Genomic DNA, 1,102,270 nt, shown 5'->3' with positions numbered 1-1,102,270 from the left:
GATATTAAGGGAATCAAGGGATATGTTATTGCTACTGGAAAGTGATGCTGATGTAAAAGATCGTCCATGATCTTGATAGATGCTGGAACAGACACTGGGGCAAATGGACTATACTGTTAAATGTTGCAGACTTAAATTATATTTATAAATTAAAGTTATAAATGTTAAATCTTATTCTCTCTACCAGTGGTGAGTGACAGAATAGAAGCAATAGATTTGATAGAGTCATACGGTGTGGAAACAGTCCCAAGTTATAGGAGCAGAATTAGGTCATTCGGCCCATCGAGTCTACGCCATTGAATCATGGCTGATCTCTGCCTAGTATTCCCATTTTCCTGCCTTCTCCCCATAACCCTTGTCACCTGTCCCTTCAGCTAAACTCCCATGTCAACCAAAATGTCCCACCTACACTGGTCCCACATACCTGCATTTGGCCCATATTCCCTCTAAATGTATTCTATCCATGTACTTGTCTAAATGTTTCTTAAATGTTGTGATAGTACCTGCCTCAACTTCCTCCTTTGACACCTTTAATACACCTACTACCCTTTGTGTAAAAAAAAGTTCCCCCGCGGGTTCCTATTATATATTTTCCCCCTCTCACTGTAAACCTATGTCCTCTGATTCTCAATTACCCTACTCTGGGTAAAACACTCTGTGAATTGACCCTATTTATTTCTCTCATGATCTTGTACACCTCTATAAGATCACCCCTCATCCTCCTGTGCTCCAAGGAATGAAGTCCGAGCCTGCTCAACTTCCCCCTAAGGCTCACGCCCTCGAGTCCTGGCAACATCCTCGTAAATCTTTTCTGCACCCTTTTCAGCTTAACAGCATCTTTGTTTAACAGGGTGACCAAAACTGAACAATACACTAAATCTGGCCTCACCAATGTCCTGTATAACTGCAACATGACCTCCCAACTTCTATATTCAGTACTCTGACTGATGAAGGCCAATGTGCTGAAAGCCTTCTTGATTGTCCACTTCTGACCCCACTTTCAGGAACAATGGAAAATGAGGAAAAAGAAAATATTAAATAATTCTAATTAATTGTAAGGAAAATTTTAAATGAATTTGCTTCAAAATATTTCCTACAGTTTTCAAAAGTTTAATCACCTGTGCTGTCAATTTCCATCCTGCTCTCATTTTAACTTCCCTCCCTTTCTCCACCTCTCGGAATAGATGAATGACCAATGTCCATTGCAAGTCCGTGGATTCCTGCAGTTACAATGCCCTCCATAATGTTTGGGACAAAGACCCATCATTGATTTATTTGCCTCTGTACTCCACAATTTGAGATTTGTAATCGAAAAAATCACATGTGGTTAAAGTGCACATTGTCAGATTTTAATAAAGGCCATTTTTATACATTTTGGTTTCACCATTGAGAAATTGCAGCTATGTTTATTCATAGTCCCCCCCATGTCAGGGCACCATAGTGTTTGGGACACAGCAATGTCATGTAAATGAAAGTAGTCATGTTTAGTATTTTGTTGCATATCCTTTGCATGCAATGACTGCTTGAGGTCTGCGATTCATGGACATCACCAATTGCTGGGTGGCTATTTTTCTGAATATGTATATTTTTAAAAAACGGAAGCCATTGCAATTGAATAAGAATGCTAGTTAAATTATAGTTCATAATGCAATATCCTTCTGTTACTTTTATCAATCTAGGTGGCTACGTTTACCTATGTGCACTGCACTTTCAATTCCTATTTGGCACTTTAATTCTGGTTCTGGTTGATTACTGCACAAACATCTCATCAGTGGTTATCTCACGCAGATTGTGGTTTTGCCGTTGTTCTTTTGGCAAGCCAGAAGAATCTGAATCCTAAATGTATCGATATCTCTTATAACTGCTGTATAAACACTATAAATCCTGCCTGTCATGGTGTGCATTTACTCTGTAATTACTGCAGAATGATTTGACTGTCAATGTTCTGTAACAATGGTTTACATTTTGCCTAAAAATATAATATTGAAACTGGAAAACGCAAGCGGTTACTAAATAAAGTAATAACTTAGTTAAGTAATAACTTACTTACAATATAGTTAATAGGACTTTGAAAACAATAAATTGGAGCCAAAATGACAGAACAGAATGTAACGCAATACGTTCGTTTGGAACAGGACAGCCTTGGATAATATTCCACTGACACCATTGTAATTTTATTTCCAGAAACTGAATTAGTTGTTAACCTTTTTTTGCTTTTCGCTATGCTGGTCAGTAACTGTCAAACTAAATAATTACTGCAAGCTTGATTATGAGGTATGCAAAATCAGAAGGCCTTCTTTAGAAAATCAACACATAATGCAGTAATAAAAGAACTTCAGATGCTGGTTTATACCAAAGATAGATACAAAATGCTGATGTGACAGGTCAGGCAACATTTCTGGAGGAAATGGATGGGTGATATTTCGGGCAATGACCCCTCTTCAGACTGATTGTAGTTGGGGGGGGGGGGGGGGGGTGTACTGAAAGTGATCATAGAAACTGAGTCAAATTGGGGCTGGTAACAGATTACCTCAGGCAAGGAGGTTCCCCATTAAACTGATTGTTCGCTGGAGATGGTTAGATGCAAAGAGGGATGTACTGTTTCGTACTGTGAAACTGGTTGACCTACTTACTACAAAATCAGTATGCAGCATCATATCTTCAATGTTAGTCAGCATCCAAACTATTCTATCAACATCAACAGAGTATCTGATCTACCTACTTCGTACACTAACACGGTATCTGTCACAATCTTCACTCACTAAATATGCACTGTAATAGATTGGCTTCTCTCGTCCTCATGATTATATATGATCTTCATCTCCTTCACCAATCCAATGTCAGTCACTTCCATGAACAACAGTATGATATTTCCCCAACAAAATTCTCTATCTTTATCCTGGTTCTCCCTGCAACGACTAATCTTTACTCTCAGTGATACTCCAGCTTTTCCTCACCATGCTCAAGTATCTTTTCTGCCAGTTACTGGTGTCTCATTCCAAGGATCCCTAAACTGGTTGCCTTCTTGTTTTCTCTCTTACTGATGGGAATATTTTAAGGCCTTTATTAGAGGTTCTATTATTTCATATCAAGCATATCAAAATAAAAAGAACGGGATGGAACAACTGGAATTAGAAGAACAGATCAGACAGCTGGATTCAGAAAATGCTACAGATCCTTCTATGGATAAACATAATAAGATAGCACTATTAAAATTCAAGTTAAATCAAATTCTCTCCGCAAGAGTTATCAGGCTATTTCAAATTACTAAACAGAAAATTTTTGAATTCGGCGACAAACCGCATAAACTTCTCGCACGTCATTTGAGAAAAATGGAAAAAGATCATACTATTCAAAAAATTAGATCAGAAAAAGGTGAACTGTTTACACTTCCTGAAGATATTAATGAAAGATTTGTACAATTCTATCAACATTTATACACATCTAAAACTTCAGTAGAAACGATAAAAACTAAAAACTTCTTTGACAACTGTAATTTTCCGTCACTTAATGTGGCGGAACGTGAAGAATTTGGAGCGCAGATCACAATAAAAGAAATCGAAGAGACTATTAGCTCATTGAAGAATGGTAAAATGCCAGGCCCAGACGGGTTTAGTAATGAATTTTATTTAAAAAATTCCGATTTAATCTCCCCGCATTTACAAGCCCTTTATATACACACATTTAAAGAGCAGATGCTACCACAAACTTTAGCCGAATCGCTATTACACTGATACCCAAAAAAGATAAAGATCTCGAAGAGCCGGGATCATATGGAGCAATTGCCCTGCTAAATGCAGATCAGAAAATATTAGTTAAAACCCTGGCAAGAAGACTAAGTAAATATGTTAATAAATTAATACATTCTGATCAAACTGGGTTTATACCCAAGAGATACTCGTTCAACAACTTGAGATGTCTGTTTTATATAATGTACTCACATAGAACGATAAAAGAAGACTTATCAATTATTTCATTAGATGCAGAAAAAGCATTTGACCAAGTAGAATGGAAATATCTTTTTATAGTATTGCAAACATTTCAATTAGGAGAAAACCTTATTTCATGGATTAAGTTGCTATATGACAAGCCGACTGCCAGAATACTGACTAATCAAATACTCAACTAAATTTCAGTTATCCAGAGGCAATAGACAGGGGTGTGCACTATCACCCCTGTTATTTGCCCTTGCGATTGAACCTTCAGCAGAAAGTATGAGTACATCCGAATATTCATGGCTATAATACTAAATATTCTAATAATAAAATATCATTATATGCAGATGATGTACTACTATATATCACCAATTCCCAAGTTAGCATTCCAAACATACTAAATCTTATAGAGGAATTCGGTTCCTTTTCAGGATATAGAATAAAATGGAACAAAAGTGAAATTATGTCAATAAAGCCTCAAGATCCGACACGTTCTAAAGTTCCCTTTTAGAATTGCTATGGAAAAATTTAAATATCTTGGAGTTTACGTAACTAGAAAATATACTTCTCTATTTCAAGCAATCTTTCCACCATTAATTACCAAATTAAATGCCTTTATTCAACTTTGGAAAACGCTTCCGATTTCCCTTATAGGTAGAATAAATGCCATAAAGATGATCTTCCTTCCACAAATCCTGTACCTATTTCAATCAATACCGATTTATTTCCATAAAATTAAAAAAAAACAACTCGATTCTCCGATCACAAACTTTATTTGGGATTATAAAACACACAGAATCCATAAACGACATCTATGTAAACCCAAAGAAACTGGCGGATTGGCTCTCCCCAACTTTTTGTACTACTACTGGGCAACGAATATTATAAAATAATATTGGATGGACAACACATGCCACCAGGTAAACTGGTTAAAGGTTCAAAGGTTTTTTATGTCACATACACCAATTGGTGTAGTGAAATGTGTATTGCCATTGCAGCACATAAAAAAGAAAACAACATAATAATAACGAATTTTAACATAAAAAACATCCCCCCGCAATGGTTCCTATTATGAGTGAAGGCACAAAGTCCAGTCCCCATCCCCATGTCCACCCATAATCGGGCCTATTGAGGCCTCCGCAGTCACCTTTACGGAGGCCTGATGTTCCAGGCCATTCTCGCCGGATGATGGTGCTCCGGCGTCGGGAGAATCCTCTCAGCGGCTTGGGAAACCTGGAACGGCCGCTTCCTTACCGGAGACCGCGACTTCCGAAGCCAACAGGCCACGCTGGATGGAGCTCCACTACTGCCGATCTCGGCAATAGATCCCAGGCTCCCGATGTAATGTTCAGCACCGCCGCCCGCAGCTAGCCGCTCCACAGACCCGCAGCTCCGCGATGTGTCATCAGTGGCCTTTAGCTCTCCGGTGTTCCAGCGTGGCGACCCGGGCAAGGCATCACCCGCTCCGATCCGCGATAACGCTCCAGCGCTGCGCCGCCGCCGAAGCCAAGGTTCTGGGCGGTTCCCTCAGGAAACGGCGCTCCAGACCCACTGGTAGGCTGCGAGGACAGGTCAGGTCGAAGGTGCAGCCCGGAGAAAAGCCACCTCACCGACCAGGTAGGGACCCTAGAAAGCAGTTCACATACTGGGAAAGATTAGGAATTAAAATACTGGGAGATCTTTATGAGACGGGAATTCTTCTCTCATTTCAAGAATAACGGTCGAAATATTATCTGAAAGGTAGCCAATACTTTAGATATCTTCAAATACGAGAAATCATATACCCAAGACTGTCAAGATATGGTTCAAGACGGAAACACGGATTCAAATAAGTTAATATCGTACCTTTATAATACCCTTTTAAATATACAAACCCCCTTGTCGGAAGTAATTAGACGAGCTTGGGAAGATGAACTTGGCCTAACAATTTTAAAAGACAGATGGGAGGAAAGTCTTCTATATATACACACAACTGTTCTCTTAACGTTAGGCATTCGCTAATACAATTTTAAATACTGCACAGACTTTATTATTCAAAGTCTAAACTGAATAAGATCTTCCCAAATGTTTCTCATATTTGTGATAAATGTCTCCTTCAGGAAGCAACTATAACCTATTCTTTTGCCTTTTGTATAAAGTTACATAATTTCTGGAGGGGAATTTTTGAAATTTTTCCTAAAATACTTAAAATAAAATTGGACCCCGACACAGAACTGATCACTCTAGGTACGTTGGAAGCCTGTTCTGAGCTAACATTATTTCAAAGACGTTTCCTTAAGTATGGCCTGATAACGGCGAAAAAACGAATACTTAAATTTTGGAAACCCTCATCAGTCCCTACTGTTAAGATGTGGATTACAAACATGTCCGAGACACTACATTTGGAAATGATTAGGCTTGGCTTGGCAGAAAAAACAGTTCAATTTTTCAAGACATGGACACCCTTCACCGAATTCTTACAAGGATAGTATGGCGCAACACAACTTTGAATTTAAATCCAACTATGGGTTGGGTGAGGTGGGCGGGACGAGAGGCAGGTATATCTCCACTTTTTTCTCTTTTTTTTCCCCTTCTTCTCTCCTACATCTTTATTCACTCTTTGGCCACACTACTTTGGTAGTCTAGGGGTCCTCTCTTTTCACCTTTCACTTTTTCTCTCTCCTTTCATTTCCCTTATTTTCAAGTTAAAAGGTTAAAATTGAAGCTGTACAATAATTGTATCATTTTATATGTCGATTGTTTTATTCTTATACCATTGCTTCTAACAAAAATAATTAAAGAAATTAAAAAAAAAAAAAAAGCTGTTAGTCAAAGAATGGATTTTGGCAGATGTCAGATATATGATAGTGAGTACCTGGAGTCAATTCATGAACCCCCTGAATCTCTATTTGGTTCTTCAACCACTTGTAGCCTCTCAAGTACCCACCCTTACAATACAATACAATGATACTTTATTAGCCAAGTATGTTTTGCAACATTCGAGGAATTTCATTTGCCAAGTTAGTCATACAAACAAAAAGCAACGCAACACACAAAATACATTTTAACATAAACATTCACCACAGTGACTCCTCCACATTCCTCACTGTAATGGAAGGCGGGAAAAAAAAGTTCAATCTCTTCCCTTCATTGTTCTACCTCGGTCGGGGGCCTTGAGCCCTCCGTTAACGGGACGATCTTGACCCCCGTAGCCAGCGGTCGTCGGGCCCTTCGTGTTGGGGCTATCAGCTCCCACATCGGGGGGATGTCAGCTCCCCCGCGCCAGGTGATCGGACTCTGAGTCGGGGCTTGACGAACCTCTGTGTAGTTGGAGCTCCCAACTCGGCCTCTCCCGAGACTGTGAGCTTTCGATGTAAAGTCCGCAAGCCGTGGTTGAAGCAATCCCAGGCAAGGGATCAGCTCCGATGTTAAGTCCACGCCACGCGGTGGGGCTCAGAGTTAGTCCGAGGAGGCCTCCAGCTCCATGATGTTAGGCCGGAGATACGATCTGGAAAACAATCGCATCTCCGGCAAGATAAGAAACTGAAGAAAAAAAAACCCCACCCCCTCCCCCTCCCCCTCCCCCTACATAAAACAAGCCGGAGAACATCTGTTTAAACGCATTAAAAATACCAAAAAAAGACGAAAAAACAGACACACTGTTGGCGGGGCTGACAATTGTGCAGCGCCCCTGGTGGTGCAGTTAGCAATGCTTTTAGCAATGCAACCATGAACTCTGCTTGATGCAACCTTAAGATGGTTCTTCTAAGACTTTTAAATCAATTTACGGAGAGTTGCAAGCAGATCTTAAAAGGAGATGACACATTTGAATTTTAATGGAGAGCTGTGTAGGAAGAACTGCAGGTGCTGGTTTAAACCAAAGATAGACACAAAAAGCTGGAGTAACTCAGCTGGACAGGCAGCATCTGGAGAGAAGAAATGGGTGACGTTTCGGGTCGAGACCCATATGGAAAGCTAACGTTGCATATTTTATATGCTGGGAAAATAATACATTGTCAAGAGTTGAATATAGTCAAAGATGTAGGATTATTTATTTACTTGCTACGTTTGGGGGCTACATTCTGCAAATATAATAAATTAATGTGCCAAGAAATTAGTCATTGTAGCTAGAAAATCCTGGGAACATCATGGTGTTTTGCATGTCTTACAGTGAAGTGTTTCAGTTGAAATCTATTTTTAGTTAACCTAATTTCCATCTGAAATTTACTTTTACAATTAACATAGCTGCTGATGCATTGATAATATTCTTTTGGATATGTATCATACTTTGATTTTCATGAAGTAGTTTTGAGCAATTATTAACATAACCCACTTTCATAACTCATTTAGTAACTTATAACTCATAAAGTGTTTTTATTGCTCACCAAATTTGTGTGACTCACACAGCTAAAATAATTAATATTAAGCCATTCTTCTCCATACTAATTTTCACTGGATAATTGTTGAGCAGCCTTTGATAGAATTGTCAGCTTTTGTTCCCAGATAGACTAATTATTGGTATTAAAATACTAATTGTAATGAAGTTTAATTATTTTATGTGTTGCTGGCACTGGGAAGTCCTTATTTTGCATACTTTATACTTAAAAGATGAATTAATTAGCATTAAAACATGCATGTTTACTGCTATTGAAAACAGCTAACACCTGGCATTAATTATGGTTGTAATTGGAAAAGCAACATATTTATGTTGCTGAGTGATTCAATTAGTCTAGAGCAGTAGTATAAAGCAGTAGTTCAAACAGATCTTCAAGAATGTTGTTGGCAAGCCACCTTGAATTGCACAGTTCTTCCAGTGAAGATGCTCCCACAGGTGGGGAGCTCTGGAATTTTGTCCTGGTGATGATGAAGGGACAGGAATTACCTGTTAGAACCAAGTATGAATGGGAAATGAGCCATGATACATCAGAATTGGTGCAGACCGAATTCATTCAGAAAAAGCCTCGTTTAAAGAAATGCAATTATGAACAAAACATGAAAATTGTCATCCCAGTGAAAAACATAGGTTTTAAATTTAAGATCACAACAAAAAAAAAGTAAGATGGGAATCCAAAGGGTTTCTACAGCTATATTAATAGCAAAAGGATAACGAGGGATAAAATTGGTCCATTAGAGATTCAGAGTGGACAGCTATCTGCAGAGCCAAAAGAGATGGGGGAGATATTGAACAATTTCTTTTCTTCGGTATTCATCAAGGAGAAGGATATTGAATTATGTGAGGTAAGGGAAACAAGTAGAGTAGCTATGGAAACTATGAGATTCAAAGAAGAGGAAGTACTGACACTTTTGAGAAATATAAAAGTGGATAAGTCTCCAGGTCCGGACAGGATGTTCCCTAGGACATTGAGAGAAGTTAGTGTAGAAATAGTAGGGGCTATGACAGGGGTAACATGAGGGGGAACTTCTTTACTCGGAGAGTGGTGGCTGTGTGGAATGAGCTTCCAGTGAAGGTGGTGGAGGCAAATTCGTTTTTATCATTTAAAAATGAATTGGATAGTTATATGGACGGGAAAGGAATGGAGGGTTATGGTCTGAGCGCAGGTATATGGGACTAGGGGAGAATACGTGATCGGCACAGACTAGAAGGGTCGAGATGGCCTGTTTCCATGCTGTAATTGTTATATGGTTATATGGGATACAAGAAAACAGATGTTGCTTTAACAGAATATTTAGAAGAGGATGTTTTCTGTCAAAAATCTTTACTGAAGTACATTCCATAAATTCCTATGAAAGGAAATTAGGTAGTTGTCTAAGTATAGAAATATTAAAGGATGTACTGAAAACTTGAATAAAATCATCCTTAGCTCCAGCAAGCAAAGCTGAATTTAAAGGTCTGTCTTTAAAGAAATTCTTTATAGAGTTTCCTTCACTGATATTACCAGCTCATTTGGAAGAAACTTGAGAGGTGTAGATTCTTGAATGGTTTTACCATGAATGCAGTCATCGTTAACATTTAAAAAAATGTAACATTCAGAATTAAATAAAAACAATATAGTTAAGACTACAATTTATGCCAGGTTATTTTGCCAAAATGGATTGAAATAAACATTTAAATTAAGTTTGAAATCAACTTTAGAAAATAACAGTAGTTGAGGCCAGTTCATTGGCTATATTTAAGAGGGAGTTAGATGTGGCCCTTGTGGCTAAAGGGATCAGGGGGTAGGACAGAAGGCAGGGACGGGATACTGAGTTGGATGATCAGCCATGATCATATTGAATGACGGTGCAGGCTCGAAGGGCCGAATGGCCTACTCCTGCAACTATGTTCTATGTTTCTATCTGCGAGTAATAGGTGACTTAAAAGATCAACCAGACAGAGGTGACCTAGAACTTATTGAAGTATCCATTACAAAAGGTTTTTACATTTTTGTTTCAATGGCATTATTGGATTCTACACAACCTAATAATTAATTACTGTATGATCCGTGCCAAGTTTATTGCCATCCCTCACAGTGGGAAACCTTGATTCCGCTGGTTGGGGATGTTCATGTTAAATTCTATTGTGTATTGTGTTCTTTTTATTCGTATGGCTGTATGGTAATTCAAATCTCACTGTACCTATTGGTGCATGTGACAATAAATGTAACTTGAACTTGAAGCCAAGGATTAAATTTAAAACATTCCTTTTCTCCTAGTTCAGGTGACAGTGAGGTGAATTTGGTTTCAAGCTGGCAATCGAATCCTCTGTCGATTAAAGTTTTGCTGTGATCCTTTGTACGTGGTCAAAAGAATGAGTCTGACATTGGGTCAGAAACCAAACCCATACTTTAAACTGGCCTTTTGTTCCTCATTCAGTTGTGGGATTGAATTAATTTTCCAACAATAATGTTAGGATTTCAATGCACATTGCAAGCTTTGATTGAGGCCAGCTTCTCTCTTTTATTGCCTGTGCCTATCTGCTTCCTTTTGTATTTGCACGTTAACTTCATTTAGTCATTGTATAATGTCAAACAAAGACAGTCAAAAGGATCATTATGCCTTGCTTATCTCAAACACCTTCAGAACAAATCCTGTTGCTCCACTATATGTGAATGACCTCTCTATCTCTGAATTGAAAGTACTAGTTCAAATAACTTGCCCCTACGTTGACGGTCAATAAGAGCTTCAAGGTACAGCCTGTGGAGTTATTATGAAATAAAAACAAGTACTGGCTGTTTGGGGGAAAACAATGTAGATGCAGTAGCTTCAGCTTAAAAAGATATAAATAAGGCCCCAGGATTACAATATACAATATGCAATATTTTATTACACGTCATTTGAATCTCAGTGAGGCTCAAACGAAACTCAGTTTCCACAGCCAAACAAACAAAGACAATTCCTACAAGACATACAAACAATTCAATTTACACAAACATCCATCACAGTGAATCTCCTCCTCACTGTGATGGAAGGCAAAGTATTTTCTCTCCCCTGCACCATTTCTCTCCTGATGTCGAAGCCCCAGGCGGGCGATGGTAAGTCCCACGGCCATTTAAGGCCACGCCGGGCGATGTACGGCCCCGCCCCAGGCCCAAAAATCACAAAGTTGAAGCCCCCGGCGGGCTCTGGAATGTCCCGCGGCCATTAAAGCCACGCCGGGCCCAATACCATCCACGAGGCAATTACTTTACACCATTCATAGCTATGGAAATCCCCAGGCTCATTTTTAATTGTCCCAGTACCTCGGGCTTTAGAATATACAATAACTTTAAATATTTCTTCTTCGACTTTAAATCTATCAATCCTGCAGTATTTCCTACAGTCAATACCTACAGTCAAAAAGGCACAACAGAGGATGTACTTCCTGCGGCAGCTGAGGAAGCACAATCTGCCACAGGAAATGATGGTCCAATTCTACACGGCCATCGTAGAGTCTGTTCTCACCTTCTCCAGCATGGTCTGGTTTGGCTCAGCCACCAAGCACGACACCTGGAGGCTGCAGCGAATCATCCGATCAACAGAGAAGATTATTGGCTGCAACCTTCCCTCCATTGATGAACTGTACACTGCAAGGGCCAGGAAGCGAGCGTGCAAGATCATCTCTGACCCCTCTCACCCTGGCCACAAACTCTTTGAATCACTTCCCTCGGGAAGGCGACTCCGGACTGTCAAAGCTGCCACAGCCAGACATAAAAACAGTTTTTATCCACGAGTAGTTGCTCTATTCAACAGCCAAAAATCTGTAGCCTCCCATTGATCTGGTATTTTGTTGGTTCACATGCTTGATCAATGGTGTTTTATCATTAATATTTTATTATTATTAATGTTTAGTGTTTTCTGAGTCATTCATAACTGTCACTGGATGCCATGTTGTTACTTGTGGGCGGAGCACCAATGCAAATTCCTTGCTTGTGAATACTTGGCCAATAAACTTACTTACTTAAAGTACAGTAAACAGTACCTGCCCTCATTTTATTTTAATTAATGTTAATGGTATTCTCCTATGGTTTCCTTCTTTCCCAGATATACTTTTGAAAGCGTCATCTTTCCTTGTGAGAATAGAATTGTCACAGGATAATCTTGTTTGACCTAGAAATTCATCACTCATCAGTAGCTCTAAATGTATTACGTATTAGCATCTCCTCATTGTGGGATGAGTTCTAAAATTCCGAGCCACTTACATCAATTTTAGAAGTGGCATTCTGCATGCAGTGGTTTCTGTACACCATTCAAAGTGACTCACTGATGATGAGTTTATAATAATCTACAATTTTGAACATGTTTCAACTTTTCCTTACACTAAAGCCGCCTTCTATGCTGTTCCTCTATCTGCCTTGGTGATTCTCGAATTCTGGGATAAATTCAGTTCTTAAGGAGAAACAGAATTCTCTTGAGTGGTATTTTAGTTTAAAAATAAATAGTAGATTATGTTTATTATATTAATTACATATATGCTGAGAAAACTGCTTGATATCCCTGATGCATGTCATCATACTCCATTTTAATTATTCATAATTGGAATTGATCGTAATTTACTTCATTCCTGGATGTCGGCACTTTGTCTCTAAGCCAGATGACTATTTAAAGTGCCATGCTAGAGGCTTGAGCACGAAAACCTAGACTGACTATCCACTACTGAGGGGCTGCATCATTCTCAGAGGTAGTTCAAGTTCAAGTTACATTTATTGTCACATGCACCAATTGGTACAGTGAGATTTGAATTACCATACAGCCATACAAATAAAATAACACAATACACGATAACCTGAACATCCCCCACAGCGGAATCAACGTTTCCCACTGTGAGGGAAGGCAATAAAGTTCAGTCATCTTCCTCTTTGTTCACCCATGGTCGGGGCCTTTGAGCCTTCCACAGTTGCCACTACGGATGTTCAGGCCCTCTCCCCGGGATGATGAAACTCCGACGTCGGAACGGAAGAACACTCTCAGCGGCTTGGAAGTTTTCGAATTGGCCACTTCTTACCGGAGACCGCGGCTCCCAAAGTCCACAGGCAGAGCTGGACGGAGCTCCATCACTGGTGATCCTCGGCAAAAGATCCCAGGACTCCATGATGGTAAAGTCAGCGCCGCCCATGGCTGGAAGCTCAGCAAACCACAGCTCCACAATGTTAAAGCAGCAGGCCCAACACTCCGGAGCTCCGGCAGGAAAGGCCGCGCCAATCCAGCAGGTAGGACATGAGGAGGGGTGGCGAAGATGTGACTCAGAGAAAAGATACATCTCCGACCAGGAAGCGACTGAGAAAACGATTTCCCCTCTTCCCTCCCATCCCCCACATAAAAAAGACTAAGAAACCTTATAAAACATACTTTTAACACACTAAAAAATAATAAAAGGATGAAATGATGGAGAGACTGCTGGCGAGGCTGCTGCGCACGGCACCACCCGAGACAAGATTTATCTCTTGGTATGGATGTTGAAGTAAAAAATTATTTTGTAATGAGACTGCATTGCAATTTTTTGAAGAAAAACAGCAGAGGATGGGAGGGGGGGGGGGGGGGGGGGGGGGGGTGCAATGTTAGTACCATTTGGATGATTTGAGTTGGGTGCTGTCGCCAAACCATGTCTTAGAAGCACACTGGAGTCAGGGATCACACGTGCTCTTAAAGCAATTGTGAACTTTATCATTTGTGCCTGGTTTCGCTGAAATAAGTTATTTATGTTACCTATGATCTCATTGTGTGCATTTATTGTTGGTTTAGTTTATTACTGTCACGTGTACTGAAGTACAGTGAAAAGCTTTTGTTTGCCTGCTATCCAAACAAAGAAAAGACTACATGATTACAATCAAGCTGACAATATACGCAAAACACAGCGCTCTGGGCAAACTTTCAGAGGCATGGGATCCACATTGAAAATTGTCATCAAGACCCGAAGGCTTGGCAGATCACGGAACCAGGAACCTGCCTTTACGACCCGTAGGCTTGGCTGGCTGTGGAACCGGAAACCTGCCCAGAGGTCCCGAAGACTTGGCGGACTGCAGCCTGTCGAGGGAAGTCGCTGTTTATTACCCGAAGACCGGAGAACCGATGAGGAGGGAGCCGCTGAAGATATCGGACATGAGGAGCAAGGGTCGGTAGGAGGGTGGCCAGGTAATGCAGTAGGACCTTCAAGGTTGGCTGCAGGAGGTGCCCCCTGGACACAAAGATGGCCAGACAAGGAGAAGGACATCAGTTCACAGACCAAACCAATCGTAGGTGATGGAGGGAGGCCCTGCAGGAGCCTGGGACTTATCTGGGTCAGGAGCCGCTCTGGTAGACCGAGCACATAGACGGATCAGACTTTGGAAATGACACTAAAACATACCGGTGCCTGCATGGGTATATATGCAAAAAGAATTTCACTGTGCAGTTGCACAATGACAAATAAAGCACCTTGTACAGATAATGGGTCCAACATTAGTGCAAGATCAAGTTTGATTAAAGATAGTAGTTCAAAGGTCTCCAATGAGGGAGATGGTAGGTCAGGTCCATATTCTAGGCAATGAGAGGGTGGATCTGTTGCCTGATATCAGCTGGGAATAAACTGTCCCTGAAACTGGAGGTATGTGTTTTCAAACCTGCACCTCTTGTGTGATGGGAGAGGGTTGAAGAGGGAGTGTCAGGTGTGAGACTGGTCCTTGATTATTCTGGTGGCCTTGCCGAGGTAGCGTGGAGGGTGGTTGGTTTGCCTGATGGTCTGGGCTACATCCACAGCTTCTGCCATTTCTTGTGGTCTTGGATTAAGCTGTTACCAAACCAAGGAGTTGTTATGCAGATGCGGCAGTTTAGTAAAGGATATTTATTTAGAGATACAGTTTTTAGTGCATAATTAAATCTGTGTGCTTTAATGATCTAGACAGCAATAATTTGAATCTTGGTCTCTATTTGTGCACATACATTATTTGTTTACTGAAATTTATTGACTAAGGTTGGGTTGACCTTGCTGTGGAATGTAGGCAACGGATATTGTATGATCATTATCAGCTTGCTAATTCATAAAAGGAACTACTTCAGAACATTTGGAACCAGACAGGAAGCAAGTCATCTTTGACTTTGAAGCAGTACCTAGGTGAAGAGGAATGCAACTGTGATCACATTTGAAGGATACTTATTTGGCTGTAAAGCACTTTGCGATGCCCAGAGCTATTTAAAGTTATTATGGAAATACAAATATTGTTTAAAATATTCTAATTCTATGTTTCACAGTCTTGTCCGGAACTACTTTTAAAAATCCACACAGCATGAGGTTTCATTCTAATGGAATAAACGTGTTTAATGTATGAAAGACTGAATTTAATACTGTTAACTAAGAATTCTCATACATAATTGAGGACAAAGCTGTTAGGATAGCAATGGCATACATAATTAAATACTTTTTTGAGTGTTGAACCAATAGATAGTTTGTTTTTTGAAGGCTATACATTTTAAATGGGTACTGGGTTGGTTGCATCAAAACCTAGGTTTCAGGTCTCAAGACAATACATAGTATATAATTTGGTTTAAAAATAGAGACCATATTTACATTGTATTTAATGTGAATCAAGAATATAATACAACTTTTAGTTTACACAGGCATGTATGATTATTTCGGTTAGCATGCTGCCATTAAGCTTATCAACAAGGTATAAAATTGCCCAATTCGCAGAGAAGCGATTATGGATATCACTGACCGAGCTGGCAATTAATTCCTGTTATTAATTGATTGTGTGAGTGTGTGTATGAGAGAGAGGGTAGGTTGATGGGAATGTGTGGAGAATAAAGTGGGTTTAGTGTAGGATTTGTTTAAATGGGTATTTGTTGCTTGTTATGGATTCAGCAGAGTAAATAACTTGTTTCTTTGCCATTTGACACTGACATGTTAAGGATATCACTCAGTGCTGTTCTAAGATAACAAATTCCAGATTTAGAACCAACAATAGCACATCAGCACAATTCTATTCAAACTCATTTGCACCATCTCTAAGGCATTCCTAAAATGTGCTGGCCCAGAATTGAACACAGTGTTCCAACTGAGGCTTAACCAGTGATACTGTATGTTTAACACATCATTGGTTTATTTTTCATTTCTCCCTGTTGGCAAGAATCTCATTTTTTGTAACAGCTTTCTTAATTTTTTTTGTTGTTTTCATGGATTGTGTGCATTCACCACTGGGTCTCTCCTAAGGCACCTCCTACAAAGTTGAAAAAAATCTTCCAGTGAGAACAATAAGCATATTTTCTTGAAAATGCATTTATTGGATAGGATCAAGATGTAGCACTAAAAGTTGAGACGTGCTGCCATCTGGTGCACAAATGCGATATTATATGTACAATGCTGCTTTGTTTTGTTTAATTTTACACACACATATTTTATTTCCAAGGCCAAGATCCATAGTTTTGCATCCTTAATTCCAAGCAGCGATATTGAAGAGAACACATGTTTTCATGCCCGACACCAGGCTTCTGAATCAGGTATTTTATTTTGAGCTCTGTCACGGAAACCGATTACCAGGCCGACAAAGACAAAAGATTGTTGTATTAATAGCCTCCTTGGAAAAATACAACTTCTCTTAGGAATTAATGACCTATGACTGCTTAAAATCGAGAAGGGGCATTTGGGATGGTAATGAGAACCTTAAGGCTACACTCTGGGGGCACACGGAAGAAAACAGACAACTTCACCAACCCATTCTCAGCTATGACCTTATGTGCAACAGTCTGCAGTTCCCATGTTTGCTTCAGTAGCCACCTCAGAACTGGAGGACATAAATCATCTGTCTATGAAGAAGAGAGAGTTAATCCAGTTTTGTTGCGAAAACACGATACTGTGAACACTTGTGAGATTAGGCAGTATCTGTGGAAAGAGAAATAGAGTTAATGCTTCAGGTTGAAGTATCTTAGACTTTCATTTTTGCACTTGGGATGCCTCATTCTTTTTTTCAGCAAGCTCTTCTACTTCCTTATTGAACCCAGGTTGGTCCCTATATATGAATGAAAAATAATAGTGTGGCATGCCAGCGAAGAGATTTTGGATTGTAGTAGAAAACAGATCTGCTGTTGCTGATGGTCAACTGTGCATCATGGATACCTTATTTTGAGTACTGTGCTGATTCTAGCATTATTTTATTGCTGGATAACATGATGTGAAGGATGTCTTCAGTATGGAACAATATTTCTTTGCAAAAGCTGTGTGGTGGTCATTCTTCTAATGGTGTAATTCAATGATGTCTCTTTGACAGGTTGATTGGTAAGGGTTAAATAAAATATGTTTTCCCCTTGTTGTGCTTCTGCCTCAACATGATATATGTCAGGATGACACTCATGTCCTTCTAAACTTGACCAGCTCAGTCAATAGTATTGGTGTCAACCACTTTTAATGATTAATGTTGCAGGCCCATTCCAGAATACATATCTTACTTATGCTTCTCTCAAATATTAATCACAGAGTATCGATTTATGGGCTGATGCCCTGTTTGTTAGCCTAAGCTACAAGGAGCCAGATTAAATGTTGAGGATTATGAAACTATTCTCTCCAATTGTATACCACTGTCTCGCCATCTCTATAGAGAATAGGCATGGGCAGTGATGGAGTTGTCAGGGACTATTCTGGTGGTTGATATGGGACAGTTATTCCTATTTTTCAGACACCTCATCAGATGTGTGTGGCAAGGAATGACAGGGTTAACTAAGGTAGGTATGCCTTTCTCGGTCCTAGGTGTCTTAGCTAGTATTTCCCTTTCTGGGTTTTGTATTAGTGATTTCATACAAAGGAATGGATTACTGGGCCAGTTGAAAGTTAACCAGGCTGATGTAGGTCTGGTTCTTCAATCTCAAATAGTCCTGATTGATTAACCAATAGATTTATATCCCTAAATGGCATTGGAGGGCACGTGGTGTATTCACCATTACTGGATCAAACTATTAAGATCACATTTAGTCCATTACCTAAATGGACTAAATTTTCCATGGTGAGATTTGAACTTTCAGGATAATTATTTCATGTCTCCTGGATTATGTTCATTAAATTCATCACAACATTACCAAACCCCCTGTATTTAATTACTTTGTTTTTGATGAAAAGGAAGACTCCTAGTTACAGTGTCTCCTAATGCTACAAACAAGCAAATTGTTGGAACATGTTCAAAAATGTCCCAGGTAAATAGAGATGTTCTGTTCAATTTCTCCTTCACTGTTTAAATTTATTTTTGTTGAACCAACAATGTAACAGTGGGAAATTACTCATGTCAAAAACCATGAAAACAAATGACAAGATAAATGTGGGTCAAGGAACATTGGTGTGTGTAATGAGCATAGTTTGGAGAAAACAGGCCCTTCGACCCTCCAAGTCCGTGCCGACCAATGATCACACTAGTTCTATCCTACACATTAGGGACAATTTACAGAAGCCAATTAAGCTACAAACTTGCACATCTTTGGGATGTGGGAGGAAATTGGAACATCCAGAGAAAATCCATATAATTACAGGGAGAACGTACAAACTCCCTACAGACAGCACCCGTTGTCAGGATTGAACCTGGGTCTTTGGCGCTGTAACTCTGCCGCTGCACCACTGTGCCACACATAGAACGGTGATTGATGGTCGTCGAGAACTCGATGGGAGGAAGAGCCTGTTTTTGTGCTGTATTGCTATGCTAAACTAAAATGAATCCTGGCTGACTGTAATGGTTGTGCCTCATTTAAACCCTGTTGGTCCAACTAAGTCATTAGAAACCATCTGAAATTTTAACCTGGATCTGGCTGGGGAAACAACTATGGCTTTCCCACCAGACCAACTTAACATAGAAGATCAACTGCACAAAAAAGAAAAGTGAAGAGAAAATAAGTAGTTATTCACCTCATGTTTCTGCAGGGAAAAATTAGGGCTGCAATCCGCATATGTGTGTAGTTCAATGAGCACCAACCAGCCTTCAGATTGGGAGCAATGACAGTGCAGAAAATGATCAGAGCAGGCAACTGGTGGCTTGCAAAGGTAATTAAGTTGCAGCTTTACCAAGTTGGTCCTCGGTGAGGCAGACAGCACTGTGTGGTCAAAACACACAGAGGATCAAGTGCACAGCAGCTGGATGGATAGTCTCCTTACATGAGATATTAAAATATATAATTGAGGTTGTGTTTGGTGCATTATCCACACTTCTTTAGAGCTGTACAGTTTGCAGAAATCGGTGCACCAGGAGCTCAAGGAATTTGTAGTTACTTTAAGTCTTTAGAGACATAGATGGTGGGTGATGTGTGGTGGGTGGGCAGTCTGCGCAGTGGGTGATCTGCATGGTGGGGGGTGTCTCTGTGGCAGTACAGGTGCTGGTGATGGTGGTGGATTGGCAGAATGAGGATGATTTGCTTCCACTTCTAGTTCTGAGTGTTGACAGGTGGGTGAGGAGAATCCAACAATCTCTTCCATAGATGCAGTAGGTGATGGTTGATGGAGCTGGTGGATTAGTAAAGTCAAGTGCGAGTAGATGCTTGAATCAGGAACAAAAAATAATCCTCAAGACCCAAAATGTCAAGAATTCCTCTGCTTCCATAGGTGCTCTTGGCCCACTGAGTTTTTCCAGCATCTTATTTTTTGCACCAAATGGGTTTTCAGAAATGTGTTTTCTGTAAATTTCAGATGTCGGTGCACTCCATTGCCGTGGGGAATATGTCATTGCAACGTGCTTATGATGGCATATAAAATCATGCAATGGAGGATCCTGTAGCACTCATTGAGGCTATTGAGTGACTCAAAATGTTTTGCTGTTGGTAGAAGAGAAAATGTATAATCAACCCTCAATCCATATTTATCCTTGACTTGCAATCTAATTTTAGCAAAACACTTTGCCCTATTCTATTGCATGTGGCCGAGATGGCCTGTTTCCGTGCTGTAATTGTTATATGGTTATATGGTTATATGTGCTTATCCAGCTTCCTGTACTATTCAACCAACCTTTTAGGTGGGTTCTATATACACATTCCTTTCTAAGGTATAGAATTAGTTCCATGCTTTGAACTTTTTAGTCAAAGCGACATAGAGAAATGGAGGAGGCAAAAAAGATTACAGGTGTTGTAATCTGGAGTAGGAAACAAACTGCTCGAAGAACTCTGTGTTTTGGGTTGCTCACTATTTTAACTCCCCTTCCCATTCCCCCATTCCCATACTGACCTCTCTGTCCTGAGCCTCCCCCATTGCCTAAGTAAAGCCATATACAAACTGGAGGATTAGCGCCTCATATTCTCCATGGGTATCTTTCAGCCTAACAATATGAACATTGAATTCTCCAATTTTATGTAACTAACCTACAAATAACCCCCCCAAAACCACCCCATTCCCTTTGATCTTTATTTACTTTTCTGGGTTAACATTTAACACATCTTCTATAATTATCTCCTTATTATCCCCTTTTGTCTTTTCATCTTTGGTCTTTGTTCAACCATCAACACCCCCCCCCCCCCCCCCCCCCTCCCACCCCCCCCCCCCCCCTATCCACCACTACAATTAGTCTGAAGAAGTCCTGACCCCAATCTCCCCCACTGCAATTAGTCTGAAGAAGAGTCCTGACTCGAAAGGTCACCTATCCATGTTCTGCAGAGATGATACCTGTTCTACTGAATTACTCCAGCACTTTGTGTCTTTTTGGGTCAAGCTATGGTCCAATGTCTCAAACCAAAATGCTGCTCACCCAGCTGAGCTCCTCCAGCAGTTTGTATTTTACAGGTGGCATGAAGACAGGCCCTTATTATCCAATCACTATTCTGCACTGACCACAAACTACCCTTTACACTAATCATACATTAATACCATTGTTATTCTCCTCACATTCTCATTAATTCTCCACAAATTCAACCACTCACATTCTGAAATAATGTCACGTGCTTAGAAAGTATGCCTTCAGTGGTAGGGTTGCATTTTTGCAGTTGTACTTTCACCGTTGAATATCCTTAAGAGCGTCAAGCATAATTAGAGCTGCACTTTCATTTGCAGACAATTTCACAGACAACCTTTATCTTGATGTCTTTTTCCTCGTGATAATTTAGTTTCAGAAAAGTAGAAGTGATGCTGTTTTGTTATCAGGTGAAACATTTGTGTCATGGTCAATGCAGGCCACGTTCATGCAGGGACTGGAATGCAGCCAGGTCAGTCTGTTCCAGCTGAATTCCTGTCATTGTACTCATTAAATGCTGAGAGCAAAAGTAACTCACCACCACAGAATCTGCACCAGTGTTTTTGTTTATCGGAGTGTTTGCATATGTTCATGAATGTCCATTACAGTGCATTACAAAATTGTAGTTGCATTGCTGGAACATAAATATCAAGAAACTAGTGTTCAAATAAATTCCCAGAAATGCTGTCCAAATAAATCGTCTGGTCTATGATTAGCCCAGATGATGAATGACTGAGATTGTTTCTGTGAATCCAAGCTAGTTGCATTGCCCTCTGGTCTTTTGGAATTGCATTACTTGCACATCATACAACATTCTTTACACCCTTCCCTTCAAGATACATGTAAATGAAGAGCAGCGATCTCCATCATTCCAGCTATCTGACTTATGTACCATTGCTGTAACGATCTGAGGGTGCACGGTGAAATAAAAATATTGGTCATCTATGGCAAGAAACACAGAATTAACATTTCAATGCTATGACTTTCGAACGGGGAAAATTTAGGAAACAGTCAAGTTTAAACTTGCACATATGGCAGTGAGATGGAGAAAAGAAAGGGGATGAGGATGAGCCCAAGAAAAGATGGATGCCACAGTTTGGTATGAAATGGGGAGGGTGTGGAAGGCTTGTTAATAGCTGCTGTCCTCTCTGAAGGACATGTCAATAGAGAAGAGAGCAAAAGTAAAGTTGGTCATCCAAAAGTATTGAACAGTGTTGAGCTTCAAAAGCGGAAGCATGCTTAACATAAGGTAAGATATTACTCTTTAAACTTAACCTTGTCTTTGATGGAATAGTGTAAGAGATCACAGTCAGAGGAGTCCGAATGGGTCGGATGTGAAATCAGCATGGGATTGGAGATGAATGGAAAGCGGATGTTGGTGGAGATGGAAGTGAGAACTAGGGAACGGTTCCTTCAGGTCATAAGGCCATAAGTGATAGGAGCAGAATTCAGCCCATCAAGTCTACTCTGCCATACAATCGTGGCTGATCCTTCTCTCCCTCCTAACTCCATTCTCCTGCTTTCTCCCCATAACCCCTGACACCTGTACTAATCAAGAATCTATCTCTGCCACAAGCATGTTGTAGAGATGGTTGTGGCATCCATTGATTATGTATATGGGAGACTGATTGGGTGGAAGGTGAGAGTAAGAGAGATCCTATCCTGACCCTGGATGGAAAGGAGATGCAAGCAGAAGTGCATGAAATGTAAGATGTAGTTCCATGAGTGTATACAGTGATTTGGTTTCAGGTTATCCATTAATGGTCAATGGTGTGAGTTTTGTTTTTTAAAGTAACACATTTTTACCCATTAAAGTAACTAATAAATGATTTGTAACTTCTTATAAGTTTTGTTCTTTGCTGTTCAATGATTGCAAGCAGAATGAAAATAGTTGAGTTTAGTCACTTTATTGCCATTATTAATGCCCGGCATTTATTTTTAGAAATAGTTCCTGTGGAACAACAATTGCTGTATTTTTCTTTATACGGTGATATAAGAATCGGAGCCAAAAATGGCACGAGCCAGACTTCAAAGGTTCCTGACATTTATTTCTACACTAAATTTGATAAATTATATTACTAAGTTTTAGCATTGATTCATTCTCTGAACTATAACCATGTCAGTTTTAGTAACTCTTATCTTACCATTGCTGTAAAAGAGTTTTTAATGCTTAAAACAAAGCTTGCAATAGTATACTTAAATGCAAGAGTATCAATGCATTTTCAGTGAGAGCATTAAAATGCAAAGTGATATGCATTTTAATGTAGTTTTGTCTGAAATATAACCAAGGAACCATTGGCAAGAAATTGTATTGCAAGACTCTCTATACTTCGTTTATATATATCAAAAAAGTTGATTTATCTTATCTGAGGTTAAACATAGTAACAACCATTTCTGGACCATTTCATATCACTTTTGAAATTCCTATTGCAAGCCACCCATGCAAATCTGGGAAAATCTATGTTCCAGGGATGTACAAGATATTACTAGCATGCTGCATTCCTTTTGAAGCATGTAGGGCAACTTGGAATGTCCTTTCAAAAAAGGATGTTTGGGGGATCTGGGTGCTATTACAGAGAATGTATTTATTACCCATTCCTGAATGGATGCCACTTTCTTCAACCACTGCAGTTCTTTTGGTAAAGGTGTTCCCACAATGCTGTTGAGGAGAGAGTTCCAGGATTTATTTATCGTGACAAAAAGGAACAAACATGAATTTCCATTTCAGAATATTGTATCACTTGGAGGGCAACCTGCAGGTAGGATTGATTCCATATGCCTGTGGACCTTGTCATTCATGGTGGTCAAAGTTATGGGTTTGGGAGATGCCATCAGAGACCCCTAGGGTAAAACTGGAGTGCCGTTTGGAGATGGTACATACTACATCCATTTTGTGCTGATAGCATGGGAAATAATTGTTTATGGTGGTGGATGGGGTTCCCATCAAACGGGGTGCTCTGTTTGGGACGATGCTGAGCTTCATTAATGTTATTAGAGCTACGATCACCCTGGTAAGTGAAGACTATTCTGTCAAACACCTGAAATGTGCCGAGTCTTTGATAGTGGAAAGTCTGAGGAGTTCGGAGGTGAGAAAGAAGACCTGACCTCTGATGTATTCTTATAATATTTATTGTGGCTGATCTAGGTGAGTTTCTGATTAATGGTCATCTCTAAGATATTGGCAGTGACGGCATGCTAATGGCATTGTATGTTACACTTAGCTGCCTCCTTTGGGAGATAGTCAAGCTATTTTACGGCATGAGTAATGTTTGTCTCATGTCAGCCAATTATATAATGACTTGGAGCTTGCTCTTTGCCTTCATGGGCTACTCTACTTGCTGAGGAGTAGGAGATGGAATTGATCATTATGCAATCATCAGCAAACATCATTTTTGACCTTGTGATGAAAGGAAGATCATGATGAAGTAACTGAATTAAAATGTTTGGTCCTATGATTGCCTTGGAGGCAGCCACTGGCACACCCAGGATAACTGGACAAGGTTGGACTAGGATGCCTGCCAGGTTCTTGGTTCCAGCTCCCACATTGAAACAACCTACCCCACCACTATTTTCAACTCCCATAATATACTCTGCAATCATCAATGAAAATATTATTAATAGACAATAGGCAATAGGTGCAGGAGTAGACCATTCGGCCCTTCGAGCCAGCACCGCCATTCAATGTGATCATGGCTGATCATCCCCACTCAGTACCCCGTTCCTGCCTTCTCCCCATATACCCTGACTCCGCTATCTTTAAGAGCCCTATCTAGCTCTCTCTTGAAAGTATACAGAGAACTGGCTTCCACAGACTCACTACTCTCTGTGAGAAAAAGTGTTTCCTCGTCTCCGTTCTAAATGGCTTACCCCTTATTCTTAAACTGTGGCCCCTGGTTCTGGACTCCCCCAACATCGGGAACATCTTTCTTGCCTCTAGCGTGTCCAAACCCTTAACCATCTTATGTTTCAATAAGATACCCTCTCATCCTTCTAAACTCCAGAGTGTACAAGCCCAGCCGCTCCATTCTCTCAGCATATGACAGTCTCGCCATCCCAGGAATTAACCTTGTAAACCTACTCTGCACTCCCTCAATAGCAAGAATGTCCTTCCTCAAATTAGGCGACCAAAACTGTACAGAATATTCCAGGTGTGGTCTCACTAGGGTTCTGTACAACTGCAGAAGGACCTCTTTGCTCCTATATTCGATTCCTCGTGTTATAAAGGCCAACATGCCATTCGCTTTCTTCACTGCCTGCTGTACCTGCATGCTTACTTTCATAGCCTGATGTACAAGGACCCCCAGATCCCGCTGTACTTCCCCTTTTCCCAACTTGATGCCATTTAGATAATAATCTGCCTTCCTGTTTTTGCTACCAAAGTGGATAACCTCACATTTATCCGCATTAAACTTCACCTAGAAAATCGCCTAGATCAGCCACAATAAATGTTCTCTGTCTCCTCTCATTTGACTTACCATATGCCAATTCTAATTCTCCCCACCCCTTTGTCCAGTTTGATTTCCATTCTGCCATTTATCCCATTAATTGTACAATGCCAATTTGATCTCCAATCTCACTTCAAAATATATCACACTGATGTTTCATGCTTCATAAAATTCTGGTCTATTTGTCTCCCACTTTTACCATTTACAACTGAAAATATGTATTGTCTTATTCCGTTGGATGTTCTCTGAGAATTGTCACAAAAATAAGGAGCTAAATCACTGTTATAGAAGGCATATTAAATAAAACACTGAGAAAAGGGTAAGTATTGAGATTTCAATAAAAGTGTGAAAAGTATATCCATAACTAACCATCTTAAAGTAAAAAGGGATGGAGCTTGGACAGAGTTTGTACATTCTCCCTGTGTAGGTTTTTGTCCAGGTGCTCTGGTTTCCTCCCACAATCTAAAGAGTGTGCTTTGGTAAAAATTATAGATTGTCCCTAGTGTGTAGAATTGTTATAGTGTATTGAGTGCTCGCTGGTTAGTGCGGATTTGGTGGCCCGAATGGCCTGTTTCTGCGCAGTATCTCCAAAGTCTAAAGTAAAATAAAGAGGGAGAGGCTAAACAAGATTGGAAAGCTATGAAATGGCAGATTTCTTAAGTTTGAACAGAATTTGCAGACATTTCTGAGGAGATAGGAAATAATGGTTGGAAGAAATGGTACAGTATGGTACGGTACGGAAGTACGGTAGGCGGCGCGACTCTCGTCAGCAGCGGCCTCTGCAGCCCATCTGTGTTTTTATTATTTTTTGTCTATGTTTTTATGTAGTTTTTGTTATTTTTTGTTGGGGTTTGTGTGTGGGGGGGTGGGGTGGGTTGAGAGGGAGGGGGTAACTTTTAATCTCTCCCTGCACGGGAGACCCGACCTTTTCTTTGTCGGGTGTCCGTTGTTGTTGGGGCTGCAACGAGGAGCGGCCTCCAACAGGAGAAGACCGGGGGTCTGGTGCCGACGACTCACCTCGCCGTTGCGGAGCTGGCCGAGTCCGGAGCGGGTGGAGCGGTGGTGGAGCGCTGCTGCTGCTGCTGATTCGGAGGCTGCAACTGCGGGTCTGACGGACGGCGGCACAGGGAGCCCGCGGGTCACTGGAGGGAGACCGCTTTTCAGGGCTCCCGCAATGCGACTTCTCCCGCCCGAGTTGCGGGGTCGAAGAGCTCCTGGAGCGGGGCCTTACAGCACTTAAAGGCCTTACTGCGAGCGCATGCCGGGGGCTCCAACATCAAGACCCGGTGTGCGACCTTGCACCACCCGCATGCCTTTAATGGCCGCGGGACAATCGCCATCACCAGCCGGGGGCTTTGACTTTGACTCTGACATCGGGGGGGGGGAAGAGTGCAGTGGAGAGATACGTTTTTTTGACCTTCCATCACAGCGATGTGATGGATGTTTATGTAAATTATGTTGTGTCTTGGGTCTATTTGTTTGTAATGTATGGCTGCAGAAACGTCATTTCGTTTGGACCTCAAGGGGTTGTGGACCAAGCGCAGGCAAGTGGGACGAGGGTAGCTGGGACATTGTTGGTCGGTGTAGGTAAGTTGGGCCGAAGGGCCTGTTTCCACACTGTATTAATCTATCTCTATAACTCTATTCATCTGCACACAGGTAATGGATTTGAGCCTGGAAGGTCATGTTTGACTAATCTTCTTGAATTTTTTGAAGAGGTTACTAGGGAAATTGACGAGGGTAAAGCAGTGGATGTTGTCTATATGGACTTTAGTAAGGCCTTTGACAAGGTTCCTCATGGAAGGTTGGTTAAGAAGGTTAAACTGTTGGGTATAAATGCCGGAATAGCAAGATGGATTCAACAGTGGCTGAATGGGAGAAGCCAGAGGGTAATGGTGGATGGCTGTTTGTCGGGTTGGAGGCAGGTGACTAGTGGGGTGCCTCAGGGATCTGTGTTGGGTCCTTTGTTGTTTGTCATGTACATCAATGATCTTGATGAAGGGGTGGTAAATTGGATTAGTAAGTATGCAGATGATACCAAGATACGGGGTGTTGTGGATAATGAAGAGGATTTCCAAAGTCTACAGAGTGATTTAGGCCATTTGGAAAAATGGGCTGAAAGATGGCAGATGGAGTTTAATGCTGATAAATGTGAGGTGCTACACCTTGGCAGGACAAATCAAAATTGGACGTACATAGTAAATGGTAAGGAATTGAAGATTACAGTTGAACAGAGGGATCTGGGAATAACCGTGCATAGTTCCTTGAAGGTGGAATCTCATATAGATAGAGTGGTAAAGAAAGCTTTTGGTATGCTAGCCTTTATAAATCGGAGCATTGAGTATAGAAGCTGGGATGTACTGTTAAAATTGTACAAGGCATTGGTGAGACCAAATCTGGAGTATGGTGTACAATTTTGGTCGCCCAATTATAGGAAGGATGTCAACAAAATAGAGAGAGTACAGAGGAGATTTACTAGAATGTTGCCTGGGTTTCAACAACTAAGTTACAGAGATAGGTTGAATAAGTTAGGTCTTTATTCTCTGGAGCGCAGAAGGTTAAGGGGGGACTTGATAGAGGTCTTTAAAATGATGAGAGGGATAGACAGAGTTGATGTGGACAAGCTTTTCCCTTTGAGAATAGGGAAGATTCAAACAAGAGGACATGACTTCAGAATTAAGGGACAGAAGTTTAGGGGTAACATGAGGGGGAACTTCTTTACTCAGAGAGTGGTAGCGGTGTGGAATGAGCTTCCAGTGGAAGTGGTGTCGGCAGGTTCGTTGGGATCATTTAAAAATAAATTGGATAGGCATATGGATGAGAAGGGAATGGAGGGTTATGGTATGAGTGCAGGCAGGTGGGACTAAGAGAAAAAAGTTGTTCGGCACGGACTTGTAGGGCCGAGATGGCCTGTTTCCGTGCTGTAATTGTTATATGGTTAATGGGAAATGATTTCAAGAGTGTTTAATTGTCATGTGCACAGAGAATGAAAAATGAAATTCTTACTTGCTGGAAGTATATAGGTTAATTAATAACATAACCGATAATGAAGTTCTTACTTATTGCAACTTTATAGATCCATTAAGAGAAGAGTCAAGAGAGTTTTATTGTCATATGTCCCGAATGGGACAATGAAGTTCTCAGTTGCTGCAGCACAACAGAATATGTGAATATGTAAACATAGTACATAACGGGGGAAGAGAAAAAAAAATAAAAAGTTCAATAAATAACAAATTTAGTGCAAATAACAAATAATAATATAGTCTTTTGCAGTTCAGAGCTCAGAGCTTATTCGTTGTTGTGTTTAATAGCTTGATGGCTGTAGGGAAGAAGCTGTTCCTGAACCTGGGACAGTTTTCAAGCTCCTGGACCTTCTTCCTGATGGCAATGGTGAGATGAGTGTGTGGCCAGGATGGTGTGGGTCCTTGATGATTTTGGCTGCTTTTTTGAGGCTGCGACTATGATAGATCCCTTCGACGTAGGGATCTATCGATAGTATAATCTAACATATAAATATTCAATAATACAATATAATCATTAACAGACAGTAATAGTGCAAAACCAAAGTACTTAGTGCATAGTCCATGGTAGATTGTTGCTGTGGTAGCATTGTGATGAAGGTTGAGCAATGTGGTTCCAAAGCCTGATGGTTGCTGGGAAGAAACCTTTCTTGAATCTGAAGGTCATGGTTCTCAGGCTCCTTTGCAGTCTTGCCAAAGATAGGAGCGAGTGTGGCCAGGGTGGTGTGCGTCTTTGACAATATTAGCTTTTATTTGAGGCATTGCTTCTTGTAGGTCCCTTCGATGTCCCTTCGATGTCCCTTCGATCAAGCTTTGGCTTGAAGTTGAAAGGCACTACTTACTGCAAATGGTGGCATGGGTGTTTTGGCTTGAAGTTGAAAGGCACTACCTACTGCAAATGGTGGCTTGGGTGCTTTGGCTTGAAGTTGAAAGGCACTACTTACTGCAAATGATGGCTTGGATGATTTGGCTTGAAGTTGAAAGGCACTTCTTACTGCAAATGGTGGCGTGTGCTTTGGCTTGAAGTTGAAAGGCACTACTTAGTGCAAATGGTGGCATGCAGTTGAAAGGCACCACTTACTGCAAATGGTGGCTTGGGTGCTTTGGCTTGAAGTTGAAAGGCACTACTTACTGCAAATGGTGGCTTGGGAGCTTTGGTTTGAAGTTGAAAGGCACTACTTACTGCAAATGGTGGCTTGGGAGCTTTGGCTTGAAGTTGAAAGGCACTACTTACTGCAAGATAAAACGCTACCACTTACGGCTGTGATTTTTGGCCATCTTTCTCAGTCCCCCTTCCGCTGAGCAGGTGCAGAGAATTCTTCCCATCAATGAAAAATAAAAGTGTTATTAGTGTTTAAAAAATGTTGAGAATCTCTCTCCTGTCAATCACGCCCTGAAACCAACACCTTTTCCAGTGGGAGGAGGAAGGGTTATAAAACCCGGAAGTGTGGGTGTGGCTCAGTCTCTGCGTGATGGGGGAGGAAGAGGTCATGACTCTGTCTGAGCTGTGAATCAACTGAACACACTGAATGTCTACTGAACTGTGAGTTTGGTGTTTTGTTTGGTTTTATGGTGATTTCACCCTGCATGAAATGGTATGAAGCTGCATTTGAATTTGGTGGCCTTGGACCCTGCTTGAAATGGAATGAAACTGCACTTGAATTTGGTGGCCTTGCACCCTGTTTGAAGTGGTTGGAAACTGCAATTGAATTCGGTGGCCTTGCACCCTGCTCCAAGTGGTAAGAAACTGCACTTGAATTTGGTGGCCTTGCACCCCGCTTGAAATGGTAGGAACATGGATTTTTTGAATTTGGTGGCCTTGCACCCTGCTTGAAATGGAATTTCAAGGAATAGTTATGAGTCAACTGCCAGCCCACCAGCCATGAGTGAGCTGCCAGCAGATCAGGCTTGAGGTACTGAGCTGCCACCCCACGAATCCATACCAGTACTCCAGAAAGCCCCCAACTGGTCACCAATATTGGAATTGGTGGAGAGGTGGAATATTGCGTCGGGGACCCGCCCTCCCGTGTGAATATGGGATCCAATGGGCCCCACTTAGTCTAGTATATATCTATATAGTACTAACACACTAATCTGCACTCATGCACCATTTAAAATTATTTTTCTGGGTCTCAAAGTCAATCAAAGTCAAAGTCAATACCTAACTTTTGTTTGATCCTGAGATATGGTTGATTTAAGAAACAGCAAAGGACAGAATGTTGGTAGGACAAATTTATAGTGTATCCATAGTAGTAGTATGCTGCCTGGTTTATGTGGAATACTCGCTCCCTACACATTCCGGCTATTCCCTTGCTAAGGTCCCCCGGCCTCCTATCACTGTCTCTAAACACTGAGGGCCCACAAACAGCAGCTTTCAGTTTCACTGTACATGTATAGTGACAATAAATGGCATATCTATCTATCTATATCTAGTAATATTGAACATGTTACAAATTAGAAAATTAGAGGTGTGTATAATGGGGTAATACAGTAATCTTAGGAGACTTTAACCTACAGGTAAACTGACAAAACAAATTTGCCATAATAAGGTGGAAGATGAATTCATGGAATTCATTTGAAATTATCTTCCATATCAATATGTTGAGGAATATGTTGAGGAATCAACAAGGGGAAAGGCTATTTTGGATTATGTTCTGTGCATGAAGATGTTGATTGATAATCTTATCAAGGGGCCTTTGGGAGAAGGTAACCTGAATATGGTAGAATTTTATATTTGGTTTGAAGGTTATGTAGTTCAATGCAAAAAGATGGCCTTAAATTTAAACAGAAACTTAAATCATGTGAGGAGTGTTGGCTTGATTGATAAGAACAATGTGATTCAAGGCATGTTAGTGAACAGGCGCTGTCTAGCATTTAAAGAAATAATGAACATTCCAAAAACAGTTTTCTTTTAAGGCCCAATAATCCAAAAAAAAAAGTGAATTAGTGATTCGTCTGGGACTGACCAGAGAAATTAAAGGTAGTACAAAATTAAACAAAGAGACCTATAAAGTTGAAAGAAATAGCAGTTGCCCTGAGGATTGGAAGTTTTGAACTCGGCAGAGAAGAATTAAGAAACTGATAAGAAAGGCAATATAGTAAATGGACTGGCAAGAACATAAAAACAGACAATAGGAGATTTTATGGATGTCTAAAAAAGAAATGGCAAGTAACAGTAAATGTGGGCCACTAACAGATAGAGACCGGAGTATTTATAAAGGGTAATAAGAAAAGCAGAGGAATTAAACAATGATATCTGTCTGATCAGAGGATAATACATATAACTTGTTAAATATATCAGAGAATCAACAGTTTAATGAGAATGAGGAGTGGAAGGAACTGAATATCAGGCATGCAACAGTACTAGAGAAATTGGTGAGTTTTAAAAATACTAAACTGAAATCTGAAAAGAATGCAGGAAATATTTTGCCGATAGTGGTCGGTATTGCTGATCAGAATCACAAAATTTTGGAAACTTGGTGTAAGAGATAGTGAATGTTTTGGATACCATCTTGCAAGGTCACTCTCTTGCGTTCTTAACTTTAAATAGCATTTTGACGAACTTTATAGATCACATGTAGACTGCTAAAAAAATGGCTAAACTGATGTTTTTCTTAAAGTGCACCTTTAATAACATATGCAAGGATTTTCAACTTTTTGAATTTTCAGATTTTAATCAGTACAAATTGATAGAGAGTCCAGTCATCATTGTCTAGACATTCCAAGTTCCCAGTTTTAGAGCTGGTCTCTTTTGATGTGTTCTTTTGTCCTCTCCTCCATCCTCTCCCCCCTCTCACTCACATCTCACAGTCGTCCAATCACAATGGGATTTCATTTACACAAGCTATCATGAAGATTCCGAAAACCAAAAATGACATCACAATGGGATCTCTGCTGCCATTACACAAGCTACGAGAGTTGACGGAATGGGGGAATGGGAGGGAAAAAAATGTTATTTAAACATTGTCTTTAGTGGGGGAATTGGAAAGAGGAGAGGTGAGGGAGGGATTGACTGAGGGTAGGGAAAAGGAGAGGTGCAGCGAGACAATGGGATCAGCAGCTTCAAGGGGAGTAAGGAGAGAGTGAGAATGTTGCTCCCCCAGGTGGGAAGGATTGATTGGCTCAAGGGAGTGCCGACGCCGGCCCTAAAGTCAAATGGATTCATTGGCTCCGGGAAGCACCGACTGCCACCCCCCCCCCCCCCCCCACGTGGGAAGGATTGATTGGCTCAAAGGAGTGCCAACGCCGACCCAAAAGTCAAGTCCATTCATTGGCGCCGATTGCCCCACGTGGGAAGGATTGATTGCGTTGGGGGAACGGGTTGCATTGGGGGAATGGGTGAGTGGTGGAATATTGCATTGGGGAAACGGGGCCCAATGGGTCAGGGGGAAGGGAGGGGTTATGGAGGGTGGGAGGGAGTGACTGAGGGTAGGGAGTGACTGAGGGTAGAGGAAAGGAGAGGGAGGGAGAGGTGAAGGTGGGAATGGAGGAGGTGAGGGGAGAGAAGAGGGAGGGTGAAGAGAAGGGGAGTGAGTGTTGGGGACGAGGGGAGGTGAGCCGTGCCTGCGCAGTTATGAGCTATGGGTGAGTGGTGGAATATTGCGTTGGGCGAACGGTTTACGTTGGGGGAACAGGTGATGGGGGTGATTGGCTCCGGGGACGCCCGTCTTCGGGGTGAGCGCAGACGACGGGTTCAGAGACCTGCCCTCCCGTGTGATGCTGTTTCACCCCCCCCCCCCCCCGCGTTGGGGGACGGGCCCAACGGGTCCCACTTGGTTGAGTCCATTCTAAATTTCACAGCAGAAACTAAGTTTAAATTGAAGTAAATTAGTTACCTTTAATCTGGAAAGGTATTTTATAGATATTTCAGTTTAACAGTAAATGGAAAGTTTATTTAATGTGATAACATGCTGATTTCTACTGTCAACTTAGAAAGAAGGTGATTTTTTTATATTTACCTACATAAATCATATAGGAGATGAGCTATGCTGAAATTTGCAATGGCTATCCCTTTACATAACTTTAAATGAAAATGCAAAGAGTTCACTGGATAACACAATTGTGTTTTGAGGATAAATTTGACCAATCCCTCGCATTTCCTGGATAATGGCCACGGAGTGGCACAATGGTATTTCAGTAGTTCCAAAATGGTGATAATCATTCTTTCTGTTCATTGATGTAACAAGCCTGATGCTAAAATGTATGTTACTTTCAAAGTCTTCCACTTGATGGAGCTCTATGACAAACTGTCTAATGGATGCTTCCTTGGAAAATAAAGGAGATGTAGTGTTGCTGTCGACAATTACTGGATTGCCATTTGTTCTATGCGTGCGCACATTGCAGAGTGGTTTCACAGATATGTTAGGATAACTTACTGGGGGTACGTGTTGTTTCTACAAGAAGGTCATCTCTGTTCCAATCTTGGTGATTTCTGGTGTGGCAATTTCAGATGTGCTTAAATCAAAGCCAGATTAAATGTTTCGACCTGTAATGTCATCTGTCCATTTCCCTCCACAGATGTTGCCTGGGAGTTCATCCAGCATCTCCCCTTTCTGTGCTTAAATTAAAACCTTAACCTTTGCTCCTGCTGCTTGAAAATACCTTCCCTAGCATCCTCAGAGACCAGTACCACCCTGTCCACACTCTAATTTCACTCCTGTCATTGGGTAGAAGTTATGTTTGCATATCTATTTTGCTGCTGTAAGTAAGAATGTCATTGTTCTGTTTTGGGATATCTATATAACTAAAAGTCTCATCTTGACCACTTCCTGTCTGCATTGTATATTGATTTTAGAAGAAACACTACCAGAAATCGCTGTGATTTTTGGCCATCTGACTCACAGTCCTTCTCCCCTGAGACAGCGCTGAAGATTTTTCCAATCGATGAAAAATAAAAAAGTTAGGAAGTTTAAAAAAATCTTAAGATCAGCTGATTGGTTCTCTCGCCTGTCAATCACCATGATGAAGGTAACGCCCCTCCTGGGGGGCCAGGAGTATAAAGCCCAAATGGTATGACATTGCATTTTGAATTTGGTGGCATGCACTCTGCTTGAAATGGTATGACATTGCATTTGAATTTGGTGACCTGCACTCTGCTTGAAATGGTATGACATTGCATTTGAATTTGGTGGCCTGCACTCTGCTTGAAATGGTATGAAATTTGAATTTGAATTTGGTGGCCTGCATTTGAAGCTTGCTTGAATTGGTATGACATTGCATTTGAATTTGGTGGCCTGCACTCTGCTTGAAATGGTATGACATTGCATTTGAAGTTTGAAAGGGAATGATTTGAATTTGGTGGCCTATACTCTGCTTGAAATGCTATGAGATTGCATTTGAATTTGGTGGCCTGCACTCTGCTTGAAATGGCATGACATTGCATTTGAATTTCGTGGCCTGCACTCTGCTTGAAATGATATGACATTGCATTTGAATTTGGTGGCCTATACTCTGCTTGAAATGGAATTTCAAGGAATACACATGAGTGAACTGCCAGCAGCGAGTCAATCAACTGCCAGCCCACCAGCCGCGAATCAACTGCCAGCCCAACAGCCATGAGTCAGTCAACTGCCAGCCCACCAGCTGTGAGTGAGTGAACTGCCAGCTCACCAGCCCTGAGTGAGTGAGCTGCCAGCCCACCTGCCCTGAGTGATTGAGCTGGCAGCCCACCAGGCCTGAGTGACTGAGCTGCCAAGCCACCAGGCCTGAGTAACTGAGCTGCCAGCCTACCCGGTCTGAGTAACTGAGCTGCCAGCCCACCAGGCCTGAGTGACTGAGCTGCCAGCACAAGAATCCATTCGGTCCACAGTGTCCATATTAGCCCTCTGGAAACATCTCCCTTTAGCCCACAACCATACCATACCAGAAAGCCCCCCCCCCCACTGGCCACCAATATTGGAATTGGTGGAGAGGTGGAATACTGCATTGGGGGACCAGCCCTCCCGTGTGAACATGGGACCCAACGGGTCCCACTTAGTCCAGTACATAACTAAACCTCTGATCCTGTTATCTTCCGGTTTGGCGGTCTTTCTATTTGCGCAAAAACGGTTTGTGATAGCGCTACGATTTTTCACGAGTTCACTCACTGTTCTCCTGTGCTGTGAGTGCGACAACCTTTGTCCCAATCGGTTGAATGTCATAAAAGATAGCAGCGTTTAAAAATCTGAAAAACAGCGCATGCGCAGATCGATCTCTTCTCCTGCCAGTCGGTGCCGCGCAGATTAGTCTCTTCCCCTGTCACTCCCCGGGACGGTCCGCCCCTTCCTGCGCCATCGCGTCTTTACTGGAGCTGAGGGTGGCCAACGGAGGTTTCCAACCGGACTTTCGGAGGGACCCGAAGCAGCCCAGCCCGCCCCAAGTAGCAGCGCCGCCCCAAGCAGCAGCCCATCATCAAGCAGTGCCCAGTGTCGGAGTCCTAACGGAGCAGAGCCCAGCATGGGAGACCCAGCCCGGAGTCCGAGATGTCACCAATCGGAGAGCGGAGACTCTGATCCTGGTTGAGGAGAATGACCAGCGACCAGCGCCCGCTGTGAGTCCCCATTGCAGCATTAATACCTTTTACAACTAATCCCAAATATCATAATACAGGTGCACAACCTTTTACCCGAAAGCCTTGGGACCAGACACTTGTCGGATTTCGGACATTTTCGGATTTCAGAATGGAAGATTTTTAGCGTAGATTAGGTAGGTAGCGCGGGCGGCTTGAAAAGTCTGGAGCTGCTGCCTCCTCCCGGGTGTTCCAGAAAGACTCCCCCATAAATGTTAGTCCAATAGTTTGGAGGGATTTTATGTGGTGGTGGTGGTGGGGTGAATAAACTTTAATTGGGGGTCCCCTACCTGGTCGGCGAAACATCGCGGAGCCAACGGGGCTCCCGGCCGCGGGCAGCGCCATTGGAGCTCCAACCCCGGCAACTCTACCCCTGGCTGCGCGGCTCCAAATCCAGCGACGCGCCGCGATGTTGTGTGTCGGCGGCCACAGCGCTCCAGAGCTTGCCGCACGGCGACCCGGTAAGGCATTGCCCGCTCCCTGCTGGTTTCTCAGCGCTGCGAAGCCGGCGACTCCCGACATTTGCGGAGCTGGGGCGTCCGGCCGCGGGCCGCGCTGGATTTGGAGCGCCTCGCAGCCAGGGGTTTTGCCGGGGTCGGAGCTACAACTGGCGCCGCCCGCAGCCCCAACGGCCACAGCGCTGCGGAGCTTACTGCACGGTTCCCGGTAAGGCATTGACCGCTGCTCTCCGACCAGTAGGGGACCAACCTTAAAGTTTACCCCTTCACCCCCCCTTCACATAAAAGCCCTCCAAACTAACTGACTAACATTTAAGCAATGATTTACAGATGTTTAAGCGTCTCCAGGGAGGAGGCAGCCGCTACAGTAGTACAGACCTGGGTTGACCGCGGGTCGTTTTGGGTCAAGTTTGGCGCCAAACGGAGCTTTAGTGCGCAGACGACATCTGGAAAAAATGGCCGGTTTTCAGAGCTTTTCGGTTTCTGGAACACCGGATAAAAGGTTGTGCACCTGTAGTATTATTTCCGATCATTCCCCGCTAGCTTTCTCCCTAAAACTAGAAGGAATATACAATAAAAAAGCGTTCTGGAGGTTAAATCCCCAATTACTAACTAACCCAGTTTGCTGTGAATACTTAAAACAACAGATGGAATTCTTTTATAGGACAAATGATACTCCAGGCATTTCGGCTTTGTTATTATGGGAATCTTTTAAGGCCTTCATCAGAGGCTCTATCATTTCATATCAAGCATATCAAAACAAAAAGAACAGGATGGAACAACTGCAATTAGAAGAACAGATCAGACAACTGGACTCAGGAAACGCGACAGATCCGTCTATGGATAAACATAATAAGATAGCAGTATTAAAATTCAAGCTAAACCAAAATCTCTCTGCAAGAGTTATCAGGCTATTTCAAATTACTAAACAGGAAAACTTTGCATTCGGCGACAAACCGCTTAAACTTCTAGCACGTCAGTTGAGAAAAGTGGAAAAGGATTGTACTATTAAAAAAATCAGATCAGAAAAAGGTGAACTGTTCACACTTCCAAAAGATATTAACGAAAGATTTGTCCAATTCTATCAAAATTTATATACATCCAAAACATCCACAGAAAAGATAAAAATTACAAACTTCCTTGATAACTGTACGTGGTGGAACGTGATGAATTAGGAGCACAGATTACAATTAAAGAAATCGAAGAGACTATTAATTCATTGAAGAATGGCAAAACCCCAGGCCCAGATGGGTTTAGTTATGAATTTTATTAAAAATGTTATGACGTAATCTCCCCGTGTTTACAAAACCTTTATACACACGCATTTAAAGAACAGACGCTACCACAAACCTTAGCCGAATCAACTATTACACTGATACCCAAAAAAGATAAAGACCTGGAAGAGCCGGGATCATACAGAGCAATAGCTCTTTTAAATACAGATCAGAAAATATTAGCTAAAACCCTGGCAAGAAGACTAAGTAAATACATTAATAAATTAATACATTCTGATCAAATTGGGTTTATACCCAAGGGACACTCGTTTAACAATTTGAGATGCTTGTTTAATATAATGTACTCACACAGAACGATAAAGGAAAACATCAATTATTTCATTAGACGCAGAAAAAGCATTTGACCAAGTAGAATGGAAATACCTTCTTACAGTATTGCAAAAATTCCAGTTGGGAGAAAATTTTATTTCATGGATAAAGTTGCTATATGACAAGCCGACTGCCAGAATACTGACTAATCAAATACTCTCACCTAAATTTCAGCTATCCAGGGCAAATAGACAAGGGTGTGCATTATCACCCCTGTTATTTGCCCTTGCGATTGAACCTTTAGCAGAAAGTTTAAGAGTATATCCGAATATTCACGGCTATCATACTAAATATTCTAAAAATAAAATATCATTATATGCAGATGATGTATTACTTTATATTACCAACTCCCAAGTTTGCATTCCAAACATACTAAATCTGATTGAGGAATTCGGTTCCTTTTCAGGGTATAGAGTAAACTGGAACAAAAGTGAAATTATGTCAATAAAACCTCAAGATCCGACACACCTTCTAAAATTCCCTTTTAGAAATGCTACGGAAAAATTGAAATATCTTGGAGTTCACGTAACTAGAAAGTACACTTCTCTATTTCTAACAAACTTTCCTTCTTTAATTACCAAACTAAATGCCCTTACTCAATTTTGGAAAATGCTTCTGATGTCTCTCATAGGTAGAATAAATGCCATAAAGATGATCTTCCTTCCACATATCCTGTACTTATTTCAATCAACCCCGATTTATCTTTCAAAATTTTTTATTTAAAAACTCGACTCTTTGATCACAAACTTTAATTGGGATTATAAAACACACAGAATCCATTAACGACATCTATATAAACCCAAAGAAATTGGCAGATTGGCTCTCCCCAACTTTTTGTACTATTACTGGGCAACGAATATTAAAATCGTAATCTATTGGATGGACAACACATGCCAACAGGTAAAATGGTTAATAATGGAGAGAGAAGATTGTTCGCCTTTTAATATAGGCGCGATTCTTCTCTCCAATAAATTTGAAGAAAACACTATACGAGAAAAATCCGATTATCCACAGTACCCTACGAATCTGGAAACAAGTGAAGTCAACCCTTAAACTGAGAAACTTATCTCTTCTCACCAATTGCCAACAACCCTTCGTTCAAGCCGTCTATTTTAGACAAGACGTTCACACACTGGGATAGATTAGGAATTAAAAAACTGGGAGATCTTTATGAGATGGGAACTCATCTCTCATTTCAAGAATTACAGTTGAAATATAATCTGAACACACTAGACAAATGTATGAATAGAAACTCGGATTCAAACAAGTTAATATTATACCTATATAACACCCTTTTAAATATACAAACCCCATCGACAGAAGTAATTAGACGAGCTTGGGAAGATGAACTTGGCCTAACAATTTTAAAAGACAGATGGGAGGAAAGCCTTCTATACATACAGGGTAGGTCCAAGCTTTTCATAATGTACATTAACGACATATGGCGCAATGGGCTAAGTGTTCGGCTGGTGACCGGAAGGTAGCCGGTTCGAATCCCGCTTGGAGTGCATACTGTCGTTGTGTCCTTGGGGCAAGACACTTCACCCACCTTTGCCTGTGTGTAAATGTAATGTAATTATGTGAAGCACTTTGGGGTCAATGCAAGTTGACTGAAAATGTGCTATATAAATAAGATTATTATTATATGTAAAGTATCAAATATACTGAAATTGATTATATTTGCCGATGATACGAATATTTTTTGTTCCGGTGCCAATTTGAAGCAGTTTTTGGACAGTGGTTTGATGTCAACAAATTGTCTCTAAATTTAAGCAAAACAAAGATTATGCTATTTGGAAAACATAAAATAAACCCTCAAGTACAATTGAAAATAGATAACATAAATATTTATTTATTTATTTATTTATTTATTAGTATAGAAAGAGTATATGAAAATAAATTCTTGGTGTGATCTTAGACCACAAAATCTGTTGGAAACCACATATAAACCACGTCAAAGCAAATCTGGCAAAGTCTATAGCAATATTGGGAAAATCAAGACACATTCTGGACCACATTGCCATATCTGAGTTACTGTGTGGAGATATGGGGTAACACCTACAAAACCAACCTACAGCCATTATGCACATTACAAAAAAGAGCAATAAGAATTATCAATAATGTTGGGTATCTTGAACATACAGGTGCACAACCTTTAATCCGACAGCCTTGGGACCAGACACTTTTCGTAATTTGGAATTTGTCGGTCTTCGGAATGGAAATTTTTTAGCGTAGATTTTAATGGCTGGCTCAGTGGTAGAGTGCCCGGCTCATATCCGCAAGGTCGCGAGTTTGCGCCTTGATCCCGGCAGTTCCTCGGTCGCGAGTTTGAGTCTTCAGTGTAGTTTTTTTCTTGCAGAATAAATGTCTGTATGAAATGCAGTGTGTTGAATGAATTCCTGAATTTGTAAATGTGACCGCAGCATTGAATCACCTCCCGCACTCATGTCACCCTAGCGGGGCTTCATGCCCTAAGGCGGCCTAAGGCGACATTTTCACACTCTTATATCCGTGTGCAGCAGAGACGCCAAACGTGAGCTTTGGTGTGCAGACGACATCCTGGAAAAAATGTCTGGTTTCTTCCAGGTAGGCGATATACCCTCCCGCGCAATATACCCTCCACTTCTCTTTTTAGTTCCCCTTTCTTCCAGGACCGATCCGAGGTTCCGCTGTCACCTCTGCGGGCCACCCTCGGTGAACGCTCACTCAACTTTGTCTTGGGATTCCTACTCTCCCGGTCAATGTACCTTCACCTTCTCTTTTATGAATGGGGATTTAGTTCCCCTTTCGTCGAGGACCGACCGGAGGTTCCGCTGTCACCTCTGCGGGCCGCCCTCGGTGAACGTCCTGTCTCCCTGTCCCTGGGATAGAAGGGGGCGATCAAACAGCACAATACCCCCCTCCCCCTCCCCCAACTGCAGAGGAATCCGCTCCCCGAGGGGCCGCTATGGCGACAAGTGGCAGTTCGCCCACAGCCCGAGAACAAGACGCACCTTGCGCACCAGCAGCAGCTGCCCCTCTGGAGTTGGAGCGGGGCTGGACTGGAGTTGCTGATCTGGGATCTCCGTGCTTGCAGTGGGCCTGGGGGTCGGTGTCCCGATGAGGGGGCACAGCTCGGGCTGTGGGCGAACTGCCACTTGTCGCCGTAGCGGCCCATCGGGGAACGGCTTCTGGTGGTCCCGATGTCTCCCGCTAGTTTGCAGTTTTCCTCTGGAGTTGGAACGGGGCTGGGCTGCTGCTGGCTGTGGGTCTCTGGGATCTCCGTGCTTGCAGTGGGCCTGGGGGCCGGTGTCCCGTTGGTCCTGACGTCTCCGGTGACTGGCATTGCCGACGGGAAGACAGTGCAAAGCCCCCACGCCGGTGCAATGGGCGGGGAGCTGGAGAGGGGAGGGAAGGGGGTCACACACATGGCCGGGAAGCAGAGGGGTGTAGGTGGGGTGAAACTGAAGGGAGCGACAATCTGCAGCTCCCTGCCCGCTGAGATAAAAAAGTTCCCACGCAAGACTCACGATACACTGTGTATCGTGAGTCTACCGTGGGAATTTTTTTAACTCAGCGGGCAGACAGCAGCATATTGTCAATTATTAACCCTCCCGCGCAATATACCCTCACCTTCTCTTTTATGGATGGGGATTTAGTTCCCCTTTCTTCCAGGACCGACCTGAGGTTCCTCTGTCACCTCTGCGGGCCACCCTCGGTGAACGCTCACTCAACTTTGTCTTGGGATTCGTACTCTCCCGGTCAATGTACCCTCACCTTCTCTTTTATGAATGGGGATTTAGTTCCCCTTTCGTCGAGGACCGACCGGAGGTTCCGCTGTCACCTCTGCGGGCCGCCCTTGGTGAACGTCCTGTTTCCCTGTCCCTGGGATAGCAGGGGGCGATCAAACAGCACAATACCCCCCCTCCCCCTCCCCCCCACCCCCACCTCCAGAGGAATCCGCTCCCCTATGGGCCGCTACGGCGACAAGTGGCAGTTCGCCCACAGCCCGAGCTGCGCGACCTCAAGAACAAGACGCACCTTGCGCACCATCAGTTTCTGCCCCTCTGGAGTTGGAGCGGGGCTGGGCTGGAGTTGCTGATCTGGGATCTCCGTGCTTGCAGTGGGCCTGGGGGTCGGTGTCCCAATGAGGGGGCACAGCTCGGGCTGTGGGCGAACTGCCACTTGTCGCCGTAGCGGCCCATCGGGGAGCGGCTCCTGGTGGTCTCGATGTCTCCCGCTAGTTCGCAGTTTTCCTCTGGAGTTGGAACGGGGCTGGGCTGCTGCTGGCTGTGGGTCTCTGGGATCTCCGTGCTTGCAGTGGGCCTGGGGGTCGGTGTCCCGTTGGTCCTGACGGCTCCGGTGACTGGCATTGCCGACGTGAAGACAGTGCAAAGCCCCCACGCCGGGGCAATGGGCGGGGAGCTGGAGAGGGGAGGGAAGGGGTCACACACATGGCCGGGAAGCAGAGGGGTGTAGGTGGGGTGAAACTGAAGGGAGCGACAATCTGCAGCTCCCTGCCCGCTGAGTTAAAAAAGTTCCCACGCAAGACTCACGATACACTGTGTATCGTGAGTCTACCGTGGGAACTTTTTTAACTCAGCGGGCAGACAGCAGCATATTGTCAATTATTAACCCTCCCGCGCAATATACCCTCACCTTCTCTTTTATGGATGGGGATTTAGTTCCCCTTTCTTCGAGGACCGACCGGAGGTTCCTCTGTCACCTCTGCGGGCCGCCCTCCGTGAACGTTTTCAAGGACCTTTTTTCAAGGACTGAAAAAATGTCGCTATTCGGAGGTTTTCGTTATTTGGATCTTCGGATAAAAGGTTGTGCACCTGTACCAATTTATTATTCTTAAAGTCACATACACTGAAGTTCACTGATCTGGTTAAATTTAAGACTGCGCAAATCATGTACAAAGCAAGAAATAATTTACTTCCAAGAAATATACAAAAACTGTTTATGGAACGACATGGTAGGTATAATTTGAGAGGGGAACATAATTAAAGGGGGGGGGGAGAGGGAATGGGGGGGGAGAGACGGGGGGGGGAGAGAGAGAGAGTGCTGAGAGGGGGGGTGAGATGAGGGGCGGGGAGAGGTGGGGAGCAGGGAGGGGTAGGGGTGTGTGGAGGGGAGGGGGGTTAGGGGAGGGGACGGTGGGGGAGGGGATGGAGGGGGAGGAGAGGGGGGTAGCGGTGTGGGTAGTGGGGGTGGGTGGCAAGAATGGCAGCAGGGGGTAGGACGGTGGAGGGGGGGGAAGGGAGAGGGGGGGAGGGAAGAGGAGAGGGGCGGGCAGAGGGGCGGGGGGGGAGAGGAGATGGAGGGGGGAGGGGAGGGAGGGGAGATGGAGGGGGGGGAGAGGAGAGGAGAGGGGGGGGGGAGGAGAGAGGAGGAGGGGGGGGGGGAGGAGAGGGAGAGAGGGAGGGGGGGGGGGGGGGGGGGGGGGAGAGGAGAGGGAGGGGGAGAGGAGATGGAGGGGGGAGAGAGAGTGCCTTTTTAAGTCAACCCAAACCCAAACAACTATTTGCAGGCAGTGCTTTTTTACCTCTAACCATATTTTCATTTTCAAACCAAATTAAGGGTACTCACAGTGCTGTAGACATTTGTCAGTGTCATTCAAAGCTCTGATTGAGGCACACCACTTGCAGAGACTGATTGAGGCACACCACTTGCAGAGACTGATTGAGGCACACCACTTCCAGGTTTTATAGTCCCTCTCCCTCCCTCCAGCAGGGGCAGCAAAAAGAATGGGGAATGTTGTAAAAACATTAATATCTCTGTCAATTTTCATCGACGGGAAAAATCCTCGGCACACACGCGGCGGAGGGGGGCTCTGAGCGAGGTGGCCAAAAATGACGGCTGTAGGTGGCGGCGTTCTCTCGGAAACCGCAGCACAGAAAGCCAAAACCGGTCAAGAACAGAGTTTTAGTAATATAGATTACAAGCAGTTGAATAAGAGGTGGGAATTGATAAGCTTTGGCTTCTTCCTGCTTTTCAGACACATATGATTTCATTTATTTATAGATATTGTTTATGACACTTTATAAATATTTTTGTTTTGGTTTTTTGTATGCTGTTTCACATTTGGTTTTTATTCTTTTATTCTGTTCGAAATAAATAATAAAAAATAAAAAAATAAAATAAAATACACAACTGTTCTCTTAACGCTAGGCATTCGCTAATACAATTAAAAATACTGCACAGACTATTATTCAAAGTCTAAACTGAATAATATCTTCCCAAATGTTTCTCCTATTTGTGAGAAATATCTCCTTCAGGAAGCAACTATAACCCATTCATTTGCCTCTTGTATAAAGTTAAATAATTTCTGGAGAGGAATATTAGAATTTTTTCCAAAACACTAAAAATAAAATTGGAGCCCGACACGGAACTGATCGCTCTAGGTACTTCAGAAGCCTGCTCTGAGCTATCACTATTTCAAAGACGTTTCCTTAATTATGGCCTGATAACGACGAAAAAACTAATACTTACATTTTGGAAACATACATCAGTCCCTACTCTTAAGATGTGGATTACAAACATGACCGAGACACTACATCTTGAAAATATTAGACTTGTCTTGGCAGAAAAACCAGATCATTTTTCCAAGACATGGACACCCTTTACCGATTTCTTACAAGGATAGTATGGCACAACACAACTTTGGATTTAAATCCAACTATGGGTTGGGTGAGGTGGGTGGGGAGGGACGAGAGGCAGGTATATTACCACTTTTATCTCTCTTTTTCTTTATGTTCTTTTTTTTCTATTTCTCTCCTTGTTTTTTTATCCACTCTTTGGCTGCACTATGGTAGTAGAGGTCTTTACACCTCTCACTTTTTCTCTTTCTTGTTCTCTCTCTTTTCTTTTCTTCTAATTCTAAACAAAAAAGTCAAAATTGAAGCTGTACAATAACTGTATAATTTTATATGCCGTTTGTACTATTGTACATTTGCTTCTAATAAATTTAAAAAAAAAAAAAAAATGTCTTGTTTCATATTAGTATTGCTGGGTTAATCTTAATGCAAATGCAGAGAAAAAATGTGGGCATTGTGAACAATTTCCCTTTTCATTCCTATTCGTGGGATAGTGCAGGGAGTTCATGAAGCTTGGCCTTAAACAATGACATGTTTTTCAGAATTCAGAAATAGGCTTCAGATTACTTGGGAACGCATTATTCGACAGATGCTGGAAACTGAAGCAAAATAAAAACTCATGAATCAAACAACACCTGTGGAAGCAAAAAGAATGGTCGATATTTCTGTTTGTGACCCTCCATCAGAACTAAAAGTACAGAGGAACGATAGCCAGGAGAGGAACCATATACAGAAGTGAGAAGGAGGGTTGAGTTAGAGGCTGGTAGATAGTTGGAACAAGATGAAACAAGATGAGGGGGAGAATGGAAAGATGAGCAGATGGAGCTAGTTGGGAAGATGCATGTAATTCAGAGCTTATTTCATGATATGTTATCTATTTTGTTCTTTGAGGGTATGTTATTGGCATTTTGTTAGTGGCACATGATTGAATAGGTGCCCCATACTACAATAATTCAATTATTTTTTCTATTGATTTGAATGAAAAAGAAAAAAAGTTCAGACTGAAAGAGGATGTCTTTGGTTATCAGCCCATTTCCTCACCATTGTCTACATTTCAAAACTTGCCATTCAATGCCAAGTTTCCATCCTCTCCCAAAAGCCTTGAATGACTTTCCGATGGAGACAATATGGAGTTTGCAGCACAGGTTTTCCTCGGCCAAGAGCAGGAGGACTGTGCCGAGTTTAGCCATCAATTCCCCATTGATCTAATTTAAATGAACTTCCACCACAAGAAAATTCTTGTCCAGACAACTTGCTCTGAAGCTTCTCGGAATAAGGAATGTAAAATCAGACAAGATAGCAGTTTCTCCTGCATAATTGACGAGAAAATGCATTGTGATGTTTCTGGGGTCAGCAACCACCAAAATGGCATTTGATTAAAATGACAGATGGAAAATATATGTAGGCAGGAACTTTCCAAGATTACTTCCAATGTCTCCCACATGAGGGAGCCCTCCCACAGCAAAATGTGTATACCTTATCCAACTAATGCTTTTTAAAGATCATGGCAAATTTGTTCATGAGTGGCTTATGGACATTTACACTGCAGGTAAACTTGACTGTTAACTGTTGGGATGATATAGTGGGGATGTTAACATGAAATTGTTATTCAAACAAGAAAAGCTATCAATCAATTCTCTGTTGCAGTGAGGTATGTGAGAACAAACACCCTCTGGCTTTTTATCTGCCTATGTAGATCCTCAAGCACCTTGATGCTGCCATGTGTCCTGACAAGGTTTTAAGTAGATAGGGAGCAAATCCATATGAGGGGTAAACCTGTCTGACCTTGTCCATGCCAATCTACCTTTTGCCGTTATATCCATGATAATGTTGGTAATTCTCCAGTGAAAAGCTTTTGTTTGTATTCTATCCAGTTAAAGAAAAGACTACAGGTATAAGCTAGTTTAATATTCCGCTGGCTGGAGGCCTGGGCCACCGCTCCCGTCGGTCCAGGGATGTAGGATAACCCAGCGGGACAGGCAGAGTTGAGCTGCAGTTAGCGTACCTTCTCCGCGCTGGCTGTGGGCCTGGTCCGCCGCTCCCGGAGTCGCCCCAGGATGTCTCTGGTGGGGCACTCGGGAGGGGACGACGATGGTCTAGTGGTGGTTCGGTAGCACTTGCGGCGCCGGAGACCCGGGTTCGAACCCGTTTGCGGATGAGGCGCATGTCTGTTCATGCGGAGACACGGTTGCCGAGAGTGTTTATAGCGAGTGACATGACCAGGGCATGCGCAGTCAGAATACCGAACTCGCTTATACATGATCTCTATCAAGCCAACCACAGTGCATAGATAAAGAGTACAACATTTAGTGCAGGATAAAGTCCAATATGGTCCGATTAAAGATAGTTCAAAGGTCTCCAATGAGGTAGATGGGAGATCAGGACCACATTCTAGCTGATGAGAGGACCGGTCGGTTGCCTGATATTGTTTCTGAATCCAGAGGTATAAGTTTTCCCATTTCTGTACTTCTTGCCTGCTGGGAGAGAGGAGAAGAGTTACTGTTCAAGGTGAGACTAGTTCATGATTATGCTGGTTGCCTTGCCAAGGCAGTGCTAAGTGTAATTGGAGTCAATGGAAGTGAGTTGGTTTGTGTGATGGGCTGGGCTACGTCCACAACTATCTGTAATTTCTTACGGTCTTGGATGGATCTGTTCCCAAATCAGGCTATGAATCCCAATAAAATACATTCTGTGGCACATCAAGCCTTTGATCATCTCTTCTTTGGTGGCATCAATGACGTGTCATGTGATACTGGGACCCCATTGGGTCCCAGCATCATACAGGTGGGCTGGTCCCCCAACGCAATAATTCCACCTCTCCACAAATTCCAATATTGGTGGCCAGTTGGGGGAGGGGGGGGGGGAAGGGAAGGGCTTTCTGGAGCGCTAGTATGGATGTTGTGGGCTGAAGGGACTGGTATCCAGAGGGCTAGTATGGACATTGTGGGCCAAATAGATTCTTGGGCTCAGTCACTCAAGCCTGTTGTGCTGGCAGCTCACTCACTCACGGCTGGTGGGCTGGCAGTTGACTCACAGCTATTCCTTGAAATTCCATTTCAAGCAGGGTGCAAGGCCACCAAATTCAAGTGTAGTTCCTTACCACTTCAAGCAGGGTGCAAGGCCACCAAATTCAAGTGCAGTTTCATACCATTTCAAGGCCACTAAAGACAGCGAGTCGTGACCTCCCCCTCCTCCATCTTGCAGAGACTGAGCCATGCCCACACTTCTGGGTTTTATAGTTCACCCCCCCTCCCACCAGAAGGGGTGTGGCCTTCATGGCATGATTGACAGGAGAGAAAATCTCAACATTTTTTAAACCCTAATAACTCTTTTATTTTTCATCAATGGGAAAATCCTTGGCACCTGATGAGCGGAGTGGGATTTGTGAGTAAGATGGCCAAAAATCACAGCCGCACATAGTAGCGTTTTTTCTAAAATCAATATAAAGCGCAAACAGGAAGTGGTCAAGATTAGTATTTTAATTATATAGAAGGCAAGGCAACTTTAATTGGGCAAGGCAACTTTAATTAGGCAAGGCAACTTTAATTAGGCAAGGCAACTTTAGCATTTCCAAAGCAAAGGCAACACAGCTTTAGCATTTCCAAAGCAAAGGCAAAACAGCTTTAGCATTTCCAAACTAAAGGCAACACAGCTTTAGCATTTCCAAACCAAAGGCAACACAGCTTTAGCATTTCCAAACTAAAGGCAACACAGCTTTAGCATTTCCAAACCAAAGGCAGCACAGTTTTAGCATTTCCAAACCAAAGGCAATACAGCTTTAGCATTTCCAAATCAAAGGCAATACAGCTTTAGCATTTCCAAACCAAAGGCAACACAGCTTTAGCATATTATATATTTTCAAACCACATTAATGGCACTGACAGGTCAGTAAAACCATTCACAGTTTAGTGTACATGTGTTCAGTGTTATTCACAGCTCAGACTGAGAGACATGACCCTCTCGCTTCCCCATCTTGCAGAGACTGACTGAGGCACTCAAAACATCTGGGTTTTATAGTCCCTCCGAAGGGGCGTGGCCTTCAGGAGAGAGAATCTCAACATTTTTTAAACACTAATAACTCTTTTATTTTTTATCGATGGGAAAAATCCTCTTGTCCTGCGCAGCGGAGGGGGACTCAGAGTAAGATGGCCAAAAATCATATAACACACATATAACTAAAAGTCTGATCTTGACCACTTCTTGGTGTTCTGTATATTGATTTTAGAAAAAACACTGCCACTTACAGCATATAGATATATATATACACATATGTATATATATATACACACACACACACACACACACACACACACACACACACACACACACACACACACACACACACACACACACACACACACACTCAAACAAACAATAATAGTATAATAATAATAATAATAATAATAATAATAATAATAGTCTATTGTAGTTCTGAGCTTATATGAGTTTGTAGTGGTCAGTAACCTGATGGCTGTAGGGAAGAAGCTGTCACTGAACCTGGACGTTACAGTTTTCAGGCTCCTGTAGCTTCTTCCCAAAGGCATTGGTGAGATGAGTGTGTGGCCAGGATGATGTGGGTCTCTGATGATGTTGGCTGCCTTTTTGAGGCAGCGACTACGATAAATCCCTTCAATGTTGGGGAGGTCAGAGCCGGTGATGTGTTTACAACTTTTTGCAGTCTTTTCAGCTCCTGAATGTTGTATACTGGGCTGTGTATACTGCTTTGTTTCCTGAAACCAGTCACAATTTCCTTTGTCTTGCTGACATTGAGGGAGAGGTTGTTGTCTTGGCACCAGGTTACAAGGTTTTCAATCTCCTTTTTATACTTCGTCTTGTCATTAATTAATATCCAGCCCACCAGACTGGTGTCATCTGCAAATTTGTAAATTGAGTTGGATTGGTATTTGGCAGTGCAGTCATGAGTATATAAGGACTACAGCAGGGGACTGATAATGCATCCTTGCGGGGTACCAGTGCTACCAGGAATATTGTACAGGATGATTTGTCTCCTCTCCTCGCTGATTACGGTCTGGTGGTTAGGAAGTTGAGGATCCAGTTGCAGAGGTGAGTGCCGACTTCTAGTTCCATGAGTTTGGAGATGAGTTTGGTTGAGATAATGGTATTGAAAGCAGAGCTGTAGTCTATGAGTAGGAGTCTGAAGTGAAGTCCTTCTTATCCAGGTGTTCCAGGGATGAATGTAGGATTATGGAATCAGCAATAGACCTGTAGTAGGAATAGGCAAAGTGCAGTGGATCAAGGCTGCTTGATCAGCTGAATTTAATGTATGCCATAACCAGCTTCTTCATGATGGTGGATGTCAAGGGCACTGGACAGTAGTTATTGAGGCATGATATCTTATTTTCCGTTAGCACAGGGATGATAGTGGTCTTCTTGAAGCAGGTGGATACCTCATAACTGAGTATGGAGAGACTAAAGATGTCCATGAATGCTCCCGCTAGTTGGTCCATGCAGTTCCTAAGTACGCGACCAGGGAATCCAGTAGATGATAACCTCAGGTTCGTTGTGAAGTCCTCACCATTGCAGAAGTGATTCTTGCATCAGTTCAATTCAATTCACATTATATTACGAGCATTGATACAGCAAGGATTATGGGACCAGCCAACACCTGAGTTTTAGTGCTGAAGACTTACGTACCAGAATCTTCTCATATTGAGCAGCTGGTGGTTCAGCATCCGTGCAAACTGCGGGGTAACCAGGAATAGCTTGTTCTAAGCTCCCCCCCCCCCCCCCCCCCCCCCCCCCCCCCCCCCCCCCCCCCCCCCAGTCCAGTTGCAGTCAATAAAATACTGAGCCAAGCACTTGCACATCTAAACTTTATTTTGGAAAAACACAATTACAGTTCAACTACTATACCTAACCACCGCGGGTTCAATCCTTGTATCTGCCTGGCCAAGCCTCGTGCAAGCAGAGAAACTCCAGAAGGTCACGCAGACCTAAGCGTTCTCCCAGCAGATTGACAAAGGACCTCGTGGGAGCTATCTTTTATAGGTCCCCGAACCTTGAGGGGCCGAACCACATGGGGGTGGGCTTCATACAGTCCAATAACAAATATCGATTAACACTGTACATGACAGACATTTCCCTAACCCAATAATACAGTGACAAATACATTGCATCTGACGACGTTTCTAGATTCTACTTGACAGAGATGAATTATGCAACATGTGCCTGGATATTCAAGAAACACAGACAAGGCTCAATCCTTAACCCAATCAACATCTAGCAAAGTACAGTTTTGCAACAATATTTACAATGTGTATGTCTGGTTTGTATTCACCCAATCCATTCCATACAATTTACACTTAATTGTAAGAATCTGCAGATGCTTCATTCTCTTCCTGCACCTCTTATCTAGGCTCCAGACAAACTGGCACCATTCTGCAGCTTGTCCCATTTCTGCAGAAGGCACATTTAAATGGCCAAATAGCCCAGAAGCCTTTACTCAATTTTAGTGTCCTGGCATCTCCAATTTGGCCAGAATTAACATTCCTTCTTTTTTTATCATGTATAATAAACCATCATTTATGATTGATAACCAAATAATCAGATAATCGGATAACCAGATATACATATGTGTGTCTCTTACATTCTCCATCTATTAACAACAACAAGACGATGATGTTTCTTCCCAGAATCTTATCAAACTTCCCGAGTTTTCGTGAGCGCGAATTCCCTCTATCTGTGTTGTTGCCCATTCTTCCATCCCTTTCCATAGTCGAACCTATAACCCATAATTCCTGAAAAACTTGGGACAAAGCAAGTTACCATTCATGTACTAATGCTTTCCCATACATTCACTGTAATTCTGTTTTGTCAGTACTATCCCTTTTCCATTTCACTATAACTATCTCTACTATATTCTGCTCTATCACTGTATTCCTCTTACTATTCTGTTCTGTAATATACTCTTTACTATCCTGGGATCAACATTAATCAGCCCTCTACATTTTCACACTTAATGTATATCTGATGATGGTTTCTCTTTACTATCCTAGGATCAACACTAATCAGCCCTCTCCATTTTCCTTCATGTATATCTGATGATGGCTTCTCATATAAATTTCAGCTGGGTTCAGTCCAGATTTCCCTACAGGCGTGACTCTTATTTAAAGCAAAACATGAAGAATGTTTCAATTTAACCAAATTTAGTCTCAGCCTTCAATTTAATATTTTAAATTTCAGGGTCCGTCTCACTTCTCATTCCACAGCTTTGTGGTCGATAACACAATTCCATTCCAATTCCTGTGGAATTCCCAGCTGTTCAAATTTAATCAATCAATTTCCATATGTTGTCAATTTCATCATAAAGCCAATTAAGAATGCAGAATCTAGCGACAATTTCTTTCCACTTTGATAATAGAAGCTGCTTTACTATCAAGGGTTAAAGAAATTTAGATACACCAGTCAAATACATTGACTCTGATACCTCAACACCGATTTCTTTATTTCTCCTTCTAATTCAATAGGCTTCTCCTCCAGTACTTCTTCCTTGTACTCTCGGTGGCTCAGCTCTCAGTCCATAGGGGTTCTTCTTTATAACTAGTTTCCTTTTACCACTGAATAACTAGTTCTAGTATGCTAACTTTGGTCTCTTAAAGGGAAGTCTTGCTGTTCACAGTTCCATATAACCATATAACCATATAACAATTACAGCACGGAAACAGGCCATCTCGACCCTTCTAGTCCGTGCCGAACACATAATCTCCCCTAGTCCCATATACCTGCGCTCAGACCATAACCCTCCATTCCCTTCCCATCCATATAGCTGTCCAATTTATTTTTAAATGATAAAAAACGAACCTGCCGACACCACCTTCACTGGAAGCTCATTCCACACAGCTACCACTCTCCGAGTAAAGAAGTTCCCCCTCATGTTACCCCTAAACTTCAGTCCCTTAATTCTCAAGTCATGTCCCCTTGTTTGAATCTTCCCTATCTCAGGGAAAACATTCAATCAGTCCCCTCTCATCATTTTCAAACTCTATCAAGTCCCCCCTTAACCTTCTGCGCTGAATAAAGTTTGTTCTTTACTGTAACCTAGTTGCAAACCCAGGCAAATTCTAGTAAATCTCCTCTGTTTCTCTGTATATTTGTTGACATCCTTCCTATATAGGCGAAAAATTGTACACCATACTCCAGAATTGATTTCCCTACCAATGCCTTGTACAATTTAACATTAATCCCAACTTCTATACTCAATGCTCAATTTATAAAGGCCAGCACACCAAAAGCTTTCTTTACCACCCTATCTACATGAGATTCCACTTCCAGGGAACTGTGCACAGTTATTCCCAGATCCCTCTGTTCATCTCAATTCTTCAATTCCATACCATTTACCATGTACCTCCTATTTCTATTTGTCCGGCCAAGATGTAGCACCTCACACTTATCAGCATTAAACTCCATCTGTCATCTTTCAGCCCACTCTTCCAACTGGCATAAATCTCTCTGTAGACTTTGAAACTCTACTTCATTACCCGCAACACCACCTATCTTAGTATCATCTGCATACTTACTAATCCAATTTACCACACCATCATCCAAATCATTGATGTACATGACAAACAACAGTGGACCCAACACAGATCCCTGTGGCACCCCACTCGTCACTGGCCTCCAACCTGACAAACAACCATCCACCATTACTCTCTGGCATCTCCCATTCAGCCACTGTTGAATCCATCTTGCTACTCCACCATTAATACCCAACCATTGAACCTTCTTAACCAACCTTCCATGAGGAACCTTGTCAAAGGCTTACTGAAGTCCATATACACAACATCCACTGCTTTACCCTCATCCAAGTTCCTCTTTTTACTATTTCCAATTCCAACTCTCATATTCCCTGAATAATTCTTCCATGTTACCAGATCTTCCCAAGTTCCATCCTTTCCTGGTGTTCTCGGCATAATCCTTCCCATCTTTGGCTGCCTGTCTGGGGATGAGACAATAACAATACCCAATTAATAATCAAACTTTAAATACTCCAAAGCCAAATCTCACAAGTCAGTTTCAAATCTCAAACTTTAAAGTCCCTCCAGTTCATTACCATACAATTTTGAGACCAAATTCAAAATGTTATCAATATATTTCTAATAACTAGCTGTGTCTTCCACCCGTTCTCAAGGGTCCACATATTCTTTACCTCAGTCCCCAGATAGTATGTTGTCGATTAATACTGTCCTGTAGGAACAACAACTTAGTAACAAATTAGTACAATAGCTCCTTTCCCGACTCCCGTACCTCCTGCACAATAAATTTGTTTCTTCTCTCCCTAGTGCCAGTTCAGTTTCCTTTAGTCCTTATTCTCTTTGACACCAGTTACTATGTTTCCCTTTTTGTAGTCCTTCCATTTAGTGAGGTTTCTCGATCCCAATTAGATTCTTTGTGTCCCTCCTCCTGGGATTCGGAAGGGGTGGTGTTCTTTCTTGTTCTTATAATTCATTATTATTTTGGGCCATGTGAGGATGTCCTGAGATTTCATACTTTGTATTAGCTGGCAGATCAGGGCTACCAGAATAGATTTGGCTGCCAGAATGTCCCTGCCCCCTGATCTCCTGCCCAGTCCCCTTCCTCTACTTTCGAGGTCCCAAGTGTCCCTGTAACCTCGAGGGATTCACTGACTTCTTAAACCCCGTGGCCCTCTTCTTTGCCCCCTTCCTTCTCGGTATTCCCTCACAGGGCATGATCGGCTCCAATGTCCTGATTCCCCACAGTTGTAACATTGATCAGATTTAACAGCTCTATGCCCTCTCCAACCAAACCGAGGGAAAGTAGGCCCTCGGAATGGCATGTCTATCCACGCTTTAAGATCCTCCTCCTCCTTATCTTCCTTCATAGTTATTTCCCATTTCTGGATTCTTAGTACGGGTCTCTGAAAGGATTTAGCTGCTGTCGAACCAGGTTGCATTGAAATGTGGACGTCTGTGGCCCGGGATCATTTACACCTACTGCAGGATCTAATTTTAAAGGTGGAGTAGGCAGCTTCCTACTCGGGAGTTGCCTACGGGGATTATCCGATATTTGCTGGAGAATTATCATCAGTTTGGTAAAAGTTAGTGAATGGGGATTAAAAACATCGAAAACGGCCGATTTTTGAGCTGAAATTTTCTGTGCTAGTCAAACACGACCTAAATTTTCAGGCGATAGAAAGTAAGGTAATTGAGGGATCTTTAAAAACAGCGGAAGTGGCAAATGTGCCGCTGTTCACAGGTCCAAAATATCGGGAATTATCGTGTTTGCTCGCTGAATTTCATCAAAAGTAAGGAATTATTAACTTACTTTTGATGAAATTCAGCGAGCAAACGCGATAATTCCCGATATTTTGGATCTTTAAATCTCCACGGCAAATGTCTGCTGTTCACTTCCGCTGTTTTCCACCTTCAGTTCCCTCTTGTAATTACCTTACTTTCTATCTTTTTTTTTGCCTGAAAATTTAGGTCGCTGTGCTTCACGGTCACCCCGACTAGCACAGAAAATTTCAGCTCAAAAATCGGCCGTTTTCCATGTTTTTAACGGGTGGGAAAGTGCGTGTTTCCCCATTCACTAACATGTACCGAACTGAGATATGTCCTCCAGTTAAAATTTTCGGTCACGTGAGGGGGGATCTACGCTCATTTGACCTTTGGTGAAATCACCCTATATATGCCTACATCGTTGGGAGTTTGCCCAGGACCTAATTATACTACTGATGTCAGGATCAGTCACTTCATATCCTCCTGCTGTCTCACCCTCAGAAAAGCTACTCGCTCTGCTACTGGAATCGCTGTACTTTTGGAAGGATTCTTTCACTTTCCCACTTGATTTCCTAATTAATTTTGGTATACACTTCGGCGGAACCTTCCCTCTAGTTCCTTGATTCCCCCATACTATCCTCTGCTAGTGAAGCAATCATCGGAGCTAGAGAGTCCTTTCCAGATTTTTCCACTTTAGATTTGAATTTAGTGGGTGGAGTTGAAGATACTGCTGACTTCTCTCGAGCGCCCTGCTCGCAAACTGCGCATGGTGTCTCTGAACTGAGAACATGGGAGTGCTGTGAGGAATGCTGTGGCTCCACTCTGAAAAATTCTGTCCACCCTTGCATATATTGGGCTTCTCTCCCTTCAAGGTCCACAGATGCCACGGCACTTTTACTAAATTTAATACGTTTCATTTTATTCGGCACCTCCCCTTTAAGAGCCATCTCAGTCATTTCTCTTTTAAAAGCTGGTGTTCTCTCCTGCTCCTGCTCCTGATGTCGGCTTCCACTTCCCTGTTTCTGAATGTCCAGAGAAGGACCAGTTCTCTCTTGTTCCCCTCTAATCCCTAACTTGAACACTTTCCACAAAGTAGAAAGCAGAATGATCTCTCTATTTACTTTTCTTTCAGTGAAGAACATTTGCCATATTTCAATAAGCTCATTCCCTTCTTCACTGTTTCCATATCATCTAACAATTGGCTCTATGTAGGTTTTAGTCCACATATCGGCCAAAGTTCGTTCCTCAAAATTCTATTTAATTTCCCAGATAATCCTCTTAATATTTCTGCTTCATGCGGAAGTTTCTCACAAATTATTCTTATCGGGCTTTCGGGTCTATTTGATAGGTCCTTCTCTGAGACATTCCCCATTTTTCTGCACAATAGACACAATACAAAGTAAAATTCCAGACACTCACAGCTATTCAATACTCGCTCCTTCCTTTCAGACTCCAAGATCACTGGAATCGCTCCCACACAATGACTAGCAGATTCACACCGCTCATACATTTGTTCCTTCAATCTCTCCCAACCGTTATTCAATCACCCGCTCAATCGTTCATGTTCAATTATTTGAATCAATCGCTCTTATTCAATCGCTCTTATTCAATCGCTCTCTCAACTTTCTTATCAGCTAGATCACAATCATTTCATTCAACTCTCAGCCTTCAAACAAAGAATTTCCGGTTTCCCAAACTAAGGCTCCGGCTCTTAATCACAATCTCTCCCAAGTAGCAATCTCTTCCATTCAAAACATTTTAAGTTTGCACAGAGAAACAAATCTGAACCACGCCAGTAAGACTATAATCAAACAAGAAAGTATCCCCCCGATTATAAGTAACCCCAGACACATGCCAATATAAACTACAAGCATCCGCTTATTATGCCGATAAATCACACTCTAATAAATCCTCCTCGTGGCGTACTCGGTCAATGGAACGACTTCTCCCCGACACAGCGATCGAAAGAATATGAACCCTGATCGAACCACCACGAATCAGATTCTAACAATGCTACAATTCCGATTTAAACAAAATACAAATATTCAATTCAATCGCACTTTTACTTCAATTATCTAACACCCAAAAATCCTTAACTAGAAACATGAAACAAGAAATTCCGATTCGAGCCTGCAAACCAAATATGATCATGGCTGAAAAAGTATCCCGTACCTGCCTCATACCCTCTGATCCCCTTGCACAAGGGCTTTCTAACTCCCTCTTAATATATCTAAACTACCCTCTGTGGCAAGAGTTCCAGAGATTCACCACTCTCTGTGTGAAACATTATTAAGCACTCACACAGACAATACATGTTGCGGTCCGCGATCTTAACACACTTTAAATCTTAACTTTGTAAATCTTAACACTCTCTAAATCTTTTTACATACACAAAGTATTTAGACAATTTGTATCCACTAAAGATGCTAAATGGACGATGCTGGATTTTTACAATTTACAATAATTATTTAACACGCTAGCGCACAGTTTACATATACTCCATCTCAATGCCATGTCACTCTGTCATCAATCAGTGAACCTCTCCCTCTGATATCGAAGATTTTCCCCTTCCTAGGGTACTCTTTGCTGAGGGGTACTACTTTAATGGACTACTTTTCCTAAATATTACTTTCCCCTGCTAAGACTGGACTTCCATAAGGGACCTCTATCCCTCCTCTCTAAGTTTTACAGAAGTAGGGGTACCTCTCGCATCTGGGTACTTTTCACCAAGTATACCAGGTTCCCGTCTCTCAGTTACTCTTCACTATCAGCTACTAATCAACAATCGATCAGAGGGTTACTATTCACTGTTGATCAGCCGCTATTCAGTATTGATCTCAAACATGCACAAACTCCGAAGTTCTATCTTCACAGAATTCAAATTCTACCGTATGGGCAGAACTTCAATCTGAAAGTCAGCATTTGGAAATTTGATTCTGCAAATCTAGACTCGTTCTCGGACCAACTAGTTTTGGTGCATATCCCTCCACATAGGCGGGCTCTCAAATTCAAATTGCCCAATGAAATCTCGAATGGACTAGAGTATTCCCAGCCAATCTATAGTCTAGCCACCGAGCCAAGTGCCTTTATGAGATTCCTCGTCTGTCACTTCAGGGAGGGACGCAGATATCCTCACACAGACGCACCTCTCTGCTTGATACTGGGGGTCAGTGCCTAGCCTCTTCACGCTGGCAGTCGATGCCGATTTTTGGAACTTACCTTTCCAATTAGCGCTGCTAGCAACGACATGTCAAATGCTTCACCGCTTAACACGTAAACCAGACTTGTATTTCAATACCCCACGAATTGGATACCAAATCTGGGACAGTGAGCCACCCCTCGCCCTGGAAGCGCATTTGGCTCTCGTTAAGCAGCTGCAGCTTGCCAAATACAACCAAGTTTTTGGGCCACTCCTCGCCCTGTTTTATGGGCCCCTAACCCAAAGGAGTGCTATCAACATCTCCCCCCCCCCTGGTGCTTGCTAGACTCTGTTCTACGATTTCGTTGGGAGCGTTTCCCAAGCCGGGGGGAGGGGGTTTCCCAATGATCGATCCACTCCGACTAGTGAAGTGCCGAAAATCAATGCGAAAACTGCGCAGTGGGCCCGATTTCTGCATTCATGCTCGAAACAGCTCAACACCCTTGATCACAAATTTGTGATTGGAGGTCCGTTGAGTTCCCGGACGAGCCCCCAATGTAAATAGCTCGTTCTAAGCTTCCTCCCAGTCTAGTTTCAGTCAATAAAAACTGTCAAGCACTTGCACATCTAAACTTTATTTTGGAAAAACACGACAACAGTTCCCACTACTATATCTAATCACCGCAGGTTCGATCCTTATATCTGCCTGACCAAGCCCTCCTAACCTCGTGCAAGCAGAGTCACTCCAGAAGGTCACGCAGTCCCAAGCTTACTCCCAGAAGATCGACACAGGACCTCGTGGGAGCTATCTTTTATAGGTCCCTGAACCTTGAGGGGCCGAACCACATGGGGGTGGTCATTATACAGTCCAATAACAGATATCGATTAACACGGCACATGATAGACATTTCCCTAACCCAATAATACAGTGACTAATACAATGTATCTGACAAAGTTTCTCGATGCAATTTAACAGAGAAGAATTATGCAGCATGTGCCTGGATATTCAAGAAACCCAGACAAGGCTCAACACTTAACCCAATCAACATCTAGCAAAGTAAAGTTTTGCAACAATATTTACAATGTGTATGTTTGGTATTATTGCATTCACCCAATCTGTTCCATGCAATTTATACCGAATTGTAAGAATTTGCAGATGTTCCATTCTCTTCCTGCAACTCTTAACTAGGCTCTCGACTAACTGGCACCATTCTGCAGCTTGTCCCATTTCTGCAGAAGGCACATTTAAATTGACCAAATGGCCAAGCAGCCCAGAAGCCTTTACTCAATTTTATTGTCCTGGCATCTCCAATTTGGCCAGAATTAACAAACTCTTTTATATGGAATTTTTGTTGCCCTTGCTGGGCAGCACATTCTGACATCTGACATCTGCATCTGATTCTGAAGAACAAATTAGATTAAAAATGAAATTCTATTTCAATATGAGGAAATACAGAAGTGGTTTAATATTCTACAAAATTAATCCCAGCAGTGCGGCATGGATTCAGACCTGAAAGGACACCGCACAATTTTCTCCCACACCCTCTTTCCTCACCACCACTATCCACTCTCATGGGGTAGTGTAGAATTATTAAAGGTAATTAACTCTGGAAATTGGATAATATAATGCCAGATTTTGTGCATTTTACAATTCAGCATGAATGAAAAATTGCAGGTAAATTGGTATAGGAGATTTATTGTGAGTTCCATAGTCTGTGACTTGCCTTCTGAATATTTCATGTAGCTGACATACCCAACACATGAAGAAGCCTGGACATGAGGAGTGGTGTCTCATGATGCGTTAAATATGCTACGATGCACTTTTCACGATTTCTATCCAAGCCGACTACGCCTATAGATACTATGGGCCACTCATGCCGAGGCCAGTCTTCGCAGCAAATGCGATTTGTCTTCAGTGTTACATAACTTGTACAAGTGAGTTGAATGAAATCTGTCTGTCCGTCTGTCTCTAAAACTCTGATCTTGTTATCTTCCTGTTTGGCGGTCTTTCTGATTGCGCAAAATTGGTTCATGATAGCGCTATGATTTTTCGTCAGTTCGCTCACCGTTTTCCTGGGCTGTGATTGTACCAAGTTTTGTTCCAATCGGTAGAATGTCGTAAAAGTTAGTGAGGTTTAAAAATATTAAAACCGCGCATGCTCAGATCGATCTCTTCTTCTGCCAGTCAGTGCCACATGGATTAGTCTCTTCCCTTGTCACTCCTCGGGACAGTCAGCCCCTTCCTGCACCATTGCGTCTTTACTGGAGCTGTGGATGGACTTTTGGAGGGACCCGAAGCAGCCCAGTCCAGCCCGCCTCAAGCAGCAGCCCCGTCTCAAGCAGCAGCCCAGCCCCAAGCAGCAACCCAGCCCCAAGTAGCAGCCCAGCCCCAAGCAGCAGCCCAGCATCGGAGACCGGACCCAGCCCAGCCCAGCCCAGCGCAGCCCAGCCCAGCGTGGGAGATCCAGCCCAGCCCAGAGTCAGAGATGTCGCTTGGACACACTAGAGGCAGGAAACATGTTCCCGATGTTGGGGGAGTCCAGAACCAGGGACCACAGTTTAAGAATAAGGAGTAAGCCATTTAGAACGGAGACGAGGAAATACTTTTTCTCACAGAGAGTGGTGAGTCAGTGGTATTCTCTGCCTCAGAGGGCGGTGGGGGCAGGTTCTCTGGATGCTTTCAAGAGAGAGCTAGATAGGGCTCTTAAAAATAGTGGAGTCAAGGGATATGGGGAGAGGGCAGGAACGGGGTACTGATTGGGGATGATCAGCCATGACCACATTGAATGGCAGTGCTGGCTCGAAGGGCCAAATGGCCTACTCCTGCACCTATTGTCTATTGTCTGTCGTGGATGTCGCCAAATGGAAAGAGGAGACTCTGATCCCGGCGGAGGAGAATGACCAGCGACCAGCGCCCGCTGCGAGTTCCCATCGCACCACAAATTCCAGCCACTACCCCTCTGGTCCCCCTTGCTGGCTCCTCCCCTCTCCCCCGTGATGCCCCCCTCTCCCCATGGCTCTTCCACGTCTTTTCTCCGAGCTCCCTCCCCCCACCCACATACCCCACTCCCCCCACAACCCCTCCGTCTGCACACCCCTTCCCACACAACCCCCCCCCCCACACACACCCCCTCTCACATACACCCTCTCCCCACCCACCCCCACATCCCTCCTCCCCCCAACCCACACCCCCCTGCCACATATCCCCTACCCCAAACCACCCCACACCACCCCCTCCCCCCCCCCCCTATACCTCACCATCCATACACACCCCTCCTCCCCTCCCACCTCACACGCCCCCCTACCACACGCTGCACTTCCCCTCTCCCCTCCTCCCCTCCCACACATGAAGAGGAGGGGAGGGAGTGCTCGGGAATGATGGCAAATGAACCGTGCCTACGCAGTTTGGGGCTATGGGTTAGTTGTGGAATATTGCGTTGGGGAAAGGGTTGCGTTGGGGGAACGGGTGAGTGGTGGAATATTGCGTTAGGGAATGGGTTGCGTTGTGGGACCAGGCCTCCCGTGTGACTGGGAAACAACGGGTCGCACTTAGTCTAGTATATTAAAAATATCTGACCAGACATTACTTCCATCTGGGCACATTTCCCACAACTGTAGTCATCAAGGTTACCAGCAGTTTTCCCGATTTCCCACATCTTGCAGAAGAAGCAGTCCACTGTTCTAGCTGCCATCTCTATAGAACAAGAGGGAAAATAAAAGCTTAACAATCACACACAAGACACAACAGACTGTACCTCTATCTTCTGCCACCCTCTGCTCAGCCTTCTCGCCGAAGCCTCTTGTGCCCAACCCTCACTTTCACCTTAACCCAGGTCCGTCTTCATTGCCAGAATGAAGCCAAATGCAAACTGAAAGAATGCTACCTCATATTGCGCTTGGGTAGCTTACAACATTATGAACATTGAATTCTCCAATTTTAGGTAACTTCTACAAACACCTCCTCCCCATTCTTCCCCAAACCCTCTTCCCCTCTTCCTCTCTCCCCCCCCCCTGCTTTCAAATGTGAAAAAGCTGATTGTCCTCTCAACATGGGAATGCACTGGTGGTGACAACAAATACTATCATCACCTTTTCCTTGTCACAAGGCATTTGCGGAATTCAACCTGTAAAAAAAATTACAGGATCCATTCATGGTACTAGTTGTGAAAGTTTATTCAATGAGAAAACCCCTGTTATATTAAAATAGCAGGTGTCTTTTGCTAGCATGCTCTGTCAGCTAACATGTCAACACTCAAAGTCAATCATGGAATATTGATGTATATCAAAAATATAGGTTCTCTTTCTTCGTGTACATCAAAGAGCTGGTGGAAACAAAGCTTCTAAAAGAGGAAAGGACCTTTCACATCTTTGGAGGTCAATGTTCTGACAGGAAGCAAGTTCAGTCTGAAATGAAACTATCAAACATTAATTTTGCTGCCCAGGTGAGCTTTCATCACTATCAGATTGAGAATTGTGATTACACCTCTGCAGAGGCCAATATGGTGATATTTTTGCATCTGACCTCCAGATTTCAAACTTACCTGCAAAGTTACTTTAGGACTGTAGTCACAGTAACATATGAATACCAAGGTAACAACAAGATGATTTGATCCATTTCCACTTCAGCAATTAAGTTATTTTCTTGAGAACTGAAGAGCTTGTAATAGTGAAAATTAACAGATAGTTATCTTGTTTCTTCTCAATTTAGTTTGAACATCTCTGTTCTGCTTGTAAGATATATATCAAGGAAGTTTTAAATTATATAATACTTGACTTGATAGGTTAAATAAAATCCAATATAGCAATCCTTGAGAAAATAAAATAAATTTAAAAGATTAAAAAAATCAGAACATTAATTTTAACTTTTCCTGTGACAAAATGTTTTTGTATCTTTTATGTACTTAATTGTAGAACAGAGAGAACAACAATTATTTTTTATTTTTCCACGTGCCTGTTATCAATCTCCATTGACATAATAGCCATTAGAGAGCTAGGTCCATCCCAGGAAGTAAAATGCTTGATAGCACATTGCCCAGGTTCTGGTATTTCCTTTAGTAAAGCAAACATTTCTATCTCCAGTGATCTTTTTGTGCTTGTTATGTAGAGATCCCTCACGATGACCTGAAAAGATCATGTGCAACATTCCATTATTACTTTCTGTAAAAATAATTAAGATTAATTACTATTAATGACCTTCACTAATGGAAAGCTGTTATCACAAATTCCAGAAGACAATTTTCAATAGCAATTATATAATCCAATGGTATGAACTTTGGATTATCCAATATTCAAGTAATACACCCTAAACATCCTCCACCCTCCTCTCGTTCCCCTCCACCCCCAGCCCAGTGTACACATATTTCCCCCCACAACCCCCCTGGTCACCGTAATCTTTTGGTCTGACCTGATGCCCTTTTGTCTCCTCTTCACTTCTAGCCTCCATCACTTACTCCACCAATCTGCACCCCTCCCACACTTCACCTGTATCCACCGATCACTTGTCCAGCTTTGTGCCACCCCCTCCACAAATTTCTATCTACTCCTGAAGAGTCTCAACATCGAAACTTGATCTGTTTATTCCCTCCACAGATGTTGCCTGACATGTTGGTTTCCTCCAGGACTTCCTTTTTCGCTTATGATTCCAGCATCTTTTGTCTCAGTTGAAGTAAATAATATCATATTAACTAATATTTAGATTGTATGTGCAGAGCTATAAATCATTTCAAAGAATGCGGTAGCTAATTGCATCATTATTTGTTATCTCTGCATCACACTATTATCTCAGCTCTCACAGGCAATTTAGCTTTTATCTGTTATTTATGTAATTTGTAATTAACTTGAGAAGTAAATGAGAATTGTCATGAAATTAAACTTTTAACCTCACATAAATGTAATTGTAGACATTCGTGTTCTTGCAAAGTTACAGATTTAAGAATACGAGGGTTTCTGCAGTGAAAGGATTGGAGCCCAAAGCCAGGATGGCATTATTTTGCCTCAGGAATTCTATTTTAAATTGGCATTACTTCTTAAAATATAAATCAAGATAGAGCCTAAACTAAACCAAATTATCTTTCAGGATATGATCTTTGCAGCAACCAGCTACAAAATACATTCAGGAATGTAGATCTGTAAACACTGCTCCAAATATTGTAAATACTACTGTTAATTATCCTTAAATTGAAGACTGAACTAGTGTAATAATTTTAGTCATTGCTGAAGAATTATATAACCATATAACCATATAACAATTACAGCACGGAAACAGGCCATCTCGACCCTTCTAGTCCGTGCCGAACACGTATTCTCCCCTAGTCCCATATACCTGCACTCAGACCATAACCCTCCATTCCTTTCTCGTCCATATAACTATCCAATTTATTTTTAAATGATAAAAACGAACCTGCCTCCACCACCTTCACTGGAAGCTCATTCCACACAGCCACCACTCTCTGAGTAAAGACGTTCCCCCTCATGTTACCCCTAAACTTCTGTCCCTTAATTCTCAAGTCATGTCCCCTTGTTTGCATCTTCCCTCCTCTCAGTGGGAAAAGCTTATCCACGTCAACTCTGTCTATCCCTCTCATAATTTTAAAGACCTCTATCAAGTCCCCCCTTAACCTTCTGCGCTCCAAAGAATAAAGCCCTAACTTGTTCAACCTTTCTCTGTAACTTAGTTGCTGAAACCCAGGCAACATTCTAGTAAATCTCTGTACTCTCTCTATTTTGTTGACATCCTTCCTATAATTAGGCGACCAAAATTGTACCCCATACTCCAGAATTGGCCTCACCAATGCCTTGTACAATTTTAACATTACATCCCAATTTCTATACTCAATGCTCTGATTTATAAAGGCCAGCACACCAAAAGCTTTCTTTACCACCCTATCTACATGAGATTCCACTTTCAGGGAACTGTGCACAGTTATTCCCAGATCCCTCTGTTCACCTACATTCTTCAATTCCCTACCATTTACCATGTACGTCCTATTTTGATTTGTCCTGCCAAGATGTAGCACCTCACACTTATCAGCATTAAACTCCATCTGCCATCTTTCAGTCCACTCTTCCAACTGGCATAAATCTCTCTGTAGACTTTGAAAATCTACTTCATTATCCACAACCCCTCCTATCTTAGTATCATCTGCATACTTACTAATCCAATTTACCACACCATCATCCAGATCATTGATGTACATGACAAACAACAGTGGACCCAACACAGATCCCTGTGGTACCCCACTAGTCACTGGCCTCCAACCTGACAAACAACCATCCACCATTACTCTCTGGCATCTCCCATTCAGCCACTGTTGAATCCATCTTGCTACTCCACCATTAATACCCAACCATTGAACCTTCTTAACCAACCTTCCATGAGGAACCTTGTCAAAGGCCTTACTGAAGTCCATATATACAACATCCACTGCTTTACCCTCATCAATTTCCCGAGTAACCTCTTCAAAAAATTCAAGAAGATTAGTCAAATATGACCTTCCAGGCACAAATCCATGTTGACTGTTCCTAATCAGACCCTGTTTATCCAGATGCTTATATATATTATCTCTAAGTATCCTTTCCATTAATTTGCCCACCACTGACGTCAAACTAACAGGTCTATAATTGCTAGGTTTACTCTTGGACCCCTTTTTAAACAATGGAACAACATGCGCAGTATGCCAATCCTCCAGCACTATTCACATTTCTAATAACATTTGACATATTTCTGTCATAGCACCTGCTATTTCTACACTAACTTCCCTCAATGTCCATGGGAATATCCTGTCCGGACCTGGCGACTTATCCACTTTTATATTTCTCAAAAGTGTCAGTACTTCCTCTTCTTTGAATCTCATAGTTTCCATAGCTACTCTACTTGTTTCCCTTACCTCACATAATTCAATATCCTTCTCCTTGGTGAATACCGAAGAAAATAAATTGTTCAATATCTCCCCCATCTCTTTTGGCTCTGCAGATAGCTGTCCTCTCTGACTCTCCAATGGACCAATTTTATCCCTCGTTATCCTTTTGCTATTAATATAGCTGTAGAAATCCTTTGGATTTACTTTCACCTTACTTGCCAAAGCAACCTCATATCTTTTAGCTTTTCTAATTTCTTTCTTGAGATTTTTTTTACATTCTTTATACTCCTCAAGCACCTCATTTACTCCATGCTGCCTATAATTATTGTAGATCTCCCTGTTTTTCCGAACCAAGTGTCCAATTTCCCTTGAAAACCATGGCTCTTTCCTATTTTTACTATTTCCTTTCAACCGAACAGGGACATAAAGATTCTGTACTCTTAAAATGTCACCTTTAAATTTACTCCATTTCTCTTCCACATCTTTCCCATAAAACAAAATGTCCCAATTTACTCCTTTTAAATCCTTTCGCATCTCCTCAAAGTTAGCCTTTCTCCAATCAAAAATCTCAACCCTAGGTCCAGTTCTTCCCCTCTCCATAATTATATTGAAACTAATGGTATTGTGATCACTGGACCCGAACTGTTCCCCAACGCATACCTCTGCCACCTGACCCATCTCATTTCCTAACAGGAGGTCCAGTACCGCCCCTTCTCTAGTAGGTACTTCTATGTATTGCTGCAAAAAACTATCCTGCACACATTTTACAAACTCCAACCCATCCAGCCCATTTACAGAATGTGTTTCCCAGTCTATGTGTGGAAAATTGAAATCTCCCACAATCACTACCTTGTGCTTACTACTAATATCTGCAATCTCCTTACATATTTGCTCTTCCAATTCTCGCTCCCCATTTGGCGGTCTATAATACACCCCTATAAGTGTTGCTACCCCTTTCCCATTTCTCAGTTCCACCCAAATAGCCTCCCTAGACGAGCCCTCTAATCTATCCTGCCAAAGCACTGCTGTAATATCTTCCCTGATAAGCAATGCAACACCTCCACCTCTTGCCCCTCCAATTCTATCACACCTGAAGAAACGAAATCCTGGAATATTTAGTTTCCAATCACAGCCCTCCTGCAACCATGTTTCACTGATCGCCACAACATCATACTTCCAGGTGTCAATCCAGGCTCTAAGTTCATCCACCTTTCTTACAATGCTCCCAGCATTAAAATATACACATTTAAGAAACCCACCCTCTCTTATTCTCTGTTTATTGTCTTTTTCTTCTCTCTCCCCTACATTTTGGTTCAGAGTGCTACTGCCTCACACACTGACTGCTAGCTTTCCCAATTTGAGTCCCTCCCCCCAAACATACTAGTTTAAAGTCTCCCCAGTAACCTTTGCAAATCTCCCCGCCAGGATATTGGTCCCCCTCGAGTTCAAGTGCAACCCGTCCTTTATTATATGACAATAAGGTTATATCCCATTTTAAGGTTTCAATTCTTATTGCGTTATATTCCAAATCTTTTATTCACAATGATTATTTTTGAAAACACATGCACCTTGCTTTAGACATTTTCTATGATTTATCTAAATTAACAATTAACTATTTTCTAACAAAAGTTGAACATCACTGTCAATATTTAGCTGAAGTGTTAAAGAAATACAAACCTATTGGATTTATTGGATCAATAAAATATTTTTAGCTTGAATACTATGATAATAATGTCAGCTCACCAGATCATTTAGCAGTGATCTGATGTGGATATGTTGAATAACTTTTGCATACTGATGGGAGTTAATGGAAAGAGCACTCTTTACTGGGATGCACTACTTATAAAATACTTCGTTGGTAACCCTTCCCTACGATATACCATTCCATCATTAATCATTCGGCTAATGAACTGTGTTTTCTTCCATCATTGGAAATTTGCTAAAGATTTTTCATTTAAAACAGACATTTAAATTTGACTCAGAAGTGTTGCTAATGTTCATTGCCTCCCCATGGAGATGTTATTGCAATAGTGACAGGTTTTCAGTATTTATCTACCATTTAACGGTGGGTCCTACATATTTTATCTCCGATTAAACATTAAAATGCCATAATTATCTTTAAATTGCTTCCGGTGTCACATACAGGGATACTCACTTTACTTGTTTAAATAGACTCTTAAAACAGTTGGCTGCGTCGACTTGTACAGTGACATCTACCAAATTAAATTATCTGGTAAGTAAATAAAGCATATACAATTATGAGAGCCATATTGGAATCTTTTTCCCTGGATGGAAAAAAATCAAACACCACAGGGCATAGGTTTAAGGTGAGAGGGGCAAAGTTTCCAGGAGATGTGCTGGGCAAGTTTTTCACATGGAGGGTGGTGATTGCCTGGAATGCACTGCTGGGTTAGTAGTTGAAACAGATATGATAGGGGTATTCAAAAGACTTTTGTGTAGGTATATGTCGGGAATGAATGAAGTGATATGGATTATGGCAGGTAGATAAGTGATGGTCTTGGCATCATGTTCAGCACATACATTGTGGGCCGAAGGGTCTATTCTTGTGCTGTACCGTTTTATTTTCTGTGTTCTATATTCTATGTCCTCTTCTTAATGTCTTCAAAATTTATCTTACAGTTCAGAGTTGAGCAACTTGAAGGAAGTGAGAAAAAGGTAAAAAATCTTATTAACCTTTGATGGTGTTGACCTGTATCATTAATGAAAGCATTTTCCTTTGGTTGAAGTGAGTGATATACTATTAAAAAGAAAAGTCAATATGGGGAATATAAAGTAAGTTGACACCAATGTTTCAATTAAAAAAGTCTAGATAATTGAACAATTTTTCAAGTAAAAGTACTATAATGATATAACATGTATGCTAAGTTTTCCATTATTTGATTGGTGAAGAATTATATTAATAACTCAGATTCAAATTAGTTTCTCCTTTTTTAGTTGACATCATGATTTATTACATAATCCTTCAGTGATTCTACAATTGTTACATTATTGTTAACACATTCCACAAATTCTATGGTGCTTGTAAAAGTAATCAGGAGGTCATAGAACCATAATGTACTTGAAGGCACAATTTGTGCTGGCCCTAGACTAAGCATCTTTCTGATAGATCAAACCCACATTTATTTGTACCAAAGGTAGACTAAAAATGCTGGAGTAACTAAGCGGGACAGGCAGTATCTCTGGAGAGAAGGAATGGGTGACGTTTCAGGTCGAGACCCTTCTTCCAGTAGGTTGAAGTCAACTTGAAGATATCTATAATGCCTAATAGAAACAGAAAAAGCTTTATAATAAAATGCACCTGATAAACCTATTAATGTAATTATTTATATATCAACAAAATTCTTACCATAAGAATCTTTAAGTTTATTTCCTATTCCTTCGTTAAATGAGTATTTACATACTTCTGAAGAAGGGTCTCGACCAAAAACATCACCCATTCCTTTTCTCCAGAGATGCTGCCTGCCCCGCTGAGTTACTCCAGCTTTTTGTGTCTACCAGTCATTTACTATAGTTATTAGCATAGCAACGTTTTGTGTTTTGTAGAGGATTAATTAAGACCAATCAGTAAAATATATTGTCAGAAGTATTTTAACTAATTACTTCCTTAAAATAAAAGCCAGAATAAATATTAACAACTGAAGTAGTATCTGAAATATAGGTAGCATTTTCACTCACTCACTTTAAGAAATTGATGACATAAAGCAGCTTTACATCAATGAGTAATAACATGAGCTTGTGGCGGCCTGAGCCATTTTGGTACCGAACTGTCGGGTACTGCAACACGCGCCACGACTTTTGTCATCAACATGGGTGGCTGGTAAGAGACTGATTCCGTGGACCGTCTTCATCTGGCATACTTGGACATTGATCAACCAGTGCAAGCGGCACAGCCCCACTGTCACGACCGCACCTGCCCTCAACTCTGCCAGCTGTGTCCCCGAACACAGGAGTCCCGTATAGAGATCAGGCCGCCTCACTCATGAGCCCAACCACCTCCATTATACCGGTTCTGTGGGGGGGGCGGGGGGGGGGGGGGGTCGTGTGGCGGGCAAAGCCATGTTAGTATCGAACCGTCGTTGGTTGGGCTTGAACTCTCGCGAGGATCGTGCGTAATCTGGGCCGACCAATCACGCGGGTCGGGGGCGAGCCATCGTGGGGTTAGAGAACAAAGGAATTGGTGGTTGGAGTTCAACTCGGGTGTGCACACAAGCGACGGCACGGTAGTAGTTAAATATTCTTGATGCGCACGTGAGCGACGGGGCTGTATCGGTTAATTATTAAATGGAGTGTTTACACAACGCGTGGACCTCTACAAGCTTTTATTTTGTTGTATGTTGAGTGTGATGGTCATATATTTTACAGGAGAATGACTTAAAAATATTTTAATTTATGGCATTATATGCAAAAACTGCCATGTGCCATACTGAAACAATCCACCAAAGTTCAAAATATACATTTGATTAGTATTTCCGATCACTATAAATGCATAAGTGGGTGCCAATCTATTGTGACATTGCACATGGGAAACTAAGATCGAATGTACTCATGTACATCTAATGTACCAGGTTTAGATTACAATGGATAACTGGACCAAATAACAGTCATGTACATCAATTCTCATTTCAATGTTGTGCGTTTTGGTCCCATTTTACAATATTATTTAGTTTACAGTTAAATTGCAAATGCTATTGTCCATTTCAAATACAAATAAGTAGATTTGTATGGGTGGGAGTTCCTTTGGAGCACAAAACTAGGAAATGAATTTCAAAACTGACATGCTATAACACTACCACAAGCATATGGATGTAATTATTGTGCATACTGGGTATAATCACCAAACACAAAATGTCCTTTATAATCATGGACTCAAGAATTTATAATGGAAAATTTAATGCAAAAATGTGTGATTAAAAATACAACAGGAAATGCTTGCATTTCTAATGACGATGCACTAGGGCTCACTATTTAATGAACTGTAAAGCAAAGTGGAGTGAATGTTGAAAATATGAGGTAGCAGCAGAAAAAGCAGGAAATACTGAGCATGCCAGGGTGCCTCTGAGAAAGTGGGAAAATGCTAGGAAATACTTAACTACCCAAGTGACCATAAAATTCTCAATTTCCGATACAATCCAATATCATTCACATTTAGTTATGAGGAAATAAACATTCCTCATACTGGAAAGATGCCCCAGCAGGGATGACAGTGGAACAAAAATGGCAGGTATTTCTGGGAATAACAGAAGGTGCAGGATCAGTTCATTCCAAAGAAGAAGAAAGATTCCAAGGGGAGTAAGGGATGACCGTGGCTGACAAGGGATGTCAGGGACAGTATAAAAATAAAAGAGAAGAAGTTCAACGTAGCAAAAATGAGCCGGAAGCAAGAGAATTGGGTAATGTTTAAAGAGCAACAGAAGATAACTAAAAAGGCAATACTGGGAGAAAAGATGAGGTATGAAGGTAAGCTAGCCAAGAATATGTTCCCGATGTTGGGGAAGTCCAGGACAAGGGGTCACAGCTTAAGGATAAGGGGGAAATCCTTTAAAACCGAGATGAGAATAACTTTTTTCACACAGAGAGTGGTGAATCTCTGGAACTCCCTGCCACAGAGGGTAGTTGAGGCCAGTTAATTGGCTATATTTAAGAGGGAGTTAGATGTGGCCCTTGTGACTAAGGGGATCAGGGGGTATGGAGAGAAGGCAGGTACGGGATACTGAGTTGGATGATCAGCCATGATCATATTGAATGGCGGTGCAGGCTCGAAGGGCCGAATGGCCTACTCCTGCACCTAATTTCTATGTTTCTATGTTTCTATATAATGGAGGATAATAAAAGCTTATTTAGGTATGTGAAGAGGAAAAAAAATAGTTAAGAACAAAGTTGGACCCCTGACGACTGAAAAAGGTGAATTTATTATGGGGAGCAAAGAAATGGCACATGAGTTGAACAGGTACTTTGGATCCGTCTTCACTAAGGAGGACACAAACAATCTTACTGATGTACTATTGGCCAGAGGATCTGGGGTGACGGAGGAACTGAAGGAAATCCACATAAGGCAGGAAATGGTGTTGGGTAGACTGATGGGACTGAAGGCTGATAAATCCCCAGGCCCTGATGGTCTGCATCCCATGGTACTTAAGGAAGTGACTTTACAAATAATGGATGCATTAATGATAATTTTCCAATGTTCTATAGATTCAGGATCAGTTCCTGTGGATTGGAGGGTAGCTAATGTTATCCCACTTTTCAAGAAGAGGCGGGAGAAAGAAAACAGGAAATTATAGACCAGTTAGACTGACATCGGTGGTGGGGAAGATACTGGGGTCAATCATAAAAGATGAACTAGCGGCACATTTCGATGGGAGTAACAGGATCGGTCTGAGTCAGCATGGTATTACGAAGGGGAAATCATGCTTGAATCTTCTGGATTTTTTGAGGATGTAACTTTGGATTTTTCGAGGATGTAATGAAGGGATTCAAAGTAACATTAGCAAATTTGCAGATGACACAAAGCTGGGTGGCAGAGTGAACTGTGAGGAGGATGCTATGAGAATGTAGGGTGACTTGGACAGGTTGGGTGAGTGGGCAGATGCATGGCAGATGCAGTTTAATGAGGATAAATGTGAAGTTATCCACTTTGGTAGCAAAAGCAGGAAGGTAGATTATTACCTAAATGGTGTCAAGTTGGGGAAATGGGAAGTACAATGGGATCTGGGGATCCTTGTTCATCAGTCAATGAAAGTAAGCATGCAGGTACAACAGGCAGTGAAGAAAGCGAATGGCATGTTGGCCTTCATAACAAGAGGAGTTGAGTATAGGAGCAAACAGGTCCTGCTGCTGTTGTATGGGGCCCTAGTGAGACCACACCTGGAGTATTGTGTGCAGTTTTGTTCCCCTAATTTGAGAAAGGACATTCTTGCTATTGAGGGAGTGCAGCGTAGGTTTACAAGTTTAATTCCTGTCAAGTCTAGTCAAGTCAAGTTTATTTGTCACATACACATACGAGATGTGCAGTGAAATGAAAGTGGCAATGCTCGCGGACTTATGTGCAAAAGACAAACAACAAAACAACCAAACAAATTATAAACACAATCATAACACACATATTCTTTTACATAATAACTAATGGAAGGAAAAACGTTCAGTAGCGTTAGTCCCTGGTGAGATAGGCGTTTACAGTCCGAATTGCCTCTGGGAAGAAACTCCTTCTCAACCTCTCCATTCTCACCGCATGACAACGGAGGCGTTTGCCTGACCGTAGCAGCTGGAACAGTCCGTTGCAGGGGTGGAAGGGGTCTCCCATGATTTTATTTGCTCTGGAGTTGCACCTCCTGTTGTATAGTTCCTGCAGGGGGGCGAGTGAAGTTCCCATAGTGCGTTCGGCCGAACGCACTACTCTCTGCAGAGCCTTCTTGTCCTTGGCAGAGCAATTCCCAAAGCAGATGGTAATGTTCCCAGACAAGATGCTTTCCACCGCCGCTGCGTAGAAGCACTGGAGGATCCTCGGAGACACTCCAAAGGTGGTAAAGGCGCTGCCTTGCCTTACTCACGAGTGCTGAGGCATGTGATGCCCATGTCATGCCCATGGCGGGACTGTCAAATGCTGAGAGAATGGAGCGGCTGGGCTTGTATACTCTGGAGTTTAGAAGGATGAGAAAGGATCTTATTGAAACATATAAGATTATTAAGGGTTTGGACATGCTATAGGCAGGAAACCTGTTCCCAATGTTGGGGAGTCCAGAACCAGTGACCACAGTTTAAGAATAAGGTGTAAGCCATTTAGAACAGAGATGAGGAAACACTTTTTCACACAGAGAGTTGCTGTGGAATTCTTTGCCTCAGAGGGAGGTGGAAGCTGGTTTGGATACTTTCGAGAGAGAGCTAGATAGGGCTCTTAAAGATAGCGGAGTCAGGGGATATGGGGAGAAGACAGGAATGGGGTACTGATTGGGGATGATCAGCCACGATCACATTGAACGGCAATGCTGGCTCGAAGGGCCGAATGGCCTTCTCCTGCACCTATTTGTCTATTGTCTATTGTCTATTCATGTGATAAGAGCAGAATTAGACTATTCAGCCCATCAAGTCTACTCTGCCATTCAATCATGGCTGATCTATCTCTCCCTCTAAACCCCAGTCTGTTGCCTTCTCCCCATAACTCCTGACACCCATACCAATCAAGAATCTATCTACATGTGACTTAAAGATGTCCATTGATGGCCTCCACAGCCTTCTGTGGCAATGAATTCCGCATATTCAGCACCCTTTGACTAAAAACATTATAGTTCTTACTTGCTTATGGTCCTGACTATAAATGACCAGTCAGAATCCATCATAATTAACATCAAAGTAATCTGAAAGGCTATTCAGCTGGCCTGCCTCTTTAACCAGAGTTGGCATGAAATAGCACCCTGGCCAGTGACATCTACTTTCCAGATGGCTGGGAAGAGGAGGGTGATTGATTCTGCAGTGACTGTTTAGGTTAGATTTTCCTGGTTCTGTATTACTGCAGTTAAATGATTTATTTTTACTGGAGGGAAAGGTACTTTGCATAAAACATTAAAATTCAAGCCTCCAATAAATTATGAAAATATATGAGCAAACTTTATCTGTTATCATCCAGAACTTGTCTTTGGGAATTATTTGCCAGGCCAGATTTAATAGACACGGAAGTGATTTTTAAATGGTGTTACGAGCTGGAGCAACCAATTATTCATTGTTCTTTCAGTTTCTGCTACTTTCAATAACTTTTTGTTTTCCTTTTGCCTCAGAGTTAGAAGGTAATGTGTTATTTTGCATTCCAAAAACGGCATTGCAGATACTGCAATGCAGCACTAAGAGAATGTTGCACTATCAGAGTTGTCAACTTCCAAAACTAAGATTGTATCTGCAATCTCAGAATGAAAAAAACATTTCAAAAAGAGTAAGGGTGGGGTGGGTTGGGTTATCACCAGGGCCCTAATCAGTATTTATCCTTCAATCAATATTACCAGATCAGCGCCCTGCTCACATGGTAGTTTAGGGGCATGCTGCACACACAGTAACTGCACAGCATGGTGGTGCAGTGATAGAGTTGCTGCCTTAAAGTGAATGCAGCGCCGGAGACCTGGGTTTGATCCTGATTACGGGTGCTGCCTGTACGAAGTTTGTACGTTCTCCCCGTGACCTACGTGGGTTTTCTCCGAGATCTTCGGATTCCTCCCACACTCCAAAGACGTACAGGTATGTAGTAGGTTAATTGGCTTGATAAATTTTTTTTAAATTGCTGCTAGCGGGTATGGGATAGTGCTAATGTGCAGGAATCGTTGGTCGGTGCAGACCCAGTGGGCTGAAAGGGCCTGTTTCCATGCTTTATCTCTAAACTAAACTGTTTTCCTTCCTTTATAATAAGAATAATAACACTTCTCAAAATGCTTCACTGGTTATAAATTGCTTTGTGATGCCTTAAAACGGAATATGAAGTGAAAAATAAACTTTCATTTGTACATCTTTTCATCTAATAAATGAGTATTCCGTTTGCTGAATAAAACAAGCAAATAATAATGACCTAAAAGCCTAAAATAGGTCTACATGAATAGAATTCTGAGAATTACATACCTTAATTTTTCTACTTCCTATGGCACAGTCATGAACAATATACCAGATTATAATTCTGGCCAACTACAAAAGAATAAAGCATTCTTTTCACCCTCTTCAGTGTCTAAAAACATTTTATTTTGGAGGTCTAATCTTTTTATGTGGGGGGTGGGAAGGGGGAATCTGTATTTTCTCAGTCCTCCCTGGTGGGAGATGCGGTTTTCCTCCGAATCGCATCTTTGCCCTTCGCGACTGGAGCGGCGTTTCCTGCCGGGATTGGCTGGGACTACAGCTTAGGCGGCGGCACAGCGCTGGGACAACATCTCGGAGCAGGTGATGCCCTACCCAGGTCGCCGTGCGGTAAGTCCGGAGCTGTGACCGCCGACTCCAACATCCGAGGAGCTGTGGCTGCGGGCGGCGCTGGATTTAAAACACCATGGAGCCTGGAATTCGAGATCGCCGGAGTCGAAGCTCCAACCAGCGCGGCCTGAGGACTTCGGAAGCCGCTGTCTCCGGGAAGGAAGCGGCCGCTCCAGACATTCCAAGCCGCTGAGGAGTGTTCACCCGACGCCGGATTTCCGTCTTCCCGGCAAGAGGGCCTATAACATCAGGCCGCCGTTGTGGCCAAAGATCCTATAACGGAGCAAGATGGACCACTCCTGCTAAATGCAATGGGCTGACGTGTAGTACGCAACGGAACAGAACGTGGGCCTTTTTTTCAACCATGCACAAACTATATCTATGCAGCTCAAATACCCATCTGTCACATACAAACTACATTTTAATAGGATGACAGCCCCTGCTATTTGTAGACATTTGTGTTTCACAAATGCATAGGCCAATGAAGATAAACTTAGCAATTCCCAACCTTATAAGGGAATCAGCAATGATAATCACAGTGTGTGTACTGTCCACCATGAGACACCATGCACCTGTTCTTCACTGTGTAACAACTTCATGAGAACTGCATTTTGACACACAGTAGCTTTGACGATATTAAACAAGAAGGACTGTGGAGCATTCTTCTTCAATTTGGCTGTTGTAGCAATTTGTCTCCATCTTGCATCTACATGAAAGTCTGCATGTTGTGATCTTGCTGTAGATTCTGATGTGGGGTCTCAACCTGAAACGTTGACAATTCATTTCTTCCAATTGATGCTGCTTGACTTGCTAAGTTCCACCAGCAGGTTGATTGTTGCTCCTATTCAAACATCTGCAGTCTCTTGTGTATCTATGTTGTGATCATAACCTGGGGGACTACTAAATATCCAATCTTAGTGCAGACAGTGTTAAACAAAGCTGCATCAGTGCTCCAACACTCATTCCAATCTTCTTCTCAATGCCATTCTCATCTTCAACAAGCTTCTCATTAGAGTGGAGCTCATCTACAGAACTATTGGAAAACTGTTTGATCTATGACACCACCATTTCAGAACAAAGGGCACACCAACGTTAGTCATCAAAACTGATGTACCATCCAGAATATATGTTCTTTAACAATCTTTCCCCAGTATACAACATAACCAACCAAGAAAATAGGTCCACAAGGCCAGCTCCAGTGCGGTCCTGACCTCCCATCTATCTCATTGGAAACCTTTCAACTATTTTTAATTGGACATTATTAGACTTTATCTACATACTTATAAAACTCTCATCTTGTCCTCTTCCAGTTTGCCTTGTTTTAAATTTGTGCAGAAACGGTACCCATTAGCGCAACAATTTTATGCCACCTTACTCCCCATTCTCCTGTGCTGCAAGTGCATCAAGTTTTATTCCGATTGGCAAAATATTACAAAAGTTACTCATCTGTCCTTTGCCGGGTCGGCGAAGCCCCTTCCGGCACCCGCTGTCAATCACCAGCGGCGATAATAAAGCTGAAGGAGCGGAGTGAGCTGAGTGCGTGGGCTGTGTTCCGCGGGTGGGGGCTGTGTTCCGCGGGCGGGGGCTGGCGGCCACCATGATGAGCCGGGGGCTGATGAGTGCAGCCGGGGCTGGGAGCTGCTGAGTGCGACAGGCGCAGGGGGATAGGAGCCGCTGAGTGAGTCCAGAGCCGGGTCCTAGAGCTGGTGAGTGCGGTCGGAGCCAGGGAAGGGAGCCGCTGAGCCCACACCCCCCCCACCCCTCCGCCCACACCCCTCTCCCAACACCACCCTCCATCCCCCCCCAACCCCTCCCTCCCCCCCACCACGCACACACCTCCCCCCTCCCCCCACATACACACCCTTCCCTACCCCCACAACCCCCCCTCCCCCCACATCCCCCCCCCCACACACCACCCCTCCACCCCTCCCCCCCCCCCCCCGCCCCCTCACACCCCCCCTCCCTCACACACATCCCTCCCCCACACCCCCCACCACCCTCCCCCACACACCCCCCTCCTCCACACACCCCGTCCCCCACACACCCCCCTCCCCCACATCCCCTCCCCCACACACCCCCCCTCCCACACACCCTCCCTCACACACCCCCCTTCCCCCCACATATCCCTCCCCCTCACATCCCCTCCCCCACACAACACCCTCCCCCACACCCCCCTCCTCCACACACTCCCTCTCCCACATACACCCCCCCCTCCTCACTCACCCCCCTCCCCCAACACCCCCCCCCCACACCCACCTCCCCCACACCTCACCTCCCCCATTCCCCCACCCCAGTCATAGGGCAGTCATAGGGCAAACATGTAAACTATGCTCAAAATTGTACTCATATCATTGGAGTTGTGAGACTCCAGCATTATCAATACTCTGAGGAAGCAGTACTTTGCAGTACTCTACCTTGTGTTCCAGTCGTGGTGCTATACAGCAAGGAAACAAGCTTGTCAGCCCATCTTGTTTATACGAACCAAGGAGGCATTCTGGGCTCATCCTACTTGTCTACATTTGACCCTTATCCCCTTTATATCCATAATTCTCTCCAAATGTATTTTAGAATTCACCACCCTGGCAAAAAGTGTTCACTTTATCCATGCCCCTCATGACCTTGCATACCACAATAAGATCACTCTCAACCTTCTAAACTTCGAAGAAAAAAGTCCCAGCTTATCCATCTTCATTCTATAACTCAAGCCCACAAGCCCAGGTAACATCCTGGTGAATCTCTTCTGCGCCCTTTCTAACTTAGTGACTTCCTTCCTACAGTTGGGCAGCCAAAACAGCACCCAGTACTCCAACTGTGGTCTCACCAATGATTTGTACAGCTGCATAATGATCCCCCAACCTTTATTCGCAACACCATTCCCAGTGAGGGCAAATGTGCCAAACGCCTTCTTCACCATGTCTACCTGGCGGTGCTTTCAGAGAACCATGTACCAGTATTCCCAGATCTCTTTGTTCTACAACACTCTCCAGGGCTCGGGTTTCATGTACAAAATTGCAACATCTCACACCTGCCATAGTAAAATTCCATTTGGTGTTCCTTGGCCCACTAAATATTTGAGCATTTGCAAAATCTTTCAGGTTTACTATCACTCTAGGGTGAGAAATGATACAATATACAAAAAGAAGCACTGAACATTATGGTGGTGAAAAACAGAGGCGTATGGAATTTCATTAGTTTTCTTCCTTGATGTTGGACACCACAATGAAACGATAGGCAATCAGGAGAGTATTGATCTTTCTGTGGCGGCTGAAAATAAAACTGTACCTCTGGAGAAGTTCATATATATAGAAAATGACTTTTAGTGTGCCTGATCAATATTTGAGCCAAATGAGTCAGTTGTTTAGCTATAGAACATTTGGAGAATTAAGACAAGGTGACACGAGGTGTATTATGATACTTTGAAGAAAAGAATCAAACTGTGAATGGCCTTGAGTCAGTGAAGAGCAGTGACTATGACAGTGATGAAAGTTGATGTGACACAGATGGATATTGCCAGAAAGCAAATAAGATGTTTGAGTGAGTTTTTAATTGCACTAGCTTTATTACCTTTGGGGGTTATCTTCGTATAAAAATGTGATATAAGGACAGAGTATATTTTAGTACTTGCTTTTTAAAATTTAATCTAATTTTGTTTATAAACCATTTCACACTTTAGTGACATATTATGGAAATATTTGATAGCTTGGTGTAAAGACTCAAGATATGTGGGAAATATTTTATTTCAATCAATGTTCATTAGTGCTTCGATATCTGTGGCACAGATATTTATTTTATAACATTAAGAGATTGATACACCACTGTTTGGAATACATGGTTTTTTATCCTGATTTATAACAAGTGTTCCAGTATGCAATTATTTGATTATAGGTTATATCCACATATCTTTTCCACCATCACTTTGATTGACACTTAATATTGTAAGTAATATCACAGCTTCCATCAAGTATTTAGGGGATATTATGCCTAGCAATGTAGAATTAATACAATCATATTTCCTACCTGATTTCTATATTATTAAAATAGGATGGAAACAATGCTGAACAAATATTATGTTCACTGTTTTGGTATTTTAACCCTTGCTTACTCGTTGGTCATGCACACTATTGACTGTAGATCTTTGTATTAATAATACTTTGCGTTTATTGTAATTATATAATAAATGGAACAAAAGTGCTGGGAATCAGTCTTTCATGTTGGTTGCCAAATGATGTGAAAGTGAGCAAGAATCATGTCCTACTGTGAAAGGAGCCTTGACCTGTGCTTAATGAACTGTTGAAAGTCACAACCATTCTTGGTGAGTCTTTGAGATTGTATCCATTCATCTCTATCTGCAGTTGCAATTTAGCACGACATGTCCATTTGGAGGAGGTGGAATTTTCTGACAAGTTGCGGATGGTCTGGGAAAAGGTTCAGAAATGTGTCAGAACAACACAACAGTATACACCTGAGGTTCCCTAATGTTTGTGTAGGACATCAGAGCTGTCTAGCGTTTTCAGTATTTTTCTGTGGATGGAGTATAAATTTACACATTTCCAGGCTTTAAATCTAGTTTGAGAAATAGTGGAGGAATTCTTCACCTGTCCTGGCTATCATTTTACTTTTTAACCACCAGCATAGGAAGAGATGATCTTATTTGTGAAGCCTTTACCGTTTGTGGACATATGGTGTGTTCAAATTGATCACCAGCATCTTGGCATGGTGAAAATATGTAGCATCAATTACTAATTATCTTTTTATTTTGCCAGTGTCTTGAACTGTGTATGATATACCTGCCGAAAGAAAACAAAATAAAATAATTTGTGGAAGGCAGTAGGAAAATTATTAATGTAAATGGATGACCGAATTGCCTACCTACAGATTCAAGTACAGATTCAAGTACTCAAGTTTGGTGTGAACCATGTATGTCTTAGTAATAGAAATGCTGTGCTATGCACCACACTAAATGGACTGCAATGGTAGGATACTATTGGAGAAAATGCCAAATTACTGCACTTGACCAACTAACTATAAAACAAATTAGAATGGAGGTGAAGCCAAGATTAGATCACCCATAATCTCACTGAATAAAAGATGGAGTTCAAGATGCCTTAGAACCTACTCCCATTCCTTTAGTTTTGATGTTTTTATACAGAGTGTTTTTTGGCTCTGCTGGTTGTCTGTACCGAATGCTCATGGTGCACAGATTTCCCTTTACTTGATGTGGAGGTATATGATTTGACTCTCTTCCATCAAGAGGTGAGCTGCAAGATGGAGTGGGCTCACCAGGCATCATATCTTGGGGTTGTGACTGATAACTGACTGCTGGAGAACTGTTGTTTGTAGCTCAGCGTCATTTGGTGAAAGACAGAGTTTGTAAAGCTAGGTGCAGTAACTAGAAAGTGGCTGAAAAAGGCTACAATTCCATGAAAGGTCACAATTCAATGAAATAAAACAAAATACCAAAAGTTGCATTTGCTTTCAACAGAGCAAAGCAGAATAAGAGAACATAATTTGGACCTTTTAAATAATATTGCCGAGGCAGTTAATAGAAAGTGGTAAAATGTTTTGATTATATTCTTCCGGAAGTGGCGGCGCTGCCCTGGCAGCAGCGGCTCGCCTGCAGTCCGTTTGTTTTTACTTTTTTGTGTTGTTTTTTTCCGTTTTGTCAAGTTAAGTTTTTGGTTTTTAGGTTGTGTTTCTGTGGGGGGGGGGGTTGAAACAGGGCTTGCTGTCTCTCCCTTCGGGGGAATGCAACTTTTTTGTCGTATCCCCCTTCTCTGCCTCCGTCTGCGCTGAGGCCTAATGGCGGAGCTGGCGACCTCGAGACTCCGGAGGCAGAGCCAGTCAGGACTTGCCCTGGGCTCGCTCCCGTGAGGGCGGTCCGGCTCAGGGCTGGAACGGCGCTCCCGTGAGGGGCTGTGACGCTCACGTGACGGCAGCCTGGCGCGGGGCTGAGACTCTCCCGTGAGGGGCTATGGCGCTCCCGTTGGGGCGGCCCAGCTCGAGGGTGGAATGGCGCTCCTGTCGGAGCGGCCCAGCTCGAGGGTGGTATGGCGCTCCCGTCGGAGCGGCCCAGCTCGAGGGAGGTACGGCGCTCCCGTTGGAGCGGCCCAGCTCGAGGGAGGTACGGCGCTCCCGTCGGAGCGGCCCAGCTCGAGGGAGGAACGGCACTCACGTGAGGGCGATCCGGCTAGGGGCTGGAACGGTGCTCCGGTGGCTGGGACGGCGTTCTGGCGGCGGTGACCTGAGTCCGGGGTTCAGCCGCGGGCCAGCGGCTGCGTCCGCTGGACTGGAGGGCGGCAGCTTCGACCACCCCGGGCCGCGGTGTTTGAGCCGGCCCGTTTGCGGGGTTCGGTGAGCCGCGGGACTGGTTGTACCATCGCCCGGTGGGGTATCGCCTCAGCGCAGAGGGAGAAGAGGAGGGAAGAGACTGCAGCCCTAAGATTTTTGCCTCCACCACAGTGAGGAGGTGTTTGGAGGACTCACTGTGGTGGATGTTAATTTGTGTTTGTTGTTGTTTATTATTGTATTATTGTATGCATGACTGCAGGCACGAAATTTCGTTCAGACCATAAGGTCTGAATGACAATAAAGGTAATTCTATTCTATTCTATTCCTGTGTACATCCATAACTCTCTTTCATTGATAAGTACATTGAATGAAACATTGAAGAAAATGAAGATTTGTTATTTTTTTTCTAATAAGAGATATATTTACTTATCATACCTTTTAATAAAACAGTAACTTGGAAATACATTAGTATAATGGTGGTAATGACTGCTTTATAGTCATTACCACAATTATTCTAATGATATATTTGGAGGCCCCATTAATAAATAAACTATGCTTGCAGATGAAGGAATTATGGTGAGCGATCATTGTGAATGTTTCTGGAAAAGTTTTTTTAATATCCTGTAACACTTCTTTCAATAATAAAGTGTATCATACTAGAATTGGAATTTCCATAAGTATGGGCTAAATCCCAGTGTTGACCACACCCATCCCCCAACCTCAACAGAGGGACCTTGGGGTGCATGTTCGTAGGTCCCTGAAAATGTTGACATACAGTAGGTGGAAAAGTTGATGAAGAAGACATTGGGATGTCATGTTGCAGCTGTACCAAGTATTGATCTGCCCACACTTAGAGAAAAGTAAACAATTTGGTTTGCCATGGAACAGGAACGATGTGGTAGCAGTAGAGAGAGTTCAGAAGAGATTAACCAGGATGTATGTTGCCTGGTATGGAAAGATTGGAAAGGATGGGTTTAGTCTCACTGGAATATGAGAGGCTGAGGGGTAGCCATATAGATTTATAAACATTAAGAGGGGCATAGTTAAGGTAGACAGTCAGACCATTTACTTCAGATGGGGAAGTCTAAAACTAGAGGCTAGAGGTTTAAGATAAGAGAGAAAAAAAGATGTAAAGGAGATCTGAGGGATAAGCTTTTCACAGAGTGAGTGATAATTATCCGGAACGAGTTGTCAGAGAAAGTGCCAGAAGTATAATTAAATTATGGACTGGAGCATAGCCCTCATTGGGCAACGTTCCATCAAACCAGAGCACTGCTGAAAATGACTGTGCTTTGCAGGTGGGAGGGTGCCCTTGTTTCATTGGAATGGGTCTTCAGATCCTTCAGGTTGACTCCAAGGGGCCATATATAGGGTGGGAAAAGAAAAAGTGGTGGTAGGAGGTGGCAATTAAAATGACCTCAACAAATGTACTCTCCTACACGTAACACTATTGAATAGAGTCATGCATCATGGAAACAGGCCCTTTAGCCCAATGAGTCAGTGCTGACCATTAACCGTCTATTTACATTGCCCCTACATTAATTCAATTTTATTCTATCCACATCCCCCCCCCCCCCCACCTCAATTCTGACACGGAATTCTGCCACATATTAAAGGGTATGGTTAACATTGTATTTGGTTACGTCAGGAGCATATTGACAGTCAGGGTGTGTTTCAGGGTGGAAAGAGGCCAATTGATAGATTTCTTAAACTGAACCTACCTGAGAGAAGATTAAATTTCCAGACTCAAGAGCCACGCATCCTTTAATTAAAATAGAAGAGCATTCAGCTGAATTGCCTGGAGCTGCTACAGATTGCATGCCTCTGTGAACCTCTCACTTATGAGAAAGATCTAAAACACACTTTATTTGTTCAATTTCAGTCTGCAACTTTTATGAGTGATCTATATACAAATGAACTACATACAATTTAGATTTGTGATCACATTATAGATTATGTTAATTTAAGCTGTGCACCAAATTCTTATGGTTGTCTAAAATAATTTGAGGTCTATGATTCTTATTGCACAGCTAAGACCATCTGACTGGGATGAGGTGTGCTGCACAATTATTTGTCTTTGGTTTGTGCCTTCTGGGTATCCATTAAACTATGAAGTCTAATGCAATTAATAGATGTGTAGTTTAGTATTTAAGATTAAGAAAAGATTAAATAATATTTTCATGGAATTTGTGTGGTTAGATGCTAATAGTTTCGAGAATGTGAGAATGTTAAGCTTCAATGCTGATTTAACAGTTTTGTATATCATAGTGATATGTTTTATAACATACTTTGAAAAATATTCATCTGTTAAATTAGAGTTTAAATATTTTAGTGAGCCATTAGTGAAATTTTCGATTTTTGCAGCCTGGATTAAATGTTTTTAATTTGGCACGCTTGTATTTTGAAATTCAGAATAATAATTTCATTGTCTTGATAGTATTACCCTGTACTGTGTTACACATAACCAGTCATTATGAGGGAAACCATATAATTATGCAAGCATAATCTTGTTTTCTGATCAAAATATATACCTAGGAACCGGGGAGCTCTGGAAAATCCAGGAGGGAAACAATTTGGCAGCTGAATTTGTGGTGTACCAGCTGATCATAGTGTTTGCAGGAGGCATGGAATAACATGAGGGACACATGTTAGCAAGTGGCTGGGGGCACTAAAGTGGGCATTAGGATGGAAGAAGGGATGCTGGAATTATTCCTGTGGAGGCACAGAGAGCCTTTTCTTAGTCCTCTCAGTCCAATAGTCCCAGAGGAATAATTTCAGTCTGCAACTTTTAGGCCCCTTTTTGCAGTTTTGCCTCTCATTGAATATGTTCTTACTAATAGATAATTAAGAATCTTTATAGGACATTTATTTGGATTGATTAATAAACCTCTCTTCTAATGCAGAACGCACCTTGGAGGAAGGTGCACATATTTGTTAGTAGTTAGTAGGGGGGGGGGGGGGGGGGGGGGGGGGGGGAAAGGAGGGAAATCCATGTTGACTGTTTCAATCATACCCTGTTTATCTAAGATTTTTTGGGTATCTCCATTCAGGCAGTGAGTGGAAGTCTACCTTGATTTTAACCGTATAAATGATCATATCTGAAGAATCTCCAGTTCATAATGGTACTGGATTCAGAAAACACCACAGTTAAATTAATTTATTGGGACAAACTGCAGTCTCCCGTCAGTGATTCAAAATAAATCATTTGGAGTTTAGTTCCTCCCAGGTAAGTAGGTATTAGATTTATCTTGACCTGTTTTAAGTCTAGGATGTTCCAAATAACAGATGCCAGTGTACCCGTCACTTACCCCTTTCCACAGATTCCAATGGTTGAGCCCTGACTTGGTGGAATTCCTTGGTATTATTGAAGAGGAATTATTTAATGTCAGTTTTTCTGATTATTTCTCACTGTTCTAATTGATATTATTATTTCAGTTTAAAAAAAACTTGAATCTGCCCACCAGAGCTGGCCTAGTTATTTTTGAGAGTGTAGAGTTAGTGAGTGGGAATTTGGGGTCAGAGCTCAAACCTGGTCCAATGTAGCAGCTGAGCTAAACTGGCACCGCTGAGGTACATAGGGTGGAATGGCGCTCCCGTCAGAGCAGCCCAGCTCGAGGGAGGTACGGCGCTCCCGTCGGAGCGGCCCAGCTCGAGGGAGGAGCGGCACTCACGTGAGGGCAATCCGGCTAGGGGCTGGAATGGTGCTCCGGTGGCTGGGACAGCGTTCTGGCGGCGGTGACCTGAGTCCGGGGTTCAGCCGTGGGCCAGCGGCTGTGTCCGCTGGACTGGAGGGCGGCAGCTTCGACCACTCCGGGCCGCGGTGTTTGAGCCGGCCCGTTTGCGGGGTTCGGTGAGCCGCGGGACTGATTGTACCATCACCCGGTGGGGTATCGCCTCAGCGCAGAAGGAGAAGAGGAGGGAAGAGACTGCAGCCCTAAGATTTTTACCTCCACCACAGTGAGGAGGTGTTTGGAGGACTCACTGTGGTGGATGTTAATTTGTATTTGTTGTTGTTTATTATTGTATTATTGTATGTATGACTGCAGGCACAAAATTTCGTTCAGACCGTAAGGTCTGAATGACAATAAAGGTAATTCTATTCTATTCTATTCTATTCTATTCTATTCTATTCTATTCTATATACGTTATGACTCAAGTTGAAGTCGCTTGTTTACAAATGATAGAGTGACTAACAAGAATGTGAGGCTCCTACTTGTAGAAAAAAATTAAAATAGTAGGAAATTGCTGCAGATGCTATAAATCTGACGTGAAAATTCGACAAATACTCAGCAGGCCAAGACGTGGAAGGAGAAAGGGCCAGTGTTTCAGTCTGGTGATCTTGCACCAGAACTGTTTTGATTTTGCAGACTGCTGAAATTTATAATGTCTTTGTGCATTTCGTGTGCTAGGATATCACATGTTTGGGGGCACTTTTAAGGATAACTCTCAACGCTTTAGTGTTTTCTGCTGTTCAACATCTCTTCACATATAACCATATAACCATGTAACAATTACAGCACGGAAACAGGCCATCTCGACCCTTCTAGACCGTGCCGAACACATAATCTCCCCTAGTCCCATATACCTGCGCTCAGACCATAACCCTCCATTCCCTTCCCGTCCATATAACTATCCAATTTATTTTTAAATGATAAAAACGAACCTGCCTCCACCACCTTCACTGGAAGCTCATTCCACACAGCTACCACTCTCTGAGTAAAGAAGTTTCCCCCTCATGTTACCCCTAAACTTCAGTCCCTTAATTCTCAAGTCATGTCCCCTTGTTTGAATCTTCCCTACTCTCAGTGGGAAAAGCTTTTCCATGTCAACTCTGTCTATCCCTCTCATCATTTTAAAAACCTCTATCAAGTCCCCCCTTAATCTTCTGCGCTCCAAAGAATAAAGCCCTAACTTGTTCAACCTTTCTCTGTAACTTAGTTGCTGAAACCCAGGCAACATTCTAGTAAATCTAGTAAATCTCCTCTGTACTCTCTCTATTTTGTTGACATCTCTGGGAATGGAGTGAATCTTCCTCTCATGCCTCCCCTATCAGGGACGATATTTCGGGTTATGCGGAACATATCCCAGAAATGTTGCCCATCATGCCTCCTTGATGCTGGATCATTTTATTATGTCTGTAGTTTACTTTTTTTGAAAAGGAAGAATCTATATTACTAAAAGTCTGATCTTGACCACTTCCTGTTATTCTGTATATTGATTTTAGAAAAAAACGCTGCCACTTATGGCTGTGTATTTTGTCCATCTTACTCTGTCCCCCTCCGCTGCGCAGGACAAGAGGATTTTCCCATCGATGAAAGATAAAAGAGTTATTAGTGTTTAAAAAATGTTGATATTCTCTCTCCTGAAGGCCACGCCCCTTCCAGAGGGACTATAAAACCAGGAAGTGTTGAGTGCCTCAGTTAATCTCTGCAAGATGGGGGAGCAAGAGGGTCACGTCTCTCAGTGTGAGCTGTGAATAACACTGAACACATGTCTACTAAACTGTGAGTGGTTTTACTGACCTGTCAGTGCCCTTAATGTGGTTTGAAAATATAGTTTGGAAATGCTAAAGCTGTGTTGCCTTTGGTTTGGAAATGCTAAAGCTGTGTTGCCTAATTAAAAATGCTAAAGCTGTGTTGCCTAATTAAAGTTGCCTTGCCTTTAAAGTTGCCTTGCCTTCTATATAATTAAAAGTCTAATCTTGACCACTTCCTGTTTGCACTTTCTATTGATTTTAGAAAAAACGCTACCACGTATGGCTGTGCTTTTTTGGCCATCTTAGAATCCCCCTCCGCTCATCAGTTGCTGAGAATTTTTCCCATCGATTAAAAATAAAAGAGTTATTAGTGTTTTAAAAATGTTGAGATTCTCTCTCCTGTCATTCACGCCATGAAGGCCATGCCTCTTCTGGGGGAGGTGGGGAAGGCTATAAAACCCAGAAATGTGGGCATGGCTCTGTCTCTGCAAGATGGAGGAGGGAGCGGTCACGCTGTCTTTAGTGGCCTTGCACCCTGCTTGAAATGGTATGAAATTGCACTTGAATTTGGTGGCCATGAACCCGGCTTGAAGTGGTAAGAAACTGCACTTGAATTTGGTGGCCTTGCACCCTGCTTGAAATGGAATTTCAAGGAATAGCCTTGAGTCAACTGCCAGCCCATCAGCCGTGAGTGCGTGAGCTGATAGCACAACAGGCTTGCGTGACTGAGCTGCCAGCCCAAGAATCCATTCAGCCCACAATGTCTATACTAGCCCAATGGAAACCAGTCCCTTCAGCCCACAACACCCATACTAGCACTCCAGAAAGAACCCCCCCCCACTGACCACCAATATTGGAAGTGGTGGAGAGGTGAATATTGCGTTGGGGACCAACCCTCCCGTGTGATGCTGGGACCCAACGGGCACCACTTAGTCTAGTATTTTCTTATTATCAATCTGAATAAAGGTCCCGACGCAAAACACCACCCTTCAATTTCCTCAACAGATACTGCCCTGACTCGCTTTCTGTTTTCAGCACTCAAGCACTTTCTGTTTTCCCTCAGGATACCAGCATCAGCAGCCTTTTGTGTCATCAATATTCTTTTTGTTATTTATTCAAGATGATCTGGTAGTACACCAAGGTGTCTGATATTCCCTACAATACCAGATTGTCTGTCTTGACCAAATAAGGAAAAACTGAAGAAGGGTTTCGGCCCGAAACGTCGCCTATTTCCTTCGCTCCATAGATGCTGCTGCACCCGCTGAGTTTCTCCAGCATTTTTGTGTACCTTCGATCTTCCAGCATCTGCAGTTCCTTCTTGAACACAAGGAAATTCTGTTTTCAGGATGAGATCAGTTCCACCAGCGTTTCATGGAACAGGAAATGGCAACGTGATCATGTAGTTTACAATCTATCTTCTAACTATTGAAGAAGAGGTGACTGCATCATAAACAACAAATACAATATAGGTGCTCCTCAACTTATGATGGGGTTACGTTCCGATAAACCCATCGTAAAATCAAAAATATTGTATGTCGAAATGGAAGAGGAGGAACCAGAGGGCTGAGGGAGAGCTGAGAAGGGGATGAGACAGTTGGGAATACCTGAAATTAGAGAAGTCAATGTTCATACCGCTGGGATACAAACTGCCCAAGGGAAATATGAGGTGCTGCTCCTCCAATTTCCGGTGGTCTTCACTCTGGCCGTGGAGGAGGCCCAGGACAGAAAGGTTGGATTCTGAATGGGAGGGGGGGTTGAAGTGCTGAGCCACAGGGAGATTAGGTTGGTTATTGTGAACCGAGCGAAGGTGTTCGGCGAAGCGAACGCCAATCCTACGCTGGGTCTCACCGATGTAGATCAGCTGACATCTAGAGCAGCGGATGCAATAGATGAGGTTGGAGCAGGTGCAGGTGAACCTCTATCGCACCTGGAACAACTGCTTGGGTCCTTGAATGGAGTCGAGGGGGGAGGTAACGCGACAAGTGTAGCATTTCCTGCGGTTGCAATGCAAAGTGTCCGGAGAGGAGTTGGTTCAGGTGGGAAGGGACGAATTGACCAAGGAGTTAGGAGGGAGCGGTCTCTGCGGAAAGCAGACAGGGGAGGAGATGGGAAGATGTGGCGAGTGGTGGGGTCACGTTGGAGGTGGCGAAAATGACGGAGGATTATTTGTTGTACGTGACGGCTGGTAGGGTGGAAGATGAGGACTAGGGGGACTCTGCCCTTGTTACGAGTGGGGGGATGGGGAGAGAGAGCAATGTTGCGGGGTATAGAAGAGACCCTGATGAGAGCCTCATCTTTTGTAGGAGAGTGGAACCCCCGTTCCCTGAAGAATGAGGACATCTCCGATGCCCTGGTGTGGAACATCTCATCCTGGAAGCAGATGCGGTGTAGACGGAGGAATTGGGAGTAGGGGCTGGAGTCCATGCAGGAAGCAGGGTGGGAAGAAGTGCAGTCCAGATAGCCATGGGAGTCAGTAGGTTTATAGTGGATGTCGATCAGAAGTCTATCAACTGCGATGGAGAGAGTGATGTCAAGAAATGGTAGGGATGTGTCGAAATGGTCCAGGTGTATTTGAGTGCTGGATGGAAGTTAGTGGTGAAATGGATGGTCAGTGAGATGTGTAGAGGAGATAGCACCAATGATGTCGTCGATGTAGAGGAAGAGGTCGGGGAGGGGCACTGGTACGTCGAACAAGGATGGTACCCGAGAGTAGCTGGGGCCCATGCGCGTTTGCCGTGCTGGAAATGGAAGGAGTCAAACGATTGATGATTGATGATTCCTTCCTTCCAGAGACATCCTAAGAGTGATGTATTGCTTTAACTGATGCCTTTCAAATGAATACCACACTGAGGGTTTCCCTGCTCTCTCCAATGTGAAATAAATCCCTGGGCACAATTCCTAAAATGAGCAGAATCTTTTGTCTTGGCCAAATGGTACTCTCAAACATCATGAACATACACACATTATCTGGTTATTATTAGAATTTAATATTTGCAATGAATAAACCAGAATTATTTCAGCTGTGAATGGCCTTTTCTTTGAATTGTAGCTGCATTTAAATGGATCATTCATTTTACTACAGTGGGAACATTTCAATTAATGCTTTGATGGATTATCATGGTATCTTGAGAGCATATAAATAAAAATAACTATTTTATTAGGTAAAGGATAGTGTATAATATTTCTGTTGGCAGATTATTATTATTCGATCACTTTAAATTGAAAGGCATTTTTAAATTGTGTGATTAAAGATGAACATCTCAAAAGCAAATTCATGCTTACAAGGGTCTTGCAACAAAATTATATAATCACAACAATATTTAAAGACATTTGGCATATTTTTGACAAGCAATCAAATTGAACTCTTTAATTGTTTCAACAAATAAAAGTTTTCATTTTATGTACAGATAAATTATCCAGGAACTGTGCAATCTTTGAAATGGCGAAGCCCTGTGATTATCCACTTAGACTTGATTTAAATGTTTATTCTCCCAAAACTGTGATCTGACCTTCGGTTTCTCTCTAACGAATCATCAACAGGGTCAACAGGATTTTGAACAAATCTGTTTTAACAGCTGCAAAATGGAAAAGCTGTTTGTTCAGTGATGTGATTTTGCTGCACAGGCAATTCATAGCCTGTGCAGCAGTAGCCCATCATAATGGCAGGAGAGGAATACTTTCAAAAGGTAGTTTGATGTTAAAGCAGCATTAACCTAGGAAAATACATCAAAATAAATAGTTTTGTTTGTTAGACTGAAATACTACCATTTTACATTAATATTACTTCTGACAAATGGAACAGCTGTTACAAATATCCATATTATGAGTAGTTATTCTACTGCTGAAAATAATGAGTAATTTTTATAACATGATGCAAGGTAATTGGATCGATCAGCAATTCCCGAGTTAATTTCAGTTCATTAAAAAAAAATCAATACTGTTATGGCATCTGGGAATGTGTGAAGAAGTGCAATAAGTTTCACATAAACTTTATGTCCATACCCTATGGGTGAGTACATTTTGTTTCTTATTATGTCTAATATTCATGCTTGGATTATTCATTGCACATAGTACTGCATATTTCCTGTGTCTGAAGCACGTTCTTGGTGCAGGTGTGCAAATTACCGTATTTCCCGGCAATGAAGATGCTATTTTTTACTCTAAAATAAGGCCCGAAAATGTACCTGTGTCTTGGAGGCCGAAGGTTAGACTGTTAATGAAGAAAGATAGACTGGGCCAAATCGCTTTTAAAACATGAGGTGGCACAATGAGGCCTAACACAGGGGTCAGAATTTACGGCCCGAATCCGGCCCGTAACCTGAACTCATTCGGCCCGCAGGCATATTTTTTCTCAATTTGTTTTCGCGACCTGGGAACTGCAGCCAGTCATGGGGCATGCAGGCCACCTGGGAACTACAGCCAGACCTGGGGCAAGCGAGCCGACCTGAGCACAAAACCAGACCTCAAATTCAGATTCAGATTCAGATTCAGATTCAATTTTAATTGTCAGTCAGTGTACAGTACAGAGACAACGAAATGCATTTAGATGAATACAAGCCTACCTCCGAGTGAGCAGCCTTGCCAGCAGGTAAGGGACAAGCGAGCCGACCTGGGAACTGTAGCCATTCGCGGGGCACGCAGCCGAACTGGGTGTCACAGCCAGACCTGGGGCAAGCAAGCCAACCTCGGGGACCATGATCGGGGATCATGCCAGCAACTCACTCAGTAAGCCGGGTGGCTGCGAGCGGCCGCTGGGACCGGACAGTGGAGCCGGCCCCCACCTCAGCGCCTTCTGCCTGCCCGCCCGCCAGCCAGCCAAGGTGTCCTTTGGCCCAGGCGCAACTGATGGAGGTCGTGGTTCCCGGGTACTACTGGGCGGAAGGCTAGCTGCTCTGCTCCGGGCTCTCTCTCTCTCCCCCTCTCTCTCTCTCTCTCTCTCTCTCCCCCCTCTCTCTCTCTCTCTCTCTCTCTCTCTCTCCCCTCCCCCCCTCTCTCTCTCTCTCTCTCTCTCCCCCCCCCCTCTCCCTCCCCTCCCTCCCCTCTCCCTCCCATCCCCTTTTCCCCCCTCTCTCTTCTCCCTCCCCTGGACCAGATTGCCTCCTTGAAGGAGTTTCACATTTTCCTTTCTACTGACTAAACCAAATCCTTGATCCTGTCCCGCCAAAATTTAGCAACTCAAAATGGGGGTGTGTCTTTGACGCAGGTGTGTCTTCATTGCTGCGAAATAGGGTACTTTTTTTTACTGCTGCAAATAATTTGTTAATCTCTGTATTTAGCAAGCTTTCCATGGGGCTTTCATTTTAAGTAATTATTGGATTGTCTCAACTGCTCTGCTGTTGTCTGAAAGATGCCATGACTTTTCAAAGGTTAGTACATTGGTTAACTTCATTTACAAATGAAGATCATGCCTGAAATTAGTTTTGGCAGAAACAAAAAACTGCAGAATCTGGTTTACAAAAAAAAGACTCAAAGTGCTGAAGTAACTCAGCAGGTCAGGCAACATCCCTGGAGAGCATGGATAGGTGACCTTTTGCATTGGGACCCTTCTTCGAACTTTTATTTAATCTTACAGCAGATTAACTCAAAATAATCCAAAACAATTGGTAAAAAGCAAATAATTTTGATATTTGTAGTTTTTGTGAGAAGCATCTCTTCATCATGTTGTGGTATAAATTACTGGCCTTCAGCCGGTTGCACTCAAAGGGCTTGCAAAGCAATGAGTAAAAAACTAATTGCTGGCAAAAACAGCATTAGCAATTTTTTTGCCCATTCAAATATTCAATAAACGGCAGTATACTGAGAAATGTAGACGAACAGAGGATTTAAAACTGCACACCCACATACTTGAACACCTCAGTGTTTACGAATTTTCATGAATGTTTGAACCTCAATCCTCCATTTAATCATTAGGCCGATGAAATGTTCAGTTAGCTAAAGCCTTTTTCAAGTTTCACCTATTCCATCATCTGAAGTCTATTATTGCAAGGTTCAAACAAAGGTTTTCTGATGGCTTCATTCGAAATAAAATGGTGAAGGCTGATGGTCCCTGGAATACTGACCTCCCTCTCTTTATTCTATTAACTGTTGACAATAATTAGAAAGGTAAAGCTCCAGTGGAATATATCTTAACAAAATGTTTTAATGGACACAATGATTCAAGTGGTCTCAAATTAAGTGGAAACTATAACTGAGGTTAGTAACATTAAAACTTGCTGACAGCAAAGCTATAAATTCTCCTAAATTGGTTGTTCAACAGAAACATGAAAATGACACTGCAGGATGTGGCTTGTAGACTGATTGCATCGCAAGACATTAGTACAGTATTTAAATGTTTTCTTTGATCTATTATTTATACTGTACAATTTCTATCTTGTGTCAGTTAATGCTTTGATGTTTTTTGCTGTGGAAATGATGCACGTAGTTCCCATTTCCAGGGTTAACCATTGGCATTCTGATCATGATAACAAAGTAAAGCTATTTTTTTCTGATTTAGGTAATTGTGATCTTTTTTTGATTCGGTGAATTATTGTACTCTTCTGCTATTGGGACATGTTTTATGCCCATTCAAGCTATCTATATCTAGAATGTGAATGGTTTTGATATTTGTGCTCATTGATGTTATTTCTTCAGTCAACATCCTCACGTTTGTCAGCAGTTGATCTGAGATTCATTTTTCCACTTTCCATCAGTATCGGTATTTGGCATTCTCCAATAAACCATTCACGAAGCAGACAGAAGTGTAGTGCCTGTAAAATTCTAATCCTGAATTCAAAATCTATTGATGACCACAATGCCAACATTGGGGAGGCCACTTCTAGCTTCAATCATTGGTTTAATTTTATAACCTTGATGGAAGATTTAGTTAAGGGTGTTGTGGTGGTAGAGATTTAGAGTCAATAAATATCTGAACCTGAATTTAATCATTTAATCATCAGTTTGCTGAAGACACATTCAAATTGCAACTATTTCACCGTCCAAAGTTTATAGTTTTGAAACTCAATAAATAGTTGCTGACAATGGCCCTGTCCCACTGTATGAGTTCATTCAAGTGCTCTCCCGAGTTAAAAAAAAATAAATCAAACTCGTGGTAAGCACGTAGAATGAACGTAGCGGCTACGTCGGAGCTTGAGGACGTCTCTTAGCGGCTCGTAACGCTAACGGCAGCCAACTCGGGAAAGACTCGTGAAGATTTTTCAACATGTTGAAAAATGTCCACGAGAGTCCCGAGTACTTACGAGCGGCCATTCCCGTAAATCTCTGAGTTCAAATCAGGGCAAACTTGGGGAGAACTCTTGAATGAACTCCTACAGTGGAACAGGGCTTTAATTCCATTCAAGTTACACGAGTTCAGGTAGTGGGCTCATTAAATTTGATTCATCCCCACCCCTTCTAATAAATGCTAATGAATTAGAACATTTTTTAAGTTAATGTTTGATTTTCTTTTAAACCACTTTTGGCAGCTTAATTTTTCATTTTTTTTAATAAAACTAGGGACTTTCTTACAAGGGGAAAACTTGCTTATTTTGATGGTTTTGTTCATCCAATTCTATTCTGATGATTCCATCATCTGCACAGTTTTGGAAGTAGACTCTTCTTTGGTTTGAAGTTATTTTGTTACTCTCTAATTAAGAAGTATCTTCATTTTGTGGTGGTTTAATTATCAGTGCTTTTATTGTTACTTTTACTACTTTTGCTCACATACTTTTCCCTTTCCTCCATCATATTGTCCCCCATATTTGGAAGATCATCTGCAATTTTATGAAAACCTGTACCCAAAATGTTGATGTGGTATTTATTTCAGTTGCTGAATATTGCAGTTTGCAGTGATCCTTGTTTCTACATAAGCTAATATCAGCAACTGAACTAACTTCTAGTTCAGCTTTTTAAAAGAGATAACAGTTCAAATTTGTGATATGATCTGTTTACGCTGAAGGACATCTGTTTCATCTAGAAAAGTGTTGGTGTACTTGTCAATAATGATTCCAGTTGAGTAATATGCAGCTATTTGATGGAATTTAATTCTGCACTGACAATTCGCAACAGGAATCTATCTTTGTAATAAGATGTTTTTTTATTATGCCATATCGGGTAATTTCCACTTGACAACCTGCCTATCAAATTGACAATTTCATACTTTCAGCTCTGATATTAAGTGCAATTGAGACATTAATGGCTGTGTGGAAATTTTCTGCTGACAACATATAATAAGATCACATGGGAAAAATTATAACCTAGAAATCAGGCACGTGGCACTGCTTTCTCAGCATCACACGTGAAAATCGGTATTTCTTAAATGAAACATAATTTGAACCATTTCTGTGTTGAAATCATACAACTCCAGAAATTTGTACAGGCACCTTTTGTCATGCCCCCAACTGCACTATTTATTACATCAATAATAGATGCCTATGCTACATTCTTTAATAATGTTGTCTGAAACAATGTTGTCTGTCACATAGGAGATTAGGGGCAAAATTAGGGCACATGGTATTGGGGGTAGTGTGCTAACATGGATAGAAAATTGGTTGGCAGACAGGAAACAAAAAGTAGGGATTAACGGTTCCCTTTCAGAATGGCAGGCAGTGACTAGTGGGGTACCGCAAGGCTCGGTGCTGGGACCGCAGCTATTTACAATATACATCAATGATTTAGATGAAGGGATTCAAAGTAACATTAGCAAATTTGCAGATGGCACAAAGCTGGGTGGCAGTGTGAACTGTGAGGAGGATGCTATGAGAATGCAGGGTGACTTGGACAGGTTGGGTGAGTGGGCAGATGCAGTTTAATGTGGATAAATGTCAGGTTATCCACTTTGGTAGCAAAAACAGGAAGGCAGATTGCTATCTAAATAGTATCAGGTTGGGAAAATGAGAAGTACAATGGAATCTGGGGGTCCTTGTTCATCAGTCAATGAAAGTAAGCATGCAGGTACAGCAGGCAGTTAAGAATGCAAATGGCATGTTGGCCTTTATAACAAGAGGAGTTGAGTATAGCAGCAAAGAGGTCCTTCTGCAGTTGTATAGACCTCTGGTGTGACCACACCTGGAGTATTGTGCGCAGTTTTGCTCCCCTACTTTGAGGAAGGACATTCTTGCTGTTGAGGGAGTGCAGCATAGGTTTACAAGGTTAATTCCCACGATGGCGGGACTGTCATATGCTGAGAGAATGGAGCGGCTGGGTTTGTATACTCTGGAGTTTAGAAGGATGAGGGGGATCTTATTGAAACATATAAGATTGTTAAGGGTTTGGACACGGTAGAGGCAGGAAACATGTTCCCGATGTTGGGGGAGTCCAGAACCAGGGGCCACAGTTTAAGAATAAGGGCTAAGCCATTTAGAACAGAGACGAGGAAACACTTTTTCCTCGCAGAGAGTTGTAAGTCTGTGGAATTCTCTGCCTTAGAGGGATGTGGAGGCCGGTTCTCTGAATACTTTCAAGAGAGAGCTAGATAGGGCTCTTAAAGATAGCTGAGTCAGGGGATATGGGGAGAAGGCAGGAACGGGATACTGATTGGGTATGATCAGCCATGATCACATTGAATCATGTGACTCGAAGGGCCGAATGGCTTACTCCTGAACCTGTTGTCTATTGTCTATTGAAATATTAGTTCACCTTATTCCAAGGGCTGACCATCATAAGTCACTCCCAGAGCAAGCCTACTCAAACAATCTCTCCACTTCTCATCTTTTAATGTGGTGGCCTTCTTCCTCCTTACCTTGTTGGCACTCCATGTGCTACCTTGATTTCAAATCATTGTTTACATATATTAAAAGCAAGGCAGAACAATTTTTGGAAGGAATACCATGGATCCCAGAATTCATGGTATTCAATTTTCAAAAATTCAATTTTGAATGTTGGCCAAAAATACAAAGTTCTGAGCCCCTTTCCTCCAGGTATGATGAGACTCCAGAGCTGCAGTCTCCCGATAAGGAGGGTTTGTATGCATATGGCAGATATTATTAGAATATTTTTTTTTTGTGCAGTTGAGCCACATACCTATAATTCTTTTGCATTATATTCATAGTGGTTGGTGCTTGCTAACTGCACTGTTCATTTCAATTGTATATTGGTGAATATGTAAGTTAATGTTGAGCTTTGGTAGTTTGCAGGACTGTTTCTTGTTTATGGCTTTAAGATGGATCAGGGAGTGGTGCAGAAGTATATTTTGCAAGTGATTGTGAGGTAGGTGCACTCATGGGCGGAAATCGCTTTTGAAACATGGGGAGACACAATAAGGCCTAACATTTAGGCCAGGGGTCAGCAACCTACGGCCCACAGACCGGATCTGGCCCATAACCCAAAATCATCCGGCCCGCAAGGTTATGTTTTTTCAATTAGTTTTCGCGGCCTGGGAACTGCAGCCAGTCCCGGGACACGCAGGGGACCTGGTAACTGCAACCAGACCTGGGGCCTACTTGGGTGCTACAGCAAGACCTGCCATCCGACCTGGGTGCCACAGCCAGTCCAGGGGCAGGCTAGCCGACCTGGGCGCGCAGGCAACCTGGGAACTGCAGGTCCTTTGGCCCACTGTGTCTACACCGACCAGCAATCACCCCGTTCACTGGCACCATCCGACACACCAGGGACAATTTAAAATTTACCGAAGCACTTAACCTACAAACCTGCACGTCTTTGGAGTGTGAGGCAGGCGAGCCAGACCTGGGGCCCAGGTCACAAAACATGGGGAGGATTGTCCCCCCCATCTCAAAATGGGGGGGCATGGTGGGGGGGGGGGGGAGACAGGTCCCCCTCATGGCCCCCAGGATTTCCGTCCACTGATGTTTATGCCAAAGCCACACATCCCTCCTTGTCCAACTTGTCTGCAATCTTTCATGTGTTTGTTCATACAATCTCCTCCTACACTCTTAATCTTTGTTTAGTTGGATGTCCGAACTTACCTGCTTCCATTCTCATCAAAGACCCCCCAGAATATTGCTGAACCATTTTATACCAATATCTGCATGATTACTTCTGGTGTCCCCCAAGAATACTTGTTGAGCACCCCTATTTCCCATCTGTAAGCTACTCTTCAACAACCTTCTAGGAACATTGTACCAAGTTTCTACATTTATGCTGATGATACGCAGTTTCTCATCACTAACACTTTGCTTGACCTTTCTACTATCTTTAACTTGTCAGATTCTTCATGTTCACAAGTGATAGGAGCAGAATTAGGTCATTCAGCCCATCAAGTCTACTCCACCATTCACTCATGGCTGATCTATCTCTCCCTCCTAACCCCATTCTCCTGCCTTCCTCCTATAACCCCTGACACCCATATTAATCTTTAATACTAGTGTAGAAGTTACCTCCAATTAAGTACTGGAAAATAATAAACCCATCTTCCATCCTCTTCACCAATTCCAAATTTTGAGCCAGTGGCTAGATTCCACTCCTTGACGATTGAGTGAAACTGAACTTGGCCTTGCCTGGAGGCCTTGTCGATGACAACAGAAAGTTTGATCTTCTAAATCTCGGCTCGGTGACTGTGGCCAGTCATTGTTGGCAATGAGCCAAACCAACAAGATATACTCAACTAAATAAATTATCATATTACATGGATTAGATGGTCTCTATTATTGTATACCTATAAAAAAACCTTGCCCAAATCTAATGGTTGATAATCACTAAACAGTAGCTTATCTAGGCTCTTCTCAGTTGCATGGGGACAGGCATTTTTTCTGTTAAATATGTGATGCATAGTTGCTATGTTATAACAAGGGGATAGCATTGTATAATCTGATCATCGAATATCTCAGGCTTTATTTTCTTTGCCATTCATTCCACTAACTGAAGTTACATATCTGCTGATGTAGGGTTTTAAAAATATCAAAATTGCTTTTCTCAAAAGTAGTATTAATATTTTCATTTGAACTAGCATTTATTTATTTCACTGCTTTCACTGAAGTTTTTACGTCGAATTTTCAAAATGGCAGGGTCATCCTTTCCCAGTTCCTGGCATTTAATAATTTTCTGAAAACTGTTCTGATTTCTAAATCCCTACTGGCGAGCAATATTGGAATTGGTGGAGAGGTGGAATATTGCGTTGGTGACCAGCCCTCCCATGTGATGCTGGGTCCCACTTAGTCTAGTATTTATTAGATATTACGTTGTGTACCTAGAATACTGTTTAGGTCAGCACAGTGGCACAGCTAGCAGAACTGCTGCCCCATAGTTTAGTTTCATTTACATTATTGTCATGTGTACCGAGATACAGTGAAAAACTTTTGTTGCGTGCTAACCAGTCAGCAGAAAGACAAAACATGATAACTCGAGCCATTTACAGTGTATAGATACATGGTAATGGAATAATGTTTAGTGCAAGGTAAAGCCAGCAACGTCTGATCGAAGATAGTCTGAGGGTCACCAATGAGGTAGATCGTAGTTGAGCACTGCTCTCTGGTTGTGGTAGGATGATTCAGTTGCCTATTGACAGCTGGGACGAAATTGTTTCTGAATCTGGAGGTGTGAGTTTTCACACTTCTATACCTTTAACCTGATGGGAGAGGGGAGAAGAGGGAGTGGCCAGGGTGCAACACATCATTGATTATGCTGCTCACCTTGCTGAGGCAGAATGAGGTATAAATTGAATCAATAGAAGGGAGGTTGGTTTGCTTGTGTCCACAATTTGCTGTAATTTCTTGCGGTCTTGGATGGAGCTATTGACAAATCAAGCTGTGATAGATCCTGATAAAAATACTTTCTATGGTACATCTGTAGAAGGTAAGTAGTGCCAAAGTCTCGAGTTCGAGCCTGACCACGGGTGCTGTCTGTGTGGAGTTTGCATGTTCTCCCTGTGACTGCATAGGATTCCTCCGGGTGCTCTGGTTTCCACCCACACCCCAAAGACATGCAGGTTTGTAGGTTAATTGGCCTCTCTAAATTGCCCCTCATGTGTAAGGAGTGGATGTGAAACTGCGATAACATAAATCTAGTGTGAATTAGTAATCTAGTGTGAATAGGTCGGCGTGGATTTGGTAGGCGAAGGACCTGTTTTTATGCTGCATCTCTAAGCTAAGTTCTAATGCTGACAGGCATGCTGTTTGTAGATGTATCAAATCCATTGTCTAATTATCTGCAAGGTGTTGCAAGTGCAATAAGTTCAAGTTATTTAAATCCATCTATTTCAATTTAAAACTATATTGTTTACATATGTTTACGGTCTCACATCGCCATTACGCATGTAAAATTATATTTTTGATGTAAATTTAATTTCTATGAATTGAAGCCTCCGAAATCCAGACATCGCTTATGTAAAACTCTTTGTCAATTGTACTTCCAGGAACAATCACCCATTCATCTATCTGACACATATCCAGTCACAATGCTCTAGCTTGCTACACAGCTATCAGCAATGCTGCACCTGGGTCTTGAAATATCAGCTGCTTAAGGTTATTCACCTTTTATGTTCTAAACCGGGAGGCTTTTGTATAGGTTTTAGAAAGCTTGAGATATTTATTTCCAGCCTAATACCTAAAGATAGGGGTTAGTATTAGTCTGTTGGGATGATTTTGGGGTAGGAATTTTAATGCCTGCAAATAACGGGCAACTGAGTAGTAGCTGGTCACGGTGGCACAGCGGTAGAGTTACTGCCTTACAGCAAAATGCAGCGCCAGAGACCCGACTACGGGTGCTGTCTGTATGGAGTTTGTAGTTTCTCCCCGTGATCTGCGTGGGTTTTTGCCAAGATCTTCAGTTTCCTCCCACACTCCAAAAGACATACAGGTTTGTAGGTTAATTGTCTTGTTTAATTGGCTTGATAAAAATGCAAAATTGTCCAAGTTGGCAATATGCAGAGTACCTTTTTACATTTTTAAAACTCTTGATAATTGCAAAAAATTAAAGCATTAAACAACTCCTATGCAACTTAAAAGAAAGATGGTTTTTGAAAGACATAATATTTTATTTATTAAAATCATTTTCCTTATTAATAGCTCTACAATCTACAATCATCAGCAAAACTTTGCTTGAATGATTTCGTCAGCAGCGTAACACAAACATGTAAATTCATGATCCTCTGGATATACGAGTTAAGTGAAGAGTGGATTCTTTGTTATTCCTGTTAAATTATTGACATTATTTTGTAATATTTTCATAACTTTCAATTAAATGCAGCCATAAAGAAAATACAATTTATGCCTAATATTTTGTGATATTTTAAGTTTGGAGAGGGTGCGGAAGAGGTTTGCCAGAATCCTACCTTGCATTAACTACAAAGAGAGGTTGCACAGACTGGAATCATTTTCTCTAGAACTCCGGTGCGGCATGGTGTCGCAGCGGAGAGTTGCTGCCATACAGTGCTTGCGGCCCTCCGGGTTTGATCCTGACTGTGGGTGCTGTCTGTACGGGGTTTGCATGTTCTCCCCGTGACCGCATGGGTTTCCTCTGAGATCTTTGGTTTCCTCCCACACTCCAAAGACGTACAGGTTTGTAGGTTAATTGGCTTGGTATAAGTGTAACTTGTCCCTGGTGTGTGTAGGATAGTGTTAATGTGCAGGGATCGCTGATCTATGTGGATTCGGTGGGCCGATAGGCCTGTTTCCACACCGTATCACTCTACTAAAACTAAACTAAACTGGGGGTTAATGGGAAACCTTCTAGAATAATAATAAATTATGGGGTGGGGTAGTCAGTGTTGTGTAATGAAACCCAAACACAGGAGTAACAATTCATAGTCTTTATTGCAACACAAGCAGAGGAAACATTACATGCTATTGTCTCCGTAAGTCTGACCGTGAGATGGTGAAGTACTGTTATCAATAGTCCGAGGTAGGGATGAAGATCCGGACTGGACTACAAATGGAATGTGCAGCATGAATAATATACGTGTGGTGATGGATATAGTAAAGGCAGGCTAACATGGTTAATCTACGGACAGTGAGAATCTTTTCACTGGTGTGGAATTGTATAATACGATCTGATACAACTTTACTCATCCCTGGAGAGAAATTGGTCTGCCAAATCTTCAAATACTAAATGTCATAGCAAACCCACCATTTAATGACAAACCATGAGCTAAAATTGCTTTACTTTTTAATGATTGCAGTTTGACACAAAACTTACAAATCAAGGTAGCATTCCTTAGGAGTTTCCTCACAGAATTCCTGCTTTGTGAGGTCACTGCTCATTTATATAATATACTAGACCAAGTGCAGACCCGTTGGGTCTGTTCCCCCAACGTGCAGTTGTGGGGGGGAGGCGGCAATCAGCGTCACACACACTAACTATCCCCCCCGGCACTCATGCTAATTACCCCCTTTGATATTATATTAATATTATTAATTTGCTTCTTTTACCCCATAACCACCCTAGCTACTGACGTGTAGCCCCCAACTTGCAGTCACATCTAGAGAGGGAGGGGAGGGCGGGGTTAGTGAGTGAGGGCAAAGAGAGAAGGGGCAGAGACAGAGAGAGACACAGAGAGAGGGCAAGAGGGATGGAGAGGAGGAGAAGAGGGAGGGTGGGTGAGGGGGGGAAAGGTGGGGGAGGAGGGGAGGAGAGAAAGAGAGGGTGAGAGTGAGGGGGAGAGAGAGGGGATGCTGAGAGGGGGTGAGAGGTGGGGAGCAGGGAGGGGGAGGGAGAGGGGAGGGTGAAGGGAGGAGGGGGGGGTGTGGGAGGGGAGGGAGGTTTAGGGGGTTTAGGATGGGGGAGGGGAGGAGGGGGGGGGGAGGGGAGGGGGGAGGAGGGGGGGGGAGAGGGGGGGGGGAGCGAGGGTGTGCTGAGAGGGGGGTGAGGGGAGGGGGGGGGGAGAGGGGGGCGGGGAGCAGGGAGGGGAGGGAGGGTGGAGGGAAGGAGGTAGGGGTGTGTGGGAGGGGAGAGGGGTTTAGGGGAGGGATGGTGGGGAGGAGAGGGAGAAAAAAGGGGGGAAAAAGAGGGGAGGAGAGAGAGGAGAGGGGGGAGAGGAGAGGGGGAGGGAGAGGGGGGGGGGAGGAGAGGAGGGGGGGAGAGAGGAGGGGGGGGGGGGAGGAGGGGGGGGGAGGAGGGGGGGGGGGGAGGGGGAGAGGAGGGGGGAGGAGGAGAGAGAGAGGGGGGAGAGGAGAGGGGGGGGTAGAGGAGGGGGGAGAGAGAGGAGGGGGAGAGGAGAGAAAGGGGGGCGGGGGGGGGAGAGGGGGGGGGGGGGAGAGAGGAGAGGGGGGAGGGGGGAGAGGAGAGAGGAGGAGGAGAGGGGGAGGAGAGGAGAGGAGAGAGGAGGAGGGGGGAGAGGAGGAGAGGAGAGGAGAGAGAGGAGGGAGAGGGGGGGATCGGGAGGAGAGGGGAGAGAGAGAGAAAGGGAGAGAGACAGGGGGGGGGAGAGAGAGAGAGAGAGAAAGAGAGGGATAGAGAGAGAGAGAGGAAGGGAGAGAGAGGAGGGGAGAGAGAGAGAGAGAGAGAGGGTGCCTTTTTACTTCAACCCAAACAACCATTTGCAGGCAGTGCTTTTTTCCTCAAACTAACCATATTTTCATTTTCAAACCACATTATGGGTACTCACAGCTGTGGAGACATTTGTTCTGTGTTATTCAGAGCTTTGATTGAGGCACACCACTTGCAGAGACTGATTGAGGCACACCACTTCCTGGTTTTATAGTCCCCCCCCTCCCTCCCTCCAGCAGGGGCAGCAGAGAGAATGGGGAATTTTGTAAAAACATTAATATCTCTGTCATTTTTCATCGACTGGATAAATCCTCGGCACACATGCAGCGGAGGGGGGCTCTGAGCAAAGTGGCCAAAAATGACAGCCGTAGGTGGCGGCGTTCTCTCGGAAAACGCAGCACAGAAGGCCAAAAGCGGTCAAGGACAGAGATTTAGTAATATAGATATTAGTTATGCTATTTTTGTTACTTTCTGCTTGTCAACCTTTGACGGTAACATAAAATAGAAGGATTTTTGGCTAATGCTTATTGGCCTTCTGTGGCACTGAATAAATAAAGAAGTGCATTATTGAATTCGTGTACAGGAAATAACTTGTGGAACTTTTAAAATTCTTTCATTGTGTTGGCATAAGATATCCACTTGGCTAATGGTTTATGCTAGGCTGGACAAAGCTTCTTTCCTTCTAAACATCCTTCAACCCCATTGGCTTTGAAGTTCCACGCTGTAATCTTTTAGCCTTCAATCATTTGTGGCGACATTTTTTGTAGATGAAATTAGTGTTTCTTTCCGCTCATCACTCACACTATTCAAATCAACCTTTAAAAGTTGCAGGCTCCCATTTTGAGGGAAGTAGGTTCTTAAACTTATGGGAAATATTAAAGGTTCCGAATGACATCAAATAAAACTTGTTCACTTCCAAGAAGAAGCGAGCCAGGAAAAGAAAATTAAAAGGCACAACTTCTGGTCGGCTCTTGTTAACCTTTGAGTTGCCTGTTGGGGATAGAATGCTAGCTACATGTAGTGTGCTGTCTGATTGTTCTCAAAGAGATCATGGAATTACATACGGATCTAGTTAAGGGGAGGTCTTGCTTTAACTGAGTTTGTCATTTAATGTTTAAGAAAGAACTGCAGATGCTGGAAAAATCAAAGGTAGACAAAAATGCTGGAGAAACTGAGCGGGTGAGGCAGCATCTATGGAACGAAGGAATAGGTGACATTTCGGGTCGAGACCCTTCTTCAGACTTCTTGTCGTTTAATGATTGTGGGTTTTATTAATGCATATCGAAAAGCAAATTCAGTCGTGTCCCATTAAACAGTTTGTACCCATCCAACATCGGTGTTCAGTATGTAATTTCACGTAAGTTCTGTCAAAAATGAATTGTAATTATGTTGAAGTATGGTTCCTTTAAACTGCTGTCTTTCAGTTAACCTGTTTTTGTTTTAGATATTTGAGGGGGAGTGGAACAAAGCTTGTCAAGTGATAGGTGGATGTAGGTGAGGGAGATTTTTAATTGGCCAATTGTGGGCAAAGGTTAGAAATGAAAAGGTGACAAAAGGGTGCAAGAGGAGATATCAAGTAGACAAAAGGGTGTCAGATAAGAAGGGATGAGGAGTGAAATGTAAAGCTAGAGGGAGAGATATGGGTGGAAGTAGGATGGGGACAGGGTGGGGGGAAATGTGTGCGTATCGAGGTTGGGAGGAGCGGGGTGGGTGATGTTACCTAAGATTAGAAAATTGGTTTGTAAGCTACCCAAGCGTAATATGAGGTGCCACTCCTCCAGTTTGCAGGTAACCTCCCTCTTGCAATGGAAGAGGTTCAGGTCAAAATGATAGGTATTGGAACAGGAGTTAAAATGATCAAGCAAGCCTTGGCAGACTGAGTGTTCAGCAAAGTGGTTACCTAGTCTACGCTTGGTGTTCCCAATGTAAAGGATGACACAGTGGAGACAGAATGCTGAAGATGAGGTAGGAGGAGGTGCATGTGAACCTCTGCCTCACATGGCAGGGCTGTTGGGGTTCCTGGATGGATGTTGTAGTGAGTTTTTTTATAACGTCTCAAGGATTTAGTCCTTGATACTCACTTTAATTGATGACCGTGGATCAGAAGGTAATCTATACGCACTCCGAGCCATCCACGAGACATTCAATGCCGTCGAAAGATGAATCTTTCAAAAACAGTCTCTTGATTAATAGTTTCTTTATATTATTGTAGTAGTACAAACGTTAAGATAAATCAAAAAAGCTTCTTCTTGTATAAGTATATATTAATCATACTCGTGGTCATGCTCGTGCAGGCAGATAACATTTAAAGGTAACTGGTTATAGTTATAACATACTAAATTAAGCTAAATGGCTACTACAGATGTGATGGAGGAGGTGTAAGGACAGGTGTTACATCAGTACCCTGACATGGCGTCGAAGGACCCGAAGTGAAGAAGTGGAAGCCAAATAACCGAATGGAAACACGCTGAAAAGCCGAATAACCGAAAGCATACGACGCCGAAAAGCCAAATAACCGTAATGGGTATGTCGCCGAAAAGCCAACTAGCTGAACGGACACAACATCGAAATGCAACATCGTAAAACGGACATGACGTAGCCGGGGGGGGAGCGGGACTTGTCAGCGATTGGTTCAGACCCCCGCGTTCATCACAGGACTGTCACATCCAGTAAAGGTGTCATGTAAATGACCGTTTTCCCACATTGTTTCGCTCTCTCGCTCTCTCGCTCTCTTTCTCTCTCTTGGCATTCCCGGAATCATTTGCCGTTTTGCTAAGCCAACTGCCTCGTCCCATTGAAGAAGAACCCTGGCCCAAAACAACTCCTAATCCATTCCCTCCACAGATGCTGCCTAGCCCACTGATTTCCTCCAGCCTCTGTGTTTTTTATTTAACTCTGAAATTGAAGATGAACAAAAAAAGCTGGAGTAACTCAGCAGGACATGCAGCATCTCTGGAGAGAAGGAATGGGTGAAGTTTTGTGTCGAGACCCTTCAGCATTATGCATTGCCCGTGCATAAAATACGATCACTCCTGCGTATGTCCGTGTGACACGGGAAGTGTCCGTGTGACACGGGAAGTGTCCGTGCTGCGCTCCCTCGGGTCTTTATTCCCAGTAAGCAGAATTCTTCCAACTTCCGTGGACCCCCAGCTGAACCCAGCTCCAAAATAAATTCCAAATATGAAACCTGAAACGATGCCACTTGATACAAATCCACATAAAAAACTTGAGGGAATCAGCGAATCGGGAAATCTCCAAGAAAGATAGACAGATAGAGGGAGGGAGGGGAGAGAGAGTGAGAAAGAACGAGAGAGAGAGATAGATAGAGAGAATCACCCCGTGTGTGGGTTGGGGGGGGGGGGGGGGGGGGGGGATGAATCACCCCGGTGTGGGGGTCGGGGGGTCAGTGGCGGTGCATCGCGGTCAGTGACTCTGGGGACCAGACTGTCCCCAACTCTGCTGCAGCTGACGGGGATGTTGCCGGATTTTCGTCCCTGTGTGTCCGCTGCCTAGAGCCGTGGTCCTGCTCCACCCGGCCCCGTGTGTGTGTGCGCTGTCGATCCACAGCCTGTCGTAGTGCAGCTGCAAGGGGGAGACGAGGCGGAGGGCAGCCGTGGCTGGACAGCGCTGACCCCTGGGGGAGAGTGGGGACTGTCCCGAGGGATGCGCTCCTTCGACCGCTTACACCTTAGTGCTCGGGTTCAGAGTGCCCAGTCACCCTCTAGCCCCGGGCGGTCTTGTGTGGGAAAATGACCCCCACACTCACATCTCCACCGGCCAGTGATATGATGGACGCTGGGGTCTGGACCAATCGCTGACAAGTCCCGCCCCCCAGCTATGTCAAGTTGGATTTTTGGGGGGAATTCTTTTTTTTTAAGGTTTCAGTGAGAATAGACGATATAATTAAGACTTTTAATTAAATTGATGTGTAATTAATTGTATGGCAAGTTTACAAACCATAAGTAAAAAAGTGATTAAAAAAAAAATAAAGCCTTCTCATGGAGGCTGACAAAGTGTTTAAGAAGGAACCGCAGATGCTGGAAAATCGAAGGTACACAAAAATACTGGAATGTCTGAAGAAGGGTTTCGGCCCGAAACGTTGCCTATTTCCTTCGCTCCATAGAGGCTGCTGCACCCGCTGAGTTTCTCCAGCATTTTTGTGTACCTGCTCATGGAGGCTTCCTGATAAATGTGTAAAAACAAAAAAACCATGATTGTCATGTAAATATAGCATTACAGGGATTACACGTTTAATTTTATCATCAGAATTTTACCAGAATATGTGCAGAATTAATTAAGAATGGTAAGTTGTATACAGAAAATCCTTATAATTATTTGTAGTAACATTAGAGGTGGCCATTTGGCCTAGTAGGTCCATGGCAGTTCTGTGAGGTGCAGCACTGCTAGTCAATGTCTCTCTCTTTTTATTTCCCTGTATCCTTACAAATTCTCTCTCACAGATGGCTATCAATTGGCTTTTGATTTTTTGTCTTCCATTAAACAACACTGAGTGGCAATTTACAGTAACAAATTGACTGGCCACCAAGTTACTAGGATGTGGACAGAAGCCAGACCATCCAAAGGAAACTTGTGTGGTCACATAAAGAACATGCATGCTCTGTATAGAGAGCATCCAACTGCAGCATTATTTATACATCTAATCGGATTTTAATTTTCACTAATAATACATTCTGTAGCATTCAATGCTTCTTTAGAACCAAGTAAGTCACCTCCAGTCACTGCAAATACTTTCCAATGTCTTTATGGGATGTCAAGTGTGTGATGAATTGCTCTCTACTTGTTCGGATGAATGCAGCTCCAACACTTCTTGAAAAGTTTAAACAGCCAGCTAGATTGCCACCTCTAGCACCCTCCGAGAAGTCATTCCCTCCACGACCTTTGCACAGTTGCTCTAATGTGTGCCATATAACAATATGCTGTAGGTACTCATCCTAGCTACCCTAACAATATCTCACAAGCCCATAACCTCTCCACTAAGAGGAACAGGGGCAGGAGGTGCCTGGGAACACCACCACCTGCATGTTCCCCTGCAAGTCCCACAACATCCTTTCTTGGAGAAGATATTGCCATTCATCATAGTTTACTCTGAATCCTGAAATTCCCTCCCTTACAGCACCGTGGGAGTACCTTCACCAGAAGGATTGCAGAGGTTAAAGAAAGTAGCTCACCACCATCTTCTCAAAGCAAATAGATATGGGCAGTAAATATTGATTATACCAGTGATGGTAAGATCCTGAAAAGTGAATAAAAGAAGCCATTATTAGGGTTTTCACAACAAAATTAAAATAGTGCAATAAAAAAGTTTCATTTTTTCCACAAGTCATTCCGTGAGGGCTACTTGTGGATTAATATTGGAGCATTGGCAGTTCCCTATCTAAAAGTCACATTTTACATTTGGCCACACTTCCTGAACTGTTAGCCAGCTGTGTATTGAGCTTGGGTAGTGGCCAGCAATACACTGAGGCTGTATTCAGCAGTCTAATAACTGGACACACATTCAGCTGCTGTGCTGTGAATTTTAGTTAACTACATACAGCTCTGTTCTAACTGATCAACTGATTTTGTCTGACTGCTAACCTAATTAATTTTCACGAACTATTTCAGTTCCAAATATCATTGCACACATTACACACAACCTCAGGACATTACACATTTTTACATGGTAAACTTTCAAACACCAGGAGCTATGTCTGTTCCAAACAATGATGCAGATTTTTTTGTTTGAAAGAAGTTGTTGTGTTTATAATGATTATTAAGCACCACATTGATCAGAGCAAAAAAGCACTTTTGGACTAACAAGAAACATAAGTATGGGAACAAATCATTGTAGGTGCTGGAAAATTAAAATAAAAAGCAGCAAAAGCTCAAAATAGGCAAGCAGCATATCTGGAGGATAAAGATGGAGTTAGCACCTCACAATTTTAATCTTTCTCTAGACTTATCTAATTAAATTTGGGCTGAAGATTTTATTCTCATGAGCTTCCTTATCTATTCTGAGTTTGAAAATGTCACATTTCAAACATATTTTAAAAATCTCCAGCAGTCTCAGCTGCGCAGTTACAACTGGAAGCCTCATGAGCTATTGGAGTGGACAGTTGACAAGCAAAAAGAACTTTCCTCTTCTTCAATAGGCTGTGGGCCGAGCATCAAAAATGTGTCTAGAATTAATCAACTTTTGTGACCCATGTCTCTGAACTGCATGACATTTTGCCAGAATACTAACCAATCAAATGCTTTCACCTAGATTTTACCTATTCAGGGGCAATAGACAAGGATGCGCTCTTTCCCCAATGCTATTTGCATTAGCCTTAGAACCTCTTGCCGAGAATATTAGGTCCCAACCAGGCATACATGGATACAATACTAAACTCCTTGGCAGACTAAATGCCGTAAAGATGATCTTTCTCCCGCAGCTTTTATATTTATTCCAGACATACCGATATATCTTTCCAAATCTTTCTTCAAAAAAATGGACTTCATTGTCACTAATTGTCACTACAAAAGCCACCAAATACATAAAGGACACATGTGCAAATCCAAAGAGAATGGAGGACTAGCCTTACCCAATTTCCTCTTTTACTATTGGGCAACAAATATTAAAACCATAATTTTCTGGCTGGATGACTCGCACCAACAGGCAAACTGGCTAAAAATGGAAAGAGAAGATTGCTTGCCTTTCTTCATAGGCTCGATTGTCCTGTCTCCAATATCCCTGAATGTCAATGTATGAGCATAACCCTATATACATGGTACTAGTCGTATCTGGAAAGACTATGAATTCTTATTTCCTGCCTCTAGCATGTCCAACCCCTTAATAATCTTATATGTTTCAATAAGATTCCCTCTCATCCTTCTAAATTCCAGTGTATACAAGCCCAGTCGCTCCATTCTATCAACATATGACAGACCCGCCATCCCGGGAATTAACCTCGTGAACCTACGCTGCAGTCCCTCAAAAGCAAGAATGTCCTTGCTCAAATTTGGAGACCAAAACTGTAAACAGTACTCCAGGTGTGGTCTCACTAGGGCCCTGTACAACTGCAGAAGGATCATCTCTTTGCTCCTTTACTCAACTCCTCTCGTTATGAAGGCCAACATGCCTTTAGCTTTCTTCACTGCCTGCTGTACCTGCATGCTTACTTTCAGTGATTGATGAACATGGACACCCAGATCGCGTTGTACTTCCTCTTTTCCTATCGTGACACCATTCAGATAATAATCTGCCTTCCTGTTCTTGCTAACCTCACATTTATCCACATTAAACTGCATCTGCCCATTCACCCAACCTTTCCAAGTCACCCTGCGTCCTCATAGCATCCTCCTCGCAGTACACACTGCCACCCAGCTTTATGTCATCTGCAAATTTGCCAATGTTACTTTTAATCCCTTCATCTAAATCATTAATGTATATTGTAAATAGCTGCGGTCACAGCACCGAGCCTTGCGGTACCCCACCTGGCATTCTGAAAGAGACCAGTTAATCCCTACTCTTTGTTTCCTGTCTGCCAACCAATTTCTATCCATGTCAGTACCCTACCCCCAATACCATGTGTTCTAATTTTGCCCACTAATCTCCTATGTGGGACCTTATCAGCTTTCTGAAAGTCCAGGTACACTACATCCACTGGCTCTCCCTTTTCCATTTTCCTAGTTACATCCTCAATAAGTTCCAGAAGATTAGTCAAGCAAGATTTCCCCTTAGTAAATCCATGCTGGCTCAGACCGATCCTGTTACTGCTATCCAAATTTGCCATTATTTAATCTTTTACAATTGACTCCAGCATCTTCCCCGCCAGTGATGTCAGGCTAACTTTCTCTGGAGCAGAGAATATTTTGAACAACTAGTGTCTTTCTGATGAAGAAATTCATCAGCTGCTTAGGAAATTTAATTGCTTGATCAATGGTGATTGTCCCTTAATTACTCAACTCTGATATTCTCTCTCTAACATACTGTGCCTATTTTTTTCTCTTTTAAATCTTTTGCTTTAATTAAGCTTTTATTTATCTATCATCGCGTGGAAACAGCCTCTTGGTCAAACTCGTCCATGCCAACCAAAAGGCCCCTTCAAAGTGAGTTCTTCTTGGCCCATATCCCAACAAACCTTTCCTATCCATGTACCTGTCTTTCAAATGTCTTTTAAATGCTGTTTTAGTACCTGCTTCAACTACCTCCTCTGGCAGCTCATTTCATGTATGTGCCACCCTCTGAGTGAAAATGTTGCCTCTCAGGTTCGCATTAAATCGTCCCTCTTACCTTATACCCATGTTCTCTTGTTCTACCCAGGATAAAAGTCTCCCATCATTACTTGTGGACAACAGATGGTCTACTAATATTTCTGGTATTTTGCTGCAATAGAGGCACAGTATGAACACATTGTTGTTGGTTTGTTTGCTGCATAAGTGTGGCATTGCATAAGCAGCAGTTAGCCCCAGGGAGATTTATATGCTTTGCCTACTGTACTGTAGCTAGTTCCAGAGCCATTGCCACCTATTGCATTTCATTGGACTGAATTGATTCTGAATCTCCTGGACTGTGACAAAATAATTCAGTGGTTGTGGATTTTGCTAGAATTTATGTTGATGTTATACCTGACAATGCAACGAAAGGAAACGAGGTCAATTAATTTGCAGGCGAGTGATGAATGTCTAGGTGACATATTGTTCAGCTTAACCATTCAACGTTTAGCAATGGGGCATTAGACCTGCCCACTCCAAGTTACTGCTATGGGAAAAAAATAACTATGACACCTTTGGATGGAGTAGGGTGAGGAAAGTGGGATCATAGTTAAACAGTTAATTAAAGGGATCATAGTTATATTTGTTTACCCCTGAAATACAATGTTTAGGTTTCAGAACAATGATTTAAATCTGCAAAAGACTAGTTTTGTCTCCCTACCATGCCAACAAGACATTGTTTATGAAAGACACAAATAGGTTTATTCACAAACAGTTTAAAAAGCATTGCTAATGATTCTGAGCAGACACTGGCTGAATCGTGCTCATCATGACCTGCATATCACAGTTCAAGTTCAAGTTCAAGTGAGTTTATTGTCATGTGTCCCTGTATAGGACAATGAAATTCTTGCTTTGCTTCAGCACACAGAACATAGTAGGCATTTACTACAAAACAGATAAGTGTGTCCATATACCATAATATAAATATATACACACATGAATAAATAAACTGATGAAGTGCAAATAACAGAAAATGGGTTATTAATAATCAGAGTTTTGTCCGAGCCAGGTTTAATAGCCTGATGGCTGTGGGGAAGTAACTATTCCTGAACCTGGTTGTTGCAGTCTTCAGGCTCCTGTACCTTCTACCTGAAGGTACAGGAGTTGGTGTAAATGAGAGCTGCACTGCTCCTGACTCACTGTTGACATGAACAGGAGGCCCCTCTACCAGGCCCAGCAGGCTGCAAGTGCTGACCAAGCCCTGCCCAAGATCTACCCTGGTGGTCTTCTAACACTTTTCCTGTCAAAGGCTTTACATTGTTCCCAAATGTCAAAGATGATCGGAAAGATTTTGGAAACATGAGGTCAGTTAATTAGAAGCAAAACATATAAATTGAAATAAAGTAAAAATAATCAGTGAAATGTACTGAAACTTCTAAATGGTCAGCATCTTCATATGTCATATTTCCTTATGACACAGAAATAGGCCATTTGGCCATCAAATTTATATCGGTTCTCGGAGCTCACCCATCAGTCCCATTCCCTCACTTACCTCCCTGTAATCTATTGTCTCCCATAATCCCAGCTATGTGGCCAATTCCCCTGCCTTTCACCTGCTGTAGAGGCAATGTACAGAAACCAATTAAGCCTCTGACACATTTTGGGGAAAACTACACCACCCAAGGGAGACCCACAGGGTCACGGAGATTGTGTGAACTCCACACAGGCAGCAGCTTTGAGCAGGATTGAAACTGGGTGGATGGAACTGTTCAATAGCACTAACTGCTGCACTACCTTGCCATCCCTCATTCAAATTAGTCTGGCTGTTGGGGATGTGCCTGCCATGCTAGGTGTGAAGCTAAATAATCAGATAAGAAGTAACTAAGCAGTGAACAAAATGTCCCTAGACTTCAGTGGTAAATTGAGGGTAGAGCAAATCACACAAATAGAATTGTTCAACACTGAAGCAGATACTTCAACACCTCATATCCATGATGATAATGAAATATCCATTTATACTAATCCCATATTATTCTTTCCGTATTACAATTAACTTCACCCAGATTCTACCACTCACCTACACACCAAGGGCAAGTTAAGATGGACAATTATCCTACCAACCACACATCCTCATCCTGGAAACTCAAGTAGGTCAGTCAGTATTAACTTGTGATGAACTGTATCAGGCAAACAGAGAACTTAGTGTTTTGGGAACAGGGATGCAATAGTTTGTTGCAGAGAAGCCAGTATAAATGTTCTAAGGCTAAAAGAAAGTAGTCATCAAGAATTAGAATCGCTGGGAGAAGCTAGATGTGTCCGGAGTATATCAATTTGCATAGCTTCTTGTAGAAAGTATGCACCAATTGTTGAAGTTTGATCAATAGTGTAAAGGGCTGGAGAGCACTGATAGCTGACTGCCAGGTCCACAGAGAAGTGTGTGTTATCTGCAATGCACTCTGCACATGTGTGCGGGGAATGCACTGGAGGTGGAAGCCTGTCTGCAATATGGGGAGAAACCTGAATACTTGGCAAAAATCCACACAATCACAGGGATTACAAGCAAACTACACATAGTAAGCACAGAAAGCCAGGTCCTGTCTAATATTTGATTGAAAATATTGAATATACTGAAGTTACATTGCAGTTTTGTCAGCACACTAAAACATTAAAACGGTAAAATTTTATTCATCGGAATTAGAAAGTTTATTCTTAGAAATTAACAAACGGATGAAGATACGAAGAACAATCAATTAAAAAAGTTAAGGTTAAAAAGAAAATACTTGACAGACCAAGCAGCATTTGCAGAGAGTGAAACAAAATTAATGTTTTCGGTCAATGACTTTTTGTCAGTTCTGGTGAAAGAACTCATTAACTATATTTCTGTTTCCAGCAATGCGCCCGTATATTTAGTATCCATCTTCTGCAGTTTTATTCTTTTTATACTCGTGTGTTGAGCTATAAAACCAAAGCAGTCTGATGTGCCCAAGGGAAAAATTATTGAAGGTTATAGTGACTTGCTCAGAATGAACATGGAAATTCTGCGCCATAACAAAACCAGCAGCAAGAGTAGCACATTAACAGAGCTGTGTAATATTTTGTGGTTCACATTTCCAGAAACGATCCCAGCATGCCCCGAGGAAACCAAGGCCCTGTGAAATGAGCAAACTGTGGGAACAGAATGCAAAGTGGAGAGAAGAGAATATAGCTCTGACCATTCCCTCCACAGCCCCTGTAGATTTTGGTTGTCCGCAGAGCTGTATTATTCACAAAACTGTCGTAAAATAGAAACTATGTCTGAATTATGCCCTTTTTTGCCTTTGGAAATGTTAGTGGTTACAAGGTATTTAGTCAGTTAAAAGCCTTTAGAATCATGGCTGACTTATCTGTTTGCTACGGCTTTTCTTGCCAATATGCAAATATTGAAAGCAGGTATTTGAGGGTTTTTTTAATTTTCCTAATCTACAATGTGACCCCCAATTTGAATATGAAACTCTTCCCTTTTGAAAATGTATTTAAGGAAATATGTAATCCAATTGTAATTATTGAAACTAATTCAGAAAATAAGACTTTCTAGCAGACAGCTGAAAGAATACCAGAAGAATAAAAGGAAAGATCTAATGCCTATTTATCTGGCCTGTAGGAGAGGGGGGAAATGCAATCTTTGATCAAAGGGAAAGATGCAGTTGCTATTATTTATGGAAGCAGTGTTTTTAAAGTAAGACCTCTCAGATGGTAAGTTGTCAGGAAAGGTGGGCTCGTCTTTCACCAGAAGTCATAGCGAGCCAGATTGTCAGTAAATGAATCCCAGGACAGTTATGAGCAATGCAGCAATCAGCTAGAAGTAAAGATGGATTGAAGAGGAAGGATATCCTAGTGTCAACTATTATGCTCTTTCCGTAACCTCCTCACCTTAAAGGTATTTCACTGGAAGAATAAAGTTGTCTGATCTTTTGTTATTTAATTAAATATCTCTAGTCAGGACTTCTGCACAGCTAGGGGTAGTTAAGCTGTCAGCCTAGTGTAATTGTGGGTAGACAGGGAAAGGCACCAGTCTTATTTTGCCCGGTACACTACTAGTTTACAAGAAAAAACTCCCCAGTGTCGGGGAACTGAATCATGTCTGAGTTATGCCCTTTTTGCTGAGGAAAGACTGGAATTATTCCTTGTTTCATTCTGTGAAGGTAACAGTCCAGAGGTAATAAAAAATGTTAAAGTCATAAAACAACTGCAGATGGTAGAAATCTAAAATAAAAACAGAATCCTGGAAATATTCAGCTTGTCAGGTTGCATCTGTGGAAAGAGAAATGGAGTTAATGTTTCAGGTTGAAAATCTCTTGTCGGAATAGGGAAGTGGACAAGAGAAGCACATTAAGCTGCTGGGAGTTGTCTCCAATAGGTGAAACTGGAATAAAGTCTGTGATATTAGCTCAGCTTGTTTTTCTCTCTGTTTATTTCTCCCTGGGAGTGGAGAACGTGCATAGTTTGATCTGCCAGGCATGTTTTCATACTCAACATATCACGATTCCTACTTTCTTTTGTCTAAGTTTTAAAAAGTAGTAAACTCAAAGTATTATTATCAATTAGACCACAGAAAATAGACGACAATAGGTGCAGGAGTAGGCCATTTGGCCCTTCGAGCCAGCACCGCCATTCAATGTGATCATGGCTGACCATCCCCAATCAGTACCCCGTTCCTGCCTTCTCCCCATATCCCCTGACTCCACTATTTTGCGTGCTAGAGAACTATATTCTGTATACTCTGTTTCTCCCCTTTTACTATATCTCTTGTTGCCAAATTTGATCTGATTGTATCTATGTACGATATACCTGATCTGTTTGGATTTCATGCAAAACAAAGGTTTTCACCGAGGGTGAATACCAATTGTTCACTCAATACATGTAACAATAATAAACCTAAACCCTCGCTCTTTCTTAAATATATTTGACATGGTCTTTAAAACCTGCTGTGATAGAATCTCATTGATTCTCATTAAATCTCATTGAATCTCACTAAAAGAGCTCATTGGTTCAAATGAATGAGATGCAATTGAGAATTAATCAAGAAATTCTTCTTCATACAAAAGGGTTAATTCTAACTTTTATTCGAATTCTAATTCTAAGCTAAAAATATGCATTTTTTTAAATAACGAAGATTGGCCTGGGTTAGTAGTTACTGATTGCAATTTGGCACCCATTAACCAAAGTTAAAATTATGCCTGAAAAACCAAGCAATAGGTGAAATAATTCTGTTTATAGCTCAGTGAAGGGGAAAAACAGAATTATAAAATAAAGTATTGAATATCACAATGTTGGCAGTGGTTAGATGAATTTTAAGATTTCCTTGCATCAATGCATTAAGATAGTCCACAATATTTTTTGCTTTCACTTTTTGATTTTGTGAACAAGAAACCAAGACTTGAAGAACCAGAAATCTGTATTATATGGAGGTACAATTAACCATTTTATTAAAAGCCTGCTAAGAGGTAGATAATATACATATAATATGTATTACAGAACATCACAATAAATTAAAGGAAAATAATATCTTGTTTGTATTGATTAGCCAAGATGTTTCTTGGTTTGTAGAAGTGAGGAGCATGTTAGGTAAGGATAAAAGGGCATATATTGTAACCTAAGAAATACCTGTGAGATTAAAACTGGAAATAAGTGAGAAAATACTCAAAGACATTATTAATCATAACTGACATGTACACACCAGAGGGGGAAAAAATCCCAGATAATTCGGCTCCTCTGGCCTATAAAGGTAAGCGATTTGAGTAAATGTGTGGACAAACTGATTGAAGGGGCTACAATATTAATTAGAAGCTGGGGAAGAAGGCGAATATGTGTTGGTGTCAAGCCTATCTCCAGAGAAGGACAGAGAGAAGTGTGACGCATAGAAAGCAAATAAGAAATGGGTAGAACTGGAAACTAAAATTCTTCTGAATTAAATATATGCAGAATGTGGAACCAATCAAATTATATAATTTTACACAAACTAAAAAAATGTCCAAATTGGTTGAATGTGGATTCTCATGGAGATACTAATTTGCTTGGTGGAAATTAATAAATTAAGAGACTCAATTCACTAATTGCTTCTTGACCTATCACCATGTTCCCACTGAATTATATTAATTCTGTCAAATGCTTTAAAATACGCATTCTTATCTATAGATTTCTCCATTGTTTCACCATGCCCTGTACTTTGTAGTCTGTTCCAGGCCATATGTACAATGAAGTACTCTACTTCGCAATCTACATTCCCTTGTGTATCTCATATTCTTTCATCTCAAGATAATGGACTTATCTCCCTGAGTCTACTCTGTGTGGTTCCCTGCTTCAATCACAATCCCTTTTCTCTTAATTAGTAGTCATCTCATGTAGTGGTCAACCTACATGACTGAACAATAAATATTCGGCAAAACTTAAGTCAGAAGCAAGGAATTGAGGCAAGGCAGTGATGTACAACCGGGCAGTCTCAGTATATTTGCAAAATTTGCAAATGTTTTCATGTGTTATTGATTGGAAAATATGTGCCGAGTGAATGACCCATTTCAGTTTCTTCCTGATTCCTTGCTGTCACAGAAGTGTCTCCAGCCCATCTGATTCACACTTTGAGAAATCCAAAAAATGGCTAAGAGCGAAGATAGCCACAAAAAGCTGGAGTAACTCAGTGGGATACGCAGCATCGTTGGAGAGAAGGAATGGGTGACGCTTCGGGTCGAGACCCTTCTTCAGACTGGTTAGGGGAAAGAAAAACAAGAGATAGACAATGATGTAGTGAGATAAAGAACAATGAATGAAAGAAATGCAAAAAAGTAACGATAAAGGAAACAGGCCACTGTCAGCTTGTTGGGTGAAATCGAGAAGCTGGTGCGACTTGGGTGGGGGAGGGATAGAGAGAGAGAGGGAATACCGGGGTTACTTGAAGTTCGAGACATCAATAATCATACCACTGGGCTGTAGCCCCGCTCAACCTGTATCCACCTATCAATGGCCAGGCTTTGTCCTGCCCCCACCTCCTTTCCAGCTTTTGGCCCCATACTCTAATAAGTCTGAAGCAGGCTTGCAACCTGAAATATCAGCTGTCTTGACCTGCTGAATTCCTCTGAATCTCTTCTTTGACATTTCCACCCGAGGAAAAAGATTCTGACTGGCTACCTGACCTATGCCTCCCATTATTTTATATCTATCAGGTCTCCCATCAACCTTGGATACTCCAAAGAAAACAAACAATGTTTGTCCAACCTTGCATAAAAACCAATGCCCTCTAACCCAGGCAACATACTGGTAATCCTCTTCTGCACCCTCACCATAGGCTCCACATCCTGTAATTTGGCAACTAGACCTGCAAACAAATGCAGTCTAACTGAAGTTTTATAAAGTTGCAATATGACTTCCTGATTCTCATACGCAATGCACCAACCAGTGAAGGGAAGCATACCATACAACCTTTTTTACTGCTCCATCTATTTGTGTTTCTTTCAAGGAAATATGCATTTGGACCCCGAGATCTCTCTGTGAAAGGGCTCGCCATTAACGGAAGACTTTCCCCTTATATTTGGTCTCCTAAGTTTAAGACCTCCCACTTTCTCAGAATAAACTCCATTTGCCATTTCTCTGCCCTTGTCTGTAACAGATCTATATTCCACTACATCCCCTCACAGCCTTCCTCAATGTCTGCAACTCCACAAATGTTGGTGTGGTCTGTAAACTTATAAACAAACTCATCAACGTTTATGTCCAGACACACGATGAACTGCAGATGCTGGAATCTTCAGCAAACACAGTGCTGGAAGATCTCAATGGGCCAGGCAATATCTGGTGAGGGAATAGAAAACATTTTGGGTTGGGTCCCTTTTTCAGACTCATTTATGTCCCAGTCCATCACCAACACCAACAACCCCAGCACAGGTTCAATCAATCAATCAATCAATCAGTTTTTATTCATCACATACACACAAAGTGCAGTGAAATGAACTTGCCAGCAGTGGAACAATCAAAAAAGAACACACAATACACAATAAAATTTAAAACGAACATCCACCTCAGCATTGTTCACTGTGGTGGAAGGCACAATGCCTGGATAAAAGTGCCTGGATAAAAGATTTCCTCACCAACCGGCCCCAGACTGTGAGACTCGGCCCCCACCTCTCCTCCACTCGCAGGTTGAGTACCGGCTCCCCACAGGGCTGTGTGCTAAGCCCCCTCCTATACTGTCTCTACACTTACGACTGTAGTCCGGCCCACAACAACAACCGCATCATCAAATTTGCTGACGACACTACTGTAGTCGGACTTATTTCAAAGGGAGACGAGGCAGCCTACAGAGAGGAAGTCCTGAAGTTGACAACCTGGTGCTCAGAAAACAATCTGGCTCTGAACACCAGGAAAACAAAAGAGCTCATTGTCGACTTCAGGAGGCACAGCGCCGATTTAGTCCCCCTACATATCAACGGCGAGTGTGTGGAGAGGGTCAACACCTTCCGGTTTCTCGGCGTCCTTATCTCTGCTGATATCTCCTGGACAGACAACACGACAGCGGTCATCAAGAAGGCTCAGCAGCGGCTGCACTTCCTGAGGGTCCACAGGAAGCACAACCTGGACTCTAACCTGCTGCTGACCTTCTACCGCTCGTCCATCGAGAGCCTGCTGACATACTGCATTACAGCATGGTACGGCAGCTGCACCATGGCAGACAGGGAGAGGCTTCAGAGGGTAACTAGGACAGCGCAGAAGATCATTGGCTGCCCTCTCCCCTCCCTGATGGATATTTACACCTCCCGCTGCCTTAGCAGGGCAAAGAATGTCATCAAGGACAGCTCCCATCCTGCGTTTGGACTGTTCGACCTGCTGCCCTCTGGAAGGTGCTATAGGTGCATCAAATCCAGGACAAATAGACTCAGGAATAGTTGTTTTCCGAAAGTCATAACTACTCTTAATTCACACATGCACTGACTTCACAGCCCAACACCCGGACTTCCATCTATTCTATCCACGTACTGAAATTTGGAACTGTAATGTGTATTGTAACAAATTGTTAACATTTATTAAAAACATTTTTAATATTTAATATAATCTTTAAACATCTGCCTAAGAATACTACCTATTCATCCTTCACCTTTTTGCCTTTATAGATATGTATATAGCGCTGCAGAATTGTGCACCTATCCCCCCCCTCTCCCTTTTGTTTTTGTTTTCTGTTTCTTGTGTTTTGTATTAAATTATATGTATGCACTGAGTACGAGCTGCTTTTAATCTCATTGTACATGTATAGTGACAATAAATGGCATATCTACATATCTACAAAGTACAGTAAGTTCCCTTCCATTGTTCCCCCATGGTTGGGGCCATAAACCTCCGCAGTCGCCGCTCTCGTCGGGACGATAAGTCCTGAATCGGCGTTTCCCTACCGCTTCAGGATGTTGTCGGCCGCAGGCCGGCGGTGGGAGCTCATCTCTGGGAATCACCGGCGAGGGATCCCTCTCCGGATGGTAAGTCCACGCCGCGCCCGCAGCTGGAAGCTCCGCAGACCGCAGCTTCAAGATGTTATCGGCCATGGGCCGGTGGTCGGAGCTCTTCTCCATCGATCCCTAACGAGGGGTCCCAGGCTCTGGACGCTGCGCCCGCAGTAAGAAGCTCCGCAGACTGCGGCTTCAGGATGTTATAAGCTGCGGGCCAGCGATCGGAGCACTCCATCCTGGCTACCCCGGCAAGGGGTCGCCCGCTCCGCGATGAGAAGTCCACGCTGCACCCAGGCCCGACTCTGGGAAAGGCTGCACCAATCCATGGTGTTAGGCCGCGAGGGAGACGACATGGGAAAAGTCACCTCTCCGTGGAGGAGGCGACCGAAAGCGGTTCCCCCCCTTACCCCCCCCTCACCACCTCCCACACAAGACACACCAAGAGACATTAAAACACACATTTGGACACACGAAAACCCCCCAAAAAAGTAGAAATGACGAACACGCTGCTGGCAGGGCAGCTGACTTGCAGCGCCCCCGCCGACGAGCTCCCAGTTCCTGCGGCATATTGATCTTTAGCCAAAATAACACCCTTTCACCAATACCCTCTGTATTTTGTGGTTAAGCCAGTTCTAAATCTATCCTACCAGATAATTGTGGATCCCTCGGATCGTAATGTCCTCTATCTTGGAACACTTTCCCAAGAAAATCTTCAGCAGGCACACTCCAGCAGTTCAGAAAGGTGGTTCCTCATCCTCCTTTCTAGGGCAATTGAAAGGAAGGTGATGAACCACCCATGCCAAAATGTCTCTGTCCTTTTCCCTCCACAGATGTTGCTTGAGTCGCGGAGTTTTTCCAGCATTTTGTTTTTCTTACACCAAAGATTAGAATGCGGGAATGGATGTGAAGTAAGATAGCGCCAAGAATTTATCCCTGGAAGCTAAATTGGGAATATGAGAAGAAAATCCATTACAGATGATCTTCTGGTTTTAATTGAATAAATGAGAGTAAAACCAAATTATATAATTCCACTTAATTGGTGGGAAAGTGTTAATAGGAGATAATGTACTCAACTATATCAAAGACTAACAGTAAACATTGTAGGAAGGAACTGCAGACACTGGTTTAAACCAAAGATAGACATAACATGCTGGAGTAACTCGGCAGGACAGGCAAAATCTCTGGATAAGTCAAGTCAAGTCAAGTTTATTTGTCACATACACATACGAGATGTGCAGTGAAATGAAAGTGGCAATGCTCGCGGACTTTTGTGCAAAAGACAAACAGCCAAACAACCAAACAAATTATAAACACAATCATAACACACATATTCTTTTACATAATAAATAATGGAAGGAAAAACGTTCAGTAGAGTTAGTCCCTGGTGAGATAGGCGTTTACAGTCCGAATGGCCTCTGGGAAGAAACTCCTTCTCAACCTCTCCGTTCTCACCGCATGGCAACGGAGGCGTTTGCCTGACCGTAGCAGCTGGAACAGTCCGTTGCAGGGGTGGAAGGGGTCTCCCATGATTTTATTTGCTCTGGAGTTGCACCTCCTGTTGTATAGTTCCTGCAGGGGGGCGAGTGAAGTTCCCATAGTGCGTTCGGCCGAACGCACTACTCTCTGCAGAGCCTTCTTGTCCTTGGCAGAGCAATTCCCAAACCAGATGGTAATATTTCCGGACAAGATGCTTTCCACCGCCGCTGCGTAGAAGCACTGGAGGATCCTCGGAGACACTCTGAATTTCCTCAATTGCCTGAGGTGGTAAAGGCGCTGCCTTGCCTTACTCACGAGTGCTGATGCGTGTGATGCCCATGTCATATCCTCGGAGATGTGGACTCCCAGATATTTAAAACAGTTCACCCTATCCACAGGATCCCCATTTATCCTCAATGGAGTGTACGTCCTCGGATGATGTGCCCTCCTAAAGTCCATGATCAGCTCCTTCTTTTTTTTGATGTTCAAGAGGAGGCTGTTCTCCTGGCACCAGAGTGCTAGATCAGCCACCTCCTCAAGGTAGGCCTTCTCGTCGTTGTCTGAGATCAGGCCCACCACCACAGTGTCATCAGCAAACTTAATTATTGAGTTGGAGCTGAACCTAGCCACACAGTCATGTGTGTACAGGGAGTACAATAGGGGGCTGAGGACGCAACCCTGGGGCGATCCTGTGCTCAGGGTGAGGGACTTTGATGTATTCCCTCCCATCTTGACTACCTGGGGCCTGGCGGTGAGAAAGTCCAGGACCCAGGCACACAGGGAGGTGTTGAGCCCCAATTCCATTAACTTCCCGGCCAGTCTGGTGGGGACTATCGTGTTGAAGGCTGAACTGTAGTCTATGAACAGCATCCTCATGTAGCCCCCCTTCTGGCTGTCCAGATGGGAGAGAGCGGTGTGCAAGACCTGGGAGACCGCATCGTCCATTGATCTGTTCGGACGATATGCGAACTGCAACGGGTCCATGTTCCGAGGGAGGAAGGCGCAGATGTGATTCTCCACCAGTCTCTCAAAGCATTTCATGACTACCGAGGTAAGGGCCACCGGACGGTAGTCATTCAGACAGGCTGGGGAGGCATTTTTTGGTACCGGTACAATGATGGATTTTTTGAAGCAGGCAGGGACCACGGACTTGGCCAGGGAGAGGTTGAATAATGTAGTGAGCACTGGAGCTAGCTGCGTAGCACAGGACTTGAGTACTCGCCCCGAGATGCCATCGGGGCCTGCAGCTTTTCTCGTGTTCACCCGTGTCAGAGCCCTCCTCACATCGTGCTCGGACAGCGAGAATGTGGGTAACATTTCGGGTCGCCACCCTTCTTCAGACTAATAGTAAACAGTTTATCTCAGTTACCATCACAAAAGCTCGTGCTTGCATCTGTGATTTAATGCCATTTCAGAACTGGATATGACAAAAAAGAATTGGTAGAAGGATTTTAAACATGGAGCCACAGCAAATTATGAAACTGATGTGGAAGGCAACAAACATGTTTGAGGACTTTAGAAAGGAAAAAATACAATTTACGAAATATAAGGTTGTCAGTGGTTGTTTTGAGGAGATACTTGAGATCAGCAGATTTGAAGGGAAGGGGAATAGTTAGAAAGAACTGATGAGAATCTTGGGTAATGAAGGAGTCAGGAAGTGAATCTTAGCAATGAGCAGAATTGGTATAAGGGAGCAGAATGTAGAAGACATGAGGCAGAGAGGAAATTAATACAGTAAGGGTAAATTCAGGGCAAGGCCAGATGAGTTTGATCAATTGAGGGCAGGAAGGAAAAGCTGAATGATTAGATTCAGTCACTGTGAATAAGACATAATTGTGTTGGCTTTGGAGGTATGAGAAATTGGGATATGAGAATTTTAAAGGGTTTATTGGATTTCAGGATGATTCTGGTCGAGTGAACAGTTTTGTGAGAAGAGATTAAGGTTTCCATTGTACTTTGTGGTCCATGCGGATCAAGTGAAGAAGAAGTAAATATTTGTTTGCTATAAAAATGAAGTCTGAGTCAGAGGTTGTTTGGATCGAGTGATTGAGATTTCTCTGGAACACAGGGCAAATATATGGGTTTAAAGGGCCTGTCCCAGTTAGGCAATTTTTAGGTGACTGCCGGCGATTGTCATAATCATAGCAGGTCGCTGAAAAACCGGCGACTAGACCCCCCTATGACAATGTCTACGACAATGTCTACGACAAGTTACAACAAACTATCACCTAGTTGACGTCAAGCTACGGCAAGCTACCGACAACCTGTGACCCTTTAGGATGTCCACCTATGACCACACCTACGACAACCTACGACCACACAGGCGACAACCTACGACAACCAAAGTCAACCTACGTCCACCCGCGACAAGCTACGACCCTCTCGGCGACAACTGAAGACAATTCAGTAGCCGGTACCTGGCTTCGGTTGACGTAGGTTAATGTAGGTAGTCACCAATGGAATTTGCCAAAGTCAACACCAGCGACAACCTACGACAGCACCCACGTCAGGAGAAGTCAAGCTACGCTCATTGGTGTCAACCCGCTGTGGCTGAAATTTTTTGAACATGTTGAAAATCCAGCAGCAACCAGAAAGACGCTACGACTCTTTGGGCAACTGAGGGGACTACTCACGACCATACAGGCGACACCCTGGCGACATGTCGCGACAGCTTAGTCGCATGTAGTCGCCTAAAAAGTAGCCTAAATGGGACAGGCCCTTAAAAGGAGGAATATAGAAATCAATAAAGAAGGATACATGGAAGTGATTGTTTTAATGGTCATGTACATGACTGCAACAGAGATGGCACATGAGATGGCAAGGTAGGATATTGCTGACAGTATGGATAAACTGCTTCTTGTATGGTGGGCGAAATCGTTAGGAATTTTCTAACAATCTCGCAAACTAAACTTGGCATGTCCTGTTTACAAATGTGTTTATAACAGTGCTTATGTAAAAAATTGTGACCTTTAGACCTGGGTGTTTTCAATAAACAGCACACTTAATTTGAAAACAAACTTTATTTTACTGTGGACATGCAGTGTTCCAGGGATAAATAGAATATAACTTCACAGTGACAACAAAATGGACACACTTATTCTGTATTACTTAAAACATTTTTTAACTCGGAGGTAATCAAGATGCTTTAGGAACTTGCTTCAGCAGCCGTGGGCGTGCTTCAAATGTAAATTACTCCAAATACATTCTCAGTAAATTCCAGCCAATTGGAGTCCACACTTACATGCAGCTGATTATGTCTGCAAATATCAGATAGTGCAAAGGATTAAGTTTGAGAGACAGAAAGAACAAGAGTTTATACTCGACCGCAAAACGCTGGTTTCTTAAGGCAATGTTGACTGTGTTTTAAAGTTAATGCAAATATGATGCATTCTTATTTAACTCTGAAAAGCCAGGGTGTTGTGCCACTTCATAGAAACAAAAGATGAATGTATTTGTAGGGGTGTCAGTTTTCTACACTTCCCTCTCTAAGCCGTGGAAGATTGGCAGTTTGCCCAATGTGGTGGTGCATGCAAATATTGACTGAACACTGTGGCATTTGTTATACCCCACTTAGACAGCAAGTTATTAAAGGTCCGAGGGAAGAATTTGGTCAGTTTCTTTCCAGCACTGGTGAGAGTTTCCACAAAATTTATAGGCAGCAGATTCTTTTTTTTTAAGCTACAGATTCAGCGATGGCTTTAGGTAAGTCAATGCTATTTACTGGATCTTTTTAATATGTGGTTCTGCAATAAATGTGTTATTAATTGAAGCAATATTGGCCCAATTAAAGTGTTGGTGTCCAAGATAAATGAAAACATGTCATCCAGACATATTAAATATAATCTGACCATTTGATATCGTTGCGAGTTGAACAGCTGAAGAGAATTTGATGAGATAAACAGGTCAGTGAGAAAATAACTAAGCTCATCCAATATTATTGTCATATTTTAACTCCAGATTTTGCATTGATATTTTAGCTATGGATGAAGCCATTAGTTGTGAACCAGCATCTCTCACTGTCTGTTAAGGGACAAAATAATTGTTAAGGTCAGGAGAATGATTAGCTGATTCTTTTTTCCCTTGTACTCTCAACTTTCTCATTTATCTCTGGTGCAGAATGGTTTTGGGAGTAAGACCCCAAGTAATTTGCATTTGGCAATTGCATAAATGCAGCAAAATGCTGTCGATGCTGTTAGTTGGAAATAAAAAGATGAAAGACTGGAATTGCGCAAGAGATCAGGCAGCAATTACAGAGAGAAATTGTTCACATTTGAAATTACTTTGCAACAAAACCGGAAGATGAAAACAAAATTACAGGGTTAAAGTATATAGAGAAGAAGGAAGAGAGGCAAGGAGGGATGAAATAAATGAATGTTTTGTGAAATGGTACAGTGAAAACCATTTTGTAATGGCACAAGTTAAAAAATAAAAGATGATATAAATATAAGCAGTAGAATCATACACAGAACTGGGACTGATGAAAAAAGCCTTTATTGTATTTTTCTAGTTTTGCTTTCTCTGCTCTTATAATACCTTTCACTTTGCTCTTATAATACCTTTGTTTGTACTAATCTTTCCATTGTTTTTTCTTCCACCTTGCTGGAGGAATCCCCTTCATCATGGTTTACCTATTGGGTCCTTAACCATGCCAATTTCATTTATCCTGTTTCTGCACTTATCATTTATCTTTTTTTCCACAAACTATTGGGTTCTCTTTGTCCTCAATGGATCTTCCTCTGCCATTTTCCCTTCCTCTCCTTTCTGTATCCTTTTTTGTGACACCTTCAATTATTCCCTAATCACTCCCATGTCTGATCTGTCCCTCAAGAATATGTCTTCTCTTTCTGTAATACTTTACCATGCAGGGATATGACTAGAACACCGTTTGCATCCTCGGTTCCCACTATCCAGGGGAAGAGATACTCCGGTCGGGTGTAATAGTCAGAAAATCATTGGTTTTGGGATGAAGAGCTGGTGAGGAGTAGTGTCAGTGCTGCTGAGATGGAGGTAGATGATAGTCTGGCCAGGTGGGTTTAGGGTAACTAAGGAATTGACCCCAGGTGAAGTCTCAAGTCCAGCATCACACTCAGAAACCAAGGTAGTCCTGGGAATGCTCCAAGAACAACTCTCAGAACAACATTGTTTAAATTCCATTCCATTATTAAAAGGTAATAGCAGGATGTTCAGAAATTAGTAAGCCAAACAGAGTCTATGTGGTTTTGTGAAAGTGAAATGAAGTTTGAAAATTTTTGTTAAGGTTCTTTGTGAATTTAACAAACATGATGGATAAAGAATTATTAGTTGTATCATACTTAGATTCCCAGAAGGCTTGTGATATGGTACCAGATAAAAGGGTTACTGTTCGAAATAAGTGCACTGGGTTGTGGATGATATATTGGCATGGGTAGGAGATTGGTTAATTAACAGAAAACACATAATTACATTAAATGTGTTATTTTTCAGATTGGCAATCAGTAGCAAGTGATTGTCATATGGATCAGTGCTGGGGCCTCAACAATATATAACCTATATTGCTGACATGAAGGCACTGAGTATGCTGTAGCCAAATTTGTTGCTGATGCAATTAGCAAGTCATGAGGGGGATAAAATAAGCTCCAAACGGGTATAGAATGGGTATGATGTCAGACGCTTCCAACTGAAGAATAATGTGGGAAAATGTGAAGTTTTTCAACTTGGAAGGAAGAAAGGGATAAAAACACAAATAATTTTGAAGTGGAGTGAAATGACAAAATGTTGAGATGCAATTTGGGGGTTTCGGTACAAGAAACCCAAAAGAGTTAGCATGCAGACTTCGTAAGTAATTAGAACGGTGCGTGGAATGATTCCAAGAGGCATCACAAGATAGGTACTTGCATAGGACAGGTTTAGAGGGATATGGGCCAAATGCAGGTAGATGGCACTAGCGTAGATGGAACATGTTGGCCAGTGTGGGGAAGTTGGGCCGAAGGGCCTGTTTCCATGTTGCAAGACGCTATGACACTATCTAAGAGGAATGAGGGCTAAAACGAGGTGAGTCATATGCGACTTTACAGGGCGGAGACTAACCTTGGATCATAGCAACATTTTTGGTCTTCATAAAAAGACATAAAGTGCTAGAGTAACTCAGCGGTTCAGGCAAGATCTCTGGACAACATGGATACATGACATTTTGGGTCGGGACACTTCTTCAGAATTCATTATTGAAGTTCCCTGATGCAAGGGGAGAGTTATAGAACCGATGAGAATCCGTCCACATGTTGCAGTTGGAGCCAGCGGCTTGAAAACCTCCGGCCTGGAATGGACCTGGTCTTTGTATTTTGAAGGCAATACAGAGCATGTTGATTTGGTCATTGCGGTGATTATGCTTCTGATGTACAAATTAGCTTAGTCGGAGGACACAAATACAGGCTATTTGGCTCACTATGTCCGTGGCAAGTCCCTATCTTATTCAAGTTTATTATCGTATACAGAAATACCACGAGGCACAAATGCACTGAAAAATCATCCAAGCAGCAGCTTCACAGAGTCAAACTTGTAAAAAATAAGTTATACAGAATTATACATAAATCACACTTTAAATTCTGAAAGAAAGACTGTTTAAAAAAAAGTTATATTTGCGAAAGCATAATAATAATAACAATAAAGTCCATAATAGTGCAAGAATTGGACTGCATTGTTCTGCATTGAGGTAGGATTAGGGTTGTGTAGGTTAGTTCAAGGACCTGATCGTTGCTAGTCCTGAACTTGATGCGGGTCTTCAGACTTCTGTGCTGTCTGCCTGATGGTAGCAGTGAGAAGAGGGCATGGCCCAATGGTGGGCATCTTTGATGATAGTCTTCATGACATAGTGTCACATGTTGATGCTTTCCAAATTTGATTGCGTTTTTGGGGTGACAAGGATGATAGGTTAAGGTAGGGCACTTCATGCAACCGTCTGGAGCATGTGACGTCATTTGAAGATGGACACAAAATGCTGGAGTAACTCAGCGGGATCAGCAGCATCTCTGAAGAGAAGCAATGTGTGACGTTTCGGGTCGAGACTCTTCTTCAGTCATCCATTCCTTCTCTCCAGAGATGCTGCCGGTCCCGCTGAGTTACTCCAGCATTTTGTGTCTATCTTCAATTTTCTTGGCCCCGATCTGGGAGTAGGAGTGGGGGCGGATCCGGATCCGCAACGGCCGTGAGCCCCAGGCCGAGTTTGGCGATCATTTGCCTGCTTCTGCTGCTGTTGGAGGCGTGACGTAGCGTCGTGCCAGGGTCTTGGGCCTGTCCCATTTTGGCCATCAGTTACGCGACAGGCCGGTGATTTCTACAAAATTTCGGAGCGCCGCGTGATACCGTGCACAACTACATACCCCTCCACGCTTCATAGTGGGACCGGCCCCGTGTGGTCACACGATGCCCGTGCGCCTCAACGTGACGACGAGGTCGCGTAATTTGCGTGCCAAGGACATGCAAGTGGGACAGGGCCTTTAGACATAAATGTAAATGGGTGGGTTAGTAAGTTTGTAGACAATAGTACAATTGATGGAGTTGCAGATAGTGAGAAAGGTTGTCAAGGTATACGGTGGGATATGGATCAGTAACAGAAATGGGATGATAAATGGCAATCAGAACTAATCTAAGGAAGCAGAGATGTTTGCACTTTGTGAGATTGAATGTAAGGAGAAAGTGTACAGTTAATGGCAAGTTCTTTAACAGAGGGATATTGGGGTCCAACTCCAATTCTCTGGACTAGCCGTTTTCGCTTTTATGAGACGTTGGATAAACTTAGATTTTTTTCTCTGGAGCATCGGAGGCTGAGGAGAGACCTGATAGAAGTAAAGAAAATTATGAGAGGCATTGTTAGGGTAGGTAGTCAGAACCTTTTCCCCATGGCAGAACTATCAAAGACAAGAGGACATAGCTTTAAGGTGGCTGGGGCAAAGTTTAAAGGAAATGTGCTTTATACTGAGAATGGTGGGTGCTTAGAATATGGTGTCAGGTGTCGTGGAGGAGCAGGACATGATAGTGACATTTAAGAGGCTTTTAGATAGACAAATGGATATGCAGCAAATTAAGGGACGTGGGATACGTGCAGGCAGAGGAGATTTGTTTAACTTGGCATCATGTTTGACATGGACACTGGGCTGAAAGCTTTGATCCTGTGCTGTACTGTTCTACGTTTTGTGAATGAACTGTCTTGAGCAATAATGAGAAAGAGGTGATTGTGAATCAAAAGTTCATTTCAAACATTGTTCAATAACAGCCAATGGAATATAAAAGTCAATGGAAATGAGACGTTGTGGATGTGTAACTACCTGCCAGTTTTACATTGGTGTAAAGTAGACTGCTGACTCACTAGCATTTATTTTGATATAAGCGTCACATAGGCTGCTGATTCTCTTTCAACCATATTCTCGTGTGGTATGGAGGAACTCAGGGGGTGAGGTAACATCTGCAAAGGGAAATAGATCATTGATATTTTGGGTCAAGTCTCTTCACCTAGGCTGAAAGAGTGAGGGGAAATAGCAAATAAAATGAGCTGGCAGGGCAAGCAAGCAAAAATGAGCAAGCGAAGAGTGAATACAGGTGAGGAGGAGATGTTTAACAAATAACAGTCAGATGGGGAAGGGAAAGCTTAAAGTAGCAACGGGCGCTGGGAGGTGATAAGTGGAGAACAAAAGGCTGCAGTTTCTGGAATCAGATAGGAAAGAAAGGCGGCGAATGGAGCTGAATGACAGGGTGGTGGTAGATGGGACCGACAGAGGAAGGGAAGGGTTGAGCAGTGGGAGGGGATCTAATGAGAGGAGAATGTGTGTGGAGGGGGTGTAGGAAACTGGGTGGGAGGGGCTGGCTGGTATGGTGCAAAGAGGATGTGTGAGAGAGGATTTGCATAGATAGGAGAAGAGAAAGGGACAGAGTGGATGCAGGTGACCGGAAATTGCAGAACTCAATGTTTATGCTACTGAGACAGAAAATTAGGTCTGGTTTCTCTAGTTTGCATTAGGACTCCACCTGGCAGGGGAGGAGGCCACGACTGTGTGTGAACGTAAAGTGGAATTAAAAGGGATGGCAATCAGACAGCATACAGGCGATCAACATAGCAGTTACCAGGTCTGCATTTTGTCTCACCGATGGAAAGGAATTGCACTGAGAGCACTGAATGCAATAATGTAGATGGAGGAGGTGCAGGTGAACCTGTCTCTCACCTGTTTACATCCCTGGATGGAGGTGAGAGAGGAAATAGGGTCTTAACCAAAACATCGACTGTGCAGATGCTATCTGACCTGTTGAGTTCCTCCTGCTACTACATTTTTTTTGTTGTTGAAGATTCCACCATCTGCAGTCTCTTGTGCCTTTCTAAAGCCAACTGTTGATGTATTATTTAAGTTTATATTGGTGTAGAACAGACTGCTGATTCATTATTGACTTGAATATCCTTTACAAGTCCACATGCAAGACCCTGGCATCCTGACATAGGTTTAGCATAAAGGTGAAAAGATTTAATAGGAATCTGAGGGGTATTTTTTTCACACAAAGGGTGGTGGATGTATTGAACAAGCTGCCAGAAGAGGTAGTTGAGACAGGGACTATACCAACATTTAAGAAGCATCTAGACAGGCACATGGATAGGACAGGTTTGGAGGGATACGGAGCCAATGCTGGCAGGTGCGAGTAGTGTAGCTGGGACATGTAGGCAAGTTGGGCCGAAGGGCCTGTTTCCACACTATCACTCTGTGACTATATCCTGTACAGCAGTACAGTAGTAAGTAGAACTACTACCTCACAGCAACTACCTGGGCACAATCCTGATTTCCAGTGCTGCCTGTTGGAGATTTCCTCCAGGTGCACTAGTTTACTGAAGATGTGTGGATTAGTAGGTTTACTGGCCACTGTAAATTGCCCCTAATGTGGGTGATAGGTAGAAACTTGAGGGAGTTACAGTAATGCAAAAAGTAAAAAATAGGATTAATATAGAGATAGAGCTGCATTATATGTTAACCTCATTCCCCTTCCCCTTCCAACGCCCTGCTCTGTGGGGAGAATCCACCTCTGACCGAGAAGATCAGGCCGAGAAGGATGAGGCTCGCTGGTCACTGCCACCGCCACCCAGACATGCCAACAAACAAGGTTGTGCTGTGGGAACCCACCCATGGAACACCTGACCCGGGATGGCCAAACAAGACGATGCTGAAGACGTTGATGGAAGATGCTTGTGTAGAGACAAAAGAGGAGCTTGCCAGCTGCATGGAGGACAGGGATGTGTGGTGCGTCCATCACCGTGCCCGTCGGAAACCAGCACCACTGCGTCGCTAATGTTTTCAATGATGATGATGATGATGATGATGATTCCCATTCCTGGTCTGTTCTGGGCCTTCTCCATCGGTAGATTGAGACAAAAGTCAAAGTTAAAGAACAACACCTTATCAGTCTGGGTAGTCTACATCTCAGTGGAATGAACGACAAATCTTACAATTTGGGATAACTCGCATCCCCTTTGTTCCTTTCCCTTGCACCTGGCATCCCCACTCATCCACACATTATACCCTCTGGGTCACCCATCCCTTTCCTCAACTGGTTCCATCTGCTCATCACCCCTCTCTAATCTGGTTCCACTATCATCTTGCCTCTTTATCAGATATCAGCAACTTCAGCCTCCTGTTTCTCCACTTTCCAGCCTCTTTTTCTATCTCCACCCTCCCATACCCCCCACCTGGCAGCATTTATCTCCTCGTTATTTCCTTCACTTGGTTCTACCAGCCAGCTCTTGCCTCACCCAACCGAGTGAGATAGAGCTCTAGTGGCTAGTGGAATCAAGGGATATGGGGAGAAGGCAGGCACGGGTTATTGATTGTGGATGATCAGCCATGATCACAATGAATGGCGAATCTGGCTCGAAGGGCTGAATGGCCTCCTCCTGCACCTATTTTCTATGTTTCTCACCTTTTTTAATAGGCTATCTTCCCTCTAGATTCTCACTCCTAATGCAGGGTCATGACTCAAAATGTCAACTATCTTTCTACCTCCACATATGCTACCTGACCCACATAATTCCTCCAGCAGTTTGTTTTGGCACAGAAGAGGGGTTAAATCCATATTTTTCAGCTCCGACCATGTTAGAAGGTTGGGAGTGCTTGTGGGGCTTGGTGGCTTATTCCTGCTCCTATATTCTTTGTTTGGGTGATGGGCAATAAATGCTGATCTTGCATGTGACACCCAAATCTTGAAAATGAATAAGAAATTAATAGTGTTAATCCACCATATTGGTTGAATTATTACTTTGGGGGATTAAATGGTCTTGCATTGACTTTGCAAGTTCAATGCTAGACCATTGTTCTGCTAGAAATCATTTATTGTTCCATGCTTCAAAGCAAAGATTAGTTATGCTAAATCAATATTCTAAACATGGGTATGATGTTTTAAGTTGTACCTTTCCAATTCTCACCGACTTTAAAGTGAAGGATAGAGTGAAACCATTTTGTATTGATTAAATTGTAAAGGAATTATAAACTGCTGACAAGCTAACTGCTTGTGCAACATCTTGATGCAGAAATATTTTGAACCATGGAATTTGACTGTGTAATTCCCATTTTCTCATTTCAGTAGTCATATGAGAGGTGAGAGGTGAAAAACAGAAATCAATTATTCAGAGAGACAATATAATTTTTTTCACTACTGCTTTCTATCTCCTGGTGATTAATTTGGCGTTAGTACAGGTCAGACCTCTTGATTTAAAATCAAAAGGATACTTGCTTACTTTTCCTAAAAGGATCCAATTCTATTTGGAAATCCCTCAATTTAGACTAGGAATGTTTTCGCTTCATTTTTGGTCCAACCCCATTCATATTAAGACTGATTCACTACAGTTCCATACAGAATTTTAAAAGTTGTGTTGATGTTGCTTCCCACCCTGTTCATAGAAATATGCCTGTCAATAACACTGTGGTATGGTATCCATAGTCCAAAACTTAATTCGCAGTAACCGCATGATGCTCGCATTATGCTGGAGCCAAAAATGCCAGCATTAATATCAGTGGGTGTCTGAATAAAATGCCACAATGTGCTGTGAAAATAAATATTGCGACTCTTTACAGAAAAAGTGGAACATTTCAAAATGAAGCCCAACAAAATGTCTTGAGTAATAAATATTACAGCTTAAATATACCCATTAAAGGACACCTTTGTAAAATGAAATGGCATCGTAATGACAGTATTTTTCCATCATTTCTGAAACTCTTTGCAGAAAGTATGGTGGCAGGCTGCAGGAATTTACTCCAGAACATCAGTTAACGTATAATAACTCCAGTGCCAGCTATATCTGCATTCACTGCTCTTTTTAATACTTAATTTATTGTAAGGTACACACAAACTGACAGGACAAGGTAGAAGCAATGGTTTTTGAATAAATAATTTATTTAAGCATTAATGTATTCTGAAGGGGGGTTGATGGGTTTGATAATAAGATGCGATTTCTAGTTGACAAATCTAGAACTAGGGTCAGAGTCTCATAATCATAGAGTCATAGAGTGATACAGTGTGGAAACAGGCCCTTTGCCCAACTTGCCCACACTGGTCAACATGTCCCAGCTGCACTAGTCCCACCTGCCCGGGTTTGATCCATATCCCTCCAAACCTGTCCTATCAATTTACCTGTCTGACGGTTTCTTAAATGTTGGGATAGTCCTTTGTGTGAAAAAGTTACTCTTCAGATTCCTATTAAATCTTTTCTCCTTCACCTCAAACTTATGCCTGGTCCTGGAATCACCTACTCTGGGCAAGAGACTCTTTGTCTCTACCCGATCTATTCCTCTCATGATTTTTCACAGTGCTAGGGTTCTGGCATTTAGGACTAAGAAAAGGAGACATTTGATTTTATAAAAGAATTAAGAATAATGGAGTCGAGAATTTTTTTAAAGAATCAAGAATCCTTGAAATTCTGATAATTGCAGTTCCTCAATTAATTCAAGCCTAGGACATTACATTTGGACATAGAAAGAATTAACGGATTGTGGGATATGGTGAGATAGTGTGCTTGAGGATCAATATTGGGGGATGTTCGATGGGCCCCATCTCATGAGCAATCTGTTACATGGAACATATTAATTAGAGGATTATGATTAAAGTCATACACATACCATTTTGACTATAAGAAAAGTTTCCTTGTAAGCACTTAGAAAAGAAAGATATGTCGATTTTGTACAGTTGAATTTGCAGTACTCAAGTAACAGATTACTTATTCAGGGTGGTCCGGAATATTTTCTGTGTTGTTTGAAACTGAGGTTATGCCTGTTAACTGTGAAGTGCGTATCTACATTTAGTTTTCCACATTAAAGGAATATAAGCCAATTCCATGCAACCTTCTCTTGTAATTTAACTTTTTGCATTTTGGTATCGTTTTTGTAAAATGATTCGCATCTTTTCCAAGGCCATAGTAATTTTTTTTCCTGAATTTGACACTCAAAACTAGACTTTCTAAGGATATTCTTCTTATTTACATGTCAATTCACTATAGATCTCTGTAATGATGCAACGTGCTGGTCTTGGCTGTAAGTTACAACCAATAGAATGAAAATAAAATGTGTACACTGTGGGCGGCTCGATTGTAACCATCTATAGTTTTTTGACTGGAGAGCACGCAACTAAACCTTTTCACTGTACCTCAGTACACATGACAATACTAAATTAAACTAAAATAAAACCAAAATGACACTTTACTCATGTTTTTTTTTTAAGGTAGGAATGCATGCAACCTGCTCTTGTAATTTAACTTTTTGCATTTTGTTGTTGTATTTGTAAAATGACTCACATCTTTTCCAAGGCCATAGTAAATGTATTTCCTGAATTTGACACTCAAAACTAGACCCAACACTCCCAATATGGTCTGATCAACCCCCATGATGCATGTTCCAACTTTTCGAACTCCAGTTCCCTTGAGACAATGCCCAGAATTTCATTTGCTTTGCTGATTCCTTTCTGTGCCTCTCTGCTAGCTCATAATAATTTATTTACATGGAGATTTAAATGCCCGTTACTTCCATACATCCCCTAATCCCTTGTCATGAAGAACATATTCCAGTGTGCCTTTTACTGATCCTCCTGGGATGACTTAATTCTTGGGTCAATTCCACAATTCAAATCAAGATAGAACTGTGCAAACCTGTAAATTCTCCAACTTGAAAAACAGCACATGCTCTGCCTCCACACATCCTGCAGAACCAATATGTGTTTTAAAACAGTTTCTATGCTGAATTGAACTGAATGGCCACTCAGCATTTGCTTTGTTTAAATAACTGTTAGACATCCACCATTCTCCATGAATAACAGCAATCAGTGTAATTACGTGTTCTTTCAACCTTATGTGCACATATTTATTTTGCAAAATCCCCTCGGGTAAAAAAAGCTATTGTAAACAGGATTATGTGGAAAGAAAGCTATAATATTAATCTCTTACAAAACAGTTGTCAATTGATCAGTTGATCCAGCTAGCCTTGACGGGGTCAGGGTTGGATTATGTATGGGTCCATTTAGAGATTAGAGACAGTGTTTAAAATATAGTCCAATCAATTGAGAATTACTGGTAATGCAAAAGAGTTACTTTCTAAAAACACCTTTTCCCCTCCTCTCCTAATGGGAATAACGATGTGGCATATTATGATGAAGCCTCTTTGCTTTCCAGTACCTTGCCATTCTTCACATGTATGCTTGGAAAATGAGCATCTATTTGCTACCTTATCAACAGATACCTCACAAGTTTTACCCTTTCCTTGGAGCTTAAATGTAGGGGGACTTGCCATTGGTGACATGGGGCAACTATTAGGATATTATTCAGAAGAATCCTTCAAAATAATGACAATATTTGTGCAGGGTCCTTATACACACACACACACACACACACACACACACACACACACACACACACACACACACACACACACACACACACACACACACACACACACACACACACACACACACACACACACACACACACACACTCACACACACACTCTCACACAGACTCATACACTCACACAGACTCACACTCATACACTCACACGCACACACACACACACACACACACACACAAATACTCACACACATATACACTCACACACACACATACACACACACACACACATTCACACTCACACTCACATACACACACACACTCACACTCACACACACTGACTCACACACCATATATATGACAGTAACCTTTCTTGAATCTACACACAGGGCTAAGTAGGGCCTCTCCACTGTGGGGCTTCCACAGTCAGCGGCACTTCCGCAATCAGCGTGTCCGCTGCACTTACCAGAAATTACGTAATCAGCGTGACCTCTGCTCTCACCGGAAATTACGCAATCAGCGCGACCTGTCCACTAAGGAGAAGCCATGAAATGAGCGGGACTTTTGGACTAAACACAATCTGACCTAATAAAGCATTTATTCCTTCCAACCACAGTCGGACCTAATAAAGCATTTATTCCTTCCAAACACAGTCGGACCTGATAAAGCATTTATTCCTTCCAAACACACAGTCAGACCTAATAAAGCATTGCAGTTTCAAGCACAGGCAGGGCAGCAGACCAAACAACTCATGGCATTATTGTTTCATTTCATTTCATTTGCAATTAAGCATTGCCCTTTCAAGCACAGGCAGGGCAGTAGGCCAAACAACTCATGGCATTGTCATTAATTGTGACAATAAACTCTGTTGATTTGATTTCTTGACAGGCGAGAGGACCAATTGGCTGATATCAAGGTTTTTTAAACACACATGACCTTTTTATTTTTCATCGATGGGAAAAATCCTCATGGCTGGCTCAGCGGAGGAGGACTGTGAGTAAGATGGGCAAAAATTACAGTGATACAGGGTAGCGGTTTTTCTAAAATCAATTTACAGCGCAGACAGGAAGTGGTCAAGATGAGACTTTTAATTTTATAGATACATAGCACTATAATATTCATTATAAACTATGTTTCCATCTTCGAATTAAAAATCTTGAAAATAACTGAGTGCCAGTTTTATACTGCATGCAAGGTAGCTGTTAATGAAGAAGAGTAGGAGGATTTATTGAGTTATCTTCGCATACCTCTGCGATGGAATAGCTTGATAGAAGTGCACATATTTATTTCATGTTTGCACCCAGACATGGCATAAATGTAGTTGTCATGTTTGGATCTTATGTTTGTGTTGATGCGAGGATGTTTACATTCTAATATTTCCCCCCACTGGTTTATGAGTCTTTTAATTACAATATTTAAGATTTCCTTAAAGCACCGTCATGAAAATAAATATTCTAATGAAGGTTTTCCAATTGTTTAACTATCTAATATTGCTAAACAGGTTACACTGGCTAAATATTCTGCGGGGATATGTGAGCTAAGCGAATGCTACTTTCCTATACAGTGATTATATTCCATAAGTAGTTATAACAAGCTATGTAACGTCTATTTACAGAATGATAGGTAGACATAAATAAGAACGATATGGGTACTGAGTTTTACCTGAAAGATATAGAGGCAGAAATTTGATTCACTGTCTGGCTATAAATGCACCATAAATCAACATCTCTTCTTCTTAAAATCACTTCTATTGGCTTTGGGAAATGGAATATGACAGAATATGCTACAACATTGCACGTTTACCACAAAGACTTCGGATTAATTATCACTCCATGTTATTTGATATAGAAATTCCATAGAAAATAGAGATTTGCGATATGATAGTTTTAGTCACTTTGTTGGACTGTTTGACATTAAACTTTATTCATAAGATATGGTATAATGGTTTAATTTATTTTTCAATTAGAAATTGAGGCCTCCAAAATATATTTGCTGTACCTGATTAGATCATGTGAGATTTTTTCATTCCAAATGTACATGCTGACCATATGTACATTTTAAATATATACCTGAAGACTCAGTGCATATCACTCACAAGACAAAAATAATGCACATTTTTGACATTTTCAATACGTTTACTGGCGACTATGTATTTTATACATTAATAAGGAAACATTGTTAGATTTCTATAAATATTTAAATTCAGCCCAGAGAAGTCCAACGTGCTTCTTTCCTCAGAAATTTGTTGTGTAGCAATTCCATCTCTGTCCACTAGATGGTCCCACATAACTTTAACATACCATTTTAGAGAGCGAACATTCTCCTGGCAACACAGACACAAGGACCTACAGATGGTGTAATCTTGAGTAAGACATTAAATGCTGGAGTAACTCATCAGGTCAGAAAAAGGGCCCTGACCCGAAACATCATCTAACCATACCCTTCACAGATGCTGCCTGACACGCTGAGTTAACCTCGCACTTTGTTTTACTAAATCTCCTGGCAACCTTTTCTAAGTTCTGGTTAAGTGTAGATTAATCCTGTTGCATATAAAACAAATCTTTGAAGGCAGGTGTGCTTACTTTCTTGCAAACCTTTGGAGCAGACAAATGCAACTTCCACCAAGGTTGTCAGAGTCAAAATCATCGTCAGAAAATGTGCTTGAGGACTCTTGCTGCCCATCGCTGTTGATAATTGACACCCTGCCAGTCACTTTGCCACTCGCTTTGCAGAAATCAAGAAAAGCTCAGCTAGCAAAGCTGAGATCCTCCGATTTCAGATAAATCTAACTTTTACGTTCACAGCTGGAGGGGCATATCACTGCAGTGCAGGGCTCCCAAAAGTGCTGACATCGTAAATACCTACTTGGAAATTTCCTGCCATGAGAGTCATCTTTTTCCCATTATTTACTAATTTCTGAATTGATTAAATTGGAGCCATCTAGCTTTTTCAGAATGCCTTCTGATATTTCTGGCCAGTAAATGTTGAAACCACCTAGTGGTGTAAATCCCAGTCAGGATCAGTCACCCTGAAGTTTATCTGGTAGAAAGTTGTACAGTTCTAAGCCTGATGCAGCAGGAAAATATGTTTGACCCTTTAAATGATGTTCTGCTTGAGACGTCAGCATTATTGAAAGTATATTCTTCAGGTTATGCATAGCACCAGTAGCGATTTAGATCAATGTGGTTGAAACTCTTGCTGGAAACAAATTTGAGCAGTCATAGAGCTTTCCAGCTCGGAACTAGGTTCTTCAGCCCAACCCACCCATCTTGAATAAGTTGTTTAATCCAGTTATTTCCACTTGTCTGCACCTGAACTATGTCCCTCCAAACCTTTATTTTCCATTTACCAGTCCAAATACTGCTTAAGTGTTATAATTATAACCAACTTGACCACTTCCTCCGGCTGCTCGTTCCATAGACACACCATCTTCTGTATGATGAAATTGCACCTCAGATCTCTTTTAAATCTTCCCCCTGTCATTGTGCAGGCTGGGTATCAGCCTGCACTCCATACCCAGACCGATGAAGACCTACCTTTATCCATTCACAAAAAAGCCTGTTCCTTACTGGTGTTGGCTCACTCAGAAACATGCACAGGATGAATGTCCCGCACTTTAAAACTATTTTAAATAGATCATTTAACTCAACTCGTCCATGCTGATCTCTGCGAGTCCCATATGCCGGCATTTGGCCCACATCACTCTATAGCAGGGGTCGGCAACCTTATTCTGCATAGGGGCCGGGACGCTTGTCTGTGAGCGGATGGCGTACCACATCTATCACATGTACACATGGATCCCGCCCCCATCCCGCCCTGGATGGCAGGCATCAAAGTGTTCACTGAAGGTAGACACAAATGCTGGAGAAACTCAGCGGGTGAGGCAGCTTCAAGCAATCCTTGCATGTCTCACCCGGTGAGTTTCCGCAGCATTTTTGTTTACCATCAATTTTTCCAGCATCTGCAGTTAGGAACATAGAAACATAGAAAATAGGTGCAGGAGAAGGTCATTCGGCCCTTCGAGCCTGCACCGCCATTCAATATGATCATGGCTGATCATCCAACTCAGTATCCTGTACCTGCCTTCTCTCCATGCCCCCTGATCCCTTTTGCCACAAGGGCCACATCTAACTCCCTCTTAAATATAGCCAATGAACTGGCCTCAACTAAATTCTGTGGCAGAGAATTCCAGAGATTCACCACTCTCTGTGTGAAAAATGTTTTCCTCATCTCGGTCCTAAAGGATTTCCCCCTTATCCTTAAACTGTGACCATGTTCACTGAAGGTGTGCAGCCGTGCCAGCGGCTTTGCGTAGGATGCGGTACAGCCAGAGCTCTGCTGTGCGCTCGGAACGGGCCGGATGATTACGGGGGAAAAAATCCGCTTGCGGGTCAGATGATTTTAGGTTATGGGCCGCATTCGTCCCAGAGGCCATAGGTTGCCTACCCCTGCTCTAAAGGGCCTTTCCCACATAGGCAATTTTTTTGGAGATATGGTCGCGGCATGACACGGGGTGATGCCTATATTGTCGTGAGCAGTCTCCTGAAGTGTCGTTACTTATTTCTTGTTGCCGCTGGATTTTGAAATGTTCAAAACCTCTCGGCGAAAGTGGGTTTGACGTTGCCTGTCTTCTCCTGTCGTAGGTGTTGTCGTAGGTTGTCATAAGCTGTCGCCAGGATGACGCCAGATGACGTTGGTTGTCGCTGGGTCATGACCTTGGTGACAACTTACATCATCCTACATCAACCGGCAATAGATTCGGCATCAAGAGAAGTATTCAATTGTCTTCATTTGTCACCGACAGGGTCGTAGCTTGTCGCTGGTGGAGGTTGGTTGACTTCGGGTGTTGTACATTGTCGCCTGTGTGGTCGAAGGTTGTCGTAGGTATAGTCATAGGTGGACGTCCCGAAGTCGCAAGGAATTGTGTTGCCAGTTGGCGCAGCTTGTTGTAGCTTGACGTCGACTATGTGGTAGCTCGTCGTGGACATTGTCGTGGGGTGGGTGCATTTCCGGCGTCACGCCGTACCAGTGACTGTCACCATAATTCCCCAAAAAAATCGCCTGTGTGAAAGGCCCTTAAACCTTTCCAAACGTCTTTTAAATGTTGTTACAGTATCTGACTCAACTACCTCAGGTCATTCCATATACCCACTGTATAAAAAAGTTCCCCCTCAGGTTCCAATTAACACTTTCCTTCTCACCTTAAACAAATGTATTTTGTGAAGAAACAAAGGTTCTTGATTCCCCTAAACTTGGTAAAAGATTCTGTGCATTCACTCCACTCATGATTTTATACACCTTTATATATCTCTGAGTAAGTAAGTAAGTAAGTAAGTAAGTAAGTAAGTAAGTAAGTAAGTAAGTTAGTTAGTTAGTTAGTTAAAGTTTATTGGCCAAGTATTCACATACAAGTAATTTGCCTTGGTGCTCCACCAGAAGTAACAGCATGACATACAGTGACAGTTATGAATGACTCAGAAAACACTAAACATTAATAATAATAAGACATAAATGATAAAACACCATTGATCAAGCATGTGAACCAACAAAATACCAGATCAAAGGGAGGCTACAGATTTTTTGCTGTTGAGTAGAGCAACTACTCGTTGATAAAAACTGTTTTTATCTGTTTTGACAATCCGGAGTCGCCTTCCAGAGGGAAGTGATTCAAAGAGTTTGTGGCCAGGGTGAGAGGGGTCAGAGATGATCTTGCCCGCTCGCTTCCTGGCCCTCGCAATGTACAGTTCATCAATGGAGGGAAGGTTGCAGCAAATAATCTTCTCTGCTGATCGGACGATTCGCTGCAGCCTCCAGGTGTCGTGCTTGGTGGTTGAGCCAAACTAGATAGACCATGATGGAGATGGTGAGAACAGACTCTACGATGGCTGTGTAGATTTGGATCATCATTGCCTGTGGTAGATTGTGCTTCCTCAGCTGCCGCAGGAAGTACATCCTCTATTGTGCCTTTTTGACTGTGGTGTCGATGGTAGTCCCCCACTTAAGGTCCTTGGAGATGATGGTTCCCAGGAACTTAAAAGACTCCACAGATGTGACTGTGGTGTTGTTGATGGTGAGTGGGGTGAGGGGAGGGGGAGCTCTCCTAAAGTCTGCAATCAATTCCACTGTCTTAAGAGCATTGAGCTCTAGGTTGTTGCTACGACACCAGGATGCCAGCTGTGACAGTTCCTGTCTGTAAGCAGATTTCTCCCCATCCTGGATCAGTCCAATCAGGGTTATGTCGTTATATATCTCTGCAGAAATTTTGTGATCTGTATTTTCCAGCCAATTTCACAGTGCTCCTTCTGTGACATTCTTCTCCTCAGAATGACGTGGAGGTCCTATAATATTTCAAAAACCAATGAAGAAAGAGTTGCTGAGTGATCTGCAGGTTGGGTGGAAGGTAATGGTGGGTGAATATAATCTTCACTGGCAAGAGTGGGAATGGAATTTTACGAAAATAGCACGTGTGGGGATTATTGCAGACAATGTAATCAGGATGGGGGACTGGCAATGGCGGGGAAATGCCTACTGAAACATGAATAGAAAATTGATTTCTTTAATGGATCTCCTTAAATTTACTTCATAATCAAAGTAAGAACATTCAGGTACACATCCAAAGAGTTATGAGCATGAAATAAGTGCACATTCTGTCTTGTTGTAAGCAATTCAAAAAATATATATTCCTCACACTATGCTTTCTTTCTCTAACTGACCTATTTTGCTTTGCTTTTATTTCAGGAAAAATAAATAATCCTTTACATAATATAATTCAATTTCTGCTGGTATGTTCATCATATTTAGAATATTTATATAATACATAATTACATAATAGAATGGTGGCCGATTGGGAAAGGGGGAGATGCAGCGAGACCTGGGTGTCATGGTACACCAGTCATTGAAGGTAGGCATGCAGGTGCAGCAGGCAGTAAAGAAAGCGAATGGTATGTTAGCTTTCATTGCAAAAGGATTTGAGTATAGGAGCAGGGAGGTTCTACTGCAGTTGTACAGGGTCTTGGTGAGACCACACCTGGAGTATTGCGTACAGTTTTGGTCTCCAAATCTGAGGAAGGACATTATTGCCATAGAGGGAGTGCAGAGACGGTTCACCAGACTGATTCCTGGGATGTCAGGACTTTCATATGAAGAAAGACTGGATAGACTTGGTTTATACTCTCTAGAATTTAGAAGATTGAGAGGGGATCTTATAGAAACTTACAAAATTCTTAAGGGATTGGACAGGCTAGATGCAGGAAGATTGTTCCTGATGTTGGGGAAGTCCAGGACAAGGGGTCACAGCTTAAGGATAAGGGGGAAATCCTTTAAAACTGAGATGAGAATAACTTTTTTCACACAGAGAGTGGTGAATCTCTGGAACTCTCTGCCACAGAGGGTAGTCGAGGCCAGTTCATTGGCTATATTTAAGAGAGTTAGATGTGGCCCTTGTGGCTAAGGGGATCAGAGGGTATGGAGAGAAGGCAGGTATGGGATACTGAGTTGGATGATCAGCCATGATCATATTGAATGGCGGTGCAGGCTCGAAGGGCCGAATGGCCTACTCCTGCACCTAATTTCTATGTTTCTATGTTTCTATGTTTAAATGTATGAGATATTAATAAAGCCATTTAGATTAACTGTAAACCTTTATTAAAAAACCTTAAAAAACCATTGCCTTGGAATTTATTTTTCAATTTTGTCTGATCATTACAATGCATGGATTGTTAGCCAAGGAATTCAATTCAAAGGTCCATCTTCTCTTGTGCAACTATACACTCTGATTTTGATTAGGTTATCTTATGCTATCATTAATTGCTCTTCTAACCATAGTGACTATGTAATACCAGAAATACCAGATGGCTGTTCATTTCATGGTAGCGTTGGTAAGATATTTATTTACTCTCTCTTGGAAATGTTCTTGGATGATTTTTTTTTTCTGTTTGACAGACACTACCTAAATATATATTTTTTGATATTGAGCTTTAAATGAATTAAGGAATTGCTGGTATTGCATTTCAATCAGTGTAAACATATTAACTACTAATCATAAGCATTATTTTTATTTGGATAGTTTTACATTGGTGCAACACAGTTTGACAATGTAGTTAATCCCAGCCACAAATCTATATTGATTATTCACAGAGTGCTATCTACTGATGGCCTTGAGTGTTTCACTGGAATGTCAATTCTTGAATAGATTAAATTACTGATCTAGTGCTTGTTCCTTTGATTATTTCTTTATCCCTTTTCCAGCACGGCATCTTCAATTTCATAGGCAAAATAGAATTCAAGATAGGGGTGTCAGTAAGGGCTGATCGTAACATATCAAAGACATTAAAATATTGTGTTGTAATGCACAAACTGTATTTATGTTTTGAGGGTATTTTGGGAAGATTTGGCAATGGATTAAACTTGATTATTTACAAAGATATCCTATATATTGAAACATACCTATTTTTTGTAGGCAACGGCATTTAAGAAAATTGAATCAAAGTGGGTAAATGGGGATCGGATTCACGTTGTTTATTATCTAAATGAACGGCAGAATATGCATGAGGGGTTGCATGGCCTACTTTTTGTTTTTTAAACTGGGCATGTGGGCTGTCCTTGCAGCTGAAAAACATGCCATAAAGTAGGAATCTAATTACAAATATTTGGTGTATGGCATGTAGTGCCTATGTCCAAATTGTTCACCCACAAAATAAAATTACAAAACTGCAAATATTAGGTTACTTGCAGCTGGAACTATGTATTTAAAATGGGACCTACGTGATTTGCACAGGGTCTTGCTGATTTAGTATACCTGTTGATGAATGTCTGAGCAGCAATCGTCTTTAAACGTCTACTCGTTGTTGCAGCCATGCAGAAGCAATGCTGGCCCCTCTCTCTTATTATGTAAAAGAATATGTGTGTTATGATTGTGTTTATAATTTGTTTGGTTGTTTTGTTGTTTGTCTTTTGCACAAAAGTCCGCAAGCATTGCCACTTTCATTTCACTGCACATCTCGTATGTGTATGTGACAAATAAACGTGACTTGACTTGACTTGACAGAGACAGAGATCACAGTGTTGTCAGGGGATGTGGGAGCCTGAGAAGGTACATTGTTGTTCTCCTTTTCAAAGTGAGTATAACAAGTATTGAGCACATTCTGCAGTGTTGCTTCGCTGTCACTTGAGCTACTTGGTTTCACCTTATAACAAGTTATGGCAGGCAAATCCTGCCACAGTTGCTGAACGTCCCTCTGGAAAGTTTTAGTCATCGAGTTAATCGAAGCAGAAAGTATTTTCAGAAGCATTAAAAATGTGTACAATCTCCTTCTACACCTAGCACCATGACACTGTATGAGGAGATCAATGTCATGCCATTGTAAGGAAGTGTTTTAGGCCCTTGATGAGGAGGCTCTCAACAATGCACCACCACAGGGAGTGTTGGATATGATGCTCTGGGTCATCCCCTAGATTCCTACAGACAGGCCTAGCAGTGTATCAGCCTTGTCATGAATCATACCAACTTAGCACTCATCTGATCTTCAGGGGCAGTACAAATGTATAGTCATAGAGCATGGAGACATGCCCTTCGGCCCAAGCCAACCAACATGCCCCATCTACACTAGCCCCACTTACCTGTAATTGGCCCATTTCCCTCTAAACCTATCCTATCCATGTACCTGTCCAAATGTTTCTTAAACATTATGATAGTTCCTGCCTCAGCTACCTCATCCAGCCGCACATTCCATATACCTGCCACCCTTCGTGTAAAAAAAAGTCACGTCTCTGATTCCGATTAAATCCTCCCCCTCCATCCTGTATCCTTGTACATCTTCTCTGCACCCTTTCCAGCTTAACAACAACTTTCCTGTAACAGGGTGACCAAAACTGAATACAAAACTTAAAATGTGACCTCACCAATGTCTTGTGACCAACTGTCACAAGACCTCCCAAGTTCTATACTCAATACTTTGACTGATGAAGGCCAATATGCCAAAATCCTTCTTGACCACCCTATCTACCCATGACACCACCTTCAAGGACCTATGTATCGCCACTCCTACATCCCTCTGCTCAACAACATTCCCCAGAGCCCTGTAGACAACCTCCCCTTAGCGACAGCTGGAACTAGTATCTTTATAATCTATTTTGTTTCTTGAGGTGGTTAGTAGTCAAGTCCAATTATCTCATCATCTTCGTGTTCATCTGCCTGTTCCACTCTTCCCTGCATTGCCCTGTTCGATTCTTCCTGCTCCGTCTCCATCTCATCTTATGCGCAGGAAGGATGAAATGTCCTCTCATGAGACATTATAAAGAGGAACGAACATAATGGAATAGTTGGACAGGTAAGTTGTGGCGGACACAACTTTATGGTGGTGCAATAGCAAAGATTGTAATGAGGTTGTAGAAAGATACACAAATCAAGGAGGATACTGTGAAATATTGTTAGGAACCATAGTGAGCAGCTGAAAAATGGCACATGTTGACAGATAGGCTGAGAGCTCTATTTACCAGTCTCATGCACTGCACTTAGGATAAACTTTTCCCGTGCAGACAAACTCTCTCCACTTATTTTGCTGAAATGAAGAATATAAAAGCCATTGAATATACTTTTCATTCTCATTGTTTGGGAAGCTTGAGTTGTATGTGAGAGGGTTAGAGTGAAAGTACTTTGATAGATGTCTAGCCAAATGGACCTTTCCATTGATGACTGACTCTCCCTCTCTCCAGTAAAGCCTCTCTCTCCTCCATTGTAGTTTGTGCATTGCTTCTGCATGGCTGCAACAACGAGTAGACGTTTAAAGACGATTGCTGCTCAGCCATTCATCAACAGGTATACTAAATCAGCAAGACCCTGTGCAAATCTCTGTGTCTGGTGTCAGAAAATACTCTATGAAGGTGAACCCTTGGAAAGCATCCAGCTCTGGCCTGGTTCTTAAAACCTATGCAGACCAACTGGTTTCAACCTCTCAATATACTAGGGTCTGCGATCCCCACCTAGCTTAAAAGGATATCCATAATAGCAGTGAAGGAAAGAAGTGCAGATGCTGGTTTAAATCAAAGGTGGACACAAAATGCTGGAGTAACTCAGTAGGCCAGGCAGCATCTCTGAAGAGGAGGAATGGGTGACATTTGAGGTCGAGACCCTTCTTCAGTCTGAGTTACTCCAGCAGGGCTCGAAATTAGAGGTTGCCCGGGTGCCACTGAACACTCAAAGTGCTGCCGGGTAACCTAAACGCGGAGGGAGACATGCCAAAACATTCTCGGCAGACCTGCTCCGCAGCCAGGGCTGAACCCGGTCTCCGGCGCTGCAATCGCTGCAGAACCGCCACTGGACCATCCCCGTCCCCACCCGAGAGCCCCCCCACGCCCGTGGGTGGCCAGATAACGCGGGAGTCAGACGGGCTGTTAGCGGTGCCCCCAGGTCACTCCAGCCAGCGCAGAGAAGAGCGCTGCTCAAAACAAACTCCCTGTCGTTGGGAGCGCTGGATCTGAAATCACCAGGCACAGGGACTCCGAAGCCTCACACGTGTGTGGGAGTGTGGGGGGGGGGGTGCGCAAGATATTTGAGCTGAACCCGGTGATTGGAGGCGAGAGGATTTGTGCCAAAACATTCTTCGGCAGACCAGGACCGATCCCGGTCTCCGGCGCTGCAATCGCTGCAGAACCGCCACTGGACCATCCCCATCCCCACCCGAGAGCCCCCCCACGCCCGCGGGTGGCCAGAGGCGTCGGGAGTCAGACGGGCGCGGTGCCCCCAGGCCCACAGCCAGCGCAGAGAAACAGCGCTGCTCAACTCTGCCTGTCCCTGTCGTTGAGTTGCATTTAGCGCTGGATTGAGCTGAAACTAACGTTCACAGGGACTCCGAAGCCTCGCACGTGTGTGGGAGTGTGCGCAAGATATTCTGTCCCCCGGTCCCCTCCATATTTTTATAGCGATTTGAGCTATGATGCCGGTGTTGTCCAAGGAGCTCTGACCTTCCTTCCTCACCACCTCCTCTGCCCCTTCCTCTCTCTCTCTCTCTCTCTCTCTCTTGTATGCCCCCCTTCACTCCCCTTATCCTGAGACCCCTCCTCTCCATCCCGCACTGATCCCCATTCCTGCCTCTATTCAGTCCTCACTGACATCCCCTGTGCCCCCCTCCCCATCTACCACCCCCCCCCCCCATCTATTCATCCTGCACTGATCTCCCTATCCACCTTGCATTGATTCTCCTGCCACTCCCCCATCAATCCTACACTGATCCCCAAATTCATCCTGCACTGCTCCCCCCCCATCCATCCTGCACAGATCCCCCCCCCCCCCCCATTCAACCACTGTCATCCCCCGCACACTCCCCTCACAATTTTACCTACTCCAACCAACACGCACTAATTCCCCTGCCTCAATCCATCCATTCCGCACCGATTGCCTTCTCAACCACCCCCCTACCCTATTGTGCTGGAAATGTCTTCAGAGCGAACATTGACTATTTTTGATAACGGAATGCAATCAAATATGTTTTAATTACCAATGTTATTATTTGTTTTAATCCATAAAGATGGATTAATTAAATTGTGAACACGTGAAACATTAAAACCGCAGTGTTCGATTGTCACTGCTACCGTTGACACGTTATTACAGAATTCATTTTAATGGCAAATCAATGATATGGAGTATCAGTACTGTAGTTATTTAATAAGCAACATTCACAACTACACATTGGATTTATCCATGTTTTACTTCTACAGTCAGTCATATACATCACAAATTTGGTCAGGTGATATTTCAGTTGAAATTTTAACGTTAATTCTGAAGTGGGAATGATGGAAAAAGCGTTTATCAACAATTTTTTTTAATTTGTTGCTTACAAACTGGGTATCTTCATTGCTGTTCACAACACATACAACTAATCTGAATGTCCGGTAATGTGGTATTTTGACACCTTTAAATATATTACCAAAAGAACATTTGCTGCATTTACGTCCTTTGGCCATATCTTGTTAGTTAGTGTAATGTTTAACTTGTCAGATGGGTATAGTCAGTTTTAACAGCTATTATCATAAAATGCCTTTAGAAAATTCCTTGCAACCTGTGTATTTTGTTGTGGATAAATTATGTGGGAAGCGAGAGTGATTCTGTACCGATAGCAATAACGGCAAGGTGACCTTCCCGTTGTTACAGTGAGACGATCAGTAAATTAGACGAGATGCCAAAGATCTGCTTGGAAGGGCATGTGGTGAGGAAATCTATGGAGACAGCAGTCATTGAACAAGATAACGGTTATACATATCACCCCAGTCTATCACTCAGCTAAAAAATAGATAAAGTTAACCTTGAAAGACCTGAATCTGTAAATTGTTAATCAGAGGTCCAGATAAGATGTGCTGCCTCTGAGGATTCTACTGGAGTAGCTTTTCTGTGGCTGCCACATTGTAAACTATGGTTAAACATTGCAATATATGTTCCTGACTACAGGTTTTGTCTGTGTGGAGTTTGCACATGCTTCCTGTGACCGTGCTGGTCTTCTGTCTGTGTGGAATTTGTACATTCTCCCTGTGACAATGTTGGTTTTCTCTGGGTGCTTGGGTTTCCTCACACATTCCAAAGGTGTGCAGGTTTCTAGGTTAATTGGCTTCTACAAAATTGCCCCTAGTGTGTAAGATGTGAAAGTGGGATAACCTAGAACTAGTGTATGGGTGATCAATGGTCAGTGTGGACTTGGTGGGCCGAAGGGCCTGTTTCCACCATGTACAGTATCTCTAAAACAAAAAACTGAAACTTAAAGCAAGACATCTGCTAGTGTACCATTAGCCCTAGTGTATAATATAGACTCTAAAAGATGCAGAAATTGTTATATCTGAACCGCATCAGGCATGAAAATGAATGTTTACAATTTTGTAAAGCCAAATAAATTTGTTCACATTGTTAACAACATTTAGAAGTGATGTTAACACATTTAATGCTGAATATTTTCTCAGAGCTCCATTGTTCTGTGTAAAACTATGTCAGTTTAAAAAAAACAAAATTAAAAAAATGATCAGATGCTCTTTGGTTCACTAGGCTGTAGCTTTAAGTTGACTTCCAGCACATATTAATTCTACTCCATTTGAATTCCACTTTTGGTTCCCCACTGGAAGAAGTTGACTAACATTTCATTCATTGGCAGAAGAAACCCAAAACGTGCAATTAGTGTGCAACTTACTAGCTGCTGTTCTGCCCTGACAACCTGGCAACATAGTGGGCTTTGAAATTCATTCTGGTTGCAAGTCCTAACATATTGGCATTATTTACTTAGAACTAAAGAATCTGAAAGGTTTTCTTTTATTTAGAGCCAAGTAATTCCTTGGGGTCCTGCAAGTTGTTGTTTCATAATTTTCCTTTTGTTTGGACTCTTGCCAGCAAGAAACTGAATTTAAAACCATTCAGGATTGTTTCATTTGGCCTCTTCAAAGGGAAAGAACTTCAGTCACATTAGTTTGGGGTTGGATCAGATTCAGGTCGCAGACGTGAAAGGACAGTGGTCTAATACACTGCCCCACTCTTTCCTTTAAGGGACGTGAACACGACTGGCAAATTATTTATTCCCCATCATTAAGTCTCCTGACACTGAATAGCCTGTTCAGCCATTTCAGAGGGCAGTCAAGAGACATCCATTTTGCTGGTGATCTGATATCACAGATTGGATAAGGACAGATTTCCTTTCTTAAAGGGGATTAATGAAACAGATGGGTTTGTACGATAATCTAATAGTTTCATGGTCACCGTTAATGACACTATCTTTTTTAATTCCTAATTTATTTAATTAACTTATTTAATTCCCCTGCTGCTGTAATGGGGTTCAAATCTTTGTCTCTGGATCATAAGGCCTGAGGACTGCAAATTCGGTAATGTAACTACTGTGCAGTTTCAGTTTGAACGAAACACGAGCAGTAATACTGCTTCCTTCATGTTTGTTTACATGCAGTGTAATCATTGGACGCAATAGTAAGATTCTGAAAGAATGCCAAAATCAAGTTTACATTTCAAGAATGTTTTTCATTTCAGTCACACAATTCAAGGCCTGATGTGGGGAGTCGTGTTTTTGTACTGTTCATGATGATGTATGACTGGCCTTCCTTGTCTTGTTTCTAGAATGCCTCCTTAACCATGCAAACAGACACTTCTGATTCCCCATGTGAAGCTGGATGGTGAGAAGAAACAAAATGGTGTTTGTTTCCATTGTTGTTCATGAGTTGTTCAAGCAGAAATGATCTAAATTTTATATTTAGACCATTGTACAATACAAATGTATGGAAGACTAGGTGTGTCATCGATATCAGTTGCTCCATTGTTGCATATTGTGATATTGTGTGACACCACATGTTATATTTCTTCCCAATTTGAATGACTATTAATTAATATTTAAATGGTCATACAACAATCTACATGGATTCACTAGAAATCCACCCCTTCATGTGTTTCCATGAAGTTGTCTCAAAACGTATATCATTTTGCATAAGGCTAGATATTTATGTGCTCTGATATGGAACACGTCATTCACTGGCTATAGGGTGGAAGATTCACTTCCTGTGTGAAAATTCATGGGCTGCCTATGAAATAGGCATTGAATTTGCACTCTACTGCCTTGCGCTTTGATAGTAACTAGGCTTTATGAGAAATTTGTGGATGACTCAGACTTTTTGCAAACATGAGCAACCATGAGCTTCTGAGACTCGCTTTCTCAGCCCAGTTATTGTAACTCTATGTTGGGTGGCACAGTGGCACAGTGGCACAGCGGTAGAGTTGCTGCTTTACAGCACCAGAGACCCATGTTCAATCCTTACTGGGGGTGCTATCAGTACAGAGTTTGTACAGTTCTCCCTGTGACCGCATGGGCTTTCTCTGAGTCCTCCGGTTTCCTCCCACACTACAAAGATATACAGGTTTGTGGGTTAATTGGCATTGGTAAGATTGTAAATTGCCACTAGTGTGTAGGACCATGTTAGTCTAAGGGGTGATCGCTGGTCGATGTGGATTCGGTGGACCGAAGGGCCTGTTTCTGTGCTGTATCTCTAGTCTAAAGTCCTCATTTAGTTACTTTTATTGAATGTTCTGGGTCCTTACCACCCTGATTGCACGTGTAAACAATGTGTGCTCATTGTTAGTTTTTAGGTCTAATAAAGTATATCCTAATTGCAGAATGTGCATGTCACATGAGGACCGCAAACAAATAATTATTTTCATCTTCCAGACTACTCATGAATTCTTGTGGAACAAACCATGAGGATTGTTGAAGCCCAGAGAGCAGTTAATCACTTGACAAGATCCCCTAGACTGGCAGTCTTAAAATAACAATTACCATTAGCAACCACTGTTACTCACGCTACTCTTATGATGAAGTGAAATGTGATAACGACCATTTCCATTTAGTTTCATGTCACTCTGAAAATCTATCTGGAGTATTGTGCAGGATATTAGACCAAGTTGGCCTTTAAGAGACTATCATTGGGCACACTAGTTTCTCACAGATGATCAGTAGACCAGGAGCCCATGATGGTAAGTCCCAAAATTACATTTTATCCATTGGGATTCCTTCCCAGTCACAAAGTGATGACAATACTCATTAAATACTTTGCTCTTTGCATCTGAACAATATGTCATGCACTTTGTCACTGTTGTTATAAAATTGTTAATTGGCATCAGAATACATGGTGCATATTAGTTCTGTGCAGTTATATGGAATGTCTATTTATACTTACTTGGCTCAGGGTTATCACTATCACCTCTGAGTCAGAGGTTGGGGATTCAAATCCTTCTAAGGGTCATGATCATGTAATCCTGCTTGATGCATCAGTGCAACAAGAAAGTGCAACATTATCATGATGAAGTGCTACATTATCAAAAGAGATTTCTCTACACTGATGTCTTATCTGTTGCCAAAGATGGTTATAGCACAGCCCAGGATTAATTGAATAACAGTAAGAGTGTTTTCACAGCAGGCAGGGCAATATCTATTCTTCTTTGAAACTGATAACATAAATTGACCTAGAGATTGGTCTATGAAATGTGCACTAATGGAGGCCTTCGATCTGCATATTTCAATGGCGTCCGAGACCAAGTTTGGAATTTAGAGGGGAGAAAGCCAGCAGTTGTAGTTGATCCCGGGAGATCCAATAAGGGAATTCTAGGGTCCTTTGGAGGCATTGGAATATCAACATCTTGTGGAGGGATGGAGATCTGCATAGAGGGCATGGGAGGATGGGGACTTCCACTGGGGCAACAGAAGATTGTAATCTTGTGCAGTGAGGAAGTGGGGGTTGGTGATGTGAGCTCACATCTAGAGAAATGGTGCCCTGGTGCATCAGAGGGTCGAGCCCTCATGTATTTTGGATTCAGATGATCATGTTTATCAAGACCAGGAGACGTCAGGATTGTGGAATCAGTATGGGAGGAGATTAGATACGATGTATAGGAAGGGATGCTTGATGATAGAAGGTAATTATTGATTTCTTTATTATTAAAAGTCTGATCTTGACCACTCCCTGTTGTTCTGTATATTAATTTTAGAAAAAACGCTGCCACTTACGGCTGTGATTTTTGGCCATGTTACTCAGAGTCCCTCTCCGCTGCGCAGGACAAGAGGATTTTTCCCATCGATTAAAAATAAAAGAGTTATTAGTGTTTAAAAAATGTTGAGATTCTCTCTCCTGAAGGCCACGCCCCTTCTGGAGGGGCTATAAAACCTTGAAATGTTGAGTGCCTCAGCCAGTCTCTGCAAGATGGGGGAGCGAGAGGGTCACGTCTGTCAGTCTGAGCTGTGAATTACACGGAACACATGTCTACTAAACTGTTAGTGGTTTTACTGACCTGTCAGTGCCCTTAATGTGGTTTGAAAATATAGTTTGGAAATGCTAAAGCTGTGTTGCCTTTGGTTTGGAAATGGTAAAACTGTGTTGCCTTTGGTTTGGCAATGCTAAAGCTGTGTTACCTTTGGTTTGGAAATGCTAAAGCTGTGTTGCCCTTGGTTTGGAATTAAAGTTGCCTTTAAAGTTGCCTTGCATAATTAAAGTTGCCATGCCAAATTAAAGTTGTCCTTGCCTTCTATATAATTAAAAGTCTAATCTTGACTACTTCCTGTTTGCGCATTATATTGATTTTAGAAAAAAACGCTACCACGTGAGGCTGTGATTTTTGGCCATCTTACTCAGTCCCCCTCTGCTCATCAGGTGCCGAGGATTTTTCCCCATCGATGAAAAATAAAAGAGTTATTAGTATTTTTTTAAATGTTGAGATTTTCCCTCCTGTCAATCATGCCATGAAGGCTACACCTCTTCTGGTGGGTAGGGGAGGGACTATAAAACCCAGAAGTGTGGGCGTGGCTCAGTCTCTGCAAGATGGAGGAGGAAGAGGTCACGACTCACTGTCTTTAATGGCCTTGCACCCGGCTTGAAATGGTTATGAAACTGCACTTGAATTTGGTGGCCTTGCACCCTGCTTGAAGTGGTAAGAAACTGCACTTAAATTTGGTGGCCTTGTACCCTGCTTGAAATGGAATTTCAAGGAATAGCCATGAGTCAACTGCCAGCCTACCAGCTGTGAGTGAGTGAGCTGCCAGCACAACAGGCTTGAATGACTGAGCCGCCAGCCCAATAATCCATTTGGCCCACAATGTCCATACTCACCCTCTGGAAACCAGGCCTTTCAGCCCACAACACCCATACTAGTGCTGCAGAAAGCCCCCCCCCCCCCCCCCCCCCCCCCCCCCCCCCCCCCCCCCCCCTACTGGCCACCAATATTGCAATTGGTGAAGAGGTGGAATATTGCTTTGGGGGACCAACCCTTCCATGTGATGCTGGGACCCAACGGGTCCCACTTAGTCTAGTATCATATAAAATACAATGGTCTCACCTGGGAAACCTGTGCACTGTTTTCTCAACATGTTGAAAATCCAGTGGCGACCAGAAAAGGGTTTGACTCTTTGGGCGACTACACACGACCATACAGGTGTCACCCCGCAAAACTAACCAAACATAAAATACTATGGATCCAGGAAATCATATTTAAATCTGAGAACATCTGAAATATATCATGCTCATTGTTATTTGTACCATCAGGGTCATTATGTATACCCAGAAAGATATAGGAACTAGAGGCAGCACAGACTATGCCGGGCAGCGGATGAATTAAAACCAAGTCATGTAGGTATGTTACAAAACCTACCTGAATCGTGGCTGAGCATCTGCCCCACCCCTTGTGTGTGATTTTGGCGCTGTTTGGAGGTGGCGGGTTTAAAACGCGATTTTTACTAGGCTGTTCCAATCGCAGATGTTCAGCCTAGTAAATCATTAACGGAGAATCGCTGCAGGACCCGGTCGCAAAAGCTATTATTAGTTTTATAGGCCTCGAATAATAGATATAATAGTTTTAAAAGCTAACGTTCACTCCGCAACCTCTCGCAGCCCCAGGGTTTTATAGAGCAAACAATTAAAGGTATGTACCTTATTTTTACATTAAATGGGGCATATATATAACCCTGTATATCAAGTTATCTATAGCGAGTAGTTCATTTTGGGCTTTTTATATCCCGCAGTATTTTTCTGGGCATTTGAGGGCACTAATCCAGCGCGATGTCAACGTTCTAAACCAGCGCGTTCACAGGAAACCCACTGGAAAGCCGATTTAAATGGGCATTTATTTACAGCAATTGAACACTAAATTCCTTCCATTTGGCCTATAAATTAATGTAAATTAGATATAAAAATCATGTTATATTGTGAATTATTTGTGAATAATCTTTGGACACTTAGGCTATTTAAAAATGTTAATCTTTCCTTAAGAAACTGGCTTTTGACTATCAAAGATCACAGCTTTTTTGTAATGTCCATTGAAAATCAATAGGGAACAAGATGCTAATTTCCGAGTATGAAAATGGCCATAACTTTTTAATACTTGAGATATGAAAGTGAATTTGGTGTCAAATTAAACTTATTGTTATGCTTTATCTGATGAGATAAATTGCAGACTTGATTTTTAAAATCTCAAAATTTTGTAACATTGCTAAGTCATGTGCACGGCATAGGAACGACGCTTGAAGTTTCCAGCTCACTAAGGAGGCTGCGATGAAGGTGCAACAACAAGATCACAAATATATGACAACAATTAGAACATTTCAAACAATGCCCACCAGATGTCCCAAGGAGGCTTATTTTTGGTGAAGTGTAGTCCGTGCTCTTCCAGGCTCCACAGACCACTAACGGCCCCGGCTCATATCACTGCTGTTGCTCACCTGACTCCAGAGATACCTACAGGACTGTGTTTCTCTCTGACTTGAACAGCATGATCGACTAGCTCCACAGGGATGCAAGATTGGGATTAGTAGCTTGCTGTATTAATGGAAGGGAAGGATCAGGCCCAGTTTGGAGAAAACAGTAATCTGATTTCAGCTGCTTTGTCTCGGCATGAACCATGTTTTGTGATTATTTTCGGTTGAAGCCCACGTTCTTGCTATGTCTCTGATTTTTTTTGTAGTTTCTTGTACTTTTCTTCTGTTGTCAGTGTTTTTTGGGTGTTATATTTAACCTGAAATTACATAAAATTCAGACTTGCTGAATTCAACATGCACATGCCATTTAAGTAACTGCAGTAAACCAAATCCTGTAATTATGGATTGCTACAAAGAATGTATTTCCTGTAGACAATGGTTGAATGAAGATTCCTCAATAAACAGCTCTCTGTGATGTTACAAGGAATTTCTTGGTTTTGTGAATACAATGAAACACAATACAGAAAATCACGTGACTCCTACAATGCTAAGAATTTTTCAGGAATCGGATGTAGTTTCACAGAAGACCTCCATCTGGAACGAGTATAAGTAACCTGAGATTATTTTCCTCCATCCATTGAGAAATTGATTTCCATGATTTAGGGTTGTACATTGGATTGAGGTGAGCATGTTCATTAACTTGGTATTTTACTATCATTTTTTCTCCAAGCAAGCAATTTGCATGATGCAAGAGTAGAAAGTATGTTCTGAGATTTTGTTTTGAATGTTTCATCTATTAAATATGTTCACCAAATAACTTAAATTTACTCACTGCTTCGAAGGATCGCATATTTTTAAATTAACTCCTTTTTGATTAACTAATGTGTTGTATGGGATTTCTCCCAAAACTTTCTTTGTAATCTTTTTATGGGATATGGGTCATTGTGGTGTGGAGGCATCTTAATCACAGCCTCCTTAGTGAGCTAAAACCTTCTCAAGCATTGTTCAACTATCATGCCCTTCGTTTAAATGCATCTACTACCCGCCTCTACTTCCTTCATCTTTCTGTATTCTAATTTTTCCTTTCTCAGATGGCACATTCCTGCAAACAACTGCAGCAAATCTGTTCACCAGCAGTACAGTCATAAGTTGCACTCCTTTATCAAATAGAGGCAGCACAGTAGTAGAGTTGCTGCCTTATAGCGCCAGAGACCCGTTCAATCCTGACTATAGGGCTCTCCGAATGGAGTTTGTACGTTCTCCCAGTGACATCATTGCTTTTCTCCGGCTGCTCCAGTTTCGTCGCGCATTCCAAAGAGGTGGAGGTTCAAGATCAAGATACATTTACTTGTCACATAGAAACATTGACATAGAAAATAGGTGCAGAAGTAGGCCATTCAGCCCTTCGAGCCTGCACCACCATTCAATATGATCATGGCTGAGCATCCAACTCAGTATCCTGTACCTGCCTTCTCTCCGTACCCCCTGATCCCTTTAGCCACTAGGGCCACATCTAACTCCCTCTTAAATATAGCCAATGAACTGGCCTCAACTACCTTCTGTGGCAGAGAATTCCACAGATTCACCACTCTCTGTGTGAAAAATGTTTTTCTCATCTCGGTCCTAAAAGACTTCCCCCTTATCCTTAAACTGTGACCCCTTGTTCTGGACTTCCCCAACATCGGGAACAATCTTCCTGCATCTGCCTGTCCAACCCCTTAAGAATTTTATAAGTTTCTATCAGATCCCCCCTCAATCTTCTAAATTCTAGCGAGTACAAACCGAGTCTATCCAGTCTTTCTTCATATGAAAGTCCTGCCATCCCAGGAATCAGTCTGGTGAAACTTCTCTGCACTCCCTCTATGGCAAGAATGTCTTTCCTCAGATTAGGAGACCAAAACTGTACGCAATACTCCATGTGTGGTCCCACCAAGACCCTGTACAACTGCAGTAGAACCTCCCTGCTCTTATACTCAAATCCTTTTGCTATGAATGCTAACATATAATTCGCTTTCTTCACTGCCTGCTGCACCTGCATGCCAGATGGGACAGTGAAATGTGATTACCATACAGCCATACAATAAAAATAAAGAACACAGCACACGATAGAGTTCAACATAAAAACATCCCCATACAGCAGAATCAAAGTTTCCCACTGTGGACAGGGAAGGCACCAAAGTCAGTCATCTTCCTCTAATGTTCCCCAATGTTCACCCGTGGCCGGGGTCTCCCCGAGAACATCCGCAGTCGCCGCTATGGGCGGCCCGATGTGCAGGCCCGCTCGCCGGGGTGATGTAAGTCCGATGTCGGGGCTGGGGGACCTCCTCAGTGGCCTGGACATCAGTCGGCCACCTCCTATCGTAGTCCACGGCTCCCAAAGTTCGCAGGCTGTGCTGGGCGGAGATGCAACGCTGGTGGCCCTCGGCAAAGGGCCCCAGGACACCGCGATGTTGTTCAGTGCCGGCTGCGCTGAAAGCTCTCCCAAACCGCAGCGGCCCAACGCTCCGGAGCTCCAAACAGCGATCCAGGTAGGCATCGCCCGCTCCGCGGTGAATTCAGCACTGCACCGCTGCTGTTGTAGCTCTGGTCCGGTTCCCGGTCCCCGGCAGGAAAGGCCGCTCCAATCCAGGTGGTAGACCGCGAGGTGGGGGGCGAGGACGTGACTTGGAGAAATAGTTGCGTCCCCGCCAGGAAGCGACTGGGAAACAGTTTCCCCCTTACTCTACCCCCCTCCCCCACATAGAAAAGTTAATGTTTCCCCCCAAAACAGACTTTAAACTAGCTAAAAAAAATTGAAAAGACAAAAAGGCTGTAGGCAGAGGCTGTAGGCAGAGGCTGCCGTCAATGCGGCGCCCCTAGTGGTTAGGTTTGTAGGTTAATTGGATTCTGTAAATTGTCCCTAGTGTGTAGGAAAGAACTAGTGTATGGGTGATCGCGGGTCAGCACGGACTCGGTGGGTTGAAGGCCCTGTTTCTAAGCTGTGTCTCTGAACTAAAAATAAAAGATGTTGGGTCATTCTGAAAATGTAATGTTCTATTCCATTCTGCTCAATAACTCCAATTATAATTGAGGTGAAATAATCGGTTTTCTATGAAACTGCAGTTGGAGAATTCCGCAACACTTCATCCTTTATAATCTGTGACATGGCCTTGAGCCAGATTACCATGCTTTCTTTAGGATTCAATGCTATTTCTTTTTGAAGCAGTGTTTTACACAGATTAATTACCCATTGAAGATTTTTACACTCTCATGCTTTCTCTTTGGCTAAATTATATTTTAACATTGCAGAACATTGAAATATTAACCCCTGTGATAAAGCTAACAAGATGATGTATGGCTTTTTTTTTTTTTTAACCATATGACCTTATAAATAAGAATTCTTTAAGCCATTTTTCCTTCTTTCCACATTGATTCACTCTTGTGGAAATGTGATTTTCTGCCATTCTGTAACAGGCTCCCGAGTGAATGATGGAAATCAGTGGGGATTGAGGGTCACATTTAAAGCATAATAACACACGGAGTGCCTTTCTTTCTTACTTACATAGATAAAGGACTCCACAAAAAATCACAAGGACTATTCAAAAAATATTAAATCACAATTTGGGAGAAATCTATCATACATGAAATTTGTTTTTGATTTTATTGAAGAACTTGAACTAAAGATGTTGGTAAAAAAGATGTATGCATGTAAACTATGCAAGTATAGAACTAAATTAATTATTGCAAGATTATACTTACTTGAACACTGAGGATAGAAATAAGCCTTTTATTGATTTGTGCAGCAAAAGCAAATGTACTGGAAATAAATTAACTGGAGTTGACTGGGTCCTGTGCTTACATTTATAGCAGTCTGCGATCATTGGGATATCCTGGAACTTGTTTTGATGGTCTTCAAATTTTTGAGGTTTCCAGATATTTTCTTTAAATTGGCCTTTAAAGATTTCTATCTATTTTTGTTTCCTCATATTTTCATAATAAGCCTATCGACTTTATGCTGGAGCATAGAGTAATCCTACTAAGTTTCCATTTATTCAATTCTTCTCATATTCCCACATCTTTGTCAAATGGGATAAAACAACATCACCCAGAGGAAACCCTTGCGGTCACAAAGTCCATACATAGTGACGGGTTGAACATGGTTCAACCTGGATCACTAGAACAGTGCGTCAATGACCTTGCCATTGTTACTTCCAAGGAGATCACACATTAATGCGGAAGGTACAATGCACATTTTAAGTATGCACATTGGGGCTAATTTTCATTGTTCCACCATGAACTGTTGGAAGTGCCTTTGGAAATTTATACACTTTTAAAACTGTGTGGGTGTACGGCATTTTGCATTTGATTCGTTACTCCGCGCAAACCAGACGCTAAAACGCCGACATTTTTCCCATTTTGCGAGCGATTTTATTTTTACATTCGCACATCTACTCCTTGGTCAATTATTTCCCCAGACTTTGAGTAAAATTGATCACAAAACTCAAACAAAACTCAATGTTTAAGATGTGAATGGCTCTTACCAGCTCTGACGTCACAATGCCCACATGGCGACCAATCCAAGCCGCTTCTCTCTCTCTCTCTCTTCATTTGGCAGCCAGGCCCCCCTCCACTCCCTCCCCCGCTCGAAGTATGCTCGCGCCATGCCTACCGCAGCTCCCACGCCCGCCCGCCTGCTCCAACCCCCCGCTCGCTTAGAGACTCACGACCAAACGTGGTTGCTTGAGGCGTATGGCAGCGCGGGGCCGGTCCCAATTCGAACCGCGGAGGCGTATGGTCCCAACATCATACTCACCAATCAGCTGGGCGGGAGTCGGGCCAACTGAATTTGGATGTCGCACGGTGTCGTAAACTACTGTTTACGTTATTTTTTCCAATGAGCCAATGAAACTCACCGGTCAGCACTGGCGACAACTTGCGACAACTTGCGACAACCTACGACAACCTAGGACCACCTACGACCTCTTGGCGACCCACTACCACGGCACCTACGTCACGAGAATTCTAGCTAATCTCCTGTCGAGTCACAGGTAAATAAGGTGGTCAAAAAGGCTTTTGGTACTTTGGCCTTCATCAGTCAGAGTATTGAGTATAGAAGTTGGGAGGTCATGTTGCAGTTGTACCGTATAAGACGTTGGTGAGACCGCATTTAGAATATTGTCTTTTGTTCTGGGCACGATGTTATAGGAAAGGTATTGTCAAGCTTGAAAGGGTTCAGAAAAGATTTACGAGGATGTAGCCAGGACTAGAGGGTGTGAGCTATAGGGAGAGGTTGAGTTGGCTGGATCTCTATTCCATGGAGCGCAGGAGGAAGAGGGGAGACCTTTTTGCGGTATACAAAATCATGAGAGGAATAGGTGGGTGTGGGACAAAGAAGAGTGAAATGCAAAGCTAGAGGGTGTATTTATCAACAATTTTTTTCCATCAAAGTACCCAGTGTTGGCACTCTTTAATTTGTAATATCAAAAATGAATTCTCAGTCTAAACAAATAGATGTTCTAATTTATTCAGTTCTATTATCCATTTGCTCAGCACGATTAATAAAACACATGTCACATTAGAGGTGCCAGTACGCCGTACTGGCACATGTCGTCTCAAAGATGCATTGCCTTTGAACATTCTGACATTAATGGCTTTCACGTGTACTTGTTACATTTACTGTGACTATTTCCTTGATACAATGGGTTTAATGCCTCGCTGTTAAGATTTCGGAATCATTTTGAGATCTGATGATATTTTAAAGAACACAATGTGTAGAAATAACATAGATACAAAGTATACACTGTTCGTCTACGTACTGAAATATCTAGCCAAATATTTTATATGAAGTAATATTAAATAATATGATGTTTAAGAGGGAACTGCAGATGCTGGAGAATCAAAGGTTACACAGAAAAGCTGGAGAAACTCAGCGGGGGCAGCAGCATCTATGGGGCGATGGAAATAGGAATCGTTGCGGGGCGAAACCCTTCTTCAGACGTCTGAAATAGTCTGAAGAAGGGTTTCGGCCCGAAACATTGCCTATTTCCTTCGCTCCATAGATGCTGCTGCACCCGCTGAGTTTCTCCAGCTTTTCTGTGTAACCTTAAATAATATGATGTCTGCTTGCAGTTGCAACATCATAATCCCTGGTGTTCCTAATCTTGTAGCTGCTTTGTACTTTTCTTGGAAAGACAAAAAATGGGAGATGATAAATTTTACACGAATTCCAGGATGTGGTTCAGTGTATTTACAGTACATCATCAACATATTAAAGTATATGGTACTCTGTTCCCTTCTACTGAATTTATGCTCTCAGACGGTGGGAGTCCTCTTTAAAATACCATGGAAGCCTTTATGTTTCCAGGTAGGTCATAGAGAAAAAAGACATAATGTGTTGGAGTAATTCAGCAGGTCAGGCAACTCTCTGGAGCACATGGATTGGCAACGTTTCAGGCCGGGTCCTTCAGACTGATTATGGTGTGGGGAGGTGAGGGGGTGGTGGGGAGGAGAGAAAGCTGAAAGAGGTGTGGGGGGTGTGTGGTGAGAAGAAAGCTGAAAAACATAGACCTAGAAACATAGAAAATAGGTGCAGGAGGAGGCCATTCAGCCCTTCGAGCCAGCACTGCATTCAATATGATCATGGCTGATCATCCAAAATCAGTACCCCGATCTGTCTTTTTCCCCATATACCTTGATTCCCTTAGCCCTAAGAGCTAAATATAACTCTCTCTTGAACACGTCCAGTGAATTGGCCTCCCCTGCCTTCTGTGGCAGAGAATTCCACAGATTCACAACCCTCTGGGTGAAAAACGTTTTTCCGCATCTCAGTCCTAAATGGCCTACCCCTTATTCTTAAACTGTGATCCCTGGTTCTGGACTCCCCCAACATCGGAAACATTTTTCCTGCATCCAATCCTCTTAGAATTTTATATTATTAAAAGAAGAGGGGCAGGACAAAAGCTTGACAAGTGATAGGTGAGGGCTGGTTTTGTTAACTTTCAATCTACTCCTATCATTCTGAAGAATGATCCTGTCCCAATGATCTGTCACATCCATTTCTTCCCCAGATGCTGCCTGACCCGCTGAGTTCCTTCAGCACTATGTTTTACGAGGAGAATTTCCATCAGGAAACAACCAACAAAAAAGTTGGCATTAATTCAAAGAAGAACAATGATCATCCATTTGATAGCGAGCAGTCTTTTTAAAAAACTACCACCATCGAAAGCACATTCATCAATCATGCCCTCTTAATGAGATTGCCATGGCAACCCTTCATGGCAAAAGTAATTGTATATCAAAAGGTAATTCATTGGTTGTAAAGGATATCCTGAGGACATATTTCACAAATGCTAGTTTACTTTATTATCTCAGGAGTTTGCTTCCTTTGTTTCCTACATTGTTTTTCTGCGTGGTTTCAGATTGTTTATAATCTTAAAAATTTCTATTCCACATTTTTTGTATGCATTGAAATATTTAAAAAAGCTTTCCTAATAGGACTTTTACAATGAATCAAAATTATTGAAATCGTACATGACATTTTTCAGTTATATGCATGCTGAGTTTTATTAAATAAGATGTATCATTTTTAATATATGTACAATATTGGAACATTGAGGACATCTGCATGTTTTCTAATGTTGTAGCAATTGGAGAATTATCTTCACAGTGCAAGCTCTTGTAATCATAGATCTTTAAGATCTCTAAAAAAAACACTTAATCTCAACATCTAATTAGAGTCGCAAGAAAAGATGAACAGATGTTTTGGTTTCACTTTGGGTTACTTCAATGAATTACTTAATTTCCTTCTTTTCAGGCGCTTAAGTGTGACCTAGATTTGAAATAGGAACGTATGCTTAATTCCTTTAAAAATAATTCTGCAAAGACTCAATTCCTGCTTAAAATTCCACCATTAATGTGGGACAATTTAGAACAGACACGAGGAAACACTTTTTCTCACAGAGAGTGGTGAGTTTCTGGAATTCTCTGCCTCAGAGGGCAGTGGAGGCAGGTTCTCTGGATGCTTTCAAGAGAGAGCTAGATAGGGCTCTTAAAAATAGCAAAGTCAGGGGATATGGGGAGATATGGATCAGGGGATATGGGGAGAACGTAGGAACGGGGTACTGATTGGGGATGATCAGCCATGATCATATTGAATGGCGGTGCTGGCTCGAAGGGCCGAATGACCTACTACTGCACTCCTGTCTATTGTCTATTATCTATTTGTATTTTCTAATTTTATGTGCTCTGAAAATATTATCAGATTCAGATTCAGATTCAACTTTAATTGTCATTGTCAGTGTACAGTACAGAGACAATGAAATGCATTTAGCATCTCCCTGGAAGAGCGACATAGCATATGATTTGAATAAATATTTACATTAGCATATATACAGTAATGTTATTCCTGTGGGAGGAGTGTCCGGGGAGGGGGGGGGTGATTGGCAGTCACCGAGGTACATTGTTGAGTAGAGTGACAGCCGTCGGAAAGAAGCTGTTCCTCGACCTGCTGGTCCGGCAACGGAGAGACCTGTAGCACCTCCCGAATGGTAGGAGGGTAAACAGTCCATGGTTGGGGTGAGAGCAGTCCTTGGCGATGCTGAGCGCCCTCCGCAGACAACGCTTGCTTTGGACAGACTCAATGGAGGGGAGCGAGGAACCGGTGATGCGTTGGGCAATTTTCACCACCCTCTGCAAGGCCTTCCGGTCGGAGACAGAGCAGTTGCCATACCGTACTGTGATACAGTTGGTAAGGATGCTCTCGATGGTGCAGCGGTAGAAGTTCACCAGGATCTGAGGAGACAGATGGACCTTCTTCAGTCTCCTCAGGAAGAAGAGACGCTGGTGAGCCTTCTTGATCAGAGTTGAGGTATTGTGGTATTCTCTCATATTCTGTAGTACTTCCTATTTGATGTGCAAGATAAAATCTAAATACCATACTTTGACACCACCTTTAAGGACATATTTACCCTTGAATGGAAGATAGACACAAAAAGCTGCAGTAACTCCTGGAGTAACAGGCAGCATCTGTGGATAGAAGGAATGGGTGGCATTTCGGGTCGAGACCCTTCTTCAGACTGAGTGGAATAGATCTTTTTGTTAAACAAATGGGAACACCAAATGTATACTTATGATTGTGCGTGTGTAGATGTGTTGAGAAAATGAGCTGTTGATTGCTTTCTTGGCCAGGTTTTTACCATGGATGGGCATTGATGGAAAATCAATGGGAGGAAGCACATCTCGGCAATGATCTGATTGAATCCAGGAATAGGCAAAGGGGTTTCTGTTCTTATGTGCTGACTTAGTGTTTGGGCAAATGGACACATCATAATGCAGACAGAGTCTAATTTGACTTTGGAGATAAGTGTTGTGAGATTCTCAGATGAAAGTAGGATCATATTGTTTTTTTTCTTTTGTGACTGTGCATTACTAACATTAAACGCAGTTTGTAAACCAGATTGATAACAGGCTCAAATCTTCACTGAACCTTTGGACAGTTCCAAATTTACCCATAGCACTATATTAAATTTGTAATCATTGGAAGAGACTTGTATTGTGCATTGTTCCAAATAAGGCAACGGCGTATCCTAAAAGGAGCAGTTTGTATGCATCACCAGTGAGCATCTCTTTATGCCAAGGCCAGAAATGCACTTGCTTAACAGAGCACCGTTAATACTGGGTGTGAAAACTTGCTACGAGTCAATAAACTACTTTATTTCAAATTGGGTGACCATTTAGAAGGATACATAATCATTTATTTCAGTTAATGCATTATTAATAATGAACGCCACGCTCTTCCATGATAGACGTAAGATTAATTTGACTAAAATAAATCTTCTGCCTTCTGGCTTACAACACAAAGCAAATTTTGCTTCTGATCGTGTCCTGAATCATGTCCTTTTTTTAAGATTACCTTTTAAGGGATTTAATGTTTTTCACAAATGTATTGAGACTCAGTATCAAAAGAGGTAGTTTATTTGAAAGATAACCCCCTTAAACTATTTACTTTAAGCAGACAAACTGAATGTTCCAGACTATTTGTGAAAATATTACATTGCAGAAAAGCAGTGAAATAACTTGTTTCTTTGTCCAAATAGAATCACTGTATAAACACACACCAAGATGCACAGATCCCAATGTCCCTGATTAGAGATAGACCACATGGTTTCCTTTCCCAAAGCAGCATTGGAACTCAATATTTACATTTAATGAACAACAACTCTAAATCTTGTATACTGACTTATTTTACACTTCCTGATCTCTGTCCAGGTGATTGTGTCATGTCCACTTTTCGACTGTTTGTTTCCAGATCTGAATTCAATGAAGGGTCTGTTTCTTTGTCAGATTAGCTTGGATTGGATACTTCACGTGCTGAAAACTATGTTCTTTGCAATTAGTGTTATTGTGATATTCGGCCTCTACTAATTTAGTTCAACTGTAAAAGCCCAATTTGTTTCAATAAGGATCAAGTATGTTCTCAGTATTAACATTATCAAGAGCTCTGCAGGAATTAACCCTCTAATAGGTGTCCTGTGGCTCATCAAGATATTGGCTTAGCCGTATTTCTTGACGATTTTGAACATACCGGTAAGAGCTCCTTAGGCAGTCCATTTCTGAGGGTTTCGAGGTTGCTGATGATATCAGTATGGAATCAGATAGACAAGAGTGCATGAGGGGCCAGGTAGGGGTTGGTATAGGAGGTTATTTCACAATTTCTGCTGGGCTTTCATTTGTTCCTGATGAAGGGACTCAACGTTCTCAAAGAAAACATGGATTTATCTTCTCCTTTGGTTAGATAATGGTCCCGGCTACCCGCCAACCACCACCTCCACCGGTTGCGCCTGTGCCGAAGGACACCGTTGCTGGCTGGTGGGCGGGCCGGCAGAAGGCGCTGAGGTGACAGGCGGTTCCGCTGTCCGGTCGTGGCGCCCGTTTGCAGCCACCCGAGCTACTTCCCTCCCCAGCCACAATGCTGTGGCTCCGCATTGTGGGTGATTTGCTGGCATGATCCCCGACCCCCTCCTTCTCTATGCTCCTGCCGTCCCCGCAACTTTACCCCTGGCGGCCCAACCAATTTGTGCAGCCCGGGCCAGACTCACCACACACCGTGAAAGGATCTCTTCCCCCCTCCCCCTTCATAGCATCTTCATTACCGGGAAATATGGTCTACTTTCTTTGAGAAAGTCTCTGTGTTCACTCTGAAAATGTCCCACTGTCTATGAGCATGCACTCAAATAAGTTGGCTGTGCCTTTATCCTTCAAATTTGGGATATCCTGCAATTAGCTATCATTGTTGAAACATGGCCAGCAAACTAAGTTGTTTGTAATTGTGTCCATACTGACTATTCCTGTATGTATGGTATATAAATGGCCAAAAAATCTTTCCTCTATGACTCCACATTGAATCACCGCTTATATTCCACTATTGTTGAGTGGTTTCAGCTCTTTATCTGTTCAAATTCCATTCATTCTTTCAATACCTTCATAGATCTTTTTTCAACACAATCTTTCTAGATTTTGTCTGTGATTTCAGATGCAGCCAGTGGAAAATCCTTATCAACCAATTTTAAAGTGTGGATTCCATTTTTGTTTCCAACATCAGAATTCTCATGCCATACGCATGACACAGCATCTGCAAAGCATGCTTCTTGGAACTGCTGTTTGATGCTGAGATTACCTATCTTTGCATCCTTGATGCTGGTGTAGAAGATATGGGATCTATATCTTTCGAAGATTTGGGGCCGGGTGGAGCGGGGCTGGGTGCACATAAATGTCCTTTGTATCCTTTGTATCCTTTGTATCTAAACGGAGTCAAGTTAGGAAAAGGGGAAGTACAACAGGATTTGGAGATCCATGTTCATCAGTCAATGAAAGTAAGCATACAGGTACAGAAGGCAGTGAAGAAAGTAAATGGCATGTTGACCATCATAACAAGAGGAGTTGAGTATAGGAGCAGAGAGGTCCTTCTGCAGTTGTACAGGGCCCCTGTGAGACCACACCTGGAGTATTGTGTGGATTTTTAGTCTCCCAATTTGAGGAAGGACATTCCTGCTATGAGGGAGTGCAGCGTAGGTTCACCAGGTTAATTCCAGGGATGGCGGGACTGTCATATGTTGATAGAATGGAGCAGCTGGGCTTGTATACTCTGGAATTTAGAAGGATGAGAGTGGATCGTATTAAAATATATAAGATTATTAAGGGTTTGGACACGCTAGAGGCAGGAAACATGTTCCTGATGATGGGGGAGTCCAGAACCAGTGCCACAGTTTAAGAATAAGGGGTAAGCCATTTAGAACGGAGATGAGGAAAAACATTTTCTAACAGAAAATTGTGAGTCTGTGGAATTCTCTGCCGCAGAGGGCGGTGGAGGCTGGTTCTCTGGATGCTTTAAAGAGAGAACTAGACAGAGCTCTTAAAGATAGCTGAGTCCAGGGATATGGGGAGAAGGCAGGAATGGGGTACTGATTGGGGATGATCAGCCATGATCACATTGGATGGCGGTGCTGGCTCGAAGGGCCAAATCGCCTACTCCTGCACCTATTGTCTATTGTCAATGTTTTGCAATTTCTCACAGTTGACTGTATGTAACCCGGCAGGCGAGATCTTTCCAGACATATCATGTGCTGAGAGTGCTACTGCTGAATGAATGGGTGCTGCGCTGATGGGTGATAGGGATCAGAGGGGCCAGGATAGATTGATGAAAGGCAATGCTCGCATGAAGTATGCTTTTTGTACAAGTGAGCCATTGAGACCCTCCAGAGCTACAAGCCGGGTGCTCCTGTCAAAAAGTTGTCAGTGAGGCCCAAGTAAAGACAAAAATACAGTGTTTGAATACCCGCACCAACAAAGCAATCAAATGCATGTACTTACTTTATCTGCTCTTATGCAATAAAGGAAAATAAGATGGTTTCCTCTCCTTATGTATTGGCTTTTTGTGTTCTTAATAAGCAGCAGCGAGTGGCAAATTTTGAGATGCAACTGACATCAGCATCCTTAAGCTATTCTGAAGCTAGGAAGCTGTGAGTGAGCATAACCTTGACCTCCACAGGATAAGCAGTTCAGACAATGGTGAAGCTGTGCTTGAGGTCACAAGAGATCATAGGTTTCAAGGAAGATGAGTAATGCAGTTTGAGCACTGACCTTTTAAATAGCATAGTTTTGTGGAAATGTGGTTAATAAAATCACAAGTAACTCAGAAATGCTGTTTTTCCAACCATTGGAGTTGAAAATCTATAATTAATTCCATGTACTGTGTTATTGGTGTCATTTGGGGGGAAAGAAACTGCTGAAAAATACAGTTTCAAATTTCCTTTAAAAAATGGGGACAAAAAATGGGGAGCTGCAATCCCCTAGAAATAAATGCAAAATTGCTCTATTCTAGCAAAATTCGTTTTCAATTAAAAAATGCATGTTTTATTTTCAGATGTCTATGAATGAACTTCCCGCTCAAGGCTTCTTTTTTCATCCATCTAGTTATAGATAGAAAATCTGTCGTAATCATTTCTTCTCCTTTGCAACAACAAGGTTGCGATGAAATTAGCTGATCTTGGCATTATGTTCGGCAGAGACATTATGGGCCAAAGGGCCTGTTCCTGTGCTGTATTTATCTATATTCTATGATGTGCCCTTAGCCCCTTTTTATTTTGTTTGTTGTTATTTTACATGCAGATTTGACTAATTGCTCATTCTATCCTTTAATAATTTAAAGTAATCTAAAACTCTGCAACCCAAATCCTTACTTGCACAAAGTCTTATTGAATAGATTTGCTTACGTATGTTCACCTTTTGAGGGTAAATTTTTGTCTACAGTATATACATAGGAGAATTGTGTGTACCTCTGGGGTGACTTTCATACATTGTTGTAATAGTACCACCGAAAGATGGGAATTGACTGCCTTCAATAAAGATGTTTTGTTGGTAGTTCTATATCTGTTATTTGCTTTAATCGGCAGCAATACCAAAGACGCTGAAGACACTAGATTATCTTATTTTTCAAAATAGCTCTCTGGTCTTGCCTAACCTATATCTGGAATCTCGTCTAACACTGAGAGCTTCAGAGCTATCTGGACTTCTCCATATCTGGTTTCTTAAACATTCCTGAATACAATCAAACACTAATGTGACCACCTCTTTAGCTAATAAAGGGTGAAGCTTTGGCATTCCCTCATAAAGTCTTTCTATTTCAGTTTTTCTGTTCAAAATGTTTCTAAAAACCCACTTGTATGACCGCTCCTCAGGTGAGCAATTTTGCGCCCCATTTCTGAGGAAGGATGTGCTGGTGCTGGAGCTGAAGAGGGCTCAGAGTTGGTTTACGAGAATGATCCCAGGAATGGTGAACTTATGATGAGCATTTAACAGCACTGGGCCGGTACTTGCTAGAGTTTAGAAGGATGAGGGGAGACCTCATTGAAACTTACCGAGCAGTGAAAGGCCTGTATAGAGTGGATGTGGAGAGGATGTTTCCACTTGTGGGAGAGTCTAAGACCAGAGGCCATAGCATCAGAATAAAAGGACATACCTTTAGGAGGGAGATGAGGAGGAATTTCTTTGGTCGGAAGGTGGTGAATCTGTGGAATTCATAGTTGTAGAAGGCTGTGGAGGCCGTCAATAGTTAGTTTTTAAGGCAGAGATTGATACATTCTTGATTAGTATGGGTGTCAGAGGTTATGGAGAGAAGGCAGGAGAATGTGGTAGAGAGGCAAAGATAGATCAGCCATGATTGAATGGCAGAGTAGACGATGGGCTGAATGGCCCAATTCTGCTCCTATCATTTATGAACATGAACTATGACCAACCTTCAAGTAATTCCTCTATCATTTACTTATGGAGCTGATGGTTTTTTTTTTAATACTTGGTGATGTTTTATGAAATTTAGAAAGATTTTTGCTTCTATGCAGGTTGCTGTATTAATGAAAATAGTGGCTGACATTTGAATGTCTCACTGATATGTTGTTCGTTTTTCCTCTCATTGCAGCAATACGTTAATTTTGATAAAATAAGCTTCTAAAATACTTTTGTTGTTTGAATGTTTGAAAGATCTTAAAATAAGTTTTATGTGCAATGAGTGCAATTAGTCATTTTTGACCACTGTACAAATTACATAAATATGTAACACAATTATTCACCAACTTGTGTGCGAGTCATTCATGATTCAAGTAAGGTTGTTATATGTAGGTAAAGATAGCCTTAAATGAAAGTACCCAATTGTGCATCCAAAAGATTAAGGAAATATACTCGGTAAAGAGAAACTAGCCTTAAAAAGGAAGGTGACGTTTCAGGTCGAGACCCTTCTTACCGGGGCTGTCGGAAAATGTGCGGATCCACAAGATTAAGGAAAAATTACTCAATGGTCATAGCTGTAGACAACCCAAGCAAAATATGAGGTGTGGGGGGGCCTCATGGTGCCAACAGGGTCATAAATGGGGGTAGGAAGTGCTGGAGGGAGGTTGGTTAGTAGGGACTGAGAGGTGTTGTCGAGCCTGGCACTCAGACGACAACGGTAATAGATGAGGTCAGGAGTGCCAGACCTCTGCACCTGGAACCTCCTTTAGTCGGATGAAGTCGGTTTGAGCATTACCGGTTTGCAAGGGAAAGTGTCGGGTGGGAAGGGATGAATTGGTGAGTGGAGGGCTGTACGTTCTGGGGGGGGGGGGGGGGGGGGAGAGTGGAGGTTAGGGTGAGTAAGGGGAATAGAAAAGTTAAGGAGGTTGATGTCCCACCGGCAGTTTGAAATGAACAGGTTTAAAGAAGGTAACGGAAGAAGAGCTCCACATCGTGGCGGGTAGGATGTCGAATGGAGATGGTGAACACGGAACTCATTGAGGTGGCTGTAGATTAGTTATTTCCTACTAACCAATTGTAGTGCTTGTTAGTAGTTGCTCCACCTAATATGCAATTTATTTTGATGTGTGTCCGACTCCACTCATTACATGGTGTCAAGAAGAGAGTCTTACCTACTCCGTTCATCTTTATCGGGTTTTGTTTTTTTTACATTTGTTTTATGTGCCTGTTATCATTATCATGGCAAACTCATCTCGCCGTCCTAGTCCTCTAATCTTTGGCTCCGACATTGCTGAACGCTGGTGCCTTTTCGAGCGTGACTACATTTGCATCCTCCAGATGTACGTGCTTCCGTGCTACTAAATCTGGCTGGTCCTGAGGCAATGAAACGTGCCGACCGTTTTACTTTTGAGCCTGCTGTTTTGGACGCAAACGGACAGATCCTAGTGTCTGCAGAAACTATTGATGACCCTGCTGTCCTACTTGCAAAGTTTAGACAGCTGTGTGACCTCCCCTCAAACTCTGTTATCGAACGTATCAAGTTTTTTTGCTCGTATGCAACAAGTTGGCGAGTCGATAGAATGTTTTAATAGCGACTTGAAACACATAGCTGCACGCTGTCATTTTCGAGATTTATGCGATGAACTGATCTGCGACAAACTCGTTGGAAGTATGCTTAATGACAAGGTGGGAGACGAATTGCTTCATAATACTGAACTATTAATCAAGCCGAACACGCCTGTCGAATTGCTGAGATAACGACTTCTCATACTAAGTCTGTGACTTCTGTGCAGTGCTCCCAGAATAGCGTTAACCTTATAGACATTTCCTATCGTAACAAGCATCCACAGCCTTCCCCTGCCTGGCAGCAGCGAAGGTCTGCTGCTCGATGTCGTAATTGTAACAATTCTCATGCTCTGTGTCGAGAATTCTGTATTGCTTTTGGTAAAATTTGCCATTTCTACAAGAAATTCAATCACTTTGCCTCAATCACTTTGCAAAATGTTGCCGTTCCCGTGCGACCCAATCTATCTCAAGGCCAAGCTTGCACCTGTTACACCATGAGTCTGCTGAAAACGAAAGCCGAGAGCTTGAGGTGCCATCCTCCGATCAGCTCTCTGAAAGTGAAGATAACAGTTCAGCCATCCACTCTCTCCTCTCTTCCTCTAACGAGCAACTTGACCCTGAGGTAACCATGTTTGCGAATAACAGGCCTGTGATCGCAAAGATTGATACCGACGCGAAATGCTACGTCATCTCGTTATCCGAGTTAAAAAAAATACGTAATGCTGAACATGTTGAAAAGGCCTCTGCCACGCTTCGGGCCTATGGGGGTGATGTTCTATACCTGCTTGGACAAACTGCATCATAGACTAAAGTTTTATGTCGTCAAGGGGGATTCTGAAACTCTGCTTGGTATCAATGCATGCCACGATCTAGGCCTAGTATACTTTGGTTGCTCTGTCCATCAACTCTTTCTCACTGAGGGCCCCACTCAGTAAATATTCTCTCAATACAGAGAACTATTTAACAGTGAGTTGGGCAAGCTGCCCCTCAAGTACAACATCGCCATTGATCCCAATGTCACTCCTGTGGTTCGAGCACCACATCATGTTCCGCGTGCCATGCGTGACAGAGTACACAATGAACCTAGCTCGCCTAGCTCGCCTATTTCACCACCTCCACCCGGCGAGTCCCTGGTCATTTCCCCGGTTCCCTTCCCAGTCACTTCACTGGTGAAAGGAGGAGATGCGGATTTGTACCGCACATGTGCCGGACGGATAAGCAGGCCATCCATTAGATACGGTGATTTTGTGTACCAATCTATACTTCCCCATATGCGTTATTAACGTTCCTGTTACTATATTGTTTGGCCACCATGTTTCCACGTATCTATGCTTTATTTTGTTTCTACAAGGAAAGATGTAGATTGGTTATTTCCTACTAACCAATTGTAGTGCTTGTTAGTAGTTGCTCTGCCTAATATTCGATTTATATTACCAAGAGCTTGCTTACGTAATTCAGTCTGAGTAGCTGTTAGGTACTGTAACGTTCTGCAGACCAATGCTCTAAATGGACTTCAATAAATATGTGTTGTATTTTGATGTGTGTACGACTCCACTCATTACAGTGGGTCGGAGGGGAACAAAGGTGAGGCCACTGCTGAGGACAGGCCGTTCAGCATCAGAAAGGGGGGGGGGGGGGGGGGGGGGGAGGGGATAGTGAACACAAGGCAAGGGTGGGGGTTGGGGTCGGAGGTAGGCAGGTGAGTAGACGGGGGCCGAGGCGATGTCGGGTGAGGGGATGGGGGGTGGTCAGGGAGGAGGGGGTATGAGGACTATAGTGTGGGTGGGGAGTTGCTGGGGCCACCTGGTTCAAGGGGGAAGGGGAGACCCAGTGGAAACCCCACAGTCAAACCACGTGGAGTGAGATTTTGCAGCGTGGAGACTTCAGGCCCGGTGCTGAGCCTGGGACTCGGGTAAGACGATGGCTGCGGCCCACTGGTGGGCAGTGGAGTGGCTCGGGCTGGCAGAGTCACTAGTAGAAGCCCGCGGGGAGTGGAGTCTGGGTCAGCGGGAGAACCCCACTGAGATTTCCTGTGTGGGGGGGGAAGGAGAAACCCAGCGCAATCAAACCACGAGGAGTGAGATTCTGCAGCGTGGAGACTTTAGGCCCAGTGCTGAGCCTGGGAATCAGGTAAGGTGAAGGCTGCGGCCCGCTGGTGGGTGGTGGAGTGGCTCGGGCCGGCAGAGTCGCTAGTGGAGGCCCACGTGGAGTGGTTTCTGGGTCAGCGGGAGAATCGTCATTAGAGCGGTCAGCGGATGGCCAGGGAGGCAGCGATAGTCGGTGGTTCTGGTGAGGCCATGAGGATCGGCATTTCTGGTGCGGCCGCGGGGGTCGGCGGTGTCGGTGAGGCAGAGAGGGTCTGCGGTATCGATGAGTTGGTGAAGTTTGGCAGCAGCGGCCCCATGGAGGTCGAAGACGGCGGCGTCTTCGGTGGTCCGGGCTTGAGATCCGTTAGGGAGGCGATGATTGTTGGTGCTGCTCCTTGTGGCAGCAATGGCACCGTGGGACTGGGCCTGGTGGTGTTCAGGCAGGCGGCGTGGGCCAGCGGTGGAGCCCAGGGCCTGCGGGCTGTCAGGTCGAGGAGTAGGTCTGGAGGCGGGCAAGTTTACGATCCTTGGTGGAGTCCAGGTAGGCAAGGAATCGTTTCAATAATGGGCCTGTCCCACTTAGGTGACACTTTAGGCGACTGCAGGAGACTATGCGGTCGCCACATTGTCGCAACATGTTCGCGGGTGGTTGCCAGGGAGTCGCCTTCAAGGTCATGAGGAGTTCTCCCATTCTGGGAACTAGTCGCGGTTCATGATGGTCCGTGAATTTTTCAACATGTTGAAAAATTAGCGGAGACTAGAATGAAACCGCCATGGAGAGCAGGGAGAAATCTCGTGCCGTAGGTAGATCGCCAGGAGGTCCTAATGGGTTGCCAGGGGGGTCAAAAGTTCTTGTAGGTTGTAGCCAGTGTTGACCAGTGAATTTCATTGGCTCATTGGGGAAAAAAAAAGGTAAGCAGTAGTTTCCAGAACCAAGGATAACCGATCGGTAATGTTAAATGTCCACCGAGCTTCACAGCCATGAATCTCTGGCTTCTTAAAAGTTGTCCTTCTCCCCCTTCATAACATCTCATATTTCACTTGGGTAGTTTACACCCCAGTGGTATGAACATTGTCTTCTCTAATTTCAGGTAGTCCTTGCTTTCTCCCGCCTTCCCCTCCCCTTACCAGCTCTCCCACATAGCCTACTGTCTCTGCCTCTTCATTCCGTTATCTCGCCCCCGCCCCCCCCCCTCCCGACATCAGTCTGAAGAAGGGGCTCGACCCGAAACGTCACCTACTCCTTTTCTCCATAGATGCTGCCTCACCCACTGAGTTTCTCAGGCATTTTTTTTTAATCCATTTTCGATATTTTCAGCATCTGCAGTTCCTTCTTAAACAAGGAAATATACTATGTATTTTACACTGATATCATGAAATTTTACATTTATATATGTACTGATTTAGAAATAATTGACAGGAGCAGGTGAACTTCAAAACATTTTTCTTTCAATTTATTGAGGAAACGTATGTGTCTGGCAAGGCTAGCATTTGTTCCTCATTCTTAGTGGCTGTTGAGAAGTTGTTAGTGAGCCACTTTCTTGATCCACTGTAGTTCCTCAAGTGAAGATATTTCCACAGTCTTATTAAGATGGAATTTCTGGAATATGGACCCAGTGATAGGTCCCAGCAACAATATAAGTACAATCTAGGATAATGTTGGATTTGAAGGCAAACTTAGATGTATTGTTGTCGCACATTGACTTTCCTTGATCTTCTAGGCAGTGAAAGTTTTGTTTTTGGAAAATGCTGTCGAAGGTTTTATTTGATTTATTGCCTAATTGCTAGATTTTTGGGGTTAGTTATTTTATTGGGAGAAGAGAAACAGACATAGTATGAATAAAGGGTCTGTCCCACTGCGGCGACCTAATCCGCGAGTTCGGTAGAGTTTGCCCTTGATTCATACTCGCAGCATGGTCGACACAAGGTCCTAGGAGGTCTTTGTAACTCTCCTTTATGCTCGAGAGTATTCCCCATGTACTTGAGGCCTCAGCTAGGTTGCAACATTTTTTCAACATGCTGAAAAATGCCCAGAAGTTAAAAAAGGTCGCCATGGAATAAATCAATATTTTTTTACTTGTAGGTTTAGTCAAAGTAGGTCATAGTAGGTCGACATGTTATTTGTAGGTAATCGAAGGTAGTCGTAGATAGTCTTCAACATAGTCGATGGAGGTCGAAGGGAGATTGAAGGAGGTCGTCTTCACTCTCCACTATTCGGTGTCCAATTTTCCCGAAGTTAGTCGAAGCTAGTTTTCAACATAGTCAAAGGAGGTTGAAGTAGGTCGTCTACATAGTCGAAGGACGTCTTCAACGTGACACTTTTTCAAACTCTCGTAAACTCTTCTAAACTCGCCAATTAGGTCGCCACAGTGGGGCAGGCCCTTAAGTCTAATACAACTTCCTCCCAAGTGGACAAAATCCACAATGGTACTGCCTGGTGCTGCAGGGATTCCATGACCTGCAATGCCATGTTGCTACAATGAAGAGTAGCATATGCTGTAGGTACAAATGTGAAACATCTTATCTTAACTATGAATCAAATTAGGAAACAAATTTATGACCCTTGTTATAAAAGCCTGTTTGTGTTCTAACATAAAGGGCGAGGCATTGAAGCCAAAGAACCCATTGATACTCACTGGAATATAATTATGCTTCAGACTCTCATATTATTATATTTTATTGATGTATGGCAACTAGTAAGTCACTCTAAGTGGAGAGATTTAATGTATGCAAATTAACTCTGTTTTCATAAACATTTTCTTGCATTACAATCCTCAGACCATAATGTAAGGGAATGCACATTCTATTTTCCTAACACTGTTAAATTTGTCCTTTGTGAACCATTTAATAAGCCAAATATCAAGAATAGTTAGATTTTTTTTAATATACAGAAATTGTATATCATTCAATCTAGTTTGCTCTTTGCCATATTTGTCATGTTGAAGCAAATGGTAATGATTAATGTGCATCATATGCTGTGGTAACATCTAGGTGTAAATCACGACACACAAATTGCAATAATCAGTGTTGCCCGTTGAATGATTTATTTATGTCACATCTTTTATTTGCTCCTTTGATAAAGCATTTATTCAGTATTTAATGCATTGTTAATGAAGATCTGAACATTTTTGTCACAGTAGACTCTATGCAAGCTAGCCAACGAGTAATGTGAGGTTATAGAAGTCATTTTGCGAGGAGTGATATTTTGCAGAAGTTAAAGCCTGGATCCAGGGAAATTGTCAAAGGCATTTTCTGTACTCTGGTGATTGATTCCAATAGTTGTATTTAAAATATAATATTGGGGGGGGGGGGGGGGGGGAAAAAGTGAAAAATGAAATTTTTTTACAAGATTTGTAGCTGATATGTAAAATTGTTGTAAGAGTAATTTCCAAAATTTTAAATAATACTAAGAGAAAGTCATTGTTTTAAATATCTCATGAACCCAGTTTCAACTCCAGGCTTACTTTTATGAACCGAAAGTAATCATTTCCCCACCCACTAATTGTTATAGGTATGTCAATAATGTGACCGTACAAGCTATCAAATTCCAACAGTGGTAATTTACTGACATACCATAACTGTTTATTGAGCTTAGTAAAATGTACAGCTGGAAAATTGTTCTTTGTACTTTACCGTTTCATCAGCTGTAAAAAAGTCACAGACCCTGTGGCTGGAAATGACAGACTTGCTGGCCAGTCTTAACAAGGAGACGTGTGGTGACAATTAAAGATTTTATTTAACTTTTCCAAATATCTGATTGGGTATATTTAAAGCTGATTTAGCAATTCTATTTCGGAGATCATAAGAAAACAACTGCTAGATAATGGGGACCATATCAATATTCAAACTATTTTGGGTGTGATTACTATTTCTGGCAGCAAAGAAGGCACAAACATTCACCCGATTCCATTAATCCATAACTAAAGTAGAACAATATGAGATGAAATGAATGTAGTGATGCAACATTTTATAAATCTTCAGATGAAGTGCGTTCTTAAAAGGAATTGATCGACAGTTTTGATTTGACTTTCCTGGTGTTTCTGGTAACAGAATGGAATTATGCAGAAGACTGATAAGAATGTTCATGAGCTAATCCTCCGCCAGATTCTGCAAGAAGTATCGAAGAAACCGTCAGAGCTCCTGTCTCATCGTCGCAGTCTTGTGGTGAGTAATTAAAATTGTATTTTAAACATCAAACATAATCCATGCTCCTCTCCCAAGATAATTAAGCACATTTTAAATTAGCAAAGGCATCTAGGTTAACTGAATATTTTACTCAATTTATGAATTATACTGAATTGCTAGGAAAATAAGGGGAGTAGCAAATATTATTAATGGATTGGATTATTTTTGGTTTCTCATTAAATAACAATTAGTCATGCTGACTAAAAACTGTGCATGTTGTATAGAGAAGTAGCATCCAGACTTTAACTGTTTAATATTAAGACTATGCCATGGAAATACTTTGATTGTATACCTGTAACTCAAACTAATGTGAATGAAAATATTTTAAAGATGTTATTCTTAGCATATGTGGTTTTTTTTTTAATAGTGATATGAAGCCTGCAAATGAACATTTTTTTGTGGCAGTGTTGAAATGATCTGATTGCCTTACTCCAGTTGAAACAATTTATTGTCAACAGGCTAATTTGAAACTGTTGTATGTCTCTATGTCATTTTAACTTACAGTATGAGTTGCAAGACCAATTAATTCAGACTAAATTAGTGTTTTGGCTGCAATAAAAAACAAAATGCTTTTATATTTTCACCATTCATTTAATCTTCACATAAACACAGTCAATTATCAAATTAAACAACACATGGAGAGTAATGCTGGATCCTTGGTTCATTTTTTTCCCTATTGTGTAGGGAGGGTGTTTACCCTCTAATATCACAGTTCTTCTTCTGAGATTCAGAACAGCTAAATTCCAAGAGATTGGTCCCATTGTCAGATAGTTCAAGGACTAGTTTACAAAGATTTAAAGTGAAGTAGAAAAGAGTGAAAATGGGAGGAGAAAACCTTTCTTCATGCAGAGAATGATGATGATCTAGAACTCTGCTTCGAAGCAAAATTATTCACATATTGCAAGAGATGATTTTATAGGCACATAAAATAAAATTACATCGCTATTGGAAAAGAGCATAAGAATGGAAATGATTAAATTGTTTTTATGAAAGTCTGGTATGTATTTAATGAGCAGAATAATTTCAACTCTAAATCACTATTTCAGACCCCACTCATTTAAACTCTAAGGGAAAAAATAAAAATGAAAAAAGGAAATTTTACAACATCTTTCATGGGCCAGTTTTAACGTCATCTTCTCAAGTGGTTCCGCTGTTGTGTTGCATTAGGTCCTATGGCAAGATTCTGGAGCCCCTTTGCATGATTCCACATGATTTCTTTATTGGACATTAAAAATGTCAGAATTTTCCATAGTTCAAATTAAAGGTTAATATCTTTCATTGCAACAGTTAAGAAGTTCCAATTAGTCACCTTAAATTAAAGGCAGGTTTTGCAGTTCTTTAGTATATGATTAAAACTTGTTTTGCAAATGATTTTTTAAAATTATATGTTTACTTTCAAATGGCTTGATGCCCCTGTGCTCTACCTTTTGAATGCTCCTGCTCTTCTGAAATTGCTAACTTATACTATGATTGTAGCCACATAGGCATAGCCCTGTCACACATTCAAATCATAACTAGCCATGTATGAAACTAATGATTATGTTTTCTAAGGCTATTAGGTTAAAAGGGAAATGGCACTTGTTCAAACCTGCGTAAGAGATAAGTGAATAGGCATCAGGAATGAAAAGATGCTGTCATTGACCATTGTAGTTACTACCTTTGTAATTGTTGCTAGTTAAAGAAATAAACTTGAGATGACTAGTTCCACAATATCACAAGAAACTTAAATGCAGGAAGAGGCTCCTGAACTCCTCAAGCTTGAAGCACAATTCAAAATTAGGGGGAAACATTTTCCAGGTCGCCTCCCCCGTGGCCTAACATCGAGGATCGGTGCGGCCTTTCCCGGAGACGCGCCTGGGGCTTCAGCAGCGGGCGCAGCGTGGACTCTCGTTGCGGAGCGAGCGAGACCTCGCCGGGGCTCGCCGGAGGGGAATGCTCCGTTCGCTGGCCCACGGCAGCCTAAAGCCGGGGTCTGCAGAGCCCCAGCTGGCACAGCATCCGCAGCCTGGGGTACCTCGTTGGGGACCCGGGAGGGGAAAAGCTCTGACCACTGTCCCGCGGCCATCTTTTACCGCGGGCGCGACATGGACTTGACATCAGGAGCGGGGTCCCTCGCTGGGGATCCCTGGAGGGGAACCTTGACCGCCGGCCCTGCGGTGCTTCTGGCTGCAGCGTGGCGGGAACTTTAAATCTTCGACCGCTGGCTTGCAGCCTACACCAACATGAAGCCGCGGTCTCTGGTGGGGAGGCACCGTTTCAGGACTTACCTGGACTTTTACCTGTCTAATAATCTGGACACCCACAGCGGCGGCTGCGGAGGGTTATGGTCCCGACCACAGGGGAAAATGGAGGAGGACTGGCCAAATTTTGTGCCTTCCACCAAAGTGATGAATGCTGTGGTGGATGTTTATGCTAAATTCTTATTGTGTTTTTGTGTGTTCTTTTTCATTGTACCGCTGCTGGCAAATTCATTTCACTTGCACTTTATGTGCAAGTGACGAATAAAACTGATTGATTGATGTGCAAACAGACCAAATAGGCTGGGATTAGTTTCCTTGGAGCAGACGGTGCTGAGCTAATGGGATGGCAAGACTTATAAGAGAGTTAAAGTAGATCTGAGGATATTTTTTTCCCCAGAGGGTGGTTGCAATATGGGTCCACTGTCTGAGAAAGTGGTGGAGCCAGGGACTCTCACATCATTTAAAAGTATGTGGATGAAGATTTGAATTGCCAAGGCATACATGGTTATGGACCAAATGATTTTAAATAGGATTAATATAGATGGGTACTCGATGGTTGGCATGGACATAGTGGACTGAAAGGCCTGTTTCTTTATTGTATGATTATGTATTCGCCCTATCCACATAATGGTGAGAATTGATAATAAATTTGCACATATTGGAACTGAGAGTTCATTGGAACATAGATTGAGTGTGCACATGAAAATAAAGTGATTGAAATTAGATGTGAAGCGCATATAGGTATTAGGGAAGGCAGCTAAAATTGTCAACCATTTTTTTTGATTGAGAAAGCACAAGACCAATATCAGGCCAAAAACAAATTGAAAATTGCTCTCTGATTCCCATGAATGCTTGGAGAATGCAGAGACCAGGTGATTGGCAAAATTAATGAGGGAATGGAATAGCTCTGTGATCTAGCATGGACTCAATATGTCTAATGGCCATCACCTGGGTGATATATGGAAACGTCACCTAACCCTCAACTGCTTTGTATTCTGTGGGCTCAGACACTTTTGAAACTTGTCACTTCTGGTGTGAATACTTGCAATGAATCATGCTCATTGCATGAACTAATGACTGGCTCAAAGATCAATGACCTTCTTTGATAGCCAACTGACATCTGATGAAGTTTTATGTCTATGTTTCTGATATTGTCCTTTGATCCTCTATCTATCTAATTTAGATAGCTTATCCACATGCATGGAAACTAATCCTTTAATTTCGAGTTTATCAAACATCCTTGAAGTTTCTTTAAACCAGGATACTTCAGCTATTTCAGCTTATCTTACAAACTAATGACCTTTAAACTACAGTTTATTCAAGGCTGAGGTTCATTAGGAGAGAGTGAGTTTGTTATTTAGCCCTTTGACTCAGCTTTGACATTTGGGCCAAATATGGCTGACAAGCTTTTTCCCCTATCCTTCAATACTCCAATAATGCAGCTAACTGGAGGTTCTCCATGGAACCAATGGTTTGCCACAAGTGCAATCCAACCCAACCCAATGTTAACCTAACTTACATACAGTGACACTCAGATATTTCTGCCATTCAATAACCTTAACTTCATAATTTAGTAAAGGACACATGAATGCGCCCTTTCTGGCTCATTTATTAACATTTAATAACATTTACAAAGTGCAATGCCTTTGCCCTATCAAATATAAATTAACAAACAAATTATTTTTCACCCCTTAAGTCTTGACATCTCCCCCAATTCTTTCATCATCAGTGATTTCCCAGACAGTTCCTTAAATTAATGGAAAAATGGTATATGGAGTTTAATCTGAGTAAGGTGTTGAACTCAAGAGATTAATGTTAGGAGATGGTATACAGCTATTAGCAAGACCCTTAACAGCATTAATGTAGAGGGATAACTCAGTGTCCCAGCAAAAAACTCTCTAAAAGTGGCAACAGAAGTAGATAAAGTAGTAAAGATCATGGTATGTTTGCCTTCACTTGAGTATAAGTCAGAATAACAGAAGAAGGCATGGTCTGAATGGTGTTGTTCCTTGATGATTGATGCCACCTTCTTGAGGCAACAACTCATGTAGATGCTTTTGATGGAGATGAGGACAGTGCCCATGATGGACTGGGCAAAATCCATCACTTTCTGCAACCCCTTGCATTTATGTGCATTGCAATTGGCAGACCATGATGCAACCTGTCAGGATACTCTTTGCAGTACATCTGCTAAAGTTTGTTAGAGGATCTGGTAACATCCAAATCGCTTGAAACTTCTGAGAAAGTAGAGGTGCTGGTGCACCTTCTTTGTGATTAGATCCATGAGTAAGGCCCAGGACAGGACATTTGTGATGTTTCCCTCCACCATTGACCAACCAAGGAGAACTGCCATGTGGTCTCCCAACTTGCCCTGTCAGAAGTCAATAATTAGTGTTGGGGAGTGACTGCAAGGAGGACACAAAATCGCCCTTGTATTGCATAGGTGCACATTAACATTAACAATAAAATTACTTGAACTTAATTGTACATTATTACATTTATTACCACTGCTTTGTATGATGGTTTCTTATCAAATGTGCACCAGTAATCAATTTCTAATTTAAGAATGTGCATATGCACTATAAATTGCTTTCTTTCTCTCCTTACAAATAGTATGTTTCTAACTGTTAGTTATGATTTCATCACCTATAGAAAATATAAATTTGGCAAGATTGACTTAAGACAATGGACATGCTGATTACAATTTAACAATCATTGAAATTAAATTGTTGTTATGGCTGTTTATGTTAAATAATTGAAAGTTACATCTATTCTGCTTTTGCTTGATTCTATATTAATTGTTTAAGATAAAAAGGTCTGGATCCATCCATTTCAGGCACATTTTACAGATATTAATTATTGTGTCAGATAGTACTGCCGTTAATCACATATTAAGTTGATCTGAAGAGCCCCCACCTCACCACCCTCCCTCCCCCCCCCCACCCCACCCTACCCCTCCTCAATTTCAAACATAAGACAGAGATGGGGGTCATATGTGAAGCCATCTGACTTTTGGTTATCTCCACATGAATTTCTGTCTAAGAGGCAGAGTTCTATGCACACTGAGACATAAGTGGCAATTAACCAATAGTTCCCTGCAGACGTAATGTGTAGGAAGGAACTGCAGATGCTGGTTTAAACCAAAGATAGACACAAAAATCTGGAGTAACTCAGCGGGACAGGCAGCATCTCTGGAGAGAAGGAATGGGTCGAGACCCTACTTCACACTGAAAGTCACAGGAAAGGGAAATGAGAGATATAGACAACGATATAGAGAGAGGGTTAAAATGTGGTTGCACAGTCGAAGAGCTGGAAGAATGAAGCTAATGCAAAATAAGATCTGGTTCTGTCAATATCAAGTATATGGGTGAATTGTGTTATCCAAATATAAAAATATAAAATATAAAAATATTAAAATTAGTGCCAATCAGGGTTGCAGAGTTATGGGGAATGAATGAGAGAATGGATTGCTCTTCTAGAAGCTGATCTGGACTCTATGCGCCAAATGGCCTGCGTGTAATGCATTGATTTCATGATTCTACAGAGGAAAGCATTACATTTACGTTGAATAGCAACCACAATGGGTAGCCAATGCTGCACTGTATTCCAAGGGTTGGATTTCTATTTCAGTTCCCAAATCGAATCCCAAATTTTGCGAAAGGATAGGAGGAATTAGAAGGGCAGGATGATAACCTGAAAAAGGTTTACGTAAGTCGAGTCAACTTAGTTGTTGAAACCCAGGCAACATTCTAGTAAATCTCCTCTGTACTCTCTCTATTTTGTTGACATCCTTCCTATAATTAGGCAACCAAAATTGTACACCATACTCCAGATTTGGTCTCACCAATGCCTTGTACAATTTTAACATTACATCCCAGCTTCTATACTCAATGCTCTGATTTATAAAGGCTAGCATATCATAAGCTTTCTTTACCACCCTATCTATATGTGATTCCACCTTCAAGGAACTATGCACGGTTATTCCCAGATCCCTCTGTTCAACTGTATTCTTCAATTCCCTACCATTTACCATGTAATGGAAACTATGAGATTCAATGAAGAGGAAGTACTGACACTTTTGAGAAATATAAAAGTGGATAAGTCTCCAGGTCCGGACAGGATATTCCCTAGGATATTGAGGGAAGTTAGTGTAGAAATAGCAGGGGCTATGACAGAAATATTTCAAATGTCATTAGAAACGGGAATAGTGCCGGAGGATTGGCGTACTGCGCATGTTGTTCCATTGTTTAAAAAGGGGGCTAAGAGTAAACCTAGCAATTATAGACCTGTTAGTTTGACGTCAGTGGTGGGAAAATTAATGGAAAGGATACTTGAAGATAATATATGTAAGCATCTGGATAAACTGGGTCTGATTAGGAACAATCAACATGGATTTGTGCCTGGAAGGTCATGTTTGACAAATCTTCTTGAATTTTTTGAAGCGGTTACTCGGGAAATTGATGAGGGTAAAGCAGTGGATGTTGTATATATGGACTTCAGTAAGGCCTTTGACAAGGTTCCTCACGGAAGGTTGGTTAAGAAGGTTCAATTGTTGGGTATTAATGATGGAGTGGCAACAGTGGCTGAATGGGAGATGCCAGAGAGTAATGGTGGATGGTTGTTTGTCAGGTTGGAGGCCAGTGACTAGTGGGGTGCCACAGGGATCTGTGTTGGGTCCACTGTTGTTTGTCATGTACATCAATGATCTGGATGATGGTGTGGTAAATTGGATTAGTAAGTATGCCGATGATACTAAGATAGGTGGGGTTGTGGATAATGAAGTAGATATTCAAAGTCTACAGAGAGATTTTTGCCAGTTGGAAGAGTGGGCTGAAAGATGGCAGATGGAGTTTAATGCTGATAAGTGTGAGGTGCTACATCTTGGCAGGACAAATCAAAATAGGACGTACATGGTAAAGGGTAGGGAATTGAAAAATGCAGGTGAACAGAGGGATCTGGGAATAACTTTGCATAGTTCCCTGAAAGTGGAATCTCATGTAGATAGGGTGGTAAAGAAAGCTTTTGGTGTGCTGGCCTTTATAAATCAGAGCATTGAATATAGAAGTTGGGATGTAATGTTAAAATTGTACAAGGCATTGGTGAGGCCAATTCTGGAGTATGGTGTACAATTTTGGTCGCCTAATTATAGGAAGGATGTCAACAAAATAGAGAGAGTACAGAGGAGATTTACTAGAATGTTGCCTGGGTTTCAGCAACTAAGTTACAGTGAAAGGTTGAACAAGTTAGGGCTTTATTCTTTGGACCGCAGAAGGTTAAGGGGGGACTTGATAGAGGTCTTTAAAATGATGAGAGGGATATACAGAGTTGACGTGGATAAGCTTTTCCCACTGAGAGTAGGGAAGATTCAAACAAGGGGACATGACTTGAGAATTAAGTGACAGAAGTTTAGGGGTAACATAAGGGGGAACTTCTTTACTCAGAGAGTGGTGGCTGTGTGGAATGAGCATCCAGTGAAGGTGGTGGAGGTAGGTTCGTTTTTATCATTTAAAAATAAATTGGATAGTTATATGGACCGGAAAGGAATGGAAGGGTATGGTCTGAGCGCAGGTATATGGGACTAGGGGAGAATACGTGTTTGGCACGGACTAGAAGGGTCGAGATGGCCTGTTTCCGTGCTGTAAATTGTTATATAGTTATATGGTTATTATATGATAAATATACATTTACTTCAAATTATTGGTGCCATGTTGACACTATTATATTTCTCAGGATGCTGACATAGTCCTTTCTGAAGTTATTTATCTCTCTTTAACTTCAGAAAGGATGATGAAAGCATCCTAGGGATTATCTGCAACAGTCTTCATTTGTCTTCCTGTGGTTTAGTAATGAATGGTTTAGTCCAGAGATCCCATGGTGTAGACAGCTATACCTTCTGCTGTAACATCTCTAGGGATGGCTGAGTGGTGCAATGGTAGAGTTGTTGCTTTACAGCACCATAGACACGGGTTCAGCCCTGACTATGGGTGCTATCGGTACGGAATTTGTACATTCTCTCAGTTACCCTGTGGGGTTTCTGCGGGAGCTCCGGTTTCCTCCCATATTCTGAAGACATGCAGGTTTATGGGTTAATTGGCTTCTGCAAATTGTAAATTGTTCCTAGTGTGTAGTATAGTGCTGGTTGGAGTAGACTCGGTTGGCCAAAGGGCCTATTTTCATGCTGTATCTCTAAACTAAATTAAATTAAACTAAACTAAAATAGAAAGATTAAACGAAAACTTACTGTTTGAAGTTTGATCTTGATTTTATGAGAAGTTGGAGTGAGAGACTATGTGAAGAACCGGCCAGCCCGCATACGCATCAATCTTCAGAGCCATTGTATGAAACCACAGACCACTTAAACCGGAATCAATCTATAGAAAGATTAATAAACCTTGATTTACCAAATGAAATTTATGAGATTCAGAGTGAAGGGCACGTAGTCTCTCACTCCAACTTCTCATAAAATCAAGATCAAACTTCAAACGGTAAGTTTTCGTTTAATCTTACTATTATCGATTTTATCATTTAAAAATAAATTGGATAGGTGTATGGACGGGAAAGGAATGGAGGGTTATGGTCTGAGTGCAGGTAGGTGGGACTGGGGTAGAATAAGTGTTCGGCACAGACTAGAAGGGCTGAGATGGCCTGTTTCCGTGCTGTAATTGTTATATGGTTATATGGTTATATGATAGAAAAGATGGGCCATTAACAACATGATGCTAACTTTACACACATGTACATCATCCTTAATTGGCCTATAGTCCCAATTGCCTTTGAGTTAGACAACAGCTCATGTAGCACTGTCCAGAATTCTATTTGCAATAGTCCAGACGTGTTCAACGATATTTTATAACTTCCGAAAGTGCGTTCATCTGAGCCTCCTGCTGTTGCCAGAATGTGATCAAAGGGGAATATCCATTCTATTGGCTGCTGACGTGCCAACAGCCCTGGTAGAGTGTGACTTGAAATTATTTGTATTCACTTCCGCTTTCAGCTGCTTACACTCTATCCATCTTGAAATAATCTGCACCAACAATCTCTTGTGAAACTATTATATAACAATAAAGAAACTTTTCCTTCATCTCAACGGTCTTAGTAACCTCAATGTACCTTTTCACATAATAAACATCCACAATCTCCAATCTGGTGGGTATGCTGTCAACTCCAACTTGTACCCAACCGTGCCTACTCTGCTTTATGAATTCATTCACATAAAATATGACCGAGTGATCCAGACAGAGATTGCGTAAAGACTGTGCTCTTTGTGCTGAAATCAGTGTCATAAGCATGACTAACTTAAGAGTAACTGCTCCAATGTTAGGGAGGCGGCTGATGTTAATCTGCATACAAATATATACTGATTACACATTCCACACTACTTTGTATCTAGGCTTTAGAGTGCTCATATAAAAGTCACCTTCCATAACCTTTGTCACCAGTGGGTGAGAGCCAATCATTTATTGTCCCACTTCTAGTACTAGATGCGATGACAAAGCATTACGAGCAGTGTTAATTGCGCTTCTCATAAACCCAACCTGAAAGAAACCCACAAACCTCTGCTACTTTTGTTTAAAAGTAGCTCATGTGTCTCTTCACAAAACTTTCCATATAACCTTGCAGTGATAGGTGCACGAGTGATAGGTTGAACTAGCCGCTGCCCATGTCTGTGAGCAAATATAGTAGCTTCTTTCAACGGACTTATTGACAATGAAAACTATGGTTGAGTAGACCAATTTGGCACTACTATAATTCATGTTGCCTCGTCTTGAATTATCTTTGGAGGCATCTTCTGATATTAATACCCTGTGTCTTATCTGTGGGTAGAGTCAGAGACATATCTGCAGAGTTTATAACAAAACCTAAATATGTAATAGATTATGTCGGCTCCAGTATGGACTTTCCTGGATGAATAACGAACCCTAGATATTCTAGGAGTGCCTTGGTTGCTGAAACAGCTAACTCAGTGACACATGATCTCTTCCCTACAATAAGCATGTCCTCTATAAACTCCATGACAAAATGCCCTTTAGATCTGAGTGGGGCAACATTGACTTTAGAATCTTTGAAGATAGCCTAGGGCTGAAATCACCCCTTAGGTAGAGCCTAAAATTGCCACAACTGGGCTTGCCAAATAAACTTCAGATATATCCTGTGACTCTCGTGTATTAATATGGAATAGTATGCATCTTCGAGATCGATTGAGGCCCTAAAGCAATCCTCTGTAATCAGCTATTTTGCTGAATTAAAAATATCCATCTTAAAATGGTTATATTCCAAGCATGTGTTCAGACTAGCCAAATCCTAGAATGATTTGGTATCCTCCACTTTCCTACAACCTTGAGAAGATAATAGAAATATACCCCTCTTGTTCATGGGCAGGCTGCTCAATCACACCCTTTTTGTGTAACTTCTCTGTTTCAACTTGGACAGCCATAGTTTCCTCTTTAGACCGTAAGTATGGGAGTCTTGGCTTCTCTTGCCATGGAGGAAATTGATCAGCCAGAAACTGAATCTGACAAACGTTTATGATTTGAAAAATGGAATGATCAGAGATTATCTGTCGCCACCTGTTTTTGAACAGTCTCAACCTATCTTCGACTTGAATATTGTCAGCACATCCCATGCGACTGATGGAATAATATTCGCATACCTCAATGGCCTCCACCTCTTAGTCGCTTTGCTGTCCATGACGAGACAGACGATGGCTGTAGATGTGATCAAGGCAGTTTCTAAGAAAGAACTTGCTATAAAAACCACCAAGGCTGCCAATAAAATAATAGACAAGAGGTGATTATCGCCACCAGCCACCAAGATCCAGCAAGCCCTGAGACTGACACCACCAAAATGGCCTTAGACGGTTGATCAATAGAGTCAACTGACCCTAGATTTTGCTCTGTCCCTTTGGCTCTGGCATCGTGGCCTGCTGGGGAACGATACTGTATGCGGAGTGTGCTACCTCCATGATGAGCGCTGAAAAGCTGCAAATAAAAAGACCCTCTGGCTTTGGTTTTAATTGTGTAGGCCTGGTGCTCCAACCAGCCTCAATGTTGCGGTATCTGCCGCTAGCTTGGTAGGGATGATATGCATGCAGGTATACGGGAGTCTTACCCACAAAGGGTGTCTTTACCACACCCACCGCAGCCTTGAATTCCTCTTGCAAGTCTTTTACTTGCTTGCCCTAATCTTCTCCAAAGAGATACTTGCAGACTGCCATTTACTAGCCTTGCACAAAATCAGTATATATTGGGTTGATCTCAGACCTTAACCATCCTTTGCAACACAATTGAGCTCAAACTGTGCATTACACAGAAGTGCTTAGGCATCTACTGCAATTCAGATAGCTGAGTTCCCTCCACCAACCTTGCAAAGGCCGTAATCCCTCTTTGAGAAATCTCTGAACTCGCTGGAGTGTTAGGTCTTTTGACTTTGTTATGCCATTCAGATTGCCCCAAATGGTGGCATTAACCTATGGAACCTCCAGTCTCTGGCAGATATCAGGACTTGCATATTTTCAAGCAGTGTCCTGCATGTTCTTCTCAATCAACTGATGAGAAGTCAAGTAACCAATGCTACTTGCTAGTTCTTCCTCTAACAGTTCTCCTATCCCCGAGGGGATGGCAAATTTAGTCACAAGTGCTGGCAGATCCTTATTAGACTTGAGTTGAAGCATATCATCCACTTGTTGTGGGAATTTGCATTCACTGTCACCACTGACTACCCCACAGTCAGAATCTGCACGTAAAATCCTCAAAACACATCTCCTCTGAGTGGGAGATATCATAGTGCAACCCTGAACCAGGTATTGCTGCCGCAGACATCTGGCTGGAACTACCTGTATCGGTCGCCGGTATGTGGAACACATCCCCTTTGACCAGCCTCTCAATCAGGTTTTCCAGTTTTGAGAGCCTACAGATATCCTCAATGGATGTTGAGGCAGTACCTTCCTGCCCAGTATAGTCCTTTTGGACGTTTTGCCATTTTGGCCTTTGCCTTCCCTAAACTTGGGTCGCCAAACTGCTCCCTTATGGAGCTTTTGATTTTTTAATTATTTATTTATTTACTTTTTACATCACGAACCTGCAAGTCAGAAAACAATGCTACATGCCAGTTGGCCTTTATTGATTTACCTATCCCCGAGAGGATGGCAAATTATGTTCCAGCCTGCTGGCAACTCTTTTTAGCCGTGAACTGAAAGTATTTTGCATGTGTTGAGGGAATTCTCAAACCCCTTGCCTCTGAGCAGGAGATATCCTCAAATATCTGAATTTAACTGCCTCTTATCAATGCAATGCACCTTCCTCACTCTTGTGAGCAGCCTGATAACCTCAATCCTAGATGCTGAGGCAGTGCTTCCCTGTACAATATGATCCATTTGGACAGCCAGTTTCTAGTTGGTCTTCCCTGAACCGGGGTTGACAAGCTCCTCCTTTTTGGAGCTTTCACAGAGGTTGCTGTGCAGGCAACCCTGCCAACATCTCTGAGCCCGGGGTTGACAAGCTGCTCCATTTCTGAACTTTCAGAGGTTGCTGTGCAGGCCACCCTGCCAGCGTCTCTGAGCCCGGGTCGCCAACCTTCTTTTTTTTTTAGAGCTAGTGGAGGTTACTGTACAGGCTGTTCTGCCCGTGTCTCCAAGCCCGAGTCGCCAAGCTGCTCCATTTCGGAGCTTTTGCGGAGGTTAGTATGCAGACGTATTGATGCGCATGCGGGCTGGCGGGTTCTTCACATAGTCTCATCACGAGACTTTGAAATAAAATCTCTTGTTCTGCAATGTTTGTTTAAGCATCTTGATTTCTGATGTTTTAAGTTGCTTCTTAAAATGTATCTATTTGACCTAGTTTTTGCATATTTGCACTGACAGCTTCTTGTCTGACTCATTGACTGAAAGGCTTCAATATAATATAAGCCAAACTATCTTTCTAGATTGTCATAATTTGCTTCATGCTTCAGTAAATCTCTCCTGAGAAATTGAAGTGAGGGATTACGTGAAGAGCTCGCCAGCCCACATGCGCGTCAATCTTCAGAGAAACTGTATGAAACCACAGACCACTTGCACAAACTTAAACTATAGAAAGATTAATAACTGTTGAGTTACCAAATGGTCTTTATGAGATTCAGGGTTGGGAGTGGAGGGCACGTAATCCCTCACTTCAACTTCTCATAAAATAAAGATCAAACTTCAAACAATAAGTTTTCGTTTAATCTTTCTATTTTATATCGAAGTCACGTGAGTGACTACATGAAGCCTTTAAAGCTTTGTGGTTTCATGCAGTAACCCAATCTGTGTGTGAAACACTTAAACAGATAAACCATAAATGGTATAAAAGACATGGGCTATTAACAACATGATGCTAACTAGCATACATGGCCATTGCCTTTAATCGGACCACAGTCCCAATTGGCTTTGAGTTAGACAATAAATCATGCAACATTGTTCAGAATTGTATCTGCAATCATCCAGGCATATTCAACCAAATTTTATAACTTCTGAAAGCGCACTATGTAAGCCTCCTGCTGTTGCAAGAAGATGATCAAATTGGAATATCCAATCTATTGGCTGCTAATGAGCCCCCAGCAATCTCTTGAGATAACTATTAAATAACAATAAATAAACTATCCTTCATCTCATAGGTACTAACAAGCTCAGTGTACCTGTATACATAATAACACCCTCAATCTCTTATCTGGTGGGTATGCTGGCAACTCCAACTTGTACCCAACCATGCCTGTTTTGCTTTATGAGATAATTCCCATAACAAGCTACCCTCATGTCAGTTATGACCCAGAGACCGAGCCAGAGATTGATTAAAGACTGTGTTCTTTGTGCTGAAATCAGTTGCTAAAAGCATAATCAACTTAAGATACTGCTCCCATTAGGAATACAGTAGATTAATATCTGCATAATAATTTACTGATGTACATTCCACACTACTATGAGTCTAGGCTTTTAGAGCGGTCATATAAAAGACCCCTTGCATAACGTTAGTCATCAGCGGGTTAATAACCAATCATTTATTGTTCCACATGATAATTAGAGAATGACAAAGCTGCACAAGCAGTGTCAATTGTGCTATAACATAATCGCTTCTCCAAGCCCAAACTGAAAGAAACACAAGCCTTTGCTACTTCTGTTTAAAAGTAGCTCACATGTCTTCTTCACAAACTTCCCATACAATTGTGCAGAACTAGCTGCACGAGAAATAGGCTGAACTAGCCGTCACTCGTGACCGAGTAAATAGGAGCTTCTTTCAGCTGCCTTATCATGGACATCGTGAATGAGTAGGCAAAATTGGCACTATTAAATTTCATGTTGCCTTATCCTTAATATCGTAAGAGGCATCTACTGATAAAACCCCTGAATCTTATCAGCTACAAAATTAGCATGCCGTCTATAAACTCCATAACACAATGCCCTTTTGATCTGAAAAGGGCAGGATTAGCTTTAGAATATTTGTAAATAGCCTAGGCCTGAAGCCAACCCTTAGGTAGAGCCTAAACTTTCCACCACTAGCTTTGTCATCAAAACACCAGATATATCTGTGCCTCTCATGTATAGATATGGCAAAGTATGCATCTTCAAGATCAATTGAGGCCCTAATCCTCTGAATCAGCTAAATTGCTGAAAGACAATTATCCATCGTAAACTCAAACCTGATTTGGCATGCTCCACTTTTCTGCAACCTTGAGAAATATCAGAAATATACATCTCTTGTTCTTGGGCAGACTACTCATCCTTTGTGAGACGGCTCTGTTTCCACTTGGATAACCATTGTTGCCTCTATTGACTGTACGGACGGAAATTTTTGGCTTCTCTTGCCATGGAAGATGCTTTTATTTATTTATTTTGCTCATAACATATAATCAGATCCCTATGACTAGAGCTGAAACACAGCATCCACTTGATGTGGGAATACGATTTCCCTGTCAACTTGACTGTCAGTCACCACGAATCCTCAGCATTCTTCCTCAGAGTGGAAAATAGCATAATGCAACCCTGAACCAGGAATTGCTCCGCAGTCTTCTGACTGAAACCACCTGTGTAAGTCGCCAGTGTGTGCAACACACTCTCTTCGACCAGCCACTCAATCAGGAATATTGGTATTGAGAGCCTACAGATTATTATTATATATATTTTCTATTCACAACATGAACCTGCAGGTCAGATAAAAAATGCTTCATGCCAGACCGGCTTTCTGCTGGTAGCTACCTATCCCAGAGAGGATGGCAATGATGTTTCCAACGAACTGGCAACTCTACTAACTGAGCTGAAACAATTAAACATGTGTTGAGAGAAACCTCAACTACCTCACTCTACTGAGCAGCCTGATAACATCAATCACAGATGTTGAGGCAGTGCTTCCCTGGTCAATATGTTCCATATGGCCAGCCAGTTCCAAGATGGTCTACCCTGAACCATCGGAGCTTTAACCACCTAGAATGGTACTCGACCCCCGCAGCCACCTTATATTCTCCCTGCAAGTCTTCAATTTGCTACACAAGTCCTCTCTGAAGAGATAGTATGCAGGCTACACGTTACTGGCGCTGTAAAAGTGAGCCATTTTGGGAATTATGTCGTGCCTGATAGCATTTTGTGAAGGCAATAGCCCCAACTGTGTATTGCAGAGAAGTGATAATGCACTTCCGAGAGATGAGACCCATCTACTGACTTGAAAAAGGCCATAATGATTCCAGCGCGGTTTTTGGACTTGCTGATATAATTCTTTGCCTACATATCATCACTGGGATATCCCAACTGATGAAATTGACGTGTGGAACATCCAAAAGTCTGGCAGTTATCTGGACTGGCATATTTCCCAGATACTTTTAGCCAGACCTTCCTCCAGTGACTCTCCTATCCCCAAAGGGATGGCAAACAATGTGACAAGAGCCGGTAGCTTCCTCATATGATTAAAAATGAAGCATATCAGGAATCCCTTTGGGGATAGGAGATTCACTGGAGGAAGGTCTGGCTAAAAGTGTCCGGGAAATATGCCAGATATCATTAATTCAGGGATTCAATTTCCTTATCGATATCCACATAGTTGGAGTCACCTATGTAAGAATCCCCAACACTCCCCTCTTCTGAGCGGGAGATATTATAATGCAACCCTGAACCAGGTGTTGCTCCCACAGGCATCTGACTGACACAGCCTGTAAATGTCTCCTGAGCTAGGAGCACATTTACTTTTTTCCATTTTACTTATTTATTCATGCATTTATTTTTTCTTTATATATATATTTTTTTGTTTGTTTATTTATTTATTTATTTTACTCATTAGACTGGTTGCACCTGCCAGTGACTCCGAGTCCTTGCTCCCTTCTGGAGCCTCAACGGAGTTTCTTAGGGGAGGAAATAGAACGCAACCCTGAACCAGGTGTTGCCTCCTCAGGCCTCTGGCCGACTCCCTTTCTGAGCTCCAATCTGTACAGGAATTGCCTGTCAGATGCTCCGAACAGCTGCCTGCTCCAGTGGAGCCCCATTCTGCCTCGGCAGTCGTTGCCCGGGCCGAGCCGGCAGCCATATTTTTAAACCGCCAGCTCCTGCTGAGCCTCCACGGCGTTTGCGCTATTTATAGCCGTCAGCTCCTTTACAGAGCCTCCTCAGCGATCGCTGTCCCGGCCGCGCCGGCAGTCGCTATTTTCATCCCGCCAGCTCCTTACGGAGCCTCCACGGTGGCAGCTGCACAAGCTGTGCCAGCTTCTCCGGGCCCGCTGCCCCTATTTTCGGAGCAGCGGCCCGTTCCTGAAAGAAAAATTTCCCCTTACCTGTTCGAACTGCTCTGACTCTCGCGCCATGTGTCGACGTATTGACGCGCATGCGGGCTGGAGGGCTCTTCACATAGTCACGCACGTGACTTCGATATAAAATTAATTGCCGTGTGGGCTAGTTGGGCCGAAGGGTCTGTTTCCACGCTGTATGACTCTAATGACTCTGTTGACTTGTTGAATGTTACTGGGGGTGGCAAGAAGGTTATGTTTTGGAGATATACAACTTAATTGCTCTTAGCTACAAGTAAATCATTGAACATAATGGAGCTTTTCATTCTATTTTATTCTAGTTCGCAGAAGCAATAAGTAAGTGCAAAACAGCCTGAGTATCATCGACACTACTAAGTAATTTGTAAATATAATTTATTTAGAAATGTCCTAATGACATTTCATTGTATATCTCCTTCAATTTTATTATGTCAGAGTAATGCCATTGACAAACTTTAGTTAAGGGACTGGATATGGGCCACTGAACCATGCTTAATTATTTGCAGTGTGACTGGCTGAAGAATGTGAAAGTTATGAATAGTTAATTGTAGAATGATAGAATGCCAGTTAGTGTACTGTCTTAGACTACAATCGGGAGAAACGCAAAACCATTAAGGGATCCAAAACTATCCAGACTTATTCTTTTGGCCTTCAGTCAGGTAAGATTTGCTACTTTATTTCCAATATCTGTAACATGGTTAATTCTCACAGAAATATTTTTCTCTTGAGCAAATTAAACAGCAGAGTGAATTGAAGAATTTAAAGTAAGCTCTTATAAACCTATTTCTGCTCCTTCTGATCTGAAAGAGGCTGTCAACATTGAACTCTGTTGTGTTCAGATCAGATTCAGATTCAACTTTATTGTCTGTGCAGTGTACAGTACAGAGACAACGAAATGCAGTGTTAAGCTCATATATATATGGTATCAAGTGTGTAGCTTTATACTGTTTTTGCAACTCATTTTTAATTCATTTTGATTACAGGGAAAATATGTTTCAATAATTTGAGCTAATAGTTGATGAATTTGCAGCCTGATCAAACTATTTTTCCAGCATATCAAGTTTGTGGTATTACAATAGTGGCTTGCACTTAGATTTTGATCCATTTCGGTCTATGTAAATCATATTAACTCAAAGACAATTTGTGGATAAATATTGCTTAATTTCAAATTGCATTTGCAAAAATATAAAAACTTTAAATATGTAAAAAAATTAACATGAAGCGTTACAATTCTGTATTGAGAAAGACATCTTTGCTTTTCCTTGTTTTACTTTAACTATTACTGAATATATATGTATTCAATATTTTGCTACCCAGTGTGCACTAAACTGGAGAGCGTGATTTTTACGCGTGACCAAAATCTATCTAGAAAGTTAAACATTTACACCAATGACTCTGAGATGATTAGTTTTCTCCCACATGTGTTACCAGTTAAAAGGCAAATGTTGTACTTTACACTTTATATTTTGTAACAGATGACCTTTCATTTACTTAGATTAGCAGAAGAGATATGATGTTAACAATGTGTTAAGCAAGGGAGCAATATTTGAACTTTAAATAAATTAAACACTTCCTTAGTTCTCCAGAGGTACTGATATGGCAGTAGTAGAGGAGGCATTGCCCCTTCAGTACTTTTGCACCCTTCCCTTATTGTGGAAATTTAAATTCCTTTATTATTATTATGCTTGCACAATAACCTTGTTGGCAAAGACCAAATAGTAATATTGTTGATGAGATACCAATGCATATGCTGAGTGAACATTTCAGCACACATGTTGTCTGACAACTGACTTTGTATGAAAAATAAATATATATTTTCCATGTTTTGGTGACTGGCAGAATAGAGGTCTGTGTGAAAGCGGAAGACTGCACTTGAAACTACCCCTAAGGATGCAAATATTCATGTAGAACTAAACATTGTGCCTGTGAATACAATACCACAGGGCAGTTAATTATTCCCTCATCTTCATCCAGTCATCCATGGCTGCTGCTTCATTTGAACTGCTCAACAGTTACACTGATGTTTTCCAGGTTCATCGGCATTATGTGCAAAATGATAGCTCCTCAGCATATCATGTTACTCAGAATCCCATAAGGACATGGCAGCCATCTCTTCCTGGCTGTCAAAATTGAAATAGTATGAAGGACTATATGAGGGAGAGAACTTTGAACAGGTTTAGTAAAAGATTCTCTCATTTAACACGGGTGTGAGCAAAGCCTAATTGACATCATTCCATTTGCACATCATTGTGTTGCTGATCTTCATAGATGCTTTTGTTCAGAAAAACTTGGATTTTAAAATTGTCATGGTTGTTCTCAAATCCCTGCTTCATCTTACTCTTCGCTGCAACTGGAGCCTTCTGGAATCTTTCAAACCTCCGCCATCTCAAAGTTCCTCTCCAACATTTCTGATTTTCGTGAGTCTGCCATTAGTTTATCTAATAGTGGCTCCAAGCTTTGAAAAAATACTCCCTTAATCCTTTCCACGACACTTCCTTCCTCTGCTTATTCAGCTGCTGCTTAAAAATTTTAGTTGCTTGACCACATCCTTTGTCACCTGTCCTAACGTCTCCTTCTGCAGCAGTGTGAAATGCATTAAAGCTGTGATATAAATTGTTTAAGCCCTTTAGCAAGAATACATGTTCAGAATAATCCTAGCAGTTGTTGGCTGCATAATACTATCATGTATGGGTGGTAATGGAGGCAGATACGATAGTGGCATTTAAATCAATTAGATAGGCACATAGATATGTAGTGAATGCAGGGCTATGGATCACCTGCAGGTAGAAGAGATCAGTTTAAACTGTTATCATGCTTGACAAGGATATTGTTGGCTGAAGAGCCTGTTCTTGTGTTGTACTGTTCTATGTTCAACTTGAACATAGGAGCAGCACAGTAGAACAGCGGTAAAGTTGCTGCCTTACAGCACAGAGACCCGGGTTTGATCCTGATTATGGGTCTGTACGGAGTTTGTACGTTCTCCCTGTGACCGCATGGATTTGTCCCGGGAGCTCCGGTTTCCTCCCACTTCCAAAGATGTGCAGGTTTGTAGGTTAATTTGCTTTGGTAAAGATTGTAAATTGTCTCGCGCATGAATATGGTTTGCTTTGTGAGCTTCATATGAACAGAGAATTTCATACCATCCTGATGTATATGACAAAAAAATAAACTGAAACTGACTCAGTCATTTTGGGGAATAACCAGATTTAATCTCTCTTCAGTCTTCAAATCTTTTTCCCTGGTCTAATTCCTAAAGGGCCTGTCCCACGATGATAGTTCACCCAAGAGCTCTCCCGAGTTTTAAATAAATCAAACTCGTGGTAAGTATGTAGAATGTACATAGCGGGTACATCGGAGCTCATGGATGTCTCGTAACGGCTCGTAATGCTAACGGCAGGTACTCGGGAAACGCGGAAACTCGAAATGTTTTTTCAACAATGTGAAAATTTTCCATGAGTAAAAAAATACTCGTGATGAGGTACCACGAATTTGATTTTTTTTAAACTCGGGAGAGCTCTTGGGTGAACTCGCATCGTGGGACAGGCCCTTCACCTTTTATTATAATCAAGAGTTGGCTTTGCCATTTAGGATGCTTCAATCTGGCCAGAAATGCTATTTACACCTACTATTTCCACTGGGGTGTGAAGTTCATGAATTGCTAATCCATTTTCCACTGGTGAACAGCTAATTCCTGAACAATTTTACATGTGGAAAATTTAAAACAGCTTGAAGTACACATACAAAAAATTGCATTATTTGATTATTTTGTTTCATATCGTTTCAAGAGTCATATGTTCTAAACCATTTAAACAATGCACGGCTTGACACATGCTATGGGTGATAATGACTTCATGCTTATTATTTCACAGTTTAAGTTATTTAAAAAATAACTCCAATCATTGGTGGGACAGGATTTGCCAGCATTTGGATATATATGGACTGATTAGAGATAGTCAGCATGGCTTTGTGCATGGAAAATCATGACTCAAAGTTAATATATTTTACATAGAAACATAGAAAATAGGTGCAGGAGTAGTCCATTCAGCCCTTCGAGTGAGCACTGCTGTTCAATATGATCATGGCTGATCATCCACAATCAGTACCCCGTTCCTGCTTTTCTCCCCATATCCCTTGATTTTGTTAGCCCTAAGAGCTATCCAACTCTCTCTTGATTGTATTTTAAGGAGGTCCAACTAGAGGTTTGATGAGGCCAGGGTAGTGGAGATTGTCTAAATGGATTTAACAAGGCCTTTGACGAGATCCCATCTGATAGGCTAGTCCAGGAAGTACAAGCTCATGGAATCCAAGGCGAGCTGGCCAATTTAATTCAAAAATTGCCTTTGATAAAGGAGTCAAAGGATTGTCGTGGATGTTTTTTTGATTAGCGGTCAGTGTTGTTGTGGTCACAGTTGCTTGTTATATACATTAAAAATTTGGATGACACAGTAATAAACATTGTTAATAAATTTACAGATGAAACTAAAATTGATGGAGTAGTGTACAGTGAAGCCAGGCATCTTCGTTTACTACAGAACCTAGATCAGTTGGGATGGTGGGCCAAGGAATGACAAATGGAATTTAATTTTGGTGTGTCCATCCAGAATCCTGGAAAGTGTTGCAGAGCAGAAAGATCTGAGAGTACTGGTGCATGGTTCCTTCAAACTGGTGAGTCAGGTGGATGGAGTGGTGTAGAAGGCATTTGGCCCAATTGACTTCATTGGGAGGGTTATTGAGTACAAACGTTGGCACATCAGGGTGCAGCTGCGTTAGTCATTGATGAGACCATACTTGGAGTACTATGTGCAGTTCTGGTTGTCGGAGAGGGGGGAGCGGGTATGTCGGAGCTCGGGAACGTCTCTTAGCGGCTCGTAACGCTAACGGCGGGTACTCGGGAAGACTCGCTAACGGCAGTTAAGCACGGGAAGACGTGAAGATTTTCCAACACGTTGAAAAATGACCATGAGAGCCCTGAGTACCGACGAGTGGTCATTACCGTAAATCTCTGAGTTCGAATCAGAGCAAACTCGGGAGAGCTCTTGGAATGAACTTGTACTGTGGGACAGGGCTTTAATTGTAGTGATCAGAAATTGTGCCCCTAACTGTGGGCTGCACTGATGAAAGGATGGGGAACTCAGGTGACTCGCATCTTGGAATTTACAGGACATTAAGTAAGGCTTTTGAAGAGCCAAAGTTCAGATTTTATGAATCTACCCCTGGTTTTAAATGCCTCGCTTGAATTGTACAGGACTATTTTGTAATTAACGATTTAGTCAATTTAAGCAAGGAATACTTTAGCTATGCCCTTCAAGCTTTCCCTAACGATACACAATGTGCTTTTTTTGAGTAATCAGTAAACAAACCTCAGTGCTTTCCCCTGTGGGCAGAACAAGAAGTGATTTAAAGGATCTTATTTACCCATTTATTCAGTTCATACACAATGGGCTATTTTATTCCACGTTAGTGGACAAAATATTTCTGCTGGGCTTACCTGAGTTTCTTCATGGAAGTCCCAAAGTGCAACATTTCTATTATGCATCTTCAATGTTGAATACTCTGACACTCCGCCAAGGGACTTTCCATGGAATCCAATGAGACAACGTAGACGTACACAAGTTTCCGTGTGTTTATGTTGTAATTTTGCCCACTGAGTCTATGCCAGATTACAACTACACCAACCCCATTCAAATCAATGGGAAATAATGGTTGCTGAGAGAACGACTTTTAAATTTGATGTCATTAAGTTTGTTTGATCAGTATTTTATTTTTTTAATTTACCTTTTCCATATTATTATTATTTTAATACCTCCTGGGCGTTTTTAAATGTTTGAACAATAAACTCCAGGGCAGTACAGTGGTGCAGCAGTAAAACTGCAGCCTCGCAATGCCAGATACTTGGGTTCAATCCTGCCTACAGGTGCTGCCTGTATGGAGTTTGTACTTTCTTCCTGTGACCGTGTGGGTCTTCTCCGGGTTCCAGTTTCAAAGACATACAGGTTTGTAGGTTCCACACTCCAAAGACATACAGGTTTGTGGGTTAATTGGCTTCTGTTAATTGAAAATTGTCCCTAGTGTGTAGGATAGTCCCAGTATACGGGGTTATCTCTGGTCAGCACGGACTTGGTGTGCTGAAGGGCCTGCTTCCATGCTGTATCTCTAAAGTCTAATGCTGAGTGCCAGACAAACAGTGGAAAACTTTAAACTAGGACTGCATGGGCAATCTTGGGGTAAGTGTAAGATCTGAAGACAGCGGCACTGATACAATCCTGTAATTTCTATGTTGATTTTCTGCTTCTGAGCTAAGTCTTGTTTATCGCGTTAAAACAGAACAACACAATTATACTGTTATCAATGCATTACCTTTACTTTCTTCCCCATTGCATGACCAAGTCCCAACATTGTGGACTAACATTTAATTAAATTACACCAGGCACAAGAAGTTGTGTCATTCTATATTAATATATTAAAACAAAATCATAGTTCACTCTGTAGAAAATCTGTATAGACGCCAGCAGTCTGAAGGGCGTTGTTGGCTCATTGTGCAAGGATTGGTTCTATCTCTTGAACTGGATCGGTCTACAGACACATTAAGGCAAATCCCCCACTGACCCAGAGATCAACAGCAAGGTGGGACAGTTGCAGTCTTTCACTGGGATGTCCCAGCATTTGGCATAAACATTAAAAAAAAATACACAGCAAATAACAAAACATAAAATAATGCTAAAATTGTAAATTACTGAAAAAAGGACAAAGGAAGCTCTTCATGTACTAAAATGTGAAAAAAGTTACTATCAGGGTGGGAAAGAAAACATTAGCAAATTACATAAAGGAACAGCATGTGAGGACTGAGTGGGAGTATCATGGAGAGCACAAGTCATGATTTGCTTGACTGCTTGTAATGGTTCCAAACTTACAATGAGGAGGGGGATGGGAAAAGCAGCTAACAAAAGCCCCTTTTATTTTTCAGCTGCACTGGATGTGAATTGTAGCAATTTCACACACTGACCTGTCTGCAAACAAAGGGACAAAAACAATATCCAGACCTCATGTTGAGGCAGGCTGTACCTCAACTTTATTGACTTTTTTTAGTGCCTCTCAATAATTTGAATCCATATCTGGGACTGACATTCAAGGCTTAAACCAAACTTCAATGCAATGAAAGATAATGTTTAAAATTAAGATGATCCACCGTGTGTTGCCGCAATCGTGGCCTCACCAACAGTCCTTTCCTTTCTTTGTTGGTTTTTTAAAATATGTGTTAAATGTATGTTTTAGTGTTATTTTGCTTTATTTTATGTGGGGGTGGGGGGGGGAACTTTTTAAAATCTCTTACCTCGACAGAGATGCAAATTTTTTCCGCACCGTATCTCCGGCCACACCGCGGCCTCCAATCGAGCAGCTGGTGGCCTCTTGCTGGGGATCGACTTTGGGAACCTGCAGTACTTAACATCGTGGAGCTGGCGGTGCCTGTCAGGGATTGACCTTGGAGTTCCAACCGCGGGAGCCAGCGGACTTTAACATCGTGGAGCTTGCGATCCCTTGGCTACGGATAGATTTGGGGAGCTCCAGGCCACAGGACTTCGATCGCCCCGATCGCGGCAGCTTCGACCGCCCGACTTGGAGGCTTCGATCGACAGCTGCGGGAGCTTCGATCGCACTGACTGCGGATGGTTCGACTGCCCCGACCACGGGAGAATAAAGAGTGAAGATGATTAGCGTTTATTGTCTCCAATCACAGTGAGGAATGTGGGGAATCTGCTGTGGTGAATGTTTATGTTAACTTTTATGTAGTTGTGTGTCTTGTTGCTTTTTCAAGTATGACTGTATAGTAAATCGAGTTTCACTGTACCTTAATCGGTACACGTGACTATGAAATACCTTTGAACCTTTGATTGCTCATCAGTAATTTGTAATAGTACACCATGAGCATCCTTTGAGGTTTCATAACAAGAAATAAATGGTATCAGCAAATGCATCATCAAATGCATACATAAGGAAGTTTCAAGTCATTACTTCATTGATTGCATTGCAATAGCAGATCTCTCATAGAAGCACAATACTTAGCAACCAACCTCGTTTATCTTTTAGATGAGTACATTAAATATCTATGATGTAATTCTTCCCCAATTGCAAGATGTTTATTCGGACTCTTCAATGACGATGAAATAATGATGTGTTATCAAGTCATTCTGGTGTCTGATTGCAGGATAACTGTATGGTCACATACACCTGATGCCTTAGTCTTTTTATAGGATGGAGATATGGTGTCGGGTGTTGTAAAAGCCTTGTAAGGTATTGTAAAAGCCTTGGTAAGTTTGCAATGGTGTAATGTGCAGGTGCTACAAACTGCAGCAAGGTGGCGGTGGATGGAGCAAATGTTTAGGTTGATGGAAGGGGTTGTCAGTGAAATGGCCACATTGTCCTGGATGGTGTCAAGTTCTTGAGTTCTGCTGGAACTTCAATCTTTTGGACAAGTGAAGAACATTCTATGCCATTTTGATTTATATCTTGCAGAAGATTAAAGCAGTTTAAGACCTAGGATGTGATCCATTCATCACCAGATACTCAGTAGATATAGTATTTATGTGGTCATTGTAGATAGATTGTGTCCCCCAGATGATGATGGTGGAGGCCTTGGTGAAAGGCAACGACAGTCTCTTATGGAATAATGGTAAAGCTACTGCATAGAAGGAACCCATTCCAACTATCATGTATATGCTGGTCAAAAATAAGCCACTCAGCCAAAATCAATCTTATGTCACTTGATCCATAAGTCTGCAAGTTACATCCAAGTACATTATAAATGTTATAAGTGTTTCCACCTGCTGCTCAGGCAGTGGATTACAGATACTAGAGAATTTATTTCCTCTTCTATCTTGTCAAACCTCTGAATTACTTTACATCTATGATTCTGGGGATTTTTATTCCTCTGATTAAGAAAGTAGATCCTACTTTGTCGAGGCTCCTCATAATGTTATGCACATGAATTATCTTTTCCCTCAGATTTCTCTGTTCGAGAGAAAACAACTCCTGGAGATTCAATATTCCCCAATGTTCTTGTCTAAGCAGCACCCATCCTTCTGGCCATGCAGCCTGCCAGATCGTCCTTATGAGTGGACTTTTGCAAAATTAGATTTGTCCTAATTTATGTGGTCATTGTAGATAGATTGTGTTAAATGGTAGATTTAACATTTATAAAAGATTCAGTTGTTGAAATTTCTGTCTGGGTGGAATAAATAAATGGGACATGAAGACACAATGAAGATCAAAATAGCTTTACTATCATTCCCCATTGCAAGTAACTATGTAAAGGTGTCATGCATGAGAATCAGCCGATTAAGTCCGTTGATCATAAACATAGTGTGTGGGCTTCAGGAGGGTGACTGATTAACCCAACCAACATCCCACTGTAAATGAAGTTGTAAAGTTCAAAAATATCCTTGATCAAGTTGTTGGTATCAGCAGAACAGTACTAGCTATCGGCCGAACAGCTAATTCTGTTATGACTATCCTTGGACTAGTCCACAGTTAGATAAGACAAAGTTTCATGGTATCATTTTCCTTATAGCAGCAGTGATACACAGAATTCAGTAAAGTGGTCCAAAGGTTCCTACCTGCAGTCTTGGAGCACATGTGGCCTTGCACCTTCCTATTGTGGATAGAATAAACCTAAACAGTTTTACATCTTTATGAGTATACATTGTTGTAGCTGTATTTGGAGGCCTGTGAACTTACCATCGTGGAGCTGGCCGGCTTCTGAGCGTGGTGAGCTGTGGTGGCGAGTGGCTGTGACCCGACTCCGGAGCTCGGAGGCTCCAACCACAGGCCCGGTGGATGGTGACATCGGGAGCCTGCGGGTCCCTGGTGGGAGACCGCTTTTCGGAGTTCCCGCAACGAAACATCTCCGTCCCGAATCACGGGTTTGAAAACGACCCGGGGCGGGGCCTTACATCACCTGGCGCGGCTTTAACGGCCGTGGGACTTGCCATTGCCCGCCTGGGGCTCCAACACCAAGACCCGGAGCGGGGACTTGCCATTGTCCGACATCATCCATCCTCACCAATAATGATAAATCTGGACCTTTTGACTTACAACGTGGGGTCAGACAGGGAGATCCTCTGTCCCCCTTACTCTTTGATATTGCTCTGGAGCCCCTCGCAATAGGTATCAGGAGTCACCCAAACATCAGGGGTATAAAGGTGGGGCATGTGGAAAGTCGTGTGGGACTTTACGCCGATGACACATTACTATATCTCTCCGATCCAGAAGCCTCTGTTCTCCCCTTGTTAGATTTTATTAAATCATTTGGCAAGCTTTCTGGATACACAGTCAACTGGAGTAAGAGTGAGTTCATGCCTTTATCAGACAATATAGATTCAGATTTTCTTGAGGCTTTACCATTTAAGATAGTATATGACCATTTTACATATCTAGGACTCAAAATACCCCTAAACCCCAAACTTATATTCAAACTCAACTACGCTGATATGATTACAAAGTTAAAACTGAACATAGAGAAATGGAGGATTTTACCCTTGTCTATAGTGGGGCGTATTAACGCTATCAAGATGGTGTCTCTTCCTAGATTCATATATTTATTCCAAAATCTTCCAATTTTTCTTACTTCATCATTTAAAAAAAAATTAGACTCCATTATCCTTCCATTCATTTGGGGCTATAAAGCCCATCGTATATCAAAGGCACATCTTCAAAAGCCAAAAAATGAGGGAGGCATGGGCCTTCCTATATTTAGGCACTACTATTGGGCAGCCAATGCTAGAGCTCTGATTTACTGGCAATGGGGATTCACAGATGAATCTTTGGATAATAATAATAATACCCCTTCGTGGCTAAACATTGAAAACACAGCAGTGAAAAATTCCTCCCTCTGTACTTTGCTTTTTTCCAAAACAGAATCCCCACATAAGTTGGTTGGTGAGAACTTCATTTTAAGAAATTCTATTCGAATTTTAAATCAGATAAGAAGTTTCAGTACATTGTCAAATGTCTCTATTTACACCCCCGTATGTCACAACCACTCCTTTTTGCCATCACAGACGGATGGGGTGTTTGCTGTCTGGAGGGACAAGGGCCTTGCGACCCTCAGAGATCTATATATTGACAAAAAGTTTGCTTCGTTTAATCAGCTGAAATCAAAATTTAACCTTTCCAACTCTCATTTTTTTCGCTATCTCCAAATTAGGCACTACGTTAAAGATCAAATTGCATATTTTCAAACCATGCCTGACAGTTGCCCACTCTATGAGCTCCTGCAGCTTCCTCCAGACTCCAAACATCTAATATCTCGCTTTGTGAGTCTATTCACCACCTCTGTATCCACTACCCATCTGAAAGAAGCCTGGTCTACTGAGTTGAATTTCGAGGTATCTGACGACACTTGGAATGAAGGTCTGACCAGAATCCAAACTTGTTCAATCAATGTCAGGTATAAACTGATTCAGTTTAAAGTCATCCACAGACTCCATTACTCAAAGACCAAATTACATCGAATCTACCCTGCTATTTCTCCATTATGTGACAGATGCAAAAGTGCAGATGGTTCTTTAACACATATTTTCTGGCTCTGTCCTCATATACAAATATACTGGTCTAAAATATTTAAGTGGTTTTCTGGGGTCCATGGAAAAGATATTCTCCCTGATCCAGAACTGGCACTTTTTGGATGCTCAGAGACTGCTTTGTACTTCACGTCTGAAGAACAACAAGCACTGATGCTTGGTATGGTGGCAGCCAAGAAAATGATCCTAACAGACTGGAAATCATCTACACCCCCCTGCTTCGAAAAATGGCTCAATGAAATGATAATAATCATACAGATGGAAAGGATACGCTTCTACAATTCCAAGGTACCAAACAACTTTTTAAGTGTTTGGGGACCATTTATCAACCATCTCAAAGTCCAATAATTTCATAATTTCATATTATCTGCAGTGATGTAGTCCTGTGACCTTTACTTCTGCTTTTGCAATGCATGACTGTGTAGCACCATGTGGATTGTACCAATGCTGTTATGTCTGGCGGCTTTGTTTTATTTTATTTTTTTAAAAAAAAAAAAAAAAATTTTTAATTATAATTATTTGTTTTTCCTTCCTTTTTTTTCCTGTTGTCATTTTCAGTTGTTATTTTTATATATATATATATATATATATAAATATATATATTGTTTGTTTTGATCTGTTTTGTTAAAAAATTGTATAAAATAATAAAAAATATTAAAACGAAAATGACCCGGAGCGGGGCCTTACATCACCTGGCGCGGCTTTAACGGCCGTGGGACTTGCCATTGCCCGCCTGGGGCTCCAACACCAAGACCCGGAGTGGGGACTTGCCATTGCCCGCCAGGGGCTTTAACATTGGGAGAAGAATGGAGAGCAGGGGTGAGACAAGACTTCGCTTTCCATCTCCTCTCAGTGAGAAGGAGATTCACTGTGATGGATGTTTGTGTGAATTGTGTTGGCTGTGTGTCTTGTTAATTGTTTCTTCTTGTTGTATGACTGCAGAAACCAAATTTCATTTGAACTTCATTTGAGGTTCAAATTACAATAAACTGTATTGTATTGTGTTGAATAGCTTAGCCAGAAGTGTGGCCTTTTAGGGAGCACAAACCATCTGTATGAAGGGTGGGATATTGTTGGATTATTCTTGATAACATGGAGAATGAATTGAAGGAGCTTAAGACTGAGACATACGAGATTGCAGATGCTTAAGCAAAGGCAAACTGATGGATGGGACAGGCAGCGTCTGTGCATGGAAATCTACGGATAACGTTTTGGATTGGGACCCTCTTTGTGAAGGTGGAAAGTTTGGGATGAGATGGATGCATCGTTGATTCGGTATCTCTTGGTAACAAATGCTTCACAGTTAACATTTTCTTTCTTGTACTGGGCTTCAGCATAATTTAGAGATGAAAGTTTAATAAACATGCTGCTTCCTATCATCGGACTAAGTGTTCACTATAATTCATTACTAGATGTGGTTGGAACACAGAGCTATGATTGATAGGTTTGTGACTATGTATGCTACTTGCATTGTTTAGCAGGTATTTAGCCCTTAGTTGTGGTTTCATCAGGTGAGCACCTCATTTTCTGGTTTGTAAGCTTCTACCACTAGCGTGCTCTTCTCTACTCCTATGAAACCAGGTTTATTCCCCTGGCTTGATAGTAATGAGAAAGGGAGGGATATGCTGCTCCATGAGATTATAGATTGCATTTGAGTACAGTTTTGTTGCAGTTGAGGAGTCACAGTGACTCATGTAGGGCCAATCTTCGGTTTTCTGTGCTGATCCCACTTAGCATCGAATCCATAGCTTGGCCTATCATGCACAGACCAACCATTGCACCCACCTTTATTAATCTCCTTTACCCACATTAGGCTTCTATACCTTGCTGCTTCAAGTGCTTGTCTAGATTTTTTTTTTAATATTATGCAAATAGTTCCTTTTCCATTTCTTCAGGCAGCACATTTCCATTTTGAACCACTCTAAGTTAAAAAAAATCCCTTCAGATCTCCTCTCGGCCTCCTATCTTTCACCTTAAACTTTAGCCTTCTTGTCTTCGACAGCCCTGCTGTATCCATTTCCCTTGTAAGTTAGCCGATGTACAAAAAATAAGACATAATAGCAGGAATAGGCCTGACCTTTCAAACACACGTATGTACCATACATTAAGATAATGGCTCTATCTTCTAACTCAGCACATTTTTCAAAACTATTCCTTTATCCCTGGATTCTTTATTGTTCTGAAATCTATCAATCTCATAGTTGAGTGAAAATGACCTGGGCATTCACAATCCTCGAGAGTAGATAATTCCAAAAGATCACCCACTCATTTCAGACCTAAATAACCTGCCCATTATTCTAAAACTGTGCCCCCCGGTCCTTCAGAGCCGAGGGATTAAAAATATCCACTGACTTGGTCTCTGCAGCATTCTGTGGCAAAGAATTCCACAGATTCACCATCCTCTGACTAAAGAAAATTCTCCTCATCTCTTAAAAGAATGTTGAAATTTCAATGAGCTTTTGCACCCCTCTAGGGAAATAAAATCAGAAAATGCTGGAAATACTCAGTAGGTCAGGCAGCATCTGTGGAAAGAGAGGTAGAATCAATGTGTAAGGTTGAAGACCCTCCATCAGAATTGTGATAATAAGAAAACTGATTAGCTTTAAAGTACAGTGTTGCAGAAGTGATGAATCAGACAAAGGGAATATCTCGAATGGGGTGACATCAGGCTGGCCATGGGGATATGCTGTAGAGGTCATCCGTTTGATGCATCAATGGAGCAGTGAGAGAAAGAGAAAGTGAATATAAATTACAAGGTGAGTGCTGAGAATATAAACAAAGAAAATTAAAAGGAATGAGAAAAGTAGTAGGTTTATTCTTCCTTACAGATCTGCCATTAGCTCCTGCAGGCAAAGTCTTGGAACTATTTCCAGACCCAAATCTAGTCAATGGCAGTGCTACAAACTATCTGTCAACATTAGTCACCCCAGTAAATTTCCTCTCCAAATACTTATTCCTCAGGCTCTTTACTTGAATCCCATTCATTCTATTTCCTGTTATGAAGGCAGATGCAAAACATTGAACATCTATGGTTCCTTTATAGCCCTCTTTTACTTCTAATGTCTCTATGTTCCCTGAATTTTTTACATATTTCTTATTAATGGTTTTCATATGCGAAAGGGCTTGCAAGATATATAACTCTATGACTCTATTTCTTGTTAGATTGTCTGTACATTCTATTTTCTCCAAAATTATATACTTCTTCTTCAACCTTTGCTAACATAAAACTCTTGTAAATCCTTACACTTTCTGGCTTGTTCTTTTAAAAGTTCATTCACCCAAAGGATCCTTTACTATAAAATAGCTTTTTTACCTAATCATATCTAAGAATATAATCTGTTCACTTGCATCTTCAACAACGTCGTTTTTAAGAAAACTGCATTAGAAAACGTCCTTAACTCTGGCCGTAAATTGCATTTTTGAAAATTTTGACTATTTTACATGAAAATTAATGATACCAAGTCGTTTGCTTTACATTTTTTGTAAAAAGTTCATCTAAATTTGTTGCTACCTCCACACTATACTATAATGGCGGGAGAAAGGTTAGAGGGTTAATCTACTCACACCTGTGCCTTCTTCCCCATGTATAACCTTTGGTTCCACACAATTACATTCTAACTATGTCCAAAGGTTCATTCTGACTATTATCTTTATTTAGTTTGTTTTGAGATATAGCAATGAAAACAGACCCTATGACCAACCGATTCACACCAACCTTCGATCACCTGTTCACACTAATTCGATGTTATCCCATTTTCTTATCCACTCCCTAGACATTAAGGACTGATTAACCTACAAACCTGTATGTCTTTTGGAAGTAGGAGGAAACCTGGAGGAAACCCACATGGTCACGGAGAGAACATGCATACTCCACACAGCCAGAACCCAAGGTCAGGATTGAACCCATGTTTCTGGTGTTGTGAGGCAGCAGCTCTACCAGCTATGCCACCCTGTAATTCATTCATTATTTTCATGGAATCACCCACCTTTCCATTTTGCCCATATTTTGTAAAGGCTTTGTCATCCTGCAGCAGTATCTCGTTACTAAGTCAAATCTATTTTGTTGTATTTGTGTCACCAATCCTTCTATTTCAAAACTATGCATTCTGCATTCAGTTTTGGAGAAGTACATGTCAAAATGTTTTCCCTGTTGTGACCTTGGTTACCTTGGTATTACATCTAACATACTCTGTTTTTAACAAAATGTTATTCTGCTCCCCGGCCTTGTCTCCAGGTTTATAAATTTACCTTAGGCTGAAATCTCTCATTTTTCAGTTTAAAACCATATTGGTTGAACTGGCTACTTGCTTTTCCCAAATGCCAATATACTAATTTAAGTGCAGTGTGTTCCAATGGAATGGCTCGGTTTCTTTGTATTGTTACTGCTGCCTCGTGCATTGAAACTATTGTCGAAAAGGCCACCCTTTAAAATGTGGATTTAAAGATCAGATTTTTAATCCCTATATAGACACAGAATGCTGGAGTAACTCAGCGGGACAGGCAGCATCTCTGGAGAGAAGGAATGGGTGACGTTTCATGTCGAGACCCTTCTAGAGACTAGAGTCAGGAGAAAGGGATATAGACAATGATGTAGAGAGATATAGAACAAATTAATGAACGTTTCCCTTTCCCTTTCCCCTGTCTCTAGTCTGAAGAAGGGTCCCAACCTGAAACATCATCCATTCCTTCTCTCCAGAGATGCTGCCTGTCCCGCTGAGTTATTCCAGCATTTTGTATCTATCTTCGGTTAAAACCAGCATCTGCAATTCCTTCCGACACATTTAATTCTTATCTGAATGTCAGCATTCGTAGGTACAATTCAAAGATTATTACTGTATGAGTTTCTGCTTTTCAATTTGGACCCTAAAGAGAAGTCTGTTTTACAGAAACACTGTATCAGTAATCCATTCTCAGATGGTTTCATAATCACAAGTCATCTGAGTGCTCTGTCGATCTTTAGTGTGTTCATGTTAATTGACAGCTGCATACATATACGATTTAGTGGAGCATTACATACAGATTTGTGGTTCTTGCAGTGTCTGATTACTTCAAAGTCTGGATTGGTGCAATCCAGATGTCTTTGTAAGGAATCTGTGCACATTTTAATATTACATCTAAATAAACACTGCTGGACTTTCATGTCGCTTAAAACACAAAATAAACTCCAATTCTGTCTGATTCTGATATAAACCAACTTTCTAGTTTTTAAATTGTTTATCACTTATGGCGACACTAATCGTAAAACCAGACGCAGGTCCTAGACTGAAGAAAACTGTTGCACATCCATCCTATAAATGTAAAGGGAATGTCGCCAAAGACACTTTGGATATATAGAGTTTTTTTAAATGCTTACACCACTTTCTACTACAAAAATTGTTGTTATATTTAGTTGATAGGAAAATAGTCAAGTCAAGTTTATTCGTCACATACACATACGAGATGTGCAGTGAAATGAAAAGCGGCAATGCTCGCGAATTATGCAAAAACAAGCAAACAAACTACAAACAGAATGGAACAGAATCACATATTCACATATTACATAATTGTGGGAGGGAGGGAAGAAAAAGGTAAAAACAGCAATTTTAAAAAGACTCCTCACAACAGTAAATTGGTACAGTAAAGTTAGTCCCTGGGGAGATAGGAGTTTACAGTCCGAATGGCCTCTGGGAAGAAACTCCTTCTCATCCTCTCCGTTCTCACAGCATGGCAACGGAGGCGTTTGCCTGACCGTAGCAGTTGGAACAGTCTGTTGCTGGGGTGGAAGGGGTTACCCATGATCTTGTTGGCTCTGGAGATGCACCTTCTGATGTATAGTTCCTGCAGGGAGGGCGAGTGTAGTTCCCATATTGCGTTCGGCCAAATGCACTACTCTCTGCGGAGCCTTCTTATCCTGGGCAAAGCAGTTCCCAAACCAGATTGTGATATTTCCAGACAAGATGCTTTCCACAGCCGCTGAGTAGAAGCACTGGAAGATCCTCAGAGACACTCTGAATATCCTCAATTGTCTGAGGTGATAAAGGCGCTGCCTTGCCTTACTCACGAGTGCTGCAGCGTGTGATGTCCATGTCATATCCTCAGAGATGTGGACTCCCAGTAATTTAAAACATCTCACGCTATCCATAGTATCCCCATTTATCTTCAATATAGTGTATGTCCTCGGATGAGGCCTTCTCATCGTTATCATCGTCAATAGCAGCCGGTGTTGTGCATTGCCACTTTCCTTTACCAATAAAGTTTGCTGAAGGTTTGCACTCACTGTTTTTCACTTCTGCTAAAAGCTGGTTTGACTTGCACTGTCCATGCTGCAGTTTCCTTTTGAAGCTGTTCCTGTCTTACATTTTGTATAAATGCAAATATATCAGCCTCAAAGTTTGTCAGAGGTAAACTGGGTGGAGTCAGATAATAACCTAGCAAAGGACCTAATTAGAATTTATGTTTACCTTCCACTTCTCACAGCCAGCCACCTTGTCAGACTGGCCTAGAGGAGAGTAGGCAAACCAAACACTGAGTGGATCTATGCAGATGAACCACCAATTGTGACTGTGAATGTGTGATGAGGGGATTGCAGGGTAAGGTTCAACTTAGAAACATAGAAACATAGAAATTAGGTGCAGGTGTAGGCCATTCGGCCCTTCGAGCCTGCACCGCCATTCAATATGATCATGGCTGATCATCCAACTCAGTATCCCGTACCTGCCTTCTCTCCATACCCCCTGATCCCCTTAGCCACAAGGGCCACATCTAACTCCCTCTTAAATATAGCCAATGAACTGGCCTCAACTACCCTCTGTGGCAGAGAGTTCCAGAGATTCACCACTCTCTGTGTGAAAAAAGTTCTTCTCATCTCGGTTTTTAAAGGATTTCCCCCTTATCCTTAAGCTGTGACCCCTTGTCCTGGACTTCCCCAACATCGGGAACAATCTTCCTGCATCTAGCCTGTCCAACCCCTTAAGAATTTTGTAAGTTTCTATAAGATCCCCTCTCAATCTTCTAAATTCTAGAGAGTATAAACCAAGTCTATCCAGTCTTTCTTCATAAGACAGTCCTGACATCCCAGGAATCAGTCTGGTGAACCAGGCACTCCCTCTATGGCAATAATGTCCTTCCTCAGATTTGGAGACCAAAACTGTACGCAATACTCCAGGTGTGGTCTCACCAAGACCCTGTACAACTGCAGTAGAACCTCCCTGCTCCTATACTCAAATCCTTTTGCAATGAAAGCTAACATACCATTCGCTTTCTTTACTGCCTGCTGTACCTGCATGCCTACCTTCAATGACTGGTGTACCATGACACCCAGGTCTCGCTGCATCTCCCCCTTTCCCAATTGGCCACCATTTAGATAATAGTCTGCTTTCCCGTTTTTGCCAACTTCAATTGGAGGAGGCTGGCATCACCGATTGTAATGCAGACCAGAGCAATCATCTCACTTCCAAGTCCAGGCAAAGCCAACAGTGAAATTAAGATCAACCACCCAATTCTATATCATAGAATGGACACAAGGAACTGCAAATGCTGTAACCTTGCATAGAATCCAAAGAGCTGGAGTAACTCAATAGGTCAGGAGCCATCTTTGGAGGACATGGATCGGTAACATTTTAGGTTGGGACCCTTCAGACTGTAGATGGGTCCCCACCTGAATCATCGCCTGTTCATATTCTCCAGAGATGCTGCCTGACTCATTGAGTTACTCCATAACTTTGTGTTCTACATCACAGAAGCCTGATTTCAACATGAGAACAAATTGCCCACTTCTCCGAGTCTGGACACTGACACACCTTGCGACTTTTCCCAGGAAAAGACATCACCTTGAATTTGAGGTTGCATTTTTTAGTTTAAACTCTAACCCCATTCGCTCCCTTATCCTGCTGTCTGATCCACTGTGTTCCTCCAGCAGTTTGTTTTCTCAATCATTTCAGAGAGTCAACTACATTGTTAGGTCCACCAGAACACAGATGGATAAGGTGAGAATGGTAGATTTGCCTCTCTGAGCAGAACTATTGATCTTCTGCACTAATGAGTCGTTCTTTATTCATTGGAGATTAATACCGTTTAAATGCCACAGCTTTTCTGATGAGATTTAAACTCAGGTCTCTGGTTTGTTAGTTCTTGTCTGAATTATTGGACAAGGAAGTTAATCACTACACTCTCATTATATTCCATTTGACCGTGGATTCTAGTTGGGTCATATTGACATTCAGAAGCGAGAAACGGTGGGAAAGAAAAGTAGACAGAGACATGACACATGTCTCACAGGATGGAATGTCAGTGTGTTATTATTTTTCGCATCATTGTGGCTGAGAAGTCAAAAGCACACGCACAAGCTTGGACATCCATTCCACGTTTTCTTGTCACCTATCTATCTCCTCCCCCCCTCCCAGATGAAATTAGTAATAATTCTGGAAGGTAAAGTCTCCATAGGTTTACATCTAAGAAGAAATACAAGAGAAGATATTTATGATTTTTTAAATGAATATGTTACGGTTTATCACAAGCTGGATCAGAAAACAATAAATGCAAAATCTATTGTCAAGTATGCAAACATAGTAAATGTTTTGTGCATAGTAATTGATATGTGAGATGACTGGTTAGTTAATTTATTGTTAATCATAAACGTTAAGGGAGCAATGTGGTCAGGGGACTGGATGAGGGTTTTGATAACTTTTAATAACCACATGAACATGGTGTATGCTATTCCCAAAGGCATCTGTAACAAGACATCTTGTAATGGGTGCTCAGGTTTGTGGGCAGCCTTGCTTTGCTTTGACTTCTCAATTGCAATACTGCCAACAAACATCAATGACACACTGACAATCCCACGTGTGAGGATGTGCAGAGAATTCATGTGGTTTTTTTTTACCATCATTTCTAGCGTCTGAATGTCAATATGACCTATTTGGAATTCACAGTGAAATGTAATATAATGGAAATGCAGTGATTAACTTCTTAGTCAAATAATTCAGCCAGTGATTAAGAAACCAGAGACTGGCATTTACATCTCACCAAGGCAGCTGTGGCATTTAAAGTGAGTTAATCTCCAATTAAAAAATAACTACTCATTAGTGCTAATGATCAATCGATCAGCTCAGTGTGCAGGTCTGTCATTCTCATCTTGCCTGTGAGTGACACTGGTAGTATCAATGCGGTCGATACTCCGAAATGACAAAAACCTGCTTTGGGAACTCACTGAAAGAGTAGAGCGATAGCCAGTGTAAAGAGGTGAGGGGCAAGGAGCAGCAAGAGCTGGCAAACAATAGGTGGATCCAGCTGAGGAGGGTTAATTGGCAGATCGAGTCATATGGGGAGAGAAGGGTGGAGATAATGAGAGGAGGCAGGAAGTAGAGCCAACAAAGAGCTGTCAATAAACAATAGGTGCAGGAGTAGTCCATTCAGCCCTTTGAGCCAGCACCGCCATTCAATGTGATCATGGATGACCAGCTGTCGATTATGGAATCTGATCAGAAAGGACGAGTGGAATCCTGACCTCTCTCCCGATAACCATTGGAGGAGTAACAGTTGCCCCTACATCTGCTCCTTCACCTCGATCCAGGCATCTATTTAGCCCTTCTAGGATGAGACAGAAATCCCTTCAACCTCATCCATTGAGAACAAATGCTAACTATGTTTACTAAGATGAGCAGGTGTGCTCTATCTACAATGGTCATCTGGAGTTCCTGTTTGCAAGCTGTTTTAATTCCTGTTCCCACAAGGATCTGTCTGTCCTGAGCCGCCTCCACTGCCAGGGTAAGATCTAACGCAAACTAGAAAAATGGTTCCTCATATTCTGCTTGTGTCGTTTATAACCCAACAGTATAATCTGTGAATTTTCCAATTTCAATTGTTATGCCCCTTTTGTCTCTTTCTCTCTCTTTCTGATCCACCCGGGTCTGTTCACAAACACCATTTGTTCCTGTCCATTTCCCTCCACAGATGCTACCGAACCCATTGAGTTACTCCGGAAGTTTGTTTTTTGCTCCAAATTCCAACAATGTGTGCCTCTGAAATGGTAAATTGGGCAGGACAATAACCCAGGGCTTAGGATCTGAAAAAATAAATAAATCAAAAATAACTTTTTGCATTTATGCATTTAAAAAAATATTTATATTTTAAAATATAATCCATTTACCTATTCAGATAATCAACAGTCCAATCACAAAATCTTTTCTGAATATTTACTTGATGAATCACAGAACTTTCAACTTAATACAAGATCGGTACAAATCATACCCCTGAGGAATCATGCCCCTGGGGGCGCCGTCCTGTGGCATGGCTGCCCAGCCTGCAGCTGTTCGTTTTTCACTCTTTTTTACCTGGTCGGAGAGGCAGCTTTTCTCCGGGCTGCATTTTCGACCCATCCTCGCGGCCTACCAGCGGGCCTGGAGCGGCGTTTCGTGCGGGGACCACCCAGTACCTCGGCTTCGGCGGCGGCACAGCGCTGGAGCGCTATTGTGGAGCGGGCGATGCCTTGCCTGGGTCTCCGGTATGTTGAGACCGCCGTGACAAACTGCGGGTCTTTGGAGCGGCCAGCTGCAGGCGGCGGCGCTGAACTTATACATTGGGAGCCTGGGATCTCTCGATGAAATCGCCAGTGGTGGAGCTTCAACGGGCGCGGCCTTGTTGGCTTCGGAAGCCGCAGTCTCCGGTAAGGGAAGCGGCCGTTCCAGGGTTCCCATGCCGCCAAGAGGACTCTCCCGACGCCGAAGTACAATTATCCGGCGAGAACGGCCTGGAACATCGGGCCTCCTCAAAGGCTACTGTGGAGGCCTCAATAGGCCCGACTATGGGTGGACATGGGATGGGGACTGGACACTGTGCCTTCCCTCATAATGGGAACCATTGTGGGGGGATGTTTTTATGTTTAAATTTTTTTATTATTGTTATGTCTGTATTCTTTCTTTATGTGCTGCATTGGCAAGAAGCATTTTACTACACCTAGGTGTATGTGACCAATAAAATAACCTTTGAACCTTTGAAAGTTAACAGATATTGGAAACTTTAAGGTATTTGTGATATTTCAAGAAGTGCTGCTTGGATTCTATGCATAGCTGTTTTTGCTGAACAGTTTAATGTTAAAAGCAATGGCAATTACATCATTTAATTCAATGTGCAAAATTAATAATGGAGAAAGCTAGCTTCCAGGGTGGTACATCTTTCTTCAGGATTAGCAATTAATTATTTAGGGAAAATGCCATGCAAAAGAAATGGTTTATTGAATCATTTCTTAAAATCACAGTATGAACAAATGTTGTAGTAACCTTCACCGCTGCTCATAGATTGTCTTTTAACACATTAATTTTTATTGTCTTAACTTGATTGATTTAGAAATGCCTTCGACTAGTAAAGTACTTTCACATATAGTTCAAAACTGAAGTTCCTCTTGCATTGTGTTTTAGAGTCACAATGTGTTAATGTGTATGTCATAATGTAATTAAAAGCATTCTCTCCAGTTTTTCTGGCAAGTTAATCAACACATTTACAAATGAGCAATCTGCTCTTCAGTTTCACATCCCAGTTCACATGGCTAACCTTTGATTTCAATCAGTTGTTTGCCATGTTCATTCCAATCTTAGCCTTTTGACATCCACTTGTGCATTTATTGTGCTTGTTCTGGACCTGGCAGTTGCTTTGTACACAGTGGCTAGTAGTAGATCTCTACTCATTCCGAAGCTTTGAGGATGTCATCCCTGGTTGGATAGAATGGGAGTAGGGAAGAAGTTCTATGAGTATAGGGCACAATAAGGGGTTGACCAGAGAATGACAGAGGTGAAATCGAGCTTTTCCTTTTGGAGGGTCTCGAATCTTTTAAACTCAAGATGCCAGAGAACTATGGATGCTGAGCTAGTAATTCTATTAACAGATAGATATGTGTACTACTGTGCAGGTGAATCAAGAGCTACGGATATTGAGCAGGCAGGTGGAGCTGAGGCCATAGTTCAGATCAACTATGGTATTGAATGAGGAAGCTGGATCAAGAGGCTGCATGGTTCTTCCTATTTCTGTTGCTTTTGCATACTGGGGGGAGTTAGAATCACGCTGAATTGTACTATGGATTCCACACTATTTCGTGTAATATTGCAGAAAATCTGGACAGTAATCCAAAACTGGCTAATGGGAAGCATCAGGTGTTCTATCGCCACTGACCCAAATGAGTGGTATCTAGCATTCAATAAAGTATTTGGGAGGGAATAGTCTTGCAATTAGGCAAAATAATATGTAATGGCAATTTCAAGCTATTCCAAGGATCAGCTTTCCATAGCCGTTATCGCACATGCAGGGAGGAATGATCGTACGCAGCCGAAATACTTCAGTCGTTAGTTCCAGTTTCATTGATTTTAATTGAAGTTATTATAAATACAAAGAAGTGAACACACCAGATCGTCTTTATTCTTATACAAATTCTAGCGTTGTGTTCGGACTATCTGAACTGGTAAAAAAAATATATTCCTTCTCTCCTGCTTGCTTGAGTCGATCTGACCACTCCCACTGGTTTCGATAGCCTCATCCGTTGTATGTCACACCCATCTACGTATCAAAATCCCACCCCCAAGTGTACAAAAGAATTCTGCAAGAAATTTCAGGACAAAATATAAAATATGCTAACAGTAACTAGCCTAAGCAAGAACGGCTCCTACAGAATGCAAAGTCTGAAATGTATTTATGGTACTTGAGGGGATACACCCACATGGACTGGAGTATAAAACATAAAAGACACAAGAGACTGCAGATACTGACATTTTGAGCAAGGAAATAACTGCTAAGGATTAATTCAGAGGTCAGGCAGCAACTATGGGGGAAAATGAACGGATGGCATTACTGGGCAGGGTCCTTCTTCTTACAGGCTAAGACAAGTACTGAGAAAGGTCATGTGGCTGTGGTAACAAGTCTGATTGAGAACATGGTCAAAGAGCAGGATGGCCAGAGGAATTACAGAGGATTTGAAGAAAGGTCCCAGCCCAAAAGGTTATTTGTCCATTTCCCTCAGCAGATGCTGCTTGACTTGTAGAGTTCCTCCAGCTGTTTGTTCTTTTAATTCATAAATAAATAAATCACTTCATCTTCTGGCCCCAGCCTCCCTTGTTTCAGACATGTCAATATGTCAATACTCGAAACTGTACAGAGGAGCTTGCACTTTTATCTAAGCTTGATCCATTGCTATCTATTTTGTTTTTTTCTCAGTTTAGTTTAGAGATGCAGCATAGACACAGGTCCTTTTGTCCACCGAGTCCATGCCAACCGTCCGTTCACACTAGTTCTGCATTATCCCACTTTCTCATCCACTCGTTACAGAGCTGGGACAATTTAGACGTCAATTAACCTACAAGCCTGCAGGTCTTTGGGATGTGAGAGGAAACCAGAGGAACTAAAAGAAACCCATGCGGCCATAAGGCGAACATGCAAAATCTATACAAAAATAACCTGATTTGGGATTGAACCTGGGTCCCTGTTGCTTTGAGGCAACAGTTCTACCATCTGCATACTGTATTTTAATAATGGTTACCTTTGCCATAGTATAACGCAGTGGAATTGGTCTTGTAAAGTCATGTGGTGCACTTTACATATGCTAAATAAAGATGAATCTTGTTACTGAGGTAGAGATAACAATGCATAAAAAAAAAAGAATTCAGCAACAAAATATTAAAATAAAAGTAGACACTGAAAATTGCATTGATTGAAATCTAAACTTGTAGTGGACACATTTTAGTACACCTCGTGTTGGAATGTTTTCTTGTAAATGATAAACAATCTGTTCTGTTAAAATATGCCTGGAAAATTCAATTTTTACAGAGCAAAGTGATTTAGTAAGAGCTGTAAATGCATTTATATCAATCAATTGGGCCCGTTCTTTAATTCGCATTGATCTATCAACTATTTTCCAACTACGCTCTTAAGATCAATCTTAAATAACAATCTGATCTTCAGAGCCGACTATAATTTTACAACTTTAATGTGTTGCCAGGATTTGTGGACAAACCCAAGACAGATTTATTGCCTTGACCTGGACAGTGCTGTGAAACTCACCAGCCTAAATGTGTCATCCTTTTCTTATCTATCACCATCTCCCCAGACGTATGGAGACACAAGAGACTGCAGATGCTGAAATCTTGAGCAAAAAAAAAACTAATCGCTGGAGGAAAACAGCAGGTCAGGCAGCACCTGTTGAGGGAAATGGGCAGAGGATGTTTCAGGTCAGTCTGAAGACTGTTCTAACCCAAAACATCCACAGATAGCGCTTGGCCCGCTGAGTTCCTCCAGCAGTTTTTTTCCCCCAGATGTAATGCCCAAATACAAGACCACTTCAGAGAGTGGTCTAGATTTCAAGATCTTATGACATTTAAAATATTGTCAGTCAGCAGAAGCATGTTTCAGAAGAATTTTCCATCTGCGGCAACAATTATTTCCATTAGGACAAGTCAAGTCAAGTATCAAGTATACCACCCATCGCATCACATATTCTCCATCCTGCCATCTGGGAAGAGGTACAGGAACATTAGCTGCAAAACCAGCAGGATGCTCCTCAGCTTCTTCCCGCAGGCTATAAGACTGATAAATGGACTTTGCCCCCTGCCAAAGTATCGCGCACCAACCACCAACCTGGACACACTGCAGCAGAGCCACTGTCGTGCCGCTGCCGATCGGAACGCCTGTTGATGTTTAGTAGAGAGTATGGTGTTTAATTTGTTCATGATATATGTATTTTTATTTCTATTTATTTTTTACTGCACACAGAGGGGGGGGGGGGGGGGGGGGGGGGAGGGGAGAGGGGGGGGAGGAGAAGAGGGGGGGGGGGAGAGAGAGAGGGGGGAGGAGAAGAGGGGGGGGAGAAAAGGGGGGGAAAAAGGGGGGGGAAGGGGGAGGGAGGGGAGAGAGGGGGAGGAATGGGGGAGGGGGGGGAGAGAGGGGGAGGGGGGGGGGGGGAGAGAGAGGGGGGGGGGGAGGGGTGCGGGGGGGGGAATTGGGGGGGAGAGAAGGGGGGGGAGGAGGAGGGGGGAGTAGGGGAGAGGGTTGGGAGTGGGGAAGAGGAGGGACAGGTAGGTGGAGGTGGGAGAGAGAGAGTGAGAGAGTGGACTTGAACTCGGAGAGCGGGCGGCTCAGATATTAAACAGGTGAGGCCGACTGCAAGCGGGACCTCAGGGGACCTCGGAAGCCCAACCAAATTACTGCGTGTTCAGCGGCATCAATCCAGAGCCCGGGTGTGGGAGGGCGGCTGGGCTGCGGGCGGAGCGGGGTGGACGGCCGGTCTAGTGCGAGTCGTCAGCGAGCGGGCGGCGACCAAATGACTGCAAGTTGGGGGGGGGGGGGGGGGGGGGGGGTGAACAGTGCCCAGCAGCGGGCCATGAGGAGCGGAGCCATAATGACGTTCGTTAACTTTAAAAAATATTTCAGATTTGTGAAGAATTTTAATAAATAACTCAAGAAATAATGCATCAAATTTTCAGATGAGGTGATTTTTGACATCATGGCCTATATCTCTATCAGAATATGTAAAAAGTTCACCGTTAGCGTGTCATGTTTTTGAGGAGGTGAATCACAGACGAACACACAAATACACAAATGAATACATTCACATCCAAGATCAGAGTTGTATAATTATAGAGATATGTTGATTTTGGATGATCAGCCATGATCATAATGAATGGCTGGCTTGAAGGGTCGAATGGCCTACTCCTGCATCTACATTTCTATGTTTCTATGGTTCAACTGCCCAACAGTAATTAGTCTAGTATTCCCAGGGCTCCGACGAGCTACGTTTTAACATCACCAACACCATGCAATGATGCCCAGGCTGCTCAGCAAGTCTTCGGGTGAGCAACTAGAGTCAGTCTCATCTCTGAACAAATTTAAAATCAAAGTTTTTCATTATTTTGTGGAAACTGAATTTTTCAAGATATAATTTAACCTGTTAAAGCAGAACATTGCAAAGAGTGGAGCAAAGAGCAAACTGCATGACTGTATGTAATGGGTACACAAAATTGCTGGAGAAACTCAGTGGGTGCAGCAGCATCTATGGAGCGAAGGAAATAGGCGACGTTTCAGGCCGAAACCCTGTATGTAATGTTTGAAACAGATTCCAAAACACGTCAGTCAGTGCAAGCTGCTGCATTAGAATTTAACTGGGATGATTTGATTGAACATGACAATGTAGTTAAATATTAATAAGAAGGGAGTGAATGTAGACTAACGGATTTGTACAGAATAACAAGGATATCGAAGAACAAATCGACAGTTAGAAAAGCCACCTTTGAAAATCTCTCTGTGTACAAATGGGCATGCATCTTTCCTTCAATTGCAGTCGCATACTTTGTTGATATCTAGAATAATGTTTTTTGATGCTATTGACCCACATGTTTCTTGTCAGACAGGATAATGTACTCAAGGTGTGCAGCAGACTTCATCAAATTATGGATTTAGTAAGAATTACATCTATACATAACTAAAACTCTGATCTTGTTATCTTCCGGTTTGGCGGTCTTTCTATGTGCAAAAACAGTTTGCGATAGCGCTACGATTTTTCGCCAGTTCAAGTGTAAATATACAGTTCTGTGGTTCTTCTGTGGTTCTTAATATGACTACTAAAAGCTGCTGGTAAAAGGATAAGTTTCTTTAACATGTATTTACCTGCATGTGGAGACATGAAGAGCAGTGGTGCTCCCATTGGTTTAGTTTAAAGATACAGCGCGGAAACAGGCCCCTTTGGCCCAACGAGTCCGCACCGACCAGCGATCCCCGCACATTAACACTACTACTGTTGTCAGTTCCCACTTATCCACCAACTGATTTATCACCACTCTTCCAATCATCTACTTGCAACCCACTCTACCACTATCCAATGTCAATTCTACAGCAGATTGGCTGGAAACACTCAGAAATGATGATCAGCGATTACGAGTGTCGATAATAATAAATGTGATTGATTTGAAAGTATTGAATGTGTTAATATTTGAAGATCACATACCAAAATAAGATGGTCTGGAAAACTTGTGTTGAAGTGGCCCTGTGCCAGTTTTGCACAAGACACCGAAGTAGGGATATTCTGTTACATATGGTGTTGTGAGGAGATTAAAACTTGCGCAATGGAATTCGCACAAAGGCCTCCGTCTCCAGCCATTTTATGCAGCAGAGAGTGAGGATTGCAGAGGAAATGAGTTAAGCAGTGGATTGACACTGAGACAATGCTAACATCAACAGTGAGGTGGGGAGAGGAAGAGCAATCTCCGAAGGGGAGAGCTAAACAAAAGCACCTACCTAAAGGATGGACACTGGTCTGGGCCAAGGTAAGATCAGGCCCTTTAAATAATGCTCTAGCTCCAGCTAACATATGCCCGTGAGTAGGGTGCAGTTCTCTGCAAATGATTTAGTTTAGATTAGTATAGATACTGCGTATAAGCAGGTCCTTCAGCCCACTGAGTCCATGCCGACCATCGATCACCCGTACACTAGTTATATATATTACCCCACTTTCACATCCTACATACCAGAGAGAATTATCAAAAGCTAATTAGTCGATAAACCTGAACATGTTTGGGATGTAAGAGGAAACCGGAGTGTAGAAAAAATCTACATAGTGACAGTGAGAACGTCTGAACTCCACACAGACAGCGCCCATAGTCTGGATCGAACCCATGTCTGTCGCTGTGAGGCTGCAGCTCTACTGCAGGACAGGTAATTGAATATATGCTGTTAAGATGTCCTTTTGAGTATTACTCTCTCAATAATGCTCATATAATGTCCCAATTTTAAGACTGGTATGCGTTCTACAATAGGAAGAGTTGTAATAGGACCTGCTGTTGGTTAGACTTCCATTTCCTTTTGTGTAGCGAACCGCTGAAAGGGTGAGCTGATCATGTCATACTGAAAGGAATTGGTGAACCTTGTGAACAAAGTCAGCAGTTTTGTATTGATGGCTAGTAAAAGAATGATTTTGTAGAAACGAAGAACTGCAGATGCTGATTTACAAAAAATGACACAAAGTGCTGAAGTAACACAGCAGGCCAGGCAGAATTCCTGGAGAACATGGATAGGTGACGTTTTGAGTCAAAAGAAGGCTCCCAAACCGAAACGTCACCCGTCGCTGTGTCCAGAGATGCTGCCTCACTCGCTCAGTTACTCCAGAATTTTGTGTCCTTTTGTTTCAAATAAAGATTTCAATGATTAATAAAGAAATGTATATCAAAGTGAATTTAGTGTCAAATAAGAAATACAAATACTAAAAAAATGGAGGTTGAAGACTGGATTAAAAGAGAAAAATGAACAATGAGCAAAAAGTTTAAAAAGTAACATTTTATTTTTGTAGAATCCGCATTAGTACTTGAAAATTGAGGGAATGAAACTGTATTTCTTCGAGTTAATTTTTAGTGTCAGCATGGCATATTGCCAATAATCAATTGATGTAGAATCAATGAGAGATACACCCTGGAAACAGCCCTTTGACCAACCATTAAGCACCAGTCATTCTATCCTAACCCACTTTATTCTTTCCATGTTATAGATGTAGCACAGTCTTTCACACAACCCTTTCTCCTCCCCATCGACTCCATCTGTGGTCATGCTGCCTTGGAAAAGCAGGCAACATAATCAAGCATCATTTATATCTGGGTCATTCCTTCTTCTCCCCTCTTCCATTAACACAGGGAAAGGTTGTTCATTTGCCTACTTAATTAGTGAGGAGTTTAGTTTAGAGGTACAGCGTGGAAACAGGCCTTTCAGCCCACCGAGTCCGCACCGACCAGCGATCCCCGCACATTAACACCATCCTACACACACTTGGGACAATTTAAGCAATTAATCTACACGTGTACGTCTTTGGAGTGTGGGAGGAAACTGAAGATCTCCGAGAAAGCCCACGAGGTCACGGGGAGAACGTACAATGTATATGATCAGTGCTCCTTGTGAACGATGTCCTCATCAAAAAAAATCAGAGAACTGGCATCCAAGTATGTTTTGGGCAAATTGTGTGCCTCTATGCATTCACATGTCAAACAGTGATGGGAACTAAAAGGAAAATTCTCAGCTTTCTGAATGGTTGTTCATCAAAATTGAATTTCTTAATATAAAATTGTGGCTACATGTGAACCAGCTTTTTAGCTGCTGGCCACTTCGAAACATTCATTTGTATTTCAATGATGAGGCAAATTCTGAAATATTGCTCCTGTTAGGTTGACAGAAGCATGACACATCTCAGAAGCAATGTTGTGATATTTATGTTTAACCTCACCTCCACCCCTCACCAGAGGCCTTTTATTTGCAAATAAAACTGTCAAGTTCTATCAAGACCACCATTGGTTTGATGGCAAAATCTGACCCACTGGTGTTATTACCTCAACAATAAGCTCAAATGATTCCTTGTGGTATTATTCTAAACTGAACACATTTACAGTGGAGCGCCAGTAATCAAAGTTCAATCTACTGTATCTATGGAAACAAAACCATGCTTCAAAATAAAATATAGATTTGGGGGGGGGGGTTGAATGGCATGAAAAATAAGTGATCATTACTTCAAATTGGTATTTTGATTTCAATATTTTAAACTCCAAATTAAGACTTGAAGCTACATCATTTGAAAATAATGGGTAGAAAACATTGTAGAGTGTTTATTTAGATGGAAGGAAATTACATTCATATTTAGTGAAGGTAAACAATTTAAAAAGTAGTTTTTGATATTTGCGATTCAGTTGAAATTGTAGTAAACTAAAATATTCTTAACCATGCAACACTGGAGTTACATTGGTAGAAAATCTGACAATGATGGAGTGGTATATAAATCAAATTCACAGTGACAGACTTCCATTTAGTGTCTGGTTAATTTATACAGAAAGCTGATTTTGCAGTTATTTCCATGTTTAGTTGCACTGCACAAGGAAACCCCTCAGGTGGGCCACTCTATTTTCAAACAGCACTGTGACCTTTTAAAGCATTATACAAGATGTATTGGTCAGTAGGCTATGAAGGCCCTCCGTGATCTCCATCTGTTCTATCAGCTGGTCACAGACAGATGGGAAGGGATGGTTCAAGAATGACTCTGAGGAAGAGGGCAATCCCAGTCAATGGATATAGCAAAGAACTATTGAACCTTGGTGCAAAATGGAATGATCTTTTGAATCCAGATTACTTTAAGTGATATTTATTCTGAATAAACAGCAGAAGGATAGAGGCTATATTTTCAATTCTAAAATTGAAGTTGCATACAATGGAAAATAGGTCACATCAGTGAACCCAAGAGCTTTTTTGGTTTATAGAATGCAATTCAGCCGAAATAACAATTAGAAAGCATAACATCAATTTTAAAACAAAGAAACTAAATTCAAGTTTTATGGAAAATGTTTCAAGTATTTCAGATTAAGAATACCACTGTATCAATTTATGGGAATTATTTTGGATTTATTCCTGCTATTTAGCATAACTACACAAATAACGTTTTTAATTACATCAAAAAATATTCACCAAAGCAATAGCGAGACAAATATATATTTACATTCTGCCTTCAAAAAGAAAAAAACCTGTCCCCTTTTCCAGATTTCTTCCCCCCCCCCAATTTAAATTTGATTTCTCCCCCCCCCCACCCCCCCAGTCCTGCCAGAAAACATCATCTATCCATGTTCTCGACAGTGCTGCCTGACCCACTGAGTTACTCCAGCACTTTGTGTCTTTTCTTACTATATCTTTACACATTCTGCTTTACTACCATCCATACTAACCTTAGTCTCATCCTTGAAATAGTATCTGCAGTATGTGATTATATTGATATATTCATGTACCAGGAAATAAAATATGGACAATAAATGCATTGGATTTGAATAACACACTAAAGAGAGCACTCAAGGATAAACGTGGGGATTTGAAAATCATTTGAACAGAGACCTTTCAAATCCTCAGCATGTTTCACGGCCAAGGTTGTGTAATGGAGCATCTTTACAAATTTGAATAAATTCTACAAAATACAGTGACAGGAATTACCCGATAATCTGCTTTATTGTTGAAGGCTAAGAGTTGAAAGTTGGGAAATAAGAGCTGGAAACTCCTCTGCTCCTCTTTAAATACCTGAGAGGATAGACGGCGAGCAGTCTAATATCTCATCTAACACACGGAACCTATAACAGTACAGCATTTCTTGAGCACTGAAAGGCAAGATTAAATGATGTGCTGAAATGTCAGAATAGAGTTTGAACCTGAATTGGTGCACTCAGTATTAAGACTGCTATTACTTAGCCAAGTTGTCATCACTTCGGTATGCATCAAGGATATAAAAGCTCTGTCTTCTAGAATGTGTTTAAAATTTGCCTTGACCGCTGAAAAATTGATAGTCATGTTTAAAAAGATATTAAACTGTGACCTTGGCATGGTGGTAAAAAATATTAAATCATCCAAACTGCTGTTGAAAACAAGTCATCAGTATTAATGAAGCATTTAAAAAGGAACTGCAGATGCTGGAAAAATCGAAAAATGCTGGAGAAACTCAGCGGGTGAGGCAGCATAAATGCTGCCTCACCCGCTGAGTTTCTCCAGCATTTTTGTCTACCTAGTATTAATAAAGCAATATCTTATAATGTATTGTAGATGAATTAACACTCAATTTCATTTTTTAGGGCACATTTCTTATGCATGTGCAGTAAATTGTTTTATCAATTTAAAAAGATTCTCAGCATGGGGCTAGTGATTATTTTTTGTCCTCTGGTTACAGTAGAGGAGGCTCAAATTCAGAATCCTGTGCTTCTCACTAATATAAAAATCCTGTGACTTGTATCTTGATGATACCTGATGTGTGTTAGAAGCTGGGAGGAAGGATTTTAACAGTAAAACTCTTGTTAAAGTTGGCATTTTTAAAGCTTTAATAATTTACAAAATATAGGTGGAAATGCAAGAGGAAGATATTTATTGCCACCAAGGGAAACATGTGAGTAGGATGTGTGAAAATGGGAAGGCTGCGGCCTAGCATTTGGAAGAAGATAGGAATTAACCAGATTGCCACAGAGACTCATCGTGGGCACAAACACGAGACTTTTAGATATGCACTAGACTAAGTGGAGGGAGGGGGGGTTCGATATTCACACGGGAGGGCTGGCCCCCCAATGCAATATTCCACCTCTCCACCAATTCCAATATTGCTGGCCAGTGAGGGGAGGGAGGGGGGGTTCTGGAGTGCGAGTATGGGTATTGTGGGCCGAAGGGACTGGTTTCCAGAAGGCTAGTATGGACATTGTGGGCCGAATGGATTCTTGGGCTGGCAGCTCAGTCACTCAGGCCTGGTGGGCTGGCAGCTCAGTCACTCAGGTCTGGTGGGCTGGCAGCTCAGAAACTGCCAGAAATTCTTCCCAAAGCAGGTGAGAGACTGTGACAGAGAGAAGGGGAGAGGGTGGAGAATCAATTTTAGCCATTTTTCATCTTTTTCTGAAGATCACAGCAATGAAGGAGGAAAGTCTATCCTGGCCTAAATCTCACAGGGAGAAAATGAAGGGAGGGAGAAATATGCTGGATGAGGTTTAATACTTGCAGTGGGAATACTTACTGATGGGCTGAAGGGACTCCTGGGCTAGTACAGGCCTGATGGGCCAAAGAGGCTCTTTAAAAAAAATCTGAATGAAATCTCAGTGAAAGGCACTTTTTCTGGACCTTTCCTGGCCTGGCATGGGCCTTTTGGGCCAGAATGCTTCTCCTGGACTACTTCTGGCATTTTGAGCAAAAGGGACTGGTTTCTCGGCTAATGGGGGCCTTGTGGGCCGAAATGAGTGATTTCAGGCAGGCCAAACTCATTTAATTTCATTTCCAATTGCTTTGCAGTTTCATCTTGCAGACAGACTGAGCAACGCCTACACTTCCGGGTTTTATAGTCCCTCCCCCTCCCACCGGAAGGGGCGTGGCCTTTATGGCGGTGATTGACAGGAGAGATAATCTCAAGATTTCTTAAACACTAATAAGACATAACACTTTTATTTTTCATCGATAGAAAAAATGCTCGGGGCCTGCACACCGGAGAAGGACTCTGAGTAAGATGGCCAAAAAATCACAGCCATATGTGGTAGCTTGTTTTTTTTGTAAAACAAAGCACAGTGCAAACAGGAACTGGTCAAGATGAGACTTATAGATAGATAGATAGATAGATAGATAGATAGATAGATAGATAGATAGATAGATAGATAGATAGAGTCTGTATACAACAAATGTATCAACAAGAAACAAAAGAATTAAAATGTATCCATTCCTTTTACCTCAGTCAACTAATACATTTGTCAATAATCTGTGTGACATTGATAAACTGCGCCTTAACTCTTTATTATGCAAACTCTTTGTATTGCAGGTTAATAGAAACATTTCAATATATTGGCTTATTTCTCCAAACCTAATGGATATGTTTTACAAACTTGATAGAGGTTTTTTGAGGAGGTCGCAAAGGTGATTAATGATGGTAGGGCAGTGCGTGTTGTCTACATGGACTTTAGTAAGATGTTTGACAAGAAGTCTCATGGATAGGCTGATTGAAAAGATTAAGATGCAGGGATCTATGATGACTTGGTTGTTGGATTCAGAACGGGCTTATCCATAGAAAACAGGATAGTAGTGGAAGGATGTTATTCTGGCTGGAGTTATATGGCCAAAGTTGTTCCGCAGGGATTGGTGTTGACTGCTCAAAGCTTGATCTAGTCTCTTGGCATTGGGGAGGGTATGTGACTGAAGTATCAGTGGATGAACTGTTTGTAAACAGTGACCGTACTTCTATTAGCTTTAACTTGTGGAACTGTTCTTATCCATAACTGTTTTAAAGTAAAAAATGAGGGCAGGCCTACTTTGATGGTATTAGACAGGATATTGCAAAAGTTGATTGGAGTAGGTTGTTGGCGGGCAAAGGGACATCTGGAGCGTGGAATGCTTTTAAAAGTGTGATCTTGTTCAAGGTATGTAGGTTACTGTTAGATTAAAGAGCAAGCAAGGTCGGAGTAAGGAAGTCTGGACGATGAGAGAAATTAAAGCTATGGTCAGTAACAAGAAGGAGGCATGAGTCAAGCATAGGCAGCTGGGATCAAATGTATCTCTGGAAAAATATAGGGGATTGAGGAGCATGTTTAAGAAATAAATCAGGAGGGCAAAACTGGGGCATGGAACAGCTCTGGCAGATGAGATTAAGGAGAATCCAAAGAGATATTGTTTATGAAAGGAAAAAATAGTAACTAGAGAGAGAAACCAAAGTGGTCATCTATGTGTGGCGCCGCAGGAGATTGGTAAGGTCCTCTATTAATATTTCTCCTCTATTTTATCATAGAGAAAGACATGAAGGATAATATCTGAGTTAGGAAACTTACTGAAGAGGGTTCTGAGGGATAAGATATTCATGCATTTGGAAAGATGGATTGATTAAGGACAGTCAGCATGGTTTCAAGTATGGGAGATTGTGTCTCGTGAACGTGATCAGATTTTTAAAAGAAGTAACCAAAAGAAGGTTGATGAGGGCAGGGCATACACATAGTCTATATATATTGGAGTAAGGCCTCCGAACCATCAGCATGGTAGGCTGTTCTGGAAGATTAGATCACATAGAATCTAGCTGACAACTAGCTAAATGGATATAAAATTGGCATCATGGTAGGAAGCAAAGAGTGGTGGGAACGAGATGGAATAGAAGGGTATATTTTTCAGACTAGAGAACTGTAGCTAGTGGTGTGCATCAGCAATCTATGCTGGGCCCATTGCTGTTTATCATACAGTGGCTTGCAAAAGTATTCATACCCTTTGAACTTTTCCACATTTTGTCACGTTACAACCACAAACGTAAATGTATTTTATTGGGATTTTATGTGATAGACCAACACAAAGTGGTGCATAATTGTGAAGTGAAAGGAAAATGATACATGGTTTTCAAATTTTTTTACAAATAAAAAACTGAAAAGTGTGGCGTGCAAAAGTATTCAGCCCCCCTGAGTCAATACTTTGTAGAACCACCTTTCGCTGCAATTACAGTTGCAAGTCTTTTGGGGTATTTCTCTACAAGCTTTGCACATCTAGAGACTGAATTTTTTCCCATTCTTCTTTGCAAAATAGCTCAAGCTCAGTCAGATTGGATGGAGAGCGTCTGTGAACAGCAATTTTCAAGTCTTGCCAGAGATTCTCAATTGGATTTAGGTCTGGACTTTGACTGGGCCATTCTAACACATGAATATGCTTTGATCTAAACCATTTCATTGTAGCTCTGGCTGTATGTTTAGGGTCGTTGTCCTGCTGGAAGGTGAACCTCTGCCCCAGTCTCAAGTCTTTTGCAGACTCTAACAGGTTTTCTTCCAAGATTGCCCTGTATTTGGCTCCATCCATCTTCCCATCAACTCTGACCAGCTTCCCTGTCCCTGCTGAAGAAAAGCATCCCCACAGCATGATGCTACCACCACCATGTTTCACAGTGGGGATGGTGTGTTCAGGGTGATGTGCAGTTTTAGTTTTCCGCCACACATAGCGTTTTGCATTTAGGCCAAAAACTTCAATTTTAGTCACATCAGACCGGAGCACCTTCCTCCACATGTTTGCTGTGTCCCCCACATGGCTTGTGGCAAACTGCAAACGGGACTTCTTATGACTTTTTTTCAACAATGGCTTTCTTCTTGCCACTCTTCCATAAAGGCCCGATTTGTGGAGTGCACGACTTAAAGTTGTCCTGTGGACAGATTCTGCCACCTGAGCTGTGGATCTCTGCAGCTCCTCCAGAGTTACCATGGGCCTCTTGGCTGCTTCTCTGATCAATGCTCTCCTTGCCCGGCCTGTCAGTTTAGGTGGACGGCCTTGTCTTGGTAGGTTTGCAGTTGTGCCATACTCTTTCATTTTCGGATGATGGATTGAACAGTGCTCCGTGAGATGTTCAAAGCTTGGGATATTTTTTTATAACCTAACTCTGCTTTAAACTTCTCCACAACTTTATTCCTGACCTGTCTGGTTTGTTCCTTGGGCTTCATGATGCTGTTCGTTCACTAATGTTCTCTAACAAACCTCTGAGGCCTTCACAGAACAGCTGTATTTATACTGAGATTAGATTACACACAAGTGGACTCTATTTACTAATTAGGTGACTTCTGAAGGCAATTGGTTGCACTGGATTTTATTTAGGGGTATCAGAGTAAAGGGGGCTGAATACTTTTGCACGCCACACTTTTCAGTTTTTTATTTGTAAAAAAATTTGAAAACAATGTATCATTTTCCTTCCACTTCACAATTATGCGCCACTTTGTGTTGGTCTATCACATAAAATCCCAATAAAATACATTTACGTTTGTGGTTGTAACGTGACAAAATGTGGAAAAGCTCAAGGGGTATGAATACTTTTGCAAGCCACTGTATTTATCAACAATTTAGATGGGAATGTACAAAGCAAGATTAATACATTTGTGGATGAGACTAAAGAAGGCTGAACTATAGAGAGTGGAAATGTTTATAAAGAATTATAGCTGGATCTTGATCAGCTGAGCAAATAAACTGAGGAATGGTTAATGGTATTTAATGCAGATAAGTGTGAGGTGTTGTATTTTGGGAAGTTAAACTAGGGCAGAACCTTCGCAGTGAATGGTAGGACTCTGGAGAGTGATGTGGGGCAGAGGGACCTTGGAGTACAAGTATATAGTTCCCTGAAAGTGGCATTGCCGATAAATCGGGTAGTGATAAAAGCTTTTAGCATATTGGCCTTCAACTTCATCCTTCAGCAAACTGAGTATAGAAGTTGGGACATTATGTAACAGTTATACAATACATTGGTGAGGCTGCATTAGGTGTTTAAAAGAATTCTGAAAAGAATCCCCTACAGTCTGCTTTATACTAACCTTCTCTGATGGAAGTCACTTGTAATAAACTGAACCTGGTAAAATATCAGTAATAACACTGTTTAATTTTTCAAGCCATTCTGACTATATTTAAAATGTTATAAAAAAAATCATCCTCCATGGACACATTCTGTGGAAATTCTTTAAAATCACAGGCTGTTCTGCCAACTTGGCAGCATTAACACTTCTGGTACCAAGGAACCCACCTTTGATTTGGCACCTGGCAGAAGCAGATATTTGAAGAAGGAATGATCTTATTGCATGGATTGCTGGATTTTTGGGGGGTGCTTTGAGATCAGTAGCTCTGAGATCAAGTAATGGTGCTTTGACTTTACCGCAAATTTCAGGCCTAAAGAGAGTCCCTGTCCTGAAAATCTGCAACCCTATAACAAGAAGCTCTGAACATAAATCTCATGCAATCAAAGCCATGACAGAAAAATCATTCCAACATTATTGGAAAAGTAATAAAGTCCCCACATCAATAGTGTATAAATCTCAGCTGCTCTTTCTATAGCTGTGTCAAATTAGATTTAAGAGCTTCTGTCCTCCAAATAATTTCCCCCAAGGAGATTTAAGAAAAACATAGATTCTGGGCCTAAGCTCAGTTATATTCTGGTATATCCAGTCTAGATTCTGGGCCTAAGCTTAAAGAGTTGTATTGAAGATAAATACCGTTTATTTTCAGACATCCAATAACGCTGGACAATAAGTTTTCTCAGCCTTAGCAAACGTTTGTTATTTTTTTATCTGAGAAATGTTGTTTGATCCAAGGTCAGAGCAGGGGACAACAATGAAAACACAGAGAAAAAAAATCACTGGGTAAAAGCCGTGCTGTTGCTGGGTGATTTTTAATGGAAAACCTGCATAACTAGATACAGAGGCACAAGATTGCAGGAGCTAGAAACAAAACAAACTGCTGGAGGAACTCAGCAGGTCGGGCAGCATCTCTAGGGAAAGGATTTGTCAATGTTTTGGGGCAAGATCTGTATCATTTCCTCTAGCAGTTTGCTTTTTTTGACTAAAAAAAAAGCCGGATGCCGGATCTCAACCTAAAATGTTGACAGTTTCTCCAGCAGATTGTTTTTTGCTTCAGCATACGCAGTCTCTTGTGTCAAGACCAATTGAATAAATTACGTGTCGGCAGAGGCATCTTTACTACTCCAATACCGGGAAATCTCACCAAGCTTTGCATCTCATTTATATTACAATCCTATTTCAGAAAATGATTTTTACACTCTAACTTCAGAGGAAAGGTTAAGAATTGCCTTGCAATACTGATTACCATCTAGCATGTTGTTTATTCTGACAATGTACATAGAGGTTAGAATGCAGATCACCAATAACCCAAACAAGAATATCCCTGATAAGGAAAGTGTGAAGTTTGAGTGATGAAATGCTCTTCACGGCTTTTGACAATATGTAATCACATAGATCTTAGTAATCACATAGATATGTGAAAAGAAAGAGATTAGTTAAAACTCTTTTTAGGTCCCTTACAGTCAGAAACAGGTGAGTTGATCATGGGGAACAAGGATATGGCGGACCAATTGAATAACTACTTTGGTTCCGTCTTCACAAAGGAAGACATAAATAATTTGCCGGAAATAGCAGGAGTTGGAGGAATTGAGCGAAATCCAGGTTAGTCGGGAAGTGGTGTTGGGTAAATTGAATGGAATAAAGGCCGATAAATCCCCAGGGCCAGATAGGCTGCATCCCAGAGTACTTAAGGAAGTAGCTCCAGAAATAGTGGATGCATTAGTAATAATCTTTCAAAACTCTTTAGATTCTGGAGTAGTTCCAGAGGATTGGCGGGTAGCAAAAGTAACCTCACTTTTTAAGAAGGGAGGGAGAGAGAAAATGGGGAATCACAGACCAGTTAGTCTAACATCGGTAGTGGGGAAACTGCTAGAGTCAGTTATTAAAGATGGGATAGCAGCACATTTGGAAAGTGGTGAAATCATTGGACAAAGTCAGCATGGATTTACGAAAGGTAAATCATATCTGACGAATCTTATAGAATTTTTCGAGGATGTAACTAGTAGCGTGAATAGGGGAGAACCAGTGGATGTGGTGTATCTGGACTTCCAGAAGGCTTTCGACAAGGTCCCACATAAGAGATTAGTATACAAACTTAAAGCACACGGCATTGGGGGTTCAATATTGATGTGGATAGAGAACTGGCTGGCAAACAGGAAGCAAAGAGTAGGAGTAAACGGGTCATTTTCACAATGGCAGGCAGTGACGTGGGGTACCACAAGGCTCAGTGCTGGGACCCCAGCTATTTACAATATATATTAATGATCTGGATGAGGGAATTGAAGGCAATATCTCCAAGTTTGTGGATGACACTAAGCTGGGGGGCAGTGTTAGCTGTGAGGAGGATGCTAGGAGACTGCAAGGTGTCTTGGATAGGCTGGGTGAGTGGGCAAATGTTTGGCAGATGCAGTATAATGTGGATAAATGTGAGGTTATCCATTTTGGTGGCAAAAACGGGAAAGCAGACTATTATCTAAATGGTGGTCGATTGGAAAAGGGGGAGATGCAGCGAGACCTGGGTGTCATGGTACACCAGTCATTGAAGGTAGGCATGCAGGTGCAGCAGGCAGTAAAGAAAGCGAATGGTATGTTGGCTTTCATAGCAAAAGGATTTGAGTATAGGAGCAGGGAGGTTCTACTGCCGTTGTACAGGGTCTTGGTGAGACCACACCTGGAGTATTGCGTACAGTTTTGGTCTCCAAATCTGAGGAAGGACATTATTACCATAGAGGGAGTGCAGAGAAGGTTCACCAGACTGATTCCTGGGATGTCAGGACTGTCTTATGAAGAAAGACTGGATAGACTTGGTTTATACTCTCTAGAATTTAGGAGATTCTAGATTCTAAAATTCTTAAGGGGTTGGACAGGCTAAATGCAGGAAGATTGTTCCCGATGTTGGGGAAGTCCAGGACAAGGGGTCACAGCTTAAGGATAAGGTGGAAATCCTTTAAAACCGAGATGAGGAGAACTTTTTTCACACAGAGGGTGATGAATCTCTGGAACTCTCTGCCACAGAGGGTAGTTGAGGCCAGTTCATTGGCTATATTTAAGAGGGAGTTAGATGTGGCCCTTGTGGCCAAGGGGATCAGAGGGTATGGAGAGAAGGCAGGTACGGGATACTGAGTTGGATGATCAGCCATGATCATATTGAATGGCGGTGCAGGCTCGAAGGGCCGAATGGTCTACTCCTGCACCTAATTTGTATGTTTTTATGTTTCTATGTTAAGGGCCCGTCCCACTGCGGGGATCTAGTTTAGAAGAGTTTGCGATCGACTCAAACTCGCAGCATGGTCGACACATGGTCCTAGGAGGTCTATGTTACTCTCCTTCAAGCTTGAGAGAAGTTCCCACAAACTCGAGGTCTCAGTTTGGTCGAGGAGTATTTTTTAGCATGCTGAAAATTGTCCGCGAGTAAAAATTGGTCAGCATGGAAAAAAATCGATATTTCTTTTACTCGTAGGTTTAGTCGAAGTAGGTCGTAGTAGGTCGGCATGTTATTCGTAGGTAATCGAAGGCAATCGAAGATAGTCGAAGGTAGTCGAAGATAGTCGCAGATAGTGTTACTATAGTCGAAGGTGGTCGTCTTCACTCTCCACTATTCGGTGTCCAATTTTCCCAAAGCTAGTCGAAGCTAGTCTTCAACATAGTCAGAGGAGGTCAAAGGAGATCAAAGGAGGTCTTCTACATAGTCAAAGGAGGTCTTCTACGTGATCTCTACATAGTCGAAGGAAGTCATAGGAGGTGTTCTACTTTGGCGACACAACAAGACCATTACACTTTTTTAACCTCTCCAAAACTCTTTTGAACTTGCAAATTAAGTCCCCACAGAGGGACTGGCCCTTGATAAATGCTGGTCTCCAAATTTATGGGTTAGATTGAGTTCATGGAAAAGCTGGTGACCTGTACTCTGACAGTCATTGATTTATACTTCATTGTCATTGATTTATGTGTCGATAAACTTCAATACAATGTTTAGGCACTTGCCAGAGATCAGATACTGATGAATCTGACATCTCACTCTGCTGCTGGACTCATAATTCATTCTGTGGTGATTCTGGTATAAACACAGATGAGGTAGCCAGATGTACTTCACATCTGGCCCTTTAGTTTTACACACCTTGGCTTGTGTGCAAGCATTGACCTCACTTTAATGGGGCCATTAAAATGAAGGGGTCAGGTTAGGCATTTGTAATCACACATCCATTTACACTGTTTACACGTGCCTTTGATCATCAGAGGTATTTAAAACAGTGAAAATGCCTTTGAAAATGCAAGTTGCCAATGGCCTTCAAAATGGCGTAGTGGGGGTGAGGCCTCTGCTTCTATAACCTGAGACCCCATTGCCATTTTCAGCCTGCAAACTGACAGCCTCCATTATAGTGGATCTCATAGGTGTGGGTTAAGCAAGGAGGCCGGGTGTATGCTGGATTGAACTTGATGTAGATCTTTGAGTTGCTTCATGTAGTTTGTGTTTTATATGACTGTTGGCAGATCAATTTTCCTCCTGGGATAAATAAAGTTCTATTGTATCGTATCGTATTGAGTCAATATGAATAGGGCAAAGCAGGGAACTGAACCGCATGGTGAAATTATTGCTCATAAAAGATATTCTGTCACACAAAAAGGAATGATAAAGTATAGCTCATCATTTGTAAACATCAAGTTTAATAAAAAGGTTTCACTTGGAGATACTGTGGACTTGGATGCACATGCAGTAAACATTGATCATCTGCACTATTCACCTCTGCTTCCCTGTGCACCGACAGGTTTCCCACACCCCATCAACTCTACAATGTTGTTGGATATAGATATGACATCTAGACTTTGACCAAAACAATCAGCGAGTAACCCCAAGCTAGAAACAAATCTGTGTCGAACTTCTCGAACATAGGTCTTAAATATTAATTGAAATTTACATCAAGCTAATTTTTTTAACTGAATTCATGTGGTATGAATTTGTGTGGGATATATATTACACTTGATTTAATATTATGAAAAGAATAAAAAAGATCCAGGGCAAAAGTTCTTATGTACAAAGTAAAAATATAAAATGCTGGAAACACCCAGCAAGTCAGGCAGCATCTGTGGACTTTTTAATCACCTCTGAAAAATTATTTGGGTATAGAACGTATACATTTTTATTTATAAATTTTTATTTTTTATATTTATAAATCCAAAATTTATTTGGGTATAGAACGTATAAATAAAGGGTATAAAATGTGGGTATAGAACGAAGACTTGCTGAGTCAGTTGAAATAGAAGCTGCATCTTTCAAGAAAACGCATGCTTTGAGGTAACAATAGGACAAAAGTGAGCAAATACTTGTCGGTCTTTAATGAACAAATGCTTGAATCTAGAGCAGCTTGTCAGCACAGCTGTTTATTTGATAGCCCTGCCAGCACAGATTCTATCTGTCATGTTTATGCAGAATTGATCATTATAAAGCTGTTGGCTCAATAACTGCTACCCTTTATCTTTTGCCATCTCTAGTTTCTTAAATTTTAAGTGAATATTACTGCCTTATTTTTTTGATATTAAACTTAAAAAGGGGATGCTCGTTGAAAGTGGTTGCTGGAGGTTGCAGGTGCAGGTTGCCCTTGGGTGGGGCGCAAAGTCTCTAGAGGTTTCCGTTCAGGTTTCCTAAGTGGGCCAGGGGCATTAGGTTTTAAAAGCTTGAGACTTAAAAAAAAAGATTCCATGTTATCCACAGCATTTGGTGTTGCACCAGGGGTAGTCTACTTATCAGCAGAATTACCAGGGAAACCGGAGGCAGCTTGTTGATTGCCTGTGTTAATTTTCCACCTCAGAATAGTTTTGTTCTACACCAAGATGTGGCAAGCCACATTAGATGGATATTTATGTTGTTGTTCAATCATTTTGTTTTTCTGTATAGATTAGAGGTCACCAAATTTATCCCATGGCTAAATTACAGGAAATAAAATTAGTCACCTTGATGAGGCCTATAAACATTTGGGGCAGCACGGTGGTGCAACGGTAAAGTTGCTGCCTTGCAGCGCCAGAAACCCGGGCTTGATCCTGACTACAGGTGCTTGTCTGTACAGAGTTTGTGCATTCTCCCCGTGACCTGTGTGGGTTTTCTCCGGGATCTCTGGTTTCCTCACACACTCAACGGACGTACAGGTTTGTAGGTTAATTGGCTTGGTGTAATTGTAAATTGTCCCTAGTGTGTGTAGGATAGTCTTATTGTGCAGGGATTACTGGTCGGCGCGGACTCGGTGGGCCGAAGGGCCTGTTTCTGTGCTGTGCCTCTAAAACTAAACTAAAGCTATAAAGGAAATCAGGTGAGAATGAAAACTATTAACTATGTTATTGTTGTGTGTCAGCATGAAAAGGAGTCCTCCATACTATCAGGCTAACGTCTGACTACCACCTTGAAAACAATGAAGTCAGTCTTATGTTAGCCTGGAAACAGGTCTCATGCCTCTTACACTTTTAACCTAGAGTCAATGGAAATTTCTGTACAGGCATTTTCACATGCTGGGTGAACATCCCTATGAATGTACCCACATGCCGGAAGAAATACGTTAGCCACTCTAACACCTGGATTTACCATTGTTTTGTCTGTTGAGAATTTACACTGCTATTTTCTACCCCAAGTTTTGTTGCAATTTGTTTTTACATTTCTATGCACTTTATCTGGCATGCTTATCATTCAAAGAATGTGATCGGTTGCAATTAGTGTTATAGTCTGCCCTGCGCCAGAATAGAAATTGTACTAATTGTTAAAAGGCAATCTTAAAACATTTTGTTTTATACCAAAATCTAACGGGCAAATAATTTTTTTTTACTGCTAGCAGTTTACTGACTGAAACTGTGTGGATCATGCCAAGCTGTAAGCATGGGTCCTTTGTGTAGCTACTCAATGATGTGTCGTATCACTGGAATTTCATTTTCTCTGTTGCTTATTTTGTCTCTTTCTATGCAAAGATCTGTAAAATACACCATTAAACCTCCACTCAATAAATCATCTTCACTTTTATGAAGAGATTTCTGCATACATTAATGCTTGCCTGAGTTGATTTGTGCGCATTGATGCTTTTCACATTCACCTTTTTATTTTCGTCTCTCTCATATGATGAGCCTGAATATTTTCACAACAGACTACATAACAGACTTTCAGAAAGACTACAGGCATCTTTACCAACCAATGTAAGTTAATCCATGATTCTTCTTTCTTTAAAATTAACTTCTAGCCCCAATAAATTTATTGCAGATTTGGATATTTTTTCCAAGCAATTTGGCATGGAAACAATAAGCCTTTATCATTACTGCTGCTTTCTGCTGCATGGGCAAATAACATACTGGGGTTTCTCAGTTAAAAACATTTCACTTATTCAGTACTAAATTTTACTCCTGGGAATAAATACAGTATTACTGAACTACACATGTGGTTTCAGAAAAAAATACACTCGGTTTTAAAACACTATTGGGCAATGCATACTAGAATCGTTAGCCTAATCTGTAAGTATCTACTAGCTGTTGAGCCAAATACAATGAAATGATTTTTGTGGTGCTTGCTTGTTTATATTCTACATTCTAAGCAGATAATTTATTTTAAAAGGAAATGTAAAATGGTAGAATAAAAAGTAAACAGCACGAATATATTGCAGCATTTGGCAATCCAAATAACGTTTGGCATAGAATTGTAAAGAATTGGGATGGAATTACTGATAAATTTCAGAGATATGCATGGTGGGGTTTAATTTGTGGTTCTGAGGTTTTTAATTTGGAGATTCCCATGCTCACATAAGAAATATGCAGTTAGTTTGAGATGAAAAACATTCAAATACAGAAACATTTTAGCAAGTATTTCAGATCAATGTTAAATAGAATTCTGTTTGTGTGTGTGCCTTTATAAAACTTAGAGCCTGCTGCTCTCCAATGTAAATGCATCCTTGTGATAGACCTACACCATGCCTGGACCATGAGATTTGATTTCTTATGCTCAGCGGCTGATGAGCAACAATGAAAGCTCATTGTTTTTCATTTACATAATTTTATTTTAAAATCTAACAGGCAAATAATGTTTTTTTTTTACTGCTAGCAGATCAAGTATAATCTGCAGAAGGGTGAAGAAGGGTTTCGGCCTGAGATCAAATATAATCTGCAGATGGCCATGAAGTAAAACATAAACAACTCAGCCAGCATACGTGTTTAGAAATAACTGCTTAGATCTAAGTTGGGTTGGAAAATCTCATACCCTATCGAAAGATAAATTTGGGCTTTTTGTTCTGTCTGCAATAATATTAGGAAAAGTATTGATACGTGATACGCAGGATTCCCAAAACTTTAATCTGCAAGTCGAATCAGAAGTAAAGAAGTAAAGCATGCAGTTCTGGCTTCCCCATTACAGGAAGGATGTGGAGGATTTGAAAAGAGTGCAGAGGGGGTTTACCAGAATGATGTCTGGATTAGGGTGTATTAAGCTACTTGGACAAACTTTTTTTTCAATAGGCGCAAGAGTAGGCCATTCGGCCCTTCGAGCCAGCACCGCCATTCAATGTGATCATGGCTGATCATTCACAATCAGTACCCCGTTCCTGCCTTCTCTCCATATCCCTTAACTCTGCTATCCCTAAGAGCTCTATCTAACTCTCTCTTGAAAGCATCCAGAGAACCTGCCTCCACCGCCCTCTGAAGCAAAGAATTCCACACACTCACAACTCTATGTGTGAAAAAGTTTTTTCTCATCTCCGTTCTAAATGGCTTACCACTTATTCTTAAACTATGGCCCCTGGTTCTGGACTCCCCCAACATTTGAAACATGTTTTCTGCCTCTAGCGTGTCCAAACCCTTACTGGGCTGTCCCACTGCGGCGACCTACTCCACGCGTTCAGAAGAGTTTGCCTTCGACTCATACTTGCATCATGGTCAACACGAGGTCCTAGGAGGTCTTTGTAACTCTCCTTAATGCCCGAGAGTAGTCCCCAGTGGCGGACTGGCCAGGGTGTCAGCTTGCCCGATGGCAAGTGGGCCCCTGATGAAGTGGGCCCCCTATATCAAGTGGGCCCCTGATGAAGTGGGCCCCCTTTGTCTCCTGGCAACCAATATTTTTAGACCCAGTCCGTCACTGGTAGTCCCCGCATCCTCGAAGCTTCAGCTAGGTTGCGACATATTTTTCAACATGCTGAAAAATGCCCACGAGTAAAAAAAGTCACTATGGAGAAAATCAATTTTTTTTTTTACTCGTAGGTTTAGACGAAGTAGGTCGTAGTAGGTCGGCATGTTATTCATAGGTAATCGAGGGTAGTCGAAGGTAGTCATAGATAGTCTTCAACATAGTCGAAGGGAGGTCGAAGGAGATCGAAGGAGGTCGTCTTCACTCTCCACTATTCGGTGTCCAATTCTTCCCGAAGCTAGTCTTCAACATAGTCGAAGGGGGTCTTCAAAATTACACTTTTTCAAACTCTCCTAAACTCTTCTAAACTCGCCAATTAGGTCGCAGAAGTGGGACAGGCCCTTTAATAATCTTATATGTTTCAATACGATCCCCTCTTATCCTTCTAAATTCCAGAGTATACAAGCCCAGCCACTCCAATCTATCAACATATGACAGTCCCACCTTGCTGGGAATTAACCTCGTGAACCTTCGCTGCACTCCCTCAATAGCAAGAATGCCCTTCCTCAAGTTTGGAGACCAAAACTGCACACAATACTACAGGTGTGTTATCACTAGTGCCCTGTACAACTGCAGGACGACCTCTTTGCTCCTATACTCAACTCCTCTTGGTTATGAAGGCCAACATGCCATTCTCTTTTTTCCCTGGAACGCCGGAGGTTGCGGGGAAACCTGGTAGGTATGTAAAATTATGACAGGCATAGATAGGGTAGACAGAACCTAGTTCCAGGATAGAATAGGTTAAATCAATGACTTGAGGGCATAGCTATAAGGTGAGAAGGGCACGGTCCAAAAGAGATGTGTGGGGCAAATTGCCTTATACAGAGAGAGGATGCTGAGTTCCTGGCACATACTGCAAGGGGTGTTAGTGGAAGCAGATATGATAGTGGACTTTAAGAGACTTTTGGATAAGCACATGGATATACCAGCAGGGGTCGCCGTCCGATGGCTGCCTCGCCAATGGTCTGTCTTCGTCTTTTTCATTCGTTGTGTTTTTCGTTTCTTGTAAAATGTATGTTTTAGCTTATCTATAGTTTTGTATTTGTGTGGGGTGGCGGGGAGGGTGGTGGTGGGGGGGGGGGGGGGGGACTTTTTAAAAATCTCTTTCCTCGACGGAGATGCGACTTTTTCCTGTTTCGTATCTCTGCCTGCACTGCGGCCTTACATCGTGGAGTTCGCAGTCTCTTGTTTGGGACTCTAGAGCCCCAAAACCGCGGAGCCTGTGGACTTTAACATCTTGGTGCAGGCGATCCCTTTGCCAGGGGTCGGCATTTGGTGCTCCAACCTGCGGGAGCTACAGACTTTAACATTGTGAAGCTTGCGACCCCTGGTTAGGGACCAATTTCGGGAACTCCAAGCCGCAGGAGTTTCCACCGTCCCGATGCGGGAGCTTAGACCACCCCGATGTGGGAGCTCGATCACCGGCTGCAGATGGTTCGACTCCCTCGAAGGAAAGAAGGAAAGAAGATTTGATTTTATTGCCTTCCATCATAGTGGGGAATGTGGAGGAGCCGTTGTGGTGGATGTTTATGTCAATTTTTATGTAATTGTGTGTCTTGTTGCTTTTTTGGTGTGACTGTATGGTAAACTAAATTCTTCGTATGTTGCAAAACATACTTGGCTAGTAAATTACAATTATGATTATAATTATGATATGCAGAGAATGGAGGGACATGGATTATGTGCAGGCAGATAAGAGTTGGATTTAGCAACATGTTCGGCACAGATATTGTGGGCCGGAGGGTGCTGTTCCTGTGATGTACTGTTCTGTGTTCTATGTGGGAGTTAATTTAAAGACCAGCTGATCAGAGTTCAGGACAGGCATGTTCCAAGCAAGGAGGAGGAATAAGGATGGCAAGAGAAGGGAACCTTGGATAACTAGAGAAGTTCCAAATGTGGTCAAAAAGAAAATGGAAGCATATGTAAGTTTACAAAGATGAAATTAGACAGCCTTTTTGGAATATAAGCAGGAGATAACTCAAGCAGGCAATTAGAAGGGCTAAAGGGGACCGTGAAATGTGATTCGTAAATCAGATTTAAGAAAATATCAAGGCTTTTTAATGAGGCTTTTTAAAAACAGAAGGTAGGACTACTCAAAGATAAAAGAGGAACTTCCATTTTGCATACTTTTCCCCATTTATAAAGCAAAAATGCAGAGATTTAAGTAGACCTGCGTGCGGACTGTGTTGTGTGCTGGGGTTCCAAATGCATACTGTCGTATAATGGAATAATATTTGTAAAGGAAGGACTTGGAGATCATAGCAGAGAAAATCAAATAATAAATTACTATGAGAGAACTAAAGTTTAGGTATTTCAAGAGTCAAATCAAGTCAAAAGTGTTTTATTGTTGTATGTGCCGAAACAGAATAATAAAATTCTTGCTTGTGGCAGGACAACAGAAATGTAAAAACAATTGGGGCAAATTGGGCCAAAGACAAAAACAATGCCCTAAGTCTATGGAGTTTGAAGATTATTTGGAAGTTGTAGTGTTTAATAGCCGGATGGTTGTAGGGATTATGGTCACTGTAACACTATCAATCAAAAAGCATCATTTAGATGGAATGTTTATGATGTGTATTTTGGGCAGTTCTGCTGCACTCTCTCAATTCTTGATAACGAGGCATTTATTTAATATATCAATGGTTTTATAGGTACAGTAGGTCTTTGCAACTTGGCTCTGGTAATATATTTCTAGACAAGGCACATTAACAGACTCTAACAAAACCTCTGCTAGCCTGAAAACTCACCTATAAATGCCTTGGATGTTTTAATAGTAATTAATAACAATGTTTTAACCAAAAAATAACATTCAAAGTTGTTCCATTTTGATCATTTTTGTTTGTTCCCACTTAATTTGTGCAAATATAATAATTGCGCTCCAATCAATGGAAGATTATAATGGGGACCACTTTGATGTGGAAACAAGTCTGCCAAATGAAGCGGTGTTATTTTTTCATGGCATGTTGTATTTATTTATCTATTCATCTTGTTCCTATTATACGTTTGTTAGTGGCAGAACCGTTCCATGTTTGAAATGTTTCGACTCTTGGCAGAAAAATATTTTCAATGTATAGATTGTTAGTACTAAATGGAAGGAAGATTTATGATGAGTTCATAATTATATAGCAGGTTTAATTATACCATTTTGTTGAACTTAGAAAACCATCAAAGAGAGCTTTCAACCAATACCACCGTTTGATCTTCCAGTACTAGAAGATGATCATATTTACATAGCAATAGATACTTTTCAGATCTGTTTTCAACGTGATGATCATAAACAGCCTCCATTGTAACATTGAAAAACACTTTGCATAAGATTCATTTGTGGTTAAAGGAAAATAAATTAGGTCTGGAGAAAAATCTTGGTGTAGATGAAAGACACAAAGGATCAATGGATTTCTTCTTCTTTTAAATCAATAAAATTACAGTCTACAACAATTATGTGGGTAAAATGTATGAGAGATAAGATTTCAAGCAAGAAGTTTTCAAATAATCAAACGGGCATAAAGCAGATGACTTTTAATAAGAGGCAAAAGTCTAGAAATGTCATGATTTGTTGCACAAAATTAATAATGAAGCAGATTTGTGACCGTATATTGTTCAAATCACATAATGCTGCTATTGATTAGACATTACCATGTGCATGGTATGACTATCCTTGTGCATTGATAAAAATATGGAAAATTAGGAACAGGAGTAAAACATTCATATAACCATATAACCATATAACAATTACAGCACGGAAACAGGCCATCTCGGCCCTACAAGTCCGTGCCGAACATTTATTTTCCCCTAGTCCCATCTACCTGCACTCAGACCATAACCCTCCATTCCTTTCTCATCCATATACCTAACCAATTTATTTTTAAATTATAAAATCGAACCTGCCTCCACCACTTCCACTGGAAGCTCATTCCACACAGCTACCACTCTCTGAGTAAAGAAGTTCCCCCTCATGTTACCCCTAAACTTCTGTCCCTTCATTCTGAAGTCATGTCCTCTTGTTTGATTCTTCCCTACTCTCAAAGGGAAAAGCTTATCAACGTCAACTCTGTCTATCCCTCTCATCATTTTAAAGACCTCTATCAAGTCCCCCCTTAACCTTCTGCGCTCCAAAGAATAAAGACCTAACTTATTCAACCTTTCTCTGTAACTTAGTTGCTGAAAGCCAGGCAACATTCTAGTAAATCTCATCTTTTACAGCCCTAAGATCCTGCTCTGCAATTTGATATATTCATTGTTAACACAATGAATATGTTTCTCATACTCCTTGATGCATTCATTTTCTAAAAAAAAACTATCCATCTCCTTTCGAAATGGAAAAGAAAAAACTTAGCCAGTCAGGCAGTATCTGTGGAAAGAGAGGAGACTGGTTGTTTCTAATTTGCAGAGAGAGAGAAGATGGAATGGATAGGATAAAGGAACCGTTTTAGTGGTCTGAGAAACGACTACTGGAGTTTTCAACAGATCTTTATTCGAAAGTTCAATAACCAGCATGCAGGCTTTTCAGACACGTCTGCCCACAACGGTGGTCAGCGCTGAACTAACCCACGCAAGGGAAAAACCACGTGAAAATAGCAGCCCCTCCCGAGTCACGTGACCGCGGCTTCTGAACGCCGGGTTCGATATCTGCGTGCGCTAGCAGGTGCCGCTGCACCATCCCTTTTTTGTTATTTTTAGTGTGTTTAAATAGTTTGTGTTAATATTCTCCGGTTTACTTTATGTGGGGGGTGGGCGGGGGTTGGTTGGGGAAACTTTTTTTCAATCTCTTAACTTGCCTGAGAGGCGATTGTTTTCCGGGTCGTATCTCCAGCTGCTGGAGGCCTTGCTCGGGACTGACTTTGAGCCCCACCGCAGGCGTGGACTTACCAACAGAGCCGATTCCTTGCCTGGGAGCGACGCGCCAACCGTGGCCTGTGGACTTTAACATCAAGGAGCCCGCAGTCTTGGAAGAGACTGAGTTGGAAAGTTCCAAAACCGCACAACGTTCGACTAGCTCCAACCCGACGTAGATCACCCGGCGCAGGGGAGCTAAGATCCCCCCGATGCAGGAGCTTGATTGCCCCGATGAGGAGTCCCGCCACCGGCTATGGTAGTAAGAACGTCCTGTCAACGGAAGGTTAGAGGCCCCTGACCGCTGGAGGACAAAGAAGATTGCTCGGGAAGAGATTGAACTTTTTTTGCCTTCCATCGCAGTGAGGAATGTGGAGGAGTCACTGTGGTGGATGTTTATGTTAAAATGTATTTTGTGTGCTCTGTTGCTTTTTATTAGTATGACTGTATGGCAAATCAAATTCCCCATATGTTGCAAAACATACTTGGCTAATAAAGTATGATTATGATTATGATGTTTATGAAGAAGATATGGATGCAAAGGCGATAATGGGATAAGCAGTAGTTTAGTTTCATTTTTAGTTTTGTTTAGAGAAGCAACGTGATAACAGGCCCTTTGGCTCATAGAATCTACGCTGACCAACAATCACCCATACGCTAGTTCTAGGGATAATTACACTCGGGATAATTTACCAAAGCCAATTAACCTACAAAACTGCATGTCTTTGGAATGTGGGAGGAAACCAGAGCACACAGAGAAAACCCATGCAATCAGAGAGAGAACGTACTCTGTACAATCCGAACGTACTGTGAAAATTCCGTATAGATAGCCCCAGTTGGCAGATTCAAAACATGGGTCTCTGGCACTGTAAGGCAGCAACTCTACCGCTCCGCCACTGTGTGATCCTTCAAAGAAGGTAAATAGGATAATCCTTTCGATGGATTAATGGGAGAGTGAAAGCATAAACAAAGGAACAAAAAAGTTGCAAAATTCAGAGCTACAGGCCATGTCAGTTGGCTCACACCTTTCCAAGACTGTCTGATTCTTGTGGTACCCTTCGAGACACTAGGTGCACATGAAGAACTTGTGCCAGAGGAGGTAGTTGAGGCCGGGTCTATCCCATCATTTCAGAAACAACAAGTGGGACGAGTGTAGCTGGGACATTGTTGGCCGATGTGGGCAAGTTGGGTCGAATGATCCACACTGTATCACTCTGTGACTCTATAACTCTAAAGGCCACATTAATTGATACTCTCTGTTACAGTCCATGCCTGCTTGCTATCCCCGATCCCACTTACTAAATTTTATAACTAATCTCTTCTCTGGAACTACATCAAAGGTTTTATAAAAATTCAAATGCAGCACATCCATTATTTTTACCTTTGCTATTCTACCAATTACATTCTCAGAAAGGTTTGTTAAACTCATTTTTTCATTTCATAAATCCATGTTATCATTGGCTTGATCTTATATTGATCTTTTCCAAATGTCCTATGAGCACAATTTTTATAGTAGACTAGTATTTCTCTGTGCAGCAGATGTTTGGCTAATAGGTCAGTAGTTCCTTGTTTTCTTTCACCATCCTTTTAAAATGGAGGAATCAATCAATCAGTTTTATTCATCACATACACATATAAGTGCAGTGAAATGAATTTGCCATCAACGGTACAATCAAAAAGGAACACATTATACACAATAAAATTAAACACAAACATCCACCACAGCATTCTTCACTGTGGTGAAAGGCACAAAGTACAGTCAGTACTCCATTGTTCACCCGTAGTCGGGGCCATAAACCTCAGTAGTCGCCACTACAGACGGCCCGATGTACAGGCCCTCTCGCCGGGATGGTTGAAACGCCGACGTCTGGACATTCGAACACACTCCACGGCTTGGAGATCCCGAATCAGCACTTTCCTACCGGAGGCAGCGGCTTCAGGATGTTGTAGGCCACAGGCCGGCGGTCAGAGCTCTTCTCCGGCTGTCCCCGGTGAGGGAACCCTGGCTCCAGATGTTAAGTCCATGCCGCACCCGCAGCTACAAGTTCCGTAGACCGCGGCTTCAGGCTGTAACAGTCTGCGGGCCAGCGATCGGAGCACTCACTTCTGGCGAACCCAACAACGGCTCGCCCACTCCGTGATGAGAAGTCCACGCTGCGCCCGTTGCTGATACTCCGGGCCCGACTCCGGGAAAGGCCGCACCAATCCATGATGTTAGGCCACGAGGGAGGCGACATTGAAAGCGGTTTCCCCCTTACCCCTCCTCATCACCCCCTACACAACAAGACACACCGAGAGACATTAAAACACACATTTGGACGCACTAAAAAAAAACAAAAAAGTAGAAATTACGAACATGCTGCTGGCAGGGCAGCCGACTCGCAGCGCCCCCACTGACCTCAGAGAGCATTTAATTGCATTTTCCGCTCTCCCATCTGCAGGAACCACTCTATCATCTACCGAGTTTTGTAAGAAGACAACCATTGCTTCCTCTATTTTCATGACTGCATGTGCTCTAATAAAATCCATCAGAGTATACAGACATCTGCATGAGGCACAAGGATCTCAAAGCATGGAAATGTATTCAAAGGTGTTTTGTAGTCTGGCTCTACAACTTTTTTTTACAATATCATAGCAGCCCAGAGAGCATTTAATTACATGAAAATTTTAATAGCGTGATAGCCTTAAATTAAGAACTGGTTTTACTGAGGATCGGGAGGCTACGGTTTCATTAGTTAATGGTGACAGAGTTCTGCTACTTTTGCATTCATGCAAAAACTGCAGTCTGAAGAAGGATCTCGACCCGAAACATCCCCCTTTCATTCTCTCCAGAGATGCTGCCTGTCCCGTTGAGTTACTCCAGCGTCTATCTTCACTGGAGAAACTGAGCAGGTCAGGCGACATCTGTGAAAGATATGGACAGGTGACCTTTTTGGAAAGGATCCCATTCCAGCATTTGCCATCTCTTTTGCCTCAAATGACTGTGACTCATTGTACAACTTTATCTACGGATCCCTGCTGTTCACTAAGAGTGAAATTTACCTCCTTTTTTAACTGAGCAAAATGATTGATTTACGAGACGTTGGCTTCTGAACGATGCGGAGGATAAAATCCAGTGGTCACATGGAGCTCCAGGCTTTCTGCGTGAGCCTAGTGATCTTCATGAACCACAATGGCTTACTGAAATACTGATTGTGACCAACAATATCACAGGGTTAGTGCTGCGCATTCACGCAGCTCACATGACATAGTGCTGAAGCAGTCAGCTGTGTTTACCCTGTTTTAACCAAAGTGGCAGCTGAGCAAAAGCACTTGGGGACGAATACCATCCTCCAAACTAGCCTGCTGGTTATATGAGAAATTAAAATTGCAACAACAGCCATGGAGCTACTAGAGAGATGGTGATGCATATCATTTAGGTCCTCACTGTCTGGATTGTTCAGGTAGCAGCCTCTAATTTTCTCCAAAGAGACTCTCAGATTATTAACTACAGCAGAATATGTAACCTGAGCAAGATAAGAACAAGGCCCTTGCCTCTGGTGCCAAGCTATGGGGAAGAAGAGGAACAAGATACCAACAAATGTCCCTCAGTGAATGTTCTATTAAGATGCGTCTTATAAACCTATGGTCCCCTTTCCCCCACGTTAGTTCAGAGCAAGAATAGAGAGCATGTCCCTAAATACAAAATAGATTTTGCCACGGTTTGGATGTCAAGATTCAAGATTCAAGAGAGATTTATTGTCACGCACCAATTGATACAGTGAAATGTGGGATCACCATACAGCCATACGAATAAAAAAAAGAACACAGAGCACGATAGTCTTTAACATAAACATCCCCACACAGCGGAATCAAAGGTTCCCACTGTGAGGGAAGGCACCAAAGTTTAGTCATCCGCCTCTTTGTTGTTCACCCGTGGTCGGGGCCTCCAGAAGCCCCCCGCAGTCGCCGCAATGGTGGCCCGATGTTCAGGCCCTCTCGCCGATTGGTTGGGACTCCGATGTTGGAACGGAAGAACACCCTCAGCGGCTTGGACTTCCGAATCGGCGTCTTCTTACTGGAGACCACGGCTCCCGAAGTCCACAGGCCGAGCTGGGCATAGATTCACACTGGCGGCCCTCGGCAAAGGGATCCCAGGGCTCCACGATGATGAAGTGTCAGCACCGCCCGTGGCTGGGAGCTCCGCGATGTTGAAGTAGCAGGCCCAACACTCCGGAGCTTCAAACGGCGATCCAGGTAATGCATCGCCCGCTCCGCGGTGAATCCAGTGCTGCGCCGCCGCTGAAGCTCTGGTCCGGTCTCCGGCAGGAAAGGGCGTGCCTATCCAGTTGGTAGGCTGCGAGGGCGGGGGGGGGGGGGGGGGGGGAGGGGGGGGGGTGAGGATGCGACCCGGAGAAGTTTTAAAAACAGACTTTTTAAACTAACTGAAATATTTAAAAAAGATGGAAAAACAGACAGACTGTAGGCAGAGGCTGCCATCATGCGGATGTGAAATGATAATTGGCAGTGTGCCACAATGGGGCCTAGCAATCACCACCTTCTTCAACCGGAAGCTTCCACATATCTCCTTGGCGTTCAAATATAGTATATTTCCCTCCCAAAGGAAAACAGCATGAGATTACTCTTGATTAGAAGCACTGTCAAGAGCATGTCAGAGGCTGTGTATATCACACTAATGGAATCAGCTCCCACATTAGTCTGTTCCAATATCTTTCACAAACTTTGCTGGAGCATCTTAAATGTTCTGTGCAGCTCGAAAGGCACTGAATAATGTTCTGACCTTGCCTTTATGATTACTGCCATGAAGACAATGAACAATTCTTTGTTCTCGCCTTTGTAATTGCAGGCCGATAGATGCCAAACAATGCTTCCTGCTTTCATCTCTGAAGCTCCGAAGAGAGTGAACAATGTTCCGCAGTCTTCTCTTTGACTGTAGCCCAGAAGTTACCAACAGTGCTCTGTGCTCGCCTCTATAAAATGCAGCCAAAACAGTGCCCTCTACGTGCCTTAATGAGTGAGACCCCAATGCATTTATTCGTGCCTGGCATCTTCATTGTAAATCTCACTATTTCCCCTTAACCTTGAATAACGCCACCACTGTCCATTTCCCATCCAGCAACGTTCTATGCATTACAATTGACCAGAAACTGACACGAATCAGGCACTTAATTACTGTGTCCGCAAGTGCACATCGGAGGGTCTCGTACTCAATGGCTTTCATGCCTTACTATGCAAAGCATGCACCAGGTCAGTGTGAGATGCTTGTATTGTTCCAAAAAGAATGAAGTGTGCTTTTTTGCCTCCATGACTGCAACCTCAGGAGCACTGATCAATATTCTGCTTCATTCAGCACACATCAACAGCTGCATTGCCAGCCCTGTGTGCAGGCACTGGCCTGCCATTAGTCTGCTGTATCTGCCATTTCCCAGCTAGTTTGCTGTATTTTTATTAAAGGTTTATTCAGGCCAAAAGAAGGTACAACATGCAGAGAGCTGGTAATGTAGATATTTTAATTCATGCAAAATAAGTTAGAGCCCCCTCACTACAAGCACTGCATCAGGAAGGTGGTTCTGGCCTTGTCTGAATGGTAATTAGGGATGAAAAACAAATCGTAATGTCCGAGGAAGGCTCCAGTCTCACAAGTGCCAACAAATGATGTGGAAACCAGACAGATATGGTTCCTAAGTTGCTATCCCTCTGTTAATAAACATGTTATATCAACAATAGACACAAAGTGCTGGAGTAACTCAGAGGGTCAGGCAGTAACTCTGGAGAAAATGGATGGGTGATGTATTGGGTGGGAACCTTTCTTCAAGACTGAGAATAAATTTGGCACAAGGCATGCCTGTCAGAAACATGCATGTTATGCCTCCAATCAAAAGGGAAACAATTCAATCAGCGATTCATTATCTGTGTCCTTTATTAATGTTTGTCCTGTGTGTGCCTTTGCCTTCTGTACTGTTTCACAAGTTCATAAGTTATAAGAGTAGAATTTGGCCATTTGGCCCATTAAGTCTACTCTGCCATTCAAGCATGGCTATCTCAATCATGGTTTCCTCACATGGAACATCTCATGGTTTCTTCACAACTGCACAACTCAGTAGGCTCATGGCTGATCCTTACCTCAGCACCATCTTCCCACATGAATCACACAATTGATTCCCTTAATATCAAAACATCTATCATTCTTTGTCATGAATAAGGATAGCGGAGCCTCCATTGCTTCTGGATTGGAGAAATATTATTAGAATCCAACAAAATTGTGTTATTATAGGAAGAATGGGTTGTCTAGACCTATGCAGTAAACATCAACACCTATTAGACTGAAAATTGTGATTAATCATCTCATGGGCTGTACTCTCGCAATGTAATTGTTTTATTGATTTCTTACCATTTGAATGATTGATTTGAAAAGATCTGGAATATGATAATTATCTTCTAGTTAGGTTAGAAATATGAGCAGGGTCTTTGGGAGTGAAATAAATTAATATCTTACATGAGGTAAAATGTTAGCCTCAATATTTACAGGCAGCTCTGTTCCTGAGAGCAGTCCATAAACAAATTCTCTGGAAGTCAGAAACATTCTTTTGCTCTCGAAACCTATATTGTAACCTACATACAATTGCTATAGTTCATTCATTTCATTCAATATTCTTTCTAACACTACCCATAATTAAGCTAATGTAATAGACACAGTCGCCAGTCATTAATGATTACTGCAAAACATATTGTTATCATTACTACTAGCCCAAAAAGTGATGAAAAATACATATGGTAGAATTTGCATAAAGTCAAATATAGGTGTCAGGTCATCCATAAAACCAGGGAGCCTCTGTCTTTCCATGTTAGTATTCCACATTTTATTATTGTTCTCCAGTAAATACTAATAAAATATAGTAAAATGTGTAATTTTCCAAGCTCCAGCAGGATGATCTCAGTAGTTCTTTAATTAAATTTAATATTTCAAAGAATCAAGCAAAATCTCAGATGTCATACTTTGCATTGAAGTCCTCTTAAATAAGTAATCTGCATTCTTCTTCAACCTTTGTGGAGTTCTACTCGAGGAACTGTGTAGGAAGGAACTGCAGATGCTGAATTAAACCGAAGATAGACACAAAATGCTGGAGCAACAGGCAGCATCTCTGGAAAGAATGAATGGGTGATGTTTCGGGTCGAGACCCTTCAGTCTGAAGAAGGGTCTCAAACCAAAACGTCACCCATTCCTTCTCTCCAGAGGTTACTCCAGCATTTTGTGTCTATCTTCTGCTAGAGGAACTGCTGACTGCTGACCTGTGAACTACAAGATGAATATGCAAAACTGCAGCTTTATCTCCAATCTGTGATTATGGCTTTCTTCTGCTGCAGCCCCTCCACTTTTTTGGCGAGACATGCTTCATAACCTGAAATTATCCGGCCTGCAGGCGCATTTTTCTCTTCTTCTGAGGACCTCCAACATCCAGAATCTCAGAACAAGCGCACAGTGAGTGCGGCAAAACCAAAGATCATAGAGCGGAGTTGGGCTCAATGATCTTTGGGCAAAACCACAACCAGCCGTGGCGGAAACCGACTGCCCTCCCCTCCGAAACCCTCCCTCCCCTCAATGGCCAATCGGTTCGCAGTCGAGATATGGGGCAGTGAACGGAGTGCTGTGATTAGCCGCGGAACGGCCCATGGGCCCCGAGAGAGAGAGAGAGAGAGAGTCGGCCCCGAGAGGAAGGGAGCAAGAGAGAGAGGGGGGGGGTGGATGGGGGATGGGGGATATTCCCCCCACTTTTTGAGTTAGTGGGTGGCCTGTATTATCCCCCAGTTTTTGGAGGTCGAGCAACAACAAAAAATAATAATTGTGCCACCCTCCCACACCCTCCCCCTGCTCAGTCACTCCGCTCCCTCACCGGGTACCCCCGAGGCCGGTGATCAGTGATCGTTCAGCCCCCCCACTTTCAAAAACATTCCGCGGCCCCTGTTATGCAACATATACTTCATATGTGGTATATGTAATTATGTGTTATGCTGTGTGTGTATTACTAAGTGCGTCGGGTCTGAGTAGGACCTTTGAATAATGCAGACATTCCTGGCTTGGACTCCATGGGACGCGTGTGTTAGCTTATACTTTGCTCTGAGCACATAGAGTGGCGGTGAATCCAGGTCATTTGAGTGTGAAAAGCTCAAAATGCAGATGTGGTGGGACACCTTTTTAACATAGCAATGGGAATCATTCAGCATGTGCATCTGATCAGCAACAAGGTGCGTTAATTGGAGAAAACAAGGTCATGTGTCCTCCGTTTGAAGTTCTAAACGGGGGGAAAACAATATTGAAACTGAGAAACAATGTTTAGAGTACATAAACCATTATTGTGATTTTTTTGTTAAAAAAAGGCAGTATCAAATTTAAAGATTAATAATAAAGATAGCAAGTTAAATATTGACATAGCTGCTGTCTGTTCCATCACTGGAACGAATATGGTTGACTAGATTTGGAAAGATGGAATTTGCAAGCACCACATTCAAAGTGAGAGCGCATTCTGCCATGATCCAAGCTCATTTCAGCAAAGCAAATGTGTAGTTCTCCAGAATAGCTACCTAATGCAGTGGCTAAGAATGAATTGGTCATCTGTTGAATAAACTCTTTGTGCCTTGCGTAGTCTGCCCTCTGCAATGACTTTATTCAAGATTTAGACCATACTGAGCCAAGGTGATAAGCCAATGCTACTGACCCTTGCCACTGTGGCTTCCTCTCTGCACTCATGTCAGTTCATGTGGATACTTTAGACAAATGCGATACTGTGGGAGTAACGACAAAAGCACAACGAAAAAATCATCTAAAAGCAGCCAAGCAAGAGTCATCAAGATTCTTTAGTAATCTCGAAGAACAACTTGCAGCCCTTATAATCTATTTGTAATGTAGGTATGTTACAAAACCTACCTGAATCGCCATTGGGAATCTGCCCACAGCCAGGTCCGCGATTTTGGCGCTGTTTGGAGGGGGCGGGTTTAAAACGCGATTTTTACTAGGCTGTACTAATCGCAGATGTTCAGCCTAGTAAATCATTAACGAAAAATCGCTGCAAGACCCGGTCGCAAAAGGTATTATTAGTTTTATAGGCCTCGATAATATAGTTATAATAGTTTAAAATTACTCTCTGATTCCGCAACATCTCGCAGCCCCAGGGTTTTATAAAGCAAACAATTAAAGGTATGTACCTTATTTTTACATTAAATGGGGCATATATATAACCCTATATATCAAGTTATCTATAGCGAATAGTTCATTTTGGGCTTTTTATATCCCGCAGTATTTTTCTCGGCATTTGAGGGCACTAATCCAGCGCGCTGTCAACATTCTAAACCAGCGCGTTCCACATGAACCCACTAGAAAGCCGATTTAAATGGGCATTTATTTACAGCAATTGAACACTAAATTCCTTCCATTTGGCCTATAAATTAATGTAAATTAGATATAAAAATCATGTTATATTGTGAATTATTTGTGAATAATCTTTGGACACTTAGGCTATTTAAAAATGTTAATCTTTCCTTAAGAAATGGGCCTTTGATTATCCAAGATCACAGCTTTTTTGTAATGTCCATTGAAAATCAATAGGGAACAAGATGCTAATTTCCGAGTATGAAAATGGCCATAACTTTTTTAATACTTGAGATATGAAAGTGAATTTGGTGTCAAATTAAACTTATTGTTATGCTTTATCTGATGGGATAAATTGCAGACTTGATTTTTAAAATCTCAAAATTTTGTAACATTGCTATGTAATGTCTTCATAAATGAATTGTGACATAGCACAACCTATAGATCCAAGGAGGTTAAAACTTTGGCAGGCAGACTTAATGTTCTAGATTGTATATAGCAATGTTACATTGTTCTGAAATGGGTACACAAAATAAGTCTGCCTTTTACTAGGTTCACAATTATGAATGTAGACCTGGATTGTTAGAGAACATTATGTTTGTGCATAAAAATGCAGCACAGTATCAAATTCTTAATAAGATATATTTTGTTAACCGATGGTAGGCCATGCTGCCTCACAGCTCCAGTCATTGGGATATGATGCTCCTCATGTGTGCTCATTTGCATCTGTCCACTCATATTGCATTGCCAACGTGCTAATAATTGTAGTGTGAAACTAATCTAAATAACCTCTACATGTATTCACAGTTGAATTAGGGTAACAGGGCAGGAGCGTGGCATGGGTCTGGTGGTGTACTGACAGGTCAATGAGTGAATGAGAGTTGTTAGAGAATGAGAACATGGACATAAGCACCTTGACAAAAAAAGGTAAGAATTGCAAAATGAGAGCATAACAATATGCTCAATATGGGTGGGGAATCTGCAGTTCCTTCCCACATAAATAGTTGACATACACAATGAGAAATACAGTAACTTGTAAGTTAAGTTGTATAATTCAGTATTACGTGCAGAAGGCTGCAATGAATGGAAGGTGAGGTGTTTTTCCTCAAGCTTGCACTGAGCCTCACTGTGATAGTGTAGGAGGCCACAAGCTAATAAGTCAGAATGGGAGTTGGGTGGGGAATTAAAGTGGTTGGTTATGAAAAGCTCAGCGGCTCCCTTGTGGACAATGCGATCTGCTCCACATGGAAGAAAGTACCTGTAAGTGCAGATTGGGTGATCGCTCTGCGGAACACCTGTGTTCAATCGGCAGAGGCGACTTTAAACTGCTTGTTGCCTGCCACTTTAAAATTCCCATAACATAAATACCTGGAGTTCAAGTTACATTATAAACATTTTCACGTGGAGTTGGTGAGTTTGAGAATGCTGTTGTAATCTATTGTTTCAAGCTGCAACTAAGGTCATTCCATTTCAATACATGCTTATTAAAAGCAACACTGCAATTGGTTTATTGATCTTTAAAATTTACAATGGTACGGAAGCCAAGACATCATTCATAGCAAAAATCCAATGCATTTCGTACATTATTTAGAGATTTATTACACTTTTGGCCCTTTTCAAATAACTCTGTTCTGTTCCATGGTACATACTTTATGCACACACTGCCAAATAATTCCAATAGAAAATAATTCCCATATCTGTGTATAGCTCACCACACACAAAATCTGAGATTTTTCTTCATGATTCTAATCCTCCACACTGTTCCATCAGCAGGTTTTCACAGTAAAGGTGATATCTGCTTCATCATAATTTAAAAGGGACCAGTATGAGCTTACCCTAGAATATAAAATTTGTGATTGAAAACCCACTCTTGTTGGAACATACAACATAGAACTATATTGCACAGGGAAAGGCCCTTCGGCGCACAATGTCTGTGCATAACAGGAAGCTAATTTAAACTAATCTCCTCTGCCTCTACATGATCCATATCACTCCATTCCTGCATATTCATGTGCCCATCTAAAAGTCTCTTAAATGGCACTGTTGTATCTGCCACCCCCACCCCTGGCAGCACTTTCCAGGCAACCACTACCCTCTGTGGAAAAAAAACTTGTCTCACACATCTATCTCCTTTTAACTTTCCTTCTCAGAGCTTAAAGCCCTCTCGTCTTTGAAATTTTCACCATAGGGCAAAGGCTGTGACTTCCACCTTAAATATCTATCTCATAATTGCATATATTTCCATCAGGTCTCTTTCAACCTCTAACTCTTGCTTTGTTATGTCGCTTGCCTCATCGCGAGAACTCACCAAGCAGCATCAAGACTTACTTTGCTGGCAGTGAGAAGGACCCTCACTGTCAGATTGTTCCTGCACGGTTAGAATATCCTACCCAACACATATTGCACACAAGGTAGCTACGATGAGGACAGGCTAATTATCCACCTCTTTGTAGAGTGAGCTTTTGCAAAGTAAGTCTGGAAGAGGATGTAATGGTTCTTCTTGAGGTTTGGCTTGAGCAGCTGTTTTGCATTGAATTCTCTGATCTAGGGGCTATTTCCAAATGCGCAGAGCGAGATAAACATCAAGTGCGGCAGGAAGTCAATGTGAAAGGCAAACTTGGGGCTGCTCAAAGTATGTTAGTCTCTCAGTATAACGAGATTTCTATAATGAAGTGCTGTCATCTGGAGAATTTGAGGCTGCAGGAGAAGGAACCAATGATTGCACTGAAGCTTTGGTGCAGCCCACACAAAGACTTTCAGAGGTTGTACCCCAATCCAGGGACCTGTCTCCACTGGTCACGGAGGGCTGGGTCCTTTATAAGATCCCACAAATACTCAAAGGGTGTATTGTTCAGAGGCCACATCAATGTTGGTTGGTGCTGTACATGTCCTGGACCTAGACTCTGAATGTGGTTTAATCTATTACTAAAAACTGCAGAAATCAAGATGTTCATCCAAAGGCAAAGTCTGTGTTCTACTTTATATAATTTGTTTGTTGTGTATGTCAACAAAACACCAATAACTATATTTGAGTTGTGATTTATGATTGTATAATGTAATTGGGAATGTAACTTAATGACAAACTTAAAGCACACGGTATTGGGGGTTCAGTATTGATGTGGATAGAGAACTGGCTGGCAGACAGGAAGCAAAGAGTAGGAGTTAATGGGTCCTTTTCAGAATGGCAGGCAGTGACTAGCGGGGTATCGCAAGGCTCAGTGCTATTTACAATATATATTAATGATTTGGACAAGGGAATTGAATGCAACATCTCCAAGAGTACGGATGACACAAAGCTGGGGGCCGGTGTTAGCTGTGAGGAGGATGCTAGGAGGCTGCAAGATGACTTGGATAGGCTGGGTGAGTGGGCAAATGCATGGCAGATGCAGTATAATGTGGCTAAATGTGAGGTTATCCACTTTGGTGGCAAAAACAGGAAAGTAGACTATGACCTGAATGGTGGCCGATTAGGAAAAGGGGAGATGCAACGAGACCTGGGTGTCATGGTACACCAGTCATTGAAAGTAGGCATGCAGGTGTAGCAGGCAGTGAAGAAAGCGAATGGTATGTTAGCATTCATAGCAAAAGGATTTGAGTATAGGAGCAGGGAGGTTCTACTGCAGTTGTACAAGGTCTTGGTGAGACCACACCTGGAGTATTGCGTACAGATTTGGTCTCCTAATCTGAGGAAGGACATTATTGCCATAGAGGGAGTACAGAGAAGGTTCACCAGACTGATTCCTGGGATGTCAGGACTTTCATATGAAGAAAGACTGGATAGACTCGGCTTGTACTCGCTAGAATTTAGAAGATTGAGGGGGGATCATATAGAAACTTACAAAATTCTTAAGGGGTTGGACAGGCTAGATGCAGGAAGATTGTTCCCGATGTTGGGGAAGTCCAGAACAAGGGATCACAGTTTAAGGATAAAGGGGAAATCTTTTAGGACTGAGATGAGAAAAACATGTTTTACACAGAGAGTGGTGAATCTCTGGAATTCTCTGCCACATAATGTAGTTGAGGCCAGTTCATTGACTATATTTAAGAGGGAGTTAGATGTGGCCCTTGTGGCTAAAGGGATCAGGGGGTATGGAGAGAAAGCAGGTACAGGATACTGAGTTGGTTGATCAGCCATGATCATATTGAATGGCGGTGCAGGCTCGAAGGGTCGAATGGCCTACTCCTGCACCTATTTTCTATGATTCTATGTAAAAGATTTGATGTGAATACAATTTTTTTCCTGTATCTTTTCCAATCACACAAGGTTGGTATCTTTTGCTTGGCAAAAAAAAGACAAGGATATAAGAAAAGAAAACAGTTGTAAGCCATTTAACCTTTCTTTCCTGTTCGGCCATTCACGATGGTGACTGATCTTTTACCTCAGCACCATTAGAGCACTGCTTGTGGAATATGCTTTTCTTAAATATATTTCTCTATTCAGTTTGCTTTTCATGATCACTCTATGGTCCACTTTAATTGGATTTTTTAGTTCACTTGTTAATTCCTCGGAAGAGTCTGGGTGACTTCCCTAAGCATGAGTGTTCACAACCTCGTAATGTTGCCATTTGAAGATTTCGGCTTTCAAAGTCCATCTTTTCCTGTAAACTGACTTTTTTTCCCCCTCTTTGTTTCTTTTTAAATAATCAACATAATATGCCTGTGCAGTGCTTAATGCAAATACTCCAGTTAAAACAAAGCTGAAAATGGAGAAAATATTGGGTTTAAAATTCCTTAATGGGAACCTGTTGCGGTGTTTCATGTTAACCCAGCTGGACCAGCCATTAAAAGTGGCTGCACAGATTGATATTTACTAACTAAAGTGATGCAGCCGTGTCAGGTTGCGTTGAAGGTGTATGTCGAAAGCACTAATTGCTTTTGCAGCAGGTGTCTGAGCACTCCCAGTGAGCGAAAATATGAATTGGCTGATGTTGCATAGGTAGTACAGGAAAAAAAGAATAATTCTGTATTGCAATTGAATTTGTCCCTGGATTGAACATTATCTTTTTCCTTGAATTGTCTTGATCAACATAGTTCATTCCTACTCATTCTTTTCTTCCTATTTGTATTATTGATTGCTTTACCTGTTGGTCTTCGTGAAGATATAGCCAAAGTCGTGTTAAGTAGGGAATACCATGGTAATCATCCAGTGACAATATAGGAAGGTCGATAATTGATTGTGTCAGGAGCTTGGAGATGACTGTGTTCTTGTAATATTGTCTTTTTTTCTCAATCAGAGAGAGGGAGTAGTGTAGATTGTTGGAGAGCATCTGCATATTCTGTATACTGCAGATTCCTTGTTCCTTTTAACCATATAATATAACCATATAACAATTACGGCACGGAAACAGGCCATCTCGACCCTTCTAGTCCGTGCCGAACACATAATCTCCCCTAGTCCCATATACCTGCGCTCAGACCATAACCCTCCATTCCCTTCCCATCCATATAACTATCCAATTTATTTTTAAATGATAAAAACAAACCTGCCTCCACCACCTTCACTGGAAGCTCATTCCACACAGCTACCACTCTCTGAGTAAAGAAGTTCCCCCTCATGTTACCCCTAAACTTCAGTCCCTTAATTCTCATGTCATGTCATGTTTTGTGGAGGGAATAAGTACTGAATCAAGTGACAAGTATTCCAGTGAAGCAAACTACTTTCTTCCAGTTACCATCCTGTTTGTTGAGCATTGCTGTAAAAAAACATTTATCCAAGGAAAGTGTGAGCAATGCATTGGATTTGTGACTTGATCCTTGCAGTAGTAAAAAGATTTTAAACTATCGGAAAAGAGGCAGTCAGCAGTCTTTGCCTAAGCTCTTCTATCATAGAGTTCATATGGTTAGTCCAGGGATGTGTCTGGCTAATGGCTAACACATTGACGGGGGAGGGGTAAATGTCATGATGATGATATGGTTAGAAGTCAGGGGAGACACTGGGCATCTCCGAGACATCTCTTATTTGAGGTGGTGCGATGTTAAACAGGAAGGGATAAAGCTTTGGTCAGGGTGGTTGGTAGGGGAATTCGAATCTTGAAGATCATGTTAGGGATTTGGAATGAATGCAATTGGGATGAGGAAGACAAGCACTGAGATGGGCTTACAACAATCTGATAGTATGGGACTACCAGATACCCAAAACAATGGATTGGGTATTCACAGGAATAATGGTTTAGTAGAAAAGTGTGCCTGTTTGTAAGAATCCATCAATTTGTCAGGATGCGCGGTTTAAATTGCTCCATAGCAATCCTGTCTGCCAGACCATGTGTGAGTGAATGCAAAAAAGAGGTGATCAAACATGCAATATCAAATAAGTCAGCAATCTAGTTGCCTCCATGTGTAAGAACATCATATTACAAAGCAAATGGGGATCAACCAAAATGGGATCAACCCAACCAACTGCAATAAGTTATTGATTTTTTTGGTTAGCTTTCTTCGTTTAACACAGGAAAAAAAAGACTATGGAAATAAATTACTATACCATGTATTCTCATTCACTAATTTATACTTGCGCTGTATTCATTTGGTTTGATTATAAGAAATGTTTATTGGCGAAATAAATCGAAAGCTCACAAAACGTTTCTCCATCTCATTTTCATGATGTAGAACTGAATGGAAACTGGTTGAAGTGGGCACATTTATTGTTGAAATGGCAGGCATGAAATTCCAATAATGACTTTTGCTGAAGCAACTCCTTTAATGAGGCACAAAAGTTCATTTAAAAATGCTGCCTTGTACATTGGAAATGTAGTCAATTCTCTTCTATCCAAATATTTCAGCAAAAATGTTGTAATCCAGTGACACATTTATTTTTTCTTTGCTAATGCTCAATTACAAAACAGTCATGCAAGAACAAAAGATTAAGCCACTAATTTCTTCAATGAAATGACTAATAAAACATAACATGCCTAAACATCAAAGCAAAATAAACATTCAAGCTGCTAAGCCATTGGGAAAATCTTAAATGCAGCAACCTTTTGTGTTTGAAGAAAGATGACGCAGCAGCATTAAATCTTCCATCTTGGAGAATAAGCTTCCCTTTAGACTTTTCACATCTGACTGGTTCATTCAAGGTTGACTAATAATGCAGACTAAAAAAAACCCGAAGGGTTTGAGGTCACAGTTAATCACAGGTGCACTTCAGTTTCATATTAGAACACAGAATTTATAACAAAACAATTGATGAAAAATGTTAATTTAGAATCAAAGAATGAAATGAGAAAAATGTAATTGTCAGATGCTTATCTGCAACTGACGCTGTATGGAAAGCCAGTGCATTCCAATGTATTCCAGTCATACCTGTGCCAGGTACGTTACGTACTCCTAATTGTACACAAGCAGAATGGATTACAGGGTACTTAAGGGCAGTTAAGAGTAAAACGTTATTGTGACTGCAGTCATATGAGGGCTACAGCTAGTATGGATGGTAGCTCTCATTTGGCACTTTCCATTTGGCATCTCTTCAGTTTGGATAACAACAAAGTAAAATCCACAGCAAAGCATCCTGGCTTGGTGTATCAGTTTAGTTGCACCATTAGATTCTACTGCAGCTCATCCTGGGTTAACAAAACCAGATGGAAAGACATTTGGATGTGGAATTGGTGGGTGGCAGCTGATGAACTTGCAGCCTCACTCATTCAGTGACCCAGGTGCCATCCTGACCTCCAGTTCTGTCGGGATGAAGTTTGCATGTTCTCTCTATGACAGTTAGCTTCCACCCATATCCCAAAGATTGTATGGCTTGGTAGGTTAATTGGCCTCTGTAAATTGGCTATGGTTTGTTGAATCTGAGGGGAGTTTATAAGAACATGGTGAGAATAAATGGGATTTTTGTAATTGCTTGATGGGCAGTATGAACTCTGTGGGCCAAAATCAGAGCTCCCATGGATTTTGAAGAAACAGGAACAACGAGAAGCAGGAAAAAGCACTGATTAGCTCTAGCCCGAGTGGGAGGACTGTTAGAAGTGAGAGGGGGAAAAGTTAAAAACTGAGGAATTTAGTTGGTAAATTGGTAAATTAGGCAGTTTATCAGTCAATATAAGCAAGGCAGCTCTTAGGGAGCGGCCTTGTGAGAAAAGTACGAGTCTTTGGCTCGAGAGCCTTAGGAGAGGAGGCTACGCAAAAATGCTAGAGAGGGAGAGACGAAAGAAGGAGATGTCAAGCAAGCTGATTCAGTGCGATGCTTGAAGTATGTGGGAGGTCAAGGACACTGCTGGTGCTCATGGCTGCTACAAATGTGAGAAGTGCATCCAGGTACAGCTCCTGAAGGACCGTGTTGGGGAACTGGAGAAGCAAGTGGATGACCTCAGGTTCGTCCGAGAAACTGAGTCGTTCATCGACAAGTCTTACAGTAAGATTGTTACACCTAAGGTACTGGAAGAGAGAAGGTGGGTGATGGTGAGAAGGGAGGGAAACATGGAATGCAAACGTCTCCGGATGTTGTACCTCTTGTGAACAGGTTCACCCACTTAGAAGCTGTCGCGACAGAAGACGTTATCACACTGAGCGGCGGACTGGCTTGCGAAGCAAAAAGGGCTGTTGAGCCAAAACCAAAGAGGCCCACATCAGGCAAAGCCATTGTAGTTGGAGACTCCCATTGTGAGAGGTACGGACAGGGGTCTGCAGGAACAGATGGGATTCGAGGATGATGTGCTGCCTTCCTGTTGCCAGGATCCAGGATGTCACGGACAGATTGCAGAAAATCCTCAAGGGCGAAAGTGAACAGCCGGAAGTGGTAGTGCATGTCGGCACAAACGATGTCAGAAAGTAGGGGATGAATATTCTGCAACGTGACTTTAGAGAGCTCCAGGGTGGTTATCTCCAATTTGCGTCCAGTTCCTCGTGCTGGTGAGAGCAGGAACAGGGAGATATGGGACCTGAATGTGTGGCTGAGGAACTGGTGCAGGGTGCAGGGATTTAAATTCTTAGATCACTGGGATATGTTTTGGAGTAAGGGGGAACTGTACAAAAGGGACGGATAGCATCTTAACAGGTGGGGGACCAGCATTCTGGCAGGCAGGTTTGCCACTGCTACACGGGTGGTTTTAAACTGAATAAGGGGGGTGGGGTGTCAAATGGGATAGTCAAGGATGGAGTTAAAGGGTAAGAGAGTAAAGGGATAGTTAATGACCCCAGAATTAACAGGAAAGGAAGCTCACAAAGGGATAGGAGAGTATGGCCAAGTGTAATAGGATCGATGTCAAAGGTGAGATGTGTAAGGAATTAAAAGTATTGTATATGAATGCTCGAAGTATAAGAAGTAAAGTAGATGAGCTGAGGCTCAGTTAGAGGTTGGTAGATATCACATTGTGGGGTTTACTGAGACGTGGCTGCAGGAGCATCGGGCCTGGGAACTTAATATTCAGGGTTATACATCCTATAGAAAGGACAGGCAGGTGGGCAGAGGAGGGGGGGTAGCTCTCCTGGTGAGGGATGGAATTCAGTCCCTTGCGAGTGAAGACATAGGGACTGACGAGGAAGAGTCACTGTGGATTGAGTTGAGCAATTGTAAAGGCAAGAAGACATTAATTGGTGTTATCTACAGACCCCCAAATAGTAGCCCGGATGTAGGGTGTAAGTTGCAGCAGGAGTTAAAACTGGCATGTAACAAAGGTAATGCCACTGTGGTTATGGGGGATTTTAATATGCTGGTAGAATGGGAAAATCAGGTTGGTTCAGGACCTCAAGAAGAGAGTTTGTAGAATGCCTCCGAGATGGATTCTTAGAGCAGCTTGTAATGAAGCCGACCAGAGAAAAGGCAATTCTGGAATTAGTGTTGTCCAATGAACCAGATATGATAAGAGAACTCGAGGTAAAGGAACCGCTTGGAGGTAGTGATCATAATATGATTAATTTTAATCTGCAATTTGAGAAGGAGAAGGTTAAATCGGAAGTGTCAGTGATGCAGTTGAACAAAGGGGACTATGAAGGCAAGAGACGGGATCTGGCCAAGGTAGACTGGAAAGGGATCCTAGCAGGAATGACGGTGGAACAACAATGGCAGGAATTTCTGGGGATAATCCGGAAGACGCAGGAACATTTCATTCCAAAAAGGAAGAAAGATTCTAAGGGGAGTAGGAGGCAACCGTGGCTGACAAGAGAGGTTAGGGATAGAATAAAACTAAAAGAAAAGATGTATAACACAGCAAAGAGTAGCTGGAAGCCAGAGGATTGGGAAACTTTCATAGGACAACAGAAGGAAACAAAACGGGCAATACGGGCTGAAAAGATGAAGTAACATAGAAACATAGAAAATAGGTGCAGGAGTAGGCCATTCAGCCCTTCGAGCCTCCACCGCCATTCAATATGATCATGGCTATACGAAGTACGCAGGAATGTAAAGAAGGACAGTAAAAGCTTATTTAGATATGTTAAGGGAAAAAGAGTAGCAAAGTCAAATGTGGGTCCCTTGAAGGCAGACACGGGTGAAATTATTATGGGCAACAAGGAAATGGCAGAAAAGTTGGATAGGTACTTCAGATCTGGCTTCACTAAGGAAGACACAAACAATCTCGCAGATGTACTGGAGGACAGAGGATCTAAGAGGATAGAGGAACTGAAAGAAATTTGCATTAGGCAAGAAATAGATTTGGGTAGGCTAATGGGACTGAAGGATGATAAATCCCCTGGACCTGATGGTCTGCATCCCAGGCTCCTCAGGGAGGTGGCTCTAGAAATAGTGGACGCATTGGTGATCATTTTCCAATGTTCAATAGATTCAGGATCAGTTCCTCTGGATTGGAGGATAGCTAATGTTATTCCAGTTTTCAAGAAAGGAGCGAGAGAGAAAATGGGGAATTACAGACCAGTTAGCCTGACTTTGGTGGTGGAAAAGATGCTGGAGTCAATTATTAAAGAGGTAATAATGAGGCATTTGGATAGCAGTAAAAGGATTAGTCAACATGGATATATGAAAGGGAAATCATGCTTGACTAATCTTCTGGAATATTTTGAGGATGTGACAAGTAAAATGGATGAAGGGATGCCAGTGGATGTAGTGTATCTAGACTTTCAGAAAGCCTTTGATAAGGTCCCACATGGGAGACTGGTGACTAAAATTAGAGTACATGGTATTGGGGGGTAGGGTGTTGACATGGATAGAAAATTGGTTGGCAGACCGGAAGCAAAGAGTAGGAGTGAACAGATACTTTTCAGAATGGCAGGCTGTGGTGATTGGAGTGCCGCAAGGCTCGGTGTTGGGGCCGCAACTGTTTACCATATATATTAATGATTTGGAAGAGGGAATTAGGAGCAACACTAGCAAGTTAGCTGATGACACAAAGCTGAGCGGCAGTGTGAACTGTGAAGAGGATGTTAGGAGGTTGCAGGGTGACCTGGACAGGTTGAGTGGGCAGCTGCGTGGCAGATGCAGCATAATATAGATAAATGGAAGGTTATCCACATAAACAGGAGGGCAGATTATTATCTCAATGGGGTTAGGTTAGGTAAGGGGGAGGTGCAGCGAGACCTGGGCGTCCTTGTACACCGGTCATTGAAAGTTGGCTTACAGGAGGTAGTGAAGAAAGCTAATGGAATGTTGGCCATAACAAGAGGATTTCAGTATAGGAGTAAAGAGGTTCTTCTGCAGTTGTATAGGGCTCTGGCGAGACCACATCTGGAGTATTGTGTACAGTTTTGGTCTCCTAATTTGAGGAAGGACATACTTGTGATTGAGGCAATGCAGCGTAGGTTTACGAGATTGATCCCTGGGATGGCGGGACTGTCATATGAGGAAAGATTGAAAAGACTAGGCTTGTATTCACTGGAGTTTAGAAGGATGAGGGGGTATCTCATAGAAACATATAAAATTATAAAAGGACTGGACAAGCTAGATGCAGGAAAAATGTTCCCAATGTTGGGTGAGTGCAGAACCAGGGGCCACAGTCTCAGAATAAAGGGCAGGTCATTTATGATTGAGGTGAGAAAAAACGTTTATACCCAGAGAGTTGTGAATTTATGGAATTCCCTGCCACAGAGAGCAGTGGAGGCCAAGTCACTGGATGTATTTAAGAGAGAGTTAGATAGAGCTCTAGGGGCTGGTGGAGTCAAGGGATATGGGGAGAAGGCAGGCACGGGTTATTGATAGGGGACAATCAGCCATGATCACAATGAATGGGGGTGCTGGCTCGAAGGGCCGAATGGCCTCCTCCTGCATCTATTTTCTATGTTTCTATATTTCTAAATGCATATTTCCTATTACTTTGAGGCAGGGCTGGCCTTAGGAGTTGCGGGGCCCAATTGGGAACAATTTTGGTACAGCCAAGGTCTGTACAATCGTAGAAATATAACTAAAGTCTATTATAGACGTCATATCTCTATAGTAGAATGGAAAGTAATCAAAATGTGCGCTTAAAAAGTGCCTGCGAGTTAATGGACCAAACAGATCTAAGACACATTTTAATATAAGATTGCATACATGTAAGCCTACAAGTAACAAACAAAATGTGTAGATCACCTCTGAAAAGTACATAGTTACAATACCACTTGTTTTAGTTTCTGATAAATGAAAAAAAAAGTAATTTAATTAACTAGATCCTGGAAAACCAATAACCATTGGCGAAAAACCAGTCCAGGCATTAAATTTTGGGCTTCAGCCCCATCCTAACCTTTGTTGTGTGTAACTGTGTGTGTGTGTTTTGTTGTGTGTGTGTGTTAGTTGTCTCTGCGTGATGAGTGTGTGTTAGTTATCTGTGCGTCGTGTGTGTGTGTGGGAGGGAAGGAGAGAAGGGAGGATGGAGAGAAGAGAGGGAGGGAAGTAGAGAAAGAAGGGAGGGAAAGAGAGAAAGGAAGAGAGAGGAAGGAGGGAGGGCAAGAGAGAAGGGAGGGAGGGGAAGGGAAGGAAGGGAAGGAGAGAAGGGAGGGCGAGGGGTGGTGGCGGGAGTGGATGCCGGGGTCCGGGCGGACGGGTGTGAGCTGAGGACGAGGTTTGTAAACGTTGCTCCAACCCCCGGCCCAGCCCTCCCTGTATTGTTCACCGCGTCTCCCTGGAGAGAGAGAGAAGGGTGGAGCTGGGGTTGTGTGCGTGAAGCACGGCGACTGGACGGGCGGGATCGCTACCCCGGGACCGTGAGGGAACAACCCACCGCCCCCTCTCCCCCTTCTCCATTCCCCATCACACCCCCCTCCCCGTCTACGCCATTCTTCCCCCACCACCCCTCTACTCTCTCTCTAACCCTCTCTTTCCCCTCCACCCAGGGTAGATCTATCTGAGCCGAGAGTAGATTACTCTAGCGCGGGGCACCCTTAGGCGCGGGACCCAATTGGGAGCAATTGGTCCAATTGGCTGAAGGCCGGCCCTGCTTTGAGGGCACTTTGAGTTTCCATAATCTTCTGCCCTCAGTTACTGAACATTACATGACCATCGTCATGCCAACAATACTGGCCTTGCTGAATTAATCATTATTGCGAGTTTCCACAAGTTGCACCAGTTTGCAGAACTTTAAGAAAGCACCAACAATAGTAGCTTGTTCTTGGTGTTTAATTCACATGAGATGAAGGCACTGGCAGCAAGGTAAGCATATGTTACGTACTCCTAATTGCACATGAGTAGTATGGATTACAGGGTACTTAAGGGCAGTTAAGAGTAAAAAGTTATTATGTGACTGCAGAATCATATGAGGACTGCACCAGGTATGGATGGAATATTTATTTTTCTGAAGAATATTAACAAACACGATGGATTTTATTTTTTGAAAATCAGGTAGCTTCAAGGTCACAATCCCTACAATTATCTATCGATTCCAATTCTATGTTATTAAATTAAACACATTTAAAATCTGCAGTTGCTGTGATGGGAATTGAACGGGTTCTGTTTTTAATACAAATGCACTAATAAAAATAATTGAAAACTGTTAATTTATTTATGATTTGCTATGAAGCTGACCATATGCCCCCAATGTAAATAGTTCATACAGTTTTAAAAATTCTTTATGATTGCTTAAGAGAAGATTACTCCTGGCAGGGATTAAATATTTGCATTTTTGTGAAAAGCCCATATTAAACCCTGTGGAATTCTCTTTAGTCCTGTAAATTGTTCTGGGGTGCAAAATTCTAGTACTAGTGACCTAAATACATATTGTTCAAATAATGAAAAAATTTGGAGTTAATGCTTAAAATTGTTTGCATTTCACTGAATGCAAGTTTGGCCACCAAAAAAAATTCAAATGACATTTAAAATGTAATTGTATATATTTTGCAATTACTGGTGTCCTAGGTCGAACCATCAGAACTGCTATCAATGGCTCACCGTGTAAGATCAGAAAGTGGCTATTATTGCTTACAATGTTCAGCACCATTTGCAATTCTTAAACAATGAGCTGGATTAAGCACAGGTGTAGTGTTTATCTGGCTACATCCTATCTGACATGCTCACCTTCGTGTTGCAACAAGTGAGAGAACTGGAAAGTCGGATGTTGGCACAAGAAGCTACAGATGCTGGAATCCTGAGCAAAACACACAGTTGGAGGAATTCAGCGGGTTGGACAGCATCTGTCGAGAGACTGGATAGGTGGCGTTTCAGGTTGGAACACTTCTTCAGATGGATCTAGTTGACAACCTGCTCTGGTACTAACACCAATGTACTAAACTGAAAGTTGGATGCACCTTGCATTCAATTCATGAGATTTATACAAGGGATGACTAGTGTATGCAAGTAGTCCTATTCAATTAGTTGAAAAGGTAAAGGCGGGAAAAGAATGTGCTTATTTTTCTTTGCTTTATTTTTGTTTTAATTAATTTCAGGTAGCTTTCGATTTTTGTTATAGTTTCAGATTTTAAGACTTTGAATGGGACAGTATCTTACTAGCTTATGAAGGAACGTTCAGAAGCCTGATAACAGAGGGGATGAAGCTGCTCCTGGTGGTGCTCACTTTTAAGCTTCTGTATTTTCTGCTGTATTGGAGAGGGGAGGAGAAGGAATGACTGGGGTGGGACAAGACTTTGATTATGTTGGTTGCTGTTCCAAGGCAGTGTGTTGTGCAGATAGTCAATGGTAGGAAGTCTGGTCTGTGTGATGAACTAAATTACATTTCCAACTCTACAGCTTCTTCTGGTCTTAGATAGAGTTGTTCCCAAACCAAACTGTGATGAAACCCTTTCTATGGGTTCTATGGTGCATCTGTAGAAGTTTGTAAGAGTCATTGGAGACATGCCAAATGTCCTCTGTCTCCTCAGAAAATAGACTGTTGGTGTGTGTTTTTGATTGTCGCTTCAATGTGGTTGCCCAACGACAGATCATTGTTAAAATGGCAGAGAACTGGTGTGGTGAAATGTATTTCACATCCAACCCATGATGTAACACATATCTCTGGTAATATATCTTCCAGAACTTTTATGACCAATTATGGTCTGGTCCCACTTTCACCACCTAATTCCTGGCCTTTTTTACTCGTGGACATTTTTCATCATGCTAGAAAAATGCCCCGACCTCCTTGATGCCACGAGTACCCACGTCAAGCATCACAACCTGCCTACGATCTACCTAAGACCTCCTACGATCTCGTGACGACCATGCTGCGGGTATGAGTCAAGGGCAAACTCGGCAGAGGTCGTGAATTAGGTCGTGAAGGTGGGAAAGGCCCTATAGATGAGCCATGATTGAATGGCGGAGTAGACTTGATGGGCCTAATGGCCTAATCACTTATGATATGATCACCTCTAGACATGATGATGTTTTGATTTAAAGCAGTGTTAGCTTATTAATTTAGACTCATTACATAGAGTCATAGAGTGATACAGTGTTGAAACAGGCCCTTCGGCCCAACTTGACCACACTGGCCAACATGTCCCAGCTGCACGTCTCACCTGCCAGCGTTTGATCCATATCCCTCCAAACCTGTCCTATCCATGCACCTGTTTAACTGCTTCTTAAATGTTTGGATAGTCCCTGCCTCAATTACCTCCTCTGACAGCTTGTTTCATACATTTACCACCCTTTGTGTGAAAAATGATACCCCTTAGATTCCTATTAAATCTTTTCCCCTTCACCTTAATCCTATGTCCTCTGGTCCTCAATTCAATAGACAATAGACAATAGACAATAGGTGCTGAAATAGGCCATTCGGCCCTTTGAGCCAGTACCGCCATTCAATGTGATCATGGCTGATCATCCCCAATCAGTACCTCGTTCCTGCCTTCTCCCCGTATCCCCTGACTCCGCTATCTTTAAGAGCCCTACTCTGGGCAAGAGACTCTGTACATCTACTCGATCTATTCCTCTCATGATCTTATACACCTCTATAAGATCACCCCTTATCTTCCTGCTCTCCAAGGAATAGTCCCAGCCTATTTAACCTTTGCCTACAGCTCAGAGCCTCTAGTCCTGGCAATATCCTCGTAAAAACATCCTTATCTTGTCATTTACAGCTCCATTTTGCTCTGGTATTGAGAAAGCAAAATAAATTGTTAATAACCTTCCATTAACTTAATAAAGGGTGTGGTTCCTAACTTGATGGTTTCAAAAAATGTTTTTAATTAATTTATAGTTCTCGCATAGAGCCTAATTTGACTTGAGGGCAGATGAGACATTTGTGCCCACTTATCACTTAACTAATAATCTTGTAAATAATATTAATAATTTAAAAGCCCATAAAAGAGAGTAATGATCCTGTCTGATTGAGTGAACAGCTCTCATTGAGCAAGGTTTTGTGCTGGAAGAACTAATGCATGAACTGTGCCCCATTTTTGGATGCTGAGTAACTCAGAGCAGCGTCATTTTTTAAAGACTGGGCTTTTCTGTCCATTGCAGTGATTTAGATGGTATCTTGAGTCATTTTTGTACAGTTGAATCTGTGCCTTGGGTGACCTGCAATTTTTCAAACAAACATTGCAGTTTGATCATAGGACGGTCTTAGTTTCTCCTGCTGATTCCTTGCTAACAAATAAATATGTAGAAGGTGTTTCCAGGTATGCACACTTTCATATTTGTTGTGAATTTTAAATGGTAAAAAGATGAAGACATAAAACATAGAACAGTGCAACCCCAGGATAGGTCCATTAGCCCACCATGATGCCAGGATCAACTCTTATCTGCCTGCACATAAATTATATCTCTCCATTCTCTGCAAATCCATATGCCTATTCAAAAGTCTATTAAATGCCGCTATCTAATCTGCCTCAACCCCGGCAACACATTACAGGCGCTCACCACCCTCTGTGTAAAAACAAAACTTGACCCTGCACATCTCCTTTAAACGTTGCCCTCTCAAATTAAAGCTGTGCCCTACAGTATTTGCTTTTTCGATTTTGGGGAAAAAGCTTCTGGTCTGTCTACCCTAACTATGGCTCTCATAATTTTATATACTTGACAATTAATGCATTATGTCATTCTTTAATAATAATCGTCAATACTATAAAAATATGTTTTGTCAATATTAAAATAATGATTTTGGTATTAACCAAGCAAGAAAACAATATCATACAGCTGTGATTACTGCTTACTACACAATATTGTTTAGTTTCAAAGCCATCTGAAGTAGAAAGCATTAGAATGTAGTATTGAGAGGCCAGATCTTTTGCTTTATCTATCTGACTTTAATGCATAATTAATTGACGAAGGACTGCATGCTGCTGATGATATTCAGTGGCAGGACCATTGCTGAGTACCTCCCCTTCAACATCCTAAGGTCATCCTAGATCAGAATCTAAACAGGACCTGCCACATAAAATACTATGGCTACATTACTCATTGGAGGCTGGGTGTCATGGGATGAGTAACTCATTCTTGACATCCCCAAACCTTTTCACCATCTACAAGATGCGTCAAGAATGTGATGGAATACTCTCCACTAGATGGATGCATGCAGCTCCATGATCTCTCAAGATGTCTGACACTATTCATAGAAAACATACCATGATATTGAGCTGAGTTCACCCTCATTTCACCTCTGGAATCAGCTTTTTGGTTCTTGAATGGAGCCAAGTGGACATTGAGAAACCCAAAACTGGTTTTCGGTGAGAAGGTACTAATGTGCTGTCTATTACAGTGTGATCTGTCCATCACCTCAGCCCAAGGTCAACATGCAGGAGTTCCACAGGGCAGGATCATGGGCAGGAATGTGTGTTTATCAATGCATTCCTTCTCTCGTAAAGTAAAAAAATGGGGATGTTTATTAAACACCACTGATACATAGTGATTGCTGTGTGTGCCATCTGTAACATGCTGGTTGCAGACTCACATAGGCTACGCTGCATTCCCTGTTAGAAAGAAGGACAAAGTCAAAGGCCTGGGAACATCACAGCATGCAGGTTCCTCTCCAAATTACATATCAATTCAAAGCTTTTTTCTCATTTTTAAAGATACAACTTAGAAATAGACCTTTAGATGCACCGAGTCTATGCCGACCATTGATTACATATTTGCACTAGTTTTATCTTACCCCACTTTCTCATCCATTCCCGACACACAGGGGGCAATTTACAGAATCCCCTAGTGCCAAAGTAGCCCCAAAACTACAAATCTCCATGTTTTGGGGATATGGGAGGCAACTGAAGCACCTGGAGAAAACCCTTGTGGTCACTGGGAGAACGTGCAAACTCCATATAGATAGCAGCCGAGGTCAGGATCAGACAAGGGTCTCTATATCTTGTCTGACTTTCATTGTTGCTGGATCTAATTTCTGGAACCCCCTCTTCAATAGTATTAAGGGAGTAATTTCATGAACACAATGGCAGTTTATAAAGCCTCACCATTACAGTGATAGCGGGTAGAGCTGCTGCCTCACAGTGCCAGAGTCCTGGGTTGGATCCTGCCCTCGGGTGCTGTCTGTGTGGAGTGTGCATGTTCTCCCGGTAATGATGTGGGTTACCTCTAGGTTCTCCAGCTTCTTCCCACAACCGAAAGACATGTGGTTTTGTAGGTTACACAAAAAAGCTGGAGAAACTCAGCGGGTGCAGCAGCATCTATGGAGCAAAGGAAATAGGCAACGTTTCGGGCCGAAACCCTTCTTCAGAGTAATTGAACTCTTTAAATTGGTCCTGGTGAATGGGGAGTGTATGTGAAAGTGGGATAGCAGAACTAGTATTAATGGGTCATTGATGATTTGCTTGGACTCGATGGGCCAATGGGCCTCTTTCCATGCTTTATCTCTAAACTAAACTAAACATCACCTTCTTAGTGATCATTAGCTGTGGTCAATAAATGCCAGCATAAACAAAGTATATGAATGCAGCTGTAACACGCTGACGAATATTCAGGTCAAAGTAGTCCACTTGTTTGGCACCCCATCCATCGCCCTAAATAGCCTCACCTACATGTTCCCCAAAAGTTGTACAGTATCTTGACTGAAAAATAATCACTAAGCCCTGATCATTCCCTTGTCGCAATCCTTGAATTTACTACCACTTTATCATCATAAAGGCACCTTAATCCATAGGATTGCAACAGTTCAAGAAGTTAATGCACCTCCACCTTTTGGAGGACAATTAACGGACATTAAAACCTGACTTTCTCAAGAAATGAATAAAATACATGCTGATACATCATAGTGAAATACTCGTTAGTTCTTGTGGAAAGGATAACGTTTTCCCCTGGATTGGGGTCCTCACCGTTTCCTAATATTGGGAACCTAGTATATTTCTGTATGTACATAGAAATAGTGATTTTAGTCAGAGTCATAGAGTGATAGTGTGGAAACGGGTCCTTCGGCCCAACTTGCCCACACCGGCCAACATGTCCCAGCTACACGAGACCCACCTGCCTGCTCTTGGACCATATCATTCCAAACCTGTCCCATCCCTGGAATTTTATGGCAAATTTAGTTTTGGGGTTTATGCTCTCTGTAATCTATTTCATTAATGTGGACTTTCAAAATATTGTGAAAGTGATGAGCTGTAAAACACATGCTTCCACAATCACATGCATAAATGCAACGATCGAGAGAGATGGCATTTTCCACCAAGCTATATAGTTATAGTGCGAAACAATATAATAATTTGAGTTGTTTCCACTGGAAGTCGTATCAAGGGACTGCTACATATCACACCTGGGATGATGAAATCAAATTTCCATTGATAAATTAGATGTACATGTCAGGAAAAATTTTAGCTACCACAAATTTCTGCAATCATTCATGCCTGTGTGAACACTTTTTGTTACTATGGTAACAGTATGGTTACTATGGTCTTATACCTATGCTGGAAATGAAATCACACCTGTTTTCTTGGTGATGTGTCTAGGGACCTACTAAGCAACTTAATGAAGCTACAAATCCAGTTACAGAAATAACTGCACACTCATTTCATTGTAAGGATTTTCATGTTTTTTTATTTATTAGTTAGATTCCAGATTCAAATTTAAAATACACCACTTTAATGAAGTGGTTTTGTTTCATTTGATTGTGTCCCATTCATGTTTTATCTGAAAAGCTAAAAAAAAATAGATCTTTACTATGTGACAATGGAAAATGGGTTGGCAATCTGTATATTCACATTTTAAGTAAATAAAGGGCTTTGTAGGTGAGGATCAGGATTTTGTAGGTGATCCTGTGGGAGATGGGAAGCCAGTGAAGTTGTTTGAGGACTGGAGTGATGTGATGCCAGGATTTGGTGTGAGTGATGAGTCGGGCGGCTGCGTTCTGGACCAGTTGGAGTCGGTTGATGTAGGTGGAGCTGATGCCAAGGAGAAAGACTGGATAGACTTGGTTTATACTCTCTAGAGTTTAGGAGATTGAGAGGGAATCTTATAGAAACTGACAAAATTCTTAAGGGGTTGGACAGGCTAGATGCAGGTAGATTGTTCCCGATGTTGGGGAAGTCCAGGACAAGGGGTCACAGCTTAAGGATAAGGGGGAAATCCTTTCAAAACACAATATGAGGCAAACCGAGATGAGGAGAACTTTTTTCACACAGAGAGTGGTGAATCTCTGGAACTCTCTGCCACAGAGGGTAGTTGAGGCCAGTTCATTGGCTATATTTAAGAGGGAGTTAGATGTGGCCCTTGTGGCCAAGGGGATCAGAGGGTATGGAGAAAAGGCAGGTACGGGATACTGAGTTGGATGATCAGCCATGATCATATTAAATGGCGGTGCAGGCTCGAAGGGCCGAATGGCCTACTCCTGCACCTAATTTCTATGTTTCTATGTTTCTATGTTTCTATGTTTCTAAGTGAGTTGCAATAGTCCAGTCGGGAGGAGATGAAGGCATGGATGAGTCTTTCAGCAGCGAGAGGTGTGAGAGAGGGTCTGAGTTTGGCGATGTTGCGGAGATGAAAGAAGGAGGTTTTAATGACATGGCGGATGTGAGGCACAAGGGAGAGGGTGGAATCAAAGATCATGCCAAGGTTGCGGGCCTGGGGAGATGGGGAGACAGTGGTGCCGTCGATGGTGAGAGTGGGGTTATTGATTTTGCTGAGTGTGGATTTGGAGTCTATGAGGAGGAATTCTGCCTTATCACTGTTGAGTTTGAGGAAGTTATGTTGCATCCAGGTTTTTATAGCTGACAAACAGAAGTTGATATGGGAGAGGGGGAGTTGTGGGGGGATTTGGTGCCGAGGTAGATCTGGGTGTCATCGGCGTAACAGTGGAAGTCCAGGTTGAAGTGGCGGAGTATCTGACCAAGGGAGAGGATGTAGATGATGAAGAGGAGGGGGCCGAGTACAGATCCTTGGGGAACGCCTTGAGTGACTGTGGCTGTAGCAGCGGTGTGGTTATGGAGAGAGATGAAGTGGGATCTGTTGGAAAGGTAGGAACGGAGCCAGCTGAGTGCAGAACCTTCAATGCCGAGGTCTTTGAGTCTGGTGAGCAGGATGTTATGGTTCACTGTATCGAAGGCTGAGCTCAGGTCGAGGAGGATGAGGATGTTGAGGGAACCAGTGTCAGCAGAGGTGAGGAGGTCGATGAGGATTTTGAGGAGAGCAGTTTCTGTGCTATGGAGGGGGCGAAAGCCAGATTGGAGGGGTTCAAGTAGGTCATACGCAAGGAGGTGGGAATGAAGTTGCAACGCAACGATACGCTCCAGAGTTTTTGAAAGAAAGGGGAGGTTTGAGATTGGGCGGTAGTTAATGAGAGAGGAGGGATCAAGACCAGGTTTCTTTAAGATTGGTGTGACAGCAGCAGTTTTGAAAGTGAAGGGGACAATTCCTTGGTACAATGAGTAGTTGAAGAGATTAGTGAGGTAGGGGCAGAGAACGGGGAGGCACTTTAGTTACCATGGAAACCACTGCTCACACAAGCTTGACTGCATTCTGTTACAATGAACAATAATTTTAAAGGCCATTGGCTTTTCAGTACATATCTCTGTTGTGTAGTCTGAAGAATTGGCACCTTATTATTTTACACACCAACCTTCCTGAGATATTTCCTTGGCCTTTTTGGAAACTCTTTATACTTGTTAATAATCTCAGTTTCAAGAATATAAGCCATCCGAAATTGTGGCCCGACCAAAACGCCACATTTCCGTGTTCTCCAGAGATGCTGCTTGACCTGCTGCATTACTCCAGCACTTTGGGTCTTTATTTGATTTGTTCCTTGTGTGGAAAATTGCTTCTTCACATTGTTGCATTTGAGTAGCGTTTTAGCTGCTTGATAGATGTGCCTATGTCTTTTACAACTTCTTGTTCCATCTACTTTCACGTTTCTGTTACATGTCACAGTTACAGTCATCCAAGTGAGTGGAGACTATTAACTCACACTTCTGACTTTTGCCTCATAGATGGTGGAAATTGCCCGAGATTCAAGAGGTGAGTCACACACTGCAGATATCCAGTCTCCTTCCAGCATGTGTGGCTGAAATAACAGTAGCTCATCCATTTACTTTTCTGGCCAGTACATTAATAATGGGAGATGTAGTGATGTCAATGAATGATAGATAGTTAAAAACTCTCTTGTTGGAGATATCATGGACAAACTGTAAAGTTTAAGTGGTCATTGCCGAGCACTTTTGCATTATGAATGTTAATTGTCACTTACCAGCCCATATCTGAAAATAATCTAAGTTCTACATTCTGTTGAGTTGCAAATCAAATGAAATGTTGTACAATCTTCACTGAGCGTCTCCACTGCTTATCTTATGAAAGAACAAAATTCATTGAGAAAGCAAATGAAGATAGTTGGACCTAAGACTTTGCTCTGAGGGGCTTTGGCATCTATGGGGCAAAATGACTGGCCTCTTTTTCACATTTCAGAATGATGCCTGCAGCCTCTGTACACAGGTACCTTGCTTAGCACTTTAGATTTGAACCCATGAATGAGGGAGCTGATAAAAACAATAACCAAAGGGGTCATTACGGCATTATATTTAGAGAGATCATAAACCTCACCCTCTCCACTACTGCACACTGTGGTGGCGGGAGCCTGAATGCTATTATCATAGAGAAATCTCCAGACCTGGGAGATCTGTGCAGCCAAATGCAGAGAGGGGCAGACAGCGGCTTCCATTATATTCAACAGGAGATGATGATCGGAACCATAGGATCAAGGCTGTTTGTGAACACGTGGAGCAGGCACTAGCCACCTCCAACAAGGACCCACACACTGTGCCAGCCAGGGTGCAGCCCTTAATCCCACATATCAGCGTGGAGTGTCTGCACCACCTCCCTGGCCCACCCAAAATCAGCTCTCAGTGAGAGCCTCTCCACACTGAGCTGTGGGTGATTCATTGCTGAGCGAGTGCCAATGCAGGGCCAGGCTTCATATCAAGTTATTGATGCCCAGATTCCAGGCACAACAGCATGCAGCTGCGGAAAGGACAAGGGTTAATGATCTGTTCCCTGCACAGCTATAGACAACGTAACAAGATTTTGTTTCCAAATGCAAGTGTATACTTACCTGCGAGTGTTCCGAGTGATTGACCAAGAGTGTTATAACAATCAGCCCTCTATAGGTTAGAGCTAAGTGGGGTACCAATGAAGTATTCTCTTATTTATTCCTATTTACATCTTTACCAGGGCTCTTTGATGCCACAAACGGTTAACGTTGCCTGCATGCCAGGGACATTGTCTCACCTTGACTTTGGAATTCAGCTCTTTAGCCGATGGTTTGGCCAAAGCTGTGATGAATTGCTGAGCTAAGTAGCCCTGTTAAACCCAAACAGTTTTTGTTAGTAGACAAAAATGCTAGAGAAACTCAGCAGGTGAGGCAGCGTCTATGGAACAAAGGAAAAAGGCAACGTTCATTTTCATTTTCCAGCATCTGCAGTTCCTTCTTAAACAGGTAGTTTTGTTGGTTGAGTGCCATTTGATGGTATTCGAAATGACAACTTCTCTCATGACTGAAGATTGAGAGTTTTGGCCAAATTGATTTTGTCCTGCTTCCTGCTAACGTGAGACACTTTGGTGATTTTCCACAAATTCTGGTCGATGCCAATGTTGCAGTTGTATTGAAACAGCTTGTCTTGGAGCACGGTTAGTTCTGGAGACAGTTCTTTAGCACCACAGCTGGCCTTCACAGAGCAAATTGAACTGGCTAATGATGAGCTTCTGTGATGCTGGGGACCACAGGAGGAAGCTGAAAGATAGATCATCAGTTTGGCGCTCCTGACTAAAAATGGTTGCAAGTATTTCAAGCTTGTCTACGGCACTTGTGGACTGGACTCTGCCATCATTGCAGAAAGGGTTGACTTTGAAGCTGCCTTCGCCTGTTAGTTGTTTAATTGATTGCACCATTCGTAAGTGGATGTGGCAGGATTGCTGAGCTTTGAGTTGGTCCACATCCCTGTGATTATAAGTTATTAGAGATTACAAGTTTAGAGTGATCTCAATCCCAGGATGTGATTAATTACCTTCTACTTAGCTTCGTCTGTTAGTAGGATATACGTTTCACAGTTCTGTATAATTATTTTTGTAAGCCTTGAATTATAGGAAACAATATAACAGAACGTCATTAATATAAACTCCAGACGCCTTGCATTTTATGTGTACTTGATTTATGTATTTTTAGAATAACGTGCTTGTCTAATTACTACCAAAATTTAATTTACCCAGTCTAATTTTTGGAATAACGTGCGCAGATTTATGCCTGACACTGCATGACAGCAGTGTTGGTGCCTGGTGCTTGTTTAATATACAAGTTTTTTGATTTGTGCAATGCTTTTCAAGTGCACAACTCCCATGTAAAACGCAAGGTGCCTACTGCCTATTTTCCATTTGACCATTGTATGACTACATAAATATTCCATATTTGTTATGTCATATAAGAACCTTGCTAATTTTTTTAAATTGTTAACAAATTTACTATTGATAGCTCCATTCATAAAAAAATTATTCCAGCCTTTTTCTGCTGGAGGCAAATTAGTATCAACACACACTGAGCTAAAGATTGGTACAGCACAGATCAACCTGTATGGTAAATGCTGAACTGTGCTCAATCTTCAATCTCAGTGAAGGTCACAGTGTGGATGCAGGCCCTTCGGCCCAACTCGCCCACACCGGCCAACAACGTCCCAGCTACCCTAGTCCCAGTTGCCTGCGCTTGGTCCATAACCCTCCAAACCTGTTCTATCCATGTACCTGTCCAACTGTTTCTTAAACAATGAGATAGTCCCAGCCTCAACTATCTCCTCTGGCAGCTTGTTCCATACACCCACCACTCTCTATGTGAAAAAGTTACCTCTTGGATTCCTATTAAATCTTTTCCCCTTCAACTTGAACCTATGTCCTCTCGTCCTCAATTCCCCTACTCTGGCTACCCGATCTATTCCTCTCATGATTTTGTATACCTCTATAAGATCTCCCCTCATCCTCCTACGCTCCATGGAATAGAAACCCAGCCTACACAATCTCTTCCTATAGCTCACACCCTCTAGTCCAGGCAACATCCTCGTAAATCTTTTCTAAACCCTTTCAAGCTTGACAATATCTTTCCAATAACATGGTGCCCAGAACTGAACACAATATTCTAAATGCGGTCTCACTAATGTCTTATACTGTACAACTGCAACATGACCTCCCAACTTCTATACTCAATACTCTGACTGATGAAGGCCAAAGTGCCAAAAGCCTTTTGACCACCTTATCTACCTGCGACTCGATCTTCAAGGAACCATGGACCTGTACTCCTAGATCCTAGAGGTGAGGGTTAAGATCTTCTATAAACCAACACAAAGTAGGTAAACCCATACTAATCTCTCACTGTACATTGCAATCAATTACACAATGTTCAGTTGTACTGGGAGTAACTACACTACTCATTTTAGAATTATTGTACATATAAATAATAAAAGCAGATTATTCCACCCATAATGCTCCAGTTTATGCAACACACAAGTTATTTTCCTATCCATTTATGTCAGCTCACCCTATCAAGCTTAAATTGTTTCTCCTTATTAAAGGGTGGTGAATGATGCATATTGATTCCCCATCAGAACTTATTTCTACCACTCCTACCATCAGATGCATATCATGGACCATTTGTACAAAGCCCTGATCTTTTTTTAAACAGTATTCCCAAGCTCATTATTTCTAGCATTAGAGGGGCAAGGGCAGCCAATGTGGTTGTAACCTCCCTGCCTGAAATTGGTTGGCATTTCACAATTATGGACCTCTCTACCCAACCGCATTTTGGGTGCACCTTCACTCCAAATACCACAGCAATTTAAGACCACAATTCAACACTTACCAAGGAGAGGCATATATGGGTGGTCAGTTAATGTTGACCATGCCAGAAACACACCATTAATCCAGAAGAAATGAATCAGAACCATGAAATACTTAATTGCCATAACTATTTTTGCAAATCCTTCACATAATACAGTGTTAAATATGAGAAAAATAACACTGGCTATGTGAAGTTTGATCAAGAGAGGAGACTGCAACACCTATTGGGAGAAATATCCAAATCACTGAAGATCGTTGTACTCCAAAGTTTGGGAATAACAGCTGCAATCATTCAGGGACTGGGGGCCTCCTGAGAGCTTGCAGCTTTACTGCTTGAGGAAGAAAACTAGGTCACACATGCGAGGATTAATAAGCAGATAGTCAACATGCACCGAGCCTTCTTCAGAGTAGTGCAGACCTAAGATTTATAATTAAATCTTTAGAATATAATATGAAAATATAAACAATTTAAATGCTTCTTCCACCCAAGAATTTTTTTTCCCATTATAAGAATGGTTGTAAAATAAAATAATTCAAATTTGTAACCTTAATTTACAGAGTAACAGATGTTTCCATGCTTCGTTTTGCTTTTCTTGTTCGTTGTTTACTTTTCTCTTTAACTGGCATGTTGTAGAACAATTAATAGCATTCTTCATTAAACACAAAGTAGGTAATTAATTAACATGGATACAACCCTTAGCAGAATGTGGCTCTTTCAATGATTTAGCAACATAGAGGAAGAATTTGCATCATTAATGCCTTGCTTGACTTGCAGATGGTGTCTGGTGAATGCAAAGTTGATGCCTGAAGGTGATTTACTGCATTAAGTTAATGCCAGCATGAAGGCTAAAAATCACAGTCTATTTTCAATTATTGTGGTTGGATGATAGTCATTTGTGTAGTTTCATTGTGAAGAGCTGTACAAGGTTGTTTTAAAATGGCAGGGCAGACTAGCTTATCCTCAAATGCTATGTTTAGGGACTGAATACTTTATCCATTGGAGTGTATGGTTTTTCATCATTTAGAAAAATATTGTTGATAGAAATCAAAGCTGTTAGACCCAAATGCTATTTTCACGAACTAAATATCTGGAATTCGTGTTCTTCTGATTTTGAACCTCGGATACCTTGAGTCGCAGGTAATTGCTAATGTCGTGAGCCAGCTTGCTGGGAAAGAGGTCTAGTTTTGAATGAAAGACATTGGGTAGCTCTGGGCATAGGAGAAGGAATAATCAAGGTAATGGAGGAGATCATTGGAAGAGTTGGATGGTGGATGGGTGGTTGAAGAAGGAGCAATTGGGAGGGGATGTTGTTAATCATGAAGAAAGAAGTAGCAAACCAACAAGGGGACAATTGGCAATGGCAGAAAAATAGTTCAGAAGTACATGAGGTGAAGGCTTCAGTTAACTGTCGGCCCTCCTGCTTATCCCAGCTCATAACTGGTTAGTAAATTTTAAATACGTACCTTTTTCGGGGCAACCTCTGGAATTTTTTCTTCATTCAAACAGGCATTTTTGAGTTGGACCCATACCAAACTTTTCAACCAAGCTGAGATCCAGGTTCAATTCTGATTCTGGGTGTTGTCTGTACAAAGTTTGTACGTTCTCCCTGTGACCGCGTGGGTTTTCTCTTGTCACGTAACGAGCACACATTATGTCAGCACTAATTTTAATAACTGTTCGCGTCTTTGGGTTTTGTGACCCTGGAACAATAATCCAGAGAAAAGGCAGATTTCAGGGGTGGTGCTGTGGTGGAGTTGCTGCCTGACAGAACCAGAGATCCAGGTTCAATTCTGATCATGGGTGTTGTCTGTACAATATTTGTACGTGCTCCCTGTGACTAGATGCAGGAAGATTGTTTCCGATGTTGGGGAAGTCCAGGACAAGGGGTCACAGCTTAAGGATAAGGGGGAAATCCTTTAAAACCGAGATGAGGAGAACTTTTTTCACACAGAGAGTGGTGAATCTCTGGAACTCTCTGCCACAGCGGGTAGTTGAGGCCAGTTCATTGGCTATATTTAAGAGGGAGTTAGATGTGGCCCTTATGGCCAAGGGGATCAGAGGGTATGGAGAAAAGGCAGGTACGGGATACTGAGTTGGATGATCAGCCATGATCATATTAAATGGCGGTGCAGGCTCGAAGGGCCGAATGGCCTACTCCTGCACCTAATTTCTATGTTTCTATGTTTCTATGTGACCGCGTGGGTTTTCTCTGAGTGCTCCAATTTCCTCCCACATTCCAAGGACATGCAGGCTTGTAGGTTAATTGGCTTCTATAAACTGGCCCCAGTGTTTAGGACATAGAACTAATGAACAGGTGATCATTAGTCGATGTGGAGTTGGTGGACCGAAGGGTCTGTTTCCACATTGTATTTCTAAACTAAACTACTTTAAATTTAAGCATCGGTGTTTGAGAATTGAATTCTGTTCATTTAAAAAAAAGGACAAATGAAAACCTAGTGAGTGAGAGGGGAAAGGGTATAGTGGGGAGGTGTTAGGCTTAGGAAAAAGGGGGAAGAAAAAGAGAAAGGGGACTGGGTGGAGAGAGGGGGAAATGGAGATAGGGGTGTAGAAGTGTGGGGGGGGGGCAGAGGAGAGGAGAGGGTGTGAGGAAAAAGGAGGTTGTGTTGGAGGCAGGAGAGGGGTAGAGAGAGAGGAGGGGAAGAGCAAAGAACGGGGAGGAATAGATGGGGAGAAGGGAAGGGGAGGATGAGAAGGAGAGATAGCAGGGGAGAGAGGAGAGATAGGGGAGGGAGAGAGGGAGAGAGAGAGAGATAGGGGATGGGGGGGAGAGAGGCGAGGGGGAGGGAAGGATGTGTGGAAGGGAGTGTGAGAGGGAGGGAGGCATGGCAGTAAGAGGGAGGGTTGGTGGGAGGAAATGCAGAGATGGGGAGGTGGTGGGAAAGGTTGATGGGTAAGTGGCGGGATGGCGAGAGGGGAAGAGGGGGGAGGGAATGGGGAATTAACATTTTACCTTGTGAAAGGAGAGGAACAATTAATTATTTGAGGTTTTTAATGGTTTGGCACCATTAAATGTATGAATGATTAACAAGAGTCTTTTATAGTTTGGCTTAATGCATCATAAATCATATTGTCATCCCAGAAAGGTGAATGTGTATAATGGTGATGATTTAATGTCAGTATTTATTCCATGAGACACAGAATAATTAGTCTTTCTGTTAAAGGTATAAGACATAGTTTTGTATTTTGCAGATTTTTTAAATAGAAATTACAAACCCAAACCAAATATGAAAGTAAAGGCAAAAAAAAAATCTAATTTAGTGAGTCAAGTGATTCCCACAAACTACTTTTTCAGTTTGCCATTCCTATTCATAGTTTCAGCTATTTCCAAGTCTTTAATCTTTATTTCAGACATTGGGTATTAATAGCAATTGGAAATATTTAAAAAAAATCAAGGTGTCGGAAAGAGCCTTCATGCCGAAATATTAACCTGTTTCTCATTCCATAGAAGTTACATGACCAGCTAAATGTTTCCTTTAGCCCAGGCAGTGAGACCTGGGCGTCCTTGTATACCGGTCACTGAAAGTTGGCTTACAGGTACAGCAGGCAGTGAAGAAAGCTAATGGACTTTTGGCCTTCATAACAAGAGGATTTCAGTATGGCAATAAAGAGGTTCTTCTGCAGTTGTATAGGGCTCTGGTGAGACCACATCTGGAGTATTGTGTACAGTTTTGGTCTCCTAATTTGAGGAAGGACATCCTTTTGATTGAAGCAGTGCAGCGTAGGTTCACGAGATTGATCCCTGGGATGGCGGGACTGTCATATGAGGAAAGATTGAAAAGATTAGGCTTGTATTCACTGGAGTTTAGAAGGATGAGGGGGAATCTTAAAGAAACATAAAATTATAAAAGGACTGGACAAGCTTGATGCAGGAAAAATGTTCCCAATGTTGGGCGAGTCCAGAACCAGGGGCCACAGTCTTAGAATAAAGGGAAGGTCATTTAAGACTGAGGTGAGAAAAAACTTTTTCACCCAGAGAGTTGTGAATTTATGGAATTCCCTGCCGCAGAGGGCAGTGGAGACCAAGTCACTTGATGGATTTAAGAGAGAGTTAGATAGAGCTCTAGGGGCTAGTGGAGTCAAGGGATATGGGGAGAAGGCCGGCACGGGTTATTGATAGGGACTATCAGCCATGATCACAATGAATGGCGGTGCTGGCTCGATGGGCCGAATGGCCTCCTCCTGCACCTATTTTCTATGTTTCTATGTTTCCAGCATTTTATGTTTTCAGTTCAGATTCTCACCATTTTTATTTGGGATTTCTGAATTCTGATTTTTCATTATTAATTTGGTTTCTTTTATAGTAAAGAGTGACACAACTTCAATTAATTAACTTTAATTACCCTTTTAAGAAAAACAATATTGCCCATTGTCTTGATCTAAAAATCAGCAATACCGCATTTTCTCTAAGTGTACTTCCCCCCCCATATATCTTGAAAAATTAAGATGATCATAAGCACTCGTAATTGGTGATTTTGAAAGAAAAAAACCAAATGATATAATATTGTTAATCATGATCAGTGCATAGTGAGATAATTTGGTTAACAGTGTTTTTAATAAATCAAAATCAATTAGGACTGGGAATGATGGATGCTGCATGATTTTAACTAATATTTACTATCATGATATAAATGTATTTGCTATTTGTTTAAAATGTTTAACTTTTTAAGATGAATTGTGTTGTTAAAATCACAAAGGGGCTTGATTTGATGTTATATATTGCGTAATTCCATACTTAATTTCAAAGGTATCCAATTTAATTAAATTTGATTGTTCTACTTTTCCCTAATGTTCAACAAATGCTGATATGGATATTGCATATTTATATTCTTGCCAAAACAATATCATTGTAAAGTCACAGACCTACCAATTTGTCATTGTTTGTGTGAAAAGAGATTTTATTCAGCTTGCATTCTGCTCCTTCATTGGGATGCATTACCTTGCAGAATGGCAAGTACAACAAGGCTTTGTCTGCAAATTCATAACACACAAATAGAATCTTCAAATGTCCATTGCTTTAAAGAGGAAGATCTGAGCAGGAATGCTTTGAATAAAAACAGAACTAACTTTGCGTTGTTAAAGTGTTGAATTCTTTTTCCTCAGGACCACATGGATGCTAGTAAATATATACAAGATTTGCTGAAACAGTTGGAAGAATCCCACAGGAATATTCGGAGGCAAGTACCATAGAATGGTTCTTAATAGGTTATTGATCTGTCGCATTTCTTGCATATGAAGTGAAAATTGTGATATTTTGCAAGCATGGGGGGTAAAAATTGAGAAAAGAGATTCAGTTGATAGAAGACAAGGAGGAACTGACTGATGCATAACTGGATAAAATTGTTTAGAAATTGAACAGCTAAGCCAAGGTAAATGCACAGGTGGGTACCTGTCCCACGTACAAAACCATGCTGACTATCCCTAATCAACTTTATCCCTCAAAATCCTCCCCAGTAATTATCCTACCACAGATGGTAAGTTCGTTTGTCTATAATTCCCAGGCTTTTCCTTGTAGCCCTTCTTAAATCGAGGCACAACATAGCCAACCATTCAGCCAACACCTCGCCTGCATCACACGATTATTCATATTTTTCAGTCACTTCTCCTGCTTCCCACTGTGTCATTGGATATATCTGATCAGGCATGGGAGTTTTGTCTACCTTCGTACCCCTTAGGATGTTCAGCACCTTCTTATGCGTAATGTGGATGATCATTGAGACATCTTCTATATTACTAAAAGTAAGATCTTGACCGCTTTTGACTCACTGCGATGTGATTTCCGAGAGAACGCCACCACTTACGGCCATCATTTTTGGATGCCTCACTCAGAGCCCCCCTCCGCCAGACTGGACCGGAGGATTTATTCCATCGATTAAAAATCAGGGAGATATTACTGTTTTAAAAAATGTCGCCATTCTCTCTGCTGCCCCTGTTGGTGGGAGGGGGAGGGACTATAAAACCCGGAAGTGGTGTGCCTCACAGTCTCTGCAAGGGAGGAAGCGAGAAGGTCTCATCTCTCTAGGCTCTAAATAACACTGAACACATGTCTACTTAACTGTGAGTGCCTTTAATGTGGTTTGAAAATGAAAATATGGTTGCTTTGAAATGCTGCACTGCCAAAAAAAATGGTTGTTGTTGGTGGAGGTAACTGCTTTGAAAGGTTGCACTGCAAACAAAATGGCTGTTGTTGGTGGTGGTAACTGCTTTGAAAGGCTGCACTGCAAAAAAAATGGCTGCTGTTGGTGGTGGTAAATGCTTTTAAAAGGCTGCACTGCAAAACAAATGGCTGTTGTTGGTGGTGGTACCTGCTTTGAAAGGCTGCACGGCAAAAAAAAGGCTGTTGTTGGTGGAAACTTGGCAACTTCCTGTTTGCACTGAATATTGATTTTAGATAAAACGCTACCACGTACGGCTGTGATTTTTGGCCATCTTACTCCGTTCCTCGGAGAGAGAGAGAGAGGTCACGACTGTCTGAGCTGTGAATGAACTGAACACACTGAATGTCTACTGAACTGTGTGTGGTGTTTTATAGTGGTTTTATGGTGGTTTCACCATGCTTGAAATGGTATGAAACTGCATTTGAATGTGGTGGCCTTGCACCCTGCTTGAATTCGTATGAAACTGCACTTCAATTTGGTTGGCTTGCAACCTGCTTGAAGTGGTATGAAACTGCACTTGAATTTGGTGGCCTTGCACCCTGCTTGGTAGGAAACTGCATTTGAATTTGTTTGCCTTGCACCCTGCTTGAAATGGAATTTCAAGGAATAGCCCTGAGTCAACTGCTAGCCCACCAGCCGTTAGTGAGCTGCCAACACATCAGGCTTGAATGACTGAGCTGCCACCGCAAGAATCCATTTGACCCACAATGTCCATACTAACTAGTCCCTTCAGCCCACAGTACCCATACTAGCGCTCCAGAAAGCTCCCCCCCCCACACTGGCCACTAATATTGGAATTGGTGGAGAGGTGGAATATTGCGTTGGGGGACCAGCCCTCCCGTGTGAACATGGGACCCATAGGGTCCCACTTAGTCTAGTCTCTATTCTATATCTCTATGCCAAGTTCCCTACTCTTCATTCTCCACAGTAAAAGTAGAGGAGAAATACTCATTGAAGACCTTTCTGAATTCCTGCAGTTCTACACGTAGATTATTGTTTCTGAGGCTCCTATTCTCTGTCTAGGTTTTTTCTTAATGGGCAGATAAAATCTCGTTGGATTCTCACTGAACTTATCTGCCATGCCTATCTCCTGACCCCTTTTTGCACTCTGTATGTTCTTCAGTCCCCAAAACTCCTCCACGGATACACTTGACTGTAGCTGCCTATATCTGGTCCATGCTTCTTTCGTTTTCTTGACCTGAGCCTCAATTTCTCACATCATCCTGGCATTCTCGCCCCCAGCTGCATTGCCCTTCACTCTTAACATGAACATGCATGTTTTGAACTTTCACCTATACACTTCTAAAAACATCCCACTTTCCGGACATTCCTTTTCCCGCAGACATGCTTGAAACTTTTCCCACGACCCCCTGACAATTTATTTCTGTGACTGAGTTTAGAAAAACGTGTCTGCTTCAGGAGATTGGAATTGGGAAACCAAATGATGCCTACTTTACACCTGAGGATTATTACAAGCAAAAATTCAAAATTGAGCTAAACCAAATTTATTTTACCTCACAAATGTTGATGCAATACTTTTCTCTTGTTTTAAGTGTTCTGATTTTTTATTACTTGAGTGTTAGTGTTTGACTTCTGAATACATAAAGAGGCGAGTCTACTTGTACTTGTGCTCATTCTGACAAAGCTGGCAAATTGGTTCAATTCCTCAATTTTACCCTGTTAATATTTAACAATTTTTCTCATATTCACTGCTGTTGAAACTTTTTTCAATTATACAATTTTTCTTTTGAATTGCACTCTTCTTGAAAAAGTGTTCTCTCCCTTAATTCTTTGATTAATTGTTTCAAATTTATGCCTGCTTGGTAACTTGTAAGTAATGTTGACAAATTAAATTAATTTATGAAAGAATTTAGAGAACTGAGAGCATTTATAAATTATAAACAATGTATTTAAAGCATGTTATTTACATTATATCTTTATTGTATTTTGGTTAATTAACTGCATTTTTCATTTAACTTTTTGGAAATAATTTATAGATTCTTTTTTCAACTGCGATTGTTGCTTGGATCCAATTTTATTCCAAGTAATTTTACTTTGAATGACATCCAGACATTTCTAGCTTGGGAATCTGTGGCCATGGAATGAATATGTTAGTGACAATTCATTTTAGACAGATTGATATGATAAGAATAACGTACTGTCATAATGCACAAGAAATGAAAGGTGACAGTAACCTTGGTAAACCAGTCATTTCTGAAACAGTTCTCATTTATTTTTCCAAATTGAATAATGAAGTGTCACTGTTCAAACGTTTTCATTTATTGAAGACATATCAATCTCGGGAAGATGTACACAGTCGGGTATTTATTATTAAAATTGTTAGAAAACATTTTTTTCTAAATACAATTGTAAACATTTAGGTAACCCAGCAAGGGTTATGTTTTGAGATTTTTGAGATTGATAATAATTTGTAGAAAGATAGGGTTATCCATGAAAATGTAAGAACACATTTTTTCTGGATATTTTGAGACTTGAAAAAATGGGAAATAATTTGATGTTTTGTTTAATGGGATTTTTTGGAACAACGTTGTTAGTTTTATGGCTTTTATTCTTTAGTTGCAATAATATTTTCAAAAGGAGCGCTTTTTATTTTATTTTCTGGAACAAAGACTGTTTTATGCAATATTCTCTTAGGTGTTCTTGTTCCATTTTAAACAATCCAAAGAATAGGCTCTTTTTCAGAGCATCCATGTAAAACTGCTTATAAGCATTTAATAAACACAAAGAGGAGATATATAGCTGAAGGCCTCAGAGGAACATGGGAAAACACTGGTGTGCTATTGGAGTGTCTGTGACCTGACAGATGTCCAGATAAATTAGCCCACAGTATTTCTCAGACTTTATTATTCTGCGGATTTGTGGTTGGCTGATGGTTGCAACCCATTGGGTCATTGGTCATTGAACCTGACATTGAACGATAGGGTTGGGTTTACTTTGAGCAAGCTAATAAAACCGAGGACACAAATCTTGAACAGTTAACTTCGAAGACATAATAGAAACCCATATGGATTTACAACAAATAAAGAGAAACAGTGTGACCTCAAAGTACAGGTAGAAAATGTGCATGTGATGCCACATTTAAAATAAAGAATGGCACATTTATTTTTCAACAGAACCTACATTTTTTTTTCCCTGTGGAAAACCATCTGTTGCTGAAAGTAAAATTTCATCACGACATTAACAAGTAGAATGGCTAATTATTTGAAAGTATTTCAATGGGGCTTCAATCCTTTCGATGACAAACATATTTGTAGCTTTGTGAAGAATGGTGAAAATGTAGGTAAAGTTAAGATTATCTAAAGAACTGTGTGACAGCATCATTGGGAGGTTTGTTTTAAATGTTTTCCCACAGTGATATGTTAAGAAAAGCCCAAAGGAAAAGAAACATTTGGAGAATCTGGGCAACAGTGATTACGTTTTTCAGCTGTAACCCTTGGAAGCCTGCATTTATTTGGACATTAATTTTCCCATGCCTTATTTTAAATAGTCACAATGTTCAGCAAGTCTTCATTAGTTTAGAATAATTGAAAACTTCACAAACCTCAGTTAATATTACGAATTAATACATGTTTCCTTGTAATTATCTGGAAAGGGGTTCTTTTGTGGTTTTTGCAATTTTTGGCAGAGACTGGTGAAAAAAAAGTTACTTTATGTTGATAAAACGTGGGAAAAGGAATTCAAATATCAAATGTAACGGGACTTTGTGTGTGGTGTTTTTGCCTGTAGGTTTCTTTCTGTTGTTGCTTGCATAAGTAAATAAATAGGTCACAGCTGTAAAACAGAACATCCTTTATTGAACTCTCAACTAAACACCATTGTCCAGGTACAACAACGTATCAGTTGTTATACCATATGATGCAAACAACGTGCATAATATGTACTAAAACTGCTTTCCAATTAAAGAGGAAACACAACTTTACAATGAATTCAACTGGATAATTACTTTTATAAATTCACCCAATTTCTGGATCTCCTTGCATACTGAGCTTTTCTCTACATCTCTGAAATACCTACTCTAAGTACCAGAAATTTCAATACATTACTTTCCCATGCACTCATAATATATATCTGGTCTTAGATCATCTATAAGAATTACCTCAACACCACATGATTCATAATTTTGAATACATTTCATTTCATATTCTGTGTCACCATCTTGTTGCCATGTGTAAACACAAAATTGTCCAAAACTCTCCTACAAGTATAGAGGTGTGGAATTTGTGTTGGGTTTGTTCCATGAGCATGGTTGTAGTAATTGCAAAAGATTGTTACATCTTAAAGTTCTCCATCTTTGTGCCTTTGCTTTCACACTCATCCATTCTGACACTAGGGGTCTTTGCTGCTGTACCTTTTAAGTCACAAGACATTTCCTCTTACTGGACCATCCTGAAGCTTTCAACTCTGCTGTGACTGTTGTCATACTGTATTTTCAGACTTTGATTAGTGGATTGGGCTGATATGAATAAATTCAATGTGTAGGAAGGAACTGCAATGCTGTTTTTTCTCCAAAGATGCTGCCTGGCCCACTGAGTTACTCCAACATTTTGTGTCTATCTTATGAGTAAATTCAAGGCTGCTTTTGCACTGCTCAGAAATTGTCTCCATATTGGTCACGCAGTCAGCTCTCATGTACAAAGCTGCCTAGGGGCACTGCAGTCTCATCTCAGGTTGCACTGTCTCTTAATCTCAGTAGTTGCGTAGTAACAATTAAACTACTGCCTTTACCATACCTAAACCATCCCTCACTAGTCTCAACCACGACTTGTAATTCTGGTCTGCCAGTGTAAGCTAGTTGGAGTTTCATGCGAGTCATAGAGACATACTGCACGGAAACAGGCCCTTTTGCCCAACATCCATGCCGAGCAAAATGCCCCATCTGTACTAGTCCCGACTGCCCGCATTTGGCCCTTATCCCTTAAACATTTCCTATCCATTCAATGCATTGCAAAGTATGAATGGCTTCTGGTTGTCTTTGATGCCCAATCTGAGTGACACCAACCAGTCCCATGGTTGTTGCTGCTTGTTTATAACTCTTAATTATGAGAGGCAACTATTTCCAGATATTTCTGCTAGAGACTCAACAGTTCACTTCCCCCATAAACTGAAAGGTCACACCTGCAAATATGCCCAACCTTGCTCCAAGGAAATATTGCTCCATTTCCTTGGAGACCATGCTCCAAGGAATGTGGAGCAATTCCATGAGCAATGTCTCCAATTGCTTGTGACCTGCAGGCTATTTCAGGCATGGCAATAATCTGCAGTTTTAAGTACACTGAGCCTGGTATTTATAATATGTAGCCCTGTTTTCCCCATTTGTTTCTATTTCTGGTTATGATTATCACCTTCAGCTTGCACTGAAACACACTCTGCATTTGTCTAGGTGGACGTGCATGAAAGACAGATGCCCAGTGCAATTTGCTAATTATTGAATGAGGTGTTGCCCATTCAGAGTATCATGCAATAAAATTCATTGAAAAGCATGCAAAGGGAATATTAGTCCTTTCAGGTGTATTATACTTTTATTACTCGCAGCAAGGTTAATGTTTAAACATTTTTACGCCTATCAAGTCTAGAATAACGTGTTGGCCTGGCTCGCCTCAACGGAGCTGCAGGTCTAAAAGACATATGACAGAAGACGAAGTCTAGAATGGGCTCTAAACTAGCTTCTTGAACTATATCTATCATTGTCAGAGTGTGCTTAAGTGAATCCTGTTTTCTGCTGTTAAGATAAACTCTGTTTTCAAGTTGGAAGATGACAGTTCCACACACTTTTATCTTGGGAGACAAAATGTGTAGTTCTTTTTACCATGTTTCCTGAAATTATAAGTAAATCTTGTCCATTAGAAAATGTGGTCACATCCTCAACGAATTCAATACATTTGTGAGGCCTGACCTCTTGCTGCTAAAATTATGTTCTTCATCCCTTTATCAGCAACATGCTCTTGAGACAAGCACACACTGTCTTTCATAACATGCGGTCAAACATTTTCTCCCCCACCATTATCACTTTATTTGTGCTTTCATAATTTATATCTTCCGTTCTTGTATTTAGACAATACTTGGATGCTGTTCCTACATTTATGGAATTTCTATAGTTAGTAGCCAAAATTGTATCTTTTGAAGAAAATACCATAACTGCTGATGCTGACTCATGACAATCATGTTTAACTGAAAAAAAAATTCTGGGTCATATCCATCTGATCCAATGTTTTGGTTTGGCTTAGAGATAGAGTGCAGAAACAGGCCCTTTGAGTATTCCTATATATGGCTAGAGAAATATGTATTCCTATGTATGTGCATGACATAAAAACAGAGAAAGCATTGTTTATATAATCTAGTATTTCTAAGTCAAAAAAACATTTGTTTTTACTGGTGTTCACTGCTACAAAATACCTATTAAAGACCAGACAAGTGAAAGAAAAAGAATGGACACCAAGCAAAGGCAGCTATTTGATGAGGTCTTCAAAGTCTGAGATAGAAATATGTGAATGTAAGACATTCAAGAAATAGGGGACAAAGGGTTCTAAAGAGGGAAATTAAAGTAATGGGACCTATGCTGAACTGCAAATTAACAGGTGTGCCTGTTCAGTAGGATTTTCTGGACTGCACAATAACTTGGCTTGCTGCACTTCCTGGCCTTCTCTCACTTGAAGTTCAAATGTTCTTTTGTGCAGAGCTGATGGTTTAATGGGGAAATGTCCTTTTTTACATGTACAGGTACTCACTGGGAATTTAAGACAAGGATTAAAACATCTCTCCACCTGTCAGAAAAGAAAAAAACATTATTTGAAAGATATAGGTGATAGATAATGCCGATAGAGTAAACATGAAGTTGAATTACACTGGTTTCCCGCTTAGGCCTTTCCAGCAGAAAGCTGGTTTGTTGTAACATTAAGGGCCTGTCCCACTTACGCGACCTTTACAGGCGACTGCCGGCACACGTCATAGGTCGCCAAAATTTTCAACATGTTGAAAATTCAGCGGCGGCCAGAAAGACGCTACGACTCTTTGGAGGCTGATCGCCGCTGAATTTTCAACATTTTGAAAATTTCGGCGACCTATGACGGGTGCCGGCAGTCGCCTGTAAAGGTCGCGTAAGTGGGACAGGCCCTTTATTTGTCCTCCAGCCGGAACACTCGTAGGTACGTACTTGCATGCGCTTTAAAAGTGAGATCTGCTCAGACTACAAGTGGCTGGGCACAGGGCATCAGCTGGCAGAGGTGAGCAGTGCGGTGACACATTGTTGAAATATGGGGATTAGGACTGCTACAGTGAGTGCAGTTTATTGCTCAAGACTGACAGTGGCTGTTCCACGGGTTCTCTTATATAGGACTTTACTGAATGTTTTCTGCAAGTCCAAAGTCACTGCCTTCACAGCTTCTCCATTTATTCTGCAAGCAATATTCTCAAAAAAGTTCCAATAGATTGGTTAAACATAATTTCTCTTTCACTCTTCCGCAAGTGCTCTGCTATTATAATGGACCTTTCTTCTATAATGGAATCTATTATCTTCTATAATGAAATTCATAGAATGAAAATTATTGTCTCTCTCTCGTTTTATTTGTTTGCTCTGCTCTCCCCAGCCTGGAGATTCCTCCATTGCAGCAAAGATCACTGTGGAAGGCTGATGGTAATCGTGTATTGTCTTTCCGCTGACTGGCTAGCACGCAACAAAAGCTTTTCACTCTACCTCGGTACACATGATAATAAACTAAAACTCCCAGCACAGCAAAATTGTTAAGAACAGGTTGCCAGCATAGCTACACTGTGGATGGCACATCTCTCTGTATATGGTATTACAGTTACTTATTTTGACACTGCTTCAGTGAGCATTCTAGTTACTTGAAATGCATCTAGAGTGCTAGGTAAGATATCCTCGGTGATGAGAGTTTAACATGTACATAAGGAAATGTATGGATGCTGAATTATTCCTGTTTGGATCGAGGAGCAAGGTTTGGTAGAAAACCATTCTACTGGTTTATTGTCACTTGATACCACTTATGCAGGACTTTCTTCCATCAAGCAGACATTTGATTTGAAATTTAACTCCAGTGTTAGGAATGAATCTAATATTTTCTTTTCTATTACTGGAAAACTAATATTAAAAAATTAATCTACTGGATGGATGATAGATGTCAACAAGTAAACTGGTTAAAAATGGAGAGGGAAGATTGTTCGCCTTTCAATATAGGCGTGATTCTTCTTTCTCCAATACATCTGAATAAATGAATGTATGAGAAAAATCCGATAATTCATAGCACCCTATGAATCTGGAAACAGTTGAAATCAACTCTCAAATTAAGAAATTTCTCTCTCCTCTTACCAATCGCCAACAACCCCTCGTTTAAACCGTCTACTTTAGATAAGGCGTTTGTTCAATGGGAAAATTTAGGAATTAAAACACTGGGAGATCTTTATGAAATGGGGACCTTCCTCTCATTTCAAGAATTACAGGTGAAATATCATTTGAAAGTTAGTAATTTTTTTAGATATCTTCAGATCCGAGTATGTGAAAACACACACGCAAGACTGTCACTCTATGGACCCAGACATATTAGACAAATGCATGAATAGAAAGGCGGATAAAAGTAAGTTAATCTCCTATATTTAAAATCCCCTTTTAACTGCACATATCCCACCTTCGGAAATAATTAGGCGAGCATGGGAAGATGAATTGGATTTATCAATTTCAAAGGATAGTTGGGAGGAAAGCCTTTTATACATACATTACTGTCCTCTTAATGTTAGGCACTCCCTGATACAATTTAAAATACTGCACAAGACTTTATTACTCAAAGTCTAAATTGAACAAAATCTTCCCAAATGTCTCTCCTATTTGTGATAAATGCCTCCTCCAAGAAACAATTATAACCCACTCTTTTGCTTCCTGCACAAAGTTACAAAACATCTGGAGCGGAATTTTTGATACCTTTTCCAAAATACTTAAAACTAAATTGGACCACGATATAAAACTGATCAGGTTAGGTATGTCAGAGGCCTGTTCTAAGCCAACGATATTTCAAAGACGTTTCCTCAACTACGGCCTAATAACGGCGAAAAAACTAATACTTAAATTTTGGAAACAGCCAACAGTACCCACAGTGAAGATGTGGATTACAGATATGTCCGAGACACTACATTTGGAAAACATTAGGCTTGTCATGGCGGAACAACCAGATCAATTTCTTAAGACATGAACACCCTTTACTGAATTTTTACAACAATAGTATGGTGAAACCCAAATTTAAATTTAAATCTGATGCTATGTTTGGTGAGGCAGGTTTTTCTCGTTCTACTCTATTCTATCCTTTCACTTTTTCCTTTCTTCTTTTCTTGGTTTTCTTTTCTTTCCTTTTTTCCATTTTTTCAATTTAGGTTATAAGGTTAAAAATGAAGCTGTACAATAATTGTATAATTCTAGATACCGAATGCTTTATCCTTGTACAATTGCTTCTAATAAAATAAATAAACAAACAAATTAAAAAATAAATAAATAAAGGGATGAATCTGATGTAAGGAATGAATCTGCACCTTCCATTCCACTTTTAAGATCTGGTTCCATTGACTTCAATTGAACTAAATTTTGGAAGTTGGGTATGAGGTGCAGCCACTACGATGCACTGCACTTTGTTGCACCGACCGGCTGGACGGTGAGCTTACAGACAATAATAAATCCATACAAATATGGGATTGGTTGTGAGAGTCTGTGACTGCTCTTCCACTGACAGGATGAATGGCATTTTATAGTGCGTTTAACATTTTAGAGAGGTTGTTTCTTACAATCGGCAATTAGCTACACCAGCCAAATTAAGAATTTTAGGATTGGTATTTTTACACTTGTGTATTCCCCAGCCAAAATCATCAACTATGATCTTGCCTCCTTTCACAACCAGGGGTTGGCAATACAATGACAGTATCACTGGCCCTGGTACGTAAACAAATTACTTTAATTATGCCACACCAGGATATCTGAAGACTGGAACTGGCATTTCAAAGATAAGTATTCTGTCCCTCTAAAGATCAGCTCCTGCAGTAAGCTAACCAATTACCCGTGATTTATTTCAAACAACACACTGTTGGTGTTGTATCTTTTGTTATAAAATAATTTCAATTCAATGGTTTTAGATGGGTGAGGGGTAACTCCCTTAACAATTATTCAGTTGCAGCATATCAGAAGAGTCAGAGGCAGGGGATTTGGGCAAACATATCAAACCTTTATACCAACTGTTGAGTAATCTGTCAAGGTGTACTTTAAACAAAATAATTCATCAACCAGATGAAAACGAATTGATTACCCAGAGTTTCTAATCACAGGATTTTAACATATGACTCGCCAAGAACTTTTATGTTTTATTGACTCATTTTGCAAAAAATTGCATTTGCAACACTTGGTTTGTTTCTTTGAAGTTAAATCCCAATGTCTCGTGAAATAAATATTCTGTATACTCTGGCATAAGTCACATTTTTGGTTTAGTTGGCGGCATCATGATGGAGTTCGGCTCGGGTAATAGGACTGAGGTAAAATTCACGATTGTGCTTCAAATTAAACTGGAAATGCTCATTACATCATGCAGTTTCTGTGGAGTGACAGGAAGAGAGTTAACGTTTCAGATCAACGACCTTTCATCAGACTTTGGTTCAGGTTGTTTAATTATTATGCCAGATGTGATCAGTTTACAGCCCTGCGCACCCCCTGCTGTTATGCTTGTGACAGGCCTACTTGTTTGACTGGTTTTTCAACTTTAGCTAATGTTTCATATCACTGCATCAAAGCACATTTCTCTGTCTCTTCCAAACTTAAGATTGACCTTCAACTTTGCCACTTATTCTTTTCCTGCTGCACAACTGGTTTTACATATCCTTCATTTTTAAACCCATATAATTAGCTTCATCAGTAAATCCGCCAATGCAATAACATACTGGACTTCAATTGCTGCATCTTTCTTTTTTAACTTCATTCCTCTTTATCTGGGACATTTCCCCTGCTGCTATTCCTGCTCTCATTTTGATCCTCTCAAAAGTCTTTTATCTCAGTCTCTGATCCTCAACCCCTGCTACTCTACTAGTCTGCCACTCTCTCACAAAACATGGAAACATAGAGAATAGGCCATTCGGCCCTTCGAGCCAGCACCCCCATTCATTGTGATCATGGCTGATCGTCCCCTATCAATAACCCGTGCCTGCCTTCTCCCCATATTCCTTGATTCCACCAGCCACTAGAGCTCTATCTAATTCTCTCATAAATCCATCCAGTGACTTGGCCTCCATGCCCTCTGTGGCAGGGAATTTCATAAATTCACAACTCTCCGGGTGAAAAAGTTTTTTCTCACCTCAGTCTTAAATGACCTTCCCTTTATTCTAAGACTGTGGCCCCCGGTTCTGGACCCGCCCCACTTAGGGACCATTTTTCCTGCATCAAGCTTGTCCAGTCCTTTTATAATTGTATATGTTTCTATAAGATCCCCTCTCATCCTTCTAAACTCCAGTGAATACAAGCCTAGTCTTTTCAATCTTTCCTCATATGACAGTCCCGCCATCCCAGGGATCAATCTCGTGAACCTACGCTGCACTGCCTCAATCACAATGATGTCCTTCCTCAAATTAGGAGACTAAAACTGTACACAATACTCCAGATGTGGTCTCACCAGAGCCCTATACAACTGCAGAAGAAGCTCTTTATTCCTATACTGCAATCTTCTTGTTCTGAAGGCCAACATTCCATTAGCTTTCTTCACTGCCTGCTGTACCTGTAAGCCAACTTTCAGTGACCGGTGTACAAGGACGCCCAGGTCTCGCTACACCTCCCCCTTACCTAACCTAACCCCATTGAGATAATAATCGGCCCCCTTGTTTTTGCTGCCAAAGTGGATAACCTCACATTTATCTATATTACTAGTCTAAGTGGGACCCGTTGGGTCCCAGCATCACACGAGAGGTCTGGTCACCCAACGCATTATTCCACCTCTCCACCAATTCCAATATTGCAGGCCAGTGGGGGTGGGGGTGGGGTGGGGTGGGGGAGGCTTTCTGTTTGCGCTAGTATGGGTGTTGTGGGCTGAAGGGACTGGGTTCCAGAGGGCTAGTATGGCCAATATGGGCCGAATGTATTATTGGGCTGGCAGCTCTGTCACTGAGGCCAGGCAGCTCAGTCACTAAGGCGTGGCAGTAGTCACTCGGACCTGGCAGGCTGGCAGCTGAGAAACTGCCAGAAATTCTGCCCAAAACAGGCGACCGACTCTGTGAGAGAGAAGGGGGAGAGGATGGACTAAATGGATTATTGAGCTGGCACTTCAGTCACTTACAGCTCGTGGGTTGGCAGTTCACTTACTCATGGCTGATGGGCTGGCAGTGCAGTCACTCACGGCTGGCGGGCCGGCAGTTCACTTACTCATGGCTAGCGGGCTGGCAGTGCAGTCACTCACGGCTGGTGGGCTGGCAGTTCAGTCACTGACAGCTGGTGGGCCAGCAGTTCACTTACTCACGGCTGGCAGTGCAGTCACTGACAGCTGGTGGGCTGGCAATTCACTTACTCACGGCTGGTCCGCTGGCAGTTCAGTCACACAGCTGATGGGCTGGCAGTATCCTTAAAAAAATTGCAAACCGTACGTGGGTATTGAATTACATTTTACTCAGATGCAAGCCAAGGAATGGCATAATTGTTAGCTGTTAATTGGACATAATCAACCTCAGCAAATTGACAATATCCTATTGAAAGGGATTGGGTGTTTAAGCTGTCAGGCCATTTTATTATTTGCCAAAATATACTTCTCAATGGCATAATGATAGAAAACTTACTTTTCCACACACCACTCGTAAGTCTGGAGATTTTTTTAACGATAAATTCAGCTTCAGAAGCGTTTTCTTTTTGCATGTAAAAACCCACTTCAGAACCATGTTCGATTTTAAAATTTTACAGCCAGACTTATCACTTCTGAAACTTTTTAGATACTAAAAGAATCAAGAAAAAACACAAATAATGCCTTACTGTTGATGAAATGCAGTGAGCAAACGCGATAATTCCCAATATTTTCAATCTCGATATCTGCACGGCCAGTGTTCGGCACCTACCTCCCCTCTCCTCTGACCACCTGCCTGTCCTTTCTATAGGATGTATAACCCTGATTATTAAGTTTCCAGGCCAGATCCTCCTGCAACCACGTCTCAGTAATCCCCACAATGTCATATCTACCAACCTCTAACTGAGTCTCAAGCTCATCTACTTTACTTCTTATACTTCGCGCATTCATATACAATACTTTTAATTCCTTACGCATCTCACCTTTCACATCGATCCCTATTACACTTGGCCATACTCTCCTATCCCTTTGTGAGCTTCCTTTTTTGTTAATTCTGGGGTCATTAACTATCCCTTTACTTTCTTTCCCTTTAACTCTATCCTCGACTATCCCATTTGACACCCCACACCCCCTTATTCAGTTTAAAACCACCCGTGTAGCAGTGGCAAAACTGCCTGCAGAATGCTGGTCCCCCACCTGTTAAGATGCAATCCGTCCCTTTTGTACAGTTCCCCCTTACTCCAAAACAGATCCCAGTGATCTAAGAATCTAAATCCCTGCCCCCTGCACCAGTTCCTCAGCCACACATTCAGGTCCCGTATCTCCCTGCTCCTGTCATCAAGACATCCATTATTAGTGCATTACAACATTTCTCAGACATAGCCCAATGTCCCCAAGTGAATTGACATTATCCTAGCTTATGGAAGGACCGTTCTGGAGCCTGACAGTGGTGAGGATGAAGCTGTTCCTGAGATGATGGTGTACATTCTGCCAGACAGGAACACAGATAAAACAAAATGACTGTAGTGGGACAAGTCTTTTATTATGTTGGCTGCTTTTCTGAGGCAGTGTGAAATGTAGAAAGGGTCAATGGTGGTAAGTCTGGTCTGTGTGATGGACTGGGCTACATCGACAACCTTAATTTTATGCGGTCTTGGGCAGAGCTGTTTCCAAACCAAGTTGTTATGACCCGACAGTATGCATCTGGAGAAGTTTGTAAGGGTCACTGGAGATATGCCAAATTTCTTCAGTCTCCTCAGGAAGTAAAGCATTGGTGTGCCTTCTTGGCTGTCACATCAATGTGGTTGGTCCGTGACAGATTATTGGTAATATTGCCGCCAAGGAACTTGAAGCTCTCAATCACTTCCACATATGATGCTGAAAAGGGCATATACTTCACCATGCTTCCAAAGTCAATAACTGGCTCCTTCATCTTGCTGATATTGAGGGAGAGATTATTTTTCTGATTAAAAAATCTTCTCACCGAAGTATGATATCTTCTCTTTTCTCCAGTAGCCTTCGCACCATCAGCCAAACCTCCATCTTATTTCTTCATGCTCCTCACCTCTGGGGCCATTATCTTTCTAGATAGATAGAGTGAGGAGAGGTAGATGATCTTTGTTATAGTCATATTGCATGTCATTAGTAACTTGTTCAAAGCTAATTTTGATGCTACCACAGGTGTGGAAAATTGATTGAAGTGATTCAAACAGTGAATTCCAGGCAAGGTGGCCATGTATAAAAACTGCTACGTATTCAAGGGTGAGGCTTCATTCATGAAGTTACAATGACAGCCTGATTATAGGGACTAATTTGAAAGTGCCATTACAAAGTGCATTGAAAGCACTGATGATTTAATCTCCATCATGGTTTAATCCCCAGCAGTTTAGTGATACTCTCGTGGCTCATAATCAAGTGGAAGGGTGGGAATGAGACCCAGAGGACCAAAGCTACCCATTTCTTCAAAGGCTCGTCAAGTCATTGTGTCAGGCTACTATAATCTTGAGGTTGAGGTAGAATTGAAGTGGAAATAAACACGATGCTGGAATTCTTCACATGCCTAGATAGGTTTGGGGAGCATTCAAATGTAATTACTTGGCACTGTCTGGCATGAAATGCTTTCCTGCTGGAGTCTCTATCAATTCGCCCTGGAGATAGATTTCACAAAAAGAAGGAGAAGAGGACTAATGACTTTTTTTTCTGTTTTATGTAGATTAATTACAATGTCAATCGACTGACTGGTTACTCCGTTCTGAAAGCCTTTAAACAAAGGTAACTTGCATAGGAATGTCCTGGGAACTTTGTCACTGTCTGAAGTTTGGGAATCTATAGCATTCATTTGATAAACATGATTGTTTTCTGGCAGCATGGTGGTTTTCAGCTTCAAAGTGTGTGAGAACTGTCGCGCTCGTGGGTAGCTGGATTGTTGTATAACATGTAAGGGTGGTTTTGTCAAGCTTGTTGGGTCATCATGACACTCAGACATGGGAGTTCCAATGTGGTTATCAGCAGAGTTATCTGATTGCCACACCTATCACCATTTCTCTGACATGGAAAACCTGTAAGTAGAAAAATTTAAAAATAGTGCAATCTGCTGTATAACCTCTTCCTACATTTAGGGCGTTACTTTTAATAAACCTGTTCTGTGCCTTAGTCCTCCACCTTAAAGCTTTTTTTTTGTCATGCAAGTTGCACAACAGCACAAATCACAGACAAAAAGGTTAGACGCACCACCCTGAAGAATTACTCTGAGGCAATGCTCCAACACCGATGCTGTTTGTACTGGGCACCAAGTTGCTGAAATCGTTCAAACAAGAGGCAGGAATACATTTAGCTGTCGTTTAAATCACCTCGTCACAGCAGGTAGGTAAACAAAATAAATATTAAGACTAGTCTTCAATTGCGTGCGGGGAGGTGAGTGCATACATTGGTAGTTTGTCGGGTGTGGCACTGTTCAAAGAATTGCACAGATTATTCTCCCCGAAATCTAGACATTTTAAGACTTTAGAGATACGGCGTGGAACCTTGCCCTTTGGCCCACAGAGTCCGCGCCGACCAGCGATTACCTCGTACACTTGCACTATCTTACACACAAGGGAACATTTACAATTTTATAAAAGCCAATTAACCTACACACCTGCACGTCTTTGGAGTGTTGGAGCACCTGGAGAAAAGCCATGCGTTCACAGGGTGAGTGTGCAAACTCCGTACAGACAGTACCCGTAGACAGGATCAAACCTGGGTCTCTGGCACTGTAAGGCAGCAACCTTACCGCTGCACCACTGTGCTGCTTCTGTCATTCTTTTAAATATGTTTAATCTTTCTATTTGAAAGAAAACAATAAGAATACATGGAATCTTAGAGAAGCATATTATTGAAACAGCCTGATTTATTTATTCAACTCTCTTTTGGTACATAAATCGAATTTTCTACTGAATGAAGTCATCAATTTATAAAGCAGGCGAACCAGTCTCTTCGGACCAACTTGTCCATGCCGACCAAGTGGACCACACTCAAAGACCTGGCCAGCTCATGAGTTTCCTTATTCCCAACATTAGTTTCAATCTGCATCTGTTTAGGAGAACACCTGTAACCAGCTATTGTAATCTGGCATAGCAACAAATCACATTGCGGATTTCCCATGGGCAGCAAACAAGGAAGCAATAACTTTTGTTGCAACAAATTAAACATTTAACAGATAGTGTAGCATAGATTTCATGAACAAACTTCTGCACTACTAAGTAATTAACACCATTTAAATTAAGTAGAGTATTGAAAGCACTGAGGTAAAGTGCACTGAATTGCCTCAGCGAATCACTGCTCCACCACTGGCCACAATGGAGAAGTAATCCAAAGTTGATGTTGGTTTTCAAAGATTGAAGTACTGGAGTAACACTCTGGGTTAGGCAGTATCTCTGGAGACCATGGATAAGTGAAGTTTCGGGTCCCAAACCAAAATATCACTATCTATGTTCTGCAGAGATGCCGCCTGATCTGCTGAGTTATTCTTGCATCTTGTGTCTCTTATCTACTGGACACTATGATGTGTTGAGTACCAAAGGAAGCAGTTATGTGTTCCAGCATCGGTCCTTCAGGCTGACGTGGACTTCTACAGTTGCCTGCACATTCAAAGTCCAATGGTAGCCAGTTGCTCCTTCATTCACCATGCAGTGATGATATTGCTATAATTCTTCTTCTTATCGAGTCCACACACAAGATTAGAAGTTGTTCAGCCAGAGCTCGGCATCTGAGTACAATGGTGTCTTTCTTGCGCTTCTTGTGCTTCTTGTGCGTGGTGGTGGATAGATTGGTGAAAACAGGGCCGCGACGTGAACGCACTTTCCTTGACCCCATTGCTATGGTTGCAATCACAACATTTGTAAGTTTTGGATCTGTGGAGCTCAAGCAGGATCTGTAGAGGCAAAAGGTGTATGCCAGCATTTTTGGTTGAGATCTTATTTTTTTGTTCCAGATTCCAGCATTAGCAGTCCCTTTTGTCTTTGAGTTGTAGAGAATGAAGGATTACCACAAAGGGAAATGTCTGAGTTAAGCATAAAACGGTAAATTTACATTCTGGGTTTTATGCCATTTTACTTGTTCAAAATATCCCGGGTCACTCATATAATCAGTTCACACTCTATAAATTGTGGCTTTATACAACTTCTTACGTTGGATCTGTTTTTTTTAAACATATATTGTAAGGAATAGACTATTCATTCCTTAAGCCTGATAAGCTGTTCAATTACATCATGTTGATTTATATCTTAATTACATTTACCTGCATTGGATCTCTCAAATGGCTTGTTGACCTTCATAACAAGAGGAGCAAAGAAATGAAAGGGGATCTTATTGAAACATAAGATTTTTAAGTGTTTGGACATGCTAGAGGCAGGAAACTTGTTCCCTGGAGAACCAGGGGGCACAGTTTAAGAATAAGGAGTGATACAATTAGAACGGAGATGAGGAAACACAGTTTCACACAGAGAGTTGTGAGTCCCGTGGAATTCTCTGCTTCAGAGGGTGGTGGAGGCCAGTTCTCTGGATGTTTTCAAGAGAGAGCTAGATAGGGGTCTTAAAGATAGCGGAGTCAGGGGATATGGGGAGAAGGCAGGAACGGGGTACTGATTGGGGATGATCAGCCATGATCACATAGAATGCCGGTGCTGGCTCGTAGGGCCGAATGGCCTACTCCTGCACCTATTGTCTATTGTCCATTTCTTAGGAATGAACCCATTGGGTTATACAGAACTACCAGTATGGTGAAATAAAAATCTTTCTCCTAAGTGCAGAATGCCCTATTACATTTTCTTTGTTTATCAAGAGCCACCTGATATAGAACCAAAATACTCCTATCAGCACGTTCATATATGTATTTCAAGATTTGACTGTCAGTATGCTGGAATTAAGATTCAATTAACCAATTGAAGGGTCTAGGAAAACAGTAAGTTACAAGTTTAGTAGAAACAAATCTAAACCTTTCACATTGATTAGGTGGTTTATTTCATTTGACAGCAAATTACAGAATCAATCCCACTGACGGGTGTGAAAACTATTAGTAGCTTGAAAAAGCCACTTAACCCTTCTTAATCTTCTCTTTCAGCTGAAATGCTATTTCTTTTCATGTTGAAATTGATGGATTTGTGTTGGGTAAAGGCATCAAGGGATATGGAGAATAAATAGAGTTGAGGCACAGATTTTCCCTGATCCAATGGATTAATGGAACAAGCTCCATGTGCTAAACATCTATTTCTTTAACAGTGGAATTAGTGGAAAGATTCAAGTGGGATTTGGCAAGTGATGGGGATCTTAGGTTTACACTTACACTTGGAGATGTTCGGCAAAGCGGCCACTTAATCTGTGTGTCCTCGGTGGAGAAGGGATCACTGAGGATTAAAATGCGAGCGAGATGCAACGCATTTGTGGAAGGAAATATAAATTGGAGGAAGGAATGTGTTCCATTTATATAACACCATTCATGATCTCAGGTTGTTCAAGACACTTGCTGCAATGAAGTAATTACGTAGTAAAGTCATTGTTGGATTATTGGTTATCCAGACTTCTATGGTTGGGCTGCAGTATGTGGCCACCATTAGTGTTTGCATTAGGCTTGAAAGGGAACTCGGTTATTGTTCCAGCAGAAAGACAGCACCTTTGTCAATGCATCCAATACCAACCAGTACTGCAGTGTCAACATAGATGTCTGTGCTCAGCTGTCTGGGATAGGACTTGAACTCACAGCTCGGAGTCAGAGAATGTTGCAAACTGGAACACAGCTGATACTTGCTGTCGTATGTGGAGCAAGTACCCTGGAATGATATGACCAAAGGAGAATAGACGTGTGTGTATGCAATGGAAGCTGCCAGGTGAAAATAACACAGGATCGAAGTGGAGCCAACTGGATAGTGAGGGTAAGCTGGCAGGATCACATTAAAACTGAAAAAAACAGTGAAGGATAATTTGTTTAAGAAGGAACTGCAGATGCTGGAAAATCAAAGGTAGACAAAAATGCTGGAGAAACTCAGTGGGTAGAGTTCCTGCCTTACAGCGCCAGAGATCCAATTTCAATTCTGACTATGGGTGCTATCTGTACGGAGTTTGCACATTCCCCCTGTGACAATGTGGGTTTGTTCCGGATGGTCCAGTTTCCTCTTGTATCTCAAAGACATACAGGTTTGTAGGTTAAGTGACTTGTGTAAATTGTCCCGAGAGTGTAGGATAGAGCTAGTGAACTGGTAATTGGTGGTCGGCGTGGACTTGGTGGGTCGAAGGGCCTGTTTCGATGCTGCATCTCTAAACCAAACTAAATTAAACTAAACTAAACAGGGATCGGAGGGATATGGATTATGTACAGGCGGATAAGAGTTGGATTTGGCATGTTTGGCACAGACATTGTGGACTGAGGGTCTTGTTCCTGCGCTGTACTATTCTATGTTCTAATTGAATCTATGGCGCAGTAGTGATAGGGTTCATCACTATGACTCATCAAGCCTTTGCAGGCTCCTCCTGGAGCCAGCTACTCAGTCCCACTCTCCTGTCGTTCCCCCTACAATTAATTTTTTAAATGGTGTAAAGGACCTAATTCTTGCCCTTCCCTCGAGCAGCTGTTCCTCTTCATTCAAATGAATTGACTTTCTACCCATGAGGTAAGAGAGCAGCATCTCACTGCCAGTGGAACAACCTCCACGTCCAGGTCTTCAACATTTATGCAAGGACACTAAAGAAGTCATGGTGGTACAGCGGTAGAGTTGCTGCCTTACAGCGAATACAGCGCCGGACACCCAGGTTCGATCCCGACTCTGGTTGCTGTCCGTACGGAGTTTGTATGTTCTCCCCATGCCCTGCATGGGTTCTCTCTGAGATCTTCAGTTTCCTCCCACACTCCAAAGACGTACAAAGGTTAAATGGCTTGGTAAACGTAAAAATCGTCCCTAGTGGGTGTAGGATAGTGTTAATGTGCGGGGATCGCTGGTCGGTGCGGACCCGGAGGGCCGAAGGGCCTGTTTCCACGCTGTATCTCTAAATTAAACTAAGCACTAATGCAACTATTCTGCTGCAGAAATGCTAGGATTTCCAGCTCACTTGAGTCCAATGGAAACAAGCTTGTTTATAATGAATAATTGCAATAAAAACCGAAGCTTGATTTTATTTTGCCCATTTTACTTCAGAGGTTTCCACACCAACAGGCACTTCTTATGCAAAGAGCACATATTCGAGGCTCATTGTGATTATTACTTCATGAAAAATGAGTAGTAAAAAGGCCTCAATGTAACATAATAAACATAGCAATCATGCGTTTTTGTCATTGAACATTGATAAATTCCCCCCCAAACTAATTGTTTTTAAAAATAGATCATCTAAGGAGGTCAAACTGCTATTTTCATCTGCTGTGATCTTGAGAAAAAACGTATAACAATTCTGAATAATAACGTGCAATGCAAATTGAAGACACGGAAAGTAGATTTAATTTTGATTGATGTATATGGGGTATGCACATTGCTGAGTAGGCAAGCATTTATTGCTGATCGTAAATTGCCCATCATCTGAGTGATGCTACATGATTTCAGAGCTGACTAAATTGTCGGGGGTCTTGGATCACATACAAATCAAGCTGATTGAAATAGAAGATTTCTTCTGCTGAAGAACATAACAACAGCACTGGGCAGTAGAGTTGCTGCCTTACAACGCCAGAGACCTGAGTTTGATCCTAACAATGGGTGCTGTCTGTACGGAGTTTGTATGTTCTCCCCGTGACCTGCATGAGGAGAACATACAAACTTTGTTTTGTCTGAGTTCTCTGGTTTTCTACCACACTTCAAAGACATACAGGTTACGTTAATTGACTTGGTATGATTGTAAATTGTCCCGAGTGTGTAGGATAGTGTTAATGTACGGGGGTAGACAAAAATGCTGGAGAAACTCAGCATGCATGGGAGGCAGCATCTATGGAGCGAAGGAAACTCAGCGGGTTTCGGGTTAGTGTATGGGGGATTGCTGGTCGGCATGGACTCGGTGGGCTGAAGGGCCTGCTTCTGTACTGTATCTCTACACTGAACTAAACTAAAGTAAACTAAACAGTGGTTCACAGTCAACATTACCAACACCATGTTCTTATGATAGATATTTTGATTTAGTTGCTTTGAAATTCCTCAGATGCCAGAGTAGCATTAGAACTTGTGTCTCCCGATCAAGGGTTCAGGCCTCCAGATATGAATCCAGTACATTACCACAAAGGCAGTTGCTTTTGAGAAGGTGGTGGTTTATCGCCTGGAACCACTGAAGTTTTTTTTTGGTAACTGTACATCTCAGTGCCTTTAGGTACAGAGTTCCAGGATTTTGACCGAACCATTAATGGAGGAATAGTGATTTATTTGCAAGGCAGGATGGATAGAGACTTGAAGTAAAACCTGCAGGTGGTGATGTTCCCACATGTCAGTAGTCTTTGATCTTCCAATTTGTCAAGATTGAGTTTTAGAGGCTCTGATGTGTTACTGCAATGTACACAGCAACGTCTGAGCAATGGTGGTGGAGGGAGTGAATGTTTCGCCTGATAGATGGAACGTTAATCAAACACACTGTTTTAAACCAGATGTTGTAAAGCAAGCGAAGAGTATTCCATTATTCCCTGGACTTCTACCAGAAAGGCTTTGATGAGTCACACACCACAGGGTACTCAGGACTTGACACATACTTGTAGTCTCTGTATTTATACTTGCAGTCCCTGTATTTATGTGGCTAGTCCAGTTAACTTTCTGGTCAAAATAAAGTTTCTAGTGGGAACAGCATGAGTGGAAAGATAATTATTTGTCTTTGATAATGCAAATATAATATAACATGAGCAAATGTTGGAAACATTTAGCAAATCAGGCAGCATTTGTGGAGATAGAATTAATGTTTCAGGCTATTGACCTTTCCTAGAACCTGATGTTTGAATTGGCCTACAGTTAGAATATACATTCAGATTCAGATTCCAATTCAAATTAGTTTATTGTCTAAGGGGGCTATATAATTCATTGTTTATACAAAGCATAGAGTAAAGAGTTTGCTTGCTGTTTGGGAGTGTAGGAATCTGAACAGGAATAATGGGTGTATCTTCATGCTTCAGTGATACATTCTGTAACTTGAGAGAGGAAGCAGAATTTGGAAAATGCCAGGATTTTGTTGGAACGAGTGCAATCGAGGAATAATATTGTGACTTATGAAAGAAGTTGCGGTTATTCCAAACGTTTAAAGAAACAGCTTGAAATGTCAGTCAGCATTAGGGATGAGGAGATAATTGCGGAAGAGTGGCAAGAGCAAAACATGAATGAGAAGCATTTATTGTAGGTTTGAGGAGATATGGGATAGAAACCATAAGAATTACCAAGGAAAAGAGTAGATGAAGGCTGAAGTTTCAGGAAGAGGGAAAAGGGATTACGAAATGCAGATCAAACAACAAACTAAATTTTAGTACAGAGCTGTTTGGTTTTAGCAATTATCAAGGAGCTCAACAATATCCAAAGTGGTGTCCCACATTATGGGCTGCCAGGCCACTTATTCTCTGCTATTATCAGGTGGTGATGCAGTGAATGCTGTTCACAAAACACATTTCAGTTACTCATTCAGGCGTTTCCAATAGCCTTGCTAAACTTGTAAATACACACACCAAAGACAAGGACATCAGGTAGCTTGGAACATCATTCAGCATTTAGTTTAACTTAGAGATACAGTGTGGAAACTGGCCCTTGGGCCCACCGAGTCCACGCCGATCCGATCCCCACACACTAACACTATCCTCCTACACACACTTTTTACAATTATACCAAGGCAATTAGCCTACAAATCTGAACGTCTTTGGAGAGTTGGAGGAAACCAGAGCTCCTGGTGAAAATCCAAGCAGGTCAGGGGGAGAACGTACAAACTCTGTACAGACAAGCATTGTAGTTAGGATCGAACCTGGTTCTCTGGCATTGTAAGGCAGCTACTCTACTGCTGCGCCACCATGCCCCCCACAGTGGTTTCCCTCCAAATTGCACAACATCCTAACTCTGCTCTTCCTTCGTTGCCAATGAAGCCTGGAATTTGTTTCCCACTAGAATTGCCTCTATTCAAGGGGATAGAGCTCTTCTACAATCTTCTTCAGTGTGATTAGCAATGGGCAATGAGGGCGTCCTGAAAAGTGAATAAATAAATAATGCAGCCATTGTGTTCTAATGAATGTTTTGCTGCCAGTAAATGCATAGCGGACATCAGAGTTATGTTTAAGCTACGGAAAGACGGTTCGACATTAGGCACCAAGAGACTGTTCATTACCTAGGCAGTAATGGATCTTTGTCACCTTAAAGTAGTTTCTCTCTCATCCACTCTTTTAGCCATTGGAGAATAGCTGGTAATTTAAATTGACACACAATGTTCTTATTTTGTAAAAGAACAAACATTTTGCAAAGCAGCCTTTCTTAGCGAATTACTATGCAGATATATGCCTCTTGCAACTCTACACTGAAACATAACAGGGAATAGTAGATTGTATGCTATAATTCAAAGCAATATTTTAATAATTAAAAAAATAAAATATAATTTCCAAAATAACTGTGTTTTGCTTCAGCACATTTCTCCAGATATGTCCATTGATGGACTGTCATTCCAGTTCTGGTTTTAACTAGTTGTATTTCTCCAGATGTTGCTGTCTAGCTGTGATATTTTTATTCTGCAAGGTTTATTGTGCATTCAACAGTGTACCACCTCAGTCTTAATCAGTTTGCCCAACTGGGCTTTTAATTTCCCCATAAACCACTGGAACATACAGTGGTGAATATAAGACGGTCTGTTTCCTTTCATCCAGGACTAGATGGTATCTGTCTTCTAGTTTTCCTGTTCTGTGAAAACATCTGCATGTACTGGTTGGGGAATGCAGGCAAAAGCATAAAGCAGGAAATTAGAAGTGCATGTAAGGGTTCTACAATAATAGTGAATCGCCATGGACATTAGCAAATTTTAGAACGATTTAAAGTAATTTAGCTGAAGTTGAAAACAGATTTTTGAATCTGAACAAAACAAAAAGTGCTGGATGAACTCAATGGGTCAGGCAGCATCTGTGGAGAGAATGCACAGATGATTTTTTGGGTTGGAACCCTTCTTCAGACTGATTGGAGTAGAAGGCAGAAAGCTGTAGAAAAGAGGGATGGGTGGGACAAAAGCCAGGCGAGTGATAGGTGGTTACAGGTGGGGGTTGGGGATATTGACTTATGGATGGAGTCAGTGATAAAGGCTAGAGGTGAAAAGGAGATAAAAAGGGTGTCAGATAAAGAGAGAAGAGGAGGATGGAAATGTAAAGCCGGAAGGAGAGATATGGGTGAAAGGAGGCAGTGGAAGAGGAGAGAGGGGAAAGTGCACTTGGTATTTTGTTCAAGATTTGAGCATCTGTGGTTTGTGTCTTTTTTTGAGTCTGAACCTCAGGCAGATTGTCTTGTATGGAAAAGAAGGTGAGGCTTCTGTCTGCTGGGAAGTAGAAGAGTGAGGTGGGTCTTTATTGAAAGGTATAAGAACATAAGGGGTCTCCACCAGTTCCGCCCAGTGGCACTCACCCCTGTCATTGCAAAGTGCTTTGAGCGGCTGATCTTGGCTCACCTCAAAGCCTGCCTCCCCCCCACACTGGACCCCCATCAGTTTGCCTACCGGACCAACAGGTCTACAGAGGACGCCATATCGGCGGCCCTACACTCTGCCCTGACCCACCTGGACTACAACAACTCCTACATCAGGCTGCTGTTCATTGATTTCAGCTCTGCCTTTAACACCGTCATCCCAGTCAGCTTGATCACCAAACTCAGTGGACTTGGCATCTCCACCTCCCTCTGCAACTGGACATTGGACTTCCTCACTAACAGACCACAGTCTGTTAGGGTCAATAACCTCACCTCCTCCACTATAACACTGAACACCGGAGTGCCACAGGGCTGTGTGCTCAGCCCTCTCCTCTACTCCCTCTTCACCCACGACTGCATCCCAAAGTACGGATCCAACGCCATTATTAAGTTTGCTGACGATACCACGGTAGTAGGACTGATCAGCGACAACGATGAGTCAGCCTACAGGGATGAGATCCAGCACCTGACAGCCTGGTGTGCCGACAATAACCTCATCCTCAACTCCAAAAAGACGAAGGAGATTATTGTCGACTTCAGGCAGACCAGAGGAGGCAGTCATACCGCCATCCATATCAACGGGACTGAGGTGGAGCGCGTCTCCAGCTATAAATTCCTCGGAGTGCATATCTCGGAGGACTTGTCCTGGTCCCTCAACACCTCCAAGCTGATCAAAAAGGCACAGCAGCGCCTTTACTTCCTTAGGAGGCTCAAGAAAGCCCCACCTGTCCCCCCAGATCCTGTATCGTGAACCTGCTGGTATGGTACAGCAGAGATGCTGTATGGAAAAAAGACCGGGTGAGGTATCGTCTGTACAGCAGCTGCACTGGCGGCCGAAGTAGAAGAGTGAAAACCCGGCAGCACATCATGGTGCCCCGCTCCCTGCCTTGGATGCCCTCCACCGAAAACGGTGTCTGAGACGGGCTGGGAAGATCATCAAAGACCCCTCACACCCCAACCATGGACTGTTTGCCCTCCTCCCATCAGGGAGGCGGTACAGGAGCCTCAGGTCACGTACCAGCAGGATGAGGAAAAGCTTCTATAACAACACAATCACACTGCTGAACTCGGAGTCCCGACGATAGATTTCTCTGGTCCCTCCGTCCCCCTTTGTTTAATCATTCTGTATTTCCTGATTATTCTGTATCTTCTCTCTTTCTATTTTTTTCTTGTTTTTTCTCTTTATGTACAACTACTACGGACTGACGCAAAACTGCATTTTGTTGTACTGATACTTGTATTTGTGCGATGACATTAAAGTTGAATTGAATTGAATTGAACCAGGTGGTTGTAGAGTAGGGCATTTTCTCTTCTGGGAGAATGTAGAAGTAGATATTGGTGTGCAAAAAGAAATTGCTGATTTAAGACAAAGATGTAACATATTTTTCTCTGAGAGGCTCTTGGGCTTTTCTAACACTCTCCCTCAAAGGTGTAGCAATATTAGGTTTTGAATATATTTTAGGCAGAGTTAATTCTGGATAAGAATGAGAGTGAAAGTTGATCACAGGGAGATAGAATGAGGAGTTGGTCTTTAGGCGGTATATTGACAGCAATTTTTTCATTGCTGGTTGCACTACCTTTAGACTAATGGCTTGGTTTGGAAAAGCATTCCATTTTGCTCTAAAGTTGTGGTGAAATTGCACTGGGTGAATTCGACAGATTAGGAGGGATGGTGCCTGTTATTTGGTATTCTGATTTAGAGATAGCATCTACATTTTATTATTTCATTAAAGAACACCTCTCGCACCACATCTCAGTTTATTCCCTCAATCTCATTCTAAGATTCTGGATGATGGCCAGTAATTTAAATTAACAAATGTACAGGCTGCCAGTTTATCCAATGCACATGATTCACTGCACTCCTTCAAATGAGAAGCAGATCAATTTCTTTCTATGGCTAAGATACAGAAAATAATTATTAGGATCAGCATGATCTCATTTATATCACTTGAAGTCGTGTCAGTGCTTGCCAGAGAGAATTTCCTAGATTGTTTTCCCAGGTTGTCCTGGGATTTTGCTTTTTGCGGGAGGTCGTATGGTTTACATGCTGTATGTATCGTCATGCACAAGATTTTAAAGCATATGTAACATTTATTGATATATCTCTAAGGATAGCATTATGTGATCAACTGCAATATTGTTTAGTTTAGAACTTTCTAAAGGATCTGCCTGTCTCTGTACGGAAAATTAGAGTATGAGACTGTTGTCATCGATCCATGGAGATTTGCAAGGTTGGATACTGCATCGGTTTACCTGTAGAAGACAGGGTAATTTAATGGTAGATAGGTGTGATTTTGGGTGGATGTCAGTGATGTTCTGCTGGTACCAATGTTCTGTTCATTGTGATATATAAATGATTTGGGAGAAATGTAGGTGCGTTAATTAGTAAGTCTGCAGATGGCACAAAAATTGGATAGTTGTAGATTGTGAGAAAAGTTGTGAAAGGGTTGAGAAGGATATAAACAAGTTGGAAGTCAGGTGAGAGGGGAAAAGTTGACAGGAGAATTATGTGGCAATAATTTTTATGCAGAAAGTGGCTATCAGGAGATGTGGTGTAAGCAACGTTATGAGATATTTAGACAAATGGGCCTGTCACATTTGGTGATTTTTTTCGGCGTAACAGCTGTGTCGCCAAAAGATTTTGAACATTTCAAAATCCACCGGCGACAAAAAAAATGTTGCGACACTCGAAAAAACACCGAGGGTCATATGTCATCATGGTGTGTCACTACCGCATCACGCTGCGACGTTTTCAGTGGCCTGATACATCAGTCAATTATGCCGGCAGTCGCCGAAATAATCGCCAAGTGGGACAGGCCCTAAACGCATTAATAGGCATGGAATTGGGAGATATGGACCACATGCAGGCATATATGCAGTTAAATTGGCACCCTGGGTGTTACAGACATTGTGGGCTGAAGGGCATGTTCCTGTGATGTATTGTTCTGTAATACTGTAAGTCTATCTATTATTTAATAACGTTTTATTTCAGAAAAAATCCTTGTTAATTGAATTAATGTTTTCGGTATTGTAGAGAGAAATCCTGAGGCAGTATCATCATTCCATGGTGCCAGCTGAAATGTCTCCCCATAGACATTTGTTCATATATTCTCAGCATTCAAAAAGTAAAACAAATGGAAATGGGATTGATGGGGTCAGGGGAAGGAGTGAAGTTAACAGAAATAGTGAGGTGAAAATCAAGGTGTTGGAGCTATTGGCATGGAACTGAACCAAAGCAACATCCAGAACATATGAATAGCTGAGAGAAGTGATTAAAAAGAGAAACACGGAAAACAGGTAAATCTGATACCAGTGCCTGATAGAAGTATAATGTTGATACTAATTGTGTAGACCAGCTCAACAAAATAACATAAAACACTGTCCCTCAAGATTAATTCTCGTCCCTCAGTCTTTTTCAGATTAAAAGTAAACCGCAAGGTGTTTTCCACCTTTCCCAATTTCACATTTTTTTTTCACCTGATTTTATAGTTTTCTGAAATCCTAGAAAAAGTACGAGATCCATAATTTAACAATGCCGATAGCAGGTTACTTGCAGACACTTCAGAAAACTTAACGAACACCTTCGGGAGACATGATGATACCTACTTAGTATGTGGAATGGAACAAAATATAATGATTTTAGAAGTTATATCTTCTCAAATATTTGAGATAAAGTTACATTTAATCTTAAAAGCTAAACACAGTAGAAAGACATGATTGAAAAATGTTAGGTTACACAAAAAAGCTGGAGAAACTCAGCGGGTGCAGCAGCATCTACGGAGCGAAGGAAATAGGCAACGTTTCGGGCCGAAACCCTTCTTCTGCACCCGCTGAGTTTCTCCAGCTTTTTTGTGTAACCTTCGATTCTCCAGCATCTGCAGTTCCTTCTTAAACATTGAAAAATGTTACATATTTTTTGTAGGATAGGAGGTAAACTGCTTGATAATAATTCATTGTAGGTTTGTGTATGAATCAGTCAATATTATGTTTCTGTGAAGAGGAATACATAGATGAACAGTTAGGAATGCTTATAGTGATAGAAAAGGCAGATTGTGACACTAAGTGCCTCAATTAAAAACAAAACTGCTTGTCTTTTAATTGTTTTGTGCAAAATGTTTGTGCTCAAGAGGGGGTTGGGAGGAAACAGATTGATTGTCACACAGTGATTGGGTGGATTCCTAACAAGGGTAGGATTGGTCACAGCTGTGCTGATCCATTTGCTTGAAGTCTGTGAAGAATGACCAAAAACCCAAACTGAAAATTGATTCCCTCATGAAAAATGACCTCAGCTTCTCTGTGGAGGATATAGCAACTAATGGAATTGTATTCCACATAAAGATAGCAAAAGGAAAATATTTGGGGTATTAATTGAATTTGTACTGTGAAATAAATGTTGTGTTTATGTCATTATCTTTGCATTTACCACATGTTATTTGCTTAATAGTAACTCCAGCTTAAACTGGAGTCACCTCAAGGGCAGGATCCCAGCATGCGTATATTTAACCTGAAACAAGTGTCTTGCAGCTCCAGTTTTCCAGTTATGGATAAGCTGTCCTTGATTATTTCAGTATTTGGAATTTTCCCTTTGCAAGTAGAGTTTTATTTTTACCTATATTGTTTACTGCATGTATTATTTGGTTATGTACATGGGTGAATTCTGGCATGTAAATGCATAGAAACATGTATGAGACATTGCCCTGTAATATAAGCAAATTGTCTGGAAATCTCCTGCTTAATTTGTCACAGAAAAGTCATTGGACGTGATACTTAAGAGGTGTGATTAATACCAGATTTCCTCAAATAGCATAGCTCATTAGCCAGTGTAGGACCTTAATTACATTTATTAAGGAGACTGCGACTTGATTAACTAATATTTTGATAATAGCAATCACCTGTTACCAATGAGTAGCTTGCCAAGGGGTGCTTCAAAAACTCCTTGGCAGTAGCTTGTCAAGGGGTGCTTCCAAAGTTTCAAACATATATAAATGTACTAGAATATAAAACACAAAATGCTGGATGCACTCGTTGGCTAGAGAAATGGAGTGAACAACTTGGCTAAAGGAACCTTCATCTGAATTGGGAAGTAAGTGTATTTTAAGCTGTAGCATGGCCATGTATGTGAAGGGAACAAAGGAAATGTCTGTGGCAGGGGATTGTGTCTGAGGTGAACAAAGGAAAGACCACAGTAGGTAAACTAACAATTACTTTTAAAAAATAAATAATTAAAGACACAATGTCTATTTCAATTCATATTCTGTAATAAACATGTGCATGGATAGATAACAATCCTAGAAAATGGAAAACTGACAAGAAGAAATTCATAAACTTTGAGAAGCAGAGTGGAAGAAGCAAATAAGCAAATGTGATGTTATATTCTGGTTTGATGGATAAGCAGGCAGCATACCATTTGGATAATGAGTACCTGAGTGGTTTGGAGGAAAAATATGATTTTGGTATGCAGTTACACGTCACTACATGCAGCAACATAGGTTAATAGGGTATATGATAGAAAGCTCTGCACTGTACTGCAATTCTGAAGGAAGAAAATCTAAAAGGCATTGTTAAATGTCCATTGAACCTCATTATACGAGCTCATGTCTCCAGATTATGGAGAATATAAAGACATTGGTTAATGTGCTGGGAAACATTCATAAGGATAATAGCAGAAGTGAGAGATTAATACTAGCATTAAAGTTTGAAGATATTAAAAATTGAAATCTCCAGGAGAGAAGTGACAAAGGGGTGCTTTGACCATGCTTTTTACAATTATGAATGAACCTGAGAAAATGATCCCTTTTAGGGAGATTTCACAATAAGTATAAGGATAAGAAGATTTAAATACAGTTGTGAATTCAGAAGGAGATTATTTCATCTAAAACGCACATAAAACTCCCTAAGTCATAATTGGGGGAAATACCAAAGCTTTTTTTCTAACAGGAAACGAGATGACATTTAAGGACAACACAACACAAAGGGAACCATGCAGTGTAGGATATGCCATAAGTGTGAGAGGAAACTGGTATGAAGCATTGAATCTGGCATTAAATAATTGGGCAGAATGGCCAGTTCCTGTGCTGTATTCAGCACTTGTCTGCAGCACAATTAAGATTTCCCATCAGAATGAATGAGGTGTTGGGGATGGAACATGCCTACGTACAAAAGGCAGGCATGGGCTTACTGATAACTTCTGTTATTTTCTCCTTGTTAAAAGTAGACTGGAGAGCTTATGCTATCCAGGCCAAAGCAGAGTTAATTATTTCATTGACCTTTGAGCTTGAAAATTGGACCAGGCCAATGGTGCATTTGGGCGATGAGATGATGTGCATTTTGCTGCTTTAATATATTGCCAACTGAAAAATCTACATAGTGAAATACAATTCAGTTTAAAGTACTTAACAGATCCAAACTAAAGTGGATTGCTATTGCCTTGTAGAGGAAGTCGCACTTTGTTTTTTTCCCTGTGCCACAGCTTTCTGTCCACATCCACACATAACCCGCTGTGCGACTCCAGCCTTTTGTGTCTATCCACACTAACTTGCAGGGCCAGAGTGAAACAAAGCTTTCCTTTGCATTGATAATGTAGCTGGAAGAGCACTCTTACACTGTTGTCCTTCATTGTTACTCTGATTTGTGAAAGTTGTCGCAATCAATCCATGTTTACTGATTACAAGTTTAATTCTCTGTCGGGTCACTTGTCGGTGCTCTTATCCCTAATGGGATAAGGGGTCATGAATTTGTGTGCCCCTCTTTTCAACAACCATCCATCATAATATTTCAGTTAGTCCATGCTTTTATCATACCAGCAATAATTCATTCAATTGTTACACAGAATTCATAATCCATTGTGCAAATACCAGATCAAATTTTTATATTAAATTATTAAGAAACAAATTTGAACTCATAATGTCTGAGGAGTACTTGAAAGCTAATTTGCAACTATTGATAGTGTCAGGATAATGCAGTTGGTGCAGCTGCACATTTTTTTAGAAGCAAGGATTTGTTGTTTCTACTTGATTTCGAGTAACTAAAGTATTTGTATATTAACTAAATTAAATGTTTTTGCATATTAATAGTTTGTGAATCGTCCTGAAACAGTTCCTAATTTAAGAGCGTCGAAATTCAGAATAATGAAAGGAAAATGAACCCTATTTGCTAGCGTGAATAATTCATGGTTATAGCAGTGTGATTATGAAATTTATGTTAGTACACCACTTCCAAGGCAAGAGAATAAAGTATAACTCTTTCCTTGTGGCTATCACCAAGAATTGTGTTGTCTGTAAATATACTATGGTGGTATCAGTTGCAAAACCTCATGTTCTACATGCACAAGTCATCTTTGTATTATTCATAACATTGCAGTAACGTAGTGGTGAAAAAGCTAGTGGTATTGCTACAGAGTTCCAGGATCCTGACTTTGTGTACACTCCCTGAGGAATTAGAGTATTCTCTGTGGTTCTGTAGGTTTCCTATACTAGGTTCAGTTTCTTCCCACCTTACTTAATGATGCAGGTATGCTGATCGCGGCCTACAATTGATTCGGTAAATGAGGATTTGCTGGGTATGCACGAGAGAAAGTAAGTTGCAGGGGTACAGGGAAATAAGGAGAGGGGGAATTGGAGCTGGCATAGCCTTTAGAACCCCTCAGAGCATAGCCTTTAGAAAGGAGATGAGAAGGAATTTATTTAGTCAGAGGGTAGTGAATCTGTGGAATTCATTGGTACTGACAGCTGTCCAAGTCGATGGAAGTCCAAGTCGATGGATATTTTTAAAGCGGAGATTGACAGATTCTTGATCAGTGAGGATGTTGGGTTTTACGGGGAGAAGTCAGAAGAATAAGGTTGAGAGGGAAAGATAGATCAGCAATGGTAGAGTAGACTTGATGGGACAAATGACCTAATTCTTTTCCTAGAACTTATGAACATGATAGGCAGAATGGCTTTCCATGTTGTTATAAGCATAAAAAATTAAGAAAAATACCAAAAGAGGTTTAAACGGTATTTAGAAATGGAAAATTAAGTCTTGGAATTAATAGTACTTAGAACAGAAATAGCGCTAAGGAACAGGCATTTTTACTTTTCATGTCTGTGTCAACCAAAATGTCCATCTAACAATTGCATCTGCTGCACCTGGTCTGTTTCTTTCTAATCCTTGCCTTTATTCATATTTATGATTAGTTGAAGCTGATAAATAAAACCTACTTTGAAATGTAATAAGAGGACTGCAGGAGAATAAAACAAAGACAATACTTGCTTTTCTACAATAGTTTCGATCCCAAGATATCGCCGAGCATTAGAGGAATATTGATCTTAATTTGATGATAGAGCAGCCAAGTTCCTCTAAACAGTAATTAAACCAAAAATATACAGAAATAGACATAAACTATTCTTGGTGATGATGAGTAAAAGTTGACCAGGGCAAGGAAAACTACTTTGCCTTTCACCAAAGCCTCATCCAAAAAAACTGGTCATCTTGCAATTTAACAATTCCTCAGCATTGCACTCGGATTTCAGCCCTTGATTTTGTGCTCAATTTAATAGATTGAGATGTGAACCTTGTGATATAGAGTTTAAAACTCCTGTCATCTGAGTCCTAGAAAATGCACACTTTGTGCGGTGAATCATTCTTGACATTATTTTTTGAGAGAAATAATACAATGACAAGTCATGAAATCTTTCACCTTCCCTGTGAGTGTAGCTGAAAGAGAATGGAGTGTACACATTCATCAGGTCCACCCCAATAAACAGATGTGAAGGTCACATTATAATTAGGCAATTACTGGTGAATTAGATCATGCCAGCTTTTGTGGAACACTGATATTTAATTTAAGTGGGTATACCCAGCAACAGGGATAGGCCAACAAGCTGAGGAGTTCTGAATAAGAAAAAGTGTCACTGAGGTCAGACAAAGTGGAAAAAGAAGGAAAATGTAGAAAGGAAATCATTAGTGCACTGGCAACGCCGGTGAGGAAATTACTAGCAAATTTAAACGTCTGTTTGGGTTTAAAATAAGAATCGTGGATTATGTTTCTTGATTTTTTTTTTTTTTTTTTACACACACACATGGAAGAAACTGGCAGTGTTTCAGTTGGCTCTCTTGAACTCAAAAGTTAGCACTCAGCAACAAACACTTGGGGGGGAAATCTGGGCTCAGGCCCAATTATGAGACAAGATTTTCATCCCAAGAAAACATGAAAGGCATCCGAGGCAATTGTAGGAGCAAAATGGAAAGTCTACGTGGAGTTGGCGGAAAAGATAACAGCGATTTATTTAAACTGGTGTGCAGCAGGAGATCAGGTTTGAGCACCAATTCCACATGGCCTTTCCATTTTGCTCCTATACATGGGGGACATTAAAGACCAGCCCAAAACAGGCCTGTGCAAATGAGGGTCTGATTAATGTTTTGGACTGAATATTGATCAAGGCTTTTGGGTCACAATCTTTCTTAGTTACAACCATTGTGAACTACGCAGCAGCTTTGAAATTTTAAATTACAATTGTGCAGAGTAGGCAGGCATGAATCCTGCTCCAGGATTCTTCTGAATGTGACATCTCCAAGTTTGCGGATGACACAAAGCTTGGTGGCAGTGTGAGCTGCGATGAGGATGCTCTGAGGTTGTAGGGTGACTTGGATAGGTTGGGTGAATGGGCAGATGCATGGCAGATGCAGTATAATGCAGATAAATGTGAGGTTATCCACTTTGGTGGCAAGAACAGGAAGGCAGATTATTTTGCTGAATGGTGTGCAATTTTGGTCTCCTAATTTGAGGAAGGACATTATTGCTATCGTGGTAGTGCAACGTAGGTTCACCAGGCTAATTCTCAGGATGGCTGGACTGGCATATGATGAAAGAATGGGTCGACTGGGCTTGTATTCACTGGAATTTAGGATGAGAGGGGATCTTATAGAAACATATAAAATTCTTAACGGATTGGACAAGCTAGATGCAGGAAAATATTCCCGATGTTGAGGGAGTCCAGAACTCGGGGTCAAGATACAAGATACATTTAATTGTCATTTGGACCCCTTGAGGTCCAAACGAAATGCTGTTTCTGCAGCCATACATTACAAACAAATAGACCCAAGACACAACATAATTTACATAAACATCCATCACATTGCTGTGATGGAAGGCCAAATAAACTTATCTCTCCACTGCACTCTTCCCCCCCCGATGTCAAAGTCAAAGCCCCCGGCTGGCGATGGCGATTGTCCCGCGGCCATTAAAGCCACGCCGGGTGGTGCGAGGTCGCACACCGGGTCTTGGTGTTAGAGCCCCTGGCGTGCGCTCGCAGAGTCCCGCGGCCATTCCAAGCCGCGCGGGGCGGTGATGTCAGGCCCCGCTCCAGGAGCTCCTCGGCCCCGCAACTCGGGCGGGGGAAGTCGCCGTTGCGAGAGCCCTGAAAAAGCGGTCTCCCTCCAGGGACCCGCGGGCTCCCGGTGCCGCCGTCCACAGACCTGCAGTTGAAGCCTCCGACTCTCCGGTCGGGCCGCAGCAGCAGCAGCAGCAGCGCTCCTCCACCGCTCCACCCGCTCCGGACTCGACCAGCTCCGCGACGGTGAGGTGAGTCGTCGGCACCAGAGTCCCCGGTCTCTTCCTGTTGGAGGCCGCTTCTCATTGCAGCCCCAACGATAACGGAGACCCGACGAGAAAAGGTCGGGTCTCCTGTGCAGGGAGAGATTTAAAAGTTTCTCCCTCCCTCCCACCCCACCCCCCCCCCACCCCCCCCTCACATACACACCCCAACAAAAAATAACAAAAACTACATAAAAAACATAGACAGAAAATAATAAAACGCGGACGGACTGCAGAGGCCGCTGCTGACGAGAGTCGCGCCGCCCACCGGATTACTGTAAGAATAAGGGCGAGGCCATTTAGGACTAAGATGAGAAAAAAAAAGTTCACCCAGAGAGTTGTGAATCTGTGGAATTCCCTGCCACAGAAGGCAGTGGAGGCTAATTCACTGGTTGTTTTCAAGAGTTAGATTTAGCTCTTAGGGGTAAAGGAATCGAGGAATATGGGGAAAAAGCAGGAACGGGATATTGATTTTAGATGATCAGCCATGATCATATTGAATGGCGGTGCTGGCTCAAAAGGCTGAATGGCCTGCTCCTAAGTTTTCTATGTTTTCTATGTTGCTACGATCCCATGGTTGCTCCTCATCCATATTGTTCTCCTCTCCCTCTTGCTGGAGATACTTGCGACCAATCACCACAACATGTGTTATCCAAGATTTTCCTGTAGTCCCTTTGTAGGCCACTGCAGATGACATTAATTACTTAATACAATCTGAAGACTGTCTTGGCCTGATCTTTTGGAGCTGAGGTTAACCATATAACCATATAACAATTACAGCACAGAAACAGGCCATCTCGGCCTTTCTAGTCCGTGCCGAACACTTATTCTTACCCAGTCCCATCTACCTGCACTCAGACCATAACCCTCCATTCCTTTCCTGTCCATATACCTATTCAATTTATTTTTAAATGATAAAATCGAACCTGCCTCCACCACTTCTACTGGAAGCTCATTCCACACAGCTACCACTCTGAGTAAACAAGTTCCCCCTCATGTTATCCCTAAACTTCTGTCCCTTAATTCTCAAATCATGTTCTCTTGCTTCAATCTTCCCTATTCTCAAAGGGAAAAGCTTGTCCACATCAACTCTGTCTATCCCTCTCATCATTTTAAAGACCTCTATCAAGTCCCCCCCCCCCCCCTTTAACCTTCTGCACTCCAAAGAATAAAGACCTAACTTGTTCAACCTTTCTCTGTAACTTAGTTGCTGAAACCCAGGCAACATTCTAGCAAATCTCTCTATTTTGTTGACATCCTTCCTATAATTTGGTGACCAAAATTGTACACCATACTCCAGAATTGGCCTCACCAATGCTTTGTACAATTTTAACATTACATCCCAACTTCTACACTCAATGCTCTGATTTATAAAGGCCAGCCCACCAAAAGCTTTCTTTACCACCCTATCTACTTGAGATTTCACCTTCAGGGAACTATGCACAGATTCCTAGATACCTCTGTTCAACTACGTTCCTCAATTCGCTACCATTTACCATGTACGCCCTATTTTGATTTCCTGCCAAGATGTAGTACCTCACACTTATCAGCATTAAACTCCATCTGTCATCTTTCAGCCCACTCTTCCAAATGGCCTAAATCTCTCTGTAGACTTTGAAAATCTACTTCATTACCCACAACACCACCTATTTTAGTATCATATAACCATATAACAATTACAGCACGGGAACAGGCCATCTCGGCCCTACTAGTCCGTGCCGAACAAATTTTTTTTTCCCCTTAGTCCCCCCTGCCTGCACTCATACCATAACCCTCCATTCCCTTCTCATCCATATGCCTATCCAATTTATTTTTAAATGATACCAATGAACCTGCCTCCACCACTTCCACTGGAAGCTCATTCCACACCGCTACCACTCTCTGAGTAAAGAAGTTCCCCCTCATATTACCCCTAAACTTCTGTCCCTTAATTCTGAAGTCATGTCCACTTGTTTGAAGTCATGTCCTCTTGTTTGATATCTGCATGTGCATACTTACTAATCCAATTTACCACACCATCATCCAGATCCTTCATGTATATGACAAACAACAGTGGACCCTACACGGATCCCTGAGGCACCCCACTAGTCTCCGGCCTCCAACCTGACAAACAGCCATCCACCATTACTCTCTGGCATCTCCCATTCAGCCACTGTTGAATCCATCTTGCTACTCCACCATTAATACCCAACAATTGAACCTTCTTAACCAACCTTTCATGTGGAACCTTGTCAAAGGCCTTACTGAAGTCCATATAGACAACAGAGGTTGTTCTGTGACTCACTTTTAATACCTGTGAATGGATTTTTTTTTGACCCGTCAAGTTTACTGTCATATGCACAAGTACAGTGAGGTAGAGATACAATGAAAAATCTTGCTTCGAGCAAAATTACAGGCACATAAACACACAAAACAGAATATAATGATAGTATAGATAAATTAGGCAAAATGTATCTTAACGAAAGAGTACTCTACAAAAAATCCCACTATTTAGGTGCAAAAAAAAAGAAAGAAAAGTCCATTGTACAGCTAGGTGGACTCTAGTGTTTTGATGTTGAGGTAGGATTAGGGTGCAGGTTGGTTTAAGAACCAGGTAGCAGTGGGAAGTAGCAGTTCCTGAGCCTGGTGATGTGGGACTTCAAGCTTCTGTACTTCCTACCTAATGTATCAATAAGAAGAGGGCGTGACCTGGATGGTGGGAATCCTTGATGATTGATGCTACATTCTTGAGGCAGCGCCTCATGTGGATGCTTTTCATGGAGTGGACAGCAGTGCTTGTGAGGGATGGATGGAGGTAGAAAGCAGAGGCACAAAGGTTACAATGCTACTTTATTTTTTCCATGTACCGACGTGCAGCGAAATTCATAGAGTGATACAGTGTGGAAATAGGCCTTTTGGCGCAACTTTCCCAAACCGGCCAACATGTCCCAGTTACATTAGTCCCACTTGCCTGCGCTTGGTCCATATCCCTCCAAACCTGTCCTATCCATGTACCTGTCTGTTTCTTAAACATTGGGATATTCCCTGCCTCAACTGCCTCATCTTGCAGCTTATTCCATACACCCACCACCCTTTGTGTGAAAATGTTAACCCTCAGATTCCTATTAAATCTTTTCCCCTTCACCTTGAAAAGGTGACCTCTGGGCAAGAAAATCTCTGCATCTACCCGAGATATTCCTCTCATGATTTTGTGCACCTCTATAAGATCATCCCTCATCCTCCTATGCTCCAAAGAATAGAGACTTAACCTCTCCCTATAACTCACACCCTCTATTGCTGGCAACATCCTTGTGAAAATGCACTTTTGTATAGAAGGTGGATAAGAGTGAGGGCGGTTTTGGTCGGCAGATAGTTGGACACAGGCCAGAGATGAAAAGCCAAATGGGTGTGATTAGGATAGAATATGCTCAAAATGTGAAGGCAGGGGAAGGAATATTTGTAGAAGGGGTTGAGGGGGAAGAGAAACGGATAATTGGGTGTATATCTAGACAGAGCGCAGGAAGGTGGGGAGTTTTTGTCGGTTAGTTACCTAAAATATGAGAAGTCAATGTTCATACTGTTGGGTTGTATCTAGCTACCCTAGCAGAATGTGAGGTGCTGTTCCTCGAGTTTGCATGTGGTCTCAGTCTGCAAGGGAGGAGGATCAGGACAGAAAGGTAATTAGGAAATGAGAAGTGGAGTTAAAAATGCTAGCAACTGGGAGATCCATCAGATTTTGGCAGACTGAGTGCAAGTCTTCGGCGAAATGGTCGCCTAGTCTATGCTTGGTCTTGCATATGTAAAGAAGGTCACATTGCGAGCACTGAAGGAATAGATGGAGGAGGTGCACACAAACCTCTGTCTCACATGAAATGATTCTCGGGTCCCTGGATGGATGTGCGGGAGGAAGTAAAGGGACAGCTATTACATCTCCTACGGTTGCAGGGCAAAGTACCTGGTGAGGGGGAGGTTTGGATGGAAAGGAATGAGTGAACCAAGGAGTTACAGAGGAAGCAGTCTTTGCAGAAAGCTGAAAGGGATGGGGAAAATGTGACTGATGGTAGGATCACATTGAAAGTGGCGGAAATGTCAGAGAATTATGTGTTGGAAGCGGAGGCTGGGAGGGTGAAAGGTGAGGACCAGGCAAACTGTATTCTTGTTCCATGGGAGGGGGAGGGGGAGTGAGAGCGGAACTACGCTTCACAGGATACACGGGTGAAGGATCCATCTACGACAGCATTCTGTAGTGCTCTTTAGTAATCACTGGTGAAATTAATACCGCTTTCCGTTAGGTCTAATTCATTTTGGTCAATTTCCAAACAAATAATTACCACTAGTTTTATGCAAAAATGTCTGTACATTTAAAAGTCAAGTGCATTCCGTTTTTGTATATATACAACTTTTTCTCATGGTGATTTTCTTTTGATTTTCAATGCATAACTGGTTGCTTCTGCAGTCATGTGTTTTTCAATAGTTTCATCTGTAATTTATACACTGTGTGCTTTACTGAACACTGGCAAAAAGGGTGAGCAAATAAGGCACTAGATGAAGAATTCAACTATTCTTTTTTTGTATAGTGCAGAGTTGAATTAAGAATGAAGAAAACTAATTATGACAGTGTGGAATTGTGAAAACAATAATGACTATTTTCATTGATTACTGCCCGGAGTAGAATTTGTTCTCTGCTACAATCTTTCACAAGTGATTGCTCATCACCTGATACAGCAGTTTTATTCATACAAATTACCCATGAGATACACATTTAGCTGCATCGTGCTTCATGCTACAAATTGCTAATCTGATTAAGGTAATTGTTCATTTAGTTCATTAGCAGCAAATGTTTGGCGATGGGGATTGGTGTTGCCTTTAACCTGGATGGTATTTGGAGCTTTTTAATTCCACTTCCCAAAGTGCCTTTCCATTCACAATAACCTGGTTTGCAGCAGACAAAAGAAACATACCCTTCCCCCTGCACCAACTTCCCTAACCCCTGCTGCAGGCACAGATTTGTCAGAGCCATTCAGTTGAGACTGATTATGATGGCAGCAGATGGGCTTCACTCGACAGCAGATTCTCGGTAGTTTCTTAGGGACGAGAATTAATAGGCTCAGTTGTAGGATCGCACACAGAGCATCAGCAGTGCACTCTTGATCTGCTGTAAGCTTCTCTCCCCGAGGAAACTGCCACCTTCAAAGGCGGCAGCCGTCCCTAAACACATGTTAAGTACCCCTCTCCCTGAGAAACCAGCGAAGCACAACAAAGCAGAGCGAGTGATTGTTTTCACTGCAGTGGCAGGGTTTGGCCGTAAACTGGAGAGAAAGTTTATCAACTCTGGATCTTTGTATGCTGCTGTTTGATTGCTCTGAGGATTACTCTGACTGTTATGTGAAGGACCTCTGCTCTAAGGATGTTCTCTAGTCTGGGTAAGAAGCATAAATCTTGAAATATATTCTGGTATTGAATTTATTGTCATTGTTTACAGACAGTGTTTATGTGGAATTTTACTGCAAGGTCCACATCAAGAACAACTTACATTCTCATTGGATCATGAGATCTAAAACTGGTTGTGTTGCTGAAATGTCTGCATAATTTAACTAGCTAGATATTAAATTATGAGAATCTGCTTGGTATTGCAGCATGTACTATTTCCAGAAACGAAACCTCGTTTTTAACATACTAAAAAAAACCCAGCTCTTTTAATTTAACTCATAAAACAGGTTAGGTTTTTATAGGAACCAAACAGTTGTCACCACATCCCCAAAATGTCTGTGAAGCAATCAACAGGGACAGCAAAAGCCTCATTATTTGGCTGGGAAACACAATTGTGTGCCCTGTTGCTACTAGCAACTGCATGTGCTGAGTCGCCATCCAGCTGTAAGCTGCTTAGTTCTGAATGATGGAGGAGAAATATGATCATTTTAGAGAATGAAAGCAGATACTGAAGCTTTATTTCGAAGTCTGATTAAGGTTTTGTCTAGTGGGTTAATCCCAGTAACATCTCGCATGATTTCTCCAGAAAGAATGGCACTGTTTAATTCCAGTCCTCCTGAAATGTTTGCTGCTGCTGCTGCTGCTGCTGCTGCAACTGATAAACACGGCTATCCACCGATTCCATCTTAAGTCCCGATAGCTGAAGCAACTTGTCTCTCCAAAACCCTTTCACTAACGCATGCAGAAAACAATGAATGTCTGTGATGTTAAAGTTCATCTCTGAGGACCTGGCATGTATGTAGCATTCAGATGGAACATGTGTGCCATACTTTGCTGGGAACCTCTCTTGGGGTTTCTCCATTGGCGAATACCATAAGGCACCGTGGGAACTATTTTAGTCATAAAACTCTTGCCTGCATGCAGTTTACCAACAATCATCACATTGTGTTTGGAGAAATCTCTATTTATTGGCCTTGTGCTCTAATTTGAATGTTAGTTGCAAGATATTCAAGGAATGAATGTCAGAATAAGTTATTTTGAGATGTCAGGGATTACTTTTTTTGTATGCTGAGAATTAAAAATTGTAATATTTGCATACAAATTCCAAAAAATTTTGGACGGAGTGCAATAGATGGTGATTATATTGAAGAATTAAACTGGTAGTCAGAAGAACATGAAAATGTAATCACCACAAATCTATTTTGGTTCCCTGTGAGGAGATGTTTAAATGGATGTTCAAAATGGGAAGGATTAAATTAAATTACTGGTGGAAAAGTTCTCTTCAGTTAATCTTCAGTTGGGAATTCTGCACCAGAAAGCTGATAGTGTTACATTTGTGTAAAATTACAAAAGTAATAGAACAACTGTGGAATAGAATGTTTAATATTTTGCAAGAATCTATGCATTTTCACTACTTGGATATTATAGTGCACTTGTATACAAAATAGTTTTATTTTATTTTTTTTAATGATTTGTAAATTTGATGATTAATACTATTGGCTATATGGGAGGAAAACAAATTTGATTTGATGTATTTTGTGATTTATGTCATGTTGATAGAATTCTTTGTATGAGGTTATCTTAATTACAACTTTTGTACACTCTGGTAAAATGTTTCTTTTTTGCTTGCTAATACTTCAAAATATCAATCACGTTGAAAAGTTCAAGTTTTAAATTTGCAAACTTACTACTGGATCGTGTATTATTGAAAATATTGTGCAGTTTGCGAGTATACACCAGCCTTTTACAAAATAAATTATATAAAATGCTTTTGAATCATCCAGCATTTGAAGTTTTTTTTCTGAGATTAATACAGTAGTCAGTAAAGCATAGCATGTGAGTAATTTTCTTTTTTTTAATATGCTGTACTTGGACCAATGCCAGCTGGCCCAAGAAGAAAGTTTCCATAAACTGCTACTGCAGTTAACAGAAACAAAATGCTATTTCTGCAATGTTTTTGTTTACCCACACACAGCAAGTTGTGGCTTACCAAATGGGCTGGATTTCATCATTCTGAATATTCTTCAGTTATCAGTTAAATGAATCAAATTTGTGATTTATTTTCTAAAATGACTTGATTTGGTTCATAATGTTACATTGTACATGAGTTTAAGTTGCAAAATAGCATCAGAATTTTAAAGTATAAGCTCATATTAACTTTGATTTTATTGTCTATTGTTTACATAAATGTTGCAGTTGTTGACTGCATTGGATAAACTATGTTAACTGACAAAGGATAAGGAAAAACTGACTGGCAAACATTTGATGTTCAAAGAGTAGTACATATTTGGATAAATCCTGGGAGGCATGGATTTATATCAGTTGTTACGTAATTTAAATTTGGCTGTTGCTTATTGTTGGATATAAAATGTAAATTCAATTTTGATTTATTTTGGCCATGCTAATAATGTTAGTTGACTTTGCAGAAATTATTAATGCTAAAATCCATCGCTGAGGCAACCACTCAAACATTTTTAAAGCTTTAAGCATCCAGATGCGCATATTCCATTGTGCTTCTATAATATTCCAATGGATGTTTTTTGTTTGGCTTATTACACAAAAAATTGTAGTAGTAGGTAGGCTGCCTGTGGATGCTTAAATATTTCTGCCATATTAGATATATATTTAAATCCGTTTATTACCATGGAAATGTTCATTAACATTTGACAATGCATCAGTGTCTGATGGAACTTTGTATGTTAGGCAATATATCAATAGATAATATGATTAACTGGCATGACAGTGAAGTATAAATGAACAATTTTATGCAGGGATTGTTCACATAAAGAGTGTGTTCAATATAATTTTTGGTTTAAATTTTCATCTTGTCTTTGAACTCCAAAATGATAACGTACTAAATTGATTAAGTGATTGGTATTGTTATCGGGAATATCTTTGCATTTTTAATTCCATATTTGAAAAGTCATGGGCATAATTAGAAGTTGGGTGCTGCCAATTTAATGAAGAATAATATCTAATGCTTTATTGGTCAATGATTATTACTTAACTGGAGGAGGTACTCCTCTAAAACTTCCTCTAGATCATTGAAGATATTGCATAATATTCAACATAATTTGGAATGCACTATATCATTCCAAAATATATTTCAGGAAGAGCACGTGCTATGCTGACATTTTCAATTTGCCTGGTTTGTAATTTTGCACCTTTTGAAGAGCTTTTGTAGAGGTTTTAGTTGCATCCACCCGCTGATGATTGGCTATTTAAAAAAAATAGATCAATATACTTACACCCCTGGAGGAAGTACAACAGAACAACTGTTCACTATATTCCCCAATGGTGTCACATGTCAAAGTATTTGGCAAACAGGAATACTTTTCCAATTGGATTTCCAAATGCACGCTTTTGCATTTATACACTGAAATACTCATTCAGTGCTGTTTTGTCACAACTGATGGAATTCTATGTTATCTTCTGAAAACTTTCCAAATTTAAAGGAGTTTTTAAATTGATATTTGTGATGGGTGACTTTTTAGCTACATTACTATAGTCAGCAGCTAATCCGTAGCTTTAGTTTCCAAACCCAATATTTTGGTTATTACTGGATAGAGTTTTTCTGTAATTGTACCTGAAAATATTGACCTTTATTATCTTCCAATTTTAAATCTAATTTGAGGGTAGCGTGGCAGTTACGTATCATTGCACATGGCTACTGTTAAAGAATGTTAATGAATGTTTGAGGTGTGCTAAATTTAATAATAGTATTTATTACACAGACAATTAATTAGATTGTGAAGAGAAAACATTTGTAACATTTGTGCTTTTGAATCTTTAGCCACTCCTTCCTGACTCAATGGATAAAGGCGCAGTTCAGTATAGGGAAAGCATATTCTACATTTAAACTATTTTAGCTGTAATTAAGTTTGCCCTACAAATTGTATCTGCACGGAGAAGAATTGGTGTTGATTTAAACGTGCTGCACACAATGCAAGACTATGCCCCTTTTTCTGTTCAGTGTTCTGTTTCCAATTATTTTATTCGCCAATGGTGTGATGTAGCACATCTGGGTCATTCAATATTAGGTTTCTGATTTTTAAAAGAGACTGAAACATAGCAGTTGTTATTAACTATGACACTAATCAATGCCTTTAGCCTGACCACTGTTTGATTCACTGCTAAAAGTGGCCCTGCTGTTGCTGCCTTTTTTAGTGTCCCGATGGACTAGTGTCTCACTGGACGTGTATCCATTTCAACAATAATTATTTTCCCCTCCCCTTATAAAGATCTATAGAGATGCAGTGGGCCTGAGCTTGATGTCTTCAGTTAATCATCTAATTTGTCAAAATATGCAGTCAGCTTGCTTCTGTTGCTTTGGTCTATAGCGGGCCTGCCTTTATGGTTACAATGAAGGGGTAAACGATTATGCCATCAGTTCATAATTGATTTTTAATGCTTCCATGGTTTATGAATATGGGTTCATACTACTGTGACAGGGCAACTATTCACACACAACTGCACCTCCTGCCCAATATTGGAAGTTCTCATTTAATCAAGATATATCTGGTGTAGCAAAAGTATCTCCCGCAAATATATGGCATTTGTAGATTTATTTTAAACCTACTGTCAGGCAAAAGTGAGTTCCCATCTGGGAGACAACAGGGGAGGTGTTTTCAATTTTTGACACATCTTCAGTGCGTGAGAAAGTATACAATGTGCCAAGATGTCAATCATTATTTTTGCTTGTCCCATCAAGTGCAGTCATCTGTGGTGAGATAATGTACATTGTAAGGCTTACAAACGTAAAATGATCAATCATTGCAAAATCTGCCAGCGCATTTATTGTCTTTTGTCCCATTTGCACAATGCACCAGGGTCCAACCCACAAACAGAATTAAATAACAGTTTTGGGTATATGCATTTCTGACGTGGAAAGTGGTTGTGCACAATGTTATATTATAAATGTAAATGACAAATTTGCACATTCAAAGAAGGTAATTATGTTTGAAGTAATTTAACAATTAACGTGGGATTGTTAATCCCTTGTATATGCTCCTCAATTATTTCCGAATCAGCTGCTATTTGAAGCAAGGTGCTAGTTTTGGACATTATTGCCATGTTAGAATTGAGAAATAATCTTCTGTGGACAAAATGAGCATTTTTTAATGTTCTGAATTTGTTGACTGAATGTGAAGACGGATCACATATAAACACAACAATAAAAGACTGGTTCAGATTTATTAATACTTCTTGAGAACAATAAGTATCGCTGATCTTTTAAGTACTTGCACTCTGACTCTCTACTAAATTTCAGCACAATGTAAAAGCTAGGGCCAGATTTCCCTTTCCACTGCACAGGCAGTAAAAGCTGACCTTCATTGTGTTGTCAATCTACAGCCAAATTGAATTGCTGCTACAGTGAAAAGGCCATTTAATGTAATGTAGTTTCCCTTCTGGTGCCTTTAGTCTGCCTGGCCAGTGCCCTGCCTTTTCCCAGTCTGCAGCAGGCCTCACTTAAAACAATTGGAAAAATTAGTTGCAGATGCAATATCTGCAGACTATGCTACATCTGCTGAAGTACAAATGTATGGCAGTAAAGATGTTATATTGTCATGCTAATTGATAATATTTGAGCTAATAATTACGTATAGCTTCAGTATCTGGATAACATTTTTGTGCTGGTCACCACATTCATGTCCTCAGTTGAATCACTAAGGTCACTTTTTTAGGATAACAGCTTGTTGTTAAACATTAATTGCTTCATTAACATGCCAGTAGCATCAGTACTATTGAGCTTTGTGTCGAATAGATCATAGAAACTTGCACTGATGCTAATGTTTCCAAATCAGCATGATAAATTCCAGTTTTGCAAAGACTGGTAACTTGGCAGATTTACAAGCAGCCTCGTGTGAGATTTACAACTGCCTTAAGTTAGTCTCTACCCTTCACGTTGAGCAGAAACCAAGTAGATTGGCACAGAAGAATTGTAGAAAATAAATCGCGCTTAATTGCAACAATTTTGTTATTTTGTGAAAACCGTACTCATTGGTACCCTTCATTGCTTTTTACGTCAATAATCAAATTAATATTTTCCGCTTTTTATAAGGATCATGTTTTTATTTCAATGAGAAAATTGGCTTTTGCTTTATATCTGATGTATGAACTTGAAAATCTGTGAGACAATTTCTAATCTCCCAGTAGGAAGGTAACAAAAACCCTCTCTTTAAACCCAGGCTGCACAGATCTCTTTAATTTCCAGAGGTTTGTTGCATTCCCCATTTATGATATATGCATCCTGGGAGTCAGAACTAGGAGGAAGAAATTCTTTGGTAATTCCTCCTGTCTTTGGCTACAAATATTGGCAAGAGTTATATTGAACTTTGAATGATCTTATGCAGTCTGCCACCCCCACCCCCCTTACATTAAGGAAGCAATCTGTTTGTTAACATGCTACCTGAAATTAAATCAGGAATTCTTTGTGGAAACTAGTAAAACTGATGATAAAATTTGAGACTCCCATATAATACATAATGATTATTTAGTCACATATCTGAATTGTAATTGACGGAATCACATATTATGATGCCCTAAACATTAACAGATGTCCTAAGGTCTGCCTGACCACTCCTCAACTCCACCTCCCCCTTTGACACTTAATACAAGGAATAAAAAATCGCCACGTGTAGGAGGGAACTGCAGATGCTGGTTTATACCGAAGATGGACACAAAAAGCTGGAGTAACTCAGCGGGACAGGCAGCATCTCTGGACAGAAGGAATGGGTGCCGTTTCGGGTCGAGACCCTTCTCAAGAGGCGGGTTTAAACCAAAGATACTATAGATATAAAAAGCTGGAGTAACTCAGCGGAACAGGAGGCATCTCTGGAGAAAAGGAATGGGTGAACCACCACCCTCTGTCCTCCCAGCTATTTTCGTTGTTGAGGGGTAGCTTCACTTCGTCTAGGTGCAGAGCTGCATAAGCCATCTGCCAACTGATGTAGCTCAATGACGTCAAGAGCTACTGTATATCCAGTTTCCTTTGACAAATACACCCACTTCATGAAGGGTAAATATAATCTCAGTTTTGTTATCCGCACTTCCAAGCTTCTCCTTTTTTTCCAGTCTCCTTTATCTCCAATTTTGACAATGCGAAGATCTCCTCACAAATCTCTCATTAAAATAGAGGCCAGTGATATTCGGATACCTATGCTGCTACTGTCACATTTTATAGTGTTTTCAACTGAAAGTTCATCACGGTTTCCCCTCTCTAGGCAAAAGTCCATGTTGCTGTTCATAGCTGCATCACTTTGCCCATTCTCTCCTGTGACAGTCAGTTCTGATGAAGGGACACTGGCACAAAACATTGACTGTTACTCTTTCCACAGATGATGGCCGACCTACTGAGTTTTTCCTGCATTTTCTGTTTTTATTATTCTCCTGTGACTATTTTGTCCTGTGTGTGTTATTCTTCCCATTCTTTGTATCATGATATCTGTGTGACTTTATTCCAGGTAAATAGGAGTTTTTCACAAGGTAGCAGGAAGATGAGAGAGTATCCTGGGTATTGTGGGTCTTTGGCAATATTAGCTATCTTTGTGAGCAGCTCCTCCCATAGATGCTGCTGCACCCGCTGAGTTTCTCCAGCAATTTTGTGTACCTTCCTCCTTTAGATACCTTAGATCAGTGCTTCTTAAACTATTTCAATGTCATTCACCCTTGAGTCTTTATCACAACATTTCATTCACCCTCGACTAAATTTTCTTATGTTTTTTGGGGAATTTTCATCTTATTCTCCCATGTGTATAATTTTACATATAATTTATTTTGTCACATGAGCAAAAAACATAAATTAACTAATTTTATTGAACTTTTGGAACATCTTAAAAATATGTAAAGAAAACTAGGAGTGAGAAAAAAAAATGTAATTACCACTGGAGTTGGAAAATCATTTTATTAGATTGATACAAAACCATTCCAACATCTAAAAACTGGGCTTCATCCCCATCCTACCCTTTCGGGCTTTGATTATTGCAGTTTTTTTTAAAAACTAGCTCAAAAAAACCTCGAGTATGTGATGTAATATATTAGTATCCAACTAATATCTATATTACTAAGAGTCTGATCTTGAACACTTCCTGTTGTTCTATATATTGATTTTAGAAAAAACGCTGCCACTTAAGGCTGTGATTTTTGGCCAACTTACTCAGAGTCCCCCTCCGCTGCACGGGACAAGAGGAGTTTTCCCATTGATGAAAAATAAAAGAGTTATTAGTGTTTAAAACGTGATGAAATTCTCTCTCCTGAAGGCCACGCCCCTTCCAAAGGGACTAAAAAACCCCGAAGTGTTGAGTGCCTGTCAGTCTCTGCAAGATGGGGGAAGTGAGAGGGTCACGTCGCTCAGTCTGAGCTGTGAATAACACTGAACACATGTCTACTAAACTGTGAGTGTGGTTTTACTGACCTTGAGTGTCCTTAACGTGGTTTGAAAATGAAAATGTGGTTGGTTTGAAATAAAGAACAGCAAATGGTTGGTGGTGGTTGGTTTGAAATAAAGCACAGCAAATGGTTCATGGTGGTTGGTTTAAAATGGCAAATGATTAAAAGTCTAAACTTGACAACTTCCTGTTTGCATTGTATATTGATTTTAGATAAAATGCTACCACTTACGGCTGTGATTTTTGGCCATCTTACTCATTCCCCCTCCACTCATCAGGTGCAGAGGATTCTTCCCATCAATGAAAATTAAAAGTGTTATTAGTGTTTAAAAAATGTTGAGAATCTCTCTCCTGTCAATCACGCCATGAAGGCCACGCTCCTTCCAGTGGGAGGGGGGAGGGATTATAAAACCCAGAAGTGTGGGTGTGGCTCAGTCTCTGCAAGATGGGGGAGGGAGAGGTCACGACTCTGTCTGAGCTGTGAATCACCTGAACACACCGAATGTCCACTGAACTGTGAGTGTGGTGTTTATGTTCAAGAAGTGTTTATATGGTGTTGTGTGGTGTTTGGTTTTCTCGTGGTTTCACCCTGCTTGAAATGGTTTGAAACAGCATTTGAATTTGGTAGTCTTGCACCCAGCATGAAGTGGTATGAAACTGCACTTGAATTTGGTGGCCTTGTACCCTGCTTGAAATAGCATGAAACTGCACTTGAATTTGGTGGCCTTGCACCCTGCTTGAAATGGCATGAAACTGCACTTGAATTTGGTAGCCTTGCACCCTGCTTGGTGGCATGAAACTGCACTTGAATTCAATGGCCTTGCACCCTGCTTGAAGTGGTAAGAAACTGTACTTTAATTTGGTGGCCTTGCACCCTGCTTGAAATGTTAGGAAATTGCATTTGAATTTGGTGGCCGTGCACCCTGCTTGAAATTTAATTTCAAGGAATAGCCGTGAGTCAATTGCCAGCCCACCAGTCGTGACTGAGCTGCCATTTGGCACATAATGTCCATACTAGCCTTCCGGAAACCAGTCCCTTCAGCGCCCAACATCCATACTAGTGCTCCAGAAAGCCCCCCCACCCTCCATTAGCCACCAATATTGGAATTGGTGGAGAGGTGGAATATTGCGTTGGGGGACCAGCCCTCCCGTGTAAACATGAGACCCAATGGGTCCCACTTAGTCTAGTAACTTTCTATAACTCATCCCGTCGAAAACTCACAATACCACCAAATATCAACTTTGGTCGCTACATTGCTACACAAAGTTAAGTTACAGTTCAACAGTTGCCTACGGCGATCCTCCAGTGTTGCCATTTATACATTTATGATCCCACCAGCTTATCTGGTCTTCCCTAAAATGTTATATATTACAGTAAATTTGGGAAATATCCTACTACTTAGAAATTAGAAAACCATAGGTAGAGAGAAAAAAAGATAGCACATTTCCAGCTCCACTGGCATTAAAGCCAATAGGAGCTTACTAACCACTTTAATGGCAATGCTTTGATAAGTATAGAAAAATATATATAAATATCTGAATAAATTAAGTAATTCACCCTTCATTCTCCCCTCTAGTTTTATTCACCCCAATATAATTTCATTCGCCCTTGGGTGAACCATTCACCAGTTTAAAAAGCACTGCCTTAGATGGTGGGGAAGTCAGTACTCGTGTTCGACCGGGCAATGTCTACCATTTTCTGCAGACTACATGGCATTTGATTTACCGAACCAGGCCATGTTGCAGCCAGTCAATATGCTCTCTATCACTGTAGAAATTGGATAGAGTATTTGGCCAGATATTGAATCTCCTTAATCTTCATTAGTAGTAGAAGCGTTAATGAGTTTACTTTGTTGTTGCATCAATATGCTGAGCCCAGGACAGATCTTCTGGGATATGCACACCCAGAAAATTGAAGCTGTTGACTCCCTCAACTGCTGTCCCATCAATGAAGATGGTTTCAAGGAACTATTTTGGTCATCTCATCCATGCTTGCTATTTTCGATGTGTGCTCATTTACAACTGATATTTAATCCATCTTTCTCATATGCAACAAGCTCAAATTTTTTATCTTCTGCAAACACCTTAAGAAACATTTAGGACACCTTTAAGAGCAATTTGACAGGTACATGGATAGGACCGGTTTAGAGGGATATGGGTCAAACGCAGGCAGGTGGGACCAGTGTAGATGGGACATGTTGGTCGGTGTGGGCAAGCTGGGCTGAGGGGTCTGTTTCCATGCTGTGTGACTCTCTGACCTATTTTTGCAACATTTTGTTGATGCCTTTGATTCTGTGTACACATCGCATTCTCAGCCAGGCAGTAGTGCCCAACTGTCTCAAAAGTGCCACCATCGTCCCCATCCCGAAAAAACCCAACCCAGGCTCCTATTGGTTTTAATGGCAGTGGAGCTGGAAATGTGATATGTTTTTTTCTCTCTACCTATGGTTTTTTAATTCCGTCCAGTGGCTCTCACACCCATACTAAAGAAGTGTTTTGAGCGGCTGGTCATGCAGCACATCAAAAACTGTCTCCCTGCCAACCTGGACCCACTGCAGTTCGCTTACAGAGCCAACTGGTCCACAGAGGACGCAGTCTCTACAACACTCAACCTCGCACTATCACATCTTGACCGGAAGAATACCTATGCCAGGATCCTCTTCATAGACTTCAGCTCCGCTTTTAACACCATCATCCCACAGCAGCTGGTGGAGAAGCTGAAGCTGTTGAAGGTGGACACTGGCTCTTGTAACTGGGTCCTTAACTTTTTAACACAACAGCAGCAGACAGTCGGGGTGGGCAGACGGATATCAAGAACCATCGCTGTGAGCACTGGCTCACCCCAAGGCTGTGTCATAAGCCCCCTGCTGTTCAGCCTGCTTACTCATGACTGTACTGCCAGACTCAGCAATAATTATATCAATAAGTTCGCTGATGACACAACAGTGGTGGGTCTCATCAGTGACAACAATGAGTCGGAGTACAGGATGGATGTGGAGCTGCTTACGGAGTGGTGCAGATCTCACAATCTCACCCTCAATGTGGAAAAGACAAAGGAAATGGTGATCGATTTCAGGAGGGCTGGAAAACACCATCACACTCCGCTGCATATTGATGGTGTTGCTGTGGAGAGGGTCAACAGTGTGAAGTTTTTAGGCCTTCACCTGGCGGATGACATGACCTCAGCGACCAACACCACAGCAGTGATCAAAAGAGCTCAGCAGTGGCTCCACCCTCTCCGGAGACTAAGATAAGCAGGTCTCCCTACTGTTCATATAAGGACCTTCTACAGGGGCACCATCGAGAGTATATTGACCTACGGCGTCACTTCCTGGTTTGGGAGCTGCAAGGTTTATGAGCAAAACCAACTTAACTGGATAGTGAAGACAGCCAGTAGGATCATTGATGCCCCACTCCCTTTCCTGTTGGAGATCTATCAGAAGCGGAGCATCAGCAGAGCCATCTCCATTATTAAGGACCCCTATCATCTATCACACCACATCTTCTCCATTCTGCCATCTGGGAAGAGGTATAGGAGCATCAGCTGTAAAACCAGCAGGATGCTACACAGCTTCTTTCCACAGGCAATAAGACTGGTTAATGGACTGTGTCCCCTCCCCATATATCATACACCAACACATCTAACCTCGCCCATACTTTGACAGCTAGGCACCTGTCAAAGCAAAGCCACTGTTCGGTCTGAATGTCAGTTTTATTTCAATTATTAGGCTTATTTTAAATATGGTAATTTTAATTTTTAAAGCTATATGTATTTATTCTGTTTTTATTAACTGCACTGACGGGAACTGATTGAGAAACAATTTTTTCGTTTCATCTGTGTATGTAAGTACTCAGTTAAAATGACATTAAAGTAAATACTGAATACTGAATGTCAAAAGGGTTTTCAGGAAAGGCTTTCTCTGTCATCCATGCCGACTGTTAACTTATCGTCTCGTGTTTGAATTCAGTGAATGAGATCCAAAAAAAATCATCTTGATAGGATGCTTTCTACAGTGTACTTGTAGAAATTGGTAAGAGTTATTGCAGACATTCTGAACTTCCATGGTTTTCTGAGAAATTAGAGGCATTGCCGTGTATTCTTGGTCGTATTGTCAATGTGCCTGTTCAAGAAAGATTGTCATTGATAATTACGCTCTTGAAGCTCTTGCCCACCTCTACTTCAGCATGCTGACTAGCGAAGGACCACCCTCTTTCCTGAAGTCAGTGCTTTCCTTCATCTTGCTGGCCCAGAGAGAGAGAGGGGGGTTGTTGTCTTGACACCATGTTGCTAAGCTTTCCATGTCCTTCCTGTACTCCGACTTGCTCTATTTGAGGTCTGGACCACTATGGTGGTGTGATCCGCAAACTTGTAATTGGTGTTGGAGCAGGAGTTGGCCACAGAGTCATGTGTGTATAGGAAGTATAGTAAGGACGGAGGTGTTAGACAATATACAATAGGTGCAGGGGTAGGCCATTTGGCCCTTCGTGCCAACACCGCCATTCAATGTGATCATGGCTGATCATCCACATCAGTACCTCGTTCCTGCCTTCTCCCCATATCCCCTGACTCCGCTATTTTTAAGAGCCCTATCTAGCTCTCTCTTGAAAGAATCATGTTGAGATGGATCTGACAGGCTTGTGGTCTCAAGTTCCCACCTGGTCGCAGAGGTCCTGTCCTGTCCTATATACAACCCAGTCGGGCACTTCCAGCCTTCTCATCGTTGGATTGCTATTTTTTGATTAGGCTCATTTATAAGCCTTTATTAGGCTAGATGCAGGAAGATTGTTCCCGATGTTGGGGAAGTCCAGAACAAGGGGTCATAGTTTAAGGATAAGGGGGAAATCTTTTAGGACTTTATTATTATCTAAATGGTGGCCGATTGGGAAAGGGGGAGATGCAGCGAGACCTGGGTGTCATGGTACACCAGTCATTGAAGGTAGGCATGCAGGTGCAGCAGGCAGTAAAGAAAGCGAATGGTATGTTAGCTTTCATTGCAAAAGGATTTGAGTATAGGAGCAGAGAGGTTCTACTGCAGTTGTACAGGGTCTTGGTGAGACCACACCTGGAGTATTGCGTACAGTTTTGGTCTCCAAATCTGAAGAAGGACATTATTGCCATAGAGGGAGTGCAGAGACGGTTCACCAGACTGATTCCTGCGATGTCAGGACTGTCTTATGAAGAAAGACTGGATAGACTTGGTTTATACTCTCTAGAATTTAGAAGATTGAGAGGGGATCTTATAGAAACTTACAAAAACTGCTTAAGGGGGTACAGGCTAGATGCAGGAAGATTGTTCCCGATTTGATTCCAGGACCAGGGGTACACAGCTTAAGGATAAAGGGGAAATCCTTTAAAACCGAGATGAGAAGAACTTTTTTCAACAAAGAGTGGTGAATCTCTGGAACTCTCTGCCACAGAGGGTAGTTGAGGCATGTTCATTGGCTACATTTAAGAGGGAGTTAGATGTGGTCCTTGTGGCTAAGGGGATCAGGGGGTATGGAGAGAAGGCAGGTACGGGATACTGAGTTGGATGATCAGCCATGATCATATTGAATGGCGGTGCAGGCTCGAAGGGCCGAATGGCCTACTCCTGCACCTATTTTCTATGTTTCTATGCTTCTATGTTAGGACCGAGATGAGGAAAACTTTTTTCACACAGCGAGTGGTGAATCTCTGGAATTCTCTGCCGCAGAAGGTAGTTGAGGCCAGTTCATTGGCTATATTTAAGAGGCAGTTAGATGTGGCTCTTGTGGCTAAAGGGATCAGGGGGTATGGAGAGAAGGCAAACAGGATACTGAGTTGGATGATCAGCCATGATCATATTGAATGGCGGTGCAGGCTCGAAGGGCCGAATGGGCACATTGCTGTTCTGCCATTTAATTAATATTGCAAGAATGTTAGTATTTACTATAAAAATGCAGAGAAAACTAAATAGCTGGCCCTTTTCTCCTGCCACACATTCAATGAAAATGTGGTTAAAATCTGCTATTCCAGATACCCGATACACATCCTGAGCGCTCAGATTCTCTGAAGCATTTTGAGGCAGAGCTTTGATCCACCCAAACAAGTTCTTGTTGCAGGAGGATTATGCTTGTGCATTGGAAGTGAAATGTCTCCTCTCTCTTCCACACTATAAATTATAATAGATAGATAGCAAAGATGGTCTGTAACATCTACTCTCGCTGCTTCCCCTCTGTGATTCCTCCTGCTCTCCAGTTAAGGGCCTGTCCCACTTTCACAACCTAATTCACTACCTTTTTTACTCATGGACATTTTTCATCAGGCTAGAAAGACGCCCCGACCTACTTGATGCCACGAGTACCTACGGCTAGCATCATGGCCTGCTACGACCTAATTACGACCTCCTACGACTTCCTACGAACTCGTGACGACCATGCTGCAAGTATGAGTCAAGGGCAAACTCGGCAGAGGTCTGTGAATTAGGTCGTGAAAGTGGGACAGACCCTTTACTTTCTTGCATATTTTTCAATCATTTGTTCTATATCTCTCTACATCACCATCTATATCTCCCGTTTCCCTTTCTTGACCCAAAACATCACCAATTTCTTCTCTCCAGAGATGCTGCCTGTCCTGCTGAGTTACTCCAGCACTTTGCGTCCATCTTTGCTGTATGTGACGTTCCAGTATGATCTAAAATATTTCAATGAACACATTAATTGATTAAAGTGATACAAAACAAGCATGATTTGGTCAAAGTATCATTAATTATAACCTATCTCTCACATCTTTAAGAATAATTATGTTTCAGGATTTTAAATTTTATCCTTTGGAACTAACGAGGAAATCCTTACAAATTTTCCTTTATTGTTCTTCATCGCTAATTCTCTGCTAAGCAATTGAGTTTTGCAATTAGCTACAAAACATTTTTTTCTTTAAGAAAGCACACAAAGATAGACAATAGGCATCTATTTTTTATGAAACTTTTATGACAATTATGGATGTTCCAAAGTTACTCATTGGAAACTCATAAAGCAACGCAGTTGCACTGCTGATAGCTGCTGCCTCGTAGCTCGAGAGACCTAGGTTCAATTGTGACTGTAGGGTGCTAACTGTGTGGAGTTTGTATGTTCTCTCTGCGGCTACTTGGGTTTCATCCAGGTGCTCCAGTTTCATCCAACATCCCAAGGATGTGCGAGTTTGTAGGTTAATTGGCCTCTGTAAATTGCTCCAAATGTGTCAGGGGTGGATGCAAAAGTGAGATAACATAGAACTAGTGTGAACAGATGATTAATGGTCGGGGTGGACTCTTTGGGTCGAAGGGCCTGTTTTCATGCTGTATCACTAAACTAAACTAAATTGAGCAGTAGAATAATTAATTGAGGAAATATATACAAATATATAAGGCAGTTAGAAAGGAACTAAGCTGACTTAGAAAATTTAATATATTCTGTGTCTTTCCTTCCATTTTGATCCTGTGATCCCTTTCACATTCAGATATGCACAAGGATGCATGTATCTCATCCTCCAGTGTCAGTACACCAGAATAAATAAAGCCTTGGGGCAACAAATCAGGGAATGCATGAGAAGAATTTTGCAATTAATGCATTTATATTGATTATCCAGATTTATGCATTGACAAGCAAACAGCCTGCCTATTGATCAGAAATACGCATCAGTGTCCTGACCTGAAACGTCACCTGTCCTTTTTCTCCAGAGATGCTGTCTGACCTGCTGAGTTACTCCAAATACGAGTTACTGTGTCTATCCTTGGTATAAACCAACATCTGCAGTTCTTGGATTCTGCCTATTGATGAGAATGGGTTAAAAATAAGGGGTTTCCTCATATTAGAATCATAGTCACAGGAAGGAAACTCTAAACATGTCAATTTATGACGATCAGAGAGATTTATCCTTTGAAAGCAAAATCTGGGGGATTAATGCTTGGTTTTGAGATTCTGGATTAGTTAAACAGATTAAATTTAAATGCAGTGAGTACATTTGAGTATCTGTTTTAGTTTCTAATATAAGATGTGTGTGTGTGTGTGTCTACACACACACACACACACACACACACACACACACACACACACACACACACACACACACACACACTCACACTCACACTCACACTCACACACACACACACTTTATTGTAAATCACTGATGTTAATTAAATAAAATTGTGGACATCTGATTCTTGTAAATCTGAAAGGAAGCCAGTCATTGTAGTTATAATTAATTGGCGCTAAGGTGTGGATGAGAACGGAGCATCCCCTTCGCAAACCACGAGCAGCTTAGACCAGAATTGGGCTATTGGTTTAATCTAAAAATACTAGCCAAGCTACTAGTGCCCTTCATACCCATCTGCATCAACAGCAGAATGAGTGGGCCATTGTGGTCATCAGTAATCATCATGGGTGTAGTGAAGCCAACGGTAATGCTCCTCATCCTCTTAACTGCATAAGTATTTGTTGTTAAATTGTGTCTATGGCACCATCCATTTCAAGGCCCCTCAGTATTCGAGGTGGAGCTTTGTTTTCTTGCGTGCACAGCCTAAAGTTGTAGATCAAGGGTAGACACCCAGGCCAGGACAGCATCAGTTACTGGGTGAATGGCTTTGATGTGACCAGGGAAAAGCCTCAGTGAGTAGTCATTCACAATGTGTGGGATGGTCTGGTCTCGATGTCCGCAGTCGCAGGCAGGGCTATCTGTCATCTCCCACTTATGCAGGTGATGGGCTGTTCTTGCATGCAGGGTGCGGATTCTGTTCAGGGTTAGCCATTGCTTGCGATGAAGGTCAAAACCCGGTGGTTTCACTGTGGGGTCTGTGATGACCTCTCCGTTGTTGGTGTTGCCATCTTTCCAGGCTCTGCGCCACTCGGTCTTGGAGTCCAGTGATTCAACAGAAGACCAGAAGGGTTGCAGGACTTCAGGCGCATGTTGGGCAGATTATTCAAGTTGGCTTGGATGGGAAGGTCAAGGTTGGCCTCGATGGTGCACCAATCTTTCAACATCCTCTCCCTTCTGTGCATGCTGGGAAGGGCAATATGAGAGAGGACAGGGAGCCACTGCAAAGGTGTTGACTTAAGGTGGAACTAAGCAAGGGCAACTTGCTCTGTCCTCCTATCCCTGATGTGACAATATCTGTGCAAATCTGCAGCAGCCATATTTGAGATAACAACCACAAAATAAAAACAAAGACAGTTGTTGGACACCTAACACATCTTTAGGGTGGCTGTTCCATGTACCTGAAAAAGGTTCAAATCGTAATTCATTATATGAAAATTGTAAAGTGAATATGCATAAGAATTTGATCCAAAGAATATTCACAAAATTCGTGCAATTAGGCCCAATTTCTACCAGTATATTTTAAAATAAAAAGCCTGTGTTATCCTGTTTAGAATGCATGAATATCTGTGGCAAAATATTTATTGGAAGAATTAATCCAATGGTATCAGCGTTTATAGTTTCTAAATATTAGACAGCCTAATGGTGACATCTTACTGTCTAACTGTCTCTAAATCTGACCTGGAGACTTCAAGACCTGCAATCTTTTTAACAATGCTTAAATAGACAAATATTGATGTTTTGAATTTTATTATTGACTGGCAGGATCTTTCGGGTGTCTCGTTACTATCTGCTGAATAAAACCAACAGAAACCGATTCTCTCAAATATTTGAATATCCATATACAACTGATAATAAACACCTTGAGCCATTCAGATTTATTAAATACCGTTTCACATTTTATAATGTAAGGATAGTGTACTTTTCAGACAGATAATGCCTTTGTGCTGCAAAGCTTTTGTGAGATGGTCTGTTCCACCAACTATCTGGAAAACATCATGCCAAAGCACAGCACCATCATAGATGATGCTCTCGCTAGGGTCTCCTCGATTTCTCGCAGCACCACTCTTGCTCCACCTGCTCCTACCCCCAGTCGCAACAGGGACAGAATCCCCCTAGTCATCACCTTTCACCCCATCAGCCGTCGCATACAGCACATAATCCTCCAGCATTTTCCCCACCTCTCCCTCCCTGGTCTGTATCTTATTGTCACATCATAGGTCCTCACCAGCATCCTCTGCAATCTCTTTGGTGCGCAATTAAGTGGTTTTGTGGCGATTATCTCCAGTGGCTTATGGTCTGACTGCACATTCACTGACCTTCCATATGTGCACACATGGAACCTCTCTAGACCAAACACCACTGCCAACAATTCCTTTTCTATTAGTGCATATCTGGTCTCTGCATCCGTCAGGGCCCTGCTGGCAAAGGCAACTGGATGGCCCTCCTGCATCAGCGCCGCACCAAGTCCAGTTTCTGACGCATCGGCCTGTGATGTCAACTCCTTGGATGAATCATAGTATCTGAGTACTGGCTCTGCAGTTACTAGCTTCTTTATTTCCATCACTGCCTGTCATGCACCTCTGCCCACCACCAAACTATATCCTTCTGTGTCAGCTTGCGTAGCGGTTCACATAGGTCGCTTAGTCCAGGAAGGAATTTGCTCAAGTAGTTAACAAACCCAATAAATCGCTGAACTCCTTGGACATCTGTTGGGTTAGGCATCTGCTTCTACCTTTCCTGGATCTGGTTTCAGTCCTGCAGCAGAGACTCTATGTCCTGAGAAAGTGACTTCCTTCACCTTTAGCTTGGCGTTCTCTATGTTCAGCTTCAGGTTTCTGTCTCGACATCTCTCCATCAGAGCTCTGACCTTCCTGTCACTTTCTGCTTCCTCTGCAGTTTTTCCTTTCCAAAACACTAGGATGTCATCAGCAACAGACCTCACTCCTTCCAGGCCCTCCAACACTTGGTTCTGTCATCACTGGAACTCTTCAGGGGCCGTGGACAGACCAAATGGCATACGTCTCCACCTATATCTGCCATATGGTGTGTTAAATGAAATAAGCTGAGAACTCTCATCATTCAGTTCCACATGCCAAAACCCATTCTTGGCATCATTCAGGTCTGTGAGGACATCTTCGATCGTCGTCATTGGGTGATGACTTCTTTTCTGCCCCTTGTTCAGATCCCTCGGGTCTAAACACCCTCTCAACTTTCCATTGGGCTTTTCTACACACACAAGGCTGGATACCCATGGGGTGTGGGTCTTAACTGAAACAATTATTTCAGCTTCTGTTAGTCTATCTAGCTCCTCTTTCAGCTTACTCTCTAAGGCTACAGGGACTCTCCGTGGTGCATGGATCACTGGCGTTACGCTGTCATCTACCTGCAGATGGTACTTGCCCTTGAATTTACCTGTCCCTTCAAACACATAAGCTTACTCAGCAATCAGTCTTTCCTTGCTCAGTGTGATTTCACTGCTATTCAATGTCATTATGTTCTCTTTACAGACTGAGATGATCCCCATCTGCTGGGCTGCCCTGCTTCCCAGGATTGGAATGCAGTCTTCCTCCAGAACTAGAAACTCTACTTTGTATTTCCTTCCATTCTTTGGGTTCACTAGTTTCACCTTGCTTTTTCCAAGAGGCAATACTGTCGTATTGTTGTACATCGACAATACTTGCTTGGTTTCACCCACATCCTTTGCATGCAGCGTGGGAATGATGTTACATGTGGCTCCACTATTCACCTGTAATTTTACTTCCTTCTCTTCCAGCATCATGGTCACAAAGATTTGCTTTGGGAATTGTCTCCTCAACACTGCACACTCTCGGCTTTTACTGCTTCTGGTTGCAATTCGACTGTGTGAATTTCATCAAACTCATCACTGGAACTCTCCATTTCCTCCATTGCATGCACTGGTTCTTCTGTTGCACCTGCTTTTCCGTGCTTTGTGATGCAAAAAGATTTTTCTTATGTCATTTGAAACACTCCTGACCAGATGCCGGACATTTTTCCTTCTTCCTCTCATGTTTGCATCCGCAGCATTTGCACTGTATGGTTGACTGATATCTTGTCCCCTCTTGTCTCATTGCACAAACATCTTGTCGTTGTTCACCTAACAGGACATGAACTCTGGCCTTGGAAAGCACCGAAGCCTGGCATGTCTTTACGCACTTTTCTAAGTCAAGTGAGGTTTCTCGGAGAAACCTCTCCCGCAGCATGTCATCTCTTATGCCGCATACTATTATTTTTCTTCCTACATGGAGAGTGGTCCCGGTGGCTTGATTCCCTCCATTTTTGACTCTTTTGCTTTCTGCATAATAACTCGGCTCCTGCAGAAACTTCGGCAAATCATCTGTACTTCTTGGCTTCTTAACTTTCACTTCTTTAAATTTGTCACTTAGTGTTTTTAAACTGCTGCTCAGGTGGTGCTGCGCACTCCGAAGTTCTCAAATATGGCGGCGGCAGCGGTCATTATCTGGTTGTGGGCGCAGAGAATGTTATTTTCGCTATATGACCCTGTTGTGGCTAACACAATGTATACATGTCCGACACCATCTTGTAAGAAGCGTTTATTTACAACACTAACAGAAACTTCTAGAAGGTCACTTGACTTCAGTCACGAGGCACTAGCCAACTCGCCAGCTTGTACTCCTGGCCTCAAGGGGCGCTGGCATTTACATTACATTACATCTCTAACTTTGGGTTTCATTTTCGTGTACGTCCACGGCATATAAATGAAAATACAGTACTACTAAAGCCATTTAGATTTGGCTTCATTTAACTCAGCAGAACATTTCTACATTTCCCGCGTATTTTCCTTCAATACTCTTTCGCATTTGATTTACATTCTGCTTATGAACTTTAATATCCACATAAAGTTTTGCATTAGAATCAATAAAGAGAGCTGTTGTTTTCCACTTTAACCTCAAAACCTACTAACGCTAGGGTTCTGTCTCGTTGCCTCTCACTGCGTCTGGGAGTGCCTCCTGCGTCTCAGCGCATCATGTCATCTGGGGAACTGGCCCCTTCTGGGAGATGATTTCTTGCGTCTGGGAGACTGGCTCCTCTAACTGTGTTCCTCACAGCCTCTGGCTACAGGTGGCATATCCTCGGCTACAGGGCTCTCTATCCTGAGCTACAGGGCTCTCTGTCCTGAGCTACAGGGCTCTCTATCCTGGGCTACAGGTCTCTCTATCCTGGGCTACAGGGCTCTCTATCCTGGGCTACAAGGCTTTACTTGGGCTACAGGGCTAGCCACATCTTCCCATCTCCCCCCGTTTCTGCCAAGACTGTTCCCTCCGCAACTCCCTGGTTAACTCATCCCTTCCAAACACTACCCCCTCTCCAAGTACTTTCACCTGCAATCGCAGGAGATACAACACCTGTCCCTATACCTCCCCCCTCGACTCCGTCCAAGGACCCTGGTAGTCTTTTCAGGCAAGGCAGAGGATTATTTGTACCTTGTCCAACCTCATCTAATGTATCTGCTGTTCCAGTTATGGACTCATATATATCGGTGAGTCCAAGTGCAGGCTCAGCGATTGTTTTGCTGAACACCTCCGCTCAGTCCGCCTAAACCTTTCCGATCTCCTGGTTGCTAAACACTTTAACTAACCCTTCCATTCCCACACTGGCCTTTCTGTCCTTGGTCTCCTCCATTGTCAGAGTGAGGCCCAGCACAAATTGGAGGAACAACACCACCTATTTCGCTTTGGCAGCTTTCACCCCAGGGGTATGAAAGTTGACATCAAGTAACCCTTGTTTTCCCTCTCTCTTCATTCTTCCCCCTTGCCAGTTCTCCAACCAGTCAGACTCTCCACATTTACATTTTATCTCTGTTTGCTTTGTTTTTACCTTCTCCTAGCTAACAATGATCATTCTACATTTTCCTTGATCTCCATCCGCTTTTTGTTATCACACCTTAAACTTTCTTATCTCTGTTTCCCTCTCCCCTGATTCAGTCTGAAGAAGGAACTCGACCCGAAACATCACCCATTCCTACTGTCCAGAGATGCTGCCTGTCCCGCTGAGTTACTCCAGCATTTTGTGTCTATCCTTGGTTTAAACCAGCATCTGCAGTTCCTTCCCACACAGCTATTTAGATGATGCGCTTTCATTTTAGTTGACTTATGAAAGGATAGGTCACCATTTATGCATTTTATGTGATTCTGAATTCTGGCCAATAATTGTTCATTTAATGTGGTCACCCTTTTAACAATTATTTCATATGTTCAACTGTGGCTAGCAATGTGAAGTTATTTTGGGGAGAGTGTTCCAGAATGAATGGTTGAAATGAAAACCTTTGTGATGATGTTAACTAAATCTGCAAGTTACATCTTTGATGGTTTAAATTTCCAACTATTTCCAGGATCTTAGAGTAGATGCTGCAGTTGGTTCCTTAGCAGAGATGCCGTGCGAAATGCTGACCATTTTAGGGTTGCAACATGGCTCCAAAAGAGATTTGTTTAATTTTGAGGCCACCGTTGAAGTTATTGACTTTCAATCATTTCAGGATATCCCCAAATTGTACAAAGTGCCGTTTAAAAAATGTCAAGTATTTATTTTCACTCTTATTGCTTATACTTGTGTGTAAATCGAGCTGGACAGTAACTGGAGGTGTTCAACTGCCTTTCTCCTGATCGTTGTCAGGCAGGTTATTCCAGTTACTCCCAGGGGTCACAGCAATGTTTTTTGGTACTTTGGTACTTGGAAGGTGAGGCTTGGCGAGGCAATGCTCTCCCCCAGTGACTCTGGAATACATGTCTTCATGCATCTTTACGTGAGATATGGACTGCAACAACTGGAAAAACCTTCTGGTAAAACAATTGTTCAGTGTTCACATCACCTCATCATCTAATGGACGAACTCCAGGAACAACTTTCTTTTGTGACCTCGTAAGTTGGGAGGACAGTGGTGCTAAACATTCCTTTTTGGATCTTAACTCCTCACAGCCTTCTCTGGCCCTGTAAATGTGTTATTCTTTTTGTAATGTGATCCCTTTAGTGAACTCGTGGCACTGACAAAGCTTTTACAGCTGGTCTGCACATGCGTACAATATTAATGCTCTGACCAGCTGCACCATTTGCCAGTAAATGTCGAAGAGCATACTTCAGGAGGTCTCTTGAGACCCATTCAGCAATATAAAAGCAGTTTCAGTCAGCTATTATCCACCATTTGCCTTCTAAATGTGAGAGTGCCAACTGCACTGAAATTAGGAGCATCCTTTGCTTTTCATTCACATGTAGCTGAATTTTAACAACTTAAACTTATAAATATAATTTTGAATTGTTACCTTCCTTCAAAGGGAGGAGGCCCATGTAACGCATTACTTTGACCAAATCCCCATCATAGCAAGCATGGATTTGAATCCATTGTATTGTTAATTGGTAATCCTTGATTTCAATGTTTATAAATAGCCAAGCTGTTGAAACTAAAATAAGTTTAATTTGTGTTTTCCAATAATTTTATTGGACATATTTTAAATTATTAACAACGGTCACTTCTTAGGTAGCTACATTATATTGAGAAATAACACCATGTAAATTGCAGTGCCCAAACACGTGATGAAAAGACCGTGACAATGAAAGTGATTTTTACAAATCGCAGGCATTATCGGAGCAAAGAACACACAGACCCCAATGTGTAGTTTTACTTTTTTTTAGTATCACAGACTATAAGTCTTGTGTTGCTTGCAACCGTTACACTTATATGGTTCAGAAAATATTCCCAGGCGCATGTTCAGTAATCAAAAATATGTGGACCTTGCATTTGAGACAGCATATGGATGTAATCTTTTGTCTTCGCTGCCCAAAAATGCACATACACTTTTTGTGATGGAAATATTTGTAAAAAGCTCGTTAAAAGAACACAGGAGCAACGTAGAAAGATGCATTTAACAAATTTACCATTTTCCTCTGCATTTTGCTTATTTAATTGTTAAGAGATTTTACTATGAACAAATAGCATCCTTTCTGTAGCATTAATGGTATTCAGCCATTATTGTCGTGGCAAAGTATAAACATACATGGAGAGCTTGGGTAGGCTTTGATTGTCTTCTCTGGAACGTTGGAGGAGAGACTTAACAGAAGTATATAAAATTGTGAGAGGCATAGATAGGCTTGACAGTATCAGAGACATTTTAGACATAATTTAAAAATCTTTCTAAAAAAATTGATCTATACATTTACCATATACATTTTTGATTTTCCTTGAGTTTGATGGTTTGTAGGGTGCACAACCCCTTTAAAATGATAGCAAAGTTAATAGGTAAGGTGAGGAGCTATTGTATCCGGTAGGGAATTTGGAGTGATCTTCTAATTAGATCAAGCCAATTTAGTATTGAAATCGTGAAACATTCCCATGACAAACTCATCAAAACTTGCTACTCTCGCTCATATGTCTGTGGTATGGCTTCATTTGAAATTTTAATGGTTGGCATTAATATATATTTCTTGAGTAGGTACTAAGAGTACCAACACAATATCACATTCATCCTATTGTTCCTCATATCCTTTTTGTTGTGCATGGAGTGATTTGAAACATCCCCATTAATGAAGGTAGACAAAAATGCTGGAGAAACTCAGCAGGTGAGGCAGCATCTATGGAGCGAAGGAAACAGTTAATGAAGATACACTTCTCAGTGAGGTAGATGCTGATACTCGCTTACTAATGCTCTTATGTTCTGATGATGCTGCAAATAGTTATATTTTAGGTCTTTTGCAATGTAAGTAAGGCACACGGATAACGAGAGGCCAGTCCGAAGAGAGTTGACCGATGCAAGAACATTCATTCATGGGGCTGAATCAGTTATCAGGAGGAGACGGAACACGATAAAGAGGAAAAAAGGTATTGGAGCGACTAGCTACCTGGAATTTTAAGACTGAGTCCGCTTTTGATCTAATTAGATAGCCAGTCCGGCTCTATGGCAGGCCATGTCTCACTAACTTGATTGTGTTTTTGAGGAGGTGACAAAGGATATTGATGAAGGTAGGGTGGTGGATGATGTATACATGGATTTTAGTAAGGCTTTTGGCAAGGTTCCTCATGGTTGACTGATTCAGAAGATTAGGGTGTACGTGAATCACATGACTTGGTCGTATGGATTCGGAACTGGCTTCATCATAAAAGACAGAAGGTTGTGGTGGAAGGTAGATATTCTGGCTGGAGGTCTCTGACCAGTGGAGTTCTGTAGAGATCTGTGCTGGGACCTCTGCTGTTTGTGATGTATATATATATGATGGGCATAAATGTGTATGGGTTGGTGAGTAAACAGGCTGATGACACCAACATTGGAGTAGTTGCAAAAAGTGATGAAGGCTGGGAGTAGATACAGCAGGATATAGACCAGCTGCAGAAATGGGCGGGGTAATGGCAGATGGAGTTCATCTGAGCAAGTGTGGGGTGTTGCACTTTGTGAGGTAGAATGTAAGAAGAGAATATATAGTTAATGGCAAGCCTCTTAACAGCATTGGTGTGCAGAAGGATCTTCAAGTCCAAGTTCGTAGCTCAGTAAAAGTGGCACACAAGTAGATAGGGTGGTAAAGAAGGCATATGGTATGCTTTAGCAATGTAAAAAATTTTGAAGGCATATGGTAACAACAAGTTTAATTTGCCTTCACTTGCTATTAAAAAGGGCCATTTTCGGGATATGGCATCAGTGTTGTCAGATTTTCAGAGATCAAAAAAGCTTGATTGTTAGGCAAATATTCGGAATTACAGTTTTCACCTATCATGGAAGCTGAAAAAATATAAAACAATCCCATTTCCCGTGCTAATTACCTACTTGTTCTATTACAAAATTGACCGATGTGACTATGTAATAAACAACATGCCTTGAAAATTCACTTTGTTTCTCAAATCAGAACTAATGTTTTGCTGTGTCATTCAATTTCTGCTGGCAGCTGGTACATTGGCATATCATAATCAGTTAATCATCCTCCTCAGACTGTGCTTCTTGGTAACCCTTTTTTTCTTCATGATTAGAGATTACTTAAACGAAAACAAATAGCAAATACTAAAAAAGAAATTTAAAAAATATTACTAGAAAACATCTATCCATTTATTAAGAAAAGATTATTCACAAATGAGTTAGCAAATGGCTTGCTACTGCCAGTGGCTCCTGGGACCTCTTAAACTACTGCGGGATGTAAGGATCTCGCTATATTAGATTATTGAGTATATTGAAAAATAAGGTACAACCTTTAATTGGTTTATAAAACCCTGGGGCAGAGGTTGCGAGTGAGGAGTGATTTTAAAATTATTATAACTAGATTATCGAGGCCTATAAAACTAGTAATACCTTTTGCCACCGGGTTCAGCGATTTTTCGTTAATGATCACTAGGTTGAACATCTGATTAGAACATCCAGTAAAAATCGCGTAAACCCGCCCCCTCCAAACAGCGGCAAAATTGCGGACATGGCTTTGGGCAGATTCCCGATGACGATTCAGGTAGGTTTTGTAACATACCTACTACGCCTTCATTGCTAAGGGCATCGGGATATGGATCAGTGTTGTCAGAAGAGATCAATTATTGTTAGGCATCTATTCGGTACAGTCATTGTGGGCTGAACAGCCCTTTCCCGTGCTGCACTGTTCTATGTTCTATGTAAACATGCCAACTACTTTGTTCAAACTAATGTTTTGCATCACTGCTGGCAACCTAACATCCTTTTGTGCTTCTTGGAGCTCCAAGATTGCAACAGCAAAGAAATTTTGGAAACACATGAGAGCTGCTGTACCCAGTGACCTGGGATCTTTGGAGAGTCTGAGGTGCAGGAGTTTGTTTCACGCAAAAGTAATCCTGGCTGATCAACAATCAGTCCCCGATCCTGCCTTCTCTCCATATCCCTTAACTCTGCTATCCCTAAGAGGTCTATCTAACTCTCTCTTGAAAGCAGAGAGGAGGTTTAACTCTAACAACACCTTGTTCTGGAGCTCCAAGATTGCAACAGCTTTTGGGCTGCTGTCCTGATGGTCTTTGGGAGCTGAGAAAGGTTTGTTCACGTAAAGTAATCTTTAAATTCTATGCCTAGCTATCTACACACGGCTGTAAATTGTGATGGCATTAATGTGTCCAAGGTAAAAAGCAAGTGGTGTGCCATAGTTGCCGTGTGCAGGATGCTTAAGTGCCAGTTTTCAAAGTCTGTTAACTTCTTATTGGAATTTCTTAAGAAGCACTGAAACTAGAAACAGTAAAGAGTGGAGCTGGTGTTTCAAACATTGGCATTGGTGTTAGTTTCTTATTGTCATGTGTAACGAGATACAGTATAAATCTTTGTTTGTGTGTTATCCAGTGAAAACATACTGTACACGAGTACTGTCGAGCCATACACAAGTACAATGGGTAGAGCAAAGAGAAAAATAACCTGAGTGCAGAACATAGTCATAGCATTACAGCTATAAAGAAATTGCAGATTAAAACCGTATTGCATGCTCGCAATACAGTTGCTTGGGAGATTGGGCCTGTACCCTTAGCTTATGAAAGGACTATACAGTAGTCTGAACATACCAGGCAAGAAGCTATTCCTGAATCAGGTGAAACATGCTTGCAAGCATTTACCCTCAGGAGAGGGGTAAAGAGGGCATAATCAGGATATAAACAGTCCTTGATTATGTTAGCTGCTTTCATGAGGCTGGAAGACTGGTTGGTGTGAAGGAATGGGTCACATCCACAACTCCCTACACATTCTTGCAATTTTGAGTAGTACTGTTGCCAAACAATTGCAACTATTGCGATGCATCTTAATAAGATGCTTTCTACAATGTATCAGTAGGTTGGAAAGAATTGTTGCCAAACTTCTTTAGCCTTCTGAGGAAGTTGAAACATTAGTGTGCTTCAATGTGGTTGGTCCAGGGCAAATTGTTGGTGATATCAATGCCTAGGAACTTGAAGCTCTTGACCATCTCCACTTCAGCATCATTGATATATGCCACTACATTTCCTGAAGTGGATGACTGGCTCCTTCATAAAAGTAAACACGAGAAAGGTGTAACTGAGACAAATGTAATTTTCAATCTAAGGGTGTGTTTTTGATTTCTTATAAATTCATTATCTTTAGATTCAGATTCAGATTCAACTTTAATTGTCATTGTCAGTGTACAATACAGAGACAACGAAATGCAGTTAGCATCTCCCTGGAAGAGCGACATAGAATATGATTTCAATAAATAAATCTATTTACATGTATACAGACATAGTGTATTTTCCTGTGGGAGGAGTGTCCGGGGGGGGGGGGGGGGGGGGGGGGGGGGGGGGGGGGGGGGGGGGGGGGGGGGGGGGGGGGGGGGGGGGGGTGGGGGGTCGGGGGGGGGTAGTGTGAGTAGTGTGACAGCCGCAGGGAAGAAGCTGTTCCTGGACCTGCTGGACCTGCAGCACCTCCCGGATGGTAGGAGGGTAAACAGTCCATGGTTGAGGTGAGAGCAGTCCTTGGCGATGCTGAGCGCCCTCCGCAGACAATGCTTGCTTTGGACAGACTCAATGGGGAGGAGCAAGGAACCAGTGATGCGTTGGGCAATTTTCACCACCCTCTGTAGAGCTTTCCGTTCGGAGACAGAGCAGTTGCCATACCATACTGTGATACAGTTGGTAAGGATGCTCTCGATGGTGCAGCGGTAGAAGTTCACCAGGATCTGAGGAGACAGATGGACCTTCTTCAGTCTCCTCAGGAAGAAGAGACACTGGTGAGCCTCTTGATCAGAGTTGAGGTATTGTGGGTCCAAGAGAGGTCATCGGAGATGTTGACCCCCAGGAACCTGAAGCTGGAAACACGTTCCACCTCCGTCCCGTTGATGTGGATGGGGGTGTGCGTGCCGCCCCTAGACTTCCTGAAGTCTACAATGAGCTCCTTGGTCTTCTTGGAGTTAAGGGCCAGGTTGTTGTCAGCGCACCAGCTGGACCTCCTCCCTATAGGCCGACTCATCGTTGTTGCTGATGAGGCCAATCACCATTATATCATGTGCATACTTGATGATGGTGTTAGTACCATGTACAGGTGTGCAGTTGTAGGTGAAGAGGGAGTAGAGGAGGGGGCTCAGCACACAGCCCTGAGGAACGCCGGTGTACTGGGTGAGGGTTGAAGAGGTGTGCTTGTCTAATCTAACAGACTGGGGTCTGTTGGTTAGAAAGTCCAGTATCCAGTTGCAGAGGGAGGGGTCGATGCCCAGGTTACCGAGTTTGGTGATCAGTTTGGAGGGTATAATGGTGTTGAATGCTGAGCTGTAATCGATGAACAGCATTCTTACGTAAGTCTCTGTTGTCGAGGTGGGAGAGGGCGGAGTGAAGTGCCGTTGAGATGGCATCCTCTGTTCTCCTATTGTTGCGGTAGGCAAACTGATAGGGATCCAATGTGGGGGGTAGGCAGCCTTTGAGGTGTGCCAGGACCAGCCTCTCGAAGCACTTGATGATGATGGGGGTAAGTGCAACTGGGCGGAAGTCGTTGAGGCTTGCCGCAGTGGAGTGTTTTGGCACCGGCACGATGGAGGTGGTTTTAAGGCACGTGGGGACAACTGCTTGGGCAAGTGACAGGTTGAAGATGTCAGTCCAGACGTCTGTCAGCTGCACAGCACAGGCCCTGAGGACGCGCCCGGGGATGCCGTCAGGGCCAGCAGCCTTACGTGCATTAGTCCTACTCAGTGCCACGTACACGTCGTAGGGGGTGAGTGTGAGGGGTTGGTGATCAGCAGGGAGCACAGCCTTGATGGCTGTCTCTAGATTGTCCCTGTCGAAGCGGCCATAGAAGTGGTTAAGCTCCTCAAGGAAGGAGGCGTCGCTGGATGTGGGGGTGGTGTTGGTGGGTCTATAGTCTGTGATGGCCTGGATGCCTTGCCACATGCGTCGGGGGTCGGAGTTGTTGTTGAAGTGCTCCTCAATCCTGAACTTATGGCAGTGCTTGGCCTTCTTGATGCCCCTTTTCAGGTTAGCCCTGGATGAACTGTAGGCTCGAGCATCGCCTGACCTGAAAGCCGGGTCCCGTGCTTTCAGCAGTAGCCTGACCTCGCTGTTCATCCATGGCTTCTGATTCGGGAATATGGTCACCCGTTTGAGGGAGGTGACACTATTGATGGTGGAGTTTATAAAGTCCAGAACAGAGGATGTGTAGGAATCAATGTCCGTGTAGGAGTCAAGGGTGGCCTGGGCTGCAAACGCCTTCCAGTCAGTGTTTCCAAAACACTGCTGAAGTGTGGAGTCTGCTTCCTCAGACCAGACTTTAACTGTCCTCACAGTGGGTTTAACCCGTCTGATGAGTGGGGAGTACTTAGGGAGCAGGAACAATGAGAGGTGATCAGACTGACCAAGGTGGGGGAGGGGGACGGCTTTGTAAGCTTCAGCCATGTTAGTGTAGACTTTGTCCAGTGTCTTGTCTACTCTAGTGGGGAAGGATACATGTTGGTGGAATTTGGGGAGTACAGTCTTCAGGTTGGAGTGATTGAAGTCACCCGCAACAATGAAGGCTGCCTCGGGGTTGTGCGTCTGTTGTTTGCTAATGGCAGTATGCAGATCTTTCATTGCAAGCTTGGCATTAGCATCAGGAGGGATATAGGCTGCAGTCACAACAGTGGAGGTGAACTCTCTGGGCAGATAGAACGGTCTGCATCTAACCAAGAGGAACTCAAGGTTAGCTGAGCAGTGACTCTTGATGATGGTGGAGTCCGTGCACCATGCTTTATTTACATAAATGCACAGACCCCCACCTCTGGTCTTACCGGAGAGTCTGTTGTCCTGTCCGCTTGGAGTAAATGACGCCCCGTTAGCTGGATGGCGCTATCAGGAACGTCAATGTTGAGCCAAGTTTCTGTGAAGATCAGGATGTTGCAGTTTTTGATCCAGTTGTGGGAGGTGATCCTTAGCCGGAGTTCGTCCATTTTGTTTGCCAGTGAGCGCACGTTGGTGAGGAAAAGGCTAGGAATCGCTAGCCTGTGTGGGGCTAGCTCTAACCTGGCCTTTAACCCACCTCTGTGTCCCCGGCGGTGCTTTTGTACGCTTTAGATACAATATCTGTAGTAGACTAAACAAATGTTAAGCCAAATGCATTTGTTAATGAAGGCTACTTGTCTACATGCTAGTTTTCTGAGATGGATACCATGTTAGCAATGATTTAGTGTATTGGACAACAGTAAAGTACTGACAGAGATTCTGGGCCAAAAAAATCTTGACAAGAAAAAATATGCAGATATGGCAAATATAGGAAAACAAGAATGTTGGCCTTGTGACCCTTCATACCTGCTCCTTGATTCAGTAAGATCATGGGTAATCTGATCTTGCTTCAGCTTCACTTTCCTGCCGTTCTTCATATCACCCGATGTACGCAGAGAGTAAAATTATGTCTATCAATGTTCAAGTTAATAATAGATTTCAAAAGGCAAGGTTGTTCTTGATGACCATTAATGATTTTTTGTGGGAAAATGGAGTGGAAAATAATTCATGTCATGAATATAATATAATTGAGTTTTTAATGAGACAAGTAAACTGGGCTTGTTCCTAAGTAGAGAATAAAGAGCCTGGGGAGAGGCTAAAGAACGGAAAATAAGATGACTTCTAAACATAAAGTTGGCAATCACAATGCCTACTCGCACTGGTGAAGGGTAAAAAGTGGTGTTCAGTAGGGAATGGTGCTGAGATCACTATTGCTCAGAATTTCCATTATCGATTTGGGCACTGTAAGTGAAAGCATAATTACAAAGTTAGCAGACACGCTTGTTAATTTGTAGCAATTACAAATGAACAATCCAGCAAAAACAAGAATATGTTAATGAGCATTTAATTTGTAAATTAATTTCAATGTACTGCAGTATAAATCAAGGAAAATTTATGATGCAGGAAGAGCTATTCTGCACATTATGTGTGTGTGGTGGTTGAAAAATAATTACTCAGCCTAAACAAACCAATGCTGACCTCAACCTTGAACCATTCTGCTGTTTTGCACTCGTTGTTCTATTTATTGTTGTATTTAACTTTCCTGTATACACACTGTTTACTCGGTGGACTTCACATGAACAAGACATTTCTTAGTATATATTAGAGTAAATTGATCTAAATCTGAATCTAGGTCTGTAACACTGTAGGGGACAGCTCCAGTACCCTTAAATGTGATGAGGTTGTCTGCTCCTACCACAATTTCTGCAATTTCCTCATCTCTTCTCTAATTGTTCTATCATTTACATTTAATTCTTTGCTCTTGAACCTCCTGGTTAAAGGAAACAGCTTTTTTTTTTTTTACCCTGTCTGGGCACCAATAGTTTTATGCACCTAATTTACAGTAAGTCTCCCCCAGCCTCCGCGATTCCAACTGAAACTGTGTTGGCATTTTCCAGTCCTGGCAACAGGATCATAAATCTCCTCACAACCTCTCCACTCCAATCACATCTTTCCTGTACTGCGATGATCAGAACTGTCTGCACAAGTGGTGGATCTAGGTCGGATGGATTAGAAGATCACATTCTACTTCGTGAATAAGAGCCTTGTGGACTAAAGATAATTCTATACAGATGAACAAATTACTAAAAGTGATACAGTCCTTATTATTGCTAAATAAGGTAAGCAAAACACTGGACTGCATTTTCTGAGAGTTGAAAAACATGGAAATTGTGTTAAACTTGTATAGAATTGCACTTGGACCATAATTCGATTACAATAAATGTTTATGGTCTCTGTATTTTACAAATCACAGACTTGTGAATATGTTATCACCTGTATTGAGAAGTTATCAAGAAAGTTTAAATGAATGGGCATGATTTAAAAATTAGAGGCTGCCATTTCAGGAATGTATTTACCAAACACTCATTGAGACAATAGAAGTTTGGAAATCTTTTCAAGAAAAATTGTTGTGAGCCCAATAGTTAATTTTGAGATTGATGGATTTTTTGTTAACCAAATGAATTTTGGGTTGTGGGGAAAAAACTGAATATTTGAATTGGTCTCCAGATGATTCATGATCTCACTGGACAGCAAAGCAAGCTTGAGATTTTTAAGAAAGCTATTTTTAATGAAAGGATTTGAATCTAGCTGTAGAGAAAATGTTTCCAGGTTGATGAGACTGAATTAAGAACTCTTAAAAATAAAATAGCAATTAGATTATTCCAAATCCCTTTATTAGATTTATTATTCTGCTCAAAGAATAGTTGGAACGTGGAAGATGGTGGTAGGAGTCTCATGCAAAGTGTTAATACATTAACCAAATTAACTAACTTACCATTTCTTGTGCCATATCAATGTGCGAAACCACAGCTTGCTGTTAATTACAACAAGGGCGATGGTGTTGATCACAGACTTTACATATTTTATTGCCTTTTACGTCATTACCTATTACAAATTATTCACATTCTTTAAAAAAAACAGCCTTCTTCTCATCATTTTGAAATGAACAATTGATTTTAATCTGCATGTTTTGTGGTGATTTGTCATCATTATCTTTAGTAGGAAGTGAGCAAAAATGTTTCTTGAGTGAAGATAGTAGAATTCAGTGTTTTTTCCAATACAAACTTTCACCTCTGGATCTGAACCCGTCTGAAACTGAAGGGAAAATGTTGTCTTAAGTAACACTAACTTTAAAACACACTGAATACCACCAGGGGGCGCCGCACGATGGCAGCCTCGCCAACAGTCTGTCAGCCCTTAGTCTTTCTTTTGTTATTTTTAGTGTGTTTTAAAAGTATATGTTAATGTTCTCTGGTTTGTTTTATGTGGAGGGTGGGGGAGGAGGGTCGGGGAAACATTTTCAATCTCTTACCTTGCTGGAGGTGCGATTATTTTCCGGATCGTATCTCTGGTCACTGTGCAGCCTAACATCATGGAGCTGGAGGCCTTGCTCGGGATTAACTTTGTGCCCCACCGTGGGGACATGGATTTACCATTGGAGCTAATCCCTTGCCTGGAATAGACACTCCAACTGCGGCCTGTGGATTTCATCATCGAGGAGCTCAAAGTCTCGGGTAGAGACCAATGTCGGGAAGCTTCAAACGATGCAGAAGGTTTTGACCAGCCCGGACCCAGGGTCAGATCGCCCGGCGTGGGGGAGGTGAAATTCCCCCCCGATGCAGGAGCTTGAACATGCCGACGGGACGGCTCAAATGCCGCCGGCTACAGGAGCCAAGATCGCCCCATCAACGGAAGGCTCGAGGACCTCAACCGCGGGAGAACAAAGAAGGGACGAGATTGAACTTTTTTTTCGCCTTCCATCACAGTGAGGAATGTGGAGGAGTCACTGTGGTGGATGTTTATGTTAAAATGTATTTTATGTGTTCTGTTGCTTTTTATTGGTACGACTGTATGGCAAAATACATTTGTCGTATGTTGCAAAACATACTTGGCTACTAAAATGTGATGATGACCTACATTTTTGGGGCCCTGAAGCTTGAACTGTTATGGGGGCCCCATCGCAACCAACAACGAGGTCTGGGTAACCACTGTCATCTTCTTCAATGGGGTTGTTCCATGATAGGCTGGCTAGGTCCCCGGTGGGGTCCAGGGGAAGCACAGGGCAATGCCGGGGCAATGCCCCCTGAAGCTCCTGCCTTTTCAATAAATTGAAAGTGATTCTCAAACATGCTGCTGGTAGTATACATAACAGAAGCTTAGAATTTTTCTAATGCGTAAGCAGTAAAATAACCCCCAAAAGATATATATTTCATGAAATAGACAATAGACATTTCTATGATCATCCACAATCATTACCCCATACCTGCCTTCTTCCCATATCCCTTAGCTCTGCCATCTTTAAGAGCTCTGTCTATCTGTCTCATGAAAGCCTCCATTCATGAAGATAGCGAAGTCAGGGGATATGGGGAGAAGGCAGGAACGGGGTACTGATTGGTGATGATCAGCCATGATCCCATTGAATGGCGGTGCTGGCTTGAAGAGCTGAATGGCCTACTCCTGCACCTATTGCCTATTCACAACTGTGTGAAAAGATATTTCCTCATCTCTGTTCTAAATGTCCTTATTCTTAAACTGTGGCCCATGGTTCTGGACTCTCCCCGCATTAGAAACATTTCCTGCCTCTAGCATGTCCAAACCCTTAATAATCTTATATGTTACAATAAATGGCCCCATACAGCTAATATAATCTTTACAAAAATGTTACCTGTGATGTCTCTTTGCCTAGCACTGAGATGAGAAAAATTTTTCACCCAGAGTTGTGAATTTGTGGAATTCTTCACGATAGAAAGCAGTGGTCTCGTCTCCTTCAGTAGCACCTCGGTCTCCCTTCCTGAGCTCAGACACCTACTTCTCCTCACCTCACCTACGCTCACTTCCCTTCACCTACACCTGAACTAATCCCCTCGCCTCACTAAACCCCTCGCCTCGACGATGCCTCACTACCAAACTTCTCCTCACACCTAAACCTCACCTCGACTAAACCGTACCTCACTAAACCTTGCCCCTCAAATAAACCTCACACCTCATCTCACCTTACACCTTAACCCCACCTCAATTTAACTAAACCTCACACCTAGTCCGTACCCTGACTAATCGACGCCTCGCTCGATTTGGAGCTGTTAAATTGCCAATATCACTGTGGGAAAAAAACACATGCATATGGATGCACATTTCAATTTGCCATGGAGAGCATATGCTGGCATTTAAATGTTCCATTTACTAAGCATTTTAAAGCAGGATATTCATGTTAGCCTGAAATAGTGCAGTTTCCAGCAATGATGCCAGGTGACTTATCAGCTCATTAATTTTATAGTATTCCACTCAAGGTGGTAACTAGCACATTTGAAAATGCTTTTATAAAACTGGCAGACTTCCATTTCGATTTCCCCTTTTAAACCAAGAGTGGCAATTTTCTCCGGAACAGGGAACTTGATCCAATTTTACCTTTTCCAAAAAAATAGTTGCACAGATGTAATAGTATTGAAAGAGACAGTTAACATGTTGCTTCCCACTGGCAGGGGGCCTCGTTGTGTTTAACAGAAAACACAAACCATGTAAAATATTTACCATCAAAACAAAACTGTCAAAATCATTTTAGTTTTCATGCAGGCATCCTCTCCAGAAAGGGCTGTGGGTTTCATGTTGCAATTTCACACCATAGTGTGAAAATATGAAACTTGGTACCAGCTCTCCTTTTACTGCCTGCCCACGTTACACAAAGGCATCAGCATTGACAATGTTTCCTGATTACTGTCAGTTTGAGAATCCATTTATTTCTGCCTTGGATTAAAATAGGTGGCTTTACTCAACATATAATTGTACTTTATTTCGTCTGAGAGGCACGGATAATGACAAGGAAAATATTGCAATCAATGTTCTTAAAAGGGAAATGGGGAAAAAAATCAGCAGTAATGTGCTGGGCAAATCTTTGCTGTCATACGGGGATTACAAACATTTATGAGATGTATTTTAACTGCTAGTGAATACTGTATATAGATCAATACTAAATATATAAACGTGAAGAAATCATAAAGTGCATGAAGCATTATGAGCTAATGCATTTAGGAAGATGTAGTGAGACAAAGGAAGATACATTGGATGGGGAAGAAGCAGAACCTGACTGTCCACATATCAATTGAAATGGTGTGCAATATAAGAATGGGGAAGTAAAACTTGAATTATATTATTGTTTGAGATGCCTTAAAAACTATGGGCAAAAATGTAGATGGGCTGGTTGGTTAGTCTGCAGCTGACACAAAAATAAGTGGAGTTGCAGACAGTGAAGAAGACTGTCAAAGATACCATAGGATCAGTCACAGATATGGTCAGAGAAATAGCAAATGGAGTTTAATGCAGGCAAGTGTGAGGTGTTGCATTTTGGGAGGTGAAGTGTAAAGATAAAGTCTACAGTTAATGGCAGGATCATTAACAACATTGATATACTTTGAGATCTTGCATCCAAGTCCATAACCCCCTGAAAGTAACAACATTCGTAGACAGAGCTGGAAAGAAGGCATAGTATATACTTGCCTTATTATATGCTACAGCGCTGTTGGTATAAGAGTCAGGAAGTCATGTTGCAGCTTTATAAAACTGGTAAGGGCTTATTTGGAGTAATGATCACTCCATTACAGCTTTGGAGAGAGTACAGAAGAGGTTTACCAGAAAACTGCCTGGACTAGTAGGTATTAGCTATAAGAAGAATCATGGAGGAATACAGCTTGGAAACAGTCCTTCAGCCAAGCTCGTCCATTCAAATCAAGGTTCCCCTCTAGGCTGGTCCCATTTGACGATATCCTTCAACATTTCCCATTCATGTACCTGTACAAATGTCCTCATTTATTATACCTGCCGCAATCTGAAGAAGGGTCTCAACCCGAAATGTCACCCATTCCTTCTCTCCAGAGATCTGCCTGTCCCGCTGACTTACTCCAGCATTTGTGTCTATCTTCAATTTAAACCAACATCTGCAGTTCCTTCCGACACACAGGATCGATTGACCTCAATGCTGTTGACTTGGATGGTCACTTGGAGGTCACTTCTAATGATGTTGACAGTTTTTTGAGGAGGTGACTATGGTGATCGATGAGGGTAAAGTGTACAGTTAATGGCAAGAGCCTTTACAGCATTGATGTACAAAAGGATCTTGAGATGAAAAATCATAGCTCCCTGAAAGTGGCAACACAGGCAGATAGAGTGTAAAGTAGTGATATGGTATGCTTGCCTTCCTTAGTTGGGGCATTGATTCTGAGCCAAGAAGTCATCGTACAACTTTATAGAACTTATTTAAGTTGCATTTTGAGTATTATACAGTGCCCTCCATAATGTTTGGGTTAAAGACCCATCATTTATTTATTTGCCTCTGTACTCCACAATTTGAGATTTGTAATAGAAAAAAAAATCACATGTGGGTAAAGTGCACATAGTCAGATTTTATAAAATACCATTTTTACACATTTAGGTGTCAACATATATAAATTGCTGCAGTGTTTATACATAATCCCCCCATTTTAGGGCACCATAATGTTTGGGACTCAGCAATGCCATGTAAATGAAAGCAGTCATGTTTAATATTTTTTTGCATATCCTTTGCATGCAATGACTGCTTGACGTCTGCGATTCATGGACATCACCAGTTGCTGGGTGTCTTCTCTGGTGATGCTCTGCTAGGCCTGTATTGCAGCCATCTTTAGCTTATGCTTGTTTTGGGGACTAGTCCCCTTCAGTTTACTCTTCGGCATATAAAAGGCATGCTCAATTGGGTTCAGATCTGGTGATTGACTTGGCCACTCAAGAATTGACCATTTTTTATCTTTGAAAAACTCCTTTGTTGTTTTAGCAGTATGTTTTGGATCATTGTCTTGCTGTGGAATGAACCACCAGCCAAACGGTTTTGAGGCATTTGTTTGAACTTGAGCAGATAGGCTGTGTCTATACCCATTAGAATTCATTATGCTACTACCATCAGCAGTTGTATCATCAATGAAGATAAGCGAGCCAGTACCTTCAGCAGCCATACATGCCCAGGCCATAACACCCCCATCACTGTGTTTCACAGTTTAGATGGTGGGCATTGGATCTCGGGTAGTTCTTTCTCTCCTCCATACTTTGCTCTTGCCCTCACTCTGATATGTTAATATTCGTCTGCAAAACCTTTCTCCAGAACTGTGGTTGCTCTTTTAAATACTTCTTGGCAAATTGTAATTTGGCCATCCTAGTTTTGCGGCTAGCCAGTGGTTTGCATCTTGCAGTGTAGCCTCTGTATTTCAGTTCATGAAGTCTTCGGTGGACAGTGGTCATTCGCAAATCCACACCTGACTCCTGAACAGTGTTTCTGATCTGTCGGACAGGTGTTTGGATTTTGTTCTTTATTATAGAGAGAATTCTTCTGTCATCAGCTGTGGGAGGTCGTCCTTGGCCTGCCAGTCCCTTGCGATTAGGAAGCTCTCCAGTGATCTCTTTCTTCTTAATGATGTTCCAAACAGTTGATTTTGGTAAGCCTAAGGTTTGGCTGATGTCTCTAACAGTTTTATTCATGTTTCTCAGTCTCATAATGGCTTATTTGACTTTCATTGGCACAACTTTGGTCCTCATGTTGATAAATAGCAATACAAATTTCCAAAGGCGATGGAAAGACTGGAGGAAAGACTAGGTGCTAAGAGCTCTCTTATATCTGCATTAAGGAGGCAATTGAACATACCTATGCATTTACAGATGCCTGTGAAGCCATGTGTCCCAAACATTATGGTGCCCTGAAATGGGGGGGGGGGGGGACTCTCCACAAAAATGTTTACTCACACAGCTGAGTCTCTCCACTTTGGGGCTTCCACAGTCAGCGGCACCTCTGCAATCAGGCAGGGCAGTGATAATTATGAGAATTTGCAGCCATTTGAACCGCAGCCAAACTAGAGGCTTCACTCAGGAGTGGGTCGCAGCTCCCCAGCTGACGGGACCTGTTCTCGTTCTCTTTGAATGAGGCGCCACCCGCCCCAGCGAATAGGCAAACGCGGAGCTAACGCATATTATGAGTGGGAGCATTTTCTCAGTCAGACTTTGTCGACAGTTGGGGTGGGGGATCTGGCAGAGAGAGAGAGCTGGCGATGCCGCACAGACAGAACAGTTTAAAACAACCCATTAAAATCTGCCTTTTGGGTCGATCGAACAACAGCCCTCTCGCTAGCTCGCTGCGTGCCCGATCCCAACACAGAACCTCCACAAGACCTTTGGCCTTCGGATAACACCTGCACAAAGAGCCTCAGCTAACAAGGGTTGGTGAACTGTGCTGGTCAACGTGCACTGGGCGTGCACTGGGCGAGATTCACACCGCCTGTAGGTAAAGCATCAGCCCACATCACACTGATACAGTCGCTGTCTGCCTCGGATTAAATATTTTTACACATAAATTATGAATAAAGATAAGAAAATGTGGTCAACGTGCACTGGGCGAGATGAAGAAAATGTTTCAAACACAAGTAATATTTTGTTAATCCGGTAGCAAACATATTAAGGATTAAATGAAAATAATAAATTCTTTAACTTTTTGAATATCTCATAATTGCAGATTAATGAACAGAACTAGAACTGGGACTGTAAGTAGTGTGTGAACAGCAGAACACAAAAGGAAGTTATTGAGTTGACAGAATTCTAGATTAATTCCTTGGTAGAATAGTTAACAATTCATACACGGTGTATACAGCAATGCGTTCGCTTTTAAAAAAAATCCTGAATGAACTTTGACAAATCCCATGATTCCTTGCATTTATCGAGATACCGAACTCGCTTATTGTAAGAACCCACTGTCAACGGTGGTGGTGGAAGGAGCTATAATAGTGACATTTAAGAGGCATTCAGATTGGTACATAGATATGCAGGGAATGGAAAGATATGGGTCATGTGCAGGCAAAAGAGATTGGTTTAACCTGATACCATGATCAGCATGGGTATTATGGGCCGAAGGGTATTTTTCTGTTCTATACTGTTCTATGTTCTATATGCTCTGGGTCCCACCCTCCCTACTATCCTACTATTTTTCTTTTGCATAACATTTCTGAATATGGCTTAGTGTCGGATTTATTTCACAAAGCTTGTATGAAGCTTCTCTGAACTCTTTCCCCCCCCCTCCCCGCTTTACAAGCATATAAAGGTACTAGTTGCTGAGGCAGCAAAGAAGAATGTTGTAAAGGGTCTGGAGTGATCACACCCAGCAGCAAAGAAACATAACCATTTATTGACATACTTTTGTTTAATTTGCAGAGAGAAGCTGGCTGTGGCCCAGTTACAACAGGAAGTTGCAAGAAGTAAAAGTGAAGGGACAATGGTACAGTACATAAATGTCTTTCTGATTTTCAATTGATCACTTTGTATGCCATTGCATGTGTTTCTTTACTTACGCAATTAATTTCAATGCTAACAGTTCGGAACAAAAGTAAAATATAAATAGTATGTAACAATGTGCTATCTTAAGCCAGTTGTATTTTTCACAAATTATTTTAAATGATTATTGTTCTTTGCAGGGACTATTTTAGCTTAAGATGTTAGACTTGGATAGGTAACATTTAAAGCACAACTGACTTGTGTTATGGAAAATCACAACATTTTAGCATCTGAATTATTAGCCTAATATTTACCAAAGGCAGGTCAGATTTTAGGTAAGCTAATTCCCAGCACAGCTAATTCCCACAAAGCAGGAAACAGTTAATGCAAGGTCAAAGACCAAAGGGCATGTAAATTTTATAATGGAACTTAACTATTAAGCTCCTGATTATATAGCAGTGTTCCAACCTTTGAGAATCATAGTTTATAGTGGCTTATTCTTGAGTAATGTGGAAAATCAGAATGCTGTAAGTAAAATTTATTGTTATTGTCTAATGCATCGGCTAAGTCACAGCACTATTTTTTGCAAAATTTGGGAATGCACTTTGTGATTATATATAGTATTCCGCAGCAGAACAGAGTAATGTTTTGTGCAGGTCAAAGGGTGTTAGGACAGAACCCGAGAGTACAAAATAAATGGTTACTGGAGTCTTTTTATAGATTAGATTAGATTGCGGTGTTGCATCTAACCAGGATGCAAAGTAGTAAAGTGCTGATGAAGACAATATATACAAATGAGGATAAATTGGTGTATGTACATAGGCATATACATGTATACAGATAGTTGTTACGGTGCAAAATATTGACATGTGCTATATTCTGGTGAATAAGAGCTTAACTATAAATTATATAAACTATAAATAATACTGGTGAGAAGGGGGGGGGGGGGCTAGTGCTAGTGCCGGGTCTGTGAGTTCAGCAGGGTAATGGTGTTGGGGAAGAAGCTGTTCCTTAGCCTGCTGGTGCCAGACCTGAGGCTCCTGTACTGCCTCCCTGATGGGAGGAGGGCAAACAGTCCATGGTTGGGGTGTGAGGGGTCCTTAATGATTTTGCCAGCCCGTCTCAGACACCGTGTGCGGTGAAGGACAGCCATGGCAGGGATAATGTGATGGGCGGTTTTCACCACCCGTTGCAGTGCCTTCCTGTCAGCTGTGGTGCAGCTGCTGTACCACACTATGAAGCAGGTGGTCAGAATGCTTTCTATGGTACAGCGGTAGAAGTTGGACAGGATCTGAGGGGACAGGTGAGCTTTCTTAAGCCTCCTCAGAAAGTAGAGGTGCTACTGCGCCTTTTTAACCAGTTTGGTGGTGTTGAGGGACCAGGACAGATCCTCAGAGATGTGTACCCCGAGGAATTTGAAGTTGGAGATGCGCTCCACCTCAGTCCCGTTTATGCTGATGGGAGTGTGTCTGCCGTCTCTGGTCTTCGGGTTGTCCACAATGATTTTCTTCGCCTTCTGTGTGTTGAGGACAAGGTTGTTGTTGGTACACCAAGCTGCCAGGTGCTGGACCTCCTCCCTGTAGGCTGATTCATTGTTGTCACTGACCAGTCCTACCACCATGGTGTCGCCGGCGAATTTTATGATGGGGTTGGAGGCATGCATATATGATCCATATTTCTGCGGAAGGAATTCCTCCATAACAGGGTTGTTGAATGCTAAGAAATCCACAAAAAATGTTTAAAGGCCCAAAAAGAAGAACTAACCATTTGTTATTTTGATTCAGCCTCGTTTTCTCCTTTGTTATTTTAAATAGATTACATCCATAGATTAAATAGATGTTCAAATAGATCTCTATCGGTAATTTTGTATTCCTTTTATTTTAACTCCCAGTACCATTACTATCATTATTTGGAAATTTCACCAGATTTTGGTATCAGTGGAGTATTTATACTGGTTGTCTGAACTCAGAAAGAAAGCTTGGAGTTTCAAGCAGTGCAGAAGAATTCAAAGTTGTGGAAAGCTTAGAGTAGTACCTTGTGAGATGGGACACTGATGTGCTGTCGTACATTTTTTGGGATGTAATATAAGACCCTTAAGCAAGAAGTAGGCTATATAGTTTCTCATATCAGTTTCCCATTTGAATGAGATTGGGAACAATCCTACGATTATCCACTTTCCTGCATCATAATAGCATCTCCCACCCATCCTCATTCTTATCCTGAAACACTCTTACTTAATTCTGAACTCCCCAATGTTACACTTCAGCTGGGAATGAATAGCTGTTTTCCTCAATTCCTTCTCAAGGGACGTGCACTTAATCCATAGTTAAGAATATATTTACTTATTATGATAGTCTCTCACATTTCAGATGAAAGGTTCCAAATTAGAATGCTTTCTCCACAGATACATCTGGCTTGTTCCGATTTCCTAGCATTTGCTATCTTTATTAAAGAGTAGTGTTCCTAAATATGGATCCTAAATTGAACTCTGTCCTATCATGTGTTTATTTTTATTTTTTTAGTTTAGTTAACAGATAGAGCACAGAAACAGGCCCTTTGGCCCACCAAGTCCACACCGACCAGCAATCCCCGTACATTAATACAATCCTACACACTAGTGACAAATTGCAATTTTTACCGAAGCCAATTAACCTACAAACTTGTATGTCTTTGGAGCCTGGGAGGAAACCGGAGCACCCGGGAAAAACCCATGCAGTCACAGGGAGAATGTACAAACTCCGTACAGACAGGGCCCGTAGTCAGGATCGAACCCGGGTCTCTAGCACAACCCTACCACTACGCCACCATGCCACCCTAGTAAGGTGTTGTTTTGTTCAAGCTTGCAAAATTATAGCATCTTTCTTATGGGCCTGTCTCACTTAGGCGGCATTTTAGGAGACAGCAGGAGACTATGCAGTCGCCACATGGTCGCCACTTGTTTGTGGGTGGTTGCTGGGGAGTCGCCCTCATGGTCGTGAAGAGTTCCTGCATTCTGGAAACTAGTCGCAGATTCATTATGGTCACCGCAAATTTTTCAACAAGTTGAAAAATTAGCAGCGATTAGAATGAAGCCGCTATGGAGAGTAGCAAGAATTCTCGTGCCATAGGTGGGTCGCCAGGAGGTCCTAGTGGGTTGCCAGGAGGTCGAAGGTTCTCGTAGGTTCTCGTAGGTTCTCGTAGGTTGTATCCGGTGCTGACCGGTGAATTACATTGGCTCATTGTGAAAAAAAACGGTAAGCAGTAGTTTTCAGAACCAAGGATAACCGACCGGTAATGTTAAATGTCCGCCGAGCTTCACAGCCATGCATCTCTGGCTTCTTAAAAGTTGTCTCCATTCCTTTTTCCCCCTCTCTTCCCCTTTGTTCCCCTCTTTTAAAGGACTTACCGTACACTGTGCTTTTTAGCTTCTTAATTACAGCGCCAACCTTCCTGTTCATTGCGCTGTTTGGCTGTATCACATTGGCTTTGCACCGTGAAAAGCCTTGTCCCCCACCTGCATTATGGGCTGGTGAAGGAAGCGATGTGTTTGTGTGTGTGTGTTCCACACTGACAGTCGCCGTTCCAGTTGCTGGTTTTTCAGGCGACTGCCAGCAACTTGACACTCACCGGCAGTCGCCTGAAAAATCGCCTGTGGGACAGGCCCATTACTCATGTGCTCCAATATTCTTGGAGTGGTGGCAACATTTCATTTCCTTTCTGAATTGCTTTGCCCTAAATCAATGTTTATTTCCTGCACCGTACTAGGATCCTACTGCACACAAACATCCAATTCCTTTTCATTTAAAAGGAATGTTTTCTATCTTCCTCCCAATATGAGTACATTTATATCGTTTACTAGATCAAGTGCAGGCCCGTTGGGTCTGTTTCCCCAACGGCGTTTGCGTGGGGTGGGGGGGGCTGCGGCATCACACTCACATTAACCACCCCCCAAACACACAGGTGGCGGGAGGGGGGGTGAGAAGGGAGGGAGGTTAACCTTCTCTGTACTCCCTCTGTGGCAAGAATGCCTTTGGGCATTGGGCATTGTGACATCACACGATGTAACGGTCACCAGGGGCTGGGGCTGGTGCAAAGACATATGTAAATGGATCCATCCCGATTGGACATCTGCGAGCATTGGGCATTGTGACATCACACGATGGAAACAAATCAAAAGGCAGAAAGGCAGCCACAGAGTTTTAAATATAGATAGATAGATAGATATTATTGTCCGTGAGATCCACAGCAATGCATACACTTCTGAAACCAGAAATATGAAGAAACAATTAATTTTTCTTGATTATTTTTATGACCAAGTATAACAAATGTAGGTATTAGGAATCTTTCATACTTTTTGAGCAAATATCTAATTCTGTTTTGATACAAATTTATAGGATCGCTGCAACATTTTATGCCAGAGAATTCCAAACTCTAAGTGAAAAACAATGGTCTGAATTACCTTTCTTTTTTGTGTTAATCCTAAATTGAAATGTTTTACTTTTGCAAGTTGCCATTGTGTAAGCAATTTACTGTTTACCTTGTTCTAATATTTCAAAATCTTGAACAACTTTGCATGAATGCTTTTCATCTTCATCTTGACAAAGGTGAAAAAAATCCAAAATTTTAGCAAGTGAGTCTTCCTGCCTGCAGCCTTGTGAACTGATATTGTATCTTTTACACTGCTTTCATAATTGCATATCTGGTCCAAAAATATAAGGGTAACTGTGGAGTAACTAATATTATAGACAACTGTAACATCATCTATTTGCTTTTGTATTCTTTCAACGTCTGCTGACAGTTTGATGACCTACTTATCACCCCTTCGCACATTGTATTTCAATATATATGATTTCACGTTTTGTTACTTTGTGAATTTGTTATACACACGCACACACACACACACACACACACATACACACACACACACACACGCACACACACACAGTGGGGGCCAGGGACAGCGGAGGAGCGCTGTCTGCGCGATGAAGAGGAAGGTAAACTGCTGCCACAGAGCACGGCAAGTCCTTTAGAGAGGGCGGGAGGGACAGAAAAGGGGAGAGAAGGGGGGGGGGGGGGGGGGGGGAGGATCTTTGCTGAAAACTCCAATGAGCCAATCAAAATGTCCGGTCAGCGAAGGAGATTGCCTTCGACTGCCTGTCAGTAAATAGTGACCCCACTCCACGGGATTCGACCAAACAGCAACCTATTTTTAGTCGAGGCCGTTTTTTAATTTTTTGAAATAATCGCAGGAACATAGAAGAAGCCTCGAATACGCGGAAATCACTTTCCACCATTAGGGAGAGTGACCAAAACCTCCGGGAACCTCACTGAAACCTTGGGTGGGGCGCAAGGTCTTCAGAGGTTTCCGTTCAGGTTTCCTAAGTGGGACAGGGGCATTACTTTGCTTTCAAGCTTTGAACTATTTAGTTGCTAAACTTTATTAAATTTTAGTCATGGAAATGGCCTCCTTGCCCAACTTGTCCAAGCCGGCCAAGCTGCCTAGCTGAGTTAGCTGCAATGGGCTGACCTGGCTCGCAACCCACTAAATCTTTCTTATCCATGTATCTGTCCATGTGTCTCTTAAATGTTGGATTGGTACCTGCCTCTACCACTTCCTCTGGCAACTCGATCCATTTAGTCGATCCCTGATAAGGTTGCCCCTCATGTTCCTTTTTAACCTTCCACCCCTCAGCTTAAACCTGTGCCCTCTAGTTTTACTTTATTACCCTGAGGAAATGACTGTGGCTATTCACCGTAACTATGCCCTTTTGAGGACTGAGATGAGGAGAACATTTGTCATCCAAAGAGTGGAATCCTCTATCACAGAAGCAGTTGAGGCCTAATATATTGAACATGCCGAAAGAGATCAAGGAATACGAGGAGAAAACAGGATTAGAAAATCGTTCATTGTTTCACTCTCTAAAGGATATCAAATTTATAAATTGCTTATGTAACGTCAATATTTATGCGACTGCTCCATTTGCATGTCAATAGTACCCAAGGGTATTGATTGTGCGGGACATGATGATGCTTTTTGAACTTCAAGGATAGAATGTTAGATTTGTTTGTGTTGGAGATGACATTGCCTCTGGTGGAAGGGTTAGTTGCATTTATCAGTGTGTCTTAATGTCAGCTCAATTTTGTCATTCATGTCTTTGGTCCATATTTGAACCAAGGCTGCAGTGAGGTTTGTAGCCAAGTGATTCTGATGAAACCAAAATGGGGCACGAGTGACTCATTTATAGGTGTCTGAGTACATCTTGACAGCATGGTTGATGACATTGCTAATGATTGAGAGTAGACCGATTTGGCAGGTTGAAATTATCCTGCTTCTTATGAATAGAGCATATATGGGTGGCGCATAAATTGTCAGACAGTGTTGTAACAATGCTGGAACAAGTTGGCTAGACGTAAACTAGTTCAGGAGAACAGGTTTTAACTATTAGAGCTGGAATGTAGTCTGATCCCATTCATTTTGCTGTATGCCTTGCTATCAGCCATGTTTTGATATCACACAAAAAATAAATTAAATTGCAGGTAGTTGAGGCCAGTTCATTGGCTATATTTAAGAGGGAGTTAGATGTGCCCCTTGTGGCTAAAGGGATCAGGGGGTATGGAGAGAAGGCAGGTATGGGATACTGAGTTGGATGATCAGCCATGATCATATTGAATGGCGGTGCAGGCTTGAAGGCCGAATGGCCTACTCCTGCACCTAATTTCTATGTCTAAATTGGCTGAAGAACGTGAAGATGGCAATCACCGAAAAAAATTAAAGATGATCTAATTGGCACTTCTGATTGTATATGGTTGTGAATTTTCGTGTCTTGTCTTTAGCACTCTTTAGGTGGATCCTGCAATCATTGAGGATTGAGAGCGACTCTGTTCAGTCCTCCCATTAGTAGTTTAATTGTCCACTGCCATGCATACCCAGATTTACTGGGAATGAAGAGCAACAACCTGATCCATTTACTGTGAAATTCCTGTAAAGGGCCTGTCCCACTTATGTGATTCCTTAGGCGACTGCCGGCGACTGTCATAGTCATAGCAGGTCGTCGAAAAACCGGCGACTGGACCCCGCCCCTACGACAATGTCTACGACAAGCTACAACAACCCACCACCTAGTCGACGTCAACCTACAACAAGCTACCGACAACCGGCGACCCATTAGGACATCCACCTACGGCCACACCTATGACAACCTACGTCCACACAGGCAACAACCTACGACAACTGAAGTCAACCTATGTCGACCTGCGACAAGCTACAACAAGCAACGACCCTGTCGGCGACAACTGAAGCTAACTGAAGACAATTCAGTCACTGACCTGACGCCGATTGACATGGGTTGACTTAGGTAGTCGCCAATAGAATTCACCAAAGTCAGCACCGGCGACAACCTACATCACCTGGCGACAACCTACGACAGCACCTACGTCAGGAGAAGTCAAGCTACGCTCATTGGCGTCAATCCACTCTCGCCGACTGTTGCCGAACATGTTGAAAATCCAGCGGCGATCAGAAAGATGCTACGACTCTCTGAGCGACTGAGGAGACTACTCACGACCATACAGGCGACACCCCGGCGACCATGTGGCGACAGCCTAGTCACCTGTAGTCGCCTAAAAAATACCCTAAGTGGGACAGGCCCTTAAAACTCTGTTCGTTGCATGTTGGCTTCACTGTTTGGCATGGACAGGGTCTAGTTTTGAAGCTTCACTAGACTGCTACCTTCGCATTTCTAGTTATGCCTCATGAAGGTGTGGGGCTGCGGGTGACTATCTGCTTGCAGCGTCTGAGGCGTGAGTTCGATCTTGACTATGGCTGCTGTCTGCATGGAGTTTGTACATTTCCCTTGTGACCGCGTGGGTTTTGGCTGGGTCCACCGGTTTCCTCGCACATTCCAAAGATGTGCACGTTGGTAGGTTAATTGGCTTCTGTAAATTATCTCTAGCATGTAGGATAGAACTAGTGTACGGGTGACTGCTGGTCGGCATGGTCTCAGCGTGGGCGTGGGCCAAAGGGCCTGTTCCCATGTTATTACATCTCTAAAACTAAAACTGAGGTGGTAGCGAACCACTTTCTTGAACAGCATCTGTCCTTCTGGTGAATATACACAGATGCTACGTAGGAAGTTTTAGGATAAGACCACATGAACATAATTGTTTCCAATTGACGATGGAGTTTGATATGGAGGCAGTAAAGAAAGCGAATGGTATGTTAGCTTTCATTGCAAAAGGATTTGAGTATAGGAGCAGGGAGGTTTTACTGCAGTTGTACAGGTCTTGGTGAGACCACACCTGGAGTATTGCGTACAGTTTTGGTCTCCAAATCTGAGGAAGGACATTATTGCCATAGAGGGAGTGCAGTGCTGGACGGTTCACCAGACTGATTCCTGGGATGTCAGGACTGTCTTATGAAGAAAGACTGGATAGACTTGGTTGATACTCTCTAGAATTTAGGAGATTGAGAGGGGATCTTATAGAAACTTACAAAATTCTTAAGGGTTTGGACAGGCTAGATGCAGGAAGATTGTTCCCGATGTTAGGGAAGTCCAGGACAAGGGGTCACAGCTTAAGGATAAGGGGGAAATCCTTTAAAACCGAGATGAGAAGAACTTTTTTTTTTGCACAGAGAGTGGTGAATCTCTGGAACTCTCTGCCACAGAGGGTAGTTGAGGCCAGTTCATTGGCTATATTTAAGAGGGAGTTAGATGTGGCCCTTGTGGCTAAGGGGATCAGGGGGTATGGAGAGAAGGCAGGTACGGGATACTGAGTTGGATGATCAGCCATGATCATATTGAATGGCGGTGCAGGCTCGAAGGGCCGAATGGCCTACTCCTGCACCTAATTTCTATGTTTCTATGGAACCTGTGCGCAATCGTGTTTACAGCTTCCTATTCTTGATGAAAGAAATGCAGTTGGAGTAGCCAAACTAACTAAACCTGTGGATGGTGCACGTGCTTCAGGGATAGGATTGAATATTATTCTGTTAGATATTTCTGGGTAAGGCTACCTGATTGGAATTCACAGAACAATTTATTCTGATACATGGGTTCAGTTTTGTACAGTTGTATGAAACATTAATGAATAATAGAAAATATTTTGGAAGCAGTTAATTTTTTTTTTACAGCTATTGAAAGAGAATGCTTCAAAATGAGATTGTACTGTGAAAAATTATGATGTTAAAGAAAATTGCCTATTGATAACAGCTATATTTATTGAAACTAATAACATTTCATAAAGGACAAAATTGAGTTATCTTAATTTGCTCAAAGGTGAATTGCTCTAGATTATGTCTCCCATCTTCACGGATGTGAATTGAATATAATTTTTCTTTGCCATGACATACCTTTATAACACATTTAGTCTTAGTTTTAGAGATACAGCACAGAAACAGGCCCTTCGGCCTAACCGAATCCGTACCGACCAGCGATCCCCGCACATTAACACTATCCTACACACACTAGCGCCAATTTACACATACACCAACCAATTAACCTACATACCTGTAAGTCTTTAGAGTGTGGGAGGAAACCGAATATCTCGGAGAAAACCCACGGGGAGAATGTACAAACTCCGTATAGACAGCACCCGTACTCGGGGTCAAACCCAGGTCTCCGGCACTGCAAGCGCTGTGGCAGCAACTCTACCACAGCATGGCCGCTCGTTGTTGTTGAACATATTGTTTGGAATAGTTACAATGAAATGATATCAACTTTTTTTTCTAAAACATGTTGTGGCTTGGCTGCTGAACTAAGCAAAGGCTGGATTTTTAAATGATAATTTAAATTTTGATCACCTTAAAAAGATTATCATCAGAATGTGACCTATAAAATTTGAAAGTTGTTTAAAATCACTATAATTGGTACATAATTCATATAATCTGGCAAGTGTTTAGTTGTTTGTTTTTTCAATGAACTGATTTGATCTGTTCAAGTCAAGCTGAGTTTATCATCATATGTACAATTATGTTGAGGTGCAGGTATATTGAAAATCTTGCCTCCGAAGACACAATTAGAAAACATGGTAGTGTAAGAGATGGCACACAGTGTACCATTGCTGCAGTAGGATAATGCCCCTGTCCCACTTAGGAAACCTGAACGGACACCTGAACGGAAACCTCTGGAGACTTTGCGCCCCACCGAAGGTTTCCGTGCGGTTCCCGGAGTTTCCCGGAGGTTGCAGGTGGTTGCCGGAGGTTGCAGATAGTGGAAGCAGGTAGGGAGACTGACAAAAAATCTCAGGGAACCGCACGGAAACCTTGGGTGGGGCGCAATGTTTCCAGAGCTTTCAAAGAGCTACTTTTAAAATACTGTTGTACATCTAAGCCCTTAAACTCTTATCCATGTTTTACTTAACCCAATCTACAGCATATCAATGTTGTTGCAGCTGGAATCCAAACTGTGATATTCTGTACATTTCAGTTCGCTCAAAATTCTGGTCCCTGCCCATAACACTTATTTTCTTGCTGATGTATGTTGGTCTAGAAATTTTGGTGCAGTGAAACTACAATTATTCTGGTCACTCTGATCTCTTTGAAGTTGACTTGCTATGGATTGCTTGATCACATCTGACCCGACATTGCACCTTTTCATCCTCGCAAGTGTGTCATCCTGCGTGATTTTAAGCTACAGGGGTATTCAGTGTAGTGGATGTGCACATCAGGAAGCGGCTGCCTGAATTTACAATTGGTGTAATTTGACCTTGAAGTGGTTACAAATGCACTGTACTCCAGGGTGAAACAACTTTCAATGGCATATTTCTGTACATCTGAATTTCCAGGTAATCGACTCTTGCGCTCCAGATGGGTCCAATTAGAAAATGTCATCCAAGTGTTTATATTTCTTTATAAACATGGTCCCTTTCTGTTGTGCCCTCCACGCTATTGCTCATCTTCTGACTTTATTCTCTTGAACATTTTTCTGTCACTTTCCCTCATTATTGGAACTGCAGTCAAAACTCTAGAATGTATTTGGTAAACTTCTCCACCTTTATACTGCACTCTTGTTCTACAAAAATAAAACTTATTTTAAAGCACCTTTGGGTCATTGCTAATATTTCATTTGTGCTGCTGTCTAGAACATAGAACATGAAGCATCGAAATGTTCAGCACAGAAAAAGGGCCTTTGGACCACAATGTTTGTGCTGAACATAATGCCAAGGTAAACTAATCACATCTGCCTGCATATGATCCATATCCCTCTGTTCCTGACTATCCATATGCATATCTAAAAGCCTCCTAAATGCCGCTATCATGTCTGTCCCCACCACCACTCTTGGCAGCTTGTTCCAGGCACCTACAACGCTATGTGTAATCGGCCCGCACATCTCCTTTAAACGTCGCCCCTCTGACCTTAGCTATGCCCTCTAGTCTTTGACATTTCTACCCTAGGATAAAATGGTTTTGACTGTCTACCCAACCTCTATGCCTCTCATCTATCATATCATATAACAATTAAAAGTCTGATCTTATATGTGGATTTGTGCGTTTATTTGTTCGTGTGTGATCACATCTTTGCAAAAAATCTACGCGGTACCGATAAAAATTTTATATATTCTGATAGAGATTTTCCCCCTGGAGTCCAAAATCTACTTATATGAACATTTCAGGCTATATTTCTCGACAATACTGAAAATGTGTAAAAATACTTTGATTTTAAAATGGTTTTTCCTGTTAAAATCATTCTCACAGCTTCCAACACACTTCTATACAAATTTGCAAGACATGAACACTGGCAGCAACACTGAACATTTCAGCTCAATGGCATCTCACAGCAAGTGAGGGGGGGGGGGGGGGGGGGGGTGGGGGGGGGGGGGGGGGGGGACTGGCAATCACCAAGGTGCAGAGTTAAGTAATGTAACAGCCGCAGGGAAGAAGCTGTTCCTGGACCTGCTGGTCCGGCAACGGAGAGACCTGTAGCGTCTCCCGAATGGGAGGAGGGTAAACAGACTGTGGTTGGGGTGAGAGCAGTCCTTGACGATGCTGCGTGCCCTTCGCAGACATCACTTGCTTTGGACAGACTCAATGGAGGGGAGTGAGGAACGTTGGGCAATTTTCACCACCCTCTGCTGTGCTTTCCGGTCGGAGACAGAGCAGTTGCCATACCATACTGTGATACAGTTGGTAAGGATGCTCTCGATGGTGCAGCGGTAGAAGTTCACGAGAATCTGAGGAGACAGATGGACCTTTTTTAGTCTCCTCAGGAAGAAGAGACGCTGGTGAGCCTTCTTGACCAGTGTTGAGGTATTGTGGGTCCAAGAGAGGTCATCGGAGATGTTGACCCCCAGGAACCTGAAGCTGGAAACGCGTACCACCTCCGCCCCGTTAATGTGGATGGGGGTGTGCGTGCCGCCCCTAGACCTTTTGTAGTTCACAATGAGCTCCTTGGTCTTCTTGGAGTTAAGGACCATTTTGGTGGCAAAAACAGGAAAACAGACTATTATCTAAATGGTGGCCGATTAGGAAAAGGGGAGATGCAGCGAGACCTGGGTGTCATGGTACACCAGTCATTGAAAGTAGGTATGCAGGTGCAGCAGGCAGTGAAGAAAGCGAATGGTATGTTAGCTTTCATAGCAAAAGGATTTGAGTATAGCAGCAGGGAAGTTCTACTGCAGTTGTACAGGGTCTTGGTGAGACCACACCTGGAGTATTGCGCACAGTTTTGGTCACCAAATCTGAGGAAGGACATTATTGCCATAGAGGGAGTGCAGAGAAGGATCCTGTTCCTGGGATGTCAGGACTGTCTTATGAAGAAAGACTGGATAGACTTGGTTTATACTCTCTAGAATTTAGGAGATTGAGAGGAGATCTTATAGAAACTTACAACATTCTTAAGGGGTTGGACAGGATAGATGCAGGAAGATTGTTCCTGATGTTTGGGAAGTCCAGGACAGGGGGTCACAGCTTAAGGATAAGGGGGAAATCCTTTAAAACCGAGATGAGAAGAACTTTTTTCACACAGTGGTGAATCTCTGGAACTCTCTGCCACAGAGGGTAGTCGAGGCCAGTTCATTGGCTATATTTAAGAGGGAGTTAGATATGGCCCTTGTGGCTAAGGGGATCAGAGGGTATGGAGAGAAGGCAGGTATGGGATACTGAATTGGATGATCAGCCATGAGCATATTGAATGGCGGTGCAGGCTCGAAGGGCCGAATGGCCTACTCCTGCACCTAATTTCTATGTTTCTATGTTGTTGTCAGCGCACCATGCTGCTAGGAGCTGGACCTCCTCCCTATAGGCCGACTCATCGTTGTTGCTGATGCGGCCAATCACCGTTGTATTATCTGCATATTTGATGATGGTGTTAGTACCGTATACAGGTGTGCAGTCGTAGGTGAAGAGGGAGTATAGGAGGGGGCTCAGCACACAACCCTGTGGAACGCCGGTGTTCAGGGTAAGGGTTGAAGAGGTGTGCTTGTCTAACCTCACAGACTGGGGTCTGTTGGTTAGAAAGTCCAGTATCCAGTTGCAGAGCGAGGGGTCGATGCGAGGTCACTGAATTTGGTGATCAATTTTGAGGGGATTATGGTGTTAAATGCTGAGCTATAATCGATGAACAACATTCTCACGTAGGTGTCTTTGTTGTCGAGGTGGGAGAGGGCGGAGTGAAGTGCCGTTGAGATGGCATCCTCCGTACTGCTGTTCTTGCGGTAGGCGAACTGATAGGGGTCCATTGTGGGAGGTAGCAGCCTTTGACGTGCTCCTGGCAGGACAGGAGGGGGAGGGTCATAGCTCCTGGCAGGCCAGGAGGGGGAGGGTCATGGGATTTGTTTTTCAACTACAGTGCTGGGGGAGGCTCACAAGCTATGATCTTTGCTCAGGTGTGCTCGAATCTTACTTTCGCCAATGGGTTGAGATGGAGGACTACGCCTCCCATGGGAGCTACGAGTGGGGGAAGGGTGCCTTGGGAGAGCTGACCCAACGGGTCTGCACTTGGTCTAGTTAACTAGTAAAATTCTGATCTTGTGTGTGTGCGTGTATAATAACATCTTCTCGAAAAAACAACATGCTAACGGTAAAATTTTAACATATTCCAGTAGAGAATTTTCCCCTGGAGTCCAAAATTGGCATCTGAAAAATTCATGCTTCATTTCTCGACATTCATTTCTCGACGAAAATGTTCACAAATCCGATAAAACGCCTGTCTTTCGCTGATGATGTCATAATGGATCTGCGTGCCTGCCATCTTGCTCGCATTACGAGTTACGTCTCCCCTCTACCACTGCCTCCTCCCCATTGTTCAAAAGACGCAGCCCTCTCACATCCCCCCCACCTCTCCCTCCCCCCCGACCTCTCCCTCCTCCCTGATCTCTCCCTCCTAACCCCCGTTATTCAAAAGACGCAGCCCTCTTACCCCCCCCCTCTCTCTCCTCCTCCCTCCTCCCCCCACCCCCCCCCTCCTCTCCCCCCCTCCCCCCCCCCCCCTCCCCTCTCTCTCCCCCCCTCTGCCCCCCACCTCTTCCCCCCCCCTCTCTCTCCACCCCTCTCTTTTCTCTGTCCGCCCCTCTCTTTTACCGCCCCTCTCTTTTGTCTAACTCCGCCCCCTCTCTTCTACCGCCCCCCCTCTCTTTTACCCGCCCCTCTCTTTTACCGCCCCTCCCTCTCTTTTACCCCCCTCTCTGTTCTGTCTACCCCCCCTCTCTTTTGTCTCCGCCCCTCTCTCTCTCTCTCTGTCCTGCCCCTCTCTCTCTCTCTCTCTCTGCCCCTCTCTCTGCCCCTCTCTCCCCCTCTCTCTGCCCCTCTCTCTCTGCCTTCTCTCTCTCTGTGCACTATCCCTCTCTCTGCCCCCTCTCTCTGTCTCTCTTTTCTCTGCCACTCTCTGTCTCTGTCTGTCTCTCTCTCTGCCCCTCTCTCTGCCCCCTCTCTCTCTCTCTCTGCCCCCTCTCTCTGTCTCCTCTCTCTGCCTCTCTCTCTCTGTCTGTCTCTCTCTCTCTCTCCTCTCTCTCTCTCTCTCTCTCTCTCTCTCTCTCCCTCTCTCCCTCCCTCTCTCCCTATATATGTGATTTTTGCAGAATGGAAGATGTTATGAAAAATGTAACATGTTTATATATAGAATGATTCGACCAATAAAAAAATCGGACAGTGATGCAATCCTGTAAGAATTATAGTAACTTGTATCACATGATGGTATTTTAATCTGCAGTAACTTTCCAACTTTCAGGCTTTTGTCGTATTTTTCACTTTCATAATATAATCAGTTCTCCATGGTCACTAACAGGATTCCACACGGGTCAAAAGGCTTTCCTAAACCTTTTTGAAGTCTATTGCAGGTTATGAGCCACATACGGCGCAAGGTAAGGTAGTTACTCTGCCAAGTTTAGAAAAATTATGTTTTGATTGAATACTAGGGCTGTGTTTTGCCATTGTTGTGCATGTTTAATTTAGAGATACAGCATGGAAACAGGCTCTTCACTCCACCAAGTACATGGATGCCATTAACCACCCCATTCACACGTTCTACGTTATCCCACTTTCTCATCCACTCCCTATCCATTTGGGACAATTTTTACTGAGATCAATTAACCTCCAACCCCACATGTCTTTGAGATGTGAGAGGAAACCGGGGTACCTCGAGGGAACCCAAATAGTCAAGGGGAGAACATGCCAATTGCAAATGGATAGCACCCAAGGTCAGGATCGAACCTGCGTCTCTGGCACTGCAGTGCAACAGCTCTCCAATCTGGTGGAACTGCTTATAGTGGTACCTTTGGTAAATTACAATTACGCGGTGGAAAATTGTAATCAAATCCTCAAGTCTTTATTTTGAAATTCTGAGTGCATAAAATAACTTGATTGGCAAGTCACACATTTGAAGCTGGAATATTCAGAGTTGAGTGTTAAATTGATCATAGCTTCTTAAATGGGAGCCTTAAGAGAATAATGGAGAAAGAAGGACATGTAAGGAAAACATGTAAGTGTGATCAGAGTGTGATCATTTTCTTGGATGCAAAATTACTTAAATTATAGCAAGGAACCAGCCAGTGAGGATTATGTCTGAACAAGGCAATTCATTCCAGAATTTGCAGCTGAAACAAACAGCTCTTGTTTGCAGATTGTGCCTACTGGTCATTGGAAAACTTTTAATCTCATGAATAGTTATTTTTAAAATAAAGCAAATGTTTGGCAAACTTGATTTCTGGCGGAGGTTGTGACTAATGGAATATAATCTACAGCTGAAGAAGGTTGTGTACAATAAACAATAGTGCATATCAGCATGATTAAGATTTCCTTAGAACAGGGTTAGAAGAGCACCCGGAACCAGGGAGGTCAATTCTGGACCTCTAGTCCCTTCTCAATGCCCGAGTAGCTTGTCATTGCTTTAGCTGAGCTCATGATCTCAGCTGACAATATTGCTAGCAAATATTGCAGATCCTGGAGAGGGAGAATGAATGCCCTGGAAGGACAGAATCTGCTAGAGTTAAGAAACAATCAGTGTTGTTCCAGTGGTTAAAAATACTGGGGAACAAATTTATAGAGAAATTGTAGAGAAATGGAAAAACCCATGTAGTGCTGATGACAGGAGATTTCAAACTATCTTAATGTGGACATGGAAACTAACAAAAGAAGCAAGGAATCATGGAAAAAAAATGGAGCAGTAGTAGTCCATTTGGCCCTTAAAGCCTTTTCTCACAGTCGATATGATCATGGCTATTCATACTCTATTCCTGCTTTCTCCTTGATCCTCTAGATGCCCTTAGTGCCTAGAAAATCATCGATAATATTAGGGCCATGTGAAGAGATTTTTGATTTGCATTTAATGGAACTTTCTCAACCAGTACACTGCCAGTACAAAGAGACATTTCATGTTGTGGCTCTGTGAATGAGGCATACTAAATGGACCATATATCAGTAGATGGAGGGGGGATGGGGTGCGATGGAGGTTAGGGTGGAAGGGGACGGTTCAGTGACCATAATATCATTAGGGGAAGTTATTAGTACTGTAAGATTTAACTGCGGGAAATGCAAAATGTATGGATCATTCAGAAGTAAAAAATAGTTAGTTGGACAAGGGCCAATGGGAAAAGAAATAGAAAACAGAACATTTTGGAAACATTTCTGAAACAAAGGACTGCTATTTAGAAGATTGTGTCCATGTTTCTGCATTTCCACCCTCACTCCACTTTGTACCTTAGGATGCATCCCATTCGGATGGAAGGAAATATTCACTTTAGGTGCAGCCAGCCTTTCTAGTATAAATGTTATACACTTGTACAGAAAAAGCAGTGTAAGGGTAACACTTACAAATTTTAATCAGTTGGCTTAACTTCAGCGATGCAATAAGTTATAGAAATGATATTCAGAGCCAATCACTTGGAGGGTCAATTGATTTGTCTGAAATGACATAAAAATGGAATTGTGTGGAATAAAAGGGTGGCACGGTGGTGAATGGTAGAGTTGCTGCCTTACAGTGCCAGGGACCCGGGTTCCATCCTGACTACAGGTGCTGTCTGCACAGAGTTTGTACCTTCTCCCTGTGACCTGTGTGGGTTTTCTCCATGTGCTCCAGTTTCTTCCCACACTCCAAAGATATACAGGTTTGTAGGATAATTGGCTTCCGTAAAATTGTAAAATGTCTCCAGAATGTGTAGGAAAGTGCTTCTGTCTGCGGGTCGCTAGTCGGCGCGGACTCGGTGCGTCGAAGGGCCTGTGTCTGCACTGTATCTCTAAACTAAACTAATCTAAAAGGGGCAACAGCATCATTGTAATGAATTGGCTCGGTTACAGGAAGCAGAGTGATAGTATATAGAAACATAGAAAATAGGTGCAGGAGTAGGCCATTCGGCCCTTCGAGCCTGCACCGCCATTCAATATGATCATGGCTGATCATCCAACTCAGTATCCTGTACCTGCCTTCTCTCCATAACCCCTGATCCCTTTAGCCACAAGGGCCACATCTAACTCCCTCTTAAATATAGCCAAGGAACTGGCCTCAACAACCTCAACTATGGCTGTTGACTTAACTGAAGGGAAGAATAGCATGTTGCCTAGTCTAGTATACTGTATATGAATGACGTACACAATGTCTAAATATGCCAAGTGAACTATAAGGTGGATAGTAATAGAAGTCAAGATGATACAAACAAAATGGTGGAATGTGTAGGTGCTGTATGTGGCAGAATGGAACTGAACACAATGAAATGTGAAGTGTTGCTTTTTGTTAAAAAGAATGAAGGGACGCGGTATAAAATAAAGGACACATAGTAAAAGGAGTACAGCAACAGTCCATTCTAAAAGGAATACAGGAACATATATTGAGGAAATTACTTGCATTGTTGAATGTAGCAATTGGTGCAGACTGCTGACAAACATAATAACCTTCCAGTTGAGACATTTCATTTGTTTGATAGTTGCTGCAAAAAAGAACTTTGGAACATTTTGGCTATGAAGTTTTGGCTATGAAAGTTAGAAGGCAGATGAGCAGAACATTTTAGAAGTTAATTGCGATGGAGAAAGTTATTTTCTGGGGAGGCAAAGTAGGGTAGGCTTTTATAGAATTAGGTGATTGTGGAAATGGATAGCACATCACAATCATAACACCTCAGTCAGAGGATGTTGTTAATGACTAATTTAAACTGCCCCAGTGCTGTTGGGAGGACAGGAACTGATTTGGAGGGCTGGAGAAGATGTGAAAGAGATCTCACATGATAGTGAACCTGTGGAACTGTTTTGGGGAATTAATGAGTTAATTCATTTATTTCTCTTAATGAGATTTGTTCTCTTGAAATGCAATCATTTACTCAGCCGCAGATTCTTCTCTCCATAAATAATCTATTTTGGAACTGCATGCAAAATTAAATCCATTTTTTAAAGATTTTGGAACTCAACCATGTATCCTATTTGCTGAACAGGGATTTTGGCCAAATTTTACAAAGCTTCACAAACATATTATTTTCGATTCCTTGACAATTTCACATTTCCATTCCAGTCAACATCACTGTTTAAATACTGTGGTAAAATAATCATGATTATAATGTAATTGATCATGTGGTATAATTTAACCACAGAACTATTCTTTGCAATTCAAATTTGTGATTAAAAAGTTAGTTGCTCAGAGAAATGAAGAGAGATTAAATGTTTAATTGTAGGAAGGAAGGAAAGTATTGAATGCAGGTCTCACATACCACATGTAAAGTCTTCACAAATGCATCCAGGATTAGTTGGCTGGATGCTGCACTAGTTGCACACGGCTTTTAATGTGTAAATTGTGCAGAAAAGCTCTTTTGCACATGTCAACGTGCTAGTAACCATTTCAGAGTCAATTAGTGACCGTCGGGAATTTGACTGGACACTTCTCAGTGTAATCCACTTCAGCAGGTCTGACATTTTCCCAATGTCAGATGAACATCTGTGTACTGGGCACATTTCCAAATGTATCAACATAATTTTGACAGTAAAGAGGTGACTTCTCACCTACATTTTCAATTCTAAAAATCAAGAAGCACATCAGCAAAGAGAAATGACATACGATATCCATATTTCAATCAGCATGATGGTCACCATATCCACCAGTCTCAGTATTTATTCATCAGCATCATTCTAACTGTATTGCTGGGTATAACCTTTATCAGGCTTTCAACACAACTCATTACACATGTACATGTGCTGGTGGGGATGAGCCTGTCACTGTATAACATGGGTAAAATACTGGTGGAGGACTGATCTGTCACTATATTAAGCTGTAGAAGAGTCTCGATCAGAAACGTCACCCATTCCATCTATCCAGAGATGCTGCCTGTCCTGCTGAGTTACTCCAGCATGTTGTGTCTATCTTCTGTCACTTTATAACACAGATACAATACTAATGAGGGATAGGTCTGTCCCTGTGTAACATTGGTGTACAGAATTGGTGGGGACGGGCCTATCACTGTGTAACAGTGGAGTACAGTACTAGTGAGGATGGGTGGATTTAAGAGAGGGTTAGATAGAGCTCTAGGGGTTAGTGGAGTCAAGGGATATGGGGAGAAGGCAGGCACGGGTTATTGATAGGGGACGATCAGCCATGATCACAATGAATGGCGGTGCTGGCTCGGAGGGCCGAATGGCCTCCTCCTGCACCTATTTTCTATGTTTCTATGTTTGGGTCTGTCACTATGTACCATGGGCACAGTACTGGTGGGGATGGATCTGTCACTGTGTGGCATGGTTACAGTACTAATGGGGATGGGTATGTCACTGTTTAACACAGGTACAGTACTGTTGGGGACGGGCCCATCACTGTGCAAAACTAGGGTACGGTACTAGTGGGGATGGGTTTGTCTCTATGTAACATGGGCACAGTACTGGTGGGGATGGATCTGTAATTGTATAACATGGTTACAGTACTAGTGGGGGTGGGTATGTCATTGTTTAACATAGGTACAGTACTGTTCGGGACAGGCCTGCCCCTGTGTATAGCAGTATGGTACTGGTGGGGACTGGTCTGTCCATTTTTAACACTGGGGTTCTGTACTAGTGGATAACAGGTCTGTCACTATATAATAACAGCATGATGATGAGCCCATGCCTTACAATGGCACAGAGCCACTATTTGGCACAGGCCTGCCCATGGATACAGGATCTTCAGGGATCTGTGGTGCATATGACAGGAGACCACACTTTTGAAAATGTTGTCACCTGCAAATGCTTCAATAATTATAGGCCTGCATGGAGCCTAGTGGCCTAGAGGAACCATTCACAGTTGGGGCCCATCAATGTATGTTGGCGTGGCCTGCAGAACTGTTGCTTAAGACTTCATTGTTGCTTCTCGGCTGTAGAGCAGTCCATGATCACATTGGGCCCTTAAATGCATCCATTAATGGGGAATCCAGATGTTTTCAATGAGGATAGTGATGACCAAAATCACAGAAGATTGATAGGGATAGCCAAGACATTTATGAGGTGTTAGGTTTTTTAAAAAGTGAATTTATTTCTATTCAGGTCATTCTATGAAGCAGAATAGTGGGTAGATGAAAATCACATCCAACATTGTCAGGGTCATTGAACAAAGCCCAGATTTTGTGGCAAGGAGCCAGCACATCTGTATTGAACCGGTGGTGTTTCCCAATGCAACTGTTAGTGCCTGTGATTCCAGTTTCAGCAAATACTGACATCTTGAATGAACTAACCACTATTTAGTAAGATGGAAACATAGAAAATAGGTGCAGGAGGAGGCCATTCGGCTCTTCCAGCCAGCACCACCATTCATTGTGATCATTTACAGCCTTTTTCCAGTTGTGCTTTGACTGCAGAATGTGATGTGGCAGCAATTTCCCAGCATGGATTCCAGGACATTTGCCTAAAAATCTACACTGGCTTAAGTCCAGTGCAGGATCAATACCTCTCTGAAGAAGGGTCTTGACCCGAAATGTCACGCATTCCTTCTCTCCAGAGATTGCTCCAGCTTTTTGTGTCTACCTCCATTTGAGTTTTTTCCCCTGAATTAAATTAGTTAGATATTTTAATTGTTTGGAAGTATTCCTAAGTATATCTCTTTATTTATTTATTTACATTTACATTTATTTACATTTTTACTGGTGTTTCAAGTTAATATATTTAAATGTTTTGAATATTTAGTGAGATTTCATAGCAAGCTAAGCTAGGGGCAGGGTGTACCTAGCTCTGAATTATTTTTGTCTCCTGCAGCATTGGTGAGACTTGAGCTAATGTCTCCCCCATATCCCATGAAGCCACAAATATGTGCCAAGCTGGCTTTCACTTTTGAGAATTGAGCTGATACTTTTTGTGGGGCTGTTGACAGAGGGTTTTGTGGAAAAGGTGAGTTCAAATTTAGCACATGCATGGAGGGAGTTTCTCAGCCATTGCCACTGTTCCAGTGTAATGCCAGAATAGTATAAATAGAGATGGAGTTTGCATTTCTACATTTGTGTGGTATATGCTAGCAATTCACAAAAAAAACATGTTCAGAGGCAATTTTGCATTGGATAGTGAGGTCATTCTGAAAACATGGGAAGTCATGGTGTTACAATAATTAGTTAAATGTTTAGGGATATGTGGTTGATGTACAAAGATAACTATTATTGAGTAGATGAAATAAGTCACCGCATTAACAAGACATATTTATGGACGTCACAATTGTATTGTAAGAGATTAACGTGATTTTGGATGCAGGCTATGCCTAAGGCTTATACTTATCATATTCACAACTGTAGAATCAATCAGAATGATCAATGTGTTCATTACCTTCACACCTGCAACCTTTGCCACTAAGTCTCTACGCTGAGTGACTATGACATCCCTAAAGCATAGACTCCCCTCCTGTGCTAACTGGGGAAGATTTATGACTACTACAATGTTTTGTTGTTGCTATTAGCACAATTTAATTTATGGCACACAATAGAGGAATTAATGTGTAGCCAAGGCTTGCTGTGGTGGGTTCAGGTGGCTTATTCTGCAAGAAATATCCATGTCGAGTTAAAACCTGTCATTTAATGAGCAGAACTATTAAATCTATGTTTCAAGGAAATCTGCAGATAACCTTTTGGTTAAGAAGCTTCCAGTGTTAATCATGTTTGCTCAAATACTGATTTGACAGTTTAATAAATCTTTCTAATTGCAAAACAATATTTACATACTAAGCCTAAAATCCACTATTTGAAACAATGACGGAGCATGATTTTAGTTTATTTATGTGTAAGTTTATATGTATTAATAACACTGAAAATTTATTTTTATTTTTGCTTGCTTACACCTGAATGAATAAAATTCAAAATGCGCAAATCCTAAACCTAAAGAAATTCAATCTTTTTTTCACTGCCCATCTCCTAACAGGTTGAGGTGTTTAAATACATGAACCACGAATGTGGAGAATAAACAAAATTACTGTAAATCCCCACAAATCGATCAAAATCTAGAAGAGAATGATTAAGTTTTTGGTGGGACCATTCACAACAAAAAAAAAAATAATTCTGGAAGACTAGATATTTTAAGACACTGAAAGGGTGAAATCTGGGGTTCCATAACATATTTAGTCTTTATCACTGAAACTTTATCCTGGTATATAATGGCAATAGTTCAAAGACCTTTGGTATCGTGCTTCCCTCCATTTATGCACAAACAAATTGTATCTTTGATATCCAGTGCTGTTGAAGGGAAGGAAGTGTGAGCAAGGATATAGCACCCAATGTCAGTGCAAAGATCAATATCAACAGCATTGCTACCAACCTTCCGACAGCAACAACAGCACAACCGGGCAAGCTAATTCAACAGATTTTTTTTGCAAAAGGACACAAAGTGCTGGAGTAACTCAGCAGGTCAGGCAGCATCCCTGGACATCAAGGGTAGGCGAGGGCCAAGACACTTCTTCAGAGTTACCTTTCCATACTGTCACGGGATGTCTTTGCATACAAATAGAAGTGAAAGATAAATTTGGGTAAATGTGACTGTCTTGAAGGTACCATGATGCTCTTGGATCACAACACTGCCCATGTCTTGAATCCTGGTCCCTTGTTTCGCCCTGCCTGTATTTATGTGGTATTGGTGCAGAAAATCAACCTGTTGAACCTGTGCATCCCTGAGATCAGTGGTATACTGTACAGCTGTCAAATGCCCCTGTAAATGTTTCCATCCAGTGGAGCCATGCTAATATCCCTGACTATCCCTAACTAATATTGCTGACATTAATATTATTTCACCTGAATGCTTATTCAAAGTAACTTGCTTTTCCTTTTGCTCATTAATTCTCTGGACACCTATCCGTGCTGAGATCAGACATCTTAGATCCAGGCCAGAACTCTCCAGGTTCAAGATCCTTTGCTGACAATGACGCTTCCCAGCTTCTTCAGATGCATCCTGTCCATTTGTGCAGCTTTGGTTTGGGAACAGTTTTGCCCAGGACCACAAGAATTTGCAAAGTGGAAAGTATAGCCCAGTCTATCTCACAGTCCAGCATTCCCACTATTGACTCCATCCACACTTCATGCTCCCTCAATAAAGCAGTCAGCGTAATCAACGACTTGTCCTACCCCAGTCATTCCTTCTTCTCCCCACTCTCTTTGGGCACAAGATACAGAAGTTTGAAAGTACACACCACCAGACTCGGGCACTGTTTCTCCCCCTCGGTTATCAGGCTGCTGAACGGTGCTTCCATAAACCGGGGTACTGTCCGATTCATCAAGACCCCATTGTGGACATTGGACCTTGTCTGTGGAACTGGTGCGCTACAATGCTGATAAATATGTTCAGCACTCTGTATCTTCCCCTTTGCTCTACTTATTATATTGGAGCTTGACTTAATTGTATTTATGTACTGTATTATCTGATCTGATTGCATACCATGCAAAACAAAGCTTTTCACTGTATCTCAGTACATGTGATAATAATAAACCTAAACCTCTCCACTCGTTGAGTACCCCTGCAGGTGACAACTGATCAAACTGACACATTTGGTTTGCCCTATGTCCAGTACAAGTGTTACATTCTGAAAACAATTCACAAATAAGAGTATGCTAATAGAACTGATATGCATTAACTTCTATATAAAAATATTCTAATCTCTTTTAGCAATAATCCTATGAAATATATGTTCTCAATTGTCGAATGGGTGTGTGGTTATTTTATCTGATCTTTTGTGGTGTGCTGACAAAGCTGCAGCTGTGCTTCAGTGTAGACATGCAAACTTGTGTTTCTGTTAACCTATGGCATGATATAGCTGTGTACACGTTATATTAATTTGAAATCATTTATGCACACATGTGAAAGGAATGTTTTGCTCCCAAAAGGACTGGGTTTAAATTCAGACTGACTGAGGTAGCTCTGTTCTATTTATAATTAATTGTTTACAGACTCTGGGTAGATGTGGGTTGAAACAGATGGTGAATAATGTTCAAATATAGTCTGGTTTAAATTGGGGGGTGGGAGGGTGGGGTGGGGCGGGGGGGAATAGAAAGGAGCTGTCTTTAATGTGCTAGATCTTGTGACCCCCTGAGACTGATAAACATAATTATTTTGATCCATGGCTGTGTCTTGGTTAAATTGTGAGTGTGGAGATACAATTAAATTAGCATGTAAATGTGGTAGATGAGATTAGTTCTACTGTTAGACAGGATTAAACATTTTATGAAAGTATAGGAGATCGGGTGGGCTGTGTTGGGGGCTGGTTATTAGGCATTGAATCACCATTTCTACAATAAGTTCCTTTTCTATTTTGCAACTATATTGCAAAATATCTAAAATAACCCAATTTTTTTTGTTGGCAAAAAAAACAGAATTTCAAAATCCACTGCATTGTTTATATCTTCATTTATCAAAGTGATGAATGGCAAATTATTACATGCAATTTAGTTAATTAACTTCTTAATTGCATGCCTGAATACATATTTGCTGTGGTTTATAAACCTGGTCAATATTCTTCCTTTGTTAACCAAAAGAAATAGAAATGACAAACAATTTTCAAGCCTTTATACAGTTAATACTTCTAATCATTTAATGAAGAGTCTTAAATATAAAGGCCAGAATATTCTGGGAAACATTGCTACAACTGCATCAAAGTGGAGATGTTGCGCTAATTGACGAAGCTCTCTAGGTTGTGTCCATTTTACACTATATGTATTCTTCTCCATTATCCCCACTGACACCAGCACTCTGCTTAATCAAAGTGCTCTAAGTTTGGAATGCAATAAATATTTGGCAGATTTTTGTCCTCCCACAAAACATTTGGAAGACCAAACCATCAGAAATGGTCTTCTTGGTGAGGCTGCCGTTGAACAGTGGAATAGGATAGCAAAATCAAGAGGCTCAGATAGTAATTATACCATCACAGCAGTAACTGGGAGGTTATGTGTTTCTTAGCCTTTATTCCTGAGTGTTTAAAATAGTTAGAGGTGAACTCGTTGAAACATTACATTCTTAATTGACTTAACAGAGCAGATGTTCAAAGGATGTGCCCTTTGTTTGGGAGAGGTAAATGTAGGTATCACAGCCTCAGACAATTTGAGATGAGATAAAAAGAAAAGATCTTTGCAATTTTCTTCCTTGAGGACTGTGGCTGCTCAATTATTCAAGGCATAGATGATGGATTCCAGGAATATAGGGAAGGTGCTTGAAAGTGTAGTTTTAATATATGATTATAGTGTAGTGATCCAGGCTGGAAGGTTTAAAACATAGAAACATACATAGAAACTTAGAAAATAGGTGCAGAAGGAGGCCATTCGGCCCTTCAAGAAAGCACCGCCATTCATTGTGATCATGGCTGATCGTCCCCTATCAATAACCCGTGCCTGCCTTCTCCCCATATCCCTTGATTCCACTAGTCCCCAGAGTTCTATCTAACTCTCTCTTCAATCCATCCAGTGATTTGGCCTCCACTACCCTCTGTGGCAGGGAATTCCACAAATTCACAACTCTCTGGGTGAAAACGTTTTTTCTCACCTCAGTCTTAAATGGCCTCCCCTTTATTCTAATGCTGTGGCCCCTGGTTCTGGACTCGCCCAACATTGGGAACATTTTTCATGCATCTAGCATGTCCAGTCTTTTTGTCTATATTACTAAATCTCTGTTCTTGACAGCTTTTGGCCTTCTGTGCTGCGATTTTCGAGAGAACGCCGCCACCTACGGCTGTCATTTTTGGCCACCTCGCTCAGAGCCACCCTCCGCCACATGTCTGCCGAGGATTTTTCCCATCGATGAATAATGACAGAGATATTTATGTTTTTACAAAATATCCCATTCTTTCTGCTGCCCCCGCTGGCGGCAGGGGGGGAGGGAGGGACTATAAAACCAGGAAGTGGTGTGCCTCAATTAATCTCTGCAAGCTGGAGCTCTGTCAATTAGTCTCTGTCACTCTGAGCTCTGAATGACACTGAACAAATGTCTACTGTGAGTACCCTTAATTTGGTTTGAAAATGAAAATATAGTTAGCTTGAAGTAAAAAAGTACCGCCTGCAAATGGTTGTTTGGGTTGAATTAAAAAGTCTCTCTCTCTCTATCCCTTCCTCTCTCTCTCTCTCTCCCTATCCCTCTATTTCTCTCCCTATCCCTCTATTTCTCCCCCCCCCTCCCCTCTCCCCCCTCCTCCCCATCTCCTCCCCCATCTCCTCCCCCCCTCGATCTCCTCCCCCATCTCCCTCCCCCCCATCTCCTCTCCTCCCCCATCTCCCTCTACCTTCCTCCTCTTTTTCCTCCCCTCCCTGCTCCCCCCTCCTCCTCTCCCCCTCCCCTCATCTCAGCCCCCTCTCAGCACACATTCTCTCTCCCCCTTGCCCCCTCTCTCCTCCCCTCTCCCAGATGTGGTCTTACCAGAGCCCTATACAACTGCAGAAGAACCTCTCTACTCCTATACTGAACCTCTCTACTCCTATACTGAAATACAGCAGGCAGTGAAGAAAGCTAATGGAATGTTGGCCTTCATAACAAGAGGATTTCAGTATAGGAGTAGAGATGCTGTCCACTATTTCTAGAGCCACCTCCCTAACGACCCTGGGATGCAGACCATCAGGCCGAGGGAATTTATCATCCATCATTCTCATTAGCCTACCCAATACTATTTCTCGCCTAATTAAATGTTATTTCAGTTCCTCTACCCCCTTAGATCCTCTGTCCTGCAGTACTTCTTGGAGATTGTTTGTGTCTTCGTTAGTGAAGACAGATCCGAAGTACATGTTCAACTCTTTCTGCCATTTCCTTGTTCCCCATAATAATTTCACCCGTGTCTTCCTTCAAGGGACCCACATTTGACTTTGCTACTCTTTTTCCCCTTAACATATCTAAAGAAGCTTTTACTGTCCTCCTTTACATTCCTGGCCAGCTTCCCCTCGTACTTCATCTTTTCAGCCAGTATTTCCCATTTTGTTTCCTTCTGTTGTCCTTTGAAAGTTTCCCAATCTTCTGGCTTCCGGTTACTCTTTGTGTGTTACACATCTTTTTTTTTTAGTTTTATTCTATCCCTAACTTCTCTTTTCAGCCATGGTTGCCTCCTACTCCCCTTAGAATCTTTCTTTTTGGAATTAAATGATCTTGCGTTTTCCAGATTATGCCCAGAAATTCCTGCCATTGCTGTTCCACCATCATTCCTGCTAGTATCCCTTTCCAGTCTACCTTGGCCAGCTCCTCTCTCATGCCTTCATAGTCCCCTTTCTTCAACTGCATCACTGACACTTCCGATTTAACATTGTCCTTCTCAAATTGCAGATTAAAACTAATCATATTATGATCACTACCTTTACCTCGAGTTCACTTATCAAATCTGGTTCATTGGACAATACTAAATCCAGAATTGCCTTTTCTCTGATCGGCTCCATTACAAGCTGCTCTAAGAATCCATCTCACTCTATAAACTCTTATACAAATACCTTTAATTCCTTACGCATCTCACCATTCACATCGAGCCCTATTACACTTGGCCATACTCTCCTATCCCTTTGTGAGCTTTCTTTCCCATTAATTCTGGGGTCATTAACTATCCCGTTACTTGCTTTCCCTTTAACTCTGTCCTTGACTATCCCATTTGCCCCCCCCCGCCCTTACTTAGTTTAAAACCACCTGTGTCACAGTGGCAAACCTGCCTGCCAGAATGCCGGTCCCCCATCTGTTAAGCTGCAATCCACCCCTTTTGTATAGTTCCACCTTACTCCAAAACAGATCCCAGTGGTCTAAGAATCTAAATCACTGCCCCCTGCACCTGTTCCTCAGCCACACATCCAGGTCCTGTATCTCCCTGTTCCTGCCCTCACCAGCACGAGGAACTGGAAGCAAACCGGAGATAACCACCCTGGAGTGCCTGCTTTTCAGCACTTTTCCAAGCTCTCTAATGGCCCATTATTTTTTTATGCATTAGAGTCAGGATCATGCAGTGAAGGGAATATGATGAGATGATCCATAATTTATTCATTGAATTTTTACCCAAATTTCATGAAAATTGCATTAACAAATGCTAGAATGTAAAACAATGCAATGGATGTTCAGTTTAGTTTAGTTTAGTGTATTGTAACATGTACCGACTAGATACAGGAAGGGTGATCCTATTGCCCAGACATTCCAGAATCGGAGATCACAGCCTAAGGATATGAGGTATGTCATTTATCTCCTGAGATCATGAGAAATGTATTTTCCTGAGGGTGCTAAACCTATAGAATTCACTTCCACAAAAAGCAGTGGAGGTCATAACTATTTAAAATCATTTAGATCATTTTAAATCTAAGCAGGAAGGAAGTATACAAATTCTGAAGAAGATTCAATTTTTAATTGTCATTGTCAGTCACGCATTAAATAGAAGGGTCACGACCTGAAACATCACCTATATCTTTTCTCCAGTGATGCTGCCTGACCCGTTGAGTTCCTCCAACTTTTCTGTGTCTATCTATGGTGTAAACCCAGCATCTGCAGTTCCTTCCTGCACATAGATATGTTTCCTAATGCCTTTGGGATCAAGAGGTATGGGGGGAAACTGTGAATAGCATATTGAAGTGGATGATCAACTGCGATAGCTGTTAAATTGCAGGATTCAAATCTAACATTCCAAACCATTGAACCATCATTTACATACATCAATGGATTACTGTTCCTAAACTGGTCTGAAATTTGAGGTTGTATTGAAAGTGCTTAGTAGCATTTAGCATCACTCCTGTGTAAAACTTGACAGCAATTTTTGCCACTCAGGCACATTATCTTCAATGTAATTTTTCTTCTACCACTGACTGGCACACAGAGTGGCTGCAGTGGGTACCATCTTCAAAATACATTGCAATTACTTCCCAGGCCAGTCAGATAACACTTTGCAAATCTGAAACCTCCACAACCAAAAAGTCTCACAGGAACACCCTCACCGGTATATTCTCCTTCAAATTGCACATCATCCTGTATTGAAAGGAAATCACCATATTCATTGGTCCGGCTGTAGAAAGGTTTCGGTCTGAAACGTTGCCTATTTCCTTCACTCCATAGATGCTGCTGCACCCGCTGAGTTTCTCCAGCATTTTTGTGTACTCACCATATTCATTGTCACTGGGTCTAAATCTTCAAACTCCCTAACCATTGTTATTCTAGGAATACAATTACCAAAAGAACTGCAGCAGTCCATCTGCTTGCATCCTTTCAAGCACAGATACTGGTGACCAAAGCCCAGCTCCTAATAAATGAATTGTAGTAAAAGACAGCAATCCAAAAATCTTATCATTGTTATCCTGCCACTTCATTGAACATTGTTTCAATCCCCATGAAATTGATTGGAAAAAATAATTTGACTTCTTGTGCCCAATCTTTTCTATGAAAACTTTTATAAATGTAAATGTTTGTTTATTCAGGAGTAGCCTAGTCACTCATCATGAACTAGGTTGTTACTACCATGGAATAACATTTCTCTGAAACTAATTTTGCAAGCTTAAAGGGTAAAACCTCAAGGGTAAAATTCTAAAATTGCTATTTTTTTGTTTGTCATGTTTGAATTTATTCCATGATATTATAAATGCTCCATTTTCTATTGAATTTGATATGCAAAGGCAGAATGATTATTTATATTTCATGCATTTTTTTTCATGTTGTGGTGCATGTGAGAAACTCTTAAAGCAGACTGTTGCTGGTTGCCACAGATAACTTATCAATATTGGCAGATTCAAGATTGTTGGATTAGAGGAAATCTGCACTCTAAATATTTGGAAAAGCTTTGTTTTTAGATAACACCCCTTCGCACCTCATTCCCTGTAACCCCATCTTCTGCTTTTGATCCAGTTATTAAAGTTTAGTAATAAAACACAAAAATCTCGAAATACTCAATTCTCTAAGGCATCGAGTGACCTCCTGACCATGACCAGCATTTCCTGCATTAATTCTACACTTCCAGATTCCAACATTTTTTTTAATCTTACAATCTTTCCACTTTTTAATGAAACATGTTTTGATGCTGAATTAAAAAAAAAAAAAGAGGAATAGGGAAATACAATGGATGTATCTCAATTGAGACCAGCCCTTAGATTGGGACAAATTGACGTTAATGGGACACGTGCAGGCCTGGCAGACATAACACAGGAGTAAGTGATGGAAGAAAGTAATTAGTACAATGTATTGACATAAGCCGAAATGAGCTGATTGTTTACATTTCTTCACCTATTCTTGTTTGAAAATGAAACTAAAACTATCAGGATAATTAAGCACTATTAGCAGCTGGGCTGAGGAAGAATAGCAATTCGGGTAAATAACTTATCATGGTTTTCCCACCCAATGGCCTTTTTTCCTTACATTGTATTTTACTTTTATGATTGAGCTGTACTCTGGACTCTGGCAGGAGTTTCATGGGTCCATGTAAATTGAAGTCTTACTTTATTCATTGGATCCATGTTTCAACAGCCTGGAGATGGATTAAAATTAATCTGATGAGTAAAACCAGAGCAAACGTCTTGTCCATTTGGTTTGAGGTATAATTTGTATGTAGGTAAAAGCGTGATTATATCGTCAGGATCAATAAAATACCGTGGGCTCATTGCCCTAGGTTCATCACCACACATACTCTATCACCCTCAGTATCACTTCTCTGTTGATGGTCCTGAGTAATACAACCTTAATTTTATTCGTACTGATCTGGATATTCATTTTGGTAGGCAATTGACTAGCGGAACATTAACAGGGCTCGAAATTAGCGGTTGCCCGGGTGCCATTGACCACCCAAAGTGCCGCCGGGCAACCTAAACGCCGACTCATTTTGCCCAGCTTGGCACGCAGATACTGGTTTATACCGATAAACACAAAACGCACACTGGAGTAACTCCGCGGGTCAGGCAGCATCTCTGGAGAAAAGGAACGTGACGTTTCATGTCGGCGGCGGCTGTATTGCGGGGCAAAGATATTAGGTGCAGGGTGACGAAGGGTTGGAGCGAATGACGGGCCCCGCATAGCGGCAGCAGCGGCCGCGATAGCGGCTCCACCGCCGCCTCCTCTCGCACTCCGCCCGGCGGAAGGAGGCCTCCCTCTCGCTCTCCCCCTCCCTCCTCCTGGCCTCAGCGTGCGAGAGGGGTTGTTTTGAAAGCGGCGTTGGCGGATTTGCAAGCAGCGGCCGCTATCGCCCTGATAACTGTCGCGGCTTGCAAATCCGCCAATCAAATGTGTTTTAATTCCCAATGTTATTATCTGGTTTGACACCTTTAAACATATTATCAAAAGATCATTTGTTGCAGTTATGTGCTTTGGCCATCCCTTGTCAGTTAGTGTAATGTTTATCCTGTCAGATGGGTATAGTTGGTTTTAACAGCTATTATCATAAAATGCCTTTAGAAATTTCCTTGCAACCTGTATATTTTGTTATGGATAAATTATGTGGGAAGCCAAAGTGTTTCTGTGTCAATAGCAATAACGACCCATGCTATGGCCATGTCATGGTAATTTTCGGTCCTTCACAGAAAACATTATTGCATCAATCTGTAGTGTACATGGTTAAGCATATATGTTACCATGGACCCGGATTTATTGACACAGGTTGATCATACGCTGAATAATCCAGCCACATTTTTGTTTGGAAGTGGAAAGAAATAATAGAAATTGCATTAATTGCAATGTGTAAAAAGAGTTGAGATATTGTATTTTAATTTTGCTTCATGTCATTGTGGTATATATCATGTCTTGATTGGTGAATATGTTTAGTTTGTGAGTTATTTGAAGCAGAAATAATATGTGAATGTAAACAAAGGTGCTGGAGAAACTCAACGGACGCGGCAGCATCTATGGAGCGAAGGAAATCAGCAATGTTTCGGGCCAAAACCCTTCTTAGGACAGATGGGTTTAGGCCTGAAACGTTGCCTATTTCCTTCGCTCCATAGATGCTGCTGCACCCGCTGAGTTTCTCCAGCACTTTGTCTACCTTCGATTTTCCAGCATCTGCAGTTCCTTCTTGATCATAATATGTGAATGTTTCATTGAGCATAATTCCGACTGGTAACTACGCACTTCGTCCGAGCTCAGTATCGCACGCGTCTTGCAAACCGTCTTAAATGACCACCTAAACTGTCATTTGGAAACCTAAAAAGCTGTCAAGGTTGCCTGGCTGGCAACAGGGAAAAACAGTTAAGTGAGGGCCCTGATTAATGAAACTCCATGTCAATGATCCAGTTAATTTTCAATTATTTGTTCTGCAACTTTCAGACGGAGTTAAAAATCCCACTGCCATCAACCCGTCCTCACTCTCCAACAAGTCAAAGAGGCATATGGTTTCTGAGAACTGCAATCCCTTTTCTTTACTTAAAATAAATTTTAGTTTGTGTCACTGGAAGGGCAATTGGTCATGGTCGAACCAGATTTTGTCATTTCTAACTCCATAATAATCTCGTTTTACACAAAAGAAGAAAAGCCATTTTACTTGTTGTACTGAGTGCTGGCTTTGGAAATAATAGCATTTCTAGAGTTGTTGATCATTTTATGTAACACTTCAGTCTTGTTATGCTCATTGTCACTCCATTACATAAAGCAAAAATATTTCTGAAAAATTAGTCACTATTCAACCTGTATAAATAATAGAACATCATACTGCCCTGAGATGATAATGTTTCAAAAACATAGAATAACAGACTGTGATTTGAAGATAAAAGACTTTGTAAATAATAAAAATAAAAACCCATTTAGTTCAGGGGCTGATTGATCTATTCACAAGGGATTTGTGTATTGACTGAGCAGATAAATCATGTTCAATGTTATCAGTTGCTTTACTTGGTATGCCAGTGCCACACATTATAGGAAAAGTCAAACTTAAGTCAATATGCTTCAATGTGATAAGGATTACATAAGAATAAAATGCACCTAAGCGATATATCAAACTATGGTCCTTACAAGGTCTGTATGAATTAATTTTATTCAGCTTATAAAGGACAATAAACTAAGAAATATTGTTTTTTGGACTGATTTATGTATTGGAGCCACTTACAAAGTGAATGGAAATTTGTTGAAAAACCCATTTACATGGATAAGCTGGTATATAGATATGATAGTGTGCTGTATTATTCTATGATTCCTTTCAATTTACATGCCACTATGTGCAAATATTTAAAAAAAAACATAAGAGCAGAAATTAAAGCAGGTTGCTTGTACCTCCTCTGTTGCTCAGTAAGGTCATGACTGATTGAATGTTGTGATTTTTGTTCCGATCCAGTCCATATATCATCTGATTCACTTAATTTTAGTTTAGTTTAAATAAATGCACGGAAACAGGGCCTTTGACCCACTGTGTCCGCTTCAACCAATGATTCCCATACACGGCCACTATCCTACACACTAGGAACAATTTACAATTTTTCCGAAGCCAATTATCCTACAAACCTGTACGTCTTTGAGGTCTGGGAGGATATCAGAGCACTCGGGGAAAACCTCCGCCGTCACGGGGAGAACATACAACCTCCATAAAGAAAACGCCTATAGTCAGGATCGAAACTGAGACTGGCGCTGTAAGGCAGCAAATCTACCGCTGTGCCAATGTGCTGCTCCCAATCCATATCTAAAGTAAGTACCAGGTTGGCATGTGCAGAGCATCTACAGCTATATAAAATAATAAATTCTAAAAGTTTACAAATCTCTTTGTGAAGTTGCTTCTCATCACCTTCGTCCAAAATGACCAGGATAGCAGACCTGTGAGTAGTTAACTGCGCCTACATTAACAGAGCAGGACACCTTTCGTGTAGAAATAAATGTACAGTATTTCGAGAACCTAAACCCTTTAAATATGAGTTTCAGTTACCTTAGTTCAAACAGTGAAGATGCACTGGGATGCTGGAAAATCTGTATTCCGTAAATTTTGTAACACAATGGAAAATGTATAATTCTGTTGAACAGTTTTCCCACGAGGTAAAGCAATCCAATTGGTATTATGGGATTTACATTTGATTATCTGGAATATAATCCAGGAGCATGTTAAATATTGCATCACACAGCTGCCAGCGGTATAATGGGTCTGTGTCCCACTTAGGCGAAAAAAACCGGCAACTGGAACGGCGACTGTCAGAGTGGAACGGAACACTCACTCACTCACTCACTCACTCAAGGTGGGGGACAGGGCAAGCAGGGGAAGCGCTGTCTGAGGGAAATTCACACCGTGCAAAGTCAAGGTGATACAGACACACACAGCGATAAACAAGAAGGTTGGCGCTGAAATTAAGACGGCTAGCACAGTGTACGGTAAGTCCTTTAAAAGAGGGGGGGAGAATGAGTGGAGACAACTTTTAAGAAGCCAGACAACTTTCAAGAAACCTGAGACACAAGGCTGTGAAGCCCGGCAGACATTTAACATTATTGGTCGGTTATCATACGTTCTGAAAACTACTGTTTACGTTTTTTTTCCCCAATGAGCTAATGAAATTCACCGGTCAGCACAAGAACTAGCAATGTTACAAAATTTTGAGATTTAAAAAATCAAGTCTGCAATTTATCCCATCAGATAAAGCATAACAATAAGTTTAATTTGACACCAAATTCACTTTCATATCTCAAGTATTAAAAAAGTTATGACCATTTTCATACTCGGAAATTAGCATCTTGTTCCCTATTGATTTTCAATGGGCATTACAAAAAAGCTGTGATCTTAGATAGTCAAAAGCACATTTCTTAAGGAAAGATTAACATTTTTAAATAGCCTAAGTGTCCAAAGATTATTCACAAATAATTCACAATATAACATGATTTTTATATCTAATTTACATTAATTTATAGGCCAAATGGAAGGAATTTAGTGTTCAATTGCTGTAAATAAATGCCCATTTAAATCGGTTTTCTAGTGGGTTCATGTGGAACGCGCAGGTTTAGAATGTTGGCAGCGCGCTGGATTAGTGCCCTCAAATGCCGAGAAAAATACTGGGGGATATAAAAAGCCCAAAATGAGCTACTCGCTATAGAAAATTATAATTATGGGGTTATATACATGCCCCATTTAATGTAAAAATAAGGTACATACCTTTAATTGTTTGCTTTATAAAACCCTGGGGCTGCCAGAGCTTGCGAACTGAACGAGAGCTTTTAAATTTATTATATCTACTCTTCGAGGCCTATAAAACTAATAATAGCTTTTGGGACCGGGTCTTGCAGCGATTCTCCGTTAATGATTTACTAGGCTAAACATCTGCGATTGGAACAGCCTAGTAAAAATCGGGTTTTAAACCCGCCCCCTCCAAACAGCTCCAAAATCACACACAAGGGGAGGGGCAGATGCTCAGCCACGATTCAGGTACGTTTTGTAACATACCTACAAGAACCTACGAGAACCTTCGACCTCCTGGCAACCCACTAAGAACTCCTGGCGACCCACCTACAGCATGAGAATTCTCGCTACTCCCTATGGCGGCTTAATTCTAGTCGCCGCTAATTTTTCAACATGATGAAAAATTTGCCGTGACCATAATGAGGCCGCGACTAGTTCCCAGAATGCGGGAACTCCTTATGACCACGAAGGCGACTCCCCGGCAACCACCCGCGAACATGTGGCGACCATGTGGCGACTGCATAGTCTCCCGCAGTCGCCTAAAAAGGCGCTTAAGTGGGACAGGCCCATAAGACAAGAAGAGGAGAAGGCTAAATCCTGGTTGATCAACCCCAAGAGGAGAGTGGAGAGAAGTGCAAGACCTAGTGTTACTTGAAAGGAAGACTGCATTTACAATGATTTACCCTAAAAATAGGACCTCTCAGCCACAAAAAAGACTGATTTTAGGCTGGCCAGTCACCATACTGGAGTAATGTTATGGAACGCAGGGGTCCTACATACAAATTAACGATTTGAAAGTGAATGTAGTTCGCACTGTTCGTAAGTTTTCAGATGACACCAAAATTGGTGGCAAAGCAGGCTGTGGGGAAGCATATCTAAGTTTACAAGAGATCTCAATCAGTTGGGACGGTGGGACATGGAATGGCAAATTGATGTTGAAACGTGTGAGATGTTGCACTTGGGTATGTCAAACCAGGGTAGGATTTACAATAGGGCCCCATCAAAGACCCACACCATCCTGCCAATGCTTTCATTTCACTGCTACCTTGGGAAGAATGTACAGGTGGCTTCTTCTCAGGAACTATCAGGCTCTTGAACACTATACAACACTAACCTCTATGAACTATACACTACGGACTTCAGATTTTGCACTATGGTGGTTACCTAGTATAAATTACTGTATTATCTATATTACCAAAATGTTCTTGACCACTTTTGGCCGACTGTGCTGCGATTTCCGAGAGATCGCCGCCACCTACGGCCGTCATTTTTGGCCACCTCGCTCAGAGCCCCCCTCCGCCGCATGTGTGCCGAGGATCTTTCCCATCGATGAAATATGACAGAGATATTAATGCTTTTACAAAATTCCCCATTCTCTCTGCTGCCCCCGCTGGAGGCAGGGGAAGGGACTATAAAACCAGGAAGTGGTGTGCCTCAATCAGTCTCTGCAAGTGGTGTGCCTCAATCAGTCTCTGCAAGTGGTGTGCCTCAACCAGAGCTCTGAATGACACTGAACAAATGTCTCCACAGCTGTGAGTACCCATAATGTGGTTTGAAAATGAATATATGGTTAGTTGGAAGTAAAAAAAGCACTGCCTGCAAATGGTTGTTTGGGTTTGGGTTGATGTAAAAAGGCCCTCTCTCTCACACTCTCTCCCTCCCTCTCTCTCCCCCCCCCCTCTCTCCCCCCCCTCTCTCTCCTCCCCCCTCTCTCTCTAATAATAATACATTCCTCTCTCTCTCCCCTTTCAAAAGTCTCTCTCCCCCCCCTACTCTCTAACTCTCTCCCCCCCCTCCTCTCTCTCCCCCCCTCCTCTCTCTCTCGTCTAAAAGACTCTCTCCAATCCACCTCCTTAAAGACTCTCCTCCCCCTCCTCCTCTCTCTCTCTCCCCCTCCTCTCTCTCTCTCTCCCCTCCTCTCTCTCTCCCCTCTCTCCTCCTCCTCTCTCTCTCTCCCCTCTCTCTCTCTCTCTCCCACTCTCTCTCTCCCCTCCTCTCTCTCTCTCTCTCTCTCTCTCTCTCCCCCCCCTCCTCTCTCTCTCCCCCGCCCATTCAATCTCTCATCTGATCTCCTCCAACTCTATCTCTCTCTCTCTCTCTCTCTCTCTCCCCCTCCCCCCCCCCCCCCCCCCCCCCCCCCCCCCCCTCTGTTATAGGTCTGTTAAGTTACAGAAAGTCTTTGGTTGCACCACTTGTTTTTTGCATTATTGTGGTTACCTAGTATTACTGTTATTAATCTATAACATTATTGATTATAATAATAATAATAATAATAATAATACATTTTATTTATGGGCGCCTTTCAAAAGTCTCAAGGACACCTTACAGAATTTAACAAGAATAAAAAACATATAATCGGAGTAAAATAAATAATAAAGACATCATCAATACACAAATTAAAGACAGAATTCGATCCAAACACAAAAAACACAATGTGAAGAGAGAGCAGCAGCAGCTAAACCGCGCCAGCGTACACTCTCCCTTCCGACAGCCATCTTGGACACAACTAAAATAATCACTTACACACAAAAATCATCCCCCACAATGGTTACCACTGTGGGGAGGCACAATGTCCAGTCCCCATCCCCAGTTCTCCCATAGTCAGGCCTATTGAGGCCTTCGCTATTGCCTCTACGGAGGCCCGATGTTCCTGGCCGTTCTCGCCGGGTGCTGTTGCCCCGGCGTCGGGAGAGTCCTCTCAGCGGCTGGGCCACCTGGAACGGCCGCTTCCTTACCAGAGACGGCGGCCTCCGAAGCCAACAAGGCCACGCCGGTTTGTCTATTGTGTTTATCTGTGTGTTGTGTTAATGGTCAGTTAAGCCTCAGGAAGTAAGATTTTAATTGTTCCACAGACACGTGACAATGAAACATACTTGTTTCACTTAAATAAAAGTGACGAGTCAAGTGGACGATGTGGGGAAAGAAGCATTTGGCACACTTGCCTTAATTGTACAATAGTTGCACATCACGATGCAGTTGTGCAAGGCATTGGTGAGACCTCACAAAGTATTATGTGCAGTTCTTATCAGAAGGATGTCATTAAGTTGGAAAGCATGCATAAGAGATTCATCAGAATGTTACCTAGGCTTGCGGGCATGAGTTATAACCATATAACCATATAACAATTACAGCACGGAAACAAGCCATCTCGGCCCTACAAGTCCGTGCCGAACAATTATTTTCCCCTAGTCCCATCTACCTGCACTCAGACCATAACACTCCATTCCTTTCCCATCCATATACCTATCCAATTTATTTTGCAGTGGTTCCCAACTTTTTTTAGCTCATGGCCCCTTGGGATCTTTTAATTTTTCTGTGGCCCCTCCTGACATTATTAGCTGAAAAAAAGTACTTCAATATTATAATAACTTCCATAAAAATATCAGTGTCTATTAATTGGACATATATTCTCTTTTATTCTATTCCACAAACATGAAAAATATTTCAACTACATAGATTTAAATTTATTAGAACTGAAATTTAGGAGGCAACAGGGTGGTAGCTCTGTGGCCCCCTTCATTGAACCTGTGGCCCCCTAAATCCCAATTTGTTTTCTGTGGCCCCCCCTGAAATTTGCCATGGGCCCTTTGGGGAGTCACCATTGTAAGATGTACAAGATCATGATTAAAGTGAATGCTCATTGTCCGCCAAAGAAAGAGGATTTTAAAACTAGAGAGTGTCGCTTAAGGTGAGAGGGGGGGAGTTTATAAGGGACCTCAGGGGCAACATTTTCATGCAGAGTTGTTTGTATGTGGAATGAGCTGCCAGAAGAAGATACAGATGCAGATGGAAAAGCTTTTCCCACTGAGAGCAGGGAAGATTCAAACAAGGGGACATGACATGAGAATTAAGAGACTGAAGTTTAGGGGTAACATGAGGGGGAACTTCTTTACTCAGAGAGTGTGGTAGCTGTGTGGAATGAGCTTCCAGTGAAGGTGGTGGAGGCAGGTTCGTTTTTATCATTTAAAAATAAATTGGATAGTTATATGGATGGGAAGGGAATGGAGGGTTATGGTCTGAGCGCAGGTATATGGGACTAGGGGAGATTATGTGTTCGGCATGGATTAGAAGGGTCGAGATGGCCTGTTTCCGTGCTGAAATTGTTATATGGTTATATGGTAATACTAGAACATAGACAGCGAACAATTACGACGTTTAAAAGATATTTGGGCAAATATATGGATAGGAACGGTTTAGAGAGCTGTGAATCCAATGCAGGCAAATGGGACTGGTCTAGTATGTCAACTTGGTCGGCATGAACAAAATGGGCCTAAGGGCTGTGCAATTCCATGACTCTCTGACTCTATGTGCCTTGTATAAGTTCGTAAGTCATAGTAGCAGAATTAGGCCATCGAGTCTGCTCCACCATTGGCTGATCTATCTTTCCCTCTCAACCCCATTTTCCTGCCTTCTCCCTGTAACCTTTGACATCAAATACACAAGGATTTGGACTGTGGCAGCTGTCTGTGGCAATGAATTCCACAGATCCAATACATTTCTCCTTGGCTCCTTTCTGAAGGTACCTCATTTTATTCTGAAGATCCGGTGTTACATGTACAGGAATCTTTAAGTGCCAATGTATTTGGAAAACTGTGTCTGAAACCATGACTTTGGTGCAACTGTGTGGCCATTGAATAGTTAATTCCAGTTTCTCAAACCAATGCTTGCCATTGATGTTGACTGATAATCATTGGATACTATGCATTGCATCTGTCCTAAAATGCTTAAAGTTTATCTTGAATATGACGAGATCCACGTCTGTCTGTCTGTCTGTCTGTCAGATTTTGTGCTCTTCCGGTTTGCGTTATTTTTACATTTGTGCAAAAACGGTACCCAATAGAGCTACGTTTTTTCGCCACCTTACCCGCCATTCTCCTGAGCTGCAAGTACAACATGTTTTGTTCCAATCGGTGGTATAATACAAAAGTTATTAACGTTTAAAAATCATAAAAACCACGCATGCGCAGATTGGTCAGTCAGCGCCATGCAGATTGGTCGCCGCTCCTGTCACTCAACCGGAGCGACGATGCCCCTTCCTGCACTGCGCCCACTCTCACCTCACTCACAAACTCCTCTCTCCCCTCCTCACAGTAACTTGTCAACCATCTCCACCTCTCTCTCACCCCTTTCCCCCGCCCACCCTCTGTGGCAATGGCGGTCCTGTCTACCAGTCCCTTGACAAGTGTGATGTAGGAGCAATCCTTTTGGATGCATCATGGGCAACAATGGGATAAGCTTTTCCCGTTGTTGTTGATTTGTGTTAAAACTTAATATCCTTATCACCAATTGCCACGTATTGTCAGGCAGAGTTTTGGACTATATTGGTAATGGCGATGTCGTAATCATAATAATACCTTGGACTTTTGGAGCTAGAAATGGGTATGTATTTTATTCTGATTTACCGTCAATATATATCCACAGGTGACGATGCTCTTATATTCTACACTGACATGACATTCATATATTGTACATATACCATAGTCCCAATATTGTTGATGTTACAGGTGAAGGTATCAAAAAGAAATGAAATCATATCAAATTGAGGGCAGTCACTAGAATTTAAAGAGAGATTCATTGTTTTAATTTCAAAGTTCAATGTAATATTTGTGGTACAGAGCAAGAGGAGTGTTGTGGATATGAAGAAGGAAAACAAAAGCTTGCAATGAATGAGGAAGGGAATGACCGATGGACAGAAATGTATAATAGCAAAGGAGGAGGAAAGAAAGGATTAGAACTTGAGGTTGTGAAAACTGCCAATATGTGAAGAATAGGTTATAAAGGGAAAGAAGAGAACGAAAAAAGGAAGTGAGGTCAGGAGGCATCTCTGGAGAGAAGGAATGGGTGATGTTTCGGGTCGAGACCCTTCTTGAGAATCAAAGTCACGGGAAAGGGAAATGAGAGATATAGACAATAGTGTAGAGATATAGAGATCATCTCTAGAGATACTGCCTGTCCCACTGAGTTACTCCTGTTTTTTGTGTCTATCTTCAGTTTAAACCAGCATGTGCTGTTCCATCCTAAACATAAGATGAGGAGGTATGCTAATGCGAAGCGTTGGCTTGGAAGGTCAACAAATGTTCTGAATAAGATATGCAGGCGAACAGGACCAGTAAAAAGCAGGTTTGAGTTTCAATCCTGCCGGAAGGAGAATGACCAGTTATAAATAGGATTTGTGCACGGGAGGAGGGCTAAATACAGCGGGCCTCAGACTTCTGCAAAGTTGTGATCAGATTGACCTGGATATGCAAGTCTTCTCTGGAGCTATAATGGAGGAACAAAGTCTCTTTGCTGCAGCATTTGTAGGTGCAATGAAAATGGGCCAAAACAGGTTCAGAATCTAAATACAATCAAAAACCATTGAGATTCATGAGTCTCTGAGAGGAATATTCATGGTGCAGAATTAAACGTTGCAAATTCTCGCTGGAACTGGAGAAGAAAATTACTTGTTTAAAACTGTAAAGAGAAGGGCAAAGAACACATTTAAAAGTATTACGCTGGAAACAGACAGATGGGTGCTTATGAAGTTGGAAAGTGAGTAAAAAGTTAATTTTTAACCAATGTTCTCACCTGATTATTTGCCTTAAAGGGTCAAAAGCCATTGATTGGCAGAATAGTTTTGGGACTTGTGCTGCTCCACAGTCACTAGCATCTAGTGCATAGAACTACAGACGTGTCAAAAATATTTCCAGGATTATCCTAGTGTAACAGGCAATCAGATGACTAGAAGAATTATATTGGAAATGTGATGGGAGAGTTGGACAGAAAGGAGGGAGGCAGATGTGAATATTATGGACACGAGAAGAAATTCTGCAGGGACATTTAAATACTTCGTCAAATTTTTTTTTTCTCTGTTGAGAACTTTTCTTTCCACACCAATATTCTGTTTTTCTGTAGCGATAGCAATCTTCTCATATTAAACAATATTGCAATAATATTAAAGCAAATTACAGCAGCATATTTATCTCCAAGGGAAAATAATATAAGATAAATTAACTGGGGAAACATTTGACGATGTGAACATTAAACTATTTAATGCTTTTAAACTATTATTGAATTATTCCAACTTTTAATCATAATGTTATTGTAATACAAATATATTTTCAATTCCTATTGCTTAAATTGCTATTAATTTCATGCTGTGCAGTGCCATTTTCTTTGTGTCAATGATATGATTCACTCAGAGTTGACACACTTATGATAATCGATTCCTTATGAAGTTTGAAAAAATTATCCATGAACTTGAACTAAAAAATAATAAGGAACAAAATGATTATTGTTTGGCAATATAGTGATTCCCATATAATATCACGGCTTTCTTTGACTGCGGAGGATATTTTTATGGAAAAAAAGTAATTGTCCTAATTTCCATATAATTAAGCCAGTATATACAATATGGTCATGTGATACCATAGCAGGCACGTGCCGTGAATAATTATGCAGAGTAGGCAGTCAGTCTGCTTTAAAAAAATCTTAAGCCGCGCTTGCGCAGATTGATCTCTCCGTAAGCAGTCAGTCGACTTTTATGAAGTCTTCAATAGCCAAATCTCTTAATAAAATACCGTATTTTCCGGCAATGAAGACGCATCCCCATTTTGAGTTGCTAAATTTTGAAAGAAGGCTGGTGGAACATAGAATTTCTCACACTCAAAAAATAAAAATAAGAAACCCTATTTACCCAAGGCTTCCAAATCTCCTTCATTCTGAATAACTGAATGGGTGTGGGGTGGAGGGTGATGGCAGGTGGAGAGATGGTGGGAAAAACAGGAGCACACTGGGACAAGTTGAATCAGTTGTGATCTTATTGAATGACAATACTAGTTCAAGGGACCAATTGGGGGGAGAGTTCCTTTCACAGCGTGTGAGGAGTCTGGCCCGGGGTATAGTTGTGGGGAGGGCAGGAGCATTGAGAAGGAGGGGGTCGGGGGTCATGTTAGTAATTCACTGACTCACCGCTGCCGCGGCGCTCCGGGCATAGAGCCACCGCATGGGGGCCGGGACGGGAAGTAGCTCGGGTGGCTGCGAGCGGCGTTTGGACTTCAGCGCCTTCTGAGACCCGTTCACCTATGGCAGTGATCTCCATCTGAACATCTCTCACCTGCTGCTCGCCGGCTTTACTCATGTCAGCCGCTTCCCGCAAATCCTTAAATTCCGACAGTCGAGTAACCTCAATTGGACCCTTGATCACGATGTCGGAATTTAAGGATTTGTGGGAAGTGGCTGACATGAGTGATGCCGGCGAGCAGCAGGAGAAAGGTTTTCAGACGGAGAGCACTGCCAGAGGTGAGTGGGGGCCGGCAGAAGGAGCCGAAGTGGTGGCCAGTTCTGTTGTCAGGTCCCGGCAGCCGCTTGCTCCTGCCGCCCCCCCCCCCCCCCCCCCCCCCCGCAACTCTACCCCGGGCCAGACTCCCCACACGCTGTGAAAGGAACTCTCCCCTCCCCCACCCAGTGGCGCTGTCCTTTTACAGATTCTCAGATTCCCATCAGCTGCCAGCAATGAGGGATAGACATCGTTCTTGATGTTGCTGTACTGAGGGATAGCCAAGTCTATCTTTCTTGTCTAACAACCTAACCTTCGGCTTTCAAGATGCATGTAAATTTTTCGTGCCTTATTTTTGAGTAAAAAATAATGTCTTCATTGCCGGGAAATACAGTATTTAAAAACATATAGCACCATGAAATTTACTTACCATATTATTTGTACACAAACTCCATTCTGCTCTCTTTGTTTACTAAAATACTCTTAAGATAATGGAAATCCATATTTGAAAAACCCACCATGAAACTTGCGCTGCGCATGCGCAATATTGCAAAGGCAGAATTTCAGCTGCCTTCAGCTCCCCTTGTCATTGATGGCTTGAAGCAGCGTCAACGGCACATGGGCTGCACAGACCTTTGCGTGTTACATGTACTGCGGACGAATGCCTACCTAAGAGATCGCTCTTAGATAGGCATAATTCTCTTGTGCCTTTACTATTTATATTTAATAATTACCATTTTATAATTTTAGTCAGGGTAGGCAGTGCCTACCTTGTCTACCCTGACGGTACGTGCCTGTACCATAGCTCCCAATTGTTAGGCACTGCTTTGTAAATGTTTTTATTTGAGATTTTATTTGAAAACTAACATTTAGAAGATTTTATTGTAAAAAGTAAATGTTCAAAAATAGCACAAAGGAAAGTGTAATGAATTCAAAATTCTGTGATGAGGATCTGTTCAAAAAAAGAATTAATATCCTGTCTGGCTTTGTCCAACATGTATCTGCAGATTTTTAAGTTTCAGGCAGTTGCAATGCTCCAATATTGGATGAAATGAATTTCTAAGTTGGACCTGGAGCATTTCCATTTATTTGAAAGGTGAACAACCTGCTCCAAGAGAGATAGGAACTTTTCAGATAATTTATCTCTGCTTGTATCAATTGAGCTAAATTAAATATACTTAAGTGTTACATGTATTGTTTTGCAATATTCTAATGTTTTGCACTTTTGCCTTTAAAAGTAAAATCTTTAACACATTAAGAACACAGTTATATTTTAATATTTGATTTTTTTTGATACACGAATGTCAGGCATTCACAATCTTTCAAAGTATTTTGGAGGTTTTGACAACTGGTAAGCCTGGGGCCAGGGCTTAACCGGCTATTGAAGTAATTCTGGAAGCAGAGACTGCCATTTAGATTATATTTATACAATACAAAATGCTATATTTTAAAATAAACTTCTTTGTATTTATCAAGGAATCAAATGTAAACTGGGTTGCCTGGTAATATTCATTTTTTCGTTAAAGTGAAACATTATCCAATTTGGGTGTGTGAGCCCTCCAGGATTAAGACTTCTTCGCACTTGTCATTGTTACCCACTGTTTCATTTAAAAAAAAAACCACTTGATATGTAATAGGAATTCCTCCTCCTAAACCCGTGACATATAACACATGATTGGGTTTGTGCGACTGGTGAACACAGGTAGGGGCAAGATGAGGGCAGGTGGGATGCTGCACATGGAGATGTGCCAGAATGTAAAATCACCTGTAGGGCTGTACATTGTATATAATGCATGATTCATTCATTGGTATCTAAATGTGGCAAGGAGGAATTTATAATCCAGTGCTAAATCAGAATTTGCATTTGTAAACCTCTTCAACCGAGATTGTTGGGGGTCCAATGAAAGGTAAATTGAATGTTGTTGCTCTTTGGCATCACATTTCAAACTGTTCATCCTTTTTTCTTTTCCTAACTATTATTCCTTTAAAAAAGTAAAGTGAGCCAGTAGTTCAAAATCCTGTCCTCATTTACTTGGAGAATTGGTGAGATGTTGGTTGTTGGCCTGGATTCTATCTCTGAGGCCAATGAGTTTTGAGGCATTTGTTTGAACTTGAGCAGATAGGATGTGTCTATACCCTTCAGAATTCATTATGCTACTACCATCAGTAGTTGTATCATCAATGAAGATGTGAGCCAGTACCTTGAGCAGCCATACATGTCCAGGCCATAACACCCCCACCACTGTGTTTCATGGATTAGGTGGTATGCTTTGGATCTTGGGCAGTTCCTTCTCTCCTCCATACTTTGCTCTTCCCATCAATCTGATATGAGATAATCTTCGTCTCATCTGTCCACAAGACCTTTTTCCAGAACTGTGCTTGCTCTTTTGAGTACTTCTTGGCAAACTGTAACCTGGCCATCCTATTTTTGTGGCTAACCAGTGGTTTGCAACTTGCAGTGTAGCCTCTGTATTTCAGCTCATGAAGTCTTCTGCGGACATTGGTCATTGACAAATCCACACCTGGCACCTGGAGTGTTTCTGATCTGTGTGACAGGTGTTTGGGTTTTTTTCTTTATTATAGAGATAATTCTTCTGTCATCAGCTGTGGAGGTCTTCCTTGGCCTGCCAGCCCCTTGCAATTAGTAAGCTCACCAATGCTCTCTTTCATCTTAATGATGTTCCAAATAGTTGATTTTGGTAAGCCTGGTTTAGCTCATGTCTCTAATAGTTTTATTATTGTTTCTCAGTCTCATGACATTTGACTTTCATTGGCACAACTTTGGTCCTCATGTTGATAAACAGCAACAACAGTTTCCCAAGGTGATGGAAAGACTGGAGGAAAGACTAGGTGCTGAGCTCTCTCTTATACCTGCATTAAGGTGGCAATTAAACACACCTGAGCAATTACAAATGCCTGTGAACCCATGTGTCCCAAACATTATGGTGCCCTGGAATGGGGGGACCATGTATAAACACAGCTGTAATTTCTACATTGTGAAACCAAAATGTATAAAAATGGCCTTCAATAAAATCTGACAATGTGCACTTTGACCACAACTGATTTTTTTTTCTATTACAAATCTCAAATTGTGGAGTACAGAGGCAAATAAATAAATGATGGTTCTTTGTCCCAAACATTATGGAGGGCATTCCATATGGATAGGAAAGGTTTAAAGGGATATGGGCCAACAAGGGTAGGTGGAATTAGTGTAGATTAGGCATTTTTTTCAGCATGGGCACATCTTCCCATCCCTGCCCCTTTCCGCCCTCCGCAAAGACAGTTCAGTCTGAATAATTTCAAATAAATTTCAGTCTGAGTAATTTTGTAATCTCAACCCGAAATGCCACCCATTCCTCCTCTCCAAAGATGCTGCCTATCTTGCTGAGTTACTCCAGCTTTTTGTCTCCCTCTTTGGTTTAAACCAGCATCTGCATTTCCTTCCTATGCATGTTCCCAGAGTGGTGATGAGAAGGGAATTGCAGAATTTTGACTCTGCAGCAACTCGGGGATAGCATGCACACTTCACAGAGAGTTAGTAGATGATTGTGTAACCATGTGCTGCTGACCTTGTCCTTCTTGGTGGGAAAAGGTCGCAGGATTGAGAGATGCTGTGGAGATTAGGCGTGTGGGTGCTTTTTGTGTGTTCTACACATTGCAGCCAGTGTGGGCCAGTGGTGAAGAGTTTGAAGGTGGGCTATTTGATAGGATACCAATCAAGCAGGCTGCTTTGTCCTGGTTGATGTAGAATGTCTTCAGCTTTCTTGGAGCTGTACACTTTCAGAAAAGTGAATAATGTTCCTGACATGTCTAGTAATGGCGGAGATGCTAAAATGCATCCTGTGTCCACGTTACTGCAGCATGCTTAGCCTTTGATCTGCATTGTAGACACAATATTTATGTGGTCAGTACAGTGATATGATCATCAGTGAACACAAGAATGTTCATTGTCATTTTTTTGCTGCTTATAAAACCATTTGAATGCCAGCAGACAATTGAAGATCCTTTGTTCTCAGAGTTGGATGTTGCTTGGCACCTGTGTTTTTTGCACGTTATATACTATTTATCAGGTCCTTGCCTGAATATTGCTAAGGTTTAGCAGGAACAGATGGAGAGAGCTTCATCTTTTGAAGAGATCCAAATGGAATTGAACATTTTAAAATCTCCAGTGAACAATGGAAGGAATGTCATTGGTGAAGAAGCTGAAGATTTTTTAACTATGGATATTGCCTGGAGGACATCCTTCAGTGATGTGGGCCTGAGATAATTCACCTTCAAAATGCAATCACTTTACTTTATGTGGGTATGACTTCCGTTTCATAGAGCTCCCTGATGCCATACTTGGTCAAATGCTGCCTTGATATTAGGGGCAGTCGTGCTCATCTCACCTCTGAGATTCATCTTTTTAGATAGCATTTAACTGAATGCTGTGATAAGGTCAATTCCTACTATACATGAGCACAGTCGAGTCATACACATACACAGTGCAAAGAGGAAAATGCGAGAGTGTGGACTATAGTGTTACACCATTGCAGCATTGGTTATGGAGAAAAAGTTCAACATCTGCAATGATTAGAATGGAAGATGAGCACTGCACCCTAGATTATGAGAGGACAGTTTAGTCATCTTATAATGGCAGGAAATGAACCATTTCTGAAACGGGTGGTATGTGCTGTCAAGCTTTTGTTGCCTCTACACTCCTGGAGAGAGCACAAGAGTGAATGACTGGGGCTAAAAATGGTCCATGATTATGTTCGCTGCTTTTCCAAGGCAGCGTGAAGTGTAGGTGGAGTTGATGGTGGGGGGGAAGCTGGTCTGTGATGGTGTGGGCTGCATCCTCAACTTTCTGCAGTTTCTTGTGGTGCTGAGAGGAGCAGTTGCCAATCCAAGCTGTGATACACATCGAGAGGATGCTTTTTAGTTTAGTTTAGTTTTGTTTATTGTCATGTATACCGAGGCATAGTGAAAAGCTTTTTGTTGCGTGTTGTTACTTGTGCAAAGCTTGCTTTCTTCTTCATGTATATAATGTTTGCTATTTATAAAGTCACTGAAGAACATGATCTCAGTTATTATGTAACTTTCCCGTTGGTAACTTTTATGAGTCTGCTTAACACATGACTAAATTAAAGATTTATTAATAAGAGCAACTTTATGATTTGTAATCATAGGTTCACAAAAAATATAATGATAATATTCATAGATGATGATCCTTCTATTGTTAAAATTCTTATCTTTCATGCACAAAATATTTTTTGACACACTCTTATGTAAAACCCATTTTGTTTTCCAGTGTGAGAAGCTGATGCATGAATTGGAAGAAGAGAGATGTTTAAGGCTTCAGACTGAAAAGCGACTTTGTGAAGTTACACTGGAATCTCAAATCAGTACATCTCAGATGCAGACTCTGCAGAAGCAGTTTGCCAGGTAAGAATGATCAAAAACATTTGTCAGTATCTCGTGGTGATTAATGCACCTACTGCACTATATGAAATACATTTTCAATTCTCTTTTTTTGTTGTTGAAATACTTAATGCCTGTGAAGAAATGAAGATCAAATCAGAACTAATTCCCTTTTAAACCCAACATCTCCCACTATATTGATTGAACCATTTTATTTTTGATGATTTTTGTTAGTCTCCTGAAAGGCAGAGTTATTTCTGGTGTTGACTTGTTTGTGGACACAAGATGCCGGGACCTGTAGCAAAAATCAAACTGCTGGAGGAACTTGTGTGAGAAAGAACTGCAGATGCTGGATAAAGTCTGAAGAAGGGTCTTGACCCAAAACATCACCCATTCCTTCTCTCCATAGGTGCTGCCTCACCCGCTGAGTTTCCTCAGCATTTTGTGTCTACCTGCTGGAGGAACTTAGCAGGTTGAGGGACATCTGTGAGGGGAAAGGACTTGCCGACATTTTAGGTCGAGATCCTGCATCAGGACTCAATGAACCGTGACTTGTTTGTCCATCTCATTGAATAGGAAATTATCTTGCATAAGAAATGGGAGCTGGAATAGACCGCAGCATGCCTCAAATCTGTAACGCAATTCAATAAGATCATAGCTGATAGGAATGTTGGCCTCATCCCCATCCTCCTCCTTTGATTTCCATGTCAGCCCTGAATATCAGAAACTAAGGACTCCGCTTCCACCTCAGCATTGTGGGTTCCAAAGTGATTTTTGAGGCCAATGTAGAACCCGCAGAATGCAGCATAGATGGGGCTGGTAGTGCTTGATGTGGCAGGTGGATGGACACTGCGGGAGGAGCTGCATTCCTTTTGCAACTTTTACTGGACTTCTTCATGCTTTTGATGAAGACACTCATGGTTCCGAATGTCATACTCGATGTGCAATTTGATTAGTCACAGTCTTGGAATTGCCGCAAATCAGAGAGGACATTACGTTTTTCAAAACGGCTTTGAAAGGCTGGTCTCTAGTTTGCTGTGCTTGGTTTGTCGTCCATGACTTTGGTTGTGGATGTTCAGTGTAAGATTCATTCTTGCACAACGAGCACACAAGTTGATGATAACTTGGAGCTTGGCATCTATGCACCTCTGAGCGCAAAGTCTGTTGACTGCAGTCTGATGACAGAGCTGGGGTAACTTTAATTCCAGAGTTCCACTATATCTTGTAGCTTCACTCTACCAGGAAGCTTGTTGGAAGTGAGCTGTAAAAATAAATTGGAAAAAAGGTTGGCGTGATGACACAGTATTGCTCGCCCTGCCAAAGATGATTTACAGTAGCTGTTATTGTGTTTAAGCACTGAACAGCTATAGATCTCTGATCTAGAAAATTCCAAATATTAATAATATTCAGAAATTTCTACTAATTTCAGTCCTAGGTAGGTAACTCTAGCTTGAGATCATCTCCCTCCTAATTTTAGATTCCCCCATGAAAGGAAACATTCTCTCAGCTGCTATCCTGGTACATTCCCTCAGAACCTATATTTCAGTGAGACCATCTCTCATTGTCTTAATGGGTTAAGAAACAAACTACTCTATCTTTCCACATAAGGCAACCCCTTCTACTTGGCAAAATAACCGGAAAAAATAGCAGATGCTGGAAATCTAAAATAAAAACAAAATAGTAAAAATAGTAGACCAGACAGCATTACTGGGGAGAGAAGCAAAGGTAATACTTCATGAGTATACTTTTAATTAAATAAGGAGACCACATTTGTACAAATTTCACCAAATGTGGTCTCACCAATTCCCAACACAATTATACCAACTTTGTACTCCTTCCTTCTCCCATCCTCTCCTTCTCCTCTCCAATTCAATTTACCTTTTTCAATACTTGTTTCACTTGCATGCTTGCTTTCTGCATTTTCATAAATATGACACCACTATATTTACTCTGTGCGTCCAAACATATTTTGTGTGCCTTTGTGTAACTATCTAAAGTTATGGTATATACCTGTCTCTAGTGATAGCAGAGGTCATGCAGATGAGCATTAATTCACCTTGGTGTTGCTGAATTAATTTCATGTTGACTTTATAATTGATATATTTGTAAAATTGCAATTATTTTCCCTGGTTTAGATTCTATTAAGGGAATACAGTGAGCAGAGACAGGGTAGACGGTCACAACCTTTTCCCCTGGATGGAGAAATGAAATACTTAAAGGGCATAGCTTTAAGATAAGAGGGAACAAGTTATTTTACACAGAGGATGGCGAGTTCTTGGAATGCACAGGGGTGGTAGTTGAGTCAGATATGATGGTGGCATTTAAGAGACTTTCGGGTAGGCATGGAATGGAGGGAATAAAAGGAATAGAGGAATATGAATTAAGTGCAGGCATTCATAGTTGGTCTTGGCATCATGTTTGGCACAGAAATTGTGCGCCAAAGGGCCTGTTCTTGTGCTGTACTGTTCTATAGTTTTTATCTGGATGCTAATTCATTTTGGGTTCATATTTGCACCGGAAATTTGTTTGAATGTAATACTTGATTCATTTATTTACGTGGAATTTCTCATTCATGGTAATATAACTAGAATGTAAGGTGCCTTTGTGTCTGGAGTGTTCAATTTGAAGGAATTTTAAGTCTTGTCACATTTGGCAAATAAACTGGGAAGTTGGCGTGAGTTTATGATCCTTTACCTCGACCAGGACTTCAGTAAATCTGATCAGCAAAATGAAGGGACAATCTTATTTCATATGTAATCAACCATCTATTGCCTTATCCCAATCGAATGGTAGTACTCCATTAAACTGTTCTGTCTTCTGCTGGAAAACAGCCTCTGGCTTTTTTAGAATTCATATCCATCATGGGACTGTAGGAGGCTGACCAATGGGATGCATGTGATCCTCATTGAATTATGCTGTCAATTTTCAGTGCACATTGCTTTTGTTTTAGGTTACATGATTTCATTCATTGCATTATTCAGTGTGCAGCATGCAGAAATGTATCAAGATTTAGTGCATACCTGTGGGGAGTTAAGGTAATGCTTCTACCAGCTTGAGTTGACTTTTAGCTTGTTGACAAGTCACTGAGTAATGTGTGCTGCCTTTTTTCCCCACATTTCTTGCTGACAGTGAGAAGTTCCGTATGTGGTGCAGAGAAAAATGAGGAATTAATATTTGCCAAAGGGAAAATAGAATTGTTGAAGTTTACAACCTATATATTGAATGTAGCAGTATAATCAAATTGGTCTCTCTAGCGTTTGTGCTGGGTTAGCACACCAGCACTCATGTATGTAGATCCTAACTGTGGTTTAGATTGCCAAGGCAGCACTTTTGTTTTCCTTTGACGCTTTTAAAAACTTTTTTCTGACTTTTAACAGATAGCTTACAAAAATACGAAATATTTTTATCAGTACCCCTAATTATTGATTTCAAAATCCATTATAAAGAATTAAGATCATTTTTAAAAATTGTATGCACTTTTGAACTAAAACAGGATTCATCAGGTATTCATATATTGGTAACATGTTTTCACGTTTATCTGTGGGCTAGGCCTTAAAAACTATTTGATGTAGTCATAGCATTTCTGATTTTAATTTCCCGGTTAACCAAAAAGTGTGAAATTCTCAACATTGCCATACTTACTGAACAAAGGACATGCCACAATTTTCTAATGGGGGAGGGGGAGTAAGAGTGATTGTGGGATATCGAGGAGACCCTAGTGAGAGCCTCATCTATAATGGAAGAGGGGAACCCCCGTTTCCTAAAGAATGAGGACATTCATACAAAATAGGTGCAGGAGGAGGCCATTTGGCCCTTTGAGCCAGCACCGCCAATCATTGTGATCATGGCTGATCGTCCCCAATCAATAACCCGTGTCTGCCTTCTCCCCATATCTCTTGATTCCACTAGCCCCTTGAGCTCTATCTAACTCTCTCTTAAATCCATCCAGTGATTTGGCCTCCACAATGGCAGGGAATTCCACAAATTCACAACTCTCTGGATGAAAAAGTTTTTTCTCACCTCAGTCTTAAATGGCCTCCCCTTTATCTAAGACTGTGGCCCCTGGTTCTGGACTCGCCCAACATTGGGAACATTTTTAATGCATCTAGCATGTTCAGTCCTTTTATAATTGTATATGTTTCTATAAGATAACCCTTCATCCTTCTAAACTCCAGTGAATACAAGCCGAATCTTTTCAATCTTTCCTCATATGTCAATCCCGCCATCCCAGGGATCAATCTCAGTGAACAAAGAATGGGGGGGGTTCCCCTCTTCCATTATAGATGAGGCTCTCACTAGGGTCTCCTCGATATCCTGCAGCTCAGCTCTTACTCCCCCTTCCCCCCCCATTCGTCACAAGGACAGGGTCCCCCTTGTCCTCACCTTCCACTTCATTAGTCATCGTAAACAACATATAATCCTCCAACATTTTCGCCACCTCCAACGGGATCCCACTACTGGCCACATCTTCCCATCTCCACCTCTTTCTACCTTCCGCAGAGACCGTTCCCTTGGTCAACTTGAACCTTCCCACCCAAACAGCCCCTCTCCTGCTACTTTCCTCTACAACGGCAGGAGATGCAACACCTGTCCCTTTATCTCCCCTCTCGACTCCATCCAAGGACCCAAAGTCTTTCCAGGTGAGGCAGAGGTTCACTTGCACTTCCTCCAACCTAATCTTCTTAATCCGCTGTTTAGGTGTCAACTTCGCTATATTGGCAAAACCAAAAGCAGGCACGATGATTGTTTCGCTGAACACCTCTGCTCAGCCCGTCTTAACCTCCCTGGTCTCCCTTTAACTCTCCCTCCCATTCCCAGTCTGACCTTTCTGTCCTGGGCCTCCTCCATTGTCAGAGTGAGGCTCAGCACAAATTGGAAGAACAGCATCTAGTTTACACTCTAGTGGAATGAACATTGACTTCTCTAACTTCAGATAGCCCTTGCTTTCTCTCACCATCCCCTTCCCCTTCCCAGTTCACCCACTCATCTTACTGTCTCCGCCTCCATTCTATCTTTGTCCTGCCCCCTCCCCTGACATCAGTCTGTAAAAGGGTCTTGACCCGAAATGTCGCCCATTCATTCTCTGCAGACATGCTGCCTCACCTGCTGAGTTACTCCAGCATTTTGTTTCTACCTTCGATTTAAACCAGCATCTTCAGTTCTTTCTTACACATTTTGTCCTCTCCATGTATTTGTCTAACTGTTTCTTAAACTTTGGAATAGTCCCAGTCCCAACTACGTTCTCTGGCATCTTGTTCCATACACCTACTACCCTCTGTGTGAATAAGTTACCTCTCGGATTCCTATTGAATCTTTTCCCCTTCACCTTAAATCTTTATCCTCAGGTCCTGGATTCACCTACTCCGGGCAAGAGACTGTGCATCAATCTGCTCTATTCCTCTCATGATTTTATACATCTCTATAAGATCACCCCTCATCCTCCGGCGCTCCAAGGAATAGAGTCCCAGCCAACTCAACCTTTCCCTATAGCCCAGACACGCTAGTCCTGGCAACATCCTCGTAAATCTTCTCTGTACCCTTTCCAAATCTTTCCTTTAACATGGTGAGCAGAACTGAACAGAATACCATAAAAGTGGCTTAACCAACATCTTATACAACTGCAACATGACCTCCCAACTTCTATACTCAATACTTGGAGCAACACCAGCAAATATCAGGTATCCTTGATGTCCAACATTGATCCGGGTTGAATTTAAGTTTGATTTATTACCTTTATTTGAAATCAAAATTGATAGAATATTGTTTGGTCAATGCCTCAAAGTCTGCCTCTCTCGTTCTTCTCATTACATGACTTTTACATTTCAGGAACTATGCATTTAAAATTAGTACAAATTAATTTGATTTAGTCAATGAATTTCAAAGATATGATAGATATATATATGATCTGTCCAACACAATTTCTTAAATTTCCATTCAGAGTGCACAAAAATGTTTTTGGTTCATTAATCAACAAGGTATTACATCAAAGGATTGTTATTTTAATATCAAATTATTTTCACTTTTCTCATTCATGGGGAATTGGCATTTTAAATATCATAGTAAATATTTTGTCCATGGTAAATATATAACAAAGTAAACTGAATATACATCAGTGCACTCTTCAAAAATGCTGAATGCTTCCCGTTGATTCCTGTAAGGACAACTGATCCTTTGTACAACTGGACAGCTTGCATTGTGTGCATGCCATCCATTTGTACCCAGAAAATGGCATAAAGACATAATCTGTATCCCATCCATTTGACAGATTCTTCGATCTTTACAGGCCTACCAGGAATTGTCTATACAACTTGCTCAACTCCAGCTCAGTTATTGGTGTCTAATGTGCCTCTGCTTACCTCCACCCTCCCCCTCCAAACACACATGCATTCACACACACACGCATTCACACACACACACACGCACTCACACACACATGCACTCATGCACTCACACACGCAGTCACACACTCACTCACTTTGTGTCATTGTCATGATGAAAAACAACCTTATTAAAGAGCAACATTGAAATATGGATATGCATTGTCACAATTCCCCATTTATACATTGCCATGATATATAGCAATCTGGTCAAATATCTGAGGAAGGTGCTGGATTTTGACTGGATTCATCTTTCACGAAAAAGGGGCTATGATCCTGAACAGAAATGCCTATACAATATTTTTTTGCCCAAGCTTGGGTATGTGGGCTGCAGGAATTCCTGTCATAGTTACATTCATTATAGTTAACATCAGCACTCATGTGTCTAATAGCAAGAATTGTTTGCATTCATAGAATTTTTCCGCACTATAGAAACAATTACTGTTCTGCAAAACATTTTTTAAGAGGATTCTAAGTCATTCTAAAACATCTGAAATATTTTTTCTCCAAATTAATTAATTAATCTGAAAAGTAACTGTAGGAACCTGATAATTCAGAAATATTCGTCCAATTATGATTGTCAAGCACCAAATATCTTTATTTGATTGTGCTATTTTCCACAAAATGCAAATACTTTAATACGAGGTTTTTGACAATTCTGAGTGGTCTTAATGTTAAATAAGGTTATTAATCATTTTATAAAATAAAAAGTGACATATTGGTAGGCTCTGGAAGATTCTTGTCATCTGAACACATCAGACAGAGATTAAAATATGATTTGTCAAACACCATGAACAAAGAACTTGAGAACTGATGTCACAATGTATCTATCTCTGCAGGAAAGCAGTGGACCTCAGTTTGCATAATCAGGCTGGCATGTAGTATCCTTCGACTTCACTTCCTTACTACCGTACCCAAGCGCAGCCTTGACCTCTTTATTTTTTTTGTAGAGAAAAAAAATCAATGTTTGCCCAAGGCCAGCTCTACTGTCTCTGCAGCACTGACCATGTGGAACACATTACTATTTGCTGTCAATGGTCTGCCTTCTCTGTTTCTTAATTGGCATTTACATTATAACCATGGACTCAACTTGCATTTGTGTGTGTGTGTGTGTGTGTGTGTGTGTGTGTTAAAATTAATTTAAAGAATCCTTAACAATTTTAGGCAAAACCATGTGATTAACTCGTATATCATTTAGGTAGATGCATCGCTAGGACAGGTTTAGAGGGATATGGGCAAATGCAGGCAGGTGGGACTAGTCTAGATGGGACATGTTGGCCGGTGTAGGCTAGTTAGGCCAAAGGGCCTGGTTCCACGCTGTAGGATTCTATGACTACGAACTAGAGTAGAAAATCCTATAAATTCACTCCAGATTAGTCAAAATCTCGGGAGAAGATTTTTAATATTTTTATGGGACTTTTCATCAGAATGGAGCCGATCATTGAAGAGTCTACAATAGTGGATGCAAGAAACCTTTACTAAAACTTACTGAGGCTTTTTGTCAGGAGAGAGTGGACAAAAGGATCTCTATAAGAATTAAAATATAGCATGAAAGTGAAAATGTGTGACAGATATCTGACTGCCCATCAAATGTATCCACAACTGTTTTGATGAGGTTGCCAGGCAGAACTTCCTTCATCATATCAATATCCCCTTTTCATATTTCCCAGTTACAGTGGTGCCAGCAATCTTAATTATCAAATGTATTTTGCCTCTCATACCTAGTCTACTCATACTTACTCTGCTTGCTAATGATGGGTGTTTACCAGGCACATGCTGTGAGTAATTAATTACTCAGGGTAGGCAGTCAGTTGGCTTTTAAAAAAATCTTAAACCGCGCATGCACTGATTGTTCTCTCTGTAAGCTGTCAGTCAACTTCTATAAGGACTTCCAAAGCCAAACCTCTTAATAAAGTAGGATATTTGTCGGCAATGAAAACGCACCCCCATTTTGAGTTGCTAAATTTTGAAAGAAGGCTGGTGGGACATAGAATATCTCATGCTAAAAAAAATAAAAATAAAGAAAGCAATTTGCCCAAGGCTTCCAAATCTCCTTCATTCTGAATAACTGAATGGGTGGGGGGTTGAGGGTGATGGTGGGAAAAACGGGAGCCCACCGGGACCAGTTGAATCAGTTATGATTTTATTGAATGACAATACTAGTTCAAGGGACCAATTGGGGGGAGATTTCCTTTCACAGCGTGTGGGGAGACTGGCCAGGGGTAAAGTTGCGGGGAGGGCAGGAACATTGAGAGGGAGGGGGTCAGGGATCATGCCAGTATCTCACTCACTCACCACTGCCACGGCGCTCCGGGCGCGGATCCACCGGATTGTGGCCGGGGTGGGAAGCGGCTCGGGTGGCTGCAAGCAGCCTCGGATCCGGACAGCAGAACTGGATGCCACATCAGAGCCTTCTGCTGGCCCACTCTCCTCTGGCAGTGCTCTCCGTCGGAACATCTCTCACCTGCTCTCACTGGCTGCTCACCGGCTTCGCTCTTGTCAGCCGCTTCCCGCAAATCCTTAAATTCCGACACCTCAATCGGTCCCATGATCGCGCTGTCGGAATTTAAGGATTTGCTGGAAGTGGCTGACATGAGTGAGGCCGGAGAGAGGTTTCAGATGGAGAACACTACCAGAGGTGAGCGGGGGCCGGCAGAAGGAGCCGAGGTGGTGGCCGGTACCGCTGTCCGGTCCATGCGGCCGCTCACAGCCACCCGAGCTACTTCTCCCCCCGGTCACAATGCGGTGGCTCTGCACCCAGAGCGTCGCAGCAACTGAATTGCTGGCATGATCCCCGGCCCCCTCTTTCTCAACGCTCCTGCCCTGCCCGCAACTTTACCCCAGGCCAGACTCCCCACACGCTCTGAAAGGAACTCTCCCCTCCCCAGCGGCGCTGTGCTTTTACAGCCACTTCCCATCAGCTGCCAGCAATGAGGGATAGACTTGGCTATCCCTCAGTACAACAACATCGTTCTTGATGTTGCTGTACTGAAAAATAGCCAAGTCTATCTTTCTTGGCTAACAACCTTCCAACTTCGGCTTCCAAGACATATGTAAATTTTCGTGCCTTATTTTTGGGTAAAAAAATAACGTCTTAATTGCCGGGAAGTACGGTATTTAAAAACATATAGCGCCAAGAAATTTACTTACCACATCATTTTTACACAAACTACGTTCTTCTCTCTTTGTTTCTTAAGATACTCTTAAGATAATGGCAATCCATGTTTGAAAAACCAGCCAAGAAACTTGCGCTGCGCATGCGCGGTAGGCTGCTGCGCATGCGCACTAATGCAAAGGCAGAATTTCAGCTGCCTTGAGCTCCCCTTATCGTGAATGCTTGCAGCAGTGTCGACGGCACGTCAGCTGCACAGACCTTTGCGTGTTACATGTACTGCGCATGAAAGGCATGGAGAATTATGCCTACCTAAGAAATCGATTACTTAGGTTGGCATTATTCTCCCATGCCTTTACTATTTATATTTAACAATTACCATTTTATTATTTTAGTCAGGGTAGGCAGTGCCTACCTTGCGTACCCTGATGGCATGTGCCTGGTGTTTACAGCCATTGAGAATGTTAGTGACCTATTTACAGTATACCCATCTACTATTTTCTATCCATATGAGATAAATGTTCCTAAAACTTATATTGGGTCTTGTTGGCAGTGCAGGAGGCCACAGACAGCTAAATTGGAGTAGAGGTAGGGTGGAGAATGAATGTGGCAGGCAAAAGGAAGTCAGAGTTGGCCTTGTGGACTGAAAACATGTGATTCACGAAGTGTGAACAAATGCAAGATGCTATTTTGTACGATTAAATTGTTGCCTCATCTGGAAAGAACATTTGGCTCCTTGGACATTTGGAAGTGACGAGGTGTAAGGATGGATTGTGCATCTCCTGTTGTTTTATGTTTTGCGGGAATTGTTTTATGAGAAGTTGATGGAGTTATTGATGGAGACGCAGGAGTGGACCAGGGAAACACAAAGGGAATGGTTCCTTTGGAATGTAGAAAGAGGAGGACAGGGGAAGTTGTGTCTGGTAAAGTTGGCGAAAATTGAAAGTATTTTCAATCATTGAAATAGGTTGGAGTTTGCTGCTTATTTATTACCTAAGGTTTAGATTAAATATGATCTCTTACAAAGTTTCTCTCTCTGCTCATTATTAAAGCAGAGGACATGTTCTTCCCCTCACCTCCAGCCTCAATGTTATATGGAAAGATCATTGAAAATATCATAGAAATAGATGATTGAAGTAAATATTTTAGTCATATGAATAGCATTTTTGCAAAAAATAAAAGTTGAAACTGGAAAAGGAATAATGATAGAAGATTTTATTTTTGAATGACCTAACACACATGAATAGTCTGTCTAGATAGACATTGTAACATAAATGTCGATCAACATGCAAACTATCAAAACCGTTAAGTGTTAACACTAAAAACATTTCATTATGAAATAAAATTATTCAGCTTAATATGTTTTGGGTTTATTTTACTTTCTTTTGACTTTTTCTTTCTGCAATTTACGGCTGTTCAATTTAATTCATGAATGACCATTGGAGAAAATAGACTTCGGTGCTGTCATGGGCCTGTCCCACTTACGCGACTTTTTCGGCGACTGCCGTCACCCGTCATGGGTCGTTGCAGGACGCTGAAAATGTTCAACATGTTGAAAATCCAGCGGCGACCCGAAACACCCTATGACTAATTGGACAACTGAGGAGACTACTTACGACCTTAAAAGCGCTACCCCGGCGACATGTCGCGAGGTGAAGCCTGTATGATTGTGAATAGTCACCCAAAGAGTCGTTCCTTGTTCTGGTTGCCGCTGGATTTTCAACATGTTAAAACTTTTCAGCGACCTACAACGACCTATGACAGGTGCCGGCAGTCGCCGATAAAGTCACGTAAGTGGGACAGGCCCATTACTGTTTTCACTTTCTGATATCCATCTGATAAATTGACTAATACTTTTGATTTTGTCAGATCCAATGTTGCAACAACAAGAAATAACTCCAAGAGCATAAGATTTTGTACGAGTGAATAGATAGTTTAAAACGTGCAGCTATGAATAAAAAAGTTTTCTATTGGAATGGATTGTAAGCTTTTATATTTATAAATTTTTAGGATCAAGACATTTCTGGTAAAGTCAAATTACTTAAGCGGTTGGGATAATTTGGCATCATATTTTTGCACAGACATTGTAGGCTAAAGGGTATGTTCATGTGCTGTACTGTTCTATGTTCTATTCCCTGTCCTTAAATGGTCGCTCTCTTCCATTCTTCAGTGTGGCATCAATAAGTGAATTAATACAAGAACAATACGACACAGTGGCGCAATGGTAGAGTTGCTGTCTTACAGCGTCAGGGAGTCAGGTTTGATCTGGACTATGGGTGCTCTCTTTACTGAGCTTGCACATTCTCCCTGTGACTGCATGAGTTATCTTCGGGTACTCCGGTTTCCACCCATATTCCAAAGACGTGCAGATTTGTAGGTTAATTAGCTTCTGTAAATTGTCCTTATGTGTAGGATAGAATTGTCTGTGAGCCGAAGGGACTGTTTCCATGCTGTATCTCTAAACTAAACCAATCCAGTGGACCATTTTCTTAGGACCTGGGAGGAACATGATTATACCATTATCAATATTAAAGAAAACTAGACATGTTGTCACGAATCAGATTACTCAAAAATATTATTTATTATAATGGACGTTGACAGTGTTAATAGAGTCATATACAAACGAAACAGGCCCTTCAGCCCAACTTATCCATGTTGATCAAGATGCCCCATCTAGGCTAGTCTTGCACCTTTGGATTTCAGTCATTAATTGGTCACCACTTGAACAACCAGCCTTTAATAATAGCACTGAACTCGATGCCATATAAGTTTTCATATCTCGTCCAACCATTTTCCTTGTGCCCATTTTTTCCCCCTTGTCCACAATCCTACAATAACCAAAGGCCACACCTTCCCTTCACTATTCCATTATAAATTATCGTAAGCCTCTGACTGAAGATTTTCTCCAAATGGGGGAATAGATCTCCATCCCTTACCCTAACCACTTCACCAAATGGTGAACGAGGTCTGGTTGACCTGGACGATGACACATTGGCCTGGCTCGCCTCAACTGAGCTGCAGGTCTAAAAGACATATGACAGAAGAAGACCACTTTGCCACTAGAGATGCCAAACCAGTGATGTTTGAAAAATTCAAGTTCTTAGGAGTAAATATCACCAACAACTTGTCATGAACCAGCCATGTTGAAACAATGGACAAGAATGCACCAATGCCTCTACTTACTCAAAAGGCTGTCAGATGTGCCGTAGAAAGCATTTTATCAGGGTGCATCACAGCATGGTTTGGGAACCTCCATCCAAGACCTCAATAAATTGCAGAAAGTTGTGGATGTAGCCCAGGTCATCACGCAATCCAACCTCCCTTCCATTGACTCCATCTACACCATGCTGCCTCAGCAAGGCCAACAGTGTACTCATTAATCAAGGACCAGTCTCACCATGGTCACTGCCTCTTTTCCCCTCTCCCATCAGCCAAGAGGTGCAGAAGTGTGAAAATGCATTGCTCTAGATTCAGGGACAGTTTCTTCCCAACTTTATCAGGCAACTGAACCACCCATTCACCAACAAGAGGGCGGTCCTGACCTATCATTTACTTCGTCGGAAACCCTTGCACTATGTTTAATGGGACTTCACTGCACTAAACGTTATTCCCTTATTCTATATCTGTACATTGTGAACACTTGTATGTAATCATGTATCGTGTTTTCGCCGACTGGATAGCACACAACAAAAAGCTTTTCACTCTACCTCGGTACATGTGACCGAGGTCATAAACTAAACAATTAGCTGTCCACAATATCTGACCCAGTTCCATCCTGGTTTTGATCCTCATTACAAACAGTCCTCCCATCTATTGTTCAGGCGTTCACTCGGCCCAGGTACTTAATTAGCTCACTGATTATACTTTGGACTACAATTTGAATCTCTGGTTCCCTGGTCTCAACATCAGGCAGCGGGTATTTGATGTTCTTTCAATGATATCCAAGACCTTGGACCTCAACCACTGTACCATTTCCAAGAGGAATCCTGGATTTGCGATAAAAGTTGTTAGTCCCAGCTGCAACAACTATCCAATACACTAGACAAGTGTTTTTTAACAAACCAATTTTTTTTGCATGACCTTGCATTATAACTAAAATATTTTGGCTGAGTTCCACTTCCCTATTTTCTATAAGTCTAATATTTCATTCTTGGAGTGTAGGAAAACCTCATTATGGAGAATTTTCCCTGGGGTTCTTGAAAGAGTGTTCATTAATCACCCTTCTGTCTAAGGCTTGTACAGGAAGTGTGTTTGTTTTGTGCCAATTCATATCCAATTGACCATTGACCCACAGGTCAAGTTTGCTCTTAAACTCTCATATCCTCATACTTTCTGTGCACATGAAAGTAGCCATTTAGCCCATCAATCTATGCCTGCTCATAGAGTAATCCCATCATCTTGTTTATATTATCTCTCAAAGACCTGATCTCAATCAAGTCAAGTCAAGTCAAGTTTATTTGTCACATACACATACGAGATGTGCAGTGAAATGAAAGTGGCACTGCTCGCGGACTTTTGTGCAAAAGACAAACAACCAAACAAACTATAAACACAATCATAACACACATATTATTTTACATAATAAATAATGGAAGGAAAAACGTTCAGTAGAGTTAGTCCCTGGTGAGATAGGCGTTTACAGTCCGAATGGCCTCTGGGAAGAAACTCCTTCTCAACCTCTCCGTTCTCACCACATGCCAACGGAGGTGTTTGCCTGACCGTAGCAGCTGGAACAGTCCGTTGCAGGGGTGGAAGGGGTCTCTCATGATATTGTTGGCTCTGGAGTTGCACCTCCTGATGTATAGTTCCTGCAGGGGGGCAAGTGAAGTTCCCATAGTGCGTTCGGCTGAACGCACTACTCTCTGCAGAGCCTTCTTGTCCTTGGCAGAGCAATTCCCAAACCAGATGGTAATGTTCCCGGACAAGATGCTTTCCACCGCCGCTGCGTAGAAGCACTGGAGGATCCTCGGAGACACTCTGAATTTCCTCAATTGCCTGAGGTGGTAAAGGCGCTGCCTTGCCTTACTCACGAGTGCTGAGGCGTGTGATGCCCATGGTATATCCTCAGAGATGTGGACTCCCAGATATTTAAAACAGTTCACCCTAGCCACAGGATCCCCATTTTTCCTCAATGGAGTGTACGTCCTCGGATGATGTGCCCACCTAAAGTCCATGATCAGCTCCTTTGTTTTTTTGATGTTATCTGTTTCCCCTTCAACCCACTTATATTAGGGGTGATTTACAGTAATCATTGGGCATGCCTATTGGATGTTGGAGAAGTCGGAGACTCATGATTTTAGTTGAGTTTAGAAATACAGGGTGTAAACAGGCCCTTCGCGCCGACCAGCAATCCCCACACATTAACACTAACCTACACACTCGGGACAACTTACAATTTTACCAATAACAATTAACCTACAAACCTGTACGACTTAGGAGTGTGGGAGGAAATTGGAGCACCTGGAGAAAGCCCACACAGGTCACGGGGAGAACGTACAAACTCCGTACAGACAGCACCCTTAGGGTTGAACCCGGGTCTCTGATACTGTAAGGCAGCAACGCTAACTTTGCACCACCGTGCCGCCCACAATCACAAGGAGAATGTGTATACTCCACACACGGGAACTCGGCTATCAGTCTGGGTTGCTGCATTTCAATAGCTGCACTACCAGGCTACATTTTAACACTAAACTGACTATCTCAGTAAAATGTTCTCAGTAAGATGGCTTTGTGAAATATGGTAAACCAACATTCAGTAGGGCACAAACAAGGTAGATATTACTTGCATTATTTGGGTAAATAGAGATACTTTGAAACTGTATCTGCCAGTGCTTGACAGGGCCGGCCTTAGGAGGTGTGGGGCCCTCTTGGGAATTTTTTTTTGTAGAAATATAAATAAATAATTATAAATGAGCCGTGTGTCGTGAGTAACATGACGATTTGGGGGAGAGTTCCTTTCACAGCGTGTGGGGAATCTAGCCAGGGATAAAGTTGTGGGAGCGTTGAGAAGGAGAGGGTCGGGTTCATGCCAGTAACACTCACTCACCGCTGTCGCTGCGCTCCAGGTGCGGAGCCACCGCATTGTGGCCGGGGAGGGAAGCAGCTCGTCTGGCTACGAGCGGCTTCCATCACCGGACAGCGGAACCGACTGCCATCTCAGCTCCTTCTGCCGGCCCACTCACCTCTGGCAGTGCTCTCCGCCTGAACAGTGAGGGGACCAGCTCAACAGCAAAGATCATAGAGCGGAGTGGGTCAGCGGGTGATGGATTACACAGGAGCTTACTCCTGTGTCAGCGCGAAAAAGGGATGAATTGAGGTCACTCGCCCTGACATATGGAGTAAGCTCCACCGCCCACTGACCCGCTCTTGAGCTGGATGATCCCCAGCCGATCCCCTCCATCTCAACCCTCCTGCCCTCCCCGCAACTTTACCCCTGGACAAACTACCCACATGCTCTGAAAGGAACTCCCCCCTCCCCCCCCAGCAGTGCTGTCCTTTTACAGCCGCTTCCCATCAGCTGCTAGCAATGAGGGATAGACTTGGCTATATCTCAGTACAGCAACATCGTTCTTGAGGTTGCTGTACTGAGGGATAATGAAGACTATCTTTCTTTGCGAATATCCTAACCTTCGGCCTCCAAGATGCTGGTACATTTTCTAGCAATGTCACAAAATTTTGAGATTTAAAAAATCAAGTCTACAATTTATCCCATCAGATAAAGCATAAAAATGTTTAATTTAACACCTAATTCACTTTCATATCACATACATTCAATGTGATCATGGCTGATCATCCCCAATCAGTACCCCGTTCCTGCCTTCTCCCCATATCCCCTGACTGCTATTTTTAAGAGCCCTATCTAGCTCTCTCTTGAAAGCTTCCAGAGAACCCGCCTCCACCACCCTCTGAGGCAGAGCATTCTACAGACTCACCACTCTCTGAGAAAAAGTGTTTCCTCGTCTCCATCCTAAATGGCTTACTCCTTATTCTTAAAATGTGGCCCCTGGTTCTGGACTCCCCCAACATCGGGAACATGTTTCCTGCCTCTAGCGTGTCCAAGCCCTTAACAATCTTATATGTTTCAATGAGATCCCCTCTCATCGTTCTAAACTCCAGAGTGTACAAGCCCAGCTGCTCCATTCTCTCAGCATATGACAGTCCCGCCATCCCGGAATTAAACTTGTAAACCTATGCTGCACTCCCTCAATAGCAAGAATGTCCTTCCTCAAATTAGGGGACCAAAACTGCACACAATACTCCAGGTGCAGTCTCACTAGAACTCTGTACAACTGCAGAAGGACCTCTTTGCTCCTATATTCGATTCCTCTTGTTATAAAGGCCAACATGCCATTTCTTAGCGCTAATGGCAGGTACATGGGAAACGTGTTGAAAAATGTCCACGAGTAAATATACTCAGGATGTAAAAATTTGATACTTTTTAACACGTAGTCATACCGTAGTAGTTCATGAGTTTGCCGTAGTAGGATCTGGTGTCCTATATCACTATTGTATGTTCATGATGGAAATAAGAATACTCTGTATATTCATTACCCTCTAAAGAAGGGGGGAGAGGGAGGGGGAGGGAGGTAGTGAGAGGTAGGGAGATCTGGTTTTGGTCTCCAATCATCTCACAAAGGGCAGCCAACGGTGGTGAGGCAGAAGGGAGAACTCTCTCTCTCTCTCCCTTTCTCTCTCTCCCTTTCTCTCTCTCCCTCTATCTCTCTCTCTCTCCCCCTATCTCTCTCTCCCCCTCTCTCTCCTCCTCTCTCCACCCTTCCTCTCTCTCTCTCCCCTCTCCAATTTCCCTTCTCTCGCTCCCTTTCTCTCCCCCTTCCTCTCTCTTCTCTCTCAAATTCTCTCTCTCTCTCTCTCCCTCTTCCCCTCCCCCCCCCCCACTCCTCTACCCCAGCCACGTTTATATCTACAGTTCATTCCACGAGTGTGTGTGTGTGTGAGAGCTGAGCAGTGTTTCTCATTCTGACTCTGCTCCGTGAGCTGCTCGTATTGACAGTAATCGTGTCCAACTCTTAACTGAAAACGTGCGGTTTGCATCTGAAAATCGCCCCTCTGTCTCTCCACGGCTCCCCCCCCACACACACACAGCCAGAGACACACACGCAGATAGAGACACACAAACACAGCCACAGAGACACAGACACACACACACACACACACACACACACACACACACAGCCACAGAGACACAGACACACACACACACAGCCACAGACACACACACACACACAGAAACACAAAGACATATCCCAGAGTACTTAAGGAAGTAGCTCCAGAAATAGTGGATGCACTAGTAATAATCTTTCAAAACTCTTTAGATTCTGGAGTAGTTCCTGAAGATTGGCGGGTAGCAAACGTAACCCCACTTTTTAAGAAGGGAGGGAGAGAGAAAACGGGGAATTACAGACCAGTTAGTCTAACATCGGTAGTGGGGAAACTGCTAGAGTCAGTTATTAAAGATGGGATAGCAGCACATTTGGAAAGTGGTGAAATCATTCGACAAAGTCAGCATGGATTTACGAAAGGTAAATCATGTCTGACGAATCTTATAGAATTTTTCGAGGATGTAACTACTAGCGTGGATAGGGGAGAACCAGTGGATGTGGTGTATCTGGACTTCCAGAAGGCTTTCGATAAGGTCCCACATAAGAGATTAGTATACAAACTTAAAGCACACGGCATTGGGGGTTCAGTATTGATGTGGATAGAGAACTGGCTGACAAACAGGAAGCAAAGAGTAGGAGTAAACTGGTCCATTTCACAATGGCGGGCTGTGTCTAGTGGGGTACCGCATGGTTCAGTGCTGGGATCCCAGCTATTTACAATATATATTAATGATCTGGATGAGGGAATTGAAGGCAATATCTCCAAGTTTGCGGATGCCACTAAGCTGGGGGGCAGTGTTAGCTGTGAGGAGGATGCTAGGAGACTGCAAGGTGATTTGGATAGGCTGGGTGAGTGGGCAAATGTTTGGCAGATGCAGTATAATGTGGATAAATGTGAGATTATCCATTTTGGTGGCAAAAACAGGAAAGCAGACTATTATCTCAATGGTGGCCGACTAGGAAAAGGGAGATGCAGCGAGACCTGGGTGTCATGGTACACCAGTCATTGAAAGTAGGCATGCAGGTGCAGCAGGCAGTGAAGAAAGCGAATGGTATGTTAGCTTTCATAGCAAAAGGATTTGAGTATAGGAGCAGGGAGGTTCTACTGCAGTTGTACAGGGTCTTGGTGAGACATTCTTGTCATAGAGGGAGTACAGAGAAGGTTCACCAGACTGATTCCTGGGATGTCAGGACTGTCTTATAAGAAAGACTGGATAGACTTAACCATATAACCATATAACAATTACAGCACGGAAACAGGCCATCTCGGCCCTACAAGTCCATGCCGAACAAATTTTTTTCCCCTTAGTCCCACCTGCCTGCACTCGTACCATAACCCTCCATTCCCTTCTCATCCATATGCCTATCCAATTTATTTTTAAATGATACCAATGAACCTGCCTCCACCACTTCCACTGGGAGCTCATTCCACACCGCCACCACTCTCTGCGTAAAGAAGTTCCCCCTCATATTACCCCTAAACTTCTGTCCCTTAATTCTGAAGTCATGTCCTCTTGTTTGAATCTTCCCTGTTCTCAAAGGGAAAAGCTTGTCCACATCAACTCTGTCTATCCATCTCATCATTTTAAAGACCTCTATCAGGTCCCCCCTTAACCTTCTGCGCTCCAGAGAATAAAGACCTAACTTATTCAACCTATCTCTGTAACTTAGTTGTTGAAACCCAGGCAACATTCTAGTAAATCTCCTCTGTACTCTCTCTATTTTGTTGACATCCTTCCTATAATTTGGCGACCAAAATTGTACCCCATACTCCAGATTTGGTCTCACCAATGCCTTGTACAATTTCAACATTACATCCCAGCTTCTATACTCAATGCTCTGATTTATAAAGGCTAGCATACCAAAAGCTTTCTTTACCACCCTATCTATATGAGATTCCACCTTCAAGGAACTATGCACGGTTATACCCAAATCCCTCTGTTCAACTGTATTCTTCAATTCCCTACCATTTACCATGTACGTCCTATTTTGATTTGTCCTGCCAAGGTGTAGCACCTCACATTTATCAGCATTAAACTCCATCTGCCATCTTTCAGCCCATTTTTCCAAATGGTCTAAATCACTCTGTAGACTTTGGAAATCCTCTTCATTATCCACAACACCCCCTATCTTAGTATCATCTGCATACTTACTAATCCAATTTACCACACCTTCATCCAGATCATTGATGTACATGACAAACAACAAAGGACCCAACACAGATCCCTGAGGCACCCCACTAGTCACCTGCCTCCAACCCGATAAACAGCCATCCACCATTACCCTCTGGCTTCTCCCATTCAGCCACTGTTGAATCCATCTTGCTATTCCTGCATTTATACCCAAACACTTGGTTTATACTCTCTAGAATTTAGGAGATTGAGAGGGGATCTTATAGAAACTTACAAAATTCTTAAGAGGTAGGACAGGCTAGATGCAGGAAGATTGCTCCCGATGTTGGGGAAGTCCAGGACAAGGGGGTCACAGCTTAAGGATAAGGGGGAAATCATTTAAAACCGAGATGAGAAGAACTTTTTTCACACAGAGAGTGGTGAATCTCTGGAACTCTCTGCCACAGAGGGTAGTTGAGGCCAGTTCATTGGCTATATTTAAGAGGGAGTTAGATGTGGCCCTTGTGGCTAAGGGGATCAGGGGGTATGGATAGAAGGCAGGTACGGGATACTCAGTTGGATGATCAGCCATGATCATATTGAATGGCGGTGCAGGCTCGAAGGGCCAAATGGCCTACTCCTGCACCTAATTTCTATGTTTCTATGTCTATGTTTCTATACACAGACACAGAGTCACACACACACACACACACACACACACACACACACACACACACACACACACACACACACACACACACAGTCTTTTAACTCTATTCCCCTCCCCCCCCCCCCCCCCCCCACGCACACACCGCCCGCCTGCCCGCTCCCGGCGTTTAACGTTGAATACTCACGGCTGAGTTTGCTGCGCTGCTGGGGCTTGCTGCCCTGTGGACCAATCAAAGTGAGCTTCTCCAGTTTATAATTATAGTAAACATCCAATAATCCACCATCTGACAATTTGGAAATGCTAATAGGTCAGCACCTGGCTCGTCAGGTGATATTTACACTTCAACGGTTCCCAATTCCTGTGCACATCCTCCATTCACATGTCTGAGATTTCCTCGCTCCTTCCTAATCACGGGCTCCTCAGTTTCTCTGCTCACTGATCACTGACTGGGATTCCACTCCCCGTGCTTCCTTTCACACACTGGGACCCCAGTCCCTGCACTCATTTCCAATTCACCAGGTGCACGGCTCCAGTGGCCCCAACCACCAACCAGGCCCCCAGTTCCCACACTTACCATCTATTCACTGGAGCTCCGGTTTCCACATTCCTCTGGTTCTGCCGATTGTCCTTCCTTCCTTTCTTCCCTCCTCCACTTTCTTCTCCTAACACTCCACCTCCCGCCTTACTTTACACCCTCCACTCCCTTCCTCTCAACTCTGACTGACCTTGCACCAGTTTTTCTCCCACCCCACCACTAAAAGTCCACCAACCAACTTCACAGGGGTGGAAGATTGCAACCTTCATGTGGTCCGCCCTGTTTTGACAAATGCAATCAACCCGGCATGCACAATCAAATAAGATCAAATAGAACAAGTTGTCCTACAACTTTAGGCTGTGCACGCCATACAAAAGAAGAAGAAGAAGAACCAGCTTCATAGATTGGCAACTATCTATCTCTCTCTTGGGCTCACACCTGATCATACATCTAGTTTTGTCCAACTATCTGCCCAACAGGAAACCCCCTCATCTGACGTCATCTGTTGCTGGCTGTAATTTGTTCTGCTTCTTTTCACTTCAGTTTTTTCTCCCCTGCTCCCCCTACTATAATTAGTCTGAAGAAGGATCCCGACCCAAAACATCACATATCCATTGTCTCCAGAGATGCTGCCTGACCCACTGAGTTACTCCAGCATTTTGTATCTCTCTTCCTTTAGACTTAATGGTTTCACTAAAATGTTACTGTGGAACAACTTTTAAATATGTAAATTAGGAGTGTATTAAAGTATTAATAATATCATATGACGGTCAAGAAAATTTACTAGCCCAATTTCACCAAAATGCCAGGCATGTTTTTTGAATTAATAGTTAGAAACTATGAAAACCAAGTTTTATTTTGATGGGTTAAGTTAAATAGATTGACAAGAAAAATAAGCATTAGTTTTCCAGATTTTTCCAATTATGCGGTGATTTTCTAAATATGGTGAAATGAGGGACAACATTTTTCTGTGAGTGACTTCTAATACTCCAGAAATCCAGCATGTTCTTAAAATACTTTATTTGCTTTTGTACAATAACTACTTCTAGAATTGTACAGAGTTGCAAGCATAAACTGTTGTTTCAAAATGTAGCTGCTCGTAAGGCATCTGAAGTCTGCAAGTACAAATGACTGGGGGAAAATAAAAATATTACATAAAATTAGACCTTATGGTCGGATGATGCTTTTAAGAACTTTAAAGATGTGATTTTTGTATGTGTTTCAAAATCAGTGTGATTAATCAGACTAGTTACTTTCCAGTACAACTGAGGTATTGTAGATTTGTATAAAGACGTTTCTGATTAAAAAATATTATTCTGTTTTTTGTTCCCTAAAATAATCCCTTCTGAGCTCATTGTTTCATTTTTTTTGCTTTGTCATGTTTTGAATTTCATAGAGCAAATTTTTGTTTCCTGATTTGATTGTATTTTAATTTTATTAAATCACTTGTGGCATTATTAGCAAAGTGGCATTCATATGAGATTATTTACCAGAAAAGAAGGGAGGGTCCTCCTTCCTTGTCACATGATTAACTTTCCTGTTTTAGACAGCGCTCCGGGTTTGAGCGACTAGTTATTTGGCAGTGGATTAAAGAGAGAATCTGTCTCCATCATGATGTAGGTCAGATGCTCGCAAATGTGTGGCGAGAAAGAAAACTCCTTCCCACTAAAAGTGCAAAATACCACATGCTATAAAGCTGGAAGCAATCTGTCATACTGGAATGAAGGGGGAAGAAACTATTGGTTAGCTTATCCCATATGTTCTGCATAGAATTGAAATTTATGAGTAACGGAGGCTCCATGTAGACTAATTCGGAGTTGCACAGCATGAGACCAGTCTAATGCTCTTTTTTTTTTAAAGCAGATCAGTTCTTGTGCAGCTTTTGTAAGAAGTCACTTGTACCAGTCAGTGAAGGAGGCTACTGACAATGTCTCAGAATCCATATAAGAAGGCAGTCTCATTGATATTCCTCACAGAAGAACCTGAGATTAGGCGGAAGCTGAGGGAGTCCATTTGCAGGTAGTAAGACAATTCTAACAGTGACATCAATGTTTGTGAGACAAAGATATTTTTAACATGGGAAATTTTGCGTGAAGCTGATAGTTTTAAACCCAGGATATGTTGTTTCTCGGACAGTTCTATGATTATTAAATGCTTTTTGTGTTTCTCTATTGAAATGCTGTCAGCATCCACGGAGTTTAGACTTAATACTTGGGGAACATTTTCTCGTTACTAAATTAACAGTTCTTTGATTTATTTCTTCAGTAAAGTTGAAAAAGAAATTGCAATGATGAAAACGGGCTATTTCTATAAAGTATTTATACTTGTGAAGGTATGTAAATACAGCAATTTACAGACTTGAAGGGATCATTGAAAGCTGCTGCCAGGGAAAATGCAATGCATGTGCTTTCTTCAATTAATGGGACAAATTGAATTTTATTACTGGTTTAGCAACAGTTTGTCCGAAAAGAGATGTTTGTCCTCCATGCTTGTGACTTTTAATTTGAACTTCCTGCTTTTGTGGAGAGCCAGGCTTCCTATGTCAAACATGTTTAGGTTCAATTTTAACTTTTTTGATAAAAGTTATATTCCAAAGCCACAAAACATAATTTAACAAAGCACAAAGTACGTGTAAAAAATCATTTAAGAATCAAATTCTCCACCATTCAATCTGTTCTTTTTGCCACACGTGTTTTTTGAAATTTATTTTACACTTTGACAACGTTTGGATAAGTACCTTGATACATACATTGGTCTGTAAATCAGTAACTGATAATGCCCACATATGTGCATGATTCGGAAGGAACAACTAGAGAGCAATTAGGACTGGAATTTTTAAAAATCATATTTACATCTTAATGGTGCATTTAGTGGACTCAACTACCATCAAAGCGGAGATCAGGCAAATTTGTACAGTTGAGTCACTGAATTTCTGGCTTGTTGTATAAAACACATGCCGAAACTTTAAGGTTTAAAAAAAACACCTGAATTACTGCATTCTTCTAGTTGTACAAGTACTGCATTCAGACTTGTTCAAGGAATATTCCGAACAGCAGATGTGCCAGCGGATGATATAACAATGTAACAAAATTCATCAGACCTGTGCAGGGATGTTGCAAAGTTTTGGCGAGATACAATCGTTAGAAATTCCAACTGACTGTAGACTGGTGGGTGGTGTCTCACCAGTAAGGATGCCAGGCAGTGATGTTTTAACAGGCATAGTTCCCCAGATATTCTAAGAAATGGAATAGAAAATATTTTGCATTTTGGCTTTTCATGTGATTTCTTGGCAATTATGGATGCTGAAGATTTAGGAGGGTTTGAGTTTGGGGGGCAGAGAAAATAGGGAGATGTGGGGGAGTAAGGAAGTACAGAACGCCACAGGAGATCAAACTGTCCAACTCATCCCCCTTCTATCATGGGGTAGACTGACTCCCCTCAGCCCCCCTCCTCCCCAATCTTTGCACATCCCTAATCCTTTCCACGTCACTTTTTTCATGTTTCATGTGTTTTGTGTCTCATGACTGTTAGCAGATCAATTTCCCTCCTACGATAAATAAAGTTCTATCATATCATATCGTAACTGGGGGAGGATGAGAGGATTCCACTGCGGCTGGAAGATGGGATCATTAAGATTGATTGAAAGGTGCGTGTTGTTGGGGGAGAGGGGGCGAACCATGGTGAGAGTTGTTGGGCAAAGTGATATTGGAGAGATTTGAGGAGAGGATCAGAGTTGAGGCATGACAGATTGGAGTATTGCTAGTGGGAGGGTTAATGAGTGTCGGTATGAAAGTGGGTTGAAGTCATTGGGACTATCACTAGTAAAGCAAAATTAAATCACCTTCCTGGAAGAAATGGGATTTCTTAATCTTCCCAGAAGTATTCAGGAAATGTTGGACCCTTCATATACTGTAACAATGAAGCAGGTCAAAGGTCTTCAGTTAAAGTTTACTCTATTATGCCAGGTCTGTGTCATTTACAGCCCAACATATTCAATGTTGTTGTGTACCATTGATATCAGATGAATATTGCCCACATGGGGTGCGATGAAGACTCACAGCAGGCGCTGGTTGCCGGCTGTTCTCCTCCACCGGGATCAGTCTCCGCTTTCCGTTTGGCGACATCTCCGACTATGGACTGGGCTGGGTCTCCGACTCTGGGCTGCGCTGGGATGGGTGTCCGACTCTGGGCTGTGCTGGGATGGGTGTCCGACTCTGGGCTGCACTGGGATGGATGTCCGACTCTGGGCTGCACTGGGATGTGTGTCCGACTGGGCTGGGCTGGGCAGGAAAGGGCGGACTGTCTCGGGGAGTGACAGTGGAAGAGACTAATCCACGTGGCATTGACTGGCAGGAGAAGAGATCAATTTGCGCACGCATGGTTTTTAAGATGTTTAGACCTCGTTGACTTTTACAACATTCAACTGATAGGAACTAAACTTGGTGCAATCGCAGCACAGGAGAATGGTGAGTAAACTGGCGAAAAATTGTAGAGCTATCGCGAACTGTTTTTGCGCAAATAGAATGACTGCGCAAACCGGAAGATAACAAGATCAGAGTTTTAGTTATGGATGTATGAATGGATGGATGGATGTATGGATGGATGGAAGGAATGAAGGAAGGAATATGGTTAAAACTACAAATTTGAATCAAACAACTGGCCTATTTAAATCTCTAAAAGCTGTTATTTCCTTTTCTCTATGCATAGGACCAGAATAACAGTAACAAAATAAATCTTCCAAACCTCCACTTATTGTGGTAATATCTCATTTTGCCATCAGCTCTCATTGAACCATCCTCGGTTTTACTCACCTTACACATGTCGTTCATCGGGTTTAGCTAGTCATGGCTGCTGCAGACTCTGTGCTAATACCTGGTCATCAGTTCTTCCAGCTGGTCTTTACTCGTGATTTCCTTTAGCTGTTTTTATTTTAGGGTTTGCACTATTCTAATCAGGAACCACATGGCCAGTTTCATGAATAAGAACTTCAATAGAATCACTCAAGTCATCTGATATGTAGTGTAGATTGGCTATTGCATGTTAGCCAATTATAGTGTTTGTTAGTAGTAGCTAGTACGAGCTTTATAATATCAAGAGCTCACCTATGCCAGCCAGTAAATGCAGCAGCTTGGAGCTGTAACATTCTGGATGGGTTTAAGAGAGAGTTATATAGAGCTCCTTGGGGCTGATGGAGTCAAAGGATATGGAGAGAAGGCAGGTACGGGTTATTGATAGGGGACAATCAGCCATGATCACAATGAATGGCTCGAAGGGCTGAATGGCCTCCTCCTGCACCTATTTTCTATGTTTCTATACTGCAGATCCTATGCTGCAAGTGATTTAATAAACATGAGTTGTATCTTAACGTGTGTTCGGGTCACATCATTACATGTAGGAAGGAACTGCAGATGCTGGTTTAAACCGAAGATAGACACAAAAAAGCTGGAGCAACAGCGGGACAGGCAGCATCTCTGGAGAGAAGGAATGGGTGACATTTTGGTTTGAGACCCATCTTCTGAAGCTTTTAGAGCCTATCTTCAAGTCATCTGATCTGACCTCCTTGATAGTCATCCTTAGCGACTCTGGCAAGCTTATCGTGGGAGCTACTGCAGGCCACATACGATCAAAGATTGGAAACCTGGCATCAAGAGAAATGTACCAAAGTAAATATAGAAATCATTTGTGTGCAGATGGTAGTTTTATCCTCTATTCTGTCAGAAGTCCACAGTTGGAATTTCCAGTTTTATAATCTCCAATCTGGCCTTGTTCATTGACTTGTGGATAAGGTCAGAAGTTACTCAGAGGTTGGTCAATTATGATTTTTGTTTTAACAATTAGTGATCCATTTTCTCTGCCCCTGATGGATATTTTGGTTGTGACACTAACGTCCTCTGCAGACCTTCCCATAATGAATCAACTGGGGCAAATAATTAAAGAAAATCCAATCAGAAGAATCACATATTTATAATGATGCACAAAACAAATGTCGTGACCACTAGTTTGGTTTAGTTTAGAGATACAGCATGGAAATGGATCCTTCGGCCCACCAAGTTCACGCCTATCAACGAACACCCTTACATTAGTTCTAACCTACACACAAAAGACAATTTACAGAAGCCAATTAACCGACAATTATGTATGTCTTTGGAATGTGGGAGGAAACCGGAGCACCTGGAGAAAACCCACATAGTCACAGGGAGAATGTAGAGACAGCACCCATGTTCAGGATTGACCCCAGCTCTCTGACTGTAACAATGTAGCAACTCTACTGCTGCACCACTGTGTCGTCCTTTAATGGATTTAATATCAGGTAGTCAATGGCCCTTATCTTGATTTTGCTGAGCACGATATTAACCTGTACTTGAAATTAAAAGCTTAAATAAAAATGTAAGGTTAAGCAAATTAAAGACCAAAGTCTACAATTTAAGAGGATAGAGAATGCTTATTCTGTGAGTTGTGTAGAAATGAAGGCCATTCCCCCAGATTTATATCTGTCTCCAGCCCTCTGCCACAATGCTCCTGCTCCTTCATAACCAACTATGTTGAAGCAGGCCATGCAGTAATTCATTGGGGTGATGTTGATTGAAGCCGACAGTTCCTGGGACAAAGTGATTCAGGAGCAGCATTCACAAGAATGAATGAATTAAAATAAAGATATGAGCTACCAGCCAGTTCTTTTATGCTTTGAAAATACATGTTTTATAACATGGTGAAACAGACCTATATTGGCAGACCATGCTATGAGAATATTTTCCTGTTTTAATAATACAGCAGATCAGCTACAAACTTAATCAATTGAAATGTTATCAATATTTCAGAATAGTTTTATTTTATTTGATACCGGCCGGGAATTTTCAGTTCCAGTTCATATATGATCAGGAATATGTTTTTGCAACTATTCGTCTGACAAAAAAAAGTTATTTGAATTTTTCAATTAAATTTAAACTCAATTGACGAATTCACAAAAAAAAATTGTCCATTTTACTTTTTCCTACTCTCAAGTGTTTTATATATATTTTTTCAGGCAGCATAGAAATGTTTGAAGTAAGTGAAGCAAATGGAGTGGTTGCTCCAATGCAATGGGGTTCAAGCTGTTTGGGGTCAAGCTACACTTGCTGGCAGTGAGCTGTGTGCATTAAGGTTGGAGAAGGGGGGAGGGGAAAGATTTCTTGACCCTTTATGAGTAACCTGGTGATCCTTTTAAAACAGCTCACAGGGTCATTTAGCGCCTGATCTAGATGAATACGATGTGCACCTCAGATGCTTCATCCATTTCTAACAGAAATTTGTAATCAAAATTTTGCACCAGGAGTTCAGCTGGGCTGAGTCCACTGCTTCCTGCAACCCTTTTGCAATACTGTGTGTTGTTATTGCCACACCCGACCTTGATGTAACTAGTCATGCTGCTTTCTACAGCGCATCTGTAAATGTTTGTTAGCATATTCAGAGAAGTACTGAATCTCTTTAAATTTCTAAGAAAGTATAGGTGCTGGTGGCCTTATTTATGATTACATCGATGCACTGTGCTCAGGACAGGTCACCTGAGATGTTATCACCCAGAAATTTGAAGCTGTTATCACTCCATCACCAACCCACTGTTGAAAATTGATGTGTGGTCTCCCAACTTACCTTTTACGATACGATGGGGGGGGGGGGGCTGTTTGCTGGAGGTACCTCCTCAGTTCGGCCAGTGTGTCATGGACGGGGTGAGCTGTATTGTCCAGGATGCTCTGCAGTTTGAGGAGTATCCTCCCCTCCAAGACCATCTCCCATGAATCCAACTTCGCCTCCAGGATGGGGCCAGCCTTCCTGATGAGTTTGCTGATCCTATTGGCACTCAGCAGTGAAGAATATGGCACTAGCTACCACCGATTGGTAGAACATCTGCAGCATCTTACTACAGATGTTGAAGGAGCGGAGCCTTCTCAAAAAGTACAGCCAGCTCTGCCCCTTCATCTGAAAACTTCTGCAGGTGGCAGGAGTCTGAGTTATATCTGAAGTCCGAGGAGTAGATGGTGAACAGGAAGGGAGAGAGGACCGTCCACTGTGGGGTCCCTGTGTTGCTCACTGCCATGTCCACGGCACAGTTCTGTAGCCTGACATATTGTGGTCGTCCAGTCAGGACGTTTCTGAAGACAATGATTAGTTCCTTGATCTTGTTGACGCTGAGCGAGAGAGAGGTTGTTGTTGCAGCTCTACTCAACCGGGTGTTCTATTTCTCTCTTGTACGCTGACTCATCACCACTGGTGATTCGGCCGTCTGCAGTGGTGTCATTGGCGAGTTTATAGATAACATTGAAGTTATGCTCAGCCACATAGTCATGCGTCTATAAGTAAGTTGAGCAGAAGCCTTGAGGTGCAACTGTGTTGATGATCAATGAGGAGGGAATGTTGTTACCGATCCGCACTGAGTGAGGTCTGTCAGTTTTGAAGTCAAGGGTTCAGTGGCAAAGGGACCCACAGAGGCCTGGGTCTTGGGAGCTAGTTAATGAATTTGGAGGGGATGATATTATTTAATGCTGAGCCACAGCCAATGAACAGTAGCCTGGCATAGGTTTTTACTGTTATCTAAAGTAGGGATCAGAACTGAATGAAGAGCCCATGAGATAGCATCTACTGGTGGCCCATTGTGGCAATAGGCAAATTGAAGCAGATCCTGCTCATATTTGGGGCAGGAAATGGATTGTGCCATAACCAATAACGTGATGCACTTCATTCCGGTGAATGTAAGGGCTACAAGATGGCCATTGAGGGAGTTCACTCTGCGCTTCTTGGTCATCGGTATGACAGATGCCATTTTGAAGTAGGTAGGAACTTCAGACTGCAGAAGGGAAAGATTGGTCCATGCAGGTCATTAGTAGCTGGTCAGGAATACAATTTGAATGCTTTTCATGGATTCATTATCTTGAAGGATGCTCTGATCTTCCTCGGATACGCAGGGTCATCAGGGGCATAGATAGATTGCTGCTCACTATTGCATTGGGCAGGCAACCAGACACTATAACCAACATGGAAAGCACAGAAACACAAGACTGCAGATGCTGGGAACCTCAGCAAAGCTCAAAGGAATTCATTTGGTCAGGCAGCAATATTTTGGGTCAGGATCTTTTTTCACACTGATTGGAGTATGGGGGAGAAAGTTGGAAAAGAGGTGGGATGGGACAAAGCCTGGCAAGTGTAAGGTGGATATGGTTGAGTTGTCCTGCTCCCATCTCTCTCTTCCAGCTTCTGTCAATCAAACCCCTCTCACCGGCACCCACCTATCATCTCCCCATCAGTTTTCTTTCCAGCAAGTATCCACCTATCACTCACCAGGCTTTGTCCTTTACCCCATCTGTATTTTCCACGTTAACCACTCCCCCTATTCTAATCAGTCTGAGGAAGGATCCCAATCCAAAATGCCACCTGTCCATTCCATCCGCAGATGCTGCCTGCCCTGTTGAGTTGCTACAGCATTTTGCGTTTTGCTCAAGATAAAACATCACATCTGGTTTCCTGAAGTGCACAAAAACAGGCAGAATTTACTTGGGTATTTGCTTACATGGTAGACTGCCCCAAAGTGCACTCATATTTTTAAAGAGACCTCCCTTGCAAACTTATCTCAGGAATGTAAGCAAGATTTTCATCATACCCGTACCTCACCATACTAGTGCATAAATTCGACTTGAATGCCCTTGTTACAAGAGACGATTTTGAGAGATACTTGAAAAGAAAACATTTACAGATCTATGTGTGATGAGAAAAGGTTGGGGTGGATAGATTGATAATGGAACTAATTGTATAACTATCAAAGAGCTGGTACAGGGATGCTCGGCTGAATTGTCTCCTATACTGTTTAATGTAGTGATAAGAGAAACTACACACAAGCTTTTCCTGCATAGAACGTTACCCTCCTTACTCTGGTCTTTCTCAATGTGCTCGGTATGAAGAGTTAATATTTATTTTCCATTCCATGGCATGTGAAATGTAGCTCTGCTCCTTTGTAGTCCTTTGCCTAATGGTAAATGATATAATGTGTTCATCCCTTCTAACTGCTAAACTGAGTGGATAATAATTTACGGATATATAATAAATTCTTGGACATAAATAGACTGTGTTTCTCTGGCCATTTTCATATGTGTGAGCTTTGTGTTGCTAACAGTACTTGACACGTTTTGCCTTCAAGGCTTCTCGTACCTCTTATGCACAATCAAAAACCACAGATGAACTTGCTGGATTTATGAAATCTGACAGAACGATAAATTACCCATGTTTACAAATGACAAATGTTCCAAAAGACATGGATCATTTATTATTTCAGTTCTGGTTTTCAATCTATGATCACCTCTAAATTATTTTATTTTTTGGCAGGATTATTTTTATTACAGGGAAAGCAGTTTAGGAAAAGTCTTAATAATTTTCATTCACTGGACAATCTTTGTTTTTCATTTACAAAAGCACATTAAAAACTAAGTCCTTTGGAAATGTCGTGGGAAAGGTGTTCCACACCCACTGTTTGTCCCTCTAATCCTGACCTGCCTCTACATATTTCAGATATTTCAGATATTTCAGAGCCGTTTATTTTCATTTGCTGCAAAATTCAATAGAATTACATGTCCAGATGAATCTTGCAGAATAAACTGTCTATGGGTGTATGTGTGCCTGTGTCTGTGCCTGTGTCTATCTGTGTCAAGATACACCAAGAAATTCAGTGAATGGTGCAAGACTGTAAGTTAATTTGAACTAGTGAAAAAATATTAAGGTACAATAATAGAATGAGACAGATTTAAGAATATAAGTGCATGGCAGCACATTTTGGAAGGATGTGTGAAAAAATTGATGGGTTTAGGAGCCTAGTGGCAGAGGCAAAGAAGTTATGATTAAGTCTGGATGTCTGGGGTTTCAGACTTGGTTTCTTCTCCCTGAAAGTAGAAGGGAGAACAGGGAAAGGCTGGGGTTCTATTTATAATTCATCTGGTAAGTTACTAAATGGTAGGGCGTGTAATGAACGGTGGGAAGGGTGGATGATGAAAATAATTGCATTGCCTTGTGAAGTATACGTGAGAATTTAAATATGTTCATGTTCCTACTGCAGGGAAGTTGGTATATCTCAACATATTTTAGCTTACACCTTTCAGTGATAATTCATGTCAGGAAATCTTTGACATTTCATACTCATCCTTCCACGATGCTGACATTTTGAAGGAGGAAAAAGGAACTGATCTGGAATGAACAATTAGATTTCTTTTGGGTAATTAGGTTTATTTTATTATTGTCACGTGTACCGAGATACAGTGAAAAGCTTTTGTATGCATGCTCACCAGTCAAATCTAATCATGCTATACATGAGAACAATCATTCCGTACACAAGTACAAAGATAGTGCAAACAGAAAAATATGAGAGTGTAGAATATGGTGTTACGGCATTATAGTGTTATAGTTATGGAGAAAAGGTCTGAGGTATGTATTAAGGTAGTTTGGAAAATTGGGTCTACACCTTTGCTTATAGGACTGTTCAATAGTCTGATAACAGTCAGTTGGGAAGAAACTGTTCCTGAATCTGGTGGAACGTGGTGTCAAGCTTTTCTATCTTCTGCCCAACATGAGAGAGATGAAGAGGGAATGAACACAATGAAAATCACTTTGCTTATGTTGGCTGCTTTCCCAAGGCAGCAGGAAATATAAATGGTGTCAATGTTGGGGAGACTGGGCTGTGCAATAAATTGGGCTATATCAATAAACTCTCTGCAATTTCTTGTGGTCTTGGCCAGAGATTTGGCCAAACGAAGCGCTGACGCATTGTCATAGGATGCTTTTGACAGTGCATTTCTAGAAGTTGGTAAGAGTCATTGAGACATGCTGAACTTCCTTGGTCTCTTCAGGAAGTAAAGCTTTTTTCGGCCATAGCCTCACTGTCGTTAGTATAGGATAGGTTATGTGTGATATTTATGCTGAGGAGCTTGAAGCTGTTGACTATCACCATTTCAGCACCATTGATGTTGATTGGGACATGTGCTCCACCTCGTTTCCTTAAGTCAATAACTAGCTCCTTCATCTTGCTGACACTGTTTCTTCTTATGTAAACGATGAACTGTAGATGCTGGTTTACACAGGGATCCTGTACCATATATCCTTATCTTTACCTTAATAATTTAAATGGGTTACCTCAAAGCTATCCTCCCTTTATATTCATTCGAGTACCAGATTTCTACAGTGATGTTTCATCTTAAATTATATTCACAAGTTCTTAGAGCGGTTTACATGCACAAACATCCGACTCACCAGTGAAAGTGATACATTAGAGTCAGATTTTGCTCCTGTATTAATTAATTAATATGTGATTCCTACATCTCATTTCCATGCACTAATTATACATTGAATGGAATAATTATACATTTGTCCTACGTTTTTTATTTTTTCCATGTAAAAATATCCCCATCTAATTGGCTTTAGAATCTTTACATTTACTTCTCAACCTATTCATTCCAACTATGAATCTCCTTAAGTTTAAAACAATATTCTCCATCACAAAACTTAGTACGGTATCACATAAAATGCTTAGAACCAACCTGTTGCATTTAGCTCTATGTTTTTTTTTTAGCATTCTGATGTGCATGTTACATTTTCTGTCTCTACTAGCTTTGCAGGCTAATGCTGACATAGAGTATTTAAAACTTAAATTTAGTTCATGCAATCAGTGGGTGGAGAATTAATGAAGAGGCCACCACCACTAGGCTTCATGTGGAAGCAATCATTTTCAATGCTCCAGACCAAGCACCTCCTGATATCCGCCAAGAAAGCCAAATTAATCTGACAGTAAAATGGCAGGAAGGTCCATCCTGCGATCAAACGGACTGGTTTCTATTAGCACAGAGTTGAGCAAGGCCCCATATTTAGTTCCGTTCAGTTCAGAGATACATCGGGGAAACAGGCCTTTCGGCCCACCAAGTCCGTACCGACCAGCGATCCCCGCACACTAACGCTATCCTGCGCACAGTAGGGACAATTTACAATTATACCAAGCTAATCAACCTACAAACCAATATGTCTTTGGAGTGTGGGAGAAAACCGCAGATCCGGGAAAAAACTCAAACACGTCACGAGGAGAACATACAAACTCCGTACGGACAGCACCTGTAGTCAGGATTGAACCCGGGTCTCCAGCATTGTAAGGCAGCAATTTTACTGCTGCCGCGCACAGCTGTCATCTGTGGTGAGATGACTGTGTTTGGCAATAGCCTAAGAGAGAGCATATTCACCTTGTTCACATCTCCCCGTCCCAAGTCAGTGAGCAATGCTGGCTCTAAACCTAGCACCAAGCTCCTGACATGCAACAGGGTGTTCAGCAATAATACTCTGTCACATGAGGGAGGATGGAAACAAGCGCTGCTTTAAAAAAAAATACTGCCGAGAGGGACAGCTGGGTAAATCAAAACATAGTCATCATCCTGACATTCAAAATCATTTTAGAAATTATTAAACATGCTGAAAAATGAAACGTTTTCACGAGATTAAGAAAAGAACATTAAGAATTAAAAACACTTAAATCAATGAAAACATTTAAAAAAATGTAAAGCAAATAATGCTAGACCAATTTCCTGATGGGTAGATCTAGTCTGATAGCAGTTGTTCAAAGAGTGGGTAGGAATTGGCTACACCTTCACTCTTAGCCCCAGGATTCCATTAACATTCAACCTGAAGCTTCAACTCTGTTCTAACTTCCACAGACCTGCTCAGTACTTACAGCTTATCCTGTTTCCATATTTATACAGGACTACTCAATAGTCAGGAAAATATGAGTAAACAGTTGCCAAAGTGTTCAGTCCATTCACATTGTTGCATGCAATGCAGTAACACAAATTTGCTGGCACTTACATTGAAAAGTGTCTGGATTTCCAAGGTACTTTCATGTAAATTTTCAGTCAATAATCTTTCTGTATATACATTGATCTTGTATTTAAATTAACTTTTCCTCCATAAATTAGATTAGGTGCTCCAAAAATAAATCTAGTAAAATGTTTTCAAAAATAGTGATACTGCAAAAAATACATAATTAAAATAGGATGTTAACCTGACTTACTTTGAAGAATGAATAGTTTTTTTTAATTGAAATTCCCATTACATCATTCTTATGATGTGTGCCATTTTCAAAGTGCAGTTTGTGCCATGCTCTCAAAATTAGTTTTGACAGTTAGCAATTAAAATCGTAAAACTAGTTCAAATAACTTCCGCCAAATAATTACTCTTTTGTTTCTTCAAACCAGATCACATGGCACTATTTACATCCTACTGGCTTTTCCCCTATATTCCCATTTCTTAGATGTGACGATCACAGTTAGCATAGAAACGTCTATTTGTTCAGATCACACAAATGATACTTTGAAATTCTTTAGCAAGTTAAAAGGTATCCAAAATTGCTAAGGTAGATTGTGAGGTGCCTATTACCATTGGGCATGGGTTGCAGGTGAGGTAAAACACCCATAGGGTAACTGAGAAGATTACTGGTGCAACATTTAAATATTAAGATGAGCATTTGAAAAGCCATGGGATAAGCAACTATGGGCAAATTGTTGGAAATTGGAATAGCAATAGAGATTGGCCATCGATGAGATAAAGTGTGGCACCTGAAAAGATTCTTTCAATGCAATGGTGATAAAATATTGTAATCAAGGCAAAATCTCCAGCATGATCATCCTGACCACCAGAATACAATCTTTGAAGATAAGGGACAAAATATCCTCCACAATAATTCTCACCACCTCTCAATTGCCCCTCAAGGATGCGCTCTCAACCCCTTACTGAAGAAGGGTCTTGACCCGAAACGCCACCCATTCCTTCTCTCTAGAGATGCTGCCTGTCCCGCTGAATTACTCCTGCCTTTTGTGTCTATCTTCCCTTACTATACTCCCGGTACACTAAAGATCATGTAGCCAAATTTTATTCTAACTCAATTTTCAAGTTCACAGATGACGCCACTGCAATTGTGTGGACCTCAAACAATGACGAGGCAGAGTTCATGAACGAGATAGAGAGTTTAGTAATTTGATTTCTAGACTTCCAATATCCCAATATTCTGGCCAATATTCCTTCCTATTGCAGATTCATTATTTCTTAATTCTTTTTCTGTTTGTTGGATGTTTTGGCTCTCAAATTGATTGCAGTGAAGGTAAGATAAAAAACAAAATTTAACGTAAACTATTGGTTGAGAGGATCTGCGGATGTGATAAAACTTACAAGACTTCAATATTTTTTTTAATGGGGGGGCACTACATTTATGGTCATGGGTTTTAATGTACCATATTATTTTTGCATTGGTCATTATCTAAGAACAAAAAATCAAGGTAGGGAAGGTGATTTTTCAGATTGCCAAGTTGTAACTATGAGGGAAGTTATAAATCATTGCTTTGGCCTCAGCTGCAGGCAATCTGAATAACCCAGATAAAGGGACCAAATGTGTTCAGACTCTGCAGTGATATAAAAGTGGGTACAGAGTGAACTGTAGAGTCTGCAAAGGTGCAGGCACGATAACTCAAAGTTCAATAAGCTATCCGGTGAAGTATAATTTTGTGAAATATTAAATTATCTACTTTGATAAGAGCATTAAAAAGCAGAATTTAAGAATTTTGTGGCTGATAAATGTTGAATGTTGTGCTGAAGATGAATTACAGAAAGTTAACATGCAGGTAGGAATTAGAAAGCTCAAGCTGTTATTACAATACAAGGAGGTTGCAGCATTGTGGGTTAAGGATCTTGCCACATTCATATACAGCTTTATTGACATTATAACTGGATAGTCATGTTCCATTTTGCCTCTTTAAGAAAGGTATATTTGCCTGCATGTAGAGATACATTGAGGACTTACTTGATTGATTCATGGCAAATGAGAGAGATTGTATGAGGAGAGAATAAATAAAAAGGCACATGTTCTTTTGTGTTTAGAATTCTCTACTCCAGGTAATGATGGACATTCAGCTTTGTGGATGTTTAAGTCTGATGTCACAAGATTTTTTCACATGATTTGAAGAGAGGATAATAGATTCAGATAGTAGATCAGACACTCCTTATTAAATGATGGAGCATTATTTCTCTATGTTCTAATTAGTTGCACATTAAAAACTTAAGGTGATTATAGCTGGGTGCCTTGTTACCTATTCTCAGTAGGTTGACCTTGCATTGAGTGATAATGCATTCACCACAGCAGGCTTCCATCACTTTGCTTGAGGATCAAATTAATAGTACAGACAGTATTAATATCTTCTTGCGAAGAACAAAGGATATAAACTATTGTGATCCACAATTTGCATCTCATTGTGATAAATAAATAAATTGGCTCGAGTATTTTGTGGGAATTCAAGTGGCTATACACTTATATTGTTTAAAATTCATATTTGCAGTTCCCTGGGTTTTCCATTCCCCTCATATTTTTATTTTTTCTTCTCTGTGTCCATTTCTTTTTCTGTCATTCCTGTTGCCAAATCTGTTACCAGCTCCCAGAACTACAAGACAGTGGGCTGAGGATGATTTTCCTTCTATCTGTGGTCCCGCCTTTTTATCTCCCTCCGACAGCACAGCTGGGATCAGGAGCTCACTGTGTGTGGGATTGTGATTATAATTAATATACTGAAACTGTTGATACAGTGTATTATAGTTTCAGTACAATGCACCACAATTTGCAGGATGTCAGTCAGGTTTGGAGTCATTTAGAATCAGTAACAGTAACAAAAGGTGCATATCCATTGAAGCACGATGAGCATTGCCTATTTTTGGAGGTGACAAATCAAAATTAGCCAGATTTTAAAACCACAATACTACAGTGCCCTCCATAATGTTTGGCACAAAGACCCATCATTTATTTATTTGCCTCTGTATTCCACAATTTGAGACTTGTAATAGAAAAAAATCACACGTGGTTAAAGTGCACATTGTCAGGTTTTAATAACGGCCATTTTTATACATTTTGATTTCACCATGTCGAAATTACAGTAGTGTTTATACATAGTTTCATATATTTCAGGGCACCATAATGTTTGGGACACAGCAATGTCAGGTAAATGAAAGTAGTTATGAGTAGTATTTTGTTGCATATCCTTTGCATGCAATGACTGCTTGAAGTCTGTGATTCATGGACATCACCAGTTGCTGGGTGTCTTCTCTGGTGATGCTATGCTAGGCCTGTATTGCAGCCATCTTTAGCTTATGTGTGTTTTGGGGGCTAGTCCTCTTCTGTTTTCTCTTCCGTGTATAAAAGGCATGCTCAATTGGTTCACATCGGATGATTGACTTGGCCACTAAAGAATTGACAATTTTTTAACTTTGAAAAACTCCTTTGTTGCTTTAGCAGTATGTTTGGGATCATTGTCTTGCTGTAGAATGAACCGCCGGCCAATGAGTTTTGAGGCATTTGTTTGAACTTTAGCAGATAGGATGTGTCTATACCCTTCAGAATTCATTATGCTACTACCATCAGCAGTTGTATCATCAATGAAGATAAGTGAGCCAGTACCTTCAGCTGCCATACATGCCCAGGCCATAACACCCCCACCACCGTATTTCACAGATGAAGTTGTATGCTTTGGATCTTGGGCAGTTTCTTCATTCCTCCATACTTTGCTCTTGCCATCACTCTGATATAATAATAATAATAATAATAATAATAATAATAATAATAAACTTTATTTATAAAGCGCTTTTAGACAACATCAGTTACCACAAAGTGCTGTACATGGGAAGTCAACAAAAAGTTATTACAAACTACTAAAACCATTAAGACGACAGGACTATAAAAACAGTAAAAATTAAAAGACAATAAAAGTATAAGTTAAATAAGATTAAATATAAGTTAATCTTCTTCTCATCTGTCCACAAGACCATTTTCCAGAACTGTGGCTTCTCTTTTAAGTACTTCTTGGCAAACTGTAACCTGGCCATCCTATTTTTGAGGCTAACCAGTGGTTTGCATCTTGCAGTATAGCCTCTGTATTTCTGTTCATGAAGTATTTTGTGGACGGTGGCCATTGACAAATCCACACCTGACTTCCGAAGAGTGTTTCTGATCTTTTGGACAGGTGTTTGGGGATTTTTCTTTAGTAAAGGGAAAATTCTTCTGCATCAGCTGTGAAGGTCTTCCTTGGCTTGCCTGTCCATTTGCGATTAGTAAGCTCACCAGTGTTCTCTTTCTTCTTAATGATGTTCCAAACAGTTGTTTTTGGTAAGCCAAAGGTTTGGCTGATGTCTCTAACAGTTTTATTCTTATTTCTCAGTCTCATAATGGCTTATTTGACTTTAATTGGCACAACTTTGGTCCTCATGTTGATAAACAACAATAAAAGTTTCAAAGGTGATGGAAAGACTAGGTGCTGAGAGTTCTCTTATACCTACATTAAGGAGGCAATTAAACACACCTGGGCAATTACATACGCCTGTGAAGACATGTGTCCCAAACATTATGTTGCCCTAAAATGGGAAGAGTATGTATAAGCACAGCTGTAATTTCTACATGGTGAAACCAAAATGTATAAAAATTGCCTTTTATAAAATCTGACAATGTGCACTTTAACCACATGTGATTTTTTTTTTCTATTACAAATCTCAAATTGTGGAGTACAGAGGCAAATAAATAAATGATGGGTCTTTGTCCCAAACATTATGGAGGGCACTGTATGTGTTTACCATTCCTGAGAAGTGAAAGTTGGCGAGTCTGAGCAAGATTAGCAGTGATTATTAGTTTTGTACAGATCATGTTAAATGCATCCTCTTTGCCTTTGAAGTTGATTAAAACACACTTAATTTATTATTGTTTGGTTAACTTTGAAATATTTGAATTAAAAAACCTAAATGAATACCCAGCATTATTACGGGTGAATTTGAATTTATCTTTAAATTTTCAATTGGAAAAAGTGGATGTTAGACCAAAGGATTTGAGATTTAAGCAATAACTGCAAAAGATATTTAGGAAGAATTTGAGAAGCTTTACACATGGAAATAATTGGATTGTGCGATATGATAAATATTTTCATAAATGAATTAAATAAATAATTTGAGTCATGGTGAAATTGATTTATAGCCATTTCATGCGTTGAAATATTTATTTCATTGTCAGCAAGCATTCATTCTTCTATTCATACCACATGTTTAAGATATTATTTCTAGCTAATACATACATTGTTACATTTAACTTATTTGAATTGCATGTCGACCACATTAATCAGCCTCAGCTTTCCAACTGCAGATCTCCTTTGTGCTATCTAAATTTTGGTTCACTCTTTTCCAGATGTAGTTGGTGGCAATTGTATTCTGTGAAGAGGAATTAAATTATGTATCTATCAGCCATATTTCAGGCCTAAATACAGCTAATCAGTTAGTCAGCGCACTTGTTAAGTTTGCAACTTAGTAAGTGCCTGAAAAAAACTACAATCTGATTTACTGTTGTTTTATTTGAAAAAACCTGGTTTTGACTCCAAATCATTTAAGCCTGGGTTCATTCCCATACAGTTCACGAAAATCATGGTGTAGATTCCTTTTATTTTCTTTGAATTAATCCACAAACAATTTGGATCCACAATTATAATCCGTGGAGCAAAGTATGTTACCTCCGCACTTATGGCAGATGCTGTTGTTCGAATGAGGACCATATATTGTATGAAGTTGAAAATATTTATTAGTCTCAGCTTAAAAAGACCTAAATTAAATAAGCAGGAATTTATGTTGGCTGTTTGAACACAGTTGCCCCCAGAATATACAATTCTTTATTCAAGGTGCCTTTTAAGGTTCATTTCTGATTCTGCATCTTTCTTCCAATTCCATCCGATCTGGGAGAATCAACTGTAGAATCCCCTCATTGTTACAACTTTGTTTTTCACTGCTTTTAAAGGTTTTCATTCCTGCTTGCCACATATTAAATTCAAACAATGAGGAATAGGTTAACAATGAGGGAACTGTAACTTACCCTTAATTTTTCATTCTCTACCATTCATCTGTACTTTCCTCTCTCCCCCCCACCCACCCCATCTAAATGTCTTGCCTTTTCTCATGACACTTTTTTTCTTGTTCCTTTTTTACTGTTTTATGCCTCTCTTGTGTGTGTCTACGCAACGGTGTCTTTTTCAATGATGTTTGTGCAGCTGTGGGTAGAAGATTGGAAACGTCGGCAAGGAGCGGTCTCCAAGCAGTATAAGCAGAGAAGAAGCAGTGGGGGAAGACTGCTGACTTTGTATTTTCAATGCCACAGAGGCACTCCCACCCTTGAGCACATCACATTCCCTGATGAATATGTTGGTACAGCTTTGCTTTACCATCTTTGCGTTAGCATACATCTGCCAGGAATTGTAATCAATTGACTGCAGGTGTAGGTTGTTTTTTTTTCAAAAGAGGAATGCAAGTAGGGACAGCAGGAGAATGTACGTTGCTCATCTGAAAAACGCTGGGAATGCATGACTGTCTGTGGAAATCATTGGAATATCATTGAGGGATAAAGGAAAATAAAGGGCAGCCAGTTCTGACTCTTCCCAAACACTTGCTCCTCACATTTTGAACCCAAACCTTTATGAACTTTCCAACCACTGTTTATGCACTGTGCATAAATAATTTCTTAAATTTCTTCACTTTTTTAAATAATTTCACAAAATCACAAATATCTTAAGGTTAATGTTAAGGTTAAGGTTAATGTAACAAAAAGATTTATGGTTACCGTGTTTACTACAACCCGAGAGAACTGTTAGATGGAGCTGGTGCCACCCATTTTTAAGCTTAAATTGGGCGTAATAATGTTTCTGCAATTTTAATACCATCACAATAATTTCTAGTGAAAGTTCTGCCCATTGATAACTTGGACCAAAGCAAAACAAAGCGTAGACTCAGCGACCATTTCGCTGAAAACTTACACTCAGTCTGCCAAGGCCTAGTGGATCTCCCAGTTATCGACCATTCTAATTCCTTCCCATTCCCATACTGACCTTTTTGGCTTGGGTCTACTCCATTGCCAGAGTGATGCCACACCAAATTGGAGGAATATCATCTCATATTTTGCTTGGGTAGCTTACAACTCAATGGTATGTACATTGAATTCTCTAATGTTGGGTCACCTACAAACACTCCCCTCCACCCTCTCCTTGCCCTCTCCTCACCCCACCTTCCCTTGACCCCTTTCCTCCTCTAAAAATCAGTTGACCAGTTCCACAGTTCGCAACGATGTATTCCTTTTGGGATCACACCATCCCTAGCCAACAATCGGCCCATCAGGGAACCTCCCTATGTGAGGTCATCTGTTGCCAGTCCTGATTTGTCCTGGTCCTTTCTTGCTTCCAGTTTCCTCCCCCCCTCCACCCCCACAATCAGTCTGTAGCATGGTCCCAACCCGAAACGTCACCTATCAATTTCCGGCAAAGATGCTGCCTGACCCTCTGAGCTACTCCAGCATTTTGTGTCTACTCATGAATTTAATTCACCTTGGTGTGGCTGACAATTATCCAATGTTATTCATTCAAGTGATAACATTGTCAACTGATGCAATGCTCATTTCTGCCTTACCAACAACAATTGAAGCCATGGTGCGCAACTTATGACCTTCAAATATAACTCACAGTAAAACGAGGAAGAAAGTTTATTGCTTGCCATCTAGGATAAATTAAAATTATAGATTCCCTGCTGGGACATTGAGTCGAGTTTAGTCGAAACAAGTTTATTGTTGTATGTGCAAGTATATCGAGGTACAGGGACAATGTAAATTTTGTTTGAGATAACATCATAGGCATGTAGACTTTGAGAATGCACACAACATAAATGATACTTAAGTTACACATAAATTCTGCAAGACAGTGAATCAGAAAAAGACAAGTCAGTGTGAAACACAAATAGAAATAAAAGAAAAACACGTACATGGTAGTGCAAAAGGTGGTCTGTATTGTTGTGGTAGATTGATGTGTTGCCTGCATGTGCAAGTCTGTGTTTTCAATGCTGTGTGTATTTTTGCATTATTGCTAGGTTGTTGCATATTTCCCCAATAATGCAGCACACAGATATGCTGTGATTTTCTGCCTAAGTAATTAGTCTGGGGACCTGACCACTAATGTCACAGAACTTGATCTGTAAGGATAATCAGAGGGAAGGATGAGGTGCAGCTAACACCCAATAAAGGCAAATATTCACCCCTCTCCCATCCATGCCTGCCATTAAAACTGCAATATAGTGGCTGCCATGGACAATTTAAGGCCGTGAGGTGCTTCTCATGATTCCCAGCACAAAAGCTGCTGCCACCTAAAGCTGTGCAGGCAGCATTTTAATGCACCATTCAGCATGGGAAGAAACATACTAATAATATTTTATAAAGGTACATTTTTCAGATTTTCTAATTATTTTGCAGGGCCTGCGATCAGTTGTTAGAGAGAGTACAGAGGAGATTTACTAGAATGTTGCCTGGGTTTCAGCAACTAAGTTACAGAGAAAGGTTGAACAAGTTAGGGCTTTATTCTTTGGAGCGCAGAAGGTTAAGGGGGGACTTGATAGAGGTTTTTAAAATGATGAGAGGGATAGACAGAGTTGACGTGGAAAAGCTTTTCCCACAGAGTAGGGAAGATATAAACAACGGGACATGACATGAGAATTAAGGGACTGAAGTTTAGGGGTAACATGAGGGGGTACTTCTTTACTCAGAGAGTGGTAGCTGTGTGGAATGAGCTTCCAGTGAAGGTGGTGGAGGCACGTTCGTTTTTATCATTTAAAAATAAATTGGATAGTTATATGGATGGGAAGGGAATGGAGGGTTATGGTCTGAGCGCAGGTATATGGGACTAGGGGAGATTATGTGTTCGGCACGGACTAGAAGGGTCGAGATGGCCTGTTTCCGTGCTGTAATTGTTATATGGTTTGTTATATGGTTAGAATTAAACAGTACTTGTATAATGCATTAAGTTAGGTGAAATCCCGTTTCTAGGAATAGATGTGCGATTTCTAATGATAAAATTCCAAGCATACTGCATGTTATTAAATTTAAGATAAACATTCACTAATTATAAAATCCCTAAAAAAAGAGACCATTTAGTTTTTGATAATAAAGTAGATTTACATGTTTTGTGTAAAGCCTTTAAGTAGGACTAAATGATTAGGATGATAAGCATACCCTGTTGCTGTAATATAATGGATTTTAGGTTTTTAATTAATCCTTGCAAGTCACAAGTACAGAATTTATGAAGATAAAAAATCTTTAATCCTGAATAAATACTAAATCTGAATATGGGAAAATTCTGTTTTGATTATTTGAAGCAAAACAGGATATTTAGTCACTCTCTATGTGACTTCATTTGTACAATTAATGAAAAATACTTGTTTTATTTAGCCTGTATTCACTGAATGATTCATCTTGTTTTTAACATCTGTTTTGAATTCGAATTCGTACATTCAAATGTAAGGTTTTTTCGTGTTTTGTAAGTAGTAAATCATCTATTATCCGAAGCAATTACAGGAATATTTACAATTGTTAATTTTTCAGTATAATCTAAAGTTCTACCAATTTATAAACTACATTTTACTTTTCAATTATAAAAAATACCACTAGTGCGACTACGTAATATAGGAAGTGAGTGTTAATATGAAGTGTTCAATAAGGTGGAGTTAGTAGTAGTACATTATTCTGATTGATTCACATGCAATAACCAATCTACATCCTTCCCCGTAGAGGAAAGATTTGTTAAGCAGTTGTTGGAATACATGTGGTTAAACATACTCACCATATCTGTCCGGCGGTCTACTAACCCGACCCGAGCACGTGCGGTAAACCTCTCCCCCTCCATTCTGGAACAGTTAGTAGGGCTGGGTGGTGGAGAACCCGAGAATGAGAACGCAGCCGAGGTACCCCGAGATGAACGGTGGGCATACAGGTCCCGGGTCACTGGGGAATGAGGGATCCGAACGCCACGGGGAATGCATGAAAACCTTGAAAACCAACGGCGGGGCATGGATCTGGTCGCCGCTCAGTCACGGGCAGAAGATGTTGACGGCTGCGCCGGTACAGAGCACCATCGACGTTGACAATGTAGGAATGAGGTTCCTTGGATGGTCCCTCAACGAAGCCCAGTCTGGTACATCCAACTGTGATCTGCAGGTGAACCACTTGACCTTGCAGCAGCGGTTTAAGTGGTTTGCTCGACTTGTCATAGGAGCACTTCTGGACATCATGTTTTTCCTGAATACGCTTCCGGACCGCAGCTGGTTTGAGCACCTGTGGCTCCAGCTGCTGCTGGGCAACGGGGAGCTGGGGCCTCGTCGTGCGAGACATCAGGTGCTGGGCAGGAGAGCCCAGGACACAATCCCTGGAGATGTTTCTTAGGTTTAACAGATCTAGGTAGACATTGGATTTGGCAAGATGTGAATGTTCCATTAGCTGCTTTGCGCTCCTGACAGCACGCTCAGCGAGGCTGTTGGATTGAGGGTATTCGGGGCTGCTGGTGACATGCTGAAAGTTTTATTGTCTTGCAAAGTACTTAAATGCTTGACTGGTGAATTGTCTTCCGTTGTCAGTTTGCAATCAAACCGGTACACCGAATAGAGAAAAATGTCTCTGAAGCTTTTGTATAACCATCTCGGACGTAATGGTAGGCAGCAGGTCAAGTTCAAACCAATTGGAATAGGAATCGACTAGGACTAGGTGGTGAACAGCCTTCAGCGTTTACAATTAAATCCGACTACCAACCGCTTGTCACCATCCTGAATAAGCCTATTCATGCAGCGCATGCACAGGTGGTCGGTTTCAATTGTAAAAGTTTTCCCGGAGATACAAGTCTCTGAACTTGGAACATGCGAAAATGACAGCAAGCAGCTCCTTTCCGATTTGGGCATATCACTGCTCACCTCAAACGGGTGACCATATTCCCGAATCAGAAGCCATGGATGAACAGTGAGGTCAGCCTACTGCTGAAAGCACGGGACACCGCTTTCAGGTCAGGCGATGCTCGAGCCTACAGTTCATCCAGGGCTAACCTGAAGAGGGGCATCAGGAAACATAGACATAGACAATAGGTGCAGGAGTAGGCCATTCGGCCCTTCGAGCCTGCACCGCCATTCAATATGATCATGGCTGATCATCCAACTCAGTATCCTGTACCTGCCTTCTCTCCATACTCCCTGAGCCCTTTAGCCACAAGGGCCACATGGGAGAAGGCCAAGCACTGCCATAAGCTCAGGATTGAGGAGCACTTCAACAACAACTCCGACCCCCGACGCATGTGGCAAGGCATCCAGGCCATCACGGACTACAGACCCTCCAACATCACCCCCACATCCAGCGACGAATCCTTCCTTGAGGAGCTTAACCACTTCTATGGCCGCTTCGACAGGGACAATCTAGAGACAGCCATCAAGGCTGTGCTACCTGCCGATCACCAACCCCTCACACTCACCCCCTACGACGTGTACGTGGTACTGAGTAGGACTAATGCACGTAAGGCTGCTGGCCCTGACGGCATCCCCGGGCTCGTCCTCGGGGCCTGTGCTGCGCAGCTGACAGACGTCTGGACTGACATCTTCAACCTGTCACTTGCCCAAGCAGTTGTCCCCACGTGCCTTAAAACCACCTCCATCGTGCCAGTGCCAAAACACGCCACTGGGGCAAGCCTCAACAACTTCCGCCCAGTTGCACTTACCCCCATCATCACCAAGTGCTTCGAGAGGCTGGTCCTGGCACACCTCAAAGGCTGCCTACCCCCCACATTGGATCCCTATCAGTTTGCCTACCGCAAGAACAGGAGTACGGAGGATGCCATCTCAACGGCACTTCACTCCGCCCTCTCCCACCTCGACAACAAAGACACTTACGTAAAATGAATGCTGTTCATCGATTACAGCTCAGCATTCAACACCATTATACCCTCTAAACTGATCACCAAACTCGGTAACCTGGGCATCGACCCCTCCCTCTGCAACTGGATACTGGACTTTCTAACCAACAGACCCCAGTCTGTTAGGTTAGACAAGCACACCTCTTCAACCCTCACCCTGAACACCGGCGTTCCACAGGGCTGTGTGCTGAGCCCCCTCCTTTACTCCCTCTTCACCTACGACTGCACACCTGTACATGGTACTAACACCATCATCAAGTATGCAGATGATACAATGGTGATTGGCCTCATCAGCAACAACGATGTCGGCCTATAGGGAGGAGGTCCAGCTCCTAGCAGCATGGTGCGCTGACAACAACCTGGCCCTTAACTCCAAGAAGACCAAGGAGCTCATTGTAGACTTCAGGAAGTCTAGGGGCGGCACGCACACCCCCATCCACATCAACGGGACGGAGGTGGAACGTGTTTCCAGCTTCAGGTTCCTGGGGGTCAACATCTCCGATGACCTCTCTTGGACCCACAATACCTCAACTCTGGTCAAGAAGGCTCACCAGTGTCTCTTCTTCCTGAGGAGACTGAAGAAGGTCCATCTGTCTCCTCAGATCCTGGTGAACTTCTTCCGCTGCATCCATCGAGAGCATCCTTACCAACTGTATCACAGTATGGTATGGCAACTGCTCTGTCTCCGACCGGAAAGCACTGCAGAGGTTGGTGAAAATTGCCCAACGCATCACCAGTTCCTCGCTCCACTCCATTGAGTCTGTCCAAAGCAAGCGCTGTCTGCGGAGGGCGCTCAGCATCGCCAAGGACTGCTCTCACCCCAACCATGGACTGTTTACCCTCCTACCATCTGGGAGGCGCTACAGGTCTCTCCGTTGCCGGACCAGCAGGTCCAGGAACAGCTTCTTCTCTGCGGCTGTCACACTACTCAACAATGTACATTGGTGACTGCCAATCACCCCCCCCGGACACTCCTCCCACAGGAAAAAATAAGTCTATGACTATGCATGTAAACAGATTTATTTATTGAAATCATATTCTATGTCGCTCTTCCAGGGAGATGCTAACTGCATTTCGTTGTCTCTGTATTGTACACTGACAATGACAATTAAAGTTGAATCTGAATCTGGTTCGAGAAGCGTACGATACGGGTAGCACGGTACCATCAGTTGTTGTTTGCAGGCAGGCAGTTTTAAAGAGTAAAATACTTGCTGGTGTTGCTGGTACCAGGCCCAGGCACTGTCCTTGTGAGTGAGTTGTCTTAGTGGCGAGACTAGTTTCTGAGGTTGGATATGAACTTCCCCAGATAGTTGACCATACCCAGAAAACGCTGAAGGCTGTTCACATCTGTGGGAGCAGGCAGCTCGTTGATGGCTGCAGTCTTTTTGGGGTCTGGTTTTAACCCTTCGCTGGTGAACACGTGTCCGACGTAGGTAACCTCTGAGACACGGAACGTGCACTTCTTTGGATTGAACTTTAGGCTGATCTCACGTGCTCTGTCTAGAATCATTTTAAAGTTTGAGTCGTGCTCCGCTAGGTCGCGACCATACACTAGAATGTCGTCAACGATGTTGGCACATGGGTAACCTGTGAACAGCTGTTCCATAGCTCTCTGGAAACCTCACTGGCTGTGTTAATTCCAAATGACATTCTGAGGAACCCGAGTCTGCCGAATGGTGTGGCAAATGTGGTCAGTTTTGAGGATGCGTTGTCCAGAGGGATCTGACAAAACGAGCGTTTGGCGTCTCGTACTGAGCACCCTGTTGCGCGACTGATTTGAGCTGCAGCGTCTTCGATGGTCCTCATCGGGTAGTGTGGTCGTTTAATAGCTGTGTTTAGGTCCCTTGGGTTAATGCACACACGGCGCTCGTCTTTGTCTTTCTTTTTTGTAACAACTATGGTGGAGACCCAGTCTGTGGGTTCACTTATTTCAGCCAGTACCCCCATGGACACCATGTGTCTAAGTTCGGCTTGAATTCTGTCACACATAGCATGGGGTACGCGGGGACAACATAGCGTGGGGTACACGATGAGGGGCATGGATTGCTGAGACAACATTGTGGTCAATAGTGATCTTGATTCCGGTGGGCGGTGCGGCTCTGGCCAGCAGCGGCCTCTGCAGTCTGTCCGCGTTTTATTATTTTCTGCCTGTGTTTTAATGTAGTTTTTGTTATTTTTTGTTGGGGTGTGTGTGTGGGGGGGGGGGGGGGGGGGGGTGGGGGGGGGGGGGGGGGGGGGGGGGGACTTTTTAAATCTCCCCCTGCACTGGAGACCCGACCTTTTCTCGTCGGGTTTCCATTGTCGTTGGGGCCGCAACGAGGAGCGGCCTCCAACAGGAAGAAGCCGGGGACTCTGGTGCTACAACTCACCTCACCGTCGCGGGGCTGGCCGAGTCCGGAACGGGTGGAGCGGTGGAGGAGCACTGCTGCTGCTGCTGCGGCCCGACCGGAAAGTCGGAGGCTCCAATGACAGGTCTGTGGACGGCGGCACCGGGAGCCCGCGGCTCCCTGGAGGGAGACGGCTTTTCAGGGCTCTCGCAACGGCGACTTCTCCCGCCCGAGTTGCGGGGTCGAAGAGCTCCTGGAGCGGGGCCTGACACCACTGCCCCGCGCGGCTTGGAATGGCCGCGGGACTATGCGAGCGCACACCGGGGACTCTAACACCAAGACCCGGTGTGCGACCTTGCACCACCCGGCGTGGCTTTAATGGCCGCGGGACAATCGCCATCGCCAGCCGGGGGCTTTGACTTTGACTCTGACATGGGGGGGGGAGAGTGCAGTGGAGAGATAAGTTTATTTGGCCTTCCATCACAGCGATGTGATGGATGTTTATGTAAATTATGTTGTGTCTTGGGTCTATGTGTTTGTATGTATGGCTGCAGAAACGGCATTTCGTTTGGACCTCAAGGGGTCCAAATGACAATAAATGTATCTTATCTATCTTATCTTAAGTTGTTGGAAGTTTGCCCAGTTTGTCGTCGAACAAATCCTGATAGATTTGTGTCGGTTCATCAGATAGGCGTAGCTTGTGAACAGCGCGTCCGAAGGAAACCGGTCCCAGGTCTTGGCATGCATGGATTCCTAACAAAGTCTCAGAGTTTGATTTCACAACATAAAAAATCAGGTTTTTAGCGATATTGTCCACTACACACTTGAAATCGGCTTTTCCGAGAAAAGGTCTTAAATTGAATTGAATTGAAAGATCTCGTCCCGAAACGTCACCCATTCCTTCTCTTCAGAGATGCTGCCTGTCCCGCTGAGTTAAAGCCCCTGTCCCACGGTACAAATTCATTCCAAGAGAACTTATTAGTTTGTAAAAAATAAAACTCGTGGTAAGCACGGAGAATGAACGTAGCGGGTACGTCGGTGCTCGGGGACGTCTCTTAGCGGTAACGGCAGGTACTCGGGAAGACTCGCTAACTGCAGGTAAGCACGGGAAGACTCGTGAAGATTTTTCAATGTTGAAAAATGTCCACGAGAGCCCCGAGTACCGATGAGTGGCCATTACCGTAAATCTCCGCGTTTGAATCGGCAAACTCGGGAGAGCTCTTGGAATTAACTTGTACTGTGGGACAGAGCTTTAACTCCAGCTTTTTGTGTCTATCTTTGAAGTGAATAAAAGATACAGCTTGGAAGCAGGCCTTCATCCATGGAGTCCACGTCAACCATCGATCACACATCCATACTCGTTCCATGTTATCACACTTTTACAGCCACTCTCTACGCATAGGGGCAATTTACAGAGACCACTTAACTTACAAACCTCACATCTTTGGGGTGTAGGAGGAAATTCACACGGTCTCAGGGAGAATGTGCAAACTGCACAGACAACACCTGAGGTTGGATCGAACTCTGGAGCTGTGAGACAGTAGCTCTTATCTGCTTGCTACTGTGTTACCCTTTTGGTCAATTATTTTTCTTTTCTGCACAGATTGATAGATGATTATAATATTGCCGCCTGTGGGAGCTTACTGTACCTGCCCACTAGCTACTGAGTTTCCTATGTTACAACATAGACTACACTGCCAAATTACATCATTGGCTTTGACAGTGATGCAAGGTGTTAAATAAACGCAAGTCTGTCTTTCTTTCACACTTCAAAAATACTTCATTAGCTTGAAGGCATTTTGGGATATCTCAAGGGTAATGTGAAAAGGGCTCTACTAATGCAAGTTCCTCAATTTGTGTTTAAAATTTTGTTTTAAAACAAATGGAAAGAATGGATGTGCACTCCACATCCAATGTCACTACATGTCACTAATCATTGGCATATGCATGAAAATAACTAATTCTCTGTACAGTTTCTGTTCCTGTTCTGTGAGGGGAAATAAATTACAGTAATTTCCAGTAGGTAATCTGGAACTGGGTCAAGTACATAATTGAACTGCTTGCAACCACACTATGATGCTGTTCACTAGTTCCTGAACTCCAGCACCACATTGACATTTTGTTGGACAGTGCAATATTTTTTACTGGAACATTTTGTGGAATTTGTTTGCTCTAATATTTGATATAATTTTGGTGGCAAATTTCCCATTACATCACTTTAAAATATTCTTCCAATTTTCGTTTTGCTCGCCAGATGTATGAATAGGTATTTTCCAATGAAAGACTTTGACTGTTTGTTTTTCTGCAAGATAAACACATCCTACACTGATAGCACATTACATTTTATTTCATCTGAGTTCATAAAGTTGATGGGCTCAAACCTTACTTATTTAACACACGCGATACACTTCACATGTGTGCGATATGCTGCACAACACGATAACTTTAGTGATAACAGTGCCACGTTTGTTCCCTTCCTGAAGAAAAATATATAATTAATGTATGTTAATTATTGAATTATTTAAAAAATCATTAATTATTTAAATGAGCAATTAAGTGGAATTAAGTGGAATTCTGGTCACCCCATTACAGGAAGGAAGAGGAGACTTGGGTAAAGGATTGAGTAGAGATTTACCAGAATGCTGCCTGGGTTAGAGGGTGTCAGTTAAATGAACATTTTGGACAAACTTGGATTGTTTTGTTTGGAGTGCAGAGGCTGGGGGAGGGAGGCCTGATAGAAGTATATAAAATTATGAGATGCATAGATGGTTAGAATAGGCAGTCAGAACCTCCTTCTCAGATTGGGAATATCGAAGACTAGTGGCCAGAGTTTTAAGGTGAAAGGACCCAAGTTTAAAGGAGATGTGTGTGGCAGGTTTTTACGCAGAAGATGGTGGGTGTCTGGAATGTGCTGCCAGTGGTGGTGGTGGTGGCAGATACAATAATGTCATTTAAGGGGATTTTAGATAGGCACATGGATATGCAAGGAATGGAGAGATATGGATCACATGCAGGCAGAGGAGATTAGTTTAACCTGACATCGTGTTCGACACAGGCATGGGCTGAAGAGCCTGTTCCTGTGCTGTACTGTTTTATGTTCTACAATATATGAATGGAGTTTGCAACTAATATGCAGCATGGGTCAAGGAAACAGGCCCTTCATCTCACACTTGTGCCAACCACAAAGCACTCTTGTACATAAATCCCCTTTTTATTGTGCACATTGTCATAACTCTCTGACTATAACAGAGCCACAAATGTGCAAAATTAACATCCCAACTCGCACATCTTTGGGATGTTGAGGATATTAAAGGACCAAGGAAAACCCACATGGCCACCGGAAGAGTGTGCAAACTCCATGTTTATAGCACCAGAGGTCAGCATTAAACTTAGTTAATTGGAGATGCGAGGCACAGCTCAACTAGCTGTGCCAATGTGTTGTCCATTGTTGTAGGCAGCTACATAATGTGCTTTATGTTTGCAATCGTTCCTTATAATTTCTTGAATCTATAGTGAAATAACATTTCCTTCAGATTTTAATTCCGTTTAGCTAACGGACTAAACTGAGTTGGATTGGACTCACTGCTTGCAGATCCCACCCACCTGCACTTGCTTGGACCACCTGCGGAGAGCTCAGCAAGCTGACCCTCCCTTTGTACCTGGCTGATGTCTGGCAAGACCATGCAAGGTCTGACTGGTGGGTGGGCATCAGGCAAGGTCCTACCCTGAATAACTTTGACAGACTTTAACAGGAGGCAAATCTAATATTCAGAGTTATTTAAAATACATAAAACAAGTAATAAAATCAAAATTATTTAAATATTGTTTTGAAATAATTACAGTGATGCATTCTAAATAATTAGAATAAGTTAAAATTAATGTACCAGCTATTTTCCTCCTAAATTCTGGGCCGGGAATCTCAAAGAAAATCGGATACTGTAGCGGCACCTGCTGGTGCTCGCAGGTAGTCGAACCCTGCGGTCCGGTGCGTCGGGCATGTGACACTGGGAGGGGTTGCGTTTCGCGCGCTTTCTGGGCGATGCCCCTGCAGCCGCTCTAAACCACTGTTGTGGCTGGATCAGCTTTGTTGGTTGTGTGAGACCCATCATTAGTTTAACCGTTTTACGATAAAACTTAATTTAAACGATCGACTTGTCTCGATCCGCCAAAATACTCTACGAGACGTGACAAATGAGTCTGTACATTGGACATCATGTGCTGTCCATCAATAGCGTGGTGTGACAGAAACTCTGTCACCACTGGTACCTGCAGAAATAACTTACTTGGGTGTGGCTAAACATTAGTGTCTCTGACGTGACTCGTTGAGTTTGAGAAGAGGGCTCTGGTGCTCAAAATAATAATTCTTGAAAGCACAGATTGTAAAGCAAAGTTAGGTAGAACAACAAACCTTTGAGTGCCTGTGTGGTCTGCAGGAAACTATGCCTTGGTAGACGCTTTAACAGTGAATCAAATATATATCCACACAATTATATTTACATATAAATATGTAACCGCAGCTCTTTAAAATGTAACCGCAGCACTTCCTAAAATTTTAAGTAGAGGAAGGTTATGAGTTACTGTCAAAGTCAAATATGTGTAAGTGTCCTTTATGAACTGCATGACTGAGCTGCCCTTTAAAACAAGATTAAAATAATCACACATTTTGTTATAAGATTTAGAGAGAACATTAAAAAAAAATTATACAGGTGGTGTAATGTTTACCAAATCATCTGTCTAATATTCATTTTGGTGCACAATATTCAATGGAAGATAATGAGGTCTGTGAGGGAAGAGGTAATTTTTAAGTTTATTATATTTTAGAATAAATTAAGTTTAAGTGCATTTGTTTATAAAAGTTTAAAATATTTGATACAGTAACTACATTTTAATCTGATAAATGTATCTGAATGTGAGTGAAAATCTTGAACATTCCATGATTTGATTGTTTTGACACCTAACTAAGCTGAGAGGTGTGCCTTTAGTTTAGTTTATTATTGCCATATTTACAAAAGGTGCAGTGAAAGGTTTTTGTTTGCATGCTATCCTGTCAAAGAAAAGACTACATGATTGCAATCAAGACATCCACAGTACACAGATAAAGGCTAGCTATTGGGATCTTGTCAACATTTCTTTGAGAGTGACATTCTCAGGCCAAGCCATGTGATGTCCTGTTGACCATATTAGAGCTACCTTCATTGATACAGCTTTTTGTAAAGTTAACTACAGACTCAGTTGGTAAGTGAGTGGTGAATACAGGTTTCTCCACATTGACAAAAACATTTAAGTCATTTATTATTTCCATATTTACCTGTTTAGCCAACTATCCAGTATAATTTTGAATGTTGACACAATTACTAACCTTCAAAGCTAACTGTACATCTTCACTAATTTGCAAAACCAGGTTACTCCTATTCTAAAAAGGACTCAAAGTGCTGGAGGAACTCAACAGCTCAGGCAGCATCTCTGGAGAACATGGGTAGATTACATTTTGGATCGGAACTCTTCTTCAGACTGATGAAGAACATCACCGATCCATGTTCTCCAGGGATGCTGCCTGACCCCTTGAGTTACTCCAGCACGTTTTGTCCTTTTTTGTAACCCAGCAGCAGTAGTTCCTTGAAAGTTTCTATTTGATTCAAACAGTGCCACCAGAGATTTTCTAAAAACTGTTTTCTATTTTCATGGTGGGATTTTGAATGTGTATTAGCTTCAGATTTTGATTTTATGTTGATGCAGAGAAAAGTCAACACATTTAAAAGTGGTTATGGACTTCAAAAGATGCTGGAATATGAACACATGTGGCACTTTGCAATATGTAAATTATAGAAAGTTAATGGTAATCTCTAGATCTGTTTAATTTTTTTTGATATTAAATATTTTAAGCTGCGTTCAAGATCTGACACAATCTATATAAAAAAAAATCCTATTTATTTCCGATGTATGTATGAGAAAGCTTTCAAGAAAGTGTTTAAATCTCAGGAAATTTTGCTAGAAATGCTTTGCTGTTTTGGTTTGAGCAGTCGAAGAAGGCTGTCTCAGTTCTCTAAGACGCAAAATTACCAGTGGATGTCTATTTCACATTATGTACCCCAGAGGTATTCTGCTTGCTGTAATTTAGTTGTAAGTCTCCACATGACATCTGTTTCCAATACCTGAAGTTGCCATTCCATTGGCAGATTGCACCTGCCTTAAAGAATTTCATGATCTGGGAATTTTCAGTCAGTTAAAAGAAGTAGTGAAAACAAACTTGTACACAGTGATGCAAATGGAGCTAGGAAAGTTCACGAGTTGTGCTTCAGTCTGAACAGTTTATTTTCTGTAACTCATTCAGGTTTGTAAAGCTTAATAATTTATATTATTTGCCTAATGAAATATCTAATTTTCCCCTTTTTTTCCTCATTTGTCCACTAGCGATGTAATTTATAACTCCTGTTATTGTATGGATGCTGTATGTAATTCTTTTGACAATCTCTTCAGGAATTCCTGGGAATGTGTATTATGGAGGAGGATGTTATTACCATTAACATAATGGGAAATCTTTATTTTAACAAACCTTTAGGCAGCCATGTTGGTTAAAATGGAGCAGGTCACTGCAAAGGCCCACTTGCACCAGAGATCTATTTTCAAATTCATTGCCTAAATTTTAACAGACAAGAACTGGCCAAACAGAAATGGTTATCTTATTGGTACACAAAATGGTTATCTTGTTGGTTTTTTAATAGAAGTTTAAGAAAGAGTACTTTAACTTACAATTGTTGATTTAAACATCCGGGACATCTCCAAAGACATATGAAATGTCATATCAATGATGCTTTACTAGAACTACAAGTCAATTAGAATCAATAAATATATTATATGCTCGTACTGTTTTCGGAACACTCTGTAGTCATAATTTTTGTTGTTGTTAACAAAAAGCCATCAGCCATGTGCATAGATGGTGGTTGGTGAGTCCACAATTTGAGTGTTGTGTTCAGTTTTGGTCACTGTGCTGTAGGAAGGATGTTGTTAAGCTGGAAAGAGAAGATTTATGATGATGTTGCCAGGACTTGAGGGCCTGAGCTATAGGGAGAGGATGGGCAGGCAAAGAATATACTGTATTCCTTGAAGCATGGAAGGATGAAGGGTGATTGTTTAAACAATTAATAGGATTGTGAGGTGACTAGATAGGGTGAATGCATAGTCTTGTACCTAGAGTAGGGAGTTCAAGAACCAGAGGACATAGGGTTAAGATGAGGGGGGAAAGATTTAATAAGAACCTGAGAGGCTACGTTTTCCCTCAGAGGACGGTAGGTATATGGAATGAGCTATTAGAGGAGGTAGTTGAGATGGGTACTATAACAACATTTTGAAGATATTTGGATAGTTACATAGATAGGAAAGGTTTAGAGGGTTATAGGCCAAACATGGACAGGTGGGTCTAGTGTCGATGGAGCATTTTGGTTGGCATGGGCAAGTTAGACCGAAGTTTCGATGAAGTCAATGTTGGGATTTTGCTTTGTTTGCTGGTTTGGGCTACATCCAAAACTGTCTGCAATTACTTGTGGTCTTGAGCAGAGCTGTTCCCAAACCTAGCTGTGATGCAACTTGACAGTCTGCTTTCTATGGTGCATCTGTAGAAGTTTGTAAGAGTCTTGGATTGTACTGAATTTACTCAATCTCTGAGGAAGTAAAATCATTGGCGTTTTGCTGTCACTTCAATTTGGTTGGTTCACAAAAAATTGTGGGTAATATTAATGCCAAGTAACTTGAAGCTCTCAACCATTTCCACTTCAATGCTATTGAAGCCAATTGGGGCATACACTCCACCACACTTTCTTGTCAATAACTAACTCCTTCATCTTGGTAAAATTGAGGCAGAGATGCTCACTCTGTGGGGCCTCACCAGTCTCTCGAAGCACTTCATGATGGTTGATGTCAGAGCCACTGTATGATAGTCTTTAAGGCACACAACCTTACTTTTCTTTGGCACTGAGATAATAGTGGTCGTCTTGAAAAAAAACGTGGAACTCAGAATGGAGTTGTGGGAGGTTAAAGATGTCTGTGAATAGCAGCAGGTCTGCACAGGTCTTGAGGTCACAGCTGGGTCTCCATCTGGGCCAATTGCTTTCCTATAATTCATTCTCATGAAGGGCAATATTGCATCTGCCATAGTAACCTTTGATGCAAATGCACCCAAGACTAGTGGCACATGTACGTTCTTCCACAGACCTTCTGTTCAAAGGAGGCACAGAAATGGATGGACCCAATGTTGCCATTGATAAGGCTTGACTTCATTTTGTGGTCTGTTATAGTGTGCAAACCTTGCTCTAGTCTGTGGGTATTTGTGTCACTGCCATAGGACTCCAGCTTGGTCTCGAATTCCCTCATGGCATTCTTTATGGCTGTGCAAAGGTCGTAGATAGCTTTCTTGTTCTGCTTGGGTTTGCTTCACGTGACGTTACATTTTAGACCACCTTGCAATCCATCCATGGTTTCCAGTTGGGGAATATGCATATTGCCTTCTTTGGTGCACTTCTTTGGTATGCAGTGGACATTACACATAACCATATTCAACTCCCCAGAACTGGAATGGAAGCAAGTTATCCTCAATCCCAATGGACTGCTGAGGAAGAAGAATAACTTATTTTGCGATCATTAGCTTCTACAGCTTCTAGTTCATGCCTGAATGTCTGAAGAAAATTGCAAATGGTACCTAGGAAATACCACACTTTAAATTTGCATTTCCCCCTGCATTTAATTTTTTTTGTTTGGCTTTGTTTTTTGTATTCAATGACAAAATATTTCCACTAATAGCAGACCTAATTTCCCTGTTGAAACAGTATACTTTCAGGTGCCCAATATCCAGGTAAAAGAAACAAAAGGGTTGAGCAGTAAATACTTGTCACTGCTGGGAAATGTATTTGCCACCATCTGATTTATCTCTTCATATGGGAAATTATATGTTAAGAAATAGTTGAATTTAGGATCAGGCCTGAAGAATGGTCTCGACCCAAAACGTCACCCATTCCTTCTCTCCAGAGATGCCGCCTGTTCTGCTGAGTTAGTGCAGTATAATGTGGATAAATGTGAGGTTATCCATTTTGGTGGCAAAAACAGGAAAGCAGACTATTATTAAAATGGTGGCCGATTGGGAAAGGGGGAGATACAGCGAGACCTGGGTATCATGGTACACCAGTCATTGAAGGTAGGCATGCAGGTGCAGCAGGCAGTAAGAAAGCGAATGGTATGTTAGCTTTCATCGCAGAAGGATTTTAGGATGGGCGCAGGGAGGTTCTACTGCAGTTGTACAGGGTCTTGTATGGCTGCACACCTGGAGTTTGCGTTTTTGGTCTCCAAATCTGAGGAAGGACATTATTGCCATAGAGGGAGTGCAGAGAAGGTTCACCAGACTGATTCCTGGGATGTCAGGACTGTGTTATGAAGAAAGACTGGATAGACTTGGTTTATACTCTCTAGAATTTAGGAGATTGAGAGGGGATCTTATAGAAACTTACAAAATTCTTAAGGGGTTGGACAGGCTAGATGCAGGAAGATTGTTCCCGATGTTAGGGAAGTCCAGGACAAGGGGTCACAGCTTAAGGATAAGGGGGGAATCCTTTAAAACCGAGATGAGAAGAACTTTTTTCACACAGAGAGTGGTGAATCTCTGGAACTCTCTGCCACACAGGGTAGTTGAGGCCAGTTCATTGGCTATATTTAAGAGGGAGTTAGATGTGGCCCTTGTGGCTAAGGGGATCAGGGGGTATGGAGAGAAGGCAGGTACGGGATACGGAGTTGGATGATCAGCCATGATCATATTGAATGGCGGTGCAGGCTCGAAAGGCCGAATGGCTTAATTTCTAATTTCTGCACCTAATTTCTATGTTTCTATGTTTCTATGTTACTCCAGCTTTTTGTGCCATCTTCAGTTAAAACAGATTACAGATTTTCTGGTATTTTGTGTGTGGGAGCTTATGTGCCTTTACGCAGCCAACCAAACAGTATCCAAGTCACCCAACAACCTCATAGCATCCTCCTCGCAGCTCATACTGCCACCCATCTTTGTGTCATCCACAAACTTAGAGGTGTTGCATTTAATTCCCTCGTCTAAATCGTTAATACATATTGTAAACAATTGGGGTCCCAGCACCGAGTCTTACGGCACCACACTAATCATTGCTTGCCATTCTGAAAAGGACCCATTATATCCTACTCTTTGCTTTCTGTCTGCCAACCAATTCTCTATCCATGTCAATACCTTACCCCCAATACCATATGCACTAATTTTGCACAAAAATCTCTCGTATGGGACTTTGTCAAAGGCCTTTTGAAAGCCCAGATACACACCATCTATTGGCTATTCCACTTGTAACATCCTCAAAAAATTCCCAAAGATTAGTCGAGCATGATTTCCCTTTCATTAATCCATGGTGACTTTATCTGATCTCGTCACTGCTTTCCAAATGCGCTGCTATAACATCTTTAATAATCGACTCAATAATCTTCCCCACTACTGAAGTAAGGCTAACTGGTCTATAATTCCCTGTTTTCTCGCTCCCTCCTTTCTTAAAAAGTGGAGTTACATTGGCTACCCTCCAGTCCACAGGAACTAATCCAGAGTCTAGAGAATATTGGAAAATGATCACCAATGCATCCATGATTTCTAGGGCCACCTCCTTGAGTATCCTGGGATGCAGACCATCAGGCCGTGGGGATTTATCTGCATTCAGTTCCAACAGTTTACCTAACACCATTTTCTGACTAATGTGGATTCCCTTCAATACCTCCCTCCTACTGGATCCTTGGTCCCCTAGTATTTCCGGGCAATTGTTGTGTCTTCCTTAGTGAAGGCAGAACCAAAGTACTCGTTTAACTGTTCTGCCATTTCCTTGTTTGCCATTATAAATTCACCTGTCTCTGACTGTAGGGGACCTACATTCGACTTCACTAATCATTTCCTTCCTAAAGAAACTTTTACAGGCTGTTTTTATATTCCCCGCAAGCTTCCTTTCATGCTTTTTTTCCCCCTTAATTAACCCCTTTTTCCTCCTCTGTTTAGTTCTAAATTTCTCCCAGTCCTCTGGTTTGCCACTTCTTCTGGCCAATTTATATGCCTCTTGGATTTAACACTATCCTTGACTTCGCTCATCACCCACGGTTGAGCAGCCTTTCCAGTTTTATTTTTTCGCCAGACAGGGATAAACAATTTCTGGAATTCATCCATGCGGTCTTTAACTCTTTGCCATTGCATCTCCACTGTCAACCCTTTAAGTATAATTCGCCAGTCTATCCTAGCCAATTCCCATCTCATACCTTCAAAGTCTCCTTTATTCATGTTCAGGACCCTAGTCTCTGAATTAACCGTGTTACGGTCACTGTTGCCCAAGGGGCCTTGCAGAACAAGATCGCTAACTAATCCTAGGATGGCCTGCCCTCTCGTCGGTTCCTCTACATATTGGTTTAAAAACCCATCCCTTAAACATTCCAGGAAATCCTTCTCCTCAGCACTGTTATCAATTTGGTTGGCCCTATCTATAGTCACCCATGCTGTACCATTGATACATGCATCGCTAATCTTCTGCTTGATGCTACCCCAACCTCCCCACTGCTATATGGTGATCTGTATATAACTCCAACAAGCATTTTCTGCCCTTGGCTATTTCGCAGTTCTACCTGTACCAATTCTACAGCATCCAAGCTAGTCTCTCCTTGTTATTGCATTAATCTTCTTTTTAACCAGCAATGCCACCCCAACCCCTCTTCCTTTCTGTCTATCCTTCCTGAATATTGAATACCCCTGCATATTTAGCTCCCAGCATTGGTCACCCTGGAGCCATGTCTCTGTAATTAACTACATCAATCAACTCATTTTGAATGCTCCTCACATTAAGGCACAAAGCTTTCAGGGTTGTTTTTCTTATCTCCCTCCTACCTTTTGCTTCTGTCCTCCTTTTATGGCCCTCTGTCTCCATGCATAGGGTCCCACCCCCCTGCCTTGTTAGTTTAAGCATGACCTTTCCTACAGTCACTTTCCCGCTAGCTGCACGGAGATGCGCCCACGTTGTTGACTCCACCCCCCCCCCACTTGTTGGTTTAAACCCATCTGTGTAGCACTAGCAAACCTGCCTGCCAGAATGTCGGTCCCCTTCCGATTAAGGTGCAACCTGTCCCTTTTGTACAGGTCACCCCTGCCCCAGAAGAGATTCCAGTGATCTAGAAATCTATATCCCTGCCCGCTGCACCAACTCCTCAGCCACACATTCAGATCCCCTATCACCCTGTCCCTACCCTCACTAGCACGAGGTACTGGAAGCAACCCAGAGATAACCACCCTAGAAGGCCTGCTTTTCAGCCTCCTGCCTAGTTCTCTATACTCATGTTGCAGAACCTCCTACCTCTTCTTACCCACATCATTTGTGCCTACATGCACAACAATGTCCAGTTGCTCCCCTTCCCTCTCGAGAATGTTCTGAAGGTGTCTGAGATCTTGGACCCTGGCATCAGGGAGGCAACACACCATCCTCGAGTCTCGCCTGTTGCCACAGAATCTCCTGTCTGCATCTCTGACATTGGAGTCACCCACCACTACGGCTCTGCCTGACGTTGGTCTTGCAGGTCATGTCTCAACGCTAGGATTTGAGTCAGACCTGTGCGCCGCTGGACTGGAATCGTCGTCTGCCCCGACACCTCCCAAGCGGGTGTACCTGTTCACAAGAGATACTTCCACCGAGGTCTCCTGCACTTGCTCCATCCCCCTTTCTGTCTCTACCCATCATACCTCCTGGACTCTCGGAGTGACGACCTGACTGTAGGTCCTGTCCAGGAAGCTTTCATCATCCCGGATGGACTGCAGGTCATCCAACTGCTGCTCCAATTCCCTAACTCGGTCCTTGAGGAGCTGCATCTGGACACAGTTCCCACAGGTGTAGAGACACCTGCAGTGCCCCTGACTTCCCACATCCTAGGAGAAAGCATTCCTTCAGCCAATCCACTCACACTCGTTGGTCTGGCTGCCCAGACCATTGATTGAACAATATTCAGTATAAGTATGTAGAACACAAAGTAACTCAGCAGGTCAGGCGGCATTTCTGCAGGACCTGAATAGGTAACATTTCAGGTCATGATCCTTCTTTAGATGAGTGTAGGGGAGAGAAATCTGGAAAGTTTGTTCTCTCATTCCACTACTGCAGTCAGTTTGAAGAAGGCTCCTGACCTGAAACATCACCTCTTCACGAGATCCTCTCGAGATGCTACCTAACCAGCTGAGTTACTCCAGCACTTTGTGTTCTCTGCAAGATTCTAGCATCTGCAGTTATTTCCAGCATCTCTTGTGTCTTCAGTGTAGGTATATTTGCTTCATTTGAATTGTTCATTCTCCTTAAAATAATACAATTCTTATAAACTTTTTTTGGAAGTAATTACATACAAAAAAATCCTTGAAAACACCACAGACAAAAATTGGTTAAAGTTTACCAAGTTACAATCAGTCGTAAATGCAGTTTATGTGAGTTTATCTAGGTAGTTCAACCTAGAGTTTGAGCCCAGTGGTGAATACACATTGCACATTATACTTGCATAGACACACACAATTTCCGAGGGCTTTTACTTCATGACTAACAGTTGCAGAGTAACGCAGCACCCTCTTCAGGGACCTTGGTGCAGGGAAAGTAATAACTCAGTTTGAAGGATTTTTACTAGTGCACTCCATGCTAAAAACAAGGAAATTTAATTTAGAATTGTTTAATCCAATGAAAAATGAGGTGCGGATAGCAGAATAAAAAGATGGAAAGAAAATGGGATCAAAAGAAAGTGATAAAATAAATATCTAAGGTGAAGATAATTGTTTTATGACGGCTCTGTTTTCTTTTTAAAACTTACATACTAATTAAAATCTGAAGGAAGGAAACTCCATACAGGGGAAAGTTATTTTTGAATGCCAGATTGTTTGTTTGGCAGTAAGGCAGTGATTAAGCTTTAGTTTGGAGATACTGCGTGGAAACAGGCCCTTTGGTCGACTGAGTTCACGCTGATCATTTATCACCATGTTATCTCATTTTCACATTCTACTCACAGAAGCCAATAAACCTACAAATCTTCACATCTTTGGAAGGAAACCAGTACACCCGGAGGAAACCCACGTGATCACAGGGAGAACGTACAATCTCCTCTCATCAGGATCGAACAAGGTCTCTGGCGCTGTGAGGCTGCAGCTCTACTGTTGCGTCACTGTGCCACTAAGGCAGTACCTTGATTAAAAAATAGTTTATGATTGAATTAGGTTATTGATATGCAGGTACCATACACCCTTATCCTCTTTCAATGTTTTAATGCTGTGTGTTGGTAGGATACCAGCAAAGTTACTTAACAAGGAAAATGGCCTGAAGAGCCTGTTCCTGTGCTGTATTATTCTTGATCTTCACTTTAAACTCCATAGGAAGCTATACATCCTGCCATCTGATTTACTTGGGAAGAATGATGAGCATGATAAGTTCATATTAGTTCATGGTTCAAATAATAAGTGAATAGAGTATTTCTCCAATGCAATAAGTTTGATTCATTAATTTGTGCCAAATAGTCACCACAATTTGCTTGGTAAGAATCCATCAAAATTCATTAATAGCTACAAATCCAAAAAACAAAGCCTATGTCTCAAAGATATTAAAAAGGTAATTTTATAAAATATGTTCTTTACAATATGTTATGTCTATATTCTGACCAACGATATAGAAGAGAATCCCAGCCAAAAATGCTTCATTCCTCTCTGATTATTTGCCATATTCTTTCTAGTGTAGGTTTGTACTGTCCAACTGCAACAAAAAGTGTCTTTCAGGCTGGATAAGTACCACTATTTCTTGTAACTTCTAAAGATTAAATGTTGATGGAGAACAGATTAGAACTGTTAGACTGTGGAATTCCCTTATGCGCTAATTGACTTGATGCAGAAATGATGGTAGCATTCAAACATTACTCAAGGAAGAAGAAAATGTAGTTGAAGGAATTGGAACAAGTCGGGCAAATTTGATTTGAACTGTATCCATGTGGAAGCTAATTGATGGTATGCATGCATGTGCCTTTTGACATCTTTAGCATTGTAGAAACTGTAAATCCAGTGTGCTGTCAAAGCTTGTACTGAACTTGAATGGTGTAGACTGAGACATTTCTTATTCCACTAAAAACAGTAGTTTTTAACTCCAGTGAGCTTTTAGGTTTAAACGATAGATACTTTAGAAATAAAGAAGCTTTTGGCAAAGTCATCTTTTGGCATCGTCCTCATCTATCCCAGAATTAAGTTGACAAGCAGAGTGAATAGTTTGTGTGGGTGTTATCTCATACCAGGAACCTTCTCAGACCACCCGACAGAATTATTAATCTTTGGCTCTTGTTATGGGGCTTCATTGAGAAAATGAAATGATGCTATAACTAGCAAGTGTCCAGTTGTTATTTTCTCATGTCCTCTCTGCAAACAGGGATGATCTCTCCTGACCCTGGAGTTTTTGCAGGGAGCTTCTCTTCCAGCTGTTCAGATCCATGTATTTTTGGGAACACTTTCCTGGTTACACTTCTGCTAAGTATACATTTTATCATGCTGTGCTTTTAAAATCTGGTTTATTTATTTATAGTGCAAGTAATTATAAACATTTTTATTGCGGCAAAAATTACTTTTCCAAATTGTGGTTGTGAGAACACTGACTAATTCTTTGTGTTATGTAGACTGTAAATTTACTGTGCATTTCAGCTGTTCTAAATCATTGGGAATATTTATGGTAAACATAGATCTTCTTGGGGTATTTGCGGACTACATGATGAAGGTCAGATTGTGAGCAAGGGTTGTTCCAGTCTGTCACATAAAACTATGTACTACCGTCTGAAGTGGAGATTAGATGTGGTTTATGCTGATTCACATTTGGCCAACAGATGGTGAAACTATTCATCTTGAGCTTTTTGCATAACAAAATACATGCACAACGACTGGATAATTGTACGAAAGTGGTTGATTAGTCGGTCTTGTTCACTTTATATCTGAGTGAAACCTCACCTAATTAGATGCTGCACTGTATGTTGCCTGGAGTGCAGATGCTGTTAAAATAATTTAATGTAATTTGAAGATGGAAAATAATAAAAATGTATGGCTTTTTCTGTGGTTCATTTCATTACTAGATGTTTAATAATTTAACAATGACATCTGTAAATGATTGTGTTACTGAGAGAACCATAGAAGATCCTAATTCCATTCATGTTAAAAACGATACCTTTCATCAGACAAATTTCACATTGGTGCATGTAAAACCACAGGTATTTCAGTGGCGTGGAGACTTATTGTACTTGATGACTACTTTGCTATCAGCAGATTGATGGTGAATTTGTATGGATGCTGATTATTTATTTCTCATTTGTGCACAGTGAATCCAAAGGGTTCCGTTTATTATTGTTGTTTAAACGGAAAATTGTAAAGGAAAAGGCAATGTTTTTTTCAAGAAAATTTGTTTCATTGCGTGTTTTAAATATCTGGCATCCTGCTTTTATTCAAAACTTTTTTGTGTCCCGAAGCACTCCAGTGGTGTCAATCTTACATGCCTCTCTCCGATTCAGATGAAAGTGAAAGACCCTGTCAATGTGACTTACTTCACCTAAGCACAAATTGAATCTCCTACTTGGGAACAATTGTTGCAATGAATTACTGCTGAGTGGAGTGACTTGAACCAGTGTGACTGGTTCCATGTTCACTGGTCTTCAGATTGCTATTATGTCACTGTTGGAAGGCACTAAGTGGAGACCTGGCACTTACTCACAGGGAGGAAGTGAAAACTCAGAGAAAAAGTGATCCTCTGTTCACTCATAGTAGCCTTTAGCAGCTTGTTCAAAATTCTATTACCCAAGACTGCCTGCTTGGCTTTTTAACTAGTTTGTGTCACAGGGAAACCACACACACGGAGAGAATAATTGAGAAAAGATGGCAAGCCAAAAAAGGAACTCTATGTAAAACTAATTCCTCCCTTTGTTCCAGGATGGAAGAGACTGTAAGAAATCTACTCCAGAATCAAGGGGCACTAGGACAGAACACAGGAGCACCAGCTGATCTTTTAAATGCTTGCCAGGTATGAATTACTAAAGGTTAAATAGTGTACGTCATCATTAATTATTTTATGATCTTTCCGTTGTACATGAGGTAAGTAAGAAATTAGATGAATGCTCAAAAGCGGGAGGATTATTCAGCCTAAACACAAAATGCTGGGGTCACTCTGTGGGACAAGGGAGCATCTGTGAAGTGAATAGATTGGCGATGTTTCAGATCAGGACCTTCTTCAGACAGAACTTCAGCACTCCACCAGTGCTTGATATTTTGCATAGAAGTTGTCTGACCCACTGAGTTACTTCAGTACGTTGTGTTTTGCCCAAATGTTGCCTGGCCCGCTGAGTAGTTCCAGCATCTTGTATCTTCTCTTACATCCACCCATCATTGCAATATTATCTTTGATAATCTTCCCATTTTCAAGGCAGAGAATAATGTTAAATTGAAAAGTAGGGTATATAAAGTACCAAAGGCTCGTGGAAGACTGGGAAGTTTTTACGATCAAACTACAAAATTCATGAGAAAGGAGAAATTAAATTTAAAGAGAAAACTTGCAGGTGATATAAAACCAAACACTATAAGTTTCTATGGATATATAAATAGGAAGAGGCTTGTAAAGAAAAGTGAGGATTCATGAGAATAAGAACAAGGAATTGTAGACGCTGGTTAATACACAAAAAAGACACAATGTCCTGGAGTAACTCAGCAGGTCAGGCAGCATCTCTGGAGATCATGGTTAGATGATGTTTTGGGTCGAGACCCTTCTTCAGGCTGATTATTGTGGAGGATGAAAAAACCTAGAAGAGGTGAGTGGCAGGACAAAGCGATAAGGGATTTTTGACCTGATTTCTTCCAGGAGTTGTTTCTTTTAACTATATTCTTTTGATTTCTTCTCACTCTCTAACTGCTCCCATTCACTCATTGACCAATTATCCTTGTTTGCAACTAATCTCCATGCTACTTGGGATTTACCCTGTGAGATATATCCCCTGGTCTCCCTGGATCATCACGTTATTTTCTCTCCTTCCATTTTCTGGCGAAGGGCCTCGTTCTGACACATTAACTCTTATGCAGTCTGACCAGCTGAGTATTTCCAGTATTTCTTTTTTTTTTAAATTTCAGACAGGTATTGTCCTCTTTGAGAAGTGCAAAGTACTTAAAGAGACTCGAGGGGATGCAGGGAGGATCTTTCCCCTGGCTAGGGGATGTAGAGTTTAGCATCATGTTTTGAATGTAAAGGGTACAATCAGTTAGGTTTCAAATGAGGAGAAATGTCTTCATTTCTTCACCCAAAAATATTTGGATTTCATTTTTTACTCGAGTCAGTTGTGGAGTCTTAGCCATTGATCGCACTCAAGCAGATCAATAGACTTGTGGATATTAGAAGATTTGAGAATTATAGGGACAGGGCAGGAAAATGCCAAGGCTAGATCAAACATGATCATTTTGAATGGTGGAGCAGGCTCAAGGGCTTGAATGACCTAAGCTTCTGTTCTTATGATTGCTTTCTTATATTTTTTAAAGTTCCTTTTGAATTATGGCAACAATGCTCCTGTGAATGCTCAGGAGAAGTAGGTCAATACCCAATCAACACCAGAATTCAACCTTTCATCAAGCAAAAATTAGATGACCGAAAATAGTACCTCATGTTCAGAGCGAATCAAATTAAGAAACTTAGATGGTTATAAACTTTGGATCAATGCTAGGCTTTTCATAGTCATACTTCTTTTTTCAACTTTCGGTTATTTTGTCATCAGGTCATAAGGTCATAAGGGATAGGGGTAGAATTGGGCCATTTGGCCCATCAAGTCTATGCCATACAATCATGGCTGATCTATCTCCCCTTCCTAAACCCATTCTCCTGCCTTCTCCCTATAACCTCTGACACCCATACTAATCAAGTATCTATCTATCTATCTATCTATCTATCTATCTATCTATCTATCTATCTATCTATCTATCTATCTCTCTGCCTTAAAAATATCCACAGACTTGGCCTCCACTACCTTCTGTGGCAAAGATTTCCTCAGATTCACCATCCTCTGACTTAATAATTTTCTCCTCATCTCCTTCCTAAAAGAACATCCTTTAATTCTGAGGACCTCTAGACCTACACTCTCCCACTAGTGAAAACATCATCTCCACATCCACTCAATCCAAGCCTTTCACTATTCTGTATGTTTCAATTAGGCCCCCCATCTTGGAATGGCTCTTGCCTCTAACCCCTGAGGTTGGTATTGTTGAACAAACTATTCTTCACAATAATTCTTGTGATAATATGTTATTTCTTCTGTGGAAAAGAAACTGGAAAGACCATAGAAAAATGGTGCATATGCCAATCATGCCATTTTCCTAGGATTGTTAGGTCTTTCCAACAAATTCACAAGGAATAAGTAGGAAAAATCCCTCCCAAGAAAAGTGTCTTGGTGCTTCTTGCAGATGCAATGGTGCAGTGTGTCTTTACATCTGAAATTCTGTTAAATCATCTGTATGTGATTTGCGTTCATTTTTTTACTCCTTTCTGAATCACCATTTATTCAACTCAATTACCCTTACTCAATTTATCAGAATATATGAGAACTATAATGAATATTTCTATTACAAGTAAGGTTTCACCATATTCTGCTGCCAGACATTTTTAGTGGGGTAGCATTCAAGAGTATCATAATTGTCTAGTGGCAAAAAAAAAACTATATTTTCCACCTGTTTGAGTAATCCATTATTCAAATGCTGTACAGAGCTGACAAAATGTTGCATTATCTGTGCACTTGACTTGAGAATGCAGTGATTATCCCATTTCCATTGTCAGCAGTTAATGATATAATGCCCCTCATTAATGTTTTTTTGCATTAGTCGTAAATTCACGTTTTTTTCTGAACAACGTGTTAGACATTATGCTGGTAAAAAATTAACAGCTGTCTCTCAGAATAAGTCAATGATGCATTTTAACTTGATGGCTGAGGTATCATAGAACAATCTATCACTCAATGGCTGTTATAGGTTTCGATACTCAGATTAACCTTTAATGACCTTGAAAATAAATGATGGATGGAAATATATGAATGTAAATTGGCAGAAATATTCTTCAGTTTCTAAATCTATTTTCTGCCTTGTAGCGAGATTTGTTTCCAGACTATTTCTGAGTCAGTTTCGAACCTTTAGAGTGACAGCACTAATAGCAGGAAATGCATTATCAAAGCAGAATTGCAGAAGTCCGACTAAGACTCAAAGTTATAGAATTTAAATGTCTATGCACTTGCTGAAAGAGGTTTTGGATTTGCATCTAACAAAAGAAGTAACAGCATGTTCAAAGCTATTTTGGCATATTTTATGTGATCAGTTGCCAGCCTATTTTTTAAAATGCTGATAATTGCTGCATGCTTAAATAATTTACATTAATATAAAAAATGCTTAAATTTGACATCAGGTGGAATGGCATTTCTCACTGGGTTTCTAAATGGAAGTACATCTAAAACAGAAAACAAGCATTAAGTAAGGGGATGCTTAAAGATCTTTGGCTAGACTGGTAATTATAAACTTGGGAAAACCCATTCTTAGTGTTAACAGGTATAATAAATGGCATGTTTGAATAAGAATTACTTTATGCCTCATTAAAGTGTCATAAGAAATGACATGTTACTACAAGAAAAACTTCAGGAAAATAAAGGAATAAAACTTCAAACAATTTTTTTCATTAATTATACTCAATGTGCTTTTCACAGAAGTGAAGTGGGCACTAAATAGGAGTTGAAATAAGTTAGTTGAGGTAATTGAAGAGGTAGATTTTATTTCTGCAGTTAAGTGAAAGCCCTCACCACAGAATCATAAACATTGAGTCATCTTTGTAGATTGGATTTCCCCTTAATGGATGTTTGATTTTTTTTTTCTGGCATCAATTTAAACAAATCTCTAATGTTGAGCAACAGCTATGTTTTGAAACATCCTATCACGTTGAAAAACACTCACAACCAAATCAAACTGAAAGCTTGTCTAAATGACCATTATAATAATTTATGAAAGTGATATAAAAATGAGGACATTTACATTAAGTTAAGGTAGAGGGTGATATTGACAAACTTATAGAACATAGAGCAATACGGAACAGGAACAAGCCATTCAGCCACAATATCTGTGTCAAACATGATGCCAAGTTAAATTAAGCTCATCTGCCTGCATGTGATCGATATCTCTCCATTCCCTGCATATCCATACCTCTTAAAAGCTCTTAAAAGCCACTACTGTATCTGTTTCTACCACCAGCACAGGCAGCGTGTTAAGGGCACCCACCACTTTGTGTGAAATAGAAAATTGCGCCACACATCCCCTTTAAACTCCCTCCTCTGACCTTATATCTATGCCATTTAGTCTTTTATATTTCCACCCCAGTCTCCCCGTAATCACTGATGTTTTAGAGAAAACAATCCAAGGTGTGCACCCTCTCCTTACAGCTGATACCCTATAATCCAAGCAGCAGTTGTATACCTCTTTTGTTCAATCCCCAGAGCCTCCACATCCTACCTGTAATAGGGTGGCCACCACTGCACACAATACTCCAAATGCAGCCTAGCTGAAGTTTTTATAAAGCTGGATCTTGACAATCCAACTCTTATACTGAATGCCCCAACTGATGAAGACAAGCGTATTACAAGTGTATAACCGACCAGTGATCCCCGCACATTAACACTATCCTACACACACTAGGGACAATTTACACATGCATCAAGCCAATTACATCTGCATACCTGTACGTCTTTGGAGTGTGGGAGGAAACCTGTAGAACATGGAGAAAACCCACATGATCACGGGGAGAACGTACAAACTCCTTACAGACAGCATCTGTAGTCGGGATTGAACCCGGGTTTCTGGTGCTGCAAGCGCTATAAGGCAACATCTCTACCACTGCACCACTGTGCCGACTTCGCCTAAATCCTCTGTCTCCAAGCCCAAATTCCCTTCTTCATCCCTGAGTGGCCCTAACTTCTACCTAGTTACCCTTTGGGTTTTTAATGTACATATAAAAAGCCTTCGGAATGTATTTAATCTGACATGCCAATAGCATTTCGTGGCCCTTTTGTCCACTCGAATTCCCTGCTTGAGAACTCAAACACATTTTAAATTATTTTTAAATCCTTGGAACCTTGACACAGTTTTTCTGACAGTATGAGGTGCCACACATAAAACTAGTTTATAAGGCCAGGGAGGTATTCAGAAGAAATTGAGGTTAATGAAGTCTTTGAAAGCTCAGCCAAACCACATCAAACAAGTTTAATATTTTTGAAGATTCTTATAGTAGGAATGGAATATGGGAGATAGACACAAGATGCTGGACCCGAAACGTCTCGACCCAAACGTCACCCATTCCTTTTCTCCAGAGATGCTGCCTGTTCTGCTGAGTTACTCCAACATTTTGTGTCTATCTTCGGTTTAAACCAGCAGTTCCTTCCTACACAATGGAATATGAAATATTGAACTCCATACCAATTTGGTATACTCCTCAGAAGGCGGCACAGTAGCACAGCAGTCGAGTTGCTGCCTTACAGCGCCAGAGACCCGGGTTTAATCCTGACTATGGGTACTGTCTGTATGGAGTTTGTATGTCCTCCATGTGTCTGTGTGGGTTTTCGATGGGTGCTCTACATACCTCCCACACTCCAAAGTTGTACAATTTTGTAGGTTAATTGGCTTTGGTAAAATAGTAAATTGTCCCAGCATGTAGGGTAGTGCTAGTGTACAGAGTAATCGCTGGTCAGCATGGACTCGATGGGCCAAAGGACCTGTTTCCACGCTGTATCATTAAAAATAATATCTCTTAGCTGTTCACATTCAACTTGATATATGCAGATTTCAGCAATTGCTTTCAGCTTCATTCTAATTTTAGAACATTTTGACTATTATATTATTATTATAAGTGCAATACCCAGGTCATGATCCAAATGGTAATTGTAAAGATTGCCCGTGCCAATGGTCAGTAATGTTGTCTGATAGAAGAAACTACCAGAAGATTTAGGAAGTGAAGTTGGTTGGGGAGATGGGTTTGTTGTTTGTGTTGTTAAATGATCATCATTTTAATGCCAATAAATGAAAAATGTTGAAGAAGCTGGGGCAAATAGCTCATTTTTGTAAGAAAAGATGAGCATTTCATCATTGGTATGATAAAAAGGATCATAACTTCATAGATTGAGGAAATTAATGATTGAGAATTGGGCAGGATAGAATGTAGATTGTTGCAGTTTGTGATGATGCTTTCTTGAAGCATCTTGAGCTGTTTTATGCTAAATGCAAAATATAAAAGCAGAATTGCATAGTTTGATATTTGATAATGGCCCTGTCTCATTTTCAGAAAGTATATGGGTATCCATACTATAATAGGGTGACAGGGTATCCGTTCTATAATCATTCAATGAATGAATGGGCCAGATCTTGCTGGTAATGATTGACTGCCTATAATCACCATCTCCGCACCACCAACATTGTACTGGTTGTGGAGGGACTGATTCACTAGCCTACAGAGCCCAGAATTTACTGACATGTTAACCTGATGACCAAGACGTCGCTTTGGTATGAACAAAGGTATCAGTTGGAATTGGGGAAAAAAAGAGCTACATGGTTATCATAAACACGCTGCTGGAGGAACCCAGTGAGTCAGGAGTGAATTGTATAACCAGAGGGAGAGGTGGTGGGTAGATGAAAACATGGGTGAGGATGTCAGTTGGAGACCTGGACGGGTGGAGATGGGTGATGAGCAGAAGGATGAGGTGGAGGAAGGAAAATAACCTGGGTGACAGGGGACAGAGGCTGTGGGAAGAAAGTTGTGCATTAAGATCGGAGTAGATCAGGAGAGAGACGGATGCGGGTGGTAATGGATATGGAAGAATTCAATGTTCATGCCATTGGTTGTAAGCTACACAGGCGGAATATGAGGTGCTATTCATCCAGTTTGTGTTTGCTCTCATTCTAGCAATGGAAGGGGATGACAGGTTGGTATTGGAATAGGAAGGGGCATTAAAGTGACTGCAACTGCCAACGGTTCTTTGCAGACAGAGTGCAGGTGTTCAGCAAAACAGTCATCTGATCTAAGCTTACTCTCAGTTGGTTGCATTTTGGGAAGTTAAACCAGGGCAGGGCCTTCACGTTGAATGGCAGGGCTCTCGGAAGTGCTTTGAGCAGAGGAATCTAGAAGTGCAGGTACTTAGTTCCCTGAAAGTGTCAGCACAGGTATCCATTAGGGTGGTTAAGAAAGCTTTAGGTACTTTGGCCTTCAGCAGTCTAGGTGTTTAGTATAGAAGTTGGGATGTTACATTACAGTTATACAACACATTGATGAGGCCACATTTGATGTATTGTGTTCAGTTTTAACAAGAAGGATGTCGTTAAACTGGAAATTGAGCAGAGAAGATTTACAAGGATGGTGTCAGGAGTTGAAGGCCTGAGCTCTTGGAAGTGCTTGGATAGGCTAGGACTATACTCAGTATAGGAGTAAATAGGTTCTTCTGCAGTTGTATAGGGGCTCTGGTGAGACCACATCTGGAGTATTGTGTACAGTTTTGGTCTCCTAATTTGAGGAAGGACATCCTTGTGATTGAGGCAGTGCAGCATAGGTTCACGAGATTGATCCCTGGGATGGCGGGACTGTCATATGAGGAAAGATTTAAAAGACTAGGCTTGTATTCACTGGAGTTTATAAGGATGAGGGGGCATCTTATAGAAACATATAAAATTATAAAAGGACTGGACAAGCTAGATGCAGGAAAAATGTTCCGAATGTTGGGCGAGTCCAGAACCAGGGGCCACAGTCTTAGAATAAAGGGGAGTTCATTTAAGACTGAGGTGAGAAAAAATGTTTTCACCCAGAGAGTTGTGAATTTATGGAATTCCCTGTCACAGAGGGCAGTGGATGCCAAGTCACTGGATGGATTTAAGAGAGAGTTAGATAGAGCTCTAGGGGCTAGTGGAGTCACGGGATATGGGGAGAAGGCTGGCACGGGTTATTGATAGGGGACGATCAGCCATGATCACAATGAATGGTGGTGCTGGCTCAAAGGGCCGAATGGCCTCTTCCTGCACCTATTGTCTATGTTTCTAGGACTTAATTCCTTGTAGAGCAAGAGGCTGACAGGTAATCATGTGGAGGTGTATATTAGCATGAGGGGAGAGTCTTTTAGGGGAATCAAGAACCAGAGGACACTGGCAGGGCTCTCACTTAATTTTTTTTCTCTGTTGCCAGCCGGGCAACCTCAGCAGCTTTTTAGGTTGCCAAATGACAGTTCAGGTGGTCATTTAAGATGGTTTGCATGACGCGTGCGATACTGTGCTCGGACGATGTGTGTAGTTACCAGTCGGAATTATGCTCAATGAAGCATTCACATATTATTTCTGCTTCAAATAAATTCACAAACTAAACATATTCACCAATCAAGACATGATATACACCACAATGACATGCAGCAAAATTATAATATAGTATCTCAACTCTCTTTACACGTTGCAATTAATGCAATTTCTATTATTTCTTTCCACTTCCAAACAAAAATGTGGCTGGATTATTCAGCGTATGATCAACCTGTGTCAATAAATCCTGGACCATGGTAACATATATGCTTAACCATGCACACTACAGATTGATGCAAGCATGTTCTCTGTGAAGGACCGAAAATTATCATGGGCGATCGTTTCGCGGAACACCTCCGCTCGGTCCGCAAGAACCTACCTGACTCAGCACTTCAACTCCCCCTCCCACTCCGAATCTGACCTCTCTGTCCATGGCCAGAGCGAGCAACACCGGAAATTGGAGGAACAGCATCTTATATTCCGCTTGGGGAGTCTGCAACCTGCGGGCTTGAACATTGAATTCTCCCAATTTTGTTAGCCCTTGCTGTCTCCTCCCCTTCCTTAGCCCTCGGGCTGTCTCCTCCCATCCCCCAGCCCTCGGGCTCCTCCTCCTTTTTCCTTCCTTCTCCCCGCCACCCCCTATCAGTCTGAAGCAGGGTTTCGGCCCGAAACGTTGCCTATTTCCTTCGCTCCATAGATGCTGCTGTACCCGCTGAGTTTCTCCAGCTTTTTTGTGTACCTTCGAAAATTATCATGACATGGCCATAGCATGGGCCGTTATTGCTATTGGTACAGAAACACTCTCGCTTCCCACATAATTTATCCACAACAAAATATACAGGTTGCAAGAAAATATGAAAACTACATTTTATGATAATAGCTGTTAAAGCCGACTATACCCATCTGACAGGTTAAACATCACACTAACTGACAAGAAATGGTCAAAGGACATAACTGCAGCAAATGTTCTTTTGGTAATATGTTTAAAGGTGTCAAAACGCCACATTACCAGACATTCAGATTAGATGTATGTGTTATGAACAGCAATGAAGATACCCAGTTTGTACGCACCAGATTTAAAAACATTTATTGATAAACGCTGTTTCCATCATTCCCACTTCAGAATTAATGTTAAAATTTTAACTGAAATATCTCCTGACCAAATTTGTGATGTATATGACTGACTGTAAAAGTAAAATCTGGATAAATCCAACGATATGGTTGTGAATGTTTTCATTAAATAACTATTGTACTGATACACCATATTAAGAGCATTGATTTGCCGGTAAAATGAATTCTAAAATAACGTGTCAACAGTAGCAGTGGCAATCGAACACTGCGGTTTTAATGTTTCATGTGTTCACAATTTTATTAATCCATCTAATGGATTAAAACAAGTAATAACATTGGGAATCAAAACACATTTGGGGGGGGGGGGGGGGGGATTGAGAAGGCAATTGCTACGGAATGGATGGATTGAAGCTGGGGAATTTGCGTGTTGGTTGGAGTAGATAAAATTGTGAGGGGAGAGCGCGGGGGATGTCAGTGGGGTTGAATGGGGGGATCAGTGCGGGATGGACGGGGGGGATCTGAGCAGGATGGATCGGGGGAATCAGTGCGGGGTGGATGGGGGGGGGATCAGTACAGGATGAATAGGGGGGGATCGGTACAGGATGAATGGGGTAGACAAAAATGCTTGAGAAACTCAGCGAGTGAGGCAGCATCTATGGAGCGAAGGAAATAGGCAACGTTCCGGGTCGAGACCCTTCTTCAGACTGATTCTTGTTGGTCTCTTGTACTTAAGGATACAGCTGAGTTGTTTTGAGTTTATGCTGAGTTATTGTGGCAATATTGAGCAATATCTTACATTAGCTATTAATGCATGTTCTGCAACATTGACTCCCCCCAAAAAATGACAAAATGCCCTCCACTGCTACCCGGCGGCACCATGCCGCTGCAGGCCGCCTCCGATGGACACCTGATCCCCACCCCAACAACCAAATTTAAGCATGACCAGGAATTAACATGTTTTAGAGCTAATTTGGAGGACACTGTGGAAGAATTCCCAACTGTCCCACCCTGGTTCAGATTCAGACTCTGGTTAGTTTATTGTCGTCCACGTCAGGATGTTGTGCTATTCCTTGTTTGCATGAATCTCATAGAATAAACTGTATATGGTAATGAGAGATACAAAATGGATACAAAAGCAAATGCAAAACAGCAGAATGGTGCAAAGATTGTTCTGAAGTAGTGCAAAAAAAAAATCTAAAGAAAATAACAGAATAACTAAATAAGGTAGAGTTAAGAGAAAGACCACTGTGGCAGCAATATGAAAGATATGTTGGTTCAGGAGTATGATAGCTGTGGGGAAGAAGCTTTTCTTAAGTCTGGCCATTCGAGCTTTCAAACTCGCATCTGGAAGGTGGAAAAGAAAATGGCAGGAATGGTTAGCATCTTGGAAAACATTTCTCACCTTCCAGTAGCTATGCACCGTGAAGATGGAATGGAAGGTAGTAAGTGAAAAAGTGTGATGGACTGACCCTATGTTCACCACTCACTGCAGGATTAGGCAGTCAAGAGCAGAGTAATGGCCATACCAGGCTAAGCTATATCCCAGCAGGATACTTTCTGAAGTGCATTCATAGAATTTTGAGAGAATACTCGTAGATATGCTGAATATTCCTCGGATGCCTAAGAAAGTAAAAACGCTAATGCACATTCTTAACCACCGAATCAGTAGGAAGGGACCAGGTAATGTGATGTGAATACCAAGAAACTTGAAGTTGTTGACCATCTCTTCGGCAGCTCTTTTGTGTTCATCCACCTGTTTCCTCAGGTCAACAACTGCATTTCAGCTTGCTGATGTTCAGAACTAAGTTGTTGTCTTTGCATCATGACACAAGATTTCAGATCCCTTTCCTGTACTCAACATTCTGTTGTGCAGCTGCAAGTAAAATGTTCACTGTTCTGTCAGACATATGACAGTAAAACAATCTTGACTCTTGACTGATTCATTTAACAATTGTGGTTTCACTGCTGAACTTAAATTTCAAATTGGTCCTATATACTTGGCTATGTGTGTGCAGGTAGTAGACCAGGGAAAGACGCACACAGCTGTGAGGAGCATGGGTGCTGAAGGTCAGGATGGAGTAAATATTAGGACCAATTCAAAGCAAGTGAGGTTTGCTGGTCAGAAAGTCCATTAGCCAGTTATAGATGGATGCCCCATGGTCAAAGTCAAAATGTTTAGAGATAAGCTTTTTTGGTATTATAATGTTGAAGGCTGAGCTGTAGTCAATGAATAGTATCCTGTTATTGGTGTTCTTACTTCATGGTGATCCAGAGCTGAAGGTGGAATCCTCCGTTGACTTATTTTTCCTGCATGTAAATTGTAAGGGGCCTAGATTGTCCAGGAGAGATGCAGATGTGTGTCATAACCAATCCCTCAATGCATTTCATGATGTTAGAACTACTAGGCTAGAGTCGTAGAAATAGGTCACTTTACTCTTTGGGGGGGGGGGGGGGGGGGGGGGGGGGGGGGGGGGGGGGGGGGGGGGGGGGGGGGGGGGGGGGGGGGGGGGGGGTGGGGGGGGGGGGGGGGGAGAGGGGGGAGAACCTGTCTTATTGGTACTTTTTGTTTGCCTGTTCAAAAAAGTTATCATCAGATCTGACAAATTTCCAAAATATTCAGACTGCAAATTAAAATAAAAGATCATTTATTTTGTAACAGATGGATGATGGAAGTTCAAAGACAGTCTCTTAATTAATTTTGTTCAATATTTTCACATATGCAAAATCTGTTTATTTATTTGCTCAGGAACCTTTTAGCCTGAGGATCCAATGACATGCATACACATTCTGCAATGCTCTTTCTAATTTCAATTAGATTCCTTCAGAGATTTAATTATATCTTAATTTTAAAGCCAAAGACAAATTCGAAACCTTTGCTCCATTAGAAGGGGAAAAACAAATCTTTAACTGTGCTTCGATGGTGAAAGGTCGATTTTCTGGAAAATTGCCAGCAAAGTGGATGTTTGGTAAAAGAAAGGAAAGGCAAGGGTAAAGGAGGCTAAATATTTTTTGTGTGTGAAAAGTTTAGGAGAGAATAATGAACAGTTCATATGCAAAGAGAATAAGTGATAATCAAAGATAAGGTAAGCAGAAGATCAATGATTCTGTTATTTTTTTTTATTGTTTCAGTAACTGAGAATTAATGAAATTAGCCTTGACATTTTACTGGCTTAGCATAACATACTTTAAGATTACTGTCATAGTGTGTGAACAGAATTTGTTAGCCTTGGGAGATCAGTACTTCCCTATGTCTACTATTACCGTACTCTTAAATATAAAAAAAAAACATTGGCAACCCATTGCATTTCTTTGCCAATTATTTTCATAATGTCATTCTTGAAAAAGCCTGAGAATGACAGGTAACTGGCATTTCAATACAATATAATAATTGTTACATATAAACTAGTCATTACATGTTTAAGTTGGGACTATTTAGGCTCGCTGACTGGTTGTTCAAAATGAATCTATGACTTATGAATGCATGACTAGTTTATATGGTTATGTCATAGGAAAGCAGATCCAAACTTGTTGACCTGTTACAATTAGATACAATTTTCAACATCCGAGAATGAATACTTTGTTGAATGCTGCTGTATTTAATTGAAGTCAGCACATTGTCTGAAGAAGGGTTTCGGCCCGAAACGTTGCCTATTTCCTTCGCTCCATAGATGCTGCTGCACCCGCTGAGTTTCTCCAGCTTTTCTGTGTAACCTTCGATTCTCCAGCATCTGCAGTTCCCTCTTAAACACATTGATTAGGTTATTTGTTCAGCAGTGTGGATCAGGGATTAATCTATTAAAATGTGTAATGGATATGTAATTTTCGGACGATTAGAGACATTGGAAGATTTCTCTGTGTTTGGCCGTGTAACATTGGGATCTTTTCGATGCACAGTACAAGGGACAATGAATGCTTCAACCCAGTTATTGCCAATGCTGTTTCTACAAGCTTCGTTAATCACTCGACCCAGATAAAACTCAATGATGAAAATTCAATGCTGAGGCAAAACTTTGACAAGAAAATATACAATTGATTAATTCCCAGGAATATATAATGGCAGATCTTGTTTTTTCCCCCCAGATTATTCACTGACTATTTGATTAACATAATATTTAAGTTTTTAAAATGTTAACATTTTAGTAATGTATATCCTATTTTGTTTATTGTGCCAAAGAACCACTATTGAATAGTAACTCAATCTTTCCGCCATAAACAATGGGGTCACTGCATTTTGAAGTATTGGCCTAGATTTTTCAGTCAGCAACAAATGGTGCTCATTATTCAGCTGTGCACAGATGTTTTGTGGATTTTGCTGTTTTAGACACTAGGAATCAGAGGCAGGTTATATTGAATGTGTTAGAACAGGACAAGCAGCAACAAGTTACTTCAGCCAATTTATCTGAAATACCCTCGCCGAGACCTGCTAGCTCTAACCAAGGAAATGCAACTTAAAGTGTTAATGCAACATGAAATCACAAATAGGATTAGAAAACATAAGGAAAAGAAGATGGGATTAAAACAAAGGTAAAAGGGGAGATATTTTTGCGAAAATTCTGACAATAATTAATATTTGAAGTAATGAACCTTCACACATAAAAGTTAATTTTGCAGAACCAAAGCTGATTTCTGTCGTTAACTACAATTTCATAACCACTGAAAATATAAAATTTTATTTCCTCAATTAATGTAGAGTTGGATGGCAAGATCCATCTCCAATTTCCCATGAGGAGATACCTCTGAGGCAACAACTTAAACCACCTGCAGATCCTACCAGTGGCTGTCAGTGTTCTTTATGCTTCTTTCTGGTGCATTTCAACATGAATGAGCACTTGTCCTAGCTGAGCAGGGATAATAGTTAACTTCCTTGGCACTGTTTGAATCAATGCGATTAGACTTTGTGGGGTCCACTGCATCCCCCACCTTTATGCCCGCAATACTTAAATGGAGAGTGGTAGAGTCAGTACATCGGAATGACTTGAAGTATCAAAATCCTTGAATGGTCAAACTCTCATTCATTCGACAGTATTTAATAGTCATTCAGCAACCAAGTGTATCAGCTTCTTGCTCATAAATGTATTTTGATACTGAGACTCCCAGCAGGATACTGTTATAGGGCAGTTGTGAGGAAGTCATGGAAGTCAGATGGAAATTCCTACATTTAGTGTTTAACTGAGAACATGCGGACACCAGAAGTTGAAGTCTGACATTCTTGGATGATGATGAGTGCTGATACCTTGTCCTTTATTCTTTCTGTTGAATCTGGATCTGGCAAACAGAGAAGTTATAATGTTTTATGATAAATTCTATGTGAATCGTATTTAAATCTTACTACAGGCGGAAATTCGATAGTAAACCCTCATTTTATCGGTCCACTTTATAATGGATTTTGGATCTAGCGGATGGATCTGCGGGGGATGCCACTTCCAACTCGCACCACCTCCTCTCCACTTACAATGCCAGCGAGCCCTTCTTCACTCACCACATGGTCTAGTTGAACTGGCTGTTGATGGAGCTCCCATTGTAGCCCCTGGGGACAGCGCTTTCCTCAAGCCTTCGCCGCCGCCACCGACAGGTCACTGCGGGGCACCCTACACTCCCACCTGCTGCCGCTACTTTGTTCACTTTGTCCGCTCCACCACTCCCATACCGCCTTCTCCACCTCCTTTAGTCGCTCCATCACTTAGCTTCTCTCCCATCCCCCCCTTCACTGCTGCCTTCTCCTCCCCCACCCCATCCCACACCCCCTCCTTCACCGTTGGCATGCTCCACCTTGGAAGATGTTGGTGGCGGCAGGGGAGACAAAGCGAAGGAAGAAGTGTAGCTGGTGAAAGGGAGGGGGGCCACATGGTGACCGAGTGCGTCCTGTTGGTGGCAGCGGCTTGAATAAAGAGCTGCCGGTCAGGAACTACAACATGAGCCGCAACAACTGCCGCAGCAGCCGGTGAAGAGGGCTCATTGGGTGGACCAGCAGCATCGCCGCCTAGTTTTAAGGTGAAATGACACAAAGTGCTGGAGTAATTCAGCAGACTGTCACCGATGTCACCTATCCAAAATGCTGCCGGACCCACTGAGTTACTCCAGCATTTTGTGTTCTTTTGTGGATTAACCATTATCTGCAGTTCTTGATTTCAAAGTCAAAGTCAAAGTCAAGTTTATTTGTCACAAACGCATACGAGATGTGCAGTGAAATGTAAAGTGGCAATGCTTGCGGATTGTGCAAAAAAAACCTACAAAACAGAATGGAACATAAACAAATATTCACATATTGCATATTTGTGGGAGGAAAAAAGAACAAAAACAGCAATTTAAAAAAGACACAACAGTAAAAAGGTACAGTAAAGTTAGTCCCTGGAGAGATAGGAGTTTACAGTGCTAATGGCCTCTGGGAAGAAACTCCTTCTCATCCTCTCAGGTTTCACAGCATGGCAACGGAGGTGTTTGCCTGACCGTAGCAGCTGGAACAGTCTGTTGCTGGGGTGGAAGTGGTCTCCCATGATCTTGTTGGCTCTGAAGTTGCACCTTCTAATGTATAGTTCCTGCGGGGGGGGTTTAGAAGAGTGTAGTTCCCATAGTGCATTAGGCTGAACGCACTACTCTCTGCAGAGCCTTCTTATCCTGGGCAGAGCAGTTTCCAAACCAAATCGTGATGTTTCCGGACAAGATGCTTTCCACAGCCGCTGAGTAGAAGCACTGGAGGATCCTCAGAGACACTCTGAATTTCCTCAATTGCCTGAGGTGGTAAAGGCGCTGCCTTGCCTTACTCACGAGTGCTGCAGCGTGTGATGTCCATGTCAGATCCTCTGCGATGTGGACCCAGGTATTTAAAGCAGCTCACCCTATCCACAGTATCCCCATTCAACTGCATACAATATCAATACCTTACTTGGCTATAGCAGGCAATCGGCAATGGCGGTCACCATTCCCTCTCCCCGCACCCCCCCTCCCCCCCCCCATGGTGTGTTATAATGAGGGTTTACTGATTTGTCACTCCTGCAACTTTAAATATGAACCAGGTTTATTTTGTAAGTAGCTAAGATAGGCCACAAATCAAGATGCGAGAAAATTGACAGCTTTTGCTGTAAACAGCTGAGCAGCAAGTGAAAAATTCAGCAGCTGAACACAATAAAAAAACACCAATAAATAGTGTGAACTATTTAACGCATTACAATAAAAAAATACAGTTCATAACATTGTTATGTGTGAAGATTTACACGTGTGGATTTCATATATCACCTGATCCTTCCTCCCTATCTTTAAAAGTGTAGCCGATGTTTGCCAAGCATGCAAAGGTTCTGTATATATTGCGCTGGGTAAATCTCGGGGCCTCAGCAAGTTAGGTACAGGTGGCATCCTCTGGTGGTAATAATTTGTAACTGCAAGTACAAAATCAGCGACAAGATTCTGCAGAAACAATGTTAAAAGTATTAAAAACTTGATAGGTTAACGAAAAAAGGGTCAGGCAGAGTTAAAAGCGTTGAACATTGTAAAATAATTTTAACAGAGTATTGAGAAATCTCTGGTAAGTGGCAAATAAATTATATGGGGAGGGTAATGCAGGGCGAACATTTTATTTTAGTTTAGTTTATTGTCACGTACTGTGGTATAGTGAAAAGCTTATTTTTGTTGCAAACTATCCAGTCAGTGGAAAGACTATACATTATTGCAATCAAGTTGTCCATGGTGTACAGATGCAGGATAAAGATAACATTTAGTGCAAGGCAATGTCCAATAAAGTCTAATTAGATAGTCCGAGGGTCTCCAATAAGTAGATGGTCGGTCAGGACCGCTCTCAAGTTGATGAGAGAATGGTTCAGTTGCCTGATAACAGCTGGGAAGAAACTGTACACGAACCTGGAGGCATGTATTTTCACAATTCTGTACTTCTTGCCTGTTGGGAGAGGGGAGAAGAGGGAATGACCGGGATGAAACTCGTCCTTGATTATGCCGGTGACCTTACTGAACCAGTGTGAAGTGTAGATGGAGGGAAGTTGGTTTGCGTGATCGGCCACAATTCTCTGCAATTTCTTGCGGCCTTGGATGGAGCTGTTCTCAAATGTAATGTTGCATAATTTACGCAGAAGAATTATAAAATCATTTACTGCAGCAAAGATGGAGAGCAAGCTGGAACAAAGGAAGAGGGAAGTAGTGAGCAATTCTTCCAAACTTGTTTTCAGTCGGGTTTAGAAGAGTGAGTGTGGATTTGATTGAAACAAATTAGTGGTCGATGAATAGATGTAGTTAGGAACTTTCTTATGAGAGACAGATATATGATTCCCCTCATATATGTATCCCCATCAACCAATGAATACCGTTTAATAATATATGGTCACCCACTTAATACAGAGATAAAGTGACTTCTTTCAGAGGATTGTAAATCTTTGAAACACTTGTAGGATTTTAGTTAAGCCGCATTTGGAGTATTATGTGTAGTTACCTACACCACCAGCCCTGCAGTGTGTGTAGGATGTGTGGGACACATCTTTTACACAGAGGGTAGTGTGTGCCTGGAATGCACTGGTGGTTGTGTAGATAAATATAAGAAAGGCTTTTAAGAGACTTGAGGATAGAAATATGGTTAGCCAGTGAATGGTGGGATATGGATTATTTTCGGGCAAATAAGAGTTGGCATCATGTTCAGTACAGATGTTGTGGGCCGAAGGGCCTTGTCCTGTGCTGTACTATTTTATTTTCTATGTGTTGATTGAAAGGATGACCAAAGCAGAATTTGTGAATATCTTTAAAGTAGAGTTAGATGGATGTATGATCACACAAGTGGCTACAGATACTGGAATCTTGAGCAAGAAACAAACTGCTGTCGGAACTCAGCGAGTCGGGCAGTATTTCTGGAGGAAAATGGACAGATAGCATCGCAGTTTACTTCTGCCTTCAGTCTGGAGGAGGATCCTGACAAAAAAAAGACCATTTCCCTACCCAGATGCTGTCTGAATGTATGATGCAAAGTGATGAATTTTTCCCTGGTGACATCCCCATTTAGAGGTCATATCCATGATTTTTATTAAAGAGCAGCCCAGACCAACTCGTGCTTTTTATTTGGTATGACCACTTGTTGATAGATTGCAATAAAAGCAGAAAAAAAAGGCAATCGCTCATTACGGGAGTTGGTTGTCTTTCCTAGAATTAGTTGTGGCTGCTCCTGCCTTCCAGACAGCCTTGATCCACCGCAGTTTGCGGCCAACTGCCACAAGTCCAAGGCAGATGTTATCTCTCTGGCCTTATACTCATTGCTGGCACATCTAGACACTTGCATCAGGCTCCTGTGTATTGACTATAGCTCTGCCTTCAACAGTATTGCTGTGTATTGTGTATTGACTATAGCTCTGCCTTCAGATAGTCATTTCCATCCTCTGTCCTTAACACATCATTTAGGTAATCTGTATCATCATACTGAACCTGCCTCAATGGCACTGGCTCATTTACTGGCAGAATATGTCGTCGGTTTTGTCTGTATAGACCTCCGCCAGATTGTATCAAATAAGACCTTGGTTCCGGACACAGCTCCTTGACCATGCCCATATGGTCATACCCCTTCTGGGTTTGGAGATGGACCACCTGGCACTCCGACAATGGTTGGCAAGGACAACTAGAACGGTTGTAGTACCCCTTCTCCGTCTGTTTTTCACGCTCCAGAAGCGCCCGACCCACCTCGGGCTTGCAGACGTGGCTGGAGCAGCTGCTTCGAGACTGGAAGAGTAGGCCTGGTCTGTCTAGACATGAGTCGCTGAGCATGCGAACCGAGTGTGAGATCACGTGGAATGTTGCAGAGATTGAGAAGATCCAAAAACACATCAGACCCGGCCCTGCTGTACTTCTCCATGAGCTCCTTTGCACTGCGGACAGCTCGCTCAGCCAGCCGGTTCGACTGCTGGTGATGTGCCTAAAATCCCATTCCTTTGCAAAGTCTTTGAAACGCTGACTTGTGAATTGGCTACCATTGTCAGACACGAGGGTTTGAGGTACCCCATGGACGGTAAAATCATCGCAAGTTTCTTGACGACCGCCGCAGTGGAAGCTTTGAGGAGCAGATCTATCTCAAACCATCCGGAGTAAGAGTCAACCAGGGCCAAGTATTGGTGGCCACGCCAGTTGAAAATGTCAGTAGCCACCATAGACCACGGCAAGTCAGGAACTGGGTGCTGCAAAAGGGGCTCTTTCTGTTGATGTGGAGCTGCTGTTGCACACAGCGCAGGAATGCACCATCTGGTGTATATAATCTGACATGGCAGGCCAGAAAAACATGTTGTTTGCTCGTTGCACCACAGCTTCAGAACCAGGATGACCTCCATGTACGGCGTCAAAGTACTTCTGTTGGAATGAAGCCGGGATCACTGCCTTTTTGATAACCCTGCCATCAATGGTCAGTTCATCTCGGACAGAAAAATAAGGCCGTACAGCAAGCGGAAGCGAATGATTGCCAGGACATCCGTGATTAATGACCGAAGCGAGCATCTGCAGGGTGGCATCTTCTGCCATACGAACCACCAAGGTATCCAGATGTGAAGGATGAGTGAAATCAATTGCCATGACGTCAAACGTGTCTATTCCTGACGTGTGCTGGGTGCTCAACCTCCTGGGAGCACGGGATAATGTGTCAGCCAAATACATGTGCTTACTCTGCATGTAAGTGAGAGAGATATCATATTTCTGGAGCTGCAACATCATTCTTTGTAGCCATGCCAGAGCCATGTATAGGCTTGTTTAAAATGGTAACCAAAGGTAGGTGGGTGGTCGGTCTCTACAAACAGCCTTGCCAAAAATGTAATAGTTGAATTTGACACATGCAAAGACCACTGCCAGCAATTCCGTCTCGATCTGAACATACCTCGTCCCCATGTCCGTCATCGTCCTGGAGGCATAAGCAGCAGGCCGCTCATCCTGCAGACATGCTGCATCGAGGCTGTACTGGGATGCATCACAGGTCAAAGTAACAGGTTTATCGACATTATAATGCCAGGGTAGGTGGGCATGACATCTGACGTTTTAGAGTGTCAAACGCATGTTGCTGCTGTTCGTGCCATATCCAGGCAGTGTCTTTGTGAGTATGTTGCCTCATGGGAGCTGAGATCTCTGCGAAGTTGGGGGAAGTAATTTTCCAAGGTAATTAACCATGCCCAGAAATCTCTGCAGGCCTGCAACATCAGTGGGCGTGGACATTTCGCTAACAGCCACAGTCTTAGAAGCATCTGCCTTGAGACCATCAACCGTGAAAATATGCCCCACGTAGCTCACCTGCTTAACATGGAACTGACATTTTGGGGGATTCAGTTTTAAGTTCACTTCCCTGGCACGCTCGAGTACCTTCTTCAAGTTGGCATCATGTTGTTCCATGTCTTTGCCACTAACAATGATATCGTCCATGATGATAGCACAAGTGTATCCATCAAACAGTTGCTCCATGGAGCGCTGAAACACATCACTGGCTGATGGCCAAACGACGTGCGCAAAAATCTGTTGTCTCTGTACTGTACACTAGCAGCTGAAAACAGTGCTGAAGGTGGTACTCATAGATGATGCATCATCCAGGGGAATCTGCCAGAAGGAGCTCTTGGCATCTAATTCAGAGAATACCGTTGGCTTACCCATGTGGGCAGCTACCTCCTCCACGGTGCGCATGGGGTGATGGGGCCTTTTGAGTGCAGTTTTCAGGTCCCTCGGATTAATACATATACAAATCTACTGTTTATTCTTTGTAGCAGCCACCATCGAGGAGACCCAGTTCTTGGGTTCCAACACAGGCTTGATAACTCCCAATGCCACCACCCTGTCCAGTTCGGCTTTGACCCGGTCTCTCATGGCAATAGGTACACGCTGAGCATGATGAACCACAGGATGCACCTCCGGGTCTAAAGACATAGATTAAATGATTGGTAGCGTGCCAAGTTCTTCAGTGAAAAGATCGTGGTAATCCATGAGAATACGCTGTGTAGAATCTGGAACTGGAGTTAGTGGATGCCCAGCCTTGCTGAAGGTAACCAGTCTCATATCTTTGCAGGCATCATAGCCTAAAAGTGGAATAACATTGTGGTCGATGACCTGTATGGTTGATCCCCTAAGTGGCACTGCAGCTTCACGATATAGAGTAATTATATATCATAACAAGTACTTTAATTTGTATACATACAGAGACCATCGAGATGAGCACTGTAAGCTCCGAATCGTAAGTTAAACTAAAACACAACATGGCTGTCCACCTGCACGAGGTGGCGGTGGTGTGGGAAACCTGACATGGATTATGGATCAGGTCATCAGCAGCAAAACCAAACACGAATCAAATCAGCAATCCTGTTTGATCTACAGTATGAACGGATGTTGCTTTTGTCATGCTAACTGATAGAAGTGGCCCAATAGCAGAGTTAACTAATGGATCAGATCAAAATTTGATTGCCCTGCTATATCTGGTACTGCTGTAGATTTGGGAGCAACAGCAGGAGGAGATTAGCAAGAGATAAGACTGATTGACTCTAACCCGAGTGGGAGGAGAGAAGTGAGTCAGTGCCGGGAAAACAGTTGAAAACTGAGGAATTTGGTTTGTAAATCAGGCAATTTATCAGTCAATTTAAGCAAGACTGCTCTTAGGGAGCGGCAGTGAGTGAGCGGCCTTGTGAGGGAAGTGTGAGTCTTTGGCTCGAGAGTCTTCGGAGAGGAGACCACGCAATACGCTTGAGAGGTAGAGACGAAAGAAGGAGATGTCAGGCAAGCTGATTCAGTGCGATGCTTGCAGTATGTGGGAGGTCAAGGACACCGCTGGTGCCTCTGGCTGCTACAAATGCGAGAAGTGCATCCAGGTAGAGCTCCTGAAGGACCGTGTTGGGGAACTGGAGAAGCAAGTGGATGACCTCCGGTTCGTCCGAGAAACGGAGTCGTTCCTCGACAAGTCCTACAGTAAGATTGTTACACCTAAGGTACTGGAAGAGAGAAGGTGGGAGACAGTGAGAAAGGGAGGGAAGCATGGAATGCCAACGTCCCCGGGTGGTGTACCTCTTGTGAACAGGTTCACCCACTTAGAAGCTGGCGGGACAGAAGACGTGTTTACACTGAGCGGCGGACTGGCTTGCGATGCGAATCGGGCTGTTGAGCCAAAACCAAAAAGGCCTAAGGCAGGCAACGCCATTGTAGTGGGAGACTCCATTGTGAGAGGTACGGACAGGGGTTTCTGCGGCAACAGACGGGATGCGAGGATGGTGTGCTGCCTTCCTGGTGCCAGGATCCAGGATGTCACGGACAGAGTGCAGAAAATCCTCAAGGACGAAGGTGAACATCCGGAAGTGGTAGTGCATGTCGGCACAAACGATGTCAGAAAGAAGGGGATGAATATTCTGCAGCGTGACTTTAGAGAGCTCGGAAAAATGCTGAAAAGCAGGACCTCCAGGGTTGTTATCTCCGGTTTGCTTCCAGTTCCTCGTGCTGGTGAGAGCAGGAACAGGGAGATACGGGGCCTAGACGTGTGGCTGAGGGACTGGTGCACGGGGCAGGGATTTAGATTCTTAGATCACTGGGATCTGTTTTGGGGTAAGGGGGAACTGTACAAAAGGGACGGATTGCATCTTAACAGGTGTGGGACCAGCATTCTGGCAGGCAGGTTTGCCATTGCTACACGGGTGGTTTTAAACTTAATAAGAGGGGTGGGGTGTGGAATGGGATAGTGGAGGATGGAGTTAAAGGGAAAGGGTTTCTTAAATGTGTGAGCGTAGAGACAGAGGGGTGTAAAATGAGGGTAGAAGCAATAGGTAGCAAGGTGAAAAGTAAAAGTGGCAGGCTGGCAAATCCAGGGCAAAAATCAAAAAGGGCCACTTTTCAGCATAATAGTATAAGGGGTAAGAGTGTTGTAAAAACAAGACTGAAGGCTTTGTGTCTCAATGCAAGGAGCATTCGTAATAAGGTGGATGAGTTGAATGTGCAGATAGCTATTAATGACTGTGATATAGTTGGGATCACGGAGACATGGCTCCAGGGTGACCAAGGCTGGGAGCTGAACATCCAGGGATATTCAATTTTCAGGAGGGATAGACAGAAAGGGAAAGGAGGTGGTGTAGCGTTGCTGGTTAGAGAGCAGATTAACGCAATACAAAGGAAGGACATTAGCTTTGAGGATGTGGAATCGATATGGGAAGAGCTGCGAAACACTAAGGGGCAGAAAACGCCAGTGGGTGTTGTGTACAGGCCACCTAACAGTAGTAGTGGAGTTGGGGATGGCATCAAACAGGAAATTAGAAATGCGTGCAACAAAGGTAAAACAGTTATAATGGGTGACTTCAATCTACATATAGATTGGGTGAATCAAATTGACAAAGGTGCTGAGGAAGAGGATTTCTTGGAATGTATGCGGGATAGTTTTCTAAACCAACATGTAGAGGAACCAACGAGAGAGCAGGCTATTCTAGACTGGGTATTGAGTAATGAGGAAGGGTTAGTTAGCAGTCTTGTTGTGCGTGGCCCTTTGGGCAAGAGTGACCATAATATGGTTGAGTTCTTCATTAGGATGGAGAGTGACATCGTTAATTCAGAAACAGGGGTCCTGAACTTAAAGAAAGGTAACTTTGAGGGTATGAGATGTGAATTGGCCTAGATAGACTGGCAGTTGATTCTTAATGGGTTGACCGTGGATATGCAATGGAAGGCGTTTAAAGACTGCATGGATGAACTACAACAATTGTTCATCCCAGTTTGGCAAAAAAATAAATCAGGGAAGGTAGTGCATCCGTGGATAACAAGGGAAATCAGGGATAGTATCAAAACAAAAGATGAAGCGTACAAATTAGCCAGAAAAAGCAGCCTACCAGAGGACTGGGAGAAATTCAAAGACCAGCAGAGGAGGACAAAGGGCTTAATTAGAAAAGGGAAAATAGATTATGAAAGAAAATTGGCAGGGAACATAAAAACTGACTGCAAAAGCTTTTATAGATATGTGAAGAGAAAAAGATTAGTTAAAACAAATGTAGGTCCCTTGCAGTCAGAAACGGGTGAATTGATCATGGGGAACAAGGACATGGCAGACCAATTGAATAATTACTTTGATTCTGTCTTCACTAAGGAAGACATAAATAATCTGCCGGAAATAGCAGGGGACCGGGGCCAAATGAGATGGAGGAACTGAGTGAAATCCAGGCTAGCCGGGAAGTGGTGTTAGGTAAATTGAATGGATTAAAGGCCGATAAATCCCCAGGGCCAGATAGGCTGCATCCCAGAGTACTTAAGGAAGTAGCCCCAGAAATAGTGGATGCATTAGTGATAATATTTCAAAACTCTTTAGATTCTGGTGCAGTTGCTGAGGATTGGAGGGTAGCTAATGTAACACCACTTTTTAAAAAGGGAGGGAGAGAGAAAACGGGGAATTACAGACCAGTTAGTCTAACGTCGGTAGTGGGGAAACTGCTAAAATCAGTTATTAAAGATGGGATAGCAGCACATTTGGAAAGTGGTGAAATCATTGGACAAAGTCAGCATGGATTTAGGAAGGGTAAATCATGTCTGATGAATCTTATAGAATTTTTTGAGGATGTAACTAGTAGAGTGGATAAGGGAGAACCAGTGGATGTGTTATATCTGGACTTCCAGAAGGCTTTCGACAAGGTCCCACATAAGAGATTAGTATACAAACTTAAAGCACACGGTATTGGGGGTTCAGTATTGATGTGGATAGAGAACTGGCTGGCAGACAGGAAGCAAAGAGTAGGATTAAACGAGTCCTTTTCACAATGGCAGGCAGTGACTAGTGGGGAACCGCAAGGCTTAGTTCTGGGACCCCAGCTATTTACGATATATATTAATGATTGGACGAGGGAATTGAATGCAACATCTCCAAGTTTGCGGATGACACGAAGCTGGGGGGCAGTGTTAGCTGTGAGGAGGATGCTAGGAGGCTGCAAGGTGACTTGGATAGGCTGGGTGAGTGGGCAAATGCATGGCAGATGCAGTATAATGTGGATAAATGTGAGGTTATCCACTTTGGTGGCAAAAACAGGAAAGTAGATTATTATCTGAATGGTGGCCGATTAGGAAAGGGGAAGATGCAACGAGACCTGGGTGTCATGGTACACCAGTCATTAAAAGTAGGCATGCAGGTGCAGCAGGCAGTGAAGAAGGCAAATGGTATGTTTGCATTCATAGCAAAAGGATTTGAGTATAGGAGCAGGGAGGTTCTACTGCAGTTGTACAGGGTCTTGGTGAGACCACACCTGGAGTATTGCGTACAGTTTTGGTCTCCTAACCTGAGGAAAGACATTCTTGCCATAGAGGGAGTACAGAGAAGGTTCACCAGACTGATTCCTGGGATGTCAGGACTTTCATATGAAGAAAGACTGGATATACTCGGTTTGTACTCGCTAGAATTTAGAAGATTGAGGGGGGATCTTATAGAAACTTACAAAATTCTTAAGGGTTTGGACAGGCTAGATGCAGGAAGATTGTTCCCAATGTTGGGGAAGTCCAGAACAAGGGGTCACAGTTTAAGGATAAGGGGGAAATCTTTTAGGACCGAGATGAGGAAAACGTTTTTCACACAGAGTGGTGAATCTCTGGAATTCTCTCCCACAGAAGATAGTTGAGGCCAGTTCATTGGCTATATTTAAGAGGGAGTTAGATGTGGCCCTTGTGGCTAAAGGGATCAGGGGGTATGGAGAGAAGGCAGGTACAGGATACTGAGTTGGATGATCAGCCATGATCATATTCAATGGCGGTGCAGGCTCGAAGGGCCGAATGGCCTACTCCTGCACCTATTTTCTATGTTTCTATATTCAGTTACAAATGGTGGTGGATAATTAGAAAGATAATGGGAGAAGGCAGGCCCATGACTACATATAATATATATTACCCAATCTGAGTATGTAGATGTAAAATGCAAGGTCAAATATTTGCAACATCGGTGAATAAAAATGCCTAGCAAATGATTGATAATTTCCTCCCTTCTTAAGCTCCCTAACATTGCAGAATGCAACCTTTACCTAATGCAGTCACTCCATATCATATGTAGAAAAGGCTGGTTGGAATGGGTGGAGCAGGTTTGTAGGTTCCAACAGTATCACAGCTGTAGTGTTGAGTTTAGTTTAGTTTAGTTTATTGTCACATGTACCATGGTACAGTGTAAAGCCTTTTTGGCGTGCTAACCAGTCAACGGAAAGACAGTACATGATTACAATCGCGTCATCCACAGTGTACAGATAGAGATTTAAAAGAGTGAAGCAATTGTAATGTGTGATTGCAAATTCACTTCTGTGACTAGCACAAAAAGAGTCACCTAGGGTTGGACGCCATCTATATGTTATAGAATCAGCTGTACTCCTGAGCCAGACTATTTTGATATCTGTCATCAGCAGCGTAAGGGAAAGTGGCGACTGGTAATTTAATCAACAATAACCTGCTTTTCTTTCTTTTGAATTTAACCAGGACCTCATGTCTCCGGAGCACATCACAACCCTACAACATTGAATTCAATGTGAAAACCAGGAGGATGTTCTCCACAGGTTGAAATCACAGCTGGCACAAAAGAAGATAGTTGTGATTATCAGAGATAATTTTTCTCAAGATATTGATGCAAAGGTCTGACAGGGCAGGGTGCTAGACCCAATAATATTCACTACTTTCCAATCTGTCATATCAGGACTGTGCACTGCACAATGTGCTGGTTCATTTGCAATGATGCAGTCTGTAACTTATGCAATAAACACATTTTGATGGTTTGGGTGATAGGCAAAATCCGGCAAATAATATGCAGAGAAGTATCTACCTACCTCCCGTTGGCATTCAATGGAACTACAAATGTTACAGTAAATCCATGCTATCAGGGCTTTGGGGATCATTTTTGACAAGAAAGTCTACTTAAGCAATCATGGCTACAAGAACAGATCAGAGGTAGGGCATAGTGTGACTATTAATAGAAACATCGAAACATAGACAATAGGTGCAGGAGTAGGCCATTCGGCCCTTAGAGCCAGTACCGCCATTCGATATGATCATGGCTGATCATCCAAAATCAGTACCCGTTCCTGCTTTCTCCCCATATCCTTTGATTCTGTCAGCCCTAATAGCTACATCTGACTCTCTCTTGAAAACATCCAGTGAATTGGCCTCCACTGCCTTCTGTGGCAGAGAATTCCACAGATTCACATTCCTCTGGGTGAAAAAGTTGTCCCTCACCTCAGTCCTGAAAGGCCTACCCTTTATTCTTAAACTGTGACCCCTGGTTCTGGACTCCCCCAACATCAGGAACATTTTTCCTGCTTCTATCCTTTCTAATCCGTTAAGAAATGTATGTGCCTCTATAAGATGCCCTCTCATCCTTCTAAATTCCAGTGAATGCACTGCTGACTTGCCAAAGACTCAGTTAATTATAAGGCACAAGCCAGGGGTGTGGTGGAATGTTCTCCAGTTTCATAGAAGACATAAATTCACAACAATGGTTGATAAACTTGACATCTTGCAAGAAAAAGCAACATGATTTTTATGACTATCCACTCTCGACTACCAACAAGGATGGAACATGCACCTGAAGCAAAATGCACTTCAGGAACATTTTGCCGGTGGCACAGTGGCACCACTGGTGGAGCAGCTGTCTCTCGGCTCCAGTGACTTTGGTTCAAATCTTAGCTTGGGTACTATCTTTGAGCAGTTTGCATGCCACCAGCCTTCTCTCTCCCTTAGATGTGGCCTCAGTCCTGGATAAACAATTTTAATCAGTCCACACCAATGCATACAAATAGATAAATGCAATGATGACTCAGTAACAGTATTTGGCTAGATTAGCATGCAAATTTTATCATGTGGCACTGTAAACATATAGTCCAGCTACAATGGCACAAGACAATTGTTAGGTAAATGTTCGTTTTCACCTTTAGGTAGGTTGAATGTGCTGTAATGGCATAATTAGATGGTGCAGAATTTGCAGAAGCAATACATTTCAAAGGATGCCTGTGATGACTTCTGTAAAGACCTTACTACTGTAGCTTCAAATGGAAAATATCCAATTTTATGGATGGATCTTGGTGAATTGGAAGAAGTGAAAGGAAGGTGAGGGGGAGGGGAAATTAATATGTTAAAGTTTATATTGTATTGGACTTGTGAATTAGATGTAATTGTGGGAGGAAGTGGAAGTGCGACTGCAAGTGAAAGATAGTATTATCTACTTTATTTTCAAAGCCATGGCTACAGGTTTGGAAGTGGATAATCATGGCTATAAGTGTCTCCTCCTTGGGGATCAGAACATGGAGGAATGTGTGTTCCCCATTGAGTAGTGCTTGTTGCCTCAGATGGCCACCATTTCCTCCTGGGTGCGTGAATGTGTGATGTTTCAATCAGTGTCATACAGTTTGTTTGCAGCAGTGTTGCATATATATTTATTATGACACAGAAGGGGACTATACAGACCACTGGGTCTATTGCATTCCTGTAGATTGGTTACATTACTTACTAACCAATGTAGTGCTTTATTAATATAAGCTCTGCCTACTACTACAACATTCATATTATCGCAACCCGACGTGCTGTTAGTTGATGATGCAGCACAGTAGAATTGATCTGCTGCTGAGTGTTGTGTGTGTTAATGAATACTGTTGTACCGTATCCGTGAGTATGTGCGACTTACTCAACAATTCCTTTGATACTTTTGCTACTTACTTACACTGAGGAGTAATGTAGCACAACTAAACCTATCTGCGCATATTTGGGATATAGGAGGAATCAGGAGAGCTTGACAAAATTCCATGCGTATTATAGAGAATGCGCAAACAATATTTTGCAAATAGTATATGGTTTAGTCTGAAGAAGGGTCTCGACCCGAAAAATCGCTAATTCCTTCTCTCCATAGATGCTGCCTCACCTGCTGAGTTTCTCCAGCATTTTTTGTCTACCTATGCGCAAACTCTAAACAGATTAGGATTGAACTGTAGTATGCTTGAAACCATGATGCAGTCCATTGTGCCACAGTGTCATGTTACGTTTGAAGCAACTGAGGCAGGTCTGATGAGAAGATTTGTATGTGTGGATGAATGATGGGGTTATGATTAATTTAACAGTGAATCAAGTTAGCGGTGCTTTTGGTGGAATATTGCAATTGAAGATGCATTCAGTAGTGTTGATCAGCCATGTCTGGTCACAGAACTTATTGCAATGCTAATTCATGTCTTCAAGGCATGACGTATCAATGAACTCTAGGACCCTTGCATGCACTTTATGCTCCTTGGTCAAATTCAGGTTCCTTACATTCTTGCCCATTTTGAATCTCACATCTATGAAGATCCAGTGTTGGATCAGAAAAAATTGAAGCACTCTTGTTTCCACCTTGATTCTGTTTCTTACGATATCTTCACTTTCTAGACCACTGGTAGAACCTGCTCTACATGTCTTTGTGAGGTGCAACCAGGTTTTGAAGAGTGCTGGGTATATTCATCTGACTTTAACGTCACAATACTGGACACCTTGCTGATGTGTTCAGGAAATTGATAAAATTGTTGGTATCAGGATGCAAGCGGAAATAATTATAACTGACAAACAACAAAAAAGTATCACCGTCAACAGATACATGCATTGCGCATTGTGATCATCACTCCTGCTTTCTGGCGCTTTCCAACTTGGCTCTTCTTGAATTTAATATGGTCAGCTACTGTAAAGGAAATTAAAAAAACATAAAATAAGAAAAGAAAGAAATATATTTCTAAAAATCATTCAAAATGTCATGTATTTATAATTTCCATTATTAACACTATCAATAGGAATGTGATTTCATAATTTTAATTGTTTTCTTCCTGTAATGGATTAGTTGATCACCAGTCCTTATGAATTGCACATAATTGAAAGTGCATATACTCTAACGGTTGTCAGACTAACTTTGAGTCAAGTTTCATAGTTGATTAATGTACAAAAGCAGCACCTATATAAAGGCCAAATTATTTTCTTGTGAGCTATTTTCAATGACTGGTTTAAAACTATTTACGTTGCTGGCTTGTGTACCTGTTACTAATGGAATGAGCCATGAACTCATGTGACTCAGTAAATTCCACTTGGTTATAAAATTCACAGGGTACAGTGGTAGAGTTGCCACTTTGCATCACAAGAGACCCGGGTTCGATCCTAACTACGGGTGCTTGTCAGTACGAAGTTTGTACATAAACCGTGACCTGCGTGGGTTTTCTCCGGGATCTCTGGTTTCCATCCACACTCTAAAGCCACACAGGGTTGTTGGCTAATTGGCTTGATATAATTGTAAATTATCCCTAGTGTATGTAAGATAATGTAAGTGTGCGGGAATCGCTGGTTGGCACGGACTTGGTGGGCAGAAGGACCTGTTTCCGCGCTGTATCTCTAAACCAAAAAAAACCTCATACTGTTATTTACCGCTATGAAAAATAAAACAGATACATTCCATAGTACATCTGCAACTTTTGTTGCTGTAACCTAATTGACTCCATAGGTTATTTTTCAAACTGTTTGGTGTGCCTTGCTAAAATGTGACATTTCTGGATATTCAGGTTAAGATGTCAGAAGAAGTAACAGCTTCCAAAGAAACAGCAAGTGACATTAATGCAGCAGATGATGAATATTCAAGCAGTGCAATCACCATTGAGGAACAAGGAAAGACAATGCAACTATTGAAAAGATTAAGAACATTGGAGGTAAGCAACAAGTACAAATTATCTCCAGTAAATTGTATCTACAAGTGCAATTTATTTTGATATATTAAAAACATAACCGTGCTTCTTTCAAATATTACTTCAAAATTGTTCACAAATCCACCTGCTCAACTCAAATAAACAACTTTTGTTAAATCCACCATGGCAGAATGGCCTGAAGAAGGGTCTTGAACCCGAAACATCTCCCATTCCTTTTATCCAGAGATGCTGCCTATCCCGCTGAATTACTCCAGCATTTTCTGTCTATCTTCGGTATAAACCTACATCTGCAGTTCATTCCTACACATGGCAGAATATGTCCTATGTAGAGAGATGAACATTTTTCCTCAAACCCAAACTATCAATTGGTTTCCAAAACTACCAAAGATTTCCAAAGTATGAAGATAACTCTCTAAGTCATACATATTCTAACTTGAAAGTGTATCACCATGCTTTCATTATAGGATCTAAATTCTGGAATTTCCTATCCAATAATGCTGTGAGAGTACTATCACTAGTGGGATTGCAGCATCTTTAGTTAAGGATGATCAGTCAATCCTAGCATTTATCACACTGTCGGAAAAGCTCATACCCTTTAAATGAATAATGATCTGATGAAGTTTCTGAAGATGGCCATATTAAAGATGCTGTTCTGGGCCACTCTTGTAATATTGATTCAAGCCGTACATGATTGGACTACAACAAATATGAAAATTTTGGTGCTACATACAAATGTTCATGTGTCATGTGTTGGATAGAACATAGAATAGTACAGCACAACAACAGGCCCTTTGGCCCACAATGTCTGACATACCTACGCATAATCCATATCCCTCCATTCCCTTCATATCCATTTACCTATCCAAAAACTTCTTAAATGCTACTATCGTATCTGCCTCCACCATCAACCCTGGTAGCACGTTCCAGGCACTCACGCCCTTTGTGTAAAAAGTTTGCTCAGCACATCTCCTTTAAACTTTGCCCTTCTCTTTAAAGCTATGCCCTCTAGTGTTTGATTGTTCTATCCCTGGGAAAAGATTCTGAAGGTGTACCCTATCTATGTCTCTCATAATTGTATATACTTAGTCATAGAGTGATACAGTGTGGAAACAGGCCCTTTGGCCCAACTTGCTCACACCGGCTACTATGTCCCAGCTACATTAGTCCCACCTGCCTGTGCTTGGTCCATATCCCTCCAAACCTGTCCTATCCATGTATCTGTCTAACTGTTTCTTAACCATTGGGATAGTCCCAGCCTCAAATACCTCCCCTGGCAGCTTGTTCCATACACCCACCACCCTTTGTGTGAAAAAGTTACCACAAAGTTTGTATCAGGTCTCCCCGCAACTCTCGATACTCCAGAGATAAATTATTTATTTTATTGAGGTATTTGACCTGGTGTCCATTTCGTATGGCTGTATGGTGACCACACATTTCACTGTACCAATTGGTACATGACAAATAAATGTGTCTTAGATCTTGAGTGTGTTTAGATATTGTCGCCAGATTAAATAAGAAGTATGTTAAGCCAAAAGAGCATTTTTGATATGCTGATCATTGTGCATTCATTATAATAATAATAATAATAATAATAATAATAAATTTTATTTGTGGGCGCCTTTCAAAAGTCTCAAGGACACCTTACAGAATTTAACAAGAGTAAAAAACATATAATCGGAGTAAAATTAGTTTGAATACCTTCATGTAACACTGTTCAATGAGTGGTACATTTCTAAAGAACATAGGACATCAGAAGCTCGCTCGATGTTTTTGTAAAATTGATCCTAATACATCCAAACTGCTTATTGTAATATCGCAAACACACTAAAGTGCCGGCGAGAATCGCAAAGTTGCGTTGCTTATAATTTCCAGTGAGAATTTAACTGACATTTCCTGGTCATCTTCCACAAATGATTTTGTATGTAATCTCTTGGCTTGAATTGACATGAAGATACATATGACAAAACTAAAGTGAGACATCTGTTACAAAAATCTTCAACTAGCTCCTGCATTGGTCTTGACATGTTAAATTGTTTGAACTTTGACGTCCATATTGAGCATTTTGGGTGAGAACATCTGGTCCCTATTCCGTGCCATATTCTTTCTGGCACAGTTCCAGCTTTCGTAAAAAAATTAATTTTATTCTCAAGTAATTTTATTACGATGGAATGCAATCTTATTGAGCATTGGACAATTATATAAAAGTAAAAATACACTTAATTGCTTTGCTAATATTGAACAATAGACAATACAAACTTACATTTGCAGTTCAATGGTTCTTAATGATTTTAACAGTCTCTGGGTAAATAAGCTTTATTTGACTGCTCTATTCAATTTATCAATGATATATTCACTGACTCTGCTTTGCGCTTTTTCATGCATAGAAGCACTGTCACTGTCTAATCTATTATGTTCATGATCTCAAGATGAAACTCAGTATTTTAATGAAGGCCTTTGGATCATTGAAGGCCGTTGGATCATTGATTGGATTATTGCTATTTTACTGATAGGTAAAAAGAGGGAACATTTCTGGTATCATCCCAGTAAATCATCTTTGTGCTTTGTTCAGAGTCACTACTACCTCGTTTTCAAAATACGGTGACCGGAACTGTCCATGGAAATCCAAGTGGGATTGATTTGAGGATCAGTATCTTATTTAGTATTATTAACTTCTATGGAGCATGTAGTCTGCTTTTATTTCATGTTCGATTTCTAGATTTTTTTCAAATTTTCTCTTTTAGCAAGGATTTTAATTCTCATGCCTACTGAAGGAGGGGAACACATGTTTGGTTTCTGTTTTGTTATCAGAAAATAAATGATTCAATAGTACCTAGCTTAGATAAATAGAAAATATTGGATGCGCATCATTACATTGCGAGTGAATCTATTTAGTAGCTGCCACGTCTTTCCCAAGAGTTAGAGGATCCCATTTTATTGCTTGCCTCTTTGATAGCTTTAACACAGTGTTTAAAATCCACGGTTGCCCTTTCACTTGAAACATGCTTTTGAAGGCAATTGAACATAATTGAGAAGGCTCAGCTGCACTGAGGGTGCTGCGTTCTAGCCCTTTGTATTGTAGCTTCAGTTCCTTCAGAGAAAGGTCGGAATAATTTAAGAAAATAGTAAAGTTTCAGTAGAAACCCTTTTATCTTAGCTTCACATGATTTATTGAGGATCGATACATGATTTAAAAGATATAACAAATGAGAAATGAAAGTGAGCAAAATAATATTGAAAAATGACCCTAATAAGAGAAAATTAGGTTCGTGAGATAGAGGAGAAAATATACAGATTTTAATGGCAAAGTCACTTTTGTGCATCCAGGTTCTTCATATTGCAATTAACCATAGGGTGATCCTGGGAATGATTTCTGAGTAGACTAGTTGCCCTGAATGTACTGCATTGTACAATAAAGCTGTGATGAGTTAAGATGTAGGTAGGGTATGTTTGTTCCATGCACAAATAAGAATAAGGATTTTCTAAGATATTTACTACTACATATGTGACCTTGAGTATCTTGTGCTGATCTACGTTTAGAAGCACATTATATTTTAAATCGTTATGACTTGCAAGTTCTGAATTTATCTATCAAATTTGCTAGAAAGTGTTCCAGATGTTGTGTGTATTGATTTATGTAAACAGAAGCAGCAGGATGCTGTTTAGATCCTTGAAGCTGTCTCAGGACTCGAGGTTATAAGAACATGAGACACCCAGGCAGCGGTAGATATCTCACCCTTTGTGTCTGCTTTGCCATTATTAAAATATTGGCTTTCTTGATCTTCCACCCTTCAGCACTATTTTCAAGCACAATCCCTATATCCCTTGATTTCTGCAATGCCCTGAAAACTATCAATCCCTGTTTTGATTGAACACAGAGACTGAACTTCAGCAGAGTTCTAAAGGTTCACCAAACCAAGTCAAGTAAGTCTTCACCTAAGTCAAGAAACGATTCTGGATGATCTAATACCTAGCACCATTCCCCCGTTTCCTTTACATCATGGAATATCAAAAATGTTTTTATTTTGAAATTAAAGTTGATTACTTGACTTTGCAGAAATTGGGAGTTGCCTTCCAAATGACTACCATTCTTTTGTGTAGAATTATTTCTTAAATTTACTCCTGAAAGTCATGGTACAGGTTTTTGTACACAATGCATAATGTAGAAATAAGGTACTGAGGTTGCTAATTTATGAAAAAGACATAAAATGCTGGAGCAACTCAATGGGTCAGGCAGCATCTCTGGAGAACATGCATAGGGGATGTTTCAGGTTGGGGCCCTTCTTCAGGTTGATTGTGATGGGAGCGAGTGGAAGCTAGAAGAGAGGAGGGGCAATCCAAAGCTTGGAGAGTAATAGGTGGATGCAGGTGAGAAGCGGGGGTGATAGGCAGATGGTTGGATCAAGGTCAGATATGAAAAAAACTCTTCTTTTGTCTCAGACCTTTTCTCTGGCCATTACCCACCCATTTGCCTATCAAAAACTCTCCTTTCTTGTAACCTCGTATTACTTGCCAGGCTTTGTCATGCCCCTTCTCTCTACCAGCTTTCTTTCCTCTGCCCACGACAATCAGTCTGAAGAAGAGTCCTGACCCAAATTGTCTGCTATCCATGTTCTCCAGAGATGCTGCCTGACCCGCTGTGTTACTCCAGCACTTTGTGTCATCCGGACATGGCATTATCAGGACACCAGAGTGCATTTTATTGTAATTTTAGATTTTTATATTGACTTTTTGGGCAAATGCCTTGCTTACTCTATTTGTGATATAGTGTGAGATATTATGACTTTGATTGCAATTTTACCGCTTTCATGCTTTTATCTAAATTACTTACTTTGGCTGTCCTGCTGCTTTTATTTATATGTAAAGTAACCTTATTACTTGTAACTACATTTTATTACTTGTGATCAGTTATTGACTCATTTGCATTTTTTAGCGTCAAGGTCAAACAGTACTACAATACCTACTGTCATCTTGTACTGCACAGTCATGCATACCATTCAATAATTATTTAATTGCTCACTTTCATTATCATGATTTTTAAAGGTTATTGAATGAACATGAAGTAAAAATGTTTAACAGTATTAATGATAAGCTGGAAAAAATGGTAATTTATGAAATGAAAGTTCAAGGTAACATTCTGTAAAATGAAATAAGAAACCTTCGCTGCCCTGCCAATAAACTGTAATTGTGATTTGTGTCTGGAGGATTACTCTTAACTACACCAATGTCTTCTGGGAGAAATATCTGGCACATATGTCTTCCTTGTATTAGATTTCCTCTTACAGAAGGACACCAGAAAATGTACTTTACAGGCATCTCAGATGAGGTCGATATAATTAGTTTACTCCCAATAACTAATTCAGGTTGGAGTCTACTTTATATCCATCAGGTCTTCACTTTGATGGTGACTACATCACATATTCCTAACAAACTCTTTACATTCATTTATGAATAATTAATAATGTTGTACTTTCAGACTGAAGCTTTTGTATGAGAATTAATTCTCAGGTACAGAAATATGTCGCTGCTTCTAAAGGGGTGCATTGAAGTGGAACTGCACAATGGGGGAAAAAGGACCTGTACCAGTTTACCGACTTTGTGCAAGGCTCTTTATCATTGAAATCTATCGCACAGGGTCCTACAATTATGAGTTTGCATGTGCTACAACAGCAGAGACCCTGGTTCAATCCTGACTATGGGTGCATGCCTCTATAGAATTCTTATATTTTCCCAGTGTCAGTGTGGGCTTTCGCCGGGAGCCCCAGTTTCTTCCCCCACTCCAAAGACATACTGGTTTGTAGGTTAATTGGCTTGGTTCAATTGTAATTGTCCCTAGTGTTAATGTGTGGGGCTCGCTGGTTGGCATGGACGTGGTGGGCCAAAGGGCCTGTTTCTGCGCTGTATCTCCAAACTAAACTAAAAGCTGATCTTCTCCTTGTTCCACCCAAAGCAGAGCTGCAGAAGAGATCGGATTAGCTGACCATAGCAGATAAAGGGTGGTAGAGAATGAAGTGTTAAAAGGCCGTGCTTGGGGATAGGGGGGCAGCGTGTATTGTGGAATAGAGGAAGAACTGTGAGTGTAGAGTAATTGTGTAAAATTGTGGAGAGGATTCATACTGTGAATTAGACTGTGTCTGAGATATGCTGCAATAGTTGGTCTGGGAGGCTCAGTGGTGCAGCTTGTAGGGCTGCTGCCTCACAGTGCCAGAAACTTGATTTTGATCCTGACCTCAGGTACTGTCTATGTGGACCTTGCATGTTCTCACTGTAGGTTTCCTTCCACATCCCAAAGATGTGCGGGTTCTACGTTAATTGAATATAAAAGCAAGGATGTAATGCTGAGGCATTATCAGTCTCTGGTGTGGCCACATTTGGAATATTTTGAGTTGTTTTGGGCCTCATATCTGAAAGAAAGGATATGCTGGTATTGGAGAGGATCCAGAGGAAGTTTATGAGGCTGATCCCGGGGATGATTGGATTAACGTATGAGGAGCGTTTGAAGGCTCTGGCCCTGCACTCATTGGAACTTAGACGAACGAGGAGTTAATCTTATTGAAACCTACAAAGTAATGAAAGGCCTATTTAGAGTAAACATGGAAAGGATATTTCCAGTAATGAGAGAACCAGAGTGCACAGCCTCAGAATAAAAGGACATACTTCCAAGGCCTACTTATTACTTTGAATCTGTTTTATCTTGACAGATAGCAGAGGCTTTGTTTATTAGGCTCAAAGTAAATGCAGTCAGGTACCAAAGCTGATGAAACGGGGTAGTGGGTCAGGTCCAGGATTCTGCCACTGCAATGGTATTGAGATAGTTGTGACCAAACTCACTAATGATATCTTGTGTGTGACTGTGATGAAGGGAGTGTATCTAATCACATTCCTCATAACCTGTATGTAATCTTTGACCGCTCTCCGTTAATGACATCCAGTCGGATGGGGCTGCACTTGCTCGTTTCCATTTTGATATGTGCAGTTGTGGCCAGAGAATCACAAGTAGGGAGTTCCTCCACTGTTATTCCTGGTGTTTCCTCATATTTCTCATCAATGAATTGGCAAATTCATAAAATGTAACACCAGTTTCCACCAGTGTCCTGATGTCAGCCAGCATTATCGCACCACCACCACTCCTGGCCAATACACTGGGTGTAACTTTAGTATTTAAAACTGAAGCAAATGCTTCAAAGCCTTGGCGTTATATTTGACCCAAGTTTAATTTAGGAAAACATATCCTTGCTATCATTAACACTTCCTAATCCCATCTCTCTGACACTGTCCATTTCTGCCTGCCTCAACTCAACCGGTACTGAAAACTCTTACATATCTAGAGGTTACAAAGTTCTTGGAGGTTTACTTGTCCATGACATTTTAATAACCCAATTACAAGGTCCAACATGGATTTTGCATAGCTGTAGCATAACCTCTATCTGCTAACAGGCAATCCCCTGGATATAAAGCTAAATGTTCAATGAGTTTCCTTTATTGTCCATAATATTTTAATTACCTATTTACAAGGTCTCCCAAGTATCCATGAAATTTCATTGCTTCTAACTTTTCACTATTTAGAAAATAATCTGCTCTATCACCTTTGGTACAAAGTTAATGACATGAAATAAGCCTACATTGAAATCCATTTGCCACAGTTGTTTCAGTTCCCCTATTAAGAGCTTTATAACAAAGAGCTTTCTAACCTCTTGCTTAGTTTCTTCGAAACCTGGTGTCTTGCTACCTCTGGTCTCTGTTAAATTTACGATGATAGGTTTCCAGGCAAACAAATCATCTCAATTGGAATTTCATATTGAACATAAAACAGTACTGCACGATAATTGGCCCTTCGGCTCACATTGTTTGTGCCGAACATGATACCTGCTTAAACTGACCTGCAGAAGATCCATACCCCTCCATTCCCTGCAAGTCAATGTGCGTATCTAAAAACCTCTTAAACGCCACTCTCAAATCTGTCTCCACCACCATTCCTGGCAATGCATTCCAGGCCCCCACCATTTTCTGTGTAAAACATTTTCTCTGCACATCTCCATTAAACGTCCCCCCTCTCCCCTTCTAGCTATTCCATCTAGTGTTAGACACTTTCACCCTGGAAAAACGGTTCTGACCGTCTACCCCAGGGGTCGGCAAGCTTGTTCTGCATAGGGGCCCAGACGCATGTCTGTGAGTGGATGGCGGGCCACATCTATCACGTGTACACATGGATCCCGCCCCCATCCGCTCTGGATGGCAGGCATCAAATCACATGTTTACAGAAGGTAGACAGAAATGTTGAAGAAACTCAGCGGGTGAGGCAGCATATTGCAATCCTTGCATGTCTCACCCGCTGAGATTCTCCAGCATTTTTTGTCTAGCTTCGATTTTTCCAGCATCTACAGTTCTTTCTTAAATGTGTTCACAGAAGGTGCGTGGCCGTGCCGGCGGCTTTGCGCAGGATGCGGTACAGCCAGATCTTGGTGCTCAGCCGCTGCTTTGGGTGCTGCTGCTCAGGGTGCCCGGCCGCTGCTTGGTGCGCTCGGCGGGACGGATGATTTCGGGGGGAAAGATCCGCCTGCGGGCCGGATGATTTCGGATTACGGGCTGCATTCGGCCCGGGCGTCGTAGGTTGCCGACCCCTGGTCTACCCTATTGATGCCTCTCATAATTTCGAATATTTCTATCACAATTTTATACTCCCCTCAACCTCTGTGTTTACAGATAAAAAATATTTCAAATCTAGCCAATCTCTTCCTGTTGCTGAAACCCTCTAATCCAGGCAGCTTTCATGGGAACCTCCTCTGCACCCTCCCCAAAGCCTCCACTACTTTCCTGTAATGGAACAACCAGAACTACATCAATACTCCAAATGCAGCCAACCAAACTCCTATAGAGCTGCATCATGCCTTCCTGACTCTTAGCTCATAGCAACGAAAGCAAACATATCATACAACATTTTTACCACGCTATCCTCTTGTGCTGCCACCTTTAGTGAGCTATGAACTTGAAGTCCAAGATCCCTCACACATCAATGCTGTTAAGGGTCTTGCCATTAACTGTATACTCTCTTCTTACATTCAACCTTCCAAAGTGCCATACCTCACAATTATTCAGCGTCAACTCCATCTGCCATTTTGCTTCCCATTTCTGCAGCTGATCTATATCCTGCTGTATATTCTGACAGCATTCCTCACTGTCTGCAACTCCACTAATTTTGGTATCATCAGCAAATATATTCACCAACCCATCTGCATTTATGTCTAGGTCATTTAAAAATATCACAAACAGCAGAGGTCCCAGCACAGGTGTCTGTGGAATTCCACTAGTCACAGACCTCCAGCCAGAATATCTACTGGAGATATTCCACCACAAACCTCTATCTTCTATGACCAGTTCTGAATATATACGTCCAAGTCATCAAGAATCCCATACATCTTAATCTTCTGGATTAGAGGGTCCTTATCGAAAGACTTACTCAAATCCATGCGTCCAACATCCAGTTCCCTACCTTCATCAATGCCACCAAGTTAGTGAGACATGACCTGCTGAATACAAGGCCATTCAGGCTATCTCTAATTAGTCCATTCTCTTCCAAATGGGAGTCTCAGTCTCAGTCAGTATCTCAGTCTGCCATAGCATATTTGTATTCTCCACACACAACCCGTTGCCCTCCAAGTCCTTCTCTTCAGTAAATATGTCCTCCAACTCTAAGCATAGATTCCCTCCTTTATCTTTGAGCAGACCTACCTTCTCTCTGGTCATCCTATTATTTTTAGTGTACATATAATTGCCTTGGGATTTTGCTTAATCCGACTCAATCTGCCAATGACAATTCATGGCCCCTTTTTGGCCGTTCTAATTGCCTGCTTGAGTTCATTCCTGCTTGCTTTATTTTATATTCCTCATAAGTCCCCTCTGATGCCATCTTCATAAATTTGCCATACGCTTTTTGTTCCTGATATAATTTACAACCTTCTTGGTCATTCACAGTTCCCTTTCCTTGCCATACGTATTCCTCCTCCTTACTGGAACATGCTGATCCTGTACATGAATCAACTGTTCATGTAAACAACTCCTACATGTCTTTTGTGGATTTGCCCAATACCAACTGCTCCCAATCTACCCTTCTCAGCTCCTGAACAATGACATAGTAATCTGCTTTGCCCCAATTAAGTACCTTCTCTCAATATCCAGACCTACCTATGAGTTATACAACCTCTTATATGGTCAGTTTCTTAAACCAAATAATTTAAAAGAAAATAAATTTGGCACAAAACTGACACTAGGAGAAATCAAGTGTAACAATCTATGAAATTGAAGAAAAAATCCTGGATTCATTATCAAAGCAATCAACTGCATCCCAATCACTTTTCTAGCTCATGATTTACATTTGAAGCACAAAAATGATGTGAAGATTTAAATTTGCTATCAATAAAGGAAACTGTCTGAAAATAAATAAGGGAGAATTCATTGCTGAAGAATTTGCACCAAGCTTTTGCCTGTAGTTTTGCCTGAGAACCTATTGCTTTATTTGTTAAAGTAGTCCAAGGCTTTTGCTATGAAATTGTCTCATCAATGGATGATAAATGCTGTAGGGAATAAGGCATTGGTTATTTTGTATTCCTCTGACACATTTGTTTGTTAGAAGAAATCAGACTTCCAGCAAACTGTAATGGCTTATGAATGATCTGCAAAAGATCCAGGATTGCCGAAATACATTGCAGAGTGTAGACCTTTATGATTTCGTTTTAAAGAGAAGAAAAGCTGCTGAATAACTCAACAGGAGTATTCAAACTGCTGACCCCTCATCCTTGCTGCAGGTTCTAATCCTTCATGAAGATGTATGGAGCTATAGCCACATGCACACACAAGCTACACATTTCTTTAAACAGTCTGGCAAAGAGCAAAAAGTATCTCTTTGAAATAAAATAATTCTTGATCATCTTGACAATTTTTAAAGTGAGTTTCACAGAGCAACCTTGGGTCCTATAGTTTTTATTTCAGAGCTGTGTAAGTGCATTCAGAAAGTATTCAGACCCCTTCACTTTTTCCACATTTTGTTACGTTACAGCCTTATTCTAAAAGGGATTGATCATTTTTTTTAATCATCAATCTAAACACAATGCCCCATAATAAAAAAGCGAACACAGGTGTTTAGAATTTTTTGCAAAGTAATTAAAAATAATTAACTGAAATATCACATTTACATAAGTATTCAGACCCTTCACTCAGTACTTTGTTGAGGCACCTTTGGCAGCGATTACAGCCTCAAGTCTTCTGGGGTATGACGCTACAAGCTTGGCACACCTGTATTTGGGTAATTTCTCCCATTCTTATCTGCAGATTCTCTCAAGCTCTGTCAGGTTGGATGGGGAGCGTCGATGCACAACTATTTTCAGGTCCCTCCAGAGATATTTGATCGGGTTCAAGTCTAGGCTCTGGCTGAGCCACTCAAGGACATTCACAGACTTGTCACGAAGCCACTCCTGCGTTGTCTTGACTGTGTGCTTAGGGTCATTGACCTGTTGGAAGGTGAACCTCCACCCCAGTCTGAGGTCCAGAACGTCAAGGATCTCTCTGTACTTTGCTCCGTTCATCTTTCCCTCGATCCTGACTAATCTCCCATTGAAAAAACATCCCCACAGCATGATGCTGCCACCACCATGCCTCACCAAAGATATGGTATTGGCCAGGTGAAGAGTGGTGTCTGGTTTCCTCCAGATGGGACGCTTGGCATTCAGGCCAAAGAGTTAAATCTTGGTTTCATCAGACCAGAGAATCTTGTTTAGGTGCCTTTTGGCAAACTCCAAGCGGGCTGTCATGTGCCTTTTACTGAGGAGTGGCTTCCGTCTGGCCACTCTACACATATAAGTGCAGTGAATTTGCCATCAGCGGTACAATAAAAAAGGAACACATTATACACAATAAAATTAAACACAAACATCCACCACAGCATTCTTCCACTGTGGTGGATGGCACAAAGTACAGTCAGTCCTCCATTGTTCCCCCGTGGTCAGGGCCATAAACCTCTGTAGTGCTGCTACGGATGGACCGATGTACAGGCCCTCTCGTCGGGATGGTTAAAACTCCGACGTTGGGACGGTCAAACACACTCCGCGGCTTGCAGGCCCCAAATCAGCGGTTTCCTGCCGGAGGCCATGGCTTCAGGATGTTGTAGGCCGCAGGCCAGCGGTCGGAGCTCTTCTCTGGCGATCCCTAGCGAGGGATCCCAGACTCCGGACGCTGTGCCTGTGGCTGGAAGCTCCGCAGAATGTGGCTTCAGGCTGTAACAGTCTGTGGGCCAGCGATCGGAGCACTCCCTTCTGGCGACCCTGGCAAGGTCTGCGATGAAAAGTCCACGCTGCGCCCGCTGCTGAAACTCTGAGCCCGACTCCGGGAAAGGCCACACCAATGCATGGTGTTAGGCTGCGAGGGAGGCGACATGGAAAAAGTCGCCTCTCCCTGGAGGAGGCGACCAAAAGCGGTTCCACCCTTACCCCCCCCCCCCACACCCCCACACAAGACACACCAAGAGACACACCAACAAACATTTGGATACACTAAAAAAGACAAAAAAGTAGAAATGACGAACATGCTGTCGACTCGCAGCGCCCCCACCTACCACAGCGGTTTCCTGGTGTTTATTTCTAAAGGTGTTTCATTGATTCAGTTTTAATTCCCCAATTGTCAATAGTACAGCAGGAGTGCACAGAATGCTGACCACTCATCGTTACTGCATGTTATCTGGCTTGCTTGCTTGGAATATTTTTACAGCTGTTTTTACAAATCTTGTATTCTAAAGAACAACATTGTTTGTATGAATAACTCAAACTCCCGTACATTTTCTGGGTGTCCTTGTGGTGTAACACTCTGATCCCTACTATCTCTAATTTCCCTGAATGTTATTTACAATGCTTGTTGTATTTATTCATAGTTTAAAACTTGGGGTTGCTGCCAAGGATAGGATTTATTTGTAGGAAGGAACTGCAGATGTTGGTTTAAACTGAAGACACAACAATCTGAGGGTAACTCAGCGGGACAGGCAGCATCTTCTTTTCGACCCTTCTCGAACTGAAACGTCACCCATTCCTTCTCTCCAGAGATGCTGCCTGTCCCGCTGAGATACTCTAGCTTTTTGTGTCTATCTTCGATAGGATTTATTACCTATCCTTAAAAGGCCTGTCCCACTTACGCAACTTTTTCAGCAACTGCTGGTATCCATAGGTCGTTACAGGTCGCCAAAAATGTTCAACATGTTGAAAATCCAGCGGCGACCAGAACAAGGTAAGACTCTTTGGGCGACTACTCACGACCATACAGGCTTCACCCCGCGACATGTCGCCAGGGTGTCGCCTGTATGGTCGTTAGTAGTCTCCTCAATCGCCCAAAGAGTCATAGCGTCTTTCTGGTCGCCGTTGGATTTTCAACATGTTGAAAATCTTGGCAACCTGCAATGACCTATGACGGGTGCCGGCAGTCGCCGAAAAAGTCGCGTAAATGGGACAGGGCCTTAACTCTACTTAAGAACGTGCTGGTGAGCTGCCTTCTTGAACAACTGTAGTTCTGATGAAGATACTTTTACAGTGCAATGGAATAGTGAGTTCCAGATTTAGACCCAGCAGTGATGAAGAACTGATGATATATTTCCACTTCAGAATGATGTACAACCTGGAGGGGAATGGTAATAGTGCTCCTGTGTGTTTACTTTCCTTGCCTTTAAATAGTATTCCACCATGCTCCTAACTCCTAGCTCGTTAGATAGTGGAAATACTATGGGTGATGGGACACTGGTCTCTCATTGCATGACCCTCAGCTTCTGACCTGTTCTTACAGTCATGGTATTTATGTGGCTGGTCCAGTTTAGCTCCTGGTTAATGATGCCTGGTTAATCTAATGATAGTTTTTTCAGAAGTGGAACTGACTTCTCCCCAATAAACCATTTTCAGAAATATTTTGCACCAATTTCTTTGCAAACAGTCATATCAATAAGCGCATTTATCAAAAATGTTAAAAATGATTTGGAAATTAAGGAAAAAATGTTGACCCATAATATAATTCAATGCATTATTATTTGAATATGCTTTTCACCTATTTTCTCCAATTCAAACAATCTTACAGGGATAAGGCATAAATGCTTAGATTCTGTCTGCAATTTTATTAATTTGGTTCCTGGTCAACACCATCACTAATGATAAAATACACAGTACAATCCAGATCACAACAACTTGACAGGGTGGAAACATTTTCCTCGTGTATCTGTAAACTTTTGATCTTTGAAATCATGTGGAATGTTGACCCATTCTAATAAATCTTTCCTAATATATACTCCTCTCTTGCTAGGAATTAATCTAATGAGCCTTGTTTAGCACTCGTTTCAATGATAGGTTACCAACCTGAAACATGAGTTATGTTTCTCTCTCCACAAATGCTGGCTGATCTGCCGAGCCTTTCCAGGATTGTCTGTTTTTTTAAATTTTAGATTTGCAGCTTTTGCAGTATTTTGCTTTTGCGATATTTGAGGACTGGCAACTCTAAATGAAAAAGAGACTTCCACTCTGCCCAGACATGACATGGTGTAACTCGAGCAGGCAAGCAGTGTTAAAGTGAAAAGCATCCGCAGAGTACCAGAGCTACATCTAGTGGTTACAAATAAATAGGGTTAATGTTGGCTCCCTGTATTTTTTCATATAAACAAAGAACAGTTACTACCAGGATATTTCAACAATGTGAACAAGTATAACAATTAGAACTGCCAACTCTGGTTGGATATGTTGCTGGAGATAGAATCGCTGTTCTCTACTAAGAAAATGAAAGAAATGTAATAGGAAAGATACACTTTAACATTGTTTTGATGAATGAGATTGAAAAGTTGATTAATAGCAAATTAAAGTGACTCGAAACATATTGTTTCTGACTTTAAAACAATGACAAAATATTTCAAGTTTGTTGGTCTTTCCATCTGATAACAGTTTAAGAAATAAAATCATTGGCTGTTCTGTCTGGCAGTAAGATCATGACAGGACTTTTGAGTTAACTTCAATTTCCTGCCTTATCCCATCATCTCTTTATCTCCAGACCAAATATCCATTGATCATAGACTTCAGTACAATCATTGATTGAACATTCACAGCCATCCGGGGAAGCGAATTCCAACATACAAGAAGTACGTTTTCTTCTCGGGCAGGGCTCTGATCTTGAGCCAACATTTCAACCATCACACTCATGCTGGAGCAATGCAAGAACATCCAAGATAGCCCCTTTCCCAGGCTCCTTACTGATGGCTCAGCAAATATATTTTGCTTGAAACTCCTTTTTGGAAGCCACAATTAAATCTGCAATTGGATAGTCCTTTTCATATCCTAGATAATCACTGTGTAGCCATGTTTCTGCACATAGAGAGTGGCGGTTCACATTGTGGGTGTAGTGTATATGGAATGAGCTGCCACAGGAGATATTTGAGGCAGACACTATACATCATTTGAAAGACATTTGAACAGGTACATGGACAGGAAATGTTTAAAGTTATATGGGCCAAATACGGACCGGTAGGCCGAGTGTAGATGGGGCATCCTGATCCGCATGGGCAAGTTGGGCTGCAGGTCCTTTTCCATGCCGTATAACTCGATGATTCTGATCCTCTTGAATTCTTAATAATGTAAGTCCATTGCATTCAGTCTCCTCATAGGCATTTCTCTCAACCTCGGAATTAATCTAATTGATCATTATAAGAAATCGTTGGAGGCAAGTGCAGCCACTAGATGCACTAGATGCTAGAATCTGGAACAAAAAACAAGCTGCTTGAGGAAATCAGTACAACATTTGTGGAGAAAGAGGGATAGTCAATGTTTCGGGTCTACGGGGTCTTGATCATAAATGTTGACTATGTTTCAATAGACAATAGGTGCAGGAGTAGGCCATTTGGCCCTTCGAGCCAGCACCGCCATTCAATGTGATCATGGCTGATCATCCCCAATCAGTACCCCATTCCTGCCTTCTCCCCATGTCCCCTGACTCTGCTATTTTTAAGAGCCCTATCTAGCTCTCTCTTGAAAGCATCCAGAGAACCTGCCTCCACCGCCCTCTGAGGCAGAGAATTCCACAGACTCACCACTCTCTGTGAGAAAAAGTGTTTCCTCGTCTCCGTTCTAAATTACTTACTCCTTATTCTTAAGCTGTGGCCCCTGGTTCTGGACTCCCCCAACATCGGGAACATGTTTCCTGCCTCTAGTGTGTCGAAGCCCTTAACAATCTTATATGTTTCAATGAGAACCCCTCTTATCCTTCTAAACTCCAGAGTGTCCAGCTGCTCCATTCTCTCAGCATATGATAGTCCCGCCATCCCGGGAATTAACCTTATAAACCTACGCTGCACTCCCTCAATAGCAAGAATGCCTTTCCTCAAATTAGGGGACCAAAACTGCACACAATACTCCAGGTGTGGTCTTTACTCGGGCTCTGTACAATTGCAGAAGGACCTCTTTGTTCCTATGTTCGATTCATCTTGTTATAAAGGCCAACATGCCATTCGATTTCTTCACTGCCTGCTGTACCTGCATGCTTACTTTCATAGACTGATGTACAAGGACCCCCAGATCCCGTTGTACTTTCCCTTTTCCCACGACGCCATCTAGATAGTAATTCCTGTTTTTGCTACCAAAGGGGATAACCTCACATTTATCCGCATTAAACTTCATCTGCCATGCATCTGCCCATTCCCCCCAACCTCTCCAAGTCACCCTGCATTCTCATAGTTTCCTCCTCACAGTTCACACTGCCACCCAGCTTTGTGTCATCTGCAAATTTGCTATTGTTACTTTGAATCCCTTCATCCAAATGATTGATATATATTGTAAATAGCTGCGGTCCCAGCACCGAACCTTGCGGTACCCCACTAGTCACTGCTTGCCATTGTGAAAGGGACCCGTTAATCCCCACTCTTTGTTTCCTGTCTGCCAACACTTCTCTATCCATGTCAGTACTCTACCCCCAATACCATGTGCCCTAATTTTTCCCACTAATCTCCTATGTGGGACCTTATCAAATGCTTTCTGAAAGTCCACGTACACTACATCCACTGGCACTCCCTTGTCCATTTTTCTAGTTACATCTTCAAAAAATTCCCGAAGATTAGTCAAGCATGATTTCCCTTTCGTAAATCCATTCTGACTCGGACCGATCCTGTTACTGCTATCCAAATGTGTGGCTATCTCATCTTTTATAATTGACTCTTGCATCTTCCCCACCACCGATGTCAGGCTAACTGGTCCATAATACCCCGTTTTCTCTCTACCACCTTTCTTAAAAAGTGGGATAACATTAGCTACCCTCCAATCCCCAGGAACTGATCCTGAGTCTATAGAACATTGGAAAATTATCACCAATGCATCCACAATTTCTAGAGCCACTTCCTTAAGTACCCTGTATTATTCCTAGAAACACCTGCCATTTATGATCCACTGTCATCCCTGCTAGTGTATCTTTCCAGTCAACTTTGGCCAGCTCCTCCCTCGTGGCCCCATAGTCCCCTTTATTCAACTGCAACACTGACACCTCCGATCTACTCTTCTCCCTCTCCAATTGTAGATTAAACCTGACCATGTTATGGCCACTACCTCCTAATGGCTCATTAACCTCAAGGTCCTTTATCAAATCCTGTTCATTACATAACACTAAATCCAGAATTGCCTTCTCCATGGTAGGCTCCAATACAAGCTGTTCAAAGAATCCATCATGAAGGCACTCTACAAAGTCCTTTTCTTGGGGTCCAGTACCAACCTGATTTTCCCAGTCTACCGGCATGTTGAAATCTCCCATAACAACCGTAGCATTACTTTAACTACATACCAATTTTAACTCCTGATTCAACTTGCGCCCTATGTCCATGCTACCTTTTTACCCTTACAATTCCTTAGTTCTATCCATACTGACTCCACATCTCCTGTTTCAATGTCACATAGAAACATAGACATAGAAATTAGGTGCAGGAGTAGGCCATTCGGTCCTTCGAGCCTGCACCGCCATTTAATATGATCATGGCTGATCGTCCAACTCAGTATCCCGTACCTGCCTTCTCTCCATACCCCCTGATCCCCTTAGCCACAAGGGCCACATCTAACTCCCTCTTAAATATAGCCAATGAAGTGGCCTCAACTACCCTCTGTGGCAGAGAGTTCCAGAGATTCACCACTCTCTGCGTGAGAAAAGTTCTTCTCATCTCGGTTTTAAAGGATTTGCCCTTTATCCTTAAGCTGTGACCCCTTGTCCTGGACTTCCCTAACATCGGGAACAATCTTCCTGCATCTAGCCTGTCCAACCCCTTAAGAATTTTGTAAGTTTCTATAAGATCCCCTCTCAATCTTCTAAATTCTAGAGAGTATAAACCAAGTCTATCCAGTCTTTCTTCATAAGACAGTCCTGACATCCCAGGAATCAGTCTGGTGAACCGTCTCTGCACTCCCTCTATGGCAATAATGTCCTTCCTCAGATTTGGAGACCAAAACTGTACGCAATACTCCAGGTGTGGTCTCACCAAGACCCTGTACAACTGCAGTAGAACCTCTCTGCTCCTATACTCAAATCCTTTTGCAATGAAAGCTAACATACCATTCGCTTTCTTTACTGCCTGCTGCACCTGCATGCCTACCTTCAATGACTGGTGTACCATGACACCCAGGTCTCGCTGCATCTCCCCCTTTCCCAATCGGCCACCATTTAGATAATAGTCTGCTTTCCTGTTTTTGCCACCAAAATGGATAACCTCACATTTATCCACATTATACTGCATCTGCCAAACATTTGCCCACTCACCCAGCCTATCCAAGTCACCCTGCAGTCTCCTAGCATCCTCCTCACAGCTAACACTGCCCCCCAGCTTAGTGTCATCCGCAAACTTGGAGATATTGCCTTCAATTCCCTCATCCAGATCATTAATATATATTGTAAATAGCTGGGGTCCCAGTACTGAGCCTTGGGGTACCCCACTAGTCACTGCCTGCCATTGTGAAAAGGACCCGTTTACTCCTACTCTTTGCTTCCTGTTTGCCAGCCAGTTCTCTATCCACATCAATACTGAACCCCCAATGCCTTGTGCTTTAAGTTTGTATACTAATTTTTTTATGTGGGACCTTGTCGAAAGCCTTCTGGAAGTCCAGATACACCACATCCACTGGTTCTCCCCTATCCACGCTACTAGTTACATCCTCGAAAAATTCTATAAGATTCGTCAGACATGATTTACCTTTCGTAAATCCATGCTGACTTTGTCCAATGATTTCACCACTTTCCAAATGTGCTGCTATCCCATCTTTAATAACTGACTCTAGCAGTTTCCCCACTACCGATGTTAGACTAACTGGTCTGTAATTCCCCATTTTCTCTCTCCCTCCCTTCTTAAAAAGTGGGGTTACGTTTGCTACCCGCCAATCTTCAGGAACTACTCCAGAATCTAAAGAGTTTTGAAAGATTATTACTAATGCATCCACTATTTCTGGAGCTACTTCCTTAAGTACTCTGGGATGCAGCCTATCTGGCCCTGGGGATTTATCGGCCTTTAATCCATTCAATTTACCCAACACCACTTCCCGGCTAACCTGGATTTCACTCAATTCCTCCAACTCCTTTGACCCGCGGTCCCCTGCTATTTCCGGCAAATTATTTATGTCTTCCTTAGTGAAGACGGAACCAAAGTAGTTATTCAATTGGTCCGCCATATCCTTGTTCCCCATGATCAACTCCCCTGTTTCTGACTGCAAGGGACCTACATTTGTTTTAACTAATCTCTTTCTTTTCACATATCTATAAAAACTTTTGCAGTCAGTTTTTATGTTCCCTGCCAGTTTTCTTTCATAATCTATTTTTCCTTTCCTAATTAAGCCCTTTGTCCTCCTCTGCTGGTCTTTGAATTTCTCCCAGTCCTCCGGTATGCTGCTTTTTCTGGCTAATTTGTACGCATCATCCTTCTCTTTGATACTATCCCTGATTTCCCTTGTTATCCATGGATGTACTACCTTCCCTGATTTATTCTTTTGCCAAACTGGGATGAACAATTTTTGTAGTTCATCCATGCAGTCTTTAAATGTCTTCCATTGCATATCCACCGTCAACCCTTTTAGAATTAATTGCCAGTCAATCTTGGCCAATTCACATCTCATACCCTCAAAGTTACCTTTCTTTAAGTTCAGAACCATTTTTTCTGAATTAACAATGTCACTCTCCATCCTAATGAAGAACTCAACCATATTATGGTCACTCTTGCCCAAGGGGGCACGTACAACAAGATTGCTAACTAACCCTTCCTCATTACTCAATACCCAGTCTAAAATAGCCTGCTCTCTCGTTGGTTCCTCTACATGTCACCCATTGCAAGGGACTGAATTTCATTCCTCACAAACAGGGCAACCCCACCCCCTCTGCTCACCTGTCTGTCTTTTTGATAGTAGGTATACCCTTGAATATTCATTTCCAGCCCTGGCCCTCTTGCAGCCATGTCTCAGTAATTCCCATAACATCATACTTGCCAGTTTCTAACTGAGCCTTAAGCTCGTCCACTATAAATGCTGTCTCTATAAAATTCTGTCTCTATAAATGCAGGTTGACCCACTGTGTTGGTCCAGCAATTTGTTTTTTTCCCTCTGAGGCCAATGTATTCTCCCTCAGATAATGAGACTGCAATAATTTACTCTGCTCCTGGTGCAGTCTCAGCAAAGTATTATTCAATTCCTGAAAGGCTTCCGTAATCCTGTATTCATACATCTTTGCTATAAAAGCAAACATTTTCTTTGGCGTTGTAATTGTTCCATAATCTTCGTTGCCTCACAATTCTGACAAGGATAACATTTGTGATGTGACACTTTTTTTGCTATTTCAATGAAAAACGTTAGATATTCTTTTGAAATAAGCTCCACTCAGAGCATCAAGGGTGGTTAAAGGAAGGATTAATTCTCTTAGTTCTAAAAAATCAATTTTTGTTTCCCTAACTGTCACATCTGAAAATGGATTCGGAAGACAGGAAAGTGAATGTCAGCTTTTAGGTGAAGTTAACCCGCTGTTTTGCCCTTGATTATTTCTTAATAATGTACCAATAACAGTTGCAGCGAACTAAATAACAGAAAACTGTTCGTTGAGCTCCATTGTAAAGCCTTTAAAAAGTGAATATGGGGGTAATGAGAAAAATGGTCATTTCACAAGGAAATGCTATTTCATCAGAAAAAAGCATTCACAAAGAAACCAATTTTTTATGAAAATCTCAAAGATGAAAGAGCTTTTCCTATGACATACAGTAACGCATAGTTGTGCTTTTGACTTTTTTAAACTACAGAATAATGTTAAAAAAAACTTTCTAAGGAACCTCTTTTTTGCACATGTAGGCAGATTTAAGAATATATGCTAAATAGTTACAGACTGCTGAGTCTCATATCAGTTATTGGAAAACGTTATTGGAAAAAGGGGAAGGATTACTTGGAAAATATTGAAAGATTAATTAGTGTGGCTATTTAAAGGGACAATCTTACTTGATAATTTTTTCGTTGAATGATTTGTGACTAAATGTATTGATGAGATGGTTGCTGTGGTATGTGTGGACTTCACCAAGGTGTCTAAAGAGGTCCTGCATGAGAAACTGATCCAAATGTTAAGAACTCATGGGATTATGACAATTTGCCAAATGTGATATGAAATTAACTTGGGGGTATGAGACAGAGGTTGATGGCAGAATCATAGTTATATGATTAGAAATAAATGACTTCTGGTATATCATAGCGTTGGTGGTGGACCCTTGGGGTGTGAACATAGAAGTTTTATGAGTAAACTCTCAGATAACACAAAGAACAGGTATGATGTTGGTAGCGACGTGGGTTGCTTTTGGAGATGGAATGATATTGATCACTTGGCAAATTGGCCAGAGGAATGACAGATAAAATGTAATCCTGATAAATATGAGGTCATGCTTTGTGGAAAGACTAATAAGTCTAGGAAATACACAATGGCTGGTAGGACACTAGTAAATACAAAGGGACTTTGATGTTCATCAGCAGTGATCCTTGAAGGCAGCACCAAAGGTGCATAAGAGAATTCAGAAGGCATGCAAGATACTTGGCATTGTAGCGAGTCCAAACACCGTGATCAAACAGTTAATTTATTCAGTGAGTTAAGTTTGACATACATGTGCGTTTGGGACTCTCTAACATATTGAGTCATTGCTGCTGCTGCTGAGCGAGGGTGTTGACTCGAGCTCATCTACCCGATGACTGATGATCTCAAGGTAAGATCTGCTGATGTAGCAGGACGCTCCCCTTAACCCATGATGTCACGTGACAGTCCTCGTAACCACTGACAACGGTTTGACAGTAAGTGGTCTGACAATGCCACAGGACCCCCCCCCACCCAGAACCGGAAGATGGAAAACAAGCAAGCCAACGAAATGCGGCAGCCAAAACTCGTAAACCCACAGGAAAAAAGGGATAGAATGCACTAACCTTCTACCAGAAGGTGTGCAAGCATGGTCGAAGGCGGCTCCTGCTGTAAGTCGGGTGCACCCCGGCCGTGGGTTGGGACGGCAGGGCCCGCGGGCGCCGTGGATGCTCTGGCTGTGGGCCATCCCGGCCGTATGCCGAGGGGTGCAAGGAGACCAATGCAAAAGCCGCAGGATGGACGAGACACAGTCGCATCTCGTCGACCAGCAGGGGATCATGTCCCAAGAAATACTGCACCCAGCAATGGCTGGGAGACGTCGGAAACAATGCAAACCAAAAAACAGAACAAAGAAATAAGAATAAACTAATAGCTAAACCCAGCGAGGTTATTACAGTTTAAAAAGGGGGGAAAAAAAACTACAGTGAGCAAACAAGTGGTAGGAAACTAAAAGATCAAATTGCCCAATGTCTGATGAGAAGCTGTGCTGGAAGTTGGAAAACTGTAGGTTGCAGTGACACCATCCGACCTGGTGATCAGGCATGATCATATTGAATGGCGGTGTAGGCCGAAGGGCCGAATGGCCTACTCCTGCACCTATTTTCTATGTTTCTATGAAGTGGCCGTGTTGATGGCAGTCAGGCTGCAGAGACACCATCTGACCTGAGGTGGCGTTGTTGATGGTGGTCAGACTGCAGAGATGGCATCTGGCTGGAAAGTGGCGCTGTTGACGGCGGTCAAGCGTCGCCTCTGGCCAGCTGCGGCGGCCATTTCGGCAGCCGACCGAGGTGGCCTTTACTGGCGGCCAACCGAGGTGATTCCTGGATGTGTGCGTGGTGGCCGGCATCAACGGGCCTCACCCCACCACTGCAGGTAGGAACTCCACTCACTATCGCCGGTGTCGTTAGAAACCGGCTGAGCTGCCGCGCCCCAGGCGGAGACTGGAAACTGCCGAGGAATCCTTCGCGGGACCGACGATGCACGACTGGCTGAGCACGATGCACGACCCCCCCTGACCTCCCCCTCTCAGATACCAAACGGTCTGCCCGCAGCAGAGGCCTCACATTTGTCCCCCTCCATCCCCACCTCAATGAGTTCCGCGCCCACCGCAATACAGGGGGCTCTTCTTCCGAGGGCAGTGTTATGACAATGTTGCCGACATGGCTGGTAGGTACAAGGGTATGCAGCAAAAAATCCTTGAAAAAAACGAATTTGCAAGATTTATTCCATGCGCTACTCACTCATTAAATTTGGTGGGCCGTTCGGCTGTTGATTGCTGCCTTGATGCAGTGAACTGTTTTGGAATTATCAATTAAATTTATATCTTCTTCTCATCCTCCACAAAGAGATGGGCAGTTCTAAAATCATTTTTGCAACCTCAGTCAAAAGTGCCTAAATATTTGTCAGACAATAGGTGGGAGGCACATGCAAAAGCCCCAGAAGCTATTTTGGAAAGTTACAGCGCTATCACCGATGCCCTCAGTCATTAGTACTCTGATGTTAATGTGAAGGGTGATATAGGCTTCAACCTAACAATCTTTTGCAGAAAACTGGAATCTGTGTTTATGGTGCATTTTTGGACCCGTCTGCTAGGTCATTTCCACAAGGTCAACAAAGCCATTCAGAAATCCCAATTGAGTACTTTGTGCAAGTTTCTACAGTTCACTTCAGATTTTGTAAGCAAAATTAGAGAAGATTTTGATGACCTTGAGCAACAAACAAAGGCCACCTTGCCAGATGTTAACCACAGAACTGTCACATGGAGACGAAGAGTAAGGAAATGGCAAGGAAATGATGGAAGTGCACCTGGTCCTGATGCTTTAGATAAACTCTCCAAGAGATAAGTTTAGGATAAAATCCTTTATTCCTATACTAGATGCACTTGAGACCAATTTAAAAAGAAGAGGCACTGTGTACAGTGAAGTTGCACAACAGTTTTCCTTTCTTGCAAATCTGACTGCATCTAAGCAAGAAATTCAGCAAGGTGTTGAACTGTTGAAGGAAGCATACCCAGAAGATGTTGACCTGAAACTTACTGATGAATTTTTGCACTTTCACTCGTATGTGAGACAAAGCCATAGGCATACAGAAGAGCACTCTCTGTCTCATACAGACCGTTATCAAATGATATACAAGGAAACAATTCAGATGGCCTTCCCTAATGTAGAAGCAATCTTGTGACTGTTTCTTAACTTAATAGTTACCAACTGCTCAGCAGAGAGGTCTTTTTCAAGACTTAAAATAATTAAAAATGAATTAAGGTCCACAATGTCTCAAGAGAGGTTGGCTGCAATGAGCATTCTGTGCATTGAGAGTGACAAACTTAGACAAACAGATCTTGATGAACTTCTGGATGATTTTACTATGAAGAAGGCGAGAAAAAAAAAATTTTGCTCTTAGTGTATTTGGAGTTTCTTTATTTCTTAATATTCCACATTCAATTCAAGTGACACTTATTGTCACATGCACCAATTGATACAATGAAATTTGGGGTCACCATCCGACGTCGGAACTGGAGAACATTCCCAGTGGCTTGGACTTACGAATCGGCCACTTCCTACCGGACACCACAGCTCCCGAAGTCCACAGGCTAAGCTGGGCGGAGATCCACTCATCTGGTGTACTAGGGCAGTCCATGACTTCACCTTCATAAGCATTGATGATGGCCTCACAGGCCTCTCGGACAAACTTGCTGATGGTGTTGTGGGCCACAAGAAAGTTGTAGGAGAGGCTCTTATAGGAGTCTCCTGATGCCAGGTAGCGGAGGGTGATTGCTAGGCACAGGCCTGGTTCCAGTGGCTTCCTCATGAAGGTCTAATTTTTCTCCAGGAGAGGGCCCACCAATGTCTTCAGCTCTTGAAACAGCTCAGGGAAGTTTCTGAAAGCAGCCTGATCTTCTTGCTGGGTCATCAGGTTCTCATACTGGCCCAACCTGGGTCTCCTCTGGAACAAGGGTTTCAACCAATCAGACCTCTATTTGGGCTTCTTCTGCACCATTCTTCTTGTCCTTCTGTCTTGCGGATCTATAAGCATGAGGGCTGCTGCAAGCAGCAGATATTCTTCTTCTACTGTGAGCAATGCCCTCTGAAGTTTCTTCATGGCAGTCATGATTCAGAATGATTGGAAACCCCACCCTGCAAACCCTTTAATAGTAAAATAGATGTCGTTGCTTTAGTGATCATTGTGACGCCTTCAGGGCCATAGCTTGTCGCAGCTCGATGCCTACATGGTCGTAGCTTGTCGCAGCTCGATGCCTACGGGGTCGTAGCTTGTCATAGGTTGACTTAGGTTGTCGTAGGTGTAGTTGTAGGTGTATCGAAGGATGACGTCCTAAGCCGCCAATTGGGTCGCCGGTTGTCGGGAGCTTGCCGTAGCATGACCTACTAGGTCGTAGGTTGTCGTAGGTTATCGTAGCTTATCTTAGACATAGTCGTAGGATGGGGTACAGTCGCCGGTTTTTCCGTGATCTGACAAGAATATGACAGTCGCCGGCAGTCGCCTAAAATTTTGTCTATGTGGGACAGGGCCATAATTCACTGGATGTTTTCAAGAGAGAGTTAGATATACCTCTTGGGCTAACAGAATCAAGGGATATAGGGAGAAAGCAGGAACAGAGTACTAATTTTGGATGATCAGCCATGATCATATTGAATGGCGGTGCTGCCTCAAAAGGCCGTATGGCCTACTCCTGCACCTATTTTCTATGTTTCTAATAGATGGAGCGGAGATAAACAAGTTAAGACTCCTATCCATTAATATAAGCTTTAATCTGGAATTGTTTTGAGATGAGGTTAATGTAATTACAATCAGAGATTTCATCCTGAGAGAAATCAGTAGAACAGCAGAGGCTAAAAGCAAAATAGACAAGGATTTTCAGTTATGAACAATTGTTTTCTGACCCAGTTTATAAAAAGCCAAAAAGGAGAAAAAAAATGGATTGATTATGAATAATAAAATCATCAAATTGTAGCACAAATGTGGGTGAGGGTTAAATACATGATTAATATATATTCTGTACCAGAATTGACATTAAACAGATTGGTCTTGATGAATTTTTGAAACAAAGAAGAATTCCATGAACATTTGCACTTGATAAGTCTCATGCCAAACTGGACTATGCAGGTATGACTAATGTCGCTGTCCCACTTAGGAAACCTGAACGGAAACCTCTGGAGACTTTGCGCCCCACCCAAGGTTTCCGTGCGGTTCCCAGAAGTTGCAGGTGGTTGCCCGGAGGTTGCAGGCAGTGGAAGCGGGTAGAGAGACTGACAAAAACCTCCGGGAACCTCTGGAAACTGCACAGAAACCTTGGGTGGGGCGCAAAGTCTCCAGAGGTTTCCGTTCAGGTTTCTTAAGTGGGACAGGGTCATTAGTATATGAAGGAATTATTGAGTTTGTTCAAAGAATTGTTGCTAATTGCCATATGTGGTCATAAAAATTATAGGTATCAAAGTTAAAGGCAGCCAATTCTGGTTGAACAAAACTACAAATAGTCGTAAAATAAAACGATCACAAAGAATAATGGCACACAAATGAAGAACCATTGCAGAAGCTTTGGAACTTGAAAGGATGCCGAAATAGCAGAGAAAGTAAATTAAATTCATTTTGTAATTGAAATGTTTCATTTAGACAGAGGGAAAGGGATAGTAGTCATGATCACAATGTTTAAACTGAATGTTGATGGTAATTTTCAGCCTGAACATTATAAATTACACAAAGATACAGAAGTACTTGCAAATTCGGAAGATGGGTAACAGATGAAATTTAGTCCAAAGAAAGATGAAATGCTTCACCTGGAAACAGAAATTCACGAAGAGACTTGCTAAGAGGAAATAGAAAATACTCATGGCATGATAAAGAGATTCAGAGGACCAGATGGACAATAAATTAAAACTACTGCAACAATTTTCAATGAAAGCAAAGTAAATCGGATGTCGGAGTATTAAAAGGTCAAATCTGAGCCGAAATGGTAGGATTATCTTGTCACTTTATAAAGTGCTTATGGGACCGCACTTGAAATATTTCGCATATTTTTTGCCCCAGCAAAACATATTTATTGTAAAATGATTGTTTTAACTACTGGAGGAATAAAGGAACTAATGACTAAGTGCACAGAGTATGTTCTCATTAGCAAAAATGGTTGACATGTTATATGATCACTGTGGGATGATTAGTATTTCTCTAATTCTAAAGCAACTAAAGATTGTGGATAATAAAAAAAACAGCTTCATCAGATCCAGACCAGAAGAACCTTTTCCTAAATGAGGTAAATTCAAATCTGATTTCAAAACCGTTACTTCTATCTGTTGGTGTTTTAGTAACATCAACTAAATTGTTGTATCATGCAAATACTGTACTCTGAGGGGAGATACAAAACTGGATGGACCTTTAGGTTTGATTCATCCTGCTTTTTAATAAATGATTAAAGAAAACATTAAAAAAAAGTGGCAAATTAAACCTCACAGAAGAATAGTAAATAAGTAGTTGTTTTAATGGTCTGTTTTCATAAGATCAGTAAAGAATGAGGAAAATATAGATATGATAGAAATGTAACTATTCAATGATAGAGATTCTATTGTTCTCACCATTGCTACCTCAGCTGGCAAATTAATAGTAAGATTAAACGAGAACTTACCAGTTTGAAGTTTGATCTGTATTTTATGAGTAGTTACGATGAGGGATTACGTGAAGAACCCGCTCAGCGCGCAGGCGCGGCATACTTCCAAGCAGCTGTGTGGAATCACAGATAGACACAGTTATTTGAAGTAAACATAGTAATGGCGGCGCGCACGGTCGCAGCGGCTCACGGCTCCCGGACTCGGTGCTCTTTTTTGTTGTTTGTGTACGTTGTGTTGTCCGTGTACGTCTTTGCAGTCGGTTCTGCGAACACCCGCTACACCCGCTACTCCCGACAGAACCTCGTGGATATCGGGGATATCGTTGTACAGCGTCAGCCTGCGGTTTCGGGTGCCTTCCACCGCAAGTATAACATCCCGGGCGACATAGCAAGACCACCGGGGTCCCCGTGGATTGTTGTCGGGTCTAGGAGGCGGCGCAGACGGAGGAGGGAGAGGAAGCAGAAGCGAGGCCGCAGGTCTGGAGCTTTGCTAAGGCTAAGGAATCGGCCACACAAGCCACCTCTACCGAGCCTGTATCTCTCCAACGCCAGATCCCTGGTTCACAAAATGGACGACCTGGAAGTGCAACTCGCTGGGAATCGGTATGTTCGTGACTGCTGTGTTATGATCATCACCGAAACCTGGCTTCACCCGGGGATACCTGATGCTAGCATGCAGCTAGCAGGTCGCTTTCTGCTCCGCGGGGACAGGACTATGGACTCCGGTAAGAGCAGGGGAGGGGGTCTCTGTATATACGTGCATGAGAATTGGTGCAACAACGGGACAATCATAGACAATCATTGTTCCCCTGACCTCGAGTACATGTCTGTAAGATGCCGGCCTTTTTTTCTACCGAGAGAACTAACAGTCGTGATTGTCACGGCTGTGTATATTCCACCTGACGCCAATGTAAACAAGGCGCTCTCTCTCCTGCTGAACACCATTAACGAACAGCAGCGGGACCACCCCGAAGGTGTTCACATAATCGCAGGGGACTTTAATAAGGCCAACTTGAAGACTGTACTGCCGAAATTCTACCAACATGTCAAGTGTTCTACTAGAGGGGTGAACACGCTGGATCATGTTTACACCAATATCAAGCACGCGTATAGAGCCATCCCCCTCCCCCAACTCGGCCAGTCAGACCATCTCTCCCTCCTGCTCTCTCCAGCCTACACCCCCCTCAGACGCAGTGCCAGGCCCACCATAAAATCTGTTACAACCTGGCCTGAAAATGCACTCTCCAATCTACAGGACTGCTTTACCCAGACAAACTGGGACATATTCGAACACCAGGACCTGGAAACTCTCACAGAATCGGTGCTGGACTATATCAAGTTCTGCATCGGAAATGTGACTGTAGACAAAAACATACGGGTTTTCCCAAACCAGAAACCCTGGATGTCCAGCCAGGTCCGCACACTCCTCAGAGCCCGCGATGCTGCCTTCAGGTCAGGTGACAGAGCTCTGTACAGGGCTGCTCGAGCCGACCTGAAAAGTGGTATTAAAAAGGCCAAGGCGGATCACAAGAGGAGCATAGAGTCCCACTTGTCCAGCAATAATACACGGGAGGTATGGCGGGGCATACAAGACATTACCAACTACAGAGGCTGTGCCACAAAGTCAGAAGACCTGAGTGCGCCGCTGGCAGAAAAGCTAAATTGCTTCTTCTCCCGCTTTGAAACATCACAACAGCAGCACTCACCTGCTACAGCCCTGTTCCCACCCTCACCTGGCTCCTGTACTACCCCACTCACTGTCGGGGAACACGATGTCAGACGGGTGCTCCTGGCAGTGAACCCCAAGAAGACGACTGGCCCAGATGGAGTCCCTGGTAAGGTGCTCAAAGCGTGCGCCCACCAGCTCACTGCCATCTTCACCAGAATTTTCAATCTCTCCCTGGCCCAGGCAGTTATTCCGTCCTGCCTAAAATCAGCCACAATCGTCCCTGTGCCGAAGAAGTCTCCCATCACCAGCCTTAATGACTACCGTCCTGTTGCCCTCACTCCGGTAATCACGAAGTGCTTCGAGAGATTGGTCCTCCAGCACATCAAGGACTATCTACCACCAGACTTCGACCCCCACCAATTCGCTTATCGCCAAAACAGATCCACAGAAGACGCCATCACCGTAGCTCTCCACTCTGTGCTGAGCCATCTGGAGCAGGGGCAGAGCTACGTCCGGATGCTCTTTGTGGATTTTAGTTCAGCCTTTAACACAATCATCCCGGACATCCTCATTGGTAAACTGGTCACTCTCGGCCTCCCCACTGTCACATGTGCCTGGATTAAGGATTAAGATTTCCTCACAAACCGGCCCCAGACTGTGAGACTTGGCCCCCACCTCTCCTCCACTCGCAGGTTGAGTACCGGTTCCCCACAGGGCTGTGTGCTAAGCCCCCTCTTATACTGTCTCTACACCTACGACTGTAGTCCGGCCCACAACAACAACCGCATCGTCAAATTTGCTGACGACACTACTGTGGTCGGACTTATTTCAAAGGGAGACGAGGCAGCCTACAGAGAGGAAGTCCTGAAGTTGACAACCTGGTGCTCAGAAAACAATCTGGCTCTGAACACCAGGAAAACAAAAGAGCTCATTGTCGACTTCAGGAGGCACAGCACCGACTTAGTCCCCCTACACATTAACGGCGAGTGTGTGGAGAGGGTCAACACCTTCCGGTTTCTCGGCGTCCATATCGCGGCTGACATCTCCTGGACGGACAACACGACAGCGGTCATCAAGAAGGCTCAGCAGCGGCTGCACTTCCTGAGGGTCCTCAGGAAGCACAACCTGGACTCTAACCTGCTGCTGACCTTCTACCGCTCGTCCATCGAGAGCCTGCTGACATACTGCATTACAGCATGGTATGGCAGCTGCACCATGGCAGACAGGGAGAGGCTTCAGAGGGTAACCAGGACAGCGCAGAGGATCATTGGTTGCCCTCTCCCCTCCCTGATGGACATCTACACCTCCCGCTGCCTTAGCAGGGCAAAGAAGATCACCAAAGACAGCTCCCATCCTGCGTTTGGACTGTTCGACCTGCTGCCCTCTGGAAGGCGCTATAGGTGCATCAAATCCAGGACAAACAGACTCAGGAATAGCTGCTTCCCGAGAATTATATCTACCATAAATTCAAATCCACACATGCACTGACTACACCGCCCAACACGGACTTCCATCTGTATATATGTATATATGTATGTAGCGCCGTAGAATTTGTGCACCTATTCCCCCCCCCCCATCTCCCTTCTGTTTTGTTTTTCTGTTTCTTGCTTTTTGTGTAAAATTGTATGTATGCACTGAGTACGAGCAGCTTTCAGTTTCACTGTACATGTATAGTGACAATAAATGGCATATCTATATTTATCTAAAGAAAAGGAGACATCAATTTATTAGTTTGATCCATATAATGAGGGTGGGAGCGGAGGGCACGTAATCCCTCATCGTAACTTCTCATAAAATACAGATCAAACTTCAAACTGGTAAGCTCGTTTAATCTTACTATTTTACTTCGGAGTCACGTGAGTGACTACGTGAAGACTTCAAAGCTCTGTGATTTCAAACCGTGTAACAGTTTATTTCACTCACTGCCGAAGTTCTTGAGGGAAGAAGTGTGTTATCGTAACCAACCAATGAATCTGTTTTTCGAGAAACAAAATGGTATTTAGTAACAATAACAATTAAATTGCTCCCCCGGGCTTAAATTAAATATTTGCAGTTTGTAAAATTTTTCTGCAAACAAGTCAGGTTTCTGTTGTGTACGTGGTCCTTGTTTCCTGGCAGTACTTCTCCCATTTCTCGATGCTGGTTAAGTACTGCTTCTTAGTAGATATTCGAAAGGGATGCTGACATGGTGTTGATGGTTTGTTCTAACAATCCGAGTTCCAGATAAGGTGTGTTTAAACCTTGCAACCCATGAGTTTGATTTTCTCATAGCATGGGTAGCTTATGCCTGATACCCGGTGAGTTAACAACTCTGGGTCACTGGGGATACCATCGGTGTTTCAACAAACATGTCATGCAATACTGGGAACCATGGCTGTGTAGGCCAGTCGGGTACTATCAAACTCTGATGCAGAGTCCATCTGTATTTTTCGTAGTACCTGACTGATGAGGCAGAAGGGAGGGAAAACATAGAAGAAGGAATTTCCCCAATCCAGCGTGAAGGCATCTACTACAGCTGCTGCCTCTAGGTCTGGTTCCCAAGCGACATGCATAGGTATCTGGTGATTTAGCCTTGATGCAAATAAATCGTTATCTGGCGTGCCATATAGCTTGATAATTTTGCAAATACTTTGGGTTTTACATCCATTCGATGTTGTCATTGAATTTGCGTGACCTGGTGTCTGCCACTGTATTTAGCTTACCTGATAGGTAAGTTGCTGACAGCCAAATACGTCTTTTTGACACACCATTGCCAAATTGTGTTGACCAATTTGTCGCATGATAATGATTTTATGCCTCCCATATGGTTAATGTTGGCCACCACTGTAGTATTATCCATTTGTAACCGTACATGCAGTGATGCATATTTGATGTATATGCTTTTAATCCATAAAAGGCACCCAACATCGCTAAATAATTAACTAAATAATTAACATCATTACTACTTAATTAAAAGTAAGTAGCAATGATGACTTTAGGTTAGTCCATCTACCACCTGTTAGATAATGATAGGGCTGAAACTATGCCAACTGTTTTGATATAGCTCCCATGGGTAATTACATGACCTGATCACCTTTGCTCTTTGTAGATTTCATAATGCAATGGTCCGAATTGTGTAGCCAGGCATGCTGCTACCATTTTCCCAATTATTCTTGCTATTAGTTGAATAGTTGGTTGCTTGTTGACCATTGAATTATGGCATAATTGTGCCAATTCAACCGTTTTGTCTTTTGGCAAAGTTACAGTCATATGGACTGAATTAATTGTGAAGTCTAAGTCCATGATAGTGGATGGCTTCAACTTTGATTTATCTGGATGTAAAAACAAACCCCAGGGTTTAGAAAACTGTTTTGTAGCTGAAACAGCTGACATGGCCAAATCCATGGTTTTCTTATTAGTTTTGCCAGGGCTGTATTTAGTATCTTGGTGAATAATCTAGGGCTGATGTAAACCATTGGGTAACGTTTTAATCGCCATAGCTGCCCCATCCAGGCAATTTTCAGGTATCTGCTATGATCCTTGTGAATGGTACTAAATAGTAAACATCTTTAAGAACAGTGCTTGCCATGAAGTAACCTTTGGAAATTAGTCGTTTGGCAGTAACCACCGTTTCCATTTTGAAATGTATACTTAACAAACATATTTAGTGCAGTTAAGTCAATGATGATGCGACATCCACCATCTTTTTGGGTTTAGTGAAGAATATTTGATACGAATTCCAAGGGTTCATGTTTCCCATGATACCCTTTATAATTTGTCTCATCAGTTCAGCTTGTCCCTCTCGTTTCCTTAACGGAGAGGGAAAAATACCCTCTGGGGTAAATGTTGAACTGGTGGCAATTACACTAGTATGAATTGTTTCTTGTATCCACTAAAGCCATTGAGTTTATACTGATCACTCGTGATAGACTCCCGTGCTTCTTAAAAAACAGGTGTAATCTCCCCCCTGTTAGTATTAAGCCCCTATTTCTATATGTTGGTAGGAACCAGACCCGCCTACCTCCATGGTTATGGGTATTCTTCTGTTTCCTCCCGGTCCAACGAGTCTTGCACGTCGTGTGACGTGGCGGGGGTGGCGCATTTTCTATGGGGCCTGCTCTGGGCACTGGCCTGAAAGGCTTACGGGATTGGCATGCAGGCCCCGAGCTTTCACCAGTACCATGAGGTAGACCCTGCTGGTGGATGCGTTAGAGGTACTGCTGACTGGTTTACGTGTGGTGCTCATTCCAGACCCTGCCCTCTTGCGCCGATATGTTGGACACTTCGTCCAGTTTTTTAGGCTTGGTTTGATAACTTAGCCAGACAGCAGGATCTGTGGTTGTGAGGTCGGCGTTCACACAGTCCTGTAAATTTTTAGTTGAGGGCAGGTTTTATAACTTCCTGAGAAGTTGCGGAGCACTGCGAACAGTAGGGTCAGGTGTTTTGCCATACTACCCTGACCTTCTGGAAAGAGCATGCGAAAATGATAGCCGACGTGAGGGATATCAAATTAATTTTAAAATATTTGGGTTTTTTAAGAGCGATGCTCAATGTATCCCCCAATAATGGTGGGCACTTTGAGTAAATGCAATTTAGAGGAGGCGTGATGAAATCCAACACCTCATGACGACCCGTCTTGGAGAGGTTTTTTGAAAAGAACAGGTAGTAAGCTGGCCGTCAGTTGAGACTGAAAAGCCATCTCGCTAGTGGTGAAGCCACATAGCGGCCACACCCAGCAGCTCTTCCTGATCCTGTACCTCAAGCATACTCCCGATGTTGTTCAGCCAGTGACCCCTCTTCTTGACCAGCCCAGCTCTGGTTCCCATCAATCCCTCGACAAGGGAGATGGCCAGTGCTGTAGCACTGGAGTGGGAGTGTTAGCTCCCTTGGCGGACTTGCCCCTGCTCCTGAGGCAGTCTCTCTGGAGTTTTTAAGCTCCATGACCTTCCTCTGGCTTGGGGAAACAGACATTCTTGTTTCCTATTTGAAGTGCTGATCCCATCTTCCGTGTCTGTCTCCAGCCTGAGGTTTGGTCCTGACCTTGCTGTTAGAGGCTGTCTGCTGTTTTCAGGCGGCATTTCAGCGGTTCTCGGGCGGCGAGTCTCCTTGTCGGGAGTCTGCAGGGGTGCCGGCCGGTTTTTAAATTTCCCTCCAGACTGCTGCTGTTGGTCAGACAGCTGTTTTAGCGGACTGGGCATCAGCGCAGCACCCGTGTCTGTGGACCGCAGCGTGTGCGTACCTGTTGCCACCTCTCCCCCCTCCACTGTCGGCTCCTTCCCTGGAGTCGAACGGGGGCCGCTTCCCTCTGCTGCTTTGCTCCCCCTGGAGCAAAAAACACAAGGCAAAGACCGATTTTAGTCTGAAGGTAAGTACGTACCTAATGTTCCTTTTTTCAGGCTTGTAGCGGGAGCGCCCGACTCCCGCCTGCCGTTGTTGCACTGCTGGCGTAATGCCGCACCTGCGCGCTGAGCGGGTTCTTCACTCACGTGACTCCGAAGTAAAATGCTCATATATTAGCCATTTTAAGTAAAGACTTTAGGTCCAACTATCATTGTTTTTTGAACAATGTGTGCATCAGAGCCCCTTTAGCCCAATTTTGCTAAATCCTCTAAATGCCAATGATTCCTTTCCAATGAGAACTAAAAACTATAAACACTCTGTTGGAGGGACTCATTCCTATGCAGCCTTTCGATCCAAAAAGTTGACAAATTCTTTCCCACCCCCCCAACAGATGCTGCTCTACCCATTGAATTCCTTCAGCACATTGCTAGTTGCTCCTGATTTCAGCATTTGCAGTCTCTTGTGACTCCAGAAATAAAACCTAAATGGGCAAACACATAAAACAGTATGGTTCATAAAATAAAAATCCAATTTATAACCCTGTCCCATGGTGCGAGTTCATTCCAAGAGCTCTCCCGAGTTTAAATAAAATCAAACTCATGGTAGGCACGGAGAATGAACGTAGTGGGTACGTCAGAGCTCGGGGACGTCTCTTAGCGGCTCGTAACGCTAATGGCAGGTACTCGGAAAGACTCGCTAACGGCAGGTAAGCATGGGAAGACTCGTGAAGATTTTTCAACACATTGAAAAATGTCTACGAGAGCCCCGAGTACCGACAAGTGGCAAGTAAATCTCCGAGTTCGAATCAGGGCAAATTGTATTGTGGTGATTTGTATTGTGGTGATTTATGGACCAATATATCATTGTGCCTTGGTGTCCATAACTGAAGGTAATGCTGCAGATGGGACCTGCCCACGGCTCTGTGCAACTAATGCATAACCTCTCCATTTTCAGTTTCTTGTGTTGAAAGGTTAGCAGTCAATTTGCGCTTGTGATTTATTTTTGGACCCATAGAACCGCTTTTAGTGATAGCTGTAGAATAAAACAAATCACTATTAAAGTTTATATCTTCAATTTATTCTCATAGTTACTGCAAAATGGTTCCTTTAAAAAAAAGAAGCAGTGTATAAGGGGACTTCCTGAAGATATCTGTTAGTTTCACATGCATCAACAAAAAAAATCACTACATTCGCCTCCATAAAAGTGACACTGTATAAAACATGGCATAGATGTAAACGGCTCTACTTTAAATCCACTGTAAATCGGATTTAAATAATTAAATCTGATTTAAAGTAGAACCAACTACATCTATCCCATGTTTTTTTACACTGTTACTTTTTTGTCACTTTTTTGCTGGTGTCAATGTTCTTGTAAATATTTCAATACATAAACTGCTAATTTGACAAATTTAGTCATGATTTTTTAGTTGGTGAATATATCCTTTAAGTTTTAATTTTCTTTTTGTCAGCCACCTTAAATAGACTATTTGAAAATAAATTAATTGATTTTGCAATTATTGAGCCAGTTCATGCTTAATTGTGGGCAGCAGTTCTGAAAGATTCTCTATCCTCTGTCCGGAGTTTGTACTTTCTCCCTGTGACCGCGTGGGTTTTCTCCGGGTGCTCTGGTTTTTCTCCCACATTCCAAAGATGTGCAGGTTTGTAGGTTCATTGGCTCCTGTAAATTGTCGATAGTGTGTAGGATAGAACTAGTGTACTGATTCCTGGTCGGCACGGACCTGGTGGGCCGAAGGACCTGTTTTCACTGTAACTCTGAACTAAACTCTGCTGTTCAGCCAGTTTTCAGCTTCTGATTGTGGAATGCAAATGAAGAAGCTGGAAGCACTAGTTGTCAGAGGCCAGCACGTATAAACTCCCACTTTTTGTTGTTTTTTTCCATGGGGTGAATTGTGCTGAATCTAAACTATCATCCACCCTCATCAACTGAGCTAATCCTGCAAAGGTTCTTCCCTCCAATGATACCTTTGGGATTCAACGGACTGAAGGCCTCTGTACCATGGCCTTTCCATGAAGTGGAGCAGGCCATACATTGCAACCAGGCTTCAGATCAAGGAACTTATGGCTCCAGCCCCAGGAGCATCTGTCAGGATAAATGTATATTAATTATTTTTAAATGTCTCTGATACTCAAAAATATTTTAAAAATTGTTTAAACATTAAGATATTAAAATATATTTGCAGTCCTCAAAAATAAAGTTAATTAAAAAAAACTAGAGTTAAAAAGATCAATATAAAGCAAAACAAACACAAGACATGACTTAGTCTTACTTATATAATGAAGGTCTGGAAGTGCATACAAACAGTTAGGGTCACAGTTTGTTGTCAGTCATAGTTGGTGTAAAGTTGAAGGGCAAGACTTGTTTGTTATCTTTTCTCAGTAACCCGGAATTACCACTGGTTAGCCAAATGGCATCTAACTTCTAGTCTGTTTTCAACTTCATCTTAGCAGTGTAGAGGCTTGGAAGTGATGGTTGCCTTGGATATTGCATGCTGACTTGTGGTAATCATGTACACAGTATACATTTGGACATGCTGAAATGACTGAACAAGGGTCTCGACCCAAAACGTTACCAATTTCTTCTCTCCAGAGATGCTGCCAGTCCCGCTGAGTTACTCCAGCATTTTATGTCTACCTTCGATTTAAACCAGCATCTGCACTTCTTTCCTACCAATGCTGAAATGACATTGGGTTTGATTTGCCCTTTCTCAGAACTGAGAAGATTGAAATTACACTCATCAAGGATTTTAGTTTAGTTTAAAGATACAGCATAGATACAGACCCTTCGTCCCACTGAGACCACACTGACCAACGATCACCCTTTCACACTATTTCAACGCTGTCCATTTCTTACACACTAGGGACAATTTACAGAGGCCAAATAACTTTCAAACCTGCTCACCTTTGGGATGTAGGAAGAAGCCTGACCACCTAGAGGAAACCCACGTGGTCACAGGAAGAACATGTTTGAACACACAGATAGCACCCAAGGTCAGGATCGAACCCGGGTCCCTGGTCCTGGTCCACAATTGAACCCAGTTCTGAATCAATAAATCAACCTTTATTGTCATCTTGCAAAGCAACAGTTGTACAGTGCAAAATGAGAAGACGTTTCCCAGGGAATACCAGAGCATCGCACATAAAACTTAAACATTTCAAACATAAATAAAACCAATAAAAACAATCAAAAGATCCATATGTTGGTTTTACATATCATAGTTAAAGGTGCACTGAAATAAGAGCATGTATTTATTGCTCTTATTATAGATCAGGCACGTGGCGTCAGTAATTACTCAGGGTAGGCAGTCAGTCTTAAACCGCGCATGCGCAGATTGTTCTCCTCTTCGTAAAAATAAAAAATAAAAATAAAGAAAGTAACAATTCAATTTGCCCAAGGCTTCCAAATCTCCTTCATTCTGAATTACTGAATGGGTGGGGGGTGGAGGGTGATGGCAGGTGGAGAGATGGTGGGGGAAAACAGGAGCGCACCGGGGCAAGTTGAATCAGTTGTGATCTTATTGAATGACAATAATGATTGAATGAATGAATGAATGAATAAGTTTATGCTAATACTAATTCAAGGGACCAATTGGGGGGAGAGCTCCTTTCACAGCATGTGGGGTGTCTGTACCAGGGGTAAAGTTGCGGGGAGGGCAGGAGCATTGAGAAGGAGGGGGTCGGGGATCATGCTAGTAACCCATTCACTCACCAATGCCGTGGCGCTCCACGCGCGGAGCTACCGCATTGCGGCTGGGGAGGTAGCAGCTCGGGTGGCTGGGAGCGGCTGCCGAGACCGGACTGCAGAACTGGCCTCCACTTCAGCGCCTTCTGCCGGCCCGCTCACCTCCGGTAGTGCTCTCCGTCTGAACATCTCTCACCTGCCACTCGCCGGCTTTGCTCATGTCAGCCGCTTCCCGCAAATCCTTAAATTCCCACAGCCGATTAATCTCAATTGGTCCCTTGATTGCGCTGTCGGAATTTAAGGATTTGCGGGAAGCAGCTGACATGAGTGAGGCCGGGAGCGGCAGGAGAAAGGTTTTCAGACGGAGAGCACTGCCAGAGGTGAGTGGGGGCCGGCAGAATGAGCTGAGGTGGCGGCCGGTTCCGCTATCCAGTCCCGGTGGCCGCTCACAGCCACCTCAGCTACTTCACTCCCCAGCCATAATGCGGTGGCTCCGTGCTCGGAGCGTCGCAAGTGGTTTACTGGCATGATCCCTGACCCCCTCCTTCACAACATTCCTGCCCTCCCCGCAAACTTTACCCTGGGCCACTCCCCACATGCCGTGAAAGGAACTCTTCCTCCCCCCACCCCAGGAAATACGGTATTTAGAAACATATAGCACCAAGAAATGTACTTACCACATTATCGGTACACAAACTCCATTCTTCTCTCTTTGTTTCCTAAGATACTCTTAAGATAATGGCAATCCATGTCTGAAAAACCCGCCAAGAAACGTATGCTGCGCATGCGCAGTAGGCAGTACTTCAACGGCAGAATTTCAACTGCCTTCAGCTCTCCCTGTCATTGACGGCTTGAAGCAGTGCCGACGGCACGTGGGCTGCATGGACTTTCACGTGTTACAAGTACTGCGGATGAAAAGCACGGAGAATTATGCCTACCTAAGAGATCGATCTCTTAGGTAGGCATAATTCTCCCATGCCTTTACTATTTATATTTAATAATTACCATTTTATAATTTTAGTCAGGGTAGGCAGTGCCTACCTGTTATAGATCCACTCCCCACTGTACACTAGGGAAACCATAAATACAAAGTAGCTTTCATACCTAGTTGCAGTAAAACACTGTGCATTGCTATCATAATCTTTCTGTCAAGAGACAAAGATTTTGTGATTTAGATTTAGTTCAATTACAATTCCAATGGAAAATTGAAAGGATTCCAGGAGCTGACTCTTGCACAGTCTTCCTATGACCCCCTACATGATCCCTCTGCCCACTTGCCAGACAGACCTCTTTATCTATTTGACTCTGATACTCAAACTATCAATTTCACCCCCAATTAGTCCAAATAATCCACCTGTTGATTCTAGCCCAGACTTGTGTTGTTATCTCAAGATTTCCTTCCTGTGTTCCACAATGATGTGTGAAAATGCAGGCCTTTCCAAGTGCAAGGTTTATTGCATATTATATAGTTCCTAGGGCCTTGTATACTATGAATTTTCCAGGCATGAGTCTCAAATAAAACTGTCAATGGCCCACTACAAACAAACTGTTTACGTCTTAAACAGAAACCTTTCAATCTCTAGACAGCCGTGTTGTTTTTTTTATGAACTATTTTTCAAGTCTGGATTTTCCACTGATGCAATTTTTTTGCATATTTCATTGCTAATTTGAAAGCCGCATGAAAACACATTAATAAATGTGTAGACACAAAATACTCAGTAACTCAGTGGGACAGGCAGCAACTCTGGAGAGAAGGAATGGGTGACTTTTCGGGTCGACACCCTTCTTCAGACTGAACCCAGTTGCACTTACTCCCATCATCACCAAGTGCGTCGAGAGGCTGGGCCTGGCACACCTCAAAGGCTGCCTACCTCCCACACTGGATCCCTATCAGTTCACCTACCGGAAGAACAGGAGTACGGAGGATGCCATCTCAACCACACTTCACTATGCCCTCTCCCACCTCGACAACAGAGACACCTACGTAAGAACGCTGTTCTTCGATTATAGCTCAGCATTCAACACCATTATACCCTCTAAACTGATCACCAAACTCGGCGACCTGGGCATCGACCCCTCACTCTGCAACTAGATATTGGACTTTCGAACCAACAAACCCCAGTCTGTTAGGTTAGACAAGCACACCTCTTCAACCCTCGCCCTGAACACTGGCGTATCACAGGGCTGTGTGCTGAGCCCCCTCCTCTACTCCCTCTTCACCTACGACTGCATACCTGTACATGGTACTAACACCATCATCAAGTATGCAGATGATACAACGGTGATTGGCCTCATCAGCAACAACGATGAGTCGGCCTATAGGGAAGAGGTCCAGCTCCTAGCAGCATGGTGCGCTGACAACAACCTGGCCCTTAACTCCAAGAAGACCAAGGAGCTCATTGTAGACTTCAGAAGGTCTAGGGGCGGCATGCACACCCCCATCCATATTAACGGGACGGAGGTGGAACGTGTTTCCAGCTTCGGGTTTCTGACGGTCAACATCTCCGATGACCTATCTTGGACCCACAATACCTCAACTCTGGTCAAGAAGGCTCACCAGCATCTCTTCTTCCTGAGGAGACTAAAGAAGGTCCATCTGTCTCCTCAGATTCTGGTGAACTTCTACCGCTGCACCATCGAGAGCATCCTTACCAACTGTATCACAGTATGGTATGGCAACTGCTCTGTCTCCGACCGGAAATCACTGCAGAGGGTGGTGAATATTGCCCAACGCATCACCGGTTCCTCACTCCCCTCCATTGAGTCTTTCCAAAGCAAGCGTTGTCTGCGGAGGGCGCGCATCATCATCAAGGACTGCTCTCACCCCAGCCACAGACTGTTTACCCTCCCACCATCCGGGAGGTGCTACAGGTCTCTCCGTTGCCGGACCAGCAGGTCCAGGAACAGCTTCTTCCCTGCGGCTGTTACAATACTTAACTGTACCTCGGTGATTGCCAGTCACCTACCCCCTCCCCCCCCCCGACACTCCATCCACCAGAAAAAAATGCACTACTACGACTGTAGGTACGTAAATATATATATTGCTCATATTCAATATTCGCTATTCTGGGGAGATGCTAAATGCATTTCATTTTCTCTGTACTGTACACTGCACAATGACAATAAAGTTTGAATCTGAATCTGAATCTGAAGGGTCTTCACAATACACAATATGGTTAGTATCTTCATAATTCCAGTTTTGTGATCAGTGGTGTTCTATCATCAAACTGGGCTGTTGAGGGGGAGGACTTGGTGAAGGTAAAGCCATTCAAATCTCAACCTCGTCAACAGAACACAACCAGTTTGAATTGGCATCAGCACTTCTTTGATAACCATCAGCACGAGCACCTCGGGGCTGTGTGCTGTGTCCCCTGCTCTACTCATTCTATAGCCATGGCTGTGTAGCCAGGAACAGTTTCAACACCAACATCAAATTCACCAATGTCACCACCATTGTTAAACAAATTATGGGTAATGATGAGAGAATACTGGAGGTAGATTGATAATCTGATTGAATGGTGCCACAACAACAACCTTGCTCTCAACATCAGCAAGACCAAGTAGCTGATTGTTGAATTTGGATGAGGAAAGCTGAAGATACATGAACCTGTCTGCATCAACAGGTTGGCCGTGTAGTCAACAGTTTCAAATCCCTGGGCTTGCATATCTTTGAAGAGCTATCCTGGACCCAGCATATTGATGTAATCATAAGAAACGCTCATCAATGCTACTACGTCCACAGCAAATTGAGGAGATTGAGTATGTTTTTTATTTTATTTTATTTCATTATTTATTTCGAACAGAATAAAAGAATAAAAAGCAAATGTGAAACAGCATACAAAAAACAAAACAAAAATATTTATAAAGTGTCATAAACAATATCTATAAATAAATGAAATCATATGTGTCCGAAAATATGATGATGCTTCTGAGCTTCCTCTACTCTCTTGAACTTCTACGGGTGTACGGTAGAGACCATCATGACAGGTTGCATCTCAGTCTGGCTTGGCAACTCAAACGACCAGAAATAATGGTGATTATAGTTTCAATTGTGACTGGAAGTAATGGTAGTTACTTCCACTACTCTTACTGGCAGTAGGAAGTGGGCACTACATGGGTACTGACCACGCCACAATCAAAAGGTTCTGTAGGAGGCACTGCCTCAATAATGCAGTCAGCATCATGAAAGACTCATACCACCCTGGGCATGCTCTCATTTCACTCCTGCCATCGGGAAGCGGGGATAGGAATAGGGAAACCATAATCGTCAGGATCTTGAACATAGCAAATTACTAACTAAACAATGATCTATGGACTGTCTTTGCTTACACTAAGGACTTGGGGCTATTTTTCCAATAATATTGGGGTTATTAATTAATTGAAATGTTTTGTTTATTATTTGTTATCTATGAGTATTGTGTTTACAGCCCTGTTATGCTGTAGCAAGTAAGAATCTCATTGTTCTGATCTGGGTAAATAAGACAATTAAACACTTTTGACTCTTAACCTGACTCTTGAATGTTAATCAGTGGTGTTTAGACCTTGTCTTGTTCCCTGTGTAGCATGGATGTTACTTTCCACATTTGTTTGAATGCTATCCAGGTCTTTCAGAAAGCTGTTATGTATTTGCCTGAGTGACTGGATCAGATCTCAACATCCAATTGCTAATGATCTGCCTTTTGGCAGTGCAATTGTTTCCCAATACTGAAATGTCGGTCCTAAACCACATTCTGTGGCATACGTTTCCAACACAAATGTAGTAGTCAAGTCCAAAATTGTGTCTTGTCTTTATTGCCATTTCATTATGTATAGCCTAGACAGGGAAGATGTAGTCGTGCTCAAGAAAATTGAATGATTTTTTTTAAAGCAGAAATTGAACGTTAGGGAAATCTGTGGAAAAGAGTTAGTATCACAGGACAAAGGACCTTCCTCAGAATCATTGCCTTTGTTTCTCTTTGTGCATACATGCAGAATGTTTCCATCATTTTCAATTTTGGTTGCAGATTTCAGGTATCTGCTGTTACTTTTCTAATATTCATGGATTAATTGTAAAAAGCTAAGTGATAGTGTTAGAAATGGAATAAATGGGACTAACTTGAAATGGGGCAATGCACTTTGCATTTAAAAAAGTAGATAGTAGTTTTGTGAAAAATATTTGTTGATCAAATCTATGAAAACATTCATTTTTTACAATTAAACATCAGTGTAAAGCAAACTTTGGTATTGGTACTGGTTTATTGGTGATGATTTATTATTGTCACATGTACTGAGTTGCAGTGAACAGCTTTGGTTTGCGTGCTGTCCAGTCAAATCAAATCATACTATACATGAGTGCAATCAAGTCATATACAATTACAACAGGGAGTGCAAAGAGAAAATTACAAGAGAGCAGAATTTAGTGTTACAGCATTATAGCGTCACAGCTGAGAAAACCAGCCCAAGATTCGCAATGAAGTAGGTTGAAAAATTGGGAATACACTCTAGCTTATGAGAGGACTAATCAGAAGTCTGATAACAGCAGGGAAGAAACTGTTCCAGAACCTGGAACATGCTTTCAAGCTTTTGTATCTTCTGATTGACATGAGAGGGGAGAAGAAGGAATGATTGTAGTTGAAAAGGTTGTTGATTATGTTGGCTGCTTTCCAGTGGTGGTGTGATTTGGAGGTACAGCATGGAAACAGGATATTTGGTGACGGAGTCCACGACAACCATCAATCACCCATTCACACTTGTTTCACGTTATCTCCCTTTCTCATCTGCTCCTTTCATACCAGGGGAAATTTACAGAGACCAATTCTCCTGCAAACCCGCACATCTTTCGGATGTGGAAGGAAACTGGACCAGCCAGAGGAAACCCACACGGTCACAGAACGTGCATACTCCATACGGACTGTGCCTGAGATCAGAATCAATCCCAGTTTTCTGGTGCTGTGTGGCAGCAATTCTACTGTGTCGCGTGATGTGTAGATGGAGCCAAAATCCGGCGGTGATCTGCTGAAATGGCATGTCTCTTCTGAGTGAACTCAATGCCTTTTATCCCCACTTTCAACAGGCAAAGAAAGTTCCCCCCAATCCTCTGTTAGCTATGCCATCAGCACCATAATTTGTAAATGCCCATCCCTAATCTCCTGAACCAAGGTGTGTGGCCTGTATCATCTGATCCACAGATCTCAGTTGGTTAAAATTGATCATAACATTTCTTCCATCAACGCTGGTGCCCTCAGGGTTGTGTGCTCAGTCTCTTGCTCTACTCACTGTAACCCCATGTTATGTGACCAAGTCCAACACAAACTTGATTTTTAATGTTGCCAATTATACCATTGTTTTCAGCTGTATCAATAATGACGATGAAATGAGATACAGGAAATTGATTGAGAACAACCTAGCTCTCAATGTCAGAAAGACAAACAAATATGCTGCTGACCTAAGCAAGGTAAACACCTGAGGTTAAATTCATCCATTGTAACTGGGGAATTAAAATTCAAGTAATTAAGTATATCTCAAATAAAAAGAAAAGCTAATCTCAGTAAACACAAAGACCTGCAGATACTGGAATCTTGCAGAAAGCATAAAGTGCTGGAGTCATCTCTGATGCTGCCAGACCCGCTGAGTTATGACAACACTTTATATTCGACACTAGTCTCAGTAATGTTAACAATAAAATTAATGGATCTTATTTACATATATTCTGCAGGCGAAGAAAGCTGCCTCCTTTACCTGCTGCCTATAATTTCAGATTCACTTTGTGCTTGATTTGCAACAGTCTCTTCAATTCAGAGGCATTTAAAAATTGACAATTGTGTATAATTTTAATCACCTTATCTAAAAAAGATATACTTGCTACTGAGTGACTGCAGCAAGGATTTCTCAGTCTGCTTTCTAGAATGACATTTCTGTCAAGTGACGGGTGATTAAGCAGACCTGGTTTCTATTCTCTAGAGTTTAAAATAATGTAGTGAACTCATCAAACGCAAGCAGGTTTGAGAGGACTCGACAGGGTAGATACAGGGAGAATGTTTCCCCGGCTGAGAAGTCTGGAGCTAAGGGGTCAGAGTTCAAAATTTGAACTATTTCAGATTGAGATAAGGATCTTTTTTTTTTCATTCTTAAGATGATTAAACTGGGATTCTCTATCCTGGATAGCTGTAGAAGCAGATAATTGATAGATTTTCAAATAGAATTCAATAGATATTGGAGAAATCAAGGAATATGGTGATTGTGTGTGAAAATGGTACTGATAAAGAAGATTAGTAATGGTTTTTGAAGCCAATTCTGCTCTTATTTCTTATGTCATTGAAATCGCTTTCCATTCAATATGGGGCAGCACAGTGGCACAGCAGTAGAGTTGCTGCCTTACAGAGCCAAAGACCCAGGTTTGATTCTGACTACGGGTGCTGTCGGCATGGAGTATGGACACTCTCCCGTGACCACGTGGGTTTTCTCAGGGTGCTCCGGTTTCCTCCTATGCTCAAAAGAAGCACATGTTTGTAGGTTAAATGGCCTTAATAAAATTGTAAATTGTCCCTAGTTGTAGGTCAGTGCTAGTGGATGGGAGACTTGGTGAGCCAAAGTGCCTGTATTCGAGCTATATCTCTAAAGCCTGCATTGCTGGTGATGACCCCATCCATTGATGGAATAAACAAACAAAAGTTTCCGTATAGCATGATTCTCCAACAAAACAGAGCACCCAGTCCGACGTGCATTTGCTTGCTCTTTTCCTAAGCTATTCAACACTTATCTATGTACCTTGAATTCTGTCCCTATGTTCTCTGAGCTCCTCTGCAAATATTAGTAATTTTTTCCCTGAGGAAGTTGTTTTTTGTTCCACGCTGCTTATGCAAAGCATTTCATTGTCCTGAACAATTCTTGCTTGATAAGCTTATGACCTGTGGAATTCTCTGCCTCAGAGGGCGGTGGAGGCCGGTTCTCTGGATACTTTCAAGAGACAGCTAGACAGGGCTCTTAAAGATAGCGGAGTCAGGGGATATGGGGAGAAGGCAGGGGATATGGGGAGAAGGCAGGAACGGGGTACTGATTGGGGATGATCAGCCATGATCACATTGAATGGCGGTGCTGGCTCAAAGGGCTGAATGGCCTACACCTATTATTTCTGATTGTCTATTTTCTATTGACCTTGATTCCGAACATAAAGGAATTAGACTTTCTGCATCTATTCTACAGGCTAGAAATTGTAATGATTGAAATGGAGGTTAATGTGGCACACTGTGAATGCTTAATATTCTTTTGTGCATCAATTCAAGTAACAAGCTGGTGATAGACAGGTTTCAGAGGGTAGCAACCGTTTCAAAGGGCTGGTGTTGGCCAGAAAATGAGTCAAGTGGAGTGCGACGGACAAATTATTTTGTGGGGTGGAAAGTGGATGGGTAATCTGAAGTTGGGTAAGGACTGAGTGTACTAAAGATTAGGGATTGAGATTAATCAAATAGGCAATTGGTATTCTGGTGGAGCCATTTGGCGGAATAATAAGGTGGGGTTGGGTCATCTTAGCCTGGGTACTGGGAACTCAGACAGGAAAGGATTTGGGGTCTAGGGAAAAGGGATGATCAGTGATCCAGAAGACATTGGTGGCAAGGCTGATGTGAGTAAACACCGAGAAAACTATTTAAAGCAGGGAAATACTGTGTTTTCTTTTTAGCTTTGTGGTCTATGTAGAGAGACAGGCCATATACGCTCACTTTGGCTTTCCTGTTGGGGTTGAAAACAAGCAGAGAAAATGATCAGTTCTCTATGCAAAACAACAAAAACTGGAAAAAACAATGTATTATCGATGATTGTTGGCATCAGTGACGTTTGATAATATAGTACACACAGTACAGCTCAGAAGCAGGCCCCTTGGCCCATGATGTCTTTATTAAACATGATGCAAAGACCAACTCTTACATGCCTGCACATAATCCAAATCCCTCCTTTCCCTGCATATCTATGTGCCTATCAAAACGTCTCTTAAATGTCACTATCATATCTGCCTCCACCGACACATCAAGCAGCTCATTTCAGGCATTCATCACCCTTTGTGTTACTAAACTTTCCCCATAGATCTCCATTAAACATTGTCCCTCTCTCCTTAAATCTATGCCCTCTAATATTTGAAATTTCCATCCTGGGAAGAAAGGTTCTGACTGTCTACCCTACCTATGCCTCTCATAACTTTACATTCTCCTACCAGGTCTCCCCTCAACCTCTGAAGTTAGAGAGAAAACAATCCAAGTCTATCCAACTTCACCCTGTAGCTAATACCCCCTAATCCAGACATCATTCTGGTAAACCTCCGCTGCACCGTTTCCAAAGCCACTGCATCCTTCCGGTACTGCACACGGGGAGAGATGTCAATTTTGCAGAGTTGGCAAGCATGACTTTGTCAGAGCTACATAAAATTCAACTTGGGCAAATGAGTTTATAAGGATTATAGCAAGCCTTGTGCTCTAATACATCTCATTATGAGTGAATCTAGTGCATCATATGATTTTATTTTATTGAACGGCACAAAGAACAGATTCCTATCATTAAAATATGACAGCAGATCCAGTGATACATGACTGAGGTTGATAGATAAAGATTGATGCCTCTATTCTGAGGGCTCGCCATTGTAGGAGAGAGCTGTATTAAAGAGGGTACTGTTTTCACATCCTTTGATGATTTTGTATCCTTTTGCACAATTTGCACAATTTCTACTTATTAAATCTAAATCTACGATAGTCCGTGTAGTCTGTACTTCCTTTAAGATCTATGTTCCTCCTCATTGTAAAATCAGTGTAGCATTGGGTTGCTGTGTACGATTGTCATGTGTTGAGCTTCCTCTCTGCTGAATCTCAGTGCAACTTGCTGGAGGAAACGTAATTTCTAAAAGTGACAGTCAATTCAGTTTCTTTCTCGACCAGGAAATTAATTTTAAATGATATTCATTGATTATTAACTTGGTTAACAGTTTAACCTATTCCCAAACCCTAAGTAACAAAATCTATTTAAAGATTGAGGTTCCCCCCTAATGTTACAAATTATATATTGTTAGTAAAGGATGTAAAAAATGGCATAGTGAATGTAGTATTATCTGCAATTATTACCTGAAACAAATCTTATCATTCAATATCAATATCAATATTTACTGCCTTGGAGATCCATCAGCTGTAACAGTAAGGTAAGTTATGATATGGAATTAGATATGGAAACATACTTTGATGGATAATTGAGGACATTTTAATAAAATGGACGTAATCTTCCCAGATATGTTTTATATTCCTTTTCGTCATTGTCACAAAATAATCATTAAGGTAGTCAATCAATCATTAAGGTAGTTCATGTAGTCCATGTGATTTTAGCACAGGCTTTGACCAGATTCCATGTGGGAGACTGGTTCGAAAGGTAAGGGCCCACAGGATCCAGAGCAATTTGACAAATTAGATCTAAATATGGCTTGATTATAGATGACGGAGATGTTAAGAGTTGTTTTCGCAACTGGCGGTCAGAGACCATTGGTTTACTGTTGGGCTTGATGCTGAGAACTTTGTTGTGTGTCATATATAGTAACAATCCGGATATTAATGTGGGAGGCATCACAGGTTCACAGATGCCTACTGTGAAGGATTGATACTGCTGATAATGGAAAAGTAATTTAAAGCTATATTGTTAAGATTGAGGCGTTGAAATGACTGAGAAATGGTAGATGTAATTTAGATTTATACCGTGTGGAAACATAGAGTCATAGATTTATACAGTGTACAAACTCAAATCTCACTGTACCAATTGGTGCATGTGACAATAAATGCAACTTGAACTTGAATTTGAAAACCATGTGATTCATCTACTCTGGGCAAGAAACGTTGTACATCTATCTGATCTTGGAAGGTGATCTGCCAACTCACCATTTAACTCACCATCTGCCAACTCACCATTTAACAGCCATGATAGAATGGCGGAGTAGATTTGATGAGCTGAATGGCCTAATTCTGCTCCTATCACATGATTTTATGATCTTATGAAGACATATGTAGTGTTGATTCGTAACTGCCCTTCAGTTCATGAGAATTAGAACTGGATTATAAATACCTGTCTTTCAAATTAGCTTTTGCATAAAGGCACAGAGGAATAGGTCCTTGTCTGGGCTTTTAGAAAATAACCTTGTGTGTCTAATCTGCTTAATTCTGTTAATTGTTCAGCTCTCCACACCATTTTGCACCATTCATTCTCCTGCCAAAACCACTTTCTTGGTTTAATTTAGTTTAGATTAGTTTAGTTTATTAGATACAGCATGGAAACAGGCCCTTCGGTCCATCAAATCCACGCCGACCAGCGATCCCCGCACATTAACACCATCCTACACACGTTAGGGACAATTTTTTACAATTATTCCTATCCTACAAACCAGAGACACACCCAGGTCATGGGGAGAATGTACAAATTCCTTATAGACAAGCACCCATAATCAGCTTCAACCCCGGTCTCTGCCGCCATAAGGCAGCAAGTCTACTGCTGCGCCACTATGCCACTCTTCATCCTTTGCAGAAAGAACTGTGAGGTGCATATCAGTTGCAAGAGAATTGTTTTCTTAGAACAGGCCTCATCTAATCGCCAAATGTTCAAAGGACACAGTTACCTCTAAATATGGCAAACATTAAGACATTTTGAGTTATTACTACTTCAAGAGAACCGAATTACTTGTTTAAACCTAGGTTCTCTAGGGAAAAGTAGAGAAAAAAAACAATAATCACAGTGCACGAAAGATAGGAAGCTTTCGATACAAGCCCAGTTAATTTCAGTGTATATCTACCTTTTTTTAACCATTGACAAGAAAGTAAAATATTTGTTTGCAATTTCATCTTTGAAGATTACAATATAGACTATAAATCATTGCACATCATGCCTATAAATAAACCGAGCTGTAACTTCGCAGAATGACTTGCACAATGAAAACATGCTGAAATTTCATGAATTACTGTACATTTATACAAATATCACAGCAGAAATTTATTGTGACATTGTTGTGACATAGAAGGAGACTATTCATCTTATCGCATCTAAACCATCTCCTGGAATAGCAATCTCATCTGCCCCATTCCCTTCTTCTTTTCCATAACTCAGCCAACTAGTCCTCACATCGTCCTTGTATAATTTCCCCCAAACTTTAAACCTTGAACCACCCGCTAATGGGAACAGCCTCACTCTATTTACCTATCTACACTGCCCTGACCTTGTACACCTACATTACATCTCTCAGAATCAGTTTAGAGTTTGGAGATACACCATGAAAACAGACCCCATGCCAATTAGAAAACAGATAATTACTTGATTACTTAAACACTATTAAACACTTACATCTATTATGTAAAAGAATATGTGTGTTATGATTGTGTTTATAATTTGTTTGGTTGTTTTGTTGTTTGTCTTTTGCACAAAAGTCCGCGAGCATTGCCACTTTCATTTCACTGCACATCTCGTATGTGTATGTGACAAATAAACTTGACTTGACTTGACTTGACACTAGTTCTATTTTATCCCACTTTCATATCCATGCCCTACACACTATAGTCAATAAACCTGCAAATCTGTACATCTTTGGGATATGAGAGGAAACGGTAACACCTGGAGAAAACCAATGTGGTCAGAGGGAGAATGTGCAAACTCCACACAGACAGCACCCAAGATCAGGATTGAATCTGTATCTGGTAATGTGAGGCAACAGCTCCACAAGCTGCACCACTGTGCCACCTCCATTGTCTGCTTCATGGTAACCAACTGCTAACTTTTCATTCTAACCCTAAAGCTGCAATTCCTCAATCCAGGAACACCTAATATCTTATCTTCATGTATTTTAATATCTTTCCTCGATGGTGGTGCTTTGAGCTGAATATAAACCTCCAGTTGTGGGCAATCAGTGTTTTGTGTTGGTTCAACAAAGCTTCCATGCTTTTGCCTTTGTGAGCATATTGACTAATACTAGTGTTGAAAGTAAGCTAGATTGTGTTTGTGTGGTCCACTGTTACGAAAGACAGTTCAAAACATCACCTATCCATGTTCTCCGTGTTGCATCCATGCTGTCTGACCGGCTGAGTTACTTTGTGTCTTTTTTTTTTAACACTGTTGTAAGTTATTCTTCAGCGTGAAAACCAACAGTTTATTCTCTGCTCTCTACCTTTTAAGCCAATTATATGTTCATATCGCTGCATGGTCTTAAATCTTTCCAAACAGTCTTTTATGTGAATGTTTATCAAATGCCTTCTGAAAATCATTGTATATCATATTCACAGAGTTTCCTTCATCAACCTTCTCTGTTGCTTCATCAAAAATCAATTAGTTTACATTAGCTTCAAGCAATTTTTCCAAAGAGAGCATGAGGTCTAGTTTTCTGTATGATGGCTAGTCTGTGTAACAGGATGTATAAAACAAAAGGAAATGTAGGATCACCAAGAGGGAAAATATGAAGGGATTCTGCTTCTTTACATGGTGTCTATCTCAGAGTTAGTTTCCTCTGCTACCCTTTTTTCTGCAAAAGGACATGCTTTCTGTGAATGTTACTCAGCTGCTTATTTTTTGGAATGCATTGAGCAGAGAAGATCCAATGTAATTCTGGCATTAGTATGTACCACAGTACAAGTGGTAAAAACAGTTATTATAAACAATTTCTAATAAGCAGTTGATTGAAATTGGATGATCTCTTGTCCATCCTGCACCAAGCTTTTGCTTAAATTAGATAGTAGCAGATTGTTTTGAATAGTTTCAACTTGTCCAGAAGGCATCGAAGCATTTTAGAGGTTGTATCTCAGAAACTGTGTGGCAATGAGGACATTTGGCTATAACAGTGCTTAGCGTATAATTGCTCTATAATCGCAATTTTTTTTAAAGAAAAAAATGATGTCACTCTATTTTTATGCCATAATTATGTCAAAACCTGTCAGGCAATCTAGGTCACTTAAACTGATTGCATTGAATCAAGGTTATTTTGCAAGGACATACCAGGAACAGATGAAAAAAAAATCTTATTTTTATGCGGACTCTGAGCAACAGCCCTTAATGCTCTCAGCAAATAATCTCTCCCTGTGCGTGACCAATTCCTGCATTCCTATTGATTATTCTGTTTGGGTGTTGACATGTTTAGGAGTGTAATTGTTTCCTTGGTGTGCAATTGTCTCCATGAACAACAAGTGAGACTTGAAGTAGGAGAATCAGTGCAGTTTGTTGGCAGTAAAGCCCTCTAGTGGTCAAAATAAGAACTTTTATGTGCATGTCAAATAAATCAATGCACACAAAAAAATCATTGCTTTGATGACACACTGTAAGAATAGAATTATACAAAGCACATTTTATTCATAATGCATTCCATTTTTGCAGTGATTTTTTCCACATACATAGATCCATAGTGGATGGAAAGTTTTAGACTTCATTAAGTGCGAATTATTACTTTAATTTTGAAATCCAAACACTTTGCTTTTGATTGACATAGTGAAATAACATTGCTCACAGACACCTAATTTATATGCAGCTATGTATGAACTAACCTGTTTCTTTGTATGCATTGTGTGTTTGGTTTAATTCTCAGTGCGGTGTATTCATATCTAATGTAAAGCAAGAGATGTCAAGCCCATTAAAAGCATCCGAGCAAGTTTCAGGTCAAATATTGCAGAGTTCTGTGTAATTTGAACTCGTAACTGTTGAGTTTTTTTTGTTCTCTAATGTGGCTACTTGGGAAGTGGGTTCACCATCCATGAACTACCCAATGTAATATTCCCACGCAGACCTATAAAGAGATGCGCACACAGGATCATGTGAGCGAATAACAGGAACCATTAATTCCTTCTATATTGTGCCTTTAATAAAGCAAAACATCCCAAGATGCATCACAGCAGCGTTATCAAATAAGAATTGATGCAGAGCTGCATCAGTAGATATTGAGGCAGGTAACAATATGTGATCAAGGAGACAACTTTTAAAAAGCATCTTTAAAGGCAAAAAGCAAGGTAACAAAAAGTGGTTACATTTTGGGAAAGATTTTTCAAATCATAGATAGAGCAGCTAAAATTCCAGCCAATGCAGTTCTGGAAAGATCACAAGGGCAGAATTGGAAGATTTGTAAATGTGTGAAAATATGTTTACATCCATGCACTGCTTTACTGTGAAATAATGTAATCCAGCAAACACGCGGCGATATTGAACACAACTCAGTGCCTAAATATATGGGCAATAAAATGTTAAAAAATCTCGCATTTACAGAGATTGAACAATAGCGGCGAGGCTGAAATATGTTGAAATAGTAAAATCTAGAAACAACAGACTCAATGTAGATGGGGAAGTAGAGACACTATCACAGATAGAAATGGAAAGGAATGTTACTGTATAGAAACATAGAAATTAGGTGCAGGAGTAGGCCATTCGGCCCTTCGAGCCTGCACCGCCATTCAATATGATCATGGCTGATCATCCAACTCAGTATCCCGTACCTGCCTTCTCTCCATACCCTCTGCTCCCCTTAGCCACAAGGGCCACATCTAACTCCCTCTTAAATATAGCCAATGAACTGGCCTCGACTACCCTCTGCGGCAGAGAGTTCCAGAGACTCACCACTCTCTGTATTTTTAAAATATAGTCATGTTTTGTTTATTCAAATATTTGAATGTTTATCAAACTGGACTGCTGGCTGCTTATATACTTGCTCACAATGTTAAAACTTCTTATTTTTGCATTTTCTTCTGTTCAAGATTACAAAGTATAAGCTCATTTCACTTCAAAGGTTATTCATTAAAACATTGAAGATATTGAAATTTAAATTCTATTTATCTTTCCAGATATTAACTGTCGCAGGTATTTTCTGTTTGAATACTAGTCACTGCTTTATCTTTAACAGAAGCATTTTCTGAGAAGTCTGAAACCATGTGTTGACTTAATTCAGATTTGGAAATTTCCCGGCAGTTGATCTATAATGAATATTATGGAGAATTTTGAAGGACTTAATGTATTGCCTGATAATATGTTTGGTCTTTGAGTTGATCTGTTTTCACCTGATATATTCCATCAAGATGCATTCAACACAAGTATTATAAATTTCACTTGCAATAAATTTCAAGTAAATCCTTTACAATTCCATTGGCATTGAGAATTTTTGTTTTAGGTGCATGGAAGATTTTCAAAGTCATTTCATGTTAATCTGGCACATTTGACATTTTTTACTATTATTAGTCCTTAGTAAATTAAAGTTTCATAACCATTCACATCCTGTCTCTCCTGCGGCACTGTAATATATCAAGTTTGAATACATGTTGTTAGTGCCCAAATTTTTCAAAGGAAATTACAATTCCTTCACGAGTATGGTGTGATTTCATGGCATTGTGAGAGAATGGTAGCGTCCAATGTGAGGTAGAGGTATGCATATGAATATTGTTGTGTGATATGCAGTGATAAGATCTATTACACATATTCATTTACTTTTAATAAAAATGTATTTGGCCATATTTAAATTCCCAATTGGCTAACACATTGGACGCTACCATTCTCTCACAATGCCATGAAATCACACCATACTCGTGAAGGAATTGTAATTTCCTTTGAAAAATTTGGGCACTAACAACATGTATTCAAACTTGATATATTACAGTGCCGCAGGAGAGACAGGATGTGAATGGTTATTTTCGTCTTTTGTCAATTATTGGTTAAAAAACAAGGCATAATTTTGATAATTAAGTGTGCTTCACTTTATCGTTTATTGGTTATCTTCCAAAATGTTTTACAACGTAGATATAAATGGCAGAAGCTTCCCAGTTTTTCTTACCAAAATGACTGCTGGCTAGCTGGATTTAAAAAAAATATAGGGCAGTTTTGATATTAGATATCATGATGAAGGTTAAGCTGCATCTAGCTATGTTCTGAATGTGGGCAGAAGTGGTTCTTGACTGTATTTTGGAAGGCAATTTTCTCTGATGAATTCAGTACCACCCCTCAACTGTGGGAGAAAGACGTAGATACTGCACAAAACTGAAAAACTGTAAGGATGGCGGAGTATAGTGGTAGATGTTTGTTCTATAAAACACACTTGGAATATTGATTTATTATTGTTATATCTACAGACAAACAGTGAAATAAATTGTTTGTGTGCTATCCAGTGAAATTATATTTTACATGAATATAATCAAGCCATACATAAATACACCAGGCAGTGCAAAAAGGGAAATAACATGGTGCAGAATATGGTTTTACCATGTAATAGATTTAAAGTTACAGATAAAAAGGTGCATGTGCCATATTAAGGTAATTTTGGATATTGGGACTACATGCAGCTTAAGAGGAGTCCAATAACAGCAGGGAAGAAGCTGTTCTTGAATCTTGTGGTACGTGTTTTCAAGCTTTTGTGTTTTCTGCCAGACAGGACAGGGGAAAAGACGGCATGATTGGGGTGTAAATTGCCCTTGATTACTGTATGTTGGCTGTTTTTTTTAGGCAGCATGAGATGTAGAAGCAGTTGATAGTTTGGGGCGGGGTGTTGGGGGAGGTTGGCTTGTGTGATCTATAACTCTGCAATTTCTTGTGGTCTTGGGCAAACTTTCGTGAAACCAGGATGGGAGTGGGGATGGGGAGAGAGTTTGATTGTAGGACATTTTCCATTTGTAGCATTTGTGCCATTGTATCTTCAGATTTGTACTGCGAGAGAAAAACAGTCTGAGCTTGCCGTGATGTTGGTTCTTTATAATTTTTATTGCAGGCAGAGAACTCAGCCTTGGCGCTAGAAAATGAACATCAACGAGAGCAGTACGAATGCTGTCTAGATGAGGTGAGAACTGCAGAATATTCTGGGATTATTTTGTTTTCATGATCTGTCTACTTTCAATGATCCGCATTCTAAAAGTAAAAATAATTGTAGTTATTGATGTACATTGAGATTCGTCATCGATATCAATATCAAATGTTCTATATTAGGTATGGAGTAATGAAATACATTAAAATACTTTCCCTCTTTCTTCAAACAATATACTAAAAGCCCTGTCCCACTGTACAAGTTCATTCAAGAGTTCTCCCGAGTTTGCCCTGATTCGAACTCGGAGAATTACGGTAATGGCTGCTCGTGGGTACTCGGGGCTCTCGTGGACATTTTTCAACATGTTGAAAATTCTGCATGAGTCTTACCGAGCTTACACCGTTTCCCGAGTACCTGCCGTTAGTGTTACGAGCCGCAAAGAGACGTCCCTGAGCTCCGACGTACCCGCTACATACATTCCACGTGCTTACAACGAGTTTGAATTTTTTTTTAACTCGGGAAAGCTCTTGAATGAACTCGTACAGTGGGACTGGGCTATTAATTGTAACTTTGGGAGAATAATGCCTAGTTTTATCAGTGTATTCTCGTTTCCCACAACACATTTTCTGCTTGATGGGTAGCATTCCAGGTGATTCAATGCCAATCTATAGCTGTGGGTGTTTTTGTTTGAGAAGCTCGCACCAACTGGAAATCTGGATGAGCACCTTGTTGCTGCTGAAGCAACACTCATTCAAGCAGATTTTAACATGGGTCATAGAGGCAAAAATGTCATGTTCTAACTAAACTACTTCAGTTACTGATGAGTGGCTTTACTAAAATCAATGTTTTCATCCATGAATAAAATGACCTAATTTACCATGATTATTACATTTTTCAATGTACAAATTAATGTGTGCAAAACCCATGTCATTAGTTTTCTCTTGCAAAAGCATTTGTGGTTCACTGTTTGTTCTAATGTATTTAAAGTTGCCTTCAACACCATGTTACTTTTATTGTTTACTTATGATTTTAATGGATTTAATTAAGACTACAGATGTTACTGATTTTTGGGTGATGTCACAGCTATGATTTTCTTAAGATTAACTGGAAAGCAGAAATTCTGGCTTGTCTCCTCTTGCTATCCAGAGTTATGCGGCTATTCAGACTTTAGACTTTAGAGATATAGCGTGGAAACAGGCCCTTCGGCCAATCGAGTCCGCGCCAACCGGCGATGACCCCATACGCTAGCACTACCTTACATACTACGGACATTTTACAATTTACAGAAGCCAATTAACCTACAAATCTCTACATCTTTGCAGTATGGGAGGAATCCGGAGCACCCGGTCACACCTTGAAGTAAGCATGCAGGTACAGCAGGCAGTGAAGAAAGCTAAGGGCATGTTGGCCATTATTGCAAGAGGATTTGAGTTTAGGAGCAAGAAGGTCCTACTGCAGTTGTACATGGCCCTGGTGAGACCGCACCTGGAGTATTGTGTGCAATTTTGATCTCCTCATTTGAGGAAGGACATTATTGCTATTGAGGGGGTGCAGTGTAGGTTCACCAGGTTAATTCCCGGGATGGCAGGACTGACATATGATAAAATAATAGGTCGACTGGGCTTGTATTCACTTGAATTTAGAAGGATTAGACGGGATCTTATAGAAACATATAACATTCTTGCAGGATTGGACAGGCTAGATGCAGGAAAAATGTTCCCAATGTTGGGGGAGTCCATAACCAGGGAATACAAGAATAATGAGTAAGCCATTCAGGACTAAGATGAGGAAAAACTTCTTCACCCAGAGAGTTCTGAATCTGTGGAATTCTCAGCCACAGAAGGCAGTGGAGGCCAATTCACTGGATGCTATAAAGAGAAAGTTAGGGCTAAAGGAATCAAGAGATATGGGGCAAAAACAGGAACAGGGTACTGATTTTAGATGATCAACCATTGCATGGTGGTGCTGGCTCGGAGGGCCGAATTGCCCACCCCAGCACCTATTTTTATATGTTTCTATGTTTCATCCGGGGAAAACCCACTCGATCACAGGGAAAATACAGTTTGGTCAGATTTAGAAACATAGACATAGAAACATAAAAATTAGGTGCAGGAGTAGGCCATTCGGCCCTTCGAGCCTGCACCGCCATTCAATATGATCATGGCTGATCATCCAACTCAGTAGCCCGGTACCTGCCTTCTCTCCATACCCCCTGATCCCTTTAGCCACAAGGGCCACATCTAACTCCCTCTTAAATATAGCCAATGAGCTGGCCTCAACTACCCTCTGTGGCAGAGAGTTCCAGAGATTCACCACTCTCTGTGTGAAAAAAGTTTTTCTCATCCCGGTTTTAAAGGATTTCCCCCTTATCCTTAAGCTGTGACCCCTTGTCCTGGACTTCCCCAACGTCGGGAACAATCTTCCTGCATCTAGCCTGTCCAACCCCTTAAGAATTTTGTAAGTTTCTATAAGATCCCCTCTCAATCTCCTAAATTCTAGAGAGTATAAACCAAGTCTATCCAGTCTTTCTTCATAAGACAGTCCTGACATCCCAGGAATCAGTCTGGTGAACCTTCTCTGCACTCCCTCTATGGCAATAAAGTCCTTCCTCAGATTTGGAAACCAAAACTGTACGCAATACTCCAGGTGTGGTCTCACCAAGACCCTGTACAACCGCAGTAGAACCTCCCTGCTCCTATACTCAAATCCTTTTGCTATGAAAGCTAACATACCATTCGCTTTCTTCACTGCCTGCTGCACCTGCATGCCTACTTTCAATGACTGGTGTACCATGACACCCAGGTCTCGCTGCATCTCCCCTTTTCCTAATCGGCCACCATTTAGATAAAGTCTGCTTTTCTGTTTTTGCCACCAAAATGGATAACCTCACATTTATCCACATTATACTGCATCTGCCAAACATTTGCCCACTTACCCAGCCTATCCAAGTCACCTTGCAGTCTCCTAGCATCCTCCTCACAGCTAACACTGCCCCCCAGCTTAGTCTCATCTGCAAACTTGGAGATATTGCCTTCAATCACCTCATCCAGATCATTAATATATATTGTAAATAGCTGGGATCCCAGCACTGAGCCTTGCGGTACCCCACTAGTCACTGCCCGCCATTGTGAAAAGGACCCGTTTACTCCTACTCTTTGCTTCCTGTTTGTCAGCCAGTTCTCTATCCACATCAATACTGAACCCCCAATGCCATGTGCTTTAAGTTTGTATACTAATCTCTTATGTGGGACCTTATCGAAAGCCTTCTGGAAGTCCAGATACACCACATCCACTGGTTCTCCCCTATCCACGCTACTAGTTACATCCTCGAAAAATTCTATAAGATTCGTCAGACATGATTTACCTTTCGTAAATCCATGCTGATTTTGTCCAATGATTTCACCACTTTCCAAATGTGCTGCTATCCCATCTTTAATAATTGACTCTAGCAGTTTCCCCACTACCGTTGTTAGACTAACTGGTCTGTAATTCCCCGTTTTCTCTCTCCCTCCCTTCTTAAAAAGTGGGGTTACGTTTGCTACCCGCCAATCCTCAGGAACTATTCCAGAATCTAAAGAGTTTTGAAAGATTATTACTAATGAATCCACTATTTCTGGAGCTACTTCCTTAAGTACTCTGGGATGCAGCCTATCTGGCCCTGGGGATTTATCGGCCTTTAATCCATTCAATTTACCCAACACCACTTCCCGACTAACCTGGATTTCACTCAATTCCCCCATCTCCTTTGACCCGCGGTCCCCTGCTATTTCCGGCAGATTATTTATGTCTTCCTTAGTGAAGACGGAACCAAAGTAGTTATTCAATTGGTCCGCCATATCCTTGTTCCTCATGTTTCTGACTGCAAGGGACCTACATTTCTTTTAACTAATCTCTTTCTTTTCACATATCTATAAAACCTTTTGCAGTCAGTTTTTATGTTCCCTGCCAGTTTTCTTTCATAATCTATTTTTCCTTTCCTAATTAAGCCCTTTGTCCTCCTCTGCTGGTCTCTGAATTTCTCCCAGTCCTCTGGTATGCTGCTTTTTCTGGCTAATTTGTACGCATCATCCTTCGCTTTGATACTATCCCTGATTTCCCTTGTTATCCACGGATGCACTACCTTCCCTGATTTATTCTTTTGCCAAACTGGGATAAACAATTTTTGTAGTTCATCCATGCAGTCTTTAAATGTCTTCCATTGCATATCCACCGTCAACCCTTTTAGAATTAATTGCCATCAATCTTGGCCAATTCACGTCTCATACCCTCAAAGTTACCTTTCTTTAAGTTCAAAACCATTGTTTCTGAATTAACAATGTCACACTCCATCCTAATGAAGAACTCAACCATATTATGGTCACTCTTGCCCAAAGGGGCACGTACAACAAGACTGCTAACTAAACCTTCCTCATTACTCAATACCCAGTCTAAAATAGCCTGCTCTCTCGTTGGTTCCTCTACATGTTGATTTAGATAACTATCCCGCATACATTCCAAGAAATCCTCTTCCTCAGCACCCCTGCCAATTTGAGTCACCCAATCTATACGTAGATTGAAGTCACCCATTATAACTGTTTTGCCTTTGTCGCATGCATTTCTAATTTCCTGTTTGATACCATCTCCAATTCGCCTGTACACAACACCCATTGGCGTTTTCTGCCCCTTAGTGTTTTGCAGCTCTACCGATACCGATTCCACATCCTCCAAACTAATGTCCTTCCTTTCCATTGCGTTAATCTCCTCTCTAACCAGCAACGCTACCCCACCTCCTTTTCCTTTCTCTCTATCCCTCCTGAATATTGAATATCCCTGGATGTTCAGCTCCCAGCCTTGGTCACCCTGGAGCCATGTCTCCGTTATCCCAACTATATCATAATCATTAATGGCTCTCTGCACGTTCAACTCATCCACCTTATTACGAATACTCCTTGCATTGAGACACAAAGCCTTCAGGCTTGTTTTTACAACACTCTTACCCCTTATACAATTATGTTGAAAAGTGACCCTTTTTGATTTTTGCCCTGGTTTTGTCTGCCTGCCACTTTTACTTTTCACCTTGCTACCTATTTCTTCTACCCTCATTTTACACCCCCCTGCCTCTCTGCTCTGCTCTTTCTACTTCTAGTATTCTGAGATCAGTTTTCACAAATTAAAGCCGATCCAACCTAGGTTAATGTTGAGCAGGTTGACGCTACCAAGGAGCACTCATCAGAGATTCTTTCTGTGATGAAGTGGGAACATCCCTATCATATTGAAAACCTCTGTCTGAGTCATCTACATAGTGGGAAACACAATAATATGGCAATGCCAGCACAGCATAAAAACAAATTTATGTTTTTCAGCTCAACGTATATCAGTATTATCTTGAAATATGACAACAATCTGATTATTTTGTGAAACATTTAAAATGGTAACTTTATTTTTGTTCTGTACATTTCCCAATGCTACTCCATTTGTTCGAATACATGATTGGAATCTACCAGCAAAATTAGAGTTTATACATTGGTACTCTTTTTCTCGCCTTTGTTGTAATTATTCATTTCTTAGAAACTTAATTAATATATAACATTTTCCATGTAGTTTGAAATGATTCTGTTCAAATGGGTAGATAGAGGATTGTTCACAAATAGATCTCTGATATTCCATTTGGTGGTGATGTATGGAACAAGCTGCCAGGGTAGGTAGTTGAGGCTGGGACAACCCCAACTTTTAAGAAACAATTAGGCAGGTACATGGATAGGACAGATTTAGAGGGATACGGACCAAATGCAGGCAGGTGGGACAAGTGTAGCTGGGACATGTTGGCCGGTGTGGGCAAGTTGGGCCGAAGGGCCTGTTTCCACACTCTATCACCCTATCACTCAATGAGGATATGAATTAGAAAGGGAGATGTATTTGTAAGATGTACATAATATTTTCTTGCATTAGAACTAAGAAAATATGCACAGCAATATTTTAAAGGTTATTTAAAATAATTAGTCATTGCATGCTTTTTGTCCATTGTACCTGGTTCCATGATGTTGGCCTTTTGTAGAATATCTTGTCAATTGATAGAATCAATCCAAAGATAGCAAATTAAGATATCAGATTTCAACAGCATATGTTGAATACTTAAACCTGTGGGTAATTGCAAAAAAGAAATATATACCTCAGTTTTAGAATTATTTGTTAGCTCTGTTGTGCTCTGAGTTTATGCACCAGTTTTCTGTCAAAACAATAGTCTTGATTAATTTAATATATTCATAATGATGCTTAATACATATGAATTACATTATGCAAATTTGAGATAAATGGTATAGTTGGAGGTTAGATATTAGGGGCACCCAGCTACAGATTACTGTTCAAAGTCATCAAATTAGTTTATTACAACAACTGACCACTCTAATTGGGTTTATTAATGGTTCCTTAATACTGATCTCCAGAAATATGCAACATTTTAATTTGTTTCACCTTACCATTTGATAAATTTAATAAAATGTTTGTAACATAAATGATTATTTGTGAATGACCACGGAAAATACCCATTTCATTATATCTTTCATGCACGTGAAATGAGTAGAATTGTAAGGTTTTGTGAGTGTGGTAAAATGACCATTGCATCATTTTATTGATATTTACGGGCCACTCAGATCAATGAGTGTATCCTCGTACATCTGACTTAATCACCAGGTTTTTCTGTTTAATTCCCTTGTGTACCTTTGTGTGTGTTTATATAGCTTTTCTTTGAACAAAGCAACATTGTCTGGTAGGAGCTAACTTCTTCCGACACTTTGAGTGATGAAGCTATTCTTGAATTCCCCATTGGGACTTCATCCCTGGAAGAGAGAGAGCTTTGCCTGATAAACATAGAAACATAGAATATAGGTGCAGGAGTAGGCCATTCAGCCCTTCGAGCCTGCACCGCCATTCAATATGATCATGGCTGATCATCCAATTCAGTATCCTGTACCTGCCTTCTCTCCATACCCCCTGATCCCTTTAGCCACAAGGGCCACATCTAACTCCCTCTTAAATATAGCCAATGAACTGGCCTCAACTACCTTCTGTGGCAGAGAATTCCAGAGATTCACCACTCTCTGTGTGAAAAATGTTTTCCTCATCTCGGTCCTAAAAGATTTCCCCCTTATCCTTAAACTGTGACCCCTTGTTCTGGACTTCCCCAACATCGGGAACAATCTTCCTGCATCTAGCCTGTCCAACCCCTTAAGAATTTTGTAACTTTCTATAAGATCCCCCCCTCAATCTTCTAAATTCTAGCGAGTACAAGCCGAGCCTATCCAGTCTTTCTTCATATGAAAGTCCTGACATCCCAGGAATCAGTCTGGTGAACCTTCTCTGTACTCCCTCTATGGCAAGAATGTCTTTCCTCAGATTAGAAGACCAAAACTGTACACAATACTCCAGGTGTGGTCTCACCAAGACCCTGTACAACTGCAGTAGAACCTCCCTGCTTCTTACTTCCTTTCAGCGCTAGGGACCTGGGTTCAATCCTGACTACAGGTTCTCTCTGTATGGAGTTTGTATGTTCTTCCTGTGACCACGTAATTTTCTCTTGGTGCTCTGGTTTCCTCCCACACTCCAAAGACGTTCAGGTTTGTAGGTTCATTGGCTTCTGTAAATTGTCCCTCGTGTGTAGGATGGTGCTAGAGTACAGGTGATCGGTGGCAAGGATTAACTAAAATAAAACTACTGTTGGAAGTATATTAAAATATTTTGTATGCTATGAAGAATTCTAAATGGAGATTACATGGGGACTGGAGCATTATAATAAAATTATTGCTAAAATGTCTTATGTATTTTTCATAGGTGGCTAATCAAGTTGTTCAAGCATTGCTTACTCAAAAGGTGAGTCTCTTTATTAACTTCCAACATACACTTTAATTTTAATATAGTAGTCAACATACAAATGATTAAATGTTCAAGAAGGAACTGCAGATGCTGGAAGATCAAAGGTACACAAAATTGCTGGAGAAACTCAGCAGGTGCAGCAGCATCTATGGAGCGAAGGAAATAGGCTACACAAAATTGCTGGAGAAACAGCCTATTTCCTTCACTCCATAGATTCTGCTGCACCCGCTGAGTTTCTCCAGCAATTTTGTGTACCTACAAACGATTAAATGGTTGATTCACAAACTGTAGGAGGAGCACAACATGTTTATTAGTAGTGCACTTTGTAATAGGGAGTTAGTGAGATTAGAAAGCAACACAAATTATGTAATGAACATCTCTTTTCATGTTCATGTCATTGGAGCCAATTTAGACCCTTCGACCCATCAACCCTACCCTGCCATTCAAATGTGGCTGTTCTATCTTTCCCTCTCAAACCCATTCTTACGCCTTCTCATCATCACCATTGACACCCTTACTAATCAAGAATCTGTCAATCTCCGCTTTAAGAATACCCAATGACTTGACCTCCACACCTGTCTGTGGCGATGAATTCCATAGATTCATCACACTCTGACTAAAGAATTTCCTACTCATCTCCTTTCTATAAGTACGTCCTTTTATTCTGAGGCTGTGCCCCCTAATCCTAGACTCTCCCACTAGTCGAAATATCCTCTCCACATCCAATCTATGCAGGCCTTTCACTATTCGGTACATTTCGGTGAGGTCCCCCCTCATACAGCTACACTCCAGCGAGTACAGACCCAGCGCTATCAAACGTTATCATTTGTTAACCCAATTATCCCCGGTTCATTGTCGTAAACCTCCTCTGGACACTCTCTAATGCCGTTCCTCAGATATGGGGCCCACAACCAGGGGGGACATGTCCCTCTCATGTTTTGAGAGGTGGGGACGATCCCCCAACCCCATGTTTTGTAATCCGTATCTTAAAACTTGGTGAAAAAAAAAGCTATTAAAAATCTCCGCTTTCCATGAGACAGTGGGGGTGGGACTGATGATCGAGGACGCCGATTAGACGAGAGAGACGTCGGTCAACAGGCAGTGGGGGGGGACCTTGATGATTCAGCGGATCATTGGAGGAGGGAGGTGTCCGGTCAGAGGTGGAAGTAGGTTGGGTGGGACTGAGTATAGAACGCGGTGATTGGAGGAGGGAGACATCCGTGGAGCAAAGATCATAGAACGAAGCTTGAATCGGCCCGTTCGCGGGGCTTTTCATCACCCAGTCCGGTGCGGCGAGCCGCGAGACCTTCCACAGACCCACGGCCAAATTGCTGCGTCGTGGCGATCGAGGCTCCCGATGTTGTAGCCCCCGCGAATGGGCCAATTGAAGCCCCACGATTTGGGGTGGACGAAGCTGCTCTTGCTGGAGTTCGAAGTAGGTCACCAACCAGGTCAGCTTCCGATGTTACCGTCCACAGGGCCCACGCGTGCGTATGCGCACAAGGTCGCCAAGAAATTGTGTCTCCCCCCCCCCAATGTTTTGATAGCGATTCCCGTGCCTGCCCACAACTGCTCACAATGCTCCAAATGCAGTCTGGAAAGCCTAGAAAGCCTACTCTGTATTCCATTTGCCACTTCTTAGTGCAATCTCCCAACATGTCCATGTCCTTCTACACAGTCCCTGCTTTCTCTACACTACCTACCTCTCCACCTGTCTTTGCATTATCCTCAGACTTGGCACAAAGCCTTCAATTCCCTCATCCACATCATTGATATGGACCTCTTTTATCTTTCTTGATTGTGATGATCCCATTATCCCAATAAGATCACCTGGTAAATTCAAGCACAATACTTTCTTGAGTACTTTTTTGGAAACAAAGATATGTCTGTATTGCTTGTAATTCAAGAAGTCTGGATTGACAATATTACAGTTTAGTGCTGGCATTAATGTTTACATTTGTTTAAAATAATTAGTCATATGAATATTTTTCTGGACTATATCTTTCCATATCTTTTGGAGAAGTTGTCAGTTAAATGAAATTAGGGCAACAAACCAACTTCTTAAATTTAAGCGACCTATTTCGATGTCTTAATTCTCCATATTAATCTAATAAAAGTAGTTTTAAAACAATTTTTTTTGTTATCCCACTGTCAAAACAACAGACTCCCATATTTCTTACTCTTCACAATGATGGTTTCTATTAATATAAATTATATCATGTTAACTGATTTCGCATTTCTCCAAAAGTAAGGCTGTTCTCTTTAAAGCCCCTTAAAGAATTAATTGGTGAAAAATATGTTCCAGAGAAAAGTCATGATGCAAGTCAGAGATAAAAGGGATCCGGATTACATCTATATTACTAAATCTCTGATCTTGACCGCTTTTGGCCCACGGTGCTGCGATTTCTGACAGAACGGCGCCACCTACGGCCGTCATTTTTGGCCACCTCGCTCAGAGTCCCCCTCCGCCTTACGGGTGCGGAGGATTTTTCCCATCTATGATAAATCAGAGAAATATTAATGTTTTTTTTTAAATCACCATTCTCTCTGCTGCCTCTGCTGGTGGGAGGGGGCGGGACGATAACACCAGGAAGTGGTGTGCCTCACTAAGTCTCTGCAAGGTGGATGAAGCCAAGGGTCACGTCTCTCTAAGCTCTGAATAACACTGAACAAATGTCTACACAACTTTGAGTACCCTTAATGTGGTTTGAAAGTGAAAATATGGTTTGTTTGAAGTAAAAAGGTACTGCCTGAAAATGATTGTTTGGGTGCTTTGGCTTGAAGTTGAAAGGCACTACTTACTGCAAATGGTGGCTTGGGTGCTTTGGCTTGAAGTTGAAAGGCACTATTTACTGCAAATGGTGGCATGATGTTTGTTGAAAGGCACTACTTACTGCAAATGGTGGCTTGGGTGCTTTGGCTTGAAGTTGAAAGGCACTACTTACTGCAAATGGTAGCTTGGGTGCTTTGGCTTGAAGTTGAAAGGCACTACTAACTGCAAATGGTGGCTTGGGTGCTTTGGCTTGAAGTTGGAAGGCACTACTTACTGCAAATGGTGGCATGAAGTTGAAAGGCACTACTTACTGCAAATGGTGACGGGTGATTTGGCTTGAAGTTGAAAGGCACTTCTTACTGCAAATGGTGGCTTGTGTGCTTTGGCTTGAAGTTGAAAGACACCACTTGCTGCAAATGGTGGCATGAAGTTGAAAGGCACTACTTACTGCAAATGGTGGCTTGGGTGCTTTGGCTTGATGTTGAAAGGCACTACTTACTGCAAATGATGGCTTGGCTGATATGGCTTGAAGTTGATAGGCACTAACTGCAAATGATGGTGTGGGTGCATTGGCTTGAAGTTGAAAGGCACTACTTACTGCAAATGGTGGCATGAAGTTGAAAGGCATTACTTACTGCAAATGGTGGCTTGGGTGATTTGGCTTGAAGTTAAAAGGCACTACTGCAAATGCACTTACTTCCTGTTTGCACTGTATATTGATTTTAGATAAAACGCTACCACTTACAGCTGTGATTTTTGGGCATCTTACTCAGTCCCCCCTCCGCTTAGCTGGTGCAGAGAATTCTTCCCATCAATGAAAAATAAAAGTGTTATTAGTGTTTAAAAAATGTTGAGAATCTCTCTCCTGTCAATCACGCCCTGAAAGCCACACCACAGGGAGAGGGGTTATAAAACCCAGAAGTGTTGTTGTGGCTCAGTTTCTGCATGATGGGGGAGGGAGAGGTCATGACTCTGTCTGAGCTGTGAATCAACTGAACACACTGAATGTCTACTGAACTGTGAGTTTGGTGTTTTGTGTGGTTTTATGGTGGTTTCACTCTGCTTGAAATTGAATGAAACTGCACTTGAATTTGGCGCCCTTGCATCCTGCTTGAACTGGTATGAAATTGCACTTGAATTTGGTGGCCTTGGATCCGACTTGAAGTGGTATGAAACTGCACTTGAATTCGGTGACCTTGCACCCTGCTTGAAGTGGTTGGAAACTGCATTTGAATTCGATGGCCTTGCACCCTGCTCATAGTGGTAAGAAATTGCACTTGAATTTGGTGGCCTTGCACCCTGCTTGAAATGGTAGGAACATGGATTTGAATTTTATGGCCTTGCACCCTGCTTGAAATGGAATTTCAAGGAATAGTCATTAGTCAACTGCCAGCCCACCAGCCATGAGTGAGCTGTCTTGAGGGACTGAGCTGCCACCTCAAGAACCCATACCAGCACTCCAGAACCCCCCCCCCCCCCCACTGGCCACCAATATTAGAATTGATGGAGAGGTGGAATATTGCGTTGGGGGACCAGCCCTCCTGTGTGAACATGGGACCCAACGGGTCCCATTTAGTCTAGTATTATTATATAAATGTGAGTTATAACAAAAACATGGAACATTTAAGAACTCATCATTCCTCAGTATTGATCAGCTGAAAAGTATGAAATGTTAATAAGAAGGCTTGATAAGATTTCAGTAATTCTTCATCACCACACATTTTACATTTACAGGATTTGAGAGAAGAGTGTCTGAAACTGCGCACGAGGGTTTTTGATCTTGAACAGCAGAATCGAACATTAAATGTTCTTTTTCAGCAGAGAGTTCGCCTGGCTTCTGACTCGCTTCTACAGGTTTGTGCATTTATTTCAGTTTCTTTTTCTGTCTGCATTTTCTTGCTTAATTATTAGTTATTTTTGAAAATACTTTATATCAAACTATATTAAATTAGATACCATTTATGCAGATGGCATTTTTCAAGTTCATTAATATTGCAATCCATTTTTGAAGCAATCAAAAGACTTTCATAAATGCATCTTTTATCCTTACACTATCATTCTTCACACATAATATTATTAAATGGGAGGCAATAAAATTATGCAAAGAATCAACTGATCAACAGAAAGATCACATACAAATAAAATTAAATATCCTGATTAAGCTTCTCAGACAATATTGTGGTTTTCAAATACTTGGTCAACGGAGGAAATTACTTCGGGAGATAAAAGGAAATTTATGTTATAAAATGTAACCTGGTATGTCATTCTGGAAACGCATTATGAGAATAGATTTTTTTTGCTAATGTATGCCTGACCTCAATACCAACTTCTTTAATTGCATTTTCTGATTTGAATATATACAGCAATTAATATGTGAACATACTTAGCAATTTTGTCATCATGTTAATACATTATGGTTTAATTTTCAAATATAATAAGCTGCAGAGAATGAGAATCTTTAGGGCAACTGTGGAAAATTGTTGATTGAAATTTGCTTGGTTGACCAACGGTATTCTTACATACTAGTGCAAATTAAATTTAAATGATTTATTATTAATATTCTCCATACCTCATAATCATTACCTCAGTGTACACAATGTTCTCCAGCCGGATGCCCCAACCTCCAATTTCTTAAGGTTGAGTTCACCCTCAGGTCTGATGTGCATTTTTAAAATCACACTAATCATTGGTGCTCAATCACATCCACTCTGGCAATGCCTCCGTTGTAAAGCTCTCAGTATTTTTGAATCATTCCATGCCCACAATCTCTGCAATTCCCTGCAAACCCCCCTAGCAATGTTTGCTTCTTCAGTTTTGTCCTTTCATGCATTGTTCCACATAGAAACATAGAAACATAGAAATTAGGTGCAGGAGTAGGCCATTCGGCCCTTCGAGCCTGCACCGCCATTCAATATGATCATGGCTGATCATCCAACTCAGTATCCCGTACCTGCCTTCTCTCCATACCCTCTGATCCCCTTAGCCACAAGGGCCACATCTAACTCCTCCTTAAATATAGCCAATGAACTGGCCTCAACTACCCTCTGTGGCAGAGAGTTCCAGAGATTCACCACTCTCTGTGTGAAAAAGGTTTTTATCATCTCGGTTTTAAAGGATTTCCCCCTTATCCTTAAGCTGTGACCCCTTGTCCTGGACTTCCCCAACATCGGGAACAATCTTCCTGCATATAGCCTGTCCAACCCCTTAAGAAATTTGTAAGTTTCTATAAGATCCCCTCTCAATCTCCTAAATTCTAGAGAGTATAAACCAAGTCTATCCAGTCTTTCTTCATAAAACAGTCCTGACATCCCAGGAATCCGTCTGGTGAACCTTCTCTGCACACCCTCTATGGCAATAATGTCCTTCCTCAGATTTGGAGACCAAAACTGTACGCAATACTCCAGGTGCGGTCTCACCAAGACCCTGTACAACTGCAGTAGAACCTCCCTGCTCCTATACTCAAATCCTTTTGCTATGAAAGCTAACATACCATTCGCTTTCTTCACTGCCTGCTGCACCTGCATGCCTACTTTCAATGACTGATGTACCATGACACCCAGGTCTCGCTGCATCTCCCCTTTTCCTAATCGGCCACCATTTAGATAATAGTCTGCTTTCCTGTTTTTGCCACCAAAATGGATAACCTCACATTTATCCACATTATACTGCATCTGCCAAACATTTGCCCACTCACCCAGCCTATCCAAGTCACCTTGCAGTGTCCTACCATCCTCCTCACAGCTAACACTGCCCCCCAGCATAGTGTCATCCGCAAACTTGGAGATATTGCCTTCAATTCCCTCATCCAGATCATTAATATATACTGTAAATAGCTGGGGTCCCAGCACTGAGCCTTGCGGTACCCCACTAGTCACTGCCCGCCATTGTGAAAAGGACCCGTTTACTCCTACTCTTTGCTTCCTGTTTGCCAGTCAGTTCTCTATCCACATCAATACTGAACCCCCAATGCCATGTGTTTTAAGTTTGTATACTAATCTCTTATGTGGGACCTTGTCGAAAGCCTTCTGGAAGTCCAGATACACCACATCCACTGGTTCTCCCCTATCCACGCTACTAGTTACATCCTCGAAAAATTCTATAAGATTCGTCAGACATGATTTAACTTTCGTAAATCCATGCTGACTTTGTCCAATGCTTTCACCACTTTCCAAATGTGCTGCTATCCCATCTTTAATAACTGACTCTAGCAGTTTCCCCACTACCGATGTTAGACTAACTGGTCTGTAATTCCCTGTTTTCTCTCCCCCTCCCTTCTTAAAAAGTGGGGTTACTTTAGGTTATTTTTTTCAAATCTTATCTTCCACAATGATTTACCTGCTTCATTACGTTTTTTGTGTGAATAACAGTCTTGTGAAGCACCTTGGAATGATCTGCTACATTATTTACTGCAATACATGTCATTGTTAACTAAGTGCATAATATTTGACCAGGGGAATAACTTACTTTTGCATATTTTCCCATATTAACATTTATGCAGAATATGTCATTTTTTTTCAGTCTTCCCAATTTATATCAGGTATTGTGCATTGGCAGTGGGCCTTTAAATGACCTTACTGAGTTGACATCAGGCTACCAATTAATTGTTCAACTCAGTCATACCTAGCGCAAACAATTATTTTATTCAGTACTGGTTGAGGAAGTTATGTTAAATCTTACTCATAGTATTGTTGGAAATCACATGTGTGATTAATATATTAATTAATCATCACATAATTGATTACTAACAGGAAATATTGATTTAGAACTCCTATCTTGGAGTGGCTTTGATATCTGTATGCGGAAAGATATAAAAAAAGTATATTTAGCTAATAGGACATGGAGTTTGAGAACCGTATCATCGAAGAAGAGAAGTTTTCCAAAATGACCTACCCTGTGTGATAGTGGTGCTTTTGTGGAAAATCAAATTTACTTTCCTTAAACTGTTGTGATGGCTGGAAGCTGAGTAATTTTGGTTTCGGAGGTAAACACTCCAGATGAAGGTATAGGAAGGAACAGATGCTGGTTTAAAACAATGAAGGACACAAAATGCTGGAGTAACTCAGCAGGACAGGCAGCATCTGGGAGAGAAGTTCGGAATGGGTGACGTTTTGGGTCGAGACCCTTCTCCAGAGATGTTGAGGAACTCCAGCATTTTGTGTCTAACTCCAGATGAAGGTGCAAGCGGTCCCTGATAAATGTAATTTGGACTTCCACGAGTCCAATTATATGAATTGGAGCAGAGCACAGAGGACTTTCCTGCACTGGAGATCATAGACATAGGCAGAAGCAAGCTAATGGATGAGTAAAGATGGCAAATTAATGTTTGAATCCAGTAGATAAAATACATTTGGAGAATGATGTGATAAGATGGTGAGTGCAAATTGAAGAGAAACCTGAGAAACATGAGCAATGAGGATACCCTAGGTATACTTAAAGGCAAGAGGAAGAATGTTGGGTATTGGGAACGCCAGCAAGGCAACTGAGTAACACAATTGCTTGTAATATTTAGTTTTAACTCGAAACTGAGCATTTGCATTCTATGTAGCTTGAATGTCGATTTGTTCAGCAATTTCTTCATTTTTGTGCGTCTTTTCATAATAAAATTGGCTTTTGTATATTCAATAATAATCCAATATGTGGTATTTGGTGTGACATTTATGTTACTTTGATATGAATGCAGCCTTGTTTGAAGGATTTAAACATGGAGTTATGCAAGAGTTCCTTCAAATTTTAACAAAATATTAAAATATATTATGTTCTCTTAAAGCAATATAAGGGTTGTGTTCATCACATTTTATAGCAGTTATTTTTCAGATGATAATCATATATTAAAATATGTATCCATGAGTGAATTTATTTCTCATAGATCAACACCTTTTAGTCATCAATAATATCTCACCATTCTTTAGTAAATGATATGAAATCAAAACAGATAACAGAGTTTCATTTTCTGTTGGTAAATTACTGAGAAAGTCCTGTAGAAAAAACCCATAGATTATTTGCAATAAAGATTCTTATCCTGTGTTGAGCATTGTTAAAAATTAAAAATTTAATTTAATCAAAACTGGCAAAACTTGCTCTAACATTTCTCACATAGTGAAAGAAAATATACAAAATAAAAGTGAGACGTAATTCATTTCTGTTGATATTGAAAGTAGCCTCTAATTCAAACGGCCATTCAGAGAATTAACATATTGCAGATTGGCCAAATACTTGCTAGCTTTGCAACTGCCAGGATTGATTGACCCTGACTTGTAATTAGTATCACACACATACCTTAGATTCTTTCACATTGTTCAGAAAAAATGAAAAGCATAAAAGTTATGTGAGGATTATTGTACTGCCAAAATGAGCAGAAATTTAGCTTATTAGTTGAAGTAAATTGCGACGGAATAATCGGGAATTACTTATTTTGGTCTTTTCGAGTTGGTGTGGATTTCTCGTATTTTGATTATTAGATTTTATGAAATTACACTAAATAGCATATGTTAATATTCTAGATGTAAATTTGTAAATAATGAATCTTCTTCACAGTGTTGAACAAAATTAATACTTTTCAAAATATTTTGGAATGTTGTACAAATTTACTACAAAGCTATTTATTTCAAAGTAGGTTGACAGTGGCGTAGATTTGAACCCTTATGAAAAAGAAACATTTCTCATGTTTTACATTACGGAAGTCTCTGAGCTTAGAATGTTTTGCATTCCATTAGGAAGGCTTTATGCACACATTTGTAAGAGGATTAAGATCGTTATTGATAGGGATGGAGAGAGTTCACATGTTAAAATGCTCAACTGGGGTAAGGCCAAATTTGAGGGTGTGAGAGGAGGTCTAGCTCAAATTGACTGGAGCAGGTTATTTGAGGGGAAAGAAACATCGGCCAAGTGGGATGTTTTTAAAAGTGTGCTCACGAAAGCTCAGGATATGTACTGTACACCCCCGTTACAGGGCAAATCAGGCAAATGTAAGGAAGCTTAGCTGACGTGAGAAATTGAGGCGTGGTCAAAAACAAGAAGGATGCATGGGACAGGTATAGGCAGCTGGGATCAAGTGCATCCCTGGAGGAGTTTCGGGAACTAAGGAGTAAACTGAAAAAGGAGATCAGAAGGGCAAAAAGGGGCCAGGAGAAACTGTAGCTCCAGCTTGTAGCATTATGGACAATCACAAAAGATTTGATAAAAACATAAGGGGGGAAAGGATAACTAGAGAGAGATTGGGACCTCTCAGGGTTCAAAGCGGTCACCTCTGTGTGGTGTCACAAGAGATGGGCAAGGTCCTCAATGAGTATTCCTCCTTTGTATTTACCGAGAGGAAAGAGAGTTGGACCTAAGAACTTGGGGCAGTCAATGGAAGTGTCTTGAGAGCAGTCAGTGTTATCGTCGAAGAAGTACTGAAGGTACTGTCGTGTATGAAGGTAGACAAATCTCCAGGGCCTGATCAGATATATCCAAGGCCGTTGCGGGAAACTAGAGAGGAAATTGTGGGAGCCCTGGTTGAAATTTACTACGAGTCGTCCTTAAATACAGGTGCTGGAAGACTGGAGGGTGACAAATGTTGTGCCTCGTTTCAAGAAGGGCTGCAGGGAAAATGCTGGAAACAATAGGCCGGTGAGCGTAACATCTGTAGTTGGAAATTTACTAGAGAGTATTCTGAGGGATAGGTTATACAGGCATTTGGATCGGCAAGGGCTGATTAGGGATAGTCAACATGGTTTTGTATGTGGGAGGTTGTGTCTCACAAATCTGATTGATTTTTTTGAAGACTTGCCCAAAACGTTCGATGAGGGCAGAGCTGTAGATGTTGTGTACATGGATTTTAGTAAGGCATATGACAAGGTCCCCCATGGTAGGCTACTCTGGAAGGTTAGATCACATGGGGATATAGCTGAATGGATAGCAAATTGGCTCCATTGAAGAAAGAAGAGGGTGATGGTGGAAGGTAGTTTCTCGGACTGAAGGCCTGTGACTAGTGGTATGCCTCACGGTTCGGTGCTGGGCCTATTTCTGTTTGTGATCTACATCAATGATTTGGATGAGAACAAACAGGGCAAGATAAGCAAGTTTGTTGATGATACAAAATTGAGTGGCTTTGCAGATAGTGAAGATAGTTGTTAAAGATTGCAGCATGCTCTGGATCAATTGGTCAGGTGGGCGGAGGAATTGTTAGTGGAATTTAATACAGAGAAGTGTGAGGTGTTGCATTTTTGGACGTCGAACAAGAGCAGGATATACACAGCAAATGGTAGGCTGCTGGGTTGTGTTGTAGAGCAGAGGGATCTAGGAGTACAGGTGCATGATTCCTTGAAGGTTGAGTCGCAGGTAGATGAGGTGGTCAAAAAGGCTTTTGGCATTGGTCTACATCAGTCAGAGTATTGAGTGTAGACGTTGGGAGGTCATGTTGCAGTTGTATAAGACGTTTGTGAGACCGCATTTAGAATATTATGCTCAGTTCTGGGCGCCATGTTATAGGAAAGATATTGTCAATCTTGAAAGGGTTCAGAAAAGATTTACGAGGGTGTTGCCAGGTCTAGAGGGTATGAGCTATATGGAAAGTTTGAGTAGGCTTGGACTCTATTGCATGGAGCACAGGAGGATAAGGGGGGATCTTATAGAGGTTTCCAAAATCATGAGAGGAATAGATCGGGTAGATGCACAGAGTATCTTGCCCAGAGAGGGGGAATGAAGGACCAGAGGACATAGGTTCAAGGCGAAGGGGTAAAGATTTAATAGGAATCCGAGGGGTAACTTTTTCACACAAAGTGTCGTGGGTGTATGGAACAAGCTGCCAAATTAGATAGTTGAGGCTGTGACTACTCCATCATTTAAGAAACAGTTTGACAGGTACATGAATAGGACAGATTTGGATGGATATGGACCAAGTGCAGGCAAGTGGGACTAGTGTAGCTGGCACATTGTTGGCTGGTGTGGGCAAGTTGGGCCGAAGGGCCTGTTTCCACGCTGTATCAATCTATCACTCTATGACCAATTGCACTGCAACTCCCCATGTGGAACGGAGCAGATGAACATCAGGGGCTACCATTTGAGCAGTCTTGCTTCTTTGTACAGGTACCATCCAAGAGACATGCAACAGAATTAATTATCCAATAGGTAATATCTATGTAGTTGGTATGTACCAGTTGGGCAATTTGTTCAAGAGTGGAAAAAGAAGATGTTTAGTTTAGTTTAGAGCTGCAGCATGGAAAGGTCCTTTGGCCTACTGAATCCACGTTCACCATCGATGACCCATTCACACTAGTTCAACGTTATCCAACCTTCTCATCCTACACACTACGGGCAATTTACAGAGGTCAATTAACCTACAAACCTGCATGTCTTTGGGATGTGGGAGGAAACCGGAGCACCAGGAAGAAACCCATGGGTTTCACAGGGAGAACGTGCAAACTCCGCACAGACGGCACCGAAAGTCAGGATCAAACCCAGCACTCTGGCACTGTGCGGCAGCAGCTCTACCGCTGTGCCATCATATCTTGCTCATTCAAGTGCCAGTCCAAAGGAAACAACATGATGTCCTAATTATCACCACTTTCTTTGCTCCTCACTCCTTCAGATTCAGTTCTTTAATTTCTGTATTTTCCTTTTACCTCTCACACATCTTCTTTCCCTCTCTTAATTTTGTTTGCTGTACATAATTTAATGTTAAATTAATCATTCTATGTTGCATTTCATTGCGATCATATGCTATCGAATGTGCGTTCTTTGATTCATTTTAATTTGTAACCAAGTGTTGGAAATGATCAGACTCACACATAGTGATTAGAATCCATAGTATTTTATTAGCAACTCTGCAGAGGAAACACAACCAGCACTCGCACGGTACAGTCCACCCTCTCCCGTCACTGGGGACACGATTGGTGGTGAAACAGGTGTCGGAGATTGAAACGGCAGTCCCGGAGACGAAGCAGGAGACTTTGGCACAGGTGGAGGCGGCGTTGCCATCGGCAAAGTAACCCGATCAGAAATAGGTTGTGCTGGTGCAGTCGGGCCGATGCCACTGGATGTGGATGGAAGTACACTTGTGCGGTCAGGATAGAACGGAGGTGGTGCTGGCTCATTCACAGGCAGGATATGTTGCCTATTATGTCTGTAGGTGCCGCCAGCGGCATTGACCAAGTATGAACGTGGCTCGGAGGCAGTTCCTAAAATTACGCCAATGAGGTTGTGACCTTTGTCGGTTTGCAGACACACCACTTGCCTCTCAGCTAGTGGCAGAAGCGGTCTGCTCGTTTTGTCATACCACCCTTTCTGAATGTTGCGCTTTAGTTGTAGTCTGGACTGGACCTCTGATGTTGGGGCCACTTGTGGAACTAGTGCTTGCTTCGCCACAGGCAATGTGGCTTGGGTCTGCCATGACATCACACGGTAAGCGGGTGAACCCAATATAGAGTCGCGGGAGCTGTTGCACAGGTTAAGCAGGTCCAGGTACACATCTGATTTTGCCCTGTGAGTCCGTTCCATTAATTGTTTGGCACTCCTGACGGCACGTTCAGCCAGCCCATTCGACTGAGGATATTCAGGGCTGCTGGTGATTTGATGAAAACCCCAGCGTGCAGCAAAGTCTTTGAAGTACTGGCTGGTAAATTGACTGCCATTATCAGATAGTAGTTGACATGGAGCTCCGTGGTCTGAGAAATGGCGTGCCAGCTTCTGAACTATCCCATGAGAAGTGGGGCTACTGCAGACATCTATGTCAAATCAACCAGAATACGAGTCGACAAGAACCAGGTATTGTTTGCCATGCCACTCAAATATGCCAGTCGCCACTGGACCACGGAAGGGCAGGAGCCGGGTGTGAGAGAAGTGGTTGCTTTTTTTGATGTGGTGCCAAACTATTGCACACTGCACAGAATTCCACTTTCTCGTGAATGTAATCGGCCATGCCAGGCCAGTAAAACATGTCTTTTGCTCACAGGACAGTTGCTTCGGTGCATGGGTGTCCCGCATTGGACAGCTTCAAAATACTTGCTGTGTAGAGAGACAGGAACTACAGCCTGTGGCCTTTTACGAAACCAGTACCAGTTGTAGTACCAGTTCATCACAAATGGCAAAGAAGGGCCGAACTGGAAGTGGTAGATTGTATTGCTTGTCAGGCCAACCGCACTTAATGATGGAGAAGAGCAATCGTAAGGTATCGTCAGCAGCAGTTTGAGCTACCAGTTCCTCCAAGCAGGATGAGGGAATAAAGGAAACAGTCATTACCACAAAACTGTCATCTTGTGAGGGTGAATCCTCACAGGTCTTTCGAGGAGCAAGCGAGATGGTGTCAGCCAGGTGCATGTCCTTGCCACATTTGTAGGTCAGAACAATGTCATAGTTCTGAAGCTGTAGCAACATCCGTTGAAGGCGTCCTGGAGAGGCGTGTATTGGTTTGTTCAAGATGCTGATCAGGGGTTGGTGGTCAGTTTCAATCGTGACCATATTCCCAAAGATAAAGTCATTAAACTTCTTGCATGCGAAAACGACCGCTAGCAGCTCCTTTTCAATCTGGGCGTAGCGTTGTTCAATGTCAGTCATGTTGCGCGAAGCATTGGCAACAGGCCTGTTGCCGTTACCATGCTGCTCCTAAACCATACTCTGAGGCGTCACAAGTCAGTATGACGGGTAATTTAGTATCAAAGTAGGCAAGAGTGCGGGCACAAGACATCTGCTGCTGAAGAGTGTCAAACGCCCTCTGCTGTTGCTCAAGCCAGGCCCAAACAGTGCCTTTATGGGTCAGCTGGCAATGAGGCCGATATTTCACTGAAGTTTGGAATACATTTCCACAAGTAGTTTACCATGCCAAGGAATCTTTGCAGGCTGAGCACGACTGTGGGTGCTGGTAACTCATTGATAGCAATGGTTTTCGATGGATCGGCATTGAGGCCGTCTTTATGAACACATGGCCTATATAGTTCACCTCATTTACTCTGAATTTGGACTTTAGAGGGTTAAACTTAAGGACGATTTTTATGTTTTATTCTCTTTTTTCTCTTTTCTTTTTCTCAACTTTCTTCACTCATTCGTCGTTTTTCTTTTTCTTCACACACTATATATCTCACGTCTTTCTATCCTTTACTATCTAACTTTTTCTTATTCTAATCTTTCTTTAATATAACAATAAAAAGAAAAAGAAGCTGTACATAAAATGTATTATTAAAATATATATTAGGCACTTTGGTGCCATATGATTATACTTACTTCTAATAAAATAAAATTTAAAAAAAACAAAAAAAACTTGAGGATGATTTATTTTGCGCAGTCCAGAACCTTTATTAAATTTGCGTTGTGTTCTTGAATAGTTTGTCCAGCAACAAGGATATCATCAACTAAGATGGAGCATGGGTAGCCTGCAAACAATTGTTCCAGAGTGTGTTGAAATACTTCACCAGCAGAGGTTTGCCGAATGGCATACGAAGAAATTTGTACTGTCCAAAGGTTGTGCTGAAGGTAGTTCATTTGGAGGAGTTGTGATCCAGGGCAATCTGCCAGAATGAACTCTTGGCATCTAGTACTGTGAATACACTCGCCTCGCCCAGCTGCGCTGCAATCTCTTCCACTGTGCGCCAAATGGAGCAAATGGAGGCGTGATTGTGTAAATCTGGTCTCCAAATGGAGGCGTGGGTTCGTATCCCACTTCTGACAGAATGTAGTTGAGGCCAGTTCATTGGCTATATTTAAGAGGGAGTTAGATGTGGCATTGTGGCTAAAGGGATCAGGGGGTATGGAGAGAAAACAGGTACAGGATACTGAGTTGGATGATCAGCCATGATCATATTGAATGGTGGTGCAGGCTCGAAGGGCCAAATTGCCTACTCCTGCACCTATTTTCTATGTTTCTATGTTGGAAATGATCACTCGCACATAGTGTATATTAGTACATTAGAATCCATAGTCTTTTATTAGCAACTCTGCAGAGGAAACACAAGGTGCTTATTTTATACATGCATACTACTACCACTACTAGTGCTCTCTAATAAGCCTGTGGGCGGAGCCACAGTATGAGTGACACTGATCTACACCAAGCCTATTGCAAATCTTTACAAAAATTCTGCATGCAAATGTAAATGTAATTAGTATCTGGCAATAACAGTAAAATTGGGACAGTAATGTAAGTATTGCATAGTTTTATTAATCCTCATCATGGTTTACATCTTTTGGATATATTTGAAAAAGATTATTGTGCAACTGCAAAGCAGTTAATGAAGTTCCAGTTGATTATAGATTGATAGTTTCACAAATTTAGTACGCACATTAACTAACTTAATTCCAACTTTGAAACAAAAACAACGGAAAGAATTTACATTCATGCATACTTACCAAAAGATTCAAAGGTTTATTGCAATGTGTAGCTTATTTCTGGAAATGATGGAGGTAAAAGATTAAATAATTGCCTTCAAATCCATTCAACCATTTGGAATTCTTGAGCACATGGCAGAATGAAAATAAAAAGCATATTAAAAAATGATGATGAACATATTCGCTTGCAACAACAAGGTATTAACTAAACAAATATGGATTGCATACATAACAACAAATAATCGCAAATATTCAACTCTGAGTCACATCCAATTTTTCAAAACATGACAGTAGTGACTTTTATTCTACCTGGGGGGGTTATGTTTTACACAAAGTATAAAGTCATGGACAGACTGTTCTTATACAGCTTGCTGACATATATTGCAGGAAAGACATCTCATTCTCTATCTTTGCAGTGAAGAAGAAACTCAGTTGGAAAAATGCAATAGGTTCAAAATTTATTAACTTATTTGTGTCATAAAAAATTATTTGTAGTTGCTACATATCGTGAAGTCCATGCCACATCAATAAAATAGACATTCTAGCAATTACTCTTCCACCCTGACTGTTGTAATAATTACCTTCTCACCATGAAAGAACTTATGGCTTGCAAATTTGACAGGGATCACCGAGTTCAATGTAATCACCCAGTTCACTGTAATAAATGGCCCAAATGATTCTGGGTCATTCTTTTGTATGAGGCAAATAGAACATTAAGGTGGATTAAACCCCAAGGCCTGACCAAGTGCATCCTTCAACCTTGTGGGAAGCTGAGGAAAAATTGCAGAGGTCTTTGCAGAGATATTTACATCATATTACATCATATTTCATCGATGAAGTTCCAGAAAACTGGAGAGGGGCTGATATTATATTGTTATTTAAGAAGCTCAGCTAGGACAAGCCAGGGAACTGCAGGTCGGTGAGTCTGATGTCAGTGATGTGGATGTTGTTGGAAGGGATTCTTGAGACAGAATCTGCTAGCATTTGGATAAGCAGGGACTGATTAGAGATAGACACAAAAACTGGAGTAACTCAGCGGGACAGGCAGCATCTCTGGAGAGAAGGAATGGGTGGCGTTTCGGGTCGAGACCATTCTTCAAGGGTCTCGACCCAAAATATCACCCATTCCTTCTCTCCAGAGATGCTGCTTGTCCTGCTGAGTTACAACAGCTTTTTGCACTTATCTTTGGTTTAAACCAGCATCTGCAGTTCCTTCTTACACACTGATTAGGGACAGTCAGTATGTCTTACGGCAAGGCAAATCATGTCTGATGAATCTGAAAAAGGTTTTTGAAGAAGTCAGCAAGAGGGACAATTTACAATTTTACCAAGCCAATTAGCCTACAGACCTGTATGTCTTTGGAATGTGGGAGGAAACGGGAGGACCCGGAGAAAATCCGCTCCAGTCATAGGGACAACATACAAATTCCATATGGACAGCACCGTAGTCAGGATCAAACTTGGATCTCTGGCGCTGTAAGGCAGCAACTCTACTGGTGCACCACCATGCTGCCCAGCCATATATTAATGACTTGGCCTGCACTGCCTTCTATCATAGAGAATTCAACCAGCACTAGATGAAGAAATTTCTCCTGATTTTAGTTTCAAATGGCTTGCCCGTATCTTGAGTCTGTCCTTCCTGATTCTGCACTCTCCAGTCATTCGGAAACAATTCCTTTTATTAATCTTTATTTGCCTGTGCTCTTCTAAACATAGGCCTAATTGACATTCACTTTCTGTATTTATGGAGCTTTCTTATTTATTTATTTGTTTTTGGAGATTTGAATTTTGGTGGAAATGCCAACATTTAATGGCAAATCCAGAACCCTCTCATTCTTCTGGTGAAAGTTTTCCTTCAATGCTATTGGAGAAGGAGGTCCAGGAATTAGATTCATAAATGATGAAGGAACGGTTATATAATTCAGTATTGTGAAGAATATAACATGGAGAGTAACATTCCGGTGGCTGTGCTCCCATGCAATCAAAGCCCTTGTCTGGTGTGGTGGAGATCATAGTTTTTGGGAGGTGCTGTCAGATTTCAAATACTAACAGTGGTGGGTACACAAAAATGCTGGAGAAACTCAGCGGGTGCAGCAGCATCTATGGAGCGAAGGAAATAGGCAACGTTTTGGGCCAAAACCCTTCTTCAACCCTGCTCCATCTATGCTGCTGCACCCGCTGAGTTTCTCCAGCATTTTTGTGTACCTTCGATTTTCCAGCTTCTGCAGTTCCTTCTTAAATACTAACAGTGGTGCATGTTCTCACAGTTGCATGCCATTGTTTGTGAAAATGAATACTTTGGGTGGAACATCTGTACGATCCATGCCACACCTACTAAGATGCCCACTTCTTGGGGAACAATGCTGCCTGGAAGATCTAGCGGTGGCAGACGAGTAGTCTGTCCACTGTGCAAGAGCGTCGCCGAACATTTGAAACATAGATGATGGACACGAAAGAAGAAGAGGGGTGGTTAATCAAGTGTGCTGCGTTTTCCTGGATGTATTGTTGGGAATACATACCTAGCAAGTATATAATAATTTATCACAGAGCTAATTCATGCCAAATAAATGGTGGAATTATCATGGGATGTCAAGTAAGAGTGACAACCAGTGGATACTTGGGGTCTGAGTTACATGTATAACTACAGTGGTTATATGGCTGGTTTCATTTTAGTCTGGTGGAGAGTGATCCCACAATATAGAAGGTGAGGGTAGTGGAATGCATGAATGATCGTGAAAAATAAACCTACCTGACCTGAGGGGAGGATATAGGTGGAAGGAGACGGGTAGATAGCCATTGTTTGGCACTTTAGTGGCACTGATCAGCCCATCATTGAACATCACTGAATAAAGTTGTAAATTGCTTTATATTTTGAGGTGTAATAAATAGAAGTGAATGGTGTACAATCAAAAGCAAACATTCATTCTTCGCAGCTTGCGAAGGAAGGTCATTGATGAAGTAGCTGAAGATGGCCAAGCCAAGGATACTGCCCTGAAGAACCTCTGCAATGATGTCCTTGGACAGGAATAATTGTATTTCAGTCTCCTTTGTTCTTTAAACACTGGGATATTTTTTAAGGGGAGTCACTTGCATCTTGCCTCTGAATTCATTTATTTGGACCAAGGCTGTAATGATGAAAAAAACAAAGTGGTCATGGTAAAATTCAAACTTGGAATCAGTGAGCAAATTGTCAGTGATTAAGTTGCGATTGATCACACTGTAATTAACTGGATTTGATTTACAATTATTTTTGTCAACAGGACATGCTTGAACAATATTTGCAAATTGCTAAATAACTGCCAACATTATATCTGCATGTGAACAGCTTACTAGAGGTATGACACAAAATGCTGGAGTAACTCAGCAGGACTGGCAGCATCTCTGGAGAGAAGGAATGAGTGATGTTTCAGGTTGAGACCCTTCTTCAGATTCTTGATAGAGGTGTGGCCGGGTCCACCACACTATAGGTGTGATTTTGTCAAGTCCCGTACCCTTGGGTCTATCCAGTATTGGATTCCAGTACTTTGATTTAATCCAGTGCTTATAAGCTCAGTTAGGTTTGGTAATGCTATTCAGTATGCATGTACATCAATGCTGCAGCTTTATTAGATTGTCATTTCATATTTGGTATATCCAGGACACTGTTTCCTGGGACAGATATATCTGCCATATAAGGGTGAGGTCGGGTAGGTTTATGTTTCATGCACTAGACTCGATCTACTAGCTACATCCTTTAGAACTTCAACATTTTTTTCAGTATAGGTGCTACGATACCACTTTTGCTGGTAGATGTTTAATTCTCCCTGCAAGTGTACATTCTTTATTCATGATACTTCCAGTACTTTTTCCAAGTGTTGTTCAAAATGGAGGAACCCTGATTCATTAGTTGAGGATAACAAAAGGTTTGGATTCAATGTTGATTGCTATTCCTTCCCACCTTATACCATTTTATTATATTTGGCAGGCTTCAGTGGGCAATATTTTCTCAAGGATTGTTATAGCAGAGTTTAGCATGTTGGCTGTAAAGTGGATTCGGTGAATATGATTATATAAGGTTGTTGTTTGAACATTTTTGCAGGACAATTCTCCTGATTTAGACACCCATCTCCTAATGTTTGTTAGGAGAACATTGTAAGGTCAACTGGCTTGGGAACGACTATTGGGAACCACAGATTCAGTGCCTAGGTCAAAGCTGGACAGTTGACAGATGTCCCCATACCTGTTTAAAAAAAGATCCTTAATCAAATTCATCGCTGGAAGTCCTGGGTGTTCAAGTACACCTGCAAGTATTGCTTCCATTGAAGGGTTCAGCTTCTATTGCCATTTTAGACAGTGAGTTTGTGCAGTAACTACAGTATATTCAGATTTAACCCTCCAGATTTATTTATATTAATTAACTTATCTCCAAAATTCTATCATATTAAATGTTAATATTAAAATGTTTCACAGTCTGCATTCATAGCGTATCACTCACTCTTAAATTTTGCTGTCATATTCAGATGTAGATTTTTTTGGACAGTTCATCTGGTTTGTTCTTTTCCTGTTTTAATGTTGTGGTTGTAATACAACACAGTGGGTTGCTTGGCCTTTTTAAGAGTCAACAACATTGATGGCTCAGGAATCGTGTAAGATGTTAGATATCCTCCTCCTCCTCCACATGATGTTTATAATCTAAATGGATTCTCAGGACAGTTCAACAGTTTTGTGTCCTCATTACAATAGCTCACAATCTATAATTGCTGGTTACTAATATGAATTGATATTTTATTATGGAATTTTCACTCTGGTCGCTGCATTGTTAGTCCAAACTTGTGGATTATGAGTCCAACAACTTAACTGCTGTACTTCCACCAAACTCTTTGCTCTTTTTCCCTCAACTTTACATTATTTTCAGGGTATATATGTACAAACTCATTAAAAAAAAAAGGTTTAGGGTACAGAAGGTGACCATTTGGCAGATGTCCCCAAAGCTGTTTAAAAAAAGATCCTTAATCAAATTCATCGCTGGAAGTCCTGGGTGTTCAAGTACACCTGCAAGTATTGCTTCCATTGAAGGGTTCAGCTTCTATTGCCATTTTAGACAGTGAGTTTGTGCAGTAACTACAGTATATTCAGATTTAACCCTCCAGATTTATTTATATTAATTAACTCATCTCCAAAATTCTATCATATTAAATGTTAATATTAAAATGTTTCACAGTCTGCATTCATAGCGTATCACTCACTCTTAAATTTTGCTGTCATATTCAGATGTAGATTTTTTTTAATCGTTGATCTTTAATTATCCTCATTCTTTACTTTTGCATCCGAAGATATTTTCTCACATCCAAAGTAATTTGCATCTTAATCTCTATTGCACTAACATTCCTATATCCTTCTTAAGTTTTTAATCGTCATTGTTTGACAAATCTTCCTATTGTCAGCATACTTCGGTATTACATATCTAAGTTATTGTTCACATCTACCTCAAGGTATACTAATAAACTACAGTTTAATCAACCCTCCTAATTCTTCAATTTTTAATGTCAGTAAACTTCTAGCCATCGTTATACATTGCCATATGTGCTATGCAATTGAACTTTTCTGCATTTGAAAGCAGAAATTTTTTGAATGGTAGGCATTTTATCAAATTCTTTGAATCTATTGCTTTGTCCTTAAGGGGCTGCCCCACTGCGGCGACCTAATCTGCGAGTTTAGAAGAGTTTTCCCTTGACTCAAACTCGCAGCATGGTCAACACGAGGTCCTAGGAGGTCCTATGAGGTCACTGGAACTCTCCTTCATGCTCAAGGGAAGTTCCCGAATACTCGTGGCCTCGGGTCGCGGAATCATTTTCAGCATATTGAAAAATTTTCCGTGAGTAAAATTTGGTCGGCATGGGTCTTTTAAACTCGTAGTGCAGTGGAGTGTGGTCACTCTTTACTTACAGTCACTCGAAGGCAGCTGTAAAAAATCTCCTTCGCTGACCGGGCATTTTGATTGGTTCATTGGAGTTTCAGGAGCAAGGAAGGTAAAATGTCCGTTAAACTTTATTAAACTTCTTAAAAGTGTCTCTAGTCCTTCTCTCTCCTTCTCCCCCCATTCTCTCTCATTCTCTCTCCTTCTCTCTCATTCTCTCTCTTTCTCCTCCCCTTTTCTCCCCCCGCCTCCCCCTTTGGTCTCTAAAGGACTTACCGTTACTGTGCAGCTGTTTTACCTTCATCTTCATCCTGCAGACTGTGCTCCCTCGCTTTCCCTGGCCCCCACCTTCGCGATGTGTGTGTGTGTGTACGGTCGGTCAATGCAGCCCACGGTTTCAACGTGGATGGGTTGATCCAGCTCGCGGTTTCAACGCGGATGGTCGATCCATCTGGAGGCATTCCAGGCGAATGCCCTCGAGCTGGAAGGTGGAAGACACTCTTTTTAACTCACCAATTTGGTCACCCAACTGGAACAGGCCCTTTACCTCTCCTATTTTTCAAAGAGGGTCACGCATGACCCATCCTTACCAAATTCATGCTCAATGCCATTGATTAATGAATGCTCATCACTTAGTGCATCCTCTTCCTACGTGAACCAAAATGGCATATTGGCTGCTTCCTATGTCCAAATACCATTTACATTTTAAAGATAAATTTGAAATTGCAGTGTTACCATCTTTCTCGGATTTCTTTCAACAACTTAAGTCAAGTTGGGAAAAGGGGAAGTACAATGGGATCTGGGGGTCCTTGACATCTACCAGTTTCCTTCAGAACTGAATGGTTCTGCCTTCTATAATCTTTACTTATTTAGATGTGACAAAAAAATGTTTTATTATCAGCTCATTTTCATAAACCATTCGAATCTTCAACATTCAAATTTTTTCATGAGTTTCTTCAGTAATGATAGTTGAGCTTTGAGCTTTACAAGTCCATATTTACCAGCCACTCTTCCCACTTTTGGAGGATATTCATTAGCTGCCATGCCAATGCCCTCTGGAACACAAATATGAGACAGGTGATACTGTATGGATGAGAGACATGGAAAACAACAAAACACACTACAAACAGGCTGCAAACATTCATTAACACCTGCCTTAGGAGAATACATCTGGTGGAGAGACAAAGTAAGCAATGTGGACCTGGGGAAAAGAACAAGCCAGGAGCCCATTGACTTACAAATTCAAAGGAGAAAATGGAGTTGGATTGGACACACCCACAGGAAACCTGCCATCAGGAAACATCACAGAAATTAGAAATGGGTGCGACAAAGGCAAAGCAGTTATAATGGGTGACTTCAATCTACATATAGATTGGGTGAATCAAATTGGCAGGGGTGCTGAGGAAGAGGAATTCTTGGAATGTATGCGGGATAGTTATCTAAATCAACATGTAGAGGAACCAATGAGAGAGCAGGCTATTTTAGACTGGGTATTGAGTAATGAGGAAGGGTTAGTTAGTAGTCTTGTTGTACGTGGCCCCTTGGGCAAGAGTGACCATAATATGGTTGAGTTCTTCATTAGGATGGAGAGTGACATTGTTAATTCAGAAACAATGGTTTTGAACTTAAAGAAAGGTAACTTTGAGGGTATGAGACGTGAATTGGCCAAGATTGACTGGCAATTAATTCTAAAAGGGTTGACGGTGGATATGCAATGGAAGACATTTAAAGACTGCATGGATGAACTACAAAAATTGTTCATCCCAGTTTGGCAAAAGAATAAATCAGGGAAGGTAGTGCATCCGTGGATAACAAGGGAAATCAGGGATAGTATCAAAGCGAAGGATGATGCGTACAAATTAGCCAGAAAAAGCAGCATACCGGAGGACTGGGAGAAATTCAAAGACCAGCAGAGGAGGACAAAGGGCTTAATTAGGAAAGGAAAAATAGATTATGAAAGAAAACTGGCAGGGAACATAAAAACTGACTGCAAAAGTTTTTATAGATATGTAAAAAGAAAGAGATTAGTTAAAACAAATGTAGGTCCCTTGCAGTCAGAAACAGGTGAGTTGATCATGGGGAACAAGGATATGGCGGACCAATTGAATAACTACTTTGGTTCCGTCTTCACAAAGGAAGACATAAATAATCTGCCGGAAATATCAGGGGACCGCGGGTCAAAGGAGTTGGAGGAATTGAGTGAAATCCAGGTTAGTCGGGAAGTGGTGTTGGGTAAATTGAATGGATTAAAGGCCGATAAATCCCCAGGGCAAGATAGGCTGCATCCCAGAGTACTTAAGGAAGTAGCTCCAGAAATAGTGGATGCATTAGTAATAATCTTTCAAAACTCTTTAGATTCTGGAGTAGTTCCAGAGGATTGGTGGGTAGCAAACGTAACCCCACTTTTTAAGAAGGGAGGGAGAGAGAAAACGGGGAATTACAGACCAGTTAGTCTAACATTGATAGTGGGGAAACTGCTAGAGTCAGTTATTAAAGATGGGATAGCAGCACATTTGGAAAGTGGTGAAATCATTGGACAAAGTCAGCATGGATTTACGAAAGGTAAATCATGTCTGACGAATCTTATAGAATTTTCCGAGGATGTAACTAGTAACGTGGATAGGGGAGAACCAGTGGATGTGGTGTATCTGGACTTCCAGAAGGCTTTCGACAAGGTCCCACATAAGAGATTAGTATACAAACTTAAAGCACACGTCATTGGGGGTTCAGTATTGATGTGGATAGAGAACTGGCTGGCAAACAGGAAGCAAAGAGTAGGAGTAAACGGGTCCTTTTCACAATGGCAGGCAGTGACTAGTGGGGTACCGCAAGGCTCAGTGCTGGGACCCCAGCTATTTACAATATATATTAATGATCTGGATGAGGGAATTGAAGGCAATGTCTCCAAGTTTGCGGATGACACTAAGCTGGGGGGGCAGTGTTAGCTGTGAGGAGGATGCTAGGAGACTGCAAGGTGACTTGGATAGATTCAGATTCAATTTTAATTGTCATTGTCAGTGACAACCAAGATAGGCTGGGTGAGTGGGCAAATGTTTGGCAGATGCAGTATAATGTGGATAAATGTGAGGTTATCCATTTTGGTGGCAAAAACGGGAAAGCTGACTATTATCTAAATGGTGGCCGATTGGGAAAGGGGGAGATGCAACGAGACCTGGGTGTCATGGTACACCAGTCATTGAAGGTAGGCATGCAGGTGCGGCATGCAGTAAAGAAAGCGAATGGTATGTTGGCTTTCATAGCAAAAGGATTTGAGTATAGGAGCAGGGAGGTTCTACTGCAGTTGTACAGGGTCTTGGTGAGACCACACCTGGAGTATTGCGTACAGTTTTGGTCTCCAAATCTGAAGAAGGACATTATTGCCATAGAGGGAGTGCAGAGAAGGTTCACCAGACTGATTCCTGGGATGTCAGGACTGTCTTATGAAGAAAGACTAGATAGACTTGGTTTATACTCTCTAGAATTTAGGAGATTGAGAGGGGATCTTATAGAAACGTACAAAATTCTTAAGGGGTTGGACAGGCTAGATGCAGGAAGATTGTTCCCGATGTTGGGGAAGTCCAGGACAAGGGGTCACAGCTTAAGGATAAGGGGGAAATCCTTTAAAACCGAGATGTGAAGAACTTTTTTCACACAGAGAGTGTTGAATCTCTGGACCTCTCTGCCACAGAGGGTAGTTGAGGCCAGTTCATTGGCTATATTTAAGAGGGAGTTAGATGTGGCCCTTGTGGCTAAGGGGATCAGAGGGTATAGAGAGAAGGCAGGTACGGGATACTGAATTGGATGATCAGCCATGATCATATTGAATGGCGGTGCAGGCTCGAAGGGCCGAATGGCCTACTCCTGCACCTAATTTCTATGTTTCTATGTTTTCTATCACCCGGCAAGCCCTGAAATGGAAACCCCCAAGGAAAAAGGAAAAGAGGTCGCCCCAGGAACAGCTGGAGAAGAGGTGTCCAGACAGATATGTCTGAGAGTGGGCTCAACTGGGGAGATCTCGAAAGAACTGCCAATAACCGAGTGAAGTGGAGGACATTTGTCAATTGCCTATGATCCCTAGAGGAGCTAAGGGCTTAAGAGTAAGAGAGACCACCCTCTGACTAAAGAAATTCCTTCTCATCTCCTTCCTAAAGGAAAGTCCTTTAATTCTGAGGCTATGACCTCTAGTCCTGGACTCTCCCACTAGTGGAAACATCCTCTCCACATCCACTCTATCCAAGCCTTTCAGTATTCGATATGTTTCAATGAGGTCACCCCTCATTCTTCTAAACTTCAACGAGTACAGGCCAAGTGCTGACAAACGCTCATCATAGGTTGACCTAGTCATTCCTGGACTTCATGTCACACACACATGCATTCTGGACTGCATCTGATTTGTTAGTTCTTTCGAAGGAATTGATCAGCTTACTGGTTTTCTGAGTTCAATATGCATGTGAACATTAACAGATACCCAGAGCCAACTCTTCCTTGCTGACTTTTAATTGAAGTGTTGCTAATTTATATTGGTGTTTACCTCTCCGAACGACTAAGAACTTCCATTTAGTTTTAATCCCTTTTTACCAGTGGAGGTCCATTTTCTCTTACGTATTATTTTCAATGTACAGGAATCTATTTACTGTGTACTTCATCCATTTCTGATTTTATGTTTTGCCACTGCTGTTCTGTTGACCTGTTTGCTAACGTTTACCTCACTTAATTAAGGTCTGTTGCTTTTTTATCTTGCTGAACTTGCCTTTTTTCCCCAGTCCTGCAGCCTTATCTTTTACTCTTAATTATCCTTTTCTGTTCTTATATTGAGTCACTGTTTTCCAATTGTTTTCCTGGTCTGACATCAACCCCACTCTATTTCCAGAATAAACTAGAGCAATGCTTCATTCTATGTTGCATCAGATACATTTTGATCTAAGAACCAGTGCAGACTGTATTCTTGTTTAAGAAGGAACTGCCGATGCTGGAAAATCGAAGGTAGACAAAAATGCTGGAGAAACTCAGCGGGTGAGGCAGCATCTCTGGAGTGAAGGAAATAGGCAAAGTTTTGGGTTGACCTGAAACGTTGCCTATTTCCTTCACTCCATAGTTGCTGCCTCACCCACTGAGTTTCTCTGACTGTATTCTTAAAGGCTTTTTCCATTTTGACACATGTATCCTGGGAAAGTTTAAAACATTTTTTTTAATATTGTCCTATTGTTCTGTCATATCACTATGAACACTGTGCCTATCCCTATACCTATCACATCTCCACTAATTGCATGCTGTGTAAATGGCAAAGGAATTTCACACATTCATTACCAGTGCATTACCAGAGGATATAAAACATTGCTCCAGTTTGTCTTTTTGAGCCACAAATAGAAAATCATAGTTTAAAAAATATATATTATGGTGCATTCAATGAATAATATTAAAGGCTTACAGCAAAGGGAAAAAAACTGGCGGCTTGACTTTGAAGTCGATCTCTGTACTACCAGGGTTCCACTAATTTTTTAGATCAAGATAGGGACTGGACCGGGAATCACATTGAGCGAGGTGACGGCGATTGCTGTTGCAACGTTTATCCATTTACAGATGCAGTGATCCCTGCATCCAAAGCTGGCCAGCTGCTTCAATGCTCCAATGCGTACCTCGTATCAATGAAGGTATGCCAATCTTATCTAACAAATTCTGGAGCTCTGGAGCAGGGTTCAGTAGTAAACAACCTCCTCTCCTTTCAGTGTTATGTTCTATCTTATAAATATGGATGAGAAATTGGACTTCTTCAAAAAAAGGAATTAAAGTTAGAAAAAAATCTACTTTGCTCAACTTCCCCCCACCACCACACCCCATGGTCATCTAAATCCTAAGCTAAATTCAGCAAAAGGCCCATTGTGAATGAAGCCACTCATTTGCCATTTGATCTTCTCAGTATCCCAGTGCAGTTCAAAAGTCATTGCCAGACCAATTCTGATCAGATCCAATGCCTTTTTTTACACAGAGGGTACTTTGTGCCTGGAAAGTGCTGCTGGGGATGATGGTTGAAAAATATATGTCTGTGGCATTTAAAATACTTCTGGATAGAAATATGGATATGCAGGGTATAATGGGATATGGGAGGTGTGCAGGTAGATGGTCTCGGCATCATGTTCACTACAAACATTGCGGATTGAAGGGCCTGTTCTTGTGCTGTACTGTTCTATGTTCAATCATGTTCTTTTTAAATTTAGAACCCAAAGTATGCAACTAACTAAACGAAGAAAGTAATTAATGGTTATCACACTGATTGGTTTGAATTACATGACCCTACAAATTTATTTTATTAAAAAAATTAAACTGAGTTGCATTCACCCATGAAAAGCAATGATTATTTTAAAATATTCCTGATAGAAAGGCAGTTCACAATTAAACTAAATAAGAAAAATGAAAACCCTTTGAGCGTTACCGTAGGTAAATGATAAAATGATTCCTCATGTGAGTCAAGCATTCACTGTTGTCACATTTTGTACGCTTCATTTACCTGTATTTTAATAGCAACACAATTTAAAATATTGCAATCAAATTCAGTTGGGCCATGTGCATTCTATTGTAAACGTATTTCAAATATTTCTGGAGCTGTATAATCAGAAAACATTGCAAAGGAAATTACATTACAGACTATCTGCTGCAGTGCTGTGGAATTAAAATGACTGGAGAGATTAGAGTATGGGAGCCTGTAGGTAATTCAAAATTATAGTTAATAAAATTAGGTCATTAGAGACTTGCCAGTTCAACTCACTGGAGCCCAAAATAAGCAATATTTGTGTCCATTTTTGGCTATCGCATAATTACATCAATTGTTTTCTCTCCAGGATGAATTGTACTTTTTAGGCTTAGCATCTTTAGTTTTCCCTCTCAGGCTTGTGACATTATTGACAGAATCTCCATTCATTTCACTGAGATTGTGAAATACGAATTACACGTCTTCTAAAAGAAGATCAAATGCATTTTCCAGTTTACTCTCATTTTACTTTCACTGCATTGATGCACAACATTCATTGGGCATTCATTACACATAGTCTGATAGAGTGGCGGCAAAACAACAATCTTTCTCTCAGTGTTGGCAGGGAACTGATAGTTGACCAGGTAGGGAAAGCCATGGGACCAGGTATCCGTCTACATTGGTGGGAAAGCGGTGGAGAGTATCAACAGCGTCAAGTTCCTATGTGTACACATCTCTGATGAGTTGCCCTGGGCCCAGCACATTGATGCTATTATAAAGAAAGCCCACCAACTGTTCTATTCCTGCAGATTTTGATGAGATTGTGCATGTCATAGAGTCATAGTTATGCAGCATGGAAACAGGCCATTTGGCCCAACTTGACCATGCTGACCAAGATGCCCCATCTTAGCTATGCACATTTGCCCATCTTTTTCCCATATCCGTCTAAATCCTTCCTAAGTCCCCTCATCTTCATATTGCTGAATAATCTATCGATCTTCAACAAGTGTGCATTGGTGATCATGCTGGCTGGTTGCATCATGGCCTAGTTTGGAAATTCAAACAGTTAAGAATGAAAGTGGCTTCAGAAAGTTTTGGATCATGACCAGTCCATCACATTACTGACCTCCTCACCATCTGATGGATCTACTGACAGCGCTGTTGCAAGAGACAGCGAAGATCATCAAAGACCCACATATCCCTGCCCACGCTCTCTTCTTGCTGCTATCATTGGGAAGTAGGCACCAGAGCCTGAGAACCATTACCTCTAGGTTCAAAAACAATCTCTGGCCATCAACCATCAGGTTTGTGAACCATGCTGCACAACTCTAACCACAACCTTCCCTCAGCACTGTACGACTATGGACTTTACACTACCTTGGTTATTGTATGTACTTTGGTTTATGCACTATCATGGTCTAATTAACAAAACAACTGATAACATTGTATATTTATTGCTGCATTTAATGTGCCTGTAAAGCTGCAGCAATAAGTGTTTCATTGTTCCGGTTCATATCCAGTGTGTATGACAAATATATTAACGCTCTTTGTGTTAGTATTTCATGGGTCAGTCTATAAGAAAATATTGGCATATTTACTAATATTAAACATTATTATTAATATTATTTGAATTATTTATTTTTTATTTTTTCATTTTTTTATTTTTATTTATTAGAAGTAGTGTACAATATAGTGATATAAGCCAAAAATAACATAATACGTTTCCTGTACCACTTCATATTTTAAACTTTAAAAAGAAGAAAACTAAAGAGAGTTAGATAGGATAGTAAGTGTGTGAAAGAGTGATCAAGAGAGACCCCTAGAAACGTAGAACTCAAAAAAGAGTTAAGAAGAAAGCCAAAGAAAAAGAAAGAGGGAAGAAGAGAACAGAAGATATTTTAAAAATAATTAAAAAGTGCTGGTCTTGCCAACACTGAGAGAAAGATTGTTGTTTTGCCGCCACTCTATCAGACTATGTGTAAGATATACGTACTTCATATCTTTACTCGCCCCTCACCAGGTCCTGAAACCATTTATTTTCAAAGCTATGTTGCACCCTATACTTACAAAATACTATACTATACTTAAGAAACTTACAAAATTCTTAAGGGGTTGGACAGGCTAGATGCAGGAAGATTGTTCCAGATGTTGGGGAAGTCCAGAACTAGGGGTCACAGTTTAAGGATAAGAGGGAAGTCTTTTAGGACCGAGATGAGAAAATCAATTTTTTACACAGAGTGGTGAATCTGTGGAATTCTCTGCCACAGAAGGTAGTTGAGGCCAGTGCATTGGCTGTATTTAAGAGGGATTTAGATGTGGCCCTTGTGGCTAAAGGGATCAGGGGGTATGGAGAGAAGGCAGGGATGGGATACTGAGTTGGATGATCAGCCATGATCATACCGAATGGCGGTGCAGGCTCGAAGGGCCGAATGGCCTACTCCTGCACCGGTTTTCTATGTTTCTATGTTTCTATACTTGTAATGAGTCGATAAATGGAGACCAAATCTTTCGGAAATGGTCTGGTTTTTAAATTATTTCAATTACAATTAATATTATTTGAATTATTTCAATAACAATTGTCCTCTATTCGAGTAATTCTATTTTAATTATCAGTAATCTTGCCAGGGAACTGAGAGTTCTCCTTCTGAATCTAACAAGGATTTTCCATTATCGTTTTCCACCAACCAGCCTTTCGAACGTAGGCTTGAATTTTGAAGGAAAACCTGCTCATGTTAATACAATTAAAATGTTGGTTGATGTCAGTGTCAAAGGCAGCCTGTACAGATAGATGGCATTCAATAGAAAAGTTCTACATTTTCTGTAAGATTGTAGCCTCTATGGATGCTCTGGATGTTTGATCAATTAATTTAAATATTTTATCAAACATAATTTACTTAGAATAAATACATTTTTCTCAATAAACAATTGTATAATTCTGTAATGATGTCAAAATCAATGCATCAATGTAAGTGATGTAAAGGTCCCCATAGCATAAGATGATTTGAATTGGCTCATTATGTAGCCTGCCATTTGGCATAAATTGTGACTTCCTGAGATTGAAGTCAATTTGGTCTGGTGATGATGTTATGTCAAAAGGGAGGTACAATTGCACTTAGGGAGATGTCTTGGGGCCATTTTTTTTTTTAATGTAGGGGGCTGACTTTCATATATTTCTATTTCCCCAATTCTTCTTTAGGTCCATTGAGGGAAAATAAAATATCTTATCATTTCATTCCCATCAGATTGAAAATAATTTATAACAGTCTTCGTAACACTGAAACAAAATTGTTGCATTGACAACTGGCTGTACGGATATTCTCGAGTGAAACGAAGAGCTGGTGGCATAGTAATGAAGTTACTGAATAGTATCCGCATGATTTGGTTATTGACTTGTTGATGTATGTGATTCACATCACACTGGGTGAGAAATTAAATAGTATGTGAGAGAGCTTAGTAACATAGTTTCAAAACAACAACCTCTCCCTTAATGTCAGCAAGACAAATAAGCTAGTTATTGACTGGTCAAGATAGTCAAGAGCTTCATGTTTCCTATATAAATATCACCAACAATTTGTCATGGACTAATGACATTGATGCTGCTGCCAAGAAAGCACTCCAATGACTCTACTTCCTCAGAAGACTAAAGTAAAAAAATACTTGTTGACACATCTCCTTTAAACTTTACTCCTCAGCACTGCTCTGTTGTTGACACGGGAGGCATTTGACACTACTCAAGTGTTAGCCTGGGAGCTCCCTCATTGTTGGGCAATGTTGGTCTGGGAGCTCCCTCACTGCTGCCCCAGTGTTAGTCCAGGAGCTCCCTCACTGCTGCCCCAGTGTTAGTCCAGGAGCTCCCTCACTGCTGCCAGAGTGTTAGTCAGAGCTCACCCACTGCTGCCCCAATGTTGGTCAGGGAGCTCCTTTATTACCCTAGTGTTAGTCCGGAGCTCCCTCACTACTGCCCCAATGTTGATCTGGGAGCTCCCTCATTATTACCCCTGAGTTAGTCAAGCGGCTCCCTCACCACTGCCCCAGTATTGGTCTAGGTATTCCTTTGCTGCTGCCACAGTGTTTTTCTGGATTCTCACTCACCATTGCTCCAATACCAGTGCTAAAATACAAGTTACTGAAGCCTGCCAATGGTGAAGCAAGTAGGTGAGTAAGATAAATTTATGAATAACCTTACATACAATTTGCACTTATTTTTTAAATGTCTATACTTCTGTGAAAATTGTACCTGCAATTTTCTGGATATGTTGTCTTTCCTGGATTGTTTCCCCCCCCAAGAAAATTAAGGCGTTACTATCCAACAAGAAGCAAGACTCTGTGAGACCCCACTGAAAGCACACTTACAATCACAAAAGCACCAGTTAACTATTAACTAAGTACATTTTAGATACAATATCCCACGTTATTAATTGGGCCGCATGTAGGACATCTCCTAAAGCCTTGCTAAAATCCATGTAGATAACAGCAAACATTCACCGTCTTTGTTATCTCCTCATAAAAATTTCTCGTAACAAGTTCATACTGATGGTCCTTGATTAATCTGTGCTTGTGTGGATGAAGATTTATACTGTCCCACAGAAATTATTCCCATAAAATGCCCACGCTGAATTGAAATGGATTGGGCTATAATTACACGATTCGTCCTTTCTCCCTTTAAAACAATAGAACACCAGGAATATAAATGTGAGGTAGCACTTTGGTAGCAAAAACAGGAAGGCAGATTACTATCTAAATGGCGTCAAGTTGGGAAAAGGGGAAGTACAACGGGATCTGGGGGTCCTTGTACATCAGTCTGTGAAAGTAATCATGCAGGTACAGCAGGCAGTGAAGAAAGTGATGGCATGTTGGCCTTTATAACAAGAGGAATTGAATATAGGAGCAAAGAGGTCCTTCTGCAGTTATACAGAGCCCTAGTGAGGCCACACCTGGAGTATTGGGTGCAGTTTTGGTCCCCTAATTTAACGAAGGACATTCTTGCTTTTCAGGGAGCGCAGAGTAGGTTTACAAGGTTAATTCCCGGGATGGCGGAAACTGTCATATGCTGAGAGAATGGAGCAGCTGGGCTTGTACACTCTGGAGTTTAGAAGGATGAGAGGGTATCTCATTGAAACATATAAAATTGTTAAGGGCTTGGACATGCTAGAGGCAGGAAGCATGTTCCCGATGTTGGGGGGGGGGGGGGCCCAGAACCAGGGGCCACAGTTTAAGAATAGGGAGTAAGCCATTTAGAACCGAGATGAGGAAACACTTTTTCTCACAGAGAGTTGAATTCTCTGCCTCAGAGGTCGGTGGAGGCAGGTTCTCTGGATGCTTTCAAGAGAGAGCTAGATAGGGCTCTTAAAAATAGCGGAGTCAGGGGATATGGGGAGAAGGCAGGTACGGGGTACTGATTGTGGATGATCAGCCATGATCACATTGAATGGCGGTGCTGCCTTGAAGTGCCAAATGGCCTACTCCTGCTGCAGCTATTGTCTATTGTCTAATATCTATTGAACAACCCTTCAATCCTCATGCACCATTTCTATAGCAAGGATAGATTGAAAATGATGGTCAGAGCCCTGCGTCTTTCAACAAGCTGGAATATGTTTCATAGACATGGTAATTTATCCACTTTCAAAGATGCCAAATCCCTTCATACCACCTCACATACTTCGGTTAGCCTATCTAATCCTTCACAATCCACCTCCTTAATTTACAACAATTCCAATATTTGCATAATCTTATTTTGTGAAGATTTATTTATTCAGAACCTGACATAGACCTCATTTTTAACATCTTCTGTGCACTTTGTCATACAGGAGTCTCTGAGCTTTTTTTGTTATGGGACAATGGTTAGTCTGAACCCTTGATATCTTCTTGCATGCACCCAATAGCTCCTACTTATTTATCATCAAGTAGCTGTTTCCTGCAATTTCAGTCTGCACAGTGGCCTTGCGATAGAGCTACTGCCTTACAGCTCCAGAGACCCGGGTTCGATCCTGACTACGGCTGCCTGTCTGTACGGAGTTTGTACGTTCTCCCGTGACCTGCGTGGGTTTTCTCTGAGATATTCGTATTTTTTAATTTATATATTTATATATTATAGGCAGATTATTAGGGCACCCTTATTGATAATTATTTTATCCGTAAAGCTAAATCAAACTACCACCTTGATACAACTCTCGCCTCCCTGCCAGGCCCCTGAGTTAGAATTCCTGCCTGCTGGCTATAACATTCTCTGAAGTACAGTTTTGGAAATTAGTGTCATTCTTAAACTGATGCTCTCCCAATGATTTTCACCCATTAATATTGCCCTACTATTGTCTAGCATTTGTTAGATATTTGCCAACAAATTTTCTCTTGTATTTTTGACATTTTCGATACGTCCTCATTAATGTGACATCACCTTTCTTAAAAGTAGATAAATTGTACCTCAACAACATTTCATTCTTTACTTAGTAATAAGCTTGAATATTGTATTTAATGAACTGCTTGAAATCAAATAGAACTGGTAAGGAAACCGACATTGGTTCAACTGTTCTGACAGAGAGAAATGAGTTGCTCAAAGCTTAATATACAATCTTGTCACAAAGCCTTCAATCTAAATCTGCAGGCAAAATGTAAAAGTTGAGCTGTCAGTTTCTATTCATATTTTTCTCTAACACTTTAGTCAACCCACTTCCTGGAATAGCAGAGCTGTCATTGGGCAATGCAAGATATTGATCTAGATTTCTCTCAGATTCTTGTGTAGCATATTTAGTTTCCCTTCCAGGCATATAGACTACAACTGGATAATGGTATCCATTTTCCAAACATCCAAGCACCTTTTGATCTCATTCAAAAGGCTCCAAATGGATTTTGAATGACAAGGTGGTACCACAGAAATAGAATATTGAGGATTTTGATTGCTGCGGCATACTATTGTGGAAATTGTATTGCATTTTCAGTAACTGATGTAAAAAAATTGCTTCCTTTGGACTTTCCATGACTTTCCTCATTTAAAAAGATTATTAAATAACTCTGACTAAATTAATGCAACTGCGCCTTTAAGAAATGAAAGCTGTTACAAGATGGATTTGTCCAATGTAAATTAGTTTAATTCTGGAATGTTAATTTTATTTAAATGAAAAAATTAACCCAGGGAAACAAAACCCTTATTTATATATGTTTTAGGATTGTACTTTTGGATATGTCTGAAATATTGAAAGATAAAGTGAAAGTATATAGAAGAAAGGTAATGAAGTAAAATTAAAGATATAGCTTCACAATCAAATATTTAGTTGAAGCTTATTTATTTGAAGCAAGCTTATTTCATGTGGTTATAACAGTTGGAAAATTGTGAAAAACTCATTCTTAATTCTAACATTTTTCTTTTTTTCTTCAGTAATACTTTGGAATCAAAGTACCTGTAATTGCATTTATGTCATTGCATATTTTCAGTATCATTACTTTGCATAGTCAAGTGAGCTATCATCATTGCAATGTTCCTATGGCATAGATAGTGTTTTCAGCTTTCCAATGCAGATTGCATGAATTAAAATGACATTATGTTTATGATTATGTGTTTGAACATTATGCAAATATATAAAAGTATCCAGCTACAGTGTTGTATTTTTGCTTTCTGCTTATCCTGCCAAAAATGTGCAGTAAAAAAATACAATTCTATAAACGACAAAGTAGTTGTGATACTGTTGAGGATATTTTTAAAGACTCCACATTATGAATTGAATGCTGTTCATTGGAGGTCAGCACACGGTCTTGTGCTTACATTAGGTTCCAATTGGACTGTTGGCATGAAAATAAAACCATCTCTTGCTACCAAAGATGTTTACTGAATTAGGTTTCCATTTAGATCTTAAAACAGTGAGTGCAAAACTAACTATCCTGGTTATAATTGCCACCATATCATCTTGAGCAGAAATGGAAATTACATAAGCTGATTATGGTTTGTTTTGAAGTGTGTTTTTTGGTATTTGTTGGTTCAGTGTACCTGGAACCTTACTTTGCATGTTGAAGTGAAAACAATTCTATTTTTTTGCATCATCGCACTTCCGATCTTTGCAAATCTATCGAGGTAACCTGGTGGGGTTTCAATAGCGGACGTATTTACATACTATAATTGAATCACGCAATACATGATTCTTTCTCTTCACCTATTATTATTGTCACCTCATCATCTAAACACAAATTAGTTTATTCTTGTTGGAATCAAATATTTTATTGGATTTCTAAGCGAACCTTTGCATATGAAAGACTAAGCCCAAAATGTTGAAAATATTATTTTCATTTCTTTGTTACTTTATTTTTATTTGATTCATAAACTAATACTGACAACATTGATGATGTTAAATATCATTGATCAAATACTTCATCTTCAGTACAGTAAACCCTTGTTTTAATAGACCTCATTGTATTGGATTTTGGTTCTAGTGGATGATCCAACCAACTGGCTGTTGATGCCACCCCAGCCCACCCTGGCTCACGCCACCTCCCCAGCAAATGCAGCCCTAGTTGCCCACACCACCCCTTGTAGAGATGTCCACCCGGCTGCTTACAGCCCAACTGCCCTCACCACCCGTGTGCAGAGATGCCCATCTGGCCGCTTACAGCCCAGCTGCCCTCACCAACCCTGGCTCGTGCAGCTTTCTGCCACCACCGCTGACCCACACAGCTGCCTCGGCCGCATCAAGCCCCCTACTGCTGCCGCCACCACCACTGAAGACCCTTACCTGCAAACCAGACACCTGACAACCATTGACTTCGACGATCCTCGTCTCTACCCCAGCGGCCAGCAGGCCGGCCATCAACTCACCTGGATTCCAGGCCCAGTTCCAGATCGAGAGTCTGAACAAGGGTCTCGATCCAAAACATCACCTATCCATGTTCTCCAGAGATACTGCCTGACCTGCTGTGTTACTTCAACACTTTGTGTCCTTTTGTGTATTAACCAGCAATGGCAATTGTTTGTTTCTACCACTTATACAATGATAATACCTCACTCGGTTTTTGTGGACAATCACCAAAAATGGACATCTTTCCCCTGGATACCCCCCTGGATACCCCCCCCCCCCCCCCCCCCCCCCCCACCCCCATGATGCGTTATGACGAGGGTTTACTGTATTGAACATTTTTCGTCTAAATCTAACAACAGAAAATAAAATTCCAACTTGTGAATAACATTTAAGTTTTGTTAACAGCATGTAAAATAATATACTGTTATGTTTTTTTGATAGAGTGGAGATTCTGCATCTTGATTGGCATTTGTTTCATCATATACATCCTATGCCTTCATGTAGACCTTTCTCAACAAAAGTCATGGGTGCATGAAGACAATAATTATTCCAGTTTTTCTCCCAGTTCAGTTAGATAACCATACAGTATGTCCACTTTCATTTATTTACCATTTATAAACACCAGGGCATGTATGTTTATGGCGCTCAAGGCCTTCTTTGTTTTATATCCATAACAATGCTTCAGCATAAAAATATATAATCATTGCTCCGTTAGCTCCGTTAGGTTCTTAAGTTTTTTAATTGATGAAACTTGAATTTTCAAAACCAGCAAAATCACTCAAAGTGCTGGAGGAACTCAGCGGGTCAGGCAGCATCTGCGGAGGGAATGGACAGTCGATGTTTCGGGTCGGGACCCTTCTTCAGACACTTTGTGATTTGCCCAAGCTTCCAGCAGCTGCAGTTTCTTGAGCCTCAATTTTTTTGAAAACAGATTGCAATTAAGAAGTAATATATCTAATGTTGTGTAAAATTCCCCAAAGTATTTAGGAAGGTTTATATTTGACAGGATCATACGAAGCATCATTCTTGAGTGTCTGCTTTGTATAAACAGAGATCAGAGGTTTTATTATACCTCTAACAATTGAGTGACGTATAAAAAAAAGGAAGCTGACAGCCAGGTGCCGGGTAACTGTCAAAACGGCACACGTAAAAACAATCCTCGATCTTTGTGATACTACAGATTGTCTGCTAATTTCCTTTATTGGGCTGAGTGCCAACTGCAGTATGGCACCTGTACACTTAAGTTACTGAATATTTAATTGATTTAATACAAAGTGTAATGGCAATTTCTATCTTTTCCAATGTCCCACTTTCCGTTGCCATTACTACACAGGTAAGTAGAAGTGGTCTTACACAGAGCAAAAAGAACAGATCTTCCAGTCGTTATTTCCAGTTTAATTGATTCTTTATTGAAGTAGTTGTACAAACAAAGAGATGAACATACCAGGTTCTCCTTCTGCTCATACAAGTTGTAGCTTTCTGTTCTCCCCGATCTGGTAAGAACTGTGTACTTTTCACCTCCTGTGCCTGGTCTGAATCACGCCCTTTCACCCAAGCCCATATGTCACGCCCCTCTAGACATCAAATGACTGCCCCCCAAGTGTCCAAAATAATACTGCTAGAAATATCTAGACAAAAATATACCAACGGTAATTAGCCTAAACATAAATGGCTCCTACACACCAGCCCCCAATTGTTCTACGTATAGAACAAAACAATCTATACATAAAACTCTGATCTTGTGCTCTTCTGGTTTTTCTATTTTTGCAAAAATGCTATACGATAGCGCAACAATTTTTTGTCAGGTTAATCGCCGTTCTCCTGTGCTGCGAGTGCAACAAGTTTCATTCTGATCAGTGGGCTATTGTAAAAGTTATCAAGGTTTAAAAATCTTTAAAACCGCGCATGCGCAGATTCTAAACCACAGAACGGGATCTAAACCACAGCTAATATTGAATGACCTGTGGAGGAAGGAACTGCAGATGCTGCTTTTTATTAATAGAGGGAGGGAGGGAGTGACTGAGGGTAGGGAAAAAGACAGTGAGGGAGGGATTGGGTGAGGGGAGAGGGGAAAGATCCTGGGGAGGGAAGAGGGGAAAGATCCTGGAGAGGTGAAGAGGCAGAGTGGGATGATTGAGGGAGAGGAAGGGATAGGGAGGGGGAGGGGGAAAGTGGGGACAGGTGAGGAGAGTGGTGGAGGAGGGGGAATAGAGGGACAGGTGTGGGGGAGGTAGTGAGTGAGGAATAGTGGAATAGGAGGGCAGTGGGAAGGTCAGGATGGATAGTGGGGGGGATAGGGGAGGTGAGGAGTGGAGAAAAGAGGGATATCAGGGGGTAGGGAGAGAAGAGGAGTTATGGAAGGAGGGAGGGAGTGACTGAGGGTAGGGGAAAGGAGAGTGAGGGAAAGGTGAGGGAGAGATTGGGGAAGGGGAGGAGGAGAGGGGAAAGAGGGAGGGTGTAGAGCAGGGGAGGAAGTGCTGGGGGATGAGGGGAAATGAGCCGTGCCTGCGCAATTGGGGGCAATGCATGAGTGGTGCAAGATTGTGCTGGGAGTTCGGGTTGCATTGGGGGAACGGGTGAGTGGTGGAATATTGCAATGGGGAACAAGTTGCGTTGGGGGACCAGGCCTCCCGTGTGACAGGGACCCAATGAGTCCCACTTAGTCTAGTTACCAAGAAACAATAAAAGGATCTATAAAAGCTTTACATATTATCAAAAACAAAGGTATATATGATGTGTTGCCATTTAATCTTCTTTAGTGATTCTTCTATCTTCTTCTCATCCTTCTTCTTATCCTTCTTCTTTAGTTTCTTGGAGCAGATATATCTTAGTTATCGGTCTTAACAAGATGTTGTTCTTAGTCTGGTCAAACTGTACGCACAAGACCTTGTGCATCTGGTATGGCCTCCAATATTCTGCCCATTCAGCGGGTGCCTCATGGTGCAGTGGAATCATCCACCACAACAATGTTACCTGGAACGAAGCTCCTCCTTATCCTTGACCATCATTGCCGTTCTTGGATTAGATACACGTATTCTTGTGTCCACCGTTTCCAAAAAAGATCTGCCATATATTGCACCTGTCTCCATCTGCATTTAATGTACAAGTCTATCTTCCCAAAGAGTCCAGGTGGTAGTATTGACTTAGTTTTCAACAAAAGAAGATGGTTTGGTGTAAGTGCTTCCAGGTCCAATGGATCATCAGAACTCTTGGTAATGCGTCGATCATTTAAAATTGCTTCAACTTTACAAAATAAAGTCTGCAATCCTTCATCGTCCAGAACTTGTTGTTTAAAACAGAGCGCAGCACATTTCGAACCATGCGGATCAATCTTTCCCAAACACCGCCGTGATAGGTTCCTGCTGGGAGGTTAAAGTTCCACATCCCTTTTTGATTCAAGCCATTGAGTGCTCCTCTCAATTCTATTTCTGCTCCGACAAAATTTGTGCAATTGTCTGATCTTAAAGATGAAACTTGACCTCGTCGACAGAAGAATCTTCGTAATGCATGGATGCAGGAGTCTGTGTCAAGTGTAGATGCAACTTCAAAATGTACTGTCCTGCTTGCCATGCAGGTGAAGATTACACCATACCTTTTAACAAGACGTTGTCCTCTCTTGATCTCTATAGGACCGAAGTCGTCTACTCCTACATCTGTAAATGGAGGCTTGTCTGGTAGAATCCTCTCCAGAGGCAAATCTGCCATTTTTTGTTCTCCAACTGTTCCCCATGGTCGTTTACACACAACACAATCTGTTATGACCTTTCTTGCAGCGGAGTAAAGGGCCTGTTCCCACTTGGATGACCTAATCCACGAGTTTAGAAGACCCTAGACGAGTTGAAAAAAATGTCAAGGTCGTGTTGACTCGCCGAAGTAAAAGACCTCCCACGACTATGTCTACAACCTCCTACGACCCCCCCCCTCGACCTCAGTCTTCCACACCTAAGACCAACTACGACTAGCTACGAGTGGAAAATGATCACATGATAAAATGTTGTCATGTTTGCATTATTATTCTCGGGCCGACCTAAGACTATCTACAACAACCTATGACTACCATCACGACCTACTACGACCTACCTATGACCTACCTACAAGTAAAAAGTATCAATTTTTTCCATGACGCCCTTTTTTTTACTCGTGGACATTTTTTATCCGCAATCTACTTGAGGCCACAAGTACGCGGAGACCACTCACGAGCATGAGGAAGAGTTAGGAAGACCTCCCGCAACCTCGTGGTGACCATGCTGCGAGTATGAGTCAAGGGCAAACTCGGCAGAGGTCGCCAATTAGGTCGTGAAAGTGTGACAGGAGCTTTAGCTTTCATAATCCAATATCTTTTACGAAGGCGAGACAGCATATGATTTCTTCCTCCATGTTCGAGCTGTTCATGGATATGTAGTGCAACAGTAACAGTAGTGTTGATATGTGAAGATCATTTGAGAGAATAATAGGATGTGTGGCCTCTTCAGGCATCACTAATCTATTCAGGCGACCACCTACTCTCAGAAGTCCATCCTTCAGCACTGAATCTAGCTTGTACAAATGACTGCTTCTTTTGACACCATGTTTACCAGCTTTTAATACTGATAGCTCTTCTTTAAATCTTTGTCTTTGACTGAAAGAGATGACTGCGCTTTCTGCTTAGAGAAGACTTCAGGACATAAACACTGTCTGCCGAATGTTGCTTTAAAGGCGTATTTCTTTATCAACCTTTTCCTTTAGTTTTTCCAGGATATTCTTCAAACTACTCATAGCAGTCTGAATCTCCTTTCTTTTTTGAGTCAACTGCAAGAGTATTGTCGTTACTTTAAGAGGCCAAGCTACCGCAGTCTTCAGATTCCTCCATGATAGGTGATCAGAGAGTTTGTTGTGTTCAATGGATCCTTGACAATGACGTTCATTGTGATGTCTTGCTTGATTTCTGGATCATTAGCAAAGATTGCGGATTCCAAATTAAGCTTTGGCCATTCTCTGTCTGGCTTACAGACAAACTCTGGTCATTTATCCATCTCTCATAGCTTAAGAAGCGGTCTGCTGTTAGTCCTCTAGAGGCTTCAGCTGCAGGATTTTCCTTTTTGCAAACATTTCTCCATTGTGATACATCAGTTGTATCCCTTACAAAAGAGATCCTGTTAGCTACAAATGTTTGGAAGCATTTGCTTTGGTTGTTGATGTACTTAAGCACGGCTATGCTATCAGTCCAGAGATGGGTTTGTAGATGTAATTCCTTTTGCAGCATTGTGTCCACGGTGACAGCAAAGACTGCAGCTGTAAGCTCCATTCTGGGAATCGTCATTTGTTTTAATGGTGTCACCCTGCATTTTCCCATTATGAATGCAACATGCACCTCTTTGTTATCATCTTCCAGTCTGAGATATGAAACAGTACCGTAGCCACTTTTGCTTGTGTGTGAAAAGTGGTGCAGCTGTGCATATCTGATTTGACCAAAGTTTGCGTGCTTCATGCACCGGTCCACTTAAAATTCTAACATCTTTTTGAGATCTGCTAACCATCCTGTCCATCGCTGAGAGAATGTTTGGGGTTTGTTCTCATACCATCCGAGTCTTTCCTTACAAAGCTCCTGTATAATCAGCTTGGTTGGCAGAGTAAATGGGGCTAGAAATCCTAAAGGGTCGTATATACTGTCGAGCCAACCATGGACAAGATGCCCCGCCTTGTGTATGGTCGTTCCTGTGCAGAAATTCTGAACTTGAACACGTCTGTTTCAACGCTCCAGTGCAGTCCCAGTGCCCTTTCCATAGACAGATTGTCTGTGTGTTCTAATCAAGTCCAACTCCCTGGTCTCCTTGGCTTTGTTTTCTTGTGGAATAGATGCCAATATAGCACGGCTATTGCTGATCCACTTTGACAGCATGAAACCTCCCATGTGGCAGAGGGAAGTCAGGTCTCTTGCCATTCGAACTGCTTCCTGTTCCGAAGGCATCATAATATCCAAGAATTTTACCTCTTCTCGGAACATTTCTTCTGTTTTCATGCTGGTATTTTCACTGAAGTCGTCATTGTATTGCTTGACCAGTAGCTCCTCCAGGTTTACAATGGTTATTCGATTGACAGCAACAGCAGGGCAGCCATTTACATCCCTGCTTTTGTTGTCTCTTCTCAGGGGATCATAGATGACCCACCCCAGTAGGGTCCTCCCTTTGGCTGTTGACCAGCTCCCAAGGTTCCAATGCCTTTGAAGCATTTGTTCCAATAAGTAGGTCGATGCCAGAAGGTATTTCAGGAATCTTGATATCCTTCAAGTAAGGCCATTGTATCAGGTCTTCCTGTCTAGGTATGTTTAGCTGAGAAACAGGCATGGTCTTATGTGTGAACACATCAGATGGTTGTATAAAATCGTCTTCGTCCAGACTAGAAATTTCCAAAACGGAGATGATGACTGATCACAGGCTTCTCTTGATTCATGGTACACAAGAGAATAACAGTCTTTCGTCCTGTAATGTTCAGCCTTCTCATCAAGCTATCTATGCAAAAGGTAGTTGAACTACCTTGACTCCAACATATGTTTGCAACACTGTGCCCCCCTTATGGCTCTTTACCTGGTACAATGGCGAAGATGCAGGTTTCTTCACTGGCTCCAATGTGCCCACACATACGTGGTGAGGGAATAGCATTACTCACAATTGGCTTCTCATTCTGTTCTGTAGGCTCCGGCTTCTTCTCTTTGTTCTTTTGTTCAATGTGAAGTATTTCAGGATGATCTTGGTTGTACACATCACAAGTCATACGACTCTTGCAGTCTTTGCTCTACCTTCAAACATCCAAAGCAGACTTCCCTCTCCTTTAAGAAGTCCATCTTTTCTCTGTGCCCCTTCCTGATCTGTAAACACCGCCCCAACGTGTGACCACTTTTATTACAGAACAAACAAGAACCGAGTATTGGTGGTGGATACATTTCTTCTCGCTCCACCTGTTCTTGCACTGCTTTTTCTACAGGTATTACAGTTGTTGCAAAACTGCTTCATTTTGGTCCTGACCTTTCTCTTGTTTTAGCAACAGTAGAGCTTTTGACAGTTGCAATTGGTCTAGCATCCTGGATGTTTCGGAAAAGTGGATCTGATGATACCCTCGCTTGCTTCTCCATGAAGTCTATCAGGTCAGAAAATCTAGCTCGACTTCTACGCTCTTCCTGTAACTGACATGCTCACTTATCTCTGAGCCTGTAAAGAAAGCAGTATTAGAAGGATATTTTTCATATTGGAAGCAACATTCATTTCCTCCTAATAGGTGAGATGGTTCATAGCATTGCAACACATTCTCAGAAACGGCGAGAATGCTTGCAATGCCTTCACATCCTCTTGCCTGACCAGGCAAAAGCCTTGGCCATGTAAACAGTGGCAATCTTATGTTCATTACCAAAATGTTCTTTAAGCAGATCTTTTGCTCTTTCATTGCCCTGGGCTGGAGGCAAATGTCGGCAACTGCGGACTAAGTCTTTTGGATGCCCTCTAGTGTGTTGCACTAGAAAATTCAAGCAATCACTCCTGTTATTTGTTTTTCTTTCCACTCCTCTCTCGAATGCCATGATGACAATTTTGTACTGCAAAGGATCACCATCATAAACAGGAATGTCTCTTGGTGGTAAAGTACAAGAGAGATTTTGTTGAGCCAGAAGGGCAGTGATGTCATTTTGCCTCTGCACTAAGTTCCAGATATCACATTGGTATCCATCATTCGGTACAGGGCGGTGTCGTACTAACATTCCCCTGCTGGCTCCTCTTCTACTAACTTATGAAGAGAGTGTGGAGTTAGATGGGTTATAACATGAGCTCTAACAGGAGGTGCATGAGTTGTTTGTTTTGGTCTAACAACCTGTTGCACATGATCAGGCAAGTATTCATCTGCCTGGAGTTTTAATTTAGCTCATGTTTCTCTTTGAGCAGTTCCTTTTCTCACATAAGAGCTCATCCTGTGAGATACTCCAGAGCTGCTTCTTGATCTCTTGGCCTCAAATCTACTGATCCTAGCATTGACTACTGCCAGCTCTGTCTCAAGTTCCAGCTGTTCCTTCTCTCTTTTCAATTGCTCTTCTTGTCTCTTCAGCTGCTTTTTTTCTCTATTCAACTGATCTTTTTCTCTACACAACTGTTCTTCTTGTGCCTCAAGCTTGTGCCTTTTGACCATGGTGGCAGCCCATTCCAAAAGAGCAGCCTTTTCTGCCTGAGCTTTTAAGCGAGCAGAGGCCGTTGAAGATGCACATGATGAAGAATTAGATTTGTGGCTTGATCTTTGTTTTGAGACATTTGAAACACTGTCTTCAGGTCCAATTTCTTCTGATTCTACAACACTCTGTTGTATGGTACTTTCAGCCACGGTCTGTGTAGTTTGCTGTCCAACTTCAGATACCACCTCTCGACCTTGTATAAAACCATTAAAAGTTTCCATTCTTTGTTGAAACCACTGATCTTGTCTTTTAAGCTCCTTTTCAGGCATTGGTACTTTCATCGACGACTTGTGCTTTTCTCTGACTTCATTACAGAGCTTGGTTAATTGAACCAGGCAAGATTGTACTTCATTCACATTTTCATCTGATTTCATGAGCTCTTTCAGCTTTTCAATTCTTGTTAGCTTGTTTACAGATCAAGTTTCTTGACCTGACACTTTTCCACGAACAAAACCCAGCCTTTGTCCGTGTGCTTAATAATTCTTCTTTCCTTTCCAGAATCCTGTAAAACATCGCCCTCTTGTGACTGAGCTTTAGACATACTGGGTCACTATTATTTTGAGATGTGTTGACGTAAAGCCGTATGCCTGCGGCTGGTATTTCAAAAAAATTGATATCACTCAGATTCTCAAGGTCACTTCAAAATTCCCCAATTTAGCAGCTGTTTTCCAATACAGCTTTTCATATATAGATTCTCCAATAAACCTTAATGCTGTACGTACTTACATTTTCCATGCGCATTGGCTTTCAAGGTCTTCAATCTTCGTTAGTCAGATTAGCGCAGGTGGCGACCTTGTCCACTTGCTCGGGAGTGGCGGCGTGAGGCTTGTGAAATAAAACAATCCTTTGTTCCGTTTGAATGATTCACAAGCTCCAGTTTCACTCATAGAACCAGTTCCTACAAATGTAATGGCAATTTCTATCTTCTCCAATGTCCAACTTTCCGTTGCTATTACTAAACAGGTAAGTAGCAGTGATCTTACGCAGAGCAAAAGAACAGATCTTCCAGTCGTTATTTCCAGTCGTTATTGGTTCTTTATTGTACAAACAAAAAGATGATCATACCAGGTACTCCTTCTTCTCATACAAGTTGTGACTTTCTGTTCTCCCCTGGTAAGAACTGGGTACTCTCCAACTCCTGTGCCTGATCTGACTCACTCCCTGTCCCCCAAGCCCATATGTTACGTTACGCCCCTCTATGCATCAAATGACCACCCCCAAATGTCCAATACTGCTAGAAATATCTAGACAAAATAATATAATATGCCAACAGTAACTAGCCTAAACAGAAATGGCTCCTACACAAAGACTGCAGCATGCTGTTCTTTTCTTTTGAGAATATGTATTCTTTTAATTTCTTACCTTTCTCCCTGGTTTCCTTGGGCTAAGTAGTAAAAAATAAATGCAGAGCCGAAGCATCACCAATCCATTTTCTCCACAGAGGCTGCCTGACCCGTTGAGTCACTACAGCATTCTGTGAAACGTCATCTATCTATGTTCTCCAGAGATGCTGCCCGACCCGCTGAGTTACTCCAGAATTTTGCTTCTTTCGTTTGGCTAAGGATGGCAGCAACTAAGAAGTTCAGTAGAATGCATAGAACCAGTTTTCAGCAAAGCCTTTAAACTATCTCTTGGGTGATGTGCCTCAACTTCTCCACATTTCCCAATTCCTAGGAATTTTCCATTCCTCATTATAACTAATGAGTTATAAGCTCATACAATTTATAAGCTCAAACAACATAGTGTGGCACAGAGGCACGGCTGGTATAGTTGCTACCTCACAGCATCAGAGACCCGGGTTCGGCCCTGACTTTGTGTGTTGTCTGCGTGGAGTTTGCATGTTTTCCCTATAGTTCCGTGAGTTTCCTCCCGATGTTCGGGTTTCCTCCAACATTCCAATGACGTGCGTTAATTGGCCTCTGTAAATTGTCCCTTGTGCATATGGAGAGGATGAGAAAGTGGGATAATACAGAGCTAGTGTGAATGATCAATGGCCGGTATGGACTCGGTGGACAATTTCCATGCTATATCTCGAAACCAAACCAAACTAAACTTTTCAAATTTTATTGATCATTTTTAATATCAGTCATGTTGCCAGTATTAGGTAATGGATGAAGTGAAAATACTGTTAAATGTTTCTTTGTGTGAATTTACATCAATCTCTTGGTCTTTACATTTCTCTTTGTTAGATACTTTTTTTGTTTTTGGACATAAATTAATATCTAATTGTTAAATAAAATGGAACAGATAGCTGCAGTGGAAGGATTGTGTGCTTGGGATTATCTTGCAAAGGTATTCTGAAAGGTCTGTGCTAACTTAAGGGGTTGGACAGGCTAGATGCAGGAAGATTGTTCCCGATGTTGGGGAAGTCCAGGACAAGGGGTCACAGCTTAAGGATAGAGGGGAAATCGTTTAAGACCGAGATGAGAAAAACATTTTTCACACAGAGTGTGGTGAATCTCTGGAATTCTCTGCCACAGAAGGTAGTTGAGGTCAGTTCATTGGCTATATTTAAGAAGGAGTTAGATGTGGCCCTTGTGGCTAAAGGGATCAGGGGGTATGGAGAGAAGGCAGGTACGGGATACTGAGTTGGATGATCAGCCATGATCATATTGAATGGAGGGCAGGCTCGAAGGGCCGAATGGCCTACTCCTGCACCTATTTTCTTTGTATCTATGTAACCCCTTTTAGTATCAATCACTACAGTAATTGCAGCCTCAAAATAAATAGCTTTGCAGGAACTTTGAGAAAGATAAATCTCTAGTAAAATATGTATTTAACAGTATGTTGTATGATTAGAGGCAAATTAATCTGGGCATGGACAGATGCAAGACACTGCCAATATTGGACTAAATGCATGCTACAGAAGAGTAAAACATGCCAAGTGGCATTTTGAAAGAATGTCAATTACCTCATTTCTCATTATGTCCAAACAAGGAAAAGTTGCAACAAACAAAACTTTATGCTCACGTTATTGTGATAATTTATTTGCCCTCATATCCTTGATAGAAATGCTACTCTACCTCTGAGTTACGACACACAGCTCTGATATGAGCAACAAAAAGAGCCTCCATGTCAGTGCAGAAAGAGATCATTAAATCTGATCCACAATGTCAGAGGTAACTCCAGCTATTGCTTGGTTGGAAACTAAGGAGATGACGTTTTTGGAGAAGCAATGACACAGGTAAAAGTAAATTCAACTGAGTGGGTTCTATTCATCCTTGACACATGCAAGTTATAAAAGAGTCTGAGATTTTTTCCTCAGAAGATATTGAGATAATTAATTTGGAAAGTTTGGAGATTAGCTGTAGTGGTCTATGTCTTGTCCAGTTAAAATGTAAATGACATTTTCAACTTCTGCTATCTCAGTTTGAATATGTCCACATGCTAGGCTGACAATAATAATTTCATATTATTTCTGGAGAGGAATTTTTGAAATTTTTTCAAAAACATTAAAAATAAAATTGGATACCGATACGGAATTGATTATTCTAGGTACGTCAGAAGCCTGATCTGAGCTATCATTATTTTTCGACGACGTTTCCTTAATTATGGCCTGATAACGGCGAAAAAACGAATACTCTAATTTTGGAAACATATATCTGTCCCTACTCTTAAGATGTGGATTATAAACATGTCCGAGACGCTACATCTTGAAAATATTAGACTTGTCTTAGCAGAAAAACCAGATCATTTTTCGAAAAGATGGACACCGTTCATTGATTTATTACAAGGATAGTACGGTACAACACAATTTTGGATTTAAATCAAATTATGGGTTGGGTGAGGTGGGTGGGGAGGGATGTGAGGCAGGTATATCACAACTTTTTTCTTTCTTTCTCTTTTTAACCTTTTCTTTTTCTTATTTTTTCTATTCCTCTCTTTCTTTCATTTATTCACTCTTGGGCTACACCACTTTGGTAGTCTATGGGTTCTATCTTTGCGCATTTCACTTTTTCTCTTTCTTGCTTTTTCTCCTTCCTTTTCTTCCGACTAAAGCTAAAAGTTAAAATTGAAGCTGTACAATAACTATTATTTTATATGCCGTTGGTTTTACTTTTTACATTTGCTTCTAATAAATTTTAAAATAATAATAATAATAATAATAATAATAATAATAATAATTTCATATTAATAATGTTATCAGATGTTTTATTTGGCTGAGGGTTGGTGTGTGTGAATCCCAATGTGGTGAACATTTGTTATTAATTATGCAAATTTGTTGCAAATACTATAAACCTTTCCATTAATTGTCCTGCTTATGGGCATTGAAGATTTTAAAATAGGCAGCACAGCAGTAGAGTTGCTGCCTTTCAGCGCCAGATACCTGGGTTCGATCCGGACTATGGATGCTGTCTGTACGGAGTTTGTACTTTCTCCCTGTGACCACGTGGGTTTTCTCCCAGTGCTCCAGTTTCCTCCCACACTTCAAAGAAGTGCAGGTTTGTAGGTTAATTGGCTTTGGTAAAATTGTAAATTGTCCCTAGAATGTAAGATAATGCTGATGTAAGGCGTGATCACTGTTCGGTATGGTCTCGGTGAGCCAAAGAGTCTGTTTCCATGTTGTATCTCTAAAGTTGAAAGTCTAACTGGGAGCAGGCTCCCATAAATTGGCAGGACACATTCTGCTATTCTACATGTTAATATTTAAAATGCATGTTCCTGTTTTGTTCTTTTCCATGTAATATTTTTTTAAATGAGCATTGCCAAATTCAAGTGCATCATAGAATACAAAAAAATTGCGATGATTAAAATGTGATTAAATCATCATGGTTATTACAGAAGATCTCAGTCTCCTAATATATTATAGATATACAAATTTGAACATCGTAATTTTTTAATTTTCAGTACACTAAACTGCATTATATTTATCATTATTGTGTTGCACTCACAATTAATTTAACTCACTAAATTTTACAAAATCAAATAAGGGGCAGAAATGAATTAATATTTTCATCAAACAGGTTTGAATATGGAATTCAAAAAGCTGATAAGGAATGAAAGGCTTGAACCTATGTAGTGCGTACAGTATAATGTGAGGAACTTAGCAGCCAATTATGCTAAATCTCTACAGACAGCAGCACAATGTACAAAAATCCAAATTGAGGTAAATGTATTGTTTGAGATTGCAAGAATAAATATTCTACTTTCTCTGAAATGTTCTTCATGATCATACGATATTTATATCCACTCGAGAGAGCAGACTGAGCCTTTAGGATAAGATTACATGCAAAAGAGAGTAACTCATTTAATGTAACATCTCTCTGTATTGCACTGGAATCCATATTAATTTGTTATGCTCAAATCTTTGGATTTTTCTACTCTGAGGTGAAAGCTACTAACTAAGCTATGGCTGACTATTTCAGGAAAGCTGCAAATTTCCCCTCCAGGGACCAAAAAATAATTTGGTAACCTCAATATGACTGTGAAATGATACCTACAACATTAAGATAGAATGTTCTAAATAAATGACCATGGTAATTCCAAAATCTGTAGCATCTTTTAATACGAATACAATTGGCAAGCATCGTTCTGGTGTATGCTTTCTCCTTTACTTATAATATAGTTGCATAAATCTTTTAAAAAGTGAATGCATGAGTATTTCCAAACTTTTAGCAGTCAGTTAAAAATATCTGAATAATAAACATCATGCATTTTTTATTACATAACATAATGCTTAAGCTATGTGCAATAATTGAATATTTTAATGCTACACTGTAAATCATGAAATTTGCATTGTAATAATCCTTGTGAGCTGGCTGCAAAGTGTGGGTTCATAAAGTTAAAATAAAAGGCCAAAGTCAAAATTAATTTTTGTTTGCACACTTATCATTAAAAATGTCACCAAATTTATCAGGGCGGCACATTGACACAGATGTAGAGTTGTGGCTTTAAAGAGACCCGGGTTTGATCCTGACTACAAGTGCTGTCTGTATGGAGTTTGTACATTCTCTCTGTGGCCACATGGGTTTTCTCCAAGTGCTCTGGCTTCCTCCTACTCTCCTAAGACGTACAGGTTAGTAAGTTAATTGGCTTCTGTAACAATTGTAGATTGTCCCTAGTGTGTAGGATAGTGTTAGTTTACAGGGTTGATCGCTGGTTGGTCGGTGTGGACTCGGTGGGCCGAAGGGGCTGTTGCCACACTGTTTATCCAAACTAAATTTAAACATTTTTTAAAATCTATTAAATCTATTTGAAAATCTAAAAATTATCAAATCAGCTTCATTTTAATTGATTCAACTAATCAGACAATCCTCAAAAATCTTTATGGCAAATTATTAAAATATATAAATGTTGGGATTATAGTTTGTATATTAAATTTGAAATTTGGTTGTGGCTAACTTCTTTTGAGGTAATAAATACAGTGGTTTGTTAAAAGGTTTGGTAGTATTGCTGCTAAAATATCCAAGACTGAAGGTACATTGCAATAAATATACAAATAATTGTATATGATAGTAATTTTTAGATATTTTTTCCTATAAAAGAGTACTCTGTGGGAGGCCAATAAATACATGCACAATATAGCACCAAATCATAAAATCGATTCGTACCTGGGATACTTATGTTACAGTATATTTCTTCTCTTGGGGAATCTGCTTTGTGTACAGTGGCATGTCATAAAGCTTCTACAGTGTAACTGTCAAAAGTTATTGGCTGGGAATAAGCTATGTAATTCACAAGGGTTATTAGATGAGACTTGATGTTCCTTTGAGTTTAATGATCATGCTTCATATTTTGACGGGTATATATCAGTTTGGTCAAGCTTAATAACTTTATGAAAAATGGTGTTGGATGAAGACCTCATAAAGTACTGTAAAAGTTTGTCATGGGTATGTATAAAATGTTCTCAGAAAGGATGGTCAGTTACCTATTAAAAAACAATTTTTGCATTGTTTGTGAGGCATTTAATTGAATTCATACTCAATTAACATAAAAATCAATGCTTGGAATGTTTAGCTTTATATGGGGGACAGTATGTTTACATATTTTTTGCCAACAGACGCATTTTTATAACCCAAAGTAAATTTGATATTTGTGTGGAGATATTTTCAGTGCAAACCTTGCACAATAGCAGAAAAAGGGGTGTTTTGATTACAAGCATAGAAACATAGAAAATAGGTGCAGGAGTAGGCCATTCGGCCCTTCGAGCATTTGGTCAAACCCTGATTGCTTCATTTTTTAAATGTTCAAGCTTAAAGTTGCGAAAAGGTAGGAATAGTAATTCAGTACAGAGTTCATTTCACAGATGAGATGAAATTAATATCAGGGCTTTGTGGATATTGGGACCTTAACCACTGATCAGGGTATTTGGTATCTCTTAAACCAACATTTGCAAGAGTGTACATAATGTAGTCATGTATCAATGAACAGCATGAGATGGGTGGGGCAGGATGTCTACTCCATTTAGATGCTGCTCTCTGCTTTGTTGAACAGGAAGTGTTGAATTTATTTTTGGTTGAGAGGGATACCTAGTTGGAGAGTACTGCCTGGGCTACAGTAATTTAGCCTCTGGAATTAAAGTAAGGTGACATTTAGTAGTAATTTTGAAGGAAGCTTAGTTTGAAGGAACTGCAGACTTTACCAGAACCATGAGGGTCAATCGCAAAATAAAATGTTGCAACAGATTGAATCTACATCAAACTTTGATCTGACTTTATTGCGTTAAGATATATGGAGGGAGCAAAGGCAAATCAGATAAAGGATCTACTGAAAAAGCTTTGCCTTTATTACCTGCCTTGTCCATATCTCTCACCAACACAGTCAGTCAATAAAGTCACTCATCTAAGATGGGGCAAATTAGAGTTCTGCTGATCGCCCAATTTCATTGCTACAACCTGTTGTAAAAATTTGTTATTGCTGTCTCTAATTTTAATATCATCACTGTCGTTGACAAGATATTCTTGTCTGCTGCATTATAAGGGATTTACAGATCTGTTCATTACTAATTAATCATTCGGGTTGTACTCTAGCACATGGTTTACCAGTTTTCTTTTGGATGACTACAGCAGAGATTGCTATCTTGCAGTACCTTGATCTTCCCTTTATACTGGGAACATAAAGGAAAAGTTGTTTCTCTGAGATAATATGAATGAGCTGTGCATGTTTGATGTGCTGTATCAGTGCAGACAGAACTGTCGACAATTATCACAATGCAGATACTGAAAGCATTGATCAAGGCATGGCTAAAATATAAGGATCAGACATTATTGTTGAGAGAAAGATCTAATTTTCTTTGAAAATATTCACAAAAATGTATAAAGTGGAGGAAACTCTTTGGAGTAAATACAATAATGAGGCATTAACATGCTAACTGCATTGCATGCAGGTTCCTTGTGCATATTTAAAATATTAACAGAGTGGGGGGGGGGGGTGCCATTCTTCTGCTCTTTGTCCATACAATTTCACTGCACTGAGCAGAGGGAAGATTGGATGGAGATTTGGCATCCAGCAATATGTCCTTCTACATTGATATTATTTAGTGTGAGGCATAAATAGTTGGCTTTGTTGAGCCACAAAGACATTAATATTCAATTTATATGTAAGATTTAAAAGACATTTGCTCTGACTGAATACAGTTTGCTCCATTTCTGGTTTTTCCAGGTTGTGACTCTTGAAACGACTCAGGGATCTATTCCAGGAACCGGGTGAATGGGAACAAAGGGTTCATTTGAAGGGGTACAGGAACCTAAAATCCACCTAACATTTTGAGTCTAATGGATTTGATTTGTGCAGATTCAAAGTTGGTGATGTTGGCTTCTATGAGACATTGGCACAGTAACCTTCCCAATAAATGCAAAGGATCTTCTGAAAATAGACTGTAGGTCCTGCTGGAGTTCAGCTAGATTTTGTATCCATGGAACGCATGGATAATGGATGCTATATAAACTTAGACCCTAGTGCCCATCCATAGATTGTAAACAGTCAAAATGCATTCGAGCAGTTTGCCGAAGGATGATTTGTGTAGTGAAACCATTGCTGAATCTTATGGTTAATGTTATTACTCCGGGAGAGTTAATCACTGAGATAAGAGAAGTGTTCAAATAAACCCCCTCCCCCTTCCGGCTGTGCTTTTAATAGTGATAACAGTGACCCTTTTTTAGACTAACTTCAATTTGGAGTCTGAAGAAGGGTCCTGACATGAAACATCACATTCAATCAATAGTGACTGTCTGTCTTTACTTTTTTCTGTTGTTTTTTTTGTCTTGTTTTGGTTAAGTTTTAGTTTGTTGGGTTGTGTTAGAGGGGGTGAAACATGTTCTCTGTAAACCAGCATCTGTGGTTCCTTGTTTTTGCATTAAATCTTTGTTTCCACTCATTTAGAAATTGTTTTAGATCACTCATTTAGAAATTGTTTTAGATCACACAATCTTTAACTGGTGTCTAAAGCGTCCACACCTATTGATAATGATTCAAGTTTTGAAAACCTACATAAGGTAGCCTTAGTCCCCATTCTTGTAAATTTTCTCATGAGTATTGGTCTCATCCATGGTATCTTCTTGAATAATCTTCTTTGTATACTTGCAACAGTGGCCTAATCAAAATTAGTACAAATTTATGATTGTAATTTTCCTCTTTCACCCACTGCACCATTTTAAAATTTCCAAATGCTATTTTTATTTCTCCAGATTCACCTTTGTTATCCTTTCTGATGTACAGAATTGTTTGAAATATGAGATAGATCCCCATTTATTGGTTTTCTGCTGAAATCATGATGGACCTGCAAATTATTTTTTATTCATCGTAGTAGCTTGCAAATTGCTAAGCATTCAGTGTGAACATCACTGTGGATCAACATCACAAAGAATATTGACAGCTGGCATATATACTGACATCTGCTGCCGGCATCAAAATTGATTTAATATTGAATCACTCCTTCATAAAATTAACAGCACCCATGCAAAAAGTTACCGTTACACAGAAATCATTGAATTATAAATTGAAACCACTCCAGTTTTACTTATGTGATGCATTACCTCGCATTGACGACTTGTTCAGATTATTCCTTTGCTATTGATCCCTTGTTTCTTCCTTAAAACAAAACTTGTAGAATGGAGTAATTTCAATATTAGTATTAGCCTCGTAAATAAACTCCTCAAAACATTTAGAAACATAGAAACATAGAAAATAGGCGCAGGAGTAGGCCATTCGGCCCTTCGTGCCTGCACCGCCATTCGATATGATCATGGCTGATCATCCAACTCAGTATCCCATCCCTGCCTTCTCTCCATACCCCCTGATCCCTTTAGCCACAAGGGCCACATCTAACTCCCTCTTAACTATAGCAGTAATGTAAGGGAATTTAATGTAACTTGATACCCAGTTTGGGTGACATGAGGAATAGATAGGCTAAATGCACAAAGCCTTTGCCCAGAGTAGGGGAATCAAGAAACAGAGGACATAGGTTTAAGGTGAGGAGGAAAAGATTTAATAGGAACATAAGAGGCGACCTTTTTGCACAAAGGTTGGTAGGAATATGGAACAAGCTGCCAGAGGAGGTATTTTTAGGCAGGTACTATCACAATGTTTAAAAAAACAATTGGACAGGTACATTGATAGGATAGGTTTAGAGGTCGGACCTGGGTCAAATGAAGGCAGGTGGGACTATTGTAGATGGGGCATGTTGGTCGGCATGGGCAAGTTGGCCCGAAGGGCTTGTTTCCACTCTGTATGACTCTGTCAAGTCAAGTGAAATCAACTTTATTTGTCATATACACATACAAGATGTACAGTGAAATGAAAGTGGCAATGCCTGTGGGTTTGTGCAATCCCACAGGCATGTCCCGTTGAGGGTATAGTTTGTAGTGGGCTTTTAAATGTGTATGTGCAGGGGGTTGGTGGGGGTACTTTTAAATCTCTTCCCTGCACGGAGACCCGACCTTTTCCCTGTAGGATCTCCGTTGTCGTTGGGGCCTAGCACCGTGGAGCGGCCTCCAACCGGAATGACCTGGGGGCTCCAGTCACGGAGCCTGCGGAGCTGCGGACCTACCATCGTGGAGCTGGCCAGCTTTGGAGCGTGGAGAGTTAGGAGCGTGGAGAACTGCGGTGGCGCGCAGTTGCAACCCGACTCCGGTGGATGGTGACACCGGGAGCTCGCGGGTCCCCGGTGGGAGACTGCTTTGCGGGGCACCGGCAACGGCGACTTCTCCCGCCCGAATTGCGGGGTTGAAAGTGACCTGGAGCGGGGCCTCACATCGTCCGGCGCGGCTTTAAATGGCTGCGGACTTGCTAGTGCCCGCCGGGGGCTTTGACTTTGACATCGGGAGAAGAATGGAGAGCAGGGGAGAGACAGACTTTGCCTTCCATCACAGTGAGGAGGAGATTCACTGTGATGGATGTTTGTGTAAATTGTGTTGGTGTGTGTCTTGGTTCTTTTCTTGTATGACTGCAGAAACCAAATTTCGTTTGAACCTCATGTAAGGTTCAAATGACAAATAAATGGTATTGTATTGTATTGTATTGTATTGTAAAACAACCGAACAACAGAACAGAACCAGTATTTACATTTAAAAAACAGAAACAACAGTAATTACGCCCTGGTGAGATCAGAGTTTACAGTCCTGATGGCCTGTGAGAAGAAATTCCGTCTCATCCTCCCTGTTTTCGCAGCGTGACAGCGGAGAAGCTTGCCTGACCGGAGCAGCTGGAACAGTCTTTGCTGGGGTGGTAGGGGTCCTTCATGATCTTGTTGGCTCTGGATTTGCATCTCCTGTTGTATTGGTCTGAAGGGGGGGGGGAGTGCAGATCCCATGGTGCGTTCGGCTGAATGCACTACTCTCTGCAGAGCCTTCCTGTCCTGTGCAGAGCTGTTGCCAAACCAGATCCAGATGTTTCCGGTCAGGATGCTTTCTACTGCACCTGAGTAGAAGGATTAAAGGATCTTCAGAGAGACTCTGAATTTCCTCAGCTGCCTGATGTGGTAAAGGCGCTGCCTTGCCTTACTCACCAGTGCGGCAATTTGTGTTGTTCATGTCAGATCCTCTGTGATGTGGACCTTCAGGTATTTAAAGCTGCTCACCTTATCCACAGTAGTCCCATTTATCCCCAGTGGCGTGTATGTCCTCGGTTGTTGTGCCCTTTTAAAGTTACAATCAGCTCCTTAGTTTTAGTGACATTCAAGAGGAGGTTGTTGTTCTGACACCAGAATGCCAGGTCAGCCACGTCCTCCGGTTAGGCCTTCTCATCGTTTTCGGAGATCAGGCTCACTACCACAGTGTCATCAGCAAACTTGATGATGGAGTTGGAGCTGAACCTAGCCACACAGTCATGTCTGTACAGGGAGTACAGTAGGGGGCTGAGGACGCAACCCTGGGGGGGGGGGGGGGGGGGGGGGGGGGGGGGGGGGGGGGGGGTGTTCATGGTGAGACTCTATCCATAATGCCTTGCTTTGTACGTCTTTAGTTGCTCATAACAACGATACAGTTTAATGAAAGCTATTTCTGCCATAAATCTTCCATTTGGTAAAAAAAATCCTAAATTTAGTCAAAAGACATACGGAACTGCAGATGCAGGAATCTCAAACAAAGTGCTGGAGGAATTCAGCAGTCAGGCACAAATGCTGCCAAACTCTCTGGGATCTCCCAGCACTTTGTATTTCCCTAAAGATAGACCTAACGATTGGCCATTCAGTTCCTCAAGTTCTTCTCCTTAATTTATTTGAAATCATAGCTGATCTATATCTGCCGTGACTCACAATGTTTTCATTCATCATCTAATGGAAATCTATGAGCTTGGGATCTAAAACTACTAATAAAACAAATAGATTCTGTATTATGAAAATGTTCCAGACCCCCCAGCCACAGAAAATGTTATTCCTATTTCTATCCTATCAATTCTTTACATATTCTTAAAGACTTTAATCAATTTAACCTTTAACCTTTTTGATTCTTGGAGAAGGTAGGCAAGTTTGAGTAATTTGCCCTGATGATTGAATCTTTGGAGCCCTGAAAGAAACATTTAGTGAATTATCAATATTGTTTGAATCTCCAATGGGCTTAATTAACATCCTAAAAAAAATTAGGATGTTAATTAGGTTACTAATTGTTTGACCTGAGATAAAATAGAATGGGAAACCATTAATTCTGAAGGATATAAAGTAGTAATGTGGGATTTGTATTAGATTGATATTGAATATTATTTATCTCCACCAAGAGGGAATAAAAGAAGATACCTGGTGTACACTTTATAAGAATGAGGATGAACTAAGTGTTACATGAGCAGAGTGTATCATCTAGCCATCATTCATTGCATCCTGTAGACTACAGTGGATTAGTAAACAAATGAAAATAAATTATAGTGGAGATACCTTGTGCAACAGTTGGATGCCATAAAATAATGCCAAAATAACTTAATGGCAATAAAAATGTATCTCACGTTTCTGCAGCTACTAGTTCAAATTCAGAGGACAGCTTTAAACTGTAGTGGTGCATATGACGAATTTGTTTTGCTCATTATTGGTATGCTTTATAGTTAAGGTCACAATGTTCTTTGTGTTTCGCTTTCCCTTATTAGGTTTGCCTACAAACTGTTACTAATCCTGTGTGATTCAGATTTTTCATTCACAAATGTAAATATTTACCTGTGAGAAATAAGCTTCCTGCCTGACTCTAAGTTACATTTATAATTATAGTCACTGACACTGTCTAATGTGATTGCAACTGCAAAGCATTAATCCAGACTCCCCATTGCATTCCACATGGTTAAATACACTTTATTTTCTTCTGCTTCACCTCTGTCATCTGTTCTCATTGTATTGGCCTCACTTGGATCCTTTGCAACAAGCTTCTCAGAACAATGTATAAAATACAAGAGGAATAAGTTACCCTGAACCATTTCTGCCCTTCCATACCTGATCTTTGGCCTCAGTTCTGCTTTCCTACTCGATCACTGCAGCCTGTGATTCCCTGCTATCCGTAAAGTCATAAAGATATGCAGCATAGAAATAGGCTCTGCAACTTTCTGAGCCCACGCGAATCATTAACCACGCAATTAAGCTAATGTTATATTGAACCCAATTTTTTATTCTTCCCACATTATCCACCTGCCCTCCACCAACTCAAACAATTCAATGTACCAATGATGTATGAAAGAAGAAAAATAGAATAGCCGGGATGCATGGACATGTAGGTTGCGAGACACATTCTTAGGGTTTATTCTTATTTTCTCAAGCTGCAAATGCCGTGCTTGGCAGCGTACTAATATAGGTTTATCATGAGGTCCACTTCAGGGTGAAGTCCAGGACTGGGACATTCAAGTCAAATGATCCTGCGCAGAATAGGAAATCTATATACAAACTTCGGAAATCCATCAAGGATGCCGAGAGGAAATTCTGGCCCATGCTAGATAACCTGTTGATTGTTGCAAGGCTTACATGCTATGACAGCTGTAACACTATAATGCTGCCACACTATGTGCTGCACTCTGGTATTTTTCTCTTGGTAATTGTGTATGATGTGATTGTACTCATGTATAGTATGATATAACTGGATAGCATGCAAACAACTATTTTCACTGTATCTTGATACAAGTGACAATAACAGTAACAATTCTTGTCCGGGAACGTTACCATCTGGTTTGGGAATTGCTCTGCCAAGGACAAGAAGGCTCTGCAGAGAGTAGTGCGTTCGGCCGAACGCACAATGGGAACTTCACTCGCCCTCCTGCACGAACTATACAACAGGAGGTGCAACTCCAGAGCAAATAAAATCATGGGAGACCCCTTCCACCCCCGCAATGGACTGTTCCAGCAGCTATGGTCAGGCAAACGCCTCCGTTGCCATGCGGTGAGAACGGAGAGGTTGAGAAGTAGTTTCTTCCCAGAGGCAATTCGGACTGTAAACGCCTATCTCACCAGGGACTAACTCTACTGAACGTTTTTCCTTCCATTATTTAGTATGTAAAAGAATATGTGTGTTATGATTGTGTTTATAATTTGTTTGGTTGTTTTGTTGTTTGTCTTGTGCACAAAAGTCCGCGAGCATTGCCACTTTCATTTCACTGCACATCTCGTATGTGTATGTGACAAATAAACTTGACTTGACTTGACTTGAATTTTTAATTTCAAAGGCAGCAGACACAATTATATCATTCAGTTTTCTGATTACTGATGCATCCTTTCTTAGTACATGCAAGAGAAAATGTCTTGTTTTCAATAAGGTTTCTAACTTGCCAGACTTATCAGAAGTTATTGTAGATTCTGGTTCACACGAAGCAAGCTGTCACAAATCATGTCTACAGGCCCTGAAAATGACCAAGAGGTCTTTCAGCATTTCCCAGGGATCTATTTATCTTACTTTGATATTTGATTTAACTTGTTCCCATGTCTTTGAATTTTATTTATATACAATTTTCATCTAATCACTTGCCCAGTTCTGCACCAGGTTTCTGCAGCTCAAATTCAATCCTCTTTTTAAAATTGCGTGAAAATAACACATTCTCGAAGGTGAACGATTAACTTCTAATTTATATCCAGTTTCAGGCAATAAGCATTGTTTAAAGAACATAAATGTTGTCACTTATTTGAGTTCTAATCTGGGGTGCCAGTTATAAAATTTATTATAAGGATGGTACATTTTATTCCATATTTATACATTTTTGCAGGCATTTGTTTACAGGCGTTTGATGATTTTTGTCTTCTGCGACACTGGTGATAATTCAATAATCTGCTGAAGTTATTCAGCAGTATTTACAAAGTGCAAAGGTGTTTGGTTTAATTTATGCTGTATCAAGACCTTAAAAAGCATCTGTTTTTGGTCAGATTCACCCTTGAACTTCGGGTTTTTTTTTAATTCATGCGTGTTCCATTACTGGAAATACGAGCTGATAACATTACAACTTGGGAGACTGAGCACTTGAAACATAAGAGAACAGAACTGTTATCTACTGCTACAAAATGAGACCGCAGGCATTTTTGGTGAGCTAAGTGGGGACTGTGGATAGCATTATTACCAGATGGGAAGTTACAAAACACAACGGAATTAGGGCATGCCTTGCTCTACAAACTCATTGGTATGCGGAAACAAGGAACTACAGATGCTGGTTTACAAAAAAAGACACAAAGTGCTGGAGTAACTCGGCAGGTCAGGCAGCATCGCTGGTGAATATGGATAGGTGATATTTCAGGTCAGGACACATTGTTATGGTTTGCTCCCATTTAAAACCATTCACATCTGAACTGCCTCTGTCACAGGAGGCAGGAGCTTCCCAGCACATCATTCGTGCACGGACCAAATAAAAATTGCTGCTTGTGACTGAGATGCAGTTGAGAATGGAGGTGGGAAAAAATGAGGGTCAGGGGCTCAATTTAGATAGATTAATGATGTCTAGGTTGCCTACAAGAGACAATGAGAGTGAATCTGATTGTGCCCTGTAATTTGGGTAACCCAATCAGTAGCAATAAATGGAACCACTGATCAAGAGATCTTTAATGTAAACATTAATTCACTGAGATGTTTCTACAACTTGATTGGAGTCCACCATGGCAAATTAAATTGATTGGACACGATTTGGAAAGGCACATACCTGTCTATATAAGGTCGCACAGTTGACAGTGCACGTCAGAGCAAAAACTAAGCCATAAAGACAAAGGACTTGTCCATAGACCTCCGAGACGGGATTGTGTCGAGACACAGATGGTATAAAACAATTTCTGCAGTATTGCAGGTCTTGAAGAGCACAGCAACCTTAAATGAAAGAAATTTGGAACCACTAGGACTCTTCATAGAGCTGGCTGCCCGGCCAAACTGAACAATCGGGGGAGAAGGGCCTTGGTCAGGGAGGTGACCAAGAACCCGCTGGTCACTCTGATAGAGCTCCAGAGTTCCTCTGTGGAGATGGGAGAACCTTCCTGAAGGACAACTAGATCAGCAGCACTGCACAAAGCAGGCATTTATGGTAGAGTGGCCAGATGGAAGACACTCCTCAGTAAAAGGCACAAGACAGCCCGCTTGGAGTTTGCCAAAAGGCATGAGAAACAAGATTCTCTGGACAGATGAAACCAAGAATGAACTCTTTGGCCTGAATGCCAAGCGTCACGTCTGGAGGAAACCAGGCACCGCTCATCACCTGGCCAATACCATACCTACAGTGAAGCATGGTAGTGGCAGCATCGTGCTGTGGGGATGTTTTTCAGCGGCAGGAACTGGGAGACTAGTCAGGATCGAGGGAAAGATGAACGGAGCAAAGTACAGACAGATCCTTAATGAAAACCTGCTCCAGAGCGTTCTGGACCTCAGACTGGGACGGAGGTTTACCTTCCAACAGGACAATGACCCTAAGCACACAGCCAAGACAATGCAGGAATGGCTTCATGACAAGTCTGTGAATGTCCTTGAGTGGCCCAGCCCGAGCCCGGACTTGAACCCGATCGAACATCTCTGGAGGGATCTAAAAAGCATCGACGTCCCCATCCAACCCAACAGAGCTTGAGAGGATCTGCAGAGAAGAATGAGAGAAATTACCTAAGTACAGGTGTGCCAAGCTTGTAGCTTCATACGCAAGAAAACATGAGGCTGTAATCACTGCCAAAGGTGCCTCAACAAAGTACTGAGTAAAGGGTCTGTATACTTATGTAAATGGGTTATTTCATTTACTTTTTTAATTACTTTGAAAACATTTCGAAACATCTGTTTTCGCTTTTTTATTATGGGGTATTGTGTGTAGATTGATGTTAAAAAAAAGGGATTTAATCCATTTTAGAATAAGGCTGTAATATAACAAAATGTGGAAAAAGTGAATGGGTCTGAATACTGAATGCACTGTACAATGGGATTTAATCAGTTGTTAATGGTGTGATTGAAAGGGAGATGGATAAATGCTATTTATATATATTTAATAAATGCTATTAATAAATTCCCAATCAAAAATTAATTAACATCATACTAGAAAGTTTATTATCAATAATTAGCACCCTATGTTACTAATGACTACAATGCCTTAGCAATGTTCTATGGTGAGTTTAGTACGTGTTTACTTCAAAGATAAAATAATATCAATGTGCATTTCAATGGCGAAGCAAACAATGAGATGCCACTTTAAAAAAATTGCAACAGAGCAGTGTAATATTCACAGCAGCGTCTGGTGTTTATCTTGCATCTGATGCTTGCCCAAAGTTGGTTTGACATTGGATATGTAATTAATTGGGAGTATCATCAGTCTTACTACTGTTTCACTGGAAACTTCCTTCATCATTGCACATGGTTGCAGTATATTTATTTGCCTAGGCTGCTCTAACAGCACCTCAAAACCTAGGACAAAGCAACTGGTACATTAAAACACTGCCATCTGTAAATTCCAGTTCAATTCATATACCTTTGATTGGAAAGAAATAGCTGTTCTTTTATTGCTGGGTCTAAATCTTGCAACACTCTACTCATCAGTAATAGGCAAGTGTTTCTATGTTCAAGGTTTCTAAGTGCTTACACTAGGATAGTGGTTCGAGAAGGTGCCATCTTTGGGCGCAGTTAGAGAAGGGCATGATGGTCTGCATCCCACGGTACTTAAGGAAGTGGCTCTAGAAATCGTGGATGCGCTGGTGATAATTTTCCAATGTTCTATAGATTCAGGATCAGTTCCTGTGGATTGGAGGGTAGCTAATGTTATCCCACTTTAAGAAAGGCGGTAGAGAGAAAACAGGGAATTATAGACCAGTTAGCCTGACATCGGTGGTGGGGAAGATGCAGGAGCCAATTATAAAAGATGAAATAGCGGCACATTTGGATAGGAGTAACAGGTTCGGTCTGAGTCAGCATGAATTTACGAAGGGGAAATCATGCTTGACTAATCTACTGGAATTTTTTTGAGGATGTAACTAGGAAAATGGACAAGTGATGTAGTGTACCTGGACTTTCAGAAAGCATTTGATAAGGTCCCACATAGGAGATTAGTAGGCAAAATTAGGGCACATGATATTGGGGGTAAAGTGCTGACATGTATAGAAAATTAGTTGGCAGACAGGAAACAAAGAATGGGGATTAACAGGTCCCTTTCAGAATGGCAGGCAGTGACTAGTACTGCAAGGCTCAGTGCTGGGACCGCAGCTATTTACAATGTACATCAATGATTTAGATGAAGGGATTCAGTAGCATTAGCAAATTTGCTGATGACACAAACCTGGGTGGCAGTGTGAACTGTGAGGAGGATGCTATGAGAATGCAGGGTGACTTGAATAGGTTGGGTCAGTAGGCAGATGCCTGGCAGATGCAGTTTAAGCTGGATAAATGTGAGGTTATCCACTTTGACAGCAAAAACAGGACGGCAGATTATTATCTAAATTATGTCAACTTGGGGAAAAGTGAAGTACAACAAGATCTGGGGGTCCTTGTTCATCAGTCAATGAAAGTAAGCATGAAGGTACAGCAGGCAGTGAAGACAGCGAATGGCACGTTGGCCTTCATTACAAGAGGAGTTGAGTATAGGAGCAAAGAAGTCCTTCTGCAGTTGTATAGGGCCCAAGTGAGACGACACCTGGAGTATTGTGTGCAGTTTTGGTACCCTATTTGAGGAAGGACATTCTTGCTATTGAGGGAATGCAGCGTAGGTTTACAAGGTTAATCCCCGGGATGGCGGGACTGTCATATGCTGAGAGAATGGTGGGCTGCGCTTGTATACTCTGGAATTTAGAAGGATGAGAGGAAATCTTGTTGAAACATATAAGATTATAAGGGTTTGGACACGCTAGGGGCGGGAAACATGTTCTCGATGTTGGGGGAGTCCAGAACCAGGGGCCACAGTTTAAGAATAAGAGGTAAGCCATTTTGAACAGAGAGGAAACATTTTTTCACTTGGAGAGTTGTGAGTCTGTGGAATTATATGCAGGTTCTCTAGATACTTTCAAGAGAGAGCTAGAAAGGGCTCTTAAAGATAGCGGAGTCGGGGGATATGGGGGATATGGGGGGAAGACAGGAACAGGGTACTGATTGGGGATGATCAGCCATCAGCACATTGAATGGCAGTGCTGGCTCGAAGGGCCAAATGGCCTACTCCTGCACCTATTGTCTATCAACGATGATGCCTTTTCCAGTGACATGCAGCTCCCAAAGAATGAATTTTAAAAGTATTCCTGTTCACTGTTAATGACATGCTACAATTAATAAGCTAAAATACAAACAATAGGTGGCAGGTTTGACTATATTTGGTCAGAACTGATGTAGGATAGTAAAAGGTCAATGCATGGGTTAAACTAAGGAGAATACAGAACAATTGTGATGACGGCTTATGGCGAAGTAGAAAAGGCTATGAGGAAACTGGTAATGTCTGAATATTTATTTATACAATTCAAATCGAGCCAAGTTCATTGACCTGGGGCCTCAGAACCAGAGATAAACCGGTAAATTCACTATTATGTATTTCTATGCAGTAGGTCATGGCATTTTCATTATAGTGCCAGCACTCTGCAATGAAACTATCATTGAATTTTTTTAGCTTAAAGGATTCAATAGGCCACTGTGAAAGTTGAAATTCTTTATCAGGAATCTTTAGGAGGACAAATTCAACAAAAGCAGTCGAACACTGAGTAGAAATTGTAGGTGATTGAACTGTAAATGTGCATCCATTTTGAAACGTCATACTGCTTTCAAAGAGAAAGGCAACTTTTGAGGAATTTCTTTCCCATCAAAAAGAAACAATAGCTATCTCTGAAGGAATTAATTTTGATGTACTAAAATGCTGGGAGTTGATAATGTGAGAGAATTTTGTATTGATGCATTTAGAGAATTATATATTATAATACATAATTATAAAAGTTCAGTTATTGGAGGTTCAGATTAATTTAGTGATTCATAGTGCGGTATCATTGGGCCACCTTGTATTGTTTTATATTCCTTGTTATAATATTTCCTCATTCACTCACATATACAGTTCTTTGTGTGGTACACCTATCATTTTTAAAATAAACAATGGAAAATATGCTTAGAATTACATAGATGCACCTAAATGCACTGCAGCGATATATTAAATAAATATAAATAAATAAATAAATCCTGATCCATGCTTTGATTAGTGAGGTGGTCACTTCAAGATATTATCCCAACGTTCAATAGTGCTCTCTTTGCCATTACAGTAAAACATCTGCCGGCAAGCAAGTTTGAATATCATTTAATCATTAACTGAAGGTTTCACTGAATAATTTGGAAATGAAATTCAAGCTATTATCCTATGAAATATTGTGGAGCTTGCAGTCTCTAGTTGGAAACTGACCGGGAGCTCCAAGGCACAGGAGCTTCGACCTCTCCGACGTGGGAGCTTCAATCGCCCTGACGCATGGGCTTCGACCGTCGCCTGCTGGACCTTCGATTGCCCGACAGATGGTTCAACTGCCTCTAACATAGGAGAATAAAGAGGAAGAAGATTGGACTTTGTTGACTTCCATCATAGTGAGGAATGTGGGGAATCCGCTGTGGTGGATGTTTATGTTAACTTTTATGTGGTTGTGTGTCTTGTTGCTTTGTTTTAGTATGGCTGTATGGTAATTCACATATCACTGTACCTTAATTGGTACACATGACAATAAAAGACCTTTGAAGAAGGATCTCGACCCGAAACGTCACCCATTCCTCTCTCCAGATATGCTGCCTGTCCCACTGAATTACTCCAGCATTTTGTGTCTATCTACAATTTATTTTAGTTCCAAATATATCCACTTGAATGTGGACGCTTCTAGTTCGCATTGCTAATTCTAACTAAATAGATCTATAAACTACTAAACCGCTCAATATTTCCAATGAATAGATAACAAATCTCCTGAAACTGCAGGATGAGATCAGTTACATGCTTGGTTGAAGAGATTAAGTATTAGGAACAGGAGTGGTCTATGCAATTCTGTAGGGTTGCTCCACTATTTTTGAAGGTCAAGTCTTGACCTTTAGATATGTTCTGTTTTCTGAAAGGAAGTGTCAGAGATACTTCTCCCCGTAGCAGGCATGGAAATTGCAACAACACTTTGTCTCTCTCTTGAAAGATTGAATCAAAACTAAAAGGTTACAAGGCTGTAGGAATCATGGGATTTTGCACTCTTCTTTTGGTCAACAAGTTAGAGATAGAGTATGGAAACTGGCCCTTTGGCCCACTAAATACAGGCCAACCATCAAACACAATTTACACTGCTTTCTCATCCAGGCCCCAAACACTAGAGGCTAATTAATAGAAGCTAATTAATTTACAAACGCTTTGGCTTTGGGATGTGGGAGAAAACCAGAGCACCCAGAGGAAACCCATATGGTCATAGGGAGAATGTGCAAAGTCCATACAGACAGCATTCAAAGTCCGGATTGAACCCGGGTCTCTGGTACTGTGAGGCAGTAGCTCTACCAGCAATCGAGGCTGTCATCCAGGCTTCATTGCCGTTTCTCAATAGAATAGAATAGAATAGAATGCTATTTATTGTCACTCAAACCCGGGTTTGAACAAAATTCCATTTCTACAGTTTTTTTACATTACAAACCCAATCCAAGACCCACACTTAACATAGTTTACATAAACATCCATCACAGTGAGTCTCCAACATCTCCTCACTGTGATGGAAGGCAAAGTCTTTATCTCTTCCCTTTGTTCCTTCTCCCGTGGTCCAGCAGTCCAACTGCAGTGTCGAGACGAACTGGGGCTCCGATGTTAAAGCCCCCGGTGGGCGATGGTAAGTCCTGAGGCCGTTTAAGCCACGCCGGGCGATGTTAGGCCCCGGCTCCATGTCCTTAAACCCGCGATTCCAGCGGGAGAAGTCGCCGTTGCGGAGCTCGGAAAAGCGGGCTCCCACCAGAGACCTGCGAGCTCCCGATGTTTCCGTCCACCGGGTCTGCAGACGGTGCCTCTGAACTCCAAAAGCCGGGTCGCAGCCGCGTGCCACCACAGCTCTTCCCGCTCCGAAGTTGTCCAGCTCCGCGATGTCAATTCCGCAGGCTCTGCAACTGGAGCCCTCAGGTTAGTCCCGGCCGGAGGTCGCCACCGGCTCCATGATGTTAGGCCCAACGACATCCGAGACCCGACAGGGAATAGTCCCCACACAGGGAAGAGATTAACGGTTTCCCCCACAGCCCCCCCCCCCACATATACGCAGCAAAAAATAACAAAAACTGACTCAAAGACATACATTTAACCAGACAAAAATAAAAAAAGACAGACGACTGTAGTCGAGCCGCTGCCGTTAGGCGCCGCCACTCCCACTCCAGTGTTTGGGAATCAGAAGCAGTTGTTGGGAATCAGAAATTGGGCATGATAGAAGTCTGCCATTAAACTATAGATGTTAAAAGACCATAGACATTCCATGAATGGGGTAAAAGTCAATGGGATATTTTACTGTTTGAGGTTCCCTCTGAAAATTCATTGTTTTACGTTCAATTTTTTTTCCAGTTTCAAATAAATTGGAAGTGGGAGGAGAGAATTGTTCTTCTGCAATCGTGTTAATTCAGTGATAATGCATCATCAATGCATTTCACACATCAGCTGTAAATGTGATTTGCCTACTAATTATTACTAAATTTCATCTCCATCACATCTTACTAGTTTTTCTTTAAATCATTGATCATCTGAGGAGTGTACTGGGCCTCTTGTACCACTTACGCAACTTTTTCGGCGACTGTCGGCACCCGTCATAGGCCATTGCAGGTCCCTGAAAATGTTCAACATGTTGAAAATCCAGCGGCGACCAGAACAAGGTAGACTCTTTGGGCAACTACTCACGACCATACGGGCTTCACCCTGCGACATGTCGCCGTGGTGTCGTCTGTATGGTCGTGAGTCGTCTCCTCAGTCGCCAAAAGAGTGGTAGCGTCTTTTTGGTCGCCACTGGCTTTTGAACATGTTGAAAATTTTCGGGGACCTGCAATGACCTATGACGGGTGCCGACAGTCGCCGTAAAAGTCGCGTAAGTGGGACAGGCCCATAGGAATTATTCAGCCTTGTTTTGTAATGGACCAAAGGATAAAGATTAGGTGCTATTTTGTGTTTTCTTGATGATGTAAATGAGTTTTCTGATAGTACTGTATTAAAATATGAAATCATATTAGCAAACTGCAGTGGACTTAAGAAGTACCATTATGGGCTAAAGTAATAGTGTTGATGTACAATTTTAAATCAGTTACTTGTTATCTATGTTCAGCGAAGCTAATAATAAAACATGTAAATCTGCTCGAGCATGAAGCCAAGCTAAACTGTTTTTTTCAATATTGTGATGTTAATTTTAATATTGACCTTGTCTTTTTTGATATTTAAAATAACAAACATGTTTAATAGACTTTGTGAAAACCATTGACAATTAGTGTAAGGATTATGATTAGTAAATCAGTATTAGTTTACCTGTCCCTTGTGTGTCATAGAACTAAATAATTGAGTATATAATCAAATATTGTGCAAATATTAATGTCCAAGATTGTTTGAGTCTCCTGATCCCCAGTGCAATTATTTTCCCTTTGTATTAATTATCTTAACAGATGACATTAATGACTTTCACTTAACATTCTTAAGAAGGGAATGCTGTGAATGAAAATGACATTCAAATTTGCATTTTAGGAGCTGGAAATAACATTGTCTAATCGGTCTTGCATTTAACACTGTCAAAATGTTGCTATATCTAGTGATTGGTGATCAATTAAATCATTCAACCTGGCTTCATTGTTTTTGTTCTTGTAACACATGCAACATTTTTGCTTAATTTTTGAAAGGGAATATTATGCTCTTCATCAAAAGACTAGACTTAAATTCCATTTATTTATAACTTGTTTCTGTAACACAGTATATTTTGTAAGCCATTGAACATCCTGCAATATACATATAATACCTTAATAATATGAAAACATATGGGAAAAAAAAACCTTCCGACTAAATTAGACTTTTACACCTGCAGGGTCATTTGCATTTGTTTATTTGCCAATAATACACTGCTAATAAATTAAATTTCTACTTCTAAATTTTTTTTGCTCAAATGTCCTTTTTGAAAATAATGTATATGTTTGATTTGTTTGGAAAATTACTTCAGTCAGAACTTTTGCAGTTTATTTGCTGACTATTTGAAATGCAACTTTATTTATATTTTTCGACTTGAAACATTTGGGCCAATTTTGTGATATAATGTCAATTGCGGTATTTAGTTCTGAATTTAATAAAATTAGAATTACCAGTCTTGTTGCAAACTTGCTTTACTACCTGAATTCAAAATGTGCAACATTAATTGTGACAGAAGAATGAATCCAATGCAAAGGCAAATCATGCATTAATACTTTTTGATGCATTCATGGTCCTTTAATATTACAATACTTATCTAAATAAAATCGTAATACACATGCATTCATAAACTGGAAGCAATCTTAACTGTTTCTCGTTTTGCTTTTCTTCACTGAAAGCGTTGTCAATTATTTTTCAGAAACTTCACTCACGGATTGTAGATCTTTCATCAGGGGACCTCTTCTCCAACGCAGAGAGGAACAGGCATCCAATCAAGTCAAAAAGTACAGACACTCAAATTCACGTGGGTTCTTTTCTTTCTTTGAATTTTTCTCTTCCTGTGAAGTATAGTGGCTTGCAAAAGTAATCATACCCCTTGAACTTTTCCACATTTTGTCACGTTACAACCACAAACGTAAATGTATTTTACTGGGATTTTATGTGATAGATCAACACAAAGTGGCGCATAATTGTGAAGTGGAAGGAAAATGATACATGGTTTTCAAATTTTTTTACAAATAAAAAACTGAAAAGTGTGGTGTGCAAAAGTATTCAGCCCCCCTGAGTCAATACTTTGTAGAACCACCTTTCGCTGCAATTACAGCTGCAAGTCTTTTGGGGTATGTCTCTACCAGCTTTGCACATCTAGAGACAGAAATTTTTCCCCATTCTTCTTTGCAAAATAGCTCAAGCTCAGTCAGATTGGATGGAGAACGTCTGTGAACAGCAATTTTCAAGTCTTGCCAGATTCTCAATTGGATTTAGGTCTGGACTGGGCCATTCTAACACATGAATATGCTTTGATCTAAACGATTCCATTGTAGCTCTGGCTGTATGTTTAGGGTCGTTATCCTGCAGGAAGGTGAACCTCAGCACCAGTCTCAAGTCTTTTGCAGACTCTAACAGGTTTTCTTACAAGATTGCCCTGTATTTGGCTCCATCCATCTTCCCATTAACTCTGACCAGCTTCCCTGTCCCTGCTGAAGAAAAGCATCCCCACAGTATGATGCTGCCACCACCATGTTTTACAGTGGGGATGGTGTGTTCAGGGTGATGTGCAATGTTAGTTTTCCGCCACACATAGCGTTTTGCATTTAGGCCAAAAACTTCAATTTTGGTCTCATCTGACCAGAGCACCTTCCTCCACATGTTTGCTGTGTCCCCCACATGGCTTGTGGCAAACTGCAAACGGGACTTTTATGGCTTTTTTTCAACAATGGCTTTCTTCTTGCCCCTCTTCCATAAAGGCCCAATTTGTGGAGTGCATGACTAATAGTTGTCCTGTGGACAGATTCTCCCACCTGAGCTGTGGATCTCTGCAGCTCCTCCAGAGTTACCATGAACCTCTTGGCTGCTTCTCTGATCAATGCTCTCCTTGCCCGGCCTGTCAGTTTAGGTGGACGGCCATGTCTTGGTAGGTTTGCAGTTGTGCCATACTCTTTCCATTTTCGGATGATGGATTGAACAGTGCTCCGTGAGCTGTTCAAAGCTTGGGATATTTTTTTATAACCTAACCCTGCTTTCAACTTCTTCACAACTTTATCCCTGACCTGTCTGGTGTGTTCCTTGGGCTTCATGATGCTGTTTGTTCACTAATGTGCTCTAACAAACCTCTGAGGCCTTCACAGAACAGCTGTATTTATACTGAGATTAGATTACACACAAGTGGACTCTATTTACTAATTAGGTGACTTCTGAAGGCAATTGGTTGCACTGGATTTTATTTAGGTGTATCAGAGTAAAGGGGGCTGAATACTTTTGCATGCCACACTTTTCAGTTTTTTATTTGTAAAAAAATTTGAAAACCATGTATAATTTTCCTTCCACTTCATAATTATGCACCACTTTGTGTTGGTCTATCACATAAAATCCCAATAAAATACATTTACGTTTGTGGTTGTAACGTGACAAAATGTGGAAAGGTTCAAGGGGTATGAATACTTTTGCAAGCCACTGTAAATGTCCAGTTCTTGTGTCAAAGCTTTTTGTCCTGGTTGAAAAATAATGTCCGTCCTTAAAAACATTACCAGAGGAGCGTTTTAAAAAGCACTTTAAATGTTTCACTCTAAAAATGTTTCCTGAAATGCGATACCATTTTCCCAGCTGATAGAATAAGCAAAAAGTCACATTGTAGGAAAGAGAATAAATTTCAAGCCATTTCCCCAAGATACTTTTTTAGTATTGATTACATCTCAGTCTCTCTGAAAAATGGGCAGGAGCTTTTTATTAAAGTCCATGTACCACATTACTCATCATATATTTATGATATATTATGTATGAACTTTTAAAAATTCATGTACTTTGCAATATTTGACAAAGACAGGGGTTTTGAGACACATAGATCTTTTTCAGTAAAGGCTTTGGTTATATATCTAGTTTAATATGAAGTCTTAAAACATGTAGAAACTAAGCCAATTTTCTAAAATATTTATTACAAGTTTTGGTTTCCCGATGGCAAGGTTAAAATCAGTATTTTGCATCAGTTTGACTCCAGAGGATTTTAGAACGCCCATGTAATGGTTAGCCATATTTAGTTAGCAGAAATAAAGACAACCATAACTTTTAAATATAAAAAATGTACTTTTAAACTTTTAAACAACCGCATATACATGTTATGATTGAACTTGAAGGTGGACACAAAATGCTGGAGTAACTCAGCGGGACAGGCAGCATCTCTGAAGAGAAGGAATGGGTGACGTTTCACTTATGATTGAACTTGCTTGATAGCTTAAGATTCCTGCATTGATGATAACAAAACACTTCTGGCCCACGGCATAATACATTATAATGCCAGAGTCCTTCCAAAGACCAGCAAGCTGCTTGAGATTACCTCCCCATTATCCTTGGAACACACTCTTTGTTGGTGTGTGTCCCCAGATTCAGTCTTCCTCACCTGGTTAATTCCTAATTGTTCAGAAAGATCCAATATAGGTAGGGTTCTCCCATTGCGTCAGTTTCACCGTAGAACTGTATTCTGTGCTTTCTTTACTTCGAAATATCAAATATATTAGTTGTAACCCATAATAAATAATTCTGAGCTAATAGGAAGTATGTAAACCTTTCCCCCTTGTACTACAGTTGCTAAAAGTTTATAATTATGTTAAAAAAAACAAGGATATACATTTTTAACAAGGAACTGCAGATGCCGGAAAATCGAAGGGAGATAAAAATGCTGGAGAAACTCAGCGGGTGAGGCAGCATCTATTGAGCGAAGGAAATAGGCAAAGTTTCGGGTCAAGACCCTTCTTCAGATATAAATTTGATTGCTTGCACTATAAATTTCATATACATTTGGTTGCTTGCACTAAAGTTTACTTTATTTGAACCAAATTTCAGTAGCTGAATACCAATTCTATACATTATTTTATTTTGTGTTTATTGTGCAGTGGCTGGGGATATATTTCTACATCATAATTCTTGCATTCTTGGAGAGTGAAATAAACAACATAAAAAAGTGTTATTCTTTTCATTAGAGTATGTTCACTTCAATCAAGCAGAAATCTTATCTGCTGAGTTATGATTGCTATCCTTTACTAAAGTGCCAATATGTAGTAAAGCCAAGATAGTGCAGTTGTTGACAGTGGCATGAAGATGAATGGTAGTGCAGTACAGAAGCTATTTTATGCTAACATTGAGCCAGATAGTAAAGCCCGGTTACTGTGTTTTTTTCTTTCATCAAGCTTATTTCATTTTCATGCAATTTCTATTAGGTTGATTGTTTCAACAAGCTATAACTTGGTAAATTTTTACAGTGCATACAATATTGGGAATCATTGGAAATAATTTGTCACAAAAGTTTGGGGATTCTGAAACAAGTCAAGACTATGAGCTATATCATACAAGTAATGCACAAGAATCATCTCATGAAAGTACTGTAATTTATTCAAACTCTGCGTATTGAGGCAGCATGAATTAATTGTTTTTTTTATCAATTGAGAGAATCCAAGCAATGAGTAAATGCTTTGAAATCCATCAGCCATTGACAGGCATCAACTGCTTGACCTATAAATTGCTCAATACAATTTTTGGGGGATTAAAACAATGTTGTAGGTCGCACTGACACTGTTTGTGAAAGTCACATAAAGAATAAGAACTTAAATGGGAAATCAGCATTGTCTGATTTGATTGTCTAGCCCCACGCTGAAGCTGACACTGTCACTTTCAGCATAGTGTTGCAAACTGATATTTGCAAGTTTTTGCAGATGATTCAGTGCAACCTTTGCAGGCAACACTTAAAGGGACAGGCCACTGTTCAGGCAGTTAGAGGGGAATGATGCATTGATGAAATGGGGTGCTGTTGGGAGTGTCAGAAGAATTGGGAAAGGCTGAGAAGGATCTGTAACAGCAGGACAGATGTACTTTGTTTATGTATCTCTTGATGGTCATCCAAATGCTCCTGGGAGAAAAATCTTCCTCTGTGAGGATAGGAGTTCATTCTGTTGATGCTTGCAACTTGCAAGGCCTTCAAAATAGTTCTGCTCCATGTATTCCTATGGGCTGAAAGAAAAGTAGATGACATCTCCTTCAGAATGGAGTTTGAGTGACCTCCTTAATGCAGCAGTAAGGAGCAATCTTTGAGATATGTCGAGAGCAGCAGAAGCAACCTTGATTTATCCTGAGGCTGGGAAACTGATAGTAATCATGACCCGAGCTCCTTGAGCATACATTTTAGATTGTATTTGAGATAATATGAGGCTTGACAAAGACTGCAGCTTCAGTGCTGCCCTCTTAAATTATTATTTTCAGGGAAAACTGCGTGAAAACTGGTTATTTTGTGAATAAATAAGGCCTGTTTTTCTCACAAGAAAGCTTGAAAATCTTATTGCAAATTATTTTTATCATTTTTGAGTAATTTGAGGAGTTTTACACTGGCAAAAAGCAAGTGCTAGGAAACCCCATTTAAAAATGTGGAAATTAATTTCCTTATAGACGAAACACAGAAATGTGTGTAGACTTGCTAAACTGACCTGATTTCCAATAATAGTATTTTTGGAGTTTACGAAGAAATTTCTAGCCACAACATTATAGTGACCAATAAAATGAAATTCACCTCTGAAAATCTAGTTCCATTGAAGCTGATCTAAATCTAATGCCACTCCTGACTTTATTTGAATTTTACTTTTTTGAACCTGGGACAGCTTAATGGATTGAATTTTCTGATGATATTTGACTCGCAGTGATAGAAACATAGAAAATAGGTGCCAGGAGTAGGCCATCCGGCCCTTTGAGCCTGCACCGTCATTCACTATGATCATGGCTGATCATCCAACTCAGTATCCCATCCCTGCCTTCTCTCCATACCCCCTGATCCCTTTCGCCACAAGGGCCACATCTAACTCCCTCTTAAATATAACCAATGAACTGGCCTCAACTACCTTCTGTGGCAGATAATTCCACAGATTCACCACTCTCTGTGTAAAAAATGATTTTCTCATCTCGGTCCTAAAAGACTTCCCTCTTATCCTTAAACTGTGACCCCTAGTTCTGGACTTCCCCAACATCGGGAATAATCTTCCTGCATCTAGCCTGTCCAACCCCTTAAGAATTTTGTAAGTTTCAATAAGATCCCCCCTCAATCTCCTAAATTCTAGCGTGTACAAGCCGAGTCTATCCAGTCTTTCTTCATATGAAAGTCCTGCCATCTCAGGAATCAGTCTGGTGAACCTTCTCTGTACTCCCTCTATGGCAAGAATGCCTTTCCTCAGATTAGGAGACCAAAACTGTACGCAATACTCCAGGTGTGGTCTCACCAAGACCCTGTACAACTGCAGTAGAACCTCCCTGCTCTTATACTCAAATCCTTTTGCTATGAATGCTAACATACCATTTGCTTTCATCACTGCCTGCTGCACCTGCATTCCTACTTTCAATGACTGGTATACCATTATGTTCTCAAGGTGCAATAGTAAGTGTATAAGTGGTGAATCTGTGGAATTTATTGCCACAGAAGGCTAAGTCAATGGCGGTAGAGACGAGGAACGTAAAGCGGTGGTCCGACCAGTCAGACGCCATGCTGCAAGATGCACTGAGTGATGTCAACTGGAATATGTTCGAAGCAAGTTCCAGTGACGTCAGTGAGTTCGCGGAAGCAGTCACGGACTTCATCGCAACAGTAACCGCCAACATCGTCCCCACGGTAAGAGTAAGCACCTTTCCGAACCAAAAACTCTGGGTAGACAGGTCTGTTCGTGTGGCCCTGAATGCTCGCACCGCTGCCTACAACTCGGGCCTGGCATCAGGAAACATGGACGTCTACAAGGCAGAGTCCTACCGACTGCGAAGGGCGTTGAAGGACGCAAAGAGAAGGTACAGGGACAAGATGGAGTTACAGATGGAGCAGCAGGACACCAGAAGCCTGTGGCAGGGGCTACGGATTGTAACCAACTACCGCAGCACCCCTCCCTCATCCGCAAGTGCCGGCACCTCCATAGCTGATGACCTGAACTCCTTTTACGCTCGTTTCAAGAGGGGCAACACCACTCCAGGTCTGCCGACTATCAACAATACCGCCAGCGGGCTGGCTGCCGAAGCTGAAGGGAGGAATGTGCACACATTCTCGCTGTCCGAGCATGACGTGAGGAGGGCTCTGACACGGGTGAACACGAGAAAAGCTGCAGGCCCCGATGGCATCTCGGGGCGAGTACTCAAGTCCTGTGCTACGCAGCTAGCTCCAGTGCTCACTACATTATTCAACCTCTCCCTGGACAAGTCCGTGGTCCCTGCCTGCTTCAAAAAATCCATCATTGTACCGGTACCAAAAAATGCCTCCCCAGCCTGTCTGAATGACTACCGACCGGTGGCCCTTACCTCGGTAGTCATGAAATGCTTTGAGAGGCTGGTGAAGAATCACATCTGTGCCTTCCTCCCTCAGAACATGGACCCGTTGCAGTTCGCATACCGTCCGAACAGATCCACGAATGATGCGGTCTCCCAGGTCTTGCACACCGCTCTCTCCCATCTGGACAGCCAGAAGGGGGGGCTACGTGAGGATGCTGTTCATAGACTACAGTTCAGCCTTCAACACGATAGTCCCCACCAGACTGGCCGGGAAGCTAATGGAATTGGGGCTCAACACCTCCCTGTGTGCCTGGGTCCTGGACTTTCTCACCGCCAGGCCCCAGGTAGTCAAGATGGGAGGGAATACATCGAAGTCCCTCACCCTGAGCACAGGATCGCCCCAGGGTTGCGTCCTCAGCCCCCTATTGTACTCCCTGTACACACATGACTGTGTGGCTAGGTTCAGCTCCAACTCAATAATTAAGTTTGCTGATGACACTGTGGTGGTGGGCCTGATCTCAGACAACGATGAGAAGGCCTACCGGGAGGAGGTGGCTGATCTAGCACTCTGGTGCCAGGATAACAGCCTCCTCTTGAACATCAAAAAAACGAAGGAGCTGATCATGGACTTTAGGAGGGCACATCGTCTGAGGACGTACACTCCATTGAGGATAAATGGGGATCCTGTGGATAGGGTGAACTGTTTTAAATATCTGGGAGTCCACATCTCCGAGGATATGACATGGGCATCACACGCCTCAGCACTCGTGAGTAAGGCAAGGCAGCGCCTTTACGACCTCAGGCAATTGAGGAAATTCAGAGTGTCTCTGAAATCCTCCAGTGCTTCTATGCAGTGGCGGTGGAAAGCATCTTGTCCGGGAACATTACCATCTGGTTTGGGAATTGCTCTGCCAAGGACAAGAAGGCTCTGCAGAGAGTAGTGCGTTTGGCCGAACGCACTATGGGAACTTCACTTGCCCCCCTGCAGGAACTATACATCAGGAGGTGCAACTCCAGAGCCAACAATATCATGAGAGACCCCTTCCACCCCTGCAACGGACTGTTCCAGCTGCTACGGTCAGGCAAACGCCTCCGTTGCCATGCGGTGAGAACGGAGAGGTTGAGAAGGAGTTTCTTCCCAGAGGCCATTCGGACTGTAAACGCCTATCTCACCAGGGACTAACTCTACTGAATATTCTTCCTTCCATTATTTATTATGTAAAAGAATATGTGTGTTATGATTGTGTTTATAGTTTGTTTGGTTGTTTGTCTTTTGCACAAATGTCCGCGAGCATTGCCACTTTCATTTCACTGCACATCTCGTATAACCATATAATATAACCATATAACAATTACAGCACGGAAACAGGCCATCTCGACCCTTCTAGTCCGTGCCGAACACATAATCTCCCCTAGTCCCATATACCTGCGCTCAGACCATAACCCTCCATTCCCTTCCCATCCATATAACTATCCAATTTATTTTTAAAAATGATAAAAAACGAACCTGCCTCCACCACCTTCACTGGAAGCTCATTCCACACAGCTACCACTCTCTGAGTAAAGAGATGTGTATGTGACAAATAAAATTGACTTGACTTGACTTGACAATGGATATTTTTAAGGCACAGCTAGATAGATTCTTAGTACAGGTGTCAGGGTTTATGGGGAGATGGCAGATGAATGGGGTTTAGAGGGAAAGATAGACCAGCCATGATTGAATGGTGGAGTAGACTTGATGGGCCGAATGGCCTAATTCTGCTCCTATCACCATAAACTTATGAAATTGAAGTATTCCAAAATTTTGTTTTAACAAAAAACAATGGAGATGAAAGCATAATGCAAGGCCAGATGCTACTCTTGAGTACTTAGCACGTGACTGTGGATTAATTTTGACCTCTATATTTTTGATTTTTCAGTAAATGTCAGTTATCAGTTTTGATAATTTAATTTAAGATTCTAAAACCAAGAGTAATTTAGCAAAGTGTTTTGATCTAGACATATCTAAACATTGTAGAGTTTCCATATTCATGTTATCTTAGATTAATTTTATGGAAGAATGTTCTTAGAACTCGTTGTGTAGTAGGCTCCAAATTACTCTGCCCGTTTTATGCTCTTGTTAAAGCACTGTTTACAAATTGAATAGTGGCATTGCAGTAATAAATGGGACATCATCATATACTTATTAAAACTCTGATCTTGTTAGTGTGTATATGTGTATATTTGTGTGTATATGTGGTTGTCTTTACATCTTCCCAAAAACACAACGCGGTAACAATTATATTTTTACATAAACGGTTGACATTTTTCCCTTCGAGGCCGGGATCACCGTTTCTGAACATTTCATGCTTTATTTCTCGTCTTATTCTTGACTCATTACTGATTAAAAGTCTAAAGAAGTCAAAAGACTTTGAAATTAAAACCAGCAGTTTCAACTGACGATGTCACAATGGCTCAGCTAGCAGAGACCAACCTCAATGAAGATTTCATCTTATATTTGACACATTATTTGCAATTAAAGCATTAAAAATGCCAACTTTCACAAGATTTTTAAATATTCTGATTCACATATTTCCCCTCGAGGCAGAGATCACTTTCACTGAACATTTTATGCTTTATTTCTCGACTTATTACTGATTAATTACCTTGAATTTCAAATCAACCAGCTTCAAATTATGACGTCTTTGAATTTCAAACCAATCAGCTTCAACTGATGACGTCACAATGGCTCGACTAGCAGGGGGAGGGCGAATTGCTATTGCAACACGCAGGGCAAGTGCAATTGGAATTTATTTTAAAGATCACTGCTGAAGAAGGCCAGGGGAGTGCTAGAATCTTATGTTCGGGAACGGCTGAGTTGGAGGACCACGCCTCCCATGGGGGTTACGGGTAGGGATTGGGTGTGTTGGGGGAGCACTTGGTCTAGTACAAATTAAAAATATATAGTATAGTGGTTGTTATGAAAACGAGGTCACCAACATTCACTGTTCATAACGTGTAAATTAGATAGGAACATTGCAGCAACTGCAAATGCTCACTTAAATGCTGGAATCAGGAATTTACTTTCCAGATTATCCTGAAGATAGACACAAAAAGCTGGAGAAACTCAGCGGGCCAGGCAGCATCTCTGGAGAGAAGGAATGGGTGACATTTCGGGTCGAGACCCTTCTTTCCTACTGCTCCACAAGTTTTGCTGTGACTTGATGAGAGACTTGTTATTGAAAACATTTGGAAAAAATCTCTGACATTGATTTTTTTTGTTTCAGCTATGGAGCATTATTTCTTCAGATTTTATTTATTGGAGGAGAATTAATATTTTTTCTTTCTTTCTATTTCTTTCCATCCCATTTTTCTGTCTCTCTCTTTAATTTGCTTTCTAATTTATAATCTTGCATTGAATTAACTATTTTATGAACTTGCCCTACCAGGTTAAGACTTTTTGAACTGATTTGAATAAGGAAAGACACCATTGCTTTTGCTGTTTGCACAGATTACAAAACCAGCCATGGAGAATGTTGCACTGTTTTGTTTCTGTGACAGCAGCCAAACTGCCCACAGAAACATTGGGGTGAGCTCTATCTGTAATGAACAGCATGTGTCTTTGTTCAGTGCCAGCTGTCGAACCTGGCCTATTCAGTGGTATCTGTGAACCACAACTGTAAATAACTCAAGTAAAATAATTTGTTTCACCGTTTTATAACTGAATATAAACACAAGGGAAAATAATAAACTGAAGCAGTACAAAGACTCATCTGTAAGAACACAACCATATCTAATGATCTTTGTAATTAGAGCTGTCATTGTTCTGCGGCAATACAATCTCTTCTTGAGTCTTCTCCAGAAACAGATGCATTCCTCTGAGTTGTTAGTTACTTTCTTTTTCTTTTTCCATCTTTGTTTCCTAATCAGCATGTTTGACATTTTATTGTAATACCATCCTTGCAAAGGAATGCAAAAATAGATTTTACCTTTCAAGCGATTTTTCAGAATTACAGGTTTTGTGTCCATCTTGTTACAAATGTAAGCTTCGTATTGCACTGCAGCAGTTTGAGACGGGTTACTTTAGTTTGGGAACCAGTCAGGCAGAACTGCCTTTACATTCATCAGTCTGAAGAAGGGTTTCGGCCCGAAACGTCGCCTATTCAGATTCAGATTCGCTCCCTTTTAAGATGCTGCTGCACCCGCTGAGTTTCTCCAGCATTTTTGTGTACCTACTGCCTTTACATTGCCTGACTCCAGCCCGAATGAAATGATAACAGCGATTTTCAGCAGCGAAATACACAAGTGCCTGAATATAAGTTTCACCAAACTGTTAAAATGCGCATGGCATAATATGGAAGTTCGAAAACTTCTTTGAAACCAGATAAAGCGAGGTGGAATAGTAAAGTGCTCTGGGCCTCTGCACTTTGCAGTTGAGATAGTGGGACATATGTCAAAGACACTGCATCTCCCGGAGTCTCAGTTCACTCCCTCGGGATAGGCTGCTGATTTACACGATTACTGGGAATTGATTTTTGACTGCACACTTTTGCTGAACTGAGAGCGGGAATATGGCTGAGTGGAGAAATATTAACTCGCTTTTTCAATTAAAAAAAAAAAAATGTGCTCAGTTCCTCCACCTTTTATTTTGTATTCAACTCAAAATTATTTTGACAAGCAGAAAACAATGTTACTGAGAATACTGAGTATGTTGTAAATGGTATTTGCTCAAAAATGAAACCTTAATTTTGATGGATGACCGACAGAAGTTAGGAAAACAAGATCCCAACTGTATCATGTTGCACCCTGTATTCTATGCAGAGAGAAAATATGCACTGTAAGCATCTCTAGATTGCTGTGGCTGCTTAACTAGTGATAGGTGTGGTTTCAATTATTGGCTTATACATTTTCAATCATAGCTTTTCCCAAGCAACAATTTTTTTTTCTGGGTAATCTGGGACTTCTGGCTATTCTCCTGGCAACATTTTTCTTCTTTGTCTTTTTTTAAGCTATCTTCTTAATATTTGTGAGGAAGTATGCTAAAAGATTACAAGGGTCAGAGTACTTGAAGTATTTTGCTAACATTCATCACGATCAAGGTACCTTGGCTTTTTTCTCTCAGCTGAACTTGAGATGTCAGGTTCTCTTATACCATTTCTATTTCACAAGATACCCTTCCCCCTGAGCTCCACCTCAAGCTGTTGAATGGTCTGCAGGCAAAGTTTTGCAAAGGGCTGACTTTTCATACTTAGAAATCTCTATGCTATCAGATCGTTCCAAGCCGTCTCTTGGACATTTGCCGTGGTGCGCTCTGCAATGCACATAAGTATCAAGTAATTGTCAAAATCTATGTCTGCAAGAGATAATCTATTTTATAACAATCCTGCTCAGCTTCAGCGGGCAGGATTTTTCGCTGAGTGCCAAATTCTGCCATTTGCAGGCTTTGCCAATGACGTCCGTGCATTTATTAAGATTAGCCACAACAACCTCCTGGCTGCCATGAAAAGAAAGGGTTTGCTCCCAATTAATGATTAAACAGCATCTTATCTCTGAAATATCCATATGCAATGTTTCAACTGAGAATTAATTTAATTGTAAGTGCTTTCATGCTAAAATATCATTTTAAGTCTCCCAAGGGCACCTGCATGTTAGACAGCTTGGTGATGTTCTTCATGGTACAGTGTAAATCACACTGTATAAACTGTTAGGATAAAGTTACGGGGAGGGGGGGGGGGGGCTTCCCATTCGGAGACATGGATTAGCTGGGTCTTTGTCCCCCAAGAAGCCTCATTGCAACAGAGGAGTACCATTGGTCTGCACCTGCTAGAGCATCCAGCTTTATCAATGTGAAAGGATGATTGTTGATGTATTCTTTCATTAGATAAATCACAGTGGCAGAACATATTCCCCTACGCTTGCAGCCTGATACCTGCAAAGTCAATTATTCCAGCCATGCTACAAACAATCTGCTGGAGGAACAGTGAGTTGAGCAGCATCTGTGAAGGGAAATGTAGAGTCAATTTTTAGGGGTGTCGTGTCCGTTCATCTGGGAAAGAGTAGGGGGGAGAAAGCAAGTTTAAAGAGGAGAGAGAGAGAGAGAGGTGGGATGCAAGCTGGCCAAGTGATAAGTGGATCTGGTGAGGAGTCTGGTGGGGGGAAAGAAGGGTGGCTACAGCTATGAGTTTGGGAGGTGATAAGGAGGGAACAAAGGACTCCAGATTAAATTATCTGATGGAAAAGGAAGGTGAAGCATTGAACCAAATAAGAGAGGTGGGGTGGGAGGTTGGGAACCATGGAGGGAGGAGATCCAATGGAGGGAGCATGTAGAGATTCCAGCCAAACATCTCAATAGGTCAAGCAAACACCCACTTTCCCTCATCTCCAGTCTCCACCTCCATCATACACCAGTTTCTAGCTCTTACGCTATCACATTTAGACATTGAAGAAAAATAACTGGTTGCTACCTTTCCAGATCTTGAATCTAAGATGTCCTTGCTGGATAATGCCTTCTCTGAACTTCCAGTCTATTTAAATTGAGGGAGAGAAATCCATTGGGCATTTCAGTATAGAGCCCCATGCAGACGAGCGTAAGCCAAAACCATTTTGATATAAATGTTCGCAATACAGTATATTTTTCTTCGGTTTTATAAAAAATATCATGATCCACACCAAAGAGTCGGTTACTGCACCCCAGGCTTCGATTCTGTCATCCTTGTCGTGCGATTCTTATTTTAAAATATCTATGACAAAGTCCACAGGCCAAATCCAGAAGTAGGTTACATTGAGTGAGCATTAAATTAATTTCAGATATTTTAATATCTGGATGAATGTATTTTTTTCGGTTTCACAGTAGCCTAAAGTATGCCAAATTGGTCTTCTCAGGGAAAGCAGAGAAACTTCACCAAAGTATTAAGAAACACAAATGCTTAACATTTGAATCAAATTCAGAAACAATTAGAAAATGCTGTATCAGAGGATAACAACAACATGTACAGGAAGCTGTACATTAAGTTTCTAATCTACAAAGAAACTCGTGGTGTTTCATGGGATTCTGGTCAAAAAATGATGCTGACCTTTATAATAGGTTAGATGACCTATTTGGATACAGAAGATATGGACTGGAAGGCTGCTCAGGAATACATTGAAATAAATACATCTAGTAACAACAAAGAAATGCCAAAGCTGGTAGAGTTGCTGCCTCTCAGCACTGGAGACCCAGATTTGATCCTGACTTTGGGTGCTGTCTGTGTGGAGTTTGCATGTTCTCCCTATGGCCATATGGGTTTACTTCGGGTGATCCAGTTTTCTTCCACAGCCACAAAAGCGTGCAGGTTTGTAGGTTAATTGGCCTCTGTAAATTGCTCATTGTGTGGAGGGAATGGAAGCGAAAGTGCGATAGCATAGAAGTAGTGAATGGGTGATCAATGGTCAGCGTGGACTCAGTGAGCCAAAGGGCTTGTTTCCATGCTGTATCTTTCAATCAATTCAATCAATCAAAATAATTATAGATTAGCAAATGTTGAACTTAGTGTTGGCACACACTTAGTATCGTGTGTGAGGCCCAGTTTGTCAACATTGAGCCCACATTGCCACACAATATGGAAACCGTATCTGCCCAACCCTAACCCACTGTTCTCTGTGTGAAAATCCAGTTTAGGTGCAGACAGTTGGCCTGAATAGAGAGAGTGTCTATGGCTTTCCACAGACTGACCTATCTAATGTTAAGAAGATCCAACATAAGACAGAAAGAGTAAACTAATCAAGTCAGACCAGACCCCAGAATGTGCACCATGCACTCCCTCGACTCAATCACAGCAGCCCATAAGATGCCCAAACAGATGGAGTAATTTAGTTTTAAGGAATAAAGCTTGGAAGGTGGGAGGAATTAATGGGCAAGCACTTCTTGTGGTAGCAATGATATTGCAGAACTAGAACAAGAGATTGCACATTCTCCCCGTGACAGTGTGGGTTTTCTCTGGGTGCTCCGGTTTCCTCCCACATTCCAAAGACGTGCAGATTTGTAGGTTAATTTGCTTTTGTAATTCGTCCCTAGTGTGTAGGATGTAACACAGGGATAACATAGAACTAGTGTGCAGGTGATTGGTGTTCAGCGTGGACTTAGTGGGTCAAAGGACCATTCTGTTTCTCTAAACTAAAAACTCTGCTTTTCTTTCCACAGATGTTGCCCAAGTGATTTCCACACATTGTCTCTTTTGTTTTTGAGCACATTTTACTCATCAGTTACTGTTCGAGAACCGAACATGTTTCTGTTTTTCAGTACGGTGTCTTGGTGATCAGCAATATAATTCAGAAAATGGCAACAAAGGTCATTTAAATCTGTTCATACTTCAGTTGTAACATCTTTACAAATTGAATCACGATCCACACTCTTAGTGTTAATGTTTTTTTCTGCTTGCTTCCCCATTTATTTATTTCTGATGTTTTTGTCTGATTCTCTCGGGTTAAGTTAAAAAAAAAATGTTTATAATTAAATTAAATTAAATTAAGGATGGAATGATTTGCCATTTATTTAATAGAGTAGAATCAAACATAAATAGAGGAAGAAAAGATGAGGAATTCGTCTTGAGTTAGTAAGATAAACTAAAAAGATTAATGTGACTTTCATTTGTAACATGAAATGAAAGGAGGTTCCTCAAAACCTTGCCTCAAACCGAAAGAATACAATATGTGTTCATGCATTAGAAGTGACAGATCAACTGAAAATATAGGCAAAAAGTTTCTACGTTAACTATGTATGAGGGGAGAAGTAGTTGCAGTGTGACAAGTATTCCACTTTTGTATTAACAGGAAGCTCATCCAAACACACCATCAAACGTATCTGTTTTAAGATGTCAGAGTCAATTAAATCTGACAGTACCTAGCCAACTTTATCCCAGGAGCAGCTGTAGCAGCAGTGAACTCTCTATTTCAAGTGCCTGCAGTGAACATTCAAGTGGCTCCTATACTTGGAATGAAGGAAGGACATGCAGTAAGAGGGTACAGTTTGAGTCCTATTAACAAAACTTCATTTGACAACTGTCTTTCAGGAATGTCATTGCAGTCAGCTGATAATAAAACATTCTATAGGCCAATTTTAAGACTAACAGGCCAATAATTCTTAAAGATTGACACTCATTAGCACAACTACAGCTACCTGACTGCTGGCTGGAGAGCTTGTCCTAAATCTCAGTGACGGGACTATCTACATGGCCAAAGGCTATAAAATTACATTGATACCACCCATCTTGACCCTCTGGTGGAATGTCGGTCTGGTATTGTATCACTCCAACAGCAGAGATGAGGCCCAGGAATACTGAAAAAATATATCTTTCCTAGTTTTGTACTCACAGCGAAGCGAACTGAATCTGGTAAGGTACTTTATTCCAGAAAGTGCATTCTGTTATTGGATCGAAAATCAACCTACCACTTCCCCAGCCAAACAAATAGCTACAAATGAAAGATAGAATCAAATCCCAGTAGAAACAAATTTTGTCCCAAATTCTGTCCATTGATGCACGTTATCTTTTGTCCAGATTTGATCTCCCAAGGAATTTTAATGTTGATTTATTAAAACACGAAACAACTTATTAATAAATGAAAGCATAAAAGTTACAGTACATCATTACACAGACCCCTACTGATATTGAGAATGCAAGAAAATGCTTTGTCTGTCCATGATAGGCTACCAGTATAATCAAGGACTAGTCTCATCACAGACATTCCCTCTTCTCCCCTCTCCTGTCAGGCAAGAGCTACAGAAGTGGAAACACATATCTCCAGATTCAGGGAGAATTTCTCTCTAGCTGTTATCAGGCAACTGAACCATCCTGACACCAACTAGTGGTCTTGACCTAACATCTCCTCATTGGAGACCCTCAGACCATTTTTAATCAGACTTTACTGGACTTGATCATGCACTAAATGTTATTCCCTATATCCTGTATCTGTACACTGTGGACTGCTTGATTGTAATTGTCTTTCCACTGACTGGATAGTACACAGTGAAAAGCTTTTCACAGTACCTAATTTGTACAATTCCTTTGTATTTGATAGACAAGTAAATTACTAGATATGAGTGTTCTTAAATATCATTTAATCAGTACCCCAGGTGAAATATGTATCTGAATTTTTCCTAAATGTTGTTTTCTTTTTCACTTGCAGTCATCTCTAAACTGGGAAACAAGGCTCAGCATTGGCTCCTCACTGCCCAGCAACCTATCTAGTCCTGCAGAAGAACTACCTCCCACACGAGAAAAAGAAAGCCATATCCTGGAAGGATTAAAGAAGCTTCAAAAGAAAAAGTCTTTCTCGGAACCGCCTTCAATCATGTCAAAGTGGGCTTACAAGGATTGTATGAACTCCAATGAAGGAATTTACTCACTTGGCCTAAGATGTCGGAATCGCAATAAGAACAAGAATCAAATGCCTTTCAAGGCTACCAATAAAGCATTATGCTTTGACCAAACAAAACGATTTGAGTATGATTCTGATTCACATGATGATGCAGATGATGACTGCACAGCAATTATAATAAAGGAAGTGCCAAGTAAAGACTGCAAGTCGTTTTGCAAAAAACTAAAGCACAGTATTTCTGATAGTCTGTTTGATTGGGATCGCAATGTTTCAGAAAGGCTCACACGTTTAAGCTCAAGAGAAAAGCCTGAAAAGTTGACTAGTTTTGTCACCAGCATTCAGTCAAGTGATAAGCTTTGCACAAGCAACAAGTTACCTGTGTCGAAACTGCAGTTTAATTCTACCAAACTGCACTATAAAGATTTAACTATCCAATTATCAGACACAGAAGATATTGAGATTTTGGATGAACTGCAACTGGAAAACAGAGACAAAAGAAATTCCTCTGAACTGGTATCAAGTTTGTTAACTGACAAACAGTTGGTGAGTCATGCAAATCCGTTCAGTTGCAAAAAAACTTTCTTCTCATCTGCAGATAAAGATGAAGCCCATTTTTCACCTTGCATTGACAATAATCCAGAGACTTCGAATCTACTGAAAGATAACTGTCAAGCAACCAAGTTTGTGAAAACGTCATCTGAAGAATGCATCACAATAGTGTTTGATGCTGAGGACGGCCAGCCAATTAGGTTTAATTCCCAGCAGACAGCGAGTGTCACTGTGTCTTCAAATCAACTTTCTGATCCAAATGCTGGGAATTGCCAGCAAACTGTTTTTGCTGTAGAAGACACTGGACTGGTGCATCAAGGACTGATCTCTTGTCAAAGAGGAAGTGATGCAAGGAATTATACAGTTTTAAAGTCACTTCAAGGTCATGTAAAGCAAAATCCTTCAGAAGATCCAAAAGAGGACAAGAAAACATTAAATTCCATTGTTCACACAGATTCTGTAAGCTGCGAAAGGTCATTGTCACAACACAGTCCACAACAACAAAAAATATTGAAGCCAATTTGTAACACACCTCATAAATCAAATTGCTTAGCTTCTCCTTCTATTCTAAAGCCACATCTAACCAAAATACCCAACAAAGGGAAAAGCACATCACACAATTCCTGTAAAGGAAACAGAAGTGAAACCCCTAATTCACCTCCGTCACCTGTTTCTCCTAACCAAAACAAGTCTCCATCATTGTCAGCTGTGAAATTTTCCAAATATTTAAAAATGCCAAACATTAGTATTAATGGTGGTTTAAAAAATGATACCAACATTCCGAAATGCGGTTCACCTCATGCACAGAGCTCTAAGATTACATTGGGTAATGAAACAGCAAAGAGCCATTCTGGGATTGTACAAGGGTCTTTATTTTTCAGAAAGCCTATGGCAGATCATGGAGAACAGCCCACACGAGATAAATATGATAGTTTTGAGTTGGAGGAAATAAAATCTCTATCACCTCCACCTCCGCCGGGGAGATCCATTTCATTGCTATTCAAACCAAGTTGTGAACGTTCGCTGAATATGATTGTAAAATCTGAAACCATCACATCTGTCGACGCAGATAAAACCGCTTCCGCATGTTCATCTTTACAGCCATTGGGAATTACTGGTGTGTTGCCCTCTGCCCAATTGACAAAAGAAGCACAAAACCAGAAGTCCCCAGCTGCATTGCAAAACTCAGCACAACAGTCACAGCAGTCAAATTACACCTCAAAAGATTTGACGAGGATCTCTTCAGAAAAAAAATCCCAGAAAACAAATTGCCCAAATACTTCTTCATCAATGCACATTCAGCCTTGTCCTCAAGCAGCTGCTAAAATAATTAGAGGTTTAACATGCAACCAAAAGGATCCCTCTCCACAAAACACATTTTTTGCCAAAACAGGACAGTTATGTGAAAATGATTTGACAACACAATGCACACCACTGTCAGCTTCATCAGAGTGCCATGTACCAAGTATAAATGAACCTTCAGCTCATCCACAGCATTGCCAATCTTCATCTGTTTCTAGTGGTAAGCAGGCAATCCTTTCATGCTTTGAAGAAAAAAAAGCCAAAACTCGTATTCCGTTGGGGCTAAAAGGTTTCTTGAAATCCCCCCCATTATTGAGAAAGAGCTCAACTGTACCTGGGAAGCTTGAGAAAGACAGTATTAATATCTACTCTAAAGGAAATGTAATTCAAGGAAAGTCTGGTCAAGTTGATTCAACTGAAAGTATTGAAACTTTGGAACAATCTGGTTCAGTGGTTAGTTATGAGAACAAAGGTGACCTTCAAGATGTTCCTGTTGTAAAAATAGGTTTTCCTGCAGAACTCGACAGTGAAATGAAATATTGCAGAGACATCGCAGATGGGAATGATGTTAACAACATGGAAATTAAAGCTTTTAAGAGGTCAATATCAGTTAATAGCAAACCTTATCTTAAGCCTGCTCTAGGCATGAACGGTGCTAAAGCACGAAGCCAGAGTTTTAGCAATCAGACTGGGGAAAAAACTTGTGTTTCACCAGTGGATGGGACAGGAAAAGTGAGAACACAAATAATTACAAATACAACTGACAGAGGTAATTCTTTGACAAGGCAGATCTCAACCAACGCAGCAGATGCAATGCAAACTAAACCAGCTTGTGACTCTTCAGCTCCTCAAAGCCCTTCACATTCTCCAAGATCTGTCGATGTTTCATATACACGACAGGTGTCTAATGGAAGTATAAGTAGCTCGAGTAGTCTTCATAGCAGTCCGAGCAAATTACCCTGTCGAACTCCACCAAAGGGGGAAAGCCAGCTTAGTACTTTAAAGTGTACTGGCAATCAGTCACCACCTCAGAAAGAAACTAGAAGCCTACCTCTCAGCAATAGATCAAGTGAGAAAAAGTCGAAACAAACACCACAAAAAGTGAAAAATGTAATGCTGCCTGAATATGAGGCTCAATCGTCACCGAATATGTCTTCTGTAGATAAGCCATGCATATTACATGGTCCCTCTGAAATTAATATGGCAAAAATTGTTAAGAAACAAGAAAATCTTTCCAAAAGACCTGAAATTGCTGACAAGGTATTCATTCCTCCTCCAGTTTCTGAGACACAGTGTAGCATAGAAGCAAAAGTCATGTTGGGAATTCAAGAAAATATGCAGAAGGTACAAGGAAGGGACAAGGTTCAAGTATCGGAGACTAAGCAGAAGACTGGACCTTCAATAGCCAAGTGGTTTGGGTTCCGAAAAAGCAAGTTGCCAGCTCCTAACAACAAAATGTCGGATTCCAAGTCCAGAGATGATAAAAAAGTAACCAAAAGTGGAGCTAGTTCTGGAATCAAGCAAACAAAATTAGATAAAAAAAAGGACAAAAGAAAAAATGAAAAAGGATGTCAAAGGGAGAATGATGTCACAAAAAGAGATGCCAGTTGTGTCACAAAGTCAGAAAGCGATTATCCAAGTAGAGGGTCTGAGTTTACATGCCAGGAAGCACACCACAGTAGGAAAATAAGTCTTATGTCCAAGCATCAAGGTTGTAAGGATCATAATATTCCAACAAAAGAGTCAACAAATGATCACTTCATGCAAGAACTCCTACACAGGTAACAATCGTATTAAATGTAGCCTCTGTATGTTTGATAACCCATTTTTTCATTATAAGTTATATTATTTATCATTGGCCATTCTTTATTTCAACTCTGTAATCTCATGCATAACAATGATTTTTAGAATTATACTTCAAACAATTGAAATCTATATTGGCATCAACGTTTGTCAATGGTATTGATATCTGCATCCTGCCATTCAACAACTAAAGCTTGGTACTCTCTGTCTGACCATTGAAATGCACTGAATGATTAGTAGTTGCTGTATTTTCTCAGCAGATGGAACTAAACTCACCATAGCAATCAATAATAATAATAATAATGTTTATTTATATAGCACTTTTCAACAAAACCAGTATTTGAACCAAAGTGCTTTACAGAGATTGATTAAAAGTAATTGAACAGATCAATGCAATAAATCCATACAAATCAAAAAAAGAGAAAAAGAAAAAAGACACAGAAACAGTACACTATAGAAATCAACATGAAACGTCTCAAAGTTAATTATATTTAATTTAAGTACCAATTTAACCATTGATAATTGATAGATAAATGATAAATGGAAATGAAAATTATTACAATAGAAATGACATTTATAACATGGATTCACTTTTTCATTATTAGATATTTTATTGTTATGCCTTCTTTTGTCCCTCTCTCCCTTTGCCACTTTTTTTTCTTTATCTGACATGATACTGGAATTGTTCACTAATTTGTACCCTCTTCCCAGTCTTTTCTCTGCTTATTCCCCAATCCTTCAGTCTGATTGTCTTGCTGAAAGCACAATTGTTTCTTCTGTGGGTCACTCAGATTCTCATCTGTACTTATGCTACATGTAAGCAGCTCACACTTTAAACAATCTCCCATGCAAAACCAAACTAAAAATGTAAATGAGCACGAAAAAAAAAACTCATAGACGATGCAGTCAGGTGCATTGCTAATAAAAAACTATTCTGGCTATTCTAAACATAATATTTGGTTCCAAGGATCTTCGTTTTTCATGGATATTAGCATTCAGTGATTTGATGCTCATGCAAGTCTCTGATAGAATATATTTTATTTGCTTATACGTTGACAAATTCAAATGACATAATATCCTCATTATAAAATGAAATCTACTAATCTCATTACTCCCTATTTTCTTCTTTAAAGTTGGATTCAAGTGATGTATTTCTTCTTCCTCAAGTATCATAATCATATATTGATAACAGTACAGAATGAGGCCATTCTGCCCTTCAAGTTTATGCTGATTCATTCAAGAGTGATATGATGATCTCACGCCATTCCACTTTCATTGTGCTCTGTGATTTTATTTTCAATTCACTTCAGAAATACATAATTGAATCTCCCTTCATTGCCTTTTTTGGCAATGAAATCTGGATGTAACTATTGAGTGTTTTATTTCTCTAAATTGCTCTTGGCTCTTTTACCAAATAACCTGTTTTTTACAGACAGTTTCACTCAGTCTGTATTTTATTTAAAGATTTATAAATGAATGGTTAAAATGAATGCCAGTGAAATTATAATTATTAAATTATCACAGTCAATCTATTAAAGTGGGTTATTTACTGAAGTCCCACAACATTCAAACTTCTACATAGAAACGCTTGTGAATATTTTTCTCAGATTGCAACGGGCAGACTATATTAAAGCAAAGTCAGAAGCATTTATCATTCAAGTCTGGAGACAGAAATATGCAACAGGATTACTTATAACATTAAAGTAGAATGAGCAATTGACTGATTGAGGAAGGATGGTCTAATTCATCAGAGGAATCGCTTTTACCTGCAGAGTTGATAAGAAGGCTGCTCATCAGAAGGAAAATGGATCAAATCATGTTTCCTGCAGGGACGTGTCTAAGGGCAACTCCCATGGCTCTGCATTTCCTAGCAACTCTCTCAGTATTCAGGCAGACCACGGAAATAATTATGAAATGAAGCCACCCACAGAGATTCAAAATGAAATTCATGTAAGTTTGAGCTCTTTCAGTGTGATATTCTAATAAAAGAAAAGAATTGTAAATAATCTATCCCAGAGTGATTGTGATGAAAGTAACTTTACAAAATTTCAATTCAATACACTTGCAGTTAAGATGTTATCCCAATAAATGCCTTTGGCATAATGACTCTGAAATTGGATATTAACTAATCAAGCAGTATAAATACAGCGGAGAAGAGATCAGCTGTTTGATAAGGCCACAGACCTCATCCGATTTCTAGTGTGGTAATATCCTTAGCTAGGCAACCCAGTTATAGCAATATCTTAAAGATAGCCCTGTCCTGAATGTTGCATTAGTGTAGTATTAGAATGCTTGAAGATACAGAAAAGTGTTAAAATAGATAAAATAAATGGAAGTGTCAAATGCTTTAAGGGACATGTTAATAATCTTTCCAGCATCTTTTATTTTTTATTCTATTTCTAATAGCGGTTTTGCCTCAAATCAGCATTATTAATGTAACACTAAGTAAGAGGTTCTGATGTTAAACATTTCACTTGGGTTGAATAAATAAATCAGGCAGGAAGCACAATGAGCTTTAACACACCTCTATTATACATCTCAACTACAATTTAATTTATAGGACAATTGTTATTCATGCTGGTCCCAAATGATTGTTCAGGTCACCCACGAGTCATAGACGTACTTTGGTAGTTAGGTTCACAAGGGCACCCAACTTCAGTTGTTTTAAATCATAGACTAATATAGCATGGAAGCAGGCGTATTGGCCCATCGATTCCGTGTCAACAATCAAGCAACCATTTTTTACAAGAATCCTTTCCTCATCTATTTTACTTCCCCTACATTCCCCACAACTGTGTTGCCCTCCGCTGCTAATTTCCCTTCCCACTTTCAAACCTTACCCTCTTCCCCTCTTCTCCCCTTCTCCCGTTCCCCTTTCCCCTCTCCCTTCCCTCTCCCACTCCCATCTAGATTCTACCATTCTTCCAAATAGTAGGGGCAATTTGCAGGGCCATACAATATGCCATTTTTGGAATCTGGAGGGAAACCAGAGAACCACTAGGGGATCCACGGAGTCATAGTGCGAAAGTGCACACTCTACCCATGTAGTGCCATGTCACACCTGACCTCCAGGGAAAGCAAAGCTGTGCGGTACAGTCAAAGAATATTGTCTCAGCATTCCTGAGCAAATTTGCATCAGGAATAGAACAGGAATGCTCAACTGTTAACAAGGTGTTTCCAAACCGTCCTTGAACTAGCGTGTATCCACACAATCCAGGCTCTGTGTCCAGGGCCGGATTTAGATGAAGAGAGGCCCTAAGCTGTTCTACTTGTGAGGCTCCTCCCAATCCCCCACCCCCACGACTAGAGGAAGATGGTCCACCAGATTGACACCGATTTGCAGCCGAGCGTGGCCAATGAGATAAGGGGCTGGAAAGCTGCGCTTTTCTTTCTTTATTTATTTATTGCCAGTGCTAGTGTCGAGTTAACGGCTTAAAACACTATTATTCTGAAATGGAGGGCAAGGAAAATGACTGAAAGGTTGTTTAGAGACTACAGTGCGTTGTGACAGCATATGTAAGAAAGGCCTATGACAGTGTCAAAAATATTATACATCTTCCAGGGCTCTCACTTAATTTTTTTTTCTCTCTGTTGTCAGCCGCGCAACCTTGGCAGCTTTTTAGGTTGCCAAATGACAGTTTAGGTGGTCATTTAAGACGGCTTGCATGACGCGTGCGATAATGTGCTCGGACGAAGTGTGTAGTTACCAATCGGAATTATGCTCAATGAAGCATTCACATATTATTTCTGCTTCAAATAAAGTCACAAACTAAACATATTCACCAATCAAGACATGATATATACCACAATGACATGCAGCAAAATTATAATACTATATCTCAACTCTTTTTACACGTTGCAATGAATGCAATTTCTATTATTTCTTTCCACTTCCAAATAAAAATGTGGTTGGATTATTCAGCGTATGATCACCCTCGGTGAGACCAAGCGCAGGCTTGGCGCTCGCTTCGCACAACACCTCCACTCAGTTCGCAATAACCAACCTGATCTCCCAGTGGCTCAACACTTCAACTCCCCCTCCCATTCCAAATCCAACCTTTCTGTCCTGGGCCTCGTCCATGGCTAGAGTGAGGCCACCGCATATTGGATGAGCAGAACCTCATATTTGCTTGGGTAGTTTACACCCCAGCGGTATAAACATTGGCCTCTAATTTCAGGTAGTCCTTGCTTTCTCCCTCCTTCCCCTCCCATTCCCAGCTCTCCCACTGTCTCCGCCTCTTCCTTTCTTTTTCATGTCCCTCCCTGCCCAACATCAATCTGAAGAAGGGTCTCGACCCGAAAGGTCGCCTATTCCTTCGCTCCATAGATGCTGCCTTACCCGCTGATTTTCTCCAGCCTTTTGTCTACCAATGGGATCCCACCACTGGCCACATCTTCCCATCTCCTCCCCTGTTGGCTTTCCGCAAAGACCGCTCCCTCTGTAACTCCCTGGTCAGTTTGTCCCTTCCCACCCAAACCACCACCTCTCCTGGCACTTTCCCTTGCAACCGAATGAAATGTTACACTTGTCACTTTACCTTCCCCCTTAACTCCATTCAAGGACCCAAGCAGTCTTTCCAGGTGCGGCAGAGGTTCACCTGCACCTCCTCCTACCTCATCTATTGCATCCGCTGCTCTAGGTGTCAGGTGCTCTACATCAGTGAGACCAAGCGTAGATTTGGCGATCGCTTCGCCCAACACCTCCGCTCGGTTCGCAATAACCAACCTGATCTCCCAGTGGCTCAGCACTTCAACTCCCCCTCCCATTTCGAATCCGACCTTTTTGGCCTGGGCCTCTTCCATGGCCAGAGTGAGGCCCACCGTAAATTGGAGGAGCAGCAACCTCATATTTAGCTTGGGCAGTTTACACCCCAACGGTATGAACAGTGACTTCTTCAATTTCAGGTAGTCCCTGCTTTCTCCTCTCCTACCTAGCTCTCCCTCAGCCTCTTCCTTTCTTCTTCCCGTCTCCCCCACCCTCACATCAGTCTGAAGAAGGGTCTCAACCCGAAACGTTGCATATTTCCTTCACTCCATAGATGCTGCCTCACCCGCTGAGTTTCTCCAGCATTTTTGTCTACCCATTCACACAAGTTCTGTTATCCCACTTTCCTCACCCACTCCCTACACATTAGGGGCAATTTTACAGAGACAAGTTAACCTACAAAGCCAGTGCATCTTTGGGATGTGGGAGGAAACAAACACACTTGCAGGGAGAATGTACAAATTCAACACAGACAGTGTCCGAGGACAGGATCGAACAAAGATCTCTGGCATGTGAGGCAGCAAGTCTACCAGCTGTGCAACTATATTTTGTTTTCCAACACACAAAAAATTATACGTTGATAACTTTGGTTACTAAAAACATGAAGATATCAATTTTCAGTCTTAAATCTCCAAGTGATGCTATGTCCCCCTTTACAGCTACTGTATGTTTTAATTCAGTACAAGACTATGGGACAGTACATTGGCCATAAAGTTGCTGCCTAAAAGTGCCAGAGACCCGGAATTGATCCTGATTATGGGTGCTGACTGTATGGAGTTTGATCCTTTTCCCTTTGATCGTATGAGTTCTTGTTTCCTTCCACATTCCAAAGGTGTTCAGGAACCTATTTCAGACCCAACCCAAAATGTAATATTTTCCTTTTGTCCAGACCTGTAGACCTGTAGAGTTACTTTCTGTGTCTATCTTCAGTTTAAACCAGCATCTGCAGTTCCTTCCTCCACACACGATACTATACGATAGAACTTTATTAATCCCAGGAGGGAAATTGTGTGTGCGTGTGTGTGTGTATATATATATATTATATATACACACACACACACATATATATATTTATATAGTTATATATTCATATATAAATATACACCGTTTTGTTTTCTCGTTTATAACATTGTTTACAGAGTACTATGTTTACATATTCTGTTGTGCTGCTGCAAGTAAGATTTCCTATGAAGTCTAGTGGTAAGTTGGCCTTTGAAGCCTAGTGGTAAATCCAGCTTTTCAAGGCCCCCCTAGATCTCGAGGCCCAAGGCTTAAGCCTATGAAGCTTATACGTAAATCCGGCCCAGTCTGTGTCCTTGGTGTCATTTTCTTGCAGCACCAATTATTCCACAGAATTAGTTGATTAATTAATTTGACCATGAACATGTTTTGTTATCTTGCCCTTCACATTACACAGTCAGCTTGTCTTGGCTATTTTACCATACGTTTATTTGGGAGGTTGTGGTTGAGAGTTTGGGAGGAATTGTTAGCGGCGAGGGGGAAGGTGAAAAACAATGTGCTGGAGGGTATCAGTGGGTCAGGTGCACATCTGTGAAGAGAGGACAGACTACATTTCAGTCGCGACCTTTCTTCAGATCAGGATGAAGGTAACTTCAGCAGAGCGATGCCTTTGCAATTCCCCTAACAAACAGAACAGATAAAAACATTTCTGCAGGAAGGAACTGAAGTTAGGCACATAAAGCTGCAGTAACTTAGCTGCCGAGAATGTTTATCTCCAGTGACCTATGACCGGGGCATGCGCAGTTGAAATACTGAACTCACTTATAACAGCTGTACAATCTTATCTTCAGATTTATTTATTGGCTCTTACTGTATGTTATCTTTGTCTGTTGTCTTTAATTGCAGAAAGAGCTGCAAATTGATTCGGGGTGTGTAGGTGATTCGAATCCACGTGAAAGTTATGTTGAATTATGGCAATTAAGTGAATCATCTCCAGGGAAACTCTCTGATTGGCAAGGTTTAAATTATGAGAACCAAGGAAATGAAAAGGTAAACTTTTGCACTTACATTATCATCTTCTAGTACTAGGCAGCATATTGTCACAAAGATGTGAACACGTATGGTTTTCATTATTTAATAATCAGTATGATTTGTAATAAGAACTATTATCAGTTGTTTGCAAAATATCTTGCCATGCATATATTCTTCTCTTTGCCAAAGTTGAAAAACATTAAGCTGAGTTTTAAAAATTATTAATAAAATTATTAGCACCTTTTGTTCCCATTCATTGTTGCTCTGGGGATTCCTTGCCAACATATACATGGGTCATTCAGTAAAATGGATTAATGACATTTATCAGCAGATTCTTCATCTGTCATCTCACAACCGCGATCCTTCCATCATTAATGCTTTGCATCCCATATAAGTCCCTCAAGATCACTATAATCACACTCTGTATACATAGTAAAATGTGTCATAGTAAATGACACAATAACCCTTGCTGATCTCCAGAAATCACTGTATTCGTGCTCAAATTTAAGACATTTGAGTGCTATGTTATAATTGTTAACATCTGATTTCGGCATCCTTCTCTATTTCTGTAAAATCCTGTACATGTTCCAATATATGTTTATTAGAACATCCTTTCCAACTAATTAATTTGCTATTTGTTCTTATACGGCTATATATGGTGCATTGATCTGCCCATCATGTAGAAACAAAGAACTGCAGATGTTGGTTAATATACAAAAGGACACAAAGTGCTGGAGTAACTCAAGAGACCAGGCGCCGTCTCTGGAGAACATGGATAGGTGACGTTTTCAGTCTGAAGAAGTGTGTCGACCCAAAACGTCACCCATTCATGTTCTCCAGAGATGCTGCCTGACCTGCTGAGTTGCTCCAGCACTTTATTGTCCTTTTGGCCTGATCATCAACTATTTAGATATATAGATACATAGACAATAGGTACAGGGGTAGGCCATTCGGCCCTTCGAGCCCGCACCGCCTTTCAGTGATTATGACTGATCCCTAGAACTCCAGCCCTAAGAGCTCTACCTAACTCTCATTTGAATGCATCCGGTGAATCGGCCTCCACTGCCATCTGAGGCAAAGAATTCCAAAAACTCTCTGTGTGAAAAGGTTTTTCCTCATCTCAGTTCTAAATGGCCTACCCCTTATTCTTAATCTGTGGCCCTTGGTTCTGGACTCCCCCAACATCGGGGACATGTTTCCTGCATCTAGCATGTCCAATTCTTTAATAATGTTATATGTTTCTATAAGATCCCCTCATCCTTCTAAATTCCAGTGAATACAAGTCCAGTCACTCCATTCTTTCATGATATGACTGTCCAGCCATCCAAGGAATTAACCTTGTGAACCTACGTAGCACAATACTCCAGGTGTGGTCTCACCAGGGCCCTGTACAACTGCAGAGGACCGCTTTGCTCCTATATTCAACTCTCTTTATGAAGGCCAACATGCCATTAGCTTTCTTCACTGCTTGTTGTACCTATATGCTCTTTCAGTGACTAATGTACTAGGACACTCAGGTCTCTTTGTACTTCCCCTTTTCCAAACGTGAGACCATTCAGATAATAATCTGCGTTCCCGCTTCTCGCCTCAAAGTGAGAACCATGCATCTGAGGTTTACCGCATCTGCCCACTCACCCAATGATGTTTATAAAGAAAAGGACTATAGGGTTGAGAGTGAATTATTTTGAGTATGCCAATGTATTATCTTGGTACTCTGTGATGCACTACATAATTTATTAATTTTACTTTATTGGATGCATTTGCGTTAATATATTTTTCTTTTGAGAGTGCATTTCTTTCCTATATTTCTCTCGGATTTTGATTTGCATGTTATAATATTCCTCCATTACCCTCTCACTTTGCTTTAAGTTATAGGTTTTTCTTTCCCCAGGCATCTTCAGGGAACTGTCACATAGTTTCTGCAACAAATTTCCATCACTATTTCTCCTTAGCATATTGGGGACACACCAACTCCACCAGAAATCAGCCAACTCTTCTATTTTACTGTGATTAACAGATATCGTTATTTTTGGAAAATCTGAATATTAATTGTTTTAGCTATTACCCACAACTATTTAACTGTGTCATGGTCAGTACTAAGGGAGTGCAGCGAAGGTTTACCAGGTTAATTCCCGGGATGGCCGGACTGACGTATGATGAAAGAATGTGTCGACTGGGCTTATATTAACTGGAATTTAGAAGGATGAAAGGAGATCTCAAGAGTCAAGTCAAGAATGTTTTATTGTCATATGTCCCGGACGGGACAATGAATTTCTTACTTGCTGCAGCACAACAGAATATGTGAATATGTAAACATTGTATATAATGGGGGAAAAAAAGAAAAAGTTCAATAAATTATAAATATAGTGCAAATAACAAATAATAATATAGTCTTTTGCATTTCAAAGCTCATAGCTTATTCGTTGTGTTTAATAGCCTGATGGCTGTGGGGAAGAAGCTGTTCCTGAACCTGGACATTACAGTCTTCAGGCTCCTGTATCTTCTTCCTGATGGCAGTGGTGAGATAATTGTGTGGCCAGGATAGTGTGGGTCCTTGATGATTTTGGATTCCTTTAGATCCCTTTGACGGTGGGGAGGTCAAAGCAGGTGAGGGACTGGGCAGTGGTCATGACTTTTTGTAGTCGTTTTTGCTCCTGGACATTCAAGTTGCTGAACCAGGCCATGATGCAACCTGTCAGAATGCTCTCTAATGTGCACCTGTAGAGGTTTAGGAGAATCCTCGTCAACATGCCAAATCTCCGTAATATTCTCACGAAGTAGAGTCGCTGATGTGCCTTCTTTACAATTGCATCGATGTGCTGGGTCCAGGAAAGGTCTTCTGATATATGCACGCCCAGGAATTTGAAATTATTGACCCTCTCCACCATTGATATAAACTGGATTGTGGGTCCTCATCCTTCCCCTACTAAAGTCCACAATCAGTTTCTTGGTCTTACTGATGTTGAGAGCCAGGTTGTTGTGCTGGCACCATTTGGTCAGTCGGTCGATCTCACTTCTATACTCTGACTCGTCCCCATCTGTGATTCATCCAACGACAGTGGTGTCATAGACGAACTTGATGATGGAGTTCGTACTATGACCGGCTACTCAGTCATGGACATAGAGCGAGTAAAGCAGTGGGCTGAACACTAAGCCTTGAGGTTCTCCCGCACTAAATGTTACTGAGGATGAAATGGTTCCTCCAATTTGAACAGACTGTGGTCTGTGGATGAGGAAATCGAGGATCCAATTGCAGAGGGATGCGCAGGGGCCCAGTTCCGTGAGCTTGGTAACCAGCTTGGAAGGGATGATGGTATTAAACACCGAGCTGTAGTCTCTAAACAACAGCCTGACGTAGATGTTTTTATTGTCCAAGTGGTCCAGTGCGGAGTGGAGAGCCAGTGAAATTGCATCTACCATTGACCCGTAGTGGCGGTATGCGAACTGTAGTTGGTCGAGGTTCTTGTCGAGGTAGGAGTTGATGTGCACCATAACCAACCTCTCAAAGCACTTCATCACCACAGACGATAGTGCCACTGCTCGATAGTCATTGAGGCACGTCACCTTACTCTTCTTGGGCCTTCAGTATTATTGATGCCCTCTTAAAGCAGGTGGGAACCTCAGAAGTGAGAGGTTGGAAATGTCTGCAAAAACTCCCGCCAGTTGGTCTGCACAGGTCTTGAGAACTGGACGGGGTATAGAAACTTATAGAAACATTTTAAATTCTTAAAGGATTGGACAAGCTAGATGCTGGGATTTTTTTCCAATCATGGGGGAAGTCCAGAACCAGGGGTCACAGTTTAAGAATAAGGGGTAGGCCATTTAGGACTGAGATGAGGAAAAACCTCTACACCCAGAGAGTTGTGAATCTGTGGAATTCTCTGCCACGGAAGACAGTGGAGGCCCAATTCACTGGATTTTTTCATGCGAGAGTTATGTTTGGCTCTTAGGGCTAAAGGAATCAAGGGATATGTGGAAAAAGCAGGAACGGGGTACAGATCTTAGACGATCAGCTGTGATCATATTGAATGGCTCGTCGGGCTGAATGGCCTACTCCTGCACCTATTGTTTCTATGTTTCTAAGTTACCATTTAGTTATTGAAGTGATTAAGTATTCATTTGCTACTTAAACGGAAATGCCTCAATCATGCAGGAATATCATAATTTTAATTCATCCATGTACTAATAGAAATTAATCTTCTAAAAATCACATGCTACAAAATCCTGCGTTTTCATAACTTGTTAGCCTGTAAATTATGGTAATGAGGTGAGTTTGTGGGTGGGGGGGGGAAGAGGATAGGGTTAGGAAAATATCACTCAGACCTCGGCCACAAAATAATGGAAGAAACCAATGGACAATGTTATGTACGTTGCATAATTAATGACATACCACTTAAATTCTAGCTGCGAAGATCTTGAATGTTTTTCTATGTTAACATCAAATTCTTTTCTGAAGAATCTTAAGAACTTTAATCCCATTATTTTGCCATGAATTCTAAGCCAAATGCAATGCATTTTCTTACATTGTTATTACATGTATCTTTTAAAATAAAATATTTATTGACTTAAAGTAATACAATTAAAAACTTTTTTTCCCATTTCCTTAACTATAATACCTGTGTAAAATTACCTCTTACATGGCTCCTTCCTGAACAGATTGCCGAGTTTCTAAATATTATCTTTAGAACACAGATCAGTGGTTTAAATGGTTCTTCTCTGCAGTCTCCTGTGCTTCCCTTATGGATCGGTTGATATCTGCATGCACTGCTCAGAAGTCCGACCAGAGCACTGTACAGATTTCTGCTGGCTTTTAGTATATTACTTTAGCCATATATTTCAACATTCTAATTACAATTTTTGATTGCTATTGGTTACACGCGCTGAATTATGAGTCTGCTGATATTTGCAGGACATCATCCTTAACTATTTCTATACCTTCACGGATACCTTGCATTCCAGCTCCGTTGCCTTCTTATGTACATTAGTTTCCAGCTGTCTGTCTATATTTTCATATTTATTTATAGTGCTCATAAATAATTTGTACAGTGTTACATCATTACATTGTGGGATGCAGTATATAATTTATGTAATTTACTAATTTTGCTTTATTGGATGCATTTGTGATAATGTATTTTTGTGAGTGCACCATTTCTTTCATATCTTCAACAATTACTTTCTCTCGGATTCCGAGTTCCACTTGTAATAATCCTCCCTTACCCTTTCTCAGTCCCAAATGCTTATCTTTATAAATATCTTGAAATAGTTAACGGGTAGACCCTCACCATACACTGTAGCTGCATAAAATCAAATAGTGAATGAACAGATTTTGATCAATTTATTACACAATGTTTTAGCTCTCTCTTTAAGTTCTACAAATTCTCCAGAGAATGCAATTTTTGCTTGTCCTTTGTCAACGACTGGCAACGACAGGAAACCTAAGAAATTAAGAGGTAACATTAATTCCTAACAATTACACAGAAACATTTTGAATGTTTCAATAAATTCTACAATGTTAGAACTTAAATTGTTAAGTGACTAGAGAATTCTCCTTATTTCAAACTCTTATCGTCTAATGCATACATTTTAGAACGCTTTGTTCAGTTAGTAAAACAACCATGTAAAATATAACCATACTTTTTTCAATCCAATGATAAATTAAAAACTGAGAAACATAAATGCTTTTGAGACTGACATGATGTTGCAATTAGTTACTATAAAATAACTGTACCGAGATGCATGAGTGCATTTGGATACTGACCTTGTATTGTCATCGAAAGGAGAGTGAATTGGAAGTCGGGAAATATGCAACATGCAGGAAATTTAATCCTTCTGATCTGGAACTTTGATAGTAAAATATAGCCCCTTATCGCAGTCACTTAATTCATCTGTGGTTCATTTAATACAAAGCTGACGACAGAAGTATAGCTTCTGTCAAGAAGCACATAAGAGATGTAATTTTGTTCTTTTTAGACAACAGCAGTGTGAACATGTTTAAAGCTTTATATTTTTGTCTGTTGGGAAATCTATAATGGGTACTCATATATGTAATTTGGGTGCACTTTGACAATGAGCTAAAATTATGATGCAAGAGGGCTGAGATGCATTTGAATTATGTAAATTGAGACAGTTAAGAATATCTTATAATTAATTCTGACCTGTGTCAGGTTGTCCCCTTCATCTTGAAAAATCAATTTTGCCTCTCTCTGTCTTAGTGCATCTATCCTGCAAAATTAGCTTTGTATAACACTTAATCATGAAAGAATGACACTTTGCATTTTGAAAGACATTCATATCACTCAACACTTATATTCTGCTGCAGTAATCATGTAACAGAATAGTAAGATTTTCAGAATAATTCTTGATTATTTCTCAAAAATTGAATACATTTAAGAAATAAAACAAATACACCTTTTCATTTAAAAAAGTTGCTAATCAAAATAGTACTTGATGTAATTAGTTTTGCAGGATATTGAAATTATGCAATCCATGTATGAAGATAAATTATGCTTCAAAGTGGAAATGAATGGTAAAGGGCAATCTTATTCATTTGCTGAATAACCATTGGTTTTTAATAGTAGTGATTTTAGAGTGTATAATACAAGATTAGAGATACAGCGCGGAAACAGGTCCTTCGGCCCTCCGAGTCCGTGCCGACTAGTGAACCTTGCGCATTAATGCTACACTACACACATTAGGGACAATTTACACTTATACCAAGCCAATTAACCAACACACTAACATCTTTGGAGTGTGGGAGGAAACTGAAGATCTCGGAGAAAACCCAGGCGGTCACTGGGAGAACATACAAACTCTGTACAGACAGCACCCATAGTCGGGATCGAACCCGGGTCTCTGGCGCTGCATGCGCTGTAAGGCAGTAACTCCACCGCTGCGCCACCATGCCGCCCATTTAAGATGTCTTTAATTTTAATCCAATACTTTTAGGCTTTCCCAGGCATCTCTTTTGTTTGCTCTTTCTCCTATGTTTATGATCGGCTGGAACAGATATTTTGAGCAGCATCTCTTAAATGAGAGCATAGGTTAACATTGTCTTGTTCACCAAATTACCAAGCAGACATTGCAGAAATGTTCATTTTCTCGCTACACCTAATCAGTCGGAAACAAAATAACAAGTAGAGATGTCTTATTTTATGCTAACTTTGTAAGTTATAGAAAAACAAATGAAATAATGTCTGCCAATTCAGACTGGCTGCAAGGAACCAAAGAAATTGTGCCTGCCTTAATATAATGGTGCCCCATGTTCTGAGCAAGCTGGAACCCTCAAGTTATTATGAACCACATATTGGAGTTGCACATAAATGATAATGGCTTAAGCGCATTAACAGCCCTAAGGGTTGGTCTTGTGATAACAGATGGGTATAGGGTGACTTCAGTATGCATTATGGCTTGGTGATGTACACTCTGTTATCTCCATCTGTTATTACTGGAATTACACAATGGTTCTTCATTGCTGGATAATCAATGTGGATATATCTCAGAGGAAGCAGCAAAGCAAATGTACTGAGAATCAGTAACCCTGTATTTGTTACATCACTCTGAAAATCTTGGTATCATGAAAGTAGAGGGATGCTAGAATATACATTATACATATTTACACAAGGGGTTTGATCTATATCTGAGGGTGCTTTTGTAATATTTCTTGAAAAACATAGCCAAGGATGGAAATGTATTTGTTGTCTAGGAAATTCAAATGTCCAATTTCAATTCAATATTTATTCCATGTCATTTGAACCTCAGTGAGGCTTAAACGAAACTCTGTTTCTACAGCCATACAAACAAAACAAGACACCCAAACAATTCAATTCACACAAAGATCAGATCTTAAGATTGAATGTAACTATAATTCCATGTATAAGCACATCAAGTCCATTTGGGCTAACTCTGAAGAAGAGTCCCGGCCTAAAACGTCACCTATCCATATTCTCCAGAGATGCAGCCTGACCTGCTGAGTTACTCCAGCATTTTTTGTCTATCTTTGGGCTAACTCAGACTTACCTACATAGAAACATAGAAAATAGGTGCAGGAGTACGCCATTCGGCCCTTTGAGCCCACACCGCCATTCAATATGATCATGGCTGATCATCCAACTCAGTATCCCGTACCTGCCTTCTCTCCATGCCCCCTGATCCCTCTAGCCACAAGGGCCACATCTAACTCCCTCTTAAATATAGCCAATGAACTGGCCTCAACTACCTTCTGTGGCAGAAAGTCTACGGTCAACAGTTTATTAGAAAGCTGGAGTCTGTGTTCTCCTCACATATGTGTGTGCTCCTTACTTCCCACAGTGGAACACAATGGCGTGACAGGGGCCAAGCACAGCCATGTCCATTGTCATGTTTTGTTTCATCCCAGTCATATTTTGTTTTAATTGATTTACGATAGTTTAATGAATTTTTAACTGTCTTATATTTTATTTTTATTTTTAGTTATTTGAGGCCTGTTGAGAAAACAGCATAGGCTTCCCAAAACCATCAAGCCAGAGCCTTGTATTTTACCATCTCAATCTATGTGGTGAACAGCTGGATCTGCAACATCTCAAGCTTGTTAGGAGCTAGCCTGAGGGCATAAATGAGGACAGCTGTCATTAGTATGATTCGAGCCATCGTCTCATAGCAGACTTCGAGAGTTACACAATTTAGGATATGAATATCAAACACAGATGTTGTGCAGACTATGCATAAATAAAGTATAGTGGTAATAAATGTTAAAGAAAATCTAAGACTCCACTTTGATGCTCAGCAGAAATCATGCATATAAAAGCTAACATAGATTCAAAGAGTTCATCCTTGCAGCTAGATTTAATCAGCATGGGCCTGCCAGTCTTGCCTTCCCAAAGGTAGTGGCAATTACAAGCTGGACTGTAAAAAGAACAGTACATTTTATTGTAAAACTCCACAGATTGCCCTCACACCTATCATTTGTAGCTTCCAATTTAGACTAATTGCTTTCCAACCAATTAGACTAAATGGAACCATTCTACACAGCCATTGATCCCAGTCTTGTAGAGATATAACCCATCGATCTTGAATATGTGCCAGCTGGTGCAAGATGTTGAAGCTATTCTCTTGCACCATGAAATACCATAGTTCAGCTATGATTTCATTGAATGGTGGAAATGCATGAGGGCTGAATGACCTGAAATCCTAATTTATTACTTTCCTTTTTTATGAAACTAGTTCTTGCATGGCTGGAATTTTTGTCAAAATCTCCTTGAAGTTTAATGGATAGATATATTTCAAGGCGAGGAAAAGCCTGAACTGTTTTTCATAGGAACCAATATGAAGTGCTGAAAGGTGATTCCATCTAGCAACCCAATATCAGCAGCACAATAAGAACAACGGGGTTAGTCTGAATTACTGTGCAATATGTATCGTGTTGAAGCACCAAAGTTTCAATGTACATAAATGTGAAGCTGCTTATGATTCCAGTCAACACTTTAAGTGTAGATTTCGGTCAAGGTTACTGTGTGAAACCACAACCAGGAGCAAGTCTCACTTCAACAGGGCATCTTGTTGAGTGTAATGCAATAGGTACAACATGGTCCGCCCAATACTCAAGTGGAGGGTGGTGGGGGATGCGAAAATTAGGCGGTCACAGAGGTGTGAAAAGAGAAACTGTAATCAGACAGGGGGAGGTCAAAGCCTTTCCCGAGGAGCCAATTGGAATTTTATTGTGTCCGCACTGTGGAAACTAAGTGGTAAAGAGTAATCATGCATATATATACTTTAAAAAAAAAAATCTCCCATCAATTGATCAATTGAGATTGGGAATACGGAGGCTAAAGTTACCTTTGAAATTATAGCTATTTAATCGTGCTCAGCATTTACTGTTCTGGGAAGAGTGCAATAGTTTATCATCAGTTTGTTTTATCTGATTCCTTAGAATCCGAAATAAACTTCTTTTTTAAAGTAGACTAACTCTTAATAGTTTATTTTGCAGTGGCAACATGCACAAGTTTTGTCATCCTTAATGAACTGAATCATCCTTAATGAACTGAATCATTCTAATTGCACACATTCTTTCAATACTTGCTGTATCCTTCTGCATAGGTGACTGGAACTGCACAATTGGCAGGCACATTGATGGTCTAAAAACAATGACATGACTTCTCAATATTGACTCTGAATTGAACTTTAAATACTTCTGTTATATTCAACTCTGACTTTCTAGAGAAAGCTGTGCATGGTCACTTATACTTGAACTTTTAAATGCTTGTGTGATCCAATGTTGCAGTAAGTCATTTCCTAAATTTATCAAACAAATATGAACTGAATAGCAGAGCTGCATTGACATGGAAGCAAGCATGCATAAATCTCTGCTGTCACTTGTTGCAATGCAATATATTGATGACTATACAACTAAAGTTGAAAAGTTGCATATGATATAATATAATGACCAGTCTAAGACAGAGTTGTAACAAAGCAGGTTGATTACTATAGAAGGCAACAGTAATACAAATTGCATATTATTCATATTACTGGAGGCAGCTTCAAGAGCCAAATTTTAATGGTGCCAATCTGTCTATACCATCTAATGCTGTACAACCATTGGTGACATACAGGTATCTTTTCCCTGTATTGGGAAAGTGTCTGACAAATTCATAAAACTATTTCTGTGACTGGGACTTTGCACTACGACATAGGCGCATTTTCCTGTGATTTGCAAATTGACCTTTTTTTACTATAAAGTACACAGCTTGAATGGTAGTAATGTCATAAAGCCATATTATTTAAATTGGTTACATCCATTAATTCAACAATATAAAATGGTGCATTGGTAATTGTCAAGATTAATATTAAATACTCGGCTCTTTTCTTAATCTTCTACTGGGTCACATAATTGTATTTGGCTATTATGGATAAAAGTCCGATTGAATTTTCAATTGCCCATGTTCCTATTAATTGACTATTATATCAGTTGATCTGAAAACACAATTTTTTAGATAGAGAAACATTATTGAGAAGATTAAGATTTTAAGGAATTACCGAGAATAGAAAAAAACTCAAACAAGGAATTTGGATGGCCAGAAAGGGGGCATGAAATGGTATTTGCAAGTCAGATTAAAAAGCATCTCAAGGCTTTTTATACATACATTAAAATCAAGAGGGTCACAAGGGAGAGGGTAGAACGATAAGAGTAAGAGTCAGAGAATGTAGGCGAGATAGTAAATGCATATTTAACATTTGTCTTAATGAAGAAGTAGGTCATGGAGGATTGTGAGATTAGTGTGAGGTAGATGAATATGCAAGGGTATTTTGAGATCAAGAAGATGGAAGTCCTGACTCTTATACTCATTGAAGGAATCATAATATACACTTCTTTACCGCTCTATCTATTTATGTTGCCATTTTGAGTGAGCTATGGATTTGGACCCCAAACCATTTGCTGTTAAGACAATCAGTGCTGTTAAGGGTGTCTTGCCATTAACAATATACTTTCACTTACATTCAAGCACGTCAAACTTGCTTGAATTAAATTCCAACTGCCATTGCTCCGCCCATATCTGTAACAGATCTATATCTCACAGTATCTTTTGACAGCCATTCACACTGTCTGCCACTCCGCTAATTGTGGACACACACACTATTGTGATATATATGTAAGGTCCCAGCACAAATCCCTGTGGATTGTCACTGGTCACATACCTCCAGCCAGGATAAGATCTTTCCATCATTATCCTGTTTTCTATGGACAGTCCAGTTCTGAATCCAACTACTAAATCACTGTGGTTTCTGTATATCTTAATCTTCATGATCAGCCTGCCATGAAAGACTTCATAAAATGTGTTGGTAAAATCCATGTGGATAACATACACACTGCACTAATTTAATCTATCATCTTTATCACATCCTTAAATTAATCAAATTATTGAGATATAATCTGCTGTGGACAAAGCAAAGATGACTGCCCCTAATTATCCAATTCTCTTCCAAATGCCACAATCCTATCCCTATGTTGCTACAACTGCTTAAAGATCTGATTTGGAACAAAGGTTATTTTGAATCAATTAATTGATGTTCCTTTTTTTAAGTATGTTATTAACATATATTTCATGACCTCTCCAATTACTACAGATTTTAGGTGCCAAGATGGACAAAAATACAAACCCAGAAATCACAAAGGAAGTCATCACTGAATCAACAGGCCAAGATCAAATGATAGGTATGGAAAGTATATAAGGTTTAGATCATTGCATTCTTTACTCACTTTGTGCCCTGTGTGTTTAAAACTACATGAATTTTAGTTTAGTTTAAAGATACAACATGGAAACAGGCCCTTCGGCCCATCGAGTCCATGCTGACCAGAGATCCCAGCACACCCACACTAGGGACAATTTACAATTTTACTGGTCAATTAACCTACAAGCCTGTACATCTTTGGAGTGCGGGAAGAAACCGGTGTACCCGGAGAAACCACGCAGGTCATGGGGAGAAAGTACAAACTCTGAACATACAGCACCCATGGTCAGGATCGAACCTGGTTCTCGGGGGGCTGTAAGGTAGCAACTCTACTGCCGCGCCACCATGCCACTCTACACATGGATTTGCAACAAAAAAAAAATAGGGCTCTTGCAACCTAATTTAGATGCTTTTTCTGGATATATTCATAGACTACTTTCTAGGCTAAAATAGCCATCATCCCTCCAGGGTGTCCTTTAAAATTTCATTTGATTTTTTTATTGCCCATCTCAGTGCATTGGTTACGAGTAAGATTACTGTTTCTGAAATCTGATACATTGAAAAGTATCAAGCTGTTCTCTTTTAAATTTTTCATATTTTCTATGCACCAGGATCTTATTCCAATTTGACAAAGCTCACAAGCGCCCCTACTCAAAGTCATGATTCACTCTCCAAAGGTCTTGCATATGACCTCAGCTAATCATTACATATGTATATGGAATCATCACTTCATCTTTTGACTAAATAGCTGCAGGCACCAGCAGCATTCCACCTTCAAATATTAAAAATATATACTACAAAGTAGCTTGAAAAAACAGTTTGATCTGCAATATATATTCTATGTGCTACAAAGTCCCTCTGAAACAGCATAGAGTCAGTTTGTTTTACCTCTACCAGCAGGAGAAATTTAACAGTAAATTTTACTAAGAGGCAATTATTAAACCATGTGAAGCAAAAAACTATTTTAGCCCAGAAAATGGAGGACATATCATTCACTTTTCCGATGTGAATTGCACGTAAAATCGATTTTGTGCGTAATTTACATGCTTTTGCCATTTTCAGTAGATGTCTTGTCCATTTTTACATTACAGCTGACACTTTCAGATACAATTAATCCTCAAGCGCTTTATGTTTCTTCATCATCTGGATTCATGATGGCAACATAAGAAGTGTGATGCTCATTTGTTCTTTGACAGAAATTGAACTAAAACATCAATTGTATTGGGTCTACTACTTGTTCTGAATAATATTACATACAGTGCATTCAGAAAGTATTGAGACCCCTTCAACTTTTCCACATTTTGTTATGTTGCAGCCTCATTCTAAAATTAATTAAATTCATTTTTTTAATCATCAATCTACACACAATACCCCATAATAAAAAAAGCGAAAACAGAGGTTTAGAAATTTTTGCAAAGTAATTAAAAAGAAATAACTGAAATATCACATTTACATAAGTATTCAGACCCTTTACTCAGTACTTTGTTGAGGCACCTTTGGCTGTGATCACATCCTCAAGTCTTCTTGGGTATGACGCTACAAGCTTGGCACACCTGTATTTGGGTAATTTCTCCCATTCTTCTCTGCAGATCCACTCAAGCTCTATCAGGTTGGATGGAGAGCGTCGATGCACAACTATTTTCAGGTCCCTCCAGAGATGTTCGATCGAGTTCATGTCCAGACTCTGACTGGGCCACTCAAGGACATTCACAGACTTGTCACGAAGCCACTCCTGCATTGTCTTGGCTGTGTGCTTAGGGTCGTTGTCCTGTTGGAAGGTAAACATCCACCCATGTCTGAGGTCCAGATGCTCTGGAGCAGCTTTTCATCAAGGATCTCTCTGTACTTTGCTCCGTTCATCTTTTCCTCGATTCTGGGTAGACAAAAATGCTAGAGAAAATCAGCGGGTGAGGCAGCATATATGTAGTGAAGGAATATGTGACATTTCGGGTTGAGGCCTTCTTCAGACTCCTGGCTGGTCTCCCAGTTGGTGCTGCTGAAAAACATCCCCACAGCATGATGCTGCCACCACCATGCTTCACCGTGATCAGCAGTGCCTAGTTTCCTCCAGACGTGATGCTTGGCATTCAGGCCAAAGAGTTCAATCTTGGTTTCATCCGACCAGAGAATTTTGTTTCTCATGGTCTGAGAGTCCTTTAGGTGCCTTTTGGCAAACTCCAGTAGGGCTGTCATGTATATTTTACTGAGGAGTGGCTTCCATCTGGCCACTCTACCATAAAGGCCTGATTGGTGGAGTGCTGCAGATATAGTTGTCCTTCTGGAAGATTCTCCCATCTCCACTGAGGAACTCTGGAGCTCTGTCAGAGTGACCTTTGGGTTCATGGTCACCTCCCTGACCAAGGTCCTTCTCCCCTAATTGCTCAGTTTGGCTGGGCGGCCAGCTCCATGAAGAGTCCTGGTGGTTCCAAAATTCTTCCATTTAAGAATGACGGAAGTCACAGTGCTCTTCGGGACCTGCAATGCTGCAGAAATTGTTTTATACCCTTCCCCAGATATGTATCTCGATACAATCCTGTCTCAGAGGTCTACAGACAATTCCTTTGGCTTCATGGCTTGTTTTTTGCTGTGGCATACACTGTCAACTGTGGGACCTTATATAGACAGGTGTGTGCCTTTCCAAATCATGTCCAGTCAATTTAATTTACCATTGGTGGACTCCAATCAAGTTGTAGAAATTTCTCAAGGATAATCAATGGAAACAGGATGAACCTAAGTTCAATTTTGAATGTCATAGCAAAGGGTCTGAATACTTATGTAAGTGTGATATTTCAGTTATTTATTTTTAATTACTTTGCAAAAATGTCTACATTTCTAAATTTCACTGCTTCATTTTGGGGTATTGTATGTAGATTGAATGGGGAAAAAAAAGAAATTCATCAATATTAAAATAAGGCTGAAACGTAACAAAATGTGGAAAAGGTGAAGGGGTCTGAATACTTTCTGAATGCACTGTAGCTCGCAGATTAGAAGGAAATAACTTTACGTGCTAACAGAACTGAGGCATGATGCTTGCAATGTTGTAATAGTTAACCATGTTTGAGAGAGATTCTTAGGTAATATTGATACTCCAACTTGAAAGTAACAGTTGCACTTAACAGCTAGCACACCCAAGCCACAAATCAATGTACATCCAGTGTTCAAATTTCCTTTTAAATTGGGAGAAAAGAAAAAGCAACCCTCTACAAATAGGCAAATGTTTTTATGTTACAAACCTATACACATTAGTAACTTAGCATATGTTAGCAATGAATATGTCTCACAGCATTCATAAACATAAGTATACAAATATTTTTACTGGTGTAATCGTAACAATATCTTGCTTCTTGATCTCCGGAGACCTTCCCAACAATGTTGGAATTGCCAACTCTGCTATGGCTGCTCTGGATGACGGTCAACCTCTCATTGGCATGTCCATGATTCTGTGCCTAAACCTGACATCTGTTTGGCAGTGACTATTTCCTTAGGGTCTTCCTGTAACTTGCATGTCTGATCTTCATCAGTTTCATGATCAGACATTCTGTAATGCACACTAATTATTTTGAATCTTTTTGAGAAAATGCACATTCAATACATTCCTTGGAGATATAAAAATCTGTGCTTATCTGGCTCCACTTATCATCTTCCTTGCTTATCAGATTCTGCAAATGCACCCTCTTGTTCCAAAATCACCATATAGCCTTTGTTTTTTATCTCCACCCTCCCTGTTTGGTTTCTCTACCCCCTTGTTTCTATTTCCATATATATGTATATATCTTCTCCTTCCAGCCACTGATTTCTGACTTCACCCCTTCCCCATCTGCCTTAATCTGCCCATCAATCCTTACTCACTTGCTACCAATCAACTGGCATCCCTTGCCTAGCCCTTGCTTCTCAACACTTTATAATGGCTAACTCTTCTGCACTCTCAGTCCTGATGTGAAGTCATAACCAAAACATCGACTATCACTTTGTCTCAACAAATGCTGCTTGACTCACTGAGTTCCTCCAGTAGTACTTAGCTTCATAGAGACAGCATGGAAGTAGGCCGTTTTACTCACCAAGTCCTTTCTCCGAGTCTCCATCACCACCAAAGTGCCTCAAATGGCGGTGAGTGATTGCTGAGAAACTGCTACAAGTGATATTCCAGCCTCTATCTCTTGGCACATGAATCTAGTATTACTACGATGCCGAGCATTCTTCATAATTAGTTGGTGTCTGAGGAGTTTCATGATCGTCAAAACCACAGGAGACACATATTGCCAGTGACTCTGTATGTTTACAGATACTCATTCAAACTCTGATGTGGCTTTGCTTTAAACTTTGTTGTATGATCACAGCTAACACTTACTTTGTTCATTTTTTAAGGCTTTAAACAACAAAGCTTGTTTAAATTGCTCACCATCTGCACCACAGCTTTATTACTGTGCAGAGAGAGGGAGGGCATCTTTAATCTCTTTTGTCACTCAGACTTGCAAATATTGTGCAATTGAACTCTAGCTCTGCACACTATTGAAATTCTAGCTCTGCATGCTGTTGAAATTCAGTGCCCTACATACACCACCACACACCCTTAGTGGTGACCATGTATGGCAGTGACATTTAAGTGGCATAGATTCATGAAAGATCTGGCAACAGAAAATTAGACATCAGTAAAGCTCTAGAGCAAAAGAATTACATTCCAGCATCATCTGTAACCACATGGCCCAGTTTATCTCTGGCTTTATTTCCAAATCAGGAGATAAACCCTGCTTCAAAGGTGTATGAAGCAGCATGGCAAAAATAAGCACAAAGGACACCTGAAAATGCGGTGGCCATCTTGGCAAGCCACAAAACAAGACTGTTGTATGAAAAACATTAGAAGGTGCTTGCTAAATGCACAGTCCAGCTGTCATCTGCCAAAGCTTCACAGTTCTGTCAACTAGCCATTAATGCTGGGTGAACAATTATACGAGTAATAGGAACAGACGGCTCCATTAATATCTTTATCCACATTGATTGGGAAGAAAGGTTATTGTTCACATCCATAGGACATAGAATATAGCACAGGAACAGCATCTAGTGCCCACAATGTCAATGCTGACATGTCGCATCTTCACCCGGAAGCAAAAAAAGAAGCAAAACAAAGTTTGGAAACAATGTGGAAGTTAGGCAGTATTTATGGAAAGACAAGCTGAGTTAATGTTTCATGCAGAAAGTCAGGTGGTGAAGAAAGGTCCTAGATCCAAATATGAAGTCTTTAGGTCCATTCACAGGTGCTGCCTGATGTGCTGAATATTGCCAACAACTGTTTACACTCAGTTTTCCTACATCAATTCAATTCAATTCAACTTTATTGTCATTGCACAAATACGAGTACAGGTACAACGAAATGCAGTTTAGCGTCTGGTCAGAGTGCAAGATAGTAGAAATAAAAAATACTGGTTAACAATGTGTGGACTGTGGATGAATTAAACTGGTGCATAGGCAAATAAATGTATACAAATAGGAGAGTCTAAAGATAGCTAGCGACGGGACTGTGAGTTCAGCAGTGTAATGGTGTTATTGAAAAAGCTGTTCCTCAGCCTGCTTGTGCGAGACCTGAGGCTCCTGTACCGCCTCCCTGATGGGAGGAGGGCAAATAGTCCATGGTTAGGGTGAGAGGGGTCCTTGATGATTTTCCCGGCCCGTCTCAGACACCGTTTGCGGTGGAGGGCATCCATGGCAGGGAGCGGGGCACCGACGATGTGCTGAGCGGTTTTCACCACCTGTTAGAGTGCCTTCCTGTCAGCTGTGGTGCAGCTGCTGTACCATACCGTGAAGCAGGTGGTCAGGATGCTTTCGATGGTACAGCGGTAAAAGTTGGACAGGATCTGGGGGGACAGGTGAGCTTTCTTAAGCCTCCTCAGAAAGTAAAGGCGCTGCTGCGCCTTATTGATCAGTTTGGTGGTATTGAGGGACCAGGACAGATCCTCTGAGATGTGCACCCCGAGGAATTTGTAGTTGGAGACGCGCTCCACCTCAGTCCTGTTTATGTGGATGGGGGTGTGTCTGCCACCTCTGGTCTTCCTGAAGTCAACGATGATTTCCTTCGTCTTCTTAGAGTTGAGGACGAGGTTATTATTGGTACACCAGGCTGCCAGGTTCTGGATCTATAGTTGTTTGGATTTTCACCTGGGTGAATTGCATGGGCAGCACATCTCAGCTTTGGCTTGAGATCCTCATCTTCACAGAAATCAACCTGATGTTCAGTTAATATGACTTGCACTGCATAACATGAAAAAAAAGGTTAAGATCACCGGTCACTGCAACATCTGCTGAACCCAACAGCATAAGATCTAGTTGTGCCTCTATCTGGGATGCCCTTGCATCACTGTCCATAAAAGCTACAACATTGGAATCAACCCAATAAAATTAGAAGATTGCCCAGGTGTGCCATGTTCACAAAAAAACCAGACTAACTCAATTACTCCCCTGTCAAATACATTGGTAATGCAATCATATGTCACTTACACAGCAATAGCTACTCATCAATGTTCAGTTTAATCTGTCTTTGATAACTTAATCTTTCAGCCTCACATTGTTCTGGTGAACTTGTTCTGCACCGCTCCTAAATTTAACAGCTCTCCAACAGTGACCACAATTTTATCAGAATACTCCAGATGGGGTCTATTCAAGACTGGAATTGAAGCATGACTTACTCACTTTTATATTTCCAACTCTCTTGAGATAAAAGCTGACGTTCAATTTAGCATTTCAATTACATTTCGAATTTGAGCACTGGCTTTTAGTGAATGAACATTTGAACACCTAAATCCATTTGTTCCTTTACAGCTCCAAGCTGCCAAATATTCAGGATGTTCGCTGTTCTATTAGTTGGCAAAATATCACAAAATTAGTCAATATTATATTATACTAGACTAAGTGGGACCCGTTGGGGAGGGGGGGGGGGGGGGGCTGCCTGTTGCGCTAGTATGGTTGTTGCAGGCTGAAGGTACTGGTTTCCAGAGGGCTAGTATAGACATTGTGGGCCGTATGGATGCTTGGGCAGGCATCCAACTGTTGCAATGATTTTAAAAGCAAAGCCAAGGCAAACAATTGGGCTGCAGCCACCCGACAACCAAAATTCACTTTGTGAACACAAACTTGTTAAAAAAAGGCGAGGCAAACAATTGGGCTGCAGACACCCGACCACCGAAATTCACTTTGTGAACACAAACTTGTTAAAAAAAAAGGCGAGGCAAACAATTGGGCTGCAGACACCCGACAACCAAAATCCAGTGTTATTCGCAGCTCAGAGAGCCATGAGCCATGACCCTCTTGCTTCCTGGTTCTGGCAGAGACTGAGTGAGGCACGACACTTCCTGGTTTTATAGTCCCTCCCTCTGCCACCAGCGGGGGCAGCAGAGAGAGTGGGGAATTTTGTAAAAACATTAATATCTCTCTCATTTTTCATCGACGGAAAAAATCCTCCGCACTCATACGGCGGAGGGGGGCTCTGAGCGAGCTGGCCAAAAATGACGGACGTAGGTGGCGGCGTTCTCTCGGAAATCGCAGCACAGTCGGCCAAAAGCGGTCAAGATCAGAGATTAAGTGATATAGATTTACTTATGACAGAAAGCCTGGTTAAGGTTAAAATTGTGTACACATTCCCAATTGTATCATTTAATATCACTTTTCAGGTTTGCCATAACTTTCCACAATAATGAAGCAATACCATATAGTTAATTATAGGATTTCAATCAGTCATCGACAATATTGTTGGTTCCCCTTTTTTTTGTAATGTTTCTTCTGTGGACAGATGAAAATATTAGGTTTTAACATTGACCTATGATAGAGGTATTCCCAGAAGATTTACTAGATTAATTGCTGGGGTGGTGGGGATCATTGTAAGAGGAAAACTCCAGCAGAGTGGGTAAATAATGGCTTGAGTTTAGAACATTGGGAGATTGACTGGATAAATGCAGGGTTGATGATTCCCTGGGAGAGACTGCAGGGGAACCTCAAATGCAGGAATCTTGAAAAAAACACAAAGTACTGGAGGAACTCAGCGGGTCAGGCAGTATCTGAGAAAAGACACTCTAGCGAGGTATTGTATCTGAGTAAAGAAAGCAAACTCAAACTTTATTTCTAGAGGGCTGTAATAAACAAGGATGTAATACTAAGGCTATAAGGCGCTGGTAAGGCCGCATTTGGAATGTTGTGAGGAATTGTGGGCACCATATCTGAGAAAGTATATGCTGACTCTGGAGAGGTTCCAGAGGAGGTTTACAAGAATGATCCCAGGAATGAGTAGGTTAACCTATGATGAGCATTTGTCGGCACTGGGCCTGTACTCGCTGGAGTTTAGAAGAATGAGGGGGGACCTCAATGAAACATACAGAATAGTGAAAGACTTGGATAGAGTGGATGTGGAGAGGATGTTCCCACTAGTGGGTCTAGGACCAGACGTCATAGCCTCAGAATTAACTAACGTTCTTTTAGGAAGGAGATTAGGATACATTTCTTTAGTCAGAAGGTGGTGAACCTGTGGAATTATTTGCCACAGAAGGCTGTGGAGGCCAAGTCAGTGGATATTTTTAAGGCACAGATAGATAGATTTTTGATTAGTGCAGGTGACAGAGGTTATGGGGAAAAGGTGGGAGAGATAGATCAGACATGATATAATGGCTGAGTAGACTTGATGGGCCGAATGACCTAATTCTACTCCTATCACTTAAGACCTTATGATCTGTGGAGGGAATGGACAGGAAACATTTTGTGCCAGGACTCCTCGCTAAAGTGTCCAGAACCTGGGATTACTGTCTTTGAATAAAGGATTGAAAATTCAGGGGTGAGATGTAAGGGAAGTAAATCTTTGAAATTCTCTACCCAAGAATGCAGTGGAAGCTTTGGTGCTTTGTAGAGTAAGGTTACAAACCAGTAAGATTAAACGAGAACTTCGAAGTTTGATCATTATTTTATGAGGAGTACGTTGAAGGAATACGTGAAGAACCCCGCTAGGACGCATGAGTGTCATTCTTCAAAGCAGCGGTGTGAAATCACAGATAACTGTAATGACTAAACATAGTAAGATTAGAGAAGAAATACGAGTTGAGTATATGATCATGGGTGGGAGTGGAGGGCACGTATTCCCTCAACGTACTCCTCATAAAATAATGATCAAACTTCGAACTGGTAAGTTCTCGTTTAATCTTACTATTTTACTTCGGAGTCACGTGAGTGATTACATGAAGATTTCAAAGCTCTGTGATTTCATGCCCTGGAAATGAGTCCATGCCTCACATCAGCCTTATTTACTCTAGGAGGAATTGTGTTAACATAATTTAGACATGATCTGATACAAAATTCATGAAATTTATTAACTCAAATTATAAACCCCTTTTTTATGGGTTAAATTCATTTACAGAACTTAAAATTGTTTCTGCAAACGTTCCAAGTTTCATGACTGGTTTATGGTAAAACAATTGAAATGTTTTTTCCCCTGACCATCCTGCTGCCTTGAGGATTTGGTCCATTGGTACATCCAACTGCATTGCTGCCGATGTTGCTGCAGCCCTGGTGGAATGAGATTTAAAAACATTAGTATCCACCCCAACCTGAGTTAGAACCTGTTTCAGCCATCTTGAAATGGTCTGGACCGTCACTCTTTTATGTGGTTGTTTATGGCTGATTAAAAGTGCCTTCTCATTGCCTCTGATGTTTTTTGTTTTCTCCATATATAACGACAAATATCTGCCTATGCAGAGACGATCATCTGTTGGGTAGTATCTAAATTCTATTTTGAGGCCTGCTGATCCCTGTCCTGTTTTACTAATTCATAAATATGAAATGTAATATTTTCGGGTGTAGATGTCATGTTGTCCAGTCTTAGTTTATGTAATGACTGTACCCTCTGTTCCGTGACCAATGCCATTAGCATGACTGTTTTTAATGTCAGTCTGTGTAGGGACAGAGCTGTTGCTGGAGACCAATTCTTGAGCATCTTCAGGACAATACTTACATCCCATATTTGGGAGTACCTGGTTCTTGGGGGATTAGTATTAAAAATTCCCCTCATGATTTTGTTACCAGTGGGTGAGTCCCAACAGAGTGACGCTCTGTTCTTTGCCACAGATACGTTGATAAGGCACTTCTGGCGCAGTTCATGGCACTGTAACTGAGCCCCTCATCATAATGGAGGCCTGCCAGGTATTCCAGAACAGATGGGATGTTCATCTCTCTGTAGGTGATAGAAACATAGAAATTAGGTGCAGGAGTAGGCCATTCGGCCCTTCGAGCCTGCACCGCCATTCAATATGATCATGGCTGATCATCCAACTCAGTATCCCGTACCTGCCTTCTCTCCATACCCCCTGATCCCCTTAGCCACAAGGGCCACATCTAACTCCCTCTTAAATATAGCCAATGAACTGGCCTCAACTACCCTCTGTGGCAGAGAGTTCCAGAGATTCACCACTCTCTGTGTGAAAAAAAGGTCTCCTCATCTCGGTTTTAAAGGATTTCCCCCTTATCCTTAAGCTGTGACCCCTTGTCCTGGACTTCCCTAACATCGGGAACAATCTTCCTGCATCTAGCCTGTCCAACCCCTCAAGAATTTTGTAAGTTTCTATAAGATCCCCTCTCAATCTCCTAAATTCTAGAGAGTATAAACCAAGTCTATCCAGTCTTTCTTCATAAGACAGTCCTGACATCCCAGGAATCAGTCTGGTGAACCTTCTCTGCACTCCCTCTATGGCAATAATGTCCTTCCTCAGATTTGGAGACCAAAACTGTACGCAATACTCCAGGTGTAGTCTCACCAAGACCCTGTACAACTGCAGAAGAACCTCCCTGCTCCTATACTCAAATCCTTTTGCAATGAAAGCTAACATACCATTCGCTTTCTTTACTGCCTGCTGCACCTGCATGCCTACCTTCAATGACTGGTGTACCATGACACCCAGGTCTCGCTGCATCTCCCGCTTTCCCAATCGGCCACCATTTAGATAATAGTCTGCTTTCCCGTTTTTGCCACCAAAATGGATAACCTCACATTTATCCACATTATACTGCATCTGCCAAACATTTGCCCACTCACCCAGCCTATCCAAGTCACCTTGCAGTCTCCTAGCATCCTCCTCACATCTAACACTGCCCCCCAGCTTAGTGTCATCCGCAAACTTGGAGATATTGCCTTCAATTCCCTCATCCAGATCATTAATATATATTGTAAATAGCTGGGGCCCCAGCAGTGAGCCTTGCGGTACCCCACTAGTCACTGCCTGCCATTGTGAAAAGGACCCGTTTACTCCTACTCTTTGCTTCCTGTTTGCCAGCCAGTTCTCTATCCACATCAATACTGAACCCCCAATGCCGTGTGCTTTAAATTTGTATACTAATCTCTTATGTGGGACCTTGTCAAAAGCCTTCTGGAAGTCCAGATGCACCACATCCACTGGTTCTCCCCTATCCACGCTACTAGTTACATCCTCGAAAAATTCTATAAGATTCGTCAGACATGATTTACCTTTCGTGAATCCATGCTGACTTTGTCCAATGATTTCACCACTTTCCAAATGTGCTGCTATCCCATCTTTAATAACTGACTCTAGCAGTTTCCCCACTACCGATGTTAGACTAACTGGTCTGTAATTCCCCGTGATGTTGTTATTGTGGCAATACATCTCCCATTTCCTGATATAGACCAGATATTGTTTTTGGGTGGACTGTCTTTGGGCCGCCGAAATCATGTTCACTGTTCGGTCCGTCAGTCCCAGCTGTAGTAGTGGTATTTTTAAACTCTACAAATTAATAAATTTAAATATTTATGGCATGGGTGGCTATCCCTTGTTACGGGATGTACCAACAAGTCTGGTTATTTGGGATGGTGATACATGGTTATAAAACCATGTTCAGTATCACTGGGAACCATGGTTGAGTAGGCCAATCAAAATACCAGACGCAGAGTCCTGCTGTATTTTCCTTAATACCCGACTGATGAGGCAGAAAGGAGGGAATGCATATATAAACAATTTCCCCCAATGCAGCGAAAATGCATCTGTCGCCGCTGCCCCAGGGTCTGGTTCCCATGAGACATCATTTGGTAATTGGTGATTAAACCTGGATGTGAATAGATCGATATCTAGTGTTCCATATCGTGCTGTAATATCTGCAAATACTTTTTTGTTCAACATCCATTCGGTGTTTTCATTAAATTTGCGTGACCTGGTGTCTGCCACTAAATTTAGTTTAGCTGGTAGGTAAGTTGCTGATATCCAAATATCTCTCTGAGTACACCATTGCCAGATTGTATTAGCCAGAGTGCCACATGATGTCGATTTGTTTCCACCCATGTGGTTGATATATGCTACCACAGTGGTATTATCAATCTGTAATCTAACATGCTGGTGGTGTGACCCAGTACAATATGATTTTAGGCCATAAAATGCACCCAACATTTCCAGGTAGTTTATGCCCAGTGTGAGTAATAATGATGCTTCCTGAGCAGTCCATCTACCTCCACAGCTGGAGATGGAATTGGTGGCACCCCCAACCAAGTGCACTAGCATCAGTTTGTAGCACCGTTGAAGGGTTGCTGATAATGATTGGATTGTAGGAATGCCAAATGTTACTTATCCACCAATTTAGTTCCATTATGGCTTTGATTGGTAATTTCTTCGGTCTGTCAAAATGACCAGCATTAGTTTTGAGAGCTTGTATTTTTGCCCTTTGTAAATTTTGGTAATGTAAAGGTCCAAATTGTGTGGCTGGAAAGGCAGCCACCATTTTGCCAATTACTTTAGCTACCAACCTGATGGATGGTTTACTGATGCCAATGAGGTTTTTGCAAGCCTCTATTAATTCTGTCGCCTTTCCCTTTGGTAATGTCACCAACATGTGAACTGTCAATGGTGAACCCCAAATAGTCCATTGTAGTGGAAGGCGTTAATTTAGATTTAACTGGATGGATAATAAACCCCAGTTTTTCAAATAACTGTTTTGTGGCTGTTACAGTTTGTTTGGCCAATTCCAAATTGTTGCCCACAATGAGTATGTCGTCTAGATATGCCATGACCATGTGTCCTTGTTTCCGTAGAAATGCTAGGGCTGGTTTCAAAATTTTTGTGAACAGCCTAGGGGCTGATGTTAACCCATTTGGTAGTGCTCTGTATTGCCAGAGCTTTCCCATCCAGTTGAATTTTAAGAAACATCTGTGGTCACCTCGTATAGGCACTAAATAGTAAGCATCTTTTAAATCGATGCCGACCATGTAGTAACCTTGGGAAATCAATTGTTTAGCAGTAACAAAGGTTTCCATTTTTAAATGAATGTATTGTACAAAAGTATTCAATTTGGTCAGATCTATGATGATGCGACAACCACCATCTTTTTTGTTTTTGGTAAATATATTGGACACAAATTCTAATGGTTCTTGTTGGGATTTTTCAATTACACCTTTTGCGTAAAGCCGCTCCAGTTCAGCATGTGCTTCTGATTTCTCTTTACCCGAAAGTACGAACAATCGGTTCGGTATATGTTGAACAGGAGGGTCGTATTTGTGCATAAATTCTATAGTATATCCCTGGATACTGCTTAAAATATAAGTGTCAGTAGTTATCATGCTCCATGCATTCAGAAAGGAGTGTAATCTACCCCCTACCTCTGTGCTCCCTGCATTTTGTAGGCAACCAGACCCACCTACCTCCATAGTTACCAGTGGCAGGTTCACGTCTTCCTGTAAGTCTTCCGTTGTTGTTGAGACGGTGGATTCTGGGTTTGAGGTTTGGTTGATGTTGGAGGTTCTCTTATCTTCCAAGAAGGTCGGCCTGGGCCATGGCCTAAAAAAGACTCATGTTTATTGTACTGAACCTTCGAGCTTTCACCAGTCGGTCTCCCGGACCATCCTGTTCTACTGGTGGGTGCGTAGGGGTGCTGTCTGTAGTTGTAGTGGATTTTGGATGAAGTCCTTTTAATGAGTCCCAGCGTTTTTGATTCTTCATCGAGCTCTTTTACTTGCTTCGATAAGTCCCCTCCAAACAGTAGTATTGGTGGTTTTGGGGTCCCAGGTTTGCACAGACCCGCAAATTTTGGATTTAGTGTGGGTCATATGGCATTTTTTCTGATGTTGTTTAACTCATATTGAGTATTACAAAACAATGCCAGTGCATCCTGTTGGTCTTGGGACATATCTTTTTCATCCACTGTGCGGGCGAATGCTGTTATCCCTGCAGCTAGGAGTTTTAATACTTTCTGGAGTTTAACGTCCATGCTCTTTCTCTTTCCTGCACCCCCTGCACACTTGATTTTTCTTCCGAGAACCCCTCTTCAAGGTCAGCCCAGAACTGACCCCCAGTGCTCCCCTCTGATGAGGGAGAGACACTGTGCAGCCCTCCAAGAGGTGCTGCTGTGGGTTTACCATAGGGCCCACAGTGACTCGACTCCATCTCCCGGAGCCTGTCACATTGGAGCAAATGCTCCATGCACCGCTCCATCCGGCTCCAGCGCTCACGGTCGCTGGCCGCCCGCGGTTGCTCAGAGTCGGAGTCCTCTGAGTCCACGACTCTGTTGGTTTTATGTCTAGCCTTGCCGCCCAGCCGCAGAGTGGATTTGGCCGGTGCGGAGGCGACATTGGGCACAGCTGATCCCATTATTGGTGATCCAAGTGCTGCTGGCCGCCCACTGTTCCACGGTCCTTCACCAGCTTCATCGCAGCCCTTGTTTTCTTTCCTTTCTCCACGTTTCCTACCTGTAGTTGGTGTAAGAAACACACATTAACCGCAGAATAATCTTACCTGCTGGTTCCGGATTTTTAAACTGCCGCTGTGGGGGAACGTCCTTCCACCCCGCCTGACGTTTGCAATGCGTGTAGCGATATGACACGCATGCGTCCTAGCGGGGTTCTTCACGTAGTCACTCACGTGACTCCGAAGTAAAATGATTGATTTTATGGGAATTGGGAGCTTTGCGGTTGATGTAAAATATCAGACATAAGCTTATACAATGACAAAGCAGGCATGTAGGGCAGAATATTTTGTATGTACTTGTACTTGTACTTGTACGAGTACTGCCTGCTGAGTATGGGGATGGCATTTTGTTTGTGTTGGTCAAATTTGCACCCACACAATGCTGGGTGTGGTTTAGGCCACCTCACACATAAACATTTAGAGAAGCCTTTTGAGAAACATTTTTTTCCCACACCATTAATCCTCTTTTAAAAAGTGACCAATAAGACTTCTCCAACCAGCAGTGCCAATTTGCAACAATTTGGAGACTGGGTGTGTCTCATCTTACTTGGCTTTACATTGTCTCACTTTATGCCAGATCACTGATGAAGAGAGGAAAGAGCTATTGAAAAATAACGCACGTCCTGCATATGGCAATTTCAAAGGCTATTCAATATTCCAGTTTTTGTCCGCTTCAGCGCCATTTTCTTAATTGTAACCAGGTTATTAGTAAGAGAAAAATAGCAAAAGGTGGGAAATTGAGGAAGGAATTATGGAGAGAATAAACAGTGAGGAAAATCAATAGATGAACAAAGTAATCCCACTGTCATGCCCTAATCTTTCTGGCAAGCAGAAATACATCATGTTGAGGTATCCCAAGTACAAAGCAAGAAGATTAAGTGTATAACAAAGATAAAGCAAGGTAAACTGATATAGAATAACACCTCTGGCCTGTATCAGTTTTATGCAATTATTAAGATAGGGTTACTGATGATGGTAAATGTAATGTTTTCTATATTAGACGTTTGATGTCAGTGTGAAACATTGTTATCATTGTCAAATTAGTTCCAGTTATTGAGAAGTTTACGTTGAATGGGACTGAGACTTTACCAAAGGTAGCAAAGGAGCTAATAAGACCAAGGAGCATTGAGAAAGGGAGGACCTTACACATAAAGTTGGTAAGAAGAAAAATAATGATCAATCTTTTTTTTGCTTAATACTAACTACTGATATTAACACTAATCAGTTAACTCTCAAACACGACCTCATACCACTATACTGTTTGAAAAGTGCCTTGAAAGAAATTACTTTTGAACTCTGCTAATAAAAAAAAACGAAAAATGCAAGCTAGTTGCTAATTTAGAAAAGTTTAGAGCACCATTTAATCTTTGCAGATCGTATTTCAATGATAATAAAATTGAAAATGAATCCTGAAAGCTGATTTTCGAATCAGCAACTTCTTTAACTGCACATTTTCATGGCTTTGAATCATACAAAATATGTTCTGCCTCATCTGAAATAGTTACCCTTTTGCATTCCTTATGCATTTAGATAAAGCAAAGAATCTACTTAAAATATGCAAAGAAAACAGATTTGCTTGGAAATTCTATTGCGTTACCCATTTTTTTCAGGGAATGAAAATCTTTTTTTTTCATAGATTGAAACATGATATGAACCTTTTCAGTCATTTCTTATATTTGGAAAATTTGACCAGAAATTTCCTGCCATAAGTAACCCATGTGACCCTGACATAATGTCTGCATTGAGGGCACGATTGATTATAGCATTTGCTGTACAATGCTGCTGACGGTGTGCTGAAAGGAAACTTGGGCCACATTGTCCTAGTAGCAAATTTCATTGGATGCTCTGAGGACTTAATGGCTTTGCTGGGTGCTGGGCTAGGTAATACATTCTGAAGAAGGGTTTCAGCCCGAAACGTTGCCCATTTCCTTCGCTCCATAGATGCTGCTGCACCCGCTGAGTTTCTCCAGCATTTTGTGTACCTAGGTAATACATTATTTTCCTTCTTGGCTCTCCAGCATTGAATCTACACACCCTTCCACACCTGCTCCACTAGATGTGCCGCTGGTCCTAATTACCAACCAACCGCAATCCTTCCCAAGGTTTCATCTCAATGCAACCCAACCCCCCCCCCCCCCCCCCCCCCCCCCCCCCCCCCCCCCCCATTGTTGCCATAGATTAACAAATGGTCTCCTGCTCCTGATACCAAAACAACCCCACCATGTTACCCCCCCAGTCTGACCCAAATGCCAACTGTGATCACCAGCCCTACACTGGCTACAGTTAAGTAAGTCCAATTGGGCCTTAGTCTTGACAAAGGAGCTGCCCCTCAGGTGGAACTGAAATTTTAGTGGCAGACAGATGCAAAATTTTAGTGGCGGGCAGATCCGGCAAAACGGTTATCATTTATCCCTGTTTAAGAAGGAACTGCAGATGGAGAATCGTTTATCCCTGTTGTGCCATTCTAGCCATTTGTCCGTTAGACCTAATACCTTTTGGCAGCTTTACCAATTCAATACATTTAGTTTAGATCTTAGGAATGTATTTTATTTGTCAGAATTTTCTGTCATATTTTTCTAGAATAAAACCACGTTGTCCATCCCAAAAAATAGTTGTTACAAATTACCTGTTTCAATTTGGATTAAGAGATAGGCAGTGGTGGAGAAATTTACAGCTACTGGGATCAATATGGTTTCTATACGATTCCTATTGGTATCATATAAAATGTCAGGTCCTTGGCAATAGTCAGTAGAGGAAAGAGGCTCAGTTTACGGCGAGATATATTTCTATTGGGTTGAAAACTTTGAACACAGAATATTTTATCACTGCGTAAAGTGCCAATGTTCTAACTTATTTTTTTTACCAGCAGTCAAGAGGTAATAGGAAGAATAGTGAAAAAAAACTATTATTATTTGTAGACACATTTTGTTTTTTCTGTTGTAACTAAAAATCATAATAGGAATTATAATAGGAATTAATAAAGACACTGAAATAAGGCTTATTATTGTTAATAGATCAATTTGCAAACCATGTTATGTGGATTTGTAATTTTACTGTATATCTACAAAGCTCCCCTTGCCAAACTGGAAGATGATAGCCATAAAAATAATTTGGATTAGATAAATGCCTGTTATGTTAATTTTCTTTTATAGTGTCATTTTTAGCCCAGAAAACACTCAGCACATCAGGCAGCATCTGTGGACAAGGAAAGTTGGGTTAATCGGTTTAAGGTCTATGATTTCTTATCAGGTAATATTACTGTGGTCCTCTTGAGGAATAGGAAGGTGGGTCATAATAACCCTTTAAAAAATAATTTTTCAACATGCGGCATTGCTAACCCATCCTTATAGTAATTTATGTGTCTAGGAGATCACTGTAGGTCTTGAGTCATATATAGGCCAGATCTGATAAGGATTGCATGTCAGATTTCTTCCACTAAGCAGCACTAGTGAAGCAGATGTAGAATTGGACTATTTTATGGAGGCTGCAATCTGGTTTTAATAATTAATAAACCATTTGGGTATTTTCATAGTCAACATTGCTAATTTTTTTATTTTAATTCCATATTATTAATTGAATTTAAATTTCACAGCTGCCATCATGGGATTTGAACTGAAGTGCCACCATGATTTCATTGTGTAGCATGGAAACTGGACTAATGGGCCTGTCCCACTTACACAACTTTTTCGGCGACTGCCGGCACCCGTCATAGATCATTGCAGGTCGCCGAAAATTTTCAACATGTTGAAAATCCAGCAGCGACCAGAATAAAGTATGACTGTTTGGGCGACTACTCACGATTGTACAGGCTTCACCCCACGACATGTCGATGGGGTATCGCCTGTATGGTCGTGAGTAGTCTCCTCAGTCGCCCAAAGAGTCGTAGCATCTTTCTGGTCGCTGCTGGATTTTCAACATGTCAAAATTTTTCGGTGACCTGCAATGACCGATGACGGTTGCCGGCAGTCACCGAAAAAGTCGTGTAAGTGGGACAGGCCCATATGTCCTTAATAAATATGGCTCAATTCTTCTTTGCTCTACCATACTGTTAATGCTTGGCATCATATATAATAATGACATACAGTCCATAGAGAATGCTCTCTCCAATCTTGGGAAGCCTCTCCTGATATTTGACCGGTGTGGGGTTGAGTGGTGGGTCAAAGGTTTCCCATCAGCTCGACATTTTCAGAAACAGCAGAAGGTGCCCGATTGTGCAAGCACAATGCCAACAAAAGAAATCATTGTGAACAGCTATTCAAAGCTGCACAAATCACTGGTGATGCTCTTTATATTTGTAAAATTCTCAATGAGTGTCTCATTTGACCCGAGCCGAAGATATGCCTGAGAATTGTTTTTCTATTTACCTTCAGTACATTGCAGGTGTTAGAACAAAATATTCAAAATCAGAGCCATTGTTTTAATATTGATCTATGTGTTGATGTGGTGGGAAAGCTCATAAAGTGGAAGGGAATTTAGGGTAACAGCTTTATATCAGCAAACCAGTGGAAATAACCCACACCCTATAAAAACAATTACCTGCTATGTGAAAGTACTGACATTTGATTTCAAAAATGTTTGGCGTAACTTAATGTGAATCTCCATTATTCCTGGTGGCGTCACAGGATAATAGATGTCTTTTGTTTCAAACTGTCATCAATTTGAGAGAAAATGAAACGTTCAAATTGCCATCCTTCAAATAAAAAAGATACAATTCAATCAGTGATATGTATCCGTCTTTGTTTATCTTTATTAAGAAAGAAAAATAAGTCAAGAACTAAACTAAAAACACCCGTAACATATCAAGGAATGTAAGGAGGTTCACGGGGGCATTATGAAACTATATTTGACACCAAAGAAGACAATAGAGCTGATGATCAATGGCCGTCGCAGATTTAGATTGTACAGATCAATGGGTCATCCTAAATGAGGAAAGATTGATGGAATGGATAAATCAAGGCTTCCAAGAACTCAGGCTAAGGAAGCTGTGGGCATATTTGTCAATATCAGCATAGTCACAATTGGGAATTCATAAAATAAATTAGATTTGGAGGAGTGCAAATATCTTGATAAAGGCCACGCAAGCAGGGAGTAAAATTGATGAATAGATTTGAAGATGAAAATGAGAATTTCAAAATTGAGGTTTTACTTAATTAACATTCATTATAACCCAGAAAGTAGTGGGGTAAAATGGAGTCAGGATTTGGTGTGAGTTTGGCGATGGAATTTTGAATGAGTCTAAGTTTATAGGCGGAGAAGCTGAGCAGTCAACCGAGCTTGCTGGAATTATCAAGTCTGGATGTTCTGAAGAAGGGTCGCGACCCGAGACGTCACCCATTCCTTCTGTCCAGTGATGCTGCCTGTCCTGCTGAGTTACTCCAGCTTTTTGTGTCTATCTTCTAGATGCAATGAAGACATGGATGGATCTGAGCAGAAGAAGCGGTGTAGGCTCGAAGGGCCGAATGGCCTACTGCTGCACCTAATTTCTATGTTCCTATAATGCAAATAATTTCAGAGATATATTTCTCAATGGAAGAAGAAAACGTCTTGCATTGTACCTCTGATAGGATGCACATCTGAAACAATGGTCTATCAAAATGCTATTAAGAATCATTATGTTTGCATTTGTATCATTTTGATACCACCATGGTTTGGTCATTAGTCATGTATTTAAACCATTTTGGTGGCAAAATATTAAAAGTTCTCCTTTTCATCAGTAATCTATTCCTTTGCCCGTTGCTTCAAGGATGGGGAGGAATCTGCCTACAGACAGGAAGTGACACAGCTGGAGTCCTGTTGCCGTCGTAACAACCTGGAGCTCAATGCTCTTAAGACAGTGGAATTGATAGTTGACTTTAGGAGAACTCCCCCTCCCCTTCCCCCACTCACCATCAACAACACCACAGTCACATCTGTGGAGTCCTTTAAGTTCCTTGGAACCAAAATCTCCAAGGACCTTAAATGGGGGCCACCATTGACTCCACAGTCAAAAAGGCCCACCAGAGGATGTACTTCCTGCGGCAGCTGGGGAAACACAATCTGCCACAGGCAATGATGGTCCAATTCTATACTGCCTTCGTAGAGCCTGTCCTCACCTTCTCCATCATGGTCTGGTTTTGCTCAGCCACCAAGCATGACATCCGGAGGCTGCAGCGAATCGTTCGATCAGCTGAGAAGGTTGTTAGCTGCAACCTTCCCCCCATTGACGAACTGTACACTGCAAGGGCCATGAAGGGAGGGGTAAGATCATCTCTGACCCCTCTCACCCTGGCCTCAAACTCTGTGAATCACTTCCCTCTGGAAGGTGACCCCAGACCGTCAAAGTCACCACACCAGACATAAAAAAAACAGCTTTTTTTCCACGAGCAGTAGATCTACTCAATAACCAATAGTTTGTAGCCTCCTTTTGCTCCAGTATTTTATTTCATTCACATGTTTAAATTACAATGTTTTATTCTTAATATTTTAATGTTTTATGTTTTATTCTTAATTTTTTACTGTATGTCGTGTTGTTACTTGAGAGCAGTGCACCAAGGCAAATTCCTTGTATGTGTACATACTTGGCCATTAAACGTATTCATTCATTAATTCGCAAATGTTTCCCCTACCGCAGGATCAAGTTGCCAGATGAGAACGTTGGACAGTGGAATTGGAACATTTCCCCTTCCAGACTCTACGAACCGGGCAACGGGGCGGCACATTAGCAAAACATCGTCCTGCCTTGATTATGAACTTTCCTCCTCCTTGGAAAAAATCCCACACGCAACAAATGTTTCCCAGAAAGCAAAAACACTTGAAAGAGAAGTGCCTTGCACTGCAGAGTGCAACAGTCCGCAACTGGACATGATTGGGCATTCAGCGTCAGACCCCACAATGATTGCTAAGCCCGTGCAAGCATTGCAAAGGTGCCTACCCAAGCCATTCCCAGCAGGTACATTTAAAAAAAATTATCTTTTATATTCACATTTCTGCATGGTGAGATAACAATTCATGCAATAAATACATGAACTAATTTATTGAATAAGTTATTGTTAGCAAAGCCTTTCAATTTGGTCCCCAAGGAGAAAAAGTGAAAACAATTAAATCATTTAAGATATACTGTCTTTGTGCCACATTTTCTAATGGAGACAAATCTACACTCACGAAATGTGAATAACTTCTATTGGTGTAATTAATACATCAGCAACATGTTTCCATTCAAATGATTTCAAATGTTGTGAGTTTTTAATTCTATGCTGATTAGCCGTAATATAATGCTGTAATTTAGACAATGGCAAGCACAAATTTGTTTCAATAACACTCTTCTTTGGGTTCATTTATTGGTAATAAAACATGTAGCCAGCTCATGTGAGAGATCCCATTCATATATTACATGCTGCACAGCTTGATCGTCACGTATGTGACCTTATTTCTGCCGTGGAGCAGGCTGTTTGATTAAACACTGTCATTATAACAAATTGAATAGAATCCACAAGCAATGGATTGTTTTGTGAAGGCTGGTTAATAGGAAAAGTCTGTTGTGATCTGGTTGCAAGATGTCACCAGACTGACAATGGCAGAGTACGGTCCCTTAATTAACATGTCAAGATGTCCACATTGCAAGATACAGTAAACCAAATAGTCTGTACGTCTGCCACTGCCACCTGATTATTTGCAATGTTGTTTTATGTCCCGTGCATGTACTTATACCTATTGAACAATTTATGTATTGTGAACAATCAAATTTATTAGTCTCCAATTTGTTTCCTGTTTATACTATATTAAAATAAATCAGTTTAAATGTTAAGTATCTTTAATAAGCCTGAATATTATCATGACCATTTGACCTTGTCTGAAAGAGTGATTTTACTTGTATCAAGGAAGCATTGCAACAATTCAATGATATGATTACATGCTAGGTTTCCTTGTGCCTAAGTATAAGATGCAAGATCGTATAAATCAAGGTTGCACCTCAATTCAATTTTCCAACCTTTGTAAGAATGAACATTCAAAATTGCCAGAGAGAATGAGGAATTTGCAGCTGCCAGGCGGCTCCCGACGTCTGACTGCACAGGTAAGATATCATTGAGGCCGTTCTTTTGTTTAAAAGATAAACTATTTTTTCTAAAAAAAATTATATTTTAAATCATGTGGCCTTCGAAATCTACTTTAACATAAAGGGGTGATGTGATTCCCTAACATGATAATGTGAATGAAGAAACAAACAAAAATATTAGCAGAGTACATTTACTAGCCACAGAAGCAGTCCTGACCGAAGATCCTATACTGGAGCAAGATGACCACTCCTGCTAAATGCAATGGGCTGACGTGTAGTACGCAACGGAACGTGGGCCTTTTTTTTCCATCCATTTCCTTAACCGGACCCGACCCGACCTGACTCGCAATGTAATCAATGTTGCGGGGGAACAGTTTGTGTTAATAAATTAAAATTCTGAAAATGAGAAGAAGATTTTTCCCAAATAACTTATTTTTACGAGGATGTTTCCATAACTGCTTCCGTCTCCACCCTATTATCCTATGGGATCTTTGGTGCGGAGACGGTAGCCGGTTACGGAAATGGAGTCTTAAATTACCCATGACCGAACCACGTATTTTTCGTCGAGTGGACTATCTTACCCGCTATAGGATCTTTGGTCCTGACAGTGTGTGTGTGTGAGAAAAGGTTTTGAGAAGGGATTTCAAAGCTGTACTCTAATGTCCTTGAGACTCTTGAAAGGTGCCCATAAAAATAAATTTATTATTATTATTAATGTGATTCCTTAGATAACAGTTATGTGCTTGAGCTTTGCTTTCATATGTTGATATGTTCAAGCACTTGCTTAAATTATCACTTCATAGTCACCTTAATGTCCATTATTCACAATACACTAGCTATTGTATTGTCTTGCAACCATGACTTCAGCTCTGCCATTACACAGAAAGGATCGTTAGCCATGAAGGAGGTGAATATTTACCTTTACGAATATTGTGCAGAATAAAGCAATCAAGTATTTTGCATGGCAAAATACATTTACAAGTTGCAATGACATCCATAAACTGCTCTAGCTTCATCCGCTGAGTTTTTGATGTCATTTCCATTCCCTTTATTTCTCCCTTGTATCAATTTGCAGAGTAAGTGAATGTTGCATGTAACTGTAGATATTAGATTGTGTGGGTGGGTCTGTGTATGTGTGAGAGAAAGAGAGAGTGAAAATGTTAACAATAGAAGTAAATATATTTAGATATTGCATAAATTCATATAACATAGGCATGATAATTATACATGGAAATATATCTGACCTGGCTCTAAATATAACAATTATTGACTTAAATAGGTTATACGGGTTATTTATAAATTATTACTTTCTGAATATAAATATTGATTGACTGAAAATGTTTGTGCAATATCTACATGGGTTGGGCAATAAAAGCCCTGCAAGTGTAAATGCCAATAAAGAGTCTATGCCTGAGTGCATATAGCAAACACCAGTCACTCACTGAGAATAAAATTGAATTGTCATGAAATGTTTTATGAGGCAATATGACATTGGGTTTGATTTGACAATTAACTGCTTCATTCTTGTTATTTGTTGCAGTGTCCTATTACCATTACATATTACTTGCTTACAGCATGCTACAGACTGTTATTTTGTAATCAAAACTATTGAATGTAAGCAGTTGCATGCAGTTTGGTATCTGAGCACTGAGATTAGATTACTTTCATTTTTAAATGCTTTTTTCCAATGTGTAAGTAGCAGTGAGGGTGTATGGATAAAGGTATTGATGGGTCTGATTGTAAATCTCAAGTGTCTAAAAACATTAAAAGGTTTGTTTTGAAAGCAGTTTTGCAATATTCAAGCAGTAACCAGGAATGCTGGCATGTCTCCAGAATTTAGTAGTGGTGACAAGGTTTTTTTTGAAGAACTAGTTTTATTTCATTTCACCGAAGAAGTAACGTGCTATGAATGAAGGGGAACTAGTGGATCTACTATACTTAGATTTCCTGTAGGTATCTAATGAAGTGCCACATCAAATGTTATTGCAGAAAATAAGAACTGATGATGTAGGAAGTAAGACATGAATAGAAGAAGTGATGGCACAAGCAGTAAATTGGCCTAAATTGAGCTTTTTTTCTGGTTGGCAAAATATAATGAATGCAGGTGCTTCAATGCTTTATAAATCAAATAAATGACTTAGATTAAGGTATTGAAGGCATGGTTAGTAAATTTGCTGAAGACCAACCAAAAATAGATTGGAAAGTAAAATGTGAAGATGATGGAATGAGGCTACAAAGGAATATAGATCAGTTAAATAAACAGGCATAGATTTGGCATATGGAGTATAACATGAAGTTGCCAATTTTGCCAGGAAATAATAAGCCCATCAGAGAAATTGCAGAGTTCTGGGATGCAGATATATCTAGTTGGCCTAGTACATTTATTTCATTTATTCAAGGGATAGGGGCTTCACAGGTTGAGCCAGGATTTAATTGCCCATCCATAATTGCCCTTGAGAAGGTGGTGGTGAGTTATCTTATTGGACCGATACAGTATGGCTATACCCATGGTGATGTAAAGGAGAGAGCTCCAGGATTTTGATCCAGCAACAGTAAAAAAGCAATGATATATTTCCTATTCAGGGCAGTATGTGGCTTTGAGGACAACTTCCATGCATTGATGTTCCTAAGCGTTGCTGCCCTTCTAGCTGGTTTGAAAGTTGGTGTCTTGGTGAGGTGCTGCAGTGTAAACTGTAGAGGGTACAAACTGCTCCTATTGTACATCAGAGTAGAGTCAGTGAATGACTGTGGATAATGTGCCTACCAAGCAGCCATTAGGACAGCTAATTGCTGGGGAAATTGAATGCTAATGTAAGGAGTTTATGCTTCCGCTGTAAAAGGCATGGGTGAGATCACATCTATAGTATTTTTCTCCTTATTTAAGGAAGGATGATAATTCATTGGAGTTCAGAGAAGGTTTATTAGACCAGGTCTACAATAGACAATCTCCTATTGGGAAAGATTGGACATTAGACTTCTAGAATTTAAAATAATTAAGAGTGGCTATATTGAAGCATGTATAATGTCTGGAGTGGATGTAGAAAGTATGTTTCCTCTTCTCGGGCAAACAAAAGACTATTGGAAAATAAGAAATGTGCGACAGAGATGACGTGAATTTTAACTGCTCAGTGGATTATGCGTTTTAGGAATGCCTTTATCAAAAGATAGTGGAAGCAAAGTTTATAAATAAGTTTTAAAGCAGTGGTAGATAGGTTAGAGTCATAAAGTCATTGTCATACTGTGGAAACAGGCACTTCGGCACAACTTGCCCACACCGGTCAACATGTCCCAGCTATACTAGTCCCACCTGCCTTCATTTCTCCCATTCCCCTCTAAACCTGTCCTGTCCAAGTACCTGTCCAAATGTTTCTTCAACATTGCGATAGTACCTGCCTCAACTACCTCCTCTGGCAGCTTGTTCCATACACACCACCATTTGTGTGCAAAGGTTACTCCTCAAGTTCCTATTAAATCTTTCCCGTCACCTTAAACCTATGTCCTCTGGTTCTCGATTCCCTTACTCTGGGCAAGAGATTCTGTGTGTCTACCCAATCTATTCCTCTCATAAGTTTGTACACGAGTTCTTGATAAACATAGAAGTGAAATGTTGCATGGATAAATGGAATTATAGAATTGACTTTATGGTCAGTTCAGTCATGATCTTAGTCAATGCTGGACCAAACTCCAGGGTCCGAGTTGATACACGGAATTCCAAACTCACAAGGCTAACTATCTTATGGCTGATAATTCATATCTATTAAAAAAGTTGTATTTCAGAAACTAATCTGATGCCAGGAGCAGCTCCAGGCAAAGAAGAAGAGAGAAGAAAAATAAGCATTTACCCAAGACCCACTTCACTCAATCTCCAAATATCCAAAAATGCTTCACCGTTAATGTAATATTTTCAAAGTTACTATTGTGATGGAGAAAATATGGTGGTCAATGTGCATACATCTAGCGTGCAGGCATTATAATCAATTTTCATTGGCATAGTTTGAGGTCCAAATATTGTGCAGATATCATCTGCGCTTTGAATACAGTTGTTAACCTAATGAAACAAAACTAAATGCAAAAAATATTTCTATCAGTTTTAGTTCACTCAAACTTTCCTTTTTTTCTGATTATTTCTCATAAATTTGGAATACAGTTCCAGGCTGTCTTTGGGGAATCTCTTCCCGTGAGCAAAGAAATGTAAGATATTTTGGCAGACATTATTAATCCAATCTGTTGATGAAATTTTAACAGAAGGTTCACTAACCAGAAAAATTGACTCAATTATTCCCTCTGCAGATGCTGCTTCTGAAAATTTTCAGCATTTTCTGTTATTTTGGCCCAGCCTCGGCAGTTTTCTGCTTTTCAGCGTTTAACCAAACAGAGACTAAAGGCTTGAAATATGATACAGACTGTGCAGCCTTTCTGTACAACAATAAATTAAAAATTTAGTATTCAGTTATTTCATCAGCAGTTCCAGCAGTGAGAGTAGGCCATGATTAGTTAATTATTCCATGGTAGATGTAGAGTAACCATGAAATTCTGAGGGCAAATGAGGGTGTACTAACATTTGCTGACTGTTGTACTGATCACCGAGAAGTTAACACTTAAAATTAGTTTCCAGCAGAGAATTTATAAATTATTTTTTAAAATAAGCTAGATTTCAGAACACTCCTAAAATATCTAAAAGATTATTTCACATGTGTTTCATTTTAATGGGATCTCACCCTTTCTTCCGTGCTTCTTCCTTCACTTTAGCGAATAAATTATTTGTCAGCCTGATTTTTCTCATCTGGTTATCTAGTCATGAGGTATGTATAGTTAGCGTACTTATCTGATTCTTTCTCCTTTATATAGATTAAATATTTTCTGATGGGATGAACATCATTTGAAACATCCCATGTAAGATGATGAGACACCTCCTTAACTTTGGAGTTATATTTTTTATTTGGATTAGTATCAATCTAACATTTACTTGCTCATTGCACATCTCAAGTCAAGTCAGATTTATTCGTCATGTGCACATAAAGTGCAGTGAAATGTATCACCTATTGAGTTCAGTTATGAATCTATGGACTGATATAAAGTACACTGAAATTTTTGCCTGAGGTTAAATGTGACTTTTTATATACTCTAACTCATTTAGCTGCAACTTGCTGTTAAATGCTGTCAGTTCAGGACAAACGAGACCCGCCAACAGACAGAGAGGCCAAGCTGGCCATCCGTGAGTCAAGGCGCCAGACGGTGGAGGGCTCTACCCGAGCCAGCTGCCTGCCCCTTTTCCGGGGATACGTCCGTGCCCGGGTGCGGATAGAAAGGGAATACGCCCTGTCTACGGGCACCCTGAGGGAGTTCCGTGACCGCTGGGAACCAAAGGGGGTTGAATGTATCCTGGACAAGGATTGCAATATAGTTGTTTAGCAGTTGTTCATCTTGTATTATGGTGGTGTTTTGTTTTAATGTATTGTAAATACTATTTTAATATTTGAATAAATATTTTTGATTAAATTAAAAAAAAAAAAAAAAAGAAACATAGAATTGTGAAAGAAGACAGAGTGCTGGAGTAGGTCAGTGGGTCAGACAGCATCTCAGGAGAACATGGATAGGTCATATTTTGGGTCCCTTCTTCAGGTTGGGACCCTTCTTCAGGCTTATTGTGGGGGTTGGGGGAGTGGAGGGGAGAATGCTGGAAGATAGGAGGGGCAGGTAATAGGCCAACGCAGGTGAGGAGGGTTATTTGATAAGTTGATGGTTGGACAAAGGTCAGAGATGAAAAGACCCACTGTGCTCCAACACTCTGCGTCTTCTTTTGCAAACCAGCATCTCTAGTTCTTTGTTTCTAGTGAAATCTAAAACTTGTTTCCGTAGCTGTGTTGGTGATTTCCAGCTGTATTCTGTTTTTGGACACTTGGTGCAGTCCAGCAGCAGAGTACAGACTTACTGTAGTTCCCCTTACCCTTATACTGGGGAATCAGGAAATAACAATTATTTAAGAAATGTTAGTGCCACAGATGGGTCAAAAGAGTCATTCCTGTGCTGTATCTTCCTATTATTCTAGAACAAGGTATGAAAAATCCAACTTCCCAGTTAAGAACTAAAATCCACTTTGAAGGCGAGGAGCCAATTGTTCAATAAAATATTTGAACTAGGTTACAAGCCTTCATTTCAATAATATATTTATTTCCAACACATTAGAACGTGCCCTGTGGCTTGACAGATAAGTTAGGCAATATGGTGATAGAGGAGCTGAATAATTGCAGCATCTCCTGTGGGATTTAGAGGGAGTTGTTCCTGCAGCAAGCCCTTCACAGGCTCCGTCATTGTGTTTCTGGGATTCCTGACAGTGTTCTCCTCTCACCCGCCCCCAGCCCATGTAATATCTCACTTACACCATTCTCCCATCCCAATCAAAGTAATCTGATCCTGTGCTGCAAACTCTAGCTGATCTTCAAAAGCTCCCTTTGTGAATCCTTATGGATCATTTATTACTATGATACTGAACTACTTGCCAACTGCCAGATATCCAACTTCCAAAATCCTAAAATCGTCCTAAAATCTCCCATTGAACACACTGCAGGTGACCCCCCGTCGTATGATGAAGGGAAGGGGTGGGCTGGGGGGCAATATACGTTTGTAGGAAATGGTTGCGATCATGATTTTACATTAACATGAAGCTGCATCATCTGCACATGCCTCAAGTGTTAGCTGAAACAAAATAATTCCTCGTTGAGTATAAGAAGTGTAGAAGTGTACTAAAGAAAGATATTAGGAGGGAAATTATAGAGGGCATAGGATAAATCTGGCAGGGTAAAGGAGAATCCCGAGATAATTCAGGCATATTCAGAGAATAGGTCCCCTTAAAAATCTGCGTATCTGTTTATGGGTGGAGTCACAGAAGATGTGTAAAATTGTTAATTAATATTAACAATTAACTAATTAGAGATAGTCAGTTTGGGCCTTGTCTTGGGGAAATCATGTTTCATAAATTTGGTAACTTTTTTTGAAGAGGTCACCAACAGTATTGATAATGACAGGCAAGTGGGTATTGTCTCTATGGCCTTTAGCAAGGCCTTTGATAACATCCCACATGATAGGCTAGAATAGGAGGTTAGATCACGTGGAATCCAAGGTGAGCTAGCCAAATGGATTCAAAATTGTCTTGGGGGAAGGCGTTAATTGTGGACATGAATCCAAAATTTGCCTTACACTTGCCTTAACCTGTTCATTAAAGTTCTGTTAAGTGAGCTGCTTTATTTCCTCACTTGGTATCTCAGTAAATGATTAAGTAGATGGATAGATTGGACATCTGTCTAACAGGCGTTTTATGTTGTACAAAGGTCGAGTGAGACATGAGGATGAGGACAGCATGAAGGAAGCCAATTGCAGTAACATTTTTAATATATTTTATCAGTCAGTTTAAAGTTCTAATAAAATCAATTCTACATATGTTCTAATCATAATCTAATTTTGGATGTTGATGTAATGGCAATAATTTATGGAAAACGCCACTAAATCTGGAATTGGCTTATTATTGGCTTGTGCACCGAAGTGCAGTGAAAACCTTTATGAATTGTCTATCAGAATAAACAATATTATTATTGAAGTATTGCATTTTGTTATAACAAACAACAGTTTTTGGCTTGTTATTTAAATTATGCTTCTGAATGTCCTTGACACAGAATTACTTGACACCAAAAGAATTCATTGCATTGTCAAAACAGTCATGGAATACAGTGAATGCTTCCAGCTAAGCACATCAATCCTGTGTACTCCTATCAATGAGTTTCCTAAGAGGAAGTGTACAGGTTTTGAAAGTTTTTTATTTTTCCTCAAATGTATAATGAAATCCTTGCAGCCAAATACAATGAAGGTCTCAGAAAGAAATGAATAGACATGTTCTAGTCACTGTTCAATTGTTTTTACAGGAGCAAACAATGCATCTATGCTCATATTCTGCCAGTAGCAGTGACAATGAAACAGAAGCAGATCTTGCATCAACTGAGAATGGCACTGGTGCTGAAGAACTATTCCATAAAGTGAAGCACAACAAAAATGGTAAACTAAATGAAATATCTTTAACCTTGACAAGCTTTTCACAGGTCTTGGGGAAAATGTTCTTGAGGTATGGACGTTCTTCATCTGTCTTAACACAGTTTAGGGCCGATGTTTCACAATGTATTTTTCCTCTTTTTCATCAAAGTGATAGTGCAAGCATCCACAAAACAATATGAAACAAGTTATTCATTACCACACTGAGATTTAACTTAAATTAGAAAATATATCAATGTTCTATGACCAAACAGAAACATTATCTTGTGCTCTTCAGGTGTATAGATTGACTACTTACTGCCAGCCAATTATTTTTTTTGTTAGGTCTACTTTAATGATATGAGAAGCAACTGTACAAGTTACAATAAATAATGGACATTACATCCCTCACTTTTATATTCTGTTTATGTATAGGGTATACTTTTATATATTATATATATATATATTATATATACAGTGGCTTGCAAAAGTAATCATACCCCTTGAACTTTTCCACATTTTGTCGCGTTACAACCACAAACGTAAATGTATTTTATTGGGATTTTATGTGATAGACCAACACAAAGTGGCGCATAATTGTGAAGTGGAAGGAAAATGATACATGGTTTTCAAATTTTTTTACAAATAAAAAACTGAAAAGTGTGGCGTGCAAAAGTATTCAGCCCCCCTGAGTCAATACTTTGTAGAACCACCTTTCGCTGCAATTACAGCTGTAAGTCTTTTGGGGTATGTCTCTACCAGCTTTGCACATCTAGAGACTGAAATTTTTGCCCATTCTTTTTTCCAAAATAGCTCAAGCTCAGTCAAATTGGATGGAGAACGTCTGTGAACAGCAATTTTCAAGTCTCGCCAGAGATTCTCAATTGGATTTAGGTCTGGACTGACTGGGCCATTCTAACACATGAATATGCTTTGATCTAAACCATTCCATTGTAGCTCTGGCTGTATGTTTAGGGTTGTTGTCCTGCTGGAAGGTGAACCTCTGCCCCAGACTCAAGTCTTTTGCAGAGTCTAACAGGTTTTCTTCCAAGATTGCCCTGTATTTGGCTCCATCCATCTTCCCATCAGCTCTGACCAGCTTCCCTGTCCCTGCAGAAGAAAAGCATCCCTACAGCATGATGCTGCCACCACCATGTTTTACAGTGGGGATGGTGTGTTCAGGGTGATGTGCAGTGTTAGTTTTCCGCCACACATAGCGTTTTGCATTTATGCCAAAAACTTCAATTTTGGTCTCATCTGACCAGAGCACCTTCCTCCACATGGCTTGTGGCAAACTGCAAACGGGACTTCTTATGGCTTTTTTTCAACAATGGCTTTCTTCTTGCCACTCTTCCATAAAGGCCCGATTTGTGGAGTGCACGACTAATAGTTGTCCTGTGGGCAGATTCTCCCACCTGAGCTGTGGATCTCTGCAGCTCCTCCAGAGTTACCATGGGCCTCTTGGCTGCTTCTCTGATCAATGCTCTCCTTGCCCGGCCTGTGAGTTTAGGTGGACGGCCATGTCTTGGTAGGTTTGCAGTTGTGCCATACTCTTTCCATTTTCGGATGATGGATTGAACAGTGTTCCGTGAGATATCCCAATGCTTGGGATATTTTTTTATAACCTAACCCTGCTTTAAACTTCTCCACAACTTTATCCCTGACCTGTCTGGTGTGTTCCTTGGGCTTCATGATGCTGTTTGTCACTAATGTTTTCTAACGAGCCTCTGAGGCCTTCACAGAACAGCTGTATTTATACTGAGATTAGATTACACACAAGTGGACTCTATTTACTAATTAGGTGACTTCTGAAGGCAATTGGTTGCACTGGATTTTATTTAGGGGTATCAGAGTAAAGGGGGCTGAATACTTTTGCAGCCACACTTTTCAGTTTTTTATTTGTAAAAAAATTTGAAAACCGTGTATCATTTTCCTTCCACTTCACAATTATGCGCCACTTTGTGTTGGTGTATCACATAAAATCCCAATAAAATACATTTACGTTTGTGGTTGTAACGTGACAAAATGTGGAAAAGTTCAAGGGGTATGAATACTTTTGCAAGCCACTGTATATCCGGGTTCCTGCAACAAAAATTACATTTGTATATTTTCATTTACATAAAAAACAGAGCTGAAATTTCTTTGTAGAGATTTTCAGATAGATCACAGCATGGTGAATTTTCTGTCAGTCCCATGGATTTGTGGAACAAGACTAACACAGAGACTGCATTATCATGAACACTTAAGAGAATAAAAATGAACAAAAATAGCACTTATTATGATGGAAAAAATAAAATGTATTAATTGCCATTGTGTTGGTGGTTACAAGAAAGGCTTCAGAATCCTGGTGAATACCTGATCCATACAATGGTGCTCAGTCAAACAGAACAATCTCGATTTCATCATCATTTAAATATTGATCCTTAACTTGCAGAAATAGCATAATGTTAAGCTCCATATTTGGGTTGCACGTTTAATCTTCCTTTACTGTTTTTCAGGAAGTCAACAGCAACATATTGACAAACGTTCATGCTTTGGAAACCAGTCAAGTGTTTTCACTTTCTACCAGCCAAATCTATATATGCATTACGGAAAGGAAATGCCACACTTCTGTGTGAAGCAGTTACATAGTGACTTAAGTAAGGATGAAAAAGGTGATGACATTTCAAGTGTAAGTATGTATTTTAATTAATTGGTTTTGTTTATATGTCAGTCTGTCATGAAAAGACCTCCATGTTAACTCTGTTTGTGGGTTTCCTTCCAGTTTTGACATTGTTTATCAATAAATAACAGGGCCAATGCATCCTACAATTCAATTGCATGGTCTTCAAATTAATCAACTAGAAAAAGATATGAATTTGATAAGTTGGAGATGAAGGACATTCTATGATATCCTTATTGTCATACATTTGGAGCATTCCATTACTTAATGATTAGCACAATTACTGTGACGTATTTGTTATTTTATTGATCATCATTTTTGTTTAATCTTTTTTTATTGGTTGCCTCTATATATTACTAAAACTCTCATCTCGTCTGTGTGTGTGTGCGTGCGATTCATGACCTGAATTACACCAAAATGGTACACAATAGTGCTACTTTTCACTTAACTTCTCAGTGTCAAAATTCCAAATCTTTGCTGGCCCTGCCCGCAACAATGTTGTAATCAGAGAACACTAAGTCCTGGCAGCAAGTTTTTAAAGTTTAAAATGAGGAGGGACTGCTGGGGGAGGGAGGGGAAGTGGAATTGGATTATTTTTCAAAGTCCTGGCAGCAAGTGCAATTGCACTTTTAAAAAAAGTTTAAAAAGAAAGGAAGGCTGAAGAGGGGGCAGGCGGGGTGTTGCTGGGATATAAGGGGAAATGAGCCACCCCTGCACAGTTGGGAGCTATGGGTGGGTGGTGGAATACTGCGTTGGGTGAACGGGTTGCTTTGGGGGAACGGGTGAGTGGTGGAATATTGCATTGGGGGAACTGGTTGCATTGGGGGACCAGGCCTCCCATGTGACAGGGACCCAACGGGTCCCACTTGGTCCTGGTAGCAAGGGAAATCCAATGAGAGGCCATAGCTTGAAGGTGACATCAAGAAGATGTGTGAGGCAAGTTTTTTTTTTACACAGTGTGGTAAGTGCTTGGAGTCTGCTGCCAAAATGAGTTGTGGAAGCTGATACAATAGTGATATGAAAGAGAAATGTAGATAGGCACATGAACAAACAAGAATAGAGAAATATGGATTGTGTGCAGGCAGATGGGATTAGTTTAATTTCGCATCATAGTCAGCACAGACTGTGTGAGCCAAAGGGCCTTTTCTATTGGTGCACTGTACTTTCAGAATAATTCAGTAACGTAGACTGAAAGGTTGGGGAATTGTGAGCTTTAATGATTGGAAGGACATGGTATGGCTCAAGGATGAATCTTATGACGTTGAGGATGACTCCAGTGGGTATAGGAAATCAGTGCAATAGTGGGTAGGGGAGAGTGTGACTTGAAGCTAAATATGGGACCTAATGTATTGGATCCAGCAAAACCCAACAATGGTTGCTCAAATGACAACGCCGTCTGATTTCCCCTGCAATGCTCCAAAAAGGATGTTATATCGGCAATTATATTATTTCGACATGGATATCCTGTCACTGACCAAGGGTGAATGGGTTTTAGAAGTATCAGGTAGAAATTGAAGAATGACATGCAGTAACCAGGATATGGTTATTAATTGTATTGCACTTCATGGAAGCATAAACTTAAAACACATAATGCTAACAAAAAAACTGCATTATATGATTCAATGTCTTAATTCCTCAAGTAGGTAATTTGCAATTTTAACAGCATAATTACTGACTTAACCCATGATTGGTCAAGCAGTTCTAAATTTTCTCATGAATGAAAACAATTTATCTGGGCTTTCTCTATCAAATTCTATTTCATTTCAAAATCTACAAAGGGGGAGTTCCTCAACCCAAAACGAACCAGGGCAACTTATTTGTCTCTAGCATGTGGCACGTCCCAAGCTGTTCAACAGTAGTTTTCAGCTATATTTGACATTGTCTCAAAATTTTAAGGTAGGTAACCAAAATCGTGTTTGGAAAGACAGGTTTTAAAATACATTTTTTAAGAAGAAAATAGAAAAAGAAAGGCAAAGATATTTAAAGAGCGAATTCAAGTTCTTAGGCAACTGAACAAATGGAAGACAATGGTAGAGCAATTAAATTAGGCTATGTTTGGCAATGTGATTTCTTGAACCTGGGAGTTTGTAACAATAGGGAAGGACAAGCCTGTGAAAGCACTTGGAAACAAAGGATGAAAATTTTAACACCAAGGCAGTCTGTAAATAGTGGACAGCGCAGAGCAGCAAGCACAGGCATCGTTTAATTTACTATTGACAATGAGAGCTTCGAAAGATTTTGAATAGTGAAGACCAAGAAGGCATCGTTAATTAATTTCAGCAATCAAATGGTTACTTTTTTTATCAAAGTTATAGTTCACGTTTACCATACTTGAACATTAGATATATTGTAGCCTATTATGGTATTAATGAAGTGTAATAAAGAATCACACGTGGTGACATTAAGTAAATGTATTGTTTTTTGATAAAAGAGGCATTATAGAACTACAACCAAGTGTGTAGGCTGTATTTCCAAGAATAATAAGCATGGTTGATTTTTTTAAACAAACTAAATTCATACAAACTACTTACAAACTACACAATGTTCAGCAAATTTAAGAGTAAGCAATAAGGAGAAAAAATAAAGTGATTTTGTTGGTAATTAACATTGGGATTCCTTGCCCAAATCGCTGGTTATCTTTAAATTCAACATTTATTTCATTGTTGATGCAAATTTTTCAATAGTCAGAGGAAGAAATGAGTGCAATTATTGATAAGAAGAAAAAAGCAGAGCGGCAGCTAATGGATAACGTCTTCCAGAACCTTCTGACATTAGTGTCGGACTTATTTATCCAAAATGCCACTAGCCTTTTTTCTTTCTCTCATATACCCAGAATTAGGTTGAGTTAAGGGACAATCAAAATGAATTGTTCTTTACAAGTATAATAGAGTTTATTGGGTAATTTTACTACCTGATTGCATTACACATCTTCTTGAAAAGTATCAGTTTTATAAGTATCCTGCAAAAATTGTGTAATGACTTTCCCAACAGAATACCAATGTTGTTGGAAAATAAATGATGTATTGATTATTTTTATTGCAAACCTATTTATAGGAGTCATTTCCCTTTATTGTAAAGAAGCCTGTGCATTTAATATAACTTCACCCCATGGATTATTTACTAATAGATTTCCTGATATAGTTAAGAAGTAGCACTATAAAAAGGGAATTAATTATATGAATATTGTCTGTATTACATTGATTCTGCAAATGCAATAGCTTTGCCTATCAACATTTAACTTCCAAAATGACAAATGGGAATATTGAACGTGAAAGTATATTGGCTCTGATGCCTCTTTACTCAGTCCATCACAACAAATGTAACTCAGTAATAACTTGTTCACTACAGAAAGATCTATATGGTATTTAAATAGAACTTGCAAGTTTTAGAACATCGTTTAAAAAAAATCAAAGGTCTAATAATGGTTAGGTAATTACAATACAAACGTTTTTTTCTGGGCTTGTATATAATTATGTCAGTGTTTTTTTTTAATATAAAATCCATATTATTTGCTAATAAAATTGCATCTCATCATTGCCTAATTGGACTGTAGATGTTTAATAGTACAAACCTGAAACAAACAAAAATAGGTTAACAGATTCTTCTTTCTGATGAGATGTATCAGGAGGTAATGGAAGTGTGGTGGTACAGAGAAATACAAGTCATGGCTTCACATTTCTTCAGCGTAAATTCAGTGCCACCTCTCTAAACTTAGTGCCTTCGCTTCCATGTCCCAACCATGTCAGAAATATGCTAGGTGCTGTTTTGATGCAGACAGTTTTTTTAAGTTAGTCCAAGAAATGCAGACATTAAACTCCTTAATCATGCAAGTTGCCATCTGCAACGAGTTGTTGAATATCAAAATAACTTTTCAAGTACTGAAGGGGTGAAGCTGCTCAACATATGCTCCATCTAGTAGTATTGAAATGTTGTGCATGTGCTGTAACTAGCAATTTTAAATAGTTGATGAAAACCATTCAATAACATGACCATAGCCAATATATATATTTTTATTAGAGGAACCCAAGGGAAACAAATGTTCCTTCTGGGTGTACTGTTGTCAGTCAGCATGTTTCGGGGTCCTTCTAATCATTTCCATCTCACTCCTAGATCCCGGTAGGTCAGTTCAGCACATGATACCAGTTTCCCACCAACTGGCTCATTTGAGAACAAATTGAATTTCTGTGCACATTCCCCAATGTAGCATTCTATAAACATAAATTGATAAATTAGCTAAGCATGCCCTAAAGGCACAATAGCAGTCAGAGAAAGATTTTTTACACTACAAAATGTTTATGTTTTTGACCATGCACGAGCATGACCACGAGTATGATTGAAATTTACTTATGCAAGAAGAAGCCTTTATGATTATCTTACTGTTTGTATACTACAATAAAGAAACTATTAATCGAGAAACTGACTTTGGAAGATTTATCTTTCAACGGCATTAAATGTCTCATGGAGAGCTCGTGAGTGCCTATAGATTACCTTCTGATCCTCGGTCATCTATCAGGACTAAATCCTGGATACGATATAAAATCTGTCACACCAAGTACGTTAACATAATGCAAGAGAGAGAAACAGAAACAGAATGCAGACTACAGCTATAGAGAAATTACAGGTAAAAAATATGTGCAATGGTGGATGATCACATTGAATGGCGGTGCTGGCTCGAAGGGCCGAATGGACTCCTCCTGCACCAATGTGTATTGTCTATTGTGGCAATGAGGTAGATTGGGGGAATCAGGAATTCATCCTTAGTACATGGGAGGTTTGTTCAAGAGACTGATAACAATGGGAAAGAAACAGTTTGTGTATGTAGTGAATAATAACATCTCGAATAACAACATCAGGTATATTTTTCTTCTTGGCTCCCACCTGATTTACAGAACGATCAGAACAGCAGCAAGTGAAAGGCAGAGTGGTGCACATTATTGAGCCACTGTCTCAGAGAGCCAATTACCCTGATCCAATCCTGCGTTTGGGTGCTTTCTGTGTGGAGTTTGCATGTTCTCCCTGTAACCCTGTGGGTTTCTTCTCCCCACTCTGGTTTTAAAGGCCAACTACCATTTCAGATTTCATTAATATTGCTTTTGTCTTACAAATTGTCTACAATATATGTGTGTATAAGTTGGAAAGAATGGAAAGTTAAATGAAGACAGCATTGGCATTGCATTTAGTTAAGGTAAAGTGGAGACTTTGATTTAGTCATCAGTGATTATGGATTTCACAAAGGAGTCATGAGTCAAACATTCTGATCCAAAGTAGTATTTTCTGACTTAATGTGCATTCATAGATTGGAGGGTGGAAGACTATAGGATGGTCATGAAAACTTCAAGAATTATAGTTAGAGACTTATAATAGGTAGACCAGGGAAAGCAGAAGGTCTTGCAATTGATGTAGGCAAACCAATCTTCCGAGTGAGCATGCAAGGTTACGCGGGTTTAGTCAATCTTTTCCTGGCGAAATGCTGCAAAATTTACAAACCAGGGCCATCATAACGTTTTAGATGTATGCGGGGAAAAGTAATGAAAGCATCTTGACAAATCGTTACTTACCTCCCAATCCTCCCACTCAGCGGGGATCAAAGGGTAAATTGCTCCAAAGAGTACTTCCATGCCGGGTTTGCCAAAGAAACAGGTCACAAGATTGCCAGGTCACAGGATTTACTCTTTCGAGAAGGGCGGCACAATAGAGTAGCTAATAGAGCTGCTGCCTCACAGCCCCAGAAACCCTGGTTCAATACTGACCTCAGCTGCTGGGTGGAGTTTAAATGTTTGCCTGTGACTACATGTACATCTTTTGGGTGCTCTGGTCCCCCCCCCCCCCCCCCCCCCCCCCCCCCCCCCCCCCCCCCCCCCCCCCCCCACCCCATGTCTAAAGGCATGTGGTACGGGTGATTAACTGGCCATTGTAAATTTCCCCCGGGGTTTATGTGAGTGGTTGAACAGAGATGACAGAAATGTATGAGGAATAGGATACATGTAGGATCAATGTAAGATGGGCCACATGGACTTGGAGAGCTGAAGGGCCTGTTTCAATGCTGTTTCTCCCTAAATGACTGGATGGCAATATCAAATTCATACTGTTGTGCAAATTCATCCATTTTCTTCAAGTTAAGTCACGATCTGGTGTTTGATATAATGTAATTTAGAGTGCAAAAAAAGCCTTCATTTTCTTTCTCTTTTCTCTCAGTCGACAGCCACTTTTAATGATCTCAGTGTAAAAGAACAGATGGGAGATTTTAATCCATCTGCTTTCATTCACTTCAAACAAATTGTACTTTTTGTTTCTCCGATATTTAGTAGCTCATATGGAATTCTTTTTGCTATGTAGCTAGAAACTGCTTGCATTGATCACAGATATGTAAGTCTCAATATCCTCATTTTTCAGAGGGCAATAAATCATTACTGAAGCTCTCGAAAAATAATAATCTGAGTGAGCAATTTCCCTGATCTCCGCTATCACATGCAATAGAATAACTGCTTAATCGTGATTCAATATGAATCCATCTTTTTGTTCTCTCATATTGAAAAATGGCTCCGTTTTGGGCTAACAATTCTCTTCCATCAGGCCCTCATTTTCAACCACAACTTCAAATCTTAGAAGCACAGTCGACGCCCACTCCATATAACATATAACCATATAACAATTACAGCACGGAAACAGGCCATCTCGGCCCTACAAGTCCATGCCGAACAACTTTTTTTTCCTTAGTCCCACCTGCCTGCACTCATACCATAACCCTCCATTCCCTTCTCATCCATATGCCTATCCAATTTATTTTTAAATGATACCAATGAACCTGCCGACACCACTTCCACTGGAAACTCCATTCTCAGTCCTGATGCAGAATCTCTACCCAAAACATCAGCAGCATCTATGTATCTTTACAGGCCGTCACAGCACTTTCTTTTTCTTATCGAGTCCACACACAAGATTAGAAGTTGTTCAGCCAGAGCTGAACCCACTTCTCGGTATCTTTATACATAGGTGTCTGTCTTGTCGCTTATTGTGCGTGGTGGTGGAAAGATTGGTGCAAACAGGTTCGCGACGTGAACGCTCTTTCCTTGACTCCGTCACAGTATCCTCAGTCACCCAGGCGATGTCAGAAGATTCTTTACCAGGGTCAACTCTTGTAAAACATCTGGCCGATGGCTTAATGGGCTGTGTTTTAGGACGTACATAAAAAGGGCTGAATGCTCTATGGATATCTTAAACCTCTCACTACTAATATTCGAGGTCCAACCTGCTTTAAAAGGATACCCATAATACTGGTGCCCTAGAAGAGTAAGGTGACATGTCTCAACTGCTACCAGCTGGTGACACTAACATCTGTGGTGATGAATTGCTTTGACGAGTTGGTTATGATGCATATTAACTCCTGCCTCACCAACTTCTTGGAGTCATTACAATTTGCCTACACCACAAAAAAGGAACATGGAATGCCCTCTCCATTCTGTATTGGACCAGTTTAACAATAAGAACACGTACGTCAGGCTGTTTTTCATTGACTACATTCAGTGTTCAACACCTTTGTCCACTCAAACCATCATCAAACTCAGGGTCTCTGCTCGTCCCTATGCAATTGGACCCTCGACTTCCTCATCGGCAGACCACAATCAGTATGAATTAGCAAAACTTCCTCCTCAATGACCATCAACACAGGAGCACCTCAAGGCTACGCCCTGCTATGCTCTCTCAATACCCTTGACTGTGTAGCCAGACACAGATTCTACACCATCTTTGAATTTGCTGATGACACCGCGTTGTTGGACAAATAATGGGTAATGATGAATCAGAGGAAAGGAAGGAAATTGAATGGTGCCAGAAAAACACTCTTGCTCTAAACATTAGCAAGACCAAGAAGCTGATTGTTGACTGTGAAGGGAAGGGGAATAGACAGGATGGCGGTGGAGAGAGTCAACTGTTTTAAGTTCAGGAGTATGTATCTAATTAGATATTTTGTGGGCCCAATACATTGATGCAATCACAAATAAAGTTTGTGAACTCCTCTACTTCCTGAGAAGATTGAGGAGATTCTGTATGTTCCTGAATGCTCGTTTGACCTTCTGCAGGTGTATGGTAGAATACACATTGACTGTCTGCATCACAGTCTGGTTCAGTAACTCAAATGCCTAGGGATGACAGAGGCTGCAGAAAGTGGTAATATTGCCCTGTCCATCAATGGCATAACCCCCCCCCCCCCCCCTTTCACCGAAGATATCTATAGGAGCAACTACCTCAAAAAAACACCTAATGCTATCAAACACCCACATCTTGGCCACGTTCTCATCAGGTAGTAGGTACAAGAGCCTGAGAACCATAACCATCAGGTTCAAGAACAGCTTCTTCCCAGCCAACATCAGATTCTGCATAACACTAATCACAACGCTACCTCAGCAATTTATTTTGATGGTCACTAGCATGACCATCGATCACCCGGTCACACTAGTTCAATGTTATCTCACTTTCACACCCACCCCCTATTCAATTTATGGTGGTCAATTAATCTACAAATCCACATGTCTTTGGAATGTGGGTGGGAATCGGAGCACGTGGAGGAAATCCACGTGGTCACAGGGAGAATGCAAACTCCACACAGACAGCACCCAAGGTCTGGATCCAAGCTGGGACTTTGGCACTCTGAGGTAGTAGGTCTACGAGCTACACCACTGTGTCACGCTGTGCATATCCACTGTGTCTGTGGAAAGAGAAACAAAGTCATTGTTTCAGGTTGGAAACCCTTTATCAGAACATGTTGGGCCTGAAATGTTGACTCTATTTCACTTCCCAGAAACTTGCTAAATATTTGCGGTACTATCTGGTTTCATTTTTGATTTGCAGCACCTGTGGTTTAAAAAAAATATTGTTTATCTGAATTATATAATTCACTGTTGAGTCTTAAAAGCTGTAATGTGCCTTGATGAGATGCTCTTTCTCGAAATGTATAGATCAAAGAAAGAGGGATTAGATTGGAGTCTGCAGGTCTTGAATCGAAAGGTCACCAATTCCTTCTCTCCAGCGATGCTGCCTGGCCCGCTGAGTTACTCCAGCATTTTGTGTCTACCTTCTGTGTAATTCAGCATGTGCAGTTCTGTCCTACTCATTAGATTGGATGTTGAATTAAAGCGACAGGCAACAGGAATTTTCTCTGTGAACTGAAAAGTGGTATTTTGCAGAGCTGTCAACCAGTCTGTGTTTGGTTTCCTGCTTTCATTTTGGTCTCATACACTGTCCAAGTGCCGATCAATGCAAGCTTGATAAGCACCATCTCCACTTCTGACTTGATATATTTCATTGTCATAAAGTCATAAAGGTTGCAGACATCAATTTCAGGTAAAGGTTGTATCAATATCAGCTAATCAGGCATTCTAGTCTTGTAGCTCTCACTTCCAGCATTCAGACATTCCTCTCTCCACTTCTGCTATTTTGAATTTAACTTGTCATCTTCTACTTTTACATCCAGACAGATGTTTCCTGCCTTCTTTCAGCAAGACAATTGCTAATCATATCTTCCAATCTTTCCTTATCTCTATCCCATCACAGGCTTAATCTTTGTACTCCAAGTCACTCCATTCTCTGCAACTTAAACATTATTTAACTTCTAACTTTTCCAGAATGTAATAAATGCCACTGACCTAAAATGTTATTTGTTTTTGTTTCTATTGATGCTGCCTGACTTGATGAGTATGTCCAGCCACTTCTGCTTTGACTTCACATCTGCAGTATTTTGGTTTTGGAATCCACATCAGTTTCTTGTTATCAAAGTTTCTCACTCACTGGCAGATTTATGCTCTATCATTTATGTCAGAGACATAAATCTCCTTGCTCCCCTCATAGATGATAACATCGTATATTTTTTATGATGGAAATTATTCTCTGAAGCCATGTAGGTTCAATAATTTAACCCTTTTTCCAAATTGCTTCAAGTAGTTTGAGATAACTCAGTTCAGTACTTTCCTTCCTATAAATGAACTGCTTGAGTTTCTGCTGCCTAAAGGCAATGGCTAAAAATTCCTTTTCAATGTAAGCATAATTTATCTCTACCTCTTGGAGATCTTGAGGCATAAAGCATAAACTAATCTTCTCAGATGAAATATGCTCCCTGTCTTCTTTCTGATGCATTAAACTGTTTGAAGGCATAGCCTAACTTTGATGCAATTGACATAGCACTTGTCTTCATTCAAGTGTATCATATTGCAGAGCTGCATGCTTATTAATGCCACAAGATTTTTCCGATGATGCTTCATAGATGGTATTTAATCTCACCCAAGCCATTGTCACCGTAACAGTTTCATATAAAGTTGTGTTAAATAATAGTAGTAGTTACCTTTGAAACACTGGAGAAAACTATTGAAGATAATAATATCTAAGCATTTAATGATTCTTGAATAGTACGAGTGTCAGGGGTTGTGGGGCGAAGGTGGGAGAATGGGGTTGAGAGGGAAAGATAGATCAGCTATGATGGAATGACTAAGTGAACTTGATGGGTCAAATGGTCTAATTCTGCTCCTCAAACTTATCAACATTTCCAGGATACAATTTTATCAATAAAAAAGAGGCTACATGAACATTTTAGGCATGCCTGCATCTCTAGAAAAATTGCTTAACATGATGACCGAAGTATTTATTAATCCATATTTCATTATGACTCTCATAATACTTGGTCAGTTTGATACTATTTTTCTTCATTAAGATGTGTGATCTAATTCATTAATACTTTATTTATCTGTCATTGCAATGACTCCCTGTGGATTTTCAAGTGTTATAAGGACTTTGATCTGAAATCAGCGGTTGGAGAGGTTTCAAAAGTCGTGCATAACCATCTGTTTTTTTGTTCTCCAAATTGAAAAGATAATCAGCCGACTTGTTTCCCTGTAAAATGCCAAATGATAAATGTCATTCTTTGCTCCCTCATTTGAGAATTTTCATTAGTTCAGGCAAGACATTATCCATGGTACAACATAGAAAATGATTACATTTGAGAGACTTATTCTTTATGCTTTAGGCTTTGAATTGAAGCAACAGATTACTTTTGTGTCAGCATGACTAAAGAAACTCAATTGGCCTGCACAAACCTTTGGCAAAAATGCTCGCATTTATAAACTTGTCGTCACGCTTCTTCATTTATAACCAGAGGAACTTCTGTTAGTGATAATTTTTGAATGTAAGACCTACGGATCAATTTGAAGATGCAAATCGCATCCCTTCCCCCCCATTCTTTAATTGCCACTGATCAGCCATGATCATATTGAATGGCGGTGCAGGTTCGAAGGGCCGAATGGCCTAATCCTGCACCTATCTTCTATGTTTCTATGTTAATATCCAACCTTACGTAACAATGTATCACTTAAACACAGAAACTTGCCCGTCAGCCCACCGTGCCAATGCTAACCATCAAATACTCATCTGTACTCCCATTTATTAGCACTTGCTTCATGGCTTATTATGCATGGCAATTTAAGTGCTTATCTAGATGCTACTTAAATGTTGTGGTAAATCAGTTCAGTACTTTCCTTCCTATAATTGGACTGCTTGAATTTCTGATACCTTGAGGCCTCCACCACCCTCTGGCTGGCAAAAAAACTCCCATAAGTCTCCTTTAAACCTCATCACTTACCCAAGGCCCTCTAACGTTAAACATGACTGCATCAAGGCTGCCTCCTGTGCCCGTGCACAATACACTGATTTTATTAACTTCACCACTAACTTCCACCCTGCCCTCAAATTCACCTGGACAAACTCCTGCTCCTGCATACTCCTGCTCCTTCTGGTTTAATGGTGATTGCAGATGATATTTGAGTCGCATTCAGTGATCATGTTTCCAATTCTCGTAAAAAATGAAATATAAATTATTCATACTTCACGTTTCATCTCAACATTGCAGTTAAAATCCCACCCACACCAAATGACCACTTTTTAGAGTGGGTTCCATACAAAGCAGATGGCTGTGCCCACCCATCAAAAATTACCTCTACCAAGATGGTGGAAATCAAAGCACCCGACAAAACTGAGCAATGGCTTTCAAGCTGATCACACTTTTGAACATTCTTTAAGTTGTTCTAGTGTGACATTTAACCATAACACTTTAACCATGCCAAGGGAAAACAAAACATGATGCACCACCGAACAAAACATTTCATTTTTGGTGAAGATGTGTTCTTCTCTCTGAAAATGCAGATTTTCAAATGAAAAGTATGCAAGTAAATGCTGAGAGTCTTTCTAGTCCTCTGACTTTCTCCAAGTTAAATGTGTAGCCATGGGCATTCTCATAGGCCCCAGCTATGCCTGCCTTTCTGTTGGTTACGTTGAAGTCCTTGCTCCAGGCACATACTGGCACCATACCCTAACTCTTTCTCCGCTACATTGGCGACTGCATTGTGGCTGCCTCATGCACCCATGCAAAACCCATTAATTTTGTTAGCTTCACCACTAATTTTCACCCTGCCCTCAAAATCATCTGGAATATCTCTGACACCTCTCCCCCTGCACCGCCCCCCCTCCACTCTAACATCTACTATGAACCTACCGACTCCAACAGTATTCTAGACTACACGTCCTCTCACCCTGCCTCTTGCAAAGATGCTATCCCCTCCCTCAATTCCTCTGTCTCTGCCAGATCTACCCCCAAGATGAGACTTTCCATTCACGGACATCCAAAATGCCCTCCTTCCATAGTGACTTTGGTACCCCCCCAGCTGCCATAAATGGATCCATCACCCACGTATCCTCTCTGCCCCGAACTTCTGCTCCTGGTCCCTCTCCCTCTCCCTTTAGACACATCAATGATAGAATTCCTCTGTTCACCACCTTGTGTTCCTCTGCTGCATCCAACACATCATCCTCCGATGACATTTCCATCATCTCCAACGTCATCCCAGCACTAGTCACATTTTCCCACCTCTTCCCAATCAACCTCTGCAGAGGTTCCTCCCTCTGCAAATACTTGGTTCACTCATCCCTTCCCACCAAAACCTCCTCCTGCAGGAGATGTAATATCTGTCCCCATACCTCCTCACTCACCTCCATCCAGGTGAGACGGAGCATTATGTACACCTCCTTTAACCTCATCTTCTGCATTAGCAAGACCAAGTGCGCTCAGCAATCTCTGTCCGCGTAGGCCTCATTGGTGACCCTCGGACTATCCTTGATCGGACTTTGCTGGCTTTACCTTGCAATAAACGTTATTCACTTATCCTCCCTCACCCTCCTTCTACATTCCTTCCTTAGGCTTTACAATTTTCAACACTTCCGTCTGTCTGTCTTGCAAAACCCTTGCTCTAATCTCCGGCTTTTGTTCAACTGTTACCTGCCGTGCTTTGTACTGCCTCTCCTCTCTTCCAGGTTTATTCTCCATGTTCCCCCCTCCCCCCTCACCTCCCCCTACTATCAGTCAGTCTCCACAGAGATTTTGCTTGACCCGCTGGGTTACATCGGTACTTTGTGTCCTAAAACTAGAGGACATAGATTCAAATGAAAATGGAAAGATTTAACCGAAATCTGAAGGGCAATTTCTCACATAGAGGCAACTACAATTACATTTAACAGGTATTTAGACAGATACACGGATAGGAAATATTTAGCGGGACAGGATCCAAATGCAAGCAAGTGGGATTAATGTAACTTGACATTTTGGCTGGCATGGACAAGTTGGGCCAAAGAGCCTGTTTCCATGTTGAAAACTCGATGAATCTATGAACATTTGAATGGGTGAGAATTCATCAGGGGGGAAATTCTATTGCCAAAGGAGATGTAATAAAAGGTCAGCAATAAACTGGCATGTCGGATTAATTGTTAGGAACAATTTCAGCAGCACTTGCAATTTTTTATTTTCTGAACAGTGATTGTTAAAGACGTAACTATTACAACTCAACTCTGCTGCACGATTTTTGTTCATTTACTTATTTACTAGTCAATAAATCTGTACAGCAGTTATAACAGATGCCATTGTTGGGTGAATTGCTTATTTGATCTCCTTAAACACTAAAATCACATCACTTCGAAGTATGTCAAAAAAAACAACTTAAAAAAAAATGATAACAATGCTGGGCTAAATCCAGGAATTCGCTACCCAATAATCTGTGAGAGCATCTTCACCAAAAGGACTGCATCAACTGAGGAAGGCAATTCACCCACCTCCTTAAGGGCAATTACAAATGGGCAAAAATTGTTGATCTTGTCAGCAATACCCTGGTCATACATAAAACCATTCCCACCTCACAGCTGATTATCTGAATAATGGCAGGAAAATGCACACCTTGGACCAATAAAATTAATACTATGAAGCAAATAAGTCTAAAATAAAAACTCCAAAAAATATAATCACAACTTCATCTGAATCATCAACAGCTTGTGTCTTTCAAGTTTGATCATTAAACATAAGTCATTCTTTATTTGTGTATTATATTTCTAGCCCAAATAGTCGTTTTCTTTGTGTGTGACATTTTTCTTTTCCCAGTATTGGATCTATCTCATGAATTTTCAAATATTGTTTTGTTTGGATTATTCACTTCCTTTACCTTTCCAAATCCTTACATGCAGGGTAATCATTTCTGTTTCAGCTTTGCTCTGGAGTCCCGGTACATCATCTAATTAAGTTGTTAATTGTTAAATTTAATTCTGATTTAGATTTTTATTAATTAAAGTCACAAAGGAGTATGGCAAAAGAATTGGCATATTTAGTTGGGACAATGATCAGCCCTAGTCTGATTGAATGGTGGACTCGGGGCACTAAATCACACATTCCATCCACTATATTCCTATGTTGCAACTACTGGGCCTGTCCCACTTAGGCGATTTTTTTGGCAACTGCCAGTGACTGTCAAGTCGACAAGTTGAAAAATTTGCGGAGACCATAATGAGGCCGTGACTAGTTCCCAGAATGCGGGAACTCCGCACAACTATGAAGGTGACTACCCGCCATCGCCCACGAACATGTGGCGACCATGTGCCAACCGCATAATCTCCTGCAGTCGCCTAAAAAGTTGTCAAAGTGGGACAGGCTTTAGTGTCTGAGTCCTCTTGTTTCTGCTCAGCTTTGTGTCTGTTATTGCAAATGTTATACAGATATAAAAGTAACGTTTCATTTCACTTTAAAAAAAGACATGTGATGCTGAAGTTACTCAGCGGGTCAGGCAGCATCTCTGGAGAACATGAATAGGTGACATTTTGGTTCAGATTCCTTGTGCCTCCATTTCATTTCACTTATCAGGCTTTGCTCACACCCAACTCTCTTTTCCAGCTTTCTCCCCCTACTGCTATCAAGCTGAAGAAGAGTCCCACCTTGAAACATCGCTTGTCCATTTCCATCCTCAGATGCTGCATGCCTACGCTTAAGATTCCAATACCTGAAGTTTCTTGTCTCCGTTTCATGTATTTTTGTATGAGAATGCTGCAACATTTTACCACACACACACACACGCACACACGCACACATGCCTGGGGCAAGCGGGGGGAGCGCTGTCTGAAATGCACACGGTGCAAAGCCAAGGTGATACAGACACACACCGCGGTGAACAGGAAGGGTGGCGCTGTAATTAAAGGGCCTGTCCCACTAACATGACTTTTCAGCAACTGTCTTCGGCCTTCAAGCTCGAGGGAACTAGTCGGTTAATCTTGGTTCTGAAAACTCCTGCTTATGTTTTTTTTCCCCAATGAGCCAATGAAAATGACCAGATGACTAAAAATGACTTTTTAGGCGATTAACTAAAACTACCTCGACTACCTACAACTACATGGCGACCCCACTACAACTGCACCCACGACTACAGGATTATCGATTATCTCCATGGCGACCAATTTTTGTTGAAATGTTGAAAAATTTGCGGCAACCATACTGAGGCCACGACTTGTTCCCGGAATGTGGGAACTCCTCGCGACCATGAAGGAGACTAACCAGAGACCAGCAGCGAACATGTGGCGACCATGTGGTGAGCGCAGTCTCCTGCATTCGCCTAAAAAGTCGCCTAAATGGGACGGGCCCCAATGTTGATGCAATTATGCCTGATATATCCCCACAGTATTCTACATCAAGAGTGTTTATTTGCCAAACACTACAGCTTCTCCACCAGTGCATCGGTTAGTTCCCAATTCCAGTTTTGCTGCGCAACGCCTGTGGAGTGCGTTCATGTCTCATATTTACCATTTTCCTTCTTTATTTTCAATAACTCTGCACCTTTAGTAACTCATAACAGATTACAATATTTAAAAAACTGCAAGATTCTTGCGGAATTAATCACGGCATAAGCACTGTTAGTTTCAAGAAGGCTGACTTGTCTGTTTCAAGCTTTCCTTGATTTTATCTGTATCCCCTGAAATATAACCGTTACAATGAATTACTTTCATTTCTTGTACCAAATTGAAATAGTCATTCCAAGATAATAAGCAACAAACATGTCAGAACTAAATATATGCGGGGTGGGGGTTCTGCAACTCCTTTAATTGTCTGTTGTTGCTTTCAGGTGTACACATGGAGCAGTCAGGGAATTTACTTTACTATTGATACAAAGTTTCAATTAAATAGCAATTTGTAGATGATGCAACTGAACAGTTTCTTGTACAGATACCAATTATTAAACTAGAAGTGTTTTCTTATGTCACTTTCATACTACACACTTGACAATTTCTTGCCCCTTGCCAGAGATTTAGGAACAAGAATCACATCTATCGTGCTGGTGCAGCACAGAAGGTTTGCTGCTTTTTTAGTAGTGCTGTCTTTGGATAAAATGTGAAAGAGAAGGCACATTTACCTTTAAATTGTATGCAAGACATCCCAATATTGGTATTGGTTTATTATTGCCACGTGTGCCGAGTTACAGTGAAAAACTCTGTTTAATTGATATCCAGTCTAATTAGACCATCCATGAATACCATACACAAGTACCCACAAGTGGTGCAAAGAGATAAATACCAGAGTGCAGATATATTGGTAGAGTTTAAGTGTATTTTTTGCAATGATATGCAATTATATGGTGTACCAGCATGTCTAGAAGGTTTAAAACTAGATGTTTAAATCTTTAATATCACAAAAAGATTACTAAGGTTTAAAACAAAGGGTTAAATGAATATATATTAAAAAGGTTGTTAGGCCCTTAAACAGTGTACGTAGCTTATAGGACAGCAATCCACTGTAGATGCTAACAGCAATGGATGATATGTGATCTTGCACCTTTTAATTTACATAAAAAGCATTGTACATTTTATAACATTACAGCTACAGTGGAGGTGCAGATATAAAAAGAAAGTACAAGGGCTACTATGAAGTAGGGAGGATGGGAGATTGGACTACACCCTTCGCTAATGAGAGGAATATTCAGTAGTCTGATAACAGTGGGAAAGAAGTTGATTTTGAATCTGATGGTATGTCTTTTCAAATGTTTGTATCTTTTTGCTGATGGAAAAGGGGATGATAAAAGAGGTACCCTGAAAAGCTTTAGTCTGTGTGCTATCCAATCAAATCAGATAAAACTGTACATGAATACAATCAAGACAAACAAAAGTACAAAAGCTAGAAAGAATAGAGAGAGACCAGAGTGTAGGATATAGTTTCTCAGCAATGTATCATAACAGTTCCAGAGAAAAAGTTCACAATGAGGAAGAGAAGAATCGGACTGTACCCGACCTTGTACAAGGACCATTCAAATATCTGATAGCACAGATATTTGATCTATATTTGAAAGAACCTGTTCCTGGTCAAGCATCTGTACTTTGTTGCCCCAATGAGAGTGGGGTGACGATGGAACGATTGGGTGGTAAAGATCTATGATTATGTTGGCTGCTTGCCTGAGGCAGCATGAAGTGTAGATAGAGTCAATAGTGGGGAGTCTGGTCTGTGTGATGGACTAGGCTACATCCACAACTCTTTGCAATTTCTCATGTTCTTGGACAGAGCTGTCCCCAAACCAAGCTGTGATACAACCTGGCAATTTGTTCATGAAAGCTTAATTTCATTTGTTTAGTTTGGGGTTTTAATTCAATTATTGATGTCATTCCCTGTATATGATAGGCTAGAGATTTTATTAGCTCAGCAACACTTAAGAATACAACAGAGAACCACAGTCACTGCTGGGAATCTAATACTAATAGAGAAGATGTTGGATATCACACCAGGTCTTCTTCTTATCAAGTCCACACACAAGATTCGAAGTTGTTCAGCCAGAGCTGAACACACTTCTCGGCATCTGCATACAATGGTGTCTGTCTTGTTGCTTCTTGTGCTTCTTGTGCGTGGTGGTGGAAACAGGGCCGCGACATGAACAGTCTTTCCTTGACCCCATCACAGCGGGTAAGGTACCCAGAGGAGAGAAAAACAGAGTATATCTTTCAGGATGTATTAGAGTTATTCTTGGTTATTCACATGCGGCCTATCAATCTGAAGAAGTGTCCAGACTCAAAACATCACAGATCCATGTCCCTCACCTGTTGAGTTACTCTAGCACATTGTGTCCTATGCATGATCCCAGCACCTCTCTGCAAGATCACTTGTGCAGACATTTTCCATGGCTGCTGCCTGACTGGAAAAGAAAGACACTGTGAGGGTTTTCGTATTTCAGAATATCTCAAATGCATTATAATACATAAAATTAGGGAGCGCTAGACCCCCCAGCTCTTTTCGTTTATTAAGGTGTGCCTATGGCCCATGCTGAGTCCTTTTTGAAAAACTGGGGAATAAGAAAATAGACACTGTGAGGATTTTCATATTTTCAGAATGTCTCAAATTCATTATTATAATTCAAGGAATTATGAGCGGCGGTCATATATATGAAGATAGACACAAAATACTGGAGTAACTCAACTCAGCAGGACAGGCCTAGCATCCAAAGAATGAAGATCTGTATGAATTAGGGATTTACTATCATTTCAACAACTACAACTGAAATATAATTTGAAGGATTAAAAAAACACACAAAGACTATCATAATATGTCTTCCGACATTTTAATATCGTACCTATATAATATCGGGTCAAGAAATACCCACCCTTCTTCAAAAGAGACTAGTCAGGGGAAAGAGAATTGATAGATATAGACAGTGAAGTAGCAAGATATTTGTTTTACTGGTATTGGTTGAATGATGAGAATATTGTTTCAATGGAAAGTGCATGGCTACCGTTATGACAAATTGAGATAGAATTACAAATGATTTCTAAAACCTTTGAGCAAACAAAAATAGGCTGGAGGACTCAGCAGGGTCAAGGAGCATCTGTGGAGGGAATGGACAAAATTGCACGAGGCGTGTACCTGATCTAGTCTACTCTTGAAGGTTATAGAACAGATGACACCAATTTTACAGAGATTATTTAAATTGGGCAATTGTTTATAAATCACTAAGCACACCATCTACATTATAGTTAATCACAAAATTAAAGCTCACTGCATGTTAAGTACCCTATGCATTTGGAAGAGGAACAGGTATCTATTCAGTAGTTTGCACCTCATTAGGGTGCAATTTCGTGGCATATCTCATTACTCTTAACTGGTGTTCAGTTACAGATGTCTCTACTCGCCATAGATTGTGATGACAAACGTATTCAATTAATAGATGCAGTTTTGTTCGAGCCTTTAGGTTAGGCTCAAACAAAACTGCAGGTCTACAAAGCCGTTGTCCTACCCACCCTGTTGTATGGAGCCGAGTCATGGACCACCTACAGCAGGCACCTGAGAGCCCTGGAACAATACCATCAAAGATCCTTAGGAAAGATTCTGAGGATCAGCTTGGAGGACAAACACATCAGCATCAGCGTTTTGGAGGAAGCCAACATGAAGATTACGGAGTCGGATTGTCAAGGAAGACTCTCTCTAACTTCTACAGGTACACAGTCGAGAGCATACTGACCGGTTGCATCGTGGCTTGGTTCGGCAATTTGAGCGTCCTGGAGAGGAAAAGACTACAAAAAGTGGTAAACACTGCCCAGTCCATCATCGGCTCTGACCTTCCTTCCATCGAGGGGATTTATCGCAGTCGCTGCCTCAAAAATGCTGGCAGTATCATCAAAGACCCACACACCATCCTGGCCACACACTCATCTCCCTGCTACCTTCAGGTAGAAGGTACAGGAGCCTGAAGACTGCAACAACCAGGTTCAGGAATAGCTACTTCCCCACAGCCATCAGGCTATTAAATCTGGCTCGGACAAAACTCTGATTATTAACAACCACTTTCTGTTATTTGCACTTTACCAGTTTATTTATTCATGTGTGTATATATTTATATCATGGTATATGGACACATTTATCTGTTTTGTAGTAAATGCCTACTATTTTCTGTGTGCTTAAGAAAAGCAAGAATTTAATTGTCCTATACAGGGACACATGACAATAAACTCACTTGAACTTGAACTTGACCAGCATCACCACCACAATAATGCAGAACCAATTTTGATGGACTGACTATGTAATCTGCAATGTTCAACACGGGTCTCCCTAAACAAATCATGCACTCTCAACTGAAGGAAGGTCGGCAAGAGCAAGAACTGTTTGAAGAAATTCCACATCACATCGAGCAACTGGGACCAAATTGCACTGGGCAAGCCCTCCTGGAGGAAATCCGTGCAGGAAGGAGCTGCACATCATGAAACGGAGCTACGCCGTGTCGCAGGGACAAAGTGACAGCACCTTAAGGAGAGAGAGAAGGGGGCCCGATGACTACCAACCACCGCCAGTCTCCACTGCCCACGTTGCACCAATGTGTGTGGATCGCGGATCGGCCTCTACACACATCTGCAAACCCACAAGTAGACGACCCTGTGGAGAGGCGAGGAGAGGACAGTCATACTCGTTTCGAGTGACCGCCGATGATGATGATTCACTTAATAGATGGCACATTATTAATAAATTGAAGATGCTGTAATCATGAGCAAAAAACAGTGCTGGGGTGTGAGAAGTGGGATGGGGGGATTGGCAGGAAAAGGATGGGGGGAAGTGTAGTTCTTGAAATTGGGGAATCAATGTTCATATGATTGGGTGTAGGCTATCCAAGTGGAATATGAGGAACTGTTTTTCCACATTCCTAATGTTCCCCTTGGGTTGCCTACACCCCAAAGGCAAGGACATTGAATTCTCCAGTTTCAAATAATGCTGACCATATCCCCTTCTTTTTCCCTGGCCTCTCAGCCACCCCAGTGTGCACACATTTCTCCCAACACACAACACCCCAGTCACCTTGCTCCTTTCCCTTTCTGCCCTCTAACTTTTGTCCTTTATTTCATCCATCTTCAATTAACCCCACGTCATCTGTATCCATCTATCACTTGACACAATTTGCCCCATCCTTGCCTCTCCCATCCAGCTTTCTCCCTCCTATGCCATCAGTCTGAAGAAAGCCCCCAACCCAAAATATCATCATTCCGTCTTTCCTGTTCAAGGAAGGTGATGGCTAGAGGCCCTGCAGCAGCTTGGGACTTGCCTGGATCGGATACCGGTTGTAAAACGTAGGACTGGGCTTTCAAAATGTCGCCAAAACTTGGCGCCCCTTGCATGTGGGTTCAGTGGATTATTTCTGTACACTTTGCTAATCTGGGATTGTGTTTAGGTATGATAATAAAGAACCATTGAACCATCCACAGATACTGCATGATCTGCTGTGTTGCACCAGCTCTTCGTTTATTGGCCTTATAAGGACTATGTGCCTTGTACATAAATGGCATTGGGTTAGATGGAGCCTGTGGTATTTGAACAGACAGTTCCAGATGCAAGTGGAAGGAAGATAACAAGTTCTGAGTCTCAGTTGTAAAGTAAACCTGAATAAAATCAATGAGATTATAGAAGCAGCAACAGGGTCAGTCCATGGATCTTGCATTGCATAATAGTTAAGACTAGTCAGGGAGGCCTTTCAATTCATACCCATATTTCCAAAGAGAAATATGTAGATTTGTGTGCAGTGTTTTAGTTGAGATGTTTAGACTGAATTATATCATGCTAATGTATTAATTATTATATTTACATTTTAAATGTCAATTTGACTTTTTAACATGATTTACTAAATTTACATTGGATTAGTCACTTTTAATTAAAACATTTAATAAGCTGCAGTTGCTGGAAATCTGAAATACAAACTGAATAGGTTGGAAATGCTAAGCAGGCCAGAGAAATCCATGGAACGAAAAACAAAATCAACATTTCAGGACAAAGGCCCTTCATGTGATGATTTTAATTTTATTGTTTTCATCAGTTTGTTAACTATCATATTTCTGTAGTCTTGTACTAACACTGTCCCTTTAAACAGTATAGTGCTTACAGTGAGCAACATGAATGGCATGAAAAAATGTACTGGATTAGAAACAACTATTTATGAAGTGGTATTTCATTGTCTGATATCGGTCTTAAAATATTATTTTGTTATTGAGAGGAATCCAACGAGTTCACTAACACTCAAACAATTAAGAAGGGTTAATAGGTTTTACCTTCCCAATTTTTACTCACACCCCTAGCGTAAATATTTGTTTCAAAGAAGGAAGCCTGACTGCACAATGAAATGCCCAAAGAAAAAGCAAAACTGTTCTTAAAGTTCATTTTGATTAGCATGAATATCTGAGAATAAATAAATTATTTTAGACAAGCTGCAGGGAATGTTTTTGAGCTGCATTAAAAATGAAAAGGATAATGTTTGCACCATTCTGCAGAGATTTAAACTGGTCATTATTGTGCAACATATTGCTTTCCATTGAAGTTTGGTAATTAAATCCCTACCAAAGTTTAGTTCTAAATTCCATTTTGTAATGGAATCATTTTTCAAGACTGGATATAAATTAATTACATAGCTTTTAATAAAAAAACTTAATTTCTTAGTTCAGTTTAGTTTATTATAGTCAATTTGCTCTTTTTCCTGCTTAGTATTCAGTCAGTTTCAATTCTGAACATCTTCCATCAAAACAATGATTGCAGAATACCACATTTTCAGCAGGCAGATATAGTTATTATGGTAGTATATCAGTTAATCATCAATGTTGGAACAAAAATTGGTACATCATTTTGTGATGATTTGCGAAATTAAGTGACATTTTGTTTTATACATCGAGTCCTGCTTGGACTGATTGTTTTTAGTTTATGATCAGCTGTCATTTATTACAAATGCAGAGTCATACAGGACAGAAACAGGTACTTTGGCCCAACTCGTCCATAGGTACGCCATCTAACCTAGTCCCATTTGTCCCCACCCAAGCTAGTCCCATATCCCTCGAAACAGTTTAGAGGGATATTTGCCCCTTATCTCTCTAAACATTTCCTATCCATGTACCTGTCCAACAGTCTTTTAGATGTTGTTATTGTACCTGCCTCAACTACTTCCTCTGACAGCTTCTTCCATATGCCCACCACTCTCTGTGTGTGAAAGGTTGATCCTCGGGCTTCTATTAAATTTTCCCTCTCACACCTTAAGTCTATGCACTCTAGTTCTTGATTCCATTACCATGGTATAAGACTCTGTGGATTCATCAGACCTATTCTCCTCGTGATTTTATGGATCTCTATAAGATCGTCCCTCAGCCTCCTGCGCTCCAAGGAATGAAGTCTTAGGCTGCCCCACCTCTCCCTATAGATCAAGCAGTGAGCCCTGGCAACACCCTTGTAAAACATCCCTGCACTCCTTCCAGCTTTATGGCATTATTCCAGTAGCCAGGTGACCAAGGTGGCCTGGTGACTTTGGCATCATGGGGCTGTGGTCTGCGGAGTTTCTAACCACGGGCGAAGTGTGGACTTACCATCCATAATCTGGTATCCCTTGCCGGGGATCACCAGAGAAGAGCTCCGACCGCCCGCCTGCGGCCTATAACATCCTGAAGCCATGGGTCTCCAGTAGGAAAGTGGCCAATTCGGGCGCTCATGGGTGTATTCGACCGTCTTGACGTTGGAGTTTTGATCATCCCGACGAGAGGGCCTGTACATCCGGCCGGCCGTGGCGGTGACTACAGAGGGTTTATGGCCCCGACAACAGATGAACGGGGGAGGAAGATTGACTGAACTTTGTTGTCTTACACCACAGTGAAGAATGCGTTGAATTCTATTGTGAATTGTGTGTTCTTTTTTTTTAAGTGTATCGTTGCATGGCAAATTCATTTCACTGTGCCTTCATTGGTGCATGTGATGAATAAATTTGACTTTGACTTTGACTTTGAACATTGAATACAATACTCCAAGTGCGGCCTTAACAAATTTGCCCAGCTGGGCAAGATCCCACTATAATTTTTGATAACCATCCTCACGGTCTATAATATCAACTATTTTAGTGTTGTCTGCAAATTTATGAGTCTAAACCTTGTATATGCTCATTCAAATAATTGATGTAGATGACAAACAACACCGATCCCTAAGGTACACCACTAGTCAGCCTCTAGTCCACAACACAAGCTTCCACCCCCACCCTCTTCTTGAAATCTCAAGCCAATTTTGTATCCATTTAATGAGCTCTTCCTGGATCCCATAAAATCGAAACTTCCTGAGCAACCTAGTATGCGGAACCTTATCAAAAGCATTTACTGAAGTCCATATAGACTATGTCTATGATCCTACCCTCATCAGTCTTCTTGGTTACTTCTTTGGAACACTCAATCCAATTTGTGATTCACAAACTGTTCATTATTTATGGTCAGAGATTCTACCTCTTACTGTATTGAGGCTGTGGTTTGGGAATTATGTCACAAGAGCCTCAGCATGTTAATGCAGTGCACTTTATAGATGGCACGTACTGCAGCTACAGTGCACCACTGATCGAAGGATTGAATAATTTGTGTGATTGATGTAGTACCTGTCAAGCAGACTGCTTTATTCTGGATCATGCTAGATTTCTTGAGGTACATTCACACCGTCGTTCTTCCTTAAACTTTTATCTCCTTATATCACCTGAATAAACCACACTGGTTTATTTGAAAATGTTTCTGTGAATGACATCTTGCTACATTAAAGTGCTTTAAATTTCAATAACTATTTGGCTGGCACAGACTTGGAAAGTGACAAGTCTAATTCCATCAAACCTCCAACTTATGCTTTGTAATAAGTGGAAAAGCTCTGTGGTGTCACCAATGATAATCAGTCTCCGACCTGTTCTTGGAACTGAATATTTATATATTAGTTCATTTACGTTTCTGTGAAAGTGTATCCTACTATGATATTGATGGTGGTAGATTCAGCCAAGGTAATGGCATTGAATGTGATGAGTTGGTGTCTAGAATTTCTCTTAATGAAGATTGTTATTGCCTCGTGTTTTTCTGACTTGAATGTTATTTGTCTCCGAACAGCCTAGGCCTGCACGTCCTCTAAGCATGAACTACACGCAAGTGCAAACTGCCTAATTTCCTGTGTAATTGAAAATGGGGAGGTATATTGTTTAATCTTCAATGAACCTGGGCAATTCTGATCTAATGTGGAAGGAAGGTCATTGAAGGGGAGTTCTGGATGGAGAGATGTACTGCCCTAAAGTCCTCCCACGTTGCTATCCTGGGGCTATACTTTCTGTCTTCCACAACCACCCTTGTTTGAGTAATGCCCAACTACAGCCTTTTGGAGTTTTTTCCCTATGTTGGCTATTAACTTCAGTATTATCAGGACTCCTCAACACCAAATCCTGTTAAATGATGCCTTGATATTGGGGCCTGTCACTTTTGCGGCACTTCAGGACTGGGCGGTAATTAATTTGATTCAATTTGTCTTGGATTTTGTGGGCAGATTTCCATGATGATGTCATATTTAAGCTACTTGAAATTAATCCGGGGTCAAGCGACAAAACCAAGGTTCTTAGCAATTTGCTTCAAGTTCAAACATTTGCCATAGAGTGGGATAGATTTGATGATCAGGGAACAGAATTTGTGATGAGAGTAATGAGTGATTTGTAATGAGGGTAACAAATGATTTGTTTTCCCCAGGATTCATTTGGAGAGAATTTCTAAGCATCCGTTGATGAATGTCATTGGAGTCATCTGGCAATTTTGAGGCAATGTGGATGTGGTGAATTAGGGATGAATGTTGTCAGGATACATAAGGTCATATGGGTCATAAGGAATAGGAGTAGAATTAGGCTAGTTGGCCCATCAAGTCTACTCCGCCATTCAATTATGGCTGAATTATATCTCTCTCTCCTAACCCCATTCTCCTGCCTTCTCCCCATAACCTCTGACACCTGTACTAATCAAGAATCTATCTATCTCTGCCTTGAAAATATCCACTGACTTGGCCTCCACAGCTTGCTGTGGCAAAGAATTCCACCCTCTGACTAAAGAAATTCCTCCTCCTTAAAGAACGGCCTTTAATTCTTAGGCTATGACCTCTAGTTCTAGACTCTCCCACTAGTGGAAACATACTTTCCACATCCACTCTATCCAAGCCTTTCACTTGGAAGCTAATGTCATGTTTTTATTAACATTGTTGTCATGCAGCAGGATGCAAATGGGAAATAAGGCCACGCTAGATATAGATGCTTGAGAAAAACAATTGCTGCTAATTCTCTGGCTGTGATTACATAAATAACAATGGAAATGGGTAAATGTCACCCCATCCAGCTGGAGCAGATTTGAGAGGAGGGTGGTGGGCTTAGTGTGGGCTTCAGGCTGGTTGAGAGGGACAAGAATGACAGATTACTCTTGCTATAATCACACAGGCTATAATAACTTACTTTGATCAGATTCAGACAGGCAGTAGTGATGGGGTAAAAAGCATATTCTATGGATTTGAACAAAAGCTCCATATAAAACAGATAAGAATTTAGGAGGCTACAAAGCATTTCAGACATTTAGTGGAGGCAGATGGTAAATTGGAAGGGCAGAGAGAGTCAAGGCTTAGTTTTTGAGGAAGAAATTTGTGATGGCATCTTTGAACGAATATATGTTAACACCTTAAAAGACAAAGAAGCTCTTTCAGCTTCCAAGAGTCTTCAAGGGAATCTTATTTTCATGCTGAGTTTTGATTTTACAGATCATTTAACTAAGTATTAAAAGGGTGTTCTTTTGTAGTTTTGTATATAATGCCTTTGCAATTTTTGTTAGCCTATTTTTGAATTCCTGTTGATTCTAACCAACACTAGACATTCACCAATGTTAGAAAAATTTGGTCCAGAAAGTGACTTGGTTAAAAAAATATTTTGATACCCAAGCCCTCTGGAATATAACATCAAGGGAAAGTAGTGAATTTTCAAAAACTAATTTCCCAAGTTGCTATAGTAATGCAATGCTTAAAATATCATACCACCCATAGGCGAGTGAGAAAAATTGCTACCAGTTTGAGTTTAGTTTAGGGCATTCTATAATAGGAGCAGTTTTAAGCAGTTAGTACTCCTGTGTTTGGTTTGAAACTCTCTAATAACCTTTCACAGAAGTCTGAGCGACTGATATAAACTCTTCTGGCACACATCACAGTCCTGGAGGCCTGAGCCGACCTCCATTTATCATTGAGACATTTTCTGACAGCAGAGAACTTAGATAGGCTTCTTCTCTGTATTTTTCCATTCTTTAACAGATGTTTAATAGAGATTGTTTGAAACGTCTGCACAGAGGCTTTGAAAGACAACCTTGGCTCTGAAGAGGCAATGGTAACCATCAGGCTGAACAAAAAAAATCTCATTATTAGACGCAGCAAATGAAAAGATTATGGAGCTGATTCTGAAAATAGCTATGGCTCCTGGATTTATCCCATAATGACAATTAGAGATGACTATGCCTTTTATTATTTGCTGCAAAGTATGCAGAAAATCATCTTTAACAATTATCACTTGACTTAGCCTTTTGCAGCTGTGTGAATAGAAAGAGGAAGTCTCAAAAACATTTCAGAATATAATAAAAATATTCACCAGCTCATTAGGCATATTGCGATGACACTTTGTATATTGTACATGCACTCTGGAAAAATTAAGCAAACAGGCATCTTTCTGTGATCAGGAGCTATGGCAGGCACAATGCCAAACTGTTTTGCTAGTGAATAAGTAATAAGGCTGTCATCTGAATGGATGACCCACAGAGACCACATTAATAAGGTACATTACCTCATAACTGAGTCACTACACAGAAAGATATGAACGTAGCTGAGTTGTGGTGTGACTCCCTTTCCTCCCATTCCTTTAACTTTATCTCTATAGGCTGTTAATTAATAATAGGTAACAACAGAAGTACAGAAATGAATCATGAAACGGCTAAAAGCTGGTCACAAATCAGAAAAGTCACCATGCAGAGATACAATTTCTGACATTAACATTCTGGAGGAATCCTGAAAGAAGCATGATGATTTATTTAGTTTTAATGATAACACCTAAGTACCGACATTTAAATAACAGAAGGAAAATAGTGTGCTGGAAGATGGTTTAATACATAGCCACCTGGAGGTCAGAGTGGAATTTTGTGATAATTACAAAGGGGTTGCAAGGATTTGGAACAGTTACAAGAGATTATTGAGTCTTGGTAATTCCGTTCCTTGCAGTCAGCAAATCTGTTACAGAAAAGAGGCATTCAATATAAGCTTTATCTGATTTTGAAAATCTTCTACCAGCTTTTGCTGCAAATGACTTTACAGAACTAGCAAGCTGATAACATTGGTTGAAGGGGCGCATTGCATCATCTAATCTAGCTAATTATTACTGATGCATCCTGCCTATGTTTTAATTGCAGAATCTGCCTTCATCTAACAGGGTCACAGATCTGGATAAGTATCCTCGGCCTAAAGTCTATACTTCTGATAGAAACTGAGGTGGTCAAGGAAAGTACACAAAAGACAAGCTCAAGTTTAAATTTCACCATTTCATTTAAAATATAATTTAAACATCTTTTTGCATGTTAATTTTTTTCAATGTAAAAAATACCAATAACTAAAAATGCACATATTTTCACACCCTTGCTGTTTACTGGATGTTTTTGATTTTATGTAAGTTCATAAGTTCATGTGATAGGAGAAAAATTAGGCCATTCGGCCCATCAAGTCTACTCCGCCATTCAATCATGGCTGATCTACCTCTCCCTCTCAACCCCATTCTCCTGCCTTCTCCCCATAATCCCTGACACCCATACTAATCATGAGTATGGGTGTCAGGGGTACCACACCTTCATTTCTAATTTGTCAGATGATATGACAGCTGGTTTACAGGAGATGCAAATGTACTTTCATTCTTCTATTCTCTGGGACAGCACAGTGTCGCATGTCAATATCAACTCATTTTGTGGTATTATGTGGAGAAAATGCAGGTGTGATCCCAAGGTTTAATACATACAGCTTTTTCTCCTTTTTTCAAATTTGTCATTTATATTATAGATTATTCTATTCTTGTGAACTTACATAGTCAGTAATAATGTAATACATCATTAAATTTTACTAGGGCATCAGAACATGACAAAACTAAATTTACCTTCATTACACCTTCATTACACATGGATGATTGTAACAGTGATAAAATTGAAAGGAGTAAGTATATAAAATATCTTGCTCATAACATTAAAAAATGAGAAATTATTGAGACTTTTCATTGGATCCAGATTCAATGGTGTACAGCAATTGTGTGTCTGCAGTAATAAAGCTTTAGCATCGAGAGAAATTAGTTTGAATGCTTGCGCTCTCATTAGAGACAAATGTCTAGAAATCTCAGCAGAAATTAAGCCTCTATTTTCAATATTTTGGAAGTCCCTATAAATTTGGCAGTGGAATCAGTGTCTGTGCGTAAAGAGACCAGCCCATCTCACTGCTAAAGTAAAATACTAAGACCTGAATTAGCTAGTTTTACCACAATGGACACCACATCAACTAAATGACAATTCTGTTTTTTTTTTAATTAAAGAAGCTTTATACTATTGTGTTATCCGATTGCAATTTTTATTCTTTATACTCTCCTGTGCTGAATTGTTACTGTTTATTTTTTTTTAAATGTTTACTTTAAGAGAGACACTATGAATTGCAGATGCTGGAATCTTGTACAAAACACCAAGTGCTAAAGTAACTCAGCAGGTCAGAAAGTATCTGTGAAGGGAATGAATAGGTGATCTTTTGGACCTTTCTTGACATGGTTTTGCTGTTTACTTTTAATTTGTTTTTCCTATTTCCTAATCAATTTGTAACCAAAGAGCAAATTTGTAAATTGCCGTTCAAATAATTATATTCATCTTTTGTTTTCTCCACCGTACCAGATACTTTGAGCTGTAAACCATGTAAGGACTTTTCAAAGTATTACTGACTACATTTATAGTTTACACTTTTCATTTTCATTCAACCGGTAATAACCTTGCACTGTTTTATGGTACTTAAAATATGTTGTTATCAAAAGGAAATTGATGAGTTTCTCCCATATTCAATAGACTGGTAGCATTGTATGAGACGGCATGAACACAATGTTTGTCGGTGAATTAATACTACCATTAGTTTTGATATTTGAAATGTTATTTGTAATGTTGTAGATAAATGCAAACATTAATTGGATGCATTGCTAATTCGCTGAAGACCGGTCATTCAACAATTAATTCAATCCCATTGAATGTGAACATATTATATTGAGTAGATATACAGTTTGCTTTGAAATTGTACCTGAAAAAGTTTGACTATTATTTTGAGTGTATCAACCTCCAACACAAATCAGGAATCAAAATCAATGAAGTTATGCATCATTCATTTTGCCAACTTACTGGGTGAGTGGTTCACAGTGAAACACCATTAATTTACTGTTGGTGGTTGAGTGATATTGATACATTAAAGTATGAATCATTATTGACAATTTGAACACATGGGCAAAGCTCTATTAAACATACACCATTAGTATCTACTGCAATAATAATAAACATTTTGTCATATATATGTTACCAGCAATTTATGATTACTATTTGTTTATATTATAATTTATGCAACATTAGGAAAATCTTAAGTAAGCTTATGTTTCTTAGTTAAATTACCAATTGATCATGATTAATTTTTAAAAAATGGATTTTAACCAGGCCAGTGTATATATCTTGCAGAAAACATCCACCCCCATTTACAACTATTTAAGTATAAAATGTATTCCATATATGGACATGGTGCAGAAAAGATTAATCAGGACTTACGGCTTTATAAGCTGATTCTTTCTTCCCTGGAGCATAGGAGGCTGAGGGGTGACCGAATAGAGGTATACAAAACCATGAGAGGCATAGATAAGGTGAATGACCACAGTCCTATTCCCAGAGAAGTCCAGAATGAAAGGGTGTGATTTTATGGCAAGATGGGTAGAGATAACATCTTCACGGAGAGGTTGGTGTTTATATGGAACGAGCTGCCAGAGGAGGACATAGAGATGGGGACAATGCAATGATTAAAAAACATTCAGAGGTGATTAAGAATGGTTTAGAGCGACTTCGCATTCCAAAGGTGCTCCCTGAATTGCTCTGTTTTTCCAGCAATTTTGGTTTTATTTAGATTTTCAACATCTGCAGGTTTTTATTCGACTTTCACCACCAGTAACGTATTTGATATTTACTCTTCCAATTTAGATTCCATCAGATTGCTATTATGTTTCCTTTTCGTGAAAATGGAATCGATTGAGTCAGATACCACTTTTAGCAGCACACCAAACCTACTGTATTTTGTTTCAAAAAGTGTCCAGAAGCCCTCAATAAAAAGGATGCAACAACCTCCCTTTTACTTTTCCTTTTAGTCTCTTGTTAAGGTTTTCTGTGAACATTTGTATAAATCTTATTTTTGCTCCCTTTTCTGTAAATCTTATTTTTGCTGCCTTTAACTGATGCTTTCTTGACATTTCTTAGAATTTATAGCAGAGATTTCCCTTCCATTACTCAGTGACATCCAACTATTTCAAAGAAACAATGATAAATCCATCACAATTAGAATCAAAATCCTTGGTAACTTTGTCCCAAAATCTGTGAAAACCTTTCCAGTTCTGAGAAATTGTGTCGCAGTGAAATATGAATAGTTTTACCTTTAAAAATCTTCACCCTGTCATTACACACACTTCTACAACACTGTAAAGACAAACTCACCCATAAAGACCAAAAAACAGCATTGTTTTGATCCAAAGATCTAGACACAAAATGCTGGCGTAACTGATCGAGACAGGCAGCCTCTCTGGAGAGAAGGAATGGGTAACGTTTCGGGTCAAGACCCTTCTGGTCCACTCATCTGAACTTTTGCACGGTTCTTTTCTTACATCTACCTCCCATCCTCCCAGTTAATATATTTTTTTTTAAATCTCTCTTTTGCTAATATAACATGGAAATGTTTCTGTGATTTTTTTTGTTCCTTCCAGTCTCCATATCTTCCTTACTAAATACTTGGCCCCTCTCTGCACCCACATGTGTTGAATGCTTTGAGAATGCAGGGTGCCTTGGACAGGCTGGGTGAGTGTGCAGATGCATAGCAGATGCAGTTTAATGTGGATAAATGTGAGGTTATCCACTTTGGTAGCAAAAACAGGAAGGCAGATTATTATCTAAATGGTGTTAAGTTGGGAAAAGGGGAAGTACGATGGGATCTGGGCGGTCCTTGTTCATCAGTCAATGAAAGTAAGCATGCAGGTACAGCAGGCAGTGAAGAAAACGAATGGTATGTTGGCCTTCATAACAAGAGGAGTTGAGTATAGGAGCAAAGAGGTCCTCCTGCAGTTGCATAGGGCCTTGGTGTGACCACACCTGGAGTATTGTGTGCAGTTTTGGTCCCCTAATTTGAGTAAGGACATTCTTGCTATTGGGGGAGTGCAGCGTAGGTTTACAAGGTTAATTCCCGGGATGGCGGGACTGTCATATGCTGAGAGAATGGAGCAGCTGGGCTTGTATACTTTGGAGTTTAGAAGGATGAGAGGGAATTTTATTGAAACATTACTAAGGGTTTGGACACGCTAGAGGCAGGAAATATGTTCCCGATGTTGGGGGAGTCCAGAACCAGGGTAATTAAAAATAAGGTGTAAGCCATTTAGAACGGAGACGAGGAAACACTTTTTCACACAGTCTGTGGAATTCTCTGCCTCAGAGGGCGGTGGAGGCCGGTTCTCTGGATACTTTCAAGAGAAAGCTAGATAGGGCTCTTAAAGATAGCGGAGTCAGGGGATATGTGGAGAAGGCAGGAACGGGGTACTGATTGGGGATGGTCAGCCATGATCACATTGAATGACAGTGCTGGCTCGAAGGGCTGAATGGCCTACTCCTTCACCTATTGTCTATTGCCTATTGAATCTAAGACTCATTATACTATTATATCCTGCTCAGACATTTTCTTCTAGGATTCTAAATTTATGGATACCGTATTATCTTTAATCTTACTTCCTGCAGACTTCAAGATTATGAAACTGATACTTTTTATCACCTAGTAATTATTCCTTCATTAATCATATATGGTTTGACCTTGAAGGTAGGCTGTATGTAGCACGGGCTTTGCCTTTATTAGTTTCTCAATAAAAGGATGATTATGCCTCCAGAGAAACAAGATATAATTTCTATAGGATTACTCTTACTTTGTACATGACTACCAATCCGTTAACCAAGCAATGTAACTTTGGTAAAAATGACTGAAAATAAGGTGGAAATCGAGGTACATTTAAATGCACAAGAGATCAAATGATGGCAGTTTTTAAATTTATATGTATCGTTGTTTTCATTTCCTATCAGTCAATCAGATAGTTATTGTTCTCTCTCCCAGATATAGGTTCATTAATTGTGACTATTTCTCTTTTGTTGACAGCAGTACAATAAAAAAAAAACATGTTGAAAAATGTTACAGTTGTTTAATATTAATAATTCCTAACGTTTTTCTGTATTGAAACTTGCAAATGCTTCATATCGTATTTCATATTATATGATTTATTTGTTTATTTCAATGTCTCCTGATTTTTCTTTCTGGATTGCTTTATTGTGGTGTTCCTCCATTTCTCACACTTATCCTAGGTTCCTTATTTATTTTATCTAATTATTGTTTGTAATGGCCGATATGGAAAACTTCCTCTATCAATGTTTTGTTTACCAACGATGATTGTAGAAGAAAACTTGCACATATCAAAAGATTATGATCCAAATATTATTTATAACAGCTTATATGCTTCATAAATGAAATTGATCAGAATGCAGACCTGATTTGGGAATTGTTTATTTTATATATTTTTTAAAACATATGTGATTGCACAAGTTCTTAAAAAATAGGCCAGAAAATAGGCCTCTTGTTTATGAAGATACCAAGTTCTTCTACATTCATCATGTTCTTGTGAGCTCCGAGAACAAATATCACCTAATGCCGAGAGGATAACTTAGTCATTGATTTACATGATCCTACCAATAATAAAAGTGGCCACTGGAAAGTTAAAAGCCACACAGAGCCTGCGTTGGCCATAAAGAGCTCCCTCAGAGAGACACTTTTCATTAGGAGCCTGCAAAATCATAGCATCTGATAGTGATACAGCACAGGAATGGGCCCTTTCGCTAACCAAATTCACTCTGACCCATTTATGCTCATCCCAATTCTCAACACAGCAAAGAAAACCCGTCAAGGAACTCAGGATTAAACTGATGTTGGAAATCTGAAATAAAAACAGAAAATGCTAGAAACACTGAGGAGTTCAAGCAGCATTTGTGTTAAAATTTCAGATTGGAGACCCTTCGACATTTAAACATTCACAAACTGTTGAACAAACACAATTAGTTAATTTTACTAATAGTTTTAGCTGTTGAAATATAAAAAATTAAAATATTCTGAATGAATATATACCCATAAATAAAATCCAGGAAATCATAATAAAATATAATTCACTTTAAACTGATCTCCCTCCCTTCCAACAGTTCCTCTCCATTCAAATGAATGGCATTGCTGAACCTGCACAGGACTAACTCTGTTGAGGTTCAATCAGCAGATTTTCTGCCTGAGAAACTGAAGGAAGCTGATACTCCACTACTGGGTTCTGTGAAGATGTGAGAATGCTTCCAAAAGAATAGCGGCAAGAACCTCTTCAGGAGTTCAGGATAAAGAAACTCTGCACGTCCCGAGCATTTGGATGGTTACATGGGATAATATGCACAGAAATAGCTGGGATTTCTCTGGAAAATCAAGGGCATTACTTCTCTTTTTTTTGTAATGGATGTGTACCTAGAGCGACTAAATATTTTATGGCTGTATTCCTTGAAGTTTTGAAGTTTAAGGGGTGACCTTATTTAAGCATAGGACAGAGTAAATTTTGGGATGCATTCACCACTGGGAGAATGTCAATTAAGAAGGTATCAAAATGAGAGGGTAGTCAGTGCGTAGTTCATAAAAGTATCTACTACACAGGTTCATAGATACCTTTTCTTACAAAGTATCTACTACAGAAGTTCGTAGAAACCTTTTCTTACAAAGGGTAATGTATCCTTTAATCTCTCTGCCCCAAGGATGGTGGCCAACTCATTAGAAGTATTTATAGATGAGATGGATCAATATTTGATCAGTTGAGGAATAGAGGGGTATGGAGAAATGGCACAGAACAGGTGAAGGCCAGTGTAGATGAGCCATTATCATATTAAATGTTGGGGCAGGTTTGAAGAGCCAGATGGGCTATTCCTGCTCTGATTTTCTTGTGATCTTGTGTTAAATTGTCTTGCATACCAATTGTTTATGAAAAGGAAATAGTAGCATAGTCTTTGACATTTTCAAAGTTGGTTGTGATGGTCCAAATTCATGTCACAGAGTACACCTGGGTCATTAAACCAAGAGGACTAATATGCTTGAAATAGTCCTGCCACCACTTGGACTGCACATGCACCTTAAACCTTTGTGATAGACACAAAATGTTGGGGTAAATCAGCAGGACAGGCAGCATCTCTGGAAAAAATGTGTGACGTTTCAGGACTGAAGAAGGGTCTCAACCCCAAATTGTCACCCATTCCTTCTCTCAGGAGGAGCTGCCTGTCCCGCTGAGTTACTCCAGCATTTTGTGTCTATCTTCGATTTAAACCAGCATCTGCAGTTCTTTCCTACACATTAAACCTTTATGAGTTTTATATATGTGTGATTTTAGCTAGTTGTGGAGATGACCCCACGTACTTAACCAATTCATCTGCCAGTAAGATAAAATGAAGAGCCTTTTGTAATAGAAATGATGTGAATATCATGTGTAAGTTCTATTGTAAAGGTTGCTGTGGTTGATTGAAAATTGATGAGAATTTTTTTTCCCAATTTGTAAAAATAGCTGAACTATGATTGACTGCCACACAAAAAAGAGGCAGGCAAATAGACAATGCAGATAGAAATAAAATAGGTATCTGCAGATACTGCACAAAGTGTAAGTTCCCCCCCAGGCAATGGCTTATTCCCAGAACAGGGAGAATTGAGAGCAGGAAGCCTCTGCTCTTGCTTTATGATAGATTAATGGCACTGGAAGGGCAACTCAATGCCACCGAAAACCATCCCTCCCCACCCCTCAATCTATATATGATTAAATATTCTGTCAGACTGTAATCTAATCCATTTCGATTTATTACAGAAAATCAAACAAGTGGAACAAGAGGGGCCAGACTCCAAGTTGCCAAATGCGCCGAATGTCTCCATGGACAGACTCAACCGGATCAACTTGCGCATTATAGAAGAAGACAAACAATGTTTATTGAAGCCCGAGGCTGATAAGGAAAGCGTTGGGAAACCCGAAGAAGTCTCACTGAGTTCGCCTGAAAAGACGGGTGCGGACCACTCGGAATCGCTGAGTGACTCTTTGTATGACAGTTTCTCATCTTGTGCCAGCCAAGCTTCTAACGAGGTGTAGAACTGCAACCGGGGAGAGCGAGCTGGTGTGCATTTGCAACAGAGAACCAAAATAATAAAGCTGCAAATTAAAGAAATTCGGTACCTTCTTGAAACTGTGTTACAGTGACATTGAGACGGAGTTACGAACTCAACTCTTCCCGCAGCAGATTGCACTTGCTGGCAAAGAAACACTGAATTGAAATTGGTAAAGGCTGCAATTCCTATGGTGAATTGATAGACTTAAGGACACCTATTTTGCACTGTATAAATACTTTACTGAATTTGTTTCCCTGTAAATTGAAAGATATATTTGTAGACAAATAAAGCAATACATATTGAAACAATGGTGCAATCCTGCCTGGACTAATAATCCCTCAACTGGAAAATTGGAGATCACAGGTTCACTGTTTTTTTTGCTTTGTTTTTTAAACCCCACCCCCACCTCATTCCCCCTTCCCTTTTGCTTGGATAGGAACCGTGCTAGCGAGCACGGATCTTCTCGTATTCAAGGACATTGAAATAGCCTCAAAGCGCACTTACACTATTAGCTGCGAAAAAAACAAAAACTCTCCACAACTCAAACATCCGTGCGTTGGAAACTGACGGTCTTAGTTCAATTGATGTACATTTTAACTCAGGTGACTTGGAACGTTTATTAAAGAATGGATGGACTAATTTCCAAGCTCTGCGGGGTTTAGTCCATTTTATTTTCGATTTTGAAAACAAAATGTCAGGGATATCTGTAATATACTGTAGTTGTTTTAAAACATTTGTGCTACGTTTTGAGCATATCTCCTACAACGAACCAGCCTATCAGTACTTTACCTTTATAACAACTTCGTCCTACATCCCCGCTGGAGTTGATGTAGTTTTATTTTAAAATAGTAACCCTTCTCAGCAGGGGCAACTCTTATTGATTTCGACATCTCGCCTTTGTTTTCTATCAGGCTTGTGTTCATATGTATCGAGAATATGCGATATTTCAAATGGCGTGTATTTTTTCTAGATGTGAGATATTTATACCTACTTTTGTACATGGAATTGTAAATTAGTATATTTGATATGTTCTGTGATTCAACACTCAATTGAAACGGCTGTTTTATATTTAATAAAGTGCATTGCGAAACCTTACGGTCCCAACAGTGTTACATAAATACCTGGTGCAATCTAGAAGTTGATTATTAGAAATTAATGTCATATTTTTCATGTACGAACATTGTTTAAAGCAAAATAAACTCGAGGCGTTTGCTTTCACGCTTTAACTAGCGATTGTGTCATATGTTGCAAATATTTATCCTTTCAACTCCAAACATGCAAACAGAAAACTTTCAGTCCAACTTCCTCCGGCTCGATCGCGTTTGCTGCTCTGCGCTGCGTCCGGTTTAGAGAAAAGCTAAGGATCAAAAGGCGTTTTCTTGAAGAGCTTCAGATGGCAACGCTGTGCGTGCTCGTACACCCCGCTGTGGGACTGCCTGGCTCACCTAACCTCGGCGAGGAATCGATGCGCCCCTTTCCTGCCCGCAAAGTACTCGCAGTTAGTTAATAATGACACTAGCTGCGCGGTGGTCGACAAAATTGTAAATGCACTTTTATTCAAAGCAGGGATTTGTCCACTGAGCCGTGATCGCAATAAAAAAGGGACAAATGGGAACGCTTTCAAGCATACAGGTGATCACCTAGCATTCTGATAAGCAGCGCTTTTTTCAGCCACACGTTTTTGAGGTTTATTAGGATTAACTGTCTGAAGACTGTAATTGTAGCTTCGGCAGTTGATTCTCGCGGTAGAATGAACCAGCCTCTCTTACAGTCGTATTGTCAAGCCGGTTGGTGTAATTGCAGTATCTGCAGCACAGTGTTTGGATTTACAACTGGTTTCACAGGCTCAAAGCCTGGACTACAAATACTCCCGTACTCGGGAGCAAACTCGGTAATTTTTTGGATGGGGAAAGAGGAAATCCAGATTTATGCAAATATGTTCGTCAATTTACTTATTTCGCATCGTTAGGTTCCAGTTATACTTCTGGACTTCTGCAACATGCGTCTTGCATTAGCTGCTCTGGGATACTCAGTTTTTTTTAAATCTACATCCTCTTTCCCTTTTCACTCCTCGTCCCACAGTTGATGTGTTTGCTACCTCGCATCTGCTGGTTCTATGTCTCACTCATCCCCCTCGAATGCGTGCCACGAGTGTGTGTGTGTGTGTCTCTCTCTCTCCCAGTCCCAAGTGACAGGTGACTGGTGTCACGTGGTGCCAATGTTTGCCTCCTCTGTCCATTTCCCCTGTCTCTCCACCAAACTCTCAGTTTCCTCGGGCTCTCAGTCGAGGGACCACTCTGCAGACATGGCTGTGTCGTGGAAGCTCGCCTAAGACCAGAAACTGACCGTGCGCTCTGCGATCACACCGTGCAACAGAATGCAGATCTTCATTTACACAACTTTCTGCGGGATTTTAGCGACCGCAGGTAAGCGCGAGGTTCACCCTCACTCCCCTGACAGGAAAGTCAGTTTCACAGGACCTGAAGTAATTTAACCTGAAATAGCTGTAACTAACAATTAATTGTCATGCATCTCCTCCGCTCTGTGCTCTCCTGTTTGTTAGAATCAATTTCCAGCAATGGTTTTTTTTAAAAGAAGAAAACCTTTGAAGGCTATGCTTTGCATTTTACCTTGGTAAATCAGTACGTGTGCAAGTTGTCGGAGCGCATATGGTTAATTAATGACAATAAAAGTTAATAAGGACCATGTGGATCAGAAGCCAGCGATCAATGCCCACTAAATCTTAAACAAGAAATTATTTCAGATGACTGATCTTGCAATTTATTAGATTAATTTCATTCTGTTCATCTTCATTGTCGTTTCAGTTGGTAAGTGCAGATAGGCTGATTTGACAGTCGATCAATCCGCGACGTATTCATTGTAACTTTCTTTCAGGATTTGGCTTTCAAATCCAATGTTATCAATGTGAAGAATTCCGACTAAACGACGATTGCTCATCTCCGGAGTACATCGCCAACTGCACAGTCAACGTTCAAGACATGTGTTTGAAAGAAGTGATTGTCAAAAGTGACGGTAAGGACCATCGGATGGAGCATTGATTGCATAGAAAATAAATATTAATTCAAGTCCGCTTGTTTTAATTTACCTCCCGGAGCAACGACTTCTGATCAGTGGATGTAAACAGAGAAAATAGATTACCTTGACACGGCAACCTTGTAATTAAAATTTCGCCCTCTCGAATAGATACATACATTAAACATCCCTAATTCAGTTTTTATAGACATGTCAATTCCTGTCTAAAATGACATATAGTCCCCATCAAGCAGTGAAGTGTTCGGGGTTCTTGTGAACCTGGGTTACAATTCATTGCAGGACACAGAAATAAATCTGAAACGTATAAAGCTCAGCTGATCGATCTGCCCATCCATTCAATGATTCTTTTTCTGTCCAACTGTCCAATATACCATCGTGGGAGGAAATAGATTAAATCGGGCATTATGACGTGATAAGAGGCAAAATCATCACAAATTGAATTGTGAGGTTAACACTGCAGAATTGTTGATAATGTTGTCTTTGCACTTCAATAGGAATAATTTTCCTATTTCGTGACTTTCTAGATAAAGGGCCCTCGCCACTTATGATGGATGGGAAAAGCTTTTCATCTTCAATAAACGCAGTTTCTACATTTACACCGTTTCAGAAAAAAAGTTATAGATTTTGGGAGATATTGAACAAGATTATGCCAGGTTTGATCCAAATATAACATTTGGGAGTGAGAACCTGATCTTAAAGTGATAAAGTCAAGATTAGGTGTCAACCCAGTAATAGGCATAAATATTTTAGAAACTAAGATAGTAAGGCAAACTCAGACTGAGTTGAGATGTCATATTTCATGGGTAGACACAAAATATCGGAGTAACTCAGCGGGTCAGGCAGCATCTCTAGAGAAAAGGAATGGGCGACGTTTCAGGTCGAGACCCTTCTTCAGATATATTTTCTGCCAGCATGTTTATGCAATTCTCTACATATTATACATTTAGGTTCGACTTATCAATATAAGATGTTTAAGATGCATTGATATATTTTATGTAGTACACAAGCCACACTAAAAATCTGAATGCAAAGTGGTGTGAAATTGTATTTGAAATAAACATACTTAAGCACCAATGTAGTAAAACCTCACATTTCACGTTCAACTTGGTCCAGAACATCTTTCCCTGAGATGGTGCTCACACTTTTTACGATGCTGCTTCTTCATAAGAAATAACCTACCAAGTAATGCAATAGATAAGTGTGTCTTGCAGTTTAGAAATCTAAAGTAAACTGTATATTTTCAGCTCACCATACATATGCAAGTGTTCCATTCAGTGCAAACTACCAATGGAAAATAAAATTAAAGGCTAGGTGTCGAAAATGCTACAGAAATAGTTTGAAATACTTAAGACCCATTTTTCATAATTCCTGTTATCTTGTTTCATTGAAGGTGCATTGAGGTTTTGAAGGCTTCGTTTCTAATTGGGGTTTTTGTCAGAATCTATAAACAAAATATTTGGATTTGATAAATGTTGTAAAGTCTATTCTATCAAATCTCTATACATAAAGGAATACTATTGTTTCAACCAATATAAAGAAGCTCTGCATTGAGATGCTGAAAAGATCTTACAAATAGGTGTCACCAACATTTTCCACAAAGGTAATAACAACTCTAAAATGTATAATTAGTTCCTAATCTTCAGCTGTAGGGGGAAATAGATCAAATCTTGAAGATGTAATATGAAGAATTCAGTTTATTTATTGAACTGCATTGATTTTGCTATAGTAATTTATACTTAGATAAAGATGTATAACTGTTTGGATAGATGTAATGAGCAACAGAATGAAAAACTGAATGCACTGTTGAATTCAAGACCATAATCTACATTACAATTAAAATGGCTTCTCATACAATGGTGTAATTTCACGCTTTTAGCACCATTTAATTGGAGGCACTTGAATAGGTTAACTTTGTGTTTCAATCACAGGTATCTATTAGGATGATAATCCACTAATTCATCAAGAAAGAGAGCAGTTTCTATTCCCTTCCTAATTTTGGAAATAACAGGGAGAGCAGTGATTATTGCAACTTTCTAGCTGAATCTGCACACATGCAAAAGGTGATATCTGTTTCTTTCTGTGCAGTTACCTTCTAGCCCTTTATATTTTCTGGATTTGAATCTATATTATACTTATCCATTTCTCTGAGGGATTGTTGTGTAGTTTCTGAAAATAGTATTTTCTGGGCCTTACGCAGAGGGAGTAGGCAAGTTGTCTATTATCAATTTGATCAGCTCACAATTATGAAGCTAAAGCCTGCGATGTCAAGGATTAGGGCTTGAGAAAAAGGAATGGAACTATGTGTCCAGTAAACAAAGTTAACAGATTAGATAGAAATGTAGGAACACAAATGCATCCTTTTAAAATGTAGCTTGCTATTCAACGTGGTAATAGCAGATTTCTATTTCCAGCTCCATTCACTCTTGGTAGTAAAAATCCACTGATTTCATATTCAATTCGGCTGGCATCAACTGCTTTTTTTTCCCATGTAGGAGAGTTCTACAGTTCAAAAGTGAAGAAGTATATTCATGACTGCTTCTGATTTTATTATGTTGTCCCCTTATTCAAGACTTCCACAAAGTTTCACTGTAACTACCCTCACAATTTCTTCAAATACTAAAAAAATCAATTAAATCTTCTCTTTGATTTATTCCAAAGACTTAAAGCTTAGTTTGTGCACTCTCTCCTCATAACCTTTGGAGATCTTGCAGATTTCTTAAGAAATTCTGCTGTACCTTATAGTCCAAAATAATTCTTCCAAGATGATATGGCCCGAACCGCATGGAATACAGTGAATACACTATAACTGGAGCTTTACAAAAAAAATCATCTTTTGTATTAGTATAGACTGTGACATTATCAGTGGTGAGGTGTTTTGAATAAATAATTAAATTGTGGCACTCATGCTCTTTCAGTCTACAGAAGATCCAATTAGAATTATTTGATGAAGAAAAGGGGAGATAAATCTAGTATTCAAATTAATATTTATTCCTTATGCATATCACATTGTTTTTTTGTGGGAATGTGTTATGCACAAATAGTCTGCTCTGTTTCTGACACTGCACCATTACATCATTAGCTGAAAATACTTTATGATATCCCAAGGCTGTGTAAACCCATTAATTAAATGAAAATATTTTCTTTTATATCAAAATGTTTTCACACATATGTTAACTTCCTCGATATAAAGCCTGACATCCATTAGACCTTTCAATCATTTTATTTTATATCTGATCACTATATTAAAGAGTTATGTGCAGCTAAACATTATATGTGTTTGATTTTACAGTATGCCTAACTTTTTGCTGTTTTAAGAAATACATCCATCATTTTTTTGTCTAAAATAGATGACCTTGAGTGTTTCTGTGTTGAAATCAATCTGGCACAGTTTTACCCACTAGCTTAATCAATCAATGTCTTTTTGTATTTTTATGCTTCCATTCACATTACAAATTATGCTAGTTACCTTTGCATCATTGGCATACCTGGATAGATGCAATTTTGTCAGTTTATCTACGTCAATAATAGGTATAATGAACATATGAGGCACCCACACTAATACTTGTGGGCCTACTTTAATCATCTTGCATTCCAATGAAATACTGATTTTGTTACTTTCCCATCTTCTAATCACCTCAATTATTTGCCTTCAATTCCTTAAGGTTTAATTTTAACTAAAACTTATAACTAGAACTTAATCAAATGCTTTCTGGAATTTTATGTGAACCGTGCCTATAGTCATTACCCTACCTACTATTACTACTTCCTCAATAAATTCAATTAGGTTTGTTATATGTAATCTTCCATGGATTACAAAATCCGTTGGCATGTTCTAATGAGTTCAATTTTCTCCAAGTGTTCAGTCACTTTGTCCTTAATTATAACTTCCCCAGAACAGATGTTAGACTAGGTTTTGTAATTTGTTTTGGTTTCTGCCTTACACATCCTTTAAACAGTGGCATTTACATCTATTTTTTTCCAATATAAAATATAAATCCTAATGAGGAGTTTTCTTGGAAAACAATGGCAAATGCATCAGGAATTTGCTTACATATTAAAAAAAATAAAATCAGAAGAAACAAGTCAGGTTGGGAATTGTCAATATTTGGTGCCATTATATTATTACAAAGAAATGTTCTTTAAATTCAGTGAGTTCCAGTCCTTTGTCATCCGGTATTTCCATGGAATATTGTGTAATATTTCCTCTCTGCTGTGAAGACTAACACAAATAATCACTCAACATGTTTAATTTCCAATAGATGTACTTTTATTTTGAAGAGTCCAAAATACTCTAAACTGTTTATATAAAGTCATAATGTAAGAATTTGGAATAGGTCTATGTGATTCAGCTCCCCAAACCTGCTCTGCTAATCAATAAGATCATGGCAAATGTTCTACCTCAATGCCAGTTTCCTGCCCTATCCCTCTGTTTCTCAATCCCTCCAGAATTCAAAAATCTATCTATCTCATTTCAGAGTAGACATTTTGAAAGATACAGTACATTCAGAAAGTATTCAGGCCCCTTCACTTTTCCACAGTTTTCTACATTACAACTTTATTTTTGCAAAGCAATTAAAAATATAAAATATAAAAATAACTGAAATATCACATTTATATAGGTATTCAGACTCTTTGCTATGACAATGAAAATTGAGCTTAGGTTCATCCTGTTTCCATTGATTATCCTTGAGATGTTTCTACAACTTGATTGGAGTCCACCAGTGGTAAATTAAATTGATTGAACATGATTTGGAAAGGCACACACCTGTCTATATAAGGTCCCACAGTTGACAGTGCATGTCACAGCAAAAAACAAGCCATGAAGACAAAGGAATTCCGTAGACTTCCGAGACAGGATTGTGTCGAGACACAGATCTGGGGAAGGGTATAAAACAATTCCTGCAGCATTGTAGGTTCTGAAGAGCACAGTGGCCTCCGTCATTCTTAATTGGAAGAACATTGGAACAACCAGGACTCTTCATAGAGCTGGCTGCTGGCCAAACTGAGCAATCGGGGGAGAAGGGCCTTGGTCAGGGAGGTGGCCAATAACCTAATGGTCACTCTGTCAGAGCTCCAGAGTTCCTCTGTGGAGATGGGAGAACCTTCCAGGACAATTATATCAGCAGCACTCCACCAATCAGCCCTTTATGGTAGAGTGGCCAGACGGAAGCCACTCCTCAGTAAAAGGCACATGAAAGCCTGCTTGGAGTTTGCCAAAATACATGAGAAACGTGATTATCTGGTCTGATGAAACCAAGATTGAACTCTTTGGCCTGAATGCCAAGCGTTACGTCTGAAGGAAACCAGGCAGCGCTCATCACCTGACCAATACCATACCTATGGTGAAGCATGGTGGTGGCAGCATCATGCTGTGGGGATGTTTTTCAGCGGCAGGAACTGGGAGACTAGTCAGGATCGAGGGAAAGATGGACAGAGCAAAGTACAGAGAGATCCTTGATGAAAACCTGCTCCGGAGCATTCTGGACCTCAGACTGGGGCAGAGGTTCACCTTCCAACAGGACAACGGCCCTAGGCATATAGCCAAGACAATGCAGTAGTGGCTTCATGACAAGTCTGTGAGTGACCTTGAGTGGCCCAGCCAGAGCCTGGACTTGAACATCTCTGGAGGGACCTGAAAATAGCTGTGCATTGACGCTCCCCATCCAACCTGACAAAGCTTGAGTGTATCTGCAGAGAAGAATGGGAGAATTTACCCAAATCCAGATGTGCTAAGCTTGTTGCACCATACCCAAGAAGTCTTGAGGCTGTAATCGCTGCCAAAGGTGCCTCAATAAAGTACTGAGTAAAGGGTCTGAATACTTATGTAAATGTAATATTTCAGTTATTTATTTTTAATTACTATGCAAACATTTCTAAACACCTGTTTTTGCTATTTTATTATGGGGTATTGTGTGTTGATTGATGATAATAAAATATTAATCCATTATGGAATAAGGCTGTAATGTAACGAAATGTGGAAAAAGTGAAGGGGTCTGAATACTTTCTGAATACACTGTATACCATCCTTTGTGTGAGAAAGCTCTCTTCGTTTCAGTTCTAAAATAGTTTATAATTGTCTCCTCTTGTTCTGAACTCCTAGCCATGGAAACTACCTTCTAAAAATGTTCTATATTTAATTGAGGTCTTCATTGAGATCACCCCTTATTCATCTGAAAGCCTGACCCTCATCTAAATGAAATGCTATCTCATGAATGGGTGCAGTAAATCTTTAAATGTAATAAAAAAGAATTATTTAAACCAAAGATAGATACAAAATGCTGGAGTAACTCAGCAGGTCACTGTGTCTATCTCCAGTAAACAAATCTTTGCTGTATACACACTATATCTGAAGAGTCCAAAGAAGGGTCGCAACACAAAATGTTCATTTCCCTCCACAGTTGCTGCCTGACCTGCTGACCTCCTCCATCAATAAAGGACAACATGCAATTGTTTCTGCTCAATACTTTGCTTTTTGTTCAAGATTCCAGCATCTACAATCTCTTGTGTCTGCCCTCTCTATCCCTTTGTTCAGGTAAATTCTGAAGTGGTCTCACCAAGACATATCTCTTCATGTTCTTCCAGCAAAAAAGAACAACATACTTTCTTTCTTTATGCCTTTATGTTAACTGTCAGTGATCTGTGTACACAGGTACCCAGTGACTTTTGAATGTTAACGCACTTTCTCAACATCTCATTCAGTGTATTTATTTTTTTCCACTGACATCTTCTCTAAATGTTTTCACATTGTACATCATCTGCCATGTTGTTACCCACTTAATCAGGTTGCCTGTATCTTGCAGCCTCTTTAATCCTCAGCCTTACCCATGTTCTATCTTAGTTTTGTCTCACCTGTTAACTTGAAAATGTGGCACTTGATTCCTTCAACCAAATCATTGTCGAAACAAGGAACTGCAGATGCTGGTTTACACAAAAGGACACGTAATGCTGGAGTAACTCAGCGGGTCAGGCATCATCTTTGGAGGACATGGATAGGTGTCTTTTATGTCTGAACACTTCTTCAGACTGATTGTAGGAGGAGGAGAGGGAACTTGGAGAGAGGAGAGGCAGGACAAAATATGACAGGCAATAGGTGGACATAGGCAGAGGGGGATAGACACAAAAAGCTGGAGTAACTCAGCAAGACAGGCAGCATCTCTGTAGAGAAGGAATGGGTGACGTTTTGATTTGAGATCCTTCTTCGGTTTAAACCAATATCTGCAGTTCCGTCTTACACATAGGCAAAGGGCGGTTTTGATAGGCAATTGGTAATCTAGATATGGATGGTAAATAGTTGGGGCTGAAACATTGATCCATGTGGTTTCCCACAAATCACTGCCCACTAATTTAATGAAGCACACTTTTACATGTACATTTAACCATATAACCAATTACAGCATGGAAACAGGCCATCTCGACCCTTCTAGTCCGTGCCGAACACATAATCTCCCCAAGTCCCATATACCTGCGCTCAGACCATAACCCTCCATTCCCTTCCCATCCATATAACTATCCAATTTATTTTTAAATGATAAAAACGAACCTGCCTCCACCACCTTCACTGGAAGCTCATTCCACACAGCTACCACTCTCTGAGTAAAGAAGTTCCCCCTCATGTTACCCCTAAACTTCAGTCCCTTAATTCCCAAGTCATGTCCCCTTGTTTGAATCTTCCCTACTCTCAGTGGGAAAAGCGTTTCCACGTCAACTCTGTCTATCCCTCTCATCATTTTAAAAACCTCTATCAAGTCCTCCCTTAACCTTCTGCGCTCCAAAGAATAAAGCCCTAACTTGTTCAACCTTTCTCTGTAACTTAGTTGCTGAAACCCAGGCATCATTCTAGTAAATCTCCTCTGTACTCTCTCTATTTTGTTGACATCCAATGTTAACCAATTCTTGATCCATGCCAGCGTATCCTCTCTATTCTATCTTCTATAACTTTGTACAGTAACCTCTATTCAGGAACCTTATTAAAAAGCTTTCAAAAATAGAAAACACCACATTCACTGCTGCTCTTAATTCATTCTCCTATATCCATCCTCAAAAGCCACATATAGATTATTTAAATCTAATTCCCCTTCCATGCATCCTTGTTAACTTCTCAACAAATTAATATTGCTGAAGTGCCTTGATATTATATCCTTCCTAACTGCTTCATTGAAGATTATTAACTGTATTATCTCACCTTCTCATTTTTAGCTTGACCTTCTTGAATGTCAAATACCTTCCAAATTATTTGTACATTTTTTGTCATTCTTGATGTCTCTCCCTGTGTACTTTAGTATTATTTTGCATCATTTACTATCTATATTGAAGAAGGGTCTGAAGAATTTGGTTCAAACCAGCATCTGCATTTCCTTCCTACACACAGTACCTATATCGGTTTTCTTTTGTCATTCTTTATAGCAGTCTCAGAACCCCGGCAATAAACATTGCATTCTTTGACTGTTCTTTCTTTTGATTTATGTGCTCGCATTTCTTTGTCAAACTTGACTGTTTTATTTGGCAAGTAGATAGTTTTCATAGCACTATTTACTGAGACGAATATTAATTAAGCTCATTTTTTTTCTGAATGACCCCTTCACTCACCAATGGGCTCTGTGTTAAAAGCGTATCTGTAGGGATCGCTAGTCGGTGCACTCGGTGGGCCGAAGGTCCTGTTTCTGTGCTGCATTTCTAAACTAAACTAAACTTATTTAACAAAACAGAGATTTAATCACTAAGGTTTTTATTTGAAACTAAATTTGGTTTTATATATTTTGAAACAACTATTAAACTTAGTTCGCATCTCCACAGCCACTGTGTAAATCATCCTAACACACAAACAGGATTTATATTTGAGGAACTGGCACTTTGGCAAATACCCGAATACTGTCAGTGCAGGTGAAATAGTGTGCTAACATGAGTCAGCAATAAATGTGAACAAGACAATACATACTGAAGCGGACAGTATCTAAAATTATGCTTTATATCCTTTCTATCACGAAAGATTTAATACTGATGGAAAAAAAAAATCATTTCTGGGGATGGCAGTGAAAACTTAAGACTCAAAAGCATGTTTTGGAGAAAAACTAATCACGGGTATGGAGAATTTTGGAAACTTTCAACGATAATGGGAAAACCGATTGATGAATGAAGTTGAAAATGAAGTTGACTGTCAATTATTCTCCTGCAAATCAAATTAAGGTGCAATTGATTGGAGCCCAAAACTACAGATCTTAGAAAAACAAAACAAAAATGGAAAACGCAGCATGCAGTCAGCAAGTCCAAGCGCATCCGTGGGGAAAGAAACAGAGTTGAGCTCCTAGGTGAAAGACCCTTCATCAGAACTGGAAAAATGAGAAAACAATTGTGTTCGCTTGCAAAGAGGGAAAGGAGAGTACAGGATGGTGGAAATGTTGTGACAACTACAGACCAATGTTGTCTAGGTAACGTGTAGGAAGCAACCGCAGATGCTGGTTTAAACCGAAGATAGACACAAAATGCTGCAGTAACTCAGCAGGACAGGCAACATCTCTGGTGAGAAGGAATGGGTGATGTTTCGGGTTGAGACCCTTTTTCATTCCTTCTCTCCAGAGATGCTGCCTGAATTACTCCAGCAATTTGTGTCTTGCCTAGGTAACGATTACTTAAGTACTTTGGAAAAGGTAAACAAAACAATTTGAAACAAATGGAGAGAAAAAATGCAAGGATTGCTTATCTGAAATTGTTAACTTCACTAGTAAGCTCTGAGGGTTTGAAGATGTGGCATTACTCCTTGAGCTGACAGGTGGTGGAATCACCTCATTTTCCCTTCAGCATTTTAAGGGGAGGGCTTCCACTCGGGATCCCTAGTTTAGTCTTCAATCTCCATCAACCTCAGCCCGTTTCGTAGTACATTCCATACAACAGCATGAGATGAAAAAACACCTAGCCCTTTACCTTTTCCCACTATCCAAAGACCTGAACTATACTTAATGGGAAAGCAGGATGTAAGTGGACTTTATCTTGCACTAACAGTTATTCCCTTGTTCCTGTATCTGTACACTGTGGATGGCTTGATTGTAATCATATATATTCTTTCCACTGACTAGATAGCACACAACAAAAAAAAGCTTTCACTGTACATTGGTACATGTGATATTAAACTAAACTAAGCTCATTCAGTGTTCACAATGTGCCCTACTTACTTCGGTCCAAAGCAGATTGGGTCACTGCTTTTCAAACCCTTTCATTCTGTCCACAAAGTTACTCCGTTTTATTTACTGTTCCACTGCTACTTCAATTTTTTTCTTTCTTTGGTCTTCTACATTGCTTCCATGATGCCCAATGTAATCTTCAGGAACTGCACTTCATGTTCATTTGGTTACAATGAAGCATCAGAATTTAATATTGAATTTAACTTTTTCAGGTGCCTAATACTGTGGCTGCAATTTCTTTTTTTTGTGACTCCAACCATTTTGTTAATATATTTATTACTCCAGTGTCTTTGGTTTACACCATGTCAAAAACATTTTCTCTGTTCCCTCCCCCTCGCCTGCTCTCTGCAACAACAGGCTTGGCTTTTCACATTTTCTTTCAACTTGATTTTTCTTCCTGTTAATGCTTTCAGCGCTTTCCTAGTTTGTGACAGAGTGGATTTGGTCTCCCTAGAATACTTCAAGACTCAAAAGTGTTTAGTTGCCATGTATACCACCAACAGAACAATTACATTCCTACTAGAAGCAGCATATCAGTCCTGTAAATGCAATACACATGGATAATATATAATAAAAAAATCAATAAATTCATAACTACAATATTAGTGCAATGAAACCCATAATTCTGAGTCCAACCAAAAGATTTTTTAACTGTGTAGGTTGTCAGTTTTTCTGAGGATCCTATATTTATTGATAGATGATAGACACAATTATGAACCAAAAATGAATTATAAGAGAAACATTTGAGAGTTTAGGGAACTATTGCTTATCTGATTGTGCTTGAAACCGTAGATATATTTTCTGCCCATTAAAAGCTGATGAAAAATGTATTAAAAATCACACGGTACTCAGTTGATTACACAGGTCATTCAGTCCTCTTTTGTTTTTTCTTAATCTCTGAACTGGGGCTTCCCTGCCTCTTCCATTTTAAGGTGAAGCTTTCCAGTTTTCCATTAAATCTCAACTGCGGCATTAGCTAGCTACTGCTTCAATTATTATCTGTTTCCTAACAAAGAAACTGACAAGTTTGCTGCTTGTTTTTTATCCTTCTTAGATGATGTGCATTTTTGGTATTAAAAATATATGCATTCAATATTTGTCATTCGATGTTGCACTTGATTAGAAATAAAGTGTACTGTAGATGCAAAAGCAGTTTGCAAACACAAAAACAGAAAAGGACTTCAAATGTGACTCATCAGCTTTTATCAGAGATTTTATGAGGCTAGAGATTGCCACAGATCTGGAGAGATAATAGCAGTTGTTCCACGATATTGTTCCCCACTGTGTTTTTTGCAATCAGGCTGACAATGAGCATCTTTGCATGAGAAAAATATAAGGCTGCCAGAAACAGTAGGATTAAAAATGACATAAGGTCATTTCCCCTTATGGCTAGCTGATATTATTTTATAACAAAAAAGAGTAATTTCCATTGCATTTTGAAATTCACTACTTTGAACCGCAACAAAGGATAATTCCTTAGCTACAAAGTGTAAGACCATCATCCCCATTATATTTAATTTCTTAAATGTGAATAGTCTTGACATCATGCTATTCTTTATGAGGCAACCATATTTTCCATCATAGAATATTCTGTTGCTAGGACATATAATGTCCTGCAATTTATACTGTAAGGATATACTACAAGTACCCTCTTAAAGATCTGAGCTTAGAATCATAGCAAGGAAACGGGCTTTCAGCCTTCTAGGTCCACGCTGTCCAGGAACTAACCATATTTACGCTAATTCTAACCTATTCTTTCCTCATTTACATCAGCTACTGGCTATATTCCATCACTCATCGACACACTAGGGTGAAATAACACTGGCCAATTAACCTAGCAAAGAGGCAGTTTTGTGGTTTGGAAGGAACCCAGAGAAAATCCATGCAGTCATAAGGAAAATGGGCAAAGTCCTCGTAGACAGCACCACAGATCAAGATTGTGCCTGCGGTACTGGAGCTGTGAGGCTATAAGTCAGCTAGGTACATCCCTATGCTGACTTTAGCCCCCTCTTGTTACATCCCACACACAAAAACATTATCCAAAAATAGAAGCATCAGAAAATAGACACAAAATGCTGGAGTAGCTCAGTGGGACAGGCAGCATCTCTGGATAGAAGGAATGGGTGACATTTCGGGTTGAGACTCTTCTTCAGTCTCAAGAAGGGTCTTGACCTGAAATGTCACCCATTCCTTCTATCCAGAGATGCTACCTGTCTCACCGAGTTACTCCAGCATTTTGTGTCTATCTTCGGTGTAAACCAGCATCTGTAGTTCCTTTCTACCAAAAAGAAGCAACTGTTGCCACATGCATGCAAGGCAAAAGGATCGCCCTGGCAGGGTGAGGCCAGGATCGAGACCATGCGATTGATGGTTTATGGGGGCTGTTGGATAAGGAAAAGCTATGAAATGATGGCAGTTAAAGAGTACTAACACTAGAATGGGATGTAAAGGTATATGAAATATCGTTCTGTTGAACATATCCAGCATGTCAGGCTATGCTGTTGGAGAGCCAATATCACAGATAGATAACTTAGAACATAGAACAAAGAACAAACAATACTGCACAATAACAGGTCCTTCGGCCCTCAATGTCTACACTGAATACCAAGATGATCTCTTATGTACCCGCACATAATGCATGTCCCTCATTTCCCTGTATATCCATACGCCTTTTCAAAGTTGTGTCAATGCCACAATTGTATCTGCCTCAACTATCACCTGCACTTACAGAAGAAATGGACAGTTTTGGTATTGAGGGAGAAAGAGAGTTCCGTGAGGATGTAGAATTCAATATAGTAAAATAATGCAACAGCCCCATCATCACTTCAGTGTTTACTGCATTTTAGTTTGGATTTTCAACATCAGCAGGTTTAAAGAAAATGTTCACTAATGAGGGTGTGCTATACTCATCGTGTTGCTGTGTTTTGGAAAAAGCCATTAAATTAAGGTTCCATCTGTTCTCTTGAAAGAACATGAAGTAACCCATTGCACAAGTTCAAAGAAGAGCAGAGGAGTCATCCCAATCACTTTAAACTAAACGTTTTCGCTGAGCCACATGACTAAATCTAACCATTTCCAGATCGCTGGTTACAGGAGTTTGCTGTGCAGAAATTGGCTGCTACATTTCATAGAGTTAAAGGGCTTGGTTTGAATTAGAATTAGGTACTGAAATATATTTGGCTTACAACTATGTTCTATTAATCGGATCTCTGTGCTCTTTGAGTCTAATTATTATGGCAGTACAAGTATGCGGTACTTTCCTAATAGAGGGATTCCATAAATGCAACTACAGGTTACTGAGGTTGCACAATTGTTGTAATTTGACTATATTATACTGCAGGAAAACATAAGCAGATGAGGTAGGGATAAGAATAGTGTCTGCCATTAATTTGGTGTAGAACAGGGACTGAGGGCAGAGCCTGTTGTGACAAAGTAGGATAATCCTGAGATCTCCAAATGTTATATTGGCATACAGAATAGAAACACATAAATGATTTGGTGGAAGGGTAAAGGAATGTATTAACAAAATATCAAATTGAAGTGAGTACTAAAAAGTTTAAATGAGTTAATGGGCAGCATTTTCTTTTGTTAAATTCCAAGCATTAAATGTAAGCTGGGGGAAGTATAATCATTAATTAGCGTGCAGGAGCAAAGCACTGTAGACTTGACATTGACGATTTCAGCTGACACAAGGCTTGAAATAAAAATATGTGGCTGTAAAATTTCCAACAGGGTTTGAGATGGAAAAGTAGGGGAAGAGATGGTCTTATTAATTAGATATATTGGCTGATTTTGCTTTTTCCTATCCTTGGAAATGTCTGAACACTCTGGAGTCCCCTGTGACTAGTACTGCTTGCATGCAAATGACAGAAAATATGTTGTGACATAGCATCCCACACTTTGCGTCCCATTATAATGTGGCTGCCTGTATTTGGCCAGAGGTATTATAGGCCAAGCAACATTTCAGGCAAAGAATTGTGTTGTAAAAGTAATTTACAGTTAATGCTGGAAAATTGAAATAAGAAACAGAAATACTCAATTGGTGAGGCTGTACCTCTGGACAAAGGGACCTTTTCATCAAGACTGAAAGCAAAGAGAGATTAAGCAAACTTTAATTTGTGGAATCGATAGGAAGGGAGAATAAAAGGGAAACTCTGTGATAGGATAGAATGTGGTTGTGGATAATAAATGGGACAAGTAAAAGAACCAAAAGATTGGTTTGAAGGAAATATAATAGGAGTAGCAGCATTGGTACTTGAAAAGATTGCACACTGTCTGATCGACTATAATTTGCCTGGCGATCCCTTAAGATTAAATTGAGTTTCAGAATCGAGAGACGAGAGTGGGAGTGAGATGAAGGCATAGTGACAGAATTGAGAAGAAATGCTTCATGTGGCTAAGCGTTGACCAGTTAAATCATTCATGATTTAGACATTTTTAATTAAGTGTTATGGCCTGTCCCACTTTTACGTGACTTTTTCAGCGACTGCCGGCACCCGTCGTAGGTCGTTGAGGTCGCCAAATATTTTCACGATGTTGAAATCCAGCGGTGACCAGAAAGACGCTACAAGTCTTTGGGCGACTGAGGAGACTACTCACGACCACACAGGCGACACCCTGGCGACATGTCACTGGGTGAAGCCTGTGACGACTATAAAAAGTAGTAAACACTGCCCAGTCCATCATCGGCTCTGACCTTCCTTCCATCGAGGCGATTTATCGCAGTCGCTGCCTCAAAAAGGCTGGCAGCATCATCAGAGACCCACACCATCCTGGCCACACACTCATCTCCCTGCTATCTTCAGGTAGAAGGTACAGGAGTCTGAAGACTGCAACAACCAGGTTCAGGAATAGCTACTTCCCCACAGCCATCAGGCTATTAAACCTGGCTCAGACAAAACTCTGATTATTGGTGACCCATTATCTGCTATTTGCACTTCATCAGTTTATTTGTTTATGTGTGTATATATTTATATTGTGGTAGATGGACACACCGTTCTGTTCTGTAGTCATGCCTACTATGTTCTGTGTGCTAAGCAAAGCAAGAATTTCATTGTCCTATCAGGGACACATGACAATAAACTCACATGAACTTGAACTTGTATGGTCGTGAGTAGTCGCCCAAAGAGTCGTACCTTGTTCTGGTCGCCGCTGGATTTTCAACATGAACATTTTCGGCGACCTGCAATGACCTATGACAGGTGCTGGCAGTCGCCGGAAAAGTCGAGTAAGTGGGACAGGCCCATGAGGCTCACTGAAAAATTGTTTTTTGGGGAATATTTGGCATGAAATCAGATTCATATGTACCAGTTTATGCATAAAAATAATTCTGTGTATGTTTTCAGGTGATTGCACCTAGTTCCCTTTGAAATTGTGACCATCAGAAAATTCTCCATGGACTTGCTGGCAATTCAGCCAAGTAGGGAGTTCACTCCCTTCTTTATTCTCTTGTGACACAGTTATAAGAGCCCTTGCCAACATTGTAATCTTAGTCTCTGAGGCCAACATCAAGGACAAAGGACAAAGGACAAAGGACATTTATCGTCACATACACCAATTGGTGTAGTGAAATTTGACTTGCCATTGCAGCACACAGATAAAGATGAGACACAACATTAAAGAATTTAACAATAAACATAAAAACATTCCACCACAATGGTTCCCACTGTGAGGGAAGGCACAAAGTCCAGTCCCCATCCCCATGTCCACCCATTGTCGGGCCTATTGAGGCCTCCGCAGTTGCCTTTACGATTGGAGTATCATTCAAGAGGATGAATCCATACAAATCGGCTGGCCCAGACTGTGTACTTGGACACGCGATGAAGACCTGTGTACCTCCAACTAGCTGGAATATTCAAGGACATTTTCGACCTCTTTCTTCTGCGGTGTAAGGTTCCTACTTGTTTCAAAAGTGCCTCTATATCACCCCTGCCTAATGAGAGCATGATTACCTACCTCAGTGCCTTTTATCCGTGGTATTTACACCCACTGTGCCTCAAGAGGTTGGTTATGGCACAAATCAACATACTTCAGAAATGACCTGGATCCACTTCAAGCTGTCGATCCCCACATAGATCAGCAGCAGATGCTATCTCACTGGCTCAGCATTTTACACTGGACCATCTGCATAACAGGAAAATGTACATCAGGCTTCTGTTTATCGTCCATAGCTCAGCATTCAACAAATTATCCCCTCCAAACTCATCAACAAGCTCTGAGACCTGGGCATCTGTATCTCCTTTTAGAAACATAGAAACATAGAAATTAGGTGCAGGAGTAGGCCATTCGGCCCTTCAAGCCTGCACCGCCATTCAATATGATCATGGCTGATCATCCAACTCAGTATCCCCCGTACCTGCCTTCTCTCCATACCCCCTGATCCCCTTAGCCACAAGGGCCACATCTAACTCCCTCTTAAATATAGCCAATGAACTGGCTCAACTACCCTCTGTGGCAGAGAGTTCCAGAGATTCACCACTCTCTGTGTGAAAAAAGTTCTTCTCATCTCGGTTTTAAAGGATTTCCCCCTTATCCTTAAGCTGTGACTTGTCCTGGACTTCCCTAACATCGGGAGCAATCTTCCTGCATCTAGCCTGTCCACCCCTTAAGAATTTTGTAAGTTTCTATAAGATCCCCTCTCATCTCCTAAATCCTAGAGAGAGTATAAACAAGTCTATCCAGTCTTTCTTCATAAGACAGTCCTGACATCCCAGGAATCAGTCTGGTGAACCGTCTCTGCACTCCCTCTATGGCAATAATGTCCTTCCTCAGATTTGGAGACCAAAACTGTACGCAATACTCCAGGTGTGGTCTCACCAAGACCCTGTACAACTGCAGTAGAACCTCCCTGCTCCTATATACTCAAATCCTTTTGCAATGAAAGCTAACATACCATTCGCTTTCTTTACTGCCTGCTGCACCTGCATGCCTACCTTCAATGACTGGTGTACCATGACACCCAGGTCTCGCTGCATCTCCCCCTTTCCCAATCGCCATACCATTTAGATAATAGCACATTTTCCATTGGATCGTTGACTTCCTCATTGGCTGACATTAATCGTTGCAGATTGGTAACAGCATCTCCTCCCCACTGACCATCAGTACAGTGCATCTCAAGGCTGTGTGATTCTATAGATTCTATAGGACTGTAGAAAGTTCCCTGCTCTGTGGTCTTGACACTCACGACTATGTGGCCGAGCACAGATCCAATTTATCTATAAATTCACAGCTGCCACCACTGTACTTGCCAGAATCAGGGACAATGATGAGACAGTGTATAGGAGAGAGATAGAACAGACACAAAATGCTGCAGTAACTTAGCGGATCAGACAGCATCTCTGGTGAAAAGGATAGGTAACGTTTCGGGTCGAGATCCTTCTTCAGACTGAAGAACTATTCTCCAGAGATACTGCCTGACCCGCTGATTTACACCAGCATTTTGTGTCTACCTTTGCTGTAAACCAGCATCTGCAGTTCCTTCCTACACAGAGAGGTAGAACATCTGGTCGAATGGTGCCAAAACAATAATCTATTCAATGTTAATGAAACCAAGGAACTAGTCACCTTCTTCACAAAGGGAGAGTCTAGAGACCACGTGCCAGTTTTTATTTGTGGATCTGTGAAGGAGAGAGTTAGCAGCTTCAAATTCCTGGGAGTTAACATCTTGGATGACCTGTCCTGGGTTCCAACACATACTGTACATGTAATCACGAGAAAGACATCCCAGTGCCTCTACTTTCTTATGTTTAAAGAGATTTGGCATGTCACCAAATCTTCCAACAAACATCTACAGATGCACCATAGAAAATATCCTGGTGGTTACATCATGGCCTAATGATTCCAACACGTATGCAAGAGGCTGGTGAGAGTGGTGGATTCAGCCCAGTCCATCACTGGCAAAACCCTCCCTATCATCAAAATCATCTTCATGAGGTGCTGCCTGAAAAAGGCAGCATCTGTCATCAAGAATCCCCAACATCTGGACCATGCCCTCTTCCCCCTCTTGGGTGGGAGGTACAGAAGCCTGTAGTATATTATATTATCCATGTGTATTGCATTTACAGACCTGCTGCTGCAAATAAGAATTAAATTGTTCTGTTGTTGGTAGATGTGACGATTAATCACTCTTGACTTCTGATTTGACCCCACCCTTGCTCCACCAGTCCCACTGCCCCACTGCCTCACTGCCTCCAGCACAGCCCTGTTTTCCCTCATCTTCATGTCAGCATCTGGTTACCATTCAGCAGTTGTATGGTTAAATGCTGATGTTAGGATCCTAATCCTTCCTAAAAGGATGATTGTTTTTAAAGCAAAGATATGTCAAATTCACCTTTGTTTGTTGTTGTAGGTACTTAATCTACCATTAGAAAAATGGCATCTTACCAGCACCAGAATTTGTGAAATGCAATTTTTAGACTTCAAGATGAGATTGTGAACGCAAAATTAAACATGTAGTAAAATGTCTTTAACTAAAGGTGGTATTTGCATGCAGGTCTGCATGAACTATCAAGCACCTATTTACACTAGTACCCTTTTTTTTTGGACAGTCCCCTTAATATTCCCCAGATTCAATCACACACCACACACTAGAAGCAATTTACAGTGGTTAATTATTCTATCAAACTGCATGTTTCGGAGATGTGGGAGGAAATTGGAGTACTCGGGGAAACCTACTGGTCGCAGTGAGAAACACCACAAATGGCACTAGAGGTTGGGATTGAACTAGGGTCGCTGGAACTGTGAAGCAGCAGATCTATCAGCTGCAACACCTTGTTACCAGGGCCAGATTTACATATAAGCTTCACAAGCTTATGTTTAGGGCCTCGAGATCTAGGGGGGCCTCGGCATGGCCAAATTTACCTATAGGCTTCATAGGCTGAAACCTAGGGTCTCAAAATCTAGGGGGCCTCCGGACAAGGTGTTTTTTTCCAAGAGTAAAAAAAAATCCCAAGAAGAGAAAAAAAAAATTGGAGCGCTATCAGCGTTTCCACTTTGACGGGAATTACCCAAAATTCTGGTTCCGGCCAGCTGGAAGCTTTGGGGGAAAAAATTGCTACCATCCGCGCCTGTGCAGTTAGGGGAAGCCGGTGACGCAGTAGCGACGCAAAATGACGCTGTCTCTCCGCACGTGGGCCTGGGAGGGTTCAGATCTCCATTTGCACTCCACACAATCACCTCGATGCCTCGTGCCTACCAAAGAGCCTAGGTGTCTACTCCAGGTAAGTAGTGGAATGTTGCGTTGCAGGAGTGCCCGCTTCTCTGGGCCGGTGTGTGGGGGGGGGTGACGATGCGGTGTCTGTGGCGCGGAATCGGAGCCCCACCCTCGCTGCGTGGGAGGGGAGGGAGGGGGAGGGAGGGAGAGAGAGGGGGAAAGGAGGGGTTGAGACAGAGGGGGGGGGGAGAGAAAGGGAGGGGAGGGGGAGAGAGAGTGAGGGTGAGAGCGGGAAAGTGGATTATCTTTAGTGAGATTGCAAAATTAAGGTAGGTTTTAGAGCAATTATATTTTCTCCTCCATATGAATAATATCAAACAATTGGAACTGCTTTCTTTTCCTTGATAACAATACTGAAAAATATGTATTCCATAGTTTGCGACTTTTATTTTGCATCATATTTTTGATGTGCACGCACTAACATAGTCGAATAGTAACCTGCAATCAAATCAACACACAAAACATTTTCTAAAAAAAGGTTTTATTTATTGCAAAAACTTACAGTATTTTATTTGCAGTGTTTGCATGCTCCTTTACACCATTTTACATAACATTTTACAGTACAACTTGATTATTAAAACATGGACAGCTTCAATTCTTGATTTAAAAAATGTATACAACAATGACCCCAATCATTCCATTCCAACCACTCATTACTCTTGACTCAAACAAAATTATTTCTGAAATATTGGTCATAAATGTGGTGCAAAAATGCTCCAAAATAAGGCTCAGAATGCACCAGAGCATCTAAAACCCCATAGCTTTCAGGACCCTTAAGCGGGCCCTGGACCTCGGTCGCAAGGGTCTTTGAGCTTCACACTTGTGATATGCACTGCGTGCACTTATTTCACATTAAATTTTTGTAATCCTGCCACGCCAACCCCCTTTTTGAAAAGCTTCGTGCGGGCCTGGAGTATAATATTTTTGACACTGTCATAGGCCTTTCTTACATATGCTGTCACAACGCACCGTAGTCTCTAACCAACACTTCAGTAATTTTCCTTGCCCTCCATTTCAGAATAATAGTGTTTTAAGCCGATAACTCGACACTGGCACTGGCAATAAATAAAAAGTGCAGCTTTCTAGCTCGCTCGGCTGCACATCGGTGTCAATCTGCTAGACTCTTCTATCTTCCTCTCACCGTGGGAGTGGGAGATTGGGAGGGGCCTCAGAAGTGGAATAGCCTAGGGCATCTCTTCATCTAAATCCGGCCCTGCTTGTTACCCAGTTCAACAACTGTAATTAAAGATTCACTGATAACATTACCTAAAATTAATGGGCTAGGAGAGGAACAAAGTATGTGTAAATGACCCAGTCATTCTCACAAACATGGTGCAACAGACTTTATTAAAAGACACTTACAGTACACTACAGCAGGTTGCTTCAGCTGTGCAGCGGCAATTGGACTAACAGCACAAGCTGGGTTAAGATAATATTAACCCTCTAGTAGGTGGAGCTTCTAATAGTAAAGTACTACAATTGGTTAGTGTTGAGTAACCAATCTACATCTTTCTTTGTAGAAATAAAAGTGAAGCACATCTAAATGCAGGTGGCCTATAAGAATAAACACATTAATATGTGATGGCTGGGTAATACAATACCCAAAGCACTAATTACGCATACAGGGACGCATAGATGGTTAGAAAAAATCCCCATACCTAAGGGGTGGCCTACAAACCCATCCCGCATTCGTGTGGTATAGATTTGCGTCTCCTCCCTTCAGTGGGGAAGCAACCGGGGACCCTTGCGGGGACAGTGCCGGAGACCCGTGGGGAAAACACGGCGAAGCCAGCGAGCGGGGCACTGAACGTTGTGGTGAGGGTGTGGGGGGCACGGCCAGTGGCTGATCTGCAGCAGCAGAGCGCGAGGGAAGAGACAGTCCGACAGTAGAAGGGTACACCAGACGCGTGGCTTCTGGATACGAGACCGCAGGACGTGGTTCCTTCACAGGAAGGAGATGTTGATGGTTGCGTCTGTAGATGCCTCCATCGGCTCTCACCAGGTATAAGCAGGGCTTTGGATGTGACCAAATGGCCATTGCCCTTGTCGGTCTGGAGGCAAACAGCTTGCCCACTAGAGAGAGGTTTGAGTGGTTTGCTGGACGTCGAAAGCTCACTTCTGTACATCGCGTTTCAGTTGGAGTTGTTTCTGGACAACAGGAGGTGAATGGACCTGTGGCTGCAGCAGCTGCTGAGGGACAGGCAGGGCAGCACGGGTCTGCCGAGACATCAGGCGTTGGGCTGGAGACCCCAGTATCGGGTCACGGGCGATGTTCCTTAAGTTAAGCAAGTCCAAGAATACATCGGATCTAGCAAGGTGTGAGCGCTCTATTAATTGCTTGGCACTACGGACCGCCTGTTCTGCGAGTCCGTTGGACTGTGGAAATTTGGGACTGCTGGTGACATAGCAAAAATTCCACCGTTGAGCAAAGTTTTTGAAACACTGACTGGTGAACTGACTGCCATTGTCAGATAGGAGATGTGCAGAGAATTCCACGGATTCACAACTCTCTGGGTGAAAACGTTTTTCCTCATCTCAGTCCTAAATGGCCAACCCCTTATTCTTAAACTGTGACCCCTGGTTCTGGACCCCCCGACATTGGGAAAAATTGTTCCTGGATCTAGCCCGTCCAATCCTTTAAGAATTTTGTATTTTTCTATAAGATCCCCTCTTATCCTTCTAAATTCCAGTCGACCCATTCTTGAATCATATGTCAGTCCCGCCATCCCAGGAATTAACCTGGTGAGCCTACGTTGCACTCCCTCAATAGCTATAATGTCCTTCCTCAAATTACGATACCGAAATTGCACACAATACTCCAGGAGCAGTCTCACCAGGGCCCTGTACAACTGCAGTAGGACCTCCTTGCTCCGAAACTCAAATCCTCTCGCAATGAACACCAACATGCCATTAGCTTTCTTCACTGCCTGCTGTACCTCCATGTTTACTTTCAGTGACTGAAGTCCAGGCACACCCAGGTCTCATCACAACTCCCTTTTCCTAATCTGACAACATTCAGATAATAATCTGCCTTCCTGTTGTGGCCACCAAAGTAGATAACCTCATATTTATCCACATTATACTGCATGAGCCCATTCACCCAACCTATCCAAGTCACCCTGCAGCCTCATAGCATCCTCATAGCAGCTCACACTGCCATCCAGCTTTGTGTCATCCGCAAACTTGGAGATGTCACAATTAATTCCCTCGTCTAAATTGTTAATATATATTGTAAATAATTGAGGTCCCAGCCTTGTGGCACCCCCACTAGTCACTGCCTGCCATTCAGAAAAGGACCTGTTAATTCCTACTCATTGCTTCCTGTCTGCCAACCAGTTCTCTATCCATGCAAATACCCTACCCCCAATATCGTGTGCTCTAATTTGGCAGACTAATTTCTTGTGAGGGACCTTGTCAAAGGCTTTTTTCAAAGTCCAGATGCACCACTTCCACAGGTTCTCCCTTATCCACTCTACTTGTTACATCCTCAAAAAATTCCAGTAGATTAGTCAAGCATGATTTCCCCTTCATAAATCCATGCTGACTTTGACGGATCCTGTCACTGCTTTCCAAATGCGCTGCTATAACATCTTTAACAATTGATTCAAACATCTTCTCCACTACCGTGGTCTATAATTCCCCGTTTTCTCTCTCCCTTCTTTCTTAAAAAGTGAAATTTTGCCTACCCTCCAGTCCACAGGAACTGATCCATAATTGAGAGAACATTTGAAAATGATCACCAATGCATCCACGATTTATAGGGCTACCTCCTTGAGTACTCTGGGCTGCAGACCATCAGGCCCTGGGGATTTATCTGCCTTCAGTCCCAACGGTTTACTTAACGCCAATTCATGATTAATGTGAAGTCCTTTCAGTTCCTCCCTGAACTGTATGGAGTTTGTACTTTTTCCCCGTGACTTGAATGGGTTTTTTCTGGGTGCTTTCGTTTCATTTCCAAAGACTCTCCAAAGACGTACATGTTTGTAGGTTAATTGGTTTGGTAAAATTGTAACGTCCCTAGTATGTGTCGGATGTTGTTAATGTGCATGGATTGCTGGTTGGTGTGGACTCATTTGGCCAAAGGGCCTGTTTCCGCGCTGTATCTCTAATCTAAACTAAACTAAACTAAACTAAACTAAACTAAACTAAACTAAACAAAACAAAACTACTTAAGAACGGGGAATCCCAATACTGATGAATGGGAAATGTACTGCTCCAATCCGTTCAAAAAGGGAGAGAGTGCTGTCAAAAACTAAACACCTGGTTAATCTTGCATTGTTATGAAGAGATTAACCAGTCACTATAATGTGAGATACAAGAAATGAACGATCAAAATATTATCCATTTTGTGAAGGGTAGTCACTTATGACTTATTTGATAGGATCTTTTGTGAATAATATATCACATGAATAGATGGGCTAACTTTCAGAAAGCATTTGCTAAACTGCTACATTAGAAAATGTTATGGAAAATTAGGAGATGACACAAGGATCGATGTAAAAGCTGGAAGGAAGTAAATGTTCCTCCACCTAATAGGTTAATAGCCTAACTGACTACAGCTGTTGGCATTCCTCAAGGAATTCTGTTGAGGCCAATTTTATTTATAATGGAAATGGCATTGCACATGGGAAATTAAGACTGTGTAGAGTTTAGGTGAATTAAGGTTGGTGGCAGGCAATAATTGGACTGAAGCACAGAAGTGTAATTCAGGCATTTTAAAGTCATTTATTCTGTCCATTTAAATTTCAGAGATCAATTACACATTTATTACCAATACATTTCTTGTAATCATCATACTTCAATTGCAAATGATTATATTAAATCATTGAATCATTGATATGTCCATATTTTCATTTAAGGGAAGGATGTAATTATTACGTGGTTTTTCATAATGTGGCCATTATTAGGGTAAACATATAATTGGTATTAGAAGCTATTGACATGATGTGGCTGGTGTAAGACTTGTTCAGGCATCTTTTGATGTTAGAGTCTTTACAAGTACATTTTCTTTACTCTGTTATTTGTGATGGAACAGATATCTTCATCACCATCCCTGGTTCTGATAAATGAATGGCAAAAATAAGACAGAGATAGATAGATTCTTGATTAGTACAGGGGTTAGAGGTTATTGGGAGAAGGCAGGAGAATTGGGTTAGGAGGGAGAGACAGATCAGCCACGGTGGAGTAGACTTGATGGGTGAATGGCCTAATTCTACTCCTATTCCTTATGACCTTATGAACTTAAAACAATCCTACAGCAAACTTGGATTGTATTCTCTGGAATGTTGAAGGCTGAAGGGAGGTCCGATAGAAGTTAATAAAACTATGAGAGGCATAGATAGGGTAAACAGTCAGGACCTTTTTTTTCAGGTGGAAGCGTCTTAGACAGGAGGGCATAGCTTTAATGTAAGTGGGTCAAAGTTTAAAGGAGATGTTATGGGGCAAAATGTTTAAACAGCAAGTGAGACTGAAATCCCCTACCAGAGGTGACAGTACAGGTAGTCGCGATAGTGGCATATAGGCTTTTAGATATGCACATGGATATGCAGGAAATGAGATTACATGCAGGCAGAGGAGATTAGTTTAACTTGGCATCATATCGAGCATGGACTTGGGCCTGTTCCTGTGCTGTACTGTTCTGTGTTCTATGTTCTAAACTAAATGTTTAAAGGATGATGGATATTTTTAGTTACAAAAAAAACAGGACTGTTGATTGGAAGATGGTGGGCTTTTCATTGTAAGAAAATTCAAACAGAGTGAAATATGACAAAGGTTCAAGGTGAAGGGGAAAAGATTTAATAGGAATCTGATGGGTAACTTTTTCACACTGAGGTGATGGGTGTATGGAACAAGCCGCCAGAAGAGGTATTTGAGGCTGGCACTATCCCAACATTTAAGAAACAGTTAGACAGGTAAATGGATAGGACATGTTTGGTAGGATATGGACCAAGTGCAGGCTGGTGGGACTCGTGTAACTGGGACATGTTGGCCGGTGTGGGCAAGTTGGGTCGAAAGGCCTGTTTCCACTGTATCACTCTATGATTCTAATGAGGGCACAATTTCTACAGTTTCCAACTCTTAAAGAAAATTATTGGGAACTTAACACATGGCTAACAGTTTCACTTGATTAATCTTCTACAAAGAAGCAATTTCATACACAATGAGCTTTATATACATATCAAAATGAATAAAATCTGGGACTTTCTGGATGGTGATTCAGCAGGTGAGGCATGGCAGCATAGCTGGTATTGTTACTGACTCACATCTTCAGTGACTCAGGCTTGCTCCAAATCCCAGGTGCTGTCTGTGATTGTATTGGATTGCACTGGCGCTCTGGATTCCCAGAGTTCTGTTAGTGGTCACTCTGAGTTATTGTTTACTGTAATTAAGTTGCAGAAAGAATCAAAGGTGAGTTGATGGGCATATACGAGAGTGAATAAATTGGAAGGGTACAAGGAAATTAGGAGAGGGGGAATGAGCCTAATGGTGTTTCCCTGCTAGGAGCCAGATTTGATCTGTTGCGTGGAATGGCCTCCATCTGTAAAACATAGTGCTAGAGTAACTCAAAGGGTCAGGCAGCATCTCAGGAGGGAATGGATAGGGAATGTGTTGGGTTTGGAATTTTTCTTCAGACTGAAGTCCTGAAACGTCACTTATCCATTCCCTCTGGAGATGTTGCATGACTCACTGAGTTACTCCAGCGCTTTCTGTTTTGCTCAAAATTGCAGCATCCGCAATTCCTTGTGGCCTCCTGTGTTATGATAGCTGAGCCGCCACCTTAAATTTGCCCAGCTTGACAATTACAATTTTCAAGATTAAGAATGCATTTTCTTAGCTGTGGAAATTGTCAAACATGAAACAAAGGTGGGTAAATGGAAATTTAAACCATGTTCAAGAAACTTAATGGGCCACTCTTGTTCCTCTATTATTCATGCTTGGAGTTTTGAAAATAAATGAAACAATAACTATTCCAGATCTGTACAATCTCTGGCCACATTGCCTTTTGCAACCTGCGGGAAGTTATTAAGGATCAAATATTTTATTCACCGGCAAGAATATTTTACTTTAAATGGCAACATTTATTCCAATTATAAAAAATCTAATTTTCTATATCGCAGCAGTTCTGCACCTGGATTATCAACTTCTGTCACTTGTGCTTTTCAAGTTTAGATAGATAAATTGTTAACAGCTCATTTTTATTTATGTGGTTTGGTAAGATGCTCATCATTTTTATTATAAAAACATGAGATGTAGAATCACGCTGCCACTTGAACAGTTGTGCTATTAGTAATATATAAATTGTTCCTGTTCATACGTTGCTTTCCTGCCCAATTCACATTTTCTTTGATTTTCTTAGTGTGAGCAGATCTATTGGCCTCAATTTGAAACATACAAGTATTCACAATTAAAACAAAACTCTGGAGGAACTCAGCAGGTCAAGCAGCATCTGGGGAGGGATTAGACTGGGGGAAAAAGAGAAAATAGCTATGCATGGATGAGCTCATGCAACTTTTGGAATTAGAGAATCCCTTTAAATGTGTCGACATCACAGTGCTAAATGTCTTCCTCTCCTGGTGCTTTGATCCACAATTCTAGTATCTAAAACCCACTAAATAGCTGTTAACTGTCAGCCCTTCTCATAATTCTATATTTGTTAATCTTCAGTGAGTAGAGACTAATTTTCCACTATCTTTTCCACTGGACAATTACTTCATACCACTTTGCTGCTTAGGAGCTGGACACAAGTGGTGTTATCCTTTAACTCCACGCCATTTTCCTTTCATAATTACAATATTTGTGTTTTCTTGTTTACTGTAAAAAGTTTCTTGTTTCTTGAAAAAAGGACCAAATCTGTTTGCATACCAACAATGACTACTTTCTCCCTGTTCTCTCACTGGTGAATATCCTCACATCCCCACAGTTCATACATATGCCCTTTTTTTGCCCTTTCTCCTAATCTATTGTTATTTCTTTCTCAAAGCCCATTTTCTTTGGTGAAATCATCTTAAACCTGGGATTCATTACATTCTATTTGATTTTTCAATATAAAGTGTTAATAGCTAATGTTGTTTGTTTATTTACTTGAATGAATGAATGAATATGTTTATTGGCCAAGTATTCATTACAAGGAATTTGCCTTGGTGCTCCGCCCGCAAGTGACAACATGACATACAGTGACAGTTAGGAATGACACATAAAACATGGTTATTGGTTGCGACCTTCCCTCCATTGATGAACTGTACACTGCAAGGGTCGGGAAGCGAGCGAGTAAGTTCATCTCTGAGCTAAGATCATCTCTGAGCTAAGATCATTTACTGAGTTGAGAATTGCAAAATTCCCATGGCCTGACATCATTCAGCTCCTCTCGTAGATTCTGTCAGGATATGAAATAGTACGTAGACCACCTGATAGATTCCACTGCACCAGGCACATTGGACTGGGAAACATCAATCATTCCTACAGTCAATACACTCAACCTCCAAAAGAACACATGTCCACCAATCAATCAGAATGGGCATTTATGTTGAAGCAAGTGAAATGACTTACGGGATCTCCAGGTGAGGGAACATTGTCGAAATGATTTCAATGCTTGCTAATGTCACCAGCAGCATTTCAAACATGTGTTCTTAGTTTTTATAAACGTAGCAGGCATTTGTGACCCACATACCATTGATCAATTCCCTGATACCCACTCACTGTCTAACGTATTCCGATTGTGACCTGAGCCCCCATCTCCACAACCTGCCCCAAACTGTCTGACACCCATCTAACCATCTCATACTTCCACCCACCCCTGTCTAACATTTCCAGCAAACCTGTCTGATAGCACTCAGAGTGGAAGCCATCTTTACACATCTATTTTATATGCTGCCCTACCCATCAGACTGCCATCTCCACCCCAACTATCTGACACTCCCTTAACAGTCTAACACTCAACCAACGACCTGGCACTCCCCCAATCATGAAACATGCATCCTGACTCTCTAAATCACCCTCAAAACGTTGCCAACATCCCCTGGAGTTTCCAGATTTCCACATTTCACCTTTCTTGTGCGCACATCCACCTGTCCCCGTGGGTCAAATCGCACCACCAATCTGATTCCCAGTATCCAGTGGTAGATTCTGATGGCTGAGTCAGCACCGCATCCCAGCCGCATCCTGGAGCTGCCCTGAGGTAAATCATCTTTATCGTGGACACTGAGAATACTGACGGATCCTTCAAGACTACCAGTTCTGAGAGAGACATTAGCCGCACTTTGCCAGCTGTGAAAAGAAGCACGCCTATTGCCCAGTCAGTGTCTTCACTCTGTGCGTTTCTTTATATATGTTCATTCAATTGCTAGCAGGCTGAGCTAGCACTTAATTGGCCATCCCGAGAGAAGATGATGGTGAGCTGCCTCCTTGAACCACTGCAGGCCTTGAGGTGTGGATACGCCCACAATGCTATGTTCAGCTCCATTAAGTTTATTTAGCAGGGGGTGTGCACAGGTGAGTTCCGACAGTGGCTGATGCATTCACATGAGTTTACCATTGTTGATAAGAGTTGAATTTCTTGCTGTTTCTACTCTGGGTTTTTTTTTCAGAATTTGAATTTACTTCACTCATTTCAAAATTAATTCATGAATTTCTGTGTACGTGGTGGAGGCAGTAGGGTGGGGTGAGGTAGGGAACTTTCCCTTTGCTGTTCCCAGTCCACGTCCGTAAATTCACGAGCAACTAATGAAAACCATAAAAACAATTAAAAAGTTGTCAACCCTGCCGTGAGTTTTGATGAAAGCTAGATCCAAACACTGATCTATTAGCGGACAAAATCTCAAAGTAGCTAGGACGGCACAGTGGCGTAGCGGTAGAGTTGCTATCTTACAGCGTCAGTGTTTGATCCTGATTAGGTGAGCCGTCTGTATGGAGTTTGTAGGTTCTCCTTGTGACTGCTTGGATTTCTCTGGGTGCTTCGGTTTCCTCCCATATTCCACATTCCACATTTCCTCCCACACTCCAAAGACAATCAGGTTTGTAGGTTAATTGGCTTTTGTAAATTGTCCCTGTGTTGGATAGAACTAGTGTAGAACGAGTGATTGTTGGTTGGTGTGGATTTGGTGAGCTGAAAGGCCTATTTTCATGCTGTGTCTATAAATTAAACTCACTATACTAAACTACTGACATGGTTTTGCTTATCTCAACTTTTGTTCAAATGCAGTTATAACATCAAAAAGTGCCCACCATGTAATCCCTGTGTTGAACCTGTGTGTGTTTTTATTAAATTTTCGGATGGTAGGAACACTTACAAATTTTAAGATTTGTTATAGATAGGAATGTTAATCCATGGCACTGAAAATTCACCAGGCCATAATCCCTCTGGGAGTAATGACTGTTTCTAGGTCATGGTTCTGATCAATGTTGAGTATTGTGGCCTCTTTCCTACTCAGAAAATAGACAGATGTCATTAGTCCGTGAAAGGAACGTCATAGAAGCCCAAGGGAGACCAAACAGACTGCAGATGCTGAAATCTTGAGCCAAAAGAAAACTGCTGGATGAGCTCAGCATGCCAGGCAACGTCAATGGAAGGAAATGATTATTTCCTTCGCTCCATAGATGCTGCCTTACCCGCTGAGTTTCTCCAGTATTTTTGTCCACCTTCGATTTTCCAGCATCTGCAGTTCCTTCTTAAACATTTTGTCTTCCTTCCATAGATGTTGCTTGACCTGCTGAGTTCTTCTAGCACTTTGTGTTTTGATTAGAGAAGCCCACTTGTTCCTGCAAGCCATAAAGTCTAATGATGTGAATGCGTGAGTGAGAAGAGAGATGAATGGCTCTCATCCTCAGTAGGATGCCTCCAATCATTTTTTTAATAAATGGGATGAACATTCCTCTTTAAATGTATCACAATTTCCAAGCATGAAATAGAATGTTAACTCTTTAGATAAATGGCCAAAGATTTTCTGTCTTTGCATTAGTGAGAGCAAATGTAGGATGCACGATATTGCTCAATAAAACTGTAATGTGTCTTACCCGTGCTATTTTTTTGTTTCCAGGAGTTATGTACCGGAAGTCTTGTGCTGCTTCTACATCTTGCCTCATTACGTCTGCAGGTTATCAGTCATTCTGTTCCCCTGGAAAGGTGGGATCTGTGTGCATCAGCTGTTGTAACACCCCGCTCTGTAATGGACCCCGCCCCAGGAGGAGAGGAAACTCATCGATGTCTCCCAGAGCAAGTTTAAAACTCTTAGCTGCTGTTGGAATGCTCACTTCAACACTCTTAACATAAACTCATCAAGTGAAGGAAACTTTGCAAAGAGTCATGACTCAAAGAGTCATTGCAGAGTTGTGGGAGTTCTGAAATATCCTACTTTGTTTTGCTGCTGGCATTTCATATGCTGTCTTATAACAGCTTGCATTACTAATAACTGACAATCATCATCCAAGAACATTAATATTCCACAGAGACGCTTTCCATTAATTTGCTTTATTGAATTTTTACATGGTACTGTATCATTGAAAGTAACACTGACTGCACTTTGAAAGTCTTCTCTGTGAGTTTTATTTGAAGTATTTATGTTTTATAAAAGCTTCATATCTCAGTTTCATTGAGTCCATTTGGTTGCTCTTTTAGACATAGCCCCGAGGTATTTTCTGGTGATTGCTGCTCCGAGTTAATTTTCCGTTTGGGATTTGAAACGTGAGTTGGCCTTTTAGGCTCATAGTTTTGACACGACATTGGTTCAAGCTCAAAGTCCATGTCCTGCAGCATTGAAGTTGGAAGATCCAGATTGGAAATCTGGTGTAGGTGGACGTTTTTAAGTGAGGAAGGAAGCAGTGATTTTGTTGACTGAGCTGTGCTGCCCTTGGGAATGGCGTGGTGTCTGCTTAATGTCTTCATGTTGCGGTGCACCAGGGAAAGCTTACAGCGCAGGATTTGCATGAAAACCATTCGGAACTGCTTCGAGGACAGATTATACAGCAGTGGGTTTAATACTGAACTAAGGTAAAAGAAAGTATCTGAGATAGGCAATAAGATTACAAAAGCTCTGAAATATTGAATTGTCCAATCTGATTTTGCCTTAGAAGCCGCCATGATCCGCCGAATTTGCAATGGTGTCCAACATATAGCCAGGGTAACCACAATGAGTACTGTGGGAAGAAAATAAGAGAATTATTTTTTAAAACATCTTCCTAGTTTGCTTCATTGTGCATTCCTTCAAACAAGCTATTAACACATTGGCCTGCTTTCCTGAAGTTAGAATGCTAAATGTACAGTTGCATTGACTTCAAAAAGATGCAAAGGAGAATGCATGGAAAATAATAACATTGCAAACATATTGCATATTTCACTCCTGTCTCCACATTGAGTGTATTTAAAGAACTAAACTTATATTAAGAGCGTGGTATGAATAAACATAAGCTATAACAAACTGGAATTGTTAACATTGCCAATGAATGGTTATAATGGGGACTAATAGCTTTGATTACGTAGTTAGCTCGCAATTATCTCTAGAAAAGTAATTTAATGAAGAGCATGTGTTAATAACTATCGTCAGTTTTGAATATATTGTATGCTATAGCCTCCTTTTTTAATATAATGATCTTTATTGAGATAAAATGCTGGAGGAACTCACCAGGTCAGGCAGCAACACTGGAGAAAAGGAATTGGTGATATTTTGGGGTGAGACCTTTCATCAGACTGAGGGTCAGGGAGGCGGCCTTCCTGACTCTAATTTGATGAAGGGTTTTGACCCAAAACGTCACCTATTCCTTTTCTCCAGAGATGCTGCCTGACCCGCTGAGTTACTCCAGCATTTTGTGTCTATCTTCTGTGTCCATCATCTGCAGTTCCATCTTACACGATGATCTTTATTTGTTTGGTGTGCAAATTTTAGAGTTCACGACACATTCGTCCAAATATGATCATCAGCATATTTTAGACAGGCAGCAGTGGATCGAGCAAACTCAACAACCATCTTACGTCATCCAGGAGAGGTTAAATCGTCAAGCTTCACTTACGCTGCATTGGCAAGCTGCCTATGCAGCCAAATCAAGTTTCCCTTAATGCGGCATGAAGAAAGGAATAGTGACTTTTCCTCGAGGCTCATTTTCTATTTTAATCTTAAACTTCTATTTTTTTGTTGAAGCTGAGAAATGTCATTGCTAGAGAATGCAACATTCCAGGTTAGAGATAATGAGTGAAATGCAGAATAATGTTAAATTAACTCTCCTGCAGTCATTACCTTCTGGCTTGCATACTTGCAGCCACCAGAGCAAGAAGATGTACATTCTGTGCTCTGAATCCATTGATTTGAGTTCAAAGTACATTACACAAACTCACCATATCATCCAATTCCTGCTACTCATTACAAACAGCAAATTGTGTATTCATCTCAAACAACGTGTTTCATGGGAGGTTTTTATAAATTTCACTTTCATCTACAAAGCTCATGCATTATCATGACTGTATTAGAAATAATTAACCTATTTTTTATGAAATAACCCCTATTTATTAAATTGAAGGGACTGCACTAATAGTATCATTCCTCAAGCTAGGTATAATTACCTCCTGTGCTGAGGAACAATATCTGCCTAAGGCAGTTGTTCTACTGCGTGACATGTTCTAAAGCTGATTTCAATCCTTCTATTGACTTTGATAATAGATGCCTAGCAGCTTAAAAGCAGCAGCATTTTATAAATTAAGATGTGAAAAAAAAATTGAAACATGCTAATTACAGAGATATAAAAGAGCTAACGGAAACAAAAAGAAAGGTAATAACAATAGTATTGTTGCAATAATAAATCTGGACTGTCGCTGCCTTAATGGCATGTTGCTGGTTTTTATTCACGGCAGTGAATGTAAAGTCCAATTCACTGACAGACCAGTGAATCATTCACACTTATTAGTTACAACCAGTAGTATGCTAGTATGATAGCATATGTTTAGTATTATTTTGTCTGTTCATAAAGTACAATGTTATATTAGATAATTAAAGATTTTGACCTTAAACATGTTTACATATATACAAAATGGAACTATTTTCTCCAATTTGTATGTTGTTTTATTTTGCTGTTTTGCTGTTATTATAGTCATTTTACCTGCTGGTTCAAGGAAAGAAGAGATGTTGAAGGCTTTATAACTATAAGCCATATCATGTGCCATTATGGTTGGCATAAAACTAAAAAGAAATGTGAATGAAGGTTATTGAATCGATTGTATTAATTATAATTTTCTTGCTTGCTTACCATATATTGCAATGAAAATCACATGGAATTTTAACCTGGTTATTAAAAAAACAAATTATCTAACTCATAAGGCAACATAAAGCAAAAGATAAAATAACTCCAGAATTTCCAGATATTAAGTAATTGATGGCAAACATTGCTCTGAGGTCTCAACAAGGACAAATTTATGCTTTATTAACATTGTTAATTTCATTGTTAAAAGCTGATGTTTTCATTTTTGGGATCGTTTTATAAGCTCTGCATATAATTACATTTGAAAACTGAAAGTCCATTGAAGGAAGAAAGAATAAGTAAAGATATGAATAACTTTTAATGGTATGGACTGTATTTTTTCCACGTATACACAATTACCTAGTTAAGTATAAATGGAAGCTAACAAACCAAACTTATTATTGAACTTCACCCATGCAGCTGTTAAATAAGGCTGCACAGTGCTCCTTTCTTCTCCTTTTTTCCCCTTCGGAAGCCCAATTAGAGGCAACCGACTGTCTTCCTCAATCCACCTCCTACTGGGTGAGCAATGCAACAGAAGATGTGTAAGCTCTGTTCATTTATGATCCCTGCTGAAAGCTCATGATGGTGAAAGAAAAATCTTCAATTTACATTAAAAGAAAGCACTGAGACCAAATTTGTCTCAGTTTGTAATCTTCAGAAGCTAACATTCTTACCAGACTGAGTGGACTTGTAGATGTAACTAAACTGCAGACCTATGCTCTGTGGCTTAAACCACTGCAAGGCTAAGAGATTGGGCGAGCAGTGACTCAGTGATTTATCAGTTCAAGGAGAAGTCTGCTGGCTCAGGTTAAGTTAAGTGGTCATGTACATCACCTCTAGTCTGTAGGTGAGTGGTGGAATCTGGGGGTAACTGATGGGAATTTGTGAAGAATAAAATATAAGATTAATGTGGAAACAAGAAACTACAAATGCTGCTTTTCAAAAGAAGTCACAGAATACTGGATTAGCTCAGTGGATTAGGCAGCACCTCAGGAGAACACATATAGGTGATATTTCGGGTCAGGATCCTGAGGAAGAATCAGTATGAGGGAGGGTCTCAACCCGAAACGACACCTATCCATGTTCTGCTCAGGTGGTGCCTGACCCGCTGAAGCATTGGTGTCTTCAAAAAATTAATGTAGATTAGCATGAATGGGTGATTGATGGTCGGCACAGAGTGAGTGGGCCGAAGGGGCTTTTTACCGTGTTGTATCTTGCAATGATTCTATAGAAGATCTTTTAGAATCATGTGGAAAAGAAACAGGTGTGCTGGGATCCTATTTGATATTCTTCCTGTGGTCAGTGGCACCAAAATCAAAGCATCTATTTCGGCATTTGCTATTTGTGATCTCAAGCAGAATGCAAACTATTTGTATTGGACTGAGTAATGCATTTACACAGTGAAAATGGACCTGGCTCTTTGGAATGTCTCAAGGAAATGAGCTATCTAAATGCTGGTTAGTCCTTTAAAAGTAAATATTTGAATTGGATTATCTCATGAAATTTGCTGAAAACTTTGCCCAAAAGTACATTGCAGTTGAGCTATCGGATCAAGATTTGGGTGGCTGGTGCCATTAAACTTTAGTTGAAATTACATCAAAGCAGTCGAATTTAGCCTCAAGTAATTAAATAATTCTTGAGTAAGATAATGAGCAATGAGAACCATTTGGATTGCTGTAAAAATCCTTCATCCTGATCAATTGTATTCTTTAGAGAAGGAAGTATTTTTACTTATCTAGCCCAGTGCTTAAGACACACCTCAATCTTGTTAGCTCTCAGCTGCTTTATGAAATAACCAAGCAAGATATTCCATTCAAGAGGCAACAAGGAATAAACAATATGCCAACATTTAGGGTCCGGAAGTGGCGGAGCTGGTGAACGGCCGCGGCTCGTCTGCAGTCCGTTTGTTTTTACTTTTTTGTGTTGTTTTTTTTGTTTTGTTTAGCTAAGTTTTGGGTTTTAGGTTGTGTTTATGTGTGTGTGGGGGGTGGAGGGTTGAAACAGGGCTTGCTGTCTCTCCCTTCGGGGGAATGCGACTTTTTTTGTCGTATCCCCCTTCTCTGCCTCCGTCTGCGCTGAGGCCTAATGGCGGAGCTGGCGACCTCGAGGCTCCGGAGGCAGCCTGTCAGGACTGGCCCTGTGCTCGCTCCCGTGAGGGCGGCTCAGCTCGGGGCTGGAATGGCGCTCCCGTGAGGGGCGGCCCAGCTCGAGGGAAACGGCGCTCCCGTCAGGGCGGCCCAGCTCGGGGGCAAGGGCGCCCCCGTGGGGGCGGCCTGGCGCGGGGCTGAGACGCTCACGTGAGGGTGACCCGGTTCAGGGCTGGAACGGTGCTCTGGTGGCTGAGACGGTGTTCTGGCGGTGGCGGCCTGAGTCCGGGGTTCGGCCGTGGGCCAGTGGACGACGTCGTCAACAGCTGTGTCCGCTGGACTGGAGGGCGGCAGCTTCGATCACCCCGGGCCGCGGTGTTTGAACCGTCCGTTCGCGGAGCTCGGATCAGCCGCGGGATTTACCATCACCCGGCGGGGTCACAACATCGGAAGCTTGGATCGCCTCAACGCAGAGGGAAGAGACAAGGACTTTAAGACTTTTGCCTCCCATCACAGTGAGGAGGTGTCTGGTGAACTCACTGTGGTGGATGTTAAATTTGTGTTTATTGTGTGTTTTGTGATTTTATTCTATGTCATGACTGCAAGGCACGAAATTTCGTTCAGACTGAAAAGTCTGAATTACAATAAAGGATACTTGACTTGAGTAAAGTCATTAAAATAATATTCCATTATAAAAAATAAATAATTTTAAATTTGATAAATATAAATAACTGCGAAGGTTTGTCAAATAATTTTTCAATTTTCAAAAAGTCTCAAATCAATTTTCTAATGAAAGTGCCCACACCAACATGTTTTATTAACTGAATTAAATGACAGATTCTCATAATAATAATAATAATAATAAATTTTATTTTCGGGCACCTTTCAAAGTCTCAAGGACACCTTACACAAATTAACAGAAGAGAAAAAAACATAGTTGGAGAAAAATAAATAATAAGGACATCATCAATACACAAATTAAAGATAGAAATCGCTCCAAAGACACAAAATCAAAAAATCAAAAAACACACAATGTGAAGAGAGAGCAGTGGCAGCTAAAGCGCGCCAGCGTCCACTCTCCCTTCCGACAGCCATCTTGGACACAGACTAACATATTAACTTACACACAGAAAAATCATCACCCCACTGTGGGGGAAGGCACAAAGTCCAGTCCCCATCCCCAGTTCACCCAAAGTCAGGCCTATTGAGGCCACCGCTATTGCCTCTACAGAGGCCCGATGTTCCTGGCCGTTCTGGCTGGGTGGTGTTGCCCCGGCGTCGGGAGAGTCCTCACAGCGGCTGGGCCATCTGGAACGGCCGCTTCCTAGCAGGGGATTGTCAGCTTCCGAAGCCGACAAGGCCGTGCCGGGTTGGAGCTCCCAGGCTCCCGATGTTAAAGTCAGCGCCGCCCGCTCCGCTCCGCAGACCCGCAGTCCGGAGGTGCTGATCTCGGCGGTCACAACTCACCGGGGCTCCAGCGTGTCGATCCAGCGCGGCGACCCAGGCAAGGCATCGCCCGCTCCACTCCGCGATAGCGCTCCAGCGCTGTGCCGCCAACGAAGCCGAGGTGCTGGGCGGTCCCCGCCAGGAAACGCCCGCTGGTAGGTCACGAGGACGGGTCGAAGGGCAGCCCGGAGAAAAAAGCTGCCTCACCGACCAGGTAGGGAGCTAGAAGTATAATTACCTCCTTCCCCCCACATTAAGAAGTCAATTTCTCCAACAGACGAAGAACAAGACTTACTAAGAACTTTAAAAAAAATGAATTAAACGGACGGCTGCTGGTTAGCAGCCGTTCCCCAAGATGGCTCGTCCTTCAACCGTATACGCCTTCCGCTCCCCAAGTAGGGTTCATCCATCCTTCATCCTTCACACTTCCTTGGTCCACTCATCACCTATCATCCCTTGTCCCACCCTTCCCCTCGCCTCTTTATACTGGTTATCTTCCCTCAACACTATTAGTCCTGATGCAGGGCCTCGACTCAAAACATTGACAAACCCCTTAATCCCCCTCTACAAATTCAATTCAATTCAATTCAACTTTAATGTCATCGCACAAATACAAGTATGAGTACAACGAAATGCAGTTTTGCGTCAGTCCGTAGTAGTTGTACATAAAGAAGAAAAAAAAAAAGAAAAAAATAGAAAGAGAGAAGATACAGAATAATCAAGAAATACAGAATAATTAAACAATGGGGACGGAGGGACCAGAGAAATCTATCGGCGGGACTCCGAGTTCAGCAATGTGATTGTATTGTTGTAGAAGCTGTTCCTCATCCTACTAGTACGTGATCTGAGGCTCCTGCACCGCCTCCCTGATGGGAGGAGGGCAAACAGTCCATGGTTGGGGTGTGAGGGGTCTTTGATGATCTTCCCAGCCCGTCTCAGACACCGTTTTCGGTGGAGGGCATCCAAATCTGTCTGATCCACTAAGTTCCTCCAGTTGTTTGTTTTTAACTATAGGCCAATATTCAAAATCTAATGCCACTGCATAATTAGAAACCCAAATCACTTCTGATTTGAACAAAATGTGGACATTTAAAGCCAAAATGTTTTGGATAGGACCGCAGATGCTGGTTTTAATCAAAGATAAAACAAAGGCCCTTGAAGTGACTCGACCTGAAACATCACCCATCCCTTCTCTCCAGAATGATGCCTGTCTTGCTGTTACTCCAGCATTTTATGTCTATCTTTAATTTAAAGCCAACTTCAGTTCAATAGTTCAATAAATTCACCCATGTATTAAGTAGTAATTTAGAAAGAACTTGTACTTAACTTATTTTCACCATTGACTAGAAATAGTTAATTATTATTTCTGCATTTGATTCACTATGAAATAAGGACAATTTGTATAGATTCAGGTATTTTTAGCACAAAGTCGACAAACGGCATTGATCATTATAGTGTTGTTTAAAGGAGGATCACTGGGCCACAGTCTTTGAAAAGATCTTTACAATATGTTTCAGCCACCAGACCAGCAGATGGAGTCTAAGTTTTATATCCCATCTGAAGGGCGACAACTTTCACAATGCAGCACATACTTAGCACTGCTTTAACACATCAGCAGGATGCACACTCAAATTCCTGAGCAAGTCTGGGGCCATGCATCTCTGATACAGTATTTTATCTGTGATCTAAACTCTGTAATTTGTCTATGCTATTAGTTTAGCTTAGAGATACACCATGGAAACTTGATTGGTACGGGTATCAGGTATTATGGTAAGAAGGCAAAAGAATGGGGTTAGGACGGAGAGATAGATCAGCCATGGTTGAATGGCAGCATAGACTTGATGGGCATAATGGCCAAATTCTACTCCAATTACTTGAACATGAAACAGGCCATTCAGCCCACCAAATCCATGTTGACCATTCACCCTAACCCTGTTATCCCACTTTCTCATCCACCCATTACATACTAGGGGCAATTTACAGCAGCCAATTAACCTACAAACCCACACTTCTTTGAAATGTGAGAGGAAACCGGAGCACCCATGGAAACCCATGCAGCCACAGGGAGAATCCGGTCAGGATAGAAGTTGGTTGAGAAAGCAGCTCTACCAGCTGTGTCACTGTGCCACGCATTCTTTTAACAAATGTGTAGGCAAATGTTAACTTAAGGCCCTGTCCCACTTGGCCGTCATTCGCTCGCCATTTACACGACCTGCTAGCGTGTGGGTGTTGTGTGGGTAGCGTGTGGGTAGCGCGGGACGGGCGCATGGAGTGGTGTGGAGGAGTGTGGAGTGGCGTTGTGGACTTCGTCCTGCACGAAATCTTCGCGCGCCACAGACCTGTCGTGTAACTGACGGCCAAAGTGGGACAGGCCCAAGACCCTGGCACAGTGCAACGTCTCGCCTCCAACAGCAGCAGAAGCAGGCAAATGATCGCTGAGCTCGGCCTGGGGCTCACAGCTGTTGCGGATCCCGAACCGCCCCCACTCCTACTCCCAGAGCGGGACCAAGACAATTAGAGATAGACACAAAATGCTGGAGTAACTCAGCGGAACCGGCAGCACCTCTGGAGCGAGGCAATGGGTGACGTTTCGCGTCGAGACCCTTCTTTCAGACTGAAGAAGAGTCTCGACCCGAAACATCATCCATTCCTTCTCTCCAGAGATGCTGCCGGTCCCACTGAGTTACTCCTGCATTTTGCGTCTATCTTCAAATGACGTCACGCGCTCCAGACGGCTGTGCGGACGCATGATGACGCGCACGACCGTCGCGCGTCAGTCACTACCGGCCTGTCGTGTAAATTACGGCCAAGTGGGACAGGCCCTTTACTTGCTTCACTTACAGTAAATCACAGATTTATTCACAGAAGTATTCATTATTTTGTTTAAAAACAAATAGCAACCCAAGGCCAATTCTAAGGAAAAATACTAAAAATAAAGGCAAATTATTATATTTCATGTTTTTTGAATCAACAAGGTAAACTTATCTCAACCAACTGTATTTTTTAGATGTATCAGTCAATTTGCTACATTGAAGTGTCACAAGCAAAAAATGACAAATATGTAATTGATTTGTTCTGGGGGTATTAAATAAATGTTGAATATTAGTCAGGATTATAGGAGATTTGCCTTCTCTTCTGTGAAAAAGGTACAGCCAAGTTCTTGGCTTCCATCTGTTTGGTTAGCAACTCTATCTCTAAAGAGCCAGAATGCAAATCCCTAGTATTTCTTCCTCAGATCTTCGGCTGGAAATATGGTCTAATTTTTTTTTGTTGGCAGATTCTAATTTCAGTCACTGAAAATATGGTTTGATGTGTAAAGGAGAATGTCGCTTTGTACGTTGCATGTTTGGCTATATTAAAGTTACAGCAGAAATGCCCAGTCTTCTGTAATAAAATGAAAGGATATTCTGGTCAGGGGAAAGGATCTGAATAAGGTGAACTCCATGCCTTTACTGAAATTTGATTTCTAAATCTGCCAACAAGTCGCAAAAGCACAGGTAGCTATGAACCTATAAATCAGAAAGTGAGGTTGATAGAATGAGCAACAGTTCCTTATTCTTTGATTGCTTTACTTCTTAAAGTGTTTTTATAACTTCAGAAACCAGTCACGCAAGGGGAATGGAACCTAATGGTTTTATTGGTGATGCCGCAATCCCCTCAGGTTGGGTTTCACAACGCAAATTGGAGCAACATCACATCATATTTTGCTTGGGCAGTTTACACCCCAGTGGTATAAATATTGACTTCTCTAACTTGAAGTAACCCTTGCTTTTCCTCTGTCTCCATCCCTCCCACTTCCCAGTTCTCCAACTAGTCTTACTGCGACTACATTTTATCTCTGTTTGCTTTGTTGTTGTTGTCTTCACCCAGCTAACAATGATGAATTCTACAATTTCCCGGCTCTGCATTCCCTTTGTCCAATTTTCACACCTTACCCTTCCTTATCTATGTATCTCCCTCTCCCTTCACATCAGTCTGAAGAAGGGTCTCGACCCAAAACATCACACATTCCTTCTCTCCAGAGATGCCGATGTCCCGCTGAGTTACTCCAGCATTTGAGTCTATCTTCAGTTTAAACCCGCATCTGCAGTTCCTTCCTATACATTTCACAATGGAATGTATCCTGTTAGTGATTTCACAAATTCTGCATGCACATGCATCAAAGCCCATGCTCTGTAAAGCAACTCTGTATATGTCCATTCAAATTGTGCTTACGTCTGTGCTGTCTTAAAGCATTTTCCATGATCTAATCCAATTTTTCTAATTACTGAATCAATAATATTAGGATGATAAATGGGTGATACGGTGACTGATACCTGGATTAGGGGGTATTAGCTATCGGGAGAGGTTAGGCAAACTTGGAATGTTTTTTTCTGGAATGCTGGAGATTGCTGGGATACCTGATAGAGGTATATAAAATTATGAGAAGCATTGATAGGGTAGACAGTCAGAATCTTTTTTTTCCAGGAAGGAAAATCAGATTTTAGAGAGCATAAGTTTAAGGTGAGAGGGGCAATGTTTAAAGGAGATTTGCAGGGCATTTTTTTTACATAGAAGGTGGTGAGTGCCTGGAACACACAAGTGGAAGGTTTTAAAAATTACCGATTTTTAAAACGGCAACCTATTTTTAGTCACGGCCGGTTTTGAATTTTTTGAAATAATCACCGGAACATAGGAGAAGCGGAAATCACTTTCGACAATTAGGGAGACTGGCAAAAACCTCCGAGAACCTTCAGGAACCGCACAGAAACCTTGGGTGGGGCACAAAGTCTCCAGAGGATCCGTTCAGGTTTCCTAAGTGGGACGGGGCATTATGGACAGGCAGTTGTGTTTAAGAAGGAACTGCAGATGCTGGAAAATCGAAGGTACACAAAAATGCTGGAGAAACTCAGCGGGTGCAGCAGCATTTATGGAGCGAAGGAAATAGGCAATGTTTCGGGCCGAAACCCTTCTTCAGACTTATGGACAGGCATATGGATATGCAGGGAATGGAGGGATATGGGTTATTTTCAGGTAGAGAAATAATGGCCTTGGCATCATGTTCAGCACAGACATTGTGGGCCAAAGGGTCTGTGCTTGTGCTGTGCTATTCTATGTATCTATGTGCTGAATGGTTCATTTGAATTTGATTACTTTTATGGATAGCACTGCCCAGTAATTGAATTTCATCCTGTTTAGGTGTGCGTCACCTGCCCTGCAAAATCTCAAATCACAACCCTGTAAAGAAACCATAATTCAGGCAAAAGATACATTAGAATTTGCAGTTGGCTGGAGTTGACACAGAAGCATGCCTTAAAGCAAGACCTGTGCAGTTCTCATTCAAGTCCATCAAGTTCAGTGACTGCATTGTTGCTCTAGAAAATCTCCAGCAGTCCAGTCCCCCTGAGGATAATATTGTCAACCAACATGATAAAGGATGCCTTTAGTGTAAAACCTTAACTCAGACTCGACAAGGATTGTGCAGCCTATCTGCCATGGACAGATCTATCTACAGCAGGTAAATTGGTAGGGACTAAGTGATTAGGAACTGAGGACACTAGATACACTTCAAGGCATAATGATAATTGGATTGATGAAACAAAGTGGGAATATTCTCTAGGAAAAACCAAATTAGAAAATTGAAAGGATAAGAAAAGAGACATTTTCTTGACTTTTATAAGGTTATCCTTGTGGATCAAAGAATATTTTCACAAAAAGCAAACATTATGTCCAAACAGATAAATTAACTGAAGATAACAGGTCGGTCGTTGTTTTTTAATGTTCTTACAATGTTTTAGGTATTTTTTCGACAACGTAAATGTCAACATGTCATTATATTATATCTTAGCATTTGTTAAAAAAAAACATCAATCATTTGCAAAAACTGGTAACTGCACATCTAATCAGAGTTGTGGCCCTATTCTCTCTAATCATTCATGACGATGTGGATGGTAAGTCATATCATCATGACAGAAATCTGTAGTTGATCTGAACAAATATTTTTATACCTAAGAGGTTCTGTGCTGACTCTCAGGGAGATTTAAAACATTGGCTAACCAGATTGCACATTTAATATAATGCCAACTTCCTGTGGGCAATGACTTGTATCTGAAAGATTTTTAGAGAATACCGTGTCATGGGTGAGTAATGTTGAGCTGCAAGAATTAGTTATTTATCTTATTTCACCAGTGGTCACGACATGCTGCATTTATAGTACCCATCCTAATTATAATTTTAAACTCATTTATATTCTTAGCATGTCAATGGTGCAGAGGCATGAAAAGTTGCTGTTGCTCTGTGATAATGGTGAAATCAAATTTCTCAGTGACTGGCCGTTAACAAGCCGCATTGTATTTTAGGCTGGCAGTAAAGTAAATATTCAAACTCTAAAGGTGAGATATTAATAGAAATTGATAAGATGAGAGAGAGGCACCAACTATAAAACTCGGGCCATAGTCTAAAGGGCCTGTTCCACTTAAGCGATTTTTCAGTGGACTGTCGGCGACTGTCAATTCGCCGGCTGTCGCCTAAAAAAACAGGAACTGGAACGGCGACTGTCAGAGTGGAACACACACACACACACACACATCACAAAGGCGGGGGCCAGAGCAAGCGGGGGGGAGCGTTGCCTGAAATTCACACAGTGCAAAGCCAAGGTGATACAGACACACACCGAGGTGAACAGGAAGGTTAAGACTGCTAGCACAGTCCTTTAAAAGAGGGGGAAGAAGGGGGAGAAGGAGTAGAGACATTTTTAAGAAGCCAGACAACTTTTAATAAGCCAGAGATACACAGCTGTGAAGTTCGGCGGACACTTAACATTACCGGTCGGATATCCTTGGTTCTGAAATCTCATGCTTACGTTTTTTTTCCCCAATGAGCCAATGAAAATGCCCGGTCAGCAAAGGCGATTAACTGAAACTACCTACGATTACCTTGACTACCTATAACTGCATGGCGACCCCACTACAACTGCACCTACAATGACAGGATTATCGATTTTCTCCATGGTGACCAATTTCTGGTTGCTGAAAAATTTTTCAACGTTGAAAAGTTGCGGCGACCATGCTGAGGCTGTAACTAGTTCCCAGAATGCGGGAATTCCTCGTGACCATGAAGGAGACTTACCAGAGACCACCAGCGAACATGTGGCGACCGTGTGGCGAGCTCAGAGTCTCCTGCGCTCGCCTAAAAAGTCGCCTAAGTGGGACAAGCTTCCCACCCTATCAACTTTATCATCATCAATGCCTATGTCCATATTTTTGATAGGAAGTAGTTTTGTTCCAGAATCACCACTCCTCATCAGTTATGCAGTAGCTCTATAATTTCTTCATATTTTTTCTACCAGAAATTCAGTCTGTACATTTTAATTATTTTTCCTACATTGTTACGCATTCTGGCATTCATCTATAAATTACATTAAATTGAAAATGAAATAATATTTTCAGAACATATAACTTTAAAACTGACTCTGGTGGGTTATATAGCCTTCTTCTACAATTTACTCCCAACCCGTTGAACCTGCTTTCCCTAAAAACACAAAAGATCTGAACTCTGCTTGTGGCAATATTGAAAAAAATGTAAAAATCAGACACTAACACATTGGCAACTTCAGCAATTAGTGATTGGAAATAGTTTTGATTGGAATAAATTGTTTAATTCTCCATTTCTACATCACATACATCAACACAGAAACTCAACCAAGTATCTCCTGCCACAGGTCACCATGCCTTGGATTATATTGTCCTGAGGTCGCTTGTTGTTAGGCACTTCAGAGACAACATGAATTTACTTACAAAATGCCACACTAAAAGCCTTCAGGTTAATTGAGTACCTGCAGTCTTGCAATTTCAGTCCTCCATATTGTTACCCTCTGATCCCACAATGGCAACAACCTTCTGATATGAGAGCCCCAAAACCCTGTTCCCTGACTTCCCCACCAGTACTGATCAACCTCCATTCCCAACACCCATAAAAGATTCCTCTCCTATTCCCCTTGTAAAATATTGCTCGATTTCATCCTCCCCCAACACAAAGCCAGATTGGCCCAATACACCTCCAAACATAACGTTAATCTCCTTGATTTTTTCTGCAGCAAGGAAGTATTCTCTGATGATCCACTCGATACAATGCCAGTGTTCACTGATTCCATACCAACACTCCTCCCCCACTTCCACGCATAGTGCTGCTCTTCTACAATTCCCTCTGTCTGCCAAGGCACAGTGCCAATGGCCTATGATTACCTCCATTTGCAATGGCAGCATTCCCTGATTCCACTCCCCTGTCCGTCCTGATTCAGGATCCACTTCCAGACACATATGGACATCCCCATAACCCCTGATATATGCAGAGATTTGCCTCCAGCCTCCTCTGATGCCATCCTTGGCCATTTCCCATTATCCCTGCCAGCCCTCCTTGATCACGTCTGACTGCCCATCTCCACCTGTATAACGACAGACCATCTTCATTCAGGCTTCACCTCAGAGAAGGTGTTGATCTTCTTTGATCCTCCTCTTATCCAGCCAGAAATCATCAACCTCCCCCATTGTTCCGGACACAGAATCAATCCTTTCCCCCCATTGATGACAAGAGGATGGCTTGCTTGACCTCTGTGGAGTGTAAATCAGCAGAATGGTTTCCCTGATATGGTTCAAGTTAGGAAACATTTGATCAGTGCAGATTCATGTCATAAGATCAAAGTGATAGGAGCAGAATTTGGCCATCCAAGCCTACTCAGCCATCTATCTATCCCTCCTAACCCCATTCGCCTGCCATCTTCCCATTACCTCTGAAATCCATACTAATCAAGAATCTATCTATCTCTACCTTTAAAAATCTCCATTGAATTGGCCTCCACAGCCTTCTGTGGCAAAGAATTCCACAGATTCACCATCCTCTGACTTAAGAAATTCCACCTCATCTCCTTCTTCAAGGAACGTCCTATAATTCTGAGACTATGAGCTCTGGTCCTAGACTCTCCCACCAGTGGAAACATTCTCTCCACATCCCCTTTACCCAAGCCTTTCACTATTCGGTAAGTTTCAATGAGGTCCTCCCTCATCCTTCTAAACTCCAGCGAGTACGGGTCCAATGCCGTCAAAACGATCATTATACGTTAACCCACTCATTCCTGGACAATCTTCTAAACCTCTTCTGGACACTCTCCAGAGCCAGCGCATCCTTCCTCAGATAAGGTGCCCAAAACTGCTCACAATACTCCAAATGCTGCCTGACCAGCGCCTTATAGAGCCTCAGCATTCCATCCCTGTTTTTGTAAATTGTCCTCTTGAAATAAATGCTAGCATTGTATTTGCCTTCCTTCAAACACTTAAGTTCACAGTTTGGCTGCAAGCACATGCTTCCTCGAAAATATTGGAGTTTTAAATTTATTTTCAATTATGTTTGTCTTACCTTAAAAATGAGGTCTGTTCAATTTACATGTGAAATTCTGAATGGACTGCAAGTGGCTGCTTCATGCAGCAGAAGTGCAGTCTCTTGATATTTGTAATTTGGCACCTATGTTGAGCCTTAGAATGAAATGCAGTGTTGGTGAAAGTGAGACTCGTCAGTAGCAAACATTTGTTTGCAGTGATAGTTTAGTATAGTGATTATTATCTCTCATTTGGGATTTCTTTATTGTTCCCCAAGTGCAGCAATCAAGGAGAAGCACTTCACTACCTCATTAACCAGTCTATTAGAGAGAAGACACGCAAATCAGAGGGAAGTGTCAAATTACCTGAGTGAAGAGAAAAGAATCAATGGAAAATATCAATAACTCACCATAAAGATACTCATCTAATTTGTTGGACTCCGAATTTAACAATATTGAGCCTATTTACAGGCATAAAATAGCTACAACAGGCAGCAGCCTATATCTTACCAGCATCGCCATTTAGAGCATGCTGATTTAGTCTTAGTTTTCAAAATAAGACCCAACATGCTGAAGTAACTCAGCGGGTTAGGAAGCATCTTTGGAGAACATGGATCAGAACCCTTCAGCCTGGTGTAGGGGGAGAAGAAAGCTGGAAGGGATAGGATACTGCCCGGCAGGTATTAAATGGATGCATGTTGGACGGTGGAAGGGAGGGGACAGGCAGATGGAAGGCCATATGGATGGACAGATGTTGAGAGATAAAAGGCCAGAGATGAAAGGACAGATGTTGAGGTGTAATGGCCTGAAGGTCATTTAAGACTGAGGTGAGAAAAAACGTTTTCACCCAGAGAGTTGTGAATTTATGGAATTCCCTGCCACAGAGGACAGTGGTGGCCAAGTCACTGAATGGATTTAAGAGAGAGTTAGATAGAGCTCTAGGGATATGGGGAGAAGGCATGCACGGGTTATTGATAGGGGACAATCACCCATGATCACAATGAATGGCGGTGCTGGCTCGAAGGGCCGTAGGGCCAAATGGCCTCATGCACCTATTTACTATGAAATAAAAGGAATGCAGTGTTGCAAATTGTGAACTAGAGGAAGAGAGGAGAGGGGAGGGGAGGGGAGGGGAGGGGAGGGGGGGAGGGGAGGGGAGGGGAGGGGAGAAAAATCAGTCTGAAGAAGGTTCCCAACCCAAGTGTCACCTATCTATGTTCTCCAAAGATGCTGATTGACTTTTTGAGTTCCTTCAGCATTTTGGGTCATTTTTTTGTAAACCAGTATCTGCAGTTCCTTGTTTCTACAGGGTCAGACTAATATTTCAGCTGCCTGATGAGATCCACAAGAGAGGGGTAAAGTAAAAAATAGGACTAGAAATTCATTACATTTTATTTTTTGCCTGCATGGAACTAGCCAAGATTATTTTCCTTGCTCGATAAAACAAACAACTGCAGCCCTTCATAACTAAACGTCTCCACTCCTCCTTGTGTTAGTTTGGTAACAGACTGAATGTGCAGAATGCCATCAGGTCCCAATGTTTGCTAGGAATGGTTTGCATTGAGGTAGCCAATGGGCATACCAACTTACCTGAAGCAATGATAAGGATTGAAATCCAAGATAATTTATTATTTACACAATATCACATAGTTTGCAAATATTTATTACAGGGAGGTGCAGTAACACAGCACGCAGAATTGCTACCTCACGGTTCCAGTGAATGAGGTTCAATCCTTAAGGATGCTAGCTATATACAATTTGTAAATTTTTACCATGACTGGGTGGGTTTTTGCGGGGCTGCAGGTCAGTAGGTTAATTGGATGCTGCACATTTCTAGTCCTAATTTTAGTTTAGTTTAGTTTATATTAGTATACCGAGATACAGCGCGGAAACAGGCCCTTTGGCCCATCGAGTCTGCACTGACCAGCTCTGCACAGTAACTACTATCCTACACACACTAGGGACAATTTACATTTAAACCAAGCCAATTTACCTACATACCTGTGCATCTTTGGAGTGTGGGAGGAAACCAAAGATCTCAGAGAAAACCTACGTTGGTCTCGCGGGAGAACATACAAACTCCGTACAGACAGCATCCGTAGTCGGGATTGAACCCGGGTCTCTGGTGCTGCAAGCGCTGTAAGGCAACAACTCTACCGCTCTGCCACAGTGTCGCCTTGAATATGTAGGTGAATGGTAAAATCTGGAGGGAGATGTTTGTAATGTGGGAAGAATAAAACATGGTCTTTGTGTGATTAGATTTGTGGAGGCTCTATGACTATATGAACACTTCATTCATAGCATCATTCAGATTATTCACAAAATTCACTTTATATCAGTATGGTGTCAATTTGCCAATTATATAAATTCCATCTGTAAACAATCTGAAGGGTTTTGACATGGGGTCCAATTTGATTTTTATTTCAGGTTCATTTATGTTAAAGTTTGAATGAAGCCTTGTAACCTTGGAACAGGAGGGGTAAGAACTATTACTTAGGTATATTACAATACTCAATACTTACCTTCAGCGGCGCTGCAATTCTGCCACTGGCCGTGTGCGCGATTATGGCGCGTTTGAGGAGTGGGGGTTAAAACTGGGTTTTTTCCGACCTGGTCCTGAATTATATTTTGTTGGAGTGCAAAATGTTGCGAAAGAATCGTTCCGACGGCCGTTCTGTGTGTTTTTAAAAAAAATTTGCCCGATAAGTTCATCGCTGTAGTGATTTTAAAATCAGCTTCTGATGCCGTCAATCCCGACAACGGGGCCCGATTTTATGTAGGGGACAGGTAAAAGAAAGTAGTTTATTTTTATGTATAAAAGTGTTTCTTAAGATGTATTTAATTCACATTTTATGTTACAAAACGGTGATTTTTCCCCCCGAAGAATCGGCAGTGTATTTGCTGCCGATATGGGGACTAAATTCACCACATCCTCAAAGATCCAAATGGTCCCGTTCCAGAAAGTCCCACTCGCAAGCTGATTTAAATGGCGATTAATTTACAGGTATTAAACATTAAATTCCTTCCATTTGGCCTATAAACCCATTACAATGAGATTTAAAAATTATATTATATTCTGAATTCTTGTGTGAATGTTATTTGGACACTTAGGCTATTTAAAAATGTTAATCTATTCTTAAGAAATGGATAGATGTTTAGATCTAGTAATTGAATTTTGTAATTAGCTACAATTAGGTAACTAACTAACTATATGCTTTAATTTCAAGTCATCTAAGTAAGATTGTTTCATATTTGTTTCAGAATGCTTCAATCTATAATAACTGAAAATTTATTTCAGTTCTCTTAAATTTTAAGAAAGTTATCGGCTTTTAAATGTTCTCGATCTCAGCTTTTGTGTTGTCAATGAAAAAGCAATAAGGAACAAGATGCCAATTTCCGAGTATGAAAATGGCCATAACCTTTTTTATACTGAAGATATGAAAGTGAATTAGGTGTCAAATTAAACTTATTTTTATGCTTTATCTGATGGGATAAATTAAAGACTTGATTTTTTAAATCTCAAAATTTTGTAACATTGCTATATTCCTCATGTCTTGCTTTGTGGTTATTTTACATTGGAAGTATTCCAAATAATCGCAGATAATATTCCTCATCTTTTAATATCCCAGTCTCTTTCCTTCCACTACTTTGTTTTTTTTCTCTGCACACCTTGAGCTTGTTTTTATGAGTTTACATGTATATCCCCAACTACTCTAAATATAGACTGCTGAGATAATTATTTTCTCACTTCAATTTTAATCTATTGGTTAATATAATCAGGATCCCAATGTTTAATTTAAAAGTAATACTTGCCTTCTTGTCCAACAATACGAAAAGTATTTCATTTGTCTTTCACTTTGAAATGTGATCAAATATATTCATATTCAGTAATTTTTGTTTTAATATTGTTACAAATAAGAATCAGTCTGTGCTTTTTAGATCTGCTATAATATTCTGGAGCCTCTCTTAATTCAAATCTTAGATGATGACTAAATTAACTTTTCATACAAACAGCAATAAATCAAAAATAGACAATTCAATTTTTTAATTGTCTGGAGAGACTGTAATCTTGAGGAAACTGCAGATGCTGGAATCTTGAGGAAAATAATGGAAGTGCTGGAGGATGTCTGAAGAAGTGTCCTGACCGAAAGTGGGTCCATTCTCTCCACAGATGCTGCCTGACCTGCTGTTCCTCCAGCACTTTTTGTTTTACTTTTGGTAATTGCCTGGTAAAGTTTGCTACAATAGACAATAGAAAATAAGTGCAGGAGTAGGCCATTTGGCTCTTCGAGCCAGCACCGCCATTCAATATGATCATGGCTGATCATCCACAATCAGTACCCTGTTCCTGCCTTCTCGCCATATCCCCTGACTCTGCTATTTTGAAGAGCTCTATCTAACTCTCTATTGAAAGCATCCAGAGAATTGGAATCCACTGCCTTCTGAGGCAGAGAATTCCACAGATTCACAACTCTCTCGGTGCAAAGGTTTGTCCTCATCTCCATTCTAAATGGCCTACCCCTAATTCTTAAACTGTAGCCCCTGGTACTGGATTCCCCCAACATTGGGAACATGTTTCCCACCTCTAGCATGTCCAATCCCTTAATAATCTGATATGTTTCAATAAGAATCCCTCTCATCCTTCTAAATTCCAGAGTATACAAACCCAACTGCTCCATTCTATCAACATATGACAGTCCCGCCATCCCGGGAATTAACCTTGTGAACCTACGCTGCACTCCCTCAATAGCAAGAATGTTCTTCCTCAAAATTGGAGACCAAAATTGCACACGATACTCCAGTGTGGTCTCACTAGGGCCCTGTACAACTGCTGAAAGTCTTTTTTGCTCCTATACTCAACTCCTCTTGTTATGAAAGCCAACAAGCCATCAGCTTTCTTCACTGCCTACTGTACCCACATGCTTATTTTCAGTACTGACGAACAGGGACCCCCAGATCTCATTGTACTTCCCCTTTTCCCAACTTGACACCATTCAGATAAGAATTTGCCTTCCTGTTTTTGCCACCAAAGTGAATAACCTCACATTTATCCACATTAAACTGCATCTGCCATGCTTCTGCACACTCACCCAACCTGTCCAAGCCATCCTGCATCCTCATAGCATTCTCCTCACACTTCACACTGCCAACCAGCTTTGTGTCATCTGCAAATTTGCTAATGTTACTGTTAATCCCTTCATCTAAATCATGAATGTATATATTATAAATAGCTGCGGTCCCAGCACCGAATCTTGCGGTACCCCACTAGTGACTGCCTGCCATTCTGAAAGGGACCCGTTAATCCCTACTCTTTGTTTCCCATCTGCCAATCAATTTTCTATCCATGCCAGTACCCTACCCCCAATACCATGTGCTCTAATTTTGCCCACTATTCTCCTATGTGGGACCTTGTCAAATGCTTTCTGAAAGTCCAGGTACACTACATCCAATGGCTTTCCTTTGTCCATTTTCCTAGTTACATCCTCAAAAAATTCCAGAAGATTAGTCAAGCATGATTTCCCTTCCATAAATCCATGCTGAATCTGACCAATCCTGTTACTGCTATCCAAATGTGCTTCTATTTCATCTTTTATAATTGACTCCAGCATCTTCCACACCACCGTTGTCAGGCTACCTGGTCCATAATTCCTTGTTTTCTTTCTCCCAGTGCTGGGGTCTCTTTCCAGTCAACTGGCCAGCTCCTCCCTCATGCCACCATAGTCCCCTTTATACATTGTTTGAACTTCTCATTGCGAATTAAATTAAGACCCACTGAACTAACATTTCTCAAGATGATTCAGTAAATTAAGTGTTCAGGTAATATATGGGGCCGTTTGTAGCACTTCATTATAAATGTTTATTTTTAAGGCTACAGATCCACTCTGATTACCTTTATCAGGCTCCTTGGCACATTAATTAATACATACTGAACAGAAAATGTATTAAGTTGCTACTCCTGTACTCTCATTTAGAAGCTGTCCAGTCTTAATAATGTGCTTGTTTTTAATGCAGTAAGATTAGATGACGTAACTGATAGGAGCTAGTATTGCTGCTAAAATGTTAATTCTAATCCTCTTAAGAAGTCCCTCTGTGGGCATTATGATCAGTTCAACACACAGTTAAACTGGATGCATTTTTGGCGAAGAATTCATCACTCGGTGTTATTAAAGAGTAAATCAGAGAGCGACTTCCAGTGGCTGCACATGTGCAGTTAAGTGTGGAGAGCAGAGGGTTTCCTATAACAGTGTCCTGTCAATAGGCTTGAAAGTAAGATATATGTGGATAGTTATTCAAGAGATATCCACTAAGCTTGCCTTAGAACAGGGGGTATGTCCAGTGAGGTGTATTTTTTAATGATGTAATAAGTGTCAACCACTGACAAACAACTTCTTTGGTACTAAATATTTACCTTTAAAATATGAAGCTGGAAATTTAAATCTCTCTTTAATTCCATCTTTCTTTCCCTTTCTTCATATCACCTTTTTGAATTGATATCTGATTTGAAATTGAATTCAATATTGAATTCAATGATTCCAAGATTTAATCTTTGCACTGCTCGTTACCAAGTTTTCAAAATAGTTGGTCAAAAAGATAGAAACAAGGAATTGCAGATGCTGGTTTACAAAAAAAAGACACAAGATGCTGGTGCAACTCAATGGGTCAGGCAGCATCTCTGGAGAAGATCGATAGGTGATGTTTCAGGTTGGGACCCTTCTTCAGACTGATTATGGGGAAGGGAGTGGTGGGAGGTGGAGGAAGAAAACTGGAAGAGAGGAGGCCCAGGACAATGCCTAGCAGGTAACAGGTTAATACATGTGTGAAAGTGCTTTCGATAGGCAGATGATTGGACAAAGGTTTGAAATGAAAAGACAGAAGATGTGAGACAAAAGGATTGAAAACTTGCAAATCGTGAACAGAGGAAGGAATGAAGGTGGAAGTGGAGGGCGAGGGGAAAAATAGTTGCAAGTCCAGGTGGGGCAAAGGGGAGATGGGGGAGAAGTGATGGACAGAAAATGTGAGACAAAGGGATTGAAGAGGTACAAATTGAAGAGTTGCAAAATCGCCCTCTCGGATTTTATGTAACTACAAATACCTCCCCATCCCTTCTTCCCCCACACCCAACACCCTATTTCCCTCATTTGCACTAGTCTCAAAACCTGTCATTAATGTTGCGCCAAATTTTATTTTATTTTTCGTTTCCATGCCGAGGCTTTGTGACCAATTTAAGTACAATATATTCCATCCCAAATTTTATAGATTCAAACAAACGGTCTGTTTATTATACATTCTTTCCTCTCCCAGCTCAGTTTCCTGACATAATGGTGTTCCAACTGGAGGAGTTGTGAGTCAGGATATCAGGATATGGAGATTAAAGGAGGGGCAGGAATTGTAGAGGTTACCTGCTACACTGTGACTAAAGTCCCTGTCCCACTTACGTGTCCTTGGCACGCAAATCACGCGACCTTGTGGTCGCGTTGAGGCGCACGGGCATCGTGTGGCTGCACGGGGCCGGTCCCACTGAGAAGCGTGGAGGGGTATGTAGTTGTGCGCGACATCGTGCGGGGCACCAAAATATTTGTAGCGAACAAAATCTTTGCGCGTCAACGGCCTGTCACGTAACTGATGGCCAAAGTGGGACAGGCCCAAGACCCTGGTGCGACGCAACGTCTCACCTCTAACAGCAGCAGAAGCAGGCAAACGATAGCCGAGCTTGGCCTGGGGCTCAAGGCCGTTGCGGTCCGGATCCGCCCTCACTTCTACTCCCAAAGTGGAGCCAAGAAAATTAAAGATAGACACAAAATGCTGGAGTAACCCAGCGGGATCGGCAGCATCTCTGGAGAGAAGCAATGGGTGACGTTTCGGGTCAAGACCCTTCTTTCAGACTGAAGAAGCGGCTCAACACGAAACATAGCCTGAAACTTTAAGAGAAGTAAGACATGGTCATACATTAAACTAGTAATTTAGCACTCAATACCAGTGCTAAAACTATGATTAGGTTAGAGAAGAAGAGGGTGCCAGAAGACAGCCCTGCCAAAGGAGTTTGTTATTCTGGTGATAGGCACAAAAAGCTGGAGTAACTCAGCGAGTCAGACAGCATCTCAGGAGGAAAGGAACAGGTGACGTTTCAGGTCAAGACCCTTCTTCAGACCTGGTTCCAGTTAGTGTTTTCAAACGGCAACACAAAATGGTTGGAAAAGAAGCAAATACAAACAATTCTAGATTTTTTAAATCCATTCCTCCCTGATTTAGAGCACTCTCTGGACAGGTAGTTGGAAAATTGGTGAGAGGAATTAATATTACTGACTGCCCAGCTTCCATTGACACATCCAGGCATGTTTAAATTAAGTATTAAGTAGGGAGATACATCACTCTACCAACTATTCATCATTAACATCTTAGCAGTGCTGAATGTCAGGGATTCTATTATATTTCTGTCATCCAACAAAGTTAAAAGGGCCACAGTAGTTTTAAAATATGAGGGACTGTACAAAATGACTAATTTCATGACAAAACTGGAGATTTTTTGATAAACAAAATTTTTTTTCTTCCTCCTGCTATGCTGCATTCACTGACACCATGATTATTTGTGCGACTCCCTTCAAAATGGATAACCCAGCAAGATTAGAAATACAGTGAGGAGCCAATAAAGAGTGAGGCACGCAGGGGGGCCTCTGAGATGTTCAACTAAAGCTTTATCATATCTCACAGCTGAGCATAAACAATCTCATGACACTATAATGAAGAAGAATAATGGAGTTAATATTCTCAGACAATATTTATCCCCCAATATTTATCCTTCAATCAACGTATCTAAAACAGATTATCTTAGATACTTTTACATTATTGATTGAGGGAATGTGCAGTGTGCAAACTGGCTGCTGTGCTTCCTAAATTACAGGAGAAAATACATTTCAAAAATAGGTAATCAACTATAAAGCACTTTAGGATGTTCTGAAACAGATGTGAGAGGTGCAATTTAAATGTAAATCACTTTTGAGTCTGTCCTTTGATTCTCTGTCATCTGGCGTTTCAATGTGATTGTCCTGATCAACCATCACAGTTTAGGTCAGATCCTCCTGCAGCTTGACTTAACTGGCACACCCAATAAGGATTTACATTAAATCAGAAACAGGGAGTTGTCAGGGAAGGGTATTGGCAAAATATATATTTTTAAATTGGAAAGAAAGGATAAGGCAATAATAGTACAAGGTAGCAAAATGTATAATGACAACCAGAGCCTATCAGGAACGGTCAAAGCATGCAAATATGAGCATACCTTGAGGAAAAATACTCTGGAGGAACTGAACAGGTCAGGCAGCATCTGTACAGGGAAATGGACAGCTGACATTTCAGTGGCGATAAGAAAAACTCTTCACGGTGGATATACTTCGAGGAGATTTTGCAGAGGAGCAGCAAAATGGGGAAACAAGATACTGCGATTGCTGGAATTTTGAGCAAAAACAAACTGCTGGAGAAACTCAATGAATCAGGCAGCATCCGTGATGGAATAACGTTGGACAAGTAATGTTTTGGGTTGGGACACTTCTTCAGACTGATGGAATAGAGGGAAGAAAGAATACCTCTTGTTGGAGTAACAGAAAGGAAAAATGATTTCAAAAAAGACAAAATTAAGGCACCCTCTCTGAATGTGTGGAGAAAACTTAATAAAAAAAGATGATTAATGAAAAATTTTAAATAGTTTGGTACGATCTAATGTCCATTTTGCAGAATACTTAACTGTTAGCAGAGAAACATAAGATAGGGTAAGAAGTTTAAGAAGGAACTGCAGATGCTGGAAAATCGAAGGTAGACAAAAATGCTGGAAAAACTCAGCGGGTGAGGCAGCATCTATGGAGCGAAGGAAATAGGCAAAGTTTTGGGTCTGAAGAAGGGTTTTGACCCGAAACGTTGCCTATTTCCTTCGCTCCATAGATGTTGCCTAACCCGCTGAGTTTCTCCAGCATTTTTGTCTACCATAGGGTAAGAAGTGTTGCAGCTCTGGAAATAAGGGATATGAACGAATCAGTTGAGACAAATTTTAGAAGGTATAAACATAGAACTCAATGCTCATTTATACCAAAGGAAACCACAAAGTGCTGGAATAATTCAGCAGACCAGGCAGCATCCCTTGTGTGAACACATAGGTGACGTTTTGATTCAAGATCCTTCTTCAGATTGATTGCTGTATTTCCCAAATGAGCCCACTGTCTAGAGTGCCCATAAAAGCTACTGGTTAAAAATTCATTCTGGCCTCTAATGGTAAACATTGTGGCGGCTCCCAAGGGTTGGGCCACACCCACTATTAAACCCCTCGGCACGAGAATGGATGAGTCCGGAGGCGGCCCTTAGTTAGAGGGATAAAAGGCAAGGGTTTAGGTGCAATCTTCCTCTAGCAGACTCATCTGGTAAGGAGAAAGACCGCTATTAAAAATACCTCCCGAAGCACCTGGCTCCTTGCCTTCATTTCGGGATCAACGTAGCGCTACAACATATTATATTGTAGTTTTAGTAACTTGAACACCTTCTCAAAAATTAATCCATTTGAAGTCAATGGAATACATTTTTGAGGCATAATCCAATGTGTTTTTAGAAACATAGAAACATAGAAATTAGGTGCAGGAGTAGGCCATTCGGCCCTTCGAGCCTGCACCGCCATTCAATATGATCATGGCTGATCATCCAACTCAGTATCCCGTACCTGCCTTCTCTCCATACCCCCTGATCCCCTTAGCCACAAAGGCCACATCTAACTCCCTCTTAAATATAGCCAATGAAGTGGCCTCAACTACCCTCTGTGGCAGAGAGTTCCAGAGATTCACCACTCTCTGTGTGAAAAAAGTTCTTCTCATCTCGGTTTTAAAGGATTTCCCCTTTATCCTTAAGCTGTGACCCCTTGTCCTGGTCTTCCCTAACATCGGGAGCAATCTTCCTGCATCTAGCCGGCCCAACTCCTTAGAATTTTGTAAGTTTCTATAAGATCCCCTCTCAATCTCCTAAATTCTAGAGAGTATAAACCAAGTCTATCCAGTCTTTCTTCATAAGACAGTCCTGACATCCCAGGAATCAGTCTGGTGAACCGTCTCTCACTCCCTCTATGGCAATAATGTCCTTCCTCAGATTTGGAGACCAAAACTGTACGCAATACTCCAGGTGTGGTCTCACCAAGACCCTGTACAACTGCAGTAGAACCCTCTCTGCTCCTACTCAAATCCTTTTGCAATGAAAGCTAACATACCATTCGCTTTCTTTACTGCCTGCTGCACCTGCATGCCTACCTTCAATGACTGGTGTACCATGACACCCAGGTCTCGCTGCATCTCCCCCTTTCCCAATCGGCCACCGATTTTATATGATATCGCATTGAAACAGGACCTTTGGCTCATCATATCCGCACTGATCATTGATCATCCGTTTGTACTAGTTCCATGTTATTTTACTTTCTCATCCATTCACTGCACATTAGGAGCAATTTATAGAGGCCAATTAATCTACAAACTTGTATGTCTTTGGGATGTGGGAGGAAACTGGAGTACTTGGAGGAAACCCTGCAAACTCCACACAGACTCCGAATCTCTGATGCTATGAGGTGCAGTTCAAACCAGCTGTGCGTGTTGGTGACAAAGGATGAATTTCCTGACATTTTTTTTCCACTTTTTTCAGTAACATCCCCTTAAGTCCCTCCTAGAATCATCAAGAAAGAAAAAGACAGCGTAACGACCAAAAATGAATCAATGATTTGCTTAAGCATTAACAATGTGATTATTTAAAATTATATATCAGCCATTCAGAAGTTATAGCATTTTTGAGATTAAAATATTATTTTTCTGTTGAGGAGAGAAATGAATTGATTTTGAGATTACATTTTTTTATTAACACTGAATTAAAAGAACTGTTCATTCTGACCTTGTAAAATGTTTTATGTTGCTGTGGAATAAAATGAACTGACAGTAAAGAACAGATCAATTAGATCTGATGGTAACAAGCATCTGTCCAGAAAATGGATTTCAGCCATTTTGTATTCTGAATAAATTTTCTCTGCTACCCTTACACCCAATAAGAGAACCTCCAAACAAAAAAAAATCACTACATTGGTGGAAAATGTTCCCATAAATAACGTGAGTGGTTTATTTCTTCAATAATTCTTTCATTACGATGCTATCTGCATTTTCTGACAGCAGCTGTAAACAGCTGTCAATGCTAGTGAGTCAGTTTTGAAGTACACTCTTCATGACAGCCACACTCCTGTTACAAATAAGCTGCCATTGGGATGAAGGAAAAGGAGAACATATTAGGGAAGGGGAGGTGTGGGAAGAGATGAAGGGGGTGGAGAGGGAAAGCAATGTATGACGGTAGAACTGGAAATGATCTAGTTCATACAACATTGTGCAATCAATGGTCCACAGCCTTGCAGGATACAAGATCATGGAGGTCAGTGTTCTCCACAATTTGCGTTACAAGGACAAATATATGGATGGTGTGGATTTCCATCAGTGAAATCTGTGGAGAAGAACGCAAGACATGGTAATGACCATGGCAGTATCTGGTGAAACCATTGATATCTCATATGGGACACTTTACCTCACATGATGCTGATATGCTCTGGAGAGAGTTGAAAACAATGACCATGGGTCATGACTTTTTGATTCAGTTTTGCTGGAGCAACGCAAGTAGGTGTTCCATGTGTTGATGATGGTGACATGATTCCAGAAAAAAAAAATCCCACTGTGTGAATGTGTTTGGTGACTGGAAGTGCCCAGTATAGCTTGACAGTGGGTGAAAGGAACTGCAGATGCCGGTTTACATTGAAGATAGACACAAAATGTGGGAGTAATTCAGCAGGTCAGGCTAGCATCTCTGGAGAAAAGGAAAAACATCACCTGTTCCTTTTCTCCAGAGATGCTGGCTGACCCATTGAGTTACTCCAGCATTTTGTGTCTATTAACAGTGGGTGAGATTTCTACTGAAAACGAGCAGATGATTTGCATTAAATAAAGGAAATACATTCTCTCATTTCATGACACCACACCTTTATACCAACTCTTAGAAGTAGATTATTGTCTGAGCATGGGTCATGAGCCTGAGCAGAGTAAAACATTAACCTCAGAAGAGCATTCAATGACACAACTGAATCTTACTCATTTTCCACATCAATAGACATCGTGGCCTCTCTGAGTGTGATTGCAAAATCAGTGCTCCTTTATGCCAAACAAAATACAGTATAATATGCTGAGTCTATGTCTGTTATAATTTAATTTTCTTTTGGAATCTTTTATCTGAGAAAGGAAACTTATCAATGATTAAGATTAAATTCAAATTGAATTGTTTCCAAACATAAAACGCCAATGTGAAACTCACCAAATACTATTGAACACTCCTTTTTATTTCAACTTCTGTTAAAATAATTTTTATTTTCTACGATTTCAAAATGTTATCTCGTATTGATGATGGAGACTAGTGAGAAATTATTCCCAGGAGCACAGATATCATTCAGTCCTCATTTAAAAGTTATGTTTTTTATGATTATTTGCAGTTAAGCAAAATAAAGCTACATCACTCTCGAAAACAGAGAAATAGACTTGATAGACACAAAATGCTGGAGTAACTCAACGAGACAGGTAGCATCTCTGGAGAGAAGGAATGGGTGACGTTTCGGGTCGAGACCCTTCTTCAGAAATAGACTTGGTTCTCTTCATTTTGGGCTGAGTGGATAAAAGAAAACTTTACATTCTTTAGAACTACCTATCATTAGGAGAAGGTACCCAAAAATGCTGGAGAAACTCAGCGGGTGCAGCAGCATCTATGGAGCGAAGGAAAAAGAGACGGTCTGAAAAGGGTTTTGGCCCAAAAACATTGCCTATTTCCTTGGCTCCATAGATGCTGCTGCACCCGCTGAGTTTCTCCAGCATTTTTGTGTACCTATCATTAGGAGATGTATTTCTAGTGTGGTATTTATTATGGCCACTTGTGGGAGTTGTAATTTTTAATGCAAAAACTAATTAATGTGATTAGTCTATAATAATAAGGGTGACCAATCAGACAAACCTCAAGTCTGCGCTACCAACATAACAGCAAGATGTCTCCAGTCCCACCAGACACCCAAACATCCTTGACCTTTGCGACACAACTTGCAAAGACTCCTACTGCTCCATCCACTACCTGCATTTTGGTAAATCTGACCACCTGCCTGTGCTTCTATGCTGGTAATAAGCAGAAATTGAAGTGTGAGGAATGGGTACAGAGAGTCGTATAGTGCAGGTACGAGGAAAAAATTAATAATTGTCAACACTGGTGCCCTGTAGGGATATGTTCTCAGCAACTTATTCTAATCCTGAAATATTCACAACTGTGCAGACATATTCTATTCTAACTGCATTTGCAAGTTTGTCATAGTGAGCTATATCTCGAACAATGACAAGATGGAGTACAGGAAGGAGATAGAGCTTAGTAATGGTGTCACATCAACATCTCTCTCTGTGTCAGTCAAACAAAGGACTAATCATTAACTTCAGAAAACGAGGTGGAATATACACCTCAATCAGCATCAATGGTGCTGAAGTGGAGCTGGTTCAATTTCCAGGGTGTAAATATCACCAATGATCTGATCTGTCCAACCACATCAATGGTATGGTCAAGGAAGCACTTCAACGGCTGCACCTCCTCAGGAGAGAAGAAAATTTGCCATGTATCCAACGACTCTTACCAATGTCTATAGTAGGTGTACCCTAGGAAGCAATCTATCTGAATGCATTAGAGCTTGGATTGGCAACTACTCTGCCCTAACAGTAAGAAACTGCAGAGAGCTGTGGGCACATCATGCAAAACGGACATTACTCAGCAGCCGACATAATTATGGAGGGCGGCACAGAGGTGCAGATGGTGGAGCTGCTGCCTCACAGTGCCAGAGAACTGACTGATCATGACCTCGGGTAGTCTGTGCGAAATTTGCACATTCACCCTGCGACCATGTGGGTTTCTTCCAGTTGCACCGGCCTCCTCCCATGTGCCAGAGACATGTGGGTACGTAGGTTAATTGGCCTCTGTAAATTACCCATGGTGCATAGAATGTGAATGTGAAAGTGGGATAACATAGAGTTAGTGTAAACTGGTGATTGATGATCAGTGGGTGGAAGGCACCTGCTCCCTTATTGTATCGCTAAATTAAACTCACACCCCGGTCATTCTCTCTTTTCCCATCTCTCATTGGGAAGATACAAAAGCTTGAAAGCACTTGTTACCGTATTCAAGAACGGCTTCTTTCCTGCCATTATGAGACTTTTGAATGCACCTCTTATAAGCAAAATCTACTTAATTGCGTCCTTCGACTTTCCAGGCATCTTCTCTGCAATTGCAACATTCTGTTCTACACTCTTTATTTTCTCTTTTCATACTATCTATTGTAATCATGAATGGTATGATTGTACTTTAGTGTCTATGATTTACCTGGACAGCATGCAGACTTTTAAAGATATTTAAAGTTCATGATTCACAAGAAAATAATAAACAACCAATAAAATAATAAACCAATATCATTGCAAATGTCAATGGTTCCACCATTAAAAAATGAACATGCATAAGACTTTTAAATTTAAAAATATTAATGGGGTAGCTGCAGTAGGGGATTTTAACTTTCCCAAAATAGACTGGAACTGCCATTGTGCTAAGGATTTAGATGGTGTGGAATTTGTCAAATGCATTGAGGAACGTTTATTTAGGTAATATGTAGAGTATCGAGCAAGGGAGAGGCAAAGCTTAACGTACTCTTAGGGATTTGGACAGGGTAAGACATTAAAGTGTCAGTGGGTGAGCATTTTGGGACCAGCGATCAGGGATCAGCTTTAAAATAGTTATGGGTAAGGACAGGACTGGTCCATGAATGCCAACTTTGATGGTATTAGGCAACATTTATTAGAGTGAGTTGTTTGCAGGCAAAGGCATGTCTGGAGAGTGGAATGCTTTTACAAGTGTAATAGTGAGAGTTCAAAGTATGCATGTTCAAGTTAGAGTGAAGGGCAAGACAAGTAAAAGTGATGAGCCTTGGATGACAAGAGAAATTGAGGCTCTAGTTAGAAAAAGAGGAAGGCATGGGTCAGGTATAGGCGGCTGAGATCATGTGTATCCCTGGAGGAATACAGGGGACTGGAGCATATTTAAGAAGAAAATCAGGAGGGGAAAGATGAGGCATGAGACAGCTCTTGCTGATAAGATTAAGGAGATTCAAAAGAGATTTTAGAAGTATGTTCAGCGAACAAGTGTAAATAGAGAGAGAATAGGGCCCCTCGGAAAACAAAGTGGTCATCTCTGTGTGGAGCCACAGGAGACGGGAAAGGTCCTTATTTAATATTTCTCTTCTGTATTTACCATGGAGAAGGACATAAGGAAGTATTTGAGCAGACACAATAACGTGAAGACAGAAATAACATGAAATTACCAAATAACACCCGAGGTCAGGATTGAACCTGGGTTCCTGGCACAATGAGGCAGCAGCTCTATTTGTTGTACCATTGCACCAGCCACAAATGAGAACAAATGTCCAATTTCTGCTTTGAACCTCTGATGAACCATTACTTTTGTACTACTTTCAATTTACAATGAAATGAAACAAAACGGTTTTCCTGGACTATGAACCCTGTTTAAAACCCTAACACCTTTTTGCATGGCCCTAAATTTGGGTTTAATAGCTGTATACGGTGGCTGCTGTTGTATAAACAATTTAAAATTAGGAATTCATCATTATCTAGCTGCCAAAAAAAACAGAATACCTCAACAGGTATGAGGTGTAAAGAGAACCTTTTCACTATGATTATGAACTCTGACAATAACTTTTGCACTGCCCTTCAGAGGTATCATTATCTTCTGCTTCATGTTTTATAACTGAAGCTTTTTCTTTCTTCTTGACAAGACTTTTATGTGCAGTGACCTTCAAATGGTTGTTTTGATGTCTGATGTACCACATTCATAATTGATGCTTTGTACTGCTCACATAGCTTTCTGATGATAGATGAGTTCCTTCATACAGTTAAGTATGTCCATACTTTTGAAACAAAATGATGGTCTTAAATGACTTGAATAAGCACTGAGTTACAATATTTGCAATAGTGCTGGTACTGCAAATATTGTACAACCCTACTCAGATTTTGAGTTTTTTTTCCAGTGGCTACATTTCCACAATTTTCTGAACCTATTGGTGAAGGTTGCACACTAGGTCTTAATTATCTTCAATTTAGGAATTAAAATAGAAAATATAATGGATTTAATAAGAGTCTACTTGATATGCCTCTTTAGCACGAATAGTTTGATTTATTAAGGCCCAAAATGTGCTGATTTTAGGATATTCAACTGTTTCTCAATACACAGGTCAGACAACTGCAATCATGTTGAAGCGTTATAAAAACTAGAGGGACCAGGTGACCGAGGTAAAAATAGTTTATCATAATTTGCTGGCACTGAGTGAGAGTATCAGCCACCATCTGTGCTATCCATGCACTTATTTTGATGGAATTGAATGTCAGTGCATCTGGAGGATGCTACTCTGAAAAGTATTTGGTACCAGTGACCAAAGATCAATTTATCTTGCAACTTTTCTTCAAATTGAACTGGGGACCCATAATAAATCCTATTCTTGGATTCTTATAAATTCTCTGACGATACGATGCCTTATGATATAATATGAGAATGGATACTTCCATCCAAATAGTGGTAAAAAAAAGTGCAAAATCAAAAATATGGTGTTTGAGTTTAATCACTTTCTGGGTGGATGTTTTGCAAGTAACAATGGAGCATTCAAGCACTTTCAATAATCAGGATTCTCTTCGGTCCAACCTTTTGCAAATTCCTTCCATACAAATCCATTTGGGTCATAGAGTTGTACAGCATGGAACAAGTCCGTCAGCCCAAATTGCCAATGCCAACCAAGATGCCCCATCAACAGTGCTCCCACCTGCCTGCATTTGGCTCATATCCCTCTAAACCTTTTCTATCCATGTACCTGCCCAAATATCTCTTAAATGTTGTTATAGCACTTGTCACAACTACCTCCTATAGCTGCTCTTTCTGTATACTCACCACCCTCTGTGCAAAAAATGTTGCCCCTCAGTACTAACTCTCTCACCTTAAACCTATGTCCTCTGGTTCTTGATTCCCTTATTCATAACGTCATAAGTGATAGGAGCAGAATTAGGCAATTCGGCCCATTGTCTACTCTGCCATTCAATCATAGTTGATCTATCTCTCCCTCCTAACCCCATTCTCCTGCCTTCTCCCCATAAACCTTGACCCCCTGTACTAATCATGAATTTATTTATCTCTGCCTTAAAACATATCCATTGACTTGGCTATTCTGGGTAAAAAACTCTGTAATCAACCTTATCTATTTCCCTCATGATCTTATACACCTCTATAAGATAATCCGTCATCCTTCTGTGCTCCAAGGAATAAAGTCATAGCCTGCCCAGCCTCAAGTCCTGCTAACATCCTTGTAAGTCTCCTCTACACTAAAATCTTAAACCTTAACGTGATAAGAGTTTCAGCAGTGAGTATAATATGTTTTCTGTGGGAATGAGGTATCCCCTGTAATGTGGTTTTGAAATTATTCTGGTAACATGTTGCAGCAACAACAGTAAAATAATTACAGCAATGGAAGGGGAAAGATACAATGTCACATGTTGGGGACTCTCTCTCATAGAATAAAACATGACTAGTTACTCCATGCAATCCAGCTGATCTCAACCAAGATTCATGCTCAAGTATGAGCTTCAGCTTTAAGGGCCTGTCCCACTGTACGAGGTAATTCAAGAGTTCTCCCGAGTTTCCCCTGATTCGAACTCGGAGAATTACGGTAATAGCCGCTCGTAGGTACTTGGGGCTCTTGGGGAGATTTTCCAACATGTTGAAAAAACTTCATGAGCTTACCGCGTTTCCTGAGTACCTGCCGTTAGCGTTACGAGCCGCTAAAAGACGTCCCAAGCTCCGACGTACCCGCTACGTACATTCTACATACTTACCACGAGTTTGATTTTTTTAAAACTCGGGAAAGCTCTTGGGTAAACTCGTATAGTGGGACAAGCCCTTTAGACACCACAATTTCAACCATGGGATAAAGTCACATCGGCTCACTTACTGGGGTAAAGTAAAATGTTTTCAACCAACCTTTTACAATGCTAAAGTGATATTGGATACTTTTTAAATCAGTGTTGAATGTAAGAGATTACATTTGCAATTTTTCTCGTTCTCCTGGCACATGTGATGATTTACTCTGCCATCCAGCTTCACTGGAAGAGGCCAACCTTAAAATATCACATCCACCATAATGTTTTCACAGAGCACTGCTTACTTCTGACTACATATACATGTGGCACAGTGACACGGCAGTAGAGTTGCTGCCTTACAGTACAGCGCAGAGACCTGGGTTCGATCATGACTACGGAAACTGTATGAAATTTGTCCGTTCTCTCTGTGACCGCCTGAGTTTCTCTGGTTTCCTTCTACACTCCAAAGACATACACGTTGTGGGTTAATTAGGCTTTGGTAAAATTTAAATTGTTCCACGTGTGTGTAGGATAGTGCTGGTGTACACATTGATCACTGGTCAGCGTGGTCTCGGTGGGCTGAAGGGCCTGTTTCAATGCTGTATCTCTAAAGTCTAAAAGCTAAAAACATTTTCCTTTGCGTGTAAACGTGATTGACCATAAAACATGATAACATCTATCTGACTCAAACTTAAATCAAAATCTTTCTGTTGTTAGTGTTAAGATTCTATCTAGATGATGACATAGAAACATAGAAACATAGACATTCTTTTTTTTCTTATTCCAAACTTATTATCTATCCATCATGGCCCTTGAAAATGTAGTAATAAACTGTGTTTCCGTCTTTGCTGTGTTTTCCACAATGTTTTTAGGTAGGATATTTGAGGATTTTGACAATGCTAATTAAAGCATTGTGATATATTTCCAGATCAGGAAGATGTACGACCTGGAGGATACCATGCAAGTATTAACAACCGAGGTAGAGTTTGTGGGTTTACCAAATACCGTTGAAGAAGCCTTTGTGAGTTTCTTCTGTTCAACTTGAAGATGTTGCACATGGCACCCATGGTGTTGACTTGATTGAGGAAGTAATCCATCCAGTGAATGGAGTGACAATAGAGTGAGATTCTTTGTTCTGATAAAATGTTGAGGCTCATAAATGTTGTTAGAAATGCATATATCCATGCTGCAGGAATGTATTTTGTCCCTTGGTATTGATATTGGTTTGTTATTGTCACGTGTAGCAAAATACCGGGAAAAGCTTTTCTTTGCATGCTATTCAATTAATGAATTAATCAATTGTCTGATGATACATGCTTTCAAGCTTTTATATCTTCTTTCTGATGAGGGTGGGAGAAGAGGAAATGGGGAAGAGGGTGAAAAAAACCCAAGGCAGCTTGATGCGTAGATGGTGGAGAGTTTGGTCTGTATGATGGACTAGGCTATATCCACAATACTCTGCAATTTCTTGTGGTCTTGGCCAGAGCTGTTCCTAAACCAAACTGTGATACAACCTGATAGTACGCTTTCCCTGATGCACCAATGTTGGTAAGAGTCATTGGAGACAAACCAAATTTCATTAGTCTCCTGAGGAAGTAAAGGTGGCGGAGTGTTTATTATGGTTACACTATTGAAAAAGAAATCCAGAAGCTTGGACTAATGATCTGAAGATGTGAGTTCAAATGCACCATGGCTGCTAAGAATGCAGTTAATTAAAATACAGGAAAGTAATGCTAAATTGGTTCACTAATGTCCTCAAAGAGAGGAAATCAATATGTTGATTCTTATTTGCCTTCTAAAGTAAGGTATGAGGCTTTCAGTTCCAGGGCAATTAGGCATGGCCAAAAAATGGTGGCAATGTTTGCAAGTCACAATCCCCTTTATGAACAAAATAAACAATCCTTATATATGTTTGATAAGTTAGGATGTGAGTCATTGAATTGCTTAATAACCCGTTATGAGTTGAGACATACATTACCAGATACCCAGACTTTGCTTGCTCAAGAAGTCACTCTGTTTTGCTGTTCTAGTTAAATTTCTTGTCAATGTTCTGTAATTTGTTGATGCTGAATGATTCATCTATGATAACTGCATTGAATTTCAGCAGGAAGTGATTTAATGATAAAATGATTCTGTTGTAATGATAAAGTGATTATGTTGTAATTTCGTAATGGTCATTGTTAGAATCTGTATGAGTGCAAATGTTAATTGCTCTTTCTCAGTCCACAATGTCCAGCTTTTTCAATGTTCAACAGTACTGAGTTAATTGGTCACCAACACACATAATTATCTTCCTCTGCACAAGGTATTATCCACTATACCATGCTTTCTAATGACTTAAATTTCACTCATGCTTCTTGACAAAGGGTTTTAAATATGAATATTTTGTTTCCCCTTCTGCAGTTGCTGCCCTCCCTGCTAAGTTTTTATCCACGAGTAGTTGCTCTACTCAACAGCAAAAAATCTGTAGCCTCCCTTTGAACTGGTATTTTGTTGGTTCACATGCTTGATCAATGGTGTTTTATCATTAATGTTTTATTATTATTAAAGTTTAGTGTTTTCTGAGTCATTCGTAACTGTCGCTGTATGTCATGTTGTTACTTGTGGGTGGAGCACCAAGGCAAATTCCTTGTATGTGAATACTTGGCCAATAAACTTACTTACTTACTTAAGTTATTTCCAGCATTCCTGCTATATTTTGTCAAATGCTGATTGTCAAGTACAATTTTGTTCACCTCACTGTTTTAATTCAGCTCCTGGGTCCATCTTTTAATCGAGGTTGTAATAGCATAATAGTGTCTGGAACCAAATGGCCTTGTTAGAATCCAAACTGATCATTGGCAATTTATTGGGAAAAGGTGTTGCTTGGCAGAACAATTGATAACATCACCCTGTGTAACAGGTAGAGCTGCTACCTCACAGCGCCAGGGACGTGGATTCGATCCTGACCTTGGTTGCTGTCTACATTGAATTTACACGCTCTCTCTGTGACCACGGGGGTTTCCTTCGAGTGCTCCAGTTTCCTCCCACATCCCAAGGACGAGCTGGTTTGTAGATTAATTGGCCTCTGAAAACGTCCCCAGCATGTAGGGAGTGGATACAAAAGTGGAATAACACACCAACCTGTGATGGTTACACAGAAAAGCTGGGGTGCGCAGCACGAAGGAAATCGGTGGGCCGAAAACCCCTTGTTTCCATGCTCTGCAGAAGGGGTTTGAACCGAAACTAAACCATAATTCCTTCGCTGCTTGCAAAGATTGATCCAGGACCCGAGTAAGTTTCTTCTGCTTTTTGACCATTCTGTGTAACTTCGATTCTCCAGCATCTGCATTTCCCTCTTAAACACCAACCTGTGATGGTTGGTGCGGACTCGGTGGGCCAAATAATGTTTCCATGCTGCATCCTTGAACTAAACTAAACCATAATTACTTCTGTGCTTGCAAACATTGATCCAGGATTGGAGTAAATTTTCTTCTGACTTTTTGACCATTATTATGTCATGGGATCATAGCATTGCAGTGCAGAAACAGCCCCTTTGGACTTACCTGTCCAAGGTGACCACTTATGCAAATGTACGCCATGTTTCCCATGTTGTTTTTGAATTGAGGAAACATTTGCAGGGTCAAGAGAAATAACAGCCCTTGTTATGTTACTTGCTACAGAGTCACACCTCCCCCCCCCCCCCTTTGTCCAGGCAAACATTCTGTCTTCAATCAATATTATCAAAAACAGATTAACAGCTTTATTTTCACTGTGAATGATGACGGCCACAAAACCACAGCGACACTACTTCAAACAGAATTCATTTGTTGTGAAGTCCTCTGCAGCAGGCTGACAAAGTGATACAATTGCAAGGTTTTTTTTCCTAACCTACACGGACGCTATCCGATCTTCTGGAAACCCAGCCAGATGTATAAACATTTCAATAGTGATTAAATGAAACTGATTAATATTTGACAGTGTGTGCATTGGGAAAGATTAAAGATAGGCCCCTGAAGGACAAAATAGATTGCAAGTGCTCTGTGTGTGCCACTAGGTAATTATTCACATGGTAAATCCAATAAATTATAGAAACAACATAATATCAATCACTTGGTATTAAAATTTATTTTTATAAATCACTATATATAATGATGCATATTTATTATTTATTCATTGGAAAAATAATATTTGCATATTTATTTTGGATATCAAATTCAAAAGAGAGAGAGTCAAGAAAGAGTCAAATTCTTTATATCATATGAGGTTGGGAGGTGGGGTGGTAAACAGACTGGTGTACGTTATGGAAAGGAGGCATAGCTTATATTGGGGGGATAATACAGGATAACATGGATTTACAGCATGGAAACAAACTATTCAGTGCAATGGTCTGTCTGCCTTTTCATTTTTTTGTTAGTTTTAATGTGTTTTAAAAGTATATGTTAATGTTCTCTGGTTTGTTTCATGTGGGAGGTGGGGGAGGGGGTCGGGGGAAACTTTTTTCAATCTCTTACCTTGCCAGAGATGCGATTGTTTTCTGGATCGTATCTCCGGTCGCTCGTTGGCCTAATATCATGGAGCTGGAGGACTTGCTCGAGACTGACTTTGAGCCCCACCGCGGGGCCGTGGACTTACCATTGGAGCCTGTGATCCCTTGCCTGGGATAGACGCTCCAAACGTGGCCTGCGGATTCCAACATCGAGGAGCTCCCAGTCTGAGGGAGAGACTGATGTCGGGAAGCTCCAAAGTCGCAGAAGGTTCGACTAGCCCCAACCCGGGGTTCGATCGCCCTGCGCGGGGAGCTGAGATTACCCTAATGTGGGAGCTTGATCACCCCGACGCAGAGGGCCCAACCGCTGGCCACGGAAGCCAAGATCATCCCGTCAACGGAATGCTCACGGCCCCCGACCGCGAGGAAAGAAAGAAGGGAAGACACTGAACTTTTGTTTTGCCTTCCATCACTGTGATGAATGTGGAGGAGTCACTGTGGTGGATGTTTATATTAAAATGTATTTGAAGATTGAAGAAGATTGAATAAGTTTATTGGCCAAGTATGTACACATACAAGGAATTTGCCTTGGTGCTCTGCTCGCAAGTAACAGCACAACATGCAGTAAACAATTAAGGATAAAACATAAAACATTAAAACATTAACAATAAAACATTATAGTTTAAACATGAATGAAATAAAAATACCAGAGCAAAAGGAGGCTACAGACTTTTGGTTGTTGAGTAGATCTACTGCTCGTGGGAAAAACGCTGTTTTTATGTCTGATTGTGGCGGCTTTGACTGTCCAGTCGCCTTCCAGAGGTAAGTGCTTCAAAGAGTTTGAGGCCAGGGGGAGAGGGGTCAGAGATGATCTTACCCGCTCACTTCCTGGCCCTTGCAGTGTACAGTTCATCAATAGGGGGGAAGGTTGCAGCCAACAACCTTCTCAGCTGATCGACCGATTCACTGTAGTCTCCGCATGTCGTGCTTGGTGGCTGAGCCAAACCAGACCATGATGGAGAAGGTGAGGGCAAACTCTACAATGGCAGTATAGAATTGGACCAGCATTGTCTGTGGCAGATTGTGTTTCCTCAGCTGTCACAGGAAGTACATCCTCTTTTGGGCTTTTTTGATAGTGGAATCGATGGCAGCCCCCCATTTAAGGTCCTTGGAGACTATGGTTCCAAGGAACTTAAAAGACTCCACAGATGTAACTGTGGAGTTGTTGATGGTGAGTGGGGGGAGGGGAGGGGGAGCTCTCCTAAAGTCTACTATCAATTCCTTAAGAGCATTGAGCTCCAAGTTGTTACGAGGGCACCAGGATGCTGGCTGTGTCACTTCCTGTATGTAGGCAGGTTCCTCCCCATCCTGGATGTCCAATTAGGTTGTGACCCGCAAACTTGGGAAACTTGACAGAGGAGTCTGTGGTGGTGCAGTCGTTGGTGTAAAGAGAGTAAAGGAGAGGGGAGAGTACACAGCCTTGCGGTGCTCCTCTGCTGAGGGTCTGCGGGTCCGAGATATGCTTTCCCAGCCTCACATGCTGTTTCCTGTCTGTCAGGAAGTTAGTGATCCACTGACAGAGGGGTTCAGGCACAGTCAACTCGGAAAGTTTGGAGTGTAGTAGTGTAGTAGCCATTTAGCTTAACTCAGTATGTTATAACTAAAACCAGTTACCTTTAAATTATATCTGCCTGTAATTATGTGGGTGGGATTTATTACGTAGTAGGAGGCATATTTGCGGCTGGGATTCTCGCGCAGACACGCTAGTAATTAGTATTTTAGTTTGAAGAAGCATGAGGGAGATGTCACAGCTTTCGACCATGCACGGGTTCCACCATGCACGAGTTTGACTGCGAGTAAGAACAAAATATACTTAAACAAGAAGAAGTTTGGATGAATATCTTACTGTTTTTACTATGACAATAAAGAAACTATTAATTAAGAGACTGTGTTTTGAAGATTTATCTTTGGAAGGCATTGAATGTCTCGTGGAGAACTCGTGGATGCATATCGATTCTTATCTCCTTAGCCCTGTTTTCAATCATTGTGGCTAGAGGAAAGATTCCTTGAATGATTTAATAATCGGCCACTACAAGTAGCTCTGGCACAATGGTGTTGAATGCAGAGCTAAAATCCACAAACAAATTCCTTGCATTGTTCCCCAGGCGGTCTTTGTGCTGAAGGATGAAGTGCAGGCTTAGGTTAACTGTGTCATCCACTGATCTATTGGCCCGGTATGCAAACTGCAGAGGGTCCAGCAGGGGGTTTGTGATATTTTTCAGCTGGGTCTGCACAAGTCTTTCAAGGGTCTTCATGACTGCAGAGATCAGTGTGATAGGCCTGTAGTCATTAAGACCAGTAATCCTTGTCTTTTTGGGTACAGGGCCAATAGTGGAAATTTTGAAGCAGGCAGGGGCAGTACAGGTTTGCAGGGACTGGTTGAAAATGACAAGTTTGCCCAAGATACTGCGGGATCCGTCAAGGATAAGTAACTGTGTTACTGAGTTTATGTCGTGATGATAATCAAGATGGTTATACTGTGTTTATACTGAGTTTACACTTTGTTTATAATTCATTTATATTGTATTAATTTATACTGTTTATAATCAATATGTTGTTATAAATCTACTGACCCAGAGTCGGTTAATATGTCAAACAGAGAACTTGAGAGATTGAGAGACACAGAGAGAGGGAGAGAGAGGTAGAGAGGGGGAGGGGTAGGGGTAGAGAAGCAGAGAGAGAAAAGGAGAGGGAGGGCAAGGGAGGGAGGGAGGGAGAGGTAGTGAAAAGAAATGTAAGTGAGAGTAAGTTAGAGGAAGTTGTGGAAAGTTTTGGGAGAGAGGGAAGGGGAGAGGGAGAGAGGGAGGGATGGGGAAAGGGAGAGGGGCAAAGAGAGGGGGAGAGAGAGAACAAATATGGGAGACTGGTTGCGAAAGTGTTGGAAAGTGTTGAGTACTTTTTTGAAAGGCTTGGAAAGTTTAGAGACTGGTTTTGGAGAGGTCGTGAGAGGGAGAGGGAGGGAGAGGGAGAGGGAGAGAGAGAGGGAGAGAGAGAGAGAGATTTGTCTGTGCGAAACGACATTTGTAATCAATGTTGTCATAAATTCACTGACTTTGAGTCGGTTAATTAGTCAAAACAGTACTAATAGAAAGTTATGTAATAAGTGCCATATATTAGTGTAATTACTCAATATTCTACTTAATTAGAGCACATTAAGATACTGAACCTCTTGGGAATGCTGATCCCCTGACGGATTTAAAAACTGTTTTTTGGGGTCTGTTCTGTTTAGTTCTTTTTAACTCGTTAAGGAGCGGCGTTACTGAATATTATCTACGGAAGTTATCACTAACCCAACCACCGTTGGGTGGTATTCACCAGCAACATTTCTATACGCTGCAATTTCCGTTGATTTTTTTTTTCACTTTCTACCGTTTTTACTAAATATTTTAACTATTTTTATCATTGCACTCTTTTCTTGGATATATCTCTGGGGGATAGGGATAAAGGGGCCAGGGCTCACCCACCCAGCAATTAAAGGAAATATTTCAAATAAATGTGTTGGATCATTTGAATCAAAGGAAACCATGTAAGTTTTAAAATGCAAGATGATGTTGCTAGGAAAATTGGAGGAATTATATTTTATAGTTGGAACATTTGGGGCGTTAACAAGCCAATTAAAAGGGGCAAAATACTAGCCCATTTAAAATTTATTAATACTGATATAATATTTCTACAGGAGACGCATCTCAAAAATGGAGCTCACAACAGGCTGAAGGGTAGCTGGATTGATTAATTGTATAATTTTACTTTTTCTTCCAAAGCAAGAGGAACAGAAATTTTAATTCGCAAAGGTATACCATTCAAACACAAATCCACTATAAGGAAGACAGGTACATTATAATATCTGGGGAATTACACTCAACTCCATTGACTATGGTGAATATTGATGCTCCTAATTTTGATAATCCCCAATTCTTTAATAAAATATTTAATATAATCTCAGACTGCCAGCAGAATCTGATAATTGGAGGAGACCTAAATTGTGTATTAGATCAATACTTGGATAAATCTTCACGTCAAAGGAAAAGTACTTCAAAATCAAAATCGAGTGAACATTTAAATACGTATATGAATAATACAAACATAACCGACATATGGAGGATTGCCAATCCATCTGGAAGAGAATATTCTTTTTATTCAGCTGTTCACAAAACGTATACACAAATTGATTATTTCCTGGTAGATGGAAAACTTATACCTATAATTTAAAATATCACAATAATATCATCTCGGACAATTGTCCGTTAACTCTCTCCTTAAAATTGGAAGGAGTGTATAATAAAAAATCGTTTTGGAGATCAACGCACAAATACTAACTGAGGCAAGTTGTTGTGACTATCTGAAGCTACAGATGAAAATATTCTTTGAGACAAACGACACACCTGGTATTTCTGCAGCATTGTTGTGGGAAACTTTCAAGGCCTATACCAGAGGCTGTATTATTCCTTACCAAGCTTTTCAAAACAAGAAGAATAGGACTGAACAATTGGAATTAGAAAAACAGATTAAACAGCTAGACTCAGAAAATGCGATTGAGAAAAAACCTATACTCAATTTCTGGAAAAAGATAACAGTTCCCACAGTGAAGATTAAACAGCTAGACTCAGAAAATGCGATTGAGAAAAAACCTATACTCAATTTCTGGAAAAAGATAACAGTTCCCACAGTGAAGGGGGGATGTGGAGGGATCACAGAAATGACCGATGATTGTCCAACGAGCGGGGGTTTTCCACTTGTAGTTGGTGATTTCTTGCAAGCCCTTCCAAACTGAAGAAGAGTCACTAGCTGAGAACTTGCTCCTCAATTTCTCAGAGTACATTCCCTTGGCAGCTCTGATTCCTCTTCTCAGCTTGTACTTGGCCTGCCTGTAGAGGTCTGCATCCCCGCTCCTGTAGGCCTCATCTTAGTCTGAAGATGGGTCCTGACCCAAAACATTACCTAGCCATGTCCTCCATGTCCCTGATCCACTGAATTAACCCAGCACTTTGTTTTTGTTTTGTTTTGCGAACCAGCATCCGCAGTTCCTTGTGTCTCAATAAGTCTCAGTTTTGAAAAATCACTATTTGTACTTAGCTTTTTTGCCAGTAGTGATTTTCCAGGCATAAGAATACAGCTCCAACAGAGGCAAAGAGTGGCCTTAGAGCAAAAAAATGAAATTGCCTTATTTATAGCCCAAGGAAGGCTTATGTCTAGGCCAAGACTCTCAGAGGGAGTTGAGGCCATGAAATTATTTGTTTCTTCCAATGATTGTTGCTTCCCAAGGAATTCTTGCCACTTTCCACTTTCTGCCCCTGAAAGTGGTTGCAGTTGAATTAGAAACAAAAGAAATTACAGCAATGGGAGTTCATATGTCACATTTTGAATGCATGGCCAGTGTAGAACTGGTTTGTGGGAATTGAAGTCTACCATGTAACAAATTCATGCAAGAACCTGGGAAATCTCCCTTATATTTTTGTGACTTCAGATGAAAATTAATTGAAGTCGAATACTCAAATTTAGATGATCGAAATTCATTGTGAGTGTATCGGAAATTTAATTCATTTCAGTCATTGTTGATTTTGGTATCTGCATTATTGCTTTGCACTTTATTATTGAAATGTACAAGTTTTATGGGATAAATGATGTTTGAAATGAGAACATGTAGAATTATTGCAAAGGTGATCATAACACTATCTCTGGAGCATGTTAATTTTTTTTGTTCAAATCTGGCACTATTTGTCATTACCAATTTTATGCAGTTCATCACAGATGATCTTTGAAATGAGAACCTTCTGCAGCAAATTATATATCTTCTCTCTGTCCTGCTTTATTATACAGGAGTACATTGACAGCTGTATTCTCTATTAGATTTGTCTCTTTTGTTACAAGCTCTGTTACACTTTCTAGCTGTGTGAACACATCAATCATGCTTAAAAAATAATCAGTTTAGATGCTACACCTTGGTACAGTCTGGCCAGCTGGTGGTTATTATGAAACTGTTCCTGAATCTGGTGGTACATGCTTTCAAGCTTTGGTATCTTATGCCAGACAGGCGAGGAGCAAAGAAGGAATGACCAAAGTGAAAAGGTCCTTGATTACGCTGGTTGCTTTCCTGAGGCAATGTGAGATGTAGATAGAATCAATAGTGAGATGTGATAGAATCAATAGGAGGGAGACTAGGATGGACATGTAACCATATAACCATATAACAATTACAGCACGGAAACAGGCCATCTCGACCCTTCTAGTCCGTGCCGAACACATAATCTCCCCTAGTCCCATATACCTGTGCTCAGACCATAACCCTCCATTCCCTTCCCATCCATATAACTATCCAATTTATTTTTAAATGATATAAAAACAAACCTGCCTCCACCACCTTCACTGGAAGCTCATTCCACACAGCTACCACTCTCTGAGTAAAGAAGTTCCCCCTCATGTTACCCCTAAACTTCAGTCCCTTAATTCTCAAGTCATGTCCCCTTGTTTGAATCTTCGCTACTCTCAGTGGGAAAAGCTTTTCCACGTCAACTCTGTTAACGTTAACTCTGCATAAACAACTAGGGGCTGTACAGTGACACAGAGGTAAAGTTGCTGCCATAAAAAGGGCCTGTCCCACTTAGGCTAGTTTTTAGGCGACTGCCAGCGACTGTTATAATCATAGCAGGTCGTCGGAAAACCGGCGACTGGACCCCCCCTACGACAATGTCTATGGCAAGCTACAACAACCCACCACCTAGTCGATGTCAAGCTACGGCAAGCTACCGACAACCGGCGACCCATTAGGACATCCACCTATGACCACACCTACGACTACACAGGCGACAACCTACGACAACTGAAATCAACCTACGTCCACCTGCGACAAGCTACGACCCTGTCGGCGACAACTGAAGATAATTCAGTCGCCGGTACCTGTCACCGGTTGACGTAGGTTGACGTAGGTAGTTGCCAATGAAATTCACCAAAGTCAGCACCGGCGGCGACTTACGTCACCGGGCGGCAACCTACGACAGCACCTACGTCAAGAGAAGTCAGGCTACGCTCATTGGCGTCAACCCCACTGTCGCCGAAAAATGTTGAACGTTGAAAATCCAGCAGGTGACCAGAAACACGCTACGACTTTGGGCGACTGAGGAGACTACTCACGACCATACAGGTTCACCCCGGCGACCATGTGGTGACAGCCTAGTCGCCTGTAGTCGGCTTAAAAATAACCTAAGTGGTACAGGTCCTTTAAAGTGCCAGAGACCCGGGTTCCATCCTGACTACGGGTGCTGTCTGTACGGAGTTTATACATTCTCCAAGTGGCTGCATGGGTATTCTCTGGGAACTCCAGTTTCCTCCCTATTTCCAAAAATTATAGGTTTGTAGGTTAATTGGATTTGATTTAAAAAAATGTAAATTGCCCCAGTACAGTATATAGGAGAGTGCTAGTGTACAGGGATCGCTGTTCGGTGTGGACTCTGTGGGCAGAAGAGTCCACACCAAACAGCAATCCCTGTACACTAAGCTAAGCTAAACTGATTTCTTGCAGTTTTGGGGGGAGTAGTTGCCAACCAAGTTGTGATGCATCCCAATAGGATGCTTTCTATGGTGCAAGTCTGCGGACTTGTCTATTGTCTATCGAAACATGGCTAATTTCTTTAGTTTCTGAGTAAGTGTAGGCGATAGTGTGCTTTCTTGGCCCTAGTACCAATGTTTTTGGACCAGGATATTTATGCCCAAGAAGTTAAAATGCTCAACCATCTCCACTTCAGCACCATTGATGCTGACTGCTGTGTACACAACCTCGCTTCCTGAAGTCAATAACTAGCTGACATCGAGGGTATCTTAACACCATGTTACTCAGTTCTTTGTTTCTTATATCATTACTATATTGTTGATTTAAAATGACCAGACGTAGCTCTCAAAAGACACAACACTCTTTTATAATTTGATTGGAGAACAGCAGTCAATTAGTTTGCCAATTAACAAATTGATTGATTGAATTGATTGATTGAAAGATATTGCATGGAAATAGGCCCTTCAACCCATCAAGTCCATGCCAGCCATCGATCACTCTTGTTATATGTTCTCCTACTTTCGCATCCAGTCCCTACACACAAAGTGCAATTTTTACAGAGGCCAATTAAGCTACAAATCTACAAATTATGTTTAATAACTTTGAAAAATGATCTATTAGTCTTCTTGGTCCCAAAAGGTCCAGCTTAATATTTGGAATCTTTGTCAAGGTCTTCAAATAAACATAATTAGCAGGAATTCCCAGGGATGTCTAATTCACTTGGAGGACATGACTGGATATTTCACTGGGGCCTGGCTCTTTATCCATGTTATTAAAATAATTGCAAAATATCAAGGATTCAACTTCGCTCATTTACCACCTAACATTCCTGCAATATCTTTCACCAGTTACATTAATACCAGATTGTGCTGTAAGAAAGCATGTGATGAGAAGTTTAATGTCATGGTAAGAAATAATGTAACACGAAGTTTAATGAATAAAAAAAAAGGAGTATTGATACAGGATAGCAAGGGTTAAAGGGAAATTAAAACATGCCAAGAATGGCTAGAAAATACAGTGCCCTCCATAATGTTTGGGATAGACCCATTATTAATTTATTTGCCTCTGTATTCCACAATTTGAGATTTGTAATAGATAAAATCACATGTGGTTAAAATGCATATTGTCAGATTTTAATAAAGGCTATTATTATACATTTTAGTTTCACAATGTAGAAATTACAGCAGCATTTATACATAGTCCCTCCATTTCAGGCCACCAAAATGTTTGGGACACAGCAATGTCATGTTAATGAAAGTAGTCATGTTTAGTATTTTGTTGCATCCCCTTTGCATGCAATGACTGCTTGAAGTCTGCGACTCATGGACATCACCAGTTGCTGGGTGTCTTCTCTAGTGATGCTCAGCCAGGCCTGTATTGCAGCCATCTTTAGCTTAGCTTATGCTTGTTTTGAGGGCTAGTCCTCTTCAGTTTTCTCTTCAGCATATAAAAGACATGCTCAATTGGGTTCAGATCGGGTGATTGACTTGGCCACTGAAGAATTTACAATTTTTTAGCTTTGAAAAACTCATTTGTTGCTTTAGCAGTATCTTTGTGATCATTGTCTTGCTGTAGAATGAACCACTGGCCAATGAGTTTGAGGCATTTGTTTGAACTTCAGTAGATAGGATGTGTCTATACACTTCAGAATTTATTATGCTACTACCATCAGCAGTTGTATCATCAATGAAGATAAGTGAGCCAGTACCTTCAGCAGCCATACATGCCCAGGCAATAACACCCCCACCACCGTGTTTCACAGATGAAGTGGTAAGTTTTGAATCTTGGGCAGTTCCTTCACTCCTCTATACTTTGCTCTTGCCATCATTCTGATATAAGTTAATCTTCATCTCATCGGTCCACAAGACCTTTTTCCCGAACTGTGGTTGCTCTTTTAAGTACTTCTTGGCAAACTGTAACCTGGCCATCCTATTTTTGCGGCTAACCAGTAGTTTGCATCTTGCAGTGAGGCCTCTGTATTTCTGTTCATGAAGTCTTCTGTGGACAGTAGTCATTGACAAATCCACACTATGTATAAACACAGCTGTAATTTCTACGTGGTGAAACCAAAATATAGAAAAATGGCCTTTAATAAAATCTGACAATGTACACTTTAACCACATGTTCTTTTTTTTCTATTACAAATCTTAAATTGTGGAGTACAGAGGCAAATAAATAACTGATGGATCATTGTCCCAAACGTTTTGGAGGGCACTGTATGAGCAAAATTGTGCTGTGGAAAGTAAACTTCCTGAAGGATAAGGTGTAAGAAGTTAAGGATCTTTTATTCTGAATTAATGTAGCAATTGTAATAAGATAGATAAGTTGATGGCATAAACAGTACCATATGAAAATTATTTAATGCCTATTATAGAACTGTGGTTTAGTAGTTAAATCAATACTTTTGCATAAATCTTCTCAATGGAGGACAGTGCAAATATCCCAAACCAGGTTCTGATGCCTACACCCAAATATTTCATAGGATCCAATGGCAGAGGAAGTTACTGGTGAATTGTAAAACCACAATTTATTTCAATGGTAAATGAAAAGAGGAAGACAAAAACCAGATGCTATGCCTGTTTCCTGAACATGTTTGTTGGCAAGATGCTGTAATTGATAATCAAGTAAGAAATTTAATTTAAAGATGCTTCCTTTAAGAAACCCAAGTCAAGATGGTTTTATGAAAGGTAAATCTTTGAAGATGTAATAAGCACAGGAGTGGTGGCACAGTGCTCCAGCTGGTAACGCTGATCTCTCGCAGTGCCAGAGACCCAGGTTCGATCCTGACCTTGGTTGCTGTCTGTGTGGAGTTTGCACCTTCTCCCTGTGACCGTGTGGGTTTCCTCTCGGTCTTCCGGTTTCCTCCCACATCCCAAATATGTGCATGTTTTTAGATTATTTGGCCTCTGTCGATTGGCCCTAGTGTGCAAGGGGTGTATGCAAAAGTGGGATAACAGAACGGTGTGAATGCGTGATCGGTGTGGCTAGCGTGGATTCAGTGGGACAAAGGGCCATCTTCCATGCTGTATAGAAACATAGAAACATAGAAAATAGGTGCAGGAGGAGGCCATTCAGCCCTTCGAGCCAGCACCACCAATCATTGTGATTATGGCTGATCGTCCCCAATCAATAACACGTGCCTGCCTTTTCCCCATATCCCTTGATTCCACTAGCCCCTAGAGCTCTATCAAACTTTATCTTAAATCCATCCAGTGATTTGGCCTGCACTGCCCTCTGTGGCAGTGAATTCCACAAATTCACAACTCTCTGGGTGAAAACGTTTTTTCTCACCTCACTCTTAAATGACCTCCCCTTTATTCTAATGCCCCTGTCCCACTTTGGAAACCTGAACGGAAACCTCTGGAGACTTTGCGCCCCACCCAAGGTTTCCGTGTGGTTCCCGGACCTTTTTGTCAGTCTCCCTAATGATCAAAAGTGTTTTCCGCTTCTTCTATGTTCCGGCAATTATTTCAAAAAAATTCAAAACCGGCCGCGACTAAAAATAGGTTGCCGTAAGACCTTCCACTACCTGCAACCTCCGGCAACCACGTTCAACTAGCTTCGCAACCGGCTTCGACTAAAAAATTACCGATTTTTAAAACGTCAACCTATTTTTAGTCGCGGCCGGTTTTGAGTTTTTTGAAATAATCGCCGGAACATAGAATATGCGGAAACCACTTTGGACCATTAGGGAAACTGACAAAAACCTCCAGGAACCTCCGGGAACCGCACGGAAACCTTGGGTGGTTTCCACAGGTTTCCGTTCAGGATTCCTAAGTGGGACAGGGGCATAAGACTGTGGACCCTGGTTCTGGACTAGCCCAACATTGAGAACATTTTTCCTGCATCTAGCTTGTCCAGTCCTTTTATAATTTTCTAGGTTCAATAGGATTTCCCTCATCCTTCTAATCTCCAGTGAATACAAGCCTAGTCTTTTCAATCTTTCCCCATATGACAGTCCTGCCATCCCAGGAATCAATCTCATGAACCTACACTGCACTGCCTCAATCACAAGGATGTCCAAATTAGGAGACTAAAACTGTGCGCAACACTCCAGATGTGGTCTTACCAGAACCCTATACAACTGCAGAAGAACCTCTCTACTCCTATACTGAAATCCTCTTGTTATGTATCTTTCAATCATTCAAAAAGCTTTGCCGACAGAGGGAATCCTGTAGATGCAACACATTTGTTTATTCAGATTCTAAAATCAGACTAATATATAAAAATGAAAGACAACAGATGTGTAAACCATAGGGATTTCAAAATGTTCTTGCCCACAAATTGCAAAACAGTGAGTCAGCAACAAATGGTATATTGGCATTTGGTACATTGGTACAAAGGGAAATGGTATATTGACTTTTATTGCAAGATGTTTGTCATTTCGTAAACAATTGTACAAGATTCTAGTGAGGCCACATCAGATGTATATTAATGATTCTGGTTCCCTTATTTAAAAAACAAAACATATATTGGCATTGGTTTCAAATTAAAAGAGGTGCACTCAGCTAATTTCTGGGATGGCAGAGTTGCTCATAAGCCAGCAACTAAAGGAATTAGATTACATTAGTTTGAGTTTAAAGAAGGCGGCAATGACTCGTGGGTCATCGACCTGTGGTGTGAGAGGGTGGGGGGACCGGCGTGAGGGAGAACAATGGACAATGGGGACCCAGCATGGGGGAATCGCTATGAGGTGGGGAGGGATGGGGGGGGAACAAAGGAGGAGCAGGGGTACTTCCATTAGTGGGAGAATCTTGAATGAGGGGACATAGTTACAAGATTAGGGGGCATAGTAAATTGTTCTTGCAAAAGGTGGTGTAAATCTCAGAGGTCTATGGGAAAATGCTAGGGGGCATTTGTAGAGGATGGAGATCAATTATTGAAAGATCAGGGAATCGAGGAAACGGACAGGGAAGCGAAGATGAAGCATAGGGAAGATCAGCCATGGTTATAATGAAAGCGAGCTAGCTTGAAGATCCAAAGGCCTGTTAATCCAGTAAAGATCTATACCATAAAACTCAAAATTGAACAGAAATGAAGCTTATGATTAAATTGGCACCCATCATTCAGTGGAGAATCAAATGGAACATAAAAGGTACAGTGGAAATGCAGAATAGCAAATAAGGAGGCAAAATAATATATAAGAATGGGTAACATGATGTGGCATACATGTTTTTTAATAAATGTATACATTTAGAAGAAAGTAATGAAGCCCATTAGAAACCAAAAAGGAGATGAATAGAAGGTTACATCACTGTATCATATACAACTGGCTTGATAAGTAGAGGATACACCCAATGTTACACCAAAGGAGAATGACATTTAGAACATGATCTCATTAAAACCTAACAATTTCAGAGTGCCTGACATGATGAATGAATGATGCCTTCTTCACTGCCTTGGAAGTTAAGGACATGGGGGTCATCATCTCAAGATAAAACATAGGCATTTAGGACTTAAATTAGGAGAAATTGCTTCACAATAAGGATTCTAAACTATTGCCTCAGATGGCATGGATGCGCAGTTTTTAAATAAAACATGACTGATATTGCTAGGCTTTTGAGTACCCGTAGAATCAAGTTGATAGGGTGATAAATGTAATAGGAAAGAACTGCAGATGCTGGTTAAAACCAAAAATGGACACAAACACTTCAGTCTGAAGAAGGGTCTCGACCCGAAACATCACCTATTCCTTTTTTCCAGAGATGTTGTCTGACCCGCTCAGTTACTCCAGCTTTTTGTGTCTACCTTGGGTGGGAATGTAGAGTGGATGTAAAATTAGCTGTGGTTGCTGAAACATAAATTTGGCAAAGAGCCTCAAGCTCCTTGCTTGTTCAGATTTGTTACATTCTTATTCCGAGCAAGGTTTCACAGTTGGTAGCTGAGTTGGAATTTACTTAAATGGTGTCAGGCAAGTTGAGACGAATGAAGCGAAGGCACATAGGAGTTTTGACTTCATAAACAGATATACAGTAAAGTACAAAAGGAAGAGCTATTGTAAAAAAAAATGCTGGCTAGGTAATAAATTCTGGAAAACTCGACTGGGGAAGAATGATAAAGCCTTCGAGAAGGTGATGAAGAGATTGACTATAATGGGGTCAGGCCCTAAAGACTTCATTTGTACAAATACATTGGAAAACAGGAATTCACCTTAGTATAAGTTAGACTAAGGAAAGATTTGATAAATACCTTTAGATATTGGATACTTTTGCTAAGGTAAAGACTGGAAAGCTGCATTTTTTAGGAAAGGGATGGATAGCCATAAAGCACCAAAATGACAAATTCAAAATGAACATGAAGACAAAAAAATAATATTCTGCTGTTGCTCTGAAAAGCACTGTCTAAAAAAGCATTGAGTAGCAAGTTCACTGATAATTTTAAAAGGAATTAAAAAGAAATTCAGGGCAATGGGATTGTCAAGGACTGGGAGAAATTGGATATAACTTCCAAAGATCTGGCAGAGGAGGCTGAATATCCTTCTTCAGTGCTTTATAATGTTGTGACACTACCATTCAATGATACCAGTGAACAAATTTGAACAAGTGTAGATTAACCATATTAGTCTGCCTTTACTATATCTATCACCACACATATTATGCATGCCGTACAATCCATATGTAGTCTGGTCTGGATCTTCATCCCCACCCTGGACTATTAATACAGCACTTCACTATTTCACAGTCAGAATGATGCTGACTATGGAGACGATAGCATGTAATGTTTCCTCCGCTTGTGTTACAAAAAAGACTATGTTGTTATTCCTGTGTATGGGTCTCATTACACAACATAGTGTCAGAAGTGGGATCGACGTACTTGTCGAATGGCTTCTGTACCAGCCAAGTTGAGGAGAATAGATGCACGAATGTCTGGCGTTGCAGCATGATGTGATGCATGGATATATATGGTGAAGTCCTCTTCAAAGATGCGCCAAAGCACAGCGAGGTCACCATCAAACATGAGCAGAGGAAACATTACATGCTATCGTCTCCGTAGTCGTCTCCGACACATTACATGCTATCGTCTCTATAGATTCCACTACATTGCAGCCCAGGTAAACGGCGCGGGTGTTCAAATCGTCCCAGGGGAATCTATAGAGATTCCAGTCTGCCTACGGAACAAGTTCTGACAGCTACGCATCAATTTCGTAATGGAGTGCCACAGATGTTTGCTCGCAGCCAGAGGCAAGATGAGCCAGTCGAAGCCTATATCAGTTCTTTAAAGCACATCACTAGCCAATGTGAGTTTGATAACCTGAGTGAAGTGCTCTATTAATAGTCCAGGGTAGGGATGAAGATCCGGACCGGTTTACACATGGAATGTGCAACATGCATAATATGTGTGGTGATAGATATAGTAAAGACAGACTAATATGGCTAATCTACATCCTTCCTCTTAAGGAATTAACCCATAATAAAATAGATATGATAATCACATAGAGGTCCTTCTGCAGTTGTACAGGGTCCTGGTGAGACCACACCTGGAGTATTGTGTGCAGTTTTGGTCTCCAAATTTGAGGAAGGACATTCTTGCTATTCAGGGAGTGCAGCGTAGGTTCACAAAGTTAATTCCCGGGATGGCTGGACTGCCATATGTTGAAAGAATAAAGGGACTGGGCTTGTATACACTGGAATTTCGAAGGATGAGAGGATATCTTATTGAAACATATAAGACTACTAAAGGATTGGACATGCTAGAGGCAGGAAACCTTTCCCATGTTGGGGGAGTCCAGAATCAGAGGCCACAGTTTAAGAATAAGCAGTAGGCCATTTAGAATGGAATGAGAAAAAACGTTTTCACCTAGAGAGTTGTGAATCTGTGGAATTCTCTGCCTCCGAGGCAGTGGAGGCCGATTCGCTGGATGTTTTCAAGAGAGTTAGATAGAGCTCTTAAAGATAGCGGAGTCAAGGGGTATCGGGAGAAGGCAGGAACAAGGTACTGATTGTGGATGATCAGCCATGATCACAGTGAATGACGGTGCTGGCTCAAAGGTCCGAATGGCCTACTACTGCACCTATTGTCTATTAAAAGGTATTTAGGAAATTGCAGCGTTTCTGCATTTCTTTTTGATTCAAAGCACTGAATCAAATACTAATGCTTCAATTATACTTAGATGTGAAAATTTAGACCTGATATTTCTTTTAGATTAAAAAATTGACTCAAAACCAATTGTAACAGAAATGTAAGCATAAATTGCATTAGATACAACTTGGTTGTTCACAATTTTTTATTCTATTAATAAACATCTTGCCAGAAGCAGGCCACAAAGCTGGCTGCACCTCTGAATGAATTTATCTCTCTTGGGAATTACTGCAACTGGTACAAAGTTGCAGTATTTCAAGGTGTCTTAAGAATTAAGCTGATTCTGTTGAGGACACGAACACGAATAGGAACATTTAGAGTATAAAACGTTGGTACATAAATTTATCTATTTATCATAATACTGATTGCTTTACTCCAAATAACCAGCAGATAATTGTGTAATTCTCTTTAAATGTAATCTCCTGTCATATAAAATCAATTAACTCAAAAATGGTATATTAAACTTCCTTATGTACATGAGAAATGTATTTGCAGTTACAGTAATCAAACCACCAAATTATAATTATTAAATATATCAAGGGATATTTTCAAATAGATATATTTCTAAATACTTACTAAACCATAGCCTTGGGTAATGGGAAATTTTGCATTTTACAAAACCCGGAAATAAGATTGATTATAAACTTGAGAAGTATAAACTCTTTAAAAAATATATGCAAATTGGGGTGTGATTTACAATGTTTTCATTGATTATGCCAGAAGGGAAAACACTAATGGGCCTGTCCCACTTAGGCGACTTTTTAGGCGACTGCAGGAGACTATGCGGTCGCCACATGGTCGCCACATGTTCGCGGGTGGTTGCCGGGGAGTCGCCTTCATGGTCGTGACGAGTTCCCGCATTCCGGGAACCAGTCGCGGCCTCATGGTCGCTGTGAATTTTTCAACATGTTGAAAAATTAGCGGCGACTAGAATTAAGCCGCCATGGAGAGTAGCGAGAATTCTCGAGACGTTGGTGGGTCGCCAGGAGGTCCTAATGGGTTGCCAGGAGGTCGAAGTTTCTCGTAGGTTGTAGCCGGTGCTGACCGGTGCATTTCATTGGCTCATTGGGAAAAAAAGGTAAGCAGTAGTTTTCAGAATCAAGGATAACCGACCAATGTCCGCCAAGCTTCACAGCCATGTATCTCTGGCTTCTTAAAAGTTGTTTCCACTCCTTCTCCCCCCCCCCCCCCCCCCCCCCCCCCCCCCCCCCCCCCCCCCCGCCCCCTCTTTTAAAGGACTTACCGTACACTGTGCATTAGCTGTCTATTTACAGCGCCAACCTTCCTGTTCATCATGGTGTGTGTCTGTTTCACCTTGGCTTTGCACCATGTGAATTTTTTTAGACAGCGTCCCCCCACTTGCCCTGTCCCCCGCTTGCAAAATGGGTTGGTGAAGGAAAGCAATGTGTTTGTGTGTGTGTGTTCCACTCTGATAGTCGCCGTTCCAGTTGCCGGGTTTTCAGACGACTGCTGGGAACTTGACAGGTGCCGGCAGTCTGCTGAAAATCACCAATGTGGGACAGGCCCATAATTGTAATCCTTTTTTCGCCTCCATCTGTCTAGTTTTAAGTAAGAACCATAAACAAATGAATTGAAAAAAATGAATGCCGAAGCTACTTGCTTTACTAGTTGAGGCTGTAATGTCTAAAGTTAGCAACACAAAACTCTGATATGACTTTAATTTTTTAATGTTAGAATCCCAGTGCCTTTTTTGTGATGCTATGCGCCAGTACAGCGTACCAGCAACTCTAATAATTTAAACACTAGATTTTAAAATGTTTAGAATGCTTAACATTATGAAAAGATTATTATAGTTTAAAGAATAAATGGTATTAAATAAGTTAGGCATTCAGGCCTTTAATGAGTTTAAGCAGATTAACGGAGTGGCATACTGGCACAGGGGTGGAACAGTGGCTCAGCGGTAGAGTTGCTGCCTCACAGTGCCAGAGACCCAGGTTTGATCCTGCTTATGGGTGCTGTGTGCAGAATTTGTACGTTCTCCCTGTGACCGTGTGGTATTTCTCCGGACACTCCAGTTTCCTCCAACATTCCAAAGATGTGCAGCTTTGTAATTTAATTGACTTCTGTAAATTGCCTCTAATGTGTAGGGTGCAAAAGTGGGATAATATTGATCTAGTGTGTGGGGGGAATCAATGGTCGACATGCATTCGGTGAGCTGATGGGCCTGTTTCAATACTGTATCACTAAAACTAAAAACCAAAACTAAGGATGATGATTTGTCATAGACACCAACGGCATGGCATCTTTTTGTCTGCAGTAAAACCACTGCAGAGTATTATCCCTGGACAATATATCTCACCAACGGCACTGACTGTCTCTCCACACCAGAGACATTTCATAAAAAATACATACAAATTTCCAGTGGTTGGCACATACTTCAATAACTCTGATTCTATAAATGATGATTAGATCTTTATTTGAATGTGTTTATGAGCTACACAGTTCAAGTAGCTCTGAGGAAAATAAATCACTGCAAGAGAATCACTATGTGAAATGTTGATGCTCATATTCTCTGAAATCTAAAAGATTCATTGCCAATGTTGAAACACGGTTGCCATCTTTCCCTTTAATAAGTTTGCAGCCTGTAAACAAAATTTCTAGGGAAATATGTGCCACTGTCACACTGAAGAAAATTTATGGATGCAATACATTGCTAAGTTGATCAATAGATGAAATGTCAAAGTATCAGCCAACGATGACAACAGTAGGAATTTTCCAGTTGGCTGCGAAATCATTAATGTTGTCAAAGGTAAACTAAGTTTATGATCCATATTTGTTCTATTATTGGAGGACACATATTTTACAATAGATAAACTAAGTGAACATACTGGTTGTAGCCTCACATGTGGTATTATGGTCAGGCACTATTAGTAGGTTTGAAAGTATTAACTGCAAGGCAAAAGGGGGATATGTCTAAGTTATTGATTTGAGGTTGTGGCTAATGACAATTTTAGTTCGGATACATTTCTTTGGTCCTGTCAGAGGGGCAAATGTGTCTGTGGTACTTCTCATCTTTCTTCAATAACAAGGTCCCAAGGGAGGTTCAGCTTATTCACAGTGCGTACATGTGTAAATTCTATCCCTATTTGGCATGGATCATCGAGTCATGCAAACAAATAACTTCCTTCATATAAAAGGTGCTGAAATAGGTACGTCAGCGGCAGAGGTGAAATATTTGAAGGAGGGTGTAGACACAGCATCATAAAAGGCACAACCAGATTCATAACAAGTGTGTTTCTTTGTCAGAATTTGTCATTTAAGGAATCAGAGTAACAAACCACTCGCTGCTTGCACTTGAATAGCTGAAAATTCCTAGATATTTGGATGATTGCTTCATGGGTTGAGCTATGCTCATACAAACAAAAAGTATGTCATTTGGCTCCTCGAATCTGCTCCAGCATTCTAAAATCATTTAGTTTAGTTTAGTTTAATTTAGTTTAGTTTAATTTAGTTTAGTTTAGTTTAGTTTAGTTTAGTTTAGTTTAGTTTAGTTTAGTTTACCAAGAGAGAGCATGGAAACAGGCCCTTCAGCGCACCAAGTCCATGCCAACCAACAATCACCGTACACTAGTTCTATTCTACACACTAGGGACAAGTTACAGAAGCGAATTAAACTACAAATCTGCACATCTTTGGAATGTGGGAGGAACCTAGAGCACTTGGAGAAAACCCGCTCAGTCACAGAGAGAACGTACAAACTCCACACAGGCAGCACCCGTAGTCAGGATTGAACCTCAGTCTCTGGCATTGCAAGGCAGCAACCCTGCCACTGCGCCGCTGTGAGCCACTGCATCATAACTGATCCGAATGTAGTTTCAATTCCCACTAACCCTCAGCAACCGTTGACCTTTCTTTAATTATTACTACACAGAGGGAGGCCATTCATCCATCGGGTCCAAGGTAGACAGAAATGCTGGAGAAACTTAGCGGGTGAGGCAGTATCTATGGAGCGAAGGAAATAGGCAACGTTTCGGGTTGAGACCCTTCTTCAGACGGGTCCATCGGGTCCATCCCAGCTTCCCACAAAACCAATCACCTTTTTATTTCCCTGTACCCTATTGCTTTTCCATTTTCCTTTTGTTCTTTGGTCACCTACCTGCATTAAGGGCTAATTTGCAGTGGCCAATTAACCTGGCAAGATATCACCAGGATGTGCCAGAAACTTTGGTGGAAATTCATGTAGTCAGGAGGAAAATGAGCAAACAGACACAGCATCGAAGGTCAGGATTGAATTCAAGTTGCTGTGAAAGTATAGATGTTTTTTACACAAAAGGTACAAAGCACTGGAGTAACTCAGTGGGTCAGACAGAATCTCTAGAAAGCATCTACATCCTGACCCAAAACGTCACATATTCATTTTCTCAGAGATACTGCCCAAACCGCTGAGTTACTCCCGCACTCTGTGTCCTTTTGTTGGGGCTCCAATAACTTCTGCATCTGTCTGCCATCCCTCGCTTATCAAGAATCTTTCCATTCTGCCTTAACATGTTCACACTATCTCTGTTTTAACTATAAAATCCCTGAGTGTTAAGCTGTGACCTGTGGAGAGAGAAAGGTCTTCAATCTGAACTGGTTGTAGAGACACAAGGAATTGCAGATGCTGGCATCTTGAATAAATCACAAAGTGCTGGAGTAACTCAGTGAAGTTACTCCAGCACTTTATGATGAACCAGTTGTAGAAGAGGTCCTTAGGATTACATCTATGGCAAACAATTTATATTAAATACTGCAAAGGATAAAAGTGTACTCAGTGTTTAAAACCTACTTTGATTGATTTATACTGTATTGGTGATCAATCATTTTCCAATGTTCTATAGATTCAGGATCAGTGTCCTGTAGATTGGAGGGTAGCTAATGTTATCCCATTTTTCCAGAAAGGAGCGGGAGAGAAAACGGGGAATTATAGACCAGTTAGCCTGACATCGGTGTGGGGAAGATGTTGGAGTCAATTATTAAAGAAGTAATAACAACACATTTGGATAGCAGTAAAAGGATCGGTCCAGGTCAGCATGGATATATGAAGGGGAAATCCTGCTTGACTAATCTTCTGGATTTATTTGAGGATGTGACAAGTAAAATGGATGAAGGAGAGCCAGTGGATGTAGTGTATCTGGACTTTCAGAAAGCCTTTGATAAGGTCCCACACAGGAGATTAGTGGGCAAAATTGGGCAATGTGAACTGTGAAGAGGATGCTTGGAGGTGAAGGGTGACTTGGACAGGTTGAGTGAGTGGGCAGATGCATGGCAGATGCAGTTTAATGTGGATAAATGTGAGGCTATCCACTTTGGTGGCAAGAACAGGAAGGCAGATTATTATCCAAATGGTGTCAAGTTAGGAAGAGGTGAAGTACAACGAGATCTGGGTGTCCTTGTACATCAGTCACTGAAAGTAAGCATACAGATACAGCAGGCAGTGAAGAAAGCTAATGGCATGTTAGCCTTCATAGCGAGAGGATTTGAATATAGAAAAGTATAGGAAGTACATTCTTGCTATTGAGGGAGTGCAGCGTAGTTTCACCAGGTTAATCCCTGGGATGACGGTACTGTCATATGAGGAAAGATTGGAAAGACTGGGCTTGTATTCACTGGGATTTAGAAGGATGAGAGGATTCTTATAGAAACATATAAAATTATAAAACGACTGAACAAGCTAGATGCAAGAAAAATGTTCCCAAAGTTGGGGGAGTCCAGAACCAGGGGCCACAGTCTAAGAATAAATGGGAGGCCATTTAATACTGAGACGAGAAAAAACGTTTTCATCCAGAGAGTTGTGAATTTGTGGAATTCTCTGCCACAGAAGGCACTAGAAGCCAATTCACTGGATGGATTTAAAAGAAAGTTAGATAAAGATCGAGGGGCCAGCGAAATCAAGGGATATGGAGAGAAGACAGGCACGGGTTACTGATTGTGGATGATCTGCCATGGTCACATTGAATGGCGGTGCAGGCTCGATGGGCCAAATGGCCTCCTACCGCACCTATTTTCTGTTTCTATGTTTCTATAACGTGTCATGCAATAAAACACTTCAAGGTGCCTCCTACAGTGATTATCAAATAAAAACAATCCTTACTTTTCCCCCTGAGGCTTTATATTCAAATATAAGATTACGTTTGCTTAAATTAATTACTCAATTAAAATTAAAAAATGGTTGTGCTAAAAATAAAATCAATGTTATTTGTCTAATTGTCAATTCCTGGCTACTGGTAGGGAAAGGCAAGCATGATCCCTTTAAGGTCAAGTCGGTAATGGAATATTGGAATTAAGTCAATCCCTTTGAGAGACTTGATAATTAAATAGACAAGTGGGGCTGATCTGCAGCACTCTCATCAGCTAGCCAGGCAAATTGATGAGACCTGGCATTGAGAGCTGGAATCCTTCTCAAGGAGTTTCAGGCAACCTTGAAACTGAATGATGTGTAGAGCAATTCCAGTTAGGATAGGAACAGGATTCTTTCCAGTGTTCATTTTTAAGGTATTGAAATGCAATGTATTGCCCTCCCTTGATATTTTTCAGTTAATAGGCCTTGTTTCAAAAATCACTGTGCCTGAGTAATTTGACTTCATGTGAATAATAGAATGTTCTTACAAGGAGTACATAATCTCCACTTACAGCAAATACATTTCTTGCTAAGTTAGTTTGGAAATGTCAGAGTTGATGATGAGTGTTTAATAAGCAGAGAATGCTAGTTGATTAGAATAATGGAGCAAGCTCCATACATTTTGATAATATGAATTTATTCGTTGGTTAATGTCTTCTAGATACACTTCATCAACTAATGTATGCATCTCGCTGCCTTTTTAAATGGCGAAGTGTACAATGCTTCCCCACATGGCGTGTTCTACTAATTGGAATAATATGTCCAATAACACCTCATAGAGTTTATAATGAGTTTTTAATAGATTTTCATACAAGGATTCTTGGGTAAATCCATTAAAAACAAATCCCACTTCTGGTGGGAAGTTCCGGTTTGCAGGTTTGAAATATTATTTAAAGTTTGAGAGTTTCTTTTGTTATTGTATTAAAATGGAAAGTCTGCCAAAGTTGAGAATGAGCAGAGAAGGTAAGTGAGATGTAGTCTAAATGGAAGCATAGCATGAAGTAAATAAAGATTGGAATCCTGAGATTCTAGCTAAGCTAATTTTTAGAATAAAAGCTTTTTTTAATAAGCATTCATTTCAGTGGGAATAGTTTGAAATGAATACAATGGAAGTTCTGTAGAATAATGTTTGTATTTGGAATGAAGGAATGAGAAGTTTAAAGAATTACCTCATAATATTTGATTTAAAAAATAGAAATGAAAATGAGCACCAGAGAAAGAGGTGGGGTGGAAACTAGAAATGAGAAAGGAATAGCCTGTGCATGGAGGTTCCTGTAGAGAGAATGCAAAAAGAATGAGCTTAGATGGGCGCGTATTTAAGTTTCAGCTTTTATAAAGCCTTATTTTAAAAGTCATTGCAATGTATAATGCATTAAAAAGAAAATGCTTTCCAATGTAATCGTGTGAAGATGCGGGAGTTATCTCCGAAGAAGAAAATATGGCAAGAAATAAAAGTGGAAATGCTGTCAATTTTCAACAGGTCAGGCAACACTTGTGGAAAGATGAACAGTTAATATTTAAGGTCAATTAACTTTTCATCAGAACTAACACTAGAGATGTCAACGTATAAAGAAAAACATATGTAGGCAGGTGCAGTGTATGATTAAATATCATGTTTAAGGTTCTGGATTTCAGTTTGACATACTTTTAATTTGCGACAATGTTTGCATAGTTCAGACGTAGTGAGATCCTGTTCAAAAGATACAATTCTTAATCCTGGTTCTTTGTGTGCTCCTTTATTTGACTACAACATTGATAAATATGCCTTCAGCCACAGAGATACAATGAGTGGAATTTATTTCCCATCGTTCATTTTTTCTCCATTTATTTTAAAGTCTACCTTAAATATGTTTAAACGAATTTAGTCCATTTTATTCATTTTCTTGCTTTTATTTACAGTGCTGCCTGTAAAAATTCAATTAGTATGTTATTTTCACATTTTATTTTATCTTTTGTTCTTTCAAGAGATTTCAGCCTTAACAGTGACTTTGCAGGATCAGTTTTGACTACAATCTGTTCAACCATCAACTGCCCATTCACAAACTGGTCCTACAGACTAGGGACAATTTACAGTGACCAATTAACCTAAACACTCGTACGCTTTGGGATGTGGGAGGAAACTGGAACACCCAGAGGAAACCCACTCGGTCACAAGGACAATGTGCAAACTCCACGCAGACAGCACCCAAGATCAGGATCGAACCAGGGGCTCTACTACTGTGAGGCAGCAGCTCCACCAGCTGCTTTTAAATATTTAAATATTTCCCAGTGATAACGTAATTCTACTTATGTAGGAAGGAATTGCAGATGCTGATTTACACTGAAGATAGACACAAAAATGCTGGAGTAACTCAGTGGGTCAGGCAGCATCTCTGGATAGAAGGAATGGGTGATGATTCGAGTCGAGACGCTTCTTCAGACTGTTCTACTTGTTAGGTTTTCATTCCATGTTGCAGTATATAATTAATGCACGATGGCTATTCTTTTAAAGGATGAATACATTTCTGTGATAAATATTTATCACTTTTTAAGAGACAAAAACCCAACATGAAAAGTGGGGTCTGGTTTTGGCTAACAAGAGATGGTTAAGATTACATTAGAAACTAAATATTCCAGGATTTCGTAGCTTCAGGTGTGATAGAATTGGAGGGGCAAGAGGTGAAGGTGTTGCATTGCTAGTCAGGGGAGATATTACAGCAGTGCTTTGGCAGGATAGATTGGAGGGCTCATCTAGGAAGGCTATTTGGGTGGAACTGAGAAGTGGGAAAGGTGTAGCAACATTTATAGGGGTGTATTATAGACCGCCAAATCGGGATCGAGAATTGAAAGAGCAAATATATAAGGAGACCGCAGATATTAGTAGTAAGCACAAGGTAGTGATTGTGGGAGATTTCAATTTTCAACACAGAGACTGGGAAACACATTCTGTAAAATGGCTGGATGGTTTGGAGTTTGTAAAATGTGTGCAGGATAGTTTTTTTGCAGCAATACATAGAGGTACCTACTAGAGGAAGGGCAGTGCTGGACCTCCTGTTAGGAAATGAGACGTGACAGGTGGCGGAGGTATGCATTGGGGAGCACTTCGGGTCCAGTGATCACAATACCATTAGTTTCAATATAATTATGGAGAGGGTCAGAACTGGACCTAGGGTTGAGATTTTTGATTGGAGAAAGGCTAACTTTGATGAGATGCGAAATGATTTAAAAGGAGTGAACTGGGACATTTTGTTTTATGGGAAGGATGTAGAAGAGAAATGGAGGACATTTAAAGGGGAAATTTTAAGAGTACAGAATCTTTATGTTCCTGTTCGGTTGAAAGGAAACAGTAAAAATTGGAAAGAGCCCTAGTTTTCAAGGGAAATTGGACATCTTGTTCAGAAAAAGAGGGAGAACTACAATAATTATAGGCAGCAAGATGGATTCAACAGTGGCTGAATGGGAGACACCAGAGGGTTATGGTGAATGGCTGTTTGTCGGGTTGGAGGCAGGTGAATAGTGGGGTGCCTCAGGGATCTGTGTTGGGTCCTTTGTTGTTTGTCATGTACATCAATGATCTGGATGAAGGTGTGGTAAATTGGATTAGTAAGTATGCAGATGATACCAAGATTGTTGTGGATAATGAAGAGGAGTTCCAAAGTCTACAGAGTGATTTAGGCCATTTGGAAGAATGGGCTGAAAGATGGCAGATCTTGCAGTTTAATGCTGATAAATGTGAGGTGCTACACCTTGGCAGGACAAATCAAAATAGGACGTTCATGGTAAATGGTAGGGAATTGAAGAATGCAGTTGAACAGAGGGATCTGGGAATAACCGTGCATAGTTCCTTGAAGGTGGAATCTCATATAGATAGGGTGGTAAAGAAAGCTTTTGGTATGCTAGCCTTTATAAATCAGAGCATTGAGTATAGAAGCTGGGATGTAATGTTAAAATTGTACAAGGCATTGGTGAGACCAAATCTGGAGTATGGTGTACAATTTTGGTCGCCCAATTATAGGAAGGATGTCAACAAAATAGAGAGAGTACAGAGGAGATTTACTAGAATGTTGCCTGGGTTTCAACCATTAGGTTACAGAGAAAGGTTGAATAAGTTAGGTCTTTATTCTCTGGAGCGCAGAAGGTTAAGGGGGGACTTGATAGAGGTCTTTAAAATGATGAGAGGGATAGACAGAGTTGATGTGGGCAAGCTTTTCCCTTTGAGAATAGGGAAGATTCAAACAAGAGGACATGACTTCAGAATTAAGGGACAGAAGTTTAGGGGTAACATAAGGGGGAACTTCTTTACTCAGAGAGTGGTAGCGGTGTGGAATGAACTTCCAGTGGAAGTGGTGGAGGCAGGTTTGTTGGTATCATTTAAAAATAAATTGGATAGGCATATGGATGAGAAGGGAATGGAGGGTTATGGTATGAGTACAGGCAGGTGGGACTAAGGGAAAATAATTGTTCGGCACGGACTTGTAGGGCCGAGATGGCCTGTTTCCGTGCTGTAATTGTTATATGGTTATATGGTTACATTAAATCAAATGAAAAATAGCATATTGCCAAAATAAGCAGTCAAAGTCATTAAGAGCTTCTATGCCAACTCTTGCAGAGTGGGGAACAGTAACCACAAATTCCAGGTGAAGACAGGAGTCCGACAAGGGTGTGTGATGTTGGCGCTATTCAATATTGTTATTGACTGGTTGATGCGTCAGACAACCGAAGTCCAAGCAAGAGGCATATGATGGATCTCTTCTCAGCATTGGAAGACCTTGATTTTGCTGATGACTTGGCTCTGGTCTCCCACACTCACAAGCACATGCAGGAAAAAACATCCTGTCTCAGTAACTTTGCACAACAAATTGGCCTGAAGATAAACCAGAAAAAATCTAAAGTAATGACACTAAACATCCAAAACCCCTTGACAATCCCAGTGAATGGAAACGATCTACCCATAACTGAGGAGTGTACCTATCTTGGAAGCAAAGTCAGGCACGATGGCGGAGCACACAATTACATCAAGAACCGGCTAAACAAGGCTAGGAATGTTTTCAGAATGCTAAACAATGTATGGAGGTCCAATGATTGCTTGCCCAATGCAGCACCAAGACCAAGCTGAAGTTATACCAGAGCGGTGTCCTCTCCATCCTCCTATATGGCTCGGAATGCTGGAGAATGACAGTGAGTGACATCAATCAGCTATCAGTCTTCCATACAATGAACCTGAAAAGAATCCTTAGAATATTTTGGCCAAACACCATATCCAACCAAGACCTCCTTGCTCAATGCCAACAAGAGAGCATGGACACCATCATCATGAGAAGGTGCTGGAACTGGATTGGCCATATACTGAGGTGAGAACCAGACAGCATCCCAAGAAGAGCCCTGCACTGGATACCGGAAGGGAAAAGGAAAAGCGAGAGACCCAAAACCACCTGGCGTCGAACTGTAGAGGAAGAAATGAAAACAATGGACCTGACCTGGATTAGTGTCCAGAAGCTAGCCCAGAACAGGCAGGATTGGAGGACCTTCATTGCTGCCCTACATGCCAGGAAGCATAATAGGCAGTAAGTAAGTAAGTAAAAAAAGCAGTAAGCCAAGAACTGGAAAAATTAAAGAATTCAGCAACAATAAACCAAAGCATTGATAAGGGAAAGTTGGAATATGGAATTAACATAAGAGAAACATAAAATCAGACTTCTAAAGGTTTTATTGATGTACACAGAGCAACACTTTGTCCCCTAATTTCCTTACAGACTGAGGCAGGAGAGGTTTAATTGGAGATTACAAAGCGGCTTCAATGATATATATATATGGGAGTGAAAGGCCAAACAAATGGTAAATGGGGGAAAAGAGCAACCTACTTTGGTACAAATCCAGACGTGGGATTTTTGTTTAATGGTAAGTGATTCAGATGTGTTTATGTTTAGAGAGTCCTTGGTCGTCCTTATACATGAATCATTGAATGTTGGCATACAGTTTCGGCAAGCAATCAGGTAGGCAAATGGTGTCTTGGCCTTGACCACCAGTGAATTTATGTTTGAAAGGAAAGATGTCTTACTGGAATATTACAGAGATGGGTGTGAACGAACCTGAATTATTATGTACTAGTCTAATCTCCAAAATTGAAGATAAACTTACCATAAAGCATAATGAAGGTTCACCAGATTAATTTGGTGGTTTTTTAAATACATATAATGAAAAATTGAAGAAGATTTCTTTAATGCTCAAGTCATTGGAAGAAGGAGAGGTAATCTCATTGCCTAAAGATTAGTTTTGAATTGTGACAGGGCAAATGCAGAGATGACTTTATTTCTGTTTTGCCTCTTTCTGGTAAGGTACTGTCACAAAATAAAAGATGGCGATGAGAAGAATATCCACCCACCCACCTCTGCCCAAAGCTGGTGAATTCCTGAATGCTGCAACCAAAAAGGCCATTGAGACTCGGTCTATGAGGGTTTCACATGCAAAAATAAGGCACTATGTCCTTGCAAATCCCTAAAATCCAATGTGCATACCACCTCCTCACACCCCTAAAAAACAGATGGATGTGAGGGGTGGCGGGTAAATGGGGATGCGAGAGGGAAGATAGACACGGTGTATCTACTTTTCTTGTTTGTTTTTTGTCTGTCCTATCATCCATCTGTCTTTGTCTCCCAACTCCATCCCTACCATGGCTACACTTGCCCATTATCCTTCATCCCTTCTTTGTTCACTGATCATCCACTGGTTTCTGTTTCACCACGCTCCTCTCCACTTTTTACTGGTTATCAACTCTCTCCATTCTGTCCTGATACAAGCTTTCAACCCAAAACTACAGCAACTGCAAGTGATTCGGGGGAGACAATCTTTGACTTTTTTACAAGAGGATTAGAGAACAAATGGAAAAACACATTGATACAAATACATCGATAGATGCTCCTGAACACATCATCAGTGATGTAACCTGGGGTCATTGGGTGTTTCGGGTCTTTCAACATCAGACACCCTCACCCAGGCGACCCAGCCGTGGTTGATCAATCCACAACTTGTGTTCAGGTGGCATTCGCACCTCCCCATGGACCCCCTGTCCTGATCCAGAGCCATCTCGAGGCCTTCTCCGCTACCTCTGTGGTGTTCTTGATGGCCTTTCTCCTTGCCACTCCGTTGATACCCAGTGCACTCAAGGCTTTGTAGAGCGATTGCCCTGCAAAACCTCTGCAGCCAACCTCGATGGGCATACACCTTGCCTTCCAGCCCTGCTTGCGGCAATCTATGACCAGTTCTTCATATTTGGCCATCTTCCTCTTGTGGGCCTCCTCCAGCCGGTCCTCCCACGGCACTGTCAGTTTCAACAAGACGATGTTTTTGGTCGCCTCTGAGACCAGGAGGATATCTGGCCTCAGGGTGGTCGTGGCAATGTGCCGTGGGAACTTCAGCTGTTTCACCAGGTCTACAGAAAGCTGCCAGTCCTGCGCAGTCGCCATTTTTCCTGACTGATTCCTGGCTGCTGTGGTTCTTGGCAGCTGCACTCCGGCCTTCACGAAGGTGATCATCTGGGTGGTGGGGTGTTCTCATCTGCAGCTGCTGATTCCCATGCTGATGGCTTCTGCAATGGGTTTGAGAACCTGGTCATGACGCCATGTGTACCAACACTGCCCAAGAGCCTTTGGGCAACAGCTCGGGATGTGTTCCAACGTCCCCTTGCCTGAGCATTGCGGGCAATCTGGAGATTCCGCTTTGCCCCAGATGAAGAGGTTCGATGGGCTGGGCAGGACATCATACACTGCCTGGACTAGGAACTTGATGCGCTGTGGTTCAGCCTGCCAGAGCTCAGTCCATGAGACTTTTCGGTCCATGTCCTGCTCCCACCTTGTCCAGGCTCCCTGCTGCCTCAATCCAACTGCTCTGGTACACCTCTCCTCCTCCACCACTGCCCTCACTTCCTCCTGGACCAGCCTACCCATCTCCTTCCCCTTGGCCTTGTCAAACTGGGGAGATGGGAAGATTCCCAGGCCTGCTCTTCCCCGAGTCACTGCTCCCACCAGGACTCTGTGGCGTATCCGGGACTCTGCTTGCAGCACGGCTTCGCCGGCTCTCCACTTCCTCCCAGTTTTCACCTCCACCCTTGCTTGAGCCACCTTGGGGTCGCTGGAGTCCCTGTACAGCATCACCTCTCTGGCCCGAGTCACCTTGAACTCCTCCTCCAGGGACTTCAGGGGCAGCTGGAGCTTGGTGTTATTTCCGTAAAGGGTGATGCTGCTAAGGCTCCTGGGCAGTCCCAGCCACCTTCTGAAAAAGCTGCTGACTTTCTTCTCCAATCTCTCTACGATAGATATTGGGACTTCGTAGACAAGCAGTGGCCAGAGTATCCTTGGCAGGATACCATGCTGGTAAATCCATGCCTTGAACTTGCCGGGAAGCCCCGACCGGTCCATTGCTCTCAACCAGCTCTCCAGCTCCTGACAGGTTGCCTGGACAGATGCTGTATCCTTCAGGTTGCTGTTAAACACCTTGCCAATTAAGGGAATGAAGGGACGTGGGGATAATACTGGAAAATGGCATGGCAATGAATTCGTGAAGAAGACTTGAAGGGCCAAATGACATACACCCATTCCTACATCTTGTGTTGTAATGAAATATCTTTATTATGAGTTCATGAATCAATGGGAAGTTGCAAATATTATTATGGTTTCTTAATCTCAATCTAAAATGCTGTATTTGAACTCATTATACTTAACAATAAACAGATATTTCTAACAACAGAGAACAAACTGCTGGATGACTTCCACAGGTCAGGTAGCATCTGTGAAGGGAAATGGACAAACAACATCTCAAAGAAGTGTCCTAACTCTAAACATCTGTCCATTCTCCTCCACAGATGCTGCCTAATTCACTGTTGTTGCTTTCTTTGCTCAAGATTCTAGCTTCTATTTTTACTTCTCTCTGTATTTTTAACATTGCATTCTTAACCTTATTTTAAGCTTTGAATTATTCTTACCGTTGTTTTTTTAAATCCTATGTGCAACTAGTAGATTATTACTACATTTCAATAAATGTTTCAGTGATTTATTTGCCACATTTGTTGCATTAAATGGTCACAAGATGAGCAATGATGCTATTAGCTTCTGTTGGTAAGTAAATTAATGAAGTGATGTAGATCGAGTAATATCATCAATCAGGTTAATGCAAACTGCGTGCTGATTTCTACCATAAAATGTGAGTAAGTAATTGAATCAGAGAATTGTACAAAAATACAGGCACAATGGGAGGTGGTTTGGCCAATGTGACAATGTCAGATCAATTCTATTTTCTTTTCTTGCTCTATAACTATGTAGGCTTTGGCACATTAATTGGCCATAACTAGGTTGAGTGTTTCTGTCTCCAAACCCACATTAGTTATCAAACAAGTTTTGACCACTCCTACTCCAGAGATTCTTTGGAATTCATTGGATTAAGATTTTGATTTTATTCCCTCAATTTTACTTTGATCCTTTCTTTAGTATTTAAAATTAGTGGTCCCGTGTCATTGGTGTCCTGACTAAAGAAAATTATTTCATCTCACTTAGATTCTCATAATTTTATTCAGCTTCATCAAACCAGCCTTTATCTTCAAAAATAGAAAGAAAAGCTACAGTAGTTGAAAATCTGAAAACAAAATGCTGGAAATGCTGCCTAATATTCTTTGCCTCCAGCAGTTTTCATTATTAATAATTCTTTTTTTATAAGAACCAGGACATGGTGTCTGTCAGAATAAATCTTGCACATGCAACATGCATATAGATCTTCCTTGTATTCATGGAGTTAGTGAAGGAAAACAAAGATAATGCGGTTCACAGGTGCAAGTGCCAGAGAGGTACATTGGTGGTTGGTGAGCTGGGGTGATGGAACAGGTGAGAATGCCACAGGATCAGGCCTAAAAATGACTTGGGCCCTGAGATACTGATGAAGAGAAAGCATCGGAGGAAGGCACAGTCGCAAGAGAAAGGAAAACTGAATCTTGATAAGATGGGGAGGGACTAAGGTGGATAATTGGATTGGCCTCTGCCAAGAGTATGTTTTGGGGTTAGCCAGGTGAGTCAGTGTTTCCAATTTGAAGGAAACTCTACGAAATTCAGGAAATACTGGTTGTCTTTGGATAATTTTAGGGAGATGGAAGAATTTTGGTAAATTTCCGCAACCGGCCCGCGAAGGGGTGTAAAGGTGACGCACACAGCTCTGCCGGTTTGGCACTCAAAGGTTTTAAACAGAGCGCTGTCAGTTTAATGCGGGGGAATTTAAACCAAGAGCTGTTGGCTACCGGCTGCAGCGCTATGGGTTTTAAACATAGCACTATGGCCACAGTGATATGGGTCACAGACTGTTTGTGAAAATTCTCGTATAGCAGTGAGTATTTGTAATTCTCTTTCTCAGTGGAAGTTGAGCCATTGATTATTTTTCAGGCAGTGGTAGAATTCTGGATAAGTCTAGCAGTGAAAAGTGAGAGTGGGCAGTGGGATTGAAGTTACATTGGGATTGTCCTTGATTTTACAGAATAGTAAATGGGCTCAAGGGGCCGAGAGAGAGAGAGGGACGGGTGGAGAGAGGGAGAGAGGGAGGGAGGGTGAGAGAGGGAGGGAGGGAGGGGTGGGGAGAGGGAGAATGAGAGGGAGGAGAGGGAGAGAGGAGAGAGAGAGGGGGGAGGGGGAGGGAGAGAGGGAGGGAATAAGAGAGGGAGAGAAAAAACAAAGGGGGAGAGAGAGGGGGGAGAGAGAGTGAGTAAGGGAGAGGGAGGGAGAGAGGGACGGAGGGAGGGAAAGAGGGATGGAGGGAGGGAGGGTGAGTGAGTGGGAGGGAGAGAGAGACTGAGACGCATGAGAGAAGGTTGAAAAAAACGAAGATAACGAAAGCTGCTCTGCATAACACTGTACAAGTGAGTAACAGAAGCAGGCAGATATGGTGCAGTTACATAGATCTGTTTTGGCTTGTTCTTCTTTGTGTTGTTAACGTGTGCTCGCAAAAAAAATTAACAACAAATAGCACGCAGGAAGGATTTTTGAAAATTTCAGGAAATACCATCAAATTCAAGGAAATTTGGGAGTCTAATTGAGGAATTGAGGCGTGGAAGCATTGAGATGAGTATGCACCCCAGTAATCTCGGCAGCGATGTGATGTAATGGAAATGAGCACCAACAAACAGGATTAAGAGTGAATCTATCAGCAAGCAAATCACGCCTTGTAACGAAAATAAATGGAAGGGCAGGTTGTGTAGCATAAGCGAGGACTCTGCTTCTTTTAGGAAGGAGATCCGGAGAAATGTATTTAGTTAGAGGTTGTTGAATCTGTGGAATTCGTTCACAGAAGGCCTTGGAGGCCAAGTCAGTGGATATTTTTAAGGCAGAGATAGATAGATTATTACAGGTGTCGGAGGTTATGGGGAGAAGGCAGGAGAATGGGGTTAGGAGAGATCAGCCATGATAGAATGGCGGAGTAGACGATGGGCCAAATGGCCTAATTCCATTCCTATCACATGACCTTATGACCCCTACAACATTGATCATCTTAACTCCTACCAAGGCATCCTCAGCTCTCATTTAAGGAATGGGTGGCTGTTCTGAAGGGTCTGCAAACCTTAATGCAATAAAGAATTTTGTTGTAGCTATCCTGATTCTTCATTGTACAAATTGGGCAATCACCCCAATGGTTTATGAACTTGTGTGTGAATGGTTATTTGAACGGCTGGTCTAAATTTCTGAAGTATTTGTGAAAGACATCAATAACTTTCCAAGAGTGTTTAGAGATTATATTAATTTGCAAAATATACAGTCATGGATGTAGAAATTAATTTAAATTTATAAATGCTAACTGACAAAAATATATATATTTTATATAATATATACAAGAGCTAATTTTGTCATTGAGCCATGGCAGGAGATTTGATATCCGATGATGGAGAGGGAGGGAGGGAAAGGGGGCGAGAGAGGGAGAGGGATGGAAGGAGGGAGGGAGATGTGGGATCCATATTCACAGCTGGGCTAGAAGTCAATTGTCTCAGAATGGTTTTTGGCTTGGATGCTGAAATGCACCACTGAATGGATTCCACGATTACACATACATTGTGCTTTAGAACGGGAAAACGATTAGCAGATAAATGCATAAAAATAAATTAATATCAGTTGGAATATTAACACTGATGCCTTTTTGGCTAAAAGTGGATCGACAATGCCCGACTGACTCAGTAGCATGACGAGGACTTAATGGTGGAGGTAATATATTAGCATGGGCTGAACAGTGATATAACCAGTAGATTTGCAATTGTGCAGTTCCAGCAACCCGAGTTCAGTCTCCGATAATGTGGATTTACTACAAGTGTTCAGGGTTCCTCCCATATCTCAAAGTCATGTAGGTTGTAAAGTTTATTGCCAACTGCAAATCCACCTTGGCAGATAGTAATGGTGTCATTGAGCATGAAAACAGGCCCTTCGGCCCAACTTGCAAATACGGACCAAGAATCCCTATCTACACTAGTCCCACCTTCTCGTGTTTAATCTGTATCCCTCTAAATCTTACCTATTCACGTGCCTGTCCATAAGTGTTTTAAATGTTGTTATAGTTTCTGTCTCAACTACCCTCTCTAGCACCTCATTCTATATATCTGCCAAGTTTATGGTGATAGGTCTGCTGGGTTTGTAGCTGTTGGTATGAAGACAAATTTGCAAATGATTTTAAAATAATGTGGGAAGATGAAGAATTTGCAGAGCGATATTGAGAGGTTAAATGAATAGGTCAAAGCTACGCATAATGTGAGAAAAAAGTGATTATGTTGAATAATGATAAAACGCATAAGAAAACATTATGTTAATGACCTTGCCTCTTGAATGGATTCAGCGTGGGTTGGCCACTTCTATTTGTTCTGTAAACTATCTACACACTAGTGCAAAGGTTATTAAAGGTGAGATGCAGTTTTGCTGTGAGAAAGATTGATAAAAATGTTGGAATACACGGGTTCTGGTAGGAACCTTTTAGTTCAGATCGAACCTTGCTTGCCAATATGTGGCAGATGTAAAATAAAGGTTATTTTTTTGTGGGGAGACAAATCTTGTAAACAATGTTCCACAGGTGGACTTAGCCAGACAAAAAAAAACTGTGACGTTGCATTATTTTAGTTAGTCTAGCTCCCATTCTGCGTCCATAGTTTTATGAATTCTGGATGCATGCCATGCAGGGAAAATAATTCACTCCATATGAAGCAAGGACGGCATGGTGGCATAGCGATAGAGCAACTTCCTTACAGTGTCAGAGACCCGGGTTAGATCCTGACTACGTCTGCTGTCAGTAAAGAGTTTGTATGCTCTCCCCATGACCTGCGTGGTTTATATCTGAGATCTTCGGTTTCCTTCCACACTCCAAAGTTGTACAGGTTTGTAGGTTTATTGGCTTGGTATAAATGTAAAATTGTCCCTGGGATCAGTAGTCGACACAGACTTGGTGGGCCAAAGGGCCTGTTACCGCCCTATAGCTCTAAAACTAAAAACAAAAACTAAATGGCTACTGTGGGCATGAATGTCTATTTACCAATAATTTAATTTGTAGTTTTACCATTGAGTTTGGTCCAATCTGTTTAGTATTTAAGGAAATACATTTTTGCTATTGAGGGAGTGCAGCACAGGTTCACGAGGTTAATTCCCGGGATGGCAGGACTGCCATATGATGAAAGAATGGAGCAATGGGCGAGCATTCACTGGAATTTAGAAGGATGAGAGGGAATCTTATAGAAACATATAAAATTATTAAGGGATTGGACACGTTAGATGCAGGAAACATGTTCCCCATGTTGGGGCAGTCCAGAATCAGGGGACACAGTTTAAAAATAAGGGGTTGGCCATTTAGAACTGAGATGAGGAAAAACTTTTTCACACTGAGGGTTGTGAATTTGTGGAATTCTCTGCCACAGAAGGCAGTGGAGACCGATTCACTGGATGCATTCAAAAGAGAGTTATAGATAGAGCTCTTAGGACTAGCGGAATCAAGGGATATGGGGAGAAGGCAGGAATGGGGTACTGATTGTGGATGATCAACCATGATCACATTGAATGGCGGTGCTGACTCGAAGGGCTGAATAGTCTACACCTGCACCTATTGTCTATGTATCTATGTGTCTATGTATGGAATAAGTAAGTGGTATTGACGTTTGCTCGTGATACCCAGCTAGGAGATACAGTCTATCTATTTAAATATTACAATAAATTGTAGAAGGATATTGATGGAATTTAGTTGTTGTGGAGGCTAGAATTCAATGTCAGGTAGTGTAAGGTGATAATTCTGGTTTAAGAAACAATCTATGATTACATACTAAGTGAAGACAACACAATCTAATGGGAGAGCAGAATTATTTGGATATACAGATTTGCAAGACGTTATTGATAGCATCTCGGGTTGATAAGGCCAACAAAAAAGCTAATGGAATTTCAGGTTTATCACGAGGTACAGAATGTAAAAAGCAGGAGGTAATAATGAACCAATGTAAAACTTTAATAAGATCTCAGTAAAGGTGAGCAACCCGGCAAGGAATAGAAGGATTATAGCAATGAGCTTTTTTCTACCATTTTTCTTTATTCTCTGCTGCTTCTGCAGAAGTTAACCCTGTAATTGATGATATTTGCAACAAAATGACATATACTTGTCTGAGTCTATTCTCCGGACACTCTAATACTTTATGATATGACCTCATCCATGTAAGTGAATTGTAATCTAATCTAGATTAAATGTGCGGGAATCAGTTATAAGATAAATATGATTTTTTTTTTTGCAAAATAAACAGTGGTGAGGTAAAAGTTATGCATACTGATTCTTAAGATGTCGACACAGAGAACTGCAGTTGCCAAAAAAAGACATAAAATGCTGGAGCAACTCAACAGATTTGGATTCTTAAGATTTTTTTTGGGGCTAATTGAAAGATATGTAGAAATAAGTGGCACTGTTGTAAAACAGAACAGTACAGCCCACAGCCCACAATGTGTGTGGTGTACATGATGCAAAGGCCAACTCTTATCTCTCTGCACATAATCGATTATCCACATCCATTCCATCCTTACATTATTACATTCCTAACATTATTCCCTTAGAAACATGGAAAGAAACGTAGATAAATAGTAAGCCATTTGGCCCTTCGAGCCAGCACCGCCATTCAATATGATCATGGCTGATCATCTAAAATCAGTACCCCGTTCCTGCTTTCTCCTCATATCCCTTGATTCCTTTAGCCCAAAGAACTAAATCTAACTCCCTCTTGAAGACATCCAATGAATTGGCCTCCACTGCCTATTGTGGCAGAGAATTCCAGTTTTTTTTCCTCATCTCCTCAATTTTTCCTCAGTCCTAAATGGCCTACCCCTTATCCTTAATCTGTTATCCCTTGTTCTGGAATCGCTCAACATTGGGAACATTTTTCTTGCATCTAGCCTGTCCAATCCTTTAAGAATTGTACATGTTTCTATAAGATCTCCTCTCAACCTACTAAATTCCAGTCAATCCAAGCCCAGTCAACCCATTCTTTCATCATATGTCAGTCCATCCATCCCGGGAATTAAACTGGTGAACCTACGCTGCATTCCCTCAATAGCAATAATTTATCTATACCTTATCATGTATCTATTCACTGTAAATAGATCGATTTTAATCATGTATTTTCTTTCTGCTGTCTGGTTAGCACGCAACAAAAACTTTTCACTGTACCTTGGTACACGTGGCAATAAACTAGGAGGTTTATTCGAGCAGCACCTCGTATTCCGCTTGGGCAGTTTGCACCCCAGCGGCATGAACATTGACTTCTCCAATTTCCGGTAGCCTTTGCTGTCTCCTCCCCTTCTCAGCTCTCCCTCAGCCCTCTGGCTTCTCCTCTTCCTTTCTCCTTTCTTCTCCCCACCCTACATCAGTTTGAAGAAGGGTTTCGGCCCGAAACGTTGCCTATTTCCTTCGCTCCATAGATGCTGCCTCACCCGCTGAGTTTCTCCAGCACTTTTGTCTGGCAATAAACTAAACTGAACCATTCACTCCATATACATGTGCCTATCCAAAAGCCTCTTAAATGCTACTCTTTTATCTATCTCCACCACCACCCCTGGCAGCATGTTCCAGTCACCCACCATCTGTGTGTGTCGAAACAAATATCGCTTTGCATATCTCCTTACAACCAAGTAGTATGAATATTGATTTATTTAACTTCAAGTAACCTTTGCATTCCTTCTCTCTCCATTCCCCCCACCCCCCCCAACACTAGTTCTCCTTCTAGTGTCACTGTTCTCCTGATTAATTTTTAGTGTTTTTATAACTCATTGTTACCTTCCCTTCAGCCATCGATGAAGCATTCTACCTTTCCTTGAGCAATGTCTGCTTTGATCTGTTGTTTTCACACCTTACCCCTCCATATCTCTAGTTTCCTTCTCCCCTGACTCTCATTCTGAAGAAGGGTCTCGACCCGAAATGTCACCCATTTATTCTCTCTAGAGATGCAGCCTGTCCCGCTGAGTTACTACTAAATGTTGGGTCTATCTTTGGTGTAAACCAGCATCTGAAGTTCCTTTCTACACATTCTGTATCTCTCGTTTCCCCTTCCCCTGATTCTCACTCTGAAGGAGGGTCTCGACCCGAAACCTCACCTATTCCTTTTCTCCAGAGATGCTGCCTGACCCGCTGATTTACTCCACCTTTTTGTGTCTAACACAATTTTTAAGTTTGTCAAACTGCTGTTGTCCACCAAACAGCTGTGGTCGACAACATCAACCACAATGAGTGGAAGTATAGGAAGGAGGGAGAATGTGGTGTCAGAGCAATAACCTAGCCATGTCAGGAAGTGGAAAGCGTTGGTTGTTGACCTAATGGTCAGTGGGTAACAAAACCCTGTCCTACTCAAAGAGCTGTTGTACAGTTGGCTGAGAGCTTCAAATGTCATGGCATGCACATCACTAGCAACTTATCCTGGTCCCTTCACACTGAAGCAATGATCAAGGAAGCACGCTGGCATATTTATTTTCTTGGGCATCCGAGAAGATGTGGCATGTCCATAAGGATTCTCTCAATTCTACATATGTGCTACAGAACGTATTTTTGATGGGATGCATTTCAGCCTGGTATGGTCACTGCCTGAACCCACAGAGAGAGTGGTGACCACTGCCCAGTCCATCACAGGCTCATCAGATTTTTTCCATCCAGTTCATCTTCATGGTGAATTTTATCATGACAGCTGGAAGTATTTGTGAGGGATACCTGCCACACTGGCCATTCCCTTTTCTTAATCTTCTCCCAGAAGGTAAAAGAGAGAAGCTAGAAAGCCCAGATATCCAAACTTAAGAATGGTTTCTTCCCCACAGCTACCAGACTCTGAACTAATCACCCCTTTCACAGCTTACTCTTAGACATACCTCATTTGGTTATTCTGGTATTGTACTTTAATATTTTGGCACTTTGTTGGATTGCAGTAATCAGCTGCTTTGCATTCATTACTGTATGTTTACTGCTTACTGAGTGTCAAGTGAACAATTAATTTCATTACATCCTGGTGACAATAAATTAATCTGAGTTCAGAGACCAAACGTAAGCCACAGTCAAACCAATTTTCTTGACCCTTGGAAAGGAAAGATAATTGAATTTGATTCAAAATGTTATGGAATGAGGACCGTCTCAACTAACAAGCATTCTTAAAATAGGGTTTGAAATTCATCTGTATTCACCTTAGCATTTGTAGCAGAACGTAGGGATGGCACAGTAACGCAATAATAGAGCTAATGCCTCACAGCCCAGAGATCCCAATTTGATCCTGACCTTGGGTGCTATCTGTGCAGTGTTTGTGTGTTCTCTCCATGACTGTGTGGGTTTTCTCCAGGTGCTCTGGTTTCCTCCCACATTCCAAAAATGTGCAGGTTGGTATGTTAATTGGCCTTTGTAAATTGCCCCTAGTGTGTAGGCTGCGAAAGTGGAATAAAATAGAACTAGTGTACGGGTGATAGATGGTCGCGTGGTCCACATTGTATCTCTAAAAATCCCTAAATTTAATCCAAAGCCTCAGGTTTCAATATTTGATTCCATTAAGTTCACTGAATTTCCTCGCTGGTGTTTTGATGTTTAGATGGTCTAGATTGACTCTACTATTTTTTTGAACTGGTGGAATTTTAATTATCGCTTAGTGCAATCACTAATCTCTGAAGCTTCAAGCGTATCTTATAAGATTTATTATTATGCTGTGTTCTCTTCCAAGAAAATGTACAAAGCTGTTTTACAGCTTTATATCATAGTATTTGTTGATTACACATCCACACAGGTCAGAAAACAACGGCCATTGAATAAAAAATGTATTAGTAACAGACCAAGTGCAGACCCGTTGGGTCTGTTCCCCCAACGTGTGCGGTTGTGTGGGGGGGGGGGGGGGGGGGGGGCAGCGGCGGCATGCAGCGTTACACACACTAACTACCCCCCAAGGCCAATTCTGGAGTATGGTGTACAATTTTGGTCGCCTAATTATAGGACGGATGTCAACAAAATAGAGAGAGTACAGAGGAGATTTACTAGAATGTTGCCTGGGTTTCAGCAACTAAGTTACAGAGAAAGGTTTGAACAAGTTAGGGCTTTATTCTTTGGAGCGCAGAAGGTTAAGGGGGGGGGGTTGATAGAGGTTTTTTAAAATGATGAGAGGGATAGACAGAGTTGACGTGGAAAAGCTTTTCCCACTGAGAGTAGGGAAGATTCAAACAAGGGGACATGACTTGAGAATTAAGGGACTGAAGTTTAGGGGTAACATGAGGGGAACTTCTTTACTCAGAGAGTGGTAGCTGTGTGGAATGAGCTTCCAGTGAAGGTGGTGTCGGCAGGTTCGTTTTTATCATTTAATAATAAATTGGATAGTTATATGGATGGGAAAGGAATGGAGGGTTATGGTCTGAGCGCAGGTATATGGGACTAGGGGAGATTATGTGTTCGGCACGGACTAGAAGGGTCGAGATGGCCTGTTTCCGTGCTGTAATTGTTATATGGTTATATGGTTATATGGGGGGTGAGGGAGAGAAGGGGGTGTGGAGAGGAGGGGGAAGAGGAGAGGGGGGGAGGAGGGGTGGAGAGGAGAAGGGGGGGGGGAGGGGGGGGAAGGGAGGGAGGAAAGGAGGGGGGAGGTAGGGAGGGGTGGAGGGAAGGGGGTAGGGGTGTGTGGAGGGGAGGGGGGTTTAGGGAGGGATGGTGGGGAAGGGGGGTGGAGGGGGAGAAAAAGAGGGGGGAGAGGAGAGAGAGGAGAGGGGGGGAGGGGGAGGAGGAGGGGGGGGGGAGAGGATGGGGGAGAAGGAGAGAAGGGGGGAGAGAGAGAGGGGAAAGGAGAGGGAGGGAGAGGGGGAGGGGGGAGAGAGAGGGAAGGGGGAAGAGGGGGAGGAGGGGGGAGTGGAGAGAGGGGGGAGAGGAGGGGGAGGAGAGGAGAGGGGAAGAGGAGGAGAGGAGGGGAGAGGGGGGGATGGGGAGATCAGACGAACGTGGCAGAGAGAGGAGGGGAGAGAGGAAAAATAATAATAATAATAGAGAGAGAGAGAACATAGGGGCATTGACCGACGGGGAGAGAGGGATAGGGATAGGGAGAGGAAAAGGGAGAGAGAGGGGAACAGTGGGGAGTCTAGAGGGCAGGGGGGGGGGGGGGGAGAGAGAGAGAGAGAGAGAGAGAGAGAGAGAGAGAGAGCCTTTTTACGTCCTTGTAACATCTGCCGGAAACGCCCCAAACAACCATTTGCAGGCAGTGCTTTTTTACTTCAAACTAACCATATTTTCATTTTCAAACCACATGATGCCATGTGTTAGTATGCTCTCTGTGGTGCAGCAGTAGAAGGTTGTCAGCAGCTGTTGGCAGACCAGTCTTTTTTAATGTTCAAGTCACCTAAGTGGGACAGGCCCATAAGTCCACCAAACCTTAAGGTTTAAACTAATTATAAACTTCTAATTGGAAAGTTATCAGTGACAAAAAATTGATCTTCTGGGGAATGAAAATGGGGCTAAAGGCCCAATTTGAGGTGATTAGCAAAAGTAAGGGCCAGCATCATGGAAAGTGTTTCCAGGCAACAAATTGTTAGGATACAGGATGCATTGGCTGAGATCTATTCAGAATCATCAATAACCATTACAAGGGACGGAAAATTGCAAGGTTGATGAAAGAGCAGAGTGGAACAAACTGGATTTCTCTTCAAAGACTCTGGTGTTAGACGGAATGGCTTCCTATATAATTCTGTAGTCGAGTCGGGTGTGGGGTACTGTCAGTAATACACATGCCACTTATTTTGGGCTGCAGCATCTTTAGATTTTGTGAATAGCTGTGATTGAACAGATACAGATCACACAGAGAAAAGGCATAGTGGAAGATGTGCCCTATCCCAAGTGATCTTTTCTGATACCAGGCACTCTGAATAAATTCAAAACCTTTCTAAATAAGTACTGTTGCACTGGTCAGTGACATCACATGAATAGGGCTATTTATTTATGTTATTCCAGAATCTGCTGCAGAATCTCTGTGCAAAGCAGAAAATAAAATTCTGTATCAGTGTTTTAATGTAGTTACTTTAAAAGTTGTCGGAAAGAATGCTGGTTTACAGCAAAGATAGACACAAAATGCTGGAGTAACAGCAACTTAGGCAGCATCTCTGGAGAAAAGTAATTGATGACATTTCGATAGACACAGACTGAGTCCCAGTCTGTAGAAAGGTCTTGACCTGAAATGTCACCAATTCCTTTTCTCCAGAGATGCTGCCTGACTTGCTGAGTTAGTTCAGCATTTTGTGTCTATCTACTTTAATAGTTGATCTAAAAAAAAATTTGGATTGCCTAAATTTAAAGACGGCAGTGTTTATGTCTTAATTTGTGGGGTTTTTGTTCAATGTTTGTTACAACAACATCGGGCTTAAAGATGCTTTTGAATTTCCATCACTGCCCGAGCCGCCGTCCCCTAGATTTTTAGTCTGATCAATACTGACAAATAAACATTAACGATTCTCAGACAAAAATGACACTTTTGGGGCAGTAGGGAAATAAATGTGTCTAGCTTTGGATCTTGAAAGAGGTTGCTATTTGTGGGAAGGCAAGAGACTGCAGAAGCAGGAATCCTGATCAAAACAAACAGCTGGAGGAACGTGTTGGAAGGAACTGCAAGTGCTGGTTTAAACCGGAGATAGACACAAAATGCTGAAGTAATTCTCTCTGGAGAGGAATGGGTGACTTCAGACTGATGTTGCCTGTCCCGCTGAGTTACTCCAGCATTTTGTGTCCATCTTCAGCTGGAGGAACTTGGTGGGGCGTGAATGGACAGGCATTGTTTTCGGGCTGGACCCTTCTTCAGACTTTCACTTGTCACCAAAGGTTGCCTGTCCATTCGCTCCCCAGATGCTGCCCGACCCACTGAGTTCCTCCTACACTTTGTGTTTTATTATTCGTGTGAATGAGGACAACACAGGCTTCTACACTTCCTGTGTCACGTTTCAAAATGTTCTTTACTGGCACCAAAGTCCTATAAAATACTTTGAAAGTGATGTGAATCTCACATTAAATATACATTTTTATTTTTATTTGGGTTTTGAGGAAGTTGCTTTTGAGTCTACAAGAATAAATGATAAAATCTATAAAATTCACAATTTAAACTATAAGCCATGTCCTCGCCACATTCAAGACAAAAGACTGGATTACACGTCTTCCCACCCTGCCCCCTGTAAAGACTCCATCCCCTACTCCAAATTCCTCCGCCTACGCCGCATCTGTTCCCAGGATGAGACATTCCATACCAGGGCTTCGGAAATGTCCTCGTTCTTCAGGGAACGGGGATTCCCCTCCGCCACCATAGATGAGGCTCGCACCAGGGTCTCATCCATACCCCGCAACACTGCTCTCTCTCCCCGCACTCGCAACAAGGGCAGAGTCCCCCTGGTCCTCACCTTTCACCCCACCAGCCGGCAAATACAACACATAATCCTCTGCCATTTCCGCCACCTCCAACATGACCCCACCACTCGCCACATCTTCCCATCTCCCCCCATGTCTGCCTTCCGCAAAGACCGCTCCCTCCGCAACTCCCTTGTCAATTCTTCCCTTCCCTCCCGTACCATCCCCTCCCCGGGCACTTTCCGTTGCAACCGCAAGAAATGCAACACCTGTCCCTTCACCTCCCCCCTCGACTCCATTCAAGGTCCCAAGCAGTCGTTCCAGGTGCGACAAAGGTTCACCTGTGTCTCCTCCAACCTCATCTACTGCATCCGTTGCTCTAGATGTCAGCTGATTTACATCGGGGAGACTATGCGGTGGTTGGGCGATCGTTTCGCCGAACACCTCCGCTCAGTCACAATAACCTACCTGAACTCCCGGTGGCTCAGCACTTCAACTCCCCCTCCCATTCCCAATCCGACCTCTCTGTCCTGGGTCTCCTCCATTGCCAGAGTGAGCAACACTGGAAATTGGAGGAACAGCACCTCATATTCCGCCTGGGCAGCTTGCATCCTGATGGCATGAATGTTGAATTCTCCCAATTTTGCTAGCCCTTGCTGTCTCCTCCCCTTCCTTAACCCTCGAGCTGTCTCCTCACATCCCCCCGCCCTCGGGCTCCTCCTCCTCCTCCCCTTTTCCTTCCTTCTCCCCTCCCACCCCCCATCAGTCTGAAAAAGGGTTTCGGCCCGAAACGTCGCCTATTTTCTTCGCTCCATAGATGCTGCTGCACCCGCTGAGTTTCTCCAGCAATTTTGTGTACCCAAGACAAAATACTGTTAGTTTGAATTTTATTTCCTTTTATGATTACAACTGTAGTCATGGGCAGCATCCCTCCTAATTAACACTTTTGTCATGCACCTTTAGAGAACTATATTTCTGCAAGTTTCTGTATAGGTTCTGTTGGCGAGAAGTGTTCGTAACCCGAACAGTTCACAAGTCGGCGCAAACAGAGTTCCACACAGCAGAAGATGCCACACATCCACCCTGACACTCTCCTGAACACTCATTTGTCTGTACAGGCAGAATATAGGTCTGGAAGCTGGGGAAGACCAGCAGCGTGAACTGTGCCAGGAATTGGACATTTCATGTTCAGTATAGGGTGATTTCACGAAAGGTCACTGGAGCATAGATCCTCACCCACGTGACCGCAAAATCCAACTAAGGTACAAACGTCACTTCCAGTACATGTTATTGATGCTGAAAACGCGCACTTTCAAACCTGTTAAATACCGCGAAAACGGCCCGTTTTTGAGCTGTAAATAACTGTGACAGTCGGGGTAACTGTGAGGCACAGTTATCTTACTTTACAGTCCAGAAGATAGATACAAAAGAAGGTAAATACAAGAGGGAGCTGAAGGCAAACTAACAGCGGAAGTGGTTAGTGGACATTCGCCGTGGAGATATAAAGATAGAAAATATTGTGAATTATCACGTTTGCTCGCTGTATTTCATCAAAACATCAATGATGCCTTACTTTTGATGAAATGCAGCGAGCAAACGCGATAATTCCCGATATTTTCTATCTTTATATCTCCACGGCGAATGTCCACTAACCACTTCCGCTGTTATTTTGTCTTCAGCTCCCTCTTGTATTTACCTTTGTTTTTATCTATCTTCTGGACTGTAAAGCAGGAAAACTGTGCCTCACGGTCACCCCAACTGGCACAGTTATTTACAGCTCAAAAACGGGCCGTTTTCACGGTTTTTAACAGGTTTGAAAGTGCGCGTTTTCAGCATCAATAACATGTACTGGAAGTGACGTTTGTACCTCAGTTGGATTTTGCGGTCACGTGGGTGAGGATCTATGCTCCAGTGACCTTTCGTGAAATCACCCTATTGAGTTTGGGGAAGAATATTCTAGATGAAGCTTTATATCTTTCATACTAAACATGCACATGTTTAGTTTTGTTTAGGTTTAGTTCAGAGATATAGTACAAAAATAGGCCCACTGAGTCCATGTCGACCAGCAATCCCCGTACACTAGCACTCTCCTACACAATTAGACAATTTACAATTTTTATCAAAGCCACTTATACTACAAACCTGGATATCTTTGGAGTGTGGGAGGAAACTGGAGCCCAGGGAAAACTCACGTGATCATGGGGAGAACGTACAAAGTCCGCTCAGACCGCACCTTAGTCTGGATGGAACCCGGGTCGCTGGTGCTGTAAGGCAGCAACTCTACCGCTGTGCCAACATTCCACATGTATTTTCTAGCAATTATATTCACCCAGTTTAGTTCCAATTATTGCAGGCCAAACCAATCAGCACAACTTGTGTGGCCATTTGTTTCCAGTGATACATTAGGAATTGAATAAGTGCAACTATATATAAGCAATAAATTATGTTCCTACACTTTTAATGAAACTGACCAAAACCAAACTACCATGCTCCCACAACAGGACTGAAGTAAAGGTTAACATACTGTGAATATAGTTCAAAGAGCACTTATAGGCAACAGTGGAGTTGGATATAAAGTACATCACAAAAATAAAGGGAAGAATGTACCTTAAGCACTATCCTTCCCCTCCAGTTCCATGCATTGGTTTGATTTGCCCACATTTATTAAAGATATTACATTAGTAAATGTTGATGTTCTTACCCAAAAACATAATGCTCTGTTTTCTTGATGATTCTACTTTTGTTCTCCTTTGTTTAGATTGGTCTTTACCTTTAGGATCCATGTTATTGCACTCCATTCCAATTAAAGTGTTCATCATCATTCTACACATAAACGCAACTGAGATGAGAATCACCACATACAGAATGAAGGCGCTGAAAATGCTTGCCTGAAAGACCGTCTGTTTGGAGCTGAGGTTGGTGCAAATGGTTTGGTTTGACTTTCTGTTGTCACAGTGACTGCGAAGAGAGTTGTGGCCATTTTTACCAAAGGGCTCCAATGGATCCTCGACGCCCATTACAAAAAGGAGTGGCAAGGCTATGAAAAACGAAGTCAGCCAGACAAAGCAAATCAGCTTCACGGTTCGTGAGCCAGATACAGACTTGTACTTGAACGGATGACAAATAGCAATGTAGCGTTCAAAGCTCAAAGTAGCAACATGCAGCATTGTGGCATAACTACATGTTTCAAACACAAAGTTATAAATCTTACAGGCTGTGTTTCCACTGGCTGTAGAAAATGGATACCATATCACGCTGTATAATTCCACAGGCATTCCCAGTATTAGAACAAGTAAATCGGCGCAGGAGAGACTGATCATGTGATCAGCAACGCTCTTTTGAAGATAACCTTTTTTTTGCAGCACCTGTGCGACCTTTATGGTTAAGCTATTTCCAATTATCCCTGCCACAAGAATGATACTGTATAATATTGTCAGAAAAATCTTGACTGACATTTTAACTTCCAATTCAGGTACATGCTCATGGTTGAAATGGGATTCACACAAAATGTGGTCACCCATGCTTTAAAAAAAAGTTTAGAAAAATATTCACCCGAAAGACAGTAGCGGAAGAGAAACCAGAACCAGTTCAACTGTTACACATAAAGCACAACGAAAAGTATAATTGTCTCCACGAATTTGAGGAACAATCTGCTTCCAATCACCAAAAAGTTCAACTTCCTGGAAATCTTCATTAATTCTTCTTTGTCCAAAGATTAAGTGGTTGATCTGTTCATCCTTGTTTGTTTGCCAGAAAGCTGCAAGATATAAGCACCCTTTCTCTCTCTCTCTCTCTCTCTCTGAATCTTTGAATGTGAACTTCAGAACATGGGATTCTGTTAAATATTAAACACATGCGTATGAATTGGTGCATTCCTACTGTGGCGTAACCGGAAGTATGGAGTAATCTGCTTTCAACAAACCAACCTGTCTGAACTTGAATGCAGAAACAAGGGTAGAGTGACAGAAAATGAATGAGTAATTTGTTCCTAAGCTAACAAACCTTTGTAATGTTTAAACAAGCGTACTATAAAAATGAGTATTACTGCAAGTCTCCTGCACTCAGTTTTGTGGTTTCATTTAGCTACCAATAGCTTTTTGCATAACTTACTCTTTAGCTTTTCTTGGGTTGATTATTTCTCTTCTGAATTTTAAATAAAAACTTGAAGAAATCACACTTTGATGGTTTTACATTAAAAAATGCACCAGCGTGGAATAGCAAGCTGTATGAACCAACCAGTCTATTCTGTTTTTTAATACTTTACACAATTAACACTTCCTCTAATTCCTTCTGGCCAGCTCCCACGCACCTCTCTTCCTCGTGGGTCAAGCCTGTCTGAGCCACATCATCAGCAATGTCTGCTTTCACTGCCTCATGCAACACTGAGTCCCATATTACAAAAAGTATTTTGGAAAAGTGGTTCCTGTTAAATAATTTTAACTGAAGTAAGTTTTGTCCCGGCTGCTCGTGGTGTGGTGGTGAGTTCCACATTCAAATCATTCCTCATTGTTAAGCTCCTGCTAAAGCATTTAATTTTATGCAAGTGTTATGCTCTGTTATTTAGCCTTTATCTTCTAGCCGTTGTCATCCACATGTGTAGCATCTTTTTAATGTCACAGAAACATCTCCAAGTACTGTAAGTGCAAGTTTGTAAGTGTCTTTTAAGGATCTTAATATAAGGATGACAATTTTAACACAGAAATTCAGAATCATAATAGGTCAAGGGGGGGATAGAAATAATGAAGAACCATATTTTAAAGTATATATTTTGTCGACTACAAAAGACACAGTAGAACAAAAATTATAAATGACCTGAAAAGATGCAGTGGCTAAATGGTCTGTTCCTTTTGTGTTAGTCCCCCTTCCACTAGGACCCAGGGCACTGTATACATTATAACATACTTTCCTTTGCAAAGCCTCAGAGGAGGACTGATTGGAGATTAAGCGAGGAGGAGGCCATCATAGAGTCATGATTCAGTACGGAAACAGATCCTTCAGCCCAACTTGCCCGTGCGGATCAAGATACCCCAACTACTCCAATACTTTAAATAACTCGTTCTAAGCTTCCCCGCAGTCTGGTTTCAGTCAAAAATCACTGAGTCAAGCACTTGCGCATCTAAACTTTATTTGACAAAACACAATTACAGTTCAACTACTATACCTAACCACCGCGGGTTCGATCCTCGTATCTGCCTGATCAAGCCCTCTTAGCCTCGCTCAAGACAGAGAGCATGTAATTGTCAGGGTGGTCTCTGCAGATAACAGTTTCCATTCTCGGACATTCCTGCCTAATAATACAGTTTTATCTAGGCTTCTAGAAACAAACATGTGCATAAAGAAAACCAGACACAATACTTATCCAATCTGCAAAGCTTTGTTGTATGTCTGTTTTGCATTTCCAATCTGCAATTTGATGTAATTGCAGGGTCTGCAGATTTAATTCTCTCCCAAATATAGGCTCTAGCAAACTGCACCAGAAGCCTTTTCTCAAAGGCACATTTAATTAGTGTAGCAGCCCAGAAGCCTTTACTGAATTTTAGTGTCCTGACCTCTCCAATTTGGCCAAAATTAACAGTCCCACTGCCTGCATTTGGCCTATATCCATCTAAACCTCCTATCTATGTACCTGTCCACATGTCTTTTACATGTTGTGATAGTACTTGCCTCAACTACCTCTTCAGGCAGCTCGTTTCATCTATCCACCACCCTTATGTGTGAAAAAAGGGTTGAGGCTTGGATAGGAATAATGGAGATCATGACCTGAGGTGAAGAGAAGATTCAGTCAGAGATACAAAATGTTGGAGTAACTCAACAGAATAGGCAGCATCTCTGGAGGGAAGGAATGGGTGACATTTCTGGTCAAGATCCTTCCTCGACCCGAAGCATCACCCATTCCTTCTCTCCAGAGAAGATGCATGTCCCACTGAGTTACTCCAGCATTTTGTGTCTATCTTCAGTGTAAACTAGCATCTACAGTTCCTTCCTACACATTCAGTCACAGAGGTTGATTGCAAAAAATTCTGATGGACAATAGGAGATAGGCTGGAAGTTAGTGTTTTTTGGAGGTTGCACTGGGTAGTCAAGTGACTGGCAATCTGGAGGATTAAGTGGCTGGGGGGGGGGGGGGGGGATTGGTGCTGCCAAGTTAGGCAAGCATAGAAGGGTGGAGGGAGCAACCATTTAGCCGAAGTGCAGCCACAGGGATTTTTAAGAATAAACACTAAGACTGATTCCATTGTCAACAGACCTATTAAGGAATAACTAACATTTGAAGCTATGTGTGAATTCCATGCCTCAAATAGGCCTTGCATGTATGTAAGAATGTGAGTTGACTCAACATCTCAAATGCAATGATTCTTCAGTCTGATTTATATAATGTTTGGGATTCCTGTCCTGTAGAAAATGGCACACTGCTTTCAATGTTTAACTTAAAATGTAATGCAAATAACCCATTGGAAGTTTGCAATCAAAAAAATCAATAACTGCAAAAACCCATGACCTTCAATTTTGTATCCTCAGTAAATTGTTATCTGGTGTTTCCATGTTTTGTGCATTTCCTCGCATTATGATGCAGAAAACATAGCAGCTATAGTTATCAGGGTTGATGCCACTGATTGTGCTTTAATGTATTCCAAGCTCCAACATCATTTTGTAAGTGGCATGCTGGATTCTTGCCCAGTCAGCATTGGACCCAAGTGTAAGGTCATCCATGGTAGAACAGGAACGCTAAAGCACAATTGAACGATTAAGAAGCATTCGTTGGCAGAAGTGAGAAGGGTAGAAAAAAAAGTATTTGAAAGGACAATTGACTTTTCAATTAATGCATAGGATTATTATTGGCATGCTAGATGGGGTAGTGATAAGAATTTCAATGGCTGCATTGCAGATCAGTGGTTAAAAACAAATAAATGGCTGCATATTTCTCACTAACACAATTTAAGGATAATACATCACCATGTATGTTTCAAAATATTTAATTTGATCTTTTCAACAATTAACTAAATGCTTCATCGGAAACTATCAAATTAACATTCTTTCATTTTTTCCAAAGTATTTTCATACATTCTTTCTCTTGCAACATAAAAGAAGGCCAGTTGGTCCATTGAGTCTACGCCAAATTCTTGGTTTATTAGTTGGGGATAGTGGTGATAAGGATCCAACAGATGTGTTTCCTTTCTCTTGATAAAACATTATTCACTCCCCAGCTTGGATTTTCCTTTCACCCAAGATAGTTAGTGGTCAGGGACATTCGTCTTTTTTTATCTCTCTCCTTGTTTCTTATTCCTTTAATTTACTTTTTTTCCTATTCCGCCATAGCATCTTGGAGCTCCTTGTCAATAATTTGTGGAGAGGCAGGAAAGTAGATCTCCACTCAGATTTCTTGCCTAGAAATGCAATCACATATTGCTGTATTTTTTTTCAGCATCATATCATTGAACACATTTCCCAGTGTGAAATTGGATAATGAGTCATTGAGTCACTCTGGAAATATGACTGAGCACTTATTTCTCCAGATAAGAATCTTACATCTGTCAGATATTAACTGATGTCATGCCTTATGCAAGGTTCCTTTTGGAAGCTGAGACAGCTGTTTATTTGTCCGTTTGTTTTTTCAAGAATTTCATTGTTGCATTTCGGGACATACAGTATGACAATAAAACACTCTTGACTCTTGCACTCTTCAGTGTAACCTTAATTTGCACAGCCTATACAGCCATGCTTTAGTAGCACTGCAGCAGATTGAGACTTTTGTAAGATGTGTTTTGCATGTGTTTGCTCCTTTTTATTCCACACTCGCTCACTCACTTTAGATTTTAGGCTTTGGAGAACCAGCATAGAAACAGGCACTTCAGCCCACCGGGTACGCACCAACCAGCGTTCGTCCTGTACACTAACACTATCCTACACATTAGGGACAATTGACAATTTGCTATTTTACTTAAGCCAATTAACCTACAAACTTGTACATCTTTGGAGTGTGAGAGGAAACTGGAGAAAAACCATGTGGTCACCAGAAGAATGTACAAACTCAGTACAGACAGCACCCATAGTCAGGATCGAACCCGGGTCTTAGGCACTGTAAGGCAGCAGCTCTACCGCTACGCCACTGTGCCGCCCTCATATTTGCACTACCATGATCCACCCACCAATATTACTCCTACCATGAGACCTCTCCAGTATCCTTAACCCTCCAAATCCTCTCGATTCCTCCAATGGAGAACATATCAATTGACCCAGTAGCTTAGGCCTTCAATATTATCATTACCTGTGATCACAAAATCTGATCCTTCTAACAATCATCACAACCCACCCATAGTCTTGTTTGGACTATTAGCTGTTAGTCACTCTTTCTATTTATCCTATGTGTTCCTTGTTTTCAATACAATCTCATTGATATTGGTGAAGGTAATTATTTGTGGACAAAATTAAACAGCTCTGGTCAACAACATTACACTTTACAACTTTCTTTTGACTGTTTTTGCTTCTAATCTTTTTAGATTTTTTTCTGATGGAAAAACTTTCAAATAGCATGGTTTTAAACACCAGAGCTGCAAAGTACTAAATTGAGGATTTCTTGCATGTGTTTAACATCTAATAATAAAATTAGCCTAGACCAATAGCAATGAGAACATCTAAGAACATAACCAAAAGAAACAAGATGTGCATATTGAGGGAACTTTTCTATGAATCAGTTCATCACATTTCAGAGGGGGAAAAAAATCAGAACTAATAGCTTGTGCTGGCCATCTTGATCAATAAAATTAAACCTGGCTAGAAATATTTCCTATGCAAGATCTATTTACAGGTTCAATGTGGGATCGAGCATTAAAGTAAACTCCATGATAAAAAACCCGAGATTGTTAACCAAATTTATGGCAGCCCAGTGGCGCAGTGGTAGTTGCTGATTTGCAGCGCCAGAGACCCGGGTTTGTTCCTGACTTGTACGTTCTCCATGTGACCAGTTTTCTCTGGGTGCTCTGATTTCCTCCTGTACTCCAAAGATATACAGTAAGTTAATATGCTTTGGTAAAAATTGTAAATTGTCCCTAGAGTATAGGATAATTCTAGTGTGTGGGGAGATCACTGGTTAGCACGGACTCAATGGGCCGAAGGGCCTCTTTCTGCACTGTATCTGTAAAGTCTATAGTAAAGATTCCTTTCCCCAATAAATGTTGGTTAACAAATTCCACAGTTCATACAATGTATCCCTTGTGGGCCCTGATACATCGGCCCTGATTAGTCCTAGTCTTTTCTTGGTTTCTATTCTAACCTCCTACAATCATTCTCAAGAAAGATCCCGAGCCAAAATGTCACCTATCCATGTTCTCCAGAGATGGTGCCTGCATCATCCACATTACTACAGCATTTTGTGTCTATCTTTGTGATCAGTGTCGAGATGTATTCAATGGTTATCACGGGTTTGGTGAACCATGCGCTGTATGTACTGTATGATTCTGCTCTAAATGTGGCTATGAAAAGAAAAAAAAGTGGAAAAAATTAAAATCTTTGAGACATCAAAAATGAAATGGACAAATGAAATCCTTTTCATTTCATTCAAACAGTACAGTCATGGGCAATTATTTAAACATTTAAATAATATTGGCAGATTCATTGTGATGACTAAAGATCCTTTTGGCCTAAATCCTTTTGCTGACAAGGTCAGTTCCACCAGTTGCTTATTTTATTGCAGGAAATATTACTATTTCCCCAAGGCTCAATATAAGTGATTTACATTTATATTGCACCTTTTTCAGATAGGACAAATCCAAATGCACTTTACAAATTGGAGAGAAAATATAGATAAAAGGAATAATGGAAGTGGGATAGTTACAAAAGATGATTGAGAGCTTTGTTGCAAAGATACGAGTATTGAAATAATCTAAATTAATCTGGGTAGAATAAGACTCCAAAACATACATAATGAAAGCAGCAAGATAAAAGCTTCAGTGGCTATGAGGGTGAGGTTGAAGAGATGGGCTACTTTAAGGTCGTAGGTTGAGGGGATTGATGGGGTGTACAGTTTTGAACATATTTATATCAGACAAGGCACCAACGCAGCTGTTATTTGAGTATTAGATAAGGGGCTGGGGATAAGTGGGGCAAGGAAGCAAAGTCTGTGCTTTCAAAACTACCTTTGGAAGAAATCTTGAGCTATTTATTGCTTGATGTAGTCAGCACTAAGGTAGTAAGTTGACGGAAATGATTGGGAGATATGCTGATTAAAGTTTAGTCCATATCCATAAAATTGTCCCATCATGGTTGCAAGGTTATGCAGATGAAATAAATGTCACCATTGGTGGCATCTGGAGCCCAGGAATTTAACTGAATTGATCACAAAGGAAAGAAGTATTGAATGTCATGGGAATTTCAAACGACGTGAAGCTTAAATTTGCAGCCATATTATGGTGTAAAACAATGACTGAATTAAGAATGCAGAAATGGTCTGTAGACATGCAATAAAAAAAATCTGAATTTTCATTTGGTCTAAGTTTTGAGAGCGATTGATGCATGAGATTAGTGTGAGATGCATTTCAATATTTTGCATCCATTTCCTGATGAACATTCGAACACTGTAGCAAGGAGATGGTAATCGCATTCAACATTCCTTGTACCACTTGAAGTATGAAAGAAGTAGATATACTTTCCTAAATGTTTTCAACTGTTTCTCAGTGGTTCACATTAATTTAAATTTGAAATATATAATTATTGGTAAGATGTCCTAAATTTGTGAAAGGTGCTATATAAATAAAAGTATTATTTCACTTCATTTGTTGAATGCTGCCATTTTAATGCAATGCAACATTTTTTTAACACCAGGTGCCTTAAGCATGTTCGGTGACCCCAAACTCTTTTGAAACTATATAGCTGTTACCATTAAAAAAAAATGAAATATTGGAATTTGAAATGTTGCCATGGTTATTTTGTTCTGCTTTCAGTTGACTATTTACTCCAAGCTATGAGTGGACTATCATCAACCCAAAGTTTGCTGATGAGGGTCTCGACCCGAAACATCAGCCATTTCTTGTCTCCAAAGACGCTGCCTGTCTCGCTGAGTTACTCCAGCATTTTTTGTCTATCTTTGCAAGATTTTTTGTTATTTTGTTGCTTAGACTTCTCAAGTCTCCCAGAAGAGTGTGACACATGTTGTTTCCTGATCATTACTTTTCTTCTTTGCCTCAGAACAGCAGCCAACAAAGTCAAAGACTTGTGCCACACTAGCCATTCATTGGTTAATGAACCAACAAGGCCAAACCATCAGCCAGCTTTCAATCCCCATTGATGATGCTTGGAAGAGTTTAAATTCATGGATGAGACATCTATTGGATGATTAATTGGAGGATTGTATGTGAGTAACATTCAAGTTGTTGAGGCCCAGCAGATAAAGGGTTTGATGCAGTGATTAAATTAAACAACAGCAGATGAGTAGCTCTGCAGAGCTTGTGACTGAGTTTGTCAATAATGGCGAATGAATGGAAACATGTCCAAATACTCTATATGCCATTTCCAATGTTTAACGGTTTCTCCCAGCTAATGATCTCAAACAAATATTTCATTGATTGGTAACAGAATGTCCATAGACAGTCAGCAGACAGTCAGGGTGGGCAGTAGGACATCAAAAACCATAGCCGTGAGCACTGGCTCGCCCCAAGGCTGTGTCCTAAGCCCCCTGCTGTTTAGTCTGCTTACACACGACTGTACTGCTAGACTCAACAACAACTTCATCAACAAGTTCGCTGATGACACAACAGTGGTGGGTCTCATCAGTGACAATGATGAGTCGGCGTACAGGATGGAGGTGGAGCTGCTCACAGGATGGTGCAAATCCCACAACCTCATTCTCAACGTGGGAAAAACTAAGGAGATGGTGGTTGACTTCAGGAGGGCAGGAAAACAACACCATACACCTCTGCACATCGATGGAGCTGATGTGGAAAGGGTCAACAGCGTGAAGTTCCTAGGACTCCACCTGTCAGATGACCTGACGTCCACGACCAACACCACAGCACTGGTCAAGAGAGCCCAGCAGCGACTACACCCTCTCCGAAGACTACAGAAAGCAGGTCTCCCCACTACACACCTACGAACTTTTTATAGGGGGACAATCAAGAGCACATTAACCTACGGCATCACTTCCTGGTTCGGGAGCTGAAAGGCGTACGAACGGCACCAACTAGACTGGATTGTGAAGACGGCCAGCAGGATTATTGGTGCTCCACTCCCTTTCCTGCTGGACATATACAGGAAGAGATGTATCAGCAGAGCCATCTCCATCATCAAAGACCCCTACCACTCATCGCATCACATATTCTCCATCCTGCCATCTGGGAAGAGGTACAGGAGCATTAGCTGCAAAACCAGCAGGATGCTCCTCAGCTTCTTCCCGCAGGCTATAAGACTGATAAACGGACTTTGCCCCCTGCCAAAGTATCGCGCACCAACCACCAACCTGGGCACACTGCAGCAGAGCCACTGTCGTGCCGCTGCCGATCGGGACGCCTGTTGATGTTTAGTAGAGAGTAGAGTGTTTAATTTGTTCATGATATATGTATTTTTATTTCTATTTATTTTTTACTGCACACTGAATGGCCACTGGTTGAGCAACGTTTTTTTGTTTCCTCTGGGTATGCGAGTACTCGGGAAAATTACAATAAAGATTTCATTCATTCATTCATACTCTTTCACCGCATTATTGTGTAGCATAATTTCACACAAGAATAATGGACTGGGTTAGTCTGAGCGGTGATTCATGACATTGGTGAGCTACACCAGCCTTCAATAATACCAGGCCAAGAAACACTTGGCCACTTTTAAAAGGGGATTCCTATGCAAAGAAAGCTCTGTGTGGAGATGGCTTTGACCCCACTTCACCATTCAATACCGCCTCAATAATACATCCTCTCTCCCTATATCTGCTGATGTCCTTTGTGCTTAGAAATCTATACCTTTAATATATGTATCGACCTGGCCTCTACAACCTACTGATGTAAAGAATTCAACAATTTCACCATCTTCTGCCTGAAGAAACCTCCTCTCTCTAACCTACTTGTATTCTGAGATGCCAGCCCTTTATTCTAGTCCTCAACCAGAGGACACATCTTTCCTTTATGTAGCCGATGAAACCCTGTCAGAACTTCATGAGATCCTTTTATTCCTCCAAACACTTGCGACTGCAGGATTGGATAGCCCAGACCCCACTCATACAACATTTCTACCATCCCACAATCAATGTGCTACCCGTTGGATTGCAACCTTGTCGTGGTCAGGAAGCTTGTGTGTCTCAGTGACCCCTAGAGCTATGCCAGCGGGAGATTCATCTCCTGTTAGGGTCTCCCATGCTGGACAGGTCGAAGGGTAGAGGCGAGACGAAGAGCAATCCACTGGTCCTCCAGGTTGGAGGTTGAGCACAGGGCTAACAACCCTGTCTTGTAAAACAAATATGTTACGGAAACAGCAACTGCCAGTATCAACACTACTGGGCGTGATGGACTTCAAGGGCTATCGACAGATGCTTGGATGAATGTAACCAGGCAGCATCTCAAGAATAGCCCTGCACCGGACTCCGGAAGGGAAAAGGAAAAGAGGGAGACCCAAAACCACCTTGTGTCGAACTGTAGAGTAGGAAATGAAAACAATGGACCTGACCTGGGGTAGTGTCCAGAACCTAGCCCAGACAGACAGGAGTGGAGGATCTTCGTTGCTGCCCTACATGCCAGGAGGCATAATAGGCTGAAATGAAATGACAATCAATGTGGTGAATGCTCCCTCTATGTCATGTACATCTTTCCATGGATAAGACTAAAATGGCATCAATATCCTAGATGTAATCTTGTCATGTCCCATTATAATTGTAGAAAGGCCCCTGTTCCTGTACTTAAAAATTCCAATGAAGGCCCACATATCATTTGCTAAAGATAGGCAGAAAATGCTGGAGTAACTCAGTGGGTTAGGCAGCATCTCTGGAGATTAATGGATAGGTGATATTTCAGGTTGGGATCCTTCTTCAGACTGAAACTAGAGAGTGGTGGAGCGGTTGAGGGGTGAAGAGCTGGAGCCAAGAAAAGACCAGGAACAATTGGGGCCAGTCACAAATAACCTCGGGCAGCGTGGCACCCTAGTGTCCCCATTGTTGGCTAGGGAAGGTGGGAACTTAAAAGGGATACAATGTGGAGAGCTGAGGAACTGGTATAATGACGAGGGGGAAGGGGAGTGGAGTGTAGGTAGAAGATGGGATGGGAGGTAGGTAGATACCATTTGCTACCTTAACTGCTTGCTGCATTTGAATGTTTGTTTTCAGTGATTGGTGTACAAGAGTAACCAGATCCCTCCCTATATCTTCACCCCAACCTACATATTGCTCTATATCTTTTTTTTCCTACCTAGGTGGGCAACTTCACATCCAGCCATATTATATTGCATCTGTTAGGTTTAAATTGCCTCCCCCCACCCCTCACACCCCAAACTCACAGTCCCGCACATAATGTCATCAACTAATTTTAAATATTACACTTTCTTCATCCAAATATTATATATTTTGTATAATTGGGGGCTGACCTCCACTTCCTGTAGCATCCCAAAAATGTTTACGTTCTACCCTGAAGACGACTGACTTCCACTGTTTCCTCTGGTCTGAGATGATATCTGCTGGAATGAAAAGCTAAGGATGAGAGTGCACATAAATAGTCTAGGTTTGGAAGGATGTTGATATGAAAAGATCCACCATGAAATGACACTGTAGGTAATTAAAGCCATAAAAGATGTAAACTGTTTTTTTTGGTTTGTGGCCAAGGTCATGAAATATACAAACAAAGAAATTAAATTGAACTTTTACAAGACCTTGTTTAGGTTACAGTTGCCGTACTAAATTAAGTTATGCCCATAAGCATATTATGGCCATAAGCACATTTATAAGCACATTGAAGCAATGGAAAAAGTGTAGAATAGGTTTATTGAATATTACCAAGGACGAGGGTTGACAGTTATGAAGATTGCGATATGAAGGGTTTGTCGATGTAGTGCAATCATTTAGCAGTGACCTGATATAAGCCTGATAATAGATTATTTAAATTGTGATGTTGAGTTAAACAGTGATTGATTTCTGGTCAGTGAGGTGGTGGTAAATTCAAGATAATTATACCAAGAATTGCCAATGAATTTTTAATTGTTTAAAAAATATATTTTAATATAAAGCTCACCGCTGCAAACAATATATCAGAGTTCTTTGAGGGTCGCATATTTACTTGAAAAATGTGATTGTCTACAACTGGTTTATATCTGGATTTGAAGGTTAAGGTGAGAGCGGGGTCAGAAAAGGTAGGGGGAGTAAAAGGTACAAATTTGCATCACTTTTCTTATTCACTCAATGCCACCATGTGTATGATCTTCACATAGATAATATGAAATCCCTGAAAAAAGATATGTATCAACCCATAGAACTTTTACCAAGAGGCAAAGGAAAGAATGAATTGCTCAGTAAAATCACTAAAACTTCTGGGGTAGAGCTGAGGTCTTGTTCTCTTTCCTATCTAATTTCATGGAAGAGGCTTATCCAGATCAATACTTAAAGTCTGCTGCAGATGGATTTCTACGGTGCATTAAAATGGATTTTTAACAGGGCTAAAGGTTATTTAATAATATACAGTTGACAACCTGGAAAATTCAGAGCAAGCTATTTACTCCAACATGTATCCTTGTAATGACTTTTGTAAAGCAGACAATTTGGTGACCTCCTATCTTCTCTGCAGAAGAATCCTGATTTATGTTTACACTTTGAAGTATATTATAATACATGATTTGGCCTTGTATTCATTCTAAATAAACCTACCACTTAAAAAGACAGCAGTCATACTCCATCTTTAAATGCAATGAAATTTAAAGCATGGACTGAAATAAGATAAATATTATCATCTCAACATTATCCATATGTGGACTAAACAATATAATTTTCACTATTAAAAATATTTCATTATTGCACTGTTGGCAAGAGTCATAATTATATTGCTTATAATAATATTGGCAATAAATTGAAATTACAAGCCGCTTGGTTGCACCCAACCTAATATAACAAGTGAAGTTAGACCAAAAAGCTGGAGTAACTCAGCGTGACAGGCAGCATCTCTGGAGTGAAAGAATGGGTGACGCTTCGGTCGAGACCCTCCTTCAGATTGGTGTAACAGAAGTGAAATGCAGTTTATTTTTTCCATATTAAGAATCATGTGGAATCTTCCAATATGCAACATGATTTTCATAGCAATTCCCGTAGGAAGGACAATAAAACCCTATTAATTGCCATAAGTTATACAAGAAGCCTCTAACATTCTTGATAAGGCAGATGTCAATGGAAATGTTACTACCATCTGTGAAGAAAATTAAAATATAGCCTAAATGAGGCGCAGGGCAGCACAGTGATGCAGCGGAGAGCTGCTGCCTTACATCACCAGAGACCCAGGTTCGAACCCGACTATGGGTGCTGTCTGTATGGAGTTTGGATGTTCTTCCTGCGACTGCGTGGGTTTTCTCTGGATGCTCCTGTTTCCTCCCACATTCCAAAGACATGCAGGTTAATTGGCTCCTGGAAATTGTCAATAGTATGTAGGATGCAAAAATAGGATAGCATAGAACTAGTGTACTGGTGATGGTCGATCGACGTGGACTCGATGGGCTGAAGGGTCAGTTTCTACGCTGTATTTGTAAACCAAACTAAAATAAAAAACTGGATAACCTCTGCGTGTTCTTCCTTTGATTAACACAGCATAGTAACAAGTCCTTCAGCCCACCTCGTTCATACCAACCAAGGTGCCCCATCTAAGCTAGTCCCATTTCCCGGCATTTGGTCCTTATCCCTCTCAACCTTTCCTATCCATGTACCTGTCTAAATGTCTTTCAAATGTTTCTTATTGTACTTGCATTAACTGCCACCTCTGGCAGTTTGTTCCATATACCCACCACCCTCGCACCAAAGAAATCGATTCATACATGTGTTCCCCAACTGGAAACCATGGACGAACCACTCCCAGGTGAAGTCCAGGTCTTCAGCATTTGAGCCACATGATCCCAAACGGTATTAGAAATCTGTCCATGACCATTGCAGAGCAATGAAGGATGCCAAAAGGGAATTCTGGAGCAAGTTGGAGGCCCAAGGCAAACACATAGATATCCGTAGATTGTAGCATGGCTTGCATGCAATAACGGGCTACAAACCGAAGGCCAACATTATCAACAATGAGTCCCTCCCGATGCAATCAATGCATTTTGTGCCTGCTCTGAATAGAAGGGCGGAGGCCAAACACCACCTACCAAGCCAATGTCGGGTGCACCTGCACCAAACGGTTACTGTGGCAGATGCAAGATTGGCCAAGAATGAATCCCTGGAAAGCAACTGGTCTAGATGGAACCCTTGGCCACATCCTCAGGATCTGTGCAGACCAGTATGCAGAGGTATGCACAAACATCTTTAACCTCTCACTGACCTATGCTGAGGTCGCTACATGCTTCAAGAAGATCACTGTGATCCTGGTGCCAAAGACAAAAAGCTAGTGTGCCCTAATGACCATCATACAGTGGCTCTGGCATCCACCATCATGAAGTCTTTCAAGAGACATTTGATGGCGAACTAACTCTAGTCTCCAAGTCAGCCTTGATCCACTGCAGATTGCTTACCATTGCAACAGGTCCACAGCAGTTGCCATCTCCCTGGCCATAAACTAATCTCTGGAACACCTATATGAACGCCATGGATTCCTACATGACACCTAGTTATTGACTATATTTCCATCTTCAACGCTATAATCCATCCAAATTCATCTTGCGGTGCAGGCTCGAAGGGCCAAAAGGCCTACTCCTGCACCTATTTCCTATATTTTGTGTCTCCAAACTGTTGGATCAGCTACTCACTCTGCCAATGAATCCTCGACTTTCTGAGCCACAGACGACAATCAGGAGGATATGTGACGACACCTCCTTGACAGTAATTCTCAACACAGGTGTCTGACATGGATGAGTTATCAGTCCCCTACCATACTCCCAATAGACTCATCATCGTGTGACCATATTTGGCTCAAACTCCATCTACAAATTTGTAAATGACAGCACTGTGAGGGTTGAATCACAAACAATGGTGAGACAGGAGATGGAGAGCTTAGTAACATAGTGTCAGGCCAATAATCTCTCCCTTAATATCAGCAAGATGAAAGACCTAGTTATTGACTTTAGGAAGCATGGTGGAGTACATTCTGGTGGAGTACATGGTGGAGTACACTCAGAGAGGGGTAGCGGTGTGGAATGAGCTTCCAGTGGAAGTGGTGGATGCAGGTTCGTTGGTATCATTTAAAAATAAATTGGATAGGCATATGGATGAGAAGGGAATGGAGGGTTATGGTATGAGTACAGGCAGGTGGGACTAAGGGGAAAAAGGTTGTTCGGCACGGACTTGTAGGGCCGAGATGGCCTGTTTCCGTGCTGTAATTGTTATATGGTTATATGGTTATACATTCCGCAATTAGCATCCAAGTGAAAATGGTTGAGAGCTTCAAGTTCCTTGGTATTAATATTACCAATAATCTCCTGTGGGCCAGCTACATTGATGTGACAGCCATGAAGGCACATCAATGCCTTCCTGAGGAGACTTAGGAAATTTGGCATGTCTCCAATGACTTACAAACTTTTATAGAGGTGCCATACAAAGCATACTGTCAGGTTGCATCAGAGCTTGGTTTGGGAATAGGTCTGCCCAAAACTGCAATAAATTTCAGAGTTGTATGCGCAGCCCAGTCCATCAGACTAGACTTCCCACCATTTACCCCATCCACACTTCACACTGCCTCGGAACAGCAGCCAACAAAGTCAAAGACTTGTGTCACACTAGTCATTCATTCTCTCTGCTCCCACCCAACAGTAGGTACAGAAGCTTGAGTGCACACCAACAGAATCAGGAACTGCTTCTTTGCTTCTGTTCTCAGGCATCTGAACAGTCCTTCCATAAGCTAGGGTACTGTCTCATTCACCTCTACCCCATTGTGGATATTGGACTTCATCTATGATGCATTACAATGCACTCTTTTGCTCAATCAATTGTACTTGAATTTAATTTAATTGTATTTATGTATAGTAAAGTTATCTGTTTGGCATGTATAGCATGCAAGCACAGCTTTTCACTGCACCATGGTGCACATGACAATAAAAAACCTAAACCTAAATTTCTCTCAGATTCCTATTAAATCTTTCCCCTCTCACCTTAAACCTATGCTCTCCAGTTTTTGATTTCCCTACCCTGGGAAAAATACACTGCATTCCAACAATTGGAATTGAATTACAACAATTGTTCATCCCTGTCAGGCGTTAAAAAAACACAGGGAAGGCGGCTCAACCGTGGCTAACGAGGGAAATTAGGGATAGTGTTAAATCCAAGGATGAGGCATGTAAATTGGCCAGAGGAAGCAGCAAACTGGAGAACTGGGAGAAATTTAGAATTCAACAGAGGAGGGCAAAAGGGTTAATCAGGAGGGGGAAAACAGAGCATGAAAGAAAGCTTGCGGGGAATATAAAAACTGACAGGTCCCTTACTGTCAGAAGCTTTGGCTCTGTCTTCACTAAGGATGACACAAACAATCTCCCAGAAATACTAGGGAGTTGAGGATCTAACAGGAGGGAGGAACTGAAAGGAATCCACATTAATCAAGAAATTGTGTGAGGTAAGGCAGATAAATCCCCAGGGACTGATGGTCTGCTTCCCAGAGTACTCAAGGAGGTGGCCCGAGAAATTGTGGATGCATTGGTGATAATTTTCCAATGTTCTTTAGACTCTGACTCAGTTCCTGTGGACTGGACAGTAACTAATGTAACCCCACTTTTTAAGAAAGGAGGGAGAGAGAAAACAGGGAATTGTAGACCAGTTAGCCTTACATTGGTACTTGAGTCGATTATTAAAGAAGTAATAGCCAAGCATTTGGAAAACAGTAACAAGATCGGTCAAAGTCAGCAAGGATTTAAGAAGGGGAAATCATGCTTGACTAATCTTCTGGAACATTTTGAGGATGGAACAAGTAGAATGGATAAGGGAAAGCCAGTAGATGTGGTGTATCTGGACTTTCTAAAAGCCTTTGACAAGGTCCACACAAGAGATTAGTGTGCAAAATTAGAACACATGGTACCGGGGGTAGGGTATTGACATGGATAGTGAACTGGTTGGCAGATAGGATGCAAAGAGTAGGAATTAATGGGTCCCTTACAGAATGGCAGGCAGTGACTAATGGGGTGCCGCAAGGCTCAGTGCTGGGACCCCAGTTATTTACAATATATATTAATGATTTAGACGAGGGAATTAAATGTAACCTCCAAGTTTGCGGATGACACAAAGCTGGGTGGCAGTGTGAGCTGCAAGGAAGATGGTATGAGGCTGCAGAGTCTTGGATAGGTTGGGAGAGTGGGCAGATGCATGGCAGATGCAGTATAATGTGGATAAATGTGAGGTTATCCACTGGTGGCAAGAACAAGACGGCATGTTATTATCTGAATGGTGTCAGATTAAGAGAAAGGGAGGTGCAACGAGACCTGGGTGTGCTTGTGCATCAGTCACTGAAAGTAAGCATTTAGGTACAGCAGAAAATGGCATTTTGGTCTTCATAGCGAAAAGATTTGAGTATAGGAGATCACACCTGGAGTATTGTGTGAAATTTCAGTGTCCTAATTTGAGGAAAGACATTCTTGCTATTGAGAGAGTGCAGTGTGGGTTCATCAGGTTAATTCCCGGGATGGTGGGACTGACTGATGAAAGAATGGGTCGACTGGGCTTGTATTCACTGGAATTTAGAAGGATGAGGGGATCTTATAGAAACATATAAAATGCTTAAGGGATTGGACAGGCTGGATGCATGGTTTTTTTCCCCCGATGTTGGGAGAGTCCAGAACCAGGAGTCACAGTTTAAGAATAAGGGGTAGGCCATTTAGAAATGAGATGAGTAAAAACGTTTTAACCCAGAGAGTTGTGAATCTGTGGAATTTTCTGCCACAGAAGGCAGTGGAGGCCAATTCATTGGAAGTTTTCAAAAGAGAGATAAATTAAGCTTTTAGAGCTAACGGAATATGGGGAAAAGAGGAACGGGGTACTGATTTTGGATAATCAGCCATGATCATATTAAATCGGTGCTGGCTTGAAGGGCTGAATGGCCTACTCCTGCACCTATTATCTATATTTCTATGTTTCTATCTATTCCCCTCATGATGTTTTACGTCTCTCAAAGGTCACCCCTCAGCCTCCTGCACTCCAAAGAATAAAGTCCAAGCTTTCCTAACATCTCCATATAGCTCCGACCCTTGAGTCCTGGCAACACCTTCTCAGCACTTCTCAGCACTCTTCCCAGCTTCATGACATCTTTCCTATAGCAGGGTGACCAAAACTGACCACAATACTCCAGGTGCGGCCTCACTGCGTCTTGACAAAACTGTAATGAATCATCCAAACTTCTAGACTCAATTTACTGACAGATGAAGGCCAGTTTGCCAAAAGCATTCTTCACCACCTTATCTACATGTGACACCACTTTTAGGGAACTATTTACTTGCACTCCATGGTCCCTCTGTTCTAAAACACTCCTCAAGGCAGACACTACTATTCACTATGAAGGTCCTGTCCTGCTTTCACTTTCTAAAATGCAACACCTCCTACTTATCTGAATTAAAATCCATTTGCCATCTCTTGGCCCACTTACCCAGCTGCTCCATCTTTGCACTCCTACTCTATTTGCTGCAGACTTGATGCTTGTTAAAATATACACGCATATAATATATCATGTTCCAAACAAAATTAAAATTTTAAATTTGACTCAGAATCATCAATCAATAATTCTTTTTCACAGTTCATACCACAGCTTGCATTGTTGGAATGGTTTCATGAAATCAGATTAGAAAAAAAGAAAATTGGAAAACAAAAAGTTTGATCATGAAGCAGATTAAGAAACATATGAAAATAGTTCTGTATCTAGGCAATGTTCTCATTTGGAACAGAATACATCTGGTAAATTGTCTATAATTTTCATCACCACCCTTTGTTCTGCTTATTTTATTCTCTGTGCTGTGTGTGCACATATTTGGTAAATGGTTTATATTTTTATGAGGTGCGCATGATCCTGAAACTGCATTGACAATTTCAAAAACCCCAGACAAATGCAGAATTCCTGAACCGAGTCAATCCCCGATGATGACTTTCCATGCAAATATGGAAGTCCAGGACTTCTAAGTTTTCATGGGATACACTGAAAGATTGAAAGAGCAAAGGTGGGGAGATGCATAGAAAGTTTGGCTGGAGATTGAAGGAATCATCATGAATTTTCTACGTTTGTATAAGCAGTCCTGTAAAATGAAGAGGAATGGAAGTGTGGACACCTAATACTGAGATATCTGCATCATTGCCTCTTAAGTAAATTCTTCAACTATTGGGTCACAGCGGTTGTAAAATGTCAAGTGCACGGAATGCTTCAGCAAATTCATGTGAACCAGAAGCTCCTGTACATTTTGCTATTTTTAATTGTTTTGCTCTGTTGGACACTTCATTTTTGTTTCTGTACTTCCCTGGCAAACAAAAATATTTGGGGTTCTGAAGATGTAGGGGGGTGGCAGGTTGGTGTGTCTGAAAGCTCTGACCAGAGGCAAATCTGAACGTATGGCTTTGCCATCAGTCAGTTTTATCAGGGCAGTCTAGTTGGCGAGATGAGGTGGCTTGTATTGTTCTGCCCGTGAGATCTGGTTAGATAATTGTAAACCTGGCTGGAATATTCACAGCTTAGCACCAGGTGTTGTGGTAGTTCGATGATGGATGTGAGTGATAGGCCCCACTCATCAAACCAAAGACTATGTGAATGAAAGGATGTACATTTAGACAGGAGTTGAGGAGGGTGGTGAATCTGTAGAATTAATTGCCACATACTGGTGTGCAGACCGTCATTGGGTAGTTTTAAAGTGGGGATTGACAGGTTCGTGATTAATAAGGGTGTCAAAGGTTATGGGGAGAAGGCAGGAGAATGGAGTTGAGAGGGAAAGATAAATCAGCTATGATTGAATGACAGAGTGTACTTGATGAGCCAATGGTCTAATTCTGCTTCTATTACTTATGAACGTATGAATTACTTCACACTAATCCCTCTTAAGCCGCAGTCCCTCTCTAATGAATGAACTTAGTGTCCCTGCTCTAACCTGGAATGCATTCATAAGGCAACTATTTCTGTTGAAAGACTGCAAAGCATTTGTGCATGGAGAACAACCAGTAAGTCATCGACTTGTCATTGACTCAACATGTCAGTGAACTCTGGTCACATGGAAGACTCCAATTTACTTGGATAAATATTCAACAGTGTAAAATGCATTGCTAGGATATCTCAACTTCAGATCTCTGTTCATATGGGCCTCCAATTCATTTGGATAAATGTCCGTTGATTCAGTTCACATGGGAGTCTCCAATTCACTTGGATAATGTCAGCAGCACAAAAGGGATTGCCAGGATATCTCCACTTCAGAACCATTGAAACATTGTATGACACTTTGGACGGACATCCAACCTATTGCACCGATACTGGCTGTAAACCGAGCTTCAGCTTTTGGTCTCAACTTTGCAGCCTCGGCCACACCAAAGTTCTTATGAGGTACTTGTTAAATATAATGTGGGTTTCTGCCTGTCATGTCATAAGTGATAGGAGCAGAATTATGCCATTCGGCCCATCAATTCTACTCCACCATTCAATCATGGCTGATTTCTCTCCCTCCTAATCCCAATCTCCTGCCTTCTCCCCATAACCTCTGACACCTATACTAATCAAGAATCTATCTATATCTGCCTTAATTATATCCACTGGCTTGGCCTACACAGCCTTCTGTAGAAAAGCATTCCACAGATTCACCACCCTCTGACAAAAGACATTTCTCCTTATCCCCTTCTTAAAAAAACGTCCTTTAATTCTGAGCCTATGACCTCAAATCCTAGACTCTCCCACTGGCGGAAACATCCTCTCCACATCCAGTCTATCCAAGCCTTTCACTATTCTGTATGTTCCAATGAGGTCCCCCTTCATATGTCTAAACTCCAGCTACTACAGGTCCAGTGCCGTCAAACGCTCATCATAGGTTAACCTACTCATTCCTGGAATTATTCTTGTAAATCTACTCTGTACCCTCTCCTGAGCCAGCACATTCTTCCTCAGATATGGTGCCCAAAATTGCTCACAATATTCCAAATGCGGCCTGACCAATGCCTTATAAAGCCTCAGTATTACATCCCTGTTTTTGTATACAAACCCTCTCGAAATAAATGCTAGCTTTTAGTTTGCTTCCTTTATTACCGATTCGACTTGCAGATTAACTTTTTGGGAATCCCGCACCAGCACTCCCAGTTTTAGGCAGCAAGTTCCTGTCCTTATGGCTGAAAAAATACTTCCTCAACTTTATTCTGAAGCTCCTGGTAAGCACCATATATCTATTTCCCTGAATCATGAATTTCTCCGAGATAGTGGACTATTTCACTCACTCTCAAGTTTAAACATCTCTCACTTTTGTTCAAAAGAAAAGTGCCTCATTTTAGCCCCCCTTATTATAACTAGACCTCCAGAACTGGCAACATCCATTGCAATTTCTCCAGGGCATGCCACCCTTCTTGAAAAGTATTGATCAGAATTACACACTACTTAGCATTTTACACATTGTTGTACTCTGTGTCACTCAGTGAATGGATACAACTTTTTCATCTTCCTTCCCATTTTAGTTTTTGACCCGCCAACTTCTGGAATGCGCGGACATGCTGTGCAAAGTAATTCCAGTTGCTCATAGTTTTTAATATCTTTGAATTTATTTTATGTTCTCTACCTTATTTGCTCTCCTGATTTCATTTCATTTACTACTTTACTGCCTACCTTAGACTAGGTATGTTACAATACTTACCTTCAGCGGTGCTGCAATGCTGCCACTGGCCGTGTGCACGATTTTTGGAGCCTTTGGGGGGGGGGGGGGGGGGGGGGGGGGGGGGGGGGGGGGGGGGGGGGGGGGTTAAAACATGGGTTTCTCCTACCTTGTCCTGGACTATATTTTGTTGGAGTGCAAGCTTTTGCTGAAGAATTGTTCCGACAGCCACTCTGTGTATTTTTTTTTTTTAAACCACCCGACAAGTTCAGCGCTGGAGTTATTTTTAAATCAGCTTCTAAAGCCGTCAACGCTGACAACGGGAACGGATTTCACGTACGGGACAGGTAAAGGAAAGCCGTTTATTTTATGTATAAAAGTGCTCCTTAAGATGCCTTTAATTCACATTTTACGTTGCGAAACAGTGATTTTTTTCCCCATACGAACCGGCAGTGTTTTTCCTGCAAATATGAGGTTTAAATTCACCGCAACCGCCACGTTCCAAATTATCGTGTTCCAGAAAAACCCACTCGCAAGATGATTTAAATGACCATTAATTTACAGGTATTAAACATTAAATTCCTGCCATTTGACCTATAAATCCATGACAATGAGATTTAAAAATTATGCTATATTGTGAATTATTGTGTGAATGTTATTTGGACACTTAGGCTATTTAAAAATGTTAATCTATTCTTAAGAAATTGATAGTTGTTTAGATCTAGTAATTGAATTTTGAAATTAGCTACAATTAGGTAACTAACTAATTATATGCTTTAATTTCAAGTCATCTAAGTAAGATTGTTTCATATTTGTTTCAGAATGCTTCAACCTATAATAACTGAACATTTCTTTCAATTCTCTTAATTTTTAAGAAAGTTATGGGCTTTAGACTGTCCTCACAGTTTTTGTGTTAAGTCAATGGAAAAACAATAGGGAACAAGATGCTAATTTCCGAGTATGAAAATGACCATAACTTTTTTTAATACTGAAAATATGAAAGTGAATTAGGTATCAAATTAAACTTCTTTTTATGCGTTATCTGATGGGATAAATTACAGACTTGATTTTTAAAATCTCAAAATTTTGTAACATTGCTACTTAGACATTCATTTGTTTCTGTTGACACAAGGAACTGCAGCTGCTGGCTTATCAAAAAAGAGACCACGTTCTGAAGTAACTCTGCGGGTCAGGCAGCATCCCTGGAGAAAATGGAAAGGTGACATTTTGGGTCGGGACCCTTGTCCAGATCTTTACCTACTTGACATTCTCCGAGGATTACAAACTTGCCTGCTTTGAGACCGGGCCACATACCGAATCCCCTTGACCAAACCACGCTCCCAACTACCTGATGACAGAAGGCTCCAGTGACAGATGACACCACGTCTGACTACCAAGAGGCTGGAGGACACAGCACCAACATTTATTGCCTCCCTGGCTATTTGTAAGCCTCGAGGGGGCCACCAGCTCCAACATCGCAGCCAGCCCTCACCACTTCCTCAGCTGCTCCCAGGCTGGGGATACTGACGCCAACCTCCACCGCTTCCTGGCTGGGGCCACTGATATTGCAAGTCCGTACCTGCTTCCCATCTGCCCTTTGGCCAGGGCACTGACTCCACTGACCTCACCATCACCCCAGCTGCCAGCAGGTCAGGGTTGTCTACTCAACTGGGTTCCAGCCCAGGGGCCTCCACAGTGCCGACTCCAACTGTCCTGTGTCCTAGTGCTCCCCCTTTCCAACCTGAGATCCCAATACTGACACCACAGGATCCTGCTTCCCTTCCTCATGCCAACCATGCCACCTCCCACCCTACACCACCTCTCATACCTCGCTCCCTCTAAGCCCCCATCTTCTCTCCACAGTACCTCCACAGTGCATTTATCTCCCCCCACCCCCTCCCACACCTATCCAAGTTCTCCAGAGATGCTGCCTAACTCATTGAGTGACTCCAGCACTTTTTGTCTTAATTGATTTATGTTTGCTGTCAGGTGTAGCTTGCTTCCTCATTGTTATTCATGAGCATTTTTCTTTATCACTTGCAAATGTTTTCTAAATTAATGGTGTAGACCACAAAAGGTAATGGAACTCCAAATGAATTTCACTTTAGGTTGCCTTCCAGTCATTTGAAATCTTAAACTATTGTTCTTTGCCCCTGAGTCAATTTTAGATCCAGCCTGTCTCACTCCCTTGAACTCCATGATCATTTTCCTTTATAGCCATGGGAAACCTTGAAGGACATTTAATAAAAAATCGGAGATCGCATACATAATACCATCCTCATTGACCCTCCCTGTTGCCTTCCTTTAATAAATCTGCGATAATTCTTCCTGTTTTATGTCCATTGTTTCCAATAATATGTCACCATTAAAAAGGGCTGACCTGCTTGTAATCTATATTACTAAAAGTCTGATCTTGATCTTGAATTTGTTCTGTATATTGATTTTAGAAAAAACGCTGCCACTTACGGCTGTGATTTTGACCATCTTACTCAGTCCCCCTCCGCTGTGAAGGACAAGAGGATTTTTCCCATCGATGAAAAATAACAGAGTTATTCGTGTTTAAAAAATGTTGAGATTCTCTCTCCTGAAGACCACGCCCCTTCCGGAGGGACTATAAAACCCAGAAGTGTTGAGTGCCTCAGTCAGTCTCTGCAAGATGGGGGTGCGAGGGGGTCACGTTTCTCAGTCTGAGCTGTGAATAACACTGAACACATTTCTACTAAATTGTGAGTGTTGGTTTACTGATCTTGAGTGCCCTTAGTGTGGTTTCAAAATGACAATGTGGTTGGTTCGAAATAAAGCACAGCAAATGGTTGTTGGTGGGCGGCGCGACTCTGGTCAGCAGCGGCCTCTGCAGTCTGTCCGCGTTTTATTATTTTCTGTCTGTGTTTAAATGTAGTTTTTGTTATTTTTTGTTGGGGTGTGTGTGTGTGTGTGGGGGGTGGGGGTGGGGTTTTTAAAATCTCTCCCTGCACTGGAGACCCGACCTTTTCTCGTCGGGTTTCCGTTGTCGTTGGGGCCGCAACGAGGAGCGGCCTCCAACAGGAAGAAGCCGGGGACTCTGGTGCCGACAACTCACCGTCGCCGTCGCGGGGCTGGCCGAGTCCGGAGCGGGTGGAGCGGTGGAGGAGCGCTGCTGCTGCTGCTACTGCGGCCCGACCGGAGAGTCGGAGGCTCCAACGGCAGGTCTGTGGACGGCGGCACCGGGAGCCCGCGGCTCCCTGGAGGGAGACCGCTTTTCAGGGCTCTCGCAACGGCGACTTCCCCCGCCCGAGTTGCGGGGTCGAGGAGCTCCTGGAGCGGGGCCTAACATCACTGCCCCGCGCGGCTTGGAATGGCCGCGGGACTCTGCGAGCGCACGCCGGGGGCTCTAACACCAAGACCCGGTGTGCGACCTCGCACCACCCGGCGTGGCTTTAATGGCCGCGGGACAATCGCCATCGCCAGCCGGGGGCTTTGACTTTGACTCTGACATCGGGGGGGGAGAGTGCAGTGGAGAGATAAGTTTATTAGGCCTTCCATCACAGCGATGTGATGGATGTTTATGTAAATTATGTTGTGTCTTGGGTCTATGTGTTTGTAATGTATGGCTGCAGAAACGGCATTTCGTTTGGACCTCAAGGGGTCCAAATGACAATTAAATGTATCTTGTATCTTGTATCTTGTTGGTGGTGGTTGGTTCGAAATAAACCACAGCAAAAGGTTGCTGGCGGTGATTGGTTCAAAATTGCAAATGATTAAAAGTCTAAACTTGACAACCTGTTTGCACTGTATATTGATTTTAGATAAAACGCTACCACTTACGGGATTGATTTTTGGCCATCTTACTCAGTCCCTCTCTGCTCATCAGGTGCAGATGATTTTTCCCATCAATTAAAATTAAAAGTGTGATTAGTGTTTAAAAAATGTTGAGAATCTCTCTCCTGTCAATCAGCCATGAGGGCCACGCCCCTTCTGATGGGAGGAGGAGGGATTATAAAACCCAGAAGTGTGAGTATGGCTCAGTCTCTGCAAGATGAGGGATGGAGAGGGCACAACTTTGTCTGAGCTGTGAATCAACTAAACACACTGAATGTCTACTGAACTGTGAGTGTGGTGTTTTGTGTGGTTTTACGGTGATTTCATGATGGTTTCACCCTGCTTGAAATGGTATGAAACTGCATTTAAATGTGGTGGCCTTGCACACTGCTATGAAATGGGATGAAACTGCATTTGAATTTGATGGCCATGCATGCTGCATGAAATGGTATGAAACTGCATTTGAATTTGCTGGCCTTGCACCCTGCTTGAAATGGTATAAAACTGCACTTGAATTTGATGGCCTTGCACCCTGCTTGAAGTGGTTGGAAATTGCACTTGAATTTGGTGGCCTTGTACCCTGCTTTCAATGGTATGAAACTGCACTTGAATTTGGTTGTCTTGCACAATGCTTGAAGTGGCATGAAACTGCATTTGAATTTGGTGGCCTTGCACCCTGCTGGTGGCATGAAACTGCACTTGAATTTGGTGGCCTTGCACCCTGCTTGAAGTGGCAGGAAACTGCACTTGAGTTTGGTGGCCTTGCACCCTGCTTGAAGTGGTATGAAACTGCACTTGAATTTGGTGGCCTTGCACCCTGCTTGAAATGGAATTTCAAGGAATAGCTGTGAGTCAACTGCCAGCCCACCAGCCGTGAGTGAACTGCCAGCACATCAGGCTTCAGTGACTGAGTTGCCACCGCAAGAATCCGTTTGGCCCATAATGTCCATACTAGCCCTCTGGAAACTTGTCCCTTCAGCCCACAACACCCTTACTAGCACTCCAGAAAGTCCCCTCCCCTCCCCACTGGCCACTAATATTTGAATTGGTGGAGAGGTGGAATGTTACATTTGGGGACCAACCCTCCCGTGTTAATCTAGTATTGATATAACATCAAATAGGTGGTTAGTGTGTGTGTGGTGGGGCGGGGGGTAGTTTGTGTGTGTGTGGTGGGTGGTTAGTGTGTGTGACGTCGCAGGACGTGTGTTTCCCCCCCCCCCCCCCCCCCAATCGCGTGTTAAAGGGTCGGGACCCATCGGGTTCCACTTGGTCTAGTTATTTATATTGCTGCCTTCCCTCCTTTTTAACAGAACGATGCTGGTGGCCTTTAAATCTTCTGTCAGTGTCCTTGTGAGCAGAAAGACTTGGAGAATGATGTTCAGAGCTTCAAGGTAAATGATTTTCAAACTCGAGGGCATTGGCTTAAGTTAAGAGGGGAGACATTTAAGAGGGACCACAGTGGCAAATCTTTCACCCAAAGGTAGTCTGTATTTGGAATGGGCTGCCAGAGTAAGCTACAGAAGCAGATTCTGTAGCTCACTCTGGTTTTTGAAAGGCATTTGTATAGAAAAAATAAATAGGAAGGGTTTAGATGTTTAGGGACTAAATGTGGGTAAATGGGACTGGCCCAGAATGCCAGCTTGGTCAGCATACAAAAAGTGGGCCTAAGAGCATCTTTCCCATTCAGCTCTATGATGCTACCTTTAAGTCATCAGTGTTACATAGAAACATAGAAAATAGGTGCAGGAGTAGGCCATTCGGCCCTGTGAGCCTGCACCGCCATTCAATATGATCATGGCTGATCATCCAACTCTGTATCCTGTACCTGCCTTCTCTCTATATCCCCTGATCCCTTTAGCCACAAGGGCCACATCTAACTCCCTCTTAAATATAGCCAATGAACTGGCCTCAACTACCTTCTGTGGCAGAGAATTCCAGAGATTCACCACTCTCTGTGAAAAATGTTTTTTTTTCATCTCGGTCCTAAAAGACTTCCCCTTATCCTTAAACTGTGACCCCTTGTTCTGGACTTCCCCAACATCGGGAACAATCTTCCTGCATCTAGCCTGTCCAACCCCTTAAGAATTTTGTAAGTTTCTATAAGATCCTCCCTCAATCTTTTCTCTTAAAACTTCATCAAAGAACTGCACATTGAGTGACCTTGAAATAGATGCGCGTTAAATGTGAAGGTAAGAATGACGTGTGATTTATTATACAGATATTCATATTTTACACATGCTGACATCACGTCAAGCTGCTTGAGCATGAATGGATGATATTCTCAATACTAACCTTGATAAATTGGGCAGGCTGACATTCTGTGACAAATTAGATACAAAATCTAATGATCAGATTTTAAAGGAACACTAAATATTAATGTTTGAGGCCTGACCCCACCATCTCACAAATTTGCTCAAAATCAGTCCTCTGTCGTGTTTTAAATTTTTTTTTAAATTATCCTTTTTTTTCAGATATTAAGGTTCTTCAGTCTTGGTTGTCCAGCTTCTTGCGTTTATATTGTTTTCATAGTCACTTTGTTAATAACACTCAATCAGCATTGGTAAGTAACAATTTTTAATCGATACGCTCTCTTAATACAACTTATAACCTGCAACAGTTTGGGGAATGTAATAACATGTAGCTGCAGATGCTGGTTTATACAAAATGCTGGAGTAACTCAGTGGGTCAGGCAGCATCTCTGGTGAACATGGGATGAAACTGAAGAGAGGTCCCGACCCGAAACATTACCTATCCATGTTCTCCAGAGATGCTGCCTGACCCGCTGAGTTACTCCAGCATTTTGAGACTTATGTTTCTTTTTTAATTAAAAAATATCTTCTGTTTGAAGATAGGTTAAGGATTAGTGAAACAACAACCATAGTTGGTCAAATATTTTAGTACTATATTAAACTTCAATTTCATATTCCTAGACATATGGCTTTTCATTGCACAATACTTGAATTAGTCATTACTCAGACTAAACATAGATGTCGCACATGGATACTGTATGCACACTGTGAGGAGAAAAACAGTTTACAAAAGATTTACCAGCTGGATTGCAAAAATATTGCTGCCAGCAACCACATCCTAGTGCATATGCTGCCAGTGTATAACAAACATGCAGTACTTTGATTTATTTGAATAACTACACATGAATTTGAAATTTTGTTTATGGATGTAATCATATCAACCTGTTATTTATCTCTTTGTTCCATTAAAACTGTCTAATACATTTCTTATCTGCACTCCTGAACATGTGTGTTTATTCAGTTCCACTTGTGAAGTCTATTAATTAATTTGGGTTGCTTCTATTACTTACAGTATTGGCATAAACAACCATTTCCTCATATATTGTCGTATCTCTCTCATAGTCATTTTCTCAGGCATCGCACCAGTCCTTTTCAATTTCATTGTTAATATTCAATGGTTTGTAGGAGGTTGTATCAATGTGTTTCTAGTCACCTGCTTCAACAAATGTGCCGCAAACAAACTATTTTTGCTATTGGATGTTTTTACGCAGGTAGGAAAATAACAGTCTACCAAAAAAAAGCAAGTCTTCAAAGCAATTGCTTGTCAAGTGATATGGACACACTTGAAAGATTGCAATAAGGTAAACAAATATAAGTCTTCCTTTCAAGAAGTAGCAGCACAGTTTATTTTTGAACAATAAAAGTCAGAAGTTCTTGTGCATCAATACATGGACAAGTATCATTTTGAACATGAATGGCTAGGGATATGAAGGCAACAGGGATCGCAGATGCTGTAGGCTGGAACAAAAACCTTCCCGATTAAGGATCTTGACCAGAAATATCAAATTGTTCTTTTCTGCTTTGTCAGATGCTGCTTGACCTGCTGAGTTCTCCCAATTATTTTGTGTTAGGTTAGAAGTATGATCTTTTTAGCAGATCTCAGCCAGAGGACTGATCTGAGCCTCAGTGAAGGGCAAATGATGAGCTTGATCTTTGCTCTACTTGGTATTACTTCAGTCGGGGAAATGATTGGAAATCTACAACTGTCCTCATTACTAAGTTCTAAGGGAACAAAATAAATTCAGACTGCTAAATATAATCAGCTGTTGGTAACTTGTGCACCACTTCAGTGCTGCATTGAGGAATTGCTGCAGTGAGGTTCTTTCTTTCAGAGGAAATACATTGTTAACTTTATTAGTGGGTACCAGAGGTTCGGTGTCACTTGTTCAAATAAGTTAAATGGTGTTTTCCCCTGTATCCCAGACAATTTAACAACTCTCTCTGGGAAAACCAATTTCTCTACAAAATCCAATAGTCACCATCTTATTATTATGGTCCCTGGTTCTAGCCTCAGCCACAAACAAAGCATTTATCCTTTGGTTACATCAATAAACATGTTCACAATATATTTCACCAAATCACTCTTCACAAACTCTATCCTATCCAAGTCCCATACTATAAGGTCTGTTTTATGGTCACCTTTCCAACCATTTTATAAATAGCTGTAAAATTTTGCTTCTTAGATTTCATCATCAATCCTAGCCACACAAAAAAAAAAAAACATGTTAAATTAATCATTTCATACTAAATACTGAGTACATGTACACAACACTGCCTCCTAATTTTCAGCTACCACTTAATTAATCGCAAGTACATCCCACACTATATGTTAGACCAACGCTGCCGCAGTTGGTTAGTTTGCTGCTGCCAGTGTGAGATTTACAATTTTTTATGGTATTCTGAATGAAAAATTCACAGACAGTTGGGGAAACTGTGCACTTGTTCTCTCATATCATTGTACACCATGTATAATCATAAATTGAAAATACAATCTAGGTTAGCCAAAACTAAGAAAAAATATTAAAAAGATAATACGGGGAGAAGGCAGGAAGTGGATGATCAGCCATGATCACATTGAATGGCGGTGCTGGCTCAAAGGGCCAAATGGCCTCCTCCTGCATCTATTGTCTATAAGACAGACACCATAGATACTAGGTAATCAGCATCAATGTTATAATGGAGTTATAGATCTGTAAGGCTAGAACTCTTGAAGTAATATCAAGTTAAAATAGTAATAGGAGAGTACATAACATAAAATGTTCTGAGAATGTATTAATTGGTTTGCTGACTGACTTCACCAATAATATGAGATATTCAATGCGATATTATTAATGTAAGATGAATGTTAGATGAGTTTGGTCTGCTGGGAGTTGCTTGCACATCCAGACTAATAAATTCCATGGTATTGATTTTACCACGAGGTACAACATTGTTAATATTGGTCATGGGTCCTTTGATGAAATCTTCAGTAGTTTTATGTATCTTTTGGCCTTTAAGGTGATCCAGACCAAACTTTAAAGGTCACGTCAACATTTTGAAAGCAGCGTGGTGAACTTTTAACTTCCAATTTGAGCAACATAGCTGCACACAAGTAAAGAGTTCTACAGGGCATTAAGGAATGCAAAAATGTTGATTCAAGCAACCGTAATGTTACTAGATTTCATGAGTGTAATGTGAAACTAATTTAAAAAGAATTAATGCGTCTTAATGCTTGGCTGTTTCATTTTATTGCAATAGACATTTAAAGTCCCCTGAGTGTAATGGGGGCAGTTCTTATGCAGAAATTATCAAGCTTACACCATCTCTGTGTAATGACTCTATACAGGTTCATGAAGGACAATCTCTACACTGATCACCAATGTAACTCTTTCCTTTCTTTATTCCTCAATGGCTTTCAATATGACCAACCACACCTATACTAATTCTCCTCAAATTAAATAAAACTATTTAAATTATAAAATAGAATTACTTCAATAAAATAAAATAATTTAAAATAGTCAAATTAAATAAAACTACTTTTTACAAGCTTAATTCAATCTATAGCACTTGTCAATGGGATAATTCCAAAACATGAAACTCAGCGGGTTAGGCAGCATCGATAGAGAGAAGGAATGGGTGAAGTTTCAGGTCGAGACCTATCTTCAGACGGAGAGTCGGGGAAGTGAGACAAAGATAGAAAGTAGGTGGAGACAGTGGGACTAGTAGAACTAGGAATGGGGAGAGGAGGGAGAGAGAAAGCAAGGGCTATCTGAAATTAGAGAAGTCAATGTTCATACTGCAGGGGTGTAAATTACCCAAGCCAAATATGAGGTGCAGTTCCTCCAATTTGCACTGGGCCTCACTCTGACAATCGAGGTCAGATTAGGGACAGGAGGGGGAGTTGAAGTGCTGAGCAACTGGGAGATCAATAGGTAGGTTACAACAGACTGAGCGGAGGTGTTCAGCGAAACGATCGCTGAGCCTGCGCTTAGCAGCATTTGTTTCAATTGATAAGAACAAAAATGAGTGCACAAATTAGACATAACTACAATTTCCTCACATTGTCATTAGATACCAGTCTTATTGTCACTCTTGGCAGAGTTGGTTTCAGCTGCATATTGCTACTCCTACAGTCTGTGCTGTATCTAGTGCTTTCAGTTTTTTGGTATTATAATCATTCAGCACAGAAGCAGGCCTTTCAGCCCACCAAGACTGTACTGACCATCAAGCACACATTTGCACATAACCCATTTTATTTTCCCCACCTTCCCATAAATCACCTAGAGGCAGTGCCTTCTCATCACACAATGGTAATGTCAGTAACCTGTTAACCTACTAACCCACACATCTTTTGAATGTGTGAGGAAACTGGAGAAGGCAGTGGTTCACCACCATTTTCTCAAATCATTAAGGATGGATGATAAATTCTGGCCATGCCAGTGATTCACACATTACATTGAAGAATTAATAAAGTTATTGAGCTGAAGACCGAATTTCAAATAATACTGTGGCAACTCATGAATTTAAACCCAAGAAGTTAAATAAACCTGGTTTTAAAATCTTGTGTTGGCAATAAATAACAAGATTGCTTTAAAATCCCTTCACGAATGTCCTTCCGGGGTGGCCTAAACATGACCCAAAATCCATGGAAAAAATGGTGAGTTATTAAAAAATCTGAAACTGCCACGCAAGCTTTCAGTTGGGATGAGTAATACAACACCCATGACTTTCAGTCAAACACACACATACAAACTACAGGAATTATTCCTTTGGTGTTATCCCTGATCTATTTGAATCAAAAGCATACTCAGTTGTGTGTAATCCATGGCTTCCATTACAGTTATGAATAGAAATAGCAATGGGTGGAATTACTCAACTGATCAGGTGGTATTTACAGTAAGAGAGAAACAGTGGGAACAATTTTGGTTGATGCTGACATATTCCAATATTTTTTGCTTTTAATTTTACGTTAAATGTACCTGCAAAGCTTTTTTTAATCTCAGTTTCTTTACTGTTATCCTGTAGACTCCCTGGCTAGGATTGTGAAGTATTAATGACCCCACCCTACAAGCAGGGTGACAGTCCCAAGCTCCCACTCGGATGATGTTTACTCTTGGGACACCATGGAGTCTGCAGGGAATACAAACCACCACGGAACTCAAATCACTATCACTGCAGGGCAGAAGAGTCAGTAGAAAGCATGTTTCTGCTTTTTTGTTGTTTAACTGAATTAATTTGAATGTATGTGTTTTAATGTTTTTAATTATTTTATCAAATGTTTTTAAGTATATACAACATTTTTTATTTTTTAGATGTCATTTTTGTAAAGTGTTGAAGGTTAAAATCGGTCACAGACATTCAAACTCTTTGCCTGATTCTTGTCATTCTTGATTAGTAAGGGAATCAAGGATTATGGGGAGAAGGCAAGAAAATTGAGATGAGAGGGAAAGATAGATCAGCCATGATTGAATGGCAGAGTAGACTCAATGGGTCGAATGACCTACTGCTGCTCCTACGATGTATGAACTTATGAACTTATGAAACCTTTTGTCTGTTATTCTGACGTAAACTGGGTATGATTTATCAGCTGCCAAGTCAACTCTGGGGGCAGGGCCCAGTGATGTGCTCAGACAGGCCGTGAACTGTGGGGCCGAACAGAGAGGAGCTGGCTTCTTAATGGAAAGCAGCATCCTGGGACCCACTCCAAGTGAAGGCTAAATAGGCTGAAAAAGATTCTTAACTATCTTTTCCAGGATAGAAAAATAAAATACTAGAGGACATAGCTTTAAGATGAAAGGGGAAAAGTTTAAAGGAGAAGTGCGGAGCACGTTTTTTACACAGAGAGTGGTCGATGCCTGGAACGCACTGCCAGGGGTGGTGGTTGAAGCAAATACCATAGTAGCATTAAAAGGACCTTTGGATAGGTGTATGAATATGCAATGAATGGAGAGACATAGGTTAAGTGCAGGTAGATAAGTGGTGGTCTTGGTAGCATGTTCTGCACAGACATTGTGGGCCGAAGGGACTGTTTGTGTGCTGTACCATTCTATGCCCTACATTCTATCTATTTGCACAGATGAAAATATATATATATTTTCCAGAAACTGAAAATTATTCAATATTACAAATATCAATAAACAGATCAATATATGATTTTCATCAAAACCTAAATATGTTGAAAATCATAAAAAAATTTAACAGTAGTTTTGAATATTAGAACTGCTCAGATTTAGTGAAGTCTAACCAGCAAAGAACACCTGTTCAAGGAATTGATTCTTGATGATGAATACATTTTGCAGTGTGACTATTAATTACTAAGTCCCATGAGGCTACAAAGTCATAAACACAACCAGTTTTAAAGAGGAATGCTGTGTTAGGGATTAGTATGAATAACTGCAGATACAAAAAGCTTGAGTAACTCAGCAGGACAGGCAGCATCTGCGGAGAGAAGGAATGGTGACGTTTTGGGTCGAGATCCTTCTTCAGACTGGTAGACTGGTCGACTGGTTAGGGATAAGGTAAACAAAAGATATAGACGGTGATGTGGAGGTATAGAACAATGAATGAAAGAAATGCAAAAAAGTAATGACTTTCTTTCCTGTTAGCCGATTACTGCTCTGTCCTTAGTAATAGCAACCTGTCACATGAGGAGCTTTTTATCTTCTGCAATAACAATTAATATGCTTAAGTTAATTACTGTTGTGTTTACAGAGGTACAGTGAAAAGCTTTGTTTTGCAACTTAACACGTCTTCTGAAAGTCTAGGTAGAGTATTTCCAATGATACCCCTTTAACTACAGTCCATGTGCTATTTCTTCAAAGAGCTTCAGGGAATTGATTTCTATTAAATAAAATCCGTGGGAGTTCTCAACATTGACTGTGGAAATATGTGGAATTCTCGGTCTCAGAAAGCAGTGGAGGCTAAAGGGCCTGTCCCACTGTACGAGGTAATTCAAGACTTCTCGCGAGTCTTCCCCTGAATCAAACTCGGAGAATGTTCGTAGTGGGTCCGTAGGAGTTTGTGGATGTCTCGTAGCGGCTCGTAATGTTAACGGTAGGTACTCGGGGAATCCGGTGAACTGGTGATGTTTTTTCAACACTGTGAAAAATGTCCACAAGTAAAAAAATACTTGTGATGAAAAAAATTGTTACTTTTTACTCGTACGGGTCGCTACGAGACATCCACGAACTCCTACGGACCCGCTACAGACATTCTCCGAGTTCGAAAATTCGGGAGAACTCTTGAATTACCTCGTACAGTGGGAGAGGCCCTTAATTCTCTGGATGCTTTCAATAGAGAGTTAGATAGAGTTCTTAGAGATAGCGGAGTCAAGGGATATGTGAGAAAGCAGGAACGAGGTACTGATTGTGGATGATCAGCCATGATCACATTGAATGGCGGTGCTGGCTCGAAGGGCCAAATGGCCTACTCCTGCATCTATTTTCTGTTTCTATGTTTCTAAATGCGGGTAGGTGGGACTGGTGTAGCTGGGACATATTGGCATGTGTGGGCAAGTTGGGCCGACGGGACTGTTTCCACACTGTATCACTCTATGACTCTATGCTGGAGTAATTTAGGGGTCAGGCAGCATCTCTTGAGAACTTGGATAGGTGACATTTTGGGTCAGGACCCTTCTTCAGACCGATTGAAGATGAAACAGGAAAGAAAGCTGGAAGACAGGAGAGACAGAACAGAGCATGGCCGGTAATAGGTGAACACAGGCAAGAGTTTACTTTTGATAGGCACATTGTTGTTACAAAGCCAGAGATAAAAAGACAGATTTGTGCCCAAAGGGATGAGGAGTTGCAAATTGTTAAACTCGGGGAAAGAAAAGTTGTGAATTGTGTCAAGCCGGTGGTAGGGATGCAGGTAGAGGGGGAGGGGAGAAACAAGTGCTAGGTCAGCCAGGGTTTAGAGGTGGGGAGTGGAGGAGGGGGCAAGAAGAGGTGGAGTCTTGGGGGAAAGAGGTGAATGGGAAGGGTGCTGTTGTGCTTTAGTTACGGAAAATTGGAGAATTCAATGTTTATACGGTTGGGTTGCAAACTATCTCAGTGGAATATGAGGTGCTGTCCCTACAGTTTGTATGTGGCCCCAATCTGGCACTGGAGGAGGCCCAGGACAGAAAGTGTGGGAATGAGACGGGAGTTAAAATGGTTAGCAACCAAGAGATCCAGTAGAATAGATAAATGTGAGGTTATCCACTTTGGTGTCAAAAACAAGGGGGCAGATTATTATCTCAATGGGGTTAGGTTATGTAAGGGGGAGGCACAGCAAAACCTGGGTGTCCTTGTACACCAGTCACCGAAAGTTGGCGTGCAGGTACAGCAGGCAGTGAAGAAAGCTAATGGAATGTTGGCCTTCATAACAAGAGGATTTCAGTATAGGAGTAAAGAGGTTCTTCTGCATCTGTATAGGGCTCTGGTAAGACAACGTCTGGAGAATTGTGTACAGTTTTGGTATCCTAATTTGAGGAAGGACTTCCTTGTGATTGAGGCAGTGCAGCGTAGGTTCACGAGATTGATCCCTGGGATGGTGGGACTATCATATGAGGAAAGATTGAACAGACTAGGCTTGTATTCACTGAAGTTTAGAAGGATGCGGGGAGATCTTATAGAAACATATAAAATTATAAAAGGACTGGACAAGCCTAATGCAGGAAAAATGTTCCCAATGTTGGGCGAGTCTAGAACTAGGGGTCACAGTCTAAGAATAAAGAGGTCCATTTAAGACTGAGGTGAGAAAAAACTTTTTCACCCAGAGTGTTGTGAATTTGTGGAATTCCCTGCCACAGGGGGCAGTGGAGGCCAAACCACTGCATTTAACAGAGTTAGATTGAGCTCTAGGGGCTAGTGGAGTTAAGGGATATGGGGAGAAGGCAGGCACGGATTATTGATTGGGGACGATCAGCCATGATCACATTGAATGGGGGTGCTGGCTCGAAGAGCTTAATGGCCTCCTCCTGCACCTATTTTCTATGTTTCTAACTTGGCAGACCAAGCACAAATGCATTTAATTATTTAGCTAGAAAGAATCAATCTAAGGATTTCATGTTTTCTGAAATTCTATTCAAAACAATGCAGCAATAAATATTAGGTAGACAAAAATGCTGGAGAAACTCAGTGGGTGAGGAGCGAAGGAAATATACAACGTTTCGGGTCAAAACCTTTCTTCAGACTGATGTGAGGGTGGGGGGGGGAAGAAGAAAGGAAGAGGTGGAGCCAGTGGGCTGAGAAGGGGAGGAGAAAGTAGGGACTACCTGAAATTAGAGAAGTCAATGTTCATACCGCTGGGGTGCAGATTGCCCAAGCGAAATATGAGGTGCTGCTCCTCCAATTTACGGTGGTCCTCACTCAGGCCATGGAGGAGGCCAAGGACAGAAAGGTTGGATTTGGAAAGGGAGGGGGAGTTGAAGTGCTGAGCCATCGGGAGATCAGATTGGATATTGCGAACCGAGCAGAGGTGTTCGGCGAAGCGATCGCCAAGCCTACGCTTGGTCTCACCGATGTAGACCAGCAGACATCTCGAGCAGCGTATGCAATAGATGAGGTTGGAGGAGGTGCAGCTGAACCTCTGCCGCACCTGGAAAGACTGCTTGGGTCCTTCAATGGAGTCAAGGGGGGAGGTAAAGCGACAAGTGTACAATTTCCTGCGGTTGTAAGGGAAAGTGCCCGGAGAGGGGATAGTTCGGGTGGGAAGGAACAAATTGACCAGCGAGTTACGGAGGGAGTGGTCTCTGCAGAAAGCAGACAGGGGAGGAGATGGGATTCCCTGGTCAACGTTGCCTATTTCCTTCGCTCCATAGATATAACCATATAACCATATAACAATTACAGCACGGAAACAGGCCATCTCGGCCCTACAAGTCTGTGCCGAACAACTTTCTTCCCTTAGTCCCACCTGCCTGCACTCATACCATAACCCTCCATTCTCTTCTCATCCATATGCCTATCCAATTTATTTTTAAATGATACCAACGAACCTGCCGCCACCACTTCCACTGGAAGCTCATTCCACACCGCTACCACTCTCTGAGTAAAGAAGTTCCCCCTCATGTTACCCCTAAACTTCTGTCCCTTAATTCTGAAGTCATGTCCTCTTGTTTGAATCTTCCCTATTCTCAAAGGGGAAAGCTTGTCCACATCAACTCGGTCTATCCCTCTCATCATTTTAAAGACCTCCATCAAGTCCCCCCTTAACCTTCTGTGCTCCAGAGAATAAAGCCCTAACTTATTCAACCTTTCTCTGTAACTTAGTTGTTGAAACCCAGGCAACATTCTAGTAAATCTCCTCTGTACTCTCCCACTGAGATTCTCCTGCATTTTTGTCTTCCTCCGATTTTGCAGCATCTGCAGTTCCTTCTTAAACAGCAATAAATTGTCAAATATATCTTTATGATTTTTGATAATGTTTTAACATTGTTGGAGTTTAACTGTTCAAATAAAATTTCACGATTTCCCAGTAAAATTTACATCATTAAAATTTATTTCAATAAATACACTGATTTCACATTAGAATAGTTAGCAAGGTAATGTCAGAATATGCATTCTTTGTGCTATATTAGAGGTCAGAAAATAGAAACATAGAAACATAGAAATTAGGTGCAGGAGTAGGCCATTCGGCCCTTCGAGCCTGCACCGCCATTCAATATGATCTTGGCTGATCATCCAACTCAGTATCCCATACCTGCCTTCTCTCCATACCCCCTGATCCCCTTAGCCACAAGGGCCACATCTAACTCCCTCTTAAATATAGCCAAATGAACTGGCCTCAACTACCCTCGGTGGCAGAGAGTTCCAGAGATTCACCACTCTCTGTGTGAAAAAAGTTCTTCTCATCTCGGTTTTAAAGGATTTCCCCCTTATCCTTAAGCTGTGACCCCTTGTCCTGGACTTCCCTAACATCGGGAACAATCTTCCTGCATCTAGCCTGTCCAACCCCTTAAGAATTTCATTTATTAGTTCATTTAAAACAAACGTTATGAAAAAGCAATCTGGAATAAATAGCAAATTTCCCTTAAATAATTTTTTGTGTATCCAATTTTCTAAATAAAATACTGCTAATTCTATTTAGGATTTTATTTAATCAATATATCACATTTACATAAAAATGTATTCAGTTTATCAAACCTAATAGCAATTGTTTTTGTTTTCCGATCTCCATTCTTGAGGCAGTCCCATGACATATTATGTATAATTTGTTCTTATTCTTCTGGCAAATCAAATGAACAATTCTCCTTTGAATTTCTTGAACTGTTTTTCAGAAGCCACTTATTATTTGACTGGTTTATTCACCAAGGATTGGGGATTATTTACATGCAGAATTTTAGCTTTATTCCATCATGTTGTTAACTGTTTTGGAAATGACACATTTTACTAATGCTTTCAAAGAACCTTTTCAGTCCAGTGCCACTTTACAGTAAAGGCTTCAGAGATAGTATTCCATTTCAAAATGCTGAGATGCAATACACAGTAAAGCACGACATGGAATGATACTGCAGATATTATAAACATATGCAAATGAGGGCACATGTAAATTAGGTGATTTGACTCGCACTGGATCTCAGGAAGTTAACATGTTCAAAATAGCATCTGCTGTGACTGCAGAAATGAAGTTACATAAATCCTTCTGTCTGAAGAAACATTGAAGAGAGATCAAAAGGGTTGCAGAAGATGATTTAAAGTGACTTTTATGTCTTGAACAGGGATAAAGCTTAGGTATTGTCAATCATCTCTAATATTTCTTTGCATGCACACGTTAAAAAACACCTAAGTATTCCATTCTCTGCAGTATTTAATGATGGAAAAGGCGCTCTGAACAGCATAATGGCCGGTTCTCACGGTGCGACCTGACGCAAGACGTCACCAGAGTGAAGTGGTCGTGGTCTAGCACGAGTTCCGCACGATATAACGGGGGGTAGATAAAGAGTTCCCATGGTACTCGGCAATTCTGTCATTGGTGCGAGTGACTTGTCCGTCTCCCGATCTTTCCCGTTAATCGTGAATGAACATCGTGGATTGTAGTGTAGTTAATCACGTGGCACAAATGACGTCACTTTTTTCCCCACACACTATATAAATATCCTCCGTTCGTAGAATTGGCTCATTTGCAGACATGCCTATACAAAGTTGTTTCGAGTACAGGCTGGTTGTTATTTTCATTGACGCGCTGTATGCATTAGCGCAACATGTATTTCGAAAACGCTTGCGTGAAGGCAGAAGGGTGAGATTAATTAAAAAGAGAATTAAGAGGAAGTCTCACTGGGTTAAGCCCATGTTTCAACGGAGACCTCAATTTGGACAAAGATTCTCAAACAATGATAATTAGGTGGGACATCCTCGATGGACACATAGTCCATTGGCGATATTGAGACCACCTTTTTTACTCACCTTATGTCCCCTCTGTCAAGCTTCCGGGTTTACCGTTCGCAGGAGTTCCCACGGTACCCGCAAGAGTCATTACGGATATCGCACGGATATCGCACTGGCATCTGCGTTCATACAATGTTGCAACGCTCACCAAAAAGTGCTCAAGTCACTCTTGGAGAAATTAAAAAATGTTTGAATTTTCTCCCGACCTTACAAAGTTACACGACTACCTGCCGTTAGCGCCACGGAGGTCCACGAATGCCGTACTGTTATCGCAGGAGGTTCCCACGATGTTAAATTCTTGTTAAGTCTTGCGTCAGGTCGCACCGTGAGAAAGCCCTCTAAGTAGGAGGAGAAGAGTGACTAGTGTTTTTTCTCTAGGTGGCCAAGAAAGAAAGAGATTGAAATTAGTCCTTAACACTTCTGAATAAAATATAGATATTGACCTTGACATAGACTTATTTTCTTGAGTGCTGTTTTGCAAGTGAAATCTTTATATTTTGACATCTTAGATCCTTTGACATAGAGAACGGATGCACAGTTGTTTATTAACATGGATGAGTGGAAGTTGTGCCTCAATTTATGTTGGAAGTTCTCTCTTTGATGTTAGTGTAATAATACAGGTAACCCATATGCTTTGAAGACACAAATACAGCTAGTTTTTTTAATGATCTAGTTGAAGCAATGTAGCACTAGGATGAGAGGTAATTAGCACATGTAACTTTCCCAGATATTTTGGGGCTGCTTTCATTAAAAAGAGATTAAGGAACGATTTAATAACACCTTTTAAAATTATGAAGACAAATGGAAAATGAAAAAAACACATTATGATTGATTGATCCAACACAAGGAAACAATGTTACTTTGGAAAGGTGAACCAATGGAGATGGTTCAGCACAGATTTCACAAGAAACGACACATAATGAAGAACCAACAAAACAAAACCTTGGAAAACTGGACCAAAAAATGGGGAAGTGAGAGGATAGTGATAGAAAAGCTCAAAATTATAAAGGAGGTTACAGATATTTTTTCAATGGTTTTTTGTGTTGAATATTTTTTTAAATCTTTAAAGAAGGAGATTTAAGATACAGAGTAGGACAACTTTTTTTAAATTCACAATACCAGAGATAATAACAGTGAATTTCTTCAGGATTGCTCTACTGCTGTAGCTCTATGGTAGGGGAGAAACTCCAAGGAAATGGACATCTTCACCATCTTACCTCATCCCCAATGATCACATTCATTGTCTACACTCAAGTTTTGGTTAGATGATCAGTTGAAGGAAAGGGGAAATTGGGGCAAAGAATCGAAGCAGTCAGGTGAGGAAAGGGAAGTGTTAACATGGACTGCTCATATAGAAACAAGGAACTGCAGACGCTAGTTGATGAGAGAACCCACAAAATGCTAGAGTATCTCAGCTGGTCAGGTGGCATCTCTGGAGATCATGGATAGGTGATTCAGGTCACCTCTTCATACAGATTATGGTGGAAGGAGAGGAACAAAATTGGTGGAGTGGAAGGGCAGGACAAAGATGAAAAGATACGAGAGATACGAAAAGAGGCAAAACGATTGAAGATTTGTGAATTGTGAAGCTAGAGGAAGGAGAGGGGAAGGGGAGAAATAGATGCGAGTCCAGGTGGGACACAGGGTAGAGATGAGGGAAAGAAGAGAGAGTGTGTGTGTGTGTGGGGGGGTTGTTGAGAGGGGAAAAGGGGTATGGGGATGAAGGGAGGAGAGTCAATGTTGGTTGAACTGTTTCCGCATTATACTTATATAATTATACTTTCTGCATTAAATAATATGGGCAAGGTAAGAAGATCCAAATAATATTTTGAAAAATAACAGCATTCATAATATAAATGGTAGGAGTCGGGTAAATGCTGCAAGTTATGGTGATCAAACATTTCTTTTATGAGTGTGGATTTATTGAGGCAATGTAAATATTCGCATTGAAGTCAAAATGTTAAGACCTTTTCTTGACGGCTTCACATTGAAGCTTGTACTTACCGCCCCCAAGCCATCCATTATGGTTCAGTGAGCCTTGAAATAGCCCTACTACATCGATGTATCTGTGTTCTGCTGTGTCTGATGCTTGTGCAACTGCACTGCCCTCTAGTAACAATAATAAGAATTTTTTTCCCAAGGTTCTTACTAATTCAGTTTTTGTTCATAAATGTACAAATCTTTCCCAGTAACCATTGGGGGAGGAGGGAATGGCATTAAGAGATTGAGAAGATTTCAATATTAACAAAGGGAGTATTGAAAAATATATTAATTGATGAAAACATTGCTCAGTAGGATAACAAAGGAAGCAACTGTAATTGCAAAAAGATAGATGTGCAACAAAACTAATATTGACATTTGAAGAAGATGCAATTGGAAAAACAGTACAGAGATGGCAATTATATTTTCAGTCATAACCTGATCCATACTCTTCAAATTATAGAGCAGTAAATGAAATTGAACTCTGTTGTTACATTTAGTTTGATGTTCTGCTGGCACTTCCAATTTCTGACGTGTGCTGTTTGTGGTAAGGCTAGCAGAAAAAAAGCTTTTGCTGTTCAAGGATCATTCAGCCCCAATCTCAGCTCAGTCACTTCCTATGTCCATCTGCTTGTCTCCTTGGTGTTATTCCTCCTGCCTAGCCACTTCCTACCACACTGCCTTTGTGTTGGATTGGCTACTCCCTCCATGTTGCCCTTCTCACGCTTGGTCCAGACTGTGTGTTCCTCATCTGTCGGCATGGCCATTCCTTCAGTGCTGCCTCCTTTGTGGCCCTCCTGCACCCTCTGATGTTTGTGAACAGTACCTATGAGTAATTACTTTCAAAGTCTTATTGCTGCTGTTGGAAAACCACATATGGCAGAACATTTTCATTCAGCAAATTTTTTGGGGACAGTTAATGGATGAATATTTTATGAACATCAAAATAAATCTCTGCTATCCTTTCAATGACACCATGCCAATGTTTCCGCCACTGAATAACATTCTGCCTTAGTATATTAATCCAATGATTATGTTTGAGTTTAGTTTATTGTCACGTGTATCGAGGTACAGTGCAAAGATTTTTGTAGCGTGCAAAGCAGTCAACGGAAAGACAATACATGATTACAATTGATCCATCCACAGTGTACCGATACATGATAAAGGGAATGATGTTTAGTGATTAATGTTTAGCGCAAGATAAAGTCCTGTAAAGTTCGATCAAAGATACACCAAGGGTCTCCAATAAAGTAGATACGTAGTAGTTCAGGATTACTCTTTAGTTGTTGGTAGGATGGTTCAGTTGGGAAGAAACTCCCTGAGTCTAGAGGTGTGCGTTTTCATACTTCTATAACTCTTGCCTGAATGGAGAGGAGAGAAGAGGGAGTGGCCAGGGTGCAACTCGTCCTTGATAATGCTGGTGGCCTTGCTGAGGCAGCATGAGTTGTAAATTGAGTCAATGGAAGGGTTTGCTTGTATGATGGTCTGGCCTGTGTCCACATGTCTCTGATAATGCAGTATTTTCTTGAAATTACATTACCCTTGCAGCCTGGGTTACATGCTCAATTCCTGGAGGAAGGGGTTAAGTTCGCAAATGCCTGACATATATTTGTCCGAAACCTGACACCAAAGGCTTTCATCTCTTGTTTCCTTGTTGTCAGCATTGACAAATAAAATATCCCAGTGAAGATAAATACTAATATTTCTGAACTTACACTGTATTATAACTATTATAACTTTTGATGTAACAATCAGAAACTATATATCTGATTTTGCACTGTATTATATATGCTGATAAACATTCATGCTGATAAATATCCTAATTTTTACAATAGTTTATTTTGTTATTCTCTTTGATTCCCCGTTCTATAGATTTTCATAAAAGGGAGATCAAAACTGGAACAATTTGTGTTTGTGCTACATCACTATTAAAGCAACATATCCACAGTTTCCACTTTTTTATTATTTATGAGGCAAAATTGAAGTATATATATATATCGTTAAAGAATAATGTACCTAAGCCTTCAAACCATCTTAGCTTAGAAATCTGAGTACATAAATCCTTGACAATATGTCTAAATGGTGAAGCTGAATATAACCACGATAATTGTCTTCTTTGAATGAAACCATAAGATTAGAAGACCCTACCACTAAAGGGGACTGTAAAATGAAATGGCCTTTGTGTATGTGGCGGGACCAGGAGTCAACAGTCAGTCCTTTACATCAAAGTCACAGGACCTCAGGATTAAGAAGAGGTTTAGGTGGAGGAGATCTAGATTAGGATTGGTTAAACATAGTTAGTCAGGATAAGCCATTATTATTTTTTTGAATATAAAGAAACAGGGAACTGCAGATGCTGCTTATGCCTCTCCCAGCTTTCTCCAATTACCCTTTCCCTACATTTAGTTTGAAGAAGAGTCGTGACCTGAAACATCACCTACCCTTGTTCACCAGAGATGCTGCCTGACCCATTGAGTTAATCCAGCATTTTGTGTCCTTTCTTTGAATATGAGTTGAATAAATAATTCAGGCTGACATAAAAACAATTATTCTGAAAGTCTGAGCTGACACTTAAAAATCCCCTTCATATGCAAATGAGATGCACAGGCATACCAAAAGCTACCTTGAAAAGCATTTTGTACTTTCTCCCAATATGTCAAGAAACACATTTACACTTGGAAATTCACTCAAGCATCATCACTTTCAGTGGTCACATAATCGTATAGCACGGAACATTCCCATCAGCCCACAGACACTCACCAACACTTACAGTATACCAAGCATACACATATTCAATTTTATTCTTCCTGCATTCTCATCAGTCTCCCCTACATTTACTGATACACTAGGAGCAACATACACCAGTTATTTTGCCTACTTACCTGAATATCTTTGGGATAGGAGGAGGGGTGGTGGAGAAAATGGAATATCCAGAAAAAACCCAAATACAGTCTCAGGAGAACATGCAAATTCCACATATATAGCCCTATCGCTCTGGAGGTTAAGAATGAATCCAGGTTGATGTAACTGCAAGCAGCAGCTCAGACCGCCCATTCTCAGGGGTTAGTAGTGTAGTTTGTGCTTGATCAACAAAACACATATTTTCTCAGTAGAGAGGTGCTCTGTTTATGTGAGATAATCCAGTGGTTATATATGATGGCACAGCAGTGCAGCTGCCTTACAGCGCCGAAGACCCGGGTTCAATCCTGATGATAGGTGCTGTCTGTACGGAGTTTGTACATCCTACCTGTGACCATTTTGGTTTTCTCTGGGTGCTCTGGTTTCCTCCACACTCCAAAGATGTGCAGGTTTGTAGGTTAATTGGCTTTTGTAAATGGACCCTGGTGTGTAGGATAGAAATAGTGTACAGGGATCATTGGTCGGTGTGGACTCCGTTGGACTGAAGTTTCTATACTGTATCTCTAAACTAAAATAAACTAAATGTGTAGCAGGGAACTGCAGATGTTGGTTTACTTCAAAGATAGACACAAAATGCAGGAGTAACTCAGTGGGACAGGCAGCATCTCTGGATAGACGGAATGGGTGATGTTTCAGGTCGAGACCCTTTTTCAGACTGGGTTAGGAGAGAGGGAGACACAGAGATACCCCTTCACATATCTGTCTCCCCCTCTTCCCTAACACTCAGTCTGAAGAAGGGTCTCAACCTGAAACTCTGAGTTACTCTAGCATTTTGTGTCTATCTTGTGTCTATATTCTTAAACTAAACTAATCCCAGTTTAAAAGATTAGGCCATTGGCAATTATCAATAGGAGATTACATACTTATTTTCCAAAAGCAAAATCATAATTTGGAAATCTGAAATAAAATAAAAACAGAAAGTGATGAAAATTCTCAGCAGGTCAGGAATAGAAATTATGGCTCGGCCCTATGAAGCACCTTAAACATTGCCAGGACGATCCCTGCAACTTCAACCTAGCACCCATCACCTGTACAATGGGTCTTTATGGCCAAGTTAAGACACTAACATCTTAAAAGACTTGAAGGGTGCACAATGGAGTCTAAAATGTGGCGACCCTTGTGTACTGACTTAGTGTGGTTTTCTATCTGATACTTGGTATGATTGTGCCCAATGTACCGTAAGATTGTCATTGAACTGTATGCAGAAAAAGTATTTAATTGTACTTAGATACATGTGACAATAGAGTATCATATAATTATTGAACTTTCTCTTCACAGCTGCTGTCTGTTTTGCCAAGTAAGTCAAATATGTAGGTTGTTCTTCCTATTCCAAATCAAACATACAAATTAGGAGCAAGAGTAGGCCACTTGGCCCCTCAAGCCTGCTTTGTCATTGATTGAAAACATGGCTGATCTGATTGTAACATCAACTTGGCATTCTCAAGTGGCAACCTTCCACCTCCTTGCTTGGGGCTCATGTTGTCGACCTCCCCGTGGTGAGCCCGTCAACTGACCTCAGTCAGGCGAACGACAACAAACAGAGATAGCAGTTCAGTCGCCGCGGGCTTTGCGCCAACCCGGAGCATGCGCTCTTTTTAGGGCGGACACCTACGCATGCCAAACCGGATGGCATCATCCTGCTGCAGCTGAATTCTGCTGCCTCAAATGCAAGAAGAAGAAGAAGACCTACTTGCTTATATCAACCAATTAACCTTGCAATGTAGAGATAAAATGAGGTGAAAGAAGTTCTTTGTGACCAGTACAAAAACACTACAATGGATGGATAGTCTTAGTGACCATTTCAGGTAAATGACATTAAAAAAATTATTAAAGGCAGATCAATCCTAGCTTCCTGAGAGCCAATTACTCTACCTTTTTCAATGAATGATGGAAAATTTACGATACAGGAGGGCGTCCAATCTATTGCATCCACCATAGACTAATCCCACTTTATTGCAACAGATCTATAACACTGCAGGTAATGACTTTTTGAGTACATATCCACATATTATTCGATCTGGTCAGGGCATTTGCCATCTGCCTCTACCACCCTTTGACACAGTTAGTTCCAGATGCGTACCACTTCCTAAGTGTTTCTCCATCCCCCTTCCCCCATTCCGTTTAATCTTTAGACTTTAGAAATACAGCGCGGAAACAAGCCCTTCGGCTCACCAAGTCATTGCCCACCAGCGATCAGCATGTACACTAAAACTAATACATTAGGGACAATTTTACCAAAGCCAAACTTGTACGTCTTTGGAGTGTGGGAGGAAATCATAGCACCTGGAGACAACCCACTCAGTTGCAGGCAGAACATACAAACTCCATACAGACAGCACCCGTGGTCAGGATCGAACCCAGATCTCTGGCGCTTTAATGCAGTAACTGCTGTGCCATCCAAAATCCTTCTACCAATTTTTAAAATCTAGTTCCTTTTTCTAGGAACAATAAACGTTTTTTTAATTTCCTTTATTCAGCCCTCATAATTGTGCATGCCTCAAGTGTTTTCCCTCAACACCCAGTTTCAAAGAAAACAATTCTAATCCATTCCTTGTAAGTACAGTTTTCCAGTCCTGTCAACGTTCTTGTAAATATCTACCACACATCTCAAGCACAATTTCAGCTTTCCTGTAACGTTGTGACCAGCACACAGTACTCAAGTTGTGATCAAAGTATATAGTTCAACTATAATTTTCCTGTTTTTGCATTTCCTGCCTGGGATAACATCCTGTATGCCTTTTTAACTACTTTACTGACTTGTTTTTTTTACCTCAAAGGATCTTCCTACACACCATTCAATATTCTGTTTGTATATTTCCTTATCTCTCCAAATTAATTATTGCCATGGATTGTTCTATTTGCCATTTTTTTGCATAATTAACCAGGTCACTTATTACTTCCTGTAGTTCAGACCTTTGCTTATCTCTGTTAACCAATTATTTTTTTTGTATTTTCTACAAGGTTCCCTAGATTTTAATCCTGAATAATTAATATATTAAAAGGAACTGAATACTATGTGCTGTGAAACCACCTGAGTAGCATCTTTTCAGTCACCAAAATAAAAAAATCAAGCATTACCCTTTGTCAACTGCTCTACATCGGTGAGACCAAGCGCAGGCTTGGTGATCGCTTCGCCCAACACCTCCGCACTGTTTGCATTAACCAACCTGATCTCTTGGCGGTTCAGCACTCCAACTCCCACTCCCATTCCGAATCCGACCTTTCTGTCCTGGGCCTCCTCCATGGCCAGAGTGAGTCCCACCGCAAATTGGAGGAGCAGCACCTCATATTTCCCTTGGGTAGTTTACACCCCAGTGGTATGTTGCCCTCCAATTTCAAGTAGTCTTTGCTTTCTCCCTCCGTCCCCTCCCCAGCTCTCCCACAGCCCACTGTCTCCGCCTCTTCCTTTCTTCCTCCTGCCCCCCACCCCACATCAGTCTGAAGAACGGTCTCGACCCGAAACGTCATCTATTCTTTCGCTTCATAGATGCTGCCTCACCCGATGAGTTTCTCCAGCATTTTTGTGCACCCAGAACAAAAAGGTCAGTGTGGTAGTGTCCTTTTGTGTATTAACTATCATCTGCACTTTGTTTCTACAGTGAATTGCAGAAGTTGAAGGTAGAGGAAAATAAAATATCTCCCACAGTTCAAACTGCATTAGCATTGTGCAAGAACATAGACACAAACAGCTGGAATAACTCAGCGGGTCAGACAGCATCTCTGGAATAAAGCAATAGGTGACATTTCTTGTTGAGATCCTTCTTGTGCAATACATCTTATGTAATAAATATGAACTGCAGATGCTGGCTTATACCAAAGATAGACACAAAATGCTGGAGTAAGTCAGTGGGTCAGACAACTTCTCAGAAAATGGTTAGGTGACGTTTCAGGTCGGGAACCTTCAGGAAGAATGGTTCCGATCTGAAATGTCATCTATCCATTTTCTCCCGAGATGCTGCCTGGCCCGCTGAGTTACTCCAGCATTGTGTCTATCTTTGTAATATACTTTACACATTAACCATATAACAATTACAGCACGGAAACAGGCCATCTCGGCCCTACAAGTCCATGCTGAACATTTTTTTTTTCCCCCTTAGTCCCACCTGCCTGCACCCATACCATAACCCTCCATTCCCTCCTCATCCATATGCCTATCCAATTTATTTTTAAATGATACCAATGAACCTGCCTCCACCACTTCCACTGGGAGCTCATTCCACACCGCCACCACTCTCTGCGTAAAGAAGTTCCCCCTCATATTACCCCTAAACTTCTGTCCCTTAATTCTGAAGTCATGTCCTCTTGTTTGAATCTTCCCTATTCTCAAAGGGAAAAGCTTGTCCACATCAACTCTGTCTATCCCTCTCATCATTTTAAAGACCTCTATCAGGTCCCCCCTTAACCTTCTGCGCTCCAGAGAATAAAGACCTAACTTATTCAACCTATCTCTGTAACTTAGTTGTTGAAACCCAGGCAACATTCTAGTAAATCTCCTCTGTACTCTCTCTATTTTGTTGACTATTCTTGGATTAAATGTGAGAAGGGTTTCTCCTCTACACCCAATCCATCCACACACAAAGTACATACTACAACCTGCTTCCTTCAAGCTATGGCCATCGTGGGGGATCTGTTGGTTCATTAGGTAACAATCAGCAGTATTTTTTCCCCATATTTGACAAACCTTGAGATTTCCTGGGGTTGGAGTCAATAGACAATAGGTGCAGGAGTGGGCCATTCGGCCCTGCGAGCCAGCACCGCCATTCATTGTGATCATGGCTGATCATCCACAATCAGTACCCCGTTCCTGCCTTCTCCCCATATCCTTTGACTCCTCTATCTCTAACTCTTTCTTGAAAGGATCCAGAGAATTAGCCTCCAATGCCTTCTGAGGCAGAGAATTCCACAGATTTCCAGTCAATGTTGAGAACTCTCACGGATATTTTGTGAAATAGAAATCAAGTCCCTGAAGCTCTTTGAAGAAACAGCACATGGACTGTAGTTAAAGGGGAATCATTGGATATACTCTACATTGACTTTCAGAAGACGTGTTAAGTTGCAAAACAAAGCTTTTCGCTGTCCCTCGGTACAAACAACAGTAATAAACTTAAGCATATTCATTGTTATTGCAGAAGATAAAAAGCTCTCCATGTGGCAGGTTGCTATTGCTAAGGACAGTACAGTAATCCGCTAACAGGAAAGAAAGTAGGCATAATGTAACATATGATAGGGCTGAGTAATGGGACCTCAAGGCCTACATAATATAAAATGATTTGCATGAAGTCACTAAAGGTAAGTTTATTGATAACAATAATATAGGCAGGAAAATAAGTTGTGAAGAGCACAAAAGGTGGCCACTAAAGATATAAATCGGTTTGTGAGTGGGCAAAGATCTGGCATGTACATTACGATATAGAAAAATGTGAAATAGTCCATTATCTAAATGTTGAGCAATTGAAAAGGTCCAAGAGACAGAGCGTTTTGGACATTACAGAGCATGATAGCAGGTTGTACAGGTAGAGCAAGAAACGAGGAAAGGCAACGGACTGTTATAATTTATAGTAGCGGTAATTGAAGACAAAGAGAGTGGCATAATGGCAGTGGTAGAGTTGCTGCTTTACAGCGCCAGAGACCTGGGTTCGATCCTGACCGCGGGTGTTGTCTGTATGGAGTTTGTACGATCCCCCTATGATCGCATGAGTTTTGTCTAGGTGCCCCTCCCACACTGCAATGACATAAAGATTTGCAGGTTAATTGGCTTCTGTAAATTGTAAAATTGTCCTGTGTGTAGGATAGTGTTAGTGCATGGGGATCACTGTCTCTGTGAAATAGGGTATTGTTAAGGACTTGTGGAAAACTGAATACAGTATTCCTCTTGTTATTGAAAGTATGTGTTGCACATACTCCCGAAGTTTACCAGACTACAGATTCCACCCATTTCAGATATTAAGAAGTAAAGTTTAGACATGGTAGACTTGTATCAGGTGGATAGTGAGAGGCGTCTTTATTGAAAAGACCCCGAGCAGTCCTAGCATGGTGGATATGGAGAGAAGAAAATCTAGAAGGTCACAGTTTAAAAATAAGGGATTACCCATTTATGAACGACGATGTGAAAAATTACTTGGTTATGATACTTTGGAACTCCTTTACAAGCAGTCTTAGAATATTTTTAAGGCAGAGCTAGATGCATTCTTCATTAGGATGATATAAAACGTTATCAGAGGTATAGTGGGCTGCAGAGTTGAGGTTGCAGCTATCTCAGCCACAACCTGATGGTGCAGATTCAAGAGGCCAAGTGAACTTCTATTCCTAATTCGCACATTTTCCGTAGAATATCGCAGCAAGAGTTCCTTCAGGCCGTCCTGGTCCCAGGTACCTTCAGTTGTTACTTTACCATGAGGTTATAATTGGGAACAAGGGCCGATGATTTAGAGCAGTTTGTGCAACCTCTGATAATGAAGCAGCCCATGCCACATCCAACGTGATCAGGGCAATGCTTAAGTTTGGGTTGTTGAGTGACAGATAAGTAACATTCATATCACATAGTTGACAATTGCCAGCCATCTCCAAGAAAGGGTCTAATCCTCTTCCCTCTCACAAACAATCTTAAAATGTTGATCTGCATAATAAAAATCTTATACAATTTGGCCCGTGGTCCATGTTCTGGATCTTTCAAATAAGTTCTAAGTCCCATATCGTTAATTTTGATCCCTAATCCTCAAGTTTTTCCATTCTTAAGTTCCTGTGCAAAATCCTTTCAAACTGATCGATGGATTTACAGGAAGTGTTCCAGATGTTCGTATCCCTTTAGATCTTTTGCCAATTACTTTAAATCTATACTTTCTGGTTATTAATGCATCAAAAACTCTCAATCTTAAAAAAAATCAACCTTAACCTTCTTCGCTGAAAGAAGAGTGCAATTTTTTCAGACCCTTTGTTAAGGCTTCACTGTATCTTTTCAAAGGCACATACATGGTTACTGGTGTTGTGCCTAAATACTTCAGTTCAGATTGTTAAGGTTTCATTTCTCTCCAAAAAAAAGCAGCATTTATGTCTATAACTTTACTAAGAATGTCTATACAATAAATAACATATGTTCACAAATTGAAAACATTTCACATCAAATATTTAGATTACACTGAAATTTACAGGAAACCAGTACAATAGACTAGTTTTTACTACATACAAAAGGAAATACTGTGCTTTTAGATTTGTACAATAGATTTTGTGCCGGATGACTTCCAGGAAATATTTTACTTATGTTGGTAATATAGTCTTATAAAATCAAATTTAATTTGTATAGTGAACAACTGAAGTTTTTACTCCATACTGAAGTAAAACCACATTTTCACATTTTTCTCTAGTGTACAAATATGTATTAAAAAATGTATATTTAACCGACTCCTTAAAGAAAGCAGGCTATATAAACCTGATTTTCTAGCAGTTAAGAACAACACTCCAACCAAAATTCAGGAGATCAAGAGATTATCTTTTAAAAACACCCACTGCACATTGGTACATTTACATGATTTTGGTAGAAAAAAGGAACTGCAGATTTGACTGAAATGATATCCTGAGAATCACAAACACGAGATATATGTAACCATAAAAGCACCATAATAAAATCACATTAAAATGTTATTGATTGGTACAGGAAGGCTGCAACTGCAATCTCCACTAAACAATGAAATGCTGGTTCTGGGCATTTTAAAACCACAAACTTCTGTAATTAAACATAATGGAAAAGTCTTATTTATTCCGTCAAGTTAACAGATAGTTTTAATAGTAATCAGAGATATATTCACTTTGAAACTTATAGTACTCAAAGTACAGAAATCTGAATCAGTCTTTAAAAGTGAACAGCCTATGTAGTGTATCCACGGTTTAATCAGATACTTCAAAATATCTTAACAACACTGTCCTTTGAACTGTATTTCAAAGTTGTTCGTTCAATTTCCTTTGAGCACATTGATTTTTCTTCCTTTTTAGGATAAATGCATGCACAATACTAAAACTGGATTGAGTATCTTTCAAAATGATTTTCTCATTTTTTTTAGTGTCAGCATTGCTCATTCAACATGTTGTACTTTAGACACAATTTTTTAGTCTTGATGTTGAAGAATGTTCCCAAAAAAGCTATAGAGTGATCATTCAGAAACGGGTTTATCCCCAAAATCACAAAACATTGTTCATTTTTCCAAGTTGCATCTGACAGTTCAATACATTCAAAAAGGAAGATAGATTGTATTGACAGGTGAGTTTTCCACAACATTCTTTAGTGATAAGAAAGCTTTCCGCATTTTAAAAAAAATCCACAGATGTTTCCAACATATGGTGCTTGTAATTGTATGCACAGCCGCAAGTGATTTTAACTTCATGGCTAAGACATGTGAACAGGCACCAACAGAAGCAGGATTTATCAGCACTTCAGAAGATTGAACACAAAATACTCCATGGATTTCTCATCAGTCTGGGGACAGAAATAAAAAAAGAAATCCTCATCAGTTGAATCGATTTTCTCAAACTGTAAAAATCAAATGTTCCTGCAAATTCCTACTCATGTTTCACATTGTATCAATAAATGTTATGTTTCTTTGAAGCACCAAGTATTTTACAATTAAAGATGTTCAGTCATCAGCTTAAAAGTGTGTTTTTTAAGCTTATAGTGGATCAGTAGCAAACAAAACACTTTGAAAATGATTATTAAACAAAATAATCAGCTCTGTAAGTATTAATTAGAATGGTATGAATTACAAACGGAGAACTGTTTAAAAATAATGGGGTGTTATAGATAGGTGGTCATTTCAAAAGGACCCTTTGCCTTGTGCATCTGGGAACATGGCACATTTCTAAGCCAAGACTCATCATTGATCTCGCCATCCTACTGGGCTGAGGGACAGAAAGCACTTTGTATCTGAATTTAAATAAAAATTATTCAAGGGATGTGCGGTTAACAAACTGAGCCACTAGGCCAGCACAGTGGTGCTGCTGCTGCCTCACAGCACCAGAGACCCGGGTTCGATCCTGACAGCAGGTGCTGTCATAGAAACATAGAAACTAGGTGCAGGAGTAGGCCATTCAGCCCTTCGAGCCTGCACCCACATTCAATATGATCATGGCTGATCATCCAACTCAGTATCCTGTACCCGCCTTCTCTCCATACCCCCTGATCCCTTTAGCTACAAGGGCCACATCTAACTCCCTCTTAAATATAGCCAATGAATTGGCCTCAACTACCTTCTGCGGCAGTGAATTCCACATGTGTGAAAAATGTTTTTCTCATCTCGGTCCTAAAAGGCTTCCCCCTTATCCTCAAACTGTGACCCCTTGTTCTGGACTTCCCCAACATCGGGAACAATCTTCCTGCATCTAGCCTGTCCAACCCCTTAAGAATTTTGTAAGTTTCTATAAGATCCCTCCTCAATCTGTGGTTAAAGGGGTTTAGAGGGCTTTAACGGGTTTTTAGAGGGGTTTAGAGGTGTTTAGAATGATTTAGAGATGGTTTTGAGGGATTTAGAGGGGGTTAGATGGGTTTACAGGAGGTTACATTGGGGTCTAGAAGGGTTTACAGGGGTGTATACAGTAGTGAAGAGGGGTTTGGATGGGTTTATGGGGATTTAGAGGGTGTTGGGGGAATGGTATGTTAGAATACTATTGTTAACTATGTTGCATGGTCTGTGCACTGTAATTGGTCAAGGAGAGGGGGCCTTGCACAAATTGTTTACATTACCTGGTAAAATGTTTCTTTACTGTCTACCATTAGGAACTTTCTGTAGAAACAATGTGATTTTGTGATTGGGTTAGGGAACTTGCAATTAATGTATTGTATGATCTTTATTTATGATTGGTTTGTAGGTGTTGCCCCCCCCCCCATGTATTTCGTGCCACGGGTCCGATATAGTATATAAGAGGGGAGAGCACATGAGTCTGTGTCGATCTTCAGTGTGGCACTTGGGACCTTGCTGACCATCTGGAGGTGTCTATTCGCACTAGGCTGAAGGGCTTGGACGAGTAGAGACAAGGATCAGACCTGTGGTGTTGGTTAGGTATCGTATAGGTAGTGTGTTATGATTGGAAAATAAGTTAGTTGATCCAGTGCTTGACTTGGTGTTTTACTGAACCAGACTAGCGGGGTGAGAAAATGAGCAGAATTACATCAGCAGGGTCAAGAGGATGGAAGAGAAAACAGGGGAAAATCAGAAAGTACAAATATGATGTTATTTGAAGTTATGATGTATTAAACCTAGTTATTAAAAGTAAGAATTAATTAAATTCTTGTATCCTCAGGAAGATTCAATTGGACATGTGATTCTAACAAGATGCTGAAGGAATCAGGCAGAACATTAATAACATTGTCATTAAAATATAGCTTGGATATAATTATGGGGAAGAAGGCCAAAATTGAGCATGGGATAGCCTCCAAACACAGCAAGCCTCTCATTTCACTTAGTTCAAGTCTGTGAGAGATACTTAAAAAAACACCTTTGATAAAGAAGTAATAGGGCTTCATGAAGAATTTAACATTATTATGAGGAAAAAAAACAAGCACAAAAAGCCGTTGAAAAAGTGGAAATATAACATTTGAATTTGCAGTGTAAAAATATTAACAGCTGAAGAAAAATTAACAGGATCATTACCAAGACAAAAAAGATGGGGAAGTGAGAAATTCCAATGTCTGTAAAATCAATAAAAACTGGGAAGGATGACGTTAATATATATCACCAGTACATTACAGCAAATAGTTTAATCAAAATTATTTACAATGATAGAATTAATTATTTAATGCACTTAATCATCTTTATTTTAATTACTTTAAAGTGACATAATGATTTACCATTATTAGTTTTATTTTTCTGGATGTAGGGTTTACTGGGTTGGTCAGCATTTATTGCTAATTCCTCATTGTTCTTAAATGGGTGGTGGTGAGCCACTTACTTCAATTGTTACTGTCCTTCTTGTGATGGATGAGAAGAACTTTTTTCACACAGAGTGGTTAATCTCTGGAACTCTCTGCCACAGAGGGTAGTTGAGGCCAGTTCATTGGCTATATTTAAGAGGGAGTTAGATGTGGCCCTTGTGGCTAAGGGGATCAGAGGGTATGGAGAGAAGGCAGGTACGGGATACTGAGTTGGATGATTAGCCATGATCATATTGAATGGCGGTGCAGGCTCGAAGGGCCGAATGGCCTACTCCTGCACCTAATTTCTATGTTTCTATGGTACTCCCAACAATGTTTTTGAGTAGGAAGTTCTGGGATTAAGATCTGGTGATAATGAAGCAATGGTGATATTTCCTGGTTTGCAACTGGGAGCAGAATGTCTTGCTTTTGTCCTTCTTGGTGGAAGCTACAGAACATTTGTATGTGCATTTAGACCAGCTGATGCAAGTTTTCACAGTATAGACTGTACACTTTGCAGTGACAATATGGTCATTGTGGAGGGATTCAATGTTTAGGGTGATAATTGGGTTATTGTTTAATCAGGTTGCTTTGCCCTGGATGGTGCCTGGCTTCCTCATTCTTGTTGGTGTTGTAGACACATAGGCAAGTTCCTCCTACCGTCTATTATACTTTACAATGCAGCTTTGTATCTACAAATATGTATTAAAGGAAGTAATTTTAAATCATTAACGTTCATTAAACTAAGTGATTTTTCAGGTCAAAGGTGGATATAAAACAATGGCTGCACAACTTTCATTGTTAATATAGCTTTTTGTGATTTCTAAATCGATCTGATTATGAATATTGGAAATAGTGAATTCAGACAGTACAATTTTATACCTGGTCATCATGAACAACAATTAGTTCCTTCCTCTTGAGAAACACCATGCATTGGAATTAAACTCTCACACTGTTCGCTATCTTCTGGAGTTCTGAAAAATAAGTTATAATCATTAGTCAATCCTTAAAGAACAGAATCTGAGAAAAACATAACCTCTTTGTTAAAAAGAAATACCAAAGGAAATGTCCCCACAACACAAACAAATGTTCAAATAAAAAAGTTTGATTCAGTTATGCACATAAATGAAAATAAATTAATGCTCTACTAGGTAATTACAATAGTATATCAAGCACTAAATTAATATCATTAAACATTCACATAATTTTAATCAAAAAATAATTCTGGAAACAACAGAAGGGTTAGAAGGGTTTCGGCCCGAAACGTTGCCTATTTCCTTCGCTCCATAGATGCTGCTGCACCCGCTGAGTTTCTCCAGCTTTTTTGTGTACCTTCTGATACATTATATCTTGTTTCTCTTCACACTTGCTTGCTAAGTGTTTCAAATATATATAAAATGTTGCTTTTCATGCATAGTTTTAAGATCAGTTATGGAATATTTGTTTTTGAAAATTATTCTAGAAATATGATTTTAAATAATTAAAAATATATATATTATTAGGGTCCACCAAATAACCTATGATATGTTGTAGAACAGTTACTTGGAGATAATGGTTCTACACAAAATACAAATCTCTGCATCATTAACCAAATTTGTTTTGGTAGTATCATCACAAGGAAGGAGGTCTATAATTTTGTAGCCCATTCTTCAGCATGCCATTTCTATGCGCTGCTTACAGTCAGAAGATCCAAGGCAAATATGATTATAACCTAAGGTGATATTTTTTTGTTCCTACTTTTTGATGAGTATGATTACTTTGCAGATGACACCAACGTAGTGGGCTGGATATGGAATAACGATGAGACGGAGTGCAGAAATGAGATTGAGAACCTTGTAACATGGTGCCAAGACAACAACCTCTCTCTCAATATCAGGAACACAAAGGAGATTGTGACTAACTTCAGGAAGCAAAGCAGTACACACACCCCAGTCTACATTAATGTCGCTTAAGTAGAGATGATGAAAAGGTTCAAGATCCTAGGAATATGTATTCCTAATAATTTGTCCTTGTTGATAAGGTCAAGAAAGCACACCATTGCCTCTACTTCCTTAGAAGGCTTAGGGAGTTCAGCATGTTTTCAACAACCCTCACCAACTTCTACAGAAGTGCAGTAGAAAGCAGCTTATCAGGATGCATCATAGCTTGGTTTGGGAACAGCTCTATCCAATACTGCAAGAAATTGCAGAGGGTTATCATAGAGTTTTACAGCGTGGAAAAAGGGCCTTCGGCTCAACTTGTCCACACCGCTCAACATATCCCATCTAGACTAATCCTCCCTGCCTGCATTTGGTCCGTGTCCCTCTAAAACTGTCCTATCAATATACCTGTCTAAATGGTTCTTAAACATTGCGATAGTATCTGCCACAACTACTCAGCAGCTCGTTCCATACACCCACCACCCTTTGTGTGAAAACTCAGGTTCCTATTAAATCTATCTCTCCTCACCTTAAACCTATATCCTCTGGTTCTCGATTCCCCTACTCTGGGTAAGAGTCTCTGTGTGTATACCCGATTTATTCCTCTCATGATTTTGTATACCTCTATAAGATCAGTTGTGGATGTAGCACAAACCATCACGCAAATCAGCCTCCCTTCCAATTACTCCATCTACACTTCACACTACCTCGGCAAGGCCACCAGCATAATCAAGGGTCAGTCTCATGCTGGTCACTCTTTCTTCTCCCCTCTACCATCAGGTATGACGTACAGAAGTTTGAAAACACATGCCACCAGATTCAGGAACAGTTTCTTCCCAGCTGTTATCAAGTAACTGAAAAGTCCTCTCATCTGCTAGATTGTGGCCTGACCTCCCATCTACCTCATTGGAGACGTCAAACTATCTTTAATCGGACTTTATTGGACTTCAATGTTATATCTTACACTAAATGTTGTAACCTTTATGCGTGCAGTGGGCCTGGCTTGATTGTATTCATGTGTTGTCTTTTCTTTGATTGGATAGCACACTAACAAAAGCTTTTCACTGTAACTTGGTACATGTGACAATAATAATAAACTAAACTAAAATTGTTACCAATTACCTTTCTCTTTCATGATGGACAATTGCTGATGCAGGCTTCCAACTAATTTGGGGCTTACTTTATGCATAATTCCAGTGAGTGTCAATAAACAATTTAATAATGAAAGGCATCAGAGCCAAACCCAATTATCCAGCATAGACAAAAATGTGGTTTAAATGTTATTGTGTAATAATAGAAAGTAAAAAAGCAATTGCTGGGCAGTTAATATTCTCTCTATTTCAGTTTATTTGCAGTCATTACATCAGACAAATCAGTTAGAATTTTCCAACTCTTGTCAGACTTATTCCTGGAGTTTAATCAATTGATCTCTTGCCTTTCTTCTTCAACTGACAGTTGAATAGTTCTTAAATATTAGGTACAAGTATATTAGATAAGAAATAAAAAGCTACATTCATGTATTCAAAATAAAAAGAAACACATTTTTGATAGTCCAGAATACTTTGCATCAATATTCGGGGATGGTTCTTCAAGTGCTCCAAGATATTAGCGGTAGTGATCATAATATGATTAGTTTTAATCTGCAATTTGAGAAGGAGAACGTTAAATCGGAAGTGTCAGTGATGCAGTTGAACAAAGGGGACTATGAAGGCATGAGAGGGGAGCTGGCCAAGGTAGACTGGAAAGGGATCCTAGCAGGAACGACGGTGGAACAGCAATGGCAAGAATTTCTGGGCATGATCCAGAAGACGCAGGATCATTTCATTCCAAAAAGGAAGAAAGATTCTAAGGGGAGTAGGAGGCAACCGTGGCTGACAAGAGAAGTTAGGGATAGAATAAAACTAAAAGAAAAGATGAATAACACAGCAAAGAGTAGCCGGAAGCCAGAGGATTGGGAAACTTTCATAGGACAACGGAAGGAAACAAAACGGGCAATACGGGCTGAAAAGATGAAGTACGAAGGGAAGCTGGCCAGGAATATAAAGAAGGACAGTAAAAGCTTCTTTAGATATGTTAAGGGAAAAAGGGCAGCAAAGGCAAATGTGAGTCCCTTGAAAGGCAGACACGGGTGAAATTATTATGGGCAACAAGGAAATGGCAGAAGAGATGAATAGGTACTTTGGATCTGTCTTCACTATGAAAGACACAAACAATCTCCCAGATGTGCTGGAGGACAGAGGATCCAAGTGGTTGGAGGAACAGAAATACATTTTCATTAGGCGCGAAATAGCATTGGGTAGGCTAATGGGACTGAAGGATGATAAATCCCATGGACCTGATGGTCTGCATCCCAGGGTCCTCAGGGAGGTGGCTCTAGAAATAGTGGATGCATTGGTGATCATTTTCCAATGTTCAATAGATTCAAGATCAGTTCCTGTGGATTGGAGGATAGCTAATGTTATCCCACTTATCAAGAAAGGAGCGAGAGGGAAAACGGGGAATTACAGAGCAGTTAGTCTGACTTCGGTGGTGGGAAAGATGCTGGAGTCAATTATTAAAGAGGTAATAATGGGGCATTTGGATAGCAGTAAAAGGATTAGTCCAAGTCAACATGGATTTATGAAAGGGAAATCATGCTTGACTAATCTTCTGGAATTTTTTTGAGGATGTGACAAGTAAAATGGATGAAGGGGTGCCAGTGGATGCAGTGTATCTAGACTTTCAGAAAGCCTTTGACAAGGTCCCGCACGGGAGACTGGTGACTAAAATTAGAGCACATGGTATTAGGGTAGGGTGTTGACATGGATAGAAAATTGGTTGGCAGACCGGAAGCAAAGAGTAGAAGTGGACGGGTCCTTTTCAGAATGGCAGGCAGTGGCGAGTGGAGTGCCGCAAGGCTTGGTGTTGGGGCCACAACTGTTTACCATATATATTCATGATATGGAAGAGGGAATTAGGAGCAACACTAGCAAGTTTGCTGATGACACAAAGCTGGGTGGCAGTGTGAACTGTGAAGTGGATGTTAGGAGGTTGCAGGGTGACCTGGGCAGGTTGAGTGAGTGGGCAGATGCGTGGCAGATGGATAATATAGGAGGTTATGCATTTTGGCGCAACACAAGGGGGCAGATTAGCAAGTTTGTGAGGGGGACACAGCGAGACTGGGTGTACACCGGCACTGGAAGTGGCTTACAGGTAAGCTGGCAGTGAAGTGGATGTTAGGGGATCTTGGTATAGGAGTCATTCTTCTGCATGAGGGCTCTGGTGAACCACATCTGGGGTATTGAAAAATTTGACGAAGGCTCCTTGTGCAGCGTAGGTTCACAAGATTGATCCCTGGGATGGCGGGACTGTCATATGAGGAAAGATTGAAAAGACGAGGCTTTTATTCACTGGAGTTTAGAAGGATGAGGAGATCTTATAGAAACATATAAAATTATAAAAGGACTGGACAAGCTAGATGCAGGAAAAATGTTCCTAATGTTAGGCGAGTCTAGAACCAGGGGCCACAGTCTTAGAATAAAGGGGAGGTCATTTAAGACTGAGGTGAGAAAAAAACATTTTCACCCAGAGAGTTGTGAATTTATGGAATTCCCTGCCACAGAGGGCAGTGGAGGTCAAGTCACTGGATGGATTTAAGAGAGAGTTAGATAGAGCTCTAGGGGCTAGTGGAGTCAAGGGATATGGGGAAAAGGCATGCACGGGTTATTGATAGGGGACGATCACCATGATCACAATGAATGGCGGTGCTGGCTCGAAGGGCCGAATGGCCTCCTCCTGCACCTATTTTCTATGTTTCGATTCCAAGAAACTTGTAACAAGAAATAAAATCAGTGACATGAATTCTTGTAGATTCATGCTGTACATGATTATGTTTTTAAACACTTGCAGAAGGACTGTAAAATTATAGTTTTTCTTAATTAATGCTTTAATCTAAATATAATCAGACTGCAAAAGCTACTTTATATTCCTTCAAAGATCTTGCTGAAAAAAATAAGAAAAGCAGTAGAGTTGCTACCTTACAGCGCTAAATTTCCTGCCTTACAGCGCCAGAGGCCCAGGCTCAATCCTGACTACGGGTGCTGTCTGTACAAAGTTTGTATGTACTCCTTGTGACCGCTTTTGTTTTCTCCGTGGTGTGATTTCTTCTCACATTCCAAAGACTTGCAAATTTGTAGGTTAATTAGGTTATGTAAAACAGTCCCTAGTGTGCAGGATAGAACCAGTGTATGGGTGCTCATATGTGAATCTGTGGGCCGAAGAACCCGTTTCCATGCTGTATCTCTAAACTAAAACTAAATACTTACAGCGAGGATTTTGTATCAGATTAGAGAGTTTAAATTAAAAATATGCCCAAAATCACTGAGGTGTGCTGATTTAGGAAAAGTGTCATGGCTAGTAGAGTGCTGTCCCATAGTGCCAAATATCCTGACCTAATTTTCAATAGTTGCTGCTCACCCTCACCTTTGCTGCCACCTCCACATATCGTCTTCTTGAGACCCCATCTATTGTCTACCTAACTCTCTCTCACAATACCTTGTCATCTCTAAAACATATTTGCTTTGCAAAATTCACAACAGTGAGAAATCACAGAGATGGGAACTGTGCACAATATGTTATGTTTCTAATGTCATTAGAAACGGGAATAGTGCCAGAGGATTGGCGTACTGCGCATGTTGTTCCATTGTTTAAAAAGGGTTCTAAGAGTAAACCTAGCAATTATGGACCTGTTAGTTTGACTTCTGTGGTGGGCAAATTAATGGAAAGGATACTTAGAGATAATATGGTCTGATTAGGAACAGTCAACATGGATTTGTGCCTGGAAGGTCATGTTTGACTAATCTTCTTGAATTTTTTGAAGAGGTTACTAGGGAAATTGATGAGGGTAAAGCAGTGGATGTTGTCTTTGAGAGGGATAGCCAGAGTTGACGTGGATAAGCTTTTCCCATTGAGAGTAGGGAAGATTCGAACAAGAGGACATAACTTCAGAATTAAGGGACAGAAGTTTAGGGGTAACATGAGGGGGAACTTCTTTACTCAGAGAGTGGTAGCTGTGCAGAATAAGCTTCCAGTGGAAGTGGTGGAGGCAGGTTCGATTTTATCATTTAAAAATAAATTGGATAGGTATATGGATGGGAAAGGAATGGAGGGTTATGGTCTGAGTGCAGGTAGATGGGACTAGGGGAAAATAAGTGTTCAGCACGGACTTGTAGGGCCGAGATGGCCTGTTTCCATGCAGTAATTGTTATATGGTTATATGTTATATGGTTATGCAAAGGTTTGACCTGAAAAAGCATCCATTGTCTGGAAGAAGAATAAATACAATGCAGTGAACATGCTGAAATGTGAAACAAAGAACTGCACAAAAGTGCTGGAGTATCACAGGTCTCTGGAGAAAAAGGATAGGAGACGTTTCATATCAGGTCTGAAGAAGGGTCTTGACCCAAAACGGCACCTATTCTTTTTCTTCAGAGATGTTGCTGGACTCACTGAGTTACTCCAGCATTTTGTGAACAAACTAAGTTTTGTTTTCCTGGACTCAAAATTTCTCCACTCTGTGACCTGGCTAAAAATGAATCCCAAGTGCTGAAAATGTTCCCAAAATAAAAAGTAACAAGCAATTTGAAGACAACTTGGATTTACCTGACTGATGTGATTTTGTAAAAGATAATTTAAATAGTGAAATTAGATTAATCATTTCACGCATCAATGGATGCATCATGGACAAATGTTTAACCTACAGTCAGTTGACAGAATGTTTTCATCTACTTATAGCAAGTGCCCTAAAACAAAATGAGCTTGAGTGATTGCATGCCAACACCAAATGAACATTAACTTAAATTGCTGCTCTGGTGTTTGTTTAGTAAAAAACAGTGTAACAGCATTTATAAAGCAGAAGAGCTGACACAAAAGTTTTCAAAAGTCCATTCAGTTAACTTTATTGTCCTTTTTTCTCTCTACCAAAGCGGTTGTTAATTACTCCAATGTCCCCATCCTTTTCCCAATGCATCACATCTCCCTCTACAGTTTAAGTCAAGACATTTCTCCAAGTTCCTCACTTTCCTCATGGTATGATGTGAATTTTTAATTATTTAAGTGTCCCCAAGGCATGGTAAAAATGTGTCTTTAATTATGTTAACAAAAGCATATTCCATTTCTAATGATCATTAATGGTTAAAACACATACGATTAGAAAAGGTGTTGCTTTTTGCAACTGCGCAAATCAGCAATTTTGGCTCCACATTGCTTTAAGCAAGTTCAAGTATTAAATTGGTACCAGCTGTATACATAACCATCAAAGAAGACAATACCTCTGAATCCGATGCTTCCTGCATATAAATGCAAATATCCGCCTAAGGCCAACCATTACTGGATCCCAGTTATTATACTGGCATAATAGCGTTGCAATGAAGAACGAGAGAAAAACGGGAATGGATCCTGCACATAATAACCATGAAAATTCCATCTGGAAATTAAAAATTAAAATTAATGAAAGGTTGCAATTATTTCATCCGTTTAATTTACAGATTTTGAAAAGGCAATTTTTCAGTTATAAAAACATTTTTTTCATCTTCAATTTACTATTTTACAAGTTAAATCGGATTTAACTTACAATGCCAAGATTTTCATTTAAACAGAATTTTAGGGTAATCGTAATACGTAATTTTGTTTTAAGGAAGATTGTCCATATAAATGCCAATAAGTTCAGAACTTTGCTGCATTTACATTTAGTTTAGACATACAACGCAGAAACAGGCCCTTCGGCCCACCGGGTCCGCGCCAACCCCCGATCCTCACACATTAACACTATCCTACACACTCAAGGGACAATTTTTACATTTACCAAGCCAATTAACCTACATACCTGTACGTCTTTAGAGTGTGGGTTGAAACTAAAAATCTCGGAGAAACCCACTCTGTCACAGGAAGAATGAACAAAATCCGTACAGACAGCACTCATAGTTGGGATCAAAACCGGTCCCAACTGTAAGGCAACTCTATCGCTGCGCCACAGTCCTTCTGATATCTTTGCTGTTGAAGTCCGAATATGTCCAGCAGCATACACATGAGTTTGTTGAGATTGTGCTGGAGCATCCCTTCATTGTTTCTGAACTAGGTTAGATCTGTTGCCAGATCTGCGAGATTATTAATTCCAATGGAGATTAAGGCAAGTTATTTTTTCTTAGATATTTGGGGTTGCAAATTATTATGAAGTGCTTTAACTAATTTTAGGTGATTTTTATTTTGATAACCATTTTCATATTTTTTAAATTTCGTTATTTTAAATTTTGTTTTGATTTTGATTGTTTCTGAATGTCAGAACTATTAAAAAGGCTTTTTTTTACAAACAGCAAAGCTGAGAGAAAAAATTTCCTACTGATAAAGGCTTTTTACTTAGCATTGCCTTTCCTGACTTCTGAAACATCAGATTTTGTTGTACAAGGTCCACATGCTCTGCATCTGCAAGGTCCACTGACTATGTCCAGGGCATGCCTCAGCAGCAAATCCAGTCATGAGCCAAAATGATACAATTAGGCATCCAAGTGTACATCCGATCTTTTTGGTGCAGAGTTCGAAAACCCATTGATGGGGTTTGTGGGGGTCAGATATAAAACAACATGGTAAATTACCTTTTAAAAACTTTTCATTATATTAATTATTTTCAATTGTTTTTATTTATTTTTATCATTAATAACTTAATAATAGTTTTAATTAAGGGAATGGACACATGCCAGACGACTAAGACTAAAGGGCCTGTCCCACTGTACGAGGTAATTCAAGAGTTCTCCCGAGTTCTCCCCTGATTCGAGCTCGTGTAATGTACGTAGCGGGTACGTAGGAGCTCGTGGATATCACATAGCGGCTCGTACGAGTAACGGTAGGTACTCGGGAAATCCGATAAACTCGTGACGTTTTTTCAACACTGTGAAAAATGTTCACGAGTAAAAAAATACTCGTGAAGAAAAAAATGGTTACTTTTTACTCGTATGAGCCGCTACGTACCTGCTACATACATTACACAAGCTTGAATCAGGGGAGAACTCAGGAGAACTCTTGAATTACCTCGAACAGTGGGACAGGCCCTTAAGGTGAAAGAGGTAGATTTTATACGGACCTGAGGGGCAATCTTTTCACAGAGGGTGGTAGGAATACGGAATGAGCTGCCAGATAAGATAGTTGAGGTAGATATTATCACAGCATTTAAAACACACAGGCAGGTACATGGATAGGAAAGGCTTAAAGGGAAATGGGCCAAATACAGGCAAATGGGACCAGCTTGGATGGGGCATCTGGGTCGGGATAGACAAGTTGGGCAGAAGGACCTGTTTCCTTGCTGTATGACTCTGACTCTGCAGAAGACTAAACCTTCCCCTTCCTCATATATATTTGGAAGAAACTTATCACCTAATAAATAGTGAAAAATAAAACAGCACACCTATTTACTGACAGGTGAGCGGTCAAAAGACATGGTGATGAGGTTGCGCAAGTGTGATCGGCATTCAGTATAGGAACTGGAACTATGTTTTTGAATGATGTTGAAGAGGAGCAATATGTAGATGAAAATTTGAGAAAAACAGTAAATAATAGTATTAGTAATAGGATTCAAGCTTGAAAGGGTTCAGAAAAGATTTACAATGATGTTGCCAGGACTAGAGGGTGTGACCTGTAGGCAGAGGTTGAGTAGGCTGGGTCTCTATTCCATGGAGCACAGGAGGATGAGGTTGGGGGTCTTATAGAGGTGTACAAAATCATGAGAGGAATAGATCAGGTAGATGCACGATCTTTTGTCCAGAGTAGGGGAATCGAGGACCAGAAGACATAGGTTCAAGGTGAAGGGAAAGAGATTTAATAGGAATCCAAGGGGTAACCTTTTCACACAAAGGGTGGTGAGCGTACGGAACAAACTGCCAGAGGAGGTAGTTGAGGCTGGGACTATCCCATCATTTAAGAGACAGTTAGACAGGTACATGGATAGGACAGGTTAGGAGGGATATGGACCAAGTGCAGGCAAGTGGGACTAATATAGCTGGCACATTGTTGGCCAGTGTGGGCAAGTTGGGCCGAAGTGCCTGTTTCCACACTGTATCACTCTGTGACTAAGAGAATATATTCTGGCTGAACAATAGACAATAGACAATAGGTGCAGGAGTAGGCCATTTGGCCCTTCGAGCCAGCACCGCCATTCAATGTGATCATCCCCAATCAGTACCCCATTCCTGCCTTCTCCCCATATCCCCTGACTCCGCAATTTTTAAGAGCCCTATCTAGCTCTCTCTTGAAAGCATCCAGAGGACCTGCCTCCACCGCCCTCTGAGGCAGAGAATTCCACAGACTCACCACTCTTTGTAAGAAAACGTGTTTCCTCGTCTCCGTTCTAAATGGCTTATTCCTTATTCTTAAACTGTGGCCCCTGATTCTGGACTCCCCCAACATCAGGAACATGTTTCCTGCCTCTAGTGTGTCCAAGCCCTTAGCAATCTTATATGTTTCAATGAGATTCCCTCTCATCTTTTTAAACTCCAGAATGTACAAGCCCAGTTGCTCCGCTGCTCCATTTTCCCTCAGCATATGACAGTCCCGCCATCCCGGGAATTAACCTTGTAGTTATGGAACCTCTAGTTATGGAACCTAGTAAACGTAGTTGTATCCAGTTTCTTAAAATACAGTCTGGCCCTCAGCCCAATTGCTACAGACAGGGTGATTAGATCAAAATTGCATAGAATATCTTTAGTAGAATTGCAAGTAACTGTGTTGGGGAAGATGTAGTTAGAGAGATGTAAAGTTCTGGCAAAATAAGATTTAAACTTTTAGGAGGTAGGGTGTTTAAGGACTAGCAAACTAGACAGAGGCTGCAGATAGCATGCAAGGATAAGTGGGTCAATGGTTATAATATCGAGAGTTAGTAAGTTTTGTGCTGCTTACAAAAAAATGACCTAACAGAGCTTTTGCAGGGCCAATTGTAAGGAAACTTGATTATGGAGTTAGAAATTGAGCTGTTTCTGACTTAAGGTAAGATTGAACTTAAGGTTCAATATAATTATGGAGAGGGACAAAACTGGACCTAGGGTTGAGATTTTTGATTGGAGAAAGGCTAACTTTGAGGAGATGCGAAAGGATTTAAAAGGAGTAAATTGGGACAGTTTGTTTTATGGGAAAGATGTGGAAGAGAAATGGAGTTCATTTAAAGGTGAAATTTTAAGAGTACAGAATCTTTATGTCCCTGTTCGGTTGAAAGGAAATCGTAAAAATTGTAAAGAGCCATGGTTTTCAAGGGAAATTGGACACTTGGTTCGGAAAAAGAGGGAGATCTACAATAATTATAGGCAGCATGGAGTAAATGAGGTGCTTGAGGAGTATAAAGAATGTAAAAAGAATCTTAAGAAAGAAATTAGAAAAGCTAAAAGAAGATATGAGGTTGCTTTGGCAAGTAAGGTAAAAGTAAATCCGAAGGGTTTCTACCGCTATATTAATAGCAAAAGGATAACGAGGGATAAAATTGGTCCATTAGAGAGTCAGAGTGGACAACTATCTGCAGAGCCAAAAGAGATGGGGGAGATATTGAACAGTTTCTTTTCTTCGGTATTCACCAAGGAGAAGGATATTGAATTATGTGAGGTAAGGGAAACAAGTAGAGTAGCTATGGAAACTATGAGGATCAAAGAAGAGGAAGTACTGACACTTTTGAGAAATATAAAAGTGGATAAGTCTCCAGGTCCGGACAGGATATTCCCTAGGACATTGAGGGAAGTTAGTGTAGAAATAGCAGGGGCTATGGCAGAAATATTTCAAATGTCATTAGAAACGGGAATAGTGCCGGAGGATTGGCGTACTGCGCATGTTGTTCCATTGTTTAAAAAGGGGTCTAAGAGTAAACCTAGCAATTATAGACCTGTTAGTTTGACGTCAGTGGTGGGCAAATTAATGGAGAGAATACTTAGAGATAATATATATAAGCATCTGGATAAACAGGGTCTGATTAGGAACAGTCAACATGGATTTGTGCCTGGAAGGTCTTGTTTAACTAATCTTCTTGAATTTTTTGAAGATGTTACATGGGAAATTGACGAGGGTAACGCAGTGGATGTTGTGTATATGGACTTCAGTAAGGCCTTTGACAAGGTTCCTCATGGAAGGTTGGTTAAGAAGGTTCAATGGGTTGGGTTAATGGTGGAGTAGTAGCAAGATGGATTCAACAGTTGCTGAATGGGAGATGCCATAGAGTAATGGTGGATGGTTGTTTGTCAGGTTGGAGGCAGTGACGAGTGGGGTGCCACAGGGATCTGTGTTGGGTCCACTGTTGTTTGTCATGTACATCAATGATCTGGATGATGGTGTGGTAAATTGGATTAGTAAGTATGCAGATGATACTAAGATAGGTGGGGTTGCGGGTAATGAAGTAGAGTTTCAAAGTCTACAGAGAGATTTATGCCAGTTGGAAGAGTGGGCTGAAAGATGGCAGATGGAGTTTAATGCTGATAAGTGTGAGGTGCTACATCTTGGCAGGACAAATCAAAATAGGACGTACATGGTAAATGGTAGGGAATTGAAGAATGTAGGTGAACAGAGGGATCTGGGAATAACTGTGCACAGTTCCCTGAAAGTGGAATCTCATGTAGATAGGGTGGTAAAGAAAGCTTTTGGTGTGCTGGCCTTTATAAATCAGAGCATTGAGTATAGAAGTTGGGATGTAATGTTAAAGTTGTACAAGGCATTGGTGAGGCCAATTCTGGAGTATGGTGTACAATTTTGGTCGCCTAATTATAGGAAGGATGTCAACAAAATAGAGAGAGTACAGAGGAGATTTACTAGAATGTTGCCTGGGTTTCAGCAACTAAGTTACAGAGAAAGGTTGAACAAGTTAGGGCTTTATTCTTTGGAGCGCAGAAGGTTAAGGGGGGACTTGATAGAGGTTTTTAAAATGATGAGAGGGATAGACAGAGTTGACGTGGAAAAGCTTTTCCCACTGAGAGTAGGGAAGATTCAAACAAGGGGACATGACATGAAAATTAAGGGACTGAAGTTTAGGGGTAACATGAGGGGGAACTTCTTTACTCAGAGAGTGGTAGCTGTGTGGAATGAGCTTCCAGTGAAGATGGTGGAGGCAGGTTCGTTTTTATCATTTAAAAATAAATTGGATAGTTATATGGATGGGAAGGGAATGGAGGGTTATGGTCTGAGCGCAGGTATATGGGACTAGGGGAGATTATGTGTTCGGCACGGACTAGAAGGGTCAAGATGGCCTGTTTCCGTGCTGTAATTGTTATATGGTTATATTATATGGTAAGGTTTCATTTTCTTTTCAGGCAGGATCTGGAAAGTGAATGGACAAGTGATGTTATGGCTCAGTCTGAAGAAGGGTCTCAACCCAAAACATTGTCCGTTTCCTCCCCAGGTGCTGTCGGACTGCTGAATTACTCCAGCACTTTGTGTTTTGCACTGAGCACACTGCTTGATAGAAGCAAGATTATTATAATTGTGACTTACTTTTTAAATTACATTCCTTAAGTTAGAAATCTTTGAACTGAAATGCATTCCTTAACTTCTTAAGCAGAGTGCTAAAAAATGTTGGGTCCTGACGTGAAACATCACATTTGTCCTTCAGAGATGTTGCCTGACCTGCTGTTATACAAGCACTTTCTGTCTTAATCCTTTTAAAAACATAATTACTCACCTTTCCTGCATTACCTACACATGCTATTTATAACATCTTAATTAGGACCATTAATCCCAAGAGTAATAGGAGTTCTTAAAACTCTACTGGTCCCATTTGTTCAAATTGGAACTCTTTTGTTAAGAACTATCTAGCCAATTATCTGGACACAAAGAACTGCAGATGCTGGATTAAAGAAAAAAACACTTTGTGCTGGAATAACTCAGCAGGTCAGGCAGCATCTCTGGTGAATATCAATAGGTGACGTTTTGGGTTGGGACCCCCCTTCAGTCTGAAAAAGGGTCTTGACCCGAAACTTCACCTATCCATGTTCCTCAGAGGTGCTGCATGACCCACTAAGTTACTTCAGCACTTAAGTCTTTTTTAGCCAATTAGCTAGCTGGCTAATAATCCAATTTCCTTTTCAGTCTCGGATTATAAGAGCTTTTACTGTAGTTATAAATCTCCTGGAAAAAACTTTAGCAGGACTGCAACTGGGATAAATCGATCAGAATTCTGTCAAAATAAAGATGTTTTTCAAATTTATAAATTTATATTTTCAGGACTTTTTAACCATAATGTAAACGGCAAATGTTACCGACAAGCAGAAATTTATTTAGGATTAGACCAACATCAAATTTATAATGATTTTTCATTTTATTTCAGAACAGCAGCACTTGAGGTTCTTTTAACCTCTCTTTCTATCTCCACATAATATTTGAGACAACAAAATTACATTGGTGTAATAATTCCCAGTTTTGAAAACTAATGGTCATAATAAAAATATAGCTGGGCAAGAGTGACAGCTCAATGTTCCTGGGTACAGATATGATAGGGTTACAGGTAAGAGAGGAGTGAAGTTGCATATTTGATTAGGGAGGATATCACAACGGTAGTCTGAAGTTATTCTAGGGGGATTGTTCAGTGAGGCTACATGGATTGTGCTTAGAAATAAGAAATGGGTCATCACTTTGATGGGGTTGTATTACAGGACTCCCAATAATTAGCAGGAATTATGAGAGTACACATGTAAGGATAACAGAGTTAGCAGTAAGAATAGTAGGATCATAATAGTAGGTGATTTTTAACTACCCTCACATTGACTAGGTAACCCACAGCGCAAAGAGCGTGGAAGTTCTTAAGTGTGTCCAGCAAAGTTTTCTTAAATATATAGGAGGCCCAACACTGAACCTCTAGTAGGGAACGAGGCAAGGCAGGTGATTGAAGTATTGGGAGGGGAACACTTTGGGACCAGTGACCATAATTCTGTTAGTTTTAAAATGCCTAAAGAAAATAGAGGAGTTACTGGAAGCTTGAAGGAAAGCTAATGTTGTATTTTTATTTATGGCTTACAATGACAAGCCATGGAACTACAGGTCAGTGAGCTTGACAGCAATGTTGGATAAATTATTGGAGGGGATTCCGAAGGACAGAATCTATAAGCATTTGGATAGACAAGAGCTGATTAGAGATGGTCACCGCAAATTTGTGCATGAGAAATCATGTCTCACAATTTTTGAAGAGTTCACAGGAAGGTAGAAGTGTGAATATTGAACTTTAGCAAGGGCTTTGACCTTGTAGGCTCATCCGGAAGGTTAGATGACATGGGGTCCAGGGTGAGCTAGCCAACTGCATTCAAAATTGGTTTGGTGGAAAGAGTCAGAGAGTGGTAGTGGATGATTGTTTAGTTGATTAGAGGCTTGTGTGCCTAACCAATCGGTGCTGGGTCCACTGTCATCGATATTAACAAGCTGAATGTTAATGTACTTAATGTGGTTGGTAAATTTGCAGATGACACCAACATTGATAGGAAAGTAGGCTATCAGGCATGATATCAAAGGTTACAAAAGTGTTTGGATCAACTAGGGAAGTGGGTTAAGGAATGGCAGATGGAATTTAAACCTGCCAAGTGTGAACGATGCAAGTCAAACCAGGGGAGCACTTGCACAGTATGTGGCAGGGCACTGAAGAGTGTTGTAAAGCATAGAGACTTAGCAACAGAGGTAGACAAGTTGGTGAGGAAAGCATCTGATATGGGTCCCTTCATTGGTAAGGGTATTGAGTACATGAAATGGGACTTCGTTACAACTCCACAAGATGTTGGTGAGGCCAAATTTTACACAGTTTTGTTCTGTTCGCCCTGCCATGGAAGGATGTAATTAAGGTTGAAAAATTGCAGAGAAGATTCAGGAATCAAGGCCTTGACTTGCAGGTAAAGGCTAGGTAGGCTAGGATTTTTTTCCCTGGAATGTAGGTGGCTGAGTGGTAATCTAACAGAGATATACAAAATCATAAGAGGTATCAGCCATGATCATATTGAATGGCGGGGCAGGCTCGAAGGGCCGAATGGCCTGCACCTATTTTCTATGTTTCTATGAATTGATAAGGTGAATGGTCACCTTTCTACAGTAAATGTAGGCAGATGGCACTAGCGCAACAATAAAACCTGGTGAGCATGGACAAAGTGGTCTGAAGGGCCTCTTTATATTCTGTTTGACACTATGAGCCAAAGTCTGGCCTTGCACCAGTGCCTTACCAAACTAATTTCCAAATATCTTAATGCTATCTTGGTCCCCCCTTGTGCAGTTCCTTCCCACGTAAATCCAGGACACTGACACACTCTATCCACTTCAACAACTTCCAATTCATTGGGCCCTATCGCCACATCTTTATCATGAACATTCAGTCCATTTACATCTCCATTCCTCATCAGGAAGGCCTCAGCATTCTTCCTTGAACAGAGACCAAATCTGTTCCCCTTTTTTAAGCGGTCCAAAGAATGGACCTGAACCGAAATATGTCTGTCCGTTTCCTTCCATAGATGCTGCCTGACCTACTGAGAGCTGCCCAGCACTGTTTTTTTCTAACATCGGTGGACCTGTCTTACTGCCAATCTTTCCTGATACTAATTTTCGAACAGTATGTTTCCATACTCTTTTCTTTTACCCATTTACTCTTCTATTAAGTGCCACATTTCCTTTTTCACAATAATTTCAAAATAAATTGTCCTTAGTGTGTGGGACAGAACTAGTGTACAGGTGATCGTTGGCTGGTGTGGACTCAGTAGGCCACTAAACTAAAGTTTTGACAGGAGATAACTAGATGAGCTTTGGAAACTTAATTAATTAGTTCCCAAATGTTACATGAGAGATCATTCTTTAATAATAACACACACCCAAGGATTTCCTGAACATAATAGAAAGTGCTCAGATCTATTCCCTACCAAGGAAACTACCAAGAAATTAGCATTTCCTTTCCAATAAATATTTAATATCCAGCAGGGACCATAATCTGCCAAAATCGTCAGCAGATTAATGAAAATATACATGATGATTTGTTTTCTCGCCATTACATTGTAATTATTTGGACAGCATACTAGTATTTATCATGTATTCAAAATCTGAATGAATTACCTTTTTCATATAGATGTCTGCTATCATGGAAAGAGGTATTGTGAGGCTCAGTGCAAGTGTACCAATTAACGATGATGTTAGAAAACAGCCCCTGAAAAATAAAATGCATTTTTAATATATACAAATATAAATTTGCAGAAATTAAATTCAAGTTATGCTATTGATTAATTCTAGAAGTTAAAGAATGCTGCTTTATCTCACAATACCACAAGAAATCCACGTAATGGATTTGTTTAATAGTCATGCTGTAGTTACAGATAGATCCCATAGCACAAAGTGAGATGACCAATCAGCTGGTTTATGTTTTTCTGCAGTATTATAAGATAATAATGTTGATCAAGAGAGTTTTCATCCCTACTTAACATATCATTGTCAGAAACCTGATGTCCACTTAACTTGCAAACCAGGTAGACCTGGATTTAATTTAGTAATTTGAATGAAGGGATTTGCAACACTGTAACATGTTCTCAGTAATGTACTGAAGTATCATTTTTGATTAGATGTAGTCACGGCTTGAACTTACAAACTTCTACTGCAACAAGAGTGCTACCTAGGGTTGCCAGCTTTCTCACTCCCAAATAAGGGACAAATTCCCGACGGCAAATCACTGGCCGACTCGGCCATGGCTGTGTGAATGATCAGTTGGCCCGGGTGCTAGACTGCACACGAAGCCCAGTCGGCAGGCCAGCTGAGGAGTATTGGCCCGGGCGCCGGACTTTGCGTGCAACGTCGCGCCACCCCAAGAACTGATTATCGGCCATGAGAAGGATGGGTAATGGTGTCGGCAGTAAGCGAAGGTCCGAAGGTCGGACTGCTGGCCGGGCTGCTGACCGACGGGGCCATGGGTGAGGCAATGCTGCTACACTCCATGGGCTGCACTACGTCGGGACGGGTGAGGCGGGGCCGAACGTGGCACTCCAACCTGACAGTCCCTTCGATAAGAATAGTAGCAGTCGAACACGGGACAAGGGCGGACCCGCATCGGACAAACCAATATACGAGATGTCCCTGCGATTATGGAACAGTTGGCAAACCAAGTGCTACCTACCAATTTAGACAAAGCAACAAGATAATAATCAGTAGCATACGTCACAAGTGATCGAAGGAAATTGGAAAAACTGAGAAGGGCTGAGAGAACCTCTAGCACACAAGAAACCAGGAAATAAGTGCAGTAAGTCTGATTGTGGCTTTTTAATGCATGCTACTGCTATAATTTTTAAAGCATTAGCTACTTGTGATTGAGAAAATAAATATGTTCCCTTGAAGGGTTCTGAATGTTTGGATGTTGAATCATTCTAAGTTGAGATAGGTAGATTTTTGGACTACAAAGGAACCAAGGGTACGGGGAATAGACAGGAAAATGAATTGAAACCAATGATCGGAATAGTCATGATCTTATTGACTGGCAAAACAGACTTGGGTAGAAACCAATGACACAAAATGCCGGAATAACTCAGTAGGTCAGGCAGCATAGCTGACTTGAGTGTTGGGTATAACGTGCTCAGGCTGTTCGTAATTAAAAACATAATTTCCGTTTATTTTTACTAATTAGGTTCAAAGGGTGAAACACCAACATACAGAATTTCGTTATACTTTAGTATTTAAGGGACATTGCAAACATGCCATTTGATGGATTCTAGTGTTAGAAGAAAAACAACAAATTGTGCTGTGCTCCTGGATTCAATGTTCAACAGATTAATGACAATAATCATAGAAACAAAGTTGTATACAGTAGCACATCCATCTATATCCTGATTGGTGTATCAATCCAGTCTTTCAACTACGCTCCAGCATACCAACTTAATTTGAAGATATGCCTGTTACTCTTATCAGTGAATTTCCTCGTATCCCTATCTGCTAATTCATCAATAACATCTTTATGCAATGTTGTCTTTCTTTCAGTCATTTACAAGAAAAAAAAATCACTACCTGTTATTCGTGGTTATCTTTCCTTTTTCTCTGGGAGCAAAGAACACTAGAGAGTGGCATAGAACTGGAAGTGATCTTCCAAATTCACATATTTGATAGCTGCAGAAGAGGTGGTGCTGACAATAAGCAGGGTCATTGGGAACTCAACCACTGGCAGTGGGAGCCTCAAATGCTCCCTGTGGCATGAAAAGGTTCCACCCACTAACACTTGAGTGGGACTGCTAAGGCAGATTGGATTTTCGCCTGGTTACTCACACACAAAGTGAGCAGTGTAGATTTGGGGAGAACTGTTAAAAGTTTAATTTGGAGTGTTTTGGCCTTGGATTTGGACTGAATCTTTTGGGTTGATAATGATCTAGGTACTTGTGAAGCAACAGCAAAGGATGTGTCATGTCCTCCCAAACATATTGATGACAAGCCGGAGGAAAGGCTGAATAAGTCTGTTTCAAGTACAGGTAATACTTTTTCATAGGCTCTGACATAAAGTCTTCATCCACACAAACTGTGGACATCTGGGAGAGAATATGAAATTCAACAATCAAATGAGGATAGGCAGGTAGTCATCTGTATAGGATACATGCAACTCTAGTCTTGCCAATTTATCTCCCACCTACAATTGTTCACCAGCTCATTGATGGCAGCAAATATTGGTGAGACTTGTGAGGAATAGAATTGTGGCAAAATAATAAATCAGGGAAGCCAGTGCATCCGTGGATAACAAGGGAAATCTGGGATAGTATCAAAACAAAAGACGAAGCATACAAATTAGCCAGAAAAAGCAGCCTACCAGAGGACTGGGAGAAATTCAGAGTCCAGCAGAGGAGGACAAAGGGCTTAATTAGGAAAGGGAAAATAGATTATGAAAGAAAACTGGCAGGGAACATAAAAACTGACTGCAAACATTTTTATAGATATGTGAAGAGAAAAAGATTAGTTAAAACAAATGCAGGTCCCTTGCAGTCAGAAACAGGTGAATTGATCATGGGGAACAAGGACATGGCAGACCAATTGAATACCTACTTTGATTCTGTCTTCACTAAGGAAGACTTAAATAATCTGCCGGAAATAGCAGGGGACCGGGGGTCAAATGAGATGGAGGAACTAAGTGAAATCCAGGTTAGACGGGAAGTGGTGTTAGGTAAATTGATGGATTAAAGACCAATAAATCCCCAGGGCCAGATAGGCTGCATCCCAGAGTACTTAAGGAAGTAGCCCCAGAAATAGTGGATGCATTAGTGATCATTTTTCAAAACTCGATTCTGGAGTAGTTCCTGAGGATTGGAGGGTAGCTAATGTAACCCCACTTCTTAAAAAGGGAGGGAGGGAGAAAACAGGGAGTTACAGACCAGTTAGTCTAACATCGTTAGTGCGGAAACTGCTAGAGTCAGCTATTAAAAATGGGATAGCAGCACATTTGGAAAGTGGTGAAATTATTGGACAAATTCAGCATGGATTTATGAAAGGTAAATCATGTCTGACAAATCTTATAGAATTTTTCGAGGATGTAAGTAGAGTGGATAAGGGAGAACCAGTGGATGTGTTATATCTGAACTTTCAGAAGGCTTTCGACAAGGTCCCACATAAGAGATTAGTATACAAACTTAAAGCACACGCTATTGGGGGTTCAGTATTGATGTGGATGGAGAACTGGCTGGAAGACAGGAAGCAAAGAGTAGGAGTAAACGGGTCCTTTTCAGAATGGCAGGCAGTGACTAGTGGGGTACCGCAAGGCTCAGTGCTGGGACCCCAGCTATTTACAATATATATTAATGATTTGAACGAGAGAATTGAATGCAACATCTCCAAGTTTGCGGATGACACAAAGCTGGGGGGCAGTGTTAGCTGTGAGGAGGATGCTAGGAGGCTGCAAGGTAACTTGGATGGGCTGGGAGAGTGGGCAAAAGATATCGGGGTTAAGAACAGGCGAGAATGGATTCTATTATTCCTAAATAGGAGCTTAGCAAAGACAGCAAAAAAAAAATTGGAGTGGCAGTATTATTGAGGAGCATATTCCAGAGCTGGAGTGAGCAGATTCCTTGGAATGATCATCATCTGATTATTACTATTTGGAATTAAGAAGTAATAGAGGATGGTTATTGTCCTGGGCTGCTAACTAATCAAGTTGTTGTGTTTATTATCATATGCACAATTATTGTGAGTTACAGATACAATTCAAAATCTTGCTTCCAGCAGCAACAAATGCACATTGACTCAGACAAACACACATAAACAAATTGTATATAAATTATAAATAAATTACACACTTCTAAAAGAAAGACGACTGAAAAAAAGCCAATCGAACCAAAACAGACAGATCCAGTCTGAAGAAGGGGTTCGGCCCAAAACGTTGCCTATTTCCTTCGCTCCATAGATGCTGCCTCACACGCTGAGTTTCTCCAGCATTTTTGTCTACCTTTGATTTTCCAGCATCTGCAGTTCCTTCTTAAATACCTGGGAGTCCACATTACAGAGGATCTGACATGACCACACACACTGCCGCACTGGTGATTAAGGCAAGGCAGTGCCTTTAGCACCTCAGGCAGCTGAGGAAATTCAGAATCTCTCTGAGGATCCTTCAGTGCTTCTTCCCTGGGGCTGTAGAAATCATCTTGTCTGGCAACATCACAATCTGGTTTGGGAACAGCTCTGCCCAGGACAGGAAGGTTCTGCAGAGAGTAGTGCGTTCGGCCGAACGCACTATGGGAACTGCATTCGTCCCTCTGCAAGACCTATACACCAGGAGGTGCAGATGCAGAGCCAGCAACTTTATGGGGGACCCCTACCACCCCAGCAACGGACTGTTCCAGCTGCTACGGTCAGGCAAATGCCTCCGCTGTCACGCTGCGAAAACAGAGAGGATGAGACGGAGTTTCTTCCCACAGGCCGTCAGGACTGTAAACTCTTATCTCACCAGGGACTAATTTACTGTACTAATTGTTGTGTTGTGTCTTTTAAACATTTTTTTTTCTAACATGTAAATACTGATTCTGTTCTATTCTGTTCTGTTGTTTTTGCACAATCCATTCACAATGTCACGTGGCATTGCCACTTTCATTTCACTGCACATCTTGCATGTGTATGTGACAAATAAAGTTGACTTGACTTGATATTGTTTACCACTCCACTCGAATATGTTGGTAGCAACCATGGACCAAGGCAGATGATGAACAAGGTGTGAGAGCAAGGGCTGCTTCTGTTGGTGTGGAGTCAGGCTGTTGTAGACAACGCAGGGTTGAACTTTTTCGCGCACATACTCGGTCATTCCGGGCCAGTAAAACATGCTCTTTGCTTGTAGTAAGGTTGCTTCTACGCCGGGGTGCCCCCTATGGATAGCATCAAAGTATTTGTCCGTAGAATAGCTGGGATGACTGCTTTGTGACCCTTGATTATGACACCGTCGTGCAGTACCAGTTCGTCGCGAACCAGGTAGTATGGGCGAATCGCATGTGGGGCGCGATGTTGTTTATCTGGCCAGCCACGCCCGATAACTAAGGACAGTAATTGTAGAGTTGTATCTGCAGCCGTGTGCTCTGCCAGGTTGCTTAGGCATTCGAAAGGTACTTACGACACCATCATTACTGTGAACTGTTCAAGTTCAAGTGAGTTTATTATCATGTGTCCCTGTATAGGACAATGAAATTCTTGCTTTGCTTCAGCACACAGAACATAGTAGGCATTTACTACAAAACAGATAACTGTGTCCATATACCATAATATATATATACACACATGAATAAATAAACTGATAAAGTGCAAATAACAGATAATGGGTTATTAATAATCAGAGTTTTGTCCGAGCCAGGTTTAATAGCCTGATGGCTGTGGGGAAGTAGCTATTCCTGAACGTGGCTGTTGCAGTCTTCAGGCTCCTGTACCTTCTACCTGAAGGTAGCAGGGAGATGAGTGTGTGGCCAGGATGGTGTGGGTCTTTGATGATACTGCCAGCCTTTTTGAAGCAAGCGACTGTGACAAATCCACTCGATGGAAGGAAGGTCAGAGCCGATGATGGACTGGGCAGTGTTTACTACTTTTTGTAGTCTTTTCCTCTCCAGGGCGCTCAAGTTGCCGAACCAAGCCACGATGCAACCGGTCAGCATGCTTTCTATTGTGCACCTGTAGAAGTTAGAGAGAGTCCCCCTTGGCAAACCGACTCTCCGTAATCTTCTCAGGAAGTAGAGGCGCTGATGAGCTTTCTTGATAATTGCATTAGTGTTCTCGGACCAGGAAAGATCTTCAGAGATGTGCATGCCCAGGAATTTGAAGCTCTTGACCCTTTCAACCATCGACCCGTTGATATAAATGGGGCTGTGGGTCCCCCTCCTACTCCTTCCAAAGTCCACAATCAGTTCCTTGGTTTTGCTGGTGTTGAGGGCCAGGTTATTGCGCTGGCACCATATGGACAGTTGCTCGATCTCTCTTCTATATTCTGACATCCCCATCAGTGATACGTCCCACAACAGTGGTGTCGTCAGCGAACTTGATGATGGAGTTCGCACTGTGACTGGCTAAGCAGTCATGAGTATAGAGTGAGTACAGCAGGGGGCTGAGCACGCAGCCTTGAGGTGCTCCCGTGCTGATTGTTAGCGAGGCTGACACATTTCCACCAATACGAACAGACTGTGGTCTGTGAATGAGGAAGTCGAGGATCCAATTGCAGAGGGATGTGCAGAGACCCAGTTCTGCGAGTTTGGTAACCAGCTTGGAGGGGATTATTGTGTTAAATGCCGAGCTGTAATCGATGAATAACAGCCTGACATATGAGTTTGGTCTGATCTTTCTCAGATGACTGTTGCTCGCAGGTTGTTCGTGGGGCTCTTGATAGCGTATCAGCCAGATGCATGTCCTTGCCCCTTTTGTAGACTAAGGTAAAATTGTAGCACTGTAGCTGCATCATCATCCGTTGCAGGCAAGCAGGAGCAGCATGAATGGGTTTGTTCAGAATGGTGACCAATGGCTGGTGGTCTGTTTCAACAGTCACAGACTTGCCAAAAATAAAGTCCTTCAATTTTGTGCAGGCAATAACCACGGAAAGTAATTCCTTTTCGATCTGGGCGTAATGTTGTTCAGTCTCAGACAGGGTACAGGAGGTGTAAGCAATAGGTCTGCAGTCTCCTTCGGCGGAGGTCTGTAGTCAAGCAGCTCCGAGTCCATATTGGGATGCAACACACGTGAGTGTCACCAGTAGGTTTAAATCGAAATAAGCGAGGGTAGGAGCACGGGACAATTGTAATTTAAGGATTTCAAAAGCTCTCTGGTGTTGTGGGTACCAAGATGAGGCAGTGTCTTTGTGAGCCAGTTGTCATAGGGGAGTAGATATTTTGCTGAGGTTGGCAATTAATTTTCCCAAGTAGTTCCCACGATTCCCAAGGAATCTCTGTAAACTCGTAACGTCAGTGGGAGCTGACATCTCGTTGATGGCAGTGGTCTTGGAGGGGTCCGGTCTGAGGCCATCACTGGTGAATACGTGTCCGACATAATGGACCTCCTTGACACAAAATATGCACTTTAAAGGGTTGAGCTTGAGATGCATGTCTTTAGCACGGTCCAGTACTTTTTAAAAATTGACATCATGTTCAGCCATGTGGCATCCAGCAACGAGAATATTGTCGAAAATGATGGCACATGGATACACCGTAAATAACTGTTCCATTGTGCGTTGGAATAACTCGCTGGCAGAGTTGATGCCAAAGAGCATCCATAGAAATTTGTAGCGGCCAAAGGGGGTGCCGAATGTGGTGAGATTGGACGAGTCATGGTCCAGCGGGATCTGCCAGAACAAACTTTTGCCATCCAGAACAGAAAACACGGAGGCACTGCCCAGGTGGGCAGCAACTTCCTCCACTGTGCGCATCGGGTAGTGCGGGCGTTTGATCGCCGTGTTCAGGTCTCTGGGGTTGATGCAGATTTGGATTTCTTCCTTGTTTTTCTTTGTTGCAACCACCATGGTGGAAACCCAGTCGGAAGGGTCGGTGACCGGGTCTGGAACTCATTGTGTACCCTGTCACGCATAGCATGTGGAATGCAGTGTGGTGCTCGAACCACAGGTAAGACGTTTGTATCGGTGACAATGTTGTATATGATGGGTAGCTCCCCAAGCTTATCATCAAATAGTTCCTTGTACTGAGAAAGTATCTGCTGGGTGGAGCCCTTGGCAGGAGATATTTGATGGACAGCAGGCCCAAACGTTACCAGTCCTAGATCCTGGCATGCGTTAATGCCCAGTAGAGTTGCAACTTTCCCACGGACAATTAAAAAGTTCAGTTTATGACTCCAGGCAGCAATTCAGCTCAGCTTCTCCAAGTGGGTGCATCTCCCCTCGTCTGTAGGCTAGCAAAGTGGCCGAAGTGTTTACAATACGTTCGGCATTTCTAATCCGCTTAAAATTTGCATAATGACATGACATTGCATTTGGCACCATGTCGATCTTTGCAACAGTAATGGTGTTGTTGACATGAAGTGAAACTTCAGGGTCAAGTTGCTTGATAGTGGAAGAAACCTGGGAGTTTACGTTATGACTGTTATCTTCACGCTCAGTGAGCAGAACTGGAGGAGGTGCTGCCAGCTCCTGGTACTCGCTATCAGTATCTTCATGTTTTAGCAGGTGTACAGGCTGCCTTGGGTGTGAACAAGTCCCACGAGAATGGCAGCAGTTTAAGAAATTATTCCTTCTTTTACAAAAGTGGTATATTTTTCCAAGCAAAGCACAGTTTGCGATCTGCAGGGTGGGATCTGCCACAATTAGAACACTTTCCAATAAATCTTTGAGATTGTCGAGATGGTGTGTGGGGCTGTGAACGTTGGTTACGGTGGGAAGTGTCAGTAGCAGCGACACAGTACGAGGAATGCGGTCCGGGGTCCAATGACCTGGTATGAGAAGCCGTGATCTCGGCAATATGACAAGCATGTTCAGCTCGGGCCAGGGTCAGTTCAGTATCGCGGAGCAATTCATCACGTACTTTATCACTGAGTAGTCCACCTATTAGTCTGTCACGGATGAGTTAATCACACAGATTAGCAACACGGCAGCGTGCAGCAATATGTTTCAGATCACTAATGCAATTTTCCACAAGCTCACCTTGTTGCTGGTTTTTGAGCAAAAAACTTAGTAAGTTCAAGTATGGAGTTAGCACAAAGGTCACACAGCTGTCTGAATTTACTGAGCAAGACTTCATGATCATCAATAGTTTCTGCAGGTACCACGATTTGGTTGTTGTGATCGAGTACTGCAGGTGTATAGTTGAAACGCTCTGCACGTTTGATAGCTTCAGGGCCAGCGACGTTGAGAATATAGAGGCACGGTGTTCTGGTGGAACGTTGCGATGAGTAGCACGGATGTAATGGTTGAAATCGCGCTCGAAAACACGCCAATGTTCAGCGATGTTGGAATAAAAAAATCAGAGGGTCAGGCTAGCGGAGTGAGCTGGCCATGGCAGCACGAGTGGATGGATAAAACGGGTGAAAACAAAATACAGGGAATAAAATAAATACCGATATACTTAAACACAGAGTGTTTAACCGCGTCTGACACCATGTCGAGCAAATCACACATACTCACAGATCTGGTACTACGGTATTTATTGAATAACACATATAACACACTACAGCATGTTGCTTCTACTGTACAGCAGCATAGACTGACTGTACATGTTGGGTTGTGATAATATGAATAGTGTGGTGGTAAGCTGAGCTTCTGATAAAGCACTACATTGGTTAGTAAGTAAAGTAACCAATCTACAGACGGTTAGATTACATAGCTCAAAAGACATTTGGACAGGTACATGAGAGGAAAAGTTGAGAAGGAACAAATGCAGGCAAATGGGACTAGCACAGGTAGGCACTTTGGTCGGCAAGTACGAGTTGGGTGGAAGGGCTTGTTTCCGTGATGTATGACTCTATGACCCAATTATTGCCTACTTTGCTAAGTAAACAGCTATCTGTCATTTGCGGGTGTCTAACTGCAAGATTGAAAATAAAAATTGTCAAAATCCAGAGTCAAATGCCAAGAGTGGTGTTGTAGGTCTGAGGAATAGGCTCTTGTTGTTCATCTCTTGATGCAAAGTAACACAGCACCAGTGGTGATCTAATTAGATAAGAATTCCAAATCTATATTAGCCTTCAAAATTTACAAATTAACCTTCCATGTTTACATTTTACCAATGACTTAAGTTCTGTGAACAGAGCATTTTGCAAAACCCATCTTGAAAGCAGCTGAGAGGTTGAATCACTTATTGTCAGATTTCCTTATTGATGTTTCAGATCTTACCTTTATTTTACTTTTTAAGTTCATGTTCGAAAAGCTCTAACTAATGCACTGTTATTCTGAAATTGGCAAACTACAACTCCTGAGAGATTGCTCACATAAAGACTAAAGCACCAGTCAAGACATGGAAATCCTTAGGCTACAGCTTTTAGAAGCACTTTCACAATTTTTAACTTCCAATCCACTCCTAAACCCACGTGGCACTATCAATTAAAATTTTGACCATAACTTCTGAAAATAAAAACTTTTATAAAAGAGACCACAAAGAAATACAATAGAAAATCTACAAAATTCCTCAAAGTAATAGCATACTCTCAGCTTTACCTGAACAACTCAATTACTTGTTTGTTAACACACTAGAGGAATGCCATTAGAGATTTGGGTAGTCGTAGAAAGATTCAGGCCACAAAAGAGAAGCTAGGATTCCTGGTGAGATGCTGGGATGGAAAATGGAAAAAGCAGTAATAATGAGGCAGACCAAGAAAAGTGTTAAACGGTTCAGTGATTGCCATAGCCATTGCATCGCAGAACCATATATACAGCAGCAAATTTCAGAGCTTTAGCAGCATTAAAAACAACTATGCTTGCCCAAAATCACACGTGGGAAATTACTTTAATCGTGCTACATACATTCACCTGCCAGTGATACAACAATTACATTGTTGAACTATATCGAAAGCTGAATGTTCAACTATTTGCAATCTGTTGAAATGGTGGAGAGACTGCTTGTGGCAGTCACTTACATTTGCTGCCAGCAAAGCATTATCTTGGAAACCAAGTATGATCTAATTTATGATTCAAGAACACTGCTGACCCTTGCCATTGGTGATGGTTGTGTAATTTGAAGGAGATATAACCATAAATGTATTATCCAGAGGGATACTCTGGTGCATATGAAGACAAATACAACTTGGATACCAATAAGATTCCATGTGTAAATATCCATTATGAAATTAGAGATCTGTCATAAAAATATGAGATATGCCAATTTTGATAAATAGTAATTATCTCTCGGAAAATTTGCAGAACTGTTGTATTTTAAACACATCTATTTGATTCCTATTTACTGAATATGTGCTTTGCTAGGAAATATTTGATTAAGTTCATAGAATTTCTTTATCACTTCACTTCAAGTGAGCATGTCTTAATATTTCATAAATAAGTTGTAACAAAAAAAATCATACCACAACCAGAGAAATTCAGACAAAACAGTTCCTATAAGGCCATTAATAAGGATGTACATCCATACGGTTTTGGTTGGAAATTCAAAAGCCTCAAATCCTGTATAATGTAGCAGGAAAAATCCAGGCCACAGTAGCAGGAGATTAAATAGTCCCACAAATCCTGTATGGAAAAAGGCAAAATAAAAAAACGTGAAATCCAGAGCAAATATTTCTAGTTTAATATAATAAAAATATGTTAAAACTTAAAGATATTTATTATTATTTTTATTATGTAAGATGTTACTTGAGATTTTATTGATCTTGCCATAAATTCAGTAATTCCATGTTCTCTGTAATGAGCTGCACCTAATTGTTCACCTTCAGAGGACAGGTCGGGGATAATTCAGGTTAATTAAATCAATACCTCAGCTTGTAAAGGAATAGGAAAATGGGGGTGATTAAATGTAATTAAAATGTTCCCCTTCGTTACATGATCTATTCAAGTGCATCACATCATGGATGTTTGAGTTCACTGTAGTTAATAGCACAAATCAGTTATTACAAAACAATGATTTGTTATGTTGCTATAAACATTACATTGATATCTCACAGTAACATTCCAATGATGACAAATTACGTGTGATAAAGTTTGATTCTTAAAATACACTAAGCAGCTAATTCTTAAAATATGCTAAAACTGCATTCTATCAAATGTATAATTGTTATCCTTGTGTCTTTTTTGTTTCTAAATCATTAAATCTAAATTATGAGCTAATGTGGAAACAATAATTTCATGAGTTATTGTCATGCCAGTAATCAGATAACTTTTTGTTTAGTTTTGTTAAATGTTACAAACATCATACAATGAAACTTTGATAACTTTTTCTACTTTATCATTTTTCTGTAACATTTGTAGAAAACTGGTGAAACTTGGAAGATGAAGTTTCAAATAAAAACCTAAATAAAAATGTTAATATGAATGCATAAAGATAAAATCTAATATAATCCAAGGCTGAATATGGGTTGTGTGAAAAGAAAAGCATTTTCATTCAAAATCATATGCAGCTTGTATTAGAAAATGTCTTCTAGTACAATCCTGCATAAAATGATTCAGTGAAGCATGTTATTGCTTTTACTGTCAAGACTTTTGCCTTTTAAATGTAGCAGGAAAATATCACGAGAAATTGTGATTTAATACAACATTTCAGAATACGAAAAATTGTTCTTTTGGGAAGTGAAGTGGTGGGATAAAGTTATCTGTCAGACTTGATACAATTCTTGATTTGTAAGTGGCATGAACAGTCTTGTCTGAACAGCAAAATTAATTTTGTATGTACAAATGGCAGAGAGGTCATTTTGGTCGATGTCAAAATATTCCATTTTGCTGGTACAGACAAGGTATCCTTATAATCATGTGATGGAGGCCTTGCATAATTCCGGATAGATTTTTCCCCATTTCTACTGAATAGAGTCGATTATTAAAGAGGTAATAATGGGGCATTTGGATAGCAGTAAAAGGATTAGTCCAAGTCAACATGGATTTATGAAAAGGAAATCATACTTGACTAATCTTCTGGAATTTTTTGAGGATGTGACAAGTAAAATGGATGAAGGGGTGCCAGTGGATGTAGTGTATCTAGACTTTCAGAAAGCCTTTGACAAGGTCCCGCACGGGAGACTGGTGACTAAAATTAGAGCACATGGTATTGGGGGTAGGGTGTTGACATGGATAGAAAATTGGTTGGCAGACCGGAAGCAAAGAGTAGGAGTGAACGGGTCCTTTTCAGAATGGGAGGCAGTGGCGAGTGGAGTGCCGCAAGGCTCAGTGTTGGGGTTGCAACTGTTTACCATATATATTCATGATATGGAAGAGTGAATTAGGAGCAACACTACCAAGATGACACAAAGCTGGGTGGCAGTGAACTGTGAGGAGGATGTTAGGAGATTGTAGGGTGACCTGGACAGGTTGAGTGAGTGGGCAGATGCGTGGCAGATGCAGTATAATATAGATAAATGTGATGTTATCCGCTTTGGTGGCAAAAACAAGGGGGCAGATTATTATCTCAATGGGGTTAGGTTAGGTAAGGGGGAGGTGCAGCGAGACCTGGGCATCCTTGTACACCGGTCACTGGAAGTTGGCTTACAAGTACAGCAGGCAGTGAAGAAAGCGAATGGAATGTTGGCCTTCATAACAAGAGGATTTCAGTCAAGGAGTAAAGAGGTTCTTCTACAGTTGTATAGGGCTCTGGTGAGACCACATCTGGGGTATTGTGTACAGTTTTGGTCTCCTAATTTGAGGAAGGACATCCTTGTGCAGCGTGGGTTCACCATATTGATCCCTGGGATGGCAGGACTGTCATATGAGGAAAGATTGAAAAGACTAGGCTTGTATTCACAGGAGTTTAGAAGGATGAGGGGGATTCTTATAGAAACATAAAATTATAAAAGGATTGGACAAGCTAGATGCAGAAAAAATGGTCCCAATGTTGGGCGAGTCCAGAACCAGGGGTCACAATCTTAGAATAAAGGGCAGGTCATTTAAGACTGAGGTGAGAAACATTTTTTTCACCCAGAGAGTTGTGAATTTGTGGAATTCCCTGCCACAGAGGGCAGTTGAGGCCAAGTCACTGGATGGATTTAAGAGAGAGTTAGATAGAGCTCTAGGGGCTAGTGGAGTCAAGGGATATGGGGAGAAGGCAGGCACGGGTTATTGATAGGGGGAGATCAGCCATGATCACAATGAATGGCGGTGCAGGCTTGAAGGGCCGAAAGGCCTCCTCCTGCACCTATTTTCTATGTTTCTTTGAATACGAATTGAACTAATGCATCTGTACAATGAATACCCCACAAGTAGTTCATTCAAACCTCATTTTACTACATTGAATTAGCATGGATGGCAAGCAACAGACAACGCAATTAAATTTGTCTATAGATTATGTATCAAAGTTAAAATGTAATTGCTTAATGTTGCTAATTATTCAATTTTATCTATTCTACAAGCCGTCTATTCATTTTAGATATAATGTGGAATTCAATTTTAAGAAAATGGGATTTCTGTTCTGATTTATTATTTGGTAAAATAGATATTTAATATTTAATAATTATCATTGCAATGACCATTGTATGTATCAATTGAAGACACTACATTAATATTCCTAAAATCTCACTGAAAGCCAAAACTGTTTTATTTTCCAGTGCCGTCTAATTTGTAATAAAATAATGCATACAAAACATTTGAGTATCCAGAATAATAATAAATACGATTAGCACTACTTGCAAAAGCCTTAGATTTAAACAATTTTGCAACCTTAATTACCTTCAATCAAGTTTTAAGGCATACAATTCTATTAAGAAAACAAGAAAAACGCCAATTCAACAATGACAAACCCTACACGAGCAGTGGTGACAAATGAGAGTAAAATATTATTTTTATATTCTTTTTATTCTTAGGCATTACTTTTCTATATGCCCTGCAGCTCAGGAGATATTACACTGTTTAGAGCATGTAGCCGTTTTATCTATTCGTATCGTCCTCAATTCCAAAACAGCCAATCATTTTATCACAATATCATTTTATCAACATCACTTTGTTTAGAGCAATTAGCCATTTGATCTATTCACATAGCCCTCAATTCCAAAATAGCCATTCATTTTATAGCAATATTAGGAGAGAACTATATGCTCTCTCAAAACGTATTTCTCAGATGCTGGGGAAGATGTACAGGAAAAATAAGTTTGTGTGGGCAAGACAGGTTAATCCTCAGCAGGACCAGATGTAATATCATGGTAAATTATGCTGGTTTTATGGCAAGCATATTAATTGGCTTGGCATGGGTATAGAAACCAAAGCATAGATTGAATAGCTCAGGCTATGGAAATGGAACACAGATAATTTGGGAAGCATACAGTGCCCTCCATCATTTATTTATTTGACTCTGTACTCCACAATTTGAGATTTCTAATAGAAAAAAATCACGTGTGGTTAAAGTACACATTGTCACATTTTTTAATAAAGGCTGTTTTTATATCTTTTGGTTTCACCATGTAGAAATTGCATTGACCCCCATTATAGGTGGGGGGGAAAGATGCATAAGGGTCCTCCCGCCTTAGCTCCTGGATTTTAAGGTTTTTTTTTAGTAGTTTGCCGATATCGTGATATATTCAGAGCTGCCAAGTTTTGTCAGAGCATTTGAGTATTCTATTACCTGAAATTCTGTATTTTGCTGAGGTGATCAGTATTTTTACACGGTGCCCTTTTGCTGAAATGTATACAGTTTATTGTGTATTATATGTCATAGCTGCTTTCTTGTCTGTCTGCTCTCTCTCTCTCTCTCTCTCTCTCTCTCTCTCTCTCTCTCTCTCTCTCTCTCCCCCCTCCCTCCCCCCTCCCTCCCTCCCTCCCTCCCTCCCCCCTATCTCACCTCGGCATTCCCAGAATCATTTGGCATTTTGCAAAGACAACTGCATCTGCAGTTTCCTTCCCATTGAAGAAGAACCCTGGCCCGAAACAACTTCTACAGGCATGATAATCACCAGAAAAAAAGTAGGAAGTATTGGCTGGGGGTCCAGGAGGCTGGTTAGTTGGACGGGAATTTTAACGGAAGTTGGTCGGTGATTGGACGCAATCCCCTTAGAGACAGGGGTTGATTGGCCGTTTTCCCCCCCTCATTTCAAAATCGTACTGTTCCGATTTTTCACACTTTTTTAACTTAAAAATCAGAACAAATACGATAAAATCAGACTAGTTGGCAGCTATGCCACAGCTGTTACCTGACCTGCTGAGTATTTCCAGCATTGTTTGTCTGATTGACTGAACACTGTTTTCACGTAAAATTTGTCACAGTCAAATGATATAGCCAAACTCTTGTCTACCGAAAAAATGGAAATCACTGGCAAGTTATAAACAACTGAAGTCAAACGCAGCAGCTGTTGCTCATAACACATTAGGTGCTACTAACCAGGGATATATTTCTACAAATTATCTTACATGATCAAGCTCACATGTACAAAAGATCATCAGTGACAGGAGCCGAATTAGGACATTCGGCCCATCAAATCTACTCTACCATTCAATCATGGCTGATCTATCTCTCCCTCCTAACCCCTTTCTCCTGCCTTCTCCCCATAACCTCTGACACCCGTGAATAGCCAATAGACCAGATACGTAGCTGTTGTTCAGGGAGTAAAAGTACTGTTTAAGCATTCTGTTGAAATAATCATTAACTGTCAAAATGTAAGTTAACCCACAAAATAGTACATCAAGTGACTCTCCCTACAATAGCAGTCAATGTTTTTATATTGCATTAAACGAGCAAAAAGAAAGTAATAGCATCTGATATGAATGTTTCTTAATATACACTATGCAATGTTGGACCAACTTAAATCTTTCATCACAGCTTAAAATTCAAAAGTATTACACTTTAACCCACTTAAAGAAAGGGAATGAATTATTTAAAGCATTTTAGCAATTTACAAATTTTAAGCTTGCTAAATTTTCAATTTGTTTAAATATAATTAAAATCCTGTAGCAATGTAATCATATAGCATTACACTCAAATAACATAAGAAGCAAACTTAGATGATTTTATTATTCAATGAATTACACAGTATACTGTGTCACTGTAAACCTTACCAAAAAACATTGGAATGTCAAGTTTGTCTTCTCGATCAACTTTTCTTTTAATCATTACAATATAGATGGCATATAACACTGCTCCTGTCAATGACCACAATGAGCCTGCAATTAAATAACAAAGAACGGTTAGATAGAATAGCAGACAATTTGAGTTTTAAAAATAATAATTCATTCTAATCCATGAAATCTCTATATAATTTTGTTATTAGTTTACTCTCATTTCAAAGATCAGCTTCTCTATACCACAGTTGCTAAACCCGCGTGTGAGAACAGACTGCTCCCTATTTTCTATCCATGGGTGTTTTTACATGTGTGCATGTGTGCAAATTCCCTTCTGGTTGTTTGAATTTTTGATTATCCATCAGTGCTGACTGATGGTCTGGAAGGGTCAAAGAAGTCATGAATGAACTGGGTGTGGTGTGGAGATTGGGTGAGGTCCATGTTTAACATTAGCTTGGGTGGGGTTGGTGGGGGGCTGGGATAGGGGAAGGGTTTGGAGGGCTGTTGTGTTTTAGCTGAGCAGACCTACTCAACATGGGTTCCCTGTACCGGATATGACAAATGGGACATTGAGAGCCGTTTTCATTTTTGCACTGAGGCAGGTCTCATATGTTTTTTTAACGAACTTACTTCAGAAAAAGCTGATGACTATATAATTTAATATGGGGAACAAGGAAATGGCAGATGAGTTGAACAGGTACTTTGGATCTGTCTTCATTAAGGAGGACACAAACAATATTCCTGATATAGTAGTGGCCAAAGGATCTGGGGTGACAGAGGAACTGAAGGAAATCCACATTAGGCAGGAAATGGTGTTGGATAGACTGATGGGACTGAAGGCTGATAAATCCCCAGGGCCTGATGGTCCGCATTCCAGGGTTCTAAAAAAAGTGGCTCTAGAAATCGTGGATGCATTGGTGATAATGTTCCAATGTTCTATAGACTCAAGATCAGTTCCTGTGGATTGGAGGGTAGCTAATGTTATCCCACTTTTTAAGAAAGGCGGGAGAGAAAACGGGGAATTATAGACCAGTTAACCTGACATGGTGGGGAAGATGCTGGAGTCAATTATAAAAGATGAGATAGCCGCACATTTGGATAGCAGTAACAGGATCTGTCTGAGTCAGCATGGATTTATGAAGGGGAAATCATGCTTGACTAATCTTCTGGAATCTTTTGATGATGTAACTAGGAAAATGGACAAGGGAGAGCCAGTGGATGTAGTGTACCTGGACTTTCAGAAAGCATTTGATAAGGTCCCACATAGGAGATTAGTGGGCAAAATTAGGGCACACGGTATTGGGGGTAGAGTGCTGACATGGATAGAGAAGTGGTTGGCAGACAGGAAACAAAGAGTAGGGATTAATGGCAGGCGGTGACTAGTGGGGTACCGCAAGGCTCGGTGCTGGGACCGCAGCTATTTACAATATACATCAATGATTTGGATGAAGGGATTCAAAGTAAGAATAGCAGATTTGCGGGTGGCAGTGTGAACTGTGAGGAGGATGCTATGAGAACGCAGGGTGACTTGGACAGGTTGAAGGAGTGGGCAGATGCATGGCAGATGAAGTTTAATGCGGATAAATGTGAGGTTATCCACTTTGGTAGCAAAATCAGGAAGCCAGATTACTATCTAAATGGCATCAAGTTGGGGAAAGGGGAAGTACAACGGGATCTGGGGGTCCTATCAGTCTATGAAAGTAAGCATGTAGGTACAGCAGGCAATGAAGAAAGCGAAAAGCATGTTGGCCTTTATAACAAGATGAATCGAATATAGGAGCAAAGAGGTCCTTCTGCAGTTGTACAGAGCCCTAGTCAGACCACACCTGGAGTATTGGGTGCAGTTTTGGTCACCTAATTTGAGGAAGCTCATTCTTGCTATTGAGGGAGTGCAGCGTAGGTTTACAAGGTTAATTCCCGGGATGGCGAGACTGTCATATGCTGAGAGAATGGAGCAGCTGGGCTTGTGCACTATGGAGTTTTGAAGGATGAGAGGGTATCTCATTGAAACATCTCAGATTGTTAATGGCTTGGACATGCTAGAGGCAGGAAACATGTTCCCGATGTTTGGGGAGTCCAGAACCAGGGGCCACAGTTTAAGAATAAGGAGTAAGCCATTTAGAACGGAGACGAGGAAACACTTTTTCTCACAGAGAGTGGTGAGTCTGTGGAATTCTCTGCCTCAGAAGGCGGTGGAGGCAGGTTCTCTGGATGCTTTCAAGAGAGAGCTAGATAGGCCTCTTAAAAATAGCGGACGGAGTCAGGGGATATGGGGAGAAGGCAGGAACTGGGTACTGATTGGGGATGATCAGCCATGATCACATTGAATGGCGGTGCTGGCTCGAAGGGTCAAATGGCCTACTCCTGCACCTATTGTCTATTGATTAGTGAGGATTATGCATGTGTGGATGAAAATGAATAAAACAGTGTACCGATGACGCCCACAGTATATGGAGTGGCTCTTTAGAGACAGTGAATCTAACAAGAAAAACAACAGTGTTTGCAATCAAAGTGTGAAGTCCTGAATTTTCTTGACCAAACAGTTAATCACTGAATTAAGCACTTATGGAGTTTTAAGGCAACATTTCTAAGCCAATGTTTCTGAAAACATTTCACATCCTGGAAAATCTCAACCAAACTATTCAACAGCTCCACAACTATTTTTCCATGAGCCCTGAGAGCCATCAGATTCAGCAGATTATTAGTCTTCAGAGCATGTTAATTTAGTATTGTTTCTCCAGTGATTTTGTTCCCAAATGTTCTACTATTATTGGGATGCTATTAATGTTTTCTACCTATAAGTACATTTGTTCAAGGTTTCTTTCCTTTGCCTTTGTTAATTTCCCAATCTCATCCTCTTGGGGATTACATTTATATTTATGACTTTATATTTTTGTACAACTCCTTACAATTTGTTTTCCCATTTCTTGCTCATTATCTATTTCACCCCCTTTTTTAAAAATCTTTAAATGATCCTTTACTGATTTCTAGAGTGCTACAAAACATCAATACCACCACTAACCCCATATCATCAGTTGCTGTTTCTTTAGTCTTTACTTTTCATTTGACCATATCTTTGTTAAGAATTTTATCTTCTTAAATGTCATTCATATTAATTAATTTCTCAGTCTTCTTGAGATAAGTCTGCCTTCATATCTTTGAAACTGTATTTATGTTTAAAACACGTTTCAACTACACGCTTCCACTTTCAAATTGAATAAGAAAATCTATAATGTTATGATCACTCTTGCCTTGAGGGACATTTATCATGAAATTATTAATTAATCATAGCTCATTATACAAAAGCAAATTAAACATAGCTTGCTCCCAGTTTGGTTCCACAATGCGCTGAAAATGTTCTGAATATGCCCTTTCAACTCATCCTTAAGGCTGGCTTTACTAACGTAATTGATAGGAAGATATTAGTTACCTCCAATTAACGCGTTGCCTTTTGTGCAAGCTCACAGGTTTACTTCACTTATATTCTACCCTACAGTGTAGCTGCTCTTAGGGGACCTATTTATACCACCAGCATGTTCTTTACCTTGCTAGTTCTCACCACCACCCAACTGATTCTACCTATTGATCTTCTGTAGCAATATATTTTTTTGCTACTCTTCTAATCTTCCTCTTTCTTAAGATCCTTTTCTCATCAGGCTGTCCCTTAAAAATGTCTGTTACCCAAGCTTGGTCACATTTCAGCCATCTGTAACAGCTATTTGTGCACACCCATTTATTTATATTTGTCCTTGTACACTGATCCAGCGCTTAAGGAATTTATAGTGACATAGACAAAATGGGGACAAATGAGACTAACACTAAATTGTTCTTTCAATAGTAGAATCAAAATGCTGGAGTAACTCAGTGGGACAGGCAGCTTGTGACGAATGTGAATGAGAGGAATTTGACATTTCAGGGTGTGACACTTCTTCAGTGAGTCAGGGGAGAGGTAGACTAGAGATATGGAAGGGGAAGGTGTGAAAATAACAGATCAAAGCAGATGTAGAATGGTTCATTGTCACCTGTGGGAAGGTGACAACAAGGCATACAATCAGTAAAACTAGTGGGAGAACTAGGGTGGGATAGGGACTGTGAGAGAGGGAAAGCAAGGGTTACTTGATGTTAGAGAAATCAATATTCATACCGGTGGGCTGTAAGTTGCTCTTTAAATAATTCCGCAAAGGCATGACCAACCAAATAGCTATATTTTGCACTGCACGCTTCAATCATTCTAATAGATTGGTCATGAATTATAGGTAGAATTGTTGGACAATTATTACAGTATACAGATTTTGCTGCAGTCCACAGTACCCTAAATGAAATCTGAGCAATATCCAGACTTGGACTGAGATAAATGTCAGGTCACACATGTGGTACGAGAGTCAGGTGAAGAATACCTGCATTGCTGGAAGGTCCAATTGCTTCTCAGCTCCTTCAATAAAGTATGAATGCCAAATACCTCACTTTCAACAAGCCTAATATCGCCGACTGCCTTAACAAGATCATGGCAGAGACAAGGAGCTCATAGTTGACCCCTAATTATTTTTCCTATGACAAATTGCAGTCGCAAGATTAATGGAATCCACACAACATGCCTGGTTCGTTTCAATTACAATGCGTGAAAATTTAGGCATTAATACAGTACACACCACCTGTCTGATTAGTTCTTCTGCCTTCAGACTCTATACAAATGCTCTCCATTACCAGTGCATCACAGCTATTGCAGACATAATCTTGCAGACTGCTGTATTTCTCCAGATAATTTTGTCAAAGCTTTGCCAAGTTTTGGTCTCCTAATTTGAAGGTTAGGTTAGGTAAGGGGTAGGTACAGCAAGACCTGGGTGTCCTTGTAGACCAGTCCCTGAAAGTTGGCGTGCAGGTACAGCAGGCAGTGAAGAAAGCTAATGGACCTTCATAACGATAGGATTTCAGTATAGGAGTAAAGAGGTTCTTCTGCAGTTGTATAGGGCTCTGGAAGACCACACCGGGAGTATTGTGTACAGTTTTGGTCTCCTAATTTGAGGAAGGACATCCTTGTGATTGAGGCAGTGCAGCGTAGGTTCACGAGATTGATCCCTGGGATGGCGGGCTTGCCATATGAGGACAGATTGAAAAGACTAGGCTTGTATTCACTGGAGTTTAGAAGGATGAGGGGGATCTTACAGAAACGTAAGATTATAAAAGGACTGGACAAGCTAGATGCAGGAAAAATGTTCCCAATGTTGGGTGAGTCCAGAACCAGGGGCCACAGTCTTAGAATAAAGGGGAGGTCATTTAAGATTGAGATGAGAAAAAACTTTTTCACCCAGAGAGTTGTGAATTTATGAAATTCCCTGCCACAGAGGGCAGTGGAGGCTAAATCACTGGATTAATTTAAGAGAGAGTTAGATAGAGCTCTAGGGGCTAGTGGAGTCGAGGGATATGGGGAGATGGCAGGCACGGGTTATTGATAGGGGACAATCAGCCATGATCGCTAAGAATGGCGGTGCTGGCTCGAAGGGCCGAATGGCCTCCTCCTGCACATATTTTCTATGTTTCTAAGTTCTATGACTTCTACTTTACAATAGGACAAGAGCAGCAATTATTATCACCAAGATTCCCTAGAAACCAAACTGAATGAAATATGCATTGAAGGTAGACACATATGCTGGAGAAACTCAGCGGGTGAGGCAGCGGATATGGAGCTAAGGAAATTGGCAACGTTAGGAAATATACATTGATGTTCTTTTTTCAGCACTGGGTTAATATCGTGGAAGCCCCTCACACCAAAACTTTTGAGCTAATGCGATCAAAACAAGATGTATATCAGTTGAAAGAGAAGTTCTTCATTTTCATTATGGCAAATAGAAAAAGGTGTAAATAAATCTGATCTTGTATTTTTTAGAATAAATTTCATTTTGAAATAATACTGAGAGTTAACAATGCATCATTTTATATACGATTATTATTCAATATCTACGTACTATGCAATAGAGGTTAATTATAATTTGTATTTTTTATAGAAATGACACATGACATGCTGGTGGAAGTTAGGGAGGACAGTTTTTAGATTAGCCTGATTGAAGTCTCCAGCCACGATGAAAATCCCATCAGGGTGCGCAGTCTGTAGTTTGTTGATTGATGCTAGCAGGGTGTTCAGTGCTAGCTTGACGTTGGCACTTGGTGGAATATAAACAGCCAGAATAACGACAGCTGTGAACTCCCGCGGCAGGTAGAAGGGTCGACATTTTAATGTAATAAACTCCATGTCTGGTGAACAATGTCTCTCGACAACGTTTACATTTGTGCACCATTTGTCTTAGGAGTAAATACATAGTCCCCCTCCTCTGCTCTTACTGGAGTCACTGCTCCTGTCGGCCCGGTGTGCTGTGCGACCTACCAGACTGATGGCCTCGTCCTGGATCCCAGCGTGAAGCCAGGTCTCAGTTACCACCATAATCGAGCAGGTTTGCACAGTTATGTTTTCTTCATTGATCAGCTCCAGCTCGTCCATCTTGTTGCTGAGCGATCGGGCGTTCGTCAAAAAAATGCTGGGTAGCCTTTAGCCTAGCGTGAATGTCGGCTCGACAACCGCGCTTCTGCCGCCTCTGTCTGCGCCGCCTCCCGCACCGTCCGTTCGGTATGGTGATCCACTCGGACTCCGCTGGGCGGGTGATTTCTGGCGGGATATAATCGTTGTGGGAGCTTCTTGCGAACTCTAGTTCGCTACACAGCGTCCCAATCCTTAGAAGGTCCTGCCGGTTGTATGTCGAGTCGCAGGTCCACAGACAAACGGACAAAACAGACAAAAACAACAACATCCACACGGGGGAGAGCAAAGCCGCTGCATTCAGGTGCACCTCCATTTTCAGGTATTACAGAACAAAGATTAAAAAACAATTTAGGAATTGAAAAATAAAAGATGTTCTTCAAACAAGAGTAAGCCAGTCACTGTAAGTCACTGTAAGTCAGCAAGTATGAAACATGGTGTGAGGTAGGAACACATAATAGGGGTCTGGGTGACGTCAAGCATATGGAAAGCAGAGCAAGGGTAGTGGCCAGTAACACATGTCAAGGTTAATACGTAAATGGCATATGTGAGAATTTCACAAGCAGCTGAACTTGAGTGGGCAGGTATCAGGCAAGGTTATGAAAGTAGAAATAGGCAAATTTCTCAAAAGGCTCAGGTATGTCTGGTCTAGGCTCAGACTGATATGCAGGATGGTGAAGGATCCAGGTGTTCTCCTTGTTTCTCCTAACTTGATAAAATGTATAGCAGTTTTGCAAACAAACCTTAAATGCATCATTTCGATTGGATCGCTACAAGAGCATTGTAAATAGTATAAATAATGTTGCGAGACGGGTGTCCTGTTAATTGCTGATTGGTTGAAATGTTGAGCCTTGGACTGTTGAATCCCAGGGCACATGTTGCACTATTCATTTGTGTTTGCTTCCTTCTAGAAGATTCTTTCAAATGCAATGTATTCAAGATTGTATTATTGGGTTGGAGAACTGTCAATTATGTACTGTTATAATTAATGTGTTTAAATGGATTCGTGTGATTCGGCCCCTCAAGGTTCAGGACCTATAAAAGGCAGCCCCCACGAGGTCCTTTTGTCGAACATCTGGAAGAGCGCTTGGGACTGCGTGACCTTTTGGAGTGTCTCTGCTTGCATGAGGCTAGAAGGGCTTGGCCAAGCAAATACAAGGATCGAACCCGCGGTGGTTAGGTATCGTATAGGGGAATTCGTGTTGTGTTATCCAAAATAAAGTTTATTTGCTCAAGTGCTTGATTCAGTATTTTATTGACTGAAACTAGACTGGAGGGGAGCTTGGAATGAGCTATTTACGTTGTGGGCTCAACCAGGATCTCAACAGACCCCCAAACACAAGTTTGCGATTAAGGGTGTTGAGCTGTTCCTGATCGTGTGCAGAAATCGGCGCCACGGTGCGGTTTTCGCATTGGTTTTCAGCACTTCACTGGTCGGAGTGGATCGATCATTTGCAGGCTTGGGAAAAGGTCCCAACGAGATCGTAGAACAGTCTAACAAGCACGGGCAGGTGATAGCGCTCCTTTGGGTTAGAGGCCCATAAAACCAGGGTGGGGTTAGAGGACTAGCTGGGGCTGGGTTAGAGGCCCAAAACTTGGTCGTAGTTGGTAGCTACAGCTGCTGGAATAAGCCACAATCCCGTGTTAGATTTGGGTTAAAAGCCCTACCCAAAATTGGTATCCGATTGACGGGATATTGAAAAACAAGTCTGGTATACGTGCTAAGTGGTGAAGCATTTGACTCGTCATTGCTGGGAGCGCTGATTGAAAAGGTGCGTTCCGAAAATCGGCATCGACTGCCAGCGCGATGAGGCTAGGCGCTGACACCTGGTGCTAAGCAGGTGATAAGGAACAGGCCCTTTTAACGGGGTGTGCCTAGGTAGTTTAGAGGCCACGCCTGTGTGAAGATATCCAGACCCCTGAAAAGATGGGGAAAGGACTCTCGTAAAATCTTCGGTATCAGAGGGAGAGGTTCACTGGTTGATAACATCGCAACGTGGAATTGAAATCAAGGATTTGTGAATTGTGCGCTAGCGTGTTGTGATTACAGTGTATCGTAAATTTTCAGTGTTTATCTTTTTCGGATCCGAACTGTATTTTGTGGCGTGTAAAGTATATTTGGAGTGTGTTTAGATCGGAACTGTTAGTGTTATTTGGGAGTTGCTACCATTATCCAACAGAATGGGGAATCACGTTAACAAAGATATAACCACTGACTCTGAAAGTCCGTACAAGAAATGTGCAGCGAGTTTGCACGGAATGCTGAAATCTTTCTGGAGTATTAAATAAATAATTAGGGAGCAAATTATGGCCCGAAGGGGGCATTGATATGGTGAAGGGATTGAAATACATTGAGCAGATTGTCTGGCAGTGTAGCCATAGTGAAGAGGCAAGAGAATTAATTGGATTGTGGAAAAATTATTATGAGGAACAGAAAGCGATTAGAGCGGTTGAAAGAATGGCAAGTTGGAAGGAAGCAAATCTGAAGCGGGGGATAAAATTAGAGGATACCGAAACATTTGAACCTCTAGGCAGCTTAAGAGAGGAGCCTGAGTGTATTAAAGATAAGGGGAAAAGAAAATCTTCCACAGGGAAACTGGCATATTACAGGAAGAGGCTACTGAAGGAGATACGGAACGGTGGCGACAACTGGGATGTGTACTGGATTGTATGACTGGGCTGTAGACCACTCCAACAGGACACACTTGCATGACAGACTCATTAGCAGTATGGGTTATAGAGTGGTGCAAGGGCAGTAGGGGACACTCTATTGGTTACTTGGTGGCATCCAAAATTACCATCATTTGCTCAGAAGGTGGCAGTAATTGTTTGGTCTGACAGAAATACAATCCAGGGAAAGGAAAAGGGTGTGAAAGACGAAAAACACCATTGCCTGTGGGTTCATTTGTGACATTGCAAATGGACTATATCGAACTAGAGGATATAAATAAAGATTGAAGCATACCCAACCCTTGTCAATAAAGTGGCTACTGTTGTCAAGGTGCTAATGAGAGAAATTGTCCCTAGATTTGGTATCCCCATTCGACTTAGCTCAGATAACAGTTCACACTTTATTGGACAAATCCATAAAGAATTTTGTGAACAGCTGGGGATCCAGCAGCAATCACACTGTGCTTATCGACCGCAGGCTGCTGGACTTGTAGAAAGGACAAATCAGACCCTTAAAACATAATTATCAAATTAAAGGCGGAGACTGGACTTGGATGGATTAAATCACTCCCAATAGCCCTATTTCAGATGAGAGTTACGCCTGCAGAGAAATCTAGATTAAGCCCAGCTGAAATTATCTACAGTAGACCCTTATAACTTAGAACCAGAATGCGATGAAAATAGTTAATTTCCACCAAATTACTGCAGAGATGATCGACTACATCTAAGCCTTGACCAGAGCCTTAAGGGATTTACATTGTAGAGTGAAAGCAGCCTACGGTGATATGCCTTCATTAGCAACTCCCATTAAAGTAAACCCTGGAGACTACGTCCTAGTGAAGATTTGGATGAGGAAAGGATCGGAAGTTCGCTGGGAAGGACCTTACCAGGTTCTTATAATGACTCCAACAACAGTAAAGGTAGAGGGAAGAAATGCCTGGGTGCATCTTCATCATTGTAAAAGTATTAGTGAAGGTATTGGTTGTTAACTTGGTTCCTCCCAGGTTTTCTTATAAATTCTCCACTCTATTACGAATCAAGAACCAATGAACTATCAAGATTGATGGATGGGATTCGTGCCCACGAAAACAAGTGAGGTGAACACTCATCAGACAGAAATCACTGAGCTACGCCTACGTAAACTTGGGAAGCTCGATGAAATTCTGAGAAGCAACATCAACATCTTCTTGTTAGGACACCATAAAATGGAGGATCCCTGCACTTGTCAGAATTGCTTAACCTTTGTCAGCTGAAATTTACAGGCTCTGAAGAAGGGTTTCGCCCCGAAACGTTGCCTATTTCCTTAGCTCCATAGATGCTGCCGGACCTGCTGAGTTTCTCCAGCACTTTTGTCTACCTTTGATTTTCCAGCATCTGCAGTTCCTTCTTAAAACACATTATTACCTTTTAAAGTTTAGAGTTATAACTTATTAATGTTCTAATCTGATAATTGACAGACACACTAATGATTTAGTTAATGCAGACTCTATAAAAGATGTTCTCGTAAAAAGGTAGAAAGTACGATGGTGTAAAACAGCCAAGTTAAAGATTTTTTTAAAACACCAATGTTGGAATTTTGTGAGTGATTTTTACGATTCACTATAATGTAGTTTTTGCATATTTTATTTACAGAAATTCAGCCACTTCCTCTGATGATATCTTCAGCATATATGTTTTTAGAAAAGAGACAGATGGGCAAAATATTACTCAAGATTTTTAATTGTCTTGGGAACGGTATGTCCCTCATTTTAGTTAACTTGGTTGTAACTTATTTCCTTGCATGCATATTTAACGATTTACTGTGCCAACACATCAATCCTTAGTCATTCCATTTGTTTAATTGATCAGTTGATTTTATTTTAATCATTTCAGAAAGATCTACATAATATCATAATTATCACTGAATGGAAAATTAGCAGTCGGCCAATTATCTTAAAAGTAAAAGTGAACATAATCATAATCGTACTTTATTAGTCAAGTATGTTTTGCAACATACAAGGAATTTGAATTGCCATACAGTCATCATACCAATAAAAAGCAACAATACACACAAAATACATTTTAACATAAACATCCACCAATCTCTTCCCTTTGTCCTCTCGCGGTCAGAGGCCTCGAGCCTTGCGTTGACGGGACGAACTTGGCTCCCGTAGCCGGCGGTCGGGCCCTCCGCATCAGGTCGATGAAGCTCCCGCATCAGGGGGGGGATCTCAGCTCCCCCACGCCGGCGATTGGACCCCGGGTCGGGGCTGGTCGAACCTCCTGCGACTAGAGCTTCCCGACATCGGCCTCTACCCAAGACTGTGACCTCCTCTATGGTGAAATCCGCAGGCTGCAGTTGGAGCATCGATCCCAGGCTAGGGATCGCAGGCTTCGATGGTAAGTCCATGGCCCCGCAGTGGGGCTCAAGGTCAGCCTCAAGCAAGGCCTCCAGCTCCATGATGTTGGGCCGCTGAGCGACCGGAGATACGATGCGGAAAACAATTCCATCTCCGGCAAAGTAAAAAATTGAAAAAAAGTTTCCCCCTCCCCCACATAAAACAAACCAGAGAACATTAACACAAACTTATTAACACACACTAAAAATAACAAAAAAAAACAAAAAGACAGACAGACCGTTTGCAAGGCTGCCATCGCTGATGGTGGAATGTTTTCATTTCAAACCATATTACACTAGTTTTAATGAAATAAACATACTGCATTCAGGTAAATAATCTTCATTATTTGAAGATCGATTTCACATAACACTTCTGAGATCATGTCCCTGCATAGAAAAGGATAATGATCACAAGAACTCAGTAATGATAAAACAATGTACAGATTCAAAATAGAAAATCTACATTTATGTCTTAACTGTAGAACTTTCAGTTTAGCTAAACTGACCATTAGCATCAGAAGCAGGCTATAAATAGGGCAGTTGATCTGACCAATTAAAAAAGTTGGTTATTTATTGGCAGCACACAAAGTCAGCCAGACCCAAAACACCTTCCATGTTGCATTAGCACAGATGACTTGAAGTTATAACATTACACGAGCACCAATTATTACTCAAGCAGAACAGGACATTCAACAGCACTAGATTCATGACCCCATAGCGCCACTGGGAAATACCATGTTTTAAGAGCCATTAACATCCATATAATGACAGTGCTTAACTGATCCTGTAAACTTACCTTGGGATGCAATACACTCTCCTAGGATGGTTGAAGTTATGTCCCACCTTGCTGCCATGTGGGCATTAAGGAAAGAAGAACCATGTTGTTATAAATGTGACAAGTACGAATGCAAGGTGGTGTTATTATGGATTAACATCTTGAGGATGCAGTACATCCATTTTTATTGTCCATGCAAGGTATCCTATAGTTTAGTGAATTCATCTGGTTCTGTACATCCAGGTTATCAGTACATTGAATGTACAGATCTGTGCCTTTAAAAACACACTACAAACAAGATTTGAGCATTCTGTCAAAAGGCAAATTGCAGTTTCAAATAACTTGAGACAATGTGGCTACATATTACTCAATTATCAACTTACATTAATATAAATGAAAGTATAAAAAGCAGAAACAAAATATGAAAAAGGACCATCATATGATGAAGCAGTTCCTGCAGAAAGGAAGCTGGATATCTGATTACAATCAACAGTGATTACAAGCTTAGTTTAAAGTTGAGGGCTAATTATATTTTGGCATATTCATAATAAAATCACCCAATTAGTGCCAATCATACATTGATTAGCTGGGGAACAGTTTGTATGCATTGGCATACAAATTTAGCATTACAGTATCTACGTGAGGAAAGTTAACCTTGAAAAATTAAAACATTAAATATTTCTACTATCCTATTGAACAGTTTAAGTACTGTAGAAATAAACAGGAAATGTATAAGAAAGAACTACAGATGCTGGTAAAATCGAAGGTAGACGCAAAATGCTGGAGTAACACCGGGTGAGGCAGCATCTATGGAGAGAAGGAATGGGGACGTTTCGGGTCGAGACCCTTCTTTAGACTGATGGGTCTCGGTCTGAAGGTCTTGACCCGAAACGTCGCCCATTCCTTCTCTCCATAGATGCTGCCTCACCCTCTGAGTTACTCCAGGATTTTGTGTCGACCAATAGGAATTATATAAGGTAGACAAAAAACATCTGCAGTTAACAGGAAATGTATGATTGGTTTGGAATTTTGATGCGACTTTATTGAATAAAATTGTGAAAAATTGGCAATCTTTGTGCACCAGAAATATATTATGATAGTGAACAAAACACAAAGTTTTAGAGGAACTCGGCAGGACAGGCAATATCACAGGAGGGAATGGATAGATGACGTTTCATATCAGAACCCATCTTCAGACTAATTGTGGTGGGGGGGGGGGGAGTAGAAAGTGGGAAACAAGAGGTGGGGATGAGACAAAGCTTGGTAAGTAATAGACGTGTGATACATATAAACAGAGAGATTTATAATACATACAGTTGAGAGAGGTTTGGAAGACAGATGGGTGGAGTTAGTGGTAAATACAAGAAGTGAAAAGGACCCGAAATATTGCCTGTCCATTCCCTCTACAGATGCGGTCTGACCCGCTGAATTCCTTCTGCGCATCCTGTTTTGCTCAAGATTCCAGTGTTTCTACCATTCCGTGTGTCTCTATAGTTATTACGAGTTAGATTGCAGAGTATAATGATGTATCCGTGATGGAATTAATCATTTCAAAAATACGCCATTTTGAAAGTAGGAAAAATAGTACATACAAGGAGAAGGATAATGAGAGTGGTACCGAGTAAGCAAGAGGGGACACTGCATGAGAGAAAGCAAAACAATCTCCAGTAAAAAACTGCCGAGCGGCACAGTGGCGCTGCAGTAGAGTTGTTGCTTTAAAGTGCCGGAGACCTGGGTTCGATCCTGACTACAGGTGCTGTCGTTATGGAGTTTGTACGTTCTCTCTGTCAGCGCATGGGTTTTCTCCGAGTGCTCTGGTATCGCCCTCCACACTCCAAAGATTAACAGGTTTGTAGGTTAATTGGCATTGGTAAAAATTGTAAATTGCCCCTAGTGTGTAGGATAGTGCTCGTTTACGGGGTAATCACTGATCGGCGCAGATTTGATTGGCCAAAGGGCCCGTTTCTGTGCTGTACCTCCAAGGTCTAAAGTAAAGTAAAGTCATACAGTTGGTTTGCTTGAGGAACAGTTTAACTGATAATCAAAAAACATAGCAAACTGAAAAACAATCTCAATCTTTGTGGCTGCCACATCAGTCCAATTATCCCATTCGCCAGCTTTTTCTGCCCATATTCAATACCACAAGAGATACAATTAGTAATTTATGTAAATGTATTTCAATCATATTCGTTAATTTGGAAATAGTTAAAACTTCGAAGTATTATCTGACAAGTCTAAGGCCTTCAAACGACAGCCAGCAGCTATCGCAAACACTTTCTCCAGCTGTGTGGTATGAATAATTCTGAAAGCGAACAGGATCACTTAAGGATTCTCCATCAGTGTTCAAATATGCATTGATTAGATAACGTGCAAGTTTCCAAATTATATACACAAAGTATTTTTATGGCTCCCAAAATCAAACTTGCTTAATTAAATTAATTGCAGATTTCTATGTCTTTGATTTGATTATAAAATTTTAGGCTTGATTACTGTACCATTAGGGTAGCTTGACAGGCGTCAGTTTTTTTTTTCAAAAGCAAAACGTTGTTGCAATATTTTATGATAGTAAAAATGAGTAGCATGAAGGGGTGCTCAACACAATTCAAGGTGGGGAAAAAGGCAGGGGACGGGAGGTGGGAAAGGTAGAGAGGTGGAGGGAAGAAAGTCTTACTTAATTTTTGGTATGCTGCTGGAGAAAACTGTCACGGCAAATTAATAACAACTCTCAAAGGTGATTCACAGCAAATTGTAATAAAATAACTTATTGTGGGCTAATTGTCTTTGATGTACAGAAAGTCTAGAATGGATAAAGAGGATGGGAAAAAAACGAACAAAAGTAAAGAATTGACAGCGAGAGATTACACAAAACTAACAACAGATCCGAGTTGTGAAATGGTTTAAATACCCAGCTTTATTTTAAAGCGAAGTTACAGGTGTTTCCTATTTATCACCTTGCTTTGACTTTCAAGACTCATGATTCAGAAAATATGCTGATGTTTTTAATGGCTCGCCTAAGTATATACAGTGGCTTGCAAAAGTATTCATACCCCTTGAACTTTTCCACATTTTGTCACGTTACAACCACAAACATAAATGTATTTTATTGGGATTTTATGTGATAGACCAACACAAAGTGGCGCATAATTGTGAAGTGGAAGGAAAATGATACATGGTTTTCAAAGTTTTTTACAAATAAAAAACTGAAAAGTGTGGCGTGCAAAAGTATTCAGCCCCCTTTACTCTGATACCCATAAATAAAATCCAGTGCAACCAATTGCCTTCAGAAGTCATCTAATTAGTAAATAGTCCACTTGTGTGTAATCCAATCTCAGTATAAATACAGCTGTTCTGTGAAGGCCTCAGAGGTTTCTTAGAGAACATTAGTGAACAAACAGCATCATGAAGCCCAAGGAACACACCAGGCACGTCAGGGATAAAGTTGTGGAGAAGTTTAAAGCAGGGTTAGGTTATAAAAAAATATCCCAAGCTTTGAACATCTCACGGAGCACTGTTCAATCCATCATCCAAAAATGGAAAGAGTATGGCACAACTGCAAACCTACCAAGACAAGGCTGTCCACCTAAACTGACAGGCCGGGCAAGGAGAGCATTGATCAGAGAAGCAGCCAAGAGGCCCATGGTAACTCTGGAGGAGCTGCAGAGATCCACAGCTCAGGTGGGAGAATCTGTCCACAGGACAACTATTAGTCATGCACTCCACAAATCGGGCCTTTATGGAAGAGTGGCAAGAAGAAAGCCATTGTTGAAAAAAAGCCATAAGAAGTCCCGTTTGCAGTTTGCCACAAGCCATGTGGGGGACACAGCAAACATGTGGAGGAAGGTGCCCACATCACCCTGAATACACCATCCCCACTGTGAAACATGGTGGTGGCAGCATCATACTGTGGGGATGCTTTTCTTCAGCAGGGGCAGGGAAGCTGAACCCAGTCAAAGTCCAGACCTAAATCTAATTGAGAATCTCTGGCAAAACTTGAAAATTGCTGTTCACAGACGCTCTCCATCCAATCTGACTGAGCTTGAGCTATTTTGCAAAGAAGAATGGGCAAAAATTTCAGTCTCTAGATGTGCAAAGCTGGTAGAGACATACCCCAAAAGACTTGCAGCTGTAATTGCAGCGAAAGGTGGTTCTACAAAGTATTGACTCAGGGGGGCTGAATACTTTCGCACGCCACACTTTTCAGTTTTTTATTTGTAAAAAAAATTGAAAACCATGTATCAATTTCCTTCCACTTCACAATTATGCACCACTTTGTGTTGGTCTATCACATAAAATCCCAATAAAATACATTTACGTTTGTGGTTGTAACGTGACAAAATGTGGAAAAGTTCAAGGAGTATGAAAACTTTTGCAAGCCACTGTATCCAGTAGAAAGAACCACAAGATTAAGGGGTTAATTAATGCATTAATTAGATAATGAAAATAGCTAATGGAACACTGACTCTATAGATGGTGAGAGAATGAATGGATAAATGTTTTCTGCAGCCATGCAAAGCTCTAGCTAAACCGTATGCAGAGGAACTGAGTACCATACACCAGCAGATATTTTTATCTGGAAAATAATTTGAAGTAGATGAAATTGGTCTTCATGTGATAAATTATGTTTGCTTTATCAAACTAAGGTTGTTTAGTGCCATAGTGATACAGTGTGGAAGCAGGCCCTTCGGCCCAACTTGCCCACACCGGCCAACATGTCCCAGCTACACTAGTCCCACATGCCTGTGTTCGATCTATATCCCTCCAACCTGTCATAGAAACATAGAAAATAGGCGCAGGAGGAGGCAATTCGGACCATCAAACCAGCACCGCCATTCATTGTGATCATGGCTGATCGTCCCCTATCAATAACCCGTGCCTGCCTTCTCCCTTTTAGGAGGGCACATCATCCGAGGACGTACACTAAATGGGGATCCTGTGGATAGGGTGAACTGTTTTAAATGTCTGGGAGTCCGCATCTCTGAGGATATGACATGGTCATCACACGCCATCCTCAGCACTGGTGAGTAAGGCAAGGCAGCGCCTTTACCACCTCAGGCAACTGAGGAAATTCAGAGTGTCTCCAAGGATCCTACAGTGCTTCTACGCAGCGGCGGTGGAAAGCATCTTGTCCGGGAACATTACCATCTGGTTCAGGGAATTGCTCTGCCAAGGACAAGAAGGCTCTGCAGAGAGTAGTGCGTTCGGCCGAACGCACTATGGGAACTTCACTCACCCCCCTGCAGGAACTATACAACAGGAGGTGCAACTCCAGAGCAAACAAAATCATGAGAGACCTCTTCCACCCCTGCAACGGACTGTTCCAGCTGCTACGGTCAGGCAAACGCCTCCGTTGCCATGCAGTGAGAACGGAGAGGTTTGAGAAAAGGAGTTTCTTTTGCCCAGAGGCAATTCGGACTGTAAACACCTTTCTCACCAGGGACTAACTCTACAGAACGTTTTTCCTTCTAGTATTTATTATGTAAAAGAATATGTGTGTTATGATTGTGTTTATAATTTGTTGGGTTGTTTTGTTGTTTGTCTTTTGCACAAACGTCCGCGAGCATTGCCACTTTCATTTCACTGCACATCTCGTATGTGTATGTGACAAATAAACTTGACTTGACTTGACTTGACTTGACTTCCCCATATCCCTTGACTCCACTAGCCCCTAGAGCTCTGTCTAACTCTCTCTTAAATCCATCCAGTGACTGTGCCTCCACTAACCTCTGTGGCAGGGAATTCCATAAATTCACAACTCTCTGGGTGAAAAAGTTTTTTCTTACCTCAGTCTTAAATGACCTCCCCTTTATTCTATGACTGTGGCCCCTGGTTCTGGACTCACCCCACATTGGGAATTTCTTTCCTGCATCTACCTGTCCAGTCCTTTTATAATTTTATATGTTTCTATAAGAACACCCCTCATCCTTCTAAACTCCAGTGAATACAAGCCTAGTCTTTTCAATCTTTCCTCATATGACAGTCCCACCATCCCAGGGATAAATCCTGTGAACCTATGCTGCACTGCCTCAAACACAATGATATCCTTCCTCAAATTAGGAGACCAAAACTGTACACAATACTCCAGATGTGGTCTCACCAGAGCCCTATACAACTGCAGAAGAACCTCTTTCCTCCTATACTGAAATCCTCTTGTTATGAAGGCCAATATTCCATTAGCTTTCTTCACTGCCTGCTGTACCTGTAAGCCAACTTTCAGTGACCGGTGTACAAGGACGCCCAGGTCTTGCTGCACCCCCTTACCTAACCTACCCCATTGAGATAATAATCGGCCCCCTTGTTTTTGCCGCCAAAGTGGATAACCTCACATTTATCTATATTATACCACATATGCCACGCATCTGCCCACTCACTCAATCTGTCCAGGCCACCCTTCAACCTTCTAACATCCTCTTTACAGTTCACCCAGCTTTGTGTCATCTGCAAACTTGCTAGTGTTGCTCCGAATTCCCTCTTCCAAATCATTAATATATATGGTAAACAGTTGCGGCCCCAACACCGAGTCTTGCGGCACTCCACTCGCCACTGCCTGCCATTCTGAAAAGGACCCGTTCACTCCTACTCTTTGCTTCCGGTCTGCCAACCAATTTTCTATCCATGTCAACACCCTACCCCCAATACCATGTGCTCTAATTTTAGTCACCAGTCTCTCGTGCGGGACCTTATCAAAGGCTTTCTGAAAGTCTAGATACACTACATCCACTGGCACCCCTTCATTCTTCACATGTCACATCCTCAAAAATGTCCTATCCATGTACCTGTTTCATAAACTTTGGGATAGTCCCAGCCTTAACTAACTCCTCTGCAGCTTGTTCCATACACCCACCACCCTTTCTGTGAAAAAGTTACCCCTCAGGTTCCTATTAAATCTTTTCTCATTCACCTTAAACCCAAGTCCTCTGGTTCTCGATTCACCTACTCTGGGCAAGACTCTATGCATCTACCTAATCTATTCCTGGATCTCCTGGAATTTAAAAGTCAGAATATGAAATGTTTTAATTTTCTAAATATTAATTAGACACAAACTACTTCTGCTGGATAGGAAGTTTCAATCCCGAAAAGTGCATTTAGGCCACTCAGAAATATTGTTAGGTTCCACAATCACACATAGATAGGGAGACAGAAATGTAGATCATTCATCCATAAGTTTATGCTTGACCAATTGTTAATTTTAAGCCCAAAATGATTTTTTCTAAATGTCAGCATTATGCAAAATTGCTTGATAAATGGAGATAGGACAATAATTAGCCACAATCTCTTTGAAAACATCTTTGAGGCATAATGGACTTTAAAATTCCCCCCACATATACACAGTTAAAAACAGTATCAGAAAACACAAACCACTCCATTTAACTAGACAAAACACAAACAAAAAAAAAAAGACCGGCTGTAGGGGCTGCTGCAACGCGAGTCGCGCCACCGCAAACTTAAAAGAGCGACCACAGTTCTGGAAAAAAGTCTTGTGGACAAATGAGACAAAGATTAACATATCAGAGTGATGGCAAGTGCAAAGTAAGGAGGGGAGAAGGAACTGCCCAAGATCCAAAGCATACCACCTCATCTGTGAGACACGATGGTGGGGTTGTTATGGCCTGGGCATGTATGGCTGCTGAAGGTACTGGCTCACTTATCTTCATTGATGATACAACTCCTGATGGTAGTAGCATAATGAATTCTGAAGTGTACAGACACACCCTATCTGCTCAAGTTCAAACAAATGCCTCAAAACTCATTGGCCGGTAGTTCATTCTACAGCAAGATAATGATCGCAAATACTGCTGAAGCACAAAGGAGTTTTTCAAAACTAAAAAATGGTCAATTCTTGAGCGGCCAAGTCAATCACCCGATCTGAACCCAATTGAGCATGCCTTTTATATGTTGACGAGAAAACTGAAGGGGACTAGCCCCCAAAGCAAGCATAAGATAAAAACGGCTGCAATACAGACATGGTAGAGCATCACCAGAGAAGATACCCAGCAACTGGTGATGTCCATGAATCACAGACCTCAAGCAGTCATTGCATGCAAAGGATATGCAACAAAATACTGCCCTGAAATGGGGGGGGGGGGGGGGAACTATGTATAAACACTGTTCTAATTTCTATATCGTGAAACCTAAATGTATAAAAATGTCTTTATTAAAATCTGTCAATGTGCACTTTAACATGTGATTTTCTTTTCTATTCCAAATATCAAATTGTGGAGTACTGAGCAAATAAATAAATGATGGGTCTTTGTCCCAAACATTATGGAGGGCACTGTATATGTTTTTCAGGACAAGCAATTGCTCTTGCAACTAAACTATACCTTTTGGCATTGTTGAATTTTTAATTTGAACTTAAGTGACTGGAAAATACTCCAGATATACAAAGCTCAAAGCATACACATAGTTTGCTCATCAATTTGAAACATTCTACATGTATATAGCCATGGAATGATTATTCAAATAAAAATAATGGTTTGTCGCATGTCAGAGCTAGTAACCTATTTTTTTCAGCACAATTTCAAGAGGTTGGATTTTATTTTGTTGTTAAACATGCTTGCTGTGACTTTTCAAACCATCTGAACACAAATCACAAAATGAGAACAAATGGGTCGGGTTAATAGGCGACCAAACACCTAGGAATGCTGGATCTATTGTTTTAGTCTGTTCTCATCCCAGATAACGTATTAATTCCTACGATGATGATATTCTTTTTTTCCTTTTCCAGTCTCTTTGCATTATGTCCATGACTCCACTGATGCCCTCTGCCATTTTGATAGCTTCCAGCTTTCTTGTTTTAACAGCTTTTTCCTATCTCTATGTCTGAGAATATTCTAGGAGCTGGCGGCCTCCAACTGGAATCGACCTTGAGGGCTCCGGTAGCAGAGCCTGTGGACTTACCATCACGGAGCTGGCTGACTGCTGACTTCAGAAGCGGAGGTGGCGTTACGGCTGCGACTCGACTTCGGAGGCTTCGGTTTTGCTGCAACATGTTTCACAAAACATGGAGGGGATTGTCCCCCACCTCTCAAAAATGGGGGGGGGGGACAGCTCCCCCAGGATTTCCGCCCATACCACCAGGTCACCTCCCGCAGCTGATCGTGGAACCCCCAGAGCGCCCTAACAACCTAACCGTCAGCCTCCAGGACGACGGTAATTTTTCGGGCCTTATTTTATGATTAAAAACAGCGTCTTCGACACCGGGAAATACGGTATGCTTCAGACTGAAAGGGGTCAGATTGAAACTGAAGCATGTATGTTCCTACTCTAGGTGAAAAATACTTGAAATTTTCTGGAAATGTTCTGCTGCCCACTGGATTCACAAATATGTTTTGCAAATTTTAAAGTGATACAGTACACAATGCTGTATCCAACCTGATGAATGAGACTTTTGGGGGGCAGCTAAGCCATATGTCAGGATGAAATGACAGAGAAAGCATTCGATTTAGAATTTTGTAAAATGTAATAATGTTGTAACAGAACCCACTGTCTTCCAAGCAGCCAGTAAAATGCACTCAAGTTCTCTGCTACAAATCCCAAGTCTCATAATCATTTGCGTAGATATTAACCAGAAAGGGTACATTGTGGACTGCAAGTGACAGGAGTTCTGCAATGAAAATGGCCAATGATGCAAGACTGGTGAAAAAATGTAGCATGGAGAAAACTAATAGTTAGCAATGGTTTGAAAAAATCTGTCTTGCCCTCTTTCCAGTTGATTTTAATATATACTGTGTTTGTCGAACATCTATATTCGTAAATCATCATGTAAGTAGAACCACTCATTCGGTCATTTTTATTAATTCTTCGATTTAAAACAGCAATAGCATTCTAGGGAATAATGTGGTTCATGAAAATAAATTTTACTACTAAAACTGGTATATTTTTCAAGTTAAGAGTACAGCAAAACAATTTGTATGATTATCAGTGTGTTGAATTAAGAAGTGATATGAATTACTGATTTTCAATGTATATAATTCACATTATAATGCAAAGTTTATCACCTGAGTTTTAATAAACATGCATCAGTAATACTGGAATTTATTTCGCAAGTTAGTGTTTGAATTATTTCGCAAGTACAGTGTTTGAATTACATATGCTGGATTCATTATCTTGTACTACTTTGCAAAGGCTATGGGATGAAAAATAACTCTGGACATCGCACTATTTGTAAAAGATAAACAAAACAACAAGGGGTTATTAACAAAACAGTGTTAGTTATAAAAATAAATAAAATCCTTTACCTATTGTGCCTTTTCCCTCTGTGTCATTACTCGATAGACTAACAAGCGTAACACCACCAATGCTGAAAAGCAAAAACAAAACATTCTTATTGTTTTGTTACAGGTTAATCCTGCAGAGATAAGAAAGAGTTGCATTGTAGAGGAGCTATTTTCATTGGGTACATTTTCATTCAGTATAATATAAGTATATTGAGGTATATGATTGAAAAAAGTGATAGGGTTCAAATTTTATTGATGAATTCATTCATACCATAAAATGACTGCTAATAATTTGGATAATGTAAATCTATCTCCACTGTTGCTTGGGAACATTGCAGCCAGAAGTAGGGTGAAAAGGCCTGCCAAAATAAAACATTCAATTAATCAAAAATTAACATTGAAATGTAAAATGATAGAATTATGAATACAAGTTTCTCAGGAATGTATTTTATCAAATTTATTAGGTTAGGAAGCCTAAACACATTTTAATTAAAAAAAACCCAGATATAATTCAATTTAACTTTACAACGGTCAATATGTGAATCACAATTACAACCTAACACACAATTACTAGTAGATCTCTTATGGTAGTATTTGTGGTTTGAGGACACATGTATGGGGCAGATTAAGCACTGGTTAAGCAGATTTAGCAATGGAATTATATAGTTCATGAGGCAGAGGGTGTTAACAGTTGCGCTATTTTAAGGAGCTTGGTTCCTTTTGCTGAGCTTCTGGAAAAAATGGAACTAGACAAAAATAAAGAGTTAACAGTTAAATTATACTGGAAATAGGAATGATTTTGTTGTCTGAAATGAATTACATCTTACTTATTAGATTGTATCTTTTAACAGTCTTTTGTCATTTATGAAGTGGGGCACATTACTTTCAACATATAATTTTTCTTAAACCATTTATGTCCCTATAAAATGTTTATTATTAGTGTGTACAACTTTGTTTAGAAAGTAATAATTGAATAACACTAGATGGCACTGTTGCAAGTGTTTCTCCTATTTTACCAAATAAATATGCTTCTTTTGGTAAAATACCTCCACATATTGTTAATTCTTTCACTATATCTCTAGAATATATTTAGAAAAAGGTTGAGAAATTGTTTCCATTTCCGAGTTGCAGCTTTATGGCTTCTCTCAACCAGGAATTCTATTTAGCTACTGTAACAGGGGAAACTATTTAATCTGACGATCATAAATATGTAATATAAATTTCAAGTAGCAGTGTTGTGGGATGGTCAAACAAATTCTCCATTCAATTTTAATTGCAATATTAAAAGCCATCTAATAATGGTGAATGGTTACAATGCCAATTATTAAGGAACAGTTGTAGTAAAAAAGAATAAGATGTGTTGTAGTATCAAGAGATCCATTCGCATCTGAAAATTGGTTAAAGTTTTTAGTCCATCTGAAAATGGAGGTTCAGAGGATTCTATAGAAAAAGGGAAGAATAACTAATAGTTCTTTTTTTTTTTTTTAAATTTCAAATGTTTTGGTTTCAATCTCTATCTCTGGCATTTTCTGCCAAAAAAGACAATGTGCTTGGGATCCAAAATGAAACCAATATTTCATAGATAGATAGATAGAAATTAAATAGATAGATAGAAATTATATAGAAATTATTTTTAGACCTTTTTTTGGGGTGCTTAATTTAATTATTAAAACTATGATGGGATTATGCAAGTTGCAAAATGATTGACTAAATGCACAACACGGTCTGTAATGATTACTGTATATTCTACAATAAATATAATTCCATTTGATAAAGCTCTGGCCATGTATCAGTTGATATTGAACGTTGTACACATAATGAAGAATCAATGTAAATTCAGATGTCTATTCACCAAAATAAAAGCAAGATGCATTACAAGCAATTATGAATAAAACACAATGAGACATCAGCTAAAATACTTTTGTTTTTAGTAAATGTACTTTGATCTTTCAATGAGAACATAGGTTGATGAAAGTAAAAGAAAGACCACAACAGACAATGGCAATTGGAAATGACAGATGTTGCATGGTTAGATTACCAATCTAGAGGAGAATTTTTTGGATTTTATTGAGGTTTTAAAAAAAGAGAAAAATAACTTTTTTTAAATCGATAAATCGCCAGAGTGTGAAAGCTTCCATAAAACAGTAGTACAAAAATGCAAAAAATTTGCAAATGTATTCAGGATCTCTAACTTTAAATAAAATATTGGGAACTGTAATTTCTAGTATTTAAGAGGGTGGACCAAAAGAAAACAGGATAGTTCAGATACATATTATTGGGATATATTGGGGACAAAGTGAATGAGCAGGAGGTCATTACCATGCTGGATAGGGGAATGCTTATGATACTGTCTCTAAGGATATAAAGAAAAAAATGCCAACATTACAGGCAATTGATTACTTGTGAAATTGAGAGAAGTGAGGGTAACTTTGGATTGGTGGAGACCTTGTATAGAAATAAAGGAAACATCTAGCTCAAATAACCTTGAAGAACATGGTGGTAGATCACATTTTCATATGAGGGTAACTGAGGATGGAATCAGAACAATACTAAACCATAAAAGTTAAATTATAAAAATAGATTACTTTCTTTTTTTCTAGAAGTTACTTCCTGCGATGGAGTAATCTAGATAAAGATACATGTGTAATCTTAAAATTAGAACCAATCCATTTAGGAATGAAATCTGAATGCATTGCCCATACATCGTGTTGAAAATCTGGAACTCCCTCCCCCAAAGGTAATGCCTCTTGTTATATGAAATGCTCAATTTTCTTTTGTTAAATATTGGTATCAAGAGATATGTTCAAACAGGTATACAGTGCATTCTAAAAGTATTCAGACCCCTTCACTTTTTCCACATTTTATTATGTTACAGCCTTATTCTAAAATGGATTAAATTCTTTTTTTGTTATCATCAATCTACACAATACCTCATAATAAAAAAGCGTAAACAGGTGTTTAGAAATTTTTGAAAAGTAGTTAAAAAGAAATAACTGAAATATCACGTTTACATAAGCATTCAGACCCTTTACTCAGTACTTTGTTGAGGCACCGTTGACAGCGATTACAGCCTCAAGTCCTCTTGGCTATAAAGCTACAAGCTTGGCACACCTGTATTTGGGTAATTTCTCCCATTCTTCTCTGCAGATCCTCTCAAGCTCTGTCAGGTTGGATGGGGAGCTTTGATGCACAGCTATTTTCAGGTCCCTCCAGAGATGTTCGATCGGGTTCAAGTCTGGGCTCAGGCTGGGCCACTCGAGGACATTCACAGACTTGTCACAAAGCCACTCCTGCATTGTCTTGGCTGTGTGCATAGGGTCGTTGTCCTGTTGGAAGGTGAACCTCTGCTCCAGTCTGAGGTCCAGAACGCTCTTGGGCAGGTATTCATCGAGGATCTGTCTGTATTTTGCTCCGTTCATCTTTCCCTCGATCCCGACTGGTCTCCCAGTTCCTGCCGCTGAAAAACATCCCCACAGCATGATGCTGCCACCACCATGCTTCACTGTAGGTATGGTATTGGCCAGGTGAAGAGTGGTGCCTGGTTTCCTCCAGACGGGATGCTTGGCATTCAGGCCAAAGAGTTCAATCTTGGTTTCATCAGACCAGAGAATCTTGTTTGTCATGGTCTGAGTCCTTTAGGTGCCTTTTGGCAAACTCCAAGCGGGCTGTCATGTGCCTTTTACTGAGGAGTGGCTTCCGTAAAACCTACCATAAAGGCTTGATTGGTGGAGTGCTACAGATATAGTTGTCCTTCTGGAAGGTTCTCCCATCTCCACAGAGGAACTCTGGAGCTCTGTCAGAGTGACCATCGGGTTCTTGGTTACCTTCCTAATCAAGGCTTTTCTCCGATTGCTCAGTTTGGCCGGGCGGCCAGCTCGATGAAGAGTCCTGGTGGTTCCAAAGTTCTTCCATTTAAGAATGACGGAGGCCACTGTACTCTTCAGGACCTGCAATGCTGCAGAAATTGTTTTGTACCCTTCCCCAGATCTGTGTTTCAACACAATCCTGTCTCGGAGGTCTACGGACAATTCCTTCGTCTTCATGGTTTGGTTTTTGCTCTGACATGCCCTGTCAACTGTGGGATATTATATAGACAGGTGTGTGCCTTTCCAAATCATGTCCATTCAATTGAATTTACCACTGGTGGACTCCAATCAAGTTGTAGAAACATCTCAAGGATAATCAATGGAAACAGGATGAACCGAAGCACAATTTTCAGTGTCATAGCAAAGGGTCTGAATACTTGCGTAAACCCGGTTCCATCGGGTGGTGCCATTGAGTGTGGCAGCCTCGCCAGCAGCTGTTTGTCCTTTCACCTTTTTTTGTTACTTTTAGTATGGCAAAACGTATGTTTTAAAGGTTTCTTATTCCTTTTTATGTGAGGGGTGGGTGGGGGAATAGGGGGAAAACGTTTCCCAGTCTCTTACCTGGATGGAGATGCGTCTTTTCTCCGAGTCGCATCTTGGCCCCCCCATCGCAGCCTACCAACTGGATTGGAGCGGCCTTTTCTGCCGGAGACCGGCCAGAGCTTCAGTAGCGGCGCAGCACTGAATTCCATCACGGAGCAGGACGCCACCATGCCAGGTATCGCCCGTATGGAAGCTCTAGAGTGTTGGGCCTGCTGACTTTAACACCATGGAGCTGTGTGGTTTGTGGAGCTTCTAGTCGCTGGTGGTGCTGACAACATCGCGGAGTCCTGGGAACTTTTGCCGCGGGTCGCCAGCGTTGAATCTCCGCCCAGCTCGGCCTGTGGACTTCGGAAGCAGCCAATTCGGAAACTCCAAGCCGCTGAGTGTGCTCTTCTGTTACGACGCCGGAGCTCCGATCATCCCGACGAGAGGGCCTGAACATTGGGCCGCCTGTAATGGCGACTGCGGAGGGCTCAAAGGCCCTGACCACAGGGGAACAAAGGGAAAGATGACTGAACTTTATTGCCTTCCCTCACAGTGGGAAACGTTGATTCCACTGTGTGGGGATGTTCATGTTAAATTCTATCGTGTATTGTGTTCTTTTTATTCGTATGGCTGTATGGTAACTCAAATCTCACTGTACCAATTGGTACATGTGACAATAAATGTAACTTGAACTTGAACTTGATATTTCAGTTATTTCTTTTTGATTACTTTGCAAACATTTCTAAACACCTGTTTTCGCTTCTTCTTTCTGGGTTATTGTGTGCAGATTGATGATAAAAAAATGCATTTAATCAATTTTAAAATAAGGATATAGCGTAATAAAATGTGGAAAAAGTGAAGGGGTCTGAATACTTTCTGAATGTTTTTTGGTGAATAAGTGTCATATTTTTGTAAACATAAATTAAACAAAATCTAACACTCTCATTTTTGGAACTCGTTTTCAATACAGTGAAAATACAACTTACCAGAAGTAGATGACAAAATGTTAACAATTGCCACCTGAGTATCAGAGAGAGCCTCCTGGTAGGAAAAGTTTGCCAGAAACCACTACAAAATTAATGGTATACATAAAGTTAAAATATACACCTGTTAATCATTTATTTCTATTGCGTTCATATTTTTGTTTAACAAATTAAATTTGTATAAAATAAATATTTATACAGAAAAATCTATTTACCTAATGTGATGCAGAACTAATCTACATGTAGTTTTCCCAAGATGAGAAATGTATATACTGTGTTCTTCTTGGTTCTAGGTCCTCCAAAATATTCCAAATGTAATTTAAACTGGAGGTGGCGGAGGGTGGACTTAAGCAAAAAACGGTTCTTGGAGAAGAAGAGCTACCTTAAAGTTAGTTGCGTCTGGTTGAGTAACTATGGTTGGGTGAAGACTATTCCATGCTTTAATTGTGCGGGGGAAGAATGAATTGCTGTACACATCTGTCTTGGTAGCTGGTATCTCAAATTGTATCGAATGCCCTTGTCTGCTCCTAATAGGTTTGGGTATGGTGTAGGTTTGGTAATCTATGTCGAGCTGACCATTTAACATTTTGTAAAAACAGGTCAAACGGTGAGCTTTACGTCCGTCTTGGAGAGGGTTCCACCCCAGTGAATTCAGAAATTTGGTAACACTCGCTTCTCTCTCATAGGTATTCGTAACAAATAGAGCTGCCTGTCTCAGCACACGTTCGATGGAAGAAATGTTTCTATTTGTGTATGGATCCCATGCTGTAACTGTGTAGTCCAAATGTGGTCTAATGAGGGTGAGGTATAACGCTACGAATTCCAGTTGTGGAGATACTGGTATCGTTGTCTCGTTGTAAGACATTGATCATTCTTTTTTTATTTTGGATTTTAATTCATGTATTGTGCTTTATTTTTAATATACAATTTATGATGCTTTTATAAGTGATATACTAAGATTTTATATGTATTTTATGATGTTTTTATAGGCAATGTATTTTTATGTAATGTTGTCCCTTGTCTGGACCTTGTTTCTGAAATAAAGTTTATTATTATTATCTTTTTTGGTACCATGAATCTCATTTTGGGTAATACCATCACACACATTTCTTTGTCCATTAACATGTTGACGGTGGTGAGAGCTAGTGGAGGGGGAGGACGGGGAATTGTCATCATCAGGGGTATTACTCTTGCCATCTTTCCCAACAATGGTCCACCCACCCTTTGTCTTCACATATTCCAGCGGAGGAGGGTTTTTCCTCTGCTTTGGATAGACCACCCAGAAGCAGTTTTTTGGGGTAAGTGACCAGCGCAAATTGGGCTGGATGATCTTAAATTCACATGATTCCATACGTCACAATCAGAGTCATCACTCAGAGATGTAAGACTTTCAAATGAATTGCTCATTTACAAATGTTACAAAGAATCTCCATCCACCTTTAGAAACACATTGGTTTACCCTTCAAACGTTTGTACAGTTTTAATCATTTGTATGGACATGTTGTATGAATTAATAACTCAGTAAGAAGTACTAACCACAAAGCAGAAGAAAAAACTGATTTTTGCTACTTGTAATATCGTCAGTTTGCCAACATTTTTCAGTGCCGCTTCATGATCCTTTGCTGCTGGATAGGACATCCGAGAAAGCTTTGCTTCAAATGCGTGATGAGCAGGAAGTTGCCGCACCTCCATAATATTACTGAATCTGACACGTGTCTTTTTTACAGCTATAGATAAAACAAAATCATCCTAAATTTTGAGCGTTTCTTTTAAGAACATTTATTTTCTTTAATAATTTTTTTTTAAATGCTCTTAGCATATCAGGCAGTATCTGTGGAAAAAGAGAATAGAAAAAGTCCAGGACCCTTCTTCAGAATTAAAGGCTGAGTGTTTCCAGCATTTTCTATTTTTATTTCAAACTTCCTGCATCTGCAGTTATTTTTTGATTTTCATTTACTTTATTTGACGACATTTGGCAAACAATACCACCCATTGATCATTCTCCAGTTGGGTAAATAAACAAACTACTATTGTGATGAAATAATTCAAGGATAATATTCCAATGTTACTCTTGCAGGCATTGAAAGGCAATGCTCTGAAGAAGGAAAAAAAAAGATGAGATTGTAAGAAAATGTTATTTCACGTTTTCCCTGCATTCCCATAGCTGAGGCACTCAATTTGAAATACTATGAAGGTTTCAACTGTTCATTGTTGGGTTTGCTCAGGTGGTAGTGCCAGAATAAAGATAAATATTGTAATTAACCATGGTGCCCTTGTGTTTGCAGAGTAAAAAGGCAAAAACTTGGCTCAATCGAATGACTACCTGCATGAACGAATTAATACAAGGAAGTCAATAAGATTAATTTCTCCAGCAATTACTTGCATTGATGAACATCCTCTTCCCAAATGAAATAACTAAACAAAAGATTTTCAAGGTATCTTTGAAGATTGAATTTTAGTAAAGTGGAGTCAGAACTTTAGAAGCAGTTTTATTCACTGAACTGTTTGTATACTAAAAATCTTAGCATTATCTATATTTTTCCTCTCAAGGCCACTCCCTTTCTAGCACAATATATCAATCATGTTTTTGTATATTTTAATTAATATTGGTTAGATTATGTGGCCCCAAAGAGAGGCGATGGAGTTATCCACATATGATCATCAAGTTCATAGTGATGGTTTGGAGGGATTATTTTTTCCACAATTTTACTGTTTCCATTGCACCACCAAAGCAATTTCCATCAATACCTGGTGTTCACACTAAATATTGACGTCTTTGGCATTTCTTGCTGACTGATGCCTCCAGCCATTCTAGTCAACATTTCACTTTGGGTGAAGCTCTTGCACCAGTCACTTCCATCTCACCCCCTGCCACCTCCATTTGTACACCCATTCATGCCAATCCTTCTTTTCGTAGTGTGGTATTGGCATTAAAAAAGTATAGGTTGGTTGAGAGACAAGAAGTTGAGGACTTGGAAACATGAACTAAGGCAGAGGGAAAGAATAGGTAAGGAAGACAAAGAGAAAACGAGGTAAAGTGGTCAGGATGGTAGGAAGGAGAGAATGGAGGAAATGAGAGAATTGGAGAGGTAGTGGGGAGGAGCGGGGAAATGAGGTGGATTCAAGGATGATATGGAAAAAAGTGTATTGATGGTGCGTAGGAAAGCTTGGAAGGTAATAAAAACTAGGGAATTATGCAATTATAATTTTTATTTGTTGGTCAGTAAATGTGATTACAAATATATGATGTGGGAGCAAGAACAAGCTACTCAAGTCTGTTCTACCATTCAATAACATCAATGCTGTTCTGAGTACAACCTCAATTCTTGATCATTGATCATTGTTAATAAACCGATGAATGTTTTTCCGGTTTTGGGAGATAAACAATGTTTTATACCTTACCAGGGATTGAAATTAACGGTTGCCCAGGTGCCATTGACCACTCAAAGTGCCGCCGGGCAACTAAACACCGAGTAATTTTGCCTGGCTTGGCAACCAGATACTGGTTTGTACCGAAGGTAGACACACAAAACTGGAGTAACTCCGCGGGTCAGGCAGCATCTCTGGACAAAAGGAACGCGACGTTTTGTGTCGGCGGTGACGGCTGTATTGCGTGAGCAAGATACTAGGTGCGGGGTGAGGAAGGGTCGGAGCGAATGACAGGCGCTGAACAGCGAGCGACAGCGGCTCATCTTCTCCTCCGCCCGCACCCCGCCCACCCCGATAAGGGCCGCTGCTTGCAAACCCGCGCTTTTAATACAAACCCTCCCGCACACCGAGGCCGGGAGGGGGGAGGCCTCGGCGTGCGGGAGGGTTTGTATTGAAAGCGCGGGTTTGCAAGCAGCTGCCTTTATCAGGGCGGGCGGGGTGCGGGAGGAGGAGAAGATGAACCGCTGTCGCTCGCAGTTCAGCGCCCGTCATTCGCTCCGACACTTCTGAAGCAGCTGCACCAAAGATACTATAGCTATAGGATCTTTGAGCTGCACCGCTCGGCCCCGTTGGCTGGCAATTGAGGGAGGCGGTGGCGAGGAGTTCCCAACGGCCAAGGCAGCGGGGCGATGTTGTCCGAGGAGCGCTGACCCTCCTTCCTACAATACCTCGCCCCCCCTTCTCTCTCTCTCTCTTGTTCGCCCCCTCCACCCCCCCTTATCCTGGGACCCCTCCTCTACATCCAGCACTGATCCCCATTCCCGCCTCTATTCAGTACTCACTTACATCCCCTGTGCTCCCCTCCCCATCCCAACCCCACCCTCCCAATTACTCCTCCTTCACCGCCCTACCCCTTCAGCTCACCCTCCTTCTACTGCCACCCCCCCCCCCCCCCCATCCACCCTGCACTTTCCCCAATTCACCCTGTACTTACCCCTTTCCCATCCATCCTGCACTTCTCCTCCATCCATCCTGTACTGATCCCCCATCCATCCTGTACTAATCCACGCATTCATCCCGTACTGACCCACCCTCCATTTACCCTGCACCTTCCCCTCATTCATCCTGTAGTTAATCCCATTCATTCTGCACAGACCCTCCGATCCACACTGTACTGACTCCCTCCATTCATCCTGTGCTGATCTACCCGCCCCCATACAACCTGTGCTTATCCTCCCATTCAAGAAGAATGGGGGGAACAGTCTGAAGAAGGGTCTCGACCCGAAATGTTGCCTATTTCCTTTGCACCATAGATGCTGCCTCACCCGCTAAGTTTCTCCAGCACTTTTGTCTACCCCATCCATCCCGTACTGAACCCCCCATTCAATATCACTGACATCCCCCGTGCTCTCCCCTCACAATTTTACCTACTCCAACCAACATGTACTAATTCACCTGCCTCAATCCATCCATTCTGCACCGACTGCCTTCTAACCCCCCTCCCCCACTGCCATCTATCCACCCTGCACTGATTCACACACACCCCCCTCCCTGACCCTATTGTCCTGGAAATGTCTTCAGAGCGAACATTGACTATGTTTGATAACGGAATGCAATAAAATATGTTTTAATTCCCAATGTTATTATTTGTTTTAATCCATAAAGATGGATTAATTAAATTGTGAACACGTGAAACATTAAAACCGCAGTGTTCGATTGTCACTGCTACCGTTGACACGTTATTACAGAATTCATTTTAACGGCAAATCAATGCTCTTAACATGGAATATCAGTTATTTAATGAGCAACATTCACAACTATACGTACGCATATATGTTACCATGGTCCAGGATTTATTGACACTGGTTGATCATACGCTGAATAATTCAATCACATTTTTGTTTGGAAGTGGAAAGAACTAATAGAAATTGCATTAATTGTAATGTGTAAAAAGAGTTGAGATACTGCCTTATAATTTTGCTGCATGTCATTGTGGGATATATCATGTCTTGATTGGTGAATGTTTAGTTTGTGACTTTATTTGAAGCAGAAATAATATGTGAATGCTTCATTGACCATAATTCCGACTGGTAACTACGCACTTCGTCCGAGCACATTATCGCACGCGTCATGCAAACCATCTTAAATGACCACCTAAACTGTCATTTGGCAACCTTAAAAAGCTGCCAAGGTTGCCCGGCTGGCAACAGGGAAAAAAAGTTAAGCGAGAGCCCTGCTTACTATCAATTTTGTTTTTTGACCGATGAGTTGAAACCAACCAACTGTTACTATTTGCAAATTCTGTATCTTACCTAAGATAGGAGGTAATTTGTTCTATAAAGTTCAGAAGGTCGTTTTTCATTGACGTCCGGGCTAGTTTTCAGACCATTCCCATCAGTCCCATTTCCCTACTTTCTTTCCTGTAACTTATTCTATCTCAAGTGCTTATCAACTCTTTCTCCAATCAATGTTCCTGTCAAGTATGTTCAATAAGGACAATTTATAAGAGCCAACCAGAAAGTCTTCAGGCTGTGAAAGGAAAATAAGGCTCCCAGAGAAAACTAATTTTATCACACAGATAGGACTCAAAATCAGGATCAAACCCAAGTTACTGGGTCTTTCCAGCAGCAGCATTAATAGCTATAACACTTTGCTAGACAATGCACAAACTGCAAACAACAAGTGATTTAGTTAAATGTAGATACACATAACATTTCAATCAGCTTAAAATGATCACATGGTACAATGGAGTACAAAATCGGAACAAATGTATCTGATTAATCCAATTGATCAGCTGCACGATTGTAGGTAAACTCTGACAGTCACATTGAAAGGCGGTGCTGGCTTGAAGGGCCGATTAGTACTATTTTTTATCAACAAATTTGTTGTAAATATTATGTGATATTTTACACGACGGAAGCAAAGGAAAAAGGCATGAATTATTCAAATAAAGGAGAAAGAGTACAGTGTGATCACACATCACGGGGTATTGAAAACATAAGAAATGGAAGTAAACAAGATAGGAGAATGAATGGAACTTGACATATATTAATCAAAGTGATCTAAACTATTAATGGTCTGCCCTGAGGGCACAGATTAAACACCTCAAACGACAATCTCAGGAATGAGGTTAACATATGATGAGCATTTGACAGCCCAGTCTATATTTGCTGGAGTTTAGAAGAATGGGAGGGGGGGGTGACCTCATTGAAACATACAGAATAGTGAAAGGCTTGGATAGAGTGGATGTGGAGAGGATGTTTCCACCAGTGGGAGTGTAGGATTGGAGGCCATAGCCTCAGAATTAAGGCACATTCATTTAAGAAGAGTTGAGGATAAATTTCTTTCATCAGAGGGTGGTGAGTCTGTGAAATTCTTTGCCACAGAAGGCTGTGGAGGCAAAGTCAGTGGATATATTTATGACAGAGATAGACAGATTCTTTATTAGTACAGGTGTCAGAGGTTATGGGGAGAAGGCAGGAGAAGGGGTTAGGAGGGAGAGATAGATCAGCCTTGATTGAATGGCGGAGTAGACTTAATGGGCTGAATTGCCTTCTACTATCTCTTATAATCTTATGACAACCTACCTGAATTGTTGTCATTATTGGCTTTATCACTGGCGGAATCATGAAATTTCACTGGGATGTACAGGGGTTCACTCTGCAAATCAAGGAGAAAAGCATTGGTAACAAGATAAAAACAATAATTTATTAGGAAGTAAAAGAGCAATACTTAATGTTGGAATTTTTTTTAAATTACATTTCTAGTGACTAAATAAATAATTAAAGTATATATCTTCATTTTAAAATATTATGCAATGTTTATTGTTGGGATTAGGATTTTGTTTGGAAATTATAGTTGATCGTGAACTCAAAAGAATGGAAGCATAACTGCATTGTTGTGGGGCTGAGCTAAACCTTAAAGCCTCATTGAATACCCGGAGGAGGTTCCTGATTTGCCAGTGGGAATGATATGAAGAGACTGCTAAGACCACAGGAATGGTGACTGGCATTAAGATTCAGTCACTGAGGTTCAAGGGGCAGTCATGGGCACAGTGTCAGGGACAGTGGTTGCAGGGAGGGGGAAGATGTAAGTGTATTGTGTCTTCAAATTGTTCAGATTAAGAAATAGAACTACAGTTTGAGTGTTTGATCGAAATGTCAATCCAGGCGCATATACAGTGGTTTTCAAAAGAAAAGATAAGGTTCAAGTTCCACTGCAACAAAGTTGCCTAAGTACAGACTAAAAATCATACTGTTATCTACCTCTTGCTTTCAAACAATTCAGTTTAATAACAATTCAGTGTAAAAATCTATCAAGTTAGTTCATTATAGACACTTAGTGAGTACAGATCAAGACTGCAGACACAATAAACTGAAACAAACGTAATCCTGCAAAGAAAGGAAAAAATATCGGCAAGTTACCACATTAATTAGTTTGTTATCTGTATGAATAATATACATATACGGGCAGCTCCCATGTTATGGCCACTTAAGTTATGTAAATCCACCTCCATGGAACTCACAAATCACATCCAAAAAAGAAACAGGGAATAAAATTTGCTCTTATGGAACATATGTGGGAAAAATTATTTTATATGCGGGGGCGTCTGTAAACATGGTGGCGCAGCGGTAGAGTTGCTGCCTGAGACCCAGGTTCAATCCCAACTATGGCTGCTGTCTGTTCGGAATTTGTACGTTGTCCCTGTTACCACATGGGTGTTCTCCGAAATCAACGGTTTCGTCCCACACACCAAAGACGTACAGGTTTGTAGGTGAATTGGCTTGGTATAAGTGTAAATTGCCCTAGTGTGTGTTGGATAGTGTTAATGTTCGAGGATCCCTGGTCGGTGCGGACTCGGTAGGCCTATTTCCACGCTGTATCTCTAAACTAAGCTAAAAATGCAGAAACGAGCATAAAATCTGACAGAAACACAATATTTGCTTATATTTATGAGCTCAACTTGCATTTCCTGACTCATGCAATGTGCCAGAGAAAGGTCAGTAAGCTCATTTTACTATCTTACTTATATTTGATATGCATTCAAAAGTGTATGTCTCTATTGAAAATAAAAGGTGTAATGTAATAAATGGAGACACAAGAGGCTGCCATCTACCTCTCCTTTCCCCTCCCACAACTTAGCTCCATCTGCCCTTTTTTTCTTATCTGTCTCAACCGATCACCATTACCTTCCACCTTCAGGTTATTTTCTGTTGCAAATTAAAGTACCGGTACTTGCAGTTGTTTATGACCCCAAAAGCAGCTGCTAGTCACTTACAAAATTTGCTTTGGAAACTGAAAAGGAAATCTTTTATACTCCCCCAGTTCCCCCATGCCCAGTGGCGTGAACTAATGTCATATTATATTAAAGCTGTGAGAAAAGCATCCCATAGGAACAGTTTCATCCTCTCAATTTATAATCCTTGGTATTCAACAGGAAATAGGGTCTGCTTTCTCTGTCCTGGGTCTCCTCCATGGCCACAGCGAGCAGCACCGGAAATGGGAGGAAACAGCACCTCATATTCCGTTTGGGGAGTCTGCACCCCGGGGGCATGAACATCGACTTCTCCCAATTCTCTGCTGTCTCCTCCACAGAAAATATGCTGCACCCGCTGAGTTTCTCCAGTTTTTTCTGTGTAACCTTCGATTCTCCAGCATATTCTTCAAGGCCTTGAAGAAGTATTCTCACAACCTCCTCTCTAACTGTCCCCCATCTGTGATCCCTCCTGCCCTCCAACTGTACGACCACATTCTTACCCAGACTCGATACACAACTCCTCAGTTACAGCTTAGGTCTACCAGTTCCTCTTTGTCCCACATCAGTCGGAAGGGTTTTCGGCCCGAAACGTTGCCTATTTCCTTCGCTCCATAGATGCCTGCTGCACCCGCTGAGTTTCTAAACTCACCAAGGAATCATTCACACTAGTGTCGGTAGTACAAGTTGCGAGATAACTTTCAGCATCTGCAAACTTTAAAAACATGAACAAGTTACTAAACTGGTACAATAAACAGCAAACCATTATGCTAAAATTGGTTTTGTTATGATCTGCTAATATCGAGTAACAATCAATCAAATATTTCTGCACTGGTATAGTTCTGATAACTGATACAGTTTACTTTAACTATTAATTAGAGAACCCTATCTTAAAATCAGGACATGTACATCTGCAATAAAGAACTTAGGTTGGTCACACTGTACCTCTCTACAGTAGGAGGGCTACTTACCAAAGCAACATGCTTTCCATTGGTGCATTGCTCCCTCCATGGCTTCCAAACTAGAAATCCAATGAAGTATAGTACAAACATGGAGGTTTTGGCAAATGTACTAAAGAAGGGTTTCTCATACTTTTTAAAGATATACTGAAAAGAAGTAAACATGGTTAAAACCATCTTAAAGACTATGTTATATAATTTTCTGGCAGTATGCCACGGTAAGGATATTATCTGCTATCTCAACATTTGTACTCATTCTAAAACAGCACACTATGTAGAGCTTTTCAATGGCCACTTTAGCAAAGGACATTTCAAAAGTCAGTTAAGAGTCAACAGTCTTTACATATTATATGCACGGAGATTGGAACAATGAAATTCTTACTTGCTGCAGCTTTGTAGGTGCATTAAACATAACAAATAAATATACAATTAATTATTCTGGGTAAATGCAGACATTCATGGCAGACATGGAATGTACTATGTAAACAGCAATATTTTGAACTATTTTAAATTACACACAATAATCTTCTCAAGGTAAGTTATAATTCTGACCTATGGCATCATAAAATTAATCTGTTATTTAAATGTATGTGCTAATGATAACCATTTAAAAAGATATTTATGTTTATGAGGGCAGATGGAAACAAATGATCATATTTATGTTTCTGAAGCACACACCAACAGAAGTATTATATAGCTATTGGAGGTAGACAAAATTGCTGGAGAAACTCAGCGGGTGCGGCAGCATCTATGGAGCGAAGGAAATAGGCAACGTTTTGGGCTAAAACCCTTCTTCAGACTATTATTATGTAGCTATAATAATTAAAAGTGTTGCATGGTAACAATGGTTGATACGGAAATAAATCCACCCCAGTTCAGATCCAAATTGCACAATATTACATAAATTCATACAATTTTGAGAAACATGCCCTATTTTTGTAATTTGATATTGGATATATTACTCACTATATATACACGTAAATATATTGAACCAAATCCATTGTTTTATAATGAAGAAAGAAGACTGATTTGATACTTGATAGTGGTGTATTAAACTATGATGGATTTTGACTGGGTTAAGGTACAATTTCTGTTTAAAGGTAACAAATCATATTTTAAATGCGGGTAGAATATAAAATGGGTATCTACCGACCAAAATAATTTAAGAAGGACTTAATGTAGAGAGCACAATCGAAATGTAGACAATAGTCCAATGGTGTAGTTAAAGTAAATACTGTAAAACTCTGACAAAATCATAGCGCCAAAAAGCACAGAAACTGGCCTTTTGGCCCACCTCGTCAAGGCCGACTAGTATGTACTAACTAAGCTAGTTCAATATGCCTACAGAGAGTTAGATAGAGCTGTTAAAGATAGCGGAATCGGGGGATATGGTGAGAAGGCAGGAATGGGGTACTGAATGTGGATAATCAGCCATGATCAATGAATGGCAATGGTGGCTCGAAGGGCCGAATGGCCTACTCCTACACCTATTGTCTATTGTCACATTCCTCTAAACCTTTTCTATCCATGCATCTGTGTAAATGTATTTTAAATATACCTAACTCAATTACTTCATCTAGTGAATCAAACCCTGTCTGTCCAAATGCATGTATAGCTTATCACTTGGAATAAATGTAATATGTAGGTGTCCTTGAATATACATGATCAGGCCTGTGCGATATATCTACCTTCATACGTCTTGGGGCATAAAGCATCTCCTGGACTGTAAAAATAAATGTCTAAGGACATCACCATTTCATTTCAGAATTCGGAGGTCGTCCATTTGCAGCTACAGTTCCCTCACACAGTCAACCAGGACCTGCAGCTGGACACACTTTCCACAGTGTTGTCCACAAGGACACTTGAAGACATTTGGGTGGTGCCATCAGCCTCTGTCATTTCGTCTTTTTGTTATTTTTAGTGTGTTTTAAAAGTATGTGTTAGTTCCCTGGTGCAGGGTGAGGGTGGGGGAGAGGATCAGGGGAAACTGCGGCTTAACATCATGGAGCTGATGGCCTTGCTCGAGACTGACTTTGAGCCCCTCCGCTGGGCCATGGATTTGCCATTGGAGCCTGGGGTCGACGCTCCAACTGCGGCCTGTGGATTTCAACATCGAGGAACTCGCAGTCTCGGATAGAGACTGATGTCGGGAAGCTCCAAGCCACACTAGATTCGACTAACCCCGACCCGGTGTCCGATTGCCCCCCGCAGGGGAGTTGAGATCGCCCGGCGCGTGGGACCTGAGATCCCCCCGATGCGGGAGCTTGCTCGCCCCGATGCGGAGGGCTCGAACGCCGGTTGCGGGAGCCAAGATCGCACCGACAACGGAAGGTTCGAGTGCCCCGTCCGCCGGAGACAAAGAAGGGAAGAAGATTGAACTTTTTTTGCCTTCCATCACAGTGAGGAATGTAGGGGAGTCGCTGTGGTGGATGTTCATTTTAAAAAGCTATTTGGGTGTCTTGTTGCTCTTTATTGGTATGGCTGTATGGCAAATCAAATTGCTCGTATGTTGCAAAACATACTTGGCTACTAAATTACTATCTACATAACTAAAAGTCTCATTTTGACCACTTCCTGTCTGCGCTGTATATTGATTTTAGAAAAAATGCTACCCTAGATCGTTATGATTTTTGACCATCTTACTCAGTCCTCCTCCGCCGCGGCAGCCCCGAGGATTTTTCCGATCGATGAAAAATAAAAAAGTTATGAATGGTTAAACAATCTTGAGATCAGCTGATTGGTCCTCTCGCCTGTCAATCACCACAATTAAGGTAATGCCCCTTCCAGGGGTGGTGGGGGCACGACTATACAACCCCGGATGCCTGGACGTGAGCCAGTCACTCTGGAAGATCGCGAGGGAGAGGCTACAACTATGATTCTAAGCTGTGAATCAAATGAACTGTGAGTCTGCAATGTACTTGCAATAAATTATTTGTTAGCCCTTAATGACAATGCAATGAGTTGTTTGGCCTGCCCTGCCTGTGCTTGGAACTGCAATGCAAAATGGAAAATGAAATTACAATGCAATGAGTTGTTTGGTCTGCCCTCCTGTGCTTGAAATTGCAATGCAAAATGGAAAATGAAATTACAATGCAATGAGTTGTTTGGCCTGCCCTTGAAATGGACTTACTTGACTTAACTTGAAATGGATTGACTTGACTTGAAATGGTTGATTTGACTTGAAATGGATTGACAAATTGACTCCCCCCCCACCCCCCCTTCATTGGCCACCTACAGTGGCTTGCAAAAGTATTCATACCCCTTGAACTTTTCCACATTTTGTCACGTTACAACCACAAACGTAAATGTATTTTATTGGGACTGTATGTGATAGACCAACATATGTGATAGACCAACATGGTGCATAATTGTGAAGTCGAAGGAAAATGATACATGGTTTTCAAATTTTTTTACAAATAAAAAACTGAAAAGTGTGGCGTGCAAAAGTATTCAGCCCCCCTGAGTCAATACTTTGTAGAACCACCTTTCGCTGCAATTACAGCTGCAAGTCTTTTGGGGTATGTCTCTACCAGCTTTGCACATCTAGAGACTGAAATCATTGCCCATTCTTCTTTGCAAAATAGCTCAAGCTCAGTCAGATTGGATGGAGAGCGTCTGTGAACAGCAATTTTCAAGTCTTGCCAGAGATTCTCAATTGGATTTAGGTGTGGACTTTGACTGGGCCATTCTAACACATGAATATGCTTTGATCTAAATCATTCCATTGTAGCTCTGGCTTTATGTTTAGGGTCGTTGTCCTGCTGGAAGGTGAACCTCCGCCCCAGTCTCAAGTCTTTTGCAGACTCTAAACAGGTTTTCTTCCAAGATTGCCCTGTATTTGGCTCCATCCATCTTCCCATCAACTCTGACCAGCTTCCCTGTCCCTGCTGAAGAAAAGCATCCCCACAGCATGATGCTGCCACCACCATGTTTCACAGTGGGGATGGTGTGTTCAGGGTGATATGCAGTGTTAGTTTTCCGGCACACATTTAGGAATTTTGCATTTAGGCCAAAAACTTCAATTTTGGTCTCATCTGACCAGAGCACCTTCCTCCACATGTTTGCTGTGTCCCCCCACACGGCTTGTGGCAAACTGCAAACGGGACTTCTTATGGCTTTTTTTCGACAATGGCATTCTTCTTGCCACTCTTCCATAAAGGCCCGATTTGTGGAGTGCACGACTAATAGTTGTCCTGTGGACAGATTCTCCCACCTGAGCTGTGGATCTTTGCAGCTCCTCCAGAGTTACCATGGGCCTCTTGGCTGCTTCTCTGATCAATGCTCTCCTTGCTCGGCCTGTCCATTTAGGTGGACGGCCATGTCTTGGTAGGTTTGCAGTTGTGCCATACTCTTTCAATTTTCGGATGATGGATTGAACAGTGCTCCGTGAGATGTTCAAAGCTTGGGATATTTTTTTATAACCTAACCCTGCTTTAAAGTTCCCCACAACTTTATCCCTGACCTGTCTTGTGTGTTCCTTGGGCTTCATGATGCTATTTGTTCACTAATGTTCTCTAACAAACCTCCGAGGCCTTCATAGAACAGCTGTATACTGTTTATACTGAGATTAGATTACACACAAGTGGACTATTTACTAATTAGGTGACTTCCGAAGGCAATGGTTGCACTGGATTTTATTTATGGGTATCAGAGTAATGGGGGCTGAATACTTTTGCACGCCACTTTTCAGTTTTTTATTTGTAAAAAAATTTGAAAACCATGTATCATTTTCCTTCCACTTCACAATTATGCGCCACTTTGTGTTGGTCTATCACATAAAATCCCAATAAAATCACATTTACGTTTGTGGTTGTAACGTGACAAAATGTGGAAAAGTTCAAGGGGTATGAATACTTTTGCAAGCCACTGTATATTGGAATTGGTGGAGAGGTGGAATATTTAAACCAATAATGAAAAAGTGAAAGAGAAGGAATAAGTGAAGGAGGAAAGCAGGAGGGAGATTATTCCATTGCCACAGTGAGATGATTTTTAAAAAATATTCTAAATCATCTTTCACCCATACCTGAAACTGTTGGTTTTCATGATACTATGTCACCACATGAATCCAAGAAATCAATAAATGGGGACCAACTCCTTAAGAATAGGTCTTGTTTGTCTATTAGGAGGAGTCTCATTTCTTCAAAATGTGCTGTGTCCAGCACATTACTGATCCACATTTTAAATGTTGGTATATTAGCATTTTTCCAAAATTTAAGTATAAGTTTTTTTGCTGTTATTAACCCATAGTTGAAAAATGAGTTTTGGTGTGTATTTAATTTGTTCCCATCTCCACTTACTCCAAATATAATCATTTCTGTATTAGGTTCCATTTTTGTCTTAAATAACTTTGAGAATATATCAAATATATCACACCAAAATTTATAAAGTTTTGAACAAGAGACAAATGAGTGCGTAATATTGGCATTTTGAGAAAGACATTTATCACAAATGGGAGAAATATTTGGATAAAATTTATTCAACCTAGTTTTGGGTTAATATAATATATGTAATATTTTAAATTGAATTAAGTTATGTCTAGCATTGATCGAACATTTATGTATATGTATCAAATATTTTTCCCATGTTTCCTTTGAGATTTTATCATTAATTCTTTTTCCCAGTCTTCTCTAATTGCCTCGGTTGATGGTAATTCTATATTTAAAATACTGTTATACAAGTACGATATTAATTTAGTTGACTCCGCATTGATATTCATTACTTCTTCCAGTGGGTCTAAAATTATACTTTGGAATCTTGGTATATATTTCTTCATAAAGTCACATACCTGTAGGCATTTAAAATATTGATTGTTTGTATGTCTATTCCTCTTTGTGAATCTCTCAATCTATTTTTTGCAGCAATAATGAATTTAATGAACCATGTGTTATAAGACAATATAATTAAAAAAAAAAACACCAGTACTTACTGAAGTAAGCTCAGATGATGCAACCCAGATGACATCAACAATCAACAGAATAATTATTCCGAGGACCATGCGCCGCCTCTGGGGAAAACTGCTCTGTGAGCTCATTCGATTCATGATAAACGCCCACACCATTTGTAACCTGTGAAATACAAAGCGCATTGCAATAAACGCCAAATAAATAAGTAAGAAAACACCTACATTTTCTATCACCCAGTTGATATTAATCACATTTGTTTGTGTCCATTCAGACTATTTATCTGTATGACTCATACATTGCCAATGTTTCCATCGCGTCACTGATCTCTGAATTTGTCTCCTTTGATCTTTCACTCTTTTCGTGCTTCCATCTCTTGCTTTACCACTTTGCAACGAATGCTTCAGTACCTCTCATTTCTTCCCACTCCTCATGTAGGAAGGAACTGCAGATGCTGGTTTACATTGATAGTAAATCCAAAATGCGGGACAGGCAGCACCCCTGGAAAGAAAGAATGGGTGACGTTTCGGGTCAAGGCCATTCAGACAGAGATTGACTCTGTCTGAAGAAGGGTCTTCACCCGAAACATCATCCATTCCTTCTATCCAGAGATGCTGCCTCTGAGTTACTCCGGCATGTTGTATCTATCTTCTCACACCTCTCTCATGGTGTTTAAAATAAGTTATCGGGCTGAGGGTTTAAATCCGAAGGAAGTGAAAGACAGCATGTTTCTGGAATTACTGGAGACTTGCAAAAGAGGACTGAAGAAATTTGTAACAGTTGTAAAAATAGAAAATCAGGAAACTGTTAAAGAGGAAGCTAACATTTATTTAAAATTAGTTTAAAAAAAAACTTCTTAAAGGGAAAAACAAGATGGTGAGAGAGAAATCTGAAGCAATGGTGGTTTTGCCATAGAATACAATCATGACAGCTAAACGCGTCAGAAGAGACCCAAATCACAGCTATTTACAATGAGAAATAATGACACAACAGTTTAATGCACCCCATAAATTATCCACGATAGGTATATTGGTAGCAAACCACTTCCCCTTTGGGCTACCAGAGAGAGGGTTCTGATCTCCCTTTCAGGTCATGTTAGTTTTTTATCACTAAACAACAACACCGGACATCCTGTCTCACATTCCTCACACTCCCCTACCTCTTGTTCACCATCAGCTTTCAACTGGAGGAACATTTGGAATAATTAACTACATTCAAATACGTATATAAATTCCACATAAACTACAAAAGAGATAAATTCTTAAATAGGGATGAATATTTAAATAAAGCATATTAAGGATTGTACAAATTGTTGAAATCAAACAACTATTGCAGTAAAGTTTAAAATTCAATGTCTATTGAAAAATTAAATATCTGTTGAATGTGCTTTCTTGGCGATAGCTTTGACGTACCTGGTCCAGGACAAATTACTGGTGATATTTATTCCTAGCAACTTTAAACTTTCGACCATCTCTTCTTCGGCCCCATCAATGCCATACCAGCTCGTTACATTTATTGTCACAGGCACCAATTGGTACCATGAGATTTGAGTTACCATACAGCCATACAAATAAAAAGAACATAATACACGATAGAGTTTAACACAGCAGAATTGACGTTTCCCACTGTGAGGCAATAAAGTTCAGTCGTCTTCCTCTTTGACGGGGCCTTTGAGCCCTCCGCAGTCGGTGCTACGGTGGCCCGATGTTCAGGCTCTCTCGCGGGATGATTGGAGCCCCGACGTCAGAATGGAAGAACACTCTCAGCAGCTTGGAATTTCTGAATCGGCCACTTCCTACCGGAGAACGCGGCTCACGACGTCCACAGCCCGAGCTGCGCGGAGCTCCAACACTGGCGACCACCGGCAAGGGGTCCCAGGCCTCTGCAATGTTAAAGTCAGCGCCGCCCGCGGCTAGAAGCTCCGCAAACCACAGCTCCACGGTGTTAATCAGCAGGTTCAACACTCCAGAGCTTCAACACAAGCAATCCCCGCTAATGCATCGTCCCGCTGCGTGATGTTAATGCAGTGCTCGCCGCGGCTGGAGCTCTGGCCGGTCTCCGGCAGGAAAGGCCGCGCCAATTCAGATGGTAAGCCGCGAGGGGGGGGGGGCGAAGATGCGACTCGGAGAAAAGACGCATCGTCGACCAGGAAGCGACTGGGAAACAGTTTCCCCTCTTCCCCCCCCCCATAAAAAAGATTAAGAAACCTCTAAAAACATACTTTAAAACAGACTAAAAATAACCAAAAGGGTGAAAGGACAACACACTGCTGGTGAGGCTGCCATGCACGGCGCCACCCGATGATGCATACCAGGGTGTGTATACTGCTTTGCTTCCTGAAGTCATTCACTATCTTCTTTGTCTTGCCAACATTGAGTGAGAGGTTGATGTTTTGGCACCAGGTTACAAGGTTCTCCTTTCTTACTTTACTTCATCATTATTTGACATCTGTCCCACTGCAGTGAACTTGTAAATTGCATTGGATTAGTATTTGGCTGCACAGTCATGAGTGTTTGAGGTGTATAGTAAGGGGCTGAGAACGCATCCTTGCGGGTCATCAGTGTTAAGGATTATTATTGTAGAGAATGATTTATCACCTATCCTCATTGATTGTGGTCTGTTGGACATGAAATTCAGAGCTAGTGCTCCCTCCAAGTTCCACGAGTTTGGAGATGAGCTTTGTTGCGATAATGGTATTGAAAGCAGAGCTATATTCAATGAAAAGGAGTCTGATGTAGGTGTCCTTCCTATCCCAGTGTTCCAGGGATGAGTAGGACCAGGGAAATGGCATCAGCTGTGACCTGTTTTGGCCGTAGGCAAACTGCAGTGGATCAAGTTTGATTGGAAGGCTGGACTTAATGTGTTTCATAACTAGCCTCTTGAAGCACTTCATGATGGTGGATGTTAAAGGCACTGGACAGTAGTTATTAAGGCATAATATCTTGCTTTTCTTTGTGATGCTAGTGGTTTTGTTGAAGCAAGTAGGTACATCAGAATGGATTGGGGAGAGATTAAATATATCTGTGAGCCTCTAGTTGTTCTGCGGAATTCCTAAGGGCGTGGGTCAGGGACACCATCCGGGCACATTGCTTTCCATGTGTTCACCCTCATAAAGGCCAATCTTACTTCTGCAACAGTGCATGTGAAAAAAGGCACACTCGAGTTGGACGGGACAGATGTCATCATCATCTTGATAGTCTTCTGTCAAAGCAAATAGAATGCATTGTTCATCAGGGAGGGCCGCACTATCACCGGCGATGCTGCCTGAGCCCACTTGTCAAATTGATCAAATTTCTGCCTAATTTTCAATAAACATCTTCACTATCTGCAACACCGCCTGCTTTACTTTAGTGTCATATCTAATAAGCATTACTTCTTAAGATTCTTCTTCTCTTTTTCTAGATTTCTTTCAATATTATTTGTGTGGCTGGCCTCATTATCTGCCCATTCCATTACTTTTTTCCATGGTTGACAGGCATTATGTTCCTTTCTGAAGAACGATCCAGATCTGAAACATTACATATCCAGGCTCTCTAGGGATACTGCCTGACATGTGGAGTTACCCCAGTACTTTGTGCCTTTTTTGTAAACAAGTATCAGCAGGTCCGTTATTTAGAATGATATGGGCCAAATGCAAGCTAATGGGGCATCTTGGTCGTTGTTGACAAATTGGGCCGGAGGGCTATTTCAATGTTGTATGATTCTATGACTCTAATGCATTGTGGCCACAGTAATCTGATTTATAAGTGCAATGCCTACATTGTGGACAGGATGGAAACAGACTGTGAATGTCGGGTGAAGTGAATGTCATGATAAATCCTCAATCTCCAGAATGAAAAGGTAGCCTGGACGTGACTGACTTGGACAGAAAACAGAATGCAGTGAACTTTAAAGTGATTAGGGTGGTGGCAGTAGCTTGGAGCAAAGAAGTCAGGGCTTGAGAAAAGGACAAGTTAACACTGGCCTGTGGGAGATGAACATGTAATCCATTTGTCACTATTTGTAGAACATTACAATGTGCATTATTGCTTAATTTTGTATCCATCTTTTGGACATCATTAATTCTACTTTAAATGTTTCAGAACTTTTGCAACATGTTAAAGTTAGTTTATTTTATAAACTATGTTAGTCCAATGCGCAATATATATTGTGCCTGGCACCAGAACATGTCTATGATTCAACAGGAGGAAGGATGTGGGACAAATTACCATTTACAACTTGAAACATGAGATGTTGGTTCCTGCATGAAATTCAACAGTTGTGGTAATGTAAGGGTTAAAGCATGTCGGTGACTGAAATGGGGTTGTCGGCTAACAGCACTTAGGCTGAGGATGTTTGTTTGGCAAAAAAAAAAAGGTCTTGAGGCCCACAGCGGTAAAACATATTGTAAGATAGTGGGATGTGACGAACGTTTCTGAAAGAAAGTGATTTTTGGACTAGCATGACGTCTAGTGTAGTAGATAACTTTGTAAGTAAGTAAGTAAGTAAGTAAGTAAGTAAGTAAATGTTATTTATATAGCACATTTAAATCAACTTGCGTTGAAACCAATGTGCTTTACATAGAATAAATTTGGTTTCCATACATCGTATAAAATAAGAGAAAAGACACAACACACTATAGAATTTAACATGAACGTCCCCCCACAGCAGAATCAGCATTTTCCACTGAGAGGGAAGGCACTAAAAAATTCAGTCATATTGTAAATAGTTTTGTTTCTGTGTGTAGGGCTGGCTGTTTTTATTCAAATGAAGCTGGTTTATGTTGTTTGTAGATTAGGAAAGAAGTGAGAGCTTAATGATTATCTACAGTAAATACCTGCTGCGAGTGAGGACCCTGCACTTCACCTTGGATCAGGATCCCGAAAGGTGCCATGACCTAAGGTTCCTAGGACAGGCTGTTGTTAAGAAGTCCCCAGCAGCAGAGGAAAGGCATGGAACTTGCCGTTTTATTGGTGTTTTACTACTAGTTTATCATATTTCTGTAAAGTTTTATATTGTTGAGTGCTCCGTCTCCATTTTGGATTTGAACCCTCAAAACCCATTTGAATAAGTACAGTTCACTACCAGATAGAATAGTCAAGTGCCTGCCAGCCAAAGATTTCCAGATATTTTTCAAATTAACCTGGTATCTTTCTCAAGTCTGTTATGTTTTATCTCAGCATAAACTGATTGCCCAAAAAGATTTCTGCAAAAATCAAAATGTACAGTTCTGGCAATAACCCAATAACAGTATGTTCTACCATCTACTGAACGACACATAAAATGTTGATACATCTTATTTCTATAGTATATTTCACTTTCAACAAGACAAGAATATATTTATAATGTTCATGGTCATCAATATGTATATGCTGAGAGAAAATATGAATCTTTACTTTTTCAGGTGTTAAAAGCTCAAAGCAATGATTCAATTTCCATGTCCTTCAACAATCACTGAAGAGTAATGCATCAGCACCAACCTTACTGTAACTTAGATCGGTTTCTGTACAAATAAAAATGTTAAAATGAGTGCACATTTAGATTGGAATAAACATTTGGACAGATAGTCAAGCCAGTCTTGAAGGGAAATTATTTGTAGTGATCTGGGAAGGGCAGCAATGTGTGACTAATTCTTAGTAGTTTGAAATGGTAGATCTCCTATCAAAATCATCCAATATATAGCATTGGTAATGTAGTTAGGATATTATGCTCCACAATCCTGGAATGATATGCTTAACATCTTAGAATAACAGTAGATTACTAAACAGGTACATGGAAGTTAAAGCTTTTACAACTGCCTATTGATTAGCCATATTTCGTTGTCTCTGTACTGTACACTGACAATTTAAAATTGAATCTGAATCTGAATCGGATATTTGTAAAGATTTTAGGTGCAGTAGTTAAAAAGGACAAATCAGAGCTTACCCAATCTACAGAAATACAAAAATCTGTGAATACATTACTTTTATTCATTTTTATTAATATAATACATTAATTCACAAACCAAATTAGTTATAGCAATTGAAAGTATTCTGAAAGATTGTAAAGTGGTTATTTCAAATAGTGATTACAAAGTTGAGCAAAGTGCTGGAGGAACTCAATGGGTCAGGCCACATCTGTGGAGGGAACAGACTTCTGAAGGGTTTCCACCCAAAATGTCCTCGGTCAATTTTCTCCACAGATGCTGCCTGACCCGCTGACCTCCTCCAGCACTTTGGTTTTTTCCCCCTCAAGATTCCAGCATCTGCAGTTTCTTGTCTCGGAGTAATAATAAGTTTATGTTTTCATGGACCTGAAACACTGATCTGAAAATACACCTCTGATCCTATTCTCAGTCTCTTCTTTTCACCAAATAACACTTTACTTTTGTAAGTAAAGACATCTTAGATAAAACCAAATAGGTTAACAATGTGTTAAACGTTTGAACATTTTGTCTAAATCAAAATAGAAAGGACATACACCAATGCAATTTTTATACCTGTACCTCTAATTTTCGAAGAAATAATTAAAAATGGGAACAGTACCAAACACCTGGACCAAACAACCAAACTCCCTGTTACAACCATAATAATATGAATCAAATGATAAATGCAAGGAGGAAATAAAAATATTTTAGGAATAAAATAGATGTACTAGAATGCAAAAAGATATCATGCAGCTTCGAGTGTAATTAAATAAGTCTGATGATCAAACTAAAAAGACAATAACCAAAGGCTTTGTGAGCCCTTAAAAAAAGGAAAGTTAGCCAAAGGAGCAGGGAGGGGCAAAGCAAACACTGGAGATGATTCATGCTTTAGGTCAGAAGTTTCAAATAAAATTGGAACAAATGCTGCTGATTATTTGAATACACTGAAGAGCCTCAACAAATTAAAAAATATATATATCCACCATTTGAAAATAAAGATGAGAGAAATTTTGCAAGATCCCACTGATATGCATCCAGGCAAAGTAAAGGCATTGTAAAATAGTTGAGATGTATCCTAGTTAAGATAGAGAACGTTTAATCTCTTAAAAAGGTAAATGACAATTTAAGTTGCAAGCCAAAGAGCTCTACATCAATTGTGGGTAAATTTCTAAGCGTTTTTAATTTCTGGAAAGTTACAACTTCTCACGATTATGTGGCATATTGTGCTTCAATCATTTATTTCAATTTTGGGTAAAATTGAAAGAAATTGGGTTTAAAAAGAAGAGCAAATTTATTCTTGTATTCTTAACAAAGGGTAACTAGAAAGAGAGTGGGACTCCTCAGAAAGTAAAGCAGTCTGTATTTACCAAGGAGAAAGACAGGACAGAGGAACGGGACAATCAATGGAAGTCCCTTGAGAGCAGTCTGTGCTACGGTCGAAGAGGTGCTGAAGGTTCAATAGTGTATGAAGGGAGACAAATCTCCAGGGCATGATCAGATATATCCGAGGGCATTGTGGGAAACCGGAGAGGAAATTGGGGGAGCCCTAGTTGAAATTTCCGAGTCGTCTTTAAATACAGGAGAGTTGCCAGTAGACTCGATGTGGCAAATGTTGTGCTTCTATTCAAGAAGGGCTGCAGTGAAAATGCTGGGAACTATTGGCCAGTGAGCTTAACGTCTGTAGTTGGAAAGTAACTAGAGCATATTCTGAGGGATAGGATTTACAGGCATTTAGACGAACAAGGGCTGATTTGGGATGGTCAGCATGGGTTTGTGCGTTGGAGGTCGTGTCCAACAAATTTTATTGCATTTTTTGAAGACGTGACCAAAAAGGTCGATGAAGTCAGAGCTGTAGATGTTGTATATATGGACCTCAGCAAAGAATCAGCAAAGTGGTAGGCTGCTCTGGAAGGTTAGATCGCATGTAATCCAAGGAGATAGCTGAATGGATAGATAATTTGCTTCATGGAAGGAAGAAGGGGGCGATGGTGGAAGGTTGCTTCTCAGACGGGAGGCCTGTGACTAATGGTGTGTTTCAGGGTTCGGAGCTGGGCCCATTACTGTTTGTTATCTATATCAATGATTTTTAATAAGAACATACACGGCAAGATTAGCAAGTTTGCAGATGATACAAAAGTGGGTGGTTTTGCAGATAGTGAGGATGGTTGTAAAAAATTGTAGCAGGATCTTGATCGATTGGCCAGGTGGGCTGATGGAAATATGAGGTGTTGCATTATGGGAAGTGTAACATGGGCAGGACCTACACAGTAAGTGGTAGGGCTCTGGGGGGTGTTGTAGAGCAGAGGGATGGATTGGCACATTGGCCTTCATCAGTCAGTGTATTGAGTATGGGAGGTCATGTTGCAGTTGTATAAGACGTTGGTGATGCCATATTTAGAGTATTGTGTTCAGTTCCGGGCACCATGTTATGGGAATTATGTTGTCAAACTGGAAATATAAATGCACAGTCCCTTGCCCAGTGTAGGTGAATCGACGGCCAGAGGATATAGGTTTAAGGTGAAGAGGAAAACATTCAATAGGAATCTGAGGGGTAACATTTTCACACAAAGGGTGGTGAGTGTACGGAACAAGCTACCAGAGGAGGTAGTTGAGGCAGGTACTATCCAAACATTTGGAAACAGTTAGACAGGCACATGGATAGGACAGGTTTGAAGTGTTATGGACCAAATGTGAGCAGGTGGGACTAGTGTTGCTGGGACATGCTGGCAAGTTGGGCCGAAGGGCCTGTTTCCACACTGTATTACTCTAGGACTCTATGAGTATTATTGCAGAGGAGATGCTTCACCTCTTTCTGGGGTGGACTATAATCTACCCACTGACCCAAACCCACATCATCCACACTGAAATACATAGGACATCTCTCTTCATGCTTAACTCAGTTCGTCTTACCTCTTATTCCACATCTACTTTCCATCGCCTTTGGAAACTTGTATTGCTGTTTATCAACATGGGGACCAAAGTTGTGCCAATGAAAGTCAAAGAAGCCATTATGAGACTGAGAAACACGAATAAAACTGTTAGAGACATCAGCCAAACCTTAGGCTTACTAAATCAACTGTTTGGAACATTATTAAGAAGAAAGAGAGCACTGGTGAGCTTACTATTCAAATGGGGGCTGGTAGGCCAAGGAAGGCCTCCACAGCTGATGACATAAAAATTATCTCTATAATAAAGAAAAATCCCCTAACACCCATCCGACAGATCAGAAACACTCTTTAGGTGTGGATTTGTCAATGGCCACTGTCTGTAGAAGACTTCATGAACAGAAATACAGAGGCAACACTGCAAGATGCAAACCACTGGTTAGCCGCAAAAATACGATGGCCAGGTTACAGTTTGCCAAGAAAACTAAAGGAGACTAGCTCCCAAAACAAGCATAAGGTAAAGATGGCTGCAATACAGGCCTGGCAGAGCATCACCAGAGAGGACATCCAGCAACTGGTGATGTTCATGAATCACTCTTCAGGAGTCATACGCTGTGGGCAGAGGAGCTTTTTTGTGCAGTTTTGTGACGCAACTCACAGAACTACATGAAATGTTCACATATTGTGTAAAGATGTTATATAAATCATCCATGAAACTCGTCAGTAAAGAAAGCGAATGGTATGTTGGCTTTCATAGCAAGAGGATTTGAGTATAGGAGCAGGGAGGTTCTACTGCAGTTGTACAGGGTCTTGGTGAGACCACACCTGGAGTATTGCGTGCAGTTTTGGTCTCCAAATCTGAGGAAGGACATTATTGCCATAGAGGGAGTGCAGAGAAGGTTCACCAGACTGATTCCTGGGATGTCAGGACTGTCTTATGAAGAAAGACTGGATAGTCTTGGTTTATACTCTCTAGAATTTAGGAGATTGAGAGGGGATCTTATAGAAACTTACAAAATTCTTAAGGGGTTGGACAGGCTAGATGCAGGAAGATTGTTCCCGATGTTGGGGAAGTCCAGGACAAGGGGTCACAGCTTAAGGATAAGGGGGAAATCCTTTAAAACCGAGATGAGGAGAACTTTTTTCACACAGAGAGTGGTGAATCTCTGGAACTCTCTGCCACAGAGGGTAGTTGAGGCCAGTTCATTGGCTATATTTAAGAGGGAGTTAGATGTGGCCCTTGTGGCCAAGGGGATCAGAGGGTATGGAGAGAAGGCAGGTACGGGATACTGAGTTGGATGATCAGCCATGATCATATTGAATGGCGGTGCAGGCTCGAAGGGCCGAATGGCCTACTCCTGCACCTAATTTCTATGTTTCTATGTCAAGAACAAAACATGCACATTTTTATTAAATTATAGAAAAAACTGAAAATTTGCGGGTATTTTTTAGTCCAATCAAAGCACGTTTGGCATTGAGTTGGACACCAGTTGGCCAATCACGCGCTTTGTTTCAGGCTAGCTAGGCAGGGAGCACACATCATGGCTAAGAGTGCTTCTACTGATGCCTGTTTTATTGGAGATTCCGATGAAGGTTCTTTGTTGTTCTGTGGAATACATGTCGTGGAAACTTGCAGCAGGGTAATTGAATTTAGTGAGAAAAGCATTAAAGAAGTCTGAAGAATGTGCAGCTAAGTGGATAGAAGTGGAACAAAGCCTTGAAAGCAAAGTCCCTGCTGAGGTGCTGCAACACAAAGAGGACAGCCAAGTTGTGAAACCAGTGAAACATTGTGAATCAACTGGAACTGAAAGGTAAGATCTAAAGTCTGAATTTATGAAAATTAATCTGTATGGACTTTAATTAATTTAATTGCACCCTTTTATAATGTGAAAAAATGAGATTTGGAGGCTGTACATCCACTCATCCATTCACTCATTCATTCATTCATCATTCATTCATTCAGTCATGAGTTGAAGGCCTAAACTATGTGTCTCTGGATGATGGTATGGTAAATTGGATTAATAAGTATGCAGATGATACTAAGATAGGCGGTGTTGTAGATAATGAAGTAGATTTTCAAAGTCTACAGAGAGATTTAGGCCATTTGGAAGAGTGGGCTGAAAGATGGCAGATGGAGTTTAATGCTGATAAGTGTGAGGTGCTATATCTTGGCAGGACAAATCAAAATAGGACATACATGGTAAATGGTAGCGAATTGAGGAGTGCAGTTGAACAGAGGGATCTAGGAATAACTGTGCATGGTTCCCTGAAGGTGGAATCTCATGTAGATAGGGTGATAAAGAAAGCTTTTGGTGTGCTGGCCTTTATAAATCAGAGCATTGAGTATAAAAGTTGGGATGTAATGTTAAAATTGTACAAGGCATTGGTGAGGCCAATTCTGGAATATGGTGTACAATTTTGATTATAGGAAAGATGTCAACAAAATAGGGAGAGTACAGAGGAGATTTACTAGAATGTTGCCTGGGTTTCAGCAGAAAGGTTGAACAAGATAGGTCTTTATTCTTTGGAGCGCAGAAGGTTAAGGGGGGACTTGATAGAGATCTTTTAAATTATGAGAGGGATAGACAGAGTTGACGTGGATAAGCTTTTTCCATCGAGAGTAGGGAAGATTCAAACAAGAGGATGAGATTTAAGAATTACGGGACAAAAGTTTAGGGGTAACATGAGGGGGAACTTCTTTACTCAGAGAGTGGTAACCGTGTGGAATGAGCTTCCAGCGGAAGTGGTGGAGGCAGGTTCGATTTTATCATTTAAAAATAAATTGGATAGGTATATGGACGGGAAAGGAATGGAGGGTTATGGTCTGAGTGCAGTTCGATGGGACTAGGTTAGAGTAAGTGTTCGGCACGGACTAGAAGGGCCGAGATGGCCTGTTTTGGTGCTGTAATTGTTATATGGTTATATGGTATCCATAACAAAGTAAATTAAACATTTTCACTAAAGCCAGTTTATTGAAGTCTAATAAGTTTTCTTTACCATCTATTCTCGGAGCTGCCTGCGATAACTTACCGGGAAAATGTGCTACGACCGCGGGGCCTATGTACTTAACATAGTGAAGCCGCTGTCTCATTTAAGAAGCGTCCGATTCGCGAACGCGGAGCGTGTTTGGATCATCTTTGCGGGGGGGGGGGGGGGGGAGGAGGAGGTGGGGGGAGGCTGTACATAGTGCCGTCCGTAGTGGCCATTTCCAGGCCCCGACCACGGGAGAAAAACGGAGGAATATTCACTGCGCTTTATAGGCTTCCATTGGAATGAGAAATGGTCAGAAATGGCTGATGTTTATGTAGAAATGAATTGGTGTATGTGAACTTGAACTAATTTATCTATGGTAGTGTTATTCTCATTAACATTAAGAAGAGGTTGAAATTTTATGAATTGAAGTCCATGCAGACTTAATGACTATGAGATGGGGTTTTTTGTAGCCTCTGCCTGACCCTCCACTTGAACTTGAACTAACTTATCAATGGACCTCAAAACTTATCAAATTACTTGGAATCTGATGAAGAATATTCAGATGAAGATCAGATGTAATGTAAACAAATAAATTGGGGACATAAATGATTATATAAAGTTTTATTTTAATGTCGATCGTTTCACTGTTTATTTGGTCAAATAATTTAAACAATGAGTGAATTACTTATGATAATAGTGTGCTGGTGAATGACAGTGCGACAGTCCACCCACCCATCCACACATACATACATACATACATCCACACACACATCCATCCGTACGCACACTTCCATGCATGCACGCACACATACATCTGCACACACAAACATCCACACATCCATCAGAACACAGACATACATGTACACATCCATGCATCCACATACATACACACTTACATCCACACATCCACAGATACACGTTTGACAGGTATACATAGACACACACACAAACTACAGATACTCAAACAATGCAACACTTTTAGGGTTATTTTAGGTTAAAGGTAATAGCCCTCATTTGCAAAGGCACCATCTAACATAAATATAGTCTTATTGTAGCTTAAAATTAATATTAATTGAGTAAACATCAGAGCATTCGATTCTTGGTCAGGATGTGACATTTACACCAGAAATAAGACAAGTCTCTTACAGGTCTGTCACCCAGCCTGGCACTGCCCAGTCCCATTATGACTGTTCCCCCATTCTCCCCACTATGGCAGTCAGTGGGGTTCAGTAAACGGGGGAACCCAGAGGATCCGTCCTGACCATTTAATTAGGCAGGTTCATGAGCCCTTGAGACATAGAAACATAGAAATTAGGTGCAGGAGTAGGCCATTCGGCCCTTCGAGCCTGCACCACCATTCAATATGATCATGGCTGATCATCCAACTCAGTATCCCGTACCTGCCTTCTCTCCATACCCCCTGATCCCCTAAGCCACAAGGGCCACATCTAACTCCCTCTTAAATATAGCCAATGAACTGGCCTCAACTACCCTCTGTGGCAGAAATGGGGGAACTGGGCTATGTATAAACACTGCTGTAATTTCTACATGGTGAAACCAAAATGTATAAAAATGGCCTTTATTAAAATCTGACAATGTGCACAATGTCCACAAGTGATTTATTCTATTCACAAATCTCAAATTGTGGAGTACAGAGGCTAATACATAAATGATGGGTCTTTGTCCCAAACATTGTGGAGGGCATTGTATCTCAACTACACTTCTTCCCACCTTGCTTCCTGCAAAGACTCTACCCCCTACTCCCTTAGATTCTACTATTGGGCAGTTAATGTTCGTTATTTAATGTTTTGGACAAAAGATTTAGAAAATGATTTTACAAAATTCCCCATTCTCTCTGCTGCCCCTGCTGGCGGCAGGGAGGAGGGACTATAAAACCAGGAAGTAGTGTGCCTCAATCAGTGTCTGCAAGCTGGAGGAAGGCAGAGGGTCATGTTTCTCTAAGCTGTGAATAACACTGAACACATGTCTACTCAAATGTAAGTGTCCTTAGTGGTTCTAAAACGCTTGCAGAATGTGTCTATTGGTTCTAAAATGTTTGTAAAAAGTGTTTATTGGTTCTAAAATATTTGCAAAAAGTGTCTCTTTTGGTTCTACAATGCTTGCAGAATGTGTCTTTTTTGGTTCTAAAATGTTTTTTAGGTTCTCCCCCCCCCCCTCCCTTTCCTCTCCTCTTCCCCCCCCTCCCCCCCCCCCCTCCTCCCCCCCTCCCCCCCCCCTCCCCCCCCCCCCCCCCCCCCCCCCCCCCCCCCCCCCCCCCCCCCCCCCTCCCCCCTCTCCCCTCTCCCTCTCTCCCCTCCCCTCTCTCTCTCTCTCCTCCCCACCCCCCCCCCCCCCTCCCCCCTCCCCCACCATTCCTCCCCTAAACCACCTCCCCACCCACACACCCCTACCCCCTTCCCTCCACCTTCCTCTCCCCCTCAGCACACCCTCTCCCCCCCCCGCTCCTCCCCCCCTCTGCTTCCTCTCCCCCCCCCACCCTCCCTCCCCTTAAACCCCCTCCTCTCCACACCCCCACCCTCTTCCCTCCACCCTCCCTCCCCGCTCCCCACCTCACCCCCCTCTCAGCACCCCCTCTCTCTCCCCCCTCACTCTCACCCTCTCTCTCTCTCCTCCCCCATCTTTCCCCCCTCAACCACCCTCCCTCTTATCTTCCTCTCCACCCCCGTATACATCTTGCCCCTCTCTCTGTGTCTCTGTCTCTCTGCCACTGCCCCATCTCTCTCTGCCCTCCCCACCCCCCCCCCCCCCCCCCTCTCTAGACGTGACTGCAAGTTGGGGGCTATGTATCAGTAGATAGGGTGTTTATGGGGTAAAAGGAGCAAATTAATTATATTAATATAATATCAAGGGGGTAATTAGCGTGAGTGCGGGGGGGGGGATAGTTAGTGTGTGTGACCCAACGGGTCTGCACTTGGTCTAGTATTTACATAGAGATCGGGAGGTCTATAGTCAATGTGTATTTTGATACTGGAATCATATTTACGTTATACCTGTTATTAATGTAATCCTGATCCCTATGTATCAATATCATTGTTATGTTTATCATTATTTTTTTTTGTTTTTTGGGGGAAAAAAAGTTAATAAAAAGATTTTAAAAGAAAGAAGATTTATTCTTATAGAAATCTCAAATTGTGGAGTACAGAGGCTAATACTTAAATGATGGGTCTTTGTCCCAAACATTGTGGAGGGCACTGTATCTCGACTACACATCTTCCCACTCTGCTTCCTGCAAAGACTCTACCCCCCCCTACTCCCAATTCCTCCGTCTACGTCACATCTGCGCCCAAGATGAGGTGTTCCATACTAGGACATCCGAGATGTCATTCTTTAGGGAATGGAGGTTCCCCTCTCCCGTAATAGATGAGGCCTTCACTTGTGTCTCCTCGGTATCCTACAGCTCTGCCCTTGTTCCACCTCCCCTTAGTCGCAACAGCGACAGAGTCCCTCTAGTCCTACTTTCCACCCCATCAGCTGTCGCATACAACACATAATCCTCCGAAATTACTGCCACCTCCAACGGGATCCCATCACGAGCCACATTCTCCGATCTCCACCCCTTTCCGCCTTCCACAGAGACCATTCCCTCCCTGGTTAGCTCATCCCTTCCCACTCAAACCACCCCCTTCCCTGGTACCTTCCCTGCATTCACAGTAGATGCAACACCTGACACTATACCTCCTCCTTCGACTGTGTCCAGGAACCCCAACAGTCTTTTCTGGTTAGGCAGAGATTCACTTGCACCTACTGTATCTGTTGTTCAAGATGTGGATTCATGCATCGGCGAGAACAAACACAGACTGGGCGATTGTTTCATGGAACACCTTCGCTCAGCCCGTCTGAACCTACCTGATCTCCAGGTTGCTGTACACTTTAATTCTCCTTCCCATTCCTATACAGACCTTTCAGTCCTCGGTCTCCTCCATTGTCAGAATGAGGCTAAATGCAAACTGGAGGAACAGCATCTCATATTTCGCTTGGGCAGTTTACAGCCAATGGTTTGAAAATTGATCTCTCTCACTTCAGGTAGCCCCGGCATTCCCTCTCTCTTTATCACCTCCCCCACTCGAGTCGCACTAGCTTCTCATTTTCACCCGACAAACAGCTAACAATGGCCTGTTTCCTTTATCAGTTACTTTTTTGCATATATCTTTCAGTCATTGTTCTATATCTCTCCACACCACAATCCCATTATTCTATATCTCTCCACATCACATTTCAAAGTAACATTAGCAAATTTGCAGATTCAAAGTAACATTCAAAAAAAATATTTTTCACACAGAGAGTGGTGAATCTGTGGAATTCTCTGAAGGTAGTTGAGGTCAGTTCATTGGCTATATTTAAGAGGGAGTTAGATGTGGCCCTTGTGGCTAAAGGGATCGGGGGTATGGAGAGAAGGCAGGTACAGGATACTGAGTTGGATGATCAGCCATGATCATATTGAATGGCGGTGTAGGCTCGAAGGGCCGAATGGCCTACTCCTGCACCTATTTTGTATGTTTCTATTAGCAAATTTGCAGATGACAAAAAGCTGGGTGGCAGTGTGAACTGTGAGGAGGATGCTATGAGAATGCAGGGTGACTTGGACAGGTTGGGGGAGTGGGCAGATGCATGGCAGTTGAAGTTTAATGCGCATAAATGTGAGGTTATCCATTTTGGTTGCAAAAACACCTGTACATCAGTCTATGAAAGTAAGCATGCAGGTACAGCAGGCAGTGAAGAAAGCGAATGGCATGTTGGCCTTTATAACAAGAGGAATCGAATATAGGAGCAAAGAGGTCCTTCTGCGGTTACAGTTACAGAGCCCTAGTGAGACCACATCTGGAGTATTGTGTGCAGTTTTGGTCCCCTAATTTGAGGAAGGACATTCTTGTTATTGAGGGAGTGCAGCGTAGATTTACAAGGTTAATTCCCGGGATGGCGGGTCTGTCATATGCTGAGAGAATGGAGCAGCTGGGCTTGTACACTCTGGAGTTTAGAGGAATTTAGAACGGAGACGAGGAAACACTTTTTCCCACAGAGAGTGGTGAGTCTGTGGAATTCTCTGCCTCAGAGGGCGGTGGAGGCAGGTTCCCTGGATGCTTTCAAAAGAGAGCTAGATAGGGCTCTTAAAAATAGCGGAGTCCGGGATATGGGGAGAAGGCAGGAACGGGGAACTGATTGGGGATGATCAGCCATGATTACATTGAACGGCAGTGCTGGCTCGAAGGGTCGAATGGCCTACTCCTGCACCTATTGTCTATTATCACCGTCTATATCTTTTGTTTCCCTTATCCCTAACCAGTCTGAAGGATCTCGAGCCGAAGCGTCACCCATTTCTTCTCTCCTGAGATGCTGCCTGTCCCGCTGAGTTACTCCAGCTTTTTGTGTCTATCTTCTGTTATCTCTAGGTGTTATCTTTGCAAAAATAACATATTTAGCAGGGCTCTCAATTAACTTTTTTTCCCTCTGTTGCCAGCCAGGCAACCTAGGCAGCAAATGACAGTTCAGGTGGACGTTTAAGACGGCTTGCATGACGCGTGCGATAATGTGCTCGGACGAAGTGCGTAGTTACCAGTCGGAATTATGCTCAAAGAAGCATTCACATATTATTTCTGCTTCAAATAAAGTCACAAACTAAACATATTCACCAATCAAGACATGATATATACCACAATGCCATGCAGCAAAATTATAATACAGTATCTCAACTCTTTTTGCACATTGCAATGAATGCAATTTCTATTATTTCTTTCTACTTCCAAACAAAAATGTGGGGTTGGATTATTCAGCATATGATCAACCTGTGTCAATAAATCCTGGACCTTGATAACATATATGCTTAACCATGCACACTACAGATTGATGCAAGCATGTTTTCTGTGAAGGACCAAAAATTATCATGACATGGCCATAGCATGGGTCATTATTACTATTGGTACAGAAACACTCTCGCTTCCCACATAATTTATCCACAACAAAATATACAGTTTGCAAGGAAATTTCTAAAGGCATTTTATGATTATAGCTGTTAAAACCGACTATACTGACAGGTTAAACATTACACTAACTGATAAGAGATGGCCAAAGGACATAACTGCAGCAAATGTTCTTTTTGCAATATGTTTAAAGGTGTCAAACGCCACGTTACCGGACATTCAGATTACATGCATGTGTTGTGAACAGCAATGAAGATACCCTGATTGTACGCACCAGATTAAAATAAATTATTGATAAACGCTGTTTCCATCATTCCCACTTCAGAATTAACGTTAAAATTTCAACTGAAATATCTCCTGTCCAAATTTGTGATGTATATGACCGACTGTAGAAATAAAACCTGGATAATTCGTATATTTGTGAATGTTGCTCATTAAATAACTACAGTACTGATACTCCATATTAAGAGCATTGATATGCCGTTAAAATGAATTCTGTAATAACGTGTCAACGGTAGCAATGACAATCGGATACTGCGGTTTTAATGTTTCACGTGTTCACAATTTAATTAATCCATCTTTATGGATTAAAACAAATAATAACATTGGGAATTAAAACACATTTGATTGCATTCTGTTATCAAATAGTGAATGTTCGCTCTGAAGGCATTTCCAGCGCAGTAGGGTCGGGGAGAATCAGATGGGGGGGGGGGGGGGGGTTGAGAAGGCAATCGGTGCGGGATGAATGGATTGAGGCAGGGGAATTAGTGCGTGTTGGTTGGAGTAGGTAAAATTATGAGGGGAGAGCGCGGGGGATGTCAGTGGGGGTTGAATGGGGGGGACCAGTACAGGATGGATGGGAGGGGGTTAGTGCAGGATGAATGGGAGGATCAGTACAGGATGAATGGGTGGGATCACTACAGGATGGATGGGGGGGAATCAGTGCAGGATTGCTGGGGAGATCAGTACAGGATGAATGGGGGGGGGGGGGGGGGGATCAGTACAGGATGAATGGGTAGATCACTACAGGATGCATGGGGGGGGGGGGGGGGGGGGGGTGCAAGATGAATTGGGGGACCAGTGTAGGATGGATGGGGGGTGGCGAATCAATGCAAGGTGGATAGGGAGATCAGTGCAGGATGAATGGGGGGGGGGGGGGGGGGGGGAGGTAGATGGGGAGGGGAGCACAGGGGATGTCAGTGAGGACAGAATAGAGGCGGGAATGGGGATCAGTGCGGGATGAAGAGGATAAGGAAGGTGGAGGGGGAGCGTAAAAGAAAGAGAGAGGGGGGAAGGGGCTGAGGAGGTGGGGAGTAAGGAAGGTCAGCGCTCCACGGACAACACCGGCATCATCGCCCCACTGCCTTGGCCGTCCCTGTCCACCATCAAGTGCCGCCGCCAAAGGGGGAGGCAGATGGGATCTCCTCGCCACCGCCTCCCCGCCTCCGCCAGCCAACAGGAAGGTGCGGGGCCGAGCGGTGCAGGTGCTTCAGATGGCGGAAGGGAGCCTCCCCCTTCCCTCCCTCTCCCGGCCTTGGTATGCGGGAGGGTTTATTTTGAAAGCAGTTATTCGCTATGTGGGCGGACAAGGTGCGGGGGGTGGAGCAGGAGGTGGAACCGCTGTCGCCATCCCTTATTCCTTTTCTTCAGAGATGCTGCCTGACCATACACCTGTTTTTTATGTCTATCTTCGGTATAAACCAGTATCTGCAGTATCAAGCAGGGCAAAATAACACGGCGTTTAGGTTGCCCGGCGGGACTTTATGTGGCCATTGGCAAATGGGCAACTGTTAATTTCGAGCCCTGATTTAGTCCGTTTTCCAGTTCGCCTTGTTTTTTTGTTTCAATGCAGAGTCATACAGCACGGAACCAGGCCCTTGGGCCCAACTTGCCCATACCGACTAAAATGTCCATCTACACTAGTTCTACCTGCCCCGTTTGTCCAATATACCTTTAAACATAGAAACCTAGAAAATAGGTGCAGGAGGAGGCCATTCGGCCCTTTGATTCATTGTGATCATGGCTGATTGTCCCCAATCAATAACCCATGCCTGCTTTCTCCCCATATCGCTTGATTCCACTAGCCCTTAGAGCTCTATCTAACTCTCTCTTAAACATCGTACCTGTCCAAGTTTCTTTTAAATGTTGTTATAGTACCCGCCTAGAACCTCCTCTGGCAGCTCGTTCCATATACCCACAACCCTCTGTGTGAAATGTTCCTCAGGTTCCTGGTACATATTCAGGGCTGCCAACTCTCATTCTTTGAGCGTGAGACTCCCGCCCTCAAGCAAACTCTCACGCCCTCATGCTGATCAGACATTTCTCCCGCTCAGTGGTGAGAAATTTTGTGATCAACGTAAATTTCAAAACTCGGATAAACTGCATGGTCCGCAGGTGTTGGATAGCAGGGGCTGCGGGAGGGATGGGAGCAGAACCAGCGGCGGGAACAGATGCGGGGAGCCGGGACGTGAGTGTTTTTGGCGCTGTCGAGTGTTTGTGGGGCTGATGAGTCACTCGCTGCAGCTCTGGCCATGGAGCACTCCGGACAGTGCGAGTGTCCCGGGCCGTGGAGCTGTCGGGAGCGTTGTGCCGCTGCCGCGCGAGTCTATGTGCCGAAGGGGCAGACTCTCAAAGGGAGGTGGGGAGAGAGAGAGAGAGAGAGAGAGGGGGGAAGGAGACAGTGGGGAGAGAGAGGGGGGAGAGGGGGAGGGAGGTAGAGATGGAGAGAGAGAAGAGAGGTAGGGGGGAGATGGGAGTGAGAGGGAAGAGAGAGGGGGTGGAGAGGGACGACAGGGTAGGAGAGAATAGAGAGAGGGGGAAAGAGAGATAGGTGAGGGACAAACATACATAGAAACATAGAAAGTAGGGGCAGGAGTAGGCCATTCGGCCCTTCGAGCCTGCACCGCCATTCAATATGATCATGACAAAGAGAAAGAGGAGCGAGAAAGAGGAGAAAGAGGGGGGAGAGAGAGCCAGGGGGAGAGTGAGGTGGGACGGAGAAATGGGGGAAAGAGGGAGAGAGAGAGAGATGTGAGAGAGAGGGGGGGGGGGGGGAGAGGTGAGAGGAGGATAGACAGAGAGAGGGGGAGAGTCTGTAGAGAGGGAGAGATAGAGGGAGGGAGGGAGAAAGAGAGCGAGGGGGGAGAGGGGAAGAGAGGGAGGGAGAGAGAAGAGGGGGAGAGAGAGTTAGGAGAGAGGGGCGGGGAGAGAGAGAGTTAGGGGAGAGAGTGAGGGGAGAGGGGGGAGAGAGAGAGAGAGGAACGAGAGAGAGGGGGAGAGTGAGGTGGGAGGGAGAGAGGAGGAGAGAGAGAGAGGGGGGGCGAGAAGGGGGGAGAGAGAGAGAGGGAGAGAGAGAGAGAGGGAAGGGGAGAGAGTGAGAGGAGGTAAGACGGGGGAGAGAGAGAGAGAGATAGTGGGAGGGGGAGAGGGATGAGAGCGAGAGAGAGAGAGAGAGAGAGAGAGAGAGAGAGAGGTGGGGAGAGTGAGAGGAGAGAGAGAGAGAGAGAGAGAGAGAGAGAGAGAGAGAGAGAGAGAGAAAGGGGGAGAGGGGGATAGAGAGGCAGGGCTGCCAGCTCCCATGCATTGAGCGTGAGAATCACGCATTTCACCAAATTCTCATGCTGATCACAAATTTCTCTCGCTCTGTTGTGAGAAATTCTGTGGTCAACGAAAATTTCAAAACTCATATCAACTGCATGGGCCACGGGTGTTGGAAGCAGAAGCAGCGGCTGGGACAGATGCGGACGGGGAGCGGGGCTGGCGAGTGTTTGCCAGGCTGGCGAGTCGCTCACTGCAGCTCCGGCCATCGAGCAGCCTCAGTGCAAGAGTCCCGGGCCGTCGGAGGCGTCGAAGCGTTGCGCCGCTGCCGTGAGAGTCTCTGTGCCGAATTCGCCCAGGTGACCGGCATGGATCGGGCTGCGGCTCAGTGCATCCTGGAGGACAACCAGTGGCTGCTGGAAGTAAGTACCAAGCACTGAGTAGATACGGTGGAAGACAGTGGACTTCAAATACGGATGGTTGGTGAAAGCGTCCTGCTGGCCTGCTAGATTTTCACTTACTGTAACTGCAGGAAAAATGTTCCCGATGTTGGGGGCGTGCAGAACCATGGGTCACAGTTTAAGAATAAAGGGGGGGGCCAGTTAGGACTGAGATGAGAACAAACTTTCTTCACGCAGAGAGTTGTGAATCTATGGAATTCTCTGCCACAGAAGGCAGTGCAGGCCAATTCACTGGATGTTTTCAAGAGAGAGTTACATTTAGTTCTTGGGGCTAACGACATCAAGGGTTATGGGGATAAAACAGGAAAGAGGTACTGATTTTAGATGAATAGCCATGATCATATTGAATGACAGTGCTGGCTCGAAGGGCCGATGGCCTATTCCTGCACCTATTTTCTATGTTTCTATGCTTGAGTATATGGCAATAAAACTCGATCACTTGATTTTGAAGCATTCATGCATGGTGGAGGTATAATGTAGTCATAGAGTGATACAGTGTGAAAACAGGCCCTTCGGTGCAACTTGCCCACACCCGCCAACATGTCCCAGCTACGCTACCTGCTTTTGGTCCATACCTCCAAACCTGTCTTATCCATGTATCAGTCTAACTTTTTCTTAAATGTTGGGATGGTCCCTGCCTCAACTACCTCCTCTGGCTGCTTGTTGCATACACCCATCACCCTTTGTGTGGATAAAGTTACCCCTTAAAAAGTTACCTCTTAAAAATACTTCATACAAAAAACATTGAAATCATACTTCTACAGTGCACTAAAACATTATTTTAATACATCAAATTTCAAAAGGTTCCTACCCTTCTTCCACACCCTCTACCCACTCGGTTGCTCCACTCCCTCACTGGGTACCCCCAAGGCCAGTGATCAGTGATCGCACAGCCTCCCCCCTTTCAAAAACGCTCCAATCCAATTTAAAGCATATATATTGCATTCAAGTGTAAGTTAAAAGACTTGCTACAGTATGCACCATATTGCACAATTTCAAGCTGACAAATGCAAATGTTCCGTACCAATGGGAGGGGGAAGCCCTTCTCCCACTTACCCCTCTCCCCCCCCCCCCCCCCCCCCGGTCGCTATGCTCCCTCGGGCTTGGTCTTTCGCAATTTCTCACTCCCAACTCTCACCCAATGTTGGCAGCCCTGCATATTTCTCTTTTCACCTTAAACCTATGTCTCTTAACTCTTGATTCCCCTACTCTAGGTAAAAGGCTCTGTGCATTTACCCTATCAATTCCCCTCATGGTCATGTACGATCACCCCTGATCCTGTTGCACCCCAAGGAATAAAGCCCTAACCTGCTCAACCATCCCCGATAACTCAGGGCATCAAGTTCTGGCAACATCCTCGTAAATCTTCTCTGCACACTTTCCAGCAAGACATGAACTATAATCATTAAATAATTATTAATAACTACATGAATTGTTAGAATCAAGCATCAACTACAGTTTAATTAACTTAAATTTGATATCCACTTCAAAGCAAAGAATACTCTTCTGAAAGAAAACTGTACAGCCACATGAAAAGCAAAAATAAATTATAAATTATATAAATTATTGTTGCTACTATCCTCTGATTAAATGTACTCAAATTCTAGATTATATAATAAGATTAATCATGCAAACCAAATTTGCACTCCCTTATTGAACTTTATGAAAACTTTGGGATCTCAGTTTCAAATCTGTCCTCCACTGAGGAAATATAAGTTCTGTCTGTTTGCTGGCAATGAGGATCTAATGTAAAATGAGCTCATACTTCAGTGTGACAGAAGTTTCAGCTTTACTTTGGCAGTTATTAGTTCTTTCATTCAGAGAGGCCACGGGTTGTGAAACTGGAGAAGATGCACATGGATGCAATTAAGGACTACTCTTCCGATATAGTGGTTGAGGTACAGTACTGGGGTCAGAATACAGGAAGCATTTTGCCTGCATCCAGCTGTTCCACAGCTGATCAGGGAGTACTCTCCCAATAAGCGAGTTTGGTATTCCAACTGCGCATGCAGTCGGAATACTCTCGGCAGCCATGCCGCTACATGCACGCAGACCTGCGCCTCATTCGCAGCGAGGATCGATCCCGGGTCTCCGGCGCCGCGATCTCTGCCAAACCGCATTGTACCATCCCCGTCCCCTCGCCGAGTTAACCTACCGCCCCTGCCTGGACTTACGGGAATGACGATCCAGGATTTCAGCCAGCGCGGAGAAGCAGTGCAAACTCCATGGCTCTGGGCTGGTGTCCCATCAGTCCAGGCAGGGCTGGTAGGTTAACCCAGCAAGACAGGCAGAGTTGAGCTGGATTTAGCGCTGCTTCTCCCAACTGACTCCCGACGTCTCTGGCTGCCCCCAGATGGCAGGGCACTCGGGAGAGGACGGGGATGGTTCAGTGGCAGTTTGGCAGCGATTATGCCGCCGGAGACCCGAGTTCGGTCCTGGTTGCAGATGAGGCACAGGTCTGTGTCCATGCTGCGGCACGGCTGCAGAGAGTCTTTAATCGCTTGTGACCTATGACAAATCCCATGATTCCTTGCGTTTTTCGGGAATACCAAACTCGCTTATTGTAAATGGAAAATGTTCCATTCATTCCTCATCTTTATAACAGATTTTAATTATTAACTAGACCAAGTGCAGACCCGTTCAGTCTGTTCCGCCAACATGTGGTTGCGGGAGAGGGGGGGTCTGGGGGGGTACCATGCGGCGTCACACACACTAACTACCCCCCGCATACACGCTAACTACCCCCCTTGATAGCATATTAATATTATTAATTTGCTCTTTTTACCCCATAACCGCCCTACCCACTGACGCATAGCCCCCACCTTGCAGGCACGTCTAGAGGGGGGTGGGGTAGAGAGTGAGGGCAGAGCGACAATGGGGAGAGACAGAAGGGCAAGAGACAGAGGGAGAGGGAGTGTGGAGGGGAGGAGAGGAAGGGTGGGGGAGCAAGAGCTGTGAGGAGAGAGGGGGGAAAGGGGGGCTGGGAGAGACGACAGCCCGAGCGAGGCACGGAGCAATCCGAGGACGGTGAAAAGCAGCGGAGGGACCAATAGATCGTGGCTTCCGCCAGCATGACAGAGCCGGGCCGGAGAGGGGGGGGGGGGGGGGGGAACAGACTATCGTCCCCGGTGACGGGTAGAGAGCAAAGATCCTATAGTGGTATAAGATCTTTGGTACAGAGGAGAGGGGAGAGAAGGAGGAAGGAGAGGGGAGGAGATGAGAAGAGGATGGGGGGGAGGGGAGCCGGGCGACTGAGTGGGCTGAGGAGAGAGAGAGAGGCGGCTTCTGACTCTGGACACTCGCAGCTGGACTGAGCGCGCAGGCGTGTGGGGCTTCACAAGCTGCGCAGACAGTGAGGAGAAGGTTCAGAGCGTGAGGCAGCAGAACAAAGATCCTATAGGGGAACGGAGCTGTAGAATATTTGTGCTGCAGAAATTTCACGATCTTTCTGCGCCTTTAATCCACAGCGGCGGGGGGGGGGGGGGGCAGAAGGCAGCTGGGCCTGGATTGGTGGGTATGTGGGCATTGTGACGTCAGCAGCAGGCAAGTGGCTATTATATTTTTAAAAGTGAGTTTGTGAACAACTTTATTAAAAATCAGGGGAAATAATTGACCGAATTTAGAGAGGAGTGCATTTATGAAATCATAAATCCCCACCGAATTTGTAAAAATCTCTGCGTTTTTGCGTCTGGTTTTCGAGGAGATGCGTTTCAAAGGCAAAATCACACACACACACACACGCACACACACGCACACACACTTTTAAAAGTATATAGATATTTATGGCACCATTTATTTTCCTAATATGAAGTTATAACAGTAAATAGACTCAGAGCTGTGCTGCATGAAAACAGTCTCTTCAGCCCACCTTGTCTATGCCGACCATGCTCGCAAATTAGGCGTCCCATTTGCCCCATCTCTCTGAACCCTTCCAATCTGTCCAAATGTCTTTTAAAAGGTGTAATCGAATGTGCTTCTATAGCTTCATTCAGTCGCTCATGTAGATATAAATCTTGATCCAGATAGTAATTATGGAATAAGAAATTGAAATGTTTTGTTTTCAACAAGCATGCCAGCAAAATACCTAAGAGATTGATTTTTTTTTAAATGCAGGCGAAGCGCAAATCTATAATCGCAATAATTCAATGACTACAGCACAATGATTCAATGACTACAGCACAGGGAGCCTCTTAGTAAAAGCAATCCAGCTAGTTCCTCTTCCAAAAGTCCTGCATTTTATTTCCTTTCAGATACTTATCCAGCTCACATCTGAATGCTACAAATGAATCTGGTGCCAACGCTATATCCCTAAGTGCCTAGGTCCCAACTGCTTGCTGCGCAAACACGTTTACCTCATGTCACTTTTAGTTCTCTTGCCAATCATCTTCATTATTTGTCTCCACCCAATCACAGATGTTCCCTTTCCCTTCTCTGCAATTTAAAATTCATTTGTATTCTCACTGTTCCAGTTATGATACAGGGTCATTGATCTGAAATGTTGATTCCATTTCTCTTTTCAGATCCCCATTACTTGCTCAACGTTTTGAGAATTTTCCGCTTTTATTTCCTTTTATGTCTAAACCTGCGTGATTTTAAATATTTTTATAATATCCCAGTTTCTACACCCTTTCCACATTAATTCCTCAGCCCTGAAATCCTTGTTTGCATTCTCTTCAGTGTCTATGTTTTTTTTCCCCCAAGTTCAATGCCCAAAATTGGCAAAATCACTATTTCATGATGATAACATTCACTGGTCGATCCAGATGTCCAAGGAAGGGTGGAGACCCTGCAGCAGCCAAGGGCTTTCCTGGATTGGGCACCCCTCACAAAACCTAGAGTGCATACTGGACTTTGAAAATGACGCTAAATCCTGGTGCCACGCATGCGGGCTCAGTGGACTATTTCTGTACACTTTTGCTGATTGGGGTTGTGCGTTGTTATGTCAATACTCTACTGGACTGTCTGTAAGAAAAGAATTTCACTGTGCATTTGCACGTGACAATAAAGAACCCATTGAAGAAGGGGTTTGACCCGAAATGTCACCCATCCTTTTTCTTCAGAGATGCTGACTTGCTGGGTTACACCATTACTTTGTGTCTATCATTGAACCATTATACCTTTCTCTTTGTGGTCTATTGCTTCCATCCTCCAAGTTTTGTGTCATCTATAAATTTGGAAACTTTGCCTTCCAAATTATTAATAAATATTGAGGAAAACAGTGCTACTGCAGACCCCTAGCGAATTTGACTTTGTGCGTATTTCTTGTCTGATTAATAATTATTGCACTGATAAACTGTACCCTTTTATCTTGCCATTTTTCTATCCGTTGACACAGCCTCTTCTTTTGCATTGTTCTTGATTCTATTTCATGTTTACAAGACACTATGACACTTTGGAATACGCTTTTATGTTTGTCGCCAGTCTTCTCATGTTTGATCTTTGCCTTCCTCATACCACGCTTTCTCTTCCCCTCTGAATCTCCTGTAATCAGTCTATTTGTCATTTGTGCCGACAACTTGATATGTGAAATTTCTTCTTTACCACACTCTATTTTCTATTTCTACCGCACCCTTTATGGGTCACCATAGAGCTCTGTTAATTTCCCTACTTATTCTTGTTTGCCTCTGCTTTAAAATGTTCTATTCCTAGCTTTCCCTAATCGATCCCAAAACTTTGAACATTTTTTTTCTTACCACCTTCCAATGTAATTTCCTTCCATCATTAGTTTAAACCTCCTACTCGGCACAAAAAAGTATCCCTGTTAAGACACTGGGGCTACTCTGTTGACATTTAGGCAATGCTGATAATTCAGAAATCTAATTTTAAAACAATACATTTATGTACAGTAAAAGTCATTTCATATTAACAAATGCCACCTTATTCAGGGCTAACATACAGCACAGTTGTCTATACAATAACCTTGAAATCTTTGAGAAATTGAACCTGCAATTATGTTTTGTAATGGTATGCAGAATCTCCAGGAGGAATAAATAAATTAGATGGTAATAGGAAAAAGAACAGTTAGTGAAACAGTTCAAATCAAGTGCTTACAATCCAAAGTTGTAACAATTTAATCCACTGTAACAATTTTGCAACATGGTTAGCAAGTACAATTACTCTCAACATTCACATAGCATATTATACTTATAACATGCAAGATTATTGTACTTTCAACCAAAAGTTTAGATTTACTTCCAGTATAGGCACACCAGAAGTATTAATATTTTCTACTTGCTAGTACGCCAACCTGGCCAATATCTGAAAATTGGAATAATCCAAATGACACATACTATTAGACAAAATGCACAGAATCAGGACAACTCATTCATGCCAACCAAGTGTCTATCCAAGCTAGTAGTATATGGCCCCCAGCAGTCCTTCCAGGTTCACGTGCATCTCCTCTAACCTCATCTACTGCATTCTCTGTTCCCGATGTGGCCTTCTGTAGATCTGTGAAACCAAGCAAAGATTTGGCACCCATTTCGCAGAACACGTGCTCGAAACACTAAAGCTTATTGGGTCTCCCACTTGCCAACCATTTTAACTTCCCTTTCCATTCTCACACTGACCTTTCTGTCCTGGGCCTTCTCCATTGCCAGAGTGAGACCATGCGCAAACAGGACCATGCACAAACCTGGAAGAAGAGCACCTCGTATTCCGTTTGTGCAGCTTACAACCAAATGGTACAAATTCTCCAATTTCTCCGCACACCAACCCCCTCTCTCCCTCCCGCCCCCCCCTCTCCTCATTCCCTCCTCTGTGTCCCACATGGACTTCCACAAACTTCTCCCCTCCACCCCAATACTTTCCTTCCCCTGGCTTCACAATCCACAACGCTTCAAACCTGTTGCACACTTATTGTTCTTATCTCTGGCCTTTGTTCCAACCATCTGTCTGTCAAAAAATCCCCTCGTTTACCTCTCGACTTATTACCTGCCACACTTTGTTCTACCTTACCCCTTTACCAGCTTTCCTCCCTCCCAAGCAGTCTGAAAAATGGTCAAGACCCAAAACGTCACCTATACATGTTCTCCAGGGATGCTGCCTGACCTGCTGAGTTACTCCAGCACTTTGTTCTTTCGTATTTGCCTATGTTTGACCCGTATCCCTCCTTTTACGGCTTGTGTACTATCCAATTCACCTCTAACCCATTGCGGAACTTTGGAACTGATGCACTACAATGCTGAGAACTATATTCTGTATCTTCACCATTCCTCTAACTATTGTACTTGAGTTCGGCTTGATTGTATCTGCGCATTGTATTTCCTGATTTGATAGGATAACATGTAAAACAAAGCTTTTCACTGTGCCTTAAACTTTCTCAACCAATGTACCTGTCCACATAGTTTTGAAACATTCAGTTTAAGTTTAAAGATACAGCCTGGAAACAAACATTTTGGTCACCCGTCACATAGTTCTATGTTTTTCCACTTTTTCATCTACTCCCTACACACTAGGGCCAATTTACAGGTCAATTAACCTACAAACTCACTCGTCTTTGGGATGTGGGACACTGGAGCACCTGGAGCAAAACCACCCAGTTACAGGGAGAATATGCAAACTCCACATGGACAGCACCAACGGCTAGGTTTCAACCAGGGTCTCTGGCACTCTGATGCAGCGGCTCTACTGTGCCACCCTGTAATTGTAATTGCATCAGCCTCTACAGATTCCTCTTCCTCTTCATGTCCATTTTAAATCTCACCCTTCTCACTTTTAAACCTCTGTCCTCCAAGGTAACTCCCCTACCTTGGGAAAAAGACGATGACACTTCACCATCTACACCATTCATGATTTTATACACCCATGTGTGGTAACTCTCAGCCCCTTACGCTCCATGGTCAAAAAATTCCAGCCTATCCAACCGCTCTTTATAACTCAAGCCCTCCAATCTTAGTAACATCCTTACAAATTTTTTCTGCACTCTTTAGTTAGCTTTAATTACATCCTTCCAACAGTAATGCAATCAGAACTCTGCTCAATACTCCAAATGTGGTCTCAGCAACAACTTGTACAGTTGCAACATGATGTCTCAACTTAATGCCATAATAATAATAATAATAATATATTTTATTGTCATTGCACGTCAGTGCAACGAGATTTAGTTTGCAGCTCCAACCGATGAAAAAGAAAAGTAAAATAAATAATGAAGGCAGGCATGCCACAATGCTTCACCACCCTGTCTACCTGAGTCACCACTTTCAGGAGCTTGGTCCAGGAGATTTCTCTATTCTACAGCACTCTTTTGAGGGCCCAGCCATTTATTATGCATGTCCTGTCATGGTTTAACCTGCTAAAATGTAGCACCTTGACTGAATTACATTCCATCTGACATTCCTTGGCACCCATCCCCAGTTCATCTGGATCATACTGTAATCTTAGATAGCCTTCTGAATGAAATATTGTCAAAGAAATGATTGTCCTACTTCTACAACTGCATCTTTTTTTCAACAGACTGAGAAGCCAACCTAAAAGTAATTGACCCATTAGCAGATTATAAAAATCACTACCTCCACTGTTTTAAAATGGTGATAGCTAAAGCTGTTATTAAATAAAAGGTACACTTTGACGTTTGGAAACTACTTGATACAGACTTCAGGTTTCTGATAATTAAAGCAAAGTTTAACAGAAAGAAAAATTGGGGAAACTGTATTGACTGGTAATTGATTCCCAACATTTCTAAAATCATGCACAATTACTGGTTTAAAAACCAAACATAGGTAATTACTATTTGATGCAAAGTAAATATAAAATCTTGCTTAGTTTAAACAAGCTTTTTTCAAACAAGAAAACATGATCCAGAATAAAATACATAGCATATCATATCCCTATTAAAAGTCTAATTGTGAATGTGTGTGCGTGTTTGTTTGTGGGTGTGTGTGGTTGTTCGTGTGTGTTTGTTCGTGTATAATCACATCTTCGTGAAAAAACGACGCTCTAATGGTAAAATGTTTACATATTCCGGTCGAGATTTCCCCCCTGGAGTCCAGTCGCCTTATCTGAAGAATTCTCCCCCCGCCAACCACTCCCTCCCGTACTCGAGCCCTGCCTGGAGCGAGGGACTATTGCGTTCTGGAACCAGCCCTCCCCTGTGACGACGCGCGCCCCTCCACCCCTCAAACTCTACCTCCCTCCGTCTATGCCCCCCCTCCCGCTCCCTCTCTGCCACCTCCCGCTCTCTCTCAGCCCCCCATGCCTCCCATTGGGCCTACAGGTAGGGGACGGCTGAGTTGGGGAAGCAGACCAAATGGGTCTGCACTTGTCTAATAACTATTAAAAGTCTGATCTTGGATGTGTATGTGTTTGTTCGTGTGTGTGTGTTTGTTTGTGTATAATCACATCTTCTCGAAAAAGCGACTCGTTAATGGTAAACATTTTACATATTCCGGTAGAGATTTTCCCCCTGGAGTCCAAAATCTCCTTATCTGAAAATTTCATTCATTATTTCTCGAGATATTAATGAAAATGTTCAAAAATCTGAAAAACTTAGGGGGAAAAAATGGCTATCCTCTTGCTTGCACTGCGAGTGACATCACCCCTCCCGACCACTCCCCCCTGTACTCGAGCCCTGCCTGGTGCGAGGGAGTATTGCATTCGGGGACCATCCCTCCTCTGTGACGACGCACCCCCCTCCCCATCCCTCAAACTCTACCCAGCTCCCTCTCTGCCCACTCCCACTCCCTCTCTGCCCCCCCTCCCGTTCCCTCTCTGACCAGCACGCCTCCCGTGGGGGCTAAAGGTAGGAGACGGGTGCGTTGGGGGAGCAGACCCAACTGGTCTGCACTTGGTCTAGTTTATATTAAAATACAGTTAAAGGGTAAAAATTAATTCCTGGAAGCTAAACTTGCAGGTTTAAGTTTTACTTTTTCTGGTCAAAAGAAGTACATGTTTGGATCAACTAACTTAAATGTGCTTAAAGGAAATGTCTTTAATGTGAAAGCTGAATGAGAATATTCCAAGATTAAGCTTTTGTTTTCTATTTTCATATCATCTGTGTTTACTGAACAAAGGGAATGGAAAATTAATCTTCCTCTGAACATTATAGGATATGATTTATTGCTTGATAATTCAGTGGCATGTTTAATCACATTCAATTCCTGCATTCATGTACATATAATTTCAGGCTTTGCAAATAGTTGGCGCATAATCTAAGATCACATTCTGTTGCTGGATCATCAGAGAGGTTTTCAATGGAAAAATATGGGATAAAAGTTATCATAGTTATTGAAAAATATACATGAACCTTGAACATTACTCAAATATGAGGGTGTTCTCCCAATAACTAGTCATCATTTAGATGTACCCAGATGTAGATCTAGATAGAAACATAGAAAATAGATGCAGGAGTAGGCCATTCGGCCCTTCGAGCCTGCACCGCCATTCAATATGATCATGGCTGATCACCTAACTCCGTATCCTGTACATGAACCCAGATATAGCTCAGTCCATCACACAGACCAGATTACCCTTGGAAAAGCAGCCAATACAATCAAATGTTTGTTTCTTATCGATGCTCCAAACGGACAGAAGATACAAAACCTTGAAATCGCACACACCAGACAGGAACAGCTTCTTCCACTTGGGTTATCAGGCTTCTGAACAGTTCTGAACGCAAGCATCTACACCACTCGGCCCCGCAACTTCCTGTTGGTTGGCGGAGGAGGGGAGGCGGTGGCGAGGAGATCCCAACTGCCTCCCCCTTTGGCGGCGGCACTTGGCGATGGACAGGGACAGCCAAGACACTGATGATGCCGGTGTTGTAAGTCTCAAGCACATATGTTATCATGGTCAATGCCAACCACATTTTTGTTTGGAAGTGGAAAGAAATAATAGAAATTGCAATTAATTGCAATGTGTAAAAAGAGTTTTGCTGCATGTCATTGTGGTATATATCATGTCTTGATTGGTGAATATGTTTAGTTTGTGATTTTATTTGAAGCAGAAATAATATGTGAATGCTTCATTGAGCATAATTCCGACTGGTAGCTACGCACTTCGTCCGATCGCATTATCGCACGCGTCATGCAAGCCATCTAATGACCACCTAAACTGTCATTTGGGAACCGAAAAAGCTGCCAAGGTTGCCCGTCTGGCACCAGGAGAAAAAAAGGTTAAGCGAGAGCCCTGAATGCAGAAAACAGCTCCCAATGTGTACACAACAGAGTCCTACAAACAGCAAATGAATGACCAGATCATATTACTAGCTGTAGTTTGAGGGATAAATGTTGGCCAGGAAACAAGGAGAACCCTCCTAATCTTCTTCAAAATACAACTGTAGGATTTTAATGTTTTACTTGAGAGCACAGACTGTGTACTGTGTATTGTGTTATCGAAATAGAGTATCTCATCTTGTGACACTGCCTCAGCAATCTGCTTCAATGCTAAACTACACAATTTTCAAAATTAGACTAGCCACTACCAAATGGATAATTTTGTAACAAAGCAAGATTTACAGCATAATCTTTTTCAAGATATGTAGCCTAAAATAACTAGATATTGAGTTAGGAGTGGCATTGTTGAATTTTGCTGATGGATAGTCATGGTTCTTATTAATTCTGTGTTGTTTTGTGCAATGCACGTGAGACATCAGCCATTGAATTCATAGCCAATACATTTCAGTTACCATCAATAATTTAAAAGTTGCACCAATAATTCTAAAATAACAAATGCAATTAATGGAAAATAATAATCACCTGGTTAAAATATTGCATACCAATCCACGAGAAGAGAATAAAATCAAGTAGTATTTAACTCAGTGCGGAGGCCTCAGCAACTTAGAAACATAGAAATTAGGTGCAGGAGTAGGCCATTCGGCCCTTCGAGCCTGCACCGCCATTCAATATGATCATGGCTGATCATCCAACTCAGTATCCCGTACCTGCCTTCTCTCCATACCCCCTGATCCCCTTAGCCACAAGGGCCACATCTAACTCCCTCTTAAATATAGCCAATGAACTGGCCTCAACTACCCTCTGTGGCAGAGTTCCAGAGATTCACCACTCTCTGTGTGAAAAAAAGTTCTTCTCACCTCGGTTTTAAAGGATTTCCCCCTTATCCTTAAGCTGTGACCCCTTGTCCTGGACTTCCCCAACATCGGGAACAATCTTCCTGCATCTAGCCTGTCCAACCCCTTAAGAATTAAGAAGTTTCTATAAGATCCCCTCTCAATCTTCTAAATTCTAGAGAGTATAAACCAAGTCTATCCAGTCTTTCTTCATAAGACAGTCCTGACATCCCAGGAATCAGTCTGGTGAACCGTCTCTGCACTCCCTCTATGGCAATAATGTCCTTCCTCAGATTTGGAGACCAAAACTGTACGCAATACTCCAGGTGTGGTCTCACCAAGACCCTGTACAACTGCAGTAGAACCTCTCTGCTCCTATACTCAAATCCTTTTGCAATGAAAGCTAACATACCATTCGCTTTCTTTACTGCCTGCTGCACCTGCATGCCTACCTTCAATGACTGGTGTACCATGACACCCAGGTCTCGCTGCATCTCCCCCTTTCCCAATCGGCCACCATTTAGATAATAGTCTGCTTTCCTGTTTTTGCCACCAAAATGGATAACCTCACATTTATCCACATTATACTGCATCTGCCAAACATTTGCCCACTCACCCAGCCTATCCAAGTCACCCTGCAGTCTCCTAGCATCCTCCTCACAGCTAACACTGCCCCCCAGCTTAGTGTCATCCGCAAACTTGGAGATATTGCCTTCAATTCCCTCATCCAGATCATTAATATATATTGTAAATAGCTGGGGTCCCAGTACTGAGCCTTGGGGTACCCCACTAGTCACTGCCTGCCATTGTGAAAAGGACCCGTTTACTCCTACTCTTTGCTTCCTGTTTGCCAGCCAGTTCTCTATCCACATCAATACTGAACCCCCAATGCCTTGTGCTTTAAGTTTGTATACTAATTTTTTATGTGGGACCTTGTCGAAAGCCTTCTGGAAGTCCAGATACACCACATCCACTGGTTCTCCCCTATCCACGCTACTAGTTACAACCTCGAAAAATTCTATAAGATTCGTCAGACATGATTTACCTTTCGTAAATCCATGCTGACTTTGTCCAATGATTTCACCACTTTCCAAATGTGCTGCTATCCCATCTTTAATAACTGACTCTAGCAGTTTCCCCACTACCGATGTTAGACTAACTGGTCTGTAATTCCCCATTTTCTCTCTCCCTCCCTTCTTAAAAAGTGGGGTTACGTTTGCTACCCGCCAATCTTCAGGAACTACTCCAGAATCTAAAGAGTTTTGAAAGATTATTACTAATGCATCCACTATTTCTGGAGCTACTTCCTTAAGTACTCTGGGATGCAGCCTATCTGGCCCTGGGGATTTCGGCATCGGCCTTTAATCCATTCAATTTACCCAACACCACTTCCCGGCTAACCTGGATTTCACTCAATTCCTCCAACTCCTTTGACCCGCGGTCCCCTGCTATTTCCGGCAAATTATTTATGTCTTCCTTAGTGAAGACGGAACCAAAGTAGTTATTCAATTGGTCCGCCATATCCTTGTTCCCCATGATCAACTCCCCTGTTTCTGACTGCAAGGGACCTACATTTGTTTTAACTAATCTCTTTCTTTTCACATATCTATAAAAACTTTTGCAGTCAGTTTTTATGTTCCCTGCCAGTTTTCTTTCATAATCTATTTTTCCTTTCCTAATTAAGCCCTTTGTCCTCCTCTGCTGGTCTTTGAATTTCTCCCAGTCCTCCGGTATGCTGCTTTTTCTGGCTAATTTGTACGCATCATCCTTCGCTTTGATACTATCCCTGATTTCCCTTGTTATCCATGGATGTACTACCTTCCCTGATTTATTCTTTTGCCAAACTGGGATGAACAATTTTTGTAGTTCATCCATGCAGTCTTTAAATGTCTTCCATTGCATATCCACCGTCAACCCTTTTAGAATTAATTGCCAGTCAATCTTGGCCAATTCACATCTCATACCCTCAAAGTTACCTTTCTTTAAGTTCAGAACCATTGTTTCTGAATTAACAATGTCACTCTCCATCCTAATGAAGAACTCAACCATATTATGGTCACTCTTGCCCAAGGGGGCACGTACAACAAGATTGCTAACTAACCCTTCCTCATTACTCAATACCCAGTCTAAAATAGCCTGCTCTCTCGTTGGTTCCTCTACATGTTGATTTAGATAACTATCCCGCATACATTCCAAGAAATCCTCTTCCTCAGCACCCCTGCCAATTTGATTCACCCAATCTATATGTAGATTGAAGTCACCCATTATAACCGTTTTGCCTTTGTCGCACGCATTTCTAATTTCCTGTTTGATACCATCTCCAACTTCACTACTACTGTTAGGTGGCCTGTACACAACACCCACCAGCGTTTTCTGCCCCTTAGTGTTGTGCAGCTCTACCCATACCGATTCCACATCCTCCAAACTAATGTCCTTCCTTTCCATTGCATTAATCCCCTCTCTAATCAGTAACGCTACCCCACCTCCTTTTCCTTTCTGTCTATCCCTCCTGAATATTGAATATCCCTGGATGTTCAGCTCGCAGCCTTGGTCACCCTGGAGCCATGTCTCCGTGATCCCAACTATATCATAGTCATTAATAGCTATCTGCACATTCAACTCATCCACCTTATTACGAATGCTCCTTGCATTGAGACACAAAGCCTTCAGGCTTGTTTTTACAACATTCTTACCCCTTACACAATTATGTTGAAAAGTGGCCCTTTTTGATTTTTGCCCTGGTTTTGTCTGCCTGCCACTTTTACTTTTCACCTTGCTACCTATTTCTTCTACCCTCATTTTACACCCTTCGGTCTCTACGCTCACACATTTAAGAAACCCTTTCCCTTTAACTCCATCCTCCACTGTCCCATTCAACACCCCACCCCCCTTATTCAGTTTAAAGCCACCCGTGTAGCAGTGGCAAACCTGCCTGACAGAATGCTGGTCCCATACCTGTTAAGATGCAATCCGTCCCTTTTGTACAGTTCCCCCTTACCCCAAAACAGATCCCAGTGATCTAAGAATCTAAATCCCTGCCCCGTGCACCAGATCCTCAGCCACACGTTCAGGTCCCGTATCTCCCTGTTCCTGCTCTCGCCAGCACGGGGAACTGGAAGCAAACCGGAGATAACAACCCTGGAGGTCCTGCTTTTCAACATTTTTCCGAGCTCTCTAAAGTCACGTTGCAGAATATTCATCCCCTTCTTTCCGACATCGTTTGTGCCGACATGCACTATCACTTCCGGATGTTCACCTTCGCCCTTGAGGATTTTCTGCACTCTGTCCGTGACATCCTGGATCCTGGCACCGGGAAGGCAGCACACCATCCTCGCATCCCGTCTGTTGCCGCTGAAACCCCTGTCCGTACCTCTTACGATGGAGTCTCCCACTACAATGGCCTTGCCTGCCTTAGGCCTTTTTGGTTTTGGCTCAACAGCCCTATTCGCATCACAGGCCAGTCCACCGCTCACGTCTTCTGTCCCAACAGCTTCTAAGCGGATGAACCTGTTTACAAGAGGTACATCACCCGGGGACGTTGGCATTCCATGCTTTCCTCCCTTTCTCACTGTCTCCCACCTACTCTCTTCCAGTACCTTAGGTGTAACAATCGTACTGTAGGACTTGTCGAGGAACGACTCCGTTTCTCGTAAGAACCGGAGGTCATCCACTTGCTTCTCCAGTTCCCCAACACGGCCCTTCAGGAGCTCTACCTGGATGCATTTTTCGCATTTGTAGCAGCCACAGGCACCAGCGGTGTCCTTAACCTCCCACATACTGCAAGCATCGCACGGAATCAGCTTGCCTGACATCTCCTTCTTTCGTCTCCCTCTCAAGCGTATTGCGTGGTCTCCTCTCCTCAGCCTCCTCTCCGAAGACTCTCGAGCCAAAGACTCACACTTTTCTCACAGGGCACTCTCGAGCCAAAGACTCACACTTTTCTCACAGGGCACTCTCAAGCCAAAGACTCACACTTTTCTCACAGGGCACTTCCCTCACTAGGCCGCTCACTCACTGCCGCTCGCAAAGAGCTGTCCTGCTTAAATTGACTGATAAATTGCCTGATTTACCAATTTACACAGCCAATTCCTCAGTTTTCAACTGTTTTCACCCCTCTCCTCACACTTGGGCTAGAGCCAATCAGTGGTATCTCTTGCTAATCTGTTGCTGCTGTTGTTCCTCCCAAATCTACAAAGTATAAACCAAGTCTATCCAGTCTTTCTTCATAAGACAGTCCTGACATCCCAGGAATCAGTCTGGTGAACCGTCTCTGCACTCCCTCTATGGCAATAATGTCCTTCCTCAGATTTGGAGACCAAAACTGTACGCAATACTCCAGGTGTGGTCTCACCAAGACCCTGTACAACTGCAGTAGAACCTCCCTGCTCCTATACTCAAATCCTTTTGCAATGAAAGCTAAGATACCATTCGCTTTCTTTACTGCCTGCTGCACCTGCATGCCTACCTTCAATGACTGGTGTACCATGACACCCAGGTCTCGCTGCATCTCCCCCTTTCCCAATCGGCCACCATTTAGATAAGTCTGCTTTCCCGTTTTTGCCACCAAAATGGATAACCTCACATTTATCCACATTATACTGCATCTGCCAAACATTTGCCCACTCACCCAGCCTATCCAAGTCACCTTGCAGTCTCCTAGCATCCTCCTCACAGCTAACACTGCCCCCCAGCTTAGTGTCATCTGCGAACTTGGAGATATTCCCTTCAATTCCCTCATCCAGATCATTAATATATATTGTAAATAGCTGGGGTCCCAGCACTGAGCCTTGCGGTACCCCCACTAGTCACTGCCTGCCATTGTGAAAAGGACCCGTTTACTCCTACTCTTTTTGCTTCCTGTTTGCCAGCCAGTTCTCTATCCACATCAATACTGAACCCCCAATGCCTTGTGCTTTAAGTAGTATTTAACTCAGTGCGGAGGCCTCAGCAACTTATCATTTTTATTGATTACTTGGATAAAGGCACTGAGTGTGCTGTAGCCAAACTTGCTGATGATACAAATATAGATTGGCTATCAAACTGTGATGATGACAACATACCCATTCCAAGGGATGTGATTGGATGTGAATAAGCAAGAAGTTTGGCATTGAAGTATAATATGGAAAAATACAGGATTATCCACTTTGGATGCAAAAAAACACAAAATGGAGTGAAACTACAAAAATTGTGAAAAGGGATCTGGTATATATTTGCATGTAGTTACAATGGGTAATTAGGAAGGTTAAAATGTTTACATTAAAAGGAAAATTGAGTATATAAGTAAGGTTTAATGCCGCTTTAAAAGGCAGTGATGACTGGACTATTGGAGATAATATTGCTCTCCATATTTTAGGAAGGTTTGGATGCAGTGCAGAGGAGGTTCACCAGGTTGATGCCTGGGAAGAAAAAGTCGATACATGAGAAAGCAGGTTGGGCCTATCCCAAATGAAACTTTAGAGATTATATTTTGAGCGGGATTAACATAATGGGATACTGAAAGAATATTCCTCCTATTGCAGTAGCCAGATTTAGGAAACATGACTTCGGAGGATTTCAGATGAAGATGTGGAGGAACTATGTGGAGGAAAATCGCGATTTTTTGGAATCTCTCTCTCAAACAGCTGTGGGACAGTCAACGAAGGTGTAGAATGACAGATATGTACCTTGCAAAGGAGTCAATGGGGTTTGAAAAGAGGACAGAAAATGGATGTTGAAGCCAAGATTAGACCAGTTATGATCTTATAGAATGGCACAGCAAATCGGAGGGACCGATTGGCCCACTCCCACTCCTGCTGCGTGTGTGCCCATGCAAGTCACCGAAACTAAAGCGAGCAACACGTGTCAATTTGCCCTGGAACTGTAGGTTGGACCCAACTGCCAACACGTCCTCTCCCTCCCGCCCCGGTGGGAAGAATCGCAACCACAAACCCCCCGCGACACCGATCAATAAACAACGTCATGCTAATGCATCAAACGGCACCACAATGAAACTTACGCAGAGAAAAGTGAAGGATATCACATCTTGACGATGACAAGTAGGAGACGAAATGTTGTAAACAGAACGCCCCCCTCAGTGTCCCTGACCAGTGACCATAAATCATCGAACCTGACTGGATGGTGCGCGCACGGGGTTCTGGCGATTGTAGTCCACTCGGTCAGTACACGCAGCAACTTCGCGACACGTGAAACTCCAGCTCCCGAGATGCAATGCAGCAAAGCTCGCTCTGAGTCACATGAGTTAGGCCAACTTACGGGTGAGGTAGACAAGTCACAAGGGGTGCAAATATTCCATGATGTAACATTGATTGGCGTTGGCAATGGCCGCTCAAGCGGAAAGATTTTGCGAATGACTAATGTGCGATTGGTAGGAACTGGAAGCCGGCTACCCTGCGTGTGCACCAATTGTTGACCCAAGCGGTGGGGCGGGGTTGCGGTCTGACGGGGAAATGAGTTGCCGGAGACGGCGGCCATTTTGGTCCTAGTGCGGAAGTTGTAGTTGTGTCTCGGACCCGGAGTGCTTGACGGTTCTACCTTTTCATGGTCAGGTAGCGCCTGGCGTATCGGCAACCTTTTTTTTTTGTTTTATTGTGCCGATTCGACACGAAACTACCCGAAAAATGGCAGGCAAATTACCGGCTTGTGTCGTGGATTGTGGCACAGGGTGAGTGACCAGGGAGGGCAGTGGGGGAAGGAAAGTTGGAGCCTTGACACACCACCGGTGGCAAGGCCGGTGGGAGCGGACCGTCGGTGAACTAGGGTGTGATCCCGAGTCGGGGCGGGGAGAAGTCCACGGCAATTCATCAGCATGGTAAACCATCCATCCGCGACCTCTCTTCAGCGAGACCTGAAATGCAGAATAAAATGGTACCAGGGCGGTGTTTGGCACGCCGGAGAAATGTGTCAAACACTGTAGCCGCAGGGGAAGGTTTGACTGGCGGCATCAACAGGGAACCGTGGACGTTGAGTGTCTCAAGTGAGAATAGGTTGTAACGGAGCAGGTTTCCGCCCTTCCGCTAGGGCCGTTGTACCTCCAAGCCTCAGGTGAATTGCCTCGGCGTTTTTTTTTTGGATGGAACCTTAACAGTACCTCGTTTTTTCCGCGTCCTTCTATGTCGGGCGCGGCATTGACACTTGTCATTTTTTGGCCTAAAAATAATTCTACGGTGAGTAGCCATAATTTAAAAAGGCCACAAGTGAGCAAGCGCGAAGGAACTTCCTCGTTTCAAAGCTGCTTCCTCCTTTCGTGCATAATTTCCTTATAAGGGTGTTTCTTTGTAAAAATGTTTTACAGCTGATTCTGCAGGCTCAAACTATGTCTTTCGTGTCTTTCAAGCTCTGAAGATGTCTCATACATGTACTATTTTAAATGTGATAAACCGGGCAGTCTTTAGGCAATGGAAATGGTCGTTAAACTAACTTTTGCGAGCCATTCGAAACGCAATCTAGCTCTGGGTGTCAGGACGCAGAAATAGCAGCACCTTTTAACAAAATAAATGTTAATGTCGATTATCGCATTGTATACTGCAATATTTTGAATTTTCTGTGTTTACAAGTGTCTGGCTTTTGGATATCCAAGCATATTTGTGTATTTCCCTTGGCAGATAAGCTAGATGTGTAGGCAAAATACATTGCTAATGGGTATATCAGTTTCCTTACTGTTTATTTTGTGGTGGTCCTAACTTTAATGAATTGTTTGCATACGGCTCTGTCATATAAACATCATTGTAAAAGTTGGATCTGCAATAGGTAGACACAATTAGCCCTTTTCTGTAATCTAGTGTGGAGTTACTGCCCATTTTTTCACCGAAGTACATGTTTTTGTGAAATATAAGCAAGGAATAACATGTATTTTCCTTCAGATTACCGATTTGAATCCCTAGATCCTATTTTATACAAGACAGCATTAAGAAGGCAATTGTAGACTGGTTTAGGGGTGGGCGGTAGCTCATAAGATATTTTAGAGATTTACGTTTCCAGTAAGAATAGGTTATTGCAATTCTAATAGATAATTTAATTCTAAGAGACTATGAGGATGGTTTGATGCAAAATAGTTACCAGTTTTTCATATTATTAAATTGCCGAAGTGTTCTTCATGTCTAATTGATGATTCATTTGAAAACATAACATTGAACTTGAGGGGAAGGGGAAGGAGTTATGGTGAAGAGGGAGGAAGGAATGAATCCTTGATTTCAAAATGGAGAAAGGTGACAAAACAGCAATGATAATAACTCAGAACGGACCGTGTGTACTGGAATTAAATTAGCTAAAAGAGTTATGACGAGGAGAGGTAACTTAAAATGGTTTAGGGATGGTTAAGTGAGGAGGCAAGAAGTTGGCAGGAGGAGTATAATGTGGGAAAAAAAGGTGATTCATCCTTTGAAAGGAAGAATGGAAAAGCAAATTGTTTAAATATAATTTACTACAATGTTTTGTGGTACATAAGGTTCTGGTGGTTCTAGTCCATGAAACAATTTCCTGGATTACAAGAATGTTGGCCTTATGTTTTTGCTAGGACCATGGAGTGTAAAATTAAGGTTTTGATGTCATTAGTTTCATGTCATCGGTGACATTTGGCTCCAGTTTGAAGTAAGTCTCAATTTGCATTGGAAGCTGTGCAAAAATAATTATCTGTTGATTCCTGGGTTGGAGGATATGCAATTTGGGCCTGCACCCGTTGGAATATAGGGGAATGAGTGCTGAACTTGCAAGATTATCAGAAGAATTGACAGAATGGATGTTCGGTGGATTTCTTATGAGATATCTATGACTAGATGACTATGTCTAGGGAGAAAATAGGAACGTGGTGTTAAGGTGAAGATTGGATGAGATTTAAATTTGTGAATGGCACAGCAATCTTAAAGGGGTGAGTTGACCTGCGTTTATGTTCTCTCTGGTCATAAGTATTTTATTTTGTATTTTACAACATATGTGATCTTTCTAGTTTACAGTCATATTTAAGTCCAATAGCTAATATGTCTATCTTTCTAGCTTGCTCTCAATAAGAATAATTGATACGTTGGGAATAAAACGGAAGAATGCTTAATGAAAATTTGTCTCATGAGAAGACTGACCCATTCTTCCATTAATTAATATTGTCACAAGAGATCCATATAGATACATTTGTATGAAAAGAATGCAATATTTATTTTTGGATCTCAGCGCATATAAAAACACAATTACAACACAAAAGAGTATATTTTTGTTCAAAAGTTAAACCATCTCCTGCAAGACCTAGATGTATGCCTGTCTAGTCTGTACATATTAAATGACCGGTCAATAAATAATACATATGAAGAACTCATCTTTATGCTTTGTTTTCTTTTATTAATGAGATTACATAGATACATAGACAATAGGTGCAGGAGTAGGCCATTTGGCCCTTCGAGCCAGCGCCGCCATTCAATGTGTTCATGGCTGATCATCCACAATCAGTACCCCGTTCCAGCCTTCTCCCCATACCCCTTGATTCCCCTAGCCCTAAGAGCTCTATCTAACTCTCTTTTGAATGCATCCAGTGAATCGGCCTCCGCTGCTTTCTGAGGCAGAGAATTCCACAAATTCAAAACTGTGTGACAATGTTTTTCCTTATCTCAGTTCTAAATGGCCTCGCCTTATTCTTAAACAGTGGCCCCTGGTTCTGGACTCCCAACATTGGGAACATGTTAGGTACACAAAAATGCTGGAGGAAACATATAAAATTATTAAGGGAAGGGACATGCTAGATTCAGGAAACATGTTCCCAATGTTCAAGAAGGATCTGCAGATGCTGGAAAATCGAAGGTACACAAAAATGTTGGAGAAACTCAGCGGGTGCAGCAGCATCTATGGAGCGAAGGAAATAGGCAACGTTTCAGGCCGAAACCCTTCTTCAGACTGGGCCCGAAACGTCGCCTGTTTCTTTCGCTCCATAGATGCTGCTGCACCCGCTGAGTTTCTCCTGCATTTTTGTGTACTTTCGATTTTCCAGCATCTGCAGTTCCTTCTTGAACATTGGGAACATGTTTCCTGAATCTAGCATGTCCCTTCCCTTAATAATTTTATATGTTTCTATAAGATACCCTCTCATCCTTCTAAATTCCAGTGAATACAAGGTCAGTCGCTCCATTCTTTCATCATATGACAGTCCCACCACCCCGGATATTAACCTCGTGAACCTACGCAGCACACCCTCAATAGCAAGAATGTCCTTCAACTTAGGAGACCAAAACTGCACACAATACTCCAGATGTGGTCTCACCAGGGCCCTGTACAACTGCAGAAGGAACTCTTTGCTCCTATACTCAACTCTTTTCATTATGAAGGCCAACATGCCATTAGCATTCTTCACTGCCTGTTGTACCTGCATGCTTAATTTGAGTGACTGATGTACTAGGACACCCAGGTCTAGTTGTACATCCCCTTTTCCTAACCTCACACAATTCAGATTATAATCTGCCTTCCCGTTCTTGCCATCAAAGTGGATAACCTCACGTTTATCCACATTATATTGCATCTGCCCACTCACCCAACCTGTCCAAGTCACCCTGCATTCTCATAGGATCCTCTTCACAGTTCATACTGCCACCCAGCTTTGTATCATCTGCAAATTTGCTAATGTTACTTTTAATCCCTTCATCTAAATATGAATGTATATTGGAAATAGCTGTGGTCCCAGCACCGAGCCTTGCGGCACCCCATTAGTTACTGCCTACCATTCTGAAAGGGACCCATTAATCCCTACTCTTTGTTTCCTGTCGGCCAACCAAATTTTTATCCATGTCAATACCCTACCTCCATTACCATGTACTCTAATTTTGCCCACTAACCTCCTGTGTGGGACCTTATCAAGGGCTTTCTGAAAGTCCAGGTACATTACATCCACTGGCTCTCCCTTGTCCATTTTTCTTGCTGCTTAATCAAAAAATTCCAGAAGATTTGTTCAGCATGATTTCCCCTTCGTAAATTCATGTTGACTTGGACCGATCCTGTTACTGCTATCCAAATGCGCCACGATTGCATTTTTCATAATCAACTCCATCATCTTCCCCACCACTGAGGCTAACTGGTCTATAATTCTTCAAGAAGGAACTGCAGATGCTGGAAAATCGAAGGTACACAAAAATGCTGGAGAAACTCAGCGGGTGCAGCAGCATCTATGGAGCGAAGGAAATAGGCAACGTTTCGGGCCGAAACCATTCTTCAGACTGATAGGGGGTGGCGGGGAGAAGGAAGGAAAAAGGAGGAGGAGGAGTCCGAGGGCTGAGGGATTGGAGGAGACAGCCCGAGGGCTGAGGAAGGGGAGGAGACAGCAAGGGCTTGCTGTCTCCTCAGCCCGAGGGCTGTCTCCTCCCATCACTCAGCCCTCAGGCTCCTCCTCCTCCTTTTTCCTTCCTTCTCACCGCCACCCCCTATCAGTCTGAAGAAGGGTTTTGGCCCGAAACGTGGTCTATAATTCTGTTCTGTTCTTTTGGTTCTGTTTATACAGTTTAAGCACAAGGAAAATGAGCTCCAGTAATTTTCAGGCATGGGGTATCCTTCAATTCCACAATATATTATTCAAAAGCAAGACAATCATGGAGGTACAATTAAATCCTTAAACTGTCAAAGATCCCAATTAAAATTTGTGTTCTATGGAGTAATCCTTTAGCACTAGAATTCTATGAATATTGTGTTTGAGAATAGGCACAAACACACTTAAATCATTTTTTCATCCATTTTCTAATTGACATTTCGGTGAAGCTTTAACGTGGTCCTGAATTTGGGGGCAATATAGACACAAAATGCTGGAGTACCTCAGCGGATCTGGCAGCATCTCTGGAGAAAATGGATAGGTCGCATTTCAGGTTGGGGCCTTTCTTCAGACTGATGTCTGATAATGTGAAGTGATACAATAAATCAGTCTGAAGAAGGGTCCCAACCCAAAGCATCACCTATTTATTTTCTCCAGACATGCTACCTGAGTTACTCCAGCATTTTGTCTATCTGGTGTAAACCAGCATTTGCAGTTCCTTTTTTAGTACATTTCTGGGCAATATGTTGGCTTTGTGTTCACTTTTTTTGAAACAATAATATTGATGGCCCACTCTTCACACTTTGACTTTCTAGTTTAATCTTGAATTGAATTCATTGAAAGATACAGCATGGAAACAGGCCCTTCTGCCCACCAAGTTCATGCCGACCATCGGTCGTTAACATTTGTTAAATGTTATCCACTACTGGAATCTTCTGGAGGAGAAATTCTTTGCCGCTCTCCAATCTGCACATGAGTTTGTCACTCATTGAATGACCAAAATTTCCGAATGTTTTCTTAATTTGAGTAGATTCATTGTATAGAGATGACTTTAGCTTTCGGTAAGCGGCGCGGCTCTGGCCAGCAGCGGCCTCTGCAGCCTGTCCGCGTTTTTATTATTTTTTGTCTGTGTTTTTTATGTAGATTTTATGTTGGGGAAGTGTGTGTGGGGGGGCACTTTTTGAATCTCTCCCTGCACTGGAGACCCGACCTTTTCTCGTCGGGTCTCAGGTGTCGTTGAGGCGGCAACGAGGAGTGGCCTCCAACAGGAAGAAGCCGGGGACTCAGGTATCGACTCACCGTTGCCACCGCGGAGCTGGCCGAGTCCGGAGCGGGGGAGGAGCGCTGCTGCTGCCGCTGCTGCTGCTGCTGCTACCGGAGAGTCGGAGGCTGCTGCTGCGGGTCTGTGGACGACGGCGCCGGGAGCCCCTGGAGAGAGACCGCTTCTCAGGGCTCCTGCAACGGCGACTTCTCCCGCCCGAGTTGCGGGGTCGAAGAGCTCCTGGAGCGGGGCCTGACACCACTGCCCCGCGCAGCTGGAATGGCCGCGGACTTTGCGAGCGCACACCGGGGGCTCTAACACCAAGACCCGGTGTGCGACCTCGCACCACCCGGCGTGGCTTCAATGGCCGCGGGACAATCGCCATCGCCAGCCGGGGGCTATGACTTTGACTCTGACATCGGGGGGGGGAGAGTGCAGTGGAGAGATAATTTATTTGGCCTTCCATCACAGCTATGTGATGGATGTTTATGTTAAATGTAATTATGTTGTGTCTGGGGTCTATTTGTGTGTAATGTATGGCTGCAGAAACGGCATTTCGTTTGGACCTCCAGGGGTCCAAATGACAATTAAATTGACTCTTGACTTGACTTGACTCTTGAGCTTTGAAGAAAGGGTTAAGCATTAATTGGTTTGTAAACCTGTAAAGCTGTTTCCAAAATCAATTCCATGCGGAGCGTTATACTAAAAAAATAATTCATTCGTTTTTGCCCAAAATGGCACTTGTATTTGTAATTTATCGTGGGTCTAATATTACAGGAGGCATTAGCTTTGCAATTTAGTGCAATATTTTGAAATGGCTCTTTACAAATGACTTCCTCACCTGAAGAAGAGTTTTGGCCCGAAACGTTGCCTATTTCCTTCGCTCCATAGATGCTGCTGCACCCGCTGAGTTTCTCCAGCTTTTTTGTGTACCTTTGACTTCCTCACCTGTCTGCTGTGGAACACCGGCAATGGCTTAGGTTGATTTTTTTGCATTGACCTTGCCTTTGACCTTAAAGATCTAGATTGACACTCCTCTTTCCCATCTGTTCATTGGCAACAAATCTAACACAGGGCGGCTCGGTGGAACAGCGGTAGAGTTACTGCCTTACAGCGAATGTAGCGCCGGAGACTCGGGTTCAATCCCGACTATGGGTGCTGTCCATATGGAATTTGTATGTTCTCCGCATGACCTGCGTGGGGTTTCTTGTGAGATCTTCGGTTTCCTCCCACACTGCAAAGACGTGCAGGTTTGTAGGTGGATTGGCTTGGTAAATGTAAAAAATGTCATTAGTGGATGTAGGTTAATGTTAATATGCGGGGATCGCTGATCGGTGCAGATCCTGAGGGCCGAAGGACCTGCTTCCGCGCTGGATCTCAAAACTAAACTAATTAAGATGGGTCCAGCTCTATTTTTGACCATTCACTGTCTCAAAATGATCGGACCACTTACCCAGCGTGTAACAAAACATGCTTTTTCCAGAATATCATTTTCTTGGTGCTTGTTCAGTTAGGTTGGTTCCCGGTTGAAAAATTATGTGACTTAAAATTTCTCATTGATGTTTTCAAATCCAGCCATGATCTTCACATTCCCCAACCCACTGCTTAGAAATCATTACGACAATGTTGTGCAACCCAATGAATATCAGTGCCCCTTCAGTTCTGGAATCTTGAACCTTAACCCCTGATTTCAATTGATTTGCTCTTGTTCCGGCATTCTGAAATTTAGTGTGCACATTTATTTTGTTCTTCCTTTAAGATGCTTCTTGGAAGTCACTTCTTTAAAGCCTTTCTGAGTTTTTTTTATCATCTTCTCTAATATATGTGTAATGTGGGTCTTTTTTAGTTTGTCTTATTATCTTAATATATTTGTGAAGTACTTCAAATATTCTATTGCATTGAACATTATATAAACGAGCATTCAATATTTGTACAAGAAAAAAATGTTATAGGCATCAAGCAAAAGTTCCTGATTAGACCATAAATTAATTAGCAAGATGAACTGAAGAATGAGGCCATTATTGTTCAATGGTCACAGAATAAGTATGAATTTACTATGTCCACCGATATGGCCTTAGCAAGGATAAAATAATGTTGATGTTTCTGTTTTTGTACTGTATCATCATTCCAGATACCAGAACTTGCCCTGACAGGTTAGGTATTTTGGCTAATAATCCAGGCAAGTTTTATTCTGTTTTTCTGTAGGGAGGAATTCAGTTACTTGTACCTAGTTAAACTAAGTGCTTTCATTACTTATCCTGGCTTAAAGAAAGGGAAGGTACCTTTTTATTGATTTAATTGTATTGATAAAGGGTGTTAATTCTTTTGCATGGCTAATCTATGATATTTTGGTGATGCAACCAATTTGCCTTATTCCTAAACAATTTCTGTGTTTATACAGCTAAATGCTTGTGGAGAATGCTACATTTGTATTCTTAATCTATTTGTGGAGTCAAATATTTTAAATCTGACATCTTTAAAGGCTAAATGTAACTTTAAAGTTTGTGAATTGAAACTTGAAGGTGAATGGAATCTGGGTTTTGCAAATGTAATTGCATTTGGAATTAAATGTGGGATATTTTCCAAGTGCTAACATCAGTCAGCATATGCATTGGTCATAATGTTTTAATGTGTGCCCTTAATTACTTTAAATTCTGTTGGTATCCTTAGAAGGAAAGAGAAATCAGTTGTTTAGTTTTACTCAAAGGTAGACACAAAATGCTAAACAGGACAGGCAGCATCTCTGGAGAGAAGGAATGGGTGATGTTTCAGGTCGAGACCCTTCTTTCCCACACAGTTTAGCTTTGCTTCCCATCCACAAAACTAAAAGGGTATGGGACTAAAATACCCACTTATTTAACCTTCAATATATGGTTTGGAATTATAATGCCAATGGCTGCTCAGTCCTGCATTTGTGTTCCATTGTACCTTAAGGCCTGAAGAGATTCCTGGGAGTTCAGTTATAGTTTGTGCCCCACTTTTTGATAACTTAAGGTTTGCAGTTACTATTAGCTATCATCTACTGTTAACCTGTGCCATTACCTCAACCTTAGTTCAATGAGTGCAGAAGGATACACCAGAGAATGAGGTACCGATCTGATGAAACTGTATCACAGTACTATATACATGCTGGACAGCATATAATAGAGTTGAATGTTTTCAATGTTCTTGCAGGCAGCAGATAGGACCAAGAGTCGAGTTGGGTGGGTGATCAACCAGCTAAACCAGCAAGAGAGCTCCTTCCTCTTTTCTGAGGTACAGGTAGTGTGCGCTGAAAACTAGGCTAAAATATTCATAGCCATTTTCAGACAGAAATGCCAAGTGCATAATGCATCCCTGATTCTTCCTGAGAGGATTCAGCCAATTTGGTCCACATGAGCATTACATCAAAGGGTATTGGATCAGACACAATTCTGGATGTAGTACTTGAGGGCTGTGCTGCAGAACTAGTTCTCAATGATCAACAATGTGTTGGAAGGTGCTGTCAACAGTGGTAGTGAGTGTCAACTTTGATCGATTTATTTGCTATGGCCACACTTTTTTTTAAGAACGCTCCAATGCGTAGTCCTGGGCCGTACCATATTTTTGCATAATTGACCTGTTTTTTGTTCTAATGCCAGAAGTGAGGATATTTTGCCGATTGATCAATGTATAATTATGTTTTGCAAATCCTCAGAAAAATGACAGTCCTCTCTCTGCATGTGGACGACCTAAAGTCTGAGTTGTTAGACAAGTGATTTATGAGGATTGCAGCAGTTCAACAAGGTTGCTCAATAAACATTGGCCTTCCTTGCAGTGCCCATTGCCCAAAATTGAATTATAAGCAAATAAAGTATAGGAAGACACCCATTAGAACTTCCAAAATGAGCTATTACCTGTGATTATAAATGACCTAATTAATTCACACAAATTGAAATTAAAGTTTAAAGTAGGTCTGACTGCTTTCTCAGTTGGTGCTTTCAATAGGGGCTGTATCTCTTCATTTATAATTCTCTGAAAAACCATGAATTGTCATGCTTTATTTCAATAAAGTTTGAAATTTAATTCATAGTGACCTGTTTTGTGACTGATCAAATATGCATTATATGTAATCAAACAGCTCTATGATTATTTAACTGACAAATAAATATTGATATTAATTATTAGGTCTCAGTGTGTGTCCACAGATTCCTGAATATCGTAGCACATAGATAATTCAAGTTGGGAGAGTGGGCAAAGAAGTGGCAAATGGAACACTGCATAGCAAAGTGTACAGCCTTCTACATTGGTAGAGGGACTAGAGGTGCAGGCTATTTTCTAAATGGGGAGTGTATTCAGAAATCTGAGATGCGAATGGACAAGGTGCACTCAAAGCTGGGTGCACCAAGTCCTTCTGCCGGATGGTGCAGATGGTACAGGATTCCCGAAGTGTTAAGAGTGTAGGTTGAGTCGGTAGTAAGAAAGGCAAATGCAATATTACTGTTCATTTCAAGAGGACTAGAATATAAAATAAAGGATGTAACAAAGAGGATTTATATGGTGCTGGTCAAGCCACATTTGGAATATTGTGAGCAGTTTCAGACCCCTTTTCTGAGGAACGATGTGCTGCCTTTGGAGAGGGTCCAGAGGAGTTTGATCAGAATGAACCTGGGGATAATTGGGTGAATGTATGATAAATATTTGAAGTCCTTGGGCCTGTACTTGATGAAGTTTAGAAGGATGAGGGGGATCTAATTTAAACCTCTGAATAATGATAGAGTGGATGTGAAGAGAATGTTTTCAGTAGTTAGAGAGTCTAGGTCATAGAGAACTTCAGAATAAAAGGACATACCTTTAAAAAGAAGATGACGAGGAGCTTCTTTAGCCAGCGGGTGGTGAATCTGTTGACTTCATTATCACAGATTGCTGTGGAGGCCAAGTCATTAAGTATTTTTAATGCAGAGATTGATAGATTCTTGATTAGTAAGGGGGGGTCAAATGTTACTGGGAGAAGGCAGGCAAATGGGGTTGTGTGGAGAAGGTAGATCAGCTATGATCAAATGGTGATGGGCAGAATGGCCCAATTCTGCTTCTGTGTCTCAAGGAATTGGAATCTGGCACATTCTGCTTGACTGGTGGAGGCAGATGAGTTTTTGTAGCCAGAAACGAAATTGAATGGCCAAAGCATTGAATGCTCTGGACTGAATGTTGGTAAATGAGACATCAAGACAAGTGTCAAGAGTTTTATTATCATGTGTCCCAGATAGGGCAATAAAATTCTTACTTGCTGCAGCACATGAGAATACGTAAACATAATACAAAAATGGAAGATAAACATTCAGTGTGTCTATAAACTGTAGACCATTATAAACTGTACACAATAAATAGACAGATATAGTGCAATAATAATAATAATAGACTGTTATGTTCTGAGCTTATTTGATGTTGTGTTTAATAGCCTGATGGCTGTGGGGAAGTAGCTGTTCCTGAACCTGGATGTTACAGATTTCAGGCTCCTCCCGTACCATCTTCCTGAGTGTGTGACCAGGATGGTGTAGGCCTTTGATGATGTTGGCAGCCTTTTTGAGGCAACGACTGCGATAGATCCTTTCGATGGTGGGGAGGTCAGAGCCGGTGATGGACTGGACAGTGGCTACAACGTTCTGCAGTCTTTTCCGCTCCTGGACGTTCAAATTGCCGGACCAGGCCATGATACAGCCAGTCAGCATGCTCTCTACGGTGCACCTGTAGAAGTTAGAGAGTCCTCCTTATCATACCGAGTCTCCGTAATCTTCTCAGGAAGTAGAGGCGCTGATGTGCCTTCTTTATAATTGCATCAGTGTGCTGGGACCAGGAAAGCTCTTTGGAAATGTGCACACCCAGGAATTCACATTCTTTGACCCTTTCCACTATTGTCCCGTTGATATAAATATATAGGTAAACAAAATACATACTTGATGCCAGTTTGGATATGGTAAGCAGGAGGACTGTTTCTGTATGGTGCAACTCTAACCTTTCTTGGATATGCAGTATAGAAAACTAATGTGCACTAGAGTCTCTCTCACATGTTTTTGGTTACTGGAGGTGAAGGAGCAAAATATTTACTCTTATGTGCTCTTATGTTGAAAATTCCACATCCTGGTGTTGATTTTGACACATTAAGCAACATTTTCCCCACTACTGTCTACTTCCTCCCTGCCTCCCCATCAAAAAACATTGTTCTACCTAGGGTTATATAAACCCCATCTGAATTAGTTCCGGTTAACTGGATTCAATCGGGCATATCTCCACAAATATTTTAGTATAAAGATATTGGCTGGTTGCTGCTTTGGTGCCTCTGAAACTTGTGAAGCGCAGCTGCGCTGCACAGCATTGTGCATGAAAAAGAGAAAAATGGAACAGGGAAATTTATGCAGTGGGGAACTGTGGTTGCTAAGGCGACACTCTGAGAATATTTATGTAACTTTGATTAGAAAATGAGCAGGGATGGCTTAATTTCACTGTTATTACTATGAATTTTAAGTGGTTTCTGAAACAAGTAACTGCTTTCATCTTACAGCTACACAAAGCTTGGGTATGCTGGAAATACAGAACCGCAGTTCATCATTCCATCATGTAAGTATGGCGTATCAGTGGAATGAGTAAATATTGATGCAAAATTAAGCTTAGTGCCTGAGATGTTCATAGGGATTTTAAGATGAATCTTTGAATGAATATCTATATTCTAGTCCTAATGGTAAACATAAGTACTTTGGCAGCATTTATTTTATAGGTAAACACAAAGTGCGTTATGCCCATCAGATAATCAGTGTAAATTGTCTCCACAGAGTATTTGATTTCACTTAAAATTATGTGATTATTTGGAAAACTAAAACAATGTGATTTTTGGAAAACAAATATGGATGCAATATGGATTTGATGCAAAACTACATGTTATAGCCATGTTATGTGTACTATCCTCCAGTCACTCCTTCAAATTAAATGTCTATGTAATGAATGCAATTGATGGTTTTCTTCATTGTAAAAGGCCACAATTGAATGTTTAAGAAAAAAATTGACTTTGCAAAATGATGGTGCTCTTGTGCAAGTCATACAATGAACTGGCTTGGTATTAATGATTTTTGTGGAAAGCATAATGGTTTAGCTAGTATTGGGAATATTGCATTTCTATAATGTCCAGGCTTTTCGTCAAAATATTTGGAACAGCTGGTCCCTATCCAGAGGCTGAAGAATATATGATTTGCCAGTTATTCAATCTTAAGCTTATTTTGAGTAATATACCTGATTGTAAAATTATTTCTTTAGTTTTAGGGGATGGTGTGCAGATGTACCAAGTATAATTACTCTCGGTCCCTTGTAGTAAATTGCGCTATCACACAATATTGTACAACTCTAATCAAATAATTGGAGGTTGATCTTATCCCATTGTCCTTGCAGCCCATTGTTTCAGCTCTTTGAAAGGGTTGAAGCTCCACTTTTTCAATGATCCTGTAAAGTTCTTACAAGTACAAATTCTATCGAAATTATTGCGCCTAATGGAAATCAAAGATCATAGAGCTCCACGATCTTTGATGGAAATACTACACAAAACAAGGCTTGAGCAGAATATTATTTGGCCAGCAATTTCAACTTAAATAGGTATGTTACAAAACCTACCTGAATCGTCATTAGGAATCTGCCCTCAGCCATGTCGGCGATTTTGGCGCTGTTTGGAGGGGGCGGGTTTTAAACGCGATTTTTACTAGGCTGTACTAATCGCACATGTTCAGCCTAGTAAATCATTAACGAAAAATCGCTGCAAGACCCGGTCGCAAAAGGTATTATTAGTTTTATAGGCCTCGATAATATAGTTATAATAGTTTTAAAATTACTCTCTGATTCCGCAACCTCTCGCAGCCCCAGGGTTTTATAAAACAAACAATTAAAGGTATGTACCTTATTTTTACATTAAATGGGGCATATATATAACCCTATATATCAAGTTATCTATAGCGAGTGGTTCATTTTGGGCTTTTTATATCCCGCAGTATTTTTCTCGGCATTTGAGGGCACTTATCCAGCGCTATGTCAACGTTCTAAACCAGCGCGTTCCACATGAACCCACTAGAAAGCCGATTTAAATGGGCATTTATTTACAGCAATTGAACACTAAATTCCTTCCATTTGGCCTATAAATTAATGTAAATTAGATATAAAAATCATGTTATATTGTGAATTATTTGTGAATAATCTTTGGACACTTAGGCTATTTAAAAATGTTAATCTTTCCTTAAGAAATGGGCGTTTGACTATCCAAGATCACAGCTTTTTTGTAATGTCCATTGAAAATCAATAGGGAACAAGATGCTAATTTCCGAGTATGAAAATGGTCATAACTTTTTTAATACTTGAGATATGAAAGTGAATTTGGTGTCAAATTAAACTTATTGTTATGCTTTATCTGATGGGATAAATTGCAGACTTGATTTTTTAAATCTCAAAATTTTGTAACATTGCTAACTTAAAGATTGCTTTTAATACACTAAAACTGATTCATGTACAAACGCCCTAACGGCCTGTGAAGAGATTTGCCGCAGCTCTGCAACCATTCTCAAGCAGTCCACGAATGTACTCGGTCATTGATTTATCACAGCCACAGCATTTCCTTTTTGCTGCAGCTATTTCAGTTGAAGAAAACTGCTTCCTGTGCAATGGAAATTTAGGCTTCAGTCTAGTACACAAGCTTCATATGAACTGTAATTTTGCTGTTTCCACTGAATTTGGACATCTGGAAAGGAAGTGGCAAAGTGATAAAATTGTCATAAAAGCCTTCCATTGTCTATTCTGGAGAGTGTTCCAAGAAGCGCGTACATTTCAATGAAGTATTAAGTGCTCACCGAGATAGATAGTAAAAGCTAATAACAAACTGGCCTAAAGTATTTCTTCACACAACCTCTTCACATATCCTTTGGAAGCTCAAGTTATTTTATATAGTGTATTTTTCTTAATGTTGCTCATTGCTGAGCATTTGATATTGCTGGAGAAGGAGGTTTATATGCGCGCTTGGTCTAATTGGTCTTTTATGCAAATATCATGTTTCCAGACATCAGACAATAAAAATCTTAAATGTATTTAGGGCACTTAGATGCATGTCATGAATGCTCTAATAACCATTTTTGTAAGTAAACGAGTGATTTTTCCCTAGACATCACCACAGTCAGAAAATCGATGATTATTAAGTTTGGGAACCAGAAATGTCATAAGCAAATAATATTAAATATTACATTTTTTCCATGACTTTTTCCTTTTCATAGGTGTTTGATATTCTGCCGTGCACGTCTCAGAGGAACTATACATTCCATGTCTCAATAAATAAAGCTTGACATTTTTCACCAATGTTTCTGCCCTTCTCAGAAATATTTACTCCTCTTAGGTACTTGCCCTCTTCCAGTTGTGCTTTATTACTGAAAGCTAATCAGTCTGAGGTTATGCATGTAACATGTTCTTATTCAACACAAACAAAATGCCATAAGCAAATAATATTAAATATTACATTTTTTCCATGACTTTTTCCTTTTCATAGGTGTTTGATATTCTGCCGTGCACGTCTCAGAGGAACTATACATTCCATGTCTCAATAAATAAAGCTTGACATTTTTCACCAATGTTTCTGCCCTTCTCAGAAATATTTACTCCTCTTAGGTACTTGCCCTCTTCCAGTTGTGCTTTATTACTGAAAGCTAATCAGTCTGAGGTTATGCATGTAACATGTTCTTATTCAACACAAACAAAATGCTTTTCGGCACCATATCTGAGGAAGGATGTGCTGGCTCTGGACATCATTCTGGGATTAGCTATTGTACAGAAGGAGACAGTGGGAATTGCAGCTAAGCTTGAAGTTCCTTCAACAAGAAGTTTCAAGACTGGATGTAGAGCAAGCATAGTTATGCAAAGTCCTCAGTCGTTCGGTGCTGAGGTAGCGATGTGGTTCAGGATATGTAAGGTGTTTCAAAGGCCTGATGTTGATATGAAGAACCTTGCCTTGCAGATAATGGATCTTGGGTTCCTGTAGCACCTTGCCGATGATGGTGAGAAGAGAGCATGTGGACCTTTGCCTTCTTGAGACAATATTTCCAATATAGATCTCTTCGATGGTGGCAAGTTCGGTACTCTTGGTGGATTGGGCAATTACTATATTTCTGCATATCTTATATCAGGGCTTAAGATTAGTTTTTGGGGGGAAATGTAGCAAAACTTTTGTTTTCATAGCTTAATACAATGAACATTTTGCAAAGTGGAGTTAAAACCAGAAAAAGTGTTTATGTGACTAGCAGTCACTTCTTACATGCAGTCCTGCGATGTAACCAGCGTAAATTAAAATAGATACTGTTTTGGCGTAACTCAGCGGGTCAGACAGCATCTTTGGAGAGCATGCATAGGTGACATTTTGGGCGGGACTCTTCAGACGGATTATAGTAGGGGAGAGAATGCAGGATACGGGTTGGGAGGGGGATGGGGGGTGGTGGGGGGCAGGTGTGTTTATTGGAAAATGGTTGGACAAATCCTAGAGATGAAAAGACAAAAAGTAGGAGCTAAGGATAAGAGGTGTGAAATGTGTAGCCAGGGATGGAGCGAAAGGGAGAAATGAGTGCTTGTCCAGTTGGTGTCAAAATACGTTTGGAGCAAGGATAGTTTGAGATAACCAACAAAAGGTTAGGCATAGCTGGAGCTCATGTTAGTTCCCAAGGCTACATCTTTAACTTGAAGAAAGTGAGATTGATTGATACTTTATGTCACAGTAAAATTATTTGGTTTACTCGCCTTACACAAAGTATGCAAAGAGTCGCCGCGTATAGGGTGCCGATAAAGAAGAGTTGAGATGTTATTGCGGGTGAAGGCAAGTTCTGCCAGGCAGAGTAGAGAGCTGAGGGGAACTGATTGAAAGCAATGCCTCATTTATCATAATGTAAGCAGACAAAATATTTATATTTTGATCTTTCATCAGCAAATTGAATATGCTGTAAATAAAATACAGGTGCACAACCTTTTATCCGAAAGCCTTGGGACCAGACACTTGTCGGATTTTGGAATTTTTCGGATTTCCGAATGGAAGATTTTTAGCGTAGATTAGGTAGGTAGCGCGGGCGGCTTGAAACGTCTGGAGCGGCTGCCTCCTCCCCGGAGACCGGGGAATCATTGTAAATCATTGTTTAAATGTTAGTCAGTTAGTTTGGAGGGATTTTATGTGGTGGGGGGGTGAAGGGGGAAACTTTAATTCTTAGTCCCCTACCTGGTCGGAGAGGCGGGGAGCAGGCAATGCCTTACCGGGTCGCCGTGCAGTAAGCTCCGGAGCGCTGTGGCCGCCGACTCCCAACATCGCGGAGCTGGGGGCTGCGGGCGTCCGGCCGCGGGCGGCGCCGGTTGTAGCTCTGACCCCGGCAACTCTACCCCTGGCTGCGAGGCGCTCCAAATCCATGGGAGTCGGCGGCGTCGCAGCGCTGGGATACCAGCGGAGAGCGGGCAATGCCTTACCGGGTCGCCTTGCAGTAAGCTCCGGAGCGCTGTGGCCGCCAACACACAACATCGCAGAGCTGGGGGCTGCGGGCGTCCGGCCGCGGGCCGTGCTGGATTTGGAGCGCTGCGCAGCCAGGGGTAGAGTTGCCGGGGTCGGAGCTACAACCGGCGCCGCCCGGGAGTTGGCGGCCACAGTGCTCCAGAGCTTACTGCATGGCGACCCGGTAAGGCATTGCCCGCTCCCTGCCTCTCCGACCAGGTAGGGGACTAAGAATTAAAGTTTCCCCCTTCACCCCCCCCCCTCCTCACATAAAAGCCCTCCAAACTAACTGACTAACATTTAAGCAATGATTTACAGATGTTTAAGTGTCTCCCCGGTCTCCGGGGAGGAGGCAGCCGCTACAGTAGTACAGGCCTGGGTTGACCGTGGGTCGTTTCGGGTCAGGCTTGGCGCCAAACGCGAGCTTTGGTGTGCAGACGACATCCTGGCAAAATGTCCGGTTTTCGGAGTTTTTCGGTTTCCGGAACTCCGGATAAAAGGTTGTGCAGCTGTAGATTGATTCACGTGTGCTACCGTCACATTCGTTTGATTAAAAATGTTCTCGCTATCCAAAAATCCTTAACCTGTTGACAGCTGAAAGCATATCTCTTTGCTTGTGTTGCACTTTTTGGTTAGCTTTACTTAATGGGACTTGATCTCACTCCATCTGCATAGTGTTTTCTTGCAGTCTTGGCCAGAAAGATTACCATGTCAGATCTGATGATGGTAAGGTTAATGCACAATATCGGCATTCTGCTGTAGCAATCACAGGCGGTGGCCCCTTAAACAATTTGAGTCAATGCTTTGCTGTTGGACCAAACCCTGCAAAATGGTATAACAGTACATTTTAACCGTGATAACCATGAGCACTTTAGGCAAACTCCCGCTCTAAATATGATTTGGTCCCCTGAAGTCATCTCCATTTATCATATTCCTCTACTCGGCCCAAAGCATACAGACTTGCCAAACAAGTCAACAAAAAAGACAGTGCTGGAGTAGCTCAACGGGTCATGCAGCATTCCTGGAGACCATTGAAGTGGGGACAGTGGGAGAACTGGGAAATGGGGGTGGGGGGGGGGGGGGGGGGGGGGGGGGGGGGGGGGGGGGGGGGGGGGGGGAGGAATGAAGAGAGAAAGCAAGGGCTACCTGAAGTTAGAGGTCAATGTTCATGGCCTACAAAGAGGCAGGCATAGCTAGGGCCTAAGCGAGCGCCCATAGCTACGCCTTGAATCTGGAGGAAGTGGGAGGAGCCATAGGAGAAGTTGAGGGCGAGGACCAGCTATGGGCACTCGCATGGGCCCTAGCTGTGCCTTCCTCTTTGTAGGGTACGTCGAGCAATCCCTGTTCCATGCGTACATTTGCCCTATCCCCAAACTCTACCTCTGCTACATTGACGACTGCATTGGTGCTACCTCCTGCACCCATGCAGAACTTGCTGACATTCAACTTCACCACTAATTTCTATCCTGCACTCAAACTCACGTGGACCATCTCCGACATCTCCCTACCGTTTCTAGATCTCACCATCGCCATCACAGGAAAGACTATTGACCAACATCTTCAACAAACCTACTGACTCCCATAGCTATCTTGACTATACTTCTTCCCACCCTTCTTTGTGTAAGGACTCTATCCTCAACTCCCAATTCCTCCGTCTACGTTGCATCTGCGCCCAGGACGAGGCTTTTCATACCAGGGCATTGGAGGTGGCCTCATTCTTTAGGGAACGGGGATTCCCCTCTTCCATTATAGATGAGGCTCTCACTAGGGTCTCCTCGATATCCCGCAGTTCCGCTCGCACTCCCCCTACCCTCTCTCGTAACAACAGAGTCCCCCTTGTCTTTACCTTCCACCCCATCAGCCGTCGTATACAACATATAAACCTCCAACACTTTTGCCACCTCCAAAGGGATCCCACTACTGGCTATATCTTCCCAATTCCACTCCTTTCTGCTTTCCGCCGATACCGTTCCCTCCGTAACTCCCTGGTCAACTCGTCCCTTCCCACCCAAACCGCCCTATCCCCAGGTACTTTCCCCTGCAACCGCAGGAGATGAAACACCTGTTCCTTTACCTCCCCCCTCGACTCCATCCAAGGACCCAAATAGTCTTTCCAGGTGAGGCAGAGGTTCACTTGCACCTCCTCCAACCTCATTTACTGCATCCGCTGTTCCAGGTGTCAACTTCTCTACATCAGCGAGACCAAGCGCAGGCTCGGCGATTGTTTCGCTAAACACCTCCTCTGAGTCTTAACCAAGCTTATCTCCCGGTGGTTCAGCACTTCAATTATCCCTCCCATTCCCAACCTGACCGTTCTGTCCTCGACTCCTCCATCCAGAGTGACCCAAAATAGTCTTTTTCAGGTAGTTTACACCCCTAGTGGCATGAGACTTCACTTGCACTTGCTCTTCATCCCTCATTTACTGCCCCCCCATCCGCTGTTCCAGATGTCCTACTTCTCTACATCAGCGAAGGGTCTCGACCCGAAACGCGCCAGGCTCGGCGATTTCTCCAGTTTCGCTAAACCTGCACCACTTCTTCTCTGAATATCTTAACCAAGCTTATCTCCCACTCACGCTGGTTCAGCACTTCGGTGATTTTTTCTTGGCAGATAGTTTACAAGGCTAGAGGAAAAGACATGAACATTGACTTCTCTAAGAGGGTCAGCATGGAGGAGGCCCAGGGCAGAGAGGGTCAGCATGGGAATGTAAAAAGGAATTATAAATGTTAGCAACCAGGAGATCGAGTGGGCCTTGGTGGATCAAGCGCAAATATTCATCAAAATGGTTAATTGTGTTTAATTCAGGATCCTATCCTGAAACGTCACCTATCCATGTTCTCCAGAGATGCTGCCTGACCTGCTGAGTTACTCTAGTATTTTCTCTGTTTTTGTAAACTAGCATCTGCAGTTCCTTGTTTCTACAGATTGCCTGGGGGCTTTGGGTAAGTCTATCAGGAAGGAACAACTGAACTGCATTTGATGGCATTTTAACTTAAAATTCCTAGAGGGTTGAAAATTGACTTTTTATGAGAATATTTGAACAATAATTCAATTCCATGTAATTATGCCTTTGGAATAGCATGCCACTACTTTCTACAACCAAATATTTCTTCCATATGTCTTCATCCTGTTGATATTTGAAGATTGAGGAACTGACAATTTTTAAGTATTGTGGATAGCTATTTTTGAAAGCTTTCAACTTCACTATTCCCTCAAGTTAATACGGCACATTTTAATCGATTTAAATTCTTCAAATGTCAAACTTGAGTGCATCATTTGTTACTGTTCTTACTATTTTCAGATGAATGGATGATGTGGTGGATGCCCTCAAAGTTAGTTTCATGGATAATTGATAATGAAAGTTGGAATTAAGAGGAACAATTGACAACATATTGCACTGTTTTGGCACTTTTAAGGCTTTTGACACAACCACATTTTCTTCTAAATTGTCTAAAGGTTGTAAATACTACAACTTACCCACAACATCAAAGAACAGATAGATCATATATGCAATTTTGTGCAGTTATCTCAATGTTTCAAGTTGAAGTGAAAAGAAGGGTTACTAACTTCCATCATCTGAAACACTACTTGCATTTATGTATTTTAAATGTGTATTTGTTATTTTCTATATTACACCCAATGATCTAAAAAGCTGGGGGGGGTCCTCAATTTGTCTCAGAAATGTTAATGCCATTGTTTTCTTGTATCAAAACAATAGTGTAATCCTCGGGCATTTGAGCTAGTCATGTTTGTCTGATTAATCTTGGACTGATTTTCTATATTCTATGATCATTTGAAAATGACTCATTCGTATATTAATTCAAAGTTTAAAATATTTGAAAGTGTTATTCCGGCAAGAAAATACTTTTGATAGAGGCTTTGAGGAAGGTTGCTAAAGTTAAATTTGTTTCCAGAAATAAAAAAATAATTGTAGTGTTGGAAACCAGTCCGATTTGCTGAGTTTTACCAGCATTTTCTAAATTTGTTTCTAGTTTCTATCATAATGTACATTACATTGTGCAAATTTATACAAAAGCTACATTTAACGTGCAATATTCCGTAAGTGGGGTAAAAATTGTACATCTTTGAAACAATCAAAACATTTCCTCCATTTTCTGAACTGTCTTGTGTGTTTATTATATAAACTAGGACTGTCTTATGTGTTTATTAAATTATTTTTCACATAACCCAAGGTATTGCTATCAAGGAATCTGCAAAGGTTGGTGATCAAGCGCAAAGGAGAGTGATGAAAGGAGTTGATGATTTGGATTTTTTCATAGGCGATGAAGCAATAGACAAACCTACTTATGCAACAAAGGTAAGTTCATTAAATGAACCAACATCAGCTTCCGATTACAACTGATATTCAATGTGAAAATAGTTGTGTAAATTTTAGAAATGTGCAGACAATCATTAACAAATTTGACTATTCCAAAATTAATCTGCTGTGCCATTTACACTTGGTTGTGAATGCATTGGACCTAGCAAAAGTTCACTTTACATGTGTATAGCTTGTGGTACATTACTATTTATACACGACTATGGGGAGCAAAGCAAATAATTTAGAAGTCTAATATGATCTTGTTTGCCAACCCAAAAATGTTATTAATGAATGGCAGCGATGTGTAATAATACTTAAGGGTACTGATCCTCAATTTATCTCTTTGCCTTTGTTTCATTGCAGTGTTGTATTTTAAAGGTCTAACCTTTTGTGAAGCATTTTAACTTTACTCAATTGTAGAGGTTATTTGTATTTGTTACAAAATTACAGGTTATTGATATGTGACTTATTATCTGCAATAGTGGCCTATTCGTCATGGCATTGTTGAAGACTGGGATCTGATGGAGAGATTTATGGAACAGGTTATTTTTAAATACCTTCGAGCAGAACCCGAAGATCATTATTTTCTTTTGGTAAGTAAAGCTGTTACTTGATGTGTTAATGGAAACACAAATATTGTTTAACATGTTAGAGCTCCTGTCCACCATGTTACAACGTCTAGATGGAAGCCTGGATGCACGTTCTGAGCCATCCTCAGAAGGTATTTAAAGTGAAATTGGTCTATCAATTGGGCATTTTTAATGGGACAAAGTAACATCTATATTACTAAAACTCTGTTCTTGACCGGTTTTGGCTTTCTGTGCTGCGGTTTCCGAGAGTACGCCGCCACCCATGGCCATAATTTTTGGCCACCTCGCTCAGAGCCCCCCTCCGCCGCGTGTGTGCCGAGGAATTTTTCCGTCGATTAAAATTGACGGGAGATATTAATGTTTTTACAACATTCCCCATTCTCTCTGCTGCTCCTTCTGGAGGGAGGGGGAGGGACTATAAACCAGGAAGTGGTGTGCTTCAATCAGTCAATCAAGTCTCAATCAGTCTCTGCAAGTGGTGTGTCTCAATCAGAGCTTTGAATGACACTGACAAATGTCTACAGCACTGTGAGTACCCTTAATTTGGTTTGAAAATGAAAATATGGTTAGAGGTAAAAATGCACTGCCTGCAAATGGTTGTTTGGGTAGAAGTAAAAAGGCACTCTTCCCCCCCCCCCCCCCCCCCCCCCCCCCCCGCCCACTCCCCCTCCCCTCCCTCCCTCCCCCCCCACCCTCCCTCTCCACTTCCCCCCCCCCCACCCTCCCTCTCCACTTCCCCCCCCCCCATCCCTCCCTCTCCACTCCCCCCCCCCCCTCCCCATCCCTCCCCTCTCCCCTTCCCCCCCACCCCATCCCTCCCTCTCTCCACTTCCCCCCCCCATCCCCCCTCCCCTTCCCCCTTCCCACTTCCCCCCCATCCCTCACCCCCCCCATCCCTCCCTCTCCACTTTCCCCCCCCCCATCCCTCCCACCTCTCCACTTCCCCCCCCATCCCGCCCCTCTCCACTTCCCCCCCATCCCTCCCTCCCTCTCCACTCCCCCCCTCTCCCTCCCTCCCCTCTCCCCCCATCCCTCCCTCTCCACTCCCCCCCTCTCTCCCCCTCTCCCTATCCCCTCTCCCTCTTCCCCCCCCTCCCCCCCCTCCCTCTCCCCCTCCCTCCCTCTGTCTCTCTCCCCCACTCCCTCTCTCTCCCCCTCCTCTCCTCTCCCACCTCCCCCCCTCCTCTCCCTCATCCCCCCCCCCCCTCTCTCTCCTCCTCCCCCCTCCCTCTCCTCTCCCCCCCTCCCTCTCCTCTCCCCCCTCCCCTCTCCACCACTCCCTCTCTCCCCCCCCCCCTCTCCCTCTCCCCCCCGCCCCCCCCCCCTCCCCCCCCCTCCTCTCCCCTCTCCTCCCCCCTCCCTCTCCTCTCCCCCCTCCCTCTCCTCTCCCCCCCCCTCTCCCTCTCCCCCTCCCCTCTCCCGCTCCTCTCTACCCCTCTCCCCCCCCCCCCTCTCCTCTACCCCCCCCCCCCCTCTCCCTCCACACCACCTCCACCTCCCTCCCCTCTCCTCTCCCCTCCCTCCCCCCCCCCCCCCCTCTCCTCCCCCCCCCCCTCCCTCTCCTCCCCCCCCCCCCCTCTCCCTCCCCCCCCTCTCTCCCTGCTCTCCCTCTCAGTCCCTTTCTCCCCCCCCTTCTCTCCTCCCTCCCTCTTCCACCCCCAGCGCTCACTCCCCCCCCCGCCACTTCCCCTCCTCCCTCTCCCCCCCCCCCTCCCTCTCCCCCCCCCCCCTCCCCCCCTCCCCTCCTCCCCTCCCTCCCCCTCCCTCCTCCTCCCCTCTCCCTTCCCCTCCCCCCTCCTCCCCCCCTCCTCCTCCTCCCTCCCTCCTCTTTGCCCTTTTATTTATATCAATTTATTTTTAATGTATTTCAATGCAAAGAGTATTACAGATTTGGGTCAGTGAACTTAGATCCTGGTTTTGTGTGTGGAACTGCGATTTTCTGGCCATTTTGTGACGAGAAAAGGACAGGACTGCCAGCCCAACTCTCCAGACCTTGGGTGTTTAGGACACAATGGAGAGGGATGCAAAATAAGTGCAGAATTCCACTATTGATCGGAGAATGTAATTGCTGCACTTAGTGAAGGTCTACTGGAAATGTCTTCTAGTGAGATAATATGGGTAATCTAGATTAAGATTATTATGGCATGGGTAATAGGTGGTGTATACATGAACTATAATAAAGCATTTGAAAAGTTCCCACATGGTAGGCTCTTCCAGAATATTAAGGCACATGGGGTCCACAGTGATTTGGTAGATCACATTCAAAATTATCTTGGACGATAAGGTGCAATAATAAGTTAAAACATAAAGGCTACCAGGACCTGGTAATGGGGGGTATAAAATAAATTTTTAATAAAAACACGGTTGGTATATCCTTTTTTGCAGAGTTTTGTGTTACAATAGAGCGATTGATTTTCCTTTCTTCTTTTTTTTCTTCTCTTTCTAGGGTCTTATTTCTTTTTTTCTTTGCTTCCTTCTCTAATTCCTTCCCTAAGAGGTTCTCTCCTCCCAACACTTTCCTGCACCTTCACGATTCTTGCTTACTTTCCTTACTTCTTTTATTTCTATCTTTTTTAAAGCTCATAAAATGAAGTGGTACAACATAATGTAATAAGATATATGCGATGTATTAATGTGATTTACTGTACTGCTAATATAAATTAAAAAAAATTAAAAAATTATCTTGGACGTAGAAGATAGAAGGTTGTGATCGAGGGGTGTTATTCTGACTGGAGCTCTGTGACCAGTGGTGTTCTGAAGCAACCAGTATTTTGGCCTCTGATTTTATATATATATATATATATATATATATATATATATATATATATATATATATATATATATATATATATATATATATATATATATATATATATATATATATATATATATATATATATATATATATATATATATATATATATATATATATATATATATATATATATATAGATATATATATATATATATATATATATATATATATATATATATATATAAATAAATAATAAAAAAGATCTAGATGAAAATGTAGCTGGTCTGAATAATAAGTTTGCAAACACACACATTTACAAAGTTGTGGATATTGAGCAAATTTGTCACAGACTGCAGCGTGAAATTGACCAATTGGAAACATGCTCAGAGAAATGACAAATGTAGTTTAATCTAGATAGGTGAATTGTTGTGCTCTAGGAGGTCAATGTTTGAGGAAAGTATACAGTAGATGGCAGGGGACTTGGGAGCATGGATATACAAAGCAATCTTGGTGTGCGTGTTCATAGACCCCTGAAAGTGGCATTGCAAGAATTGCATTGGTGGTAAAGAAATTGCCTTCATCGCTCATAACATTGGGTGTACAAGTTATGTTGCAACTGCATCAAAGCCTGGTTAGGCCACATTTGTGATATAGTGTACAGTTCTTCCTGCATTACAGGAAGAACATGGAGGCTTTGGAGAGGGTGCAGATGTGGTCGCCTGGATTAGAGATTAATAGCTATAGGGAGAGATTGGACTATGTTGTTTTCTCTGGACCACTAGAGGTTTTGGCGTGTTCTGATAATTGAGAGGCATAGATAGGATCTTTCTCACAGGATAGTAATGCCAAATAGTGTGGAGCATCGCTTTGAGGTTAGTGGTAGAAAGTTAAAGAAGATATAGGCAATTTTTTTTAAACAGTGTTACATGCTTGGAATGCCCTGCCTGGGAAGGTGGTGAAAGCAGCTTGGATAGCTCCGTTTGAGGCATTTACAAAGGCATTGGGTAGAGCATGAGGTGATATAGACCATGTGCAGTTGGTCTGGATTATTATAGACTTGCATGTTTGGCACAGATATGGTGGGTTTTGGGTCTGTTCATGTCCTGCACAGTTCGGTGGTACAAGAAATTACACGGTCTGAATTATGATTGAGCAAAATAGATGATTAGATTACTTCAGCTTTCATTTGGTAAGAGGCTTTAATTTTTTCTTTAACAGACTGAACCACCATTAAATACTCCTGAAAACAGAGAATATACGGCTGAGATCATGTTTGAATCTTTCAACGTACCAGGTCTTTACATTGCTGTTCAGGTGAGTTGATATGTTGCTGTTTGCATAATTTCTTAGAAGTAAATCAATTATCTCGAGATGTTATTTCTATAAGATTAATGCCCACAGAAGCTGATTTTCATGATAAATATAGCCTTGCTGTCAATTATTTATCACGTGATGCATTATGCAAAATAGCATTTACATTTTTTTAAAGTTTTAGAATCTGTGTCTTATTTCAAATTGCCATATTGAAGCTGATGGTAGACTACAGTCTTGAACAACAGCAGTAACCTACGTGAAAATACTCCCAACGTACAGTTGGGTGGGTAGTTGCAGGATCAGATCCAGTGATGAATGTTCCAGGTGTGAACTATATGTCGGCGAGACCAAGCGCAGGCTAGGCGACCATTTCGCAGAGCACCTCAGCTCAGTCCGCCTAAACCTAGCTGGTCTCCCGGTTGCTAACCACTTTAACTACCCCTCCCATTCTCATGCAGACTTTTCTGTCCTGGGCCTACTGCATTGTCAGAGTGAGACCCAGCACAAATTGGAGGAATAGCACCTCTTATTTTGCTTAGACAGCTTACACCCCAGTGGTATGAATATTGACTTCTCTAACTTCATTTAACTCTTGCTTCCCTTTTCTCTCCATCCCTTCCTAATTTTCCGACCAGCCTGACTCCCTGATTGAAATTTTATCTCTGTACTTTGTTATAGCCTTCTCCTAGCTAACGATGATCTATTCTGCACTTTCCTTATCTTTGTCTCCCTCTCCCCTGACTGTCTGAAGAAGGGTCTCCACTTGAAACATCACCCATTCCTTCTATCCGGAGATGCTGCCTGCCCCACTGAATTACTCCAACATTTTGTGTGTCTTCCCGGCAAAAAGAGGGACTGGCAATGTCTTCCCAAGTCAGGATGATTTGTTGATGGCAAGAGAATGTGCAGGGGTTGCTGTTCCCAAGAATCTGTTCCCCTTTCATCTCTTGACTATAGAGGTCCTGGGTTTGGAAGATGCTCTTGGCAGTCTGTCCAAGTGACTGCAGTGCAGTTTGTGGACTGAAGTGAGAGGTGGAGGGAATGAATGTTTAGTGGTTTATGTACCAATCAATTAAACTGCTTTGAGAAAACTATGGATGTTAGAATTTGAAACAAAAACAAATGGACCTAGCACTGCCTGTTTTTTTGGGGGGCTTTTTTGGTTGCGTGGAGAAGTCCTTGTTCCAGTCTTATTCGGGACCACTTCCTCAACACTTTCTGTGATATATTGATGACTGCTTTGATACCCAATCTAGCACCCACAGAGGAAATCACATTTATTGACTATTTCTACCCTGTCCTCATATTTACATGATCCATCTCTGACTCTTCCTTTACTTGATCTATCCCCCTCTCAAGGAACAGACGGGCAACTAACATTTTTTTTCAAGCCAACAGATAGGATCTGTCCTATTTGTGGGCAATACCTGTACAATTTTCCACAGAATTTGTGAGATGCCAATGTTGTATCTGTACTATAAATTACACGGGTGGCTCTGGTAGTTTTGCCATTTAACAAGCATGGAGTCCAGTGTTGCAGCTTTATTAGCCTGTAATTTTAAGATTAATTTGGTGTCAGTTCCCAACGTGCCCATATGTACTCGTCAAAGCAAGGTTGATCACTTGGAAGAGTGGTGGATATACTGAACCGTGAGGTTGTTTAGAGTAGTGCACATTAGTGCTGCTGACATTATCCAGTACTTCATGGTACTGTAGGCTGTACCATGGAGTGTCGTATGGTACTGCATAGAGTACTGTGAGGCCTACTTTGCTGTTCAAATTGAAAATATGAAATTTCTATTCAACCTAAATGAGCAGTTGTTAAATAGTGTGATTCTTTCAAAATATCTTTTACTTTGGAAAGTAACACTAGCTTTCTTTGACTTCAGGCTGTTCTTGCCTTAGCTGCCTCATGGACATCTCGACAGGTTGGTGAGCGGACATTGACTGGAACGGTTATAGATAGTGGAGATGGTGTCACTCATGTCATTCCAGTCGTAAGTATTTTTCACATTATCGTATTATCTGTCTCATGGGTATATATACTGAAGTTGAACTTAATTAGTTTGCTTCAACTGAAGTGGTTGGTGAGTGCCGAAATAGAGATGGTTGAAAACTTCAAATTCCTAGGAGTCAATATCATCAACGACATCTCCTAGACCACCCATAATGAAGCAACGACCAAGAAATTATTAACGCCTCTACCTCCTTAGAAGCCTAAGGAAGTTTGGCATGTCCCCTACAACTCCCATTAACCTCTACAGATACACCATAGAAAGCATTTTATCAGGATCCATTACAGCTTGGTTTGGGAACAGTTCCATCTACGACTGCAAACAATTGTAGCGAATTGTGTACGCAGCCCAATCCATCACACAAACCAACCTCCCATCGACTGCATTTATACCTCATGCTGCCTCGGCAAGGCCAGCAGCATAATCAAGGACAAGTTACACCCTGGCCACTCCCTCTATTCCCCTCGCCCATCAGGCAAAAGGTATAGAAGTGTGAAAATGCACACCTCCAAATTCAAGGACAGTTTCTTCCCAGCTGTTAGCAGGCAGCTGAATCATTCTACCACAACCAGAGAGCAGTGCTGAACTACTATCTACCTCTTTGGTGACCCTTTGATTACCCTTGATTGGATTTTGCTGGCTTTACCTTCCACTGCACATTATTCCCTTACATTATTATAAATGGCTTGATAATTATGTTTTGTCTTTCTGCATGATTGGTTAGCGCACAACAAAAGCTTTTCACTGTACCTCAGTACACGTGACAATACACTAAACTGAAACAAATATATAATTGGGGAAAATTAATGTTTTGAGCATCATTTCCTCGATTTGTTATACTAACAGCCCAATTATACAACGTCAGTCCCGATCTCCATTGCTGTCAGTTTGCAGGCAGAGCAGAGGAGGGGTGGGAGGAGGGAAGGGAAGAGGAACAGCAGCAGGGTGATTAGAGTGGCCCACTCCTGTTCTGATTTATCATGTTCTCATGAACCCAACCCGGGTTTTTGCATTCCTCCTAAGCCATGTACCAAGAATTGCAGTTGTTCTCATTTTAGAATAGGATGCGGTTATCCTATGGTCAGAAATCACAACTACACAAATGGGTTTTTCTTTGAGCAGTTAAATAAACGTCAAAATATTTGCTTTGATCTCTACAAAGTAAATTGCCTATCTTAAGAGGAAGGGCAACCAATCTATCACAATCTCATGATAATAAACAACAAAAATGTTATGTTTGATAAGTGACGCTCTTATGGTACTAGATGCATGTATCCCTACAAAGAGGAAAAACTGCTGATAGTCAAAGATAGACCACAATTCAGCTCTTTTTTGCAAATCATTTTGTAACAGCAAAAATAACAAGATGTATATTACCAGACAAAGCTGATCATGAACAACAGCAAATGCAACCAATGGAGTTGCGGATGAGGTCAACTGTCCCTCGAACCACAGGAAATTATATAATTTCCACCAGTAAATCAACCCATGATAGTTCTTGGAATAGCAATATTTTAATATCATCAATACTAATGGGGAACAATTCTTATTTCATTGGTAAGGCAAAAAGGCTGTATAATTTTGGCTAGATCGATGCATTCTGATTTCCAAACAGAATACTGAATGAAAAATTAAGTTTTATTTTATAAAATGCAAGTTCAGCTGGCAACACAAGCACTAAAATTAAATTTGAGAAATAAAACAAAGGTGTAGAAATTCAAATCAGTTCTGATTTTCAGTACACAAACCCTTCGGTTTCCATAGAATGCCTTCAATAGAAGGTAAGAGAAAATTGTGCATTCAAAGCATTGTACCTACTATTCAAGTTTAGGCAAAACATCCAAGAACCATGGTTGAAAGTTGGACTCTTCCATAGTTAAAGAGCATGATTCTGCTGGTGTTCAAAGTACAGAGCTCACTTCTGGCCCAGTAGTCTTCTATTGTGAGAAGAAACTGCCTGTTAAGATCCAAAGATGTGCTCACCCTGAGAATCTTGGGTCCATACCCACTCTGTGATGAAAGAACATTCATGGTATTGAAAACCTTAGAGACCATGCATCAGAAGCTCAATGTGAACAGCAAACGAACACCATATATAGGGCGGCATACTGGCACAGTGGTAGTGTTGCTGCCTTACACCACCCGTGACCTGAGTTTGATCTTGACAACAGGCGCTCTTTGTAAGGATTTTGCAAGTTCTCTCTGACCACAAGCTCTTTCCCCGGTTTTCTCCCACATTCCAAAGACGGCAGGTTTATTGGTTAATTGGCTCATTCAAATGCTCCCTAGTATGCAGGATACAACAAGTGTACGGTGATTGCTGGTCGGCGTGGACTCGGTAGGCTTGTTTTCACACTGTATCTCTAAACGTAACCATGTGCACCATCACCTATTGTTAGGTAAGAGTCTGTTTCCCCCATATTGACCTCAACTTGCAAAACCAGAATATGAGAGAAGTAATTCACAATCCCAAGCAACCACCCAAGAAGTAAAAATAAGAAATATTTTTGAATGTAGTGCTAATATTTAAATGTGGATATACTAGTCATTGTTGGTATACATCTTTAAACTTTGTTCAAAATTAATGACGTCTCCAATGATTTGAAACTGAAGTGGGTGTAATCTCAGAATTCAAAATGTATTATGTTAAAACTGAATTTGTTGCATCTAATAAGATGGGTGTTTTGAATGATCATTGAAATCTTAGTTGCCAGGACTATATCATTTTTTTAAAAACCCTCTTCTATCTCTTTTAAAGGCTGAAGGCTATGTGATTGGTAGCTGCATTAAACACATTCCTATTGCTGGCCGTGATATTACATACTTCATCCAGCAACTTTTGCGAGATCGTGAAGTGGGCATACCCCCAGAACAATCCCTGGAAACAGCGAAGGCTGTAAAGGTACAGTTTTTTTAAAGAAAGCAAACCTCTGTGTAGTACCCTTAATGCAGTATGACTTTACAAGACAGCTGGGTGTGTATTGACAAAATAAATTACATGAACCGTGGATATTTAAACAAATGTACATATGTCTGTTCAGCAAAGCAAGTAGTGGAGTAGTTTATGCAGATAATGTGAATAATTAACATAATTTTAAAAGTCGGCAATTTTGACAAGCCTTGATTTCACGCAAATACAATGTTTTTACAGTCAGTGGCTCATGTATTCATGTTTTTTAAATGTTTTATTCACTAGCCACTTTTTGATTACTGATGCAAGAGCATTTTTTTACAATCCAAGTTTGATTTAAGCATCCATTTACATGCTGGTAGAACCTTTGCCTTTTAGTGTCAGAAACCTGGGTTGAATACTGACCTTGGATCGATCTGTATGGAGTTTGCAAGATCAGCCTGTGACCACGTGGGTTTCTTCTGGCTGCTCAGACTTCCTCTCACATTCCATGTTCAGTTGGCAGGCTAATTGACTGCTCAGAAGGTGGATGGTGGTATTTGATGGGAATGTGGGGAGAACAAAGTGAGTCAGGGCAGAGTTTGTATAAATGGGTGCTTGAAAGTCAGCTTTAATTCAGTGGGCCAAATAGTCTTGTTCCATGCTCCATCGCTTAGATTCTATCATTTAGGAAACAACATTAAGAAGCAATGGGGTACTTATTTTCATTTAAATTTGAATATTTAGTTATGTTTTACATTTGGTGTGTTCTAATATTTAAGGCGGGATATTTAAAATAAGGATTAAAGAAGATTTTGGTGTCGGGTATTTTAAGGATTGACTTTTTTGTAGACTTATATTTGTTTAAACTTGTAACGTTTTATTAAATTAAAGGAACGCTTTAGTTACGTCTGCCCGGACTTGGTAAAAGAGTTCAGCAAATATGACACAGACGCTGCCAAATGGATCAAACAATATACTGGAGTCAATGCCATTTCCAAGAAGGAATTCACCATTGATGTAGGCTATGAACGATTTTTGGGTCCGGAAATTTTTTTTCACCCAGAGGTAATAACTTTTTAATTGTGCATTGCAGCTTTTCAGCAATTTACTGTGCATGTGTTGTTATCCTCAAACATTAGTAATGGACATTGATTTTCTCTTCGTCTAGTTTGCAAATCCAGATTTCACACAGCCCATTTCAGAAGTAGTTGATGAGGTTATTCAGAACTGCCCTATTGATGTTAGGCGTCCACTTTATAAGGTCAGTGTTCCTATTGTGAACTTTTATGTTGAAGTGTTTGGGATGATATATTAACTTTTTGATTATACCCATGATGTTCAATTGCTTCGTGAGCATTCATTTAAACAAATGTCAGTGCTGCCAACTCTCACGCATTGAGCGTGAGAATCACACATTTGGCCAAATTCTCACGATCAACGAAAATTTCAAAACGCATTTCAAGTGCATGGGCCGCGTGTGTTGGAGAGTCAGGGCTAAGGGATGGATGGAAGCAGAAGCAGTGGTGGGGACAGATGCGGACGGGGAGCCGGGGCTGGCGAGTGTTTGCGAGTCGCCCACTGCAGCTCCGGCCATGGAGCAGCCTCAGGGCCGTCAGAGGCTTGCACTCCGGCCATGGAGCAACCTCAGGGCCGTCTGAAGTGTTGCGCCACTGCTGTGAGAGTCTCTGCCGAATTCGCCCAGGTGACCGGCATTGATCAGGCTGCGGCTCGGTGCATCCTGGAGGACAACCAGTGGCTGCTGGAAGTAAGTACCAAGCACTGGGTAGAAACGGAGGAAGATAGTGGCCTTCAAATGGGGGTGGTTTGTGAAAGCATCCTGCTTGCCTGCTAGATGTTCACTTACTGTAACTGCAGGAAAAATGTTCCGGTGTTGTGGGGGATCAGAACCAGGGGTCACAGTTTAAGAACAAAGGGTAGGCCAGTTGGGACTGAGATGAGGACAAACTTTCTTCACGCAGAGATTTGTGAATCTGTTGAATTCTCTGCCACAGGAGGCAGTGGAGGCCAATTCACTGGATGTTTTCAAGAGAGAGTTACATTTAGCTCTTGGGGCTAGTGAAGTCAAGGGCTATGGAGAAAAATCTGGCTTGAAGGGCTGAATGGCCTATTCTTGCACCTATTTTCTATGGTTCTATGCTTGAGTATATGGCAATAAAACCGACCACTTGATTTTGAAGCATTCATGCATGGTGGAGGTATAATGTAGTCATAGAGTGATACAAAGTTAAAACAGGCCCTTCGGCGCAACTTGCCAGCTACACTACCTGCTATTGGTCCATATCCCTCCAAACCTGTTCTATCCATGTATCAGTCTAACTGTTTCTTAAATGGTGGGATAGTCCCTGCCTCAACTACCTCCTCTGGCAGCTTGTTCCATGCACCTACCACCCTTTGTGTGGAAAAAGTTACCCCTTAAAAAGTTCTCTTAAAAATACTTAAAACAAAAATCATTGAAATCATACTTCTACAATGCACTAAAACAGTGCATTAATACATCAAATTTCAAAAAGTCCTTACCGTGGGAGGGAGGACACCCCCCTCCACACCCTCCCCCCCCCCCCCCCCCCCCCCCCACTCGGTTGCTCCACTCCCTCGCCGGGTACCCTCAAGACCAGTGATTAGTGATTGCTCAGCCTCCCACTTTCAAAAACACTCCGTGGCCTCTGGTTCAGACGCGGGCACACAGCCAGATGTGAGCGGGGAACTGAGGCCAGTTGTCCTTGATGTCTGGATCCCAATGCTCAGTGTTTCGTAGTTGGCTAATGTTATTGATTTGTAATTAGCCTGCTTTGTAATTAGTTGACAAAACCTTAATTTATTAACCCGGAATATCCAGGGGATGGGATAGGTGTAATATTAAAATGACATGCAAGGTGTCAGGTTGTCTGTCACAACATACAGCCCCAATAACCCATTATTTCCTTCAGTTAAATATTGGGAGGTAGCACTATTGTCATTTGCCATTCAACTATTATTTTTGTTTACCTCACTGACTATTTCTAACCCCCCCCCCCCAGCAAATTCCTTTGACAAGGTGAATAGAAATGTTCCCAATCTCGCTGTTTTATTAATTGAACACGTTGATGAACATCCTCAAGGATTGTAATCGGATGGAAATGGATTCAGATGTGATGTTTAAGAGCTTGTTCAAAGAAGGGGCATATTTTAAAGGAGTGACAGAGATACTGGTTGGGGAATATGTGAGGAGGTGATTATTTGTCTTTAGTTTTAGCTTGAACCAGGACATCTGAAGATTCAAATTTAATATAGTAATTGTGCTGATACCGATTCCAACCAACCACGTAATGAATATCATCCATTCCGGAGGTTGTATTTTTCTGATGTCCCCTGTCTAATTTCTTAAGATTTTTTTTTACATTCCCTATACTCCTCAAGCACCTCATTTACTTAATGCTGCCTATAATTATTGTAGATTCCCCCTCTTTTTCCGAACAAGATGTCCAATTTTCCTTGAAAACCAGGGCTCTTTCCAATTTTTACTGTTTCCTTTCAACCGAACAAGAACATAAAGATTCTGTACTCTTAAAATTTCCCCTTTAAATGTCCTCCATTTCTCTTCTACATCCTTCCCATAAAACAAAATGTCCCAGTTCACTCCTTTTAAATCATTTCGCATCTCATCAAAGTTAGCCTTTCTCCAATCAAAAATCTCAACCCTAGGTCCAGTTCTGACCCTCTCCATAATTATATTGAAACTAATGGTATTGTGATCACTGGACCCGAAGTGCTCCCCAACGCATACCTCTGCCACCTGTCCCGTCTCATTTCCTAACAGGAGGTCCAGCACTGCCCCTCCTCTAGTAGGTACCTCTATGTATTGCTGCAAAAAACTATCCTGCACACATTTTACAAACTCCAAACCATCCATATTGGGGGTGAAAATGACTTCAGGACAGTTTGTTAGGAAAATGAAGGAAATGGTAACAAAATACTTATACAGCTGAGTGAGTATAATTTTATGGATGAGAAATTGTGTTCAACCAATTGATGACTTCTTTGACAAAGTAACTAGCATGTTAGATAACAAGGAAACCAGTGGGTGTAGTAAATTTTGTTATACAAAATTTGGTCTGTGAAGTGCCCCATAAAAGATTACCGCATTAGATAAGCACCTGTGAACCTGAACGTAATAGGTTAAGTCCAGGAGGTCAGATATGGGGCTTTATGTGTGGGCCAGAAATATTGTCAGTGCAGAGGGGCTTGGAGCAAGGCCAAGGGTGCATCCAGAGTCAGAGCCTGGCTCTACTGTGGAATGTAATTTAGCCTAACCTTATAGCTAATCCAATTTAAAGCATAAATATTGCATCAAGTGTAAGTTAAAAGACTTGCTACAGTATGCACCAGATTGTACAATTTCAAGCTTAAAAATGCAACAGCTCCATACCAATGGGAGTGAGGACAGATACCGCCACACACAGCCCCCTCACCCCCCCCACCCCCCCCCCCCCCCCCCCCCCCCCCCCCAGTCGCTATGCTCCAGCGCACTTGGTCTCACAATTTCTCACCTCCAACTCTCATCCCAATGTTGGCAGCCCTGAGATGTTGACTGGCTTACGTGCTGTTGTTTTCCAGATTTGTGCAGATTTTCAAGGTGCCATGATATCTATAGTTTTTTTACTGGGTTATTATAATTTTGGCACAGATTAAGGCTGTAGTCATGTGGCTACTTTTGCATACTAGTTTATGAAACAGGCCATCTGTAATTAGGACCAATTTGAATTAAGTTTGCAATGTCTTTCATGATGGCAGTTAGAAAATAGTATTCCCAATAAAACTTAAGTAGGTTGGCCTGTTGGCACTTCAAGTCTGATTATGTAGATTAGTGGTTCCCAACCTTTTTTAGCTCATGGTCTCTTTAATTTTTCTGTGCCCCCCCCCCCCCCCCCCCCCCCCCCTGACATTAGCGGAAAAAAGGTGGCCCCCTTCATTGAACCTGTGGCCCCCTAAATCCCCAAATTTTTCTGTGGCCCCCCTGAGATTTGCTAAGGGGGCCATATGGCCCCAGGTTGGGAATCACTGATTATCATGGCTGATCCAATCTTGGCTTCAACATCACTTTCTAGCTCGCTGCACCCCTTGCATTCGTGTTGCTTAAATGTCTGTTGATCTCCACTTTGAATATATTCAATGATTTGGGAGAAGAGAATTGCAAAGATTCACAGACTGTGGTGATTTTTTTCACCCCCCCCCCCCCCCCCCCCCCCCAAAGTGGATGATCACTTATTCAGAGTCCTTGTTCCCAAATTCTAAAAACCTCCATCTCCACAAATAACACTACATAATCTTGTAAATTTCAATGAAATCTCTCCTACAGTCCATTGTATAGGCTCAACCTACTTGTGCTTACAAACCAGGAATCAATTGAGAGACCTGCTCCGCATTACCAATGGAAGTATATAATTCCCTAAAAATGGAGACCAAATCTTTGCAGTACTACTGACATGTCTCTATAGTGCCATGAAACGTTTAATCTACTTCATTACTTTTATACTCCATGCCCCTTGCAAATAAGGGCATTCCATTACGCCTTAATTACGTGGTATATCAGCATGTAACTTATTATTGCACACCAAGATATCACAATACTTTTGTATTGAAACATGATGCAGTCTTCCAACATTTAAATATTTTTTCGTTTATTCCTTCTGAAGTAGAAAACATTGTTTTCCAGCATTGTAGTCTTTGTACCCAACCCATTCACTTAATCAAATATATCCCTATGCCTACCCCTACATAGAAAAACACTAAATGCTGAAGTAATTTTGCGATCAGGCAGCATATCTGGAGAATTTTGTTCAGAGTCCTTCTTCTGTCCGATTCCTTTGCAGACTCAGTGTGTCCTTTGTTTCAGATTCGAGTTTCTCACCTTCAGATTGAATTTGAAACCCTGCCATGCTACCATCCAACTCAGTTCTTTTCATCCTGGTGTTTTCTTCAAAAACAAATGTTACACTTAACCAGTTTGTAATCTAAATATATAATCTCTCTGACCTCCTTTTGTACTGAGGTGAATGTCATGTGACCTTGGGTCCTTGATGTTTTTACTCACTTGAAACCTGACAAAATATCCATGAAATCTATCAACATATTAATTCAGTTCAAAGCAATTACCCAGACCATGATATTTGCTTTATACATTTAAGGTGTAGTGACCTCCATGGTTCCCATTCAAAAATATTTCTATCATTGAAATTCTGAATTTATTTTACTGTAGTGGTTTCCATCTCCAGTAAAATAGCCCATAGTTGGAATGAACCTATCAGAGGAATCTCTAGACTTATTTAGTCCCTTTCATACATCAATATCATCATGTTTACTACCTTAGAGGGTTACCCCAATATTATATTGTACTTGCAGATTTTGTGTTTTTATACTTGCATACCTGTATTTTATTTGCATATATACTTCTAGGATGCGACTGATATTTACAACTATATCTTTGCGTTCTAAAGTTTTGTCCTATTTTTACAATTTTGTGGGACAAGTTTTAACATTCACGCGTTAATTTTTCCCAGGCTGAGGAAGAATAGTTCAGTGGTAAAACTGGTTACTTAAATCTGAATTATGAATTTTGTAATTTCTCATTCAGGTGGTTCAGAACACCAAAGATTTACAGATTAACCTGAAGTAACAAGTTTTGTCTTTCAGAATGTTGTCCTCTCTGGTGGCTCAACTATGTTTAGAGATTTTGGACGTCGTTTACAACGAGACCTAAAGAGGTCAGTAGATGCTCGGCTCAAACTTAGTGAAGAATTGAGTGGTGGAAAACTAAAGGTTTGTGCTTTTTAATTAATTATGTCAAATTGACACATCCAATATCATTCTGAAATGTGTAATACATTTTTAACTTGCCAAATCATTTGTTGAAATTATTTTTAAAACCTATAAACCTTTTCTGCTGCTTATTTTGATTAGCAGGCTACATTGATCAATTGAGTTCATTTCAAAAACAAAACAAATTAAATTGCAACGTATTATTCTAGAATACTCCTCTGGGTTAACAAGTTTGGATTCAATATCCACTTTAGAGCTGCTGATAATTCAGTGCGGTAATCAAGGAATGTTGCATTTTCCGATTAATTTTTTTTTAGATTATCATTACAGATTACAGATATTCTTGCCGTTATAGCGAAATTCAGGGCCCTCCAAAGAACATCAAGAGACATTTTTCATTGTCATTCTCAAAGTTCCTCCTATAGCCAACAGCAAAAGCATGATCAAGCCATTTAAGTGGTTCAGTGTGGAACCTGACCGTGGGCAATTTTTCAGTTTGCTTTCATGCATAAAATCAACTGCAATTCAAATGCAACAATTGTTTACTTAGCAGGCCCTGAGAGTTTGATGTTACATTTATAAATAGCAACCTGTTTACTTCCAGGCCAGGAATGTTTTGTTTTAAACTGTTCTTCAATATTTTTTCGGAATGGCCTTTGAAATATGAGTGGTATCGTTTGATTCCTCCTTAGAATTACATTTTTAAATCGGATATCAAGATCACTGGAAATAGCTGGAGTTCCCAGCACTTTGTCTCCTTTTTGTAAATCATCATGTGCAGTTCTTTGTGTCTGCATAAGGTCACTGACTCAGACTTTGTTGATTTAAGATCAGAAAAGAGGTGTAGATCTACTGTATAACTCTTATCCACTCTTTGCTCGTAACTAGTTACCGTGAACCCATCAGAAGATATTTTTCACTTTATAGCCAGGCATTTCATGCAACTCATTATTTCTAATTTGCATTGCTCACAAGCAGTTGTGATCAACCGTTAAGGCAACCAAATTATTGCTGGAATACTTTTAATATTTTTTCAGATGAGATTTTTTTTGTTGCAGACATTGGGTTTATATTAAACTGATATTGTGAGTGTAAAATGCCACATGATGCTTTGCTATTAAATGGGTAACTTTAAAATAATTGCCAACACTTTAGGAACAGAATTAGCTTGATCTTGGTGGCTTTGGCGGAAAATGTATATTCTAACCCAGCACATGATAGTTGTTAATTCATTACTTGATTTTTATGGTAAAGGGGATCTTTGTTTTTATTTGTGATTTGTTCTTGTCTTCTGCAAAGTGTGAATATTTCTTTAAGGAATATTACAGGTATTAATGTTCTATTTTGTAGCCTAAACCAATTGATGTTCAAGTGATAACACACCACATGCAAAGATACGCAGTTTGGTTTGGAGGGTCAATGCTAGCGTCCACTGTGAGTAAAAGTTTTTGTAAAGTTTATTTCATGTTTATAAGATGGAGAATTGATTTTTCCTTTGCAGAAAAATTGAATGGCAAAAGTGAGCCAAATTGCTGAAATTAAAAAGAATCTGCTCACGTACTCGACCATCTTTAGTTTAGAGATACTGCATACAAATAGGCCCTTTGGTCCACTGAGCACACATGCGCACACACACACACACACGGAATTGATCCCTCCCTTTCTCCCCTTCCCTCCCTCCCTACTTTCTCTACTTCCCTCACTCTCTTCTCTCCCTCTCTCCCATCACACACACGCGCGCGCGCGCACACATCCACCCCCCAATGTGATCAGGGCTGATCATCTCCAATCAGTACCCTGTTCCTGCCTTCTCCCCATATCCCCTAACTCCACTATCTTTAAGAGCCCTATCTAGCTCTCTCTTGAAAGTATCCAGAGAACCGGCCTCCACCGCCCTCTGAGGCAGAGATTTGCACACTCACCACTCTGCGAGAAAAAGTCTTTCCTCGTCTCCGTTCTAAATGGCCAACTTAAACTGTTTGGCCCCTGGTTCTGGACTCAAACTATTTGGTCCATTTACTCTCAGGCACTTTTTAAGCGCACATTTGATTACTTTCCATTCTACCATAGAGATATGAAGTCTATAATAGACTTTATTTGTATTTCTATGATTCTACAGACCTTGGCTGGGAACCTGGGTCTCACCAAAATTGTTCCCAATTGGGCCCCGCTCCTCCTAAGGCCGGCCCTTCCTTCACCGGCACTCACTCCCTCCACTGGCATTGCATGATTAAAACAGTAGCTATTCTGCGTCAGTGCCTAACTGAGACAGTTGCTATTGTGGTTCTAGTATTGTATTGTAAGCCATCTTTATCCATTATCATTTTGTCTTATACCATTTCTTTTTTCAGTAATCTCTATCATTCTATCATAAAGCTCTTTTCCTCTTAGCAGTTTTGTCTTAAATTGAGCTCCAGTCTCATGAAAAGTTATTGAAACATCTGTTAACACTACCCCTTTTTAAGGTTAATTAATGTAATTGTTTGTTTGGAATTGAATACTCAAATTAGCATGCAGACCCAATGCTTGGCTTTAATTTACAATAATAAAAAAAAAACTGCAGCAATGCATTGACAAATAATCCTACATGACATATGACATGTAGAGGAATGCCAGAAGAAAAAATTAGAACTTTTCTGAAAGGATCAAAAAGCACCTTATCTTATTTCAATAGTTTATTTCTTTTTGCAGCATTAATCTGAGACAATATTTCTTTTTTACAGCCGGAGTTTTACCAGGTATGCCACACCAAAAAAGATTATGAAGAGATTGGCCCCAGCATTTGTCGCCACAACCCTGTCTTTGGAGTCATGTCTTAAGGCTGATCTTGATATTATAAGGGCTGAGGGGAAGCCTTGCTTTTTGGGAGCCTGTTGGGTCTGGATGACTGGTGTTGTGTTATTAAAAATGGCTTGATTTTTAAAACAGATGACCAAACAGTATGTGGTTGGCAAACTTTACAATTGTGTCTTAAAATGGGCTAAATTGTGTTGCCAAAATATGAGCAATTTTTCTTTATATTAAAAATGTTGAACTAATTTGTAAAAAAATATATATCTATGGTGGTTTTGGATCAGATTATGCCCTACAAGTGATACATTTGATGGGAACCAAGACGTGGGATTTGACTGATATTGGAAGGTCAGCTCTACCATACTTGTATTGTACCCACGATGTACTAGAGCTTGTTTATATTTCGTATAGATTTTTTTTAAATACATCTGGTGGGGGGAAAATGAAAAAATTAGGTAACCTATAAAGTAAATTAATGGCAAGAAAATGTATACTTGGTAAAGAGTATGAAGGTACTGATCAATAGGAGTTGCACAAATAATCAAATCTCAGTAACATAAAATGAAATGAGAGAAGTTAATTTCTGAAAACAGAACAGAAAACATACTTGTTGTTTAGTTAACGTAACAACTTTTACTTTGCCCAAGGATGGAATAGTTTGGCTGTTAGTGTAGTTCATTGATATGTCTGTATACGAGGCTGGTATAATAAACTACCTACATTCATTGAGCTTAGTGCAGACTGAAACATTCCTAACAGGAATTCTAGCACCAAGCAGTAAATTGTGATTTTTATTTTTTTTTATTTTATTGTTTAAATTGGTCTTATTTGTGTACAATTCTGGTATTTCTGTACCCTTCTAAATATATATCCACATTGAATAAGCTCCCAAACAGTTTGTCCAAGTCATGTGACTTTTTTGGTTATTTGTGACTCCAGTCTGTTCCCAAAAGAATAATGAACTGTATCTCCCATAACAAAAATGGCTAACTCCGCAAGTGCTTTGGGAACTATTTCTTACTCAAACTAACAGATGCCTGCTAGTGCTTTCTGAATACTGAATGCATTTTCTTTGTTTCTTGCTGCAAAAAAAAAAAAGACTGTTGGATCAGTATTGTAGTTCTAGAGTCTCATTTTGATTTAAACCAAATAATCTAATCAAAGTGGTGTATTTAATGCCTTGCACCATTCCAATAAAGGCAGAAATTTCTTTTTAAAAGTTTTGACTGTGATTGGTTAATTAAAATGGAAACTTCGTAAATCTCTTCAAATGGAAGAAAAAAATGACTAAACCAAGAACTGCAGGTGTTGGAATCCCGAGTAAAACAGTGTTGAAAGGAGTCAGCGGGTCAGGCGCTCCATACTGATAACAGTGCAGGGTGGAGGGGAGTGGAAAACTGGGAACGAGAGGTGGGTGTGGACCAAAGCCTGCAGACTGTGGGTACAGATTGGGGGGGAGATGCTGTTTGGCAGATGGGTAGAGTAAGTAACAAAGGCTTGAGTGGGAAAAAAAACAATGGTGTTGGATGAGGAGTGAAGTGGAGTGAAATATAAAGCCAGAGGAGCATTTGGGGAAAGGGAACAGACTGGGGGAATTAAATGGACATCAGGGGTTGTGGGATGGGATATGAGTGCACAAAGGGGAAAGGAGCAAGGTGACTGGGAGGGTTGGGGGGATG

At 41.4% G+C, this 1,102,270-nt stretch overlaps 5 protein-coding genes across 19 annotated transcripts; 3 read left to right on the top strand and 2 right to left on the bottom strand.

The window, feature by feature from the left end:
- The first annotated feature begins 307,448 nt into the window (after window positions 1-307,448).
- On the top strand, window positions 307,449-766,443 carry nckap5l (NCK-associated protein 5-like). 8 transcript variants are annotated; one of them, XM_055638606.1, is made up of 19 exons: window positions 307,450-307,836; window positions 373,906-373,969; window positions 423,365-423,498; window positions 489,516-489,606; window positions 520,457-520,600; window positions 576,989-577,057; window positions 584,828-584,866; window positions 589,377-589,496; window positions 655,611-655,715; window positions 670,976-671,164; window positions 672,329-676,152; window positions 677,947-678,124; window positions 682,806-682,949; window positions 695,028-695,115; window positions 716,445-716,762; window positions 717,730-717,884; window positions 725,783-725,912; window positions 728,384-728,556; window positions 764,925-766,443. In XM_055638606.1, the coding sequence occupies exons 2-19, from the start codon at window positions 373,967-373,969 to the stop codon at window positions 765,198-765,200; spliced, it is 6,180 nt and encodes a 2,059-aa protein (XP_055494581.1). In that variant the 5' UTR covers window positions 307,450-307,836; window positions 373,906-373,966; the 3' UTR covers window positions 765,201-766,443. The 8 variants fall into 8 exon arrangements, with proteins under 8 accessions (XP_055494584.1, XP_055494581.1, XP_055494582.1 ...); XM_055638605.1 differs by lacking the exon at window positions 307,450-307,836 and adding an exon at window positions 332,462-333,068; XM_055638604.1 differs by lacking the exon at window positions 307,450-307,836 and adding an exon at window positions 354,898-356,171.
- A 240-nt stretch (window positions 766,444-766,683) lies between these two features.
- On the top strand, window positions 766,684-798,923 carry LOC129699027 (ly6/PLAUR domain-containing protein 1-like). The gene is made up of 3 exons (XM_055638614.1): window positions 766,684-767,643; window positions 768,113-768,250; window positions 798,691-798,923. Exons 1-3 carry the CDS (start codon window positions 767,595-767,597, stop codon window positions 798,921-798,923), a joined length of 420 nt encoding a protein of 139 aa, XP_055494589.1. The 5' UTR covers window positions 766,684-767,594.
- Window positions 798,924-799,074: 151 nt separating this feature from the next.
- gpr39 (G protein-coupled receptor 39) lies at window positions 799,075-886,030 on the bottom strand. The gene is made up of 2 exons (XM_055638613.1): window positions 884,576-886,030; window positions 799,075-799,786 (listed from the first exon to the last, which is right to left on the bottom strand). The coding sequence occupies exons 1-2, from the start codon at window positions 885,393-885,395 to the stop codon at window positions 799,227-799,229; spliced, it is 1,380 nt and encodes a 459-aa protein (XP_055494588.1). The 5' UTR covers window positions 885,396-886,030; the 3' UTR covers window positions 799,075-799,226.
- A 51,117-nt stretch (window positions 886,031-937,147) lies between these two features.
- LOC129699023 (solute carrier family 35 member F5-like) lies at window positions 937,148-1,059,389 on the bottom strand. Of its 8 annotated transcripts, none has more exons than XM_055638596.1 (17): window positions 1,059,068-1,059,281; window positions 1,028,187-1,028,292; window positions 1,019,419-1,019,557; window positions 1,013,505-1,013,639; window positions 1,013,186-1,013,248; window positions 1,010,867-1,010,939; window positions 1,005,447-1,005,637; window positions 1,003,914-1,003,995; window positions 998,805-998,892; window positions 998,555-998,616; window positions 988,338-988,388; window positions 975,963-976,067; window positions 970,352-970,511; window positions 958,979-959,069; window positions 949,225-949,379; window positions 941,880-941,971; window positions 937,148-938,570 (listed from the first exon to the last, which is right to left on the bottom strand). In XM_055638596.1, exons 2-16 carry the CDS (start codon window positions 1,028,198-1,028,200, stop codon window positions 941,887-941,889), a joined length of 1,494 nt encoding a protein of 497 aa, XP_055494571.1. In that variant the 5' UTR covers window positions 1,028,201-1,028,292; window positions 1,059,068-1,059,281; the 3' UTR covers window positions 937,148-938,570; window positions 941,880-941,886. The 8 variants fall into 8 exon arrangements, with proteins under 8 accessions (XP_055494571.1, XP_055494575.1, XP_055494576.1 ...); XM_055638600.1 differs by lacking the exon at window positions 1,028,187-1,028,292 and adding an exon at window positions 1,024,768-1,024,874 and having other exon boundaries at window positions 1,059,068-1,059,280; XM_055638601.1 differs by lacking the exon at window positions 1,059,068-1,059,281 and adding an exon at window positions 1,024,768-1,024,874 and having other exon boundaries at window positions 1,028,187-1,028,205.
- A 139-nt stretch (window positions 1,059,390-1,059,528) lies between these two features.
- On the top strand, window positions 1,059,529-1,101,810 carry actr3 (actin related protein 3). Its single transcript, XM_055638603.1, has 12 exons — window positions 1,059,529-1,059,733; window positions 1,072,120-1,072,175; window positions 1,081,288-1,081,412; window positions 1,081,898-1,082,008; window positions 1,085,979-1,086,074; window positions 1,087,964-1,088,071; window positions 1,090,848-1,090,991; window positions 1,091,874-1,092,047; window positions 1,092,151-1,092,243; window positions 1,097,673-1,097,798; window positions 1,099,149-1,099,232; window positions 1,100,522-1,101,810. Exons 1-12 carry the CDS (start codon window positions 1,059,690-1,059,692, stop codon window positions 1,100,615-1,100,617), a joined length of 1,257 nt encoding a protein of 418 aa, XP_055494578.1. The 5' UTR covers window positions 1,059,529-1,059,689; the 3' UTR covers window positions 1,100,618-1,101,810.
- Window positions 1,101,811-1,102,270: the final 460 nt, after the last annotated feature.

This window comes from Leucoraja erinacea, chromosome 7 (assembly GCF_028641065.1).
Source record: "Leucoraja erinacea ecotype New England chromosome 7, Leri_hhj_1, whole genome shotgun sequence".
Taxonomy (NCBI): domain Eukaryota; kingdom Metazoa; phylum Chordata; class Chondrichthyes; order Rajiformes; family Rajidae; genus Leucoraja; species Leucoraja erinaceus.
The sequence above is the reverse complement of the archived record's forward strand: the minus strand, read 5'-3'. Positions and strand labels throughout refer to the sequence as shown.

Bases quoted from the DNA above. Each gene is read 5' to 3' on its own strand.
- gpr39 (XM_055638613.1), bottom strand. From the start codon at position 885,395: ATGGGTGACCACATTTTGTGTGAATCCCATTTCAACCATGAGCATGTA. The intron at 799,787-884,575 runs GTAAGAACATCA...TTCTTCCCACAG, and splicing joins ACAGAGCATTATGTTTTTGG to TACTCATTGTGGTTACCCTG.
- actr3 (XM_055638603.1), top strand. From the start codon at position 1,059,690: ATGGCAGGCAAATTACCGGCTTGTGTCGTGGATTGTGGCACAGG. The intron at 1,081,413-1,081,897 runs GTAAGTTCATTA...TATCTGCAATAG, and splicing joins AACCTACTTATGCAACAAAG to TGGCCTATTCGTCATGGCAT. The intron at 1,099,233-1,100,521 runs GTGAGTAAAAGT...TCTTTTTTACAG, and splicing joins GGTCAATGCTAGCGTCCACT to CCGGAGTTTTACCAGGTATG.
- nckap5l (XM_055638604.1), top strand. From the start codon at position 356,134: ATGGACGAACTCCAGGAACAACTTTCTTTTGTGACCTC. The intron at 520,601-576,988 runs GTAAGCAACAAG...TTTTTATTGCAG, and splicing joins AAAGATTAAGAACATTGGAG to GCAGAGAACTCAGCCTTGGC. The intron at 695,116-716,444 runs GTATGGAAAGTA...CCCCTACCGCAG, and splicing joins AGGCCAAGATCAAATGATAG to GATCAAGTTGCCAGATGAGA.
- LOC129699027 (XM_055638614.1), top strand. From the start codon at position 767,595: ATGCAGATCTTCATTTACACAACTTTCTGCGGGATTTTAGCGACCGCA. The intron at 767,644-768,112 runs GTAAGCGCGAGG...ACTTTCTTTCAG, and splicing joins CGGGATTTTAGCGACCGCAG to GATTTGGCTTTCAAATCCAA. The intron at 768,251-798,690 runs GTAAGGACCATC...TTTTGTTTCCAG, and splicing joins AGTGATTGTCAAAAGTGACG to GAGTTATGTACCGGAAGTCT.
- LOC129699023 (XM_055638594.1), bottom strand. From the start codon at position 1,059,374: ATGTTACATCATGGAATATTTGCACCCCTTGTGACTTGTCTACCTCAC. The intron at 1,010,940-1,013,185 runs GTGAGTTTAGAA...CTTGATTTGCAG, and splicing joins CTAGTGTGAATGATTCCTTG to AGTGAACCCCTGTACATCCC. The intron at 1,005,638-1,010,866 runs GTAGGTTGTCAT...TTTTATCTATAG, and splicing joins CAATAATGACAACAATTCAG to CTGTAAAAAAGACACGTGTC.